General features: G+C 45.5%; 2 protein-coding genes across 9 annotated transcripts in view; one reads left to right on the plus strand and one right to left on the minus strand.

Annotated features, from left to right (window-relative positions):
• Positions 1–23107: 23107 nt before the first annotated feature.
• LOC146809012 (sialic acid-binding Ig-like lectin 13) lies at positions 23108–603803 on the plus strand. 5 transcript variants are annotated; one of them, XM_085615801.1, is made up of 15 exons: positions 23108–23165; positions 23348–23464; positions 89849–89994; positions 332458–332615; positions 388791–389171; positions 392342–392641; positions 446820–446864; positions 476743–476994; positions 488133–488180; positions 490921–491190; positions 542629–542919; positions 558175–558289; positions 558661–558751; positions 590795–591884; positions 601326–603803. In XM_085615801.1, exons 4-14 carry the CDS (start codon positions 332573–332575, stop codon positions 590996–590998), a joined length of 2040 nt encoding a protein of 679 aa, XP_085471927.1. In that variant the 5' UTR covers positions 23108–23165; positions 23348–23464; positions 89849–89994; positions 332458–332572; the 3' UTR covers positions 590999–591884; positions 601326–603803. The 5 variants fall into 5 exon arrangements, with proteins under 5 accessions (XP_085471927.1, XP_085471928.1, XP_085471926.1 ...); XM_085615802.1 differs by lacking the exons at positions 23108–23165; positions 23348–23464; positions 89849–89994 and adding exons at positions 208472–208649; positions 238922–239223; XM_085615800.1 differs by lacking the exons at positions 23108–23165; positions 23348–23464; positions 89849–89994 and adding an exon at positions 208472–208649.
• A 38261-nt stretch (positions 603804–642064) lies between these two features.
• Positions 642065–1153433, minus strand: part of LOC146809013 (sialic acid-binding Ig-like lectin 14) — a 523779-nt gene continuing 12410 nt past the window's right edge. The window contains exons 1-9 of one of the 4 annotated variants that reach the window (XM_085615806.1): positions 1129164–1129278; positions 1109540–1109611; positions 971045–971407; positions 947999–948301; positions 927684–927959; positions 882761–883033; positions 874738–874831; positions 849109–849247; positions 642065–642288 (exon numbers count right to left, since the gene is read on the minus strand). In XM_085615806.1, the coding sequence (XP_085471932.1) occupies positions 642211–642288; positions 849109–849247; positions 874738–874831; positions 882761–883033; positions 927684–927959; positions 947999–948301; positions 971045–971407; positions 1109540–1109611; positions 1129164–1129245 (1680 nt within the window). In that variant the 5' untranslated portion in view covers positions 1129246–1129278 and the 3' untranslated portion in view covers positions 642065–642210. Of the gene's footprint in view, positions 642289–838808; positions 839763–849108; positions 849248–874737; positions 874832–882760; positions 883034–927683; positions 927960–947998; positions 948302–971044; positions 971408–1109539; positions 1109612–1129159; positions 1129294–1153433 lie in introns of those variants that run through there. The other 3 variants (XM_085615805.1, XM_085615808.1, XM_085615807.1) reach the window with 3 other exon arrangements.

The raw sequence follows: 1153433 nt of genomic DNA on the forward strand, positions 1-1153433 counted from the left end.
TTCCGGAACCACAAGAGATCACCTTACTGGTCACTCTTGACGTGGGGGCATTATACACTAACATTTCACAAGAGCCCACTATCAGGGTGATTGAAGAGACCCTCAGGACAACCACCACCACAACACCTTTACGATCAGTTTCATCATGTCCATGGGACATGCATGGGCAGTACATTCGCGCCAAGCTTGGCATGCCAGTATATGGCTCATTTTTTAGGCTCTCTACATCCTGATGGAAACCAACCCTCTTTACAATGAGATAAAATAATGGAATTGTTACATTGACAATATTCTGGTCTTCTGGACAGGCTTGGAGGAACATTGCACTGAATTTCATTCATGGATTAAGCAACAAGATCCCTTCCTAACGTTTACACTTTCGACTTCACCAAAGGAAATTCCCTTTTTGGATTTGCTCATTACTTTGGAGATCGGCAACTTGACCACCAAGACCTACCGCAAACCCACTGACCGCAATAGCCTTTTACCACACAACAGCCATGATCCGAAAGCCCTGAGGGAGTACCACCGTTATGGACAATTCCTCAGGCTGAGGAGAAATAGCAGCACCATCCAGCACTACACAACCGAGGCAGACCAACTAGGTACGAACCTAAAAAAAAGGAACTATCCAAAACAAACCATCAAAACTGCTAGGAAGCGGGCATGCAACAATCACCGTGAAGCCCTACTGGAGACTCACCCCAAACAACAGGAGGACGTCATTACATGCGTTTCAACATTCACGCCCCAGTCTAACAAGATCAAGAACATATTGCTCAAACACTAGCACATTATTAATACAGGAGATTTGAATTTGGAACGCCCTGGATTTGCCTTCAGGCACACACAAAACCTGAAAGATCTACTATTCCACACTAGACCCCACAGGAAACAGATAGAGGACCAAACAACATCATGGGGCCTCTCGGCAGTAAAAGGGCACTAATCTTGCGGCAAGTGTAATGTGTGCAACCTCACCACCCACACCAAGGAACTCCAGTTTGGTGAATTAAAATGGACACAACACAGACGCACTAACTGCAATACCAAGAACTGTGTGTACCTAATCAGATGTCCCTGCAATCTTCATTATGTAGGGATGACCACCAGACCAGTGAGGGTAAGGATAAATGAACACAGGAGCAATGTATGCTGCGGCTGCAGTACCACAAAGATGAGTACACACTTTATAGAGACGGGGGCACATGACTGAACAAGTTAAATGGACTGTTCTAGAGACCGATTTCCAGTGGAACACGATGACACTGTTCCGAAAAGAACAGAGATGGGTCTACCGACTGCAGACGAATATACAGGGTCTCAATGATGAGATCCCCTGGATGGAAGTCCAGTGACACTGCATAACTTCCTATTTGTCCTACTGACAAGGAGTATCTAAACATCTTTTCTTAGGGTCTAACTTATGTGACTATGATTACCATTTGCCCCACAAAACTGTTACCTGGCACTCAGAACTTTCATCATGCCTATGGTGTATAGCGTAAATATGAGGTGATACGGATATACGATCAACAACTGGGCACTACACCAATATACATCATGTGTACACCATTGGCCAACACTTATTACATCATGTGTGCACCCTTGGCCAACGCTTATGACATGGGACTAGGGTTAAGTAAACTCCTGCTAAATACACATACCCTATACCAATAGTTCCTCTCCTCTAGACACCAGGGGGCAGATTTACAATAACTGGCGCATCCCTGCATATTAGCAGGGATGCCCCAATTATTTTGTGTGACTCAAAAAACCTCTTGTGCCACCATGAATATGCCACATTTCCAATGCGCGCACCGTGGCGCAAGGATAGACAGATGCGTGACGCATCTGTCGCCATAAGGGTGATGCAGTTCTGGAGTTGTGTCGCAAGCACAACGCAAATCCAGCACTGCTCAGAGGTGCCCTATACCTTATATGCTGTGTCACTCCTTACGCCTGCTTTAAGCAGGCATAAGGATTTGACGCGGCTGGGACGGAAAAGTGACTCCGTGAAATCTCGTAGATTCCACTGCGTCACTTTTACGGGGCTTCCTTGCGACGGAACGCCCACCCTGCATACATTATAACTGATGCAGGTATAATGTAGCGCAGGGCTTCACAAGATGCGTCACGTTGTAAATATGGCGCATAGTGGCGCATTGTTTATGCCGCCGCTGCATCACCAATGTGATGCAACGGTGGCGTAAAAGTGTCACAAGGGGCTTGTAAATCTGCCCCCAGGTAGTTACTATATGAACAATCCCCTGATACTAATAGCCATAAGACATGGCTGTCATTCAGTAGTTATCCCTTTTAATTTTATTTTATCTATATTTTTTCTTATCACTGACTTGAGTACAAAGTGTGTGCTAGAATAGCTGTGTTTGTAAATCTTAGCTGAAGCAGTTGCAAGAAAACTGGTTCCAACACCACCATCAAGTCTCTTGTCTTCTCTTTCAAGGTGGCCTCTATGCTAACATGAACTACGACCAAGCGCGCCTCCTGCCTGGCAGCCACTTACTATAGTCCATTGAACTTCACCAAAACAGCCGTTTTGGCTGTCATTTTTATTCAGACAGATGCGAGAATACTGATCCCCGCACTGCCGTCTATACACCTGTTTTCCTTTCCAAGATGGCCCCTACGCTGACGTGAGCGACAACCGAGCGCGTCTCCTGCTTGGCAGTTGCTCACGTGGCCCGGAACTGCCACTCCCTCACACCGACTCAAGAGCATTTTAAATACACGGCACTGGCTCATTCCCAGTACCGGTGGAGACGGCGTGAGGTCGGGTAGGTGTAGCGGGGCCTTTACCTATGAGGAACTGTGAGTACAATTCTATTCCCTGTTGCACTGTCTGCCACAACAGCCTTAGTAACGTCAGCAATCTACTTTTCACTATATCCGCCCCCTCTGTGTTATTTCATACTTACAATAGGTCTAGAGGGACCCACGGACCGATTCTTATGGAGAACTTTTCCTGCTTTTCTTGGGTAAGCACACCAAATACTTACCTATCATACACACACAGTGATCTTAGGTTTGCCACAAATGGTGGGACCTAGTATTCTACCTACTTGTTATACGCACTTGTAGCTTGCCTACCGACCTTGGCGGTCCTGATAAGTGATAAGTGTGTTTGTTTGTCCTACCATATTAAGAATTTGACATCCTCGCCATGCCATTATAAGAACTGCAAAAAGAACAATTGATGGACAGAATGCAGAACAGTGTCATACATTCACCCCAGTACAGAGGTCTGGGCCTAAATCTATCGTTTTTTTTGCTCACAATGCCATTCCAGTTTGGACACAGCCATATGCAAATCGGTCTTGACCCTGTGCCCAATGGGAACAGTCCAGCCTGAACTGCCAGGCCAGGTCCTCACTGAACTGGAAACAAGCATCCTAGGACCGGTTTTGGGCTTTCAGCCCTCATCAGCCAGGATAGCGTGACTCCAGTGGCATGGAGAGCACAGGACCCACGTCTGGGCCTACTCGTCCCACTCATGGTGACAAATGCAAAAAGAACAATTGATGGACAGAATGCAGAACAATGTCAAACATTCACCACAGTACAGAGATCTGGGCCTAAACCCATCATTTATTTTTTTCACCATGCCATTCCAGTTTGGACCCAGCCATATGCAAATCGGTCTTGACCCTGTGCCCAATGGGAACAGTCCAGCCCAAACTGCCAGGCCAGGTCCTCCCTGAACTGGAAACAAGCATCCTAGGACTGGTTTTGGGCTTTCAGCCCTCATCAACCAGGAGAAGAGCATCAAGTCGTGTGGGTCTCCTCCATCATCTTGGCTCCCCACCATCAAACAGGACTTCATTTGGCACTTAGGTTAGCCAACTAGTCTGGTAAATCCAATCACATTTTGCCTTATAATTACCCAAGTACATTAAATTCAGAGGTTTCTTGGAGTCCAGGATGCTCGTACTTCAAACTCGTGGTGTCTATTTAATAATGCAGGCAGTGGAATAAAACATAAACTTCATTTGCTGACTTAAAACAGGACTCAGAAAACAAGATGTGTTAACTGAGTGGATGACAACACTGGTTGCCAAGCTGGTGGAGTGAGGGTTGGTCCATCGGCTACTGAGCCACTGCTTAACTGACGGTACGATACCTTAAGGTTCCACCTGCCAGCAATCGATGTAGCTGGTGAGTCACCACAAATGGGTCTGTAGTACTACAAGGTACCTCACTGTTAGGTTGCTTGTGTGTTTGGAAACCAACCACTGTGTAGATAGTTATTTTACCAATGGTCCTGAGGCTAATTAATCATGTTAAAACGTAGGCAAGAAACATGTTGACTTGTATATTGTAGCCACTGCTGAAGATTACATTACATCAGTGGTTTGCCAGTCTAAATTTTAAGTGGGACAAGTGAACTCGCTGATTAAAATTAATTTTGAGTACCACTGTGTCCTATTTCACAATCCCTCTCACTTCTCACTTACACCCTTAACACTCATCTACACCACGAAGCCCTATACTTGCACCGGAAGTTACGGCTTTGGGAATAAAAGATCTCCAACAAAGAGCCCCTCATAGGGTGCCCGTCAAGCATTGCAGCGCCAGCCTCAGGAGCATGCCCTATGTTGAAGCAGGACACCCAGCCGGGTGTGTGAGGGCACTAGTTCCTAAAGTGGGAGATACCCCCTCCTCCTTTTGGACATTAATTTACATTGACTAGTCCTCTACTTTCTTTTCAACATTACCAAGGAACTGCATACCTTTGTTCTAACATTGGTTTAAGTACCGCAGGATTAACACGTTTGTCAGTGTAGTGTAGCTGGACCTATTCCAAGCTATCAAAGTTAGGTGTTAGGCAGCAACGATTGTCTCTGTGCTTTTTCTACATAGTTTTTCTGTGCTTTTTCTACATAGTGTTAGCCCTAACTAAATTAGAGTAGCTTGCTTTCCGGAGGGTATGGAGATGTTCTTTGAATTTAAGTAGGTTTGGGGATCAACTGTATCAAATCTAAGCATTCCATTTCATTTATACAGTGCATGGCTACATCCAACGGTGGTGTCCCGGCGCTAACAGCGGATACAACAGATAGGACGGGGTGGGGAGGAACAGACTACCAAATCACCTATAGAGTGTGGCTTGTACCCTACAACAATGCAGGGTGCCTAATATATATATTAAAAAAGTACATTGTATGCTTGGAAAGTGTGTTGTACAAGCATAGAATGTACCATCACACAATGGAAAGCTATTTCCATTTTGCAGATTTAGCTACATTTTCCATTAGACAGGCTTCAGTGTGATTAAATGTATTTTCATCTGCACTTGGAAAAATGACAGAAATGTAATTCACACTTAATCTGACCTTTTAAAATCAGATTTGTGATAGCTTTAGTCGAAAAGTAACTTGGAAAAAATATACACTTGGCTGTCTGAGCCAGAACTGACTTAAAATCACTTCTGCCACCCACCACACCTGCAGTACACATCCTTGGCTGGATGAGTTAACTATTCTAGCCCAAAAGGCAATAGCCTGTGAGAACAGGAAGAGCAGGGTATTGTTAACTACTGGTCAGGGATTATGTATCTGTGAAATGTGCAGAACAGTAAGCAGAACAAAGAGCCGCCTTAACTCATCTTTTGACTTGTTGACACCCAATTGCACTAAAAGGACATGTTCCCCTTCATCCCAAGGGCTCTTACACACAGACTTACACATGTCACAGTGGGAGAAAGAATCAGTTTTGATCCAGTCTGGTAGGAGGAGACATAATCTAAATCAAGGAGGGGCTAGGATACTGAAAAGAGGCCTGTCTGATGGTAGAAATGTCCTGTCATACTGAAACTGGGCTCTCGGATAACTTTCCAGTAGGCTGAAGAGAAAGATGCCAGTATTTGATAAGGAACATTCCGCAACCGCTCGCTATCACGACTAAGAGGACTGGCATTTCAAAACCATCTGTTAGAACCTACCTGGAATGCAACTTAAGAAAATGCTATGCTAGAAGGAAGAGGATTCCTGCTGATAAAAGGAATTATTCAAAGACTCCTTGCTGTTGCAGTCAGAAGAAGTCTCAAAGACCTTTGACTCCTGCTCACATGCAGGATTGGAACTGTTCTGCCAGGGTCAGGTATGTCTGTCCCAGCATCACAAAACGCAGGAATACCCCTGACTCCAAAAGGGCTCAACTTACTACAAGGGACTAGACTCTGTAGGAGACCTTTGTGGAAAGAGACCTAGGGGCCTATTAGGATGGCGGTCGGAAAATCTCCCTCACCGCCATGATAGCGGGAAAAGACCACCCGCAAGGACTGCGGCATTACCGTTGGTCCAATTAGGATGCTCCGCAGTCGAAATCCGACCGCGGCGGTTGGATTCTGGTGATTAACATTGCGGCGGTTGCTGCTGCCAGCAGCACCGCCGTGGTGTGAAAAGGCGCATGTCATTGCACTGCATTGCAGGCACTGCACAGTGCCTGCCACCTGGTACAGGGACATGTAGGGGGGTCCCAGTGCACCCACACCCCCCCAACCCATTGGGGACCCGCAATGGGCCCCCGGAGACATTCTCCGCATGGCTTTCCATGGCGGTTCTACCGCCGCGGAAAGGCTGGCTACCGACGGCATCATAATCATGCCGGCAGAGCCTGGCCCTGCACCGGCATCATTGTAGCAGTCCAGTTACGCCCACTAGGCATGAGTGCGGACTGGTACCGGCGGGAAAGTGGCGGGCGGAGATTCTCACCGCCATGGTCATCACCGCCATGCTAATAAGACCGGCGGTTTTCAGGGTTGTGATCGTGGGCGGATGTCCGCCGCCAATCCGGTGGTTGCCACCGGCGGCTTCCATCTGTTCACCATCCTAATAGACTCCCTAGTTCCTATAATCTTGCCCTGGGAAGCTTAAGGCACTAGGAAGGACCATCAAGAAACTTCCCAGCAGTTGGAGAAAATTGTGACTTCTTCCAATATAATGCCATTTTCCCAGGGAGGACCTAGCCCATGCAGATAAGACAATTTAGTTTGTCCGCCCAGGGCATTTCATCATTTTGTAAATGGGTTCAGTGGAACCTCCCTGCAAAGGTATCTAGCCTTGTGGAGTGTTGTTTGGCTACAGCTTCCAAGGTTGCTTGGCAGGAGTATTTTAAAAACAAAAGTGTGTCTAAGTCTGAAGGTAAAACCTTGAACGGGAGCGTGATGGCAAATCTTTCCGACCCACAAAGTGATCTTGGTGGCTACAAAATCCAACTTTGAATCACTCTGAGTCTTTGACCTTGAAACCAATGCCTTCATGCCCACGTTGTATCTAAATTGGTTTAAGAATTTTATTGTGTAGTTTTCTTGACACAAGTTTGTTGGTACTGCTTAAACATGGCACACGCTTCTCTGGGATGACTTCCTCCTTGTGCCATAGCCACCGGGGGCTTACTAGATATACTTTGAGGACTGTGTTTTGGGCTAACCAGCTTTTATTAGTTTGGTATGGAAGAATTCACTCCCTTCCTAATTAGTAATTTAATTTCTGACACTGGGAAAGAAGATTGAGAATACTTAGGCTGTAGTTCATTAAAGAAGCCAATGAATCAATTGGTGCAGAGCAGGAATATCGACGGAGAAATATCGAGAGACATAAATATTGGCGCAAAAATATAGTGGGGAAGAAATATTGACAACAAAAATATTGTTGACAAGAAGAAGGTAAGAAATATCGATTATAAAAATATAGCCGTCTTAAATATCGTTTACAAAAATATAGTTGACAAAAATATTGAATTATTAATAATGTTATGTATTTTAGTGTTTTTAATGATAATTGTTTGTCATTTTATTATATGTTTTAAAATTTCAATAGTTATTAATTTATTTTAAGTTTCATTTTGTGTTTTTAGTTCTGTAGCGGGTTGTGGGTTTATAGGGGACTAGGGTGGGAAGTAATTTAATTATATAGATTTAAATTATTATTTTTAGTAGTTAATAAAAAAAATTCTTAATTGAATTTTGCGTTTTTAGTTTTGTAGCAGGTTTTGGGTTTATACGGGAATAGGGTGGAAAGTAATTTAATTATATAAAATGTATTGAATAATTAATATGTGAAATAGTGAATTTATAGAGTTAAATGTGTTAATTGATTAATTATTAATTGTTTGATAATCAGTTGTTAATTAATTTCAATTAATCAAATAATAATTAATTATGTTTATTGTTTAATTAATTTTAGGTGTGTGTTGTGGTGTTTATATGTGTAAATGGTGTGAAGGGTGGTAAGTAATTACATTTATATTGATTAATTATTAAATATTTTTAAATTAATTTCCATTACTTAATTAGTAATTATTAATTGTAATTGTGTAATTAATTCATAATCTGTTCTCTTCAGTTATGAGCAAAGTTATTTCTTATGACCTTCAAGATAACTAAGGACGCATAGATTCCAGGCAGTCAAGTGGGAACAGGAATGGTGTTCAGCCAAGCTGAGCTGCACAAGGTGGACATCACCATTCCCACATACAGGAGTCCACCATTGTGTGCGGCACACAAGTAGGGGTCCGAATGAAGCCAACTAGTCACGTGTGAATCACAAAACACAAACACACATGATGCATCTTACATCGATGTCCCATATAACATATAAGTAAATGACACCAGTTATGGGGAGTGACAGACCTTTTACTGAAGACAGCTAGTGAGCAGTCTGTCCACAGGGCACAGATAACATGGCCTGCACTAGAAACTCACAGCCACCATCATCAGTCACTGTGTAGCCCGGATTAAGAGGTAGCCACTCGGAATGACTGCACACTGGGTTTCATGACAGTCAATCTCACTGGAGGGAAAACACAGAGATGTACTATAAATGTACAAAGGCAAAGCAGCACCCCTTCCCAAGACATGCAACGGTTGCTTGTACCAGTGGATTCAAGCTAGCCTGGCTGACGAGGGGTGAAACCCTGAAACCGGTCCCAGGAAGCTTGCTTCCAGTCCAGGGAGGACCTGGCCTGGCAGTTCGGGCTGGACTATTCCCTTGGGGGGCAGGGTCAAGACTGATTTACATATGCCTGGTTCCAAACTAGGTGCCACAGTGAGCAAAAGATCGACGGATTAAACCCAGATCTGTGTCTGGGGGTGAATGGTTGAAAAGTTTCAGCGCTCCGTCCATCATTTCCTTGTGTTTGCTTTGTTCCAGCTCTCCTTCACCAGAGTAAAACATACAACGGACCACAAACTACATTTTGAGGTTATACAGAACACTGATTATATGCACATTTTTGCTTCTGGTTTTTTATACTGCTTTTTAGGATGCCTGGCACTCCTTTAAATCCATGTCTAGATGCAGTTAATGATAACGTAATACTTATTTCGGTGTATAAAGACTGCTCAGGCATATGTACGCCCGGTTCCTGAGTGATCCACAGAAGAGCATCCTTTCTCTGGACCAGTTTCTTTCTGAGCTTGGAGATGCTCTGGTGTGGTACTTGGAGTCACTCAGCTCCTGGGTGATGCACACCCACAGAGCTCAGCATTTTGTTTTGAAACAAAACCACGGTTCTTCATCTATCAGTCGGTACTTTGAGGCCAGAATAGATTGTTTTTCATTTATTCTGCCAAGATCAGAGACTTTGTACTGCAAAATGCACGGAGGCCCACGCCTTCTTTTCAACTAGTTAATGCAAAGTATCCATACAGCAGGACAGTGCACCGGCAGCTCGCGCTGTACCGCACAGACCGCATATTTGCACCTAAATCGACTCCAGGCACATGGTGGAATTTAGAGTGGGCTGTAAGAGCCTAGGTCCCAACTACCTATAGACAGCAGGACAGTGCACCGGCAGCTCACGCTGTACCGCACAGACCGCATATTTGCGCCTAACTTCCTATTTCCAAACAGGGAATCAGCTCTTCAAGTGAAGCACTCAAGGCCATGGCACGTGATTCTCACTGTGGCATGAAAGTTGCTGCCTCTGTGCATAAGTAGTACAATGCTAATGTATTGAGGAGTTTTTTGTTTTACTGTCTGAGTTTATTTACCGTAACAAAACCCTACACACATAAAAGTGTGTGCATACATGTATACAGTAAATAAATGTGGAAATATACCAATTGTACTTTTTTTTCAACAATCAAAAAACATATTTGATACATTCCAACAAAAGGAGAAAAACAAAATGGCTTATTTACAAGCCCCTGGCCCTTGCCCCGCAGTGCTGGATCACCCAACAGAGACACTGTGTCGGCCAGCCACAGTAACTCATGCTCACCCCTTACTACGCCACAGTCCAAGATGGAGCACACGGACATCTGAGCCGCAGGCCAATGGAATGACTTAGGGGCATATGTATCAACATCTCCATTTGCGATTCTCAAATAGCGATTTTTAAAGAATCGCTATTTGAGAATTGCAAAACGGGATGTATTTAAACAATCGCAAAATGTTTGCGATTCCTTAAAATTCCTTAATTGCGATTAGCAAATTGTGAAATCGCAATTAAGGAATACTTTCCCATTCATTCCTATGGGCCAGGAGACCTATAGGAATGAATGTGAAGTAATTCTCAAATTGCGATTCGCAATTTGCTAATCGCAATTTGAGAATAATTTCAAAGGTGCAAGGGTGTCATGATGATACCCTGATGCACTCCTGAAATGAGCATGTGTGCGCATATGGCGCACATACATGCCCTAAGGGCATGTATGTGCGCCACATGGCACTTTGTAAAATTCAAAAAAGTGCATTTTGAAAGGAAATCGCAAATTACCACCAACTAGAAGTTGGTGGTAATTTGCGATTTCTTAAGGATAATTCGCACAACTTGGGTGCGTGTTACATATCATTTAAGAAATTTCATTTTGCGATTTCTTAAATGCTTACGCAAAATTAAGAAATCGCTAAATTAGCAATTACTTAATTTTGCGATGAGATATTGGCTCATACATCCCGATTAGCGATTTTTTTTATCGCAACCGGTGTTTTTTTGCGAATCGCAGCGTTTGCGATTAAAAAATCGTTTGATACATATGCCCCTTAGTATATAGATTTATTTGGGTCGGGCATGGCAGCCGGCAGGGGAAGGCCCCCCACTTCTAGTGCTTGGAATGGGTATTACAGTCAGTCATTTTTACTAAGCCTGGGCAAAGCACCACGCTACTTCGCACTACGCGAATTGCACGTAGCACAGTGCAAACACGCGTAGCGTAGTGCAGCGGTCATTTTTTGCTTGCTCGCAGTCCTCAAGTGCAAGTTGGCGACCGCGAGCAAGCAAAATGACATCCCGGCGAGACTTTTTCCTCGTTCGCGTTCAGCAACATCAAGTTGCCGATCACGAGCGTGGAAAATAAACCTCCCGGCGAGATTCTCAATGCGGGGAGGTCAGGTTTCTCATTGCGAGTGGTCGCGTATGCTCGCGACCGCTCGCGATGAGAAACTACCAGTCCGCGTTGAGAAAGCTGCCGCTCGAGTAAAAACCTACTCGAGCGGGAGAAAACTACAGCTCGCCCTGTGCAAGATGCCGTTTTCAATGATTGCACAGTGCCGGATGCTTGTCCGCACTGTGCAATCATTGAAAACAGCATCTTGCACAGTGCCAACAGGGTACTACGCACTTCGCGAAGTGCTACGCCTAGCTCGCATAGTGCGAAGTGCACTTTGCGCAGCTTCGCGTAGCGCTACTTCGCGAACTACACCCAAGTTTAATTTTTACAAGGCCTTGCTCAAGAGACTGGTTGCTTCAGGTCAGTTTGGGTGCGCGTAATAAACTACCAGTGAAAGTTTCCCCCAAACAGAGATCCCTGCACCACAGGAGCAGGAAAGCTGGACCTCGTGGGACACCGCAGGACTTTGCAAACTTTCGCCACAATAAACCATGGTGTTGTCAGGCCTGGGCAGTAACCACACTGGCTCCCAAAAGGCACTGCCACCTCCAGCAACGGCACCCAATTTTGTCTATTACAGATCTCACCATTGGAGCCGGATTTCGGCATGTACCTACCCATCCCGCCATGTTGCCCACTTGCACACGCAGTCAGTGGAAATTGAGGACCCAGAACGAGGCTCCACTGCCACGCACCCAAACAAAAAGCAGCGTTGGTTGGATTGGCATGGATCATAGCCCATGCAGACTCCTCAAACATGCACACTCTGACTGCGCTGCTATATTAGAGGATTGCCGATACGTGTGGGTGTAGCTGACTATATTTCAAAAGGCCTTCTTTGGGACGGTGGGCATAGTGTGTAAAGTTACTTCAAGCATCCATAAATTATTGAGTGGTTGTGATTCCGTCCACTCATGACCAATCAAACATGCCCACGCCACCGCCACCCACGGGGTGGCATATTCATGATCATGGCGGCTACACGCGTCAAAGAAAGATGCGTGCACCTACTACACTGGCTCCCAAAAGGCACTGCGACCTCCAGCACCGGCACCCCATTACGTCTTTATTACAGACCTTAGCATTGGAGTCGGTTTTCGGCATGTACCTACCTACCCATCCCGCCATGTTGCTCTGCCCACTTACACACGCAGTCAGTGAGAATTGAGGACCCAGAACTCTTTATTTAACTGATTAGGCCTGCCAGGCCGTGCCTCACCTGGTGGCTGCTGGTGCTGTTACTGGCCAGTAGGCGTAGTAGTACTCACTGCTGGCAGGGGCTACTCGAGTCAGACTCCAGTCCTCAACAACGTCGTCTGTCCGGCCTGGCCAGTCGCGCTTGCTGCTGGCGGCCGTTGAACCACGATGACTCGGTGCCGTGCGGATATGCTGGGGTGTGGCAATGCAGCAAATGCGCGTGCAATCTGAAAAAATCTGCACACGCTGCCTGCTGTCGAGCTCCGCACACAGCCCCCAAAATCCAGCCCTGCCCAACTCAGTGTCCCGCCCATGCCCCACACCCACTGTGCAGCCGGCAACACTGAGCTGTGGCCGCAAGGCCGCACAACATTTATGGAGAAGAACAGTACTTAAGAACAACTTGAAGAATCAGAGTCAGAAACAAACAGGTTCAACATCAAACAGTAACACTCTGTGCCACTGCCAAGTGCCGTAATGAGGTAAATCTTTCAAATCAATTACGTGCACTAAACTAAATCCGTGTAGACCCGGCCCTGCTAATTAAGTGCCGGTGCTAAGCACCGGCAAGCACCGGCACAAATTAAGCCCTGACCTTTGCACACACGTGTGTGCGCGCACACACACACAAATCACCCCCGTCTGCGCGGCACTGCTTGTTCAGCGAGGGTTGCTGTCCCTCCAAACCTGAGACCCTGCTGCATTGCTCAAGCAGGTCGCCAGGGCCGGCTTTAGCACTGGTGGCGCCCAGTGCGACAGTGTTATTTGGCACCCCCCCCCACCTCCCCTTGACCATCTGCGCAACGAATTACTGCCCTATCATCACCCCTTATCAGACTCCATAACCACTTTACGTTGCACACACATTACTCAATCATATGTGTGTAAATCAATGTATAGGAAACTTTGCATAAGACAGAGTGGTAGGATATATATGTCATCCATTCTGGTAAGCAGTAAAGTTTAGGGGGGCTTGGTCTGGAGAAGCACAAACTCAGAATTTAAAGGTTGGGGATCATCTTTAATATTTGGAATTGATTTGTACCCAAATCAACACTTTGTACAACATAAGGATATTGAAAGTCTGGAGAAAAAATCAATATGCTCTAATCTATACTTGAAGTCTGCATTTCAGTTCCTTGATGACAGTTAACAGCTAACTGTTTTTTATTAGTATTTTAACTTATAAACTACAAGTAACAAAACGAAGTCTCTGAAAGCAGTAACCCCCTGACCTATTTACGTTATGTTCACTTCGTGATTTGCATGGTACACATTCTTTGCAGCAGGCATATTAACCCTCTGCACTACCTTATGATGAATCAAAACATCCCCCTGTCAAAAAATCCACTAGACAAAACGTTGTTCTCTCTCCAGGAGGAGCAACAATCACCTTCGTAGGCTTGACATTTTTATGGTTGGCTGAAACTTGCTGGAGGTCAGGAACACTGCTGTGGGTGCTTTTAAAAACAAGGTAAACTAGCAAACAGGTGCCCCCATGCAAAGTCAGCACCCAGTGCGGTGGCACCGGTCGCACCGCCCTAGAGCCGACCCTGGAGGTCTCCGGTCTCTCACTGAGCTGACCTTCAGCCGTTTTTGTGAAGAAGAGTAGGGTGCACTTTGATGCCAGTGGTGTCTGTTGCTTAGATTGTGCTTCCTGTGGTGGAGTGGTTGAAGCACCCCCATGGCATATAATCTCAAAATTCTCAGCTGAACATGGAGGGATCCAGTAGACAGGAAGTGGAGTTTAGCCAGAACTTTGACACAGTCAGTGACAGCCTGGCAGTCGGCAGAAAGTGAATTAAGCTTTAGCTCCATGTCTGCAACCATATCAAGGATCCATTAAGATGTGAAGTGTTGTCTGACAATTACTGCTTCCTTGGAGATTCCAAATACATAGATCTACTTCTTGTAACTGTGAGAAGTTGGCCTGATATGTAGTGCTCACTATTCTAGTGATCACTGTGTATCATTCCAAACGACCCTTATTGATGATTGGTTGTAAGTCAACCTTATAGACCAGCTATCCTAGTAGCGTGGATACGAGCAGTCTTAGGCTAAACTCTAGAGGGCGTGTTAAGCCAGCTGTTTACCATCACATATACCCCTTGAACACCGAGTGAAAGGACACCACACAAGTTGTTATGAAAATAAAGGATATTTATTTATAACAGGACTACCCTGGCTCTTTATGAGTCAGGGAGCTAAGCACAATACAAAACTCTTAGGAAAATACTTCTGGTTGCACAATTTACACAAATGCCCGAGGGCACGAAACCATTACACTGCAAGTGGAAGGGGTGAGGTTAGAAAGTCTAAAGTTACTGATTCCGGAGTGATCCGATCAGTGGGACTAAACGAAAAAGGAACTGGACACTTGTAAAGCGAACCTGCGATGGAGCACCGAAATGCTCGAGTTACCTAGCCCAGAGGCTGCGGCTGTGGAAGGTTCGGCAAGATGTCGGAAGTCCTCGTTGTAGTCTCAGGAGCCTGAAAGAAGAGTTGCTGGCAGGCGACCAGTGTCGATGTTCAGCGAGATCCAAGCCTGGATCGGTGATGAAGGAAACCTGAAAGCAGAGGGGACTCAGTTCTCAACCGCTAGCCAGCGATCGTGTGGGCACCAGGAGGGTACCGGCTGAAGTCACCTCGACCAGGTGAGTGGATGACGTCGGACTCGGCTGTTCCTCGGACCAGGAGGCGCGGCGGCGACCAGGATGGAGGGCGAGCTGTCCCACGAAGGTGTCTGCTGTCGATGATGCTGGGCGCAGGAATGGGGCAGCGGATCTTGGCAGTGGCAACCCAAGCGGGGGAGTCAAGATGGCGTCTGGGGTGGACCAGGAGGGTCCGTGGTACTCCTCTGTTGAAGGGGAGCAAGAGCCAGTCTGGAGCAACCAGACTAGTGATGAAACAATCGTGGTGCGTCGTGAAGCGGGCCACAAGCCGGTCGGCAAGTGGTCGAACAACGCGGTGAACAGCAAGGAGCGGAAGGGCCCCCACGCAGATCTCGTGGATGCTGGGGAGGCAGACTTCGGTGCTGGAGCTGCTCAGGGTTAGGGCTTCTCAAACCCTAGGTGCACTCACTCGAGGGTCCCTCGGTGGGCGTGCTAGATAAGCGTCGTGCAGGTTCTGAAGATGGCCGGTCCCGCAGGTCCCGTCACACCTACGACTCTCAGCTGGGCTGATGAGGTAGGTAAAAGGTCAGAGATGGCAGGGACTCGGGTCTCGTCGAGCTGGGCAGTCTTGATCCGTAGGAGAGACTTACAGCAAACCGCAAGCGCTTAGGTGGTGCCTGCTGGTGCAGGGTGGCTACTCCTTAGCCACAAGGGAGAGTCTTCAGAAATAGTCAAGAGTTCCTTTCGTGGAAAGTAGTTCAAGATTCAGAATTATCCAATTTGGGAAGGGGACTCGCTCCTACCTTTATTCTAAGAAAAGGGGCTGGACCGTGACCAGGTCCTACCTATGGGTGGAGCCAGGAGGGGGGTGGTTACACCCCTATCCTTTGTCCGGCTTCGCCCCAGCTCAGGGGCTGGTGTGCCCCCGAAACTGGTTTGAGCCGGGCTATGCACAGTGAGCACCGGGGTGCCACTTGCAATCACCTTCCTTTCAGCCCTGCCTACCTGGGATACACAAACCCTGTCTGGGATGGTGCTAACACCGCCCTCGACAGGAAACCCTTTGTCCAAGCTCCCCTCGCTGGAAGGTCTCCCAGCAGCAGGAGGTCAGACTTGTGTCTGGTGGCAGCATCCATTTTGTGATGCTGAGGCTTGAGTCAACTTTAACCGGGGTTCAAGGTTACTTCCATGTCGTGCCCCTCTAAAAGGGGGGAATGCTAACCCCGTCGCCAGAACTGGCGAGGGGTTCGTATTCCAATACGTATGACACCTTACTCGACATGTGTAGGTGATGCGATGCCAAAGTTAGCAAATAACCGTAAGGATTATAATGCACTTAAAAGTAGTTGGCCCGCGTCACCATGGAACGGCTATTAGGACTTAGATCCGCATGCCGTCGACGGGCTCAGCTCGCGCCAGAGCACCGTCCCACGTGTTTCCCTGCACTCTGCCTTCAGGATTGATAAGGCCTGCCATAGGAGTGACTGATAGGAATCCATGTGTCCATTTTAGGGTTAGGTGTAGGAATACTACACCTACAGCAACGGGTGATTACACCACTTTGCCCCAGCTGTCGTGCAGCCAGTTGTGTCAGATTTGGGCGGCCATCCAGGGGTGGCATAATACATGCTGCAGCCCCTGGTAGGCCCTGGGTACACCGATGCCCTGGATACCTGTGGTATGCTGAGACAGGGACTGACAAGGCGGCCCAGTTCCAATTAGTGGATGCACCTAATGTACATGTGTGTTAATTTCGAGAGAGAACAGCTAGGCTGTGGGTCTGATTGGCAGGCCCACAGCCAGGGAAAGTCGTAAACCAATGAAGCAAAAAAGCAAAAAATCTGGGTGATCATAGGATTGCAGACCCTACTCTCCTACAGTAACTGTCTGTCTCCTCCTCAAATAAATGTTCCTCAAAATGAGGGTCAAGGTTACAAGGACATTCAACAACATAGTGAGTCACACAATTTTTCTAAGGTCTATGACATTACTTCTTATCTGGTCAGCCTGTATGTGATTGGTTGCTGTTGTAATGAGTTACACTTGTAAGTGGACGGTGAAATCCTTTATTTTCACTCCATCTTCTCTTGAATTACATCATATCAGCCTTGTTTAATTATTGTTTTCAATTTAATTATTTAATGTTAGGGAAAACATTTGTGTTTAATCATTTTAAATTAATATATCTTAAAAATGTCAATAAAATGTATTATGCTTTTTTATTTGACTATTTTATCTGTTATGACTTGCCTCACTTAACTTCAATAACAGTATGTCACAGTACTAGTCACGTGTGCTGCTTGAATATCTCTAAGACTTGGCTTGAGTAAATTTGAGACTGCTTTATTTTTATTTTTTTGCAGTTTTTTATAGCACAAACTCGAACCGACGGTATTGGGTCACTTCACACGAGCACCAGTCATGTTACACAAGGACACATTAATTTTTGGGGTAAACACAGGGAGATTAAGTGACTTGCTCAGAATCACAGGATGTTGAGCCGACACAGAGACTCTAACCTGGTTCTCCTGTTCTAAACATGTCAGCTCTGGCCTTTACGCCACATATACAGTAGTAGAGCTTGTAGTAGAACTAGAAGTCTAATTTTGTGTATTTTTACATTATTATCTTCCACTGTCAATGTGCTTTATTCATTGGTTGATCCATTGTATGGTGACAGCAGAAATTGGTGCCAATAGTCCAACTAAAAAAAAACAAGCATTTGCAATGCAATAGGTCTCGCATTTGTCGGAGTTGGAGCTATTAGAATTGTAGATGGCAGTGTTTTTTATTTAAAAAAAAGAATTTTCGGTGATTATTTGAAGAAAAAGAGCATGCGTTACTGATGAAGGGGAGCCATCGTAAGATAGGCAGGCATCTCATGTGTAACCCTGTTTGTAACCCCACCTCAGGGATATTATCCCCGCCATTGGGTTCAAGATCCGTACCATATTCCAGACAGGTCCTCTTCATGCTCCCAGAATGCAAATGCACTATCTGGCTGAATCAGGAGTTTTAAAGTATGTCCCATAGCAACTGAGCATTGGCCTTGTGTGGCTTTAATGTGCTACACTCCTACAGCACCCAAAATGTCTTGTACCAAGGGGCACACTTCAACAAAGTACTGTTCTGTCTGTAATCCCACACTATTCATTTTTAGCACTGTGGTGCATTATTATTTTTGCTTTTATTTAAAAATGCTTCATAAAGTGTTTAATTTGTGCCGGTGCCTAACGGTGCTCGGCTCCTGCACTTATTTGAAAACATCGGCGGGACATGGTGACACTGTGTGTGCATTTTTTAGCAGAGTCAGTTACTGAGGCATTTGCCTATTTAAATAATATACCTTAAAAAATATAAAACTGGAACTTAAACCACACGTCTACTTCAAAGTGACAAGTGAGTGGTGAATTTTGTCATAGGAGTCTTTCAACTATAAATAAATGTCAGTACTTTTACGGGTGCTTCACTGAGCTTTTGAAAATGTGCAGACTTATGCACAATTTTGCTTTGGCAAAATGCACAAATTCCACTTTTACATGTCTTGTATGTTTAGTACCGCAACCCAAAAATCATATGTACAGGGCTTTAAGTGGGATGAAAATACTGGGAAGGAGGGCTCTCAAAGGGGAGTGGCCCATGTAATTAAGTGTGTGGCTCAGAACATGCAAGCTAAAAATCTGTGCTTAGCATAGTGTGCCACCCCACTGGTAGTTTGCTGCTTCTGTCACTGTATCCAGACATATGATACAAGTAACATTACACCTACAACAAGCCAGGACTATTGGCTTTGTCAATGGTTATTAGTTGCATGAGATAAATAAGCAAGAGCTATGGCTTCCTTGTGTATAATAGTGTAAATGCCACCGTTTTGAAATGTTGAGACTGTGAACGAACTATAACAAGTCTTTTTGGAAGTTACATCATAGGCAGTGAGCAGTGTGTATAGCTTCAGAGTTGAGATTTGTTTTAATTCTAAGTGTGAGGGCAAAAATGGAGAGGCAATAGGGACCTGTCTTAGCACCTACTTTTTAGAACTGCCGGTGCTGAGCACTGAAAGGACCTGGCCCACTTAAAGCTCTGCATATGAAACTGCATACATTCAATCTAAACGGATACAAACAGGGTGTATGCATCTCACTCCCTCAGGAGCTAACAAACAGAAATCTTTTGCTGATACTAAAACACGGAGCTAATTTATTTAATTCCCGGTTTGGTGCATGAGTATCACTGAACGGAGGAAACTGAGGGCCATATTCTCAAGGAGCTATCGCCGAGTTAACGGCACCTTATCGCAGCCAAAGTCACGATAAACTTATCACCCCATTCACAAGCTGGTGCTAACAGCCCATAACACCAGTTTAACTGTAATAGCAGTCACAAAAAACATCGCCACAGATGACCCCGGCAACTATCGCTAATGAGATGCAGAGTAGGCGTTCCCGAGCAAAAAGCCGTGACAACACCACTCCTCAACATTCTCAACCACCAGACAGATCTGCGAAAAGACCACGAAACATGCGATAAGGCGCATCAGCAGCAGGAAATGAACACCTGCTCTGACCTGGTGTAAAGTCGGACGGCAGCCGGCCCCAGAAAAGTGAGCCCAGCCCACAGCCACACCTGAAGAACAACAGATGCCATGGAGCCACTCATCATGCAGCTTGGAGCCCCAACAGGGCCTCAACACCCACCGCCACCACCCCAGGTCTGCCACCAGCCCCCCCCTCACCACAGAGGCAGCGAAGACACACACCGCGGACCTGAACATCATTGCCCACAGGCTGATGGTACCAACACAGCGGATAACCAACATCCCACCTCAGACAAAGCTGCTGGCTGTTCTGCACCTGTTGGCCTCTGGGACCTTCCAACCAACAACCGCCAGAGTCAGAGGGGTCTCACAGCCAGCCCTATCAAAGTTCCTCAAACCTGTCCTGGATGCATCATCAGCCTGGTACCACAGTACCTATACTTCCCACACACCGTGCAGGAACAGCTGGAGACCAAGCAAGGCTTCTACGCCATGGCTGCATTCCCGCACGTTTTGGGGGCAATCGACTGCACACATATCCTACTTTTGCCCCCTGCCAATACTGTACACAATTACCGCAACAGAAGGCACACGCATTCCATCAATGTGCAGGCAATAGTGGACCACCGGGGACTCTTCACCAACGTCGTCGCCAACTACCCAGGCAGTGTGCATGACTCATACATTTTCCGACTGTCCATAATCAACCGGCGCTTCCAGGATGGCACCTACAGGGATTGAGGGCCCTACCGAGAAAATATCTGAGTATGTTGATATTTTCCTTAAACCAATGGTAAATAACCTACCGTCGTTCATACGAGACACCAAACACATTTTGGGGCTCCGAGCCGACATAACATGGGATAACGATATGACACTAGTAACACTCGATGTTACCGCACTCTATACGAGTATCCAGAGAGAGTGTGGACTTCAGGCCATTAGGAAGATCTTAAGTACAAGGTCAGCTAGTACGTGGGAACACACGGAAATGCTGATCACGATGATAGAACTGATTTTAGACAATAATGTCTTCTTATTCAAAGACAAATGGTACCGCCATACACAGGGAGTAGCCATGGGCTCCACATTTTCTCCCTCGTATGCCAACCTTTTCATGGGTTGGCTTGAAGAGAAGTGGGTCTGTGGCCCAGCGGGTGCTACCTGGTCAGACTCCATCCTATTTTGGGGCAGATACATCGATGACTGTCTGATGATTTGGACAGGGGACTTCGACAAATTAGTTGGGTTCATAGATCACCTCAATAGTAACACCTGGAACATCAGATTCACATACGAACACAGTAGAGAAAAAATAACATTTCTAGACACAGAACTATATGTGATGGGTAACCAGATACATAGCAGACTATACCGTAAGAGTGCAGTCTGCAACGCAATTCTGCATGCGTCTAGTGCACACCCCTCTCACCAGATCAATGCTATACCCTACGGGGAATTCATGAGAGCCAGACGTAATTGTAGTATGGAATCAGACTTTGAAACATGTACAGAGGCATTGACTCACCGTTTTAAACAAAGAGGGTATGACAAACAGACCCTAGAAAAAGCCAAAACAAGGATAGATAAAATAAAGAGAGAAACTACCCTTAAAGACACTACCAATGAGAAAAAGAAAAGTGACAATCAAATCAGATGTGTCACGAACTATAACAATTTCTTGAGGGTTTTGACTAAGAGTCTTAACAGACATTGGCATATTCTGAGAGAAGATGTAACCCTGACAGGTACCATTCACAACAGACCAGAAATAACGTACAGGAGAGGAATGTGCCTCAGGAATCTCTTGAGCTCCAACTACCCTAGACTTAAAACCAAAGACAATTGGTTGACGACACGTATGGTGGGTTTCTATGGGTGCGGACACTGCTCAGTATGCAAATGGGAAAAGAGTAAAATGGTGAATTTCACAGACCCGGGCAAAAAATACTACAAAATTACATCCAACATAAATTGCAGCACCAATTTTGTGGTCTACATAATTGAATGCCGCTGCAACAAGAAATATGTGGGGAGTACTATTCGACCACTAAGAGAAAGGATTGGGGAACACATGAGGGCGGTGAAACAGAATGACCTCAGGTACCCCATTGCGTCGCATATTGCAGAATGCCATGCGCAGGGACCACACAAAGATTTTTCCTTTTATGTAATAGAGCATACTTTGAGGGACCCAAGGGGCGGTAACAGAGAACTGATGTTACGTAGAAATGAGGCCTCCTGGATTCTTAAACTGCGGACGACAGATGTTGGGATGAATGTTGATAATGAGATGCACTACTTCCTTGGTAAATAAGAACTACTGGGTGAGTGCTCGTATGTAAATACATTTTCAATGCTGACTTTGACTATGACGTGATCTGATGTAAATATAAGTACCTGTATGGAATTTCCATTAATTCAAGTTAAACGACATTTGCAGGAGATGTCAACATGAATAATTTACATTTCTGACGGGATGCGACGTATACAAATATTATCGACATATTAAACATCGTGATTTAAGATTATTATTTGGCATGAGGGAATTAAGTCACAAATATTGATGTCACTTATACACAATAGTCACTATCCATTACCCCAAATCATTGCACTGGATTCGGATACCAGCTAGACTTAGTCCAGACACGTGGGGGATCTCTTTTTTTAGATAAGCGTATGCGGTTATCCTTCAGTGTTTTACGAAATAATCAACCTTTATAGAATCATGGGATAACATGGATTAGACATCTACAGATTATCCAAGTTTCAGATTTCTCTGTTTTATTACGTTCCCATGGGCTACGTAACAATTTTTATGTATGTAGTCCCAGCTATTAGTTATTGAAGAGGACTTTATTCATGGAATGAATACAAGAAAGCCGCTTTTTACAACATTTTATAAAGTATTAATATATTCCTTTAATGGAGGGATCAACCTTTCCCAATATGTCCGCCGACATCGCAAGGACCACTCTTAACAGGGTGCTAGCGCTACAGCTACAGAATGAATGGATAAGGGTGTTAGTGTCCACTCTGTTTCTATGGACACAAACTACGAGCCACCCGCCTATACACTTTAACGATCGCCACACTAATGATAGCTCTTTGGCAATACATTCGTAAAATTATTTACGTTAGTTAGATTCCACTTATAATCAATGACTTTGGTTTCTGGAACGTTTTTATAATATGGCCGTTATGTCTTAGATTGTGCAATTACCCTCATTCGGGTTTCTATTTTGTTTATCGCTCACGACACTTATACATTTAACTACACTTTCCACCTTCCAAGATGGGGGCCGTCTTATACTTGGATACACGTGACCACGCACAGGTCATGGGTTTACGTGCTTTTCAAACTGATTTAGCAGGAGGCTCCTCTGCTCGCCGGCACTCGCATTTGGAGTACGGCGTGAGGAGGTCATGTACGCGGATCGACGGCTTAGTTTTTCTTCGAATACAGGTATTCACAACCTCGATTCTTCCTGGTTTCTGTCAAGCGTTATTGCCCGGCAGTCCAGGTTTTCTTTTGATAACCCCCCTCTTTTTAGACACCTATTTTGGCTCCTTTTAAGTAACCAAGCCAGTGTTAATACTAAAATGAGGTTTTTTCTCCGTTTTTTGTCTTGTCTGTTCCTTCATTAGATTGAAACTCATCCCGCAAAATAAAGTAAAAGTACGAAATTCGGACATACATTCAATACAGAATTTTCTCCTCACGCCACAGAATTAGTGTGGCCTGGAATTATCGCCCCACTACAAGTAGGTTCTAATTTTCAAATCATTGGGAATTGATCATTATTTTACGCTCTAACGTTACATAGAGTTTTTGCTTGTCGACTTATATACTTTTATATATAGGTATATCCAATGTCTAATATATACCCGCTGGGTCTTTGTGTCTTTTGTTCACATCCCAGATCTACATACACCAATGCTTTTCAGGTCAGTGAGATATTGATAATAGGTGGCTTTTGAATCATCAATTGACTATGAGTCCATAGGTGGTTTGTTTGGTTGTTGTCACTGGGTGACACCCTAGTTTTTGAATTTAGTGTAGTATTACAGTGACCCATTAGAATTTAAAATGCATCATGGAATCATTCACTGTCACGTGCACTTTTCACTTCACAAATACCTTTCTAATTGTGCTTTTACAGCTTGTATACATGTACGAACTCAACCTGAGAAATGGTTGTTTCATTTTTTAATTTAAACTTGATTTTGATGTCACAAATGGCACTCTGTGCACGTTTGAACACTGGACTACGAAGTGCTCATATGTGATTGGCACCACACCACTCGAATTCCCCTGGTAGCACTTTGTTTTGTGTGGCTTATCTAATATCAATGAACAATTGCGATTAACGAGTTATGCAACTAAAATGTAGTATATATTATTCTCTATCTAGCCGTGATCAAGTCGCATGTATTATCTACTGAGGCGACGAAACACGTGTTGGCTTGGGAACTGCATATTGACTGAAACCATGAAGATCCATTAAATCATGGAAAGAAAGAAACAGAAAGAAATCGATTGTTTATTTCTTTAGTACCTTTTCATGTTACTTCTTATGAAAATTGACAGTGATAATCTATGTGTGCTTGGGTTTCTAATGTACACTGCCCCCTGATGTGTGGTTCAGATATTCCTGTTTACACTGTGAAAGAGGCAGTGAGTATGTTTTAAACCCCCATGTCAACCCCCGCACATCCTGTTGTGTCCTGCTGGACACAGTCTCGTGTTTCTGCCAGCCACTCCCTGGAGGGCTGGCCCACACACACACACCCTCACCCATCCAACACAGGCGTCACCAGTCAGGTGACCCTGCGAATAAAAGAGCAGGAGTGCACGTGCTCGTGGCTAGTTCCTAATATCATATTCCAGTGTCTATGTCGTCCTTCATGATTTATGTGGGCCTAGGACCCAGAACTTAACACTGGCCACGAGGGGGTCTGACCCCGCCTGGATACTGGTTGCTGTGCTGCCGTGCCTCATGGGAGCGGGAACTGCACCCACGAGTTGCCTCCACCTGCGGAGTGCCATTTGCGTTCAGGGCAACAGTGGGGCCAGCAAGGACTGAGAGGTGCCAGTGGTCATTTGTGATGCACCCGCAGCATCGCTGACCTGAGAGACGCCCAGTGGTCCATTCTGACGCGCCCGCAGCATCGCTGAAGCTGCCACAGTGCCCCACATGCTGCTATATCACGGCCCTGTCCAGCAACGCCCGTTTCAAGTGCTTCTTCTGCAGCGGCCTACAAAGTATTGCATTCGCGTCGCCCATCGGTCTGCAATGTAAGTGAGGTGGTCTCAGCGTGGCTGAGTAATGCAACGGGGGACGAGAGGCGTTCGCACAAAGACTGTGACCAGTACTTGAGTGTGCCACCCCCTGTACTTGCCTGCCATCAGCGTGGAGAGAGGAGACACTTTTCTGCAGCAGCAACGGCAGGATCGGAGCAGCCAGTCCACGCTATCGGCAGGTCGCTGATGCCGGCCACGCACTCTCCCAAGGTGAGGCGGATATTGCTGGGGAGATTATCTTGGACTGCAGGGTGGGAGACTCGCCACACCGCGCTAGCACCGGGATTCACAATGGTGTGCTGCATGGCTGACACGGCGATTATAGAGCTTGCTAATATCACATTTACTCCATTAGACCGACTTTTCACCCTAAGCAGTACACCTGTATTGCTTTTATAACAAGATGGTGACCATCTGTGTTAGCCACCAGGGCACATTTGCCAAATAGGCACTGTGCTTCCTGATAAGTCAAACTGAGCCACAAAAAACCAAAGCCAGGCTTGTGTGTAAGCATTGAACCTTCACAGATCGGACGCCGATCCTTCAGGTAACAAGGGCTCCATGTATGCATAAGCACTAGTTGCATTACAGACGAACACATTCATTTCTAGGCACATAGGGGCATATGCATCAACCAAACTAATACCGATTCCTTAATAGCGAAAAATAAGGAATCGCCATTAAGGAATCGGTAATTGGCATGCATCAACAGATTCGGTAAAATTTAGCGATTCCTTAAAAATCGCTAAATTTACCGATTCCTTAATAGCGGGGCACGCAAACGGCCCCACTAGCAAATAGCGAGTTCGGTAATACCGATTTGGCTAATAGCGAGTTCGGTAATACCGAATTAGCAATTACCGAATCGGTAATAGCGAAATCGCAAATTGCCGCGTCGCACCGGGAACAGGCTGATGACATCACCAACCAGGAAATACTGCTGCCCCACCCACATAGCCTCGACAGAGGAGCAGACAGGAGCTGGAAAGAAGGACAGGCTGTGCAGAGTGAGGCCACACAGATTCTGCCAGTCACAGCACACATCCATCATGTCGCAGGAAGTGCCATCCAGCGCTGAATCTGCACGCAAGCGCAAGAAGAAGTTTTCAGACAGGGAGCTGGAGTACCTCATCGAGGGAGTGGCCAGCAAACACGACCGCCTCTTTGGCAAGCTGTCCCTCAAGGTGCCTGAGACCGAGAAGCGGCGCATCTGGCAGCGCATCCGTGAGAGGATCAATGCGGTTGGCGTCACTAGCCGCAGCATCGACGATCTCAAAAAACGGTGGTATGACCTCCGGAAGCGCGCAAAAGAGAGGATTGCTGAGAGGCTCCGGGAGGCAAGAAGGACTGGAGGCGGAACAAGCACTGCACCATCCAACACAGCCCTGGAGGACCTTGTGGAAGGGACGATAGAGCGGGAAGCCGTCGTGGGGGTGATCCAGATGGACACGTCCGGCGCAGCCACAAGTGCCCAAGGTAAGATGCATGCCTGTGCCACACCCAGCATAGCGTAAATCCATACCCATGCCCCCAGCCCAATCTCACTGTGTCTGCAGCTCTGGCACAGACAGTTCCACACATGACACTACTGCATCTTGGGAGTTGTAGTCTAGTCAGCCCAGAGTGCAGGCACAGGCGTAAATCCTCACACAACACATATGTTGTACATGGCTGTAGACTGTTCATTTGTTGGACCACAGAGGGACATTGATGGGTACAACACTATGTAGGTGTAATCATCCCACTAATCATGCACTGTTTCACACACAGATGCATCACCTGGGGACTCTGACGACAGCGACCAGCTGATCATCTCTGAGACACCCGTGGAGTCAGACCAGGAGACTGTGCAGGATGCGCACGCACCGCCAACACCTGCCACCCCACCAGCACCACCTCCACCAGCGCTACAATCATCGGCACCAGCACCAGTGCCACAAGCCAAGGCACCTGCGCCACAAGCCAAGGCACCACCACCTGCGCCACAAGCAACGGCACCAGCAAGCCAGCCTGCAGCCAGTGCAGCCACAATACCGCAGAGGCACAGGCACCAAGTTGCGCCCTTGCAGTAGATGGCAACCCCCCCCCCCTCAATTGGCACCCACGCAGCGCACATCCACACCACCTGCTGCACCACATGGAGGCTCAAGACACGCACGGCGTCACAGGGCCCGTCGCAGTTCCGTCTCCTCAGCTGACCAGGATGTCCCAACAACCTCTGCAATTGAGGAGAGGATGCTGCGCACACAGAACCTGCAGGGAAGACATGTGGCTAGCATCAGCTGCAACATCGTGCGCCTAGCGAGGGAGATGCGCGCCATGACTGCAGCAGTCACCGACATGGGCTCCGCGGTCAGGGACATGGGCACGGCGGTCAGGGACCAGACCACTGCGGTTGCTGATGGCAATGCTCAGCTCAGGGAGGAGGTACGTGAGCTCACCCGTGCCATCAGGGAGGGCCATGAGTCCCAGAGGAGGAGTAACCGGCAGCTAATGTTGCGTTCTGCCGCCGCTACCAAGGCCATACAACGGCACAGCAACTGCACCGCTGTGTTGGCACGCCGCACAGTCTCCCTGCAGGTGGACCTTGGGCACTTCTGCGGTGATGTTGCCAAGTCACTGAGACACATCACCACTGCTGTGGAACAACTTCAGAGCAGCACATGCAGTGCTGCAGCATTGGGAGGGGATGACACCAGTGAGGCTGCCTCCAGTGTCAGCAGCGTGTCACTGGCAGAGGCCAGCACCAGGCGCCGAAGTTCGCGTGCCTCCACGGGGACAGGCCGTGGTGAGGGTATGGATGCACCTGAGCGGAGGCTTGGTGTACGTGGCAAGCGGCACTAGAAAATTGGACATGCTGCAGGTCCATGGTGGAGCAACCATGGCCATCCAATTATCCTGTTTGCACAGGCCTGACTTTAAGGAACCTTTTATTTACATTTATGCAATCGGAGCATGATTCACAATGCTAGTTCTGTTGCACAATCCTCAGTGCTACTGTGCATTAAACAGTTGCACCCAACACCAACTTGTAATGTCTCATTTTACCCAGGGTCAAAAATGATTTTGCGTTATGTCTGTCCGCCTCCTATGGCCCTCTGCTGTGTTTGGGATGTGTGCCGGTCGTCGTTGGGCGGGTGGTTGGTCAGCCTGGGGGTCGTCATCCCTGTCCACCTCCATGGGTATCCCCCTTCTGGTGGCAATGTTGTGCAGCATTGCACATACAGCAATTATTCAACAGCATGTGTCTGGTTGGTATAGCATTGCGCCGCCAGTCTTGTGGAGGATACGGAAGCGGCTCTTGAGAATCCCAAAAGTCCGCTCTATCACATTCCTCGTGCTGATGTGTGCAGCGTTGTAGCGATGTTCCTGCGGGGTTGCTGGATTTAGGTATGGGGTTAGTATGTATTCCCGCAGGGCGTAAGCACTGTCACCTAGAAGATAGAAGCATAGACTTAGCATTGGTGATGTACATACATGTGTGGTGTTGGTGTGGGGAAGCGTAGTTCTACTTACCTAACAGGAGTCCCTCTCCAAATTCCCCATTGAGTAGTCGCCTGTGCATTCCACTGTTGCGGAAGATGTATGAGTCGTGTGTGCTCCCTGGGAATTGTGCCACTAGGTCCGTTATGATGTTGTTGGCATCGCACACAACCTGCACGTTGATCGAGTGGTATGACTTGCGGTTCCTGAAAAGGTACTCATTTGCTGACGGAGGGCATATGGGGATATGCGTGCAGTCAATGCATCCAATCACATGTGGAAATTGTGCCACCTGGCAGAATGCCTGTTTTGTGCGGTCCAACTGCTGTGGGGTTGTGGGGAAGCTGATGTGTCTGTGGAGCATTGTCAGCATGGCATCTAGGAATTTTTGGAAGAAGCGTGACAGTGCGCTTTGCGAAACACCTCCGGCAACCGCAATTACCCCCTGGAAACTCCCAGAGGCCAGTAGGTGCAGGCTGCATAGTACCTGAACGTGCGCAGGGATTGCATTTGTCCGGTGGGTCTGGTGCTGCAGTAATGGTTCCAGGTCTGCAATCAGGCGCATGATCATAGCGCGATTGAGGCGATATTTCTGGTACACCTCGTCCTCATTCTGGCCGAGCAGGGTTATGCGCAGTCTGAACACTCTCTCCTGTACCCTTCTCCTGCGCTGTCCTGCTGCATTGATCCGCATCCTCCTTGCAAGCACGTAGAGGGCAGCCATTTTGGGGGAGCCAACAGGGTCTCCTGGGCCAAATTTAAGGGTTTAGTGATTGCCTCAATCATTTGCACATGTAGGAATATTTTTTTTATTTATTTTTTTTTTTTTGTGACTTTACCTTCAGGTTTTGATTCCCCTTATTTAGCTCTGGCAAAATAGCGATTTTTGGGATTTTCGGTATTAGCGAGTTTTCTTGCATTGGGGTGCGATTCGTTATTTGCTATTGGCAATTTCCGGGAGCTAATAGTGATTTCGGTAATTGCGGATTCGGTATTTAGCGATTCGGTAAATTAGCATTTTTGGTATTAGCGATTCGGTATGTTCGAGGTTATTTATTTAGCGATTCGTTATTTGCTCGGGTTTTGGGTTGATGCATTGGGATTGGGTATTTTTAACACAATACCGGGAGCTATTACCGAATCGGTATTTTACCGACTGGATTTTGGCTTGATGCATAAGGGTGGTAGTGATTTCCCCAAAATCACAGCCTAAGCATGAGCCTCCTGGCTAGACTCGAAGCCGGTTCACTCAGTTTTAAAGTCGGACGTGCGTAGAAATCCCACTTAACATATTATAACGCATCAGCAATCATCTGGAACTATGCACGTGTTGCACTGTGGAGACAGACACAAAAGGGACATAAAATAACATACACGTACCCTGCCCTCGGTAAAGCGCATCGAAAGATGCACATTTGCATTACAGCTGCCATTGAGGTCCTGGTAATGGAGAACGCCGCAAGCTCCTGCTTTCCCTCAGTAAAGCTGGATGCGCATTTGCATTCTAGCCGCCATGCTTCCGCTTCCGGGTAACGGAGCTGTGAGAATCACGACTTAAACGAGAGACTGGACAGGTCAGGCAAAAAAAGAGTGCAAATCCACTCAGCCGGAGGAGAAGACAAGCATTTACAAATGCAATAGGACTCGTATTTACGCGAGCCCTATTGCATTGAAAACAAAACTGCAAGAAGGCAGGAACGGGAGTGGGTGGGGGGGTTGTGGTGGGCTGAGAAGTGACGGACTGCGGGAGGGAACGGGGGGAGGCAGGGGAACAGAACTGTTTTGAAAGTAAAGGGGCTGAAAGCCGTGGAGGGACAAAAATGACATCATGGCCGTCAGGAGGCGGGACTAACGTGCCGAACACCAATCAGAATGCGGAATTTACAATTTCGGCCAATTAAAAAGATGGCCGGACAGTGGGCGGAGCTTCCCTCACTATACTGTATGCAGCATCTCTTGACGAGACAGCGCATGCCCTGACTAGGCCGAGACCTAAAAAGGAAGCCCTTTGAACTGACTGAGGCTGCAACCTCAACTTACACAGGAGGAATGGGAGTACTGCCATGTTGAGACAGAGACACTAACGTCTAATTGTAATTGATGTATAATTCATTTTATATATATACAACAAATGTACTACTCACCCACGAGGCTATACATGTACGGAATCACAGAAAATGATATCTGCCAGAGGTGTAGGAGGGAAGGGGCAGATTTTATGCACCTAGCAGGACACTGTATTCGGATAAGAGATTTCTGGGAAGCTGTAGTTCAAAGTGTAGAGGACATGAAAGCAGACATAATACAATGCAGCATGTTTACTTGTTGGGCCTGATTCCTAAATTGAAGGGGAGCATACGTAAATTCACAGCAACAGCGCTGCTACTGCCCAAGAGGCGAGAGGGAATGCACTGGGGGAAGAAGCCAGTCACTAAGCTGGAACTATGGATTAAGGAGATGTTATATTGCAAAGAAAATATGGTCCTCTATGCGGAAGAACTTCCAGAAACATCAAGACTTAAGGACACATGGGGAGTATTTAAGGGAATAAGTCCCCTCAAATGTTGCAGAATCAATGTAGCTTTGATGTATGTTGACGTTGTTATAGGGATAAAAATGTCAAAATATAATAATTTAAAAAATAGTGAATGGGTAAAATACATTCTCAAACATATGTTGCCTAAGTATTAAAAGTACGTTTTGGTCGGAAATGTTAACTGCTTCTTTGATATCATGCCTTTAACTTGTCTGAGTTGTATATCAAGTTCACTACGGGGCAGATTTACAAGAAAGTGACGCATCTGACAGATGCGTCACTTTCCCTGCGCCACCCTTAGAAACCCTTGTGCCATCATAGATGCGCTGTATTTGCAATACGGCGCACTATGGCACAAGGATTGACAGGTGCGTCAGAAATTCTGATGCATCTGTTGGCGGACAAGTCACGCATTGCTGGAGTCGTGTAGCAAGCACGACGCAACTCCAGCAATGCGTGTTGAGGCCTACCCACTACAATGTATCACTACTTACGCCTGCTTGAAGCAGGCGTAAGGTTTTGACGCAGTGGCGTCCTAAAAGTGGCGCAGTGAAATCTTGTAGATTTCACTAAGGCACTTTTACGAGGCCTTCCTGCGTGGGAACGTTCACCCTGCATACATTATACCTGACGCAGGTATAATGTGACGCAGGGCTTTACAACGTGCCGCATCTCCCTAGATGCGTCACCATGTAAATAGGCCGCATTGTTTGCGCCACTGTTGCATCAAAAAAGTGACGCAACTGCAGCGCAAAAGTCACGCAAGGGGCTTGTAAATCTGCCCCCAAATGTATTCAGCAAATCAGCGAATGTAAAGTGTGCATTAAAGGACTCGTGTTATGCACGTTTTAAGGGAAGGCTTTATTTGGAATTCTTGAGTAACTGTGAGTTTTTTTATTGGTTTTAGCGTCTCTCTTCCTCTTGACCCCCTGCTTTCTTTATTCAATGTCTGGGCGCCTGTGGTTCATTTAAATACCACCCGCCCCCCTCACAGACCTTCCATATTCTGTGAAAAGCTAAGGTCGAAATGTGACACGTGGTTTCTGTGCCTTCCGTCCTTGTGAACAACTAAACTTACTCCGCCTTACAGGGAAAGAACCTTTAACATTTTTGTTAAGCTTATCTACAAAGGGGGGTGCTAAAGGCAAAACTAAAGAAAGTTGAATATGTGAGCAATAACCACAGTACTAAGGACAACTTGCAATGGGGCATATTATCAAGCACGGCGATAAAATTATCGCCGCTTTGGCGGCAGGAAACTGCCGCGAAATCGGCGATAATGGGCTTGATAATATGCCGCAGAGAATTCCAATAGAAGCCCATGTTGACACCAGAACATGGGCTTCAATTGGAATTCCATAGAGCATATTATCAAGCCCATTATCACCGCTTTAACTGCAGTTTTCTGCCACTAAAGCGGCGATAATTTTAACGCCGTTTCTTGATAATATGCCCCAGTGTTTTTTGTCAGGTGAAGCGGACATGGGGGCATATCAACAACAATCGGCGATAATTATCGCTGAGCGCACTTAGCGCTCGGATAATTATCGCCGGCTAGCGCCGATTTTTATCGCTGCTATTAGCAACGCTTATCTCATCAGCGATAAAAATCCTAGCACTAACAGCCAAAAGTGAGATTATCGCTGGAAACCCAGCGATAATCTCATGTTAGCTTGTTGATAGGGACTCACAAACTTAGCCATGATATCCACCTTCCATAGGAAATCATGGCTAAGTCAGTCCTGAAGCAGGCGTAAGGAAAGTAGCGATAACAGGGGTTATCGCTACTTTTCCTGACGCTATGCTTCATAGCGTTAGGCTTGTTGATAGGAAAAATGTCGCTTAGCGACATTTCTCCTATCATGCCAGGTCATTAGAGATGCAAAGCTGGGCGTTAGGAATCCTGACGCTAAAGCAACGTTTCACACGTTAGCGTGACCTTGCTGATTAGGCGATAAAATTATCGACGCTTTTCGGCCGAAAACGGCCGCAAAAGCGGCGATAATTTTTTATCGCCTGCTTGTTGATATGCCCCATGGAGAGTAGTAGATCGAAGTGTAATAACAGAGACTTCTGCTCGTGGTTGGATTTCTCAGGTACAGATGCTTCGCAGAGTACATTAAAGGTTATCAGATAAAACCCGGGGGTAAGCGATTTTCACACACGTTTTATTGAAGTTTTCCACTGATGCAAAGGGGAAATGCATTTACCAACAACTGGTGTGCGGGAGAGTGCAGCAGAGGAGGAGACTTATCAGGTAATGCGAGGAATCACAGGAAATGGGATGCGAGTACTTCCGCCGGCCGGTGCATGAGGACCAAGCAGCGAAGGGAAGGGAACTCCTCTTGATGTGAGGGCTGCATGCAGAGCATGTTGTACTTTATTCAATCAAACAATCCGACGATAAAGTGAACAATAAGGCGCAGCATCACAAGACAGCAAACACATGGTTGGACATGGGGCAGAGGAAGACGGAGCAGACAGGAACACAAAGAAAACAGAACAAGCGAAGACAGGCAAACAGTGTCCGACATTTGTCCTCAGTCTTTGAATGCACAGAAAACGGGAGGAGATAAGAACAGGACCAAGTGTGTCAATTACTTTTCAAGAAAGAAGAAAATAATTCCCTGTTTATCAGGTGCATTTTAAACATACTTGCCAAGGTGATACTGCTAATAGTTTAATTTCCACATTTAACTTGATGAACCTAATGGATTTTAGTAAGGAATACCCGACTGAGAGAATACCAAAATTTAAGGGGCTTGGCTACAGTTCTCTAATTGATTATGTCTTTGTCTATTTCTGCTTATCCTCAGTTCTTCTAAAATTCAAAGGGGCATATCAGCAACAGCCGGCGATAATTTTCGCTAAGCGCACTTAGCTCTAGGATAATTATCGCCGGCTAGAGTGGATTTTTATCTCTGAGATAGCGTGCTATTAGCAACGCTTATGTCAAAAGCAATAAAAATCCTAGCGCTAACTGCCTAACGTGAGTTTATCTCTGGAAACCCAGCGATAATCTCACGAAATGTGGCGTTAGCATGTTGATAGGGACTCACAAACTTAGCCATGATATCCACCTTCCATAGGATATCATTGCTAAGTCAGTTCTGAAGCAGGCATAAGGAAAGTAGCGATAACAGGGGTTATCACTACTTTTCTTGCCGCTATGCTTCATAGCGTGGGGCTTGATGATAGGAGAAATGTCGCTTAGCGACATTTCTCCTGTCATGTTAGGTCAGGAACACCCACTTTGCATCTCATTAGAGATGCAAAGCTGGGCGTTAAGATTTTGTGCGCTAAAGCAAGGTTTCACGCGTTAGCGTGACCTTGCTAATTAGACGACAAAATTATCGCCGCTTTTCAGCCGAAAACGGCCGCAAAAGCGGCGATCATTTTCTATCGCCACCTTGTAGATATGCCCCAAAGTATTAAGGCATAACCTGAGTGATCATAACCCCCGACTGCTATTTTTCACTAGGACAAAAAATCCATTGAAGAAGTATTTATATATATAGGGAGCAAATCACTCTGATTGATTAGGGACAAAGGGTGAGGTGGGCCTCTATCCTTCCCTAAGTCTTTGCACAAAACTTGGTGTAGTGTCTACGGGCAATAATAACAGACACTGTATATCAGGGTGATACTAGCTTTATTCACCTGCTTCCTTCACGTTCACTGTCCCTACACTATCTGCCCTCTTCCTGTCGCCGCTCCTCCTCTTCCCTTGCCCTCCTAGCTCCGCCCACACCAACGACTACACCGCTCACCCTCTACATCTTCCCCTTTTTTAACAAAATGAAATGAAATGACTGACTTGTTTACAGTTCTTCAATAAGTCGTCTCGGCCTGCGAATGTCCTGTCTCGGTCGCAGTGACATGGTTCCTGTCACCACCTCTGGTTCTCCTTCAATCCCAGAATGCGGACTCTCGGCAGCGCCAGTAGGTTGTTCTCGGACTTCACTTTCTTGATGCCCCCGCATTCTTTGAAGCGACTCCTTCATGCCAGGAGTGCATTTCTGAAAATGGGACGCATTTCGGGTAACTCTTCAGCTCTCCGATTCAGCCGTCACCATGGTACCCTTTTCCTGAATGATTGTCAATGGTTCAGCTCTGAACTTACAGTCTGTTTTCCGGTGCTGCTCCTGGTTGACGAGAACACAGTCCCCTTCACGGATGGAAGGCGATCTTGCTCTCCTTCTGGCATCCGCATACGATTTCATTCTCTCTTTCCCACGACGATCTGCGGACACAACCTCTTGATGAATGCGAGCAGGTGAGACTGCTCGCAGAGCGCCTTCCCATGTGGGTATCCTGTTCCTGATCGGTCTTCCCAGCATTAGGGTGGCAGGACATTTGCCCGTGGTGGCATGGGGAGTTGTCCTGTAGGCCCGGAGGACCTAATTGAGAGCCATCTGAAGGTCCCTTTTGTCACTGGTCGCTTGTTGAAACGTTTTCTTCAAAGTGGCCATGAATCGTTCAATGGTACCATTGGCCTGTGGCCATAAGGGCGTGACTTTTCGATGCGTGAAGTTTATGTGTCGCGCAAACTCATGTCCATTAAATGGAGGGCCATTGTCCGTTTTGAGCACCTTTGGAATACCCCACGCCGCAAACACTTCATCCGCGACAGTGCTGGCCGCACTAGTGGATGATACAAACTGGGCTATTGGGAACCGCGAATACTCGTCCATAATTGCTAGGACATACTTTCCTGACTGAAGCGGTCTATAGAAGTCCATAGCAAGTTCCTGCCACACACCGCTGGGCAATTCAGTCATTCGCAAAGAAGCTGGGGGACTTCCTTGACTGACAAGTTGACACTGCAGACAGTCTTTGAGAGTAAGTTCTACCATCTGGTCTAATAATGGGAACCACACTCGCTCGCTCAGAGCTCGCTTAGTTGCAACCACGCCACGATGACCCTCGTGAGCTAGATTGACAATACCCTGCTGTAGTTGCGTCGGGATGACGATCCTGTGGTCCCTCAGCAGAAGCCCTTCCGAGGTGGCAGACAACTTCTCACTCACATGTCTGAATGCTTGCAGCTCTTGGCTGCTTGCTGGATCTTCCAGTTCCTCATCACCATCAGGTCTCCACCTATTGGTCTGCAGACGCCGAAGTACCTTCTGAAGAATGACGTCTTGCGCCGTCGCTTCCAGAATGGCCTCCAGGGGAACCGCAGGCGGTTGAGCGTGGCCCACGACGAAGTGGACATATTCCTCTGCTATTGATGCACATGGCGCCGACTCGACTCTAGGGTGGCGTGACATGTAGTTGGCCGGGTTTGCTGATTTTCCCGGCTTGTGCAGTATGGTGTAGGTGTACTCTTGCAATCGCAGGCCCCATCGCTCAATCCGAGGTGGCATCTTCGACCGTGGATTTCCAAATATGGTGACGAGCGCCTGATGATCCGTCACCATTGTAAAGTGCTTGCCATAAATGAACACATGGAAGTGTTCACAGGCCCAGACAACCGCCAGACTCTCTTTCTCTGGTTGAGAATACGCCTTTTCAGTGTCTGACAAGCTGCGACTCGCATAAGCCACAATGTGGCGCTGATGCTCCTCTCGGTCATACTGAGCCAGAATCGCCCCTAGACCCACCGGGCTGGCATCCACGGTTATTTCCGTCTTCCATTTGGGGTCAAAGTACGCCAGATCGTCAGCTGCCTCAACTGCCCGCTTGATGCCCTGGAAGGCCTGCTCACATTGACGGGTCCAGTCGAACGGTTGTCCCTGCTTTGTGAGAGTGCGAAGGGGATGACTAATTGTGGCATAGTCCTTGATGTACCTGGCACAATAACTGGCCATACCCAGAAAGGAACGGACATCACTGACGTCTTGAGGGCTCTTGGTGTCGCTTAAGGCCATCACTTTTTCAGGGTCAGGCTTCATCCCTGCTCCCGAAAACACATGTCCAAAAAAACTTGAGTGTGGATCGATGTAATTTGCACTTCTCTTTGTTCAATGTCAGGTTAGCATCCAAGAGGGCATGGCATACTCGATCGAGGGCCTTGTCATGTTCTTGGACGTTGGACCCATACACAAGGATATCGTCGCTGTAGTTTAGCGTATTAGGTATATGGCATATAGTTTGGCATATCGCCTCCTGAAAGATCTCCGCCGCGGAAGAGATGCCAAAGCTTAACCGTTTCTAACGAAACAAACCCAGGTGTGTCGCAAAAGTCGTTATATATCTTGACCTTTCATGCAGCTCCAGCTGATGATAGCCCTAGTTTAAGTCCAGTTTCGAGAACACCCTGGCCCCATTTAACGCAGCAATCATATCACTTAAGTGAGGCCCAGGATGTCGTTCCCGTTCAATCGCGGTGTTGGGAAGCCGCATGTCTACACACAGTCGCACTTTTCCAGAAGTGCCCTTCTTGGGCACTATGACTACGGGTGACACTCATGGAGTGGGGCCGTCAGTCCGTTCAATGATGTCTGAGGCGAGCAGTTCTTGAAGCTCATCCTCCACAGCCTGCTGAAGGTGGTGCGGTACTCGCCGGGGATGTTGAGCGACAGGTCGGATCTGCTCGTTGATGTGGAGCCGAACCTGACATCTATTCATTCTTCCCAACCCGGTCAATAACTTGGGGAATTTGTGTAATATGTCTTGATCACCACTGACCCGGTATAAGATCTCAACCAACCGAAGTCTCTCTGCCGTTGGTAGGCTGAGAAGGCAGTCAGCTTCCGGGCCATCAATCACGTGTATTACAGCGGACACCGACTTGTTCTGATGTCGAAGAGTGGTTAGAAACTTCCCTAGACAGGGGAGCGGTTTCTTTGACATCCAGGTGAATACCCGGACGTACGCCGGGCACAACGGAGGTGGTGACTTCATCTTTTTGTACTCCGTTACCGGGATGTAATTCAATGATGCCCCACTGTCCAGGACAAACTGAGTGTCATGATTGCCCACACTGATGTTCAGTCTCGGGTATGTCTTTAATTGATCCGGATCGGCGACCATGCTGGCATATTCGACCGTGTACTCAGATTCACACGACCCTGATCGAGAGTCCGGGGATGGTGACCTTCCCGCCCAGCAAGATCTCCTCGACTCCCGGCTGGAATGTGATGAACTGGAAGACGATTTTGGCCGATCTTGCACAGCTTTCACGTGGTGTCGCCTGGTGTCCGAGCGAGTTGGCCTCATCACTTCATTCTTCCTCTCCCTGCGATATTCGCCACAGGTCACCTCAAAGTGGTTAGTTCGTCCACACTTCCGACATTGCTGCCCCATAGCTGGACACGCTTCTCTGTGTGGGAAGTCATACCCACATCTGTAGCATTTCTTTACACCATCTTGTCTCTTGTCTTTTCTCCTTGATCCGTGTCTCCTGCGCTCGGTGTATCTCTGGCGGGAGGATGGCCGGGAGGGGTACCGGCGCTCCTTCGAGTGTCTGCGTCTGTGACTGTCTTGCACCCGACATACTTGCTCACGTCTTTCAGGGCGCCCGGCCTCCATGCTTTTGGCTTGCTCCTCTGCTTGGTCATACACTCGAGTCATCTCCTCTAGGTTGTGACTTTTCCTTAACAGCCTCCTCTTCAGTGTCTCAGACTGACACCCATCAATTATCTGCGACCGGATGGCATCATCCGTTGAAAACGCATCAAACTCGCAATATCTGGACAATCGACGCAGTCGTGTTATGAACGAACTCATTACCTCGTCTTTCCCTTGACGGGCTTGGTGAAACGCATATCTTTCGTAATCCACATTTCTTTTGTGTAAAAACTACTTATTTAGCGCCTCGCACACTTTATCATAAGTTCCTGTGTCCGCGCGAGGCAGTTCTTTGATGATCTTGCTAATTTCTTTGCCTACCAGGTTGCGCAGTGCAATCACTTTGTCTTCATCCTCGGTCACCTTCGACCCCTTTATGTAGTCCTCAAAGTCCTCAAGCCATTCCTGCCATCTGGGGCCCATGCTCTCCCCAACCGTTAACGGTAGTGGCTCTGGTGGGCGCAAGTGTGACACACTCGTCATGATCGGTGTGGCTTCGGCTCTTTGCAGCGAGTTGTGATTTGACGTCATGGCAGCACGCACCTAACTCGTCCAGTCCTCCCACGTGCCCGTTCGTTCCTGGCTTGCTTTGGCTGGTGCCTGTTCACTTTATTTACTTCTTGTTTGCTTTGGCAGATGCTTGACCGCTTCTTCTCGCCCTCCTGACAGAAATATTCTTTCTCTTGGCTTGTCAAATGCTTGTTTAATTTCTGGCCTGACTTAAAAATGGCCTCCCCTTTTCTTCTATGGGGCTGTCCCACTGATGACTGCCTGACTCCAAAATGGCCGCCGCACAGGGTCTCTCACTCCCACGAGGTCTTGTCTGCCCCTCTCAGCCAGCTTGTCACACTGTGGTCCGCGCTCCCGCAGTCACAGCACCTTTCTAGTGCCTCACACGCACTTTAGGATTCATTACCTGGCACAACGAGCTCGGGGTGGGCACCCGACGTTCCTTTTCGCGCGCGTGCTGTTTCTCACGCATCGGGCGTGAGATTATCATTCAGCGCGTATGAGCACTCATTCAGCCACGTGTTTTACCGCTCCGGTGCAACCGTCAGTCAACGCAGGAGCTGTCAGCATTCATCGGGGTGGGCTCCCGCTCCTTCTCTCACTTTCTCGCCTCAGGGTGACACTGGCTATAGCGCGACCCAGCGCTTGGCAATGAGCGCGTTTTCTCACCGGTTGCACCAAGGGACAGGGGGCACGTCTTCTTCAGGTTTAGGGACACTGGGCTGCAGCATCCCACCCTCGTCGCCAGCTGTAGTGTCTATGGGCAATAATAACAGACACTGTATATCAGGGTGATACTAGCTTTATTCACCTGATTCCTTCACGTTCCCTGTCCCTACACTATCTGCCCTCTTCCTGTCGCCGCTCCTCCTCTTCCCTTGCCCTCCTAGCTCCGCCCACACCAACGACTACACCGCTCACCCTCTACACTTGGTTTCCACTTGTCGAGCCGATTTTTATTCCTGTTTGTCTGAGGAAGAGTCGGTTCAGGGTATCGCAAAGTCTTTTTAACTATTAGCAGGTCAATACAGCGCTCTGTAAAGCATGTGAATCCCCTGTGATCCTTGAAGTAAGATGGTTTGATGGACGTTGCTTCAAAGCCCATAAAGATCTTTGGAATCTTTAGCATTTGACACTCGATGCCAGGAGAAGGTAAAAAGAGCCAGGGCTGCATATAGATTGGCCTATAAGGATCATAAAGCACAGCTCAAAGAGGAGGCCTGGGACAAGTTACTAACTGCTATCTTGCAGCGAGACAGTACCTCCTTCTGGAGAGTGGTTAACTGTCCTCTTTTTAGCAATGATTATCTTTCTAACCAGGCTTGTACTATCACTTCATAAGCCTGGATTGATCACTTTAAGGCCATCTATAGCTTTGAAGTTGAGGATGGGGAATTGAAGGATGTAGTGAGGATGAGGACACGCCTACAGACACGCCCACAGACATTGCTAAGTTAGCATAAATTGTCCGCCATTTTGCCGCTTTTTGATCTCGTTACTCCATGGCACGTACCGGGTAAACATTTTGCTTGCTCGCTTTCACATGAGAACTGTCTGTATTTCATGTATTCAGTTGAACATTATGCACGTCGTCTGCACAGCGTGTTCAAGGTAAAAAAACAATGAGCTCTGTTGAAATGCTTTGGTCAGTCTCACGTCCCTAGCCATAACATAGAACACAGCTGCAACTCTGAAAATCTGGTGCTTTTAATATTGCTGTGCATGAATGTTAGGTCACTTGGAAAAAACGCTTTCCAGGATAGAAGAGCTGGGCTTGTCAGGAGATGTAAATTTCTGCATCTGAACTCTGCGGTATGGGGTCCCCTGACAAAGCCTGGAGGTCTTCTATAATTATAATAAACTAGCTTCTAGCACGGGGAGGGTGGCAAGGCGCTATAGTCCTGTTTCCATTATCATTATAATATGATTTCGACTTTTGTTCTATATGGAATTATAACTATGCTGATTTGTTTGATCCTATGCATTTTGTTGCTAGTACTGGCTCGTGTACTGCATTATAGAGTACGTTAGTTAAAATAAACATTTTAAACTACACTTCTACTCTATTTACTCATGTTGTGGACAAGTACGAGAGTTTTAACGAAAGAGTGTTCTTGTTCCCACGTATCCCAAGAGAGCAGGGAGTAACATGTTCTAGGATGTCTAATCCTAGAACATGTAGTAGTACAGAGAACGAACGAGACACTGTTGCTAGTTGGATAGGGGTTCTGGGTACCGAGGTGGGTATTTTGGTACATCACTACACACTGAGGTCCTGGTTTCCTGCGCAAAGTTCTGCATATGTGCAGAATCTCTGCAACATGGCGCACCTAACGTTTGGTCTGGTTCTGAATTACGAGACGCTTTAGTAGTACTTGTGCTTGTCCATGATACCCTCACTTCTGTTTTCCAGTAAACAATTGTGACGGCATAGCCTACCTATATTGATGTGTTTATAGGTTTTTCTTCAAGCTTGATTTATGAAACGGTTTTATTGTTCCTCTTGAGTTACTTACCAATTGCACTGCCTCGCTTTAAGTTGTTCAGCTTTTTCTCGTTAAGGCCGAAGTGCATATTGCGGCACATAGCCTCGGGGCGCTCCATCGTCTTTTGACCGCTTTTGGAGTTCCCAACGCGGGTGTCACACTCATTAGGTCTCGCCTAGACAGCGCTTGCGCTGTCTCTCCGAGACATGCAGTATGCACTTTAGTGTAACAGCTTTGTGGAAGCCCCGCCCACTCTCCGCACATCTTTTTCATTGGCTTAGGTCAGTAAATGCTGCCTTCCCATTGGTTTAAGGCTTGTTAGTCCCGCCTCATGACGATTATGTCGTCATTTGTATCCTCCCAAGGCTACTGGCCCCTTTACTCACCTCACTTTCTTCTGGCCTGAGGCCTAATCACAATAGCGCGAATGCGATGACGTGATCTCTTCCTGGCCGGCTTTACGGAAGGCAGAGGGCGAGCCTAACTGTAGCCGAGTAGAATTTGCAATGCATCAGTCTTGCATTTGTGATCTGCATTAACCCTGCCTGGCAAGTCGTCATGTCTGCCAGCGAGTCACCATGTTCCTGGCTACTTTCCTCCGTCTTCTAAAGTTGTTTTGTGGCCGTTGCCGCAGCCAGGGCTGCCGTGCGCTCGCCTCCCTGAGAAGCAGCTGCTTGAAAATTGCTCTGTGTGGCTAGACTTGCGTTGCGGGCTGCCCTGGGACGTGTGCCCGGGACAGCTTAAAGTAACACCCCTCCGAGCCAGCACAGACTCCCAAGTCCTGCCTGGTGCCCCCCTCCCTCACCTGCACTCCTCATACAGGGGTAGATGCGCAGGCTGCTGCCTCCCATCAGCTCCTGCTCCCGGCTCGGGTGCTCCTTGCCACCGCTGCCCTGCTTCGAGGGGTCACCTGCCGGGCACCTCGTGGGCAGGTTCTGCTCAAAGGGTGAGCAGTACATGTTGAAGTATGCCCCCTACAGGCCGTAGCTGGCAGGGCAGAGCCCCGGGGCACTGTGGGGGTGCAGGTGGTTCCCATTGCTGTAAAGTCCCGAGATGGAAGTGCCCTATGGGGCCCCCCGGACGAGGCCAGTGCATAAGCTCGGGACTGGAGCAAAAGGCGCAAGAAGTTTGCTCGGGGAAGATCCCGGATAGGAAGACGGACTCGGCAGCCTGGTTTTTGGAGAACAGGACATTGGCATAATACAGGCATAATACAGTTAACTCATAATCCGGCCGGGTGATTTGTGGGCCGGGACGTGTTAGTGTTGGTTTTACGAGGTACCGTGATATATTATGGAATTAAGAGTTCAGATTTACACCAAAAAGGACCCCCTTTTTCCTTCCGGACCACGTAACTCTGGGGCACGTGCCCGGCCCGGATCCAATCAGGGCTCAGCTTTCCCACTGCTCCTGTAATGTTTTTTAGTTGCAGGCAAGCGCGTGAGCATAATATTGACACAGTTGTAATGTTTTTTTTTACTTTGAGGCAAACGCGCCCACGCGCAATATTGACACAGTTGACATTTTTTTTAACTTTGAGACAAACTCGCTTATTGACATACTTCTAACGGTTGAGCTTATGCCGAGTGTGTTTCCAGGCACGTAATCTTGTTTTACATATTAGTATTTAAGCCTCGAGCATCCGGGAACACTAGGAGCCATATAGGGGTCCGGCATAGATGAGCTCCTTTGTTCGCTTCCAGAGGCACGTAGACACACTCACCGGCTCTGCCGGATTGTTTTAAGTCTGACCCAAAGGTGGCCGTCGTTAGCAACGTGGCTCCTCCCTGATGCGGGACTGCACAGGCGCAGTGTACTGTATGCTGACTCCTCCTCCGCCACCCCCCACCTCCCCCTCCCAGGCGGCTATCAGCGGGAAACACTTCGCCAATCAGAACTCGGCTTGTTTTGGCGCCGGCCTTGAAGGTGGTCTGTGTAAGAGCAGGCTGACACTGGTGTTCCCTCACAGCCACACTCACAGGCATGCCCCCCTTCCCCCTTTACCCTTAAAGTGATCACAGAGGACAGTGGAGGTGTCTAGGAAGTCTAGGGGATGCAGCTGTTGACCGAAGGTGAGTAGATATCTGGGACGATGGAGACGAGAGTCGTGACATAGATAGTCATACCTGGATGGCCGATCGGCAGTGCTGTGATGAGGTCCCTTAAAGCTTGCATCCGACTGTGAAGGCAAGGGGCCGATGCGGGAGCTGTGGCTCCCGATGCTCGATCCCGGCTGATTATTAGTAGTCAGGGAGGCGCAGCTCCCCACAAGAAGCTGGGGGCCAGAGATGCTGCTCCGGACCGGGGATGTTTCACTGTATTCCACTCTGGCGGTGCAACCGTCACGACAATCAACAAGCGGCACTGCTCGCTTTCGGCCGTGCCTGAGGATACCTATTGCTCCAGCCACAGCCTCGAGGAGCTGCTACTGGACACCAACCAGCTGCGGGAGCTGCTCAATGTGAGGGGGGAGGGCCTGTATACCCAGGGTCAGCCACCTGGGGAGGCGTGCGTGTTGGCACCTGTGTCTCGTCTTTGGCACACTGCATCAGGACACCATGGCGGGAGGGAATCACGGGCAGCACCCGGGAACTCGATGCTGGCATTAGAATGACTGCATACTGCAGCGTGTTCCCACTTTCCTCCTGCACTGTGGCACAAATGCAGTCTTTTGTAGATAGCTGTGACATGTTAAGCCTGCTCCAAGCAGGCTTTTATTCTTCCCGAGGGACAGAAACTGTTCTAGATCTCTTCATGAGTGAATCATGAAGAGCAGCACACTCTGGTCGCGGCTGTGCTCAGCAGTGCAGCAGTTGACCACTGGCGGGGAGTGGTGCAGAGTAAATATTTTGACTTGTTCGATTACGTGGGAAAAGAGCCAAAAGGTATTGACTCGCAGCTTCATGTCATCTTTTAAATATGTTGATATGTGTTGCTGCTTTTCTTCTAAAACATGAGCACAGTTTGGTTTTAAACTCATGACATACATCTTCCTTAGAATTTGTTATTAGCACTAAAAGCGCTTAGTTGCTAATTATAATTTAGGATTAATACGTGTTAACCGGAAATAGATTCCCACGCGCAGAATCATAAACTGCTTATTGGTTGAAGAGAATTTGTTAATGACCAAGTGTGCACCAAAAGTTTAACTTTTAGTTGCATTTTCCTTTGTGGTCAGATTTAATGTAACCAGGTACGTTTTTTAGGATGAAAAAATATTTTTGCAACAAGATCTTTGAGGCTCTGTTATAGTTTATAAGTCCCTTACTTTCTCTTTGTTTTGGAAGAAGTTGAAACCTATTTATTTTTCAAGTAGCACTATTGCCAGTTTTATTCCAACATACAACTGTTTTTGGCAGGTGTCCCTGTTTGATATGTTGGGTTTCGGCTGACACAGTTCTGAGCTACACTTCTTTTGTGGTTTGTGACAGGTTTTGAAAACTGAGTAAAGTACAGGAGGTACTGGAGATTGAAAAACACTCTGAAGTCCCCGGACTGGCTTATGACTGATGCTACGTTCTTCAGAGAAAGTTACAAATCTAGGCCTTCTTAACTAGATTGCTTTTTGGTATTAGATTATCATGGTTTCATATGGTCAGGTGACCTCTGCTGTACGTAATCTATTTACGGCATTATCAAAAAATTTTTTTTTTCAAATGTTGTATTTTCAATGAAATAACCATCGAAGGCCCTGATTTTATATTAAAAACATAGCTTTGGACTATACCATTTCCCGCTGAAAGGCAATACTTTTCTCCATGTGTTCCCATACCTGGCTTGTCACCCAATTTGGTGCTTACTTTTCCTCCATATTAAAAAACAGTAAATGTTTCAGCACCCGAGCTAATGTGCTGCATAGCTAAAGACATATAATGCCCTAAAGGCAAGACCGATGCATTGCAAATGCTTGTTTTTTGTGGTTGGAGCTCATGGAGCTCACCCGTTTGAGGTTTTTTATCCTTGGGGTACACTTCCGGCATTGGATGGTGATGATGGATTATTTCATAAGTACTCTAATGCAGCAGTCCCTATAGCGTATCGCCATATACGCCTTTGGAGGTTCCAATTTCAGCATGGCAACAACGTGTTTGGTTTAATGGCGCCCTACCCCACACCGTGACTGCAGTCTGGTTAGGCCCTTTGTCGATTCCGGTAGCCTCTTGGCCAGTTTTGGCCGGATACACACCACATCCACTTTATCTAGCAGTCCCTGTAGATGAGTTGTGCGTCTTACACACCTCCTTGATTGAGGTGCACAGGGCTCTAAGTACAATAAGTATCACGCAATCTCCAGGTGGGAGCACCTGGGGTTGTAGCGCAACCAGCTGGCCCTGCTGGGTTAACTATTAGCCCAGTCATGGTTAATTCGGTTATGTGCAAGCGTCCACAGAATAAGGAAGACTTACCTTATTGGCTAGCAGAGAAATTTGACCAGCTAGAAGCTGTATTTCTGAATACAACTCCTGTGGAGAAACACAGGATTCTTACTATTAGTTTGCAGAAACACTTAATACCCGAAGTAACTGATTGTGAAAATATGGGTAAAGTGTTCATGGAGGTGTATTCAAAATGTTTTGGGCACTCCTTCTATGACAGTACTTCCCTCCGTGATTAAGCATGTTCAGGATGCACATGGCCCGGAGGCGGCTGTAGATTTGGGAATGAGGTTGGTCGGAGTGTTTGACGTAGTTGCTAACCTAATCCTTGCGAATGTCAAGGGAGATGTAGTTAACTTTCAAGTGTCTAATGCTTTGCGCCTTGTCCGGGAGGAGGAAAAACCCCGCGAATTGCCAAAAATTACTGCTGAAGCTTATAGGACAATTGGGCATAATAGTTTGGGTGTTAAGCCTTTCGCGGGAAAACCTGTGCAACAGCAGACACAGATGGCTCAGTCTGCTAGTGACAGCTGTCCCAATTATCCTAAAAAGAATTGGGAGAATAAGAAACAGGGGAAGCAACAGACACACGGATCGCGTGCCCGAACTTTCTGAGCGCACTTATGATTTGTGCGACCACGCGAGAAATAGGTCTCCTGACAGGTTTCAGGTTCCTGATCAGCGTTCTCCTCGGCCTCACAGGCAACATCAGGCTCACAAGCCGGTGGAGGGGAACGCCAGGATTGAGGCAGAGGTGGAGGTACCCAGCAGGGAAGAGAACAACCTCGCATGGCTTACGGCAAAGGGGAAACAAGGCGATTTTCCTCGTCAGCGCCTGCCTTTTCAGAAAAAGAAGGTTGCTGCTTTGACAGTGAGATATGCCACAGATGGTGAGGACCAGGCTCCAGAACCTAACATGGGCAGTAACATTGCTAGGAAGGGCAGCGGAAGTTACCATAGTGCGGCAAGCACTAAGTCCATTTCTGGAGGTAACAGCAACTGAAACTTTCATCAGAGTTGAAACAGCTGACACCCGAGTGGCCCCCCCCCGAAAGATTATATGACATAGTTCTTCTCATTGAGGGTGACATACAACGTGCAATTCAAGGGCTAATTTGGGAAAATCTGTCTTCTTCTTATGACTTACTTAGGCAGAAAAAGATTGGCCACCACCTTTTGTTCTAGCCGCTCTGTGAGGAGAGGAGGTAATACTCCCCTGTTTTTCATATAACGTGTCCAAGGAGCAGGCTATGGCTTTTGCAGAAGAGTGGGCATTGGTGCTTGCACCAGCTGTATACCGAAATCAGGTGGGCTGGGATAAAGACTCTCCACCGCATGAGATACCGTTACGGTCCATGCCACAACCCCAATATCCCCTACGGAGGTAGGCTATGGCTCCTGTAGCCGATATTCTTGATCAACTAGAATATCAGGGAGTAATTGAGACATGTGTGTCGCCAATGAATAACCCTTTATTTACAGTAGTTAAACCCGATGGGTTGTACCGCTTAGTTTTGGATTACCGACATTTGAACTCACATTGTTGGACTTGAGCGGTGCAGAATACCCATAGTTCATCTTTAGTCGACAGTCTGGTTCGTAAAAAATATAAAACTACACTGGACATATCCAACGGCTTTTATACGCACAATATATCTCCTGAAAGCAGTCAATGGACCACTTAACCTGCGGGTGGAAAACAAAGGAAATTTTTACATTTGGCTATGGGCTACAAGAATAGCCCTGGTGTTTTCACCGCCTGTGTGGTCTCTTTGTTAGACAGCATAGACGAAGACGCTTACTCTTACGTTGATGACATTTATATGACTGACGACGAGTTATGGCAGCATCTTTGTCACGTGGAATGCATCATAGTATTGTTTGCGGACCACGGTTAAAAATGTAACTTGTTAAATCACACATTGCAGAATACACTATATTGTTTTTGGGCTACAAGCTCAAAAATGAAGGAAGAGGCTTAGCGCCTCACTTCTTCGAGAAATACGTAAGTTTGCGCCCTCCAACTACACTGAAAAAATTACAGTCCTTGCCGGGTTTTTTGAATTTCGGTAGGACTTACTCCCCTGATTATGCCCAGCGTATCAAGCCCTTGTATGCCTTGATACAACCCTCTTTTTCGAAGTCCTGCTGGCTTCCGGAACATTCAACTATCCTGCAATCTTTGCATTCTGATCTAATTGCATCAAAATTCTTACTGACTCATGATAACTGTACTAACCTGGTAATAAGAATTGTCCCAGGACATGTGGGTTTCACGTATTTGGCGTTTAATGAAGGAGAAAGAGTGCCTATTGATTACAAGTCACATTTGTACACTCCTGCCGAATTGAGGTTTTCCAACATTGAAAAAGTTTTGACAGCTGTGCAGATGGCGATCCTAAAGGAACGTGCACTGGCACAAGGGAAATGGATTTTGGTTGTAATACCATGTCCCGCACTTGAAGCGGTGACAAAGGCAAGTGTACCAAACTCAAAGGCATTGCATCCACGTTGAATCCAGTGGGCCACATCGCTGACATCTCTGGATGTCACGTTTATCTTTGACTCGTCCTTGAGAATACAGGAGTTTTTACAGTATGAATTTAATCATCCTCCTCCTTTGTCAATGCACCAACTTGAGCAGTACCAATGTATCATATACACTGACGGTTCAGCGCAACCGGCAACCAGGTCTAAACATTCTTACTCTGCGACCTGCGCTATAGTGGCAGGTACCATAGTGAACAGAGTTCAAGTCCAATGTTGTCCACACACAGGCACTAGGTGACTGTACCGCCCAATTAGCAGAATTGGGCACTTTGATACTGGCTCTGGAGTTTGCAGATCCAAAAGTGACTACTCTAATTGTCAGCAATTCTTATTACTGTGTTCAATCTTTCAATGACAACGTATTCTTTTAGTCACAAAATGACTATCGTGATTCGAAAGGCAGTGCAATTAAACATACAATGCTTTGGGTATGAGTTGCAGATCTTAAAGAACGTCTGCCTCTCACACAATTAATTCACACTCTTGTTCACCAGCGCATAGGAGTACACGCTGTTGGCAACAATTTGGTGGATGAAGCTGCCAAATCAGCAGTAGCCACATGTTCAGTTGTAGCAGTTACAAGATCCATGAATAAGATTGATAATGACATTTTGGCAGCTACTACAAAGAAGGGTGATAATTGCTCACAGGGTTTCCCTTCCAAATACTCTTATCATTTAAGTCCTGATAATGTTCCTTACGTGAGAATTAACGACGTTGGTGACAGGTTAATACCCAACGCGGACCGCAGGCCTGCACTGATAACAGCCGCACACGAAGGTATGGCCTCGGCGCATGCGGGAGTGTCTGCGACTGTTTCTATCTTGCAGCAGCGGTTTATATAAACAAACCCGTAATTACAAGCTTTCTTGTGACATTTGTCAGCAGATTAAACCGGCAATGTCCACCACAAACACAGCTATGCATTTCAAATAAACCTTTCAGTTGTGTTTATTTAGATCACTGCTGTCCTTTCTCTTCTGATACTGCCTATAAGTTCATCTTAGTTGCAGTTGATTCGTGCACATGCTTTCTATGGGTTTGGCCACAACGTAGTGCTGAGGCCTGAACTGTCATCAGGGATTGGCGTGTCTTTGTGGGAATTTTTGCATGTGGCACTTTCCATTCGGACCAAGGTCCCGCGTTTGCCTCTATGGCGTACAAGGATACCATGAGGTCTTTGGGAGTCCAGGTTAAAATATTCGTCTCCACACAGGCCTGAGGGCAAGTCGGTTGTGGAACGAATGAACCGTGACTTAAAGCAATCCTTGACAGCTAGGGTCATAGGGACTGGCAGGAACTGGTTTGCCTATTTGTATAGCGTACAACGTGCACTAAATAATCTCCCTAGAAGATCTCTGGGTGGGCGGACCCATACGAAATGCTCTTCGGCATGAAGATGTTTGTGCCTGACCTTGATGGTCCAGACATAGCAGCGTCTGCCGCATCCTTGGACGTAGATAATCATTGTGCTGTATTACAGAATCTACAAGAGGCCCTTGACAGCCTTGCAAAGGAACATTTGCCCTCACCCACTGGTGCTGCACTGCAGATTCCGGTAGTCGGCTGGCTACCAAAAATTGGAGACCTGCTTTGAGAGAAGGTGGAACACAAGAAAGAGTTTGGCCCCTCTTATCAAGCACCGGTACCAGTGCTTGGAGTGCAGGGCACTCGTACAGTCATTTTACCACCACTTCCTGGTCTAAAAGACAACCAACATCTCAATTGACAATGTCAATCTACAACATCTGGCCGATCCTGCATAGCATCACGCCTGCGGTATCTACAACAGCAGTATATAGAGATCCATGTTTGACCGCTTCTGACACCGTGCAGGATGACGCCGCCATTGAGATGGAATCTGTTCACATTCCCTTGTTGTTACTGACTGCTTCAACGCCTAATGTGGAAAATGAAAATGCATATCCCAATTCCATGTCATTGCCTGATGTGCAAGCTGAAGCCACGAATGGATCACGTTTTTCCTTTGACTCACATTCCACTACATCACAGGCCCCTTCAAAATTTAGCATTTTTGTTGCCTGGTTTAAACAAACTTACTTGATTCCACCATGGACTTACATCTGGTTGGTGCTAATCGCAATGTTTTGTTTATGTCCATTGGTTTTGTGACATTCTTTTTCCTTTTGATCAATGGACACTATCTTCCTGAAAGCTCAGCTGTTAATCTGGTTGATGGAACTTTGGCTCTGCACTCTTCTTCACACATCATGAAAATAGACCAGACTTTTGTCAACATCACTGCCTGGCCAGTCATCGATAGCATTGTTTGGGATGCTGTGGATTTCCAAATCCATGGTCCTACAGAGATAATTAATGTCCCTAAAGTACTTCGTGTTTCTATGGGTGATGTAGTGAAACAAAACATAAGATCTGATGATTGGGACGTACAGGCCGTGCAATCTTTGTTCGCTGATTTGAAATATTATGCTGCTTTTGATGCTGAAGATTTGTATTTGAATACTGCAAATTATGCCGATTTATTTTGTTTTCAACATTATGGTCATCATTATCTGCATAAAGCCAATACCTTTAGAAATACTTTTAATTATACACAATGGGAACATTGCCCAGCTCCTTTGAGAGGCAGCTCTAATAAGTTTTTGAAAAAATTCACCTATTTTACTGATTTTGACACGTCCAACCCTGGCTCATTTTATTTTAAATTGAATGTCTCCTCTAATTCTAAGGTGATGCTCACCCACACAAAATTATTATATTCTAAATCCTTTATTAACGATCTACCTGTTGGGGGCTATGAGCTTTGGAAATCATCGATTGATCTTAAATCAGTCTGGGGTTCTAAATCACTGCAGGTGCAAGACACCGAGGCGTTACACCGTGCCTGCCTCATTCCCACACAGATTTTATTTTTAAATGACTCAATTTATCAAACTACATGTTTTCGTTTGGCAACTTCTAAACAAATGAATGCCCCTACTATACCTTCTCTGGCAGCTTATGAGGACTGGAACAGTTTTACTAATTATTCAATGGATGCATTACAATCACTTTTTAAAAATAACACCTTTAATCTGTCTAGTCTAGACCCACTAGGTTGGTTGGTTTGGCAGACTAGTTAAGATGCTTGTCAACTTCGTTCCTCGGCAAGGCTCCTGGTTATACACAGGATAGGCCTGATCCTCGTATTTCTAACACACATTCGGTTACCACATATTCGGTAGGAAAACGTTGTCAAAACTGGTTGCAACACTTGTCACTTGCTTCTGTTAAACAACATTTGTCGTTATTGTCAGGTGACATTGATTTGACAGACTTTATAAGGGGACCCGCAGGTCCAAGACCAAAATGATTTATATATGCAACCTACAATGAAATCTGGAAACTATCCCAAATTGAAGCAGCTTCGCGTTTAAGGGTAATAGGATCAGGCTAATCTTGAAAAAGTGCTTGCTGTTGTTAATAATAGTATTAACACCCTTTCTTCCCACATTTATACATTGGACAATATTATTTAATATGTTATTGACATCGTACGAGAGGATGTTTCTGTTTTGTATCATGGTCAGAATCAATTGCGTTCAGTAATGCTGTTTGCCTGGACTTTACAGGTTCTTACAATGAGTAAAGTTCATTGAGATTTACCTGAATGCATCATCGTTAGTTTTGCCATTTAACTTGACAACGAGACAACCGTTTATGTCCATGAAAGATGTTACATATTCTCTGTTACACATTGAAAGGTTGGGCCCGTTACCGTTCTCTATGGCGGAGTTAGACTATACTGTCTGGCTCGTCCATGGGCTGATAACTCTCCCATTTTCTTTATTTAAATTTACCTCATGTATGAAACACTATCCACTGGGTCGTTATGAGCCATAGGGAAGTGCGTTGTATGGTCTCTGCCTTTCACATACAGATGCCGTAGGGATGACAAGGAAGTGTACCTAACTGGAGAATCATGTGAAAACACAAAAGGTCATTCCCTTGTCTGTAAAAATATTAAATTACATGGCGCTTACAACCTTACGGCCCCGAATCTGGCATGTGTTTTAAGGGGTACGCCCGTGCTGGCTATATCGCCGACTTTCACACTGCTTGCCAATGGTAGTTATTTGCTTTTAAATAATGAGAACTGCTGTGGCATTTTAGCAGGCATCCCTTACATAGTAACTGTTTCACAGTGTGTAGTTTGCTGTAAAAATGTTCTTTTCCCACACCCACTTGGGAGACTCGATAACTCCATTTGGCCTTCCATTCCGACATTGAAGGCAGATTTCAATAAGTTGAGCAGAATAAGAGCATTGTTATCCCAAAAAGAAGTTTCTCTCACATCTGTCCGTGAAACTTTCGTCCTTCACGTGGCTAATACTCGTACAGAGGTCCAAGCGCTTCTTAATACTGACCTCCCACTGCATTTCAGTGCGTTAATTCACACTATCTTCAATGCTTCTAACACTACTGACATTGCCCACTTTTTTAAAGTTGTGGGCTCTGGCCTTTCCAAACTATATTTGGTGTGATCCCAGCTTTTATTCATTCTATTTTTACCAGCGTCTTTGGCGGCTTCCCCTTATTACTTGCCTTAGCCCCTGGGGTCTTGCTGTTGATTTGCCTGCTACGAAATGGATGCACTTCATGTGGCCCTGCACGGAGAACTCTGGCTGCAGATACTCCGTAGCCGCATGCTTGAATGCTATGGTGCTCTATCCTTGGCCACACTAAGCGTGGCTTATGGATTGTCTTTTCGAGCTGCCTATTTCACTTGCGTGCAACCTGTCTTCCATTGCTTGGATTGTCCCTTTGAATGGGCATTGGATCTTTGCCTCTCCAATACAGCACCTGATTTTGAGCTGCTGATGAGTCCCTTAGTGGCCCATGAGCAGGAATGTTCTGGTATTGGGATTATAGCCTGTGCAGCTGCGCTGGGAGTTCTGGCTGAATGGGATATGTTTGCAGCAGCAGACGATTTCCTACAACGCAGTTACTTTGAATATCACGCAAGCTGTCCTTTAATGGTGCTGTAGGTGCCCCTAATTGAGGAACATGTATGTTCATTCCCTCCACCTAATTGGATGGCAACGCTCTTTTCTGCCGAGAACAATGACTTCCACTTGGAGGCTATTACAACATAGTGCTCGTACACCCCGCTGGATTGACTCAAACGCAGTATCCATGATGGATTTTTTTACTTTTATTTTTTTATGTCTGTCTTTTTGAACACGCCATTTTTTTTTCTGGCTCTTATCTCGCATTTTCTTTTTTCACTTTCCGGATATGCCTCGCAAATCAATTGTATCACTGGTACACATGCTCTTGATTCTTGCTCAGACTATTGAAAGCTGAGTTCCCTTCAGACCACTGTCCCACGGACTGACCAAGGGGAGGGTGTAGTGAGGATGAGGACACGCCTACAGACATTGCTAAGTTAGCATAAGTTGCCCGCCATTTTGCCGCTTTTTGCTCATGTTACTACATGGCACGTACTGGGTAAACACTTTGCTTGATCGCTTTCACATGAGAACTGTCTATATTTCATGTACTCAGTTGAACATTATGCACCTCGTCTGCACAGCGTGTTCAAGGTAAAAAAACAATGAGGTCTGTTGAAATGCTTTGGTCAGTCTCACGTCCCTAGCCATAACATAGAACACAGCTGCAACTCTGAAAATCTGGTGCTTTTAATATTGCTGTGCATGAATGTTAGGACACTTGGAGAAAATGCTTTCCAGGATAGAAGAGCTGGGCTTGTCCGGCAATGTAAATTCCTGCATCTGAACTTGGCGGTATGGGGTCCCCTGACAAAGCCTGGAGGTCTTCTATAATTATAATAAACTAGCTTCTAGCATGGGGAGGGTGGCAAGGCGCTATAGTCCTGTTTCCACTATCATTATAATATGATTTCGACTTTTGTTCTATATGGAATTGTAACTATGCTGATTTGTTTGATCCTATGCATTTTGCTGCTAGTACTGGCTTGTGTACTGCATTATAGAGTAAGTTAGTTAAAATAAACATTTTAAACTACACTTCGACTCTATTTACTCATGTTGTGGACAAGTACGATAGTTTGAGCGAAAGAGTGTTCTTGTTCCCACGTATCCTGAGAGAGGAGGGAGTACCATGTTCTAGGATGTCTAATCATTGGTAGCTTTGCTGTAGTACGGAGAACGAATGAGACACTGTAGATAGTCGGATAGGGGTTCTGGGTACCGAGGTGGGTATTTTGGTACACCACTACACACTGAGGTCCTGGTTTCCTTCACATAGTTATGCGTATGTGCAGAATCCCTGCAACAAGGACAAAAGGAGTAATCAGCAAATTGTTTTCAAATTATCGGAGGTTATAGCAGCCATTTCTCGACTACCATCAAACAAAGCACCAGGGCCCTACGGGGTGCCAGGGGATCTTTTCAAAACTTATACGGACTTACGGTCTCCTGTTGTATGGTCCACACAACAATAAACAGAAACATGTGGAGGTGAAGTGGGATTTATTGATAAATAAGTTACAAGGAAGAAACCCACAGAGTGCAGGGGGATCTCCAGTGCAGCTGTTGTCCTGTCGAGTCTTAAGGTAAGAATCCACCGGACAGCAGCAGCACCATGGAGACAGAACACAGCAAATGAACACACAAGTTGAAGTTGTAAAACAAAAGTGAAAAAGAAGTAAAAGATTCAATACAAATAATTAATCATTTGAAAAAGAAGTAAAAGAGTCAATGCAAATAATATTCATTAAACTTAGCAGGGATAACAACATTTCTTTTTCCAACAACAGAAGATTGGAACTAAAGACTTGTCAATACAAACATTAGTACAATCATTAGCACAAATATCAGACACATCTTCATTAGAACAATTTCAATTGACATCAGGGTTGAAAGAAAGGAAATTTTGAAAATTGGAATGTTGCTCTACAATGTGTTTCTGATCAGAAGTAACATTCCCGAAATCCCAAGGTGAACAATCCAAAGCATTCTCTCTGTCAAGAATTTTCTTTACAATAATGTCTTTTTGATAAGGTTAAATTTGTACAACAGCACTTTTGTTCCACCACCCGCGATTGCTCAATAAGACGCAGAACGTGCTACTCTTACAATTTGTTGAGGACCAGAATACCAAGATTCACCTTTGTTGATTTTCTTAGGTGTTTTGCCAATGACCCGATCACCATCAACAAATTCCTTCCGTCCCTTAGAAGAGAATTAATTACGAGATTTGTTTCTTCGTTCAAAATTTCCTTTAACAAACTCATCCTCAGATCTGTGTAAGTTCAATCCAACATCCCTTGAAATTGAGTCCATTTTATTATCAAAAACAGGATTTAAAATAGATTTTGCTCTCTACCTTTCAATTAAAAGAAAGGAGAAAAACCTGTAATAGAATGTGGAGTGTTGAGATAACTCCAAACTTTCTCTCTTAAATACTTACGCACATCTAATCCAGATGCTAACACCGTCTGAGTGCCTTCTTTAAAAAATTTATTAGATCTCTCTACTAAACCATTGGCAGCTGGAAAATACAACGGTGTTTTTTCGTGTTTGATACAATATTTGTAAAGGAAGTCCACCATTTTCTTAGATAGGAAATGTGTACTGTTGTCGGACACAAATTTTTTGGGAAAACATTCAGTGCAAATTTTTGTTCTCCAAAAAATCAATCACAGAGTCAGTAGTAGGAAAAGGAACAAAATTGTAAGTAACCAATTTCGAGTGATAATCGGTGAGTACACTAAGGTATTTCATATCACTACGCAAAACATTATAAGGTCCTGAAAAATCTATGGCTAATTTTTCCCAAGGTTGATTGGGTAAACTATTAACACAAGTAGAAACCTTGTTGGTTTTCCAATGCTTATCAGTTCATAAGCATTCAGGACACTTGTTAATGAATTGCTCAACAAAAAGATCCATACTTGGCCACCAATAAAATTTACAAAGCAATTTGTTTTTTGCCTGACAAACCTGGATGACCAATATGTGTTGCTTTGACCAGAGGTTCAATAAGTTTCTGTGGTGGAACAAATAACCGTCTCTCGCTTAATTCAGAAGAAACTTGTTGAAAAGGAATTTAAAAAAATTCTAAATTTCTAACTGACGGCCAACCATTGATAATGTACATGATAACCTTGTTGAGAACTACATCAGTTTCATAATGTTGAATCTAATCCCTCTCAGAAATAACTCGAAGAGTGCATTCTGAAACATCAATGGCTGAGACAACACATTTGTCATCAACATGCTCAGAGATATCTAAAGTGTCTTTGAGTGGTAAACGAGACAAACAATCTGCTCTAAAATTAGCCCCACCAGATATATGTCTAATCTCAAATTTGTATTCTTGCAATCTCGATATGAGCCTAACCAACCTAGAAGATGCTAAACCTGTACCATTGCCATTTATCAAGTAGATTAACGGTTTGTGATCGGTTAACAGATCAAAAGCATTACCCCATAGATAATTCTTGAACCTTTCAACAGTCCGTGTGCAAGCAAGGGATTCCCTTTCTATAGTGCTGTATTTACACTCAGTTTTACTCAAAGATCATGAAATTAATGCAATGGTACATGCTTTCCCTTTAAGTGACTGAGTAAGAACAGCTCCTAGACCGATAGAACTTGCATCCACAGTGACAGTACATTTTAAACCACATGTAAATGGTTGTAAGGCAAGTGCATTTTTAATCATGTCCTTAATGTTGATAAAAGCAGCTTCGTGACATTGTTTCCAAATAAACCTTTCACTTTTGCGAGTTAAACATCTAAGAGGCTCAACACATAAGCCATACCCCTGTACATTCGATGCTTAATATTCACTGAGTCCCAAAAAAGATCTCAGAGAATCTTTATCCACAGGTGCTGGAGCATTAATAATGGCATCAATTATGTTTTTTCTTTGTCTTAATACCCTCAGAGGTGATGAAATGACCTAAATATTCAAATTCTTTCACAAGAAAAGAACATTTTTCTTTGGAAACTGTCATACCTTTATCATATAAAATGTTTAAAACTTGTTCTAAAGCAGTATTATGATCATCAATACCATTACCAAATATCAAGATATCATCTTGAAATGCTTGAACCCCTTTGACGCTTCCAAACACGAGTCCATTAGTTTCTGAAATACACTAGCTCCAGAAGCTAATCCGAAAGGAAGCTTTATATATTTGAAAGCGCCAAAAGGGGTGACAAATGTACTAAAATCTTGGGATCTTTCAGAAAGTGCAACTTGGTGATATGCTGATTTTAGATCAATAAGCAAAAAACAAGTAGCTTAACCAATTACCATCAACATTTCTTGAATAAGTGACAAGGGATGGCAATCCACAAGAATATTCTTATTCAATGAGCATAAGTCTGTACATACACGCAAATTTCCACTTTGTTTTAGCTAAAACAACAGCCGAAACCCACTCTGAAGAATCAGTAGGTTTGATAATGTTGTCCTTGCATAGTTCATCCAAAAAATCCTTTAGCTCTTTCCTAACACTGAGTGGCACACTCCTAACTATATGCTTAACAGGTATAGCATTTTTTTAACATTTAATGTCATGTACTGCTTCCTTGATACAACCGATTTTGTCCTCGAAAACATCTTTGTACTTATTAAGAATTTCATCCAATTCTTAAGAATTATTATTTGTACAAACATTAACTGAAGTGATGGGTATGTCTCCTAGAATTATGGGAGTATCTCTACCAGGTTTGAGCATGATACCCATTTTTCCCAGATCACGCCATCCAAGAATGTCACGTCCCTTTTTAGCTATATAAACTTCGGTGTCTATAGATCTAACCAAAATATTCACTGTTTCATGGATATAACCTACCATATCTATGTCCTGTCCCCCACACGCTTTAGCATTAACAACTGAAAGAAAGAGTTTATTAGAAAAAACATTTTTGTAATAAGTCACATCAGACAGTATAGTAATAGGTGAACCTGAATCTGACATAACTTCCAGATAAACATTACTAATGCAAGCTTGACCTAAAGGTGCTTTAAAAGATACTTCTGAATCAATGAGGTTAATATTAAACTTTTAATTATATCTTCTTCACGTTCCTCTACTGCATTCACCCTCATGGGAACAGTGCTACTGTTCTTGACATTGGATCTGCAAACGCTCTCATAATGTTTCTTGAACTTGGTACATCAACGATCAATAGCAGGGCAAATAGGATTATTCCCAATGTGTGTTTTTGAACCACATTGATAGCATACAAACTTCTAGCGTACAACAGGATTAGGTTTAAGTCTTGTAGCTTCTGAAACTTTTGATATGCTGGACACTGCACAAACAGATTCAGAATTGCTGTCAGAACCTGTGATCAGTTTACTTGAAACAGAAGAACGTTTGATGCTTAATGCAATGTCCAAACCTTCAGTTAATGTTGGATTTCTGCGAGCTAAAATACGTCCGTGGACCTTTCTAGAATAACAATTAAAAACAACCTGATCACCTAGGTAAATGTCCAACATATCTCTAAATTCACATTTGGCTGCTCAGATGCGTAAAGTAGAAATATAATCGCCTATGCTTTCCTCAGCTAATTGTTTTCTTTTGTTAAATCCATGTCTTTCCAACATTATATTAGGTTGTTCAATAAATCTTTTTTCTAGCCTTTTGTTTGCTTCTGTGAAAACATCCCAGAGTATAAACTTTCCTGGAGGAGGTTCAGTTTCCGGAAGATTATCAAAACTTTCTCTGTCTGCACCTCCCAATAAACCATAAAGAGCAGCCCTCTTGCACTCATTAGAATAGGCTTTTCCATCTATAGCAATAATGTAACTGTTAAAAGACTTATACCACTGTTGCCATTTTACTGAAGATTTCCCAGAATTTTGTAAAAATTGATTGATCTGATAAGGTTGAATTTGATAAGCCATAAAGAGAAATAGATGGTAAAATAAAATAGGCTTGTTGAGCGAATATTGAAGAATAAAAATGGCCTAGTTTCTAGGGATATTTGAAGTCAAAGAAACTAGTCTCGAAAGTGTGCCAATAAACAGTTAATCCTTCTGATTTGTAAAAGGATGGAAAATGTATCAATAATTTGTTAATTGTTTTGATAATAGTTCTGATGAAATTGTGAAAAGAAAGTGCACCTGACTTCCTCACCTTTTCCTTAGCGATATTTCTGCTCCATAATGTTGCCGGTAATTTGCTGAAGTAAAAACGATGGCAATCTGCAGGTGACTTCTTTATTCCGGTAGTTGCCTGGCAACAGAGTGCAAGCAATATGGCCGCCACTGAGGGTCACATTGTGGAACCTCGCTTGATGACGCGTGACAGCCGAATCTGCACACGTAGAAAGTTATTTTGAGCCAGAATCTTCAAGCGCGAGGCAGTTGAACACTCACGCAGCTTAAAAAAATTTGGCCGTTAGGCAGAAAATGTAGATGCCGATGCAAGAAGATGTGATGCAAAATGGTCAACAGGTAAGGAGCTCCAGCCGGGAACTCCCAGCCAGGGATCGCCTTTTTGGCTTTAAATCCCCAATCTACAAACAAGCCCTTCCTGGAACCTTTATTTACTCACCAGGGTCCTGCTCAGATTGCTGGCATGGTCTCTCCATTCTCCTCATCTTGGACTCGAGATCTGCGTATGAATGCAGGAGCATTTTTCCGATTAGCGGAGCCCGAGCAACATGGCCGATATCCAGTGGAGCTGCATCGACAGCTGTAGGGGAGATAGGCTCCGGCGCTCTGCCAGGGTTGTTCACCTACCCAGCCGGACATCTGGCATATTTCTCTGTGTCTCTCTGCTACTGTCGCCTTCCCTCCTTGCTGCTTCCTGATGAATCAGTGATCAAAACGGATCTAATCGCGATGGGGCCAATGCCTGCTGGCGTTTCTCCTAGTCGGAGGGCTGTCGTAGTGCTGGGTCGACGTCAACCCTCTTGATGCTTTCCTGGCTAGACTGCTGCTGTTTTCACCTACAGCCTGCCCTCCAGCTTCGCACCCCCTGTGGGATGACCTAGACTCGTGAGCCTTGTTTTCAGGTATGGGGGTATTGTGAAGGCAAGTTCCCCTGCACCGCGTCACTTCGCCCCCAGGCTTTTCTCTGCTATCTGAACCTGGGAGATGCGCCCTCCCGGACAGCGTTGCTGCCTCCCTCTTCTCTTGGACCACTACCTCATCCCGGACCTTCGGCGTGCAGATTCATGGCACTGCTTCGCCCGCAGCACAGAACCTGTGCACTTGAACAGTCTGTTTGTACCCGAAATCCTCCAGCACACCGACCTCCCTCGGTGCTACGGATGCGTCCCCCACTCCGGCTCTACTCCGTATGACCAGCTACCTGGGGGCTTATTTTGGACTTTAGTCGTTTTGTGTCCCGCAATTCTTGGTGATGGTTTTAATGGTCACCCATGACCTAGCTCCTCCATCTTGTCAACCTGGTCCGTTCCTCTTTCATGTGTTCCATCTTGCCGACCTGGGTCTGTTTTTCCTCTTTCCCGCTGGACTCCATCTTGACTATCTTCCAACGTTACCCCTATCCGCTTGACTGCTCCTCGTTCCTCGCCTGTTCTGACCTTTAACTCCTGCCTACCCTTATGTCCCCTTCACTCCTCTCCCCTATGTCAGGCTCCGAGTCATGGATTCTTTAAATTCCGGTCTAAACATTGGTTTGTTTCTTTGCGACCTTATGTATAGCCCCCCTTTTTTGCCTGCCTTTCCCTCCTTACCCATTTTGTTCAATTGGTCTAATTTTCACTGTTATCAAAATGCTCTTGTAAATGAATGTAATGGTAACCGATGTATCGCTGTAACACTGTTTTCGAACCTCTTGTTACCTCCGGGTCTAGCCAGCGCTATATAAAACTTATCAAATAAAAAAAATCAAATAAATAAAGTAACGCTTTTAGAGAAAACTTCCAACAGGTAAAGCTTAACAAGAGATTCTTTGTTGAAGAGTTCTTCAGTAATATTTGAAGTGCAAATATATTTCTTTTGTAGGAGAAATACCCAGCTGTAAATTAGTCATGAAAAGCTTCAATTCCTTCAGGTGGGTAGGTTTTTCCGGTGGATAAGCATTCCCAAGAATCGCGTGTCGCCAAATAAATGTCGTATGGTCCACACAACAATAGACGAAATGTGTGGAGTTGAAGTTGGATTTATTGATAAATAAGTTTCAAGGAAGAAACCCACGGAGTGCAGGAGGATCTCCAGGTAAGCTGTTGTCTGGTCAAGTCTCAAGGTAAGAATCCACCGGACAACAGCAGCACTATGGAGACAGAACACAGCAAAGGAACAAACAAGTTAAAGGGATACAACAGCTCTCTTGATAACGTTGCATTTAAATTCAGTAGTAAACAGTCTGTTTCCTCTGACCTGGTCTCAATCAATTTTAGTCCCTATCTTTTAAGAGGGCAGACCCCGCTTGTTTCAGGCCCATTTCTCTGATTGACTCAGAGGTGAAAATTATTGGTCGGATCCTACTGGATCGTCTCCCAGCGCAGGCGAGAGGCTTTTTATCTGACCTAGAGTATGGGTTTAGGCCAGGTCGGGGTACTATCGAGCAAAAGCTGAACCTTTACCTACTGATTTGTAAGTACACTAAGGTCAAGAAGGGGGCAATTTATTTGGCCTTCATGGACCTTAGTTCTGCCTTCAACAGAGTCAATCGCTCCAAACTATGGTCCATGATGGCTCAGTCGGGAGTGGCTCTGCATTAATTAATTTGTATGATTTGCTCAAAGAACTCTCTGCTAGAGTTAGGTTTGGTCCTAACGGAGAATGAACTGACCACTTTAAATTGCGACGTTGGGTTCTTCAAGGCTGTATCTTAGCACCGTTTTTATTGATTATTATATTTATCAAATAAAACAAGTTTTGTCAGACCCATGTGTGGATGTCCCTAAAGTAGGAGGCCATTCTATACCGGCCCTGCTCTACGCAGATGACACAGTTTTCATTGCTCGGACAGCCAAGGGTTTACAACAACTTCTTGATCTTTTTATTGATTTTATGAACAGCCTTGACCTTTCTACCAACTTCACAAAATCACATGTAATGAATAGTGGTCCGCCTAACATGAAAACTATGACATTTGTTGCAGATGGACACATCAGTCAGGTAGATAAGTTTAAATATTTAGGGGGTCCAGTTGGATTCTGGTCTAAACTGGCACCCACTCATAACCCAGAATGAGATGTCCTTCAACAGAGCCTCATTTAGCAGTGGCGATTTCTCACGCCTGTTAGGGCGCACAGTCGCACACACATTAAATCTGTCTTGGAAATCTTCAGGGCAAAGTGCGTCCCATTAGCCAGTTATGGCAATGGGAAATGGGGCTATGGCCCAGTCACCCCGATTCAAGTAGCTGAAAATAATTTTTTAATGGGCCTCCTGAGAGTCCCACATAGTGTACCCTATGAAATTGTCCAATAAAGAACTGGCATTAAGCTACATTATTAACCAGATCCGACATTCTCCCTTAAGCCTTTGGTAATCAATTTGGACGAGCCTGGTTATAAAAGATTAATATTGCAGGACTGTTTAAAATCGGACAAGCCCTTTCTGATCCCTAGCTGGCCTATATCTCCCATAATATGATGTCCTTAGGGAGACCCGATATATTTGCATATATGGGCAAGACGGCAGCGGACCGGGAGGACTCTGCAATATTGAAACTTTCAGTCAGACATAACATTTTAGTTAAAACTGTAAGTAATTTAGAACCTTATTTGACTTGGAACAAGACTCGTCATCAGCAATGCTTATTGACTTATTTTAGGTTGAATTTATTTCTGCGTTTAGTTTTTTTTAATCATGGCTGTTTCGAGGATTCGGAATTGCCCCTATGTGACTGTGACAATGTCTCAGTCAATGACACCTTACACATTGTTATGATTTGTTCAAAATATAATACCCTACGATATAATTTTTTGCGACAAATTTTAAAATGAATTAATGTTACTCAGGTCAGGCTGGCCTTACTGTATTTACAGTTTTTAAATTCACCAACAGTTTTTTTCTCTATTGTATGTTATCTCTCTGGAATTTTAAAGCAAGTGTGATTATGTGGGTGTAATTTTCTGTTTAAACTGATCTGTCTTTTATGATTTTATTTTAAAATCGAATAAAGATTATGATGATGATGATGACCCTCAAACACATGTTAAAATGGTAACCAGTTTATTTATATTGTTCTTAGTCCCTGTACTCGGGGATGGCTAACCATAGTAAGAAGCATGACAAATGCAAGTCATTGACAAATGAGGAGAAAGAATAGGAGATTGACAATGAAGCCAGCAAATGGGAGACCGCTTGGTGGGTGCAAACCCCAAAGAGTAGATGCCGCATATCTGGAAGAGTCAAGCCGAGACCTAGAAATGGCATGGAGGTAGGGATAAAAGTCTGGGTCAGACAGAAAACTGGACTCGGAGACACCACTCACAAAGACCTTCAAAATCAAGTCGTACAACTGTGAAACTTGAACTTGTGAAAGTACTTGTGAAAAAAGTAAAAAATACAACCCCTCGGAGTCTCTTCACTGACCCATGTACTTTGCATCAAGCAAAGCCATGCTGGACTCCTCCCTCCACCCCAGCCCGCCTATAAAAATTAGGAGGGTGAACAAACAAATGCAGTTGCGGGGTGGCAATGTGGGAGGCACAGATTACTGACTCTGTAACTAGAAAGCCACAATAGTGCATTGTGCAGAAAGCAGCCTCAGGTCATTCCCCCAGCCTCTCCACATCTCCCAAAAGGGCAAAGATTAAAACTGGTTTAGGATCGAGCAGCAAGCACAGTTTGATCCCAACTGCTCAGTCTCTTTTTTATCCTCTTATTTTCCACTCAGGGTAGTAGGGCAATGCCTTTTTCGCCATTTAACACCAGCCACCCCAGAAAAAGATCTTGGTATTGCTGACTCCAGGAGGTTATATGCCATTGTAGCGAATAATCTCCAAATATCTAGAATTTGGTGCCAGGGTACTGGACTCTGGTATCCACGCACCAAAGGCCAGCCAACTAGTAATAAGGGAAAGAAAGGTGTGTTGTCATGCTCAATCGCACAAAGCAAAATACTGGAAGTCAAGGAACAACAACTAACTTTCGTCAATGCTTGCGGTCCTGATCATCTGAACCAGTGCTTTAAATGGGCTGGCACTCACCAATACTGAGTACTAGCATTTCTCATAGTTCTTCCCTAAAGTAACTGAACTTTTCTTTGTATGCCCTTGGGACTGCCACCTCCCCAGGGCATGCATCAATCAAGTGCAGAGGTCCGTTGCGGGGTCCTTGGTGACCACCTCCTCCCTGGGACAGCACACAGATGGGAGAGGGGCCACGCAGCCGCCCTCTAGGGACCCTCCTTGGCCCTGGGGACCGCCACCCCCAGTCCCGCTCCAGCAATGTCCTGGAGTGCCCACCCCCGGGACATTGCAGTTTGCTATGGCTTGGTGGGAGCACTGCTCCCGCCATGCCATAGCAAACTCTGCTTCTCTTCATAGAAGCAAGTGTGGAAAATCTGTTCTCGTTTCATTAAGCGAAGCAGAATTGCTTTTGGGCAAAGGGAGCTGCATGTTTGCAGCTCCCATTGTCCAAAAGCAATACCAACTCCTGCATGGACCCAGGGGGCATTGGGCTCCCCCCACGGTCCCCAATGTGTGTCCCCCGGGCAAAAAATTGGCTTGGGGGCGGGCAAGTGGACCCTTTTTCTTAGTTTTATGAAATGTATTAAAAATGGCTGGGCCTCGGGGGATGGGGTCTCCGGGGCCGACATCTAGTAATGGGACACTTATTTTTCTCTCGTGTTTGGAGTCGTGACCCCATCGCGTCTCTCAGCGCAGCCCCCGTGTAAGGTCACCGTGGATTCACGGATCCACCTCAAATAAACGATTTAATAGAAATAAAAAAGAGGTATACATCTATGTGTATGTTTCTTATATATATATATATATATAATAACACTAGCAAAAGGTACAGATGCAAGCATGAATACCTTCAATAATATGGTGAGACTTATAAAAGAGACATATGAAGGGTTGGTTGTTTATATTTGCTTAGGACCAAGTCAATGAGTAATCGCAGAGTAGTGAAGCTGTAAGAGAAAAGTGAGGTTTTAGACATTTTGGCACTGGAATGACAGATTAGGGAATTTTGTATGAGTCTGGTAAATGGTGCAGTTGAAGTAAGCTACATAATTGTAGGTGTCTTCTTGAAATGAGAACTGCAGTATGTCAAGTTGTAAGATCTGCATTGTTTTCTGACTGAAGTATGTCTCAACTTGCAAATGTATTCTCATATGTGTTATGCATCCAAAAATGAAACTAGCAAAAGGTACAGACACATGAATGCATGCTTTTAGGAATATGGCTAGGCCCAACACTCTCAGTAGTCACTGAATAGTGATGCGCTGCATAAAATTGAGGTTTAAGATATGTTGGTAGAGGGAATAGTGATTAGGCAATGTTCTATGAGTCTGTGAAAAAGTACGCTTGAAAAACACCGCATAAATGTATGTGTCTATTTCAAATGGGAAATGTAGTCTGACAAGTTCACAGCCCTTTATGGTCTTGTGACTGAGGTATGTCTCTACTTGCACATGTATTATGACATGTGTTATGCCTATGAAGATGGTAGAGGTATAAAAAACAGATATACATCTATTTGTATGTTTCTTTTATCTATGATGCCACTAGGAAAAGGTACAGACACATGCATGTTTTCATGAATATAGAGAGACTTACAACAGACACATTGAAAAAGTTGCTGCTTTGTATTTGGCTAGGCCCAACACTCTCAGTAGTTGCTGAATAGTGAAGCTGCAGCACACAAGTGTGGTTTAAGATGTCTTAGTAGAGGGATTAGTGATTAGGTTTGCTCGTAGTAGTCTATGGAAATGTACACTTCAAGTATGCCACATAAATTTAGGTATCTCCTTGAAATGGAGTGCTTTCTGTCAAGTTTAAGGGACTGTATGGTCTTATGACTGAGGCATGCTTCTACTTGCACATGTATTCTAACACGTGTTATGCCTATAAAGATGGGAGTGGTATAAAACACTGGTGTACACCTATTTATTTGTTTCTTTTATATATAATGCCACTAGGAAAATGTCCAGATACATGCATGCTTGCTTTCTAGAATATAGTGAGAGTTACATCTCTGTACTCAAGCACGAGCCATGTACTGATCTAAGGAGACAGATATTACTCTTGGACTCATGAATTCGCTCAGGCGCTCTCATGCAGTTATGCAATCAAGGAGGCACTACCTATACACATATCTAATCAGGCATTAACCATCCATTCATGCAATCGCCCAGGCACTACTATTCCACTCAAAGATTCACTCAGACACTACCCAGGTACTCATGCAATAACAAAGGCATTACCCTTAGACTTGTACTTTCACTCAGGTACGCCTCATGCACTCATCCAATCGACATTCAATGACACAGACACTAGAGTTGGGCTAATACATTCACTCAGGCACTACCCATGCACTTATCCATTCTCTCAGGCAGTACCCATGCACTCATGCAATAACTCAGGCACTAGAGTTGGACTGATCCATTCACTTAGGCACTACCCATGCACTCATCCATTCTCTCAAGCACTATCCATACACTCATACAATGACCCATGCATTAGCCTTGAACTCATAGTTTCTCTCAGATATTTCCCATGCACTCATACAATCTTCCAGGCACTACCCCTGCACTCATGTAATCACCCAGGCACTATTCTTGCACTGAACTATTCACTCAGGCACTACCCGTGCAGTCATTCATTGTCTCAGGCACTATCCATGCCCTCATCCAATAGCCCAGCCATTACTCTTATAGTCATCCTTTTACCCATGCACTCATACAATTAAGGAGGAACTACCTATACACACATCCAATCAATCAGGCATTACCTACACAATTTTGCAATCACCCAGACACTACCTTTGCACTCAATGATTCACTCAGACAATACCCATGCACACTTCCATTCCCTCAGGTACTACTGATGCACTCATACAAAATGACCCATGGATTACTCTTGCAGTACATCCTTGTACTCAGGCTCTAGCTATGCAATCAATCAATCAATCAATCAATCATGGCATTTGTAAAGCGCACTACATACCCAGAGTGTCTCAAGGCGCTAGGGGGGGAAGCTGCTACTGTTCGAAGAGCCAGGTCTTGAGGAGTCTCTGAAGGTCAGAAGGTCTTCGGTCTGCCGCAAGCGAATCGGGAGGGTGTTCCGTGTTTTGGGAGCGAGGTGGGAGAATGGTCTGCCACCGGCGGTCACTCTTCGGATGCAGGGGATGGTGGTGAGGGTGCGGTCTGCAGAGAGGAGCTGGCGGGTGGGGGTGTAAGGCTGAGTTGGCTGTTGAGTTACATTGGTCCGGTGTTGTGGAGTGCCTTGTGTGCGTGGGTGAGGAGTTTGAAGGTTATCCTCTTGTTGACAGGGAGCCAGTGCAGGTCTCTCAGGTGGGGTGTGATGTAGCTGTGGCGAGGGATGTCGAGGATCAGGCGTGCGGAGGCGTTCTGGATGCGTTGAAGCCGTTTCAGGAGTTTGGCAGGGGCTCCTGCGTAGAGTGCGTTTCTGTAGTCCAGTCTACTGCTGACGAGGGCCTGGGTGACTGTCCTTGTTTTGGTGGGGATCCACTTGAAGATCCAGCGAAGCATGCAGAGGGTGTTGAAGCAGGAGGAGGAGACGGCGTTGACCTGCTCCGTCATGGAGAGGCTAGAGTCGAGGATGACCCCTTGGTTGTGTGCGTGGTCGGTGGGTGTTGGGGGTGTTCCTAGTGCAGTCGGCCACCAGGAGTCATCCCAGGCCGAGGGGGTGGATCCGAGGATGAGGACCTCCGTCTTGTCTGAGTTCAGCTTCAGTCGGCTGTTCCTCATCCAGTCGGCAACGGCCTTCATTCCTTCGTGGAGGTTGGTTTTGGCGGTGTGGGGGTCCTTGGTGAGGGAGAGGATCAGCTGGGTGTTGTCGGCATAGGAGATGATGTTGTGGTCGTGCCGTCGTGCGATGTGGGCGAGTGGTGCCATGTAGACGTTGAACAGCGTTGGGCTGAGGGATGAGCCTTGGGGTATGCCGCAGATGATCTCGGTGGCTTCGGAGTGGATGGGGAGGAGGCGGACGCTCAGTGTTCTGCCGGAGAGGAAGGAGGAGGTCCAGTCCAGGGCCTTCTCTTGGATTCCGGCGTCGTAGAGGCGTTTTCGTAGTGTGCGGTGGCAGACCGTGTCGAAGGCGGCAGGACCAGGAGGATGAGGGCCACGGTTTCTCCGTTGTCTAGCAGGGTCCTGAATTCATCAGGGGCGGCGATGAGGGCAGTTTCGGTGCTGTGGTTGCGGCGGAACCCAGATTGGGATGGGTCCAGGATTCTGTTCTCCTCAAGGAAGTTGATCAGTTGTTTGTTGACGGCCTTTTCGATGATCTTCACCGGGAACGGGAGCAGGGAGATGGGTCGGAAGTTCTTGAGGTCCTTGGGGTCCACCTTGGGTTTCTTGAGTAAGGCGTTGATCTCTGCGTGCTTCCAGCTCTCCCGGAAGGTCGCTGTCTCGAAGGAGATGTTGATGGTTTTCCGGAGATGGGGTGCGATGGTGCTGCTGGCTTTGTTGAAGATGTGGTGTGGGCAGGGGTCTTCTGGGGATCCGGAGAGGACGGTGTTCATGATCTTGATGTTGGTCCAGGTGATCAGGCGGTTGGTGCGGGTGGTGATCGTGGGAGCGGGGGTCTCTGTGGTTGCCGGGGTGGTGACGGCGTTGAAGCTGTCGTGGATGTCTGCGATCTTGCGATGGAAGTAGGTGGCCAGCGAGTCGCACAGGTATTGTGAAGGTGGGATGTCGTTGGTGTTGGAGCTGGGGTTGGAGAGTTCCTTCACGATGTTGAAGAGCTCTTTGCTGTTGTGTGCGTTGTTGTCTAGGCGGTCTTTGAAGGAGGTCCTTTTGGTGGATCTAATGAGGTGGTGGCGTCTGCGGGTGGTGTCTTGAGGGCTGTGTAGCTTTCCGGTGTTTGTTCACGGATCCAGTTTTTTTCGAGTTTTCGGCAGGTTCGCTTGGAGGCCTGGAGGTCATCGGTGAACCAGCTGGTGTTCTTGCAAGTGTTGGTGTTGGAGGGCTTCTTGAGCGGGGAGCGGGTGTTGGCACAGTCATTGATCCACTGTTTGAGGTTGCGAGCGGCGGTGTCGGGGATGGTCAGATCTGCGGGTGGGCTTCAGGCGAGGGTGGTGGAAAGCTGGTCTTCAGTGACTTTGCTCCAGCAGCGGCGCAGCATCTGTTGGGAGCTTGCGGAGAAGATGGGGTCAAGCGTGTGGCCAGCGGAGTGGGTGAGTGTAGTGATGAGTTGTCTGGGTCCGAGATTGGTGAGGTTGTCGATCAGGGTGCAGAAGTTGGTGTCATTGTTGTTCTCAAGGTGGAAGTTCATGTCCCTGAGGAGGATGTAGTCCGTGGAGGCGAGGACGTGTGTGCTGACGAGGTCGGTGATGGAGTTGCTGAACTGTGTTCGTGGTCCGGGGGGTCTGTAGATGAGGGTTCCTCTGAGGGTGGTGTTGGGATCGGCGTGGATCTGGAAGTGCAGGTGTTCGGCGGTGCTGAGGGTGTCGTCGGTGTTGCTTGAGACTTTGAGAGAGTTCCTGTGGACGATGGCGATTCCTACTCCTACTCCATGGGTGCGGTCCCTGCGGGTGATCTTATAACCTTCCGAGATGGCTATGGCTATGTCGGGTGCCGAGGAGGGGTTCAGCCAGGTCTCCGTCAGGAAGGCGACGTCTGGGGTGTTGGAGTCCAGTGGGTTCCAGAGTTCCACGGCATGTTTGTGTGTGGAGCGGGTGTTGAGAAGGATGTATCTGAGGTGGCTGGGTTCTTTGGTAGGTGGGTTGGCGGGCCGGATGCTGGTGAAGCTGCAGTTCCGGTAGGAGAAGGATCCTTGGGTGCGCTTCGGGACGGCAAGCAGCAGGTGTGTGATCGTCCGGCGTTGAGTGCGTGGAGGGTGCTAAAGTGATAGCAGAGCAGGCATTGTAGCGTTCGCGGGGGCCAGGGGCCCTGGCGTGGGCGCGGTCCAGGTGCAGATGGGCTTGCCTTAGGCGCACTTTTGGCGCTCGCCAGCGGCGTGCCCGCTACTCAGCGGCTGTCATATATAGGGAGGTGGGAGGGAGGAGCAGCTGGGAGGCGGGAGGTAGGGGCAGCAAATGGACAGTCAGGGGGCGGGGCTGCAGGGGACGCAGCAGCAGGAACGGGAGCAGTAAACAGCACGGAGAACAAGGGGACAGAATCACGGGGGTCACAGAAGGAAAAACGAGCACAGATCACGGGGGGCACTGGGGGCACAGAAGGGAAAAATGGAAACAGATCACGGGGCACTGTGTGGAAATATGGATTTTTATGATCAGTTATGTCCCCTATCTTGGACCCCAACGGTTTCATGTATAAATCACAAGTACATGTATGTTCCCTCCAGTTCCAGTTATGAAGACGCAAACACATGTGCGTCCACCGCCAACATGTCCTCTTTCAGATCCGCCATGAATGGGCCGGATATTCTATTCCTAAGTATGAAAGGCCACCGGCTTTATATGGTTCACTTATGCCATTTTACAGTCCAGGCAAGTAGGCCCTGATTCTGCCATCAAGCTTTTCCTGCCTTCTGCCTCTGAAAGCTCCAGTCTGAGCTCGCATCTGTATCCATGAACTTTGTCCTACTCCCTGCGCAGCTAACGGTGCCTGACATCAGCCTGTTGCCTGCCAAAAACTGTATTTCACCTTCGAAATTATCTGCTCCGCTCCCTATCCAATGCATTCCTGTCTAGTAGTTTAAGTAAACATTCTTCCAGCTACCGAGCAAAGGCCCGGCTCCTCTGTCTTTATGCAAGTAATTCATAGCCCTGTTACTATGGAAGATTTCTGCCCTCGCATCTAGTGTAGACACTTAGACGCTTGTACACGCACTCACAGTCAGTATAGTCAGTATAGAATAAGATTCTACTCTAAGAGACCTCTCTTTTGGATAACATAGTTCTCTAAACATAGGATGTTAGATATGATTTGGGATTAGGTTGACTTGACCCTCCAGACTTCTGTCGCCACATGTAGAGCTAAATGTCAAGTCCCCTTCACCCCCTAGTTGCACGTCAATCACACGTCATGCTGCTGCGCGCGCATTTCTGCCAAATATTTCTGCTGACATTGCGAAATTCTTTCATGGAACCACCCTATTATGACATCATACCTGATGACGTTCTTTAGTTACACCCACTTTTGCTACGCATGTATGTTTTATCTTTACTATCAATTGTTACGCCTCCTCCATCTGTTTCACTGTAATGCCTATTGTATAAAAATGATTACTTGTCAATAAAGTACGTCTTCACTTCCTGAACCTTCGTGGTGATGGAATATGGAGCTCCTCAATTTAAATTGATTTTGGAATAAAGCCCGTTCCGAACCTCTAATACCACGGATTCTGCCTCTTATTTTACTGAGCTATTGTTATAGATTTTCCGCATCAAATTAAGTTCCGGTAATTAAATTATTTACCACATAAATGGCGCCCGAACAGGGACACTTTCTCATCTCACGCGCTGGCGGTGCGTTGCAGGCCCGGTCTCCTGTCACAGCTGGACGGACAACAACGCGTACCCACAGGATTTCCTGTATCTCCCTCCTGCCGAGCGGGGGTAACTGAGGCTGCGATCAACACCCAGACGAGGCGGTGAGAAGTGCGAAGTATCCCGACCAGAGCCTAGCTGAGAGAGCAAGATCCGAGGTATACAGAGGCCCACCAGTTTCCGAAGTTTCCGAAGTTTCCGAAGTTTCGAGTCGAGTCCAGTCCGGTTCAAGTTCAGTTCAGTTCCGAGGCCTTCCGTTCCGAGCTACCCGGTGAGTACCATTATCGGGGAGGCGTTCTGACGTGCACATAGGTTGTGCCGGTCAAGACGGGTTTTGGGTACACAAATCCGGTCTGCACTGTTTCAGCAGTGTATCTGTACTGTTTAGCAGTATATCAAGTATGTCTAGTATATAATTCAGAATTACCTAGTTAGTATCGAGTATTATGTTTAGTGACTAGTTCCCTAAATGACCATCATTGTTTATTCATTAAATGTTAAATGTTAAAATGTTTTAAATACGTTCTGTATATTGTGGTGTGAATGACTGTTCATTATTGTGTTTTATGGTATTAAACGTGTTCAAAATTAGGTATTAGATCAGTTCTCAATATGCCGCTCTTTTCGAAATTAAGACAGATCAAAACTAGGAAAGGGGTACTCGAAGAAGCTGTTCCCATTCCTCCTAGGGACACTCCAGGGTACTTCATGTATCATAAACATGGCCTAGACGCCATATTATTTCTTGATCTATGGGTAGACTACACCAAGGAATTACCAGAAAGTCAGAGGTGGCCCGCAGCTGGGACCTGGGATGCAGATTGCATTATGAAAGTAGAAGAAGAATTATGGAAAAAGAAAGCTAGACAGTCACAGAAAGATGCCATTGAATTATGGCGTAAAGAATCATATAGACGCACAGAGAAAGCGCTCAGACAGGAAGGGAAAAGTAAGGAGAATTCAAATAAAGTTCGAGAAAGTGTATTAATTGAAGAAGGTATTCGAGTAAAGTCAGAACAAACAGACAGACAAAGAAATGCCCTTGAGAATGGTATGTATCCTCTTCTGGCCGAAGGATTACCTAAGGCTACGCCGGAAATACCAAAAGACTTGCCACCCCCATTGTTTCCGATAAAAGTACATCCCAAAGGGCATCCCAGATCCGCAGAAGATGTTTTTCTTTCCTCTTATTTAGACGACGCAGCTCCCGAGTATGCTAATACTGCGCCACATAGACCGTCTGCCGAGGGGGTTCAACGCCAAGACCCTCCTCCGTCTGTACCTCTGCAACAGCAAACCCCGACACAAGTTCCGGCAAGCACATCTGTTTCTACATCTGCATCCACACCTATGGTTGCTATATCACGTTCAACGAATCCTTTCACATCCAGCACCCCAGGTGGTGCTACCGGAGGTACATCAAGCATTTTTTCTACGCCACCCAGAACAAATAAACTTTCCTTTCAAGAATTAGCCCACCAACGTACGCCCAAACTAGTAACTCCCAGCACGCTCAAGGAACTTCTAATAGATTGTAGATATGACCCTGTGCCCGGAAAAGGGGACGAAATGATGCTGGCATCATTACGTATCCGACGAGCTGCAATATACTTAGGGAAGCTACCAGGAATGACTGCACATTTAGAAAATATATATCATTTTGTTCAGTCAGGGCGAGACCCTGAGAGTATTACCAGAGCCATGGAGTACCAAAAGGTGGAAATACAGGGGGAACTGTTACGTTTCCTCATAAACTGTGTGATCAGAAATCAAGATCAACCAGGGGTAAATCCGGAAGAAATGCAAATTCTTACCACATGGGGTAAGAATATATCAGAGGGGAGACACGATAAACGATCATGTATAGTAGCTATGAGCCGAAAGATCCGCAAAGAAATAGAACGAATACACGAAGAAAGATTAGCAGTAGACGAGCCTGAACAAACCGAGGACGAGGAAGAATTAGAACTGCCCACAGGACAGTTAGAAACCATGGCCTATGTAGGTAGAGGAAGATCTTGCAATAATACTAGATGCTTTACTGATCCGATATGTCCGATACGTCCAGATAATAACAGAAAATTCCAAACTCCTATAATAAATACAAGGTCTCCCGAACATTCATTCCAAGCCGCTGACAAATTACTCCGAGAACGAAGGGGTTATCATATACTCGATTCTATGGACGAACAAGAATTAGCCAGGTCAGCCGTACACTGGGTTGATAGTCCTGGAAAATATGGTGATGATACACTAGCACATACGTTTTTGAACCTCGCCCCAGATGAACAGCGTTTAGCTGGTATCTATATGATTCAACAACTCCTTATATTATATAAAAGCCAACACTCCGATCCTGGCCCCTTACCTAATATATTGACTGAATTACTCACGAATAAATGGAGAGGTTCCGGTACTAAGTTAATTAGAGAAATACTAGAATCTAGAAGGCAGTACATTCTTTTTGTATGTCCTGAACATGTCTCACTGCCCATCAAGGAAAGAACGACGTATTACATGGATAGACAAAATCCCTTACGCGAAGTGCACCCGATAAAGGGTGATGACAATGAGTTTAAACGTGTGTTTGTATACACACCCATATCCAAAATAGAACTATTAGAAATGAAGAAAGTGGTACCCAGTCATGACAAAGACCCAGCGGGTTTCCATCGTGAAATTAAAGATATGTTACTCATGGGAGAATATACCTACCCCGACATTATGACAATACTGAAGGTATTAATGCCTGCGGGCATTTACGAAAAACTCAAGGAAAAGGATTGGGAGGTGGGAGACCAGAAGATAGATTGGACAGCATTAGAAAACGAAGAAAAAGCTCGAGGTCCAGGTTCAGGGCTCGGGGACAAGACCAAAGCACTACCAGGTTTACTAGTACAGGTACTGCCACGTTTATTAACTACGAAAAAGGAAGACTGGGGTGCAATCTCAGCCTGTAAACAAAAATCAGATGAAGACACTAGTGATTTCTATTCCCGATTTGAGAAATGTTTTGGTATAAATAGTGGAATAAAAGCAAGTAGCGAGTCGTATCCACATCTGTTTGTGACAAAATTGGTTGAAAATGCCTTGCCCCAAGTTAAGAATAGAGTATTGAAGTTCGAGAGTACCTGGCAAGGTAACACTCCGTCACAAATGTTACAAATGTTACAGTACCATCACAATAGAATTAGAGAAGAACAAGAACATGAACATAGACGCATGAAAGACACGAAAATGAAAATGCTAGTTTCCCAGACAGTTCCTGCTGATGGTCATAAGAAGGGTATAACACCGTCCAGTGTTTCAGCAGGTCCTGTAAAAGGGACGTGCAACTATTGTAAACAGCCAGGTCATTATGTACACGATTGTCCCGTTTTAAAACATAATATCGCCATAGGTAACACAAAAGAAAGACCACGACCACTTAGACAGGATCAGAATCAACAAGGAACACCGCAGCATGTACAGTCCATGCCAGCTCCGCAACAGTCTATGCCAGCTCCACCACCGCAGCCTATTGCTGCCACACAAACAACGACCCGACAGATGTATCAGACCGCACAGTATGACTATCCTGATTATCAACGATACTCATGAAACAGCCTAGAGAGGGAAGTTGGCTTACCCCTTATTGAGGTTCCTGTAGATCAAGAAGGACCTTATGTACACAGTGAACTGTTAGGTCAAGATAGAAAATTCTTACTTGATACAGGGGCAAGCCGAACAACAATAAAACGTAGTGAAGTTCCAGGGGCACCCCTCTCAGGCACACAGAATATTTCCCTTGGCTTTTCAGGAAAACCTATCATTAACGAAGTAACACAGCCTCTTCCACTTACGATTGGTCCCTTGACACGAACTACAGATTTATTACTTACTAAATCATGTCCAGAAAACTTGTTAGGCATAAAAACTTTGAAAGCCCTAGGAGCTATTATATGTTGTTCTCCGGAAGGAGTAAGATTGTTTTTACGTGATTTCAAAGGGCACTACGTGTCCCGAGACATGGATCACCGACTACAGACTTTACCCACACATTTATGGGCACAAGGCCCTACAGATGTTGGTTGCATGAACATTACACCATATCGAGTCACACTAAAGGCAGGAGTGGTACTTCCACGAATGCGACAATACAAGTTACCCCCAGATGCTGTAGTGGCTTTACTACAAATCATTGACGAGCTGATTACCCAAGGAGTGGTTGTGGAAACTGACTCCAATGTATGTAATTCACCGATAATTCCGATTCTTAAACGAACCGATCCAACAGCCCCGCCAGTATATCGATTGGTTATTGATCTGCGCGAATTAAATAAATGCATAGTACCACAATACCCCGTAGTCCCAGACATTTCTTCATTACTGACAGCCATTGATTCCGAAGCAACATTCTTTACTGTAATTGATCTCAAAAATGCCTTCTTCAGCGTCCCAATAGATCCGGAAAGCCAATACTTGTTCGGATTTAGTTTAAATGGACGTAGCTTTAAATTCACACGCGCACCTCAAGGATTTACCGAAAGCCCCAGCATCTATAGCCAAGCACTGAAACGAGAACTCGACAGTATCCACATGCCAGTCAACACTGCCCTGCTTCAATATGTCGATGATCTGCTGATCACCGCTAGAAGCGAACCTGAATGTGAAAAAGCCTCACTGACGGTTTTACAATTTTTGGCCGAAAAGGGGCACAAGGTGTCCCCTTCTAAGCTGCAATTCTGTGTCCAGCGAGTTGTTAACCTTGGTCACTCGCTGTCCAAGGAGGGAAGGCAGCTTACATCAGATCGCATCCAGTTAATTGCTAATATGCCAATACCCAAGACACAAAAGGAGGTGCGGGCTTTCATAGGCCTCACTTCATATTGTAGGCAGTGGATCCCTCAGTATGCATTTCTAGCAAAACCACTCATTCAATTGACAACGCAGGAGGCAGCCACATCGACTGTTCTCCCTTGGACTCAGGAACATACACAAGCTTTTGAAAGCCTAAAGAAAGCTTAATGTCAAGCACCTGTTTTAGCAACACCATGTTACAATAAACAGTTTACACTCTTCGTTACAGAACGCGAAGGTACTGCCTTGTCAGTACTCACACAGGAACAAGCAGGATCACACAAACCATGTGCTTATTTTTCTAGTACATTAGATCCCGTAGCTCAGGCTTTGCCTGCGTGCCTAAAATCAGTGGCAGCAACAGCTTTAGCAATCAGACAAAGCGATGCCATAGTATTAGGACATCCATTGACAGTACAAGTACCACATGCAGTAGAGGTTCTCTTGAACCGCACACAAACACAACACTTGACTATAGCACGACTTACTGGTTACGAATTAACATTGTTTCAGCCACATATAGAAATCAGACGTTGTAGTACATTGAATCCTGCCACACTGTTACCAATAAACGGAACAGACCCACTTGCACATGATTGTATTGAAGTTACCACTATCACGACGAAACCCAGACAAGATTTAACAGACGTCCCATTGTTAGACCCAGACCTGACGTTGTATGTAGATGGTTCATGTATGAGAACAGGTACAGGAGAGCTAGTGGCCGCTTACGCAGTCACAACAGACACTGAAATCGTTGAAACAAATTGCATAAATACCTTGTCAGCTCAAGCCGCAGAGCTCGTCGCTCTGACACAAGCCTGTATTCAAGCCACAAATAAAAAAGTCAACATATACACTGACTCACGTTATGCATTCGGAGTTGTACATGACTTCGGCGTGCTGTGGCGAGAGAGAGGTTATTTAACTTCTCACGGTGCCCACATTCAGCACGGACCCCTTATTCATGCCTTATTAGATGCAATACATCTACCCACTGCAATATCAATTATGAAATGTAAAGCTCATACGAAAGTTACTGATATCATTTCTCAAGGCAATGATCTAGCTGACAGAACAGCTAAACAGACTGCTCAAACTCAAACATCCGACATGACAAAGACAATAGTCCCGACACCAACATATTGCATGACGGTTAAGGATCCCGCTCTTGACGTAATTGACATACAGACACATGCTACACCAGACGAAATAAAGAAATGGACTGAATTAGGAGGGATCCAAACGGATCAAGGATGGATGACGAAGGAAAAATCTGTGTGGTTCCTTCCTGATTCAATGGTCCAAGTTATAATTAACACTGTACATAGTCCAGCACATCTAGGAGAAAAAGCTATGCTAGACAGCATTCAACACATTTGGTTCAACAAACATTTACGAGCAGCAGCTAAACAAAAAGTTCGTACCTGTATGATCTGTTGTCAGTTTAACCCAGGAAAAAGCATTCCCGTAGAACAGGGTGGATTTCAGCCTCCTGATCACCCTTTTGAAGTCCTCCAGATGGATTATATCCAGATGGAACGATGTCGAGGATTCAAATATGTTCTCGTAGTTGTCTGTGCTCTTTCCCGTTGGACAGAGGCATACCCGGTTTCAGATTACACTGCCCCGACTACTGCCAAACAGTTAGTTCGAGAATTCTTCCCACGGTACGGTTTACCACGTGCTGTCTACTCAGATAACGGCCAGCCGTTCTCATCCGAACTAATGAAACACGTTTCACTTTTGTTAGGCTATCAGTGGAAATTTCACTGTGTCCGACACCCCGAGGCAGCAGGTCTCGTGGAACGACATAACCAGACCCTGAAAATAAGATTGTCCAAAATTTGTAGAGAGAAAGGTGTCGACTGGGTAGTAGCCTTACCCGTTGCACTCTTTTACATGAGAATGGTAGCACACTCTCGAACAGGGCTATCCCCTTATGAAGTGATCTTCGGTAGACCACCAAATATGTGGGGGACGCCTGTACCACGCAAAATAACTGATATTGACTGTAATATGCTGACAGATTACTTGGCTTCCTTGATGTCTGCACTACAATCTTGTCGTTCACAGGTAGCTGCAGCCTTTCCCGACAACACCGAGGTGAAACCCCATGACGTAATTCCAGGAGATTTGGTTTTAGTGAGGAACTTTGACCGGAAGTCTCAGCTGGATCCTAGGTGGAGATCGCCTCAACTCGTATTACTAACGACGAGGACAGCCGTGAAGATCGAAGGTCGAAAAGGCTGGATACATTCAAGTCATATCAAGAAATTTCATGGACTACCGTCCGACGTAAATGACACACCTCGCGTGTCTTCACCGATTGACTCAAAACTTCCTTTGGTTGAACTGAATAACCATGAACTATATAAACTAAAACTTCGGTCCAACAAGTCAGGCAATTTGATTGTTTAAGTCCTCTCCAAGGTGAATCGGTCGAATTTGTCTCTGACATGTATCCCTTAGACCTGTATAGAGAAAGAAACAGAAGGATAAAGTTGAAACGACATGCGTACTGTAAATCACTGCGTAGTCATTGCACAGTGACGTTATTAATTTTGTTTTTCTTAAGTCTTTTAATAATTACTGCAAGTATATTGTTGCACATATATTATCCTATTTCTAGACATGTTTATAATGTTACTGCCGAACATTCTTTTAGTGAATTACCTCCGCATGAGTTGTCCTATAGATTTGCGCTGCGCAATAACACGTTTATTAGTATGTTACATCATTCCCATCAGGTTAGCAATGCTACAAATTGTTGGATATGTGGTCGACTCCCTCCCTATCAGAACTATAAAGGAATTCTACCTCTCTTTCCATACCCGTTCACACACAACGGCTCCTGTGGAGCATGGTTTAGTTTAATTAATTCCCTAGATTCGAATTCTGCAGTTTACCAGAATAACTGGGTATGGGGAAATCTGAACTTAGTTTTACTCAAAGTCTGTCACCCTAACAAGGAGGGACTTCCCAAAAGAACAGGAACTGATCTAGAAAATGAAGTATATGGATTAGGTAATTTTACGCTTAATCTCATGATCCTGAATGTCGAATCCGAAGCTACTCCAATTTTGCCCGCCATGTCAGTATTTCCAGTAAAAGGTGAATTATGTGTAAGAAAGAATGGTTCCATACATATGGGCCATAGTAGATGCACCACTGTAATAGAATTCAGTAATCAAGGCAAGTCTACATTTAGAGCTTCCCGCCATTCCTACTTCATATGTGGTCAGACGGCATACATACGTTTGCCACTAGATTGGGATGGCACCTGCTACATCGGATTCCTTTTGCCACCTGTTTTTCTAGCTCCTCCTGATTATCACAGAAATACTCATTTAGTACACAATAGAGAAAGGAGAGATCTCCCAATAGTCGATTACACTGAGACAGCATGGGAAAAATACACAGATTTCAATAAAGGTCTCTTTCCCTATATAGGTACAGTTACTAATAGTAAGCTGATACGTAGATTAACCAGAACCCTTGAAGCAGTAGTGAACAAAACTATTTCCGCCTTAGGCAATTTAACAGAAGAGCAGTCTGCTATGCGGATTGTTGTGCTTCAAAATCGTCTTGTCCTTGACGTCATCTTGGCCGATAGGGGCGGAGCTTGTAGGGTCATCGGATCAAGCTGTTGCATTTTCATACCAGAAAATTCGCCATCTGTATATAAAGCCATAACTCGCCTTCATAAGATTGTAAGCCAGATACACCAGAATCCAGGCACCTGGACTTGGTCCGGTTGGTTTTGGAGTGTATTATCTACCTTTGGATGGAAGGTCCTATCCTTCCTAGGTATTGGCTTCCTCATATTATTCAGTTGCTGTCTATGCCTACAATGTGGACCAGCGATCTGTGGTCTGTGTGCCACATCGTGTATTCCACCACCAAGATTTCATTCATCACGGAAGAAAAAAGAAGAACAAATGATGCTATATGAACAGATCGATGGATTGATGAAGATTGATATCTCTTAACGGGCAAGTAGGGGACAAGGAGGGAATGTGGAAATATGGATTTTTATGATCAGTTATGTCCCCTATCTTGGACCCCAACGGTTTCATGTATAAATCCCAAGTACATGTATGTTCCCTCCAGTTCCAGTTATGAAGACGCAAACACATGTGCGTCCACCGCCAACATGTCCTCTTTCAGATCCGCCATGAATGGGCCGGATATTCTATTCCTAAGTATGAAAGGCCACCGGCTTTATATGGTTCACTTATGCCATTTTACAGTCCAGGCAAGTAGGCCCTGATTCTGCCATCAAGCTTTTCCTGCCTTCTGCCTCTGAAAGCTCCAGTCTGAGCTCGCATCTGTATCCATGAACTTTGTCCTACTCCCTGCGCAGCTAACGGTGCCTGACATCAGCCTGTTGCCTGCCAAAAACTGTATTTCACCTTCGAAATTATCTGCTCCGCTCCCTATCCAATGCATTCCTGTCTAGTAGTTTAAGTAAACATTCTTCCAGCTACCGAGCAAAGGCCCGGCTCCTCTGTCTTTATGCAAGTAATTCATAGCCCTGTTACTATGGAAGATTTCTGCCCTCGCATCTAGTGTAGACACTTAGACGCTTGTACACGCACTCACAGTCAGTATAGTCAGTATAGAATAAGATTCTACTCTAAGAGACCTCTCTTTTGGATAACATAGTTCTCTAAACATAGGATGTTAGATATGATTTGGGATTAGGTTGACTTGACCCTCCAGACTTCTGTCGCCACATGTAGAGCTAAATGTCAAGTCCCCTTCACCCCCTAGTTGCACGTCAATCACACGTCATGCTGCTGCGCGCGCATTTCTGCCAAATATTTCTGCTGACATTGCGAAATTCTTTCATGGAACCACCCTATTATGACATCATACCTGATGACGTTCTTTAGTTACACCCACTTTTGCTACGCATGTATGTTTTATCTTTACTATCAATTGTTACGCCTCCTCCATCTGTTTCACTGTAATGCCTATTGTATAAAAATGATTACTTGTCAATAAAGTACGTCTTCACTTCCTGAACCTTCGTGGTGATGGAATATGGAGCTCCTCAATTTAAATTGATTTTGGAATAAAGCCCGTTCCGAACCTCTAATACCACGGATTCTGCCTCTTATTTTACTGAGCTATTGTTATAGATTTTCCGCATCAAATTAAGTTCCGGTAATTAAATTATTTACCACAACTGAAGGGAGAAAGGGCACAGATTGTGGGGGTCACAGAAGGAAAAAATGGGCACAAATCTCGGGGGCCACCAGAGGCACAGAAGGAAAAAACGGGCACGGATCACGGGGGGCACAGAAGGGAAAAAGGGCACAGATCATGGGGGTCACAGAAAGAAAAACGGGCACAGATCACCGGGGCACAGAAGGAAAAATGGGCACAGATCACGGGGCATCGGGGGCACAGAAGGGAAAAAACGGGTACAGATCACGGGAGGCACAGAAGGGAAAAATGGGCACAGATCATGGGGGCACAGAAGGAAAAATGGGCACAGATCACGGGGGCAACGGGGGCACAGAAGGGAAAAAGGGCACAGATTATGGGGTTCACAGAAGGAAAAAACAGGCACAGATCACAGGGGGCACCAGGGCACAGAAGGGAGAAACGGGCACAGATCACGGGGGCACAGAAGGGAAAAAGGGCTCATATCACGGGGGTCACAGAAGGAAAAACGGACACAGATCACGGGGGCACAGGTGGAAAAATGGGCACAGATCACGGTGGGCACCGGGAGCACAGAAGGGTTAAAACGGGCACAGATCACAGGGGGCACAGAAGGGAAAAACGGGCACAGATCACGGAGGGAACAGAAGGAAAAATGGGCACAGATCACGGGGGCACAGAAGGAAAAACTGGAACAGATCATGGGGGTGACGATGGGAACAGAAGGATAGAAGGGTACAGGAGAAAATACAGGCACAGGGGGAAGACAGACAACAGCAGTCACAGACAGCAAAAGAGAAAGCGAAATGGGCAGTACAATGAACAGTAGAACAGACATTAGGCAGACCACTGGCCACCAGGGATGAGGCGCAGGTGGTAGCCTGCGGGTGGAGGAGGGCCTCAACTTTCCTCAGCCCCGACAGCTGGGGCAGGGACAGGACGCACAGGCGGTGCTGTGCGGAGGGGGAGCAACCTACCTAACAAGGTCAAGGGTCGCTCACCTCACTGCGCAGCGGCCGCCATATATGGGGAGGTGGGAGGGAGGAGCAGCTGGGAGGCGGGAGATAGGGCCAGCGAATGGACAGTCAGGGGGGCGGGGCAGCAGGGGGCACATCGACAGGAACGGGAACGGTGAATGGCATGGAGGGCAAGAGCACAGAATCACAGGGGTCACAGAAGGAAAAACGGGCACAGATCACGGGGGCACAGGTGGCACAGAAGGGAAAAAGAGCACAGAGTACGGGGGTCACAGTAGGAGAAAACGGGCATAGATCACGGGGGCACCGGGGGCACAGAAGGAAAAAACGGGCATAGATCGCAGGGGGCACAGAAGGGAAAAAGAGCACAGAGAACGGGGGTCACAGAAGGAAAAAATGGGCACAGATCACGGGGGGCACCGGGGGCACAGAAGGAGAAAACGGGCACAGATCATAGGGGGCACCGGGGGCACAGAAGGGAAAAAGGGCACAGATTATGGGGGTCACAGAAGGAAAAAATGGGCACAGATCACAGGTGGCACCGGGGGCACAGAAGGGAAAAACGGGCACAGATCACGGGGGGCACCGAAGGGAAAAAAGGCACAGATCACGGGGGTCAAAGAAGGAAAAACAGGCAAAGATCACGGGGGCACAGAAGGAAAAATGGGGACAGATCGCGGGGGCACTGGGGGCACAGAAGGGGAAAAACGGGCACAGATCACAGGGGCACAGAAGGGAAAAACGGGCACAGATCACGCGGGGCACAGAGGGGAAAAAGGGCACAGATCACGGGGGTCACAGAAGGAAAAACGGGCACAGATCACGGGGGCGCAGAAGGAAAAATGGGCACAGATCATGGGGTGACGATGGAAACAAAAGGAAAGAAGGGTACAGGAGAAAATACAGGCACAGGGGGAAGACAGACAAGAGCAGTCACAGACAGCAAAATAGAAAACGATACGGGCAGTACAATGAACAGTAGAACAGACCTTAGGCCTACCACTGGCCACCAGGGATGAGACGCAGGTGGTAGCCTACGGGTGAAGGAGGGCCTCAACTTTCCTCAGCAGCGGCAGCTGGGGCAGAGACAGGACGCACAGGCGGTGCACTGATCTAAGGAGGCAGATATTATTTATTTATTTGTGTATTTTGTAAAGCGCAACAGCTGCCCCAACGGGGCGTCCCGGCGCTGATAAATCATGGAACTTAGAAGCTAGGCACCAATGGGGCATTATATGGGGAAGAGATGTGTTTTCAGGGACTTTCGGAATGCTAATTCGGTTTGGCAGGCTCGTAATGCAACCGGGAGGTTATTCCAACACCGAGTGGCACAGACCTCGAATGTTTTCCCTCCGGTGCGAGTACGTTTAAATCTGGGGGTTTCCAGCAGAAGTAGGGAATTTGAACGTAATGTCCTGATGTTGACATACGGTTTCAGAGTGCTTCTCAGATGGGCCGAGCCTTTGCCCTTGGAGGCCCGGAAAGCCAAGGTCATGGCCTTAAAAATACATCTCTTGGAAATGGGGAGCCAGTGGAGTTTACGGAGGTGTGGGGAGATGTGATGTCTTGCAGGAATTCTCTCCACCAGCCGAGCAGCAGCATTCTGGACAGTCTGTAGCTTGTGGCATAGGCCTGCTGTGATGCCAAGGTATAGTGCGTTGGCGTAGTCCAGGTGAGATATTATCAGGGCTTGTACCACAGTCTTACGGCAGTCCATCGGTAGGTAGTTGATGAGCCGTCTAATTGTCTTGATCTTAGCAAAACAGGATGCTGCTACTGTTTGAACCTGGGCGTTAAAACTGAGATGATTATCCCAGCGCACTCCCAGGTTTCTCACCGAGTCTTTAGGCGTGGGGGCATGGCTGAGATCATCCGGCCACCATAAATTAGAATCAAGAGGGGATGATGAGTTAAAAAACAGAATCTCTGTCTTTCCAGCGTTGAGTCGGAGGGAATTGGAGTCCATCCAGCTAGAGATGTCTCTTAGACAGTTTTTCAATGGGTCGAAGGCAGAGGCAGTGGGGGTATCAAAAGTGAAGAGTAACTGAATGTCATCAGCGTAGGAGGTGGATTTAATCCCAGTTTGCGCAATCAGTTTAGCCAAGGGGGAGAAGTAAACATTGAACAAGAGCGGTCTCAGGGAGGAGCCCTGTGGAACTCCCCATTTTAGTGGTCTAGCGGTGGAGGTGTAGGGAGGGGTGTATACCTGCTGAGTACGGTCACTCAGGTAGGAAGAGAGCCATCTCAACACTGTATCGCCGAAACCCAGGTCTCTCAGCCTTCTCAGCAGGATCTTATGAGAGACGGTGTCAAATGCTGCTGAGAGATCCAGCAGCACTAACACCGCCCTCGATCCTCGATCCAGCGTCCATCTCACAGAGTCAGCCATTTCGACAAGGGCCGACTCCGTGCTGTGGCCCGACCGAAAGCCGTGCTGAGAGTCATGCAGGAGCCCATGGGATTCGATGTAATTGGCAAGCTGGGCGTGCACCAGTTTTTCCAGAATCTTAGCTGGGGCAGGCAGGAGAGAGATGGGCCTGTAGTTACTAGGGTTATCTGGGTCAAGATCAGGCTTCTTAAGGATGGGGACTAGGGACGCATGCTTCCATTTTGCGGGAAAAATGCCCGTTCTCATGGATTTGTTCCAGATATGGTTAAGGAATGGATTGAGCAGGGGTGCCAGTTTTTTATATTGTTTGGCTGGCAAAGGGTCCTTGGGGGAGCCATATTTACAATTGAGTAATTCTACCAGTGTGTCAGCCTCAGAGATATCTGCAAATTCTAGCAATGAGGGTGACTGTAACGGGTACGTAGTAGATTCCTCAACCGACCCTTCACTACTGGTGATGGGAAAGGAGGAGTAAATAGCCTGGATTTTTTCCTCAAAGAATTGTGAAAGTTTATCACACAGAGACTGGGAGGCTGGTTGAGTTCGAGTCAGAGCGCTGGGGTCCGTGAAGGATCTGACTATGTTGAAAATCTCCCTGGCGCCGTTACTGGCATGTTTAATTCTGGAAGCCAGGAAGTCCCTTTTATGATCCTCAATCATTCTGCGGTATTCTTTGAGAGCTGTTTTATAGGTGATTTTACTGTCGAGGGAATACTTCTGCCTCCAGGAGCGTTCGAGGGCTTTGCATGATGCCTTTTTCTGGCGAAGCATGTCAGAGTACCAGGGTGCGGATGGTGTGGCCCTGTAGGTTTTGATGGGTTTGAGAGGGGCCAAAGCCTCTAGGGCTTGGCCGATCCATATTACTCTTGCACTCATGAATTCAGTCAGGCACTACCAATGCACTTACCCAATTAGCTAGGCAGTAGCCCTGCACTAATGCAATCACCTAGGCACTACCCCTGTACTCATGCAATCACCAACATACCACCCATATACTCATACAACAAGTCAAGCACTACTCTGGCACTAAACCATTCTCTTAGGTAGTACCCATGCACTCATCCAATGGCCCAGACACTACTCTTACAGTCATCCTTTTATTCAATTACTACCCATGTACTGATGTAATCACCCAGACATTACCCTTGGAGTCATAAACTCACTCATGAAGTACTCAGGTATACATCTATTTGTATTTTTCTTTTATATATGATGCCACTAGGAAAATTTACAGACACATGAATGAGTGCTTTCTAGAATATAGTGAGAATTATAACAGACACATTGAAAAAGTTGCTGATTTGCATTTGGCTTGGCCCAACACTCTGAGTAGTTGCTCAATAGTGAATCTGCAGCACAACAGTGAGGTGAAAGACATGTTGGTAGAGGGCTTAGTGATTAGGTTAACTCATATCAGTGTATAGAAATGTACAAATACGCCACATACGTTAAGGTGACTCTTCAAATGGGAAGTGCAGTCTGTCAAGTTTAAGGTAGTTTATAGGCTTATGGATGAGGTATGTCTCTACTTGCACTGGATGGTAGAGATATAAAACACAGGTATACATCTTTTAAATGCCACTAGGAAAAGGTACAGACATATGCATGCATGCTTTCTGGAATATAGTGAGAGTTACAACACACACATGCAAAGGGTTGCTGCTTTATATTTGGCTAGGCCCAACACTCTCAGTAGTCTCTGAATAGTGATGCTGAAGCACAAAAGGTTTTAGATATGTAAGTAGAGGGATTTGTGACCTCGTATGAGTCTGTGAAAATGTACACTTAAAGTACACTACATACATTTAGGTGTGTCTCCGAAATGGAAATAACATTCTGACATGTTTAAAGGACTTCATGGTCTTGTAAGTGAGGTATGTTTCTCCTTGCACATGTCTTCTCAATTATGTTTTGCATATGAAGATGGTACATGTGTGTGACATATATTTGTATATGTATTTGTATGTTTCTATTATGTGTGATGGCCCCAGCAAAAGGTAGGGATGTATGTTTGCATGTTTTCTATAATATGGTGAGACATATAACAGTAACATTGCAAAGATTGCTGTTTTGCATTTCTGTAGTTTTCTTCATTCTTTCTGGACTTCTCTTCACTGTTTCTGCACTTCTTTTGCTTTTTCTTCATTTATTGTGCCTCTTTCTGCACCTGTCATCTCTTTGAGTACTTCTGTTGATTTATTCTACACTTTGAATTGAAATTGAAATTGAAATAGATTTATTGAGCGCGGTTGCTGCCCAAGGGCGTCCAAGCGCTGAGATAATTGGGGAGACATGCTGAGTGACAGATTAGAGCTCGGAGGCTTTGGTGAATAACCAGGTTTTCAATTTTTTTCTAAATGATAGTAGGTGCGGGTTGGAGCGGAGTGGGAGGGGGAGAGTATTCCAGAGTTTAGCTGTGTTCAATGAGAACAACCTGCCCCTGGATCTGGCTCTTTTCACTCTGGGGACCTTTGCCAGGAAAGCCTCAGTGGAACGGAGGTTCCTGTTAGGGTGGTAGGGGATGACAAGGTTGCTGTTAATTGCAGGCCCCGTTTTCCAAAAGGCCTGGTGCGCAATGCACAGTGCCTTAAATGTCACTCTGTATTTGACTGGTAGCCAGTGAAGACTTTTTAGCGCAGGTCTGGCTGACTGGGCTCGTGGGATCTGTAACAGGGTGCGTGCTGCGCAGTTTTGCACCACCTGGAGTTTCCGGAGAGTCATCTCGGGGGCCCCAACATACAGGGCATTATTTGAGTCCAGGCGGGACTGGATGAGGCCTTGTACTGCCACCTTCTTGGCTTCTAGGGGCAGAAGAGGGAGGACTTTCCTCAGAGTCTTGAGGATGCCAAAACAGGTGGCGGACAACTTAGTAGCCTGGGTGGAAAAGGAGAGCTTCCTGTCCAGCCATACTCCCAGGCTCTTGACGTTTTCCTTGGGGGTAGGGGGAGTGCCCAGAGCTTGGGGCCACAAGGAGGCGAAAGGTATTGGCGAGGCTGGGCCTAGAAGCAAGAGCTCAGTTTTATCTCCGTTTAGTTTAAGGGAGGAGTTGGTCATCCATTCCTTAACATCTTCTAGGCAGCTCAGCAGGCCTCCATGGGGTAGGCTACTGGTCTCTTGAGCCAATGATACCACTAGCTGAGTGTCGTCGGCGTACGACACAATTTTAATGCCGTACGGTTTGACAATCCCAGCCAATGGTTTCATGTAGATATTGAATAGCACAGGGCTCAGAGAGGAGCCCTGTGGTACTCCGCAACTGAGAGGCTTGCTGGTTGATGTTATATCGCCGTCAAAGATCTGGAAGGATCTGTCGGACAGGAAGGAGTCGAACCACCTAAGTGCGTCGCCTGAGACTCCAATGACCCGGAGACGGTTCAGCAAGGTGGCATAGCTGACCGTGTCGAAGGCGGCGCTTAGATCAAGGAGGATCACCGCCACTGATCCTCCCTGGTCCAGAACCATTCGGGATTCCTCGGCGACCGCAAGTAGGGCAGTTTCGGTGCCATGTTTCGGCCTAAAACCTGTCTGGGATACATCCAATAGGGAGTGGTTTTCAATGAACTGGACCAGGTGGGCGTTGATGTATTTTTCCAGTACCTTGCCAGCCCAAGGGAGGAATGAAATGGGACGATAGTTGGAATGATCATCGGGATCCAGGTTCGGTTTTTTCAGTAACGCCCGTACCATGGCTTGCTTCCATGCTGTAGGAACGGCACACGAGGCTATGGATGCGTTTAGGAGTTCCAAGATAGCAGGCAAGGTGGCTTCGTGTGCCTGCATCAGGACTTCTGGTGGGGCTGGGTCGCGTGGGGAGCCCGATTTAACTTGGCGTGCCATTTTGCCGAGGGTGTCGAGGTCCATGGGAGGGAAGCGCTCTAGGGTTAGCTGACCTGGGGGGGGGAGGTTTCTAGGAGAGGGTGGGTTGGCTGTCTCACTTCTCTTGTTTGTTTCAGCACCTCTTTTGCTTCTTTGTGCAACCCCTAATGTCTATATGCACCGGTCTTTCATCTTTCTGTACCTTTCTTATCTGTTTGTGCAGCTTTCTTGCCTCATTTTGCACATCCCTTAAGTCTTTCGGCATCTTCTTTTACCTCTTTCAGTATCAATTTCAGCAGCTCTCTTCCTTCTTTTTGTATATGTTTTGTTTGTGCACTTCTGTTACATTTTCCATACCTTTTTGCCTCATGTCTTGCCTTTTTCTGCACCTCAGTTGCTTCTTTTAAAATTCCTCGTGTGTTTTTCACTCTTGTTCTTTCCTCTTTGTGCACCTCTGTTGCTTGTTTGTGCACCTCTCTTGCCTCTTCCTGCATTCCTTTTGCCCCTTTTTTGCACCTGTTTGCTCATTTTTCGCACCCCTCCTATCTGTTTTAACTGTTCATTTCTGTATTTTCAATATTGAGATGTTAATAAGTAAAAATTGTTAATTGATGTAACAAACTATTCAACCTATTCTTTGTTTTTAAGACAATTATTTTGTTTGGATTATAAACTGAAGATGACAAGAAAACATGAAAAGAGAAGAGAACAAAGAAAACAGAATTACTTAAAGAAAACTTAAAAGAGTGCAATAGAAAAATACCAAAATGTTACTGAGGATAAAGTCTGTTCTGGTAAGAGTACTAACCAATTTATTAAAACAGTTGTAGAGAGATTAAAGAAAGACAATAGTAATGAAAGTAAAAAGGAAATGTTTACAACAAAGCACAAGCAAATAAAGAGGTGAAATGGAAAAAAACATTCATTTTTGGGAAAACAACGCATGACACAAAAAGACAAAAACAATTTTGAGTAATTCAAAATGTGTTAAAAGATTGTAAAAAGTTAAAAGTATAAAAGACGATCAGCAGCATATAAGTAGAAGCAACACATTGAAAGTGTAGCAGATACTGCTTTAGAATTGAAACTAAAATTATTAAAATTATTATTAAAGCGATTGAAAACATTGAATAAAAAAATGCTGTTCATGAAGGACAAAGGCAAAAGAAAAAGACTGGTTAATAGAAGTAACTTTTGTAAAATTGTAACTGGTGAATGGAAGCACACTTCTAGTACTGAGACTTTCTTTAATGAAGAAAGCTACAGAACACATTATTTCATGCAGTTAATACTTGTGGTCGATGCTATGAGATGAAAGATGGTTGTCCCATTTCAAAAGAAAACATGGTTCCTAGGAATGTGAAAGAAGTAATAACTGAAGAAGTTCAAGTGAAGAGTACACAAGCTCCGGTATACATGTGTGATTGTAGTAGTGTTTGCAGTATTCAACAGGAATCTATTCACATATTATGATTTTTTTTACGAGAATATGCCAAAAAACGAACAGAAGATTAAGATGTTACAAGGACTAGATTAAAAAAAAGTAAGAAAATATACTAACTTGCAGGGTCATTCTCTGGCCTGTCTTTCAATCAATCAATCAATCAATCAATCAGGATTTGTAAAGTGCACTACTCACCCATAAGGGTCTCAAGGTGCTGAGCGGGGAGGGCAGCAGATCCGTTCAGCTAAGGAGCCAGGTCTTGAAAGTCTTTCTGAAGGTGTTCAGGGAGGGGGAATGCCTGATGTCTGCTGGCAGTTCGTTCCATGTTTTGCCCGCGATGTGGGGGAAAGATCTTCTGCCTGCTATGGCTCTGTGGATGTGTGAGGATTCTGCCAGTGCGAGGTTGGAAGATTGGAGGTTCCTTTTGGCTACGTGGAAGTTGGTTCTGTCATTGAGGTATTCAGGTCCGGTGTTGTGCAGGTATTTGTAGGCATGGGTTAGGATTTTGAAGGTGACTCTTTCCTCCACAGAGAGCCAGTGGAGTCTATGTCGGTGTGGGCTGATGTGTTCGTGCCGGGGGATGTTGAGGATGAGTCTGGTGACGGTGTTCTGTTTCACCTAGAGTTTGCGGAGTAGGGACTTGTTGATGCCGGCGTAGAGTGCGTTTTCAAAGTTCATTCTGCTGGTGATGAGTGCGTGGTTGACTGTTTTCCTTGACTCAGGGGGGATCCACTTGAAAGTCTTGCGGAGGATTCAGAGTGTATTGAAACAGCTGGTGGTGATGGTGTTGACCTGTCGCTTCATGGTGAGGGATGAGTCGAGTACGATGCTGAGGTTTTTTGCGTGGTCTGAGGGGGTCAGTGAGCTTACGAGGGCGGATGGCCACCTGGTGTTGTCCCATCCTGAGGGGGTGGTTGGAAGGATGAGGACTTCTGTTGTCTCGACGTTGAGCTTCAGGCAGCTGTTGGTCATCCAGAGTGCGACATCTTGCATTCCTTTCCGGAAGTTGAGTTTGACAGTGGTGGGGCCTTTGGTGAGGGAGAGGATGAGCTGGGTGTCATCGGTGTAGGATACGATGCTGAGGCCGTGTTGTCAGACGATGGCTATGAGGGGGGCCATCTAGATGTTGAAGAGGGTTGGGCTCAGTGACGACCCCTGTGGGACTCCACATGTGATGATCGTGGGGTCGGAAAGGATGGGTGGCAGTCTGATTCTTTGGCTTATTCCGGTGACTAATTATCAGATCCAGTCTAGGGCTGTTCCTTGTATGCCGGCGTTATGAAGTCTGGCGAGTGTACGGTGGGAGACGGTGTCGAAGGTTGCTGATAGGTCGAGTAGGATGAGGGCAGCAGAGTGTTCTTGGTCCAGGAGGGTGCGGATGTCGTCTGTGGCAGCGAGTAGGTTGGTTTTGGTGCTGTTGTTGCTCCGGAATCCAGATTGGGACGGGTCAAGGACGGCGTTATCTTCGATGAATCGTGTTAGTTCCTTGTTGACTGTTTTTTCTGCTTCTTTGGCTGCGAAGAGGCGGAGCGAGATGAGCTGGTTGTTTTTGAGGCCGGTGGGGTCAGCTGTGGGCTTCTTGAGCATGGGCCTGACTTCTGCATGTTTCCAGTCATCTGGGAAGGTGCCTGTTTCGAATGAGGTGTTGATGATGATGTGTTGTAGTTTAGGTGCGATGGTGGCTCTGTGGTAGATGTGGGGGGCAGGGGTCCGTGGGGGTTCCCGAGTGGATGCCTTTCATGGTTGAGGTGGTGTCTTTGGCTGTGATTGGAGTCCAGGTGGTTATGGATGGCTGGCTGTGGTGTGTGGGAGGCGGGCTGGCTGTGGCGTCTGATGGGTGGTTGGCGAAGTTGTCGTAGAGGTTTTTGATCTTGAGGTGGAAGAGTGTTCCAAGCTTGCCGCAGAGGTCTTGGGACGGGGTGATGTCTGTGACTTTAAAGAAAAGTGTGTCAAAGTACTTTCCATCATTTAAGAATGTTAGCAGTACTCCGACTCAGAAATGCGGAAGTTAGTAAGGACATTGTACTATGTAAAAAGCCCTGCATTATGTTTGAGTGAAATGAACACAGCTCTTTTGCACGGTTCAGTATCCGATGTAAAAAAAGTTTGTGATGATATACAGTTTCGTTTTTTTGGCTCATAAAGGGAGTGCAGAGAAAGTGAGAGCTTGATAAGTGTAGGTGTTGAGGAAGAGGTGGAAGATATTAGTAATGACGAGTTTGCAGAAGAAATTACAAATTTTAAGACAGTTTTATCTGAGAAATCAAACTATGTTTGTATTTGTTGTCGACTTAATCACTATAGAAGTCAAACTAGGAATGTTGATTTATATTTAAAATGGAAAATAATGATGTGGCAGCGATTTACTGCTTATTTGTTGGTAGAAGGTCTGTTTGAGTTGGCTACTGATGAATGTATTTGCAAATATTGTTACAACAAATTAGAAGAGAACAAAATACCAGCTAGAGCAATACATAGCAACTTAGAGTTGGTAGCTATTCCTTTGTAACTGGCAGATTTGAGTTCATATGAGTCCATTCTTATTCAATCTGTGCACTCATTTCAGGCTATAGTTTGTATGGAGCCTAAAACAAGTGAGCTGCCTCCAACGGATTTATAAAAAGGTCTGGAAGGAAGAGTTGTGTACTTACCTTTAGAGTTTAAGACTGTTGGTATAGACAGGGAGGCAAATGAGCCAGTAGTTATTCAAGTTACTGGTGTACCAACAAAGAGTCGAAAAATATGACAAGAGTTTGTAGATGTTAATAAACTTCAAAAGGCTACATTATATCTGGTACAGAATAATATTTATTATACAAATGTAAATGTTGATGAACAGGAAATATGCTTAGAAGATTAAACAGAAATTTCAAGTGGCCAAATAGAAAAAGTGGACAAGTCTAGGACTGAAGATATCTATTAACATTACACTATACATCCTCTACATTCAAAAGAAGTGATAGGAAACAGTAGTGAATTATTTCAAAGGAAGGACGTAAAGGGAACTCCCATGAGTATAGGGAATAAAAGTATAGAAGCTTGTTGTTTTCCACTACTGTTCCCCACTGGAGAAGGTGGACGATTTGATGAGTGAGCTGTACAGATTCCAGCTTCAGAATACCGTTGGACAAGATTGTACTCTTAAGATCCAAGACTTAGACAGTGCATTCCATATATATTTCATCTTTTATTTGAAGGGGATTTGTCTGCATCTTCATATGCAGTGAACCACATATTAAAAACAGGAGTTTATCTTCAACATGTTTCTGCAAAAGAATTCATGGACAAAGTTGAACAAAGAGATGAGAATTTAGAATCACAGTTAATTAATTTAATGGCATGCTAACGTTGTGCCAATGAGCATTGGTATCGTCGTCATGGAGAACTTACATGCATGTTTAGAAACTTAGGTACTCCTACATGGTTTGTAACACTTAGCAGCATGGGAAGATTTACTTGAATTTCAAGGAGAAGCAAATTAAAATATTAAATACATTGAACTGAAGACAGCTGGAGAACTGTGTTCCTTGGATCCTGTAAATATGTGCAGATACATTAATCATAGATTTCAAGCTATGATGTCATTTATCAGCAATAAAAATAATCCACCTCTTGGAGCGGTAACAGATTTTTGTGGGAGAAAGGAGTACCAAGCCAGAGGTGCTCCTCATATACACAAGCTAATATGGATAAAGAATGCCCTAAAATTTGGATCTGATACTGATGAAACTTTTTTGTCTTTCATTGAACAGTATGTTACATGTGCCATTCTAAGAGATGGAGGAGAAAAGAGCTTGAGACAACAAGTTTTACGGTTTCAAAGTCATCGATGTGGGAAATACTGCTGACAAAAATACAAGTGTAAAAGAAAGTTTTATACAAAATTGCATTTTGGATTCCCACATCCCATAATTTCTAAAGGAAGAGTAAATTGTTTTTTGTCAGCAGTAACGCATGCAATAACTCGAAAATCTCCCAAGAATACATACAACTTAAAAAGAACAGAAGCTTCAAAGTACATTAATGACTATAATCCAGTTATTTTGAAAATGTGGAATGCAAACATGGATATCCAGTATGTTGCAGATAATTCAGTTGCAGGTGTTGCTCACTATGTTACATCATATATTACCAAATCTGAAAAGACAGAGGTGAAAGAAATGTGGGGAAAAATTTCAGGAGAGAAAAGTCTTAGCAAGAAATTTTACAGCTTCAGCTTGAAAATGCTTTCCCATCGAGAGATTGGATCCCATGAATGTTTGGATCACTTGATTTCCAGCCAGTTCATTTTCAAAGTCAAGAGGAATCATTTAGATAAGTCTAGGCCTTGCCACAACATGAAATAGAGTATTGAAATCTCTACAAGAAATCAAATACTTAGCAAAGAATGAACCAGAAAGTACAGAAATTGGTAAAACTAATACTATCCCAAACGGAGTCCACATCTCAAAAACCTATCTCTCCATAAAATACTTCAACATTACAGCTTTAAAAGAAAAGTTACAGAAAATATAAAAGAGGAAAATATGCAGTAATTGGATGTGACAGATGTTTGGTAAAACATGCCAAAGGAAATCTTATTATCCACAGAAAACTCAGTTGCAAAACTCTAGATAAGAGGGAATTTGTCTATTTAGCCCTTCTGCAACTGTTCCTGCCTTAGCATAGTGAAAAAGAATTACTTCTAGATTTCGACTGCTATGAAGATTCTTTTTACCTCTTCTATGCCCATGACGAGATAGTCTCGTCATGGAGCGCGGTTGCGCTGTGCCCATGATGAGACTATCTCGTCATGGACCCCGCCCGCTAATATAATGCCCGGCACAGGAGGGGGAAAGGGCGGGGCACTGAAGGGGTTAATGCAAGTTAAGATAGTATTCATTGCACAATTTCCCCTACATATCTACAAATGTTACATGATGAGATTGAACAAGAAAGTACTATTGCAGTGGAAATAGTTAGAGAAAGTTCTCAAGATAGTCAAAGTTCTGGCCCACTCAGTCAAGATCCACTGGGACAACCAGTTATTAAAAATGATGCTGCAATAGCCATGAATGAGGTAGAAACTGCAATGCAATAAGCACAACAGGATATTATTCCATTGGAAAAGTTAGAAGACCAACTAAATATTGAACAGAAAAAATATATCTTTAAGTGAAAGAACAGATACAACATGGTTTGCTACCTGAAAAAAAAGAATGCCAATGTTCATTATTTCAACCTATTCTAATGTACATCAGTGGTCAAGCTGGAACAGGAAAACATTTCTTAATTAATGTTTTGACCAGTTATCTACACAAAACTACAGAATCACATTTATCTTGTATTGTAACAGCTCCAACTGGATTAGCAGCACACAACATTAAAGAGGTTACTTTACATCAATTACATGGTAATAAATTGGAATATCAGAAGCTATCTGGAAAAGCTTGTTATGAAGTCTCAAGAGTACTGAAGAAAATGAATCATTGACGAGGTGAGCATGATATCAAACGTAATGCTTGCCTTTGTACATTTAGGAATGCAACAGATTTTAAAAACAGCTTACAATGTTCTGTTTGGAGGAATACATATAATTGTATTCGGATATCTACTATAACTTACTCCTGTAAAAGGACTGCCCGCTTTTCAAACACTTGTCCATGAAGACACTAGGAAATCTTTAAGAAGTATTGGAAATGGGAACAGTGGTACCGGTTCTGGTTACATTTTGAATATAATGAACTTATTAAGAATGTGCGACAAGCATATTCAGATGAAGATTACGGAAATATTCTTTTAAGAGGGAGAGGAATTGTCCTAATGGCTAGGGCGGTTGACTTTGAATCTGGGGTACCGGGTTCGAGTCTCTACAGTGACGCTGAAAATCCTGTGATTCTGGCCAAATCACTTAACCTCCCAGTGCCTAACAAAAAAAAATGAATGTGTCCTCATGTAGCGCAACTGGTGCTATGTAAAGCACTCTGATACCTGGTACCTTCGGATCAAGTTCGCACTATATAAAACTTCGTAAAAAAAAAAAAGACATAGGAATTGGTGTCTTTGATAAACATGTTAACCAAGCTTTACAATGTCGGCTATTAAGGAAATCGTTTACAACTGGAAACACAGCAGATGAAGTGATGTACAACATGTTTGGAGAAAGAAGTCTATAGTCTGCCTAATGCCTACACTGCAAAAGTGTTCTACATTTAATCAAGAACTTTTGAAACTGGAAAAACAAGAAATAGTGGAAATTGAAGCTATTGATAAAATTGAACAAGAGGGAGTGACTATTCTTCTCACAGACAAACTACAAGCTAAATTGCATTCTTTGTAAAAGTCTGCATCTAAAACTTCAGGCTTAGAAAAGACTTTACATGTATGTATAAACTGTTGGGTAATTTTACGGCGTAATTTGAATGTAGAAGAAGGTTTAGTAAATGGAGCAATGGGAAAAGTTGTTGATTTTGTAAAATTTCAGAACAGAGATGCAAAATAATTTTTTACAATAACATTTGATCAGATTAAAGAGGTAAAACAGGTGGGCTTTGTGGTGTACGTTTTTTGCTTGTAAAAGATTTCTATGCTCAGAGAAAACAGTTTCCTCTGTCTTTAGCATCTGCAGTAACTATTCATAAATCTCAAGCTTTAAGTACAGTGCTTTTGTAAATATCGGAAGTACAGTGTTCAAAGAGGGAATGGCATACGTTGCATTATCTTGAGTAAGAACATTGTCTGGTTTGTATTTGATAGATTTTGATGAGAAAAAGGTTAGTGCTCATGCAAATTGTGTAAGAGAGTATGATCATTTAAGAAGACTTTAAACACCTGATTTAGGTGAACATCCCATATATGAAAAACGTGTAGGGTGTCCAAAACAGAAATATGTCAAACATTCAACTGAGGTTGAAAAAAAGAAAATAGTTGAAGAGAAACATGAAGGTGTAAAGAACAAGAAAATGGAAACTGTTGATGACATTGTAGGATACCAGTTGGAAAATACTTCAGGTATCAACTGTTATGCTAATGTGATTCTGAAAGTTGTGTTTTATCTACAAGATCCTCCTCATGAAATCATGGAAATCATGAAAAAAGATTCTGGGGCATATTTAAAAGGGCTTTATCGCTGCTTTTTTGGCTTAAAAAGCCCAAAACACAGAGATAAAACGATCACCCTATTTACAAGAGGGTGCTAACATGCATAATCGCATGTTAGCACCCTTTTTCCCAACGCATCACTTTGCATCTCTAATGAGATGCAAAGTGGGCGTCACTGGGCGTACCCCGGATGGACAACCTTGCAAATATCGCTGATGTTCACATTGCGATATTTACAAGGCTGCCCCAGAATTTTAGCACACGTTAGTTTTTGGAGAAAACAGCTGTTTTCTCCAAAAACTAACATCTGCTAAAATGCAGACTTACCTATCCCCAACATTGGGGTGGATTATGCTGATACGACCCTGTGGGTCGTATCAGCAATGTTATCACCGTTTTGCAGGGAACATCGCTGGAAAACCAGCGATGTTCCCTGCAAAAGGGCAATAACCTCGCTATCTCTGGAATTTTTATTGCCCTGGAGAAATGCGTTGTTAATAATGCGCTACCAGGGCGATAAATTCCAGATATCTTGCAATAATAAAATTATCGCTAAGCATACCCCTTTGTTCTTTACTACATCATGTATTTTAACAGTTGGTAACTGACAGAATTAAAATCCATACTGCTTATGGCATTCGGCATATTTTGGATATCTGTATTAGTTCATTGACATTTACTCTCAATATACAACAAGATGCACAAGATTTTCTATTGATAATGCTTGGAGTATTAGAACAGGAAGGAATACAGATTGAAAACTTTTTTTTAGAATAAGTTACAAATTAGATCATAAATGTGAAGAGTATTGATTTACTTCCACCACTGAAATACAAACAGAACGATTCATATACTTGACGATACCAGACTGCAAATCAGTATCTTTTAACAAATTGATAAAAACAGCCAATCAGGACATGAAATATTCGCATTGTAGATCAGAGATGTTTTCTACATTACATAGAGAAAGGTTTGTAAAATATCTAATTTTCTTGCTACAATGGAAATGCAAATGGAAGAAAATCGGAACCCAAAATTAATATTTTTAATGCAAGTCAAAAATCTATTTCAGAAAGAACTTTAATAGCAGTGGCCATTATTTTCCATGATGGACCTACTACAACATCTGGACACTCTACTGTGTATTTAAAGTGTAATAAAGGATGGACACATTGCAATGATGCCCACTTGGAATTCAAACCTAGATTGCCTTATGAATTACCAAATTCATATCTGTTATTTTTTAAGCCAAAGTTTTGAGTACATCATTCGGCCAATTGGGAAGATGTGAACAGAAAGTAGACGGGAATGCAAACTACTATTTTTTATAATTAGTGTTTGGATTATTATTTGCGGTAATTGATATTGCATTTGGGGCATGAGGAAATCCTAGGTCTTAATAAAGGTATAGGCCTGACCTGGCTAAAGCACATACACGACTGGTTTTTGAAACTTGGACTTAGGCAATTTTGGGATAAGCTGTCTGGCCTGACTACCACCTCCAAAAAGCTTTTAAAGGAGACCTACTGGTCTTTTATACACGACTTTTCATCCCATTCTTCTACTGTGGGATCATTGACATCACGGTTCCTCCATATTAAAACAGTTTGGAAATTTGAGCCCTTCCTAGCTGAAATACAGCCGCAGCTAGCTAAATCCTTATACCTTAAATATCGTTATGGTATTTTACATATAAAGGGAAATACCGTGAAATGGGTGTCAGGCGAAGCGGAGGAAGGCAGATGTGTACTATGCAATTCAGGTGCAATAGAGAATGAATTACACCTATTGTTTTTCTGTCCAGCCTATTCGCGATGTAGGAAGAAATGGATTAAACCCATTTGTCGTCTGCTTGGTATCAGATCCTGCCACGAAGCAGAAAGATTATTACGATCCGATACCACGCAAATAGTGGTTTTTAGTGTTAGTAGGTATTTGTTTGGTGTAAGCTTGGTAAGAAAAAGGGAAGGCTTGAAACTCTAGGCTGAAATATGTAAAATCATAATTTACTTGGCACGTGCACTTTATGATTACAACATGAATTATATATTGACTTATACACCAGTTTAAATTTAATTTTTTTATTTTTATGTAAGTTTTAATATACTAGTTTAGAGGAATTTATTTCATTGTACAGACCAATTATTTTTAATGTCGTGATATGTTTATTCCTCAAACCTGTTTTTTATTAACTTTTTAATAACTCTGTAAAATTGCATAAATTGAAATACTTGTTCTAACATTTCAAAATTGGTTGTTTATTCCATGTAGAATTCAGTTAAATTAATAGTATTGTATCCTATGCTCAATACGATGTATTGTGGAAATTCTTGTGTTTTTTTGGGGTTTTTTTTTTCAAACCTTTTATGGTTCGTTTTACCGAAATAAAGATTAAATGAATGAAATGATATTGCATTTGGAAAATTCTGTTCAAAAGGGAATAGTTTATATATTTGTTGTCAACATTGTTCCAGCTGGAAATGAGAGTCTATATTTTGACAAATGTATTTGAGATAAATATATGAGTTTATGTAGATGAAGGAAGTAAATAAAATGTAGATAGAAAAGCACATAGCTACACATATTGTCAATGATGCTTTACGCTGATTTTTTTTTTGACGATCAATTTGATTGTTTTTTTTCCCCACTGTTCAATGATGATACCACATTGAAATCACTGTGTTTGGTGAACTTAAGTGGAATCTTAGAACAGCAAAAAGGGAATCTGACAATGTTATGTAATTCTAAATTTATGTTGAGTTGCTAAAAATATAATATTATAATTTCAGTAATATATTATCATTAAATAACAGTTTTTCTTCTTCTTTATAGTAGGTACTGTTGAAGTTTGAGAGTAGTTTTAATGCTGTTTAGGACAAAACTACTCTAAAATACTTCTACTAAGTAACGTATCTAAATTACTTAAAAGGCAAGAATACATAATATAATATGCATGATAATGTTTCAAGTTTAATTATATGTTATTTTTTTCTAATATAAATATTGTTGATCCTTTAGACTACTTGAAAACTATCATTATGCTGCTCATGTAATGAAACAGGCAGTCATTCTTTTATGTAGACAATACCCATGCACTTATCCATTCTTCGAAGCACAAGATTTGCACTAATAGGAAAACACAGTCATTACCCTTGCATTCTTTCTTTTACTCAGGCACTACCCATGTAGTCATCCACTTACCCAGGCAACACCGCTGCACTTATGCAATCATCCAGGCACTACCTGTGCACTCATACTTTCACTCAGGCACTTTTCATACACTCGTCAAATCACCCAGACACTATCCCTGCACTCATACAATTACCCAGGCAATACCCATGCACTCATGCAATCACTTAGGCACTACTCTTGCTCTCAACCATTCACTCAGGCACTACCTTTGCACTTATCCATTCAGTCCGACATTATGCATGCAGTCATCCATTCACTCAGGCAGTACCTACACACTCAAGCAACGACCCTGGTGCTACTCGTGCACTCCTCCAGTCACCCAGGCAGTATACACAAGCACTCATCCAATGACCCAGGCATCACCCTTGCACTTGTCCTTTCACTCAGACACTACTGATGGACTGATCCCACTACCCCAGCACTCATGTAATAACTAAGGCACTAGTCATGCACTAAACTATTCACTCAGGCACCACCCATGCACTCATCCATTCTCCAAGGCACAACCCATGCACTCATCCAATGACCCAGGCATTACCCTGGTACTCATCCTTTTACTCAGGCATTACCCATGCACTGATCCAATAACCCAGGCAGTACCCCTGCACTCATGCAATCACTCAGGCACTACTCTTGCACTCAACTATTCACTCAGGTTCTACTCTTGCACTCATCCAGTCACCCAGACAGTACCCACGCACTCATCCAATCAGTCAGGCACTACCCATTCACTCATTCAATCACCCAGGCACTACCCTTGCATCATCTATTCACTCAGGCACTACGCATGCACTCATGCAATTACTCAGGCAGTACTCCTGCACTCATGCAATCACCAAGGCAGTACCTTTGCACTCATGCAATTATGCAGGCACTATCCATGCACTCATCCAATGACCCAAGCACTAGTGTTGGACTAATGCATTCACTCAGACACTACCTATGGACTCATCCATTCACTCAAACACTACCCATACACTCATGCAAAGGCACTACTCTTGCACTCAACCATTCACTCAGACACCCCCCATACATTCATCCATTTTTCCAGGCACTACCCATGCACTCATCCAATGACCCAGGCATTACCTTTACACTCATCCTTTCACTGAAGCCCTACACATGCACTCATCCAATTACCCAGTCACTACCTGTGCACTCATCCATTCAGTCAGACACTATGATTACGCTCATCCATTCACTCAGGCAGTACCCATGCACTCATGCAATCACCCAGGCATCCAACAACCCAGGTGCTACTCTTGCACTCATCCGGTCACCCAGGTAGTACCCATGAACTTATCCAAACACTCAGGCACTACCCATGCACTCATTCAATAACACAGGCACTACCCATCCACTCATTCATTCACTCTGACACTACCCATGCACTCAAGCAGTCACCAAGGCAGCACCCCTGCACTCATGCAATCACCCAGGCAGCAACTTTGCACTTATGCAATTACCAAGGCACTGCCCATGCACTCATTCAATCACTAAGGTACTACTCTTGCACTCAAGCATTCACTCAGGCACTACCCATGGACTCATACATTCTTTCAGGCACTACCCATGCACTCATCCAATGACCCAGGCCTTAACCTTGCACTCATCCTTTCACTCAGGCACTACCCCTGCACTCATGACTCATGCAATCACCCAGGCACTACCTATGCACTTATGCAATCACTCAAGCACTTCTTGAATTCAACCATTGATTCAGTAACTACCCATGCACTCATCCATTCTCTCAGGCATTACCCATGCTATCATGCAATGACCCAGGCTCTAACCATGCACTCATCCTTTCACTCAAGCACTGCCTATGCACTGATCCAATCACCCAGGCAGTACTGATGCATGCATGCAATCACTCAGGCACTACTCTTCTACTCAACCATTCACTCAGGCACTGCCCATGCACTCATCCATTCTCCAAGGTACTACACGTGCACTCATTCAATGATCCAGGCTTTACCCTGGCACTCATCCTTTTACTCAGGCACTACTCATGCACACATCCAATCACCTAGGCACTACCTATGCACTCATTCAATTAACCAGGCATCACCCTTGCATCCATCCTTCCACTCAGGTAGTACCCATACGCTCATCAAATCACTCAGGCACTACCTATGCACTCATTCAATCACACAGGCACTACCCTTGCACTCATCCATTCACTCAGGCACTGCCCATGCACTCATGCAATCACCCAGGCATCCAATGGCCCAGGCACTCATTCAATCACACAGGCACTACCCATGCACTCCTCCAATCGCCCAGGCAGTACACCTGCACTTATGTGATCACTCAGGCACTGCCCATGCACTCATGTAATCACTCAGGCACTATTCTTGCACCACTCAACCATTCACTCAGGCACTATCCATGCACTCATCCATTCACTCAGGCACTACTTATACATTCATCCAATGACCCAGGCATTACTGTTGCACCCATCCCTCTACTCAGGTACTGATCATACCTTCTTCGAATCACCCAGGCACCACTTCTCTAGTTATGAAATCACCCAGACACTACCCATGCACTTATTCATTCTCTGAAGCACAAGTCTTGCACTAATAGTAAAACACTGTAATTATCCTTGCATTCACCCAGGCACTACCCATGCACTCATGCAATCACTTAGGCACTACCCATGCAGTTATGCAATCTCTCAGCCACTACTCTTGCACTCAACCATTTACTCAGGCAGTACCTATGCACCCATCCATTCCCTCGGAGACTACCCATGCACTCTTCAAATGACCCATGCATTACTCTTGCAGTCATCCTTTTACTAAGTTAGTTCCCATGCACTGATCCAATCACCCAGGCAGTACTGATGCATGCATGCAATCACTCAGGCACTACTCTTCTACTCAACCATTCACTCAGGCACTGCCCATGCACTCATCCATTCTCCAAGGTACTACACGTGCACTCATTCAATGATCCAGGCTTTACCCTGGCACTCATCCTTTTACTCAGGCACTACTTATGCACACATCCAATCACCTAGGCACTACCTATGCACTCATTCAATTAACCAGGCATCACCCTTGCATCCATCCTTCCACTCAGGTAGTACCCATACGCTCATCAAATCACTCAGGCACTACCTATGCACTCATTCAATCACACAGGCACTACCCTTGCACTCATCCATTCACTCAGGCACTGCCCATGCACTCATGCAATCACCCAGGCATCCAATGGCCCAGGCACTCATGCAATCACACAGGCACTACCCATGCACTCCTCCAATCGCCCAGGCAGTACACCTGCACTTATGTGATCACTCAGGCACTGCCCATGCAGTCATGTAATCACTCAGGCACTATTCTTGCACCACTCAACCATTCACTCAGGCACTATCCATGCACTCATCCATTCACTCAGGCACTACTTATACATTCATCCAATGACCCAGGCATTACTGTTGCACCCATCCCTCTACTCAGGTACTGATCATACCTTCTTCGAATCACCCAGGCACCACTTCTCCAGTTATGAAATCACCCAGACACTACCCATGCACTTATTCATTCTCTGAAGCACAAGTCTTGCACTAATAGTAAAACACTGTAATTATCCTTGCATTCACCCAGGCACTACCCATGCCCTCATGCAATCACTTAGGCACTACCCATGCAGTTATGCAATCTCTCAGCCACTACTCTTGCACTCAACCATTTACTCAGACAGTACCTATGCACCCATCCATTCCCTCGGAGACTACCCATGCACTCTTCAAATGACCCATGCATTACTCTTGCAGTCATCCTTTTACTAATTTAGTTCCCATGCACTGATCTAATCACACAGGCAGTACCCCTACACATTTGCAATCACCCATGCACTACCCATGCACACATGCAATCACTCAGGCACTACTCTTGTGTTCAACTATTCACTCAGGTACTTCCCATGCACTCATCCATTACTCAGGCATTATCGTTGCATCCATCATTCTACTCAGGCAGTAACCATACACTCATCCAATCACCCAGGCACTACCCCAGCACTGATGCAATCACCCAGGCACTATCCGTGCACTCATGCAATCACTCAGGCACTACTGTTGAACTCATCCATTCCCTCACACACTACCCATGCACTCATTCATTCACTCAGGTACTACAGATGCACTCATCAAATCACTCAGGAAGTACCCCTGTAATCATGTAATCTCCCAGGCACTATCCATGCACTGATGCAATCACTGAGACACTACTTATACTCAATTCTAACATTAATCATACACACATTCATAAAAGCAATCACTTTCATTACATAAAATGTTTCTATTTTTTACCAGTTTAGGGGGCTCTATTAGAAACTTTTTTGGGATCAATTTTATATTTTTTTGTATTTTCTGAATTCTTTTTTTTGGGTGTCTTTAATTTTTTGAAACTAAAAATAAAAGAAAAAGAGTCCAATTCTGCTTTTTGTGTTCAATGTAGAAACATAAGCAACAAAACAACAACAACCAATATTAACATTTGTGAGCTCTGAGCAGCGTCTTGATGGCGTCAATAGACAGTTCTCCCACACACATTGTTGTTAGGCATTATCGGCAGTGGATGGAGGCATCCGCCAATTCCGCAATTATGAAAGGTTGTGGAGTGGGCAAAACAACCCCTGCAGATGTTGATGGTTATGTTCCATCATCGTTGGCTGCTTCATCCCGTCCTCGGTGATTCACCTCTTTGCAAGACAAACAGGGTGTATGGTGTATGGGGTTGAGATGTTTTCTTATGGAAGAAGTCTCACAAGAGTACTTCTTCTCAGAGCCTCTTGATTAACCCAGGACAGAGTTCGTAGAGTTGCACTACGGGAAGCTACGAGAAGTGCAAGAAAAACTCCGCCGCACTACGCAGAGCTCCGTGAGCGGCGGAATACGGTAGAAAAATACTGTTCACAGTGATTGCACAGTGCCAGATGCTTGTCCGCATTGTGCAATCAATGCAAACAGCACCATGCACAGCGCAAGCTTACCTTTTCTGCCGCTTGAGTAGACTTTTACTGAAGAGGCAGCTTTCTCAACGCGAACGAGCAGTTTCTCAACGCGAGCGGTCGCGAGCATACGCGACCACTCGCAATGAGAAACCTGACCCTACCCGCGTTGAGAAATCTCGTCTGGAGGTTTATTTTCACGCTCACGCTTGCCAATTTGAGTTTTTTGGAACTCCGCATAACACGAGTGCGGGAAACTCCGGAAGCAAGGCGGAGTTCACCGCCCAAGGTTACTCTTGATAAGACTTTGTGACAGATGGAACATGTCACCTTACGAGCATTTACATTTTTTTCTCCTTCAGGCCCAGTTAAGAAGGCCCACATGATGCTTTCCTTCCTCTTCCTCACAGGCTCCTCCACCTCCTCGATATCCTCCTCCTGCTCTTCCGAGAATGCTGATGCCATTTGATTTGTAGGAAGATGAAAAACACCACAAAAAATGAAAATTGACAGAGCCTACAAAACAGGTGGGGCCCGATTCACAGAACAAACTTAAGACTAAATCCTAAACTTACTACCATTCTGGTTTTCACAGAATGCACCTACTACTTCTGGTATTCACAGAGTGAACTTACTACTTTTGATATTCACAGAATGAATTTAGAACTTTTGCTATTCACAGAATCCATTTACGACCACTAAACTTACGTCCGCACTCGGGCTGGAATTTCCGCCCCCGGAGCGGAATTTCCGCCCCCGGAGCGGAAAGTCCGCTTGCGGGCCGGATAGTCCGCCTACGGGCCGGAAAGTCTGCATACGGGCCGGAAACTCCGCTCTCGGGCCGGAAAGTCCGCTTTCGGGCCGGAAATTCCGCTCTCAGGCTGGAAAGTCAGATTTGGGACCAGACTACATTAACTCTGGCCATTGATCATTTGAGCCAAGGTTAAACACCTGTCCAAGTCCCTACCATCCCCCACCATGCATCAGCTGACACACTCCAGCCAATCCCAGCCAACAGCTCCAGTTAGCCGTCATGTTGCTAGTGCCTACCATCCCCCACCATGATCCAGCTGAAGCCAATTAACACTCATTGACCAGCAGCAAAAAACATTTAAAAGCAGCACACAGTGAAGGGACAGGTTTGGCCACACAGAGTTTGTCTTTGCAAGCTGACACCGGCTGAGAAAAATGGACCTCCTGAAAAGAAAGAGGAATTTCACAGCAGAGGAGACCACCTTGCTTGTGGAGTTCATTGTCAGGCACCACAAACGCCTCTATGGACTCCCACCCTACTGCACCAGTGGGACACAGAAGGCAGCCCTGTGGCAGCAATTATCCACTACTGTCACAGCATTGGGGGAGGAGAGGCGCACAGTCCAGGACCTAAAAAAAAATTCTGGATGAGCGGCTGAGGGTAAAGGAGAAATACTCCAGGATTGAATTACAACGGATCCTCCCAGCCGCATACTCTGGACCACGCATCCGCCTCACCCCACTGGAGGAGGATATTCTGACAACGATACACCACCACTTGGTCCATGGGCTGCCTGTCAGTGACATCCGCTACGTGGTACCAGGTAAGTGGGATGAAAGGAAAAAGTGCATGAAAAGATTGTCTGTGTTGCCCTGTCAGTGTGAATAAGGAAGTAGTCCAAAGTGTATAAAAAAATCCGTCAGTCAGAGACTCCTGTGTCACCCTCTGTATGTAGCACTACAAGTCCCACAATCCTTAGCGATGGAAATGGCAAATCCCTCCCCCACTTTAGAAAACATGGGCACTGTCCTGTTGCAGTAATACACCAGCCCGCTAATTGACAAATATCAGCAGAGATGCGCCAGTAACAATGCCACACGCAATCCAACTCTTGTGCAACCGCGGATGCGTCACATTTACAATGCGGTGCACTGTGGCGCTTGGATAGACAGATGGGTGTCGCAACTGATGGCATTAGGGGGGTGCTCTGCTGGAGTAGTGGCGCAAGTGTGACACAACTCCAACAATGTCCATGGACCGCCTACACCTAACGTTCTGGACCACTCATTACATGTGCCTCAAGCTGGTGTAAGTTTGCATGGCACCACCCTATGAAAAATGACTAAGTGAAATGCCGTCGATTACAATGCATTACTTGTACGAGGCATAACCAAATAAATAACCACCCTGCCTACATCATAGCTGATGCATGTTTAATGCTGCGCAGGACCGCACAACGTGAGGCATCCCCATAGATGCATAACATTGTGAATAAGTCTAAATGTGTCACCTGTATTACCACACCGCTGTGTCATAGAAGTGACGCAACTGCGGTGTAAATGTATTACAAGGGGCGTGTAAACATGCCACAAAATATCAAAGAAGTAAATCACCCCGTGCAAGCTTAAAGCACAAAGCAGAAGGTGAGAGAATCATCAGATCTAAAAAGTCATACACCTATTCTGTTGTACATTTCCCACCCTGCCACGCCATTACGTCCCCAATGCACCACTGCTCCTCCCTGCCCAGTCTGCGGCAGTACTGCATAACACTGTTAGCATGCAGAAGAAATGGGGAAATCACAGAAATGTTCCACAAGCACATATTCCATATGTTTAGTTTTCTCTCTTCTCACCCATTGACACATTCAGCCAGAGCACAGACAACTGCCGCAGCAGAGGTCCCTGCATCGACTGGGAGGAATCGCCACCGTACAGTCATAGGCATACCACCCTCACCGACTGGTAAGTCAAAGTGGCCAGGAGATGGTCAAAATGCATAAATTGTCAGGAGTGACCGAGGGACATATAGTGCCCACATATGAAAGTCAACCAGAGATTAACAAATAGCTGCATTACTATTGGAGTTGTCAATGGACATCCACCTTTAGCTAATTATAATTGTGAACAGCTGAAGACAATATATTACATGTCTTGGCGCATCAAACCTTCGTAATTGCGGAACATGAAATGTTTTTCAGCAACAGCCCCAGACCTGGCAATCCAATCCTGTTATCGAGTGCCACAACTACTCAGTTCAGTTCAAAAGCTTTATTCGGTATGTAAAAATACAACCATATAAGCAGAACAAACATTTAAAAATACATATTAGACTAGAATGTCTTATACACAGGACATAACAGAAAACCATATTTAACACATTGTTAAAGTGCATAGTGCTTCCTTGAATAATACACAATTAAACTTGATCTTCCAACAAAGCATCCACATTATATTTAGATTTCAAGTAAATTATCCAATATGTGCAAATATACAAAAGATGCCAAATATGGTAACAATCCCATATTACACAATTCATCATAATTTTACTTCAAGCTACAAAGTTCATATCGAAGTCTGGACGGTATCTATATATACAAAGTACGTGACCAGATAAAATTAATCGGCGTAGACTATAGACTTCCTAATATTCATGCATTTAAGCACATAGGATGCCACAAAAAAACAGGTATCAGGGCTTTCTAGAGTTGTTAGGAACTTCATTGCTGATTTAGTAGAGCGTATCTTATTTTTTAAAAGGATAGGTTTTAAGTAAAATTTCCTAAAATGACAATAAAATTTACAAAACAATAAAAAGTGACAGCAGCTTTGTTTTGACATATTGTCACAAGGACACAGCATATTAGATTTGATCTTAATATCTGGGAAAGAGACTAGATGGTGCACGATCCCAAGCCTTAAACGGGTTAGGACAAATCTGTGTGAGTTATGAGTCACGATCGCAAGGTATGTCTGGAAACTTACCCTTAAATTCAAATCGAGGTAAGAAGCAACTGTTGTTAGATTTTTGGACTGATTTTCTCTAGCCAAATTCTTGAATGCTAGGAACTTAGATTTTATGTCTTTCTTTGGTATCAGTGCAGCTGCTTCGGGGTTCAGACGGATATTACACTCAAACAGAAGATTAAACCAGTGGTAAATATAACTCAACCAAGGTATACGGGATAGATTATCAAGTTTTAAGCAATCCTTGATGATTGTTTGTGTGAATACAGTCTCGGATTTGGACCAGATAGAACGCCAAAGAAGCAATGGGCGTAATGCGGCTAAGTCCGCGATAAAGTCAATACCGGCCTCCATATGAGTTAAGATGTTAGGAGCCGAGGATGGGGCACATAGCAGTTTCTTCAAGAACTTATTTTCGTCATTCTGTAAACCATTAACAGAATGATGGCCCCAAACTCCTGCCCCATACAAAGCAGATGAAATACACCTGGCTTTGTAGATAGCCAGCATGTCTTTCACACTCCTTTGCCCTAGCTTAGCTGCAAATCTGAAAATACTACTGGTGTTTCTGTTCATCTTTAACCTCACGTTCTCGTCCTCGTTCGTCCATTTCCCGTTGCCTGCGAATGTTATCCCCAAATAACAAAAACTATTAACCGGTTGAATCTTCACTTTATCAATGAAGAAGGAGGAATTGGATTTCACCCTCTTTCCACAGGTCATAACAAAAGTCTTACTTTTATTAATGATCAGTTTCCTCTCTTTGGTAAATAGCACAAATCTATCTATGAGGCGTTGCAAACCATTCTGTGTTCGTGATAAAAGAACTGCATCATCTGCGTATAATAAAATAGGGGTAACGCTGCCGTTGATCAGGGGGGCGTCTGAAGATAGTTTACTTAAAATCGAATCAATTTCATTTATAAATAGTGAGAATAAAAACGGGGCCAAAACGCACCCTTGACGAATCCCTCTTGCAACTTTAAAAAAAGGTGTACATTCTCCCATAGGACCATAGCGTACTTTACATGAAAGGCCAGAATATAACCGGGCCAGAAAGAAAACACACTCTTTAGGGGCTCCGAGATCTAACAAGGTGTCCCAAAGGATGTTGTGGTCTACAAGGTCAAAGGCGCTGCTTAGGTCTGCGAAGCAAAGGAAAAGATTCCCATCCTTAGCAACGGTATATTTGTGTATTAGGAGGTCTAAATTAATACACTGTTCCAACGTCCCCAGACCTTTCCTAAATCCATATTGCGCCTTTGAAATTATCGTGTTATCCTCAGCCCATGTCTCAAGTCTCTTTAAAATTATTCTACTCAATATTTTTATCGATGCGTCTAATAGAGAAATGGGACGGTAATTACTTGCCTCAGACCTGGATCCCTTCTTAAAAAGAGGAATAATTATTGACTGGCCCCAGGAAGTTGGCATCTGACCCTCCGCTATTGCATTAAAGAACCTGGTCAGGATGGGTGCCCACAGATCTAACTCGGATTTGTACAAATCCAGCGGGACTCCATCCGGGCCAGGTGCCTTTCAGCCCTTGCTATTGCGTAGGCCTTCGTAAACCTCATCAAGACCAATATCTAAAGGCAATCTAGGCCAAGTATACTCGTTGTCCATATGGGGATCTAAAATTAACCTATCCGGATTAAAAATATTTAAAAAGTGGTGCATCCATGATTGACAGTCGACATGAGAGGTTATTTCAGGCACTGAGTCATTTTTTAAGAAAGGACTATTTATGGTCTGCCAGTATAACTTACTATCATTTGTTTCAGCCGCACAGCTGAGATTGTACCAAGCCTCTTCTTGGAGAGCTTTTTTCCTTTTGGTAAGCGATGTTTTATAGACAGAACGACAAGTTTTAATTGCTGTACAATCGCGTGGTTTAATGCTCATCGCCTGTTTTAGGGCGTGAAGAGCATGTGTACAACTTTTATCAAACCAACCAGTGTTGATTACTCTTTTCCCCTTAAGCGGTTTTGTGAGTAAGTTATCGATTGTTTCATTAATAATACGTAGGTGGTTTAATATAACTTGCGGATGTACCTCGTCGCTAATACAATAGGTTATCTCCATAGTACACTTTCTTAAAACCTCCTCCAACAACTCATGTGGGACAACCTTTGTCCATTTAATCCTAAACCCATTGGGTCTTACAGCCTCGATAAAGTTAATACGATTGTTAACATCCATGTTTTTGGGACCCCAACAATGCAATGATAAGGAGATGCTGTTATGATCACTTATAATTTGCTCATTAACACACAAGTTGGAGTATGCACAATCGTTGGACAGTAAAATGTGGTCAATATATGAATTAGCTCCTCTTCCAGTAAATGTTGGACAGTTAACGTTGTTACTATTCTTTGTGCAACTTAACATATCCAAATCAAACTTTGCTAACATCATGTTAAGGGTAGTGCCATACATACAGTGTGGGAAGTGTAAACAATCATTTCCCTCCATGTTACCACTTTCCCTTGTTAGGCCACATGAATTACTCGAGGCATGAGGACAAAGACTTATATTAAAGTCACCCAACCAAAGAACTATGGATTGGTGACCTGTAACTGCCTGTGTCCTCTCAATTTCTTTTTCAAGCTGAGTCAGGATTTTACCTCTGTCGGCAGTGAATACATTATTATAAAAGTTTATCAGCAACAAATCTTTCCCTTTATCAAACTCTAGACATAAGACCTGAGAATGGACATCCACTGAGACACAACTTTTGACTTTGCAGGATTTTAATTTAGTGGATATTAAAAGCAAGAGACCACCTTTAGCTCTTCCTGCAATTGAACTCACTGCATTCAAGCTGTGTGCTAAATATCCCTCAATAAAAATGGGTTCCTCACACCACGTTTCCTGAAGGCATATTATATCGTACCCTATATTAATAAAATCCTTCCACAAAGGGGAGTCTAACTTCCTCTTCAGACCAGCAATATTCCACGTAACAACGCGGTAACCTGTATCAAGATCGCACTTGGCCCCTATATGATCATTTACTGGATCTACCAAGGAAAAGTCTGGGTTTAAAGAAGGATCTACAGTGGTACAACAATTCTGAGTCTTATTGATTCCTGTGTTCTCCAAAACAGCTTCCACCCTGTTAGGTTCAGATAGAGGTGAAGGGGGAACAGTCACTACTTTATCAGAGCGGCCACCACTAACTGATTTCTCATTCCTGTTCTTAGTGTTATCGGACAGTCAGTCATTTTCCTCCAATGAGGACAGGGCAGAGTAACGGTTGAAAAGGGGGATGGTATAGTCCCTTTGCCTACTGAATTCCTCATTAAACTGTATATTCCCTCTATTAAAATACTGCGGGGCTCTTGGTGGCAAAAAGGGAGGATAACTAACCCCACCCCTAGTTAAACCAGGTTCATACAGCTCAATCTGTTGGGGCCTTGGCATTTGTGGGCCATCTAAATAGCTATAAAAATAGCCTAAAGGCCTAGCAGAGACCAAGTTAACTTGGTTGGGTAGGGAGGCGGCTCTTAAGAGGACAGTTGCCACGTGTTGTGGGTATTTAAAGTTAACAAGTATACAGTCCCCTGTGGTAGTTTTCCTGCCTTCTCCTATCCAGCCGACTCTGCGGGTAGATAAAATATCTTGCGACAATGCCAGCGGAAATCCACAATTTTTGTTAAGCCAGGCAAGTGATTTGTTTTTTAAAGAATCATGAGATTCCTGGCTAGAGTTAGGCATGCTAGAGTCTACCTCCGGGACATTAATCAATACCACTGTATAAGGAGCACACTGTGGTGGGAGGTTAACAATATGGTTTCTCTTGTGTTTGATATGCCCAACATCTCCCCTGGCTACAGGCTTCTGAATATTACTTGAGCATGTATGTGCAGAGATTACTTTTCCTGCTGAAGTGGCTGTTGTGGGTGGCGCAAAAACTGATATCGCAGTGGATGGCGCATCCATAGGTCGACTTAACTGGCCGCTGTCCCCCAATCCCAGAGGAGCTCCCGTGTTATAGGTACCAGACGGATGCAAAGTAGGTTCCATGGCACCCTCTGAGGGCTTATGGACGGTAGGGGCCGAAGCGGCAAAAACGGGGGTTAACGCGGGGGAGGATCGTTTTTCATAAGAAGCCAAAAGGCCCTTTAAATTATCTACTTCTGCTGAGACTACGTCTAATTTTGCCAACAAAGGACTAATTATAGACTCTAATTTGGTCTCAAAAATTGAAACCAAATGTCCTATTGTGGCTGCATGCAGAAAGACCCCCTCAGTATTATCATTAGTCCCTGTTATTTCTTTGGACGACTCCGGTAAAACCCCCCTTCCTTGTTGAGAAGAGCCCTGTTTTTTTGGCTTATAGGTCACCGCTCTCTTTGCTGGTGCTTTCCTACACGCCCGTGTTTTCCTCTGCATCGGGGAGGGGGTTAGGGTGGTTTTAGAACAGGATGCTGTAGTCGGTGTGATAGAAGAGTTCGATTGGGAAGTGAGTTCATCAATACTTCCAACGATATCCGTAACAGAGAGTACATCAGCAATCCCATCAGCATTGTCTGTATTAACCGTACTGCTTTCAACGGTTATTTCAGTGTTAGGTGCTAATGTGTCCATTAGGGAAGTTTCTAGGTTAGATCTTCCCAATGAAAGTCTCCGATCATTATTAATCTTATTTACAACTTTTACCAGGTAGTTGTCCATTGTCCTCTTATCCCCTGCACCAGATTGATTAGACGACTTGGATTTCGACATGAGTGTAGACAAACAGTAACTTTTAAAACAGATATTTTTATAGGACTGTTCACTTACAAATTAAGCGAAGATCACAGTTCCGTGGCCCTGCCCTGCCTCCTCCTGCCCCGGACGGCCACAGACGGCCCGCCCTCTGCCCGGGCACAGCCCGGCGCCGCCCGCGCGCGTCCCGCGACGCGGGAGGAGCCTGGATTCAAGTAGCGCCTCCGGGCGCGCTTTCCGCCGGATGTGGGCGGGTCTGTGGATGGCTGATGGGGGCTGTAGTCCTCCTCTACTGCGACCTCAGAGCAACGGGAGGCGGCGAGGGTGACTACCAGCACCAGTTCTAAAGGTGAGCCAGGAACCAGGTAGGGTCTGCTGCGTAGCGAGGCAAATGCGGGCTGCGATTCAGGCTCTGTCCCCCCGCTCCACCGGAGGAGCCTGGATTCAAGTAGCGCCTCCGGGCGCGCTTTCCGCCGGATGTGGGCGGGTCTGTGGATAGCTGATGGGGGCTGTAGTCCTCCTCTACTGCGACCTCAGAGCAACGGGAGGCGGCGAGGGTGACTACCAGCGCCAGTTCTAAAGGTGAGCCAGGAACCAGGTAGGGTCTGCTGCGTAGCGAGGCAAATGCGGGCTCCGATTCAGGCTCTGTCCCCCCGCTCCACCGGAGGAGCCTGGATTCAAGTAGCGCCTCCGGGCGCGCTTTCCGCCAGATGTGGGCGGGTCTGTGGATGGCTGATGGGGGCTGTAGTCCTCCTCTACTGCGACCTCAGAGCAACGGGAGGCGGCGAGGGTGACTACCAGCGCCAGTTCTAAAGGTGAGCCAGGAACCAGGTAGGGTCTGCTGCGTAGCGAGGCAAATGCGGGCTGCGATTCAGGCTCTGTCCCCCCGCTCCACCGGAGGAGCCTGGATTCAAGTAGCGCCTCCGGGCGCGCTTTCCGCCGGATGTGGGCGGGTCTGTGGATGGCTGATCGGGGCTGTAGTCCTCCTCTACTGCGACCTCAGAGCAACGGGAGGCGGCGAGGGTGACTACCAGCGCCAGTTCTAAAGGTGAGCCAGGAACCAGGCAGGGTCTGCTGCGTAGCGAGGCAAATGCGGGCTGCGATTCAGGCTCTGTCCCCCACAACTACTCAAAAGGGTGTCCCCACTATGTTGTAATGGTGTCTGTAGACGTAATCAATCAATCTAATTGACAGAAATATGGCAATGATGAACAAGTGAGATCCCAGGGTCATTAGTATTGACAATGCATACACTGTCCAACTTTGAATGTCTCCAATATAGATCAAATTCCCAGTCCACACAGCTGGTCATGTACCACTTACATTGTCTGGCTTTTGTGTTGCCCATCAACAAAACACGATAGTGGACCTCACATCAGGATCCGTAGACATGTCATTGTGATATTGGTTGCATCCAGGTAGTGGGCCCATTTGAAGTTATGTGGGAGCAATCATGATATTACGTATAACACACTTCAGCAACGCTGGTGTCCACAACTGCTTGTGCTCATCCTTTGTGCCAGAAATCTAGTGCATCACATGTGGCTGCAGGAATGTAAAGTAGCAAAACACACTTATCATTGTAGGTACAACGAGGTCCTCCCAGAATCAAAGACACACACTGACTTCTGCTACAACGTTGGCTGTGACATCTGTTCAGGGCCCACACACTGTTCCGGTGCTGGGCCAAGGGAGGGGAACCCAAGAATATATCAGGCTGACTGCTCATGAAATGTGCCTTCACGTCCGTCGTATGTTGTATGTGTATTACAACACTGTTGTCCTGCATCACAATATGCTCACATATGGCATTTGAACCCATGCAAGATCAGACCCTGGTGGCTAATGAAAGGATGACACAAAATGTATGCCAAGTGAGTGCAGAATGGAAATTCAATAGTACCATGAGTCATATGAAGTGACCAAAACACAACCGGCTTGCAATTCAATTATCGGAAACACCATGATGAAAATAGCATGGCTGAGGCCAACACTGATGCCAGTAGTGTACCTTTGAGATGAATGTAGGGGCTGCTAAGGTGCATCTTCATGCAGTTACACCAGCAAAATGACTAGGCTGAAGAGCAACACGCTAATCCAGTGCAGGCAGAAGGCATCAAAGCCTCTCAGCCTATCCGCAATGTGTGAGTATAAACCAAATGTTACATTCTGCTTGCCTCCTCTCCTACCATATTCACATGTATAGGTGAGTGTTTGACATATGAGGTTTGGATGTCTGCTGTACAAGACACCAATCGTCGTCAGCTAAGTAGTACCATGATCTTGGAAATAGAGTACGCAAAGAGAGGACACTCAAAGGATGGACATAAGACATCTGTGTTCTCTCATACAAATATGTGTGACTTCATGCGTGGGGAAGCACAAATGAGCAACATCATGTCCCTGACTATTGCAAATCTCACACATGAAACCCTTTCTGACTTGACAACAAACAACATGAGACTCTGGAAATATGTAAGTCTGAATGGCAAAGGTGAAAGCAGTGTAATGGGGAGGATTCCGGGTCATTTATCCCTTCCTATCAGTAATCTTCTCATACATGTGTGTCTCTTGATGTGTCATCTTATTGATGTCAGTGCTGTGTGGAGGAAACGGCTGGCAACTGCTGCATGTGAGCAGGTGCCCAAATGTAAAGTTCAGGAGCTAAACATGCTGCACATTGTTCTGGATTACCCACAAATGGTCATTGAGAATGACATGTTGGCTCAGAGCTACCATCTGTGGTTGCAAAATATAGACCTGTATGTCTCATCACAGCTGCTGACAGGATGACACCACAGCAGCGGACACCGTCCCGGGGACTGCATGACATCCTGGCTGCAGCAGTTCCACCCTCGCGCACCCATCCGTCAGGTAATTCTAGCATGAGGTTTGTCTGTTGATGTGTCATCTTATTGATGTCACTGCTGTGTGGAGGAAACGGCTGGCAATTGCTGCATGTGAGCAGGCGCCCAAATGTAAAGTTCAGGAGCTAAAAATGCTGCACATTGTTCTGGATTACCCACAAAGGGTCACTGAGAATGACATGTTGGCTCTGAGCTACCATCTGTGGTTGCAAAATATAGACCTGTATGTCTCATCACAGCTGCTGACAGGATGACACCACAGCAGCGGACACCGTCCCGGGGACTGCATGACATCCTGGCTGCAGCAGTTCAACCCTCGCGCACCCGTCCTTCAGGTAATTCTAGCATGAGGTGTGTCTGTTGATGTGTCATCTTATTGATGTCACTGCTGTGTGGAGGAAACGGCTGGCAACTGCTGCATGTGAGCAGGTGCCCAAATGTAAAGTTCAGGAGCTAAACATGCTGCACATTGTTCTGGATTACCCACAAATGGTCATTGAGAATGACATGTTGGCTCAGAGCTACCAACTGTGGTTGAAAAATATAGACCTGTGTGTCTTATCACAGCTGCTGACAGGATGAGACCACAGCAGCGTGCACCATCCCGGGGACTGCATGACAGCCTGGCTGCAGCGTTGAAACCATCGCGCACCTGTCCTTCAGGTAATTCTGGCATGAGGTGTGTCACTGGCTTCAACTCCAAAGCCATGACAGAGATCCTGATTCCCCTCTGCATGTAATCAGCAGTTGTTGTGTACAAAGTGAAATACAAATCAGGAGTGTCATGTGCCTGTCTGTCAATTGGTGATGCAGATAATTGAGAATGTTGTCACTTCCCTCTACAGCTGCTGGTTCAGGGACAGCTATGCCTACAAAAGCCATGAGGAGACAGGTCCAGCAGGTGACACTAGGGGGGAACACCAAGGGACAGAGAGTTGTGGCTGGAGCTGGTGAGTTTGCCTGTATCTGTGTAACACCACAGTGCTATGGTGTGAGCTGTCATTTGTGGTGGTACCCTACACAGGTCACATGATCCTCATCTGTTGATGCAAAGTACAGTTAATACAAACCCTTGTGTTGCACCACATGTTATACCAGGTCAATCCCTAATACGGTTGCAACCTCTGTTCCAGGGGATGCTGAGGACGAGGATGACAGGCCTATGACCAGTGCGGGCCGACGGGGAATCAGAGGGGAGGATCCCTGATCCTCCAAGCTGTGATGTCGGCTGCAAGCACTGCTCAAGAGGAGGAGGATGAATTTCCTGAGGACGTCTACTTGGTGGATGATGAGGACTACATGTCTGATAACGATGAAGATGCCAATGCACGCTATCGTGCCAGATTGGCTAAATCGGTCAGGGCATCACATCCTCTGCCAAGCAATGTTCGTCAGCCTCCTCCCAAGCATAGCATGGCCTGTCCCCACACTCGAGCAAACCAGCCACAGCACCCACGTATCACAACACAGACATCACTCCCTCACAGTCCTCACATCCAGGACCAACATGGTGGTTCCCCTACCCGCTCTTCCCTAGACAGTGTATCCCTGCCATCCTCTCCACCATCTGGGGGTAGTACCAGCCCTGTTTTGCTGCCGGAATCCCCTGGGCACCATTCACCTGCCCACAGGCGCCCACCTGCCATCCCCCACCCCCTGCTGTAGGACCTGCTCTTCCCATCCATGGCAGACAGCTGCAGAGAGGGCCTGCACCTGGCTGTGATGGCCAGTGGGAGCAGGACTTCTACCAACAGCAGAGCGATGTGAGGCAGGACATTAGTGCCATAGGGGCTACCCCGTCCGACATGTCGGACTCCCTGCAGGACATGGTCCACTTCCCTCAGGTGGTGGAGAGGCTGAGCCAAGTGTTGGATAGGATGGATAGGACTTGGCAGGACTTGTCCAGAAATATGCGAGACATGCTATCCATCCAAAGGGAAGAGGGTGCAAGACACCATGCCTTGGCCATGAAGATGATGGAGGGCATATTGAAAGTGAGCCAAACTTTCCCTTCACGGTCAACGCAGGGAGGGGAGCCATCATATCTGCCCACAGGACAGCACATCCCCACACCTGTACCAACTGCACAGCAACAGAGCAAAGGGAGACATCCACACCAGCGACCTGAACTGGCACTCTCAACACCAACCCCTGTACAGGCACTCCTGCCACCTGCACAACCACCACCAACCCCTGTACAGGCACTCCCGCCACCTGCACAACCACCACCAACCCCTGTACAGGCAGTCCCACCACCTGCACAACCACCACCAACCCCTGTACAGGCACTCCCGCCACCTGCACAACCACCACCAACCCCTGTACAGGCACTCCCGCCACCTGCACAACCACCATCAACACCTGTACAGGCACTCCCGCCACCTCCACAACCACCATCAACCCCTGTACAGGCACTGCCACCACCTGCACAACCACCACCAACCCCTGTACAGGCACTGCCCCCACCTGCACAACCACCAACAACCCCTGTACAGGCACTCCCACCACCTGCACAACCACCACCACCCCCTGTACAAGCACTCCCACCACCTGCACAACCACCACCACCCCCTGTACAGGCACTCCCACCACTTGCACAACCGGCCCTTGTCCAGGCACAACCATCAAGTGTGCATACACCATCTGCACCAGCACATGTAGATGACCCTGGACAGTCCCTTGGACAGTACCCACCTCCACGTAGGCGGCGAGCCAGAGCTGAACACTCCGAGCGGTCCTCCCCCCCCAAATTGCGACGTCGCAAGCTCGATCGCCGGTGACAGGAACCCAGGACAATGTAACCACGTGATTGTGTGTTCACCAAATAAAGACCTCAAAAAAAAGAAATCTGTTGTGTCTCATGTCCTGTGTAACGATGTAGGTGGCCTCGAGATGTGAGAAGGTATGTGTGTGTGTGACACAGTTACAAGTGTAACCCTTCATTGCAACAAGCCATTATGTGCATAGCAGATATGTATCCTGATTCAGAACCCGACATTCTAAATGAAGTCAAACAAGTAGAAGTAATTAGAATTCCTCAAATATATTTAGGTATGAACAGAACGACCGTCCGTTTAGAAGGGAGGAAGGAAAACAAATGATGGTCTTGATGCAGAGGGAGAAGGGAACCTGGATTGGGGTGGGGCAACAAAAATATAACACGTCAGGGAGCGTCAGGGAAAACAGTCTATTTACAAGGGGAAACCCAAATAATTGTTCACGTCAATGTCTCCGTCAAAAGTCAAGTGTCCTTCTGGTCATCCTCTAGGACCACAATGTCCAGATCCTCTGAGTCCGATGCAGGCACACGTCTGGCAGGTGCAGTAACAGGCACCACATGTGTTCGTGACACACGAGGAGTACTGGGGGAAACAGTGTGGGGCAACGGACAGGGGGAGACATTGACGGTGGTATGGGAAGGGATTGGGGAGACAACAGACGACATGGCTGTGGTCAGTGAATTGATGCTGGTGACGAGGGTGGCCATTGATCGGAGCATGTCCTCTCGCATCATGCGTACCTCCATACACACTTGTAGCATGATGCGAGCGGACATGTCTGGCTGACCCTCACACATCCACATCAAGTCCACTGGCACAGCCACAGGAGGAACAACACCGGGAGGGGCCTGGGGGGGACAGGAGGGATGTGGTGCCTGAGGTCCGGAGCCAATGATGTTGTGGGGCTGGCGGCGACGATGAGGGGGACTTGTTGCAGGGGATTCAGCTGGAGCCCTCAATTGCATGGGGGACTCTAGAGGTAGGGAGGGGCTGATGACAGGCCCAGGTTGTGTGTTGGCCTGCCCCGAGGACACCTCTTCAGGGCCCACAGGTGAAGAGTCATGGGGAGAGTAGCTCTCCAACACATCATGGTCCGAGGTGTCGGGTTCACCCCCCCTCTTCAATGTCTTCAGCCTCCACCCGGGATGTAGCACCAGCATCAGGGTGTCCCTTGTCAGTCTGGGTGGGCGCAATCCCCTTGCCTCTTGATGTTGAGTGTCCATCCTCATCCTCTACTTCCTCGCTGGTGGAAAGAGGGTGTAGCCGCCGCCGCACTGGTGGCCTCGCGCTCCGGACCTGGTCCTGCTGCCCTTCCGTTTTGCCAGCTGTGCCTGCAGAAAAGTAAGCAAAATCCTAATGTTATGGTTGTGTCATGCAGGACCAGACACATACATAGAGGAGCCAAGCTCAGACTTATTTTCCTCTGATCACACTCTATAGTTGTCAGCGTCTATGAGCTGACATTACGTGTATGTTCACTGTCATTTACTGGATTGAGTCTGACATGGCCATCTCACGTGGATGTTTGTGGCTTACACAACTGTATTGGCCAACCCTCAACCTGGCATTCTGGTGATCTGTGTGTCCTGCCACTGCTACATGTGCAGGTTCCAAAAGCAGTCCACCAATGGAGAACATGAAAAGTCCTGATTTCTCGGATTTTGGCCATTCATAGGGAGTCGCAGCTATTTAAGGTCTGGACAAGTGTCATCTGCTTTGTGTAATTGTATGGGACAAGACAAGTGGCGAATGGGGTCACACATCCACTGAGGCTCTGGGCTATTTGTGTAGCTACATTGTGAGTCTAGCCTTGGGCTGTCCCCACACATGATCAGACTATCCAGTGGCACATATTGGCTTTGGTGACTGATATGGTTATGCAGTACACCGCTGAACAGTGGGGGATTGCTGTCACATTTCACATGTGACAGCTACCTGTACATGTGAAATGTCAAACAGCCCACTGAGGGTGAGACGTCTGTCAGTGGACACCCCTTGCAAATTTAGAAGCGCTTAAGAGTGATGCAAGGATGTCAAAGTCTGTCTTGACTCCATGGCACATGATGATTTGTCACAATTGGAACCCAAACTCTACAAATGCAATGCAAGTCATAGCATCCAATGCCCTTTGGCCTGCCATGCTCACACTGGACAGTGTCTGTACCATTGCTCATCCAATGCACACATGATTTCCTAGTGCCAATTGTAGTGGTGCGTGAGGAGCAGATTTCAGTATTAATGCACTATTATGGCTCATTTTGCCAGTTTATAAAGATAAGTGGTATGGAGGAAAGGATATACAAATATATTCGAACAAGGACACTTTTAATTATCCATTCACATGTGATAAAATTCACTTCTCATTTTCTTTGTATTTGTGCTGAGCATATACAAAAACATATATTTACAAAACAAAACCTCAGTACATATAACAGAACTATGCTACTTATAACAAAACTACACTACTGTCCTAAACATTAATTCTCAATTGTGGGTCAACCCTTCAATAGTGTGGACAACCCCAGAGGGCATATACATTGCATGAGAAGTATCAATGTCCCAATAAATTCTAAGGCAATGCAAGGTTGTTGAATCCCAACACAATCAAAATCTTTTGGGTCCCTCTGTAAAACCAAAATGTCGACGCGGTCGCGTTTCAGCCAATCAATTCCTTTTGGCCTCTTCAGGACAAGGAAAACCGCTGCAATTTTAGGCTGGTCCCTCTACTCAGCATACCAAGCGTAAGTACTGTACAATAGCCAGGGGTGGGACGCAGGGGATCCGCGCCCTCTTCCATCTCTTTATTGAAAAGTCAGCTGGGCCCCCTGTTCGTGTTCTAAAGTCAAGATTTCTTCTGTCGTGATTACACGTTTGCTTCTCTAGCCTCTCCTTGATAGCTCTTCCGCATCTATCGGTGTTCAGGAGAGCACTATCTGCAGCATATGCTGCAGATAGTGCTCTCCTGAACAAACTCACGTAGCCTTAGCATTGCATTGCCTTAGAATTTATGGGGACATTGATACTTCTCATGCAATGTATATGCCCTCTGGGGTTGTCCACACTATTGAAGGGTGGACCCACAATTGAAAATTAATGTTTAGGACAGTAGCGTACTTGTGTTATATGTGCAGAGGTTATGTTTTGTAAATATATGTTTTTGTATATGCTCAGCACAAATACAAAGAAAATGAGAAGTGAATTTAATCACATGTGAAAGGATCATGAAATGTGTCCTTGTTCACAAATATAGTTATATCTTTTCCTCCATACCACGTTTCTTCATATATTGTGTTCACTTTACCCAGGTAATGGATGGTGTAATAGTTGGGTATACCCCTAGCTATCAGATTCATTTAGCCAGTTGTCATGACGAAACTACAACTCCCAAAATGCACTCTGCCCTGTACAGTCCATATGCCACAGTGTGCCTTTTTATGCTTGGTGACTGCTGCATGGACACAGAATCAGTGAATGGAAGCATCGGACACACAATGGTACAGCACTGTTTCACTCACATCATACTCCCAGACACATTTAGCATATGATGCACTTACCATGTCCCTGCTGCTCATGCTCCTCCAGCTGAGCATGGAGGGTCGACCAAGCTGCTTGCAGGACCCTCCTGTACAGTGGGGATAGGTGAGGACGATGCACATGGTGCTGGGAGGACTGGCCCACCATCTCCTCAGCCTTGTGCCGGGACCACCGTTTCAGGTCCTCCCAGCGCTTGCGGCATGCCCTCGCACTCATGGTGTGGACTCCCACTGCACTGCAGCGCTCCCCGATGTTGGCCCACAGCCTGGCCCGGGCTGCATTGCTCAGCTGGTGTTCAGGGTCCCCATATAGCTGAGGATATTTGCCCAGCACCCCCTCAGCCAAGATGTCTAACTCACTTTCAGTGAAAGGGGGTGCCTTCTCTTCATAACCCTCAGCCATTATGGGGATAATAAGTATGATGAGAGCAGCAGGCTGTCAGAGGACCTGATCTGTGAGTGAGGATGACTCAGAATGAACACAAAATGGCTGCCAACTATTTCCTGTGATGTATTTCCTGCCTGCAACTTCCTGTAAAACATTTCCTGAATGAAATAATGTGTTCCGGGTCATTTTCGGAGTTTACGGCCCGCGAGCGCAGTTCCCGGTTCCGGAGCAGAGGGTCTGCACACGCGCCGTACGCTCCGTAATCGGGACTTCCGCTTTTGTGCCGTAAACTCCGAAAATGACCCGTAACAGATTATTTAATACAGGATATGTTTGACAGGGAGTGGGAGGCAGGAAATACATCACAGGAAATAGTTGGCAGCCATTTTGTATTCATCCAGATCCATCCACAATCATGAATGTAATCTACTGCCATCCTGCTGTTCTGTTGTGGATAAAAAAGAAAAGACAGTGCATGTGTGAATTATTAAAATGTAACAAGAGGGGGAAGATACCATTTAAAGACTTTTCTGCACTAATGGGCGGGGGGGCTGACACAACATAAAACCCCTGTTTCACTTTCTCATGCTTTGCATTATGGTACATGTAGTCCATATTGGGTGCTCAGTAGCAGAGTTGTGTGATGTGTTACGTAACATTGGGGTGGAGAAGTGTGGATATATCACAGACACATGGGGGCAGATTTATGTTCCCTGGCACATCCCTGCAGATCAGCAGGGATGCGCCATGGGAGATGCGTCACGCAAGTTTGCCCTTGCACCACCGCAGATGTGCCGCATTCACAATGCCGTGCATCTTGGCGCAAGGACAAGCAGATGCCTGACCGCCACACAGCTCCGGCAAGGCTCGGGGTGCCCCTATCCCTGACATGCTGCGTCAATCCTTAAGCCTGCTTCAAGCAGGCGCAGGGCTTTGACGCAGCATGGCCTGAAAAGTGTCTGAGTGAAATCTTGTGGATTTCAATCAGCCACTTTTCGGAGGCATTCCTGTGCCAGAAGGCCCCCCCCTGTGCAGGTACGCCCACATGTGGCTCAAGCTTGACAATGTGACGCATCTCCCTAGATGCGTCATGTTGTAAATAGCACGCAGCATGGCGCTGGGTCCGCGCCGCCGCTGCGTCACTAAAGTGACGCAACGGGTGCGCAAAAGTGGTGCACGGGGCGTATTCATCTGCCCCATGGTGTCTGATTCACCCATGACATCACTCACGTTGTAGGCGCATCTTTTGTAGGTGAGTCACATCTGTTGATGGCACAGGCCCGACAATGCTATGGTTATGGCCTTTTCTGATTCAGTGACCCATCCTCATGAGGTCCGGCTGTGTCTCTCAGTACATATATCATTTTCCATCAGCGTCAATAGATTCTTTCGGGACATCCACTACACTGATCGCTGACATGGGCACATGAGCTGCAGCACGCTCAACCTTTTGACTACTGTCATCAGCTGTGATGAACATGCAGTTAGTGTGGCTTGCAAAGTTGTCTCAGGAAGGAATTTCTTTACACAGTCGTGTATTAAGTTTCATCATTGGCAACAGACAGCAATCCACATTTAGTCCATTCCACTACAGGTTGCTCATGTGAAAAATGTGGCAACGAGCTGCTCACGGACTTGCATGCCCTGACCTCGGTTATGTGCCATGGCCCGGTTTCCCAGATTCAGAGCTAGCCGAGGTTCCAGCGGTATGTGTAAGCCATGCGTTAAGGCAATGTTGTGCAAGACACAACAGGCTAATATGATCTTGCACACGACTTCTGGGGAGTACTGCAGCACTCCCCCTGTACGGTCGAGACATCTGAATCGCGACTTCAACAGACCAAAAGTGCGCTCTATGATGGCTCGAGTCCGTATGTGTGCCCAATTGTACCTACGCTGTGGTACAGTGTTTGCACGCCTGTAAGGGGTGAGGAGATGTGGGCTGAGTGCATACCCAGCGTCACCTGAGGAGAGGGGAAAGGGCAGTTGGTTACATTTCCCTCTTTGACTTGCACAGGACATGATCTGTACTGTATTACATGCAGTATCTGTTGGGCCATATATGTAGCTTTATGATTCTTATTGTACAATGGTTAATGTTGGGGGGCATTCATACATTTGCAAAACACATTTCCCTCATTTCTAACGCTTGGTACTTACCCAGTAGCCACATGTTGTCAAATTCTCCCGCAGCCATCCGCCGGGCAAGAGGTGACATGCGGAATATGAAGCTGTCATGGGTACTGCCCGGGAACACCACATGCACATTAATGAACCTCCCCCTGGCATCACAGACAGCTTGCACGTTGATGGAATGCCATCGGTGTCTGTTGCAGAAGATGTGTGCAATGTGGCGGGGTGGCTGAAGGGCCAAATGTGTACAATCAATTGCACCCAGCACACGTGGGAATTGTGCAATGAGATAGAAATCTCGTGCTGCCCTTTGTCTCAGGGCCAGTGTACGTGGCATTTGTATGTGGTTGTGGGCTCTTGCAGTGATGCATCTCAGTACCTGATGCAGGCACAGCGACTGGCTCGCCTGGGACATGCCCACATGGTCACTGGAGACCCTTTGGAAAGAGCCAGTGGCAAAGAAATGGAGCGCAGAGAGGATCTTGAGATATGCTGGGATTCCATGAGAGCAGCAGGTCACAGAGTCAAGTTCCTGCTCCCACTCACATTCCATATCCAAGATGACTTCTGGAGGGAAACGGTACCTGGCCCTTACATCTTGGCTGGAAATTCCAAATAGGTTGATCCTCTGCCTGAAGATCCTCTCTGCTCTCCTCCTCCTCCTCAAGTGGCTTTGCCGCTTGGCAAGGGGCAGTGCAACAAACACATTCAGTGACATGTTGTAAGGGTTTGTGTGTGTGCCTGCTCTGCAGTTATACGTGCTGCCGACCTAGGATTGGCTGGAGTGTGTCAGCTGATGCACGATGGGGGATGGTAGGAACTTGGACAGGTGTTTACCCTTGGCTCAAATGATCAATGGCCACAGTTAATGTAGTCTTGCCCAAATCGGAACTTCCGGCCCGAGAGCGGAATTTCCGGCCCGCATGCGGACTTTCCGGCCCATATGCGGAATTTCCGGCATGTAAGCGGACTTTCCGGCCCATAAGCGGACTTTCCGCTCCGGTGGTGGAAATTCCGGCCCGAGTGCGGACGTAAGTTTAGTGGTCGTAAATGCATTCTGTGAATAACAAAAGTTCTAAGTTCATTCCGTGAGTAGCAAAAGTAGTAAGTTCATTCTGTGAATACCAGAAGTAGTAGGTGCATTCTGTGAATACCAGAATGGTAGTAAGTTTAGGATTTAGTCTTAAATTTGTCTGTGAATTGGGCCCCTGGTCGTCAAGACAGACACACCCAAAAGAAAATACTCTAAGAGGTCTTGGTTCCACCCACCAAAAGAATGAAAAACTGTTGAGCCAATGAGAAGCTTTCTTTCTAGGTCACATGGAGTCGCGTAGGGGTGTTTCACCCTATGCGTATCCGTCGCGCACCCGTAAAATGTACTTAATGTCATATAAAACTTTAAATTACTATCAGGATATTGTGTTTCAAAGAAAAGTCTTTATGCAAAACAAATATTTAAACTAGAAACATTCATATTTCATTCTTTTGAAATTACGCCAGTGTCCCGTTCTCTACGCGAACCAGGAAATACGTGATGGCAGGATTCACGACCCTTACGTGTCCGGTACGCGATGATACCGAGTACACAAATATGTGCTTCAAACATCTTAAAAATATTGCACAAGAACACTAATAGTAAGTTATAGGATTGATTAATAAACCTCTTTGTTTATAAAATATATTATTTGAATATAAGTATGTATTTTAGGGTTACATTCGTGTAACGGATTTGTGCGCCCACCGTGTATATCCGCGTCCCGAACATGATACCAACGTATCCACAAAAATGTGTTAAAAGAATTTGAAGACAAATTTATAACACCTTTATTACTCTGTTTATGTACTCAGTAATAAACCTCTATGTCAAAAACATATATTCATTCGTTCTAGATGAGTTTTTTAGAGAGATATTCACATAATGGACCTGCGCACCTTTCACGTAGGGTCACGTATGGTGTGCAACCCTTTTTTTTTTCTTTAAATTAAAAAATATATATACATATTTAAAAAAGATAGTTATCATTAAAAAAACAACAAAACAACTTTCATATTATTAAAAGTAATCATAATTTTTAAATGTTCTTTTTTAAATGAAAATTCTGTTATATAATGTCACACTGTACAAAATTACAATCAAGAAAACAATGATAATTCAAATAGAAAACACTATAAATCATTCATCAGCTATGTTGTATATATTTTAAAAAACTGATTATAATTATTTTAAAACATAATAGAAATACTTAAAGATACATAGGTGGAAAGTTACAAACATCTTTTCATAAATAAAATGATCTACAAAACCTTAGAAATTCATTGAAAAAAACCACAGGTTTCAGGGACGTTATAGTTAGGAATTAGCATTTAAAAAACCTTAGAAATTCACTGAAAAAAACACAGGTTTCAGGGACGTTATATTTATGCTGACATTTAACTCGTACAAAAAACAGAGAAATTCAGCCGTTCTAGTTAGCTGAGCTAACTATAACTCATGCCCCAACAATGCACTGCTGAGGATGTCACATATTACATCACTCATGACATGGTCAGTGACATCACTGATGACATCTCAAATGACATCACTGATGACATCATCAACTTATTATCCGATGCACTCCCTCACACCCTAATATAACCTTTCATACACCCACTCTAAAATACAGATTACCATTCTCTAAACCATAGCCATACCAATACCAGTTAGCAAATACCCACTCATAGATTTATACGTCTCCACACATCCACTCACTCACTCACTCACACATAGAGTCACTCATTCACACAGTAACTCATCAATACAGCCACTTTTATATGCACACATCTACCAATACAGACACTCACACACCACCACTCACCCATAGAGTTACTCACACACCTAGTCAGTCACCCATAGAATCAATCACACTGCCATTTACCCACCTATGCAGTTATACACACATCACCTCACTTATTCATACAGATACTAACACATGCTTACTCTCTTATACAATCACTGACACAAGCACATACTCATCCATACAGCCACTCTCACAATCACTTACTCTCACATATAGTCACTTATATACTCCAACACTCACCTATACTGCATTTCACATATGTAGTCACTAACACATATGCCACTGAGACATTCATTCACTCACTAACACAGCCAAACCCACACACACTCACCAATACAGCCCCTCACAGATGCACTCATTAACCCATATACCCAGTGAATCACCCACTCACTCATCCATGCAGGGAATCACACAGTCCCCACCCACCTACTAACTGGTATTGGTGTGTCTATGGTTTTGAGAATGGTAGTCTGTATTTTAGATGGGGTGTATCAAAGGTTTTAGGGTGTGAGGAGGTGCATCAGATGATCACGTGGATGATGTCATCAGTGATGTCACTGACCATGTCATCAGTGATATAATATGTGACGTCAAGAGCAGTGCATTGCAGGGGCGCAGGTTTACGTTAGCTCAACTAACTATATCGGCTGAATTTCTCTGGTTTGGTAGGAGTGAAATGTCCAACTAACTATAACGCTATGTTTTTTTCAGTGAATTTCAAAGGCTAATTTCTAAATATGCCTACATAGGTTAGATATGTGCAGAAAGAGGAAGGCGCAGAAAAAAGAAAGAGAAATGTAGAAAGAACCAACAGAGGTGCAGAAAAAGACACATTTTGACTGTACCTTACAGAAGACTCACACAAAATAGCCTTATCACTAATCCGTCTCCCAAGATGTCTTAGCCCTCACTTTTCTCTTGAATGTTCAATATTCATTAACTGCTCAGAATGTTACACCTACCAAATATAAAACAGCAATCCTAACCATATCACTGTTGTAAGTCTGACCAAATTGGTGATGGTATGCATGCGTGTGTCTCTGCTTTTACCTAGTGACACGTTACATAAAAATAAACATACAAATACTTGAATACCTGTGTTTCAAACAGCATAATCTGTAAATTTGTGTTCAAAAAGGTAGAAGCAAGAGAAGTGCAGACAGAAACAACAGATGTGCAGAAAGAGGCAAGAGGGGTGCAGAAAAAAGGAACTGAGATGCAGAAAATGCAAAAAAAGTGCACAATGAAGCAACGGAGGTGCAGAAAGAGGCAAGAGTGGTGCAGAAAGAGGAAAGAGAAGTGCAGAAAGAAGCAAGAGAGATGCACAAAGAGGGAAGAAGGGTGCAGAAAGAGGCAAGAGGGCTATAGAAAGAAGCAAGGGCAGTGCAGAAAGAACCTACAGAGGAGCGGAAAGAGGCAAGAAAGGTACAGATACAAGCAAAAGGGGTGCAGAAAGAGGCAAGAGAACTGCAGAAAAAGGCAAGAGAGGTGCACAAAGAGGCAGGAGAGTTGCACAAAGAGTAAAAATGAGTACAGAAAGAGGCAAGAGGGGTGCAGAAAGAAGCAAGAGGAGTGCAGAAAGAAGCCACAGAGGTGCCGAAAGAGGCACGAGAGGTGCAGAAACAGGTTAGAAATGTGCAGAAAAGGGAACAGGGGTGTAGAAAGAGGTAAGTGGGATACATAAGTTTGCAAGAGAGGTACAGAAAGAAGCAAGAGCAGCACCAAAAGAAGCAAAAGAAGTACAGAAAGAAGCAAGAGAGGTGTAGAAATAAGGAGGAGGGGTGCAGAAAGATGCATGAGGTATGCAGACATTTGCAAAAAAGGTGCAGAAAGAAGCAAGAGCATTGCAGAAAGAACCAACAGAGGTGCAAAAGGAGGCAAGAGGGATGAAGAAATTGGTAGGAGAGGTACACAAAGAGGCAAGAGGGGTACAGAAAGAGGCAGGAGGGGGTGCAGAGAGAAGGAAGAGAAGTGCAGAATGAAGCAACAGAGGTGATGAAAGTGGCAAGAGAGGTGCAGAAACAGGCAGCAAAGGTGCAGAAAGAGGTAACAGGGGTGCAGAAAGAGGCAATAGAGGTGCAGAAACAGGCAAGAAATGTGCAGAAAGAGGGAACAGGGGTGCCGAAAGAGATAAGTGGGATACAGAAATTTGCAAGAGAGGTACAGAAAGAAGCAAGAGAGGTGTAGAAATAGGGAAGAGGAGTGCAGAAAGATGCAGGAGGTATGCAGAAATTTGCAAAAAAGGTGTAGAAACAAGCAAGAGCATTGCAGAAAGAATCAACAGAGGTGCAAAAAGAGGCAAGAGGGGTGAAGAAATTGGTAGGAGAGGTACACAAAGAGGCAAGAGGAGTACACAAAGAGGCAGGGGGTGTAGAGTGAAGGAAGAGAAGTGCAGAAAGAAGCAACAGAAGTGATGAAAGCAGCAAGAGAGGTGCAGAAACAGTCAGGAAAGGTGCAGAAAGAGGTAACAGGGGTACAGAAAGAGGCAAGAGAGGTACAGAAAGAGGGAAAAGGGGTGCAGAAAGAGACAAGAGGGGTACAGAAAGAAGCAAGTGAGGTGCAGAAAGAGGTAACAGAGGTGTAGATAGATGCAAGAGAGGTGCAGAAACATGCAAGAGAAGTGAAGAAAGAGGCTAGAGAATTGATGAAAGAAGCTACAGAGGAGTAGAAAAAAGCAAGAGAAGTGCATTAACAGGTGGGAAAGGTGCAGAAAGAGGGAAGAGGGGTGCAGAAAGAGGCAAGAGAGGTATAGAAAGAGGGAAGAGGAGTGCAGAAAGAGGCAAGAGGGTTACAGAAAAAAGCAAGTGAGGTGCAGAAAGAGCCAACAGAGGTGCAGAAAGACACAAGAGAGTTGCAGAAACAAGCAAGAGAAGTTCAGAAAGAGTCAAGAGAATTGCTGAAAGAAACAACAGAGGTGTACAAAGAAGCAAGAGAAGGGCAGAAAGAGGCAAGTGAGGTACAGAAAGAAACAAGAGCAGTGCAGAAAGAGGGAAGAGGGGTACGGAAAGAGGCAAGAGGGGTACAGAAAGAAGCAAGCAAGTGTAGGAGAGTAGGATCTGCTTTGCATGTTTACCCCGACTTTTTGCTGATGTTCCACTGTTTTTCAACTTTAGTCTGGCTGGGATCCTGCTATTCAGGGCCCCAGCCTAGCTGCTTCCTCTCTAAAATGATTCCATGTTATTTAGGTACTGTTCAGATTGGATCTTAAGTGCCCTTATCAGTCCCTAGTATATGGTTTACTATGTACCCAGGGCATAGGTACCCCAAAGGCCTACCAGGGGCTGAAGCAAGTATTATGCCACCCCTGGAAAGCCACCCAAAATGACACCACAGGTCTGCTATTGCAGCCTGGGTAAGGTGGTGCATGCACCCCTTCCTGAGATGTAGGTTCACTATATCTCACCATATACTGCACATACAAACCTATCAGTCACCCCTATGGCAGGCCTTATCAATACTGAAGGCAGGGTGCTTGGTTATATGTGAGGGGGTGCCCAGGCATGAGCAGAGCCCCTCTGCAGCATTCGGAGACCCTTCTCTTGAAGCTGTTTGTAGTGCAGCCTGACCATATGCTCTTAAGTACATTATAACCAAACGGTAAATGCTAACTTTGGACTGGCTGCACGGAAACATGTCGTGTTTGGTGTCAAACACCTTGTAATCATACCCCCACACCAGTAACTGGTGTGGGAGTATGATCTCAACATTCTAGAGGCCTCCTGCTGCTGACTGAAACTCTGGCAGGGGAGGATCCTACTCTCCTACACAAAGGGTGCAGAAAGATGCAGGAGAAGGGCAGAAAAAAGCAATAGTGGTACAGAAAGAAGCAAGAGAGGTGCAGAAACAGGCAGGAAAGGTGCAGAGAGAGGGAACAGGGGTGCAGAAAGAGGCAAGAGAGGTGCAGGAAGAGGGGTACAGAAAGAAGCAAGCAAGTGTAGGAGAGTAGGATCTGCTTTGCATGTTTACCCCGACTTTTTGCTGATGTTCCACTGTTTTTCAACTTTAGTCTGGCTGGGACCCTGCTATTCAGGGCCCCAGCCTAGCTGCTTCCTCTCTAAAATGATTCCATGTTATTTAGGTACTGTTCAGATTGGATCTTAAGTGCCCTTATCAGTCCCTAGTATATGGTTTACTATGTACCCAGGGCATAGGTACCCCAAAGGCCTACCAGGGGCTGAAGCAAGAATTATGCCACCCCTGGAAAGCCACCCAAAATGACACCACAGGTCTGCTATTGCAGCCTGGGTAAGGTGGTGCATGCACCCCTTCCTGAGATGTAGGTTCACTATATCTCACCATATACTGCACATACAAACCTATCAGTCACCCCTATGGCAGGCCTTATCAATACTGAAGGCAGGGTGCTTGGTTATATGTGAGGGGGTGCCCAGGCATGAGCAGAGCCCCTCTGCAGCATTTGGAGACCCTTCTCTTGATGCTGTTTGTAGTGCAGCCTGGCCATATGCTCTTAAGTACATTATAACCAAACGGTAAATGCTAACTTTGGACTGGCTGCACGGAAACATGTCGTGTTTGGTGTCAAACACCTTGTAATCATACCCCCACACCAGTAACTGGTGTGGGAGTATGATCTCAACATTCTAGAGGCCTCCTGCTGCTGACTGAAACTCTGGCAGGGGAGGATCCTACTCTCCTACACAAAGGGTGCAGAAAGATGCAGGAGAAGGGCAGAAAAAAGCAATAGTGGTACAGAAAGAAGCAAGAGAGGTGCAGAAACAGGCAGGAAAGGTGCAGAGAGAGGGAACAGGGGTGCAGAAAGAGGCAAGAGAGGTGCAGGAAGAGGGTTGCATAAAGAGGCAAGAGGGGTGCAGAAACAAGCGAGAGAAGTGCAGAAAGAGGCAAGAGAACTGCTGAAAGAAGCAACAGAGATATAGAAAGAAGCAAGAGAATTGCAGAAAGAGGCAAGAGGGGTGGAAAAGAGGCAAATGAGGTGCAGAAAGGTGCAAGAGATTTTCAGAAACAAGCAAGAGAAGTGCAGAAAGAGGCAAGAGAATTGCTGAAAGAAGCAGCAGAGGTGTAGAAAGAAGCAAGAGACGTGCAGCACGAGGCAATTGAGGTGCAGAAAGAAGCAAGAGCAGTGCAGAAAGAACCAGCAGATGTGCAAAAAGAGGCAAAAGAGGCAAGAGGGGTGCACAAAGAGGTAGGAGAGGTACACAAAGAGGCAAGAGGGGTACAGAAAGAAGCAGGTGGGTACAGAAAGAAGGAAGAGAAGTGCAGAAAGAAGCAACAGAGGTGCTGAAATAGGCACGAAGGATACAGAAAGAGCAAGAGAAGTGCAGAAAGAAGCAACAAAGGTATAGAAAGAGGCAAGAGAGGTGCAGAAAGAGGGAAGAGGGGTACAGAAAGAGGCAAGAGGGGTGCAGAAATAAGCAAGTGAGGTGAAGGAAGAGGCAACAGAGGTATGAAAGATGCAAGAGAGGTGCAGAAACAAGCAAGAGAAGTACAGAAAAAGGCACAATAATTGCTGAAAGAAGCAACAGAGGTGTAGAAAGAAGCAATAGAAGTACAGAAAGAGGCAAGTGAGGTGCAGAAAGAAGCAAGAGAGACGCTGAAAATGGCAAGAGAACTACAGAAAGAGGCTAGAGGGATGCAAAAAAGGGAAGAAGGGTACAGAAAGAAGCAAGAGAGGTGCATTAAGAAGCCAGAGAAGTGCTGAAAGAAGGAAGAGTGGTGCAGAAAGAGGGAAGACAAGTACAGGAAGAGACAACAGGGGTGCAGAAAGAGACAACGGGGGTGCAGATAGAAGCAAGGCAGGTGTAGAAAGAAACAACGGAAGTGTAGAAAGAAGCAACAGAGGTGCAGAGAGGCAAGTGAGGTGCAGAAGCAGGCAAGAGAACTGCAGAAAGAGGCAAGAGAGTTGCATAAACAGGCGAAAGGGGTGCAGAAACAGGCAACAGGTGTGTAGACAGAGCCAAGAGAGGTAAATAAAGAGGGAAGAGGGATACAGAAAGAGGCAAGAGGGATGAAGAAATTTGCAACAGAGGTGCAAAAAGAAGCAAGAGCAGTGCAGAAAGAGCCAACAGAGGTGCAGAAAGAGGCAAGAGGGGTACAGAAAAAGGCAAGAAAAGTGCAGAAATAAGCAAAAGAGGTGCAGAAAGAGGCAGGAGAACTGCAGAAAAGGGCAAAAGAGGTGCAGGAAGAGGCTGGATAAGTGCACAAACAGGCAAAAGGGGTCAAGAAGGAGGCAAGAAGGGTGCAGAAAAAAGCAAGAGAAGTTCAGAAAGAAGCAACATAGGTGATGAAAGAGGCACAAAGGAAGCAGAAAGAGGCAGGAGAAGAGCAGAAAAAAGCAATAGAGGTACAGAAAGAGGCAAGAGAGGTGCAGAAACAGGCAGGAAAGGTGCAGAAAGAAGCAACAGGGGTATAGAAGCAAGAGACGTGCAGAAGAGGCAAGTGAGGTACAGAAAGAAGCAAGAGAGGTGCAGAAAATGGCAAGAGAACTGCAGAAAGAGGAACAATGGATGCAGAAAAGGGAAGAAGGGTTCAGAAAGAAGCAACAAAGAGAGGTTCAGAAAGAAGCAAGAGAAGTGCAGAAAGAAGCAAGAGAGAAGCAAAAAGAGGCAAGAGGAATGCCGAAAGAGGTAGGAGAGGTGCACAAAAAGGCAGGAGGGGTACAGAAAGAGGCAGGAGGGGTGCAGAAAGAAGGAAGGGAAGTGCAGAAAGAAGCAACTGAGATGCTAAAAGAGGCGCGAAGTGCAGAAAGAAGCAAAAGATGTGCAGAAAGAGGCAAGAGAGGTGCCGAAACAGAGAATAGCAGTGCAGAAAGAAGCAAGAGATGTGCAGAAAGAAGTGAGAAGTGCAGAAAGAGGCAAGAGATGTGCAGAAAAAGGAAAGAAGGGTGCAGAAAGAAGCAAGAGAAGTGCAAAAAAAGGCAAGTGAGGTACAGAAGGAGGCAAGAGAACTGCAGAAAGAGGCAAGAGAGGTGCAGAAAGAGGGAACAGGGGTGCAGACAGAGGCAAGGGAGGTGGAGAAAGTGGGAAGACGGATGCAGAAAGAGGCAAGAGGGGTGCTGAAAGACAGAACAGAGGTGCACAAAGGTGGCGGCCTCTGCTTTTTTTTATTAGAAGGGGGGCTGTGTGGCCCCTTCTCCCGAGGCCACTTTTCGCACCGGGGACCCCATCCCCTGGGGCCTGGCCTCTTTTATTTTTTTGATGGGAGGGGGTGCTGCGTGGCCTCCTTTGGCCTCAGGGACCCCATCCCTGATGCCTGCCCTGCTTTGTTTTAATTACTTTTGGAGAGGGGCTACCTGGTCCCCCTCCTGTGGCCAATTTTGGCCCCGGGGATCCTATATCCCGGGGCTCGGACTTATTTTGTCTTAAAAATATATATATTTAAAATAGGGAGGGGGGCCACATGGCCCCCCTTCCCTGGGCCACTATTGGTCCCAGGAACCCCATCCCCAGGGCCCGACCTTCTGGCAGGGACCGCGGGGGAGCTCCATTGCCCCCACAGCAAATGCAATATAATAATTGTAAACAAACAATGAAAATTAAAATGTTTCTGAAAATTAAAAACATAATATTATTACAAACAATATTAAAAATTAAATGTTCAAAAGAATTGTGTAAAAGTATGTATTAATAAATTAAATTCATAAAATAAATGTAGTTATAATTTCCTCCCACCATCTACCCTTACAAAACTTACAGCCAAAACCGAACACTAAAAAAACCCACTAATTTTACAATATTAACATTTAAATGTATTAGCAAAAGAATCTATATTTTTTATTTCAAATTATTAAATATGCAAATAAATGTATTTAACTTTCCACAACATACCTCCACAAAATACACCATACTCCTAAAATGTAATGATGATGGTCTTAGAGTAACTTTAGCAGCACATGCTTACTCTTTTGCCCGGGTGCAGAACTCCATGGAATTCTGCAGAGTTTTTCAGCAACTCTGCAGAATTCAGCGGAATGCAACTCCATGAGCTCCGCCTAGGCCTATATAATACCTAGTCGTACATTCTGTTATTGCAGCAGACATCGAGTATTAAAAGGATCTATAAGAAAGGGAAAAGTACAGTGAATGCTTACTGAGAGGGGAATAGGAGGAGGAAGTTAGTCATGCACCTTAGTGAGTTAAACTAAAATAAAGTACAATTAGCTTGGTTACAAAATGCAACCAGTGGTTAAGCAAGGCCGCATACCCCAAAGGCGAGGAGGCTTTTGCTGCCAGGAAACGGCCTGGTTGCCCTGGTGTGTGTGCCCGAGGAGGAAGTTGCTCAGTCGTGGTTCTGCTTTTTGTCTCTTCCCTCCATCCCCTGTAGGATGTACTTGTTGGTTCACAGGACGAGCCCACAGGACGCAGACTCACGAGTGCCTCGACTCCTCGGCTCCTCACAAAGTAAGTACACAAAATCTTCTAAACTGTGTTTGTTGCATTGTGCGCTTAATCAAACGACCAATCAGAGATAGAGAGCAGGTGCTGTGCTGGTACCTAACGCTATGAAGTATATGGTCGGCCAGTACACGCTAGAAAAATAAACACTGAAACTCTGCCAAACGATTAGGAGAGCCCCTTTAGCAGCCTTAGCGATGAGACCCCCGTCTCGAACAAGGTACTTTGTAATCTGTGATGAGACCAGCCTACACGAAATGAAAGGGCCCCTGTACAAATGTGCAACACGTGGGGTGTGGAGGAGGGCTCATTTTGCGTTGTATCCCTGGTCCATGCAGGTTCTACAATGCACAACACGGATAAGCGTTAACATTCGGCTGTATAAAGAATTACAGCCTAATTTAAGAGACTGCAGTTGGGCAACATATGTTTGTTACACTGAAACCATGGTGTTTACTTTTTTTACCCTAGAACTGCACCATATGTGGTGCAGACAAAATGTTGTAGCAAAAGGGCGGACAGCGCTTTTTGACAAATAAAAAAGCAAAACACAGGTTGTTGATTCCTTTGCATTATGTTACATAGGGCATAAAGTACCCTCAACTAGGCATAATAGGGAAATTCTGGGAGCATAGAGAGCCTCAGGGCCTCAGGCCTCTCTCTATAGGTATATTCTGGGTCTTTTGAGGAACTTGTAATATGAGATCCACAGTACTTGCAGATGGAAGTATTTTATTTCGTATTGTACATCAGCGTTCTATTATAGTCAATATACATAAGAATCAAGGGCATGACATACGTAACATGTCTGCGTGAAAGCCTGTTAGATGAGGTACAAAAATCAGCTGATTCTTGCTACCCCAGTTCTAAGACCTGTAGAAGATGAACGAGAGCAAAGAACATCATATATATTACAAGCCAGTAGTGGAACGAGAATTCTCTTGTTGTATTTAGAGTTTAGGAGACTCTGCATTAGAAGTGACATCTTTTTCACACTGAAAAAGAAAGATAGGCATTATATTTGTTTGTCCAACCAAATAAACTAGTTCAGTGAATGCTACTGAGCTAAAAGCACTTGGCTCAGCGGTGCTGATCACTCGTCCATGTAAGACTTACAAACCACTCATGGCCAAGTCGGATCGCATCACATTTAAAACACTAGCGCCTCCTTTTTAACCTTCGCTTTTTCATGGAATTGGAGAATGATTATCAAAGTCTTTCTTTCCTGCCTATTGTAGTTTATGATCTTCAAAACCTCAAATGAAACAACTAAAGTCAAAACATTTATTCAAGCCTCTGGGATGCTATGAGTCTAACCAGCTTCGCTTCTAAGACTTGAAAATGTTGATTTGAGCGGATGCTCTGCTCCTTGAAATGAAATGCTAAATACTAATTTGGTGTTGCCTGCCATGTGGTACTTTTGTGCTCTGTCAACCTGCCTATGCAGAAGACCTCATGGACACTTCCATATGTAAAAACAGAAAGCTTTATCACATGGTCCATATTCTTTCAGCGTTAATTGCTGACGACTTCGAATACTGTAGCCTGCTTATCTTTCAGATGCATATCACTCTGGTACTTCAACACTGGAACATCTATTCATATACGTTTCAATTATGTATCCATTCTTATTATAGCCCAAGTGGGCAAGACTACACATGAATATACATGTGTTTAATCTGTATGGGTCACCTATTTGGAAAAATAGATCCTTGAAGTTCATTTTTGCATATTTCTAAATCAATCGTTTCTTGTTAATGTTTTATGTTGCCAATCACATTCTATGTTATGAAACTCTTATGTCCTCGTGCAAGATACTTTTGGGCATCTTTTCTTGTTCTGTTTTGAATGTTGGAAGCCTGAAAAATGTGTTGAAAATGTACAAGTTTTAAATATGGATATTCAGAGATTCATTCTGAAAGCTATTTAGATGTAACACGTTGTTATAGTGAGTATGTTTGTATAAACTGGCAACCCAACTTTATTCTTTGTTGCATCAGTACATCCAACAATTCAATAGAGCTGTTTTGTACCTTCTATGTGAAAGAATTGTAGCCCCGTACTCCACTTTTGCGCCGCCGTTGCGTCACTTCTGTGATGCAGCGGTGGTATCAAGCCAGCGCCATACTGCGGGGTATTTACAACGTGACGCATCGAGGGAGATTCGTCACGTTGTAAAGCTCTGCGCCACATGAAACCTGGGTCAGGTTTCATGTGGGCGTTTTGGCGCAGGAGGGGCGTTCCGGCGCAGGAACGCTTTGGAAAAGTGGCTGATTGAAATCTAGAAGATTTTACTCAGTCACTTTTCCGACCCCCCTGCGTCAAAACCTTGCGCCTGCTTGAAGCAGGCGTAAGGCTTGACGCACCATGTTAGACATAGGCAGGGTTGGCACAGTGCTGGAGTTGCGTCGCGCCCGCAACACAACTCCAGCACTGCGCCAACCTTATGGCAGCAGATGCGACACGCATCTGCATTCCCTTGCGCCATGATGCACCGCATTGTAAATGCGGCGCATCCGTGGTGGTGCAAGGATTGAGATGCGTGTCGCAAGTTTCCTGGCGCATCCCTGCTGATTTGCAGGGATGCGCCAGGAAACGTAAATCTGCCCCTGTGTGTCACATTAAGTTCCCTGGTAGTCATCTCCAATTCCTCTTTTGTCTCTGCCACAGCAAAAGAAGAATTAGCCCAGCCAATAAATCTTGCATTAAACGGAAGTTCACTGAATTTTCCATTTTTTGATTTCTGTATTCAGCCATCCAGGCACTTTGCCACATATAAATCTATTCATCCATCCTCTCATTGGCCAATTCTTTCTTTCACCCACTGGACCAGCCAAAATCCAACATTCAGCCATCCAGGCACTTTGCCACATATAAATCTATTCATCCATCCTCTCATTGGCCAATTCTTTCTTTCACCTACTGGACCAGCCAAAATCCAACATACATAAACTCGCCAATCCTGGGCACTTACAGTTCCCAACCAGATCTATTGCATTCGTTGCTAGTTTGTGAGGGGTGTTATGTGCTAATCTGACAGGTATGGAAGTGCTGTTGGTACCGGGCAACTGCTCGTATGTGAGGGCTGTACGAATGCTTGTCTAGTGTGAAGGGTACTCTGTGAGGAATGCCAGAGGGCTTCCTATGGTGAAACAATGCTCAGCAATCACTCCTACACGAAGTCCCCCTTCTCCAATTATGAGCCTCGAGGTCACCCAAACACTGGATGGAGCATTAATGACCTGAGGACTCACTTTCTGCGAATCCTTGCCCAATGCCCCCTGGACAGCTGATCCACACAACAACTCCCCCATACACAAATCACTGCCCCCTCCTAAACCTGGGCACAACTGATTGTGTTTGCTGTCATCACCAGCTACCAGGAACACCAGTGAACAGAGTCTCAGCTCACTGCATCCAGATCCTATAGTGTTCACTCCAGGACTCTGCCTCCAGCCTCACATGAAGAACTGAGGATAAACTTGTACCAGCTGAAGCCAGTCAAAGTGCACCAACCACAAAGCCACTGCAGCTCTGGTGTGTCCACACACCTGTGGTGCACACATCAAGCAAACTGCTGCACCAACCCCAAAGCCAATGCAGCTCTGGTGTGTCCACACACCCGTGGTGCACACATCAAGCAAACTAACCTTAACATGCAGGGTACATATGCACCACAGTGGGTGGGATGGGAGCTGCTGGTTCACCATGAGACATGGTCCCAATACTGCAAATACGCCCAGGATCACCCACTCATTCATAAACCAAAGACGACTAATCTCATACACTCCATAAACTAACACACCACAGCAGACGCCACGCGACCTGTCATCGACCAGTGGCATGGAGGGGCAGCAGCTTGGTCGAAAGCCCAGGAGCTGGCGAACTAATACACAACACAATCAATGCTGAGAGGAGGCAGGGAGCACATGACAGCAGCTCAGCCATCTGTGTGTTTCCTGCCACAGTCTACACACCCCAGCTCACCTAAATGCAGCAACATTGTTGTGTGTGGATGTGATTACCATCTTAGCAGTAGGGAGTCCACAGTGTGTCATGTCGCACTGTACCAGCCCTGCTGCTCCTGGCACTCATGCCATGGGGTGGTCCTGCTGTTCTTTGAGTGGTGACCGGCACAGCAGATGTTTGATGTGGATGCCACCATGCAAAGACATTTCCAAGTTGCATTTGTCAAAGGGTGTGCATTATTAGTGTCTCTATTAGCTATGAGACATGGTAATACATTACAGATGAGATAACACAACTGCTGCCCAGTGATGTGCCAGTGGAGGAAAGAAGTCAAAAAGAAAGCAGCAGAGCCCCGTTGTTGGGGCATCCATGCGCTATACAAGACCTCTAACATAACAAAACAAAGCCCTGGGGTTGCCTTACTAATCCAGCCGGCCTGAGCAGCAGGCGCACCCCTTTGGCACTTGACTCTGAGGTCAGTGTAGCAGAGCAGTCAAAGGCTCCCTCAGGGATGTGGTGAGGTTTGACACTAAGAAAGCACCGCACACAATGCACAATAAGACCTGACGTTTTCATTTCCACCAAGTTCATTCATTTTTAAAGCGAAAAACTCCTTTGCCACAAAACTAAACATGAATCATAAAGCTACAAATGTGCACAATGACAACTAGAACTCTCCAGCTGCTGTGAAGCTGGAAACCTACGTAAGAATGTCTTAAAAGTCTGCCTGTCACTTAGTTCTTAATGAAAAACTCCATCCTATCACATTTAACATAGAGATCTCAATTTAAAATCAGTTCTACTGCATTTGTCAGAGAGTTCATGTGAACTTCCTTCCTACTCTTTTTGTCCTGGGCTAAGATCTTTCAATTCCCCTTTCTACTGTATGTGAGGCGGGGTCTGCCTCACAATGTGTTTACCAGCAATGAGCAATAAAGCGTCTTCATAAGTGGTCTAACACAAATTCTACCCAATAAGATGCTTGTAAAGCAAAATATCCCAATGTGAGGACACCTTACTGCTTGCCCAATTCATGTAATGCCCATGCTTATACTTTTAAAAAGAAAAAAGTACTTTAATACACATTCAACTTAACACTAAACATGACATTTCAATTGTACACTATGAAAACTAGACTTCTTGTAAAGTATTGTAATACAAGGTGGATTTGTGAAGCACTGTTTGTTACCTGTGAGGATATCCAGTTGCTATGAGGGTATCCAGGCGCTGAATCCAGACTTGTTTAGTCACTCCTGGCCTAGAGATCAGTGGGAAAAGGTCCTACATAGCTAAGCCATGTAAAGTCCATTCCCAATATATTTGATACAGAGTGACTTTTAAACCCCCCTCCCTCAAGGTCATTTGTCCCAGACTTCACAATGTAAACCCCCTGCTACTGTATTTATGTAAGTACCTTTCCTGTTGTATTTGTCAGAGCGTTAAAAACCTGTAAACCCCATTCCTGGTTCCTGCTGCATTCCTCATGGCTCCCTCCTACTGTACATGACGTGTCACATGTGCACCTATAAGGAAGGCACAATGCATCTGCTTCATAGGCAGGCTAAAGCAACTTCTGTTTAATCAAATGCTCAAAACCAATAACATCAAAGGGGGAAGAGGAAACGTTCCTTCCCTCTTCACTGCCTTTTATATATTTACACTGTGAATCCATGAAGTCAGGCAGCTCAAGGGGCCTCTGACAGGACTCTACTTTTTGGCAAACCTTGTCCTCTGTGCAAGTAAAATGGGACAGAGAGAAGGGAAGGCTTAGACTCATGAACAATTGATTCGAAAGAAGAGACCAAGCATGTGGCAGCTGGGGTGATCTGGCAGGGTGGGGTCAGGGCCGGCTTTAGCACTGTCTTTTTTGGCACCCCCCATTACCTCCTTCTCCATTCATTCCCTCGCAATCACCCTCCGGTGGTGCACCTCATTGCTCCAGCCCCTCTCTGACATACGTTTAATTTTTTAATGACGCCACTCATAGTTCACTCACAGTTTGTTCTGTGATCTTCATGGCACATGTTTATTGCAACAGGCACATTAACAATCAATCAATCAATCAATCAAATAGGCTTTATCGGCTGGCATGCAGCCATAAAAGTATGGAATAAAAACAATGAAGCGATATAAAACAAGAGACCAATCATAAAACTACTCATACATGTGCAATTATGATGATTCAAATAGCCTGCGTATAACATCTATAAGAAGGCCTTCTTAAAATGCTATGTGCTTTGGGACACTAAAACAGTGCATTCATCTGATTTTCTACCTTGTGAGAAGTTGGCCTGGTATATGCTGTCCACTAGTTATAGTGGGCACCTTGTATCAGTCCAAACAACCCCTTATGGTGATGGGATAAAGACAACCTTTATTGAAAGCTATCCTAGTGGTAGCTATGGAGAGCAGCCTTCAGGCTAAGTCTTGAAGGAATGTAAAGCAGCTTGTTTTACCAGACTATAATCTCTTGAATGATCAAATGAAAGGACAAACACACCAGGTATATATTTAAAATATATGTATTTAAGATAAAACACACCCCTCTAGTCTCTTTATGAGGCTAGAGTTCAAAGTACTTCAGTTACAAGTCAGTATTCAACAGTAAAAGCACAAATGCACGTTTGGGCCCTAGGGGCGTACCAAACCATATACCAATAAAGTGGTATAAGAACCACGACTGAACTAGACACAAGGCCTAGAGCCTGTAGAAGTGCTTGGGCCACAAGGAACCACCCAAGGTAGTGACACAGGGAACCCACGGGGGACGCGTGCAGTGTGAGAACACAGCCGCATATCGCCGTTAACTTCTATGGGGAAAGTCGCGGTTGGAAATTTAGAGTTTAAGGACACTTAGAGGATGTCTACGAGTGAACCCTTTTGGACTTAGAGGTTTCTAGGGCCAACACCCACGGGAGCACCAGAGTACTCGAGTTAGCTCACCCAGGAAAGCCAGGTGCATAGGTGTCTTTTGGTGTTGGGTCGCGTCTCTGTTTTCAATGGAAGCTGGCAAAGAAGTGCTGCTGCCGTGAAGAGGAGAAGTGTCCAGAGAGATCAAAGCCTGGATCGAGGATGGAAGGAACCTGAAAGCAGAGGGGACAGAGTCTGGGTCACTTACCAGTGACCAGGGGCACGATAGTCCAATGCCCAGAGATGGCGGGTGCTTCAGGTGAGTTGACGGGTGTCTTGACTCTTCAGCCACGAGGTCCAGGAGGCATCGACGACAACCAGGAGCTGGATTTGAGCTGTCCCACAAAGTCTGCCGAGTGCTGCGGTTTCGGCGACCAGATTGGACCCAACAAGCCTTGGCAACGGCAAGTCACGTGAAAATAGAAAAAGGATGTCGGTGCAGACCAGCAAGGTCTGGAGGACTCACCCAGCGAGGTTAAGTCGGGGCACATCTGGAGCAACCAGGAAAGCCCAATCAGAAGAGGAGTTGCCTTCGTGGGGACCCACTAGCCAACGGGCTAGCGATCGTGAAGGAGCCTTGAGCGGTCGCACTTGAAACTGGCCCACTGGTCACTCGAGGAGTGGAGGCCAGAGATCTTCGGTGCAGATGTTGCTCAAGGCTGGGGTTACTCGGAGCCCAAAGCACAACTTCGAGGAAGGGTGGAATGCTACCCCAGAACTGGCGGAGGGGGGGTAGTATTCCAAAGCATTTGACACCAAACACGACATGTTTCCGTGCAGCCAGTCCTAAGTTAGCATTTACCGCGAGGTTATAATGCACCCAAGAGTATATTGTCAGGCTGCACCACAAACAGCATCAGAGGAGGTACTCCAAACGCTGCAGAGGGGCTCTGCTCATGCAGGGGCACCCTCTCACATAAAAACCAAGCAATTTGCCTTCAGGATTGTCAAGGCCTGCCATAGGAGTGACTTATAGGTTTTATATGTGTGTGCAATGGTACTGATATAGGTAGCCTATACCACAGTAAGGGGTGCAGGCGCCACCTTACCCAGGCTGCAGTAGCAGACCTGTGGCGTAATTTTGGAGTGCTTCCCAGGAGTGGCATAATACATGCTTCAGTCCCTGGTAGGCCTCTGAGGTACCTATGCCCTGGGAACATAGTAAACCATATACTAGGGGCTTATAAGGAACTCCAGAATCCAATTAGAAATGTCCCTAATGTACATGGAAACCATTTTAGAGAGGAAGCAGCTAGGCTTGGGTCCTGGGAAGCAGGGCCGCAGCCAGACTAAGGTCGAAAAACAGTGAAACACCAGCAAAAAGTGGAGATAACCATGTGAAGCAGATCCTACTCTCCTACAACCCTTATGAATTAAAATCCCACCTTATAATTTAAAAAACAGCAGCTTAGTGAAGGTGCATTGAGTGTCTGGAGCGTACAGCAGTCCTTAAATATAGGCTTACACAAAAACATGCTTCATCATCACGCAGTTGTCATGTATCTGGACTTAAGAAAAGGTAGTAAGAACACTTTATCATATTTCTGATAAAATCCACCGAAATAAATAAAATGAAGCATTGACAGTTTACAAATATTGTTACATGGGCAAACACGCAATTCTAAATTGTTCTGAAAACCTGAAGGAAAGCAAATTATATATTTTATTGAATCTGCCCAAAAGTGGATCAAGAAAGAGCATTCCCATCTTCCCCGCCCAGTACAAAAATAATTGCTGAGGGTATTGTCATAGAATGAATGAATTACTTGTGTAATTACTTAAAATCATTACAATTAAAAGGACTTAAAAGGCAGAAAAACAATCAATTTCAAAATCAATTTTAAATACTAAAATACTCAGTAGAATCATGTCGCTTATTTGATGTGTGAGAGATTTGCTCTCATCCCAGTGTCTTGTAGCTGGAAAAAACTTCTTTATGGTGAGCTTGGAATGGTGCTACTATAAAAGTTTGGCTATATTCGATTAGGGGTCTTCAATACGGGGCATATTATCAAGGACAGCGGTATAATTATCGCCGGTTTATAATGGGCTTGATAATATACCCTTGAGAATTCCCATAGAAGCCCATGTTCTGGTCTCAACATGGGCTTCTATTGGAATTCTCTGCAGCATATTATCAAGCCCATTATCGCCGCTTTAGCGGCAGTTTTCTGCCGCTAAACCGGCGATAATTTTAACGCCGTCCTTGATAATATACCCCCAAATTTTGCTGGCAACGTATCTAGGCCGATAAACGTAGAGTATGTGGGGTCGAAAGTGTCCATTATGGGTTCAGATCCTGTGGGTAATAGAAGATCATGTTGATATAGGGTCCCTGGGAGCAGGAAACTTGTCTGACGTTTGATCGCTCCCTACTTTGGCCATTTTGTCTTTCAGAAGGGAGCGAGGGTGCTGTACACATTTTCCAAAATTGGCCAAGCCTTTCCCAGTATCCGAGGTGCACAGCTTGCGGACGGCATCGTTTGCTGTACGAGTGCCCAGGTGGAGGGAGATTGGCCTGAGATGGATTTGAATGGCCTGTTGAATGCCGTGCAGCATACAAGGATATGAGCCAGTGATTCCCTTTTGTATTTGCACCGTCTGCACTCGATGATGCATGCGAGCGACTCCAGGCTGGACACAGTTCGCTTAAGGGAAGAGGAGATAGCCTGGCTGCTAAAATCTTATTTAAGACCCTTCCCCATGGCCTGATTTAGGTGGGGCTATCCTATTAAGATTTTTTGCTGAAGTTTCATGGTTCCATGGAGATCCATTGCCTGGAGAGATTCCAAGTCTAGACTACGAGACCACAGACGCAGTTGTTTTTTTATTATTGTTTAATGGTTGTACAATCAATTATATTTGGGTCCCAGTTCTCAATAGTCAGTTGCACGGATTCCTTTTCTGCCATGAGTTTTGTGTACCAGGGGTTGTTGGGTCTGGTGAGTGTCTTCATAGAATTATCTGGGTCTGCAGTTGCCAGGTAAAAATACTTTGCCAAAGCTGCCAGCCCTTCGAGCTTTGTTGGATAAGGTCAAATTCTAGGCAGATCAAGGTATTCCTTGTACAGTCGGGAAGATGGAATAATTTCTTGTAAGCTGAGCACTGTATGATTTCCAGATCCTCAGCAAGCATGCCGGGGAATGCCTGCTGCGGATAGTTGACCGATGGAAGCAATTTGGCCCGAGTTGCCCTTTGTAGAGCCGTCGTCGTCCTTTCAACCTCTTTTTTTGTAGATGGAGCGAGGGTCGACCTGTTTCGCACAACCAAGCACCCAGGTAGTTGTATCTTTGTAAACAGTTCAGGCACAGTGTTCCCAAACGTCATTTGGTGAGCCATTTTTTGGGTGGCTTCCAAAGATCACTATTTTAGATTTACTTGTGTTGGCAACCAGCTCGTTCTGTAAGTTGTATTTTGTCAGTGAACTGAGAGCTTTTTGAAGGCTTACTTTGGTGTGGTCCAGAAGTATTAGTCATCTGTATATTGCATCAGATGGAGTTTTTTATTTCTGATTCTTGGTGTGACAAGAGAGGCTTCACATAGTACCGGACCCAGGTCTGCGGTGTCTAGGTTAAATAGTATTTCTGCCAGCATGCACCTCTGCTTTAGCCCCCAGTTTGTGGCAATTGTTTCTGTAGCAGACTCCCCGGTACTGTCATAGTTCACTGAGAGATAAGTTGAAATGGAGGTTTTTGATATTTTCGTGCTTAAACTTTTTCTTCTGGACTAGAGTTAACAATAAAAATTGAACTTGCTTCCTGCCCAGAGTAGCACATGTTTCAGTGTTAGTAAATGTTTTGGCAATATCAATGCCAACAAAGGATTTATGTGCCATAGAATATCAAGACCTTTATCACATGCTTAACAATCTTTTATTATGACTCTTGTTAGAGATGCCTCATATTTTTTCCAAATTGAAAGCCATAGCAAGGTGGGAGGCTAGTATAAACTAGATCGCATATATTGCTTAGTCCCAACTCTTTATGGCAAATGAAGTGGGCTGAGGATAGGTGAACATATAAGAGCTTACGACAGGCAGGGTTTTCTTCTATGTGGATAGCTGAGGAGTCCCTGATACCCCACACTCCCGCCTCATAAGTGGCAACTGGTACTCGTTGCATAGAATATATCTGTAACATGGGGGCGAACAGTCGAGCCCCTGGAGGGGAGGGGACTGTAGGCTCAGAAGTGAACAAATCTACCTAGAAAACTAGGTTCCCCGCTCAATTATATTAGGTATCTGTAGTATTCTTACATGATGTTTTATTCCCTATGTTTCTCTACTCTAGCTTCTCAGCCTGTGTGTGTGTCTGCTGCATGGAATGTTGGTGAGTGGACCTTGAGTAGAATGCCTGGGTGACTGGATGAGGAGCGTCAGTTGGTGAGAGGGGCTGAGCAGCTAGCAGGCTGCTTCTGGTGGGGCTGTTATTTTCCACCTACAAGACTTATATACCTGTTAATGATGACCTACCTGTTGATAAGGATCTACCTGTGAATAAACCTACTTGGTTTACATCATACCAGTGTGGCGTGATTACTACAGTAACCACGAGCCATTGGAGCTGAAAACCATCCCAGATAAGAAAATGTATTAACATTACAACTAATTTGGTGGTTTGTTCCAATTAAAGTTCTTGAGAGTGGTTTACTCCTCAGCTGTGACAAAGATTTAGAGAAATTGGTCAATAAATCCAGGGTTCCTATAAATTCCACAAATGATTTGACCAATAATATCAGCGTTCTTGGGGAACGTGCCAATAAGACTGCATAATTTCAGACAGTGTTCTGGTTGACTTTTGGGGACCTCTCTAGATGCCATTAGCAAGTCAATTACAAAGGATCTTTGGTCCCTGAATTCTGATTGGACAATTGCCCCCCCAACATCAACGATCAAATAAATTATTGGAAACAAAGATGTAATCAATAATGGATCATCGGCAAGCCGCCAGCTTCGCCCACTCTCTCCTCGTCAAGTGCATTATGTCAATCAATCAGGCTTTTGATAAGCACGACTACTCACCTGTAAGGGTCTCAAGGCACAGGGGGTGAGGGGGATGCAGGCTCCAGTCCATCAAGGAGGGAGTCTGTCGAAGAGCCAGGTTTTGAGGTTTCTTGCGAAGATGGGAAGCGATGTTGTCTGTCTGAGGTGGAGCGGAAGGGTGTTCCAGGCTCTGGCCGCGAGGAAGGAGAAGGATCGACCTCCCGATCTGGTCTTTCTGGTGCGGGGGACCACGGTGTAGGAGAGCTGGGCTGATTGTAGGCTCCTTTGGGGTGCGTGGAATTTGAGTTGGCTGTTCAGGTATGCTGGTCCGGTGTCGTGGAGGGCCTTGTGTTCGTGGGTAAGCATCTTGAAGGTGACTCTAGCCTCGATGGGGAGCTAGTGGAGTGTGCGCAGGTGCTGGAAGATGTGGCAGTGTCTCGGCAGGTTGAGGACCAGTCTTGCAGCGGGGTTCTGGATGTTCTGTAGCTTGCGGCTGAGGTTTTTGTTTGTTCCAGCTTCAAGTGCATTGCCGTAGTTGAGTCACCTGGTGATGAGGGCCTGCGTGACGGTCTTTCTGTGTTCGAGGGGGATCCATTTGAAGGTCTTACGTAGGAGGCAGAGGGTGTGGAAGCAGGAGGATGAGACTGAGTTGATCTGACGGTCCATTTTGAGCTCGGAGTCCAGGATGATTCCCAGGTTGTGTGCGTGGTCCGCGGGGGTGAGCGGGCTTCCGAGGGCAGGGGCCACCCGGTGTCGTTCCAGGCATCGGGATTTGGGCCCATGATGAGTACTTCTGTTTTGTTGGTGTTTAGTTGTAGGCAGCTGTTTTTCATCCATTTGGCGATGGCTTCCATGCCTTCTTGAAAGTTGTGTCTGGCGGTGTTGGGTTCGTTGGATAGGTAGAGGATGAGTTGGGTATCGTCTGCGTACAACACAATGTTGAGTCCGTAGGTTCTGACGATGGGGGTGAGCGGAGCCATGTAGACATTGAAGAGCTTCGGGCTGAGGGGGGAACCCTGGGGGACTCCGCAGGTGGTAGGTGTATGGTCCGTGAGAAAAGGGAGGAGTCTGACTCGCTGCATTCTGCCGGAGAGGAAGGAGCAGATCCAGTTGTGGGCCGTGTCCCAGATCCCTGCGTCGTGGAGTCTGCGTATTAGGGTGCGGTGAGAGACTGTGTTGAATGCCGCTGAGAGGTCAAGGAGGATGAGGGCTACTGTTTCTCCTTTGTCCAGTAGGGTGTGGATGTCATCTGTAGTGGCAAGGAGGGCGGTTTCCGTACTGTGTTTTTTTCTGAAGCCGGAATAGGAGGAGTCGAGGATGTTGTGCTCTTCGATGAATGTGGAGAGTTGGCTGTTGATGGCTTTCTCGATGACTTTTGCGGGGAATGGGAGCAGGGAGATGGGTCTGTAGATTTTGAGGCCGGTGGGGTCCGCCGAGGGTTTCTTCAGGTGGGGGATTGACCTCGGCGTGTTTCCAGTCATCGGGGAAAGAGGCGGTTGCCATGGAGCGGTTAATGGTGTGGCAGAGCATGGGTGCGATGGTGTTGGTGGATATGTTGAAGATGTGGTGGGGGCAGGGGTCCAATCGGGTCCCAGAGTGGATTGACTTCATCGTCTTCAGTGTGTCTTCGGTGGTGAGGGCTGCCCAGTTGTAGATCGCTGGCTTCAGGGTGTCGGGAGTGGTTGGTGAGGGTTCAATGTGTTGGTTATCTTCGTCGAAGTTGTCGTAGATGCTCTTGATTTTGTGGTGTAAAAAGGTGCTGAGTTTGTCGCAGGGGTCTTGTGAGGGGGAGATGTCAGTAGATTCGCTGATGGGTTGGACGAATTCCTTGATGATGTTGAAGAGTTCTTTGCTGTTGTGTGCGTGTGTGGAGATTCTGTCCAAGGATGCCAGGAAGTCTCCTATTCTTTACCCCTCTGATCGGGATCCACAGAGAACAACATATGATTACCTTGCACAGGGCATTCCACTTTAGCATTATAGCCCCACTAAACACAAGTAAACTGGATTCCCATCTCCCTTTACTGACCCTATAATTGACTCTATAAAACTGAACAGTTCAGGGAACCTGCGGTTAGGACTGTTTGAGAAGTAATTGTTATAAAAATTGACAAAATACAACTTAGGACTACACTTGTAAAGCACAGCTTGAATATTACTTCCTACATCACTGTTGAGTCAAACTGCCACTAGACAAAATTTGATCTCTAACCAGTAGGAACATTAATCGTCAGTTATCTTGACATTTTTATAGCTGCCATAAAACTGCTGACTGCGCAAGGAAGTTCATATGCTTTTAAAAAAATAGTTATTTCCAAACACAGCCCCCCCCCCCCCCCCCCCCACCAAAGTCAGCACCAGGTGTGGTTGCCCTGGGTGGAGCGACGCTTTCACAAACGTCACCAGAGTCTTTTTAGGTCCCTTTAAACTGAGTCAGAGGGAAGTCCCAGTTCCTGGTTGCTCCAGTGCTTGTCAATGCCACTCTACTGGAGAAGCAGTCACTGCCTTTACTGGTTGCTCCATTTACCTTGCTTTCCCTCTTGCTGAGATCTCCCTTATTGGGCAGAGATTGTGTCTCTGTGACGTCATGAGTATTCCGAAGTCTATCCAGTTGTTTCTGTTTCTCGTCTCTTCCCTACCCTTTCTATTTCTCATGGGTAAAGATCCAGGAATGCCAGACATAAGTAGCGGCTGCTACAGAGCAGGGGTGGTGAGGCAGGGGGAGGGGGAAAGAGGAAGGGAGGCAATAATAAAATAAAATAGCACTTACCTTTTTAACGCCGACCGCGGCGTCTTCTTTCTCCGTCCTCCTCTCAGCAGAAAGCACACAGCCTCACAGAATCCCCTGACCAATCACAACGCTGCCTTAGCAGCTTTGTGATTGGCCTGAGTGCCAAGGTTCAGAGCTCAGACAGGGGCTGGCAGGCTGTGCATGATCTCCACCCAAGCTGTAATATAGCCTACATGGAGAACATGCAGAGTGCGCATGACGCTTTGGGCGGCCCAAGACGGCCGACCAAAGAGTCATGCACACTTGAGGTGCTGCCACCACTCCTCCCCCTGTGACGTAGGGGGCCCAGCCCCGCTCGCCTGGCTGCAGCTGCAAGCTGAATACATAAAAACGCAAAATGATAACAACAAATGATATTATCATTTTATTTTTTGTATTCAGCTTGCAGGTGAATCAATGGGGCGACGCTCCTTCTTCTTAGCGGAGGAGCTGCCAGATTCTGTTGGTTTACACTAGAGTGGAGGTTTGTAACCCACATTTGAGTGCATCTGGTACTTGCTCAATTCATGAGAGTTTTTTGCTGTATCTAGAATGTAGTCTTGTAGATTTTGGAAAGTCTTGAGTCCTAACATCAAAATCTTGTCTTGGTTCAAATTTAGCCATGAAGATTTTAGTGTCTTTTGTACATTCGATTTTAACTCTCTGTACACGTTAGTCAATTCCACCTAACAAAGTAAAGGAGGCAGTGGAATGATGAGATCAATTAAAAGAATTGGGAGGAATATATTAATGTTTTGCAATAGTGATTAATCTTATCATCCCATAATAATCCTTTTAAATAGCAGCACCATCTTATTATAACTTGTTGAGTCCACAGCTCTGATGTTAGGATTCGTCAAAAAGGGCCAGTAAACACTGTTTTCATCTGTCACACATTTGAGTAGCACTGACCTACTTACCCTCTGTTAGAGATGGGGGTCTCTAGTTGGCAATGGTTTGCTACTTTGTCCAAATAGGGACCCTTGCTTCTTGTCAGGGAAAGGGGGATACACTCCTAAAATAACCCCTGCTCACCCCCTTGGTAGCTTGGCATGAGCAGGCAGGCTTATCTCAGAGACAGTGTGTAAAGCATTTGTGTACACATACAGTAATACAGTGAAAACACTACAAATGGACACCACACCAGTTTAGAAAAATAAGTCAACTTTATCTGACTTAACACAAGACCAAATGACAAAAATCCACAATACAAGATCAAGAATATGACCTTAAAAGGTAGAAATAACTTAGTTTAATGTAGATGGTAAATGCGACACTTTACTCTGAAAGTACCTTGGATGCGTCACGCAATACAAACAAAAGGGTCGCAGGGAAGGCGATGCGTCAGTTCCTTGCTTTGGGGGAGGCAGCGCACATGTTCCTTACTGCGGCGCAGGGGAGGCAATGCGTCTGTTCCTTACCGGAGAGGAGGCTAAGCGTCTGTTTCTTACTGTGTTCCGGTTACGATGTGACAAAATGGCACCTCGATGCAATGTGACGATCCGGTGTGATGCGACAAAAGGGCGTCTTTGATGCGATGCCACAACGTGGATGCGATACGTGCATGCCTGATGGCCGTGTGGCAAAATTGATGGTTCTTGAGCAGTGGCAGGCCCTGCGACACGCTTCTCCGGTGATGCGATGGAAACCTCTGCGGCGGCGACACGCTCTCCGGTGATGTGACACACTTCTTCGGCGATGCGACGGCAAACAGCTGCGGCGGTTACACGCTTCCTCGGTGATGTGACGGCAACTGATGCGGCTGCGACCTGCTTCCTACTCGATGCACCGCGCTTCCAGCTCCCAGCGACATTCAGTCTCTAAAGGGCCCAAACCAACAGGCACCTCTCTGCAGGTAGAATTCCCAGCAAGGAAATTCAGGGGGAGCTGGTGTTGAAGTCTTTGTGTCCCTGAGACTTCAGAACAGGAGGCAACCTCAGCTTTAAGCCCTCGGAGATCTTCCTCAAGATAGTTAAATTACACACAAAGTTCCTTTTCTCCTTTCCTTGGCAATAAGTAACCACTGCAGGCCATCCCCAAACAGCAAACAGCACAGGGGCAGTCTCCCCCTTTATCTTCCTTGGTTTCTCTCCTTGGCAAAGGCTCGTCTTGATTCCCAGAAGTGATCTAAAGTTCTGGGGTCTGGGCCCCAATATTTATACTGCAAAATCTTTTGTTCTCTGAAGTCAGAGAGTGCCTGTGCCCAGCCAAACCAGTTCTGTCCTCCCCGGTGCAGCTTCCTGGCAGGAGGTGGAGACAGCATTGTTGAAAGCAGACCTGGCCCAGATAGCTGAAAAAGGAAAACTCCTCCCCCTACTATCTATTCAATGCAGGACCTATTCAGCCCAGCCCTGACCCATCAGACTGCTGGAACCAAGGCCCTCTCCAGCCCCCTGTCACTCACAAACCACACATGGAATATACAAACCTAGCAGAGGCATACTGGATGGTTAGGCAAGAAAAGACCTACTTTCTAAAAGTGGCATTTTCAAACACAGAATGTAAAAATCACACACACTAAAATAAATATTCTGGGTTCAGGCATACTAAGCTTGATTTTCCTATCTTGTTCCCTTGGTCAGTTATGATTATAAGATGTTATAATCAAACTGCCCATTCAGGCCTATTGGAGCAGATAGCCTTGCAGCACTTGCACTTTGGCACTGAATAGCAGTGGCAAAGTACCCAAAGCATCTAGACCAGCAAAAACAGAGCAAACACACAGGATGCAACAGAAAAAATTGGAAGGGAGACCCACGCCAATGGTGCCAGGTCTAACACCCTCCCTTCTACTCATTGCAGTTCATCTGCTAATGACCCATCCTAATTGTGATGCTCATTTTGTTTTGGAAGAGATGCAGCCGAAAGCACTGATGAAACTTGACTTCATCAGAGCTGCCACTTTTAAGAAGTAATGTAAAGCTGCCACCCTATGGTGCCACCAGTGGCGGCTGATGATATTTGAAAGTGATAGGGCGTAGAAGCTGTTCATGTCTGTTGTGTCACGAGCAAATCGAGTGAGCACATCGGGGATTTCTCCCGTGTGAAAGTTTGAAAAAAAGAGTTGGGCATTGTTGATGACGCAAGACCATTTGTAATGCAATTGTGATAGTGTAGACTTGAAATATTTCAACACATGAAAAACACTCCATATTTTACAGAATAAAATTGTTTAGTAACTGTAGTGTGCAAATTTTACAGTACAAGCACGGTTTGTAATTATCTTACCTGCACACATGGTTGTCTTGTCTGTCTACATGGCTTGGCAGTTCGGGCTGGACTGTTCCCATGAGGCACAGGGTCAGACTGATTTGCATATGGCCATGTCTGAAATGGGGTGGCAGAGTGGGCTAAAGAACGGTGATGGATTAAACCCAGATCAGTTGATTGGGGGTGAGTGCTTGCAATGTTCAACATTCCGTCCATCATTTCCTTTGGTTGTTGCTTTGTTTGCCATAAATTGGCAGGGTATGCTCAGACGTGAGTCCCTTGCTCACTTAGCCACTGGATTCACGCAAGCCTGGCTAAAGAAGGCTGAAAGGCCAGAAACCGGTCTTAGGAACCTTGTTTCCGGTCCAGGGAAGACATGGCTTGGCAGTTCGGGCTGGACTGTTCCCATGAGGCACAGGGTCAGACTGATTTGCATATGGCCATGTCTGAACTGGGGTGGCAGAGTGGGCTAAAGAACGGTGATGGAATAAACCCAGATCAGTTGACTGGGGGTGAGTGCTTGCAATGTTCAACACTCCGTCCATCATTTCCTTTGGTTTTTATTTTTATATATAACCGTGTGTGGAGTTCTTTTTGTAGTGTGCCTGGGATGTTGTTGCTGTGTGCATGCGCAAATGCTTTACACATTGCCTCCGGGAGAAACCTGACTGCTCGTGCCAAGCTGACAAGGGGGTGAGCAAGAGTTATCTTTGGCGTGTAACTTCCTTGCCCTGACTAGAGTGGTGGTTTCTGCCTAGATTTGGCGCACGCCTTAGCCAACTAGAAATCCCATTTCTAACACTCTCTGAACTCCTCACCCTGGAATGGAGGTCCATTGTCTGTTTTGATTTTGTGAGGAAACCCCAGCATGGCAAATGTCTTCTCCCTCACTGGCCTGACCTGTTCGAACACCGTTGAACGCACCACTTCCACCACCGGGAACTTAGAAAATTGTCAATTAGCACCAACCTAGCACGCCCAACTGGGAACGTTCCAATGTCCATGCTGACTGTCATCCAGGGTCCAGCATTGGCCTCTTCCATAATGATCTGATGTACAAGAGGTTCACTCCCAGTTATGAGACATGAATGGCAGTCCCTCACAATGTATTCAACCATCCGGTCCACCCCAGGGAACCACACATTAGCTGTAATCCAGGCTTTGATTTTGGCGATTCCTTGGTTTCCTTGGTATGCCAACTCCGCTGTTCTTCTCCACAGACTCTTCAGCACAACTATGAGCGGCCCCCGGAGCACCAAGCCTTCCTCACTTTCACTCAGCTCATCTCGGCAGTGCCACAATCCTGTTCTGTTCTCCCTTTCTTCATCTGTCAGCCTGTGGACCCCATCTAGAAATTTTTTCCAATTGTGCCCCCTTAGGGCTTCTTTAACCTCCGTCAGACATCCATCTTCTCGGGTGGCTTCCACCAACTTCTCCATCGACAGTGCCCTTAGGCAGGCCAGTTCCGTGAGAGGCCGTACATAGTGTTCCACCCCTTCATCCACTTCCTTCTGCTCACCAGGACCAGCAGCTACCGGATGTCTCGATAGGTAGTCTGCCAGATTGTTGGCTCCAGGGCGGTACTGCACATCAAAGTCGTACTGTTGAAGGTGCACTGCCCATCTCTCAATGCGCGGTGTCCCATTTCTTGCTGATCCACTAAACAGAGGTACAAGTGGTTAGTGGTCAGTTATCACTTTGAATTGGTGTCCACAAAGGTATATGTAAAAATTTCGCAGGCCCACCGGATGGCCAGCACCTCTCTCTCTACCTGAGCGTAACGCGTTTTGACAGTGGTTAACGCTCTGCTTGCATAGGCAATAGGCACCCACTCACGTCGGTTCGTTTCCTGGAGGAACACAGCTCCCAGCCCCACCGGGCTGGTGTCAACGATCAGTTCAGTGGGACTCCCCGGTTTGAAGTAGGCAACTGTGGCCCCTTGTAGAAGGGCATTCTCCACATCTTGAAACTCCTGGGCAGTTGTGCAGGTCCACTCCCACTTGGTATCTTTCTTTGCCAGTGCCCTGAGGGGTTCGGCAAGGGTTGCCAAACGCGGAATGAACTGACCACAGTAGTTTGCCATTCCTAGGAAACTCCTCATCTCAGTGGGGCTCTGGGGAACTGCAGCCGTAAGCATCGCTTCAACCTTCGCAGGGTCCCTCCTTCGAGAATCGGTAGCCAAAATACTCAACCTCTGTAGCATAGAACTGGTATTTCTCCTTATGCAGAGTGAGGCCTCGTTCTCCTAGCCTCGTGAGTGTTGCCCTCAATCTGTCATGGTGCTCCTCGAATGTCTGTGAGTAAATTAGCACATCATCACTGACATTCATGACGCTGGTGAGCCCCGACAGAGCCTCCCAAATTGCATCCTGGAACACTTTGGCTGCCGAGAATACAACAAAACTCAGTCTCTTGTACCTCCGCAGCCCTATATGGGTGGAGAAGGTGGTGATGTAGCGACTTGCTTTGTCCAATATCAGCTGATGGTAGAAACCGTGCCCCGTTGATGTCCGCAACGATTTCATCGATTTTAGGCGTAATGTGCCTCTCCCTTTTGATGGCTTTGTTGAGTAACCTCATGTCCACGCACAGACGGATCACTCCTTGGGTTTGGGCGCTATCAATAATGGCGACACCCACGGGGTGGGCCCTTCCACCTTCTCAATGACACCGGCTTTTTCCAGCTTGTCTAGTTCCGCTTCCACCAAAGGACGCAGATAGAACGGCACCCTTCTATGTCACAGCGCCACTGGCCGGACCGTCTTGTCAATGTGCAGCTTCACTTCTACTCCCTTTAGGCAACCCAAGCCCTCGAATAGTATTGGGAACTCCTCCATGATGTTCTCGGCATGCGACTGATGAATTTGGCGTGCAAACATCACAAGTCCCAGGTCCTCCGCCAAGTGGCACCCCAGCAGGGTCCCCGCGCTGTCTTTTGTGCGTGGAACTTTGTCAGGGCCGCTATGTCACCATGTTTGACTTCCACTTCTACCACTCCCTGCAGAGGAATTGACGTGTCGTCGCCATATGTGTATATTCGCACTTAAGTGGGCATCAATGGCGGGGCTGGATTGAGCTGTCGGTAATGGGCTGCGTCTAGATGTTCACCGACGCCCCTGTGTCGATAAGTGCCATCATGGGGGTGTCGCTCACCATAATCCGGCACATCGGAGGTGGTCGTTTTTTCTTATTATTCCTCCCCGTGAATGAGACGACCCATACCTTGTCATCATCTTCATCATCCAGCGCTTGGAATCGTTGGCAGATGGCATCCAACTCACCCGTCGGACTACAAACTTTGGCAAAGTGCCCCATCTTTCCACATTTCAGGCACGCTTTTCCGTTTGGCGGACATCCTCTGGGCGAGTGCGTCTCCAACCCACAGTTACTGCATCATCTTCTGTTGTGGTGGCCCCCCAGTGCTCCCTTTCCTCAACCATAGCCTCTTTGTATCGCCTCCACTCGTTCCTCCTTGACCGCTACCTGACTCGCAGAAGCGGCGTTCGCTGGTTTGTGTGCCAGCACTACTTCCATTTCCCTTGCCCTGGCGTCCGCCAGCTCATGCAACCTCCCTAGTATGAGTATCTCATCCAAGGAGACCCCTGGTTGGTGTAGGATAAGCTTTCTCAGCTCCGAGGACCTGCAACCCTGTATCAGCTGCGCCCTGATCTCCAACTGTTTGTCAATACCAGTGCAAAAGCTCACTAGCCTCCGCAACCTGGCGTAGAACATTTCCATCGATTCCTCTTCCTGCTGCCTTGCCTGTCGCATTTAGAAATTTTCAAAGTCCAGATTCAGCTGAGGGTCGAAATGAAGATTGAGCGCACCTACCGCCTCTGCGTAATCATCCGCATTCCCCGTGTTCGGCAGATCCTGGAATAGCTCGTATAGCTCCTGTCCTCCAATGTGGAGCATAATAGAGCACTTAACCTCCCCATCTGTTTCCTTGAGTGCTTGAAAGTAGTTTTCCAGCCTCTGAATCCACTTTCTATACCGTGGCGCTGCGGTGGCAGAATCCACTAGCAGGCTAAATGGCAACAATGTGGCCAAATTTGGGCGTGACCTCTGCGGCGCTCCCCCTCTACCTCCAGCTGTATTGCTTCTGCCTTAGACAGACATCTCGTCACAGTGACCCACTTGTTTCCTTCTCACACAATGCATTTGCTTCTCACACTCTTACTGCCCCTTGTTTGTGCCAGTGCTTGTTTGCTAGTTGCACCTGTCCTTCCCACAATAGGGACTCCTTCACTGTATGCACACACTCAGTGCTTCTTTGCACATGCCAGTGCTTGTTGGGTTGTATTCACTCCCCCACGTGCCACCATGATGCTCACTCGCCTGCCTCTTGCTCACTCTCTCTGCCGTTACGCTGCAGCACGGTGCGGGGGCTTGCAGTCACCCTGGGCCTCCCAGCCGAGCGCAGCTACCTCCTCACCTTTCTCTGCCGGCACATGGATCGGATTTCCACCAGGCGCAGCAGGGCTCCACACAGCATCGGCCGCAGGGGAGAGGGAACATGAACACCGCCCCCACCAGATTCCTTCCTCCATGGTACACCAGGCACAATGCAGGCCCGGACACCCCCTCATCGCCAATGTGGTGAGGGGTAATGCGGGGATCGGGGACAGCCGCAAACTGGGTAAGGGCCTAGCTGGTGAAGCGACCACACAGCACAAGGGACTCACTTGGTGGCATGGTAAGGGCTGAATACCACAAGCGGAAGTCGCCCATTTATTTATTACCTACCGTCCGTGCCCGGCCAGGAGGGTGAAAGTACAACATTGTATAGTCGTGGCCAACTGGCTCACTACACACTCCACGCTAGTTGCATGAGAGGGCTTCCTGCTCTTTAACCCCTTCCCCGCTCATGACGGAACCGCTCCGTCATGAGCCACGGTTGCCGTGTGCTCATGACGGAGCGGTTCCGTCATGCCACGACCGTTGGCGGCCGCTCCGCCCACGCGGCGCTGTTTCCCCGCCTGTGCGGGGGGACAACGCAACTGGGCGGAGTCATGATGGAACCGCTCCGTCATGAGCACAGCTCAACCGTGGCTCATGACGGAGTGGCTCCGTCATGAGCACAGCGCCACCGCGCTGCCCCCCCCAGCGCTGCGGCGGAATTCCCGCTGCAGCGAAAGGGTTAATCGGCTCACTGTCAATTTACAACGTATTTGCCACTTTTAACGAGTTTGCCCAAACAGGTTTTTTCTTTCCCTTAACAGGGAAAGTTTGATTGTTTGGCTTTTCAAACAAATAGCTGTCTGTGTCCGTTCTCTCTGTACAGCTCAGCAAGGAAAAATCTAAACATATGTTTCCATCCAATGCCTGACCTCAATTGCCGGAGAACTATCGGAACCGGAGAAAAGCGCAGCCCTTGTGTTGTACATGTCACAACAGGAACATGCTCTGAAAGGAGGTGGTGGAGCTGGCAGGAAGTAGATACTAGAGAAAAGAGGGGAAATAGGAAACAGAGGAAGCAAGAAATGAGGGGTGAAAGGAGCCCGAAAGAGTGTTGAAGCAAGGGGAAGAGGCATGGAGGGGCAGGAAGAAATGGCGAGAGAGAGGCGTGGACGGAGGAAAGGAAACAAGCGTGACGTAGAGGCATAGAAGGAGTAAAGGCAGGAAGAGAATGTTAGGGGCATGAAGGAGGGGAATAAAGTAGAGGAGAGACAGATGCCTGGAAGAGATGAAGGGAAGGAAGCAAGGGAGAAGCTTTGCACATAACAAAACCCCTTGTACTCTCATGCACACATGCACAGCACTGCATCTGCATAGCACTTACCTGCATTGTAATGCCTACGTTAAAAAACACTCTGCAATCTGCATTGGGCAAGCTAAGGGCAGGCAGCCAAAACCCCAAAAGAAAAATTAAGCCACATCCCTTCAAACACACACGGATCACCGCGCTGAGCACGTAGCAACCACGCTGGCCTCCCCATTGCATACACCCTGCCCTCGGAGCCCTCTGGAGCAGCTAGTTAGCCAAAGGGCCGAAGTCAGGTCCCTGATACCAGCCGTGCAAAGCGGAAGATAATTACAACTCATTAAGGTCCCGGCAAGGTTGGACTTACCAAAACAGAGTTTTACTAATTTTCTGCAACAGAGAACAAAGTCACACTGAAGGATTATCTCACCTGATGAGGGACAACTGGGCTGTCTTTGTCCACTTTGGCACAGTTGTTAGACTGATTGTCTCTGGCCTCTAGCTGTGCTGGAGCTGGGAGAGTGGTAATTTAGAAAAGAAGAGGCTGGAGCGTCCCTTTCAGCTTTCCTTAACGCAGGTAGAAGCCTGAAGATTTCATCAGCTGCGGAGTCGGACTTCTTACTGAAGCACTCATGAGCACAGAGTCTTGGACCGGAGGAGACCCGGGGAAGGGCCTTGAATGGGGAGAAAAGGGCGCATGTAAGAGATGTGAGGTAGGCCATGGAAAGAGAGGGAGGTGCGCCTTGACAACAGTGTGGTCCGAGCCTCCCACTGAAACACCAGAGCTGCAAATGAATGATGGCAGCCGTTCACAAAGTCCTGCAACAGCAGGGCGGGAAGCAGACACCTCGAGTCTGCGCAGTTAGTCTTCAAATGTCCTGATGACAAACTGCACAAACTCGACTTCCTACTTCCTACCTGCAGCCTCTACCATACCCTTTCCCAGCTTGTCAGAGGGCAGGACCCTCCTCCCTGTGACGTGCTGATAAAGGGTGGGGTGCCATCCTCTCCACTCCCTGACTGACGTGAAGTCCCTGGTGACACAGGGCTTGAGCCTGAAGCGCCTGAGGCTAACTTTAGTCACACATCAATAGGGGGTGGAGACTGGTTCCTGAGGCTATGTCTTTGCCAAGCTGATGACCTCACAAGCCTCAGGTTTGTGAGCTCATCAGCCCGGCAAAGTAGGCAGGGCCAAAACAAAATTCGTAGGCTTGGCTGCCGGGGTCACGTGACATGACACTCATGGTCACTAATGTTCGCAGCAACAACAGCCCCAGGGCAGGACTGGCCCCCAGCAAGAAGAGGTGTGTAATTTAGTTTTTTTACTTATTATGAAAAGAATTTGGGCCCGATTCACAGAACTAACTTAAGACAAAATCCTAAACTTACTACCATTTTCGTATTCACAGAAAGCACTTACTCACTTCGGTATTCACAGAAGTTAGGAGTCCTAACTTTAGGACTCCTAAATGCCTTCTGTGAATACCGAAAGTCTTAAAATTAGGATTTTTCTCAGTTTAGGAGTCCTAAAGTTAGGACTCCTAGCTTTACTACTACTAAACTGAGAAAAATCCTAATTTTAAGACTTTCGGTATTCACAGAAGGCATTTAGGAGTCCTAAAGTTAGGACTCCTAACTTCTGTGAATACCTAAATGAGTAAGTGCCTTCTGTGAATACCAAAATGAGTAAGTGCCTCTGTGAATACCAAAATGGTAGTAAGTTTAGGATTTTGTCTTAAGTTAGTTCTGTGAATCGGGCCCCTTGCTTTTACTTTTGTAATAGCCGACCCAGGGGGTGAAAGTAAAGGGGCGAAGCCCCGACGCCCTCACTCATAAACCGCCACTGCGTGCCACCACAGGGATGCAACAAAATGCCACATTGCCATTGGAGATACATTTATGATGCTTTGGCTGGGAGTGGGGAAGTTACATTAAAATGATCTATAACGATGTGTCGCATGTGCAGCTGATAATCCTTGCCCTATTCCTGGTATTAACTACGCAAGTAGTGTAACAAGTTTGCACATCCAGGACCCAGATCACTAAGGGGCATATGTATCAAACTCCCGCTTAGCGAATCCCAATTTGCGATATTTTGCGATTAGCAAATTGAGATTCGCAAAGCGGGATGTAAAAAATAAATCGCAAATATTTTGCGATTTCTTAAAAATCGCAAAATATTCTCAGAAACCTCATTTGCGATTTCTTAATAGCGAAATTCGCAAATTAAGAAATCGCAAAAATGGGAATCTGCAATCCAGGTGCAGCCTGATGACATCACAAACAGGAAACTGGAGTGATTTCCTGCACCTACTCACCTGAGCCACACTCAGAGGCTGCTTGGAGAGTGTGAGGATACATCCCAGGAGAGAGCAACCAGCAATGGCTTCCAACAAACAACAGGAGGGCAAGGATTCAGAGAAGAGGAAGAGGAAGCATAAGTTTTCAGAAAAGGAGCAGGAGGTCCTCATTGAGGAGATGGTGTGCAGCCATGAGCTCCTTTTGGGCAAGAAGGCACTGCGTGTCCCAGAGGCGAGGAAAAGGAAAATTTGGCTGGACATCCAAAGTAAGGTGAATGCAGTGGGAGTGACCAATCGTACCATTGAAGAATTGCGCAAGCGATGGTATGACATGCGCCAGAGGTCGAAGGAGAGGGTGGCAGCCAGACTGAAGGACGCAAATCAGACTGGAGGAGGACCATCCACAGCAGAACAGCCAACACCCCACGAGGAGCTTGTGGAGTCCACTCTCCTGCCTGAGAGCGTCAGTGGTGTGGCTGACATAGACAGCTCTGACCCTGCATCCAGCAGCCAAGGTAAGATGCATGCAAAATCAATCTGCACTCATCCCCATCCCATGCACACTTCCCCAAATGCGCATAGTAACCTCACAAAATGTCATTTCAGTCCAAGTCTTACAGCACACCCAGCAATGCATCATGGGACTTGTAGTACTATGTCTGACAGTGTGTCCATGAGACAAAGGAAATCTAATGCAACATGTGGGTTGGGGATAAGTGAATGATACAGTGTCAGAGGTTAGCCAAAACAAACTGTAGGAACTTTATTGATTGCCAATTGCAGACAAACACACAAACTCATGTAGTCCCCTTTACATCCAGAGCACAATCCAGGGCACGTGAAGACAGCGCAGAGGGAGAGGAGCCTGCACAGCCTGAGGACTCCAGTGACGACACTGAGCAGATTCAAATCCAGCACAGGAAGCGCGCACATGTGCCCCCACTGCCTCCATTTGAGGACGAATTACTGGCCACAGGGGATGACAGTGACAGGAGAGAGGGGAGTCAGGGTGTGTCACACATGCCCATTCAGGACACACCAAGGCCAAGGATCCGAACACAGGACACACGCAGGTCAAGGCCCAGGAGCAGCACTGCAACTGAAGCCGAAGAATCTGTTTTCTCAGGCCTGGAACATAGCAAGCTGCAGGAACAGCGCCTGTAAAGCAAATCACTTAGGTCAATCAATAGGCAGGTATGCCGTATCCACAAGGACCAGAAAAACATGGGGGAGGGCATCATGGCCATGGCAGGTGCCATCCGTGACCTTTGTGACACTTTGAGGCACAACCAGGCCGCCAGTGATAGGGCTGGCCGACGTGCCAATGCACGCCTTCACAACTATACAAAGGCCGTGAACCGCCTCTGCACCACCACCACCACCCTCACACGCAGAAGCGTGACTATGCAGGTTGAAATGGCGCACTGCTGCCAGGATATAGCCCGAGGACTCGCACAGGTCACCACTGCTGTGGAGCAGCTGCAGACGGCCAACGCAGGTGGCAGCGCACTCATGGCCTCTGCCGAGAGTGAAGACACCTCCAGTAGGAGCAGCATCACTCCTACATTGCTAGGGGACAGACGACGCAGTGCCAGACAGGGTGCAGGACAAGGGAACACCATGGGGGGCACTCAGCCTGGACGCCAACACCACCAATGCGTCACTGAAGGAGGTGAACTGTGCAGTGACACTTAATGCAAACAGGGTGAAGTAACCCTACTATGCTGTGTGCACAGTTACTTGTGCCTTACCTGCACTGTGTGCATAACATGTGCTGGGTACAGCTACAATTTTCATTATTGTGAAGTGTGAATAAACACTGCACACATTATCAAGCTTTTTTGTCTCATGTCATCATTGCTCACCTAGAAGTAGTTTTGTGTGATCTCAGTCCGTCTCTGGCATCCAGCAGCTGCCCCGACTCCTGATGCAGGTCTGGCAGGGGGAGCAGGGCGCTCGTCATCCGATGTGTCTGTATCGGTCACATCAATTGTGGTGCCTTTCTTCATTGCCATGTTATGTAGCATTGCACAGCTTGCCACGATTTTACAGCAGGTCTCAGGGCTGTATTGCAGTGCGCCTCCACTTTTATGCAGGCACCGGAAGCGGCACTTCAGGATTCCAAAGGTACGCTCAATGACGCTGCGTGTAGATCTGTGTGCCCTGTTGTAGCTCCTCTCACTTGCTTTTGCAGGATCCAGATATGGGGTCAGGATGAAGTCCCGCACTGCATAGGCACTGTCACCTGCAGGGATAGACACAATAGGTAAGTCAATGTCCCCCCCCTCAAGTGATGTAGTGGATGTATGGATGTGTGCCATGTATTTACCTAGCAGGCATCCCTCCCCAAACTCTCCAGCACTCAGACGTCTGTGCATTCCACTGTGTCTAAAGATGAAAGAGTCATGTGTACTGCCGGGGTATTTGGGGACAATGTCAGTGATGATATACTTTGCATTGCACACATCTGTATATTGAGGGAATGGTAGCATTTCCGGTTTCTGTAGACATATTCAGTTGCTGATGGGGGTGTGATGGCCACATGGGTCCCATCGATGCAGCCAATGACGTGGGGGAAACGTGCAATCTGGTAGAAGTCCAGTTTTGTTTGCTGTAATGCCTGTTGGGTGGTGGGGAAGTATATGTGCTGTGAGAGCCTCTGTAGCATTGCATCTAGAAAGGCATGTAAGAAGCGCGAAAGTGCACTCTGTGACTCCCCACCAACCTCCGCTATTACCCGTTGAAAACTCCCTGACGCCAGGAGGTGCAGGGAGCACAGGACCTACACATGTGTGGGAATTGTTTGTGTCCTACGTGTAGGGTGTTCCAAGTAGGGTTTCAGCTCCTCAATCAGGTCCATTATGGTTTGTGGGTGCAGTCTGTACTTGTCATAGATGTCCTCTTCAGTGTGCTGGAACAGAGTGATGCGCAGCCTGAATATACGTTCCTGTCTCTTTCTCCTCTGTGCAAGAGCCCGAATACGCAGCCTCCTAGCTATCACGAACATTGCTGCCATTGTGGTTGGGTCTGTTGCATTGTGGGGTGGTTTATGTACCTTGCACCAGTTTACCACCTGCATGCAATTGGTGTTAATTGCGATTTCTTAATTTGCGAATTTCGTAAAATCGCAATTAGCGACTTTTTCATACATTTGCTAGCGATTTCTTATATTGCGATATCCTCATTGCGAATTTCGCTAAGTCAAAAAAATCACTATTTAAGAAATCGCAAACATAATCGCAATTTTTCAGTTTCGCAGGCTAAGAAATCGCTAATTTAGCGATTTCTTAATTTTTCCTAGGAATGTGTGTCATACATATGAAATTGCGAAAATTTAGTCGCAAACGCTGTTTTTTGCGATTCGCAGCGTTTGCGACTAAATTTTGGTTTCATGCAGATGCCCCAAAACCTTTTAACCAGACGCCTTTACACCTCCTTAGTGGTAAGCAGGTCTGTGCTTGGGGCAAATGACTTTTACCACTTCATGTTGAAAGACGATTTGTGGAGATGGTGGGAGAAGAATATTTCCAAAAGGGCGATTTCTTTTTAAACATCCATAATGGAGGATTGTTAAAAAATGTGTATGTGCACGTTTGGTGTTTGTTTCACAAAAATAGGTTGTGTTGTACTTTTCATTCATTCCCGAAGTGATAAACTAACTATAGTCAAGCATTTGCTGTATAAACAAACTAGTTACCAGCAGCTGCTGCAATGCAATGCTCTGCACCTGTTAAAAAGCATTAGGGTTAGGTGGAAGAGAGTCACTGCCATAGAGTTAACAACGGGGCACGAGGAGATACAGTCAGTCATACATTCTTGAAAGAGCTCAACAATGAATATGGAAAAGAAAATAACATTAAAACGATATGAAGGAAAAACAATTAAATGCCAGTGTTAGACCTGTCAGCCTTAGGGTGGTCTTCCCCCAAACCTTTTGCATTCACTCTCCAAATATTCTAAATTTGTGTTTTCTGGCCCTAGGACTCTGTGCACTTTACCACTGCTTAGGAGTGCCAAAGTACTTGTGCTTACTGCCTGACCATGGTAAAATCGGTTAACAACTGATTAGCATATTTAATGCACCTATAGGTCCCTGGTAATTGGTATACCATATACCCAGGGCCTGAAAATTAAATGATACAAGTGGACCTACAGCACTTATTGTGCCACCCACTTAAGTAACCTCTTAACATATGTTCCAGGCTGCAGCCTGGCTACAGTTTCAAACTGCCAGTTCGACTTGGTAATGTAACCCCTTTGCCAAGCCTAAACCCGTCTTTTTTTAACATATATCTCACCCCTGGGAACCAATGCTGTGCTACACATCCTCGACTTTGGACCTCACAACACTCCACCACAAGGATTTACAGGTATTTCATTCAGCAGGGCTAACTTGGTCCCTGTATCCACCTGAGCTCCATTGCAGTCGGCCTCAACTTGTGACTTTGTCCCGTTCTGTTCTGACGTGCCTAGATACCCACCGTTAGCTTCTTTGTGCTTTTAAGCACTACTTTAAAACTGCATGTGTCCGGGTATTCTAATTGGAGTTTTGTCATTTTATGTCATTTAATTTAACCAAATGTACTCTAGCTTTCTAAATTGGTGTGGGATTTTTCTTGTGTTGCGTTTTCACTTTATTTCTGTGTGTGTGCTCCATAAATACTTTACACATTGCCTTTAAGTTAAGCCTGGCTGCATTTGTGCCATGCTACCAGAGGGTTAGGAACAAGTTAATTTAGTGACTTTAGTGGTTCACCTTGACGGGGATTGTAGCTGTTGCATGGACAGGGTTCTCATCCCACTCAACCAACAACCCATTTCCCTACAACCACTGCCAACGGCGGTAACATATCACCACTGCAGCTTTTACACATTACATGACACCAATTATTTTAAACCATGGCACGGATTATGCCTTAATTTAGCACTTCCCTTGCTAAATTAATTTGCCAGAGCGCCAGATGAGGAAATCAAGGCCCTTGATAACTTCCCTTGTTCCCTCCTGTTATAAAACCACAAAAATGTAATATTCCGTTTTTTGTCTAGCCAGAGCATGGTGTTCTTCTTTCACATCAGCAACTTTTGCTCCACTCTGTTTATGTGTAGAGCGTGGGATCTTCCTCCGATTTGTGGATTATTAGATTGGCCTGTCTATTTTTTAGGCTTTGGCCTCCAGTTTGAACACACTCCATTGTCCACACTAACTAGGGGAGTGGCTGCGTGTATTGGTACCCAGACTGTCCCCTTGAAGCTGCACTGAATTTATTTGGGGAGATATTTGGCAGATTGTTACATTCACCTTCTGGCATACAGATAAGCAAAAGCACGCCACCAGACATTGTTGTTTTAAAATATAGAAATGGTTGCTTTGTGTACCTATCCCGCTTTCCTTCACAAGAAACATAATGAGTGAATGAATGAGCATTTTGTAGAGCACACGTTGCCCCTGAGGGTGCTCAGCACTAAGAGGATGCATGGTGTGAAACAGAAAGAGGCCTCAGGACCAATATGAGGAGAATAGCCAGGTCTTCAATGGGTATTGAAAGAGAGGTAATTATGGGCATGGTGTTCAAGGCCTCAGCTGCCAAAAATGGAGCCTTCACCTGCACCAGTGCTCCTGATCCTAGACTGTTCTAGATGAGGAGCAAATGCTGAGCAGAGAAGACTTAGATGCCCCATGTTCCTAACTTTAGGTCACATATATACAAGTCCTTTGCACGTGACCACCCAAAGGATTAAACTGAGACTCTTCGAGAGTATCCCATTAGCAACAGGAAACAAGTGCAGCACGTGGAGATGGGAAGGTGTAGGCATTCTTTGTTAGGGATTAAGACGTAGACTTGCTGCCTAACTTTGCCCCAGCTACAGTTTTGATGTTAGCTGTTTTGGGGCCTGTACTAAGATTTTTCAGCAAGTGGTACACAACTGTGGGTAAGTATTCTTTAAAACCCTAAGATAATGATAGCAAAAGGATGAGCGTGGTCTTATTGACTTGAGTCATAAGAGAACGTTTGAGGTTAAGAGTCAGATCAAGATTTGGTGCCATGTGTACCAGTGCCAGATAGAACGAAAGATAGCAGATGACAAAATGTCGAAGGTGGTAGAGATGTAAAGTAAGGTTAGTGCATCTAAAACGGGGACTAACACAGTCTAAGGGACAAATGTACAAGACCCTTTCGCCACCACAACGTCACTTTTTCTGACGTTGCGGTGGCGATAGGGGCTTTGCCTTATATAGAAGGCAGCATTAAGCCACTTAACCTGGATTAACGCTGCCTTGTAAATAAGGCCCTTTTTCACGCTATGGTTAGCATGAAAGAGGTGGGCAGTGGATATTGATTTTGGCGCTGCCCCCTATGTACAAGGGTGACGTACATAGGAGGCAGCGCCAAAATTAAGACCAGGTAAAACCTGGTCTTAACTTGGCAAAACAAGGAGAAATGTTTTTGCTTTTTCCATGTGTGCTGTCTTGTGCAGCACACATTGAGAAAGCAAACTGCCATGGATTGTTTATGTACAGGAAGGCCCCTCTTCCTGAACATAAACAATCTGTAAAAAACAATGGCATGAAGCAGCACACATAAAAGTGACAAAATGGCATTTTAGGATTGTTTTTGTGCAGGAAGGGACACCTTCTTACACCTAAACAATCCTCCCTGCACGCAGACACCCTTGCACTATGGTGAAGGGTGCCTGCGTTGGCGCTACACTGCTAAGTGTAGCACCAGCGCAGGGGGAAATGCAAGGCTGCACCATATCCTTATAAATATGGTGCAGCCTTGCGTTTCTGAAGTGGGGGAGTGAGGTGTTAAGCCATGACAGCTAATGCCTCCATCCACCACTTCCTTGTACATATGCCCTTTAGTGTCTTAGAGCTGAGCTGTGTATTGAGCAGGAACACCTAAATGAAAGATGGGTCAGTGGCTAATTTTGAGCTTTGGATCTGCCAAAGCCTTTTTTGACAGGGGTGCTCATAAATGTTCCTTCCAGTAAGATGAAACATCTGCAAAGAGTCAAGAGAAGGGCAATGAGAAAGCTGCTGCTAAGAAATTGGACAGGAGGTGTGCATGTTTCAAGTGCTTAGTTCACGATGCAAAGGGGCATATTCAATCAATCAGTTACCTTTTACTCTGGAGCATTGACATTGACTGGGGAATCACGGAGGAGTTTCCCTTTCTCTTAAAAGAACTTGGAAATTGTTTTGCATAGCCACTGTCATTTAGAAATCACAAGGTCGCTACTCTTCAGATTGGACACGCTGTTCATAACATTAACTATTCCTTCAAGGAGGTGTCTGTTGCCTATATGGTGGCTTCATAGAATAAGACACTTGATGTCTGGTGTAGTTTTTTTACAGCCCCAAAGGACTAATGTGCAGCTAGTTCTTCTGGAATTGAATAATCTTTGTAGAGATTTTCCCAAACTTTTTGCATCTTTAGTTGAAAGAAGTGAGTCAGTTGAACACCAAGAGTTGGAAGCATTTTGAACTCCCGAAGATGGTCGACAGGATCAAGGGAAGATGAAAATGCTATAATCACAGAACCCGGAAAGTGGTTTTATAATATTTTCTATGGTTGTGGAGATAAGTACAGCTGTAAAATTCGCCTGCCTAACTTTGGCCAAGTGATAAGTTTTTTGCACGTTTAGCAAAATAAGGTCATTTTTAGGAATCTTGAACCCTCTGACAATGTACGGGCTGTGCCAATTTTCCAACCTGAGCTAGTGAATTTGGAGGAACCACAAACCACTCATGTATTACTTGAGGATGGTGGCATCCTGGGCAATGATCAGTCCTGTGAGATTTATTAGCGAGTTCTGGAAATCTTTTCATCATAGATGGACTCTCTGAAGGAATTCACACTATATAATAAGAGAGTTGCTTGTGATCGGCCAATAAAAGCAAAAAATAAGCATAATATGCACACAACATCATACATGATTGTAAATGACCTTAATACACGGAATAAATATCGTGAAACACAACAGTACACATACAAAATACAAATCCTCAAAAAACATATTAACTCAAACATTGTTCAAATGCACACAGGCCTTGGAGCCTTAAGAATATCTGACTCAAGTTCAAAGAGCTGTAAAAACATTGTCCACCATTTAGAAACCGTAGGGTGCATAGGGTGAACCCAAACTCTGTTGATACACAGCCGGGCAACAGTACTCGCTATAGATAACATCGGGATTACTCTGGGACTAATATCGCACTTGTGTGCCGGCATGATATCCTTAACCGCCAACTCAATATGGTGATCCAAGTAAAAGGATAAAAACTGCACCACACCTGAGCAGAATGATTAGAGTGCAGGGCATTCCGCAAACATGTGAGTAATATGAGCTGCATGTAGACCACATTTTGGACAATAGGTTTTGTGGTCGAAACTACTCGCACACAGACCAAAACCACTGAAGTTTTAAGCTAACAGAGCAGAGAATGCGAAAGGCATCTGAGATTTCATAGACCAAAATATCCTGTTCAAGCTTGAAGCTCCATTTGGCGGCAAGACTAGACCTATCATCCTCTTTGTTTGTCAACATAATCCTATATAAAATTCTGATTGATGGCTTGCCTACTGTGGGGAAAAAAATAAGTGAGTTTATCGTCATCCTTGTTCCCAACATTATATGCCTGGTTGTGTAAAAAAGTCTCAAATCTGTAAGCATTTAAAGAAGGACTGTTGCAGAAGGTCATGGAGTGTCTGCAGAGTATAGGAAAATGCACAAAACCCATCAGAACCAAAACTCTGACTCATGGTTTTAATGCCGTGGGTATACCATCCTTTCAGATGAAGCTGTCTATCGCCACCTCGAGATGCTTAAAGATGAGATCCGGTACCATAGACGAATCACTTGAAAAAGATAGAGCGATTTAGGTACGATGTTCATTTTGACAGTATTGCATCAATCGAGGATGCTGATTGGGAGGCGATATGACCGCATCTTAGAGATATCAAACTTTGGGAGGGTTTTGTAATTGTAGTATTAGCACAATTCTTAACCCCTAGGAAGGTAGCAGCAGTGACTGTCACCAGGTCTGGGTGATTTGATTGAAAATTCAGCACAGCTTGTGTTTTGGATGGGTTAAGCTTGTAACCAGAGACAACCCCAATCCTCTCAGCCTCAATTGTAATTTTTTCCGTACGGACAGGGGATCAGTAGAGTAGATTGTGACATCATCAGCATATATGCTTATTTTAAGTTTGAGGCCAGTACAAATGGCAGGAAGGATCAAGCAATTTGCACTAAGATGTTATATTCAGGGTTCAATGTAGAGAGCAAACAATAGAGGGGATAATGGGCAGCCTTGATGTGTACCGCAGTAAATACTGAATGAGGGAGAGGTATGCCCAGCCAACTCCAGCCTAGCTGACGAATTTCAATGGGGAAGCCTAACAAGAGCAATGAAACGGCTACCAATACCATACACAGGCAGAGCAGACCAGAGGAACATCCATGAGACTCTGTCAAAAGCCTTCTTTGTGTAAAAAAAAAAACATACCCAGCCTGCTACTGATGGTCCTTGCCACATCAAAAGCAGCGGAGTTCGTGTAACTTGTGGTATCCTGGCAGTGAACAAAACCATTCTGAAGCTGCAAAACTAGATACTGAATCAGAGAGGCCTGGTGAGCAGCTAAGATTTTGGCGAAGATTTTCATATCAGAATTGAACATCGAAATCAGCTGGTATAACCCTTTTTCCACTGGAGGTTTCTCTTTTTTTTAAGGAACACTATAATATTAGTAAGATTCCATGAGGAGTTTCATAGCCCTTTTAGATACTTGTCACCAGATTCAAGAATAGGGGGAGCAAAACTTTGCTAAATACCTTATAAAAATCCAGCGAAATAGCATCCTCCTCTGCTGCCTTCCCCGATGGTAGTGATTTAATGGCCCCTTCAGTTTCCTGATTTGTAATATCTCTCTCTAATTCTGCAATCATTTGAGTTAAAACAAGGGAGGTGTGCACACTGAATGTATGCATTAATCCTGGATTGTGCGACAGCTGATGAATGACCATCGATCTCCATATAGAAGTCCATAAACTTTTCGAATATGTCACAAGTGACATGGTGAAGAGTGCCATCATTACCCTTAATACTTTTAATTACATTCGTATTTATTCTTTTCACTATTTGATGAGCAAGAACTTGCCCAATATTTTCCCTGTACTCATAGTTTACTTTTCCCAGATCACTTTTTTCTAATCCAGATTAGCCTGGATAAATGACTGCCTTAAGGAATTTATTCTGGTTAATATTGGCTCGACCCCACTTCATATTGACAGGGGTAAATTGAAGGCTTACATGTGAGGTATTGCATTTCAGTTTATCTTGCAGGATGATAGACTGAAGAAAGAGGAGGTCTCTAAATTCCGTGCCCAGCTTCGGGAGGTAGAATATCATAATTCCCGAACTTTTATGGATAGCAGTCAGGAGGTGTCTTCTCTCTATTCAACAGTGGAAAAGGTTTGCTATATATTGGATCGAGGATTATGAGAAAAAGTTGTGATCAAATATCTTATCTATAGGGTGCTTCAATAGGAAAAGTGTAATGTCTTAATCTAGTGCGGATTATATGAACAGATTTAACTACAGAATGACTTTAAAAGTGGCAATGAAAGTGAATATTAAAAAATATTTAGAATAATTGCAATTTTGTGTGTGTATTTCAAGAATTAATTGCATAGAATAAATACATTTGTCTTTAACCAACCAACCCTTACTTCGAGCCCATAGCTAAACTTTCTTACCATAAAAAAGTGCCTATCTTTGTTTCCTGAATCACCTCTAGCCTATTTACCTTAGCTGAATTACAGTCTTTTCTGTGAATTTCTATGCTTTTTTAACTAAATATACAGCAAGATATTATTGCCAAACATAACTATAAAGTCATTTTAACCTTTGGATTCTTCAATGAATTGCTATGTGATTTTTATCATAAAGTAAGATCTTATTACCATACATAACTATAACGTCACTTTAACCTTTGGTTTCTTCAGGGAATTTGTATGGTTTTTTACTGTAAATGAAGATTTTATTACCATATCTAGCACCCCACATTTTCAATTTCTTTCATAGTGCTGCTGTACTCCAGTGGGATCACTGCACAAACGGCACTCCAAGAACCTCAGTACTGTGCAAGCTTCACTTTTTAACACTTGCACAGTCCGAAGGTAACCCATGGATTTCACCCAAGACTACATTGAAAGGCTGCTCTGGGTCCTGAGGTTGCTTGGTACTGCAAGTCAGAATGCTCTATTTTTAAGTCGAGCATCAGCGCGCATGCGCTGTCTGCAAGACTTTGAGTAATTAATAAAATGACTGTATTCCCACCTCCAATTTACCATTTGTGCACCACAGCGTCACTCTTCTTTGCTGCCTTCTGTTTCGTCGTGGTGCCGATACCTCACTTCCTTTCAATGCTGAGGAGCACCGGTAAAGTACAATGGGATTACACTTGATAAACATATGTTCCTTCCTGCGCACTTTGTTTTCTTTCCCTCACTTCATTACCCCCTCATGGGTCCTCCTGGTCCCAGTCCTTACATAGTGAGGCAGACCTGTCTCACTATGTAAGGACTGGGATGAGGAGGACCCTAATTGGGGTAATGAAGACATATATCATCATGGCACCCCTTCTCCCACACCACGCTTTTTGTTTTGGACAGCAGGATGCCAACAATGTTTGTAAACACCATGGGCAGAGAAACCCAGTCTAGCAGTGTGCTCCCCGGGGTTAGGATCACTTTATGCAAATGTATATATGTGTCCTTGGGTGCATCGTTTAAGACAAATGTGTTTTTAAACCTGCATGACATGCACCTCATATGCGGCAGCTCTTCTCTGTTCCCTCTCACTCCACGTAAACAAATGTTGCACAGCTAATCTCGCACGGAAGTTCGAATTTTCTATATTAGCCACCGTGCAGCTGAGGAGACTCGCACACAGACTGAGACAGGACCTCGTATTGCGTTTAACGCAATTGTCATACAATTGTGACGTTAAGCGATGTGGACCAGACTTTAAGCAGGTTTGCTAAAAAGACAGCTGTTTGGATCTGAGAGTTGCGGGAAGGGTCTGAATTTCTGAGAGCTTGTATTTTTTAAAGGGGGGCAGGCAAGCTCACTATGTTTACACCACCAGATACTCCTAAAACATGGCTTGATAATGAATGAAAAAGGGAGGAACTCGTTGATATTCAGCAATTTTGCAGTTAGCCTTGTTCAGTCAAGGTCGCATATTAATCGAAGATATGTCATTGCACAAACACCATAAACAACTGTACTTCTTTATCTAAATGGGAATCGTTGCTCCTAATAGGTGTCTAAAGGCTAAAATAAATTTAGCTTACATGCAGTCAGCTGTTCGGAGCGTTCTGAGGATGTGAACTGTCAATTACACCGATCAGTATTAACATCATACATGTAGCACAATGTTACCGGCATGAGATGGCACCATCAGCCGGTGGCGTATCTTGCCAGTGCGCACATCTGCGTTTTTATTTCTGTGCCCCCTTTGGGCAGAATAATAATGGGGTTTGTCCTGGCCAGTGATGGCCATTGGGTCTCGCCAGCGCGACGTTCCAAAGCTGAGTCAACTGGGACGTGCAGATTTGCTTTGCAGCTCCCAGAGACACTAGATCCATGGTTAGGCTCAGGGCCAGAATGACTGCAGAGCCGCGTGCTGCTGTGTGCACATTATTTTCGAATCAAACAATAAGAGAGAGAGGGTCAAAAACACACTCTTCGTCCCCCTAGGGTAATTATAATAAACAACAAAAGAGTATGAGGGAAAAAACTACAATGAGAAGGGAAAGAAAGCCAATACTACAAAATCAATCAGATTTGTAAAAAGAGCCCTCACTCACCAACCTGGTTGGTGACATGCTTCATCATTGGACTCCCACCAGGGAGGTCTAATACCTCCCCGGTGTGCTACAACGCCTGTTTACAGCGGAGCTGGCGATTGAATGTGATATGTGTTGGTGCAAAGTGGTGTGCAGAGTGAATATAAAAAATGTCTAGGTTTCAACCAAAATCCTTTATTGTGGTAAACCCGGCATTGAATTAAAAAGGGTTGTAATAACTAAGTACCAAATTTGGTTAGTTAACCCTAGTAGTGAAAAGAATAAAATTTGGTCAACATGTTTCTGCCTTATTGGGATGTTCACCAGGCATTCATCAGGACCCTACTGCCCCGGTGGTATACACACGCTAAGGTGCACCCAGCCGTTGGCAGCAATGCTATAAAAGACTCACGGTTCTTGTTACCGGAGAGGCTTCAGGATTTCTGAAGAAAAAAGTGTCTGCAAAAATAAACAGAAACACAAACAGGTCTTTGTTTAGAAAGATAACACTCAATTACATGTATTAATAAATGGCAAATATCTCCCTTTACCTAACGATACAGCGAATTGGTATTTGATAGAAGCTATACAAATTCCCACTTTAGATTTCATCCGAGCCATACAACACCAAAATCTTTGAAGAACTATTTGTCAGATATTTGGCCTCAGGTAATGGCTACTGGTGCTTTTATAATGTCCAAAATTCTTCGGGCATAGGTACTCCCACATTTTTAGACAGCATGCGTATCATTCGTTGCACTTTAACAATGTCGCAACTGTCTCACACCCTTTATTTTAGGTTGTACTCAGTGGCCAAAAAGCCAAAAGTAAAAAAGAAGAACTCCAATTTAAGGTCACGAAACTTCAGAGATCCCCAACGATATCATTAGGGGAAAGGAAGGGTTCTAACAATCTCATTAATGATAGAACATTATTACGGAATGTGTTCAAAGGACTTACTAGTGGCTATGATCTGCCTCACATCATGAACCCAGGGGGGGGAGGCGCACTTGTAGTCACACTCTGAAATTGAAAGTAATTTGTTCGTTACCATCCAGTAACTGAAGAAAATGAGTGGAGCACAGGTTGTAAAGCCGCACAGGACCACTTACTTCGTCAAAGCTCTGCACCCGCCGGAACACCTAACGTTCCCTCCAACTTGGATCCCGTAGGTGCCGCTATTGGTTAGAGAAACAGTATAAATACCTGAAACATCCAATGAATGTCCAAACAGGTCGGATGTTGTTTGTTCTCAGGTGCGGAAGCCCCAAGAGACGTGTTGCGTCACGTAACGTCTTCATAGCCAATCATAGGGAAGACAGTGAAGAACTGGCTTGGAGGTAGAACGCTACACCCACTTTTAATCTAGCCATCGCTACGAGTGTTACAAAAAAGGGGGAAACTAGCGGAATCGTATCACATGATTTTTAGGGGCAAACAGACAAGCTGGATATATAATCCGAAAAGAACTTGATAAGCGCCCTTTTAACAATAAAGTACATTATGTTTTGAGAGATGGAAAAAGGAACACCACCATTTTCCCAACACTTTTTTCCAAAACTTTATTTAGTGGCGCTTGTGGACATACAGGTCAAATAGTAAAGCCTTTATCAAAAAACTTTATTTAGTGACACTTGTGAAGATGCAGGTCGAATAATCAAGCCCTTTTAAATCATGAGGTGACCCAGCCAATGATTCAAATGTCAAACAGATATTTCAGTGCTGCATCACACTATTCCAGGGTATATTATCGTTTAGACCAGATGTATGAGTAGCCAGACGATATACCCATCGTTGTTCTTTCTCAAAGAGTCTCTGGGCTATATTATTACCTTCTTGCAGGTGTTCAATGATTGTCCACAATAAATCCTCAATTGTGTGATTGAAACGGAGAAAATGTTCGGTAAGCTTGGTGGTATTACGCTTACATCTTATATTACTCCGGTGTTCACACACTCGTTGCTTAATTTTTCTAGTGGTCATTCCTATATACCGTAACCCACATGGGCAGGTAATAAGGTAGATCACATTGTTAGTATTGCAATTCGTGTGTTGTCTTTGTGTCTAGACTTTTTCGGTCTCTAAAAACAGGGTCTTGCTTGCTTTCGTTAGGTGGCAGACACTACATGACCCGCATGGGTAATGTCCCGTTATTTTGGGGAGACCCCAAGCATTGCAAAGTGTTTGTTCACCTTGCATAGTCATCTTCTTTGGGCGTGTATGTACTGTAGGGAATTCTAAAGTGGGAATTTGTATAGCTTCTATCAAATACCAATTCGCGGTATCGTTAGGTGAAGGGAGATATTTGCCATTTATTAATACATGTAATTGAGTGTTATCTTTCTAAACAAAGACCTGTTTGTGTTTCTGTTTATTTTTGCAGACACTTTTTTCTTCATAAATCCTGAAGCCTCTCCGGTAACAAGAACCGTGAGTCTTTTATAGCATTGCTGCCAACGGCTGGGTGCACCTTAGCGTGTGTATACCACCGGGGCAGTAGGGTCCTGATTATACATTTTAAATGCTAATAACCCCTATGGACAACATCTGTCCCTGTGGCGCAGATACATCGATGATGTGTTCATCATATGGCAGGGTCCAGAAAGTCGTCTATTAGACTTTTTCAACTGGATCAACACCTGTGACAGACACCTTAAGTTCACATACACTTATCACCACACAGAGAGGATTTTTCTTGATTTGGTTATTACAAAAACCAATGGGTCGTTGACGACACGTACCCATTATAAACCTACAGCAAAGAACAATTTACTGTCCTTTTCGAGTTTTCATCCTCGAACACTACGTGAAAATCTACCATATGGCCAGTATTTACGCTTGAGACGCAACTGTACTGAGGTTGCAGATTTCCATAAACAATCAGAGGATCTGACTGAGAAATTAAAGAATCGAGGTTATCCCAAAAGAATCCTTGCAAAAAGCTGTAAGAGAGCCCGCAATCAACCCAGGGAAGCTCTCCTAGAAGAAACAGTAAAAACTGACACGAGTATTCCCTTGACATGTGTAACTACCTATAGCACGGCCTCTAATGCAGTTACCAACTCTATACGCAAGAATTGGCGTATCTTGGTGAGCAACAATAGGCAATGGGAAAAACCCTTGTTTTCCTTCAAGAAGGCTAGAAGCATAAAAGACGCCCTAGTACATACACGCCCAAAGAAGATGACTATTGCCCAAAATTCCGCTTTCCGCGATTTCGCGAAATTTTTGCTTGTTCGCGTTCTCAAAATGCGTGTTCGCGAGATATTTCTCCCCGAGCACGCAAACAGCGATTGTGAACAGGAAAAAAGCATCGCGAACAAGCAATTCCGCGTGTTCGCGGAATTTCTGCGTGTTCGCGGAGATTTTTACCGTTTCGCGGAGATTTGCGTAACGCGATTACGCGAATTCCGCCCACCCCTAATCAGGACCCTACTGCCCCGGTGGTATACACACGCTAAGGTGCACCCAGCCGTTGGCAGCAATGCTATAAAAGACTCACGGTTCTTGTTACCGGAGAGGCTTCAGGATTTCTGAAGAAAAAAGTGTCTGCAAAAATAAACAGAAACACAAACAGGTCTTTGTTTAGAAAGATAACACTCAATTACATGTATTAATAAATGGCAAATATCTCCCTTGACCTAACGATACTGCGAATTGGTATTTGATAGAAGCTATACAAATTCCCACTTTAGAATTCCCTACAGTACATACACGCCCAAAGAAGATGACTATGCAAGGTGAACAAACACTTTGCAATGCTTGGGGTCTCCCCAAAATAACGGGACATTACCCATGCGGGTCATGTAGTGTCTGCCACCTAACGAAAGCAAGCAAGACCCTGTTTTTAGAGACCGAAAAAGTCTAGACACAAAGACAACACACGAATTGCAATACTAACAATGTGATCTACCTTATTACCTGCCCATGTGGGTTACGGTATATAGGAATGACCACTAGAAAAATTAAGCAACGAGTGTGTGAACACCGGAGTAATATAAGATGTAAGCGTAATACCACCAAGCTTACCGAACATTTTCTCCGTTTCAATCACACAATTGAGGATTTATTGTGGACAATCATTGAACACCTGCAAGAAGGTAATAATATAGCCCAGAGACTCTTTGAGAAAGAACAACGATGGGTATATCGTCTGGCCACTCATACATCTGGTCTAAACGATAATATACCCTGGAATAGTGTGATGCAGCACTGAAATATCTGTTTGACATTTGAATCATTGGCTGGGCCACCTCATGATTTAAAAGGGCTTGATTATTCGACCTGCATCTTCACAAGTGTCACTAAATAAAGTTTTTTGATAAAGGCTTTACTATTTGACCTGTATGTCCACAAGCGCCACTAAATAAAGTTTTGGAAAAAAATGTTGGGAAAAAGGTGGTGTTCCTTTTTCCATCTCTCAAAACATAATGTACTTTATTGTTAAAAGGGCGCTTATCAAGTTCTTTTCGGATTATATATCCAGCTTGTCTGTTTGCCCCTAAAAATCATGTGATACCATTCCGCTAGTTTCCCCCTTTTTTGTAACACTCGTAGCGATGGCTAGATTAAAAGTGGGTGTAGCGTTCTAGCCTCCAAGCCAGTTCTTCACTGTCTTCCCTATGATTGGCTATGAAGACGTTACGTGACGCAACACGTCTCTTGGGGCTTCCGCACCTGAGAACAAACAACATCCGACCTGTTTGGACATTCATTGGATGTTTCAGGTATTTATACTGTTTCTCTAACCAATAGCGGCACCTACGGGATCCAAGTTGGAGGGAACGTTAGGTGTTCCGGCGGGTGCAGCGCTTTGACGAAGTAAGTGGTCCTGTGCGGCTTTACAACCTGTGCTCCACTCATTTTCTTCAGTTACCGGATGGTAACTAACAAATTACTTTCAATTTCAGAGTGTGACTACAAGTGCGCATCCCCCCCCTGGGTTCATGATGTGAGGCAGATCATAGCCACTAGTAAGTCCTTTGAACACTTTCCGTAATAATGTTCTATCATTAATGAGATTGTTAGAACCCTTCCTTTCCCCTAATGATATCGTTGGGGATCTCTGAAGTTTCGTGACCTTAAATTGGAGTTCTTCTTTTTTACTTTTGGCTTTTTGGCCACTGAGTACAACCTAAAATAAAGGGTGTGAGACAGTTGCGACATTGTTAAAATGCAACGAATGATACGCATGCTGTCTAAAGATTTGGGAGTACCTATGCCCGAAGAATTTTGGACATTATAAAAGCACCGGTAGCCATTACCTGAGGCCAAATATCTGACAAATAGTTCTTCAAACATTTTGGTGTTGTATGGCCCGGATGAATTCTAAAGTGGGAATTTGTATAGCTTCTATCAAATACCAATTCGCGGTATCGTTAGGTCAAGGGAGATATTTGCCATTTATTAATACATGTAATTGAGTGTTATCTTTCTAAACAAAGACCTGTTTGTGTGTCTGTTTATTTTTGCAGACACTTTTTTCTTCAGAAATCCTGAAGCCTCTCCGGTAACAAGAACCGTGAGTCTTTTATAGCATTGCTGCCAACGGCTGGGTGCACCTTAGCGTGTGTATACCACCGGGGCAGTAGGGTCCTGATTAGGGGTGGGCGGAATTTGCGTAATCGCGTTACGCAAATCTCCGCGAAACGGTAAAAATCTCCGCGAACACGCCAATAAGGCAGAAACATGTTGACCAAATTTTATTCTTTTCACTACTAGGGTTAACTAACCAAATTTGGTACTTAGTTATTACAACCCTTTTTAATTCAAAGCCGGGTTTACCATAATAAAGGATTTTGGTTGAAACCTAGACATTTTTATATTCACTCTGCACACCACTTTGCACCAACACACATCACATTCAATCGCCAGCTCCGCTGTAAACAGGCGTTGTAGCACACCGGGGAGGTATTAGACCTCCCTGGTGGGAGTCCAATGATGAAGCATGTCACCAACCAGGTTGGTGAGTGAGGGCTCTTTTTACAAATCTGATTGATTTTGTAGTATTGGCTTTCTTTCCCTTCTCATTGTAGTTTTTTCCCCTCATACTCTTTTGTTGTTTATTATATATATGCACATTATATTCCACAAACCTATCTGAGAGATGAATCCAGGGACCCTGGAGATAACCTGCATGTTTTTTTTTTCCTGCTGTCCCTCTGTCTACTGCACCAAAGAGCTACTGCATTGTTTTGAATTTTGGATTTGGTTGCCTTGCACCCCAATCTATACATTTCCATCTAAAAGCCGCATTACATTATGAGTTAATATAGCTCATCAATGGAATTCTTTTTTCACAAATGCAAATTGGATTAAAACTACTTTGAAAGGTGAAAAATAGTTCTTTTAGTTCAAACTTGTGGAAAATAATAAGCACAAATTCTCTGTGCGTGACCTTATTCTACCAGAGGCTCTGGCTCGATAACGAGTTTTCAATGAATATGTAGAGAAAAGGTATTCTGCTCCATGGACAAATGTCTTCGCTATTATGTTCCTAATGAACCAAGTGCATTATATGAAAATATAGTGAAGGCATTAAATTTGCCTGAAACCTGTGTTTTCTAAATGGTGGAGAAATGGACTTCAGCTGTGTTTTGGAAAACAGTGCAGGTGGAAAGGCTTTCAAACTCAATTAGCTGCTGCCTTCTGGCTTTGCTCTCAGCATGACACTTTGTTCAGTGTCTCCCAGTTCACATCGCGCCAGTCCAATGCATGCATTTATATTGTGTAACTTTTGCACGGTGCATCATACGGTTGCATGTAGCGCGCAAATGTCAGACCTATTGGCTTTGTCAATGCTTGCTTTTTTGAAAACTCAGACACACCACTGTTAGACAGCAGCATTTTTAAAACTGTTTACCTTTACTTCATATTACATGTTTTCAAAAAATAAATATCAAAAACTGTAGACTTGCCAAGGACAGACTTATTGGCTTTGCCAGTGCTTTTATTTCTACATGTTGAATACGATAAAGTATTCCAAGGTTTGTGAATTAACCTAAAACAATCTTAGAGAATAGTCAAAAAGAAATAAAGTGTTGCACCCAAACAAATGTGGCATTGCATCAAAGAAATTGTTTCCGTTCTGAAATTACTTCCCACCCAGCTTTTTTAAAGCAGTTTGATTGGAAAAACCTATTCTCCCATCATTTTATCGTTTTTAGGTCACGCATCAGCACGGATGGGCTGTCTGTAAGACCTGCTGTAATCACTTGAACTGAGTGTAATCCGGCACGCTGCTTGCTATTGGCTTATTCCTGCATCACTTTTATATCCTGTTTCCTTATTGGCTGGTGATCCCAATACATCACTTCCGTTTTTAGGGCAGAAACACCGGCCAACTACAGTTTCCTTACACTGTAGGTCTTTATGTATTTTTGGGGGTACTACTTATTTAAACCATTGTGCCCGCTTTACCTACAACCACCCACATATGTTTTATATACACTGCTGCCAATTACTTATTTATTACCATTGTGCATGCTTCATTCACACGCACATAGGTTTTAAGTGCATATCTGCCAACTACTCATTTATTCCCATGGTGCCTGCTTCAGTCGGACTCACAAACAATCATCAATAAATGTTTTCCAGCATCTGTGCACGCAGTTGGCCACCTTTGTATACCGTCTTGTATTGCTGCTTGCCTTTGACATTGTACAATATCTTGTTAATACTTGTTCACATCTCGTCACCTCATTTTTATTTTTGATTAATATGCAGTCTGTCACTGCCGTTTTGTAGCAGTCTAACACCTCCGGGTAATGTCTGCGATATTCAAATCGCTGACTGGCCACCTTTGTATACTGTCTTGTATTGCTGCTTTCATTTGACATTGTGCGATATCTTGTTTAGCTTCGTAATGGTTCACATCTTGTCACCTTATTTTTATTGCTGCTGAAATTGATTAATATGCAGTCTGTTACTGTGTTTTGTAGCACTCTAACACCTTTGGGTAATGTCCGCGCTATTCAAATCACTGACTGTTCAGCACTATGTAGAACTTCAAATGTATACAAAACAAGTAAGAGAGGGAAGGGACAAAAATGGAGGGACTACTCCTAATCCCCTTAAGATACTTTAAACAAACAAAAGAAGGAGTATAACCGGGAGACCGATCAAAGTCTCCAGAATGCTGGGAAAGTGCACAAGGCACGAAGAATTCTCTCTTCTGTAGCAGACCTCTCACTCACCAACCTGGTTGGTGACATGCTTCATCATCGGGGTCCCACCCGGATAGCCGAGTGCCATCCGGGTGTGCTTCGACACCTGAATTACAGTGGAGCGGGTAGTTTTTTGTGTGCAAGTGAGTGAACAGTGAGTTAAAAATGGGCCAGATAAACTCACTAGGAAGTTTTATTCTGGAGCAACTGGCCGATCTTAAAAACGTTGGTAGGATACCTTACTTGGTTAAATTGACCAATGGTATCTGAGAGTGAGGTATAGTGCTGATAAGTGCAGTAAAAAGGTCTACATGTTTCAACCTATGTGATAGTATTGTTAGGTTTTCGTCAGGACCAAATGACGTGACCCGGGGGGTGTACACACGCTAAGGTGTACCCTACCCTTGATCACTAAGACCTAACCATCTACTCACAGTCAGGTGTCCTGTTATCCCAATTGAAGACAGGTGAAATCTGTAAAAAACAAACACAACATTACAAGCAGACACAATGGTACGTATGTAATCCAGTGTATTGATGTTGAAAATGCTCCTTGTGCTCCCAGCAGAGTGCGTAGAGGACACACACAACCAGAAGATTACCCCTAAAATTGCAGCGATCAAGGTGCATGGGTAATCCAGTAGCCATTTCAGTTACTGAGAACTCGGTTATGACCCATTCATAACCATAAGTTACAATGGGTGTAAAATACCCCATTGAATGCCAATGCATTAAGTTTTATCCGCAGGGTATAGATTGTGCCTGTGGAAAACTCATACAGACCCACTCTCATCAATCATTCGTAGTGGGTGTTATCGCTCTCAAACATAGCCGTGAGGGCGTGTGTTACTTAGCATGCATGCTAAATTAACTCCGCGTAAGGATGTGGTACGAAAGAACAAGGAAGGAGAAAAAGGTGCTTACTGAACGGCGCGTAATCGCGTGCCTCATGGGAGTCAAGCTTGTGGTGCTGGCTCAGAAACACGAACTGGGGAAAAGGTAACACAATGACACGAGCAGTAAAATGGCTAAAAAAGGGGGCGCATTTGTTTAAAAAAGGTCGAAACCGAAATACGATGGGGCGCTGTACTTACATAGTGGAGCCAGTCACCGGCTAGTACGCCTACCCTAAGCGACCCGTTTCTACTCCCTGAGGGCTGCTGCAACCGAGCGTTTCAGCGGGATTAAAAGCGAAGCATTTCTTGGAAACGGGGCAGTGGGGGCGTGGTCACGAGTGTCATGTGACGAGCGTGTGTGTGTAGGACTACGCGGTAGGCATGGTGATATGTATACGCGATACAATCGTGCTTTATTAAACAAACAGGTTGCTACATCACGAATAAGGAAACAAACCTAACGGGAAAAAAAGTTAGTAACGCTCGTGAATAGCCGAACATCAAATGCAGTCCAATTAAAACGAACGGTATTTTAAATTCACGGAATGGACAAGGTAAACATTTTTATTACTGGGTGTACTTATTAGTCACATGTAAAGTTTATATTTTGAGTTACAAGTTTCAAAATGTAGTTAATGTTCATGACACTAACCCTGTTCGAAGTTCAAAAGGCAAAATATCAGCATTCCAAGACAGCCGTCTTTATTACAAAACCTAGATGAACGCTCTTGTCCGCTAACTCGCAGTTCCTTCGTTGCTGTCGGCCTCTGACAGAGCACCCCTGAAAAGTCAATCTCATTAGTAACGATTGTGCTTAGGGTTTCGTTCTGCTATTTGTGTTGAGTGATTTCTATTCTTTTGAACAACACACCTGCAGTTCAGGAATTTTATGCATAGCTGATACGTTTGCAGATTATGTGTGTGCTTTGAAAGGGAGTCTGTGATCTTTAGCAGCCAAACGTGTGACACTTCGGGTGATGCTTTTTGTTTGCGGATTTATATAGCGCAAACTCGACCGAAGGTATTGGAGCGCTTTACATGAGCACCAGTTACGTACACAAGTACACATACATTTTTTGCTAGGCAAGGGGAGATTAAGAGATTGGTCTAGAATCACAAGATGCTAAGCCGACGCTGAGGCTCGAACCTGGTTCTCCAGCTCCAAAGTCGGCAGCTCTGGCCGTGAGACCCATGCGTTGTCACAAATAACCAGCATTTACAATGCACTAGTTCTCACCTTTGCAAGACTTTGAGCTTTTGGCATGGTACATGACAATGCCTTTTATTTATGTGTTTTGAAAACCTGCATGCAGTGCCTTAACACTCACTTTGTACTTATACTGGCACATGCATCAACGTAGGCTTTTGCAATTCCTTAATTGCGATTATTAAGGATTCGCAATTAAGGAATTGCAAAAGCCTATGCATGTGGGAATCGCTATAAAAATAGCGATCCCTACACATTCCTTAATTGCGACTCGCAAATTGCGGGTCGCAATTAAGGAATGCCGTCCCATTCATTCCTATGGGCCTGGAGGCCCCTAGGAATGAACTGGAGATTGCATGAGCAATTTGCGAGTACCAGTAGGTACTCGCAAATTGCTCATGCAATTTCTAGGGTGCTAGGGTATCAAAATGACACCCTATTGCACTCTTGAAATTGATATGTGCACATATGTTGCACACACACATGCCCTAAGGGCATGTGTGTGCGCAACATGAAACTTTGAAAAATGCACAAAAGTGCATTTTTCAAAGTTTTTGCAAATTACCATGAAGATCAACTTCATGGTAATTTGCTCCCCCTATTAGCGAAATCGCTAATTTTTTTAACTTTAATGCATTGCATTTAAGGAATCTCAATTTGAGATTCCTTAAATGCAATCGCTATTTAAGTAATCGCAATTTAGAGATTACTTAAATTGCGATTTTTGCATTTGGGATGATGCATCCCAAATGCAAAAATACCGGTCGCAAAGGGGCAGATTCTGAGAATCTGCCCGTTTGCGACCGGTTTTTGCTTTGATGCATGTGCCTGATAGTTGTTAACTTCAATAGGTCTTGCGTTTCCAAAAGTTAACAACTATAAGTACAAAGTGAGTGTTAAGGCATGTGTGCAGGTTTTCAAAATACATACATAAAAGGCATTGTCATTCACAATGCCAAAAGCTCAAACTCTCACAAATGAGAAACCTATTGCATTGCAAATACTTGTTTAAATTGGCTGTACCACAGGAGATTTGAGAGACCACCATGGACCTATCACCCAGATATCTCTATTTTAAGCTTAATTTTTCACCAATGGCTGAACAGATTTACACCAAATCAGAAAAAGTACACATTCTGTAAAACGATCTTGCATTCTGACAGATTTAAAGTAATTCTCGTAAGAAGTTTTTTCTAAAACCATTTTTCAAATTCTGATGGGAAATTGCATTGAGAAAATGTGTTTTGGGACCCCCCTTTTGTTCAGCACTTGCTTGACAGATTACCCTGAAACTTTAAAGAGAGAAGCTGAGGTAGATGAACCTTTTTTTCGAAAAGTTTCATGAACATTCGTTAAACAACCTCAAAGTTAATACCAAAACAACAAACACTGTTGCCATGTAAACTCTGACTTAACTATAACTCCACACAGTCGACCACAAAAATCCAACATACACAAGTAAAGATATCACTTTTTAAAGGTTCAATAAGTCTTAATCTATAGGAATCAATGGATGCATGAAGTACCTGAGATATGTCAAAAACAAAGACGATGCAGGGCACAGGGGATGTGAGGAGCCAGAAAACACAGTGATGCGTCAGTTCCTTACTACACAGTGGAAGTGATATGTCGATTCCGTACTGGCAGAGAGGTGATGTTTCGCTTCCTTACTGCTGGGCAGGGAGGGGGTGCATTGATTCCTTGCTGACAGGCGAGGTGATGTGTAGATTCCTTGCTGGCAGGAGAGGTGCTGCGTCAATCTCCGGACATGCAGCCTCGGTTTCTTACTGTTGGCCAACGTCGATGAAGAGACAGCATTGAACTATGATGCTTTGGAGATTCAGACGCAATGTGTTGATGCGGCGAAGCAGGTGCTGCACCGATTTCACAGCCGCGACCAGGCGATTAGTAGATTCTTCAGCCGCAAAGCAGGGACTGTGTCGGAGCCGGTGCCATGGGCGTTGGTGACACGGTGCTCAGGACTTAGGCTGCATTTGATTTTCAGAGGCACAGAGGCAGGCAGCGATTTTTCAGCCACACTGCGGTGCTGCTTCAAGAAAACAGTTGCTGAGAGTCAATGCATGGATTTTCTCATCAGTTTGCACTTCCATGGCCCAGAAACCGGATTTGGCATCCCTTGTCAAGTCATGGCTCTCAGCAGAAGAGCCCAGCCACTGATAGGTAAAGGTACTTTGATGGCCCTGAAACTGCTTATCCAGAGGCAAGCACACATAAACCCTTAGAAAGCCTTTGATGAAGGATTCAGAAAGAAAAGTTCAATCGTTTCGCTCCCAGGATAGAAGCAGTAAGCAGCAGGCCAGCACAACAAGGAAACGGGCAGAGTGTCAGTCCCTCCTACAGCGTCCAGCTCTTCTTCTTGGCAGAATGTCCTTTAGTCCAGAAGTGTTCTGAACTTATGGTGTCACAGCTCCAGTACATATACCAGTTTCTTTCTTTGAAGAAGGCAACCTTCAAAAGAAAGTCTTTGTAGTGCACAAAGACCCTGCCTTTCCCTGACCTGGCTCCAGACACACTAGAGGGGGGTGGAGACAGCTAGGTGTGAGAACTGACACAGTCCTATTCAGATGTAAGGGACAACTCCTCCTACCACTCTAGCTCAGGAAGGCTCATCAACCCGGTGCTGGCCCATTAGGATATGCAAGGCACACCTTAGCTCCCTCTGTGTGACTGTCTAGAGTGAATGCGCAAGAACCAAACTGTCAGCCAACCCAAAATGGATTCTACAGACAGGCAGAGGCACAGAATGGATAAGCAAGAAAATACCCACTTTCTAAAAGTGGCATTTTCAAACATGCAATTTACAAAACAATTGTACCAAAAGATTCAATTTTAAATTGTCAGTTCAGAGACCCCAAACTCCAAAAATGCATCAGCTCCCAATGGGAAATTACACTTAAAACATATTTCAAGGCAAACCCAATGTTACCCTATGGAAGAGATAGGCCTTGCAATAGTGAAAAATTAAATCATCAGTATTTCACTATTAGGAGATGTAAAACACACCAGTGCATGTCCTAACTTTTAAATACACTGCACCCTGCCCATGGGGCTACCTTGGGGGTGATAAAAATGTAGTAAAAGGGAAGGTTTGGGCTTGGAAGTGGGTGCACTTGCCAGGTCAAAATGGCAGTTCAAAACTGCACTCACAGACACTGTAGTGGCAGGTCTCAGACATGTTTGCAGGGCTACTCATATGGGTGGCACTCAGTGCTGCAGGCCCACCAGTAGACTTTGATTACTAGGAAATCAAATATGTCAATCGTGGAGAAACCAATCACCAATACAATTTACACAGGAACACTTGCACTTCAGCACTGATCAGAAGTGGTAAAGTGCCAAGAATCCTAAAACCAGCAATAGCAAAATCAGAAAAATACAGCAGGAAGGCAAAATGTTTGAGGATAACCCTGCAAAAAGGGCCAGGTCCAACACCCATCAAATTCATCTGTGGTCCACTGTGTGCTCACCGAATATTCACTTCTAGACAGGCCACTAACAGTAAGAAGAGCAACAGTATTTGCCGACAACAGCAGTAAATTTCATTTTTCTTATGGGCTGTGTCCGCTCATAAGATTTTATAGTCCAGAGAATTTAGATTAAAGCCTGAAAACCAATGAACCCAATCTTCTGTTAGCACACTATACATCCATCCAGAGAGTGTTAATGAAGTTGGCTAATTGGTAAAAAGTGTAACAAGCAAAAATGCATTTAAAAACATACTGGTTAGCTCTATGGTAGATTATGGATTATCACAATGAGCAAACTATTGGGTTTGGGTTGAGATACAGCAATTCCTCTCAGAAGTGACAAATACAATTGGAGGATGAGTGTTAGACAATGTAACTGACTCTGGACATGGTCTGGGTGGGCTTCCATTTGGTGCCCCTTTGGTGCCACTAGAGCAGCAACTGAAATAGGCTCCTTAAGTAGGTCCCACCATTTCAAAATAAGGTTGTGGTGGGGAAGTGCTGAGAATCTACCCGATGGTTTAGCAATAGAAAACAAGAGATAGCAGGCTGTCAACAGAAGAGGGAACTGGAACCCAGACAGTACAGCCAAGTCAACCACCTTCTTTACTGAGTTTAAGTCTAAGGAATCTAAAATAAAGTATCAGAATTTGTTAAGAATAGAAAAAAGCAATAATATCAAGTTACACAAATAAGTTCTTTAACACATTTTAGTTGAAATAACAAAATAAAAATCACTATGGGGGCTGTTCCCCAAACAAACTTTGAAAGAAAAACAGTGCACAAGTGGTCAGTGGTCATTTATACCTTACCATTGTACGCTTTCTAAAAGTGGTCTGTAAACACAGACACACAAATCTCTCGAATTGAGTGTTCAAAATGAAATAAAGGATCATGTTTGAGAGTTAATATATTTATAGATGCAGATAAAGGTTCAACACTAGCATAGTGCTGATTAAAATTGCAAAAACTCCATATTGTATTATCTTTCTTTGGAGTAACTGAAAATAGAGTTTAAAGATAAGACATTGCATCAGCTCAAAGAATCACACAGACTCTATAGGTAGCAGTGCTTTATTCATCAGCTTCATAACAATCTGCCTTCAAACTCACTGGTTTACACTCAGAAAGCCAGTAGTGTGATTGCACATTGGGTTTGACCGATCAAGCATAATCCCTGAAGCTGAGTTATGAAATGCATGCAAACATTTTGTTTAATCAATTTAAATTTACCATTAGATGAGCAGTAATTTTACTAAAGAAATATATCATTAAAAAAATCAATAATGTTATATATTATAATAAGAGAAATTCAGTGTATAATAGATTATTTGCTTTCAAATAAAAGACTTCTGGTAGACAATATTCATCAGGGGCGCCAGTAAGCCAGCGCACAAGATGGCCACACTCTTGTGAGGCTCTGGCAGTCCGGGGACAATTTATGCCATCATCCTGCCTCATCAGCGGTAACCGGGGCTCCTGTGGAGTCTGAACTCCATTCGCCTACTTTAGGGTGCAGGGCAACTTCCCAGCGGTGTCACCTGGCAGAAGTTAATGCAGCTGATCACAGGGCCGGCGACTCATTCCAGTGCGTAACCTGAATACCAGGTGCGGAGGCCCGTCGACAACTCAGTGGCAGAGCTGCCTTCGGCGGTCATCCGCGATCATGGTCTCCGATGGTCGGGGAGTGCTACTGGCGGTCGGCCTTACCCCAGCAGAAAGCAGTTGGATCATCTGGGTGGTGTGCGGTCAATAGGGTAGCGTACCTTTACAGTGTATGCCGTACGCAAACCAGGCTTGTTGGGAGAGGCCGTTGTAGTGGCCTGCAAGTGTTCTGATGCACTAGCCACTCCCAGAGGGCTGGCTTACACCCATCTAGCACAGGCATCACAGGACATGTGACACTGATCATAAAAGGGGCCGGGGGCATGTGCTGTGGGCCAGTTCTACCCAGTATCTAATGGTGTTTGTGTGGCAATCATTTATGCATGAGGGCGTCGGACCCTACACCACTACAGCCTTGACCATTCTATGAGTCTGTGTATTTGGGCTGCGTTGACTCCAGGAGATGGACAGGCCTGAATTCATTCTCAGCTTGGCATTCCTAAGCCCACACGGGAGCAAGCTGGGTCCCTGAAGAGTGGGAGCCGACCTTAAAACAGCAGCAATTGTGCTCTGGCGTGGTAAGCCCAATGTGTAATTCTCCCCCAGCGGAAGAGGGTCTGCTTGCGCACCCCCACAACCGAACCACTTGTGGAGGCAAAGCGAGACCCTGCCCTGTCATACCTGGTGTTTCTTTCATCTTGCAGGTTATTATGTACTACCTGTCACTGATGGCGCCCTTCTGGACTGCTCAGATCATGGTGCAATGTGTAAATCTGACAGCTGCCAGTCCAAACTGCACTTTAGCTCCCTCTGAGCCCAGAGGGTGGTGGAGACTAGGTCAGAGATTACTGGCCCATTGTCAGAAATGCATTCGGACTCGACTGATGTGAAGACCTTGCTCTTGGAGATGCAAAAAAGTCTGACTTAAATCAAATCCAAAATTGATTCCATGAGCACCAGGATGGATGACAATACTTGCAAACTAGAGAAGCATGATGGGCGTCTCCAGGAGGCTGAGCAGCAAATTTCTACGGTCGAGAATAATGTGTCCACCCATGGAGACACTCCTATTAATATGGAGAAAGTCCTCAAAATAATAGCTGCTTAGAATGAGGATTTGGAGGCGTGATCCCTCAGCAATAACTTACGCATTTTAGGAGTGCCTTAATCCGCCGATATTGGCAAACTAGAAGACTATGTGGAGAAAATGTTAATAGTCCTGTTTGGAGCAGACTCCTTCTTGCCTCTACTCATCCTGGATCACGCATCGCCCTCTGTCTGCCTAAACCCCACCAGGGGCCCCTCAGCAAGTATTTGACTCTTTGCGTGAACATCCGGCTGCCAAAATTTTGAAATGGCACGCTTAGCTATCTCCTCTAGCACTGCTTCACTATGTGCGTGACTGGGCTAGATTCTGGGTCCACGACCTTAGTCATGCGACAATATCCTTGAGTCCTTGATGTGACAGTCAGCGTGCCAGCTCATTGTTGACGACGCACATGCCGGATATGACCAGTCCCTGCGCTCACGCCGGAAGGCGGAGCGCGTAGATAAATAAAGGTGGGTGGGCTGCGTTAGGCAGTCGGCACTTAATAGTACACTGGTGTGGTCTCTGTTATTTGCTGCGATAGTTTCCCGCGCGCAGTGCATATTCCCGCTAGGCCCAGGTGGCCCTCATATGCAACATTGGTGACGAGGGCGAGATACAATCCACACTCCACAGCGCTCCCGGCAGAGAGGAGCTACGGCATGCCCCACGCCTGCACCGGTCAATTGGAGGCAGGCCCAGCAGCACAGCATGAGTCCTGTACACTACCAAGGAGGCGGTGAAGCCTGGCACAAGGCACTAGCATAGCACAGGGGAGCCGGCCCCACATGTGGATTTCGCCATCCAGTGCCAGCGCAGAGCGCCACAAGGCCAGGCACTCCCAAGACGCTGCGGGTAAGACACGTACAGCGCGCATGAGACACTCACAGGATAATACCCCATCCTGCAAAGCACCAACCATGCAACACGAGGTCCCAGAGCTGTCCAGAAAGGTACAGCACTCTGCTAAGGGAGTCTACTACTTCAACCAGCCTGCCCCATGGGTGATCAAGGGGAAGGCACACAGGCCCCAGCTAGGACCACCGTACAACGACCCCCCACAGGAGTCCTACATCCTTTCAGTAAATCTCCAGATCCTGCCACCACGTCACCAAGGTGGCAAGTCTCGCTTGGTCGCCTAGAAAACTACTTCATTGCCACCCGAGAAACAGATGGTTCCCTCAAGCGCTCATTTCTCCTCCATTATGCAGGGGAGGAGATCTACACCCTCTTCAAACACCTCCCAAACACCGGACTGCCCGAGGACTATGCAGCGGTAGTGACTGCATTGAATGCACACTTTGACCCTCAATTGAACCCAGACTTCGGGCACTTCAAATTGAGGCAAGCTAAGCAAAATGAAGGAGAGTCTGTAGATTACTTTCATGCGAGGCTGAGAGAACTCGCTAGTACTCACCTTGTGGGAGAGAGTGGCAGAAGAAATCAGAGCGCAATTGATTCTGGGAATCCACAGCAAGGTCCTCCAAGGCCTTATCCTAAGGCAGCTGAAAATACCGATGAATGACATACTGGTGTTGGTACGGTACCACGATCTCTCGGTCGCGCGGGCAGAGGAGATGGACCTCGCACTGATGCGCAAGTCGGAGAAGAGCATCACGTGAAGACCGAGCGAGCCAACTCCGTCAGGATGTGAGACAAGGCCTACAATCCAAGAGGTCGTCCACCACCAACCCCCGAAAGGACAATGAGGGTATTGTAGGTACGAAGATCACCCCCAACAGTCATGTCCAGCTCAAGGGAAGACGTGCACCAACTGTGGAACTTCCAATCACTTCGGTTCCGTCTACAGAAAGAAGACGCAGCGAAAGGAAGGACGGCGTCCCAAGCCAGTGCGTAAAATGATCCACCAGCTATCGAGCACCTTGCTGTCTTCCTCGCCAGGGGGGAAGAAGAAGGAACAAACCCTCTACCACGCAGATTAATCCTAGTCTGATGAAGAAGGAGAGACATACCTTGTCTCGTTCACCCAAGCGCTGAAAAGACGGAAGTGTCCCCAGCCTCGATGCACAGTACACATAGCTGGGTCAGAAGTCAACTTAGTGATCAACAATGGGGCGTCAGTCACCGTCATGGGGATCCAACAATATAACAGACTGAAGCCCAAGCCGGAACTACGATCGTCGAAGACAAAGATCTTTGCCTATGGGAGCGACTCACCGTTACCCCTCTGAGGAAAGATGGCTGTGCCAGTGCGGTCGGAAGACACCGAAATCACCATGGACATCCACGTCATCAACCAGGAGGCAGACACTCTGCTGAGCAGTCATGCAGCAGAAGACCTGGGACTAGTGACGTTCGCCCGGAGAGTGCAAGAGGACCAGTCCAAAGAACTACTCAGCCAATTCGAGGACTTATTCAAGGGACTGGGACGGATAAAGAAAGCTCCAATTAAACTGCACATAGACCCAACAATCGCGCCAACATAGGGGATCCCTTTCCACCTCCGACCGCTGGTGAACGAAGAACAAAAGAAGCTAGAGGATCAAGGGGTCATAGAGAAGGTCTCAGGACGCACTCCATGGCTGTCCCCAATGGTGATCTCCGAAAAGCCTCGCCAACCAGGGAAAATAAGACTCTGCATTGATAAGCCTCCCTAACAAGGCCATTCGGCATGAGTGCCACATAACGCCGACCATGGATGATATAGTGGCTGACTTGAACAGGTCCAAGTGGTTTTCGAAGCTGGATCTGAATACCGGCTACCATCAACTGGTGCTTGACAAGGAAAGCCATTATATAACCACCTTCAGCACGCATCTAGGACTCCAAACGTCTAAACTTCGGAATATCATCAGCTGCCGAGATCTTCCAAAACGCCGTCAAAGAAGTCCTAGTTGGGCTACCCGGCCTACTGAACGTGAGTGACGACATACTCATCCACTCACAGACAGCTGAAGAACACTACCGGCATGTGAGGGCAACACTGAAGAGACTCCAGGACCACACAGTTACCCTACACAAGGATAAATGTCTGCTGTTCCAGCAACGTATAGAATTCTTTGGCTACACTTTCACGCAGGAGTGAATCCAGGTCGACCTCCACAAATCAAGAATGCGGAAGCACCTCTCACAGTGGCTGGAGTCCGCTGTTTCCTCGGGATGGCCACCTACTGTGGCTGTTTCATTCCTGATCTGGCCACCATAGAAGAACCTCTCCGAAACCTCACCCGTGCAGATGCCCCATGGCAATGGGGTCAGACTGAAAAAGCCGTGTTCCAAGCAGTCAAGAGTGCTCTCCTCAACCACACCACGCTGGTGTATTTCAACCCCTCCAGGCAGACGGAAATACTTGTGGACACCAGCCCCGTGGGACTTGGGGTTGTCCTGACCCAGGAGTGAGAGCCGGGATGGACGGCTGCCTTACCATATGCCAGCAAACCACTCTCCCTGACTGAAAAAAGATATGCCCAAATTGAGAGGGAAGCCCTGACGATTCGCTGGGCATGCCGGCACTTTCACTTATACATATGTGGGCACCCATTCAGGATCATCACGGACCATCAACCGCTGGTACCGCTGTTCAAGGGCTCAGCACCGCACCCACCGCCACGCATCAACCAGTGGGCCATCGGCCTCTAAGAGTGCAAGATGGACATAGCATACATGCCCGAGGCCAAAAACCCTGCTGATTTCCTCTCGAGAAACCCACTGACTGAAGAAGACATGAGTAAAGAACAAGAGGCTGACTCCACTGAAGCACACCGCAACATGATCTCAGCACTCACGTGTCCGCGGGCATTGACCCTCGAAGAGGTGGCAGCAGCATCAGAAGCAGACCCCGTCATTGCCAAAGTCTGAGCAGCGGTCCAAGGAGGACTTCGGCGTCAGTTCCTACATTCAGCGAATTCCTGGTCATGCCCGGAGAAGGAAAGCCTAATACACACGTTGAGGGTCAGAAAGGAGCTGAGTGCTACTCAGGGCGGAATCCTGCTGAGAGGGTCTCGTATAGTTATCCCAGAATCCCTCCAGTCATGAGCAACCCAGCTCGCCCACGGAGGGCACCAAGGAGTGGAAAAGATGAGAGCCTACATGAGGGAAAAGGTTTGGTTCCCAAGAATGGATGCCCGTATCGATGAAATAGTCTGAAGGTGCCCATCCTGTCAGATAACAAGCAGTGCCTAGAGGCCCGCACCAATCCTCACCGAAAGAATAGGGGAAAAGCTACTGGGAGAAGCTAAGTCTGGACTTCGGTAGTTTCCCAGACGGACGAGTCACCCTAGCGCTGATGGACAGCTATTCCAAGTACCCTATCATAGAAGCTATCAACGCTACCGCTTTCTCGCATGTAGGCCCTGTACTGGAGAAGGTGTTTGCCATGTTCGGGTGTCCGGAAGAACTCAGGAGTGACGAAGGACCCCCCTTTCAAGGACACGAGTTTCGAGAGTTCCTGCAACACCACGCCATGCGACACAGACGCATCACCAAGTGTCCCCAGGCCAATGGCGAGATCGAAAGATTTATGAGGACCATCAACAAAACTCTGTGCATCGTGATAGCTGAACACACCGATCTGAAACAGTCCCTGCAGAAGTTCCTGAGAGAGTACCGGAGCACCCCTCAGAGCTCCACACGTCAAGCGCCCTGGGCACTAATGTTCAATGGCACTCGCCGAGATGGCCTCCCCACCGCACAAGGATGGACACCTCCTCCCTTTGACGAAGATGGCACCCTCAGGACAAGGGAGAAGTGGAACAATGCAGCCAGTCAGGCCAGGGGAGCCATACACCGCCAACTGCACCGCGGGGACACCATCATCATGAAGGATGATTTCCTGTATCGCCGCAAAGCCCACTCACCCGCACTATAAAATATAACGCTCAAACACTCGCCTTTTGCGAGATTCACTCACCCTAGAGACACCGGTGGACGCCATTGCTGTTAGCGTTCTAGTCGCCTGCACTATATAAATGCAGGACACGCAAGCGCGCAGCGCGCGCGCGCAGCGGGCGCGCCGGTGGCGCGCCGGAGGCGCGCCAGAGGCAAGCCCGTCTGCGCCCGTCCGCGCCTCGGGCGCGCCTTGCGCCAGAAACGCTGCTCAAAATTGCACCGACAGACTATGCTACTCTAGAGATACCCTTCTTGAACTGGGGAACAGGTCACGGGAGGGACAGCGACAGGCATTATCTTGTGGCTTAATCAACAGCAGGTCACTTATTAAACACCATCAAGACATCTATAACCTTCTGGAAGATTTAGACCTTGACTTGCTGTTCGTTACTGAGACTTGGATTCATGCTGACTCCTCAGTAGAACTTGGGCTAGCTTGCCCCACTGGATATAAGATCATCCAAAAACCTCGTATATCTGGGAGAGGAGGAGGGGTAGGACTAATCTTTAAGGAACAGTGGGACTGTGCTATGCTACCGATTGAAGCCATAGCAGGCTATGAAATTATGGGCTTTTTTATACAGGAGGCAAAGGGGAGAGTGCTATCGGGTATGGTTTGCTACAGACCTCCGGGTGCGGACGCTAATCATCAGGCACTGTTGGATACCATTGTCGCCTTGACTTCCACACACTCCAGAATGCTGCTCTTGGGAGACTTCAACCTCTGGGAAACAGGGAGCTCTGGAAATCATCTACAAGCCCTGATTTACACCGGTGAGAACTGTGGCCTCCATCAGTTGGTTCAACAACCCACACATGTGGGAGGCCACATACTCGATCTAGTTTTCGCCAAACCCTCTGAAACCGAAGTAATTAGTATTACTCCACTAAACTGGACTGATCACTATTTAATACAGTTCAGGATTAGTATACAAGAGGATAAACGGGTTGTGGACAAACAAGCGCGTTTCAGGTGGGTAAGGGATTGGGCTAAACTCTCCAGGAGAGGAGCATCCTCCTTATTCCCACAGTCCAACCTGTTTGACCCAAAGGCTACACCAGAAGAAAACTATACTAGTTATAGTACTTCCATTAACTCAGTACTAGAAGGACACATACCTAAAAAAAAACTGAGAATGCGTTGTACTCCTTCGGCCCCCTGGTTCAGTGAGGAGCTTAAAGCGTTACGTCTTGTACGCAGACAGACGGAAAGAAGCTGGCGCAAACAGTACCGGGAAGCTGACAGAACAGCCTTAAAAATCATACAACTGCAATACAAGGCAGCCATTAGGGAAGCTAAGGCGAAATTCTATGCCAATTCCATTCTGCAGGCGCCCAATGGAACCAGGGCACTCTTCAACATCGTTAGAGACCTCAGTAACCCGGGCTGTATGGCCAGTACTATCCAGCCATCACAAAACTTGTGCAACAAAATTGCTACTTTTTTTGTTGAGAAGGTCAACAATATCGTGGGTGGTTTCGATCAGAATGCTATAGAGCCTTCCACGATTAGCGTAGACATCAGAAGAGAAATTACTCTGAGCCATTTCATCCCCCCTACGGAGGACTCTTTTCATGAGTTAGCTCGGAAGATTTCATCAGGATCACCCTTGGACCCCCTTCCGCACAAGATCTGGAAGGAGCTCGGACCGGCCCTATTTTCAGATCTGTGGCAAATTTGCTGCCAATCTCTGAGTGAAGGCATTGTGCCAAGCAGGTGGAAACAGGCAATGGTCACCCCATTATTGAAAAAACCTTCTCTTGATCCCTCTGTGCCGGCTAATTTCCGCCCAATTTCCCTGTTGCCATTTCCAATTAAGATCTTGGAAAAATTAGTCAGCAAATCCCTGTCCAACTTTTTTGAAGAACATCTGATCTTGGACAGGGACCAGTTTGGCTTTCGGCCTGGGCATGGGACGGAAACTGCCTTGATTACCGTTTTGGACAAACTTCGAATGCGTGCCGACAGTGGATGTTCCTCTGTGTTGGTACTGTTGGACATGTCGGCAGCATTCGACACGGTTAATCACTCAGTGTTGCTGGCAAGGCTAGAAGATATGGGGGTGACAGGTCTCGCCTTGGAATGGCTACGGTCTTATTTGACGGATCGTCAACAGGCAGTGACATTAACACCTTTTGTTTCCTCCTGGACCCCGGTTCGCCATGGAATACCTCAGGGCTCAGCTATCAGCCCTATACTCTTTAACGCCTATCTGAGACCCCTGATCCCTCTAATAAAATCTTACGGGATCGAGGTGGTTAATTATGCTGACGACATCCAGCTAATGTTCTCCCTGGAGGGAGAACATGCAGTGCCCATGAATTCCTTCCAGGCCTGCATGCAAAAAGTCTCAGAATGGCTGAGAGCCAATTCATTGCAGCTGAATGCCGGGAAAACGGAGTTACTACACTGCTGTGCAGCGAGACTGTCTAAACATCTCTTGGGTGAGTTCTGACTTTTGCCGGAAGACGCCCCGATACTGCCAGTAAAAACAGTCCGTAACCTGGGGGTTATGATGGATGAAGATCTCCAGCTGCAATCCCAGGCGAACAAGACCATAGGCACCTGTATTGCCCTACTTAGAGCTTTGCGCCAAATCCTTCCGCTCCTCCCTATTGAGACTAGATCTCTGGTGGTCCAGAGCGTGATCCTAAGTAGGCTCGATTACTGTAATTCATTGTTCTTGGGTGCCTCTCGGTACACTGTACAGGGTCTGCAAAGAATACAGTCCGCCGCAGCCAAACTGGCCTTGGGAAGACAACGTGACTCCTCAACAACACTGGCATTGAGGGACCTTCACTGGCTCCCGATCAATAAAAGGATCGAGTTTAAATCATTGGTCATGATGTACAGAGCCCTCCATAAAATTGGTCCTCCTCCTCTGTGCGATAGATTCTCATGGTACGAACCAAAGAGACTTCTTCGGTCCACCAGCCAAAGTCTGGCAGTGGTTACCAAAGTTAAACGCACTAAGACGGGAGGCAGGGCCTTCAGTACGGCGGCAGCCCGCCTTTGGAATCAAATCCCCCAAGATCTACGCCAAGCCACATCATTGCTGAGCTTTAGGAAGAATCTTAAAACATGGCTCTTTGGCAGAGATTAGAGTGTAACATTCTTGGCACTACGGCAAACGTTCCTACTGTCTCAGGTTTTCTTCTATAGTCTCTCAGCGCCAGGATGCCCGTAGGGCGACAGACAGCGCTTTAGAAGAACTTTATACAATACAATACAATACAAGGACTAGAGACCCGCAAGGAAGTTCCGGACTCGCTATGAGTCGGGAAATTGAACGGTAGTCAACGTAAAAGGGACCATGGTGACAGTTGGAAAAGAAGGGGAGACTGTGTCCCACAACATCTCATGGTTTAAGCCAGTGACCGGCCCAACCCCCTGCACCAAGGCAGCTGATGATCAGGGAGCAATGGGCGACAGCCACTCAGAGCCTCAAGCGGTAGAGGACTACCATCCAGCGCCTACCCTATATCCCAGGGCTCCAGAAGTGACTGAAGTGCCCCCGAGGTGAGCCCCTCATGCAGCGCACCAGTCCCGTACCCAGCCGAGGACAGCCCAGGTATGCCCTGAGGGGCAACCCCCAGCCTAGCACTCACCTGAGAGTCTTTGCCTGCCAAGTAAGTGAGTGAAGGGTCATTTGGGAGCCAGTCCAGGACTGAGTTGGGATGGGATGCCACAGTCAGCGTGCCAGCTTATTATTGCCGACGCACGGGCCAAATATGTACAACCCCTGTGCTCATGCCGGTGGGCGGAGCGTGCAGATAAATAAAGGTGGGCGGGCTGTGTTAGGCAGTCCGCGCTCAATAGCACACTGGTGTGGTCTCCGTTATTTGCTGTGACAGTTTCCCGCACACAGTGCGTATTCCCGCTAGGCCCAGGGGGCCCTCATATGCAGCACTTGATATATTCTGACACTGCCACTTAGTAATTAATCCCTGCACCCTCAGACTTTCTCTTCAGCTGCCACGTGGCACGGCCACCCTGTTTGATGAGGCTTTATTCATTTTCCCGGACATCCTCGGCACGATGGGGATGAACCCCGCTTCCTCACAGGCTCTACCCTGCGGGCTACCCTTCAATCTTGATGTTTGTGTTTCTCCTTCCTTCTATCGGAACTACTAGCTCTGTTGTTTTGCGTTTCTTTGTTTAGGCCATATGGGATGAGTGGGATTGTCTTCCTGACAGAAACGAGCGTCAGCGTGGGGGGCAGGAGGGGGTTATGTTTTTCTTGAATGGTCATTGTTGTGACATAATATATGTATCCTCTGTCATGCTCTAGTGCTTCAGCCCCCATGCCCTATGATCCAATACATCTCATGAGTACACTAGGCTTCTTCTTCCTCAACCTCACATGACTAGTAGAGAACGTGACGGTTCTACCCTTCCACACTCGTTAATTTACTGTATCATCTGGAATATTCATGGTTTAGGTGATCCACGCAAGTGCAGACATATCCTTGACATACACAGTATTCACACAACTCTGTTGGAGGAAATCCACCTGGCCCTTTCTAACTCTCCATCACTTAGTGCCGAAGGGGCTTCTTACAGGGTGTTTTCCTTCTAATCTTTATACACAAGAGATACTGCAATTCTGGTATGCAGCGGGTGCTGTATATACGACAGGGGTCCCTGAGCGATGACTGGGGTGGATATGCATTCATAAGAAGGAAACTTCTCTTGCTCAGCATTACTATTGTTAATTGCTATGGGGCAAATACCAACGACCCTGTATTTTTTGACTGCTTGTTCAAATCACCTTCATGGGACCTTTCCTGCTACTCTAGGGGGAATTTTAATTGTGTCCTTGCTGAGGGCCTGGACCGCTCACATGTACTGCCTAGTTATCGCAGCATTGCCTCACACCACCTCCACGACATTTTGGGGGACCATGATCTATTGGACAAATGGCAAATTTACAATCCTCTCTCTAGAAAAGGCCCTGTCTACTCAGGGGTGCATGGGAGCTGTTCCCTGTTGGACTACTTGGAGGTTTATAGAGGAGTAGGGCCCTGGGTATTGGAGTTTAAACACCATGCATGCACATTTTCTGATGCCTCTCCTGTATTGCTTACACTGTCCATCCCCTCACAAGTCCCTCTAGGTGCTAATTGGCCCCATATCCCACTTGGGATACTAGACCATTAATTTAAAGATGAGCTTGGGCAGGACATCTCTGAATTCTTTAAACATAACAAAGGCACAGTGCTGCTGCCTGGCACTTCTGGGAGGCCTTCAATAAGAGTGTTGTGCCTCGCCAAGGGTGTGGCAGCTGTGATCCCTTGGGAATCATCTATACCGATTGGAGAAAGTTCTTAAGAATTTAAAAACACAGCAAGTTGCTGTTGTGGAACCTCTGGTGGCCCACCATTTAAAATAGGTACTGTTGGAATATCAATATGTGGCCACTAGAGAAAGCCACTTCCATGGAAAATATGCCACCTCACGGGCCTATGGAGAGGGCTTGGCCTTGGAAAAACACTGGCTACTATGATCAAGCACACCTGGGCTGCCAACGATGTAGAAGGTATTCGAGGTGAATATGACCAGCTGCATATTGACACCCCTAATATTCTACAGGTGTTTTGTGCCTATTATAACTGTCTTTACACCTCCCGTCGAGTGGCACTCATCAAGGTGGGATCATACTTAGAGGATGTAGCACTGGGATGGCTAAGTGACACGCAGTGCACTTTTCTTGAACAGGACTTTACCATTGATGAGGTCTGTGAGGTGAAACAGCAGTTGCAGCCCGGTAAGGCACCTGGGCCAGGTGGCCTACCTGCAGAAATGTATAAGACCTACGCAGATTCTTTGGTGACTGTTTTGCTTACTGTTTCTAATGAGGCAAGGGGGGGGCAACTCCCTTCCTCTATGCAAGAGACATTATTTTTCATGCTGCTCAAACGTGGTAAGCCCCCGATCGTGGCAAATCTTACCGACCACTCTCGCTGATTAAATATGATGTTAAAATCCTCGCCAAGGTACTTGACAACTGACTGACTTTTTTGGTCTGTCCTTCCCAGTCTGCTTTCATTCCAGGGTGCCCTATCTCCTACAACTTACAAACATTGTTTGCAGTGATGAGGATATCGTTGTGGACCTGGCAGCAGCAGTATTTTTAGATTCTACTAAGGCCTTTGAATCCCTCAAATGGGACTATCTGCAAGCTGTTCTTCGCCAGATGGGATTTCCCCATGGGGCATATTATCAACGCCCAGCGATAATAATATTATCGCAGGCTATCTCTGGAATTTATTGCGCTGGTAGCGCTTTATTAACAACTCGTTTCCCCGGGGTGATAAAAATTCCAGAGATAGTGAGGTTATCGCCCTTTTGCAGGGAACATTGCCGGTTTTCCAACGATGTTCCCTGTAATACGGCGATAACCTTGCTGATACGACCCACAGGTGCATATCAGCATAATCCACCCCCTTTGTTAGGGATGGCTAAGTCAGGAATTTAGCAGACGTTAGATTTTGGCGAAAACTGCAGTTTTCGCCAAATTCTAACGTCTGCTAAAGTCATGTGGACTGCCTTGTAAATATTGCGATGTAAACATCAGCGATATTTGCAAGGTAGTCCATCCGGGGTACGCCCAGTAACGCCCAGTTTGCATCTCATTGGAGATGCAAAGGGAGGCGTTGGGAAAAAGGGTGCTAAAATGCAATTATGCATGTTAGCACCCTCTTGTAAATAGGGCGCTGGTTTTATCTTCGCTTTTTTGGCTTTGTAAGCCAAAAAAGTGGAGATAAAGCCCTTGTAACTATGCCCCCATATCTTTTTGTCCTGGATTGCATGTGTGGGGGTAAAGGCACAGGCCTGTGAGCGGTGACAGCCTACCCACGCCTTCCACGAGACGACTGACCCCAGATGTACTCCGCACTGACAGTGCGTCCTGCTACTGCCGTGAATTACCTGTGGGCCCAGGAGAGACCAAGCTGAGAGCCGCACGCAGGTGGCTAATGAACTTGCCTGCGGGGTGGATTGGCCCGGGCCCGAGTGAGAGATCGTGCTGATGCCTGCAGTAGAAAGGCAATGCCAACTCACCTGGGAGTTTTGGCCGCCTGATAGCGTGGTGAGAGTGGCAGGCATAACCCTATGAGCGCCCGAACGGGCGCGTAGCTGTGAGGCAGACACTGTGGCCTGGTTCGCACTGAACGACCTGGAGATCTGGTGAGCTGTGAGCGCAGGGGGGCTTCTGTGAGGTAGGAGCAGCTGCTTCTGTGGAGCGGAGCCTCACAAGGAGGGAGATGCTTCGTGGGGGGGAGGATCAGAGTGCAGAGAGCGATCGTTGTTAGCAAACTCAGTGTCTCAGTGTGTGGGGTCCATTCCTCCTCACCCCCCTTTGCCTCCATTTTACACACGCTCCCTCCGCATTGATCTGCACTCTCCATTGCCGCCCAGACAGCGATGCCACGCCACTGAAGAGCCAGCCATAACCAAACGCACTAGGACAAGAGGCGGAAGGGGCGACAGGCCCGTGCTCCCTGCCTGCTTTGGGAAAGACTTCCTTAGACACATGGGGCCTAATTTATGAAAAGTGATGCATCGCTGTGAGAAAACAACGATGCGTCACTTTTCATTGCGCCCTCCTCGCGACACCCATGATGCGTCATATTTACAGTATGATGCATCATGTCGCAAGAAGTTACAGATACGTCAGTATTTCAGTATATCTGTAGGCGCAAAAATGACGCTTTGCTGGAGTGTGTCACACAAGTGACGCAACTCCAGCAATGGGTCTTAACATGGACAAGTCTCATGTGAAATGTGCCTGCGTCAGTCTTACGCCTGCCATGAGGCAGGCATAAGATATTGACGCATTTGATTCCTAGAAGTGGCGCAGTGAAATCTCATAGATTTCACTGTGTCACTTCTACGACCTTTTTCTTGCGTCGGAACGCCCCCCCCTGCATACATTATACCTGGTGCAGATATAATGTGGCGCAGGGGTTTACAAAGTGACGCATCTACCTAGATGCGTCACTTTGTAAATATGGTGCAACAAGGCTCATTTCCTAAGCCGTTGGTGCGTCACATAAAGTGACGCAACGGCGGCACAAAAGTGACACAAGGGCTAATAAATAAGCCCCCTTGATCGTCTTGAGGACCAACAATAGTCGAGTGATAAGGGGGTCCCACTGACTGCACGTAACCTGCTGCACTGTAGCAGACCTACCCGGGCCCTCCTTTCTTGTTTTGTGGTGGAGTTGTCGCCGGGAACTTCATGCCCAGGCCCCCACCATGGGTCTAATCAGGACCACAATGCTCAGACACCAACAACATCCCGGCTGCTGCCGCTACACAGGACCTGCACAAGGGATATAGTGGTGGGGACTGCAGGATGTCGTCCGGGCATCCGAAGACATAGGCTGAGATGGTGCACTGCCTACAGCCTCTTTGGCAGAGCTGCTTGGGTCCCCCTGAGCACACTGCGATGCACACCTCCTGACATAATGGGCAAATCAGATGCCAAGCTTTCTTTTGAGGGCAGGTGCTGCGCCCGACAGGGGGAGCCGGCACAAGAGGCCGAGGAACAGGCCATGCAGACTGAGGAGACAGAAACACAAGACAATGACATTTGTGCACTCCTTCTGGAGGATAAAACCAGTCTGAAGACTATAGACACAAAGCTGGACCACCTCACTGCCCGTCTTGATCAGGTAAAGCAGCGATTTGACACACTCAATATCCGAATGAACCATCTGGAATCCAGGGTGTCGGAGGCAGGTGACATGCTGGCAGAGGAAAGACAACGCTTGTTGAAAATGAACAAAGTGCTGGAGATCATCAAAGCCAAAAAGGAATACCTGGAATCCAACTCCAGAAGAAAGAACCTTCTCATCATCAGGGTCCCGAAGTCCCCGGCGATATGCATAATGGAAGATTAAGTGGAGTCCCTGCTGCGTGAAATCTTTGGACCCGACCTGTTCCCAGTTTTCATAGTGAAGAGGGCGCATCACTCGCTTGGCCCAAGGCCGCCACCGGGGACACCGGCCTGGCCCATTATAGCTCACCTACTGAATTATCGAGACCGCGATGTGATCCTGAGGAAAGCAAGAAAGCAGGGAGAAATTATAAACCAGGAAAACGTCATCTCCTTTTTTCTGGAATTCAACCTCGCTGTGTAGGCCACGAGACGGGAATACCTGCTGGCAAAATGCATCCTCCAGCAGCTCTAAGTGCCCTATGCCCTCCTCAATGCGGCCAAGTTACGTGTCCCACGAGACGGCAAGATGCATTTCTTCACTGACCCCAAAGCTGCGCTATCTTCTGTTAAACAACTTAGCAAAACCAGAAGATCTCCGTCCAAATCTACCCGACCGGCGGAGGTAGGGCGCATTAGTGATAATGATTAATGGTACTTGTGACCCCATCACTTTCAGTGACCCTGCCTGATGAACCAAGCCCCGAACGGCTGCTGGGTCACCCTTCTCCCTGACACTATCGAATGCCCTGGGATGGCCAGAAACTAGCTGCAAAGGGAGCATATATTCACCCATTCCCCTTTTGTACCACTGCTCGGCCACACTGGTCCAAGTGACAGGGTTGTACGCCTGGTGGGACCACGGCCCCATGGGATAATTCCTGGACGAACTCTTTGTGATTATGGAGTGGGACTGCAGGGGTGGGTGGGTGGTTGTGTTGACTCAACCTGATTGAGGGTTTGAAGTGGTTGCATTTTTGAATTTTTACAGTTTTCCTTGGAAAGGATGGAGCTTTTGGGTTGGAATATCCCACCATTTTTGCCGGACCTTTCTGATTTACATGTTATTGTTATATTCCAGAGTTAGGCCCATCTAGTGAGGCAGCCCATTCCTTACATTGTCCTAGAAAATAACATTTCATCAGTGACCTTTTGCACACATTTGCATGCACGAAAATGTTGGATTAGTTTCTCCGAAACTACTTTGTTTATACATCCAGCTTCGCACAACATTATCATGATGCCTTGAACATCATGTACTAGAACTCTCTACGCACTAGGTACAAAAGTCATCCTATCTTCATCAACGGGGCAACAGCGCCATCTACATCACTAAACTAGATCGCAGATCATGAAGGCTGCTTTTTATTATAAATAATAGGCATCCCGATAGAATAGAGGAGGCACTTCTGCTGACACTGAAGGTCCATGCATGCTGAGAAATCACCGCACACCGGTCTGACATTCCATGAGGGGTGTCCAACACGAGTCCAAGCCAGGGTCCTTCACTCTATCCGATCAGGTAATGGAGTTGGATCGTCTCTTTGGGGATTCTTGGCTTTACTGTGGAAATGTGCCTTTTTAGGGTCACATCGGTGCAGGGTCACCCTCTCTGTCCACAGGTCCGTAAACCAACAAAATAGAGATTGAGACTGAAGTGGAAACAAAACATATGTTTATTAACGTTCATGAGCGGGACCACGTCCACCTGGCACCCTCGAGTGCTGCCGGAGGTAGCTCATTGAATACATAAAGCTTGAGGTTTTTATAGTTTCCTTTGTTGCAGAGTAAGCACATAGTTACAAATAGATGGTACAAGCTTACACAGAAGTAGTTATCGGCAAACAAGGGCAGATGGGTGATCACTTAGTCAACAGATTGAGTGAAAGAATAGAACCGTTTAAACAGCAGTAAATGGCCAACAGTGATAGCTTCAACCAGGTGCATTTTAGCAGTTACTGGCCTATTCTAAAATAGTACATTTGCTTCAGCTCAGGACAGAGGAGTTTGACTAAAGTAGATGACATAAGCAAAAGATGAAGGGTCAACAAGGAAAGAGGACTGAAAAGAACTACAGAACTACTAAAATGGCCGCTATAATTGGAATAGCTTCAGCATATGCTAACAGAAATAATCTCGATTTCCACACTACACCCGTACACACTCAAAGTAGGGTCCGCATCATAAGATTACTATTTTGCATATATGCCTGCAAATATTCATTGCTTCAGCACCATGGTAGAAATGTATCTACTGTTCTCTCTTTTGGTGCTTGTAATCTCCTTCATTTGCTTCTGCCATCTAATCATTGCAGCACTTGTGTTTTATACAAAAATAATGTTCGAATAAAGTTGGTTCAATAAATATATTTAAAACGTCCCACTGTGTATTCTGTATACGTCTCTGAGAGAAAGCAAGCACAGGTGACTGAGAGAAAGATTCTGCACTGTTTCCACAATCCCCGAGTGTATTCACAATCAGGAAAATTGGAAACCTATCAGAGAGAGAGCGTTGTTGCAGCGTTGTGCTACAGTAGGCGGGGCATCGGAGCACGCAGCCTGGTGCGGGGGATCAGCCAAACGGTGGTTGTTTTTGGCTGGCAGTCGGAGCTGAGGTTGAGTCCATAGAGCGCCTTATAATATTGTGGATCCTCCGCGGCAGACAGCTTCAAGAAAACCCGGCAACCGCACTGGATACATGACACAGTCTTGGTGAGCTGCTGAGAATCAACAAAGTGGTGGTTGTGTATGCCCGCAATACGAGGAGGGTAGCAAGGGTATTGCCTCGGTTGCTCCAATTGCACGTAGGCGGTTGACGTTAGGCTGGTGCAGCCGAGAGGGCTGTTCACCCCTCCCTTACACTTCTGAAGTTCGTTTGGCTGGTTTCCATATTTGGGAAGCCTGAAGTAAAGAAACAAGGGAAGCTGATTTGGGAGTTGAGAGGCGCTGAGAGGCGAGAGCCGGGCTGGTCCACAACCGTAGCCACAGCTGCAGTTTCAACCCCCTAGTTCTCAGGTGTCGCCAGAATAAGCCGGTGTCCGGAGTGGGAAAGAGGACCGGCGTTACTGCGGTTGATCTGGAGAGAGCCGCGAGTCGCTGCGAGTCGATGAGCGCTGGCGGTGCTGTGGTTCCTCTACAGAGAAGACAGCGGGCTGAAGGGTGCTCCTGTTCGGGTCCTCTCTCCTTTTCCTAGCTCCCTTGGCCTCATGAATATCTCTGACGAGCGTGGCGGATAGATTGCCATATAGTGGCAGGTTTAGGGAGGGGAGCAAACGGTCCTCATCATTGGTTCCGACTGCTCTATGCTTGCTCTCGCTTTCCTTTCTGGAAGGATTGTGCTAAAAAGCTGAAGAGTTAAGAGTCTGGGAGTTGTGTAGTGCTGTAAAGCATCGCGCTATAGCCACTGATATAGATATATATATATATATATATATATACCCAGGCGGGCAACTAGAGCCATATTCGGGGGGGGGGGGGGGGCTAAGTCTTCCAACCATATGCAGAGAGGCTGTAAGAACGGGCGAAAACGCAACAAAAGCCTCATTAACTTGTAAATGGTCTTTTAAAGACCCATGAACTTCGTGAAGTACTCAGGTGCGGCTGTAATTAGACGGACGCCAGCCCGCGAGGCTGTCTCAGCCGGGCTGACACACATGAGGGGGGGGGGGGGCTGAAGCCCGGCGAGCCCAATGGGTGTTGCGCGCCTGTATATACCGAATAACCCAACTACCCCCCCCCTCCCCAACCTCACGTCTCGGGTGCTGCTCGTTCGGTGGTGAACCGCTAACATTTTCAAACACATGGCATCTCGCAGTTGCGCAGCCAATTATGAGCGCACTCCCGGGCCCTTAATCAAACAACCATGGGGCATATTTATGTGCCCTGGCGCATCCCTGCAAATCAGCATGGATGCGCCAGGGAAGATGCGTCACGCAAGTTTGCCCTTGCGCCACCGCAGATGCGCCGCATTTACAATGCGGTGCATCGTGGCGCAAGGACAAGCAGATACGTGACGCATCTGCCGGCGTAAGGTTGGCGCAGTGCTGACATTGCGTCGCAAGCGCGACGCAACTCCAGCACTGTTCCAACCTACCCTATCCCTTACATGGTGCGTCAAGCCTTACGCCTGCTTCAAGCAGGCGCAGGGTTTTGACGCATCAGCGTTGGGAAAGTGACTCAGTGAAATCTTAGAGATTTCACTGACTCACTTTTCAGGGGCGTTCCTGCGACGGAACGCCCCCCCCTGAGTAGAAACGCCCACATGAAACCTGACGCAGGTTTTTTTTTTTTTTTTTTTTTTTTGAAAAGTTGTATTGAAATTAGACAAATCAAATAAGACAAAGTTTGCGGCTGTGCGAACAACAGAAAGCAAATAAGTAGCCACATTGTGACGCTTCCGGTTCTTAGATAAACAATACCACATCATCAATGCAACCGACAACAAGACCCCATCTACCAATCCATCATCAACATCTGTCTGACCTGAACCAGGGGGATCTCTGACCAGTGATCTGTCTCTAGGGTACCAAAGCCACCCCCCTCCCCTGCTCATATCTCGGTCATGGGAAAACGCCATGTAGCACACAGCACCTGACCCCAGGAGCTAAATATCCCTGCGTCCGCATCCCCACAAGACCACTACATCTGCGTAACATTGGTCTGGTACGACCTACCCCACTCCAGTGGGAGCTATTCCGGGATTCGAGGATGGCGGGGTCGCGCCAGGTAAGCCTGCAATGTATGTTTTATAAGGGCCCCAGATGTCCCTAGGACGCGCTATCGTCGGGAGGAGACTAGAGTAGATCTCGCTATTCGTGCTACAGAAAGCCATGGCCGTAAGCCATGTCCTGGACGTCGGAGCTGTTTTCCTCCCCCAGTGCCTTGCAATCTCCCTCTTGGCTAGCAGAAGCCCCAGAGAGGCCAGCTTACGGACATTCTTAGGGAAATTGACGGTATAACCCAACAATGCGACCTCAGGAGTGGGAACCAGCGTAAGCCCTAGCATCTCTTCTAGGATCTTGTGAACCTGTGTCCAGAACGTCTGCAGTCTCGGACACGTCCAGGACATGTGTGCAAAATCGGCATGTGGTGTGGCGCATGTCCAGCATGTGTGCGGCCGCGCGGGGTCAATGGCATGGAGTCTATCAGGGGTCATATGCCAACGGCGCAGGAATTTATAGTGTAGGAGTTTGTGACGACTGTTCAGTGATACCGTGTCGGTGACCTTGCAACATGCCGTCCATTGTTCGTCCGTGATAGGCCTACCCAGGTCCGTTCCCCACTCCTCCCGCGCACGATCGTCCGTACAGGGGACCCGAGCTGCGCACGCCTTGTACAGCTTGGAAACAATATGTGCCCCCGTATCGTTGTCAATCAGGGTGGTGAGGGGTTCCAAGGAAGCCGGCTCGAGGGGAAATCCCTTAATCTCCGCCCGAGCGGCGCAGTATAGCCGGCGAAGAACGAACCGGTCCATGAATGTAGCATCACTGAATCGCGCGTCTTCCGACGCCAAGAAAATGTGCCCACCCGGGTATAAGTCCCCGATTCTGGTGAGGTCAAATTTCGTTAATGTTCGTTGCACCAGTGCTTCATCTGTGCCCGGCAACAGCCCAGGGTTGGGTATCGGGAGGGAAGAGGAATACAGCAGAGGATGAGCCAAATAGCGCGAGAGCCTGCTCCAAGCCCAGCTGGTGGTAGATACCGTTTGGATGTCCATTGGGTCTCTGGGGACACCTTTGGGCAACACCGCCGACAAGCGACCCGGGAGGACAAAGTCCGCCACTGGGCGAAGGAATGGGATCCGAGCGTCAGGGTGATACCAGGCATAGGCATGTGCACACTGAGCGACTAGGTAGTATAAATATAAATCAGGCACTCCAAGGCCTCCTCGATCCTGTGGGAGTGTGAGGGTCGCCCAGCGGATCCGGGGGTGCTTCCCGCCCCAGACCAGTCTAATCAGGAGGGACCGCAGGGTGGAGAAAAAAGCTCGGGTAAGAGGAACCGGGATGTTATTGAAAAGATACAAAAATTTGGGGAGCACTATCATTTTAAGAATGGCTATCCTAGCGGACATAGAGAGCGGGAGCCGCAGCCACCCATCCACCTGAGTCTCCAGTCGCGTAATCGCGCGGCCATAGTTGAGGCGGATGATTTCGTCCGTGCTCAAATGTATTTGTATGCCCAAGTACCGCACAGAGTCCGAGCACCATTCCAGAGGGAACTCACACTGCCATGGGGAGGTGCCACTAGTCAATGGAAAGATGATGGACTTACGCCAGTTTATGCCCAGACCCGAGTGGCTACTGAAACGAAGGATCTCATGTATCAAGGGGGCAAGGTTGGCCTGCGGCTCCCTGACATACAGGATTGTGTCATCGGCATAGAGAGAGGCCAGCAATGGGCCCGTCCGAAACTGGAGAACCCTGTGGAGGTGCCGCTCCTGGAAATGCCGAATCAGGGGGTCCATAGCCAAAATGAACAAGAGCGGTGAAAGCGGGCAACCCTGCCACGTACCGCGCGTGAGCGAGAATGGGCGAGATAGCGTGCCGTTGATACGCAAACGGGCCGTAGGGCGACTATAGAGGAGTCTAACAGTCGCTAGGAAGTTCGCAGGCATGCCCATGCGCTCCATGACGGAAAGAAAGAAAGGCCATTCAAGGGAATCGAACGCTTTTTCGGTGTCTAGGAGGATCGCTGCAGCCGGTGTGGTCGGGTTAATTCTGTGCAGAACCGTGAAGAGCGTACGCAAATTCAGCGACGTCGAGCGGCGGGGGACAAAGCCAGACTGCACGGGCGATATAATGAATTCCATCAGTTGGGAAAGCCTGTTGGCCACTATTTTGGCCAAGATCTTATAGTCAGTGTTTAAGAGGGAGAGGGGCCTGTACGACCCACATAACGTCGGGTCCTTATTCGGTTTCGGCAGCAGCACAATGACTGCCTCACCCAGAGTAGACGGGAGGGAGCCACGCTCCAAGGCCTCCGCATACACCTCTATTAGCTTGGGTGCCAGCAGATCAGAAAAGGCCTTGTAAAAGTCAGCGGAGAAGCCATCAAGGACCGGGGCTGAAGAGCCCCGAAGCACTTTGTTCGCCCCCCGCACTTCCGCCACCGTTATAGGTTCCGCCATGAACTCCTGCATGCCCCTATCCAGGAACACAAGAGCGATTTCCGATAGATAGGCCGCACGAGCGGCCGCGGAGTCACCCAACTTGGTGGTATATAGATCAGTGTAGTAGGCCAGGAATTCGTCCCGGATCTCAGCGGGCGTTGTGCGGAGCGCACCATCCGTGCCCCGCACCTCGGCGATCAGGGACTTGCTGTATGGTGGTCGCAAGGCCTGCGCTAGCGTGCGCCCCGGCCTGTCCCCCTCTCCGTACCTACGTGCAACCTGGTATTTCCCCAGATAAAGGATCTCCCTGTCCGCGGCCTCCCGGAAGTCGGACAACAGGCGTAAGCGCCTGGTAAATACCTCATCAGAGGGTGTCTGCTGCGCCTCAGTGTCTAGCACGTCTAGCTGTGTCTCCAGTTGTGTGATTGTTGCGCGCAATACCTTCAGGACCCCCGCGTGCTTAGCTATGCAAACCCCTCTGATATATGCCTTGAACCCATCCCAGAGTACTGCCCACCAGTCCACCGAGCCAGTGTTTATGGTGAAGTAGTCCTCTATCGCCTCGGAAACCTCGTGTACAAAAAGGTCATCCAATAGCGCCCTCCCAGGGAAACGCCACTGCCGCTCAAAACCCTCAGGCCGAGGAACGTCTAAGCCAAGTAGGACCGGGGAATGGTCCGAGTACGTTCTCGGGAACGCCCTCAACGCGCGGAACCAAGGGGACAGACCCGGGGAGAGGAGCCAGTAGTCAATTCTGGTCCAAGTGTTGTGCTGTCCTGAAAAGTGTGTGCATTCAGTAGTGTTCGGATTTCGCCTGCGCCATATATCCGTCAGCAAGAACCGACGGCAAAGGGCCTGGAACGCGCGCCTTGCCCTAGGCTTAGAATCTGTGGCCCCAGAGGTGCTATCCAGCCCCACATCCAGCAACATGTTTAGGTCGCCGCCCAGCAAGACGCCAGCTGGCGCTAGGGTTACCAGTTGGGCCGCTAGCGCATGGAAAAAGTCCGGGGAATCAGTGTTGGGAGCATACACACAGACAAGAGTGACCACATGGCCCATCAAAACCCCCTTTACAATACAGTAGCGCCCCTCCCTGTCTCCCAGAAACGTCTGGCACTGAAACGGGACTCTCCTATGGATCAGCACCGCAGTGCCTCTGGCGTAATTACTGTAATTGGCAAAGTATCGGTGAGCGCCCCAGGACGCTGCAAAGCGGGAGGTCATGGGAGCGTGCAGATGAGTCTCTTGAAGAAAAGCAATGTCCACCTGGTGCCGATTTAAGTAGTGCAGTATTTGTTTGCATTTACTCCGGTTGTTTAGGCCCCGGACATTCCAATTCATTAACGATAGATTGAGAGGAGCTTCATTCAGACCTATATGGGCCATTGATGCCAGTCAGCAGGTGATGGGAGCAACAAAACCGGGATGTCACTGTGTATCAATAAAGTTCGTTTACACATAGCCATATTAGAAGAATCAAAATTGCTTACCCCTACCCCCCTCCCCCCACCCAGCCAAACCACGCAAACGTGAGGCAATCCCAATCCTGAAAAAAAAAAAAGAACACAGCTCTAGACAGTAATACCAAGTGTAACCAAACAGGAAAAAGCAGAGCATCGCAACCAAAAACGATCCCAACGGTTTCAACCAAAGGGGGGTGACAACGATCCGCAATCAACCCAGCGCTGCAGTACAAATATACTCCAAATGTTAATACGTCCCCAAATAGCCAAAGTCAAAAAGTACAAAGTTAGGTGACGGGCGCCGTCTCAGCCGACACCGGAGGTCAAGAACAGGTCCTGGCTGCCCGCATACCCACTACCAGGGGGAGACCGTCCACCCTCATCCCCCCCCGGCGGGCCTCTGCGCGGCTTGTTGTTACGGCAAAAATCCTGCACCGCAGCGGGATTGTCAAATAGCCGAGCTCGGCCATCAACCTCGACCCGAAGCCGGGCCGGATAGAGCATGCCATATTTGAGGCCCAGGTTCCGGAGCGCCGCCTTCACCCCCGCATACTTACGCCTGGCCTCCTGGACCATGGCAGTGAAGTCTGGGTAGAGGGAGAGTCTTGAGCCCTGCCAGGTGATCTCGCCCCTCTCTCTGGCAAGCCGCAAGGCAGTGTCGCGGTCTCGGAAGTTCATGATGCGGGCAATCAGCGGGCGAGGCGGAAGCCCCGGGTTAGGTCTCGGCCCCAGGGAGCGGTGAGCACGCTCCACCACGAAGCCAGGAGTGAAGGAGTCTCTCCCAAAGATATCAGCCAACAGTTGTTCCACAAAAACATCAAACCTGCCCGTGGCCGTGGACTCCGGAACCCCAATAATTCGCACATTGTTGCGCCGAATGCGCGATTCCAAATCTTCGTTTTTGCTGGCCACTTCCTTCAATATGCGCTCCAATCTGTCCACCCTTTTGATCTCCTGCACCGATTTATCCTCCACTGCAGAGATCCGGGCCTCAGCTTCTCCCAAACGCTTGTCGTGGGCCTGGATTTTGGCCCCCATAGTTTCCAGAGTCTTATCTAGGGCGTCAAAGCGACCATCCAGGGCCCTGAAGCCGGCTCGCATCTCCTGTAGCGAGTCCGGGGACGGGGCACGGGCCGTCGAGCCGCCGGTCGCTCCACCAGCCGGGTCCGGCATGGCAGGGCGGTTTTCCGCGGGCTGCTCAGACAGTTTCTCGAACTGCAGCGTTTTCTGTTTGGGGTCTTTGCGACCCATGCCCACAACCGCCAGACGGCCACCAGCCAGTCGTGTGTAGAGCAGGGGAGGCGCCGGTACGATGGAGCGTCAGTCCAACGGCGCAGGCCAACCCCCAGCCAAGCTGTTCTGGACCGCGGGCGTTGTTGTGCCCACCGGGCAGATCTCCACCTCACTGTGCAGCAGGCAAGGGCCACAACTCTATGGAGCCAGCAGGGTCCCAATGGAACATCAAGTGCACCAGCGCGATGTATTCAGCAGCCGCGACTCAACGCCGCCGGAAGGGGCAAGGGAGGATCGCACTTACCGGCCGCAGAGCACATGGCCAACCCAAAGAGGGCCCAAGGATCGAGGCAGAGACAACCCGGGTGCAAGGCCCAGCGCCGAGCCCCAACCCCACCGCTAGCAGGCCGTCACGCCACCCCTCCCAGGCTCCCCGACCGAATCAGCCCGGGACCCCAGGGAGGAGATAACGAGCGAGGCCGCGCCCGGAGCGCAGGGCATGAGCCGAGCGCCCGGTCGTCCTCCGGTCCGCAACGGCACAGGGAGAGAAGCGGGCCCCCGCCAGACAGCACCACGGTGCTCAATGCCCCCCCCTCTGAGCCCCCCGGGTACCTGTCTCTCGGCCGGCCGCCTTCCACGCACTCGCGTCCCCAATCCCCGGATCAGTCCGCCATCTTAGGCCTCAGGATGGTGTGGTCGTCGCCGGACGCCCCCGTGGCCCGGGAGGTCCGTTCTGCATCCCAGCGCACTCCAGGGCCGTAGTAGGGTCAGCGGCGGTGTCTGGCGTCCCGCGCCCGCATCAGGAGGGCGAGGAAAGCAGGGTTTGCGCCGGGTCGATGGCGGAGCTTCAACGCCGTGCGGCCATCTTAGCCCGCGGCTTGGCCACGCCCCATCAAACCTGACGCAAGTTTCATGTGGCGCAGGGCTTTACACCGTGACGCATCTCCATAGATGCGTCACGATGTAAATGGGGCGCAACATGGAGCAGAGTTTACGCCACCGCTGCATCACAAAAGTGACGCAACGGCGGCGTAAAAGTGGCGCAAGTCTGATATAAATCTGCCCCAATGTATTTACAAGTAACCAGCACTGACAGACGCGTTTTGGCACGTCGCCTTCATCAATGTCAGTGTGAGTCACAAACATAATTCATTTTAAATCATTACTATCAGCGTGAACGTGAGGTGCATTGCAAAAACATAAAGTCAATGTAAACAAATGTTTCAAAAAGACCGCAGCCGTCTTTGAATGTTTGGTTTTGATATGTCACTGCCATACAGTTCTAACATGTGTCAGTTTCTGTATACAATCAGGATTATCGTTGTTACGATTCCCTTGAAGTGTCAACGAAGGGTAAAAAATACAATGTGGTGAGAGGTAACAGGGGGTGGACCCGAGGTCCACATGTACAAACACAGAAGTAAATACTACATACTGTGTGCAGTTTATGATGATATCCTGTCAGCAGATCATAATTAAATAAGAATAGTCATTAATAGATCATCCGCAGACAGTTATTTGGATTTTATGCCCCCCTCTGTATTACTCAATCACAGTATCTAGCTGCTTGAGCAGCACGCGAGGTGCGGCAGAAGGTGGTAGTTTCGTTCTTTAATACGTTTCACCATCTGCCCCGTTGGGTTGGATTTACGCCTCAAGACGAAGCCGCGGATGCGGGATGACTTAAGTAAAACCGCAGGAGTAGCAGGATGTTCAGTGCCAACGGTTTGTACGGGACAACCCAGGTGGGAGGACTCGACAAAACCTGAGCGCTCCCCCGGTGAGTAACTACTGCTTATGACTGTAGGGATACGTTATTTACTAACAGCATAAGTCTCGAGGGTCGAATGTGTATTTATTGATGGACAAGTTGCCAGCTAGTTAAAGTCATGTTCAGTGACAGTGAACGTGAGGAAGCAGTGGCCAATATTTTTAAGAAAGGCGGCACAAGTGGAAGAAGTGACTCACAGCAGGCAAGTGGAAGCAAGACACCGCCCAGTAATTTGAAGGTTTTATATCAATCCCTTGAATTTTTTTTACGAGAAATAGATATGAAAATGGTGGGAGGCCACCTCACTCCAGAATTACTTAGATGTTGATTAAATACCTAGAGGCTTGCGAATTTACACCATCCCTTCATATGAGAATCCTGACTCCGAATTACTGTAAGAATGGGCGGAATATGCAACCAATTCAGTTAAAGGGGATGGTCAGAATTCTAGTCAAGTAAGCCTGGAGTGATAAAACAAAATTCCAGGAAGAAATCAAAAGACTTGAGGAAATGATATCTAAAGATAAAGATGCAAAAGAAAGTGAAGAATTGAAAGCAGCAATGAAGAAACAACTAGGTGATTATGAAAATACCATTAGGCGCCAAAAGCAAACAAAATTTGCCAGAGATGAAAAAGACTATCAATTCAATTCAAAAAGGTCTTTATTTCTATTGTTCATCTTAAGAGACAGATATAAAAGAATCAAAATGCACGTCCAAATTTACAGAGAGAGGAGTAAAATAACTTTTAAAAACAATACTAAATATGTCAATCAAAAACACTTTACATGTGTACATACGGCTGCTTATCTCATTACAATTCATCCCTAAAAATGACCTTAACTAATAATCATGACCCACCGACTATTTCACGAATAGCCCAAGACCAGCTCAGAAACTTGGCAACCCCTGTTATTATGATGGCATTGCCCCCGCTTTTCAGTAGTCTTTTAGCGGTCATTGCCGAGTTCGTGCCCAGGTTTCTGCATAGGGGTTTAAGCCACACGCTTCTAGGTAAACGGTAAGCAGGGCAAACATATAGTAAGTGATCAATGGTTTCAACGGATTCTGGACAAAATGGACACCTATCACCCTTGCCGGTTGTCCAGTTGCGAGTGAACTTCCTTAACGGGAGGGTTTCTACTCGAAACTGGTGAAACAGCCTGCGGTCTCTGGGTTTGGTGATAAGGTCCCAGTAACCTTCCAGCTGGGGGTTATCGTTAAAATCCAGAAAAGCTCTTGACAATGAAGAGCCTCCTATGCTAGCATACCTCCTGTAATTAATTAAATCCCAGTAGGCTGCTCTGAATAATACTTTTGATGGAAAAACAGCAGACTCAGGGGACACCCATAAGTCCATCATCCCCATCTCTGTAAGTAAGGCTTTAATTCTGGATAGCCATGAGATCTTATTTGAGCGATCCAGACCCCTTATTTCAGCTACGGCTTTGGCAAAAGGGATTAATTCTGGTACTGTCCAGAGCCTTCTCCAGAAAGCCAGCATTCTGAACTGAGCGATGTCCTCGATTGTATTACAGCCTAAATCAAGAAGGAGGGGGATGCGGGTGGTCGAACTGGGGAGGCCCACTATAGATCTTAGGAACTTATTTTGGGCCTTTGTTAGGTCTATTAGATTACTGCAACCCCAGATCTCAGCGCCGTAGAGTATAGCCGGGATGATTTTCAGGGTGTATAATTTAACAACTGGGGCTATTGGCTTGGTCTGAGAGAGCCTGTGTTCCTTTAAAAGACTATCATTCAGGGCGTATCCTAATGTTCACAAAGAGATTTGATGCACCACGAAGAGAACTGAGTCAACAAAAAAGTAGAAGTGGCACAACAATAAAAGACACCTCGGAATCCGAAATCCAAACCTCAGAAGGAGACCAATCAACAACTTCAACAGGAGAAGGCCACAAAAAGGTGAACAAGCCCTCTTATTTTCAGGAGTACCAGATGATCAGAGAAAGCCAGCAACGATCCCTCCAAGGATCCATCCCCCAGATCGAAACAACAAACAAGAAGGGACAAAAAAGGTAAGGGGGCGAATCATTTACACCTCAAGTGACCAGAAGCAAGGGAAGAAGAGGGAAATGGTAATAACCAAGGAAGAGAAGACCATTATTAATTTGTCGGACAGAGTATTAAGCGAGAATGAGAATGACATCCGGGTACCAAAGTTGGGATTTACATTTTGCCCCACTGCTAAATATAATTATAAGCAGACTTGTATTGACTTGCTTAAATTTGTGAAGAAACTAAAACTACGAAAAATTTGACTGTTGCATCCCAGATATAAACCACTATGTCTCACTACAGTGACAGATAGTGTGGATATCTTAACTGGAAATGATCTAGATGCACTGTTAACGTTACATGCTTTGGAAGTATCACAAACCACAGATATTGGTGACAACATTACAGCTTGTTTAACTTGAGCAAGAGTTATTCAACAAAGTGGAATGAGTAATTTGAAAATGGAATAACGATTAATTCCACAAATGCCCGATGATGCCATAGATGTTTTACATGAAGCCATTATTCAAGATCTGAAAACTTTAAACTGCGAAAAAACAACAGAGGAGTTATAATATCCCTTTGAAACAGTGGAAGGTGATAGAAGAACTAAAATAGGATGAGTCCCTTGTCACCAAACCCTCCGACAAGGGAGGGAACATTGTGCTGCTTAGGAAAGTACAATATCATGCGGAAGCTATTAGACACCTGCAGGACATTAACTGCTACTTTCCTATAAAGAGAATTGAGTGTGAGAGATGCATTGGTAGTTTCCATAATCTCCTGCAAGCATGGAGGAACAATGGGATGCTAGATCAAGAGGAATATCTGTTCTTGTTCTGTGAATACCCGGTACGATCTACCTTTTATCATCTCCCTAAAGTCCATAAAGATATGGTGAATCTCAACCCATAGTGGCCTCCCAAAATAGTCTATTGGAAAATATGTCTGTGTACATTGACTCCTTTTTATTTCATTTTGTTAAAGATCTCAGTTCCTATGTGAAGGACACACAGGATTTCCTTAGACTAATAGATGGGAAACAATGGGAGGAGGAGATGTTACTCATTACTCTTGACATCACAAGCCTGAACACTTGTCTCAATCATGAGAAAGGTCTGGAAGCAGTGCAATGGTTCTTAGACAAAAGACCATTAAGATTCAGAGAACATAACCTAATGCTACTGGAAATGACAACATTCTGTCTGGTTAACAATGTCTTCACCTTTGCAGGACAACTGTACCAACAAAGACGTGGGACTGCCGTTGGCACGTGCTTCACCCTGAGCTATGCAAATCTTTTCGTAGCCTGATGGGAGAAGCGCATAGCCTGGGCAGATCAACACAAGGAATGGATGACGAAGGTTGCCTCGTGGGCCCGGTTTATAGATGACTTATTCATTATTTGGAGAGGTACCCGGGCAGATGCTGAATCGACTTTTTAAACCAGAATAATCTAAATGTAGTCTTTTCAGGTGACAATAAAGTTGTCTATTTAGATTTGGAAGTGTACGTCAAGGGCAATAAAGATGAAACTGTATGGAAAGCCCACTGCAGGCAATACAATACTTCATGCAGGAAGCCAGCATCCACGCAGCTTGCTAAAAAATATTCCCTATGGTGAACTTATCCCTATTAAAATGGAATAGTACCACTGATAGGGAGTATCAGACAGCTAAGAAAGATGCACTAGCGAGACTTACTAGGAGAGGTTACACCAGAGGCACCCTACAGGCAGCAGAAATAAAAGCAGACCTGTTGATAAGATCTAACTTCTTAGTTGCCAAAATATGCTCTAGCTCTGAGACTAATAGCAAAGAGGCCTCTACCAGATTGATTACGAGTTTCAACTCAAGCTCCCATAAGATAGTACAAATCCTTTAAGAAAAATTGGAAAACTCTTGCAACTGATAACATCTTAAATTATGTTATTACATGTAATTCACAAATTACGTATAGACAAAGCACCTCTTTAAAGGACCAATTAGTTCACTGCCACTACAGGGCCCCCCCTAGAAGAAAGGATCCCGTAACAGGTTACTTCCTGTGTCTTAGATGCAAGGCATGTATGAATAGCAAGAAAATGTATGAATTTAAGACACAAGGCGATGGCAAGGAAACTATTCTGAAGATCAATCAATTATTGAATTATATTTCAGAATTTACAGTTTATTGTCTGGAATGTCTGTGTCCCAATAATACATTGGGAGCACGATACATCCTGCTAAGAAGACAATACTTGAGCACATGCGGGCTATCATGAATAAGGATCAGAGCTATCTGGTCACCCATCATTTTGAACTAGTACACAAGAGCAATCGGGATTTACTTAAATTCTTCTGCATTGATCAAGTGCAGAAAGAAGAAAGATGGGGCGATAGAACCAGAAGATTGCGGATTTTGGAGTCCAAGTATTTTATTCAGTTGCACACGAAATTCCCTCAGGGTCTGAACAATGAGAAGGAAATGTGGGTTCATATAGGCTAGTAAAAGTCTAATATGTCTTGCTTCTACTAGGTCATATGGAGATATTAATTATCTATGGGTAGCTATCTGAAGTTATTTTTGACAAGTGTTGGCAGCAAGTGTTGCTCCATGAGGTCATGAATTAAGCTCACATGGAGACGGGTTGACCATTCAGGGCATGATTGCTATATACTGTGATTGAGTAATGCAGAGGGGGCATCAAACCGCACTAACTGTCAGCGGATGATCTATTAATGACTATTCTTATTTAATTATGATCAGGTGATATTATCATAGACTACACAAGGTATGAAGTATTTACTTCCGTGTTAGTACATTTGGACCTGTGGTCCACCAACCTTTACCTCTCACCACATCGTATTTTTTGCCCTTCTTGGATACTTCAGGGGAATCGTAACCACGATAATCCTGAATGTATACAGAAATTGATAGATGTTCGAACTGTATAGCAGTGGAAAAGGGGATATAAGAATATGTATTACCTAGCTGCCATATCCAAACCAAACATTCAAAGGTGGCCGCCATATTTTTGAAACATTTGTTTACTTTGACTTTGCCTTCTTTCTATGTTTTTGAAATGCACCTCACTTTCACGCTGATAAGAATTATTTAAAACGAATTATGTTCGTGACTCACACTGACATTGAGGAAGGCGACGTGCCAAAACGCGTCTGTCAGTGATGGCTACTTGTCAATAAATTATTGTTTGATTAAGGACCCAGGAGTGCAAACATAATTGGCCACGCAACTGCGAGATGCCATGTGTTTGAATATGTATATAGAGAATGGGCCAATAACAGCGTGGATTCATCACAGCGCATGTTACCGATCCTAATTAAGTATACCACCAGTGACTGGGAAATTATTTTTGGGAAAATAAACTCCATGCTTGAAGGACTACAGCGTTTTGAAAATAAAGAGGACGTCAGTAAAATGCAAGTGGAAATGATGAATAGACTACCAAAATATGAACAGTCAATTAAGGAAATAAAGGTTACCAAGTTCCAAAGAGACAAAATAGATTAGCAGAAAGGGAGAATATCTAGATTCTAGAAAAACTTTGACAATATCTGATGTCAGCAGTTGTCTGTTGCCAGGTAAACATCCGTGACAGCCAGTGGGCCCAGCAGTTCTGAAATGAGCTCCTGAATAGACACATACTTGAAAGATAACCCAGGTGGTATATCGAGCAGAGAAGCACTTTCAGTAGTCCAGGAGCTGTGTTTTTTACAGCTAGAGCGCACAATGCACCTTTGACCTCGGCCACAATGCAAGAAACCGAGAGGCAGGGGAAGAGGGCAAGGAACAGAAAAAGCAGATGCTGGGGAGGAAAATACAAAGGCAAAACCAACAGCCAAACAAACACTGAGGAAATAATTACAAACCCAGATATGGATAACACAGTCATCAACCTCACTAATATTGAGCTAGACTAACATGAACAAGGGATTTTATCTTTGGGGCTTACGTACTGCACCAAAACAAACTTTGACAATGTTCAGACCCGCATAGACTTTTTTTATTTCATCAGGAAACTTAAGTTGCAGAAATACTTCTACAATGTTGAGATGCACACAAAGGACAATGCAGAGAATATACACAATATGGAAGGGCTATCAGTAGAAGATATGACACTCCTTCAAGACATGAATGAACTGAAATATGGTGAGCAACTGAACAGAACTTCAACAGAGGACTTTGCATCAGCTATGCGCCTAGACATGTAAGATTTAGGTCCAGATCTCGATTTAGGTCCAGATCTCTGTACTGGGGTGAATGTATGACATTGTTCTGCATTCTGTCCATCAACTGTTGTTTTTGCATTAGACATGTATGGCAGCATCCGCACCCCATATAAGCCAAAATCAGTGTTTCTGCCAATCACGCCAATGGATGGCTTAGACATCTTTGCAGAAAATGTGACTAAAGAACTTAAACAATTAGCATCCCAATCCAGCAAAGAATTTGTGTACTGACCACAATCGCAGATTACAATATATGACAGTGATCAATAAAGTAAAAAGAAAGGCAAGATAACGTAGTCAGATGGTCTGACAAAGGAGGTAACGTGTTGCTCTGGCCTCTTGATATGTGCAATAAGGAATCGCAAAGACAACTACAAGATAAAGCTTGCTATTACAGAATAGGCCCTATGAGCATCCAAGGCATCAAGGAAAAATTATACACCGAGTTATACAAATGGAGAGGTTCAGGACTGATCTCTAAACAAGAATTTGACTTTTTGAAACAAACTATCCGATCACACCGCAATTGTACCTCATACTCAAAATACACAAACATGCCATCAATCCACCTGGGAGACAAATAATCTCTGCCATGGGGGTTTGTTTGAGAACACTTCAATATATATCGATTTTTTATTTTTATTTTTTGTTTTTGTTTTTTTTTTTTCTTACATGTTTGTAAACTTCCCTCTTACATCAGGGACACAGGGGATTTCCTTAAAAAGATCTGCAATGCTGCATGGAAAGAACAATATGTACTTATGACTAGGCCTGGGCCAAAATTCCGTTCCGCTCGCGGAAACTGCCATAATTTGGCATTTTCGCGTTCTGCGGAAAGCGCTAAAAAGGAAAAATTTCCGCAATCCGCTTATTACCGGTAATTTTTTTCTTGCTTGCGCTCGTGTGCGCCTTACCTGAATCCCCGCGTTCGCCGACAAGTTTTCCCGATCCGGTCGCGTTCTCCACGAGATGTTGGATTGTTGGTAGGCATATGCGCTGTCTCGCGACAGTTCGCACCCGCATTAACGTCATTTGTCGTGTGATCACGTCTTTCTTCTCGCGATCATGCACCTCGAGAGTATGAGAAGATTGAGATCTCGAACACGTCATTCTCCACTGCAAGCGAGAGCGTGAGGACGCGGGTGCGTCATATCAAACGCGAGCGGGCGGGACAAGTGAAAACAAGATGGCCGCGCCCGTGAGCCACCGCATGGTAAGTTGGCGAGCCGCGATCACGCAAAAAGTACCACTAACAGGCGGGAAAAAAACTTCCGCGTCTTCGCGATATTTCCGGTGTGTTTGCGGAGATTTTCAACATTTTCGCGATAGTTTGCGAAAGTGAATTTCGCAAATTCCGCCCACCCCTACTTATGACCTTAGATGTCAATGCTCTATATACAAGCATTACACATGCTGATGCATAGGAGCCTTAGCATACTACCTAGGCAGCAGACCAATGCATCTGTGTCAGCATACACAAATGCTGCTTAACATGGCAGAATGGTTCTTAAATAACAGCATCTTTATTTATGACCAACTCACATATAAGCAAACACAGGGCACTGCCATGGGTACCTGCTTCCCCCCCCCAGCTATGCGAATTTGAATATGGGGTGGTGGGAGTACCAGGTACTCAAAGCCAAATATTTCCAGGAAAATGACTGAGAATGTCATTCTCTGGGTCCGATATATTGACAACCTTTTTATTCTCTGGCAGGCATCTCCAGAGTCAGCACAGAAATCTGCTTCTGACTTAATGTGAATGATTTGAATCTTTCATTTACTTGTAACATGAACACAGAATCAATACACTTTCTATACTTGGAAATATTTGTAGTTAATAAGGGATTGCACTCTAAAACCTACAGAAACCGAGGCACAAGAAACCTAAAAAACAAATGCGAAAAACGCAAAAAGGGGGCAGGGTAGAAACACCCAGGCCTGCTCAGGGGGTCCCACAAGGAACCCCAGGGCCAAAAAAAGATATATATATATATTTTTTTTTAAATCGGCGAGATTCGCGCACCCAGCGCGGATTTCGGCCGAAAAAAAAAAAATTCAGCGCGGACTATCGTGCTGAAAATGGTCATTTGCCCCCGGGGGGCTAAATCCAGGGGGCAGAGTAAATAAAGTGTGGGGGGGTCCCAATCCCCCCCACACTGCCCCGGGGACCACCACCCCCGGGGCTCGAAGATTGTATATACGGGGGGGCTCATGGCCAGGGGGCGTGTTTGCACACTTGTTATATAAGGACCCGCATCCTCCATGCACCACTGAGCAAATGTGCCCCCTGGCACGTTGTAACTTGGGGGATTAAGACCTATTAAGTCCCCTTGAATCCTGAGGGTCTCTGGGGGCCAACTAGCCCACCAAGTACCTCCAGTATGTGCCACAGAGCTGTGTTGCAGAGAGGTGGTACGAGGCCATGCCCCTTTTTACACCACACTGCAAACGCTGCTTCTGGTGCACTGCTGGTGGGGCGATGAGGTCCTCTTGTTTCCTGAGGATCCCAGGACACAAGTGCACTTCAACCTCCGAGCAGCAGAGCGCCAGAAGCAGCGTTTACAGCATGGTGTAAAAAGGGGCATGGCCAGGAACACCTCTCAGCAACGCAGCTCTGTGGCGCTTACTTGAGGTACCTGGTGGGCTAGTTGGCCCCCAGGGACCCTCAGGAATCAAGGGGACCTAATGGGATGTTATAGTTAGAAATTATCATTTAAAAAACCTTTGAAATTCACTAAAAAAAACATAGATTGTAGGGACGTTATTGTTAGAAATTAGCATTAAAAAAACCTTTGAAATTCACTGAAAAAAACATAGGTTTCATGGACGTTATAGTTCAAAATTAGCATTTAAAAAACCTTAGAAATTCACTGCAAAAAAACACCAGTTTCAGGGACGTTATAGTTAGTTGGACATTTCAATTGTACAAAACAAGTGAAATTCATCTATTATAGTTGGTTCAGCTAACTATAACTCGTGCCCCCGTAATGCACTGCTGATGACGTCACATATTACATCATTCATGACATGGTCAGTGACCTCACTGATGACATCACTGATTACATCATCTGGTGACTGTGTGTTTCCATTCCATTGTCTAATAGAAGCACGGAGAGGGTTCCATCCAACGATTCTGTGCCGCACTGGAATACTCAGTCTAATGGTGGCACGCAAGTTGCTGGCTATAGAGATAGGGCTCCTTTATGGATCCCCTCAAGGAATGCCATAAAGATAACCAATGTGGTATAGAATGTTTCATTTTCTATCCTGGACTTCACTTTGTTATTTGACAATGAATCCTTTCCTGAATACAGAGGATTCATTCTCAGCTATTTCTCTGCGATTGAGGCTTTAAAGTTGATCTCTAGTAGGGATATTCTAAATGTGAAAATTAACTCATTTGATACTAAACCCTACTCTAGAGTTACTTTTTGTTCCCCGATTGTTGCTAACTCCCTTATGCTGAACTGTGAGCATTTCCTTAAGCGAGGGATTGATATTTCTTTAGTTTTAGAATATAAGGAACCTTCCCCATGCGTCCCATAATTCAGTGCCCGAAAGCTCTAAGGGCCATTAAATCAGTGGTATCCGATGCGAGGGCTCCCAACGCGGAGTATTTACCTGGTTATCCCAGAAATATTGTGGTCTCTTTGGGCAAGAGGGGACGATCAATAAATATGGTGACTGGTTTTTCAGTCGTTCCTCAGGTTTAAGACATGGAAGCCAAATTGTCCCAGTGGAGTTGGGTCTCCAGAGCCTTGAACATTATCCACCCTTCAGTGGAAATGATTGATCCGTTGAGGTAGCCTGGGGGATCTACTATTGTAATGGAACATGTCTGGCTTGGGTCACAATGAGATCAAATTTTTGAAAACCCTGAACCCTTTAATGTGTTAACAAGAAACCAGGTGTTGTGAAGAGTTTGACTGTGATGGATTTTTCGTGTTTTTCACTTATGCTAAGCGCTCTGAAAGGGTACACGCTAGTGGGAAGGTAGATATTTTTTTAAACAATTCAATTAATTAGAATCAGATGGTATTTTGTCCCCCCTTAAATCTTTGTATATACTTGAAGTTGGCATGCTTGGAAGATAATGGTAGTTCTTCTTTCTTTCTCTTGGCAAATTTATACTTTTAGCTTGGAAGACATTTTGAGCATCGGCTGAGTGTACTCTTTTTATTTATACATGGTATAGCTATTAGGGAACAATGCCCCCTAATAATAATCGTGGGAAATTTAAATGCCAAAGTCTCTAACTCTGCTTCTGAGATCTACGCCAACCCTGATAAAGAGGAAACCTGGCATATCACTGAGATTTTATTACGCAAATTATAAAAACGGATAAACGAGGGTTCTCTTTACTTGAGACCCTCAGAAGTATAGATTTGAATATTTTAATTGGGAGGATGCCCGCAGATAAAGCAGCTCTTTTTACGTTTCATTCCCCCATTACTCAGAGTCTTTTAGACATCAAATGCTCGGGGCTTGTGAACATTTCTTTGTTCTCCCGTCGGCATTGAGTGACCTTAGTGTGTTGGGTACAACAGTGTCTTTTGATTTACCCGCACTGGATTCAGGAAACTCTGACCTGGGCGCGGCCGTTTTCAACAAAGTAAATGGGCGCTCTTTTTGGAAATTAAAAAATATGGCTGAGGTCGGTTTAATAATTAGGAGGGCTTATGCAGAGTTGTCGGGTGGGTTCCCGATAATACTATTCAGTGTTTTGAGGCTCAAATGGAAGAGATTCATAATTCAAGCTCTAGTCCTGTTGGTCCTTGCTTATCCAAACATGGCACACTCTCTTTAAAAATACTAAATCAATAAATTAATTAATTAGTTTGAAACCAGCATTTATAGTTCTCTATGGGTCGTCAGCAGGAAATTAAATGCCTCAAATGAGTAAGAAGTTGCCGTAAATCCAGGGAAATGAGAAGGGATCATGACTTAAAGTGGATTGGCTTAAGAGAAGCTGCAAGGGCCAAAGATTCTAGAAAGTACTGACGCTTGTTAGCAGAATATTGCGACTTGAGGCAGAAGGCTCTGCCTATTCTGATTCCAGAAAAGGACTGGGTAGGTTACATTTCTCTATTATATAGGAATAGGAATAACAGTCCAGTCGCTCTTGTGACGATTGGAGTGGATGAGTCCTCTTTTTCGCAATTTGGTCTTCCCTCTGGGGTGGAACTAGTGGGTTTTATAAAGAATGCCAGAACATCTGGCACGCAAGGCCTAGATGGAATCCCGATCTCGTTAATTAAAAAAGAGGCTGGTGCCTGGGGGCCCTTCTTGCCCCGTTATTTAATTATTGCTTTCAAACAGGGAATATTTCCTCTTCTTGGAAGGGGTGTTGAAGTCCCTTTGTACAAAAAGGGTCCTAAAACTCTGCCATCCAGTTTCAGGCAGATTACTTTGTTGGATGCATCAGGTAAATTATTTGCTAAAAGCATAAAGTGGATGATCAAACGCTGTGGAGAAAGCTCCTTCAGTTGGGTATCCCACAACATCTTCTGCGTCTCATCATGGAATTGCTCTCAGATACTTGGTGCAAAGTTTTGATGGGAGGATCGTTGGGAATATCCAGTAAGATTAGAACACGCAATGGGCTCAAGCAGGGTTGCCTGCTGGCCCCTCTCTTGTTCTCTTTAAGTGTATCTAATCTTCCTGGTGCCATAAATTTGGCGAGGGAAGAAGCCCCAAAAATTGGTACAATGTCCGTTGGTTCTTTAGTATACGCGGATGACATGGCCATTTTGATTTAACGCCTATTGGCCTGCAATGTCGCCTGAAAGCCTTGACCAAATATTCAGAAGTCTACTCCCTGAAGATTGACATCGCCAAAAGTAAGATTTTGGTTTTCTGTAAGAAAGGACTCCGAATAAAGTGGAGTTACCAGTGGATGTTGGGGGTCTGAAAAACTGGAATTGGTCAATTCCTATTTATACCTCGGAAATGTGTTCTCAAAAACTGGGCGAGATATAGAGCATATTAACGTTTGTGTGAGCAGGGCTGTTTCCCAGGCTAGCACACTGAATAGATCCTACAGAATCTGTGGAATACGCTACTTTGGCCCTGTTGTGTCAGTGTTCAGGCTTAAAATTCCCCCTTCTTTGTCCTATGCTGTTGAGGTGTTGGATATGAACCATTGGCTTTCTTTTTAGAAGGCCGAAGGTCGAATCCTGCGTTAAATCTGTAACCTAAACTCTTTGGCTGCCCCCCACACCTTACGTAATGAATTTGGCCTACCCTTCTCATGTATTTTATCCTTGGCAGCAGTTCTGAGGTGGGGCTATTCCCTCTTTAGGGGGAAGAGGGCACACTCAGGGCCACCTTAAGAGTGGAAATGTTTACTAAGTTGAAATAACAATCAACATTTTTTAGGTCCTTTGAGCAAGCAAATGATTCATTTTGGCTTAGCTGGAATACTGACTCCCTACGCCAAAGTCTGTATTGAAGCTGATTATAAAGAAATCAGTGATCTCTATTAGTTAGGCCAGAGATATTGCTTTAAGCCAGCCCAAGTTGCATAATGAGGTGGTTTGTGAGAGCGCTTTGGGAAACAAACCACAGCCTTATTTAACTTGGAACCTACCGCATGGGATAACAAAGCTGATGCTCATGTTGAGGCTCTAATTGTTGTCTTTAAGAGAAATTACTGGCATTTGGGACAAAACTTGGAAAGCATTTGTGAATTTTGTCGCCTACTAGTTCATGACTTTACTCGTGTTATTTGTGTGTCCGTAGTTGCAAAAGGCTAGGCATATTTTTCTAAGAGCATCATATATCAAATTTAACATTCATTCTGCCCGTGAGGCTCATTTACTTGTTTTGTCCCCACCAAATGTAGTATGTAGTATAAATCTTTATTCGGTTATAATGAGACAGTAATAACCACAAAAGTACATACATAAAACATATCAACAAAAGTATGCATTTTATAAAAGGCTCCTATAAAAATGTTTACCCAAGATTCACTCTATGTTTAAAAATGTGCTTACGCATTTCGTAATCAGCGCGGAATTTAGAAATTGTAGGTACGACATGGCAGGACGACATCTTCTAAAACCATGGGTTCTCAACAGCGGTAATAGCCAGAGATTACGATGGGGAGAATAGTATTTGCAAACCAATACGGTATGCATGGTTGTTTGCTCCGAGATCTCGTCGCAAGGGCATAGCGGTAAACCCTCGTTCCAGTTTGGATTTTTGGGGAAGGCTACAAGCTTGTGAAAGAGATTCAATCTGAATCGTGTCAACAAGAAACGTTCAAATTGTGACTCAACGTACACCAGATACGGTTCCATTTCCAATGTTGTCATGATTATTAGAGAGTGTTGGACAGATGTTTTTCTTATCTCATTGCTCAACCGGGATTCTTCCATATAGCTAAGGGCCTTTATTTTTAGATCTTTCTTTGTTATTTCTGCAATTAATTCGGGGTTGGTAAAATATTTTTTGAGGCCAAGATCTGTGAGAAAATTTTTCACGTAAAGCAGCCACTCAATTTTCCCCATATGTTCTAAGGACGTACAGTCGGCCACTATTTATTTTGTGAATGAATTGTCCGTTGACGTCCAAATACGGCGCCACAACAAGAGAGGTTGAATCTTCGCCAGATCTTCAATATGGGGAATTCCGATTTCTGCATGGCAGGCAAAGGTCGATGCTCGCTTTGGTGCCATCAGAAGAAATCGGATAAATATATTCTCTGCTACCTGCAGAGCATTGGTATGTTTGTGACCCCAAAGGCCCGCCCCGTAAAGAGCAGTAGAATGGCACTTAGCTTTGTAAATGCGGATTAGCTCAGGTGGTGGTCTCTTTCCGAGCTTCTGTGAGAACTTTATAAGAGCGATTATTGCTCGCAAAAGTTGGTGTTTGCGAGCTTCAATGGCTGCTTTCCAGTTGAGTTTGTCATCTATCATGACCCCAAGATATGGATATTGTGTGGTTGAGTCAATTCTCTCTTTAACCAGACAGATGGTGGTCCTTTCCCCTTTCTTTCCCTTTCCAGCCACCATGACATATGTTTTCTTAATGTTTATTTTAAGGTCCAGGCTAGCCATAAAGTTAGAGTATCTGTCTAGAGCTTTCTGGAGCTCACGTGGAGTGCGTGCCACTATTACAGCATCGTCTGCATATTAAAGGGCGGGGACGAGGCGATTTTTTACTCGTGGGAGGTCTCGAGCCCCTCTCAACATCTCAGCTTCAAGACTGTTAGTATAGAGAGAAAATAGAAAGGGGGCCAGGACACAACCCTGCCTCACACCCCGCTCTACCTTAAAAGAATCGGATAGTTCGCCCTGTGTTCCAAAACGAACCGTTGATGAGGCGGTGGAATAAAGTGCACGGAGAAGGTATATTAGGTCAGAGTCTATGCCCATGTCTGCGAGCACTGACCAAAGTTTCGAGTGGGAAACGCAGTCGAATGCCGCAGAAAGATCCACATAGACCATGTATAACCTTACTTGCTTTGCTGATACATATTTTCCCACCAATAGTGATAGGTTCAGTGCCTGTTCAATTGTTCCGAACCCCTCTCTAAATCCAAATTGGATGTCAGATAAGATATTGTGATCATTTACCCATTCCTGGAGGCGCTGGAGAACCACTCTACCCAGGATTTTCCCAAGCGAGTCCAGTAATGAGATTGGCCTGTAGCAAGTCACATCGTCCCTATTTCCCTTCTTAAATATAGGGACCATAATCGAATGAGTCCAGGACTTAATTAACCCGCACTTCATTACTGCATCAAACACTCATTTTAAAATTGGAGCCCATAAATCTAGTTGAAACTTAAAAAAATCAACAGGTACGCCATCAGGGCCGGGGGCTTTTCCGCATTTACTTTTTTTGATAGCGTTTGTAATTTCATTAATATCAAAGTTTAAAAAAATCGGGAATATACTATTTTGTGGGGTCTGTTCACTTTCTTCTATTGATTCAATTTCTGATGTTTTCCCAAAAACTTTAGAAAAATGATTTACCCCTGTTGGGCCGTCGATTGCCACCTCTATTATAGGCTGGTCGCTGGGATCGTTCAGAAAGGGGGTCTTTACGACTTTCCAGAACTGCTCGCTGTTTCTACTCTGCGAGCTCTCGTATAATTGGTCCCAGAGCGCTTTTTTCAATTCTTGTTTTCTAGTTTTACAAGCTAGTCGATAGGACCTCCTTAAAGTACGAATCTCCTCTTGATCCCTTACAGGTTTTGTTAATGCTTTCTTTAAGGCTTTATGCGCTGAAGTGCATTTATGGTCGAACCACCCTTTTTTCCCACCCTTATACCCTTTCTTATTACTTGTTAGAGAGTCCCTTGCTTTCTCCATAATTAGGCCAAAATTGTGGAGAAGATCTTCTTCGCTGGTGTCAGTGTTCAAGCACTTCTCAATTGCGGGATAAACCGCGTGGACTACCTTATTCGTTATGACTGCTGGGTCTATCTTTCCCCAACCCAAGGCATAACCATTTATTTTTGTGAGGTATAAAATATTCTGGGTGAGAGCAGTCATCATTAGTTGGGGTGTAAGTTGCACCTGACCGATAGCCAGTTTGAAAGCCAATGCTACATGGTCGCTGAGGGTGTTAGTTAATAATCTGAAGATCTGAGCCTTATTCTCAAGAATTATTGAGACCAGTATATAGTCGATCGTCGACTCCCATCCCCTACCCAAATATGTGGCCTGTGGTTTCCTAGTGGCGGTATTACTTTCGTTTAAAATCACTAGACCAAGTTCTGACATTATTTCATTTAAAAAGTCTCCTACCTTGGTATGGCAGAAATGAATCATGTTATTTTCTGTTTTTTCTGTCATGCCACAGATGTTGGTGTTTTTTTTATCGCAGGGGTGGTGGTTAAAGTCGCCACACCACACGATGCTAGGAACATCTAGACCTTGCATCTTTTTAGTCTGGGTTGAAAGTTTATTGCGGATAGACCCAAGTAAGTCTACTCTCTCACTTTCTGGTAAATTGCCGTACATATTTACCAGAATTAATGTCCCGTTCTTCGGGAGTGAGAGTTTCAGTGTCTGGTAATTAGGATATAGGCCAAGAGGCGTTATTTTTAATCCCACTATAGTATTTTTTATGAACACCGTGAGACCCCCTTGGCCCTTCCATGAGCACTTGCCACTGCCGGTGAGAAATAAGTTTTATAGCCTAACAAGTGCTGTTCATTAACAGACCATGTCTCCTGTACGCAGATTATATGATAATTCTCGGCGAAGTCAAGCAGACTCCCGTTCATTATTTTTGTACTTAGGCCAGCAATGTTCCATGACATGATGTTTATTTTTAAGTCATTATTTGTACATTTATTTGTACGGGCTGCCTCTACAACTGGTCGATACTCTACGTCTCCCTTCTCCAGGACTTGATAGGCATAGGTATTCCCCTGAGTAATAGTGTCGAGTCCACTAGACGATGTAAAAATGGCTGTTGAATCGAGATTACTATTTTCCATTATTTGTGTTTCAGAATTATTACTTCGAAGAACGGTAACCTCAGATATATTTTGGTTTTCTATGATTGGTTTTTGTAATCGAGCCTGTTCTACAGGAAGTCAATCTACATTTTCTAAGTCAGTCAAGGCTGAGTAGCGATTTTGAGTCGGTAGATTGAACCTAGGATGTAATTCGGAATAGTAATTTTGAGGTTGATGGTGAGGTGGATGATTTGGGCGCTGGAATAACTATTGATCGTTAGTCAAGCACTTCCCCCTCGGGTACAAGTTAAATGAGTAGTTGCGGAAATTTTGATGGGGAATTTGCTGAGCTACTTCTCTCCAACGTGGGAAGGGATTTTCTTCGGGATAGGATTTGGAATGAGAGACCAATTCCCGTGGATAGAAGTAGTTGACATAGTGCGTCGTAATAGCATCCTCCCCTCTGGCTTGATACTAGTCTCCGATGCATCTCTCAGCTCTGTGATCCCTAAAATTTATTATTATTGCGTCCCCCTTCTTTTCTTTAGGTCTGGTTCCCACCCAACTAGTGCGTCTCACCATTAAAATTTCCCCATTTATGTCAGCGGGAAGTGGTCGGTTATGATTTAGCCAATAAATGATTTTATTTTTTAGAGCGTAGAAGTTCTCTCTCGTACCCTCAGCCAGTTCAGGTACCCCTGTCATAACAATGGTGTATGGGGCTGATTCTGGGGGTAAATCCACCCTTCTACTTGGTGTAATATTCTCGAATTGAGTTGGCGTTACATCTTTTCTTTTAGCCATGATGTCTTTTACCTCCCTTCTTATTTCTTTATCTTTAAGTGGGGGAATGGTTTTACTTATATCAGTAGTTTCGTTGGGGGGTTTTTCCGCTGATTTCCCGCCCGAGGCGGTACTCAGTTTCCTATACGTACCACTAGTTGGTGGTGGTTCTGACACACTGGGGTGGGGAATCACTAGAGCAGTGGAGCTGGTTTTATTCTTGTTTTTTAGGAGTTCAGAGAGGGTCAAATTATTCCCTTGAATTTGTTTGCCCAAATCGTCCAAATGGAGACTTATTAATCTTGTCCTCTCTAAGAGAGGAAGTAAGAGAGACTTAATCAGAGTCTCCATTTTAGTGAATAAGTCACCCATTAAATCTCGATCGGCGGGAATTCCTATAGTGTTAGTGCTAGGGAGGGGGTTGTTTAGCACTGTTGGACCATTGAGGACAGAATGCTGCACAGGGGATCTAGTCTTCTTCTTTTTGGCTACATATGTTTTAACGAGAGGGCCTCGTCTCTTTTTTGGAGTATGTCTAATCTCGTGGGTTTCTTTGATCGATGGTGGGGAGATATCCAAGTTCGGTGAAACTGATAACCTGGATGAAGTTAGGGTACTTATATGGTCCAACGGGATAGACACACCTGGGGAATTTGTTGGGAGGATTATTACTTCCTCATTTTCTGAGTTAGCGCCCGTTCTCTCAGTTATCATCCCTGGAGAGAGTACCTTCCCGATTGTTCCCAGTGAGGAGCGTTTACCGGTTAGCAAGTCAAGGGATAGGTGCTTTTCGGTATCCGCAATTTCTTTCTCCAGAACATTAGTCACTCTTTTAAAGAATTGATCAATTGTGCCGGAGACAGGTCCCTTAGAGGTGTTAACGATTAGGGTGCGTGATTTCCCTGCTTCTGTTGACATGGTAACAACCCGACCAGCAGTAATACTGTAAAACAATCCCCAAAAACAAGTTCAGTTTGAAGTATCAATGCAGTACAAAGAATATACAATACAAAGGGCCGTATTTATAGAATGGTATATCATTTACCGCGCAGTAGAGGTTAGTGGTGTGGCCCGTCCCGTCCTCAGGCGCCCTCTGACGGCCTCAGACGGCCCGCTCTTTGCCCGGTCTTCGCCCTGGGCGCGTCCCGCTGGCGCGTGAGAGCGGGAGTCTTATAAAGTAGTGAGAGCAAAGAAAGAGGCGGGGCAGGGAAGAGGAGGCAGGTGTGCGAAATCAACTAGCCGGCAGGCAGGCACCCTGGTCCTCGCAGTCCCGGTCTTGAAAGCCTCTCCAGCGTCCTCCCTGAAAGCAGCAGAGCGTCCACGCCACTCGGGGCGAATCAGGCAGGGATCAGGTCAGTTCCAAAGTGCACAGGTCAGTGGCAACGAGCGGCACCAAATGAAATGGTTTGTCATATGATTTATCGATTTTTATTTATTTATTTATTTATTTATTTATTTTTAATTTATTTATTTATTTATTTTAAATAAACTTTCCTGGATATATATTAGGAAATTCAAATGTCATTTCTGATGTTGTAATATATGGATTTTTATGTATTTGATTGTATATGTGTCTTAATATTCCGCTCTTTATATATTGCACTTTTCACTTTGATGACCGTTTTATGTGGAGAGGTGTGGCTCACTAGTTAGAGGTGGCAGACCCGTAAGCAGAGAATCGGCCAGGGACCAGGGTTCAATTCCTGACGCGGCAGGGTCATAGACCAGGGTCAAAACGGACTCGATAATTTTCGCCTCGGTACCTACTCTAACCAGGAACACACTCGGCAACTCTGGGCATTAAGCTTGCCTCATCTCTACAACGGCCCCCCACAGACGCCGAGGATGCCTGGTTTCACCTTGGAGATACCCAGAAAGGGACCATCTCACAGGGATAGCCAGGATGGCTTCCCCAGCGGTCTACAGCGCCGGGACGCCCCGTTGCTGGGGCAGCTGTGCGCTTTACAAGTCTACAACATTTACATTTACATTTATCCTCTCCCATATTTTGTATTGTTAGTATAGTATGTATAACAGGTTTTTTTATCGAGGTACCCTTGCACAAATGATGGACTATTTTTTATTTAAATAAATGTATTTCTTGTTTTATCAGTAATGTGTAATTTTGTGGACCTCCGTAGGAGTTCCATATCATAATAAACTTAAACCAAAACTAAAAAACAAGATCCTTGAGTGATCAGGGTTGTCCTGTTCAGTGGTTGCCAGAAACTGTTTGCTCCCTGGTAGGTTACGGGGGGCTTACAGTGGCACTGTGAGCTAGCTGGTCTATAGGCCACCATATCCTGCAGGGGTGTCCATTGTCAGTCTTGACACCAAGCACTTAGTTTATGTTGTCCAAACAATGCATAGAACCTATGGATTAGTAGGAACTACACGAGATAGCACCATCAACGTTGGTTAGGCACTTATTTAAAGTCAATTCTGAGTAGTTCAGTCGTGCCTTCTCAGAGACCCCTACTCACATTAAACTGGAGACTTCAGTAGTGGGAAAAGGGAACCTGCCCCAGCTGAGTAGGTACCTCCTATGTATTGGCTATAGGTTTTATCAAGCATGAAGGATTAAAGAATATTCCTATATTATACAAACAAAATCTCAATAAATACATTTTCATAAAATAATTTTCATTTTTACAAAGTTTAAACATGGAGAGGACGTTGAAGTACAAGAAGCTAATATTTCAGAAAACTGAAGACAGGCAGTTACTCTGAAACTATGACAACATGGCCTCCTGGCAACGTGTGGAGATGTTACCTTTATGGTCAAGGCACATGAAGCATTCAGGACTGCGGTATTTTATTCGTAGGTTACATTCCCAGCTTCAGACACACACACGCAATTGATGCACACTTACATTGAAGATGAGGCACCAGATGAATACTTTCCATACGTGGACATAGAAGTCCCATTAACTTACAAAGAGCATATAAATTGGTTTAAAGGTGCCCTCCCCCCACACCGTAGAAAATGTGAGACTCGGCCTGCTCACTAAAGAAGGAGCAACCTGGCCGGTCTTAGCTTCACATACACCACACCCTGACATTCACAGGTTAGCTTCAGCGGAAATGCGCACACTATACGAAGATTTAGTGAAAATTTACAGAAATCTTACATAGTCCATAATGTGAACAACTTGTAGTTCAACCTGTGAGGGCTGCTTAGGCTGCGCAACTTCAATTTGCTACTATGGGTATCAGCCCTCAAAAGCTGAATGCTGTAATGGGAAGATTTCCCACCAGTTGGGAACAAGTACCATTCTGGATAGCACAAAAAATAGCACAGCTAAAAGTGGTTTTTCCACATACGGACTCATAGGAAAAACACAGAATTTTAACAATTTGTTTGCCAATGGGGATGGGTCCCCTGATCGAAGATTTTGCCACTTGGAGTACTGTCTTTGCTGCCCTTTACACCAGAACTCATAATACCCCTTCGATAGCAGTGATACCAGATGTATTGAAACAAAGACAGAATGTGTACGGGGCAAAACCTGCCCTAGACTTAGGGATGTGACTAATAGGCAGTTTTTGCCAGGTTTCTGCAATTATGTTTAGCAACAAAAAAGGGGAGGCAGCCGCACTGGCCACACACCCAACGCCTGAGGGAATTCACCCCTATACAACAGGAGAGGGAGTTACCTAAGATTATCAGAGAAACATATGCTTCGTTGGAAAGAGATAATCTGGGAGCCAAACCTGGGAAACTGGTGGTTAATGGTAATTCTGAAAAGGATAATAATAAGCAAGCACCTGATTCTTCTAAAAAGATATGGGCTAATAAACAGGAAAACTTAATAAACAAAATAAACAACAATCACAGAGTGGGTCTCCTCAACAGGAGCACACTGAAAAGAAATACAATCTTAGAAACTGTGATAATATTAGAAAACCTGACAGATATCAGGATACTGATACACGTTCCTCTCATTCCTTTCAGGATCAATCTGAGAAATGCTCTGAGAGAGGACGACGGTCAGAGCAAAGATCAGAAGAGAGAGTCAATCCAAAAAGGGCAAAACATCGTTCTTCAGAATACATCATCAAACAAGAAGATAAACAGAAATCTAAGAAACCTCAATTTAAAAATAAAAAAGTAGCAGGGATTAAGATCAGACATGCCCAGGTTGCTGAAGACTCTGCTTCTGAATGGGGAATGAGCAGTGATGATGCTGGACAGCGCAGCAGAAGTCAAAATAGCTCGCCAGAACATGATGGATTTGCTGGAAGTAGTAGCGCTGAGTAAGTATATCATGGTGGAAACACCTGATACAAGAGTAAGTGTCCCACATCGTTTACACATTGTAACGCTCAAAAGAATGGGGCATATACAAAGACAGCTGCAGGGTCTCTTTTGGGAGGACCTGACACATGGGTACGACATTCTTTTGGCTGAAAAAGATTGGCCACCTGAATTCTTAATAGATTACCCAATGGGTTTTCTCTGACCTTGTAGCAGAATCAGTTTAAAATGTATACATGCAGGAGTGGGCATCAGCTATAGCGCCTGCTCTACACCGCAATCATGTTGGGTGGCAGAATGAGTCTCCTCATCACAAGATCCCATCAAAAGCGATGCCTCAAATGCAAAGACAATACCCAATCAAACATGAAGCAAAGAAACAAGTCAGGAAGATCATAGATCAATTTTAGTACAAGGGTGTAATATAGAATTTCACCTCATCTATGAATAATCCTTTGTTTCCCGTAATGAAACCCGACAATTCACATTGTTTAGTCTTAGACTACAGATATTTAAATGAATCCACACACACATTTCCAGTACAGAATGCACAAAGTGCAGAACTGATGAATAATGTCATTCAGAAAAAATACAAAACAACACTAGACATCATAAATGTTTTTTTCTGCCAGAATATAGTTCGTGGAAGTAGATATTTGACCACATTTTCAGCACTATGGTCTGAGCAGCAATTTTGTCGTTTACCACACGGGTATAAGAATAGCCTAGGCTGTTCTCAGCCAGAGTAACAGAGTTACTTCAAAGTATTGATGAGGAGGCGGTGTCCTATGTAGATGATAAATACCTGACTAAGGACGAATTATTGGAACATTTGGCTAGAGTAAAGAACATAATAGTGTGGTTTGCTTACCTGAGCTACAAATTTTATCTAAAAAAAAAATAGCCCACCTCAGTGTCCTCTTTCTGGGATACGATTTATCAAGTGAAGCCAAAAGCCTGGCAACACCTGTTTTAGAAAAAAGCGCATTGCTCCAACCTCCAACAGCTCTGAAAAGAATACAATCCATTTTAGGATTTTAAAATTTGGGCAGAACTTACATTTTGGATTACACAGAAAGGGAAACACATTCTATGACTTAGAACCAGACTTTACAGTGCAACACTGCACACAGGAACATACTGATATTTTATGTTTCATACTAGCTGACATGCTAGCTTCCAGGCATTTACACACACATGTCAACACAACTAACTTGTTGATCCACGTAGTCACTGGACCGACTGGGTACACATATATCACTTTCAATTAAGGTGATACTGTACCCATAGGATACAAACCTGTACACAAAAATGGAAATGCGTCTTGCACCCACTGAGAAAATTCTCACAGCTGTAGAGACTGCTGTAATAAGAGAGAGAGCCCTGCCTCAGGGAAAACACATAATTGTCGTTAGCCCAGTACCAACCCTAGAGGCCACTCTCACTGCAACACATTTAGATTACAGGTTTGACGCTACATTACAAACACAAGCATTTCTGCAGTACGAACAAGAATTTCCTCTGCCAAATGAAATTATGCCTGTAGATCGATATGAATGTATCATTTATACCGATGGATCTGTTCATCCTGCCATAAGATCGAAACAGCAATATTCTGCAGTCTGCGCAATAGTAAAAGGACATATGTGAGATGGAAAGTTTCTTCCTGGAATAGCACAGACACAGTCCCTAGAGGACTGCATAGCACAGCTGGCAGAACTAAAAGCCCAGATGCTGGCACTACAAAATACTGATCACAAATTCCCCACACGTATTGTGTGTGATTCATTTTATTGTGTCCAGTTTTACAATGAATGCCTTCACTAGTGGGGCCAAAATGGTTTTCGAGATGCTAAGGGTTGTGCAATCAAGCACAAGTAGTGAATCTGAAAGAAGGCCTGCGACAGGCTCATGTTATTCATACATTGAGTCATCAGCATGTTGAGGGTAACGTTGAAGGGAATTCAATGGCGGATGAAGCCGCCAAGGCAACAGTTTGTACTGCTTCTGTTGCTTCAATCACTCGTTCTAGTACAAGGATAGATGGAACAACTATGACAGCTGTCAATGCCATGCACAACAGCCCAGCACCACTGAAAGGCTTTCCACTCAAGTTCTCCTAAAAGTTAGATGCATAAAATATTCCTTATGCTCAGATTCCAGGAGTGGGGGATAGAGTATTTCCAAAGACTGATCGCACATTGGGATTGATACTAGCTGCACATGAGTGTCTGGGTTCAGCACATACATCTTGGTGGCAGTGGAATCATGCTCTAGATGCCTATGGGTTTGGCCCTAGCGCTCGGCTGACGCCCAAACTCTTATAAAGAATTTGCATGTCTTTATCAAGACATACGCAATTGGCACACTACATTCTGACCAGGGTCTGGCATTTAGCTCCTGGGCTTTCAAAGAAGCCATGGGAAGTTTGGGTATGGCTTTGCGGTACTCCTCCCACTACCATCCCAAGGGAAATTCAGTCAGTGAGAGGAAAAAACTTGACTTAAAGCAATTCTTAACAGCTAGAGTACTAGGCTCAGCTGGCAGTTGAGTCAATCATCTATACGGGGTCCAGAGGGCACTTATTAACATGCCAAGAAATTCCCTGGGAGTTTGTACACCCTATGAGATCCTGTTTGGGGTGAGAATGTAGGTACCAGACCTTGATAGTGTCAGCACAGTGGTGGCTGAAACTCCATTTCACATTAATGATCTATGGATGTTTTACAGGACTTAAAATAATACAGAGCTTTACGGAGCAACGTCCAAGTAAAATGCACCGCAACTGGGAAAGTGAAAACAGTGTCGGCAAGACCTGCCTGGGTTTCGAAGATTGGAAACCTGGTCAGAGAAAGAATAGTGGACAAGAAAAAATTTGGGCCATCTGACAGAGCGCCTGTACCTGTCCTGGCTTTTGAAGGTACCAAAAATATACTACTTCATACTCATGCCAGTCGCCGAGACAAAAGGTTTGACTTCATGAATCTGATAAAACCACACTATGTGTCTGATTCTCAACAGTAGGCCCCGTGGGCTCCTGGGTAAATGCCTCTCTCCTCTCGCTGCTGTGCAGGAAGTTCAGATTGAAGCTTTATTACCAAATGAAGACTCCACTTTCCAAAGAGAAGCTGTAAACAACAATGAAATGGAATTTCTCCGCATTGAAACAACTACAACTGTACAGTCAACAAATACGGAAATTTCTATTTGAAAAATTGACGATGTCTATGTCAACATGCCACAGATCAAGTCCTCTCCCAGTTCTACAAAATCTGCTGAGCTGCCAAAAATAGACGGGACAGAGTCTGGCTACTTCATGCATTATGACGATTTTTCCTCTGATCGAAGTGAACGTGAACTGCCAACACCACCATTCTCTTTCAAGCTACAAGGTTATTCTCTCTATCTTTGGTTGAAAAAAACATACCTTTTTGCTCCCTGGATACATCTCTGGAGAACAGTTAGATTACTTCTCCTGGTACTCTTGATTGGTTTGGTGATTGCCTTTTTTCTACTTCTGACTGGACATTATCTCCCAGAACGCTCTGCAGTCCAACATGTGAATTTGGTACTGAAACCACATGCATCATCGCACCATGAAGTGAGGGATTTGTCCCTGGTGAACATTACAGCAGTTCCAGTTCCTGATGGAATAGTTTGGGACAGGGTATCATATGATGTGTGTGGTCCTACTGAACTTTTGCAAATTGAAAATTTGTTTAAAATTCCTTTAAAAGATATCATCACCTCAAGTACGTTCTCTGATGATTGGAACATTGAAACTGTGCATAATTTGCTTTCAGATCTGGAGCAATCAGCTGCATTTTTTATGATGAATTGTATGATGTTATCAACATTATGGTCACCATTTTTTATACAAAGTTAGCATCTCACGTGCTGTTTACAATTCCACCCAATGGGAACACTGCGCAATACCACCAATAAGTAGCTCAAAAGCATTTGCACAAAGGTTTGCATATTTTTCTGGTTTTGACACATCAGACCCAGCCTCTTATTACTATAGGCTTGCACCTACACCTGCGAAGAAGAATGCACACAAACACCAAGCTGATTTACTCTATTTCCTTTATTTCCCAACTGTCTATACAGAGTTTCATCTTTTGGAGAGACACAATAGACACAGAATCTGTCTGGAGAAGAAAAGATTGGGAGGTTCAGGGAGAAGAGGCGTTATTTAGAGCATGCCTCGCACCACATCAAATGATTGTCCTGAATAAAACAGTGCAACAGACGTCCTGTCTTGGTTAAGCTAAGGCAAAAGATTTGAACATTCCTTGCATTCCCACATTTGCACGCTTTGAACATTGGCAACAATTCACAAAGTACAGTGAGGATACCTTAGATGCCATGCTCTGCAATGGACCATACAATATATCAGACCCTGATCATCAGGGTTGGTTGGTTTGGCCTCTAGGCACAGATAAATGTCAGTCTAGATTCCTGTGTAACATAGAGGGGTTTAAGATCAACAGACCTGACCTGCACTATGTACAAACAGAACACACAGGAGTGGTGACAACATAAAATGTTGGGAAGTTATGCCTAGATTGGCTAAAGACCTCAACACTTTCCCAGGTAAAAAAACATTTGTCTCTTCTTACTGATGACCTGGATCTCTGGGATTTCTTACTGGGTCCCAGAAACCCACGTCAAAAGCGCTTCTTGTATAGAATATACAATGAGCTATGGAAGATTTCTCCATTACAAAAAACGGGGTTACCCAAAAGGGTCAAGGACCTGGGTACAATTTGATACAAAAAACAATGATCCTAGACCTAAAGTTTCAAAACAAATGGTATGTATCCAAGCCACAGTCTAAACTTCCATAAATCATTTTTGAGCACAAGACATAATTCCGCTCACAGTAATCAATACGGTAATTTCAATTCAAAAGAGAGAGAGTGCAACAACCAAATTACTTACGCCAAAAGATTTAATAATATATCATATGGCTAACAGTTAAACATTCACTGTTAAATCAAAGTGAAAGGGGAAGGTTGCTCCTAGAGAACGTGCAGGAAAAGGTGCTTAGGTGTTTGTGGGGTGAGGGTAAGGTTAAAGATAGTGTAGGTAGAGGAAAAATTTAGAACATTCCAGCGGTTAACTGGTTATACTTCCCAGTTTTTGTGGGCCTGGCCACGTACATTCATTAAAAGAAACTTTTTGGTATAATTCGTAAACAGCTAAGTTTGTGTTAGCACAATGGAATATGACTCGTGTTCCTGGCCTTATTGGGGGGCGTTGACGTTTCGACCCGTCTTAGGGGCTCCAAGGGTAATTTAGGCCTCGCCCATGCGGGTCTTCTTCAGGAATGTAGGGCTGGGGGGGTCAACCAAAGGCAGGTACAATGGATAAGTCATATACCAACAGTATATGGGAGAGGCTGGGTTAGGAAGTTGCACCATCTAGGAAAAAAGTGGTATGGGTACATGGGGTTGCTGGCTAACCCACAGAGTAAGGCTGGGGTGTGGATTCCTCCAGGGGGTAATTGCGTTCAATGCGGCACAAAGTGCAAGGGCTGTACGGATGAAAAAGGAAGGTTATTTTAAGAACTTGAAAATTCCCAATATCAACAAGGTAATTGTTGGCTGAGAGCAGTTCATAAATACCTTAATGTGGCAGAAGACAGCAAACGCAGTGGGAAAATGTCACACATGCGATTAGGGAAATGTGCCGGTAAGGTTCTCCTGAGTTGACGGTCACGGTTTTCGGGGCAATTAATACTACGCGCTGCTGGGAAATAAATGGGAAGGGAATTAGGCCCCTATCCCAAATAGACTAATCTGGGGTGTTCAGGGAAAGTCACGAAGGTTAGATCACCTTAGTAAGAGCAAAGCCGGCGTCCGTATTCCGCCCGGGAGGGCAGGAAGCTAGAGCAGCTGCCTCGAGTATGTTTCAATTATAGTCCTGACAGCGTGTGATTCATGCTGTCAGCGCATACAGTATGAAATGGTGGAAAGACTCATGAACAGCCATGAGAGGACGACTGTATCTCATGTATTGTTTGAGTGAATACGAAATGGAATAAAAACCATTGCAATAAATTATACAGATCAACAAAAAGGACATAGTTCAACATGAATTAAAAACAGACAAAGTGAGCATAATTACAGTGAGCAATAAAAATAGACGTCATTGAGAAGGAGACACGTATTTACCAGTAGCGCAATGTTAGACCCTGCACATATACGGGGGCCACAGTCAATGACATTCGTGTATTCCAAAGTAGACGTTATTAAGAGGGAGGCACATGTTACCAATAGCGTAATGATAGATTCTGTACATATACATGGATAACGTTAATTGGCATTCGCATATGACTCACGTATTAGTTGTACGTGAAAGTGATACCAAGGATGTTCACCGGGGGTACAGCCAGGTAGGGACAGTTCCAGTGTCTGGTATGAAAATCACTGGCGTATGGAAACCACATTAGGCGCATCGTCATCCAGATGTAGAGTGAAAGTGTGGTATATGGATGGAACTAGCCATTATTCAGTACTGCCACCTGCCTGTTGATTTCTTCGTATTCGTTGAGTCCCCGTGTTATAGTATCAAGTGTGTCTATCCATCTACACTCCAGTGTACTCAGTATCTTAGCGAAGTTTCTCCCCTAGGGTTGGGGTTGACTCTATCACCCACCATTTGAGGTTCTCCGGGGTGTGTCCAAACGTAGTAAAGTGGTCCACTAACGGTGCACCCTGTACTTGGCATCTAATGCGGCTACAATGCTGTAATATGCGGCATTTCACTCTTTGAACAGTTTGGCCTATATACATAAACTCCTATTGGCAAGTGATGGCATAGATAACCCCAGTACTGTTGCAGTTGCTGTGATTTTGCAGTGTGTGCGTTCGGTCGGTGTGTGTGAAATGAGTTAGCTCTTGTGTCAACTGACACGCCCTACAATGGCCACATTTGTAGTGTCCCTTGATGGGTGGCAGTTCATGGTGGGTGAGAGGGATTTCACTATGTGATCCCTCATGTTTTTGCCTTTCCTAAATGCATGAAGAGGAGGTTGCATGTTGCCTAGTTTGTCTGAGATCAAATGCCAGTGTTTGTTAATAGTCTTTTTAATTTCATTGCTTTTTGTGGAAAAGGTAGTAACACACACTATACGTTCCTCACTTATATTACTCCTCTGTTTGGGTGTAAGGAGGAACTCCCTGTGATTGTACCAAGCGCGTTTGCGTGCTCTTTTTAGGAGTCTGATGGGGTATCATCTCTCTATTAATCTAGACATTAGGCTAGTCGATTCATCGAAGTAGTCCTCTTTTTTGGTACAGTTCCGGCGCAATCTCAGGAATTGACCAAAAGGAAGATTATGCCTGAGGTTGCGCGGATGGTGGCTCGAGTAACGGAGTAGTGTGTTGCGTTCGCTATTCTTGCTAAATAGGCTGGTATACAATATATCACAGTCTATATTCACCTTGATGTCTAGAAAGTTTATAGATCCTCTGTCAAGTTCTAGCTTAAATTGAGTATCTTCCAAACAGGTGTTGAGTCAAGCGTGGAAAGATCTAAGTTGTTCCTCGCTACCCTTCCAGATGATGAGCACATCATCTATATAGCGCCGCCACACAGCTATGCATTCCTCATAGGGGTTGTAGTAACTCAAGACATATTTCTGTTCATATTCATCCATATATATGATTGCTAGATTTGGGGCAAAGCTAGCGCCCATTGCCACACCCTTGGTTTGTAAATAGTGTTGGCCCTGAAAGTAGAAATAGTTCATAGTCATAGCAATTTTCAAGAGATCAACAATAAAGTTTGTGGGGATCTTGTGTGGGGCTGGTAGTTTATTCAGTACTTTTTCTATGCAGCTGAGTGCGACGGCCTGTGGAATGTTCGTATACAGTGCCGTAATATCCATGGTTGCTAGTAGGCTGGTTTCTGGATCATGTGGACGTCCGTCCACCAATTGTATAGTCTGCATGGTGTCCCTAAGATATGTGGCTGTATTTTCTGCAATAGGTTGTAGGAACACATCGATATACTTGCAGAGTGGCTCTAACACCGACCCACATCCAGAGATTATTGGTCTGCCCTGGGGGTCTTGCATGCGCTTGTGTATCTTGCAGAGGGTGTAAATGGTGGGCATTGTGGGGTGTTTATTGTTAAGGTAATCAAATTCCTGTTTATTAAGGTATCCTTCTTCAAGTGCTTTTAATGTAGTGCTGGCTATGATTTCACTAATACCCTCAGTGGGGTCCATCCTAAGTTTCTCATAGTTCCCTTGGATTGTCAGCTGTGAGAGGATATCCTTCTTGTAATCCTAAGAGTTCTGAACGACTATTGCCCCGCCCTTATCGGCGGGTTTTATGACTGTTGGTGTTGTTTTTTAGGGATTCAAGGGCCTCACTCTCCGGTTTGCTTATAGTGTACTTAATGTACTGACGGTTTCCAAGGATTTTGTTCACATCCCGTATCCCCACCTGTTCATAAGCCAGAATTTTGTTCGGTATGGCATTTGTGGGTGGATTAAATTTGGAAGGTGGTCGCAAGCCACTTCCTGGAAAGGTGGGGTTGGGGGGGATCTTTTTAAAGTAGTGTCTTAACCTAATTTTACAGAAAAACTGATGGAGTTCCACTTTCAAGTTGAAATTGTTGGGCATGGAGGTAGGGACAAAGGATAGTCCCTTCTAGAGGATTTGTTGTTCATTGGTTTCAATGTGTAGACAGACAGGTTGACTATGGGGTTTTACGGGGTATAGACTACCATCTGTAGAGTTGACGCCGTGTCTGTATATCCCCGTGTGAATCCTGTTGAAAGTGTGCATGTCTGTTGGCCCCTCCCCTGCCTTGGTTCCACATTGAATGAATGAATGAATGATATCCGATTTATAAAGCGCAACTCAGCCCACAGGGCATCAAGGCGCCTAACCAAAAGCTAAAATAGATGAAATAAGTTTGCTTACTGATAGGTCTTAATAAAACACCATGTTTTTAGCGCTTTTTTAAACTGGACCAATGACGGTTGGACCTTAATTTCTGCTGGAAGAGAGTTCCATAGGCGGGGGGCCAGATTAGAAAAAGCTCTTCCACCCCATCTAACTTTCTTCAACCGAGGAACTACCAGTAGATTCTTCTCAGAGGAACGCAAGCTCCTACTGGGCGTATAGGGAGTTAGTAAAGAACCCAAAGCGTTAGAAGATCCAGAGGAAAGGGCTCCAAACACCAAACATAGGAGTTTAAAAGAAATCCTCTGCTGGATTGGAAGCAAGCCAGTTCAAGCTTTTTCTGGCCAAAGTAGCGGAGGACTGAATGGGTGCAGCAATAACAAATCTTGCTGCAGCATTCTGTATTACCTGGAGGCAAGAGATGAGACCTTTGTTGATGTCAGCATACAAGGCGTCACAGTAGTCCAATCTTGAACCCACCAAAGCAACCACCGTCTGTTTACAAGCCTGAGGAGAGAGATAGTGAACAATTCTCCTCAGGATCTTGATGACCCCCCAGCATGTGGCCACCGTTCTATTAACCTGCAGAGTCATATTCAGTGAGCTGTCAAATATAACGCCGAGATTTCTAGCCGAGCCAACAGGCATAGGGCAGATTCCCAAAGATGGGGGCCACCACTCATTGGACCAGACATCCTGGTTTTTACCAAAAATCAACACCTCTGTTTTTTCGCCGTTCAGCTTCAGGGAGTTCAGAATCATCCAATCTGCAACTGCTTGCATGCAGTTTCTAAAGCTGAGCGCGGAGGTGCAGGCCGAATGAGCTAAGGACACCATAATTTGGGTATCATCGGCGTATGACACCACCTCCATCCCCTGAGATTTCACCAGCCTAGCCAGGTGGGCCACATAGATGTTAAACAGGGTCGGACTCAAGGCCGACCCCTATGGGACCCCACATTGCAAGGATTTAGCAGGGGAGAGAAACTCTCTAAGCTTAACCCTCTGCTCTCTTAGCTCTAAAAAAGAGGACAGAAGTCTTAGAGCCGGGCCCGATACACCTAACTCCCTCAAACGAGATGTTAACGTTGAGGGGGACAGGGTATCGAAGGCTGCCGTAAGGTCCAATAGGACCAAAAGTGTGGTCTGGCCTTGATCCACCTTCAATCGGATGTTATTCACCACCATAGTAAGAGCGGACTCCGTACTATGGAATTTTCTGAAACCATGCTGGGAATTATCCAAATAACCAGAGGAGTCCAGAAAAGTCGATAGATCAAAATTCAGGTGGGATTCAAGCATTTTAGCTGGAGCGGGCAACAAAGATATGGGGCGAAAATGTTTCAATATTTCTGGGTCCAAGGTGGGCTTCTTAAGCAGGGGCCTCACTATCGCCTTTTTCCAGGCTACTGGGAAGATTCCCTGTGCCATAGCATCATTCATAACCTCCAACAAAGGAGGTAGTAGCGTATCCTGACACGATTTCAAAATGTTCAGGGGACAGGGATCCAGAGGAGAGGCAGATTTTGTCTTTTCCAGCAGAAGCCCAAGCTTCTCAAGCGACAGCGGAGGAAAATTAGTGAAAGTCTTAGACGGGTCCCTATTCCACAACTCCATTTTTTCCCAAATCCAGAGAAGGATGCAGTCCCAAAGTACTCCTCTGTGATTCCAGGGTGAGGTAAATGTCCTCGATTTTGTTATGGAAGAACTCCGAGATTTTATTGCACAGCTCTTGCGACCCTGCCACAGGATCCTTAGAAGACGAAAGGGATGAGGTAAGATTGGAGAAAAACTTCTGTTTTTCCTCAATCACCCTGGCCTTATAGTCTCGCAGCAGATGTTTATATGCCTCTCTTTCCCTAGGATCCCAGCGTTTCCGCCATTTTCTTTCCTGTCTTCTAACGCCCTGCCTCAAAAGCCTCAAAGGTTCAGAGAACCACGGAGCAGAAGGTTTACGTCTTGCTGCATATCGAAGAGAAATAGGGGCAATGCATCAACCTCTCTAGAGATGGAATTAGCCAGCTCCTGCGCAGCCTCACCTACATCTTTAGAAGAAATAGCCCCAATAAAAGGAATAAGAGAATCATTAGTAATGTTCTTATAGCACCTTTTAGGTACTCTATTAAAAGGGCTCAATTTAGGCGGCCCTACAAGAGGAACTGCTAGATCCAGAGGCACTGCCAAATGGTCGGACCAAATCAACCGTAAGGGGGGACCAACTGACAGCCTCGGATCGTTTGAGAACACCCCATCTAAGATATGGCCAGCTCGATGGGTTGGACCCCCTACCAATTGGCCAAAGCCACATGCATCCAGCGAATCGACCAATGAGAGAGTATCATTGGAGCTCAAATCATCTAGATGGAAATTTAGATCTCCCAGAATGGTCAGATGGGGCTTACCAAAATACGGTTCCAAAATTCTAAGCAGCTCACAGCTAAAATTAGATCTAGGTCCAGGTGGTCTATAAATAAGAACACCTGTAAAAGATACTGACGGAGAGCAAGAAATTCAGAAGTACATAGCCTCAAACAAGTCCGAAGACTCCGACAGGGCTTTAGTACAACAAACAAAGGACGTGTCATAAAGAACAGCCACCCCACCTCCCCTACATCTTGTTCTATCGAGTCTCTGCAGAGCATAGCCATCAGGAACAGCCAACCTTAGGTCATGACCAGCAGAGTCCGACGCCCAGGTTTCAGTAACAAAAACCCAAGAGGGTTTCCTTGCGGTCACAAACTCATGGAAAGCCACATTATTTTTAATTAGAGACCTAGCATTAACTAGGAAACCCTTTCGAAGTTGAATATCATTCCCTTGAATGATAGGAGCATGTATCACCCCCTCATCAAAACACAAGGGCCAAAGAGTGTCATTACAAGTATGACAGGCTGTAGCGCGTAAAAGGCCCTCAGGTGAAATCCTATGATGGCATGCTAACGGGGAAGGCTTAAGAGCAATCAGCTCCTGCAATAAATATGACCAACGTACCTGGGACGATGGTATTGTGTCCTCAGTAACCAGCCCGTCCTACAGCGAGTCCTCAGCGCGGACGGGCGCAGACGGGCTGAACTCAGGCGTAACTCCGGCGGAAATCCGGCGATCCCGCTGCGCGAATCCGCTGCGCGTTGACATGACCCCCTTAAATAGCGGTCTAGCGTCCTTATGACAACTAGAGCGTCCAACCTCCCAAATGGCGCCGCCAGGCGTCCCGGAGTTCCCCCCAATATGGCCGGCAAACGTTGGAAATCACCCGGGAATGGACCCGCTCAACAGTGGTGACAAACACATTTAACGTGCAAGTAAGAGGGCGCGAATTAAAAACAGGGCAGATATTAAATAAGAGCAACCAAAATATAAAACGGGGTGTTTTAAAAAGATACCAGGAGTAAGCGCTATGGCAGGCAGGCGATTACATGTGCAGCGCGATCTAGACGCTTTTCAAATAGCAGGTTGTCTCGTGCCCCTGGGTCTGCCCCAGGGACGGCCTTGGTGTTCCCACCATGGTTCCTCTACTAAAAAAGTTTGTTGGTCTGTGTAGGTGTGGCTCTGGTCGGGTGTAGTTGTGCTTGGGCCTGGACGTTCGGTATCGCTGTCCGAGCTACTTCCCAGAGATGACCCAGAGAAAGTCATGTATCTTCTGAAGCCACTTCTACCCCTACTTGAGAAGCCTTCTTGTTGTCTCACATAGTACCCCTCCTGTAAATATGGGTAGGTGTTTTTCTTGTCGTATAGTCTTATATCTCTAGCCACTTTGTCTAATTTGGTCGTCTGTGTAGAGGTCGAACTCTCGGATTGTTCTTTCTAATCTTTCAAAGGCCTCTTTGGCATTGGTAAGTGCTTTATCATTTATGTCGGAAATTTCCTTTATCAAGCGTTGTACTTCCGCAACTGCAGTTTCAATACCAAGCACCATCCAATGCCTGGAACAGTTATTGGAGACAAAACTAACATTTTCCTTGAATTTTGGATTATCTAGAAAAATAGCGGGTTCATTTTTTAACTTGTAGTCTAACCGGAATAACATTAGATTGTAGGTATTTAGCTATAGTGTGTCCATGCAATCTAGTTCTGATCAGTTTCTTTTCTAAACGCTCTAACTTAGATATTTTCTCGTTGAGCGTAAGATCAATATTGGTAGTTGCTACTCTGAGTAGGCTCCCGCCACCCTGTGCCTGTGGTAACTTGTCTATGTAGTCTTTACTGTAGGACAGTGTTTCTTTTTCAGACATGCTAATAGTCCATGTGAAATATATCTCTTTGATACTAATACTAAATTACTCACAGAGATCTGGGATTTAACATCTACAGGCATACAAATAAGCTCACATAATAGACATATTATGACCTACATTTAACATTTAAACCCTCGCAGGTAGCACCTGCACAAGGTAGCCATTACAAAAAATGGGGTTACCCAAAAGGGTCAAGGACCTGGGTACAATTTGATACAAAAAACATCATCTAGCAATCATATATATGGATGAATATGAACAGAAATATGTCTTGAGTGACTACAACCCCTATGAGGAAGGCATAGCTCTGTGGCGGCGCTATATAGATGATGTGCTCATCATCTGGAAGGGTAGCGAGGAACAACTTAGATCCTTCCACGCTTGGCTCAACACCTGTTCGGAAGATATTCAGTTTACTCTAGAACTTGACAGAGGATCTATAAACTTTCTAGACATCAAGGTGAATATAGACTGTGATATATTGTATACCAGTTTATTTAGAAAGAATAGCGAACGCAACACACTACTCCGTTACTCGAGCCACCATCACCGCAACCTCCGGGATAATCTTCCTTTTGGTCAATTCCTGAGATTGCGCCGGAACTGTACCAAAAAAGAGGACTACTTCGATGAATCGACTAGCCTAATGTCTAGATTAATAGAGAGAGGATACCCCATCAGACTCCTAAAAAAAAAGCACGCAAACGTGCTTGGTACAATCACAGGGAGTTCCTCCTTACACCCAAACAGAGGAATAATATAAGTGAGGAACGTATAGTGTGTGTTACTATCTTTTCCAGAAAAAGCAATTAAATTAAAAAGACTATTAACAAACACTGGCATTTGATCTCAGACAAACTAGGCAACATGCAACCTCCTCTTCATGCATTTAGGAAAGGCAAAAACGTGAGGGATCACGTAGTAAAATCCCTCTTACCCACCATGAACACCCCGCGTCAAACGACCCTCTGGGGTCTGCCACCCATCAAGGGACACTACAAATGTGGCCATTGTAAAGCGTGTCCGTTGATACAAGAGCTAACTCAGTTCACACACAACGGCCGAACGCACACTCTGCAAAATCACAGCAACTGCAACAGTACTGGGGTTATCTATGCCATCACTTGCCCATGTGAGTTTATGTATATAGGCCAAACTGTTCAAAGAGTGAAATGCCGCATATTGCAGCATTGCAGCCGCATTAGATGCCGAGTACTGGGTGCACCGTTAGTGGACTACTTTACTACGTTTGGACACACCCCAGAGAACCTCAAATGGTGGGTGATAGAGAGAGTCAACCCCAACCCTAAGAGGGGAGACTTCTCTAAGATACTGAGTACACAGGAGTGTAGATGGATAGACACACTTGATACTATAACACGGGGTCTCAACGAATACAAGAAATCAACAGGCAGGTGGCAGTACTGAACAATGGCTAGTTCCATCCATATACCACTCCTTCACTCTACAACTGGATGACGATGTGCTTAATGTGGTTTCCATACGCTAGTGATTTTCATACCAGGCACTGGAACTGTCCCTACCTGGCTGTACCCCCGGTGAACATCCTTGGTATCACTTTCATGTAAAATTAATACGTGAGTCCTATGCGAATGCCAATTACCGTTATCCATGTATAGGTACAGAATCTATCATTACGCTATTGGTAACATGTGCCTCCCTCTTAATAACGTCTACTTTGGAATACACGAATGTCATTGACTGTCGCCCCCGTATATGTGCAGGGTCTAACATTGCGCTACTGGTAAACATGTGTCTCCTTCTCAATGACGTCTATTTTTATTGCTCCTCACTGTTATTATGCTCACTTTGTCTGTTTTTATTTCATGTTGAACTATGTCCTTTTTGTCGATCTGTATAATTTATTGCAATGGTTTTTATTCCATTTCGTATTCACTCAAACAATCCATGCGATACAGTCGCCCTCTCATGGCTGTTCATGAGTCTTTCCACCATTTCCTACTGTACGCGCTGACAGCGTAAATCACACGCTGTCAGGACTATAGTTGAAACGTCCTCGAGGCAGCTGCTCTAGCTTCCTGTCCTCCTGGGCTGAATACGGACACCGGCTTCGCTCTTACTAAGGCAATCCAACCTTCGTGACTTTCCCTGAACACCCCAGATTTGTCTATTTGGGATAGGGGCCTAATTCCCTTCCCATTTATTTCCCTTCAGCGCGTGGTATTAATTGCCCCGAAAACCGTGACCGTCAACTCCGGAGAACCTTACCGGCACGTTTCCCTAATCGCATGTGTGACATTTTCCCACTGCGTTTGCTGCCTTCTGCCACATTAAGGTATTTATGAACTGCTCTCAGCTAACAATTACCTTGTTGAAATTGGGAATTTTCAAGTTCTTAAAATAGCCTTCCTTTTTCATCCCTACAGCCCTTGCACATTGTGCTGCATTGGATGCAATTACCCCCTGGAGGAATCCACACCCCAGCCTTACTCTGTGGTTAAGCCAGCAACCCCATGTGTTAAATGGTAGCGGCAGTTTCAGTCGATAACCTTTCAAGTATTTGCCCGGCGGTAATCGCCTCTCATACCACTCGATAATTTACCAATGAAAGAGGCAGGCGCCGGAGACTGGAAGGCAGGAAACAAAGTTTTATTCCGTCGGAGCAGAACACATCAGATCAGACAGCAAGGTATCGTCACGAGGTGCTCTAACTGCATCTCTGAGACCTGGTCTCTTATACACTGGTTTATTGCTTTATTACACATAGTACATTCTTGAGATTCCCTTGATGTATGGGGGAATATCCCCTGAAGCCCCGGTTCAGATCCGATCCCACACATAGATACAGTAGAAGTTCCCACCCCACCCACAGTAGGAGAGGGCTATTGCGCAGCAGGGTATTCCGTCAATTCCCGGGGGTGTGTGTGACCGGTCGGGTCTCAGGGGGTAGGGGCTTTGATCCACTGTAATCCCTTTGATGTGGGGTGTTTCCCTTATAGTAGGGGCAATAAACTGCATCCGCAGGGCTAGGTGATGGCCTGGGACCAGTTCGGACAATGGGGCACAGAGGAAGGGGGTTATCAAAGGAGAGGCATGACCATGTATGGGTTGTCGGTCGGAAGTGGTTCCGTAGCAGGGTCGCGCAGAAGGAGAGGGTTTATGGCCTGTATGAGAGAGCAGGGGGTGGCCGGCGCGCGGGGGATGCTTGCAGCGTCAGGGGAACGCGCTGGCGATTGACAATGGGAGAGTGGGGTGCCTAAGATGGCGGCCGTGCATTCGCTGTGCGTGGCGCTGGGGAGAGGCAAGATGGCGCAGATAATGTTCAGTTTGCAAGCTAAATTTCCACAGTCCTCCCTTTTAACATATCTCGCCAGCTTGCCTGGCCAATATTCACCTTTGTTAGCTTTTCAGTCATAGTATCGTCAATGTTCGTCATACATTTCTTAAAGATACAGAGTCTTTAGGGCAGGCAGGAGTAATCTGACACATTTGTACATTGTCTCATACAGTTTGATAAAGTAGGCGAGGAGGAAGTACATTAAAAATTACATTAGCTGTGCCGCATGTCAGGCCCAGGTGAGTGTGTTCGAGTATGAATAGGATATTGTCCCCGTGTATAGTCGGAAGTGATTGATGCAGCATCATGAAAACTCAATAGGAAGATAGTTAATAAAAAGGTGGTTGGGAGAGGGTTTTCAACTTAACATAGGTTCTTCTTGCCAGTGTCCTATTATAAAGAGCCATCACTGGTAAGCTCTTGTTGTTGTTCTTCTTTCGTTGGCACTGTTGAGCACCGGCGGTGGAGCTAAGGTCCAGCTCAAATCTGATTTCTCACGTGGCAGGGTGTGACCACTCACTGTTCTCTGATCACAGTCCTGTTCCTTAACACAGTTCACCATAGGTACTTTGAGACAGGGTACCTGTCCTTTGTTCTTCGGTAGTAGGTCAAAGTCATAATCCAAATGAAAGAGGAAGAGAGAAGGGGGTGGCGTGCTTCGGGATGTCGAGGGAAGAGGGGTGGCGTGGGATCGGATCAAAAATGCGGACCAAGGAGAGCAGAATCGTTCAGCACTGGGCCCATCAATCGGGCCCGACGGGTTGAGACTTCAGGCACGCTGGTCAGTGAGCAGGGGCCTCGATGTAGCCCCTCGCGCTTATCATTCTGATAATGGTGTCTCGTCTCACGCCCTTTTTGCTTCGTAGCTTCCCCCTTGGTCGATGTCATAGATGCTTTATGGTCCGCAGCCAGGCTGTGCGTCACGTCCGACCCTTCTCTCCCGATGGTTGCAGGTTATCTTTGAATGGGTTATAAGAAACGAAAGTCTTAGAGATTTTGGCAGGGAAGACATTTACATACTTCATCCTCTTTCCCAACCACCGAGTAGTTTTGGAAATGCTCTTATCTGTTACTGTATGATTGGTGTCTATTAACTTCTGATGTTAATGTGCGTGTTACTAATCTATTAATTATTGCTGTGGTGCAGGTTTCTGTGGGTGTCCCTGTCCATCATCTGGCCTTCTAGGTGTCGATTTCTGCACCCTATAATCGTTGCAGGAAGCCTGACATCTGTCAACTTTCTGGTTTATTAAAAATTCGAACTGGCTTCTCCGGTAGAGACTCATTCATCTCAACACAAGGTTTGGTAATACACATCTTCCTCCGATGACTATTAAGTTTATGAAAAAGTAAGTGCGAGGTGCTACTGTCATGCGTTCACGAGTATCCCTTTCGGGGAGGAACATAAGCTAAGCATTATTTTTGTTGGGGACAATAGGTAACCCTGTATCAGTTTAGGCGATGGATTATTAGAAAATAGGGCCATCAGCCGTTTCGTTCGAAATACTCTGAGACGGCTAGTATAGGGCTGGGGTTATTTTTGGGAGAGCAGGGTGCTTTAGACATTCTATTTCGGGCTAATTGGTCAGGGGTAATTCTGGGTGGTGGGGATGGTGTCCTTTTAAAAAAACAAAAACCACTGACATATAGTCCCCGTGTTGAGGGTCAGATTGGGGGACATCAGTCGTCTTACCTGTCCTTTCTTTCTCAGCCGATTAGGCTCAACATTTGCAAAAAGGAGAGGTAGTAACGTGGTAAAGTATGGTCGTTTTGTTTCTGTCAATTTGTTCGAACACCACCGTGTTCAGGCCAATTATACACTTACCGAAAAGGTATGTGTCGTTAACTTATTCAAGAAGAAAGAGGGCAAGAAAGAGCCTTTTTGTGAGGGAGAGGGAGAGAGGGAGAGAGGGAGAGAGGGAGAGAGGGAGAGAGGGAGAGAGGGAGAGAGGGAGAGAGGGAGAGAGGGAGAGAGGGAGAGAGAGAGAGAGAGGGAGAGAGAGGGAGAGAGAGAGGGAGAGAGAGAGAGAGAGAGGGAGAGGGAGAGGGAGAGGGGGAGGGGGAGGGGGAGGGGGAGGGGGAGGGGGAGGGGGAGGGGGAGGGGGAGGGGGAGGGGGGGAGAGGGGGGGGGAGAGGGGGAGAGGGGGAGAGGGACACACGTGTGCATCAAGTAGGCTATTTGGCATACATACGACACAAAACGAGAGAGACATGGGTAAGATAATAGGCCACTTGGTGCACACACAACATGGAGTAGCATGGGTTTGTTCCATGTAAGAAAACACAAGCGGAGAGAAGACATAAATTCGGTGATCACGTATACACAAGTGCCGGATCGGGTGTGACAGTACATGCATCAAGACGGAGACCTAAGACGGAGACTCAGGGCTGCGTTGAGCATGGGGACCTCTCCTTTCCTGTCCTCTATTCCTATGCATGCTGCGTACCTTTAGTATTTTGTAGTTTATCTTAGGGGGTGTCTGACCCTTTATTCTCCTCCCTTTGATCGGTGGACGAGCACTTCAATCATACAGTGACGCTCTCTTCAAGTGACCCAAACATGAAATGCATACACATTCATGCCGTATAATCGTAGTACACACGCACAATCATATCATACAGTTTTTCATGTTCCCAATGGTGGTCTGTAATTTTACGCACTATCTCACAACGTTTGGCTATGTTTTCCCTGATGTTGACCTCGGTGCCGTCCATGTCCACTCCACTCTTCAGTCGGAACTTCGTCGTGACCTATAGAGGGGAAAAAGAGGGGAGGGGAGGTGCAGTATTCAAAATACCCTAGCGCGTGCAGACACGAAAAGGTTCTACCTACCATGTACCAGGCTAGCCGCAGGAGTGGGAATACCACAGACCTATTATTCTTTTCTTCGAGGCAAAGATGCTCTAGTTCATTCATCTCCTAAATTCGGGTTCCCTGGTCGTACATGCATTTTTCAATCGGTCGTGTATTATGGTGCAAGATACCATACCTTGCGTGCGGCATATACCTTAAGTTATAGTTGATTATTGATTTGACAATTCTTGGAAAAAGGGCAGGCGTGATGGGTACAAATTCCGTTAAACAAAAATATTTTAGGCAAATTGAGTCTGTATTATCTGTATGCTTTCGCTTAGGAGTAACAATCTTTTATTCAAAAGAAAAAACCTTCAACAACCCAGATGATTAGTCATGACACTGATTCAGTAATTCCTTTTAAGAAGCCCTTTATTTAAAACAATGTCAGTATAGAAATACGGGCCTACAGCCGCCATAGACCGGCCACGGCGTGAGAGGCGTCGAGCAACGTGAACCACACTATATCAGCATAAAACTGTTCCCCTCCCCCCTCATCATGTGTGAAAGCATCGTATATATATATATATATTTCTTTTTAACACAAATGTCACGTGACTGGAACGCCACAAGGAGTTGTAGGCCTCTCCTACATCGGCGTCATTTTGGGGCGGGGTCGGGTCAGTGTACAGTCTAGGTCTTTCCATGAATTAGCTGTTGAACCAGAATTCCTTTCGGTAGTTCGAGAACTTTCGTTAGCGTCAACTTTGCGTCAGCATGGCGTCACTGCAACCTTGTAGCACTGCCATGGTTCGTTCTTGGGGCGGGGCGGCAGGCGGGTTCTTCCGCCGACGCTTTACTTTCTCACTGCACCAAGCGGAGGCAAGGTGGCTGCAGCCCGGGGCAAAGAGCAATGGCGGTGGTTTTGTCCTTACCGGAAGTCCGCGGGAGTCGAGTGTCAAATGACTCCAACCGATTCTGCAAGGCTGAGGGGAGCGTTCTGTCAAGGGTGGGGCCCATGCCCAAGCAAACAAGCTTTCGAGTCCAGAATTGTCTCACGGTGGGCCAGGCCTGGAACCGGAGGGGTCAACCGCCGGAGTCCAAGGGCAGCAGTAGCAGCAGCTCTTCGGTACGGCTATCGGAGAGGGGCCAACAGCAGCTACAGCGGCAGTTCAGATGGTATTGCCACCGGAGTGGTTCCAGTAGCAGCGACGACAGCAGTTTGGATGGTATCACCACCGGGGTGGGTCCCCGATTACTTGGCTACGGGGGCCCACTCCTCGCGTCGGGTGCTAGCGGCAGTCCTGGTGAACCCTGTGCTTGGGTGGTTGCCTGGCGGCCGCGTGCAGGGGCGCCGGCTCAGCCGAACGGCAAATGAAGTGGCAGGGCGCAACTCAGCTGGCTGACGTGTGAAAGATGCGGTTGGGGTGCCCTCATCTGCTGGCGAGCCTCCACCTGGGGAGGCGGGGGAGGCCCGTCCGCGTCGCCTCCCCCCGCCAGGGCACCCCCCCGTTATCGAAGGAAGAAGAGAATGGGAAGATCCGCACAGCGTGCCAGGGTGCAATTCAGCAGACCGATGGAAAAGATGGCTGGGGTGCCCTCGTCTGCTGGCAAGCCTCCACCTGGGGAGGTGGGGGAGGCCCGTCCGCGTCGCCTCCCCCCGCCAGGGCGTCAGCCATTATTGAAGAAAGAAAACGGGTAGGCCCGCACAGCGTGGCGGACTCCGCCTTGGTGTTGCCAGAACTTTGGCGCTTCGTAGAGCCTCCGGCCTATTCGCATAGCCGCCCGCCACCGATGTCAAGGGATTTTTGCATGGCTTTTATAGCCCAAAGTCAACTAAAAGGACCGCCCAAAAACAGGCCAATGTTGCAACTTCGAGGAAGGAGAGGCGAGGACGGTGTCACGTGGACGTGAATGCTTTGGGATGCAGGTCGCAGCAGACTGTCATGTAAATAGTTGTTTAAAACATGTTCTAACCTGTTCATTTTGTCGGAATGTTGTTATACTTATAAGTTATTAAAAAAATGTTTGACCATACTATTTTGTTGAAGCGTTGTACGTATCAGTGATCTGGTCAGTGTACTTGAAAAAAATGGCGTTGTTCGATTGCACGTGATCCTAATCAAGTTTGGTGACGTTGATGGTGGGTATCAACAAACTTCCGGTTGTGTCTATTGGGGTCCCTATTTTTGTTCAGTTCCAAAAGGACCGGGCACTGGGATTTCCAGTGTCCAAACCCTCTACAGAACGCACATTGATTCCCATCTAAGTCTCTCCGTCCGTTGTAGGGTGTAGGTGTATGGTCTCTAGGGGGTAGCTTTCTAGGGGCGGTTGGTTGGTAATTCTCTTTCGGGGGTTCCCTTCCTATGGTCACCCCTTGCAACTGTGCTATCATCACCCTCTCCTTTAATTCCTTTTTCTTCTTCTCTGACGCCCTATCGTTCTCGTTCTTCTGGTTTTCGTAGTATTGGGCCATCTGGAGAATTGCTGCGGGTTTGGAGGCTGCCCAACTACTCTCGCTGGTCTGTAGCTTCTGGGAAACTTCTTGTGACAGACCCTTTACATAATTCTGGACAAAGAGGTGGTGTCCGGTTGCGGTGGTCATGTCTTGGCCACTGTAATCGGAAAACACAGTCTCGAATCGGGAGAAGTATTCAGACACATCTTCCTGGGGTTTCTGGCGGCAAGCCGTCACTATCGACCAGTCTACCTTTCTTTCTGGGATTAGAGTCTTCAGCTTTTGTACAATCTTGTCTGGGAGCTCTAAGATGGCTTTCGGGGGTTTCTGTCCTGGTTCTCGCTGTTTATCTATGGTATCGAGTTGTACCCAGGTATATCCGAACGGCTCAGCGTGGTCAACTTTCCGGATTTGTTTCCACACATCAGCCGGCAGGCATAGCCCAAAGAACAAGTCGATATCTGCTAACGTCATTATCGTTGAGCCTAAGGCTGTACCCAATTCTGTGTAGAAGGCAGTCGGGTTCTTTCTCAAGTCGGGTAGAGTCTTTCTAAAGGTCAAAATATCTTGCCGGTCCCACGGCTGGTAGACCCAGTTATATACAACCCTTCCCTTCGCATCTTGGTGGTTGATGTCGTCGTGTGTTCCCTGACCCCGTGGGGGGACCCAGTAGGGGGCAGCTTCTTTAATGGGCATCATGGCATCAGCCCTTCCTCCCTGGGGTTTAGTTGCTATGGGGGTTTCTGTTTTGGTGGTCTGTCCATGTTCTTTAAGGTGTCGGTAGACCTCGAGTGTACGAGTGAAGAGGTTCGTTACATCGCCCTCTCTTTCTTCCCCAATGTCTACCTTCCTATATAAGGCCGCTAAGCCTTCGGGTCCTTTATCGTGGTATCTGTCCTCATATGCATTCAGGGCGTGATAACAGAGCCGTACGACGAAGTGTCGTCTGCGGCTGTCGGCATACGAGTTATACACGTCTGTTATATACTCCTCACTTTCTTTTCGCTCCACCAGCGTCCCTACTATCTTATCAATTCCTGCTCGTTCATCCTTAGTTAATCGATTAATTCTGGTGGAATCTTTCTTTCTCATCTCATGGTCATCTAGCGTTATAGCCGACGTTGGGTTCGGCACAAGAGGCTCAGCCGGCGCGGAGGCCGTGAGGGCCGAGGCCCCTGTACTGCTTTCGCTCGTGTTCGGGGGTTGTGGATGTTGCACTACTGATTGGGAGGGTGCATACGGAGGGGGCATGTAAATGATAGGGGGACCTAACAGTAATTCGTCATTCGTTCGCTGCTTGGAGGACAACTCAGGGTAGAGCAAAGAAGGGGTCCTAACAGCGTACTGGCCTGAGGTTTCGGGCTCCTGTCTTAGTTTAGTTTCCCTTCTCTCCTTTATTTCTTCTTCTAACCTTCTAGCGGCAAGGTGAGCTGCCTTTCGTAATTCCTTTTCTGCTTTTACTTCTTCCCTCTTTTTGAATTGAATTTGAATTTAAAAACATTTCTATAGCGCACTTTTACCAAGCGGTTTCTTGGCGCTGTTGGATTGCGAGAAGCAAGCAGGAGCAGAGGGGAATTTAAGCATTGTAAGCACGGGAAAAGAGAAAAGTTTTAAGACCCTTCCGGAACTCAATGTAGGAAGATGACATACGGAGTTCCGGGGGGAGGGAGTTCCAAAATGCAGGAGCAAGCACTGCGAATTTCGTGCCGCCAGTCTTTTTCTTGCTGAAGCGGGGGATGGTTAACAAAGCCTGATGAGTAGACCTAAGCTCTCGTCCAGGTATGTAGGGGGTGATGGCAGAACAGATAAATTCCGGGGCAGTGCCTGTTTTGGCCTGGAAAGTAGTGCAGCCAAGCTTGAACAGAGCACGCTCTTTCACCGGCAGCCAGTGCAAGGCCTGCAATAGGGGAGTAGCTCTATGGTATTTGGGCAGGCCGTGGATCAGGCGGGCAGCCTGATTCTGCACTAGCTGCAAACGGCGAGTGGCGTAGGCTGGAGCGCCATTGTAGATGATGTTCCCATAATCGAGGCGCGAAAGCACCATGGCCATCACTATAATTTTTAGGGCAGGTAAAGAAAAAAAACGAGAAATCTTCCTAATGATTCGAAGGGAAAAAAAACAGGAGGAAACAACTAAATTGACCTGAGAGTGAACAGAAAGTGAGGGATCCAGGAGGATGCCAAGGGTCTTGACCTTAGGAACTGGGAGCGGGGGAACACCAAGTGAGGTTGGCCAATGGGAGGGGGACCAGGGACTGCAACCACCTCTGGTCAGGACTAATTCCGTCTTGTCCGGGTTGAGTTTGAGGTGGTTGCAGTTCATCCAATCCTGGATGAACAGCATGACGGATTGGACATTTGAAGCAGAGGAAGTGGAGTGGGAAAGGTCAAAAATTAGCTGGAGGTCATCGGCGTAATTGAACACCGTGACCTCGAGCTGCTGTAACATAAAAATGAGGGGGTAAATGTATAAATTAAACAAAAGAGGGGAGAGGGAGGAGCCTTGGGGAACTCCACATGCAACCTTACGAGAGGCAGCGGTGAAGCCAGCAAGGTGGACTGCCTGAGCCCTGTCACTCAGGAAGGACTTAAGCCAGGTGAGGGCCAGGCCCTCTATACCCGCCGCCTTGACACGGGTGAGGAGGATGGAGTGGTCCACCGTGTCAAATGCGGCGGATAGGTCTAAAAGAATGAGGGCCTGGGGGACGTTGGTATCAATGCCCTCACGTAGGCTGTCCATCACTGAGATCACTACCTTCTCCGTCGAGTGGAGGGGGCGAAAGCCCGCCTGCCGGGGGGAGAGGCAGTGGTTGGCTTCCACATGGGTGCTCAGGGTGCTGGTTACATGGGTCTCCAAAACCTTGGCCAGGTAGGGTAACAGGGAAATGGGACGGTAATTGGAAGGGGATGAAGGGTCGGCACCGGGTTTTTTTAGAATGGGAATGACTGCCGCAAATTTATGGGCAGTGGGGACCACTCCGAATTTGAGTGAGTCATTTAAAAGTGTAAGGGAAGGGGTAGGGCAGTGTAGGAAGACTTCTCGCAAGATACGAGCAGGGGCAAAGTCTAGGGGGGAACCTGACTTTACCTTTTGGAGCAGGGGAGGAAGTGTAACTGTGGTCAGAGGGGGGAAGGAAGTGAGTTTGGAAGTAATAGCAGGGGGGGAGGGATTAGTGAAGGTGAGGGAAGGGGGGGAGATATTAGCCTTGATCGTTGCGACCTTATCAACGAAGAAGTCGTTGAGGGAGTCGCAAAGCGGTTGAGAAGGGGGGATCGAGGCCGTGGCTCTATTAGACGAGGCAAGCTCATGTACTGTGGCAAAAATCTCTTTAGATTGAGATTCAGCTGCTAGTATCCTGTTTGAGTAAAACAGGGTCTTGGCGTCAAGTATGCTTTGTTTGTATACTTTGAGCACAGAGAGGTAGATGATTTTTTTGGCGGGACTATATTCTCTTCTCCATGCGCGCTCTGCTCTGCGTGCGGCTAATTTCTTCTCCTTGAGATCGGGGGTAAACCAGCGATTGGCAGCATGGGCACGCTTCACCGTGATCCGTCTCAGGGGAGCAAAATCATCGCCTGCCCGGGTCAGCCAGCCATCGATGATAGTCAGCTGGTCCGGGGCGGCGAGACCCGAGAGGTCAGGGCAGGAATTGGCCAGGGATGAGCAAAACGAAGGCATGTCTGCCTTACCCCATTTTCTAGCCCAGATGTTCTTTGGGAGAAGAGGTATAGGCACTGGGGCTAACGCGAGGGAGAAGGAGATTAAAAAATGGTCCGACCAAGAACAGGGGGAGATGACAGGAGAAGTGGTGGGGATATTTAGGGTCCAAACCTGGTCGAGCGAGTGGCCATGAACATGGGTGGGGCTGTGAACGAGGGGACAAAAGTTAAGACTGGTCATGAGGCTGGTGAATTCTTTGGAAAGGGGGGTTTCAACGGGATCGTTAGGCCAAAAATTGAAGTCACCCAACACCAACACTGAGGAGTTGTTAATAACCAGTGTGGCGAGGATGTCCTGAAGGCAGGAAACAAAATTGGAAGTTGTGTGCGGGGGTCGATAGATAAGAACAGCAGTAAGGGGGGTAGAGTAAGAGCTAGCACGAATTATTAGGCAGTCTACCTCGGGGATAAGAGGAGAGGGGAGTATTTGAAAGGGGGAGTCAGTATGTGTTATCAGGGCTACTCCGCCGCCTCTCCTGCCCTCCGGGCGATCCGCACGAATGATGGAATAAGAGGGGGGGAGTGCGGCTAAGACGTTGGGGAGGGAGTCTGCCTTAAGCCAGGTCTCTGTTAAGAACAAGAGGTCCGGGTTGTGGCTGTCAAGAAAATCGTGTAGCTCATGCTGATGGCTAACGACAGATCTGGTATTGAGGAGTATGGCAGTGGTATTATAGGACGGCGTGTGGGGAACAGGCAAGATGGAATGAATAGGCGCAGCGGCCCGAGGCCGAGGAAGACAACTTTGAATAACGGCGGGGGGTGCAGCGGGGGGGCTCGTAAGGAGATTTAAATGTTGTACTGAGTTAAACACAATAGGACTAATGGTGCCAGGGATCCAGTGAGAAAGAAGCTCGGAGGAAGTGTATGACAGCGGGAGGGCATAAGGGAGAGCCCCCAGCCCCGGCCTGCCGCGGACGGGCGCAGACGGGCAGGACTCTGGCTTGACTCCGGCGAGCCTACGGCGCGCCCGCTGCGCTCGTCCGCTGCGCTGACACATGGGGGACGTTTAAATAGAGGAGCAGCGTGGGGGGAGTGGTGTGGGTGGAGTCGGGCGAGCCAGCCCGATCCAAGATGGCGGCCACTACCGCTAGGCGCCTGAGGTGGAATCAGCTGCCAGCCAGCCTCGCTGGGCCCCAGAAAAAGCAGGGTGGGGGTTAAAAGGTACCTGTTAATTTTCAGTACAGGTTAAACAACAGAAACAAACAATTTAAAAACGAGTGCGTGTCGCCGCTTTCGATCGGCGTGACAACGCGCTAAAAGCACTTAGAAGCTCAATCGCAGCCCTCAGCTCCCACGAGCAAGCCCACTGCCACCGGACTGCTCGCAATCGCTGGGGAAACTGTGAAGCACTCCTAAATAGAGGAGCAGCGTGGGGGGAGTGGCGTGGGTGGAGTCGGGCGAGCCAGCCCGATCCAAGATGGCGGCCACTACCGCTAGGCGCCTGAGGCGGAATCAGCTGCCAGCCAGCCTCGCTGGGCCCCAGAAAAAGCAGGGTGGGGGTTAAAAGGTACCTGTTAATTTTCAGTACAGGTTAAACAACAGAAACAAACAATTTAAAAACGAGTGCGTGTCGCCGCTTTCGATCGGCGTGACAACGCGCTAAAAGCACTTAGAAGCTCAATCGCAGCCCTCAGCTCCCACGAGCAAGCCCACTGCCACCGGACTGCTCGCAATCGCTGGGGAAACTGTGAAGCACTCCTAAATAGAGGAGCAGCGTGGGGGGAGTGGCGTGGGTGGAGTCGGGCGAGCCAGCCCGATCCAAGATGGCGGCCACTACCGCTAGGCGCCTGAGGCGGAATCAGCTGCCAGCCAGCCTCGCTGGGCCCCAGAAAAAGCAGGGTGGGGGTTAAAAGGTACCTGTTGATTTTCAGTACAGGTTAAACAACAGAAACAAGCAATTTAAAAACGAGTGCGTGTCGCCGCTTTCGATCGGCGTGACAACGCGCTAAAAGCACTTAGAAGCTCAATCGCAGCCCTCAGCTCCCACGAGCAAGCCCACTGCCACCGGACTGCTCGCAATCGCTGGGGAAACTGTGAAGCACTCCTAAATAGAGGAGCAGCGTGGGGGGAGTGGCGTGGGTGGAGTCGGGCGAGCCAGCCCGATCCAAGATGGCGGCCACTACCGCTAGGCGCCTGAGGTGGAATCAGCTGCCAGCCAGCCTCGCTGGGCCCCAGAAAAAGCAGGGTGGGGGTTAAAAGGTACCTGTTAATTTTCAGTACAGGTTAAACAACAGAAACAAACAATTTAAAAACGAGTGCGTGTCGCCGCTTTCGATCGGCGTGACAACGCGCTAAAAGCACTTAGAAGCTCAATCGCAGCCCTCAGCTCCCACGAGCAAGCCCACTGCCACCGGACTGCTCGCAATTTCCGTTGCGTTGCTTCTTTGCGCCACATGCCGATACTGTCAAGCATAGTAGGCGTCGTCTTATTGCTACGCAGAGCTATTTCTAGCGCTTCTATCTTATGGTCGTCGAAGGATCCCATCAGTGGCCACTGACTCTCGGGGTCCTTCTTGGTATATTTATGCCACAGCTTGCTATAAGCTACGGCGACTAGTCCATATTTAGTGAACATGTCCTTATTAGGGGTGCCTTCCAGTGGAGCCGGGTGGTTCACCTCTAATAAGCGGTCCGGGCAGAACCAACTACCAACCAGTGGGGAGAAGATAGGCATGACGGGTTTCAACGGGGACAAAAGTCAGCACTACCTATCTTTTACTGCTTGCAAAGACTAGACAGAATATCTCTATTCTTCGTTATTTGTAAGCAGAGAATACCTCCAAAGAACCAATATCGAACAACTAGTGTTCGGACAATCAATCAATCAATCAATCAATGGGGAGATAAAGATAGGCACGACGGGTTTCAACGGGGACAAAAGTCTGCGTTACCTACCCTTCACTATTTGCAAAGACTAGACAGAATATCTCTATTCTACGTTATTTGCAAACAGAGAATATCTCAAAAAGCACTATTCTTCAAAACAATCAATGTTGGGACAATCGATCAATCGGGAGATAATGATAGGCACAACGGGTTTCAACGGGGACAAAAGTCTGCGTTACCTACCCTTCACTATCTGCAAAGGGAGAGAGAGAGAGTATTTCTACTCCTCCCCGTTTATAGACAGCGAATATCTCAAAGAGAACAATCAATGAGCAATACTAGTATTTCCAAAGCTTCAAACAATCAATCAATTATTTCGCAGTTTGTCATGTATCACGACCTTACCCGGACCGCGTGGACAGTTTCTCGTCTTCCGCCTCCAGCGCCCGATCGTCCTCTACTCTCCGTATTTGCCGCGGCACTCCTGATGGTTCCCAGTCAGGACCGTAGATCACTCGAGAGAGGTCTGCTCGGAATCAGTGAAGTTCGGATGATCGGCTGCCAGACGAGGGTCTATTGGGCAGGAGCTCTCCCGATCGTTGCAGTCGTTCACTCTGTCGTCGGGACCTCTCCCACTGGATCCACGTGTCGCTGATGGGCCCCACGTTTGGGACGCCAATTGTTAAATGGTAGCGGCAGTTTCAGTCGATAACCTTTCAAGTATTTGCCCGGCGGTAATCGCCTCTCATACCACTCGATAATTTACCAATGAAAGAGGCAGGCGCCGGAGACTGGAAGGCAGGAAACAAAGTTTTATTCCGTCGGAGCAGAACACATCAGATCAGACAGCAAGGTATCGTCACGAGGTGCTCTAACTGCATCTCTGAGACCTGGTCTCTTATACACTGGTTTATTGCTTTATTACACATAGTACATTCTTGAGATTCCCTTGATGTATGGGGGAATATCCCCTGAAGCCCTGGTTCAGATCCGATCCCACACATAGATACAGTAGAAGTTCCCACCCCACCCACAGTAGGAGATGGCTATTGCGCAGCAGGGTATTCCGTCAATTCCCGGGGGTGTGTGTGACCGGTCGGGTCTCAGGGGGTAGGGGCTTTGATCCACTGTAATCCCTTTGATGTGGGGTGTTTCCCTTATAGTAGGGGCAATAAACTGCATCCGCAGGGCTAGGTGATGGCCTGGGACCAGTTCGGACAATGGGGCGCAGAGGAAGGGGGTTATCAAAGGAGAGGCATGACCATGTATGGGTTGTCGGTCGGAAGTGGTTCCGTAGCAGGGTCGCGCAGAAGGAGAGGGTTTATGGCCTGTATGAGAGAGCGGGGGTGGCCGGCGCGCGGGGGATGCTTGCAGCGTCAGGGGAACGCGCTGGCGATTGACAAAGGGAGAGATGGCGCAGATAATGTTCAGTTTGCAAGCTAAATTTCCACACATGTACCCATACCACTTTTTTCCTGGATGGTGCAACTTCCTAACCCAGCCTCTCCCTTATCTTGTAGGTATACGACTTATCCATTGTACCTGCCTTTGGTTGCCCCCCCCCCGCCCTACAGTCCTGAAGAAGTCCCGCAAGGCCGAGGCCTAAATTACCCTTGGAGCCCCTAAGACGGGTCGAAACGTCGACGCCCCCCAATAAGGCCTGGATCACAAGTCATATTCCATCGTGCTAACACAAACTTAGCTGTTTACGAATTATACCAAAACGTTTCTTTTAATGAATGTACGTGGCCAGGCCCACAAAAACTGGGATGTATAACCAGTTAACCGCTGGAATGTTCTACATTTCTCCTCTACCTACACTATCTTTAACCTTACCCTCACCCCACAAACACCTAAGCACCTTTTCCTGCACGTTCTCTAGGAGCAACCTTCCCCTTTCACTTTGATTTAACAGTGAATGTTTAACTGTTCGCCATATGATATATTATTAAATCTTTTGGCATAAGTAATTTGGTTGTTGCACTCTCTCTCTTTTGAATTGAAATAACCGTATTGATTACTGTGAGCGGACTTATGTCTTGTGCTCAAAAATGATTTATGGAAGTTTGGACTGTGGATTAGATGCATACCATTTGTTTTGAAACTTTAGGTCTAGGATCATGGAAGATTTCTCAGCAGGAAGCTGCAGAGAGATTGGGTGAGATTGACAGGGTTCATGTGGAAAAGACTTTGGCGTGGTTGACAACAGTATGACCACTTTATCATTCAGAATGTATTCACTGGGCATAATTGTGTCTTCTGCAATCGACATAATTCAGCAGGTCATGTATATTCTACAACATGGACAGTCACAATTACCTTTCATCGTAATACTGAGCTGGACATTGCAAGCACTACAATCTGGCCACGTGCCGTCGTGTTACATCAACACTACGAGTCTGTTTTCTGAATATGATCTGACAGAAATATGGATAACTATGGCACGCAGAGATGCGAAAGACACCATGTTGCACATTGAAAAATTAGACCAATTACCTTTTACCATGGCAGACACCAGCCACAGACTGGATTATCCATGGTTATATCACCCTACCGGTCCCAACTTTCCAATTCCAATATTATCTCCAATACCAACAGGTAGGCAGATACGAAGCGCTAAGGGAAGGTTATGTGCATGAGTATTGGGAATTACCTTTTAGGTTTAAATGCAGGAAAGGGGACACAGAAGTTTTTCTGAGTGGTTCTGACTCAGAGAAAGCCTTAAGTGGGTACTTAGTTTACAAAGACATCTCTCTTCATGGGGACTGCAATGCTTCTGTTGCAATCTAGGCCAGTTATCAGAAGGGCTCCCCAGCTGCTGTGAAATGTCCAATGTTCAAACTGCTCTTGAATGGGAACTACTTGATGCTGAATGATCAAAGTTGCTGTGGAATGGAACCGGGCATCCCTTATCTGGTGACGGTTAATTTCTCAGTCACTTGTTATACGCAAGTACTGTTTCCACCTGCCCGCAAAATTAGGGAGGCCGCACTGTGGCCTCTGAAGAATGATTCCAATATACGCTTTGATTACCTTAGCAGACTGAAACCCATGCTTTTTGAATAGGATGTGGCCTTAACTTCAGCCAGTGAGATGTTTCATCTCCAGGTTGCAAGGTCCTCGTCAGAGATACAGACACTACTCCACACTAAATTCCCACTGCATTTAGGGGAGCTAGTGCATCGTATCGTTCACATTTCTGATACTGGAGGAATAGTGTTTTTTTAAAATATATCGGCTCTGGACTGGCTAACATCATACATACACTCCATGTAGAGAAACGTTTTTTGAGGGCTCCCACTTGTCGTGCTACTTTTGGCAGGAATCTTGATTTACATTTTCTGCTTCGCAATGGATGTCTCAGTTCAATTAGTAATGGAGGGATCATTACTTGTGCTATGATGCCGTAAGCGCATGGTTCACATGTTTGGTACATTTCAACTTTGAGAACTGGACGATCACTGTTTTTTGGCCTTCTTGCCTGTATGGCTTACCTGCATACAACCTGTATTCTACTGCCTACTTTGTGGCCACAAAAGGGTATTAGACATAGGCCTAGGCTCACAACTGGTTGCGGTATTGGACATTGATGTACTGCTGGACACACTAACGGCCCATGGGTATTGTTGTCCCCAGCGTCTTCCACTGCTGATGAATGTATTTCTTGAGCCACCCTAGGATGCTTCTGTTCATAGTGACTTGGACAACAACTGTACGATACACATACTGGATGTATTCTCTCCCTCAGCAGCTGCTGTGGGAATTTGATGGAATCGCCTTTGCTCCATAAATCTACTTTGAGGTGCGCCTCTGCGATTATCGTATGCGGTTATGGACAACAACAACGTTGTGTCTGCCACCCGGAACACATAAAATAATTGGCCTTTTTGGATGTGGGAACAATTCAGCTTGTTGTATAAACTAAATTCATCCAAAACAGTTAAGTTTTATTTTTTGCCAGGCACCATGTCTTTTGGAGTGCTTAGGATTTCAAATAGCATAATGACTTCAAGGTTTTTATGAATATTTTAAAGGGAAGCTTGCTTTTAGACGACGTTAAGAGTAGTTTTTCCCTTTTATTGTATGCCGATATACTGTCTTTTTAGAATGCTTTTATATATCGACCCTTAGGATGAGGATTGGGTGTTCTAATCCCGAGTTAGGCCCATGTAGCGTGGCAGCTCATTCCTTACATTGTCCTAGAAAATAACATTTCAGTGATGACCCTTTGCACACCTTTGCATGCACAACAATGTTGGATTAGTTTCTATGAAACTACTTTGTTTCTACATCCAGCTTCGCAAAACATTATCAGGATGCCTTGAACATCATGTACTAGGCCTCTCCCTACGCACTAGGTACAAAAATCATCCTATCTTCATCCACCGGGCGACAGTGCTATCTACATATCCATAACATCACTAATCTAGCACGCACATCAGAAAGGCTGCTTTTTTATTATAAATAATAGGCATCCCGATAGATTGGTAGAGGAGGCAATCCTGCTGACACCAAAAGTCCCTGCATGCTGAGAAATCACCACAACCGGTCTCAAATTCCGTGAGGCGTGTCCAACTCAAGACCAAGATGGGATCCTTCCCTCTATGTGATCTGGTAATGGGGTTGGATAGTCCCTTTGGGGGGGATTCTTGGCACCCACATTCATACACACTCTAGGTACACTCAGAGGAGGGTCTGCATCGTAGGAGTACAATAGATTACCATATTGCATATGTACTTGCATATATTCATTGCTTCAGCACCATGGTAGACATGTATCTACTGTTCACTGTTTTGGTGCTTGTAATTTCCTTTTTTGCTTCTGTCTCCTAATCATTGCAGCACATGTATTTTATACAAGAATAACATTGGAATAACGCTGGTTCAATAAATATATTGAAAACATCCCACTGTGTATTCTGTATACTTCTCTGAGAGAAAGCAAGCATGAGTGACTGAGCGAAATGATTCTGTACTGTTTCCACAATCCTTGAGTGATCAGGGTTGTCATGTTCAGTGATTGCCAAAAACTGTTTGCTCCCTGGTAGGTTAGGGGGGCTTACAGTGGCACTATGAGCCAGCTGGTCTATAGGCCAAAATATCCTGCGGGAGTGTCCGGAATCGGTCTTGACACCAAGCCATTAGTTAATGTTGTCCAAACAATGTGCAGATTCTACGGATTAGTAGGGACTACATGACATTATGACGTTAGAATCGCACAGCTCTGTCTGCTCACGGTTCATACATAACCCGTACACTAGCGCTAGATCACACACCATCACACACTGCATGCACTGTGGTACAACATAACAACCATACTAGCTTCCTGACTCCATTGCCAGCGTCACATACCTAATGTGGAACGTGCGTGGTCTCAATTATCACCACTTAACCCGCTCAGTACATGCCTACCTAGCCCGTCAGGGAATTGATGTGTGTGTTTTCTACATGAGACATACCTGACCACATCTTGTCTTCAAGCTTGATGGAGCGGTGAATCTTTCTCCTCAGTATACTCGAACTATGGCAGAGGTATCTTGATTTTACTTAGAAGGGGGCTACCAAGGCACATTGCCCACTCCCTTATTAACAAGGAAGGACAATATGTCATCCTGGTTGGCACCATGTAAAAAGAGCCCATGGGGTGGAGACGTCAATATGGCACAGGAGGAGGCCTTTTACCACTCTGGCACTAGACAACATCACCTGCAGGCTGCCAGGGCTCTCAGTGGGCTCATTGCAGACAACTCCCTTCTAGATACTTGGGTTCAAACTCACCAAACTGGTCGTGAGGGCACATGCTTCTCTTCTTACCATAACTTCTGGTCCCGTATAGATTTCTGGCTTGTGTCCAGAGACGTTTCACTTGGGTCAAGTCAGTCATGCACCTTCTGTGTACTCTCTCTGACCATGCGCCGGTTTGAATGGTTGCCCAGATCCCACAGACTCTCCCTCATGCATTTTCTTGCCGATTGTCCCCACACACACTATGAGACGCACCATTCAATGAAGAGATCCGACTACCAATTATGGATTATTTTGCTCACAATGAGTGGTCGGTCCGCTCGCCTTCCACTTTGTGGGAAGCTTCAGGAAGCTGGCTCTGTATATACTATACCAAAGGGAGGTATAGTGTGCACAGAATCCAGTGGGTTCCCAAAGATAGGCAGAAGTTAAAGTAGAAAGTACCTTACTCTCTATTTTGTGGAAGTGTGGTCGAGCAGTAAGGACTTATCAGAGGGTAGTGTTAAGTATTTATTGTACACACTCAAGCAAGCGAGGATTTCACACACTCAAGGACTGGATTCTGAGCAATTGGTTTTTTTGAAAAATATTATTTAGTTATATTTATTTAACCAAGCCAGACCTGGTACAGATCAGTGTAAAAATACTTTGAAAGCATATGCAGTTTAAATACAGTTTGAATGCACGGAAAGGTTACAGTGGAAATACTTTGTATTTGTAAATAGTCAGAGTTACTTTGCAATTACTTTTCTCAAGCAGCCAGGTATCTCTAAATACTAGGCTGGTGCATTTCCATAGTGAAAGAAAAATGATTCAATGCGTTTTGTAATCTTAATACAGGTTTACAGTATTATCACAAGCCACCTTTAGCCCTAAGAAGGCAGACTGAGTGTATAGGTCTGCGAGTAAGATTCGGTCAAATGGGCACTCGGGGCGCACCGCCAGTGGCAAATTGGCGGCCAGGTGCAGAGTGCAGGGACCACACGTTAGCCAACAAGCTAAGCATGGTCAGGGACTTGGGGACTGCTTCAAGCAGGCCACCAGATTGGGGCGCAAACACAAGGGCTACACAACCAGCGGCATCAGGGCAGCTGGGTGTATGATGCGGTCTTGGCTGAGGCTGCAGATTCGGTCGCGGTGCCCTCTGAGTCGGTTTCCGCTGTTGAAGCGAATGTGGCTTGGGAATAATCATTCTGTGACCGCAGCATTTGGTGACGGTTGAGGGAACCTTTCAGTTGTTGGCTGCAGTTCTGTTTTTAGGAACTTATGGAGGTTCAGGGGCCCCTGGGATCCAGGCTAGGATCACTGGTGGGACCTCATTAGGGTATTGGATCACTCAGGTTCGGGGCATCCGGAGCGGAGGGTGGTATGGACTCACAGAGTCAGAGTTGGTTGCTTTTGAGTAAGTCTGGTGCTCACGGGAGCACCAGACTTACATGATTTGCAAAGGAAGGGTTGGTCCTCCGGGTTCGTTGGTGCTGCTAGCAGCAGGACACAGCAGGATTTTGCTGTAGTTGGTCGAGGTCAGGACAGACTGGTAGGACTCGGGCCATGTCAGTTGTTGTCCTCCTTTTCTTCCTCAGCACGGCTCTTCGGTCCTTCTTCTTTCTTCTGGTCTTCTTGTCTGAGGAGGCAAAGTTCAGGGTTGCCCCTAAATACTAAATTTAGGGGTGATAAGTAGAGGTTGGTACCAATGGTTCCCTTCCTGGGGAGGGTACACCCCTGTTATACCACCCTCCAGTGGGAGGCTGGGTCCCACCATCTTCAAGATGGACAAGAAGGGACTGAGAGTTGTGCTTCGCCTCTCCTCCCCCACCTGAGGGGTGGGGTTAGCAAAGGTGGACACACCTCTTCTCCTAACTTGGTTTTCCCACCGATTCTCCCGCCCAAAGTGGGGGTCAGAACCAGTGGGGGCAAGTTGCTGGAGCAGCAAATGGCTGGGGTAGCCATTGAAGCTTCCCCTTCGTGGACCCTGCCCATCCTGGTGAAGGAGGCTTGGTACCTCGTCCCAGGATGTACTTTGTTTCAGGACACCGACAGTGGTAGGCTCTCGACCTAGGGGACCAGAAACATATCTGGTGGTGGCAGCTGGCGAGCAGCCATTCAGCCAGGGCACTAGACTTAGGTAATTTTTCAGGGGGCATCTCTAAGAATCCCTCTGTGTGCATTTTGCATTAAATCCCACACTGACATCAGTGTGAGTTTATTGTGCTGAGAAGTTTGATACCAAACTTCCCAGTTTTCAGTAAAGCCATTATGGTGATGTGGAGTTCGTAATGACAAACTACCAGCACCATATACTCTTTATGTAATTACTGCACTTACAATGTGTAAGAATTGACTTAGACACTGTAGGGTTACAGGGCTCATGCACCTGTACCCTCACCATTTTTATAGTGCACCTAGCTAGAGAGGTGGCTTACCTATGCCAGGGCAGTGGATTGTAGGCATGGCACATTGGGATATGTGCCATGTCGACTCTTCACTTTGTTCTGCACCAAAACATGCAGCCTACAATTGCAGTGTGTGTGTGTGTGTGTGTAAAGGTATAGGGTCTCTTAGGGTGGTACAGTACGTGCTGCAGCCCTTAAAGGCCTTCCCTGGTCACAGTGCCCTTGGTACCTAGGGTACCTTTTACAAGGGACCAGAGATTTACCAATTGGGTTTTGCAACAGTACTGTAGGCCCTGGGTATCTGGTTGGCAGGGACCCAGGGCACACTCAGTCAAAGTACATCAACAGTTTGAAAAAAATGGGGGCAACCATGAAAAAAGGGGCACTTTCCTACACAACACTTCCTCTCCCAAATGAAAGAGGATGAGACTATCCTTTCCATAAAGAGTCTTCATTGTCTAAGTGTAAGAACCTGGAAAGTCCATCTGCATTGGCATAGGCAGTCTCAGGTCTATGTTCCACTGTAAGGGACATTCCGTGTTGGGAGATAGACCACCTCAAAAGTTTAGGATTTTCACTTTTTATTTACATTAGCATTTTGAGAGGTCAATGGTCAGTTTGAACTGTGAAGTGAGTGCCAAACAAGAATGGTCTCAACTTCTTCAGGGACCAAACCACAGCAAAGGCCTCCCTCTCAGTGCACTCCTACTCTGCTCCCTGGGTAGTAACCTCCTGCTTATAAAAGCAACAGGCCGGTCTTGGCCTTCATCAATGGTATGGGATAAGACCGCTCCTATCCCTAGCTCAGAGGCATCCGTCTGCACAATTAACTGCTTGGTATAGTCTGGAGCTTTGAGAATTGGTGCTGAGCACATTGCCTCCTTCAGGGTGTCAAAAGCCTTTTGACAGCTAACTGTCCAGTTTAACCTTGTTAGCATCTTCTTGGAAGTGAGTTCTTTGAGGGGTGTCACAATAAGCTCATACCCTTCCACAAACCTCCTGTAGTACCCAGTCAAGCCTAGAAATGCCGTGACTTGACTCTGGCTTGTTGGAGCTTCCCAGTACAGGATGGCCTGGATCTTGGGTTGTAAAGGTTGCACTTAGCATCCACCAACAAAGTGGCCCAAGTATACAACGGTTCCCAGCCCTATCTGGCATTTCGATGCCTTGGTAGTTAGGCCTGCTGTTTGCAGTGCTTTTAAAACCTTCCCCAGGTGGATCAGGTGATCTTGCCAGGTGGAGCTAAAGACAGCAATATTGTCTAGATATGCTACACTAAAGGCCTACAATCCAGCAAGGACTTGATTCACCAGCCTTTGGAAGGTGGCAGTGGCATTCCTTAAACCAAAGGGCATAACAGTAAACTGATAATGGCCATCAGGTGTGGAGAATGCTGTTTTTACTTTGGCTCCTGTTGCCATGCCAATCTGCCAGTACCCTGCAGTTAAGTCAAAGGTACTTAGAAATTTGCCTGCACCCAATGTGTCTATCAACTCATCAGCTCTTGGAATAGGGTGAGAATCTGTTCTTTGTGACAGAGTTGAGCCCCTATAGTCCACACAGAACCTAATTTCTCTCTTTCCACCCTGTGGATGTGTTTTGGGAACTAGAACCACTGGGCTGGCCCAGGGGCTCTCAGAGGGTTCAATAACCCTTTCCTATCACATCTTGCTGACTACAGCTCTGATGCTCTCCTTAACTTGGTCATACTGTCGATAGATTTTGTTCATGACAGGTACACTGTACCCAGTGTCCACATTATCGGTACACCAGTTTGTCTGACCACGGGTTAAGAAAAGGAGCTTTGCATACTGTTGCAAGACTTGCTTGCAGTCAGCCTGCTGTTGGGCAGTGAGGGTGTCTGAATAGACAACTTCAACTACTGACCCAACTTTGGGGCTGTAAGAGAGGAGGTCAGGGAGTGGTTCACTCTCTGTCTCCTGATTCTCATCAGTCACCATCAGCATGGTGATGTCAGCCCTGTCATGGAAAAGCTTAAGGCGGTTCACATGGATCACCCTTTTTTGCCCAGGACTACCAAGTAGGTGACCTCACTTTTCTTTTCTAAGATAGGGTAAGGGCCACTCCATTTGTCCTGGAGGGCACTAGGTGCCACAGGCTCCAAAAATCACACCTTTTGCCCTGGTTGGAATTCCACCAGTGCAGCTTTTTGGTCATACCAATGCTTATGGAGCCTTGCCTCAAGATATTTGGAAGCTTTTTCCATGTACTCTTCCATTCTGGACTTAGGGCTAGCACATAGTCCACAATATACTGTTTGGGCTCCTGGATAGGCTTCTCCCAACCCTCTTGAACAAGACAGAGTGGTCCCCTAGCAGGATGGCCAAACAGAAGTTCAAAGGGGGAAAACCCTACTTCCTTCTGAGGCACCTCTCTGTAGGTCCTTTTTGCAGTGAGAATGAAGCCACTGGTGACTAGATTGCGCCAACACCATGTTGAGCGCGGCATTGGCTTCACTACCCAGGGACTGGCCATGTTTATGTACGTGGACGACATCACCCTCTACATACGCAAGCCGCGGACCAATCTGGAACCAATGACTCGTGAAGTGGTCCGCTTTTGGAGATATTCGGGAATTCAAATTAATCGGGGAAAATCAATACTTCTCCTGCTTATGGAGGCCACGATACCGTACAAGACTGAGTACCCACTGAAGTGGGCAGCGGAACCTACTAGAAATCTGGGCATTTGGTTACTCTGGAAGGTGAATGATGGGTGTGCAATGGAATGGCTAGAGACGCACATTCAGTTATGGGCTAAATTACGATTATCTAGATTGCCACGGAAACTCAGAACTCAACTTTATTCACTCACGCTGACTGCTTCTCTAGTTGACACCTCGAAAGCTTGGGTGGCCTGGTAGAGGAACGTGCACCTGGACATACCCATAGCTCTATGGAACTATTGCTGTGGCCAAACTGAACGACTGTCACCTAAATACAGACTGAGACTGATAAACTTCAACTACTTACATGGAACATATTGCACACCCACACAACTGCACAGAATGGGATGAGGTGCTGCTTTGAGCAGGACTAGATGAATCTTTGGGGCTCCTAAGAGGAGGAAGTTCCCATTGTGAAGTCACAGACTCTACCACTTACTTAAAACCATACACAGGCTTCAAAGCGTTGCAGTCTGAAGTAGCTTTTAATATTTATATAGGAGCCCCTCAACCTGCAAAGTCACTGAGGAGTTCTGTTTCTATGTAGAAGAACAAGTCCCTTTATAAGGTCCTGGTATTTTGAGGTGACTTGCAATATTCTTATAATGTATTGCACAGGATACCTTATATTCCTTGTAATACATTGTCATACGTTCACCCTTCCTACAAACCCCTCAAGTCTGTGGTGTCTTGCTCTTTCATGTTCATTGCAGAGTAGAAGAATAAAAATAGAAGCATGAAAATGAATATGCATGTTGCCATAACTATCCACGTCCTGCTTATCATTTTTTCTTTCTAGAAAATATATCAGAAGAAGGAACAGCCAGTTCCCTTTTTCCTAATTTAAACTGTGGCTGTAATCATGCTCCATGATCCACCTTTCAGCCTGGCCGCTGACTCTGGCAGTCGGCACTGTGCAGTCACAAATCAACTATAATAATTATTATATTGCAGCAGGACAGCCACATTGTTTCTTTATAAGGGTGGCTAAAGGCATCACAACTTACCTTTAATAAGCACATTAGAGAAGGACTTTTAGAATGAGATGGTAGGTTCCAGTGTATTGTGAATTTATATTGTACGCTTTTGCCAGTGTATTTATGTGGGCATGTACGTTTAAGTTTTTTTATTATCAATTTGGCATTCCACTAATAAAGGATTTCCGGTAAGCTCATTGATTTAGATGAGCCAGGTGTGCTCAGGGAAAGAGCAGTTGAGGGAAGCTATCAGAAGATGAGATTTAGATACTGTTCTATCATCTATGATTGAATTTTATCTAAGGCTCAGGTTTTGTATTCAATTGTTTTTAGAGAATATGTTTTTTGTGTGTAGATGTGCATCTATTTTGTAGATAGAATGAGAATCAATTGTGGAAAGCACCATTCATCCTCATACAGGCCTCTAGATGTGATTTCCTGTGATAGGTCTCAAAGTATGAGGAAGTAGAGGTCCCCTTCATCTACCATGCTAACATTTTCTGCTCTTTTTAGAATACACATCTCTGTGCTACTGGCAGCTCTGATTGGAGATCATCCAGTAAGTCACTCTCCTTTAAGAACTGTACAAGCTGGGTTTCAAAGCAGCTTTCAAGAACTTTCTCCATAAAATGCATGTTGTGTTTTTTCTAATCACAGATGGCTCACAGTATGTTGTCCTGGTCATTGGCCTTTAATGACCTGTCTGCTGACAGATTAATTTATCCCAGACGTCAGGTATTTCCACCAGTAACTGACCATTGAGTTATGCTTTTAGAGTAGAAACTAGATAGGTATCATCTGATTGAAATCTAAGAAGGACAAAGAATTCCTTCTTTGCTTGCCCATTAGCAAAAAAACTCTGTACAATTACTCATTCTGGCAAGAGCATATGGTTCCACCAAGAGGAAAATAAAAAAATAATCGACTCATGGTTTCTCATAGTGATTAATCACTTTAAAGTTATTCACAGGCTATTACTGTTAGAAATGGGATTCCTGGGAGGCTGAGGAATGCACCCAGGCCAGGCAGGAATCACCACTCTAGTCATGGTAAGCTAGAGACACACTAAAAGATATCCTATGCTTACCCTCTGGTAGTTTGGTACAGATCCATCAGACTTCTGTAAAGAGGCAATCTGTAAAGTATTTGTGCAACACACATTCACCGTACTGTAATGAATACACCACAAAAACGCTCCACACAGGTTTAGTAAAATTGATTATTATATTTTGAACAAAACAAGAACTAAATGACAAAAATCCAATAAATAGAATTTGAGATATTGTATTTTAAAGGAATATATGCAATAAAGCACTTAAAAGCAAGTAGCTCTAAAAATGCTACGTCCGGTCCCACTGGACTGGGACAAAGTCAGAGGTCAAGCTGACCTTGTGGAAGTGCAGACCAGCTACAGGACCTACTTAGGCCCCGATGAACAAAGTATCTTTCCTGGTCGCAAGCATCTAATTATGTGGATCTTCTCCATGCAGTGAAGGCAATGTGTTTGTTCTGATTCACCTAGTCGGGTTGATGCATCAAAGTCGAGCTTCATGATTGGGACCTCGGATTGGCGGTCCTTCATCATCAAACCTCACAGGCAGGTCCTGTGTCTTTGTTGAGCCATGCAGGGCTGTCTGCTTACTTTTATGGTGTCGAAGAGCACTGTGCTGCTTCTGATTAGGGCAGTGGTGACGATGCGTAAATGTTGTAGCAAAACAGCTACAGCACCCACTTCTGAGGCCCAAAACTGGAGAAGGCATGTCAGGCAAGGGTAGGACTCACAGATGGCAGAGACCAGTATCTCCAACAGAATTGCAAGAAATCTTTTGTGTCCCTGAGACGTCAGAAAACAGGAGGCAAACCTACAAACCCTTGGAGATTACTTGGAGGGAAGGCAGAGTCTAGCTCTCCTTCAGCAGAGTCAGAAAGCATCAGGGCAACAAACAGAAAAGCAGACTTTACCAATCAGCAGTCCAGTTGAGACCTTTAAGCAGCCCAGCAGTTCTTCTGGCAGAGCTTCAGTTACGTTCAGTAGTGTCTGATTTTAGGGAGTAAGAAACTCATACTTATACCCAAAAGTGCCTTTGATGTGGTGGGGTCACTTCAACGCAGCTCTCTGAAGTGCACAAGTATCCCTTTCAACCCAGTCCTGTCTTTCAGGGAATCTGTGAGGGGTAATCAGTCTTTTGTGTGGAGACAGGACACAGCCTTTTCAAGTGCAGTGTTGACCCCTACCTTCCATCCTGCCCAGGAAGACCCATCAGAATGCAGATAAATGCAGATGAGTGCTCAGCATGCAGATGAGCCTTACCTTCCCGTGTTTGTGGCTGTCTAAAGGGAATGCACAAAGTGCAGCTGTCACCCAACTCAGACGTGAATTGGAGACAGGCTGCGAAGCACACAGAATTATGAGCACAGAGAAATATTCACTTTGTAAAAGTCACATTTCTAAAACTGTAATGTTAAGTCTAATTTAACCATGAAGGTGAATTTGTCATTTCCATTCCAAACATATGAAATATGAAAAAGCTACTCTTCTCTTATCAGAAATTATAGCTTATAGGTGTATTAAGAAATTCCCAATGCTGGCCCATTAGAGGAGTAGGCCTCACAGAAGTGAAAAACTAAATAGGCTGTTTGTCACTATCAGGACATGCAAAGCATACAAGTACACATTCTACCTTTCATATAAAAAGCACCCTACCCTTAGGGCTTCCTAGGGCTACACTAGGGGTGACTTAGGTGTAATAAAAGGGGAGTTTATGGCTTGGCAAGTAGTTTTAAATCCCAAGCCGAAGTGGCAGTAAACTGCACAAACAGGCACTGCAGTTGTCAAGATTCAGTACTTGGTTTTCTGATTCTACGGGAGCTGAAAGGCTGAAGTTCTAACTCGAGGAATGTTTCCCAACTCCCCAATGCCCCTAATCCAGAAGGAACTCTGAACTCAGAAACGAGGGGGAAAGGAGAATGGGAAATAAAGAGAGACTGCCACGCCGGAGAATTACAACAGCTCTAAGTGCCTAGTATGAACTCTATATGTGTCTTACATTGTCTTACATTAAACAGCAGATTACCTGAATGTGTGTGGAATCTAGCCTCTCTCTTATACTGGTTGTATTTGAAGTGAAGAGGGAAATTAACAAATGAAAAATTGTTCTAGTACTCTCTTGTACCTTCTTCTTTAAATAATATTACAACCATTAATATGCAGTCTCTTCTTAATTTTCAGAAGATCCTGCCGGAACTGTAGACACTGCAGAACATCGATGGTAAGCACAATTATATATATATATATATATATATATATATATATATATATATATAATTATCTACTGGCGGTCGCCAGTAGATAGTTATAGTTACAACCTAGTTTCCATAGGAAATCTCAAAATTCTATTTTGAATAACTTTGGCGCCGGTTGACGAATCCTCGCTAAATTTTCAAAACTAATACTCCGCTCAGCTCCTACCCTGAAAGTCTCGGGGTGATTCGTCAAGCGGGGGCCGAGAAAAAAGGGGGGTCCCAAAACGCGTTTTCCCCATGTTATTTTCCATAGGACCTTTAGACACAGCTACAGCCCGAACGGCTGAACAGAATTACGTGAAATTTGGCAGAGAGGTAGCCATAAGGTCAAGGAAGTGCCTTTTGCAGGTCTGGTGTAAATCTGTTCAGTATTTCCTGAGAAAATAGCATTTAAAAGCATATCAATATCTATACGCGCGCACCGTGCTTGCACTGTGCGCGCACCCTGCCGTGCGCGAGCGCAATTCTGATTCTGGTTGTTAGATGTCGGTAAACATTCGAATCGGTCAAAACCAGGAAGTGTCGGCCGCCATTTTGTCTCTCGCAGTCTGAGGGGGTGAAAAAAAAAGGTGGAGAACGTGAAAAGGGGGCAGAGTGGACAGTTCCTGACCCCCTAGCCTTTGTCAGGGGCTCACAGAAGGACCCCCAAGGGAGGAACTGCGAACGAACTGCGAACCGTGGTTGCGCGCACCTCGCAATTTTTAAAAAAAAATAATAATTCACGGTGCGCGCACGGTGAAAAACCTGAAAAAAATAAATAATTAATAAATACATAACTTAGCATTTAAAAAACCGTACAAATTCACTGAAAAAACCATAGGTTTCACACGCATTATAGTTACGAATTAGCATTTAAAAAACCTTGCAAATTCACTTAAAAAACCATAGATTTCACACATGTTATAGTTAGCTGGACATTTCACTCGTAAAAAACCAATGAAATTCCCCCGTTCTAGTTACTGCAGGCAACTATAACTCACGCAACCGCAATCCTCTGCTGATGACGTCAGATATTACATCACTGATGACATATGTGTCTTTACGAAAAATAAATATTTGTAATATATGTATAGCTAAAGATTAATGGAAGAAGACATGGGTAAATAAGTGTCTAAATACAGTGATGTAATATCTGACGTCATCAGCAGAGGATTGCGGTCGCGTGAGTTATAGTTGCCTGCACTAACTATAACGGGGGAATTTCATTGTTTTTTTACGAGTGAAATGTCCAGCTAACTATAACATGTGCGAAACCTATGGTTTTTTAAGTGATATATATATATACGAGGGGTGCTCTGGTGATTGTTGCATGGCGGAAAGAAGGACAATTGTTTCCCGATTTATAATCATGTAAAGGACTGTGACAGCGTGCAAGCTCACCCACTGGGGTCTGATTGAAGAAAACTACTAATCCCAAGATGCATGCATAATTGTTTGAATTTCAACTGCCGAAATTGGAAATAAAAGAGGGATTTCACTAGTAGTAACCTTGCCTGCTGTCACCTTTCTTCTGGTCCATGATTAAGGGCTATGAGCCAGAAACGCGTCGGACCGAAATTAACGGAGAGGTTTTGCCTGACTTTGCCGCTGGATTTCAGAAGCGACTAACCTACCTCGGGTGTGCCAGCCTCTTGGGTAACTCCTTTTTGCAAACACATTAGTGGCCCACCCAGGCCACGGCTCGGCACCACTGCTTCTATGATGCGGGTCTGCCTTCGTGTTTATTGACGAGGGCGGAACGAGGGGTGCTCTGGTGATTGTTGCATGGCGGAAAGAAGGACAATTGTTTCCCGATTTATAATCATGTAAAGGACTGTGACAGCGTGCAAGCTCACCCACTGGGGTCTGATTGAAGAAAACTACTAATCCCAAGATGCATGCATAATTGTTTGAATTTCAACTGCCGAAATTGGAAATAAAAGAGGGATTTCACTAGTAGTAACCTTGCCTGCTGTCACCTTTCTTCTGGTCCATGATTAAGGGCTATGAGCCAGAAACGCGTCGGCCTGAAATTAACGGAGAGGTTTTGCCTGACTTTGCCGCTGGATTTCAGAAGCGTCTAACCTACCTCGGGTGTGCCAGCCTCTTGGGTAACTCCTTTTTGCAAACATATATAAATTCCCCTGAAAAACCATGGGTTTCACACACGTTATAGTTAGGAATTAGCATTTAAAAAACCTTGCAAATTCAATGAAAAAACCAAAGGTTTCACACATGTTATAGTTAGCTGGACATTTCACTCGTAAAAAACCAATGAAATTCCCCCGTTATAGTTAGTTCAGCTAACTATAACTCGCGCGCCCGCAATGAACTACTGATGACGTCACATATTACATCACTCATGACCTGGTCACTGACATCACTCATGACATCACTGATGACATCTCAAATGACATCACTGATGACATCACTGATGACATCTTCCTTGTGATAGAGTGGCAGACCTCCTCTTCCTCTAATATATCCTTTGATACACACATTCAAAAATAGAGACTAAAATTTTTAAAACAATGGACATACTAATACCAGTTACAAGAACCTCTTAAGTAATTCTAAGAACCACATACACATCCACTCATTCACCAACAGTCCTATACAGTCACTCATACATGCACTCACTCATCATATGTACTCATACACCTATACATCCTGTTACACAATGCCACTCATCCATAGAGTTACTCACACATACTCACTCATGCTAATAAAAAAACAAACATACATTTATTAGCTTATACAGTTATACACACACCACCACACTTCTACGGAAAATTACACATACTTAGTCTTATAAACAATCACTTATAGAAACACATACTTATTCATACAGGAACTCTTTCAATCTCTCACTCTCACATATACTCACTTATATACACCAATAGTCACATATACTAGTTTAATAGATATGTAGTTACTCATAAAGACACTATTGAGACAGTCATTCACTCACTAACACACCCATACACACACTCATCCACCCATACAGTCCTGCACACATGCTGTCTTCAACACATACAAAGAGTGAGTCACTCATTCATGCACCTATGCACTAGGTAATACCCCCCACCGAACCATACAGACACTCAGACTGATACTCAAAAAAACAACTAATAACCTATATAGACACCCAAGAAGCTACTCACCAACCCATGCAGCCACTTATACACAAAGTGAGAGACTGATACAGATATTTTCATATTTAAACATTACTCAGTAAGCCATGTATTCAGTATGATACACTTAATCAGTCAGATACACAATACATTTTTCAAAAACAAAGCATCCATTTAGACACTTATATACCCTTTTTTTCTTTCATTGACCTTGAGATATACATATATTAAACATATTTAATTTTCAGAAATACACACATTCACTGGCTGATGTCATCAGTGATGTCATTTGAGATGTCATCAGTGATGTCATGAGTGATGTCAGTGACCATGGCATGAGTGATGTAATATGTGATGTCATCAGTAGTGCATTGCGGGCGCGCGAGTTATAGTTAGCTGAACTAACTATAACGGGGGAATTTCATTGGTTTTTTACGAGTGAAATGTCCAGCTAACTATAACATGTGTGAAACCTTTGGTTTTTTCATTGAATTTGCAAGGTTTTTTAAATGCTAATTCCTAACTATAACGTGTGTGAAACCCATGGTTTTTTCAGTGAATTTGCAAGGTTTTTTAAATGCTAATTCCTAACTATAACGTGTGTGAAACCCATGGTTTTTTCAGTGAATTTGCAAGGTTTTTTAAATGCTAATTCTTTTTTTTTTTCTTTTTTTTTCAATTTTTTTAACATATTTTTATTTTAATTTTCTATCCTTTTTTAAAGACTATGGTTAAATTTTAAAAATTCTACAATATTTTTTTTTTACCATTTTTTTAAACTAAACAGGTAAGATTTATTAGTATAACATAGTGGTTTTTTTTCCCCTTTTTTTTTTTTTAATTATTTTTTTAACGTGCGCGTACGGTAAGCGCACGTTGTGCTTTCATTACGTTAGATTTCTACGCTGTTTGCGTTCGTTTACGCAATTTGCGTAGACGTACGTCACGCGCGCGCAGCGCGTAACGCGTACGCTGCACGCGCATGTTACGCGGAAGTGAAGGGGCGTGCCTGTTTTGCGCATGCTCGCGTGCGCGTGTCTTTTTTACGCGCATGCGTACTTTTACCGTAAGCGCACCGTAAGCGTAATGTACGCGCACGGTGGGTCATGTGATCATGAAACACAACTTTTGATTGGTTGAAACTACTTTCAGTTCTAGAACTCTCCTACACCACACCCATTCCCCTCATTTCTGCTTGTGATCCCTTAGGAGAAGGAGCTGAGTTGTCTTTGTGATACGATGGCAGAACAGCAGAACTCTTCTGAGAGTGAGGCTAGCAGCACTACCTTGAGGCAGAGAAGGAGGAAACAAAAGAGCTCTTTTATATGGGAGTATTTTTCTTTTCCAGAGGACAAGAAAAAGGTAAATGCACCCTTAGTGACTTGTAAGCTTTGTGGCCGTGTACTTTCAAGAGGGAATCCCAACAAGAAGTATTCCTTCGGGAATCACACCATGTTGAGACACCTTCAAGATGTACACGGTAGGACACATGCTTGACATACTGTAGGTAACCCTTCAGTAAGTCAACCAAGCACATCCACAGCAGCTCAGCCTGGTCCATCATCTGCAGGGCCGAGTCCATCTTCGGCAGGTCAGCTGAGCCCTTCATCTGTGGGGGGAGCATCTCCTTTTTCTCGTCCTCTGGAAATCAACCATCGGTTTGCGAGGGTTTTAGTTCGGTGCGCCACTTGCCATGATCTAATTGCTCATAGGGAGACCAGTGTTGCCCTAGTGAACAATTTAATAGATCAGCACATTTGTCGTAACGACTAATATTCCCATTCTTTCTTTCCTCAGTCCCTGCATGAACACAACGGCTCTTTTAAGAGCCAACCTTACCTTTCAACTTTTTTTTATATATTTTTTTAAACTTTTTTTTATTTTTTTTTTACCGTACGCGTACGGTACGCCTAATTTTTTTTTTTTTTTTTAAAAAAACACTAAAAATCAATTATCACATTACAAGGTCCTTGAGAGACTACAATGATAAACTGAAAATGTGATTGTGGAGAAGTGGAAAAAAGGGACCATGACATTTTTGACTTACCATACCCACTCAAAAAATTATTTATTAATTAAAATTTAATTTTAATTGCTTTAAAAATGGTTCAAGTTTTTGAAAATGTTCTATCTCAATCTGAGAAAAAAGTATTAATATTTAATAAAACATTTTATAATACAGTACACATATTTACATATTTTCCCAAAAAATGTTTTGCCTTTTTTTTGCTGTTTTCAGAATATATTGCATTTCACTATAAATTGTGAAAGCAATTGCATTCATCATTTAACAGCGGGCAAAAAAAAAATAACAATCTCAAAGATTGTTTTAAAAAAGCCCAGAATCTCTTTTAACTTAAACATAACATTATAGAAATGCATAATATTCTTAAAAAATATCATCTAATATCAATACTTATTTCTTTAAAATACCGTCTGACATTTTTGTTTCAGAAGTATAATCCCAAAAATATTATATCTCAACTAACTCCACAATACATTTGTAAGGGGGTCAAAGAAGGACGGAAAAGTACAAAGAAAACATTTATTGATTTGAAAGCACACTTACTACTCTTTTTTTTGGCAAGTGATAAACACTTTTACAGACTGACACATTTTGAATCCACTTTTCAGATTCTGAAAACAGCACATGTCCAAACTGCTTTTTGAAACCAGCACCATGTGTAACCTGGTGACTGACTACACTCCAGCAAGGGCAACCAGCCTTAGTGATGCTGAATGTATTTGCATTACTAACTGAAACCTCAAACCCCACTCGGTTGTGAATACTATCCATGATTCCACAGGATAACCAGCTGGCTGTGTGCTAAGGGTCTGCTTCTGCATACAAAAATACCTCCCCCTTTCCATCTAATACAAATGTAAAATCACCAGAGCAATACGCAATAAATCTCTGCCTGTAATTCCTATTTGCACACAGAGTCATGTTTTCACAATAGTCACAAAAAGAAATTTCTTTGCCAATTTGAAAGCACACTTACTACTCTTTTTTTTGGCAAGTGATAAGTACTTTTACAGACTGACACATTATGAATCCACTTTTCAGATTCTGATAAAAGCACATGTCCAAACTGCTTTTTAAGACCAGCACCATGTGTTACCTGGGTGACTGACTACACTCCAGCAAGGGCAACCAGCCTTAGTGATGCTGAATGTATTTGCATTACTGACTGAAACCTCAAACCCCATTCGGTTGTGAATACTATGCATGATTCCACAGGATAAGCAGCTGGCTGTGTGCTAAGAGTCTGCTTCTGCATACAAAAAAATGGCTCCCCCTTTACATCTAATGCAAATGTAAAATCACCAGAGCAATACGCAATAAATCTCTGCCTGTAATTCCTATTTGCACACAGAGTCATGTTTTCATATTAGTCACAAAACGAAATTTCTTTGCCAATTTGAAAGCACACTTACTACTCTTTTTTTTGGCAAGTGATAAACACTTTTACAGACTGACACATTTTGAATCCACTTTTCATATTCTGAAAACAGCACATGTCCAAACTGCTTTTTGAAACCAGCACCATGTGTAACCTGGGTGACTGACTACACTCCAGCAAGGGCAACCAGCCTTAGTGATGCTGAATGTATTTGCATTACTAACTGAAACCTCAAACCCCACTCGGTTGTGAATACTTTCCATGATTCCACAGGATAACCAGCTGGCTGTGTGCTAAGAGTCTGCTTCTGCATAAAAACAACCTCCCCCTTTCCATCTAATGCAAATGTAAAATCACCAGAGCAATACCAAACAGCTTTCTGAGACCAGCAACATGTGTAACCTGGGTGACTCACTACACTCCAGCAAGGGCAACCAGCCTCACTGATGCTGAATGTATTTGCATTACTGAGTGCAACCTCAAACCCTTAAAGTATTCCTTATTTTTACCAGTACACCTTAATTTCTCGTGAAAACATAGTCCATATTATTTTACATGTTCCTCACATTTAAATTTCTCCCAAAACAGAAAATAATAAACACAACTTCAACAAAAGGAATTCCAATTCTATTATTCATTTCTTAATTTACCATATACATCCCCTATCAAACTCTAAACTCACCTTTAAAATTAGTTAATTGTAAACGAATGTGGCACTCAAACAGCAGATTATCAGAGCCAGGATCTCTGTTCTGTTCACCTCTCTCCTCTCAGCAGAACCAGATAATGGCAAACTTTCCCTCTCTTTTTCCACACATATACATGTTAATTTCAAATCTCAGTGCTTCCCCCTTTTTTCAAATGTAATCACACATTTCTATTGGTTGAAAACCAACCCTTTTCCAAAAGTACCCTTCCCCCAACTTCACTTCTGCCTAGTACCCTTCCCCCAACTTGACTTCTGCCTGCTACCATAGCAACAGCTCATGGAACACTGCTGTGTGGAGTTAGGTCAGAAGTTCGCCACACAATGTTTCATTTCCAAAGAGCAGGAGTGCTTGACTTTTCAAACCTAACCGCAAATCCATAGTACTGTTCTTTGGTAACACATTTTTCTGTACCAATACAAAACATGCTTCTATAAATTTACACATACAGCCTAGTTTTTATTCTAGAATGGTATGAAACAGCCAATCAGTTCTTTTTTTATAAAAAAAAAATATGTATGCCTCCATTTCCAAACTGTCTTTCATTTCTTTTTACCATTCTACTGAATTACACCTCCTGAGTGCATCCAGTTCTCCTTTGAAGATGTTCACAGTGTGGATTGTAGGGCACAGCTATGTCTTCTGGAGTGAAAAGTATGCAGAGAAAACAGATATGGTGAGAGACCTTGCTTTGCCAAATGTAGACATTAAATGGATTGGTCAGAGAGGGTTAAAGTGGCACCAATTGATGCCATTGGTGAAATCCTTCATGCAAATCCAACACCCTGACCTCATAATAGTGCACTGCGGTGGCAATGACCTAGGCACTTTGACTGGGGTAGGTCTGGAAATGCTTATGAAGGAGACCTTTGCACAACTGTTTTCACTTTTCCCTAAAACTGCCTTTGTGTTTTCTAACATATGCCAAAGGCAAAAATGGAACTGGTCCAATCATTTTTGTCCACAGATTGACAAAGCAAGAAAGCACGTCAACAAATCTGTTTCTGCTTTCCTCCGTGACTATGGTATGGGTTCCATTTACCACAACAACTTGCGTTACGACATGCAAGACATTTATAGAGGAGATGGTGTACACTTCACTGATGAAGGGAACAGAGTCTTCCTCTTGAACCTTAGACTCTGCATCGGTACTTACTTGTAGGTACCAATAAAAAATCACTTCATAAACACAACGGCTCTTTTTAGAGCCCCCTAATATCTAAACACTTAAATCTGCATTTCATTTCATTTTTTTTATTTTTTTTACCGTACGCGTACGGTGAGCTTACCGTACGCGTACCCCGCGATTTTTTTTAAAATCAATAAATGTTTTCTTTGTACTTTTCTGTCCTTCTTTGACCCCCTTACAAATGTTAGGGGGTCTGTAACTCTCTTCCTTGCCCCCTTTTCAAGTTATCACCCTTTTTTTTCTGAGTGAAATACACAAAATGGCGGCCGCCGCTTCCTGGTTTCGACCGATTCGAATGTTTACTAAGATCTAAGAGCCAATCAGAATCGCGCTCGCGCACGTCACCGTACGCGTACGGTAAGCGCACCGTAAGCGCACCGTAAGCTGGCTCAGATATATATATTGATTTAAAGGCTATTTTCTCAGAATCTACTGAACAGATTTACACCAAACCTACAAAAGGCACTTCCTTGACTTGAGGACTACCTCTCTGCCAAATTTCAAGTAATTCTGTTCAGCCGTTCGGGCTGTAGCTGTGTCTAAAGGTCCTATGGAAAAATGCATGGGAAAAACGCGTTTTGGGACCCCCCTTTTATCTCAGCCCCCGCTTGACGAATCCCCCCGAGACTTTCAGGGTAGGAGCGGAGCGTAGCGCCCCACCTATTTTGAAAATTTCGCGAGGATTCGTCGACCGGCGCCAAAGTTATTCCAAATAGAATGTTGCGGATTTCCTATGGAAACAGGGTCCTAACTATAACTACCTACTGGCGACCGCCAGTAGGTAATATATATATATATATATATATATATATATATATATATATATATATATACACATATACATATATATATATATTCGAGGCATATGAGCTGCAGATCACACACTTAGGATAAGATCGCCATCTGGTGTTGGGCTCGGATGATTGCAGGTTGGTTTGAAAAAGGTTTCTACATATTCCTTGTGTATCTGAAACTGAATCAGCAATCTAGCAGCGCTTTATGGATTAAGACCTTTTACCAATTATTGTGCTGCTGTATAAAGACGTTCAACAACCTATGGCGCAATAGTGACTTTCAACTATTTATAGCGCCGCTTGAGTGAGACTTTTCTTAGGTTGTTTAGTCTACAATATTCAACAAGTAAATATAAGGAATGTGCTACTTACCAGTATGCATCTGTTCTTGGCATGTAGAGCTGCAGAGCCACACACTTAGGATAAGATCACCATCTGGTGTTGGGCTCGGATGATTGCAGGTTGTTGTTGTCTTCGGAAGAAGCCTTTTGGTCACGAGATAGGTGACTCCTCCTCTGGACAACAGTGCGCATGGGCATCCACTCCATCCTCAGATTGTTTTTTTCCGCCATTAGGTTCGGATGAACTTTTCCACTCCGGCTGAAAACTTCTGAAAATCCAGCTTTTGAAGCGAAAAACCTTTACAACTCGACGTCGAAATTCAATCGGACCGGTTCCGGACACGGCTCATGGAAAGGACACCTTTTAAAAAATGCCCCCAATGTGGAGCAAAGTTCCCCCACAGTGACCACCACGAGGTCTGCAACCTGTGCCTCTCGCTGGAACATAACAAATCCAGCTGTCCAGCCTGCGCCGCATTCCGATCCAAGAAAACCATCCAGGACCGAAGAGCTTGACGCCATATCATGGCCAGACCTGCTCCAGAACCAGAGGACATCTTCGCTCAGGATGTCCCGGAAGAAGACTCCGAAGAACTCCAAATTATGTCCGAAGCGGATGATTCTGATGACCTCATCACTCCGGGGCAACGAGTGAGTACCAGTGCCCCTACCCCAACCCCCCCAAAAAAGGCATTGGTCAAGACTCCGCCAGCTGGCCCCAGTCGTGACCGAAAACCGTCTTCAGAAGCCCCGCCCTCGGGCTCGGCTCCGAAGAAATATAAGCCTACAGGTGGCTCGGGCTCGAGCACACCACATGTTATAGTACCCACAGTACCTTCGGCACCGAAGACTCAAGACCTCTCGGCACCGAAGCAGGCTCCGAAACCATCGAGACCTATTGATAAACCGGCATCTAAAGCTATCAAGCTCAAAGATTCCCTCTCGGCACCGAAACGTTCTTCGGCACCGAAATCCCCGCCGGCACCGAAAAGTTCTTCGGCACCGAAATCATCATCGGCACCGAAACCATCATCGGTACCGAAACAACTGTCTAAAGTCCAAAAAGACTCTACCGATCATCCAAAACATAGATCGGAACCGAAAAAATCGGCACCAAAGCCACTTTCGGACAATGAAGAACTTTTTCACCCTGATCCCACGCAAAAAAGGATTTATATCAATCCAAAAACTGGACATGTCACCGCTGTGCCATACAAGAAAAGGAAGCTGGACACAACACCTTCTCCAGCTCCCATAAAGAAGGAGTCCGCCACCTCACCCATTCGTCCTTCCTCTCCTATATCACCTCTCACCCCACCCCCCCTGCCCCCACCTCCTTCTCCTCTACCATCTCCTTCACATACACCACCTCCACAGGATGATGATGATGGCTTAGGGGGAGGGGGTGATCCGGATGACCTTAATGATCCTAATGATCCTTTCACACTCCCGGATACGGCTCCCTTAGATGACTGGGCTTACCCTTTACCTGATATTCCTGATCCCACTACATACCCCTCCAAACCCTCCCCTCCAGATGACCACCTAGGGTTTGGGCAGCTGATAAACAGAGCGGAACTTTTCCATGGCATCACCATGCATTCAGATACACCCGAAGAAGACTTTCTTCTAGACACATTCAAACAGTCTCAAAAATCAGTTCAAATCTTGCCCATGATTAAGGGAGTCATAAAACACGCCACAGAGGTTTTTAAAGACCCTGTCAGAGCTAGGATTCTTAACCCCCGAATTGAAAAAAAATATAGACCTGCCCCACAAGATCCCGCTTACATTAAAGCACAGCTCCCTCTAGACTCTTTAGTAGTTTCAAATGCATGAAAGCGGTCTAACTCCCAAACAGGAGACACACTGCCCCCAGACAAAGAGTCCAAGCTATTAGAGGCCTCGGGCAAAAGAGTTGCAGCACAAGCTGCTAACCATTGGCGTATTGCCAACACACAAGCCCTATTAGCCCGATATGATAGGGCTCATTATAATCAGTTAGAAGATCTTTTACAACACCTCCCAGATCAGTACAAATCCCAGGCCAATGACCTCATCCAAGAGGGGAAACTCATATCTAACGCATCAATCAAATGTGCACTAGACGCCGCGGACACTGCTTCTAGGGCGGTCAACACAAGCATACTTCTTAGATGCCATGCATGGCTACGTATTTCAGGCTTTAAGCCGGAAGTACAAACAACAATACTTGGTCAACCATTCAACCAAGAGCAACTTTTTGGGCCCGCAGTAGATACTGCACTTGAGAAGATGAAAAAAGATAATGAGACTGCTAAATCAATGGGAGCATTACAGTCTCCACAACCATGAGGCTCCTTTCGACGCTCCTTCTATAGGGGAGCCTCCAAAAATATTGGGACAGACACCTCTTCCACTTTCAAAACCTCCGCGCAAACATCCCCCAACAGAGGATATTTTAGAGGAGGATATAGGGGAAACAACACCAAGAGCCGAGGTCGGGGCAATACCAACACCCGCACCTCTCCAGCCACTAAACAGTGACTTGCCTCCACTCCCCCCAGACCATTCCACTCTGGTCGGGGGAAGACTCCAACAGTTCCTACCTGTCTGGAATTCCATTACAACAGACAAGTGGGTAAGACAAATTATCCAGTTTGGTTACTGCCTCGAACTCACAAACACCCCCCCTCACATACCACCCAAACACCGTCCAATGTCACCACACCATCTTACACTCCTCAAACAGGAAATTCGGTCCTTGCTTCAAAAACACGCAATAGAACCAGTTCCACTCCAACATCAGGGTACAGGAGTATATTCTCTATACATCCTAATCCCCAAAAAGGACAAGACGTTAAGACCCATTCTCGACCTCAGACTCCTAAATCAGTACATACACTCAGATCACTTCCATATGATCACTCTTCAACAAGTGCTCCCACTACTTCAACAAGACGATTTCCTTGCCACATTAGACCTCAAGGACGCATACTTTCACATCCCCATGCATCCTGCTCACAGGAAGTACCTAAGATTTGTGGTAGACGGACAACACTATCAGTTTACGGTCCTCCCATTTGGAGTAACAACTGCACCCAGGGTATTCACCAAAAGACTAGCAGTAGTGGCAGCGCACCTCAGGAGACAACAAATCCATGTCTTCCCGTATCTCGACGATTGGCTCATAAAAGCCAATACTTTCGACAAATGCGTTCTCCACACTCACCGCACTATTCAAACCTTACACAACTTGGGATTTACCATCAACTATCCCAAATCTCAACTGCAACCCTCCCACATACATAAATATCTGGGAGCCACCTTAAATACTTCCAAGGCCATAGCTTATACCAGCACAGCCAGGATAGCCAACATACAAAACCTCATCTTAAAATTTCAAACTCCACACTCTCTTCCAGCAAGAGTGTTTATGCAACTATTAGGCATGATGGCGTCATGCATCTCCATTGTGCCTCACGCACGATTTCAAATGCGTCCCTTGCAAGAATGTCTAGCACAACAGTGGAACCAGGCTCACGGACAACTTACCGATCTGGTGTTGGTGGACAGTCACTCACTTCGCTCACAGAAATGGTGGAACACCATCAACCTGTCCAAAGGGCGACCGTTCTTAGAGCCTCTTCCACAAATAGTGCTGACAACCGACGCATCTCTCACAGGGTGGGGAGCCCATCTCCTACAACACACCACTCAGGGCAAATGGACCACTCAACAAAAACTGCTCCATATCAATCACCTAGAACTTCTAGCGGTGTTCCTAGCACTGAATCTTTTCAAGTACATCTAAGGAACAAAACTGTCCTCATCCGCACAGACAACATGACGACCAGGTATTACATACAAAAACAGGGGGGGACACATTCTCTCCAACTGTCCCAACTCGCACAGAACATTTGGAGATGGGGCAATTCCCCAAAACATCTACCTGCTAGCGGAACACCTTCCAGGGGTTCACAACCAGATTGCCGATCTCCTAAGTCGACAGACACAACAAATCCACGAATGGGAATTACACCCCAAAGTCCTACTCCCATTCTTCCAAAAATGGGGCCAACCAGCCATAGACCTGTTCGCCACACACGAAAACGCAAAATGCCCAACCTTCGCCGCCAGGTTTCCACACCCACAGTCGAAGGGCAATGCAATATGGATGAACTGGTCAGGCAGATTTGCGTACGCTTTTCCGCCTCTCCCACTCATTCCATTTGTGGTACGCAAGCTCAAACAACAGTCTCTAAAACTGATTCTAGTAGCTACCACTTGGGCACGTCAACCCTGGTTCACGACACTTCTGGAACTCTCACTAGTTCCACATCAAAAACTGCGCCTTTCCCCGGCCTTATTAACCCAGAACCATGGAGAAATCAGACACCCAGATCCACAGCAACTGAACTTGGCGATCTGGCTCCTGAAGTCTTAGAGTTCGGTTACCTCAATCTCCCACCAGACTGTATGAATTTCATAAAATAAGCTAGAAGACCTACTACTAGGGCATGTTATGCTGCAAAATGGAAAAGATTTGCCATTTACTGCACTAACAATAATATATGTCCACTGGATGCTCCCATCCAAAACATTATTTGCTATTTACTACACTTGCAAAGATGCAATTTAGCGTATTCCTCCATACGTCTACAACTAGCAGCCTTAGCAGCCTACTTACAAAATCGGCAACACTTGTCACTATTTAAGGTACCAGCGATCAGAGCCTTCATGGAAGGTCTTAAAAGAATTATTCCTCCCAGATTACCACCTTCTCCAGTGTGGAATCTAAATATTGTTCTAACAAGGCTCATGGGCCCTCCATTTGAACATATGCATAAATGCGAACTGCAATTCCTTACATGGAAAGTGGCTTTCCTTATTGCAATCACATCCCTGCGAAGGGTAAGTGAGATACAGGCTTTAACTATTGAAGAACCATTCCTACAACTACATCGTAACAAAGTGGTTCTTAGGACAAACCCAAAATTTCTACCAAAAGTCATTTCCCCTTTCCATCTTAACCAATCAGTCGAGCTGCCAGTCTTCTTCCCTAATCCAGACTCAATAGCTAAGAGAGCCCTTCATACCTTAGATGTTAAAAGAGCCTTGCTTGATTACATCGACAGAACCAAACCTTTTCGCAAAACCAAACAACTGTTTGTTGCTTTCTCTCCACCACATAAAGGCAACCCCATTTCAAAATCAGGTATAGCCAGGTGGATAGTTAAATGTATCCAAATATGTTACCAAAAAGCTAAACGCACTCTTCCAGTTCCCCCTAGAGCGCACTCCACACGTAAAATAGGGGCTTCCATGGCATTCTTAGGGAACATTCCCTTAGAAGATATTTGCAAAGCAGCCACATGGTCTACCACACACACCTTCACTAAACATTACTGTGTTGATGTGCAATCTAAACAACAAGCTTCCATAGGCCAAGCTGTCCTAAAATCTCTATTCCAAACTGCTGCAACAGATACAGGTGACCACCGCTAGGGGAGACACTGCTATATAGTCTATCCTAAGTGTGTGATCTGCAGCTCATATGCCTCGAACGGAATATGCTACTTACCAGTATGCATCTGTTCTTGGCATGTAGAGCTGCAGAGCCACACACGCCCACCCACCTCCCCGGGACCTGTATCTGTTCCAGCATTGTCTTAATTAGACATTACACATGGACATCCTTTCTCTTTATTCTTATACACTCCATCATTTCCCATCATGGCGAAAAACAATCTGAGGATGGAGTGGATGCCCATGCGCACTGTTGTCCAGAGGAGGAGTCACCTGACCAAAAGGCTTCTTCCGAAGACAACAACAACCTGCAATCATCCGATCCCAACACCAGTTGGCGATCTTATCCTAAGTGTGTGGCTCTGCAGCTCTACATGCCAAGAACAGATGCATACTGGTAAGTAGCATATTCCTTATATTTACTTGTTGAATATTGTAGACTAAACAACCTAAGAAAAGTCTCATACAAGCAGCGCTATAAATAGTTGAAAGTCACTATTGCGCCATAGGTTGTTGAACGTCTTTATACAGCAGCGCAATAATTGATAAAAGGTCTTAATCCATAAAGCGCTGCTAGATTGCTGATTCAGTTTCAGATACGCAAGAAATATGTAGAAACCTTTTTCAAACCAATAGGTATCGCAAAATTGAGTCTATAGGGATTGTCTTTAAGATATTCTTGCTCAGGAATATCGTCAAAAGTCTGTGCTAGAACAAACGCTACAATAGGCAAGCGATATCCAAAGAAAAACGAGACACTTACCTAGAGCGAGTGCTACCTGTTTGGAAGCGCCGACACAGGAGCCAGGAAAATTGAGCAGGGAAATATTTGCTGAAAGTACCTGAAACAGCTTCCCAGAGCCAATTGAACCTCGCAGGAACAAACTAAAAGCGAGCGAACAATTAAGCCCAGAACCGGAGCTAGAAAATACTTGAAAGCGCTGACAGGAATTCTTCTTTGAATCACTGACAGGAGATAACGTCTTCCCTCAGGCTACACGACAGTTGAAGTGCGCAGGAGTCTAATTGCACGCGCACGAAACTGCTGAGTCTTCAAGGAAGGGTCTGAAAACACTAGAACGCTGACCTTCATGGGCGCGTTCTCCCAAACTGACATGTCTAGAAAATAATCTCGCCACCTTTTGACTCCATCTAATTGGAGAGTGCAGGAACGTGTAACCCAGTTTAATTTTGAAAGCGGGACCAGGCAGTTTAGCTTTAGAGATAGGCTGCTCAGTCCTGACAGCAGTGGCAGGCCAGAGACAGGTTTGAAAGGCTACTTCTGTGAGTGGCACAATCAGTGCAGCAGGCCCACTAGTCGCATTTAATTTACAGGCCCTGGGTATATGGTATACCACTTTACAAGGCATCTAAAAGTAAATCAAATTTGCCAAACCGGTGTGAACCAATTATACCATGTTTTAGAGGTGAAGGCACATGCACTTTAGCACTGTTTGTCAATGGTAAAGTGCCACAGTACTAAAGCCAACAAAAAGAAGTTCAGAAAAAGAGGAGGAGGAATGCAAAAAGTTTGGAGTGACCCTGCAAAGAGAGACAGTTTCCAACAAGTACTCCCAGAGGGGCATATTAACAAGGAACCGGGAAAATTAACGCTAAGGGCGCTTAGTGTAAATTTTTTTAACGCCCGCTATCGCTGAATAATATTGCCTGGTTATCGCGTTATTAACAACACTAACCGCCTAGGCGATAAAAAATCCAGCGATAGCGGCATTTTGGGGGGTTATCGCTGGTAATGCAGTGATAAAACTACAAGGATAGGGATATCCTTGTTGATAGCCCATGGTAGACTTAGCCATGTAATCCACCTCCCATTGGATTACATGGCTAAGTCTGAAAATTAGCAGACGTAAAAAAGCCGCGTTTACCGTGGTTAGCGCTGCTTTTTTTTGTCTCTAACAGGGTTAGCGTGAAGCTTGATAATAGGAGAAATGTCGCTCTGGAACGCCCACTTTGCTTCTCATTAGAGATGCAAAGGGAAGCGTAGTGAAAAATATCGCCCTATCAACAACAGGGTGCTAGCATGCAAAATCGCATGATAGCACCCTGTTGTTGATAGGGCGATATTTTTATCTCCGCTTCTTTGGCTATTAAAGCCCAAAAAGCGGAGATAAAGCCCTTGTTAATATGCCCCAGAGTTATTAATCTCAAATTCCTATTTATTATGTTTTTAAAAAATCTACCACTTTTTTATTCATTTCCCCTCTTCCTTCCTGTTACTTATACCATTTTCCTTTTCCTGTTTCTTACTTTTCTTTGAATACTTTCTATTGCATCTATCTTTATATTTGTGAGAGGGGATCGTACACCTATATATCCCTCTGTTCACCTAACACTTTTCATATTATTTTGTATGTAACTATTCTCATTAGGTAATGATTAACGCCCTCCAAACTCCCTGCATAGTAAGGGCTTTGGGAGGCAGACCTGCCTTTTCGCTCACCTAATTTAGATGGGTTGAATGACAGGTCAGCTTTCGCAGCCTGTCACCAACACGAAAACCTGGTGGTAAGGGGCAGGGAAAACAACTAACTGCTCCCCTTGCATTTGGGAGTTCTCTCCCATGGAGAGGAGAGAATTTTATTTTTTATTGTCATAAAGAAGGATGTTCTTTCTTAAAACAAAAAAGTAAATTGTTTGGTACAGGGCTCTGTCCCGTTGATTGAGCTGTGTAACAAACTCCAGATTTGGCAGTCATTTGTAAATATGACGGGCGTCCATCCAGCAGGACAAAGTAGTAATTTATTCTTTCACCCTAGAGGACCAATGGACTGTCCACCATGATCTAAGTTAGGCCATAAATCAGAAAGTAAAATCTTTCACTGGAATTATCCACTTGTAGTAAATTGCCTCTCCTCCACGTCACTCATCCTGAAATCATGCCTGGATCCCAGCCAATGGGCAAGAGTGATTAATGATTGGTGCTTTACTTTTCCCTTGTGCTTTTGCCTGGAAGCAGTCAAAATTCATACATTCGGTCCCTTTCATTGGAATGTAGTCCTCTTGGTGTCATATTTCATATTACATTTTTCTTCATTTTTAGAATATGGGGGCATATTAACAAGGGCAGTATCGCCGCTTTAGCGGCACCTTTTGCCGCTAAAGCGGCGATATTTTCATCGCCCTATTTACAAGTTGGTGCTAACATACATTAGCGCATGTTAGCACCCGTTTTCCCCGACGCCTCGCTTTGCATCTCTAATGAGATGCAAAGTAAGCGTCACTGGGCGTACCCCTGACGGACTACCTTGTAAAATATCGCTAGATGTACATCGTGATATTTACAAGGAGGCCCGCGCATTTTAGCAGACATTAGTTTTTGGCGAAAACCATGGTTTTCGCCAAAAACTAACGTCTGCTAAAATGCTGACTTACCTATGCCTAACAATGGGGGTGGATTATGCTGATACGACCACATCAAGGTTATCGCCGTTCCATGGAAAACACCGCTATCGCTGGAAAATTATCGCCATTGTGCTATGCGTTGTTGATACAACGATAGCATGGCGATAATTGCCAATGATAGCCGGCGATCAATAAGTTCTCGTTAAGAGTGGCCAGCGATAATTATCGCTGCCGCTTGATAATATGCCCCATAGTTGTGAGATTTCTATTGTGTTGTTTTGACTTTTTTGACTGTGTTAGTGTTGCTAAATACTTCACATGCTTTCACAAGTTGCCAGGTATGTGCTTTAGCTACAAACGGTTAAGCCCAGGTTTAAATTACTGAAACTATGTGTTGAACCTGGCAGGCTTTTTGAACTTGTTACTTGGAAAGCTTGGAAAAGCCTTATAACCCATTTGTTTTACACCAATACATAAACAACTACACTGGCTGCCTCTTGAAGCCCTCATTAATTTCAAAATCATTTTCATTACCCAGGACACCAACGCTGGTCTTCCATCTTACCTCAAAGTCCATCTCCACATAAGAGGCATAGAAAGATCTGCAAACGGAAATTCTAACATCCTTCTCTAAATCCCTAAAACAAAAAAAAAGTACAACAGGGAATCAAGTCTTCTCCTGGCTGTCCCCTAAACTTTGGAACTGCATCCCCTGTACCCAAGAATGAACCTCCTCTTACTCAGCAAAGGACCTCAAAATATATTCCTTCAAATGCCTTCTGATTGACTCATTTCCATCAGTTCTAATCCTAGCTTTCCTTTATCTCTCTGAATCCTTTTAGATCTGTTACTTCTTATACATAACTCAAAACAATATTTGAAAAGCACTCAATTGCCTTTGTGCCTCGGTACGAGCTATGTAAAATACTTACATGAATAAAAAATAAATAGATACTGTAAGGAAACTGACCATTAGTTGTGTGGCCTGCAGAGGTCATGGGTCCATATTTTTCCTCCACTGGGAACCAATCACCCCATGTAGCTCTTGACTCTCTCAGGGTAGTGAAGCAGAGCAGTCCAAGGCCTACTCAAGGTACATGGTGTGGGCTAATAATCACCATTTGCGTCCACGCAATAATAACACTCAATAAATGATTGTCCAGTTTGTGCTTTTTCTTTTGAAAAAGGAACACTTGCATTAATTACACACACACACTACTCAATACTATGCAGTAATTTATGAATGTACATAGGCTGATGGAAAAACCTCTTGATGACATAGCGTAATCACTTTTGCCCCTCCAATGAGGGGTATGGTTCAACATATCACATGTCAAAACATTCACTTATACTTAAATGCAGGAAAGCATTTACAAGAAAAATGTATGCGCATGTCTGAATGATTCGTGTACTCGTATAACTTTTGGATTGAAAAACGCAACTAAAACATAACCCTGAAACGGGATCATATTGCTGATCCCAACACTTGCAATAGCAGACTTTTGCACCTAGAGGATGTTACACAGCATGAAAACTCATGTTGAATACTTTCAGGCCACAAAGACTGCAGCTATAGACCGTGTGTCTAGAAAATGCTGCACTCGCAGCTGAAGAGCACATGCTCAAGCCTAGGGAATGTTTAAAAATACCTTGAAAATTCCTGGTAGTTCTTCTTTTGGGGTCCCACTAAACTTAGGGTGGGGACTCTGGTAATCATTTTTGGGGGAGGCTGAGCTGCTCCTGCAGCTCCCCCTGCTCTTTGCAGTGCTTTTGGTGGCAGACACGTCATACTGAGTCCACCACCCAGTGAAAACTACCAGGTTTTCTGAACAGATAGGCCAGCCCGCAGGGCATTATGGGATGCTCCTCAGGGCGTGTGTATTTGTAAGTAGAAGCTCTTCCACCACCCCGCATTGGCAGTCCTCCTGTGTGCTGATGTGGGAGCCGGCAGGTCTCTTCTGCCCTTCCCACTCCTGTGGATGTGACACACCACTCATGACATCCTCCCGTTCCTCCCAGTCATGGGCATGGGAAGCGGGGCAGGCCAGCCATGGGGAGGGGGGTAGTGTGGTAGATGTTCTCCTTTCTTCATTTCTTCTCAGAGCTCAGGAATAGGATCCTGGGCCCCTTCCCGCTTCAATCGGTGGTTAGGGGCCTAAAAGTTGGGGTTCTGGTCCCCAGACAAATGAAACAGCCTGGGAGTTGGGATCTCCAGTCTCTTTGGATGCCTGGGAGTGAGCCCCATGCAAGTCCCCTCCCGGCCCGAAAAATTGGCCTCACTTCTGGCAGCAACCACAGGGCCCTGGTCCACCCTGGGGGCTTAGAAAGGCTCCAGGACTCACTGAGGATCAAAGGTCAATTCATTTGCAGGCTCATATGTCGTGCCCTGTTGGGATGCTTTACTTGGTTCTGGTCATTTTGGTTCTAGTGGTGAGCCCTAGCCACCTGTAACACTTTCTTAAGGACTCCTGGCCTCAAAAGCAACCAACTTTGCAGGGAGCTGGTTTCATTGGCTCCCTGCACCAGTATTCCTTTTTGTGTTTCCTTTGGGCCTCTCTCCTCCTTGGCGCAGAAGCCCAGTCTTTCCCCCAACTAGTCCTTAGTTGGTGTAAAGGGACCACCTTCCCTGGACTTGGCGAGAGCCCCACTGGTCCTGGGGTCAATTAGAGTCAGAGTCCTTAGGGGGTTTTTCCTTCCAATTGTCCATGACAGCTGCATTCAGTTCCAGTGTCCAGCAGAAAAGCACACCTAAGAGATAGCTTTCTCCCTGCACTGGACCTTTTAAGTGGGGGCTACAGGTTCCAGTAAGGATGCATCTCTGGCCTATCCTGGGGTGCCACATCACCTCTCAGCTCCGTCCCAACCTTTCCGCACAGCATGATGGGATATTTCCATATGGCATCACCCAGGAGTCACTTGCCATATCTGCTCTGTGGATCTCAGCTCCACCCCACACTGATATCACTGCCAGGGCCTTCCTCAGGACATCTTGAAGGGAGTCCCCTCCTGGTTTGACTCCAAAGGTCTGCCCTCCCTTATTTGTTTAGTGGTTTTGGGCAGGTCCCCTTCCTGGTGCAGTATGACAGCTGGATGATTGATACAGAGCATTCTGCCCCACCCCTTTCCTCCTCAGGAGCTGAGTTAGCACTGTTAATTGCTCCCTTTGTATGGGGAGGCCTTTGTTCCTGCAGATGGAGTAAAGAATAATTAACCCAGCACAGCAGGTTGAGAAAATGCCTGGGCTCTGATCTTGAGCAGAACCAGACAAATATGACATTCCTGGATGACCCATAAGGAATACAGATATGTCTATGGACTTTGCAAAATTGAACTTTTCACAGAGGTTACACTCTAAATCGGTGCGCCTCTGTTTTTAGACAAAGGGGAAGAAGACCTGCACTTCACCTTAAGTGTCAAATAGTGTCACTGCAGACAAGACCGTTAACCACACTGACTTCTCCAATAAGTGTACACCAACATTATAAGGCCTACCCAGGTCAATACCCAATCCTGCAGATTCTGTTCTGCACCAGGCTACCTGTGCGCAGTTACTAGTCTGAGAATGAGAGAAGTCTCCCACGTGCAGCCCTCACACATGTGCACAAGCATGTGCACACATGTTCAAGTGTAACGAGCCAAGTGCCTCTTAATCTTAATGCGCCGTAGTAACCTTATCTTAAAAGGTGGATACTAGCGGTGAACATGTGCACTCCATTTACCATTAGTTTACTGTGGGTGAGTCACAGGCTATGAGGCTGCCCCACTGTAAAATGTGTATGGGGATCAAAAAGTAAAAAATCTGGACTGATTAGATGGGCAGAACCCACTTTCCTATAGATACATAATGCAGTCAGCACAGGTATAGAATGAGTATCTGGTAGGGGCAAAAAAAAGGATTGGCAAATACATTTATACATGCTATGGCAAAGCTTCTAAACCCTCCTAGATATTTCGGTTCCAAAAAATGAAAAGAGAAAAACCTTTCAGGATCTCGATCTCACATTTGTGCTCGGTCGGGCAAGGTCAAGCCCTACTCTTAGGGTGATGCTGGTATATGGAAAGACCAACAACTTAAAAAAGAAATGCTGTTGAAAGAATAAGAGAGGTAAAAGTTGAAGCCAATGTCCCAAAAATAATTTACTTGAAAAACAGATAAAGATAAACAGGAAAAAAAAGTTTTTTTCCATTGTAAGTCTAGGAAAGCAACCCTTACGTGTAAGTGTTTGGAAACCAGAGTCATACTGTTAGACCTGTCATCCTTATGGTGGTGTTTCCCACAACATTTAGCCTTTTATCTCCTCTTTTGGCTGATTCTTTTTGTTGGCCTTAGGACTTTGAGCAATTTACCACTGCTAACTAGTGCTAAAGTTCATGTGCTTCTCTCCTAAACATGGTAACATTGGTTTATAACTGATTGGCATATTTGAATAACTAGTATGTCCCTTGTAAAGTGGTACAACATATACCCAGGGCCTGTAAGTCAAATGCTACTAGTAGGCCTGCAGCTCTGATTGTGCCAACCACACAAGTAGCCTTTAAAACCTGTATCAGGCCTACCATTGTAGTGCCTGTGTATACAGTTTACTGCCACTTCGATTTGGCATTTAAAACTACTTGCCAAGCCTTAAACTACCCTTTTATTGCATATAAGTCACCCCTAAGGAAGGCCCTAAGAGCAGGGTGCAATGCAAGTAAAAGTTAGGGCATATATGTTTGTCTTTTGCATGTTCTGGTAGTGACAAACAGACTATTTCCTTTTTCACTACTGTGAGGCATACCCATCTCATAGTCCAACATTTGGAACTCATTATTACCTTTTTAAGCTGTAATTCCTGATCAGAGAGGAGTGGCTTTCTCACGTTACATTTCTTTGGCATGGTAATGATAAACCCTCCTTACTGGTGAAATTGGATTTAACATTACTGTTTTAGAAATGCCACTTTTAGAAAGTGGACATTTCTCTGCACTTATTGCTCTATGAGCCTGACAGCCTGTCTCCAATACATATCTGGGGTGGGTGCTAGTTACACTTTGTGCATTCCCTCTAGACAGCCACATACACTGGAAGGTAAGGCCCATCTGCATTCTGAGGACTCATCTGCATTCTGATGGGTCTTCCTGGGCAGGAAGTAATGAGAGAGGCTGACACTTACACTTAGTGTCCTGTCCACACACAAAGCACTGATTTACCCCCCACAGATAGCCCGCCAGACAGGACTGGCTGGCTTGAAAGGGATTCTTGTACACTTCAGAGAGCTGCTATGAAGTCACCCTCTACATCAAGGGCACTTTTGGGTATATTTACTGGGCCGCTGACCCCTTAAAATCAGACACTTCGGGATATCAAATTGAAATTCTTGAAGAAGGGGCTGACACATTTATAAAAGGACTGAAGTCTTTTTTTCAAGGAGAAGACTTGTCTCTCATAACAGGGGCCCAGAGACAACTGCCGTGCATGGAATCCTAGAACATCATAGGATTCCATGACCGCACAGAGCTCTAGACTTACATCACCACATTTCTCCCCTTTTCCAAAGAAGAACAATTACCAACAACAAATGCTGTAGATAATACAATAACAATAGCAATGGCTGAAGAAAGATTTCTTTTACAAGAACTTGACAATATGAGATAAATATAACAAAAGGAGAACAGAGGAAATAATGAATAAAATATAACAGTAAGACTCGTACACCCCTTCCCATCCCTTCTAAATTGAAAGGAATGAAACTCAATACAGCGCGTGGTAAGCTTAATCACAAACCTAATCTTGCCATTTACTAGGTGCAAACTTAGGGAGAACACTCCTTCTCACAACTCTGTGCATGTCTCCCCCACTAGTTTTGTTGTGCAACCGTTCACAATTGCACCTGTCATCATTACAAGCACTGGGATCCAGTGCTCCATCAATTCCCGTCAGCCAATTTGGCTGAGTTCCTTCTTAGTTCACATACTTGTGTCGGTTCTTTAAACTTGAAAGAACCTTTCCCAATCAAACTGAGATTTTTGACACGTACCCAATCACCGATTTTTAATCTGCTCATACTTCTCCTATCAACTTCTACCCTTTTGGAACTGGATTAATTGATCTGCTCTCCACTATACTCCATAACTCACACACATTTGTGTCCCTTGGGAATTACTTAATCATCCAAAAAGGATACATTTCTGTGGTAGTCTTCCTGCCTCGCATTAATTCAAAAGGTGTCTTGATCGTGACACTGTGGGATGTCGTTCTGTAACCTTTGACCTCCACCCATCTGGATGAATGATCTATCATGACAATGAAATACCTCATGCACTTAGGAAGAACATGATAAGATCCTAGAAAATCCTGGTTAGGTCCTAGAGTTCCGTACCCACACGCTGCCATGCTCTACCAGAACAAATTACTGCTGATTCGACTGTACCTTCAGTTCTCAACACTTTATCACTCACCTTTCACTTCTCACATCTTTGAACAGAATTTTGCTCCTCATTATCCAGTTTTGGCCACCAGAAGTCTTCCCTTACTCTAATTTTGGTAGCCATCAAGCCCAAACGACCTGAATGAGCCAATTCAATTATACATTGACGGAAACAAAGGGTATCAGGTTATCTGCATGCACAAGTTTGTCACTTTCAACTGATAGTTCATTCGAAACCTTCCAAAATATCTGTAGCTCGTCAGACAAGTTTTTCTCTTTTGGCCACCCTGATTCAACCATCTGCATGACTACTTTTAGTAGTACGTCATCATCCCACTGCTTTTGTCCACTCACCCTCCTTCTTACATATGCTGACATCACCAATGTGAGCAATAAAACACTCACCAATTTCTGACTCCCATTCATACTCACTGGAATCTTCAATAGGTAGTCTAGAGAGACAGTCTGCTCTGGTATTTTTCCCACCAGGTATGTATTCCACAGAAAATCTAAACACCAATAGCCTAGCAGATAGTCTACCAATTCGAGCAGTTGTATGTTTCAATTTTCTATCAGACAAAATTTCTACCAAAGGACAATGACTGGCCTTCAAAATAAATGGCCTCCCCCACAAGTACGCCTTGAACTTTTCTACACTCCACACACATGCCAAAAGTTCCTTCTCTATGACCGAGTATCTGCATTCAGCATGTCATAGTGTCTTAAAGGCAAAACCCACAGTGGTTTCATGATTGCCATTTAACTGGGATAGTACTGCCCCAAACCATATTCACACGCATCCACAGTGACAATTGTCTTTCTGCCTTCTACAAACGATTGCAGTGTAGGTACAGAGGTTATTTCCTTTTTGACTCTCTGGAACGTGCTCTGACGTAATTTGGACCAGACAAATTATTTCCCTTTTTTTAGTTAAACCTTGAAACATTCATTGATAGTTGCAAAAGTTTGCATGAATTTTGCGTAAAACTCACATAGGCCTAAGAAATACAATAACTGTTCTCTATTTTGTGGAGCAGGGGCATCCACGATGCTTTTCACTAAGCTGGGTCTGGGTTTCACACTGTGTTCAGAAAATACATGGCCCCAAGTATTCAATTTCTCTAGTTTTAAATATGCATTTGTCTTTTCAGAAAGTAGTACCCCTTATTTCCAACACTTCCAATACCTCACTCAATGCATAATCTTGCTCATATTTTGTGGTTGAGAATATCAAAATATCATCTGTCATAAGTCTCTGAAATATTGCTGCAGCAGAAGCTATGCCGAAAGGCATTCTTCAGAACTGGAATACTCCATCAGAAGTTACAAAAGCTGTTAGATGACGGGAGCACTCTGCTAATTTAACTTGATGGTATACTGCTCTTAAGTCCAGTTTGCTGAACCAACTGGATTGAACGACCTTAGTTATTAAGTTTCGACTCTAGGCAATGGATAGTTATCCACCCATATGGCTTCATTAACACTTCTCATGTCTACTCACATTTAAAGTTCACCAGATCTTTTCTTAGCCAAAACAATGGGAGATAACCATAGTGTTTCTTCTGTTTTCTCAATAATGCCCTGTGCACACATGTCTTTCAGCATCATAGAAAGATCTTCCCTTACACTTACCGGAATGTTGTGCAGTTTGTGTTTGACTGGTGAAATGCCATGCTTAACTTTAATGGTATAGACAAAGTCTGATACCTTTCCCAATTTATCTTAAAATACATTGCAAATTTTCCATACCACACATTTTTTATGTCGCTCACAGAACCCAGTCTCTTTTTCTCGATAGTAATGGGTTGGTCTAAGCCAGGTCTTATTGTGATTCCAAATTCAGCCTGGTGAATTAGACCCAGGACATGAATTCCTTTTCTGGCCACACTTTGGGGCTCATTAGGATGTAGGGCGGACCGCAACCGCCCGCATGGCAGTGGCGATCTGCCCTACATCCTTCAACGCCCACCACCCATTTCCCCCCGCCATATTAGTATGGCGGGGGACCCCGGCAGACGGAAAGACTGCCATCCATATTAGGAAGGCAGCGGGAAGCGGCCTTTCCGTGGCGGCAACGCCGCCCCAGAAATTCATGCAGAGAGTGACTCTGGGGGCCCGTTGCAGGACCCCAGGGTATTGGGGGTGTGCACATGGGGGGTACCTATGGTACCCCCTGCATTTGTATGCGCATTGCGGCAGGCACCGCGCAGTGCCTGCCACTTTGTGCATGCAAATGCACAACATGGAGTTTTACCATTGCGGCGGGTGCTGCTGAAAGCACCGCCCACCGCAATGTTAAAAATTTGTGATGCGCCCACCAGTGTGGCTGGCGCATCCTAATCCCCCCACGGGACCACTGCACGTATGGCGGGCGGTCCCGTTTTCTGTCAGGATGGCGGGCGGACAAAGTCCGCCCGCCATCCTAATGATGCCCCTAGTCTTTAATAGATTCCTAAAAAATTTCGATGTTGGCCCAGAAAAACCATTTGATAATAGTAATACATGAACCAGTATCAACCAACAATTGAATTGTATGACCTTCAATGGTGACATTAAGGTCCGGATCTGCAGCAAATTTTCCATCATCAGTGCTTACACTGCCTTCACCTAAAAGTAGTTCTCTACTCTCTCCATAATTATCTTCATCATAATCCCAATTATGTTCATTCAAAACACAGCGACCATTAGTTGTTCTCCCTCCTCTACACACTCTTAGGAAATGTCCCACTTTTCTACACTTCTTACACTGTTGGCCCAGGGCAGGACAGAACTTGCAAGGAGATACATGTGATAGAGAGCCACATCTAAAACAAAACATTCTCTGGGATTGTTGTGGTGCATTATTCGGTCTAAAAAAAACGCTTTTGATCTGGGATTTCCTAAAAAGTTCTTGGAAATGGGTTTACTAACCACTGCACCTGAGATCGCGTACTTCTAACAATGTTGCATCAATGGAAGAGCCCTCAATACTCTTGGCTAAATCTATAGCTTTGTCTAACAACGGGTTCTTGCATGCTAGTAATCGTTCTTGTATTTTCTTGGAAGGACATCTGGCCACTCGTTGATCACGGATCAACTCCCTGGTGAAAGTGTCGAACTCACATTTGGTTGCTAACATTTTCAAAGCTGTAATATAGGTATCTAGGCTCTCATTGGGTTGTTGTGTTTTTGTGAAGAATTTATACCTGTGCACCTATGCACATTAAACTTTTACTCCTTTCTGGTCTAACTTTGTCCATCAATTGCTCCTAAATAGACTTTATAGGATCGTAGCCACAGATTCCATTCCAAAGGTGGCTTTCTAGGATCTTGTAGAAACGGAGCTGGAGGTTGAACACTCTGTATATTGGTGAGACAGGGAAATTTCCTGAAATGTGAAATTCACTAAAATTGCAACAACCCCCCCTTCTTTAAAAAAAGAAAAAATAATAAGATGCTTGAGGAGCATGCAAAAGCGCTCCTATTGTGTATGTGCCGATAAAGACTCGCAAATTTTTTATAACAGTTCGAGCATCAGGAACCTTGAGTTAGTGATTTTGGGATTGCATTTGTCCAAATGGATTCTTGCCCGAAGATAGTCTAATGCTGTCTAACAACAGAGTCTGTACTGGGCAGGCTATTTCACAGCCTGGTGTCTGGTGGCATTCTGCACAGCGATCTCTATTGCAGTCTATGCAGTTATTGATGAAGATGTGAATCAGTATATTCTTTCCAGGCCACCAGTACATCTCTTTTAATGTTAATATGGTTTTAGAAATCCCCTGATGTGACAGACCCTCTCCCAGATGTGCTTCATATATAAAAGCTGCTCTATGTTCCATGTTTGGAATTACCCTATCCCCCACTCCAGGGATTCGAGCAAACGGAACGTTGTTCGCATCAATTATATACGAGTATTTGAGTGGAAATTTTTTAGGTAACGCTGCACCACTGCCTTTGCTTGAAGCATTGACAGCCAACAATATCTCACTGTCTATTTTTGTTTTTGAACAAGTGATCGCAGCTACGGAAGCCGTTTGCACAGCTTGCGGCTTCGTCAGCCAATGAATTCCCTGCAACGTGAACGCCATCATGTCGATGACTCAGCGTGTGTATCACGTGAGTGTTTTGTAGTCCGTTTCGCAACTGAACTACTTGTTCCCAAGGCGTTCTATGCTTGATTGTGCCACCTTTTGCATCTTTGAAACCATTTTGAAGTCAATTCTGTAAATATTCATTATATGATTGAACACAGTAAAAAGAATCGCACACTATAAGTGAGGGGAATTCGCGATCCGTATTTTCAAGTGCCAATTTGAATGCGTGTAGTTCAGCTCGCTGAGCTGTACAATCTCCTAGAGATTGTGTTTTAGTGACCATCGATAGGAATATACCATTGCGCATACGACCGTTAATGATCGCACATGCTGCACTGTAAGCTTGCTTACTCTCCGTAGCGGGTTGTGATGATCCGTCAGTATAAATTATAAATTCATACTGGTCATGAGGAAGAATCTCAATAGGCAGAGGACATTTGTGTTCGTATTGCAGGAATGCTTGTGTTTTTAAATTAGGGTCAAAAACATATTCAACATCTGTTGCAGCAAGAGAATTAACCCATTGTATCCATCTTGGATGTAAAGCTTTTGCATTTGGAATGCTCGCTTTTGTAGCTGCCTCTAAGGCTGGAACCCGAGTCACAACAATAATGCGTTTCCCCTGAACTAGAGCTCTTTCTTTTGCTACAGCGGTTTGAACTGCTGTCAGAATTATTTCAGTCGAAGTGAAGCGCATTTCCGGTTGTGTAAACAAATGTGATTTGTATGCAATTGGTACTTTTTCACCTTCATTAAAAGTTAAGTAGGTGAATCCACATTGACCCGAAATTATTAGGATCACTAAATTGCGTGTATTTACGTGTGTTTTTAAATGATTTGTTGCTAACATGTCAGCTTGAAGTGAACGCAGGATTTCTGTGTGTTTCTGTGTCCAATCTATGTTTTTGGAATCAGGTTTGATTAATTCGCAGAGAGGTTTAACCCTTTCTGCGTAATTTAGAATGTAAGTTCTTCCAAAATTCAGGAAACCTAGAATCGACTGTACTTTTTTTGCGTTTTTGGAGGTTGGAGCAGGGCACACTTTTCTAAAAAGTTAGCTGCCAAGGTTTTGCCTTCACTTGAACTCTCATATCCTAGGAATGGGACATTGAGATGGGCAATTCTTGATTTTTTTAAAATCGGATTTGTAGCCCTCAGAGGCAAAGCCCAGTATAATAGTATTTACCCTGTTCAAGTGCCTATCCAGGTCATCGTCTGTCAGATAGATATCATCGACATATGACAATGCCTCGTCATCATAAATTTGTAGTAACTCTGTTACTCTTGCTGAGAATAACCCTGGGCTGTTCTTGAACCATTGTGAGAGTCGACAAAAGTGACGCTGGGTCCCCATTATTGAGAAAGCTGTCAGGTACCTACTTTCAGGTGCTATGTTTTGACAAAAGAAGCCATTTGAAATATCCAATGTGGTTTTATATTTTTTATATTTACGCACAATGTTACTCATTAGTGCTGCACTGTGTGCATTTTGTACTGCAATAGTTTTAAAACAAGTGTTCAGGTGTCTGTAACCCAAAACTAGATGATATGTGTTGTCTGTTTTGAGAACAGGAAACAAAGGATTGTTCATTGATGAGGTGCATGTTTCAATCACCCTTGGTATTCAAGTTGATCTAAGATCTCCCATACCTGTTTTTTAGCTTCTTGCTTAATTGGGTACTGTCTTTGTGCAGTAGGTTGACATTTTAATTTGATTTTATGGTGAGCTGAGTCCTCATCCCATCCCACATGATTTTTGTATGATGCTGGAGCCTGGGCAACTGCCCATTTCCTGGCATAAGTATATTTTAAATGTATAGGAACGTGGTTGGAGAAGGCTGGCATAACTATGTCTTTGCCATGTGGGCACTCCCTGACAAATTTTGGTGGCCAGTCTTGTTCTGCTAGAAGTATGTCATAACCCCTTGAAAGTTTTTCCCAAAAGGGTGATTTCACTTTTCTTGGTATGTCTCCCTCCATCCGGAGTGTTATTTCATATACCTTTTGTGGAGAACTAACCCTGGTGTCCACAGTCTCAACTGTGATGTACTCATTCAAGTCCACTATCTCCAGAAGTTCCTTCAGGTTCTGATGAGCTATTGTTACTTGTGCTGAACTGTCCAGTGTTGTCTGAGCCCATTCTCCGCTCTTGAGTTGTGTTGTCAGAATTCTCTGCATGTCTGATCTTCAGACCTGCTACCTTTTTCTTAGTGAATTGAGGTGTACCACGTGAGGGTGGCTCCTTAGGTTCTAATGTTGTGAAGTCTTTTAATCAGGGTGTGGTGTGATACATTCTCGAACGCTGCTGAGAAGTCGAGGAGGATCAGGGGTGCTGTTTTTCTTAATCAAGGAGTGATCTGATGTCATCTGTGGCTGTAATCAGGATGGTTTCAGTGCTGTGGTTGGTGCAGAATCTGGATTGGGAAATGTCCAGAAGATTGTTGTTCTCCAGGTGTTCTGTGGGTTGGCGGTTGATGGCCTTCTCAAGGACCTTGGCGGGAAAGGGGAGCAAAGAGCTGGGGTGGTAGTTCTTGAGTTTGTTGGGGTTGGGCGAAGGTTACTTGAGGAGGAGCATGATTTGTGTGTGCTTCTATTCTTCGGGGAATGTTGCCGTGATGATGGATGACCACAATGAAGGAAGAGATGGCTTCACAATTAGGAGCGTATCCATTAGAATGATAAATATTTACAATTAATAAAATTGCTATGTCCGGAACATTAACATCCCCCTCGGCCATAACACAATTCAGGGACCAGGACATTAGAGTGCACAAACCTGCCTTGGCTCACCTTAAAGAAGATGGAATTGCTGGGTGTAAAAAAATGAGCGAAGCCATTCAAAAATGGTATATTCTTTACAGACTAAGTTTCCTTGATGATCCATATACCAGTGTAGACAATTCAGGCCCCTTACCTTCTCCTAGAGCCCTGCTAGAACCTTGCTAAGTTCAATGAAAGGAAACTAAGCTGATTGTTAGAAGCAGGTTCTAAAAGGAAACTATTAAACTTCCCACCCTTTGTTTAGCAAAATTATCATAACACTCAATAGAAGATAGTCAGTCCATCTCCTCAAGAGAATCAAGAACCTCAAATCTATAGAAGAAATATGAGGCAAGGCAAGCTCTCTGTATTAGTAAGTTGGGAATGGGGTAATACCACAGGACCCCAAGTTGCCCTAAGGGACCCCTGAGAATGTTGGAATTATTTTGGGAGTCAGTAATTTCAAACCTAATTTCTGCTGTTATTCTCCATCTTTCAACTCACTCATACCAGGTAATTTCACAAGCTTTTAGCTAGTGAAATTTCTCGGGCCAGGTAGGGTAGATTACTAGGAGCGCAGTACTCCTTTTTAAAAATCCTGTGTGTTACTGTCTAGATTTTCAATTTAGCCAAGACCTCCATTTCTGGACGACTCTTGAACTACACAGCGCCATCATGGGTGTGATAATACTTACAACACAGGTAGAACTTTGTAGGCTTCAATCATATATACAAGCATGATAGCCTGAAGCAGATGGCTAGAACAGAAGTTGAAGTCTCCAAATTTGAGGTATGGGCCTGAGCCGCAGGCTGGAGCCGATAACTAGGCCTGGGCATAGCTTGTGGGATTTTCACTCCATGGAATTCCGCTGAATTACATGAAAACTCCCTGAGATTCCACACAGTTTCAGAAGAAAAATGCATGTCGTGCTACTTTAGTGCTGGTAGTGCATTCTGCACTGAAGAAGAGTATGAGTGGTGCAGGAAGTCCTCCTAGTGACCAGAAATAGCACAAAGGGAAATCAAATCTCACTCACCAAATCCCATTTGGGAGCCTTGTGTAGTTTACTGTTGTCATCACGTTACTTGAACGGGAAAAAAACAAGGGAGAAGGCTTTTATCAACTGATGGAATGAGGTGGAAGGGCTACGATTCTATTAGATAATTTCAGCCACTTAGGGTTAGTTCTAAAATAAACAGGGAGAAACAAAAAGACAAGCAATGGAACATTGGATCAGAAGGTCTATGCTAGCCAATATAGGCCCGAGCCACTTCATTGTCTTCGATTGAGCTCCCAGCACGCTGAAGTTCTAATTAAGCTTTATTGCCAGCACCAGCACATGCACAAATCAAACATGCTTTCTCAATGATGCTAAGCCCACTAGGCCAAGCCACACATGTAGAATAGCGATTTTTATAGGGAAATGTGGGGGAAAGCTGGATTGTAGGAATTTTGCAGATCCCTGTGTTTTCCAGAAGTTCACAACACAAAAAGCAGGGAAAATGCAAAGTTTGAGGATGTTATGGCATTGTAGCTAAGACAATGTAATAGGATCTATTCAAAGCACACCAACCTTGACTTTCCTGTGTGTTTCGGTTTCAGAATTTCTGGGTTTGGTAGGTTACCTTAGGTGGTGGCCAAGCCCAGACCCAATTACTGCAGCTTCCGCCATTCCAAAATCAGGTAATGAATTGACGGTAAAAGTTGATGTCTCCACATTGTGTTTTGCGGCCTTTCCTGACATGGTGTTTAAATTGAAACAAGTGGGGGAAATGCTGGGCAGTAGAAATCTTGTGGATCTCTCTGGATTCCTTTAGATTACTGTAGAGTTGCTGGAACTTTCGAGATAGTATGGAACTTAGAATACTGATGTGGAATGTTTTTCTTGGAAGAAGTGGGAGTTGGAGGTGGGTAACTTGAAGAGTAAGGTGGAAGTATCTGATATGGAATAAAACCTGTTTTTCCTACTTATGCTTACATGGATTCCTGCAATTACATTGCAAATATAAAAGGTTAGGCAAAGTGTAAGGTTTTCAGGGCATTGTGGGTTTATAAATATCATTTGGTCCATTTGGTTTTAAGGGTCTTTTATGCGATTCCAAGCCACTTAAGTGGGGGGATTATTTTCGACTGGAATAAGTAGGGCAATGCTGGGTGGATTCCATACGTTTACACCAGAATTGCATGGAAAATGTGTAGTTTTAGATAACATTTGAAGATTGTACATCATTGTTGGTAAGACAAATGTGTGGGATCCATGTCAGGTACACCTCCCTGGACTCCAGCACAGTGTCTAGTCTTCAGAAATGTCTGGGTTTGGTAGGTTTTCACAGGTGGAAGCCAACTCAAGCCCAAAAAGTTCATGTATTGAGCATGGCTAGTGGGACGATATTGATATTTAGCCCCACACTATTGATAACAATAATACTCATAAGAATCAAATTGTCCTTTCACTTGCTGTAGGAATGGAGATGCTTTTGCCTCAAGGAAGCACGAAGATTGTTGAGGATTTCAGGGTGGGGCCTTATGTCAGGATGGGCCACACCTTAGTCCATTTTTTTAATAAAATATATTCTTGGCATTGAGTGGTTTTTCCTCTATCAAGCAGGAAAAAGCATCCATTTCCCTACTGGGGCACAGGCAAACTCTATTGCCCCTTCTGGGGAGAAGATATGGCTCAATGCCAAGGGCTGGCCGCTCCCATCTTCTTAGGTCTTGCCTACGCAGCGCGCATGCACTGCATAGGGGGAGACCTTTAGGAATTGATTCACCTTTTCTGCCAAAAACATGCATGCTTTGCATTGCTTTCAATGGCAACGCGTGCACGTTTGGCGGTTCCCTTGCGGGAGCGGGGTTTGAAACCATCTGTTTGTAATTAACTTTCAAACGGATGGTTCCCTCTGCTCGCTCCCGCAGGGGAAACAGGCGAAGGCTCCCTCCTCTCTCCCCTCCCCCTGCTTGTCAATGAATTCACAGCCTTGCAACTCATTGACCCGTTTGCGCTTGTTTTGAAATGCAGGCGCCCGGCAACACATGACACTCGTGCAGGGTCAGACTTTTAAAAAAAATGTGAAAGTTCCTGGCTCAGCCCTTGGGCACTTACCGTGAGTTATTGGTGGGGCCCCAAGTCCCACGAGCTATTATCAACTGGCACCCATGCATACATTTTGGCATCATCAGCTCCCAATTAGGCGCTATGGAGTCAGGTCGTCCTGCCCGTGACTGCAGCCGCTCTGACTACAGGCTAAATGAATGAATGAATGAATGGCCGCCTCGTGACAGAGCTGGTGGTTTCCAGTTGTACAGCATCTGCAGCAGAAGAGCAGCTGACCAGAAGTGCAGTAAAACGAGCATGAGTAATGTGTGCCCAGGAGACTAAATGGAGTTCTGGCCAAAATAGTGCTGCTGCTTTAAATCGACTTTTGTTTTAGGCCCGCTGGAAATAAAAATAAGAAATCATTTTCGCCACCTGTAAGCTCCTGCAGCAAACAGAATGAAGACAACGTGCCGGACGCTGCTTGATTTTGGCCCGGGGTCGGAGAATTACACAATGACAGATTCAGCATATTTCACTGAATCGGCGGATCCCAGACCGGAAATATTTGCCAGAATTGTGATCCGGCGAGATCCCCTTCAATCCCTGTGCTAATGTAGCACTAAGTACTTTAGGTTGTTGGTCAACAGTTTGTCTGTGTACAGAACACATTTGTTATATGGTGTTTAGGAGAATGTACACAATGAGAACTAACCCCTGGAAAGATTTTCATTTCTTGAAAATGACCATTTCACTGGCACATGAGGTACCATTAGCAGGCAGCTGACTGCCTGTCTGCCTTTAAGCTGCACCCGAGAATGGTGGTTGCTTGGAGGGTCCACACCCAGAGCGTGGCTCCCACTCCCCCTCCCCCCCCCCTTTGATGGCTGTCTGTAATCATGTAGACAAGTTTCATTATCTGCGCTCAGGGTGTTAAATGTAGTTTGTTGTTAATCCAGTCATAGCTCATTATTTCGCAGTGCTGGTAGTGCCTGATGGAGATACTGGTACATAGCATGTAGTGGGATAATTGAATTAACTCTTTAAAAGTAACATTACACCTTGAAGTCCCCTGACAGAATCCAACAAGTGGGACAGTACCTGCATAGGGGCATATCATCGAGGACCGGTGATAATTATCGCTAAGCGCACTTAGCGCTAGGATAATTATCGCCGGGTAACGTGGAATTTTATCACTGAGATAGCATGCTATTAGCAACGCTTATCTCAAAAGCGATAAGATTCCAAGCGTTAACTGCCAAATGTGAGATTATTGCTGGAAATCCAGCGATAATCTCACAAAGTTTGGCGATAGCTTGATGATAGGGCAAGGCATACTTAACCATGATATCCACCTTACATAGGATATCATGGCTAAGTCAGTCTTGAAGCAGGCGTAAGGAAAGTAGCGATAACAAAGGTTATCGCTACTTTGATTGTCGCTCTGCAGGTTAGCGTGCCCATTGATCATTGGAGAAATGTCGCTTAGCGACATTTCTCCAGTTATGTCAGGGCAGGAACGCCCACTTTGCATCTCATTAGAGATGCAAAGCTGGGCATTCAGAATACAGGCGCTAATGCAAGGTTTCACGCGATAGCGTGACCTTGCTGATTAGGCGATAAAATTATCGCCGCTTTTCGTCTGAAAACGGACGCAAAAGCTGCGATCATTTTTTATCGCCTCGTTGATGATATGCCCCTAAATGCTTAGGGGCATATTAACAAGGGCTTTATCTCCGCTTTTTTTTACTCAAAAAGCCGAAAAAGCGGAGATAAAACTAACACCCTATTTACAAGAGGGTGTTAACATGCATAGTCGCATGTTAGCACCCTTTCCCTGAAGCCTCCCTTTGCATCTCTAAAGAGATGCAAAGTGGGCGTCACTGGGCGTACCCCGGATGGACTACCTTGTAAAATATCGCTGATGTTCACATCGCGATATTTACAAGACAGCCCACAGGATTTTAGCAAACGTTAGATTTTGGCGAAAACGGCGATTTTTGCCAAAAACTAACGTCTGCTAAAATCCTGACTTACCTATGCTTAACATAGGGGGTGGATTATGCTGATACAGCCACAGGGTTGTATCAGCAAGGTTATCGCCGTTTTGTAGGGGCCATCGCTGGAAAACCAGCGATGTTCCCTGCAAAACGGCGATTTCCTTGCTATAGCTGGATTTCTTATCGCTGTTGTGAAAAGCGTTGTTGATACAGCGCTATCACAGCAATGAAATCCAGCGATAGGATAAACATCGCTAAACGCGCTTAGCGATGTTTATCTCCAATCGTTGTTGATATGCCCCTTAGTTTGTAAAAGAATGAGTGCTCATGCCCAAAGCTCTGCTCCGACGGTGCTATTATAAATCGGCGGGCCAGATACCGAGGCTGTGTAGTATTTAATTCACCTCAGGCTTAATCCAGAACCAGACACTGGTGCTTCGTTATCTCCATCTTCTCTGTCTCTGCTATCTCCTTTTATGTTGCTTCCTCTTTCTTTTCGTTTTTTTTTTTTTATCTCTCTTAATCACAGTCCGCATCTGATGAGAACAAATAAGTGCCAGTCCCCCAAAATGAGACAACCACCGGTTCGATTTTGGCACTAATGCTGCTTCAGCTTTTTGGTGACTAGAGCTAATGGGCCATTTTCACCCCTCTAGATGAAGCTACTCCTAACATTGATTTATCAATCATTGTGTTCTTACGCAGAATGCTTTTATTTACTTGAATTATTGAAATGGTTCGCCTCAATTGCTAGTTTGAACAGATGAAACAACACTTACTTTTCAGACATGACCAAGCACAGGAAAACAGGATGTGGGTGCCACTTTATAAACAAGCATTTGCAATGCAATAGTTCTCGCATTGCAAGTTTAAGCTATTGGCATTGTAAATGACAATGCTTTTTATTTATATTTTAAAAAACAAAAATAGGCATTGTTATTTAAAATGCCAAAAGCTTAAACTTGCGTAAATGCGAGACCTATTGCATTGTAAATGCTTGTTTCTTTTGCCACTATTTCTAAATACCTAGGGTCTTGTGATCTCTCAGATCTCCTGGGGACAAATTGGGGAGATGCTCTGTGTGCCCAGAGGGCAGAAAGTCTCTGTTGCCCCCTTTGGGGTGGGGTGTAACCCAATGTTTAGATGGGATGTCCCCAACGTTTTTCTCCACCTCTTAAATCCCTGGTGTCTAGTGGACTTTCTATCCCCCAGGGGTTAAATCGAGGTAAATCCCTCAAACTACCTCTTGGAGAAGGTAAAGAGCCAGTATTGTCCGCATTGTGGTGAGGGAATAACTTTATGCCACGGTGGGCTTTCCCCACCTCTTTAAGAAAAAGAAAACTATTTTTATTGGTGTCTAGTGGGCTTTGTTTCCACCCAGGGTCAGATGTGGGGACATGAAGACTATTGCACTGGGGAAGGGATGAGCACTAACCCATTGCCAGAAGGCTGCTCCTCCCTCAGAAACTAAGCCCTAGTTCTAGTGGATAGATCTCTGCTAGAAAGGGGGAGATTCTCCTCTTTCCAATTATACATTCCCAGCTAAATCAGTGCTTGGGGGCCTGAGAAATGCCCCAGAGCACTGATGCAGTGAACGTAAAATGAGCTGATTGTCTAGTTTTACTTGTGGTAATGATACCAACATGCCATGCATGCTGATCACCATAAAAAAAAAAAAAGAAAAAACAACTTCAGGCTACTGGGGAAACTCTTCCCCAGCAGCCTGACCTAAAAAAAATGGAAACCTTTTCGTGCCAATGCCAGAGGGATTTTATGCCCTTGGAACCTGGATGTGGCCTCTACGTCCATAGCACCCAGCTCTGCGTGCGGCTGTCACATTCTTAGCCCCAAGGAGTTATAAAACTCTGCAAACATTCTGTGTTTTCTATAACCCTAACAGTGAAAGTAGCTTTTGGGGGCTAGTCACAGTAGGAGCATACAAACATTAAGACCCAGATTAATGTTTTTTCATGCAAAGCAACACAGCCAGACACCTTGCTGCGCTGCACTGTGCTGCATGAAACGGATGGAATACGCCATATCTATCAAGATATGGCATGTTCCTGTCCTTTGCATGTGCTGGCGCATTTAATGCATCCTCCCGCCAATGCAGGCACCCATGTACCGTGGTGCAAGAGTACCTGCATTACAGGCAGGATTGCTTTTCTGCAGGAAGGGATGACTTCCTGCAGGAAAACACTCCTTAGACAAATTTTCTAGAGAGAGGACACAAGGAGAAATTCAAGTATTTCTTGTTGTGCCTTTATTAGCAAGGTGTACATTCTGATGCACTCCCAGGTCTATCAGTGTTGGTAAATCTGGCAATGTTTCAAAATGCATTGGCTGATGCTTGGGAACACCCATGCTCCCAGATGAAATGCCTTCACTGTGCAGTGTAACGCAAGGCAATGACTAACACTGCCCTACATTTTAGCAGATTTACCAAGCCACGTAGGGTGCCTCTTCGTGGCATTGTAAATCTCATTTTAGGTTTTGTGTCACTCTACGTTGCCTTGAATGGTGGAAGGGTGACAGAAAACTTTGATTAATCTGAGTCTCAGATGTTACATAGTCCACTTTTAAATACCAGGCAATCTACCCTGCTGACTAGAAGGCCTACTATGTAGTGACTTACTTGCTTTTTAAAAGTAGTGTTTCTCTCCTGTCAAAAAGTGTATTTTGATTTGTCTGCCTATAGGATTATACGTGTAGGCCTGAGGCCATATTTTCCTTGTCATCCAAGTTAGTGGCATAATAAGGTGCAGCAATCCAAGTGACATTTAAGTTTCTATACCATTGGTTTATTTATCTGCACCATATACTATGGCCTTACTGGAAATTAAAAATATTTTAATTGCGGATTATTCAATTTTACTTCACATTAGGAGTCCGAGCACATATGCTGGGGACTGGACAGCAGTACCCCAATATGCAGAGTTATAAAAACCAGCAGCATCAGTCCACAAAAATTGGGACGACTATGAGAAAAATGGTGCATTTTCTCACTATTGGTTTGATATGGTTTTATGTATTAGAGATGAGCTGGGTTGCTGCCTGTACAGTTGCTCTGGCAGATGCAGTGGAGGATGTTGGTAGACCGCACAGGCAGGATTACCTCCATCAATGTGTGAAAGGTCAAGGGATTGAACCTCAATCCTAAAATCCACCGGAAGAACAGTGTGCCTTTTTCATGAGACCTTTATGCCGTCGTTGCGTCACTTTTTGTGATGTTGCGGTAGCGTAGAATATGCACCACACTGCACCATGTTTACAAAGTGAGGAAGATGCGTCACTTTGTAAACCCCTGCGCTACATTATTCCTGCATCAGGTATAATTTAAGCAGGGTGGGCGTTCCCCTGCAAAAAAGGCTCATAGTAGTGGTGCAGTGAAATATTTGAGATTTCACTGTGCCACCACTAGGACGCCATTGGGTCCAATTCTTACACCTGCTCCACAGCAGGCATAAGAAGTGAGGCAGGGCATTTAGCATGGGGCTTGCCCCATGTGAAAGGACAAATTGCTGGAGTTGCATCTGTTTTCAGACACACCTCAGCAATGTGCCACTTTTGCGCCTATAGATATGTCAGGAATACCGACATCTGTAAATCCTTGCGGAATGGAGTGCCATACAGTAAACACGGCTCATCCATGCTGTCACAAGGAGGGCGCACTGAAAAGTGTTTGTTAGACCTGGCACCATTGGCGTGGGTCTCCCTTCCATTTTTTTTGCTGTTGCCTCACATGTTTTTGCTGGTTATAGATGCTTTGGGCACTGTGCCACTGCTTTTCAGTGCCACAGTGCAAGTGCTCCCTATGGTAATTGATGTATGGATTAGTGACTCCATGATTGGCTGGTTTGGTTTACCTGTCAGGCCTTAGTACACTGCACCATGGGCTTGTAAATCAAATGCTGCTGGTGGGCTTGCAGCACTGGTTGTGCCACCCACAGAAGCAGCCTGTAAAGTGTGTCTCAGGCCTGCCATTGCAGAGCCTATGTGCAGTCTGGTACTGCCATGTTGACTGGCCAAGTGCACCCACTTGCCAGCCCTAAACCTTCCCTTTTCTTCATATCAGACACCCCTATGGAATGCCCAAGGGTAGGGTGCATTGTAAGTATAAGGTAGACATGTGTGGCATGTCCTAAGAGCGAATTACAGCCATTTTCGTTTTTCACTATTGCAAGGCTACCTGTTCCCCATTGGCCAGAATGGGCAGTTTGATTATAACATCTTATAATCCTAACTGACTCAGGGAACTAGGTAGGAATTTTAGTTTAGTATGCCTGAGCTCAGAATGATAAAATGCATCTTTTAGTGAAGGTGGTTTTAACATTCTGCGTTTGAAAATACCACTTTTAGAAAGTAGGTATTTTCTTGCCTAACTATCCAAGCCTGCCTCTGCTAGGTTGCGTATTCCATGTCTGGAGTTTGAGTGACAGGGGCTGGGGGATTCCAGGAGACAGGGTGAGTCAGCACAAAGCTGAATTTAGAGATCTACATGGACAGTAGTGGGAGGAGTTGCACCTGGGACCTGAATAGGGCTGTGCCTTCTCTCCACAATGCTGGCTCCACCTCCTGCTGTGCGTCTGATGTCCCTGGCCTACACTGTCAAAGGAAAGAAGGAGTCATGTAAACAAAGTGCTCCAGGACTGAAAAGAACTGGTTTGGCTGGGCAAAGGCCTCTCTGCCTTCAGAGAACAAAGAGAAAATGAGCATAAAAGGGGAGACCCAGACCCCAAAACTTTAGAACACTTTTTGGAAAAAAGAAGAACCTTTGCGGAGGAGAGGAACCTGAGAAACTGAGGAAGAGACTGTCCCTGAGCTGAGTGCTGTTTGGGGGATTGGCCTTCCTGACTGCCAAAGAAAGGAGGAAGGAACTTTGTGCTACTTTCATTAACTTGTGAAGGATCTCCAAGGGCTTGAAGATAGAGCTTGCCTCCTGCTGAAGTCTTAGGGACAACAGACTTAACAAACCAGCTCCCCTGTATTCCCTTGCTGGAAATTTGAAGTGCCTGCTGTTGTTCAGGATCTTCTGAAAGACTGCGTGTTGCTGGGAGCTGGAAGCGCGACTCAAGATGAAGATTCATTTTGCCACCGCAGCAGTTGTCGTCGCATCGCTGAGGAAGCGTTCCGCCGCTGCTGTCGCATCACCGAAGCACCCCGCATCAACGGAGAAGAGTGTAGCCGTCGCAGCAGACCCCATCGCATCACCGGAGAAGCGTGTCGCAGGGCCTGTTGCGGCTCAGAAGATTCGTTGCACGGCCGCCGGGCATGCACGCATCGTTGTCACATCAAGAAGAAGATGCCATTTTGTTTCATTGCACCAGATCTTCATCGTATCACGGCGCTGTTAGTCGCATCGCCACAGAAGCACAGTAAGAAACCGACGCATCACCTCCCCACGCTGAGAAGAACTGACACATCATTGTTCCTTACGCAGCAGTAGGGAACCGACGCATCACTGTTCTTGCGTGTAAGGAACCGATGCATCACCTTCCCTGCAACACTTTTGTTGTATAGCGGTATGCATCCAAAGGTACATTGAACATAAGTGTCGCATTTACCATCTTAAGAGAACTAGGCTATTGCTACCATTTTAAAGTACAGTATTGTGGATTTTTGTTGTTTGTGGTCTTGTGTTAAGTCTTTATAGAGAATACTTTCTTTTGATATAAAATCTGTGTGGTGTCCATCTGTAGTGTTGTCACTGGATTACTGTATGTGTTCACAAATGCTTTACACACTGCCGCTGAGATAAGCCTGTCTGCTCGTGCCACGCTACCAAGGGGGTGAGCAGGGGTTATTTTAGGAGTGTACCCCCTTACCCTGACTAGATGCAAGGGTCCCTATTTGGTCAAAGGTACCTACCTCTGTCAACTATAGACCCCCAAATCTAACATTGGTGGTCAGCGGTAAGGATTCTTGACTTGCATTTGTGACTCATATACAGTGATTGGTGAACACTACTAGTGAGTGCAGACCAAAACTCAACCACATACTTTTGGTAGATTGTTTTTCCTGGGATATACTATTTTTGCCAAGAACTGCCAAGTTTAGCCACCATGAGTAAAGCAGCATCCATCGCATCTGTTGATTTGAGTTCTAAAAGGTGCTGAGGGCCTGGGTGGAAGCAAGGAATACTCCTGAGAATGAGGAGAGGGGTAGAAGATGCAGAAGGGCCGCTGGAAGGGCCATTGGGTCCAGGGGGGAGGAGAGCACATTCCCCAACAGGTAGCAGTGTTTCTGCCAGAGGAGCTTGAGGACAGGGGGAAGAGTATGATGCATGAGATGGAGATGACCAAGCTCAAGTTGAATTGGCTGTTGGAATTAGAAAGTAAGAAATTGGCCCTAGAGGAAAGGAGGATGCAAATGGAGCATGAGAGAAGTTTGAAGGAGTTAGAGTTGAAAGCTAGGAGCCTAGAGATTACTCCTTCTGGTGGCAGCACACCGTCCATGCCCGTTGAAACAAGGGTGTATATACCTAAGGATGTGGTTAAAGAGTTTTATAAGAAAGATGATATTGGGCAGTGGTTCAAGGCCTATGAGGTAGCTATGTCCTCCCACCAGGTCCCGGAGAAGGATTGGGGAGCGGGGTTGTGGGGGTGGTTCCTTAGTGAGGGGCGGGATACACTGTTGGACTTGCCTTTTGAGGTCCACAATTCTTATAGCCACATGAAAGAAGCATTGATGTCCAGGTATGGGTTGACTCTTGAACTGTATAAACAGAGATTTAGGAATTGCAAAAAGATGAAGTCAAGCAAATGGGTAGAGTATGTAACATTCTTTTGCAGAGCATTGGATGGTTGGGTGAAGGGTAGCAAAGTGAATGATTTTGAGGCGCTCTTTGATTTAATTGCATGGGAGTACTTGTCAAGTAATTGTTTTCCAGAGCTACACCAGTATCTGATTGATAGCAGGCTGACTAACCCTAGGAAGCTTGCTGAGGAGGCGGACCGCTGGGTGAGCACCCTGGTCCACAAGGGTCACGTGGGAGACTCTGCCAAGAGTGGGCAGGGTCCCCAGCAGAAGAGTGGGGGGACAAGGGTAAACAGAGGGAGTTGCAGAAAGGGCCCCAAAGTAATTCTCAAGGACCCCTGAAGTGCTTCAAGTGTGTTGAAGTGGGCCATATGTCTATTGATCGCCGGTGCCCACAGTTTGGAAAGACAGCACCCACTGGTGCCCCACCCCGGCAGGTGGCAAGTGTAGCCCTGGGGGAGGAGATGGGTGCCCAAGGTGAGTGGAGTCCTGCAGAGATGTCCCTGGTCTCTTTAGGAGACTGTGAGATGGTCCCCAGGACCCAACTGCCTGATAACACTAAAAAGTAAAGGCAGTGGGTGACCATCGATGGCCATAGAGTGAAGGCTCTTAGACACACAGGAGCCAGTGTGACAGCTGTCAAGTGTCACCTGGGGTCTGAAGAGCAGGTGTTCCCCAACGCATTTTACCCAGTAGTTGTCGCTGACAACACAGAGAACCACTGCGAGGTGGCTCAGGTTCCCTTTGAGTGGGGGGGGGGTCTCTTGTACTCTTCAAGTAGCTGTGAGGCCAGCCATGCGTGTTGACTGTTTGTTGGGGAACTATTTGAAGAGCTCCCCTTGGGCCTAATGTGGATAAAAGTGCTAGTTTGGAGATGTTGGGTCTGCCTGACTGGGCGTGTGTGACCACACGGTCCATGGCAGCCAGTAAGGGTGTTCAAGAGGACCTGGAGCCTGAGAGGGAGGCCCAAGTGCATGCCTTAAAAAGAAGAGGCAGGGGGTGCAGGAAACCGGCCCCCGAAGTTCCCACGGTCCAGGAGGAGGCAGACCTTGAGGGGATGCTATGGAGCCTACAGGGGAACAGGTAGCTGAACTGGGGGACCAGCCTGAGCTGACCCATTGGCAGCAGGAAGGAGGACCCTCCAGGGAAGAGTTCTGCGAGGAGCAGAAGAAGTGCCCTTCTCTTGTGGGTTTGCGGTAGCTGGCTGCAAACCAGGCAGGAGGTAATCAGTCTGGATCACATTGGATCTACTGGGAGAATGGTCTCCTGTATAGTAAGCCTAAGGTTGCTGAGTCTGGGTCAGCCCGTGTGCTGGTGGTACCCCAGCACTTTAGAGCCTTCCTACTGGGTCTGGCTCATGATGTGCGTTTAGCCGGACATTTGGGGCAGGACAAGACCTCTGAGAGGCTTGTCACCCCCTTTTATTGCCCCCAAATATGCAAGAGGCCAGACACTCATTGCAGGACCTGTCAGACTTGCTATGCAAGTGGAAAGAGTTGGAGGAAGCAAAAGGCTCCTCTCCAGCTATTCCCTGTGGTCAGCACCCCCTTTGAACGGGTGGGTATTGACATTGTGGGGCCACTGGACCCCAAGACAGCCATGGGCAACAGGTTCATCCTGGTCTTGGTGGACCATGCCACCCGGTACCCGGAAGCCATACCTCTCAGGACAGTGACAGCCCCGTGGTGGGACGGGCACTGATGGAAATTTTCTCCCATGTGGGGTTCCCTAGAGAGGTGGTGTCTGACCGAGGTAAAAACTTAATTTCCAAGTATATGAAGTCCCTGTGGCAGGAGTGTGGGGCAACTTATAAGTTCACCACTCCTTACCACCCCCAAGAAAATGGGTTGGTTGAGAGATTCAACAGGACCCTAAAAGGCATGATTATGGGTCTTGAGGAACCTATGAGGCGTAAGTGGGACGTCATCTTGCCATGCCTTCTCTTTGTATACCGTGAGGTGCCACAGAAATCTCTAGGGTTCAGCCCCTTTGAGCTTCTCTGTGGTCACCCAGTCAGAGGACCTCAGATTCTAGTCAAGGAAGGCTGGGAGCAATCTCCCAGGAAACCTCCCCAGGATGTATATAGCTACATGTTGGCCTTCAGGAACCAGACTAGGCATTTCAGATAACTCGCTGAGGCGAATCTGGAAGCCAGCCAGGAGGACTTGAAGTGGTGGTACGACCAGAATGCCATTCTGGTGGAGCTTCAGCCTGGTCAGAAAGTGTGGGTCATGGACTCAGTGGAGCCCTGCGTGCTCCAGGATAAGTGGACCAGACGATTTGAGGTGGTGGAGCGCAAAAGTCCTGTTACCTACTTGGTGGACTTGCAGTCTCCCAGGAACCCCTTGTGGGTCCTGCATATCAACCGTCTGAAGCCCCACTTGGAGAGGTCCGAAGTGGGCATGCTCTTAGTGACAGATGCTGGAATGGAGTAGGAGACTGAGCAACTTCCTGATCTCCTGTCAGCTACAGAGCGAGATGGGTCAGTGGATGGTGTGAACCTCTCTTCCGCCCTGACCCATGAGCAACAGAATGACTGTCACCAGTTGGTGGGACAGTTTTCTGATCTTTTCTCCCCGATTCCCAGTGTCACTGATTGGTGCGTCCATGTTGTGGACACTGGAGACAGTCCTCCTGTTAAGCATAAAACTTACAGGGTAACTGACAGGGTGAGAGCTTGCATCAAGGAGGAGAACTCCAAGATGCTTGTGTTAGGGGTGATTGAGTCCTCTAACAGTCCTTGGGCCAGCCCAGTGGTCTTGGTCCCAAAGGCTGCCGCACCGGGTGCCATGCCAGACCTCGGGTTCTGTGTGCACTACAGAGGGCTCAAATCAGTCATGAGGACTGACACGCACCCCATCCCCAGAGCTGATGAGCGCATCGATCGGTTAGGGGCTGCCCGGTACCTCAGCACGTTTGACTTAACATCTGATTACTGGCAGATCACCTTGACTGATGGGACAAGAGAGAGGTCAGCGTTCTCCACACCAGATGGGCACTACCAGTTCTGCCCTTTGGAATGAAGAATGCCCCTGCCACCATTCAGAGGTTGGTCAACTAGCTGTTGGCTGGATTGGAAGAGTTCAGTACCGCCTACCTGGATGACATTGCAGTGTTCAGTGCCAGTTGTGAAGAACATCAGCGCCAGCTCTGGGAAGTGTTGATGGCGCTGCGGAGAACAGGTCTCACGGTCAAGGCGAGTAAGTGCCAGATCGGGCAGGGTTCTGTGGTGTACTTGAGACACCAGGTTGGGAGCTGCCAGGTGACGCCCCTACAGCCCAAGATTGAGACCATCCTGGCTTGGGAACTCCCCAAGACCCAAACAGAGGTGAGAGCCTTTTTAGGACTCACTGGGTATTACAGGAGGTTTGTCAAGGGGTATAGCAGCATTGTTGCCCCCTTGACAGAGCTGACTTCCAGGAAGCAGCCCAAGAAAATGATTTGGACTGACACCTGTAAGAAAGCTTTTGATGCCCTGAAGACTGCCATGTTCCCGGCGCCCGTGCTCATAGCACCCAACTTCTCAAAAGAGTTTATTGTTCAGACAGACACTTCAGAGCATTGTGTGGGGGCTGTTTTGTCACAGATAAATGAGGAGGGCCTAGATCAACCTGTAGGCTTCATCACTAGGAGGTTACTTCCACGGGAACAGAGGTGGAGAACAATTGAGCGCAAGGCATTTGCTGTGGTCTGGGCGCTGAAGAAGCTGACCCCATACTTGTTTGGGACTCACGTTCGGGTTCAAACAGACCACAGGCCCCTCAGATGGTTGATGCAGATGAGGGGTGAGAATCCAAAGCTGTTGAGGTGGTCCATTTCCCTACATGGGATGGATTTCACGGTGGAACACCACCCTGGTACAGAATACGCCAATGCTGATGGACCGTCCAGATTTTTCCGCCTTAGTGATGAGAACTCCCAGGAGGTAGGGTAGTTCTCCCCACATTTCAGCTGGAGGGGACAGGTGTTAGACCTGGCACCATTGGCGTGGGTCTCCCTTCCATTTCTTTGCTGTTGCCTCACATGTTTTTGCTGGTTATAGATGCTTTGGCAGTGTGCCACTGCTATTCAGTGCCACAGTGCAAGTGCTCCCTATGGTAAATTGATGTATGGATTAGTGACTCCATGATTGGCTGGTTTGGTTTACCTGTCAGACCCTAGTACAGTGCACCATGGTTGCCCAGGGCTTGTAAATCAAATGCTGCTGGTGCCACTCACAGAAGCAGCCTGTGAAGTGTGTCTCAGGCCTGCCATTGCAGAGCCTATGTGCAGTCTGGTACTGCCATGTTGACTGGCCAAGTGAACTCACTTGCCAGTCCCTAAACCTTCCCTTTTCTTCATATCACACACCCCTATGGTAGGCCCAAGGGCAGGGTGCATTGTAAGTATAAGGTAGGACATGCCCTGGTGTGAGTGACATGTCCTGATAGTGAATTACAGCCATTTTTGTTTTTCACTATTGCAAGGCTACCTGTTCCCCATAGGCCAGAATGGGAAGTTTGATTATAACATCTTATAATCCTAACTGACTCAGGGAACTAGGTAGAAATTCAAGTTTAGTATGCCTGAACTCAGAATGATAAATTACATCTTTTAGTGGAGTTGGTTTTAACATTCTGTGTTTGAAAATACCACTTTTAGAAAGTAGGTATTTTCTTGCCTAACTATCCAAGCCTGCCTCTGCTAGGTTGTGTATTCCATGTCTGGAGTTTGAGTGACAGGGGCTGGGGGATTCCAGCAGACAGGGTGAGTCAGCACAAGGCTGAAAAGAGAGATCTACATGGAGAGTGGTGGGAGGAGTAGCACCTGGGACCTGAATAGGGCTGTGCCTTCCCTCCACAATGCTGGCTCCACCTCCTGTGGTGCATCTGATGTCCCTGTCCTACACTGTCAAAGGAAATAATGAGTCATGTAAACAAAGTGCTCCAGGACTGACCAGAACTGGTTTGGACTAAGCAAAGGCATCTCTGACTTCAGTGAACAAAGAGAAAATGAGTATAAAAGGGGGGACCCAGACCCCAGAACTTTAGATCACTTTTGGGAAACAAGAAGAACCTTTGCTGAGAAGAGGAACCAGAGAAACAGCTGAGTGCTGTTTGGGGGATTGGCCTGCAGTGGTTGCTCGACTGCCAAAGAAAGGAGAAAGGAACTTTGTGCTACTTTCATCAACTTGTGAAGGATCTCCAAGGACTTGTAGATAGAGCTTGCCTCCTGCTGAAGTCTCAGGGACAACAGACTTCACCAACCAGCTCCCCTGAATTCCCTTGCTGGGAATTTGAAGTGCCTGCTGTTGTGCTGGGCCTTCTGAGAGACGGTGTGTCGCTGGGAGCTGGATGCGCGACTCAAGACGAAGAAGCATGTCGCCACCGCAGCAGCTGTCGTCACATCGCTGAGGAAGCGTGCCGCCGCTGGCGCTGTCGTCGCATCACCGAAGCGCCCCGCATCAACGGAGAAGAGTGTCGCCATCCCAGCAGATGCCGTTGCATCACCGGAGAAGCGCGTTGTAGGGCCTGTCGCATTCAGAAGATTCGTTGAGTTGCCGCACGGCTGCCGGGCGTGCACGCATCGTTGTCGCATCAAGAAGAAGATGCCATTTTGTTTCACTGCACTGGATCTTCATCGCATCACGGCACTGCTGGTTGCATCGCCACGGAAGCGCAGCAAGAAACCAACACATCACCTCCCCATGCCGAGAAGAACCGACCCATCATCGTCCCCTATGCAGCAGTAGGGAACCGACGCATCACCATTCTTGCATGTAAGGAACCGACGCATCACCTTCCCTGCAACACTTTTGTTGCATAGTGTTACGTATCCAAAGGTAATTGAACATAAGTGTCAAGTGTCGCATTTACCATCTTAAGAGAACTAAGCTATTTCTTTCATTTTAAAGTACAGTATTGTGGATTTTTGTCATTTCTGGTCTTGTGTTAAGTCTATATAAAGAATACTTATTTTTTATATAAAACCTGTGTGGTGTCCACCTGTAGTGTTGTCAATGGATTACTGTATGTGTTCACAAATGCTTTACACACTGCCTCTTAGATAAGCCTGTCTACTCGTACCAAGCTAACAAGGGGGTGAGCAGGGGTTATTTTAGGAGTGTATCCCCAAATGTTTTCACGCAGCGATGCAACACTTTTTATAAATGAGGCCCAGAGGGTTTCATTTTCTTTTGGAGGTGTGTATTTGCTTAGCTTATTGATGTGCTCAATCATTTGGAGGTTGGAATTGATGACAAATCCAGGGTATTTTGCTGATTATATTCCCATTTTCCCATTTGAAGGCGTGTGAAAAAAAAAATTGCTAACAGGCAAACTAACAATGTGCTGTGTGTTTGCTTGATGTGGTAATATTTATTTTATTAATTTGAAGTATTTCTCTATTATTGTCTCCGCAGATCATCCCAGTAATTACTGAAATAACCGATGAGCTACAATCTTTCCTTGGCAGTTCTGGGTGCTGTAGGGATGAGCGAAGATTCCTGTCACTAAGGCATGTCTAAGTAGCCCACTATGGAGCTGGGAAGAGTGCTGTTACTGTCCTTACTTTGGAAAGGTTAGTGTGACACCGACCTTAAAAAATGCCTAAATCCATCACATATACAAAAAAGTAAACTAAGCACTACATCCGGAAAACAATTAATTTATGACCTGATATGCCTGATAGCGGGGTCTATCAGTATGAACACCATCAAAGAAAAGTATGCCCAGCACCCCATGAACCTAATGCAGTCACATCCCTCCTTGGCCCCTGACCAACGCTTTCCTTCTGGTGAAGGGTGAGTTTTAGGGAAAGCGACTCGTTGACGAGATTGAACCCACGGTATCTAGGAAACTCTACCTCCAGTTTTGTTAGGGCACCCTTCCCCTGCTCTCCTTCACCTCAGGCTAGGATCGGCCACACTAGCGGGATAGGTGGACATGCCCCACCTGTGGTGCCAGTAAGCACATTTTGGATCATGCACTGTTTTCTGTCCCGTCTATGTGAAAGGGGAATCAAAAATGGATACTCCCAGTATTCCAATTTCTAGGGGTTAAAAACATGTTGAGGATCTTTGTATTTTGAGAATCGACCCGAGACAAAGCATTGCTTTTGCGGACGATGGAGAGGACTAGGCGCATGGTTTCCAAACTAAGGCGTCTAATATAATGGTGGACGGATCCCGTATGGCGGTGGTTATCCGGCCGCCATTATTCTCCGTCCGCCTCCCATTTCCCCCCGCCATATTAGGATGGCGGGGGGGGACCCCGGCGGACGGAAAGACCGTCCGCCGGTTTTCCGCGGGTCTCACTGGAGACCGGGCAGAAAAGGGGTCTAATATGGTGGCGGTGTCTGCAAGACACCGCCATCCATATTAACATGCAGGCGGAGCTGTGACTTTCCATGGCGGTGTTGCCGCCATGGAAAGGCATGCGGTCTTTGCCTATGGGGGCATGTAGCGGGCCCCCAGGTCGTTGGGGGGGTGGGGATGCACATGGGGAGTACCTATGGTACCTCCCTGCATTGGCACCGCATGGTGCCTGTCACCTTGTGCATGATAATGTACAACGTGCATTCCCAGCATTGTGGCGGGCGGTGCTGTGAGCACCGCCCGCCACAATGCTGGGAATAGGAGATGCCACCGCCGTGGTAGCATCCTAATTGCCGGTGCGGGACCGCCACACCACTGGTGGCCAGTCCCAGCACCGCTAGGGTGGCGGTAGACTTTCGTCCGCCCGCAATCCTAATAGGCCCCGTTATGTGGGACCTGATATCACAACAGCATAGGGTGCTCCTTGTGCCTCCGCTCCCCCCTCATGCACTTGCACTGTGAGACGTTGTGATCCACAGCTGTATATGCACATTATTAGACCATAGGGTGCCCTTAGAGACTTGTTTTCCCCTACGCACTCGCACCATGAGAATCTATGGTCCAAGATTGTATTTGTTTACTTTTGTGACCCATGTTACTGAGTTTATGAATTGCTTTGGCTGTATCGATTTTATCAAATATTTTTACGATGAATGATTGATCTAAGCCAGTTTTATCACGCATTTTGGAATATGCTTGTTTGTTCTTAATATTTTATACTATGTTTTATTGCTCTTTTATGAGTTAGAGCCGAAATAAAGATTCGAATCGAAGCGATATGTCTAACCACATCAGTAATTTTGCAGGGCAACAGTGTTTTTTTCCGCTTTGTGGCATTGTTGGTATTACAGACAGAGCTTCTGACTGTGAAACTGGGGCACAAGATTTGAGTCGTGGCATTGGTTTAATATCTTGTGATTCTTGGCACATCGCTTAATCTACTCGAACCTACAAAATAAATGCGACCTTGTCTAATGCAAGTGGTGCTCATGTAAACCACACCAGTACCTTGGGATCGAGTTTTTGCTATATAAACCTGCAGAGCAAGAAAACAAGCATTTGCAATGCAATAGGTCTCCCATTTACGCGAGTTTGAGCTATTGGCATTGTAAATGACAAGGCAGGAGGGCGGTTACTAACTGCTAAAGGGAAAGTCACACTATATACTTAAAGAGCAAATAGTCTGAGTACCCAAATACAGAGGACCCTTCTTTCGTTACGTCCCATCTGTTGGCTGCGGAAGAAGTTGCTTACAAAGCAACAGAGTGAAGGGATCATAGCAGAACTGCCAACAGACATCTGCTGGGGCGTGCTGCTGGGGTCGCCCATGAAATTGGCAAGTTTTAAACTGCACCTTTGCCACTGCAGGTGAATGTTCTTCTCGACTGTCGGCTTAGGTGGTACGTTTTTTAAATACGTTTTCAGAGCTGTAGACACCTACCTTGCAAGTCATCCAGCCCTTCCTGTGACAGTTCTGCTGTTTGTCCTCTTTTGCACCGCTTCATAACTCATTGTTTGTTTCAGCATCCTCTAGCCTTAGACCCTGAGTTCTGCACTAACTGGGGCAGCAGAGAATCTGATTTTGTTCTGTTCTCCTTCAGTCAATAGGTTAACCTCAACTCCACAAACCAGCAGTTCAGGAGCATCCCTTCTGACATCACTTGGTGGCTCTGTATCTGGCTTAGCACCTGCAGGGAGCACAGACGGATTGTCAACATGTACGTGTCTGGCATCCCTCATTTAGGAAACCTCTAGCAACCGACAACAAGCTGCCTATTCAGGCTTTTAATGTTTGAGCGGCTTTAGGATATTGGGGAAGGAACACCTGCAGTCTCGCTGTCATTCACTGCATACCACACAGAAAGAGAGATTAGAGCGCACTTCAGGACAACTTTCATTGATACAGCAACCAATTCACTTAACATCACCACACATAACGTGAGAGGGGCTAAATAACCTGCATAACCGGCTCTCTATTCCCCATGAATTAACCTTACTACATGCAGATATCAGGGTTAAAGTAGACTCATCACGCAGACCGGGGGCTATAAACAAATGTGCAAGGATCGCTTGTGGTCTTTTGCACGGAACTAATAGCAGGGCTCACTTCACATTATGTGTTTTGATTAGGCTGTAGCCCCCCCCCCCCCCAATATATGACCCCTCCACATTGGCGATGAGGTGGACGCGCCTACGGTGTGCGCTGCCCAGAGGCTTCTGCTGCAGAACGTGTTGGGCATAAGGAGAAGCGGAGTGCTTACTGCAACAGACCACGCATCGCCATGTGAAGGAGCCTGGAGGTGCGGCAGTTGCGGCGTCACGAAAGTGACGACATCCCGGTCGAGGACGGACCACTGTGGCATCGGCGTGTGCGAGGCCAGGCCGGCGAGGGGAGCCGGAGAAGTAAAGACCTGGCAGCACAGAGGTGATGTGGATGATCGTGCAGCGGAGGCCAGGCGCTGTCGTGTGGGCGGGACTGCAAGCCAGTGGAGGAGACGGCTGCAGGTCACTGTCCAGGTAGAGGAGAGGAAGAGTACGTGTGCTTGAAGTCAAGAGGCCAGCACATGCCCGTCTGAAGCGCGAGGTCTCCCCTCCCTCTAGTGGTGACAAGGTGGAAGTGCGCAGGAGTACCGGCTGAGAAAGAAGTGTCTCCAAAAGCCCAGTACAATAAATACCAAGGCGGAAGAGACGCGGTGAGACGACGTGCGCGTGTACAATCTGCTGTCTGGGCAGGCACGGCAGCGTGCACATCTGCTGCCCGTACGCATGCACATCTCCTGCCAGAAGCAAAACCCACAACAATAGAGCTCGCCAAGGCGAGCAGCGCATGCGCTGCATCGCTAGGCGAGACCTAAAAAAGAAGTGAGGGTAAACGAGTGTGAGAAATGGTCATGAACGGAAGACAGGCATCTTTATGTATTGCTTGTAAACAGATAAAGCTGCAGTGATATTTGCATTCTCCAGTGCACACACTTTAAAGTTTGCGACGTGCTGCCTGCTTGACATTACATTATACACAAGCAAACATGCTAGTAAAGTCCTGGAGGCCCACATTTAATAATGGACGAGAACAGGGTAGATTATCTGCAGTCGTGCTCATCAAAATCCATATCTGATACGGTGACTTTGATTACCAGACACAAACATCGCTACAATGTCATTGTAAGCATGTTGTTCCTCCCTCTACTCAGCCAGTATTTGTTGGATTTTCCTTTTTAAACATGGCATAATTGGCTAACACCCAAATGGTACATTTAAGTTATGTATAAGGCCCTAGTTTATGGTACTACGTGTTCCCAAGGCTTGTACATTAAATGCTACTAGTGGGCTGCAGCACAAACTGTGCCACACACTAAAAAAGTAGCAAAATAAAACATATGTCAGGCCTGCCACTGCAACCTGTAGTGCAGTTTCAAACTGCCATTTTAACTTGGCAAAATAAACCTATTGCTTCGCCTAAACTGTTCTTTTTTATACCTATAAGTCACGCTGTGGTAGGCCCTAACCACTTCTACAGGCAGGGTGCATGGTATTCGAAAAGTAGGACATGTGCATTTAGGTTTTACTTGTCCTGACTCCTTGAGTTGTTTTTCAATGGTGAAAGGCTGTTTGTCCCATATAATTAACACTTGGTTACCTTATTACACGTAACATGTGATAACTTAATTTTCAAACCAGATAGCGAAATGCTGTTTAAACTCAAATTATAATTTTTAATCCTCTTTAATGGTAATGTCCGATTTAAAATTACTTTTCTGAAAATGCCACTTTTAGTAAGTTTGAACTCCAGCATATTCTTTCCGATACCAGGTGGTCCGAACATCCTATTTTATACAGAAGATACATAGACAATATTCTAATTGTATGGCAAGTCACCCAAATTGATCTCTTGGGTAATCTTTCACGTCTTAACACTCGACATCCGTGTATTCAGTTCAACCACAACATGGATTGTCGTCAACACATTGCCTTCCTGGACATCAACATTGAACTGGATGGAACAGCAATTAATACCTCCATATTTAAGAAACCCACTGATCGCAACAATTTGTTGTTATATACTAGCTTCCACCCACCGTCATTCAAATGCCATTTGCCATACTCTCAGCTTCTCTGGGTCAAACGTATCACCTGTGATACGTCAAAACTCGGACCCTCTATTCTTGAGCCTAGAAACTGATTTCTGGCTCGTGGATACCCAGCGGAAATTATCGACGAGGCTGAAAGACGCACACAGAACCTTAACAGAGAAACAAACTAAACAACCAACTAAAAGAGAAGTGTTTGTATCTACCTACTCTACATTGTCAATGGCTATCAAACATAATCCTAAAACGTTGGGAATTACTCCAGTCCGAAGCAGACTTCCAAGGTATATTTGCAGCAACTCCCATTTTGCATATAGGAGATCTCGTAATCTAGAGAACTTTTGTCCTCACAAGAATCGAATGAAAACACCAAGCTTAAGGGTATGCTCAAATGTTACAATTGCTCTCATTGCAATATTTTCCTAGTTGGAGACAGCATTTCTTATCCCTAGTCTGGAAAAAGCATCAAGCTACATTTCACTGGAGACTGCAACAGCACTTGGGTCATCTATATATTTCGATGTCCTTGTAGAATGTACTACGTGGGTAAGACCGAGACGTCTCTACGAACACGTATTACTGAACAAAGGAGTTGCATTAGAACTAGGACCATCACCTCTCCCTTAGTGGTCCATTGGCAAGAGTACCACCTTTCCATAGCCCAACTTTGCTTCTTTATTCTAGAAGTGGTTAAGGTTCACACAGATAGAGATATGCCTAAACATTTATCTCAAACACAAGGAGATGATGGACGGAGTGCTGAAACCTTTCAAACACTCACCCCCAGTCACAGATCTGAGTTGAATCCATCATCATTTTTTAGCTCACTTTGCCACCCCAGTTCAGACACAGCTATTTGCAAATCAGTCTTGACCCTGTGCCTCATGGAAACAGTCCAGCCCGAACTGCCAAACCATGTCTTCCCTGGACGGGAAACAAGCATCCTGGGACCGGTTTCGGGCAAACAGCCCTCTTCAGCCAGGCTAGCTTAAATCCAGTGGCAAAGTGAGCAAGGGACCCACGTCTGGGCATACCCTTCCCACTCGGGGTGACAAATGCAAAAACAACAGTTGATGGACAGAATGCAGAAAAATGTCGTACATTCACCCCAGTACAGAGATCTGGGCCTAAATCCATTATTGTTTTGCTCACCATGCCATTCCAGTTTGAACCCAGCCATATGCAAATCAGTCTTTACCCTGTGCCTCATGGGAACAGTCCAGCCCAAACTGCAAACCAGGTCCTCCCTGGACCGGAATCAAGCATCCTAGGGCCGGTTTCGGGGTTTCACTCCTCTTCAGCCAGGATAGCTTGACTCCAGTGGCGTAGTGAGCACGGGACCCACGTCTGGGCATACCCTTCCCACATAGGGCGAACAGCAAAACACACAAGATGATGGACGGAATGTTGCACATTGGCAAAACATTCACCCCCAGTCACAGATCTGGGTTTAATCCATCGTTATTTTGCTCACCACACCATGCCATTCCAGTTTGAACCCAGCCATATGCAAATCGATCTTGACCCTGTTCCTCATGGGAACAGTCCAGCCCGAACTGCCAAGCCAGGTCCTCTTCCAGTGGCATGGAGGGCAGGGGACCCACGTCCGGGCATACCCTTTTCACTCTGGGTGACAAATGCAAAAACAACAGTTGATGGACAGAATGCAGAACAATGTCGTACATTCACCCCAGTACAGAGATCTGGGCCTAAATCCATTGTTTTTTTGCTCCCCCTGCCATTCCAGTTTGAACCCACTCGTATGCAAATCAGTCTTGACCCTGTGCCTCATGGGAACAGTCCAGCCCGAACTGCCAAGCCAGGTCCTCCCTGGATTGGAAACAAGCATCCTGGGACCGGTTTTGGGGTTTTACCCCTCTTCAGCCATGATAGTTTCATTCCAGTGGCAAGGAGAGAACGGGACCCACGTCTGGGCATACCCTCCCCACTCGGGGTGACAAATGCGAAAACAACAGTTGATGGACAGTGTTGGACTTGGCCCTTTTTGCAGGGTCATCCCTGAACTTTTTGCCTTCCTCCTATATTGTTTCTGACCTTTTGTTGGCTGTTTTATGACTCTGGGCACTTTACCACTGCTGATCAGTGCTAAAGTGCATATGCTCTCCCTATTGTAAATTGATGTATGGATTAGTGATTCCATGATTGGCTGGTTTGGTTTACTTGTCAGACCCTAATACAGTGCACCGAGTGTGCCCAGGGCTTGTAAGCCAAATGCTGCTAGCGGGCTTGAAGCACTGGTTATCCCACCCACAGAAGCAGCCTGTAAAAGTGTGCCTAAGGTCTGCCATTCCAGAGCCTGCGTGCAGTCTGGTACTGTCATGCTGACTGGGCAAGTGCACCCACTTGCCAGTCCCTAAACCTTCCCCTTTCTTCATATCAGACACCCATATGGTAGGCCCAAGGGCAGGGTGCATTGTACGTATAAGGTAGGACATGCCCTGGTGTGTGTAGCATGTTCTAATAGTGAATTACAGCCATTTTCGTTTTTCACTATTGTAAGGCTACCTGTTCTCCATAGGCCAGAATGGGCAGTTTGGTTATTACATTTTATAATCCTAACTGACTCAGGGAACATGGTAGAAATTCGAATTTAGTATGCCTGGACTCAGAATGATACAATACATCTTTTAGTGAAGTTGGTTTTAACATTCTGTGTTTGAAAATACCACTTTTAGAAAGTAGGTATTTTCTTGTCTAACCATTCAAATCTGCCTCTGCTAGGCTGCGTATTCCTTGTCTGGAGTTTGAGTGACAGGGCTAGGGAATTCCAGGAGACAGGGTGAGGTGGCCCAGTGGTGAATAGAGAGATCTGCATCTAGATGGGTGGGAGGAGTAGCACCTGGCACCTGAATAGGGCTGTGCCTTCCCTCCACAATGCTGGCTCCACCTCCTGTGGTGCGTCTGAAGTCTCTGCCCTGCACTCTGAAAGGAAAGATGGAGTCAGGTAAACAAAGTGCTCCAGGACTGACCAGAACCGGTTTGAACAAGGCAAAAGCCCCTCTGCCCTCAGAGGACAAAGGATTTTGTGGTATAAGTATTGGGTCCCTGATCCCAAGAAATTAGATCACTTTGGGAAAGCAAGAAGAAATCTCTGCTGAGTAGAGGAACCAAGAAGAAACTGAGGAGAGACTATCCCTGAAACTGGGGGATTGGCCTGCAGGGGTTGCCTACTGCCAAAGAGAGGAGAAAGGAACTTTGTGTGTACTTTTGCTCAACTTGTGATGGATCTACAAGGGCTTGGAAAAGAGCTTGCCTCCTGCTGAAGTCTCGGGGACAACAGACTTAAACCCTGAGCTCCCCAGAGTTCTTTGGAAGTGCCTGCTGCTGTTTTAGGCCTTCTGAGGGACTGCGTGTCGCAAAGAGCCGGAAGCGCGACTTAAGAAGGAGGAGCGTGCCGCCGTTGGAGCCGCTGTCATCGCATAGCGTCAAGTGGTGTCGCCGCTGCAGTTGTCGCATCGAGCAAGAAGCGTGTCGCCATCGTAGCCACTGCCGTCGCATCTTGGATGATGCCGCTGTGGCTGTCGCATTGCACCACATCAAGAAAAGCGCCTCGCATCCACGGAGAAGCGTGCCGTCATCGGAGCTGTTGTCGCATCGCGTAAAGTGTGTCGCAACTGCAGTTGTCGCATCGAGCAGAAGCGTCTCGCAATGTCGGAGAAGAGTGTCGCCGCTGTTGTCGCGTCGAGTGGTGTCGCCGCTGCAGCTGACGTATAAAATCGAGTCTTCTCGCAACATCGGAGAAGCGTGCCGCATCTGGAAGATCTTCACCTCTTTATTTCTTTGCACTTTGCACCAACATCGTTGCAACACTTTCGTTGCCCTGCGTGTCGCATCTAAACGAACATTGACATAAAGTGTCGCATTTCAGAACTAAAGAGAACTAAGCTAAATTCTACCATCTTAAAGTAACCGTATTGTGGATTTTTGTCGTTTATGGTCTTGTGTTCAATCTATATAAACAATACTTATTTTTTATATAAAACCTGTGTGGTGTCCCTCTGTAGTGTTGTCACTTGATTACTCTATGTGTTCACAAATGGTTTACACACTGCTTCTGAGATAAGCCTGTCTGCTCGTGCCAAGCTACCAAGGGGGTGAGCAGGGGTTATTTTAGGAGTGTACCCCTTTACCCTGACTAGAGGTGAGGGTCCCTATTTGTCACAAGTGCATACCTGTGCCAAGTAGAGACCCCCAAGTCTAACAGACAGAATGCAGAACAATGTCGTACATTCATCCCAGTACAGAGATCTGGGCCTAAATGCATCTGTTTTTTTTCTCACCATGCCATTCCAGTTTGAACCCAGCCATTTGCCCAAACTGCCAAGCCAGGTCCTCCCTGGACTGGAAACAAGCATCCTAGGACCGGTTTCAGGGTTTTACCCCTCTTCAGACAGGATAGCTTAATTCCAGTGGCATGGAGAGCACGGGACCCACGTCTGGGCATACCCTTCCCACTCGGGGTGACAAATGCAAATACAACAGTTGATGGACAGAATGCAGAACAATGTTGTACATTCACCCCAGTACAGAGATCTGGGCCTAAATCCTTCGTTTTTTTGCTCACCATGCCATTCCAGTTTGAACCCAGCCGTATGCAAATCAGTCTTGACCCTGTGCCTCATGGGAACAGCCCAGCCCGAACTGCCAAGCCAGGTCCTCTTCCAGTGGCATGGAGAGCAGGGGACCCACGTCTGGGCATACCCTTCTCACTCGGGGTGACAAATGCAAAAAACAACAGTTGATGGACAGAATGCAGAAGAATGTTGTACATTCACCCCAGTACAGAGATCTGGGCCTAAATCTATTATTTTTTTGCTCACCCTGCCATTCCAGTTTGAACCCAGCCATATGCAAATCAGTCTTGACCCTGTGCCTCATGGGAACAGTCCAGTCCGACCTGCCAAGCCAGGTCCTCCCTGGACTGGAAACAAGCATCCTTTGACCAGTTTCAGGGTTTCACCCCTCTTCAGCCAGGATAGCCTGATTCCAGTGGCATGGAGTGCACGGGACCCAGGTATGGGCATACCCTTCCCACTCTGGGTGACAAATGCAAAAACAACAGTTGATGGACAGAATGCAGAAAAATGTCGTACATTCACCCCAGTACAGAGATCTGGACCGTAGTATTCAGCCAGGGGTGGCGGCGTTGGGTTTAGGGGACCTTTTGTTCAATCCCGCTTGGCCGGCGGGCAGAGTGTCTGTTTCTTGGTCCCAGGGTCTGGAGTTTGATCCGTGGATGGGGCGTTTGTTGCTCACGGGGCAGCTGCTATGCAGGGAGCACTTGCAGGGAGCCACAGTAGAGTAGCGGGGGCCTTGCGTAGCAGAGATGAGTCTGCATTGCACGTTTGTGCCCTCCACAGCACTGGCTTCTAGTAGCTAGCCTTCAAGTAGGTCTCAGCCAGATGAGTCTCCGCGGGCGCCTTGCTGGGGGGGGGGACCAGACAGCAAACGGCGTGCGCTCTGCGGAATGTGCCTGGAGTCGGCAGGAGTGGGGAGGGGGGCCGGATCAGGGTCAGTCACAGCTGCGGTGGGATCGCCTGATCTCATCTCTCCCTGCAATGCTCACGCTGCTACTTTTCAGGAACAGAATCTCACACACAGGGCTGTGGTGTGAACAACGGTTTTGGCGCAAGCGAAGATGCGCGCCTATTTATCCCATGCAACTAACGACCATTGACATAGCCAACAGTCCTGACTTGTAGGTATGATGTTCCTTGTGATACCATATATCGGGATTCAATGTAAGAAACAGCCATATTCAAGTCGGGTGGCACACTAGGTAAGCACAGCTTACGTGTTTTATGCCACGCCCTCATGTATATTGGCCGCGCCCCCCTTTTGAAACTCCCCCACCATGTTTTCATCCCACTTAAGCCCACTTAAGCTCTGGGCTGCACATAATTTATACATGGGCATCGAGAGAGACCATTTATATCTGGTGTTCCAGGGCAGTGAGGGATCTGTTCCCCCTCAGAGGAATCTCCCATTTCAGGGTCACCGACTATTTTGGTATGGTGTTTTGGTATGGCGTGTCGGTATCGGCACAGGTGAGAGGGGATGCTGGAGTACGGGGTGCTGGAGCACGGGGTACTGGAGCTTGCTTTTCACTCCCTCTAGGTCCCAAGGGCTTGTAGTTTGCATGTGCCCATTTCATTCACCCAACGTACCAGGCTGTTTTGACTGATTGTGTATATTTATGATACTCAGCACCACTTGAGCAATGTCAATTTCTTACCATACCTCGGCACTTTTGTCTCCCAGAGTGTCACATACACACATAAATGCTTACTATAACAGATGGGCACACTCCAGGTGCAATATGTCTGAAGAACAAACAGCTCCTACAATATGGTCCCCCTGGGTTTCTCCCGGCTCAAATTAAGTTAATTACTGACATTGATATGTTTCCTGCTTTCCTGGGTTTGATTTTGCGGGCTAGAAAATGTCAGGCATAGTCTTGATGTCACTCACAGATGCACTGAAATTATGCAAATTTCATACATAGCAATCTCAAACATTGGCAGCTATGGATGGGGCCGAACTAGCGTGCCAGTTCAGAATCTTCAAACTAGGCTTTTTTCCAAGACAGGCAACCGGAGTGCGGAGCATTGAACCTGGCCGGCACACTAGCTTGCTGTTTGCTTGCTGTGACTCAGTCCAAAGTGGGGTTTGTTGGTGAGCATATAATGATAATCAATATTTCTGGTCATTAAGCTATTAGCTGCCCAGTTTTGGGAACAAATAACATGCATGGAATTTTCAAGTGAGGCTGCTGAGTTGCTCTAGCATTCTTTGCCTCATTTCAGGGCAAGTGATTGTTACTTTTCAAGGTTGAGGCTCAATTTCTTAGTTACATTGTGTAGTACTGGGATAGGTTGCCAATATTCAGATAACACTGCGATAAAGCGGCAGTTTTGTGGCGTGTTGGAACTGGGAGATAGCTTACAAGAAACACATTATAGATCTGGGCGTCTTCACTACAAGCAGACAGTGCAGGCACGGTGCTCTGGTTGTGTGCCTTGTTTTACCAGTTTTGGGTTTTGGAGCACCTGGGTTGTTGATTCCTACATCGTGGGGCATGCGGTTCATGAGTACCGAGCTGCATGGTGCCGGTGAGAATTGTCAGGTCAAAGATAGATGCAGCTTCCCCCATGACCTTCCAGTTCACTTGAATAGGGCAGTTCGCTGAAAGCACCATGGTTCAATGAAATAGCTAGCCCAGGGTGGGGTGGATGCCAACACGAGTCAATTTTGTCTCCAGCACGGGGATTGCGCATCACCATTCCATTTTCAAAAAGGCTGCTGCTTTCTGGTTTCGGTACCTGGCATGCGTGCTGGTGACCTGTCTGGCTGTTGCGGAAGTACGGAGGGCGCAGAGGGACTCTGGTGGTCTCTATATTTCCCTGATAAACTGCTTCTAATGGTTTTGTTTGACTACAGCTGGGTTTTACACACGTCTACATATTAATTGGCTGGCGCAGCACTTGGTCATCAGTCTGTACCCTCGTACTGGGGATTATCCATGGAAGGGGGCACATTAGGGCTTAGTCACCCCAGAATGATATGCACAAACTGGCACACGATGCGTTAGGGTCTGTATCAAACAGAACTGGGGGTGTATCATTGGGCCCACTTACTGCCTGTGCATTGTGCTTTGGCCAGTTGTTTCATCTTTCCATAGGGAAGAGATATGTGGGGTAACTAATTGCTCATAACATGGCACATTAAGGTGGGCGCAAACCGGGTTACCCATTAAATGTTTTATAATAAATGCTTTGGGGCACCTGCAGCATTGAGGGATGCTTCCTGAGTGCCTAGGACTTGAGGTTTGGTAGCACTCCCCTCCCCCAGGCCCACAGGGCTTTCAGCAGAATGGCCACAGGCTCGAGCAGGTCAAAGTGGGATTTCTGCGCAGTGCTTGTAGAATGTCACGTACCATTAAGGGCATGTTACTAATAAAGTCGTCCCAAAGTTTTGGGGTCAAACTGGGTTGGAGCAGTAAGACTACAGTCCTTAGGCAGCATTCAGCATTCCCTCAAGCTAAGTAAGGGCAGTTATCTGTACATAATTATCAGCGAGTGGGGTAACATACACCGGCTATTCAGCGCCATCATGCCTCCGGGCAGGCATGCTTCGCGAATATACAACTAGGTTAGGGTCCATCAAACAATATACAGAGAAAACTGTAAGAGTAGAAGTAAGGTGAGTCGGACATCCCTTGTCTTCTACCTGCGCGGTCACATCTCGTCTAGAGTTGCTTGGGCAAAGGTATTGCACTACTGGCCGGAAAAATTAATGACCCATCCACACCTAATCGTTTGCACTCGCAGATACACTTAAGACAAACATTCACTGAAATTGGTCAACATATTATTTGTTCATTATAGTTGATCAGGAAACGTCTTCCCAAATCTGGCACCAGAACTCTAGGTCAGTCAGGGCCAACTTGTCAGTTGGGCTACTTGTGCAGGCGAAGGCTCATTACCCTTCTTGCACAGTCACACCAGTTCAGAATTGAAGCATTGCCTTAGGTATCCCTGGGCATATAGGAAGGGCAGACAAGCAGCCAGGGGGTTACACAGCAGGTGCACTCTGCTCTTAGCATAGTATGTGAAGGCTGCATCACCTCACCTATGAAGCAAGCATTGCTTTGGGTGCAGGGTTGGACCCATACAGGACATCAAGTAATAATTGAGCTATGTCAACTGCCGGTGAAGATAATTTTATTAGGGAGCAATTGTGAGTTTCATGTGGCCATTCCTTGCTTGAGATAGATGATAGTTTTAGGTCTCTAATAGTACTCACATACTGGTCCAGTGGCTACCGGGCCATCGCACCCCAGGTTAGGGGGTCAACTCTGTTAAATCCTAGGGTGGACTAGGAGGGTACGGGACTGGTGCTTAGGAAACGGAGCATGGGAGATGCCGGCAGTAGGTCCCAGCACTCCACCAGTTCTCCCCCACCAGTGGTATTAAAAGTATCCCCAAATTTCACCATGTTAACAACACATTAGAAGGTGTGGGGTACAATTTCACTTGTCCACTGAGCTACAGTGAGCTGTTCTGTTGGGGGAAAAATACAGCAGAGACTGGTAGGGGGGAGGTCCCCCAACACATTCTGGCCATCCACTTTGTTGTTCACAACAACTGCGCATGTGAGAGTCCAAATACCTGTGCATAGTTCATTCTGATACACAGGATCATTTCACTTTAAAAAATCGCTGTAGTTGCAAGTTGCAAGCGTGAGATTCCCCAAGGTCAACTGGTCTCATTATCAGCAATAAAGCTGCCTGGGTAGTCTGGGTGCAGTCACCACAGATCTAACCGAACAGGCAATAGTCCGGCAGGAAAGGAGGGATGTTGTATTGATTGCCCACTTAGCAATAGGACTATTGCACAGGGGGATTGAGAGTATTTAAAGTGACATGGGTGGTGTGGCGACAACGCTAGACGGTCAGTTTATGCTGGGTAGGAGGTTCCGCATCACCAACCAGAAGGGTGCCAAGTGGCAAAAACCAGTAAATAGATTTAATATATGTGTGTCTCTGGCGTTACAGCTGTGTGGAGCCAGTCTCATTTAGAGGTACGCCCAGGTGAAAATTGTGTGCTTCTTAAGGTTCTCATGACCAATGCAGTTTGTGGTATCTCTTAGCAGATCCACTGAAGGCTACCGCAGCTAAACATGAAACTGGGAATCTGGGATTCCGACACTTTTGCAGGTTTAAGCATCCAGGGACAGAGATGGATAGCAGGTACGGTGCATCTGTGATCTGACGGCAGTTAAGCAAGAGGGGTGCACTGCGTAAGTTGTCACTACACAAAAGGGTGAGGTGTCGCCAATAGTGGGCACAATACATACATTGTGTCAAACTGATTTGACACCATTAATGTGTTCACCAAGGTTTGCAAATCAAAGGGGTCTGTACAATTGTCTAGTCAATGGGGCGAAGTAAGTGCACCCCAGAACCGAGGGTAGGTGACATGTTGTTGCAGTTAAGCTCAAATGCCCAGCCAGCTATGTTAGCCACGCTGGGTGAGGACGCTGTCAGCCAACATAGTGTGCTGCTGTCCCAATAAATGGGGAAACAAGGTGTCAAGCACAAAAGGCCACTATGTAAAAAGAACATTTGGCACATCCAGTGTTCAACAAAAATAAAAATTTAACGGAGCAGGTAATTTGCCACGGCTGGGGCTGCCCAGGGTGGGCAGTGTGAACCCCTGCGCCCCCCTATTTGGGAATATTCTAGGATGGGGGTAAAGTAGGACTTAGTCAATCCTGAATGTTAGGCACCATATTGCAGACAGTGGGCACTGGATAAAATAAGACAGATTCTCTAAACTGGTATGCCTAGGTGGTTTCACCACAGAGGGAGCTGAGCGGGCAAAATTCCCATAGGGAATAAGGGATGCATGGCAAGTGAATGAGGGCACCCTTGCTCATTGTCACATATTTCTAGTTATGAACATTCCTGTGCGTCCTGATTTAGCAAGCAAAGGGACTGTGCAAATGTTAAGTATAATCCTTCTCGCCCTAATAACCCAAGTAGGCAGGCAGGTTGTGGGAGCGGTCACCTAATAAGGGGGCTGCTGTCCCATAGATGGGGGACACAGGTGTTCAGGCACACGCGGTGCTAGAAGGACGGCAGCTAGGTGAGATCAGCAAATAGATGGGGCAATGTGAGCCATGGTGTCTGAAATCGTCCCGCCCAGAGCTGGCACGGGGCTGAGTGATGTGAGGCAGTGGAACTTTCCCGCAGGAGGGTGAATAGTTCTTGGCACAAGTTCACAGGCCAAAAGGGCCTTTGGTTCATCAGACACTAGCTGATCCAGGCTTACGTCAAGGGCTATTGTGATATAGATGGAGATCATCTATCACCAGGATCTCTTCCTTCTAGATTTGCAGGAGGCTCTAGAGATGAGAAGTTGCAGGTGAGAATAGAGCTGTTTTGGTGGGGGGCTCTGGCGGCGACAGAGGCCGCCTCCAGAGCTGTGGCTGAGTTACAGAGCGATCTGGAAGCAAATGGGTACGGAAGAGTACCTCTGCAGGGCACAATAGGGGTGCCAGAGCCAAATCCCAGAAGCCTCATGGGAGGTTCCTGGAAAACCGCGTCTGCGTCCCATTAGTCCTTAGGGCGGTTTTGGGCCTGAACAACCGGGGGCTTGCCTTGCTACGCTCCGCCCTGAAAGGGGCTTGAGTGATAAGGGACCAATGTGCCACGTGATCCGGAAAGAGGATCAACCCATAAGGTGTAGCACTGATTGGGTTCTCCCCAGTGCTGCTTGGCTCATCAGGCGGGCAGGCAGCACAGTTTGGTTACAGCTGCCTGCCCTTGGATCGGCCATAAGATAACCAACCATATTGCATACTTTTGTATGGAATAAACCTGCAGCAATATTTACCCAAACAAAAGTTGTGTTGTGTGTTTATTTATTTAGCATGCATGCTACGTGTTTGTGTGGGTGGGGTGTGTTGCCAATGATGGCACTATTAGAACCTTGAGAGATGCCAATGCTTTTGGGTATTTTCCATGTGTCATACTCTTCCATATTTTTAGCTTGTTATTACCTATCTTTATTCACCATCATTTTTTATACTGCTGTACCGGGGGATCCGCACTTTGTAAGGTACCCCGCTTTCATGCGCACTGTTTTCACTTTGTTGTTTGGATGATGACCTATAAGTATTACCTACCAGTATCTTGACTGTATCCATGACACTTTGTTACTGTAAATATTTTCTGTCGTACATTCATTTCATCAAGCATATTTTGTAATGCATCACTGTTGCTCACCTACTCAAAATGTATTATTTCACCCTTTGCACATATGAAATATGAGTACTTCGGTTTTAGTCTTTCTTCTATATCTATTAGCTCCTTTAACACGATTTCCATTCGTATCTGTCTTCCTCTTGTTGCATTTGTCATCTGCTCCTTCACACTGTTCTATTATTTCCATTTTTTATTTGTTTATTTATTGGTGCCGTTTTTTCTCGGGAACCAACAGCACTTTTGGTATTTCACTTTTCGTGTATCGCACTTTTTCTTTAACGAGTGGCATTCGGTCTGACGTTCACATTTAAATTGGTGGTCACGCACGCATACACGCAGTTTCAAGCCCTTGTGATGGTGTTGCTTACTCGGGATGAGCGTTGTGATACGGATTTTCTCTTAATCAGTTGGCCCCGCTTCTGCAGCCCGCTATCGAGTTTACGGCTTGGTGAGTGAAGGCATCTGGTGTGTCTTGTTTGTTTTACTACGCCGCTGGTTTACCCCCATGTTTCGTAATAGCGTGCTTCCCTTTACCTAGACCTCCAGTATTGCTTTTCTCCTTGGTAAGTCTTTCCAGTGGAGTGAGCTGGTCATTATCAGACTTGGCATCCAATTATTAGTTTTTATGTTGGTGAGTTTTTTCTATTTGTCACTATCAGTGAAGCTGTTAATTTTCTGGGTTTCTCGCACATTTTACACCTATACGTTTCATTTTACAGTACCACTTCATCGTGTAGTGGTCTGCCGCCTGACGCCTGTGAGAAGTTGGCCTGGTATATGCTGTCCACTAGTTCTAGTGGGCACCTTGCACCAGTCCAAACAACCCCTTATGGTGAATTGGTTAAAGACAACCTTTATTGAAAGCTATCCTAGTGGTAGCTATGGAGAGCAGCCTTCAGGCTAAGTCTTGAAGGAATATAAAGCAGCTTGTTTTACCAGTCTATAATCTCTTGAGTGGCTAAATGAGAGACAACCACATCAGGTATATATATAAAATATATGTATTTATTTCTAAACACACCCTTCTAGTATCTTTATGAGACTAGAGGTCAAAACACAAAAGTTACACTTCAAATATCACAGTAATAGGCACAAATACACGTCAGGCCCTAGGGGCGAGCCAAACCATATACTAAAATATTGGTATAAGAACCACGACTTAACTAGAAACAAGGCCTAGAGCCTGTAGAATCGCTGGGACCCCAAGAAACCACCCAAGGTAGTGACACAGGGGACCCACGGGGGGCCGTGTGCAGTGTGAGACCACAGCCGCGAGCTCCCGTTAGCTTCTATGGGGAAAGTTGCGGTTAGATTCTTAAAGATTAGGGACACTTAGAAACGAGTCAGGACCAAACCCTTTGGGACATAGGAAGTTCTAGGGCTAGCACCCACAAGAGCACTGGAGTACTCGTGTTACCTCAGCCAGGGAAGCCGGGTGCATAGGTGTCAAATGGTGTTGGGTCACGTAGACTATTTCAATGGGAGCTGGCAAAGAAGTGCTGCTGCCGGCAAGATGCGGAGTGTCCGAAGAGATCCAAGCCTGGATCTTAGTCAAGAAGAACGTAAAAGCAGAGGGGACAGAGTCTGGGTCACTTGCCATTGATCAAGGAAGGCGATAGGCGGATGCCCTCCAATGTCGGGTGATTTCAGGTGAAGCTTGACTCTTCAGCCACGCGGAGCAGGAGGCGTCGAGGATGACCAGGAGCTGGATTCGAGCTGTCCCTCAAAGGATGTTGAGTGCTGCAGCGTCGGTTCCCGGATTGGACACAACAAGCCTTGGCAATAGCAACCCACGCAGAAAGGAGAAAGATGCTTCGGTGCAGACCAGCAAGATCTGAGGGACTCACCACTTGGGAGTCAGGGCACGTCTGGAGCAACCAGGAAAGCCCAAGGAAATTCAAAGTTACCCCCTCAGGGTCCCACCAGTCGACAGATCAGGGATCGCGAAGGGACCTCAAGAAGAAACACAAAATGGCGGCCCACGGGTCACTCGGGGTGACTAGGCTGACAATCTTCAGTGGATTCTCTGATCGAGGTGGGGGCTACAAGTAACCCCAAGCATGACTTCAAAAGACGTCGAGAAGTCGATGCACTTGCAAAAGTGTACGGTGACCAGGAGTTCCAGTTCCACGCTACTCACGAGGGCTGCGGGTCTCAACTTTACTGGGGCCTCAAGTCGGCCTCTGAAATGTCTGGAAATCCACTTCCTGGGCTGCAAATACTTCGGAGTCCGGCGGGACCTTCGGAGATGCAGACCGGCAAATTGCTTTGTTGGTGCCTGCCAAACAGGGGAGTCACTCATTGACCCCAAGTGAGATTTCTTCAGTCTTCTAGTCGTTAGTAGAGCATCGATGTTCCAGGATTCAGCTTCAGAGTTTCGTCCAGGGATATCTAAAGTTCTGGTTACAGAGGTTCCTTACTTATACCTAAGGAAGAGGTTGGACTAACTCTGGGGACCCACCTATGGGAGGGTTTGGAAAGAGGGGTGGCTACACCCATTTCCTTTGTCCAGTTTCGCACCAGAGCAGGGGCTGGAAGCCCCTGAACCGGTTTGAGCAGGACTATGCACAGGGACACCAAATGTGCCCCCAGTGCAGGGCTTCAAAGCACTCTGGGAGTGCTCTCACCCAGCCCCAATACACATAAGCCTGTCTGGGAGGTGGTTACACCGCCCTTTGACAGGAAACCTATTGTCCAGGCCTCCCCTGCAGGAGTTTCGGTGAGCAGCAGGAGGCCAGACCTGTTTCTGTGGCTGCAGCATCCATTTTGTGATGCCAGGGCTCTATTAGATTTCTACCGGGTTGACCAGTACTGCCATGTCTCTCCCTCTAGATGTAGGGGTATTATTCCAAGGTGTTTGACAACAAACACGACATGTTTCCGTGCAGCCAGTCCAAAGTTAGCATTAACCGTTTAAGATATAATGCACTTAAGAGTATACGGTCAGACTGCACCACTGACAACCCCGGAGAAGAGATTCCGAAGGCTGCAGAGGGGCTCAGCTCATGCCTGGGCACCCTCTCACATATAACCAAGCACCCTGCCTTCAGGATTGATAGGGCCTGCCATAGGGGTGACTGATAGGTTACTATGTGTAGTGATAGGTGAGGTATAGTGAACCTATACCTCAGTAAGGGGTGCATGCACCACCTTACCCAGGGTGCAGTAGCAGACCTGTGGTGTCATTTTGAAAGGCTTTCCAGGGGTAGCATAATACATGCTTCAGCCCCTGGTAGGCCTCTGGGGTACCTATGCCCTGGGTACATAGTATACTCACAAGGGTACCCCAGAATCCAATCTGGAGTGTACCTAAAGTACATGGAATCATTTTATAAGAGAGAGCAGATAGGCTGGGGACCTGAATAGCAGGTTCCCAGCCAAACTAAGTCAAAAACCATCAAAACACCAGGAAAAAAGTAGTGGGGGCAACCATGTAGTCAGATTCCACCTTCCTAGAACGCCTCATCGTGGTTCGGTGTGTCTTACAGGTACAAGCTTTTTTAGACCTTATGCAGTATGCTGAGGTGGCACTTATACGCCATTTTTTGCATGTTTTACGTTATCACGCTGCACTTGGGCTTTTCATGCTTCCACAAAGGAATGTTGATTTCACGCATGCACGCCCTCTATTCTCATTATTTCCGTAATTTTTAGGTCTCACCTAGGAAAGCGCATGCGCTGTCTCGGCGAGAGATGCTGTATACAGTATAGCGGGGAAGCTCCGCCCACTTTCCAGCCATAACTTTGATTGGCTACAATCAAACATTCTGCTTTTTGATTGGTTTTTGGCGTCCTAGTCCAGTCTCCTGACTGCCATGGCATCATTTTTGCACTTCCGGGGCTATCGGCCCCTTTACTTGTAAACATTTTTTAGTTTCCCTGTCCCTCCCCGTCCCCACCCGCAGTCTGTAACTTCTTGTACCACAACCACCCCCCCACCCCCTCCCGTTCGTGCCTTCTTTCATGCCGGCACTTCTATTTAAAATGCAATAGGTCTCGGGTAAATCCGAGTCCTATTGCATTTTCAATGCTTGTTTGTCCTGTGGGTTTGGCTGGATGATCGCACTCTTTTTTGGTCTCATGCGCTGCTGACTCCGCCCTCGAAATGACAGCAGTGTTGTTGCTTAGTGTTTTGGGGTGGCTGGTACGTCTACACTGTTTGTGTTGGGTACATCTACACTTTTACCACTGCGCTTTATTCCTCAATAGGTAATTGCTACTTCCTTCACTATTGATTACGGGTGGGGCATTGGCTGGTGCCCTGCCCTTCGAAAAGACGTACTTTTTCTTTTTCTTTTTTTTTACATTGGTTTATTTGTGCATGAATGCAGTTTTCATGACTGTTAATTTCATTTATGGTTCTGTTCCTAGTTTTTGTTTTCATTTTATAATAAATGCCCTTTTGGTTCCGTCCATGCCAGTGTCTTTTTTATATTATACTATGGTGGCCATGGGCGTGATACTTCTCGGACGTAGTTACATGACTATGATGACGTGATGGGCGTCAGGACGCATCATGGCACAACGCCGCCTTCCTCAAACAGTTGTGGATGTGCGCGCGGTATAAACTTTCGAATCCGGCATACTTATATTTGTCAGGACACACAAGACTGGTAAACACGTTTATTTTTCTTGTAATACCAGTACTATATGGGCATATATTGTGAGCTAACATCACCTTTACCTATGCATATCTGGTCAGGGCCGGGGAACCAAAACCGGCCCTGGCAAAGAGCTCGGCCGGCCCCCCGGGCCTTGGGGGTGCCTCCGAGCTCTTTGCCAGGGCCGGTTTTCGGACGATTTGGTTGCCCAGTGCCCGCTACGGCCAGTCCGGCCCTGTATCTGGTGCTGTCAACTCCATTCACTGAATATGACATTTATAGCGTATTTACCATAGAAGCACTATGGGTAACTGTAATATGTGTCATCTTGTATATCGTTGTGTATAGAACCACAAACGTGCGCTATTTTTTAACATTATCACGTTTTTTTTCGTCTGCAAATGTGTAAAGACGAGGCAATGACACCAGGATGCTTTTAGCACAAAGTATTTACTAGAAGGTACAGAGAGCCGTCCCAACCGGCATAGCCACAGCACGAAGTCCCAACTGCTCTCCCCAGAACCCCAGAGCAGAACCCACTCAAACATTCCACATGACATCATGTCATTCCCTGCTAATGTCAACATCACATCACCACACCTCCCCCCTTTTTATTAAAAATAAATTTATAACAATAAAATAATACAATAAAATGTGTGAAGAAGAAAAGAAAGAAAGATAAACATAGCACAACATAATTTATACATAATCTCGTAACCTGCTTGATTTTGTATGGATTCTGGTGCTTCTTCTAATACAATTATTATTTCTCAGAGTAACTTTCTCATTTTCTCCATTCTTGTTAAAATAACACGGATCCTTTGCTACTCGAAGTATTCCACCAATTCCCGTTGGCCAATTTAACAGCATTCTTCCTGATGTCCACAACCTGCTGAGAATCTAGAAACTTTGAAAGACCTTTCCTAACTGACACCGGATTTTTTACTCTAACCCAATCTCCAATGCAAATACTGTGGACATCTCTCTCAGAAACAGGTTCAATTCTTTTACAGACTTCTGATGATTTTTTATTAGCAGAATCCCACATGTACCCCATGTCACTAACTCGATGAAAAGATTTCACCATCCAAAAAGGATAAACTTGCGAATGAGCTTTCCTCCCTCTCATGAGTTCGAATGGACTAAAATTGGTTGCTACATGGGGCGACGTGCGATACGACCAGACAAGATCATTCACTGCTTTGAAAATGCAAGTCTTTGACCTAAAAGCTGCTTGAACACACTCTACAATAACTCTATTGAATCTCTCAGTTTTTCCATTGCTTTGTGGATGATAAAGAGGAGTCCTAGTGTGCTTAATACCACAAGAGCATAAAAAAACAACCATCTCTTTTGAGACAAATTGTACACCATTGTCCGTGAGAATTTCCTCCGGAAAACCTTCCTTAAGAAAAATCTTATTGAGACAAGTGATAACGCTTTCAGAATTGGGAACACTGATGGGTTCAACCTCCACCCATCTGGATAAATGATCAATAAGCACCAAAAAATATTTAGAATTGGCAGGGAGAACATGAAAAGGACCAAGAAAATCCATGCCTATTTTTTGCCATGCTCTCCCGGGAGGAGATACAGGAGAGTCACCAGTGCCCTCCAATACCAAAACTTTGTCACTAGTATTGCACCTTACACATTGTTTAACTAACTCATCAATTTGAGAGTCCATCCTTGGCCACCAAAAATCAGACCTCACCTTCCTTTTAGTAATAGTTGTACCTAGATGACCCGCATGAGCAGCCAAAATGATTTTATCTCTGTAACACGAGGGAGGTACAAGTTTGTCACTCCTTACAACTTTTCCACCTTCTAGAGAAAGTTCACTATTGACTTTCCAGAACATTGGAAGTTCTGGAGCAAGAAGATTCTCCCTTGGCCAACCTCTCTTGATCAATGAAACAACCTCACTGAGTACAACGTCTTTATTGACTTCAGTGACCCAGTCCTCTTCTGCAAATGAGGGAATGTCTTGATTGACACATGCTACAAAACACTCCTCTACATCAGTTTCCCAATCTTGTTCATCTGTATCATGAATAGGAAGCCTAGATAAACAATCCGCTCTGCTATTTCTCCCTCCAGGAATATACTCTACCATAAATGTAAATTCTAGCAATTTGGTCGATAACCTGGCCAACCTAGCAGTGGTGCGTTTAATATTTTTCCCTGACAAGATGTCAACTAGTGGTCGATGGTCAGTTCTAAGGACAAAAGATCTGCCCCACGAATACGACTTGAACTTCTCAACACTCCATGCACAGGCTAACAGTTCTTTTTCGATGACCGAATACTTTCGTTCAACAGGACGAAGAGTCCTGGATGCAAACCCCACTGTGTACTCTTTCCCTTCAGCCAATTGCGACAGTACAGCACCCAGACCATACTCGCAAGCATCAACTGTAATGATGGTTTGCCTACCTTCCACAAAAGCTTGCAAGGCAGGTGCACTGACAATGTGTCTCTTAATGGATCGAAAACCTTTTTCGCATTCTTCTGACCACACAAATGTTGCTTCTTTTTTAAGTAGATTTCTAAAACACTCTGTAGTTTTAGCAAAATCTTTCATGAATTTTGCATAAAACTCACAGAGTCCAAGAAAAGACATAAGATGTTCCTTGTTTTGAGGAGCTGGAGCCTCTACAATGCTTTTGATTAAACCAGGTCTGGGTTTTATACCTCGTTCTGATATTACATGACCTAGGTATTCAATTTCTTTCACTTTAAAGGAACACTTACTTTTCTGTAAGGTCACCCCTCGACTTTCTAATACACTAAAAACTTGATTGAGAACCACATCATGTTCACCTTCACTCTTAGTGAAGACAAGAATATCATCTTGGAATACTACAACATTGGGATTATGTCTAAACATCTCAGACATTAGTCTCTGAAAGACCGCAGCCGCAGAGGCTAGCCCAAAAGGAAGTCGGCAGAACTGGAAAACACCATTAGGAGTAACAAAGGCAGTGAGGTGTCGAGACTGAGGATGAAGTTCGACTTGATGGTACGCAGCTTTGAGGTCCAATTTGGTAAACCATGAAGACTATCCAACTTTCGCAATCAGGTCCTCAATGCGTGGAAGAGGAAAACCGTCAACCCATATGGCCTCATTCAGACTTCTCAAGTCGACACACATCCTCAAGTCCCCAGACCTTTTCTTAGCTAAAACAATAGGAGAAAGCCAAAGAGTGGACTCAACTTTCTCAATTATACCTTGTTCACACAAATTTTGCAGGTGTTTAGAAAGATCCTCTCTGATACTCAATGGAACATTGCGTAATCTATGTTTGACAGGAGTGGTTTTCTCTTTTAGTTTTATAAAGTGTTGAAATTTAGTAATTTTTCCAAGACTATTTGTAAAAACATTGTTGAACTTGTGTTCCCAATCATTAAATGACTGTGTGCTAGAAAGCGAGTAGGTATGTTTATCAGAATGACTCTGATCAAACTGCTTGTCAAGGAAAACAGTATTCTCCAAACCAGGCTTCATGGTTAATCCGAACTCTGCCTGATGGACAAGACCAAGAACATTGATCCCTCTGTTAGAAACATATACCTTCCCCTTGATGGTTTCACTTAAAACCCCGATGGTGGCCCAGAAGTATCCCAACAACTCAATTCTACTACCTTCAAAAGCTACTGTAAGAACGTCCGGTGGCAATAGATTTTTCTGTTGCCAGAACTTTTGATACTTTTCTTGTGCCACAATAGTGATACGAGCCCCTGTGTCAACTAGAAGTTGAATTTTACATGTTTCGATCGTAACCAATACTTCTGGATCAGGAATGTTTAGTTGCCTTTCTTCATTACAATTCTTTACCACTACAATCTATACTCGATTGACAACATCTTCATCATAAACATTCTCTTCTTCGCTAATTACACATCTTACATTTCTTCTTCTGCTACTCATACAGACTTTAGCAAAGTGGCCCATTTTTCCACACTGCCCACACTGTTGATTGATGGCTGGACAATTTTTAAAAGAAGAAACATGTAAGGAAGAACCACATCTGTAACAATATATCCTAGAACTATACTGCCTATCTTGCATAAATGATCTTCCACCTCTAAGAATGCCCAGTCTCCTAATATTGCCATGAAAAACATTACCCCTAAAAGCATTGTCAAGCATGGGAATAGGAGGTTTGACAGAACTGGCACCGGGATGCTTGGTGGAAACAGCACCTGAAATGGAAGAGTTAGATAGAGCAGTTTCAAGCTGTTTTGCGTCATCTATCGAACTTTCAATACTTTTAGCAATATCTACAGCTTTGTCTAGAGTAGGATCTTTACAAGTTAGTAGTCTTTCTTGTATCTTTTTACAATAACAACGTGCGACCAGTTGGTCTCTCACTAGTTGGGAAGTGAAGTTCTCAAATTCACATTTCGAAGCCAAAACTTTTAGAGCTGTAATGAAAGTATCTATGCTCTCATCAGATTTCTGTGTTCTCGTAAAAAACTTATCTATGCACTACAATATTTTTTGTTTTCGTAAAATACTTGTCCAATTGTGCTAACGCTGTTTGAAACTCTTCTGGATCTTCACCTTTAGGTGGATCGTAGGGAGGTAGATGATCAAACACATTCTGTCCTTCAACCCCTAGATGGTAATACATTAGGTTCTTTTTCCTTTCAGGCCTGTATCTTTGACCATCAATCGCACCTAGATACGCCTTAAACGATCTAAACCATAGCTTCCATTCCAAAGGAGGATCTCCAGGTTCTTGTAGGAAAGGCGCTGGTGCAATAACACTCTGCATGTCGTCAATGAAAACAAAAATTAAAAAAAACTGTGGAACGAAATTGATTGATTAATAAGAAGAAATATATCTGAGAAAGAAAAAGAAGAAAGAGAGATAAAAGAAAAAAAAAATAGTACCTGAAAATTCACTGCTTCTGCAAGAAAGCAGAAAATGAGAAAGTCAAACTTTGTTAAACTGAGAAGAAACACAAAGCTGACACCTCTCACAAGTAACAGTGAATACAGATGATGTCAAAAATAGTATACAAAAAATAAATCCACTTTAAACCACTAGATGGTAGTGTTGCGCCGTTGGAGTGATGAACTTTGTGAGAAAAAAAAAATTGCAAATCCAATAACACATTAGCATTAACAATGCATAACTCCATAAATTGTATTGCACTTGCGATAGGTTAAAAAAAAAAAACTGTGCACACCATAAGGCACTTAGCTGAATACTACGTCGTGTTAATGGAGATAGATAATGAAGAAATGACCAATCCAAAATGGCCGCTGTGGACGCGACGTTGCGCGCTGACGACAAATCCAAAGCTTCTCAGTTGAATGTGCTTCCTGCACCACGTAGACAATAGAACTCGCTTTGGCCTCCTTCGCTAACCTCCGCTGAAGATTCAACAACGTCATCAGACAGGAGAGACAGCAGACGGGTGAACACCTCCTGCTCCCTGCAATGACGCTCGAGATAGATAACACGGGACAGCGAAGACCGTTACGGTAATGAGGTATTTTTCTTTGTTTTCGTTTTTTTTTTTTTAAATGAATAAAGTCCCATTCAAAATTGCAGCGCTGTGATTTCAACTCGCGTAAAGTCTCAATACTCAAATCTCCCGCGAACTTTTTAATTTAAAATACTCCAGAGAGATGAATGGGCAAATGAAATATGGGCACGGCTCTCTGCACGAACAACAACTAACGTGAGCTTACAATTAAAAACAAAAATTACTCACAGTAGAATGCCTAAGCGTTGGGCAGTTCAGACGCGCTTTTCACAGCAAAACATAGACAGGTGGTAGCAGCATCAAACGTGGCAGGAGCATCATCCTCTGTCGCCACTGTAAAGACGAGGCAATGACACCAGGATGCTTTTAGCACAAAGTATTTACTATAAGGTACAGAGAGCCGTCCCAACCGGCATAGCCACAGCACGAAGTCCCAACTGCTCTCCCCAGAACCCCAGAGCAGAACCCACTCAAACATTCCACATGACATCATGTCATTCCCTGCTAATGTCAACATCACATCACCACAAAATGTTTATGGCGTAAATGAACATAGTACTACAGCGTGAGAAAGTAGCACCCAGTTGGCCATTATGTTCCGTGCTTGTGCTCCTGTTTTTAACTACTCCGAATCTTGTGCATAGCCACAGGGGGCCGATATGACAATTTCCAGAGTGCTGCAGATTTTTAAAACCTCCGCTTGATCCATGTCTATCCTAGTTTGTGCTATAGTACTGTGGCAGTCTGAAATGAATATGTACAGGGCTTCGAAGAAACGTGTGCTTTATTACGCGACCTTGTATGAAAACCACTATATTCTAGCTTCTGATGTATTGTTCAATCAGTACATTGTTCCGATGTCTCCAAAGCCACCTCCCGCATATTGGTATCTTATGCAAAACGTGCAAGTTTTGGATACATGCTAATAGACCCAATTCAGACTGTTGATCTTCGAACCAGAAAAATGCTTTCTTTTGGATGCCCTCCTCCCCCCCACCCTTCAAATTGCCTCTGCTTCAGTAGAAGTCAGTGGGGGAATGGCATGTTCCCAATTTGTTCTCCCACTTTCCTCTACTGAAATATTCGTATGTTCGGTTTCGTGTGCAGCTTCTGAAATTCGTTTCGCTCTTGATGCGCACCATTGCTTGGATGCTTATATTAACAGTTGGACGCATATAGGGGAATATCAGTTGTTTTAAGCTGTGCTTTATGGAACAGTAACTCCATGATCATAGTGTGAACGAATTTAGAGGTTGAGTTATGCAAACATTGGAAATAAGATTCAACAAATGTGTTGAATTTGGCAAACTATTATGAGCGTTCCCACAGATTTGGCACTCCATACAGTATTGCTGCATTCCTGTGGTAAAGGTGGCATTTGTTACATCGCCCTCCATTTTTTCTGTGGCAACGATGCTGATATGGCACACAATATTGTACTATTTTGTAGTACGTGTATTGATTTGCTTTGGTGTAGTGTGTAGTGCTAATATAACATCCTACAACATAGTGCTAATATGACAGATTGTGGCGGCTTCAGGGAACTCTCCTACACTGTAAGCATGAAAAAATGTCAAAACTTTGGGCTGGGTACTTAACCCCTCCCCTGCTCATGACGGAGCCATTCCGTCATGAGCCACGGTTGCCGTGAGCTCATGACGGAGTGGTTCCGTCATGCCGCGGTCGTTGGCGGCCGCTCCTCCCACGCGGCGCTAATTCCCCGCCTGTGCCACTCCGTCATGAGCACAGCTCAACCGTGGCTCATGACGGAGTGGCTCCGTCATGAGCACAGCGCCACCGCGCTGCCCCCCAACCCCCCCCCAGCGCTGCGGCGGAATTCCCGCCGCAGCGAAGGGGTTAAAGTGATAATCGTGCACGAGGCGAGTCACATTCACTGCAGCGCCTGAATCGATCCATCTTGGTGACACATGCAAAGCCCCGACTGGACCAGAACATCCTGGTTCTATATAAAGGCCAGCTGAATGGGGCTAGGGACACAGATGCGAGTGAGTTTTGTATTGTCGGTCCTCTGAGTGAAAATACTCCGCTTTAGAGGGTGGTAAGTGCACAGGTGCTGCAAGCAGCCCTTGGAGGTGGCTGTAGCTAGCTGGATACCGGGCTTGTAGGCCAGAACCGTGCCCCCAGAGGAGTTGTTTATATAAACCTACCGCCATCCTACTTACACACTATGCTAGTAGGCAGGTCTCGGCCCACTTAAAGCACTGGCTCTAACTCTCCCCAAATCGAGACCGATTGCATTGCAAATGCTTGTTATTATGAGTTTCTGCATTTTTTGCATACTGTGGGAGACACACTTTTGGTTATTCAACTGTCTCGTCTTTTATATCCTTCATCCTTTACTTCCTCGACTTGCCTTTCATTTGTTCTCCTACCTTCGTAGTACTCAATATTATTCTATTTAAGTTAGAAATTCAGAGTGTTGCACTTTTTCATGATGTTTCTTCCTATTGGCTCTGCACCTCACTTACAAGCATATGTTTGTTAATAATTAAGTGTAAACTAAATCATCGAACATGTACTCATTCAGTCACTTTATTTGGGGGTACCCCTGACGAAGGGCAGTATTTATGCCCGAAATGCATTGAGATTTAAACATTACCCTTTTGATCTAATTGTGGGCTGTTTAACACATTTGAAAGAAACCCCTTTGTGATCTTCATCCACTTGTTTTTGAATTAAGGACTCTTTGTAATCTACGTTCGCAGTTTCTGCAGAGAACTTTTTTGCAACATACTTACTGTTTTTATGAGTTCACTTTGTTTATTCAGTTGTTGGCAATATGATAATTATGATGCTATATTGTTAAACACTCCTTTGAGTGTCTTTAGGTAGTGCACTCACATCCTAGTGTACTCTACACTTTTAGTAAGTTAGCATTTTCCTGCCCAAATTAAGGGGCAGATTTACATGAACTGATGCATCTCTGCCTATTAGGTGGGAGGCGTCAGTTAATTTACGTCCCGCAAAAAAAACCTTGCGCCACCATGGATGCGTCGCATTTACAATGCAGCGCACCGTGACGCAAGGATTGACAGATGCGTTACGCATCTGTTGGCATAAAGGCAACGCATTCCTGGAGTCGTGACGCAAGCACGACGCAACTCCAGCAATGCTTCGGAATGCCTATTTCTATTATGCTGGTCCACTCATTACGCCTCCTTCAAGCAGGCTTAAGGTTTTGACGCAGTGGCATCGTAGAAGTGGCGCAGTGAAATCTTGTAGATTTCACTGCGTCACTTTTACGAGACTTTCCTGCGTGGAAACGCCCACTCTGCATACATTATACCTGACGCAAGTATAATGTAGCGCAGGGCTTTACAACGTGACGCATCTCCCTAGATGCGTCACGTTCTAAATGTGTTGCAAGATGGCGCATTGTTTACGATGCCACTGCGTCATAAAAGTGACGCAACTGCAGCGTAAAAGTGTCGCAAGGGGCTTGTAAAACTTCCCCTAAATGTTCCTTTCTGCTAGTGTCTAAGTTGCATGGCTGTTAATGGCTCTCCTGAGGTGTGTTCTGTATTGCTTCCAGACATTCAAACAAAAGGGGTCTGGATGTGGAAGAAGAGGTTCTTCCTGGCAGGATGGCTGGGGAGGAGTTGTGCCTTGCCCTGATTACAGGTCAAAGGACCCTGGCTACAACACACATACAAGAACAGGACAAGTCAAGGTCACTTGGTCAAAGGATATACTGCTCAAATGTTAAGCATTCTCTTTTTCAAGCTAATTAATGGATTTATAGAGGGCAATAAACTATTGCAATCTTCAAGGGATACCAATATAGCTGTCCTAGTATACCATAAGAAAATTCGATTTATAACATTAATTGCATAAAGTAATACCCAAATAGGTGAACTTAATTTTTTAATGCTAAAATGTACAGTATACCCCCCAATGAAACAGTACCAAATTCTAGACATCTTTTCTGATTCTGTAATTTTATGTTGGTTAAAGCCTCCTATTCAATTTATGGATCAATTACATAGTCACAATTCATTTTCATAATGCCCAATTATGTTTCTTCATAAAATATATTTATTACGGTCCTCAAAATGTTACTAAAAATCATGTCACAGGATATAACCTTAAATGATTTACCTAATATGGAGTGTCTTACTAACACTAATTCAACGCGTAAAGTAAAACAACTTGAACTGATTATTGACTAAAATAACGATGGGTTATCTTAGTTTGTTGAGTGGTGGGTGGCCTATGAGACTTGAGATACCTATACAATTCCTTAATTAAGTATGAGTATATGTAATGGTCATCAGCGGGCTGATTCTGCTTAAAATGCAACACCTTAAACTGATGCAGGATTTCTAATACATACTTAAGAGATTATGCCACTGGAGTTGTCATTCTAATTTGTGTTGTTTTTGCTGATTTTAGAGACAGGCTTCTCTCATATAGAGACGCAGCCATCAATTAGCAAGCAAATGAAGATATATTGGCTTTTCCATTTGGCTGCAGTTCCCTTTGTTCCTCAGTCCTGGATTCTAGTCCTGTCTCTTACAAGGGGATAGCTAACATTCCTGTCCTTGGTCCAATCCTATCCCATGTGCTGTAGAAAAGGGCTCCAATAAATTAAATAGTACTTTGGGTCACAGGCAATATTACAGCTAAAGTTATTTGCTAGTGGTGTCAGGCTAAATAGCTACTCAGGGTCTGAGAAGCTCATGAAATTCTTGAACAAACCAATCAAGTCCAAGTGTATCTTTTTTCAGTACTGTCCAATCTCAAGGTAGTTACGGTTCCATAACAATCACTTATGCATGTTCCTTGATTAAGACAGACATCTCGCACCGGTATCTGAAAATGATAATGTCTCTCAGACGGCCATTTAGCCACTTAGTGAAGGATGCTGGCTGTAGTTCTCTTTGGAGAATTGATCACAGGATGTAGGGGATGGCCAGGGAGCATCTCCCTTTTGTTCAGGTGAGAGCAGCGTCCTGATCCTTGATTACAATATTTGTTAATGTACTGTTTCTTTTGGGACCTGGACTGACCTGTCTAAACTCGTTTGACCCACTTGGATGAGCAATAAATAGCCCTTTTCTTCTCAACCAAATGCTTTATTGATGTGAATTAGAAACATAGAAACCTGGTACAATTGCCTATACATGGCGCAATAGATTAATAAAAGCAGGAGCACAAATAGGCTGTTTCTTAAATGTCTGTACCTTCCAGCTTCCTAACCTACCCTTCATGGGAGCACCCATTTCCTTACGTACCCACAGACATCAGTACTCTCCCCCTCATGTACACTACAACTATGAGTGTGCAATGGTGGGTAGCTTTTCGGCTTCAACTGAGCATGTTTTTTTAAACTGTAGGGGCTCATAAAGTGTTTGGCTTCTATAGTTTTTATAAATGGGGGTTCTCGGGGAAACAGAGAGACTTGTGCAACTGAGCACTCATCCACTCCATCCCTTTCTGGAAAATTCGGATCGTCAGATAGAATCAGCAGTCTGGCGCCCCCTGCCCACTATCGGGATATTCTTTTTTTTTCACACAGCAAAGGCATAGGAAATAGGACAACGTTAGTGCAGTACTGCAGAAATGGGGTAGATATGAGTCCACCAGAAGGAATAAGACCATCAAATAGTCAGGGTAAAATACAGCTTCAATTATTTAATTCAGATCTCAACCCCCTGGTAGCTATGGCACAGAACAGACAGGCTTAATTTAAATTTAAATTTAAATTTATTTTAATTTAAGAGAGCACTATCAACCTCCTGAGGCAGAAGCCGGGAGAAACGCTGTGGTTTTTAACTATTTGCTGCTATAATTTTAAACTATTTGCTGCTATAATTGTGTGTTTTTAAAACTTACCTGCCATTCTCCCCGTGCACCCTCGCGCAGCGGACCGTCGCGCTGACGAGGGAAACTGTTTACTTTTGCCGCCATTACCGGGGAACACTGAGGCCACGCCCACCACCCTCAGGCCACGCCCCCCGCATTCAGCTCTTAAGGCGCGCTGACTACGAGCGCGATTAGAGCACTGTCAACCTCCTGAGGCGGAAGCCGGGAGAAACGCTGTGGTTTTTAACTATTTGCTGCTATAATTTTAAACTATTTGCTGCTATAATTGTGTGTTTTTAAAACCTCTTTTTCACGTGTGGAGAGTGAGAGAATGAATCGGACAGTTGCGTTCTCCCAAATAAACTTTTTTCACTAAAGGCAACTGTTGCCTGCGACTGTGTTCCCCCAAGGGGGTTACAGTTTCTTCCTCGAGATGGTCCTACAGTACTTTCGTCAGATGGAATATCAAAGATATTGACGGAAACGCCTCACTCACATAATAGTGACATGCTTCATCATCGGCGTTACCTCCACACCCAGATAAGGTGGTACTATCTGGGCGGACTCAACCATAGATATACCGGGAGTTCTTATAAGTAGGTCACTGGTTAAGAGGCGAACCAGATTTTTTGATACATACACTAAAAATACCTACAAGTGTACCTCCTCTTGATTCTTTATTCTGAGGCACTTGTGATATCATTAAAAGCCTTATGTTGGGTTTTTTTTGAACATTAGTGTGTTCAAATTTACCCTCTACTAGATGCCAACATGTTTCGGCCCTCCCTAAATAGCCCAGTCGGGTCTGGGGCCTTCGTCAGGGCGTGGTGTTTCTAAAGCCTACTTATGAGTCCCTATTGAGGCTTTTCACATGTATTTCATGCACACCAAAGGTGAGGCCTAGTGCACTCACCTGTACGTCTTTTGTTCGAACTCCAGTAGTATTTCTATAAGGAGTAAAAAAGATTCTTTAATATACACTCTAATATCTAGTTGATGTGTTACATATCTTCTGTGCATCTAACGTGCTCATAATTGTTGCAATGATATTGAGTGATTCAGTGCCAACTGACTCAGTGCTCACTATTAACTCGCGTGTGAGACTATTTATTTGTGTTTAATATATACACATGCCATCTCAATTGTGCTGGCCCCCTCAAAAATGACTTCCACCACCTACAGTGATGATAAAATCCATGTCTATAGTGTTTTTTTAGAAAAACCGAGGTGCTTCTTGGTTGTTTTGGAGACATGGCGATTGTACACCCTTTCAATCCAAAAGATCGATGTACAATAGACTCCATTGGATTTCTATTGAAACCCCATGCACCCAACTTCTGAGTGTTTTTGTGCTCTTATCCACAAGGTATAGCATCAATTTGTGTGCTCATTTAACTTTTTTGTGTGTGAATTCAAATTGTTTTTGAGTACACCCTAATTGGTGCATAGCTCACCTACTGGTGGATGCTACTAAGCACCATGCAGGAGACGTGTGTCAAAGGTGGCGTCCTGTAGTCACACACTGCATTAAACAAGAAGGGTTTAATTACTAAAAACATTGTGTCTCTTACCCTCTGTTTGTATGTGTGTCCAAGACCTTGAAACCCAAACTGTTACTGTTAGGTTTTCACATACCCTTCCACAGTAGACACATGTGGGGGGGGAAAAGAGAAGAGATTCATATATGTTTTATAAACTATCTGCTCTTTTCTTTCTCAATTATGTGATGTTTTCACGCCCATTATTACGTAAATATGCATGATGATTATGAACTCTCCCAGTAATTTCCGCCATTGGTTTGATATATATTGTGAAGGTTAGTTAAATCTTAACTATTCTCCCATTCGTCACACCCCTATATGTTGGGAGGGTGATAGGGCCACCCTGCCGTTGTTGTTCCGGTGGAGTTGCCAACTCGTTACGAATCCCATTGATCGTGCACACGATAAAAGCACCCGTTTACATCCCCTTTATTTAATCTATGTAGATCTGGTACTTCTACACTACTCGTACCTAACTTTGATCTACGTCAACCAAACGCCAATACAGCGAGCGGTTAAGACTTACTTCGTCAAGGAACCGCCACCGCCGATCCGCCTAGTACACACCTCGCCTGCCGTCGAATGATGAGGGCCCTTCCTCGAGTTGTTTAATACCAGGCTCCTGATTGGTTATTCAGGCACTCTCTCCCGTCGCGTATTTTCTCTATCGTTTCTCGGAGGACTACATGGCTCACGAGAAGTGTTTGACTTTGCATTTTGGGTGATCATGGGTATTGTAGTTTGTTACATTTTTTTGACTCGTTTTTTAAGTGGAACAACTTTATTGCGAACAGGGGGCAGGTAGCAATTAATCTTTTTCCCTCATATGTGATAGCGCTCATGCTGTTGTTTATATGCTGAAGCGCTTCATTGGAACTAGGCGTACTCTGTTCGTTCTGGTGTTTGTCGACGTGTTTTTCCACGTATACATTGGTTAATAAGATCAACCATAGTTTTTAGAAATGTAGCCAGAGAAAGTTAGAAATAGTGTGTTTTCAAGTTTTTTCAAATTTTTTATGACCCCATTGGTCTGGACCATGTTGTATTTAATATTCTGCTGGTTGTGTTGTTATAAATTATATTCCATTTCATTTGTCTCGCTCACTGCTCCCCATGTTCGTTACTCTCAAGGTATACGGGAGCCGGCCTACAGTATGTCATGCGTTGTTGTATTTGCAAATTAATGTTTGTGAATTACCACTTGACCCCAAGCGTCTGCCATTAGATAATGATCATTTAGAGCTACATCAAGGTTGTCCACGGTATTTCTTCGTTCAATCCTTGTGTTGTGCTAGACAGGCGGTAGATCCATCGCTGTTCCAATTTGAATAGTTGTTTCTCAGTACTGTTGTTCGGTAATTTTTCGATCACTGTCCATGTGAAATCATTTTCATTATGCTTATTGATTTGAAAATGGCGCATCATTTTTGTGATCGTTTTTCCGCACCTGAATGTGCTCCGGTGTTCATTAATTCGGACTTTGACCTTCCTAGTGGTCATTCCTACATACTTCTGATTACAGATGCAGGTCATCAAATACACCACATTCTTGCTGTTGCAGTTGCTAAAGGAGCGTTGCTCCCAAGGGGTTTGTAAACCCACGTTGATCGTCTTACTGGCTTGTGTCAGCCGACACACATTACACGATCCACATGGGAAATGTCCAACCACCTCTGGTAGGTTCCACAGTGTATTTTGTTGTCCTTGCTTTGTTGGTAACTTAGGGCGAGTATGGACAACAGAATCGTTTATCGATTTCCCTCTTTTGAAAGCAAACAACGGTTTTTCCAACTTTAGGCCCCCTGAGTTCAAGGTTTTCCAATGTCGTAAGACAATTCTCTTTATTCTGTTTGATTCTGTTCCAAACGTGGTAACGCACACAATTCTTTTTTTTGCTCTGGTCTTTCTGAAGGTTCCAAAAGTCCTTCTCGATTATTGTTTTTTGCCCTTTTGTAGGCTTGTTTTATTAGTCTCGTAGGGTACGTTTTGGTCTTTAACTTGTCAGACAGTTGTTTTGCATGAGTTTCATACTTGGCTTTGTCTGAACAGTTTCTCCTTAATCGCAAGAACTGCCCTACCGGCAGATTGTCTTTTAGTGCCTTGGGGTGGAAACTGTCATATCTTAGTAAATTGTTTACATCCGTTGGTTTGTAAAATACTTCAGTTTCCAACACTCCTTCGTTTGCCCAGATTTTCAAGTCCAGGAATGTTATCGAGTCTTTTTTCAAGGTCATGGTAAATTTCAGATATTCATCCCTTGTGTTCAGCCATGTTAGGAAATTTTGTGCTTCATTTTCCTCTCCTCTCCAAATTATAAAGATGTAGTCTATGAATCTTTTCCAAACATTAAGATTCATCTGATATGGATTCGTCTCATTGAAAATGTACGTAGTCTCAAAATCATGGACATAAAGGCAGGCAATGCTGGGGGCACAGGTCATGCCCATGGAAGTTCCGTGGGTTTGGAGAAAATATTCACCCTCAAATTCAAAATAGTTTTTAGTTAGGGCTAGTCTTGCACAGACCACCACGAACTGAATCGGTGTTATAGCAGACCAAGTTTCTTGTCTTAGTAATTTTTCAATCACTCTTAGGGAGGCCTCTTGTGGAATGCTGGTATACAGCGCTTCCACGTCTAGTGTGATTAGGAGGTCTGTTGCTGGTTGGAACCTTAAAGACTGAAGTTTACGTAGGATGTCCTGAGTGTCTTTTAAATAGGATGTCATTTTCTGATCCAACGGTCTCAAAAAATAATCTGTGAACTTGGAGAGAGGTTCTAAAATAGAACCAATGCCAGAGACAATTGGTCTTCCTGGTGGAGGATTTTTATTTTTGTGAACCTTTGGGAGGATATAAAAATAAGGAATCTTTGGATCAATTTCTTTCAAGAAATTTTCTTCTGTTTTAGTGATCCAACCCTCCTCTCCTGCTTTTGTTACCATCTCGTGTATTTCTTTTTTCAGGTTTGCAGTAGGGTCTCTTTGTAACCTTAAGTAATTCCGAGGTTCGTTCAAGAGTTTCAAACATTCACCTCTATAAACTTCAATGGGTAGAATCACCGTTGCTCCCCCTTTGTCCGCAGGCTTTATAATCACGTCCTGCATCTTGTCAAATTCTGACAGGGTTTTTAAAACCTACCTGCCATTCTCCCCGTGCACCCTCGCGCAGCGGACCTTCGCGCTGACGAGGGAAACTGTTTACTTTTGCCGCCATTACCGGGGAACACTGAGGCCACGCCCACCACCCTCAGGCCACGCCCCCCGCATTCAGCTCTTAAGGCGCGCTGACTACGAACGCGATTAGAGCACTGTCAACCTCCTGAGGCGGAAGCCGGGAGAAACGCTGTGGTTTTTAACTATTTGCTGCTATAATTTTAAACTATTTGCTGCTATAATTGTGTGTTTTTAAAACTTAGCTGCCATTCTCCCCGTGCACCCTCGCGCAGCGGACCTTCGCGCTGACGAGGGAAACTGTTTACTTTTGCCGCCATTACCGGGGAACACTGAGGCCACGCCCACCACCCTCAGGCCACGCCCCCTCACAATATAAAAATGTGCATTTTCCGGACGCGCAGCGGACGAGCGCAGCGGGCGCGCCGTTTGCACGCCGAAGGCGCGCCTAAGGCAAGCCCGTCTGCGCCCGTCCGCGACCAGACCGCGCCAGCGCCAGCTACGCTGCCGGTGAGCGCTTAGATACTAAGAGGATAGTCTGGTCCAAGTCGGAACTAATGGCGCTGAACACAGCTAAACCCTGTCAGGCGACCAGGTTTGACCTGACCAATTCTGACTTACCGCCATCTTGCTTGCTCTGTTGCAAAACACTCAGTGATGGCTCGTCTCTAAATAATGTTTTCTTAAACACAAAAAGTAGCCGCACGGCGAAATCCTCTGCTACTCTTTTTAGAGCTGGACTACTGAATTGCAGATCCCTCCCTAGGCATGCTTATGATATCTGGCTGCTAATGGCGGCTTCTGAGTGGGACGCCTTATTCCTCACTGAAACATGGCTTAAGGAAGACAATCTGGCCTCCATTACTCTGGCTATCCCGCCGGGCTTCAAAATTAGCTTTTCGAACAGAGAGGAGGATAGAAGGGGCGGCGGAGTGGCTATTATCTTCAAGGATAAATACATATTGGCGTCCTCTACACCTACCACTATCTCTGGCATAGAGGGGTTACACTTCTGCCTTCAAATAAACCCCCAACTGTCTCTAGCCGGCCTGATTATCTACAGACCCCCGGATTGCTCCTCGACAAATACGTGTGAACTTATGGACGTCATAGTCCAAAGTTCTCTTGCCCACCCATACTATATTATAGTAGGTGATTTCAATGTCCATGCGGATAGACCTGACTGCCCCCAGGCCTCTCAACTCATCAATACGTTGCAAGCTGCTAACCTCACTCAAATCATTTCTGGACCTACCCATCGGTCAGGCCATACGCTGGATTTAATTTTTTCCAACATATTGGATACGATAACTAAGACTCCGCAACCACTGCTATGGACGGATCACTTTTTCATTCCCTTCTTAATCTCTTTTCCATCCCACTGCCAGACAAGGGAAAAACGCTCTTATGTGCGTAGAAATTGGGATAATATATCAGCCAACACCCTATGCCCTGCCCTCACTGTTGCCCCCTTAGCCCTGACGAAAGACGTCAACTCTGATGCTGTGGCATTGAATCACTGGATAGGCAATACAGTGGAATCCATCGCTCCTGCAAAAACTGCCACGTCACGCAGAGAATCCCCCTCCGCCCCCTGGTTCTCCAAAGAGCTGATGGCTGAAAAAAGCAACTGTAAAAGGCTGGAGCGCCTTTGGCGAGTAAACTATTGTGATTCAGCAAAAACTGGCTATAAAAGAGCTCTACACGGCCTCCATCAATCCATAAAAAAAGCTAAAAAACTATTCATTGTGAACTCCATTCATCTAGCGGAGCAATCAAGTAAAGAAGTCTTTAAGATTGTTCAATCTTTTTTTAAACCTAGGGCTATTGAGACTGAAGTTATCCCGTCGGCGAGACTCTGCGAAGACATCTCGGACTTCTTTGACAAAAAAATTACGAAAGTGTATAACACCTTCACGAGCCCTGAGCCCACAGTTATGGCAGACATGACAAAGAATGAGCTGCCCTCCCTTTCCTTATCTCAATTTCATCCTATCCCCCTCCCTGAAGCATTGAAGGAAATACAAAAATGCAAATCAGGGGCCCCTGATGACCCCTGCCCACCTAAGCTCTGGAAAATGATGTCGGACGCTATTGTAGTACCACTCCTACATATATGAAATACATCCATTGAAACAGGTACGTTTCCTGAGTGTTGGAAACATGCCACACTTCTCCCCCTGAAAAAGAAGCCCAATGGTGCTCCCGAGGATCTAAGTAATCTCCGCCCAATCTCCTTATTGGCAGCCCCAGGTAAAATGCTCGAAAAGCTGATACAACGACAACTGAACAGCTTTATTGAGGATAAAGGGATTCTTCATGAAACACAGTCAGGTTTCAGGTCCGGTTTCAGCACCAAGACCGCCCTTATTGAGGTAGCCGAATCGATCAGGTGGTCCTTAGATTCAGGAGCATCAGCTATGCTGGTGCTTCTGGATCTATCAGCCGCTTTTGATACGGTGGATCACGGCAGAATGCTGCTACGTCTGAAGGACATAGGTCTGGAAGATAAGGCACTGAGCTGGCTCTACTCCTATCTCACAGATCGTTCTCAGAAAGTGGCATTGGGCACCTTCTCCTCTAAGCCAAAACATCTTTGGTGCGGCGTCCCTCAGGGGTCGGTACTCAGCCCTCTTCTTTTTAATGTTTATCTAGCCCCACTTTTCACTCTGATTGCCAATTGGGGGGTTAAGGCAATTTCGTATGCAGATGATACGCAATTAGTCTTCCCCTATTTGGATGTGTCGGAGGCAGCTTTTAGCAAAATGAGGGGCTGCCTTCAAGATGTGGCCAGCTGGATGAATGCAAACAAATTAAAATTGAATGCAAGCAAAACGGAGGTAATATTCTTTGGTAAAAACACTCATCCTCCTTCGGACCTATGGTGGCCTCCTGAAATGGGCCCACCACCATCCCCTGGAACCAATGCGAAGAATCTGGGAGTAAAATGGGATGAGAATCTCTCTTTTTCCTCTCACATACAACAGGTTACTACTGGATGTCTCTACAAACTCAGAAACCTTCGTAGGTTCCTTTCTTTTCTACCAGAAGAGTGTCGCAAAACGGTAGTTCATGCGACAGTAACTTCCAGATTAGACTACGCAAACGGCCTTTATCTTGGCCTGCCTAAATATCTAGTGCAACGCCTTCAGATCGTACAGAATGCGGCTGCGAGACTGATAAAGCACATTCCTTTCAGACAGCATGTCTCTCCGCATCTGCGCGAGCTGCATTGGCTCCCAGTGGCAAGTAGAATAAATTCAAAGTTCTTACCCTAGCGTTTAGAGCACTTAAAGGGACCTGCCCCAATTACTTAAAACTCAGACTCCCCCGCTACCATCAGGAGAGGCACTTGCGTTCTAACTCCCAGCTTCAGCTACTTGTCCCACGAGCAAAAAAAGCCAGACTTGGGGGCAGGTCTTTCTCTGCCGGCACGGTGAAACTTTGGAACGCCCTGCCTTCTGCCATCCAATCTGCCGCGACAGAATCCAGCTTTAGGAGGCTTTTAAAGACCTGGCTCTTTATGCAGAAAACCTGAGCATTCCTCCCTGCCTCCTGCTTCTTTGATTTTTGCTCACTTAGCGCTGGGACACCTCCTCGTGAGGTAGCTGTTCGCGATCTACAAATATCAGTATTATTATTATTATTATTATTAAAATGTATGAAGTATTTAACAGTTCCAAAACCGTTAAAAATTAAAAGCACAGTGCAATAAAAATTCCACAACAAAATTCGAAAAAAGTAAAAACCTGTAATGAGTAAAATAACAACAAAATGAGAAAAGCCCAATAAGGGGAACCAGATATATACATTAAGAAAGATTTAAGGCAAAGGGAGCAGACTGGAGACTGATGGCTGGCAATGGGGTTGTTTAGCGAAAGTAACAGTTCCCTTCTACACAGCTGCACCAAACTAGTTCTGGGAGCAGGCCCTCCTACCTCCACCCTGTTGACAAGCTGGTGGCAGATGCTTATGGAACAAAAAGCTCTCTTCCTCAGGTCTCACTTTACACTTCACTATGATTGTATGCTGTCAGTGTAAGTACGTGCCAACATTACATTCTTGCATGCACCACTTTCACAAATTGGGTACATTAACTAGTTAATTACAAGACCTATATGGGGTGTCTTATTTGATATTTAAAGGTAGAGCTAATTCCTTTCCAAAAAGGGCTATTTTGACAGGTTTGCCTGCAGGTTTAAAATCTCCAGCAATCAAGCAACACATGTAGGACGGGAAGCCATGTTTTCCTTGTCACTCTAGAGGAATGGCACAATAAGTGCTACAGTGCACAGGTGATATTTTAACTTTCCATGTCATTGGTGTATTTTCCTGCACCATATACAATAGCCTTATTGTAAAGTTAAGTTTGCCAAGAAAGGAATGGCCAATTTTGCCATGTTTTAGGAGTCAGAGCACATACTCTGGGGTCCGGACAGCAGTGCTCCAGTGTGCAAAATTCAAAAACCATTCATACTATTCAACTACATGAATAACACAAATTACGCAGAGTCCTACCAACCATGACAGACTAAGCAGTTTGACAAAGAGGGTCCTGGAAGCAGCCTTCCAAGCTAGAGCCTGAAAAGGCTTGTAGTCAATTACTAAGAATCAGCTGCCACCTACTTTTAGTTATTTCATGGCCTGGACACTGGGACGCTATTCTTCCATGCTAGAAGGTGGTCCACTTGGGTAAGCTCCACCTGAGCAGAGTGATGTACTCTGCTGGGATCATCTTACATCAAACATAGCACAGCACACTTGCAGTGGGGCTTAATGTATAAGTCTCTTGCAGGAAGCAATCAGGACTGCCAAAAATTGTAAAAGTAGAAGTGACAGGCGACTACTGGGCTGCTATAGCAGAGACTTTCAACCGCATTAAGCGAGTGACTTCTGGAACTCAGCGGCATGCACGTCATAGACCGTATGCATCCAGGAACTTGGTCATTTGTCATGCCTGAGATAGAAATCTTAAGGCAGCAGCCAGTGACACATATGGCAACTAACTCCATGATTTCTCCCAGAATGTAAATACAGCGTGTTAGAAATGAGGGTCTCTAGTTGGCAGAGGATTGCACCTTTGTCCAAGTAGGGACCCTTCTTCCTAGTCGGGGTAAGGGGAAACACTTCTAAAATAACCCCTGCTCACCCCCTTGGTAGCTTGGCACGAGCAGACAGGTTTATCTCAGAGGCAGTGTGTAAAGCATTTGTGCACACATACAGTAATACAGTGAACACACTACAAATGGACACCACACCAGTTTAGAAAAATAAGTAATCTTTATCTAAACCAAACAAGACAAAAATGACAAAAATCCACAATACAGTAATCAAAATAAACTTCTTAGAAGGTAAAATCAGATCTGTCCATAGCAAACTATAGATGCAACACTTTTCACACAAAGTACCTTGGATGAGTCAAAATCAAAAACAAGAACAGCCAAAGGGAAGGTGATGCGTCGGTTCCTTACATGCAAGGAAGGTGATGCGTCGGTCCCTTCCTCCAGGGGAGGTGATGAGTCGGTTCCTTACTGCCACGCAGGGGAGGTGATGCATTGGTTCCTTACTAAAGGGGAGGTGATGCATTGGTTTCTTCCTGTGTGTGGGGGGGGGGGGTGAGTCGGTTTCTTACAGCGGCTCCAGTGACCTAGTAGGCTTGGCACCCCGGTGCGATGCGTGCGGATCGGGGATGCGTCGGTTCTCAATGCAGCTGCCGCAATGGTGCTGGGTTTCTTCAGCCACGGTCCCATGATGCGTTGATTCTTGCAGCCGCACAGCAGGGCTTGCGTCAGAATTGATGCGGTTATCTCGGACTCCGTAGATCGGTGCACCTGATGTGGCTTGCGGCGATTTCTCCAGCCACAGGCAGACGATGCGTCACTTTCTTCAGCGGCACGATGATGATGTGTGGAAATTCTTCCCGCACATTGGCGATGCACCGGAAACAAGTGCAGATGCGTCGCGCTTCTCTTAGTTGTGTCACATTTCTAGCTCCAAATAGCAGTAACAACCTCCAGAGGCCGAGGAAAGCAGCAGGCACCTCTTGGCAGGTCAGAACTCCCAGCAAGGAAGTTCAGGGGAGCTGAGGGGTGAAGTATTTGTGTTTCTGAGACTTCAGAACAGGAGGCAAGCACTACTTCAAGCCCTTGGAGATCTTCCTCAAGCAGGGGACACAACACACAGCAAAGTCTTTGTCCTTTCATTGGCAGGCTAACCCCAGACAGCACCCAGCAAAGGGGAAGTACTTCTCCTTCAGTTTCTCCAGCTCTTCTCCTTGGAAAAGGTTCCTTTCGAATTCCAGAAGTAATCCAAAAGTCTGTCTTCTGGGCCCCAGTTTTTTATATCCCAAAAACCTTTGTTCTCTGAAGGCAGAGAGTGTCTTTGCCCAGCAAGAATCAGTTATATCCTCTCTGGTGCAGCTTTCTGGAAGGAGGTGGAGACAGCATTGTCCAAGGCAGACCAGGCCCATTCAGGTGTGAAACAAATCTCCTCCCCCTACTCTAAATGCAGCCAAGGTCTATTCAGCCCAACCCTGACTCACCCTGGAAAGGCAGGACACACCTCACCCCCCAAGTGACTGTCTGAACAGAATGCACATCCCCAGCCCCTGTCACTACAAAGCCAGACAGTCAACACAAACCTAACAGAGGCACACTGGATTGCTAAACAAGAAAAATCCACTTTCTAAAAGTGGGATATTCAAACCCAGGATATACAAATCATCCTTACTAAAAGATGCATCTTTATATTCTGATTTCAGGCATACTAAACTCCATTTCCTATCTTGTTCCTAGGGGTAGTTATACTTATAAGATGTTATAAGTAAGCTCCCTATTCTATCCTATGGGACAGATATTTCACTATCAGGACATGCCACATACATCAGGGCATGTTCTACCTTTCACATACACTGCACCTGCCCACCTTGGGCCTACCATAGGGGTGACTCGCATGTAAGAAAGGGGAAGGTTAGGGCCTGGTAAGTGGGTGCACTTAAAAAACAGTGCTCGTGGGGTCTGAAGAATCTAAACCTTAGGCAGTATTAGGAAGTGGGTGCACTTATCAGGTCGACAGTATGAACTGCACACAGGCCCTGCAATGGCAGGCCTGAGACCCTTGTACGAGGCTGCTTGTGTGGGTGGCACAATCTGTGCTGCAAGCCCACTAGCAGCATTGGGTTTACAGGTCCTGGGCTCACACAGTGCACTGTACTAGGGACTTTTTAATTATTTTTTTATAAAACATTTATTGAGCAGAGCATTAGGGACATTTATAAAACAATCTTTTCAGGTGCCTTGAAAATAAAACCCCTTTAAATAAAACATACAAAATATTAAAATCCAAAAGTCAAGCCATTTTTGATGAGCCAAAAAGTACATGATAACAATTGATAGACATAAGCCTGTCCTTCAATAGAAATTGTACAGCGGGTAAAAGATACAAATACAAGATTAAAACAGATCACTAGCATGGTCTGGCCTGCAGCACTCTCCCCACCTAATTTAAGTTCTTATCTCCCCCCCCCATCTTACAAGTAGAAATAGTTATAAATATAAAATCTCCTGGCTTTCTAAAGTGCTGATATGCTAAAGTGCAATAGTTGACCTGGCATCTATACCGTCCCTCGACTTTAAGAGTAACTAAATATTTCCATGTCGCTGTAAACTTTTTTGTTGCCCCCACCCGCTTTGCGTAAGCTTCTTCAAATATCCGGGTATGATTCATCTTGTTTAACCATCTGTCATATGGAGGTACTTCGGCCGACCTCCAATTTTGGAGTACTAAGGAACGAGCCGCGAGAGAAGAAATCGCTAAAAAGGTCTCCTCTGATTTTGACAGATTTGTCCCCATACTCGTTATACTGAAGAGGGCAGCCTCTGCTGTTGGATCCAACGACTTCTGGAATGCCCGGCTTATGGCCGCAAAGATCCTGCCCCTGAATACCCCTAGCTTTGGACATGTACAAAATGTTTGTAGCCATCCCCCTTCCCCTTCTGCCCGACAGTGAAAACATCTATTCTCCACTTCTGGATATTTCTTATCAAGAGCTTTCGGAGTGAAATATGCCATCCATCAGGACAAAAAAGCCATTCTTTTAAAATTGGCGGCTCTTACAGCCTTACTACCTAACAGGGATATGGCCTGCCACTCCAGGCTAGAAAAAGTACATTGAGTCTCCCGGGCTACTTTCTCCAGAAATTTCTCAACCAATGGAGACTCATTTTGGGTACGCAACAACCGATACCAGTTGCCCACCCCTCTCACGTTGCCTCTAAATAGAGCGGACGCCAGATTAGTTGGAGCACTGCCAGAGAGAAAATTATATCTATTTAGAAAATATACAATTTGTGAATATTAAAAAAAAACAGGTTTATTTCTATCACCGCATCTATCCAGTACCTCTTGCCAGGAAATCACTTTTCCCTGCGTTAAAAAGTGCCCTAGTTCTTCCAGACCACCCTCCTTCCAAATATTAAGATGATTAAAGTGAATTTGAAGGCCCAAACTTTTGCACTCATTTAATTTCAAAAAGTGAAACCACTAGACAATTCCAGGAGAGTTTTGTATCTGGTCCTTTTGGGGAGTTTTGTAGTTTTGAGAAAAGTTGGAATCTGCGAGCCAGCTTCTTGTCCCATTCTATCTAAAAAAAAAATCATATAATGACCCTTTGGAAGACAATAAACACTCTATTAAATCCAAAATCGCAGATTCATAATATGTTCCAATATGCGGTAGTGCTAACCCACCTTAATTAATATCAAGTTGTAGCACTGAGAGTCTAACTCTAGGAGCCTTCTTCTTCCATACTAACGACCTGAACATGGGTTCAAGCTCTTTGAAGTAACTGTTGTTGTTTTTAATTGGTATATTTATGAATAAGAAAATTAATAGGGGAAAGCATGGACATCTTTAAAAAGGGCAACCCGACCTATCAAAGATAACGGTAAACACGAGCAGTTAGTCCAACAAATTCTTAATTTTTCCGCGCGTGGCCTCTTAATTCAATTTATATAGCTGTCCATATTGATTTGTAACAAAGATCCCCAAATACCGTATTGGATCTGACTTAAGGGCCTGTTGTTTCAAATTTGCCGTGATAAAATCCGTATCGGTGTTCAAAATTAAGATCTCAGTTTTATTTTGATTAATTTTACAACCCCCAATTAGTTCAAATTGGCTAAATTTGGTTAAAACCCAATTCATATTCTGGCTTTCGGGGCTAAGATATAAAATAATGTTGTCAGCAAACCACTTTAGTTTAGCCATACCTTAAATCGGGGCATTGATTGCTAAATGTCCCTGAATTTTGAGAGCCAGGGTTTCAATAAAAAAAGTAAATAGTAAGGGAGACAGCGGACACCCTTGTCTGGTCCCGCTGTTTATATTTACAGACCCAACGTGGCTAGCATTCATCACCAGCTGAGCTTGGGCCCCCTGGTAGATGTCCCTAAGCATAGTTATGACCAAAGACGGAATACCGAACCTGCCTAAACAATAAAACAGGGCATCCCCGGTAAACCAGGTCGAACGCCTTTTCCTCATCGACCATCATGGTGCATACCGGAGTCTTATTAACGCTGAAAAAATTAAGCGCCTGAATCAGGAACCCAGTGTTGGAAGACATCGACCTCCCAGCAACGAACCCCGACTGGTCTCTGTGGATCACTTCCTGGGCTAGAGGTGTAAAGCGCTGCGCCCAAGTCTTCATCAAAATCTTATAATCGGCATTAAGAAGATTAATTGGTCTAAATGAGTTGACATCCTTGGGATTCTTACCCTTTTTAACAAAACTGACCACAAGAGGCCTTTTAAACGCAGAGGGAACAGCACCTCCAGCCTTTACATAATTAAAAAGCTTAGTTAGAAAAGGGATCAACTCCTTGGCAAAGACTTTATAAAATTCTATGGGCAGCCCATCGTCCCCGCAGGCCTTTGCTCCCACAATTGACTTTAGGACTGCCAAAATCTCTGCAGAGGATATATCTCTTTGAACCTGGTCTACCAGGGTATTAGATAGCCTCGGGAGTTCTACCCCTTCGCAGTAATTATGTATCACATCCTGGCTAACCACATATGTAGTAGTGTAAATCTGTTGGTAATGTTCCACAAAAACACGGGCAATCCCCTCCCTGTCGGTCACTGCTAGTCTGGTCTTTCGATCCAAAATCTCCGTAATTAGGGCTGCTTCCTGTCGCGTCTTAGTAGACCCAGCTAGTAGCTTACCCACCATCTGACTCTCCTCGTAAACGCTGTTGGTAGGTCCGTGAACTATTGATTTCTTCAACTATAAAGTAGTCCCTTTGCTCTTTTTCCAGGTGGCCCTGTAAAGAGGAATTTCTGTGGCTTAAAGCATTTTCGACGGCTAGCTGTAATTCAGCTATTTCCGTACGTGGAGATTTTAATTGGGCTGCTGAAAAGGTAATCATGTGTCCACGAACAGCCACCTTAAATCCACCCCATACAGAGAATGGTTTGGCCGTCCCCTCATTTCTATTGAAAAAATCGAATATCCACTCTATTAGACCTTCTACCCATTGAGGATCCTGGAGAAGGAGGCGATCCATCTGCCACCTGGGTCTTGTCCTCCTCCCATCCTTTATTTCTATTTCCACCCTGACATAAGAGTGGTCCAAAAATGCATTCGCTCCGATTTCTGCCTCGACAAGGTTCAGGGATCGTGAAGTTAAAAATAAAAATCTATACGTGATGCAGTATGAAACTGGCGAGAGAAGCAGGTGAAATCACCAGTTCCTTGATTAACTTTACGCCACAAATAAATCAGCTGAAGGTCTTGTATTAAAGCCTCAAAGTCTCGTTTAGTCTTTGGCTTCAGTTGTTTCTTATTATTATTTGAGGTGTCTACTCTCAGATCTTGGATATAACTAAAGTCCCCTCCCAGAGTAATCTAGCCTTGGACCCCTCTTAAAAATTCATGAAGCGTTGATAATACTGAGGGTCATCCATTATTGGATAATAATAGTTAATGAAATTTAATATATTCCCGTTTATCCTCACCATCACCCATACCCACCTTCCTTGAGGATCTCTCTAGACTTGGCCAAATTCCCAAGCCATACTTCTACAAAAATAAATGGCTACCCCTCTCATTGCCACCTCAGCTTAGGCAAAAACGGCTTTAGAGAATGCCCCAGGGATAAAAGGCCTTGGTGAGTTTGTTTTTAAATGGGTTTCTTGCAGAAAGAGGACTTGGGGTGTAAAAGTGGCCGACCATCTAATAAGCCCTTTGTATTTTTGTCCATTTAACATACCGTTCATGTTAACCGACATGATATGACAAATTCTAGCCATTTTCATGTTTCAAGTAAATCCAATGACCATTTTGATTCAAGCCCCTATACCATTCATCTAAGTGCCATTTGCATCTGCTCTTTTTACTGCCATTCACCCAGACCCACCGACCCCGTGAGTCCCCACCCCCCCAAGAAATGGGGTAAACCTTGGTAACCATATCTCTCCGGCCCCCCCCCCCCCTACTACACTATGGGGTGTCCTGGACCTGCACCCTGGGTGACCAACCCCCTCACACAGCAATGGAGTTTAACAGATCAAATGTAACCGCAGATTCATTTTAAAGAAGAAATCTCTTTCAATAATTCCTGGGCTTCTTCTATGCTTGAGAACATATGGAATTTTCCTCTCACCAGCACCCTGTGCTTTGATTGCTCAGCAATAGAAGCCTGCGACCCTTGAGCTTTGAAGAGATACAAGAGTTTCACAAACTCTTTACGCCTATGTGCAGCTACCACAGACATTTCTGGAAAAATCTGTCATTTAGACCCCTTATTGATGAAAAACTGTCTCTGCTGTATTGCCTTTGCCAAAATGTTCTCTTTCACACGGTAGTCTGCAAACTTAGTCAAAATAGTACGTGGAAACTTGGGATGAGCTGGAACACGATGAGCCCTCGTTAGTGTTAAGTCTCCAGTAAACTCAGGTAGTACCTTTTTGTTTAATAAATGATTCAACCCACTGGAGAGCATTGGCTCCCTCGCTTTCCTCGAGTACCCTGACAATCCGAAGATTCGAACTACGAGAATGGTTCTCCAATTCCTCAAGTTTATTCTCAAGGACCATTTTGTCTTTCGATGCGGAGTTTACTTTCATAAGCATGGAATTCATCTGATCCTCTAGCAAGGCAATCCTCGATTTGGCCTCTTGCATTCTAGCAGGGAAGTAACCACAGCCTCCTCGATTTTCCCGAGCTGATGATGTAAGGCAGCAATCTCATTCTCCTGAGATTTCTTCATATCTCTAATCTCATTCAAAATGAGATTAAGCATGGTCTTTATTTCAAGCTGTTGCGTACTGGCTCCTCCACTTAATAGTTCGGGTTCTTCTTGATGAGGTTTGCCATCCAATCTGACTGACTGGTTTGGCCATTGCGGACCATCTTATCTAGGCGTTCGGGATGATAACTGAGACTGCACCCTTCCCTCCAGTTGTTCTAGGGTATCTTCTGCATAGGGAGACTGAGCAAGAGCCGAAAGCTAAACTGATGGTGTTGGTGGTGCTAGTGTACTGGCCGGGCTGTGCCTCTGGCAAGGTCAGAGTAGCTGCCAAAGGTACCGGGGCCCGGAGAGGAGGAGATATGAACAGAGTCTGCGAAGAGTTAATTGACACTTCTTCTAGTACAGTTTCAGAAGCCTCATTTGATTTTGGCAGAGCAGCCATAGTTTGAGCAATTGTAGGCTGTGCGCTCTTTTTAGAGACAAAGGAAAGTCTTTAGAACTTTTTAGCTTGACCTTTTTAATCATTGTCGCTGGCTCGCTGGCTCGCTCATTCTCTCCAGTGGCGGGGCCATCCACTTGAATCGAACTGATAGAACTGATAGAAATATCCTTCCCTGACTGGGGCTCAGATGGCTCTTCTTCCGAGCTCTCAAAACTAGAGATCAGGCCTGACCGGTTTACAATATTCCCAGCTCTAGCTTTTGAAAAAGTTGCTTTTGCTTGGGCTGAGCGCATTTTGGCTTTAGGTACTGTTGAGGCGTCCACTTTAGCAAACACATTCTTCTGTTTTAGATGTTTTCCCATCTTTCCTTTAATCATGATACCTGCGTGTCAAATAGTTCAAGCACAAATAAAAATGAGAAAAAAAAAAACCTGCCAGATTATGCCCGCTGCCCCAAGTCCTCTCTGCTGGCAGGGTTGCACTAGAATGCTTAATAGTTGCTTTTCAACCTCTGAGTTGGGTGTTTTCTTTTTTCTTTCCCTCTTCCCTTTACTGTTGAATAGTCCAGCTGCCCAATTTCCTAATATGCGCTAACGCTTCACACCAAACACCTCGCTGCAAACCTCACCTCGCAGCCGTCGTGCGTTTGCCTCATTCAGATGTCCTCCCGGGAGCCCAGATCGACGTCCGCGTCTCCATTAGCTGACACTCTTCCTCTTCCACTTCTTTAAACGGTGCCCTCCCAGCAAATTGCCGATTCTCACCTTAAGCACCACCTTGACTCAGGTGCTCCGTTTACCCAACTCTGAACGCCACCAAGACAGCGCGGGTCCTGCTCCAAACCCCCGCCAAGCAGCCTCTGTCGTCGACACATCCAGAAACAAGCATTTACAATGCAATGGTCTCGGCATTGGTAAAGTTAGAGCTATTGGCATTGCTCATGACATTATTTTTGTTTATGTTTTTTGTTTTTAAAACATTTAAAGAAACGGCATTGTCATGAGCAATGGCAATAGCTCTAACTTTAACAATGCCGAGACCGTTGCATTTTAAATGCTTGTTTTGGGTAGGCACGGGCGATTAAGTGATTTGCCCAGAATCACAGAATGTGGAGCGTCCCTGCTGAGACTCAAACCCGATTCCCCAGCTGCGAGGTGACCGCCCTAGCCGTTAGGCCACATTCTCTCCCCATTAATGGAGCCAAGAAGCTTTACGTGTATGACACGTAAAATTTACAGAATAAGAGTAAGTGAATCATAGACTGAGTAACACCATTACAACACAGGCATGCAATCACATCTAAGTTGGTGTGATACCCTATTGGAAAGCAAAGTAGGTCTTTTACTGTCTGCCCTGGATCTAAATAATAGAGAGCGCTCCCAGGTCCTCCTTGGTTTCGATATGTAGCTACCTGATGTAACCTCCGTATTCATGGACAGATATTTTCCAATCAATGCTTTCCTATACTCCTCCAAAACCCTCTTATCAAGCGATTGTGCTAATAACATTGATGAAACTTTTCTTTTATTAATGGATACATGTGTGGTGGTATCAGAAAAAGCATATGACAGACCATCCTCATCAAAAGAGCTTTTCACGTAAGCCAACCATGGGATTGACATACCTTTGTCACAATTCAAGCAGTCACTAATTATAGCCCTTGTTAGTCAGGCATCCTCATGTTAAAAATATGTAATAGTTCATCCATTAGTTCCCTTCTTAATGATTATTTGGCTTTTATCTTTGAGCAAATTCACAGGACTGGAGAAAATATAAACACGACTGGGACAATTTAATTTAAAAATGTATGAATAAACCCATCTAGTTTTATGTTAAAAGAAGCCTGTACACTACGGGCTAGGGACGTTCTATCTTGTGTACACCACAGTCTGATTCTCCACATTGCCAATTGAAAACGGGATACTGCATAGACAGTTAAGTAACTTACATCGTTCTTAAATATTTGGAATGCAATAATATGAGCTGTGGTGCCCATGACCTGGCAAATAGGGATAAGCCACTTTTTCCTGGATAATGTATAGGTGGGGCAGAGAAAGAATACATGCTCTATAGTTTCCCTCTCTGCTCCACAAGTGGGGCAAAAACGTCCCATTAAAGCCAGTTTTTTTAGGGGCTTGATAGCATCAAAAAAAAATTCAAGGCTGTTGGATACTTTAACTTTGAGAAATTGGTCCCTCATAGTGCCTATATTGGAATCTGACCCAATTTAAACTGATAGTTGGGTTTGATCGTGGATTTGCTGTTGGCTGGGTGGTTCTTGCATGCTTCCCATAGATCACTACACCCAATCTTGCCTAGGGTGTCTCTCACATATTTGAACCACAGGATATTTCATGTTTCCACATTTTTCATGCATGACTTCCGAAAATCCTAATCCTGAATGTATGATGGTGTACACTGCAAGTAGCAAAATTGCAGAAACAACTTTGCCTGGGTTGGGATTCGGATGTAGAATCAGAAAACCTGAGTGCAAAATCAGGGAAGAAATGACTCCGCATACTGAATTTACTTTTTTTTTTTTTTTTTTTTTTACAAGTTAATCACTGCCACGAAGGCTGACTTTCCACTCACATTACCAGAGATGGGCAAAAAAAAAAACGAACAGTCGACTCAGCAACATGTCAGATTAAGAAACTTGTGTTTATATGCTGTGCTTGTATGAACGGGCTCCTACCATTTGTACACAAAATCTACCCATTTTGGACACGGGACCCCCTTCTAACCACAGCCGTTCAGCACAAGCCGTACAAGTTTAAAACAAGCTTTTTCAAAGCAGGAATTTTTAAAATTCCCACCGTGACTGTTGCACCCCAGCAAGTACACACACACACACCAGAACAGCGGGGGATGCGTCAGTCTGGGCCTGCTCACTACAACGGATGTGACGTTTCACCAGTGGCGCGGGTCTTCAAGAAACCGAGCTAAAATCCATTCTGAATACACCAATGTCCCGAACACGCGCCATAAATGTGCTGCGTTTAACTAGAACGGATTTAAGCCATGCCTGAAACGTTCCAACTCATTTCATGAAACAACCTAGTGCATTCTGGGTGTTGCAGTTCTGGCTGGCTTGAAGTAACCCAATATGAAAAATGTAATAGCAATTGTCTGCATTTTAATGCGGGTTTAGAGATCGCCCTCGACCGCTCTCTAGCGTTTGTTTGCCCCGTTTTCACTGTTGATTTGCCCCTATAACTTCGAAATAAAACATTCAGAACTCAGCAGCGGGTGTAAATAGAAATCGATGCCGATTGAAAAAACGTTCAAAAAGGCAATTTTCAATGAAAAAAACAATACGAAATAGATACACAGCATAATTGACATTTTGGGCGAGGAGACATTTAAGTAACTTATAGAATGCCAGGTTCAACAAGCATTGAACACGCCCGACCATCGCTCTGGGAAAAGCGCTCACAGAAACCGAGGCGCAGAGGTGGACCTGTGTCCGAGGAGTCCACGCCCGCCCCCTCCACTCCCCCCTCAAACCAAACACAAGTGACGGGGCTCATTCATGATCAGCATTGAATGAAGGCTTCGAGGGCAGAGGCCGGCCTGGCTCGCGGCAGCGAGGTTTGGAATAAAGGTCCAGCTTGTGGGTCACTCCTAGCCCTACACGCGCACACGTCTTTATGACCCTCCCCCCCCCGTTCATCCCTTCCGATGCCTCCCGCCCTCTGTTTGTGGTTTGCTCCTAAACGCTCACAAGTAAACACAGAACTTGGAGCAGATTAAAAAAAAACAACTGAAAGTTGAAGTATAAAAATCAAAAACCAGGATAACTTTTTCTGATAAACCTAACACAGGTAAATCACAATACAAAACACAAACCCTTTACAACCTCCCTCCCTGCAACCAACCCCACTCGCACAGTCAGAAACACCATCAAAATTTACTTTAAAGTTGCTTGCTGTCGCTTGCGAAGGATAAAAAGCTGTATCGCCGCGCCTTCTGCAGGGCGTCTGATGAAAGCGGCGGCCATGTTGGAATGGGTGTAAAAGAGAGGCGTATCTTATCAAAAGAAGTCCATTAAATGTTTAATTAGGTGATTACATTTAACACTATCGCAGACGCTCTAGCGAAAAACTAAAGTGCTGGTATTACTGGACACCGAAATTCTGTAGGGGTATCTGCAGAGAAAACGCCGCCTCCTTCTACCATGATAACCGCGCAGCCCTCCAAGCGGCCGAGACTTCCTGACCAGACGCAGTGTATCATGATGGCAGCGGCACAGACAGTGAAGGTAAGTCTGCGGTACCACGAAATACAGCCATGAAACTAAAGACATTAACAGCGCCACCGGAGACCTGTTCCAAAGGTTTCCTATTACGAAAGCCACGTGCGCCCTTTCACGAGGACTTGTGTGTTCGAGCTACACTCCCTCCACACGTTCAATAATAGTGCAGCACCGGGACAAAGTGTCCCTGCACCTCCGCACCAGCTCTTCGCAATCACGTCTCATTCACTTCATTGGTCTTGATTCGGGTTTACCGTTACTGAATCAGGAGCTAACAATTCAGGATCTGTGAAGTACAGTGTAAATCCACCGTACGCATACATTCAAAATGCAGATCTAGTGCAGCAACTCGCTTCCTACGTACACTGGTTTTCACGAGTCGCCCGAAACAGATAAGCGCTCCAGACTCATGCGTATGTATTTCATAGCTGCGAAGAAGGGGGCGATGGGAGTAAGCCATTGGCGTGAAAAACAAGGCAGAGCAAAAGGCACACCACCGCCTTTCTCCGAGGCAGAGAAGAACTGCCTCGGAGAAACGCAGCGTCCTTTTCGGATTCGGGGGCGTGTTTTGCTGTCTCCTCTCTGAGACTTTTCGCAAAAAACACGCCCCCGATCCGAAAAGGACGGGGTATGATTGGAGTGACGGGACCTCTTCTCCAATGGCTGGCCAGCATTTACTAGGCCAGCCAATGGAGAACAGGGGAGAAGAGGGGCGGGTTCAAGCCCCTCTTCTCCCAAGTCATTATCTCTCGCGAGCGAGACTGCGCAAGCGCAGCCATCGCTAGCCGAGACCTAAAAACGGCCGTGCAGAAAGAGGAGGCCACCACAAACGCCAGCCAAGATGTAATACCAGCCGACAGGAAAACGGAGAAACCGCCAGCAAAATCTCAACCTCGTGCAGCATGCCCGCTCAGGTATGCCGGGACTCCATTGCCTGGAGGAGGGGCAGCGGTCACCTGTGGCTGCACGGAGGCATGGTTCTCCGTAACCATCGCAGCCAAGCGCTATGCTTTCTTGTACTAGGGACTTATCAGTTACACAAATAAGCCAATTATGGAAACACTAATTCATGACAACAATTTACAGAGAGAGCACTAGCACTTTCCCAAAGCATCTAGACCAGCAAAAACGAAGTCCAACACACAGTAAAAACACAGGAGGAAAAGGAAAAAATACAGGAGAAACCCACGTCAGGGTTGCCAGGTCTAACACAGCGCAATTTCCTAAATACATAAGAGAAAAAACTAATTGTAAAGCAACACGGATATAAAGACGACCACATGTTGGTTACCTCTAATACACTCTTCATCGCCATAATTCTCAACGAAAGTGAAACAAGATAGTAAAACTAATAAAGTGTAAAAAGTCAATAAGGCTCATAGGATGCTGGAAAGGGAAGTGAGGGTTCAGGGGGGGGGGGCTGGTGTGTGTGTAAAGCTCGCAATCATCTGTGACAGCATCCGGGGGCTGTGTAACCTTCCGCCTTTAAAGGGCTTCAATGACATGATGATTCATAAAGTTGACAAAGAGTTAAGGCCTTATAGGAGTTTAAGAGTTTCTAATCCCCGCTTTGAAGACGCAGGGAGATCAGAGGACTTTAATGCGGACGCACAGGCAGGAAGCAGCAAACATTATGAATGATCCCATCCCAGGCGATGCGTTTCGGTAACTACATTATTTGCTTTTACTTGTACTCCATGTTTGTAATCAAATGATCATTGTTTGAAAACGCGACCTCGGTGAACGGAGTACTGTGTGGGTGCTGCTCCCACTCTCGCCTTTGCTCATATGCCTGTTTTCGTGGCACTATCTGTGATGTTCAGTTTCCCTCGGTCTCTCTGCTCGCGCATGCGCGGCTCCATAGCACTTTGTATTATTCAGTTTACGTTTCCTTACGCTCTTGTCTCCGCAGGTGTCTTCTGTTCCCAGGAAGATATACACAAGTATTTTAATGTGACCGTGCCCAATGCCGTCAGAGCTCAGCGTGGCCTGTGTGTCCTCATTCCCTGTCAGTTCACCACCCAGAAGGAGGCAGCTGGGCGTTCCCTTGGATACTGGTTCATTGAAGGTCACGAGAAATACCACCCGGCCGTGGCTTCCAACGATGAGAACAAAAATATCCGCTGGGACAACAGAGGCCGCTTCAGACTGGTGGGAGATGTGACGAGAGGGGACTGTTCCCTCAGGATCGATGACGTCAGGAGTTTGGATGGAGGATCCTACTACTTCCGATATGAAGACTCAAACATTAAATATAGTTATACTAGATTTCTTCTCCGTGTCACAGTAGTGGGTGAGTATGCCCTTACCTCTGCTTTTAATATTCGTAACCCCCTGCGCACTGCATCAGGCACATTTACAAAATCTCAAAGGCGCCCACAAGATCCTCAAATGTAAAACTAACATTAGATGGCTTTTGTAACCAAGTTACAACAAAAAAATGTTACCCTGCGAAATTGCATTATTTTTTAGACAGAGTGCGCGTGATATATATGGGCTCCAATGAAGGGTCCGACGTCTTTCACTGCACTCAATGGCGAAAGCGGCAGAAACTCTTTCCGTTACATGTCTGTTTTTTTACTTACAGTACAATGAACCATCGTCTCGTTTTTCCCCAAAAGCATTTTTGCAAGACAATATCCACACTAACAATGTTTTAGTGGGCTCCTTTTTCAGGATATTGCCTAACATTTTGTTCAAATTTATAACGTGTGTCCAGTTCCTAAAGCTTATATTTCGTTTTGAAGCTTCACAAAATTAGAGAAAAAACATCTGTGCAACTTCACACGCCGCTAGTAAAGGCCACGTGCATGAGTAATGGCCGATTGTGCCAAATACCAATAATGACGAAAGGTGATATGCTTCTAAGAAATGCTTTTCATACGTATACACATTGTTCCCCTTCAGTTAGATGCCTAGGCTGGTAAACAAAACAGAAATATTTACAAAGTAAAAAGTCACAGAAAAGTATTTTCTTTTAGTTTCACAGCGCTGCAACTATTGGTTTCAAATAGTTTAGCTAGAACAGCGTTAAAGCAGGCAAGCAGCATGCCAGGCAGGGGGTGCACAACACATCTTAAGCACAGTATTAACATGACAACTGATGTCTATGGCGGTAGGTATCTAAGGTGTCTATGGTAATAGGCCTCTGTAAGCTGCATGTGGCCTTAGTCTACACCGAGTAGTTACTGCTGATGAAAGAACTAACTTACTATTCATTGCGGAGTTCTAAATGTAAAAGTATTCAGTTGGTGAACTGTGGAAGGGAATTGGACAGCGCATGAGTATTGTTCATGATGGCTGCACAGAAGCAGGGGCTGTTCTGCCAGAGACTGTCACTGCTGACAGATTCAGCCATTCAATTATGAGACCATCTCAGTAGTTTCCTGAACTTTAGATATCTTGGACGCTAGATTGACAGTGTTCCAGTGCCTTGTACCTGTGCTCCAAGGGGTGTCCACTGTCCTTTACTTATTTAAACTTTGGTTGGTGGGAGGTTGGTTTGGGTTAATGAATGTTCATTTTTAAATCTGGTATTAGCCAAGACCTTTTCCCAAAAATGAATGCCATAAATAACATACTTACATAAAGGGACGCAGCCCTCTTCAACCATTGGTCTGGTCTTGTGTCATTCACATTTTGCTTCCACCCACTACAGCCTGCAGCATAGGGCAGTGGATCAGCCTACTTCAACCACTGGCAAGCTTAACCTTGAGTGACTGCATTTATCCCTTTCACAAGAAGCACACCTAGACTCAAGCTAGTTCCATTCAGTGTCAATGTTCTTGTTCCTACTTTATTATTACTTGCGTGTTGCCTTTGTTTGTAGAGCCTGAGGTGAGAGCAGAACACTTTCTATCAGATGAGAGCACAGGGCATATTCCAGGTTTATAATTTCCAGTTCCATCCAATTCTGTTGTAAATTCCATTGGAGGTGGTCTATGTTTATCTGACTGCTGCTTTTCCACAATCTACCAGCAGCTCTTGTGAACGCTGAATATAAGCTCATAAAGGTGCTCTTTGTGCAACTCTGCCTGCCGTTTCTTTCTTCTTTCTTTTCTTCCTTGTTTTTTATCTTTCCTGCTTCATTTAATTTCTTTCTTGTCTTCCCGCTTTCTTGTGTTCCTTCGTTCCTTTATCCTTTCTCTTGTCTCCCTTCTTTGCTTTCTTTCTTGTTTCCTTGTTTCCTTTTTTTCTTGTCTTCCTTCTATCATTGTTTCGTTTTCTTTGTCTTCCTTCTTTCATCCTTGTCTCACTTCTTTCCTCTTTCTTTCTTGCCCTCTTCTTTCCCTTTTCCTCTTTTTTGTTATCCTTCTTTCACCTTTTCCTTTTCTTCTTTCTTGCCTCTTTTTTCTTGTCTTCCTTAATTACTTTTTCCTCATTTCCTTCCTTCCTCATTTCTTCTTTGTCTTCCCTTGTACCTCTTTCCTCTTTTTCTTCTGTCCTTCCTTCCTTCTTTCCTCGCTTTCATTCTCAAAGACTGATTAGCTTTTTTAAGCACTTTTGATTTTACAAAAAAATTGTGTATGATATAGTTAACAATAGGGTAACTTCATCCATTAGTCTGTGGTTCTGTCATTCACATTTTTCTTCCACCCACTCCAGTGTGCTTCAAGGGGCAATGAGTCAGCCAACCTCAGGCTCCCTTCACCAGGGTTTGCTACCCTTTAACAAGAAGCATATCAACACACACTCAGTGGTTCCCTTCAGTCCCAGGTAGTACTATGGCAATTTGTGGGTTTGTTTTTTTTTAAGACTAAAACAACTTTCCCCTCAAGTCAGTGTTTTTTTTTTGATTGAAGAGGGCCCCAGTAGCGGGGCCGGACTGGCCGTACCGGACATAAGGCATTTCCCCATGACGCTGGAAGGGTGGAGGGCGTTTATTTTACTGAGGGTCGGTTTTTTAGCGGTGCTGCAATATCGGCCCCCAGTAACTAAAGCAGCAGTGCTTCACACTTGCGCTCCCCTTCCCCAGAGGCTGGTCTGACTAAATTGCCAGGGCCATTTGAGTTCCCACTCCGACCCTGCCCAGCAGCTTCTTGTGCAATAAAGGTTTGCAAAAACCATGATAAAACAGGAAGGGCCTGATTCACAAAAGTAATCTGAGACAAAATCCTAACTTTACGACTTTCGGTATTCACAAAAGGCATTTAGGAGGAGTAAAGTTAGTATTCCTGCAGAGAAAAGATGTTTCCACTGTCGCTCATTTCAAATTCATTCCAATCCAAATTAGAGGACGTTTGCTGTAAAAAATAAAAATTAAATTTGTCCAGGACTGAGTGGATGTAATGTTAAACAACTTTACACACCAAACCTAATGGCTGTTGTATGCAAAATATACTATGCAAAGCAAGGCATCCTACTGAAGCCGAAAGAGGTACATGGAGACCTTTGCTGCCAGAATAATACACAATAATTAATGATGTATTCGACCATACTAATCTCTTAATTGTTGTATCTTAGGTCTTGAAGATAAGCCCACAATCGATCTGCCACCAGCACTGACCGAGGGTAAAAATGTGAGCGTCAACTGTACGATCCCCGTGAGATGCTTGAGAATGCCCCCAAGCATCACCTGGACTGTGGACTTTGCACATTCTACAATACATCGCTCAGTTAACGCTGCTAATGGTACCCAGACCCACATATCTGAAATCAGCTTCCAGGCTAGCAGAGAGCAGAACCGCAAAGAGATGATTTGTATTGCATATTTTCCAACCGTGGGACTATCAACTAGAAGTAATGCTATGCTCAATGTGGAATGTAAGTACAGTTTTAATGGATTTATTGAAAATATGCTTTGTGTGCATTCTTTTGGCAAATACCATTGATGAATGAATCAGACTTAATAAGCAGTGATTGAATCACTGAATTATTTGTCCTGCATCACTTCCTCTTATCTCAGTACTGGAGGAGTTCACAGATGAATGACTGAAAATGTGACAAGCACTTTGCTGCCTTTTTGCTAGGTTCACGCAATAAAAATGCATGCTATAAAAATACTCCATACATACATGCATACATTCATAACATTCCACTCAGGATTCTGACTCCGTCATCCAAGCTTTAATTTAGCCACACACAACATATCCGTGGGCTAGAAGTAATGGAGTAGCAAGAGTGCCCTGGGCACAAATGCCAGCAGGAAAAATGTCTCCCATGCATTAGCTAATTTATAATAATAAAAGGAACTAAATTTGGGGTGCGATAAGCCCTCACACCTCTGGGATGTAGTGATATTGCTGCTGACCCATTATAGACAGCTGTGCTCTTAGTTACATGCAATGGTAATCAGTCAGTAGGTAGACATGCTGCAGATTAACTGGAGAGAATTCTCAAACTTTCACAAAGACAAAGGGCAAGATTTACAAACCTTTTGTGCTAGATTTGCGTCACAAATCTGACGCAAACCTGCGCAACACATTTTTGTGAAGGATAGATAGCCAAGGAAAGTTGCCTAAAATTAACACCATGCAATGCATAGTGCTGCTTTGTGTTGATCTATGTCAGAGGGACTTTCATGGGTGGTCCATGGGCGTTCCCATGCAACCTCCTGTGGTTTTTGATGCAAAACCCTATCTGCTAACAATAGTAGGCAGGGTTATGCAACAATAAATAATGCTGGTTCAAAGCGGGCATTAAAAAGGCGAAATGCTTTTATTTCTCCTTTCTTTTCCGACTTTGCATGTGTGCTGCACTGTACAGCACACATGCAAAGAAAGAAACGTTTTAAAGGTAATGAAAGCATAGTATTTTGTTCTGGAAGGACAGCCTTCCAGTACAAACCATATGCTGGATTCAGATGTATGCAGACACCCTTTCACTACAGTGCAAAGGTGTATGGATGTTTGCAGGGCTGGCTAATTGCGTGCCATCGCTTGGGAGAGGGGACGAGAGTGCCATATCTCTGTAGATATGACCTTCTTTTGCTCTCTCATTGTCACACAATGTAGCAAAGCACAAGGCTAGCGGAATCCCACTTTTTAATCTTCTAATTTGTACCATAAACTTCTGTTTTTAAACAGGACTGTGATCTCTTATTGGGGATATACTATATCCTACTGGATGGAGAAAGAGTTAACCCCACGTGTTTGTTATTCAACCTACTATTTTGGCCCTGAAGAAGTCCAAAGTTGGACGAAACGCGTCGGCTGCTTTTGCTGTTGTCGGAAGTTTTTAAAAAATTGCATGTTAAACTGCATAATAAAGAAGAAGCTTTTGGAAAACGAACTACCCTAAAGATTTGGACTCACTTAAATTGCATAGGTTGAGTGGTGCATTTGGTGCTGTTTTTTTGTAAATGTAGCAAAGCATCTTTGGGCGCTGCATTGCGCTTCCTGGTATCTTTGTAAATCGGGCCCTTAGTGCTGAAATACCTCACAGCCAGCATCAAGCAGCAGCTACTTGAAAAAACAATAAACAAACATAAATAGCTATTTATAGTCAATAAATAAACATGCCTTACGTTAACCCCTTCCATGCTCATGACGGAACGGTTCCGTCATGAGCCACGGTTGAGCTGTGCTCATGACGGAACCGTTCCGTCATGGGCCCGCCCGCGCACGAACCCTTCAGCACCGCGGCGGAATTCGCCCAGCGCTGAAGGGGTTAATAGAGTGCATAATTAAGTAGTATATTTTCAATGTCACATACAATTCTCCAACTGGGTACCACATGGTCTCCTAGGCATAATACTTATACCATGGAGCCCTCTGAAGTGATTGAAAAAGCAACATGCAGTGCTCTATAAAACTAGCAAATAGCATTGACAAACTATAGGTATTTTGAGAAACAAAAAGCACAGCCAACAGATATTGACAGGTTGTAAGCCAAAGCAGGTCTGGGATGGAAAGAAATATCCAGCATCAAACAAGAAAACTCAGCCTGGCACAGTAAATGGTATACCAGGCACAAATCATCACTGCAGAACAAACACTCAGAGTTTTGGAGCTTTGTGGGTATTTAAATGTCATTAGTAGCTTATAGAAAAAATTGTCTCTAAGCCAGAGGCTTTAGCAGCTTGAAAAGAGATTTCTAGAATTCTCAGCAAAAATGGTGGTATTCTCCACTGATTCTGCTTTATTTTGATTTAATGACTAATGGAGGTTGCCTGTACAAGTGTTGATGTGGCTGTTGTAAAGACACACCCGTTTTTGACATCAACCATTCTTCACTTTCAATCAACTCTGCATCATGTCAAGTCAAACTGAATCCTATTTTCTAAGGATATTAATTTGAGCTTTGCAGAGTGGCTGCACCACCACAGCTAAAGAATTCCCCCACCATATTCAAAGGTGGAGAACCACAGGATGTTCAATGGTGGCTTCTCAGCTGGCTCTGTCATTGGAAACCCCTGCTGTGAAGAACCATCTCCAATTGAACTGACTGGTGATATTTAAAGCTGCACCACCCTTGTAGGGGTGGATGGTGCTTGCCGGATTTCCTTGTTGTGTCCTTCATGTGGGGCATGGCCATCCAGGTAAGGGAGATCGTTCAATACCCTTTAACAAGGAAAAAGATCCTTGCCATCACGGCCATTGATATTTTATTTTTCAAGAACAAGCCCTCACGTTTGGTGCATTTTTACACAGTTGTTCTGAAGGCTTAATGATTCCCACCAAACAGATGGGGATTTTTAATCTGAGCCACGTGCAGTAGAACACCAGCTGCCTTCTAAACAAGTACCTTTTTTTTTGCATATATATATAGCACAAACTCGACCCGCAGGTATTGGAGCGCTTTACATAGCACCGTATTTACATTACATATTCAGGCACGGGGAGATTAAGTGATTTGCCCAGAATCACAGGATGTGGATGCGACCTCGAGTCTCAAACCCTGGTATCCTGCACCAAAGTCGGCAGTTTAAGCCGACAGACCACATCCTCTCCCCTTCAAAGTAAGTTTAGAATGCATTTAAAGTGCATGCTATACCACACCAGTACAGCATGCTAGGCTAACCAGTTCCTTTGAGACAGCAACGAAACACTGCAATTCAGGGGAAGACAGCATGTAACTTTGAGAAAAACGATACAGATAGTGAAGACCAAAGATCTGAGTGGAAGGCAATGGAGGAGGCAAGTGATAAGGGAAAATAAAGTTATTATGGAACAGGTTAGCTCAAACATTATATCATATCCATGAATTGCATAAAAGAGAAGTCTTTGGTATTCTGAATCAAAGAGTAAAATAATTTAATTTTGTTATTTATGTAATGTTTATGACCACATTTGTCACCATTTCTAAGCATTTTAATGTACATGGGTATGTAAATAATAGTAGAAGTCCTTCTGAAAAAAACAATTCTAAATACTTTGCAAGCTTGCCATTCTCAAAGGTTGCAAAGCTTTAAAATGTGTAGAAAACAAATTGCATAAAAGCTACTATACTACTCTTTTTTTCAGAAAAATACACATTTAGTGGTTGAATTTGAACTCAAAAGTAAAGTTTTGGTATAAATGTATTTTAAAAAATCCTTTGCAGGAATTGAGCTCAAAAGTGAAGTATTGGGAAGATGATAAACTTACCTAATGAAATGGCAAAGTTTGACACTTTCACATAACTTTCATAGATTACATTTTAGTAGAACACATACTTCGTAAATACCGCTTGTTACCATTGCTCAGTTTTATGGCAATCCATTTATAAAGCTCTTGAGAATGAAATATTGGAGGCGGGGAGTCTGGCCACCGACTGACATGGTCGCCTCCACGTAGAGCTTCGAGACTCGAGGGGAGAAAGATTACCCGAACAGCTGTCAAAGAGTGTCAATGGAGCCAGAATGAAAGGCAACATGAATGAGATGACAGCGACCCAACTTTGAAGCTCTTTCTGACATGAGAGATGACAGTTAAACAGATTTCTTCGTTGAAGCCCTGAAGCACGTTACAAATCACTTGAACACCGTTCCTCCTTGAGAGTGTCTGTTAAAGAACAAGTAATTGTCAGCGAACACAGCCAGCTGCTCAAGAGGTCAGTGACTTTCCTTGTTTTTAAATCAGGTGGCTACCACAGGGGAATTAAATTACAGTTGAACTCTGGTTGGACTCTTCATACGGCACAGGGGAACCACATGAAAACCCTCAACACTGAGGAATAAGATTTGAAGAGCACTTCTTTTATCACCCACAAGGGTATCCATGCACTGTCCATAGGCACAGGGAGATTAAGTGATTTGCCCAGAATCACAGGATGTTGAGCCGACGCCAAGACTCAAACCTGGATCCCCATCTCCGATGTTGGCAGCTCTGGCTGTTATCCTCTCCCTTCACTTTTCTCACAGTTCTGACTCTGTTACGTGATTTTGCGAGTCCAGGAATGTTCCTGTCAGCAAGGTGTATGGAGTGAATGCAGTTAGGCAAGTCAGAGCTGTACACCATTCCTGCAGCTGACAGAGTTTGTGAAAAAAGTACTCATTCTGTCAGGAAACACAGCCAGCTTCTGAAGGGATAATAAGAAAAATTATATTTCTTGAAATTGAAAGGCTGCTGTGTGGTTTCGAATTGCTGTTTTACTTCTCACCAGGTGCGGGAGAAGCGTATGCCAACTTTCAATCCCGAGGTATTTCTCTTCATTTGACAGCTTAGACTCTACTGCACAATTAAGTTAACGCAGGAATTCCTATCGTTAGACGGTGTAGAGAGAATTTGGATAAGCAGGTGAAAGGTGTGCAACATTTTTGATACACTGTTTATCGGCGACACCGGTTTGAAAACATGCAGCCATAATCTTTAGAATACCAGAATTCTGTCCACATCCAAATATGTATTCACGTTTACGGTGTTACTACCTAACTGCTTTTTGAGGAAATTGGATACCATATTTGATTACTAGGCTGTACTTATTTATTTTCTTCTCTAACTAATAACAGTATGGCTAGTAGCAAATTGAATAGAAATCCTTTGTTTACATATGTAGTAGGGAGCACTTTACCTTTAGGCACTTCTACTACTGTCCCACAAGATACTACTTCTAAGGTACATATTTTAAAAGAGATCTCCACTGTGGGGCAGAGATTGGGACTATGGATGTCAAAATTTCAGATCTTGTGACAGAAATGAAGACAATACGGATGGAGCTAATCTCTTTTCACACCAAAGTGAAAACTCTAGATGGAAAAAAAACACCCTTTTGGAAGAAAAATTAGATAATGCGGAGTATTGGGGTCTGGATATCTGGCATTTAAAACAAAAAGGAACAGATTTGGGAGATAAGGCCAAAAGAAATAACGTTTAATTTTGATGGAATTGTAGAAAAAATGGAAGTGGATAATGATGAGAAGAGGTTGCTATTAACTTTTCTACCGCAGCTACTGGACATATCTTTGAGCATCCCCTTGAGTTGTAGAGAGCTCGCAGGATTTGGTCAGGAACTTCAACCCATGAATCTAGACCTAGACCGATTATTGCATGCCTCCTGCATCATGAACAGGTCAGCCAAATAATAACAACTGCTCGTAAACATGGTCCTTAAGGCTCGGAAGGCCATAAAGTATTTATCGCTGCAGACTTCTCTACTGAAACCAATGCCAAATGAAAAGTTTTCCTGCAACTCAGGCCAAGACTTTGAAAAAGGAATTTCAAATATGGTATTTTCGAACCTGCAACAATGTGGATCACAATGGATAGGAAATCAAGAGATTACACAGGGCCTGATGATCTGGTATGCTTCCTGGACAGTTTAGATGACTAACACATGGACTTAACACCACCACCCCTATACAAAACAACTATGAACAGTCAACTTCAATTATGGAATGAACAACAAAGCCACCTTACTGGTAGATTAAATGTCCATACCATTAAGAAACTGCCTGACAGAGATAAAGTGGTCCACTGTATACAGGTATTCACACAGAAAAATTCCAGAGACAAATTGATATAATCTCTATCTCTAAAGTCATCCATATCTTTTGATAAAGTAACTGATGATAAACTATCCACAATAACTTCTTCAAGGTATCTATATATATATATTACCTACTGGCGGTCGCCAGTAGGTAGTTATAGTTAGGACCCTCTTACCATAGGAAATCCGCAACATTCTATTTTGAATAATTTAAGTCTCGGGGGGATTCGTCAAGCGGGGGCTGAGATAAAAGGGGGGTCCCAAAACGCGTTTTTCCCATGCATTTTTCTATAGGACCTTTAGACAGAGCTACAGCCCGAACGGCTGAACAGAATTTAATGAAATTTGGCAGAGAGGTAGTCCTCAGGTCAAGGAAGTGCCTTTTGTAGGTTTGGTGTAAATCTGTTCAGTAGATTCTGAGAAAATAGCCTTTAAATCAATATATATATCTGAGCCAGCTTACGGTGCGCTTACGGTGCGCTTACCGTACGCGTACGGTGACGTGCGCGAGCGCGATTCTGATTGGCTCTTAGATCTTAGTAAACATTCGAATCGGTCGAAACCAGGAAGCGGTGGCCGCCATTTTGTGTGTTTCACTCAGGAAAAAAAGGGTGATAACTTGAAAAGGGGGCAAGGAATAGAGTTACAGACCCCATAACATTTAAAAGGGGGTCAAAGAAGGACAGAAAAGTACAAAAAAAACATTTATTAATTTTAAAAAAAATCGCGGGGTACGCGTACGGTAAGCTCACCGTACGCGTACGGTAAAAAAAAAAGAAAAAAAGAAATGAAATTCAGATTTAAGTGTTTAGATATTAGGGGGCTCTAAAAAGAGCCGTTGTGTTTATGAAGTGATTTTTTATTGGTACCTACAAGTAAGTACCGATGCAGAGTCTAAGGTTCAAGAGGAAGACTCTGTTCCCTTCATCATTGAAGTGCACACCATCTCCTCTATAAATGTCTTGCATGTCGTAACGCAAGTTGTTGTGGTAAATGGAACCCATACCATAGTCTCGGAGGAAAGCAGAAACAGATTTGTTGACGTGCTTTCTTGCTTTGTCAATCTGTGGACAGAAATGATTGGACCAGTTCCATTTTTGCCTTTGGCATATGTTAGAAAACACAAAAGGCAGTTTTAGGGAAAAGTGAAAACAGTTGTGCAAAGGTCTCCTTCATAAGCATTTCCAGACCTACCCCAGTCAAAGTGCCTAGGTCATTGCCACCACAGTGCACTATTATGAGGTCAGGGTGTTGGATTTGCATGAAGGATTTCACCAATGGCATCAATTGGTGCCACTTTAACCCTCTCTGACCAATCCATTTAATGTCTACATTTGGAAAAGCAAGGTCTCTCACCATACCTGTTTTCTCTGCATACTTTTCACTCCAGAAGACATAGCTGTGCCCTACAATCCACACTGTGAACATCTTCAAAGGAGAACTGGATGCACTCAGGAGGTGTAATTCAGTAGAAAGGTAAAAAGAAATGAAAGACAGTTTGGAAATGGAGGCATACATATTTTTTTTTTTTTTAAACTGATTGGCTGTTTCATACCATTCTAGAATAAAAACTAGGCTGTATGTGTAAATTTATAGAAGCATGTTTTGTATTGGTACAGAAAAATGTGTTACCAAAGAACAGTACTATGGATTTGCTGTTAGGTTTGAAAAGTCAAGCACTCCTGCTCTTTGGAAATGAAACATTGTTTGGTGAACTTCTGACCTAACTCTGCACAGCAGTGTTTCAAGAGCTGTTGCTATGGTAGCAGGCAGAAGTCAAGTTGGGTGAAGGGTACTAGGCAGAAGTCAAGTTGGGGCAAGGGTACTTTTGGAAAAGGGTTGGTTTTCAACCAATAGAAATGTGTGATTACATTTGAAAAAAAGGGGGAAGCACTGAGATTTGAAACTTACATGTATATGTGTGGAAAAAGAGAGGGAAAGTTTGCCATTATCTGGTTCTGCTGAGAGGAGAGAGGTGTACAGAACAGAGATCCTGGCTCTGATAATCTGCTGTTTGAGTGCCACATTTCTTTCACAACTAACTAATTTTAAAGGTGAGTTTAGAGTTTTAGAGGGGATGTATATGGTAAATTAAGAAATTAATAATAGAATTGGAATTCCTTTTGTTGAAGTTGTGTTTATCATTTTCTGTTTTGGGAGAAATTTAAATGTGAGGAACATGTAAAATAATATGGACTATGTTTTCACGATAAATTAAGGTGTACTGGTATAAATAAGGAATACTTTAAGGGTTTGAGGTTGCACTCAGTAATGCAAATACATTCAGCATCAGTAAGGCTGGTTGCCCTTGCTGGAGTGTAGTCAGTCACCCAGGCTACACATGTTGTTGGTCTCAGAAAGCTGTTTGGTATTGCTCTGGTGATTTTACATTTGCATTAGATGGAAAGGGGGAGGTATTTTTTTCTGCAGAAGCAGACTCTTAGCACACAGCCAGCTGTATATCCTGTGGAATCATGCATAGTATTCACAACCGAGTGGGGTTTGAGGTTTCAGTCCGTAATGCAAATACATTCAGCATCACTTAGGCTGGTTGCCCTTGCTGGAGTGTAGTCAGTCACCCAGGTTACACATGTTGCTGGTCTGAAAATGTTGTTTGGACATGTGCTTTTTTAAGAATCTGAAAAGTGGATTCATAATGTGTCAGACTGTAAAAGTACTTATCACTTGCCAAAAAAAAGAGTAGTAAGTGTGCTTTGAAATTGGCAAAGAAATTTCGTTTTTTGACTAATATGAAAACATGACTCTGTGTGCAAATAGCAATTACAGGCAGAGATTTATTGTGTATTGCTCTGGTGATTTTACATTTGCATTAGTAGGAAAGGGGGAGCTATTTTTTTATGCAGAAGCAGACTCTTAGCACACAGCCAGCTGCTTATCCTGTGGAATCATGCACAGTATTCACAACCGAGTGGGGTTTGAGGTTGCAGTCAGTAATGCAAATACATTCAGCATCACTAAGGCTGGTTGCTCTTGCTGGAGTGTACTCAGTCACCCAGGTTACACATGTTGCTGGTCTGAAAATGTTGTTTGGACATGTTCTTTTTTAAGAATCTGAAAAGTGGATTTAAAATGTGTCAGACTGTAAAAGTATTTATCACTTGCCTAAAAAAAGAGTAGTAAGTGTGGTTTCAAATTGGCAAAGAAATTACGTTTTCAGACTAATATGAAAACATGACTCTGTGTGCAAATAGGAATTATAGGCAGAGATTTATTGCGTATTGCTCTGGTGATTTTACATTTGCATTAGATGTAAAGGGGGAGCATTTATTTTATGCAGAAGCAGACTCTTAGCACACACCCAGCTGCTTATCCTGTGGAATCATGCACAGTATTCACAACCGAGTGGGGTTTGAGGTTGCACTTAGTAATGCAAATACATTCAGCATCACTAAGGCTGGTTGCCCTTGCTGGAGTGTAGTCAGTCACCCAGGTTACACATGTTGCTGGTCTGAAAAAGCAGTTTGGACATGTGCTTTTTTAAGAATCTGAAAAGTGGATTTAAAATGTGTCAGACTGTAAAAGTATTTATCACTTGCCTAAAAAAAGAGTAGTAAGTGTGGTTTCAAATTGGCAAAGAAATTACGTTTTCAGACTAATATGAAAACATGACTCTGTGTGCAAATAGGAATTATAGGCAGAGATTTATTGCGTATTGCTCTGGTGATTTTACATTTGCATTAGATGTAAAGGGGGAGCATTTTTTTTTATGCAGAAGCAGACTCTTAGCACACACCCAGCTGCTTATCCTGTGGAATCATGCACAGTATTCACAACCGAGTGGGGTTTGAGGTTGCACTTAGTAATGCAAATACATTCAGCATCACTAAGGCTGGTTGCCCTTGCTGGAGTGTAGTCAGTCACCCAGGTTACACATGTTGCTGGTCTGAAAAAGCAGTTTGGACGTGTGCTTTTTTAAGAATCTGAAAAGTGGATTTAAAATGTGTCAGACTGTAAAAGTATTTATCACTTGCCAAAAAAAAGAGTAGTAAGTGTGGTTTCAAATTGGCAAAGAAATTACGTTTTCAGACTAATATGAAAACATGACTCTGTGTGCAAAGAAGAATTACAGGCAGATATTTATTGCGTTATGCTCTGGTGATTTAACATTTGCATTAGATGTTAAGGGGGAGCTATTTTTTTATGCCGAAGCAGACTTTTAGCACACACCCAGCTGCTTATCCTGTGGAATCATGCACAGTATTCACAACCGAGTGGGGTTTGAGGTTGCACTTAATAATGCAAATAAAAACATGTAAAATATTATGGACTATGTTATCACCATAAATTAAGGTGTAGTGGTATAAATGAGGAATACTTTTAGGGTTTGAGGTTGCAGTCAGTAATGCAAATACATTGAGCATCAGTAAGGCTGGTTGCCCTTGCTGGAGTGTAGTCAGTCACCCAGGTTACACATGTTGCTGGTCTCAGAAATCTGTTTGGTATTGCTCTGGTGATTTTATATTTGCATTAGATGGAAAGGGGGAGCTATTTTTTTATGCAGAAGCAGACTCTTAGCATACACCCAGCTGCTTATCCTGTGGAATCATGCACAGTATTCACAACCGAGTGGGGTTTGAGGTTGCACTTAGTAATGCAAATACATTTAGCATCACTAAGGCTGGTTGCCCTTGCTGGAGTGTAGTCAGTCACCCAGGTTACACATGGTGCTGGTCTCAAAAAGCAGTTTGGACATGTGCTTTTATCAGAATCTGAAAAGTGGATTCAAAATGTGTCAGACTGTAAAAGTACTTATCACTTGCCAAAAAAGTAGTAGAATGTGTGCTTTCCAATTGGCAAAGAAATTTCGTTTTTTGCCTAATTTCAAAGCATGACTCTGTGTGCACACAGGAATTGTTTTTAGATATTTAATTTGTGAATGTGTTATTGTGATTTTCACTTCTAGGAAAGGGGTACTTAGTATGTTAAGATTTGAAAAGATCATAAAAAATGTAGTAATATATTTAAATATAAAAAAGGAATTTTTTTTTAGTTTTTTTCAGGTATTCCTGAAGAGCAGTGAACAAAATTTAAGATGCCTACAAAATCCAGAGTAACGAAAAACCACAAAAAAAACCTATATTTGAAGACAATTTAGGACCTAAGTTAGTTGGAGATGCTCATGTTGGGAAAAAAACAAAGTCTTCTGGTAAGCAGACAAAAGATTTTTTAAAGAACATCTTCAAAAAAAGGAAAAATGTACAAAATGTCTGTACTGGAAAGAATGTTTTCAAAAGAAAAGAACAGGAAAAAATTGAGAATTTAGTTAATGCAAATATACCTTCTGCAATAACAAAGATTAACTTAAACAGAAAAACAGCGTTTAAAGAGATACGTATAAAAATGTTTCAGAGAAGAGTTATGTCCAATTTGATAAAGGATGTGAAGAAATATAAGAAAAAGGCAAAATATTACAAGAGAAAAAAAGAAATTGAAGCCATTGCAGCAAAGGCATTAGAATTAAAAAGGAAACTATTCATTTTAATTTTGAATAGGATGCGTACATTAGATAAAATGGTTAATGTACTGAAATCACAAAGCAAAAGGAAAAGAGTAGTGAAAAGAACAAACTTTTGTAAAGTGTTTTTAGGAAAATGGATGCATAGTTCAAGTAGTGAACCTTTTTTTAATGAAGAGTTATTTTCAAAGTAATAGTTTGCTGCATGCAGTTGACACCAGAGGTCGTGCTTATGAAGTGAAAAATGGTTGCATAATGGAGAAGGAGATAATGGTTCCAAGAGATGAGGTACAAGTGATGGCGGATGAGGCTATGGGGAGACGTCCTAAAGCCCCAGTGTACACTTGGAATTGTAGTAGTATTTGCACTGTGCGTCAGGAATCTATTGATAAATTTCGTGAGTTTCTAAGAGAATATAGTAAAAAAAGTGTAAAACGGAAGATTAAGGTGCTTCAAAGTCTAGATCCATGCAGAGTGAGAGAGAATACTGGTTTGCAGGGTCATTCTCTGGCTTGTCTATCTAGAAAAGTGTGTAATAGTGTTTTCCATCATTTTAGGATGCTGGCTGTTCATCATACTGAAATGAGAAAGTTTGTGAGACGGTTGTATTTTGCTAAAAGTCCAGCAATAAAGTTAGATGAATTGAATAGGGCTCTGTTCCGTGGATCGGTATCAGATGTAGAGAAGGTTGTTGATGAAATTCAGTTTTGTTACTTTGGTCCTGAACAAGACAGTGCAGAAAAGGACACAGTAAATGAGGAAGAAGTGGAAGAGAATGTAGAACCCTCTGTAAGTAAAACATTTAATGATCACATAACAAAATTTGCAATAATCTCTAATGAAAGACCAAATATAACTTGTATTTGTTGCCGCAGAACTCATTATAGAAAACAAACTAGGAATGTTGATCTCTACAGAAAGAGTGAAAATGAAGATAATTATAAGTGGAAGGATTTTGCCACATATATATTTCTTGAAAATTGTTTTGAATTGGGTGAAGATCAGCGTATTTGTAAATACTGTTACAACAAGTTAGAGGAAAATAGAATGCCAACCAGAGCTGCACATAATAATTTAGAATTGGATGCTATTCCTGCCGAACTTTCTGAATTAAATACATATGAGTCTATACTTATTCAATGTGTTCATCCGTTCCAGACCATAGTACGTATGGAGCCCAAAACTGGTAAATTACCTCCTTCAGATTTACTGAGAGGTTTAAAAGTTAGAGTGGTGTATTTGCCCTTGGATTTGAAAAAAAATATGGAAACTATTGATGCAGATACTTTGGAAACTGAACCATTAGTTATTCTGGTTAATGGTGTACCTACAAAGAATAAGAAGATTTGGCAGGAGCTGGTAGATGTACGGAAAGTACAAAGAGCAAATTTGTATTTGAAAAGGAATAACAAATGGTATGAATCAATTTATATAGAAGAAGAAGAAGAAGATTTACAAGAAGACACAGAAACACCAACTGGACAAATTGAAAAAGTGGACAAGTCAAAGGAAGAAGAAATTTATGAACATTTTAGCATACATCCTCTACATTCAAAAGAAGTTTTGGGAGACAATATTGATCTGTTTCAGATGAAGAAAGCAAAAGGAACTCCCGTGAGTGTATGGGAGGAGAGCTTGGAAGCTCGATGTTTTCCCCAGCTGTTTCCTAAAGGAAAAGGAGGCCGATACGATGAACGTCCAGAACAGATTCCAGCTTCTGAGTATCGGACTACAAGACTATATGCAGAAGATCCCAGATTTCGACAAAGTATTCCTTATTTGTTCCATCTTTTATTTGAAAGCGACTTGTCTGCACTATCTTATGCAGTAAATAACATTTTAAAAAGTGGAGTACATTTACAAAATGTGTCTGCTAAGGATTTTATGGAGAAAGTGCAGCACCGAGATGATCATTTGGAAACACAACTGATCAATCTGATGGCTTGTCAGCGTGGGACAAATGAATATTGGTACCGACACCATGGTGAATTAAAATGCATGTTACGGAATTTAGGAACACCAACATGGTTCCTTACCCTAAGCTGTGCTGAGTACGCTTGGGATGATTTACTGGATTTTCTACGAGAGGCAAATTCAAACATTAAAAACATTGAATACAAGACAGCAGGAGAACTGTGCTCATTGGATCCGGTTAATGTTTGCAGATATTTCAATCATAGATTTGAGGCTATGATGTCCTTCATCTGCAATAAAAAAAATCCACCCCTTGGAGAAGTAGTGGATTTCTTTTGGAGAAAAGAGTACCAGGCAAGAGGTGCTCCTCATATTCATATGCTGTTGTGGATCAAGGATGCCCCAAAGTTTGGAACAGATACTGATGAAGCAGTGTTATCTTACATTGAAGCATATGCAACATGTGCTATACCAAAAAGCACAGAAGAGAAAAAGTTAAAGGAGCAAGTTTTACGTTTCCAAAGTCATCGGTGTGGAAAATACTTTCGACGGAAATACAAGAGCAAAGATAAATACTACACTAAATGTCGATTTGGATTTCCTAGACCTGTTCTTTCAAATGGAAGAGTAAACAGTTTTATGTCATCTGTGAGACATACTATCACAAGAAAATCACCTAAGAATACCTACAACCTTAAAAGAAAAGAAGAATCAAAAAATATAAATGACTACAACCCAGTCATTTTATCCATGTGGAATGCTAACATGGATATACAGTATGTAGCTGACAATTCCATTGCTGTTGCTCGATATGTAACGTCTTACATTACTAAATCTGAAAAAACTGAATTGAAAGAAATGTGGGAAGAGATTTCTCACGAGAAGACTGTCAGTAAGAAGCTGTACAGTTTCAGTTTAAAGATGTTATCGCATCGAGAAATTGGATCCTACGAATGTTCAGATAGGTTATCTTCTGCAAGTCTCTACCCGAAATCAAGAAGAATAATTTGGGCAAGTTTAGGCCTTGCAGCAATGAGAAATCGAGTACTGAAATCTGTTGGGGAAATTGAATATTTGGCCGAGAATGACCCAGAAAGTACAGATATTTTGAAATCAAACATGTTGGACACATATTATCCAAAAAGAAGTCATCATCTGGAGAACATGTGTCTCTATGAAGTGCTGCAGAACTACATTTATTCACGGAAAGCCGCAGAAGACATCAACAATGGAAAATATAAAGTGATTGGTGAGGAAGGATGTTTGGTGAAGCAAACAAAAGGAAGTTTGATAAATCACAGGAAGCTGAGTTGCGACACTACTGACAAAAAGGAATTTTACTACTTGGCTCTTTTACAGCTGTTTAAACCATGGCGTACAGAGGATGAACTACTGGGAGAATTTCAAAGCTATGAAGATTCTTTTAATGCTTGCAAAGACAGCATACAATGCAGTACATTCTCAACTTATCTGCAAATGTTAAATGAAGAAATTGAACAGGAAACTACAATTGCAGCTGAAGTAGCTAGAGACAGTTCTCAAGACAGCCAAAGTTCAGGAACACTCAGTCAAGATCCCCTAGGACAACCAATCGTTGAAAATGAAGCATCAATAGCCATGAATGAAGTGGAAACGGCTATGAATCAAGCTCAAGAAGAATTTATAGACTTACAAAATTTGGAAAGACAACTGAATGAAGAGCAGCAACAAATTTATGAAGAGATCAGAAGCAAAATTGATCACGGATTTCTACATGAAAAAAAAGAGTGCTCATGCACATCATTTCATCCAATCAGGATGTATGTAAGCGGACAAGCTGGAACTGGAAAAAGTTTCTTAATAAAAGTCATCAGAAGCTACCTACAGCAAAAAACGGATTCTACTTTGTCTTGTGTGGTTACTGCTCCAACTGGGTTAGCAGCACATAACATAAAAGGAATCACCTTACATCGTTTGCTAATGTTACCAGTGGAGCATGAGAACAAAATACAATACAACAAGCTAACTGGAGAAGCATGCTTGGAAGTTTCAAGAGTATTGAAGAAGATGCAAGTTCTCATTATTGATGAGGTGAGCATGGTATCAAACTTAATGCTTGCCTTTGTGCATTTAAGAATGCAGCAAATTCTAAGGACAGACTATGACGTGTTATTTGGTGGAAAACATGTCATAGTTTTTGGGGATCTTCTACAACTTACTCCAGTTAAAGGACAACCAGTGTTTAATACTGTGACACATGAAGACACAAAGAAGTCATTGGGAAGCATCGGTATTGCAAATATTTGGTCCTTCTTTGAGTACAAGGAACTTACTACTAATATGAGGCAAGCAAACGATGAAGAATATGGAAGTATTCTGAAAGATATCAGAATTGGACTACTCACAGAAGTTGGCAAAAAAGCATTACAGAGTCGGCTGCTACATAATTTATTTCCAAAGGAAGAAATAGTTGCAGAGAAGATATACAAGAACATTGCAGAAAAGAAAAGTGTCATCTGCTTAATGCCAACTCTACGTGAATGCTCAATATTCAATGAGGAGCTTTTAAAATTGGAAAAGGAAGATATCAGGAAATTGGAAGCAGTGGACAAAATTGAGGATGGAAGAATTTCTATCACATTAACAGGCACACTGAAAAATAAATTGGATTCACTAGAGAAGAACATTTCCAAAACAGCTGGATTCGAAAAAAATCTATGTTTGCATGAACTGTAGAGTATTTTTAAGGAGAAATTTGGATGTTGAAAAAGGTTTAGTTAATGGAGCTATGGGAAGAGTTGTGGGTTTTATTAATTATCAGAAAAAAGATGGAATTGAATGTTTAAAAATAAAATTTGATCAGATAGAAGAAGTTAAAGACATTTGTCGTTGTTCAGTTCGTTTCATGCTTGTGAAAGACTTATATGTACGTAGGAAGCAGTTTCCGTTTTCTCTAGCATATGCTGTAACTATTCACAAGTCTCAAGGATTGACTGTAGATTGGGCTTTTGTGAACATTGGTTCAACTGTGTTCAAAGAAGGTATGGCTTATGTAGCTTTGTCACGAGTGAAAACATTATCTGGTTTATTCATGATAGACTTTGATGACTCAAAAGTTAGTGCTGATACAAATTGTGTAAAGGAGTATAATAGATTAAGAAGAACCTATGCTCCTCATTTAGGTCAGTATCCTGTGTTGGAGAAACGTGTAGTTTCTCGTAAAAGGAGAAATGAGAATATCTGTAATGAAGATGTAGAGAGGAGGAAAAAAAAGAGGAGTGATGTAATTGCAAGCAAAAAGAAAAAGGAAAATGAAGAAGAGGTTGTAGGATGTCATTTTGAAAATAGCTCTGGTGTCAACTGCTACGCTAATGTTGTGCTGAATGTTGCATTTTATCTGGAAAGTGTGCAAGAGCAGATAATAGTAAATCAGAGAAAAAGATTCTGTTCTGAGTTGAGTCTCCTTTTTCAAAAGCTGAGTAATGATAAAACTCAAATAGAAAGTGCTACTGAAATTAGAAAACTTTTAGATGTATGTTCAGGACGAACACAGTTTTCTCAAAATGAACAGCAAGACGCACAGGAATTCTTGATGTTTTTTCTTCAGGTACTGGAAGAAGAAGGGGTTCCCATTGAAAATATGTTTGGTGTCTCTTATAAATGGGAACATAGTTGTGGAAACTGTTACAATACATGTGGCTCTAATGTTGATTCTGAAAGGTTTATTTATTTAACATTGCCAGAAAGTAAAACAGTCACTTTTGCTAAATTAGTTAAAGATGCTAATCATAGCATGGAATGCGGTGAGTGTCAATCTGAAATGTTTTCAACGTTAATTTTAAAGGAATACGGACAGTATGTAATTTTAATGATGCAACGATGTAAAGCTGATGGTTCAAAATTGGATACTTTAATAAAGAAGTTTACAGGACAGCAATTATCAATTTCAGGAAAAACTTTTGTAACAGTTGCAATAATTTTCCATGAAGGACCTACTGTTACTTCTGGACATTACACAGTTTATCTTAAATGTGAAAAAGGCTGGACACTGTGTAATGATTCAAAATTGATTTTCAAGCAACGTTTGCCTTTTGATTTAGCAAATACCTATCTAATCTTCCTGAAACCAAAATTTTAGAGAGACTTGGCAAGATCTGTACAAAACAATTTTACCATTTTTTTGGATTAGCATTGGAATTTAAAAAAAAAAAGATTTTTCAAATTATCATTTGGCCTAAGGGAAAGGTAACCAATTGTAATGTGGACTTTTTTAATTTTTAATGAAACTTTCGAAAACCAAAAATTTAGAGAAAATCGGTAACATCTGCACAATTTAAATTTTGGAATGTTATTGGATTACCATTGGAAATTTATTCAAAAAAGATTTTTAAAATTACTATTTGGCCATGAGGAAAGGTAAACAATTGTACTGTGGAATTATTTAATTATTAATTAATCTTTCGTAAACCAAAATGTTACAGAGAATCGGTGAGATCTGTACAATTTAAATTTTGGAATTTTATTGGAATAACATTGGAAATTTAATCAAAAAAGAGTTTTAAAATTACTATTTGGCCTAAAGGAAATGGAACCAGATGTATTGTGGAGTTATTTGAGATATATTTTTGTGATTATACTTCTGAAACAAAAATGTCAGACGGTATTTTAAAGAAATAAGTATTGATATTAGATGATATTTTTTTAGAATATTATGGATTTCTATAATGTGATGTTTAAGTGAGAAGAGATTCTGGGCTTTTTTAAAACAATCTTTGAGATTGTTATTTTTTTTTTGCCCGCTGTTAAATGATGAATGCAATTGCTTTCACAATTTATAGTGAAATTCAATATATTCTGAAAACAGCAAAAAAAAGGCAAAAATTTTTTGGGGAAAATATGTAAATATGTGTACTGTATTATAAAATGTTTTATTAAATATTAATACTTTTTTCTTTTTTTTCAGATTGAGATAGAAAATTTTCGAAAACTTGAACCATTTTTAAAGCAATAAAAATTAAATTTTAATTAATAAATAATTTTTTGAGTGGGTATGCTAAGTCAAAAATTTCATGGTCCCTTTTTTCCACTTCTCCACAATCACATTTTCAGTTTATCATTGTAGTCTCTCAAGGACCTTGTAATGTGATAATTGATTTTTAGTGTTTTTAAAAAAAAAAAAATTACGCGTACGGTAAAAATAAAAAAAAGTTTAAAAAAATATATAAAAAAAAAGTTGAAAGGTAAGGTTGGCTCTTAAAAGAGCCGTTGTGTTCATGCAGGGACAGAGGAAAGAAAGAATGGGAATATTAGTCGGTACGACAAATGTGCTGATCTATTAAATTGTTCACTAGGGCAACACTGGTCTCCCTATGACAAATTAGATCATGACAAGTGGCGCACCGAATTAAAACCCTCGCAAACCGATGGTTGGTTTCCAGAGGACGAGAAAAAGGAGATGCTCCCCCCACAGATGAAGGGCTCAGCTGACCTGCCGAAGATGGACTCGGCCCTGCAGATGATGGACCAGGCTGAGCTGCTGTGGATGTGCTTGGTTGACTTACTGAAGGGTTACCTTCAGTATGTCGAGCATATGTCCTACCGTGTACATCTTGAAGGTGTCTCAACATGGTGTGATTCCCGAAGGAATACTTCTTGTTGGGATTCCCTCTTGAAAGTACACGGCCACAAAGCTTACAAGTCACTAAGGGTGCATTTACCTTTTTCTTGCCCTCTGGAAAAGAAAAATACTCCCATATGAAAGAGCTCTTTTGTTTCCTCCTTCTCTGCCTCAAGGTAGTGCTGCTAGCCTCACTCTCAGAAGAGTTCTGCTGTTCTGCCATCGTATCACAAAGACAACTCGGCTCCTTCTCCTAAGGGATCACAAGCAGAAATGAGGGGAATGGGTGTGGTGTAGGAGAGTTCTAGAACTGAAAGTAGTTTCAACCAATCAAAAGTTGTGTTTCTTGATCACATGACCCACCGTGCGCGTACGTTACGCTTACGTTACGCTTACGGAGCGCTTACGGCAAAAGTACGCATGCGCGTAAAAAAGACACGCGCGCATGCGCAAAACAGGCACGCCCCTTCACTTCCGCGTAACGTGCAGCGTACGCGTTACGCGCTGCACGCGCGTGACGTACGTCTACGCAAATTGCGTAAATGAACGCAAACAGCGTAGAAATCTAACGTTATAAAAGCAAGACGTGCGCTTACCGTACGCGCACGTTAAAAAAATAATAAAAAAAAATAAAAAAAGGGGAAAAAAAAACCACTATGTTATACTAATAAATCTTACCTGTTTAGTTTAAAAAAATGCTAAAAATAAAAAATATATTGTAGAATTTTTAAAATTTAACCATAGTCTTTAAAAAAGGATAGAAAATTAAAATAAAAATATGTAAAAAAAATTGAAAAAAATAAATAAAAAAAATAAGAATTAGCATTTAAAAAACCTTGCAAATTCACTGAAAAAACCATGGGTTTCACACACGTTATAGTTAGGAATTAGCATTTAAAAAACCTTAGAAATTCAATGAAAAAACCAAAGGTTTCACACATGTTATAGTTAGCTGGACATTTCACTCGTAAAAAAACAATGAAATTCCCCCGTTATAGTTAGTTCAGCTAACTATAACTCGCGCGCCCGCAATGCACTACTGATGACGTCACATATTACATCACTCATGACATGGTCACTGACATCACTCATGACATCACTGATGACATCTCAAATGACATCACTGACGAGAAAAAAGGGGGGTCCCAAAACGCGTTTTCCCCATGCAATTTCCCATAGGATCTGTTGTCGCAGCTACAGCCCGAACCGCTGAACGGAATTACACCAAATTTGGCAAAGAGGTAGTCCTCAGTTCGGACTCGTGCCTTTTGTATATTTGGTGTGAATCTGTTCAGTAGTTCCTGAGAAAATTAGGGTAAAAAAGTTCCCCGAACGGAGCGCGCACCCTCCCGAACGCGCGCTGAATGCTAATTGGCTGTCGAGCGTCTCTCTACATTCGAAACCAGGAACTGTTGGCGCCCATTTTCTGCCTCGGTAGAAGCGAGGCTGAAGATGGAAGGGGAATAAGTGTGTAAAAGATATAAAGGGGGCAGAGTGGAAATACTCTGACCCTCTAGATCTGCTTAGGGGGTCCCAGAAGGACCTCCTGTGGCCCCCCTTTTTTAAAAAAAAGCGTCGAAATGTGCGCACGGTGCGCGCATTCTATCGCGTTGGATGCACGGATTCTCTCGCAGTAGGTTCGCGGATCCAAGGGAAAAAAAAATGATATTGTTGGTAGATAAAGATTAAGCTTAAGTGTTTTGTTCTTGAGTGGCTCTAAAAAGAGCCGTTGTGTTCATTGAGAGTTTTTGGTACTTATAATTAAGTACCTATACAGAGTCTAAAGTTGTTGAGGAAGACTCTGTTTCCTTCATCAGTAAAGTGTACTCCATCTCTCCTATAGATCCCTTGCATATGAAAGCGCAGATTGTTATTGTAAATGGACCCCATTCTGTAGTCTCGGAGAAAAGCAGAAACAGATTTATTCACATGTTTCCTAGCTTTCTCAATCTGTGGACAAAAATGATCGGACCAGTTCCATTTCTGCCTTTGGCATATGTTAGAATACACAAAGGCAGTTTAAGGGAAAATTGAAATCAGTTGTGCAAAGGTGTCCTTCATAAGCATTTCCAGACCTACCCCAGTCAAAGTGCCTAGGTCATTGCCACCACTGTGCACTATTATGAGGTCAGGGTGTTGGATTTGCATGAAGGATTTCACCAATGGCATCAATTGGTGCCACTTTAACCCTCTCTGTCCAATCCATTTAATGTCTACATTTGGCAAACCTAGGTCTTTGTGAATGCCTTTGTTTTCTGCATACCTTTGGCTCCAGAAAATGTAGCTGTGTCCCACAATCCACACTGTAAGCATCTTGTAAGGAGGTCTAGATGCACTCAGATGGTCTCTGTAAATGAAATGGCAGTTTGGAAAGTAAGATGTTTCTAAAATGGTGGCTAAGATGCAATTTTGAAAAAAGACAAGAAGTCATTGGTTGTTTAACAACCTTCTACACTGAAAGGTAGGGTGCATGTTTCTGTTTTTTAAACGCATGATTCTTATTGGTTAACAAAAAGTGCATGAAAGGAACATCATATATGATAAGCTGATATGTTGAGAAGTCAAGCACACTTGCTGTTTTGATTAGCAACATTGTGTGTGCCGAACTTGTGACCTGTGTGCTCAGTACAGTGTTCCATGACCTGTTTCTATGGTAACGGGCAGAAGGCAGATTGTGGGAAGGGTTGAAGTTTATGTCATTTGGAAAGGGTTGAAATGTTTAACCAATAGAAATGTGTGTTTGCTTTTGAATTTATGTGGGAAGGAATGGGATTTGATGTTTACATGTATATGTGTTGAAAATGAGAGGGAAACTTTGCCATTCTTTGGTTCTGCTGACAGGTGCACAGTGCAGAGATTCTGTATAAGAAAATCTGGTGTGTGACTGATATCTGGTGTGTGACTGATATACTTCTTAATCTACAAAACATCTTGAAAGGTGAGTTATTTAATTGTGAGGTGATGTATGTAGACTATTTTTATTTTAATCAGACTAATCTATTTTTTCTGCTAAAGTGTAGGGAGTATTTTTTTCTCTACAATCTTATTGACAGTGTGTGTGCATGTGGAAACCATTTTGTGATAAGGATTTGTGTTTTTTCATGTGTTTGTGGACAGATAACTATGCAGTTCTTATATTTTCGTAGATTTAGAAACCACTTATTGTTTATGAATTTGTGAAATGAGTTATGTTTCTGCAGTAAAATATAGTACTCCTTGTAGATGAAGAAATGTGTTTTGGTATAGTGCGAGGGATAGTGTTGTTTGTCTAGAATCACACAGAGAGCCTGTATGCATTTGGCAACCACTGTGGAGAAGCGTTTGGTTACATCGTGCATTTGCTGACAGATAACTGTTTTGAAACCTGTCATGTTGTCAAGTTTTAGTAGCATTAGAAGACCGTTATGGCTTATGCTTTCATGAAATGAGTTAGGTATTGACAGTAAAGTGTAGTCGTGAAATATGTAGATTGTGTGCAGTTCCCTTACCACTTCCAGTGTAGTGAATGTGTTTTGGTAAACTCCTAGGGATAGTGGTGCTTGTCTAGAATCACACTGTGAGTCTGTGTGCATTTGGGAACCACTATGAGAGAAGCGTTTGGTAACATCGTGTATTTGCTGAGAGAAAACTGTTTTGAAACCTGTCATGTTGTCAAGTTTTAATAGCATTAGAAGCCAGTTGCTTATGTGTTGATTAAATGAGTCAGGCATTGACACTAAAGAGCAGTCGTGAAATATGTAGATTGTGTGCAGTTCCCTTACCTCTTCCACTGTTGTGAATGAGTTTTGGTAAACTCCTAGGGATAGTGGTGCTTGTCTAGAATCACACTGTGAGTCTTTGTGCATTTGGGAACCACTGTGAAAGAAGCGTTTGGTAACATCGTGTATTTGCTGACAGAAAACTGTTTTAAAACATGTCATGTTGTCAAGTTTTAGTAGCATTAGAAGGCAGTCTTTGCTTATGTGTTGATTAAATGAGTTAGGCATTGACACTAAAATACAGTACCATGTAGTATTGTCTTTACTGCCCCAGAACTGAAAATTTACAATTTTTACCCAGGCACTGTCCTAGAAGTAGTCTGAGGATTTAGTCAGTTTCTAAGTACTGATGTTGTGAACCATTCATTATCAAATAGACAGCTTGAAATGTCTATGCAGTATGCATGTAGTTCTCTAACCACCTACACAGTTGTTTTTCACACCTTCAATTCTCTAGACAAGATTCCATACACTTCCAGGAAACACCCTGTCACTCTCTTTCTAGTCTTCTAGTGACCAATTCAGCACAATGTAGTAGTTCATTCACTGTGCCAAAACCCAAACATTTATAAATTCACTCTCTTTCCAGTGCTCTAATGATTCAGTTACTGTCTAAGTATTCATGCACTGAGCCAGGACTTAGCACATGGACTGCTTAAAACCCCTATGCACTATGCATGCAGTCTTTTAACCACCTAGAGATTTGTCTTTTATACTTTCAATTCCCTAGTCAATATCCATATAGTCCAGCAAACATCTTGTCACTCCCTTTGCAGTCTTTTAGTACCAAGTAATAATTCATTCCCTGTGCGAAAAGTCTACCAGTTATAAATTCATCCAGGCAGTCTCCTTGCTGTAGTGTAAATCATTCAGTCAGTACCCAAGTACTCATGCAGTGAGCCGGGCCTTAGCACATGGACTGCTTTAAATGCCTATCCACTATGCATTCAGTTCTCTAATCAGCTACACAGTTGTCTTTCTCAGCTTCAATTCCCCAGTTAGTATTCATACACTTCTAGCAAACACCCTGTTACTCACTCAGTGTGTCTCTTTTTAGTACTGTAATCATTCAGTTAGTTAGCATGTAGTCTTTTAGTGAGGTAGGCTTTAGGGCATGAACTGCTTCAAAGTAGTATGCATTATGTATGTAGTGTTTTAATCATCATCCCACTTGTGGTTCAGGGCTATAGTTTTTTAGTATGTTTTTATATAAAATGTGTTTGAACAGTAATGCAATATTGTAAATTTGAAAGTTATTAATATACATTTATTTGTGACTCTTTTTTGCAGATACTGTTTTTCAACGTTAAAATCGAGAAAGTATGCCAGAAAAAGAACAGAGACAGGAGGATTATTTGAAGAAACATGAACCACAAGTATTGAATGAAAAAGATAATGTGGCTAAAAGGAAAAAATCTTCTGGTAAGATCACAAAACTATTTTTTAAAAATGTTTGTAGGAGCAAACGGAATGTAGAGAATGCTGCAACTTCAAATAATTTTTTAAGTAAGGAAAAAAATCAAAATAAGAGGAAAAGTAAATAAACAAATGTTTAGTCAAAGGAGATAAAGTATGGTAAAAGAAGACAAAATCAGTATAAGGAATTACGCAAAAAAATATTTTACAAGAGTGTAGTGCATAATTTGCTGAAAGATGTGAAGAAATATAAAAAGAGAGCTTTATTTTATAAAAAGAAGCATATTGAAAGCATTGTGGAAAAGGCTTTTGAAGTAAAAAGGAAACTGTTTATTTTAGTGTTAAACAGAATTCGATCAATAGATAAACCAATCCATGTAATGAAGGCAAAAGTAGGAGGAAAAGAGTTATTAATAAAAAAAAATGTTGTAATGGTTTTTTGGGAGAATGGAAACACAGTTCTAGTTCAGAGCCTTTTTTAATGAAGAGAGTTATTCACTAAGTGAAAAATTATTGTATGCAGTTGACATCAGTGGTAGTGATGGTTGTCCAATGGAGAAAGAGAAAATGGTTGAAAGAAATGCAGAAGAAGTGATAGCTGATTAAGTTTTAGGGAGACGTGCTAAAAACCCTGTGTACAATTGGGATTGCAGTAGTGTTTGTAGTGTACGACAGGAATCTATTGAAAAATTATGTCGTTTTTTACGAGTCTATACTAAAAAAAAGTATAAAACAAAAGATTAAGCTGTTGCAAGGACTAGACCCTTGCAGAGTGAGAAAACATACTGGTTTGCAAGGTTATTCTCTGGCTTGTCTTTCTAGGAAAGTTTGTGAAAGTGTTTTTCACCATTTCAGAATGCTGGCAGTACATCGTACTCAAATGCGGAAGTTAGTGAGAAGGTTGTACTATGCAAAAAGTCCAGCACTAAAGTTAAGTGAGTTGAACAGTGCTCTTTGGCGTGGGTCAGTTTCAGATGTGAAGCAGGTCTGTGAGGATATTGAGTTTTGTTACTTTGGGCCTCAGCAAGAGAGTGAAGAAACTGACACATTAGTAGAACAAAATGTTGAAGACCATGTAGAACCTGGATTTTAATCGCGCCGCGAGCGCACACGCTGCCCCCCACTTGCACTGTAAAATATCGCATTGGCGAGTCACTCACCGCTTTTAGAGCGGGCCCCGGGTCATTTAGGACGCCATAACTGGTGAGGATTTGTTGAGGAAGCGCCGTTTGTCGGCGCCATCTTTGTTGTAGCGCTCTAGCGCTCAGACGCTTGGAAGGAGAGCCTTCTTAAGCTGAGGACTCAGGTGGGTGCAGCCTGGTACAAGGAGCCCTCTGGGGTATTGCCGCGCTACATTGTAATACTGCGCTATTTTCGATCACTGCAGGACAGAAGCGCGCTGCGCTAGCGAAACACACTTTTTAAAATAATAATCCCTATTTTTACATCTAGGTTGAATATAGTTTATTTTTCCCTGGATTTTAATCGCGCCGCGAGCGCACACGCTGCCCCCCACTTGCACTGTAAAATATCGCATTGGCGAGTCACTCACCGCTTTTAGAGCGGGTCCCGGGTCATTTAGGACGCCATAACTGGTGAGGATTTGTTGAGGAAGCGCCGTTTGTCGGCGCCATCTTTTTTGTAGCGCTCTAGCGCTCAGACGCTTGGAAGGAGAGCCTTCTTAAGCTGAGGACTCAGGTGGGTGCAGCCTGGTACAAGGAGCCCTCTGGGGTATTGCCGCGCTACATTGTAATACTGCGCTATTTTCGATCACTGCAGGACAGAAGCGCACTGCGCTAGCAAAACACACTTTTTAAAATAATAATCCCTATTTTTACATCTAGGTTGAATATAGTTTATTTTTCCCTGGATTTTAATCGCGCCGCGAGCGCACACGCTGCCCCCCACTTGCACTGTAAAATATCGCATTGGCGAGTCACTCACCGCTTTTAGAGCGGGCCCCGGGTCATTTAGGACGCCATAACTGGTGAGGATTTGTTGAGGAAGCGCCGTTTGTCGGCGCCATCTTTGTTTTAGCACTCTAGCGCTCAGACGCTTGGAAGGAGAGCCTTCTTAAGCTGAGGACTCAGGTGGGTGCAGCCTGGTACAAGGAGCCCTCTGGGGTATTGCCGCGCTACATTGTAATACTGCGCTATTTTCGATCACTGCAGGACAGAAGCGCGCTGCGCTAGCGAAACACACTTTTTAAAATAATAATCCCTATTTTTACATCTAGGTTGAATATAGTTTATTTTTCCCTGGATTTTAATCGCGCCGCGAGCGCACACGCTGCCCCCCACTTGCACTGTAAAATATCGCATTGGCGAGTCACTCACCGCTTTTAGAGCGGGCCCCGGGTCATTTAGGACGCCATAACTGGTGAGGATTTGTTGAGGAAGCGCCGTTTGTCGGCGCCATCTTTGTTCTAGCGCTCTAGCGCTCAGACGCTTGGAAGGAGAGCCCTCATAAACAGGCCATGAGGACGCGCAGCGGTCACGCGCAGCGGGAGCGCCTGATGAGCGCCGGAGGAGCGCCAGAGAAAAGCCCGTTTGCGCCTGTTCGCGCACGATCGGGCCTCGGGCCCGGATGCTCTGGGCAGGTAAGAGTATACTCTCGTACCGAGCTGCTAGGGTATAAGGGAACGACCTCTCCCCGATGTCTACACTCGCTAGACTTGATGAAAGGCCACCACGCATGTAATCGTTGTCCTTTTCTCGTGTCGGAACAGGTACCCGACGAATACAAACTGTCGAAAAACCTGAGGATGGCTTTACTTAACTGCCGATCCCTGCCTGGACATAAGGAGGAAATCTCACTCCTAATTACTTTTAGAGATCTTGATTTTTTGTTTCTGGTGGAGACTTGGCTGGGGGAACACTCTGACCCAGATCTGGTCGAGGCACTACCCCCAGGATACAGAGTACAGCATAAAGACCGACCAGGAAGAATAGGAGGAGGGATTGCAATTATCTACAGGGAGAGCATAAGTTGCCGTCTACAGAATACGAATATTCAGGGATGTGAGAGCACTCGTTTTACTCTCCACCCCTCAGATGAGAGCTCAATAACAGGGCTACTGATCTACCGACCACCAAGCCCTCTTGGTTTATTTCAGGAAAGCCTGTTGGAGGCGGTGATAGGTGGGGTCTGTACGGCCACGAATTTCCTGCTATTGGGAGATCTTAATATCCACTTTAACAAGCCAGGAGATAGAACAGCGAAAGATCTAGAAAATGACCTAGAGAGTTATAACCTTAATCTGAAGGTGCGGAGTTCCACGCACAAGTCAGGAAACACTCTTGATCCCATTTTTACTAATGTTGAGACCATAACAGTCACGGAGCCTTATCGTGTCCCTTGGTCGGATCATTCGGTGATTCCTTTTTACTGGAAAATACCCAGAATAAGTACCTCTACTTCCTCAGATAGAGTGTTAATAAGACCTTGGTCTAAACTTTATGTGGACAACTGGATGGGACTATTAGAAAGCAGCAAGCCTCTGGATAATTCCAATGTGGAGGTGGCTGCTAACAACTTTAATCAATGGATCACCCAATCTCTGGACAAACTTATACCTAAAAAACCCTCAACAGTCAGGAAGGGAGAGCAGAAACACCCATGGTTTACTTCAGAATTAAGGCTGCTGAAACAAGAATGTAAAAGGGCAGAACGTCACTGGAGGAAGGACTTTAGTGCTGATAGGAAGATCAGTTATAAAATCTTACTGAAGAACTACAAAAATGCTCTTATCACCACTAAAACGGCTGTTTTTGCGAACAAGATTGAATCCGCCGCTAATGCCCCCAGGGAAATGTTTAAGATCGTGAAGCTCCTTAATAAAATCCCGGATCCTCCCGTAATAGCAGATGAGCTGAATACAAGATGCGAGGATATGGCAAACTATTTTCAGACTAAAATAGATAAAATTCTGGAGTCGATCCCGGTAGTAGATTCTACTGCATGCCACAGGGTGTCTCCTTGGAAGGAAAGAAGGGAATGCCCAACACTCTCCGAGTTTGCCCCCCTTACGGAAGAGCTTCTTCTCTCTCTGATGGGGAGTATTAAAAGTGGATCGCCACGAGATCCAGCCCCTATGAAAATTCTCAATCAGGCACTCCCTGCCATTAGTGAACCGGTAACCAAGATGGTTAACGCCTCTCTGGATTCGGCTACGGTTCCCAAGGCATGGAAAGTGGCCATGGTCAGATCTCTGATTAAAAAACCGAACCTCGACCCTGAAGACTTGGCTAATTATCGCCCGGTATCTTTGTTACCTGGGATGGGGAAGTTAATCGAGAAACTGACAAACATCCAATTAGCTGCATTTCTGGAGAAGCATAATCTCCTCCATCCATCCCAGACAGGATTCAGAAGGGGACAAGGCACTGAAACAGCATTGTTGAAGGTGGTGGAAGAGGCCAGAAGGATTTTGGACGCAGGTGGCAGCGCTGCCATTATCCTTCTGGACCTCAGCGCCGCCTTCGACACAGTTAATCACCATCTGCTGCTGTCTCGACTCCGGAATCTTGGGCTAACCGGAAAAGCCTTGAAGTGGCTTAGATCCTTTTTGGAGGATAGATACTTCCAGGTGTTTGAGGGCAATAGTCATTCTCGCTTGTTAGCATTACAGTGTGGGGTACCACAGGGTTCGTTCCTCAGCCCCACACTGTTCAATGTATACATGGCGCCGTTGGCAGAACTGGTTGCCCCGTTTGGCATCCAGTTAATAAGCTATGCAGACGACACCCAGCTGGTGTTTTCTCTGCAACAAATAGAGTCCCCGCCGAACAACCTGGCTAATTGTTTGGAGACGGTGGTAAATTGGATGAATCTGTCTCAATTGAGACTCAACGGAGGAAAAACGGAACTGATGCTCTTAGGCGGACAGGATATTCCCGATCATCTTGCCTGGCCTACCAGTATGGGTGCCATACCATCGCCTAAGACGGAAATAAAGAGCCTAGGCTTTTGGCTTGATAACGTCTTATCTTTTGAGACTCAAGCCAGAAAGACGTCTGCAGTCTGTCATGGGATACTGAAATCCCTGCGCAAAATCCTGCCCCAACTTCCAGAAACAGCAAGGAAGACCGTAGTTCAGGCGTTGGTTTTGTCACGAATCGATTACGGGAATGCTATATATCTTGGGGCCCCAACTTCCACTTTTAAAACTTTGCAAGTGGCCCAGAACTATGCTGCCAGGATCTTAACAGGCACTAGTAGGTATATGTCGGCGAAGCCAGCCTTAAGATCGCTCCACTGGCTCCCGGTGAAGGAGCGGGTGCGATTTAAATCGCTCTGCATCACACATAAGATCCTACATGAAGAAGGTCCTTCCATATTGGAAAACATGATAAGTTCTTACAGGCCCCAACGCAATCTTCGCACGAGCGAACATAATCTGGCAATTATCCCTAGGATAAAACGAGCCCGTTCAGGCGGCCGACTTTTATCTCTGCAAGCAGCAAGAGAATGGAATTCCCTCCCGGGTTATTTGAGGCTGGAACATACCTTCCTTCAGTTTAGGAAGAAACTTAAAACCTTTTTATTCCCCAGAATTTAATGCAGTAAAATAATGTGATGTGAACTAACCCTGGGCTCACTTTTGTGCCAAAAGCGCTGGGATGCCTACGGGTAGCCATGCGCTATATAAGTGATTTTTACAATTACAATTACAATTACAGAAAAATTTGAGGATGAAATCACAAAGTTTAAGGTCATTTCAGGTGAAAGACCAAATGTTTCTTGTATTTGTTGTCGGCAAAGTCACTATAAAAATCGGACTAGGGGTGTCAATCTGTATTTAAAAAGTGAAATAGAAAATAATGATAAGTGGATGGAATTTGCAATTCATTTGTTGGTAGAGGATTGTTTTGATTTGGGATGTGAGCAGCGTATTTGCAAATATTGTTATAATAAATTAGATGAGAATAAAATGCCTGCTAGAGCTGTTCATAATAATCTAGATTTGGTTGCTATTCCTCCAGAGCTGATAGATTTAAATACGTATGAGTCTATTCTGATACAATGTGTTCACCCATTTCAGGCTATTGTTCGTATGGAGCCCAAAACAAGTAAATTACCTCCATCAGAGTTGCAAAGAGGATTGAAAGGAAGAGTTGTGTATTTACCATTAGATTTAAGGAAAAATGTTGAAACTATTGGTGTAGATCATGAAGAAAATGAGCCACTAGTCATTCTAGTTAATGGTGTTCCTACTAAGAATAAGAAAATCTGGCAAGAGTTAGTGGATGTTAGAAAAGTGCAAAAGGCATCATTGTATCTGATAAAAAATAATGAGTACTATAGGAATTTGTTTGTTGGAGAAGAAGAAATAGATTTAGCAGAAGATAGTGAAACATTAAGTGGACAAATTGAAAAAGTGGACATGTCCAGATGTGAAGAGATCTATGAACATTACAGTGTACATCCACTTCATTCCAAAGAGGTGATGGGGAATACAATTGAGTTGTTTCAAATGGAAAAAGCAACAGGAAGTCCCATGAGTGTATGGGAAGAGAGCTTGGAAGCTCGTTGTTTCCCGCAGTTGTTTCCAACAGGAAAAGGTGGACGATATGATGAACGTCCTGTGCAGATTCCTGCATCTGAATATCGGACAACAAGATTATATGCAGAAGATCCAAGATTTCGACAATGTATCCCTTATATGTTTCATCTTCTGTTTGAAAGTGACTTGTCTGGACTTTCATATGCAGTAAATCACATTTTAAAAACTGAAATTCATCTGCAAAATGTAACGGCAAAGGATTTTATGGATAAAGTGCATCAGAGAGATGATCATTTAGAATCTCAGTTGATTAATCTGATGGCATGTCAGCGTGGGACTAATGAATATTGGTACCGTCGACATGGAGAACTGAAATGTATGCTACGGAACTTGGGAACTCCTACGTGGTTTCTTACCCTAAGCTGTGCTGAGTACGCTTGGGATGATTTACTTGAATTTCTTCGAGAGGCAAATTCCAATATAAATAATATTGAATACAAGACACCTGGAGAATTGTGCTCTTTGGATCCTGTCAATGTATGCAGATATTTCAATCATAGATTTGAAGCTATGATGTCTTTCATCTGCAATAAAAAGAATCCTCCTCTTGGAGAAGTTGTGGATTTCTTTTGGAGAAATGAGTATCAAGCAAGAGGTGCTCCGCACATACATATGTTGTTATGGGTCAAGGATGCCCCCAAATTTGGAACAGATTCAGATGAAAGTGTTTTGTCTTTCATTGAAGATTATGCTACATGTGCTGTACCAAATAGCAGAGAAGACAAAAACTTAAAAGAGCAAGTCTTACGATTTCAAAGCCATAGGTGTGGAAAATACTGTCGACGAAAGTACAAGTCAAAGGATAAGTTCTATACCAAATGTCGTTTTGGATTTCCACGTCCTGTATTAGCGAAAGGAAGAGTGAACAGTTTCATGTCAGCTGTACGACATACCATCACAAGAAAGTCTCCGAAAAACACCTACAACTTAAGAAGAAGCGAAGAATCAAAATACATAAATGACTACAACCCAGTTATTTTATCCATGTGGAATACTAACATGGATATTCAGTATGTTGCAGATAATTCTATTGCTGTTGCTCGATATGTAACGTCTTACATTACTAAATCAGAAAAGACTGAATTGAAAGAAATGTGGGAAGAGATTTCTCACGAGAAGACTCTAAGTAAGAAATTATACAGTTTCAGTTTGAAAATGTTATCGCATTGTGAAATTGGATCATTTGAATGTTCAGATCGTTTATCATCTGCAAATCTATATTCCAAAAGTAGAAGAATCATTTGGGTGAGTCTAGGTCTTGCAGTAATGCGAAATCGGGTACTGAAATCTGTTCAAGAAATTGAATATTTAGCAGAAAATGACCCTGAAAGTACAGATATTTTGAAAACCAATACGTTGGACACATAGGTGCCGATTACGATCTGGTAAAAAATGTCCCCGTACGACTCGTATCCGGTCTTTTTACCGTACGAATCGTACAAGTGCCGTACAAACTGTCAATCACGATTCGCATGGTAAAAAGTCCATACGAACCGCATTCGGAATATTTCCCCACACGTCCTCGGGTCGGAAAATGTGTCCGACACGTCCTCGGACGATTTACCGTACAAATGTGAAAAGTCAAGTCCGACCGAGGAATCACGATCCAACCCGTGCGTCCGATCTCACAACCGTATGGTAAAAACACCGTCCGCACCGAACTCCCATTGCAACCATGGAGACATGTCCCCGCATACGTGCCCATCACTCCCCCCAGCACCCATACGTTCGAGTCACACTCCCCGTTAATGTACACACCCCCCCTGTATGTACACCCGTGTACTTGTCGAACCCCCACCCATGCATGTACACCCCAGTACGTTCGCGTCGTACCCCCACCCCTGTACGTCTCTAATCCCGTGCATGTACACCCCAGTACGTACGCGTCGTACCCCCACCCCTGTACGTGTCCTACCCCCGTGTATGTACACCCCAGTACATCCGAGTCGTACCCCCACTCCTGTACGTGTCGTACCACCGTGTATGTACACCTCTGTACGTTCGCGTCGTACCCACACCCCTGTACGTGTCGTACCACCATGTATGTACACCCCAGTACGTCCGAGTCGTACCCCCACCCCTGTACGTGTCGTACCACCGTGTATGTACACCCCAGTACATCAGAGTCGTACCCCCACCCCTGTACGTGTCGTACCACCGTGCATGTACACCCCAGTACGTTCGCGTCGTACCCCCACCCCTGTACGTGTCATACCACCTTGTATGTACACCCCAGTACGTCCGAGTCATACCCCCACCCCTGTACGTGTCGTACCACCGTGTATGTACACCCCAGTACGTCCGAGTTGTACCCCCACCCCTGTACGTGTCGTACCACCGTGTATGTACACCCCAGTACGTCCGAGTCGTACCCCCACCCCTGTACGTGTCGTACCACCGTGTATGTACACCCCTGTACGTTCGCGTCGTACCCACACCCCTGTACATGTCGAACCCCCACCCGTGCATGTACACCCCAGTATGTTCGCGTCGTACCCCCACCCCTGTACGTGTTGTACCACTGTGTATGTACACCCCAGTACGTCCGAGTCGTACCCCCACCCTTGTACGTGTCGTACCACCGTGTATGTACACCCCTGTACGTTTGCGTCGTACCCACACCCCTGTACGTGTCGAACCCCCACCCGTGCATGTACACCCCGTACGTTCGCGTCGTACCCCCACCCCTGTATGTGTCGTACCACCATGTATGTACACCCCAGTACGTCAGAGTCGTACCCCCACCCCTGTACGTGTCGTACCACCGTGTATGTACACCCCAGTACGTCCGAGTCGTACCCCCACCCCTGTACATGTCGTACCACCGTGTATGTACACCCCTGTACGTTCGCGTCGTACCCACACCCCTGTACGTGTCCTACCCCCGTGCATGTACACCCCAGTACGTTCGCGTCGTACCCCCACCCCTGTACGTGTCGTACCACCGTGCATGTACACCCCAGTACGTCAGAGTCGCACCCACACCACAACCTCCTAAGTACGGAGCACACCCCAGGCCCCAACATCACAACCGCATGTACGAGTTGTACCAAGCCACACACAAGGACAGCACCGTACAACCAAATGGCCCATGTACACACCGTACACACGCTCAAAACGCACGTACACAATCAGGACAAAACAAAACAACACAAGAATACACTATTCGAATGGCACAAAGCCACTAAACATGGCCAACAAACACTAAAAAACACACCTTCACTGACCTGCAACTGCCAAAAACAAACAGAGGCCCAAAACACCACCACTCCTTATAACACACCCACCCAAACTTCAAACACAGCCACACCCACCAATGGACCAATAAAAAGGGCCCACACACACAAACCATGAGCCTTTGCAACAGACTCACTGCTGCCAGACACCACAGCACCATACTACAAGCTTCACCACACCTTACACTTGCACACCTTCACACAACCACCTTCACAAACACCCCCTCATCACATTCACACACACACACCTGCACAACCACACCCACACACCCACAACCATCCACACCCCCCCCAACATCCACACCCCTCACCATGCCCACAACCAAGAATCCAAAGTTCAGTAACCGAGAGTTGGAGGTTCTTGTCGATGAAATCCTCAGAGTCGAGCCACAGCTCTTTGGAACATTGGTCAGACACACCAGCATGGCAGCAAAAACAGCCATGTGGCAGACCATCATCGATGCTGTGAATGCTGTTGGGGACACCAGGAGGACCAGGCAGGAATGCCAAGCCAGGTGGTACGATCTGCGGAGGAGGGTCCGAGCCAAGATGCTGGAGGAACACAACCAGGCCAACGCCACTGGAGGAGGGCCGTCCCGCAGACCCGTACACTACCAGCCCTGGGAGGAGAGGGTGATGGCCATACAGCCGGTGGAGGCAGTCGAAGGATTAGGAGGACTCCGAGACCCGGGTGAGTACACAAACAACGCACCTCACATGGGGGGGAACGTCATCCACAACCAAAATCACTAACAGGCACGCAACCACCCCAACCTATCGCATGACGCAACCACACTCCATGAACACGCACATGCCACTGCCGCCACCATGCCCCATGCACCCAGCTGGACAATGTCAAGTCACAGGCCACAGAAGACACCAACACATGACACAGTAACCCGGATGGCGGGAGGGTGGGCCCCCAAATTCGCATAGTGCAACTCAGAAGCAGACAACAATGCCCTCTGCCCATATGGCCCAGGTCACGGCCAGACAAACAGTGTGTCCCCACACAGGAAAGACTCGCCAGCAAATGGCGGACGCCTTGCATCAACACATGGGGGTGAAGGCACTGTTTTGCACATGACAGCAGCTAATGAACAGCCAACACTGTGAAAGAGTGGCAGCACACACAACCACAGCAGCAGCGCACACACAGACACTACACCCAGTGGGTGCCTGGAGATCAGAAACAAACTCACATCAACAAGCCAAGGGCCATTCAAAGGACTGGAAAAAGTGTGTGTCTAGGAAGCTGGGCTGAGGTGACAGAGGGTGACACACAGAGGGAGGGAGAGGGGGACAGAGAGAGAGGGAGAGGGGGAGAGAGAGGGAGGGATAGGGGGACAGAGAGGGAGGGAGAGGGGGACAGAGGGGGACAGAGAGGGAGGGAGAGGGGGACAGAGAGGGAGGGAGACACAGGAAGACGGCCAGAGGGAGGAGGCTGACACACAGAGGGAGGGAGAGGGGGACAGAGAGGGAGGGAGACACAGGAAGACGGACAGAGGGAGGAGGCTGACACACAGAGGGAGGGAGAGGGGGACAGAGAGGGAGGGAGACACAGGAAGACGGACAGAGGGAGGAGGCTGACACACAGAGGGAGGGAGAGGGGGACAGAGAGGGAGGGAGACACAGGAAGACGAACAGAGGGAGGAGGCTGACACACAGAGGGAGGGAAAGGGGGACAGAGAGGGAGGGAGAGGGGGACAGAGAGGGAGGGAGACACAGGGAGAGCAAATCAGCTGTGTGGTGTGTGGGAATGTCTGCTCGTCAGCAGGTAGACTGCGTGCATGTAGCCAAGGGTGGCCAGAACCCCCCCTCTTCTCCATGGCAAAACACAGGGCCATGTCACAACCTGTTCACGAGCACAACGACAGCTACCTGCATTATATAAGTGTGTGGATCCACTCCATGTGCACATGTACAGTGCTACACGGAAGGCGCCAATGCATGGCTCGCCACACCTGCCCACTCCACTGCTGACTGCAGTCACACTTGACGCAGCAAGTAAGACTGTGCCACACATAGTTGAAGGGGCCAAAGTGGTGCCCAAGGGACACACCCATGCACAAGTGCACTGTGAGTGGAATGCAAGACAGATCCTAATTCCAAGAGGAAAAGTGCAAACTTTGAAACTGATGAAACATGGATGTTGCATGGACCAAAATTAACATTGTCTCTCTCACACACAGGTCAACGTCGTGGTTCACCCCCCAACACTGGGGGGGGGAGACTCACAGGACCCGGATCTGCGGGAGCCCGATCCCACCGGCAGCGACGACTCTCACCACTCTGTGGACGACCCCGACCGACCTGGCCCCTCTGGTGTCCAACCACCTGCAGCGCCTGCGTCAGGTACAACTGTGCCAACCACCACCCCCACTCCTGCCACATCCCAGGAGCCACCCAGGATCCCTGCCCCACCACCACAATGCAGCCAGGCTGGCCAGGAGGGACACGGTGTCCCGGGCACCCAGGAGGAGGCAGACGACAACGCCAATGCCACCCCTCAGGGGTCCCGGAGACCCGATGTACCCACAAGGGCAGGCCAGGTGCAAGTGGGCAGGGGTGGTGGGAGTGGAGGACGGCGGAGGCGCGAGCCTGACCAGTTGGCTGGGGAACCGGTATTTTCCCATGTCCGTAACATCCTGGACACATACCGGCAGGACACCACGGGCCTGGCCCAGGTTGTGTCCGTCCTCGAGGGGATCAAGACCCAGCAGGCCCAGCAACATGCGGAGCTACATGCCTGTCTACTGCAACACCAACGGAGGATGGAGGACGGACAGGCTGAGCTCGTGACGGCGTACACGGGAATTCACAATACACTCCGTCGGATGGCCGACAACATGGCCGACCCTCCCTGTGCCAGAAGGTGGAGAACATCACCACCCACAGGGAGGGATCAGGAGGAGGAGGAGGAAACATCCAATGGAGCATCCCAGATGTCGTCACGGCCTGCTTCTGAGGGTCCCCACAGGAGGGCGGGTCGTCCACGGAAAAGACCGTGAGGGTCGGCGCAACATCACCATCTCCCAGGACACCTGGCCTGGCACCTGGCCCACTGGAGCAACAGCATCACAGCATCAAGAGACATTCTCTGCCACATGGCCTTGCTGGTCACTGTCTGACCAATGTAGACAAAGACTGTGGCATGGACTCTGAGGACTTCCAATGGCAAGGACACCAACTCCCCTACTGAACTTTGGATTCCAAACTCCCGGAAAGCCCCTCACATCATACCCCCCCCCCCAAATAAAAATTCACACCATGAAGAGAAGATGCCTGCTGGTTGCATTATTACCTTACATGTGTCTTGTAAAGTCTAAACATGCCAGAGTTCTCTTTTGACTTCAACCATCCACACCCTGGGGCCTGAGTCTGGCACAGGACACACGGGCCACAGTGTATTAGGCAAGACAGACATGGAGCACCACACACACCCGTGATGGGCCCAACCAGCTGAGGGGGTGGCCGAACAACCGTGCTGACAGACACATTGAGTACAGCAACAGTCATGCGCAGAGGTCAGGGATCCAGTCCAGTGTCCTGGGGGGCACCCAGGTATGTGTAGACAGGTGGCAGAACCATGTCCTGCAAGCTTGAGTCCGGTGGATGCAGAGAATGGGGTCCTGGCCAACGTTGGATGCATGGGGATGGTACATGTCACAATACCCACACAGTCATGGACATCATGCATAATACACAGTCTCAGCCCACACACACAGCTTGCATCTTGCTACTCAACACATAGACACATAGCCTCTATCAGGGGAAACCATGCCAAACATGCTGGATGCAGTGTGGCAACACACCAGCATTGACTGAGAAGAGGCACCTTGGAGGCAAGGGACACCTTTATTAGTCATGTTTTCGGGATTACAGAGGCAACTTGAAGTACACATGAACACTTCATGTGGAGTAACATGTGGGTCCAACACTGGCACCCCCCTTCTGCAGCACAAATGCGTGATAGCCATGGAACTGGCACACAATTGTCAGCCAACAGCTAAACACCCACAGCTGCTCACGGAGATCCTTCCATACACCATAGATCCGCTGATGTAGAAGTCCCACACCATGTCAAGCCAATGCAAACCGTATGTGACCGAGGGCAGTGTTACACACATTGATGCCATCATCACAATCCACTATCCCATCACTGATGACTGTCAACAAGTCTGACCATCTATTCAGGTGTACCCAGCTGCATGTTATGTGTACCATGGTGATGCTACATGTCTGCAGAGGAACCAAACATCGACAGGGGCAGTGTGCATACATCGTGAACAACTGCCACACCCAATACACCCCTGATGCATCCCTTACCCTATGGAGACTTCCAAACGTGTCCGTGCCTGTAACGCTGAGTCAGCCCACGATGACGTGTCCATGAGGAATAGCAGTGCCACAACAATGCAAGCAGCAGACGGCATGCGCAAGTACCTGGGGAAGAGAGACACACAAGAAGTCAGCCACAAAAAGCACAGCCACTTGCATGTGCATTTACTCGACACATGTATGGATGACAACATGCTAGGTCACAATTATGACTGGGGAAATACAACCATCACTGGCACCATCACTCCAGTGACACACCCACACACACCTCTGACTCACATGCCATACATGCAGGTGGAGACACACATCACAACACATGCCACACGGGGACCAATGCGTGAACACTCAGACACTGGTACTCACCACAAAGCAAAGAAGTCGCATGTGAGCCGAGTCGGATGTCCTCTTGCAGCTCCACATCCTCTACATCACTAGCCCCATTGCCAAGCCCTTCGTCCTCCACGGGTGGATGGTCCTCGTCATCTTGATCCAGGATGAGTGGCACAGCTTTCTCAACTGCCATGTTGTGCAGCATGCAGCAGACCATGAAGATTTTGCAGACCTTTGCAGGGGCATATGGGAGCGCGCCGCCGGTCTTGTGGAGGCACCGAAATCGGCTCTTCAGCAGGCCAAACGTCCTCTCTATCACTCGCCTTGTCCGGCCATGGGCGGTGTTGTAGCGGAGCTGGGCCGGCGTGATGGGGTTGCGGAGAGGTGTGAGCAGCCATGGCATGTTGGGATAGCCAGCGTCCCCTACATGGGAAGCACATGGACATCGTTAGAAGTGGTGAAGCGGTCGTGCTGGTAGGCTATGCAAAATACAGGACAGAGAGACTGTACCCACCAACAACACATGCTCGTTCGTTGCGCAGCTGCATCATCATTTCAGGCATCCTGCTACGCCTCATGATGTAGGCATCGTGTGCTGATCCTGGAAAACGAGCACAGACATGTGAAATCGCCATGTTGGACAGACACACCACAAGGGCATTGATGGAGTGGTAGTGCTTCCGACTGCGGTACGCTACCTCCCGTGCGTGTGGTGGTACCAAAGCTACATGTGTCCCATCTATGGACCCAATGACATGGGGCATCCCTCCCAGGGCATAGAATCCACGCTTGACCCCAGTCATCTGTTCAGGGGTTGGGAACTTGATGAAGTCATCCAAGTGAATCAACATGGCCTCTAAGAAATCATGCAGCACACGGCAGAACATGCTCTGGGACATGCCACCAACATGAGCTATGGTATTTTGAAAGGTACCCGTGGCTAGAAAATGTAGGGCTGCCATTACCTTCAGCTTGGGTGTCAGTGCCGTAGGATACCTGTGCAGCGGTTGCAGGTGTGGTGCCAGTCTCGCCGTCAACTCCAGAATCAACCGTCGTGGGAAGCGGTAGCACCGAATCCGATCATTCTCCCGCATGGCAGCCAAGTCCGGCATTGCTCGGGGAAGAGGCGGCGCTCTGCAGTAATTTGAAAGTGACAAGGAAGAGTGAGTGCACCACAACAACAAATCATTTGTACTGAGCACATGTTATTCTGTCTATACACATATGCTACATACAGAGTGAGGTATGTGCCACATGCCCTGGACACGTATGCCTGCCAGGTGACACTCCTACCAAGAGCCAGCTACACACGGAGATTGAGAACCTCCCCATGCCATGCCATGGGATTAGCTGTGTCCCAGTGCAAGTGAACAGCCAGACGCAAGACAGAAGTGACATACACCCACACATCAGCAGAAGTAGGAGGCCGATTGCAGAGACTGGTAGCGGAACACTAGAGCCACAGGTCACATGACATTACACTAGGACAGCGCACACACCTTGCCATGAAGGTGCACATGTCATGACTCACCACACATTCATTGAGAGGATGCAGACATGTCCTTGTCACGCGACTCCGTGTCCCATGCATACATGCGCACCTCACATCCGAAACCACATGTGGCATGGTGTGCGGAACAGTGTGCTATGTCAATCTACACACAGACACATGTTGGTTGCTGCAACAGCTGCAGCTTTTGAGGGTGCTCCAACATCAACCTAATGTGAAGCCCCCACACATACATGACATAGTCACATCGTGCAACGTGGGTAGTGACAAGTCAAGTGTGGTAACCCCTGTAACGGGCATCAGGGGACACTTCCGTGTGTTGGTGTCCGTGCCATGCCAGTGTCGGTCATCCCAAGTGTGCAGTACGACATGCACACATGTCAAAGGAGTCAAGGGCATGCCTGGCACACATTGCACCGTCACACATTACATCTGTACACATCTCATCATACATCTGGTGCCTTCTCGACTCTGGAGTAATGTGCCACATCACAGCCTGTCACACCTGTGCCCCACACATGTAGTAATGCACAGACAATGCCTTGATGTCCATTCATGGACAAGTATGTCCATCCATGGACAAGTATGTCCGCCCTATTCCTTCCTGTGTGCTGCCTGTCACCACTGTGATGGGTGAAAACCATTACTGCTGCTAAGAGGGCCTGTGTACGTTCCCATATCACTATGGGAGTGCTGCCGTATGTGTACCTATCATGATGGCGAGCGTACAGGCATGTGTACGGTCCGTACCACTACGAGTACGCATACGCAAGAACCCCCATAGTGGTACGGGCCGTACACATGCCTGTACTCTCCCTATCACTATGGGTGTCCTCGCGTATGCGTACACGTAGTTGTACGGGCCGTACACACGCCTGTACTCTCCCTATCACTATGGGTGTCCTCGCGTATGCGTACACGTAGTTGTACGGGCCGTACACACGCCTGTACTCTCCCTATCACTATGGGTGTCCTCGCGTATGCGTACACGTAGTGATAGTGGGCCTATCACTCCCAGCAGTGCCCTGAGACAGGAGGGGTGGGTGCAGAGTCCTCCCAGCAGTGCCCTGAGACAGGAGGGGTGTGTGCAGAGTCCTCCCAGCAGTGCCCTGAGACAGGAGGGGTGGGGGCCTATCACTCCCAGCAGTGCCCTGAGACAGGAGGGGTGTGTGCATAGTCCTCCCAGCAGTGCCCTGAGACAGGAGGGGTGTGTGCAGAGTCCTCCCAGCAGTGCCCTGAGACAGGAGGGGTGGGTGCCCATCACTCCCAGCAGTGCCCTGAGACAGGAGGGGTGTGTGCAGAGTCCTCCCAGCAGTGCCCAGAGACAGGAGGGGTAGGTGCCCATCACTCCCAGCAGTGCCCTGAGACAGGAGGGTTGTGTGCAGAGTCCTCCCAGCAGTGCCCTGAGACAGGAGGGGTGTGTGCAGAGTCCTCCCAGCAGTGCCCTGAGACAGGAGGGGTGGGTGCAGAGTCCTCCCAGCAGTGCCCTGAGACAGGAGGGGTGGGTGCCCATCACTCCCAGCAGTGCCCATGGAACGCAAAGGGTGGAGTAGCCACAGATACCATGCCCACAAATGTCAGTCAGGTGCACAAAGACCCTGCAGTACATGTACCACATGTGTGCGAGGCTGGGAGTATACGCATGCATAGCGCAGAAAAGAAAACATGTACACATGAAGTCATGTCAATAGGCCACATACACAAGTACAATGACTACCAAGGATGCCACGAATGATGCAGGTGGAGACATCGCTCAGCATGCATGTGCAAAGGTGAAGGACTACGTCACACACCCAGCTAATGGACACACAGCTCTGCGCTAAAGTCAGGGGACACCCTGCAGGGAAGAAGTCAGGGTACACAGAGGAAGGAATACACCTTGGGACAATTGCAACATGCAGCAACTGCTTACATGAATGGAGAAAGGTAGCTAACACCGTGTGATGGCACACAGATCCCAGGGTCCCCCCTATGAGCAGCACACTACTACATTTCCCACACACCCAACACATGACCAACACCCACAACCATGTAGCAGCCCCACCAACAGCAATGCCAGCAATGCAGGAGTGTTCCAAGGGCAAAAAATAAATAGCTTTATTCAGCATGAGCAAAAAACTAGTATGACGTAAGTCCAATATTAACAAAGGCCATAGGGCAGTCCAGGAGTCCCAGCTGGATGGGGGGACACAGTGGGATGCGTGTCCCCTAGCTTGCCTGCACAGTTACAATCCGTTGTCTTCCACAGGGGTGAGGGCATCATGTGGGGGGGAAGAAACAGGCTCCGCAGGGACAGGAGGGTGAAGGGTAGGCGTCGTGGGTGCAGGGATGGAGGACTCCACCACAGGGGGTGGGGCAGGGCCAAAGGCGGAGGCCAGGATCTCGCTGCACACCTTAGCAAGGTCCTCCAGGGACTCCCCTGCACCCGAAGGAACCACAGGCCCCAAGGAGGGGGGGGGGTCAGAGGGATGGGTCGCAGCGCCACTGGGGGAGGATGTGGACAGGGGGGGGGGACTCAAGCACCCTGACCGGGGACCTTCTTGACCGCTTGCGGGGTGGTGTCAATGTGGGGCTCAGGGAGAGAGCGGCCATGAAGGAGTCTTTGGGGGAGATGTGGCCAGGAGAGCTGAGGGGAGGGGATTTGGAGGGAGTGGATTGGGTGGAATGCGGACTCCCACTCTGGCTGCGTGTCACACGTTTGCCCCCCGACCCACTGGGTGTGCCTACTGCACCCTATGTGTGCGTGTCAGGAGGTGTGCGGCGGACCTTCCCTGCTGGTGTGGTGCCTGTGTCTGTTGTGGTGGGTGCATGCTTACGTCTGGGTGTATGTGGGACAGGCATGGGAGTGGGAAGTGTGGAAGGAGCAGCACACTACTACATTTCCCACACACCCAACACATGACCAACACCCACAACCATGTAGCAGCCCCACCAACAGCAATGCCAGCAATGCAGGAGTGTTCCAAGGGCAAAAAATAAATAGCTTTATTCAGCATGAGCAAAAAACTAGTATGACGTAAGTCCAATATTAACAAAGGCCATAGGGCAGTCCAGGAGTCCCAGCTGGATGGGGGGACACAGTGGGATGCGTGTCCCCTAGCTTGCCTGCACAGTTACAATCCGTTGTCTTCCACAGGGGTGAGGGCATCATGTGGGGGGGAAGAAACAGGCTCCGCAGGGACAGGAGGGTGAAGGGTAGGCGTCGTGGGTGCAGGGATGGAGGACTCCACCACAGGGGGTGGGGCAGGGCCAAAGGCGGAGGCCAGGATCTCGCTGCACACCTTAGCAAGGTCCTCCAGGGACTCCCCTGCACCCGAAGGAACCACAGGCCCCAAGGAGGGGGGGGGGTCAGAGGGATGGGTCGCAGCGCCACTGGGGGAGGATGTGGACAGGGGGGGGGACTCAAGCACCCTGACCGGGGACCTCCTTGACCGCTTGCGGGGTGGTGTCAATGTGGGGCTCAGGGAGAGAGCGGCCATGAAGGAGTCTTTGGGGGAGATGTGGCCAGGAGAGCTGAGGGGAGGGGATTTGGAGGGAGTGGATTGGGTGGAATGCGGACTCCCACTCTGGCTGCGTGTCACACGTTTGCCCCCCGACCCACTGGGTGTGCCTACTGCACCCTATGTGTGCGTGTCAGGAGGTGTGCGGCGGACCTTCCCTGCTGGTGTGGTGCCTGTGTCTGTTGTGGTGGGTGCATGCTTACGTCTGGGTGTATGTGGGACAGGCATGGGAGTGGGAAGTGTGGAAGGAGCAGGGGTAGGGAGTGGGACGTAGCGCTGCAGGAGACCCACTGCTGCAGTCAGTGTGGAGTCTATGGACCTCAGCAAGTTGCGTTGGTCAGCCTGCGATGAATGAATGCCCTCCAAGTATGCCTCCATGTTGTTGAGGACCTGGCTGTGGCCATGGAGGACATTAAGGATCGCAGTCTGACCAATCTGCAACTGCCACTGGATGTCCACAGACTCAGCATTGGCGGCAGCAGTGGAGACAGGGGCAGGGGGTGCGGTGCCTGGCAGGAAGGAGACATGTGGTGACCGGGCACGTTGGGAAGGGACACGAGCACGTGGGAGGCGGCTGATGCCAATGGAGGGGGCGGTGCCAGATGTAGGGCTGCTGTCAGATGGTGGTGCAGCCACCGCCCACTCGGAGAGATCATCCTCGGACCCGTCAGCTTCATACTCTGTTGTGCCAGTCGACAGGTCCCCGGGTTCACTCTCCTCCGCCTCAGTCCCACTCGAAGTGCCAGCCCCGATGTCACCGCTGGCACTGGTGCTCGGTCCCTCCGCGCCGTCTGTGTCCATGTCTCCCTCCGTGTCCCCCGACGATGCTGTGGGCAGGGTGAAGAGACAGAAATTAATCATACACCTGTATACATATGTCACATGAGTGAAATCTACGTAGGTTACAGTACATATCCGTACCCACGCTATGTGATGCTTGTGCGGCCCGTACCCAGGCCTTTGCCACGTGGGTACGAGCCGTCCCGCCATTGTTGGGGTGACGTGGGTGTGGGCGTGGTACGACTCGTCTCAGGGCACTGCTGGGAGTGATGGGCACCCACCCCTCCTGTGTCTTGGCACTGCTGGGAGGACTCTGCACACACCCCTCCTGTTGTATGAATGTGAGGGGAAAAAGATCCTCATCCCTTACTCATCATTTAATAAGCGAGTAGGCTTTGTGTACTGGTTCTTGCCCAGAGACAGGGGGAGATACCCCTTTCCCCCTAAAATGAAACAAGTTTTTTGATGGTGTATCTGGGCTAGATTGTAAATTTTCGTTGTTTGGGTTGAAATCCAAGTGATACGAATAAATCCGATTAGTGTTTGTATTTTTTATTATTGGTCACTGTAAACGAAAGGATGGCACAGCCAACACGTGTTTCGCCCCCTAATTGGCCATCAGGCCTGGGGCTTCCTCAGGGCGGATTTTCAAGTAAAAAGGTTATTTTGTGCGGCGGTTTGTAAACCGAAGATTTCTCTGGTCTCGGCTTATGCCAGGTGCTGTTGGTGTCCTTGTTGTGGTCCACAACAAGGACACCAACAGCACCTGGCATAAGCCGAGACCAGAGAAATCTTCGGTTTACAAACCGCCGCACAAAATAACCTTTTTACTTGAAAATCCGCCCTGAGGAAGCCCCAGGCCTGATGGCCAATTAGGGGGCGAAACACGTGTTGGCTGTGCCATCCTTTCGTTTACAGTGACCAATAATAAAAAATACAAACACTAATCGGATTTATTCGTATCACTTGGATTTCAACCCAAACAACGAAAATTTACAATCTAGCCCAGATACACCATCAAAAAACACACCCCTCCTGTGTCTGGGCACTGCTGGGAGTGATAGGCACCCACCCCTCCTGTGTCTGGGCACTGCAGGGAGGACTCTGCACACACCCCTCCTGTCTCAGGGCACTGCTGGGAGGACTCTGCACACACCCCTCCTGTCTCAGGGCACTGCTGGGAGTGATGGGCACCCACCCCTCCTGTCTCAGGGCACTGCTGGGAGGACTCTGCACACACCCCTCCTGTCTCTGGGCACTGCTGGGAGTGATGGGCACCCACCCCTCCTGTCTCAGGGCACTGCTGGGAGTGATGGGCACCCACCCCTCCTATTTCACAATATGTACGCTCATGACATACTCGGATGTGGGTACGCTCCATGCATTCGAGGTGAGGGTACGGGTCGTACTTACACTGTTGGGGTGGTGGTACGCTCCATACGTACGCGGGTGGGGGTACGGGTCGTACTTACACTGTTGGGGTGGGGGTATGCTCCATACGTACGCGGGTGGGGATACGGGTCGTACTTACACTGTTGGGGTGGGGGTACGCTCCATACGTACGCGGGTGGGGGTACGGGTCATACTTACACTGTTGGGGTGGGGGTACGCTCCATACGTACGCGGGTGGGGGTACGGGTCATACTTACACTGTTGGGGTGGGGGTACGCTCCATACGTACGCGGGTGGGGGTACGTGTCGTACTTACACTGTTGGGGTGGGGGTACGCTCCATGCATACGGGGTGGGGGTACGGTCCGTACATATCCGTACCCACGCTATGTGATGCTTGTGCGGCCCGTACCCAGGCCTTTGCCACATGGGTACGAGCCGTCCCGCCATTGTTGGGGTGACGTGGGTGTGGCGTGGTACGACTCGTACCCACGCTCTTCAGGCGTGGGTATGGGACGTACCTGTCTGGTTGTGTTGCCGGTTCGCGTCGTGACGGACTTCCGTTGTGGCGGTCGCTGGCTTAGCTGGACACGCCCCCACCCCCTCGTAGTGACCAGGGCCTGGGAGTCAGGTATGTCCAGGGCATGTGTGCTGTGTGACTTTGGTGGGGGGTTTGTGGCCTGCCCTGGTCCTGCCACCCCCCCACCCCACTTTCCCCCCTCCCGTTGTTCTGACCTTCTGCGGCGTCTGCGTCGGAACCTGTAGAGGAGGTCGACTGCTATGAGGGCCGGGATGACACGTAGGTTCGGGTCCATGTCTGTCCGTCGCGTACGGGTCCTCCTTGTTCGCGTCGTCCTGTCTGTCCATCGCGTACTGGTCCTCCTTGTTCGCGTCGTCCTGTCTGTCCGTCGCGTACTGGTCCTCCTTGTTCGCGTCGTCCTGTCTGTCCGTCATGTACTGGTCCTCCTTGTTCGCGTCATCCTGTCTGTCCGTCGCGTACTGGTAGTCCTTGCTCGCGTCGTCCTGATTTCCCGGCAGTTTTTGGCTGCCGGGAAATATTCACCGTGCGGGATGACGTCGGTGCGAATCTTAATTCCTGGTTCGTGAATGGCAGGCTGCGAGCGTCCCGACGACAGGTCGGCGCTTTCCCGGATCGCATTTGTATGTTTATTTTGTTCGGTCGGGGTTTTTTACGATTCGTACGGAAATGGTGTTCCCGTGCGAATCGTAATTCCATGTTTGTATATTTTGACGACCGGGTACGCGTCGGACGGAGAATATGCTCCGTCCGACGGTTCGTACCCGGTTTTTACAGGATCGTGATCGGCGCCATACTATCCAAATTGAAGTCATCATCTTGAGAACATGTGTCTCTATGAAGTGTTGCAAAACTACACTTTTAAACAGAATATTACAGAGAACATCAACGATGGAAAATATGGAGTGATTGGTTCTGAAGGATGTCTGGTGAAACAAAGGAAAGGAAATTTAATTAATCACAGAAAACTGAGTTGCGACACTGCTGACAAAAGGGAATTTTACTATTTATCCCTTTTGCAAATGTTCAAACCATGGCGCTCTGAACTGGAATTACTTGGAGATTTTCTCAGCTATGAAGATTCATTTAATGCTTGTAAAGATAGCATACAATGCAGTGCTTTCGCAAATTATGTGAAAATGTTGAATGACGAAATTGATCATTCAATGAGATTGCTAGAGACAGTTCTCAAGACAGTCAAAGTTCTGCTGCACTGAGTCAAGATCCACTAGGACAACCATTTGTTGAAAATGAAGCAGCGATTGCCATGAATGAGGTGGAAACAGCAATGTATCAAGCACAAGAAGATGCAATACAGTTAGGAAACTTGGAAGAGCAACTAAATGTTGAACAGAAACAAATATATCAGCAAGTGAAAGAGCAGATTGACCATGGATTACTTCATGAAAAGAGAGTGTGCTCATGTACATCATTTCAACCTATCCGAATGTATGTGAGTGGTCAAGCTGGAACAGGAAAGAGTTTCTTAATTAAAGTAATTACAAGTTATCTGCAAAAAACAACTGAGTCGCATTTGTCTTGTGTTGTCACTGCTCCAACTGGGTTGGCAGCACATAACATTAAAGGAATTACTTTACATTGTTTACTAATGCTGCCAGTAGAGCATGAGAACAAATTGGAATACCACAAGCTATCTGGAGAAGCTTGTTGTGAAGTTTCAAGAGTGCTGAAGAAAATGAAACTTCTCATTATTGATGAGGTGAGCATGGTTTCAAACTTAATGCTTGCCTTTGTGCATTTAAGAATGCAGCAAATTCTTAAAACAGAGTATGACGTGTTATTTGGAGTAAAATACGTCATAATTTTTGGAGATCTACTGCAACTGACACCGGTAAAAGGACAACCGGTATTTAAAACACTTGCCCATGAAGATACTAGAAAGTCTCTTGGCAGTGTTGGTAATGTGAACATTTGGACTAATTTTCAATACAAAGAACTGACAACAAATATGCGAAAGGCAAATGATGCTGAATATGGAAGTATTCTTCAAGATATAAGAATTGGAATTCTTTCAAAAAAAGGGAAAGAAGCTTTGGAGAGTCGATTACTTTGCAATGTGTTTCCAAATGAAAATGCAGTTGCTGGAAAAGTGTACGTGGAAATTTCTAAAAATAAGTCAGTGATTTGCTTAATGCTGACACTGCGTGAGTGTTCAATATTCAACGAAGAATGATTGAAATTGGAAAATGAAGACATTGTCAAAATGGAAGCCATCGATAAAATACTACATGAAGGAATCACTATTATTTTAACGGGTAAGTTGAGATCAAAACTAGATTGTTTAGAAAAAAAAATATCTAAAACTGCTGGTTTGGAAAAGACACTGTATGTGTGTGTAAACTGTCGGGTAATTTTAAGGCGTAATTTGGATGTAGAGAAAGGTTTAGTTAATGGTGCAATGGGCAAAGTGGTGGATTTTGTGAATTATCAGAAAAAAGAAGGAATTGCATTTTTAAAAATTAAATTTGATCAGATTGATGAAGTTAAAGAAATTGGTCGTTGTTCAGTTCGTTTTTTGCTTGTTAAAGATTTATGTGTCCGTAGGAAACAATTTCCATTTTCTATGGCATATGCAGTGACTATTCATAAATCTCAAGGATTAAGTGTAGACAGTGCATTGGTGAACATTGGATCTACTGTATTTAAAGAGGGTCTGGCATATGCTGCTTTGTCGCGAGTCAGAACATTATCTGGTTTGTTTTTGATTGATTTTGATGAGACAAAGGTTACTGCAGATGCAAACTGTGTAAAAGAGTATAATAGGTTAAGAAAGGTGTATGCTCCAAATTTAGGTCAATATCCTGTATTTGAAAAGCGTGTGGTTGGTCGAAAAAGAAGGTTAGAGAATATCTGTTCTGAAGGTATCAAGAAAAGAAATAGATAATGTTGTGATTGCAGGTAAAAAGAAATTGGACACTGTTGAAGAGATTGTTGGTTATCATTTTGAAAATAGTTCTGGTGTCAACTGCTATGCTAATGTAGTGGTCAATGTTGTTTTTTATCTGGAAGGTTTGCAAGCACAAATTATGCAGAATCGGCAAAAAAGATTTTGTTTTCTGTTGCATTCTGTTTATGAAAAATTGACAACAGATCGAAGTAAAATACAATCTGTTTCAGATGTTCGTAATCTTTTGGATGTGTGTTCTGGTTCTACACAATTTACACAAAATATCCAACAAGATGCTCAGGAATTTTTAATGTATATGCTTACAATTTTTGAAAATGAAGGTGTAGTACTAGAAAATATTTTTGGCCTTTCTTACAAATGGGAACATTATTGTGAAAAATGCATGTATATATGTAGCACCAATGTAGACACTGAGAGATTTCTGTATTTAACATTACCAGACTGTAAATCAGTGGCTTTCAATAAATTAGTGAAAGGTGCAATTCAAAACATGGAGTGTAGCCAATGTAAATCAGAAATGTTATCCACATTATTGTAACAAAATATGGAAAATACATAATTTTAATGATGCAGCACAAATATCAATATCAGGAAGGACTTTTGTAGCAATTGCAATAATTTTCCATGATGGTCCTTCCACCACATCTGGACATTACACTGCCTATCTAAAATGTGACAAAGGCTGGACACTTTGTAATGATGCCCAGTTGGTTTTCAAATAACGTTTGCCTAGGGAATTACAAAATTCCTACCTAATATTTTTGAAGCCAAAGTTTTAGGAAGCTAATTCACTCTCTGAGGAATTTATTATTATAATTTAATAGAACTACCATTGGACAATTTACATAAAGAAGGAGTGAAAAAATACCATTTGGCCTCAAGGAAAGGTATATTTTTTAATTATGGACTTTTCGGTGGTCATTTATTCGGTGATTATTTTAATGTGGCAACATTTACAGTTTTTATAAGTTAAAGTTATAACATTTTGTAATCTGTAAGCATTTCATATATGTAGGATTTGTATTTTCTGGTATTTTACTGAGAATAGTATGTTGTTTTTTTTTTAACAATCTTTCTGATTGTTTTTTTTTTTTGCCCGCTGTTAAGTGATGAGTACCATTGAAATCACTATTTCGAGTGAAATTCAATATATTCTGAGAACAGCAAAAAAGGCAAACAAATTACTTTGTGGAAATTATGTTGTGTTGTAAAAAATTTATTATTATATGTTATAATTTTTATTTTATTTTCTTTCACAGATCCAAATTTTAAAATGAGCAATTTTTAAGAATTTAGATGGGAATGAAAAATAGGCAAAAATGAATAACATTTTTTATTCCTATTACTGTGAAGGTAAGTTTAACTAAGTCTCAATATGCAAAATGTCGAGGCCTGCAAGAATCTACAAAGTTGAAAGATGTTTTTAAAAACACTTTGTTTATGTAGTTTTGAAATCTGACCATAATCAGATATCAAGTGACCTGCAAAAAAAGAGATTGGAGGGGTTCATAATATTTCATCTTTTTAGCTGTTGAAGGACCGCAATCATTTCAATCATTCTTCTTTGAACATCTTTGCAGTCAAAATTCTGTGCTTACCTTCTATCATTCGCAAGGAAATTTAAAAACGGAAATATGTCACTTTTTGTAACATAGTTATTGTGTAAGATACTCTTTCATATTTTCAAAGAGAGGAAAATGCACTTTGTGCACTTTTTCTACTCCATGAAAATATAACCTCATCATACAGACCACTTTCGGTTGAAAGGGTGTTCTATAAGTGTTGTTGTGCATGATTACACTTAATACTCATAGAACAAGTCACATGTCTAGATTTATTAGAAATCGTAAATCTCGATATGTGTGTGAATGGTGCACCATTCTAAAATTGGTGTAGGAAAGCACAACAAAGAGAATTGTTTTAATTATTCCACATTTTTATATCTTCAATGCATGCTGAAATGTTCAGCATACATTGAAGGAGAAAAATGCATTTTCTCATTGTTTTTGTACAGGAAGGTGTGTCTTCCTGTAGAAAAACAAACAGCACATGACACAGATATCCTTGCACTATTGTACTAGGGTGCCTGTGTCACCACATGGCTGCAGTTTAAGCAGCCGTGCAGAGAGAAGCATAGATTTGCAACATATTTATGTACATATGTTGCATCCCTCTGCTTCGGAAGAACTACAGCACACTGTAGTTAAAGAGGTTACTGTGTGATGCTGCAGCACTTCCTTATAGTTCTGCACTTATACATTCACCATACGCTACTAATGCATTCATTCAGTCAATTATGTACTACACATACATTCATCTAAACTTTCACACACTAACAAAGAAATGTAGCTCTTTTTTTTAACCTGGAAAGTTAGTTCTTACAAGAACTTTTTTTTTTCTTCTTTCTTCTTTTATAATTTTTTGGGGGTTTTCTGAACAATTTTGTGATTTTTTTGGTTTTTCTGAAAACAAAAACAAAAAACAAAACAGGAGAAACCAAACAATGAACTTCAGGGAACAGTAAAAAAAAAAACTAGCAAATATGACTTTCCTGCCGGCGGCAGATCAGATCGATCGACTGCTCACCATAGCACAAAGTCTTATTGCACTTAGTGCAGAGCACTTTTAAAAATTGAAATTGAGGACGGATGTTCAAGGTTTGGTCTGATGGATGCACTCTTGACGTGCTCGGCTGCGATGAGGTGGATGGCGCAGGAGTGTCTCTCATCCGTCGGCACTCTTCACGTGCAAGATTGTTTAGATGAAGGCTCCTCATGTGCTTCATCATACTTGCCGTGCCACAAGAGTATTTCTTGTTAGGATCCCCTCTCGATAAGACTCTTTTGCAAATCTTACATGTGACCAAGGTGGCATTGGTCTTATTCTGTCCTTCGGGGAAAGTAAAAAATTTCCACACCACTGAAGCAAAACGTTTTTTATGTGGTTCCTCCGGCAAAAATTCATCCTCAGAGGTTTGAGGTGATACAGGTGATGCCTGCTGCCCTGAAGCCATTTTTGGTTGCAAAAAGTTAGAGCTAAGTGTATACTTAGTCTAAAAAAATCTTCTTCTCTCCAAAGAGATGGTCCTCCAAAGAAGCTCATAGAAGAGTGATTGAAATGGGTGGGGTCTTTCAGTAGTTAGAACAGGAAGTGTAATGAACCAATCAAATCTCTTTTTTTGCAGGTCACATGGGATCCGCGCACCGTGCGCTTACGCAGCACGCACCCAGCGCGCATCCGCGAAATTGAATTTAAAAGGAATATAGGATTAGATGTAAAAACATATTGGTTTTAAGACTAGTTTAGAGTTTGTCTTCAATTAATATTCACATGCAATACATAGATATGTTATTTTAAATGTTAAATACTTCGCGGGATCTGCGCACCTACCGCGTCATAGACGCAGATGACGCATCGCGGACAGCGCGTAAACATCGCGTTACGTATATCGAACGTGTTGCGTATAGGCTGGGAGTCGCGTACCGGTCGCATAGCGATCGCGCACTAAACACGTACCCAATGTATACCATGCGCGGATGCTATCGCGTACGGATCGTGAACGGTGCGCTTAGGGTGCGCGGATCCAAAAACATTGAAAAAAAATATATCTAAAATAAAGTTTTGTACATATAGTTAAAAGAATATTTTGAAAATATAAAAAATATGTTTGAAAAACCCATTTAGTTCAAGTGATATTTTTTTAATTTTTAAAAGAATTAATTGGAAAAATATGTTTAAAAAATGGTGATAAACTATTTAAAAAAAATAATTAATGAAATTGACACACTGAATTTGAAAAATATAGAAATCCAATGAAAATCATTAAACATGATATCTTTAGAGATAAGTTATAGATAGGAATTAGCATTTAAAAAACCTTTGAAATTCACTGAAAAAACCATAGGTTTCATGCACGTTATAGTTAGGAATTGGCATTTAAAAAACCTTTGAAATTCACAGAAAAAAGCAAAGGTTTCAGGGGCGTTATAGTTAGGAATTGGCATTTAAAAAACCTTTGAAATTCACTGAAAAAACCATAGGTTTCATGCATGTTATAGCTAGGAATTGGCATTTAAAAAACCTTAAAAATTCACTGAAAAAACCATAGGTTTCAGGGGCCTTATAGTTAGCTGGACATTTCCCTGATACAAAACCCTAGAAATTCCCATGTTATAGTTAGTTTAGCTAACTATAACTCGTGCCCCCGCAATGCACTGCTGATGACGTCACATATTACATCACTCATGACACTGTGGCATTTAGCTTACCACTGCTAGAGGAAACCCTTGGCATGGCAGCCCCTCTGCCAATAAACATCCATGTCATAGTGAAGTATTATTTAGGGAGTCAATTGGCCTCTCTCACGTTTGGGCAAGGGAGTAGTTAGAAACTGGATCCAAGCTAAAACGTCTATTAGAGTCAAGGTGATTGGTAGAAAATAGGGACAGAGCTTTGAGATTTGTAGTGGGGTTGTGAAGGAAGGTGAATTTAGTAGCATGGTATTGTGTTAGATTCAAGTACTGCAATATGAGAGAAGTGGCCAAACAATTTGGTTGTGAGTATTCGTTCTAGCAATGGAAACAGGAAGTCTTCAGACATCTGAGTGAAATGGTGGAATGATGAGTGAAAGTCTTCCTTTTCACTCTCCTTCTTCAGCCTCTTTTGGGTCTTGGCACAACTGAGAAAGGCAGGAGAATCCAACAAGCACCTAATTTGTCAACACCGGTCATGCCCATGTCAGTTTACAAACTACTTTCACTAATACTTTTTGAAAGCATTGCATTTATTTCTAATATGAATATTATCCTTTATAGATCCACCTACGACACCAACAATCAACGTTTCTATCACAGATAGAGGTAAGATGATGCATGCATATTTATTCTGTGCTAATATTATTAAACCATTTTACTGAATATGCAACCATTATTTATGTTGACAATTTACTTTGTGGTCTGGGCTTATTTTGAGTGCCGTGTGATTTTGTCATATTCAGGTTTCTGCAGCTAGTCTTGTTTTATATTTATTAAACACATTTAGATGCTATATTAGTTGAAAAACATTTCAGTTTTTATATTACAATTGCAATAAGAAGATGAGAGCCTGTTCCATAGCTGCATTACTTCCCTAAACACAGGTCTGAATCTAGTGATCCAGCCAATCCCATCTAATACGTTGGTGCCTTTTTCATGGATTTTAAGTTGTACTATTGTACAAAGAGCAACATGACCACAATGTCAGCCAATATCAGCTACTCGTAGCACATTTTCAGGTAAAGTAATTTCTCACATATAAAAACATCCACTACAACGTGCAGAGTTTTCTTCTTTCTCACACTGATAGGCTCTGCTGTAAATAGACTTCCCATTCTAAATCATAATGCTTTGCTTTAGGTCACACGTTTGGCATACTATTAGAAACAGAGAAACAGATAGCTCCCTTTTAAAGCAATCATCCAGGAAGAAAAAGGCCAACTCAAAATGAAATACATAAAAATATGAAACCTGCAGATTCTTGAATATGTTCTGTGCAGCTGAACAACTAGTTTGTTTTTGGATGGCACTCATTGGGTCATCATAGTACCGCAAATCAGGATTGTGCAATATGTAAGATATCAGCAAAGTATGTTCCTCACTAATGAGTTAGATGCTGCCGGTCTCAGACTGATCAATGAGGGCCCTACACACACTGGGGGCCACACTATTGATCTCATCTTTTCTAATATCAAGAATGTGTTATCTGGAACACCCCTCCCCCTGACATGGTCAGACCATTCACTCGTCCCTTTTGCTCTGAACATTCTGAATGACATCCCGGCATCGAGCAAATGCTACTTCATGAAAAGGCAATGGAAAAAACTGACCCCTGACACCATGGGCCCGGTCCTGGCGCAAACCATCCCTTCCTTGACAAATAATACCAATAAGGATGCTATACTCCTCAATGAATGGATAGGTAAGATGGTTTCCTCCATTGCCCCAGCCTCTCGGGCTCTATCAAAAAGAGACTCCCCCTCAGCTCCCTGGTTCTCGCAGGAACTTAGGAATGAGAAAGCGGCCTGTAAAAAATTGGAGAGACTATGGAGAGTTAACTACGGTTTAGAAGAAAAAAACAGATATAAGGAAGCTTCCAAAAAATTCCGGAAAGCCATTAGAAACAATAAAAAACGTTTCTACGCGGACTCGATTCTCCAAGCAGAACAGTCGAGCAAACAAGTCTTCAAAGTGGTACAGTCATTCTTCAAACCTAAATGCATTGAAAGAGAGGTTGTCCCCACGGCTATGCTATGTGAGCAAATTTCAGAATACTTTGATCACAAAATTAAAAAAGTGTACGACTCTTTTGGTCCAGTAATAAAAACTGTGAAGCAGGACACAGCGATCAATGGTGAGCTAGGAGAGACCCTCACCCAGTTCAGGCATATCTCCCTGAATGAGGTAAGACATGAACTCAGCCGCTGTAAATCCGGCTCCCCTGACGACCCCTGTCCAGCTAAAATATGGAGTGCCATAGCTGACTCGGTAGCTCCCACACTGCAATGTATTTGGAACTCTTCCATCACATCAGGCGTTTTCCCAGACATCTGGAAGCATGCTACTCTCCTTCCCCTAAAGAAAAAACCAAATGGGGACCCAGATGACCTCACGAATCTCCGCCCAATATCCCTCCTAGCCGCCCCGGGAAAAATGCTGGAAAAAGTTATACAACGCCAACTGAGTAATTTTGTGGAAACCAGCAACATTCTACATGAAACCCAATCTGGCTTTCGGCCCGGCTTTAGCACAGAAACAGCGCTCATAGAGGTAGCCGAGTCAGTGAGGTGGTCGATGGACGCAGGAGAATCAGCAATGCTGGTACTCCTGGATCTGTCGGCCGCCTTCGATACGGTGGACCACGCCAGATTACTCAGCCGGCTGGCAGAGATAGGCATTCATGACAGAGCGCTGGGGTGGATAAACTCCTACCTATCTCAGAGAACGCAGAAGGTGGCACTAGGGACGATTTCTTCCACACCCAAAACCCTCAGCTGTGGAGTCCCGCAAGGATCGGCCCTCAGCCCTCTCTTGTTCAACATCTATCTGGCCCCCCTATTCACGCTAATTGCCAACTGGGGTGTCAAGGCAATCTCATATGCCGATGACACCCAGTTGGTATTTCCTTACTCTGAGATGACGCAGGACTCTTTCTCAAACTTTAAAGGCTGTCTCCAGGACATTGCTCACTGGATGAACACTAATAAACTAAAACTTAATGCCAATAAAACCGAAGTCATTTTCTTCGGCAAGGGTCCCACTCCCGCCCCTGATCTCTGGTGGCCTTTGGAGATGGGCCCCCCCCCCTCTCCCAGTCACTCGGCAAAAAACCTCGGAGTGAGATGGGACGATAAAATGTCTTTTACATCCCATATCCAACAAGTGGCCGGATGCTGCCTGAGCAAGCTAAGAAACCTCCGAAAAATTCTTAGACTTCTACCGGAGAGCTGTAGGAAAACGGTCGTCCATGCAACTGTCACCTCACGGCTGGACTATGCCAATGGTTTGTACCTGGGCCTCCCAAAATTCCTGACTCACAAACTACAGGTAGTTCAAAATGCGGCTGCGAGACTGCTACTGCGAATCCCTTTCAAGCAGTCAGTCTCTCCGCATCTTCAAACCCTGCATTGGCTGCCAGTGGCCAACCGAATAAAATTCAAAGCTCTGACGCTTGCGTTCAGATCTTTACATGGCTCCTGCCCACATTACTTAAAAAAACGCCTTCCAAAATACGCCCAAAGCCGCGCATTACGGTCCAATGACCGTGTCCAATTGGTCGTCCCGCGAGCAAAAAAGGCTCGACTTGGCGGTCGAACCTTTTCAGCAAATGTCTCCGCTTTGTGGAACTCCCTGCCACAAGCAATCCAACAGGCCCCATCCGAACCCTGTTTTAAGAAGATGCTAAAAACCTGGCTCTTCACCCATCCACGCTAGTTCTCCTTCCTTTTTTGCCCAGGTTTACTGTGTTCTACTAGCGCCGGGACACCTCCTCGTGAGGTAGCTGTTCGCGCTGTATAAAATCCAGTATTATTATTATGATATTCAATTAGTCTCTGAGTGGATCCGCAAATATAAGCTATTAAATCTGGCTTCCAGTGGTGTCCTCCGAAATCAGCATATGTACTACATGACCAAAGTGCATGCCAATTTCAATTCTAAGATGCCAACAATCACAGCACCTCTCATCTGATTTAACACTCATCACAGCTTTGCTAGTTTTTCAAAAGGCGCTAAAAAATATCAATTCAATGCAAAATTCCATTGTTAGCCATGAATAGGTCTTCTTTCACTAAGGATATTTATAGGTGAGGCTTTTTCTTCTCACAATGTGTGCTGCAGGATGCTGGAGATATAAAGATATTTCTCCTTTTTGCATCTCCCCTGGGAAGGCATAGCCTTTTGATGCATTTCCAGGTTTATCAATACTGGTAAATCTGGGCATGTGCCAAAATCCATGGGTGATGCATGGGAACACACATGCTCCACCCACAGATCGCCTTCCCAAGGCAGAGTAATGCAAGGCAACGACTTGCACTGCCTTGATTTACTCCAGATTTACCAAGCAATGCAGGGCCATGCAAGGTGCCCTTCAATTTCAAATTTCATATTTTCAGAGTAAAATCACAACTATTCAAGTCAGTCTTCATTTATGTTCTCTGATTACTGTAAAAACTTTATTTCGGTCAATATGACCATAAAAGCAATTTAAACATAATCTAACATTTCATTTATATTTAAAACAAGTTAAAAAAAATACAACCATCGTGTTGCATTGTGTGCTAAATACATAATGTAGCCTGCAGTAATCTATATTGCAATCAATCCTGAAATCACAATATGCAATTAATTGTATGTGCAGTGCATAAGCTCAATTTACAATACCAGGTTATTTTTCCGCTCTTGCTCTATCTCTCAGATCAACTATTCAAAAGATAATATGTATGTTTGTATAAAGTGCTTGTATCAGTCAATAAGGGGGTTATAGCATCATAACTGGTTACATTAAAGTGCTTGTGCAATATCTAATAAGGAATTTACAATGCCTTGATTAGTTGATGAAGAGTTCATATTTTACCAAATTACTACAATAAAGGAAAAGGCTAAAAACATTGTTGTAGACCAGTTCTACTTCTTAGTAGTCCTGCTCACCAAAGTAATGTACACCTTAATAATAATACATTATTAAAATAATACTACAATACACATGCAATTCATATAAAATTCCTTCAGTTGAAAAAGGGTGTACACCAATTTAATCACCATCTTTGGTGAACATTTTTAGGAAAACTCTACGGGTACACCACATGGAAAATAAGGAGCCTGCCACTGAGAAAGCTATAGGGAGACTAGCATCATCTTTCAGTAGCCTGAAGGCCTCTGAACATTGCCTAGTACCCAAACTTCTGCATATCTGGACCAGCCATCATTTTCTTGCTTTCTTATAGCCAGTACAGAAAAAGAACATGTGGTATTCAGATTCTACTGCACTATTACAGGCCGGGCAACCCAGTGTTTGTAGGCCCGCCCATTTGTTCGTAAAAGCACGCAGTGGCAATACCCCGTGCCTAAATTGCAAATAAAGTTGCGGCAGCCGGCTTGATGTCATTAAGTGCTGGCTCTAGTATGTACTGCTCTTTAATTTCCATAAAGGCAACAGTGAGTTTTCCCATTGACTGGTTCTCCTGTAGCAGGATCAGTTTATACTCCCAGTAGCAGCCCTTTAACACTTTCCTTGGGACTGTGGGACACGTCATTTCTGGGTTATCCCACAGATTACCCAGACCTATTAGTGTAAGGGTGTTCCTAACATAAGTAAGCCATGGTAGTCTCCTTGCACCAGGTAGATTAATCACCTCTCTTAGTTCTTCTCTGTACTCGAGCAATTCTGGAGTAACCCACAGGTGTCTGCAGAATAAAAGCCCAGATCTAATCGTAGCAGTATGAGTGGGGTCCTACGGGGGAGACCAAACAATTGTATAACAAAAGAGTTTTCTGTTTGTGTTAGACAATCAATGCAGCCGTGGCCCCATATTTCAGCTCCATATAGAGCAGTACCTCTAGCTTGAACCAAATCTATTTCTACTGCTGGGCTCACCGGTTTATGGCTAGAGTTTCGAAACACCTTGGACAACCCCCCTGTTGTTTGCACTAACTTCAGGCTTGATTTTTTTAAATTTGTGCCCCCCTGTCCCTTTTTCAGTGATTGTAATGCGGAGATAATCAAAGATACATACCCTCTCTAGGTGTCTACCCTCTAAACATGGGTTTGTTCGGTTACTTTTGGCTGAGTTAAATACCATAAATTTAGTTTTTTGCAAATTAATCTCAAGACCCCTTTCTTTGCAAAAGGCATCAAATTTGTTTTGGACCCTCTGTATACCCATTGGAGATTTTGATAATAGCAAAGTATCATCAGCAAACATCATGGCCGGGGTATTTCGTGCTGCCAACTTTGGTGCATCTAAATCCTTCTCAGAGTTTAAAAAGTCTACTAGCCCATTGATAAAAAGACTAAAAAGGGTCGGGGCAAGGACGTAACCCTGGCTTACTCCTCTATCTACAGGGATGGGTGTGGTAAGTTCCCCATGCTTGCTAAATCTTATTTGTGCGTAGTTTCCTTCATGCAACCATTTCATGACTTTGCACAAATATAACGGAACTCCCATCTCTAGCAGGACTGACCACAACTTATCTCTTGGGACCAGGGGCGTAACACAGGACCCTGCATCCCCCGCAGTGCGGGGGGCCCGAGCTGCAGGGGGCCCCCTCATTACTGTACATACACCGGAGAGTTCTGGATAAAATCCGTAGCGGGTGTACCTTGCAGGGGGGCCTCTTCAACTTTCGTTACGCCACTGCTTGGGACCAGATCGAATGCAGATTTCAGGTCTACAAAAATTAGATAGAGGCTGCCACCCTCTATACACACGGTCTTCCAGTATAGTAATTTTAGCCTGAAGATTTAGTCCAATGTGGAAGTTTTTTCTCTGAACCCCGCTTGGAACGGGCTAAGAACTTTGTGCTCCTCCATCCAGCTCTGTAGGCGGCGTAACAGCACACGTGCATAGATTTTTTTGCCTGATGTCAATAAGGCTTATGGGCCTTTAATTTGTGGGCAACATCGGAGATCCTTTTTTATGGACTGGTATTATTTCAGCCCCAGCCCAACTAATAGGGATTGCCATACCTTGCATGACAGCATTAAATAAAATCCAGAAATGTGGAGCCCAAATAGTTGGTTCGCTATGGAACAAATCCCCGGGGATCTTGTCTAACCCTGGTGCCTTAACAGGAGCGATTTGGCTTAGAGCACCGGTTATCTCTGTGAAGGTTATCATCGGGGTGTCATCCGCCGTTCTAGGGGTGATCATAGTTACATTAGAGCAATCGTCCTGCAGGGAGTAACATGCTTCATTCGTTGCATTGACCTCTGGCTTTGCCCTCGAGTTAAGGGACTCAAAGTGGTCCTTCCACACATATGCCCCTAGGTTTGGCTCTATAGCCGGCTTCCCTTCGGGGCTACCCGTTTTTACCACATTCCAAAATTTCTTCATGTCACTGATGCCCAGGGAGCTTCTAAGAGTTTCCCACTTGTCACTTTCCCACCCTTTTTAGGTCTCACCTAGCGTTGCAGCACAAATAAGCAGTAAGTATGTTTTAAAAATTACTTAAAATGTTTCTCTTTGCTACAGAGTACTTGCAGTTCTCTTAGTTTATTGACTCGTTCAAGTAAGTGAATTGTGTAGCTGTGGTGCGCCAGACTCCTGGACTGCTCACTTCACTGGTGTTACATTTTGAAATAATACAGCCTGCTGTGACCGCTGTGTGTATCTCCCAGCCTCTCCTGAGGCTTGCCCAGCACCATGCTGTCATGACACTGCTAACTGCGTCAGCCGGAGTCCGCGAGTCAGCTGACTCTAATTAATGTACGCTATAGGCCCGAGGCAGCTGGGCTCTGTGTTAGGGCCTCTCACACCGTGTTAGGTGGTTCTGCAGTATAAACGCAAGTCCTTGCTCCTTTTAGTGTTAATTCTTAGCGGAGCCATGTGACCTGCTTTCTAGCTGTCCGCTTTTTTTTCCTAGTGGTGACATCTGAGGCTAATAGTAGTAGTTACTTCACAAGTCTTACTTTCCTGCTTACACCATTCGCTTATGAATAAGGTGGCCCCTGCAGTGACAGCTTTACCGACTTAGTTCACCCCACTCCAAGTGAAAAACCTTTTCCCATTACATACATTGTTTGCATGGCCTCGTCTTGGACAACAAACACCACCTGGTAAAAGTGATTTGTTTTATTCTCCTTGTTTTACCATGCTCCTTTTCTTTTATTTTTGTCTAATTGGCATTGCTTCTGCCTTTTTATTCTCATTAGTCAATACGTTATGCCAACCAAAATTCACAAGTTTATTATATGATCAGCACTGTACAAGAGAAGCAATAAAATAGCAATAGAATAAAACACATACTTCCTATCACTTTTTTGAAATATTTAAGTAAACAAGACTCGGTGTCAAGAACAGAAGTATGGGCATGGTCTTCAATGCTATGTCATGTGAAGTGATGCGCACCCTCTTTCATATCTGCCAAGGTTTCAGATTGCTATGTATGATATTTTGATAATTTCGTTTGCAATTATGACTCAGCCACCTCATGAATTTGCAGCAGTTTTAAGATCTTAGAGTTTCTCGTTGCTCAAATGTGTCCGATTTCTAATATTTATGTTTCCCTCATCTTTTATTGGTTGATTTTGCTGGCGAGAAAAGTGTCACTTATAGTGGTTTTAATGGCACTCATAGTTACACAGAAATTATGAAAATGTCACACATAGCAATCTAAAACCTTGGCAGCTATGCTCTCGGGTAATTTCCGCGTTTCCTGCCTCGTGCTTCAGCTGCTCGGTTTTTCTCCCACCGGGACACCGGAGCAGTAAACCCTGAGCCCTGCAGCTCTCAAGGAACTTCACTTCCATTACAGTCCATTAAAGGAGCAAGTTGGTCAGAGCACGAGCCCGAAGCACTTCCACATGCGGGGTGCGGGAGCCTGCGAGTGGAATGTGATTAGAAAAGCACTGTGCCAAAGTGGGATGAGTGCTGTGTGCATCGTGCATCGTCGAAGGAAAAGTATTTTTCAGATGCGTCAGTGCTCAATTTGTCAAATAATGAGTACCAGTGCCCAAAGCTCTGTTCGGAAGCCCTATTAAATAAATGTCGGCGGGCCGAATACCAGGGCTCTTTAGAATTGAAACCACCCCAGGCCTCTTTAATCCAGTACCTGACACCCATGGCTCGTTTATTTCTGTTGCTGGTTCCTGCTGTCTCCCTTTGTGACGGTACTTAAGTCTTTCTCATCCTCCTTTTTTCCCCCTTGTGTGTTTAAGTCGAGCATTCGAGACCTCTTGTATATACTTTAGTATATACTTATTATATACATGTATGTGCATGTACTATGTGGGCTCTGGAGATCAGCCCTAGGACTTGTCTGCTTCCGCTTAAGGACTTTTCTTTCTGTTCAACTGCCTCTATTTGTCTTGATAGAAAACGACCAGCAGGGGTCAGTAAAATACCAGAATCACTTTAGCATGCTCTAGATTCCAGTCCATAGAATTTGTCTTCCACAAGCACCCGTAGACAAAAATATTTTTTCAAATCTTGTATTTTCAGTGATATGACCATCGAATACCCTGATTTAATATTAAAAACAGAGCTTCAGACTATACCATTTCACGCTGAAAGGCAATATTTCTCTCCATGTGTTCCCATACCTGGCGTGTCACGCAGTTTGGTGCTTACTCTCCTTCCATTTTAAAGTACAGTAGATGTTCAGCACCCAGGCTAATGTGCTGCATAGCTAAATACATATAGGTTCCCAAAGGTGAGACCGCAAGCATTGCAAATGCTTGTTTTGCATCCACAATACTAGTTCGATAGGCCGCTCTGTAGATTTTAATCAAAGGTCTATCATTAGCCTTAATGGCAGAAACCAGAGCTATTTTAGCCTTTTGACATTTTTCATTAAACCAAGGATGGCGGGGTGTTCTGTTATTACTAACTTTTTTGTTCGGGAAGAAGTTAGCCATAGTAGCCGTGGCCTAGTATGGTTTAGGGCGACCTTCGGTGATTCAATTTGGGAACTGTCAGCCGAGACAGATTGAATAGAGTCCATGAGGATTGGAATAACAGTTTGGTACGGGGCGCCTAACTTTTTTGGAGATTGGCTTAGTTCCGCGCATCTGACTCTCTTCCTACAATTAGTGAGAGTCAATCTGCCATCAGCAGGTGTAGCCAAATCTGTGGAACTCTCGGGGTTTAATGTAAGCAATTCTAAAACTAGTGCATTATGGTCACTATCGTGGCGCGGGACAATCTTAAAGTCAGCGACCCTGTGCCATGATTTTATACTGACCAAATAATAATCAATTAAGGAGCCATGGCCAATTCTATTAAAATTATGCTTACTAGGGATGTCAGAATTAGTTTTACTGTTCCATGCCCTCAATGAGTATTTTAATACAAGAGAATTCATCTGGAGTACCAGAGGAGTCCATACTCTTACTAGCGGACAGGTTGTATCGGGCACAGCCCAATGTAGATCTTCTTCACACGGGTTATCCCTATTCATACCATCTAAGGGGTCATACTGGCAATTGAAATCCCCCCCTACAATCAACAGGTAGTTATCAGGGATGGTAGCAAGGAATGTCGTTAACACGTCAAGTCTTCGACTCTTGACTATGGCTAACTGGTCTTGAGTAGACATTTATTAGAGCGATAGTAACCCTTGAAGGGAAATTAAAGGAGGACACACAGAATGTCTTTGAAGATTTTTCTAGCTGGTGTGATGTGCAACCCAAGTGTGCCCCACCCAGATGCACAACCCCCCTGACGGCCTTCCCTTTACCCCTGATGACGCTGCTATGGTATATGTGGCATAGCCTAGTTTGGGGATATCCCCCCTTGCCCATGTTTCTTGAAACATACAGATTTCATGTTGCTCAATGAAGCTCCCCTAATCAGAATTATCCAGCTTGGAAGCAAGGCCGGCTATGTTCCAAAATATAACTCGCAGCCTTGATAGATCCAGCAGACTATCTTTGGCCGCAAGTTCTGGGAACGGGGGCGGCAAAATACCACCTGTGCACAAGTCTAACTTCTGGGGAGTCTCACTATTGGAAACACGGGATTGGCTGATTGTTTTAGCCCCTTTGGATTCTGCCTTATTACCTCTTATTGTCCCTTCCCTCCTCCCACTGGTCTCACCCTCTTTGAGTATCGTGCATTGATCTACTGTCTCCCCTCCTTGGTGAATATGTTCCTTCAACCCATGCCCCTTGGGTCCAAGTCAATCCACTCCTTCACGGACACCCAATCTATTGGTTTTGGGGATATTGAAGAGTGATTGCCTAGACCGTCAGAATTCCAAATTGTCAATTTGGTAGTTTTGTTTTAGAGGCCTCCCCTCCCATCAATCTCTACACTGTTGTGGTCTCCCTGGGGAATAGAAATAGCCTAGCGGGTGGGCTCTTGTGGTCTCCTCCTGTCTCCAGTCATCCCTGTTTAGGATTGCTTGGCCGACTGATGGATTTCTAACATTTATCACCACACAGTCTCCCTGCAATACCTTAGGTCTCCAGCCCACCCAGCCAACTCCCCTGCATCCTCATAGTTGAATTGCTTGTTGTTAACTAACCAGACATGCATTTATTTTTTAGCTCCTGGTGAGATTCCTTTTGCCCCCTCCCAAGTTCGGGAATGCCTGACAAAATAACAACGTAAGGGGTTGAGGCTCGTGGTAGATTAATACACGGTGGAGGATTATTTTCTTTGAAAGTTTCAGTAATTTTGCTAGGTTCTACCACTTCCCGCTGTGATTTTCTTGACATAGACCACTGCTCTGCGGAAGAACAGGTGGTGGTTTTACCCTACTAGGGCTTGCATTACACTGTCTTACTTGGTCTTTAACAGTAGTGGGTGGGGGGCCACTCTTGGATGGGGTACGGGCAGCCTTGCTGGTACTAGATGCAGCCTGTATTTCTTGGCCACTACCAATCCCTTCTCTTCCATGTGTGACCCCCTACCCTAGCCTCTAGCAGCATGGTCAGCTTATCAACCCTTTCTACCAGCATTTTAAGTTTGTCCTTTACAATAGCCCTTACTTGGAATTGTAAGTCCACCACTAAATTTGTGACCCATACAGGTTGTTCTTTGCCACCTTCCATACTACTAGACGAACATCCTTCCCCGCTATCATCAACGTCCGTGGTTTCTTCTGCTGCCTTCTTCTTTTTCACCCCTGTTCTCACTGGTGCTTTAGGTTTTCCTCTTTTCACTTGACGCGTGGGCACTACCTCCTTATGTAGTTCAACATTAGGCACCTCGTCTCTAATTATCTGGGCCCTAGGGGAGTTGCTGCTCAAGGGACCGGAGGCTTGTGATGTGTCCAAATCTATCGGGGGAAGATTCAGATTAGGAGTGAGTGATAGCCGTCTCTCAGTCCATTCTATTTATGTTGCCACCACTCCTATTGCTGTCTCCAACATCCTGTCAATGGAGGTGGGTTGCACTATGGGTTTTGGTATCGGGAGGGCTCGTTGTTTTTTATCAGCACCGATTCGCCTGCCTATTTTTCTACTTGTTTTCAACTTGCTTTGTTGCTATTGATGCTGTCAGTTCACCGCTTGTGTTTTAAAATACCAGCAGGGCATCTACTCTTGTCTAGGCCGTGTACCAAGTGGTCCCAGATGTAGTTCAATTACAGCCCAGTATCACAGATAAGCCTGCCAATACAGTGAAAATATGGGGGTTTAATGGGGCACTGACCTTGAGCCAAGTAGCGTCCTGGAACCAGATCTGCTTGCCCACAAAGAAGAAAACAATATAATATAACATTATTTAGTTTTTATTATCAACAAATATATATTTACTTTCCTCATAGAGCTAATCTTTATATTTTTATCAAAGACATCAATACAGTTAAACTCTTCATCCAAGTAGGCAGAGTCTCAGACATCGACAAAGCAATACATTTGGTCAAGGTACATAAATCAACAATTCAGACATACACATCAAGGACAAATGTAAGTGATACATAAAAAAGGCAGAAAACAATAAAAACCCACATAACGATAAAATACATCAAGAACAAAATACAAAACACAATTGCGCCGACGCGCGTTTCGGAATCTCATGCACCGTCCTTCCTCAGGGCCCTGATGGTATATTCAAAAGGCGAAAACTCCAAACCTAACTAGTACACTAAGTTAATCTGACCGATAATTTATTTTCAAAAGATTCCTTGAAGCTTCGTCAATATCATCTGCGGGAACAATTATAACAACATTTAGATTCTTTAAATTAATCCCACTATATACATTAGGGGTGGGCGGAATTTGCGTAATCGCGTTACGCAAATCTCCGCGAAACGGTAAAAAATCTCCGCGAACACGCAGAAATTCCGCGAACACGCGGAATTGCTTGATCGCGATGCTTTTTTCCTGTTCACAGTTGCTGTTTGCGTGTTCGGGGAGAAATAGCTCGCGAACACGCATTTTAAGAACGCGAACAAGAAAAAATTTTGCGAAGTCGCGGAAAGCAGAATTTTGGGCAATTTCGCGTTTTCCGCGGAACGCGAAATTACCGAAATTCCGCAAATTCCGCGAGCGGAACGGAATTTACCGCCCAGGCCTAATATACATCACAATGCTTCATGGGAGCTTAGACTGAGAGTTAAAGGATATCGTAATCTATACAGTACATGCATAAAAATAATCCTAATCTAGAGGACCATCAAAGAGAATTATAAAGGAATCATAGAACCTTACCAAGTGATGGAAATCAAGAGGAAAGATACACCAAATGCACCCACAGTTAGACTATAGAAAAATCTAATTATACATACTTGTTATGCCACAATTACTTAGAGTAAGATGTTATCACATAGAGTTAACATAAGTCGCTCAAACTTTCCTCCTAGAATTCAGTAAAGATACGAGTCTTCTCAATAAATTGATGTAAAATCTATGGAGACCCTGGATATAACTCGCCGGAGATAGGAAGTATCAAGCCGCTTCAATGATAAACAGTAAAGAACTGGAAAAGAAAATAAGATAAAATAATGCCAATTTTTTCACTCTAGAAAAGCTATATATGAAAGTTCTATAAGAACCACATTAGAACCCACCAAATTCAGGTGATATCCGTATATATCCGTATAAGGAAGTCTCATAAAGTTAGAATAGTATCCTTTAGATAGAGCATACTATTTTTATGGGAGGCTGAATACAAAAGAAAGAGAAAAATAAGAATCAGAAGCAGCTAATCCAGATTCCTACTTATAATCGTCCAATGCGGAACATATCCAAGGATACATGAAGCCTCTTAAGTGTTTCAAGAATATATGAGACTTACTTAGTATTCATTAACTTGAATCAAAGTGGGTTTCTCCACTTGTGTCAATATCTTTCTAAGGCATGTATTCCCAAGGTTGCTTTCACAGTAGATCCTATAGACCAAATCGATAAAATCTGCAAAGATAGAGTTGAAAAAAGTCTATATATAGGCAAAAGCTTTAGCATTATCTTCATAGGTGTAGTTAGAAACTCAAAACTAACTTTCCTGTTATATAGACATGCAAGGAAAGTCAAAAGTCATAATGATCAGTAGTCCAAAAACGACCACGAATACCCCAAGCTCAAGAGGGAAATAACTTAGCAAGCTTATAAGGGAAAACTTTATTTAAAAAACGGGGAAGAAATCACCACATGCGGCGAATACAGCTACTAAAGGGAGGCGAGTAATATTTGACATAATAAGAGAGCAAAATAGGGGCAGCATACTAGTCCAGGTAAGGACATCTTAAAGAAAAGCGAGTCCGCTAGTTACTGCACTTACTTGGTCAGGGGAAGAGTTCCCTCACGAATTTCCGAATCGCCACATCTCTTCAAGACATGAAGTCTCAGAGGTAGTAAGTCCCTGAACCAAGCCCTCATTATATAGTGCTGGCGTTTCAATTAGAGAAAGGAAACGCACATCACCTGAATCATTTCGGAGTTGTATAGTCCGTAAGGATGCTTCTAACGTCGCGCGACGCAGCCGCCATCTTGGATAGGGGAAGATTTTCAGGAAACCAATGAAGGACAAATCACGCTAATAGATGACCTGGTTCAAAAGACAAAACAAAACGTAGCGCTGCCATCTTGGTATCTCGTAATTAGGTATAGTATAGTCCAATAACTATACAGCAATCTAAATCATAAATGGATATTATAAAATCGGAGTCCGTAGATGCTTAATAAAATCCATTCTTATTAAGATATCTACATCTCGAAAAAATATATAGAAAAATCGGGACTACCTCTAAAATACAACGTAATAACCAGCTCTTACACAGAAATGAAAATATTATATTAGCAACACTCCAAGAGAATAAAAAATGTAAATTCTCGAAGAGTGAAGCCAAACTAAATGGGAAAAACACGGATCAAAATTTAAAGATAGAAGATGCCAAGCATCAAACAGTATACGGGAATTTATTCCCAAATTTAATCGACGAAACTTCATGGTAAATCTAGAAGTGGGAGATACCAATGTAATGGTTAACAGTCAGCCATAACAGTGCAGAACGCAAGACTAAGATTTACATAATCGCATTTTCCCAGGGAAAGGATTCATTCAGACCTGTCTCAAAAGTCTGAAGAGTAAATATCCAAAAGACTTCTCTTTTCCTTTTAAGGGCGTCAGTATTGCCATCTTTAGGTATATGTACACGTTCTAATATCAGCCATTTGAGATCTTTAATAAAGTGTTCGTTATCAAGCCAATGTTTCACTAGAGGAGCTCCTACACGTTTATTGTTTATGGCAGATTTGTGTTCACTAAATCTGACCCGCATCTCTCTACTGGTTTCGCCCACATAACCTTTGCCACAGGGGCAAAGGATAAGATAGCTCAAATTAGACATCTTGCAGTTAGTCATTTCTTTAAAAAGGAAAGTCTTATTGCCCCATTGTAGGCTGGAAGTAGTTTTCACAAAAGCACAGGCATGGCATCCGCCACATCTATGTGTGCCAAGAATAGGGTTAGAACCAGTAATGGAACGCTGGACCATCTCATTCCTATCTGGTAACATGGATTTCACCAGTACATTTCTCAAGTTCCTATTTCTGCGAAAGGCAAAAATAGGTTTCGGTATAGTATTCATCTGGTTGCCAGAATTAAGGATATGCCAAGAGGAGTTAATCGCTTGACGCAGTTTGTTATTAAAATTAGAATGCCTAGTGACACAGACTAAATTCTCCTGAATTTCTTTAGCCTTGGGTTGCAACAGGACATCTCGATTATAATATTTCGCCCTTTTGTAGGACTCTTTGATTATTCTGTATGGATATTCTCTATTGCGCAGTTTGCTTTTAAGATTTTCTGCATGGATTTCAAAAGATTGGATACAAGTACAGTTCCTGCGGAGAAGCAGGAACTGACTGAAAGGGATACTATCCTTTTGGCTGCGTGGGTGGTAACTGTGGTATTCTAACAGGGTGTTGTGTGACGTGGGTTTAGTATACAATGAGACTTCAATATGTTCATCTATAACCTGAATCCATATATCTAAAAATTCAATTCTTTCCTTGCTAATTTTAGGAATGAATTTAAGGTGAGGGTCACAAAGATTGACCCACAGAATGAATTCAGAGAGTTGTTCCTCAGGTCCACTCCAAATGAAAAAGATGTCATCAATAAACCTGAAATAGTGTGTAATATTCTCAGAAAATGGAGCCACCTCATTATAGATAAACTTATTCTAAAAAACACCCATATACAAATTGGCCACATTCGGAGCACACGCTGCTCTCATACTGATGCCCAGAATTTGCCTGCCTATTTTTGTACTTGTTTTCAACTTGCTTTGTTGCTATTGATGCTGTCAGTTCACCGCTTGTGTTTTAAAATACCAGCAGGGCATCTGCTCTTGTCTAGGCCGTGTACCAAGTGGTCCCAGATGTAGTTCAAGTACAGCCCAGTTACACAGATAAGCCTGCCAATACAGTGAAAATATGGGGGTTTAGTGGGGCACTGACCTTGAGCCAAGTAGTGTCCTGGAATCAGATCTGCTTGCTTCTTTGGGGAAAACTAAGGAGGGTGGCCCAGCCTCTTCCAGCCGCTGACGGGCGCAGATGGGCCCATTCTTGGCCCGGGCGTGTCCAGGGCACGCCACCCGCTGCAACTCTAAACGCGCCTCCGGGTGCGGGATGTGGGCGTTGGCAGCGGCGTCAGCGCGGGGAAGCCTGGGTCTGGTAGTCCCGCTATTCAGCCGTTCCCCTCATGGCATTGGAGTCATCAGTTCAAGAGTGCCTGAAGCTGCTCGATGGCTGTTCCCCTCACGTCATTGGAATCATGGGCACGAGACTCTGATTACTGACATCCCACTCAAGGTTGCATGTAGTAGTAAGACATCCACAGGGTGACAACTTTGCCTAATTTTCCTTCTATCTCTTGGGAAGATTCATTAGCAGCCATGAAAAGCCTCAAATCAGGGTGCCTTCTGATCCATGCACGTCAAACTTATTTGAATAAGGGGCACCTATTATTAATATGTTAGCAAATGAAGTGCTCAATGCTTCTGTGACCACAGGAGTGGTTCAGGTACAATGGAAGCAAGCTAAAATCCTATCCTTGCTCCAAAAAACTTCAGCTGACCCAAGTGTTCAGGAAAATACAAACCAATTTCCTTACTTCCTGCTCTTTCAAATGTTTTAGAGAAATGGGTAAATCAACAACTTTCACAATATTTGGAAACTAAGGATCTTCTACACCCGAGCCAGTCTGGGTTTAGACCCAATTTTAATACTGAGACAATGCTGATGGAGGTCTCTGAGCATAGTAAAGACACCTTAGATAATGGGGGGAAGGCCGTCTTGGTCATGTTAGACGTGTCGGTGGACTACAATACAGTCCCCATTTCAAGGTGGATAGCCTGACTCCAATCAATTGGGGTGAATTGCATAGCCTTAAAGTGGCTTTCATCCTTTCTGGAAGAGAGAAGTCAGGAAGTCTGGACACCCCTGTTCTCTTCAGAAGTGTATGAAGTGTCAGTTGGAGTGCCCCAGGGCTTAGCTTTTCGCGCCACTCAATTTAATGTCTACCTTACAAAACTAGCCTGGTTAGCTGAGTAGCTAGGAGCCAAAGTAATTTCTTATGCTGACGACACTCAGCTGTTGTTTACCTCCGGAAAGGGAGTGGAAATGTCTGGGGAGGCCATTAAAGAATGCCTCTCAACTGTGTTTCATTGGATGAGAGCTAATCAATTGAAATGCAATACTGAAAAGACAGAGATATTATTATTTGGCTTTATCTCGCCAGTGTTAAGGCATACTTTCTGGCCAAATGAGGCCCCGCAACCTGGACCTCAACAGGATACAGTTAAGAATTTAGGCATCACATTAAAAGGGCCCTGTCTTATCAACCACAAATTCAATTGGTGGTAGGCACCTGTTTTGGGTTACTCCGCATTCTGCAAAAAGTTCCTTCCTTTGCTCTCCTCCATGCTAAAAATTCAGGCTTTGATAACGTCCAGACTGGACTAAGTAAATGCTTTATACTTGCTTCTGCCAGACTATCTTGCTAATAAACTGCAGGTTGTCCAGAATTCAGCAGCATGATTTCTTTTGCATCAGCCCCCAAGGTCTCATATTTCTTCTCACTTGAAGGCTGTTCATTGGCTCCCAATAAAACAAGCATTGGAAATTTAACTGGTCTCGCATTTGCTTGAGTTTGAGCTATTGGTGTTGTAAATGACAATGTCTTTTACCCTTGTGTTACAGAGTAGATATATGTAGCATAGAGTGGAATTATGTGGGTTGGGTTGGAATTGTTAGTTATGGAATTGTGTGGCATGGAATGGATTCGTGTAGTGGAAGTAAGTGGAAAGGTGTGCAGTGAAAATATTTGGATAGTAATTATGTGGTATTGAGTGTACTGGAATTATGTGGAGTGGGATTGTGTGTTATTGAGTGTAATTATGTGGAATGGTTTTTTGTGTTGTAGAGTGGTATGTATTGGAGTTTAATTATGTGGTGTGCCATGGAATTTTGTGGCACAATGTAGAATTTTGTGTTGTGGATTAGAGGTCTGTGCCTATGGTCGACCTAAAAAAAAGGGGCAGTGGCACAGACAGCAAATAAGAAGGGTGCTGTACAGGACACATTCGACAGGCTGAATCGGTGGGATGATGTTATACAACAGGGTGAATGGTGCAACAGAAGGGAAAGGTGGGCAGCATAATGACTAAGAATACCAAGTGTTTCTGAAATACCATGGCGGCACCAGGGGCGAGTTTTATCCAGAAGGCTAGTTTATCTTCTTGGGGATTGGCAAGCGATAAATATCAAGAGGATTTTGGACATTTCTTCATCATTCACTGCATTCTGAAACAGAAACCAGTTGTTAATTAGCAACAGGGAAGACATCTAAACAATGAGTAGCAGCAGATCTGAATGAGCCCTTGTCAGCAAGGCTTGGAGGGACTGAATGAGGGTCTGGAAAGAGACTTGGCATTTGAAAGTGGAGTTGTGGTCAGAAGCCTGACAGCCTAAGACATTATGGCCAGGAAAGGAGGTGTGGTGAGGAAAGGAGAGGCCGGAGGTAGAGAAGGGACAGCAGCAGAAAGAAAAAGTTAAGGTATGGTTGAAGCAATTAAGTGAAATAAATGATACTCAAATGCTGGGACAGAAACATGCAGGGGGGTGCTGATGTACCGCTCACCTGACTCAGTACCCAGTCAACTGGCATAGTAGAAAAACAGCCAAATAAAAGATAGCAGTAGGAGAAATCAAACAAATATTCAAAATTGTTGCAAAGAGTATTGAACTCCTGGAAATATTCACTGTCAATGCTAAACTACAGTTGTGTACTTGTGCATATCAAAATATCCCAGGGGCGACATATGTCAACAACATCTTTGCAACTGTACACCTCAAAAGGGAGCCAAGGAACCAGATGCAAATTAATGGCTGTGCATTTGCTCTAGGACGCGCTATACAAATGCTGCAATGCAATTGATCTATCCTTCATCCCGCTCAGTAGATGTAAACACGCACAGTATGCAGAAGTCCTTCCGTGAAACATGTTGCCTCTGGGCCTCTGATACGAGTAGTGCTGGCTGAGGCAGCTGCAAGAGAAGTCAAAACAAAACCTACAAACATGACAAAATGGTCTGCAGCAACAACCTCAACAAGAAAAAGAAAGCAAGGCCCCAAAAGCTCCATCTACAATCACAAAGAAATTGGCTGCAGGAAGAACCTAGTCCCAAAAACAATCAGTGGCCAAGGAGTTGAGATTGCCAAGACTTCTTGCTGGCGAAATTAGGACTGGGGACCCAGGTCTGCCAGTATTCCATCTGGGTGAGGGACCATCCCCAAGTAGACAAGAACAGTTGCCCTGTGCCTGGAACACCAGCAGTCCGGCTTCCTGGCAAGACCAGTGTGCCCTTTGAGGAGTAGAGAGCCTGGACTGAGCGACACCCTGCAGGAATCCTGGTGAGTGGATCATGCTGAGCAGAGATTGAAGTGCCCAGTCCTCTCAGAACTGGTGTTGCAAGATGGCCGACCCCTCTCTTGCAGAAGTCGGCAATACCTTGTGTGGCTGAAGTGAAGATGAGGGCTGTTGCTCAGTAGCAAGGAGGGCCACTGGGATTGTCAGGGTCTTCGCCCATGCAACTTAGACTGTAGCCATTTCCCATGCAACTGAGACTATGGGCAGTCACCCATGTCTGTGGTTCACCAACTGCGCAGCCAAGCTTGCACCCCTTCGCAACTCCGACAGACAATGCCCCAGAAAGGCCACCTGGTTCACTGCCAACCTCCAAGAATCCAGACGCACCTGCAGACACCTCAAGAAGAATTGGAGAAACAGCAAATCCTTGGAAGACAACACCACATACAAGAACGGCATGACAGAATACCACCACCTCATCAGATCCACCAAAAGGACCTTCATCCAGAACAAGACCCTCGCCAACTCCAGCAACTAAAAGGAACTCTCCAGCATCCTCCAGAAATTCACCAAACCCCCAGCGAAGCCACGGACATTGCCCCCTCCTAAGACCTATGCAACAAGCTAGGGTCCTACTTCCATCTGAAAATCAAGTCCCTCTACGACAACTTTGACGAACAGACCCCTGACTCCGAAACCACTCCTTCCTCCAGCAACGTCAGCCAGCCCACCATCACCTCCTGGACCCCAGTCACCATGGAAGACACTGAATCGACCATGAAAGGCATCCACTCTGGAGCCCCCACAGACCCCTACCCTATGCACATCTTCCACAGAGCCACCACTGCCATCGCACCAGAACTATGACGCACCATCACCACCACCTTCGAAACTGGCACTTTCCCATGTGAGTGGAAACGTGCAGAAGTCAAGCCCCTACTCAAGAAGCCCTCGGCAGATCCTACTGACCTCAAAAACTACCAACCCATCTAGCTCCTCCCCTTCACGGCAAAAGTCACTGAGAACACGTCAACGTCCAACTAAATTCATCTAAATGGATTCCTCCTAATCCGGATTCCGCAGAAACCACTGCACTGAGACCGCTCTACTTGCCGCTACAGATGACATCCGCACCCCCCTAGACCAGGGCCACACTGCAGCACTGATCTCACTCGACCTCTCCGCAGCCTTCAACACCTTCCTCCGCATGCTCCCTGTAGGAGAGTAGGATCGGCTTCACATGGGTACCCCCAATGTTTGCTGGTGTTTCACTGTTTTTCGACCTTAGTCTGGCTGTGGCCCTGCTAATCAGGACCACAGCTTAGCTGCTTTCTTTCTAAAATGGTTTCCATGTACATTAGGTACATATCTAATTGGATTCTGGAGTGCCTTATAAGCCCCTAGTATATGGTATACTATGTACCTAGGGCATAGGTACCTCAGAGGCCTACCAGGGGCAGAAGCATGTATTATGCCACTCCTGGGAAGCACTCCAAAATGGCACCACAGGTCAGCTACTGCAGCCTGGGTAAGGGTGTGCTTGCACCCCTTACAGTGGTATTGGCTACCTATCTCCACACATATATACAGACACATATAAACCTATAAGTCACTCCTATGGCAGGCCTTGACAATCCTGAAGGCAGAGTGCTTGGTTTTGTGTGAGAGGGTGCCCAAGAATGAGCTGAGCCCCTCTGCAGCTTTCAGGAATACTTTCTTATGGCTGTTCTGTGATACAGCCATACCATATACTCTTAAGTGCATTATAACCTCGTGGTAAATGCTAACTTTGGAGTGGCTGCATCAAAACATGTCGTGTTTGGTGTCAAACGCTTTGGAATACTACCCCCCCCCCCGCCAGTTCTGGCAGCGGGGGTGGCATTCCACCCTTCTAGAGGGAGAGACATGTTCACACTGGTCAAACCCGGTAGGACTTTCCTGAGACCAGGCATCACAAAATGGATGCCTCTGCCACAGACACGGGTCTGGCCTCCTGCTGCTGACCGAAACTCCAGCAGGGGAGGCCTGGATAATAGGTTTCCTGTCGAAGGGGGGGTGTAACCACTTCCCCAGACAGGCAGATGTGTATTGGGGCTGGGCGGGAGCACTCTCTGGTGCTTTGAAGTCCTGCACTGGCGGCACTTTTGGTGTCCCTGTGCATAGTCCAGTTCAAACCGGTTGCAGGGGCTACCTGCCCCTGCTCTGGCGTGAAACTGGACAAAGGAAATGGGTGTAACCACCCCTCTTTCCAAACTCTCCCATAGTTGGGTCCCTAGAGTATGTCCAACCCCCAAACTTAGTATAAGTATGAGAACCCAGTCCTTGTGACTTTAGATTACACTGGACGAAACTCTGCAATGTACATCCTGGACCTTCGACGTTCTATCCTGACTAGAAGACTGAAGAAATCTCCCTTGGGGTCAAGGAGTGACTCCCCTGCTTGGCAGGCACCAAAGAAGCAACTGACTGGTCTGCAATTCTGAAGCTCCCACCGGACGCCGAAGTCTCTGCATCCCCAGAGGTGGATTTCCAGACTTCCCCCAGTCTACCCTGAGTCCACAGCAAAGCTGAGGCCCATGGCTATCGTGGGTGACGTGGAACCGTGACCCCTCGACACCGTGATCTTTTGCAGCAACAGCATCTTCCTGGGCTTTCTCGAAGTTGTGCTTTGGGCTCCGAGTAGCCCCAGCCTTGAGTACCTCCTGCACCGAAGACTGCTGGCCTCCACTCCACGAGTGACCCGTGGGCAAGTTTCAAGTGCGACCGCTCAAGGCTCCTTCGCGATCACTAGCCCGTTGGCTAGCAGGTCCCCACGAAGGCAACTCCTCTTCTACTTGGGCTTTCCTGGTTGCTCCAGACGTGCCCTGACTTAACCTCGCTGGGTGAGTCTCTCAGACCTTGCTGGTCTGCACCGCAGTCCTTTCTCTGAATTACAGTGACTTGCCGTTGTCAAGGCTTGTTGGGTCCATTCTGGTCGCCGACACCGCAGCACTCGACAGACTTCGTGAGACAGCTCGAATCCGGCTCGTGGACTTCGTCGACGCCTTCTGGACCTCTGGGCTGAAGAGTCAAGACACCCATCAACTCACCTGAAGCACCCGACATCTGTGGGCATTGGTCCATCCTGCCCTCGGTCACTGGCTAGTGACCCAGACTCTGTCCCCTCTGCTTTCAGATTCCTTCCATCCTAGATCCAGGCTTGGATCTCTTCGGACACTTCTCCTCTTCCCGGCAGCAGCATTTCTTTGCAGGCTTCCATTGAAATCGACGACGTGACCCGACACCAAAAGACACCTATGCACCCGGCTTCCCTGGGTGAGGTAACTCAAGTACTCCGGTGCTCCCGTGGGTGCTAGCCCTAGAACTTCTTAAGTCCAAAAGGGTTTGGTCCCTAATCTTTAAATTTCCAACCGCGACATTGCCCATAGAAGATAACGGGAACCCGTGGTTGTGTTCACACACTGCATACAGTCCCCGTGGGTCCCCTGTGTCACTACCGTGGGTGGTTCCTTGGGGCCCCAGCGATTCTACAGGGTCTAGGCCTTGTGTCTAGTTCAGTTGTGGTTCTTATACCACTTTTTTAGTATATGGTGTGGTACGCCCCTAGGACCCAAACGTGTATTTGTGCTATTACTGATGCTTGCTCACTTGTAGATTAAGTACTTCGAATTCCAGTCTCATAAAAGAGACTAGAGGGGTGTGTGTTAACCTAAATACATATATTTTAAATATATACCTGGTGTGGTTGTCCTTTCATTTGATCATTCAAGAGATTATATACTGGTAAAACAAGCTGCTTTACATTCATTCAAGACTTAGCCTGAAGGCTGCTCTCCATAGCTACCACTAGGATAGCTTTCAATAAAGGTTGTCTTTAACCTATCACCATAAGGGGTTGTTTGGACTGATACAAGGTGCCCACTAGAACTAGTGGACAGCATATATCAGGCCCCTTCTCACACTCCCCCCAAGAATCCTTGATGCCGGCAAACAGGGAGCCACCCTCTAATGGCTCCTCTCCTTCCTCACTGGTAGAACCCAAAGAATCTAGACTGCTGCCCTTCCTCTCCGAACCCACAGAGATCAACTGCAGAGTACCCCAAGGATCATCACTCAGTCATACACTCTTCAACATCTACATGGCCCACTCCCCTCCATCGTCAGACAGCACGGCCTCAGCATGGTATCCTACACCAACGACACCCAGCTCATCCTCTCCCTCACCAAGGACCCTGCCACCACCAGGCTCAGCTTCCAGGAAGGAATGAAAGACGTTGCATCCTGGATGAGCAGCAGCTGGCTGAAGCTCAACTCAGAGAAGACTGAGGTCCTTGTCCTCAGACCCTCTCCCTCAGCATGGGACAACACCTCATGGCCCACCCCCTCTGCTGCCCCTTGCCCCATAGACCACGCCCAGGACCTCAGCATCGTACTCTACTCCTCCATCTCCATGACCCAGCAGATCAACGCCGTCACCTCCCCCTGTTTCAACACCCTACGCATCATTTGGAAAACCTTCAAACGGATCCCCACTGAATCAAAGACCGTCACCCACGCACTCATAACCAGCAGACTGGCCTAAGGAAACGCTCTCTACACCAGAATCAACAAGTCTCTGCTCCGCCAGCTCCATGCCATACAAAACACCGCGGCCAGGTTGTCCTCAACATCCCTCGACACAAACACATCACCCAACACCTGAGAAACCTCCTCTGGCTCCCCATCGAGAAGAGAGTAACCTTCAAAATTCTCACCCATACCTACAAATTCATCCACAACACTGGACCCCAATATCTCAACAAAAGAATCTCCTTCCACGTACCCAAGAGAAACCTCCGATCTGCCGACCTCGCCCTCACCAAAGCACCGGCGGAAGATCCTTCTCCTACATCGCAGCTAAGACCTGGAACGAGCTCCCGATTAACATCAGACATGCCCCCTCTCTGCACATCTTCAGGAAGAACCTCAAGACCTGGTTCTTCGACTGACCGGAGCTGCACCATCCCAACGCCCTGAGACCCTCAAGGATGAGTAGCGCGCTTCATAATTCCCTGATTGATTGACTGATTGACCCCTGTGTACCAAGAGGGAGCCACTGAGGCTGCAGGGGCTGTTGTCCGAAAGATCTCATTTGATTAGGACTCTCACCATATCGGTGATCCCTGTATGCCAATAGGCGGCTACAAGGACAGTTGGGACCATTGCCATGTCAGAGGAGTACCCGCAATCAGCAAGTCCAGAAGTCGCCTATAGGGATGCCGCTGCTTCACTAACTTACTGGCAGGCAGTGCAAAGAAGAAAGAGGTCCTGCACCTAGACTCCGTCGCCCTCTGCGACCACCTCAGAACGTTGATCCTGCTAACTGTGGAAAGGATGTGGTGTTAGCTACTTAGTTTGGAGCAAGAGGAGAGAGAAACTTCTGGACTATTCTGAAGACTGTGGTTGGAGTAAGATGGAAGCAGCGGTTTACCACCAGAAGAGCTGAGAAACTTTCAAGACCAAAGCTAAGCTTTGATGTGCATTGGTAGTGTGGGCAACACCTGGGTTCACCTGTTGGAACCCTCCAGGGAAGCAGTTTATAGCATGGAGGAAGAAGGGGAAGAGAAAGGCCCCAGGGGACATATGAGACTAGTTTATGAATTATTCAGTGTGTTGTGTTTAGCTTGTGTAATAAATACCGAATTTTGGCACTAACGACCATTATTAAACTGAACAATCATCCTATTGGGATCACGGGGGTATTTTGAGTCCTCATTTTGTGCTGCCAGTGAGAGTAAAGTGCTAATGAAATAGTACTTCGCCAAGTTACCCATGACCCATAGTAGGTCACGCCCTGAGACATTAGGAGGAAAAATGTTGCAACATCCATGGTTGGGTCTAGTAGCTCGTGCTTGTCTATTGACCCTCTGAAAGGGGTTCTGTCAGTAAGCATCATCAGGTATCATATGTGCAGGTATATGCAGTTCTCTACCTTTTAGCCCGTACCATTTATTGATGACAGAGGGGATGGGGGAGAGGCTCCATTGAAACATCCCACATGTAAGTCCTTACTGCATCACCTATCCATGTCTGGTGATTGTTCCAACCCTCATAATTTGAGGAGAACTAGGAGGACTTCACATTTGAGGGTGTATGGGGATTGCAAAGATTGCCCTTCTTTGATGTCTATTGGCAAGACTGGTTTGATTGAGTTTTCTGCAAATACATGTTGTGAGGATACCTACTGCTCAGCCCAGATTACACACTCAGTTGAGCTGCATTACAGACGCCCTCACAGAAAAGGAGTATAATGGATAATTTTTATGGCACATATTTGAGTTCAAAGACTTTTCTAAAAATTGATTTTGTTTAATTCCGTAGTATTTTCCTGCAGTATTGTATTGTGACCAGTGTTCTGCTGTGCTCTATTGGTCCTAAATTTGGAAATGCGCCGGGAAAATACCAAACTATGCCCAGAACTGAAAAAAAGGCAGCTTTCCACACCAAGAAAAATGCAGATTTAAACTTTTTTTGCTCCTAGGTGCCTGGAGTAGGTTAGTAACTGATAGTCTGTCATTAGTACTACACAGGTGCAGATAAATTGTCCCTGCTAGGATCCCAAATAAGTGCTTTCCATCATAGTTGATCCGACCCATCTCATAGACATATGTGTCAGGAGACTCACGGATTATCACTGATACATACCAGATGCGTTAGAGATCCCTTTGCAGGCCCCGGGCCTTGCAAAGACCTGTCCCTCCCCTTAACACGCCATACTCCCATGCTCCAACTCCTGCACCCTGGAGGAACACAATAATTGCAGTGCATTTAGACTTCTGAAAAGAGCTGTAGCACCCCAGATTACCAATTTGTACCCCCATCACACTTGGAGGTAGTGAAAACGAGATATAACTGGGGGACAGAGGTCAGCCCCCAGAGCCATGCCTGCGCCCCGGTGCCACTGCACCTGCTTTGATATTAATGGTACGAAGCGGAGGTCTCTGCAGTACCGTACGTCAGGGTGGTGACTCCGAAAGACTGGTTCAGCTGAGGCAGGATAAGTTGCAATCGCTATGCCAGATGTTTGACCCTCTGCGTGACCCCTAGCAGCCTTATCGAGAGCCCCTTACGTCTCTAGGTATCCCTGCCGGCCAGCCTGCATCAGTAGAACATAACTCTCCCGCACTGGTCATCAAGTCTGCGCAAGGCACTCTCCTCTGCCTTCATCCCCGTATTCCAGGTATGAGGGAGCAACACATACACTGCTGTTAAATAAAGCCACTTCACATAACAAGCCCAGCATCATAATTGTCGTAACATGGACACTCCCACTCTAGTGTTAGTCTGAGAGGCCAAACACAGAATGGTCCAAGAGCCTCACCTCTGTCCTCCAGAGTAGGGGTGGGCGGAATTTGCGAAATTCACGTTCGCAAATTATCACGAAAATGTTAAAAATCTCCGCAAACACGCGGAAATATCGTGAAGATGCGGAAGTTTTTTTCCTGCCCATTCGCGGTATTTTCTGCGTGATCGCGGCTCGCCAATGTACCCATGCGGTTGCTCACGGGCGCGGCCATCTTGTTCTCACTTGTCTCACGGTGCATGATCGCGAGAAGAAAGACATGATCGCGCGACGAATGACGTTACTGCGGGTGCGAACTGTCGCGAGACAGCGTAAATGGCTACCAACAATCCAACATCTCGTGGAGAACGCGATCGGATCGGGAAAACTTGTCGGTGAACGCGGGGATTCAGGTAAGGTGATCGCGCACGTGAGAATGTATTATTTTACAGCGCGAGCAAGCAAAAAATTTCCGGTAAAATGCGGATTGCAGAAATTTTGACATTTTCGCGCTCTCCGCGGAACGCGAAAATGTCAAATTATCGCAATTTCCGCGAGCGGAACAGAATTTTAGCCCAGGCCTACTCCAGAGGTGATATTCCGATCAGTATGTGGAGCAGGTCTCAAGGCTGCAACCTGACCCTTTTCACTGACACACAGCTCAACATACATCGAGGCAATATACATAAAACCAGGGCTATGTATTTAAAAAAATGCACATTCTTTTTCCATGACGACGGGGAGGTGATAGCCGAATGGATTAGTTAATTATCGTCGGACCACGTGGAATTTCGGTGGCATAGTGTGGTGGAAGGGGCTACTGAGGCTATTAAAAATTGAAAGCACAACATCCAAATTAAATGTCCTTCAGAAAAATATACATTACTGCGTCTAACATGCCATAATCATGAGAAACTAATTGACAGGGCATACGGGAACGGAACCACTACAAAGCACACAAACAAAACTAAGCAGATATTACCCCTTATCATGAGCTGTTGGTGTATTTTCATCACCAAGTATGCTCAAAATGCAAAGCCTCCCCAAACTGTGGCTGCAGGTGGCTCCTACGAGGCTACAGCGCCTGTAACATGGTGGGAGGGGTGAGGGATGGGACGGGAGCACCTGGCTCCAGGAGGAGTGGGAGGGGTTGCAATGCCTTCTTACAAACAAGTATTCAAGAAGCCCAATCCCCTAAAAAGGAAGCCCAAACCAAACGAGTATCCTACTTTAAAAAAGCCCAACTTACGATGGGCATCTAAAAGTGCAAAAAAACTAAAAATAATACATGCAATGCAGCAGGAGGCACGGCGTGGGTGGCAGCAGTAACAAAACTGTGGCATTAAGTGGAGGTGGGAGTGAGAAATGCTATATTTAATTGTAAGCAGCTATGGCATTTAAGCTGAACACAGGTAAACAGTAGCAGAGCAGGCAACCATGAAAAAAATAGTCCCTCAAAGAACAGATAATGAACCATAGTGGAATGAGATAGTACTTAGTCCCTTCTCTGTGGGAGGAACAGAAGACAAAAGAAGGGGCAAAGAGACAGGACTGACCACTAGCAAGCAAATATTTTTAAAGGACACTGAAACAAACAATCAAAAGCAGGGGAGTGGCTTTAAGCCCACAAGAGAAGTATACTAAAGTATACAAGAGGTCGTATGCTTACGCTAGACCTTTAAAAGGATTCTTTATAAAACACTTGTCCTTGCTCATAAAGCACTGCAGGCCACTGGTGCAAGCTATCTCAGGGAAAGGATTAAGGAGTATGTTCCTTCTAGAAGTCTCCAATCTTCTGCTGGTCGGTTGGCTAATATTCCAAAGATTCATTGAGCAAGAAGTGGAGGCAGGCCCTTCTCTTATTTCGTGTCAGTTGCCTGGAATAAACTTCCTTTGGAGCTACACACAACAGCTGAGACATCAATTTTTAAGAAAGGATTACAAACTTGGATGTTTCAACCAGCATAGTGTCATTGTTTTGCCTGTGCAGATTGCCTTGAAGCTGGTGCCGGGACACTCATTTGAGTATCAGAGCGCTTTATAAATCTCTTATCACTGCGTTGCCCTTGCGACACCATACATGATGCAAGGGCAACACAATAACATGATAAATGTGTCCCTCCATGAATAAAACCCCAATATTCCACATATGCATTGTGCTCATATGCTTTGCCCATACCTACAGCTTGCTCCCTTTTTAGAGAGCTTAGGGAAGGATCATCAGACTAACATCTTCAAGATATTCCTCTCACCCATCAACTCATCACCTTTTAACTCTACCCCACCTCATCCCACCCCTTTCTGTCTACGTGATTTATGTGCCTTTCCTTTGCAAGCATCGCCACAAATCTCTTCAACCATGCACATGGAGAAAATATTGATGTTGTTGTCTGCAGCACAACATCCCCCTCTCCACCCCTAGGGTTTGTTGCACCATAAAGAAGAAATGCTGCAAATTAAATAATATGAAAAAATTATTAAATTGAAGTAAAAAGAGATATACACGCTAGGTTCCTGCTCTTTGTGACCGTGACATGGATGACCATGGCATCTGTCACCATAGTTGGGACTTTCACAAATAATTGATAATCTGTAATAGATGAGATATAGTGACACTGATCAACAAGTCAAGCACACACATTTCCACACTTTGTGCTTGAAATCAAGGAGAGTCAGCGAGATAATGGTTGATGGATGAAAGTTGTCAGTATTTAGTTGACAACTATATACTGATAGTCATTACCAAAAGCAGCTTGTTCTAACCAACATGGCTGATTATTGAATATCCCTTTTTATGTTTTGTACAAAATTATCTGACAAAGTTGTGAAGTTGCGTAATTCCAGGTAATACTTAGAAAATATTCTCTGAAATTAATCATTGTGTCTGTTACATGTTTCACAGAAGGGAGAATGAGAACAACTGCGGAAGTGCTAGAGGGGTCCAACTGCAGCCTGCTCTGCACAGCAGACAGTAACCCGCTTTCTAATCTCACCTGGATGAAGGGAGAGCTCATCCTCAACGAGTCAGCATTTTTTACTAATCACCTGAAACTGATCCGCATCAATATAACTTCCAAAGATGATGGCATTTACCACTGTGCAGCAACCAATAAACATGGGCGGGAGCAGAGCTCAGTCACTGTCTCTGTACAATGTAAGTATCAGTCTATTGAAATATCAAAATATAGTGACCGATTCCTTAATAAACTCTCCTCTTTTGGACTTTGTGTTTATTATGACACAACGTTGGATTTATTTTCAGACTCAAGCTATTGTTTGAGCTAAATGCTCATTTCACCTTTGTTGGTCAGAAATTGATGGACCTGAATGGCGGAGAGTTCTCTAATTTTAAATGTTACACTACAAGTTCTCATTTTGCTTTATTATGTATGCTTAAGATCAGTTTTGGGTAATTAATCCAATCTGTATCCATGTGTGGCCACTGTCTCTAGATTATTGGTTCAGGTGATGCTATTCTGATGCTTGAGGAATATCATAAATATTATCCTTTGATCAGTTACTCTTGAGACCCTCAGTCGTTGTATTTCTTCATCTCTTGTTGCCACTCTTTGTTCTAGCCACTGTGCATTATCTGACATGCCCGGAGTTAAAAAACTGTTGTAGCAGAGAAATTGTAAAAAAAACCTGTGGATTCTCTGCCCCTCCTCTGGCAGATGAAGGGAATGTTAGTTGACTATTTTCAGTGTTTATTGGTTTGTTGTTTCTGTTATCATTATTAGTACGTTTCTGGCACGTTGAAGGCTAGATTCATAGATGACAATGAGAAGGAAAAAACTAACATGCAGCCTGATAGCCTCTTTGAGTGAGAGAATGATTTGTTTGGGCTGTTCGCATAGGGATCAGTTTTCAACAGCTGTTTTTTTTGGTTGAGCCTACCAGACAGCGCAGCTATACAAAGACCTACTGTGAGCTTACCAGTAGCTTACAGGGGCTTACAGCTGGTCAATTTCTTACCATTTGTTAGGTTAAGTGTCACTGTCATTTGCTTGATTCTTATTTGATGGCTTTCATTGTCTTAGCTTGTCCTTCTCTTGTTTGCCCCTTTCCTGAAGCACTACCTCCTTACCATATATCTAATTAACTGACAGATATCCTCCTACTGCTCATTTTTAGGCAACTCATTTTCTTTCTTTTCACTTGGCACTGCATGAGAGTGCATGTGTTTTTCACCTCTCTCCCTCTCATGCTTCTCTCCGCCAAATATCCCCCCACATGCTGGTATCTCCTTAATGTGCTGCAAGCTCTGTCTGGTATGCTTGTTCCCCTAGCCAACCTCCCCATGTGCTACTCACTGTGTCCTCTGTGTTGCTTCTCCTTCGGTTTATGCTTTTCAAATCCACTTTGTTTATTCCATGTTGATTCTTCCAGTCCTCCCATGGAAGATCAGGCAGCAAATTGCTGTCAAACCCTCCGACATAAAAAGCTCTTTCTCACTACTTCAATTTCATATTTTGTTTTATTTACTGATCTGTCTTGGATCAGAAATAGTAACTGTGTCATTTCATGAGCATGCATGCATGGTGACACAGGCACATGCCTACAAAATGACGTCGCAGGGTGCTTCATCATGGTTTCTTTATTTGTATTTTTTAGCTTTTGTCCATGCTGCATATTATCTTGCCAATGCTGTTCAGCATCACCAAAAGGCTTGAGCAAAGCCAGTATGGCCCAAAGGTGGGACCTATTGGCTTTGCCAATGCTTGTTATAATTGTCAACAGAAGTACTTAAATGTGCCCGATATGTGGCAAAGTACATTTGTTTAAGTACCACTGGAAGAATTGGAGGTACTTACTCTTGTACTGAGACCTCGTGCACTTCATATGTCTGTAAATGAATATTCAGATTGTACCAGCAATAGTTTGAGTCACAGTGAGAGTCACTAGATGTAATTGATGCATAGCAGCATCCAGCCGCTCTCTGATACAGAAGGAGAAGCCCTTGAGCAAAGGTTAAAAAATAATGTCATATTCTGAAAATTACCCTGAGTATGTGGAATTGTGAGCATTCCTTAGCCATCAGGGAGCAATTTTTATTGCATCTAAGGCCCTAATTACCATGTCGGGCAGACTTGAGTCCGCCTGACACCATTTCGCTGTGGGAACCGACCGACCGCAGGTCGTCGGTTCCGAACACCCTATTACAATGCAACTCCCATTTCGCTATGGGAAAGCCCGACATGAAAATGCTATCGGAACCACACATCATAATTCCGTTGGTGCATACACCGCCTGTAAGGGGTTATGTGCGGGCTCCAAATGGTCGATGGGCTCCTTGAGCCCATCAGAAGCCAGTCTGCCCACCGGCCGGTTCAAACTCCGACTGCCTACATTGTAATTAGGTGGTCAGACTTTACACCAAGGATGTTTGATCGAAAAACGACATCCGAATGAGCCCCTAAACTTCTTTTAGAAGGCAGACCCCCAATGAATTCCAATGAAAGGCATTTTTCAAGGAATTCAGCTAAAGAATCCAGTTTTTCTTGATGCTACAGCTGATTACCAATTGAGTACACCTGGAAGCAGCTCCAAGTTTGGAAGATTATTTCCATTACTGCAGAGCATGACATTGATTAGGGTGGTTTACCTGTACAATGAAACGTCCAGCAAATGCCCAACTAACAGAGATTTATTGAGCTATGGCCTTTGTCAATATTTGAAGCACACTTTGCTGGTGAAGATACTGTATGTATCACCCTATTTTAGTGCACTGGTGTCTTTTTGAGAATTTGATTGTGAATATTCTCACCAATCGGGAAGGTCAGGAACACCCTTTGTACCAAGAAGATGACCTTCAGCTCCAGAGTGTGTGTATGGAGTACAGCTTCCATCCTTGCCTATGGGACACTGATCCAAATTTATCAAAATTGATTTCTTATTCCACAACCCAAGGATTCAGTGATTTTAGGAAGAGCTTATCACGTTAAGATACGAGTAAGGGTAGAGAGACGCAAGAAAGCATTAGTTACCAATTGTTTGAACATTCATTATGCAAAGTTTGGTATGAGGTGGATGCACAAAGAGTAAATGTCCCCCAAGGATCATCTCTGAGCCCCACCCTCTTCAACGTCTACATGAGCCCCCTCGCGGCCATCGTACGCAAACACAACCTCAGCATAATCTCCTACGCCGACGACACCCAGCTGATCCTCTCCCTGACCAACGACCCCGCCGCCGCCAGAGCCAATCTGCACGAAGGGATGAAAGAGGTAGCCGAGTGGATGACGACCAGCCGCCTGAAACTGAACTCGGACAAGACGGAGGTCCTCATCCTGGGCTCCTCTCCCTCCGCCTGGGACGACTCCTGGTGGCCTCCCGCCCTGGGCACCGCACCCAAACCGACAGACCATGCACGCAACCTGGGCTTCATCCTGGACTCCTCCCTCTCCATGACCAGGCAAGTCAACAACGTCTCCTCGGCATGCTTCAACATCCTACGCATGCTACGGAAGATCTTCTGGTGGATCCCCACCGAGACCAGGAAGACCGTCACCCAGGCCCTCGTCACCAGCCGACTGGACTACGGCAACGCCCTCTACGCCGGTACCACCGCCAAGCTCCAGAAGAGACTCCAGCGGATCCAGAACGCCTCAGCCAGACTCATCCTCGACATCCCACGAACCAGCCACATCTCCGGACATCTGAGAGACCTTCACTGGCTCCCCGTCAACAAAAGAATCACCTTCCGCCTCCTCACCCACGCACACAAAGCCCTACACGACCAAGGCCCGAGCTACCTCAACAGCCGAGTCAACTTCTACGCTCCCAAACGCCACCTCCGATCAGCCAACCACACCCTCGCCGCCGTCCCCCGCATCCGAAGAGCGACTACAGGAGGAAGGTCCTTCTCCTACCTGGCCGCCAAGACCTGGAACTCCCTCCCGACCGACCTGCGCCTGACCCAAGACCACCTCTCCTTCAGGAAGAAGCTGAAGACCTGGCTGTTCGAGCAGTAGCGGCTCCCCCCCCCCCAGCGCCTTGAGACCCTACGGGTATGTAGCGCGCTTTATATAAGTGTCACTGATTGAATGTGTTTGAGACAACATTTTTAGTGGGATATAAATGATCTCATTATTTCCTTTAGGGGGTAACCCTTGTGCAGGTCAAAATATCAGAAATGTATCATTGCATCTTCCAAAAATGAGATACAAAGACATTGACGAAAACATAGGAAGTTTCAACAAAAACCCCATTTCAAATAATAGACTGTGGAGCACGCTCAGTCTCATTAGATGTGTTTATCAGCCCGGGAGGCTGGACCACAAATCATCATATGGCAGTAGACATGCATCACTTGCCAATGGAAGAAGGCTTCTGTGGCGGTCATGGCTCTCAAAAAGAATAATTCTTGTTCATTTAGGTCAGAGAGGAGAGGCATTTACTGGAAATAATTGTCCTTAATAACTGGCCTGAGAAACATAAGGCAAGGTGCCTGTAAAATATTGTTGTAACGTTCCATGGATGCCAACACACATCGAAATGTGCCAACATGATCATCAGGACCTACTCCAGAAAAATAATCTCTTTGTAAAAGACATTTCTATGATAGGCTGATTGTCTCCTGCTATAGCAAAATGATGAGGGTAAAAACAAACTATACCACTCCTAGGTGGTGAAGAAGCCCTCTTTCTCAAGAAGGTTCAGTAGAGAACCGTTAGGGCATCTGGAAACATCAGGAATGGAGTTGAAGAAGAGTATTTATATTTTAGAGAAAGCATGGGTGTGATGGGATGTGAAGTGAACATCCTGGTTTCTATTGGAAAATGCTGGTATAGCCCATACAATCTGAAGGCATAAGTAAACAAACTCTCCATAGGTACTTGGAGGACATCCAAAAGTATAGTTGTGTTAGCACCAGCATCATAAGGTTAGAAACGTTTCATCCCAATTCGTATAACATTCTATTGAGACCCATGTGGTAGAGAAGGATGTATCCAAGTCTAGTCATGGATGCAACCATAGCTCAGTATGATTAATAAGCCTAAGGTTTCTCACTGTTATCTCCGTGCCCAAATCCAGAAGACTTTTTTCTTGCAGTTTTTAGGTCTCGCCTAGTGTTGCTGTGCACATGCGCAGCTCGCTCGGCGAGGTTTATTGCTAATGAGTTTTAAAAAAGGGCTTGAAGCCCGCCCCTCATTTCCATTGGCTGGCGTCACCGTTTATGCTAAACGGTGGCCTGCCATTGGAAATTAGCTTTCTGGGTTGCCTCCCTTTGGCCGACCCCCCGGACAGGCTCGTCTGCTTTCCTTCTGTCGTGAAGGTATTTCTTATCTTTGTGGGAACCATATGTTTTCACTCAGCCCCATAAACACGGGCTGAGTGAAAACAGATGGCGAGCTCTTGTTTTTTATGCAGATTTCTATAGCGCAAACTCTACCTGAAGGTATTGGAGCGCTTTACATGAGCTCCGGTCACGTTACACAAGGGCACATTCAGGTACGGGGAGATTATGTGATCGGGGAGATTATGTGATCGGCAGGCACGGCTCCTCGGGAGAAGCGCTTAAGGCAGGCTGGCACGGTGTTTTTTTTTTAATGCAGATTTCTATAGCGCAAAATCTACCTGAAGGTATTGCAGCGCTTTACATGAGCTCCGGTTATCTTACACAAGGGCACATTCATGCACAGAGAGATTATGTGATCGGCAGCCAGGGCTGCTCGGGAGGAGCGCTTGAGGCAGGCTGGCACGGTGTTTTATTTTTTTTATGCAGATTTCTATAGCGCAAACTCTACCTGAAGGTATTGGAGCACTTTACATGAGCTCCGGTTACGTTACACAAGGGCACATTCAGGCACGGGAAGATTATGTGATCGGCAGGCAGGGCTGCACAGGAGGAGTGCTTGAGGCAGGCTGGCACGGTGTTTTTTTAATGCAGATTTCTATAGCGCGAACTCTACCTGAAGGCATTGGAGCGCTTTACATGAGCTCCGGTTACGTTACACAAGGGCACATTCAGGCACGGGGAGATTATGTGATCGGCAGGGAGGGCTGCTCGGGAGAAGCGCTTGAGGCAGGCTGGCACAGTGTTATTTTAATGCAGCTTTCTATAGCGCGAACTCTACCTGAAGGTATTGGCCCGCTTTACATGAGCTCCGGTTATGTTACACAAGGGCAAATTCAGGCACGGGGAGATTATTTGATCGGCAGGCAGGGCTGCTCGGGAGGAGCGCTTGAGGCAGGCTGGCACAGTGTTTTTTTTTTTAAATGTATGGCGCCGCCCTTTACTTCTTTGGAGACCTCATCTCCAGACCTTCTTCATGACAGTGGAACCCCCTCTAATTCTCACACGTCAACAGCATAGGACTTGCCTCAATTTGGGACCTTCATGCCACAGCTTTAGATCATCAGCGTGCAACTTAGCCTCCCCAAGTTGATGCGCTTAAACTTTTTTATTCATTGCTCCTCTTTTCGACCTAGTTGTTTGCGTCTCACGTTCCTGACTTATATTTGAAAACTAAGTTGTGTGTCCCGTATATATCGTGTAGAATCTGCATTCAGGACCTGGACACTGTAACCGTGACCAATAGGAACAAGCATTAAAAATGCAATAGGTCTCGCCTTTCATTAAGTTAAAGCCATTTGCTTTGCTATACAATACCATTAACAAAGCAGATGGCTAACTTAATCAAAGGCGAGACTTATTGCATTTTCAATGCTTGCTTAGCAATGAGAGTTGCATACCTGTGCGGTGAATTCTATAGATGATAGGCTTTATAAGCATAATTCCGTAAATCCCTCATATTGCATTGTTGGTAATGGTAAGCATATGAGAAAACAATTTTCTAATGTTCTAATGTCTTATTTATTATTTGCATGTAAATCATTTATAATCACCTGGGGTACCTAATTTTGCAGTGTTCCCCTTTCCAAGCTAAAAAACCATGAATGACTTTGAATGCAAAATGAATTACTTGAGCTTTAGTCTCTGGTTTGACTTGGTAATGTTAAGACGAATTTGTTGATGAAGTTAGCACTTCCTCTTGACCGTCTTATTATGGTGCATGAACTACATAAGGACTGTGCCCTTAGCTTGCTTTCAGGTCTTAAATGTATTGGGATGTATACAGAAAACTTAGCAAGCAATGGGGCTTTGCCAAGTGAGGAGGAGCAGGTTCCAAATTTTCATTTCATGGAGTGGGAATGTCTTTTACTGGAATTAGGCTTTGCTGGAGGCCAAGAGTAGCTAACAACAATTTATTAATCTCGGATGAAGAGCTAGATTGAAAGGATGTATATTCTGATTCTTTCTGAAATGCAGAAGCTGGTTTGTGGTTGTGTTTTGTTTGCTTGTATTAGTGTGTAAAAGATATTTTTTCCCACAGCTTAAATTCCAGTTTAACAATTTCTTGGCTTGTTGATGCCCTGTGAGCTCTACAGGCTTGTACTACAAGTCTTGTGGGAAATGCGTGCATCTTGAAATTAACATAAATCTTTTTCAGAGAAGGATGGTCATATTTCTTCTAGACTGATGTTGATTGATCTCAGTAAAGCTAGGTGTGTGATGGGACCACCCTTTGAGGTTCATGGACACTTCCTCAAGTGACCATGTCATTTAGCATAATGATAAGCCAGTACTGAATGCCACACTGGACATAGAATAACTGATACTCGAAAGGGCATGCTGGAGGATAGCCTCATAACCAAACACACTGAAAACGCACATGTTGTTCTCCAAATTTCGAATGACTTGAACCACAGTGCAGACACGTAATGTACATTATCTGCAGTCTCTTGAAAAATAGATACATTGTATCCAACCCAAAGGAGATTGATAAACCTAGTATCTTGGCTTACCTCATGGTTTCTACATTTCTGGCAATCCCTTTTGGCCTGGAAGTGTGCCTCCTTGATCACTCTATTTGTGAAGAATCATAATGCCACATTTAATGGGAAATCAGCACTTACATCAGAAATATATGCGCATTAGTCAATTCCTTTTTTTCATTCTTCACATGGTTGCCTGCAGAGCGGGGTATGCCTATAAATGGAATCTTGTGTGTGAAGATTCATGGTATTACAGTATAAATTAGCGTGGTAGCCAGTTAATGCTTTCTCATTCTCCATGAGTTCACCTGCTAAGGTCAGAATGCCTACTAGAGTAATCTCTTGAGTGAAGAATCTTGTTGTCAAATTTGAGACCAATTAGACACAAGCAGAAGAATTAGGGTGGTAGTTAGTCCCGGTCTCCTCATGGTTCACATATTAAAGGATATTTTATTTTTTCTCTTTCCCAGACAAGATATTGATCATAAATGCAGTTATCTATTCCTCTGTTGACTTCTGTATTGCCCTACATCGAGAGCTTTATGCCTGCTCACTCTCTATTTTGTCTACAGTTGGGTTAGAATGTTGCAGCCAGAATGTTTTTCAGTCAGTCTAAACAGAACCGTGTGTAGCCTGTTCCCTGCACTGGCTGGCCATTCAGCAGTAAATTTTGTCCATATGCTTAGTTTACATGGCTTTGTATAATTTACAGACCAACTCATTTTAAATGCTGTTACACTTTTGGATTTCTAAGATCAACTTACCAACATCTCTTAAAAGTTCCCATAAGTTAAAATAAATGTTATTTGTGGCACAGCTTCTCGGTTGCCATCGCCATCAAATGGAACCAGTTCTATCTGGTTCATGGAAGCCTTTACAACTTGTGTTGAAGTTGGCCATGCACTCTGTAAATGTCACCGATTGTAATCAAAGGTGAATATGTTTATCAAGACGTAGTAGCGTGCAATAAGGTAACACTTTCTGATCTGAAGCGTGCCTGAAATAAATGGAAAAAGCGTACCCCCATTGTGTGCATCCCTTAAGTGCACTGCTGGATGCCAGAAAGTTATTTGGTTTATCAAATAATTATCAATGATTTATGTAACCAGTTCCTTAGTTGAATCATTTATTATTAGTACTTAATCAAAAAGGAGTGGAGCTTAGAGGCCTCGAGGGATCTGGCCAAAAAATATGTAGAAGACCCTCAACAGCCGTTTTCGGCCTTTGGTATGTTTATTGCCATTGGCGTAATCTTGGTTGATAGCATCATCATCGGGTCTTTTGTTGGCCTCCACCTGGAGGTGATCCTCAGAAACTGGTTGGGATCTGATTTGTGAAAAATAGGTCATTAAAATTGCCTCTTTATCATAAAGTGCAATTCATTCTAAAAAATTATAAGGGTAAGACTTAAAACGGTGGATGTGAAAAATGGGACAGACAATGTATCCATCACTATCAATAGGTTGAATAAGTGGTCAGCATGTTTCAACCTGCATGTGCCCTTGCTGGGTCAGTGGCTTTCGTCAGGACCTAGTGGGGGAGAAAGGATGACCCCCCCCCCCCCTTAACTATTTTACTCACGTCAGCTGTAGTTCTATCCCCTGGACTTGGTAATAACACAGGTTACATTCATTCCGGCATGTGAAGGATGCATTTCTCCTCAGCCGTGGATCAAAAAAGAAAATTAATCTTCACTTTTCACCTGACATCACATCATACGTTTCATACTACCCATTTGTAATCAGGGGATATAGACCTAAAGTAAAATGTAGAGTCAAGTAGTAAGACGGCTGAAGAGGAAAACATTTTATCAGAACTTTATCATGCAAACTGGAGTGGTTATATGGTCGAGAAGGGGCATGCCTCCAGTTGGAAACGAACCTTCAGATACTGGTGCACATGCATAATAATTCTGAAGTGATGCTTTAAATCTAGCCCAGTTGTATCAAGGAGTCACTGTAACTTTATTATAATGGCTGTGCTTGTCCTCTCACAATGCTGTCTCCGCACTCCTGTAGTGTGTCTGGAGCAAAGGCCAGGCAAGGCAAGATCTTGTAACAAAAAAAAAAGATTTTTTTGTATGCCTACTTCAAATTCCAAAAGGGTTTGGACCTGTAACCCCATATTTTTAGGACACTTCTGGATCAAGAAGAGTCTCTGCCAAGAGGAAGAGCTGGAGAGAAGTCAGGAGGAGTGCTGCCCCTTTGCTGTGTTGCTTTGCTAGGTTGGGCTGCAGTTGCTGCTTCTGTCTTGGAGAGGACAAGGACTAGACTTTAGTTTGGTATGCTTGAGAAGATTCTCCTAGGTTTGTGTGTGCTTTCCTCCTGTTAAGAAGTCTCAGGGCCATTCTACTGCCACTCCCCTAACTCATCTGCTGGAGTTCTAATCTGCCAAGTGGTTTCAATTCCATTTCTGGGCCCTTGGAGGTGGCTTGGGTGCTTCAAAGACTCAAAATCCACGCATCGCCTTTCCAGAACTGTTTTTCCCACTGCAAGCTTGACATGTGGTTGAAAACCAACGCATCGCTGCAGTGAAAAATTGACGCAGTGCCTTTTCACTGCAAGAAGAACTGCTACAGCCTGAGTCCAGAGCGCCGTGTCTTTGATGTATGAAACCCCGCTCTGACTTTGACGCAGCTTAAGGAATCGACACATCACCGGTCCTTGGCTGGAAGAATTGATGCATCACCTGTTTTGCCGCCACTGCATCATCTCCACTGCATACGGATTTACACGCATCTCACCTGGGCGGCAAGTTTCCAATGCATCACCCTGCAGTAAGGAACCATCTTTGGATTTCGACACAACGCTTCTTTTCGCTCTTTGTGCTAAAATCACTGCTTCCATAGAGGTCTATAGACACAATTGCTTAAACCTTTGTTTGGTATCTGGAGTTGTGTATGTTGGATTTTTATCATTTTGTTTTTGTTTTTCTTTCGTTTAGATAAAGATTGCTTATTTTTCTAAACTGGTGTTGTGTCCATTTGTAATGTTTTCACTGTGTTACTGTATGTTGTATGTAAAAATGTTTTGCACATTGCCTCTGAGATAGGCATGACTGTTTGTGCCAAGCTACCAAGGGGGTGAGCAGGGGTTATCTTGGGTGTGTAACCCTTTACCCTGACTAGAAGGAAGGGTCCCTACTTGGACAGGGTTTAAGCCACTGCCAACTAGAGACCCCCGTTTCTAACAAGCATGCTACTCCAAATTTAGTGGGTAATCCAGGTGTTATTAATTATTGGTGTGAATGTAGTGTTTAATGACTTAGCCTTGTGCTCTAAGGAAACTGAATCATTTCTAGTGGTGAATTAAGTTAATAGAGATTAGTCGTAATTATTACAGTTTATGCAAATTGATAATAATAATAGCCCCTAAAATTCTGTGTCCGGGTTTACTTGAGATTCAGAGTGCTTACAATATATTTAAATGTAGCTCAATGTGGTCAGCAAGAATCAACTAACAAATAAACAGCTAAACATTTTAAGAAAAGTTTCTGATTTTGTTGCTACAGATCCGCCGAGGAACCTAAAAATAACCACGGGGGACACCATGACACAAGGTATTAACTAGCATATATACAGTTTTTATATGTGTATGTGTGTGTTTGTATGTGTTAGGGAGTGACTGTGTTTGTGGAATCTTTCGTTCATTTCTGGAAAGCAGATTGTTCTACAGTAGACTGGTGGCATAGAGGAATGGAGCATGGCAAGACTTCACCACTGGACAATAACTATGACATATTTCAACATATGTTATACGTTCGTGACTTGTGCATGTCTCAGTCAAACTACAAGTGCCCGCTTTGAAGGTAATCAATGTCTGAAGCTTATATTTATAAACATTTTGCACTGGATTTGCATCAAATAAGTGACTCAAAGTAGCACAAAATATTTTATTTTATTTACTTTCCTGCACAAAGCTTGTTTTGTATTGGAAAGGTACCTCAAAGCAAGCCAAAGTAGCACTTGTACTGCTTTCCACAAGTCTACATCAAAGGAGTATTCTGTGTGTGGTACATTCCCATGCAACTGCACATGGTTCTTGACGCAACACCATATCTACCAATATAGAAGCTAGGGTTTTTCACCAAAACTAATGCCACTTTGATGCAGGCTCTCCTCTCCCCGTCACAACTGAGGCAAAAGCAGAAGATATGAAACCCGGGGTCCGTTTATGAGTTCTTACAGGGATTTGGCAATTTGTGGGTGTAAACCATTTTGGATTAAATAGGCAAGACGGCAATCGGGCTGTTTTGAATTGTACTAAACCAGACTTTAACATCATAAATCTAATTCTCGTTGGTTAATTCTTTCAAATCATAATAGGTCAGATCCAAATAATTAACTGAAAATTGCAATCATATTGATAAATATATTGTACATGTTTGACAACAGCCATTTATTGGTAGATATCGTAAGTCCCATTTAACTTCCTAATAGATGTTTAATCCCCAGTACTGGTTGCATTTACTAAACCTATAAAACTATCCTGTTCGCATCATTAACGCTTGGATATTTGCACTTGCGGGCCTTATTTATGGGTAGTTGGTTTAGGGCGCTCCCCTACGTCAAAGTGAAAGGGCAGGAATGCACTGTATTTATCCAATACGGTGCATTCCTGTCCTTTACCCCAGTATTTGTACCGGTAATTCAGGCACTCTTGTACCATGGTGGATGGGTGCCTGTGTTGTCGGCAGGATTGCAGAAATGGGGACCTTTCTGCACAGAAACAATCCATTGAGGCATGTTCCTTTTTCTATGAGTGCTGCAAAATGCAGCACTCCTAGAAAGAGGAATCCATGAGTAGAAATAAAGTTATTGAGTATTCAGTTTGTGCTGTGTGCCATATGAGCAACCACCATTATGCTGTATGCTGTTGCAATTTGCTTTGCAGATTCACTCAACAGTTGTCACTTGGAAAGTAAGCTTTAAAGAATTTTGAAAATCATGTTTTTGTGAGTTTAAGGAGTTTGGTCTAGTTATTTATTATTTTTTTATGTTGTGCTCCCAGATGTACACGTTGCTTATTACAAACCAGGTAGGTTTTAGCCATAGCCCAGTGGCACTGTGGAGCACAAGCGACTACTGCAGGTAAGTGATGGCTGCCTTTACAACCAGGTCCTGGACGAGGGGTGGGTCATTGGTTTGCTTGTTGTACGACTGTGGTTAATCGTGCTGTGCCACTGCCCAGTCAGTGGTTAAATGCCTAATTATTATCTTTTTTTTTAGTTCTACTTAAACATTAATAGACTAGGTATGAATTTTGCTTGGCCAACTTGTGAGGTACTATCAGCTAAAATCATTGTGTTTGTGGTCACACAATACCCTCATTTTGTAATGAATTAAAGATGTGTATGTTACCAGGAACCTAAATGGAAAATGATCATTCGAAGCAGTCCCAAAAGAACATAGGGGCATATTAGCAAGGGCAGTATCGCTGCTTTAGCGGCACTTTTTGCCGATAAAGCGGCGATATTTTTATCGCCCTATTAGCAAGCTGTTGCTAACAGCTGTTAGCGACAGCTTAATGGCGATAGCGGGCGTTTTTTTACCGCTTTGCATGTCAGTGATATTTATCGCTAATGACAAGCAAAGTAGGCGTTCCTCACTAAAAGTAATAGGAAGAAGTCGCTAACACAACTTCTCCCTATTAGCGATGCCCGCGAAGCGATAAAAAAACTTGCGCTAACCGCGATTATCGCTGGATTTTAACACCTGCTAAAATCCTGACTTATCCATTGTTTTCTATGGGAGGTGGATTCTACGGTTGAATCTTCACCTGCCTATTAGCGATCTTTTCCTTAGTGATGGGAATTCATCGCTGCAATTCCTGCTTTATTGCTGGAGACTCGCCGCTATGCTGGTTTATTATCGTCTTAGAGATAAACGTTGATAATAAGGCGATACAAAATACAGCGCTAAGCGTGCTTAGCGATAATTTTCGCTCAGTCTTGCTAATATGCCCCATAATTCGGTACAGTTTTGGTAACTTGCTGGCATGAATTGGGGAATATAAAAAACGATTGACAATTGTAGGTTTATTTCTGATGAAAATTAAAGAAGAAATACTTTTTGGGGTATAAACATCATTTTGCATTACATGTTCAAACAGCGTAGTGAAAAGTTTAATGAACAAAAAAGAATGGGATATGTAGCCGTTCTTGCTTTTCGCTTTACTGCTTTTGTGAGAAAAACTGGCATCTAATTTGAATGAATTACATGGATTGCAGATATCGGATTGTTCAAATAACTTTATTTATATAAACAATTATGGCAATTGAAAATGTGATTTTTTTGCAGGTCAGCTGAGTGAAAGAGAAAATAATTCAACTGAAAAGATACTGGAAGCCAGATCGATCACCATGACGTGTTCAGTGGAGAGCTCGCCTCTTGCCTCCCTGACATGGATGAAAGTAGAAAACAAAAGTCTCATTGAATCTGATATGTTAAGTCCAAACAGTCTGATGCTGAGTCTCCCACATGTGACACCAGAAAACGATGGACAGTACCTGTGTGTGGCAAAGAATCAACACGGCGTGGTGAACTCTTCTCTGTTCATCACAGTGGAGTGTGAGTATGTGCTAATCTGGGATCATTTTTGCACATAAAGGAGATGTTTGTGGATGGAGGAAACAACACAAATGTTGGTATATCTAAAAGGTTTAGGGGCATATTCTCAAGGACTTATCACAGATTTATCGGCACTTTAGTGCCCTATTCTCAAGCTGGTGCAAACTGCCGATATTGCCAGTTTCCCAGCGATAGCTGCCGCAAACAACATCGCCACGGATTAGAGCAACAACTAACGCTAATGATATACAGAGTAGGCGTTCCTGTGCAAAAACACACAAAAGCACCACTTTGCGATATTCTCAATGACCAGCCAGATCGGTGAAGCGATCCAAAAACAGGCGATAAGGCGCGTTAGCAGCAGGGATTCAACACCTGCCTTTTACTGGTGTTAAGCAGGACGACAACCTGCAGTATGAACGGGAGCCCAGCCCAGAGCCACATCTGAAGACCAACACTTCTCTTGGAGCTACTGATCATGCAGCTCGGAGACCCAAGAGAGCCACACCACCCACTACCCCCAGGGTCTCCCCCCCCCGGACACCCTCCCCCCCCGACTACCACCCAGGCAGTGCAGAACAAGACAGCTGACCTTACGAAAATGGCATGGCCCCTCAGACACACAATTGCAGAATGTGGGGAGAGGTGGGAACCAAGTATGTGTGAAGTAGGCATGTCAACCATTAATAAGAAAGTTCACAATGCCAAGTGTGGTGGTGATGTGCTGGACAGACTTCAGTATGCAGAGCACAGACATGCCCATGTAGACATATACTGCTGGTGTTTGTAGTGTTGTGGACAGTGGACGCAACCATGTTACCTCAGGCAGTGGGGAAGACCTCGGTCATGTAGCTTTGTCGTCCCCCCTGTGAGCGGAGTGGGCTGGTCCGGCGTACCCCAGTCCAGCGTAGGAGTGTGAATAAATAGGCCAGGGCTCTGGGCGTGGTTCACTTCCAGGATGGCCAATGCGTTTGACAGGGCGGCGCCCCGCAATCTGCCACAAGTTCGCAACCGTGACCGCCAGCCTCCTCAGCCGATCGCTGGCCTCCGCAACACTGGCCCCCAGCACACCCAGCGGCACAGCACCGCGGAGTTATGCATGTCCTGACTACTGCCTTAGGCCTACACTGCGGTCAGCAGGTCGCCCAATTCAAATCGAGTCTTGATTTATTTATGGCAAAGCCCAGTAGGCAACAGACATTGCTTCCAGTGCAGCCCGCCCGGAAGACGCATCACCGCTGGCTGCACACCCGCTGAGCGCTTCAGGTGCCACTAACTCTGTGCAGCTCAAGTCAACGCTCAAGTCAACTCTGTGGACCCTTGCTGATCGCTGCCACCAGCCTACACTGCGATCAGCAGGGCTTTGGTCCCCCGTAATAAAATGTGGAGAGTTTTTATGGATGTGGGGATGCCACTGGAGTTATTAGCAATGTTAGTCAAACTATATGACTCCAACTACGCACAGGTTCATTGGGGCACACACAGTGAAGTAAAGGATAGAATTCCATTCTAAAGGGTGTGCGCCAAGGATGTGTCCTTGCTCCCACCCTGTTTTCTTTGTTCATTGACAGGGTCGTACAGTACTATTCCGCATGCCCCACTGATGCTCCAACCTTGGCGGGCTTGAAGATCCCCCTACTCATGTTCGCAGACGATACCCTAATTTTATCTAAGACCCAAGCAGGGCTACAGGTCGCCCGGTCTCGGTTTGAGGAGTTTTGTCGCGACCATGAGTTGGTGGTCAATGTGGACAAGACAACGTTTATGGTTCTCCATAAGTGCAAAGCTATTAAGGTAAAGTGAACATGAATAATGTTCATTTAGAACAGACAGAAGTGTTCACTTACCTGGGGATAACCCTCAATAGAAAACTAAACTGGAAGCCACAGATTGACATGCTGGTCCTAAAACATGCCCAGTTGGCCGGGGCTCTTATAAAAGAGCATAGGCTTTCCTTCACCAAGCCAATCGCCCCCGCCCTCAAGATATACAACTCTAAAGTTGCTAGCGCAATCCTTTAGGGGCTGAACTTTGGGGTCATGAGGATATTACCCCTCTGGCCATTGGCCAAAATAAATTTATAAAAGCACTAACGGGTTTGCTGCAATCTACTCCACTGCTGCCCTTATTTTTGGGCCTGGGTTGCTTTTGCATCAAGGATTTGGCTCGTTTCAGGCCGGTAGCTTTTTGGAGAAGGCTTTGGGTTACCCCTGAGCTCTCCCTGTATGCTAAAGCACTCTTAGACTTCAGGGGGGTAGGGTGCCTAGGTAAGATCAAATGGCTTCAGTATATAAAAAACACTCTGACTGAAATGGGGGTGAGCATTTTGTGGGAGAACCCAGAAGTCAACCCATTTCTGTCAAAAAAAGAATTTAAGGCAGTTTACCTCGACATGGTGAAGATGAAGTATTTCGCCTCTTTTACAAGGTCCACATTGTCCAGGAATTTCCTGATGTTGAAACATGAGCTTAGGTTCGAACCATATTGGGACTCTATCTTAAAACCACTTGACAGAAAGTTATACCATCAGTTTAGCGTGGGTTCCCTCCCGATTAAAGCTTTTACCAGCAGATGGTATCCGCCCACATCAGAATTGTGCCCTTTGTGTTTAGCACAGACTGATTCAATCTCCCACATTTTATTTGTTTGTTCGGCCTATAGATCACCTACGATGAAATGTCTCAAAGCCACTTGTACCAACCTGGGTAAAAGATCTGCTTTGGAGGCCTTAAGGATCCTGCAGACATGTACTCAGGAATCTATTGTTGCTGCTATGGCAAAATTCCTGAGTTGGGCATGGGCCATTCGGGCTAACAAACTGAGGGAACCCTAATTTGCTTCAACCCTACTCTGATACACACTTAAGGAATGTGTGGAAGGTCGACCGGGGCATCTAGCTGTGGCTTGATGTAGGGTCTAGTGATTTCATCACAAACCGGGGTAGTTGGTTGTCATAACTACTGCCATAGGTGTTTTGGCATCATAATATTGCTCCGTTTGTATGTATCGCCCTAACTATTGTTAGGGCGATACATTTTGTGCTATATTTTACTCTACTTTTAATTAAGGATTTTATAGTCTATTAGAGCATGTTATTTGATGTTTTAATATACAAACTCATGCAGATCCTATTGTGGTTCTTCTACACTAATGTCAGTTTCAATCTGATTTGAGGTCCCTTTTTCTTTGTATTTTTAATTTGCTATAACTTTTAATTGATTGTAATGTCTTTTATGATTTTTATAATCTGAATAAATACTAATGAAATAAATTGAAATCCAATCCTGACCTGCAAGTACACACCATCATCGCTGGCTGCACACACGCTAAGCTCATCAGGTGCCACTAACTCTGTGCAGCTCAAGTCAACGCCACGTGGCGGTAGGCCCTTGCTGGCCGCAGTGCATCCGGTGCCACGAACTCAGTGCACCACAAGTCATGGACCATTTATGATTGAATCTTTTGTGTGTGATTCCAGATCTGGTGCCCCTACCTCAGTGCACTGCAAGTCATGGACCCTTTATGATTGAATCTGTGTGTGTGATCCGAAGATCACTGTTCTAGTTGTTGCCAGCACCAATCACTCCCTGAGGGCTGGCTTACACTCACCCCACACCAATCCAGCACAGGCGTCACTGGACATGTGACCCTGGTAATAAAAAGGGGCCGGGCGCACGTACTCGTAGCCAGTTCCACTATCGAGTGTGTCCATGTGGTCATTATGTATGCATGATGTCCCCGGGCCCTACCGCATTACATTGTGCTGTAGACAGCGGACGCAACCATGTCACCTCAGGCAGTGGCTAAGACCTTGGACATGTAGCTTTGTCGTCTCCCCCTGTAAATGCAAGCGGAGTGGGCTTGGACGGCGTACGCCAGTCCAGCGTAAGGGTGTGAAGAATTTGCCCGGGACTCTGGGTGTGGTTCAGTTCTGGCCTGGACAAGGAAGTAACTAATGCGTGTGTCTCTGTTGTAGTGTCTGTGCCACCCGGCCCGAAATCAACAATGCTGCAATGTAACATGCACCCTGAGGGCGGGCTCGCACAAACTGAGAAATGGAGCGCAGCAAGACCACTCGGGGTCTTGGCTCATAAATGCCAAGTGTTGTGTGTATCTGTAATGCCACAGCATGAGCCAAATGTCTAGCCCTACTCGCAGTGCAAGTTCAGCCGGGCATGGACTCTACATCCGTGCCTGCCCTAGCCTTACCATAGGACTACATTCACGTGGCCGCCCACCTTCAATGGCCAACATCACAGTGTCATTGTCAGGCTTGTGGACATGCGCAGACAGGCATGACAATGGTGTGCCGTAGTAGTGCAAATGATGCAACCGCGCAGCGCGCACAAGTAAATAGGCTCGGGGGGAGGAAGGAGCAGCTGTGAGGCAACGTAACACACAGTGATGCCGCACATTTGCCACATGCAAGATATGTCAAACATGAATCCCAAAGTCACACACATCCCACCCCACCCCCAACAAGCCATATCACATTTCCTGAATGCAAGCAGATGACAAACTAACACTAGGGATGAAAGCTCCTTTGTCTGAACTATCAGGCGGAAGCACATCTGCACCTCCGAACTCTGAATTGCATGTGCCCGGCACCCCCTGACAGATACTATAGTAGCTGATGCCGACTCCCACACTACGCACAGCCCGACTAAAGACCAACGTATACAAACCCCACACACACAGAAGTCCTTGCTCGAAGTTATCTTGCATGGAATTGCCTTCACAATTATCCCCACACCATCCCAGGCGTACAACCGTTGCACACTAAATCAACTCATTGATCCGAGCTGTGGCATTTCATCCACAGAACTGGCACAGGTCAGAACAGTGCTGCTTCAACCAGAGCCATTAACGCAATGGCAGAACATCCTGGACACATGTACAACCCCTGTCACGTGGAAATGTACCGTGCACGTATGCTGCATTTACTGGGGACACTGCCATTACCGGCTAAGCTTCCACCTTGCCAACGTCACCTGCGTTCAGCCTGTTTTGCATTGTCAGTCATGCATATTCGAGAGGTCCATGCATGTCTGCCTATTCAACAGGACGGTAGCTGAACTGGATTTTGAGATGTGTGTGCGCCCCCTGTTAGCACACAACCAGGAGTGTCACCGTGATACCCGTTTATGGGATACCTGGATACTTGGCATACATGCTGGCAGCTGGACCTGGGAGATTGCACAAATGCTCGTCTGCAGTGACAACATTGAACCGCTCCCCTATTAGGCTTTAGTGCTAATTGGTGAAAGGGGGTGGACGCAGCACATCTGTCCGGACCTGCTAATGGATCGACTCGCTGTCCTGTTTGATGAAGTTAACAACCAATGATAGCCTACGAAGCTGCAATAGCTTTCATGGACGAGTAACTACGTACCTGCAGCCACAACAGATTGGAACCCATTGCACATCTCCCAACACCTTGTTGCATCTTGGAGATCAGGTCACATATCCCACGACAACAGTGGACATGGCTGCATTCGCCTGGAATCCGAATACATGAGCGGACAACAACACGGGTTAACACACACCTGTGAAATGAGAGGACAAAATACAGAAAATCTGAAATAATCTCTACTATCAGTAGAGTCGAAGGAAACTTCAACCTCCCTATGGCACAACCACTACCAGTTAGTAACAGCCCCATTATGGCTAAGATTCTATCTGTCTTTTACCGCCCTCTGTGTAGATTCCTGTGTCAAGCTCCTTAAGGTCACTAAACCTTCCGCCTCACCCAGCTGTATGTCCTGCAGCAGTCTTAAAGACTCACTGAATGGCACTCGCTCTGATTCTCACAGAAATCTCTGGTGTCTCTTTCACAGGTCCTGAAAAGGATCACCTTGTTCTTGTCCGTGAGTTCACGAATGGCCCTCAAAGAACAAACGAAGTTCACCTACCTGTTGTTGACAAGGCCGTAAGTCCTTTGTGATGGCCACGGGATTATATAGAGTTTATAAACAGTACATTGCTGTTACTGGGAACCAATATAATTTCCTGAGAGCAAAAATCTTTTTTTTTTCTTTCAAAATCAGATGGTTACATTTATCTGCTTGTGGTACTTGGATGTAGCCTGTATACTGTATGTGCTTCAGACTTTTTCAAGTTTGCCGAGAATCTGTTTCTCAGCTTTAAGGTTCTCTGGGAACAAAGGACAGGTGCAGAATTTAGGCTTAAAGGACTTGACCTGAACAGGAGCTAAAATGTCAACTGTATCTCTAATGGCATTCTGCATGCATATCAACATGTGCTAACAATTTGGATTGTCCTTAGCTATTAGCTATAAAGGAATTTTGGGCAAGGATTAAGACAAACATATTCATTAAATTCTCACTAGTGACATTGTTTGGTACCTGAATATTTGATAATATCTTTAGAAGTATTATCTTCAGACTTGATAATGAAATGAATAAGACAATGATCAGACCACTGCAAAGCAAAGGGGAAACCAGAGAAACATCGGTGTTTGTAAAAATAAGGTCCAACATATGGCCAGCTTTGTGGGTGGGAAACTTGACTAATTGCTTGAGTCCTAGCGAGCACAGACTCCTAAGAATTTTAGGGCAACTCATGCACACTGTGACTGGCTATTATGGTCTATAGCACAGAGATCAAAATCGCCTTAGTCCATAATGTCAGAGTATAATGTAGCAGCATAGATAATGTGTTATTCCAGGCAGCACAAGTGTTTAGAAATTTGCAGTGGGCGTTAGCTCACGATAATATCCAAGGGAATGATTGAAGTTGATTTGAGGTCAAGAAACAATTTCTGTAGCTGAAAATTGAGAGCATGTGATACTCTCCCTGGATGTGAAAAGAGCCTTTGAACCTGTTACCTGTTGGTAACTCCTACTTCTCTTCTGATGAGTTTAGTTATTAACACTTGGCCAATGCGAAGGTTAGTGGAATTTTATCATCATGTTTTCCCTTTGGTAGGGATATGAGGCTGAGATACCCTCTCGATCGGCCTTCTTTTTACTTTGGCTCTGGATCTGCATACTTTCTGGGTAAGGCGAGATACATAAAGGGGTTTAAGGTGGAACAAAGACTGGGAAAATAGGATGTCTTTACGCCAAGATGAGCTTCTCTTAATTGTGTGGAGCTGGCTTCATTTACACATATAGTCCCTGCAGGTGATACGCATATTTAACAGTTACTCTGCATTCAGGATTAGTTGGCACATGTGGATATTTTTTCTCCCACTGGAATGATAATGCCCTCAGGTTATAATTAGCCAATTACAGATCTCTCGCAAAGGATTCCCATATCGATCTATCTTACAATAAGCAAGACCAAAATATACCTAATATTGAGAAGAACTCCAGCCAAGATCAAAAAGCGATATCAACACTCAAACCCTAGGAAATGACAGAGAACACTGTCTCTCCTTCAACAAGCACATATAGAAGGAATCTCACATAGTTTTGTGACAGAATATCTCCTTTCTACAAATCCAAACCTTCTGTTCTGCGGTGTATATGCTTGTGCTTCCACACACATACAAAGACAAGTGTTCACTGGCCTTCCCGAATCCATCCTCACAGCCTGCAAACCCTTCAACATGTGCACCTGATCATCAGCTTATTCAAGTATGGTCACATCACTTCAATGCTCAAAGAGCTCCATTGGTTTCTTATACCAGCATACCTCTGGTTCAAATGCTATACATCAACAAAGGTATCCACACCAACAAAGAGGACCACAAACATGAAGAACATTCCCTTTATATCTACACATGCTTCACCTAAATCACAAGCCTAATGAACCTGGAGACCCCAAAGGCAATAAAACAGCAAATAAGATGGTGTGCCTTTTTCTATGAAATGGAACACGCTGATCCTTTATCAAAGGCTGGTCTCCACACTGTCGACCACCAGGTAAGAGCTCAATATTGTAGGGCTACAAATGTTCTATGGCTGGTCTATGTTGGACAGTCTTAATAATAAGACTGCTCATCAGAGAAAATATTACTCACAGAAAGATGAACAAGCATTTCTTTTAGATGTGCACTGTTTGATATTTTCACAATTTCGCTCCTATTCAACGTGATGCATAATTTGAACCAAACTAAAGGCAGTCAACACGTTTTGCATCTTGGAGGACACTTTTTCAGTCTTGTCCATACATTATTAAGGTGAACATTACATTAAACATTAGTTCATGCTTTGTAACCAGTTGCTTTGGGAAGCAGTCATTAATTGTAAAGCTCTCAGATACCTACTGAAGCTAGGACTGGAATATTTAAATACCTCTAATAAAAATACAGGGAATGATGGCTGGGGAAAGGGTTTGAAGACAAGGGAGAATTGCATATCATCGGATGTAGAGTGGATGCATGTAAAAGAAAATATTGGGAAGAGGAAAAAGAACTGTACTTTGGGTGGAAGATATACAAAAACTGTTAAACTAGAGAATACAGGGGAAAACATGTTTCTCCAATAAGGAGAAGGACCCAACAGGCACATATATCCCTTTTTGTCAAATATATCTAAAGAACAACCAGATTGATTCCCTGTCCACTAAGGCTTCCAGAAGACACAATGATACAAGAAAGACATGTCTCACCCCTTTGCTTTCCACATACATTTAGTGTTCACCACAAGTACTATTATCTAGTAATGGGAGTGTGCGTAAACGCAACAATTTTGAGAGAACGAGTACCTGCTTACTTTATTCATTGGTTACATCTCAGGTGAGGGAAAAAGCTGTTCATTTTCACTTTTACAACATAACCACATTTACAATTTTTCACATATCCAGCTTTTATATTGCAGATTTCTCTGGTTCATCTCATCTTCAACCACTGCTATGGTACCTCTTTGGACATAAGTAGGACCCCTCCCTCCCCACGTGGTGCAAGTACGGGCTGAGCTGTGCCTCTGTCTGCATGCAGCCACTGCCCCTCCCCAGCCCTGGTTTTACAGTGTGCATATTCACACATGGTAAACCTGGGCCCGATCCTTTCGGACACGGTTCTTTTGTGTACGAAAACACTGGGCCAGAATCACATAGTATGGGAGTGCAGTATCCCCTCGGACATCACGCCGCCATCCTCGTAATGGGTGCCTTTGCATGAACATAAGTAAAGTTTGTTCATTTCTTCCTATCGAATTCAGTTTTAGATTTGATTTTAATTTCAAACTTATTTTTTTCTTCTACTTGGAAACATGTAATTAAAGTAATGTCACTGCCTGTTCATAAAAATACTATAACATACATTTTTGTGGAAGAAAAGATCCAAGCAGGTTTTTTCAATACCATGGGAACAAGTACTTGATGAAGATCAGAATTATGTATTTCTATGTCTATTCCTAGGATATTTTAATAAGTATTTACTTTTTAAATGAATAATGCATCCCTTTCTAACTGATCTTAGATTTCCATTACCGCACTATATTTACATTCCATTCACATATTCTCTCTCGGTCGCGAGCCAGAAAAGGGCACAAAAAGGCACACAGTTCAAAGCAAATCTACAGATTAATGCTACACATTAGAGTTGGCGACATTAATTCATCAAGAATCCTAGCGAACCAACTATAAAACAGCAAACTAGAAACTTAAAAGCATGATTTCACATTCTATCCCTCACGCCAATCCAGATTTACGGGGCACAGACTTCAATCGTTAAACCAATTTCTAAGCAGAAAACCCATGACAAACAAACACTCATGAAGATCCAGTCATAAGTGGGGAGCAGTTGATGGACAAAATGCAGAACAATGTCTTACATTCACCCCAGTACAGAGATCTGGGCCTAAATCCATCGTTTTTTTGCTCACCACGCCATTCCAGTTTGAACCCAGCCATATGCAAATCAGTCTTGACCCTGTGCCTCATGGGAACAGTCCAGCCCGAACTGCCAAGCCAGGTCCTCCCTGAACTGGAAACAAGCATCCTAGGACCGGTTTCGGGGTTTCACCCCTCTTCAGCCAGGATAGCTTGATTCCAGTGGCATTGAGATCACGGGACCCACGTCTGAGGATACCCGTCCCATTCGGGGTGACAAATGCAAAAACAGTTGATGGACAAAATGCAGAACAATGTCATACATTCACCCCAGTACAGAGATCTGGGCCTAAATCCATCGTTTTTTTTTGCTCACCACGCCATTCCAGTTTGAACCCAGCCATATGCAAATCAGTCTTGACCCTGTGCCTCATGGGAACAGTCCAGCCCAAACTGCCAAGCCTGGTTCTCCCTGAACTGGAAGCAAGCATCCTAGGACCAGTTTCTGGGTTTCACCCCTCTTCAGCTAGGAGAGCTTGATTCCAGTGGCATGGAGTGCACGGGACCCACGTCTGAGCATACCCGTCCATCATCCCCTTTGGTTTTGCTTTGTTCAGCCTAAGTTGGCAGGGTATGCCCAGACGTGGGTCCCTTGCTCACTTTGCCACTGGATTCAAGCTAGCCAGGCTGATGACGGCTGATTAGCCAGAAACCGGTCCCAGGATGCTTGTTTCCGGTCATGGGATGACATGGCTTGGCAGTTCGAGCTGGACTGTTCCCATGAGGCACAGGGTCAGACTGATTTGCATATGGCCATGTCTGAACTGGGATGGCAGAGTGAGCTTAAGAATGATGATGGATTAAACCCAGATCAGTTGACTGGGGGTGAGTGCTTGCAATGTTCAACACTCTGTCCATCACCCCCTTTGGTTTTGCTTTGCTCGCCCTAAGTTGGCAGAGTATGCCCAGATGTGGGTCCCTAGCTCACTTTGCCACTGGATTCAAGCTAGCCTGGCTGATGACGGCTGATTAGCCAGAAACCGGTCCCAGGATGCTTGTTTTCGGTCCAGGGAAGACATGGCTTGGCAGTTTGGGCTGGACTGTTCCCATGAGGCACAGGGTCAGACTGATTTGCATATGGCCATGTCTGAACTGGGATGGCGGAGTGAGCTAAAGAATGATGATGGATTAAACCCAGATCAGTGGACTGGGGGTGAGTGCTTGCAATGTCCAACACTCTGTCCATCATCCCCTTTGGTTTTGCTGTATTTAGGACCTAAGCCAATAAAAAAGATGGGCCGGAGAGTGGGCGGAGCTTCCACGAAGCTTCCACACTATAGTGTATACTGCATGCCTCGCAAAACGATGGCAGCGCATTCACGCTGCAATGCTAGGCGAGACCTAAAAACTATGAGCATTATAATGTGAAAACCGGATGCAGGGATTGACTTAAAAAATCTTAAATATTAATAATAACAATGAAGATTCTCAGAGTAAGAACAGCCCGCAAACACTGGAATCAGGTTCTAAGCCTCATTCCAATAACCTGACTAATATTGAGGGTCAGAACAGTAGACAGTGTAGCTACAGAGTCAACTTTAAGGATGATTGATTAACTATTAACCTTACTTGATCATTAATTATGTAAATTGTGTAAATATATATTTTTAAGTCATATATTCCTGTCTCAAGCAGAAGTGGATGCTACTTCCATGGCTTGTTCAAAAATTCCAATTCTCCTCTTTGCGGATCACACTGTGCCGATCTCCAAGACGCTAGCGAGCTTCAGAAGCTTCTGATTCATTTGAACAAGTTCTGTGCTGCACATGGCTTGAAGATCAACTCTCTTAAAACCAAGGTGATGCATTTTAATCAACATAGAACCCTTAAGGGCAGCCAAAGCACAGGGAGAGTAACCCTTGAGAGGGTCAATTATTTTGCATATTTAAGAGTCACATTTGCCAAGGCTATGTCCTGGCACCTTCTATCGGGTGTGATATTTAAGGAATTTTCCACATCCCACACAAAACCCATTTCGACTGCACTTAAGATCTACGAGGCAAAGACCTTGGGTTCAGCTCTATACGAGGCCCAACTGTGGGGGGTTTCTAAACATATTGACTTTATAAGAACTGAGAACAAAATCCTTAGGAGTCTTACATCTCTTCCACCCAGCACTCAGTTACATCCATTACTTAGTAAGTTGGGTGTTTCAGGGATATCAAGTAAAATTTGCCTAAGGCCCCTACTGTATTGGAGACACTTGTGGACCACCCCCTCACTAGGTGGAAAGCCAAGAGGATCTAATGAAGGCTGACTAATATATTAAAATGCAATGGCTTTCAAACATGAAGTCAGCACTGTATTCCCTAGGGCTCATGATTTGTGGATGATCCAGCTTCAAATGTCTTTCCATATAAAAAAAGAAATACTGGGCACTGATGGTGGATGAGGAATCTTGGCGAGTAGCCAACTCTAAGATGACCAGGGATTTTATTGTCATCAAACCCACACAAAGGTTTGAGCTATTCTGGGATATAGTATCTGTTCCATTCCATAGGACATTATATTTACATTTTCGGATAGGTACCCTACCCCTTAGACTATTCACTTCTGGATGGGCTGGCAAACGAAACGCATGCTGTCCGATCTCAAACTCTTCAAGAGAGTATTTGTCAGGTCTTTTTTGCTTGTCCAGGCTACACATTACCTCAGCAAACATGACTTGCACCTGTTTGTAGGCTATTGGGAGCACACATGCACCAGAAAGTACTTTGAATGCTTAGATCAGATCCACGCCCAGTAATAGCAATTTCAATCTCTGACTTCCTGGGCGCTATGTGGGTGCTCCAGGATAAGGCTCTTGATCATATTGTTTAATGATCCTACCCTAGTGTACTATTGCTATCTACGTCACTATAATTGTTAATAGTCTGACATAGTTGCAGTGTCCCATATTTTAAGTAATTGCGTATACTTTTTAGGTCTCGCCTGATCCAGCGCATGCACTGGTCTGGCCGAGAGATTTTGTGTACGGTTTTTCAAAGTGCTGCCTGTGGCCTAAAGCTTGCGTGCGCGTGTATGCATGCAGCCACCATGTGTCTTTCCTCCTCCGCGCTTGATCGTGACCGCGATCACTTTCTCTTTCACGGGCCGCGCGGACGTGTCATTTTCACGGCCGCGCGACCAATGCTTGTTTCCTTTGAATTGTGGGACTTGCCCTCTAATTTTCTAATGAAATAACCAAGACTACAAGTCCCTGTATTCAAAGAAAAAAATTGGATTGGGGCAGAACAAAATACGTGGACCTAGGAAACTTGAGAGGGATGATAGCTCCAATCCATCAATCAGCCCATTCAATGATAAAAGCGCCGACACTTATGAATTCGCCATTATAAAACGCTTCTATAATTGGCAGCAGTTTTTAGCGTAAACATACTTTAAACTTTCTTTGTGGGAAAGTAAATGATTGAAGACAGCAGTAATCAGGAGCGTGGCGCCCAAAGCTGATGCGTTTTCAATTAACAGTTTGTGCTCTAGTGTGTTATTTAAACGTTATTATTCTTAGTCCTGTGTCTAGCTCTGTCAGGCAGGCTCTCCTCTTCCGTCTAGAGTTTGCGACTAGCTGCCCTTTCTCTATGTCTACTGCTGCCGGTGGTTTGGTTTAGCTGTCTACTGCCTCACTGTCGGTATTTCTTCCTTGCTCCCGGTCAGCATTTCCCCTCCCCCATCCCCTTTTCGGTGGCCATATTCTTCTCGATGCTTTGGGAGCTCCCAGCAGAGCGGCAGATTTTCCTGTCCGTGCTGCTCTTCTCGTGGACCGTCTATCTATGGGAGGCCTATCTCAGCCATCGCCAGGTGAGAGGGCTGAGTGATAACGTTGTGACACTTTGAGTGACTCTGTATTGTAAATGTACTCAATGACCCAAGCAGTGAAATTGTATCCACTGATAGCAGCCCCTCAGCTGGGGACTTGTTTTAACAGAAGAAGGAATTATACTGGAAACAAAAATGGACTTCAGTGCAGGCTAGGGTGACCAGAATTTTAAAGCAACAAGCATTGGCACAGCCACTAGGTCTCGCTTTTGGGACCTTATAAGTATTTAGTTATGCAGTAGAATATCCTTGGTGCAACAACATCAGCTGTTGCATGGCTAAACACTTATAAGGTCCCAAAGGCGAGACCTATTGGCTATGCCAATGCTTGTTATGTTTTTGTAGATAATCCATGTATTTTAATTATGTGTTAATGCTCCACTCTTTATCACTTACAATATTTGTGATAATGTATGTACCTTTTTTAACTTCCGACTTTTATTGTAGAATCTATTTAAGTGTCTTCTTTTGACTATAATGTTTTTGTAGATAATCCATGTATTTTAATTATGTGTTAATGCTCCACTCTTTATCACTTACAATATTTGTGATAATGTATGTACCTTTTTTAACTTCCGACTTTTATTGTAGAATCTATTTAAGTGCCTTCTTTTGACTATATTAACTTTATATTGTTTGTACTTTTATGGCCCTGGTGGTCGAAATAAAGTGATTTGGCAGAATGACTGACAAAGTCATATATTAGGTGTGGGTTGTTGGGTTTGTAGAGGTATTGCGAGATAAGTTAAGTAATAATTGATTAATAATTCATTATTTAATTGATTGTTAATTATGTAAAATATGTAATTATATTTTTTAAGTTATATATTAGGTACTGTTTGCTGAGTTTGTAGGGGTAAAGGGTGGAAAGGTTCTTAAGTAAAAATTCAATATCAATTATTTATTAATGTATTATTAGTTATGAAATTGATTATTAATCATGCAACTTGTGTAATATTTATATTTCTTAATTTATATATTAGGTGTGGGTTGTTCGGTTTGTAGGGTTATAGGGCGGAGAGTTAAATACATAATAAGTAATTAACCGTTATATATTAATTTATTATTTAATTGTTTATTAATTATATCAATTGTGTACACATTGTATTTTTTATTATATATATTGTGTATGTGGGGTCATAGGGTGGGAAGTTATTTTGGTAATAACTAATTGCACATTAAATAATATTTATTTAAATGATTAATAAATATGGTAATTGTGTTATGCTTATTTATTTTAGTTATATTTCAACTAAAATACTGGGCTGCTACGTTCTGTTTTAGTATAGGTTGGGAACCTAATTAGATCATAAATTGATAACATTTGTAATTCATAATTGGTTTTTACATTTTTTAAACATTACGTGAATTGTTAATAGTTTTTATTTTCTTATATGTATAAGAGTTTCATATTTCTGGTATACTATTAGGTTTATTAGACTATGTTATGTGTTTGAAGTGAAGACCTTTCCCCAGTGCTGCACTGACTAAAGTGGGAATAGTAAATATTACCCCTCTGGAATCCAACATTTTCCCTGTTGCAAAAATTGGAGTGGGAACAGTAAATATAACCCCACTGAAGTACAATGCTTTCCCTACTGTTGAACAGACTGGAGTTGGAAAAATGAATTTAACCCCTCAGAAGCCCAACCCATTCCCTATTATTGCACAAACTGGAGTGAGAACAGTACATTTTACCCCTCTGAAGTCCAAACCATTCCCTAATATTGCACAAACTTGAGTGAGAACAGTATACTTTACCTCTCCGAAAGCCAATTCTTTCCCCACTGTTGCATAGACAAGAGTGGGCATAGTAAATTTAAACCCTGCAAAGTCCATCGCTTTACCTACTGTTGCACAGACTGGAGTGGGAATAGTAAATATTACCACTCCGGAACACAACATTTTTTCTTCTGTTGCACAGAGGATTCCAACATTTTCCCTACTGTTGCTAAGACGGGAGTGGGAATGCTAAATGTAACCCCTCCAAAGTCCTACGATTGCCCTACTGTTGCATACACTGGAGTGGGTATAGTAAATTTAACCACTCCGAAGTCCAACCCATTTCCTAATATTGTACAAACATGGAGTTAGAACAGTACATTTTACCCCTACGAATTCCAACGCTTTCCCTACTGTTGCACATACTGGTGTGGAAATAGTAAATATTATCCCACTGGAGTTCAACACTTTTCCTTCTGATGTACAGACTGGAGTGGGAATAGTAAATGTAAACCCTCCAAAGTGCATTGTTACCCTACTGTAGAGCAGACTGGAGTGGGAATAGTAAATTTAGTGCCAGATGTACGACCCACCAATTTGCAACTCGCAAATTGTGTCGCATTTGCGACTCGCAATGTGCGACTTGCAACTTGCAAATTGGGATGCACAACAGTGTCTCAGGCACTGTTTGCGATACCTAATGGGGGTCGCAAATTGCAGGCCTCATTAATATTAATGAGGGAGGTGCAATTTGCAATCCCATTACGAATGATTAGCACTCACAGGTATTGAGGCCTGCTGGGGTCAGCAGACCACCATGTCTGTGAATACTTTCATATTAAAGCGATACCAAAGGGGATGATGGACGGAGCGTTAGAGCAAACACTCACCCCCAGTCAACTGATCTGGGTTTAATCGATTATCATTCTTTAGCTCACAACACCACCCCAGTTCAGACATGGCCATATGCAAATCAGTCTGACCATGTGCCTCATGGGAACAGTCCAGCCCGAACTGCAAAGCCATTTCTTCCCTGGACCGGAAACAAGCATCCTGGGACCGGTTTCGGGTTCATAACCCTCATCAGCCAGGCTATCTTGAATCCAGTGGCAAAGTGAGCAAGGGACCCACGTCTGGGCATACCCTGCCAACTTAGGGCAATACTGTCTATCAACTGTTGATTTTGCATTTGTCACCCCGAATGGGACGGGTATGCTCAGACGTGAGTCCCGTGCTCTCCATGCCACTGGAATCAAGCTATCCTGGCTGAAGAGCGGTGAAACCCCAAAACTGGTCCTAGGATGCTTGTTTCCAGTCCAAGGAGGACCTGGCTTGGCAGTTCGGGCTGGACTGTTCCCTTGAGGCACAGGGTCAAGACTGATTGGCATATGGGTGGGTCCACACTGGAATGGCATGATAAGCAAAAAAACGATGGATTTAGGCCCAGATCTCTGTATTGGGGTGAATGTATGACATTGTTCTGCATTCTGTCCATCAACTGTTGTTTTTGCATTTGTCACCCCGAGTGGGACGGGTATGCTCAGACGTGAGTCCTGTGCTTGTAATGGTTGTCAAACTGTTCCGCAGGAGCGTCAGAGACCTGAAGAGAATTCCGCAGCCTTCCCCAACTGTCTTCCGACTCTATCAGACTCTAGAGACTCGGAAGACTAGCCAGGGAAAACAGGGAAACAAAACAAGGGAAGGAGGGTTCGCACTTCAAAGGGTCACTGGCTTTCTGGTTCCGTAGACAAGACAATCGACTCCTGGCATATACCCTGGAAAAAATATATGGTGTAAACAAAGCTACATACAACCAACTCCCTTTGTATCACTTTACCCTTGACCTCACATACCCCTGTGACTTGCTTCTACTCTTGTACTGAGAAGGCGTCAAGGATTCACTGCACGATCCTATATGAAGGAGAGCACACTGTTAGCATGAAGTAAGAGTCAACCTCCGGTCTACTCTATATCCGCTGTCTTCATACCCTCTATAATGGTGTGTAGGAACTACCGACTCCCTGGACTCTATTTGCCTGGTGAGCAATGGGGAAGGTACTCTAAGGAAAGAGATAACAGTACATGTCAAAACAAACAGAAATACCCACTGGTATCGCAAACAATAATTGATGGACAATGTAGCGCAGTGCGCTTTTACCGTGTTTCTGACGAGGAGCTCCACAATCCAGTGATTCACGCAATTCCCCCAGGAAGAAACGGGATACTTGCTGGAAAAGGAGAGGATTGAACACACCTCACTGGAACGTGCTCGCGAAGGAATACAATCAGGGTACTTGGATTAGGAACCACGTCTTTGGCAGGTAGAAGGAATGGGATCAGCCAATGGAGTGCTTATTATAGGTAGGGTTAACACGAAGGGAAAAAATATGAAGGGGCAGAATAAAGAAATAAATGCTAGCGCAAGCGGTGACGGGCAACCCTGGCTAAAGGGAAAGCACCGGGAACCACCCGGCAGAAAGGGATGACAAAGTCCTTTCAAAGCAGCATAGTCAATGGTCCGTGCAAGAACAACGAGGACACTTCCGTTACCTACATGGACAAGACTACTCACGTGGGCCCAAAGGAAAACAGGGAAAGTCCAACCTGCTCGAGTTGGTCAAGTAGCGAGCAGGGATAAAACGCCACGAGAAGTAGAAGCACCCAGCGTGTACAACAACCCGGCTTCATTCACCCGAGTGAAGCCGGAAACAGGAAATGACGAAACCGGAAGTCAGGCAGCTAAGCGTCTGGACGGAAAGGAATCTCGAGACAAGAACGCTAAGCGCGTTTCCTTGCCTCGAGATGCCTTAAATACCCCCGCGTCAGGAGTTGCGGACCGTGGGGCATGACAGTGCTCTCCATGCCACTGGAATCAAGCTATCGTGGCTGAAGAGGGGTGAAACCCCGAAACCGGTCCTGGATGCTTGTTTCCAGTCCAAGGAGGACCTCGCTTGGCAGTTAGGGCTTGACTGTTCCAATGAGGCACAGGGTCAAGACTGATTTGCATATGGCTGGGTCCAAAGTGGAATGGCATGGTGAGCAAAAAAACGATGGATTTAGGCCCAGATCTCTGTACTGGGGTGAATGTATGACATTGTTCTGCATTCTGTCCATCAACTGTTGTTTTTGCTTTTATATTAAAGCAGTTTGTTTTTTAAATACAACCCGTTTTCCTTTAAGGAAAATGGGATGCATTAAAAAAAGAAAAATGAAACTTTTCAGTTTGATTTTTTTAAGGGCAGGCAGTGGTCCCAGGGACCACTGCCTGCTCTTAAAAAATAATATCACCTATACTCACCAAGGGAAAGTAGTCCCCTAGAGAGCCCTTCCAGTTTGCGAGTGGTTTACCACCTACTTGAAGTAGGTGGTAAACTGTGAGTGTTTTGCGGCTGCAAATGCGGTCTCAAAACAATAGATTATGCCATGGTGACTCGCTATTAGGAAGGGACGCCCCTTCCTAATAGCGAGAGTCGGAAATGCTATTTTGTGAGTCAGTGACTCACAAAATAGCATTTGTACATGCCATTACCCTTTTTTCTGGTCGCAAACGGGAGAATCTCCTATTTGCAGCCTCAAAAATGGGTCGTACATCTGGCCCTTAACCCCTGTCAAGTCTAACCCTTTTACTACTGGATCACAGACTGGAGTGAGAATAGTAAATTTAACCCCTTCGAAGTCCAACACATTCCCTAATATTGCACAGAACTGGAGTGAGAACAGTACATATTAACCCTCTGAATTCCAAAGTTTTCCCTTCTCTTGCTCAGACGAGAGTGAGAAAAATAAATTTTACCCCTTCAAAGTCCAACGCTTTCCCTACTGTTGCACAGATTGGAGTGGAAATAGTAAATTTAAGCCCTCCAAAGTGTAATGTTTCCCTACTGTAGTGCAGACTGGAGTGGGAATAGTAGATTTACCCCCTCTGAAGTCTAATCCTTTTACTACTGTTGCAAATAGTGAATTAGTAGTAGTAAATATTATCCCTCTGGAGTCCAATACTTTCCCTACTGTAGCATAGATTCAAGTGGAAATAGTACATTTTACCCCTTGGAAGTCCATGGCTTTCCTTACTATTGCACAGACTGGAGTGAGAATACTAAGTTTCAGCCCTCCAAAGTGTAATTTTTCCCTACTGTTGCACAAATTTGAGAGAGAATAGTATATTTTAAGTCAAACGCTTTTCCTACTGTTGCACAGACTGAAGTCATAATAGTGTATCGTAATAGTGTATCTGTTATTTTCTGTTTTAAATACTTATTTTTAATATTTTTTAAATATGTATATTATTATTTGTTTGTTTAATTTTGTATTTGTTTATATCGATTTTTTTTACTTTTTTTGTTTAATTTTGTTTTTTTATATTTAAATAATTAGGAAATGTATTTTAATGTTTTGTACTTGTTTTTCAATATTCATCCATCCTGACTCTTATTCATTCTTCAATACACCTTGGCATATATATATAAAACATATTTACATTTTATAGAAACACATAGTCACGGGATGATGTCATCAGTGATGTCATTTGAGATGTCATTAGTGATGTCATCAGTGATGTCACTGACCATGTCATGAATGATGTAATATGTGACCTCATCAGCAGTGAATTGCGGGGGCACGAGTTATAGTTAGCTCAACTAACTATAACAAGGGAATTTCTATGGTTTCCTATGAGTGAAATGTCCAACTAACTATAACGTCCCTTAAACCTATGGTTTTTTCAGTGAATTTCTAAGGTTTTTTAAATGCTAATTCCGAACTATAACGTCTGTAAAACCTATGATTTTTCAGTGAATTTCGAAGGTTTTTTAAATGTTAATTTCATATTTTAATATTTATAAATCCTTCATTTTTTCAAATTTTTTGGAACTCTATAAACCTTTTTTTAACTTTAAAAATTATGTAATGTTTTATATCTTCAAAAAAATAATCTATATACATTTTTTTTTTCTGACAAAACTAGAGTCCCGTACCGGTAGTATACCAAGCTCCATCAGCACGCAAATCCTATCCGCCATATTGAAATGATGCGCATTTTGTATCCGACGAGTTCATGGCACCACGTCCTGCGTAAGAACATATACGTATGAGGTCATGCCAGCTGCTACTTTGCTATGCGACAGGTACACAATACCAAGGCGCGCGTTACGTCATGTACGTATGGGGTCGTGCCCGCTGCGTGTTGCATATGCGACGACTGCATGCTGCCAGGCCCTGTGTTACGTCATAGACATATGGTGCCATGCCGGGAACGCCATTCCTTCATTTTTTCTGTATGTCTCAAAACTATCTCTAGATAACTGTAAAGTGTATATGAGAGCATGGGATAATCTAAAATATTTTAAACATTTGTATATTTCTAACTGTAATAAACTTATATTATGGTAATATTTTCTCTAAATCGCGTTGGGCGTGGCCTCTTTGCACACTCGCTGCGCGATTTCCATGTGATCTTAAAGAAAAGCATTTGATTGGTTCATAACATTTCCCATTGTAACAGTTGGAGGACCCCACCCATTTTCGCCATTCTCTCCACAGCGTTTGACGAGAGACTTGTCTTCTGCTTACAGAGTATTTTTGAAAACATTTTGCTATGTACACATATCTGACAGTACACACAACATGCAACCATCATCTTCATCAATATTCATGCTCTGTAAAGCAGCCTTCCACCTGTGATAGCCATGCATCTAAAAGCTACATAATCATACTTTTCCCCACTGCCAGAGGTAACATGGTTGCATACGCTGTCCACAGCACAATCTAATGTGGTACGGCCCAGGGGCAGTATCATGCATAGATAAAGAACACACGGACACAGATAGGTAGTGGAAGTGGGTACGGGCACGTGCGCTCGACTTTTTATTACCAGGGTCACATATCCAGTGATGTCTGTGCTGGATGCGTGTGCGGTGAGTGTAAACCAGCGCTCAGGGAATGGTTTCTGCTAGCATCAACTACAACAGTAATCATTAGATCACACACAGAGATGCAATAATAAAAGGGTCAATAGTTTGTGCTGCAGTAAGGTAGGGACAGTAGATGTAAAATAATACAGAAAAGATTCTATCGTAAAAGAACCATAACTTGTGGTATACTAAGATACACGCAGTAGATCTGAAATAATGCACAAAAAGATTGTATCAAAAAGGGTCCAGCAGTTCTAGTGCACTAAGATAGCCACATCAAAAGCATTCAGCTTGTGCACAGCCAGCGATGAAGTGTTCTGCGAGCGGGCCGTACTAGCAGCAATGTCTGTTGCCATCAACACTGCATCATCTGCAATAGCGTTGCGATCTCAATTGTGAACACTGCTGTCTGCAGTGTAGGCCAGAGAGAGTGGTCAGCAAAGACCCACAGCTACGTAAGGTGGACTTGAGCTACACAGTTTGTCGTACGCGAAGCAAGAAAAAGCATGTGCGGAGCCTGCGATGACACGTATGCATGGTGCAGACAGAGCGCACTGCAGCAATGTCTTTTCCTACAGGACTGCGTCATCTACAATACCGACTCGATCTGAATTGTGAACACTGCTGTCTGCAGTGTAAATTGAAGGAATTAGTCACACAGACATCCGTTAATACTTTTTCTCACTTCTTCTTCCCAAAATACAACAACATAAAGTACAGAAAACTCTGCAATAAATAAATCAAAACAATTCGAATTGCTGTTTTTACTGTCCACAGTGTAGACTATTCAGTGTTCTTTTGAACTTGCAAGATGAATTTCACCATTGTACTCAGCATATAACTCATCTAAAAAAAATTCTTCAAGCAAATATACTAAAAGAATATTCTGTATATTTCAAGACGTTGTAGTTGCCTACTGAATTCTGTAATTAAACAATCACAACTCGATCTGAATTGTGAGCCCTGCTGACCGCAGTGTAAGCCAGAGGCAGTAGTCATTAACACCTCACAGCCACATGCCGTTGGATTCGGATGCCCAGAGTTGGTTGCACCTGGTCGGAGGGGTACACAGATATCATCACAGACTTTAACTTATGACATCCTCAATCATGTAATCAAGACCCCGTTTCACGTTCGGACCTTCTGTACCGTGGTGTAGTCCTCCGACTACAGTCAACCAAGCCCAATAATTATGTGCAGCAGTTAACTACAGAATCACAGACACTGACTGATGCACTTCAACGGGAACAGTTCTGTGAAAAGCAAGCAGCAGTTAATATCGTACACAGTCCATTGTGGGATCAAGACACCGTTCCACTGTTAGGACCTAGAGTTGATTGCACCTGTTCGAAGGGAGTACCTTCATCTGCACTCTCAGATGCAGTTCTAATATCGTCCATTGTGGGATCAAGACCCCTTTTCACTGTTCGGACCTGCTGTTCCGCCGTGTACTCCAGCCACTACAGTCAGCCAAGCCAAATAATCATGTGCAGCAATTAGCTACGGATGCACCTTAACGGAGTGAGTTCTCTGAAAACCCAGCAGCAGGTAATATCAGACATCGTCCATTCTGGGATGAAGACACCGTTCCACTGTTGGGACCTAGAGTTGGTTACACCTGGTCGAAGGGAGGACCTTCATCTGCACTCTGAGGTGCAGTTCTAACATCGTCCATTGTGGAATCAAGACCCCGTTTCACTGTTCGGATCTGCTATAGCGCGGTGTACTCCAGCCACTGCAGTCAGCCAAGCCCAATAATCATGTGCAGAAATTACCTACGGAAGCAGAGAGTCTGATGCACGTGAACAGAAGGCGTTTTGTGAAAACCTATTAGCAAGTAATATCGGACATCGTCCATTCTGGAATCAATACACCGTTCCACTATAGTGACCTAGAGTTGGTTGAACCTGCTCCAAGAGAGTACCTTCATCTCCACTCTCAGATGCAGTTCTAACATCGTCCATTGTGGGATCAAGACACCGTTCCACTGTTGGTACCTGTTCGACTACTGTGTTGGTAGTATTCAGAGCACTCCACGCTGCTGGGTCTAAAACTGAACGCTGTGTACCTGTGTCGCGGTAGCCAGCATTGATCTGAGGAACCTTCCGACCTCGCAAACCTCGCCCCAGGAGCTTCCGCCGACACGTGGTGGGCCCTCTTTCACATAATGCGGTAGCGAAAGGTGAACTGTGGGGCATATGTGCATCGCAGCGGCCACGGCGGTTTCTGAGTACCAGCAAGCTGAGAGCATCATTCATGCAGCCACCTTCACTCACGAGGTCAACCTCGTGGCGGTGTAAGCTGCGCAGACCTGGCAGACATGTTCGCCATTCCGGAAGAGAACAATACCCAGAGAAACATGCCTTTTATTCATACCCCTACGCTAGCCTTGCGTAAGCTGAGCCAGCCCACTACGCTAAAGATTTTGGGGGGGAAGGGCATGTACGAGCTATGTTTTCAAAATCTTCCCTACTGACTGTACTATTATGTGTCCGTTCACTATCTACTTCACTCAAAGACCATCAGTGTATGTTCACATGTACATGTGTGTGCTCTGCATACTCAAGTCTGTCCGGCACATCCCCTCAACACTTTGCATTGTATACTTTAATAATCGAGAATCACTTGCCACCTTCTCACATACTTTGCTCCCATCTCTCCCCGCATTCTGCATTGTGTAACAGAGGTGTTATGCCATGTTTGCTTTGTGTACATGGCTAGCCACGGTTCCCACAGTACGTAGTGTTGTTGTGTCTGATAGGTGTACATGTTGTTTGTCATGTTGTATGCGATTATATGAGGTAGCGCGTTTATTCATGAGCAGTGGTTTCTCCCATTTACATATCGCTGTTTTAAAGAGCATACAGAAGTTTTTCTCACAGGTGCAAACTGTGACCCCAATGGCAGTCATTCATTACTATGCAAGAATTTCCAACTGCACGACACTTCTAAGCTTACAGCCCCCAATCTTGCCTGCTTTCTTGAAAGCACGCCAACTCCCACAATCACACCAACATTCACACAGCTTTCTAACGGCAGTTATCTGCTTCTCAATAACATGCACTCCGACGGAATGTGAGGTGGCATACCGCATGTCCTTACTGTTACAAACCGAGTAACTTCCTGTAGCAATGTCTATTCCCACCCACACAAACTAACTCCCAAACTTCAACTTGGCCTTGAATCCCTACTTTGCAAACAGATTTCATTAAACTAACCAAACTAAAGCGCTTTTCTTCAGAACAGAAGTGTCCCTCAATTCTGCAAAATAAATGTATCGCCTGCAGATAGCACGAACTTCCAGTAAATTACAGTCCCTTTTAAATTCGAATCTCCCATTTCACTTTGTGAATTGTTACCCAATTTTCAACACTTCTCGCACTCAAGGTCTGGCACACCTTTTTAATACGGTCTCCTCCGGCCTTCTCACAGCCTTTCAAACTGTTTTTGGTATAATACCACACTTCATTTATTTGTTCATCTCTGGCATAACAGGAACAGTGCCCAAAATTCTTGCTCTCTTTGCGGCCATCCTACTACTATTTTTGCTTGGAAAAAATAACTGCGCTCCCTGTGGTAACAAGCATCTCCTACAGAATACGCCTCTATGCAAAGCTACATCAATACCGTGAAAAAATGGAACAACTTTTCGGCTGACTGCCTCCAACTATTACTGGAGCCAGCTACAACATGACATTTATTTACACATATACACTCTGCGTGCAACCATCTTTCTATTGCAGAACTTGCTCATTCGACTGGTGAATGAATGTATGCCTTGCCAACATCCCAACAATCGCTCCCGATGTCCAGCAGGAAATGGAGTATCTTGAAATCCATTAACTCGATTGTTCAGGCAGTAGAGCAATGGCGGATGCAACGCAAAAACGTATCGTGGCGGAATGGGATTTCTGTGCAGCCGCGAAAGATCTACTGCAACGTACGACCTTTGACAACATCGCAGATTGCCTGCCAATTCAAATTGCCGCTCCAACGTTTGAGGAACATTACTGTCCCTTCGAAGATATGAATTGGATCACTTCCCTTTCCTCACACAATGGCAACAATGACCTCTTGGAACATTACACATCTCAAACCGCTGAAGAACTTCCGGACTGCAGTCTCCAAGACTTGTAAGAAATTCCCGTTCTTCTTGGATTGATTTTTACCAACTTTTTTGAGTTTTTCCTTTAAATTTTTTTAATACCCTTCAATTGAACTATTTTCATATAATAACTTTCTAAGTATGCTCAGGTATTTGAACTCTGTTTTCATTATTGCCCCTTACGTCTCCAGTCTAACCAGGGATGGGTGATGTATGGCCTATCCAAATATGCTATTTACTTCCTAAATTAGCCTAAACCCGACATCCATTTTGAAACCATCTCTATTCTTTGTGCACACGTCTCTCTGCCTGCCTGTTATCCACGAAGCCCTTTCACACAAATTTACTCATCCTCAGCTTCTACTCACGAGCTGGCGATCAACATAAAAAAACACGACATTGTTTAGGAACTGGTTGGCACAGTGTGCTAATCGATCCTACCTTTATTTTCATTATAGAATTGAGTCATTCATGTCTAATAGCTATTGTTTATGTCACATGGAACTGTTACATGTAATGTGGAATTCACTAATGCAGCAGCTTCAGATTTGAATATAACAGAATCGGTTGGAGTTTGCCTGAGCTTGGTGCCTCAGCTCTTTGCACAAGAATTGTTTTTTGAAAGAGCTGAAGACAATAATGTATGGTTTGACGAGAAGGGTACCTAATGTGCTTCTCAGAAGCACAATTTTGTGTTCCTCCACAAAGTTCCGGTGTGACTAGAACTATTACCAATTCTGACACGCACCAGATTGAATCTACCGTACAAGAGATTGCTGACTATTCTACTGTTGATAATTTTGTGTTACAACAAAGGAGTACCAGGGTACCGAAGAAGTTTGATGATTACACTTTGTAATTTTTTTTTGTTTATTTTCTTAAAGGATACATGTGCTAATTGTATCCTACCTTTATTTTCATTATAGAATTTCGAGTCATTCAAGTGTAATAGGTATTGTTTATGTCACATGGAACTGTAACATGTAATGTGGAATTCTCTGATGCAGGAGCTTACGTTTGAATACAGCAGAAGCGGCTGAAATTTGCCTCAACTGAATGCCTTACCTCTTGCACCAGTGGATCCATTTATGGCACTTAAATAAAGACACTCTTTATATAACTTTCAGACTCCATCGCTTTATTACACACCGCCACTTTCTTAGACACACCTGATTTCACCATTTCTCTTCTGTGGCATTGCAACATTCTGCATTATATTCTTCACAATTATGTATTTATTCCACCTTCCTATTACACACACCCACTTTCTTAGACACACCTGATTTCACCATTGCTCTTCTGTGGCATTGCAACATTCTGCATTATATTCGTCACAATTATTTATTTATTCCTGCTTCCTAAAACACTGTATTCGAGTCTTCAAAAGTAGAGGTGAGTAGTTCGCTTCCCACTCCCTGTATCGTATAAACGCATACTAACACTACTTACACAGATATGCTAAAGCGGCCAGTATCCTACAATACCCACACACATTACTTTACAGCAATCAGCTCACGGCTTATGCTCACGGTTTCATCCCCGAGTCTTCAGACCAGTGCCAGGGAGTAGTTTGCTTCCCACTCCCGCTATACTCTAAACACATACCAACACCACCTGCACAGCTATCCTACAGCGGCCAGTATGCTACAGCGCCCAGACCACATCAGTTAACACCACTCAGCTCACGGTTTAGGCGCACGCTTTCATCCCCGAGTGTATCGGCACTTCACCTCAGCACCATCTCACTCTGCGCAAAACAGCACTTTCACACCGGTAGGGATAAATACTTCAGCACATCAGTTTACAGCACTCAGCTCACGGTTTAGGCGCACACTTTCATCCCCGAGTGTGCCGGCACCTCACCTCAGCACCCTCTCACTCTCGGCAAAACAGCACTTTCACACCGGTAGGACTAAATACTTCGCTTCACACTCCCTGTATAGCACACCCTAAACATCCCACAGACGTTACAGTGCTCCTACCCTCCCCTTTCCTACTTTTTTCACCTTTTTTCCCCCCTCACTCATTTCAACAGAATCACAAAATGGCGGCCAACACTTCCTAGTTGCAACCGCTTGCACCGCTCACAGCCAATAAGCAGCAAGCTGGTGCTCGTAACGCCTCAGCCAATCAGATGGCAGCATTCCCAAATATCGATATCTGTAAATTTCGATATTTCTACGAAACTACTGAACGGATTTACACCATATAAACAAAAGCATGCTTTTTAGACCAAGACCCTTCTCCCTGCCAAATCTGGGGCAATTCCGTTCACCCGTTCGACCTTTAGCCTTGTCTAAAGTTTCCTATGGAAATTGACATGGAGAAAAGCCGTTTTGGGACCCCCCTTTTTTCTCGGGCCCCCCCTTGACGAATCACCCCCAAACTCCCCACATAGGGGCTGATATGAACAAAGAATTAGTTCGGAAAATTTCATAAAGATTCATCAAACAACGCAAAAGTTATAAGCAAAACAAAAAATGCTCTGCCTATGGAAACTTGGTCCTACCTATATCTCTCCACTGGCGACCGCCAGTAGGTAATGTGTGTGTGTATATATATATATGTGTGTGTGTGTTTATATGAGTATGTTTATATGAGTTACATTTTTTAAATATTTACAATTATTTTATTTACTTTCTATTAATGTTATATGTTAACATATTTTACTATTGTGCACAATATATATAACTAATATCGATATTTTTAGTATTATCTTTAAAAATGCTATTGTAAATGCTATTTTGTTCCGATATTTTTGTGCTTACCATTATAATCATATGTAGGCAATATTTTTGTAGTAAATATTTTGGACTCTATTTTTGTGTATGTCGATATTTGTTGTTCCAATATTCTGTCAGTTATTCTGTCAGACATCCACTTCATACCCCTAATTCCCACACAGCCTTCACAGGCCACACCCATGACTCTTTTCTTAAGCTAACTGGTATCACTAGTGTTTTATTTTTCAGAAACACCTCACCCTGCCAACATAATTTCTTTTTCATATTCTTTCAATTCTCCTCCTCCTAATTAAGATCTCTTTTTTGGCTCCCATACCTGACAATAAACACAAATATTCTTAAATGTCTAACCAAATTGTATTGTCCTTACCCACTCTTCATTTGAGATGCATCTGCTCAGCACTTCTGAAACTTTGGTTACCACACGCTCCTCTCCACCTACTCCAGCTCATCAGGATGAAGTGCTAGCCCTGTCAATCTGCTATTACAGTTAGGATTTTGAGTGCATACTCTATGTGGAAAACACACTCTAAGAATCTAAAAAAACACCTAGCAATTTGAGGTTTACTTTGTTAGCATTTTTATTAGTAATCAGGCCCATCAACAGCTTATTGTCTGTTCATACTCTGAACTCACTTATCCACACATTTATTTATTTATTTGCCTTTTCTAGAGTGCCTGATAACATCCAAAGATGTGTCCCACGCCTAAAGTCTGAACACCTAGCAGGGCGAAAGGAGGAGAAGGAAAAACAGAGTTTCTAAGCTAAAAGAGCAGGAGCGCTATATGGCTGGCAAGCTAAAAAATCCCAATTTAAGGGTAAAACAGCCAGGTTTTTAGACCCTTGCGGAAGGTCCTTTCCATGGGTTCAAATCTCAAATTCCACTTTTTTGCTGCAGTGTAACAAAAACATCAAGCTCCCATCCTGGCTCTTTGGATTCTTGGTACCTTGACCAAGTAGGCCCCTACAGATCTTAAATTGCATGTAGGAATGTAAGGAGTTATCATAGATCAAAGGCAGTTCGGGCTCTCCTTCCACAAAATTCTGTGACAGTAACACATGGCCTTATAGGTGATCCTCTTCTCCACTGGCAGCCAGGGAAGGGTGGACAGGGCTTTGGAGGCGGAATCTCTTCTCAGGAGATTGAGAAGCAAACGCGCCGCATGGTTTTGAATACGCTGGAGTTTAAATAAACTTCCTTTTGAGGCTCCCGGGTATAGGATATTGCCATAGTCTTTCTGAGATGTGACCTTGGCAGGAACAATGGTTTTTCTAGCCACAATAGGTGGAAGGTCTATCAATTTTCTTAGGACTTTTAGAGTTCCGAAGCACTTACCAGCTTTGGCAAAGTAATTTGTACAGCCCTCATACCACATAAACCTATCATCCTTCTTGAGCAACCTCCATATCATTCCTGTTTTCTTATGCAAAAATCAGCATTAATTATAGTATAATATTCTGTCTGCCTTGCCCCACAAAAAAGATGTTCCTTTATAACCTACACCTAATTTTCTTTTGGTTTAATGCCAGTATGATTGATTGGATGACCTAAATATAAAACACTCGATTAGCATCCAGTTTACACTTTTCATGCTTGATAATCACCCACTCTCCTTCAATACATCCATTACACTCTCCAAACTATGATCATGCTAATCCCAATCATTACTATCCAATAGGATGTCATCCAATACAACAGCTTGTGGATCATCCTATGTAACACTGCAGATGCTAATGCAAGTACAATGGCATGCAGCAGAATCTACATACTCCATCAGGTGTGATACATTAAATACATGGTTTATAACAATTCTCCAATGAAATTTGTTGAAGAGATGTCGAAGGCTGAAAAATGTTTTCACCCTTTAAGTGTTGCCAGCATTTTGCTTATATGGGTGGTGATCTACCCAGATGTTAGATACTATGTTTGAGATCTCTTAAGTGAACGAAGAGCGTCAGACTGCACCCTGCTTTTCTGCCCAAAACTATAGGTGCCAGCCACTATGAAGCTTTGATAAGCTCAATAATTCTAAATAATGTTGTTGGAGATCTTATAGGTCTCATATTGTGTACCTTGGCTATCGCACCCCGGGCAAAATATGATCCTATGTTTGGAACATTTCCATAAACCCAGCACTTCCTTGAATACCTCAGGATATCTTTCCTTCTACCTCCTAAGTTTTTCATTTCAATCATACATCCCATGCTTAACAACTAGTCAGGGTGGCTGGGGTCAAGTGTTATTTCCATCTTTCACTGTGATGGGAACCAGAGTAAACATCCTTCATTCTTGGTCACTGTAGATCAGGTACTGCAACTCATGAAATTTATGGTCATCTAGAAATCAACCAGCACTTTCTTGTCATCAATTTAATATCTGACAGTACAGATTAATCTTCCCAATACATGTGTCATATCCACATAAATTAATGTGTAGCTTGTACCTGAATAGCTATAATTATAATTTTACCATTGATTGATAAATAAATAAAGAACAATATGGTTCCCTTCTACTCAAAAAACCTGCAAGATTGATTCCGTATCTACATTTCTTCTCATCAGCCATCTCCACTAGTTTCTTCTGCGTTTACATTCCCCAGTCCTCCGTACCCTTGTGTTTCCTTACCCTCCCATGTGCAGGTATTGTCTCCTACGTGCATCTTCTGCATTTCTGCTAAATGACCACTAAAATGTCACTTGAAAACACAAACTATCTCTTACTAATGTATCCTTTTTCCTATTGCTGTTGTTTCTATACACTACATTCTCCAATAGCCACCTTCTCTCTTTTTCCTCTGCAGCATTAATGCCCTCTGCATTAGAGTCAAGCTGTTTCATATCTTGAGACTTACACTCACATGATTTAGCAACTTGTATTGCCTTACTAACATGAGATTTGTGGCTAAAACAATTATTCTTGGATGTTTTGTTTGCTAGCTTCTCCGTAACTGATCCCTCAGCATCTCACTGCGGCAGTATCTGGAGATATATATGGTAGCCAAATTCAACTATACAACCATTAAATCTTCAAAGGGTTCCTCCAATATTTGCCCCATGCCCAAAAATGATGCCTTCACAACCCTTCATTGTTTTTTATACTGAGGGGTAGATTTACGAAGACTGGAGCTTACCTGCATACTAGCAGGGATGCGCCAGTAAAGATGAGACACGCAGGAATTCCCTTGCGCCACCATCAATGCGTCGCATTTACAATGCGATGCACCGTGGCGCAAGGATATTCAGATGCGTGTCGCATCTTCTGGCGCAAGGGCAGAGCATTGCTGGAGTTATGTTGCAAATGCGCCACAACTCCAGCAACGCTCAGGGGCACCCTATGCCTAACATGCTGTGTCACTCCTTCTGCATGCTTCAAGCAGGTGTAAGGTTTAGACGCAGCATGGACGTAAAAGTGACTCAGTGAAATCTTGTAGATTTCACTGCATCACTTTTACAGGCCTTCCATGCGATGGAACGCCCACCCTGCATTGATTATACCTGACGCAGGTATAATGTAGCACAGGGCTTTACAACAGGACGCATCTCACTAGATGCGTCACGTTGTAAATCTGTCGCATGGTTGCAAATTTTTTAAGACACCGCTGCATCACAGAAGTGTTCCACGGTGTCGTAAACATGTTGCAAGGTGCTTGTAAATCTGCCCCTTGGTATTTAACCTCTTTACAGTTGTTTGATATTAATGTGGTCATCTTCTACCTCCTCTTTATCCTCCAGAATAGGTGGAAAATGTTTACTATTCCCCTTTCCTCTTTACCTGAACAGTGTTTCAGAAGTGTAATTATCAGTTTGTTGACTTCAAACCCTTTGTTCCACTTTTTCCACTCAAGCATAGGTTGTCCCACCAACTGTTGTAATCCTGGTAGGGCTGCTATGCAGTCCAAGGATTAGGTGATAAGTAGGCATTACTATTTCAGTCTTACAGTATAAATGTATGCCGTGTACAGTCAACTTTGTTGCGTGTCAAACATTCCATTCAAAGTATTATTAGTGATACTGTGCGCATCCCTGTATGAAATTCTCACACTGTGTTTTGTGTTAATCAGGGGTTGATCTTAGGGTTAACTTGTTATTTATCGAAATTGTCAGCCCATCACCACCTCTGCAATTCACACTTTGTTCCTCTTCTTTACTTATACTGTTTCTTCTTGTTTACTACAATAATTCTCAGTTATTTCTTGTATCCATTGTAACACAAGTGTATTCCTAATGCCACTGAGGGTATTTTTGTAAATATTACTCCTGGTGTGTATGTCACCACTCTGATGTGCAGATCTTCAAGAAGACTTCTTCATCTCTTATAGACTTTCCTCAAACTGCTAGTGTCAAGTGATATTGCATGCAATGCATGCATATGTCACACTCCCTTACTTCCTTCCTGACATTTCGGTGTCTTGTGACGATTCCAGATTCACGTTTTGTTCCATCTACCCAGAGTTGTCATACAGCTACACTGATCACTGACGGCACTGTCTCTGTATGATTTTGCATGCTCCGATACGTGCACCTGAGGTGGCGGTTCACATTTCTGTGGCTGCTGCTTAAATGTGATGAAAATACAACTTGTATTCTATGAGGTTAGATGTGTACTGTACCTTCCCTGGAATTGTTTACTCACATTATTTTCTGTTTTTGGAGTCACTGTCTCTTCCCATGTAATTTCCGTCCAATACTGTGACCTGAAAGTCCTGCCAAGCCTGGTCCTCTTCTCATGGGTGGCGGGGTCCAATCACTCGTTATCATAATAAAATCCAGATGTAGGGGTTGATTTAAAAAGACGTTTTTAATAAAAATTGCAATGAAAGATTGTTATGGGAAGAGGACCAGCCTACAATTGCAGACTTGACCAATATTCCAAGCTGCGTTCCAGAACACTGACAAATGCATATGGTCTGAACAGTGGGCTGCTTACGCTTACCATCAGTGTTAAATGGTGCAAATATCTTCCCTTGTAACTATGATTGTTTTTTAAGGAACTGTAGCTCCGTTTTTCTTGCCAATGAGTTTTATTCTTCACAACTTAGGGTCTCATTATGATGTTGGGCGGAAATGTTCGGCCCAACACCGTCTCGGATTTGAGATCTGACTGACTCCCAATCGCGGTTCCTCCCGACCAATTACGATGCTTTCGAACAACGTTCAGAAGGACTCCCATTACAGCTATGGGAACCTGTGTTCCAACCGAAAACACAGGCACCTATGGGGAACAGGGGTGTCTGCGGAAAACCTTGCAACCTGTGGCGGGCAACCCATGGTGCCTGCCACACAGTGCATGGTCTTACAGGGGAGTACCTTGGGGACCCTAGCGGCCCCCAACCGGATGCCTCAGGATGAAGGTGCGTCTGCAAGGGGACCCCAAAGTCAGTTTCCAACAGCCTTTTTGTGTCGGACAGACCGAGTCGGAAAGGCTGTAGGAATCCGACATCGTAATAGGTCAGTCGGAAACCCTGTCCATAGAGCTGTACGAATCACCCCTGACCGACTCCGATTCTCCGATTGCCAGTCGGGACCAATTTGGAATGATCGAACTGTTCCCCTTCTGACTGCGAGCATCGTAATCGGTTGGGTGGATTGGATTCTGACCGACATCGTAATGAGGCCCTTAGTTTAAAAGGTACTATACCACCTCGTGAGACCACTATATCAGTGCTACTTACCTCTCTTTGAGAGCTCTATGGAATAACTAATTTTTTAGGGCATTTTGAAAAGAGAAATGTATAATGGTAGTATATTTTTAAAATAGAAGCGGGTCTTCGTGTTTGTACAGCAGCTCTAAGCAGGTGACTAAGCTTCCTATTCCTCTCAGACTGATGTGTTTTCAACTACTGTATATCCTATTTTGATGTTTATTTACAATACACAACAGACACTCAAGACTTTAAAAGCAGTGACACACTAAATGTTGTTTGGAAGGGACACACTAAACACACCCCATCCACATATTAAATCGCTAAATACAAATTTTGATTCAGTAACATGTTACTGAATCACAATTTGTGCTCTGTACATATGTAAAAACATTTTGGCAGCTGGAGATGGCTGATTCTGTGTATCAGGCCGTTTCTGCCCACAAAAATGCTTTTGTACATATAGCCCTGCATGATTAATGGTGCATGCACATGTGGAGTTCTTTTATTGTCACTTGAATCATGCCAATAAATATGCATAAACTTGAAATGTTTACCTTCTTAAAGTAAACTCAGCCAGTTCAAACATGGCTAAATGAGGAAAGTAGCCCTGATATTGTTGAACCTTGCCGTCAGGATATGTAATTGCCAGGTGTGACCCGGCTCACAAGAAAGGTGGAGGAATCACAATAATTGTAAAAAAGGACTTGGACTGTAAGTTTACCACAAAGTCAATTCCAGGTAGTACAGTTTTGGCCTTTTCTTTCAGGTTTTTCCATACTTTTCCATTCTCGGGGTTACTGATATACCCGCCTCCGGGTCCAGTTGCAGAGTTTATGGATGTGGTGCAAGATATATAAGCTGCCTCTTGCCTTCAGACAGCTAATTTCACAGTGGTAGTTGACCTAACTATCCATATAAAAAATGTAAATTGTGTACAAGTTGCCAACTTTCTATATGACTTGTCAGTAATTCACTTATTCTAGCTGGTTAACTTTTCAACACACAACAAGGGTCCCACTTTAGACCCAATTTTTACTAATATACCTAATATGATAGTAGGCTCGCCTTTGCCAACAGTAAGGACAGATCCTTATATCATTCCATTCTCAATTCCAAAAGTTGGGAAGCACGCACCTAGAGCCACATATTTTATGACCTCACGGCAATGGTCTACATTGAATATGGCCCGATGGGAGCAAGCCTTATGTAAATTGGCCCCCAGTTTAATTGTACGCACCGAGGTGTCGACGTCATATACACAACTAAAAATTGCATCACAAAGAACCTGGACGAAATCATTCCATTAAAAACTGATAAAAACATGCCTTCTCTGGAGAAAACCCCTTGGTTCTCGTAACTGATAAGGCAACTAAATAAAGAATATTTAAAATATGAAAGGAAATGGAGAATTGAATATGACGATATAAGTAAACAGACCTAAAAAGCATCTCTGAAAAAATATCATCAAGCCATCCGGAGAGCCCTTGCGAACGATCTCTCAGAAAGGATCCAGCCTGCCGCTGTCCATGCAGACGACGATGAGGGAAAATTAAATATATAATTAATTTTCCTTTGTCGTCGTCTGTTGAAATCCCCCCCCCCCCCCATTGGCCCCACTGCCCCAACGCTCTTACCTGCCCGTGCTGCGGCTGGAACCAGCAATCGGCCAACTCCTCAAGAGAGATTTACAAAATAGTGAATTACTTTCTAAATTATGGTATGCCAGAAACAGAGCCTACCACATGAACAGAACATTGTGAATCTCTTGCGAATCACTTACTAGGGAAAGTGAAGGACCTTTATGACGCCCAATCAGGCTCACCAGACTATATGGATAGTACAGCAACAGATTAAGAGCCATCAACAACAAATCAGTACTCTCTGCTTTCCCCTAACTGGCCATAGAGGATGTTATGGCTGTGGCAATCTCAATTAATTCAGGCTTACCGCTTGGCCCTCACTCCAAATGACATTATGTCGAGGGGGCAATGTAATGCTCACCACCCTGACTGATCTGTATAATCTTTCCCTGAAGAACTGCAGTGTTCCAGAGGATTGGATGCACAATATTATCCTTCCACTACTAAAGAAACCCAACTTAGATCCTTTGATCATAAGTACATATAGACCTGATTTTCTGCCCTATTCTTCGTCACCGATTGATAGAAGCTGGTATTACAGGGAAGACCCTCAGGTGGCTTGTCTAATTTTTGTAAAAAAGCAGTTTTCAGGTTAGCGAGGGGCCCTGTTCTGTAGAGTTCCGCAGGGCTCTTCTCTGAGCCCAGCGCTTTTTAACATTTATGTAGAGCGTTTTTTTTAGTTAATACTCCTTATTTTTAAGTGCTGAAATGGTCACAAAAGAAGACTCAAGTCCTTTTAAAAAAATATATATATATATTTTATTTATTTTTTATAAATATTCTTTAAATAATCCAGCACAGCGGTTACATCCTGATTAGTATAAGATATTGTTTTGAGATCACATTGATAGGAACTGACAGCCGACACGTGTGTGTCGCCCACAAGGTCAACCAGACCAGGGCTTTTTCAAGGCTGAAAGAGATGTTAATGAGGCAATGTTTAGGCAATATTGTATCAAGGTCTCAGTGTAACCAGGCACCCCAAGTGAAAAGTGCAAGAAGATCAGTGATACATAAAATCCGACGCAGTGATAATGCTCTATGAATGCGAGAAACTATTGGAAAAAAGTAGGAGAAAAAAAGAGGAGAAAAATACAAAGGACCAGAAGAAATACGACAACAGACTTTATCTGCACTTGGTATACGGCAGATAGTGGTATTAAGAGTTGAGAAGGGAAGACATTAATTTCTATTGTGGGCTATTGTGCTTAGTTCAGGTGAATTTTAATTTTAAATTGCATTTTTAAGTGCACTAGTGCAGGCTGGCAAGGAGGGCAAAGTGTCACGTCAAGATACGGAAAGAAAGCTTATCATGCAGTTCATTAGGTATTACGTTCGTGTACCAGTGATTCACATGCATAATTATTTTTTATAGATAAAACCTGACTTTTCATCTTCTAAAAAACACATTCACTATCAAATTTAGCATCAACAGTTATGCATCTCTTAATACCACTATTTGCTGTATACCAAGTGCAGATCTCAAAACAATATCCTAAACAAATAAGGATGTAAGTGCTGTGGTGGATTATTTAAAGAATATTTATCAAAAATAAACAAAATAAGTATTTTTCAAAAAAGTACTCGAGTCTTCTTTTGTGACCATTTCAACACTTAAAAATAAGGAGGAGTATTAACTAAAAAAAAACGCTCCACAGGAACTACTTTTGAGGTCATAGAGGTCCAGTGCCTCGAGTGAATCTCCTCCAAAACTACCTACTCCCATATTGGGTAATACTATCTGGAATTGGGATCCCTGGACCTTGTAAATCTAGCACCTGCTTTTTAACATTTATGTCTGCTCGTTATCAGATATCATATGTTCTTTTGGTATCTTACGTGGACAATACTCAGCTGATTGCCACCCTGGCTCCAGACCTGTACTCTATTTCTGTGAGACTCTGGCTAGAAAATGTGTCTGAGTGATGGCAGCCAGTTGCTTGATGATGAATTGCGAGAAAACCAAGGTTTTGGTATTAGGGGACAAACCAATGCTCCGGAATCGGATCATCTGGCAGTTTCCTCTAGGAGAACATACAGTCTCCAAGTCAGAAGTAAACAGCCTAGGGATGATCCTTGACAATCAGCTAACCATGGCCTGGTGGCTGGTACCTGTTTTGGCCTCTTGAGAGCCCTGAGAAAGGTCCTGAAATGGCTCCTGAGAGAGTCACGTAGAATCATGATTCAAGGCTTGATACTGTCTGCCTTGATTATGGCCATTTAGCTTTATTTAGGCCATTTAGCTTTATTTAGGCAGTCAAAAGTCACTGACTAAAAAAAGTCAGATTATTCAGAATGCTGCTGCCTGGATGCTATTAGGTATTCCGGAAATACATTCAGTAGGTGTTGCACTCAAAACCCTTCACTGGCTACCCATAATCTGCAGAGTACAATTCAAGGCACCATGCATTATACTTCTGGCAAAGCACTACACAGGTTCTTTAATTCTACAGCAATTGGCCACTGCCTACCATGCCAACAGGGACCTCAGGTCAAACAACCTTGAGCTGCTTCTTGTCCTAAGAAAAAAGAGAGCCAGGAGTGGAGGTCGGTCTTTAACTTACCTTGCACCCAAACGCTCTGCCTACTAGCCTCAGAGTGGAGGACAATTTCATGACTTTCAGAAAAATCTAAAGACGTACCTCTTCCCTTAATCTTTTTGGTTTCTTTATGCAGTCACTCCAATAGCGCTGGAAAGACCGATGTTTGGGTAGTCATGAGCTTTACAAAATCAGTTAGTAGAACAGAATAGAATTAGCAAAACACAGACCATGATCACAAAATGACTCCTCATGAGAGAACAAGCAAACAAACAGATTGTAATTATCTGTAAATGATTAAGGCTTTACAGAGTATTCACTGGTGATTAATATTTCTCCCCTGGGCAGGCAGTAATACTGCCCCTCTGATATGCATGATCTGATTGTGAGAGCAGCTGCTACCCATTCCAGTTGCTTGGGTGGCATATTTTGAGCAAAGATTGAGCATAGACTCATATTATTATTTCTTCTATAAACATGTGCTAAGGAACCGTTTCGTAAATATGTTGCTTTGGTCTGTCTAGTTCTTTCTTTAGCATAGCAGAGTACAGCGAACTAGTGCACCAGGGGACATGCTGTGAGGGTCAAGTTGTAAGATTCTACACAGCTGAAGGCAATGTCAACATTAGTTATCCTTTCTTGAGTCTAGAGACATCAATGTTCATAGTGCTTAGCCTTTCTTTATTGTAGAGCTATTATTGTAGACATTAGTTATCTTTACTTGTGCCTTTAATCATCAAGGTATATGTCATTATCTTTGGCTCTAACTGAGCACCACTACTGTGCATAAAAGATTCTTGGGGGATGATTTACTAAGCCAATTTGCAGGGTTATGCAAAGGCTTAAGTGAGATTTAATCAGCCATGCACAGCCTCATTGCATCCGATCTGGTCTTTCTGATGTGGGGGACTACAGCGTAGGAGAGCTGGGCTGATCGTAGGGTCTTTTGGGGTGCGTTGAATTTGAGTCGGCTGTTCAGGTAAGCTGGTCCAGTGTCGTGGAGGGCCTTGTGTGCATGGGTGAGCATCTTAAAGGTGACTCTAGCCTCGATGGGGAGCCAGTGGAGTGTGCGCAGGTGCTGGGAGATAATTTTATACAGTAAATAATGGTATAAAGGAAAAGCTACACAATACATTCTGAGTAGAGTACATTTAATTATCCTCTCTTCAAATAATTTCTTCTTGATGAATTAAATCAATACACGTTTTATATATAATCTACATTAACGATGGCTCCTAATCCAAGAAAGGCAAAAACATAAAAATGACACATCAAAACATTTATATACCAAATCATAAAGACATAAATGTATAATACAATAACCCTACAAAAATTATTCACAATGGTGTCCTCCTTACAGTTCTGGACAGCCAACTCAGAGGTAGTCCGGATGACACACAAACAACCAATCAAATAGTATTTCTTATTTTAGTGTGACATCCTGAAATTCAAAACCGATACTATAGTTCCATCGACTCCTCCATGTGGCAGTGCCTTGGCAGGTTGAGGACCAGTCTTGCGGGGCGTTCTGGATGTTCCATAGCTTGCGGGTGAGGTTTTTGTTTATTCCAGCGTAGAGTGCATTGCCGTAATCGAGTCTGCTGGTGACCAGGTCGTGCATGACCGTCTTTTTGTGTTCGAGGGGGATCCATTTGATGGTCTTATGTAGGAGGCGGAGGGTGTGGAAGCAGGAGGACGAGCCGGAGTTGATCTGGCAGTCCAGTTTGAGCTTGGAGTCCAGGATGATTCCCAGGTTGCATGCGTGGTCTGTGGTGCGTGGTCTGTGGGGGTGGGCGGGTGGTCTTCCGAGGGCTGGGGGCCACCAGGTGTTGTTCCAGTCATCGGGGTTTGAGCCCATGATGAGTGCTTCTGTTTTGTTGGTGTTTAGTTGTAGGAAGCTGTTTTTCATATATTTAGCGACTGCTTCCATGCCTTCTCGAAAGTTGTGTCTGGTGGTGTTGGGTTCGTTGGATAGGGAGAGGATGAGTTGGGTGTCATCTGCGTATGACACAATGTTGAGTCCGTACATTCTGACGATGGAGGCAAGTGGAGCCATGTAGACGTTGAAGAGCATCGGGCTGAGGGAGGAACCCTGGGTGACTCCGCAGGTGGTAGGTGTAGGGTTCGAGAGGAAAGGGGGCAGTCTGACCCGCTGCGTTCTGCCGGAGAGGAAGGAGCAGATCCAGTCGAGGGCCTTGTCCGGGATCCCTGCGTCAACTGTGACTGTAGCACAGAGACATACACTCTATTGCACAAGGTTGCCTACTTTGGTGCTAGGCATTACTCTTAGTAGATATGGTGCATTGCTGCTCTCACCCGGTCATGCAGTACAGCAAGTTGTCTTGCTGCGTTGCGTGACTTCTTCATAAATCTGTCCGTGCATCTGGTTATTCACAACTATAACGTGGCAACAGTGAGTAACAAAAGTAGTCTCCCACTGCTGCTATGTCATAATATCCGGGCTGTGCTGACATGGCTGTCAGAAAGCCAGTCTATGCACTGCTTCCTCTCTGTTCTGATTGAGAGCATAGTACACATCTTGCACAGGGGAGGGGGAGGGAAGGCACATAGGGGAGGAGACCATATAAATATTGTTATTTATGTGGGTGTTGGAGGGGTAGATTGAAGAGAGGATAAGTGGAAGAGTGACAGCTTATAGTTTTTAAATTAACATGAAGTGGATGTGGCACTTACAGAGGTTGGTCAGATGGGTGGAGAGAGGTTGGATATTTTTTTTTATATTTTGATATCTGGGCAGGGAGGAGAGAAATACGAGAGTGGTGTGGCACTGGGAAACCAATTTTTAGTTTGGGTAGGATATGGTAAATGCAGTGGATTGTTGGGGCGGCTGGTTAACTCTCTTTATCTTTTTTAAATATTTGCAAGGGGAGGGTAATGCTCAGGATGGTGCAAGACCTTGTCAGGAGGAACGTTTATCTTTTTAAAATTTGGATGGTGTTAGGGAGGGATCGCAAGGTGGGGCACAATTGATGCTATGTTATGTATAACTACTCCTTTTTACTCCTGCACATCTGATTCCACTGCTCGATTTCACATTGGCTTTTGATACCTTGGAGTGGGGCTACATGTATGCCACATGTAAGCCACATGTATGCCTTTCTGGAAAGACTGGGGTTCAGCCGTCAATACTGATAATGAATAGAGCTCCTGTACCAGCAGCAGATGGCCAGGGTGCGGGTAAATTGTATCAAGCCGAGTCGATTTGAGTTTTCCAGTTGTCGTCCATGATTTTCACGTTGGCATTAGAACACTCACCGCCTCGGTTAGACATCAACCACTGATTAGGGGTTTAAAAGGGACAGCACATGGGAGGTATGGATGTCGATAAATACAAATGATGTGCTGCTGTATATGGCAGAGCCCAAGGTAACTGTATTTAGAATATTGTAAATGTTTGAATACTCTGGGTATAAAATTACCTGTGGGATATCTAGTATCTAACCTATCACGGGGGGGCTCCTGTGGCTGTCAAGGGACTCTCAAATATCTATTGTTATTGATGGCTTGACACACCCGGGTATTTATGTAGTACGAAATGAGCAACTATTTTTGGACCGGAACCTATGCGCATTACTTAATACATTTAAAAGTGATGCCGAGCACTGGTGGACCTTGCCACTTTCACTGTTGAGTAGGGCAGCCATATTTGAGATGGTATCCCATCTAAGTTTCTATATGCACTGTAGAACACCCTAGACAGAGTTCTTCAAAAAGTTGGCTGCTGCTATGAAATGGAGGCCCTCTGCCCTGTATATCCTTAAACAAATTGTTGAGGGGAGTCTATGCCGGTGGGGTGGCTTTGCCAGATGGCAGGAAATATTACTGGCCCACTCAGCTGGCAACAATAAACAATTGGGTATTTGCAGCTCTGAAAACACTAGTGGTGAGGATAGGCAGGCACAGAATGGGTGACAGGGGCTACCCCACAGCGCTATGCAGACGCAAAGTTCAAGCGACTTGCCTACTCCTACATGAACAGTGATATCAGTCTGGAAATATGAGACAGCCTATTTGGGATTTAAAGGAATATTAATGGAAAAAATCAATTATGGTTAGTGACACATTGGCTGAAGTGGGTGCCCGAACAGTGTTTATGAAGAGGGCTCTAATTGGCATTGCCAAAGTTGGATACCTTTATTTTGGTGCAGGAATGATCCCCCTAGATACTCTCCAGAAAATGTATCACTTAGCAGCATCTGAAATGTAGAGGTACTTCCAGGTACAACATGCGATTGTGTCCTATTTAAACAAGCATTGGCATAGCCAATAGGTCTCGCTTTTGAGACCTTATAAGTATTTAGTTATGCAGCACAATATCCTTGGTGCAACAACAACTTTTGCATGGCAAAACACTTATAAGGTCCTAAAGGCAAGACCCATGCCAATGCTTGTTAATTATTGTGCTATATAACTTGAAGGTTGTAAGTTGTAACAAATACTGTATTTTTTTCAAAAGCATTGGTTATAATAAGTCCTGGTGCTGCTGCACCTGCTGAACCATTGAAATCATGACCCTAGTAACAGCACTTTGCCTGTTTTAAGAATGTGCAGTTGGTGCTGATCATGTTATAACAACAAAAATAAGGGAGGCTGGTTAAATTACTTTAGAGAACTCAAACTCTTTTTTTGCAATTATTAAGTCAAATACCACCCGTCACACATTAATAAAAAGTTAAATACCACGTGTTAAAAGTATGCAAATAAATGTGAATGCATTTTATATCCACAGAAAGATGAATGGCAAAATTCTCACTATCAGGAAATAACTCCTGCTTCAGTTTACAGAGTATCGCTCAGTTACCACGCTGCTTACACATATGGACAACGTAACATACAGCAAACGATATAACATGTTTTTGTACTTGAACAATACAATCTGCACAGTAAAGGCCTGGCCGAAAGAAGCCAGTCTTACCATCGACCTGCTTACTAAGGTAAACGCTGGGTGTTAGAAATTTGGAGAACTCATCACACCAAAGAAGATTTATTTTTATTTATTATTTTGGCCCCGGTGCCACTTCACCTGCTGCATCAATGAAATCATGACCCACTGCCTACATGGTATCTGCACTATGACTGTCTGTTTTGTAGTCAAATATGGCAATATTATGTGTTTAGAAGAGCTCTGACAATATTTGGACCCGGTGCCACTGCACCTGCTGCCCCATTTAAGCCATGACCCTACAGCCTGCAAGATACCTGCATTTGCGATTGCCTGTTTGGTTGTAAAATATGGCAATAATCGATGTTTAGTAGGGACCCTAGACCTTTTGGCCAAAGTGCCACACCGCCTGCTGCACCATGATATCCTGACCCTGTTGTCTGCAAGACCCCTGAATTTGTGACTGCCAGTTTAAGTGTAAAATATAGCAATAGTCGGTGTTTAATGGGATGCATAGAGCTTTCGGCTCCGGGGCCACAGCATCGCTGGCATCATTGAAATCAGGACCCTAGAGCCTGCAAGGTAACTGCACTTGTGAATGGCTGTTTAGTAGTAAAATTATGAAAGTGTTATTTTACTGAAGAAATGTCACTATTAAATACTTCTTGTTGTTTATGGATGAAAGTATGCAGCTTGCCACTCGGCTTGAAGTGCGTGCTGAAAGAAAGCGATGCACTAAAGAGAGTGTAGGGTGAACCAATACATGTATCCAAGCGTGGCAACAATTCGAATTATTAAAATGTGCTTTATAAGTAACATAGAGATTAGTTAAAAGGGGGTTTGGAGCCCCAAAACAGTCAGAAATTATATTCCTTAGAAGCATCGCACAGATGAGTGCGGACAGGAGAAGCTTCCCGGTAAGAATGCATTTTATAAACAACAAAGATTATTGAAAGTACGCGAAGAAACGCTGCAGCCAGGAAAAGTTCATGAAAGTCCCACTGAAATATAAGAGTCTGAAAACGAAGGAAATATGGCTGCTCGTGCTGGACAAGCTTACATGCAAGAATTATTTGGATAAACAACCAATTTCAGTGCAAGTATGCAAACAAACGCGCGTACGTTTAATAAAAATATTGAGAGCGTGCAGCGATGACTGGCCTTTGTGGGGCAAGTACAACAAGCGGCGATCGCGATCAAACATCAAAGCGGCCGCGAAAATGAAAGTAATTGCGGTCAAGCGCGGCGTGCACACCCACACACATGCACTGTAGCTCTAGGCTGGCCTGGTAGCACTTTTTGGAGCCCTCTCAAAAAGACTCGCCAGACCAGCGCATGCGCTGGGTCAGTCGAGACCTAAAAAGGGAATGGAACTGGTATTCTCCATTCCACTGTAAGAGAGGGGGCTGAAGGACCCACTGACGAAGGGAGCTGTATCATTAATTTAAAGAAGAATAGTGACTCTCCTGGCATCCTACCGAAGCTGAAAGCGATTTGGAAGCTGATGTGGGGACTTTGCAGGAGAAGAATAGGAGTCATTAAGGGCTTCATAAGAAATAGCAATACGCTTTGTTTTTTCTCTCATAGAACGCTGCATCCTACACGGATCTTAGAATTTAAGAGTCATCCTGCAAAAAATGCAGTTAGTAGCTTAGATTATTGTGTAACAGGATGCATCAAGTGGGGTTCTTATCCCACATCCTGTGGACATAACTCAAGATCTAGAACATAATGTATATCCCACATCCTGTGGACATAACTCAAGATCTAGAACATAATGTATATATGATGTATAATGTATATAAGATGTAGAACATAATGTATCTATTGTATCATACGCGGATGATACACAACTAATTGTCCTACTGTCACAAAAAGATAACTCCGCATCTTCCCGTTTTTCCAATTGCCTATCAGAAGTAGCGACCTGGATGTCCAACCACTGCCTCAAGTTAAATGGTAATAAAACTGAGGTCATGATTGTGGGCAGGTCACCTACCATATGGTCCTCTGCCTGGTGGCCAGATTCCTTAGGACAATTGCCTAACCCAAAAACAGAAGTTAAGAACTTAGGAATCTATTTTGACTCCGAACTAAACTTTACTAACCAGATCTACAGGGTAGCTGGTAAATGCTATGGAACAATTAAAATCCTACGCAAGATCCTAGACCTTTTACCTTCTGATGCCAGAAAAACTATTGTCCACGCTACTATAACCTCTCAAATAGACTATGGCAATATCCTCTACCTAGGTACCACCAAAGAGGGACTAGTCAAGCTGCAGCGGATACAGAATGCTGCTGCTCGACTTGTACTTGGTTTACCTAGAAGAGCGAATTCAAGGAATGCCCTAAAAAAACTTCATTGGTTGCCAGTGGAGGAGAGCATCATTTTTAAGACTTTATGTTACGCCCACCGTATCCTCAGGAAGACCAGCCCAAAATACCTTCAATCTCTACTAACAGAACACACTCCGGACCGGAACCTGCGGTCTTTAGGCAAGGCCTTGGTTACAGTTCCTAGGATATTCAAGGCCAGACTAGGAGCTCGCTCTTTCAGATATAGGGCGGCTAAAACTTGGAACACTCTGCCGATACACTTAAGAGCAGAGACATCTGAGACAGTTTTCCGCAAACACCTGAAAACCTGGCTTTACAGAAAGTCAGAAGTCCCTTAGTCTTATGACCCTAGTTCTCGCCCCTAGAACAACTCACTCTCAGATGTCTTAGCGCGGGGACACACCGGCTCGGTGTAACCATGCGCTCTATAAATGGATAAAACTAAACTAAACTAAACTAGAGCTATTGGAGAGGGATTGGTGAATGTATGGCTCAAGTAACAGGGGATAGAGTTGGGGTTTCTGCTTAGCTGTATATATTTAATATATGGGGCACGGAGGAGGCCTGAAATATTCTAAATTGTGGATGGCCTTGGACCTAATTGTGGTGAAGCAAAATGTTGCCAAACTGGGGAGAAAAGGAATTGCCAGAACTTGAGAAAGATATAGACTGGTGCATGTTGGCCAAAACAAGTAATCTAGAAAGGAAGGGGATGTCCAACGAAAAAGGGAAACAATCGGAATTCATGGAAATCCTGTAGGAGACTGTGAGAATTGTCATCTAGCAATAGGAAGGTTGGGGAATGACCTGAGAGGAGATAATAAATATATAGGCTGCAGACTGAAAACAATTGTGACGCATCCCATAATATATTTGAGGTTCTTTCGACTTCTGCTAACTAATGGAATTATATTGATGTTAGTAATGAAGTGTTCTGTTTGCTCACAAAGTTCAAAACTAAAATTTGAAAGAACTTTTGGTATGGAGTACCACAATCTAGAAAGGTGTCATTGTGGGACATTCACAGTAGACATGGGATAGGTCCCTCATCTACCCAAATGCCCTCCAGCACAATGGGCTAACCAAAGGATGGAACAGTTTAACAATACATAAGTACCGGTGGTATACTAAATTATAACCTGCTACCAACCTGAGTAGTCTCTCAGATGTCTTGTTCAGCTCTCTCCGTTATCTCCCTTTACATTATTCTCCAATTATTAATACCAGCAGAAGAAATGCATATAGTGTTGAGATTACCCATTTAAACCCGTCGAGCTCTGCAAAGTTGTCTCTAGTGGGGTAAATTTCATTAGAGATTCTTCCTTAACTGTACTGTGGAAGACCCAGTGCAGGAGTGGTGCATAATATAATTGCCCTTTTTGTTAGTTCCAGTCATTAAATGCTTTGATCTTCCCTCTGTTTAGGTATCTGACACCGTGAGGCAGTCCCCTCCTTGACAGGCATCAGACAGGCCTGGGTGCAGCAATAGCAGGAAGGAGGGACTGAGTGGAGGGGGGTGTGTGGGGATGAATAAGTTACTAATTGGGATCTCCTAGCCACGGTGGTACCCACTGGTGTGCTTAAGTATACTTTTAAACGCCTGTCTGGCTTTGATTTCTATATTAAATCCCACAACATATAACTGGCTGTGGCCCTATCCATGTGAACCCAAGGCTTATTTGAAATCTTTGGACTCGATTCTTTAGCACTTTCAGTTGCATTGCTCTATGGTATGTGCTCGTATCTGGAAGGACTACCCATCCCTTTTTACTGGGCTAGCATAGTATCCTATGTACATCTCTTTGTCTGTTTCCCCCTCAGACATATTTCACCATCATGCTCTTCTGACCGGCAAAGACATTTTTTAGTATTTTAATAGGTAGGGCCTGGAATATGTATAGTATTTTTGGGAAAATTCTGATTTTACTGGCATTTGTTCACCCTTATCTACTACACTGGCAATTTTACCTACTTTCGGTATCCTCTTTCACCTTTGATAATAAGAGGATCAAATAGGTTTTACATGAGCCGGCTACATTCGCCATTATTAAGACTCTAAAGCAGGTGATGCCTCTTTTGGCCCACATAAAACCTGTGGAGCCGCTGGCCTCAGTTTGCGATAAATTCTGATTGCGATAAATTCTGTTTGCGATAAGATCAAGTTTAGAATTTTTGTTTTAGAGTAATTTACTTTAAAGTCCAAGACTCTCTGAATTCAGTTAAATGAACATATGGCTAGGGTAGCTGGGAGAGAGACAGTGCTAGCTCTGTTAACTAAAGTATTTTGTCTGCAAATAGCTTTATCTTGTGGCTATCCATCCTGAATTGTAGGCCTTTTAATCACCCCATACTTTGCTCACCATCAGCACAATACTTAGGGCAAACAGTAGAGGTGAGAGTGAACAAGAATGTCACGTCCCTCTACCTACCTAAATTGCCATGAAGTTCCTCAATTTAGTAGTTTCCTCAATGTGGATGCCTTATAACCCACTTGCACCACTACCATAAAATTTGATGAAGCCCACGTTCCAAATCAACTTTCCTAAGAAACGGCAGTCCACATGGTCAAATGTTCATTCTGCATCCAGAACAACCAGTATTGCTGGTCCTGCTTTCTTTTTCACATTGTCAACCAAGCAGACTACTAGTCTTATGTTGTGGGTCTGACTGTGTGAGTCAGTTTGTCAAACTTCAGTTTATTGTGACCAAAATGGCTTTCCCTAATAAACCCTAACTGATAAAGGGGGTGGGGGGTTAATTGCAGTAGGATCCTCTCCAATATTAATGTCAAAATCTTTTATATGTTGGACCTGGCCCACTTGGATGGGTCATCATAAGATCTTTACCTTCTGTTACTGACCTCGTTTTTATTGACATTAGAACTCTATGCACTTTACCGCTCCCAACCAGTGCTGAAGTGCTTGTGCTCTCTGCTTAAAACATGGTAAAATGGCCTACATCTCATTGGCACAAGTAAATGGTACTACCTACATTAAATGCTACTAGTGAATTTGGAGCACTGGTGCCACCCACTAAAGTAGCCCTTTAAAACATGTCTCGGTCCAGCCTCTGCAGCATGGAGTGCAGTTTCAGATTGTCATTTTTGCCATCCTGCAGTGTTCTTGTAAATTCTGATAAGCACCCCTGATGGAGGCCCTTAAGGCATGTAGGGTGGGTACATGATATTTAAAAAGGAATAGGTTTAGATTTTACACGTGCTGATAGTGATTTTGTTTTTACTATTGTAATGCCTACATCTCACATAGACTAATATTGGGTTACCCTACTACATTTAATATGTGATAACTGAAGATTGAGAGGAGGTAGGGAAATGATGTTACACTCTCTCTGCTAGTGTCTTGGGTCCCAGGACTGTAAATAGCTCCCCTGCTGTGGGATGTGTATTCCTCCCAGACATGGGGACCAATGGATCTTGGCAGGAAGAATGGGGAAGAGTTGTGCCCAGCCCTAAAATACACTTCAAAAGACCTTGCCAACACACACACATAGGACCTGACAATAGCCTTCTGTTGCCCCCACACATTTGGGAGGCAAACCCAGAGAGGGCAAGGGTGTGGAACAGGTGTCCCCCCCCCCCCCCCAAAAGCTAGCACTGGACATACAAGGCACAACTCTTAGACCTCACACCAGATCACGGCTGGGCCAGTGAAAGACTCAGAAAAGGAGCTGCACTGCTATTGGAAGGACTGCCCTGCTGCCTGGACCTTTTGAGCCCAGGAACATCAGTATGCTCCAAGGGCTAACTGGCTGGCCTCCTGTGTCAGCTATAGGGACACAGTAAGCTCTTGAGACCCTTCAACCTGCCGGCCTGCCACTGGTGGTCCCTGCTTGAATGAGTCCTAGCTTCCACGTGGTTGCCCCTCCAGGTCCTAGACCCTTAGTGTTGTGCTGACGTCACCCCCTCCTACCAAAATCTGAAACATATCAAATGTTTCACAAAATCTTCTCTGAGAAGCAACGAGAGACAGTAGCCTGCCTGCAAGCTGATCTGATGAAGGTGCATTGCTCATGGGTCTGACTTTGTCACACTTCCTGTTATGTCATTCTCTACAGCTGCAAATCCTCTTCAGTGGGACCTCTCGATGACTGTATACAGCCTTGTGGAACACTCTTCAGCTATAACCTGCAGCCTCATCCCACTGTAGGCATACAAGCTCTAGAGAAACTTCCAAAGGTAGAAATCATCACCTACCACCTACAATGATGACGACCAGCATCCCATCAATGATGGCAGCCTCCTCAGTGGGGATTCCTGGGTTCTCCCGCTCTGAGCTTTTCCTGCCCTCATCAATGGCTTCACCGAGACCTCATCCTGAAGCACCCTCTCCTCAACGACTTCTCTTTGAGCCACAATGAGACTTTACCTTCTGAAGAACGTTTTTTAAAATATCTTTTAAGTCCAAAGTTAAGCTGACTCCGTTGCAGTCGACAATGCGCCATATTTGTAACTGAAAACTACTGTCTTTTTTTTTTATATGGGAGAAATATAAAGTGAAGAAACTTATTTTTAAGAAACATTAAGTCAGTGCTTTTTCCCAATTTCAATTAAGCCAATTACGTCTCAATGTTTTATGAAGCAAGTTTTTTCACTTTAAATTCCGAACATATAAACACATATTTTGCCATGTCTATGGGCCACTGGAAGCAAGATGTCTGCTGTTTGTAGACCTGACATTTTGAAATGGGAGAAAAGTTTAATAATTAGTTTTATCGAATACATATAAACTTTAAATTAACTCTTCAGTTTAATTTTCTCCAATTTCAAGGTATTGTCTTTAGACACAGCAGGAATCTTGCTCCCAGTGGCTGACAACACTGTGCCATATTCATCACTCAAAAATGCAGCCATTATTTTAAGTTGGAGAAATTCAAAGTGCAGAAAAATGTTCCATGTTATGAACATTTTTGCAGAACATATTTCTGCAATTTAAATTTCTCCCATTTAAAATAAATGGCTGTATGTTACTGTTAGTCATGTAATGGTGCTACATATGGCGAAAGTTATGTCCTGTGCCAGAAATACATACAACACAGGCTCTCAGTCATCCATACACATATATACCATTCATATGCACACTTGTTCATACATCCCCAAAGACCACACTCTCACTGACACACATGGCAGCACTGTTGTAGTGCCCCTAGTCAAAGTATTTTGTTCAAACCATAGTATCTGGCCTGATAGACATTAGACTTAAAGTCGATGAAGCTCGGATTGGGGATGTCCGGTAACAATGCACAAGTTGCTTGGCCTTCATTAGCTCACAATCATTTTCACTGATCAAACGTAGCTCTCACTACAGAAAAGCTTAGCAACCCCTGCAATACAACCTAAAGTCAATTTGCAAAAGGTGTCTATGAGAGAAGAGACATGTACATTGTATTGTATTATATTTAGCCTCCATACATTTTGCAGATTGGAATTTTGAAATGAATTTTCAATCTAAGCATATGTGCCTATGATAGTATACAGGTCTAAAATAAATATCCGCTAGCAATGCGAATAGGTCTCGGCTCTTTCCGTTACATGCACCACCATTCAGAAAGATGAATGGCCAGTAATATTGCAATAGGTTTTCTACTAAAGAATGCCCATTCCACAATGGCTGGGAGGTCTACCCATTCATCATAGTGCAATTGCAGGAGGATAGCTGAAGAGCCCTGATGCACAGCTGGGCGCTAGGTGCATCAGGGCAAAGATGGCACAGATAGGCATGCATTAGTTGTGCCAATGTTGCCTAGGGGTGCAATTGCTGCATGCATTTGCTACACGTCTATGCAGCAGCCCTGAATAAATAGGGCGTGCAGAACTTTCAAAGGACAGAAAAACAGACTAGACAGCAAGTTGGTTACCCACCAAAATGGCAGTCTGAACTCATGAAAGTACTTTTAAAGGATAATTGAAAGAAACACTGCTGCACCTTTGTGGTGTCCTGATGTTTTCCCTGAAGTTCTTCTCGCCAGGGGAGCACTTGGGAATCTAGAATGTGGGTCTCTCAATGAAGAATGTTTATGCTCATAGTGAGGCAGTTGGTGGTGTTCACTGTGTGGGTGAGGGCTCCTGATTACCCTGTACAATAAACCTTCTTCAATCAACTTCAAAAACTCTGGTATTTCTTGTTCGAGCTTAAGGGATCACTACAACCTACCTTGATGATTTGACATAGACTGGATTGGCAGATAACCATGTCTTTTAGAAGCTATCTTTGAAGACCTGTTTAGTAAATGTATTTGTTTTTTTTTTCTTTCAGACAAGCCCAGACTTGCAACCTGGTACAACTCCTCCTGCCATAATGAAACCAATACGATAATGTGCATGTGTGTAGTTGAAGCCAATCCTCCACCAACTATCAAGTGGAAGATTAATGAGAGCACACTTCCAGAATCCTTCCAGAATGGATCCATGCTACTGGCATTCTCCCTGCTACATGCCATGAAGAACGCTACCTTAGTCATGAATATCAGTGACAGCGCCAGCCTCAGCATCACCTGCATCTTCTTGAACAAGCATGGCACAGAGGCTCAAATTTTACTCTCTCCAGGTAACATCAACATTTCTTACTCTATGGCATGATCCTATCCTGCCATATCAATCGTAGGAAGTTTAACTCCTTCCTCCTCCCTCCAGAATGTAAACTTGTAGTTGTGGGTGACCTATTACACTTCATAAACCAGCTAGGAATACATCTTTCGGGGGTCAGAGTTCATCAAGTCTGACACACAATATGGAATGAGTGGCCCCCTACCCGGACCATAAGCAACAATTCCCTGCCCAACTTAAATTAGGCAGTGTTGGTGCCCAACTCCAACAGTGAAGCAAATACCAAGAGGTAAAAGTATCTTGGCATTAGCAGCAGAATTGTGCAGTACATTCACTGTGCCTGGTCTCCTGTGTACTAGTCAATAACTTGATTATTTTCAGCAAACCTTGTCTGATTCCATACAGGTTCTTAAAAGTCTTATGTACTAATTTAGATCCTAGCAGAGGGGCATACGGGGATATTCCGTCCGCCGTATTAAAAGTCCATTATATCCTACATAAATCGTAATTCAGTGGACTGGATATCCGTCACGTTTGTGGCAGAGCATTTCATCCGCCAAGATCTAAACAAGGCCCTTAATGGATACTGTACCACCATGGACTCTTTAGTACATATTTTTCCCATTACAAGACAAGACATGTATCAATTTGCATAGTTCCCATCCCTAATGTGCATTCCTATCTGTAAAGTTCATCTCTTCAGCCTAATAACTTCATAGCTTGCCTTATAGAAAATTTACATCTTATAGCCTAACAAATAAATAAAACAAAATAAATCAGATTGCCTGGAGGTTGGTGCATTATGTATGACACAGAAGTCAGAATTTATCAGGTGCGATAAATAGACCCTCTTACAAGTTTTGCCTCAGGAATGTGACTTAACATGCGCATTTTGGAGCTTACTAAACCAAACACATATGTCCTGGTAATTATTTGGCATTTTTCCGATGTTAAATTCCAGAGGTTGAACTTTATTGCATGAAGTCTGCGAAACCTATAATTGCTAACCTTGCAAAAACAGGTTTTGAAGGTGCTGTAATAATATGTGCAAATTCTAAAAGAGGGTCAGTCTAGTAAATTATGTTTCACTCCCTTACCTATTATTCAGCAGCCTTATTTCGACAATCAATCAATACAATTTGAGAATATGAAGGCAGATCTGATATGTTGTCACTTAAAATGAATACTCGATAGCCAGGGAGATGTGGGGTACTTAGAAGGGCAACCTTCTTGAAGTATTTTTACATAGAGTTGCAAATTAGTGGCTCAGGGCCACTGAATTTATTGGATGGACCCAGAATTTTAGTGTTTTACCTCAGTGAAAATGAATAGATATTAACCTGGCAGATTTATGACTTGTAGATACAACATTTGAAGTTAAATAGACGTGAATTAGCTTGAAATCCGGTGCCTTACAGTTTCGCAATATCATTCTGCGCAAGCTGTCGGGGTGATGGTCCAACACCAATTCTTGTAAAAAAAATGTTTTACTTGATGAAATCTTGCGTAATTCCTGTTTGCCGGGTTTGGTCTATTATCTGATTTTGTTATTTTCTCCCTTGTTCTGTTTTTTCACATAATAATTGTATGTGAGAAACTAAATCGAACAGGGAATGTATCATAGTAACTATGAAAATGATATGTCCAACAGCTGAGAGAAGATTTCTGCTCAAATCAGTCTCCAACTGTATCTCGCATGACTTTTGAATGGTAGGTGTTCCCTGGCATACACGTTTCACATAGATTGCCGGCAATATATGTTTCTCATAATGTGGATTTGTTTTGATAACATTTGGTGTATTAATGAGTAAAAACTTGGGGCCTGAGTCACAAAAGTAATCTGAGACAAAATCCTAACTTTACGACTTTAGGTATTCACAAAAGGCATTTAGGAGTAGTAAAGTTAGGATTTTGTCTTATGTTTGTCTTAAGTTTTGGTCTTAAGACAAAATCCTAACTGAAGTTTAACTTAAGTTAGGATTTTGCATTAATACCAAAACTTAAGACAAACGTAATACAAAATACTAACTTAAGTTTACCTTAAGTTAGGATTTTGTCAAAGACCAAAACTTAAGACAATCTTAAGATAAAATCCTAACTTTACTGCTCGTAAATGCCTTTTGTGAATATCGAAAGTTGTAAAGTTAGGATTTTGTCTCAGATTACTTTTGTGAAAGCTGGCTCTTCGTGATTTAACTCACCCCAATATAATCGCCTAATGAAAATCCTTGGGTCTCGTGTATGAGAAGTGAAAACAGTGATGCTTCACTTCTCAGTGCGTCCTCCTTACAACATGATGGATACGTCATAATTACTGTACGACGCATCATGTCGCAAGGAGTTACAGTTACGTCAGTATTTCTGATGCATCTCTAGGCGCAAAAGTGACGCATTGCTGGGGTGTGTCTAAAAACAGATACAACTCCAGCAATGTTTCCTTTAACATGGGGCAAGCTCCATGTGAAAGGGCCTGCGTCAGTCTTACGCCTGCGGTGGGACAGGCTTAAGATATTGACACAATGACGACCTCGAAGTGGCGTACTGAAATCTCATAGATTTCAAAGTGCCACTTCTACAAGGCTTTATGCAGGGGAACGCCCACCCTGCATACATTATACCTGGCACAGGTATAAGGTGGCGCAGGGGTTTACAAAGTGACGCATCTGCCTCGTTATGTCACTTTGTAAATAGGATGCTACATGGTCTATTTTTTACGCGGCCGGTGTGTAACAAAAATTGAAGCTCCGTCGGCGTTAAAGTGACGCAAGACCTCATAAATAAGGCCCTTGTTTTTTAGATAGCTGAGAATACCCTGACATATTCATGTTCCAAAGTTACACCTCATGCCTAAGCAAAGGTCACATCCTGAAGCTGCATCCTTGATCATGGCTAGACCAATGGCAGAAAAATGCTCAGTTGGCATAGCCTGCAGTGACTGTATACAGTCAGGGGTGGCAGCCAGGGCTGTAACCCTAGGGCTGTGTTTGGCGTGTGATGCCTCTCTAAATAAATACATTATTAGCTTGGTAGTCTGTGTTCCTTGTTCTGATCCAAGAATGAAAGACATACATTGAACTTTTATGTAAACAAGAGCGAAAGAGCTACTCATCTGGTGGAGCAATTTCAAAATGTGAAACCTGAAGGCCTTCAATCAATACTGGCTTGCATGCTATTCCACATTGTGTGATCCCAGGCAAATATTGTATTTGACAGAGTCTAATTTTTCTTTTTATAATATGTGAGCTCACTTTTAAATACTTGAGTACAGGATTTGCCTTGAACAAACACCTCTTACATTTGATTTAGTACACTGTAATGTTTACTCCATCTATGATAGGAATCTAGGCCATGTTAACGTTTTGCATGTCTACTGGCTTGCCTCTGAGTTCACTAATGGCAGTCATTAGGGGATAGACATGAATGTTTCTAAAATCACTTTTTTCAAGAGTCCGCCTATGCAGCTATGCAGTTCTCAACAGTTAGCTCTCATTAAAACACAGTGGCGGCTGGTGACATTTGAATGTGGTGAGGCATAAAATAATTGTTGTACTGTAATGTGGTGAGCGAGTGTAGCGAGCTAGCCTGAACACTCTACAGAGGGTTAGGGGGGTGCTGGGGGTGCTCCTCCCGAGAACATTTTGAGAAAAAATAGTGGACAAATGGTGCATTTTCAAGCAAATTTGAGAAATTCAAATAATAATAATACATTTAAATGACCTAACACATGAAGTCAAGTTGGAATTAAGTAATTAGAAGCAGCAATGAGAAATAGACCTTTAACCACGTAAAATAAATTACAGCATGTGTTTTAGGTGCAAGACAGTGAAAAGGTGTTGGGAGGCGCTTCTCCTAAACTTATTGCTGATCTAGCCAGACTTAGCCGTGAAATGGAAAATGTAAGAAGCGCATTTAGCGAGCTTGCCTGAACAGTGCACGTATATGTCCATCACAAACTTAACCTCAAGCCCAGTAGTTCTCTGTGTGGGTTTTCTGCATTACTCAGCCGTTTTATTGTCAGGCAAGAAAGATGTGTTTGAGGCATATGAGCTGCAGATCACACACTGAGGATAAGATCGCCATCTGGTGTTGGGCTCGGATGATTGCAGGTTGTTGTCGTCTTCGGAAGAAGCCTTTGGTGACGCCTCCCCTGGACAACAGTGCGCATGGGCATCCACTCCATCATCAGATTGTTTTTTTCCGCCATTGGGTTCGGATGAACTTTTTTCCGCTCCAGCAGAAAACTTTCAGCATTCGATTTCTTCAATCTTCTTTCAATCGACATCGAAATCATCTCGGACCGGTTCCGGAAGCGGCTGATGGACAGGACACCCTTCAAGAAATGCCCCCGGTGTGGAGCGAAGTTCCCCCACAGTGATCACCACGAGGTTTGTAACCTCTGCCTGTCGCCGGAACACAACGAATCGACCTGTCCAGCTTGTTCCGCTTTCCGTTCCAAGAAGACCCTCCGGGACCGAAGAGCTCGACGCCATATTATGGCCAAACCAGCTCCAGAACCGGAGGACATCTTTGCTCAGGATGTTCCTGAAGATGACACCGAAGATCTCGAGATCGTGTCCGAGGCCGACGATTCCGATGACCTCATCACTCCAGGGCAGCGTGTGAGTACCAACCCCCCTGCCCCTGCCCCGTCCAAAAAGACATTGGTCAAGACTCCGCCAGCTGGGCCCAGTCGAGACCGGAAATCCTCTTCAGAAGCCCCGCCCTCGGGCCCGGCTCCGAAGACATCTAAGCCTGTAGGTGGCTCGGGCTCGAGCAAACCTCATGTGATTGTGCCTATAACACCTTCGGCACCGAAAACTCCACTGTCGGCACCGAAACAGGCTCCAAGACCGAAATCTCCTTCGGCACCGAAACGTTCCTCGGCACCGAAGTCTCCACCGGCGCCGAAACGTTCTTCGACATCGATGCCTAAAAGTCCCTCGGCACCGAAATTTCCTTCGGCGCCGAAAAAACCATCGGCACCGAAGACTCCATCGACGCCGAAAAATCCATCGACGCCGAAACCTCTTTCGGCACCGAAAAATCCATCGGTACCGAAAACTCCGTCCACACCGAAAAAAGTTCATAAAGACCCGAAACGGTCATCACCACCACCGCCTTCGGAGCCAGATGAACTTTTTCACCCAGATCCTAATCAAAAGCGGATCTACATCAATCAATCACCTCCAGCTCCCATACGGAAGAAGGACTGTGCTACTTCACCACTTCATCCTTCCTCTCCTTTATTACCTCCTAACCCGTCCCCCCCTCCTCCTCCTCCTCCTTCTCCTTTACCTTTACCTTTACCATCTCCCTATCATTCACCTCCTCCACAGGATGATAATGATGACTTGGGGGGAGGGGCGGACCCTGATTTATTTAATCATCCTGTTGATCCAAACGACCCTTTTACGTTCCCAGACACAGCACCCGTAGATGACTGGTCTTATCCAATACCTGACATGCCTGACCCCACTACCTACCCCTCCAAGCCCTCCCCTCCTGATGACCACTTAGGGTTTGGCCAACTTATAAATAGGCCAGCAACATTCCACGGCGTCACAATGCACACAGACGCCCTTGAAGAGGACTTTCTCCTCGATACCTTTGAGCAGTCACAAAAGACTGTCCACATACTGCCCATGATCAAAGGGGTTATAAAGCATGCTACTGAAGTCTTTAAAGACCCTGTTCGAGCTAGGGTTCTCAACCCACGCATCGAAAAAAAGTACCGACCAGCCCCGCAAGACCCTGCATACATTAAGGCCCAGCTCCCTTTAGACTCCTTAGTCGTATCAAATGCCAGGAAGCGCGTTAACTCACAGACAACTGGAGAAACGCCTCCCCCAGACAAAGAGTCTAAGCTTTTAGAGGCCTCAGGCAAACGGGTCGCCGCGCAGGCGGCTAACCATTGGCGTATTGCGAATACCCAGGCCCTGTTAGCCAGGTATGATAGGGCGCATTATGACCAACTTGAGGACCTTATGCAACATCTGCCTGAACCCTTTAAGTCCCAGGCCTCTGACCTCATCCAAGAAGGCAAATTAATATCTAATGCCTCCATTAAATGCGCCTTAGATGCGGCAGATACTGCTTCTAGAGCGGTCAATACTAGCGTCTTACTCAGACGACATGCCTGGCTCCGTATTTCCGGTTTTAAACCGGAGGTTCAAACCGCAATTCTGGCTCAACCTTTCAACCAAGAGCAGTTATTTGGCCCTGCAGTGGATACTGCATTGGAGAAAATGAAAAAGGATAATGAAACTGCCAAGTCTATGGGAGCACTGCAGTCTCCTCAAAACCGGGGTTCCTTTAGTCGCTCCTTTTATAGAGGAGGCTCCAAAAACACGGGAACTGAGACCACATCCACCTTTAAAAATTCGGGACAAACATCCCCTAACAGAGGATATTTCCGTGGAGGTTATCGGGGAAACAATAACAAAGGTCGAGGGCGGGGAAACAACAATAACAGCCGCACCTCCCCAGCCACTAAACAGTGACTTGCCACCACTCCCCCCAGACCATTCCACTCCAGTCGGGGGCGGCTCCAACAATTCCTACCTGTCTGGACTTCCATCACCACAGACAGGTGGGTAAGACAAATTATCCAGTCTGGCTACTGCCTCGAACTCATACAATCCCCCCCAAACATACCGCCCAAACAACGTCCAATGTCCTCACATCATCTCTCTCTCCTCAAACAAGAAGTTCAATCCCTGTTACAAAAACATGCGATAGAACCAGTCCCCCTTCAACATCAGGGAACAGGGGTATATTCTCTATACTTCCTCATTCCCAAAAAGGACAAAACACTAAGGCCCATACTGAATCTCAGACTACTAAACCAGTATATACATTCGGATCATTTTCATATGACCACCCTCCAACAAGTCCTCCCACTTTTACAACAGGGAGACTTCCTTGCCACATTAGACCTCAAGGACGCATACTTTCACATCCCTATGCATCCCGCTCACAGAAAATATCTACGATTTGTGGTAGATGGGCAACACTATCAATTTACAGTTCTCCCATTCGGAGTAACAACAGCACCCAGAGTGTTCACCAAGTGCCTAGCAGTCGTGGCAGCGCACCTCAGAAGACAACAGATCCATGTCTTCCCCTATCTGGACGATTGGCTCATAAAAGCCAATACACACCAAAAATGCGTTCTCCACACTCATCGCACGATTCAAACTCTCCACGATTTGGGATTCACTATCAACTACCCCAAATCCCACCTACAACCTTCCCACTTACATCAGTATCTAGGAGCAACCATAGATACATCCAAAGCCGTTGCTTATCCCAGCACTGCCAGGATAGCCAGTATACAAAATATCATCTCTCAATTTCAAACTCATCCATCTCTTCCAGCAAGAGTGTTCATGCAGCTCCTAGGCATGATGGCGTCATGCATCTCCATAGTCCCACACGCACGACTTCAAATGCGTCCCTTACAGGAATGTTTAGCACAACAGTGGAACCAAGCTCACGGACAACTTACCGATCTGGTGTTGGTGGACAGTCGCTCACTTCGCTCACTGAAATGGTGGAACACCATCAACCTGTCCAAAGGGCGACCGTTCTTAGAGCCTCTTCCACAAGTTGTGCTAACTACCGACGCATCTCTCACGGGGTGGGGAGCCCACCTCCTTCACCATACCACTCAGGGCAGATGGACCAGTCAACAAAAACTGCTCCACATCAACCACCTGGAACTCTTAGCAGTGTTCCTAGCACTAAAATCCTTTCAGGTACACCTAAAGAACAAAACTGTCCTCATACGCACAGACAACATGACGACAATGTATTATATACAGAAACAGGGAGGGACACATTCTCTCCAACTGTCCCAACTGGCACAGCAAATCTGGAGATGGGCAATTCCCCAAAACATCTACCTGTTAGCAGAACATCTCCCAGGGATCCACAACCAGGTGGCCGACCTCCTGAGTCGCCACACACAGCAGATCCACGAATGGGAATTACACCCCAAGGTTCTACTCCCCTTCTTCCAAAAATGGGGACAACCAGACATAGACATGTTCGCCACTCCCGAAAACACAAAATGCCCAACCTTCGCCGCCAGGTTTCCACACCCACAGTCGAAGTGCAATGCCCTATGGATGAACTGGTCAGGCAGATTTGCGTACGCTTTTCCGCCTCTCCCACTAGTTCCATTTGTGGTACGCAAACTGAAACAACAGTCGCTAACACTAATACTAGTAGCTCCCACTTGGGCACGTCAACCGTGGTTCACCACACTTCTGGAACTATCTTTAGTTCCACATCAAAGGCTACGCCTCTCCCCGGATCTATTAACCCAGAACCATGGAGAAATCAGACACCCAGATCCTCAAACACTGAACCTAGCGATCTGGCTCCTGAGGTCTTAGAGTTCGGATACCTCAATCTCCCTCCGGACTGTATGAATATCATAAAGGAAGCCAGATGACCTACTACTAGAGCGTGTTATGCCGCGAAATGGAAACGATTTGCCATCTACTGCGCTAATAATGACATACACCCATTAGATGCTTCCATCCAAAACATCATTTGCTATCTACTACACTTGCAAAGATGCAATCTAGCGTATTCCTCTATACGTTTACACCTAGCAGCCTTAGCAGCCTACTTGCAAAATAGGCAACACCTGTCCCTTTTTAAGGTACCAGACATCAAAGCGTTTATGGAAGGTCTCAAAAGAATTCTTCCCCCAAGATTACCACCTTCCCCAGTGTGGAATCTCAATGTGGTTCTAACAAGACTTATGGGTCCCCCATTTGAACCTATGCACAAATGTGAATTACAATTCCTAACATGGAAGGTAGCTTTCCTTGTCGCAATCACTTCCCTACGAAGAGTAAGTGAAATACAAGCCCTTACACTAGAGGAACCTTTCTTACAACTACACCGTAACAAAGTGGTTCTTAGGACAAACCCTAAATTTCTCCCAAAAGTGATTTCCCCTTTCCACCTTAACCAATCAGTAGAGCTACCAGTCTTTTTCCCAAACCCAGACTCCGTAGCTGAAAGGGCCCTACACACCTTAGATGTCAAAAGAGCCTTGCTTTATTACATCGACAGGACGAAACCTTTTCGAAAGACAAAACAACTCTTTGTTGCTTTCGCACCACCACATAAAGGCAATCCCATCTCCAAATCCGGTTTAGCCCGGTGGATAGTTAAATGCATCCAAATATGCTACCAAAAGGCTAAACGTACACTTCCAGTTCCCCCTAGGGCGCACTCCATGCGTAAAATAGGGGCTTCTATGGCCTTCTTAGGTAACATTCCCCTAGAAGACATTTGCAAGGCAGCCACGTGGTCTACCACGCATACCTTCACTAAACACTACTGTGTTGATGTGCAAGCCAAACAACAGGCCTCAGTGGGCCAGGCTGTCCTAAAAACTTTATTTTAAACTGCTGCAACGGATACAGGCGACCACCGCTAAGGGGAAGCACTGCTATACAATCTATCCTCAGTGTGTGATCTGCAGCTCATATGGCTCGAACGGAATATGCTACTTACCAGTATGCATCTGTTCTTGGCATGTAGAGCTGCAGAGTCACACACGCCCGCCCGCCTCCCCGGGACCTGTATCTGTTCCAGCATCTGTCTTACTTAGACATTACACATGGACATCCTTCTTTCATTCCTATACACTCCATCTTTTCCCTTCATGGCGAAAAAACAATCTGACGATGGAGTGGATGCCCATGCGCACTGTTGTCCAGGGGAGGAGTCACCAACCTCGTGACCAAAGGCTTCTTCCGAAGACGACAACAACCTGCAATCATCCGAGCCCAACACCAGATGGCGATCTTATCCTCAGTGTGTGACTCTGCAGCTCTACATGCCAAGAACAGATGCATACTGGTAAGTAGCATATTCCTTTTGTCGATACTGAAACCTTCAGAAACATTTATTTTCGTGCAACCAGTCCTCCTTTCTCAAAGCATGCCTCTCTAGCCCCTTATTAGCTTGGGTGTCTCTCTGAAACATCTCTCTGCATCAACTTTCAAAATACCCATTTCCAGTTAAAAGTGACAATGCAAGAACACCTATGCAAAGTCGCTTCTGGCAAATGCAGTAGTGCCCTTTGGACTTTTTCTGTACCCCTTAGCAAACAACAGTGCAGCTGTGTTAATTGTTTCTGTACACTGTGCAAGGTGTAGCACATCTGTCATACTTTCTATATACATTGTACAGGAAAGACTCCTCTGCAGGTAGCACAACTTTTTCAAACCCTGTATGTATAAGTAGGGCTTCTCTGACCTTGATTATGCACATGTGGATTAGTCAATGCTGCTGTTGCACTGCTGTTTCTGCATGGCACGTCAGACATACCGAGATCATGTTTTTTATGTAAGCAATGTGCTGTTGCCATAATGTATATCAACACCTTAGGCAGCTAGAACTCACAGCGAGCACTCTTTATCTACCCCTTGCTTACACTTTATGTACTCAAAGCATAAACCATCAAACTGCTTCTATACACCTGGCGCAGTTCTTAATGCTCCTGATACCAGTATTTCATCAGCCAGAGCCTTGTGGAGGCAATCCCGCTGCTGACTGTACGCCTGGGGAGAGCACACATTTGTAAACACCTTGTTCATATGGTCCACTGCTGCTGTCAATGGTTTATGCGACTCTCTTGTAGGCATTTTTACAGCACATGCGGGTAACAATGCTGGTAGATGGTACTACTGGACCGCTTGTGTAAAACTCACAAAGGCAGTAAGTACAGTCACTGCCACAAGCTTAGGTGCGTTTTATACAGTTACTACTTTTACTATCACTGTTTCTGTTCAACTGCTACCATTATACACTTCGCAGGTAGCGATGCTACTATACTATTTATGTACACATTATGGTAGTAGTACACCTACCACCACAATGTTTCTTTACACCTGCGGTGCTCTGCCACATTCTCTTCGTACAAAGCATGCTGGTACTACTGTAAAATATACTTAAAAGATACTAATGCTTTACTATTAATGTACAACCTAAAGGCAGTGCTGCCGCTACCATACATACTAGGGTTGTTACAAAACTGTTTTGCACACCTTCGATTGGTAGAACTGCTGCCATCACATGATTTTTACATGTCTATGAACAATCACCTAACGCTATGGCAGCTGCAAGCAGAACTGCTGTTGCCACATTTATTTACTCTTGATAGCCTCTTGACATCACAAAGCTGGTTTGGGTTGAACTAAACATATTTCACAAATCTGGAAGTTATTCCTTTTAGTTTTAGGTGAGGCCGAGGGACGGTCAAGAAGTCAGAGCCCTCCCTCCGCTAAGGCTGTAGTACACTGACCTGATGCCATCTTGCTGTACACAGTGGGTGAGGGCACCTGGCGTTGATAGTTGCTGTGAACTGTTACTGCTTCCATGGCTCCTCCGGGCTGTAGCGCCAGTGATACAAAGACCTTGCAGGAACCAGCCCACGCTTGTCAGCTGTCTGCATCGCTGCAGCATTACAGACCTTGCCTCAAAACCAACCCCACTAATAATCCCTCCTCGCGAATGCTGCAAACTCATAAAGCTGCAACTACTCCGCCTCTGTGAACTAAGAACTTGACACCCTTGCTGACAGTTACGGCCGGCAAGATGGGCGGGCAGGTGGGGGGACGGTAATTAAAATAAAATAAAGAACCTACCTTGGCTTCCTCTGGATCACGCGTCCCCGCCTCAGCTCCTGCTGCTCCAGGCCAAGTTTAACCTAGGCAGCCTCCCTCCTCTAAGCCAATCACAACACTGCAATGGCAGCATTGTGATTGAAGCAGTGCAGCGGACAGCGCCCCAGCCGGGCGCTTGTAGAGAGGCCATTTTCTCTCTCTAGGCTGCATGTAGCCTACAGAGATAAAATGTAGAGTGCGCATGACTGCTTTGTTCAGCCCTGGGGCCGACCAAACAGCCAGGGCCCATAACAATGGGCAAGCCACTCTATCCCCCCCCCCCTGCCATCGAGCAGGACTGCTTGCCCCCAATCAGGCACTTCTGCTTTCTCGCAGTGTGAGAAGCAGAAACATAAAATGGTAGTTTTACCATTTTATGTTTCTGCTTCTCGCACTGCGAGAAAGCAGTAGGGCAACGTCCCTACACCCCAATGGAGGAGCCGCCATCAGATTCTCAGCCACATTCACCTGCTTTAGGTTATAATAATTTCTCCACAAGGTGTTAGATTTTCTCCCTCTTAGAGCTTGTAAAACCATGATTATAAATTCTAGGCTTGATTACTCACCAAGGCTGTCCCATAAATCTCATAAACAAATTCAATTGGTGCAGAATTTAGCAGCCAGAATACTACTTCATCTTTGCAGACATTGTTTCATCATAGGTAAGTTGATGGACCTTCACTGGCTACTAATAACAAAGAGGATTCAGTTCAGACTCAGATTCACAGAGCTGTCTACCTTTTTGGTCCACATATTCTTCAAGAACCTTTTAAGTTCCACTCACCTGCCAGATCTTGGAGATATGCTGTTACCTTTCCTATTCTCACTAGAAAACTTTGTGACTTGGATCCCTTACTCGCTGTGCAATAGGACGTAAGTTATTCCTTAAAGATGAGACCTGGGGTTGGTTGTGGTCCCTCCTGGAAGGGGCCTTGACTTGAAGTTTAGGACAGACTGTTCCCATGTCGAACATGTGCAATACGTATTTGGATAAGGTGGGCCTTTGCCTTGGGTGGCATGCTGGGAAAAGAACAATGGATTTGAATGCCGCCTGGGCGATTGCCAATGGCTGAGATTAATTCAAGCATTCCATTTGTCACCTTGTTGTAGTTGCATTAATTCTAATGAAGCAATTTTATTTTTTGGCATACCTTATCTTCCCTTCAGGCAGTTTGCTTGATTAATATATAGTGTTACTCTCTTTAGAGTTCCCATTTCAAATATGAAATTTTAAGATCTATATTTATTAACTGTAATGTTGTTTTAGTTAGCCTCAGCGCATGTACCAAATGCATTTCTCAGAGAAAATCCTTCCTGATTGACTCAACCTACCAAGAGTGAGCCATTTTATAGCATATGAAAAATATTGCTATCTAGAATATAGCTTTTCTCCTCCTAACTTAAACCTTTCGTGTATATCATTACTCCATAAACTGTGAGTACTGTTATGGAGATAGGTTTCAAATTCATGAAAGTCTCTAACATTCATGAAACGTTACATAGTATATTCAAGCTCATGTTACTGTGAAGGACAATTTAATAGCTAGTGTTGCCACAATTTATTGATTAAATTATGGGGAACATTGCTGTTTGGTGGGGTCATAGGGTGATTTGAGAGACAAGTAATGATGCTTTTAAGTAATTGTGATAGCATTTATAAGGGACATGACATAATAAGATAATTTTACAATAATATTTTTTGCAGACTATCCGCAATCCAGTGCCTTTTCCAAACGTATAAAGAATGTATGAAGATTAATGATACTCATGGCAAAGATTTTACAAGTCAGTTAGAACACAGAATGTGCAACTCATTTTGGGGAAAAATGTCAATTATCATAATCCTAATACAGCTTCAAATTTGATTCAGCCTCTAAGCCTGTCGTTAGAAAAATGCTCCCTAAGAATAGTTATGTGAAATTTTTTAATTTATTTATTTTCATTTTTAATATAAAATATGTTTGATACATTGTTGAAAATGGAAATTTGATATAAATGATAAAATCATTTTTTATATCTAAAACAAAATATATTGTCAAAGTTTGCGGTATTTAAATATATGATATTAAATATATGATTGAGCCCAAATCTGTAAAACAATTTTCAAATTTGAAAGCTCAGAAATTGTACTTAATTGAAAGAGGTAGTAGGATGAAAGCAGGACCATTAAAAAAAAGTACATTTAATAGACAAAGTCAAGTGTTTTCAATCGATCTATCATAACACGTAGGGCCATATTCACAGAAGTATTCTGAGACAAAATCCTAACTTTACGACTTTCGGTATTCACAAAAGGCATTTAGTAGTAGTAAAGTCAGGATTCCTAACATTACTACTACTAAATGCCTTTTGTGAATACCAAAAGTCGTAAAGCTAGGAGTTTTCTCAGTTTAAATGTGTAAATGTAAATGTAGTTGATCTTATATAGCGCACAGCTACCCGCTGTGGGTTTCCCGGTGCTTGCTTAGGGAACCCGTCCTGGTATTCCCCTGTGAGATAGCAGGGTATCCACAAGGTGAAAGTCTGGCATCCCGCCGCGAGGGGCCGTTGTGGAGATTAAGCAAGCTATTGCCCAGAGTCTCAGAGTGTGAACCCGTGAGTCGAGGAGGCACCGGGGCGAGAATTATCGAGTCCGTGGAATTTTTAGCCCAAGACCCGCCGAGGCGGGGAATTGAACCCTGGTCCAGGACCGAACTCAGCTTCCGGGTCTGCTGCCTCTAACCCCTGAGCCCCTGAGTTTAGTAGTAGTAAAGTTAGGAATCCTAACTTTACTACTACTAAATGCCTTTTGTGAATTGCGAAAGTCGTAAAGTTAGGACCTTGTATCAGATTACTTTTGTGAATCGGGCCCTAAAATTTGAGGGGTGGCAAGATACATGCTCAGTTCAAAAACATTATTTTCCAGGAATTTACAGTAAGCCAATGGAAACAAAAGAAAATGAATAGTAGACACATGCTTTAAATGGCTGGTGTAGGCTCATTGCACAATAGCAGTAGGAAATTAGGAAGGTCAGTGTTGATAAGAACATTATGCTAGGCAATGAGTGGACTGCATGAACCCAGTGGCCTTATCTGTCACCACATTTCCTACTTGCTTGTTCATTAATAGCCAACTGGTCAGTCTTGTTGATAGGCTTAGAAATTAGGATGCTGGTCTGGTAAACCACACGGTTAGACTTCCAGTAGTAGTACTGTGAACTCCCCATAATCTTGAAAGCAAAGTCTTTCCAAAACCAGTCCAGACAGGAGGTGCCCCATTTGAGGAGGCATAAACCATTCACATTGACGTCTGGGCTTTGGATAAAGCCATCATGAAACCTGAATATAGCATCTATTTATATGCTTAGAGCATGTCTAGGATTGCCTGAGAGACACGGAGACAATAAAATATTTCTTTTTATTTCCATTCAGTAAGATTTTTTTTTCCTACATTATTCCAACGCATGATGTGTGTGCATGGGTGTGTGTATAGGAGCTGGATGTGTGGGTACTTACACAGGTTCTAGAGACAGGATGATATTGGAGTAATACAATACAGATAACTTGTTCTTCATATTTTTCAGCTAAGGATCCTCCAGCACCTTCTATCATGGCAATGATTGGAGGAGGACTGGCCGGCATCTTCATTGTGGCTGGGGTTTCCTTGTTGGGGTGGCTCTTTGTTCGAAGGGTCAGAAGGTGAGTTCCATTTCAAACCTCAAGCAAACGACTGTCCTGACTGCTTTAGTGAAATCCTTAACTGTGTGTGTCCTTACATTTATCAACCAAAGCTTTTAAATCTCTATTCTAGAAAGCCTGTTTTTGCAATGAGTGGTAATGGAGCCTCTTCCAATTTTTGGTAAAATGACTAGATCAGAAGGCAATATAACCGTGGAATTTCTTTCACCTCGGAGTTAGAATGGAGAAGAAAGATCTGGTTTTGGATTCTCCTCAAGATTTAGCACTTCCTCCACAAATCTAAGGATATTCTTTTGCCAGCTAACTGTAAATCAAGCTTGGAGTCTGCTATACATGAGGCAAGCTAATGTATTGACAATATTTTTACACAGGACAGAAAATGGCAATAAAGAGACAGGCGATAAAGAGGAAATGGTGGATGATGACACCCTGATTTATAGTGAGATTCACAAGCCTCCAAAGGTATGTGTTTTTTTCAAATGCACTCTTTCTAAAATTGACAACACTTCATTAATAAAAGCTTGAAAAATAATGCTGTAGAATTTATGGTCAGAAGAGCAAATGTAAGGATGAAAGAGACAGCACTCCAAAGTAACAGGATAGGGCCTAAATGTATCAAGCAAAGGTAGTGCATTGACTTGCATCAAATGGAGAGAGAAAAAATGCAGCATATCTACTAACATATGCAGCACATTTCTTTCTCCCTCCTGGTGCACTTTTGACTGCCATGCATCAATGCACACAATAATAGGCATGGCAGTAACTTGAATTGCACCAGAGTAATCAGAGTAATTTTGGGTTACACTTTGACGCAGAATTACCGGTGATGACATGATTTAGCCTGCTCGCATAGTTAAGAATATTTTGGGGAAAAAGTCCTACCACAATAGCACAGTTAGCGAGCAAGAGGGGTTGTTTGCACTGCTATTTATGTTCTGTTGCTTTCCTCACCTTTTTCTTAACACAAAATGCATCACAGGATCTATTTTGGATGCTAGGGTGAATTTTGTGCTAAGAAACAAGCACTATATGCCTGGAGTAAGTAAGGGGAAAACCATACCCCAAGTGCATATTTCGCGAGCATGAGCAACTGCTTGTGCGGCTATTCATGTTCTCTTGCATTTGGTGATCTTTCTTAGAGCAAATTCTTTATTTGACTGTTTTTTGCTGGCTGTAGAACTGCACACTCTACTACAGCTCACCGCATGTAAACTGCCCGTGCTCCCTCTTTCAACATGAGGAAATTAGTATACCTCTTACTGGCATATGTTATTTACCTAGAAGTCCCTAGGATATGGTGCACAAAGCATACCCAGTGCCTACAAATTAAACATCACCTGTGGAATGTGGCACCAGTTGTGCCTGCCAAAAGCACCCTATCATAAGCATCTTACCTGCCCACATCTGAGATCATGCTGCGATCACTAGGTCATTAAAAGGGTATGGTGGTGGGCCCAGGCCAAGAAGGATGCTAAAAAGGGCTATTCTCTCCGACCCAGAGGTTGGGGAGACAATAAAGCTTGCAAGTACAGCCTATTTTCTTGACAATGTGGGGTCCACTTCCCTCAATGTAATTTGGGATGCCTTCATGGCATCTATCGGAGGGTTCCAACAGAATTTGGCATATACTAAAATGAAGATTGGGAGATCAAGCATGAAGAGACTGGAGGACAAAGTGGGCTCCTTAGAGGCCGAGCTGTTGCGGCTGGGCTCTCAGACAAATGTTGGAGAGGAGCAGTTACTGAGGCAACCGGAAGAGGCGAGGTTGAATTATAGGGTCAAACTGGATCAGAAATGCAGGGAGCAATGGCAAGCTGGCTGTATGAAGAACTTTGAATATGGGGAGAAAGCAGGGGCACCACTAGCATGGAAAGCTAGAACTGATAGATCAGGGGATCTTATCAGGCAGTTGGCAGTTAACCCCAGAGGTGATCGCACAGATAAGATGGAAGAGATGCAAGCCTGCCTTATTTCTCTATTTTCCGAACTATTTACGGAGGAGGTTGGCCCAGACCAAGATTAACTTATAACTTGGCTGGGGAAAGTCCAAATGCCAAAGTTGACAACTGAGGGTAGGGAGGGACCTGATGCCCCAATTACCAAGGAAGAGATCCACATATGCCTGTCTCAGAATAAGAACGGTAAGGCGGCCAGCCCTGATGCCCTGCCAGCTGAAGTGCATAAACTCCTAGTAGATGAACTGCTACCAGTTTTGGAGAGTTGTTTAATTCTGTATATCAGCAGGGTGGGTGTATCCCCAGAATAGGAAAAAAGGCCACCATAGTGCTGATCTTAAAACCATCTAAAGATCCCAGCAGGGCTGATTCCTATTGTCCAATCTCCCTGCTGAATGCCGACTATAAAATCTTTATAAGCATTCTGGCTGGGAGATTGGCAAAGCTTGCTCCGCAGCTGATACATTTAGATCAGAAGGGATTTATCCCTAAGAGACAGATTCAGGAGTTGCCACAACTGCTTATTGGCACAATGGATCTTGCCACAACCCCCTCGGTTACCTTGGCCGTTATCACAATAGATGCGGCAAATGCCAGGTGTGTTGGACGTCTCTTTGGGAGGTCCTGAGAGTAATGGGATTTGGCCCGGGTTTCGTGCATGCCCTTCAAATGCTATATCAAGTTGCACCAGCCAGGATTCTTCTCAATGGCATACTGACTCTTAGTTTTAGTATTTCAAGAGGTACGCGGCAGGGTTGTCACCTGTTACCTCTCTTGTTTGATATTTACATCGAGCTATTGGAGCAGCTGTAAAGAACAGATGAACAGGTCGCCCCTTTTAGCTCTCTGCCTTATAGTAGTAAGGTCGCCCTGTATGCAGATAGTCTGTTGATCTATACGGCAGACCCTGCTATAACTGTCCTGAGAGTAGAACATCTGGTCATAGAATTTGGGGCCCTCTCGGGGTTTTTAATAAATTCTGCTAAAACTTAAGTGATGTGCTGAAATATCAAAGATTGGGGTGGGAGGACAAGCTCTGTCATTAGATATCTAGTCATCTCAATTGTTAATAAGGTAGATGAAATTCCCCAGCACAATCTGCAACGGGTAGCCACAGAGATAGATCGCCTTCTTGTCAGGTGGAAGAACTTGCTCTTAACAATCTATGGCTGTGTTAACTTGATAAAGATGGCGGTCCTCCCCAAACTGACGTATCTTTTTAACTGTGTCCCTCTGGTGTTTCCCAAAGTCCATCATCGATAAAATTCAGGGGAAGGTAGTCTGTTTTATTTGGGCAAATAAGGGGGCTAGGCTGGCCTGGAAAAAACTAAGTTGTAGGCTTGATAACGGAGGCCTGACTCTCTTTGGATTTAAATTTGTATCGTGCCAAATTCTAGTGTAAAAATGGGCAAACGTTGTCAGGGAAACCGGACAATTTGACTTGGGGGAGTCTTTTCGGTGAAATGGTGAGAGAACTGAGTAAGGTGGGTTTCCTGTACAAGTTTGGGGTCCCCAGATTTTTTAAGAAGCTTCGTCTAAAAGTTTTGAGGTCTGCACTGAATTTATAGTACAAGATCAGGAGAATGTCCGGATTAGGGTACTACTCAGACTTCACCCCTATATGGGACTCTCCTGGAACCCCGGTATGTCTTGAAGACCCCCCAAGCCTTCCATTAAGGAGGGCTGGCATTACTATCTGGGCCGATTTGATGAGGTCTGAGTGGTGATTTAAAAGCGAAAGTTGGGGATAGCCTCTCTAGGTTTAAATTCGTATAACTATCTTCCTGGTTTGTGGCCTCAAACAAGGAGATTAGGGGTGATTGGGATTTGGAGTCACCTCTTCAAGACGTAAGATCTAAGAGTAAGGAGGTCGCAGTTTGGTACTGGGAACTCTTGGCCATGAATGAGAAAAATTTAGCGCCTCCTCACTCAGTCTGGGAAGGAGCCTTTCAGGGAGGAGCCTTTCATGAGTTGGATCTTTTGATGGCTTGGAGCAACTCCTTGAGGCTGGTAAACCAGCTGTTAAACCTGCCAATCTAAAAAGGAGCCACTTCTTTACAATTAATCGACTATATTGAACACTAGCTAAGATTGCTAAGTTTGCCCCCCTCCCTCCCCCTAAGTCTAAGTGATGTGGTTGTTTGGTGACTAATGATGTTCATGTTTTTCTCCAGTGTCCCAGGCTAAAGCATTAATGGGGGGGATTGAACTTAATTTGCGAAACATTTTTGGTGTGTTGGTTGATATGAATCCCATGTTATCCCTTTTGGGAGTCGATGAGTTATCATATAAATCTCTGCGGCATAAGCAGAGAGGGATACTATTCTACCCGATACTAATCTCATGGAGGGAAATCTGTATGATGTGGACTGAACAGTTATCCCCAAGGGTGGATGACTGGGTTAGGGCAGCCATTTGGGTGTGGCGCTCAGATCTGGGGTAAAAAATGGGCCGTGCCTCAGACCTATGGGCTGACTTTTTGGAGTGGTGTAGGAATCAAGGGATAGGTCAAACATTCACTCTTTGGACCTTGGGTGTATACAGTAGACCACAGGGCAGTTAGATCGAGTGGTTCGAGATTTGCAGTCGTCCCTAGTGGAGGAAAAAAAAGCACTCCATCTGTAAAGGTTTTTAAATACAAATTTAACACGTCAAAGTAACCTCCTGTGACAGGTCTAAAATGTCCTTTTATATATTAATATAACAATAGCGCTATCCTTCGTGAAGGGGCGTCTCCAATTCGCACTCGAAATAACGTAATCGCAGTGTACACAAGTTTTTTGCAAGTTTTTGTTTAATATTTGTCTGGTTTTTAGTTGATTATTAAGTTTGTCTTTTTTTCTTTTCAAAGATCCAGTCCATGTTCATATACACAAAACGTAGCCAGATAATCCAAAATAATCCAAATATATAATTGTACAAAAATCAAGTTTGATTCAAGGTAGCCTAATGCATTTTGGACCGTAGCCCTTCCTCAGATGCCGTGTATCTGTAAAGTTTGCAAAAGTATGTCTGTCGATTTTCGATTCGATTCATAAACTTTATCCAATTCAAAAAGAAATAATCATAAAAGTATACAAAACACCACTAGAAAATCATTCTACAATTTGTACATTAAAAGAATAAAAAGAAAAATGTATACAATTTTACATCATTTGTCAGAAAGCAATGGGAACCATGAAAGGTTTTTAGACCAAACTAGCTATACCGTTTCCTGATCTGGAGAGACAATCTTATAAAACTTAACATAGCACAACATACTCCAGGAGATGATAATGATAACAAGTAGTCATAGCCTTCTTTATAATTACATGGTTGCTGTTCTTTTAGAATAGGCTTAATAAACCTACTCCTTGGTTCCTTATATAAAGGACAAAAAAGAACAATATGGATAGTACTTTGACTAACTTTGTTAATGCAAGGACAAGGGGGCAGCCTCTCACACCAACCCCCTTGTTTTGGAAAGGCAAAAAGAAAATGAAGTGTGTTTAGTCTAAACCTTGTCAGGTAAAAACGCCATTGCACATGAGTGGTAAATGTTAGATAAAATTGGTGCTGTAGTTTGCCCACGCAGTTTATTGACTGGTCTAGACATGACATGCCTAAACTTTTATGATAACTTGTTTTAATTAGAGTTTTTATGCCTCCCTGTATTTTTTCAGGGTTATCATAAAAGTGGCCCAGACCTATTCTGTGCAAAGTATCGCTGACGTATGAAAGCCATGGGATCTTCATTGCATGGTCAAGATTTTTGCAGTCTTGGAGGATATCTTTAGAGAGCTGGAGTTCTTCTGATAGCCATATTTTACCCCATAATAATAAGGGCGAAATGCGAATGATGTCAGTCACATATTCCATTCCCTTCTCAGTGTGACAGAAACTGTTAGATGAACCTGATGGGATTGACAACAAATGCTTCATAAATTTGTTTTCCATGACCTGGATCATGGCTGGGCTTTCTGTACCCCAGACCCCTGCCCCATAAGTGGCCACAGATAAGCATTTTGCTCTATACAAGCTTTTTAATTGTGCGACTGGTTTTTGCCCTAGTTTACTACAAAAGCGAAAAAGACCCTCTATGGATCGACTAGTACTTTGTACTCGCGCCTTCATCAAGGGGACCCAACTCAATTTACTGTTAAAAAGATTTCCCAAGTAGTTAAAATTATCCACTTTTTCAATGGTGTTGTTGGTTACCATAAACTTACGGGTTTTTGTCCCTTTTGGACCACAGACCATTGCGAAAGATTTTGCAAAATTTACCTTTAGGTCCAGGTCCAACATGAAGTTATTAAATGCATCCAGACAAGTCTGCATGCTATTTGCTGTAAGGGTCATTAATACCGTATCATCGGCATAAGATAACATAGGGATCTTCTTGCCGTTTACCTTTGGGAAATCAGAGCAATGATCCAACAAGTACTTTTCCAAGCCATTTGTATAAACTAGGAACAAAAAAGGCGCTAAAATGCAACCTTGTCGCACACCCTCAGTTGAGGGGATAGATTTTGTTTTTTCCCCCCCTGGCCCAAACCTTATTGCCACAGTTGTAGCTACATGTAGTCTGCGGAGCAGGGTAACCAAGGGTTCCTCAAAACCCATATCCTCCATCATTCGCCATAATTTATTTCTGCAAACAGTGTCAAAGGCACTGGATAAGTCCATGAAGGCCAGATGAACAGAAGAATTCCTGGCCTTCATGTACTTACTCATAATCAGTGCCAAATTTAGACACTGTTCGATTGTTCCCTTTCCTCTTCTGAATCCATATTGGGAATCTACAATTAGGCCCACAGAGTCTGCCCACGTCTCCAATCTAATAAGGATTATCCTTCCCAATAATTTACATGATGCGTCAATTAATGATATTGGGCGATAACAACGAGGGTCGCTCTTATCACCCTTCTTGAAAATCGGCACCACCACTGCCTCCTTCCAGGATAGGGGAATACGGCCAACAATAACCGCTTTAAATACATTTAGCAGCAATGGGGCCCATACAACAATGTTATGTTTAAAAAAGTCCAATGGCACTACATCTGGGCCAGGGGCTTTTAGTGGGACACCTTTCCTCAAGGCCTCTTCATCTTCCTGCAATGTAAGCGAAGAACTAAGCAAAGAAGCTGTCAGCGAGAACTCCATATCCTTTGTTTCATCCTGCGGTCCTAGGAGCGCTAGTGAATTGGGATTAAAAATTGCCCCAAAATGGGCCTCCCATGTCTCACCTGTTATCTGCATCACCATATTATCTTTATCATTGCTAGAAAATAGGGGGCGATTTACCACTTCCCAAAAAAGCTTGCTGTCTTTTAATTCCGAGGCCTTCTCTAAATCATCCCAAGCGAGGTTTTTTAAATCCAGCTTCCGTTTTCTAATTGCATCTTTGTAGGCTCCTCTAGCCGTTTTTACCAGCTCCTTATTCCTTGGTTTTTGTTGCAAAGCCATTTTTAATGATTTTAGAGAGGCAGAACATACAGCGTCAAACCATTTAAAACCCTTGATCTTGTCATTACCAATTGGTTTTTTAAGATACTCTGCCACATTTCCACATAGGATTTCAAAGTTCGTAATAACAATTTCAGGGTCAGTTGTTGGTAATAAACAGGACTCAATTTCGGAGCTATTGGCACTTAAAACCTTCGCCTCTAACCCAATTGCGTCTACTTTCCCCCACTTCAAGATAACACCTTGGTTCCTATTATATTTTATAGGTTGGTCCCAGATTGGGTGCCTTGTGCTAACAGGGGGGCATAATGTTAGAATCAAAGGGTTGTGATCGCTTGCCAAATTTGCAAGCGTCTCAAGATTATCAATGTATTGAGAATAACCACTGGACACAATGACAAAGTCAATAACACTCATCGAGCCTCTAGTTCCCTGAAAAGTTGGTATTGGGAGGGAATTTGGGGCAACCCATGGTTCCATTATGCATAAATCGTTAATTACAATAATATTATTTAACGCATCACCATGGGGTGTGTGCTTAAAATGTTGCACAGGTTGTTCATTTAGATCTTCCAAGCCACATACATTTGACCCACCAAATTTACACAATGAACAGTTGAAATCACCAACCCAAATGATGAAAAGTAGGGGTAAATCGCTATGCACCTGGGATATAGCTTCCTGCAAGCTCACAATTACAGATATTTCATTTTTATCAAAGACATTGTGATACCAATTAATCAACAATAAGGGCACAGGAAACAGAGATTGTAGCAAAAGTAATTGGTACCAGGGAGTGTCCACTATTTTAGATATCGTTAAATTATTCAATTTTAGGGAAAGTGCAGTCAGTATCCCACCCTTTGCCCTGCCTGCCTGTGATGGCACAGCTAGTACACTAAAGGACTGAAAACCGTCAATATCCTGATCAGTTCTACTCCATGTCTCCTGGAGACACAAGATATCATGGCTACCCGCATAATCCAGCCATGCTTCATCCTGTAGTCTCCCAGAAAGGCCTGCAATGTTCCACGAAATCAGGCGGAACCTTGTTTCTCCTGACGGATTACCTGGATGTTCGATACGGGTGGCCCCATCCAACCCAGGGGCAGGCAAGGTCAGCTCATAGTCTACAATATCACAAACCTCTGATTCCAAGAGATTATCCCGTTGTACATTACAAGTTAATACCACCTCATTAGTATTATCCCTCGATCCATCATAACTATGTTCCACTAAGGAACTAGCCTTTTCGCTGAATAATTCAATGTGCTTTTGACTGGTTGGTAGTCAGTCTATCCCCTCCATCCCCATAAGTGGGTCAAAACGATTACTTAGGGGAATAATATTTGGCATCCACCCAAGGTATTCCTCACCCTGAAATCTCATTCCGTGATGATTTCGCGGTGGTTGTAAAGGAATGTTACTTGGTGTCCACCCGAAATATTTCTCACCCTGGGGTCTCATCCTAGGATAATTTTGGGATTGTTGAAAAGCAACATGCTTTAGATTGGGGTAAAAGTATTCTAAACCTATACATTGTATATCCCCCAATCTACCAAACCTTGGTTTACAACAAATAAAATCTTTAACCCAATTGTCCCTAAAGTTTATGAGAATACAATCCCCCTCCAAATCTTTCTCACTTGGCCCCACCCAAGGAACCCTTCGGACACTTAATATTTCTGTTCTACAGGCAGGGGGAAGCGCCCTATTTTTATTGAGCCAAAAGGTTACTTTATTTCTAAGATCCCTATTTGACTCCAATTGATTTGGCCTGACTCCTGGGACTCCTGTCAAAATTGCGATAAAAGGAGCGCAGTCAGGGGGTAGATCTACACAAACCGGCTTCTTTAGTGGAGCTTTTTCTCTATGATTTATAAGTCCCTGTTGTGGTATTACCCTAGGCCCAGAAGTGACTGCCTGCTTGGGTGCGGATAACTTTGATGTGGATGCAGCGGCCACTGCAGGCTTTTGCTGACAACCCATAGCAACCACCAAAGTAGAATTATTTGAGGCAGTTTGCAAGGGTACTTTACCAAGAGTAGCAGTTGCGGCCATTTGCGACACTGCAACTTGATTTTTTTGTCCCACTTTCTTTATAGCATTGGGGTTACCCCCCATGGTTTCAATAGGTTTACTGTTCTTAGCCAATTTCTCAAGACAACGAGTATTGACCGATAAAAGATGTTCTAATTGGTCCAGTTTCAAATTTACTATTTGCGTTCTCTCTACAAGAGGCGTCAGAAGCCCTTTAACCAGCTTTCAATATTAAGTAATAACTCATCATTATTTGGGCAGGAATGATTTGTATGTACATAATCCCCGGATGAAATTCCCCTTTGTTTTGCTGATTTCGATGTTACTCTTAAGGTATTTATTTTTACTGTTTTGGCTCTACTGCCCTTATTGTTGCCCCCTCCTCTTTTCCGTTTACTAGTTTTTATAATTTAAATTCCTACTGGCTCGGGTTCTAAGACCTGGGGTTGTGTTAATGTGGGCACTATAAAGCTCAAATTACAGTTTTGGATGCTATCCCCACTAGCAGTGCTTGATGATATACAGTCTTCGTTTGGGCAGTCCACCAGGTCAATCGAAGAAATTAAATAAGAATTAGAATTCATTACAGGAATTGGGCTATCTACTAGATCATTTACTAAACTTTTTTCAGGGGTAATTATAGAACCAATACGTCCTAGTGAAGAGCGTTTCCCTGTTACCAGATCTATTGAGAGGCGCTTTTCTGTAAGAGCAATTTCTTTTTCCAATATCCCTGTTGCCCGAATTATAAAATCATCCAAAGTTCCAGTTGCTTTAACACTACTCGTTTTCAATGTAACCTGCTTACCCTTTCCGGAACGTAAGGCCATCATGGGGAAATTCTTTTGAGAGGAGTAATACAGGACAAGATCCCAACTGAAGAAAACAACCTATAAATCAGACCATTAAAAGATAATAATAACACTTAAAAAAATATAAAACAAATAATTTGAGTCTGTGATGAAAGAGGATAAGCCCGGCCCATCCTTAATCATCCTTGGACGGCCTTAGACGGCCCGCCCTTTGCCCGGGCTTAGCCCCGGGCGCTCCCGCGCGGCGGGGGCGCGTCCTTCTAAAATAGCAAAAGGCAGGGGTGATGGGTGAGGGGGCGGGGCCAGCAGGGAGAGCAGCCCAGGTGAAGCAGATTGGGCTCCAGGGACTCCTGGGCGATGGAGTCCCTGCTAACGTGCTCGCAGCCCTGCCAGCAACAACACGCCCCAAGTCCTAGCACAAGAGACCGCCCCTCTCCCGACAGCAGCTCCCGCTGATGTCACATGCGCTGCGGGACCCGCGAAGCGGGTCCGGCGAGTTGCTGTAGCTTTTCCAAAGGGCAGAGGGTGAAGAAAGAAACAGCAGCAGTCCGGTGGCAGGTCCAATCAAAGGGCAGGCAGCGTCCCACGAACAAAGTCCTGGAGCCTGTTTTTACTCCATGGCCGGGGGGCGGGGCCAGCAGGGAGAGCAGCCCAGGTGAAGCAGATTGGGCTCGCAGGGACTCCTGGGCGATGGAGTCCCTGCTAACGTGCTCGCAGCCCTGCCAGCAACAACACGCCCCAAGTCCTAGCACAAGAGACCGCCCCTCTCCCGACAGCAGCTCCCGCTGATGTCACATGTGCTGCGGGACCCGCGAAGCGCGTCCGGCGAGTTGCTGTAGCTTTTCCAAAGGGCAGAGGGTGAAGAAAGAAACAGTAGCAGTCCGGTGGCAGGTCCAATCAAAGGGCAGGTAAGCGTCCCACGAACAAAGTCCTGGAGCCTGTTTTTACTCCATGGGCGGGGGGCGGGGCCAGCAGGGAGAGCAGCCCAGGTGAAGCAGATTGGGCTCGCAGGGACTCCTGGGCGATGGAGTCCCTGCTAACGTGCTCGCAGCCCTGCCAGCAACAACACGCCCCAAGTCCTAGCACAAGAGACCGCCCCTCTCCCGACAGCAGCTCCCGCTGATGCCACACGCGCTGCGGGACCCGCGAAGCGGGTCCGGCGAGTTGCTGTAGCTTTACCAAAGGGCAGCGGGTGAAGAAATAAACAGCAGCAGTCCGGTGGCAGGTCCAATCAAAGGGCAGGTAAGCGTTGTCAGTTTGCCAGATGTATCCAGTCCTGGTTTTGACTTTTTATTCTGCAAGCAAAAACTTACAACACTTCCTATCCTGGAATGTCAGTTAGGGCACAATCAATAATGGGTGATTATAATCAAAATAATGGGTCATGCGGTGTAAGATTTCAAATAACAGTAGTGGTACTCATAGCAAGATGGTTATCCAAATTGTGGTGGGAGGGAAAGCGTGTGGTTGAAATCGTGTTAACAAATGGAAGCCAGCCCAGAAAACTGTGAAAAGCGATTAAGACCGTGATAAGCTGCAGAATATGAAACACACCCGATGTGTAAAAAAGACGATACCATAAGAATTCTTACTTGTGTCAGTGAGCTGACGAATTTTGCATGTTCAAAATTCTGTGGAGTAGTAAAGCAATGTCAAAAAACAAAATCTCTGGCTCTTATGGATGTTAAAGATTATCGTATCAAGTTGTGTCTTACCTAAGCTATACGGAGAAGTTCTCTTCGACAAACGGACATAGTCTACTTCCGGGTAGTGCGTAAATCGATCGGCAATGACACGCTTAAAATGATGTAAAAAAATCCCCTGACTGGTGAGACTTAAAGGCACTGGTGTAGAAAAACCAAAATGAAAAATGGATTAAAACAAATGTGATATAATTTAAAATAAAAATCACATCAAAATGCGCTGGTAAACAACACATATGTATATCACGGATTGCGTAATTAGAAGAAATTAAAAAGTTCATAGACAACGGTCAACGACCTTCATTTTTCACTGGTCACGTGGTAGAAAGAAATGGAAGAATTTGTAGTTCGTGAACGTAACCTACAACAATGAGTATAATGAAATGAAAAAATTGGAAAAATGTGTAGTTCGAGAAAGATATCTACAACAATGGTTATGGTATCAAGCAGCTGAAGTAAAATACATAAGTAATTAAAAATAGTCAATGAACAAAAAGCGGAATTAGCCGAGCGTAACGCGATGTGAAAGAAAAATCGAGATAAATGAGGAAAACAACTCTATCTATAATACCTTGTTAACTGGCCCAGATGCAATTGTTTAGCTATAACATGTCATTAATAGTTCGCTTTTAAGGGATTTTACTAAACCGGAGGTAGTTTAGATCTGCTTGTTAAATTTATCTAGTTAACTTACAGTGTTAAAATCAAACTGCAAGCCCCAGAATGCATCTTTATGCTTGCTAAAAAAAAAAGCAGGATGGCCTGAAGTAACGCTCATGCCATCAGTCTAATTAGCAGCTATGAATTTTGTTGTGGGAATTGTTGATAAATGGTTTCTTCAAAGCAATATTCAATGAGCCAATAGTTAGCACCATACTGCCATGATATTATTCTTCTATGGCAGAATATGTTGGAAAATAATATCAGAGGACACAAATATCACCATAAAATATCACTTACCTTAATACAGTGACCCTAGCTTCAAAAAATAAAAGCATTAACTACAAATGAAAAAATATAATTCTAAAAAATATCTGAAACATCTAAATATAAAAAAAACACTAACTAGCACAACTATATTAAAACACATGAAAATACAACAAACATATTGTTACTATTACAATAAAAAAATATTAACCAATAAACTAGACTAATATACAAAAGAAACACAGGAAAAACTATACTATTGATTTTGAACAAGCAAAATAAAGCATACAAATATTAAAATATGGTTAGTTAAATATATTAAAAATATTATTAACTAACATTGAAACATTTATAATAAAGAAATATTTATTTTCAGCAACAGCGAGAGAAAACTAATTTGTTATGTAAACATAAAAAGTAATTGGAATCAGTATATTTCAACATAACATATCAAATATATATATATAACACATATACACACTAACCCGCTTTGGCCAAATAAGGTCAAGACGAACAAATTCAAACGATAAGGAACTCAACCAATTAAATTAAAATAAAGTAGAGTTAACCAACAAAAATTCTTTACTAGTGAAAAAAGAATCTGGCACACAAGTGAAGAAAAGGCCACTTTGAAAGAAAATGTATTATTCTTAAAAAACAACATATAACTATTTTCAAAATATATGTCTAAATAGTATCAAAGCAATGTTTACAAATCAATCTGAAATATTTACTAAACTTTACATATAGGGCCTGATTAGGAGTTAGACGGTCTGTGAACCGCCATACCGCGGTCGCGGTCCTACCGCTGCAAGCTCCGCGGTCTGACCGCCACATTACAAGATTTCAAACACTGCGTTCGAACGCCCTCTATACTCGGACTGCCACGGCTGCGGTCAGGGAAAGGTAGCTGCCATAGGGCGCTACTGAGGAGTTTGAAGTAGATCCCTTTCTACAGGTCCCCCTTCACAGCTCATCTTCACCCCTAAGACTACGACCCTGTTTCCAGCAATCTACTGGTAAGTCCTTTTCATACCATATACACATTGCCTGGACTGCCCACATATGGACCAGCATACTCTCGTCGAAAGCAAATCTGGTTAACATCACAAAGTTTAAACGTGCAAGGGCGGGGGGAAGAGCCTTCAGCTCAGTGGCCTCACGAATGTGGAATGAACTTCCATATGACATTAGGCAAAGTGAGAACCTGATGCAATTCAGGAAGAAGCTTAAGACTTGGCAATTCCAGAGGGAGGAATAAGTCATAAACTCAGTGTCACAAACCTGTTCAGATATCGTACTGTGTTTCCTTTCCGCCCGTAGGTCATCTTTTTGGGTGACTGATTAACCACACTGTATAACATGTACTTTCTCAGCACCAGGATACCCGTTGGGTGACAGTGCGCTATATAAGTTCAGTTTACATTACATTACATTACATATGGGCTGGACTCCGGCAATGGGCAGGTGGTAGTTTTCCACATTTATCATGCAAATGTGTCCATTTGATACATATGCAGTTGAAATACTCTCACAGGCCTCAATATGTATGGAAAACAATTCCCAACCGCCACTAGACCTCCCCAGCCACACCACGGTCAATTTGTAACATGACGGTCTTCCAGAGGCTGCAACAACGGTGTTCGAAGTGTAAGACTCATAGAAGGCAGGGCCATTAGCACCAGCAGATTTGCAGGAAGTCTTCCGTTTTCTGAGACTTCAGAAAACTGGAGGCAAGCTAGTAAGCCCTTGGAGATCACTTTGGAGGGATGGGAGAGTTCATATCTCCTTCAGCAGAGTCAGAGAGCAGTAGAGTAACACGCAGAAAAGCAGTCGGTCCAGAAAGGCAGTCCAGTTGAGCCCTTTAAGAAGCACAGCTGTTCTTCTGGCAGAGGTACAGTTCCCAACCGTCACTAGACCTCCCCAGCCACACCACGGTCAATTTGTAACATGACGGTCTTCCAGAGGCTGCAACAACGGTGTTCGAGCGGTCAGACTGCCATACTCGTAATCAGGCCCTAAATCTACTCATACTGAAAAATAAATATTTATTAACTAAATGCTAATAAATAAATAAAAAAATAAACACTAACCAACACAAATTACTTTGTTTCAAAATCACAATACAAATCATGCTAATTCAAAACAAATAACTTCATCAAATAATAAATTCATAAAAACAACTTTATACCATAGTAAAATTTCACAGAGATTAAAAAATAAAATAAAGAGCATCTTACAGTTCCATAATTGAAGTCACTGAACTCAACATAAAATCTAAAAATAAAAATCCACAAAAAATAGAAACACAAACGGCAAACAAATTAAAAAATGTTAACTATCTAAACAATAAGATAACATCCAAGTACATTGAAATAATGCATTGGCACCATCAAAAACCCAAGAAATGAAAATATTTAAAAAATCCCTTGTACCCAACAAAATCAAGGAAATAAAAAAGAATGTTGGTTCAAGTATAACCAAATTTAATTAGTCCAAAAAGTATAAAACAAAAATCAGGATACAAACGAAACACCTGCCAGATAAAAACAAAATTTCCCCCCACGCAATAAATAAACGATTCATAAAGCAAATATATTCAGTATATTGTAAACAGAAATGAAACATGCAAAACATAATGAGGCCTACAGAACTCTACTAACAAAACCAAAACAATCTCCTAATACTGTCAGAAGTGGAATTCCTGGTTGGGTGAGGTATGCATCCAGACCATGCAGGCACTACCACTTTAGTCAGGGTAAGCTAGATACCCACTAAAAGATAACCTGTGCTCACTCTCTGGTAGCTTGGCACAGAGCAGTCAGGCTTATTCAAAGATGCAAAGTGTAAAGTATTTGTGCAACACACTCTCACAGTAACACAATGAATACACCACAAAAAGACTCCACATAGGTTTAAAAAAATAGATTATTATATTATAAACAAAACAAGACCAGATCAACAAATATCTAATAAGTATAAGTTGAGATATAGAATTTTAAAGGAATAAATGCAGTGACGCTCTTAGAAGCAAGTAGCTCTAAAAAGGTTACTTTAGGTCATGCTGGACCGGAGCACAGTCAAAGTTCAGGCTGACCGCGATTGAAGCCAGCTACAGGAGCCGCGCAGGCCCCGGTTAACAAAATACCTTTCCTGGTCGAGAGCAACGAGATGTGTTAATGTCGAGCTCTGCATGCAGGATGCTTCAATCTTCTCTACTCTCTGAAGGCGAGGCGCCAATTCCGAAGACGGTTACTGGAGTCAAGAGGTGTTGAGTGATACGTCGGATTCTGCCATGCAGTCATGGGGATGCATTGATCTTATCAAGCTGCAGCAGCGCAACATACTGTTTGATACATTGATCTCTGAGGTGAAAAGAGCAGGAACTGATGCAATGTGCTGATTTTATTCCCGCAACCGGGTCAATGCACTGATTCTACAACATGCAGACAGGAGATGCGCTAATTTTGTAGCAACATAGTTGCAGCACCCACTTCTGAGGTTCAGAACTGGAGAGGCACCTCAGGCAAGTGTAAGACTCATAGAAGGCAGGGCCATTAGCACCAGCAGATTTGCAGGAAGTCTTCCGTTTTCTGAGACTTCAGAAAACTGGAGGCAAGCTAGTAAGCCCTTGGAGATCACTTTGGAGGGATGGGAGAGTTCATATCTCCTTCAGCAGAGTCAGAGAGCAGTAGAGTAGCACGCAGAAAAGCGGTCGGTCCAGAAAGGCAGTCCAGTTGAGCCCTTTAAGAAGCACAGCTGTTCTTCTGGCAGAGGTACAGTTCAAGACCCAGAAGTATCTTATTTGATGGGGTTAGAGACCCAGTCCTTATACCCAAATGTGCCTCTGATGTAGGGGATAACTTCAAAGGAAACCTCGGAAGTGCACAAGGCTCCCTTTCAAAACAGCCCTGTCTGCCAAGCTATCTGTAGGGGATAATGTGAGGACAAAACACAGCCTATTCTGATGTGTGAGCAACCCCTTCCCCTTCCTGCCAGGGACGCTATCAGAATGCAGATGAATGCAGAGGATTCCTCTGTCCCATACAGCCCTTCCTGTGTTTGTGGCTGTCTAGAGGGAATGCACAAAGTGTAGCTGTCACCCAGCTCAGACGTGTATTGGAGACAGGCTGCAAAGCACACAGATTAATAAGCACAACGAAATGTCCACTTTCTAAAAGGGACATTTCTAAAATAGTAATAGAAAGCCAACTTCACCAGTACGGAGTATTTATCATTCTAGTTCTAAACATACCAAACATGAAAAATCTACTCCTTTCTGATTTGGCATTGCCACTTAAATGTGTATCTGGTAATTCCCTATGCTAACATATGAGAGGCGTATGCCTCACAGTAGTGACATTTGGAATAGTATGTTTGTCATTACTAGGACATGCAGAACATAAAAGTGCATGCCCCACATTTTACTAACACAGCACCCTGCCCATAGGGCTACCTAGGGTCCACTTGAGGCTGACCTATGTGTAAAATAAGGGGAGTTTCAGGTTTGGCAAATGGGGTTTAAATGCCAAGTCAAAGTGGCAGTACACTACACACACACACATAGGCCTTGCAGTGGAAGGCCTGAGACCTGGTTAGAGGGCTACTTAGGTGGGTGGCACAAGCAGTGCTGGAGACCCAATAGTAGCAATTACAGGTCCTGGGCACATGTAGTCCCCTTTACTAGGGACTTACAAGTAAATCAAATATGACAATTGGGTATGTGCCAATGCTACAATGTTTAGAGGGCCGAGCACATGCACTATAGCACTGGTCAGCAGTCGTAAAGTGCTCAGAGACCAAAAGCCAACAAACATGAGGTCAGAAAAATAGGAGGAGGATGGAATAAAATTTGGGTAACACAGCAAGAAATCCAATTTCCATCATGACCCCCCCCCAGCCTAAAGCCAGGGTGGCTAATCAATTCCTTGATGGACTTTCATGCATAAGGCGATAGAACCTGGACAGTGGCCTTCTACTGCAGGGGTACTTGCCAGTTCTATGTCTTTCTGAACCCAGTTGAAGCCCTTTACATATGCTCTTAGGGGCCCTTGAGCTAACCCATTGGGACTACTTCCCCTCAGCTATAGACCCCATCTGTGAAGCAACTAACCTTAATTTGCTTGCAGATGCATTCCAGTAGGCAGACAATATCAGCATGCCAACAAAGTGATGTGGCCCATTCTGTCCGAAACCCAAGGAAAACTCTGTCCACAAGGACAGCAACCACCATAGGCCACAGATCACTGTCAGTGTCAAGAGCCAGGTCCAAGGCCATAAAGGGGTCTCTGTCCTCTGTACGTTCTCAGAGTGGGGGGCAGTAGCCTCAAGTGATTAGCATACTTTTTCCACTCACCCTCCCACCAGTTATGGGGTGGTATCCATCAACTGGTCCTCCAGATCAGAGTCTGCTCCCCTTGTCTGGACAGCAGTCAGGGGTGAGTCCATCCTCCCCCTGCCCCTTTATCAGGGCTTCTGCACCCTTCTCTGAGGTGTGTTACTGCCAGGAAAGAAAACTGTTGGGCACATTTGGCAGCCAGCCTTACCACCAGTTAAGGGGGGATTGCCAAAACCTGGCCCTCCAACCCATGGTATGTACCCTTGGACTGGACAGGAGTCAGGGGTGAACCCTTTCTCACCATACCACTCCAACTGGGGTTCACTAGCCTTCTTTAGGGAGTGATACCCTAAGAAACTGGATTGTCAGGGCACTTGTGGCAGCTGCCTTGCTCAGTTCTCCCACCAGTTCGGAGGTGTTATCCTGCATCTGGTCTTCCAGGACCCAGGGTCTGTACCATTAGGTTAAACAGAAGTTAGGGGTTTGTCCTTCCTCCCCTTTATCTGTGCTTCTGCACCATCCTCTATGGAGTGGTAGTGGTACTGCCAGTAACCAGAACTGGTTAAATGCCTGTGGCAGCCATTCCCGCAAGTTCCCCTGTCACTTTGGGACAGTGGATGGTCTCCCAGTACAGACTGGACTCTGCTACTCCCAATTGGGACTATCCAAGCCCTGGGGCTGGGAATTGGGTACCAAGGGCCTCTGCCCACCCCATCTCTTTTTCTTCTTTGAGAAGGGACATGGGAATCTTCAATCCCCCCCTATACTGGCATGTGTCCGGCTTACTGTGAGCCTCCCCACCCTTGGTTTGGGGGAACCTGAGCCACTCCCCTTAGGATCTCGCCCAAGTGCCTTTTCAGACACTCTGCTACTTACCCAGAGGTCCGCCTCCTTTGCAAGTTCCCCAGGGTCAGAGAACTCACACTCAGTCAGATGTTGGCATGGCCTTGAAAAAGAATAACTGAACATGTGCTCTATGGCAATCAAATTGTACAGTCGTTCAAAAGTGTTTATCATGCTACCCTTCATCCAACCATCCTGTGCCTTGCAAAAGTTATCCTCAAAATCCTCCCAAGACTGGTGAGACAGTTTATGCCTGCCCCTGAATCTCAACTTACACTCTTCTGGTGTTAAACCATACTTCCTTACCAGGGCCGTCTTCGTGGGGGTATACCTCAACCTGTCTTCCTCTTTTAGGGCCAGTAGGGCATCCCTCCCACCACCAGGAAGATGACTCCATATGCCAGCTCCCTAGTCCTCCTCAGGGATCCTGTGCACCTCTAGAGTTACCTCATATGCCTGAAACCACTAGTGTATGTCAATCCCCGCCTAGTGGTTAAGGGACTGTATCCTCAGTAGTTTAGCTGCCATCACAAGGCTCTACTTGCATTGCTCGTAAGTCGAGGTCCTTCAAACTTAGCGCATGTGCTACTTTTTTCTCCTCTAGAGCAAGTTTTTCCCTTGATAAGTTCCTTTCACCTTGAGCAATTCTCTCCTCAGCCAGGGCTTTGTCAGATTCAGCTCTTCTCTCCTCTGCAGCCAGTTGGAACAGCTGCAGCCTAAGGTCCCTTCCAGCCTGTCTGTCCATGAAGTACTCAGGGGAAAGGCTTTGGTAGGAGACACTGCTCCCAGCATAGGACCCAGTAGGGCACTCCCCCTCTGTAGACTCCTCTCTCTCTTCTGAAGAAGAATTTGCTAAGTCTTTTTTTTGTACCTCTCTCTCAGGGCCACTGCCCTCTTGGTACAAACAAGGCTCTGCCTTCTCTATGCCTAGAGCTGCAAAGGGGTCCTTCTAAGAGTCCTACCCAGAGTTCTCCGTTGCTGCTGCTCCCCTGCATTTGAGCTCAAATGCATGTAGGGCGAACCTTAGGTCCAAGTGTTCTGAATCTCTCTTCACAGGCAGCCCCCTCTCCTTGCAGAGCCTCCTTAGCTTCTTCATACCACAGGATGACAGGCAGCCGAGACCCACTTCCATTCTGCCAAGTGGAGTGCAACAATCAAACCGAGTCCCAAGTTGTTGAAGGTAAACAGGAGTCAAATTTTGAAAAATGACCAATTTGAGAGAACAGGAGAAAACTCATAATCGTCTTTGTATAAAGTTGTAGTGAACACTGAGTTACTATGGTATTGCACAAACACAAGCCCTATCCTCACCATTGATGTTAGAAATGGGATTCCTGGTTGACTGAGGTATGCATCCTGTCCAAGCAGGAAGGACACCTCTAGTCAGGGTAAGATAAATACCCACTAAAAGATTACCTGTGCTCACCCTCTGATAGCTTGGCACAGAGCAGTCAGGCTTATCTAAAGCGGGTATGTGTAAAGTATTTATGCAACCCACTCACACAGTAACACTATGAATACACCACAAAATGACTCCATACAGGATTATATAAATAGATTATTATATCATAAACAAAACAAGATGGTCTGTACTGACTAAGCTAATTGTAAACATAGTATTCCAAATACTAATACCCCACTACATGAATTGAAATTAATCTTACTTGACCTCAAGAGTAGGAATGGGGAACATTGACCTCACAGAAGCTCAAACAGCCCATAATGGCAAAGATATACAAAAAAAAGCATTAAAGAAAATGAAACCAAATGAACAGAAAAAAACTAGCACTCCATAGAAAAAAATGAAAAACACAAATGTATTATTTGTATTTCCTTTAGTATAATTTTTACAAAGATGAAAACATGGCCCCAAATGATATTACCCAATTCTACTCCTTGAGTCTGTCACCAAACTAATTGGGAGAATCATACTGGGCCGTTTGCTTCTTTGGTCTACAGATAAGAACATTCACTCCCCGGTCCAGTAGGGTTTCAGAAAGTGCCTTGCCAATATAGAACAATGTTTAAATCTTCACCTCCTTGAGTCCAAATATAAATGTGCCAAAAGTAGTTTGCTCCAGTTGGCATTTATGGACTTAACCAGTGCCTTAGACTCTGTAAATAAAGCCACGTTCTGGAATATTTTGAATAGTCTGGGACCTGAGACAGATTTGGTGGCCTTTTTGAGACATGGTTTTTGGGATGTATGTGCATCAGTCAGGTACAGGGATGGTAGAAAGTGTTCATATTCCTTTCCTGTTAATCGGGTAGTTTGACAGGGGCGTGTGTTCACACCTATTTGGTTTTTCCTGTATATAAATGACCTTGAAACCGAATTAGTGAATGCGAGGGCGGATGTTCCCCTGGTTAACAAATAACCTATACCAGCACTCCTAAATGCAGATGATGCTGTGTTACTTGCCAGGATGGTCAATGCTCTAAAGATATTAATCTCTACTTTTGTTGCATTTATTTAAAACTAGACCTGAAACCAATTTCTCAAACATTTTTGTTATGGTTTGTGACCCTACAAATAGTAACAAAAGACACACAATTGATGGACCGGATGCAGAACAAATCAAAACATTCACGCCCAGTCAAGAGATCTGGGTTAAACCCATCATTCTTTTGCTCACCATGCCACCCCAGTTTAGACCTGTCCATATGCAAATCAGTCTTGACCATGTGCCTCATGGGAGCAGTCCAGCCCAAACTGCCAAGCCAGGTCCGCTCTGGACCGGAAACAAGCACCCGAGGACCAGTTTTGGTGTTTCACTACTTATCAGTCAGGTACGACGATTTAACCTAGATTGCTTGACTAGAGGTGAATGTTTTAAATTTGTTCTGCATTCTGTCCATAAATTGTGTGTCTTTTGCTTTCTCGCCCTAAGTGCGCCTGGCATGCCCAAACGTGGGTCCCGGGCTCACTGTGCCACTGGATTCAATCTTTCCCGGGCTGATGGCTGAAACCCTGAAACCGGTCCTAGGATGCTTGTTCCCGGGTGAAACGGGGAGTGACAACAGAAACTCTCATGTGACATTCTCACCAAGATCAGGGGAGGTGTGTCAAACGGATCCACGTTGTGCCCACTCAGAGTGAAGATGTAACTTCCTCACCTGTTTGGACTTAGACACCCTGAGTAGGCAACTCTTATGTGCCTTTGAGGGCATCTAGCCAACCATGGTGAGTATCTAGCCGTTCACGAGCTGTCCCACATCAGATGTTGAGAGTTGAGGGGTCTGTGTCTGGTGGGAGCACCAACAACCCTTAGCAACTGCAAACAGCGTGGAAGTACAAGAAGGTGCAATGTTGACACCACAAGCAGGGGAGTCAGAGCAGGGTCCAAGCAATCAGGGGGCCCTACAAGAATTAAAAAGTGACCCTCACCAAGACCCACAGGCCGGAGGCACTGGGGTTGCAGAAGAACTTGAGCAGCTCACCAAAGACGCAGGCCCATGGTACAAGTGATGCAGTGAGGGTGAAGAACTTGGTCGCTAGAGATGCTTGAGGTGGGTGCTACTTGGAGCCCGAAGATCTTGGTGGAAGGAAGTCAACAAGCCTTTGCAACTGCAAGTCGACATGCTGCACAGGGGTTCGGTTCCTACGGCTCTGATGAAGGATACTGGCCTCAAACTTAGTCAGAAGACAGGGCAGGCCTCAAGCGTAATGAAGAACCACCACCTGTGTTGCTGAGCCTTCCAGAGTCCATAGGATCTCAGGATCTGTAGAACGGGCAGCTGAGTTGGTGCCTGCGGGTGCAAGGATGTGAATTTTTCACTTCAAGGGTGATTCCTCAGGAGTCATGGATGCCCACAGGCCCTGGACAGGATCCTATATAGAACACAAGCATGGACGTTGCAGAAGACAAGCAGGGCAAAGAGATCAGGAGCAGCAGGAGTCTTCCCAGTTGCAGCCTTGATGCCCAGAGCGAAGTCCAGTGAAATCCAGAGTGCCCAGACGGTCGAAGTTCAGGTGGTGTCTGAATTGTATCATGTCCCACGACGAACATAGGGACCCACCCACAGGTAAGCCCTTAAGCACCCTAAGGAAAGGGTTGGGACGATACAGGGGTCCCTACCTAAGTAGGGCCTGGACAAGCGGGAGGATACTCCCCTGTCCTTTGTCCAGTTTCGCACCGGAGCAGGTGCCAACGGCTCCTTGTACTGGTTGGAGCTGGACTATGCATGAAGGCACCAAATGTGCCCTGCACGCAGAGTATGTGACACTGGCAAGCCCTCCCACCCTGTCCCACTACACTAAATCTTGTCTAGGAGATGGTCACATTTCCCTGTGACAGAATACCTATTGTTGTGCCTTCCCCTGCTCAAGCTTGTCTCAGCAGCAGGAGAGCAGAATCGTGTCCCTGGTCAGCAGCAGCCATGTTGTGCTGTCCGGCTCTAGAAGACTGGTCCTGGGTGCACTAAGGACCTAACAGAGGCCCTTTACAGTGCTTCAAATCGTATCTCCCACACCTTTTTGATTGTGGGGGTATGATTCCTACATGTTTGATATCAAACACAACAGGGTTCATTACAGCCAGTTTCGAGATGGTCATCGCATAATGACGCGGTGCCCCTCTATATGTTTAATGGCTTTCCCACTTACAACCTGGAAGAATGGACTCCGGTGGCTGTAGGGGTGTCCGGCTCATGCAGGGGCACCCTCACACTTAAAACCGAGCACCCTGCCCTCAGGATTGAAAAGACCTGCTGTAGGGATGACTTATAGTTTTTAAGTGCAGTGACCTTGGATATAGGGAAACCTATATCTTTGGTAAGTGGTGCTAGCACTAGCTTATACAGGCTGCAACAACATGCCTGTAGTGATAATTTGATTGGTCTCCCACATGTGGCATAATACATGCTTCTGCCTATGGGGGAACCTCTGGGGTACCTATTCCCTGGGTACCTTAGTACCATATACTGGGGACTTATAAGGGTACTCCAGTATCTAATCTGGGATGTTCCTAAGTGCTTACCATTACAATTTAGGGGAGAAAGCAGAGAGACAGGGGTCCTCATCAGCAGGATGCCATTCAGTCTAGTCAGAAACAGTATTACAGCAAGCAAAAAGTGGAGGTAATCATAGAAGCAGATCCTACTATCCTACACACCCATACAGCTACTCACACACATCTACTGTCACTCAGACACCCATTCACACACACATACACACAGTTCCTCGGGGACTGATATAAACTATGTTAAAATCTAGGAATCACTCATTAGTAGTAAACAAAGTATACTAATTTAACTTTTGTTTTGTGGTACTTTAGTATATACATTTAACACACAAAAACATTTAGAAAAACACTCACAATCACTAGATGATGTCATCAGTGATGTTATTTGAGATGTCATCAGTGATGTCACTGGCCATGTCATGAGTGATGTAGTATGTGAGGTCATAAGCAGTGCATTACAGGGCATACTTTATAGTAAGCACAGGTAACTATAACTGCAGAATTTCACTTGTTTTGTACAAGGGAAATCTGAGCCTACTCTAACGTCCCTGTAACCTTTGGGCTTTTTCAGTGATATCAGTCATCACTTTGCAAACACACCTCTCAGGGCACTGCTGGTGGCTTCCTGAACGCCTTGCTTCCTGAACGCCTCAGGACTAAAGTGTACTTCTTCCCACAAGCAGCAGTGCGCCAGGAGGTGTGTTTGCAGAGTGGTGGAGAAAGGGTGCATGGCCTCTGAACATCTCTCAGCAATCTAGCTTTGTGGGCCTTACGCGAGGTAACAGAAGGGCTAGTTGACCCCAAGGACCCTCAAGAGTCAAGGGGACTTCATCCCCTAAATAGTAGTTTGCAAGGATGCATGTTTATAGAGTGGTGGAGAAAGGGGCTGTGGCCTGCTATCAGACCTCAACAATCCTGCTGTATGGGACTTACTGGAGATGAAAGGAGGGTTAGTTGCCCCCCAAGGACGTCCTTGGGGGCCAACTACACCTCCTGTTACCTCCAGTAAGTTCCACACAGCAGGATTGCTGAGAAGTTGTCAGATACATGACCCTTTTCTCCACTACTCTGCAAACATGCCTCCTAACTCACTCCTAATTGGGGGATAAAGTCCCCTTGGCTCCAGAGGGACCTTGGGGGCCAAGAAGCCCTCTTGGAACCTCCTGTAAGTCCTACACAGCAAAATTCCTGTGAGCTGGTCAGAGGCCCAGCCCCCTTTCTCCACTACTCTGCAAACATGACTACTATTTTAAAAAACATAGAAATTCACTGAAAAAACAAAGTTTACAGGGATGTTATAGTTAGAAATTAGCATTAAAAAACCTTAGCAAGTCACTGAAAAAAAGAAAGATTACAGGGATGTTATCGTTAGGAATTAGCATTTAAAAACCCTGGAAATTCAACGATTACAGGGACGTTATAGGGCCATATTATCAAGACGGGGCGATAAAATTATCGTCGCTTTATCGGCAGAAAACTGCCGCTAAAGTGGCCATAAGGGGCTTGATAATATGCTCTATAGAATTCCAATAGAAACCCAGGTTAGATGTCTAACCTGGGCTTCTATGGGAATTCTCTAGAGCATTTTAACAAGCCCATTATCGCCGCTTTAGATGCAGTTTTCTGGCGATAATTTTATCGCCGTGCTTGATATGCCCCAAAGTTAGGGTCAGATTTTACTCATACAAAACCAGAGAAATTCAGCCATTATAGTTAGCTGAGTTAATTATAACTTGCACCCGGGCAATGCACTGCTTATGACCTCACATATTACATCACACATGACATTGTCAGTGACATCACTAATGATATCTCAAATGATATTACTTATGACATCAGTGATGACATCATCCACAGCATCTCTGAAGCACCCACTCACACTCCTATAGAATCTTTTATACACCCACTGCCACTCCCACGCAACCATTCACAAACCCATGAACAGAGCCATGGGACTACTTACACACCCATTCACTGATTCATAGATCTATATACACATTCACTCACTCACTCATCCATACTGCCACTCATACACCCACTATGTAAGATCTATTTTTGTATTGTGGTGTAAATCCATTCAGTAGTTTTGGAGTTATTAAAGACAAAATATTTATTTATATCTAGGGATGCGAGATTTGATCGATCTCATGTCATGGTAAGATCTGATAGGCTGCCACCACTTCAGCCAGGAAGTGTTGGCAGCCGACTCGGGACTCACCCGATTCCAAAGAAAGATTTTTAAAAAACACAAAGGATCAGGGTAGGAATACCCTGAGCCTTTGTGGTGCAGTCCCACAGGGACCCTACTGCTAGCAAAAAAACATTTTTTTTTCAGTTTGCTACAAATTTGCAAAGGATCTGTGGCAAAACTAAAAAAAAAAGAAAGCTTAGTCTCCTGTGCTTGTGTTTTTTTTGCCCCCTGGGTGGGCCAGGTCCCGGGGGTGGGGGGGGCAGCGTGCCACAGACCAGGCATTTTTGGGAACCCCCAGCTGTGGATGGCCAAAGTCCATGCGTGGCAGCAGTTGGATTAAGATACGGTAATTAAATAATACTTAACACTAAAAAAAATGGAAATTCACTGAAAAAAACAAAGTTTATGGGGAAGTTATAGTATTAAAAAAATCAAAATTCACTGAAACAGCCGGAGGTTACAGGGATGTTATAGATAGGAAATAAGATGGAAAAACAAATTAGAAATTCACTGCTAAAACAATCTTTACAGGGAAATTATAACTAGGTTCAGATTTTACACACAAACTTGGAAATTCAATAGTTATAGTCACAGGTTTTTTTTTTACTGTGCCGCAAACTAGACATTGGATATCAGAGTACTTTACGTGAGCACCTGTTTCGTTACATATGGACACATTAATTTTCGTTATGCGCAGGGACATTAAGTGATTTGCCAGGATGTTGAACGTCGTTGCTAAGACTCGAACCTGCTTCCCCAGCTTCAAGGTCGACAGATCTAGACGTAAGGCTACATTCTCTCAGTTATTTCAAATAACTATTACTGGTGCCCTAAGGTAACTATAACTCGCTCCCTCGCCATGCACTGCTAATTACATTACATTTTACATCACTCATAATATTTTCTATGACATCATTGATAATATCACTGGAACATTTGCATATATGTAGGAACCAGGAAGCATTGGCAGCCATCTTGTAAAGCGTTAGAGAAAGAAATGGAAGCAGAGTAGAAATACCCTGTCCCCCAAGGCCTCTGGGATGGTGGGGTCGCACAGGGACCCTGCGGTTTTAAAAAGACATTTTATATTTGCATAATTTTCTGCGGGAGCTGCGTTTGATCCGTGACTCCTGCCAAAAACTTTAAAAAATGAAGTAAGGGCCTACACGGTTCTTTATTAATAGCCTCCTCGGGGGCATTTAGAAAATAAAGGAGGAGGGTGCCTCAGGGACCATGGCTTCCCTAGGTCTTATTTATTGTAAAATGGAGGGCGTCTTGGACCCCACCGGGTCCCGGGGACGACCACCTTCCTGGGGCCACAATCCCAAAATAAATCAGGGGGGCCGTGTGGACCCCCCTATGTCCCAGGAACCACTATGTCTCTGGGGCTTATGCATTTTTATTAGGGGGCCTCTCAGACCCCCTGTGGGCCCCGGGGACCACTACCTTCCCAGAACCATAAACTATTTGTAACGGGAGGGAATCATAGAACCCGGCCCTGGGACTATCCCCTCTCTGAGGCCAACTTCTGGTTTTTTTAGGTCTCGCCTAGCAGCACGCATGCGCTGCAATGGCAAAAAGACCTTTAGCTATCGATTCCCTTTTTGAGGCAAAAACGTGCACGCGTTCCATTGCCCTCAATGGCAACGCGTGCACGTGTGGCGATTGCCTTGCGGGAGCGAGTGGCAGCGCCATATGGTAGCAATTATCGTGCCTTGCCGCTCGCTCTCGCAAGGGAATTGCACAGGCCCCCTACCCCTGCTGCCGCGCGAGCGCTATTGTGCTTTGATGCCTGGGGCTTTTTTTCTGACCCCGAAGAGTGCTCATGAAAAGGTTTAATGAATTCCTGATTACGACTATGTGAAGGCAGTGCTGCATGCTTAACTATGCAAAGGGCATACTTGTGCAGGTGAAAATGCTTCTAAATGAGCATAATTGCGCTTCTGCTGGTGTCTGGCTCTGCTCGATTTGGTGTCTGAATGAGTTTGTGCCACATTTTGTTTTGTCCACATAGAGAATGATAGCACGCTTGTCGAGGGAGTTGTGACCAGACACGACCCCTTGAATATGCACGCTAGCCAACTAATAGAGACGTGTGAAAGCTCCAGTTCGCTCTCTTCCCCCCTTCCTCCCCACCGCTCATGTCTGCTTCCCTGCCAAGCCCACCATGGTGCTCTGTGGCACAGCGCTGGGCATCCACTTTTTGCATGGGCAGCCCTGGCACCCACACGCCGCTGCACCGGAATGAGAGCGTATCGCGGGTAGAGCCCGAGCGGCTGCTGTGGCGCGCCCGTCCCTACGACAGCTCCCTATGCAGCCGCTTCTCACATGCTCCTTAGCGCCCCATCCCCAGCGGCCGTGACGGACAGCGGCCTAGTAAACATGCCGGACATGCGCGGATCCCAGCTCCCTCTGCATGACAGAGGTAAACAGTCCCGGCTCCCAGCACTGCATGCCAGCAGGGGGCGGCTTTCAATGGTTCAGCAGGTGCAGTGGCACCGGGGCACAGAGACTGAAGGGGCCCTCAGCCCAACTGCTCTACTCTGCTACCCAAAGAACAGTCAGGGAGTCGTTGCTTACAATTTGGCCAATTTAACCCTTGCCGCGCCATTACGCTTCGGCTCGCTCGAGGATGGCGTGTGCAAGGAATGGACCTAATTTCTGCAAAATTCTTCCAGGATTTCCAGCATGTCACGGTTCCTTCTTACATCCTCTAATGAATCAATTGTGATATTAATTGTATTATTGCATTTTTTCAGAGGTCATCCCCTTTTTAAGGTCAAACCCGTCCTGATGAATGTGTCTGCTTCCCTAAAGATAAATAGAATATTTTTCACGGGGGACTCGGCGCTACCAAACAACACCGTTTGTTTTGTGGGAGTTGTAGTTTCTTTATTTGCACTGTGTGTGTATCTGGGGTATCCAAAGCGGAAATTACTGTTTTCTAAAAAAGCAAACACTGGCTTATGAAGTAGAATGTGGCATGGGTATCTTTGCAGCTATGTGCTCACTAGTGGTAGTGACATTCCGTGAGCATGCACGCGCCCGGGCAGCCTCTAGGCGCTAGAGTGTGATTTACATAAGCATTCGAGGTTGAAGAGCGTCACTGCTGATAGTGTTTCATCCCGTGTGCCATGGGTGGCACCTGACTTTAGACAGAGGACGTGACCAAACGTGGTTCAAGGAGACACCCAAAAAACATTTTTCTTGACACTTAAGAAAGCACGGGATGTTCAATAGTTATGAGTTTTAAGACCTCTGGGCTTTGTTTCAAGGAAGATGAGGTAATGACAGACCGCCAAGGACAAACCGCTAGGAAGACAATGTGTTTTCGTTCTATCCACACAAAATACGGACCTGTGCCATACTACGTTGTCAAGTTCAATCCCAGCTGCCAGGTAGCCCCCTTTCACGAGCGAGATCTTTGACAAGTGGTGTTTATCAGCCAAAAGCATCAAGCTTTCTGAGACTCGTAGGACCTTGCCTGGACCGAAAACAGGAAAGATCTAAGTCCCAGCATGCTTAGCGCAGTTGGCTGGAGGAGGGCTAGCTGGAAGTCGCCCTCATGCCAGGGAGCAGCTGGCAGCTTTTAGGCTCCAAGTATGAATTTAATTTAAATCATATTGGCATTTATCAGACATACTTAGGGTTTTCAGAGCATACAGATGCAAGAACTGACCCAAGCTAACCTCTTTCTTTTGCCAAGTGAAGGATCTAGTTTCGCCGCCATGGGTGTATGCAAGAGATATGATTAAGCTAACAAGGCATTTCATTTTCCACTATAAATCAACGTTTTCTTATTGGACTGTGCAAGAGTCTTTGCACATTTTATGACTGTCTTTCATTTTTTTCCCCAACATAAACAATAGAGACCAGCACACATTACATGGTGGAAGCAAGGAATTTGGGGGGTCCAAAGTAGGCCAAGAACGTGGGAACATGACTGATATGTATGGTAATCGCCAACTAAAATATTTCCATTTAGATTCAGCGTATGTAAATTTCTTGTGAGTGGATATCCTGAAAGTTTGTCATGGATCTGGCACCAGTGCTTAATTTGAGCCGGTGGTTGCTGGTGCTCGGCACTTAATTGTCAACACTAGCACTTATTACAGTATGCCACCTGGTGGCACTTTTCATCTAATTTAGAGATGAGCAAAACACCACTTATTTATTAATTCAATATATTTAAAAAAAATACTGATGCCTGCCTCCCAATCCTTTCTCATAGCTTTTGGGGACTGGAATAGTCTGAATTGCCACACTTTTAGGAGTGTGGTGGTTACAAATTGTGTTGGACCTGTCATTGGCAGCACTGGCAGGGTCAAAGGGTGGTACAAGGTGAAGTTGCTTTCCAACGAGTGCCCTGGCACTTATTTGTTTACAAATTGAGCACTGCCTGACACTCCTGGACCTACGCTGGACACCCCAGTGACAGAGCTCATTGAATGCAGCCTTCCAGAAGAGGTCACGGGTGCTCCACAGACAGATCTGCCGGGTGGCTCCCTGTATTCCAAACGCAGGGCACCAGCCCCGGGCTTCTCTTTAAAGAGTCCTTGTTAAAACCATATGTTTATCATTTGTTTTGAAGTCTTAGCTCATGATGGTAGAGGGTGGCTGGATGACAGACGCCACATTAGCTTGTTTTGTCTCAAGGGCCCTAGACACCCTCGGGCCGAGCCAGAACCAGGCCTCTGGCTCGAGCCCTCAGTTGCTTCCCCCACTTCTAAACGGGCGATAGTCACAAAGTTCTTAATGCGCAATTCAGGTTGGATCTAGACGTGGGTGAAATTGCTAACTTTTTACAGCAAAATTAAGATTTTGTAACAAATAGTAATATGCCAGTACTTTGCAATTTGTTTTTACTAACTAATCACCTACCCCGCATTGAAACTGAAAAGTCTTGTGAGACACTAACAAGATTGGTTTCAGTAACAAATGTCTCTCGGTATGTTGCATGACATTGCACAGCGCTCGGATAAAAAAACAAGCATTTTCAATGCAACAGGTCTCGCATTTACGCGAGTTTGAGCTATCTGCACTGTAAATGACAATGCCTCTTATTTATGTTTTGTTTTTTGAAGCATAAATAAAACGCATTGTCATTTACAATGCCAATAGCTCAAACTCGCGTAAATGCGAGACCTATTGCATTGCAAATGCTTGTTTAAAGTGGGAGAGTGTCTCGTATCATGAGTGATGTAATATGTGAAGTCATAAGCAGTGCATTACGGGGATGTAACTTATAGTTAGATCAGGTAAATATAGTTGCTGTATTTTACTGGTTTTGTACAAGTGAAATCTGAGCCTAAATATAACATCCCTGAAACATTTTTTATGAATGTATATATATAATGCAAAATGATGGTGGTCACCAGCAGAATGGGTTCAATGGCTGCCCCCTGAACGGTTGCCCCACTCCCACACTGTAGGGACATGCTCGGTAAGTCGAGTGGCTCTCCTGAGTATTTAACTATTTTTTATTCCCTGCCATTACATGCCTTGCATGCACTCTGCAAGGCATGATATGGCATGGCTTAAAGGGTGAGGGGGCCTCCTCCCAAACAGAAAATCCTGGGGCCGTTCGCATGGCAGAGGCTGCGTGGGCATCTGTTACGCCCTCTCCCACTCAGCCAAATGTTTGATCTTAGGCAAATCATGCTCTCCCCTTGTCTTTTCTTCTACAATGAGAGAGATTTGGTTGGCAAGCTAGAGAGGAATGCTTGGGAAAGTTACCTTCTTAAAAAGCTTTTTTTTTCCAGAGAGTTCTGTTTGAGGAAGGGAGGCTTGAAGTTGTAAGTTAATACTGAGAAATTCTACGGGATCATTGCAGATGAGAAAAAATTACAAGACATATGCTTTGAAGAGATTTAAAAAGGTTTGCTTTATTACACATCATCCCTATGGTACTTCAAGAAAAAGAACCAAGGGCTCTGGTTCAGCCCACAAGTCAATGCATTTGGGGGTGGCAATCAGTGAGTGGGCCAAAGAGCCTCTGGCGTAAGGGGTATAGCGGAATACTGAGCAGTCACATTAATATTAAACTGAAATTTAGGCTAACTAGCCACCAAACTCTCCCTTTCTCCTGATTTAGTAAAAAATTGTTCAGTTCTGAGATCAGAAGTGCTGAAAGTTACGCAAATTATATTTAAAATAAGTATGCATAAACGAATTGGTCCCTTTATAGTGCATATGGAAAGCATAACACAATAATGAGAACTTCCTTGTTTTTTTACCCTCATGCTATTTATGTGGCTCACATTTTCCCTTCTTTGCATTTTGTGTAGAGTCCCATCACTGCCACAGATCACGGGACTGAAAACAAGTTAGGTTCTGACGCCACAAGTACTGAGCCCAAAGAAGACCTGTACCAGAACTCTGGGGAGGACAACCTCCAGTACGCGTCCATCGACTTCTCCAAACGGAAGCCCGGTAGCAAGGCCACCACTGCCCCTGAAGAGACTTTGTATTCTGAGGTCAAACTGCACTAGCAGAGAGCATCGTTGAAAGCCTGGTGGACATTATGAGATGCGGACTGTATTTCATGAGATGTTTGACGTCATGACGCTGTGGTGATGTCGTTGGCTCCACAAGTTTCGTATGGTTCTAGTAAACCAAGTGAGCAAAACCTGTTTCTCTATACTTCTTGGAGCATAGGATTCCTTTCCCACAAGCAGAGGAGTCAGAGCAGGGTCCAAGCAATCAGGGGGCCCTACAAGAATTAAAAAGTGACCCTCACCAAGACCCACAGGCCGGAGGCACTGGGGTTGCAGAAGAACTTGAGCAGCTCACCAAAGACGCAGGCCCATGGTACAAGTGATGCAGTGAGGGTGAAGAACTTGGTCGCTAGAGATGCTTGAGGTGGGTGCTACTTGGAGCCCGAAGATCTTGGTGGAAGGAAGTCAACAAGCCTTTGCAACTTCAAGTCGACATGCTGCACAGGGGTTCGGTTCCTACGGCTCTGATGAAGGATACTGGCCTCAAACTTAGTCAGAAGACAGGGCAGGCCTCAAGCGTAATGAAGAACCACCACCTGTGTTGCTGAGCCTTCCAGAGTCCATAGGATCTCAGGATCTGTAGAACGGGCAGCTGAGTTGGTGCCTGCGGGTGCAAGGATGTGAATTTTTCACTTCAAGGGTGATTCCTCAGGAGTCATGGATGCCCACAGGCCCTGGACAGGATCCTATATAGAACACAAGCATGGACGTTGCAGAAGACAAGCAGGGCAAAGAGATCAGGAGCAGCAGGAGTCTTCCCAGTTGCAGCCTTGATGCCCAGAGCGAAGTCCAGTGAAATCCAGAGTGCCCAGACGGTCGAAGTTCAGGTGGTGTCTGAATTGTATCATGTCCCACGACGAACATAGGGACCCACCCACAGGTAAGCCCTTAAGCACCCTAAGGAAAGGGTTGGGACGATACAGGGGTCCCTACCTAAGTAGGGCCTGGACAAGCGGGAGGATACTCCCCTGTCCTTTGTCCAGTTTCGCACCGGAGCAGGTGCCAACGGCTCCTTGTACTGGTTGGAGCTGGACTATGCATGAAGGCACCAAATGTGCCCTGCACGCAGAGTATGTGACACTGGCAAGCCCTCCCACCCTGTCCCACTACACTAAATCTTGTCTAGGAGATGGTCACATTTCCCTGTGACAGAATACCTATTGTTGTGCCTTCCCCTGCTCAAGCTTGTCTCAGCAGCAGGAGAGCAGAATCGTGTCCCTGGTCAGCAGCAGCCATGTTGTGCTGTCCGGCTCTAGAAGACTGGTCCTGGGTGCACTAAGGACCTAACAGAGGCCCTTTACAGTGCTTCAAATCGTATCTCCCACACCTTTTTGATTGTGGGGGTATGATTCCTACATGTTTGATATCAAACACAACAGGGTTCATTACAGCCAGTTTCGAGATGGTCATCGCATAATGACGCGGTGCCCCTCTATATGTTTAATGGCTTTCCCACTTACAACCTGGAAGAATGGACTCCGGTGGCTGTAGGGGTGTCCGGCTCATGCAGGGGCACCCTCACACTTAAAACCGAGCACCCTGCCCTCAGGATTGAAAAGACCTGCTGTAGGGATGACTTATAGTTTTTAAGTGCAGTGACCTTGGATATAGGGAAACCTATATCTTTGGTAAGTGGTGCTAGCACTAGCTTATACAGGCTGCAACAACATGCCTGTAGTGATAATTTGATTGGTCTCCCACATGTGGCATAATACATGCTTCTGCCTATGGGGGAACCTCTGGGGTACCTATTCCCTGGGTACCTTAGTACCATATACTGGGGACTTATAAGGGTACTCCAGTATCTAATCTGGGATGTTCCTAAGTGCTTACCATTACAATTTAGGGGAGAAAGCAGAGAGACAGGGGTCCTCATCAGCAGGATGCCATTCAGTCTAGTCAGAAACAGTATTACAGCAAGCAAAAAGTGGAGGTAATCATAGAAGCAGATCCTTCTATCCTACACACCCATACAGCTACTCACACACATCTACTGTCACTCAGACACCCATTCACACACACATACACACAGTTCCTCGGGGACTGATATAAACTATGTTAAAATCTAGGAATCACTCATTAGTAGTAAACAAAGTATACTAATTTAACTTTTGTTTTGTGGTACTTTAGTATATACATTTAACACACAAAAACATTTAGAAAAACACTCACAATCACTAGATGATGTCATCAGTGATGTTATTTGAGATGTCATCAGTGATGTCACTGGCCATGTCATGAGTGATGTAGTATGTGAGGTCATAAGCAGTGCATTACAGGGCATACTTTATAGTAAGCACAGGTAACTATAACTGCAGAATTTCACTTGTTTTGTACAAGGGAAATCTGAGCCTACTCTAACGTCCCTGTAACCTTTGGGCTTTTTCAGTGATATCAGTCACCACTTTGCAAACACACCTCTCAGGGCACTGCTGGTGGCTTCCTGAACGCCTTGCTTCCTGAATGCCTTGCTTCCTGAACGCCTCAGGACTAAAGTGTACTTCTTCCCACAAGCAGCAGTGCGCCAGGAGGTGTGTTTGCAGAGTGGTGGAGAAAGGGTGCATGGCCTCTGAACATCTCTCAGCAATCTAGCTTTGTGGGCCTTACGCGAGGTAACAGAAGGGCTAGTTGACCCCAAGGACCCTCAAGAGTCAAGGGGACTTGATCCCCTAAATAGTAGTTTGCAAGGATGCATGTTTATAGAGTGGTGGAGAAAGGGGCTGTGGCCTGCTATCAGACCTCAACAATCCTGCTGTATGGGACTTACTGGAGATGAAAGGAGGGTTAGTTGCCCCCCAAGGACGTCCTTGGGGGCCAACTACACCTCCTGTTACCTCCAGTAAGTTCCACACAGCAGGATTGCTGAGAAGTTGTCAGATACATGACCCTTTTCTCCACTACTCTGCAAACATGCCTCCTAACTCACTCCTAATTGGGGGATAAAGTCCCCTTGGCTCCAGAGGGACCTTGGGGGCCAAGAAGCCCTCTTGGAACCTCCTGTAAGTCCTACACAGCAAAATTCCTGTGAGCTGGTCAGAGGCCCAGCCCCCTTTCTCCACTACTCTGCAAACATGACTACTATTTTAAAAAACATAGAAATTCACTGAAAAAACAAAGTTTACAGGGATGTTATAGTTAGAAATTAGCATTAAAAAACCTTAGCAAGTCACTGAAAAAAAGAAAGATTACAGGGATGTTATCGTTAGGAATTAGCATTTAAAAACCCTGGAAATTCAACGATTACAGGGACGTTATAGGGCCATATTATCAAGACGGGGCGATAAAATTATCGTCGCTTTATCGGCAGAAAACTGCCGCTAAAGTGGCCATAAGGGGCTTGATAATATGCTCTATAGAATTCCAATAGAAACCCAGGTTAGATGTCTAACCTGGGCTTCTATGGGAATTCTCTAGAGCATTTTAACAAGCCCATTATCGCCGCTTTAGATGCAGTTTTCTGGCGATAATTTTATCGCCGTGCTTGATATGCCCCAAAGTTAGGGTCAGATTTTACTCATACAAAACCAGAGAAATTCAGCCATTATAGTTAGCTGAGTTAATTATAACTTGCACCCGGGCAATGCACTGCTTATGACCTCACATATTACATCACACATGACATTGTCAGTGACATCACTAATGATATCTCAAATGATATTACTTATGACATCAGTGATGACATCATCCACAGCATCTCTGAAGCACCCACTCACACTCCTATAGAATCTTTTATACACCCACTGCCACTCCCACGCAACCATTCACAAACCCATGAACAGAGCCATGGGACTACTTACACACCCATTCACTGATTCATAGATCTATATACACATTCACTCACTCACTCATCCATACTGCCACTCATACACCCACTATGTAAGATCTATTTTTGTATTGTGGTGTAAATCCATTCAGTAGTTTTGGAGTTATTAAAGACAAAATATTTATTTATATCTAGGGATGCGAGATTTGATCGATCTCATGTCATGGTAAGATCTGATAGGCTGCCACCACTTCAGCCAGGAAGTGTTGGCAGCCGACTCGGGACTCACCCGATTCCAAAGAAAGATTTTTAAAAAACACAAAGGATCAGGGTAGGAATACCCTGAGCCTTTGTGGTGCAGTCCCACAGGGACCCTACTGCTAGCAAAAAAACATTTTTTTTTCAGTTTGCTACAAATTTGCAAAGGATCTGTGGCAAAACTAAAAAAAAAAGAAAGCTTAGTCTCCTGTGCTTGTGTTTTTTTTGCCCCCTGGGTGGGCCAGGTCCCGGGGGTGGGGGGGGCAGCGTGCCACAGACCAGGCATTTTTGGGAACCCCCAGCTGTGGATGGCCAAAGTCCATGCGTGGCAGCAGTTGGATTAAGATACGGTAATTAAATAATACTTAACACTAAAAAAAATGGAAATTCACTGAAAAAAACAAAGTTTATGGGGAAGTTATAGTATTAAAAAAATCAAAATTCACTGAAACAGCCGGAGGTTACAGGGATGTTATAGATAGGAAATAAGATGGAAAAACAAATTAGAAATTCACTGCTAAAACAATCTTTACAGGGAAATTATAACTAGGTTCAGATTTTACACACAAACTTGGAAATTCAATAGTTATAGTCACAGGTTTTTTTTTTACTGTGCCGCAAACTAGACATTGGATATCAGAGTACTTTACGTGAGCACCTGTTTCGTTACATATGGACACATTAATTTTCGTTATGCGCAGGGACATTAAGTGATTTGCCCAGAATCACAGGATGTTGAACGTCGTTGCTAAGACTCGAACCTGCTTCCCCAGCTTCAAGGTCGACAGATCTAGACGTAAGGCTACATTCTCTCAGTTATTTCAAATAACTATTACTGGTGCCCTAAGGTAACTATAACTCGCTCCCTCGCCATGCACTGCTAATTACATTACATTTTACATCACTCATAATATTTTCTATGACATCATTGATAATATCACTGGAACATTTGCATATATGTAGGAACCAGGAAGCATTGGCAGCCATCTTGTAAAGCGTTAGAGAAAGAAATGGAAGCAGAGTAGAAATACCCTGTCCCCCAAGGCCTCTGGGATGGTGGGGTCGCACAGGGACCCTGCGGGTTTAAAAAGACATTTTATATTTGCATAATTTTCTGCGGGAGCTGCGTTTGATCCGTGACTCCTGCCAAAAACTTTAAAAAATGAAGTAAGGGCCTACACGGTTCTTTATTAATAGCCTCCTCGGGGGCATTTAGAAAATAAAGGAGGAGGGTGCCTCAGGGACCATGGCTTCCCTAGGTCTTATTTATTGTAAAATGGAGGGCGTCTTGGACCCCACCGGGTCCCGGGGACGACCACCTTCCTGGGGCCACAATCCCAAAATAAATCAGGGGGGCCGTGTGGACCCCCCTATGTCCCAGGAACCACTATGTCTCTGGGGCTTATGCATTTTTATTAGGGGGCCTCTCAGACCCCCTGTGGGCCCCGGGGACCACTACCTTCCCAGAACCATAAACTATTTGTAACGGGAGGGAATCATAGAACCCGGCCCTGGGACTATCCCCTCTCTGAGGCCAACTTCTGGTTTTTTTAGGTCTCGCCTAGCAGCACGCATGCGCTGCAATGGCAAAAAGACCTTTAGCTATCGATTCCCTTTTTGAGGCAAAAACGTGCACGCGTTCCATTGCCCTCAATGGCAACGCGTGCACGTGTGGCGATTGCCTTGCGGGAGCGAGTGGCAGCGCCATATGGTAGCAATTATCGTGCCTTGCCGCTCGCTCTCGCAAGGGAATTGCACAGGCCCCCTACCCCTGCTGCCGCGCGAGCGCTATTGTGCTTTGATGCCTGGGGCTTTTTTTCTGACCCCGAAGAGTGCTCATGAAAAGGTTTAATGAATTCCTGATTACGACTATGTGAAGGCAGTGCTGCATGCTTAACTATGCAAAGGGCATACTTGTGCAGGTGAAAATGCTTCTAAATGAGCATAATTGCGCTTCTGCTGGTGTCTGGCTCTGCTCGATTTGGTGTCTGAATGAGTTTGTGCCACATTTTGTTTTGTCCACATAGAGAATGATAGCACGCTTGTCGAGGGAGTTGTGACCAGACACGACCCCTTGAATATGCACGCTAGCCAACTAATAGAGACGTGTGAAAGCTCCAGTTCGCTCTCTTCCCCCCTTCCTCCCCACCGCTCATGTCTGCTTCCCTGCCAAGCCCACCATGGTGCTCTGTGGCACAGCGCTGGGCATCCACTTTTTGCATGGGCAGCCCTGGCACCCACACGCCGCTGCACCGGAATGAGAGCGTATCGCGGGTAGAGCCCGAGCGGCTGCTGTGGCGCGCCCGTCCCTACGACAGCTCCCTATGCAGCCGCTTCTCACATGCTCCTTAGCGCCCCATCCCCAGCGGCCGTGACGGACAGCGGCCTAGTAAACATGCCGGACATGCGCGGATCCCAGCTCCCTCTGCATGACAGAGGTAAACAGTCCCGGCTCCCAGCACTGCATGCCAGCAGGGGGCGGCTTTCAATGGTTCAGCAGGTGCAGTGGCACCAGGGCACAGAGACTGAAGGGGCCCTCAGCCCAACTGCTCTACTCTGCTACCCAAAGAACAGTCAGGGAGTCGTTGCTTACAATTTGGCCAATTTAACCCTTGCCGCGCCATTACGCTTCGGCTCGCTCGAGGATGGCGTGTGCAAGGAATGGACCTAATTTCTGCAAAATTCTTCCAGGATTTCCAGCATGTCACGGTTCCTTCTTACATCCTCTAATGAATCAATTGTGATATTAATTGTATTATTGCATTTTTTCAGAGGTCATCCCCTTTTTAAGGTCAAACCCGTCCTGATGAATGTGTCTGCTTCCCTAAAGATAAATAGAATATTTTTCACGGGGGACTCGGCGCTACCAAACAACACCGTTTGTTTTGTGGGAGTTGTAGTTTCTTTATTTGCACTGTGTGTGTATCTGGGGTATCCAAAGCGGAAATTACTGTTTTCTAAAAAAGCAAACACTGGCTTATGAAGTAGAATGTGGCATGGGTATCTTTGCAGCTATGTGCTCACTAGTGGTAGTGACATTCCGTGAGCATGCACGCGCCCGGGCAGCCTCTAGGCGCTAGAGTGTGATTTACATAAGCATTCGAGGTTGAAGAGCGTCACTGCTGATAGTGTTTCATCCCGTGTGCCATGGGTGGCACCTGACTTTAGACAGAGGACGTGACCAAACGTGGTTCAAGGAGACACCCAAAAAACATTTTTCTTGACACTTAAGAAAGCACGGGATGTTCAATAGTTATGAGTTTTAAGACCTCTGGGCTTTGTTTCAAGGAAGATGAGGTAATGACAGACCGCCAAGGACAAACCGCTAGGAAGACAATGTGTTTTCGTTCTATCCACACAAAATACGGACCTGTGCCATACTACGTTGTCAAGTTCAATCCCAGCTGCCAGGTAGCCCCCTTTCACGAGCGAGATCTTTGACAAGTGGTGTTTATCAGCCAAAAGCATCAAGCTTTCTGAGACTCGTAGGACCTTGCCTGGACCGAAAACAGGAAAGATCTAAGTCCCAGCATGCTTAGCGCAGTTGGCTGGAGGAGGGCTAGCTGGAAGTCGCCCTCATGCCAGGGAGCAGCTGGCAGCTTTTAGGCTCCAAGTATGAATTTAATTTAAATCATATTGGCATTTATCAGACATACTTAGGGTTTTCAGAGCATACAGATGCAAGAACTGACCCAAGCTAACCTCTTTCTTTTGCCAAGTGAAGGATCTAGTTTCGCCGCCATGGGTGTATGCAAGAGATATGATTAAGCTAACAAGGCATTTCATTTTCCACTATAAATCAACGTTTTCTTATTGGACTGTGCAAGAGTCTTTGCACATTTTATGACTGTCTTTCATTTTTTTCCCCAACATAAACAATAGAGACCAGCACACATTACATGGTGGAAGCAAGGAATTTGGGGGGTCCAAAGTAGGCCAAGAACGTGGGAACATGACTGATATGTATGGTAATCGCCAACTAAAATATTTCCATTTAGATTCAGCGTATGTAAATTTCTTGTGAGTGGATATCCTGAAAGTTTGTCATGGATCTGGCACCAGTGCTTAATTTGAGCCGGTGGTTGCTGGTGCTCGGCACTTAATTGTCAACACTAGCACTTATTACAGTATGCCACCTGGTGGCACTTTTCATCTAATTTAGAGATGAGCAAAACACCACTTATTTATTAATTCAATATATTTAAAAAAAATACTGATGCCTGCCTCCCAATCCTTTCTCATAGCTTTTGGGGACTGGAATAGTCTGAATTGCCACACTTTTAGGAGTGTGGTGGTTACAAATTGTGTTGGACCTGTCATTGGCAGCACTGGCAGGGTCAAAGGGTGGTACAAGGTGAAGTTGCTTTCCAACGAGTGCCCTGGCACTTATTTGTTTACAAATTGAGCACTGCCTGACACTCCTGGACCTACGCTGGACACCCCAGTGACAGAGCTCATTGAATGCAGCCTTCCAGAAGAGGTCACGGGTGCTCCACAGACAGATCTGCCGGGTGGCTCCCTGTATTCCAAACGCAGGGCACCAGCCCCGGGCTTCTCTTTAAAGAGTCCTTGTTAAAACCATATGTTTATCATTTGTTTTGAAGTCTTAGCTCATGATGGTAGAGGGTGGCTGGATGACAGACGCCACATTAGCTTGTTTTGTCTCAAGGGCCCTAGACACCCTCGGGCCGAGCCAGAACCAGGCCTCTGGCTCGAGCCCTCAGTTGCTTCCCCCACTTCTAAACGGGCGATAGTCACAAAGTTCTTAATGCGCAATTCAGGTTGGATCTAGACGTGGGTGAAATTGCTAACTTTTTACAGCAAAATTAAGATTTTGTAACAAATAGTAATATGCCAGTACTTTGCAATTTGTTTTTACTAACTAATCACCTACCCCGCATTGAAACTGAAAAGTCTTGTGAGACACTAACAAGATTGGTTTCAGTAACAAATGTCTCTCGGTATGTTGCATGACATTGCACAGCGCTCGGATAAAAAAACAAGCATTTTCAATGCAACAGGTCTCGCATTTACGCGAGTTTGAGCTATCTGCACTGTAAATGACAATGCCTCTTATTTATGTTTTGTTTTTTGAAGCATAAATAAAACGCATTGTCATTTACAATGCCAATAGCTCAAACTCGCGTAAATGCGAGACCTATTGCATTGCAAATGCTTGTTTAAAGTGGGAGAGTGTCTCGTATCATGAGTGATGTAATATGTGAAGTCATAAGCAGTGCATTACGGGGATGTAACTTATAGTTAGATCAGGTAAATATAGTTGCTGTATTTTACTGGTTTTGTACAAGTGAAATCTGAGCCTAAATATAACATCCCTGAAACATTTTTTATGAATGTATATATATAATGCAAAATGATGGTGGTCACCAGCAGAATGGGTTCAATGGCTGCCCCCTGAACGGTTGCCCCACTCCCACACTGTAGGGACATGCTCGGTAAGCCGAGTGGCTCTCCTGAGTATTTAACTATTTTTTATTCCCTGCCATTACATGCCTTGCATGCACTCTGCAAGGCATGATATGGCATGGCTTAAAGGGTGAGGGGGCCTCCTCCCAAACAGAAAATCCTGGGGCCGTTCGCATGGCAGAGGCTGCGTGGGCATCTGTTACGCCCTCTCCCACTCAGCCAAATGTTTGATCTTAGGCAAATCATGCTCTCCCCTTGTCTTTTCTTCTACAATGAGAGAGATTTGGTTGGCAAGCTAGAGAGGAATGCTTGGGAAAGTTACCTTCTTAAAAAGCTTTTTTTTTCCAGAGAGTTCTGTTTGAGGAAGGGAGGCTTGAAGTTGTAAGTTAATACTGAGAAATTCTACGGGATCATTGCAGATGAGAAAAAATTACAAGACATATGCTTTGAAGAGATTTAAAAAGGTTTGCTTTATTACACATCATCCCTATGGTACTTCAAGAAAAAGAACCAAGGGCTCTGGTTCAGCCCACAAGTCAATGCATTTGGGGGTGGCAATCAGTGAGTGGGCCAAAGAGCCTCTGGCGTAAGGGGTATAGCGGAATACTGAGCAGTCACATTAATATTAAACTGAAATTTAGGCTAACTAGCCACCAAACTCTCCCTTTCTCCTGATTTAGTAAAAAATTGTTCAGTTCTGAGATCAGAAGTGCTGAAAGTTACGCAAATTATATTTAAAATAAGTATGCATAAACGAATTGGTCCCTTTATAGTGCATATGGAAAGCATAACACAATAATGAGAACTTCCTTGTTTTTTTACCCTCATGCTATTTATGTGGCTCACATTTTCCCTTCTTTGCATTTTGTGTAGAGTCCCATCACTGCCACAGATCACGGGACTGAAAACAAGTTAGGTTCTGACGCCACAAGTACTGAGCCCAAAGAAGACCTGTACCAGAACTCTGGGGAGGACAACCTCCAGTACGCGTCCATCGACTTCTCCAAACGGAAGCCCGGTAGCAAGGCCACCACTGCCCCTGAAGAGACTTTGTATTCTGAGGTCAAACTGCACTAGCAGAGAGCATCGTTGAAAGCCTGGTGGACATTATGAGATGCGGACTGTATTTCATGAGATGTTTGACGTCATGACGCTGTGGTGATGTCGTTGGCTCTACAAGTTTCGTATGGTTCTAGTAAACCAAGTGAGCAAAACCTGTTTCTCTATACTTCTTGGAGCATAGGATTCCTTTCCCATGGTGCCAATAAGGACAGTCTGTACCAGTGATACATTGATGAGCCCCTTTTTTTCAATTACAGTCTATTACGCACTCTTGTGCCCCGTGATGCACTGCCTGAACATGTGACGCTCACACTCCAATATCATTACATGCAACAACATTGGCTTCTCACGTCCATATGTCGCCAGAGATTATCAAATTCATCACCTTCATAGTTCATGAATGCTCTAATGGTTCCCAGTCACATCAGTTAACTGGAGGTCATATTGACTGAAGCTGTCCGTGGTGTGGGTGCGATTGGGTCCCAACAGAGCGCTGTCACTCTAAACAGCACTGTGATTGTATAAGCACCATCATTTCTTGTGAGTGTGTTATATCGATGATCTAGTACCATCAAAGAACTGGAACTTCTGAGAAACTTTTATACCAAGATTTTAGCTTAGCCGCCTAGTGATCGTTTAACTGTGTCAAATCTAGCCCTTCTTCTGCTGTGTTGTCCAATGAGTAATTCTTATGTTAAAGGCGTCTTATTAATTAAGTCAGGTGCGTCCGATATGGGTCCTGTCGAGGTGAGACAATTGATGAAGAATGTTCACAGCATCATCATCTGGTATCATGTTACCATCAAAAGAAAAAAAGGAGCTCATTTTGATGGTGGCTTGTTAATCTGAGATCGTATCATTGATCTTCACCTTTTAAACTTAGATTTGAAATCCGGGACGCATAATACTGGATAACTACATAGCCTCAGGTAAATGTCTGTTGTTGTTTTTTAATCTCTACAAGATAAAATGTGAAAGATAATTGTCTGTTGTGTCCAATTGTGATGGAAGTGATCACTCTGTATGCTAATAAATTAAACTTTAGGATTTATGCAATCAACGGATAGGTCTACTTAGAGTAGAGCCTTCAAAATCTGAATACCTTGAGGCATACTGCATGCTTGCTGTTTAAGTCTCATGTGTGTCCATTGATTCATGGACCATTAATACATCCTGTTTAAGCCTTCTGGACTAAGAGAAAATTCTTTCTCTTGACCATTACATGTGCAATTTGAAACATGTTTAAGAACAGTATATCATCACGACTTGCCTCATTTTCATTTTAACAAATGTGTCTAGTAATTTCAATGATCTGAGGTGGTATTCCCAAATCAAACAGACTTTGCAATTCCCTGGAATGGTGAAGACCTACCACAAAGTTCTCCAGATGATAATGACCATAACTATAAAGATATTCTGACCCATAACCTTCAGAACAAGTAGCAAGAAACTCGTTAAAATTATCCCCGTTTTAGCGGCTGGAAACTGCCGCTAAAACGGCGATAATGGGCTTGCTGATAGGCTTTATAGAATTCCAATAGAAGCCCAGGTTAGATGTCCTTCACATCTAACCTGGGCTTCTATTGGAATGCCATAGAGCATATTGTCAAGCCCATTATCGCCGTTTTAGCGGCAGTTTCCTGCCGCTATAACGGGGATAATTTTAACGAGGTTCTTACTAATATGCCCCAAGATCCTTTCCGCTGGGACTGGTGGCTCCGTGAAGTAATGCATCAACTACATGGCTTTGCGTTTGCATTCATTGTCACAGATTTGAATCCCACCATGGCCGCTTAGCATTTCAATCTTCTGGTGTTAATAAAATGAACACAATTGAGGTGGGTAACAACAAACATATGTTATTTCAGCACAAAGATTCTCTTCTGAGTGAACATGCATGTTACAAATGTTATGTCATTGTAACTGGACAGCCCTAAATGGACCATGCTTGGTCCCCGCGAAATACAGATATGTTTTACAAAGCCATACTTCAATTTCTCCATTGGCTGTTAATGTTTTATAAATTGTGTAAACTGTGCTGTGCTTTATAATTGATAAACAGAGCATAGTCAAGGCTGAGGAGGTTGTATGGATGTGAGTGAGTATCTGCTTTAAGGTTTGTTGTCAGGGGGTGTGTAAGAGGTAGCTTGCAATATTTCTGTTTGATCAGGGATGTATAGGTCCTAACTGAACAATGTCCAGCTCCCTGAATATTACTTGTACATTCTAACACTATCTGTTAAATGCAAAGCTAAGTACTCTCTCTAATAAATTCCTTGGGAAAGCATATATCAATGGCAGATTCATTTTATTTAGCAATAGAGAATGAATTGAACTACTGTTCAATTGTTGAATTGTCAATTAGGTCTATTGCGGTTTTAAGTTGAGTACCAATTTTGAGATCCTAGTACCATATACATTTTAGAAAACAGTAGAGGGATAAAAAAAAAAGGTACATTGCCTTTCTTGAGCCTGATGAATTGTCCAGTCCCATACCAACCTTAAAGAATCCCTCTTATATTGATGGTGGACGCTGAGCTTTTCATATTTCCTTTATGGGCAGGGTTTGTGGTATTTGGTTTTGTGACTAATATGCAGTTAACAGTTAAAATCCTCACAAACAAATAATGGTGTGGCCAAACTTTCTAATTGTTATGCGATTTCTTGAGAAAGCTTTGCTTCTTCACTGCAAAGTTCATATGTGCAGCATACATGAACTAAATTAAACTCTGGTTTTAATTTGGGCCCTTGCATATCTTCTTGCTGAATCTGCCTTATATTGAACTATTCACCAGTTCTTTTTAAGTACATTGTCCCATGGAGGCTCCGCTACAAGAGCAAAGAGTATGTTTAAGAGTATGTTTTCGACTCTCACAGTATAAAATCTTAACTGCTGCATGCTTGGGAAGACAGATCTCTTGTACATAGAGGATGTCTAGGGGGAATGCTTTAGGTTGTTCCATTGCACAGTCCTGTTTGGCTTTAACATTAACATTTAGGCCATTCGCATTCCAAGTTAAAACTTTCATAGTCCTATGTGTCATGTATATATAGTAATTGAAAATTACCATTGAAAAATACAAATTTGAAAGCACTACTACCCCCTTATGCCTCCCATGGAACACCTACACCCGCTTCCCCCCCCTCTACCATCTCTGTCTTCCCTCCCCGGGTCTATTTCCCTGTCCACGGAGCTCCTCTATATTGAGATTCCCAGAACTAACAAGTGCTCGAGCCCATCTTCTGCCTCCGCATTGTCTCACTGATCTGCCCTCCATGCTCCAGTCCAGGACAAATCATCCACTCTATGGTCCTAGGTTCCCTGCACCTGACTCTCTGGTGGAGCTCTCTTCATACAGGCTCTCCCCGGACATGATGAGGGTGGAGTTGGCTCTCTTTGTCAATCCATGGACCTTGCACCTCAACCACACCCTACGAGAAACAAGCCGAAGATGGATCTGTGCTATACCCATAAGATATTCCTAAAGCGTTTAGTATGGTACTTTCCAGTAAAGTAAATGTTGGTTTAACGTGTTAACACCTGGTCGAAGTTCTGTGGAGATGAGCATCAGAGCTTCAAGGCGTGTGGGTATCCTCCACCATCTTGGCTCCCCACATCAAACAGAACTTCACTTGGTACTTAGGTTAGACGACTCTTCTGGTAATTCCCATTACATTTTGGCTTATAATTACCCAACTACATGAAAATCATAGTTTTCTTGGAGTCCAGAATTGTTCGTACTTCAAACTCAGGGTGTCTCTTTAATAATACTGGCAGTGGAATGCAAAGTAAACATATCCCTTCATTTGCTGACTTAAAACAGCACTCGGAAAACTTGACTGAGTGAATGACAACTATGGTTTCACCACCTCAGGATTGACAAGTTTGTCAGTATAGTGAGGCTGTAACCTATTCCACACTTTCAAACATACAGGTTTCATGACTGCCAACATGGATCCTGTGATGCATGTTAGGTGCTAGGAAGTAACGATTGCCTGTGTACTTGTTCTACATAGTGTTAGCCTTAGCTAAACTAGTTTTGGTTGCTTTGTGAAGGGTATGGATAGGTTCTTGGAATTCAAGTAGTTTTGAGGAACAGTTGTGTCACATCTAAGCATCTATTACTAAGTCACCCCTACAGTGTGCCTTGTACCCTTGCACAATGCAGGATGCCTAAAATATATCCCATTGATATAGTATATGCTTGAAAAATGTGCTGTACAAGCATAGAATGTGCCATCTTTAAATAGAAAGTTATTTCCGTTGTGCAGAGTTAGCTACAATCTCCATTACACAGGCTTAGGTGTGATTATATGTATTTCCCATCTTCATTTGAGAAAATAACAAAAAAGTAATTCAATGTTAGTTTACACTTAATCTAATTTAATTTTACAATCACATTTTGATCATTTTATTCGAAAGTTAACTTGGAAAAATATACACTGGGCTGTTTGAGCCAGAACTGACTTAGAATAACTTCTGCCACCCACCACACCTGCAATATTCATCCTTGGCTGGAAGAGTTATATATTGCCCAGAAGACAATAGCCTGTGAGAACAGGAAGAACAGGGTGTTGTTAACTATTGATCAGGTATTATGTGTCTGTGAAGGGTGCAGAACAGTAGACAGAAACAAGTATTTGCAATGCAATCGGTCTCGCCTTTGGGACCTTATATGTATTTAGCTATGCAGCACATTAGCCTGGGTGCTGAAACATCTACTGTTCTTTAACATGGAGGGAAAGTAAGCACCAAACTGCACGACATGCCAGGTATGGGAACACATGGAGAGACATGTTTCCTTTCTGCGGTAAATGGTATAGTCCACAGTTCTGTTTTTAATATAAAATCAGGGCCTTCGGTGGTCATATCACTGAAAATACAAGATTTGAAAAAAATATTATTGTCTACGGGTGCTCGTGGAAGACAATTTGTATGGACTGGGATCTAGAGCATGCTAAAGTGAATCTGGTATTTTACTGACCTCTGCTGGTCATTTTCTATCAAGACAGTTAAATATAGGCAGCTGCCAGAAAAATAAAACAAAGTCACTCAGCAGAAAGCAATTCTGGTATTTTACTGACCTCTACTGGTAGTTGTCTATCAAGACAGTTAAATAGAGGAAGTTGAACAGAAAAAAGTCCCTAATCAGAAGGAGACAAGTCCAATGCCCACAAAGTACATACACATATAAGTGTATACTAAAGTATATACAAGAGGTCTTGAATGCTCGACCTAAAAAGAGCCGCCTTAGCTGTTCTTTTGCCTTGCTAATACCTGATTGGACTAAAAGGACACAATCACATTCATCCCAAGGGCTCTTACACACAGCCTGACACATGTCACAGTGTGGAATCAATTTTGATACAGTCAGGTAGGAGGAGACCTCATCTAAATCGGGGCGGGGCTGGGAAAATGAAATGTTCGGCCATTTACAAACAGGGCTCTCGAATAACTTTACAGTATTCTGAAGTGAAAGATGCCAGGATTTTCTAAAAGTACAGATCAAAAAAGTGGAGGTTATCTATCATAAAAGGGGAGAGTGAACCGCATAAGTCTCAGTAGCAGAATCTCAGAACTCGCTGTCTCAGAGACCCTCAACCACACATTCACAGACTGCAGTGTATGTAATCTCCACCTAGTGTGGTTTGGTGGATAGCGTCATTCATTGGGTCTTGTCAAATTAGTGTCCCGTTCTACATGTGACATCCATACCTCCACCAGGAGGGAGGCTGTCTGGATGTTGACAGTGGTGAGTGGATTAAAATTGTCTCTTTTCCTTTAGGTGAATCTTTATTGGTGGAAAAGAGTAGGATCGAGATGAGTCTAAAGACAAAGCGGTGTTAAGTGGATGAGTCACTGGTCCACAACATGTAGTGGTCGGGTCGAATGTACATTCAGTTGGGTAGAGATGCATGCAGAAGCACTGCGCAGGACGGTTTAAAGCCAAGCTTAAACCGCTGTCCTACATTTCTCCACACCATGATGCAAATGAAATGTTTAAGTTCTAAGCCTAAAGACTGTACCTATAACCACGTTCCATCTAGAGCAAAGTGTGCTCACTGACGAAGACGGATGAGTGCTTCCACTCACTTATAACACACTATTTGGGATGCCCTGAAGTATAAGGCATCCATATATATTTGTTTGGTCCTGACGAAGGCCATAGACCCGTACGGCCTGTTCCAGGCCGAAACATGGCCCGTCCACTAGGTATTGTGGGCCAGTGAATCATCCACTAAACACTGCTTTGTTTTTAGACTTGCTTGGGGCCTGCTGGGCTGCCACATGGCCCCCAACATCGTACCCTGGGTGGGCACTTGGGCACCCACCTATTTGTAAGGCAGGCCTCGAGGAATGTTGTCCCCGGGGCCTATTGAGGCTCGGGCAGGGGTGCCGCATAACCACCCTCCCTGTCTAAATTCTGTACGGCCTTGGGGAAATGGGGTCCTGGGGCCTAATAAAGCTCATGGAGGGAGGCCGCTTGCCCCCTCCACTTTTTTTATTGGCTTTGGCCATAGGGGAAGAGGTCCCCGGGGCCTGATAAGGATTTTGGAGGGGGGCTGCATGGCTCACCTCCTCTGTTTTCTGCAATCCAGCCTCATGGGATGGGGTGCCAAGGCCCTGGTAAGACTCGGGGAGGGGGCCCACATGCCCCCTCCCCTTAAAATTCAACCCTGGGGACCACAGGGCATATGAAGGTTCAGGGAGGGGTGATGAAACTTCACCTTAATATATATATTTTGGACCCAGGGAATGAAATAATTGGGGCACAAAGGCCAACCCTATGCCACAGCACCAAAGGCTGTGCATGGCGTGGGGTTAGTAGCCTGCAGGGGTTGGCTGCCTCTGTGGCCAACCCCACCGTGTACGGCCAAAGGCCATGCACACCGTGGTTTGGCTGGCTGTGGGGGGGGGGGGGTGGTTGGCTACAGCAGCCAGGGCCTGTGGCCAACCTCACAGCATGGGGTTAGTTGCCTGCCCAGCATGGGGTTGAGGGCCTGGCCGTAGACAATAATAAATACTCTCTATTATTCTGTCAATGCCACTTTTAGAAAGTTGAGAGTTTCCAGCCTAAACCTAAGATGCCTTTTTGCTAGTGTCCAGGGTCACATATCTTTTAATGACTCTCCTGTGGGTGATGTGTAGTCCTGTCAGACGTGATAACAGTGGCCTGGGTGTACAGGGGGTGGGTCTTCCTGGTAAGATGGCTGGGGAGAATTGTGCACTCCCCCAATTGCTCATCAAAGGAACCTGCCTACAGCACACACAAATAAACCTGAAACCAGGCCTTCCATTGTCTTTCTCCCTCCTTGACCGATTGGAGCTAAACCCAGGGAAAGGGGAAGAACTGGTCAGATCTAGTTTGGGAGTAGACCGGAATCGAGCTCCCCCCACAGGCTGGTATTGCATATAAAAATGGTACCCTCAGAACCAAGAATGAGAACACTACTGGAGCTGTGGAAGATTCAGATGAAGGACTGCCCAACTCTCTAGAGAAACACACCTGGCCATATGGAAGATGCAGGAGAAGAGGTGCCCTTCTCTCTGAAAAAGAAGACTAGACTTGCTTGCCTTAACCAAGGATCCTGCAAGTGACACCAAGGGTCAGTGGGGAACATCCTTTTTGAGATACAGGACACAGCAAGCTTCTAGTGGTCTACAGTGAACTGCCCAGCTGGCAAGCACCAACTGGACTTTCCTGGACTCTATTTGAGTAAGTTGTGACCCCCAAGAGGTGCCACCCCAGGTCCTGGACCCGTGGGGACTCGTGGCTGGTGCAAGAGTGTACTCCTCCTTCTTTAAAACTGCAAGCATTGGACTCAAAGTGAAAATCTAGATGGGCTGGGCTCTTCACATCAGAAACGACCAGCAGCCTCTCCTATTGATGTGATGCTCTGACGGTGCCTTGCTCTTAGTGTCAGCAACAACCGCCTGCGTCTCCAGCTACCACAAGGCCCTGACGGTGACCTACTCTTCGTGCCGACAATGATCTCCTCACCGCCCCTATCAAGGCAAAGCTCTGACTGAGGCTTCTCACATAGAACTGGCCCGAGTAGTAGGTGAACTCTCCAACAGGACAGACCTCGTTCCTGTAACTGACTCGTGCTCCATCGAGCTTTACCGGAAGTTGTGATTTTGACCCCATCCAACGTGACCAGATAACTGTGATTGTCACATTGTGCTTTTTAGTGCTATTTTTCCCTGAAAATTTAAAAATTCATAACTCCAATTCAACTTGTTGGATTTTTGTCATTTTAAAGTCATTTTATTGAGTACAATTTGCTATTTTTTTCTAAATTGGTTTGGGATTTTCTTTGTGCTGTTTTTTACTGTATTCCTGTTTGAGTGTTGCATAAACACATAGTTAAGCTTGACTGCTTTTGTTGCAAGCGATCAGAGGGTTAAGCACAGGTTTATTTAGAGACTCTTGTGATTCATTCTGATCATGATTGCAACAGTAACAGGCTTCTGTGTCCGAGTGTGCGGTGCACATGCTCAGAACTCAACAATCAAAAAACAGAAACAATAAGTAATGCATGGCCAGCCCAGTGGACTTTCTATGGAAACAGAAAATACTGTAATCACACAGCAGAACCATGGAGCATATTATCAAGACAGGCGATAAAATTATCTCAGCTTTAGCGGCAGAAAACTGCCGCTAAAACAGCGATAATGGGCTTGATAATATGCTCTATAGAATCCCAATTGAAGCCCATGTTAGATGTGAAGGACATCTAACCTGAGCTTCAATTGGAATTCCATGGAGCATATTATCAAGCCCATTATCGCCGTTTTAGTGGCAGTTTTCTTCCGCTAAAGCGGCGATAGTTTTATCACCTGTCTTGATAATATGCCCCTAAGTACTTAACAATCTGATGGGTACACCATGCAGTCTTCGGATAGGTTGCACTCAGCAGTAAGGCGCTGAACTTCTTTGTTCTCAGTAAACATTCTTCTTCACACTGTGGTTGAGATCCCACTTCTACCATCCCCAACACACTAGGGTTGTAGGCAAGCATTATGCTCAGTTACCAAGGGTTCCAATGTTCTCACACAGTAATTCGGCTAAATGTGTGTTTCATCCCTTTGGTCAAAAGTCTCAAATAGACCCAGTAGACTAGCCAGTGCACGTTGGGCTCTCGTCCTGGCTGTATCAACGCGGTCATGCTTTAATGTTCAGGACATTGACTACTCTTCTTTGACAGTGGCCACAATGCGAGTCTCACTTAGGACTCAGTGAGGCAGGTCTGTTCAACAATATCCATCTTCGGAAGTAGCTGCACTCCTTGATGACTGCAGACCACTGCTCAGATTTAGTAGATGAAGCCTCCAGGCTGAGTGCCTTGCAATGGTGTCTTTGTGGCAGCTGCAGCCTCCTGGCCAATCAAGGCTTTCTGCTTCAAAGATGACAAGGCTTTCTCTCTCCATGTGTCGCAGCAGCACCAGTCCCTCAAGCCCATGGCAGGCTGCTGGGGCAACACCAGAATACCTGCTCTTGCACAGTCTGTTTGTGCTCACTTGGGATCTACGCAGAGAGTCCATGGAGACCCCTCCACAGCAAGGTTTACTGCTGGCTTGCTCTCTGGAACTATCACCTTTCCCTGGTTGCCTCTCTTGCCGGGAACACACCTGATCTCTCTTCCTCTGCCGCCTTTCTTCCTGCAAGGACAGGCACACTCACTCCCTCTCTCAAACACAGGCACACTTCTAGGCTCTTTAGGCAGATAATCAGCTCCTCCAGCAGGAAGTGCAGATTTCAGGAGCCTTGAGTGCACAGCTCTTTAAGTACACTGTGGAGCATGCATTTTCTCTTTGGCCTACAAATTCATGTAACTTCAGGAAATTATGCAAAATTACATGTTATTATGTGAAATGTTGCACCAGGATTGTGTGCTAATTATTTCAATTATTAAATGATTTTAATTTGAGCGCAAAATACATTCGCAATTTGATTTTAAACATGAGGACGCGTTTTGCGCTGAAGAAAATAGCACACAATTGGGTATGATGTGAACAAAAGTAGTTCATTTTTGGTTTATTTGTATCGTTCCTGTGCTCTCCTGTGCTTATCTGAACAAATTATCAATTGCACAATGTGAAGTAATGGTGTAATCTGGTGACATTCTGAATAGCAAGAAAAATGTGAAATGCCAGAAATTATGCAAGATTACACTAGAGTAAATACAATTTACCACAATTTTGCTTCCTTAATCAAGAAAAAAGTGGGGCTTGAACAAAGTGTGGTGGTTTTTATCGCACTTCTGTACACATTCTCCAAATAGGAGACGTGTCTCTTCTATTTAGATGTTTTAGATGGAGTTGCTTTGGTTCTCTTTCAAATGTCTTTTTCTGGCTGTTCTCCAGGCAGTAGGGGGCAGGCTTCAAGCAGGAGTATTCAAAACATGGATGCATTGAAGTGTTAGTTCTCTGCACCTGGATGTTATCAGCCTTCTTAAAGCAGTAATCAGGGGTAGACAAAATGTTAGGCCGTGCTAAACACATTCTACCTTCAATAGCACAAGTTCCATCCCTCACCAGCACCATCTATCAAATGATAGCGCTCAGGAAAAACTAATCAACAGCCCCTTGATAGCAAAGCCAAAAAAGCGGAGATAAAACCAGCGCCCTATTTACAAGAGGGTGCTAACATGCATAATCGCATGTTAGCACCCTTTTTCCCTACACCTCCCTTTGCATCTTCAATGAGATGCAAAGTGGGCGTTACTAGGCGTACCCCAGATGGACTACCGTGCAAATATCGCTGATGTTTACATCACAATATGTACAAGGCAGCCCACATGATTTTAGCACTCATTAGATTTTGGCGAAAACGTCAGTTTTCGCCAAAATCTAACGTCTGCTAAAATCCTTACTTACCAGTCCCTAACATAGGGGGTGGATTATGCTGATACGACCCTGTGGGCCGTATCAGCAAGGTTATCGCCCTTTTGCAGGGAACATTGATGGAAAACCAGCGATGTTCCCTGCAAAAGGGCGATAACCTCGCTATCTCTGGACTTTTTATCGCCCTGGAGAAACACGTTGTTAATTACGCGCTACCAGGGCGATAAATGCCAGAGATAGCCTGCGATAATATAATTATCGTTAAGCACGGCCAGCGATGATTATCGCTGGCCGTTCTTAATCTGCCCCATAGTTCTCTTCAAGTCTCGAATGGCGCCTTGTCATGATCCTCTGCACTTTAGAGTCTGTGTCCCTCCAACCACAACACTGCAGGTAATAAAATACCACCTTGTGGGAGAACCTTTCCTCATTCTCCCGTTTGTGCCATGCTTAGCCATGGGCACCCAACATGGATATCTATGACCCCACTACTCAGACTAGCACAACACATGGAGCCCATGTGATACACACTGACTGCACATACATGCACTCAGCCTACACAGAGAATGTCAGCTTAAGTTTTTGGGTTTTGCATAACAGCTGAACTATACAGAAGAGGGGTCAGTAAACCGCACTATGACTGACCCTGAGGAAGCCATCTTGTCACAAAATACATTTTAAAAAAACACCACACCCTCCCTCCACTGCATAATGTGATACACCCAGAGCATGGACAGTGGTCCATTGCCCACCATGGGGACAGGATTGGGCCACCTCTCCTTGTCACACTATGAAACTAGGTTCTGGACATCGCATTACCAGGGGCAGGCCTAAACCTGTGCAGCCACCAGATTCGGGTGACACCAAGGTCACCATAAGGCCCCAGAATACCAGTTTTATGTACAGTCAGCCACATGGGGCAGATAAACTAACCTGTTTACCATGCCGGGGGCATTCCAATCCCACCAGTGACATACATCAATTAATGAGCCTACATGTTTAAATATGAGTGTATGCTTGAGTGGACATATCTATTTATGGAGATAGCTACATGCTCTCGCACACTCTTGTGCACAGGGTTTCCTTATGGCTTGTTGTCGCTGGCCCCACTAGTTTACTTTGATTCCATTGGCTGTCCCACCTAAAATCACTTCTAGAGGCGCCACTGTGGATTGATTCAGCTGTATGTGTTGACTGTAGCAAATCGTCACTTAGCAAAAAGCAAGAACCCACCACTACAAGTTATTAAATATGGGCCTGTGTACTTGGAAAACAAATTGTAAACCAAACAAGAGCGTGCCCAGGGAATCTCTAAAAACCACGTCGTTCTTTGTGGATATTGCTTCCAGCTAAAGGGTATGACTTGGGATGCATTTTTAGATTGGTATATTGGGCTTTTGATTTTTACATTAGTCTCCACGTGACTCCTTTGCCTTGTTTTTGCATCAATGTTACTTTTTGTAAAAGTTGATTTTACTGTAATACTGCTGTGATTTGATTTACAAAAATATTGTTTTAGGTGGGGTGTATCAACTGGTAAGTTAAGTAATTCACAAAACGGCAACTGATCACTACTTCTACTACTCACAGGGCTGGTTAGAGATATTATTAGGTAATGCATATTAAGTATAGATAATGCAGTTGTGGCACAGGTGTTCTTGGTGTATTTTTCTCTGTTATCTTTATGAAAATAATATAAATGAATGTATATTTTTAATATAATTGGAAATGTAATGTTGCTCTTTTGTACTGCTTTCATACATGTGAAATTTGCTAATAGATTGTGGGGCCTCCTTCCTTTCATCTATATAACACACATACACCTTTCTGGTATTTTTATTGCATGCTCTAACATTTTAAGAAGTGAGTGCTGGGTGTGTGCAATTAAGAGCTTGATATCATTTTATTCTACTAGACAGAAGCATAACAGTAATTTATGATATTCTGTATTTATTGTAAATGAGGGAGGACTATAAGTGTGTCTCCTAACAACATTCAAAGCTGAAAGAACTATATGTGAAATTGGCAATACACTTTTCTGACTCTTGCAAAGAGATACGAGCACTGTGCTGTTACTGCTATTGTTTCCAAATTCCAAAAACTAGTGGGTTTACAACAGTTATTTTATATGACCACATCCTGCTCAAGCCACTTCCTCATTTCAATTGTGACTGTACATTTATCCACACATCTTGCAAATTTCTCTTCTTAAGGCCTGAGTTATGCTTTGTCAGACAGCACTCTATCCGTCAGGGTGTTGACGACCATTACCAGCAAATTTAGAGATGACCTCTAGCCCAGACGCAATGTCTGCACATTGAGAGGAACCACTATTATAGTTGCACAGTTCAATGTACAAGAATTTTGATGGAAGGTTTAGAAGTAGGGTTTCTGGTGGACTGGAATGTTAGCCCTGGTCAAGCAGTATCCACACTCCTAGTCAGGGTAAGGCACAAGTAAACTCTAATTTAACCTGTGGTCGCCCTCTGGTAGCTTGACACAGAGCAGTCAGGCTTAGCCTGAAGGTGTAAATTGTGTAAATTACTTGTGCAACACTTCAAACAGCTAAACAGTGAAAGCCCCACACAAAAAGACCCCACACCAAATTTAGAAAAATAGAAATTAGTTTACTGAATTAAACAAGATCAAAATGACCCAAATCCAATCGGTAAAACCAGAGATATTTAATTTAAGTTGAAATAGTGCCCCTGTTACATATTTCGTGTAGAACTCCACCAGGAGGCCGTCAGAACCCGGCATCTTACCGTTGGCCAACGACGTGATGGCCCCTCGGACCTCCTGTATAGTGACAGGGCCACCCAGCTCTTCCACAGTCTGTTCATCTAAAACGTGGAGGGACAGCAGGGCCAGGAATGCACTAAGGTCTGCTTGAGGGGCCTCTTGGGAGGCGGCATATAGTGTTTCGTAGTAGCCCTGGAATAGTTTGTTAATCTTATCTGGGCCAAATCCAGTTGTTCCTGTGTCTGTCTGTATGTGAGTGATTGGGGCACCCTGGGCCTCTGGTCTAACCAACCACGCCAGCAGGTGACCAGTTTTCTCCTCTCCCTGTACTCTAGCCATATATGCCCTGTGGTCGTGTGAACGAAGTCTCTCTAGGGCTTCTTCATGTTGTTTACGTGTGGTGAGTAGGCATGTAAGTGCTTGTACCCATGTTCCTTGTGTGTTGTCCAGTGTGTGCAGCTTTCCCTCAATAGTCAAGAGCTCCCAGTGTAATTCCCTTTGTATGCCGATTGTTTTTCCCATACAATGTCCCCTCACCGCCACCTTGAATGCCTCCCACACCACCAGTGCTGACGAGGCCATATGCACAATTTTCTGCAAAGAACATATCTACTAGTGCCTGCAGGGACAGCTGCTTGAAGCCCAACTCAGAGAAAACCGAGGTCCTCATCCTCGGACCCTGCACCACCACCTGGGACAACACCTGGTGGCCCTCCCTCGGGAATCCACCCGCCCCTACAGACCACGCAGGAAACCTCGGCATCATCCTCGACTCCTCCCTCTCCATGAACCGCCAGATCAACGCCTGCGCATCCTTTGCAAGACCTTCAAATGGATCCCCCCGACTGCAGAAAAACCGTCAACCATGCGCTCATAACCAGCAGACTGGACTACGGCAATGCCCTATCCGCCCCTACAGACCACGCAGGAAACCTCGGCATCATCCTCGACTCCTCCCTCTCCATGAACCGCCAGATCAACGCCTGCGCATCCTTTGCAAGACCTTCAAATGGATCCCCCCGACTGCAGAAGAACCGTCAACCATGCGCTCATAACCAGCAGACTGGACTACGGCAATGCCCTATATGCCGGAATCAACAGAACTCTTCTACACAAACTCCAAGCCATCCAGAACGCCGCAGCCAGACTCGTACTCTGGACACCGCATCACAAACACATGACCCAACACCTACAAGACCTCCACTCGCTCCCCGTCGAAAAGAGGATCACCTTCAAACGCCTCACCCACGCCTACAAATACCTCAACAACATTGGCCCCAAATACCTCAACGAGAGAGTCTCTTTCCACGTACCCAAGAGAAACCTCCGCTCCGCCAACCTTGTGCTGGCAAAGGTCTCCCCGCATCCGCAGAAACAGCAGGCGGGAGTGCTTTCTCCTACATCGCAGCCAAGACTTGAAATGAGCTCCCTGTGAACATAAGATGCTCCCCGACCTTGCACGCATTCAGGAAGGACCTCAAGACCTGGCTCTTTGACTGATCCGGATTTGCTCCTGAGCGCCTTGAGACCCTCACGGGTGAGTAGCGCACTTTATAAACCCCTGATTGATTGATTGATTCATTCATTAAACAGAACACCTTCCAATTTCAAGAGGCTAAGCCTCCACGTGGGGATTGGTGGTCTTTGCATATAGGGTTGGTATGACAGTAGCAAGGGGCTGTGGTCTGAGAATGTCCGACCTAGGTATTCTGTATACTTAATGGAGCCGCCAATCCCAGGAAAGCACCAGAAGGCGTCCAGTCTTGTATGGAGTTGGTGCATAGGGGAGTAAAAGGAGTATTCTCTATTCCCTATGTGTTGGAGTGCAGATCCCAATTGACCACCCATTCCCGCAGCCCTGCTACTGTTCAATGGCCCTGAGCTCCCGATGGGGGTGGGGTGGGAGCAGTCAAACATTGCATGGGCTACGCAGTTTAAGTCTCCACCCAGGATCACTTGCCCCACCTTAATGTCAGCCAAATGGACAGATAGATTGGCCATGTAGGTCAGCTGATCATGGTTTGGTGCGTAAAGGCAGTCCAGTGTAATTTCTCCTGCCGCTAGCAGGACATACCTGCCCTCTTTGTCTATTATGGTGCGTGTTGCTTCGAAGGTCTAACCCAAATCTGCGCCTGTGGGCAGATGCTGATTGCTGAGTACGTGGTGGCAAATATCTGCCCTCTCCATCATCTGTACAGTCTATCTACTTCCCCTTGGATGAGGTGTGTCTCTTGCAAGAGGGCTATCTGCACGGCCTGTCTTATCAAGTAGTTATGAATATTGTGACACTTGGACATTGAGCCCAACCACCTAATGTTCCAGGTAAGGAGTTTCAGCCCATGGTGTGGTGTAGTCATTTTTAAGTGATTCCAGTCCCCCCTTCTGTGGCCCACACCCTGTACCGGTCCCCGGGATAGTGAAAGATCATGCCCCAACCTGCCTTATAAACTGAACAAATTAAACTAAAAAAAACCAAACAGTCAACAACTCCCCAGAGCATACTGACAACAGCGATCTGCCCAAATCATGGATACATCTTTCGAGTTCAATGAAGGCCCAAGTCAACCACGGCAAGAGCCTACATGGGATCGTGGCTGCACAAATGAATGCACTGGGATGCGCAAGGTAGTGTTATGTGGTGTGGCGTTTGCGGTGCGGTGCCTCCTGCACCAGCCCTAATGGTCCTCCAGCCCTGTTTATGCACCATAATTCAAGGCGGTGTTGGTCCCTGCAGAGTGTCCAGAGATAGGGCCCAGTTAGATTATCTCATCTGCTGTTTTCGGTGTCACCACGGGTAAATCAAGGCTGGCCCTGTCAAGTCTGAACCTCCAACACCCCCGAGAGATGGTGACCCTGCCTCCGATCGGGAGCCACCTTCACAGACAATCTCGGCGACTGCTTGCAACGCCGCTGCTCACTCAGGTTCAGTCTGTGAATGGCTTGGTTTCGTGGAGAGGGTGCGCTCAGATCGCCGTTTAGATCCCTTTCTGGGTTTGCAGTCTTCAGTTGTAGGGGGTCGTCCCTGTGCATTCTGGGGAGTTTCAGTTCGGTATGTCTCAATCCAGTCCCAGGCTTCCTTGGGGTCCTCACAGAAGTGGGTCTTGCAATCTAGGACTATACAAAGACGTGAAGGAAACATGAGGTAGTACTGGAGACCCTCCTCTCTTAGAGCTTTCTTAACCTCAAGAAACAAAGCACGTCTCAGTTGGACATTGAGGGTATAGTCTGGAAACATTGAAACTTTGCTATTGTTCACTATAAAGGGACCATTTGTGCGAGCTTTCTGTAGCAAGATGTCTCTGTCCCTATAGTGCAGAAGCCTAGCACCAACCGGTCACGGGGGCAGGTAGGCATGCCGGCACCTGATGTGCCCTATCAAGAGTGTAAAACGGCATCAGAGCTCTGGGCTCCACCACTGCACCCAGCCACGGCTCCAGGTATGCCACCATATTTTAATTTTTTGACCCCCTCCAGGAGCCCTAGGTTCCGGATATTGTTCCGCAAGCTGAGGCCCTCCCCATCATCCGCTCTGCACTCCAAAATCCGAACCTTGTCCGTAAGTTCTGCCACCTGTTGAGTCAAAGCCTTCCGCGTTGGGGCCAAATCTTCCAGATCCAATTCAACTACCTTCACCCTTTCATTAAACTTCTGGTGTTCCATGCGGAGGAGCCCCAGGCCCTGTCCTGGTGCAGCGTTGCCTTGGTGTCTGAAATGGCCTCTAGGATCCTGGATAGTTGCTGTTTGATGGGGTCTGCCATCGATTGTGCCTCTAGGCTGCTCCATGCTTGCTCTCATGGGTCTTCATCCTGTTCTGGGGCTGCCCCATTTGTTTCACTCTATTGTTGCCTATCTCCATGGAGCAAGCAAGGCCCACCTTTTGGAAATCCGCGAGGGCATCGAGGCAGCGCCGCCGAGGTGTATTCAGACATCTGTCGCGCTGTGGCCCAGTGGGGGGACTATTTATGTTGGTTCAGACACTGCTCACAGTGTCCTGGGGCTGCCACCGGGCCCTAACTCACGCCCTGGAGACTTGTGATAGGAGCTGCCCCACTCCTTGATGGGGAAGGGTCCTACGCTGGTTAGAGTCCGGTCAGGGCCGGTGCCCCCAGCCCCGCCGACCCGCAAGCCTCATGTGGGTTCCGTCACAGCGACTCTTCCAGGGACTGTCCCCTCTAGCTAGTCCTGGCACTCCCCCACCTCTGTCCGGGTCAACTGCCTTGATGGCACCGCTGGGTTGATGAGATTTTGCCCCCTTGGAACCGCACTCTAAAGGCCTGGCCACTCAGGCTGCCCTCCCAGGGCCTGGCTGCCGCACAAGGTCCTCAAAGTATTATCTCTTATGCTGAAGCACACGTAAAATTAAATAGTTTCAATATCCAGACAATAACTAAAAAAAGGAGAACAATTAGTGTGGGCTTCTCTTCTTCTTTATTTCCGGTAGGATCTTCAAATTGTTGTTAAGCATGATTATTTCCTTTTGCACGTGGAGTATTTGTGGGCTTATTCTAATTGAATAAGTTGTGTTGAACTCCAAATATATTATTTTGTTACTTCCAGCCCTGAGGAAGTCATATGGGTTAATCCCTTATCGGCGAAACGCGTTGGGGAGTGGAACATTGTTTGAAAATTATGAAATTTGAAGATCCTACCGGAAATAAAGAAGAAGAGAAGCCCACACTAATTGTTCTCCTTTTTTTAGTTATTGTCTGGATATTGAAACTATTTAATTTTACGTGTGCTTCAGCATAAGAAAAGACTGGATTCAATATTTGATTGTTATTTTGGGGTATTGGGTGTTTAACCTCAAGTTGAAAGCACCGTAGTCAAGCTGTTGGTTCATTGTTATCAATTGTGTACTCTTGCTGGTAGCGCATGAATTTCCCTTGACACCCACTTTTGTATATGTCCTCAAAGTGTTAGCCTAGGAACAATCAGGCTCCGCCAGCCTTGTGAGGGTCTCCTATGTATCTCTCAGTCTCCAGGCCATAAGATCCACCAGGGGTTGGGGCCAATCACATCCACCTGCCCTGCCACAGGACCTCTGGACCCCGGTCTGGACCCCGAGAGTGTGCCGCCTGAGACGGCATCACTGGTCCGGCAGGGTTCTGCCTCTGTTGGTGCTCCCCCACACCTGTCTGGGCTCACTACTGGGGTGCCGTGTATGATCAGGCTCCCTCAGTTACATAGTCAGCTCTGCTGGGCTTCTGAGGCTTTAGGCTGCAGGATTCATCATGGGCAGGGGGCCACGTACATCCTCCCGCCTCTTCACAGGATCGCCAAGTCCCAGTTGAGGTCCCGATAGTGTGCCGCACCAGTGAGGTGCACCCGAGATGCTGGGGTTCCGCAACTGCTGCTCCACGTCCTGAGGGGTCTGCTGTCCAGGGTCACCCCCCAGGTGCTCCTGCGTTATGCCTCCTCAATGACGTCCTGGGGTCAATCAGGCTCCCTCAGCTGTTGGGGTGGCTCCACTGTGCTCTCTGGCCTTCTGCCACAGCATCAGGGGCAAGGGGGTCTGTCGCGTCTTCCTGCCCCACCACACTCTTGCCAGGCCCCGGTCTAGGCCCCGAGAACTGGTTGCATCACTCACTAGTTTGCTGGAAGGATCAGGTCCGCAGCTACTGCCAGGGCCAGTCAAATCTCCTCTCCGTGCTCTGATCTGAGCCTCAAAAGTGCACCGCTCACCTGCACCTTTGTGCAGTCGTCTGGAGGTGCCTCCCTCCACGGCGGTTGCTCGGGGCACCACACCCCAGCCACATTACAGGCCCCTCTCTGGCCTTTTTGCATCCAGGTCGGGGCACGACAGCACCAGGCTGCCACCGGTCTCCCAGGTGCTTGATCCTGCTCGGAAGCTTAGGATTTGCACCATGCTGCTGAGCATCCGTCAAGTGGGGCAGCACTCTGGTGCTTATCTCAGCAGGGTGGCTCCCGCACCGGGCCCACAGAGTGCAGGTCTTGAGCTGATCGGTTCTGCCAGCCGTGCTCTCAGTGGTATGGCGCCTGCAGCTCTGCGAGTTGCGGGATTCGCATCTATGGTGTCGCTCTGGTGCCGGCGCAACCACCTCTGGGCGGCTGGGCTGGAGATTACCCTGGAATTGGGTGGATTGTTCGACCGGAGCGGAGCTCTTCGCTCACGTGCCCGCCATCTTCAGTCGGCTAGCCACGCCCCCGTTCAGCTCCTATGTTGGTCATTGGACCCTGCAGTGCTGACCTTAACTCCAGAAGCTTGGGTCCCACGCCCAAGTGGCCGGCTCGCCAGCAGTCTCTAACCAAAGGCCCCCCTAGCCACCCTAACCCCATTGGCTAAAATTGGGCACCTGCACTCGGCACCCGGCCGCCCCAGTGCCGCTGGAGGTGCAACTTGAGTGCCCTCTTAGACCTTGGGGAATCTTTGTCCTACCCTCCAAAGCTCCCACACATAAGTTGTGTACTTACCTGGAAAACCGCTAACACTTTTCTCCCATAGGAGCCCATGTTAAGAGATTTTGGGCCAAAATATTGTTTAGTGTTGAACTGTTGTTTGTATGGAGAAAAGAGAACGCAATTGCAAAGTATAAAAAGTAGTACTTACCTTGTATTGTAAGTTGCTAAGGTGGGTGTTTAGACATACCACGAGAATCAACAATGCAACCCCCTAGAGAGAATTATTCAACAAGTCAGGGAACAGAGGGAAAATAATCATAACAACAAGAAAAAGGGAAACCCTCTAGACCTATATTTCTTTTATATCTGGCTAAAAAAAGCTCAGAGTTAGGGCATCAAAAAAGCATTACTGTCCACACAAGAAATGCTAAATCATTATTACGGATTTTTATTTCATATTTTTCCTTTTTTTTTTATAAATTTGTTTGTCAGACAACTGAAAATTTACAAGAATATCACTTTTTTCCATTAGTCAAATATGGTGCATAAAATACAGGTTGTTGCAACATGAATAAAATTGCAAAAAGTAAAACAATGTCATTCGTCACAACCCCACATCCAAACACACCTCTCACTGATCCACAACTACAACCCTTACATACCATACACACACACTGTCAACATCCCAGAACAACAACACATGCACAGATGGAAAGAAACACGGGTGATGAATTCAACCCTTGATGTCTGTGCTGTTAGCTGGGGTGTCACACTCTAGCTGGCTGACGTACGTTTCGATGGAATGTTTAAGTTAATAATCCATCTTCTTCAGGACCTGTTATGTTCAGAGTTAAAACGGGTGGATGAAGGGGGAACTGGTCTGTGATTTATTCAAAGAGAAATTTCTAAACATGGGTGTATGTTTGTATCATACGATCGTTTATGGCTTTGTCTCCGCAAAACCTGATATGGTCAATTGCAATCTTCCAATTATCTGCTCTATGTGATATTTATATATATGCTTTCAAGATCCTCCAGTTTATCGATGCCACCATGTAGTGTTGAAAGGTCTGGTGGGATGATGTCTCCTGAACAATCTTTAGCTGTTTCGATCCTTCTATGGGGATATTGTCGTGGCTTTTCTCCGAGGTGGAGTCAGGCTAAATTAATTCTCAGTATGTAAGCTAGAATGCCACAAGTTGTCTAGCATTTAAGGCCTGTCATGTTCGCCGTCGCTTCTGGGGGTTCTTTTCACAAAGGGCACCAAGGCATACCACCCCAGTGCCACAACACTAATTGGAGCTGTAGGGGCAGAGAACAGGTCATCCCCCACTCAAACGTTTCTATACAACAAGTGACCTGTTCCCAAGGTGAAAAACCGTTCAAACCTCTATACCCTTGGTCATATACTTAAGACAATTTTTACAGCATGTGGTCACACCATCTATGCTAACGCCGGACGCGCAAGCAATTAAGGCTCACAGTAGGAGCCAATCTGAAGAGCCCAGAACGAGTGCAGTCTAACGCATACAAGAGCTCCAGGGTAAAGGTATACCCACGCTGGGTAAAATCCCGCAGTTTTTATCAAAAGACAGGCGGAAATGCAGGGTTGAGAAAAAACCCCACGCCCTGAAGAAATTGCCGTGAGTGTACCCAAAGGCAATGAAACATGTCGGCATTTTAAATAGAAGTAGACACACAGCATGGAATAAAATTGTAAGCCAGTGTGTTCTAGTTCACTTTTATATATAAGTAGTGGGGTTTCTTAGGTGCACATAACTTGGCACTTTATTTCTCTTTACACACATCTTAGCACTCTTTAGGTTGTTATCCATTTCTCCTCCCTTACACACAATTTGTTTTCGGAACGAGGGTAGCTGATGATGAGACCTTGAGGTAGCAGGCGAGTACCTTCCTGCTTAAACCTCCCTGGTGGTGCTACCGTGAGGCTCCCTCGCTCCTTTTCTACACTTTTTCACCACTACTGGGTGTTTAGAGACATACACTTGGGATTATTGAGACTATTGTACCTCGTATGAATTTCTTCTTCTTTTCCTTTTTTAAATAGGTGAAACCATACCCATAAGTAGCATAGATGGTGTGACCACATGCTGTAAAAATTGTCTTAAGTATATGACCAAGGGTATAGAGGTTTGAACGGTTTTTCACCTTGGGAACAGGTCACTTGTTGTATAGATACCACCCCAGTGCCCAAAGTAATCTGAAAGTAATTACTGTAATTTAAAGCTTATACCAACCTATAACAATTGAAAATGTAATCACAACTGCATTTCCTTGAACAGTTTTGAATTTGGGGGTATATTTCACTTATCCGTGCCAAGTTCTGCTCGGTTCTAAAATAAAACATAAGTATACCTTTTTTATACTTACCTAATTGGTCTGGATTCTGTCTGACCGTTTGTAATCAGTCCTTGAATGAGTGTATACAATAAATGCTTAACACACCCTCTGGATAAGCCTAACTGCTTGCCTACACTACCACAAAGACAGCTGTTAGTACATACCTAACTTAGCCTCTGCTATAGCTCTGGGGACTCCCTGGACTCTGTGCATACTATGCCTTACTTTGGTATAGTATATACAGAGCCAGCTTCCTACACCCACCTTCATGTGTCCCAAGCTGTCAGTAACTCATCAGTCCGATGATGAACCCACCGTAACAATGCTAGTAAATATCACACCCTATAGCTTCCCAATTGATTCAGGGGCAACAAAATCCTGCCTGAAAGCAGGGATCATCCCTTTATCCAAAGACTCTATGGACGCACAGGGGTTCTTGGGTACGGTTATGAAGGTCCCCTTCACAAAACCTCTAGTGTTGGACATGGGAGGCAGCCATGTAAATGGTCAATTGCTTTTTCATCCCTCCTCCCTGACTAATCTTCTAGGAAGGGACTTATTGTCAAAAGTAAACATGACCATTTATTTCTCAGAAGATAGGACAATGACCTCTTCGACCCCTGGAGTTTACCTATTACGACTCATGTCCTTAAACCTTCTCAGCATACAGGTGGACCAATGAGGGCATCGCCTACCGATCTAATGGCCTTCACTAAAGCTGTCTTCCCAATTATCGCCAACACACCAGAATTGCTGGGGCAGATATTACAACTACCCCACAAAGTCATGTTCTGACAGGAAGGACATCATGACTTACAACCCCGAGAGAAAGAACTGTTTTGCTTGGAGGCCTTTGAAAAACAACCAGGTTATGAGGTCCATTCCAAGAGCAATTGAGCTTCTTGACAAGCTGGGTGCAGCCAAACTCTTGAGTACTTTTGATTAAACATCAGGGTACTGGCAGATTGGACTCACCTAAGGAGCAAAAGATAGGGCAGCATGTTAGACCCCAGAAGGCCACTTACAATTTAAGGTGATTCTTTTTGGTCTGGAAAATGCACCTGACACTTTCCAATGGTGGGTGAATAAAATTCGCTCAGGCCTGGACAGCTTTCATGCAGCATATCCAGATGATGTAGCTTTCTTTAGTTCCACCTGGGTGGATCACCTGTCCACCAAAGGGAAAGTTTTACAGGCCCTGCAGCAGGCAGGCCTAACTATCAAGGCCAGTAAGATAGGGCAGAGTTCTGCTGTGTACTTGGGGCAACCGAGTGAGTGGAGGCCAAGTATGACCCCTCCAACACAAGATCCAGACCATTCTGGAGTAGGAGGCTCACAAAACCCGACCCACACCTAAGTAAGGGCATTCTTTGGCTTGACTGGGTACTACAGGAGGTCTGTGAAGGGGTATGAGACCATTGTGGCCCCACTCACTGAACTTACCTCCAAAAAGCAGCCTAAGAAGGTCATTTGGACCACAGGATGCCAAAAGGCCTTTGACATCCTGAAAGAGACTATGTGCTCAGTACCTGTCCTAAAGGCGTCAGACTATGGAAATGAGTTCATTGTCCAAACAGATGCTTCTGAACATGGGATTGGGGCAGTGTTGGCACAAACAAATTATGAAAGCCAGGATCAACCAGTTGCCTATATCAGTAGGCGACTGCTCCCTAGAGAGCAGCATTGGACTGCGATTGAGATTTACTGTGGTTTTGTTCCTGAATAAGCTGAGGCCATACTTGTTTGGGATTCACTTCAGAGTTCAAACTGACCACAGACCTCTCAGATGGTTGTAGATGGGAAAGAAGAACCACAAACTGTTGAGATAGTCATTTTCCCTATAGGGTATGTACTTTACAGTGGAATACAGGCCAAGAATTCACCATTCCAATGCATATTGCCTTTCTAGGTTTTTCGACTTAGATGATGGGAACTACCAGGGGATGGGTTAGTTGCTCATCACCTTTCATCTGGGGGCCGGGAGGGGTCATGTAGGAATGTGCATTTTATATATTTTCACCCACCACCTTTTGCTCCAATGCTGATGGTTATGACTCTGAAAGTTCACTGGAGCCTGCTGCCCATGCCAAGGTGCCAGGGCTCTCAACCTAAAACTGATATGTGTGAATCGGTAACCCCAACTGGCAAATACTCTAACCCCTTATAAGTTCCTAGTATATGATGCTAGTGGTAATATATGCCAGTCACCCCTATAGAAGGCCTCCTAAGCCCAGGAAGCAGGGTGCATTATATTAAAGGTGTGGACATCTGAGTGAAAGACAGTCCATAGGATAACATGGGCAGGCACCCGTGCAAACCCGAGGTTGGCAGCTCCATTATGGTGCTGCCTAAATATGTAATGTTTGGTATTAAACAACTAGCCTCCTCACAAATGTTGTGCCAAGGACGATGTGGCAGGCACGCAGGTGGCTACCTTAGAGGCTGCCCGTCTGGTTGCCCCAGCCTTTCCTGTGCTCTGGCTTCTAGCCTGTACTTGCTGCCGCAAATTGTGAACTCTTCCAGTAGTCAGAAGCAAAGGCCTGGACGGTAAGGAGGTCACACCTCCCTCCTTGACAGACTGGCTAGTAAAGTGGCACATCAAGGCAGTGAGCTTCAAAGCCTGCACGTCCTGTTATATGCAACCAGACTGCCTCCCAAAGCCCTCCCCCGGCATCCAGGCACATTTGCACCCGGGCAGGCAGGAAAATTAGGTAACCAGTAGGTGCACAACCCCAATAGGATAGCCACCCCTCTAGGGTAGGCTACCCGGGCTGTACAGCTGAGGAAGGCTTCGGTCATTTTTAAAAGTGGGAGAATAGGGGGTTCTGGGTAAAAGAGGTAACCTACACCCCAGATGTGGTCACTTCAGGAGTGGATTAGCCTGTTGGGGCTTGTAGCCCATTAGCCACTTGCACCCACACCCCTAATGCCCCTACATATAGGATTTAAGGGCTACCGCTAACAGCATAATTTCAGTTCTTATCTGACTTTCAGCAAGGACAAAAGTAAAGACCCATGTCTGAGACAACAGGAGCAGCACAAACCAAAGGTGTGATACTCTGCACCTCTAGCAATCTTTCTGGAACTGCAAGAACACAGATCTTCCTGGGCATCACCAGACTCCCCTGGACTAGTGGCACTAGTCCCTTTCAAACTCAGGTAAAAACAACTTGGATGGCAATCGGACCCTCCGAGGGATCGCCCAGAAGTAGGTGGACCAGTGCATTGTGAGAAACGTAGTCCTGACCTCCATAACATTTCAGGTGGCTACTGTGTTCCCCCAGACCTCTGGGTGGCAAATTAACTTTCTGCTGTGCTTACCGCTGCCAAGGCTTATTGGCTGCCAGTATGGCAACCAATGCCTTTACTTGAGGCTGCTCCTCAAGGGAACTCTGTAAAATCTTAATCCAACATCAGTAGTGGCTTCACTGTCAATATTTTGCACCCTGTTCCTCATCAGCACAGTGTAAGCGTAAAACCGACTCCCCCACAGCTCCCGCTTCAGCACCTCATACAACCACAACAACTCTTCACATGGGCTTCTCGAGCCAGATAAAATTGAACTGACTGTCGTGGCTTGATCCCAGGACCCGCATCACATTTACCCTCCTTTTTTTTTTTACCGAGAATTTTATATAGCATGATCTTGACCCGACGGTATCGGGTATCAGAGCACTTTACATGAGCACCACTTTTGTTACAGACGGACACATTCATTTTCGTTAGTCACGGGAAGATTACGTGATTTGCCCAGAATCATAGGATGTTGAGTGTTGTTGTCGTGACTCAAACTCTGTTCCCCAGATTTGAGGTCGACTGCCCTAGCCGGTAGGCCAAATCTCCTCCTTGGGTTCCATCCAACTCAACCTGCAAGTGACTGATTGTCACTAGTGATTTTTACCATTGACCACAATGAAAGGTTTGCCTTACTATTTTGCACTGATTTAATTTGGCTTGTAAAATCTATAACTCTGGTTATGCTTAACTGATTAACTTCATTTTGGTGTCTAAATTTACTTTATTTCTATAAATTTGTATCGGATTTCTTTCTAATCATGTCAATAACTTATTGTCCATGTTGCTACACTGAAATGCTTAGCACTTGTTCCTCTAGTAAAGCTTGACTTCTCTTTGCCACACTACTAGGACAGAGCTAAGGATTTATTAATGTTAATCCAAGTACCATCTTTGTGAGAGTATTGCATGGTGAAGCCTAACCAGCATCACCACATAATACTCCATCTTCCTACAAAATCAAACGTTATTTCTTCAACTTTTAACTTTGATCTGTATGAGTTGTTCAGGAGACATTTTTGGCACATCATAGTGTTCCCAAAGTCATAAAGAATTCACAGCTAGTCTTCAATTCTTACAATGCGCCATTATTGAACATCCAAGTTACAAAAGGGTATGGTAGGGCAGACATTGTGTTTTGTCTCTCTCAGGAACTTCATCAGGGCTTGTCAAATCTTGAACCAATGGGAGCAGGCTTTGGGTTTGCAGTGATGTATTCCTGGTGTAGTAGGTAATAGTAGATGTTTTAGTTGTATAAGATTTTACTTGTCCAACCACATTTCACAAAAGTAGTTTTCCTAAAGGAGTACAACCATCACCTTCCTACATTTCGCAGTGAAGTACACCCAAAAAATAAGTCCTCCTTCAGGTGTGCTGCTGTTTCATAACCAAGGTTAAACCACTGCAGTCCAACAGCACGTTCCCTCCAATAACCGGCAAATGGTTCAAGATTTTGTACCTTTACTGTACTGCAGTGTCACTAAGTCAGTGGTGGTATATAGCCCTGTGTGGAGGCTGCGGAGTTGCACTATGCCAAACTCCACAAAGATGTACAAAAACTCTACTGCAGAGTAAGCTGGTGGGTAGAGTTTGCCAGCATGAGCTTTCACATTGCAATGGGAGCGTTGAGTGCGTTCTCGCATTTCAAATCGAGCTCGAACAACACCATGAGGTTCTCATGTGCGTTCTTGCATTCCAGATCACACTCAAATGGTACCACATGTGTAATCTCTCTTTTATCTGTGTAATCCTCCCCCTTTAAAACAAATCTACCCCTCAGTTTTATTTTTTATATTAGTGTGTGACTTTGTATTTATGTATTTTACATTTTTGGGATTTTTTGTGTGTTTTTTGTGACTTTATGTTTATTTTCGCACTCACTCAGCGCCATGGCAGAGGCAGGGCGGCTACGTTGTGGGTGGCACCCCCATTGAGGTGTGAAGCCTTGGGCGATCTTTGGTGAGGAGGAGGTGGCAGTTCTGTTTTTGTTTGTGCAGCACCACCTCCCCTCCATGCTGGCGGCAGGCCCAGTAGCAGATAACCCCCCCATGGGGAGCATCAATAGCGCTAGGGGGTGGTGCACCAGTGAGTGCGGCGCACCAACAAAGTTCATCACACCATCCAGCAGCTGACGCACCGCTGGCCGGACATCGTGGACTGAAAACAGGACCTGCTTGCCTTTCTAGGCGTCGAGATTCTGGGGCTTGGCGAGAATTAATAATTTATTTGTTGTGTTTGTGTTTTACAATGCTAACATTTTGTTTCCAAATAGCATGCTGCTTACACTCAAAGGTAAGTTACGTTTAGTTTACGCTGGAATATTATTGTGTGATCCAGTTTCTAGTTTCTGCTAGGCAGGTGCTCAGTGCTACTCATCATACTCATCATTGGCGCTCGCTTTGGCTGATTAATTAAGAAGCCATTGCAGACTGTTCTCCTGTCACTATAGTGCATCAGTGATATCAGTGACTTCTCTCTGTGATTTTATGTAGCTTGTACAGTTCCAAGTTATTTCACAGCGATGTGTAGTATGCATCTATGCATTGCAAAAAAGTGAGACTGAGTTGGTCCATTAAGGGGGTTGGGCAATTGGAATAGAATCAAAGAGTATTCATTGCAATGCATTAGTTCCAAATATAGTCTTTGTTAAGGAAATTTGGACTAGGGATTTTAGGATTTGTAAGGATAACTCAATGATAGACGATAGGCTCGAAACTAGTACTATAGCGATCTGTTTTAGAGAAGTGCAATGTGACTGCATTTGCCTGTCATAAACATTTTGTGGAGATTAACTGAATCACTAATCTATTTTTTTATATTCTTCATTTCATATATCAGCACCAAAGGTCAAGAAATGGGACGTTCAGGAGACAGGTCCGGGAGTAGCTGGTCAGTTAGCGCTGACCACCAGCGCCACTGCCGAGGGCTCTGCCGATCCAGTAAGTCTTAATATTTATTTGTGTTATTATTTCCCTCATATTGGGTTTTATGATTTTTGTGGGCTCATGGCAGAATCTTGCGGTATTGGAATGTTGGTGCTGGGTTTCTACGAAGTCCCATCACCCTGCCCGGGGTTGCCCCACCCCGTCCTGATGAAGACCCGCATAGCCAAGGTCTAAACTACCCTCATGGCCCCAAGTCGGGTCGAAACGTCGACGCCTTTTCAATAAAAGGCCTGGACCCCAATCTCCATATCCAACGTGCCACATGAGAATATATCTCTATGTATAAAATTGTAAATTAGAAATTGCTTAACCAGAATATGGCCAGGCCATTAAGGACGGTGATTAACAACCATTCCGCCCTCTTTCAATTGTACCATTGTTTTATTCCTTATGTCACTACTCTGAATTCTTTTCCTTCTCATCACCCCTCACTTGAGCACCTCTCTCTCTTGCACGTTCCATTTGGAGCAACCCTTGCACGTAAATATCAACGTAGAGTGTATTGCAATTCGCTTGTTTCGCCATAAAAATAAAATACATGGTGATTTAGAAATTGGTTTGTTGCACTGCCTTCTTTGAATAAATAACTTATTAAGTATTATGAGCAGACTTCGTGTCTTTTCGTTTGCTCGAGAAATGATTTACTGATACACTGATGGTTATTGATTAATCTCCTTTTCAAAAGAGGTTTAGGACCATTAAGAGGTAATTTATTTTTCACTCAAAGTGTCTGTTTATGGTTAGTTGAAAAGCCATTAGAAGAAAAAAAAGAATCAAATCACAGTTTTTTTATTCTAATGTTATCCTGCCTTTTAATACTTTTCTTACTCACAGTCTGTGCTTTTTATGCAAGGCATATGTGGGTGAACCATAAAATTGACCTTGTGACTCTCATGGTCATAATCACATCAAATTCCAATGGCCCTCTGGGACCAGCTATGTATTGCTACTGTGCCACCCAGTAATTAAAAAAAATGTTTGTACAGAGCATTATTTATAATTAGTCTTTTTTGTTTTTATCAATATAGCTGCGCCTGATGGTCCAGCCAGACCACCCACCAGGCAGGAGTTAGCGGGCCATTTGTGGTGGGCATAGGCTGGAGAGTATCCAGCTATATTACTGGTGGCTGGTGGTCCTGGAAGAGGAGGAGGAAACAAACACCTTTCAGCTGGGCCCCAGTGCAGCCAGTCCCCCTAGCCTCCGGCCTCCTGGCCATCCCATCGCCGGCACTTCCTCAAGCTTCCATCAACTGCTGCCACCACGCCTCACACTAACAACACCACCAGGCAATTGCTGCACCGCATCCTGCAGCAGATGGACTCCATCGAGAGTGGCTCACCACAATGGAGCCGAGATTGGACTAACTCCCGACCGACTTCTACAAAGTCCTCTTCTAGCTCTTTTGAATAAAAATTGTGTTGGTGGGAGAGACTTGCTTGTTGGGGCTGGGTGGAGAGGGTGGAAAGAGAGTTGGATGGGGCTTGACTTTCTTTGGACATTTTTAATTTGAGGACATTGGGGATTAGGTCAGTTTTGTTAGGGGAGAGGGATGGGCATGTTGTGTGAATGTAGAGGGTGGGTTTCTGTGTAAAAAAATTAAGGGGGGAACTATTTTATTTTATCTAAATTTATGCCTGAAATAGTTTATAAAGTTATACTTCTCTAACTAACTTGACCATTAGGAGAAATGCTGCATATGACCTATTATGTCTACAGCAACCTAGATAAACAAAAGTTGCAGTTAGTTGCTTACTTACTAACTTAACTAGTTCACTTCACTCGATACTAGTTGTCTTACCTGAATACAGATGAAGCAATAACAGAGAAGGCATTATAACTTCACAAGCGAGGTTCCAGTTCCAGTTCCACCCAGGTGAGCTCCAACTGTAGGATTAATCTGAATGATTGATTATCCATTGTAGGCAACTAAATGGAAATAAAAACACTGACTTAGTGAGTTATATTTTATCAAAACTTTTCAAAGAATTGTAACACATGAGTACTACATGATGACACAACAAGAATTCCTGATGGTGCTAAAATATAGAAATTAGCAATACTAGTAAGTTTTGGCTAATGGGAGAATGTAGTATTTTTTACGAAGTCCTCGAGTTATAAACAATTGACTAAAAGTCTGGAGTGGACAAGCTTAAGTTAGGCATTTACGGTTGCGCAACACAAGGCCTGAATGATGCTGCTGATGACTGATGTTCTTCATTCTATATCTAAAATATGGATAACTTTTCATGCCCCTGTGGGTAAATGAGGCCAGTGTGGGCTAATGTTTCGAAGATCCTGCAGTAAGTTGGCACTCCTTTCACCACATCTGCCCCACCAAGTGTGTAATCCATTGATGGTGTAAATTAAGCCACAGCTCAATAAATCACACAGCCCGGGGGAGGAGAGTTAGGGGTTAGATTACTGGATGGGAAGGAGGGATTTGAGGAATTGTTGAGGAAAGACAGACACTACACACGGGCAACATTCATCTGGGCAATGAGCAGCACATCATTCATCATCAATCTTTCTTGGAAGGAAACAAAGGAATGAGTATGACAGAGTACTGATAAATGCACTGAAAACAGTCCTTCTGCCCGAGACCAAGGTATCAGATACCCAAATGTTCTGTCTTCAAGGTTGGACAGTGAACCTACCCACCCAGTTCCCCACAGGTGACTGTTAAAAAAAAAAAATGATAGTGTATTGCAAAATTAGGTGGTGCATCTGCATTCTTCTTGGGAATGTCCACTCTTGGGTGCAGATTTAGACTGGTCCGGTAGGTAAGCAGGAGTGATGTTGAGCTCAGCTTTTGCCTTTTGTTTGTAGAAGATACTAGAAGCAGGCCTGTGGATTGTAACAGAGAAACTGCATTTTAGAGTTAAGGAGAAGGACAGAAGGAAGGTTAGCTTCATGAGGAGTATATCAAGAAGACTGAGAGCCAGAGCAGAAAAAAAACCGGAACTCAGAGTTTTACTTTTGACACAAGTCCAACACACATACACTGCAGCATTTTACAAACGCACCTCTCTCCATTCCACATAGCTGACTACTATGCCTCAGACGATTGGTTTACCTTTGAAATGAAGTCAATAACATCTTGCTTATAGCAAATGATGAAGTAGTCCTGCAGCTCCTGCCCTGACTACTTCCAACCTTGTCCTGAATCCTGACTCTAAGTAACTCCGTCCCAGACCAGTCATCATCATGACCCAAGCAAGATAGATGTGTAGTGCACTGCTGTAGAGGAACAAGTATAGAAACAGAATTGCAGTATTTTCCATAGGTTTTTGTTTGTTAACTAAAGTGACTGAAGAATCAGAAAAAAGGAGCGGACCCTGCAATTAAATCTGGCTAAGTGTGAAAGGGCCAATCGCCTCCAGGGAAATAAAAGATCCCCCATCACTCAAGCCACAAACATTACAAAACAATAATAATTTCGAGAAATTTCCCATATTACAGATCAACACACATTCCCTCACTGTCAGCCACCAAATCAATCTTCGATCACAGTCCCTCATATTGATCACTTATTGTTGCAATGGTTACCTGTTCCAATCTAAGCACGGTGGTAGTTACACTATCTCCCCTTTGAAGCAAGCAACAGATTGGAATTTTCCAGTCTTGTAAATCAAACGATTGCCTGGGGAAGCCATGCTAGATGATGAAAGAAACTGAAGGATCATAGGAGTGGACCATACAGGTTAATTAATTTTTGCTCAGTAAGTTTGTATAGGCCAATCACCTCTAGGGAAAAAATGATCGGCCATTACTCAAACCCCAAACATTGCAAATCAATCATCTCACTCAAGATCCCACATTACACTTCAACATCCTCCCTCACCGTCTGCCACCACTTGAATCATCAATCATCATCATCACTCACACAATCACTCACTCACTGTTGCAATAGTTGTCGTTACGTCTTTCAATCCAAGCATGGGTAGTTTAGTTATCAGGTATTCATTTTTGATGCAGGCAACAAATTGGAATTTGGTTTAGGCATGCACTCTTGTAAATCACCGATCTTCTGTGGCAGAGCTTTAGTGCTACGAGATGCAAAAAGGGATAGGCAATAGGCATGCGAGGGGGGCTGGTATTGTCTCCAATGTCATAAAGAAACTGTGGAGGTTTCTTCATTGCACACTGTTCCAACTGCAATAAGGCAATATCTATGACTAAAGAAATGGTGGGGCAGCATACATCTGACACAAAAATAATAATGTTCCACTAGCTACTTTTTTTTAGAAGATAGAAGTTCTATAGGGGCACTGGCATACTTAGTTCAGGAAGTAGAGTTTGTCCTCAAACTCATGTGGTTTACCCAGAAGTCAATTAGCTAACACATTAGATTCTATTTCAGACCAATGACCCTCCTTCTCCCCCTGTGCAGCTTCAGGAATGGTGTAATTGTGTGGTATAAAATGTTGGTTTATTTTAATCATTGTCAATCTCTCCACATTTTGAGACGAGAGGCTGGTCCTTCTCACTGCAACAACTGCAACAATTGCAACAGCTGCAATGAGCACATGCCCAGCAGACACACTGGTGACAGGACAAGCCAGAAACTTTATTGCCAGTATGATGATCTCTGGCCATTGGTGCATCTTCCCATATCAATACATCAATGGGTTTTTATCCACGTAGACCTCTTTTTGATCATCCAGATACTCCTGGAACATCCTGTGGATGGTCATTGGTGCTGCCAATTGATCAACCTGTTTTGCCATGGCCTCTAAACTGGACTTGAGCCCTGCCAATTGAAACTGATAAAATGCAGGGATTGGGTCCGGTCCTTCTGTTGATGCTGTTGCCGGTGTTCTGGCTGATTGTGTTGTTGGCTGCTGAGAGACAAGATTGCCCTCTCTGGAAGTTGAAGGTGGCACCAAAGAACTGTGGGGTGGACCTTGAAGTTACAGCTGTTCATCTTCCAAGTCTTCGGCTTGCTCTAGAATCCACCTCCTCTATTTTAAAACATCCCCTTCAGAAAAAGGAATGAAGGGGGCAGGGTTTTTTTGTACTGTGTATCAAGTAAATTGGCACAGATGTACTTTTTGGATGCAATGATGTCATGTTGCAGACTTCTATTACAAGCCAAGAGAAGGATTAAGGTCTCAACCAAGGCATGCGCTTCTGTATTTTCTTTCACAACTCGCGGGTCGAACCTTTTAGACACCATCTTTACCTGTTCCTGTAGGAGATGAAACAGCCCATCGTACTGTTCTCTTTGCCATCTTTACGTGTGAAAACCTCAAAAGAGAGTAGCATCTGTTTCAGTCATTTGACTAGGCCTCATTTGTCTGCATCCATGGTCATAGTCTTCCTAATTGCATCCACTCCTCTTTGAATGATATATTCATTGATCTGTTTGTACTGCTCAAATAGACGTTGCAACCTGTAATTTTTTGAGTTCCAAAGTGTTGGCACCTCTTGTATCAGGGTTTTAACTGGTGCTCTATTATTACACTGAATAATTCGCAACTGCTTCCGGTCTTTAAAAGAATGGCTGAAATTAGTGCAGATTCTTCTACAGCTGGTCTGTATGTTACTGACTATGTCTTCTTTTTTGAGGAAGTCTTGCACCACCAGGTGGATGCAATGGGCCAAACACAGGACCATGAAATGGCCTCCGTCTGACATGGCAGTGACTATGTTACTGCCATTGTCCCTGGCAACAAATCAAATTCTGAGACCTCTGTGTAGCAGCTATTCATACTTCTTGCTGCTGAATTCCTCCAAGATGTTTACATCTGTATGTGATTTCTCAATAGCGAACATGGCCACTGTTGCATGCCACAGAACGCTCTTAAAACGTTCCTCAGGTCCAAGACCTGCAGATATCTTTTGCTTTACCCTCGCAAAAGAGATACAGTGTGCAGTGATGCACATGTAATCAGTAGCCTAACAACTGGTTCACATGCCTGTCAGGTGGATGGTGTGAACAATACTTTGCCACAAAGCTTGTCCAACCAACTGCAGCACATTGTGATGCAGCGCTGGAACAGCAACTCCCGCAAATAGGTTCGACTTGGTACCCTCCATTTTGGGCAGATGTCTGCCATAAATTCCAAGAATCCCACTCCTTCCACAAAAGGAAAAGGGAGGAGGTTCAGCGTAACATTTTTGCTAACTTCCCATTCCAAAATCGTGGGGTTGAGGGGGTCTGCATGACGGGCCCCTCCTGCCTAAACATGCCTTTAATATTAGCCTTGATTTTCTTCTTTTCTAGGGCCACTAAAACAGGTCGAGAATGGTGGTGGTAGACTCAATGTGCGCTGTGATGGGGCAGTCACTGTATGCTGTGGTGTGTCCATATCACTCTAAATCTTGTGCCAATGTGAAGTAGCAGAGGTGGGCAAATCTGCTGGTGCACTGCTGGGAACAGGACTGCTTTGCATGAAGATGTAACTATCCTTTTCCTCATCATCACCTCCCACCATGATTGGACTTGTAGCTGATGCTCCCTGGCACTCTTCACCCCCACGACCACGTTCAGCAATTTTTTGAAGGTGCTCCTCCCACTTGAGTTTGTGGTGTTTTATCATGTCGGTTATTTGGCCTCCTTTACCAAAATGTATACCAGGCTTACCTCAATGAACATTCGTGTGGCTAATGGTGCATACTGCAATGTGCTACCCAAGAAAAAGGCCAAAACTGGAGAGGATTACTTTTTTACTGTGCCAATGCTGGAAGAAGAACTGGAGTTAGATAGGCGTGACGTCGATTGCCTCTCTGCTTCTTCTGAGGTAGAGGTTGGTGCAGGTCTCTGATGAGGCTTTGCAAATATTGGAGCAGGTGCTGGTGCTACCTAGGCCACATCCCTAGGAGCAGGTAGAATAGCAATGTAAGACTCCTCTGTGTCACCTTCCACCATGACTTCCTCGTCGTTGTCATTCTCCTCATCATTCTCTTCCTTAAGTCTAAGACTTTCAGGAATATTTCTTTTCCTTGCCTCTCTAGTTGTCTCCTGGACTCCATGTCCCTATCATCATCATCAGAAGTGGTGCTTGGAGAAAGTGGTGGAGTAGTATCCTTCCTTTTCCTTGCCAGAGAACTTGGATCCAATGATTCTAAAAGACGAGGTTCTTCCTAGGAAGGAAGCTCAACCTAATGTTTTTGCTACAACATCAGGAAAATTTACTGTTGTTAGCTGTGGCTGCGGCTGCTGTCCACTTTGCTCTGTTTCCTGAAATGATTGCTATTTGCAAAAGGGACAGATCCAATTCAACATCACCACTCATTGGCGTCGATATGATTGCAGTAGCTGCGTCACTGACAGACATGATCCTGGGTTTAGGTTGGCGCTGTTGATGCAGGAGTGCTGGTCTCAGCTTCCTTGCCAAAGGCCAGTGACTGCTTCATCTCCTCCCCACTGTCTACTTTCTCAATAGCACATTTCTTTGGATCCATCTTGAAACTATTAGTGGCACTCAGCTTCACAACCTGAATAGATGTCCGTATTGCGTAGGCAGTCACACGTCACGTCATGCATAGGCCTTCTATCTGGCAGTGCTGTGGGTGATGTCTCTTCTCTTGTGCACCTAAAAGCAAACCAGCAAGAAGAATAAAAGTGAAACGTGGCATTATTGCAGTTCAATTAGTAGTACAAACAAACAATATCATTTAGTTTGGCTACTTAAGTTATTATAAATATTTAACAATACAGTGTATCCATTCGTAAAATCACACCAACATAAACTTTCAAGGTGTACACTCAGGAAGGATAAGAAAGAGCAACAACATACAGATGTAACTGTTTGCTTTATGTGCCTCAAATTGAGATGTGGCACTCCAGGAGGTTCAGGTGACAGTGGAATAATCCTTAGACAATGAATCCTGGTGTGTGCCTATTGCAGAAATGGGGATGATGACAGATGTTAGGAAAATAGGGGGAAAAACTTGCAAAAAAATACAGTTAAAAAACGTAACATTTAAACATAATTACAATTAAAATGAAATTAAATTAAAAAATAAAATTAAAAAAATTAAATATATATATATTTTGATAAATAAGTGAAATTATCCCGAAGCACATAATTTATTAAACTGCTATCACAACCACCCATGCAAGCCTATGGCAAAAGGGGCACACTGGCTGGACACACAAATGGCTGCCAGCCAGTGCCACATGGTCACAACAACAAGCAAGAAGGCATGGGAAACAAAGAACACATGCAGGCCTATACAAAAAGGCCACAAGCCAGATGATCACAACAACAAGCAAGCAAGAAGGTATGGGGAACAACGAAGACATGGAGGCCTATGGCAAAAGCATACTGGCTGATTACACAAAATGGTCACCTACCACATGGTCACAACAATAAGCAAGCAAGAAGTTATGAAGAACACAGAAGACTTGCAAGCCTATGGCAAAAGCACACTGGCTGGCTAAACAAAATGGCCACTGACCACATGGTCAAACAGCAAGCATGGAGGCATAGGCAGAAACAAACAACACGTGCAGACCTATGGGCACTGACTATACAAATGGCGCCTGGCCACATGGCATGGGGAACAAAGACAAGTGGTGCCCTATGGCAATGCCGAAAACAAAAATTAAATGGGCACACATCCTCCAAAGACATCAAATACACTTACCCCACCTATACACTGTTTGCAGAAAAACAGGGAAATACCCCAAAATAAACACATTTTGTAATGTAACCTGATGCCAACCATGGCCTAAATGATGCTTCCATTCAACAGACACCACAAAAACAATTGTTTTGTTCAACCATTACTAATGCTGGGCCTTCTGGCAGGAAGCCCCTTTGGCAGACTAGCCACATAGTGAATTAAATGAATATTGCAAACTTATTAAAAAAACATGGAGAAAATGAACTGAACTGTGCAACATTTTTCCTTTACAAAAGAAGGCAAATTACATGCAAAAAAAATTAACAGACCACTCAAACACATTGCAGGCCACCCACTACAATAAATTTAAAAAAATCGAATACAGTTACAAATAAATCCTGGTGCATGCCCCCAATCAAACAAACACCACCCTAATACATCAGTTTTCCAACTTACTTGTGAAATCTCCAAGTCCTTAAATCCAATGGTATTTAAACAGCAGACCAGGAGAGTGATCCTCCCAGCTCCAAATCCCAATGAAAAGTGACGAAGAGAGGGACAAAGCATGGGGAGAAGCCTGCTGGACTGGAACAGGAAGTTGAAGTCTCTGGGGCACTTCCTTCCCTTTGGAAAAAAAAGCTATAAAAAGGGTTCTCGCACAAAATAAAACAACTCCAGCAGCCAGTTGGAGAAGAAAATCCAGTCCAAAAGCCTCTCAGGGGCATCTTGACCACAAAAGCTGCACAAGAACTCTGTTTGCAATCTCTATTGCGACTAAATTGGTGCAGTCGCAACCGGAAACCGCATGAGCGAGCACAAAGCCTCGCGGGAGCTCGCTATTGGTGCTAGAAGTCATGCGTGCACTTGCAAGTGGCTCGAGAATATCTTGGCATTCGAGAGTGAGTACCAAAACAAAACTTAAGGGCACAAATGGAAAAAAGAAAACTCTACTTCGCGCCCAAAAGGCGGAATTCAGGACCTCTGCATTCTTCCGTGGACGGTGGAGTGCCCGAAATTTCGCAAACTCTGGGAGCAGAGTGGAGTTTTATGCCGGGTTTAGTGGTGTACATGCTCTAGTCCCTCAATGAACCACTGTCCTTGTGTTGGCCCCTGACTAAGGGGCATATATGTATCACACGATTTTGTATTCGCAAACGCTATATGTATCACACGATTTTGTATTCGCAAAAAAACAGCGTTTTTGAATACAAAATCGCAAAACGCGATGTATGAGCCATTTTCGCATCGCATTGTTAAGGAATCGCTAATTTTGCGATTCCTTAATTTTGCGTAAGCATTTAAGGAATCGCAAGTTGCGATTCCTTAAATGCTATGTAACAAGCACCCAAGTTGTGCGATTTCTCCTTAAAGAAATCGCAAATTACCACCAACTTCAAGTTGGTGGTAATTTGCGATTTCTTTGAAAAAAGCACTTTTTGGCATTTTTCAAAGTGCCATGTGGCGCACATACATGCCCTTAGGGCATGTATGTGCGCCATATGCGCACACATGCTCATTTCAGGGGTGCATCAGGGTGTCCTTATGACACCCTTGCACCCTTGAAATTATTCTTAATTTGCGATTCTCTAATTGCGAATCGCAAATTGAGAATGACTTCCCATTCCTGGCCCATAGGAATGAATAGGAAGGTATTCCATAATTGCGATTTCGTAATTTGCTAATTGCAATTAAGGAATAACAAGAAATCGCAAAATATTTGCGAATTTTTAAATACATCCCGTTTTGCGATTCGCAAATAGCGATTCTCAAACAATCGCTATTTGAGAATCGCAATAACGGATTTTGATACATATGCCCCTAAGTGCCTATACCTATCCCTCCATTGGAGTGTCAATGATTCAGTGACTGTTTACAGTTCCCTCAGAATACTCTTGAGTGTGGGAATTGAGTAAGTGGTGGGCTACAAAAACCTGTCCTTATGTTGCACTCTAACTGCATCTCTGTACATCTTCTACCACTGATGTGTTTTTTTGTCAGTGACAATGTACATTATTAGCTCCATCAGTGTACACCTGAGTTTATGTCTGAGTCAGTATCGGTGTGTCAACACATTTCCCTGTGTTGGACTGCATCCCTATACATTTGCCTTCATTTGAGTGTCACAATTTTTTATGATTCGAGCGGCGTGTCATTTTTTTATTGTTTCTTTGTGAGGGTCTTGAGCTATCCATGGCACTGGGAACCCATTGGCACTTTCCCAGAGTCAGGCACATCTAAGGTTACCCCATCCCACCCCCCTATGGCTGTACAAATTACTTTCCCAGCACCAAACTATAAAATTACCGCTGACTCACAAATTTTAAAATGGCCTAATCCAGACAATCACATTTATTTATCCACACCTTTTTAAAATCCTTACAACTCAGAAGGTGCTGAACAGAATTACTGAGTAATTATTTCATGCAAAGTTTGGTGTCAGTCAATTAAGCAATTTTTGCTGTAGACATTAGCAACTGTCCTATGGAAAATATGGGAAAACACTATTTTTTCCACCCCTAACTATTGTTTCTCTTTGAAGAAATGTCATTGAACTTGGCATGCTGGGCCTTAGGTAATTAAGCTAGCAGATTGCAAAATAGTATGCAATTCTATCCTCGGGATGAAATGTTATGGGTAAATTAAAAAAATCCTTTCATATGAAAAGTGCAATACAACCCTAACAACAGAATAGGGACTACCACAATGCAATCCAGAGAGTGAAAGTGACACACATTCACACACACACACACAAACACACGCATACGTATATTTATTTTTCAAAATATGCATTCTTTTAAATGACAAAACAAAGATATTTTAACTGACTAACAATTTTTTTATAAGGAAACGCATAACCTGAAAGCATACATTTACCAAGGAGCAGTGAGCAGGTTTTGGCAAAAATGAAACTAAAACTTAGATATGATTGTTAAGTAAATCATCTTGTATACAAAGTCATGATATTGAAACATGTTTACAGGGCTATGTTTAAACCATACAAATTAGTAGAAGTGGGTACAGAACATCTTTAACTATGCCTTTATTCTTCAGTGTGGCTTTTCCTTACCTTCTGATGGCCTTTCATGCTCCATAATGTTTTGAGAAATTGGATACACCTGTCTTGGTGCATATGAAAACACCAGAAGTTGAAGACATAGACTGCATGCCCTCCAAGATATGGTGAGATGACTGAAAGTTGCAGTTATATTGCTGGCAAGGGTTTGAAGTGAGTCAACTACAGTTACAATGTTTTTCTACGGACATTCATATACTTATAGAGGAATCAATTTTCTTCTCTAGTCCATAATGACAATTCTTGATAGATTTTTGTCACAGAGTGTTTCCATTCCCTTCCATTCTTCATTTAATTGCCAATGGTCTACTGTCTCATATGGGTACGCATTTCAAAATCTAATGTATCTTCACCATCCACATGTTTGTCGACTTACCTCTAAAATAAATGGTGGGTGGTTTGTTTTAGAGACTCTCAAATTTCCAAATTGTCTTCCCTTGTCTGTATTGACAAAGTGATGTCCAAAAGATCCATCAGGTGAAATAAAGTGCTTTAATTTAATAAGGGCAGATATTGCACCAAGGATTCAGCAGTAGAGGTTTGAGACACAAGTTGGGTAACATCATTGGGTATACCTAAACAAATAGAAATAATCAATGAATATGTGAACATTGTAAGAATGTGGATTATTATTTGGTTGGGGGGGTCACGCATCTCAATGAATAATAACACCATCCCATCAGGGTGAACCCACAATGCCATTACTTTAGCTTCATCTCAACACCCTTGTAGCTATCGCAGAGATCAGGGAGGCTTAACTTAGGGTGATGTGTAAAGTATTTATGCAGGACAAAAATAGCCGGGACCCGGTGGACAGGGCAGGTCTACATTCGAGCACTACGCGCCTCAACCTCCTACAACTTTTAGGAATCAAGCGCTATGCATATCCCACCGGGTACTGTTGATGCCTGGGGATCATACTGATTAGGGTAGATCCAGGTACTAGAACCATTAGACACTTTTATCGTGAGTAAAAAAAAAAAACACACAGCTTAGGTGTAGATATTTATTATTATTTAGGTCCTGAAGAATCGCGAGGATATTGATCCAAGAGTGAGAAACATGTTGACCCACACTGAGTAAAATAAGGAATTACACTACACGAGACATCATACTCTAGGTAGTGCCTTGTTTTTTGTTTTTTACTTAGGGTAGGAGACCCCCAGAATAAATACTTACTTACTTCGGCACTCCCAACCCTATTTTAATTCTACTACATCTACACAACACTGCCCCCATACCCGCACTTCACCATACGGCTTTCGGATAAAAAGATCTCCGGCAAAGAGCCCCTAATATAGGGAGCCCGTCGGGTATTGCACTGCCGACCTGACGAGGAGCAGCCCAGATGATGAAGCATGACACCTGCAAGGGTGTGTGAGGACATTACTATCCGACTTATGGATTCCCCACACTGACCCCAGTCCTTGGGGCAGCTGGGATCCCCTCTTCCCTGACTCTGTACTACTACATTTTTATTCGAGAGGAACGGCATAACCTGCTTTTTGTAAAACATTCATTTGGGCCCTCTGTTTATGCTGGACCTCCCACTCTTGCACAAGTGGATAAAGGCCCCCCACATCCCCCCCTTTTTTGGTTACAGCACTTACATCATTCTCATATTTAGCAGGATTAGAGTGCACAGTTTTCTCAGTCCAGTAAAAACAGGATCCAGAAAAGGCGAAAAAGCTGGAGTGACCATGCTGAAAAGGTGGATGTCCTTCAAACTTATAAAAATAAAGAACTGCCATGTAATTTATTATTTCATGAATATATTTATTTTGACAATTATATCATATTCTTTCATAAAATATATTTTCAAAATATGGGCCGTTCCTGCAATGACTGAATAACTACCTGAGATTAGGTTTGAAATATTGCCATTTTTTAAGTTCTCACAGTAAGGTATCCTCGAGGCACAGTCAAATGATTGCATGTAGAAGAATGTAAGGTTCTTGAAAAAGGAATATGACCTTCATTATGCACAATGATTAACCATAGTTAAATTCTCATCCTTGTGGTACTGTCATGGAAAAGGATGACCAGTATGTGTGGATATGGTTATTAAACTTAGTTTAAATGATTCATAAATAGATTTTAACTTATTGACATTGAAATGTAGTTTTCCTTTTAAAATGTTAGAAATGAACAATGCCAAAGTGCAAAATATGTTTACAAAAAAAAATCACTAACATCACACTTTTACCTTTAATGGAACAATGATAACATGTAACTAAGTTAGCAAATCATTTTCAAACAATCTCGCCCAAGGATAAAAATTTATGAACATTTATATTGAATTTTAAAGTATAAAAGAGTGCTAAATATTGGGAAAATGTGTGAAATTAACCTTTTTAACCAGCATTATACAAAACCAATATAAACATACGTGTCAAATAATTCTTCCTTCAACCACTGTACAAATGTTGCCATTGTTGTTGTGGTCCCACAACTTATGCATTGATTTCCTGACATAAGAACTGAGCACTTTACCATTGCTAAACAGTAGTAAAGTGCCTGTGATTACCCTCTAAAATATGTGCTATACATTGGAACTCCTTATTTGGCCTATTTAACGTTCCTATAAGCCCATTGCCTTAAGTGCACCTATGGCATGCAAAGTTAAATGTCATATGTTTGCTGCAGTGTGTATTTACACCACCCACATATTTCAAAAATGTATATCTACTAGGAGCACCACTGTGCTCTGGCTAAGCGGCCGTGTAAATGTCCCACGTTTGGGACAGAAAGGTCCTCTGCATGGTAAAAAAGCATACACCTGCCCTGAGTACCCAACTCTACTGTTGTCTAGATCCTTAATATTGATGTTTTATCATAGGCAAATACGGATCATGCATGTGCGCCATGATATTGGTCTGTCTCACGGATGGAGGTCTTGTTGGACGGGAGGGGCACCAAAGCCCTATCCTCATAGTGGTGGAAAACTACCGCCTTCACCAGGAGTTAAGCAGCACAACTGCGGTGGGGGCAGCATACTCTGTAGTGATCAGTAGTAATGAACATGACCTTTTTAACCTGTGGAATTGAAATTATGCCTACATGCTCACTCACCTTTTTAAAAGTTCCTTGCTTAACTCACCCTTGGGCCACATCAGGTAGATGTGGAAAGATGCATAGTGCAGGAGTAGTGAATCTGTGTTAGTTGTATGTGAGCCTGGGAAGGGTACAGTACAAAGTTGGGGCAGTACTGTGTGGCATATGCGTGGTTAGTACATGTTCTGGGTGTATGAATGCCTGAGAGGAATGCATTACATGAAAGATGTAGTGCTGCGCAGTGAGTGTGCAGGAACCGCATGTGCTGGGTGTATCTTTGCTTGTGTAGAGTACAATACATGAAGGGTGTAGTGTTGTGCAGCACCCACAATCAAAGGAAGCGTGTTCCTTGTTCTATGTGTGCTGCAGAATGCAGCACACTTGGAAAGAGGAAAAAACCATGGGTGTTGTCTCGGAACACCCAGAGCAACACCCATTGAATGCCCCTTCCACACAGAGGGACAGATTTACAAGCCCATTATGCCGCCGCTGCATTACATTGCGTGACGCACCGGTGGCGCAACCTGCTAAGTGATATTTACATGAACAGGTAAAGTCATCCTGCGTGACGTGACCTGTGCTTGTAAATATCACCCCTGTTCACGCAACACTTTGCATGTTAGTAGCGTGACATGGGTGTTGCTGTGGGTGTTCCTACGCAACACCCATGTCCACTGATGCATTTCCAGATTTACGAGAAATCGGAAATCTGGAAATGTGTCAGAATGCTCTGCCACCCTAGGGGTGGCGTAGCGAGGTGCAACATGGAGAAATGTTTACATTTCTCCTTGGTATTTTTCCTCTTTCAATGCGTGCTGCATTCTACAGCACACATTGGAAGAGGAAATCACCTCAATTGATTGTTTTTGTGCATGAAGGTGCTCCTTCCTGAACAAAAACAATCTCCCAGCAACGCAGGCATCTTTGCAGGGGGCCCGTGCCGGCGCATGGCAGCAGTTTGTGCACCAGCACAGGGGGAAGCCCTGTCGCATCCCTGTGCTTCGAAACTAACGCAGAGCGGCGCAGCCAAATGACTTGCGGCAGCGCGCTGCATTAGTTTTTTGTAGATATGCCTCAGAGTATTTCATTGCCTTACTCCTTATTTGCAAGGCCATGAAATCCTACGCAGGGTGGGTTTGCAAGGCCTTGTAAATTTGGGCCGCCACACTGTACCTCCGGAGCATCACAAAAGTGACACTCAGGTGGTGTAAAAGTGCTGCTGGGGCAGTGTAAATATCCCCCTAAGTCTGAAGGTAAAAACTTTGACTGGGCTAACCCACTTGGTGTATCCTACCTCTGCATTATTGTGCTCGACCTGATATCACACCTTGGTCTAGGTCAACTTTGACTTTAGATTTGCGATTTACTATTTCTTAGCAATTTTTGCACAAAAAATCAAAAAAATCATAAACCCTGTTCCCCTTAACCTATTTTGATGATCTTGATGGTTTTTTGCTGTCTAATGTTTATCTATTTTAAAAATTGTTTGGAAATATAACTATGTTGTGTTCTCAATTTTGAAATAGGGTGGATACTCGTCAGATAGGAAATACTATTATGGAGATATAATGGTGTACAACTATGACGCAATGTAGTGTAATACTTAACTTTTTGGTTCATATAAAAAGAATAAAAAAATAATTGCTGCTACATCTTGAACTTAGCATGCACTTCTCTGAGGATTGTCTGATGCTTGTGCATAACTACCAGAGGTTCAGCAAAGATTCTGTCAGAACTGTGTTTGGGTCAAGTTGGAAGAAATACCCCCAAATTAACAACTGCATTTCTGATACCCACATTTTATCTGAATATATAATGTAAAGACATGAGTACATTACAATGAAGAAATTAGCTTACCCTGAGACATGAAGGCATAATCAAAGTTGCTGGTGCCAACAATTCTGCCAACCATATTGGGGCCAATAACTGCTCCAACCAGCTCCCTCATGGACGTTAACTCCTGCGTGACCCCCCAAGTTCCCAATGCAGCTCTCAGGTTCCAAGCACCAGGTTCTGAACCAGTTTCTTCTTAGTCCAACGCTTGTAATCCTACAACATTTTCTTATGATGCTTAACAGTCCTGCGTGTTTGTGCTACTGCATTGACCTTGGCAAGGACTCGTCTCCACAAAGCAGCATTCTTTGCCAGTGGGAGCTTTGAGGTGACAAACAGATCTTTTTTATTGCTTTGTTAACTCACTATTCAAAATCTCAACCTCCTCCAGGGTAAGCTTATGTTTCCTCTTCCTAGTTTTCTTCTGATTACCCCCTCTTTCTGACCTCATGGATTCGCCTCTCATCCTGGCATGCCATCTTGGAACAATCCAAGTATTTAACATTATTATTGGTGCCACTTTTTTAAATTGTAGTGTGATGCAGTGGCACTATGAAAAATGGAATGTCATTTTACATCACGCAATCATGCTTTGCAACCTGCAGCATTGAGCTACGTTGCAAACATGGTGCTCACATGACTATGAATCGTAAATACAGCGCTGGACATGAAAAAGAAAGTTCTGCAACCCAGCACTATTATTTTGTAATGCAATGCAGAGCAGCGTCACTGTTGGAAAGTCTAGCCTGAAGTGTCGACAATGACCACAAAGTACCAAAACTGGGTACATATAGGGGGATATTCTCAAGAACGAGCGATAATCATTGCCAAAATAGGTCAACGCAACTTTTCATATCGCCGTTTATCACGGGAAAATAACTCCGTGTTAACGTCGTATTCTCAACGCGGCGGTAACATGCAATAGTTTCCCGATAACGCGGCAAATGTCTGCGATAAAATTACTGGGACAGTGATAAAAATCGAAACCCGAACATGAAAAAGTTGCAATAGGCCCAACTGCGATAAAAAAAATTAGCGATAAGCAGCGCAAGGCCTGCAAGTCCCACAAGTCAGGCGGGAAAAATCACTATAAAAGCGGCAACAAATAAACACAAACAAATCACAAACGACTGCGAAGCACCATGGAGGTAGCCAGAGCAAGTGCAGAGGACAACCAGAACCCCACAATCCCCACGGAGGACCAGCCTGGGACCTCAGGGTCAGGGAAAGGCAAGGAGAAGAGGATACCGTGTTTCAATCCACTGGAAAGCCAGATCCTCATTATGGAGGTGATAGAACACCACCACCAACTGTTCATCTCCTCCACGGTGTCATTGGCAACTAAAAATACAATATAGCAGTCCGTCTTGGCCAAGGTGAATGCAGTCGGAGTGAAGAGAAGGGAAGTGGATGACTACAAGAAGTGCTGGACTGATGTGAAGCGCAAAACCAAGCTGAAACTCGCAGCCAACCTGAAAGCAGCAATGCAGACTGGAGGTGGGAGTCCAGCGACACACCAGGAGCTGGATGAGATGGAGGAAATGGTGTCCCGAGTCATCATTGGGGAGACGGTGCAGGAGTTGGGGGACCGGACACTGCACAACATGACCTGAGCCAACAGAAACAGGGTGAGTAATGACTAGGGACTGGGGGAACAGGGGGAGATGGGCACAATGACACACATGTACAATTAAGTATAGCACATCTGCGAACAAACCATGCCCAAGAGTCACAACACCGACCAAGATCCCAATTTACCCAAGTCTGCAACATTTCAGCACTGTATAAGCACAGAAGAGTAAGGCACACCGCCTGAAAGGGATAAGAGCCAGCCAAATCAGAGCTGAAGGGGCAACTCACCCACAAAGCAGCACACACACAAATAAGAATCAGAGCACCTCAACATTGACAACAATATGGTACAAACTGCAGCACTTTCACAAGAGAACAGAGGACACAACTGCTGCCGCTTGTGTGTAGAAAATGGCCATTCGTGTTTGGCACAGCAGGAAACTGTGAGATGACAATGCACAAGTACAACCTCACATCCTTGATGGTGTAGAAATGTCAACTGTCCCGCATCAAATAGGCATCTCCTCACAAACAGTCACAATATACATTGTCATGCAGTTTGTTAGTAAACTTGTGCAATGCGTGAACATACATGTGAATACAATGTCAATCTGCATCTCCCCTTTATTTTGCAGAGGGACAATCAACACCTCCTGAGAGCAGACCCAACAACTCAGCACTGTTGATGAAGAGGACCTCCCCAACATCGACACCAATGCCCTCCAGCAGCCCATGGACAGCTTCAGCACCCCACCTCCAGGAGCAGAGCAGTTCAGCTGCATCAAGGAGACCCCACCCCCTGCACAGGAAGCACCCACTACCACAGCTGTATCCCAGGACCCCCACGACCAACACATGGCATTCCAATGCCATGTGTTAGGGTGCCAGGAGAAGATGGCTGATCAGCTGCGGGCGGGGTTCCACCTCATGGCAGCCAAACTAGATGCCATACGTTGGTGTCTAAGTCCCATCATGGACCACTTACAGACCCTAACAGACACTCACTGTCCGCTCCATGCTCTCCAACAATCCATGCCTGACATCACTGGAGTCATGACTCTGAGCCACAAACAACTGTCTAGTCAGAGTGGCTCCAGCAATGTCAGCCGGGAGTTGGGACACATAAGGAGTATGATGGAGCGCTTGGAGCAGATGCAGGTGGAAAGAATGTTTGCCACGGCTGCACACCAGCGAGATATAGCTTTGATCTTCCATACCCTGCAGATCCTCGTCATGGCATTGCCCCCTCAATGCCTGGCGCAGATGAATGCTGCTGCTACTACTCCATCCACATCTTCAAGTCCTGAAGTGTCAGTGCCACACAATGCGGCAGACATTCCACCTCTGGCCCCTAATGTATCACTGCCACACAGTGATGCAGACCAAACACCACCACTCACATGTGAGGCACCTGACACATCAGAGGATGAAGAGGATGATGAATCTGGCTTTGTGGTAAGAATGAAGTTGTAGCATTCATCTCCGCCATATGGCCTGTTTCAGCTTGGTTCTGCCCTCTGCATCATGACCTGGAATAACACCTTCCACTGTCCCTCGATACACTCAGCGACACTCACCTTGAACCTCGACATGGACTGCCATATTTCGTTTGGTTACCACTCTGGCTGGCCCTCCATGGGGCAACAATGTAAAGTGGGGTTTGCACGGCCCTGTACTGGTCCAGCTTCAACACTCCACTGAATGTGAATAAAACATTCTAATTCACACAGATGTGTCATGGCTATGTTCAATCAAGTAGGAAAGTATGGATGAATGTAGGGACAGTGATTCCACAAAAAGGAACTCCCTGGGTAATGCTATCAATGCGCATGTATGACCGCGACCCAGATAGGCAGTGAGCTACACATTGTCATTCAAATCAACACTCATCACAGTTGAATACAAGGGAAGGTGTGTAGGCTTCATTAGCATATGTGTGTCATTACGGGCAAGATAAGTGCCACAACATGTAGACCAATGCAGCACTATGTCAGAATGAGGAATGTTGCCAAGCGCCGCTGTCCACTCCAGGGGAGTGCCTCACCTTTCACAGGTGTGTGTTAAACCGCTTTGTTGTACGTTCATGTATTCGGAGTCCAGGCGAATGCAGCCATGTCCACTGTTGTCATAGGATAGGTGACCAGATCTCCTAGATGCAACAAGGTGTTGGGACATGCTCAATGGGTTCCAATCTGTTGTGGCAGCAGGTACATAGTTACTCATCTATGAAAGCAATTGCAGCTTCGTAGGATATAATTTCCAACATGAGGTCGACTTCATCAAACAGGACGGCGAGGCGATCCATTAGCAGGTCCAGACAGATGTGCTGCATCCACCCCCTTTCACCAATTAGCATTACAGCCCAATAGGGGAACAGTTCAATGTGGTCACTGCACATGAGGAGTTGTGCAATCTCCCAGGACCAGCTGCCAGCATATATGCCAAGTATCAAGGCATCCCATAAATGGGTATCACGGTGACATTCCTGGTCGTGTGCCAACAGGGGGCGCACGCACATGTCAAAATCCAGTTCAGCTACCGTCCTGTTGGATAGGCAGACATCCATGGATCACTCGAATATACACGATCGACAATGCAACACAAACTGAATACATGTGATGTTGGCAAGGCGGAAGCTTAGTCGGTAACTGATCAATGGCAGTGCCCCCAGTAAATGCAGCATACGTGCACTGTACAGTTCCACGTGAAGGGGTTGTGCATGTGTTCGGGATGTTCTGCCATTGTGTTAGTGGTTATGGTTGAAGCGGCACTGTTCTGACCTGCGCCAGTTCTGAGGAAGAAATGCCACAGCTCTGATCAATGAGTTGTTTCAGTGTGCAACGGTTGTACACCTGGGATGGTGTGGGAGTAAGTGAGAAGGCCATTCCATGCAAGATAACTTCGAGCAAGGACTCCTTTGTGTGGGGTGTGTATACATTGGTCTTTCGTCGGGCTGTGCATAGGGTGGGAGTCTTCATCATCTGCTATAGTATCTGTCCGGGGTTGCCGGGCACATGCAATTCCGAGGTCGGAGGTGCAGATGTGCTTCCACCTGATAGTTCAAACAAAGGAGCTTTCATCCCTAATGTTGGTTGTCATCTGCTTGCATTCAGGAAATGTGATGTGGCTTGTTGGGGGTGGGGTGGGGTGGGATGTGTGCGACTTTGGGATTCATGTTTGACATGTCTTGCATGTGGCAAATGAGCAGCATTACTGTGTGTTACGTTGCCTCACAGCTGCTCCTCCCTCCCCCCGAGCCTATTTACTTGTGTGCACTGCACGGCTGCATCACTTGCACTCCTATGGCACACCATTGTCATGCCTGTCTGCGCATGTCCACAAGCCTGACAATGACACTGTGATGTTGGCCATTGAAAGTGGGCGGCCATGTGAGTGTAGGCCTATGGTATGGATAGGACAGACACAGATGTAGAGTTCATGCCTGGCTGAACTCGCGCTGCGAATAAGGCTTGGCATTTTGCTCATGCTGCGGCAATACTGATACACACAACACTTGGCATGTATGAGCCAAAACCCCGCACGGTCTTGCGCTCCTTCATTTCTCCGTTTGTGTGAGCCCGCCCTCCGGGTGCATGCTACATTTCAACATTGTCGATTGCTTGGCCGAGTGGCACAGACACTACAACAGAGAGAAGCGCATTTGTTACTTCCTTGTCCAGGCTAGAACTGAACCACGCCCAGATCCCCAGGCAAATTCTTCACACCCCTACGCTGGACTTGCATACGCCGGGCCAGCCCACTCCGCTTACGCTTACGCTTACAGGGGACGACGACAAAGCTACATGTCCAAGGTCTTACCCACTGCCTGAGGTGACATGGTAGGGGCACCAGAGCTGAGCGTGCTCATGTGAAGAAATTGTTAATGATTGCTTCCCTTTGGAATTATCCTGCTGCAGCTGCAGTGGGGTGTGGTACACCTGCCTCATCTTCATCATCCCAGTTCTTCCCCACTGCCTGAGTTGACATTGTTGCATCAGCTGTCCGCAGCACAATACTCAATCATAAAGGGACCATGAGTTGTGGTGCACTGAGTTAGTGGCACCTGAAGAGCCAAGCAGGGTATCAAGCTGATTATGGCATCCAAGACAGGTGTGAGCAACTTGATAGGCTGGCTGTAAGACTCCTCCGACTCTGGCAGTTGTTCGTTGGAGGTGGTCCTGGCCGTGGTGGCGTGTGCGCAGCCAGAGATGATGGCGTGTCCTTTCAGGTCATGATTGTATTTGATATGTGTGAGCCCCGCTGACTACAGTGTAGGCCGGCGGCAGCGGTCAGCAAGGGCCCACAGCCACTTGTCATTGACTTGAGCTGCACAGATTTGGTGGCACCTGATGAGCTCAGCGTGTGTGCAGCCAGTGTTGATGACGTGTCCTTGCAGGTCATGATTGGATTTGATATGTGTGAATCCTGCAGACCACAGTGTAGGTCGGAGGCAGCGGTCAGCAAGGGCCCACAGCCACGTGGCGATGACTTGAGCTGCACAGAGTTAGTGCTACCTGAAGCGCTCAGCGGGTGCGCAGCCTGCAGTGATGTGTCATCCGGGCGGGCCACACTGGAAGCAATGTCTGTTGCCTACTGGACTTTGCCATAAATAAATCAAGACTCAATTTGAATTGGGGACCTGCTGACCGCAGTGTAGGCCAAAGGCAGTAGTCAGCACACACATAACTCTGCGGTGCTGTGCTGCTGGGTGCGCCGGGGGCCTGTGTCGCGGGAGCCAGCAATTGACTGAAGAGGTTGGCGGACTCGAAGGCGGACTCTTGGCAGGGTGAGGGGCGCCACCCTGGCAGATGCGTTGGCCATCCCGTAAGCGAACCGCGCCCAGAGACCCAGACTATTTATTCACACTCCTACGCTGGACTTTCGTACGCCGCACCAGCCCACTCCGCTTGCGCTTACAGGGGGGGGACAAGGCTAAATGACCGAGGTCTTCCCCACTGCCTGAGGTAACATGATTGCGTCCACTGTCCACAACACTACAAACACCAGCAGTATATGTCCACATGGATATGTCTGTGCTCTGCAAACATATGAGTCCACGGGTCCAAAAAGGAGAAAGAACAAAGGGAAAAGGCTATGGAAAACTGTGTGGAAAAACACTAAGAATACTGTCTAAATGAAAGAGTCCTCATATAGAGGACCTAATCCCATCAGCCACCGAAGTGGCATGCTTCATCATATGGGATCTCCTCTCAACCGCAACCTAGTGCGATTGAGGAGCTACAACTCCCAGCTTTCGTCAAATGGAGGAGCTCACGGATGTTTTAACTATACTACGAGGACTAGATCTCCTAAAGATCGATGAAGCCAACCAATGGTGTGGTGAAAAAGTAAGTGTTGCAGTGTAAGATGTAAGTGATATTAAAATTGACTATGAGGAGAAAAATGTGTTTAGTAAGAAACTCCAAGTGCCAATGTTAAAACGACAATAAAGGCGCGGTCCTTAACAAATTAACGAACGCGCGTCTAATGAATTATGAAAAGGTCTACATGTTTCAGCCAACAACGACCTAAAACTGCGATCATGGCTTTCTTCAGGACCAGTACAGATAACTACTGCAGCTATTTAATGTGACAAAATCACAAAGATATAAGAGTAACCAACATCCAGGAAATAAAAGTAACAGTGGAACGATACAACCGACTGTCTACCTTAATGTCGTCTTGATGACATATGAAACACTACCGAAGTAGTGACCAAATTCCCGTATCAAATCGGGGATAAAGCCTACCACTCCTGGTCACAACTCAGGGCGTGAGGCAACGCTCTGTCCGTCGTTACCCCGGGCTTCCATCCTGGTTGCTCCGAGCGGTCTTCCCCACTGCCTGAGGTAACATGGTTGCGTCCACTGTCCATAACACTACAAACACCAGCAGTATATGTCTACATGGACATGTCTGTGCTCTGCATACTGAAGTCTGTCTAGCACATCACCGCCACACTTAGCATTGTGTACATTCTTATTCATGGGTGACTTGCCTCCTTCACACATACTTGGTTCCCACCTCTCCCCACATTGTGCAATTGTGTGGCTGAGGGGCCAGGCTATTTTTGTAAGGTCAGCTGTCTTGTTCTGTGCTGCCTCAGTGGAAATCTGGGGGTGGGGATTCCGGGGGGAAGGGGGGCATGGGGATGGTGGCGGTGGGTGTTGTGGCCGTCTTGGGTCTCAGAGCTGCATGATCAGTAGCTCCATGACATGTGTTGGTCTTCAGATTTGGCTCTGGGCAGGGCTCCCTTTCATACTGCAGGTTGTCGTTCTGCGTAACACCAGTGAAAGGCAGGTGTTAAATCTCTGCTGCTAACGCGCCTTACGCCTGTTATAGGATTGCATCGCAGATCTGGCTGGTCGTTAAGAATATCGCATAGTGGTGTTTTTGTGTGTTTTGGCACGGGAACGCCTACTCTGCATAACATTAGCATTAGTTGTCGCTCTCATCGGTGGCGATGTTTTTTGCGGCAGCTATTGCTGGAAAACTGGCGATATTGGCAGTTTGCACCAGCTTTAGATTGTGGTGATAAATCTATCGCCACTTTCGCGGCGCTAAAATGCCGATAAATCGGAGATAAGTCCTTGAGAATATGCCCGATAGTCTATTAAAGATGTACTGTTCATGATCATTAAAATGGTTGCAATTGTAAAACAGTGATCACAGTGCTAAAACTGCAATCCTATCCCATAGGAAATAAAGGGCTAATGCTATTCAATGGGAGGCAATCTGTAAACACTGTCTGCCCTTTAACAGCCTACGTTACTTACTGTATCATTTCCAATCGCTAGCTCACCAAATTCTATGAAAACACTGCATAACTTCGTCCTAGCTCATGAGCACTACATTCCTTAGAGCCTCCATCAGCCCCGGTCTTAAGCACACATGGGTTCAGATTTACAAGCCCCTTGCGCCTCATATGCGTCGCCGTTGCGTCACTTCTGTGACACAGTGGTGGCGTAAACCTTGCGCCCTATTTACAACTTGACACATCTAGGGAGATGCGTCACGTTGTAAAGCCCAGTGCCACATGAAACCTGCGTCAGGTTTCATGTGGGCGTTACGACGCAGGGTGGGCGTTCCCTCACTGGTACGCCTCGTGAACGTGACGCAGTGAAATCTACAAGATTTCACTGAGTCACTTTTACGGCCATGCTGCGTCAAAACCCTGCGCCTGCTTGAAGCAGGCACAAGGAGTGACGCAGCATGTTAGGCATAGGGCACCCCCGAGCCTTGCTGGAGCCGTGTCACGCTTGCGACGCGACTCCAGCAATGCGCCGTCTTTATGATGGGGGATGCAACACACATCTATCCATCCGTGCGCATCAGTGTTGGCGCACGGGTGGTTTTGCCTGTCGCAAGTGTTCTGGCGCATCCCTGCTGATTTGCAGAGATGCGCCAGACCTTGTAAATATGCCCCCGGGTTGGTCCGCTAAGGCAAGCATCCATCCGGCTGGGTGCTTTGATGGTGTTTTTAGCCCCTGCGGTATTAATCAAGGACAAGTTGCCAGTAACTGCTGTAACTTTGTGTAATGCAGTTCCCAGGCCAGCTCTCCCCATACTGCTGCATCACTCTTTATCCTGTCTTCTCCTTGCTTTTCCCCTATTTTTGAGTGCCTTCTCCTTGCTTTACCCTCATTTTCTCTGCTTTCTCCATGCTTTTCCACCCATTTTGGTGTGCTTTCTCCTTGCTCTTCCCTTGTTTTCATTGCTTTCTCCTTGTGTTTTCCTTCTATTCTTCAACTGATCCCAGCAAGAACCCAGCGCCTGGTTACCCTCAGGGGTGATTAGCCGCACTCCTCAAATCTGAGTTGATTGATTGGTAGCACGGCTGCACAATTAAACAAGCTTCTTGCTTATGGTAAAGCTGCTTTTAACAGACATGTCTGCACATTTTCAGTAGAAGAAACTAGGAGACAATGGAACTGCGTAAGATAGCGAGACCATGAGGAGACCGTGGGAGAAGGGTAATAGAGAGAACATGGGAGTGGAGGAGAACCTGAGAGGAGAAATCGTCTGCAGCTGCAGATTGGCGCACATCTGTCCTATCCTGTGATTTCCAGGGCAAGCTCCCAGAGTCAACCACTTGTGGTTCAAGCCCTACACACCCTGTAGGCTGCAGTGAGCTTTTCTTGCTGGTACAAGAGTGTGAAAACCTTTGACGATTACTTACTTTACATTCTAACCACTGGCATGGAGGGTCATGGGGAATAGAAACATGCATGGCGTGGGAGCTTGCTTTACATCTAGGGCAATATTTTACCTATTGCCTATGTAAAGCATTAAAAACACAAGAGATCTGTTTCTATATAACTGGTATGTAAAACAGAGTTGGCACAATAATTCCCACACTGCCCATACGAGGAGCAATTTCCACGTCTAATGTCATATTTCACATACTTGCTTAACAGTTTTGTGCCAATGCTTTGTACCTGCCCAGTAGGTAAAATACACGCTGGCATTATGTATTTTGCTTAGTTTGGAAGTTTCTTAGCATACAACGACATTGTATAAGTGTATAATTCCATCAGTTTTGATTAGTATCGTATTTCCTGGAAAAGATACAACGCTCGCTATTTCCAAGCCCAGGAACCGGGATGGACAACTTCTTCTGCGTGGTATTTAAAACTGGTGCCAGTTCTTGTATTTTTTCAGGTAAAGGTAAGCACTGCTTGTCCTGTGACACTATATATAGTCACAAACTGTGCAGAAAATGTTTTGTCAATGCACTTTTTTCCCAGACACTGGATTTATTTCCTCCTACTGAGGACAGTGCTGCTGGAATCTGTGGCAGACCCAAAGGACAAGAATATTTACACGTTTCTCTTCGAGACTGGCTGAAATGCCTACTGACTTTTGCCCAGATCTTTTAAAAAATGTCCTGTAAAACGTGTCATCCACCCTGAGTTTTGCCATCATTTGGCAGATAATTCACCCAACCAGAGCCTGAAACGCTGCTGGAACATGTTTGCCATGTCTGATTCGGGTGCCCAATCCTGCCCAATGAGCTGCGGAGGGCCAATATGTACCCAGGAAATGGGCACTCTTGCCATGGTGCCACCACATGAGAGGTGAAGGACTGCCATTACCTTGTTTGCCGCCAGCGATACCAGAGGGGACTCAGGCTCCCAGGAAGCAGCGGGGCACAGCACTGACCAGCGGCCACTCCCCCCTCCAGCGGGGGTCTTTATCAACAGCTTGCGCCTCCCGCTTCGCGGGAGACGCTTCGCAAGGACTGCCATTACCTTGTTTGCCGCCAGCGATACCAGAGGGGACTCAGGCTTCCAGGAAGCAGCGGGGCACAGCACTGGCCAGCGGCCAATCCCCCCTCCAGCGGGGGTCTTTATCAACAGCTTGCGCCTCCCGCTTCGCGGGAGACGCTTCGCAAGGACTGCCATTACCTTGTTTGCCGCCAGCGATACCAGAGGGGACTCAGGCTCCCAGGAAGCAGCGGGGCACAGCACTGGCCAGCGGCCAATCCCCCCTCCAGCGGGGGTCTTTATCAACAGCTTGCGCCTCCCGCTTCGCGGGAGACGCTTCGCAAGGACTGCCATTACCTTGTTTGCCGCCAGCGATACCAGAGGGGACTCAGGCTCCCAGGAAGCAGCGGGGCACAGCACTGACCAGCGGCCACTCCCCCTTACCAGCGGTGCGTACTTATTGAGGAGAAGAATCCCACAATGCGGGCCGCGCGCGGGCTGCGCCGGGCGAAGCCCGGGCAAAGGGCGGGCCGTTGGGGGCCGGAAGAGGCCGGGCTGGGCCACCCCCCTGAGAACTGGTTCAAATATCACTTGTCAGTAGTGAAATTCTTAAGGTACTGTGATATGCTTCACCTGCATCAAAATTGTTCGCTGGTTTTATTGACTGCACTGACACTTACCTCTGGCCATTTGTGCTGTTCCTGGAATTATCTTCATGGGCAAGAGGAAATGCACTGAGGGAGGGTTGGTGGTTTGTAGTAAAAGGGATAAAAAGGCGAAAAAAACACCCATGCCGCCATGAATTGCGTCCTGTCTCGAATATAAGAAATTGTCAATGAATGCGAGGAGTCGCTTGGGAGTGGGAGTATTGATGTAACAACTAATGGGGGGTGTAAAACTTCCAAGCCTGCTCCAAAGAATGTTAAGAAAATGATTCCCTCTATGTTCGCTAATCATCATAACAAAAATACTACGCCTGGTTTAGCCTCAGTTGCATTGAATCCCACTGACGACCCCCTAGTTATTGCAGAAAAGACCATGGCAATAGAGCATGTATCTGTACCAGATACTCATATTCACGAGTCACCCCGTAACCCTACTCTATGTTCTAATAGGTTCGCTTTACTAGACCCTAATCCTGACAAGCCCAGTTCACTCCCCGAAAGGGCGCTTTCAACTTCTCCTAGCCCTGATGCGTTGTTAGCTGGTTCTTTAGAAGCACTTCAGGACAGGATCAAAAGGCTACTTAGGCAGTACTTAGCAGAAGGGTGGAGACTCTTGCTTCAGGTCAAGGTATGCCTCAGGCTCTTCCTGTTCCGCCACCCTCTTCGGGCTTTATATCTACCTTTAAGATGAATGACCGGGCTCCTCCTTCCTCCTCCCAGACCCAAGGTCCTTTGGGTTTGTCTCAAGGTAGGGCACCAGGGGAGGGTAATATTAAACCTGCCCCTGCTTCTAGGTCCTTTGCAGAGGTGACACGAAACTTGGTTTATAATAGGCTGTTGAACACATGCTCCCAAACTAGGCCTAGTACCCATGCTACCACTCCCTTGAAAAGGGGTGAGAACGGCCCTCTTCCCCGTTTTAAGGTTAGTGGACCTAGGTCCTATTATTCCCCCGCCAAGCCCCTTGTCTTTATGACGCATGTTACGAAATGGACTAGTCGAGGGAGGTTTGAAGAAAGCGAGACTCTGCACAACAAAGTTATTCATTGGTTGAGGCACACCAGAGGCTGCAGATCTATCATTAGAGACGACATAATGGGAGTGCGCCAGTTGTCTAGGGTGGATTCGTCACTGGATTGTGTGGAGATTGAGCTTACAGATCTAGCCCTGGCGGAAAATCTAATAGAGCTAGAATATAGGACATCACCTCCCGCACATTCCCTTATTCAAATCCGTAACGCCCCGGTTTGGTCAAACTCGAGTGAATATGATGATTCTGGCCTTAGACAGGTGGACTGACTAATCAACCCCTGTGCAACCCCTACTCTGTCAATCCCCATCTGTCCCTCCCCGGAGGGAATAGGTTTGACTCCCACCCCTCCCCTGGATCTCACAGGAGCTGGACCGGCTGACCTTGTGATACATGGTGTGGCTCTCGGGGGGGGGGGGGCCTAGACGAAGGTTCTTCTGGACCCATAGTTTCATCACCTTTATTGCACTCCCCGAGAGCTATCCAGTTCTTATCATGGAACATTGCCGGTCTAAAAAGAAACCTTGTTGATCCTGTGTGGAACGAGTTTATTAACAATTTTGATATTATCCTTTTCCAGGAAACCTGGAGCTTGGATTCTGTCCATAGATCTGGGTTTACTACATACTTTGTACCAGCGCCCAGTTCACCCAGAGGACGCCCATCAGGGGGTCTTCTAATATGGGTAAGCATTGACTTGAACTGGTCAGTCAAGCAAATTGCAAGTGTGTCCCAAGATATTCTCCATCTATCTATTGCTGGGACCGAGCACTACCCCTCTCTGGAAATCTTTAATATTTATGCCCGAGGGTCGTCAGGTGCACAAGCATGCCCTACGCTATTAACTCTCGAATTTGAACTTTCAGCCATCCATACTGCCTCGGGTGTTGTGGTTGCTGGTGACTTCAACTGCACCTTTGAGCCCCTCAGTGACGACAACATCTTGGGCACGGATGAGGTTGACTCCAGGCGAGGTATTCCTCTGCTTAGCCTCCCACCACTCAAAAAGTGGTCAAAAAGGGCCGTGCAGATCAATGCCTTGACCCTGGAGTTCAACCTAAGGGCTACAAATGGTAGAACTCGTTCAGATGTTAGGGGAGCACCCACATTTATTAGAACTAGGGCTCCATCGCGCATTGATTACATCTTGCTGGATGTCGAGCTGTGGCCGGATCTCATTGACATGGAAGTCATTCCTAGAAATGAGAGCGACCACAACCCGTTGACCATGCAATTTAGGCGTGAGCTGTTCACCACACCTATCGCGCCTATCAGTGCCCAGACACTATGGTCCAGAGAGGTTGTCCCGTCTAACTGTAACAGACGGTTAAAATGGTCCACAGTCGTCAAGCGAGAGCTGGACCTGGGTACTATCAAAAAAATTGTGAAAGATAGTACAAATTTAATGGAGCTAGGCCTGGGTAGTGCCCCCAATGTTTTGTCAATGAAGAGTTTTAACGAGATCTATTCAGAGACTATTACCAAGGTGGGGAAGTTTTTTGAATCGAACACCAGAGGGGACTGCAAGCCACCCCGATCGCACAGAGAAAACCTGTGGTTTTCGAGCAATTGCAGAGAAAGGAGACAGGACCTAGCTAGGGCTTTAAAACAAAGGGACCACCCATCTATCGCTCATACTCGAAAATCCTATTACAGCACTATTAAAAAAGCAAAGCGTATATGGGATGAAGACCACTGGCAGGACCTGAAGTGCATAGCACGATTGAAAGATTCTACTCGGTTCTGGGGCCTTATTAACATTAGCACTAGGGGTGGGGCAGACCCAATTCCAAACCACATAACTGAGCATCAGTGGTTTGACCATTTTTCTGGCCTATACTCCCCCGGCGAAGAGTGCCCTTCGGAGGACATGGGTCTTGCACCCGTGCCTTTAGTTTCCCTAGGGGAGGGGGGTCAGTTCAGCCTAAGTGAAATCCACTCAGCCATGAAGATGATAGCACCTGGCAAGGCGGCCGGACCGGACGGCCTGCCTGGAGATCTCCTTCTTCATGACAGAGTACTCTGGGCTGAATTTATCCATCAAACTCTGAATAATATAGCAATGGGGCACCCAGTACCAGATTCTTGGAAAGGGGCCGAGGTGGTGGCCATTTTTAAAAAAGGTGATAGAGAGGACCCTGCCAACTACAGACCAATCAGTTTAATTGACGTGATCCAAAAAGTGGTGGACAGGGTCCTCCTAACCAGGATCAAGGCCTGGATTGACGAAGATGACATCCTGTCACATTTCCAGGCGAGTTTTAGGCAGGGGGTTGGAACCATCGACCAGGTTTTCAGATTTTGCACTATCTACTGGAAATCTGTCATTATTGAAGGGGGTAGCCTATATCTGGCATTTATCGATCTCAAAACAGCCTTTGACTTGGTACCCAGGGCCAAGCTGTGGCTAGTCTTGGCCGATCTGGGCATTCCCCCCCTAATTTTGGACCTCCTTAAATGGCTTCAGGAAGGCAACTTCGTGAGAGTCAGGTGGGGGCACCAGGGCCAGATGACAGGGAGAATAGCAGTAAGGAGAGGTGTCCGCCAGGGTTGTGTTTTGGCACCGATCCTGTTCTCTCTCTTTATAAATGGGGTGGCAGACTATTTGAGAGATGACGGGGTCGATGCCCCAACCCTGAGCGGGGAAAGATCGCCCTCTCTGCTTTTTGCAGATGATACGCTGCTGATCTCCAAGAGCCCCATGGGTATCCAAAAACTCCTGTCTCGCTTTACTGAGTTTTGTAATACCAGGGGCCTCAAGATTAATACATCAAAGACCAAGCTTATGGCCATGTCCCCCTCTAAAAGATTTAGGAATAACATCAGGGTTCACAATTGCCATTTGGAGCTTGTGACTGCCTTCGATTATCTTGGGGTGAGGGTTAATAACAAATTGAAATGGGCACCTCACCTTTCTAAAATGCTCATGAATCATAAACGAGCTGCAGGAGCTATTGCCAGGCACCAGAGGCTATCATCCAGTCGGCCAATAGCTGCAGCAATCACGGTCTACCAGGGCAAGGCTCTTTCAGCTTCTCTCTATGGGGCGGAACTATGGGGTTTTGACAATGTAGCAGAGTTGGTAGAATCTGAAAATAAATTTTTTAGAGACATTCTTTCACTCCCCCAATCTACACCACTAGTCCCTATTCGCAGCGACCTTGGTAGACACCCCATAAATGATGTGGCAAGGTTGCATCCCCTACTGTATTGGGTTAGGTTTAGAAGGTCCCCGGACCTAACCCAGTATGCCGCGGCTTTGAACGACATACTACATCTTGGAGGATGCCATAAGATTCCGTGGTTATCAAAACTAAAAAAATTGGTGTTGGAGCTAGGCCTGGGTGAGTTTTGGGAGAACCAGCGCCCACCTCCTAAACCCATTGTGAAAAAAATCTATTGGGATTGGGTTATTGCTGCTACTCTGAGGTTACAGAGAGGCCCCCTTACCGAAAAATTCCTAGATGTAAAACCTGCTCCTAGTTTGGAGATGTTCCTGGACCTTATTGAATCCCCCACTGATAGCTCACTTTATCTTAAATTAAGATATGGCACCCTTCCACTATATGAGTTCCAAGCAGGGTGGAGAGATGGGTTGGAGGTTGTCATAGGCTGCCCAGGCTGTGCATCCTCTACAGAATCTATTGGCCACTTCCTGTTCGCCTGCCGGGCCTACAAACATCCGAGGTCTAGATGGCTGAAACCTGTATGTGCCAACCTGGGTTGTAAGTCGCATTTGGCGGCCTTGCGTATCCTAACGTACGAGACAACAGTGCCCAGTGTCGTCTGTGGGACTGCTAAGTTCCTGGGTAGGGCTTGGAGGATTAGGCAGAGGCTTCTCGAGAAGTACCAATTATTGAGCAAAACTCCATCCCGAGGAGGAGCCTAGCGCGCAACCAAGATGGCCGCGTAGGCTTACGGCTCTCGAGGGCCTCCGCAACCTCCCACGTCCATCCTGACTAAATCCTGGTTAATTTGACGGGCTTTTGCTGATGAACTTGCGCTGAGGTGCCACCCGTTTTCCAAATTCAGATCGGACGCGGGAACCCGAATGGTTGCGCCCCGAAGTTTGCGGCCTGCTATTGCCTTGGTCCCGATCTCGAGTTGGTGAGGTGCCCGGGTACGAAGTGAACAACAGCGGCATGCTGGGCTTGCTCTGCCACGTACCCCGCACTTTCACTTTCGTTTTCAAGTTTGTCTTCTGATACCGGCTGAGGGACTTTGGTGTTTCAGAGGTGCGTGGATGGCGGAGTGTCTGGCCTGATTTTTGGACTATACACGGGCTTCCTGTCTGCGACTGCTGTGTTCCATTGAATTAACTACCTGGTACTTGTCCCTGGTGCTGGTGGGTGCCGGCCTTGGTGGCCTCCGGACGATAGCGGCGAGACTAGACGGAGACAAGTCGAAACCTAAGTCTACCCGGAGGGGCGCCTATACTCAGGTCAACAATATGGATCGTTATGCGCAGTCAAAGGGATCCCCTAGTGGCTCGAATAAATCGCCTGAGAGGTCCAAAGAGGTCTCGGGCCCATCGTCAGAATTGACCTTGCAGGACGTCATGGGCGCCATTGAGGAGATGAAGGCTGCTGTGGGTCAGCGGTTCGATACCCTGGCTCATAAATTGGATGCGGTCCTGATCGATGTGAATTTGGTCAGGGCAGACCTGTCCAAAACTAACGAACGGGTCGACTCCTTGACTCAAGCGGAGTCGAGCCTAACTGTGGATGTGGCCGCCCTGCAGACGGAGGTCCGTAGGTTGCGGCCTGCCAGTGACCTGACGGATCGTCGACTTGAGGACTCCGAAAGCAGGGCTAGACGGAACAATGTTCGTATTATTGGGGTGCCGGAAAGATCGGAGGAATCTGCTGCTGAACTTTTTGTTGAGGATCTGGTGCTCAATCGTCTCGCACCCAAGGGACTGAGCAAGTTCTTTGCGGTGGAACGGGCCCACAGGATTCCGGGTGGTGCGCCCAAAGTGGGTGTTCCCCCGCGGCCTATAATCGCCCGACTCTTTAACTTTCGGGATAGGGATGCTATCCTTCAGGCGTCGAGAGTGGCCGGGCCGCTGAAGTTTGAGAACTCTAATGTTAGCTTTTACCCGGACTTCACGCAAGCGGTTCAAAAACAACGGCTGGGATTTTTGGGCGTCAAAAGGCGCTTGAGGGACATGGAGCTGAAATACGCAATGTTATTCCCGGCTAAGCTGCGGGTTGAGTACCGGGGTCGCTCCCACTTCTTCGATCGGCCGGAGGCGGTTGGAGACTGGTTGGATGCCGTGCCTCAGGGACAGGATCGAGACACTCGGATGGCGGAGAGCGGAGAGGAATTGGTGGAGCAGAACTAGAGCTTGATTCCTGGTGATGGACTAGACTGGTGACGTTTTGTACCTTGGCTCAACTGGACACTAGTTAGACACAACATGCCTTTCAAATGCCTGGAGGTTGCGGGGAGCTTATTGGGGCCCTTTCCTCCTTCTGGGGTTCTTTTCGTGGTATATGTTAGGGCGACAGGCACACTGCGAGTTGGGGGGGCTGTTTGGGCTCATGCAGGGGTGCAGGGAGGGGGGAGTTGTGGTTTTGGGATTGTGGGGGAGGGGGGTTGTTGGGGACTGTTCGTTTGTTTCGCAAGGCAATGTGAAGTTCTCTGCTGACTTGTCCGGGTTGTGCTTTCCGGGATGTGGGTATCATGCACGGGAGTGGGGTGGGGGATAGGGGATTGAGAATCCTTTCGTGGAATGTGAATGGATTGGGGGACAGGATCAAGCGCGGGGTGATGTTGCAGTTTTTGAAACGGATTTCACCCGACATTGTTTTCCTGTAGGAGACACATTTGATTGGGAACTCCTTCCATGCCCTAAATAGGAGGGGCTATCGCCTTGCTGCTCACTCTGGTTTCACTTCTGGCTCTAGGGGAGTGGGCATTTTGGTTAGGGCCTCTCTTCCACTGGAGGTGGACGAGGTGCTTCACGATGATAGGGGGCGTTATGTGGCACTGGTGGGGAGATGGGAGGGTAGGACTGTTTCGCTTGTTGCTGTTTATGTGCCTCCGGGGTTACAGACGGCTACATTTGCTGATTTGGGGAGTCTGGTCCTGGGACTCCCTGGGGGGGTTCTGGTGTTGGGGGGTGACTTTAACGCTGTTGTGTCCGGTTTGGAGGACCGTTGCCCCCCCAGGGATCTCCCTAGGGCTCAGGCCTGGTTGGGTGGCTTTCTGGACACTTTGGGGCTGGTGGATTGCTGGAGATTGATGCACCCGGGACAGGCGCAGTACACCTTTCACTCGGGGGCCCGTGGGAGTCTCTCGAGACTCGATCACATGCTCATGCCGGCGAGCCAAGTTGCGATGATTGGGGAGGTGCGTCATTTGGCCCGAGGTATCTCGGACCATTCCCCTGTCTGGTTGCAACTGAAGGTTGTCCCTGAGACAGAGGGGAGAGTAGTGCCCATTAACCCCTGGTATTTATGTAACCCTAAGATCCGCGCGGAGATGGTCAAGTCCACCGATCACTACTTCCACGATAATGTGGGGTTGGTGTCGTCGGCTGTCTCCCTGTTGGAGGGTTATAAAGCGGTGGTCAGGGGGCAGGCTTTGTCACTTATCTCCTATGTTAAGAGGTGCGGGAGAGCAGAGGTGGTTCGCCTGGAAACTGAAATAGCCGAAATTGAGGAGGACTTGGCGCGGGGGGTCACTGACGAGAAATTGCACGTTCTCAGCCTCAAACAATCAGATTATAGGGCGTTAGTCACGGAAGCCGCTAAAGGGATGAGTAGAGAGCAGCAAGGACGACTGTATGATGTGGGGGATAAGGCCGGAAAGCTGATCGCTTGGTTGGATAAGAAGGAGAGAGCGAGCAGGGTGGTGCCCGTTGTGGAGAGAATGGATGGAGTCCGTGTGACTGACCCCGTGGAGATTGTTGACTGCTTCGCGGATTACTTCCGCGGGGTATACTCTCCGGTTTCTGTGCGTTCGGAGGAGGATTCTCATCTGTTGCTTAGAGACATCGCACTGCCAACCCTATCGGAGGCTGATGCAACACTGATGGAGGCGAAGTTGTCGTCAGATGAGATCGCTTTGGCCACTCGCTCGATCGCGTCTGGTAAGGCTATGGGTCCCAATGGTCTTCCCATTGAACTATATAAGCTGCGTCCCGATAAGCTAGCGCCGTATCTTCGGGACATGATTTGCGCGGCACGTGCGGCGGGTTTCCTCCCCCTTGACCAACGTCTCGCCACTATAGTTGTGATACACAAAGAGGGGAAGCCGCGAGATCGATGCGCCTCGTATAGGCCCATTTCGCTGTTGAACGCATAACCAAAAATCCTGGCTAAGGTATTGGCTAATCGGCTGGTTCGGGTCGTGGGCGACCTGATTCATCAGGATCAGTCCGGTTTTATACCCCATCGGAATACCGCCCTGAATTTGAGGCGGTTGCACGGCGTGCTCGCTAGAGCGGAGTTTATACGTGAGCCGGCCATCTTGGCATCTTTAGACGCTACTATGGCGTTCGACACTTTGGAGTGGCTGTACATTTGGGCCGTGTTGGCGAAATTTGGGTTCGGCCCTGAGTTTATCGGTTGGGTAAAATTACTGTATACTGACCCATTGGCTCAGGTTGCGGTGAATGGTAGGGTGTCGGCTCCCTTCGCACTGGGGAGAGGCACGCGGCAGGGTTGTCCGTTATCACCCCTTCTTTTTGCACTTTCTTTGGAGCCTCTCGCCGCTTGGTTGCGTTGGGAGCCGTCGCTGCGGGGTATTAGATGGACGCCGGAGTTTGAGGACCGTGTCTCCCTTTACGCGGATGATATCCTTCTGTATCTTACCTCTCCCCGTCAGTCGCTAATTGTATTGGTGGATGTATTGAATTCCTTTGGTCGCAACTCTGGCCTGGTTATCAACTGGGCCAAGTCATGTGTTTACGTCCTCTCGGGCGAGGCCCCACTCCTGCCGCGGGATTGCCCTATCCAGATTGCTACACTGGGGTTTAAATATTTGGGAATCTTTATCTCTCTGGATCCCGCGGTCCGCTATGAATGAAACCTTCTCCCTCCCCTCCAGCGATTGAAGGCCGACGTCGCGAGGTGGCGACGACTGCCGCTCTCGCCGCTCGGACGGGCGGCATTGTTTAAAATGATGTCGCTACCTCGCTTCTTGTACGCTTTGCAAAACACTCTAGATGTCGTGCCAGCCCGTTATTTTCGTGAGGTGGAGGGTCTTCAGCGTCAACTGTTTTGGGACGGGCGGCCGCGGATCGCTCTCGCCAAGTTGACGCTCCCTTGGTACGATGGGGGGGTCGCCCTCCCCGACATTAAAAGATACTATTGGGCGTCTCAATTGGCGGCGGTGAACCACGGGATATACGGTCCTGCCTTAAATCTGGCCTTTGAGATGGATAAATTACTGCTCCCGGGTGGGGATTATAATAGGGCGCGGTATTCGGTGACCCCGGATGCGCGGCTGACAGGACCCACGCAGGTCGCGGTACGTGTGTGGCATGCGGCAAATGCTGCGATGGGGTGGAGAAATCGCCTGACTCGGGCGACGCCGTTGTACGCCTCCGGGCGGCTGGGTTGTTTGTGGAAAACGAAAGGCTTTGAGAAATGGGATATGATTGGTATATGTAAGGTGGGTGATCTTTGGGCGAAGGGGTCGTTCAAAACGTTTGAAATGCTTAAAACTGAATACGATTTAAATGATAGAGAGTACTTTCGGTACGCACAAGTCTACCATGCGCTGTGTTCGGTCTTTCCGGACGCTGCTGCTATCCCCGAATATTCCCCGCTGGAGGATAGAGTGCTGGATGGTTATGTGCCCGACAGCACTATTTCTCTGATCTACAAAAAACGTATTAATGATCGCGCGGACTTGCTGATCCGTCTGCGGGAGGCATGGACGGGCGACGGATTGGAACTGGACGATGAGGACTGGGTGTCGGAGGTGGCCTCCCCGAAAGAGGTGGCGATCCCGGCCCGCTTACGATTTGTACAGCTGAAGATCCTCCATAGAGTGTATGTCACGGGGCCCGGTTTGCTACGTATGGGTTACTCGAGGGATGAAATGTGCAAGCGTGGATGTGGCCTGTCGGGTACCTTTCTTCATATCCTATGGGAATGTTCGGAGGTTGTGCGATTTTGGAACGGGATCCACGCCGTAATGGAGGAGGTCACGCACGTTGCCCTGTTGCCAGAGGCTAGGAGGTGTTTGTTGAATGTCTGGGAACCGAATGACTATAATGTGGCTCAGACGCAGTGGGTGACTCTGGGGTACATGGTGGCTAAGCGTAATATAGCACAGCTGTGGGGCTCCCCAAGGCCGCCCACGATTGCGGTATGGAAGGAGAATATGGACTGGTGTATGTTTAGGGAAAAGACGGTGTATGTGGAGAGAGGCAAGCCTGGGAAGTGGACGAAGGTATGGGGTCCATGGAATTCATATCGTGGACATATCTGCACCCCGCCTCTGCCGTTAGAGGTCGATATTGCTTTGTCCCCCTAGCCGCGCATTCTGCGGGATTGTGTGAAGTGTGTTCCATATTTTGTTTTCCCGTTGCCCCCCGCTGCCACTTCCTGTCAAGAACTGCTTGTGACCTAGTTTTGGGACACCCCCGCGCCGCACGGCCACCAGCTGCTGCGTGTGCCCCCCCTTCCTTTGTGCCTCGCTGCCCGACTGCCGGCTCGTGACCACGCCCCCTCCTTCGAGCGGCGTGGTCCGTGATCAGCGCTCCTCTCCCTGTGCCCCTGGTTCTCTGTGCAGACTTGTATTTGTGCTTATTTGTGCTCATTGTTGTTTTTCCGCCGTATTGCCTGTAGAACTGTATTTGTGCTCATTGTTGTTTTTTCCGCCGTATTGACTGTCTTTTTCCCGCCTGTTGCCGCCCTCCGTCTTCCCTCCCCGCTCCCCGCTTCCCGCCACCACCGCTGACCCCGCCCCTTTTTTCCTTCTGTTCCCTCCCCGCTCCCGCCTCCCAGCTGCTCCGCCCACCCGCGCACTTGGCCATATATGGCGACCGTGCGACGCAGGTGAGTGTGACCTAGTTTTGGGACACCCCCGCGCCGCACGGCCACCAGCTGCTGCGTGTGCCCCCCCTTCCTTTGTGCCTCGCTGCCCGACTGCCGGCTCGTGACCACGCCCCCTCCTTCGAGCGGCGTGATCCGTGATCAGCGCTCCTCTCCCTGTGCCCCTGGTTCTCTGTGCAGACTTGTATTTGTGCTTATTTGTGCTCATTGTTGTTTTTCCGCCGTATTGCCTGTAGAACTGTATTTGTGCTCATTGTTGTTTTTTCCGCCGTATTGACTGTCTTTTTCCCGCCTGTTGCCGCCCTCCGTCTTCCCTCCCCGCTCCCCGCTTCCCGCCACCACCGCTGACCCCGCCCCTTTTTTCCTTCTGTTCCCTCCCCGCTCCCGCCTCCCAGCTGCTCCGCCCACCCGCGCACTTCGCCATATATGGCGACCGTGCAAACGCGCAGCGGTCACGCGCAGCGGGCGTGCCGATTGTGCGCCGAAGGCGCGCCAAAGGCAAGCCCGTCTACGCCCGTCCGCGCCTGGACCGCGCCCAGTGCCAGGACCCCTGGCCTACGAGGACCCCGGCCAACCCGCCTGACGTACACCGCCGCCACCCTCAGCGCACTCAACACCGGCCGACTCCCAGGATGCTACCAAGCCACCCCACGACGCACCCACGGACCCTTCAGCTGCCACGCCTGCAAATTCACCTGCATCCAGACCTGCCTCGCCAAGCCGAAGCCGAACACCAGCAGCAACCACCTCAAGTGCATCCTGCTCAACACCCGCTCCGTCCACAGACACGCCATCGAACTCTGGAACCTCCTAGACGCCACAGCCCCTGACGTCGCCTTCATCACGGAGACCTGGATGAACGCCTCCTCAGCGCCCGACATCGCCATCGCCATCCCAGAAGGCTACAAGATCACCCGGAGGGACCGCAACGCCAACCAGGTGGGAGGATGCATCGCCATCATCCACAAGAACACCATCCGCATCACGACCAGCACCGACAACACCCCCCCCTCCGCCGAACACCTGCATTTCCAGATTCACACCGACCCGAAGACCACCCTCAGAGGCACCCTGATCTACCGACCTCCGGGACCACGCACTCAATTCAGCGAGGACATCGCCGACTTCGTCAGCCCGCACACCCTCCCCTCCGCTGACTACATCCTCCTGGGGGACTTCAACTTCCACCTGGAGAACAACAACGACTGCAACACCAGCACCCTGCTCGACAACCTCGCCAACCTTGGACTCAAGCAGCTGGTGTCCACCCCCACCCACCTCGCCGGACACACACTCGACGCCATCTTCTCATCCAGCAAAGACATCGCCTTCAGCCACGCCACAGAACTCCACTGGACGGACCACAGATGCATCCACTTCACCTTCAGAAGAACGACGATCCACCACCACCAGCAACAGGTTGCCCGAAGAAGCCGACCAGCTCGCCGCTTCCCTGAGCAAGCACCCTCCGGCCAGCTCAGCGAACCCCAGCCAGGCCGCCGACAACCTCTCGAAGTGGATCAGCAAATGCGCAGACGAACTCGCCCCTCTGAGGACCCCGCCCAGCAGACCCGGCAATAAGAGAGCCCCATGGTTCACCGACGAACTCAAGAGCTCCAAGAAGAACTGCCGAGCCCTCGAGAAAGCCTGGAGAAAGGAACCCACGCCGGACAACAGGACCACCCTCAAGCTCGCCACCCGGAAACACCACCAATTGATCCGCACCGCCAAGAAAACTGCATTCAAGAACCGACTGGACAACAACGCACACAACTGCAAGGAACTCTTCAACATCGTGAAAGAGCTCTCCAACCCCAACGCCGGAAACAACGACATCACCCCATCGCAAGACCTCTGCAACTCCCTCGCCTCCTACTTCCACAACAAGATCGCGGACATACACAACAGCTTCAGCACTCAACCGACGCACGCCACGACCGCAGCAACGCCACCCACCACCACCCTCCGCGCCTGGACCCCGGTCAACACCGAAGACACCGTCCACATGATGAACTCCGTCCACTCCGGATCTCCGACCGACCCCTGCCCTCACCACGTCTTCAACAAAGCCGACGCTGTCATCGCACCCCACCTGCGGGACATCATCAACACCTCATTCGACACCGCCACCTTCCCAGAGAGCTGGAAGCACGCCGAACTCAGCGCTCTACTCAAGAAACCTACAGCAGACCCCACCGAACTCAAGAATTACCGCCCCATCTCTCTACTCCCGTTTCCAGCCAAAGTCATCGAAAAGACCGTCAACAAACAGCTGGCCGCCTTCCTCGAGACGAACGGATCCCTCGACCCATCGCAGTCCGGATTCCGTGCCAACCACAGCACCGAGACCGCCCTCATCGCCGCCACTGACGACATCCGAGCCCTGATGGACAACGGAGAAACAGCGGCCCTCATCCTCCTAGACCTCTCCGCGGCTTTCGACACGGTCTGCCACCGCACCCTAGTGCAGCGCCTCAGCAATGTCGGAATCCGGGAGAAGGCACTGGAATGGATCGTCTCCTTCCTCGACGGAAGAACACAAAGAGTCCGCCTACCACCGTACAAGTCAGAGGCCACCGAAGTCATCTGCGGCGTCCCTCAAGGATCCTCGCTGAGCCCTACTCTCTTCAACGTCTATATGAGCCCCCTCGCAGCCATCGCACGCCAACACAACCTCAACATAATCTCCTACGCCGAGGACACCCAGCTGATCCTCTCCCTGACCAACGACCCCGCCGCCGCCAGAGCCAACCTGCACGAAGGGATGAGAGAGGTAGCCGAGTGGATGACGACGAGCCACCTGAAACTGAACTCAGATAAGACGGAGGTCCTCATCCTGGGCTCCTCGCCCTCCGCCTGGGACGACTCCTGGTGGCCCCCCGCCCTGGGCACCGCACCCAAACCGACGGACCACGCACGCAACCTGGGTTTCATCCTGGACTCCTCCCTCTCCATGACCAGGCAAGTCAACGCCGTCTCCTCGTCGTGCTTCAACATCCTGCGCATGCTTCGGAAGATCTTCTGGTGGATCCCCACAGAGACCAGGAAGACCGTCACCCAGGCCCTCGTCACCAGCCGACTGGACTACGGCAACGCACTCTACGCCGGAACCACCGCCAAGATCCAGAAGAGACTCCAGCGTATCCAGAACGCCTCAGCCAGACTCATCCTCGACATCCCACGACACAGCCACATCTCCGGACACCTAAGAGACCTGCACTGGCTCCCGGTCAACAAGAGAATCACCTTCCGCCTCCTTACCCACGCACACAAAGCTCTCCACGATCAAGGCCCGAGCTACCTCAACAACCGCATCAACTTCTACGCTCCCAAACGCCACCTCCGATCTGCCAGCCACGCACTCACTGCCGTCCCACGCATCCGCAGAGCCACTACAGGAGGAAGGTCCTTCTCCTACCTGGCCGCCAAGACCTGGAACTCCCTCCCGGCCGACCTGCGCCTGACCCAAGACCACCTCTCCTTCAGGAAGAAGCTCAAGACCTGGCTGTTCGAGCAGTAGCGGCACCCCCCCCCCCCCAGCGCCTTGAGACCCTACGGGTAGGTAGTGCGCTCTATAAATGTCTTGATTGATTGATTGATTGATTGATACTCTACGTTGTCCCCCGTCCTGGGAAGCGCACAGTGTTTTTTCGGACTCTCATTGCCTTGAGTGTGTTTTGCATTTAACAGAAAATGAAACTGTTTTTCCCGATTGCTCTGGACCTATGGCCACGGCCTGTTGCATGCGCTCACGAACTGCCGGGAGCTTTGCTTCTGGTTTATTTGACTGTGTGGCATTTCATTGTGGGCCCTCGGGCTCTGTAGCGGCCGGCCTCGGTGGTTGTAGGCCCTTGTATGTATTTTATTGTGTAATAAAGGTTTCTTTAAAAAAAAAAAAAAACTCCATCCCTTATACCTCTGCCCTAGCTCCCAGCCCCCAAGCAAATACATCTATTGTCTCATCTTTTTTCCTTTATGGCATTTTTATAATAAAACGTTTCTTTATTCTCTTTTGCAGACAATGAATTGCGCTGTTTTAAACATGTTGATTTTCGTTGTGTACATTTGGGGAACCTGTTGTTGTAGTGGGTTCTTTTTATCCACCATTGTTTTATAATGTTTTATACTTTTATGATATTTTTATATATCGAATAAAGTTCTACAACGACAGAAAAGCCCATTCCTCCTCGCCATGGCACAGCCATTAGCAGGGCTGATGATGCACAAGGTCACACTCGCACTTCCTCCTTAGAGTTTTTACGCCTACTTTATTACCAAAGCTCCAAAGCTTCTGTGCCCGATTCACGATTGTCTCCCTCGCATGTGCCCTCCCTGCTTTTCTCTTCTTATGTCCACCTGCTGAGTCTATTTAATCCTGCTCCTTCTGCAGGCTCTCCTGTACCATAATGCTTGAATTCTTGTTTTCATTCCTTTGCTCATCCCAAAGATTTGAAGACTTCAGTGCAGAAGTAGCTGTTTGTATTCTCACAAACCCTCTCCCAAATCATTCCAAACTCGTTCTTGGTACACAAGAGCTCTTTTAGAAGCAACTCTGCATCTGATGTCTGCACAGGCGAGCCTTCTGATGTTTATACCTTATGTTCTTATATGAAGTTGAAGCAATATATTCTGAGGTGATTAGCCTCCCCATCTAATCAATATCATTAAGGATAGTGTTTGTAATCAGTTCTTAATTTGAGCCGGTGGTTGCAAGCGGGTCCCACCAACACTTAGGGGGCATATTTACAAAGAAGTGACGGAGCGTGGCGTTAGCCTTCTTGACTTAACGATGCACTCCGCCACTTCCGAAGCGCAGGGCTTCACCTTATGTACAACAATACAGTGCAGCCCTGTGCATCCCCCTGCGCTGACGCTAATTTCAAGGGTGCCTGCGTTGTGGGAATAATTGTTTATGTGCAGGAAGGAGTCCATATTCCAGTGTTAAGTACCCCCCACCATGCCCCTCCCCAGCCCCGCCTTTCCGCCCCACGGAACTCCCTCCACAGGCCGCGGCTGCCAGGCACCACACTCGCTACATGGATTATTTGAAAACTGCTCTTTTGCATTACAGCTCGTGCTGAGGCCCTTTTCTAGGGAGGGGGCACAAGCTGCAATGCAAACAAGCAGCTTTCTGAATGCCTGCAGGGCAGTTGCATTGCAATTGAGCAGGTGTAACCACTAACAGGTAGTCGAACGGACACCTGCCTGATACGATGGCGGTCCGACACTCGTCCGACCACCATCGTAATGAGGCCCTTATTTAGGGCTTGATTACGATCTTGGCAGAGAGGATACTCCGTCACACATGTTACGAATATCCCATTCGCCATAATGCAAGTTCTGTAGGATATAAAGGATTGTAATTTGGCAGACAAGATACTTGTCCCGTTTGTGATGGAGTATCCCTATCCACCAAGATCGTAATCGGGCCCTTTGTTCTTCTCATCAGATATTGACCCAGTGAAAGACAGAGAAAAACAGAGAAGGAGAAAAAGAAAAAGACAAAAATAGTGACAAAGAGCGAAAGAAAGGATGAAAAAACCAGCCAGAGTGAGATTAAGAGGGAGGGAGTGTCTGGTGGTGGATTAAAGAGGTGGAATCAAAACAACGCAGCTTTGGTTTTATTCACACAGACATTCACGGCCTCTGAGCAAAACCGTGGGCCCCAGCACGGATCCTTTCACAAATGAAGCGCTGCCTGTGATGTTATAAGTGAGGGCCAGGAGTGTGCAGAGCAGCAGGGCTACAGCGCAGCAAGTCTACAGCGCAGCAAGGCTACAGCGCATGTGGTTTAGCGGCTAGAGCGTCTGACTTTGTAACAGGACCGAAAACCAGATTCAAACCCTGACCTCGACTCAACATCCTGTGGTTCTCTGCAAATCAGGTCACCACCCTGGGCCATACAAAGAAAAATATGTAAAGTAGTTTAGTTCTGTTATAAAATGCACAAATGCCCCGAGGCCAGGTTATTTATGTATTTGTTTTCAGACCTTTTTTCCGCTGGTTTGTGAAGGGACTTAGTGAAGAGTTTTTTTTTCGGGGAATACTGTCACCCTTTCTTTTTCCTTTCATCACGCTGTTTCTTGCTCGCTTTTTCTCCACTTTGGGTTTTCGGAGAATGTGTTACTGCTGTTTCCAAATCGCTTAATGCCACTGTTGGGAATGCCGCTGCCCGCGTCCCACGCAGTGGGACATCAGCAGGGCAGCTCTCTAGTGGCCGCCCGTCGCAGCCTTCCCCCTCGTCTGCCTCGCGCGCGAGGCTACGCCCAGGGAGGAGTCCTCCCCAATAGTGTGTAGGTGGAGGCGGGCCGTTGGGGGTGGGGGGCGAGGCTAGCCCCCCTACTTAGGCGGCCCTCTCGCCCACTTCCTCCTCTGCTTTCTGCGCGCCGCTCCAGCTCGGACACGCGTATTTCCGGCCGTCCCGCGGTACCTGATCAAGGCCCCCTCCAGCGACGTCGTGCTTTCCGTGAATTCCCCTAGGTCCGGTGAGTCTTGCTGACCTCTCCCACCCCGGCCCTGTCCCTGGGCATGACCAGGTGTACAGGGCCCTGTGGCCCGGGAGGCCATGGGTGTGGGGGGCGCAAGCAGTGGCCCGCGCCCCTGCGGGGCAATGTGGGTGTTGTTGGAGGAGGGGGTCATAGGTCGTGGGGCGATTGCGGGGGGGTAGGCCGAGGACTAACGGCCCGGCGCGCTCCCGTCCGATTGTACGCGTGCAGCACGCGCGGCCATTGTTCCCGTGGGTCCATCGCGGCACAAGTTAGAAGGCCTTAGAGTGTGGGCGGGTCGCGGCGCGAGTCAGGCAGTATCCTGTTTCCCACTGTTATTGCTCTGACATACGCAGCATAAGCGAGAGCACCCGAGCCCCCCCCCCCCCTTTTCTGGTCCCGCGTCGGGTAGCAGGGTAGCAGGAAGTAGGGGGGGGTTTCATGCGGCGCACGAACGTCAATGCCCGCACCCCCCCTCTTTTTTAGTCCGAGTGCGCCGTGCGGCACACATGCTCACTGCCTACTGCCCGCCCCCCCCCCCCATTACGGACCTCGGACTAGCCGGGTGCCGCTGCCCTCCACCACTCCGAGAGGGACGTAGGGTCGAGCCGCTAGGTCGCATCCTTGCCGGTGGGGGGTTAGCCTGAAGAGCTGGGGGATTGGCCGCTAGCGTGGCCTCACGGCTCAGTTCTTTCCAACTCACAGAACCTCCGCCCTTGATCTGCCATGTGATAATAGCACGAGTTCGCTCATTTCTGGGAGCATCGTCGACAGATCAATCAGTACTTGTAAAGCGCGGCGGATCACACCTGAGGGCATCCAAGGCGCTGGGTCCGAGCGCACCGAGGCCATGTGCCTCGTTATCAGGGCAGAGCGGCAGCAACGGCCTCACTTTGTGTCCTAACATGATTGGACCCACTGCCTCCATCATTCTGGCGACCCGGCCCCAGCACAAGCTCTCACAAGAGACTTTACGGTTTATCACTCACAGAAGCCATCAACTTCCCCCTCTTCCGGGGTCGTTCAGGCCACTGGCGCCCCAGCTCACAAGATGGACCTGGTAACTCACTGTGACACACCAGGTATAACCAGTAAGGAGATTTCGTAAACTAACCTATTCGGCAAATTAAGTAACGTGGCCAACGACAATAAACTGACTTCTCACTGACGTGCAGAGACGTGAAGAGCTTTAATTAATACAGTTCTTACAGAGGCCTAATGCACTGGTTCTAACGCGGCAGACAGCGCTGCGCAGCCGGCGCCTGCACACTCAGCTACAGCGCGCCCTTAACAGGGCAGAGGAGCTATTCAAGCGCTGTAAAGTCTGGGTGCAAAGACGCGTCACAGTTTTACACCGCAGACCACGTACGCACGACGGTGTATGTATCCGCATCCAGTGTCCTCAGAACTGTGGGGAAATGCGCTTTCCAGTGTCTCGCCGCTCTGCTACACATCACGACCCACAAAGAGCCTGATATGTTCTCTGGCTGTCAGATGCGATGTGGCAGTGGTGATGATTTTAAATACCGATGGTGAAGCATCGTTACCCGTATATGATTTTAATTTGGAGACGCAGTTTTGTTTTCTTATGATCCGTTGCACATTGTCGAAAGTGATTTTGGTGGCAGGGCTGTGACAGCCAACGAGAAAACCCCCGACTGAAGTCTGTATTTATAGCATAAACCCGCCATTTTGGCAGCACAGCATAAGCCTCTGTGTTTAGTCCGGTCGCCTGTCACTCGCAATTGTAACTCGGAGCCCTAAAATGAACAAGTGCGCATTGTTATGGATCCGGGACCTGCGACACACTGCAAAGTATTCTTATTAGAGCATTGAGTAGCACATGAGGCCTCAGGTTAGACCACCCGATTTCGCCGTTCCTACATCATGTGCACAGCAGGCATGACGTGCATCGGAGAAACTATCCTCTGTTGCACTTCAGGCCCGCGGGCTTTCGCGGTGTTTTGTGTCAAATGCAGGTGGGAGCTTTGCATACACTACCGTGTTCTCCGGAAATCGGACGTTCAGGGCCCGTTTTGGAAGCTAAGCAGGGTCGGGGCTGGTTAGCACTTGGATGGGAGGCCAGAATGGGATCTGCAGGACGCTCTCAAAAGCCATTATGCAACAGGTTGTGTGTTGCGGTGGTCAAATGTTTCCGGAAAATGTCATCGCAGTCCGTTAATTATAGTTTTAGTCACCTGCCGCATCATTTGGACGATCCGAAAGAATTGGGCCGTTTATGAACTTTCTGCCCCCTTTGTATGGAGTGGTGTAGTCGGGAAATAGTATCAATGTATTATGTGCACCTCGTGAATAATCAAGTTGCCATAAGGAATGCTAAGGTATTGAGTCCAGCTTATAGATATGTTATCTTGGTAGCAGGAGTACAAATGTCAAAGGTTCAGCCGAAACCCAGTCTCCACCTTAAGGCAATGGTCAGCTTGTAGGAAGGTGTAACACGGAAATTGATCTACCAATGTTATTATTGTACGTTCAACGCTTGAGCCAAGAGATGGTGTGATATTTTCTGCAACTCAGTTGAAGTGGCAGCTTAGTCTATACAGGAAAGGTAGCAGCATGAGCTGTGTTGAGACAGGCGGAAGGCCTGGGTTTGTCTATCATACTAAGCATCTTTGAGGTTCTTCTCCCTGTTCCACTGGGAGGCCAGGGAAAGCACAGTGACATGGTTTACTGAGACTTAGCCTGGCTTGCCGCTTCTGCGACCTTGTGAGGTTTGTTATGCATTGTATGAAGGTGACAGAGGCTGTCACTGTTGTTTGCTAGGCACCAGGGCCAGATGACCTTTAAGTGCATTGTGGCTGGAAACCAAGGAGCGGGTCCATTTAGTAAGCACAAGGCGCACGGGGGGGCGTTTCTGGCTCTAAACCGAAAGTTGAGACACCCAGTTAAGTTTCAGTTCAAGGCTACATTTGGTGGGGCAATTCCAGGCGTAAAGCATTAAGCCAGACAGCCCTGGGAATTAGGCAGGCGTACGATTAGCTAAGATTTCGTTCAAACGGAGGGAGAGCATATCGACCACAATTAATTGTGGAACCAGGAAAAGGCTTTACCAAGCAATGCTGTAGAGTTCCGGTAGAATGTTGTATGGATAGGCTTCAGGGATAAGGCCATGACCTTTCTGGAAGGGGCATTCTTCTTTGACCTGTGTCGAACTGGGAAAGGAAATAAGGCGGGCTGGATAACGCTTTATTCTACCCGCGTTGGCACATCTTGCCAGGAGTGATTGTCAAAGTTTTTGCCTTCAGCCAGCCTAGGTTAACACCCATTCACTCCAAGCTAATTGTTCATGGTGATATTGGGCCGCATTTACACAGCCCAGTATTTGGCCCCTGGGGTTGTCAGTGTCGTGAATTTCGATTTCACTGAACTGGAGGTGTAGCCGGGTTTGACACTAGCAGAAGTTTGGGAGTGCAAGCCTCCACCTAGGGGGTGGCTGGCTGAATTTGATGAACTACTTCAAACGTTTCACAGCACTGCACGTGGGAGAGGGGCAATGCCCTGTGCATACTTCAACCAGACAACCCCAGAATGAGTGTCAATTACCTGTGCATACTTCAACCAGACACCCGGGAATGGCATGCCCTCATCTACATGGTAATAATTGAGAGAGCAGAGAGCGACCATACCTCTTGAATTTTGCACTTAAACTTTCTAGTAATGAAAAGGGCTTATCACCTTCTGAAATAAGCATGACCAGAGATGTGCTGCTCTCCACTGACATTTGACAGGTTAATGGGCAAGGCTAGCGGAAAAGCCAGATGTATTGTCATGATTTAAGGCGGACGTGACCGAGGTAGTGGCAAGATAGAGACACTGCCAACTGAAGATATGAACGAAATCATCACTGTGGCTCACAACAAATTATTTGATAGAAATAAGAAGTTTCCTTTGCAAGCCACGATGTCGGTGCCACGACTTACCTATAGCACAGCAACACCGGTATAACAAGGACTGTAGGCAAACATATTAACTCCTTCCTGCAGCAATAGAGTCCAAAGCTAGCTGCTATTCAACAAGCAAGGAATTGGATACGCTGTCCCAGTGGAGAGTAAGAAAAGATTGGGTTAACAGCGGGACTAGTATAAGACTATCGTCCAATTTAAGGTAACTTAACTTTCAAGTAGAGAGGCTAAAACGAGGAGATGTTGCTAAGATATGCGCCAGTTTGTAATAAACAATAGAGTAATACGATGTGAAAGGAAGCAAATTTAGGTAACCGGGATGTCAGCTTGTGTTTATATACGTAGGTGAAGTGGTTAACTCACACGTTACCTTCACCCTGCTTATTGTGCTGTAGCTGTTGGGAACACAATTCCAAGCCAGGTGGCACCTAATTTGGCCAATGGAAAAATCTTAATAGGATTGCAGGTCCATAAGCGCCTATTTCACCAATGCCTTGTTACCGATGCCATATGTTCCAGCCTGAGAACCAAAATTTAGGTGTTGCTCTTCTCGCCCAGCCTTTCCTTGGAGCCAGGGAGGTGGGAAACGTTCACAAATTTTGGGTCCTCGAGCTGAGCGATGTATCTTCGGCAGCTCAGTCAGTCATATTGGCCTTATCCGGAGTCATGAACAAAGAATACGGCCATTTAGCAAGTACGTTAAAATGTTTTGTCCTGCTAACGAAATCATGCAATCCCCGCAGCAGCAGCAATTCAGAAACCATGACGCTATCTATACATCACCTTTGTAGACAAAGTGGAAATTAACACCTTAGTGCTAGGATATGAAGGGAATCGATGGATTGACGAATTCAGCTATGGTTCAGCTGGCTCCATATGTAGGTGCTAGATCTTCCCATAATTACGCTAGGAAGATCTGCAGTGGCAGCGCTAAGAAAGCTAGGAACTCCAGTCACGTCTAAGCTGAGCGGCATGGGGGCCAAAAGACATCCTTGGTTAGTCTGCCCTGGGCTTCTGAGTAATGTTGCAAATTAATGCCGTATATTTACGGTTACTGAACAGGACCCATTATTTAGCCCACTAAAAGCTGGCTCGCAGGGGCAGGGCACCTACAAACAGCGAAGGGAGGAAGGGGGGCTCTGGCAGCGACGGTAGCCTCCCCAGAGCTGTGGCGGAGTTACAGGGCGATCTGGATGCAGACGGGTACAGTAAGGGTACCTCTGCGACAGGCGGTACAGTAAGGGTACCCCTGTCCGGCACAGTAAGGGTGCCCGAGCCAAGGTCCAGGAGCCGAAGGGGGTTCTGGGAAGACCGCGACGGCGCCCCGTTAGTCCTTCGGGCGGTTGGGGGGCCTGACCAACCGGGGGTGTGCCACAACACGCTCCGCCCCTGTCAGAAGGGGCGGGAGTTGGAGACAGATCACGTGACCCAGTGGATGATCTGAAAATAATTATGTGCCACACTGCCGGGCATCGACCCACCGTGTGTGCTGGCTCACCAGGCGGGCGGAGCAGCTAGGGGCTGCTTGCCCTGGATCGCCCGTAAGATAACCCAATTTTATTGTCATACTATGTTGTATGAAATAAACCTGCAGCAGTTCTTCACCCACAAAGAAAGTGTCAGTGTAATCATTGGGTGACGTCTGTGCATGCGTGTTGATTGAAGCGGATGACGGTGTGGTCACTATGCCGCTGCCCGCGTCCCACGCAGTGGGACATCAGCAGGGCAGCTCTCTAGTGGCCGCCCGTCGCAGCCTTCCCCCTCGTCTGCCTCGCGCGCGAGGCTACGCCCAGGGAGGAGTCCTCCCCAATAGTGTGTAGGTGGAGGCGGGCCGTTGGGGGTGGGGGGCGAGGCTAGCCCCCCTACTTAGGCGGCCCTCTCGCCCACTTCCTCCTCTGCTTTCTGCGCGCCGCTCCAGCTCGGACACGCGTATTCCCACCCTTTCCGCTTACCCTGCGTGGCGGAGACAGCGCGTTATTGGAATGTTTTAATGTTTTCTTTTGCGTTGCAGGCGGAGTTACAGGGCGATCTGGATGCAGACGGGTACAGTAAGGGTACCTCTGCGACAGGCGGTACAGTAAGGGTACCCCTGTCCGGCACAGTAAGGGTGCCCGAGCCAAGGTCCAGGAGCCGAAGGGGGTTCTGGGAAGACCGCGACGGCGCCCCGTTAGTCCTTCGGGCGGTTGGGGGGCCTGACCAACCGGGGGTGTGCCACAACACGCTCCGCCCCTGTCAGAAGGGGCGGGAGTAGGAGACAGATCACGTGACCCAGTGGATGATCTGAAAATAATTATGTGCCACACTGCCGGGCATCGACCCACCGTGTGTGCTGGCTCACCAGGCGGGCGGAGCAGCTAGGGGCTGCTTGCCCTGGATCGCCCGTAAGATAACCCAATTTTATTGTCATACTATGTTGTATGAAATAAACCTGCAGCAGTTCTTCACCCACAAAGAAAGTGTCAGTGTAATCATTGGGTGACGTCTGTGCATGCGTGTTGATTGAAGCGGATGACGGTGTGGTCACTAAAGGGAACTTCCCCTTGGAAGCAGGCGGGTGGTTCCCCTGAGAACAAGAGCTGCCCGTTCGGTGCCCGGAGCGGTTTTGCATAACGCTGCTCCGAGGAAAGACAGGATTTGCATGGCTTGCAAGCATGGTGCTGCACCCAGGGCAACTGCAAAGAAGACGTCCGGTGTTTCTGTTTCTCAACATTGAGACATTGTATATGTATCATTATCCATAAACAGAGCTTAATTGGGAAATTAACGAGTTCAGGTGCTCAAAGGTCTGCTCACGAGCCCGGCTGGCGCTGTTAAATGTCTGCGAGCCGAATACCAAAGCTAAATAATCCTAAATCCCCCTCATGCCTCCTTATTCCAGTACCAGACACTCCCTGGCCCTTTATTAGGCCTCGGCTAGCGTTGCAGCGCATGCGTTGCTCGCTTTGCGAGGCATGCAGTATACACTATAGTGGGGAAGCTTCATGGAAGCTCCGCCCACTCTCCGCCCATATTTCTTATTGGCTTATTTCCTTAATGCAGGCTTCCGATAGATTTTATGTTTGTTAGTCCCACCTCATGACGAGCATGTCGTTATTTGTATCCTGCCACGGCTACTGGCCCCTTTACTGGAAGCACTATTTTGTTCCCCTACCCCCCTCCCGCAGTCGTCCTTCTCGGACCCTCCCACACGCACTCCTGTTCGTGCACTTTTTTCACGTGCGCATAGCCCCCCCTGCCAAGCAATGTCTGTTGATCCAGGCGGTACTTTAAACTCCTTCAAACTGTTTGCATCAGAGCAGCGTGATTATTTCTTTCTGCCCAATCCAATTTTTTTCCCCTACTCCCCTCCCGCAGTTGTCCTTCTCGGACCCACCCACCCGCACTCCTGTTCGTGCACTTTCTTTATGTGCGCGTAGCTCCCCCTGCCAAGCGCTGTCTGTTTATCCGGACGGTACTTTAAACTCCTTCAAACTGTTTGCATCAGAGCAGCGTGAGCATTTCTTTCTGCCCATTCCAATTTTGTTCCCCTACTCCCCCCTCCCACAGTCGTCCTTCTCGGACCCTCTCATCCGCACTCCTGTTCGTGCACTTTCTTTACGTGCGCATAGCTCCCCCTGCCAAGCGCTGTCTGTTTATCCGGGCGGTACTTTAAACTCCTTCAAACTGTTTGCATCAGAGCAGCGTGAGCATTTCTTTCTGCCCAATCCAATGTAAAGAGGTGTGGGCGATACCATGTTTTGACATTGGCAGGGAATATTGTTCAGCGCGGTGTCCGCTCGTGCCCCAGGCAGCTTCGCTCTGACTCACATTTAGAAGTTGAACTTAGCCCATCACATTGTCTTAGATGTGCACCATGCCTTGTCTGTGCCCCGGGGCAGTGCGCACATTTTATAGAACGAGCTCGCTGTATAGCGCGAGCAGGAGTCTCCGTGGGAGGGGACAGATCCCTTGCGTCGCCTGCAGCAGCTGAGGTGGTCAGAGGTCCTGGGTCCTAGTAGCTGACCAAGCAGGCTTGTGGTTTTCCGGGATCCCGTCTCAAAAGCCAAATTTAACACTGTGTGTCAGCATATGTCCATATTTATTGGGCAAACCGGTAGAAGATTCGCGGAGAAGGAAGCTTTAAATGTACTCTTTAAAAATGCATCTTTCATGTACAATCCCTTCAGGAGGGATGGTGGTGGGTAAGTTTGCTTAATAAGGGCGACGGCGGATCCTAACAATTTAGCTACTGACTATAAGAAGGCCGAAACATACTCAGTTAGGATTCGGTGGGTGGAGCCGGGTTCACTTGCTGTATTAAAAGGAATGAAAGGGGAGGGGGAGGGACTTTTCTGGACCGCACACAGATTCCACTCTCACCAGTGGCAGCATGGGTTGGCAGCTCTTTGTCTCACAGGTAAGAACCTTCTAGTTTTACCAAAACCAGATAGGCATCCTTCCTTGTCTCAGAAACAGAAAGCGAGGACTAAGGACTCTGGCTTCACTGGCACGTCAGTCACCTCCAAGGTATCATGCACAATAACAATGTAAAGTTCAAAACACATAAGCAAGATACCTCGGCGGCCATAGTGAAAGTGAATGAACAGAGGCCGAGTATTTTTATGCACATTTTTACAGCTCCACTACTTGTGACTTATATCATACCTCTTAATTGTACAATTTTACCTGACACTCGTGTTGGCAGGCTTAGGCCCCTGGGTGACTCTGATATTATGATATCATTTCTGTCATCAGGACCATTGCTAGCTGGTTTCACAGCAACTGAGTATTTTCTGGGGCCAGAAGACAGACATGTCACTCCCCAGGTGAAGGTTTAGCAGTCAACGTTAGTGCACATCTCAGGACAGCGCTCACAATGCTGAGCAAGCGCAGCACGGAGGCCAGCGCCGTGCTGTTCCCAAGCTGGAGCCACAGCCACCCACACAGGTCTCTTGTCCGGAAGCAACTCCTCATAAAGCCACCACAGAAAGAAACAGTAGCCCCACAAAGCCACAGCAATCCACCACAGACTTGCCACAGCTCTCGATATAACCATCAAGACTGAACAATAGCTTTTCAATTAGCCACCATAATTCCTCACAAAACTGCTAAAGCCATCAAAGGGTCAACGCATCCCGCTTAACCACTACCTGCCTCCCATCACATATTCATTATAGTGCCTGACATAAAACCACAGCAGTTCACATATCACTTAGAGCTTCTCGCATAGACGCTTCACAGCTTCTCTCACAGGGACACTTCCACTCACATACTCCATGTGGCCCTGTACCCCTTCACACGGTTAGCCCTTCACACAGTCCATGTGTATCTTTGAACACCCAACACAGCTCCCCCATAGTCCTGCCTGCAGACCCCACAGCCACCGCATTGTCTGCACAATCCCTCGCACAGGACTACAGCTCCACGCTTATATCCATTAGCTTCTCACATGGACCACAGCCCCTCACGCAGCCTCTTATTTACAGCTGACTTCAACTCATGAAGAACCTTGGACTTTCATATTGCTACAAAGTCCCTCGCATAGCCCCAGAGCCCTTTATATAGTAAACAGCTCCAAATATGGAATTTCACATAGCTCAATAACCACAGCTGATCATGCAGCCCCAGGCCCCTAACACAGCTCTAAGCTTCTCACACATACGCTAAAGCCATTCATGAGGCACCAATAACAACATCCCATCCTATCACTCGCACAACCCTTCACACAGCCTCCCCTGCCCATCACATTACCATCACTGCCCCTCACATAACCACCGGAAGCTACATATTGCCTACAAAAGGTGGCAAGTTCTGGGTCCACAAGCTCTAGGGTTAATATTTCCGGGAATTATGTCCCACTCACTCTCCTGCACCCCTGGATAGAGGAAGGGGACCACCCTCAGGCTTGCTTGTGAATCCTCACCAGACCAAGAAGCATTCTCAGCGGCAAATGCCCCGCATTAGTGCCACCCCGGTGCTTTGGAGTTGTCACGCATTTGCCACTGACCGTCACCGCACTCTGCTGACAGCGCGCCGTTAGAGTCCCGGCTGGGCTGCACAGCATCGACAGACGACAACCCTCACCTGACAGAGTGACTCTCTCACTCAGTCTCAGTCAGGCAGCATGGCCGCGCGGCATGATCATCATGAGAGGCATGGGCGCTGCGGGGAGACTGCACGTGGCAGTGCTGTGCGCCCGCGACCCTGTGCCTTCTGCAGCCAGACTGAAGTTCACAACAAGTAAGTACTTTCTGGTCAGTGGCAGCCGGCCACTGACTTTACAGTAGTCATGTTGTTACAATACCTTTATGTCACAGTACAGCAGCACACACGCAGTCCGCAGATCTGATCAGTATTTCAGTCAAATCTGCAGGGCTGCTTTGTCTCGTCATCCTTCAAAAGTTTGAGATCATCTGCAAGATCTGATCCTTTCATGAATGCAGGCAGGGCTGATCATGTTGCACAGAGGGTTATGATGATGATCTTCACAGTGACTTATCAGTCATTTAAAGGGTGCAATCTGACTACTTCATATTTAAAGTTTCTTTTTCTTCTAGATTTGTTTTGTTTTTCTAGAACATTCGCCATCCATAACCAATTTTTTTTTTTTTTTTTTTTTTAATTTTCCAAAACCTTTATTCAGCATGAACAAGAAATACACAGCCCCATGCCTACAACCAACATGTGGCCGGCAGCGTGGTACAAGAAGGAGAGAGAAGGGTAAACACAGCGGTCTGCCTACAACCCTCCAGGGGCCGGCCGCGGCATAAGAAGCAAGATAAATAACGTGCCAGTGCGAGGAATCATCTCCCCCAAAAACTGTGACATGGAAATCGTCGACCCATATTAACGTGTTGTGGTGGTATAGAGGCGCCTGCCCACTGCGGCCCGTGATCGTCTCAACTCTGATCCTCGGTTGCCGCGTGGCTAAGGGGCAGGAGCCGAGCCACCCTCGCCGGAGCGGTGTCTAGGAAGGTTAAGGGGAGAGCTGGAAGAAGGTCCACTATGTCTGTGGGTGTGATAACAGATATGCCTGCAGGGGACCCCAGATGTCAGCCGGCCGCGAAGCGGAAGGCAGGAGTTCAGCATAACGGAGTAAAGTATCCTGGCAGTGTACCATATCAGCGATCCAGTCCTTAAACCTGGGAGTTCTGCCCCGCCCCCACCTACAGGCTATCAGGCGTTTCGCCATAAGAAAGGCGATAGTGGCGAATCTACGGACAGGTTTTCGTATAGTACTGGTGTAGCCCAGGAGTGCCTGTATTGGAGAGGGTGTTAGTGAGACATCGATCATTTCGGAAAGGCCAGAAAAAACTTGTTGCCAATATTCGACAATCTCCCGGCAGCCCCACGCCAGGTGCAGGAAGTCTGCCCCCGGAGCGCGACAGCGCCAGCAGAGATCATCTTCTCGAAGGCCTATCCTATGCATGTGTGATGGAGTACAGTAGAGCCTATGTAAGAACCGGTAATGAATCACCCTAAACCTGCTACTGGAGGAGATCTGTTCGGTTTGTAAACAACAGTAGCTCCAGATGTCGTCATCTATGGGCAGTCCCAGGTCTTCCTCCCATTTTGTACGTGCCGTGCAGGGCGAGAAGTTTAGAGTGGTGCGTAGCGAATGGTATAGAGTAGAGACTGCATGAGCCGGAGTGGTTGCCTTGAGTAAGCGTTGTAGGGGTTCTAGCATGGGTGGCTCACTAGGAAAGTCCCCCGTCAGTGCACGAATACCACTACGAAGCCTGGTGTATAGGAAAGTGTCCATGAAAGTGGGTGTAGAGTGAGTGAACATATGAGATTGGGAGCGGAATTGTCCATCATGATAGAGGTCCCCCCATGTTGTAATGTGGAATTTGGCCATACATTTTTTAAACAGTTGTTCCTGTAAAATGGGCAATCGGGGATGGTATGCCAGAGGAAGCAGTGGAGAATAGATGAGCGGTGCGCCTGCCACCTTCGCAAGGTATCGCCACGCTAGAATGGAGCTCGAGATCGTGGTGCGGTACGCTGTACGTGTCTCTGGTGTACTGAGTATCGCCCCCTCAAGTGGAATAGGCGCAGCCAGCCAGTGTTCTACAGCCGTCTGCGGCAGGAAGGGCGTGGGGCGAATCCAGTGATGAATGTAGTGGGCCTGCGCGCTGTGATAATACAGCTCGAAGTCCGGTAGGTCTAGCCCTCCGTGCACAAATGGGCGAGTCAACACCTCCCAGCGAAGACGCGGCTTCCTCCCCCCCCAGACCAAGCGAATGAGTTCAGACCTCAAAAGACGGAAGAAGGACTTGCCAGGGTAATATGGGATGTTCATGAACAGATACAGGAGTTTTGGAAGAATAACCATTTTGATTAAGGAGGCGCGGCCCGCAAAGGAGAGGGGCAGTGTGATCCATCTAGACACATATGCCTGGATACACTCAAACGTGCGGCCATAGTTCATCCGCATTAGCTCTTCTCGGTCATGGGAGAGGAGTATGCCCAGGTAACGGACTTCCTCCATTTCCCACCGTAGAGGGTAGTCCAGAGGGAAGGGCTGGGCGGACGCAGTCAGTGGAAATATAGTGGACTTCCCCCAATTGATATGGACACCAGATAGCCCCGCAAAGCGAATAAACTCTCGGAGGACAGGGTTGAGGTTGGCAGCGGGGTCACGTATGTAGAGTGTGATGTCATCCGCGTAGAGGGAGATGAGGACCTCTCGCTGAAGACAGCGCAGAGCCTTGTCCCGGTGATGTTGGCGGAGCCGAGCCGCCAGAGGTTCCATCGCTATCGCGAACAGCAGCGGAGACAGTGGGCAACCCTGTCGGGTACCGCGCGACACCGCAAAGGCGTCCGAAATGCGCCCATTCAGCCCCACCCTAGCGACCGGTCGGTCATACAGAAGCTCGATCCAGCGCGTGAACCCCAACGGCATGCCCATATTGCGCAGGATACAGTGGAGATAGTCCCACTCCAGGGAATCGAAGGCTTTGGTGGCGTCTAGAAAGACAGCCACCAAGGGCAAATCCGGAGCTACGTTATGCATGATGGAGAAGAGCGTCCGGAGATTATTGGAGGTGGCCCTGCCCGGGACGAAGCCCGCCTGGTCAGATAACACCAGGCCTCCCAGTAACAACTGCAGACGGTTGGCCAGTATTTTTGTCAGGATTTTTGCGTCACAGTTAATGAGCGAGAGCGGGCGATACGAGTCGCAGTATTGAGGCGGCTTCCCAGGTTTCAACAAGGAGGTAATCAGTGCCTCCTGCATTGACGGAGGAAGTGCGCCAGACTCATGAGCCTCCATGAACACCTCGCGAAGCACTGGAGCAAGGATGTCCATATACGCCTTATAGAAGTCCATAGGTAGCCCGTCCAGGCCGGGGGCCTTTCCCGGAGCCATCTGTTTGATCGCATCTGTAACCTCCTCCAGGCCCACTGGCTCCGCCAGGAACTCCCGGTGACGGTCAGAGAGCCATCCCAGTGTGAGCTCCCGAAGGTAGTCGTCAATGTCCAGCGCACCGACTCTGGTTGTGGAGTATAATGTTGAGTAATGAGTGGTAAAGGCCGCCAGAATCGAGCGCGTGTCCCGCAAAGGAGTCCCCTCCTCCCCCTCCAGCTCCAGCACAAAGTTAGAGCCCCGTGGTGGTCGGATCGCTCCCGCTAAAGATTTACCGGGTCGTTCCCCTTCCCCGTATGTGCGAGCATTGAAGTATTGGCCTCGGAATTTCACCTCCCGTTCGGCAGTGGACATGTACTCCGATAGTGTTTCGCGGTACTTTGCCTGCGCATCCGCATTGGTGGTATAGTCCGGGCTATGTTCTAGAGTGTGGAGTGTAGTTTCTAATTTGCGTAGTGTACCTCTCAAGGTCCGGAGTACCCCGGAGCTCTTTGAAATGCAGAAGCCCCGTATCGTTACCTTTAGCGCCTCCCAGAGAGTGGCCATCCGATCCACCGTCCCCTTGTTACGGGATAGGAAGTCTTCTAATTCTTGACCAAGTTCTATTCTAAACAGTTCATCTAGTAAGATGGTGGGTTGTAGTCTCCAAGTCTGAGGTCTGCCCATGATGTCGGGTAGCCGGAACTCGGCCAAAACTGGAGAGTGATCGGGGTATGTGCGACTCAAATGTCGCACCCCCACCAAGGAGGGGGCTAGGGTCTTATCAACCATAATGTAATCTAGCCTGGCCCAAGTTGCATGTGCATGATTCCAGTGTGTGCCTTCCATAGAAGTCGGGTGTAAGTGTCGCCAGGTATCCACGATCCCATGGGTGTCGCATATGTCCCTCAGGTATCTGTATGTGGTAGTGTAGTGGTGCATGGAGGGGTTGGACCTATCCATCGCGGGGTTTAAGACAGCATTAAAATCTCCCCCCCATATAAGGTGGGTAGATCCCACCTCCCGGACCTTGTTCCAGAGGGCAATGAAACTGCTCAGATTATCGCAGTTGGGGCCGTAAGAGCATGCAAGGGTGATTGTCTCGACCCCTATCCTACCCCATGTTATGCAGTAACGACCCTCGCGATCAGTGGCGGTGCCCATGGGAACGTAGGGAACTCCCCTCTTAACTAGGATAGTAACGCCTCGTGCGTAAGACGAGTAAGGGGCATGAAGGGAATGTGCAGCCCATCTGGCAGCAAAGGTGGCATTGCGAAGAGGGTCCATGTGAGTCTCCTGAAGGAATACCACCTGAGCATGCAATCTGTCTAAGGCACCCAGGATCTGCCTGCGTTTCCTGGGATCCCCCAGGCCCCGAACATTCCAGGTGACAGCAGTGAGCAGGGCCTCCCCTCCTAACTCAGTGCCCGTGTTGCGGGTCATGCGTGTCGAGAGAGGACTCATAGGTGAAAAAGTGCAACTGGCAGCAGGGCCACAAGTGTAATGGCCGAAGAAGGGTGGCACAGTGTGCTAATTCCACAAATGTATGCAGAGCGTTCATGCTGAAAACGAACAACAATCTTAAAACAGTCCCCAGAACCCCCCCCCCCTTACCAACTTCAACATCCCAATTATGTCGATCATCCCCAAGCCCCATCCCACCCCCTCCCACCACTGCAGCCCAATCCTGCCGGAATGCAGACCCCCTCCCAATTTCTACAACAAGCATAACTGCAGGAAATGGGGTATGCCCTATAGGGGACTCGCCAGTGCGCCGGACCTGACCGTCCCAACCCTTTATTTCACCCACCATACCATCACCCCATAGGGGGAGGAGTTCGGGTGGGACAGGGAGGGAGTGCCAGGGCGAAATCCAGTAGCCAACGTCCAGACCAGTACCCTGTAAACAATAGGCGATAGCATATACAGGGCCCCAAACCGGAATGATTGTTCATCCCGTACATTTTATCGAGAGGGCGAAGGGCTAATGTAGTCCCCCAATGGGCGATGGACACGATCCCTCCCAAGAAGCATAATCCTCCCAAGGTCCAGAGTCAGAGTACAGGTTACTTAAAGAGTGGAGTCAAGAGCGATGTGGGAGCAGCCAACTCCAAGGAAGAAGGAGAGAGACATGAAGGGGTAAAGAGAGTAAACATGAATCATAACAGCGGTACTCATCAGTCAGGAGCAGTCGTCGGAGAGCTGGAGCCCGATCCCGTTCCAGGACCGCGTCGCCGAGGGGCCGCCGAAGACTGTTCCTTCAAAAAGTCCTCCACCTGTTGCGGATTACCAAAGAAGAAGGGCTTGCCACGATGTGTGACCTTGAGCTTGGCTGGATATTGCATGGAATAAGGAATGTCTCTTTGCTGTAGTTTCTTCTTTACCCCTGTAAATTTCCGACGGGCATCTTGCACTGCTTGCGTAAAATCCGGGTAGAATGAGATGGTGACGTTTTCATGTAGGATCGGTTGTTTCTCCCTGGCTAGGCGCAGTACGGTGTCACGGTCTCTGTAATTCAGAAATTTGATGATAACCGGACGTGGCGGGGCCCCAGGAACTGGGCGAGGCCCCAAGGAGCGGTGGGCACGCTCCACCACCAGCTGTGGTGAGAAGGATTCCCGTCCAAATTTATCGATCAGCAGCCGCTCAATGAAATCTTCCATGCGACCCCCACCGCTGGATTCCGCAAGGCCAATCAGGCGAACGTTGTTTCGGCGGGAGCGGGCCTCCAAATCCTCATTTTTTTCGGCAATGACCTTGAGTAGCCTGTCCATCTGCGTCAGCCTGGCAGCACCAGCCACCGCGCCATCCTCCAGCTCCGATATTCGCCCCTCCGCCTCTTTCAGGCGCTCCCCATGTTGATCCAGCCGATGTACCACGGCTTCCAGACGTGCGTTCATATTGTCAATTTTGGTGTCAATGGTCGTTAGGCTCGTCTGCAGGCCGAGAAGGATAGCCTTCCAATCCACCTCCTCATCCTCGCTGGGCCCCAACTCGCCACTCTCCGCAGGCAGGGCACGCGTTTTCTTTTTGGGGGGGTTAAATTGTAGAGTCGCCTGTTTTGCGTCCGCTTTGCCCATGGCCGCGGCGAACGAGGACTAGGATAGACAGGCCGCCAGGTAGGTCTTATATAGTAGGCGCTCCCAGGAGCTCCGAGTCGAGGCGCCCACCACACTCCGCAGCGTCAGCACCAGCTCGCCAGAGGAGCGGACCCCTCCAGATGTCGGGGGCCCGCAGGGCAGACTGGACTCAAGGCGCTTCGTGCAGCCACAGCACCCCCGCAATCACGCGCAGGTATAAGGACGTGTGCCTCCGCCCCGCGGGCAGACGATGAGAGACGTCCGAGGGACACGGGCTGCTGCTGCTCCTCAACTCCAGTAGAGGTGCGCCGACGGCGACCTCCTACTCAATGCCTCCAGCCACGACACCTCCACAGCACACAGGGCAAGGATCGCGCTCCTCCGCCGCAGCGCGGCACGGTAGTATGAGCAAAGTACCTACATACGTGAGATCAATAGCCTCGATGCAGCAGGAACACGTCCGGTACCGCAGGTGAGCATCGGCAATCGTGAGGAAGCGAAGTGGACGCCCGGCACCCTGCGGTAGTCTGGTAGCGTGTCGTTTGTGCCAGCCTGAGTGCAGAATTTCCTCGCGGCCCGCAGGGCCCGATTAATCCCCGGTCTCGCGTTGTGAGACGCCTCTGCTCCGAGGGACCGCCCCACTCGCCGTCTCGTCAATGCTGGGCAGTATCTTCGCCGTCAGTGCACCCACCGGCTCGAAACTTGCGCCGAGTGGACCGGGAACCTTCAGCTGTCCATCGGCGTCGATGAAGTGCGGGTAACTGGCCCGTAGGATGTCTTTGCAGGGTTTATGGACGCCCGGCTGGCGAGAGCCTCACTAAAGCGCGGCCATGACGGTCCAGCGCCACCTAGCGCCCCCATCCATAACCAATTTCTGCGGGCTAATGTGCCTGTTAGATTGATTTGTTACTTTGTGGTCACAGAAACAGATCCGGGTGGGCCTACTCGGCCTTTCATCCAGAGCGATAAATGGATTGCCTTTGTGTTGGGCAGTTGGGCCACCCATTAAAGCCGAAACAGCTGAATGACAATTATATGCTGCCTTGTAGCTTTTATATACCAATGGTGCATGATTATTTACAACAGTATAAATTGAATCAATAAGACATTGCTGCTCTCTGGCTGGGGTCTTTGTAGAAGCCAGTTATTTTATGCTACTTTTTACCATTGTTTTTGCTCTGTACCAAAAAAGGTAGCAATTCTGGTTGGCCTTGGGCTGCATTCCGCTATTACAGTGATTGAGCTCTAGCGTAAAAAATTTTTTTTTTCATCATTTTTGTTTGTCAATGAAGCCACATTGTCTACTCTGAGCTGCATGTAACAGTTTAATCGGTCTGTGGCAAGACTATCTGCGAGAAATGTCCTGGTAAACATCTTCAAACAATAAAGATCCAATAATAAATAATAATAATTCACATTTGTAAAGCGCGAACAATCACCCGTAAGGGTCTCTAGGCGCTGGGGGCCGTCACAACAAGTTGTGGTATGTCCATTGATTTACGTTTGTGTGTCATTTTTTCAGGGCTTCCGCAGTCTTGGTGAATGTCGTTTTAGTGCTGTTTTCAAACCAGAAAGTTAATTAAGCTAGTATTTTACTGATGCTTGGCTCTTTTTCTGATCAAATCTAATTGCAGAGTTTGTTTCTAATGCCAGTGTGAGAACTTCTATTACAAACCTAAAAATGGTCTGTACAGGCATTGCTGCTGCCTCAACTTCTTTTGTGTAATCGAATTTTGATGTCATCTCTGTTAAGTCGAAAAACATTTAAACATATATGACCAAGAAAAAAGGAGACCCAATGATGGACGCAACATCTTATTAGACACAAAACGAAGAGGGAAGTCCAGCCCGAAAAACTCTAACAGATTTAGTATTGCAAATAAGACAAATATGCTACATTTCGACCAAATTTCATCATCTATTCCAAGTGGACGAGACATTTTCTCATACCAACAATCACTTCAAAGAAGTAGTGTTAGTCAGTACATCTCCAGCATATTCATATGCTGGTTTTATGGAACAAAACGTCATGTACAAAGCTCTTAGAGGTGAATATTGCTTCTAGTCTGTGAGCTAGGACTCACTAGCAGTTTAACAATCCCACTCTGTCCATCCACATTGGTTGGTAATGTAAATAAACTCTCCCAAATAGTATTGCTCCATTAAATACATACCACCAATACAAGAGTGCTAAAAATTAATTATTATTTATATGAACACACTTTAAAAATTACAATATATTAAATACGTTTTCCCTAATTTGTAATGTCACTTCAAAGACCGGGAGGTTTTGGGGATAATAATGAAGTGGACTTACTAAAGAATTGATTGGGGACCGGATCACATTTCCATTTATTTATCCATCCTATTTATCACCGTGCATGCTAAAAGTTACATTACACAATAAATGTTGGCATGTATACAGAGCTTTAAGTGGGCCAGGTTTTGCCGGTGATAAAGTTTTAACGAGCATTTGCATTCGCATTTAAGTGAGTTTAAGCTATTGGCATTGTAATTGACCATGGGGCATATGCATCAACATTAGCATTTGCGATTCCTTATTAGCGAAAAATAAGGATTCGCTAATAAGGAATAGCAAAAGGCTATGCATGTAGGAATCGCTATTCAAATAGCGATTCCTTAACTTTCCTTAATTGCTACTAGCAAATAGCGAGTAGCAATTAAGGAATGCCGTCCCAATCATTCCTATGGGCCTCCAGGCCCATAGGAATGAATCGGAGATTGCATGAGCAAATAGCGAGTACCAGTAGGTTCTCGCAAATTGCTCATGCAATTTCAAGGGTGCAAGGGTGTCAAAATGACACCCTATAGCACCCCTGAAAATGATATGTGCACATATGTTGCACACACACATGCTCTAAGGGCATGTGTGTGCGCAACATGAAACTTTGAAAATGCACAAAAGTTTATTTTTCAAAGTTTTTGCAAATTACCATGCAGTTCATCTTCATGGTAATTTGCTCCCCCTATTAGCGAAATCGCTAATTTTTTAACTTTGATGCATTGCATGTAAGGAATCTCACTTTGGGATTCCTTAAATGCAATCACTATTTAAGGAATCGGTATTTAAGGAATCCCTATTTAAGGAATCGGTATTTAAGGAATCCCTATTTAAAGAATCGCTATTTAAGGATTCCTTAAATAGCGATTTTTGCTTTTGGGTTGATGCATTGGGATTGGGTATTTTTAACTTAATACCGGGAGCTATTAGCGATTCGGTATTTTACCGACTGGATTTTGGGTTGATGCATGAGGCTGAATGCCTTTTATTTATGTTTTAAAAAACAAAAATAATACCTGGTGTGTCACGCAGTTTGGTGCTCACTTTCCCTCCATGTTAAACAACAGTAGATGTTTCAGCACCCAGGCTAATGTGCTGCATAGCTAAATAGATATAAGGTCCCAAAGACGAGGCCGATTGCATTGCAAATGCTTGTTTCCTATGTTCTCCCTTTGTGACTTTGCCGTCTTTCTCTTCCTCCCTCTTTCCCCTTTGTTTTTCCCTCTTGCTCTTGGAAAAATGTTTGAAGAGATCAAATAAGTGTGGGTACCCAAAAATGAGTGCCAGTAGCCCTCAGCAGGAACCCCGGCTCAAATTAAGTACTGGCGCTATGGTTCCTCTGAATAACTTTTCAGATTTCGCTTTGAGGTCTTTGGTTAAGGGGGAAGGAATTTTTATGTCATGTATAAGTGCTTAACTTGTAAAAGAAAAAGTTTAGGGAACCCAAAGTTTTCCTCAGAAGCCAATGGCTGGCACTATAAATTGTCAAACTGCTGTGGGACTAATAAGCGCTGGTCCCTTAACCAAAAATATGTTCCGGTGGCAGTGCTTAATTTGTAAAAGAAGAAGTGCTGGGGTCCAAATATTTGCTCAGAAGCCCAGGGCTGGTGCTATTGAAGATTGGAGTGCCACATATCAAGGCTGTGTAGTCTTGACTCCACCTGATGCCTTTAATCCTTCACCAGAAACCCCCTGTTTCTTTTTCTCACTCTTGCAGGTTGTTTTCATCTCTGCTTTCACTCTTTGTCACTATTAATCTGATTCTCTCCCTCCTTTTTAGGTCTCGGCTAGGCAGCGCATGCGCTGTCTCATCGAGAGATGCTGTATACAGTATGGTGAGGGAAGCTCCACCCACTCCTCCTAGCGTTACATATCTTTTTAATTGGCCGAAATATTAAATTCTGCATTGTGACTGGTTTTCGGGAAGTTAGTCTCGCCTCCTGACAATCATTTTTCTCCTTCCATGGCTATCAGCCCCTTTACTTTAAAAACTCTTTTGTTCTCCTGCCTCCCCCTGTTCCCTCTCACAGTCCATCACTTCTCAGCCCACCACAAGCCCCGCCCCCTCCACTCCCGTTCGTGCCTTTTTGGACGCCTGCACTTTGTTTACAATATTTGTAAATGCTTGTTTGAACCTGGGATTGGCTGAGTGCATTTGCACTCTATTTTGCTTGACTTGTCCTCAACACATCCGCAATAGAGATGTTACCTGGAAGCGGAAGCACGGCTAAAAGAAGGCAGAAGGGTGAATGTCAGCAGCATTATGGCGGCTGTAAAACAAATGCGCGTCCTGCGGTGCGCTTTACAGAGGGCAGGTAGGAGCCTCAGCTTGTTTGATTGCCCGTCAGCCCCTGTGGCTCTACAGTGGTTTAAGATTGGCTGAAGGAACTCTTGACATTTCTCCATTAGCTGTTGGCAGTTGAAGAATGGACAGAGACAAAGTATTTAGCTGCTGCACTTCACCGCCTTCCGGCAGTGGGCAGGCTCTAGTGATGTCAGCAGCAGAGGGATACTGCCGCCTCTGCCTGGTTGTGTAAGTGAGCTGGTGCTGGGGCCCGAGACAGCCGGAAGAGTCCAGTGACCCATGTGAACGGGATCGGTGCTGGTGAGTAGACCCTCCCCACAAAACGGATTTGTTCTGAATGGGTTCTACCTCGCCGCAATATTCGGTCGCCGAAAGCATGTCAATTCCTATCCGCTATCCCCCTAGTGACCACACCGCCATCCGCTTCAGTCAACACGCATACACAGACGTCACCCAAAGATTACACTGACACTTTATTTGTGGGTGAAGAACTGCTGCAGGTTTATTTCATACAACACAGTATGATAATAAAATTGGGTTATCTTACGGGCGATCCAGGGCAGGCAGCCCCTTGCTGCTCCGCCCGCCTGGTGAGCCAGCACACACGGTGGGTCGATGCCCGGCAGTGTGGCACATAATTATTTACAGATCATCCACTGGGTCACGTGATCTGTCTCCTACTCCCGCCCCTTCCGGCAGGGGCGGAGCGTGTTGTGGCACACCCCCGGTTGGTCAGGCCCCCCAACCGCCCGAAGGACTAACGGGGCGCCGTCGCGGTCCTCCCAGAACCCCCTTCGGCTCCTGGACCTTGGCTCGGGCACCCTTACTGTGCCGGACAGGGGTACCCTTACTGTACCGCCTGTCGCAGAGGTACCCTTACTGTACCCGTCTGCATCCAGATCGCCCTGTAACTCCGCCACAGCTCTGGGGAGGCTACCGTCGCTGCCAGAGCCCCCCTCTCCTAATAAGTGTTACTGATGTCCCTTGCTAGCCAGTGCCTCCTGTACGTCAAGCAGGAACATGTCCATCCCTACCCTGGGCAGGTGCACCCCGTCCAGGGTACTGACTGACTGAGCTGCCGAAGCATACATCTCTCAGCTCGAGGACTAAATTTGTGAACGTATCCCACCTCCCTGGCTCCAAGGAGAGGCTGAGCGAGAAGAGCAACACCTAAATCTGTTTCTCAGGCTGGAAAATATGGCATGGGTAACAAGGCGTTGGTGAAATAGGCGCTTGTGGACCTGCAATCCTAATAAGATTTTTCAATTGGCCAAATTAGGTGCCTTCCTGGCTCGGAATGGTGTTCCCAACAGCTACAGTACAATAAGCAGGGTGAAGGTAACGTGTGAGTTAACCACTTTACCTACGTATATAAACACAAGCTGACATCACCGGTGTCTCAATTTCTTCCTTACAGAACTTATTATCCTATTGTTTATTACAAACTGACCCATATCTCTAGCAACATCTCCTTGTTTTAGCCTTTCTACTTGCAAATTACGTTACATTAAATTCGACGATAGCGCCTTATACTAGTCCCGCTGCGTATCCCAATCTTTTCTTACTCTCCACTGGGACAGCGTAACCACTTTCCTTGCCTGTTGAATAGAAGCTAGCTTCGGGACTTTACCGCTGCTGAAAGGAGTTAATAGGTTTGCCTACAGTCCATGTTATACCGTTGTTGCTGTACTATAGGTAATTCGTTGCACCGACATCGTGGCTTGAAAATGAAACGTCTTATTTAATCAAATAATAAGTTGTGAGCCCCAGTGATGATTCCGTTCATATCTTCATAGCAAGCAGTGCCTCTATCACGCCAATACCTGGGTCACGTCCGCCTTAAATGACGACAATACATCTGGCTTTTCCGCCAGCCTTGCCCATTGACCTGTCAAATGTCTGTGGAGAGCAGCACATCTCTGGTCATGCTCATTTCAGAAGGTGTTAAGCCCTTTCCATTACTAGAAAGTTAAGTGCACAATTCAAGAAGTATGGTCGCTCTCTGCTCTCTCAATCATCACCATGTAGCTGAGGGCATGCCGTTCACGGGGGTCTGGTTGAAGTACGCACAGGTCATTGCCACTCTCCCACGTGCAGTGCCGTGAACCATTTGAAGTAGTTCATCAGATTCAGCCAGCCACCCCCTAGGTGGAGGCTTGCACTCCTAAACTTCTGCTAGTGTAAAACCCGGCCACACCTCCAGTTCAGTGAGATTTGGTAATTCACGACACTGACAACCCCAGGGGCGATATACTGGGCTGTGTAAATGCGGCCCAATACCACCAAGAACAATTAGCTTGGAGTAGATGGGTGTTAACCTAGGCTGGCTGAAGGTAGCCACATCTCTTGACTTAAGCGTGGAACTCACAAAATACCTTCAATACGTTATGTATGACACACAAAACCCAGGCCTACAACTTGCCTCAACACAGCACCGGCTGCTGACTTTTCTATAATACTAAGCTGCTACTATGACTAATTTGCGTGAAACCTTACCCCCAGCTGTTTTTAAATAACAAGGCAAAGATGAGGGACAGCAGCATCTCTTGACTCAAGCGTTGAACCTACAATAATAACATTGGGCGCTCAATTTCTGTGTTACACCTTTACACAAGCTGACCATTGCATCATGGTTGAGACTGGGTTTTAGGCTGAACCTTGACATATTTGTACACCTGCTGCCAGGGAACATAAATCTACATGTATCCCTTCCCTTATCCTGTTTCACCACTTGGGACACAGCTTCGTCACTTTGTACCCACCGGCATGGAACTAATGCCCACGAGATTCCCCCCTAGTACCGGATAATCCTACTAAATGCTGCATTTTGGGCCAAAGATACCAGGGAATAAATGCAAAGGGGGGGGCTCTCGAGTGCGTGTGAACCCATGTCATTGCGATTAGTAACAGTTGCTCTGCTCGAGCTAGACCATGCGACTTTATTCCTTTAATCAATTAATCGGCAAAGCATGCCATTCCCTAACTTGGACATACACCCAACCGCCTCTAGTGTCCTGCAATACCAGCTATTCCGAATCTGGCTGACAAAAACTACCATTGGCCCAAAGCTAAACTAGTAAAAACTATCACCCTGGCCCCCCCAAACCTTTCCCAGGGAACTGGAGAGAAATGAACTCAATTGCGCAGGGCAAGAAATACCAGAAGTTACTGCTGACCACGTTTCCCTGACCACACTCTCAGATGCATTGAATTAGTTATATAGGGCCACTCCTACCAGTGTAGGGTGTCCCCGAACTTTGCATCTTACACAGAATCCGCCGAGCCAATCAATCATATGCATAATTTGAACCAATATTTGTAGCAATCAAACCGTTTTAATACGCGAATTGGCTCGGCACCTCCTTCCCCAATTCAAAACCTAATGCTAACCACAACAATCGGGAACATATGTGCAAAGTCTTTTAAGAGGCACTGACAATTTTACCGTTTGTGTACTGATCGTTATATAATGTTGTTATTTGATGTTATCGACTGCTACAACTTGCACTGCAATTTAGAATTGCTTTTGTTAAACGATGTAACCTTATCTCACCTTTAACCATAACTATCCGTCCAACATATCGTTAAACTTGTTGACTTCCATTCAATTAATTTCAAAATAAAGTAAATTCTTTTTTCGTTATTTGTTTATTCCCACAGTACGGCTTGCTGTCACCTTGTGAAACATCCTGTGTGGTTACACAGCTGTTTTCGAATCTCTCAGTTTGTGCAACAAACACATTATGTTCTGCTCCTAAAAGATTATGAAAACCAATCCAACATTTGTTATGTTTTACCAAATTTGATGGGCCCCGTACCAAATTGGTTCCCTGGCGCTACTCTGAAACCGGTTAGGGTGGGATGTACTCATGTACCTGTCTAACTAGCCATGTTTTAAAGACTTTGCGGGAAGTCATTAGGTCTGTGCGGGACCTAATCTCTGGAGGTGGGGAGTTCCAATATAAGTGACCTGGTGCGCTAAACCTAGTTCCACCAAAGGGTGTCCCTGTAGAGGATCCCTGGGGAAGCCACATGTAGTTTTATTCTTGTGGGTCGTGACGTGACCAAGGTGAACATTTCACGTCAACACATTAACATCGCTGAATGTATAAGTTAGAGCAGTATTGGTGGGTTACTTACAAATTGACTTTCTAGATTTTGCACCATGACCCCTAGCTGTGCCATTGGCTTGCCTATTCGGCAATGTCCTTTTCGCAGGAGTAAAACTCTCAGATATCATTCACCCCAACACAGTGCATCTCATGAGTGACACCAAATATTTACCACTCCCCGTGCTTACAAAATTGGACCCTATCCTAGTTCCCAGGACACAATGCACTGGAATGTCATCTGGCCCTGGTGCCTATCCAACAACCGTGTATTTCAAATCCAACCTTTACCAATCTGTGACCACATGTGAATAACTTAATCACAATCAGCCTGGGCCTACTTCCCTAGTCAAATGGCGAGTGGGCCGCAAGGAGTACATTAGAAATATAAAGCCATGCATTTTCAACATGAAGCCAGGAACCAAAGGAAAGCTTGGGGACAATAGTGTGAATAGTGATGGTGGCCTCTGGGAAAAAACTAATCTGCAGGGCTACCCAGCTTGCTCAGGCACTGACTATGGCATTCAGTCCCGTGGACACCTGGTCGCTCCGCCCTCACTAGCATTAATCTAACGCACATTGTGAGTTACCTATCTATTCTACAAATGTAACGTGTATGTAGATGTCAAGGCATTGAAACGCTACGCATGAGCCCAGGTACCTTACATATTCATCGCAGCCATTGCCAACGCCACCCTCGCCCACTAAACAAGCTACTGTTTCAGTTGCCTGCTGCAACGGACGGGCCCCAAACAGACTACAGAGTGTGCCTGATGTAAATAGGTCAGAGGTCACTGTCCCTACAAGTGGCATCCCTTTGTTACTTCCCATTTGGAACTTAAAGTCGTAATATTCAACAGTGAGCTATAACTCTGAGCTTGTGCATTACCACACCAAGCCACCCTAAACTACACTGCCCACCAGTAGGGACGACACGAGACTTCCACACTTAAGAGTCCTCCGGCCCAGGCAACACCTACTATACACCGATTCACACTCGCACTCTACCCAATAATTCGCCAGGGCTCAAGGAAACCAACAATAGCGCCACGCGATAGACACAGCAAGTAGGCATACCACAAGTCTCCCCCGCTGCCCCACCAAGCGGTCGCGCATTCGGGGCAGTCAACAGCGCCTTTGAGAGAGGACACGCCGGCATCCCAGCGATGGGAACGCATTCAATTATTTCACGGAAACGCGCCATGCGACAAGCAATACGGCATTATGTCCGCGTTTAACCTCGGTAAGCGCATGCGTTGGATTATGACGGCGAAATGCGGGATGAAAGAGGATGGTATGGGACCGTATGGGAACACTGAAATGCTGAGACAGGTTTCCGTATTGGAACCTGCATTATAGCCATGCAACTGTGCTATGTGCGAGGTGGATCCGCATTTTCAGGCACGGGAATGAACGTGTGCAGGCATTTTTGCTGACGCAACAGTGTGGAGGCTAGAACGCGCACTGCTGTGACTAGGGAAGCAGTGTGCCACGCGTGTAGGGAGCATGAGCGGTTTTCAACGCGTGTCAGGAACAAGGGGATTAAAACTTTCTAGTTCTGTGGGCTTCGTTTTAACTGCAAGCGTGAGTATAATTAAAACCTGAACATGCGCCTCAGCTCTCGGCGGTGGGTCAACACATTGGGAGGTACAAACTGAAGCAGAGAAGAGAAGAAAAGGTAACAATGACCGAGCTGGCCCGCAGGGCAATGCGAGGCTGGCCGCGGCCTCTTGCAACCCCCTTTGCCCCTCAGCGGCCAGAAAAAACCATCCAGCACTCCGGCGCCACAGCCTTCAACATCCGCACACACAGACCCAATGCGCGATGTGGACACGTGTCCCGCGGAACAAAGGAGACCGCAACAACGCCGACGGGGCCGGCCACCAATTACAGGGACATCCTCCAGAAGTGCCGTGCAGTGCATTACATTACATATTCAGGCGCGGGAAGAGAAGCAATCCGAAAGCGGCCAATCGCTGGTAAGCGAGGACCCACCAGGACGCGTCGATAGAAAAGAATCACTCGAGGAGACGGTTTGGTGTGTACTGTGCACTTTAGCAAGTACTTCAGTGATCTCTATACAAGGCCCTCAGAACCTTTACCCCAAATGCAGGAGGCATCATGGGAGATAAATTGGAAGACACAAAGAACTCATAAGCACAACTCGTGACCTGCAAAGTAAACCATTACCACCAGCTAACTACAATTACACCTTTGCGCGCCTGACTCTAGCACTTCTTTCCTCCGTCACACAGGTAGGCGCTACACACCAAGATCACAGCACCTCACTCGTCACTAGCGGGCTACTTCAAAGCGCACCCACAAAGGTTCATAACAAAGGATTCAGCAAACACCCTTCCAGCTATGTAAACCCTGTCTGTGTGTTGTACTACTTGTGTGATCATGCGCTTCGACGCCTCGCAATGGAACATGAAGCGCTACATAAATGCTACAATACAGCAACAGAGAGGCGTGAAGCCGGTTGTTTGAGGTCCAGAACAGGGAAAGGAGTGGAAACGCGGCCAGGAGAGGAAGGGACAGCCTGCTGTGCGCGGCGGGACCATGGCAGGCAGTGGCGAGAGAGGCCGGGTGAGTCCTCCTGCTGCTAATCCCGCCTCAGAGACCTGCGGATCCAGACCTGAGTTCAGCTCGAGCCATTCACGGAGGAGGGAGAGGGAGAGCCGCCAAGCCAACTCGCGGGGATCGTTTCGTCGCGGGGCAAAGCTCCGCGATAACAAATCGGAGTAAGAGATCGAGCTCCGGGGGTCAGAGCTCAGCGAATCAGAGCTCTGGTGATCAGAACTTTGGGAATCCGAGCTCCAGGGGATACGAACACTAAGAATGGGGTAAATCTGCCGCCGGCCCCGCGGACGAACCGAGATCCCCAGATGCTGGAGTCAGCCGCCAGAGCCGCGGCGCCGCACCTCTTCCCGTCATCAGGTAGAAATACGATGAAAAGACGATGGACGTTAACGTAAATGAAGGGTTTCATTCTGTAAGGTGAATTAACATACAGTCTACTTTGGACGCGGTCCCGCTGCAGCTTCGAACCCGTCCCTCTGCTTCCCGTCCCTAGTAGGGCTGAGCAGAGCCCTGCTGTCCGCCATGATTACCCGACCCGAGCGACCGTACGCGGTCGGGCGGTGCCCAACCCTCATTCTTGGCCGCCCTGCGGCGCCGAAATCGCACCAGGAAGGCCTATAACCCTGCCGCATTGTCCTTCGGAGGCGCGGGACCCCACTTGCGCCCCCCCCCACCTGTGACCATCCGAGCCACTGGGCCCCGTCCACCTGGTCATGCCCAGGGACAGGGCCGGGGTGGGAGGAGGTTTACAAGGCTCACCGTTGTTTAGTTGGTGTACAAAAGCACGACGACGACGCAGGAGGGCCCCGATCGGAATCACGTGGTCGGACAGCAACTGATTACGCGTGTCCAGGCAGGAGCGGCGTGCAGGAAACAGAGGAGGAACTGGGCGAGAGGGCCCCCTAAGTAGGGGGGCAAGCCGCGCCCCCCCCGCCCCCAACGGCCCGCCTCCAGCTCGACACTATAGGGGGTCATAACCCTAGTGGGCGTAGGCCTCGCGCGCGAGGCAGCAAGGGGGGAAGCTCCGACGGGCGGCCACTAAAATGCTGCCCTGCTGATGTCCCACTGCTTGGGACGCGGGCAGCGGCATTCTACCTTTTCGTGACTCTGCTCTGTAGCAGCCTGCCTGGGCCCCACCCTGTGCCGCTACTGCTGACTGGCCACTGTGCATTCACGGCACTATCCGTTTCTCACATCCGGAGCGTTCCGGTCTTGTATCACCCATCTGGAGCCTGCTTTCTGCCGAAAGTCGCGGAGAGGGTGACGGTAGTTAGACTGACAGACCAATGCTTGCTTGGAGTGACTGCCCATCCCCTCGGAAGGTGTCCGCACAATATCCCTAGAGACTGGACTGCCACCCCAACTCTGTACTCACCACTGATGGAGATGTGACCCTTTAAAAAAACAAGCATTTGCAATGCAACAGGTCTCGCATTTGCGAGAGTTTGAGCTATTGGGATTGTAAATGACAATGCCTTTTATTGATGTGTTGTTTTTCAAAACAGATAAATAAAATCATTGACATTTACATACTTTTAACCGATTTACGTCAAGTGTGTACCATGCCAGTGTCTTAATTTTAATTTATCGTATGCAACTGCATTACCATATGTATACAACACAAATATTATAACCATCATGTACCACATTTCCAGCATTACGGTAGGAATACCAGTGCCACAGAATTACCGCACTGTGAGCCGCTGTGTGCCTCATCCAGAGGATTACCAACAGAATGCCACAGAAATACAACGTCTTGGAAAGTAGTGGCAACATCTGAATAATTTCCATATCACGGGCACAGTAACATCAGGCCACAGTGACACAGTTCAGATCACTACCATCGTAAATACTGTACCAGATTTGGGTCATTATGCACCAGAGCACTAGCATAGGGCGCCACAGAAATACTAGATATATGGCGCAGCATGTAAAATTAAAAGTACGACCGTAGAAATACTTTGCCATGCTATCAAACAAAGTAAGACAGATGCAGAGCATTACCTTTAAATTCACCTCATATTAGGAGCCCGTGGACTACCGCAGACCAGAGAGGGTACATCACTTCTCCACTCCAGAATTACCGCTATCAGAGGTCCCGATAATTGCATTTATATTTCTGAATTTTCACGTTTTGGGGAAATATTGTGTGGAAATTGGACTTACTGTGTCGATTTCTGCATATTTTCCCCCAGTATTAAACCTGTATACCTTGACTAATTGCAGCAGGTGAAATCTCGGATGAAAGATCATGGAGTTGCGTTGTTTCCGCAAAATGCGCAGTCCTGATGGGCCCATTACCCCTCCCCCATTGGAATCAATGGGCCACTCATGATGGAGGCCCACGTGCTAAATGCAAGGCTAGGTCTGCGAGACCTAAAGAGGTGACAGTCGAAATGTAATACGAAGTATGTACTGATTATAACATGTTATCATAAAAGAGAGAGTTATTTAGGCTAGGCTTTCATGAGTCTAATGTAATGTACTCGGCGCTGTGCAGTCAATTTCAAGTTTCGTACAATAAAACACATTCTGGTAGGCGCGGGGGAGTAGGTGATTTGCCCAGAATCGCAGGGTGTTGAGCCGACACCAAGACTCGTACTTGGCTCCTCAGTTCCAAAGTCTGCAGTTCTGACCGTTGCGTCACGTGTCTGGTTTGAAGGGGTTGTACAAACATTTCCAACCATAAACCTCACATAAACATTGTGCTTCCTGCGTGCTCGGCGCTGTGGCACCATCTCCGAAATTGAGCACCTGTGACAACAGAGAGCCTTCCCATAGGAAACGAGACCGTTGTTTGGACATTGTACTAGTATGTGAAGTTTTACCGCAGTCCATATATGTAACAATGCAACTCTCCGGGTGCTGCACAGTTAGTGCAACGTAGCCTTTATCACGACCACAAAACCACTTTTTGAACTCGGTGCTAACTGCTTACTAATGCCACGAGTTGGCCATGAAGCGCTGGGAAACGGAGCACAAAAGAAGTGCTCAGCGCCACGCAGTGAGCACCACAGTGAATGCCGGCTAAACACAAGCATACAATTCACAAGCAGTGCTAGCTGTTGTTAAGAGGAGCATGTGTTTTTAAATACGCCGTTCATATGGAGCACTGGTTTCTAACACAATTCGTAGTATCAAAGTTCATCAAGTCATGCAGCTACTGTGTATATTTCCTGCTTTGAAGAACACATACCGCATTCCTGCGAAGCGCACCTTTAAGTCATAGTGCTGGGTGATACACTGCTCTGCGCATAGAAGACATGGCTGCTATCGAATCCTGGAAACAGCAACACATTGTTTATTATTGAAACGTTACAGAAAAATAAACATTTTCTCTAATACAAACTTTTTATACAGCACTTTAAAAGTGCGGGCACTATACCAAAAATTCCATGTAGCATATGCTTAGGGCGTAACGCAGGGCCTGGCAGCCCACGGGGGCTCAGGGGCGGGTCCTGCTCATTAGGGGGCCCTAACCCGTCAAGGAGTCCCCATTCAGACATAGACCATTTTATTCCTCCATGACTTTTGTAATGTTCTTTTTTTAGTATCTCACTGTCAGTCTTGGTTAGTGGTTGCACATCCAATCCTGACCCATTTCCCTTTTGGGCGTATTTATATATTTTTTGTGTAGGCAGCTGGTATTTTCTTTTGATATTGTAGTTTAATCTTCCCCTGCACCTCCTGCCTACCCATCCGTTCCTCAAGGGTTCCCCCTTTATGAAAAGAGACACAGCGATACACACACCCGTTCACTGGAGGTGCGCACAAACACATTCTCACAAAATACATACACACTGGTCCTCCCAAAGGCACACAGACACCACAGACCAAAGCAGACAGCACCGCTTCCTATCTGAGCAAAAAATCTGTGGCAAACATCTCGTGCACACAGCAGGCGCACTGCTGTATGCGGTAGAGGGAGGGAGTGGTGCTGAACGGAGAGGGCGCATTTTACCATTGCCTGTACTGCATATTGCCAGACAACGCCACAGAAAAAAAAGAACAGTGTCTTCCTTCTTCAGCGAACTTAAATAACATAAACAGAAAACCTCCAGCTTCCAGCAGGATAGTTATATACAGTGCAGACGTGCACACAGGGGGTGCCACCCCGCACCCACTGTATGTGGAAACAGGTTCTTCTGTGAATGAGAGCAGTGGTGAATCAAAGCACGAGGTTAATAGAATAATTAACCGATATTGCACTGTTATATCTTGGACCTTAAACATTGAATTTACAGTCTTATTGTTACGCACAAACACATATTTGCGCAGCTATATAGCCATTTATTTGTGCAAAGCAAGCATGCCCTGGGTATTGATACACGTGTGAACCCTCCCCATCCCTGGGGGAACGCGCGCGGACGCCCTCCCCGCTGAAGCCATCTGGGTGGGGTCGCTGCACTGTGCTGCCTTCAGTGCGCACAGCCCTGCAGGTGCCTGACAGATATGGCACTGCAACAGTCCGTGGACCGAAGGATTCTCACACGAAACAGCAGAAAGAACACTATCACCCCTCGAACTGACTGAAGCGCATAAGATGGCAAAAGACCAATCACGGTTACTTATCCAAGAGAGATAAATTAGTGTACCCCAAAGTGGGAGCCCGGGCATGTTCAACTTCTGATACGGTAGAACCAGGGCACATTTTACTGCAGTGTCTCAACCCAGGTACCTTCACGAGGGAAGCAGACTGAGGAGGGAGTCAGGCGTGATCAATCTAAAGCAGACGGTGGTGGAAAAGCCGAACGGCTGCACACTGTTATATGTGTGCACCACGGAGCTATATAGCGCCAGCGTAGCAGAAGCCGCCGTCTGGAGCTCCATTAGGGGCCATGGCTGCGGCTCCGCGGATGTTAATGTTGAGCCTGCACTGGGCCCCCGATGCCCTGGGTTGTGGAGTGTCATCCATAATAAATAGTCAACCTTGTCATCTGCAGGATGACACAGCGGCAGGAAGGTGGCTCTGTTGTGACTGGCTCATGGAATCAGACGCCATTCATTCTAATGAAGAGGTGACAGTGGCTCTATGAGCAGAGCGTGAGACAGCGCGGGATTAGGTACATTCATCGGACTTTCGTATTAACATTACATAGATGGCTACAATGCCTTTATTCGGGAAATGTGTTTGCAGCTATTTGAGATGGGGCAGTCTACTGCATCTCTGTGACAGCTAAGGACAACAAGAAAGTGAACGAGTGGTGTGCTCCCTGGGGAAAACAAGGCAGCAGCGAAGCCGTGAAAGTGAAAGCATTTGTAAACTGACCCAAAACAGATGTCAGGCTGCGGGCGCTGCTGAAGCTGCTAACTTTGGAGCTGGAGAGCAGGGTTCGAGCCTAGGCGTGGGCTGCATTCTTTCATTATTAAAAAATAAATAGCGATCTCAGAGTGCAGTTGGGGACAGACAAATTAAAAAAATAATACACATGGAGGGGGAGACAGATATAATTTAAAAAAAAAACACAGTTGAGAGTTGAGACTGACAAATGTAGCATCTGAAACCAAGCAAAACAAATAGTGCGAGGACGTGGCTCAACAAATAACGCTGCTGACTTTGGAGCAGGAAAACAGGGTTCGAGCCTGGGCTGGGCTGCCTCATTTAAGGATGATTTCATTATGAATAAATAAACGTAAATAAATAAACAGGGTCGGGTAAGTGCAGGAAGCTGCCAGATGTGGAAATGCCAGCAGCAAAGAAAAAAAGTAGTCCCTAAATAAAAAGAAAACAGCCAGCAGCGTAAGTTAACTGTAGTTGGTCCATGCTGCTTCCTCCAAAAATGGAAGAAAAAGGAAGTGATGTATCAGACCACAAGCCAACAAAGAGCAAGATAAGAACAGCAATCCCAGATTCCACCAATGACAAGTGACAAAACAAAGGCAGATGCAATGGGTGGAGTTTCAGTTGTAATACTCATTACTTGATGCCTCGTAGAGGCAGCGCATGCGCTGCTCTATGCGAGACCTAAAAATCATTCTATTTAGTGTTTCAGCAGAATTATTGTGGTGTGCACTGCCAGACCCTTTTGAATGCATTGCAGAACGATGGGTTGGTTACTTACGGCCTTATTTCGAGAACTACATGCTTACGTTTGTAGTAGTGCCCTTTCGTGCGTTGTGTTCATCTTTAGCACTAAGTTGAAACTACAATGCCCACGCTGTATTCGTCTTTAAAATGACTCCGATGATTCCTCACTTGATGCCAGGCTGGATGCTTGTGATATATTGGTTGTGGTAGTGTTGTGTACGTTTTGCCACTTTGTTGTCCTGCGATTAGAGCCAAGACTATTTGTTATGTGTGAAATGTGATGTTGATTATTCACGCCGCATTGTGCATGTTTCTTATGCAGAGTATGCTTTTGACGTCCTGGGGTTACTTTATTACATTGACTACTTTTAATTGTGTTGATAGGTAAAAATTACAGGGGACGGGCGTGTGTACAGTGTTCACATTAACAATTGTTTGTGCCTCCAACCTAACCTGAGGAATGGCACATTATTCCACGAGCGTTTGTTCTGCGAACCTTCCCGCTGTCAGCTCTTCCAGGTGAGGCTCCCCTGACGTTGCAATTCTTTTACTATTTAACTATAATTGATGTCTGAGTGGACTAGTAGATTCACAACCAGGCTTAAACGTGGAGTCCTCTCACACGTGCTCCCTGCTGCCTGCTGGGATGTTAAGACATGGGCTTGCCCGGGCAGCTTCTCTCGAGCGACGTTAGTTTTCACCCTGCAGTATTCATTGTTTCCTTGTCCCATTATTGACGTCCAGTGAAAGCTATTTGTGATGAAGAAGGGGCGATGGACCACTCTGAGAACCGGACCGACCTAGAGTCTTGTACAGCATTTAGTGAGGATGGCTAAACGGAAATAAATAAATACAGACAACATCATGGATTCAGGTTTTTTTTCCAGTTTTATATAGCGCGAACTAGTGCCCCTAGGAATTGGAATGTCTATATGGTCACCAGTTACTTTAAACACGTGGATGTTAATTATGTTTCTTAGGTATGGCGAGATTGAGTGATTTGCCCAGAATCACAGGATGTTCAGGTGGGCTGTACATATTTTTAATACATCTCAGTGTATCTCAGTTTACCCCAGAGGTCAAGTGATTCCTTTTCCAATCCCTCCTAAGTACCTTATGCGCACCAGGATGAGTGTCATTGCACTTTATTTTTACATGCTTGTTAGCCACGGGTTGAGGCATATGGCGAGTCAACTTTTGCTCCAGGAAAGAACCCTTTGCCACCCTTCCTTTGCTCTCTCTCTGTGTAGCTGCCCTCTTGCACATCATCCAGGCGCACAACACATTGGGCTCAAAGGGCTACAGCCCCCCCCCCCCCCCCATGTGTGTCAGCCCTGGCTGAGACAGCTTCCCGGGCACACACACAGCCGCACCCGAGCACTTCACAGGTCTTTAAAAGGCCATTTGCTTGTTAATGAGGCTTTGTTGTTTTTCACCCCTTCTTAGGGCTGCTGCACCTCCACCCTGCCTTTTGCTGGAAGAATCAGCCCCCCCCAAATTTTTAGTAGCTCCCCCTAAAATTTGGCTTTAGTCATGCCTCTGTGCCCCACTGCACAGCATCCATGCCCCCCTCCTTTGGTGTGTGCCAGCTGTGGTGCTCAGATAATGGGAACCGTGAAAGTTGCAGGAGAAGCTGGCGCTCCTCGTGGTACTCGGTTTGTGTCAGTCCAGTAGAGGATGCTCTTTGTGAGTGGTGTGTGTGGCTTGCTGCTTGATGCCTGGCTACAGGATGATGCCTGCTAAGGGTGCTGAGTCTTCATTTCCGGCATTGGGCGGCACATCTGTGTTACATGTGCACCTGTTTTGCAGCGCTACAACCCCGTTTAGGATTGCTTTCTGGTGTAAACCCTTGTTCTCTCCAGCTGTAGGTGTGCTTAGGTCACCAAACTGATTTATGTTCCTTTTCCGAATGTGGACAAGCAATATTTCTCTTTCATTTTTAAGCATCACTGAAGTTAGAAAGCTTAGGCTACATTGATTTACATAGACAGGCAGAGTGAGGAAGGTTGTGTAGTTCAGAGGGACATGAGCAGGATCTCCTGACTGCCAACTTAAATACATTGGTGAAGAACTCTGGAAAGAAAGTTGTCGGCTTGCAGCATTTTTCAGAGGTGGCAGAACATGAACAAAATATCTCCTCAGCCCTTTCAAGATGAATGTTGCATCTGTTTGCAAGTCAAAATCAAGACTTGATCAAATAATTAGAGGGGTCACAAAAAACAACCCCTGCAGTCTGTTTTCATCCTTTTTTCTCCAGACATTAGGTCCTGGGAGTGATTACAGTTTGAGCGAGAATAGAGCCCTAACAGCACCAATCTATTGTGACTGTACCAATAGTGCCTAACATGGAATAGAGAACTTGCGTCCTACCTGAATGACTACTAACTCTTGTATGAAGACCCTGCCCTCAAACTACAACAGTTTGCATATTCAATGTATTTTTTAATAAATGTCCTCTGTTAAGAGCAGCGTTTGATCACCACAAGGTTCTGAACATGCCAGTGACTAAGTCATGCCAGAGTTTAGTATATACCACTGCATTGTGCCATAGCTCTGTTTCTTACATGAATTTCCAAAGAATCAGTTTGTGTAATGCATTGGCATATATACTTTTAAGCATTTGCTCAATGTCACAAAATGTTTTCAAATAAAGCCGGATTTTATTTGTGCTCCAGTGCCCAGGTTGCCAACTGAAGATCAACGAGACCACTCAGCCTGAGCTTCGCCACTTAAGCACATTGTATAAGTCTTGGGTTGATCACATGCTCTCTGTGCGCCTCAGTCCCCTTCTTTGCACAATTGTGAACATCTCTCCAGTTCTACATGGTTCAATAACTGGTTTTCTATTTACATTTAAATGAACTATGTTAGGTCTTGCGAGAGTCAAAATGTTATGGGCCCGATGATCAACGTTATTTATGTAACTAAGCTTAGCTTACTCATGCAAAAGGTAGTTTCATGTTCACAAAATGTTTAACTCACATGAAGATTTTTGTGTGAATAAATCAAATAAGACCTGGAAGCAGGTGAGAAGTAGTAGTTTCAGGGCTGGAATGCACAGTGAGTTTGTGCACACCCAAAAACCTGCATGTTTAAGGGTATTATATTTCCAACTTCCCTCTAACTCATTCCCACCATGCAAAAAGTTGCAAATCTACTCCTGACAAGGGCAGTAGTAAAACATTTTCTAGAGTATGAAGGGACCAACCCTTGCAAAATTTCAAAAAGAAGGGGTGATGTAGGTGAAGGAGTTTCTCCATTAAGGAAAATATTTCCTATTGTAGAATAAAGAAAACAAAGTTTTAACAAATTAATTTGCACTGGTTTCGCAAAAGCAGATGTGCAGGTGTATATTTGCCCATGTCAAATGGAATTCAGAGAAGTTTGCTAAGTGTGTGATTTCCAGGCTAACTTCTGTAAGCTCCTATGAATTCCCCCAAATTATAAATCTGCAGGCCTGAAAGGTTATAGAGCTGCAGTTGCACATTTGTGACTTGCTTTATGAATGATTCCTCTAATTTCTTTTTTTTCTTTCTTTCTTTCTTCATGGTAGATCTGAAACACCAGTAGAGCTTGGGAAGAGACAGTTGCAGGTCATGCTTGACCAGCTTACTGTTAGGGCTTCTGCAGTGGCAGTCAACTGTCATGCTCTTCTTGATATCGTGGTAGTACCAGGAATGACTGAGTCAAAAGTCAAGTCCCTGCCTCTAATCGGACTGTATGACTGCTGTAGGGTTGACTGCAACAGTGTTCTTCACAAGTCAAGCCTTTGCTTCTGAAACAATGTAGGATCTATTAGACCACGCCTTGCTTGAGGCCTCGCCTATTAAGTTGCTGACCCTAGAGGTAAAGGACTCCTATTCGTCTCTTTCCAAAAACTGGTTTGATTGGCCTTGGGGGTTCATAAAAAACCAGGCATGACCCCTAGATGTTTCAGCACCCAGGCTAATGTTCTGCATAGTTAAATACATATAGGGTCCCAAAGCCGAGACCGATTGCATTGCAAATGCTTGTTGTGTTTTTCTCTCACTTCCTCCAGATCAGTCGTTCTTAACCTGTGGTTCAAGGACCCCTTGGGGTCCGCCATACCTACTCAGGGGGTAGTGCTATTTAAACAAGGGTAATAAAGTGCGAAAACGCATGATCCCATAAAACAACTAACACTATATATTTAATTGCAACAACAATATAAAACCTGCAAGCAACAGCCACCACATGTCAAATTCCTCGACAATATATCACTTTAAATCCAAGAGCTGAAGAATTTCACCTCAATCTAACAACTACAGGGTCAAGGGAGCGCTTCAAAGGGCCAGTTGATCACGACAAAAAAGCCCCTTTAGGGGAAGAAACATCATCAAAACTTTTACAAATAACAGAGCTTTTTCCTACAGACAGCATTCCACTAAATCGAGGCAGAATAGTCAACCTTCTTCAACGCATATCTCCGTTACAAACCTTAACAAGAAACGAGATCGACTTAGTAATATTCCCAGACAAAGAAAACACCAAAATAGCGGTGGTAGCATTTCGGTCACCGGTGTTACTAGGGATCATCCTAAGAGAACAAGAGACCTTACAAAAATGTGGCTATGATCTGGTCCCTACACAGGAAACCACAGTCAACCACCCGAAAAAATTGTCCAAAGGACCCTTATGGGAAAACCCCCAAATTCAATACAAAACTACCTACAGCCTTGAAGACTCAGAAACAAACCCAAATTCAGACCAAAATCTAAGGATCTCAGTAAAGAACGGAGAAAGAGAAGTTTGGAGCCATGATGCAGAAGCAAAGGAAGCAGCAAAATCGTTCCAGTCATGGTCATGGATTTCACTTCCTCCAGATCAGTCTTCTTAACCTGTGGTTCAAGGACCCCTTGGGGTCCGCCATACCTACTCAGGGGGTCCGCAAAATGAAATATTATTAAAATGAATCAATTAAAATGTATAAAGTATATACAAATAAGGAAGCAACATTGAAAATTGAAATATTCTAAATTTATTTCATAGTTCGAAACATTTGTTTCATCAACAAACATAAAACCATTACAATTCCAATACAAGTAGACAATAAATAGTGCTATTTAAACAAGGGTAATAAAGTGCGAAAACGCATGATCCCATAAAATAACTAACACTATATATTTAATTGCAACAACAATATAAAACCTGCAAGCAACAGCCACCACATGTCAAATTCCTCGACAATATATCACTTTAAATCCAAGAGCTGAAGAATTTCACCTCAATCTAACAACTACAGGGTCAAGGGAGCGCTTCAAAGGGCCAGTTGATCACGACAAAAAAGCCCCTTTAGGGGAAGAAACATCATCAAAACTTTTACAAATAACAGAGCTTTTTCCTACAGACAGCATTCCACTAAATCGAGGCAGAATAGTCAACCTTCTTCAATGCATATCTCCGTTACAAACCTTAACAAGAAACGAGATCGACTTAGTAATATTCCCAGACAAAGAAAACACCAAAATAGCGGTGGTAGCATTTCGGTCACCGGTGTTACCAGGGATCATCCTAAGAGAACAAGAGACCTTACAAAAATGTGGCTATGATCTGGTCCCTACACAGGAAACCACAGTCAACCACCCGAAAAAATTGTCCAAAGGACCCTTATGGGAAAACCCCCAAATTCAATACAAAACTACCTACAGCCTTGAAGATTCAGAAACAAACCCAAATTCAGACCAAAATCTAAGGATCTCAGTAAAGAACGGAGAAAGAGAAGTTTGGAGCCATGATGCAGAAGCAAAGGAAGCAGCAAAATCGTTCCAGTCATGGTCATGGATTTCAGAGTCACTTAACGGTAGGAAAAATGCGAAGTACCCGACTCAACCCGTTTAGCAAACGGCCTTTCGATAATATCCTGGAATATGGCAGGGAAACCACAGAAAAAATGAAGGAAGTCACAAAAAATCGACCGGACATACTGGCATTACAGGAAACTTGGTCCATAAAAACTTTTCACCAGGACGGATATTCCGTTTATGACACCCCTGCGCAGGAAGCTAAACGGGGACACGCTAAGGGAGGGATAGCTATCCTACTAAGGGAAGAGTATCTCTGGGCTCAAGAGATCATTGACACCAATTCTAAGCAATTCCAGTGTATAAAAATCAGGTTGGAGATTCACTCCTCAGACCCCCAAAAAGGTTTATTACTCTTCAACGTATATGTCCCCCCCGGACCAAAGAACGATGTCCAATTTGAGGAAACCTTTGAAACCATTCAACAAATAATCGAAGCTCAATCTTACCCGCCATTCCTGATAATGGGTGATCTCAACGGAAAAATATCAAACCACGAAATCTCCAACTGGGCAAACTGGTACAAAGATGAAGCTCTAGAAATACCGGCGCCGACATTCCCGACTAGAAGCAGGGTTGATAAAAGGGGGAAAATGCTATTAGCGTCACTTCCAATACTAAATGGAATTATTTTGAACGGGAACGTGGAACGTGACATTCCAGCATCGCATACCAGATGGGGAAATAGTACCCTCTCAATCCTAGATTATATGTTCAGCAGTATGGAGACATTTGAGTCCGCCTCACACCTCCGCATCTACTTCACTGAGGAGAGTGACCACGCAATTCTACTATTACATACGCAATGGAAGATAAGCACCTGCTCTCCTAGTCAAATTATGTATAAACATAGCACTGTGGAGGCAAAAACAAACCAAAGGAGGCTCTACTGGAATTCATCTATGTTAGATAAAATAACTACCCTAATCGATACAAAACATCTTCTAACTACAGAATTCTCCGCTGATGTAATAATAAACTTTGAATCCATTATCGAGAACTTAAAGCAATTTTTTCGAAACAAATTGCAACAAGTCGTACCAGTAACTAATAAAAACTAAAATAAAACCTCAAATTCTGTAACTGCAAAATGACTAAACAAACTTATCAGAGCGCAATATGTGGACCGCTCAATCACAAGACAGTCAGAAATTAACAAACTGAAAAACCAACTCAAGCGAGAAAAGTGTCGCTTAAAAAGAATAACACAGGACAAAAACTGGGTCGATCTACAAATTGCGGCAAAACAGCGCAACCAACGATCATACTGGTCATTAATCGCAAAGGAAACCGGAACAAAAAAGGCCCTGCACCCCATTCCAGTTCCACCTCAAGAATGGGAAATCTACCTGACAGCTTTGTACAGAGCTAACACGAGTAATGAAGAGGCTGTAAATACCGGGAGTAACAGCGAAGGTAACAACGTTCTGATCGGAACCGCCTCCCCGTTCTCAATAGAAATGCACATCCGAAAGGCGAGATCCACAGGAGCCTCCGGCCCAGACCAAATCCCTATCAAGGTCCTGCAGGCAGATCCTAAGGGTTGGAGTAAGATGCTCTCTCCCCTTTTTAATTTCATCTTTAAAACAGGATCAGTGCCAAAATCCTGGAAGGGGAGTATCATAATACCGATCTTCAAAAAAGGGTCAAGACATCAGGCTGGCAACTATCGCCAAATAGCATTACTAGATGCCACGGGGAAAATCTTCGCCGCCGAAGTGTTGGACCAACTTAAAAATTGGGCATTTTCTCAGGATCTAATCCCCTTATATCAGGCCGGCTTCAGGCCTAACCATTCGGTTATCGATAACATCGCGATACTACAAACAATCCTCGACAAATACGTTGTAGGAAAATCCCAACCGGTATACGCAGCATTCATTGATTTTTCTACCGCATTTGATCGAGTAGACAGACCATCACTCTGGAAAAAACTGAGGAAGTTAAGAATCCCTGAACAATTATTACAAATTATAATCACACTGCATTCGCATACATGGTGTCAAGTGCAAATGGGGAGTGAAAAGGGCCTGACCAATATAATTCCAACAGCAAATGGTCTTAAGCAGGGGTGTCTCCTAGCCCCCTTGTTATTCTCACTATATCTGAGTGATTTGCCTCAGCACTTGCAACAAACGCCAAATCTGCCTCCAAAGATCGCAGCCCATAATATTCATGCCCTCTTATATGCAGACGATATCGTAATGTTAGATCTTACGCCCTTTGGCCTGCAAAGACTTCTAGACACTCTGAACAAATATAGTCAGGAAAACTTCTTAATCCCGAATCTCACCAAGACAAAAATAGTCTCCTTCTCAGGAAGAAAAAGAAGCACCAAATTCTGTTGGAGACTCGGCGCTGGAACAATAGAAGAGACAGGGGAATACACATACCTGGGAAGGATTTTCACTAAGACATTAAAAAACAATTTACAGGTTAATAACCTGACTAGGAAATCCGAGGTGCATGCCGGAGCCCTTCAAAGACTATACGTGGCTTCAGGCAACAGACATTTTTCATCCCTTCTCAAAGTATACAGTACAAAGATACCTCCAGTTTTATCATTTGCTTTGGAATATATTCCAATAAAACAGTGGTCATTCCTGGACCAAAAAGAAGGGAAGAGACTGAGGAAAATGCTGAAGGTATCACATTCCACCCCGGTGCAAGCTCTTCACCTCGAATTCTCTATCACCAGCTCCTACTCAAGAGCTATCGCAAACGTCATCAGGTGGGCATATAATCTGCTGCACGCAAAGGCTGGAACTCTCCGTTCACTGCTTAAAATCGAGACCTTTGACTGTGACGCTCCGAAACAAGTATTCTTCAGCAACATGTCCACTGTATTTAAACTAGCTGAGATTAATGTTAACCTGTTGCTCACGTGGACTCCGTCACAATTGAAACTCTTTTTAAAATGTTTCACCCCCAGACTCAGTTATGACCTTGATTTTTCACACTGTGCGAAATTGACCCTGTATAAAAGCTTCACGGAAACAATCGCACCTAAGCAAGTGCAACAATACATATACTTCAATCTCTCGCACGGAGCAAGGAGATCAATTATCCTGTTAAGGCTCGGCATTTTACCAGTGCTAACCACAACATCAAGATGGCACCCAAACGGATCTTCATTATGTAACTTCTGCCACGGAGGGGAGCAGGATGTAGAACATCTTTTATTCATATGCCCTAACCCAAAAGTAGTGGCAGCTAGGACAAAACATCTGTATCCTATATACATTAACTGCCGTATCACCACCGTAAAGGATTTGATCACAGTATGCAAATTTCCTCCTAATGAACTAGTTTGTTATAACTTTTATACATTTTTAAAACCTTTTTTAGCTTTGTATTAATATGAAATTCTAAAAGTATATGTAACTGTATGTTATCGTATAAAATTTGTGGTCCTCAGTAGAGTACCAAAACAAATAAAATAAACTGAAACTGAAAAACTGAAACATGTCCTGTATTGTTTTGCGGTCCAAATCATAGAAATTGCATAGGCTGGAGTTCCCAGCTTCCAATAATGACTCAGTGGGGGTCACCAGATTCCAGTATATCAGTGGGAGTGCACAGAAGGCAAAAGGTTGAGAACTGCTGCTCAAGATCACTGCCTGTTGAGGAAATATAAGTGCGGTCCCCAAAAATGTGTGCCAGTGGACCTCACCTGCAAACAATAGTTCAAGTGAAGCACTGGTCAGATTAATTCTCTTCCACAAAATCCTTCTTGAACCTCATCAAAAGTACGGGCATGCAAAATTCTCGAAATTTGCTTTCATGTATTTATGCAACATTACCACAAAATTATACAAAATTACATTTTATTACACCTAATCTAATGCAAATCTGCCATTTGCACTATATTTTAGAGTTAAATGGCCCTCGTCAATTTTTGCCACAAGGACACATTTAAACAAAAGCACTGCTAACAACAAACGCTAGTGTTCTGTTGCTTAGGTGCATTACCACAAATAGTGTGTTTCCTGTACATTTTTAACAGGAATGGTGCATAATTACACTAAGTGGTGCAATGACATAATTTGGGGAATTTTACATAACAAGGGTAACACAAAATTCACAAAACTAAGAAAACTAGTAATTTACATTTCGCCCAGGCCTAATTAATGCATAGTCACTTTCTAAATTGAGATTTAGTGAGTCATCTTTTTTGCACTTCAAAAGCAGCCTTCAGTTCCTCAGTTCATTTGTACCACTGTATTAAAACCAGGGACGCATTAGAGGATGTGAGATGGTTTCTGCATGCTGTGATGGGCGGAAGGAAAATGTGAATATCACAGTGCCAGAGCAGGATGTGAAGTGGACTGACCCATGGGCCCCATGCTGTATGCTGTGATGAATGGATCAAAACATTTGAATGGCAAAATAACAGACCAGTGGGTGAAGCTGGATGACCCATGGGTTCATCACTAAATGCTGTTGTGGTGAAGCGAAAGCAAAATGTCAATAACACAATAACAGACCAATGCATGACGTGATCTTTATCCATGAGCCCCCACGTTGTATAGTGTGGTGGACAGAAGCAAATGTGAATGACGCAATTACAGACAGATGGGTGAAGTGGGCTGAACCTTGGGGGGGGGTGACCCCCCCACCCCAAAAAGTTGATGGAGACCTAGTTGAATTCCTACTCAGGGACCACGGTCCCAATTGCAATCTGTTAGAACCGGCAGTCTCTAGTTGACAGAGGTATACACTTCTGACAAATAGGGACCCACCAACTCTAGTCAGGGCAAGGGGATTACACACTCAGATAACCCCTGCTACCCCCTTGGTAGCTTGGCAGAGCAGACAGGCTTATCTCAGAGGCAGTGTGTTAAGCATTTATGACCACATACAGTAATAAAGTGAATACACTACAAATGGACACAACACAGGAGGTATTATAAAAATAGTATTTTTATATGAGGCTTAGCACAAGACCAAATAACGACAAAAATATACCACAATCTTAATAAATACTCTTTGGAAGGAAAAATAATAGTTCAGGTAAAGTTTCTTCTTAGGAAATAGTTCTTTAGCAACAAAAGTAAGTATTCTTCTGAAACACAGTTCTTGGCAACAATGTAACCCCCACAGGAGTCACACGACGTCGAATTTACGATATTCCCAAGGTTCGGCGTCGACCGCGAGGAGCGCTACGTCGAGCCTGGAGTTGCAACAGAACCCACAAACACAATACCTTTTGAAATGAAGAAAACGATGATCCACGGCGTCGAGATGTGCCTCGGATTCGGGTCGATCCGCAGCGGCGTCGAGAGGTGTCGGGCCGGAGCAGCGCTCACGGCGACGAGAAGGGCGTCGAGTCGATGCGGTCAGCAGCGGCGTCGAGACGGGGTCGCTTAGAGCTGGAGCCGATACTCACTACTCAGTGGCGTTGATACCGGCGTCAAGACGGGGTCACTTGGAGCTGGAGCCGATACTCACTACTCCTGGCGTCGCTACTGGCGTCGATCGGGCCCGGCGGCCGGCGTCGAAGACTCGGAACACTGGAGCCATTACTCACGATGTCGAGCTGGATTCGGCGGCGTCAGCGGCGTCGAGACTGCTGATTTCCCCTGTGCACTGGAAATAACACTTTCCAGCAACCAGCAATTCAGTAGAGGATGAAGTCCTTTGGCCCTGTGACTTCAACAGGAGGCTGGCACTCTTCCAGCCCTTGGAGATTTTCTTGCAAGCTTGAGAGTACACACCAAGTTCCTCTCTCCTTGTCCCTTGGCAAAAAAAAAGAAGCAGCTTCAGGTTCCCCCCAGCAAACAGCACACTGGCAGAAGGGGGAGGCAAGTCCTTGGACCAGCAGGCTTCTTGTCCTTGGTAGAGGTTTCCTTGTCAGAAGTGATCTGAGTTCTTGGTTCAGGGGTCCTTCTCTTATACCCCTTTTCTGCTTTGTTCCCTTTGTCCAAGCAGGGAAATTCCCCCCATCCCAGGTTTGTTGTGGGTGTTGCCAGGCAGAGGCACCTGGTCTATTCACTGACCAGGGCAGGGTCCTCAGCCGCCCAGCAGGAGGCGGAGCCAGTATTGTCACTGGCAGGAGCAGGGCTATCAGTCGCCCGGCAGGAGGTGGAGCCGGCATTGTGCCAGGCAGGGCAGGCTATCAGGGACTACTCTTCCCCCACTCTAAGTGTAGATGCCTCATTCACCCCACACTGACTCATTCAGACCTCTGGAGCCACCCAGCCCCTGACACACACACCAAACCAGCAGAGACCGGTGGATAGTTGGACAAGAAAATAGCCACTTTCTAAAAGGGCTATTTTCAAACACAGAATTTAAAAACCATCCATCCTAAAGGGTGTGTTATTAAATTCTGAGTTCAGGGATACTAAACTCGATCTGCTACCATGCTCCCTGAGTCAGATAGATTATAATGGAGTTAATAATCAGTCTGCCCAGTCTGGCCTATTGGAGGCAGGTAGCCCTTCAATAGTGAAAAACAAAAATGGCTGTAATTCACTATTAGGTCATGCCACACACATCAGGGCATGGCCTACCTTTTACCCACAATGCACCCGGCCCTAGGGCCTACCATAGAGGTGTCTGAAATGTGGCAAAGTGAAGGTTTTAGAGACTGGCAAGTAGGTTTCCTTGCCAAGTCGACATGGCAGTCAGGGACTGCACACAGGCTCTGCGATGGCAGGCCTGAGACACATTTGACACGCTGCTTCTGGGGGTGGCACAACCCGTGCTGCAAGCCCACCAGCAGCAGTTAACTTTACATGCCCTTGGCACACGCAGTGCACTAGACTAGGGTCTGAACAGTAAGTCAACCAAGCCAATCATGGTAACACCAATCAATGTAACAATTTAACATAGGGAGCACTTGCACTGTGGCACTGATCAGCAGTGGCACAGTGCCCAAAGCAATATTCCAGCAAAAACATCGTAAACAGAGGAGGCAAACGGAAAAAAATGGAGGAGAGACTCATGCCAATGATGCCAGGTCTAACACGTGTCCCCTCCAGCTGAAATGTGGGGAGAACTACCCTTCACCCAGGGAGTCCTCATCACTAAGGCGGAAAAATCTGGACAGACCATCAGCATTGGCGTGATTTGTACCAGGGCGGTGTTCCACCGTAAAGTCCATCCCCTGTAGGGAAATGGACCACCTCAACAGCTTTGGGTTTTCACCCCTCATCTGCATTAACCATCTGAGGGGCCTGTGGTCTGTCTGAACCCGGAAGTGAGTCCCAAACAGGTAGGGTCTTAGCTTCTTCAGCGCCCAGACCACAGCAAATGCCTCACGCTCTATCGCACTCCACCTCTGTTCCCTGGGAAGTAACCTCCGGCTGATGAAGGCGACAGGTAAGTCTCGGCCCTCTTCATTTATCTGTGCTAGAACAGCCCCCACACCATGCTCTGAAGCGTCCGTCTGGACAATGAACTCTTTGGAAAAGTCAGGTGCCTGGAGGACTGGTGCTGTACACATTGCAGTTTTCAGGGTGTCAAAGGCTTTCTGACAGGCATCAGTCCAGATCACAAGTCTCAGCTGCTTCCTGGAAGTCAGCGAGGTCAAGGGGTGCACAATGTTGCCATACCCCTTGACAAACCTCCTGTAGTAACCCGTGAGACCCAAGAAGGCATTCACCTGAGTCTGGGTTTTGGGTTTTGGGTGGTTCCCAAGCCGGGATGGTATCTATCTTGGGTTGCAGGGGGGCCACCTTGCCGCTCCCTACTTGGTGCCCCAAGTACACCACTGAACCCTGCCCAATCTGGCACTTACTGGCCTTGATTATGAGGCCTGCTCTGCGCAGGGCCAACAACACTTCCTGGAGGTGGCGCAAGTGTTCCTCCCAGCTGGCGCTGAACACTGCTATGTCGTCCAGGTAGGCGGCGCTGAAATCCTCCAGTCCAGCCAATACCTGGTTGACCAACCTCTGGAATGTGGCAGGGGCATTCTTCATCCCAAAGGGCATAACCCGGAACTGGTAGTGCTCATCTGGTGTGGAGAATGCAGACCTCTCTTTTGCCCCATCGGTCAAGGCGATCTGCCGGTACCCAGACGTTAGATTAAATGTACTAAGGTACCGGGCAGCCCCCAACCGATCTATGAGCTCATCAGCTCTGGGGATGGGGTGTGCGTCAGTCTGGGTGACCAAATTAAGTCCTCGGTAATCCACACAGAACCGAAGTTCCGGCGAAGCACCAGGCGCTGCAGCCTTTGGGACCAAGACCACTGGGCTGGCCCAAGGACTGCTAGAGGACTCAACCACCCCTAAGGCAAACATCTTGGAGACCTCCTCCTTGATATATGCTCTGACCTTGTCAGTCACCCTGTAGGCCTTGTGCCTCACAGGAGTGCTGTCCCCGGTGTCCACATTGTGGACACACCACTGAGTGACGCCAGGGATTAAGGAGAACAGATCAGGGAATTGTCCCAGCAGATGGCGACAATCTTGCTGCTGCTCAAGGGTCAGTGTGTCAGAGAGGACAACACCATCCACTGACCCATCTTGCTCTTTTGCACACAGGAGGTCAGGAAGAGGCTCACTCTCCTCCTCCATTCCAGCATCTGTGGCTAGGAGCATGCCCACTTCGGACCTTTCTAAGTGGGGCTTTAACCGGTTGACATGCAGGACCCGCAAGGGGTTCCTGGGAGACTTCAAGTCCACCAAGTAGGTGACATCGCTCTTTTTCTCCACAACCTCAAATGGTCCAGTCCACCTGTCCTTGAGCGCACAAGGTTCCACAGGGGCCATGACCCAAACTTTCTGACCAGGTTGAAGCTCAACCAGAGTGGCATTCTGGTCGTACCACCGCTTCATCTCTTCCTGGCTGGCCTCCAGATTTGCCAGAGCAAGATCTCTGAAGCGCCGAGTCTGGTTCCTAAAGGCCAGCATGTAACTGTATACATCCTGGGGAGGTTTCCTGGGAGATTGCTCCCAGCCTTCTTTGACCAGACTCAAAGGTCCTCTTACCGGTTGTCCATACAAAAGCTCAAAGGGACTGAACCCAAGAGACTTTTGTGGCACCTCACGGTAAGCAAACAGCAGGCATGGTAAGAGGATGTCCCTTTTACGCCTCATTGGTTCTTTAAGAGCCATAATCATGCCTTTTAGGGTCCGGTTGAATCTCTCAACCAGCCCATTACCTTGAGGGTGGTAAGAAGTGGTAAACTTGTAGGTTACCCCACACTCCTTCCACAGAGACTTCATATAATTAGAAATGAAGTTGGTGCCCCGGTCTGACACCACCTCTCTGGGGAACCCCATGCAGGAGAAAACACCCATCAGTGCCCGTCCCACCATGGGGGACGTCACTGTGCGGAGAGGGATGGCTTCCGGGTACCGGGTGGCATGGTCCACCAAGACCAGGATAAACCTGTTGCCCATGGCTGTCTTGGGGTCCAGTGGCCCCACAATGTCAATCCCCACTCGCTCAAATTGGGTACTGACTACCGGAAAAGGTTGGAGGGGAGCCTTCTGCTTCCGCCCACTTTTCCCACTTGCCTGGCAAGTTTGGCAGGTCCTACAATGGATGTCTGAATCCCTTCTCATCTGGGGCCAATAAAAATGGGTGACAAGCCTGTCATAGGTCTTGTCCTGCCCCAGATGTCCAGCTAACGGAACGTCATGAGCCAACCCCAGTAGGAAGGCTCTGAAGCGCTGTGGTACCACCAGCACACGGGCTGACCCAGGCTCAGCAGCCTTAGGCTCGCTATACAGGAGGTCGTTCTCCCAGTAAATCCAATGTGATCCTGACTGATCACCTGTCGTTTGGGCTGAGGCCTGCTGCCTCATACCCACAAGAGAAGGGCACACTTTCTGTTCAGCACAAAATTCCTCCCTGGAAGGACCACCATCCTGCTGCCAATGGGTCAGCTCGGGCAGGTCTCCCAGTTCAGCCACTTGTTCCCCTGTAGGTTCCAGGGCATCCCCCTCAGGGTCTGCTCCCTCCTGGACCGTGGGAACGATGGGGGACGGTTTCCCGCGCCCCCTGCCTCTTCTCTTCATGGTTGGGCCCTGGGCCATACTTTCAGGCTCCGGGACCCCATCAACACCCTTACTAGCTGACATGGACCGGGTGGTCGCACACACCCACTCCGGCAGACCCAACATTTCCAGATGCGCTTTTCGCTCCACCTTAGCCCAAGGGGAGTCCTCCAAATCATTGCCCAGGAGACAATCAACAGGCATGGCGGGCCTCACAGCAACCTGAAGAGTCCCTGAGACCCCCCCCCCGCACTCAAAAGGAACTTGAGCTACCTCACACTTACTCTGTGAGTTGTCAGCAGCTACAACGGGGTAGAATGCATGAGGGACCACCTGCTCTCTGGACACCAAGTGACACTTGACAGCTGTCACACTTGCTCCGGTGTCTCTGAGAGCTTCCACCCTATGGCCATTAATGGTCACCCACTGCCTATATTTCTTAGTGTTACTAGGCAGAGGGGTTGGAGGGACCATTTCCACGTCTCCTAAAGAGACCAGGGACATTTCTGCGGGACCCCACCCACCGGGGGCACCCATCTCACTCCCTCCCAGGGCTACATTCGTTACCTGACGGGGTGTGCACGCGGCGGTGCATTCGAATCCTTCATGGGACAATGGGGATCATAATAACAGTGTCCCACCTGCTTACAAACGTAGCAGGTCATTGGGCCCCTGGGAACAGGTTTACCTGTCGAGACCTCTGGCTTCTTTACAGGGGGAGGCTGGGAACCCTTCCCTTGGTTCCCTTGGGGATTACTTTGGGGCCCTTTCTGAAACTCCCTCTGTTTACCCCTGTCCCCCCCACTCTTCTGCTGGGGACCCTGCCCACCTTTGGCTGAGTCTCCCACTGGACCCTTGTGGACCCTGGTACTGACCCAGCGGTCCGCCTCCTCAGCAAGTTTTCTAGGGTTAGATATCTTGCTATCAATAAGGTGCTGGCGTAGCTCTGGAAAACAGTTATTAGACAAGTGCTCCCATGCAAACAAATCATAAAGAGCATCATAACTATCCACCTTGCTACCCTTTACCCAACCATCCATGGCTCTGCAAAAGAAGGACACATAATCAACCCATGTAGTACCAGGCAACTTCTTACATTCTCTAAAGGCTTGTCGGTACTTTTCTGGAGTTAAGCCATACCTCAACATTAAAGCATCTTTCATATGAGTATAAGACATCCTATCCTCAGCAGGCATGCCCAACAAGGTATCTCTCCCTTCATTGACAAAGCGACCCCACTGCAGATTTCCCCTGTGCACTGGAAATAACACTTTCCAGCAACCAGCAATTCAGTAGAGGGTGAAGTCCTTTGGCCCTGTGACTTCAACAGGAGGCTGGCACTCTTCCAGCCCTTGGAGATTTTCTTGCAAGCTTGAGAGTACACACCAAGTTCCTCTCTCCTTGTCCCTTGGCAAAAAAAAAGAAGCAGCTTCAGGTTCCCCCCAGAAAACAGCACACTGGCAGAAGGGGGAGGCAAGTCCTTGGATCAGCAGGCTTCTTGTCCTTGGTAGAGGTTTCCTTGTCAGAAGTGATCTGAGTTCTTGGTTCAGGGGTCCTTCTCTTATACCCCTTTTCTGCTTTGTTCCCTTTGTCCAAGCAGGGAAATTCCCCCCATCCCAGGTTTGTTGTGGGTGTTGCCAGGCAGAGGCACCTGGTCTATTCACTGAGCAGGGCAGGGTCCTCAGCCGCCCAGCAGGAGGCAGAGCCAGTATTGTCACTGGCAGGAGCAGGGCTATCAGTCGCCCGGCAGGAGGTGGAGCCAGCATTGTGTCAGGCAGGCCAGGCTATCAGGGACTACTATTCCCCCACTCTAAGTGTAGATGCCTCATTCACCCCACACTGACTCATTCAGACCTCTGGAGCCACCCAGCCCCTGACACACACACCAAACCAGCAGAGACCGGTGGATAGTTGGACAAGAAAATAGCCACTTTCTAAAAGGGCTATTTTCAAACACAGAATTTAAAAACCATCCATCCTAAAGGGTGTGTTATTAAATTCTGAGTTCAGGGATACTAAACTCGATCTGCTACCATGCTCCCTGAGTCAGATAGATTATAATGGAGTTAATAATCAGTCTGCCCAGTCTGGCCTATTGGAGGCAGGTAGCCCTTCAATAGTGAAAAACGAAAATGGCTGTAATTCACTATTAGGTCATGCCACACACATCAGGGCATGACCTACCTTTTACCCACAATGCACCCGGCCCTAGGGCCTACCATAGAGGTGTCTGAAATGTGGCAAAGTGAAGGTTTTAGAGACTGGCAAGTAGGTTTCCTTGCCAAGTCGACATGGCAGTCAGGGACTGCACACAGGCTCTGCGATGGCAGGCCTGAGACACATTTTACACGCTGCTTCTGGGGGTGGCACAACCCGTGCTGCAAGCCCACCAGCAGCAGTTAACTTTACATGCCCTTGGCACACGCAGTGCACTAGACTAGGGTCTGAACAGTAAGTCAACCAAGCCAATCATGGTAACACCAATCAATGTAACAATTTAACATAGGGAGCACTTGCACTGTGGCACTGATCAGCAGTGGCACAGTGCCCAAAGCAATATTCCAGCAAAAACATTGTAAACAGAGGAGGCAAACGGAATAAAATGGAGGAGAGACTCATGCCAATGATGCCAGGTCTAACACAATCACTGATCACAAATCCATTGTGGAGGAGCACCACCTGAAAGTAGAGGTTCCCATGGTGTTCCTTATGTCACTGTTCTTGTTCAGGGGGTTTCGGGGATAGTGTTGCCTAAAGCCCCTGGGCAGGAGCGACTAAAAAGAACCTGACCCAACAAGCAGTCCCTGCATTGGAGACCTCTTCTGGTCTGAGACGGGTTCAGGTGCAGCACAAGTATCCTGGTTAAACAGAGCCCCTGAACTGGGACGTATGGCCTTAGCTGAGGTAGACGGGGGACAGGCGGCACAGCTCCACTCACTGAGCCCCACCCACCAGAGAGGTACTCGTTCCTCTGCAGCTTCCTACTTGGGCCTCGGGATGGCCCGCAAAGCAGAACAGGTGCAGTCTCTGCCAGGACAGCAGTGGAACCGTATCGGAGCCCTCATGCTCCATGGGAGGGGTGGGCAAGAAGTCAGGGACTGGGACTGCGGGAGGGAGGGGAAAAGACGGGAAGTAAATAGTCTGTGCAGTAAAGGGGCTGATAGCCATGGTAGGACACAAATGACGACATGGCCATCATGGGGAGAGACTAGGAAGCCGAAAACAAATCAGAATGCAGCATTAGGATGCAAGCCAATCCAAAAGCTGGGCGGAGAGTGGCAGAGCTTAAACGAAGCTTCCCTGCTATAGTATATACTGCATGTCTCAACGAGACATCGCAAGCACTGCCTAGGCAAGACCTAAAAATGGCTGCTGTATTTTCCATTCCTTGGGGTGGCTGATCGTTTCCTCCTAGGGTACCCAATCAAACCCCCCCAGGGAAGGGACAATACTAAACTAAATCCATGATGTCTTGACAGGTTGGACCAATCCAAGGAGGCTGACTCCACCAAAATATAGACATCTCTGTTGTCCAGTGGAGATTCCTTCTTATGGATGGCAGAACGTGTGTGATTGTGGAGCAGGAATCTATTTGAGGAAGACGTACATATGCCTGCTCATCACCATCTGTTGCAAGAATGTGTCAACATGAATCAAGAGACTGGAAACAGGTTCCCCATAATATAAATCCACCGCAGTAGAGCGGCACAGAGCACTTCTTACCCTCAACACGCGCAACCATCCCCTGCCCCCCTGATCCATTCCATCCCTGTTCCATTCTTGCACACACTTATCTTATGCATGCCACAACCAGATTCCATGCACTTCCCCTGAGTCTCATGCAACTCCCACCACAATAGCAAAGCTCTTCACATAAGCGGAGAGAAAACAAATGAAGAGCACAGACAGTAAAATTGAAAGGACAAAGAAAGGTAAAATACACATGTGCAGATACATCCATGAGAATGATGAGCAGTTAAGTAAGCATAACTAGATTAAATGGGGCAGCATAAGAACAATTACAGTAGACCTGAAAGGTACTCCAAAATTGGCAATAGAACTGAAATAGGAGGCAATCCAGAATCTTTTTTAAATGCTCTGCAGGTGGAAATGGCTTGTATAGCTGTAGTATGGAGTTTTGCACCCTGGTAAGGTTTCCTAAAGAGTTCCTTTTTATTTGAAGGTTGAATAAGGTTATTAGTAGGCCAGGGCATAATTCAGATTGGGCCTGCTTTGCTGGTGACGTGGTTCACTGAGTTGGCCCACTCATACTAATCCATTGGCCAGATCGGGCTTGAGAATGAAACAATACTGTTGAGGTTTCTGCTAACACGAAGCAGACAAGCAAACTGGTGGACATATTGAAACCTTGCAAATTGAAACCTTGCCAACCCTTGCGGGTGGGGCACCATCCTCCCCCGGGCATGCTAGGAGGCTCTGCCTTCCGGCTGGCACCATTGGCCTGTGTGGGCCGGGCCTTCTAGGCAAAAGCCATGGTTTCACTCGCCTCTCACAGCCTGTTTGAGCCCCAGATTCCTCCTCGGTCCAACACCACCCTGCCCCAGTTAGGGAATATGGACCAGCCTGGTGACTGGAGCTGGCCTGAGAGGGCCGGGCATCCTAGGGGAAGCCATGGCTTCGCTCACCTCTCCGAAGGCATTACGGGAGATGTTCATCATGCAGAAGCCCCACACTCGTGCTCCGTCTGACACCACCCAGCCCCAGGTGGAGAAGGTGATGCTGCCCAGTGCCCGCAGCCTTCCCCTGTGGGGACTGGAACTCCCAGGAGAGAACCATTGCTTTTCGACCCTTTGGTATACACGGAGCACGGACCCGGTGGTTTTGACCATATCGCACGATCAAGGCCATCGTACCTTTCTTCCTACACTTCCACATCATATTAATACTGGGTCTTTGCCAATACTGAGATTTTAGACATCTGACTACATAATTACTGAAAAAGAGAAAATGGAAAACTTTAACATGTGTGGATTTTATTAAAATTACTGTTCGCGAGCCTTGAAGAAGTCCCGTTGGGACGAAACGCGTCGGCTATGAACTGGCTATGAATTGTATGCTGTAATTTTAAATGAAAAATCTGAACTACCAAATAAAGAAAAACCCATCTTCAAGACTTCGAAGTTTATCGTGAATCTTTGGGGATACACTACACATCTGTCTGTTTATTGATTGTGACGAATAATTTTGTCCGTTATATCTGTATTTAAGTTGCGTGCTGAGCCACTTCTGTCTTGAGAACCATTGCTTTGCCTGCCTCTCGCTAGGGATTACTGGAACTTTTCATTCTGTATGATTCTCACACTCTGATCTGTTTGATGACACCCTGCCCCAGGATCTTCCTGGTGGCTGGGCCTTTATGGAGGTCTCACCCCTAGTTGACTCCTCGGAGGGACAGTGGAATTCTACCCAGTCTGCAGCCACCATGCCCTGGGTATGGACTGTCACCCTAATCCATCTTCCTGGGGAGCCTGGGGAGCTAAAGAAGATTAAGTCCTCAACCAAACACCCTCTCTCCTTTATTCTTCTCGAAAGCTGTTCTTCCTCAACTATTAAGCCCATACAAAGTGGGGGCTTAAGGACCTGGGGGGAGACACAAGTCAGAGGTAACTGTGCCGGCCGACCCTCCACTCATCTGGTTGGTCAGCCACCATATGGTCATGTGGTTGGACTGCCACTGACTGACCATCTGGTTGGCCAACACGGTAACCAGCAGGCTCGGGCCGAATTGGTGGCTAGAATGGCAGATGACAATATGGCCAGCACACTGGAGGGTCTTTCTTAAAGCCACCCACTGGCTTCTTGCCTCAATGCAATTTTGCTGTTGCCCACTCTGTAAATCTGGTCATCCTGCTGACCTGAGAGGGACTGTGCTTCCATCCTTGCACCCTGTGGCACAGGGCAGGAGTGGAGGCCCCCATGCCATTCAGCATGTGGTGGAGTGGGCTTCCCATGCACCCGCACACAATCACTGCCGTTGACCCCATTGGGGTACAGGCACGTACAAAGGGAGACAAAAACTTGCAAGTCAAGCAGCTGTTCTACTGCTTATAAAAAGCATGACCTAGAATCAGGTACTCTATGAATGATTTAGAACGCTGTTCCTAACAAATCTGCAGCGCACCAAGGGCGATGGAGGCATCCTCCTTCCTGCTGCCCTCTGGTCCCTAATCGAGTGCCTCTATGCACCAGCCCAGAGTCTGGCTATCCCAAACCAACTGAAGCTCAACCGTACTGTAGTATTGTTATGCTTATGCTAGCCTACGTGTATTTAGAAGAGGCAGCTAATCACCTGCAAGGGAAACCAGGTACTGAAAAGGGCGAGATCTTCTTCCCTGTGGTATCCAACCGGGGTTATAAATGCATATCCCGATATATGAAGTTCCTGTGGCAGGAGTGTGGGGTTACCTACAAGTTCACCACTCCTTACCACCCTCAAGGTAATGGGCTGGTTGAGAGATTCAACCGGACCCTGAAGGGCATGATTATGTGTCTTGGCGAATTCATGAAGCATAAGTGGGATGTCCTTTGCCATGTCTGTTGTTTGCTTACAGGGAGGTACTGCAGAAGTCTTTAGGGTTTAGTCCCCTTGAGCTCCTGTATGGGCATCCTGTTAAAGGACCTCTGACTCTGGTCAACGAAAGCTGGGAGAAAGCTCCCAGTAAACCTCCCCAGGATGTATATAGCTTCATGCTGGCCTTCAGGAACCAGACTAAGTGCTTCAGACAACTCACTCAGGTGAATCTGGAAGCCAGCCAGGAAGAGATGCAAGGGTGTTATGATCAGAATGCCACTCTGATCGAGTTTCAGCCTGGCCAGAAAGTCTGGGTCATGGCCCCAATCAAGCCTTGTGTGCTCCAGGACAAGTGGACTGGGCCTTTTGAGGTGGTGGAGTGCAAGAGTAAAGTTACCTATCTAGTAGACTTTCAGTCTCCCAGGAACCCTTTCTGGGTCCTACATGTGAACCGCCTTAAGCCCCACTTGGAGGGGTCCGAAGTGGAAATGCTTCTAGTGACAGATGATGGAATGGAAGAGAAGACTGAGCCTCTCCCTCTCCTGTCTGCTAAGGAGCAGGATGGGTCAGTGGACGGTGTAAACCACTCTTCCACCCTAACTCCTGAACAGTAGAGTGACTGACACCAACTGTTGGGACAGTTTGCTGCTCTGTTCTCCCTGACCCCTGGTGTCACTCAGTGGTGTATCCATGATGTGGACACCGGGGACAGTCCTCCTGGGAAGCACAACATTTACAGGGTGACTGACAGGGTCAAAGCTAGTATCAAGGAGGAACTCTCCAAGATGTTGGCTCTTGGGGTGATTAAGCCCTCCCACTACCCTTGGCTCAACCCAGTGATCTTGGTCCCAAAGGTTGCCGCACCCAAGCTCTGGTTCAGTGTGAACTGCCTATGGGCTCAATTAAGTCATGAGGACTGATGTGCACCCCATCCCCAGAGGTGATGAGCTCATATTTAGGTTGGGAACTGCCAGGTGCCTCAGTACATTTGACTTGATTTCTGAGTACCGGCACATTGCCTTAACAGTTTGGGCAAAAGAGAGGTCTGCATCTTCAACACCAGAGGTGCACTACCAGTTCAGGGTGATACCCTTTGGGTAAAGAAGACCCCTGCCACCCTTCAGAGGTTGGTAAATCATGTGTTGGCCGGGCTGGAGGATTTCAGTGCTGCCTACCTGGATGACATTGCAGTGTTCAGTGCCACTGTGGAGGAAAACCTGCGTCACCTCTGGGAAGGCTCTGCAGAGGGCAGCCTTCACAATAAAGGCCAGCAAGGGCCAGGAATCAGTGGTGTACTTGGGACACCAGGTTGGGAGCGGCCAGGTGGTGCCCCTACAACCAAAGATTGATATCATTCTGGCTTGGTAACCCCCGAAGAACCAGACAGAGGTGAGAGCCTTCTTAGGCCTCACCAGGCATTACAGGAGGTTTGTCAAGGGATTTGGCACCATTGTTGCCCTCTTGACTGAGCTGACTTCCAAGAAGTAGCCCAGGAAGGTGAACTGGACTGCCGTCTGCCAGAAAGCTTTTGATGCCATGAAATCTGCCATATGAACAGAGCCCGTGCTCAAGGCACCCGACTTTTCGCAGAAATTCGTGGTGCAGACGGATGTGGGAGCTGTGCTCTCACAACTAAAAGAGGACGGCCTAGACCAACCTGCAACCTTCATGAGTAGGAGGCTACATCCCCAGGAACAGAGGTAGAGTACAATTGAGCGTGAGGCTTTTGCTGTGGTCTGAGCGCTGAAGAAGCTGGGACCCTACTTGTTTGGGACTCACTTCCGGGTTCAGCTGGACCACAGACACATCAGATGGTTAATGCAGATGAAGGGTGAGAACTCAAAGCTGTTGAGGGGGTCTATTTCCCTACAGGGGATAGACTTTACAGTAGAACACGGCCCTGGTACAGAACACATCAATCCTGATGGTCTGTCCAGATTTTTCCGCCTTCGTGAAGAGAAGTCCCAGGAGGGTGGCTGGTCCTCCATACATTTCAGCTGGAGGGTTCATTACCAACCTGTGATCAGAGTGGTATATGGTGAGGATCATTTCCGCCATTTGACTAGCAATGTACAAGGAAAAGTGAAAATTGTATTTGTCTTGTGCGGGTTATTATGTTCTTTGTGTTTATACATGTCGTTTGGTTTGTGTACATGTTTTTTGATTTGGTTTTTATGTTAATTGGTTTTTAGCCCTGACAAAGGTCCCACCGTTGGGAATGAAACACGTTGGCTGAGCTGTTTTGTTGTAATAATGAATTAAATTGAAAAAAAGAAAATGAATGAAGGTTTTTGAAAAATATTACGCCTGCCTTGACTTCATCACCCGACGCAGCTCCCATTGCTTTATCTGGAAATCAGGGACACTGTACAACAGCCGGTGCCGGAGCAATTGTGTGCAGGACAATTTACCAAAAACGAAACAAGCGTGAGTTGCAGATTGGAAAGTCCGCTGTTGGGCTCTGTTCTATTGAATACTACTCTATATATCCAGGGGGTGCAGTTCCTTAAGATCGGTGGAGGTGGACAGGTCTGTGGAATAACCTCCCTTTGGAGGAAGTGCCCTCAAACATCCCAAGAGGTGTCATGCTTCATCATTTGGGCGTGCTCCGCGTCGGGCCGGCACTGCAATGTCCAACCGGCACCCACAAAGGGGCTCTTTGGCAGAGTTCTTTTAGATAAAGCTGTTAGGTGCGTGGAGGTGTGTGGATTTGAGTGAGTAGTGTAGTAGAATGCAAGAAGTGAGTAAAAATAGGTTTAGAACAGCCCTAATTACTTAATTTTATTCATGGGGCTCACTAACCTAAGTAAAAACAATGTAGCACTAATTGGAGATAATTTTCCTATAGGATGCGCATGCTGTGTATTCTGGTCAACATGTTTCTTGCCATTATCAGGGGTCATACCCGGGCACTTAGGGCGAGAAAGCACAGATACACATATGATGGGCTGAATGCAGAGCAAATCAAACATTCACCCCCACTCAAGAGATCTGGGTTAAATCCATTGTTCTTTTGCTCACCATTCCATCCCAGTTTAGATCCAGCCATATGAAAAACAGTCTTGACCCTGTGAGCAAGGGACCCAGCCCAGGACCCATGGGGTACAGGGTCAAGACTGATTTGCATATGATTTGGGTGGCATGGTGAGCAAAAGAACAATGGATTTATTCCAGAACTCTACTGGGGGTGAATTTTTGATTTGCTCTGCATTACGTCCATCATCTGTGTGTCTTTTGCTTCCTCGCCATATGTGTACTGGGTATGCCCAGGCCTGGGTCCTGGGCTTACTGTGCCACTGGAATCAAGCTAGCCTAGCTCATGAGGGGTGATGCCCCCAACCAGTCCCAGGATGCTTGTTTCCAGCGAGGACCTGGCTCGGGCTGGACTGTTCCCATGAGGCACGGGGTCAAGACTGTTTTGCATATGGATGGATCGAAACTGCGTTGGCATGGTGAGCAAAAGAACGATGGATTTAACCCAGATCTCTTGAGTGAGGGTGAATGTTTGATTTTCTCTGCATTCCGTCCATCATCTGTGTGTCTTTTGCTTTCTGGGCCTAAGTGTGCCGGGTATGCCCAGACGTGGGTCCCGGGCTCACTGTGCCACTGGATACAAGCTAGCCTGGCTGATGAGGGTTGATGCCCCGAAATCGATCCCAGTATGCTTGTTTCCGGTCCAGTGTGGACCTGGCTTGGCAGTTCGGGCTGGACTGTTCCCATGAGCCATAAGGTTAAGACTGATTTGCATATGGCTGGTTCTAAACAGGGGTAGCATCGTGAGCCACCCCTGGATGGATGGATTTAACCAAGATCTTGTGACTGGGGGTGAATGTTTGATTTGCTCTGCATTCTGTGCATCATCTGTGTGTCTTTGGCTTTCTAACCCTCAGTGCACCAGGTATGGCCAGACATGGGTCCTGGGCTCACTGTGTCACTGGATTCAAGCTAGCGTGGCTGTTGAGGGTGATGCCCCGAAACTGGTCCCAGGATGTTTCTTTCCGGTCCAGGGGGGACCTGACTTGGCAGTTTGGCTGGACTGTTCCCATGAGGCACAGGTTCAAGACTGATTTGCATATGGCTGGGTCTAAACTTGGGTGGCATGGTGAGCAAAATTACAATGGATTTAACCCAGATCTCTTGACTGGGAGTGAATGTTTGAATTGCTCTGCATTCCATCCATCATCTGTGTGTCTTTGGTTTTCTCACACTAAGTGCGCCAGGTATGGCCAGACGTGGGTCCCGGGCTCACTGTGTCACTGGATTAAAGCTAGCCTGGCTGATGTGGGGTGATGCCCTGAAACCGGTCCCAGGATGTTTGTTTCCGGTCAGGGGAGGACCTGGCTTGGCAGTTCGGGCTGGACTGTTCCAATGAGGCACAGGGTCAAGACTGATTTACATACGGCTGGGTTAAACTGGCGGGGCATGGTGAGCAAAGGAATGATGGATTTAACCCAGATCTATTGACTGGGGGTGAATGTTTGATTTGCTCTGCATTCCGTTCATCATCTGAGTGTCTCTTGAATACTAATAATCAAGCAAGCATTTGCCCTTCTCCTCCACAGCATTTGCCCTTCTCCTCCACTGCAGTTTTCTGTCCGTCCTGAGCTTACCTTAGGACAAATGTGTTATCGTTTGACATGTGTACCCTAAAAGTCAAACTTTTAGCGGTATTTCTCCAGAGACCTGTGCGATTCCTAATTATTTTACACCTCTCATGTCTGTTCACAGTGTACACTGAAGTCAAACTCAACACAACCCTCTTTCCCTGCTAATTCTGCCGAACCCATTCCCTTGGCTGTGGTTTCACTAGATAGTAGGTATGGACAGTGGAAATCCATTTCATTCATTCATGCAAACCTACCTTTAAAGAATCCACTAAACCCCCTGGAATACTACTGGCTAAGAATTTGAACTTGAAAGCATTGGTCAGTGCAACCACACACAGTGTATCATTGCAACTCATCCAACTGAAGAAAGTGAAACCATTCCTGCCACCACCAGATTTCAAACTAATAGTACAATCACTGGTGGTCTCTAGACTAGAATATTGCTGTGCAACCCTTACACGTCTCCCCAAGTCAAGAGCGGCTCCACTCAAAGTGACCCTCAATGCATCAGTAAGACTGGAAACAGGCATGCAATGTTTTGAACACATTACCCCCTCACCTAGCACCCTTTTGAAGCCAGAGCTTAGCTGTACATTGCTTACCTCACTCACAGAGCCTTGCACTACAATTAACTCAGGTACCTTGCAGAAACATTTTAAATCTCAGGGGTAAGCCTCTCAGAAGTGCTGTTCGACCCAGGATCCCTGGTTGGCTGAGGTAGGTACCTTAGGCCAAGTAGGGATCCGCGTTCCAACGTCAGGGAAAGGAAGTTCACCTTTTTAGATAGCCCCGCTCACCCCCTCGGTAGCTTGGCACGAGCAGCCAGGCTTATCTTCAAGGCAAATGTGTAAAGTATTCGCAACCGCGCTCACAATAACCCAATGATGACACCACAAATAGGCTCCACACAAGTTTTGTAGAAACAAGTATAAACTTTATGTAAAAAGGTAAATGATAAGACCACACAATATAAAACCAACATATGAGGTGCTGTAATATTTCTCCTGGCCAGTTGTTAGGCCAGCCAGCACTTGCTGATTTAAAATCTGCCAAAAAAGTGTACTACCTTCAGGCCATAACTATGGCAGCTCAAAAGCAAAAGGAGATCTTCAAAATAGTCAATGACTTTATGAATCCTTCCGTCCTTGTGCAGGAGATTCCGCCATCTCAGAGCCTCTGCAATGAAATTTCAGACTATTTTGATAATCAGATTCTTGCTATTGTGAGAACTTTTCCCCCAGTAACTTCCTCTTCAGAAGATGATGAGAGAGTGAATAAGTTGAAACCTTCAATATGTCTGGATTCATTCGCCCCGGTCTCCCTTGAAGACTCCTTTAACGCTATTTTTGCCTGCAAATCTGGCTCCCCCTTTGATCCCTGTCCTCCTTGGGTCTTACAATCTTTAGCAGAAGTCATAAATCCCATTATAAATGGTATCATTAACTCTTCTTTAGCAACGGCAGATGTCCCTAATGATTGGAAACTTGCTGCTGTTAAACCACTCCAGAAAAAGACACTCGCCGATCCAACCACCCTCTCCAATTTACGACCGATTTCCCTGCTCCCGGTGATGTCTAAACTGACAGAAAAATTTGTGAATAAACAACTCACAAGTTTCCTGGAAGCTAATGACATCCTTCATCCGAATCAGTCAGGCTTCCGCTCAGGACATTCCACCGAATCTGCCTTACTATTTACAACTGAAACTCTTCGTTTGGCTATTGATCAGGGAAAGAAGGCTGTCCTTATTCTACTCGACCTGTCGGCAGCTTTCGATACGGTCTCACATAACATCTTAGTTGACCGCCTAGCTGCCGCAGGGGTGGATGGGATGGTCTTGGCCTGGCTGAGAAACATTCTCAGGAACAGACGGCAAATCACAGTATTGGGCCAGTATCAATCTGAAGCAAAGAACCTTAGCTTTGGTGTTCCTCAGGGTTCGAGTTTGAGCCCTATTCTTTTTAATCTATATATGGTTCCCTTGATAAACTTGATTGCTTCCTTTGAGATTAGTACAATCTCGTATGCTGATGATACCCAGCTTATTTGAGTACTAGATAAGGATCGGGCTGGCGCCGAAGAAAAATTTAAAGAGTGTTTGACAGCAACATTCAAATGGATGACTGACAATCACCTTAGATGTAATGCTGGCAAAACGGAGATTCTGCCGTTTGGAAAGGAAAATGTGTTTTCCCCAATAAGTTGCTGGCCTGATGAAGAAGTAGCTCCCCCTAATACTATTACATCGGCCCGGAACTTAGGCATCAAGTTTGATGATCAGTTATCCTTTAAACAGCAAGCCGTGGCTGTTGCTGGAACATGTTTTCATATAATTAAAGCCTTGAGAAAGTTTTTTGACTTCCTGCCACTATCAGGTAGGAAAACTGTGGCAGTAGCTTTAATTACTTCCAGGTTGGACTATTGTAACAGCCTATATGCTGGAGCCAATAAATCGGTATCCCGTAAATTACAAATGGTCCAACATGCAGCAGCTCGTCTGGTACTTGGCTGGCCCCGTAGATCATCAGCCTCAGCAGCATTGAATATGCTCCACTGGCTCCCAGTAGTGAAGCGGATCCTTTTTAAAGTCCTTTTAATTACGTTCAGGGCTTTTCACCATCAAGGCCCAAATATCTACAGAAGGGTTTCAGACGATACAATCCTGCACGCTGTCTAAGGTCTGTGGGTCAAAATCTTCTGGTCATCCCTAAATTCAAGTTAACAACCAAAGGTGGTAAATCCCTCTTTGTATTAGGTGCCAAAGCTTGGAATAAGCTACCTTCTTCTCTTCGCTCCCTGTCGGTTGAGACTCATTTTAGGAAAGCATTAAAAACTTGGGTTTTCACTATGACTGAGGCAGCATGCACAGCAATGGTCTAAATATGTAGTGTTAGCGTGAAGTTTATCTACTCCCCCCAACTCGTACATCTGAGTTGGGAGAGCGCCAAGATACTCCCTGGAGTGATAGTAGCGCTATAGAAATAGATTTTTACATTACATTACATTACATTACATTGTAAGTTCTGGCGATATCAATGAGCACGTCTAAACATTCTCCTGTACTCCTAAAATCATATCATGCAGTCGTAATACTCGAATCAGATACTTTTGCAATGTAATAATACTGTCATGCGTAACAACCCTTTGCAAGATCAAATAATGCAATGCGTGATACCACCACCAGATATGTCGTCCTGCAAAAATATGGCAATGCATATACACTACTCAGTTAATTCGTTATGCAGGAGAAATGCAATGCATAATACGCTGAGCAGTTAGATCGGTATTCAGAAACAATGCAATGCATCATATGACAATCAGGTAGTTTGTTATGCAGATAAAAATGCCATGCCTCATACACTAATCAGGTAGTTCGGTATGCAGGAATAATGTAATGCGTAATACCCTAATACTCTAATCAGGACAGAAATGATGCAATGTGTAATACGAGTCAGGTACTCCGTTCTTCAGAAATTGAATAATGCGTAATACACTCAGGCCCCGATCACCGGGCCTTAGGCAGTCTCTATGCCTCTCACAGTTGCCCCTCACACAGTACGATGTAATCCCAAAGTGCAGCTTTGCACTCCGGCCCCTGCACCACCACTCCTTTGGCGATACGGGCCGCGACACGAGCTGAAGCAGAGGCTTGTGCTGCCAACACGATTGAGAGACCGAGAGCATCTCCCTCCGACCCCGCTCCCCGCACCAGGAGTCGACACACATTACCTGGGGGGCGCAAACTCACTCTCCTCTCCTCGTTCAGCGGCTGGGCCTCCAATGCAGCTTTCCGAAATGGCAACAGCAGCTCAGGCCGGCAACTCAGCTCCTCTGGGACTGCCGGTCCGGGCCGCTTCACTTACGAATATCTCAGGCTGCCACAAAGCACATGCACACAGCGTCGCTGAATCTTCTTCCACTCCGGGTGCACGATCAATGGCCACTCCACACACTGGTCTCTGGCTGCACGAAGATCACACGCACAGCGTTGCTGAGACTCACTTTACTCTGGTGCACAAGATAACACGGCAAATCCTCACATAGGCCCCACGGTGCCCAACGCACCCGCACACAACGGCTTTGAGACTCACTTGGATTCCGGTGCACACGAGAACAAGGCCAATCCTCACGAAAGTCTTGCGGTGCACAATGGCATTGAGACTCACTTGGCTTCCAGTGCACAGGATAACACGGCAAATCCTCACAAAGGTCTCACGGTGCCCAACGCACCCGCACACAACGGCGTTGAGATTCTCTTAGATTCCGGTTCACACTATCACTGGACAATCCTCACAAAGGGGTTCAGGCTGCACAAAACATAAGCATACTGTGTGACTGATCCTTACTTGGACTCCAGGTACCCCTGATCACAGACCGATCCTCCTGAAGATCTCAGGCTGCAAAAGGCACGCACACACAGTGCCACTGAGACTCATTTGGACTCCAGGCACCTACGATCACAGGTAGTCCTTACTAGGGTCTCAGACTGCAACAAGTGTGCTCACGCAGAGCCACTGAGACCCTCGTGGAAACTTTTATGTTCCTGTGTTTCTGAACAAGGGCGCCAGCTCACCTCAGGTCCATGGGGATAGCTACTTCAGGCCACAGCACACTGCAAAGTCCTTCAAGCAGGGGGACACAACACACAGCAAAGTCCCTTTAGCCTTTCCTTGCAGGCCAGCTCCAGATCACACAGCAAGAGCAGTCCTGTCCATCAGTCTCTTCAGTTGTTTCTTCCTTGGCAAAGGTCCTATTGACCACGAAGTAGCTCCAGTCTTGTTCACACTTCATCAAGCCATTCTTCAAAGTTCAGGGGCTTCAGTTCTCTTAATTAAAACCCCTCAATGGCTTTGAAGTCTTTGTGCTTCAGGGGGTACTGACCCCTGCTCAAATCAGTTCTGGGTGCCTCCCTGCCAGTGACACCTCTCTTCCTTTGATTAGTGGGGGTCTGTATTCTCAATCACTCATCAGGAGATGGGACAATTGTTTTATAGCAGCAGCCCAGGCCTCTTCACTTCTAGGGGGTTCTCCACCCCCTACACTCCAGATGTGGGTCATTCTGTTGCTATCTCACCTCCTCCCCTGGGTCAAGACATTCCCCAGATCATATCGCTTTCAAATCCAGACAGTCAATCCACAGCCAGGCAGAGACACACAGAAATGTCAGAGCACAAAAACTCAGCCACTTTTGAAAGAGTGGCTTCTGAACAAACAATGCAAAAAACACATACATACAAAGATGTGTTATTACACTGTGAGTGCAGGCCTACTAAACTTCACCTTTCCATCTTAAGCCTTTGAGAGGACAAGCTAAAAAACATATTACCCAGCCTTCCCATTCTGTCCTATGGGCAAGATGGCCTTTCCACAGTGAAAAACGAAATGGAGATTATTTCAGGACATGACGCACACCTTAGTACATGTCCTACCTTTCACATGCACTACACCCTGTCCAGGGGGACCACAGACCTACCATAGGGGTGTCTTAGGTGCACAGAGAGGGAAGGGTAAGGTCTGGCAAGTGAGTGCACTTGACAAAACAACATGGCAGTTTCACAAACTGTGCGCATGCCCTGCAATGGCAGGCCTGAGTTCCCTTTTTAAGGCTACTTGTGTGGGTGGCACAAATAGTGTTGCAGGCCCACTAGTAGCATTTGCATTACCAGTCCTGGCACACATAGTGCACTTTACTAGGGACTTTACTAGTACGGCAAACATACCAATCATGGACAACCAATTACCATTACTTTATACAGGGAACGCTTACACTTTGACACTGGTTAGCAGTGGCAAAGTGTCCAAAGCATCTAAGTTGGCATTACTATGTCAGAAAAGGTCTGGGGGAAAGCAAAAAGTTTAGGGAGTTTAGCCAAAAAGGGCCAAGTCCTACAAGTGTGAATTAGCCTCAAGCTAGAACCCCCTGATTCAGAAACAAAAAGCCTACACATGCTCGTTTTCAGGATTGGCTCAGAGGATATTGAACTCACTACCACTCAAGATTAGGTCCAACCGATCGACCCACATTTTCAAAAAAGAGGTGAAAAGGACCCTAATGAACAAATCCCTCACAGAAAGTTTCATTTAGCCTGTCTCCAAGGACCTCCTGATGACACTTCTAGTACATCCATCCCAGTAGAACTGCACACAAATACTGTCCAACCAGATACTTGGAACCGAATGATCTCAGGCCCCCAGAAAAGCATCTTTGAGAAATGTCCTAGTGCTTTATAACTGAGTTGCGGATATTTATTAATAATTCTGATGCAGCGCTTTGATACTCTTGGTGCCTTATAAAATACTCTAAATAAAAGAATTCTGGGATGTTATTGCTACCTATCAGGGTCAAAATGGCTTTACTGCCAACACCACAAAGATTGTGATAGGGTGCAACTACACTTCACGTTACCTTCACAGAAACAAGAATCAGATTTTGAATTTAGACAGTACACTCTCCAGTACTTCTCTAGTACATAGCATTTCCTATGTCTTGCAGCACTTCTGGATCTTCTGATTATGAATGTGCTATGCACAGTAAGGTTTGGGTAACATGTGATTAAGATACAATATTGTGTATATTAAAACTCATTCTACGAAGTTAAATATTGTCTATTGTAACCTAAATTCACACATAACGATAGAACTATATTAATAAATCCAAACATCACCTATAGCAATAAGCTTCAACTAATACAAATATTATTTTTCCATATCACACAATATATATATTTATGAAACCCTAATACTTTATTAAATTATCTAAATCCACACAAACTTTTAAGATTAAACATTTGTTTTAACATGTGTTGCGTTAGCATTTCAGATTAAACAAAACACCCCATTCACTAAACAGTTATTATGCTTGGTAATCTATTAGTTGTCCATGAATGCTTAGCATATTTTTTAAGTGGCCATTACAGTAGTAAGGCATACAGTTTTCTTGAAGGTGAATTACATTTGTAGTTCTAGATCAGTTAGAGCAGCATTGTTACATTGAGGCCCATTGCCCAACAAACTATGATGAAGCCATAACATTTCACAATGGAACAGTTTGAGCGTTTTGAATTCTTGACATAGTTAACTGTAACAATTGACTTTACTTTCACATGGCTGTTCAAGGGAATTCTATATATTTTTGTAAGGGATTGATACTTCATTCACCACAACGGTGAGGCTTCCAGCACAAGGCCAGCTGCAGTTCTGACCCAGTGCCCAGTCCGCAAAGCAGGGGTGCTCTCCCAGGATCTGCAGTACCCTGATGCAGTCTGATGGCAACACAGCGGCCTAGAATGGAGCACAATATGCGGGCTTCCAGCACTGAGCGAGCATCAACTCTGACCCAGGTCATGGTCAGATGTTCTCAACCCGTAGAGGTTGGGGAGAAGTTTCTGAGCCTGCAAGACCTCCTTCCAGGCACTGTGTAACATGGCAGGTTGGGGAAGGGATCCCAGAGACAGAGGTCACTAGCCCTGGGCCAGCTGGAGCTCTGATCAAGAGCCCGGTGAGAACTTCTTCACCCAGCCAAGCATGTGACCCCACCGGGGTCTGTGGGAGCCCTCCCCGGATCTGCAGGATCCGATCCTGGGCACTTTGCGACAGAGCAGACTGATCTTAGGTCCCACAGGTCTCACCCTTTGCCAGCCTGAGCACTACCTATTCTTGTAATCCTTGCCCACCAAGTGACAGACGGAGAATGTATCCAACTGACTGGATCCCTAATTGACCTTAAGGCTTTAAAAGAGCCCTTGTTGGGACTGGGGGACAGCTCTGAATTGTGAACACTGAGTCACACAAAGGAAATTATGTGTTTTCTTAATTTATTGCAAGTACAAAACATCATCAGTGACATTGGCATAGCACATTTTTCACCACCTATGTAGTCCTGGTAAATGATCCCAAATCATAATTTCACACAGCCCTAGTTATTTAGAGCTCTGCAGGGAGTGCGACCCAACAATGATGATGATTTAGTGCATTCAATATTGTGGGGTCCTGAGCAGTAAAACTTTACGAACTATGTAATGAAGTCATAAGTATTTTGCAAGGGAAAAAAACTTCATCAAAGTGCTCCATAGAAGGGGCACTTGCATGTATATTTGTAAATTATACAAATGGTCTGGAGAGAGAAAGGAAACACAGCAAATCCAGCCCCATATAATTGAATTAGCGGTAATATCTACCTTAATAAAAAGGGCAGCTTTGCTACACACTGTATTCATGTTTGCTCCATGAGCATAAGTCCCTCAAGATGCGCAGGGCATGGGGAGTAATGGGGAATACCTTTAGGCGCAATATAGTTGGCATGTTGCTTTCCACATTGCTCTGTATGCAGAACACGTATTGCTATAGCAATGTTCGGGCCATGGAAGTGATGTCCTCAAAGAAAAACAAACTTATGTAGAGATGAGTGTCATTAGTTCAGAAATGGTAGGAGATGCTGGAGCATCTCAGGAATGCATCTAGTATTTTTATGAAGAGGTAACAGAGTGGGAGATAAAATATAGCTTAGAGTTTAAAGAATGGGCAGGACAGGGTGCTTGGCATTTTTAGGTCTTCAGCTACATACATTAGCTGTCCATTTTTTTTAACAATTGGGGGCCGATTCCAATTCCGGTCGGAAGGGCTCCGAACGACGTTCGGAGCCCTTCCCCCCGCATCGGAATGTGCCGGCCGGATTCCTTTCCATTCTGATGGGCTCGGTCGGAAAGGAATCCGACTCGGATTTCCGGATGGCTGACGACAGGCTCAGAGAGCCAGTCCGCCGTCCGGAAATCCTTCAGTACTCCCCCAGCCGCCTCTTTACAACCGAGGGAGTGCGATGGCAGTTTTTCACTGCCTTTTCGTGCCGGTCTTTCCGGCACAAAAAGGCAGTTGGAAACTGTCTTTGGGGGCCCCCAGTAGGGCCCCCATGGGTGGGAGGCCGCCGAATGGTGGCCTGGGGGCACCTATGGTGAAAAAAAAAAGAAAAAAACAACGTAAGAGTGTATATAGAAAGAGGTACAACCAGCCGGTTGATCTCTTAGATAATGTACTGAGTGCCAGTGAGACAAAATCAATCTGATATTAAAATATGGTGCCCCTCTGTGGATCCCTGCACCCGGTGGCAGGCACCTTGGGGTGCCTGCCACAGGGTGCAAGGATGAACTGCACCCCTGCTTTTCACAATGCGCGCATGCATTCCACTCGGAATGCATGTTCTCATTGTGAAGTATACGAGTGCGACCGAACAGGGTTCGGTCGCATCGTACTTGAAGGGCCATAACTGACGACAGCAGGTCGGTCGGTTACGGCTCCTGCCCAATGTCGTACGGACCTGAGTCCGTCTGACATCGGAATCGGCCACATAATATGTACTAAAAGTGGATTTGGGGCAGCACCTTGCTCATGATTGGATGGCATTGTTATCTATCTTGTGTGCCTCCTCGTCAGTGTATGGATTCTCTTTCTATTCTTTGGTTTTTCTGTGCAGGAGCATTCAGTCTCACAACGTTTTGATTGGTTGAGTTGTAACCTGCCTCTGCTGACATCAAGGAACTTTTTTCTCTTCCCTGGAGTAATTATCCATGTGAGCAGAGCTTATTTGAGATCCTGAGTGAATTAACATATTATTTGCGATTAATCTTAATTATATTCAGTGATAGTCCCCTCTCATTCCAATCCTTACTGCTTGAGGATAGGCCTGCCGATCAGACAGCTTTATTCCCACACTCCAAAAGAAATTGCATAGTCTTTACTTGCTTTAGGTTGTAATATTGCTATAGAAGTAGCCTCCTCCCTCCCATTGCCCCCTGCTAGTAACAAGCTAACATGATTAATTGGAGATACCAGACCAAAAGGGAGGAAGAGAAAGTGTTGGACTGGGACCAAGAGTATATGACTCATGGCATTTGTGCCCCTCATCCCAGTTCTTATTGTTTGAGGATTTAACAAAGCTTACAAATAATCACACTGAAAATTAAAATTATTGTCATATTAGATTCATTATTATTATAGCAATGACATCAATGCTATTTTAAGAATACCAACACCAAAGGCAGTACAGACAGTATTACCCTGATGTAATCTGTAATGATTTACAAAAGTACCCGGAGTCGACCTAGTGGCTGCCCTACAAAGTTCCTGTAATGAAAGTCCACAGGCCTCTGGCCAGGAGGTAGAATGTGCTTTTTATGAGGAACCCTGTATAGTTTCTGAAACAGGGTCCCCATTTGATCTATACACTCGAGGTATGCCCTTACAGACCAAGCTACCCAAAGTGGAAGTAGATACTTTCTTTACTTTTTGGCAGAACCATAGGACACAAACAATGAATACCATAAACTAAAATATTTAGTTTTTTCAGATTCATCAGATGTTATTTCGAATACAAGCAAAACAATTTCTTGGGATAAATCAAACTTTGTTTCTGCATGACTTTCGAAACTGGAAGAAGCTCTAAAGTTTCTATCTCACTTAACCTTCTAGCAGTCATGATTACACATGAGAAAGCCAATTTAGCAGAAAGTAAGTCAATATCAAGGGGCCCGATTCACAGAACTAAAATAAGACAAAATCCTAAACTTACTACCATTTTGGAATTCACAGAAGGCACTTACTCATTTTGCTATTCACAGAAGGCCCTTACTCATTTCGGTATTCACAGAAGTTAGGAGTCCTAACTTTAGGACTCCTAAATGCCTTCTGTGAATACCGAAAGTCTTACAATTTGGATTTTTCTCAGTTTAGTAGTAGTAAAGTTAGGACTCCTAACTTTAGGACTCCCAAATACCTTCTGTGAATACCGAAAGTCTTAAAATTAGTATTTTTCTCAGTTTAGGAGTAGTAAAGTTAGGACTCCCGCGGTCCTGGCGGGCGGTGTTTTCCCGCTACCATGGCGGTCGGAGTGATTTTCCGACTGCCATGCTAATGGACCCCTATGTCTCTCAATGGACGTGTTTAGAAGTATATACTACAGACTTCGTCTCTTACTAGATACAAGATTCCATGTCAAAAGCAAGTTGAATGAAGCAGGGTAGTAACATTGGGTTAAACCACTGGTTACTCCTTTTATTGTCACAATATGTTGGAAATTGGTCTACTGCTCTAAAAGTCACACAATGCTGGAAACTGTCCCTCATTGTACATGGGGCCACTAGAAGGATCAACTCTTAGGGCCTGATTCCAATGCGGTTAGGAAAGCATTCCCATCTGTGGGCCTGATTACGATGCGGTTAGGAAGGCCTCCTAACAGGATTTGCTCCTTTCGAATTGGATCCGGAACGTGTCTTCCTGACTAAGGGCCACATCACGATGTGGTTAGGAACATAGGCTCCCATAGAAGTCAATGGGTTATTAGATGTTTTTCACTTCTTCGTATTTGGGGGTTTTCGTACACTATTTTAGTAATGTTTCAATATGTTATTTTTAATTGTATTATGTTATTTTTATTTTGATGGTTAAGTGTGATGTATATGTATTTGATAAGTATTTTGGGGAAAATAGGGGCAAATTTACATGAAACTGACGCATCTGTACAGATGTGTCAGTTTCCCTGTGCCTCCATACAAAACCCTTGTGCCGCCATGGATGCACCGTATTTACAATACAGCGCACCATGGTGCAAGGATTGACAGATGCTTCAGAAATTCTGACGCATCTGTTGACCCAAAGTGACACATGCTGGAGTTGCTCATGAAAGTGACGCAACTCCGGCAATGCACCACAACAGATAGGTTTCATTTAAAAAGGCTTGCGTCATTCCTTATGTCTGGTCTGAGCAGGTGTAGGGATTTTGACGCAGTGAAGGCATAGAGTGACCCAGTAAAATGTTGTAAATTTCACTGCGTCTGTTCTACATGGCTTTTTGCATGGGAACGCCCACTCTGCATACATTATACCTGAGACAGGTGATGCAGGGCTTTACAACGTGATGCATCTCCTTAGATGCATCACGTTGTTAATGGTCCGCAATTTGGCACATTGTTTACACTGCTGCTGCGTCACAAAAAGTGACGCAACTGCGGTGCAAATGTGTCGCAAGGGGCTTGTAGATCTGCCCTGTAGTATGTTTCCGGGGTTTATTTTGGAACATTACTTTACAAGTTTTTGTCTACGAATGTGTCCTACAGGTATTGGGGGTTTCCTTTATTCAGGTTTCCTGGAGCGTTTATTTTTTTTAACACTTTTTTTTTTTTTTATTAGGCCTGGGTGAAAAACTCCGTTCCACTTGCTGAGTTTACAGAATTTGGGCGCTCCTCACTCCACCGCAGAGGACGGAGTTCCTGGATTCTGCCTTCCGGCACGAAGCTTAGTTTCTGTTTCTATCTGCACTCTCTTGATTTGTTTTGGCACTCACGAGTGCCACGATGTTCTCAGGCTGCTAGTGCATGTGTGTGGACTTCGCAAGTGCAGACTTAATGCCGCTTGCATGGTTTCCGGCTGCAATGGTGCTAAATAAAGTGTTGCTCGTGAACACACGACTCAAGTAGTTTTTGTGTTCATGAGGCAGCTAAATCTACAAAGACAGGTTTTCAAGTGGATATTCTTCGCCAACGGATGGTTCGAGTTGTTTTTTAAGTGCCAGAAGTCTTTCTCATTTTACTTTTCTTTTCCAGCAGAAAGGAAGTCCCCAGAGACTCCAACTTCCTGTTCCTGTTAAACAGGCTCCTCCCAGCGTTTTGTACATTACATGGTCACTTTTCATTTGGATTTGGTACTGGAAGGCTCACTCTCTTTGTCTGCTGCATATATACACCTGGATTTAAGGACTTTGCATTTGTGATTTCACAAGTAAGTAAAAAAAAACTGTTGTATAAGGGTATTGTTTGTTTGATAGAGGGCACACACAGTATTTATTTGCCCCTTTATTTGATTTTTCAAATTTATTGAGGTGGGTTGGCCTGCAGTTTCATTAGGGGCTTAGTTGTGTTTTTCCATGTAATTTTTCTTTTTTTGTAAAAGAACAATGTTGCATAGTTCACTTCATTTTCTCCATGTTTATTAAATTTGAAATATTTATTTACTTGACTCCATACCTCCTTGCTCGCTGTTGTTTTTTGACCATCTGGCTGGCAGCCATTTTGTGCATCCAGCCAGTGTGCCTTTGCCGTAGGCTTGCATGCGTTCTTTGTTCCCCATGCCTCCTTGCTTCTTGTTTTTGTTTGACCATGTGGCTCGTAGCCATTTTGTGCATCGCGCCAGTATGCCTTTGCCAAAAGCTTGCAGGTGTTCTTTGTTCCCCATGCATCCTTGCTCGCTATTGTGGTTTGACCATGTGGCTGGCAGCTATTTCATGCATCCAGCAGGGATGCCTTTTCAATGGGCGTGCATGTGTTATTTATCCCCATGCCTCACTGCTTGTTATTTGACCGTATAACTGGCAGCCAGTTTGTGCATTCAGCCAGTGTGCCTTTTGCCATAGGCATTCATGCATGGATGTGATATCAGTTAAATAATATGCTTGAGGATTATTGTAGTATATGTACATTAAAAATATAATTTTGGTGAACAGTACTTATATATTACATACATTTTTTGCATTTTTTTACTTTGCACCTCCTTGCCTCACATTAGGGTTCTTCTCATCCTCCCATACAATCATCCGCAAGTATTGATTGCTTTTTTATTTATTAAAATTTTTTACTTTCCTTTTTATTTACTTTTTTTTATTTCATTTATTTTTCATTTATTTATTTATTTCAAACTTCACAGTTGGGAGCACAGTGTGATATGCCTACTGTCATGGCTCAGTTTCCTTATTACAGGGTACGAAACATGATGCATGACTGGGGGAGGGTTTACTAGAGCCCACAGAATTGCCAGCGCTGATGCACCTGTTACAAATAGCTATGCCTCATCGCATTGTGGTGAAACTGTATATGTTTGCACAGGAGACGCAGTGGTCGGGAATCATGAAGGTTAGGCTGGATTGGCAGAGGTGATCCAGCGGCTTACCAGCAACAGATACTCCAATACCATATACTCACCTGTGCCCATAAACACACATACACACAGTCTAGTATCACCGCTGGAGTCAAAGTTTATGATTTTCTAACATTTCAAGATTAATCACCCTTTGCTCTCAACTAATCTTTCACTGATCAAAAAGTTCTTTCCTCTGGTCGATGGACCATTAGTTGAACTAGTTGATGGTGAAATGACATGAATTATTTCTCTTATTTCAATGAAATAACCACAGACTCGGGGAAAATATTAAATCTTTATCCAAATTATTTTCATGTGAACCACTTCAAAGTACAGTACAGTCTCCATCACTCATAGGAAGGAAGATTCAATTAATCAATCATCAATCACATACTTCGTACTTTTGCAATGACTTATACTCAGAAAGGAGAGGACAGAGAGAGAAGAACATCTTCACCTTTACAAAATAATATTGACCTAGGATGGTGTGAAAAACAGCCCCCTGGCCAAAGGGCTGGTAAGGGTCCCCCGAGAAAGATCAGGCGACAAAGGCTTCAAGACAGGAATCAGGACAGGATAGTTCACCTCTCTAACACCGACGCTTGCGTAGCACCCCTTTCTGCATTCTGCATTCGATTCTTCATCAGTCACTCCAACAGCATCCCGAGCTCTGCAGCATTCAGCAAATCTCCGTCTGACCAACTAACTAAGACTACCTCAATTATACCTTTCAATATTCATGTACCACCCATTAATGTTTCAATATCGTAAAAATACTAATTCTGATTGGACAGGCAAAGGGGGGAAGATCATCACACATGCTTATTTCTCATCTTAGTCTATCATTCTATTGTTCACAGATCCAACCTCTTAATTTTTATTCCAAAATCTCTATTCCCACCTGTATTCACATCTTATTAGAAACACATGTTTATTATTTTGTCATGAACATTCATTCATCCAGAGGTCTTCAGTGCTTGTGCCCAAGGTATGTAACTTTTGTGTCCTTGGATCGCATTCAAGAGTATTGTCACTATCCCGGCTCATTCTCATCCGGCATGCGAGGAGGTCATGTGACTAACAGACTCTGGACTCTACTCTGGTTTATTTTCAGCAAAGCAGATGCCATGCATGTGTGCTTTTAATCTGCCATATTAGTATTTTCTGCTCATGCGCAAGGATTTCCCTCCAAGGGACAGCTCGTCATACTGCGTAGATGCAATTGACTCATGCGCACTAAAGATTTCCCGTTAGCAGCCATTTAAAAACTTCGCTCGAGTTACTTACGTTAGTAAAAACATAGGCAAGCTTCTCTAGCCCTTATTTTGATGTAGTGCGTATTAGTTTTACACAATACATAATTAGCACAGTGTCAAGGAGTTAAATGAGAGGATTGTTTCCAAGCAAGTCCTTGTTCCATCAGAGGGACCAAGGCATAACCATCAGCGGCAAGCAGTGGACCCATTGCTGCTCAGTTTTTAAGTCCATTTCTCTGACTAGCTGGCACAGGTCACTACATTTTAAATACTTCAACAGGGTGTATTATACCCTAGCTCAACTGTTCCGGTATGGCCGATGTGATGGCTCTTGCTGCTCCTGATGTGGCGCAGGGGTGGCAGGGATTGCCCATTTGGAGTGGTTAGTGGTTTTGCCCAGGAATGCAGAGGTTTGGGGAGGCAGTGCTGGGAAAGCTGAGGGAGATAACAGATGAGCACACTGAGATATACCCCTTATTGGCGTTGCTGGGATACAACAGGGATGTCCCAAAGTCTTCTAGGTGACTGGTGGCCATTGAATTGTTTCTGAATAGCTCGGGGACCGCTTCCAGCACTGAAGGAATGCCATGTGGACATGGCATATTGTAACATGAAGTCAGATATTGATCACAAACTGGTGCTGTCCTGCAGCCATCCGAAGGATATATGGGGCCTTGTCGGACTCTTCTGGGTCAGTCCTGGGAGGTGGATTGAGAGGGGGAAGGCGACTTGGTGACATTTTGGCGGGTTTGCAGCTGATGGCGAAGACATCTGAGCTGCTTTGTGCGCGCATTGCTCAGTGAGCTGTGTAGAGCATGTGGCTGTGCCCGCTGCGCCAGTATGCTAGAGGTGGGACAGGGAATGAAATCTCCTAGAGGTTGGTGAGGAACCTTGCGGGTCAAGAACTGGAGAAGGTTTATTGCATGTGCTGTGATTTGCTCCGTGTCCGCATAAATGTAACCCTGCCTATATGTTTTGCTATTGAATCATTTGTACTGTCTATGCCTGTTCGGTCTGTGCCATGACAGAGCCTGCCACTGTCCTTTGTATGGTTGGTTAAAAATCAAAATAAAGTTACAAAGAAACCTTCCTTTATGTACCTTACTATGCTCAGATTATGATGTACCTACTAACCAGGGCAAACCAGTAAATGACACCTTAAAAGAAAACATCAATCTCGCCACCCATTATGTTTTTTGAAAAGGAAAGCAGGTTTCTTCCAAGAGCATGGCAGTTCAGACTAAGGGACATGAAGCTTCAAACGGGCATCAGTTGTCTAGTATGATCATTTAATTACTGTTAAAACCATAATCAACTAATTACTAATGAGGTGCAGCGAGCGAGTCACCTCCTACCACAAACACCACAGGGGCATCCTTCCCAAGAAATGTCTTTTGCACTGAATTCAGTCATTTTGCACCAGTTTATCCTAAATGTTAACTTAAAACAACCAACATTTTAGAGAGCCTTCCCAGGTAAATGAACAGGTGTCGGCCTGGTGCCACAATGCTTTGCTAGCGAAAAATGTTCCACAAAAGTGGTAATTACTATTAAAAAGAATTCTTGTATAGCTTCAAACAGTAGGCAGGCTTGTCACTCGTTGAAACCGGGGTTGAGAGTGATACAGGATGCGGGGAACCATGTTGTGGTTATTTACACGGCTCATGTGTAAGGTGTCTTTCTTTGCAGACAGAGGATTGCTTAATGCTAGAGTAATTTTTACGTATTGCCACATAGGCTTCTCCTACACACGCATACTTACTGGCAAGTACATCTCAAGGAGGAAGGCGGTGGTGCTGATACCACAGCATGAGTGCAGTGTCTTCTGTACTGAGTTGTACCGTTCTTATAGCTAATGCTAAACTGATCCCTTCTTCAGATTCATGACATCCGCTGTGTTTGTTGAGATAGGGAGTCACAGCAAACATGGGACTAATTATGAACTAATCACGCAGTGCAGGGCAGCAAGTCACCTTGCTACGCGGTGCTGCACTCATGCGACAGGGAAAGGGCGGGAAGAATTTAATGCAATATGGCCACATGGTGCAAAGGTGCCTGTTTTGCGTGCAGGATTGTTTGGTGCACAAAGGGGCATCTTGCTACATTAAAAAAATCCTGAGTTGCAAATTTCTGTTTCTATGTGTGCTGCAGAATGCAGGAAACATGGGGGTAAATTTATCAATACCAATAGAAGCCCATGTTGACACCAGAACATGGGCTTCCATGGGAATTCTCAAGGGCATATTATCAAGCCCATTATCGCCACTTTAGCGGCAGTTTTCTGCCAATAAAGCTGCGATAATCTTAACGCCGGACCTTGTTAATATGCCCCCATGGGAGTTGCATGGGAGAAAAACGCCCATGGAACACATTTCTTACGCAGTGTAAGGCAAGGCAGTGATTTGCGCTGCGTTACTTTACACCAGATTTATGGAGCGTCTCAAACACTTGCAAAGTTGCTTGTGTGGCTTCATAAATTCATTCTGCAGCACACATAAAAAGAGCAAAATGCCATGAATGATTGTTTTTGTGCAGGAAGGGACACCTTCCTGCACATAAACAATCATTCCCTGCAACCTGGGCACCGGTGCCCTTAATTGGCGCTAGGCAGCTAAATTTAGCGGTTGGGAAAACACGGGGGTGCACTGTATTCTTATGAATTCGGCGCATCCCTATGTTTTGAAAATGCTGGAGCGCTGCGTTGCGAGATTTGGTGCAGCTCTGCGCTCCAACACTTTCTCGTAAATATGCCCCATTGTTGTAAAGGATATTTCCCTGGAAGTTGTGCCTGAGTGAGTGCAGAGTGAGGCATTGCATGTTGTGTCATAGTAGGCATGCACTTTACAAAGGCCAAACCTATTGGCTTTACTAATGCTTTTATGGGTTATGGCTTTCAATTGCAGAAATACAGAGCTGGAAGTGGCAATACAGTGGTGTGTATTTGAGAATGGTGGTGAGTTTTGAAATGGCAGGTGCTGACCCTGTTGAAAGAGGTTGAGGAATGTTGGGGGCGATGACTGACTGAAATGTCACCCTGGTGAGGGGGCCGGTACTTTGCTGGCTCTAGGGCCCATTGCAACCTCGCTATGCCGCTGACTTTCAAATGCATGTGCGGGGGAGGGGGGGTTACCTCTTCACTGCATAAAGGTGTTTCGGTGCCGAACAAATTCGAAAGATACTCAAAAGTTATTTGAAGTTCTCTTTGTGCAGAATGAGCTTCACTAAAACCTTAAGATGAACTGGGCTCTGGTCCATTGGCCAGTTTGTTGTTATTTCTGTTTATTGTGTTTTATTATTTTTTAAATATATTATTATTATTAGAAGTTTACCTGTAGTAGAGCCTTGGTAGGGCATAATATTCCTTTGTGCTGCAATACACCATAATCCTGTAGGATGCAGCTGAAGTGCACACGCCTCCATCTGTGCACGGTAACAGCTTCGCCTCGGGCCCGTTTATGATTTCATACAACACTGACATCAGGACAGGACCGAAAGGGATGCCAATATACAGAGCACACAAATATTTCTCAAAATAGAACTGCTCTCAAACATCCATGGAACTCATTTTATGTCTTTTCCCGCCATCTGGTGGTCATATTGATAAAAGACAGCAAATGTAGAAAACCTGGTAAATCGGTACTTTTAGTCCATTTATATAACAAAGGGGCATAAAATCAAGTGGCGATAATTATATCGCATTATTTGCAAAGACACGCTAGCGCGTGTTTCGCTGTTTCAGCTCCCGTTTTGTTCACGCCTTGCTTTGCATCTCTAATGAGATGCAAAGGAGGCGTGCCTGACAAAACACCATAGGAAAATAGCGCTACCCCAGCTTCGTGATATCATCAACGAGGGGTAGCGATATTTTAAATCCTGTTAACTATGCCTTAACGCCGGAATTGAACGTCTGTTAAATTCCTGACTAAGGCATAGCTAACATGGGAGGTGGATTATGGTGATACGACCAAAGGGTCGTATCACCAAGACTATCTCTGTTTTGGGTGCAACATCGCTAGTTTTCCAGCGATGTTGGCCCATTTCCCTGGAATATTATTGCCCTGGAGTAATGCGTTGAACGCGTTACCAGGGCGATAAATTCCTGCGATAGACGGCAATAAATAAACAAGCGCTAAGCGCGTTTTGTGTTTATCGCCGTTCTAGTAAATATGCCCCAAAATTCTTCGGAGTGTTGAAATCCTGCTCAGTGACGCATGTTGATAAAATGTGGCAAATCTGTGTTTCCTTGTTCCTCTTAGATTTAAGGCCAGATTTACAAACCTTTCACGCAACAGAACGCTGCACGACAACTAGCTGTGCTGCACTGCGTGGAAGGGAAAGGGCAGAAACACACCACGTTGACGAATAAATGGTGCATTCCTGCTCTATATTTTCTGGTGCGCTCTGTGCTGCTTTGCTCAAATGTAGGTACCCTTACAGTAGGGTGCAAGGGTACCGTAGTTACAGGCAGGATTGTTTCCTGCACAAAACCGATCCTTAGAGGATTTTTGGGGCATATTATCAAGAAACGGCGTTAAAATTATCGCCACTTTAGCGGCAGAAAACTGCTGCTAAAGCTGTCATGAATACACGTACCAACGCTCACTTTGTATCGTGTTTAGTATGTCTTTTTTCACAAGGAAAAGCCTTTAATCATGTACACCTTGTGTGATTTGCTTATGTATTAGTTATGAAAGTCCTAGGTATCTTGATGACATTCTTGTATGTTAAAGTTACTCATTACTAAAGTACTAGGTCTCTTTTATAATAATCCTGTATGTTATGTACAATACTAAAACACATTTGCTTGTCTCCTTGGCATGTGCTTACTGTCCTCACGTTGCTTGTACATTATGAAGGGAGCACGTTTCTTTTCTAATTTCACGTGCTTCCTTAATATGCACGTTGCCGTTTCAAGATGGATAAACGTGACCGTTAACGTCAGGAGGCCTAGGTTATAAAAAGCCGTTCAACCTGACACTCCCGCTTGACTTTCATTATGCATCGCCGGTAGATGAAAGCAGAGCAGGGTTTTAGCAGCTCCGCTTCATCTTCAAACACAGAACAGAGAAATTATCGGAGCGGCGCGGGACTGGGAAATCAAGCTCCAGTAAAAGAAACGAAAGCAACACTTCAAAGAACTTTCAGCTCTCCGGACCGACTAAGATCGTCAGAGCCTCGAAGAGCTAAGTCTCAAGTATTTCAGGAATAGTTTGAAAAGCACGCACTGTTAAAGCTATGTTTGCTTGAGATTAAGTCTTTGGGCACGAAAGGAATTGGAAGTCAGGAAAGGAACGCTTACGCCATCTAGTGTCTTTATGTATATTAGGAACATTTCTTCCGTGTTTTAAGTTCCTGTTGTTTAGGATTTAGTATTTAATATGCAACTCACCTGTGTTTATAAAAGAACATGCAAGGTTTTAATCTTACAGTGTTTCACTATGTTTGTCACGCAATAAGTGTAATAATTGTGCTACCACTTTAAAGTCACGCAATAAGTGTAAAGTTAACAATTGTGCTACCACTTTAAAGAGCAAAATTCATGTATGGACTTGAAACAAGTTTATAGAAAACAAGAAGCACATAGGGATTTACGGAAGGAGACAAAGGTAATTTGTATCATTAGACTTTTAATACACTGATGTGGTAATATACATTGTGATTTTCTAAGAAATCTTATTGAATCTTTTTCACAGAAGACAAGTAGATAAGAAATGGGATTCTAAGACAAGAAAGGCCAACACAACTTAGGAAAAGGAAAAGTTTATTCAACAGGTGATTATTTTACAATGGTTGTAGTTTGTGGGGGAAGAGATCATAAGAAGTAGTCGAGTTTTAAGCTTAATGTTCCCTTGTTCTCTGCAGTAAGAAGCAGACGATTCAGCGAGTGACATCCTGGCAGGTCCAGACAGCGGAATCAGAGCAGATCTTCTCTCTTGTCTCTTTCTCATCCCAAAACCCCTTCCCTCCTTGTATATTTGCTAATCTCACTATAAATAAGTAGTGACCTGGGAAATATACAGCGAGAGTTGAGGTACAAGCCGCTCCTGTTGACTTCCTGGTTTTCAGGTGAGTGGTAAGACAAGACCAACAGGAAGTCAAGCCACAAAAATTAGAGTCAACCCGGGCGATGGATACTTTCACAGACCAAGATACCTCAGGGCAGGACTCCTTAAACATGCAGGACGTTTCTAGGTTACTCCTAGGGTTACAACAAGAAGTAGCATCCTTGAAACATGAGAATTCACTTCTAAAAAACGACCTTTTACGATATAAACCACGTGAGAATCCATGGGAGGGAGCATTGGTTAGACCAAAACTCCCTGTACAGCCTCCACGATTCAATTTCGGTTCTACGTCCTCAGAGCCCCCAGCTCCTCAGCCAATAAACGTGTCTGTGACTACACCCACTCCAGTGCCACTGGCGCCCCCAGAGCGTTTCTTCGGAGACAGTAGTAAATATGATATATTTATGAATCAATGTCAGCTACATTTTTTATGTCGCCCTGCAGCTTTTCCTTCTGACGCCACGAAGGCGGCTTTCACTTTGTCCTACCTGGGCGGGGTAGCTGCTACGTGGTCAATTCCATTCGTTGACAGAGACGACCCTTTGTTACATAACTTTTCACTTTTTAAAAATGAGATGCGAAAGCTTTTTGCTAAACACCATTTCATTCAATCTAGTGATAACGAATTACTCAATTTACGTCAAGGAAATAAGGATTTGTTGTCTTATATTACATCTTTTAATCGCCTAATTGTTGGGACAGAATGGCCCAACGAAAAAAGAACTTCATTATTCTATAGGGGCTTACGAGACGACTTAAAAGATGTTCTTGCACAAATTGTAGATCTGTCTACTGATTGCTCGGAATTCATAGAGTTAGTCCTCCGCTTAGATAATCGCTTAGGCGAACGAAAAGGAGAAAAGACGCGTGGTGAAAACACGAAACTAATGTTTTTAAAACAAGAGAAAAAAGAAACAGTTCGATCCAATATAGACACTGCTGAACGTATGCAAATAGGTAGTCTTCTTGGACCACTCACCAAGGAGGAAAAGGACCATAGACAGTGATTAAAACTGTGCCTCTACTGTGGTAAAGCCGGGCATTTTGCTCGTGACTGTTCTGTAAGACCCAATGCTCCACAAAAGGTAATCGGTAATACCGACACTGCTAGCTCACACACTGATCAGTCAGAAAACTAAGTAGCCCGATAAGGATCGAGACCACCTTATCGAGCAATTCAGAAGCTAGGGTCTCTCTTTATCACCTGGCTAATCTTCCCCTCGACAGTTGACTCTCATAGTAACTTTGATTCTAAAGGCCCAAACTAGGAAGGTAATTACTATTCTTCTTGATTCAGGAGCTACAGGTAATTTTTGGGATATTGGATTAGCTAAAACCCTTGATATTGCTACCATTCAAAAAGAAACCCCAGAACCAGTTCGAGCTGTTGATGGCTCTGAGTTGACCTCTGGTTTGCTACAATACCAAACCAGCCCTTTAACCATGATTTGTGCAGATGGTCATTCGGAGCAAATCCAGTTTGATTTGATTGATACTCCTGTATTTAGAGCAATTCTGGGAATACCCTGGTTGCAACTCCTCAAGAGGCCTAGGCTATAAAACGCCGTTCACCCTGACACTCCCGCTTGACTTTCATTATGCATCGCCGGTAGATGAAAGCAGAGCAGGGATTCAGCAGCTCCGCTTCATCTTCAAACACAGAACAGAGAAATTATCGGCGCGGGACTGGGAAATCAAGCTCCAGTAAAAGAAACGAAAGCAACACTTCAAAGAACTTTCAGCTCTCCGGACCGACTAAGATCGTCAGAGCCTCGAAGAGCTAAGTCTCAAGTATTTCAGGAATAGTTTGAAAAGCACGCACTGTTAAAGCTATGTTTGCTTGAGATTAAGTCTTTGGGCACGAAAGGAATTGGAAGTCAGGAAAGGAACGCTTACGCCATCTAGTGTCTTTATGTATATTAGGAAAATTTCTTCCGTGTTTTAAGTTCCTGTTGTTTAGGATTTAGTATTTAATATGCAACTCACCTGTGTTTATAAAAGAACATGCAAGGTTTTAATCTTACAGTGTTTCACTATGTTTGTCACGCAATAAGTGTAATAATTGTGCTACCTCTTTAAAGTCACGCAATAAGTGTAAAGTTAACAATTGTGCTACCACTTTAAGAGCAAAATTCATGTATGGACTTGAAACAAGTTTATAGAAAACAAGAAGCACATAGGGATTTACGGAAGGAGACAAAGGTAATGTGTATCATTAGACTTTTAATACACTGATGTGGTAATATACATTGTGATTTTCTAAGAAATCTTATTGAATCTTTTTCACAGAAGACAAGTAGATAAGAAATAGGATTCTAAGACAAGAAAGGCCAACACAACTTACGAAAAGGAAAAGTTTATTCAACAGGTGATTATTTTACAATGCTTATAGTTTGTGGGGGAAGAGATCATAAGAAGTAGTCGAGTTTTAAGCTTAATATTCCCTTGTTCTCTGCAGTAAGAAGCAGACGATTCAGCGAGTGACATCCTGGCAGGTCCAGACAGCGGAATCAGAGCAGATCTTCTCTCTTGTCTCTTTCCCAAAGCCCCTTTCCTCCTTGTATATTTGCTAAGCTCACTGTAAATAAGTAGTGACCTGGGAAATATACAGCGAGAGTTGAGGTACAAGCATCACTCCTGTTGACTTCCTGGTTTTCAGGTGAGTGGTAAGACAAGACCAACAAAAGCGGCGATAATGGGCTTGAGAATATGCCTTTGAGAATTCCAATCGAAGCCCATGTTCTGGTGTTAACATGGGTTCTATTGAAATTCTCACGGGCATATTATCAAGCCCTTTATCGCCGCCTTGGTGGCAGTTTTCTGCCGCTAAAGCGGCGATAATTTTAACGCCGTTTCTTGATAATATGCCCCTTTATTCTTTAATGTGTGCTGCAGGTTGAGAAAAAAACAAGAATAAATAAAGATATTTCTCTTCTTTGTGCCTCTGTTGTGAAGGCAGACAATTTTGACCATGTAACACCTTCTGGATGGAGAGTAACACAAGGAAGCAACTTGCTCTACCTTGCGTTACTCAAGATTTATTGAGCCACACAGGGCCACGCATTGTGGCCTTTAGTGGCTTAGTAAATCTCACTGAAGCCCTTGTTTTACCTTGTGCCACCTTGCATGATAATAAGGCAGCACAAGGGCTTCATAAATCTGGGCCTCAGTTTAGACATGGCTGATCTCCAAAAAACTATTGTACATAGGAAAGCTCTAGTTACAGCATTGTCGTATAAGCGTTTGGGGTAGATTTATGAAAGATTTCATGCAGCACAGCAAGCCAACCTGCTAAGCTGTCCTGCATGAAAGGGAGAGGGCAGGAATGCTCCTTATTTATCAAATTTCCCAGCTAAAATATCTGAAAAAAAATATTGAGGAGCAGATATATTGAGTTTGAAATACTGTTATCGTGGACAAGAATATTGATTTCAAGGTAAGTAATATCAATGATAAAAATAGCTATCGGCCTGATTACGATGAGGGTGGTTCTCACCGCCATCGTAATTGGGTTTTTCGCCCGCCACATTAGAATGTCAGGTGGATGGGTGGCGGTCGGAGAGACCGACCGCCATGGATCCGTCAGTCCGTAGGAAGAGCAGCAATACCTAAAATGGTGGCGGTGCCTGCCTGCGTACAGTGGGCCTTTCCACCGACCCATTCATGGCAGTGAACCTACCATCAAAAGGCAGGTGGAAAGGGACATTGGGGGCCCGTATCGGGCCCCCCTTACCCCCTGGGCCTCATCTTTGGGTTTTGGGGGGCACTTATGGTGCCCCCTACGTACTCCTGCCACGTACTGCAGGGATATGTGTTATGTCCATATTTTCTACTGCGGCAGCCCGCAGCACCCGCCACAATGCAAATTAGGACATTTCAACCGTTGTGGTGGCGGTTGCATCTTAATGTGCAGAACTTTGACTTGTACTCGGGCGGTCCCATTTACGAAAGGATGGACCGACATCCTAATCGGCTCCTATGTTCTTAATATCGATGTTAAAAATATCAAAGTTGTTAATATCGTTTACAAAAATAGCATTGTTATCAATAGCGTTTTAAAATTATTTTTATGTATTTTAGTATATATTTCAATATTATATGTTATAAATCACTTTTATCATTATTGCTAATGTTTTTAAAGGTAGTTTGTAAATTTGCAGTCGTTTTTAAATGTAATTTAATGGTTTAATAGTTTATTTGTATTTTTAGTATTATAGCGGGTTGTGAGGTTTATAGGAGTATAGGGTGGGAAATAAATTAGGTATATGTAATAATAATTAATATTCAATATTTAATTGATCATTAATTATGGAAATTCTATAAAAAAATATTACGTTAGGTTTTAGGTGCAGGTTGTGGGGTTTTAAAGGGGTATAGGGGCCGATTCCGATCCTGTAAAACCCGTGTACGAATGGTCGTACGGAGCGTATTCTCCATACGACTCGTACCCGGGAAATCCACCTTACAAACCAGCAAGTACGATTCGTACAGAAATACCATTTCCGTACGAATCGTACAAAACTACGTGCGGTGAAAAAATACCCCCAATTCTGATCCGGGACATCGCGTACGTGACGTCCGGACGGAGTCAGGCAGCATTTTACAGACCAGCAAGTACGATTCGTGCCTACGTGACTCCGCACGGCTAATATTTTATGGCAGCCAAAAACTCCCGGGAAATTGAGGACGACGCGTAGAAGGAGCACCGGTACGCGACGGGCAGCAATGGACCCCATCCTACGTGTCATCCCGGCCCTCCTAGCCTACGACCTGGTGCACCGAAACTGCCACGCACGCCGCAGAAGGTCAGAACAAAACCCAGGGGCAAAGGGGGGGGGGGCGAAGGGCAGGAAACATAACCCCTACCCAATTTAAAAAAACTATATTCTGTACATACATTACCTCCAGGCTCTGGTCATTTCGGGGGGCGTGTCCACCAATCCCTGCGTACAGCCACAACGGAAGTGGACGTCTACGCGTACCCGTCACCACTACAATGGTGGGACGGATCGTACCCTCGCTCTGAGGGCGTGGCTACGGTCTGTACCACCATTGTAGTGGTGATGTAGGGGTACGCATGGTACGGACCGTACCCATGCCCTCAGAGCGTGTGTATGGTCCGTACCACCATTGCAGTGGTGATGTGGGGGTACGCGTGGTATGGACCGTACCCACGGCCTCATAGCGTGGGTACGGTCCGTACCACGCATACCCCTACATCACCACTACAATGGTGGTACGGACCGTACCCATGGCCTCAGAGCGTGGGTACGGTCCGTACCACGTGTACCCCTACATCACCACTACAATGGTGGGACGAACCGTACCCACGCTCTGAGGGCGTGGGTACGGTCCATACCACCATTGTAGTGGTGATGTAGGGGTATGCGTGGTACGGACCGTACCCATGCCCTCAGAGCGTGTGTACAGTCCGTACCACCATTGCAGTGGTGATGTGGGGGTACGCGTGGTATGGACCGTACCCACGGCCTCATAGCGTGGGTATGGTCCGTACCATACATACCCCTACATCACCACTACAATGGTGGTACGGACCGTGCTCATGGCCTCAGAGCGTGGGTACGGTCCGTACCACGCCTACCCCTACATCACCACTACAATGGTGGGACGGACCGTACCCACGCCCTCAGAGCGTGGGTACGGGTCCGTACCATGCGTACCCCTACATCACCACTACAATGGTGGTACGGACTGTACCCACGGCCTCATAGCGTGGGTACGGTCCATACCACGCGTACCCCTAAATCACCACTACAATGGTGGGACGGACCGTACCCACGCCTTCAGAGCATGGGTACGGTCCGTACCACGCGTACCCCTACATCACCACTACAATGGTGGGATGGACCGTACCCACACCCTCAGAGCGTGGGTACGGTCCATACCACGCATACCCCTACATCACCACTACAATGGTGGTACGGACCGTACCCACACCCTCAGAGCGTGGGTACGGTCCGTACCACCATTGTAGTGGTGATGTAGGGGTACGTGTGGTAAGGACCGTACACATGCTCTGAGGCCATGGGTACGGTCCGTACCACCATTGCAGTGGTGATGTAGGGGTACGTGTGGTACGGACCGTACCCACGCCCTCGGAGCGTGTGTACGGTCCGTACCACCATTGCAGTGGTGATGTAGGGGTATGCGTGGTACGGACCGTACCCATGCCCTCAGAGCGTGTGTACAGTCCGTACCACCATTGCAGTGGTGATGTGGGGGTACGCGTGGTATGGACCGTACCCACGGCCTCATAGCGTGGGTATGGTCCGTACCATACATACCCCTACATCACCACTACAATGGTGGTACGGACCGTGCTCATGGCCTCAGAGCGTGGGTACGGTCCGTACCACGCCTACCCCTACATCACCACTACAATGGTGGGACGGACCGTACCCACGCCCTCAGAGCGTGGGTACGGGTCCGTACCATGCGTACCCCTACATCACCACTACAATGGTGGTACGGACTGTACCCACGGCCTCATAGCGTGGGTACGGTCCATACCACGCGTACCCCTAAATCACCACTACAATGGTGGGACGGACCGTACCCACGCCTTCAGAGCATGGGTACGGTCCGTACCACGCGTACCCCTACATCACCACTACAATGGTGGGATGGACCGTACCCACACCCTCAGAGCGTGGGTACGGTCCATACCACGCATACCCCTACATCACCACTACAATGGTGGTACGGACCGTACCCACACCCTCAGAGCGTGGGTACGGTCCGTACCACCATTGTAGTGGTGATGTAGGGGTACGTGTGGTAAGGACCGTACACATGCTCTGAGGCCATGGGTACGGTCCGTGCCACCATTGCAGTGGTGATGTAGGGGTACGTGTGGTACGGACCGTACCCACGCCCTCGGAGCGTGTGTACGGTCCGTACCACCATTGCAGTGGTGATGTAGGGGTACGCATGGTACAGACCGTACCCAACCGATGAATGCGGGGGTACGGACTGCATCACCCGTACCCCTAGGGCACCAGTACATTTGTGAGACAAGGCGTACACATGCCACAAATGTTGGTTTAGGGCCTGGTGCAGCATATAACCAGAACATTGGGGGGGGTGTATGGCCAGGACAGCAGTGTACTGCACCAAGGGTGCGGGTGGGTGGGTGGGTGGGTGGCTGCCTAGGATTCCCAGCAGTAGACAAAGACATGTGAGGTGTGGGTGCAGAGGAATACCAGCAGTGGACAGAGACATGTGAGGGGTGGGTGCAGAGGACTCCCAGCAGTGGACAGACATGTGAGGGGTGGATGCCGAGGACTCCCAGCAGAGGACAGAGATATGTGAGGTGTGGGGGCAGAGGAATACCAGCAGTGGACAGAGACATGTGAGGGGTGGGTGCAGGGGACTCCCAGCAGTGGACAGAGACATGGAGGTGGGTGCAGAGGACTCCCAGAAGTGGACAGAGACATGGGGGTGGGTGCAGAGGACTCCCAGCAGTGGACAGAGACATGGGGGTGGATGCAGAGGACTCCCAGCAGTGGACAGAGACATGTGAGGTGTGGGTGCAGAGGAATACCAGCAGTGGCCAGAGACATGTGAGGGGTGGGTGCAGAGGAATACCAGCAGTGGACAGAGACATGGGGGTGGGTGCAGAGGACTCCCAGAAGTGGACAGAGGCATGGGGGTGGGTGCAGAGGACTCCCAGCAGTGGACAGAGACATGGGGGTGGATGCAGAGGACTCCCAGCAGTGGACAGAGACATGTGCGGTGTGGGTGTAGAGGACTCCCAGCAGTGGACAGAGACATGGGGGTGGGTGCAGAGGACTCCCAGAAGTGGACAGAGACATGGGGGTGGATGCTGAGGACTCCCAACACTGAACAGAGACATGTGAGGTGTGGGTGCAGAGGAATACCAGCAGTGGCCGGAGACATGTGAGGGGTGGGTGCAGAGGAATACCAGCAGTGGAGAGAGACATGTGAGGGGTGGGTGACTATCACTCCCAGCAGTGGACAGAGACATGGGGTGTGTACATCATTATCAGATGACCACAACTCCATGGGTGAATGTACGCATCCCTAATTTGCGACTATGTCGAAAGTGCCATAACAACACATCACTGACAGCAGTGTCCCACTCCCATGAGGATGGATGTCTTTCCCCCACTGCATGACACACCACATGTGGGTGTGAGGACAAATGACACATGCATACCCACCCCTGGCGGATGCAGCACAATACACACACAGAGATCATGCCACAAGACAGTATATTCATGTCAATGCCTACTAAACTAAGAGAGCCAAAGGGAACACACACTGTCACACACATCCCAGGACTGATAAGAATGTACAGGTGCTGGGACAGCCACCAAGATGTTGTCTCTCATGGAAGGAATAGGGTGGAGTTCCCACAGATACAATGGCCACAATTGTCAGTCAGGTGCCCAAATACCCTGCAGAACAAGTACCATATGTGTGCTAGGCTGGGATTACACACATGCATAGTGCGGAAAAGGGAGAATTACTCCCTGAAAGCATGGCAACATACTCTATGCAGCCGGAGACATTGCTGAGCAGGCATGGCCATAGTTGAAGGGATCTGTCACCAACAAAGGGAATGTATACACAGGTCAGCACAACAGTTGTGCAACTCCCTGCAGGGAAGATGTCAGGTGCCACGGAGGAAGGGACACACCTTGGTACAATGTCTCAAAACACAAATAACACACACAACCAAAGATCCTTTGTAGAGACCTTGTGATGGCACGCAGATCCCATGGCCCACCTCCTGACCATCAGACTCGAATCTTTTCCTGAAACATAACACATTACCACAACCCCAACTCCTGGAGCATCAGCACCAACATCAATACCTGAAATGCAATAGTGAGCAAAGTCAAAAGAAAATGCTTTAATCAGCATAAGATAGAAATTGTATCAACAACACTATATACAAAGGCCAATGGCCAGTCCAGAATAGAAGTCCTTGGGGGGACACATGGGCACGTGTCTCCCCTAGCTTGCCTGCACATTAGAACCCTCAGGTTCGTCGACTTGGTGGGGCGTCATGTGGGGAAGGACCAGGCACCGCAGGGACAGGAGGTGGAAGGGTAGGTGTGGTGGGTGCAGGGCTGGACACCTCCACCACAGGGGGTGGGGCAGTGCCAAAGGTGGAGGTGAGCTCGGCGCTTCACACTTCTGCCAGGTCGTCCAGAGTATCCCCTGCACCGGAAGAAACCACAGGCGCAAAGGAGGGGGTGGGGTTGGAGGGATGGGGTGCAGCGCTACTGGGGGAGGGGGTGGACAGGGGGGATCAACTCCCCTAACCGGGGAGCGCCTTGCCCGTTTGCGGGCTGGTGAGCCGGTGGGGCTGAGGCCCAGCACAGCCAAGTAGCTCTCCTTGTCTGGCTGTGTGGCAGAGGAGCCAAGGGGAGTGTCTTTGGAGGGACTGGGTAGTGAGGCATGCAGACTCAGACTGTGGCTGTGTGTATGCCTGTGTGCCCCAGACCCAGTGGGTGTGCCTTTATCCCCCTGAGTGTGCGTGCCAGGAGGTGTGTGCTTGCCCTTACGTGTTTGTGTGCTGCCTGTGTCTGGTGGGGTGCATGCTTGGGAATGTCTGGGTGTGCATTGGACAGGCATGGGAGTGGGAGGTGTGGATGGTGCAGTTGTAGGGGGGGACAAAGCACTGCAGATGACTCACTGCTGCCGTCAGTGAAGAGTCCATGGACCTCAGCAACATCCGTTGGTCAGACATCGCTGCTGACATGCCCTCCATGAATGACACCATCTGTGTCAGCAGTGTGGTGTGGCCATGGAGGACATTCAGCATCGATATATGGCCAACCTGCAACTGCCGCTGAATGTCCACAGACTCTGCAGTGAGGGCAGCAGGGCGGACAGGGGCAGGGGGTGCGGTGCCTGGCACGAAGGAGACACGGTGGTGCCCTGCACGGACAGAAGGGACCGGAGCAACTAGGAGGGCGGTGATGGGAATGGAGGAGGCGGTGACAGATGTTGTGCTGCTGCCAGGTGTTGTAGCAGCCTCCGCCCCCTCGTGGAGTTCAGCCTCAGACCCGTTAGGGTCGTAGTTGGTGTCACCACCAGCCAGGTCCTCCGCCTGACTCCCCTCGCCCTCCGTGCCACTTGCTCCCGCAGACTCCACAGCAGTGGTGGTACCAGTGCTGGATCCCTCCTCAAGGTCCATGCAGGTGTCTCCCTCGGTGTCCTCCGATGATGCTGTGGGCAAGGTGAAGATACAGAAAATAATCAGTCACCTGTATACATCTGACACATGATTCCAAACAAAATAGGTCACAGTGCATATCAGGAAAAGCATCATGAGTAACATCTACATTACTCCGCACATATGTAAGCCCTGCACTCCCCAGTTGGTCGACCCACCATGCCACTTGGAAACAAGGAGAATTAGAACACAACAGCAAATGACTTGATATCGATTTATACTGAGAAGCTAGTGTCTGGGAACAGTTGAGCACAGCAATACTATGAAGGCATGCCACCTCTTGTTTACTCTGAACGAAACAGTATTGGTGCACCCAAGGCTAAATAACAGACCACAATGCTGAAGGTGTCCCCACAATCAGAGACCTGTGAGTACTTTGGAAACCCAAATGAAATACATTGTGATCCCTTGAGTATCACAACGCTTCACACAATCTACATGTTTAGAATGTGTGAATGTGCCCCTTTGTGAACAGAACACACATATGCCTGTATAAAAGAAGTCACACAAGGAGGCGCACACAAAACTACATTTACACAGTCATTGTATGAGCTGCCAGCCTTATTCAAACAAGCCACTGTTAGAAAGAAATGGGGTTTCAGTAAGTACATATACATGGCTCCACGGCGGTCTGGATGACTTGACACTCGTAAGTTTGTATCAGCAACAACCAAGGACTTACCCAAATGCCACCACACTGTGGGAACATGGATATGTATTACCTTAAAAAAAGTGTGCCTTTCTTTAATATGTGCCAGCGTTTCCCCTGAAAGTGTAAAGGTGGTTTCTTGTGCACTTCCGTGGAAGACATCTGTCATGCAGGCACATTATTGTCCTACACAACAAAACATCAAAGTCAAGCATTGAAAACATGAAGACATGTTGACAAGTGTAGTGAGTGCCAGGGTACAAGACTTCTTGACTAACAACTTGAATCATGCCACCTGTCACATGGCCATCCGTACCATGATGACACAGTTACCAACACATCTGACCCACTGTCTGTCATGTGGAGTGGCACACATGTCCAAACATAGGACAATGCATAAGATAATGGGCCTGCAATTGTGTCGGAATAAGGAGCACCTGCAGTGAGGAGACACACTCATGGCAAGCAAGAATGTCCACACAGATGTAACCAAACAAAGAACAAACTACGTAGCATCTGGACCACACACTGGTGCCAAAAATGGATGAGCATGAATCATGTATTTTAACTTTTGACACATGCAGCAAAGCACTAAAATTAAACCCTGCACAGCATGACTGGGTCACTGCATGTTGAGTGTCTGTCCAGACAATTATCACACACAGGTCAGACCTGGCAAGGAGCCATAAGGTTTGGACATGTAGGCCTTGCCCGCACAAACCCCCATACCTGACACAATGTGATTGAGACAGATCAAGAAGTTACACCTCTTAATCTGGGTTTACTAAAATGTGCATCAAGAAATCCCAAATGTACTCCACATCACCTCGTGAGGCTGCCAACACATATTTGTGACAAACAACCATCAACAGATAGTTGTACATAGACACACAGGCACTGCCCAGTGTGAGGATGCACAAGCCGACTGTAGTGGGCACACTGCTCCATGGTCCTGGAATGATCTGACTGTAACATGAGCAAATGTCCCGGCACTATGCATATCTCCCACTCATGCACATCATGTCTGAGGCCACAACATCGGTCCTGCATGCTGCAAGTCTGTTAATTTGAATCCTCACACTCCTATGTTGAGACTCAGCATCAGTGCCAACAAATATGGACCCCCAAATGACTGAACAGGACAGGGCACAGGTAAGGTACCAACACTTGTCACAGACCACCCCCACACATGATGCAGAAAGCACGTGGATTAACTGGCAGTCTAGATGACCATGTGCAATAGTGTTTACACACAGACCAGGGGGGGGGGGAAGAGAGGAAGAACAGCACCGGTTGACTTGGGGGAAAAGGACATATAAACCCTGGCAGTGTATCCAGGCGACTGAGCACTTCCAAAAGCTGGTGACACACAACAACCACACATGTACCTACCCCCTTGCTGCTGCTACTGTTTCTCCTGTGACCGCCCATCCATCTCAGGGAAGACCACCGCCAGGACACGCTTCATCTGGTGGATCAGGCATCAGCAGCCGCCGTGGCGGCGTGGAGGTGAGTCCTCCAGCAGGACCCGGGCGATCCTCCGGGTCCAGCACCGGATGTCCTGCCACCGTTTTCACACCTGTGCTAGGCGCCGACTGCGACCCTCCACCGATCTCATGGCCCTGACGGCCTGCTTCCAGATCTCCCCCTTGGCGTAGGCAGTTACTTGTGAGGATGACAAAGTGAGACAACATCACTACACCAGCTCCATGTCAGAGAGACACACATTTGAACATCTTTGAAATGTTGAACAGGGCATAGGATGCTGCCAAAGAATTGCATCTTAGTCACATGGAAATTGGCCTCTGTGGAAGCCCCAATGCACTACATGGCATGTAAAGTACACAGGTGGCATGAGGGGTGCGACACACTCCATGAACATGGCACACACTGTGCTTCACAAGAGACACCAGGCTGATGGACAGCACCTCCAAGCATTTACATGCCCCAGGCCACTGACGCAACCTCAGCAGAGAACACAGACACACACAGGCACAGATCAATCACATGCCATTGGCAACAGCGGATACAAACCTCACTCTGCACATGTGCCACTTGCCTGTGGGGTGTCACAGGTGTGGGGCTAGCTCAGCAAGTCAGACACACAGCACGGCTTACTTCTCACATCAGATGGGTAGAGCTGTTGCCTCCTACATGCAGCTGTGGTGCAACACTTCACATAGACACTCACCAACATGACAAGGAACATTCACACACATCAATGTCCAGGGGGCGTACACATCACTTGGACACTCTCACCACAGCTCCACTCAACTCACACACATCTGTGGGAAAAGTCACCTGTCACACCAGGGGGACCACTGAATCACCTCAGGACAATAGACAAAAAATGCCACAAAGGATTAGCCAGGCTGAATGTGTCATGCACTATGCAGTGAATGTCACAGTAAGCACAATGCAAGTGAGGAGTGCACACATGAACTACATCATGCTCTGCATGGGAGACATAAGCCATTCCCCCCCCCTGGGACCCACTCTAAACAACATTGCATGTCTGTCACACCTGGACACAATGCCAGAAGTGACAGCCACAAAAAAGGTGCACTGTCAAAGCTAGTGGAGTCAGCACTCACCTGCTCCCCTGGTCTCCCATACAGTCTGGGGTACTGTGGGAGGACGACATCCAGCAATGCCTCATTCTCCTCCTAGGTGAATGGCTGGGCCCTCTCCACAGACCTTGACATGGTGCCAGAGGAAGCACGGACAGCAGTAGTGTTGTCGACAGGAAACTTGTGCAGTCAAGTGCCCTCTCATGGGTTCTGGCTGACTTATATCTGTCTTGCTGAGGGGCATTCATTTGGAGGAGTACATAGTGATTGGTCAGATTCATTCGCATCTTACGTTTACTCCAATCCCTTTCCACATACACCAGTGACAGCATTTGCATCATTCAAAATTTCTGAATCATGTCAAGTCAACAACCACTTTGAAACATTGTATTTTGTGGCCAGCTGACTTTTCCAGGCCACCTGATGGAAAATTTGAACAGAAAACTCTGTATCCATGACAACCAGCATGCATTTAGTGCCTAATACTTGTCCCTTATGTGTCCCCTATGTAATTTTCGAATCCACACACAGGTACGTTGCGTTTCACATGTACCCCTACGGCACCAGTTGCACAGTGCCTTTGACACGTACGTGTAGGCACTGGTAGTACACGTACGTGTAGGCACTGGTAGAACACGTACCCGTACGTGTACTCACAGTGCCTACACGTACATGTCCGCAATGGTAGTACACGTACCCGTACGTATACTACCAGTGCCTACACGTACGTGTCCGCAATGGTAGTACACATACCCGTACGTGTACTCACAGTGCCTACACGTACGTGTCCGCAATGGTAGTACACGTACCAATACGTGTACTACCAGTGCCTACCCGTACGTGTACTCACAGTGCCTACACGTACGTATCCGCAATGGTAGTACACGTACCTGTACGTGTACTCACAGTGCCTACACGTACGTGTCCGCAATGGTAGTAAACGTACCCGTACGTGTACTACCAGTGACTACCCATAGTGTACTCACAGTGCCTAAACGTATGTGTCCGCAATGGTAGTACACGTACCCGTACGTGTACTCACAGTGCCTACATGTACGTGTCCGCAATGGTAGTACACGTACCCGTATGTGTACTCACAATGCCTACACGTACGTGTCCGCAATGGTAGTACACATACCCGTATGTGTACTACCAGTGCCTACCCGTACGTGTACTCACAGTGCCTACACATACGTGTCCGCAATGGTAGTACACGTACATGTACGTGTACGACCAGCGTGCACTGATGTGACTATGTCATGTGTGTGTCATGTGTTCCCATGAGCTTGCTGTTGGTGTCCCATCCACTGCATCTGCTGTTCCTGCATCCAACATGTGTCTGTGTCTAGATGGGCATGGCACACATCTACGCACACCATGCCATATGTAGATTTCCACATAACGTGTGTCTGTATGCATCTAACTTGATATTTTGACATGAGGACATATCTGCGTCGTCTCAATGTCTATGTTTTCTGTTTTCACGTGTAACCCTTCATCGCAATGTGTGTGATCTGTACATTTGACCTTCCATGTGATCTGTGCGTCTAGCTTGCCGTCAGCTGTCTGAATGAGATGACATCCTTAAAATGCTGAAATGTGGATGTATGTCACTCTGGCTATTCACTGACACTGGTCCACAGCTCGTTTCAGGGCATGTCATGTACACTTGCCAATCAACGGGTGTAACTGGCTTTTCGTAGGAGTATCACCTGGCTGGCATACATGTCCTGGATGTATTGCACAGACCAGACTCTGTATTTAGCAGATGTGTATTAGCAGTTGAGCATGTGCTCAGTTCATTGACATTGATGTTGTTATGTTCTCACTCATCGTTATTTATTCCCTATTTCTGCAGGGCACCGCCTGTCCCCAGACCAATGCCAGACTTGGGTGCCATGAGGGAACGTGACTGCATACGCCATTACAGATTCACCCAACAGTTGATTGAGGACCTGACAAACAGGCTGGCACCACACCTCCAACCGCGACACAGTTATCCTACTGCGCTGACCCCCAAGATGAAGGTGATGGCAGCCCTACATTTTTTTGCCACAGGTATGTTTCAATTCACCATAGCTGATGTTGGTGGCATGTCCCAGACGATGTTCAGTCGTGTCCTGCATGATGTTTTGGAAGCCATGTTGGAGCACCTGGATGAATTCATCCATTTTCCGACTCCTGAGGAGTTGACAGGTGTCAAGGGAGATTTCTATGCCCTGGGAGGGATGCCCCATGTCATTGGGTCCATTGATGGGACACATGTGGCTTTTGTACCACCACAGGCACAGGAGGTCGCCTATCGCAACTGTAAACATTACCACTCTATAAATGCCCTTGTGGAGTGTCTTGCCAACATGCTGATTTCCCATGTCTGTGCACGTTTTCCAGGGTCAGCACACGATGCCTACATCATGAGGCGTAGCAGGGTGCCAGAAATGATGCTGCGGCTGCACAACGAACGAGCATGTCTTGTTGGTGGGTATACTCTGTCCTGTGTTTTGCGGTATCTTTGTATCTTACGGCATCTCCTGACCCACTTTTTTACATGATGTTTCCATGTAGGTGACTCCGGCTATCCCAACATGCCATGGCTGATGACGCCTCTCCGCAACCCCAGATCAGCTGCAGATCACCGTTACAATGATGCACACGGGCAGACCAGGGCGTTTGGAATCCTGAAGAGCCGATTCCGGTGCCTTCACAAGACAGGCGGGTCCCTCCCATATGCACCGGTGAAGGTCTGCAAAATCTTCCTCGTGTGCTGCATGCTGCACAACATGGCAGTGGAGAAGGCAGTGTCACTCATCCTGGAGCAGCATGAGCAGGAACATCCACCCGTGGAGGATGAAGGTCTTGGTCACGAGGCAAGTGAGGAGGAGGAGGAGGAGGAGGAGGAGGAGGAGGATATCCGGAGTCAGCTCATACGCAACTTCTTCTCATAATGGTGAGTCACTGGGTCTGAGTGTGTACACTTGGAGCCTTGTGTGGCATGTGTTGCAATATGTGTGTCCAGCTGACTGTATGCTAAGTGTATGCTAAGTGATTTAGATGTGTGTTCTGATGTGTCACTTGAGTGATGATGTCATTCCAATCATTTTAGCTGTGACCCTAATTTTTATATTCGCATGGTGACAACATTATTCCTGTAGAGTAAATGACCATGTATGCGGATAACAATCTTTTAGCTGACTGCTTGTGTGTCTGTCATCCACAGGTTCTTGCGCATGTTGTCTGGTCGTGTCATCATTGGCCTCCTGCTATCCCTCATGAGTATTGCAACGTGTGCTGAATCAGCGTTCCATGCACGGACATGTGGAAAAGTCATTTTGGGTGAGGATTGCAGCAAGGCATTTTGGGGTTGTTAGGTGTTTGGAATGTGTGGGGACTGCTCCTGTGCATGTTGGGTTACCATGCAGACATGTCGACGCACCATGGGGCACATGACATGTAGCATAACTCCCATGAATTGATAGTCTACCTTCGTGACAGTCATCTCTAATGGTTAGTGGATTCTGATGAATGCATCAATGTGTGTATAACTTCCCTCAGAAACATACGGGATGCTACGGGTGGACATGGTGTGGGACATCCCCATAACAGCCTCAATGGGGAATTGCAGCCTCTCCGTGTGCAGAAGGGGGTGTTTGGCTCATCCCCTTAGCTTGTGTGCCAGGCCATTAGGATTTACTACATCTGTGTTGTGAAGGGGGTGTCCAGTGAAGGTCCCACATGTTCAGCCAAATGACCTGTTTGTCTGTTCATATTGATGCTTTTCCCTTAGTGTGAGCCTGAGTAATAAAGGGGTTCCTCACCCTCCAAGGTGCCTCATCTCTGTCAATGCAGGTCTCTTGCCACTTTGCATGCGGCATCTCTGGCATAGTTGTCAAAGATTGTGCATATGAGTCTATGTGTAGTTTGGCTACATGCATGCAGGTCTTCATGGGTCAGAATCTCTATTGTGCATGAAGTCCATGTTTGTGTGTGTATTTGGGCATGTTGGTCCCCACGGCGGGCTGTCAACGCCTGCTAAGGGTGTGTCTCCTGTGCGCGGCTCGGCCTTCTGTTTCCTGATCCTGTGTCAGTCATCTTTGGTGATTGTGCATCCATTTTCTCTGGGTGTTCCATGGGTAACCGAACACTCCTTCCTTTACTTACGCCTGTTGCATTTGTCCTTTCTGACATCCTTATCTTTGTGTGCTACTTTTGGCATAGTTTCAAGGACATACCACCTGCTGCTGCGGCCCCTGCAGCAAGGGCCCACAAAGTGGCGGGATTCCGCAACACACATGCCTCAAAGATGCTCTTCCCTGCCTACCTCCAGCCATTCATTTGGCTGTCATCACCTTGCCTGTGCCACTGTTGGGTACACGCGGTGCAAAAGGCAGGACCGTCAGCACATGCAACGTGCACATTGCATGACCCTCATGTCCTTGCATGACCCACATGACACTACAGTCTGAGGTTGTAGCCACCCTCCAAGCAATGTCTATCCGAAACTCAACCGCCTGCTCTCAGCCATACCCTAAGCGCACACATGACACCTTTGCATGCTGAGTGTGCAACTCCAACTGCCTACACAGCGCTGCCTCTCCTTCCAGGCCCTGTCACACCAACCAGATCATGTCCCTCCTGCTCCACACCGGCTCCGTACACCAGCAAGGCCATGGGAGTGGGACTCAGGCCTTCAGCATGTGGTATAGTGGCATCATCTGGCACATGGCCCAGGGCTCATCTCTCAGCGTGTCAATCTTCAATGTGTTCAGGACCCCCCTCTCCACCATCACATGCGCACACAACCTCATCATCATGTCATAGGCCATTGACACCCAGGTGCTCCTCACCCTCACCAAAGACCCAGCCATTGCCAGTTACAACGTTCAAGAAGGCATGAGGTCCGTGGATGAATGGCTGAACATCAGCCACCTGAGGCTGAACTTGTACAGGACTGAGGTAAGCATCGGAGGATTGTCCCCTTAAAGCTGGCTCAACTCCTTGTGACCCACCTGCAGGGGCCCTACACAAGCACCCAGTGGCCACGCACACAAGATGGTGTGCATCATGGATTTGTCACTCACATTTGCAATGCAAATCACCATCATCTGCACCTCATGCTGCAGCACCCTATGCATGATGCACATGATCCTCTGATCGATCCACTCCAAGGAAAGACAGACCATCCCCAAGGTCCACGACACCAGCCCTGTCAACTACTGCCCCGCCCTCTACGGAGCAAGTACATCCTAACTCATGGAAAAATTGTCCACATCCAGGGTGCATCTGCACAACTCAGCTTCAACATCCCGCGGCCCATCAACATCACCGTCCACCTGAGATAGCTGCAAGGGATCTCTGTGTGCTGCAGGATGACCTTCACACTCCTCACACACACTCAGGAGGCAGTCAACAACCCCAGAGCCCAATACCAACCTTGTACATCTGTCATCCAAGACCCCGTTGGCCCAACTCAATGCATTCCGAACTTGGCCTGGCCACCATGCTTCACATCCACAACACTCCAGCATGAAGGAGATGGTTTTCCCACCTGGCCAAACATACCTGGGACTCACTCCCCGGGAACCTCCACATGAGCCATGACCTGTAGGCCTCCATCATCGTCTTCCTGATTGGTGTGTGCACACAGTACTTCAAGTCCCCCCTCAGCAGCTTGAGGCCATCCCGGGTGAGTATTGGGCTCCCAGGTTGTTTTGGATGATACATTGTGACCCATGTGTGTCCTGTACCGGACTCAGATCCCAGGGTACGGATGGCTGGAGTTGGTTCCACACTGAGGCATAGTTTGACCTTAACACACACGTATGTTGTGGACTAATGCAAAATGACGGCAACAACTCATGACAAAAAAATAGTTTTATTCTCGGCGGGGTGCTTGTTTTGGTAGATGACATAAGGTGCTCTAACGGGTGCATAGAATCCAAAGTTCACAGGGGGAGATGCTATCCTTGGCATTTGAAGGCATCAGAGTCAAGACCACAGGGTTGGTCATCATTGGTCAGACTGTGACCAGCAAGTCCATGTGGCAGAGAATGTCAGTGAATTATGTGCTGCTGTTGCGCATGAAGGCCAGGTGCCAGTCCAGGTGACCTGGGAGATGTGGATGGTCCGCTGCCTCTCACGGTCGTTTCCGTGGATGACCCACCTTCCTCTGGGGACCCTCAGATGCAGGCCTTGACAATGTTTGGGGCTATTCACTGACACTGGTCCACAGCTCGTTTCAGGGCATGTCATGTACACTTGCCAATCAACGGGTGTAATTGGCTTTTCGTAGGAGTATCACCTGGCTGGCATACATGTCCTGGATGTATTGCACAGACCAGACTCTGTATTTAGCAGATGTGTATTAGCAGTTGAGCATGTGCTCAGTTCATTGACATTGATGTTGTTATGTTCTCACTCATCGTTATTTATTCCCTATTTCTGCAGGGCACCGCCTGTCCCCAGACCAATGCCAGACTTGGGTGCCATGAGGGAACGTGACTGCATACGCCATTACAGATTTACCCAACAGTTGATTGAGGACCTGACAAACAGGCTGGCACCACACCTCCAACCGCGACACAGTTATCCTACTGCGCTGACCCCCAAGATGAAGGTGATGGCAGCCCTACATTTTTTTGCCACAGGTACGTTTCAACTCACCATAGCTGATGTTGGTGGCATGTCCCAGACGATGTTCAGTCGTGTCCTGCATGATGTTTTGGAAGCCATGTTGGAGCACCTGGATGAATTCATCCATTTTCCGACTCCTGAGGAGTTGACAGGTGTCAAGGGAGATTTCTATGCCCTGGGAGGGATGCCCCATGTCATTGGGTCCATTGATGGGACACATGTGGCTTTTGTACCACCACAGGCACAGGAGGTCGCCTATCGCAACTGTAAACATTACCACTCTATAAATGCCCTTGTGGAGTGTCTTGCCAACATGCTGATTTCCCATGTCTGTGCACGTTTTCCAGGGTCAGCACACGATGCCTACATCATGAGGCGTAGCAGGGTGCCAGAAATGATGCTGCGGCTGCACAACGAACGAGCATGTCTTGTTGGTGGGTATACTCTGTCCTGTGTTTTGAGGTATCTTTGTATCTTACGGCATCTCCTGACCCACTTTTTTACATGATGTTTCCATGTAGGTGACTCCGGCTATCCCAACATGCCATGGCTGATGACGCCTCTCCGCAACCCCAGATCAGCTGCAGATCACCGTTACAATGATGCACACGGGCAGACCAGGGCGTTTGGAATCCTGAAGAGCCGATTCCGGTGCCTTCACAAGACAGGCTGGTCCCTCCCATATGCACCGGTGAAGGTCTGCAAAATCTTCCTCGTGTGCTGCATGCTGCACAACATGGCAGTGGAGAAGGCAGTGTCACTCATCCTGGAGCAGCATGAGCAGGAACATCCACCCGTGGAGGATGAAGGTCTTGGTCACGAGGCAAGTGAGGAGGAGGAGGAGGAGGAGGAGGAGGAGGAGGAGGAGGATATCCGGAGTCAGCTCATACGCAACTTCTTCTCATAATGGTGAGTCACTGGGTCTGAGTGTGCACACTTGGAGCCTTGTGTGGCATGTGTTGCAATATGTGTGTCCAGCTGACTGTATGCTAAGTGTATGCTAAGTGACTTAGATGTGTGTTCTGATGTGTCACTCGAGTGATGATGTCATTCCAATCATTTTAGCTGTGACCCTAATTTTTATATTCGCATGGTGACAACATTATTCCTGTAGAGTAAATGACCATGTATGCGGATAACAATCTTTTAGCTGACTGCTTGTGTGTCTGTCATCCACAGGTTCTTGCGCATGTTGTCTGGTCGTGTCATCATTGGCCTCCTGCTATCCCTCATGAGTATTGCAACGTGTGCTGAATCAGCGTTCCATGCACGGACATGTGGAAAAGTCATTTTGGGTGAGGATTGCAGCAAGGCATTTTGGGGTTGTTAGGTGTTTGGAATGTGTGGGGACTGCTCCTGTGCATGTTGGGTTACCATGCAGACATGTCGACGCACCATGGGGCACATGACATGTAGCATAACTCCCATGAATTGATAGTCTACCTTCGTGACAGTCATCTCTAATGGTTAGTGGATTCTGATGAATGCATCAATGTGTGTATAACTTCCCTCAGAAACATACGGGATGCTACGGGTGGACATGGTGTGGGACATCCCCATAACAGCCTCAATGGGGAATTGCAGCCTCTCCGTGTGCAGAAGGGGGTGTTTGGCTCATCCCCTTAGCTTGTGTGCCAGGCCATTAGGATTTACTACATCTGTGTTGTGAAGGGGGTGTCCAGTGTAGGTCCCACATGTTCAGCCAAATGACCTGTTTGTCTGTTCATATTGATGCTTTTCCCTTAGTGTGAGCCTGAGTAATAAAGGGGTTCCTCACCCTCCAAGGTGCCTCATCTCTGTCAATGCAGGTCTCTTGCCACTTTGCATGCGGCATCTCTGGCATAGTTGTCAAAGATTGTGCATATGAGTCTATGTGTAGTTTGGCTACATGCATGCAGGTCTTCATGGGTCAGAATCTCTATTGTGCATGAAGTCCATGTTTGTGTGTGTATTTGGGCATGTTGGTCCCCACGGCGGGCTGTCAACGCCTGCTAAGGGTGTGTCTCCTGTGCGCGGCTCGGCCTTCTGTTTCCTGATCCTGTGTCAGTCATCTTTGGTGATTGTGCATCCATTTTCTCTGGGTGTTCCATGGGTAACCGAACACTCCTTCCTTTACTTACGCCTGTTGCATTTGTCCTTTCTGACATCCTTATCTTTGTGTGCTACTTTTGGCATAGTTTCAAGGACATACCACCTGCTGCTGCGGCCCCTGCAGCAAGGGCCCACAAAGTGGCGGGATTCCGCAACACACATGCCTCAAAGATGCTCTTCCCTGCCTACCTCCAGCCATTCATTTGGCTGTCATCACCTTGCCTGTGCCACTGTTGGGTACACGCGGTGCAAAAGGCAGGACCGTCAGCACATGCAACGTGCACATTGCATGACCCTCATGTCCTTGCATGACCCACATGACACTACAGTCTGAGGTTGTAGCCACCCTCCAAGCAATGTCTATCCGAAACTCAACCGCCTGCTCTCAGCCATACCCTAAGCGCACACATGACACCTTTGCATGCTGAGTGTGCAACTCCAACTGCCTACACAGCGCTGCCTCTCCTTCCAGGCCCTGTCACACCAACCAGATCATGTCCCTCCTGCTCCACACCGGCTCCGTACACCAGCAAGGCCATGGGAGTGGGACTCAGGCCTTCAGCATGTGGTATAGTGGCGTCATCTGGCACATGGCCCAGGGCTCATCTCTCAGCGTGTCAATCTTCAATGTGTTCAGGACCCCCCTCTCCACCATCACATGCGCACACAACCTCATCATCATGTCATAGGCCATTGACACCCAGGTGCTCCTCACCCTCACCAAAGACCCAGCCATTGCCAGTTACAACGTTCAAGAAGGCATGAGGTCCGTGGATGAATGGCTGAACATCAGCCACCTGAGGCTGAACTTGTACAGGACTGAGGTAAGCATCGGAGGATTGTCCCCTTAAAGCTGGCTCAACTCCTTGTGACCCACCTGCAGGGGCCCTACACAAGCACCCAGTGGCCACGCACACAAGATGGTGTGCATCATGGATTTGTCACTCACATTTGCAATGCAAATCACCATCATCTGCACCTCATGCTGCAGCACCCTATGCATGATGCACATGATCCTCTGATCGATCCACTCCAAGGAAAGACAGACCATCCCCAAGGTCCACGACACCAGCCCTGTCAACTACTGCCCCGCCCTCTACGGAGCAAGTACATCCTAACTCATGGAAAAATTGTCCACATCCAGGGTGCATCTGCACAACTCAGCTTCAACATCCCGCGGCCCATCAACATCACTGTCCACCTGAGATAGCTGCAAGGGATCTCTGTGTGCTGCAGGATGACCTTCACACTCCTCACACACACTCAGGAGGCAGTCAACAACCCCAGAGCCCAATACCAACCTTGTACATCTGTCATCCAAGACCCCGTTGGCCCAACTCAATGCATTCCGAACTTGGCCTGGCCACCATGCTTCACATCCACAACACTCCAGCATGAAGGAGATGGTTTTCCCACCTGGCCAAACATACCTGGGACTCACTCCCCGGGAACTTCCACATGAGCCATGACCTGTAGGCCTTCATCATCGTCTTCCTGATTGGTGTGTGCACACAGTACTTCAAGTCCCCCCTCAGCAGCTTGAGGCCATCCCGGGTGAGTATTGGGCTCCCAGGTTGTTTTGGATGATACATTGTGACCCATGTGTGTCCTGTACCGGACTCAGATCCCAGGGTACGGATGGCTGGAGTTGGTTCCACACTGAGGCATAGTTTGACCTTAACACACACGTATGTTGTGGACTAATGCAAAATGACGGCAACAACTCATGACAAAAAAATAGTTTTATTCTCGGCGGGGTGCTTGTTTTGGTAGATGACATAAGGTGCTCTAACGGGTGCATAGAATCCAAAGTTCACAGGGGGAGATGCTATCCTTGGCATTTGAAGGCATCAGAGTCAAGACCACAGGGTTGGTCATCATTGGTCAGACTGTGACCAGCAAGTCCATGTGGCAGAGAATGTCAGTGAATTATGTGCTGCTGTTGCGCATGAAGGCCAGGTGCCAGTCCAGGTGACCTGGGAGATGTGGATGGTCCGCTGCCTCTCACGGTCGTTTCCGTGGATGACCCACCTTCCTCTGGGGACCCTCAGATGCAGGCCTTGACAATGTTTGGGGCTATTCACTGACACTGGTCCACAGCTCGTTTCAGGGCATGTCATGTACACTTGCCAATCAACGGGTGTAACTGGCTTTTCGTAGGAGTATCACCTGGCTGGCATACATGTCCTGGATGTATTGCACAGACCAGACTCTGTATTTAGCAGATGTGTATTAGCAGTTGAGCATGTGCTCAGTTCATTGACATTGATGTTGTTATGTTCTCACTCATCGTTATTTATTCCCTATTTCTGCAGGGCACCGCCTGTCCCCAGACCAATGCCAGACTTGGGTGCCATGAGGGAACGTGACTGCATACGCCATTACAGATTCACCCAACAGTTGATTGAGGACCTGACAAACAGGCTGGCACCACACCTCCAACCGCGACACAGTTATCCTACTGCGCTGACCCCCAAGATGAAGGTGATGGCAGCCCTACATTTTTTTGCCACAGGTACGTTTCAACTCACCATAGCTTATGTTGGTGGCATGTCCCAGACGATGTTCAGTCGTGTCCTGCATGATGTTTTGGAAGCCATGTTGGAGCACCTGGATGAATTCATCCATTTTCCGACTCCTGAGGAGTTGACAGGTGTCAAGGGAGATTTCTATGCCCTGGGAGGGATGCCCCATGTCATTGGGTCCATTGATGGGACACATGTGGCTTTTGTACCACCACAGGCACAGGAGGTTGCCTATCGCAACTGTAAACATTACCACTCTATAAATGCCCTTGTGGAGTGTCTTGCCAACATGCTGATTTCCCATGTCTGTGCACGTTTTCCAGGGTCAGCACACGATGCCTACATCATGAGGCGTAGCAGGGTGCCAGAAATGATGCTGCGGCTGCACAACGAACGAGCATGTCTTGTTGGTGGGTATACTCTGTCCTGTGTTTTGCGGTATCTTTGTATCTTACGGCATCTCCTGACCCACTTTTTTACATGATGTTTCCATGTAGGTGACTCCGGCTATCCCAACATGCCATGGCTGATGACGCCTCTCCGCAACCCCAGATCAGCTGCAGATCACCGTTACAATGATGCACACGGGCAGACCAGGGCGTTTGGAATCCTGAAGAGCCGATTCCGGTGCCTTCACAAGACAGGCGGGTCCCTCCCATATGCACCGGTGAAGGTCTGCAAAATCTTCCTCGTGTGCTGCATGCTGCACAACATGGCAGTGGAGAAGGCAGTGTCACTCATCCTGGAGCAGCATGAGCAGGAACATCCACCCGTGGAGGATGAAGGTATTGGTCACGAGGCAAGTGAGGAGGAGGAGGAGGAGGAGGAGGAGGAGGAGGAGGAGGAGGATATCCGGAGTCAGCTCATATGCAACTTCTTCTCATAATGGTGAGTCACTGGGTCTGAGTGTGCACACTTGGAGCCTTGTGTGGCATGTGTTGCAATATGTGTGTCCAGCTGACTGTATGCTAAGTGTATGCTAAGTGACTTAGATGTGTGTTCTGATGTGTCACTCGAGTGATGATGTCATTCCAATCATTTTAGCTGTGACCCTAATTTTTATATTCGCATGGTGACAACATTATTCCTGTAGAGTAAATGACCATGTATGCGGATAACAATCTTTTAGCTGACTGCTTGTGTGTCTGTCATCCACAGGTTCTTGCGCATGTTGTCTGGTCGTGTCATCATTGGCCTCCTGCTATCCCTCATGAGTATTGCAACGTGTGCTGAATCAGCGTTCCATGCACGGACATGTGGAAAAGTCATTTTGGGTGAGGATTGCAGCAAGGCATTTTGGGGTTGTTAGGTGTTTGGAATGTGTGGGGACTGCTCCTGTGCATGTTGGGTTACCATGCAGACATGTCGACGCACCATGGGGCGCATGACATGTAGCATAACTCCCATGAATTGATAGTCTACCTTCGTGACAGTCATCTCTAATGGTTAGTGGATTCTGATGAATGCATCAATGTGTGTATAACTTCCCTCAGAAACATACGGGATGCTACGAGTGGACATGGTGTGGGACATCCCCATAACAGCCTCAATGGGGAATTGCAGCCTCTCCGTGTGCAGAAGGGGATGTTTGGCTCATCCCCTTAGCTTGTGTGCCAGGCCATTAGGATTTACTACATCTGTGTTGTGAAGGGGGTGTCCAGTGTAGGTCCCACATGTTCAGCCAAATGACCTGTTTGTCTGTTCATATTGATGCTTTTCCCTTAGTGTGAGCCTGAGTAATAAAGGGGTTCCTCACCCTCCAAGGTGCCTCATCTCTGTCAATGCAGGTCTCTTGCCACTTTGCATGCGGCATCTGTGGCATAGTTGTCAAAGATTGTGCATATGAGTCTATGTGTAGTTTGGCTACCTGCATGCATGTCTTCATGGGTCAGAATCTCTATTGTGCATGAAGTCCATGTTCGTGTGTGTATTTGGGCATGTTGGTCCCCACGGCGGGCTGTCAACGCCTGCTAAGGGTGTGTCTCCTGTGCGCGGCTCGGCCTTCTGTTTCCTGATCCTGTGTCAGTCATCTTTGGTGATTGTGCATCCATTTTCTCTGGGTGTTCCATGGGTAACCGAACACTCCTTCCTTTACTTACGCCTGTTGCATTTGTCCTTTCTGACATCCTTATCTTTGTGTGCTACTTTTGGCATAGTTTCAAGGACATACCACCTGCTGCTGCGGCCCCTGCAGCAAGGGCCCACAAAGTGGCGGGATTCCGCAACACACATGCCTCAAAGATGCTCTTCCCTGCCTACCTCCAGCCATTCATTTGGCTGTCATCACCTTGCCTGTGCCACTGTTGGGTACACGCGGTGCAAATGGCAGGACCGTCAGCACATGCAACGTGCACAGTGCATGACCCTCATGTCCTTGCATGACCCACATGACACTACAGTCTGAGGTTGTAGCCACCGTCCAAGCAATGTCTATCCGAAACTCAACCGCCTGCTCTCAGCCATACCCTAAGCGCACACATGACACCTTTGCATGCTGAGTGTGCAACCCCAACTGCCTACACAGCGCTGCCTCTCCTTCCAGGCCCTGTCACACCAACCAGATCATGTCCCTCCTGCTCCACACCGGCTCCGTACACCAGCAAGGCCATGGGAGTGGAACTCAGGCCTTCAACATGTGGTATAGTGGCGTCATCTGGCACATGGCCCAGGGCTCATCTCTCAGCGTGTCAATCTTCAATGTGTTCAGGACCCCCCTCTCCACCATCACATGCGCACACAACCTCATCATCATGTCGTAGGCCATTGACACCCAGGTGTTCCTCACCCTCACCAAAGACCCAGCCATTGCCAGTTACAACGTTCAAGAAGGCATGAGGTCCGTGGATGAATGGCTGAACATCAGCCACCTGAGGCTGAACTTGTACAGGACTGAGGTAAGCATCGGAGGATTGTCCCCTTACAGCTGGCTCAACTGCTTGTGACCCACCTGCAGGGGCCCTACACAAGCACCCAGTGGCCACGCACACAAGATGGTGTGCATCATGGATTTGTCACTCACATTTGCCATGCAAATCACCATCATCTGCACCTCATGCTGCAGCACCCTATGCATGATGCACATGATCCTCTGATCGATCCACTCCAAGGAAAGACAGACCATCCCCAAGGTCCACGACACCAGCCCTGTCAACTACTGCCCCGCCCTCTACGGAGCAAGTACATCCTAACTCATGGAAAAATTGTCCACATCCAGGGTGCATCTGCACAACTCAGCTTCAACATCCCGCGGCCCATCAACATCACCGTCCACCTGAGATAGCTGCAAGGGATCTCTGTGTGCTGCAGGATGACCTTCACACTCCTCACACACACTCAGGAGGCAGTCAACAACCCCAGAGCCCAATACCAACCTTGTACATCTGTCATCCAAGACCCCGTTGGCCCAACTCAATGCATTCCGAACTTGGCCTGGCCACCATGCTTCACATCCACAACACTCCAGCATGAAGGAGATGGTTTTCCCACCTGGCCAAACATACCTGGGACTCACTCCCCAGGAACCTCCACATGAGCCATGACCTGTAGGCCTTCATCATCGTCTTCCTGATTGGTGTGTGCACACAGTACTTCAAGTCCCCCCTCAGCAGCTTGAGGCCATACCGGGTGAGTATTGGGCTCCCAGGTTGTTTTGGATGATACATTGTGACCCATGTGTGTCCTGTACCGGACTCAGATCCCAGGGTACGGATGGCTGGAGTTGGTTCCACACTGAGGCATAGTTTGACCTTAACACACACGTATGTTGTGGACTAATGCAAAATGACGGCAACAACTCATGACAAAAAAATAGTTTTATTCTCGGCGGGGTGCTTGTTTTGGTAGATGACATAAGGTGCTCTAACGGGTGCATAGAATCCAAAGTTCACAGGGGGAGATGCTATCCTTGGCATTTGAAGGCATCAGAGTCAAGACCACAGGGTTGGTCATCATTAGTCAGACTGTGACCAGCAAGTCCATGTGGCAGAGAATGTCAGTGAATTATGTGCTGCTGTTGCGCATGAAGGCCAGGTGCCAGTCCAGGTGACCTGGGAGATGTGGATGGTCCGCTGCCTCTCACGGTCGTTTCCGTGGATGACCCACCTTCCTCTGGGGACCCTCAGATGCAGGCCTTGACAATGTTTGGGACGCTCCGTCGGACAAATCCTCCTCCTACTCCTCCCTCCCTGTGGCTGGTGCTGGTCTGCACCTGGTGTCACAGGGAGGGTTGCCCATGTTGTCGGTGATCCGACGGAGTGAATGGCTTATGTCCCTTTTCACCGCCACAAGCTCAGCCAGTCTTGCCTCCATCTGTCCTTGGTGTTGTTGTTGACTGGCGTGTTGCTCGGCCTGCTGATTCTTAATGTCTGTGAGGGTCGCCACTAGGGGTGGGCGGAATTTGCGGAATTAACCTTCGCAAATTATCGCGAGAATGTTTAAAATTATCGCAAACAAGCAGAAATATCACAAAGATGCGGAAGTTTTTTTCCGGCATGTTCGCGAGATTTTCTGCATGGTTGCGGGTCGCCAACTTACCCATGTGGTTGCTTGCGGGCGCGGCCATCTTGTTTTGAGTTGTTCTCGCGGTGCATGATCGCGAGAAGAAAGACGTGATCGCGCGACGCATGACGTCACTGCGGGCGCGAACTGTCGCGAGACAGCGCAAATGGCTAAAAACAATACAACATCTCATGGAGAACGCGACCGGATCAAGAAAACTTGTCGGCGAACGCAGGGATTCAGGTAAGGCGATCGCGCGCGCGCGAGAATGTATCATTTTACAGCGCGAGCAAGAAACAAATTATCGCCAAGCTGCGGAAACCGGAATTTTTGACATTTTCGCGCTCTCCGCGGAACGCAAAAATGTCAAATTATCGCAATTTCCGCGAACGGAACGAAATTTTTGCCCAGGCCTAGTCGCCACTACCTGACTGATGGCCCTGGTGTCACGCCGGTATGCCTCCATGATGTTGCGGATGTGTGACATACCGGTCCCTTCAGCTGGCTAGTCAGGTTCTCGCCTCCGCCTGCCTCCACTCCCACCACCCCTGCCCACACGGGCCTGGCCTGCCGTTGTGGGCACATCGGGTCTACGGGACCCCTGAGGGATGGCAGTGTCGGTGTTGGCTGCCTCCTCCTGGGTGCCCGGCGCACCTTATCCCTCCAGGTCAGACTAGCTCAGTTTTTCAGTGTGGGCAGGGCTCCTGGGTGTCTCCTGGGATGTGGCAGGAATGGTTGTGGTGGTGGTTGGCACAGATGTCCCTGAAGCAGGTGCTGCAGGGGCTTGGATACCAGAGGGGCCAGGTGGGTTGGGGTCATCCGCGGAGTGTTGTGAGGTGTCGCTGCCGGTGGGATCAGGTTCCTCCCGAGCCTGGGACTGTGGTTCTTCTCCCCCATTGTTGGGGGGAGATCCATGACGTTGCCCTGTGTGTGAGAGAGAGACAATGTTAATGCTGTTTAATGCGACATCCATGTTTCACAACTATTCTATTTGCCACAGTTCCTCAAGGTAGTTGTATGTGCCTAGTATTCACATCAATGTTCACTTGTGGATGGGTATGTTGCAGGGGACTGATTGAAATGTTCTCCACGGTGTTTGACATGTCGAATTTGGGCTTGGATGCTTCTTTGGCTGTGGCTTGATCTTGTTGTGTCACATGTCCATTGTGAGAGTGGGTAACTCCATTGGCTGCCCCGGGGGTGTGTGCTTGTGTAAGGGGTGAGTGATCATCCGTCAGCCCAACGCTGTTCAACATCCACATGGTCCCCCTCACACAAGTGGCCCACCCCCACCACCTCAAAACCATCTCCTACGCCGACGACACCCAGCTCTTCCTCTCCCTCACCAAGGACGCTCACACCGCCAAAAAATACATCCACAAGGGCTGAGGTCCATCGCCGACTGGATGCGGAGTGGCCATCTGAAACTGAACTCGGACAAGACGGAGGTCCTCATCCTGGGACCCACACCCTCAGCCTGGGACGATTCCTGGTGGCCGATCGCTCTGGGGACAGCACCGACACCCACCCACCACGCATGCAACCTAGGATTGATCCTCGCATCCTCCCTCTCCATGTCCAAGCATGTCAACGCCGTCTCCTCCTCCTGCTACGATACCCTATGCACGCTCCGCTGGATCGGCTGGTGGATCCCGCCCGAAACAAGTAGAACAGTGACACAGGCCCTCGTCAGCAGCTGACTGGACTACGGCAATGCACTCTACGCAGGACTCCCATCCAAACACCAACGGCGGATACAACGCTTCCAAAAAGCCTCCGCAAGACTGATCGACAACGCCCCCCGCCACATCCACATCACACCCCTCCTGAGTGACCTGCACTGGCTCCACATCGACAAGAGGATCACCGTCAACCTCCTCACCCACTCACACAAGGCACTCCACAATGCCGGACAAGCCTACCTGAACATCAGACTCACCTTCTACAACCCCACCCGCCAGCTCCGCTCCGGCAGCCGCGCCCTCGCAGCTATGCCCCGCATCCAACGCACGACCGCCTGCGGAAGATCCTTCTCCTACCTCGCCGCCAAGACCTGGAACACCCTCCCAACCCATCTACGACTGACCCAAGACCTACTTGCCTTCAGATGACTCCTCAAGACCTGGCTCTTCGAGCAGTAGTGGAACCCCCCCTCAGCACCTTGAGACCCTCACAGGTAAGTAGCGCACCTTACAAGTACCCTGATTGATTGTTGATTGATTGACGGTGCCTGCTGGTGGGTGTAGTGTGATTTGGCAGTGGGTCTCCCAGGTGATGTATCTGTCCCCCCATGAAGCATGCTGCCATGTCAGTGAGTGTGAGTTACTGTCCTAGGTATCTGAGCTGGTTGTGTTAGTGTTAGATTTTGCAATTGTCACAGGAGGGCCTTGTGCTGGCTACAGCAGGGCCAAGTGTCAGCTACCTTGTCAGTACTTTGGCAGTCCCTGTGCATAATGTCTGTGAGGGTCACCACTACCTGACTGATGGCCCTGGTGTCACGCTGGTATGCCTCCATGATGTTGCGGATGTGTGACATACCGGTCTCTTCAGCTGGCTAGTCAGGTTCTCGCCTCCACCTGCCTCCACTCCCACCACCCCTGCCCACACGGGCCTGGCCTGCCGTTGTGGGCACATCGGGTCTACGGGACCCCTGAGAAATGGCAGTGTCGGTGTTGGCTGCCTCCTCCTGGGTGCCCGGTGAACCTTGTCCCTCCAGGTCAGACTGGCTCAGTTGTTCAGTGTGGGCAGGGCTCCTGGGTGTCTCCTGGGATGTGGCAGGAATGGTGGTGGTAGTTGGCACAGATGTACCTGAAGCAGGTGCTGCAGGGGCTTGGATACCCTCCCAACCCATCTACGACTGACCCAAGACCTACTTGCCTTCAGATGACTCAAGACCTGGCTCTTCGAGCAGTAGTGGAACCCCCCCCTCAGCACCTTGAGACCCTCACAGGTAAGTAGCGCACCTTACAAGTACCCTGATTGATTGTTGATTGATTGACGGTGCCTGCTGGTGGGTGTAGTGTGATTTGGCAGTGGGTCTCCCAGGTGATGTATCTGTCCCCCCATGAAGCATGCTGCCATGTCAGTGAGTGTGATTTACTGTCCTAGGTATCTGAGCTGGTTGTGTTAGTGTTAGATTTTGCAGTTGTCACCGGAGGGCCTTGTGCTGGCTACAGCAGGGCCAAGTGTCAGCTACCTTGTCAGTACTTTGCCAGTCCCTGTGCATTGCGCATGGTGCATGGGTATGTACCTGGGCCATATGGGTTGAGGGCAATGGTGTCTGTTTCTGAGTTGTACAATATGTTTGGTGATCCCCACCCTCCCAGCATCCCGGACATCCAGTCTTGGGTGTGTGGTTTCTGTAGGCTGGGACATGGCATGGCCTTGCTTTGTGAATGGGGCATACACATGTTAGTGGCATGAGCGTTGTTTTTGAGTGTGGTTGTGTCCGGTGAGGGCTTGGGGGTAGGTGTGTGCATTTGTTGTAGTTGGGGTGTGGATGCCATTAACCCCATATTACATAAGTTGTTTGTGTACTCACCAGGCTCGGCAACTCCTTCGACTCCGTGTACTCCCACCGGCGGAAGCAGGGCCATCACCTTCTCCTCCCAGGGATGGTAATGTACCGGTCTGTGGGGCAGCCCACCTCCTGTGATGTTACTCTGGGCGTAGTCCTCGTTCATTTTGCGCTTGACTGCCCTGCGCAGATCGTACCACCTGGCTTGGCATTCATTCCTGGTCCTTCTGATGGGCGCAACAGCATTCACCCTATCGACGATCCTCTGCCACAGGCGTGATTTTTCAGCTATGCTGGTCTGTCTGACCAATGTTCCAAAGAGCTGTGGCTCGACTCTGATGACTTTGTTGACAAGGATGTCCAGCTCCTCTCTTGTGAACTTTGGATTCTTGTCTGTGGGCATGGCGTGGGGTGTGGGTGTGGATGGTTGTGGGTGTGTGGGTGCGAATGTGTAGGTGTGTGTGTGAATGTGTAGAGGGGGTGTGGTAAATAATTTAATTACCGGGACTTAATTTGATACAGAAACATATTAAAATAGCTCAGTAATTAAGAGGCAGAATCCGTGGTATTAGAGGTTCGGAATGGGCTTTATTCCAATGGTCGATTATAATTGGTTGCTCCAGGTTCCATCACCACGAAGGTTCAGGAAGTGAAGTACATACATTATTGATAATTATTCACTTTTATACAATAGGCATTACAGTGAAGCCAATGCAAGAGGCGTAACAATTGATAGCAAAGATAACATTTCACATGCGTAGCTGAAGGAGGCGTAATTGGGTGTAACAAGGAAAACGTCATTGGTTATGATGTCACATATGGGTGGACCTATGAAATAATTTCGCAATGTCAGCAGAAATACTTGGCAGAAATGCGCGCGCAGCAGTATGACGTGTGATTGACGTGCGACTAGGGGGTGAAGGGGACTTGACATTTAGCTCTACATGTGGCGACAGAAGTCTGGAGGGTCAAGTCAACCTAATCCACAAATCATATCTAACATCCTATGTTTAAAGAACCATGTTATCCAAAAGAGAGGTCTCTTAGAGTAGAATCTTATTCTATACTGACTATACTGACTGTTAGTGCGTGTACAAGCGTCTAAGTGTCTACACTAGATGCGAGGGCAGGAATCTTCCATAGTAACAGGGCTATGAATTACTTGCATGAAGACAGAGAAACCGGGCCTTTGCTCGGTAGCTGGAAGAATGTTTACTTAAACTACTAGACAGGAATGCATCGGGCAGGGAACGGAGCAGATAATTTCGAAGGTAAAATACAGTTTCTTGGCAGGCAACAGGCTGATGTCAGGCTTCGTGAGCCGCGCAGGGAATGAGACAAAGTTCATGGTCACAGATGCAGGCTCAGACTGGAGCTTCAGAGGCAGAAAGCAAGAAAAGCTTGATGACAGAATCCGGGCCTACTTGCCTGGACTGAAAAATGGCATAAGTGAACCATATAAAGCCGGTGGCCTTTCATACTTAGGAATGGAATATCCGGCCTATTCATGGCGGATCTGAAAGAGGACATGTTGACGGTGGACGCACATGGGTTTGCGTCTTCATAACTGGAACTGGAGGGAGCATACATGTACTTGTGATTCATACATGAAACCGTTGGGGTCCAAGATAGGGGACATAACTGATCAGAAAAATCCATATTTCCACATTCCCTCCTTGTCCCCTACTTGCCCGTCAAGAGATATCAATCTTCATCAATCCATTGATCTGTTCATATAGCATCATTTGTTCTTCTTTTTTCTTCTGGGACGAATGAAATCTTGGTGATGGGACACACGATGTGGCACACAGACCACAAATCGCTGGTCCACATTGTAGGCATAGACAGCAACTGAATAGTATGAGAAAGCCAATACCTAGGAAGGATAGGACCTTCCATCCAAAGGTAGATAATACATTCCAAAACCAACCGGACCAAGTCCAGGTGCCTGGATTCTGGTGTATCTGGCTTACAATCTTATGAAGGCGAGTTATGGCTTTATATACAGATGGCGAATTTTCTGGTATGAAAATGCAACAACTTGATCCGATGACCCTACAAGCTCCGCCCCTATCGGCCAGGATGACGTCAAGGACAAGACGATTTTGAAGCACAACAATCCGCATAGCAGACTGCTCTTCTGTTAAATTGCCTAAGGCGGAAATAGTTTCGTTCACTACTGCTTCAAGGGTTCTGGTTAATCTACGTATCAGCTTACTATTAGTAACTGTACCTATATAGGGAAAGAGACCTTTATTGAAATCTGTGTATTTTTCCCATGCTGTTTCAGTGTAATCGACTATCGGGAGATCTCTCCTTACTCTAGTATATACTAAATGAGTATTTCTGTGATAATCAGGAGGAGCTAGAAAAACAGGCGGCAAAAGAAATCCAATGTAGCAGGTACCATCCCAATCTAGAGGCAAACGTACATATGCCGTCTGACCACATATGAAATAGGAATGGCGGGAAGCTCTAAATGTAGATTTGCCTTGATCACTAAATTCTACTACAGTGGTGCATCTACTATGGCCCATATGTATGGAACCATTCTTTCTTACACATAATTCACCTTTTACTGGAAATATTGACATAGCGGGCAAAATTGGAGTAGCTTCGGATTCGACATTTAGGATCATAAGATTAAGCGTAAAATTACCTAATCCATACACTTCATTTTCGAGATCAGTTCCTGTTCTCTGGGGAAATCCCTCCTTGTTAGGATAGCAGACCTTAAGTAAAACTAAATTCAAATTTCCCCATACCCAGTTATCTTGATAAACTGCAGAATTCGAATCTAGGGAATTGATTAAGCTAAACCATGCTCCACAGGAGCCGTTGTGTGTGAACGGGTATGGAAAGAGAGGTAGAATTCCTTTATAATTCTGATAGGGAGGGAGTCGGCCACATATCCAACAATTTGTAGCATTGCTAACCTGATGGGAATGATGTAACATATTAATAAACGTGTTATTGCGCAGCGCAAATCTATAAGACAACTCAAGCGGAGGTAATTCACTAAAAGAATGTTCAGCAGTAACATTATAAACGTGTCTAAAAATAGGATAATATATATGCAACAATATACTTGCAGTAATTATTAAAAGACTTAAGGAAAACAAAATTAATAACGTCACTGTACAATGACTACGCAGTGATTTACAGTACGCCTGTCGTTTCAACATTTTTCGGGTGCATTCTCTATTCAGGTCTAGGCCTGGGCAAAAATTTCGTTCCGTTCGCGGAAATTGCGATAATTTGACATTTTTGCGTTCCGCGGAGAGCGCGAAAATGTCAAAAATTCCGGTTTCCGCAGCTTGGCGATAATTTGTTTCTTGCTCGCGCTGTAAAATGATACATTCTCGCGCGCGCGCGATCGCCTTACCTGAATCCCTGCGTTCGCCGACAAGTTTTCTTGATCCGGTCGCGTTCTCCATGAGATGTTGTATTGTTTTTAGCCATTTGCGCTGTCTCGCGACAGTTCGCGCCCGCAGTGACGTCATGCGTCGCGCGATCACGTCTTTCTTCTCGCGATCATGCACCGCGAGAACAACTCAAAACAAGATGGCCGCGCCCGCAAGCAACCACATGGGTAAGTTGGCGACCCGCAACCATGCAGAAAATCTCGCGAACATGCCGGAAAAAAACTTCCGCATCTTTGCGATATTTCTGCTTGTTTGCGATAATTTTAAACATTCTCGCGATAATTTGCGAAGGTTAATTCCGCAAATTCCGCCCACCCCTATTCAGGTCCAAGGGATACATGTCAGAGACAATTCAACCGCTTCACCTCGGAGAGGACTTAAACAATCAAATTGCTTGACTGATTGGACCTGAGTTTTAGTTTATAAAGTTCGGAATTACTCTTTTCAATAAAAGGAAGTTTTGAGTCAATGGGTGAAGACACACAAGGTGTGGTATTCACATCCGCTGGTAGTCCATGAAATTTCTTGATATGACTTGAATGTATCCAGCCTTTTCTGCCCTCGATCTTCACGGCTGTCCTTGTGGTGAGCAAGACCAATTTCGGTGACTTCCACCTAGGATCCAGCTGAGTCTTTCGATCAAAGTTCCTTACTAAAACGAGATCCCCTGGAATTACGTCATGGGGTTTCACTTCAGTGTTGTCAGGAAAAGCTGCAGCTACCTGTGAACGACAAGATTGTAGTGCAGACATCAAGGAAGCCAAATAATCTGTCAGCATATTACAGTCAATATCAGTTATTTTGCGTGGTATAGGTGTCCCCCACATATTTGGTGGTCTGCCGAAGATCACTTCATACGGGGATAGCCCTGTTCGAGAGTGTGCTACCATTCTTGTGTAAAAGAGTGCAACTGGTAACGCTACTACCCAGTCGACACCTTTCTCTCTGCATATTTTGGACAATCTAATTTTCAGGGTCTGATTATGTCTTTCTACGAGACCTGCTGCTTCGGGGTGTCGGACACAGTGGAATTTCCACTGATAGCCTAACAAAAGTGAAACGTGTTTCATTAATTCGGATGAGAACGGCTGGCCGTTATCTGAGTGAACAACACGTGGTAAACCGTATCGTGGGAAGAATTCTCGAACTAACTGTTTGGCAGTAGTCGGGGCCGTGTAATCTGAAACCGGGTATGCCTCCGTCCAACGGGAAAGAGCACAAACAACTACGAGAACATATTTGAATCCTCGACATCGTTCCATCTGGATATAATCCATCTGGAGGACTTCAAAAGGGTGATCAGGAGGCTGAAATCCACCCTGTTCTACGGGAACGCTTTTTCCTGGGTTGAACTGACAACAGATCATACAGGTACGAACTTTTTGTTTGGCTGCAGCTCGTAAATGTTTATTGAACCAAATGTGTTGAATGCTGTCTAGCATAGCTTTTTCTCCTAGATGTGCTGGACTATGTACAGTGTTAATTATAACCTGGACCATTGAATCAGGAAGGAACCACACAGACTTTTCCTTCATCAACCATCCTTGATCCGTTTGGATCCCTCCTAATTCAGTCCATTTCTTTATTTCTTCTGGTGTAGCATGTGTCTGTATATCAATTACGTCAAGAGTAGGATCTTTAACCGTCATACAATGTGTTGGCGTCGGGACTATTGTCTTTGTCATGTCGGATGTTTGAGTTTGAGCAGTCTGTTTAGCTGTTCTGTCAGCTAAATCATTGCCTTGAGAAATGATATCAGTAACTTTCGTATGAGCTTTACATTTCATAATTGATATTGCAGTGGGTAGATGTATTGCATCTAATAAAACATGAATGAGGGGTCCGTGCTGAATGTGGGCACCGTGAGAAGTTAAATAACCTCTCTCTCGCCACAGCACGCCGAAGTCATGTACAACTCCGAATGCATAACGTGAATCAGTGTATATGTTGACTTTTTTATTTGTGGCTTGAATACAGGCTTGTGTCAGAGCGACGAGCTCTGCTGCTTGAGCGGACAAGGTATTTATGCAATTTGTTTCAATGATTTCAGTGTCTGTTGTGACTGCGTAAGCGGCCACTAGTCCTCCTGTACCTTTTCTCATACATGAACCATCTACATACAACGTCAGGTCTGGGTCTGACAATGGGACATCTGTCAAGTCTTGTCTGGGTTTCGTCGTGATTGTAATAACATCAATACAGTCATGAGCTAGTGGGTCTGTTCCATTTACAGGTAAAAGTGTGGCAGGATTCAATGTGTTACAACGTCTGATTTCTATATGTGGCTGAAACAGTGTTAGTTCGTACCCTGTAAGTCTTGCTATAGTCAAATGTTGTGTTTGCGTTCGATTCACAAGAACCTCCACTGCATGTGGTACTTGTACTGTCAATGGATGTCCTAACACTATGGCATCGCTTTGTCTGATTGCTAAAGCTGTCGCTGCCACTGATTTCAGGCACGCAGGCAGAGCCTGAGCTACGGGATCTAATGTACTAGAAAAATAAGCACACGGTTTGTGTGATCCTGCTTGTTCCTGTGTGAGTACTGACAAAGCAGTACCTTCTCGTTCTGTAACAAAGAGTGTAAAATGTTTTCTGTAACATGGTGTTGCTAAAACAGGTGCTTGGCATAAAGCTTTCTTTAAGCTTTCAAAAGCTTGTGTATGTTCCTGAGTCCAAGGGAGAACAGTCGATGTGGCTGCCTCCTGTGTTGTCAACTGAATGAGTGGTTTTGCTAGAAATGCATACTGAGGGATCCACTGCCTACAATATGAAGTGAGGCCTATAAAAGCCCGCACCTCCTTTTGTGTCTTGGGTATTGGCATGTTAGCTATTAACTGAATGCGGTCGGGTGTAAGCTGCCTTCCCTCCTTGGACAGCGAGTGTCCAAGATAAACAACTCGCTGGACACAGAATTGCAGCTTAGAAGGGGACACCTTGTGCCCCTTTTCGGCTAGAAATCGTAAAACTGTCAGTGATGCTTTCTCACATTCGGGTTCGCTTCTAGCGGTGATCAGCAGATCATCGACATATTGAAGCAAGGCAGTGTTAACTGGCATGTGGATACTGTCGAGTTCTCGTTTCAGTGCTTGGCTATAGATGCTGGGGCTTTCTGTAAATCCTTGAGGTGCGCGTGAGAATTTGAAGCTACGTCCATTTAAACTAAATCCGAACAAATATTGGCTTTCCGGATCTATTGGGACGCTGAAAAAGGCATTTTTGAGATCAATTACAGTAAAGAATGTTGCTTCGGAATCAATAGCTGTCAGTAATGACGAGATATCTGGGACCACAGGGAATTGTGGCACAATGCATTTGTTCAATTCGCGCAAATCAATAACCAATCGATATACTGGCGAGGCCTTCGGATCTGTTCGTTTAAGAATCGGAATTATCGGTGAATTACATACATTGGAGTCTGTTTCTACAACCACTCCTTGGGCAATGAGCTCATCAATGATTTGTAGTAAAGCCACTACAGCATCTGGTGGTAACTTGTATTGTCGCATTCGTGGTAGTACCACTCCTGCCTTTAGTGTAACTCGATATGGTGTAATATTCATGCAACCAACATCAGTAGGGCCTTGTGCCCATAGATGTGTAGGTAAAGTCTGCAGTCGGGGATCCATGTCTCTAGACACATAGTGACCTTTGAAATCACGTAAAAACAATCTTACTCCTTCCGGAGAACAACATATTATAGCTCCTAGAGCTTTCAGTGTTTTTATACCTAACAAGTTTTCTGGACAGGATTTAGTGAGCAATAAATCTGTAGTTCGGGTCAAAGGTCCTATCGTAAGTGGAAGAGGCTGTGATACTTCATTAACAATAGGTTTTCCTGAAAAACCAAGGGAAATATTCTGTGAGCCTGAGAGGGGTGCCCCTGGAACTTCACTACGTTTTATGGTTGTTCGACTTGCCCCTGTATCAAGTAAAAATGTTCTATCTTGACCTAATAATTCACTATGTACATAAGGTCCTTCTTGGTCTACAGGGACCTCGATAAGGGGTAAGTCAACTTCCTTCTCTAGGCTGTTTCATGCATATCGTTGATAATCAGGATAGTCATACTGTGCGGTCTGGTACAGCTGTCGTGTCGTGGTTTGCGTGGCAGCAACAGGCAGCGCAGGTGCAGCTGGCACAAACTGTATAGACTGTTGTGGAGCTGGCATGGACTGTGCATGCTGCAAGGCTCCTTGTTCATTCTGATCCTGTCTAAGTGGCCGTGGTCTTTCTTTTGTAATACCTGTGGCGATATTACGCTTCAGGACTGGACAATCGTGTACATAATGACCTGGTTGTTTACAATAGTTGCATGTCCCTTTTACAGGTCCTGCTGAATCACCGGAATGTGTCGTACCCTTTTTATGTCCTTCAGCTGGAACTGTCTGGGAGACTAGCATTTTCATTTTCGTGTCTTTCATGCGTCTTTGTTCATGATCTTGTTCCTCTCTAATTCTATTGTGATGATACTGTAACATTTGTAACATTTGTGATGGGGTGTTACCTTGCCAGGTACTCTCGAATTTTAATACTCTATTCTTCACTTGGGGCAAGGAATTTTCAACTAATTTTGTCACAAACAGATGTGGGTATGATTCGCTACTTGCTTTTATGCCACTATTTATACCAAAACATTTTTCAAATCGTGCATAGAAATCACTAGTGTCTTCATCTTGCTTTTGTTTACAGGCTGAAATTGCACCCCAATCTTCCTTTTTCGTGGTTAATAAACGTGGCAGTACCTGTACTAGTAAACCTGGTAGTGCTTTAGTTTTGTCCCCAAGCCCCGAACCTGGACCTCGGGCCTTTTCTTCATTTTCTAATGCTGTCCAGTCTATCTTTTGGTCTCCCACCTCCCACTCTTTTTCCTTGAGTTTTTCATAAATGCCAGCAGGCATCAATACCTTTAATATGGTCATAATGTCGGGATAGGTATACTCTCCCATGAGTAACATGTCTTTAATTTCTCGGTGGAAACCCGCTGGGTCTTTGTCATGACTGGGTACCACTTTCTTCATTTCTAACAATTCTATTTTCGATATGGGCGTATATACAAATACACGTTTAAACTCATTGTCCTCGCCTTTTATTGGGTGTACTTCTCGTAAGGGATTCTGTCTGTCCATGTAATACGTGGTTCTTTCCTTAATGGGCAGTGAGACATGTTCTGGGCATATAAAAAGAATGTACTGCTTTCTTGATTCTAGTATTTCTTTAATTAGCTTAGTACCTGAACCTCTCCATCTATTCGTGAGTAATTCAGTCAATATATCAGGTAAGGGACCAGGATCTGAATGTTGGCTTTTATATAGTATAAGAAGTTGTTGAATCATATAAATCCCAGCTAAACGCTGTTCATCTGGGGTGAGATTCAAAAATGTGTGTGCTACTGTATCATCATCATACTTTCCGGGACTGTCAACCCAACGAACGGCTGACCTGGCTAATTCTTGTTCATCCATAGAATCGAGAAAATGATAACCCCTTCGTTCTCGCAGTAATTTGTCAGCGGCTTGGAACGAATGCTCGGGGGACCTTATATTTATTATAGGTGTTTGAAAATTCCTGTTATTTTCTAGACTTATCGGACGTATCGGGTCAGTAAGACATCTAGTACTATTACAAGATCTTCCTCTACCTACATAGGCTATAATTTCTGACTGTCCTGTGGGCAGTCCTGATCCTTCCTCCTCCTCATTTTGTTCAAACTGGTCTACCGCTAATCTTTCTTCGTGTAGGCGTTCTATTTCTTTACGGATCTTTCGGCACATGGCTATTATACAGTTTTGCTTATCATGTCTCCCTTCTGATATATTCTGGCTCCATCTGGTAAGAATTTGCATTGCTTCCGGGTCTACCCCCGGTCGGTCTTGATTTCTGATCACACAATTTATGAGGAAACGTAACAGTTCCCCCTGTATTTCCACTTTCTGGTATTCCATAGCTCTGTTAATACATTCAGAATCTTGCCCTGTTTGGACAAAATGGTATATATTATCTAGATGCATAGTCATTCCTGGTAACTTCCCTAAATACACCGCGGCTCGTCTGATACGTAATGATGCTAGGGTCATTTCGTCCTCTTTTCCGGGCACAGGGTCATATCTACAATCTATAAGAAGTTCCTTAAGCGTACGGGCATTTATGAGTTTGGGGGTACGTGAATGTGCAGATTCTTGAAAAGTAAGTTTATTTATTCTGGGTGGCGTAGAAAAAATGTTGGTAGCACCTCCCGTAGCCCCATCTGGGGTATCGGGCGTGAAAGGATTCGTTGAACGCGATACAGCAACTATAGGTGTGGACACAGCTATGGAAGTAGCTGTAGGAACAGATGTGGAAACAGATGTGCTTGCCGGAACTTGTGTCAGGATTTGGTGCTGTAGAGATACAGATACAGGATCTTGGCGTTGAACCTCCCCGGCCAACGGTCTATGTGGGGCGGGGTTAGCATACTCGGGAGCTGCGTCATCTAAATATGAGGAAAGAAAAACATCTTCTGCGGTTCTAGGATGCCCCTTGGGATGTATCTTTATTGGAAATAATGGGGGTGGCAAGTCTTTTGGTATCCCCGGAGTAGCCTTAGGTAATCCTTCGGTCAGAAGGGGATACATACCCTTCATAAGGGCATGTCTTTGTCTGTCTACTTGTTCTGATTTCACTCGTGCACCTTCTTCAATTAATAGATTTTCTCGGACTTCATTTGAATTCTCTTTACTCTTCTCTTCCTGTCTACGTGCTTTTTCTGTACGTCTATACGATTCTTTACGCCATAATTCAATGGCGTCTTTCTGTGATTGTCTAGCTTTCTTTTTCCATAATTCTTCCTCTACTTTCACGATGCACTCTGCATCCCAGGTCCCAGCCGCGGGCCACCTCTGACTTTCTGGTAATTCCTTAGTGTAGTCTACCCATAAATCAAGAAATAATATAGCGTCTAAGCCGTGTTTATGATACATGAAGTACCCTGGAGTGTCCCTAGGAGGAATAGGAACAGCTTCTTCGAGTACCCCTTTTCTAGTTGTGATCTGTCTTAATTTCGAAAAGAGCGGCATATTGAGAACTGATCTGATACTTGATCTTGAACAAACTTAATACAGTAATCACAATAATGAACAGTCATTCATACCACAATATGCAGAACGTACTAAAAACATTTAACATTTAACATTTAAGTGAGCAACAATGATGGTGACGATCTAAGGAAAACTTAATCACTAAACATAATACTCGACTTGAACTGAATTATTCTGAATTTATATCCTTGATATACTAGATATACTGCTAAACAGTACAGATACACTGCTGAAACAGTGCAGACCGGATTTGTGTACCCAAACCCGTCTGGACCGGCACAACTTATGTGCACGCCAGAACGCTCCCCAGTAATGGTACTCACCGGGTAGCTCGGAACGGAAGGCCTCGGAAACTGAACTGAACTTGAACCGGACTGGACTCGACTCAAACACTTCGGAAACTGGACTCGACTCGGGACTTCGGAAACTGGTGGACCTCTGTATACCTCGGATCTTGCTCTCTCAGCTAGGCTCTGGTCGGGATACTTCGCACTTCTCACCACCTCGTCTGGGTGTTGATCGCAGCCTCAGTCGCCCCCGCTTGACCGGAGGGAGATACAGGAAATCCTGCTGGTACGCGTTGTTGTCCGTCCAGCTGTGGCAGGAGACCGGGCCTGCAACGCACCACCGGCGCGTGAGATGAGAAAGAGTCCCTGTTCGGGCGCCATTCATGTGGTAAATAATTTAATTACCGGGACTTAATTTGATACAGAAACATAATAAAATAGCTCAGTAAATAAGAGGCAGAATCCGTGGTATTAGAGGTTCGGAATGGGCTTTATTCCAATGGTCGATTATAATTGGTTGCTCCAGGTTCCATCACCACGAAGGTTCAGGAAGTGAAGTACATACATTATTGATAATTATTCACTTTTATACAATAGGCATTACAGTGAAGCCAATGCAAGAGGCGTAACAATTGATAGCAAAGATAACATTTCACATGCGTAGCTGAAGGAGGCGTAATTGGGTGTAACAAGGAAAACGTCATTGGTTATGATGTCACATATGGGTGGACCTATGAAATAATTTCGCAATGTCAGCAGAAATACTTGGCAGAAATGCGCGCGCAGCAGTATGACGTGTGATTGACGTGCGACTAGGGTGTGAAGGGGACTTGACATTTAGCTCTACATGTGGCGACAGAAGTCTGGAGGGTCAAGTCAACCTAATCCACAAATCATATCTAACATCCTATGTTTAAAGAACCATGTTATCCCAAAGAGAGGTCTCTTAGAGTAGAATCTTATTCTATACTGACTATACTGACTGTTAGTGCGTGTACAAGCGTCTAAGTGTCTACACTAGATGCGAGGGCAGGAATCTTCCATAGTAACAGGGCTATGAATTACTTGCATGAAGACAGAGAAACCGGGCCTTTGCTCGGTAGCTGGAAGAATGTTTACTTAAACTACTAGACAGGAATGCATCGGGCAGGGAACGGAGCAGATAATTTGGAAGGTAAAATACAGTTTCTTGGCAGGCAACAGGCTGATGTCAGGCTTCGTGAGCCGCGCAGGGAATGAGACAAAGTTCATGGTCACAGATGCAGGCTCAGACTGGAGCTTCAGAGGCAGAAAGCAAGAAAAGCTTGATGACAGAATCCGGGCCTACTTGCCTGGACTGAAAAATGGCATAAGTGAACCATATAAAGCCGGTGGCCGTTCATACTTAGGAATGGAATATCCGGCCTATTCATGGCGGATCTGAAAGAGGACATGTTGACGGTGGACGCACATGGGTTTGCGTCTTCATAACTGGAACTGGAGGGAGCATACATGTACTTGTGATTCATACATGAAACCGTTGGGGTCCAAGATAGGGGACATAACTGATCAGAAAAATCCATATTTCCACAGGGGTATGGGAAGGAGGTTGTGTGATGGTGTGTAAGTTAAGGTGTATGGGTGCAGTTTGTGTGTGGTGTCTGTCAGCAGTGAGTCTGTTGCAAAGGCTCATGGTTTGTGAGTGTGGGCCCTTTTTATTGGTCCATTTGTGGGTGTGGCTGGGTTTGAATTTTTGGTGGGTGTGTTATAAGAGGTGGTTGTGAGTTTGGGCCTCTGTTTGCCTGTTTGGATGTGCCAGGTCAGTCTTTTAGATGTTTTTAGTACTGTAGATGTGTTTTGTGGTGTTATGCGATTCGAATTGACCCTCCTTGTGCTGTTTTGCAGTGTCCTCGTTCTGTACGAGTCATTTTAGCGTATGTAACATGCGTACATACGCGATGTTGTTGTACAGTGCTCACATATGCAATGTTGTTGTACGGTTCGTACATACGGGATGCTGGGGTACGGTGGTGGGGTACGGTGCGTACAAGTATGTAGCTGGGGTAGGGTGGTGGGGTACGGTGGTGGGGTACGGTGCATCCAAGTACACGGCTGGGATACGGTGCGTACAAGTATGGGGCTGGGGGGACAGTGTTGGGGTACGGTGCGTACAAGTAAGGGGCTGCGGTAGGGTGGTGGGGTACGGTGCGTACATGTACGGGGCTGGGGTACAGTGGTGGGGTACGGTGCCTCCAAGTATGCGGCTGGGGTACGGTGGCGGGGTACGGTGCGTACAAGTAAGGGGCTGGGGGACGGTGGTGGGGTACGGTGTGTACAAGTTAGGGGCTGGGGTAGGGTGGTGGGGTACGGTGCATATATGTACGGGGCTGGGGTACGGTGGTGGGGTACGGTGCATCCAAGTACACGGCTGGGGTACGGTGGTGGGGTACGTTGCATACATGTACGGGGCTGGGGTATGGGGCTGGGGTACGGTGGTGGGGTACGGTAGTGGGGTACGGTGCATCCAAGTACGCGGCTGGGGTACAGTGGTGGGGTACAATGTGGATATGGGGGGGTACGGCCAGACATGTGGGGGGGTGTGGGGGGAGCTGTACGACTCATATCCCAGGGACAAGTTTACCCGGATACGAATGGTATGGCGTTCGATCCGTACGGAACCTTTCCCATGCGCTTGTGTTTTCAGACGGCTGGTACGGATCGTACTTGCGCGCTAGGACTTCACTTTTTCAATTTGTATGTAAAAATGTCCGGGGAAGTCTCGTAGACTTTTCCCGAAGTCATTCGAATGGATTTTTCACGTACGAATCGTACTTTGCCGTTTGTACGGGACTTGTACGATTCGTACGTAAAAAAATACGGATGCGAGTCGGACGGTAATTTTTTTTAACGGATCGGAATCGCCACCATAGTGTGGGAAGTTATTTAATTATAATTATTTTGTTATTATTACATAATCATTTAATTGCTCCATAATTATGTAAATTATGTAATTAATTACATTTTTTATTAATATTTTTGTGTGGGTTATGGTTTATATAGGGGTAAAGGATGTGAAGGAAATTATAATAATTAATTTTAATAATCAATAATTATTTAATTTATAATTCAGTCCAATGCTTTCTCTATTGTTGCAGAGATTGGAGTGGAAATAGAATATGTCTTATTCCTATAATTTGATTACAGTTTTGTTTATAGTGTTTACATTTATATTATTTGGATGTTTCTGTGTATTTAACTTTATAATATTTTTTATTTATTAATGTTTGTAATATGTAATATATACTTTTAGTATAATGTAATTATGTTAGTATGTTTACTTTTTTGTGTAATACATTTTGAATGTTTTCAGAATTGTTTCCAATTTGTTTGTTACTGTTTGTAATTTATTGTGTAGAGGTATAAAATATATATGCGTGATTACTTGTCCTTTGGATGTATACCTCTCGGTCTGGAGCAACGCGCAAGCCAGCACCTTTTGGACAGTGTATTATAGTACAGCGCGTCGCCCCCCTATGCGGTTACATCAGCACTGTGTTCCGCATTGGGAGAGAGGATGCAGCATTGGCTGCAGGGGACACAAATTTAGGTTTCAATTTAACATCTTTATTGGTTCCGGGACGCTGAGGGTAAACGTGACCTGAAAGCTAACAAAGTTGGGACACCATCTGGTGTTTGGAAGTCCCTCACTTTACGGACTCCCGCATTAGACTACGTTGACCAGCATGCACTTGGACTCAGTGAAGCACGAGATGCAATAGCCTTTTAAACAGGGGTGGGGTTGTAATATCCAGCCAATGAGAGTGGCTATATGAGCGTCACAGGACATCAAATGACCCCCAGGTGAGAGGCTTTGTTTGGAAACCGGCACTGAAGAAAGCTTACCGGCTGAAACGCGTCTGCCTAGTGTTTCCTGAACATTTGCAGTTTTTGTGCTTGTCAACTACTTGGAATAAATCCTCTTTGCGTACCCCAGCATATGTCAGCCTCAATCTTCGTGTGGAGTGAGGATTGGACTCTTTATGTTTAACCAGTAAGCAGGCACTGGTTACCGGCATGCCCTCTCGGTCTGGAGCAACGCGTAAGCCAGCACCTTTTGGACAGTGTATTATAGTACAGCGCGTCGCCCCCCTATGCGGTTACATCAGCACTGTGTTCCGCATTGGGAGAGAGGATGCAGCAATGGCTGCAGGGGACACAAATTTAGGTTTCAATTTAACATCTTTATTGGTTCCGGGACGCTGAGGGTAAACGTGACCTGAAAGCTAACAAAGTTGGGACACGACCTGGTGCTTGGAAGTCCCTCACTTTACGGACTCCCGCATTAGACTACGTTGACCAGCATGCACCTGGACTCAGTGAAGCACGAGATGCAATAGCCTTTTAAACAGAGGTGGGGTTGTAATATCCAGCCAATGAGAGTGGCTATATGAGCGTCACAGGACATCAAATGACCCCCAGGTGAGAGGCTTTGTTTGAAAACCGGCACTGAAGAAAGCTTACCGGCTGAAACGTGTCTGCCTAGTGTTTCCTGAACATTTGCAGACATCAGTGATGTCTTTTGAGATGTCATCAGTGATTTCATCAGTGATGTCACTGACCATGTCATGAGTGATCTGATATGTGACGTCAACAGCAGTGCATTGCGGGGGCGCGAGTTATAGTTAGCTGAACTAACTATAACAGGGGAATTTCTAGGGTTTTGTACGAGGGAAATGTCCAGCTAACTATAACACCCCTGAAACCTATGGTTTTTTCAGTTAATATCTAAGGTTTTTTAAATGCCAATTCCTAACTATAACAGGCCTGAAACTTTTTATTCAGTGAATATATATATATATATATATATATATATATATATATATATATATATATATATATATATGAGCTCCGATTCCACTTTAAAACAAAGCACTTCCAGGCGGGTGCGGATTTGCGGCTGTGGAGGCCGCACTGTATACCCACTCTATTCTCCTCAGTTACGAAATAATTTTCGCACTCGCGGGGACGTAGAAGGAAAACTTTATTCTCCAATGGTCAGCAACAGACACGTTTCGGCGAACTGCCTTTCTTCGGTGTTGATGACACACCGGAGAAAGCCATGTAATGAAACAAAGAAGGGACCAGCGTCTTCGTTATTCTAGACGCGCCATTTTTAAAAGGTTCTATATGAACCAACATTTCATATTGACCTCATTGTTAACATGAAATCATGCTTTTTATACCATAATTATATACATCCATAAACCTCAATTGTGAATAAACGTAATTACATATCATCACCATATAGTTCATAATTATAAAACTAATTCACAATTGTTGTTTTGTAAACATCTTCCAAACACATATCATCATCCGTGTATCGGTTTTGCCATGTGCTAAGTAACTAGGTATATATTATGAATAAAACGCTTGAAAGACCGATCTCTAAGCAGCATTTTCCAGATGCATTTGCGGTCTAATTTCCTTACGCAAATCCTCAAAACAAGCAAATTGATTTAACGAGTGGCATCAGGAACTGCCCATTGGGAAGCGGGGGAAGTCCAAACCAACCATAACAGCTCCAGGAAGAGTGGTCAATTTAGCACCACGCGTCTTCCTGTAAAACCGTAAAACGTGTAAAACAAAAGGACACGAGTTTTAACTACTTCTCAGACAGTGGCTAAATATGGAAGATGAAAGTGAGCGTCGCAGGGTAGCGCAAGCCCTTTTTGCAAGAGCACCAGGCAAAGGAGGACCACCAGGTCCATTACGTATTAAAGATACAGACAATTCACCAAATATGAAACTTAAACAATATGAAAAACTTACAAAACAAGAGACATCTAAATGGTGGGAGGCCATCTCCCTCCAGGATTATGTGGACAAACTCATGGTACCACGTGGACTAAGAATTTATATCACCCCGTCTCATGAATCTCCCAATCCTATGATGCTCGAAGAATGGGAAACAAACTCAGCAACGAGCTCAAGAAATATGTTATGTATACTTATCAAGTATGCATGGGAAGATAGGGAGAAAATAATTAAAGAATTTGAGGAAATTGAAAATGAGTTGAAAAAAAGTGATGAGCAAGAAAACATTTCCAGAGTTAAAGAAGAACTTAAAGAAAGATTGAGGAAGCATGAGGAAGACATTAAAATCCGAAAACAGAGGAAACTGCATAGAGACTGCATTGATTACGAGAATGGTCGTATTTTAACTTACAGTCGCAAGTATGACCACCTGTATGATCAACACTCCCTACAAGACGACAGATCAAATGCCTCAATCATAACAGAAGGTCTATTTAGTATGACACCAGCGAGTGATTCTGACACAGATATTTCGGTACATAAAGCCAGTACTTCCTCAGAAATTGAAGTGATAACTGAACCAGCAACTTTTTTAGATGAATTTCGAGTTCTAAAAACAAGAAGACAAACGGAGAGAACAACACCGACTAAACCGCAAAGAGCAGGAGGACGTGGTCGAGGGTGAGGAAGAGGAAGAGGCAAGGGCGCTCAAAACAAAGGCGACTCAAACATAAACAAAGGAGAAGAAAGAAACAAAGAGCCAATGGGAACCAGAAGAGGTGGCTACAAGAAGACACAGTAACCATGGATAGTACAACGGTAAATAGAACCATTGTAAATCTCTCTTCACGTTCTCTATCTCAACTTGAGAAAACCACTCTATGCTTAGGTTTAACATTTTGTCCCACTGAACTATTTAACTATGCTAATACTTGTGTGGATATCTTTACATTTATACAAAAACTTAAACTCAAGAAATGGCATACTCTTAACAACAATAAACTGGCTGAAAACAATGTTTTAACACCAGAAGAAGCTTGCCAACCTAACTTGACAGTGAGAGATGCCAGTGTGTTACAAACACTGTATAAGCCAAGAAATACCACAGGAGATAACTGTAGTGAATTGGAAAGTCAGGACGATATTACTACGGACAGAGCAGCATGCACTAATTTTAAACCTAAATCAATCTTTCTCCCCATACTGCCACATGACTCCATTGATACGTTCCATCAAGTAATCACTAAAGAACTTACCAAACAAAAACACAAACAAGGAACGAAGAATAACATGAACTTTAACCTTTCATTCCAACAAAGGGAATTGATCTTATCTTTAGCTCAAGATAATAGCCTCGTAATACGACCGTCTGATAAAGGTGGTAATATCGTATTGTGGGGAAGACAAATGTACATTGATGAAGCCCAAAAACAATTGAATGATGCCAATTTCTATTGTAAATATAAAACTACTGCTTACAATATGAGTATCACTACCACCTGGGAAAAACTAGCTGAGTGGCATGATTCAGGATTAATCACATGGCATGAATATCTCTTTTTAAAGAAAGACTACCCTAAACTACCAATACTGTACTTACTTCCTAAAATTCACAAAGATCCTTTGGTGGCTCCTGGTAGGACCATAGTATCTTCAGTGGGCAATGTAAATGAAAACATATCAAAATATGTAGACCACTTTCTTAAGGAATATGTCACTCACTTCCCATCTCATATAGAGGACACCAAAGATTTTCTAAATAAAATAGAAGGTATAACTTGGGAGGAAGAGTATGTTCTCATTACCCTAGACGTGAATTCTCTGTATAAATCATTGATCACGAACAGGGTATTGATGCATGCATGCATTTCCTAGGAAAAAGAGACATATGCTACCTAGAGCACACAAAGATGCTAGCAGACGTGATGAGGATATGTCTCGCGAATAATATCTTTATGTTCAATGGTGACCTCTATAGGCAGACACGCAGTACTGCAATGGGTACTTGCTTTGCGCCGAGCTTTGCAAACCTCTTCTTAGGTAAATGGGAGGAGGAACTTCGTGAGGACAGTAACTTTCAGTCAGATTTTGAACAAATAGTAGTTTGGTTGAGATACATCGACGACCTCTTTTTGATATGGAGAGGCAGCGAAAAGGAGGTCGCTGATTTTGTTTTGAAACTCAACAAAAATCCATACAACATTACACTGACACATAACATCAGTAAAGAGAGTGTAGAATTCCTTGATACACAGATAACGGTCAAAGATGGTTTGCTTGTTTCTAGCTTACATCGCAAAGCAACTGCAGGAAACAGTCTCCTTCACGCGCTATGTGCCCATCCTGATGCCCTTAAATGGAGCATTCCCTATGGAGAGCTACTTAGGGCACACGGAAACTGTAGCATGGAAGAAGTATACAACAAAGAACAAGAAACCATGTTGAAAAGATTCAGGGAGCGTGGCAATCCTGAGTGGCTACTCCAAAAAGCTTTAAGTAAAATCAATAGCACAGATAGGGCGAAATCCTTTGAATACACCAACAAAGAAAACAATGTTGCAGCACCTACAAGGGTGATTACGACATTCAATCATCAATCTAAACAAGTCCATAAAATTCTAGCAGACAACTGGAAGATTCTTGAAACTGATACCATCATAGGCCCAAATTTAAGTGAAAGACCACTGGTAACTTACAGGAGAGGCATACTTGTCAGAGGTGACATTACAAATCCCCAAAAGGCTAACACTCACAATCCTCAAGGATTTTATCCTTGCGGGATTGTAAAGCTTGCAAATCCAGTAGGATGGTAAAAGAAATTCAAATACCAGGATCTAGAAAGAACAGGACAATAACACAATTTCTCACATGCAGTACCAGTTACGTTATTTACGTTCTGGAATGCCCCTGTAAACTCAGATACGTGGGCAGTACAACTTGTATGGGTAAAAAACGTATCCAAGAACATCTCAGGGCAATTACTAACATCGACACGCACTACCCTATTGCACGACACTTTCAGGAGAAACATCCGTCTAAAAACTAATTTCTTCAATTCTTTGCGATCGAACAGGTAAACCTGGGAAGCAGAGGAGGCAATAGAGAGTTAGCACTAAGAAAAAAAGAGTCCAAATGGATCTTAGAATTAGAAACCAGATTCCCCGGGGGCCATAACCTCGATGAGGAATTAGCAACACATTTGCATGAAGAATGAGTATATGTGACCTCCATATTATCTTCTGTAATATACCTATTATAGATAACTTGATCTGAACAGCAATGTAGAATTGTTTACCTGTTTAAGTGGTATATTGAATTGATTTTAATATTCTCTTATTTTGTTTATTTTGCAAGAGGAAAGGAATGGAACCATCACCCTTTAAATCACTTCACAGGCTCCCTACCCTTTTCCTCGTCAGGATCGTTATCAGCATCAATCACAAGATAAGAGATTTTTTTAAATTGCATTTTTTTTCATTATGGGATTGAATAATGTAGTTATTCCGATTCTTTTGTTTTTTGTTTTTTCACTTTTCTTTATCGGAAGCACAGGACAAGTAGCGACTCATTAGACTTACTACCACTTGGTTTTGATATCTTGCATACAGCAGTTTTTACAAACCTTATCCCCGTTCGTTACATATTCTGCTGGCTCAATTTACCAACACGGGCACTTGTCCGCTTTAACTCACGGTTGGTCTCAATTCAGGTATTCCGCCTTATAACAAATCTGCTTTCCTTTATACTTAAATGATAGCAGATGTGGTAAGTCAGGCTTTATCTTAGAATACACGAGCACTGGTTAGTTGCCGTCTACAATTTAAATAGAGAAATTCCCGCAATGAGAATCTATTGTCAGCAAATGTTTTGTAGTATACGGCAGCAGGCATGTAACGAATCTTGGCACAAGTCCATGAAATGTATTGCACATGTAGAATAAACCGGGGGATTATGGTATGTTAATACGACCTAATTTCGTAAACAAAACTAATGAAGTAAAACTGATACAACAAATCATCAATGTGACATGTAGAGAGAATGTACGCATAAGAAACGTTTAAAATTATATGTATACTTTCATGTTACAAAATGGCCACCATGTTAACTGCGATCGTTGAAGGATGTAATAGAGAAATTCCTGCAATGAGAATCTATTGTTAGCAATTGTTTCGTAGTACACGGCAGCAGGCATGTAACGAATCTTGGCACTAGTCCACGAAATGCATTGCACATTTAGAATAAATCGGGGGATTGTGGTATGTCAACACGACCTAATTTTTGTAAAAATAAATTAATGATGCAAAACCGAAACAACAAATCATTAATATGACATGTATAGAGAATGTACGCATAAGAAACGTTTAAATTATATGTATACTTTCATGTTACAAAATGGCCACCATGTTAACTGCGATAGTTAAAGGATGTATATTGTGAGTCCTACTTTTGTGTCTATTATACTGTGTACTAATGCACGTTGGTTTGTAGCAGCTTTATCGTGTGATCAAGACACCAGGAGTGTCGAAACGTGTAGCGGTTGAAATAAACGTATGGTTTGGATATTTGGACCCCTGAGAGTAAGTGATTACTTGTCCTTTGGATGTATAAATATATATATATATTGTCATGTGATCAAGGGCGGGATCGCCCGAAACGCGTAATGGCGGAATTGGCTAAATAAAATATAGCACAAGTATTGCTGTATATATATATATATATATATATATATTTATATATATTTTCCACAACGGTTCAGAGATTCCGGACATCCTGGCGCTCAAAGCAAAAGGTGCGTTTTCCTCGTGGTTGAACCACACCGCTAATATATGCCACAATTCTCCGCAACGAAGAAAGTAGGATCGCACTCCAGCGACTATTGATCAGTATTTAATTTATTTTATAGTCATTTTCCATCCGCATAACACAGATACAACCAACGCGTTTCGTCAACCTCCGTTAACTTGATCACGGTTGTTTGTTTTACGAAAACCCTTACATTTTAAACATACATTTCAAAGGAAATGCTGTGATATCATTTCCTGTGAGTGACGGGGTATTCACCTACAGACTCCTGGGAGATGTAGTCCCCTTACAGTTTTACTCATTTTCTACGAGTATGCTTAAGCACAGGTAATTGGATAATGCCTTTCCATTATTCCATTCATTGTTTTACACACAATAATTCATTATTATATACAAAAAACCACTAACAAATTAACTTCACGTTATATTATATATCTTTGCTTTTTTTTAAACAAGATCAAATTTATTGTCCCATCAAAGAGTATCTCATTTGGCTTGATGTGAATCCTCCGCCCTCCAGTGGGCAATATCCTGCGGTTTACAGTTACTAGTAACCATTTTATTTCAATTTACATTAATGGTTTTTTCAGTGAATTTCTAAGGTTTTTTAAATGCCAATTCCTTACTATAACGCCCCTGAAACCGTTTTTTTTTTTCAATGAAATTCAAAGGTTTTTTAAATGCCAATTCCTAACTATAACGTGCATGAGACCTATGGTTTTTTCAGTGAATTTCAAAGGTTTTTTAAATGCTAATTCCTATCTAGAACTTCTCTCTAAAGATATCATGTTTAATGATTTTCATTGGATTTCTATATTTGTCAATTTCAGTGTGTCAATTTCATTAATTATGTTTTTTTGAAATTTTTTTTTAACAATTTTTTTAACCTATTTTTTCATTTAAATCTTTTCAAAATTTAAAAATATGATTTGTTTTTATTGGGTTTTTCAAACATATTTTTTATATTTTCAAAAATATTTTTTAACTATATGTTCAAAACTTTATTTTATATCTTTTTTTCCATGTTTTTTGGATCCGCGCACCCTATGCGCACCGTTCTCGATCCCTACGCGATAGCATCCACGCATGGTATGCATTGGGTACATGTTTAGTGTGCGACACGTTCGATGTACGTAACGCGACGTTTATGTGCTTCCGCGATGCGTCATGTGCGTCTATGACGTGGTAGGTGCGCGGATCCCGTGAAATATTTAACATTTAAAAAAACATATTTATGTATTTCATGTGAATATTAATTAAAGACAAACTCTAAACTAGTCTTAAAAGTAATATATTTTTACATCTAATCCTATATTTCTTTTTAATTTAATTTCGCGGATGCGCGCTGGCTGCGTGCTCCGTAAGCGCAGGGTGCGCGGATCCCATGTGACCTGCAAAAAAAGAGATTTGATTGGTTCATTACACTTCCTATTCTAACTATTGTCCTTGGATCTGCGCACCCAATGCGATAGGAACCTCTCTCCCAACGCGGGAGAATCCGTGGACCAAACGCGATAGGATGCGCGCACCCTGCATGCATTTCGCCGCTTTTTTATTTTTAAAAAGGGGGCCCCAGGGGGTCCATCTGGGACCCCCTAAGCAGATCGAGAGGGTCATAGTATTTCCACTCTGCCCCCTTTATATGTTTTTCTCACTTATTCCCCTTGCTTCTTCAGTCTCGCTTCTACAGAGGCAAGAAATGGCCGCCAACAGTTCCTGGTTTCGAATGTAGACAGCCAATTAGCATTCAGCGCGTGATCGTCATGGTGCGCGCTCGGTTCGGAGAGGGTGCGCTTACGGTGCGGGTAGGGTGCGCGGATCCTCCCCGGCCATAGATATCACTAACTTTTTTACCCTAATTTTCTCAGGAACTACTGAACAGATTCACACTATTTATGCAAAAGGCACGAGTCTGAACTGAGGACTACCTCTTTGCCAAATTTGGTGTAATTCCGTTCAGCAGTTCGGGCTGTAGATGCGACAACAGATCCTATGGGAAATTGCATGGGGAAAACGCATTTTGGGACCCCCCTTTTTTCTCGGTCCCCGCTTGACGAATCACCATGAAACTTTCAGGGGCGGAGCGGTGCTGGCCAAAAGTTAGGAAAATTTTGCGAAGATTCATCAATCGGCGCCAGACTTATTGGGAATAGAATGTTGCGGATTTCCTATGGAAAATGGGTCCTAACTATAACTATCTACTGGCGACCGCCAGTAGATAATATATATATATATATATATTGTATATACATATATATATATATATATATATATATATTTTTTTTTTTTTTTCACCCAATCTCCAAAATTCCCACTCTGGTGAAACTTATTGAAAAATGTGTCCAGATCCAACTCTGCAACCACATAGATCATCCTTGACCAATACCAATCAGGCTTTCGCTAAGGTCACAGCACCGAAACAGCACTCACACACATAGGGGCAGATTTACAAGCCCCTCGAGACACTTTTGCACTGCCGTTGCGTCACTTTTGTGACACAACGGCGGCGTAAAAAATGCAGCAAATTAGCAACGTGATGCATCTAGGGAGATGCGTAATGTTGTAAAGCCCTGTGTTATATTATACCTGCGTCAGGTATAATGTATGCAGGGTAGGCGTTCCCATGTAGGAATGCCTAGTAAAAGTGACATCTACAAGATTTCACTGTTCACTGCAGGATTTTAGGATGCCACAGATTCAAAATTGTATGCCTGCTTGAAGCAGGCGTAATAAGTGACGCAGTGTATTGGGAATCGGCCGCAACATGCATTGCTGGAGTTGCGTCATGCTTGCGACACAACTCCAGCAATGCGTGACTTTTCAGCCAACAGATGTGTCTGACGCATCTGTCAATCCTTGTGCCATAGTGCGCCATATAATAAATACGCTGCATCTCTGGTGGCGCAAGGGCTTTTCACGCAGGGGCAGGGAAACTGACGCATCCATAGAGATGCGTCAATTTCTTGAAAATCTGCCCCATAGTATTGGACATTGCACCATTGGCATGGGTTTCCCCTGTATTTTTGCCTTCTCCTACTGTGTGTTTGTGGTGTGTTGGACTTCTTTATGCTGGTCTAGATGCTTTGGGCACTTTGCCAATGCTGGTCAGTGCAAAAGTGCAAGTGCTCCCGTTGTAAATTGTTGGTATGGGTTGGTGATTCTTTATTTAGCATATTTGAATTACATGTCAGCCCCCTGGTATAGTGCACTGTGTGTGTCCAGGGCCTGTAAACCAAATGCTGCTAGTAGACTTGCAGCACTGATTGTGCCACCTACACAAGAAGCCTTACAACAAGATCTCAGGCGTGCCGTTGCAGAGCCTGTGTGCAGTCTGGTACTGCCATGTCAACCTGGCAAGTGCCCCCACTTGCCAGACCATAACCTTCCCTTTTATTAGATGTTAGTCACCCCTAAGGTAGGCCTAAGGTACCCCTGTGGGAAGGGTGCAGTGTATGTAAAAGGTAGGACACACCAGAACCTGGGCTTCTATGGAAATTCACAAGGTTTCCTGCCACTAAAGCGGCGATAATGTTATCGCCGTTCCTTGATAATATGGCCCCAGGTCTTTTGATAATGACTAAATCACCGACAGAAACCTTAGTAGATTTAACAGCATGTCTCACATCATAAGTTTCTTTGCTTTTCAATCATTTATGATATTTCTTCTCCTTCCAAGAAGTTAAATCCAGAATTCCACCCCTGGCAGAAAGAAATTTGTTAACCCAAGGGGGTTCCAGGAAAGTATCAGGTTGTTTCCCACGAAACAAAAGAAAAGGAGACTTGCCAGTCGTAGTATGGGGCACAAAACGATACACTCAACTCTCTTTGAAACCTCGTCCTTCCAATCAAGACAATTCTGCTTCGCTAGTGAGATAGTTTCTTTTAAAACTCTATTAAACCTCTCGACAGTACCATTAGATTCAGGGTGATATAAAGCACATTTCTTGTGAACTATACCACAATTAATAAGAAAGTCCTCCATATCCTTTGAGGCAAGTTGAACACCATTGTCTGTCAGTATAGTTTCAGGTATGCCTTCCCTAGAGATCAGTCTTTTCAGAAAATCAATCACAGTATTTGTATTTACATTTCTTACAAAATATATTTCTGGCCACCTGAAGTACAAATCCATCACTGCAATAACAAATGTGTCACACCCATCACCATGTACAGGTCCCAAAATATCAAGAGCTATATCCTTCCAGGGACCACTGGGGCGAGACCTCTTTTCAATAGGCTGAGTCCTGATCTTTAAACTTTTCTCACTAAGAGAACATTGAACACACTCCCTAACCAGATGCTCAATCTGAATGTCCATGCCAGGCCACCAGTACGTGGAACACACTCTTTCCTTAGTCTTAGAAATTCCTAAGTTTGCCTCATGAGCTAAATCCAACAAATCCTTTCTTAAAGACAAAGGTGGAACTAGCCTGTGACCTCTCCATGCCATTCCTTCACAACAGGACAACTGATCTCTCACAGACCAAAAATCCTTTAAAGATAGTCCTCCCTGTTTCTTATGATGCCAACCATCATGAATAAGATTCAACACATTTTGAATAACCTTATCTTCCTGGCAAGCATTTAACCAATGTTCTTGGGAAATTACTTTATAATCAATTTCACAAACAAAATCATGAGAATGACCAAATGCTGAATCAATATGGTCATCCTATTGAGTAACAGGAACGAGTCTTGAAAGTGTGTCAGCAACAAAGTTTTCAGAACAAGAAACATGCTTGACTGAAAAATGAAAACCCTGTAACCCAACAATCCATTTAGAGATTCTTGGAGAGATTGAATCAATACCTTTACTTGTTAACACCTCACACAAAGGCTTGTGATCTGTTCTTACTAGAAAGGAAGTACCCCAAATAATGTTTTAAAACTTTTTAATGGCCCAATAGACAGCAAGGGCTTCTCACTCAATTACTGAGTACCTAGATTCAGCACCTTTCAAGCTCCTTGAAACAAACATAATGGTGTTGTCCGGATTAGTGCCACCTTGATACTAGGCCTGGGCTAAAATTTCGTTCCGTTCACGGAAATTGCGATAATTTGACATTTTCGTGTTCCGCGGAATGCGCGAAAATGTCAAAATTTCCGCATTCCGCAGCTTGGCGATAATTTGTTTCTTGCTCGCGCTGTAAAATAATACATTCTCGCGCGCGCGCGCGATCGCCTTACCTGAATCCTTGCGTTTGCCGACAAGTTTTCTTGATCCGGTCGCGTTCTCCATGAGATGTTGTATTGTTTTTAGCCATTTGCACTGTCTTGCGACAGTTCGGGCCAGCAGTGACGTCATGCGTCGAGCGATCCCCTCTTTCTTCTCGCGATCATGCACCGCGAGACAACTGAAAACAAGATGGCTGCGCCCGCGAGCAACCACATGGGTAAGTTGGCGAGCCGCAACCATGCAGAAAATCTCGCGAACATGCGGGAAAAAAACTTCCGCATCTTCGCGATATTTCCGCGTGTTTGCGATAATTTTTAACATTTTCGCGATAATTTGCGAAAGTGGATTTCGCAAATTCCGCCCACCCCTACTTGATACAAGACAGCACCAAGACCCTTAAGGCTAGCATCAGTAGAGATGATCGAATATTTTGTGGGATCAAAATTTTGAAGATTTGGAGCATTTTGTAATGTGTATTTTATTTCAATAAACTCCTTTTCACAAAACTTGTCCCACACAAATTTCACCCCTTTTTTAAGTAAATTTCTCATGTTGAAGGTAGCTTCTGCAAAATTCTTAAAAATATTCTTCCTTAGATGAGGGGGCAGTTAGATCTCTGATGGTGTTCACCAATTCAGCCTTGGGAACAACACCATCAGCTGTTATTGAGTGACCCAAATAATCAATTTTATCAAGACCAAACTTGCACTTCTTACGTTTAAAGGTAAGATTGTGAGCAGAAAGTCTATCTAACACTTGTCAGACTCTCTTCCCATGCTCCAATTCATCACATCCATGGCCCAAAATATCATCCTGGTAAACACAAACACAAGGTATGTTGACTAACACCTTCTCCATGACTCGTTGGAAGACAGAAGCGGTGGAGACCAGGCCAAAGGGAAGTCTGATAAATCTAAAAGTCCCAAAAGGCGTAACAAAAGCAGTTAAATCCCTGGAGGACTGATCAAGCTAAATCTAATGGTACGCAAACGTTAAATAAATTGTACTAAACATTTTAGCACCACGCACCATGCTCAAAAGTTCTGAGATGTTTGGGAGTGGATATTTATCTACAAGCACACATTTGTTGAGCTGCCTGAGATCTACACATAATCTCAAAGACCCATCAGCCTTCCTTGCAGCCACTACCAGAGCCTACCAGGATGTTCCTTCTACCTCTTCAATAATGCCCTGTGATTTAAGCTTCTCCAACTCATTCAACATCTCATGTTTGACAGTGAAAGGGACATTACACACTTTACTAGATACTGGAACAGACCCTGGAGACAATTTTATTTTATGACAATACCCCTTCAAACACCCAAGTTTGTCACCAAACACTTGTGGATATTCCCCCATCAGTTGAGCTTGTAGGGGAGAGTGATGATTTATAGACTTAACAACTCCTCTCTCTTTCAGAATTATGGGAGGAGTACTATTAGGATCCAACATAACACCCAGATCTTTCTGATGCCACCAGCTGATAATACTGTCACCCTTCTTGGAGACATAAACTTTCCCAGAAGTAAATCGACCCTTGTATTCTATTAAACCCATGAAATAGCCACTCAATTCAATAGGGTCTCCACCATAAGCAGTGGGACGGATGTCAGCTTTAAGAAGACTAACTTTGGAACTTAAATTATCATTGAAAAACTTGCTCTAAACAATGGTAATTTTTGCACCAGAGTCAAATAATACTTTCGTTTTCTGACCTTCCACAAGAATGTGATCCAACGGTCCATCACCACCAACCTGTACAATAATCTGACCACACTCAAAATCATGTTGATCTGTCGAATTGTCATGACCAATTTCATTCACCCTTTGTCTAGAAGATTCGATCCTACAGGCAATTACAAAATGTCCCTTTTTTACAAGAAGTGCATACAGCATTCAAGGCAGCACAGGATGTATCATTAGCCCAGTGACCAACATTGTTACATCTATAACATTTATTTTCTTTACTGAATTGAAAACAAGACTTATTTTCTTTTTTTTTCTTTTACTTGAGTTTTCATTTGTACATCCTTTAAAATTAAAGTTGTATTTGTGTTGACCAATGACACATCTTTATTGAGATCTTTTTTGATCTCTTTGACACACTCGAGAGAATGCTCAATTCTTTTAGCTACCACTAAAACTTCATAAAGGGAAGGCTCATCCTTGAGCCATAATTCATCACGCACCTTCTTGGAAACACAACCCAACATAAATTGGTCTCTTATTCTTTCATCTATAAGTGTATTAAATTTACAAGTTGAAGCCAAACGTCACAGGTCAGTAACATAATTCTCAATACTTTCTCCTTCCTTTTGCATCCGTCTTCCAAAATGGTAACGTTCCAAAATGGTACTGACCTTAGGCAAATAATGAGCATCTAGTTTATAAATGCACATTTCAAATTCATTCAGATTTGCTGCAGCACTGTCTGGAACATCTGGAAGATGATCAAAAACATCTTGATCCACTGATCCAAGACAGTGCATAAGCAAAGCTGTTTTCCTCTCTATACTGAGAGACGTACCACAAACACGAACATATCATTCGAAAACCTTTTTCCACTTAGACCATTTTATGGGAGCATCTCCTGGTGACTGTAAAAAAAACGGATCTGCAGTGACGTTTTGCATGACTGAAATTACACACAAAAAAAAGTAGGTTGCTGTGAGTAACAATAGATAACCGTAAAATACACAACTCTTGATGAATATGTTGTGCGTGTCAGCGAGTGTTAAAATGTTGACACGCAATAGCCTGCAGAAGCTGTGTATGTCAGTGTCATGACAATTTAACACAGAATTGATGTGCAGACTGCAGGAAAAAAAAATACACACATCTTGTGGAATGTTGTGTGTATCAGCGAGGACTGTCAGATTGATACACGTCTTGATGAATGAACTGTGCGTGTCAGCAAGGGTTAAAACATAAACATGCAATTGACAACAAGAGCTGTGTGTTAAGATAATGTAGCACTGAGTAGGTGTAAGTTGCGCTGTGCATATAGCACGAAGATTGAAATATAGACACGCTGTGTTGAACAGAAGCTGTGCGTGTCAGAGCTGTAAAAATCACACAACACACATCGGAGTGTCAAAACGCATGAGCGAGAGGAAAATGTGCTGCTGTGTGTGTCAGCGTAGCTAAGACAACAGGAGCTGTGCGTGCCAGTGTTGTAATAATGTAGCACTGACATGCAATTGACAACAGGAGCTGTGCGTGTCAGCGGTAAGATAATGTAGCACGGAGCAGGTGTAAATTGCACTGTGCGTATAGCACAAAGATTGAAAGATAGACACGCTGAGTTGAACAGAATCTGTGCGTGTCTGTGCTGTAAAAACAAAAATCACAATAAAGACTTCGGAGCGGCAACACGCATGAGCGAGAGGAAACTGTGCTGCTGTGCGCGTCAGCGTAGCTAAGCAACCACCAACAAAAGGTTACGCACATTGAGTACTTGAAACGTACAAAGTTGCGTTCCAGTGATGAGTCTCATTGACGAGGAGATTGAGAAGAGACATCACAGAAGCTACCGAGAAGTGTGGGAGCGCGCGTGAAGGCAGCAGGTAAATTTCAAATAAAAATAACGTAAAAACCACCCGGTCCGCTGTGAAATTACGTTTCAAGCTTAATAAACTATTGGCATCTTAACTTAAATGTCCCAAATCATGAAACCAACACATTAAGGTAGCACCCTATCCAGGTGTTGTATAGCATGCTATAAATAGAAATAAATGTCTTACTTGAGAGTCATGTTGTGAATGATTCCGGAAGCAAACCAAGTCGATTTCGCCGTATTTATTGGTCACCTGAGCATTCAGTTCATTGAAGTAGTTCTTCGTTTGTTGTAATGACTTGTGGAAATAAATGTTAACTTCAAAGCAATCTCGAAGTATTAAAGCATTAGAAGTAATGATGATTTAAACAATTGGAGTTGAGCTGTTGCTTTCCCAGTCGTCGCCAGTGTGAAATCCTTAATGAATGAAGAGATGAGAGTGGAGAAATCTTCTTAAGTTGTTTATTCTCAAGTAGATAGGTTATACAGCTCAGCCACCCAACTGCCTCTGGCTCATATATGTAATCTCCCAACAAGATTCTAACCTTGAGCCAAAGCAGCACTCCCATTCTAGAATACACAGATGTCACTAGGATACATGGAAGTCAGCTGGATGTCAGATAAGGGATACATAAATAAACAAGTACATAAATAAATAAGTAACTTTTCTGCTCTGATCCATGCTGACCAGTTGAGCTTTAGCCCCAGCCCGTGCATGGCACTTAACATCTGGCACTAGTGATTGTGAAAGACTACCCAGCCCTGCCGTAGTGGACTGGCATCATGTTCATGGATATTGAAAAGGCTTTTGATAGTCTGGACTGGGGTTTCATCCACAGCCTTATGTTACATATGGGACTGGGGCACCACTTTGTAGAATGAATGTTTTAGCTGTATGCAAGACCTGGGGCGTGGATCTGAATGGGATGAATAATCTCCAGATAATGTAAAGTGGAGAGAGGCACATGGCAGTGGTGCCCGTTATCACGCCTCTTTTCGCCCTTGCAGTGGAGCCTCTGGTGTGCTGGCCCATAGAGGTATATTTTATGCTGGAATTCAGATCCACTGAGTTTTCCATTACATCGTGCTCTATGCTGGTGACATGGTACTTTAATTGGGAGATCTATGCACAGAACCTGAAAATGAGGTGTGTCTCCTCGCGAGTTTTGGGGAGGCCTCTGGTTACACATGAACTGGCTTAAAACCAGTCTGTTTCTGATTCGTGGAGACAGGGCGAGCTCCCGGGTCTAGGAGAATGTGATGAGAGCCAACCGCAGTGCAGTGCCTAGGGGTCCTAATATATCCTGCACTCCCTCAACTCATGGAAGTTATTGTGGGTGCAGCTCTGACAGCAGTCCAGGTGAGTGTGGGATTCTGGAAGACTTTGCCCCTGTCAGTGGGAGACAGCATCACCATAACTAAAAAGGTGGCAATGCCTCGTCTTTTGTACTTATTTTGCAGTCTTCCCAATCATTGTGCTGCTGAGCATGTTCTGGGAGCTAGGCATGATTCTGACTGACTTGATATGGGGGGCGATGTATTGCATTGGTCAAACTGCAAAGGGCGTCCATAGACAGAGGGATGAACGCCACTGACTTTGAATCCTACTATCTTTTGTTGCAATTGCAATTTTGTATGGAATGGTTTTGGGGGACTGAGTTTACCGGGACCACCTGACCAGACCCAGCCATGGACCCTCATTCCTAATCCTAGATGGGCTTTCCATAAGGACCTGCATGATCTGTTGGTGCGTTTGGCCGCCTGGCCATGAGTACTTTGCTAGATTTGACTGCGGGCCCTGTACTCTTCAGAGCTCCCACTTTGGGTACTCCTTGCACAGGTTCAGAGAGTGGAGGGAGGTCACCTGCAGGATTGTGAGGAGTTGGGTTTAGATAATGTGAATGCATTTCATGAGGATGGCATGTTGCGGCCTTTTGGTGATCAATGTGCCGAACTTGTCCTCCCAGCAGAGCAGTTTCTGTTGTATGTTACACTGATGCCAGCGGTGCATAGGATCTGGGGGAATCTAGAAGCAGAGCCAAAGCTCCTTCATAGTTACCAATTTCTCTGTGAAGAAACTAATATGCAACCGGTGGAGTCAGGTCTCTACTGGGTGCTTCGTCTGGATGTAAACTCCCTCCATACATTACCATGTGAACGCTGGGAAACAGACCTGGGTTCACCAATGACTGTTTGGGACTGGTCTAAAATGTGGGAGGTTGTGCCCAATATATCACACAACAGCTGTTTCAAACTTATATATTTTTATGTGTTACATTGAGCATACCTCACAACCCTGAAACTTAGCATCTATTTTCTCCTAACCACACCTGACTCCCCGCTCAGTCATGCTAATACTGGAGATCTCCTCCATATGCTATGGAGTTGTGCTCACTTGATCTCTTATTGGTCTGAGGTGGTGTGACTTTTGGCAGAAGTTATGAACGGATCCCTGACACCCATAACCAGGGTATGACAGCTGGGCCACTATCTCTGAACTGCTAAGCATAAAATCACCATCCGGTTTATTGACTAGCCCTAATATTCACCAAACGTAGAATTACGAAGCACTCGAAACATGCCATAGGACTCAGGGTTGACCACTGGCAAGTGGATTTTCTGTGGCTGGGTGGACCAGGAGGAGGATGTGTTGCTCTGAGTGGTGCATCAGGGCAGGAGACCCATAGAGTCTGCAATACTGGCTGACCTGTGTTGGGGGGACCTAGGGTGATGATTCTATCTCTGATTCTGCAGACAATTGGAGTGCTAATTTAGCAGCCCTGGCACGGGTTCCTCCCGGGTGCTTCTGAGTTAAATGGCTTTAGACTTGTCTATTCCCCCTGACTCATTAGAACCTGCCGATGGGTGCGAGGGAGAGGACATCTTAGAGAATACACTGGAGTTTGTTTCTATTTGGATTGGTACACTGACCTGGCGAGGAAGAAGCATGCAGACACCTTAGTGGGTGAGGTGTTACAAATTGAGGATGCTTACTGGTTCGATCAACTATGGCCTGAATTGTAGGGTAACCCGACTCACATTTGAACAGACTATGATGGCTGATATGTATGTACCACAGAGGATGTTTGCTGATATCTTGCCTGCAAAAATTAATAAAATTTTGTTTAAAAAGAAAATGTACTATCAATGACAAATATAAAATTACAGTACCAAGTCCTAATGAAGCTGTTCCCGTTCCTGATACAACTATGGGTTAAGCTATCAGTCCTATGAATTTACTGAATGACACCTGCACTTGCAGTGGTGAACTACTTTTTAGGTCGAGCCTAGTGGCAGAACACTGCGCTGCTTGCTCTGCGTAACAGCTGTAGTAGAGTATGGGAGAGAAGCTGCGCCCACTCTCCACCCATATTTTTCATTGGCTTTTGTCGTTGTCTTTTGTTAATGCTGCCTTCAGATTCGTTTATAGGCTTGTTAGTTCCACCTTAGTACGGCCTTGTCTTCATTTGTAACCTTCCATGGCTACTTGCCCCTTTACTTCGGTTGATACACAGGACCTGTTATTTAGTCTGTAAGCATTATTTACTTTATTGAGTTTCTGTTACTGCAGGCCGGACATGCACTGCTTCAGCTGAAACTGCTTGTGTTTTTTTAAGCAGCAAGACCACCCCCGCGCCCACTTTCAATCACTTTAACCTTGGCATTATCTGGTGTCTGTTTCAGCGCCCCAAATAAAATAGATTTAGAAATTATTAGAGAATGAAGTCATGTGAATTCCAGGTCGCACATAATCGTGTTCTAATGGGCTGAAGCTGAAAACAGCACATCTGTGTTACATGTCATCTGCACTAATTTCACCTGACAGGTTGTTTTCATGGGCTTGTTCTATTAACAACAACAACACCAGCACCACCAACACAACCACTACCACCACCAATACCACCACCACCACCCATACCACCACCACCAATACCACCACCTCCACCACCACCCATACCACCACCACCAATACCACCACCTCCACCACCACCAATACCACCACCACCAAAACCACCAACATCACCAATACCATCACCACCAATATCATCACAACCATAAATACAACCACCACCAATACCAGCACCAATACCACCCTAATACACCAGCACCAATACCACCACCAAAACCACCAACACCACCAATACCACCACCACCAATATCATCACAACCATCAATACAACAACCACCACCACCAATACCAGCACCACCACCAATACCACCACTACCAATACCACCACCACTACCAATACTACTACCACCACCAATACGACAAACACAAATACCACCAATACCACCACCATCAATACCAATACCACCACCACCACCAATACCACACATACCACCACCACCACCAATACCACCACCACAAATACCAGCACCACCACTAATACCACCACCAATACCACCACCACGACTAATGCCACCAATGCCACCAATACTACCACCGTAAACACCACCATCAATACCACCACCACCAATACCACCACCACCAACCCAATACCATCACGACCACCAATACCAATACCACCACCAATACCAATACCACCACCACCAATACCACCACTACCAATACCATCAATACCGCCACCAGCAATAGCACCACCTATACCACTACCACCAATACCACCATTACCAATACCTATACCACCACCACCAATACCACCACTAATACCACCACCACAAATACCAACATCAACACCAATTTCACCACCACCAATATCACATCCACCAATACCACCACCACCACCACTAATACCACCACCACCACCAATACCACCACCACCAGTACTACCACTACCAATACTGCCACCACCAATACCGCCACCACCACCAATACTACCACCACTAATACCACCACCACCAATACCACCACCACCAATACCACCACTACCACCAGTACCACCAACTCCAATACCACCACAAATACCACCAATACCACCACCACCAATACCACTACCAATATCAATACCACCACCATCACCACCAATACCATCACCACCAATACCATCACCACCAATACCATCACCACCAATACCATCACCACCAAGAACACCACAACTTATACCACCACCACCAGCAATACAACCACCACCAATACCACCACCATCAATACCACCACCAGCATCAATACCACCAATACCACCACCACCACCAATACCACCACCACCAATACCACCACCACAAATATGACCACCAATACCACCACCAATACTACCACCACCAATACTACCACCACCAATTCTACCACCAACAATACCACCGCCACCAATACCAACAATACCACCATCTCCAATAGCACCAATACCACCACCACCAATATCACCACTACCAATACCACCACCAAAACCACCAACACCAACACCACCACCACCACCAATATTACCACCACCACCAACACCACCATCACCAAAACCACTACCACCAATACCTATTCAACCACCACCAATACCACCACCAATACTATCACCAGCCACCAATATCACCAATACCACCACCACAACCAAGACCACCAATATCACCACCACCAATATCATCACCACCAATACCACCACCATTACCACCACCAATACCACCACCAATTCCGCCACCAATACCACCACCACCAATACCACCACCACCACCAATACCACCAATACAACCACCACCACCAATACCATCACCACCAATACCATTACCACACCAATACCACCATCACCAATACCACCAATATCAATACCACCATCAATTGCAATACCAATGCCACCACCAATACCAATCCCCTACCACCATCAATACCACTACCACCACCAATACCATTATCACCACTGACAATACCACCACCACCAATACCACCAACATCAATACCACCACTACCAATACCAACAATACCACCACCACCAATACCACCACCACCACCAATATCACCACTACCAATACAACCACCAAAACCACCAATACCACCACCACCAATAACACCATCAACACTACCATCAATACCACTACCACCAATATCACCACCACCAGTACCACCACCACCAATACCAATACCACCACTGCCACCACCAATACCACCACTAAGACCAATACCACCACCAATACCACTACCAATTCTACCACCATCCACCAATACCCCCAACACGACCAATACCATTGCCACCAATATCACCACCACAAACAAGACCGCCACCAATACCACCACTGCCAGTCATCTGCACTAATGTCACATGATGGGTTGTTTTCATGGGCTTGTTCTATTAACAACAACAACACCAGAACCACCAACACAACCACTACCACCACCAATACCACCACCACCACCTCCACCACCACCAATACCACCATGACCAAAACCACCAACACCACCAATACCATCACCACCAATATCATCACAACCATCAATACAACCACCACCAATACCAGCACCAATACCACCCCAATACACCACCACCAAAACAACCAACACCACCAATAACACCACCACCAATATCATCATGACCATCAATACAACCACCACCACCACCAATACCAGCACCACCACCAATACCACCACTACCAATACCACCACCACTACCAATACTACTACCACCACCAATAGGACAAACACAAATACCACCACTACCAATACCACCACCACCACCAATACCACCAATATCATACATACCACCACCACAAATACCAGCACCACCACTAATACCACCACTACCACCAATACCACCACGACCACCAATACCACCAATGCCACCAATACCACCACCATAAATACCACCATCAATACCACCACCACCAATACCACCACCACCAACCCAATACCACCACCACCACCAAAACCAATACCACCACCAATACCAATACCACCACCAACAATACCACCACTACCAATACCGTCAATACCGCCACCAGCAATAGCACCACCTATACCACCACCACCAATACCACCAATACCTATACCATCACCACCAATACCACCACTAATACCACCACCACAAATACGAACATCACCACCAATTTCACCACCACCAACATCACCACCACCAATACCACCACCACCACTAATACCACCACCACCACCAATACCACCACCACCAGTACTGCCACCACCAATTCCGCCACCACTAATACCGCCACCACCACCAATACCACCACCACAAATACCACCACCACCAATACCACCACCACAAATACCACCACTGCCACCAGTACCACCACCACCAATACCACCAAAAATACCACCAATACCACCACCACCAATACCAATAACACCACCACCAATACCACCACCAATACCACTACCAATATCAATACCACCACCACCACCAATACCATCACCACCAATAACACCACGACTTATACCACCACCACCAGCAATACCACCACCACCATCAATACCACCACCACCATCAATACTACCAATACCACCAACATCACCAATACCATCACCACCAATATCATCACAACCATCAATACAACCACCACCAATACCAGCACCAGTACCACCCTAATACACCACCACCAATACCACCACCAAAACCACCAACACCACCAATACCACCACCATCAATATCATCACAACCATCAATACAACCACCACCACCACAAATACCAGCACCACCACCAATACCACCACCACCAATACCACCACCACTACCAATACCACTACCACCAATACCAATACCACCACCACCACCAATACCACACATACCACCACCACCACCAATACCACCACCACCAATACCACCACCACCAACCCAATACCACCACCACCACCAATACCAATACCACCACCAATACCAATACCACCACCACCAATACCACCACTACCAATACCATCAATACCGCCACCAGCAATAGCACCACCTATACCACCACCACCAATACCACCATTACCAATACCTATACCACCACCACCAATACCACCACTAATACCACCACCACAAATACCAACATCACCACCAATACCACCACCACCACTAATACCACCACCACCAATACCACCACCACCAATACCACCAGTACTACCACTACCAATACCGCCACCACCAATACCGCCACCACCACCAATACCACCACCACTAATACCACCACCACCAATACCACCAGTACCACCACCTCCAATACCACCACAAATACCACCAATACCACCACCAATACCATTACCAATATCAATACCACCACCATCACCACCAATACCATCACCACCAATACCATCACCACCAATAACACCACCACTTATACCACCACCACCAGCAATACCACCACCACCAATACCACCACCATCAATACCACCATCAATATCACCATTACCACCACCACCACCAATACCATCACCACCAATACCACCACCACAAATATGACCACCAATACCACCAACAATACTACCACCACCAATACCACCACCAATTCTACCACCACCAATACCACCACCACCAATACCAACAATACCACCATCTCCAATAGCACCAATACCACCACTACCAATATCACCACTACCAATACCACCACCAAACCCACCAACACCACCACCAATATTACCACCACCACCAATACCACCACCACCAATACCACTACCACCAATACCAATTCAACCACCACCAATACCAATACCACCACCAATACCACTACCAATACTATCACCAGCCACCAATATCACCAATACCACCACCACCAATACCATCACCACCAATACCACCACCATAACCAAGACCACCAATACCACCACCACCAATACCACCACCGATACCACCACCAATACCACCACCAATTCCACCACCAATAACACCACCACCAATACCACTACCACCAATACCACCACCATTACACCACCACCAATACCACCACCACCAATACCAATAAACATCTTCAAAGCTGATTTTAAACGTAAAGTAAACTTCAAAACAAGCAGTGGCTGAGAGGGGCTGACCAAACAAGTATGGGAACTGGGGTGCTGATGAGGGTTGATATAAGAAGTCTTTGACCTAGCAGACCTAATAAGAGCCTCAGATACCAGGGTAAGTCAAACAATACAAGTGAATATGTTCTTTGTTGGACACAGTCCCAGGTACTCTTTGAGGGTTGTTCGTCAAAACCAAATGGTGAAAGCGTGACAAGTCTCCTAGCAGCTAGAACTATCATTTGTGTGCCTCATTTGAACTCACCTAACATTGGAGGTCAAATAAATATGGGTCTAAAATTAGGAAAACATCATGCCATGCGCAAGTTGCACTTTTTCCAGTTAACCTGGCTTACATGGTGTAGGAAATGGAGTTATTAGTTGTGAAGGATGTGAGTCCTTCTCAATTTATAAGTCTGCAAAATTCTCTTTACTGGGGACCAAGTATCCTATTGTATTTCTTGACCCTCTTAGGTTAACGAAGTGGAGCAGTCCAAGGCCTACCAAAGGGAGGTGGTATGAGCTAGTAATCCACCTCTCTGGTACACAACAAATACACTTTCTAAATGGTAGTCCAATCTGTGCTTTTTCTGATAAAACAAAATGTGCTTTCATTATGCACTAAACACTAAATACTATGCATTAATTACAAATATATACAATCAGGTAGATGGAAGTACCTTTGCTGACACCCCATGACACCTTATAAACCTAGTGGACCGTGAATCCTATTCCCAAAATACCACCACCTATACAATATGCAGTATCACAATAATAAAGGTGTGTCATTAGCAATAAGGCTGATCTATTAGCTTTCTCGGGGCCACAACAATTTTATGAGCAGAAAACATGTTATAACCCCATTGAAACACTACTAAAATCAGTGGGGGAGTACCAATATACAGAACATGTAATAACCCACCATTGAAGTGTCCGGTCCCCACAATTCTTACCTTACCGTTGTGGAGAGATCCCACAGGGATGACAAGGACAACCCCTTCCTGGACCCTTTTCCTCCTGGAAGGACCGAGTACACTAACCAGACCAAAGAGGAAACTGGGGGAGGCTGCCAGGAAGCAGGTGAGGGTGATGTGTCGTGCTGGGGCACCTCCCGTGGTTTTTTGGGGTCTTGGGTCTGGCGCGGATCTCACCTAATGACGACAGAGAGGATAGGGGTAATCGCTGTGCCAATGAAGAGGAAGAGACACATGCACTGGTACACAGTCACTAGCAACACTCACTATCACTCTCTGCAATTGTTACCTGAAAGGTGGCGCTCCTGCGCAGGGAGGATGAGGCAAGGCGTCAAGCACTCCAGCGTTTGAAGCTAGAGAAGGCTTCAGCGTGACAGAAACATACGCTCCAGCGCTGTTTCACAAGGTCAATCTGGGTGCGGTGAGTCGCTGAATGGTCAGTGGTGGAAGCGCTCCTGCGCTGTGAAGGAAGGGCAAGGTGAGTACGACTCCGTGCCGTCGCACGAGTCGTAAGTGACCAAGGGTGGAAGCGCTCCTGCGCTGTGAAGGAGGGCAAGGCGAGTACGACTCCGTGCCGCCGCACGAGTCGTCAGTGACCAAGGGTGGAAGCGCTCCTGCGCTTAGGAAGAGGGGCAAGGTGAGCGCGACTACGTGCCGTCGCACGAGTCGCGGGATGGCCAAGGGTGAAAGCGCTCCTGTGCTGAGGGGCAAGGTGAGTACGACTCCGTGCCGTCGCACGAGTCGCGGAAGAACCAGGGATGACAGCGCTCCTGCGCTGTGAGTGTAGGACACAAGGAGAGAGAGACTCTACATGAGTCCCGTTAGCAGCAGCTGTAGGCGCCCTTGCGCGGTCCAGACGGAGGGTCTGGTTGCGGTTAGAGCCTTCGCTACGCTCCTGCGTGTCCAGCGAAGCTCCGTGGAAGGAATCCGAAGCGCTGGTGTGGGCGTCTTTGGGATTCAAATACGCAATCCGCGGGAAGTGCTGGCCGGCCAATGACATCAGCTGAGTCGATCTCAGCCACTAGACCGCTACCCTGTTTGGAGCCTGTAGGGGGGAGGAGTCTCGTACTGGTGGGAAAGCCTCGCTTCCGTTCGTCGGGAGCGAGGAAGCGGGCGAGATCATGACATGAAGTCAATTGAGATAGAGACAATATTCAATGCCATCCTTTATAGTGTCAAACATACCATTGTTAACAATCAACATTGTGACTAAAGCATTGGACTCAATAAAATGTATCCCAGTGTGGTATTTCTACTTTTACTGTGCAGCTACTGGAGATTTAGAACAAACTAATAGGGATCCCCGGATCCCAGGTAAAAAACACCAGCTTCAGAAGGCTTTAACACCATAGAAAACTAGTTCGGGGGGCATCAAAGTAGCGCCGAGAGAGAATTAGGGCCACTTTTGAGGAGCATTTATCCAGGCTTCCTGTCCTCTAAAGGTCACTTTATTTAGGGGTTTGATCTTCGTTACCACCTTTACCAGACCTGTCCTCTGCCTGGGGTCTTGATATTCTCTCCTGTTTAGAGGCATCTTCCATAGCCTCTCCAACACAGGTGAGCTGAACACCTTCCATACTGCACTTCCCTGTTCTCAGCTAGTTGTAGGATTTATCTGTGTCAGTAGATTCAAGAGTAAGACCCTCCAGGGCCCCTCAGTAGAATCATTCTGCTAATATTTAGATCAGGAGTCCAAGTCCTGAGGGCCATCTAGAGTTAGAGTACTTCAGCCCATCCTTGCAGTTGCATTAGATGTCTTTTCCTACCAGCTGGGCACTCTTTCGCTGTTGACGCTTCCAGGTCTAGTCTCTTCTCTAAAGACTCTCAATTGTGCAGGGATATTTCAGTGGAGGAGAACAAATTCTAATGCACAGTCATCCCTTGCCAATCCTAGCAGGGCACATCATCACTCCATCCCTGCTCAGTCCTCCTGAACTGCATTCTAGGATATCTATCAAACGAACTTCCATAGGAGCCTCAGCTCTATTCCCATCAGACACAACTGCCTAATCACTTCCAACAAAAAGATCATATGAGAGCCTCTCCTGTGTTTTGCCTCCAGAGGTCTGGACTTCCTCCTTTTTTTCTGTGGGTTGTTGTTGGACCAGCGCAAGTGAAGTGTGAGGAGCGAATTAGGAGATGCAAATTTCTTCCCTACCTCTTCCATACCAGGAACTAAGTCAAGCACTGTTAATGCTTTCTTGTGTGGGGAAGCCTTTGATCCTCCTGCTGGTTGGTGAACTAATTTACTTGGTCCAGTATGATATGTTATGTTATGACTTGTAGAGCGCACTATCATCCAGGAGGTGGTCTGTATTATTTGGTGGTAGCATCTCAGGATGGATTTGAATGTGCCTTATTTTGCACTGGCCAGACTGATTCGCCATTTGCGCTTCGGTTGTTTGTAGTTGTGCTTCATAAGTCAGAAATCCTCCCTGTACCAACTGGCCTAGGGTCTTAATCTTGTTGCCTTGCTGTGTTTGAAGGGGGGGCAATGAGTCGGCACAAGATGTGATTCAATAGTTGAAATTCGTGATGGATTAGGGGAGGCTTTGCTATGCTTGTGATGGTAGGTGTTGAAAGCGACGTTTCAATCCTTGTCAGTGATGCTGCTCCAGTTTTGGCAGGCTGGTCTGGTGGTAGTGCATGTGTGTTGAATTGGTATAGGGATGTTGAACTTGATGTGGGCATGTTCTGTCCAGGAGACTGGTGTGGGCTCAGATGTTGCCAAAGGTTGTGTAAAAAGGGTCCAAGAGGTGTCTGCTGATGTGGTTAGGCCCCTTTATTTGTTTGGTGAGGACCAGGATTCCATGGTCTTCAATGAGTGCTTTTAGGTTTAGGTCAGCATGGTCTTCATGATGGAGGTTCAGAATGTAATTGCTAGTGCCAAGGGCAAGTGGTGCAATGAAGTCTGTGTTGGTGCCAGTGCTGTTGGTGCAGGTGAAGTGAGTGTCAGGTGAAGGTTAGTGCATAAAAATGTACAGGAAACATAGGGTAATGCTCTCTTGGTGTTGTATAGTAGGGACCAAGGCCTGGAATCTGATTATGACGAGCAAAGAAAATACAGAAATTCTTAAAGTGACATAAGGAGTGTAGACAAGATAAAAAGGAACTGTTGATCTACAATCAAGATGGATGTTTAGCCTAAGATCGGAAGCTGCATGTGCAGTTAAGTGCAGTGGGGTGGCGTGGGGGTGGGTACTCGACAGACGACGAGGGAAAATAAATAAAAAATGGGGCAGACTTACCAGAAAATGGCTCAGTGCGTGCTGCAAGCCATTTGGCTGCGTCACACTGAGTCACTTTCAAGGCATAGGGATGCAACATATTTACAACAATATGTTGCATCTCTGTTTCCCAATGCGCTGGCGTACAAACTGCTGCCATGTGCTGGCGCAGATACCCTTGCACCATGGTGTATGTTTGTGAAACTACATTGTGAATGAAAAAAAAGCAGACATGGAAGTGTCATACACTGCACACATCAATGCCCTTTTGCTGTTTCTATGTATGCTGCACAATGCAGCAAACAATGAAACATTTCTCCTCGTTGCACCTGTTTAAAGCCAGGTTTTCCTTGGTCTTAATTTTGGTGCTGCCCCATATTTACGCTGCCCTTGTAAATCAAAATTAATGGGTGTTGTGGTGGAACGCCCACCATAACACCCATTGCCCGCCCCTTTCACGCTAAGTATAGCGTGAAAAGAGGCCTTATTTAAAACATAGTGTTTGGCTTAACCCTGTCTTGTAAATAAGGCAAAGCCCATAATGCCACAGGAGCATCACCAAAAGTGACTTTCGTGTGGCGATAGGGGCTTGTAAATATGCCCCTAGATATGCTCAACAGACTGGGTTGAGCACATCACTGAATTGTATTCTGTAGGCACGTCAAAACCAACTGAGGGGGAGTCTTTTGAAATTGAATCTGGGGGGCCCTCAACTCTGATTTTTGATTCAGCCATATTACTATCTCTCTGTATGCTATTACCTGGGATGGAGCCACATGACCTGATGGCATCCCAGCAGATGGATTCAACCATGATAGGTGCAATTGGACCAAGTATATAAGTGCTTTGGCAAATTCCATTACGAACTGTGCTCTCATCTTGGATTCAGGGAAGGGAGCAGAAGTTATACCCATTTTAGAAAAGAAGACAGAGGAGTATCAGCTAATTATCAACCAAGCAGTTTGATTGATTGTGTTCAAACAAATTTTAGCTGCCTCTCAAGATTGGATTATTGATAATAACATACTGTCACCCTTTCAGGCTGGTTTTTGTATGAAAACCAGCCTGATTGATCAGGTGTTCCGATTTTTGCTCATTTATTGGAAGATGGTAGTTATCAGCAGGGAGAGCTTATATGTTGCCTTTGTCGATCTCAAATCAGCGTTTGAGCTAATCTAACATTGCAAGCTTTGGCGGGTTCTCCGTGACATGGGTATGCCTCTTGAAATTCTCGCCCTAGTTGTTTGTTTTCATGAGTGCAATTACGCATGAATTCGATGGGGGAGCCAGGGCCAGCTTACTGATAGGATTCCTTTAAACAAAGTGGTTCGGTATGGTTGTGTCATGGCTCCCACGTTGTTTTCTTTATATGTCAATGATATTGTCCACCCCCTCCTCCAATATTCTACTGACGCCCCCACATTGGCTAAAACAAAAAACAACAACATACTGCTGTCTGCGGATGACACCTTATTATTTTTCAAAACCCCTAGCGGACTCAACATCTGCTAATCTGCTTTGAGGAGTTTTGCTCTGCTTGAGAACTGGAAATTAAAGTGGGAAAGTCCAAGGTTATGTCATTCAATAAGCATAAAAGGGAATTTAGCTTCAAAGGGCAGAACATCAGAGAGGGTGAATTGTTTCAACTACTTGGGCATTAATCTATTTGCAACTATGTCCTGAAAAAAACACGTGGACAACAGGATCCTAAAACATAGGCAGATCACTGGCGTAATTTGCAAAGAGCATCGGGTGTCTTTCAATAAACTGATAGCCCCAGCTCTTAAGATATCTGAGGCGAAAGCTGTTGGATCTGCCCTTTATGGCTCTGAACTTTTGGGGTTTACCAACTGCTCTGGGCTAACACTCCCAGTGAATAAGTTCATGAGAAATCTGGCCCACCTTCCACCCAGCACTCCTTCATAACCTTTGCTGCTTGACATAATGAGGAGGGCTCTAGCTAAAAAGGCAAGACTGCATCCTCTATTACTCTGGAGAGGGATAGGGTCCACTCCAGAACTTAGTCACTATGCCATTATTTATGCAAGTAGACACGTTTAATAAAATCAGTTGGCTGACATACATTAGGAAGCTGTTGTCTTTGCTGGGTTTGAGGGAATTTTGACTGTCTACATCTTGTCATACCATGCCATCAAAACAGCAGCAGAAAAAGCAATACTGGGCTTGGGTGTCGCAGATCAAAGCCCACACGAAATCGTGATCTAGGTTTGACAGGGAGTTGCTTGAATTCAAATGCACTGGTGTAGGTGAATCCCATTGGGATATTATATCTGTCATAATGGACAGGAAATTGTATTTCCAATTTATAGTGGGTACGCTGCCCTTGAGATCATTTACCTGCCAATGGGCACCTAATGAGTCTACTCTGTGCCCAGCCTGTAACAACGCTGATGAAACACATGGACATGCCCTTTTTGGTTGCCCAGTATATGCAGAACTTCGCCAGGCATAGATCAAGCCACAGTGAAAACAACTGGACACACACACATAGCATGTTGCTCTTATATTTCTAAGATCTGATGCTCTCCCATTGTATGCATGTACTGTCGCCAAATTTCTGAGACTAAATTTGGAATATCAGATGAAAAGCTATATTAAACCAGGGTTAATGTTGAATGTGTTGTATATGCGACAAATCATAATTGAGCTTTTTGAATCGATTTTCATTTTACTCTAATGAGGGTCAAGAATGGAGCGCAGTATTACATTGTAAAGTCTTAATGATTTTAATGATTTTCTCACAATTATTAATGTATAATTTTGATGTATATACTCTTATGAATGATTGTATACTTTTATGGAAGTGTTACCGAAATAAAGTTTATTACAACAAGAAATCAGGATAATTACAAAATATCAGTATGGTATGTAATCAATGACAAACATGATTGACCATGTCTCATGATTCGTTTTTGAAAATCGTGCACTTCATCAAACACAATGAGCGGGATAAATTATTGATCTCTGAGTTATGCTTCTGGAGTTAAAGGCCAAAGAGGAGTTGATTAACTGAGCTGGATATGATGTTGGGGGAAAATGTGCTTCTTGTTTGATAGAAGGCGTAGCTGACAACAACTCCAAGAGAAAATCAAGCCACTTAACTTAAAATGAATATGGGCTATCTTCTCTAAAGTTAAATGTATGAATATTTATGTAGGCATGATGTACAAAGCCATTTTGCAGTCACAAACCCTGCAGTTTACAAACTTGCAAGACTTTTAACAAAAGGTCTTTTGGAATGTAATGAAAATTAGATATAGCAGTACACACAAAATAATTGAAAAAAACCAAAGCAATTTGCATGATGTCACAAGGCTATCCCTTAACAGTTTAAAATAGGTAAGTGACGAGACAGATGTTAAGAGAAATGGGAGAACATTTCTTGAGGTGTAAGCTAATTGGGCAAATAAATGAAAATGGAAAGATGCACAACAGTGATGTTGAGCAATAAGAAGAAACTGAAGTAGAAAACAGTGTACAACAAGAAGTATGTAAGGAGACTAGAGAACAGAGACAGTGCTTAATTTGAGCTGGTGCTTTCCGGTGCTCAGCACCGCACCTAATCCTCGGCACCAGTGCTTGTAGCACTAGCTAAGGACACACTTATTTTAAAGGCACATGATTTTCCCCAGACTCAAAGGATGTTGAGCCACGCCGCGAATCGAACCGGGGTCTCCAGCACCGAAATCGGCAGCTCCACCAATTAGGCCAAGTCCTCTCCAGGTTAATAAGTGCCAGGGCTCTAGTCAGGAGGCAGTTTGCACCAACACATTTCTCCTGTTGGTGCTGCCTTCTGAGGAGAGCCCTGGCACTTTTTATTTTACAAATTAACCACTGAACAGAGATGAGGTGGAGCCATGTAAAAATAACTCAAAAAGTGAAATTTACATTGTGCATAAAAAGGCAACCAACTAAGTTGAGCATAAGGAGGAGATTTGTGAGTTTGTGGGAAGAGAAAAGAGAAGAAGGATAGAGGTGTTTTGAATATCCTCAAGTGGGTCGATTTAATATCTTTTTAAAATCCAACATGCAGTGATGGATAATAATTATTGTGTGATATATCTAGGTTTTGTTAGCGAAGCAAGAGAAAGCCATTAAGATTTCATTTTACAAATAGTACAGAGCTAAACTTCACAAGAGTAACAAACAGTAATGATTTGAGGAGTAAAGTCTATTGATAAGTCAAATAAAAAGGAAAGATTATGAGTAGAAAAAGAGAGAGTCAAGTTAAAGGACAAAGGATTAAAGAGAAAACATGCATAGAAGAATTGATTGGAAAAAAAGGAATCTCTGCTTGTTTAAGCAATTCATCCTTAATTTCATTACGGAGAGAGAGGCAGACAGAGGCTGATGTACTGAAGTAGAGTAAGAAGAGAAGGCGGAAAAGATTTCAGAGTCAACATCACATACATGAGAAATAAAACCAAATGATAAGATATGAAGAGAGCAATGTACATGAAGAAAACACTTAGGGATGGAGAAAAGAGTCTTGAGAAAACCCACACTGCACAAGCAAAGAAGCAAAGAGTATGCCTTTCAAAGAAGTAGAAACAAAGCGGCCAGAGAAATACACAGAGAACCAAGGGTCTTATTTACAAGCCCCTTGCGCCACCGGTACGTCACCTTTTCTCATATTAAATGTAATGCACTGATGGCGCCAGGTGTCTGTAAATAAGGCCCCAAGTGTGCTGTATATACCCAGGTAGAAATAGAAGAAATAAGAATAGACTAATCCAGAGTGTCAAGCACAACAAAAAGATCTAAGAAAATTAAAACGGAAGACAGACTATGATGACAGGCACAGAGAAGAGCATTAGAGACATAAAGTACATCGGTTTCAGTGGAAAAACAACCAAAGCCCGATTAAACAAAAGAAAAAAAATATTAAGAGTGCCTGCTGTGGAGAGACCTCACGTCAGGTAAGTCAATTGCCACATTCGTATACTGGAGCGCACAATGAGGAAAGACGCCTTGCATCACAGTAATATTGTCAACGCGTTTCGTGTAAACCACTTATTCTTGGGCAATGGAGTTCAAAAGGAAAGCACAACAGTATTACGGCACCTTTATTTGATTCATCCACTCCGCCTCAGTGGGCGTGGCCCCCCCGTGGCCTGATGGTAGTGGTAGTGACGATTCCTACTACAGTGAGTTGCCGTGTCCTCGCAATATTGTTCAGAATTTAAAACCCCAATGGGTAGTGGTGCACAGGTTCAAGTCCCCACTGGCTTTCATAATCTCCAATAAACAGGCTGATGACCCTTCACAAAATGGCATCGGTTGGCGCCGCTCAAGGAGCGCCGGAAACCAGTGCCGGGGCTCTCTTTACGGCTCAGGCAAGCCGTCTCAAATCAACCACCAAAGAGTGCCTGCTGTGGAGAGACCTCACGTCAGGTAAGTCTATTGCCACATTCGTATACTGGAGCGCACAATGAGGAAAGAGGCCTTGCATCACATGAATATTGTCTATACTGCCGACGCGTTTCGTGTAAACCACTTCTTCTTGGGCAATAGAGTTCAAATTGAAAGCACGACAGTATTACAGCAACTTTATTTGATTCATCAACTCCGCCTCAGTGGGCGTGCCACCCCTATGGCCTGATGGTAGTGGTAGTGCTGATTCCTACGACAGTGAGTTGCCGATAGATAGCTAGATAGATATAGATATACTTGCTGTTAGTCGATTTTGTGTCAATATAGTGGAAGACCGCCTTTGATTCCACCCTGGAACCTCTCATGATAATACTTCAGCAACCAGAAGGTGTAAATTGCTTTCCATGATAGTGTCAAGGGCAAAATATTTCCCCTGTAGAGAAAATAAAATTCTAAGACAAAAATACAGTTTTGAATATTTCTGTCATATATTGCAGAAGAGTGCACATAAACGACTTGGAATTCTCCTGTATATCTATCCTATGCAGACTTAAGATCATAGTCCAATAGGGTTTCCAGAATTACCGAAAATTCTTAAATCTGTACAAAGTGTAGGTTCCAGTCTATATTGCAGAGATTTTTATTTTTTTTAAATGGCCCTCGATTCTTAATTCAACTGTGGCCCTTCCTTAATTTTGACGGTGGTACGTCTGTTTAATGGATACTAGATATCCCTGGAGCTCTTTCTTTGCATTGGCTAATATACAAAACACAATAAACAACTAGCACATGCCACCTGGCATGGAACTGTGGATCTGGAGATTTTCACCTATATACCAGAGGATAAACTCTCTTGCACCTTATACAAAAGTTGTTTCACTAGATTGTCTAGAAGTAAAAGTGGCATGGGCAGCTGTGCAGAAGGCCAAAGAAGCTAAGGGATATCTCCTCAACCCTTGTGTTCCCTCATCCCACCACTTTGTTTTGCAGCCCAAAATTGCAAATTTTCCAGGAACTTAGCAATTCTGGTAGATGCTTTCATCACAATTCTGAGAGTCCATCTTGTACAGTCCATCTGGATGCCTTACTTCGTGGATCCTAGAGCTTATCGTCAACTAAGAAAAAATAGACAGAAGAGAAATGGACAAACATGCGCTGTCAGCAATGACACCTTGAAGGTTTAACATTCATGAGGATAGCAGGTCATATTACTCAGAAAGACATTATTATGATGAGCCAAACAAACCAAGAAATCCATTTAACTTGCATATTGATTTTTAATATCACTCATAATGGTTCATATAGCACTACATTGGTTTGAATATGAAACATTTTTATGTGTTTTTTGTGTCCTGTAATTGTTCATACACATGCTATCCACTAGTCTGCATTATACTGATTGGAATAAAATAATAATGGTTTAAGGAATCAATATGTTGGTGAATGCAGAGGTAAACTATTCAAACGCTAAAAAAACATTTCTTTACAGGAGAAAGTATATGGTTTAAGATGTGTGTTTTATATATATATATATATATATATATTATCTACTGGCGGTCGCCAGTAGATAGTTATAGTTAGGACCGTGTTTCCATAGGAAATCCGCAACATTCTATTTGGAATAACTTTGGCGCCGGTTGACGAATCCTTGCGAAATTTTCAAAATAGGTGGGGCGCTCCGCTCCGCTCCTACCCTGAAAGTCTCGGGGGGATTCGTCAAGCGGGGACTGAGAAAAAAGGGGGGTCCCATGCAATTTTCCATAGGGACCTTTAGTCCAAGGTACAGCCCGAACGGCTGAACAGAATTACTTGAAATTTGGCAGAGAGGTAGTCCTCAGGTCAGGGAAGTGCCTTTTGCAGGTCTGGTATTCAATCTGTTCAGTAGTTCCTGAGAAAACCAAAAGTAAAATCATATATATATGTGGGCGGAGCCTAACCACACATCTCATCCTGAGATCTGATTGGCTGTCAGCACTTCATCCAAGAAGTGTTGGCAGCCATCTTGGGACCAATATACATGATAGCACCTCATTAAAAAGCATTGCAATTAATAGAAGGTTTTAAGACGTTAGTTACATTATAAATCATTTGTTGATGGTACCATACTCATTTTAGGAATTGTGGTATGTTCTAAGGTGATTTCACCATGTGAAAAAGCCTTCTGCTGGGATATCATGATTGAGAGAAAAATATTATCTCATGCTTTTCCCACAGAGGTTTGGAAGGTGATCTATAAGCTAAACTGAGAGCTTATTTTCTGTAAATTCACATTATCTTTCTCAGTCATGTGAGAATGAAGTCTGATGTACATCCAACAAGGGCAGAGACTGTCAGTTGATTCCTTTGTGTTCTACTGCAGCTTCCCAGAGTGTTCCAAAGAACAACTAGAGTGCTAACAGTCCTTCTTATGATAAACGTATGGCACACATGAAGCCATCTTACTTGGATTAAAGTGGTAACTCTTAAAACATTTAATTTAAAAAGGAACAAAATGAGGGAGTTCATTTTTCCATAAAAAGTATGATTAGTGCTGCAGAAAGAAAACTTAGGGCACATTTTGAGTGACTTCTCAAATCCTCTTCTATTTCATTAAAAAATTCTGACATGCAGACTGAAACATACACTTTCAATACCAGCAGCAGTTTTCCCTGGTGAGCAGTAGCTTTACTACAGTGATTTAATGAGCAAAAAGAGTGCTAACATTCTGAATTTATGGCAAATGTGTGACACATCTGAATGCCTTCTTGATGGAATCAAAGTAAAAAAATGAAAGTATTTCCTACTGAGGAGACTGCAGTACATGAAGAAATTAGGAAACTTCATAACAAATAAATCTCCCAAGATGGCCACCGGAGACAAAAGAGCCCAAATGTGGCCCAAAATCACCCAGATGTAGCTCAAATATAGCCCAATGACAGAAGTGTGCAAAACACTTATTATTTTGTGTTTTTGCAGTGTTATATAGTGCAGACTTGTCAGGTATTGGAGTGCTTTACATGAGCATTGGTTACATCACACAAGAACAAATTCATTTTGGTTGTAGACATGGGGAGACTAAGTGATTTGACCAGAATCACAGAATGTCGAGCTGAAGCAGAAACTCCAACCTGGTTCCCCAGTTGCAAAGTCTGCAGTTCTGGAAATAACACCACATCCTCTCCCCTAAGTGCAACATTTAATCAAGTGGTCAACTGGATAAAAAAACATAAAGATAACAAATAATTTAAAAGTGCTTTGTCGCTATTTGAAAACTCAGAAAATATGTCCTTATTTTAGTCTTTTAGAGCACTAACCATAATTTTGATGCCAATAAGACCCTCTCATATATGTAATTTCTAAAGGAAATGCTCTAGGTATTACAGTTTTGATTACATCAAGATGACGTCAGGCGTTCCACACTTTTGTAATAAATATAGAATGTTAGCAATCTAGTTGTTCATTAGGATACTGTTGAGAGGCAGAGGCCAGGGGCACGGACTCTGAAAATTGAAGGCAGGTAGGAGGGTGCAAAGGCAACAATTTAACCACACTGAGCAGGCAGGAAGGGCCGTGGCAGCACAACAGACTATGGAGGGCAGTGGAAAGGGGGGCAGGGGCAACAAACCAACAATACAGGACTTGCAAGAGAGGCTGTGGCAATGTAATAGACCATTGTGGGCAGAAGGAAGAGGCAATGGTAGTACAACCATACATGCCAACAGACCAGATTCAGCCACTAAACGTCCAATGTTTTTAAGCTCAAATGGGCTTTATTTGATCTGTCTCCTGTCTACAATCTCCTCTTTTTCAATGTAACTCAAAGGGGAAAATCAATACCCCAGTTTTTTTTCAAAATCTCCCTCTTACCAAGTTCAAAATGTTCGCAAGTATGGTACATTGGATCATGGAAGGAAATGGGGTAGGGACATGGACTTGGATAACAGAGGACAGGAGGGACATGGAGAGGTGCACCAAACTGACCCTGCAGGGCAGGCATCAGGGTTTGCAGCAGCACAATACATCACATAGGGCATGCGGGACAGGAGTGCAGCACAACAATCCATAGAAAGCAAGAGGGAGGGGACAGGACCATTCACATGGACAACAGAGAACAGAGGGGCAAAAGGCAATGGTAGCTAGCTGACCATAATGGACAGACAGGAGAGAAAGCTGCAGCATAACAGACCATAAAGGGCAGGAGGGATGGATCAGGGGCATTACAATGGAACAGAAGAGCCAGGAGGGAGGGAGTAGAGGTCTGCACATGTAAACAGAGGGCTGGGGGCAAGGGGGCAGGGCAGGAGCAGCAAGATAGCCATGGAGGTCAGGCAGGATGGGCGCTAGAAGCAAGACACACCGTGAAGAGCAACAGTGAGACTGTGATGGCATACACACAGACCATGGAGGGAAGGTGAGAGGGGGTCAGGGGCAGCTAACTGACCACACAGGGAAGGTGGGAGGGGCCATGGCAGCACAGAAGACCATGCATGGCAAGTGGGAGGGTTAGTGGCAGCACAATGGCTATGATGGGCAAGAAGGTGGGTGCAGGGGCATGCACAAAGGACGATGGAGGATAGAAGGGAGGGTCAGGACCTGTGCACAGACAAGAAAGTTCAGGGGAAGGGGCCTCACAACAGACCGCACGGGGCAGGCAGGAGGAGCAGTTGCAGCACAACAGACCAGGGAGGGCAGAAGGGTGTGGCAGTACAATGGACCATGTAGGACAGGAGGAAGAGGATAGGGGCATGACATGTGGACAGGCAGGGTGGAGGTGGCAGGGACAGGTTACAGTCATCTGACAATGCTAGGCAGGTGGGAGGGGAGTGGCAGCTCAACAGAACACTCAGAGTAGATAGGAGTGGCAGGTCCATGGAACATGGTGGGCAAAAAGGATGGAGCAGGGGCATGCACAAAGACATCGGAGGGCAGGGGGAAGGAGAATAGGGGCAGCAAGCTAAGCACAGAGTTTAAGCAGGAGGTCAATGATGGGGCATAGAATTAGGCAATGGAGGGCAGGAGGAGTGGACTGGTACATCATACTAAATTGAGGGCAGTGGCAGCACATCAGACCATGCATGGCAGGAGGGAGGAGGCTAGTCCATGGATTCACACAACAGAGGATAGGGAGGAGGGGGATGGGGCAGCAAGCTAACTGTTCAGAGAAGGCGGGTATTAGGAACTTTATTGTTTTTAAAACATGTGTCTGTGCGAACTACTTAAAATATGAACAAGTATGCAGCATAATCTCACTTTTATTTAGGAAGAAGAGGACGTTTGTGACTGTGACTCCGGGCTCACTTAGCAGAAACACCCCCTGACCCTCCACCCCCATCACAAAATGTAATGCCCGTGAAAAGGGTAGGTGAACACAGTGTTATATAGAACATAGTCCTGAGAGCACGATTGAAAATGAAAACTAGATATAGTGTATGGTATAAACTATGCACCAAAAAGTGTGATATAAGATGAACCGGGCGTGAAATATAATATGCAATACATTGTGCGCAATGACAGATTCATTGGAGAGCGCGAGATAGCACAGGCACTAGCGCGTGCTATGCGATATGCGCCTTGGAGTGTAATATGCACAGGGCAGTGTTGTGTAACCTAACTAGTCTCTAAAGTTGTAATATAAAATATGTGCTGGGGAGTGTAACGTTGCATATGCACTGTGACAAAGATATGGATCCCAGATTGTAATATGTATGGCATAGCACTGTGGGGCAATATAACCCATGCGAAGACAAGTGTGGCATGACATATTCACGGGGTGGTGTTACAGAGCACATGGGCTAGAGAGTGTCATAGCATATGCACTAGCTGGTGGAATACAACACAGAGGTGTGTGGCACTCGGCAGGCAATGGTGGGTGTAACACAGCATTGGGCTCTGCCAGGAGCGCGCTGTGACTCTCAAGTGATGTTTGTCCCCTTTCCAGAGAGTACAATAAAAAGTATTACACATCCGGCAGTGGCTGTGTGTTTTATTAACCGTGAGGGGGGTTTCTTGCATAGTTATGGTCGAATTTTTGTCGAATCCCCTTTGAATGGCTTGGTGTGCATGTGTATTAAATGTGCCCGTCAATAGCTACCCATGTTTGTATAAATAAACGACAAGGGTGTCTACCGGGATTAGGCACGGTAGGGCATCAGACATGTCAGAGCTTCACTAGTGGTATATACATTCCACGTGGATTCATTGTATGCATAGTCACCTTTTAATGAATATCACGCAAATCGTCATGGTGATAGGTACGTACGGTTTGTCCAGCATGTCCTAGGTGTGTATATAAATATATATTTTTTTAAAATAATAAAAAACAGTGGCCGGCCCTGGGGATTGGGGTAAAAAAAAACTTGAGATGTCTTGAGTGATGTCATGAGTGATGTCACTGACCATGTCATGAGTGATGTAATATGTGACGTCATCAGCAGTGCATTGCGGGCGAGCGAGTTATAGTTAGCTGAACTAACTATAACGGGGGAATTTCAATGTTTTGTACAAGTGAAAAGTCCAGCTAACTATAACACCCCTGAAACCTATGTTTTTTTCAGTGAATTTCTGAGGTTTTTTAAATGCTAATTCCTAACTATAACGTGCCTGAAACCTATGTTTTTTTCTGTGAATATATATATATATATATAACCACAGCGTTTACTTTCTCTACTTCCAGCTGGCGATGACAAAGATAGTAAGTGTATATATATATATATAAATATATATGACTGTATTTATAATTATGTGTGTTTTTGTATGTAATGTATGTGTAAATGTATAAATACATAAACACACATGCACGATATATATGCACACATAAAATGTGTATATAAAACCGTTTGGACTCTCTAAACCTCCTGACGGCGAGAAGAGAGAAATGAACCACTGGGAGGTATGGCAACAATTCTTTTAATCCTCAGAGATGACACGTTTTGGACACCACTTGTCCTTGATCACATACAGGGAAACGCGGTTCACCAGTTTTTAAATGTGCTTGACTTTACACCCACGTGATTGTATAGACATAAAAAAAATACTATCCGCGCATAGCTTGCATTTACTATGAAGTCTGCTTTCTAGTAGTTCACTGGCTCGTCTTTCTCATTTCAATTAAAAGCACAAATTCTATACAAGGTAAAACAAAGCTGTATATGTTGCAATGCACAATTACAGAAGCCTAAAAACCAATATTCAGTATTTGCTAAATTCATTAGTAAAATGAGGCACCTCTGATAAATGTTTTAAAATAGGCCAAACCATGAATTTACATTTGTTAAAATCATAGCACTGATATAACGCCCTTAAAATAATCTGCTTGATGTTGAATTCATAAGTGGAGAATGTGCAAAATTGCATTAAACCAAGTAAGTAAGTGCAATTCTCAAAATAAATCACAGTGGTTACTCTATCTACATGAATGCAATTAAACATACCCCTACTTGCTGGCTTAATGATGAATTCATAAACAGAAAGTGTGCAAAATCGTAATTAACCTTGAAAATAAATAGAAAGTGCAATTCCCAAGAGAAATCACAGTGAGAATTCTATCTGGATGAATGCAGTTAATTCTGTTTCTATTTGATGGCTTACAATTGTCACTGATTGTATCGACAGAGGAAATACAACTACGTCAGCCAAAAAAAAGTGTGCAAAAGATCGCAGACTAGTTAAAGTGCTATGTGCCTATTTAAAGTGCTACCTTGGGTCATCCTGACCTAATAAAGTGCAAGTGCTAATAATGAAATACATACAAAATACATGCATGGTGTGAAAAAAAGGGATAGTGCGAGCCCTGATGGGATAAGGGCACAGTATGGGAAATCAATAAAAAAATGCTGTACACTGTCTTCAGTTAGTGGGAGATCCTCGCATCTAAAATCATGGGTCATATTTCTAACCTCCCTGTCAAGAGATGTACAAATTTACAGGAAATAGTGTACGTCTTCTGTGTTGTTCAGCCCATTGGGATACTTGCTGTCCAACTCAAGGAGCATTTTAGATTCTAGTTGTCGCAACATTTTCTCTCTGTCTCCACCCCTCCGAAGTTTGGGGATGGCAGTCACAACAAAGTAGTTTAAACATTTAAGATCATTGTTGTGCTCATTTTGAAAATGTTGCGCAACAGGATATATCGGATCGCTATATACAATGGCACGCAGGTGTTGCAGTATTCTGACATGCACCTGTAGCTTGGTGCTTCCTACATATCTCATGCCACAGGTGCATGTCAGAACATACACCGCAAACTCTGTTCTGCAGTTAAAGCTGCCTTTGATGGTAATCATAATGGGGTTGAATGGCGTGGAGTATTGTGTGGTATTCACCCCAAATCTGCAAGCTCTGAGGACGTTCATCTAAAGAAACCTTGTCTAGGTGATAACCACCTTTTGGTAGTTGATAATTCAGGGCTGTTTTTAACAATTTGAGATTGCATAGAAGGACCTTTTTTGTAAGTAATGGTTGGTTGATGAGGGAGTCTCGGAGCTAAAACCCCATCAGTTAGCACTATAGGCCAATTACGTTTAATAATTGACCTAATTTTCCTTTCCTGTCTGGTGTATGCTGTAATAAATCTGGGGGCATCCTCCACTGGTGTAGATACCTCATTCACCTCATATTTGTGCAGTAAGGAATTTCTAGATCTATTCTTTACTTTCTTAACTGCTTCCTGCAAGCTTTTTTTCATTGTAACCTCTCTTTCTGCATCTGTTAAGTGCCTCTTTGGTGCACTGGACTAAGTCCTCTTGAGTACTGCAGATTCTTTTTAGTCGTAAGAGTTCTCTGAATATTTATATTTAGATGTTTTGGGTGAGCACTGCTGGCATGGAGTGTGGAATTGACAGCAGTGACTTTCCTGTGTAGTGTGGTAGCTATTTTGTATTCTTTGACATACACCCTAACATCTAAGAACTCAATACTCTCCTTGCTAACCTGAGAAGTAAATTTAAGATTAGTCATATTTACATTAATCTTTTGAATAAAATCAGTAGCACTCTTTTCATCCCCCTGCCACACAATAAAAATGTCATCGATGTATCTGTTGTACATGACTTTCAAATTCCGCTGGGTACGTGTGCTTGAGGACCTGCTCCTCCCATCAGTCTACATGTAAGCATGCATAGCTGGGAGAGAAGCATGCCCCCATCGCCACACCCCTCTTTTGTATGTACACATAGTTCCCAAAGATCCCTGCTTTTTATAACAAAGAACTCTACCTTGGAGCACCTAGGGCAGATTTTAGGGGTAACTTAAATGTAATAAAAAGGTAGTTTTGACTTTTAGAAGTGCGTTTAATTCCAAAGTCAAATTTGGACATTGTTTATGTGAAAACCAGCCTGCAAGCCAGGCCTGGCTTTAAAATGACACCAGACACCACAGCACTGCACACTTAAGTGCATTAAGTCGACTGGGGTTTCCAACCCTCCATGCCCTACCAAATACTAGGGAATTACAGCTAGGTTGTTTTGCCAATTAAAATTATACCAATTTCCACAGCACTGGCCCGGGGCCTGGCTAGCAGAGCCCAGGGCACTTTCATGGTCAGTAACAACCAGCAATAGTCAAAAAATGGAGGTGATCAGGGAAAAAATGACAACTTTACTACAGTTACAAAGTAGGTGTGAAAAGTCAAACAACCACTTGCCCTTCCACTCTTTAACGAAATTTGAGAGATGACAGTGGTCCCTTGGGCCATTGCCTACTCCCCAATAAAAGTTTTTTTTTAACATGCAAAAAAGTGAAAGCCGTCCCAAAAGGAACCAGTCAGTTCTGCAATTGGATTTCCACTTCAACTTGGGGGTCAGTGACGTTTCAATGATTTACAACTACTATTTCAGTCCTAAATCATTGGTACATGCATAGGAATCACTATTTGTAAAGGACATCTACAACACACCCGTTCCACAGAGTGATTACTTTCACTTTTCTAAACCAATTTTAGGAATCAGAAAAAGAGTTACTGATTCCTAAACTGGGTTTAGTACATTTCAAAAGGCATTTTTGCAGACACAAAATCTGAAATGGGCAATTTGCTTCAGCAAAAATGCTTTTTTTCATCTGGCCCTAGATTTGGTCCCTGCAGAATCCTTGAGGAAAACCTGGGTTTTTCTCTTGCTGCCAACCAATTAATTTTGTATTCTGCATCTACACTTCAATGTTTGGAGAGTGCACTCCTATTTAAAGAGGAATCTGCATTCTCCCTGCAACCTATGCTGTGGCAAAGTGCCCAACCTCTTAATTATATACTCACCAAACTCCTTGAACATTCCTGGTCACTAGACATTTTATGTCCTAATGGCTCCATATCACACTACATCAAAGTTCTGCCTTGATAGATTACATTTGTTTTTATAGTTTAATATACGGCATACACGCTTGGACAAGGTGTGAGATGAAAAGTTGCATCAGTGTGTTGGGCCCACATGAGAGCAGAATTTCTTGAGCACCTTTCCCACAAAGCCATACACTTTTTACCACTCAACCTACCTTGGGCTGCTCTCCAAAGAACTCATTTTCATAGTCACATGAAGATGATTCAAGCTCAACCTCATGCTTCTTCATCTCAAACGTCTTGGCTTCAGTTGTTGAATTCTTGGTAGATTCCCTCTGCTGAGCTGATCTAGACCTTGAAAACAAGAAATGGAAGACTGGCAGTGAAACCTGCAAAGCCTCAGAACTTAAAAATGGCGAAAGTGCAGGAAAAGACAGGAAATCTCTATCATAGTAGATACAGCAGGACATCATCCAAGTTTCATGACTTCTATTCTCTGCATGCCTGTGGACCATACAATTCAAGTTGGTGTGGCCTGTAGCTTTGATGTGTTCACCACCTGTTTATACGAGCTCCGAGCTGCACTAAAAGGACCTGTGCTCCATCTGAGCATTGCCAAATGTATAGCCTGATTCAGCACAGCAATCCAGCAATCCGGGGGTTATTGTAAAGTGTGGCTTGCCACCCCAGAGAGTCTCCTGGCACTAGGTCCTAATATCCTTAATTAAAGAGCCATATCATGAGCCTTTTCCTGAATTCATTAAGTGATGGGCAGGTGTGTAGGTGGAGGTCGTTCCAGGACTTGGCAGTGAGGTAGGAGAAAGAACGACTGTCGCATCGGCTCTGGCGTATGCTTGGGGTGTGGGCCAGGGTGAAGGTAGTTGGCTCTGGTCATGTCATCTGTGAGGTATAGGATGAGCTGTGTGTTGTCGACGTATGAGATGATGTTGAGTCCGTGGTTGTGGGCAATGTCAGAAAGAGGTGTCATGTAGGTGTTGAAGAAGGTGTGGCTGACGGAGGAGCTAAGGGGGACGCCACAGATGATGCTCTTGGGTTTAGAGGAGAATGGGGGATAGCTGGATCCTCTGCATTAGGCCAGAGAGGAAGGAGGCAACCCGGTTGAGAGTGTTGAGTTGGATGCCTAGCTGATGGAGTCTGGTGATAAGGGTGTGATGGGAGACGGAGGTCAAGGAGGATGATGGCTGCTGTTTCTTCCTGGTCGAGGAGGCATCTGATGCAATCAGGACGGTCTAACTGCTGTGATTAGCTCTAAAGCCCAATTGTGAGGTGCTGAGAAAGCTGTTCGAGGCATTCGATGAACCGGAAGTTGATGGCTTTCTCCAAGACCTTGGCTGGGAAGGGGAGTAGCAAGTTGGGTCAGTAGTTCTTGAGTTTGCTGGGGTCGGCGGAGGGTTTTTCAGGGAGGCTTGACCTACGTGTGCTTCCATGCGGTGGGGACGGTGACTGTTGTGATGGACATGTTGAAGAACTCCATCAGGATTTTGCCGATCTCTCATCTCCCTATGTTGTAGATGTGGGGAGGGCAGGAGTCCTTGGGTACACAGGAATGTATTGAGTTCATGATGGTGACAGTGTCTTGGATTGAGAGATGTTTCCAGTCGGAGAGTCGGTGGGTTTCGGTGCACTGGTGTGGGCAAGGAGGTGATGAAGTAAGTGGGTTGGGGGTCAAAGTAGCTGTAGATGTCTGTTATTTTGTGATTGATGTAGTCCGCTAGGGTGTCGCTGTGAGCTTGGGAGGGATTAATTGTGCTCTCAGTGGCAGTTGGGTAGGAGAACTCTCTCACGATGGTAAAGAGCTCCTTGGCATGGTTGGCGCTTAACTCAATGCAGCTGGTGAGGGCGTCATCTTGGCTTTCCTGAGGTAGTGGTGGTAATTGTTGAGGTGGTATCTGAATGAGCTGAGTTTGGTGGGGTTTTTGCTGGGAGCGCCAACGTCTCTCCAGTTTCTTGCTGTTGTGTTTGATGGTCTGTAGCTTGGGGTACAACAGCTTGTGTGCTTTGCAGATGTGTTGCAGGGGGTGTCTTCAATGGGGGCTATGGTGTATGTGGCAGAGGAGATCCACTTTGAGAAGTCCTGGATTTTGAGTTTGAGGTTGTCAGAGGGAGGGATCCTGGCTGCTTGAGGGTGGAAGTTCAGAGTGGTTCTGCGTTTCTGTTCCACTTTCTGCGGGGATGGGTGGGAGCTGGTAAGGGTGAAGTGGACAATAAAGTGGTCCATCTAGGTAAGTTTGGTAGTGTGGGAGAACTTGATTCTGTCACTGGAAGAGAAGATATGGTTCAGTGTGTGTCCTGCTATGTGCGTGGGGTGGAGACCAGCTGGAAGAGACTGAGGTTGCTCATGTTCTTGAGGAGGATGGCAGAGTTGGCATCATCGGGGTCCTCAAAGTGGAAGTCCAGGTCTCTCAGAAAGATGTAGTGATTGAAGTCGATAGCCATGGGGGGTGGTGGGTGAAGTTGGGAATGCCGTTGAATACAATTTGCGTGGGGTTCTGGGGTCTGTAAGTGAGGGTTCCTCTGATGGTAGTTTTAGCGTAGAGTCTGATCTGAAAGTTGAGGTGTTCCATGAATGGCGTACTGTCATCGTCCAAGGTGGTGCATTGGACGGTGTCTTAATGGATGATGGTGATGTGTCTGCCCTGTCTGCCGGCGTGGTTGGAGTATAGCAGCTTGTAGCTGGAGGGCATCGCTGTAGCATGGTTGGGTGCTGATGAGGGAGTGACCCAGGTTCCATAATGAATATCGCATCGGGTGAGGGTGGTTATGGTGTCCCAGACTTCTGCGGCGTGCTTGCAGAGGGATCAGATGTTGATTAGCATGTAGTGGAGCTTCAGTGCGGGTGTCGTCTGGGTCAGAGTTGCTGGAGAGTTGGAGTTGGCGTTGCAGGTGAAGCAGCAGCTCTTGCAGGAGAAGGGGCCTTCTATGGTTCTAGGCGTGGTGATGCAGCAGTTGGTATCTTTTCTGGGGTTGAGGGACTGGAGTTCATCTGAAGTGTACCGGGGTGAGGAGAGTAGACCAGGGGTCCTGGCCCTGGGCGCGGTCCAGGAGCGAAAGGGCCCAGACATGCTTGGATTTGGCGCGACTGTGGTGCGCCATCAGTGCTGTGGTCTCCGTTAAGTGGGTCCTGGGGTGGGAGGGGCACAGGGAGGTGGTGAACATCAGCAAATGGCGGGAAACTGGAAACGGCGGGATATGGGAGGCATGGGTGGCCTCACAGTGGCAAAACGAAGGCTGACTGGCAGGGGAAGTGGGGGCAACTAACTATACAAAACAGAGCGCTGCATAGCAGGAGAGAGGGGGGCAACTTACTATACAAATGAAAAGCAGATTAGCGGAGGAAATGGAGGCACGCTAACTAAACATAAACAAGGGCTGATTGCGGCAGGACCTGCAGGCGCAGCAATAGGGGGAGCTGTCACAGTGTAATGATAGAACTTAGTCCCTCTTTTAGCTCAATCACACTTACATGACAGGATACGTTGTGGTTTACTTTTGTTATGGCCTTAGCGTTCTGCAGTCCTTCTCCATGGTTGCGAATGTTGACTCTGGCAGTTGAGCTTAGGAACCACTGGAGAGAGACCTGCAGTGCGTGGGCTCCTTATTTGGAAGTAAAGAAGACTTCTTTCATAATCCCTGGAGTTTCCTCTTTCTTTTATTTAGAAAATACCACTTCACACAAGACCTGCTCATCAGGCATGTTGCAACTGTTTAAGAGCCCTTGTAGACCACTGCATTAGCACAAACAGTGGTGGCTCCTCCGCTAAGGCAGATAAGCTTTGCCCCACTGTGTTTTAGCAGTGTAAATAAAGGAAACATAAAATGATAACAACTGGTTGTTATTATCATTTTATGTTTCCTCTGCTGCAGCAGTTCTGTGGGTGGGGTGGGGCTGCTCTGCTCTCAGAGCAGGGAAGGGGAGAGGTGATCTGCCCACTCCAAGTGCGCATGAATGCTTGGCAGGCCGTCTTGGGCCAGCCAAACATTCCTGCGCACTTTGCATGTTCTCCAAGCAGACTGCATTACAGCCTGCATCGAGAAAATGCACAGACCCCAGTCCCTGGCCTACCGGCAAACCACAGCGCTCAGACCAATCACAATGCTGCATTGCAGCGTTGTCATTAGCTATGGGGCACCTGGGAGGTAGGACTTTTTTCTTTATTTTTAATCCCTCACCCATACACCCGGTGTGTGCCGACTGTCCCTGAGCATAAACACAGATATAACTGCCTCATTCCACTATGATAAATTGACACCCACTATATCACTCATACAGCATTGAAAATTGAAATGTCACACATAAATACACTGCGAACATGGAAAATGTCACACATGAGAAAACTAAAAATCTGGCAATTATGCTCCTGCAGAGTGCCCACATGCTCTATCCTGTTGCCATCATATTCAAACTCTACATGGTACCCCCAGAACTTAAATTACTCAGCAGCATAAAGACTTCAATGCAAAACCTGCTTTAAACTTATTGAAAGAGCAGGGTCTAGCAGAAATTCACTCCAATCAAGAACAAAATTCTGTTGCTAGCTAATAGTAACATACAATGACACATTCAAGCATGGCTCTTCGAAATGAATGTGAAGAGTTGTGAAGAGGTTCATCCCTCAGCTGACACAGTATGCAGAATTACTTGGTTGCATCTGTGATACTGACCTACCCTTCGAAGAATGCTGCCAAGACAAACAAGGCAGCATGATACGACTTCTTCCTCCTGAAGAAAGTTAAACTCTACCTTCCAGAAACCGATTCAAAATTATAGTCAAAGCCTAAATCTTATAACACCTGAATGAAGGCGTACCCTCAGCTCACCTGAAAGGCACCCTACAAGCAGCAGCATATCCCACAAAAGTTATAAAGTACTTTGAGTAAGTCACTTTAGTCCTGATGAAACTACATGGGCTCCACCACCAAGCCTTTATGTTATTCAATATAAGCTGTATCACATACAAGGCCATTTAAATCTCCACCCCTCCCTTCCTGGCAGAGAAATTAAACACACTGTATAGCATATTTACTAGAATATTATGGACAGAATATTGTGACAAAAAATAACATGGCTTAAATATTGAATACAAAACATTTTGAAGGAAGGTACATATAGAGGAGTATAGGTTTAGTACACTAAACTCCCCATATATTTACTTTGATGATAGGTATCTATAAATATTTAAATTATTTGTATGCGGAGTTAAGAAAAAGACATTTATACATATATTATCTACTGGCCGTCGCCAGTAGATAGTTATAGTTAGGACCGAGTTCCCATAGGAAATCTGAAAATTCTATTTTGAATAACTTTGGCGCCGGTTGACTTATCTTTGTGAAATTTTCAAAACTAATGGGGCGCTCCGCTCAGCTCCTACCCTGAAAGTCTCGGGGTGATTTGTCAAGCGGGGGCTGAGAAAAAAGGGGGGTCCCAAAACGCGTTTTCCCCATGCATTTTCCCATAGGACCTTTAGTCGAAGGTACAGTCCGAATGGCTGATGAGAATTACTTGAAATTTGGCAAAGAGGTAGTCCTCAGGTCAGGCATGTGCCTTTTGCATATATGGTGTCAATCTGTTCAGTAGTTCCTGAGAAAATTGCAGTTAAAAGTACATAAATATCTATATGCGCGCACCGTGCACGCACGGTGCTCGCACGGGGCGCGCACCAAATGTCCGCAAGCGTAATTCTGATTGGTGGTTAGATGTCAGTCAACATTCCAATCGGTCGAAATCAGGAAGTGTCGGACGCCATTTTGTGTGTGACAGTGAAAAAGAAAGGTGGAGAACGTGAAAAGGGGGCAGGGTAGAGAGTTCCTGACCCCCTAGCCTTTGTCAGGGGGTCCCTGAAGGACCTCGAAGGGTGAAAAAAACATTTTATTTTTTTTCAAAAAATCGCAGTGTGCGCGCACGGTGCACGCACCTCCCAGCCGCCATTTTGAGTTTTAGAGGCAGAACAGAGCTAAAACCACAAGTGGAGAACGTGAAAAGGGGGCAGGGTAGAGAGTCCCTGACCCCCTAGGCCTTCTCAGGGGGACCATGAAAGACCCCTAAGATCCCAAAAAAAGAAAAAAAAAAGTATAAATATTGCGCGGTGCGCGCACGGTGCCCGCACGCATCAGAAATGAATTACTTTTAACCCGATTTCTAAAACATGAAAAGTAGAGGCAGGGAAGACACTCCCTGACCCCCTAGACCTTCTCAGGGGGTCCCTAAAGGACCTCGTAAATAAAAAAAAACATTTTGTTTGAAAAAAAAACCCTTAAAAAAAAAAATTTAAACTGTTTATAAGTTTATAGAAGATATTAACTATGCTGTTCAACTTTATCCAAATTAAAAAAAAAAGAGCTGAGCCATTCCATATTACAGGATACAGTCAATCTATAACTATATACATAGGTAGTTTATTGTAAAATAAATATATAAAAAATATAATAATACATACATAAATTAGCATTTAAAAAACCTTACAAATTCACTAAAAAAACCATAGGTTTCACACACGTTATAGTTATAAATTAGCATTTAAAAAACCTTGCAAATTCACTAAAAAAAACATAGGTTTCACACACGTTATAGTTAGGAATTAGCATTTAAAAAACCTTGCAAATTCACTGAAAAAACCATAGGTTTCACACACGTTATAGTTAGGAATTAGCATTTAAAAAACCTTGCACATTCACTGAAAAAACTATAGGTTTCACACACGTTATAGTTAGGAATTAGGATTTAAAAAACCTTGCAAATTCACTGAAAAAACCATAGGTTTCACACATGTTATAGTTAGCTGGACATTTCACTCGTACAAAACCATTGAAATTCCCCCGTTATAGTTAGTTCAGCTAACTATAACTCGCGCGACCGCAATCCACTGCTGATGACGTCACATATTACATCACTCATGAGATGGTCAGTGAGTGAATAAACAAATATTTTCAACCGACGAAGAGGAGTTCGTTCATTCATTTTTGCCGCGCGCTGTGCGCATGGAGGTCTCTGGATGCTTTAAACCTATATATATATATATATATATATATATATATATATATATATATATATATATATATATATATATATAAGAGTTCCTGACTCGATTTTCAATCCACAGAAAAAGCAGGTACGGACCACAACGTGCATTTCCAGTGCAAGTTTATTGCATCCTTGTTCAGCTACATTTCAAACAGCAAGTGCCCAGCATGACGCGTTTCGACAGCTACACGCTGTCTTGATCACATGACGCATCACGGGCCAATCATCTATAAATACATTTTTTTTAAAAGAGTTAAAAAAACTGGTAAGACACATTCTTTTGACTGCAATCAGAATAAAAATAGAAAAAATACTTCCGTTGTATATAATACAATCGCAGTCAAACAAATAAACTCAAACAATGCACATAATGCAAATGTTAAGTGTCTAAAGTTAACTCATTAAATCATGGTTTCTTATAACACATAAATAACCAGTTTCGTTATATAACATAATAGCTGAAAATTCAATTTCTTAAGAACGTTAGAAAACGCCGTAAAGATGCTTTCATAGACTTTTATGTGTGTATGAATACCTTGCTACTATCATATGTCAAGCATAAAGTGCAAAAAGTGCTTAAAAGTGCATATCCTGATAAATCTACATATTTATAGAGAACCTCTTAAATCTCAGAGTTTAAATACTGATTGTAGATAAAATTCAAGTGCAATTCCAAAAAGATGAACAGATATCACGCTTATAGTGTAAATATCCTGCTAAAGTGCATATCATTATCAATCATCATAAATATGGGTCATCTTTACTGTGTAAGAGCAGTGTGATGATTGTACAAAATGTCAAGATAAAGTGCAAGTGCATCAATATGACATTAAAATAATGAAAATGCATAACAACACGGCATGAACACTACAATCCAAAAAAGTGGAAATAAGAGTGGTTATAATATATATATATATATACACATATATTTCCCTTTGCTTAATCAAATGGTGTTCTGTATTGATCAGACCATTGATAGTGGTCTGAGACCTAGAAGCAAGTTTACACCACAATTACCGACTGTTAACTTGGTTGACGTGTTTCATGAAATGCTCACTGATGATATTAACAAGTTAAGAACAGCAGAACAACTAAAAAATCGGAAAAAATGTCAGCGCAGGATAGGAGGGAATTGACAAGCCCTCAGAAAAGGGAGACAATGTTGTTATTTTAAGCACCAACCAATATACCAAGGAAATGAAGACAGGCAAAAGGTAAAAAAACACTATCAAGAATTGAGAAATAACCCCAACAATTCAAGGATGGGCCCAACAGGGGCTGCCTTTACATGAGAAATAATTATATTTAAAGACTGATCACCCAGGATGCTGGTAATTCAAAGGTGCATAAAGATCTTTAAGACCCCCCAGGGAGACCGATTGTTAACATGAATGGGTCACTGCTAGAAAACACCTCCAGACTTTTAGACCTGTTCCTATGTCATTATATCACCAGCCTTTCATCATATATACATGACACAAAAGATTTTTAAAGTAAGGTGAACAACATTCCCTGGTGCAGTGGTTACATCATGGTAATGTATGTCTGCTCCCTGTATACCGCGATTTCTCATAAATACGGATAGAGGAATGCCGCTACTTTTTAAGATTGAGGTCTTTGGCATTGGCACAACACACCACAATGCTCCTCACAATGCTCTCCTTCTGTCTCACCCACAACGTCTTTCTCGTCGATAAAAAAACATATCTTCAGAAGCAGGGGACAGTGATGGGGGCAGCTTTTGCCCCATGTATGCTAACATCTATATGGGTTGCTGGGAGAAAGAAATTGCTTTGGCCGAATGTAATGCACACCACACTAGCAGGATTGGTATGTGGTTGCATTTAATTGACGACTTTTTCATCTTGGTGGAGGGGGAAGAGTTGTTGTTGAGTGAGTACATTACCATTTTGAATGCCAATCCTTATAATATCCAATTAACTGTGAATTGGAGCATGTTGGAGATTGATTTTCTGGATGTTAAACTGCAAGTAGTGGGTAACTCTATTCAAACTAAGGTTTTCTGGAAAAAGACTGAATGTAGTTCTATCTTACATGTCAACAGTGGTAATTCCTGTTCTTTAAAATGGAATATATCATACAGTCAGTTACTCAGGGCACACAGGATTTGTTCTGCCGATGGGCTATTTGAAATGGGAGCCAGGATGATAGTTACTGGGTTATTTGAAAGGGGCTATCCATCACTAGTTCTCAGAGAAGCTATGCAGAGGGTCCTCACTAAAAACAGTGAGCAGTTGCTGAGTACTCAGGTCAAATCCCCTACCATAACAGGGGCTGATGGAAACCGAGATCAAGTGGTACACTTTTTCATGGGCTATAATAGGGAATATAGTTCCATCAGTTCCCTGATCAACAGGAATTGGCATATTTTAAAGCATGATGAGCATCTGAAAGATATAATAGGTCAGCATTCCAAGATCACTTATCATAATGCACCATCATTGGGGGATATGTTAACCAGATCAATGTACCACCAAGAACCGGGTTTGCTGACCAGTAGAAGCTTGGGTTTTAGAAAATGTGCCACCTCTAAGGGCTGCGAATTTGGAATTAACTCCACAGAATATAAGACCTTTGAGGGTAGATGATCAAGATCAGGGAATTGATTACCTGTGGAACAGAGTTTGTGGTCTATGTTTTGGAAAGTGGTTGTGGTATGCATATGTGGGCAGCACAATCAATAGGCCAATATTATGGCATATATAACATATTAAAGTCCATCTACAAAGGAGGTTATAGGGAATTGGAATTATGCCAGCGTGAATGATCATTCTTCTAGGAACTGAAAGACGGTGGGGTCATAACCTTGATGCTTAGCTGCATGTCCACTTATGAGTTACAGTCTTAGCCGTAATCCTATCTTCCAATTTCCTGTTTCATTCCTCAATTTCCAGTCTGGTTAAGATTTTAGAAGAGATTTTTTGATACTTGACCCTCTATGATCTGAGAACTGTTTTACATGAATTGACTCATATGTATTCATCTTGGATGTCCAGTACTACACTTTACATATCATTGGGTTATGTTGATAGGGATCATAAGCAGTTTCGTTACAACGTCTGAGCTGTATTTCTCTTTGGGGGAAAGTACAGCTACCTTTTTTTGGGAGTCAGATGCAATAGCTGGGGGTGGATACATTTCCACTTTATATATATGTATATATGAGATTTAAACATTTATTGCATGCATTTTTGCTGAATTCATGATTTTAGTTGAGCCTTCAGAGATTTCCAATTTTTTTATGGTGTATATTAACAATGTGGGTTGTTTACAGAAGCACTTGCACTTTACAGTGGATGAGGCTGCTGGAGTTAATCAAATAGTGGAATTAATTCTGCACTTCAATTAGTGTTAGTTTGTATGTGCACTTTATGGGGTTGGTGCAATATGAGTATAATATGAGTCACTTGCACTTTATGTATATGTAGAAAATATTCATAATAATAATATTGTGCATTATTATACTGTGTTTCAATAATCATGATCAAATAATAATAACTGATTAATATATACCACTGATGAGTGAGTCATGTTGATATTATGCTGGACAATAGCACGGGTGCCCCAGACATCGAGTTTGACAACCCTAAGTTTGGAAACTGGTTTTACATACATCTTTTGTACATGAGGTAATGAAGGTATTTTCTAGTAAATGATTAGTATATCCGCCTCTGATGTACTGTGAACTTAAAATGAAGAATGGTGTTTGTATCGACCTGTATCATTAAATTCGGAAATTCAATGTGTCTGAAACCCCAGGACAGTACAGCTGAGTGGGCGCTCTAGATGATAACAGGAAGTGTGTCATAAAGGATATAATAGCCCTTTGTTGCTTTCTAAACACTGAATGTGTGGGTGATGGGATAGCCCGGTTGAAGGCGTGAGCCAAAACACATATGCTTTCCATGTAGGGTGTTGCTTTGACATAAGGAAGATCATAAAATTATAAATAAATATTTATTAGCACCTGGACTTTGTGCTACGGCATTTTTTTCTGGAGTAGCGGAGGATAGCGTGGCTGGTTTGTCGGATATGAGATGGTTGTTGTGGGAATATATATATATATATCCAAACCAACCCTACTCCTCACAGAAAAGGGCACGCACACGAAGAGTGCTAGGTTTCAATAGGCATTTATTGCATTAGGCCTCCTCCGACCCAGCAGCGTTCGTCAGTCTGTTAAGCGCCATTTTGTAAAATTATTTATAGTCCACCAAAATGTATAGACTCAAAAGACATACTGCTTTCATTGTAGAAATTTAAATTTAAAGTTAATAGACCCACTCTTGGAAAGCACAAGCCTTCTTGTGTAAATACTAAGAATGTGGAACATATGTAATGGATATAACGGATGGTCTCGAAAAATAACATTGACATATAGTCCTGGTAGTTCGAATGCCCAGTGTCTGATGCAAAATTGCACCTTTAGCCTGCATAGTGCATATGTGGACCCACCCTGATGCTTTCATTGTGCATTAGGTCATAATTCTCAAGCAACTGTTAAAAGAATAACCTATATTTAAACAATGAGCGCGTGCATTAAAGTGAAACCATTCCTGAATAGCAATCTGACATATTGCGCGATTGTAGTGCAACAAAAGAATAGACATAATTATACATGACTATCCAATCAATCGGTATGGGAAGCCACTCGAAGCGCTACCGGTGGCTGTGACTTATGGACATGAAATGACACATGCGCGCGCTGATATAATCGGTCATGCAGAGGTATCACATTGGCAATATACATCAACACCATAGTTACGGTGAAAAGCGCCACTGCAGTCCTTTGTTTGCTTTGCAAACACTTAACAGGACTTCCTGTCCCACAATGCCTCATTACAGTTATGTATAGCCTGTAAGCAATGCCAGCCAGTCTCAAGCATCGGAAACCAACAATACGTACACATGGACCCTTGAAATCTCGCCTCCGCGTCAAGCAGGCAATCGGCATGGTTCAGTGCTTGATTGGCATAAGCAAAAAATGCCTCAGCTATGCCACCGTGCTCACAATTATGGCTCCTAATCGAATTTCTTAAAGTCAAAAGGCGTAGAGACATCGCTACTCCTAGTAATGTCAAACACATTTCATTAAGTGCACTGACGCGCAGTCAGTAGAATTCAACTTGATGCGGGGTCGGGGGAGAGCAATGTTTAAAATCCAAATTGCCAAGCAGACCTCACCATACCAGTGTCGGCTGACACGGTGCCCAGTCACCAGGGATCCCATAGATAAAGTGTGAGGCATTTCTAGCCAGGGGAAAGTTAGAGACACAACGCTGAATGCCTTGAAGACCTCCTCGCGTCAGGATCACCACCACAAAAATATCATGCCATAAATCTAGACCACAAAAATACTTTGAAGATAAATATTTATATATATAACCACTAGGATAGCTTTCAATAAAGGTTGTCTTTAACCTATCATCAATAAGTGGTTGTTTGGACTGGTACAGACACCCACACACAATTGTCAATTTTTGACTCCTAGCCCATTATTACCCAACAATATTACAAAAATGCTAAAGTAATTGTGAAAACTGGGAATCAGACTGACTTAGATATGTTGAATTCTTTAGGGGGCATACAATACACAGTTTTGCCCCTAAGTAAGCAATTTAATGGTATATATAAACAGGAAGACAATAAAGATGGTTGTATCCGAGGAGGCGCACAGCGGCGGCGAAAAGATGGCCGCGACCTGAGAGGCTCCGCAACACCGAGCTTCATGTTCCGCTGAAGGGACCCCCTACTGCAACTCCGATGTTCAAGGAGGGGAGCTAGCACGTCAGAAACTGCCAGGAGTACTTGGGCAAGTTTCCGATCGATTTTATCACCATTTAAACTCCTTTTTTCCATCCGCATTTCAACTCCGTCAACAATGGCGGCCGCCATTTCGCGTACTCCCGTTTTAGTGCGTAATTAACTTGCAGACTGTTCCCTCCTGCGCCTGGACTCTAAATTTCCTGTCACCTCTTCTGCACAATTATTTTTTGTTTCCACGTCAGAATATACTCTTTTTCAGCAGGATAAAGAGCATGTTTTCTTCTTAGCAATTTGTAATTAATTCTCCTCAGCACAATGGTAACATCGCTTCTTTCCCTCCTTCATTTCTTGTCAGTTGGCGCATTTTTGCCTCATGATGGTCTCATTGCCTAATGCAATCATTAGCTGGCTGGATTCCATACTGCAATTTTGTGCGTTTACAGTCTAGTCCCACAACTTATTTGGCGTCACTATTCATTCTTCACTGCAGTATCATTTTAAATGATTTATACGTCTGCTGTTGCTTCGTTTCTTGCTACCTGGCACCCTGTGGCATTTTTTTTCTTGTGACAGAAAGTCTTTTTGCAATATTTGTTTGGACTGTTGACTCTGCACTCTCTTGCCTTCACATTTTGTTAATTATACCCAGGGTGACTCAGCTGTCTCTTTCTGGCGTTTCATAATCTGAGTTTCGAACTCGTCTTTTTTGCCTGTATATCATGGATCTTCCGCAGTCTTCCAAGTCTCATGGTGATGCAGGGGTTTCTTCTGGAGGTCGTAAGGATTCAACAGCTATTTTCGGCAAGCGACTTAAGAAGGACCTCTGTTGTCCACCTAAATCACCTCCTCCCCTCATGCTAGAGGATATTATGGACGAACTACACCTTATTCGCCCCTTCATGTCTGATACCACTGCTACTCTTCAAAGAATTGAGGAGAAATGGTCTGATCTTGACTTGAGACTTTCTGATGTCGAGCAGAAGATAAGTGATGCACAAGATATCATAGCTAAAGTTGATAACCTCACCAAAGAAGTTACCCAACTTAAGAAGACTACAGATGATTTAGAAAATCGTAACCGGCGTAACAATCTACGCATTTATGGAATTACGGAAGGTTCCGAAGTTTCTGACATGATCTCTTTCCTTAAATCTCAAGACTTGCAGATTGATGGCCTTCCTAATTCAATGAATTTTAACCCCTTCCATGCTTATGAGCTGTGCTCATGATGAGCTGGGTTCGTCATAACGGCTGCGCTCTGCCCACGCGCGATTGACTCCCCGCCTGTGTGGGAGAATCAATCAGTGGGCGGAGTCTTGACGAGCCCAGCTCATTATGAGCACAGCTCCACTGTGCCTCATGACGAGCTTGGCTCGACACGAGCACCGCGGCGCCGCCCTCCCCGTGCCGTGGGGGAATTACCCCCACAGCAAAGGAGTTAATATTCAAAGGGCACATAGACTGGGGCCTAAGACTTCTTCCTCTTCTACTAAACCAAGAGGCATCTTCGTCTATTTCCTGCTGTATTCTGATCTTATGGCGATTCTTATTGCTGCCAAACAACATAAACAGTTGCTATGGTCCGGTCATAAAATCTTCTTTAGTCAAGATGTCCCCAAACCAACAGCCAGCAGACGCAAGGAATTTCTTGATCTCAGACCAGCCCTGAAATCCATGAACGCTCGTTATGGCCTCATACATCCCTGCTTCTTCAAGGTGACATACAAAGACAGAACATTCTCCTTTGAGGATCCAGCTGACCTTCGGAAGTTCATCCATACTCATCGAGGAGAACTCATGGAACTTAGCAATCATTGAATGTTCTGTTACTTGTCATCTTTGTTCGCTTTTTCCCTTAGGTTTAATGTACGTCGTATGTCATGTTATCCACCTTGACTGTGTTTTAATTTTAATCTTTTAGGTTCCCCTGTGCTGTCCTGTTGTTGGAAATTTATCCCTGCATCACCCTCATGTCTATCACCTCTGATTCATCCAGTTGCTTTGTTCTTTATTGTCTGGTAAGTTCCCTTCCTCCTTGGTTCATTCGTCTATTATTTTCAATTTGGAGTCTTCTCTCCCTCCTTTCTTTATTGTCTTCTATATCAACATTATTTCCTCTCTGTGTTTCTTCTCAGTGGAGTGGCCGTCTTGGTTATTGTTGTCCTCCCCTCCACATTATTGTTCTTTGTTTTTTGGATTGTTATGGCTAAAGCCACTTCGCTTTCTGTTATCTCTTCTTCTTTATCTCCTCCTACACAACTTCTTTCCCCTCCTCTATCATTTTTTTGGCAACATTCTCCTTTTCTACTTTATTTTAAACCTTCTTCTCTTCCATCTCATCTTATGGTTCTTTATTGTTCTCCTATCCTGCTCCTGTGGTGGCCATTTGATACAATTACTTTTCCCTTGGCTGTCCTCTGCTATTTTCTTTTTTTCACCCTTTTTCCGCTATTTTATTCTCTTCTCTTTCCCTTCTCTTACTTCTCTTTAATTTCATACTTACCTTTTCTCAAAATTTACTCATGCATGGTCTTTGCGTTATCTCTTGGAATGTGAAAGGTATTCGCAACCCTGTTAAAAAACAGCGAGTCTTATCTCATTTAGCGAGATTGAAATTTCAAGATGCATTGCTGCAAGAAACACACCTCAAACTGCAAGATTTGTCTTCACTGCGTAAGCAATGGGTAGGAGAAGTCTTTTGTTCTCCGGCAGTAAAAAACAACAAGCATTTGCAATGCAATCGGTCTCGGCTTTTGGATCTTATATGTATTTACCTATGCAGCACATTATTGTGGGTACAGAAACACTTACTGTTCTAATGTGCGCAAATCAGGGAAAGGGTGCAGTACCAATCAGAATGTGCACTATTCTCTGATTGCCCCAGTACTGACCCAAAGTTAGGGCTATAACAAATGCTCAAATAACCAGAGGACAAGATGAGTAACCCAATTACATTTCTACTCGATAATCTTCCTTCGTGGACAAGGAAGGATATGCGTGTCATTTCAGGATTGATCACTGTGCATAATGCTGGATGGGGAATTTAAGCATGAGTAATTAGAAGGGTAATTTTACACATTGAGGCCTGGACTCCGGCATCATCCTTTTTTAGTCTAATGTTCTAAATTAGAACGAGGGGACACACTCTTAAGAGATCAATAGTGTAGATTGTTCCTACACAGCACACAAAACAAATAAAATTTTATTGGATGCTTCGGAAATGGCCTTTGGAACACGTTTGGTTTTCACTAGGTTGGTGTGAAAAAAGTGCCATCAAATTAGTGGCAAGCCACAGTTTTCCAGGCTGTATTTACTGAAGTAATGCAATTTCTTGTATTTGTGCCTTTCCACTGCATGAATCGTGATGCCCACTTTTGCTGCATGGTTCCATTGACCGCGTTTCGCTGCTGAAACACAGTTTGAGACCCTATTCCTTACTGATTTAAATCAGAATTCCCCAAGGCTCCTGTTTCGTATGAACGGGTCTGCTTCAACCCTACATTATTATGCAATAAATGCATTTCTTTTTCTCAAGCCTACCAGTGGCCCTGGAAGTCGAAATGTCTTGCATGCACGGGCACCAGAATGTAAATATTGAACCTAGCTAGCCGAGACCTAAAAAGGGGGGGCTTTTTAAAATCTTTCTCTAGTGTGGACAAGTACTGGCATGTGTGCGGATCTTTTTTTGCAATGATTTATCCTTCAGCTGAAAAGTCTACAATAGCAGGAGGATAGAGACACCTTGAGCAAATCGGTGTGAAATTCAAATATGGAGGTCACAGATTAGAACCTCGGTAGATTGACTCAGCCAATCATCAATCACCCAGGTTTATAACATGAGAACAGTTGAATTATATAAACGCATCACATGCTGTCATGCGCAACGAAGTCGCAAGACTGAGCAACCACACAAATAAGCGTAAGGCAGCGAGAACCAGGCGCGCCGGGTCATCCTTACATGAAAGCTAACCTCAGCATCAACTGTCAGGAAGAAGACTCAAGGCACTTGGCAACTACCCATTGCGCTAATGTTTATTAGAATCAGATGATTTATCGGCGCTGCTTCCAATTTTAATCAGCAATTTTAAAACAAAGGTGGAGTTTCAAACCCTATTGAAAAATACACAGTTGTGTATGAGAGCGGTTTCCGGTCCAGTAAGTTGATTCGTCTGTGTTCATGTAACTCTATTGAGTGCCGAAAAAAGCGCTTTTCAGCAGTTTGCAGTTATGGATTGCAACTTTACTAGTCTGGTGCGCCAGCTTAGCTCTTACATTTTGAAATGTTCTTCATGAAGGAATCCTGCTTTCTTTTTTATTTTGTAGAGTATTGTTTGTGCTTCGAAAAGGGCTTCTATGTTCTATAAAGCCGCCAGCGCACTGCACACTTTGAAACAATAGAATAGCGTCAACTTAAAGACTTGCTTCACATAAGCTCAGTGAAGCTCATTGAAGATATGAATGAGGTGCAACATCTGTCCGAAATGTTTCCTGAAACTGTCCTATTTGCTAATGAAGAGCAGCTAAGCCCATATTGATCACTTGAGCTGTCTGCGATCCTGAAGCAGCTCTCCAGGAATGTTTACTGGAGCAGTTATCTGTGCTGATGAAGAGCAGCTCTGTTCGAAATGAGCACAGGAAGCTGTTGCGAGTAAAGACGCGGGTCAGCTTAGCCCGGAATGTGCAATGCTAGCTGTTCTCTGTGCTAAAGTATATCAGATTTACCCATCAGAGCATTTCACTAGATCCTGTCCTCAGTGCCGAAGTGCGCAGCTCTGTTCACAGTGTGCTGCCAGCCGTCCTCGGTGCTGGAGTATATATCAGAGTGACCGGCAGTTCCAAGGCAGCACCTTGTCCAGCTGTCCTAGAGCGTGAACCTGGAACTGTCTGGTAGAACCAGGGCTTTGAAGTAGAAGGGGTGCTCGGTACTGCACAGTTTCGGTCCTTCACGGCGGAGCGTTCTGAGCTCTTTCTAAAACTGTCAGAGACTCACACGGGGAGTCTCAGCTGTACTTAAAGATAAAGCATGGCGGTCGCTCTGATTATACGTGGGGTACTTTTGGCGCATGCGTATAATATAAGGTAGTGCGCGCATGTTAATGCGCACTATTTTAAAATAACAATTACGCTGTGTAACGAGACTGTAGTTAGGCAGTGCTGCTTCCGGAATTAACGGAAGTTACGTATCGGATCAAGAGCCAATAATAGGCACTCTTACAAACAAAATGCAAAAGTTAACCAATGGCAAGCTGCGAGCAATTACCCGGTAATAGGCGGAGTTTCTCCAAGCATATAAATTACTAGATGTCTCGGAGAGACAGCGCATGCGCGCTGCCTAGCCGAGACCTAAAAATGGAGTTGTTATTTTGTTTCATAAATCGTTAAATGTTTAGTTACAAAATGAGTTTCATGATAGCAATGGTAGATGGTTGTTTTTAAATACTACTGTTAATAATACACAACTTTCCTTTTGACATGTTTATGGCCCTAATGGCATTGATTTAGCTTTTTGGAACAAATTTTCTACTCTTCTTTCATTGCATAAGGCTGATGACTTAATTGTGGGTGGTGATTGTAACGAACTCATGGACCCCTTTCTGGACCGGAAATCACAAACCAGATATGTTCCCAATAATATGCAAAAATCCTTCTATAAAGCCATTTCTTCTAGAGGTCTAATAGACACATGGAGACTTTCTCATCCTGACACAATAGAATTTTCCTTCTTCTCCCCTGTTCATAGATCCCATTCCCGAATTGATTATATTTTTCTTACCCAACACACCTTGCAATTCATGACTAATTCAGAAATAGGCTCTATCTTTATTTCAGACCACGCCCGTCATTTTAGACTTGGATTACCCTTCACCTTCTCCCACATCTCGTCAATGGCACTTTAATAAATCTCTCCTCTTAGATTCCCAATTTGTTGAGCAATTTACGTCCTTTATGGAAGAATTTTTTCATAACAATCTTCACTCCACCTCCCAATTTCATTTTATTTGGGATGCCTTCAAGGCTGCTGTTAGAGGCTTTATTATTAATTTTGTATCTCAGAAGAAGAAAGAAGCTCTTTCGCAGTCTTCCCTTATCCTCAAACAAATTAAAGACCTTGAACATCAATATTTCACCACAAACTCTACCGAACCATTATCTTCTCTTATTAAAGCAAAAATACAATACAGCAAGAACTCATGGGATTCTGCAAGTAATAATCTTCTCAAATTCAATTAAAAAATGTATAATGGATGAAACAAGGCTGGCAAATCTCTTGCAAACTATCTTAAAATCAAGAAACAAAAATCCAAAATTATTGCTACTAAGGATAATCAGGGAGTTCGTCAATCCACAGATGACAACATTCTTGATTGTTTTGTTCAATATTACACTTCCCTCTACACTCCAAAGTTCAGTCCTTCTTCCGCGCAAATTGATTTCTTTTTCAAACTATTCCCATATCTCCCGAAGATTCTAAAGATCTTACATCCCTGTATACTCCTATCTCAGATAAAGACATAATCAATGCCATTACCTTATTACCCAAAGATAAAACCCCTGGTCCAGATGGCTTCACTGTTCGATTTTATCTTCACTTTAAAATAAAATTAATACCCCATTAACTCTCATTGATCAACTATTTTCTTACTACAGGAAAGTCTACTGGAACTTTTACTCAGGAAATGCTATGCTTGATTACTAAAAAGGAACAAAAACAATGGTTCTGTTGGGAATCACATAAGCTTAGTTAAACATGTACTTAATACATATAGTCAATGAGTAAAAAACACAAAAGCACACACATAAACCAAAGCAAGAGATTCTGAAATTAAATTTGTTTTTACTCTGTTGTATGTATCAAAATATTTAGCAAAAATATTTACAGGACTAACCAACCATAAGACACATAGACCGTGAGACAATTAGTGACTGGGCGTGCTTAGTGACATAGTGTTGACCACAGATTCACATATAACATATATATACAATGATGGACGCAGTTTTACAAAGAAAGTCCAAAATCAAGAGCATAAACCACAACAGGATATAATTTTCCTAATTCTAATTGTGGGATTGCGTGGACAAGTTGGACGAGCAACGTCGACGTTTCGACCCTGTGAAGTAGTGCACGATTGTAAGCATCTAGAGCGGGTCTTCATCAGGACAAAAGTAGGAATGGCAGCCTGGTATCAAAGAATTATAGGATTTGAATTCCTGGTATCGCATTTAAGGAGATGTCAGCCGACACCTTACTAGATCATCTATTCTTGAAAGTTATTTGTTCCACTGGAAAGAGGGTGGTGCCGTCATAACTATCGCCACAAATTAGTGTTATCCGGAGAGACGTCTGCGTCCGTCTGTGACCCACAGGCTGCCCCCTCTCCCCTCTTCTTTTTATTCTTGATTTAGAACCTTTCTGGAAAAAATTAGGCGTTCACTGTCTTATACTGGCTTCAAATTTCAGAACATTGATATTAAATATACTGCTTACGCTGACGATATTCTACTTTAAATATCTAACCCATCCACCTCTTTACCTTCTCTTTTCTTCTTATTACAAGACTATTCCTCAGTCTCCGGTTACAAGTTAAATATTGATAAATCTGAAGTTCTCCCTTTAAACAAATGTTGTCTCTCCCATATGTTTTATAGTTCTGGCTTTGAATGGAATCCTAGGAACATCAAATATTTAGGTGTCCTCTATGCAAATTCTATTAGAGAAACTATTAAAATAAATCATGCAGACATAATGAAAAAGCTATCCACACTCATTGAATGGTGGTCCCCTCTTTTCCTATCCTGGTGGGGAAGACTTGCAAATATTAAAATGATGCTCCTTCCCATCATCAACTTTTATCTTTCGATGCTCCCCAGCTCTCTCCCGCTCCTTTTCTTCAGAACTATTAATCGCGTCCTAATAAATATTTTATGGAACAACTATAAAGCTAGGATTTCTCTGTCCCGTCTCCAACAACCCAAAGATCTAGGAGGAGTTAACTTTCCTAACCTTAACCGATATCACTCCGCTTTCACGCTAAAACAAATTTGGGGGCATATCATCAACGAGACGGTAAAAAATTATCGCCGCTTTTGAGTTTTCGGACGAAACGCAGCGATAATTTTATCACCTAATCAGCAAGGTCACGCTATCGCGTGAAAACTTGCATTACCGCCTGTATTCTGAATGTCCAGCTTTGCATCTTTAATAAGATGCAAAGTGGGCGTTCCTGCCCTGACATAACTGGAGAAATGTTGCTAAGCGACATTTTTCCATTTCTCCAATTATCAATGGGCACGCTAACCTGCAGAGCGACAAGCAAAGTAGCGATAACCTCTGTTATCGCTATTTTCCTTACGCCTGCTTCGAGACAGACTTAGCCATGATATCCTATGTAAGGTGGATATCATGGCTAAGTATGCCTTGCCCTATCATCAAGCCATCGCCAAACTTCGTGAGATTATCGCTGGATTTCCAGTGATAATCTCACATTTGGCAGTTAGCGCTTGGAATTTTATCGCTTTTGAGATAAGCGTTGCTAACAACACGCTATCTCAGCGATAAAATTCCACGTTACCCGGCGATAATTATCCTAGCGCTAAGTGCGCTTAGCGATAATTATCGCCGGTCCTTGATGATATGCCTCCATGTCTTTTCTTTCAGACTTTTTTTGTCCTCCTTCAACAGCTTGGAGTTCAATTGAGCTTCCACAAATTTCACCCTTCTAATTTCTTACAGCTCCTCGCTTATCCCAGCCTCCAAAGCATTTTATCACCCCCATATTTAAATATTCTAAAACACTTGCTCTTTCGTTGTCTCTCTTCTTTATCTTACATATTGATTCTCACTCCCAAACTCCGATTTGGTATAATAAATTCTTAAAAATTAATAATAGGGCGTTATTTTGGAAGGAGTGGATTGATAAAGGTATCATCACTTATGACCATTTACTTAAGGACAATTCCCCGAGGGATTCCTCAAACATTCCTGGCTCATTTCATGTCTCAAATACATATTCTTCCCATTACCCCTTGCTGAAAAATGCGATGGCCTCAATTCTTTCTCAAAACAATCCTTTACCCACCACTGCTCCGACCCTCTCCCCTTCACCAGATTTCTCACTTCCTCTCAAGGCCGCCGCCATCTACAAATTACTCTCCCATTCATATGTCTATAGGTCCAAATCTAAACTGGAACTCTTATGGGAAGAGGACTTAGCTCAGGAATTTTCCTTTCAGGTTTGGGATTCTATATGGTCAAAAATACACACTGCTTCCCGTTCTGCCAGCACCGCACAGACTTTATACTTTTTTTATAACAGACTCTTTTTCACCCCTTCCGATCTCCATAAATTCAGATTACTTGAATCCAGGAAATGTTGGTCCTGCCCACATGTTGATAGTGACTTCCTTCATATATTCTTTCACTGCCCATTGATCAAATCACTTTGGTCTCACATCTGGTCAAAGCTAAATGACATCTTAGCCACAGACTTCCTTTTGAGATTGTACATATTTTTTTGGGTGAATCCTCACCTCTTTGGAAGGTTTCATGTAATGTGCGCAAGTTTATGGATTTGTATACAGCTATTTCCTTTCAGATCATCACACCAATTAAAAGGATGCTTCAAGAATTTCATATGATGCTTGGTGGAATTTGCTATGTCATCATCATAGACTTGACTGTGCCTTTGCCACCTCTGTACCTCTATTAATCAAAAAGGACTTGTGTCAGTTTGTAGAGGCCTGAATCACAATATACCTGCATCAGGTATAATGTATGCTGGGTAGGTGTTCCCATGTTAAAAGCAACCTAGAACTGACGGAGTGAAATTTACAACATTTCACTGCATCACTCTACGACTTGACTGCGTCTTAATACCTAAATCTTCTCAAATCAAGCGTAATAATTAATGCAGGGTGTTGGAAATGGCCCTTTTTGCAGGGTTATCCCCAAACTTGTTGCTTCTTCCTCCTTTATTTTTTTCTGACCCGTGGTTGTTGGCAATAGGACTCTGGGCACTTTACCACTGCTGATCAGTGCTAAAGTGCATATGCTCTCTGTATAAATTGTTATATTGATTGGTTATCCATGATTGGTATATTTGTTTCACCTGTTAGCCCCTAGTAAAGTGCACTGAGTGTGCCAGGGCAGTGATTCAAATACTGCTAGTGGGCCTGCAGCACTGATTGTGCCACCCACAGGAGTAGCCCTAAAATGGTGTCACAGGCCTGCCACCACAGTGCCTGGGTGCAGTTGCTAACTGCCAAGCTGACCTGACCAGAGTCCACACTGGCCAGGCCTAACCCTTCCCATTCTGTACACATTGGACACCCCTATGGAAGGCCCTAGGTACCCCCTGGGCAGGGTGCAGTGTAGAGCATGTACTGGTGTAGGGGACATGCTCTGGTTTTTCACTATTGAAAGGCTATCTTGCCCATAGGCTATAAAGGGGAATGCTGAGTATAATGTTTACCTGCATATCTTCCCATAGAAGCAATATGGAAAATTAAAGTTCAGTATGCCTGAACCCAGAATGATAAAATATATCTGTTAGTGAAGTTGGTTTTAACATTCTGTGTTTGAAAATACTACTTTTAGAAAGTAGGTATTTTCTTGTCTAACCATTCAAACCTGCCTCTGCTAGGTTGTGTATTTCTTGTCTGGAGTTTGAGTGACAGGGGCTGGGGAATTCCAGGGGGCTGGGGAATTCCCGGAGACAGGGTGAGTCAGCACAGGGCTGAATAGAAAGATCTCTATGTAGATGGGTGGGAGGAGTTGCACCTGGGACCTGAATAGGACAGTGCATGCCCCCCACAGTGCTGGCTCCACCCCCTGTGGTGCGTCTGATGTCTCTGCCCTGCACTGTGAAAGGAGAGAAGGAATCATGTCAACAAAGTGCTTCAGGGCTGTGCTTTCCCTCCACAATGCTGGCACCACCTCCTGTGGGGTGTCTGATGTTTCTGCCCTGCACTGTGAAAGGAAAGAAGGAGTCATGTAAACAGAGTGCTGCAGAACTGGTTTGGACTGGGCAAAGGCCCCTCTGCCCTCAGAGGACAAAGGATTTGGGGGTATAAATATTGGGACCCTGATCCCAAGAAATTAGATCATCCAGGAATCAAGAAGGAACCTCTGCCAAGGAGAAAACTGGAAGACTGAAGAGGAAGAACTGTCCAGCTGTGTGTTTGTGGGCTGACCTGTCGTTGCTTTGCTGCCAAGGAGATAGGAAGGACTTTGCTGTGTCCCCTTGCTTGAAGAGATCTCCAAGGGCCTGAGAAGAGCTGTCCTCCTGTTAAGAAGTCCCAGGAACAAAAGGACTTCACCCCCAGCTTCCCCCTGAACTCTGCTGAGTGAGTTCTGCCCTTCCTAGAGTGCTTGATCCAATTGTGGGGCCTCTGGAAGTTGTGCCTGCTGTTGGGAAGCTGACCAAGAAGAAAGAAGCAAAGGATCTACACTTTTTCACGCACTTTCTCTCTTAGCTAGAAAATTTCCGTCGCTCTGCTTGTTAGTGGGCAGAATTTTATCGCTGCGAACATCGTCGCAGAGCCTGCTGCCGCTGAGCCGGTTCATCGCTGGTGAAATTGTCGCCCCGCTCGTTAGCGGGCCGAATTTTGTCGCTGCAAACTTCGTCGTAGAGCCAGCCCAGATCCCCGCTCCGCTCGTTAGTGGGCAGAATTTTACCGCTGCGAACTTCGTCGCAGAGCCTGCCGCCGCTGGGTGAGATCGTCGCAGAGCCAGCCAAGATCATCGCACCGCTTGTTAGCGTGCAGAATTTTATCGCTGTGAACATCGTCGCAGAGCCAGCCAAAATCATCGCACCGCTCATTAGCGGGCAGAATTTTATCGCTGCGAATATCGTCGCAGAGCCAACCCAGATCATCGCTGGTGAAATTGTCGCCCTGCTCGTTAGCAGGCCGAATTTGGTCGCATCGTGCCTTAGCGAGTAAATTTCTACCGGAAAAGCTACGCCTTGGAATCCATACAAGTATCGCCTCACTCCCCATACAGACTGGATTCATCGCCCACGCCCGCTGCGTGCAGCGGGGTTGCCTCCTCGCCTCCCCAGGGTCTCAGGACTGACGCTGTTGCTTGTTTTTCGATGCCTGAGCGCCGCTAAGAACTTTTATCGCATCACCAGGTACTGTTGGCTAAAATTGACGCTAAGGTGAATGATTTTGTCGCTAAGCTAAGAATTCTTTTTGAAACCATATTCTTGAACAGTGTATGTTGGATTTTTGTCATTTTGGTCTTGTGTAGTTTATATAAAAGTACTTTATTTATCTACACTGGTGTGGAGTCCATTTGTGGTGTTTTCACTGTGTTACTGTGAGTGTTGGTACAAATACTTTACACATTGCCTTTGATAAGCCTGTCTGCTCGTGCCAAGCTACCAAGGGGGTGAGCAGGGATTATCTAAAGAGTGTATCCCCCTTACCCTGACTAGAAGTAAGGGTCCCTATTTGGACAGTGGTACCTACCTCTGCCAACTAGAGACCCCCAGATCTAACATAGGGCATTTAACATGGGACTCACCTCTGTGTTCTGATGAATTGCTGGAGTTGTGTCAGTCTTACGACCAACTCCGGCAATGTTTCACTTTAGTGCCAAAAGCTGTGTCAGAATTTCTGATGCATCAGAGAATCCTTGCATCATGGAGCACACTATTGTAAATACAGCGCATCCATGGCATTGTTAGGGCATTTGCGAGAGGCGCAAGAAATCTGACGCATCGATGCCTATGCATCAGTTCTTGTAAATATGCCGCTGAGTCTCTGAGTCTGTCAAATAAGGTATGGATGAGTCAGACCTGCTGTGAATAATATCCTGTTCTGGATCAAAAGTCACCTGGAGATCATTCAATGCATTCTGTTATTTATTATACTGTGGGTTGTTTGGTTCTAAACCTAAAATAAGGACAAAGAAATGCAATGCGTTTTGAAGAAAGGTTGTCAGGAATTGTTTCTCTGCCACCTACAAACAAAATGAGACACACAGGAAATCCGCATGCATATGTCAATGTACCTTCTGTAATGATAAACTGCACAACTCAACGCCAAAGCTATGAGGATGAGGACTGCAGGCACCACCACAACCAGGGTCAGCATTGTCCGTTCCACTGGAAAGAACAGAAAGACATTTTTGGGTAAGATAATGAAAGATTTAAGGTAAGCGTAAGGGGGTGACTACCCACTTTAAATATACTTAAGCTCAACCCCTTGATAACTATGGGCTAGAGAAGACAGTTTTAACTTAGAGGCAATGTGTATAGCATGGATGCATTACCAAAACTCTATTAAAGTCAAAAAACACAAAGGAAAAATCCAAAATCAATTAAGTAAAATATTGTTCATTTTAATCAATAAAATGCCAGCAAAACAGCAAAAACCTAATAGGAGATATGAATCGAAATTAAAAACAGCACTAAAAAGTTTAAAGCTCCATCTGCTGTCAAATGTTCACTGTAGACTGGGACATAGGTGTGATTTAAGGTCGACTGTGATGGAAGTGTGGGTTAGATACAGAAACCAGGGCCTAGGTTTACTAAGCTTTTGTGTAGTCTTTGAATCTCCCAAGGTGATACAGGAGAATGCAAATACATACTTTCAATTTACAAAACCCCCCAAAGCCTGATTTGCGTGGCCTTGCGTGGTTTTGTAAAGAAATGTAACTCAACGGAGCTGCTTGTGCCGTATTACATTACATTTCAAGTTGGGAGGCGATCCTTGGGCATAGTGTGGGTATTCCAATATATTTACCTATGGATTTTTGTGAATCCCAAGGTTTACTAAAGCTAGTAAACTTGGAAATGCATCAAAACGCTATGCTTCCCAGTAAGCAGTAACAAGGAGAAATGTTGTGATATGTCCCGTTGTGTCCTCTTTCCACGTGTGCTGCAGAATGCAGCACACATAGAAAGAGGAAAATGCCTCTAATGCTTGTTTTTGTGCATGAGGGTGTCCCTTTCTGCACAAAAATAATCCTGCCTGTCACGCATGCCCCATTGAACTATGGTGCAAGGGAGCCTCAGTTGGTGCTAGCCAGCATAAAATGCACCAGCGCAAGAAGAGAGCATTAATGCTCCATACCTTTGTAAATAAGGAGCATTTCTGCTCTCTCTCTTTCATGCAATGCAGCGCAGTACCTTTGCCTCCTGCCCTGCATTTTGTGAAAGATTGTTAAATATTCCCTCAGGTTCGACTTGGTCACAGCTTTTAGCTTGGGTCTTAAAAATGGAAGTCACAAATGTTCAGGGTGGCAAGTTAGCAGGCTGTCACTGAGGAGGGCTCCACAAAGTAACATAGCTTGCAGACGAGGTACTTAGTGACTTTTTTGGAACTCAGATTTCTTCCGTGGAGCCGGGCTGCAGGTTGTAGCCAAAGAGGACTTCATAAAGTGAATTCTGTCTTCGGGAGGTCCCGATCAATCTTATATACTGCTGTGGAAATGCTCCAAGCGGGAGGAACTCAGCCCAGCTGCAACACAGCGTTATCAAATCAGCTTGGCAGGTTTGTTCCGATCCTTTGGAGGTGTGTATGGCCAAACGGTTTCAAAGTCCCAGTTTTTCAGAGATGATAGGAGGAGTACACTTTGACACAGCAAGGGTTCCAGGACCTTAGGAGGCAGCACTTGGGGGTCAAGACGCAATCCAGCAGAAGCCAACAGCAGGGTCCAGGGCAGGTCCAGTTGGTACTGGTTAGCTGGGCACTTTCATGAACAGGCCTCTTGAAGCTTGTTGTGTCCATGTAGCTTATAACAGGAGGTCATTCATCTGACAACTGGGGCAAGGGAAAGCAGGTCCAGACATTCCTGTACTTTTGGGTCATTTTCTGGTCACAGCCAGCAAGTACCATCCTCTTCCATTCTTCCTCAGGTCCAGAAAGTGTTCTGTGAAGGCTACTATGGATGCCATACTCATGCCTGGCACTAACTTGTTGGTGGGTGTAGCTCCTGGTTCCTCCCTAACCCATAGGGCAAACGTTCTGAGAAGTAACCATATCCACTTTTGCACCATTTCTTGTGGGCCCTACTGTCAACAATCCTACAATGCTCTCTCTGCGAAAGATGGGAAACCCTTCTACCCTTGTGCAGAGCCAGTGTGCCCACAGCAGAGGTGTAGCCAGGGAAATGAACACCCACCTCCCTGGGATCACTCTAACCAGTTATGGAGGCCCCTCCCTTCTCACTGGGAACAAAGAAGGACCTGCCAAGGTGTCAGCTAACATTTGCCTGTGACAAGGCAGGCCCCTTTGAAGTTAATCAAGTTACTGGGCCCAGCTCACTGGTCATCCTGCCATCAAACAACATCTCTCAACACCTAGGGCATTTGTATCTGCTCTGGGAGCAGTAGTCACACCTCATCAGGACTTGAGCACTCAGAAGACTGCAACAAAGGCTTTGGACAGGAAAAAAAATATGTTATAGAAAGTACTTATTCCTTATTAATTATTTAAGAATTTAATGTACTATTTGATTTGATTTTGAATAATTATTAAATGAGGTCTTGAATTTTTTTTCTGTCTCTTTCCTAGCAGAAGATAGCATTACATTGTCACCAATCCCACACACATAGCAGGGCACACACTCAACCTATGTTTATGGCCAGTGACTGAGTCAAGTACAGCCATGTTACCATGCTCACCTGGACAATCCACGCTATCGTCCACTTCCGCATCACGGGATCCCCCTTCTCCCCTACCAAGCCATCTAGCACTCACTGCCACAGCTGGACCGAAGTGTTTGAGACCCAGTGGACCCAAGCCCTCGCCACTGCCTATCCTGATACCGCTGCTGACCTAGAACAAGCCGTCAGGAACCTCATCACCTGGATCACTCACTGTGCTGACAGAGTTACCCCCATCAAGTCCTTCAAACTCAAGAAACCCTCCACCCAAGCTAGCTGGTACACCACAGAACTAAGAACCACCAAACGCACTTGCAAGTACCTTGAAAGAAGATTGAGCACTACCAAGGAGCCTATGGACTGACCCATGTCCAATTCATCCCTCAAGCATTTCCACCAACTCCTGAAAAAGATGAAAAGAAATGCGATCACCGACCGCATCAAAGCCAACTCCAACCAAGGCAAGGAACTCTTCAACATTGTCAGAGAGTACTCCAACCTCTCAGCTACCGAAAACATCATCACCCCCTCCCAGGAACTCTGCAACACCCTTGTGAACTTCTTCCAAGACATGATTGCCACCATCTACAAAAACTTCGAACCCCAATCATCCACCATCGATATCCTCAATTGCCTCGCTACCAGAAGTCCTAACCCTACCCACTGGCTCACCACCTGGGACCAGCTCACTGCTCAAGACACCACCGAAATCATGAACTCCATCCACTCTGGAACACCCTCAAATCCCTGCCCTACCACATCTTCAACTTCGGGAGCAAGATAAGCTGCTCATTCATCTCCAAGGCCATCATCTCCGAAGAATAGAAACATGCAGAAGTACAGCTTCTTCGCAAGAAACCATCCACTGACCATAGCGACCTCAAGAGCTACCATCTTATCTCACTGCTTCCCTTTCCAGTCAAGGTACTCGAAAAGGCCATCAACCACCAACTCACGGAACACCTGGAAAACAGCAGTCTTTTGGACACCTCCCAATCTGAATTCCACACCAACCACAGCACAGAGACTGCCCTGATCGCTACAATGGATGACATCATAACCCTCCTGGACTGGGGAGAAACAGCGGCCCTGATCCTCCTCAACCTCTCACCCACATTTGACACAGTATCCCACCACACTCTCATCAAGAGACTCTACCACAAGGAAATGCCCTTGAGCGGATCACCTCTTTCCTCAATGGAAGAAAACAGAGAGTCTGTCTACCACTGTTCACCTCAGAACCCGAGAACATTATCTGCAGCATCTCTCATGGCTCGTCCCTCATTATTCAACGTCTACATGACCCCACTGGTCAACATAATAAAAACCCATGCACAAAACATCATATCCTAGGCTGATGACACCTAGGCTATCAGACAACCCTCCACCACCATAGCCATCTTCGAGAGATACATCACAAGCATCATCGACTGGACGAAAGACGACTGCTTAACTCTCAATACAGGCAAAACAGAAGTGCTGATCTTCGGGAACAATTCCTCGTTGTAGAATGACTCATGGTGGCCTTCCAAACTTGGACCCTCGCCTACTCCAACAGAGCATGCACGCAGCCTAAGCATCATCCTGGACAGCAAGCTCGCCATAAAAAACCAGATCAACAAGCCTCAGCCGCCAGCTCCCTCATCCTTCACATGCTTTGCCAAATCTTCAAATGGCTGACCGTGACAACAAGAAGAACCATCGCTCAAGCCCTAGTCACCAGTTGTCTGGACTACAGCAACACACTCTATACAGGGATCACAGCGCACCTCCTGAAATACTGCAGACAATACAGAATACAGCTGCTAAACTCATCCTAAACTCCCCAGATGAACCCACATCACTCCCCATCTCAGGAAGCTACACTGGCTGCCCATTCGTAAGAGATGTCAATTCAAGTGGCTGATCCACTCTTACAAAGCTGGGCACAACCAGGGATTAGCATACATCAATCACAGCTTGAACTTTCACCATCTCACTAGACACCTGTGTTCTGCCTCCCTCTTCCTTGCTAACACCCCTCGCATCTGCCAAAGCAACAGTGGAGGTCGCTCCTTCTCCTACCTTGCTACCAAGTCCTGGAATGACTTCCCACTTCACCTCCGAACCTCATCATCACTGCTGGATTTCAGGAAAAGACTCAAGACCTGGTTGTTCAACTGAACCTCTCTCCTCTGCAGGGTTCACAGTGCCTGGAGAACCTCACGGGTGATTAACTGTGTATAGCAAATCCTGTTTGATTGATTGATTATCAAACTATATAATGTATCCCAGTGTTTTCCTATAAAATAGTCAGTCCATAGTAAAAATAGCTTCTGGTGGCTAGTCACTGTAAAGACATCTGTAACATCACATTTCTACATTTCCTACTTTTAAATAACATGCATCCTGCCGTATATAAGGCCTCTGTAGGGGTGATTTAATAATATTTAAAAGGAGGGTTTCGACCAGTCAAAAGGGGTGATTTTGACATTTTAAAGGGCAGACCATAACCTGCTACAGTTAGGCCACCACCGTAGGCCTGATGCTCATTGTGGTAGATGTCATAATATGTATTCTAGTCCACTAGTGACTTTTAACTTACAGGTCCTAGGTACAGTTTGTGTCATATACTAGGGACTTATAGGTAAGTTAATTATCATTTCATTATTGATATATAATGCTCAATATTTAAATTTTCAATATAATTTTCATCATGTTATACGGAGGAGCACAGGGTTCTGCAGCCAGCAAAAACAAATAGGGCAACAATCCAAGGGTACACCCTGCAAAAGTTGGTCACTTCATAGTGTAAGCATCTTGGAGTTGGAAAATTCAATTTCACAGGTATACTATGAAATAAGTGGCATCATGGAGTACAAATATAATTCTGCAAACAAAAGTAGACACGTAGAAGGAGAAATAAAGTTATTTCTCCTTGGTGCGCCTACCATAGGAAGGCGTACCTTTGTGATGCATTCCGGGTTTACTATAAGTAGTAAATCTGGGAATGCGCCAAAATCTATGGGTCGATGAACAAGAACACCCACACTCCACCCATGGAAAGCCATCCCAGGGCAGAGTAACGTAAGGCAGAGAATCGTGCTGTATTGTGTTACTCCAGAATAACTCTGCCACTGAGGGCCACACAAGGTTATGGCTTGTGTTGCCCTGGCATCATCTTGCTTGACCCAAGGGCAACGCAATCTGTTTGTAAATCTGGCCCTGGGAATCTAGCATCAATGAGTGGACATACTGAGATTGTTAGGGACCATTGAATATCCACTTTTAGAAAGATAGATGTCATGTAGTTCCTATAAAACTTATACAGGATCTGCGTGTTTAGACAACATACACTGTAGTATTGGTGTCAGACTGATTCTAGACACCCCCATCGGGTATGTTGGCCTGTGTACCAGCTAGCTCACAGTGCCACTAGAAACTCCTCTTACCAAGGAGAGGATAGATCTTGGCAACTTATGAACATGACAACCCTGGACCCTCAGGACCGTGGAACAGTGTACTACTTTTTGCTCAGTCATTCGTGCTCACTTAGTCTCAGAGAGATACACAGAATCAAAGGTAGGGACACTTTCAATAAGTGTTTCTTGAGCAGTCGTTATTCTAGTGTAAAATAAGTGTGCTAAAACAACCACTAGACAGTAACAGATATAAATGATTAGAAGCACTAAGAGAGTAAATGGATGGTAGATTTCTACCATTTTGCTATAACCATGAATACAGGCAAGTATATAAAATACATGACAATAAAATGCGTACTCCTATGATGCTGTCCTAACTAGATGTATCTAAGTGTACCTAGCATGTATGTAGGTGCTAAGCCAAGAATCCCTCTATGATAAAGTCAACCCCCATTACCTGAAGTGAGAACCTGTGTGACCCCGTCCTGGTCACGGGTTGGACACCCCGCAAGGGATGTCAGAAAACTGCGACCTGGAGTATCAGCATGCAGGGGCTTCAGCGTCTCACGTCAGTGTGTCGGCATGGAAGCCCTGATCTCCTCTGCCTATCTCAGCAAGATGTGATGTTTATATACCCAAAGGTATCCTCAGGAGTTCTACCTTGCTGTGCCACTGTCGGACTTAGGATGACGGCGGGAATGAACCTTGTACATAGTTATCATGCAGGAGATGGTAGTCCTGCTGAGTTTCCAAGAATCCAAGATCCTCATGCATAATCAATGAGGCTATTGTTTCGGGGAAAAACCCACATTCTTTAAGCGGTACTGTAACTAGGTAAAGGGTCAGTCCTAACAGCCCGTTATATATGTGATGTAAGGATGAATATAGGTGGAAGGTTGGGATGTTACCCGAGCCTATATTGGGGTACCTGTATGGATTATAACATAGTCAAGGGTTGAATGGTGGGCTTTAACCATGTTAATACTGCTAGAAAGTACAGTGGAGATATAAGACTGAAGGAGGCTGCAGCTTTGACATTTCTATAACCATCATCTTTGCCCATTAACAGATGTGCTTTCAATGCCAGAACTGGCTCTTCTGCTAAGTATTCTGACTTACTCGGCACTTACAGTAGGGCAATGGGACACTGGGAATGGCTGGGATCTGGCTATTTTTGGTTGGAAATTCCATTACCAACTTCATAAAAATCATCCCCTTGGTCTGCTTAATTCGAAACCTCAGCCCTAATTTACTGATGTTCAAGTATTCAGAACCATGCTATCGGAAAACAGTAAGATTTTAATTGCCCAACAGTAAGGGCCCGATTCACAAAAGTACGACAAAATCCTAACTTTACGACTTTCGGTATTCACAGAAGGCATTTTGGAGTACTAAAGTTAGGATTTTGTCTCAGTCAATCTTAAATTTTGGTCTTAAGTTAAACTTATGACAAACTTAAGTTTATGTGAGAAAAAATCCTAGTCGTAAAGTTAGGATTTTCTCAGTTAAACCTAAGTTTATCTTAGGTTTAACTTAAGACCAAAGTTTAAGATTGACTGAGACAAAATCCTAACTTTAGTACTCCTAAATGCCTTGTGTGAAATACCGAAAGTCGTAAAATTAGGATTCTGTCTCAGATTACTTTTGTGAATTGGGCCCTAAAAGTTTAGTTGCCCAACTAACAATATGCATCTTGCTCTAAACTCATATACATACTTAGCCTATTCATTTGTGGTATATTCAGCTTTGAAGGTTAAAGTGTTAATCACCTGCTCAGTTGGTTGTTCAACCTGTAGAGCCTGCCAAGGTTTTCATGATGAATTCTACCAGCACTGTCATCCTGTCCTCTTCTTTCCCTATGAGTTGTTACATCTTATATACTGTGATACCTGATTGTAATTAGATCAACGTCTAGCAAGCACCACCATGATCATTGAGATACACAGCGCCTATGTTTTTCAATGGCAGCAGTAATTTTGTGTTATTCTTTGATGCCATTGTTTGGTCCTAGATGTCTTCTTACACTGATTAGACAGAAGAAGATGAGTTGTGCCCTCCTTATTGCTGGCGGAGCAGGTGATGCTGGTTCCGGGTGACCCTGTGCCTTTATGCCGACTCTTTGTCACATAGCCATTCACAAAGGGATCAGAGCTGACATCTTTCTCTGCAGAGCTCACATTCCTATCTGGAAACTGCCAAGTGATGGCTGCAGGTGGGTTGGCCTTCACCACACACCAGCACTCAAATTGGGTGAAGGTAAACTGGCATATTGAGTCTGAAGAGATCTCAGGAGAATCTGTAAAGAAGTAAATGATAGCATTATGATCTCAATCCCAGCAATTCCTTTTGGCATATAATTGCAGTAAACCGTGTCACGCTAGTGGTGGCTGTATTAACAATTGAACAACAGTGTTAAATATATATGAGGATTATATGTTTTACATTTACTTCCAAAAATATGATTCCTAATATTTTGTAATTATGTCAAAACAGTCTTAAAGCCCACCCAAAACCTGTAATGTTGCATACTTTCTTGTTTCATTTGTTATTTGTCTGAGTGACTTGACACTTTCATAGGTTCTTGGAACGATAAGCACAGATGACATCTACATCAAAGGCAGACATGTCAATATTTCAGAAAATTTTTAGAAAATGGAGTCTCTGATTGCTCAAGATGGAGTCAGGCCTTACGGATTTACCTCACCTCAAAATATATATTGAGTTGGTGCTTTCCATACTTCAAAAGCAGTGTAAGGTCTTCATATGCTTTCCCATAGATTCATACTTACACTCATCACATACTTGACCATCACTCTGCACTCTCTGCACGGAGGCCAAGGATTGGATAAGCATGTAGCAAGTAATAGCAAATTTATGGCACAGTGACTGACACTGTCAGAAACAGGTACTGGCTTTAGCCTCAGCTCCCAAACTCTCAGTCATGCCGTTGTGTACACCCATCTACCACCTGAACTTACCCTGACACCTTATGCAATATTTGGTCAGTTTGATCATCTGTTGCTTTGTTTACTATCAGCAGTCACTTGGGAGAAGATGCTAATGTGTGTTCTTTTAGAATAAATACATTTGAAAATGGTTTCTGGCATGCAGAGAAATGGTATGCATAGTGTGCTGCAGAAGTATTGAGCAAATATAGCCAGAGAGTTTAAGAACAGCTACCACAGGCCAAAATGAAGTCATTTTTGGCAGCATTGAAGTGATTTTGGGATGATGATAGGTAATACAGAAGGCTGTCCACTGACATACAGTACACTGGTAAATGGTAAACAATGGCTTAGAGCAAACCTCAAACATGCTGCTTTGCTTACTCAAAATAAAAGTACCTGGACAATGGGACCCCTCAATTAGATTAGACCTGGATACACCCTTCTTCTAGAGGAGAATGAAACGTACTGTACCACTCTCCCGTTAGCTCACGGTGGCAGCGGTAACGCCCTCCCATAGTTATATGCACATGTGCGGGCAACAGGCACTCTGCAGATTGTGGAAGTGGGAGGTTTATAGCTCACTATGCAGGGAAGCAGGGAGGGGGGAGTTCATGGGATTGTTTGATTTAGTTGAGTTTTTGAATCTATTTGCTCATCAATGTAATCGGCTAACAGCTGCGAGGATGGGTGCGATGCGGAAATCAGGGGCATATTATCAACGGCCAGTGATAATTATCGCTGGCAGTGCTTAGCGATAATTTTATTATCGCAGGCTATCTCTGGAATTTATCGCCCTGGTAGCTCGTTATTAACAATGCGTTTCTCCAGGGCGATAAAAATTCCAGAGATAGCGAGGTTATCGCCGTTTGCAGGGAATATTGCTGGTTTTCCAGCGATGTTCCCTGCAAAACGGCGACAACCTTGCTGATACGACCCACAGGGTCGTTTCAGCATAATCCACCCCAATGTTAGGCATAGGTAAGTCTGCATTTTAGCGATGTTAGTTTTTGGAGAAAACAGCGGTTTTCTCCAATAACTAACGTGTGCTAAAATGCTGGGGCAGCCTTGTAAATATTGCGACGTGAACATCAGCGATATTTACAAGGTTGTCCTGCCCAGTGATGCCCACTTTGCATCTCATTAGAGATGCAAAGGGAGGCGCTGGGTAAAAGGGTGCTAACATGCGCTAATGCAGGTTAGCACCCTCTTGTTAATAGGGCGATAGTTTTATCTCCGCTTTTTTGGCTTTAAAAGCCAGAAAAGCAGAGATAAAGCCATTGTAAATATGCCCCTCAATGTGTTGGGGAAAGTCGTAAACACTTACACGCACCTATGGTGGAGACCCAACACAAACACATACACATATCGATGTGGAAGTGAATGGACTCGGCAAAAAGATTAAACGCACCCTGATACTGCAATACATCAGATGCCACTCTCCCTGTGCTGATGCAGGAAACACACCTCCTGGGCAACCATTATAAGGCTCTAGAGCGTTTTGGGTATAGACTCCTTGCCCTTTCCAGCTACTCCACTGACTCCTGGGGTGTGGGTATCCTGGTAAGGGTTTTCAGCCCTTTGCGCTGATTCGAGTATGCTCGGATAACCAGGTCTGTTATGTAGCTCTTACGGGTACTTGGGATGGCTGCACCTTGAATCTCTGCACTCTTTATATTCTGCCTAGACTCCATGCCACAGTCCTCCCTAAAATCAGTCCCCTTCTTCTGGAACCAGCCACTGGAGTTCTCCTATTGTGGGGAGACATGAACGCGGTGATGGACCCCGAACTGAACAGGATGAGCGCCACACGTTCACGCTTCAACAGGGAGGCTCTTTCAGCCATTGTGATAGGTCTGGAAGACTTCTGGAGAGCCCACAATCCCCACCTTAAGCAGTATACCTATTACTCAGCTCCACGCAGTTCCTTCTCATGCCTTGACACTTATTCGCACACCATGCCCAGGTGGGGGACATTGTAGAGGCTGTGCATTGCGCGCAAGTGGTGTCTGATCACTCCCAAGTGGGTATCAGCATTTTGGCACTTCCACATTCCCTAGACTAGATCCTTGTTGTCTGTGAGACGGTGAGATTAGGCAGAAACTACGCTCGTCGACTGACTTGTATTTTCAAGAGAATCGGGGAACGGTGGCATCCCCTCGCAGCCTGTGGGAAGCCTTTAAGGCGGCCATCCAGGGACAGGCCCAGGCATTGATTGGAGGGAAGAAATGGGAAGCGGTAGTGGAGTGTAGGGCCAATGAGTAGGAAATCCTCACCCTTGAGACTAGATTCGCGAAGGAAGGGGGGCAGACTTATGCCATAAGCTAATGCTGCGCCAACATGATCTACGAGCCTTGGTGGAGAATGCAGCTAGGACATTAGCATTGGCCACACAGCGTTGCCTGTATGATGTTGGGGACAAAGTTTCAAGGCTACTGGCCTGGATCAAGAAGTGAGACAGGGACCACTCTTGGGTGGTGGGAGTCAAGGACAGAGGAGGAATACTACAAACGAGGAAATAGCAGATATATTTGCGTCCTACTAAGAAGACTTCTACACTCCCACAAGCATCAGAACCGGGGCCAACTGTCAGGAGTTCTTGCAGGACTTTCCCCTTCAGATGCTCACGAGTAAGGCGGCAGAGGCCCTTGGCGCTGCTCTGATGGGGGACCATCTAGCAGCACCCCCCAGGGCCCTCAAGTCCGGGAAGGTGGTAGGGCCTAAAGGGTTGCCCATAGAATAATTTAAGAGCATGACCGACAAGATTGCTGCACCAATGCTGGACATGTTCTGGGTGGCTAGAGAGGCCAGCTGTTTACCAGAGGACCAGCGTACAGCCGTGATTGCTGTGATACACAAATCATATATTAATGCTTGACAAGGGGAAACCCGTAAGGTAGGAAGGACCCAGGGTATTTACTATTTTGAAAAACAAGAGGTCCTTCAAAAACAATGCAGCATGCGATAAATATAGACCAGAATCGGCTCTATATCACTTGTACAATGCCCAGCCGGACATTGAAGTTTTAATGATCAATAGACGTAATTTCTGACATACAATAGAATGTAGAGTGGGACAAAGTCCTGTGTCCTTACCAACTGAACAAAAAGTACAGACAGTCAAACACAAGAAACATACATCAGGCTGAAGAATGAAGCTTATAGCCAGTACGAGATACAAGGGCAAGCTTTCTTAAAGGTACAGTGTCATGCACAATTTTTAACAAATGCGTTTAAAATGCATGTTTGTACATGGGGTCGACGACGTTTCGATCTATTCAACCAATACATAGATCATCATCAGGACTAGAGAGAATATAAGCCTGAATTTACAATTCCTGTAAGAAGGAAGTGGGAGAAAATAAGGGAGAAAGGAGAGGTACATTAAAACCTAACAATACTGAGAAGAAACAATGGTGCCAGTTATCATGCACGGCATGCCATATGTGAGGAACACACCAGATGGCTGGTTGTTGAAGCGAAGGAATTGAATTTGTGAGAATAATCGGTGAATTGACCCGAATGATCAAGGCAAAAACAAGCGCACAGGCTGTGAGTTGACAGAGTACGCGTGAACATGTGCAAGGGGCTAACAATGGTACGTAGTGGAGCGTGTGGTGAACCGCAAAAGAGTATCGTAGTTCGGTGAACTAGTGCATAATCGAGCTAGCGAACAGTCAAGAAGACGTGAGGACTGAAGGTGAACCGGTAACGTCGTGACTATGAACGCAAGGAAGGCGGGAAACTAACCCATTTCGGAGACGAATGACTCCTTGAATAATTGCACACAGTCCCAGGTTGGGGAAGGGTTGCGCGGATCAACCGGCCAGGACAATACCATGGAGGTTCAGCTGAAAACTAAGGACGGGAAAATTAAAATTAAAAGGGAAATACCCAATGAGGGAAGGGCGAAATGAGGGAAGGGGGACTCACCAATTGTGCGCTGCAGCTTGTTGAGGGAATTTAAGGAACGACCAACTACCCAGCGTGACGGCTTGAGAATCCAAGGTCCGCCTGTAGAAAAACGTAGCGCGGGAGTTAGGGTTGAAGGGAGCAGGGTTGTGGAGAGAGAACACGCGCCGTTAGAGCACTTACCAGCATCAAGGGGAACTGCACGATCGCTAGTTGGTAGTGACTGGCTCGGCTAGTTGGTATAAGAAAGCCCCAGGAGACACATGACGCCCGGACCCTAGTCATGTGACAGGAAGTGCCGGTTGTGCTGGGACGTGATTACGCGAGTGAATGGACAGCGGACATGTTGGGTCAGTGTTAAGTGATTAAAGTAATTGGAAGAAACAGAACAAGGTAGAGTTAGAACAATGCCGAAAATTCTACAATTGTTACAGGCAAAGAACAATGATCAAGTACAGAATTTTCAGAAAAATTACAGATGGGTCTAAATGAGAGAAAGCCAATCCTCATTCCTGTTTAGACCATTGCGAATGGTGTCAAGCTGAATAATAAGTTTCAACTCTTCTTTATTCAAGATTTGTGCCAGATCGCCACCTCTTGGTGGCAACTTGATGATTCGTAGAACAGTCCATTTAATCTCATTGTCCTGGTGATTAGCCTGTTTGAAATGTTCAACCAGTGGTGCGTTAGGGACATTACAGCGAATCCTGCTGCGGCGTTGACCGATCCTTGTTTTAATCTTCTGGGTAGTCTGCCCAATATAGTTCTTCTTGCATGGGCACTGGATCAAATAAATCACATTACATGTGTTGCAGTTTGAAAAACCATTAGAATTAATGACAGTGTCACCAAACGAGAAAGTTTTGCCCTCTAACGTCAGATCACATAAATTACAATTGCCACATTTCGCGTGCCCCACCAGTGGCGTGAGGCCCCAATATGAATTGAGAGTTGTGGGAGATGTTTTTTTGGGGATTGCAGCACGCACAAGGTGGTCTTTTAAATTGCGGTTTTTGCGGAAGGCAAATAATGGTCTTTCCAGATTGAGGCTGCCCGCATTCAGTACGGGCCAGTGTTTCAGAACAGATTTACGCACCTGGTTGGAGATGACAGAGAAGGTGGTGACACATACAATTCTTTTGGTTTCTTTTTTGGGGTTGGGTGTGAGCAGTGTTTCCCTAGGGCAATACCAGGCCCGTTTCTGGGCGTTGCGAACAAGTCGCTTGGGGTAACCTCGAGCTTTAAGCTTTTCAGATAGGACTGAGGCTTCGGTAAAGTAGTTTTCTTTTGAAAAACAGTTGCGCCGAATGCGCAAAAATTGAGAGTATGGTAAAGAGTCCCTCAAGGCCCTAGGGTGATTACTCTCATATCTAAGCAATGTGTTCCGTTCGGTGGGCTTCCTATAGAGTTTGGTGAGGAGCTCACCGTCAGAGTGGTATATGGTCAAATCAAGGAAGGGAATGGATGAGGAGTCGGTGGAGAGTGTGAACTGGAGACCTAAGCAGTTGTTGTTGAGCCAGTGTTGGAAATTGGTCAGTGAGTCAGTACTATTGTGCCAGATTAGAAAAACATCGTCAATATATCGACGCCATATTTTGACGCCAGATATGAAGGGGTTAGTGGGTGACAAAATGGTGGTAGTTTCAAGAAAATCCATGCACAGAATGGCCAGGTTCGGGGCAAAAATAGCGCCCATCGACGTGCCTTTCACCTGCTGGAAAAATACGTCATCAAAGCAGAAGAAATTCCTAGTGAGGCAAATTTCAAGCAATTTCAAAATAAATAACGTGGGGACTACATGTGGTCTCGGTCTAGAGTCAAGAGTTTGCTGGATCACTCTGAGGGCAAAAGGCTGTGGAATATTGGTATAAAGTGATTCCACATCAAGGGTACAGAGGAGGTGCTCAGAAGGATCAAATGGAAGGTGTTCGATCAAATTGATCATGTCCATGCTATCTCGAATGTAACATTGAGTCTGGGGTACGAAGTCTTTTATGAAATAGTTGACATACTGGCCTAGCGGTTCTAAAATAGAACCACAGCCCGAGACTATAGGGCGGCCAGGAGGAGAGGTAAGGTGTTTGTGTATTTTTGGAAGAGTGTAAATTACCGGTGTTCTGGGTGATTTGGCATTGAGAAATTGGAATTCTTTGGGGCTAAGAAAACCTTCATCTCTTCCTTCAGTGGTAATTTGAAGTATGAGAGCCTGTAATTCAATTGTGGGGTCTCTAGGCAGTCTACAGTAGTGTTCAGTGTTGTGTAGTTGACGGAATACCTCTGCTTTGTAATCAGCCAGTTCTTGTAAAACAATGCCACCACCCTTATCTGCGGATTTAATGATAAGGGAGTTGTTACTTTTTAAGGATTCAATAGCCTTCTTTTCCTGAAGGGTTATGTTGAATGGAATAAACTTCTTTTTGTCTTTCAGAACGTTGAGGTCTTTGAGTACCATTTTTTCAAAGGTGACAATTTCCACCGGTACCATGTTTGACGTTGGAAAAAAGGTTGAAGGGGGGCGGAATGGTGTAAATGCAGTGGGTTGAGGTGTGGCATTATTCAAAAAATAGGCATACAGACGAAGGCGTCTGAAAAATCTAAGTAGTTCAGCATGAAGGTCAAGATAGTTGGGATACGTGGTGGGGACAAAAGAGAGCCCTTTACTAAGCAGAGATAATTCAGTGTCCAGTAGGATGTGTGATGACAGATTAAAAATAGGAATAGTCGCCAATTGTGGGGTGGCGGTCGTAGCGGAGTTTACCATTGGTAAAACTTCTGTCTGGTCTGACGTTCGCCGGGTTGGTTGTACCATCTCTGTGCCCGTTTGACTCGCCCCCGTTTCGGTGGTTCTGTCTGGCCTCTGCCTAAAAAATTCTGGTTCCGGGAGGAAGTACTGGGGCCCTCACCTGAGTCAGAGTTATCGGAGGATTCTACTGAGGTGTCTGAGTAGCCAACAAGGGTATTCCGTTTATTAAAACGTCCCCAAGGTCTGTTGTTCTGCGGATTTGAGTAAGACCTGTTGGTGTAAAAGTCTTTTTGAAGGTAGGGGTATGTGCGTTCAACTGAGTATGCTTTGATATCCTTCTTGACTTTGAGAGACTTCTTATTTTGTTCAATTCTCTGGAATTCATCAACGGATTTTTGTACAGATTCAATCAATTTCTTGGCCTCAGTAACTGAACTAGAATCTTTTATCTGTTTCTCAATCTCAGTCAGTTCATCATTGAGTGTCGCTAGTGTTTCAGTTGCAATATCGATACCCAAGACTAACCAATGTCTAGAACACGTTGTGCCAATATAACTGAAGTTATTAATGTATTTGGGATTATCCGTGAATATACCGGGAATATTTCTCACTTGGAGCCCCACAGGAATGATATCGGCTTTAAGGTATTCGGTTAACATACGAACCATAAGTTGGAGACGGATCTGCTTTTTCTTACATTTTTCTAGTTGTTCTGACAGGGAAATATTTGGGCTAGCAGTGTTGTCAGTGGCATCAGTAAATAGGGAGGGACCTTCGCAGATCTTCTTTATATATTCATCTGAGTATAGAGGTGCATGGTCTGACATATTAAGTGTAAAGTCAAGGTTAAGATAGAAAAGAGTTAAGGGAGAACAGGGACAGGCCACTCAATTTGAGGGAAATAGGGAGAGTGTCCCTTACAATCCAGCGATTGTGCTAACTATATTATGCTTGACAAGGGGAAACCCGTAAGGTAGGGTATTTACTATTTTGAAAAACAAGAGGTCCTTCAAAAACAATGCAGCATGCGATAAATATAGACCAGAATCGGCTCTATATCACTTGTACAATGCCCAGCCGGACATTGAAGTTTTAATGATCAATAGACGTAATTTCTGACATACAATAGAATGTAGAGTGGGACAAAGTCCTGTGTCCTTACCAACTGAACAAAAAGTACAGACAGTCAAACACAAGAAACATACATCAGGCTGAAGAATGAAGCTTATAGCCAGTACGAGATACAATGGCAAGCTTTCTTAAAGGTACAGTGTCATGCACAATTTTTAACAAATGCGTTTAAAATGCATGTTTGTACATGGGGTCGACGACGTTTCGATCTATTCAACCAATACATAGATCATCATCAGGACTAGAGAGAATATAAGCCTGAATTTACAATTCCTGAAAGAAGGAAGTGGGAGAAAATAAGGGAGAAAGGAGAGGTACATTAAAACCTAACAATACTGAGAAGAAACAATGGTGCCAGTTATCATGCACGGCATGCCATATGTGAGGAACACACCAGATGGCTGGTTGTTGAAGCGAAGGAATTGAATTTGTGAGAATAATCGGTGAATTGACCCGAATGATCAAGGCAAAAACAAACGCACAGGCTGTGAGTTGACAGAGTACGCGTGAACATGTGCAAGGGGCTAACAATGGTACGTAGTGGAGCGTGTGGTGAACCGCAAAAGAGTATCGTAGTTCGGTGAACTAGTGCACAATCGAGCTAGCGAACAGTCAAGAAGACGTGAGGACTGAAGGTGAACCGGTAACGTCGTGACCATGAACGCAAGGAAGGCGGGAAACTAACCCATTTCGGAGACGAATGACTCCTTGAATAATTGCACACAGTCCCAGGTTGGGGAAGGGTTGCGCGGATCAACCGGCCAGGACAATACCATGGAGGTTCAGCTGAAAACTAAGGACGGGAAAATTAAAATTAAAAGGGAAATACCCAACGAGGGAAGGGCGAAATGAGGGAAGGGGGACTCACCAATTGTGCGCTGCAGCTTGTTGAGGGAATTTAAGGAACGACCAACTACCCAGCGTGACGGCTTGAGAATCCAAGGTCCGCCTGTAGAAAAACGTAGCGCGGGAGTTAGGGTTGAAGGGAGCAGGGTTGTGGAGAGAGAACACGCGCCGTTAGAGCACTTACCAGCATCAAGGGGAACTGCACGATCGCTAGTTGGTAGTGACTGGCTCGGCTAGTTGGTATAAGAAAGCCCCAGGAGACACGTGACGCCCGGACCCTAGTCATGTGACAGGAAGTGCCGGTTGTGCTGGGACGTGATTGCGCGAGTGAATGGACAGCGGACATGTTGGGTCAGTGTTAAGTGATTAAAGTAATTGGAAGAAACAGAACAAGGTAGAGTTAGAACAATGCCGAAAATTCTACAATTGTTACAGGCAAAGAACAATGATCAAGTACAGAATTTTCAGAAAAATTACAGATGGGTCTAAATGAGAGAAAGCCAATCCTCATTCCTGTTTAGACCATTGCGAATGGTGTCAAGCTGAATAATAAGTTTCAACTCTTCTTTATTCAAGATTTGTGCCAGATCGCCACCTCTTGGTGGCAACTTGATGATTCGTAGAACAGTCCATTTAATCTCATTGTCCTGGTGATTAGCCTGTTTGAAATGTTCAACCAGTGGTGCGTTAGGGACATTACAGCGAATCCTGCTGCGGTGTTGACCGATCCTTGTTTTAATCTTCTGGGTAGTCTGCCCAATATAGTTCTTCTTGCATGGGCACTGGATCAAATAAATCACATTACATGTGTTGCAGTTTGAAAAACCATTAGAATTAATGACAGTGTCACCAAACGAGAAAGTTTTGCCCTCTAACGTCAGATCACATAAATTACAATTGCCACATTTCGCGTGCCCCACCAGTGGCGTGAGGCCCCAATATGAATTGAGAGTTGTGGGAGATGTTTTTTTGCGGATTGCAGCGCGCACAAGGTGGTCTTTTAAATTGCGGTTTTTGCGGAAGGCAAATAATGGTCTTTCCAGATTGAGGCTGCCCGCATTCAGTACGGGCCAGTGTTTCAGAACAGATTTACGCACCTGGTTGGAGATGACAGAGAAGGTGGTGACACATACAATTCTTTTGGTTTCTTTTTTGGGGTTGGGTGTGAGCAGTGTTTCCCTAGGGCAGAGGTCTTCAAACTTTTGGAAGCCGAGACCCCCCTGTCAACATTTTGAGGCGTAAGGACCCCCTCCTGACAAAAATGTCTAAACCTGTTGACTAAATTGCGTGGGATGAAAATGTAAATAAGGTTATGTGATGCCGCGTATTTTGGGATAGCATTGCTTCATTATTTTGATATTTGTTACACACAGTAACGCTGAGGAAAGATTTCACCCAATCAGTACCCATTTATAACCAAAATACAGCAATTATCATCAGAAAGATTTCAAGTCAACCTTTGTGAAGGGCCTTCCACTCTGCAGCAATACGTGCTGCCACATTAGAAGCTCACCTGGCCCTGACCGGAAGAAGCAGGGGTCCCTTAAAACCCTGGCGGTTTTGTGTAGAGTTAAGCCTTTTACCCATGCAGCTTTCCTCTCACCCCCTCCCTTCCATCCCTCTCTCCTCTCCTAACCCCGGATCCCTCTCTCACTTTGCAGGTCATTTTCTTTCACCCCTTTTTACAACTTCTGAACTCTCCCCATTCAACCTCTCACTTCACCTTTAATCACCTCTTGCCATTCTGTCCTTTCACTGCCCTCATCTCTAACAGTCTCTCACATTTATCTCATGGCCTCTCTGGCCCTGTCACCTCCCGTGCCCCTCAGCACTTCTCATTCACCTCGTCTCTTCATTCAAATTTTTGTCTATTTGTATCTTACACCTCTCCAGTCCCCCCATTCCTCTTTCACATCTCCCCTTTGTTCTAACAGAAGCCCTCACCTTTGGATCACACTCACTTCTTGCGTGTCCACACTTCTCTTCGGCAATTCACATTTCTCCTCATCCCTGACCTCTTCAATCAAATTCTCTCACTCCCTTGCTGTCCTCTCTCATTTTGGGTGCGGATGCAAGTTCAGAATGGGATGAATGAATGTATGATTACTGATGGGCTTGTTTGAGTGAGTTGCATATTGAGTAGTGAGGGGGACAGGTGAGTGAAGTGTCACATGAGTGCAGGATGAGTAGTGTACTCGTGTGACTGCAGGTTGAGGTATAGTGTGAGCAGGACAAGTGCATTTTGAGAGCAGAGTGATCACTGTGAGTGCAGGGTGAGCGGGTGAATGGTGCAAGTGCATGGTGATCAGTGTGAGTGCAGGGTGAGCGTGACAATGAAGGGCGAGAATGAGGAATGAGTTGTCTGAATGCAGGGTGCATTCCCAGACCCATGAAGTAACTCAGCATGTTATTGACGGGGCGTAGACTTTAAGATCTAAGTTAAACTATTGCGGCATTAATCGGGGATCGAGGGTGAAGGAAATAAATAATGTGCTGATCCTGCAACAAACTTCCAGTCCTATGGTTAGGGTTGCCAGCAGATTATTTTGGTGGCCCAGTCGGTACAAAAAAAAACAGTCACCTAAAGCGGTATTTTCAGCGCTTATCTGTGCATACTTCCCAGGGCCGGCTTTAGTGCTGGTGGTGCCCTGTGCGACCATGTTTGTTGGTGCCCCCCACAATGACCACCCCCACCACGGATTCTCTCACTAGCATCCTTTAACAGTGACCAAGTCTCCATAACCCCACACTCTCAGATGCATTGAATTAGTTATATAGTGCCACTCATACCAGTGTAGGGTGTCCGAGCACTTTGCATCACACACACATTACACAGAGACAATCAATCATAAGTGTGTAAATCAGTGTATAGGAAATGTTACATAAGCCAAAGGACTAAAAGTATAGGAGTCACATGTCATCCATACTGGTAGGCAGTATAGTTCAAGAGTGCTTGGTGTGGAGAAGCACAAACTCAGAGTCGAAAAAGAAACAGCATAGTTGGGAGTTTCCTTTAATAATAAGAATTGATTTCTAGCCAAATTAACCCTTTTTGCAACATTAATCAATGGTCTAATAATGTATTCTTTGTAGTGTGCATGCTGTTCTAGGATGAAAGTTAATAGCTCACTATTCTCTATTAGGACTTTAAGTTATAAATTGCAAGTAACAAAAGGATGTCTCTTTTGAAAGCAGTAACCTGCTGATCTTTTCACATCATACGCACTCTGTAATCTACTTGGTACACGTTCTTTGCAGCAGGCATTTTAACCCTCTGCACTAACATCACCCAAGTCAAAACCTCAACTATACAACATTCTGATCTCTCTCCAGGAAGATAATTAATCACACCAGTTATCTTGACATTTATGTGAGGCCTGGTCATTGCCGGGGAAAGAAACGCTGCAGCAGGTGCTTCAAAAGCACAATAAACTTTCACTCACGGTGCCCCCAGGAAGCCAACTTTGTATTCCTTTCCATGAAATGCATTCTCACACTACGGCAGTGAATGTAAAATCCAAATGTAAGGAAACGGCACAGTGGGGACCCAGGGGGTACTGGAACCAGCAAAAAAACCTAAGCCTCTGTAAGCAGTTTACAAAGGCATGTTAAATGGTCTTTAAAGACCTGTGAAAAAACACGGGGGTGCCGGAGATAGGAATCCAGACACTGCCCAGATGAGCCCCCAGCAGCTCAAGTTTCACTGCAGCAGCCCGGGCTGATACACAGGACGGGGGAAGGGGGGGGGGGGGGCTGAAGCCCTTGGGCCTGGGCAGAAGTGTGACTGGGAAGGCGCGACCCCCTTTGCATCACTCCACGGCCCCCCTGGGGGTCGCACCCCACAGTTTGAAGACCCCTGCCCTAGGGCAATACCAGGCCCGTTTCTGGGCGTTGCGAACAAGTCGCTTGGGGTAACCTCGAGCTTTAAGCTTTTCAGATAGGACTGAGGCTTCGGTAAAGTAGTTTTCTTTTGAAAAACAGTTGCGCCGAATGCGCAAAAATTGAGAGTATGGTAAAGAGTCCCTCAAGGCCCTAGGGTGATTACTCTCATATCTAAGCAATGTGTTCCGTTCGGTGGGCTTCCTATAGAGTTTGGTGAGGAGCTCACCGTCAGAGTGGTATATGGTCAAATCAAGGAAGGGAATGGATGAGGAGTCGGTGGAGAGTGTGAACTGGAGACCTAAGCAGTTGTTGTTGAGCCAGTGTTGGAAATTGGTCAGTGAGTCAGTACTATTGTGCCAGATTAGAAAAACATCGTCAATATATCGACGCCATATTTTGACGCCAGATATGAAGGGGTTAGTGGGTGACAAAATGGTGGTAGTTTCAAGAAAATCCATGCACAGAATGGCCAGGTTCGGGGCAAAAATAGCGCCCATCGACGTGCCTTTCACCTGCTGGAAAAATACGTCATCAAAGCAGAAGAAATTCCTAGTGAGGCAAATTTCAAGCAATTTCAAAATAAATAGCGTGGGGACTACATGTGGTCTCGGTCTAGAGTCAAGAGTTTGCTGGATCACTCTGAGGGCAAAAGGCTGTGGAATATTGGTATAAAGTGATTCCACGTCAAGGGTACAGAGGAGGTGCTCAGAAGGATCAAATGGAAGGTGTTCGATCAAATTGATCATGTCCATGCTATCTCGAATGTAACATTGAGTCTGGGGTACGAAGTCTTTTATGAAATAGTTGACATACTGGCCTAGCGGTTCTAAAATAGAACCGCAGCCCGAGACTATAGGGCGGCCAGGAGGAGAGGTAAGGTGTTTGTGTATTTTTGGAAGAGTGTAAATTACCGGTGTTCTGGGTGATTTGGCATTGAGAAATTGGAATTCTTTGGGGCTAAGAAAACCTTCATCTCTTCCTTCAGTGGTAATTTGAAGTATGAGAGCCTGTAATTCAATTGTGGGGTCTCTAGGCAGTCTACAGTAGTGTTCAGTGTTGTGTAGTTGACGGAATACCTCTGCTTTGTAATCAGCCAGTTCTTGTAAAACAATGCCACCACCCTTATCTGCGGATTTAATGATAAGGGAGTTGTTACTTTTTAAGGATTCAATAGCCTTCTTTTCCTGAAGGGTTATGTTGAATGGAATAAACTTCTTTTTGTCTTTCAGAACGTTGAGGTCTTTGAGTACCATTTTTTCAAAGGTGACAATTTCCACCGGTACCATGTTTGACGTTGGAAAAAAGGTTGAAGGGGGGCGGAATGGTGTAAATGCAGTGGGTTGAGGTGTGGCATTATTCAAAAAATAGGCATACAGACGAAGGCGTCTGAAAAATCTAAGTAGTTCAGCATGAAGGTCAAGATAGTTGGGATACGTGGTGGGGACAAAAGAGAGCCCTTTACTAAGCAGAGATAATTCAGTGTCCAGTAGGATGTGTGATGACAGATTAAAAATAGGAATAGTCGCCAATTGTGGGGTGGCGGTCGTAGCGGAGTTTACCATTGGTAAAACTTCTGTCTGGTCTGACGTTCGCCGGGTTGGTTGTACCATCTCTGTGCCCGTTTGACTCTCCCCCGTTTCGGTGGTTCTGTCTGGCCTCTGCCTAAAAAATTCTGGTTCCGGGAGGAAGTACTGGGGCCCTCACCTGAGTCAGAGTTATCGGAGGATTCTACTGAGGTGTCTGAGAAGCCAACAAGGGTATTCCGTTTATTAAAACGTCCCCAAGGTCTGTTGTTCTGCGGATTTGAGTAAGACCTGTTGGTGTAAAAGTCTTTTTGAAGGTAGGGGTATGTGCGTTCAACTGAGTATGCTTTGATATCCTTCTTGACTTTGAGAGACTTCTTATTTTGTTCAATTCTCTGGAATTCATCAACGGATTTTTGTACAGATTCAATCAATTTCTTGGCCTCAGTAACTGAACTAGAATCTTTTATCTGTTTCTCAATCTCAGTCAGTTCATCATTGAGTGTCGCTAGTGTTTCAGTTGCAATATCGATACCCAAGACTAACCAATGTCTAGAACACGTTGTGCCAATATAACTGAAGTTATTAATGTATTTGGGATTATCCGTGAATATACCGGGAATATTTCTCACTTGGAGCCCCACAGGAATGATATCGGCTTTAAGGTATTCGGTTAACATACGAACCATAAGTTGGAGACGGATCTGCTTTTTCTTACATTTTTCTAGTTGTTCTGACAGGGAAATATTTGGGCTAGCAGTGTTGTCAGTGGCATCAGTAAATAGGGAGGGACCTTCGCAGATCTTCTTTATATATTCATCTGAGTATAGAGGTGCATGGTCTGACATATTAAGTGTAAAGTCAAGGTTAAGATAGAAAAGAGTTAAGTGAGAACAGGGACAGGCCACTCAATTTGAGGGAAATAGGGAGAGTGTCCCTTACAATCCAGCGATTGTGCTAACTATATTAATGCTTGACAAGGGGAAACCCGTAAGGTAGGAAGGACCCAGGGTATTTACTATTTTGAAAAACAAGAGGTCCTTCAAAAACAATGCAGCATGCGATAAATATAGACCAGAATCGGCTCTATATCACTTGTACAATGCCCAGCCGGACATTGAAGTTTTAATGATCAATAGATGTAATTTCTGACATACAATAGAATGTAGAGTGGGAAAAAGTCCTGTGTCCTTACCAACTGAACAAAAAGTACAGACAGTCAAACACAAGAAACATACATCAGGCTGAAGAATGAAGCTTATAGCCAGTACGAGATACAAGGGCAAGCTTTCTTAAAGGTACAGTGTCATGCACAATTTTTAACAAATGCGTTTAAAATGCATGTTTGTACATGGGGTCGACGACGTTTCGATCTATTCAACCAATACATAGATCATCATCAGGACTAGAGAGAATATAAACCTGAATTTACAATTCCTGTAGGAAGGAAGTGGGAGAAAATAAGGGAGAAAGGAGAGGTACATTAAAACCTAACAATACTGAGAAGAAACAATGGTGCCAGTTATCATGCACGGCATGCCATATGTGAGGAACACACCAGATGGCTGGTTGTTGAAGCGAAGGAATTGAATTTGTGAGAATAATCGGTGAATTGACCCGAATGATCAAGGCAAAAACAAACGCACAGGCTGTGAGTTGACAGAGTACGCGTGAACATGTGCAAGGGGCTAACAATAGTACGTAGTGGAGCGTGTGGTGAACCGCAAAAGAGTATCGTAGTTCGGTGAACTAGTGCATAATCGAGCTAGCGAACAGTCAAGAAGACGTGAGGACTGAAGGTGAACCGGTAACGTCGTGACTATGAACGCAAGGAAGGCGGGAAACTAACCCATTTCGGAGACGAATGACTCCTTGAATAATTGCACACAGTCCCAGGTTGGGGAAGGGTTGCGCGGATCAACCGGCCAGGACAATACCATGGAGGTTCAGCTGAAAACTAAGGACGGGAAAATTAAAATTAAAAGGGAAATACCCAATGAGGGAAGGGCGAAATGAGGGAAGGGGGACTCACCAATTGTGCGCTGCAGCTTGTTGAGGGAATTTAAGGAACGACCAACTACCCAGCGTGACGGCTTGAGAATCCAAGGTCCGCCTGTAGAAAAACGTAGCGCGGGAGTTAGGGTTGAAGGGAGCAGGGTTGTGGAGAGAGAACACGCCTTCGTCTGTATGCCTATTTTTTGAATAATGCCACACCTCAACCCACTGCATTTACACCATTCCGCCCCCCTTCAACCTTTTTTCCAACGCCAAACATGGTACCGGTGGAAATTGTCACCTTTGAAAAAATGGTACTCAAAGACCTCAACGTTCTGAAAGACAAAAAGAAGTTTATTCCATTCAACATAACCCTTCAGGAAAAGAAGGCTATTGAATCCTTAAAAAGTAACAACTCCCTTATCATTAAATCCGCAGATAAGGGTGGTGGCATTGTTTTACAAGAACTGGCTGATTACAAAGCAGAGGTATTCCGTCAACTACACAACACTGAACACTACTGTAGACTGCCTAGAGACCCCACAATTGAATTACAGGCTCTCATACTTCAAATTACCACTGAAGGAAGAGATGAAGGTTTTCTTAGCCCCAAAGAATTCCAATTTCTCAATGCCAAATCACCCAGAACACCGGTAATTTACACTCTTCCAAAAATACACAAACACCTTACCTCTCCTCCTGGCCGCCCTATAGTCTCGGGCTGCGGTTCTATTTTAGAACCGCTAGGCCAGTATGTCAACTATTTCATAAAAGACTTCGTACCCCAGACTCAATGTTACATTCGAGATAGCATGGACATGATCAATTTGATCGAACACCTTCCATTTGATCCTTCTGAGCACCTCCTCTGTACCCTTGACGTGGAATCACTTTATACCAATATTCCACAGCCTTTTGCCCTCAGAGTGATCCAGCAAACTCTTGACTCTAGACCGAGACCACATGTAGTCCCCACGTTATTTATTTTGAAATTGCTTGAAATTTGCCTCACTAGGAATTTCTTCTGCTTTGATGACGTATTTTTCCAGCAGGTGAAAGGCACGTCGATGGGCGCTATTTTTGCCCCGAACCTGGCCATTCTGTGCATGGATTTTCTTGAAACTACCACCATTTTGTCACCCACTAACCCCTTCATATCTGGCGTCAAAATATGGCGTCGATATATTGACGATGTTTTTCTAATCTGGCACAATAGTACTGACTCACTGACCAATTTCCAACACTGGCTCAACAACAACTGCTTAGGTCTCCAGTTCACACTCTCCACCGACTCCTCATCCATTCCCTTCCTTGATTTGACCATACACCACTCTGACGGTGAGCTCCTCACCAAACTCTATAGGAAGCCCACCGAACGGAACACATTGCTTAGATATGAGAGTAATCACCCTAGGGCCTTGAGGGACTCTTTACCATACTCTCAATTTTTGCGCATTCGGCGCAACTGTTTTTCAAAAGAAAACTACTTTACCGAAGCCTCAGTCCTATCTGAAAAGCTTAAAGCTCGAGGTTACCCCAAGCGACTTGTTCGCAACGCCCAGAAACGGGCCTGGTATTGCCCTAGGGAAACACTGCTCACACCCAACCCCAAAAAAGAAACCAAAAGAATTGTATGTGTCACCACCTTCTCTGTCATCTCCAACCAGGTGCGTAAATCTGTTCTGAAACACTGGCCCGTACTGAATGCGGGCAGCCTCAATCTGGAAAGACCATTATTTGCCTTCCGCAAAAACCGCAATTTAAAAGACCACCTTGTGCGCGCTGCAATCCCCAAAAAAACATCTCCCACAACTCTCAATTCATATTGGGGCCTCACGCCACTGGTGGGGCACGCGAAATGTGGCAATTGTAATTTATGTGATCTGACGTTAGAGGGCAAAACTTTCTCGTTTGGTGACACTGTCATTAATTCTAATGGTTTTTCAAACTGCAACACATGTAATGTGATTTATTTGATCCAGTGCCCATGCAAGAAGAACTATATTGGGCAGACTACCCAGAAGATTAAAACAAGGATCGGTCAACACCGCAGCAGGATTCGCTGTAATGTCCCTAACGCACCACTGGTTGAACATTTCAAACAGGCTAATCACCAGGACAATGAGATTAAATGGACTGTTCTACGAATCATCAAGTTGCCACCAAGAGGTGGCGATCTGGCACAAATCTTGAATAAAGAAGAGTTGAAACTTATTATTCAGCTTGACACCATTCGCAATGGTCTAAACAGGAATGAGGATTGGCTTTCTCTCATTTAGACCCATCAGTAATTTTTCTGAAAATTCTGTACTTGATCATCGTTCTTTGCCTGTAACAATTGTAGAATTTTCGGCATTGTTCTAACTCTACCTTGTTCTGTTTCTTCCAATTACTTTAATCACTTAACACTGACCCAACATGTCCGCTGTCCATTCACTCGCGCAATCACGTCCCAGCACAACCGGCACTTCCTGTCACATGACTAGGGTCCGGGCGTCACGTGTCTCCTGGGGCTTTCTTATACCAACTAGCCGAGCCAGTCACTACCAACTAGCGATCGTGCAGTTCCCCTTGATGCTGGAAGTGCTCTAACGGCGCGTGTTCTCTCTCCACAACCCTGCTCCCTTCAACCCTAACTCCCGCGCTACGTTTTTCTACAGGCGGACCTTGGATTCTCAAGCCGTCACGCTGGGTAGTTGGTCGTTCCTTAAATTCCCTCAACAAGCTGCAGCGCACAATTGGTGAGTCCCCCTTCCCTCATTTCGCCCTTCCCTCATTGGGTATTTCCCTTTTAATTTTAATTTTCCCGTCCTTAGTTTTCAGCTGAACCTCCATGGTATTGTCCTGGCCGGTTGATCCGCGCAACCCTTCCCCAACCTGGGACTGTGTGCAATTATTCAAGGAGTCATTCGTCTCCGAAATGGGTTAGTTTCCCGCCTTCCTTGCGTTCATAGTCACGACGTTACCGGTTCACCTTCAGTCCTCACGTCTTCTTGACTGTTCGCTAGCTCGATTATGCACTAGTTCACCGAACTACGATACTCTTTTGCGGTTCACCACACGCTCCACTACGTACCATTGTTAGCCCCTTGCACATGTTCACGCGTACTCTGTCAACTCACAGCCTGTGCGTTTGTTTTTGCCTTGATCATTCGGGTCAATTCACCGATTATTCTCACAAATTCAATTCCTTCGCTTCAACAACCAGCCATCTGGTGTGTTCCTCACATATGGCATGCCGTGCATGATAACTGGCACCATTGTTTCTTCTCAGTATTGTTAGGTTTTAATGTACCTCTCCTTTCTCCCTTATTTTCTCCCACTTCCTTCTTACAGGAATTGTAAATTCAGGCTTATATTCTCTCTAGTCCTGATGATGATCTATGTATTGGTTGAATAGATCGAAACGTCGTCGACCCCATGTACAAACATGCATTTTAAACGCATTTGTTAAAAATTGTGCATGACACTGTACCTTTAAGAAAGCTTGCCCTTGTATCTCGTACTGGCTATAAGCTTCATTCTTCAGCCTGATGTATGTTTCTTGTGTTTGACTGTCTGTACTTTTTGTTCAGTTGGTAAGGACACAGGACTTTGTCCCACTCTACATTCTATTGTATGTCAGAAATTACGTCTATTGATCATTAAAACTTCAATGTCCGGCTGGGCATTGTACAAGTGATATAGAGCCGATTCTGGTCTATATTTATCGCATGCTGCATTGTTTTTGAAGGACCTCTTGTTTTTCAAAATAGTAAATACCCTGGGTCCTTCCTACCTTACGGGTTTCCCCTTGTCAAGCATTAATATAGTTAGCACAATCGCTGGATTGTAAGGGACACTCTCCCTATTTCCCTCAAATTGAGTGGCCTGTCCCTGTTCTCCCTTAACTCTTTTCTATCTTAACCTTGACTTTACACTTAATATGTCAGACCATGCACCTCTATACTCAGATGAATATATAAAGAAGATCTGCGAAGGTCCCTCCCTATTTACTGATGCCACTGACAACACTGCTAGCCCAAATATTTCCCTGTCAGAACAACTAGAAAAATGTAAGAAAAAGCAGATCCGTCTCCAACTTATGGTTCGTATGTTAACCGAATACCTTAAAGCCGATATCATTCCTGTGGGGCTCCAAGTGAGAAATATTCCCGGTATATTCACGGATAATCCCAAATACATTAATAACTTCAGTTATATTGGCACAAAGTGTTCTAGACATTGGTTAGTCTTGGGTATCGATATTGCAACTGAAACATTAGCGACACTCAATGATGAACTGACTGAGATTGAGAAACAGATAAAAGATTCTAGTTCAGTTACTGAGGCCAAGAAATTGATTGAATCTGTACAAAAATCCGTTGATGAATTCCAGAGAATTGAACAAAATAGGAAGTCTCTCAAAGTCAAGAAGGATATCAAAGCATACTAAGTTGAACGCACATACCCCTACCTTCAAAAAGACTTTTACACCAACAGGTCTTACTCAAATCCGCAGAACAACAGACCTTGGGGACGTTTTAATAAACGGAATACCCTTGTTGGCTTCTCAGACACCTCAGTAGAATCCTCCGATAACTCTGACTCAGGTGAGGGCCCCAGTACTTCCTCCCGGAACCAGAATTTTTTAGGCAGAGGCCAGACAGAACCACCGAAACGGGGGCGAGTCAAACGGGCACAGAGACGGTACAACCAACCCGGCGAACGTCAGACCAGACAGAAGTTTTACCAATGGTAAACTCCGCTACGACCGCCACCCCACAATTGGCGACTATTCCTATTTTTAATCTGTCATCACACATCCTACTGGACACTGAATTATCTCTGCTTAGTAAAGGGCTCTCTTTTGTCCCCACCACGTATCCCAACTATCTTGACCTTCATGCTGAACTACTTAGATTTTTCAGACGCCTTCGTCTGTATGCCTATTTTTTGAATAATGCCACACCTCAACCCACTGCATTTACACCATTCCGCCCCCCTTCAACCTTTTTTCCAACGTCAAACATGGTACCGGTGGAAATTGTCACCTTTGAAAAAATGGTACTCAAAGACCTCAACGTTCTGAAAGACAAAAAGAAGTTTATTCCATTCAACATAACCCTTCAGGAAAAGAAGGCTATTGAATCCTTAAAAAGTAACAACTCCCTTATCATTAAATCCGCAGATAAGGGTGGTGGCATTGTTTTACAAGAACTGGCTGATTACAAAGCAGAGGTATTCCGTCAACTACACAACACTGAACACTACTGTAGACTGCCTAGAGACCCCACAATTGAATTACAGGCTCTCATACTTCAAATTACCACTGAAGGAAGAGATGAAGGTTTTCTTAGCCCCAAAGAATTCCAATTTCTCAATGCCAAATCACCCAGAACACCGGTAATTTACACTCTTCCAAAAATACACAAACACCTTACCTCTCCTCCTGGCCGCCCTATAGTCTCGGGCTGCGGTTCTATTTTAGAACCGCTAGGCCAGTATGTCAACTATTTCATAAAAGACTTCGTACCCCAGACTCAATGTTACATTCGAGATAGCATGGACATGATCAATTTGATCGAACACCTTCCATTTGATCCTTCTGAGCACCTCCTCTGTACCCTTGACGTGGAATCACTTTATACCAATATTCCACAGCCTTTTGCCCTCAGAGTGATCCAGCAAACTCTTGACTCTAGACCGAGACCACATGTAGTCCCCACGTTATTTATTTTGAAATTGCTTGAAATTTGCCTCACTAGGAATTTCTTCTGCTTTGATGACGTATTTTTCCAGCAGGTGAAAGGCACGTCGATGGGCGCTATTTTTGCCCCGAACCTGGCCATTCTGTGCATGGATTGTCTTGAAACTACCACCATTTTGTCACCCACTAACCCCTTCATATCTGGCGTCAAAATATGGCGTCGATATATTGACGATGTTTTTCTAATCTGGCACAATAGTACTGACTCACTGACCAATTTCCAACACTGGCTCAACAACAACTGCTTAGATCTCCAGTTCACACTCTCCACCGACTCCTCATCCATTCCCTTCCTTGATTTGACCATATACCACTCTGACGGTGAGCTCCTCACCAAACTCTATAGGAAGCCCACCGAACGGAACACATTGCTTAGATATGAGAGTAATCACCCTAGGGCCTTGAGGGACTCTTTACCATACTCTCAATTTTTGCGCATTCGGCGCAACTGTTTTTCAAAAGAAAACTACTTTACCGAAGCCTCAGTCCTATCTGAAAAGCTTAAAGCTCGAGGTTACCCCAAGCGACTTGTTCGCAACGCCCAGAAACGGGCCTGGTATTGCCCTAGGGAAACACTGCTCACACCCAACCCCAAAAAAGAAACCAAAAGAATTGTATGTGTCACCACCTTCTCTGTCATCTCCAACCAGGTGCGTAAATCTGTTCTGAAACACTGGCCCGTACTGAATGCGGGCAGCCTCAATCTGGAAAGACCATTATTTGCCTTCCGCAAAAACCGCAATTTAAAAGACCACCTTGTGCGCGCTGCAATCCCCAAAAAAACATCTCCCACAACTCTCAATTCATATTGGGGCCTCACGCCACTGGTGGGGCACGCGAAATGTGGCAATTGTAATTTATGTGATCTGACGTTAGAGGGCAAAACTTTCTCGTTTGGTGACACTGTCATTAATTCTAATGGTTTTTCAAACTGCAACACATGTAATGTGATTTATTTGATCCAGTGCCCATGCAAGAAGAACTATATTGGGCAGACTACCCAGAAGATTAAAACAAGGATCGGTCAACACCGCAGCAGGATTCGCTGTAATGTCCCTAACGCACCACTGGTTGAACATTTCAAACAGGCTAATCACCAGGACAATGAGATTAAATGGACTGTTCTACGAATCATCAAGTTGCCACCAAGAGGTGGCGATCTGGCACAAATCTTGAATAAAGAAGAGTTGAAACTTATTATTCAGCTTGACACCATTCGCAATGGTCTAAACAGGAATGAGGATTGGCTTTCTCTCATTTAGACCCATCTGTAATTTTTCTGAAAATTCTGTACTTGATCATTGTTCTTTGCCTGTAACAATTGTAGAATTTTCGGCATTGTTCTAACTCTACCTTGTTCTGTTTCTTCCAATTACTTTAATCACTTAACACTGACCCAACATGTCCGCTGTCCATTCACTCGCGCAATCACGTCCCAGCACAACCGGCACTTCCTGTCACATGACTAGGGTCCGGGCGTCACGTGTCTCCTGGGGCTTTCTTATACCAACTAGCCGAGCCAGTCACTACCAACTAGCGATCGTGCAGTTCCCCTTGATGCTGGTAAGTGCTCTAACGGCGCGTGTTCTCTCTCCACAACCCTGCTCCCTTCAACCCTAACTCCCGCGCTACGTTTTTCTACAGGCGGACCTTGGATTCTCAAGCCGTCACGCTGGGTAGTTGGTCGTTCCTTAAATTCCCTCAACAAGCTGCAGCGCACAATTGGTGAGTCCCCCTTCCCTCATTTCGCCCTTCCCTCATTGGGTATTTCCCTTTTAATTTTAATTTTCCCGTCCTTAGTTTTCAGCTGAACCTCCATGGTATTGTCCTGGCCGGTTGATCCGCGCAACCCTTCCCCAACCTGGGACTGTGTGCAATTATTCAAGGAGTCATTCGTCTCCGAAATGGGTTAGTTTCCCGCCTTCCTTGCGTTCATAGTCACGACGTTACCGGTTCACCTTCAGTCCTCACGTCTTCTTGACTGTTCGCTAGCTCGATTATGCACTAGTTCACCGAACTACGATACTCTTTTGCGGTTCACCACACGCTCCACTACGTACCATTGTTTGCCCCTTGCACATGTTCACGCGTACTCTGTCAACTCACAGCCTGTGCGTTTGTTTTTGCCTTGATCATTCGGGTCAATTCACCGATTATTCTCACAAATTCAATTCCTTCGCTTCAACAACCAGCCATCTGGTGTGTTCCTCACATATGGCATGCCGTGCATGATAACTGGCACCATTGTTTCTTCTCAGTATTGTTAGGTTTTAATGTACCTCTCCTTTCTCCCTTATTTTCTCCCACTTCCTTCTTACAGGAATTGTAAATTCAGGCTTATATTCTCTCTAGTCCTGATGATGATCTATGTATTGGTTGAATAGATCGAAACGTCGTCGACCCCATGTACAAACATGCATTTTAAACGCATTTGTTAAAAATTGTGCATGACACTGTACCTTTAAGAAAGCTTGCCCTTGTATCTCGTACTGGCTATAAGCTTCATTCTTCAGCCTGATGTATGTTTCTTGTGTTTGACTGTCTGTACTTTTTGTTCAGTTGGTAAGGACACAGGACTTTGTCCCACTCTACATTCTATTGTATGTCAGAAATTACGTCTATTGATCATTAAAACTTCAATGTCCGGCTGGGCATTGTACAAGTGATATAGAGCCGATTCTGGTCTATATTTATGTTATGTTATGTTATGTTACAGCGTTCTTTTATAGCGCACGGCTACTCGAAAAGAGTGTCCCGGCGCTTTCCACCTGCATCTCAGAATAAAAATAACACAACACAGCAAAAAAATGAGAAAAAGAACTGAAACTGAAGCAATAAGAACAGCCTAAAGATTAAAAAGCCAGGTCTTCAGGCTCTTCCTGAACTGGAACAAATTGACAGTGCTGCGCAGCGAAAGAGGAAGCGAGTTCCACAGCTGTGGGGCTTTGCAGCTGAAAGAGCGCCCTCCCATGCGGGCCTTCCTCACCCGAGGGACCACCGCTTTGTAAAGGGATTCCGAGCGCAAGGAGCGGACTGGTCGATAGAAGGCTAGTCTCCGCCGCAGGTATCCAGCCCCTGATCCAAACAGGGCTTTGTGCATCAGAGTCAGGGATTTAAACTGGATCCGCTTCCGGACAGGCAGCCAATGTAGCGCCTGAAGCAGCCCGGAAGCTCGGGCTCGTCTACGCAGGCCAAAGATAGCCCGGGCGGCAGAGTTCTGTACCACCTGTAGGCGCTGAACTAGGTAATCAGGGAGGCCAAGGAAGAGGGCATTAGCATAATCAAGCCTCGAACCGACGAGAGCCTGCACAGTAATACGCCTGTGCTCCTCAGACAACAGGGGCAGGAATTTACGGAGCATTTTCAAAATTCCATAACAGGTGCCAGCCAGACCCAGAATGTGTGTTCGCAGCGATAGCTGGTTGTCCAGCTTGACACCCAGGTTTTTAGCCACCAAGGAAGACTGTGCAGGAGGGCACATGTCGGACGGCCACCAATGCTGCCACTCCGGATCGACACCGCAACCAAAAAACAGAACCTCGGACTTGCTCGAGTTGGCCCTTAGACTGTTCCGTTGGAACCAGTCAAAGACCAATGTAAGACAGTCCCGAATTCTCCCTCCATCAAACTCCTGGTCTTTCCCGCATGTGAAGAGGAGTTGCGTGTCGTCGGCGTAAGAGATGATCTGGGCCCCATATGCTTCCACCAAGGCCGCCAAAGGGGACATAAAGATGTTAAACAACGTGGGGCTCAACACAGATCCCTGTGGAACCCCAACTCCCAATGGCGGCATCTCGGCAGAGCTCTGGGAAACCCAGACCGTCTGGCGGCGGCCTTCAAGGAAGGATGTAAACCACCTGAGCGCCGTCCCCCTAAGGCCGATGTCATAAAGCCTCGCTAAGAGCGCCCTGTGGGGGGCGGTGTCGAAGGCCGCCGATAGATCTAACATGACCAGCATCGCCCTCCCGCCGACATCAAGAGTCTCCCTGATGATCTCAGTGACCTCTAGCAATGCCGTTTCCGTACTAAAATTAGGACGGAAACCGGATTGAGATGGATGGAGCAGATTGTTAGCTTCCAGAAAGCGCGACAGGACACCGTGGACGTGTTTATCGCATGCTGCATTGTTTTTGAAGGACCTCTTGTTTTTCAAAATAGTAAATACCCTGGGTCCTTCCTACCTTACGGGTTTCCCCTTGTCAAGCATTAATATAGTTAGCACAATCGCTGGATTGTAAGGGACACTCTCCCTATTTCCCTCAAATTGAGTGGCCTGTCCCTGTTCTCCCTTAACTCTTTTCTATCTTAACCTTGACTTTACACTTAATATGTCAGACCATGCACCTCTATACTCAGATGAATATATAAAGAAGATCTGAGAAGGTCCCTCCCTATTTACTGATGCCACTGACAACACTGCTAGCCCAAATATTTCCCTGTCAGAACAACTAGAAAAATGTAAGAAAAAGCAGATCCGTCTCCAACTTATGGTTCGTATGTTAACCGAATACCTTAAAGCCGATATCATTCCTGTGGGGCTCCAAGTGAGAAATATTCCCGGTATATTCACGGATAATCCCAAATACATTAATAACTTCAGTTATATTGGCACAACGTGTTCTACACATTGGTTAGTCTTGGGTATCGATATTGCAACTGAAACACTAGCGACACTCAATGATGAACTGACTGAGATTGAGAAACAGATAAAAGATTCTAGTTCAGTTACTGAGGCCAAGAAATTGATTGAATCTGTACAAAAATCCGTTGATGAATTCCAGAGAATTGAACAAAATAAGAAGTCTCTCAAAGTCAAGAAGGATATCAAAGCATACTCAGTTGAACGCACATACCCCTACCTTCAAAAAGACTTTTACACCAACAGGTCTTACTCAAATCCGCAGAACAACAGACCTTGGGGACGTTTTAATAAACGGAATACCCTTGTTGGCTTCTCAGACACCTCAGTAGAATCCTCCGATAACTCTGACTCAGGTGAGGGCCCCAGTACTTCCTCCCGGAACCAGAATTTTTTAGGCAGAGGCCAGACAGAACCACCGAAACGGGGGCGAGTCAAACGGGCACAGAGATGGTACAACCAACCCGGCGAACGTCAGACCAGACAGAAGTTTTACCAATGGTAAACTCCGCTACGACCGCCACCCCACAATTGGCGACTATTCCTATTTTTAATCTGTCATCACACATCCTACTGGACACTGAATTATCTCTGCTTAGTAAAGGGCTCTCTTTTGTCCCCACCACGTATCCCAACTATCTTGACCTTCATGCTGAACTACTTAGATTTTTCAGACGCCTTCGTCTGTATGCCTATTTTTTTAATAATGCCACACCTCAACCCACTGCATTTACACCATTCCGCCCCCCTTCAACCTTTTTTCCAACGTCAAACATGGTACCGGTGGAAATTGTCACCTTTGAAAAAATGGTACTCAAAGACCTCAACGTTCTGAAAGACAAAAAGAAGTTTATTCCATTCAACATAACCCTTCAGGAAAAGAAGGCTATTGAATCCTTAAAAAGTAACAACTCCCTTATCATTAAATCCGCAGATAAGGGTGGTGGCATTGTTTTACAAGAACTGGCTGATTACAAAGCAGAGGTATTCCGTCAACTACACAACACTGAACACTACTGTAGACTGCCTAGAGACCCCACAATTGAATTACAGGCTCTCATACTTCAAATTACCACTGAAGGAAGAGATGAAGGTTTTCTTAGCCCCAAAGAATTCCAATTTCTCAATGCCAAATCACCCAGAACACCGGTAATTTACACTCTTCCAAAAATACACAAACACCTTACCTCTCCTCCTGGCCGCCCTATAGTCTCGGGCTGCGGTTCTATTTTAGAACCGCTAGGCCAGTATGTCAACTATTTCATAAAAGACTTCGTACCCCAGACTCAATGTTACATTCGAGATAGCATGGACATGATCAATTTGATCGAACACCTTCCATTTGATCCTTCTGAGCACCTCCTCTGTACCCTTGACGTGGAATCACTTTATACCAATATTCCACAGCCTTTTGCCCTCAGAGTGATCCAGCAAACTCTTGACTCTAGACCGAGACCACATGTAGTCCCCACGTTATTTATTTTGAAATTGCTTGAAATTTGCCTCACTAGGAATTTCTTCTGCTTTGATGACGTATTTTTCCAGCAGGTGAAAGGCACGTCGATGGGCGCTATTTTTGCCCCGAACCTGGCCATTCTGTGCATGGATTTTCTTGAAACTACCACCATTTTGTCACCCACTAACCCCTTCATATCTGGCGTCAAAATATGGCGTCGATATATTGACGATGTTTTTCTAATCTGGCACAATAGTACTGACTCACTGACCAATTTCCAACACTGGCTCAACAACAACTGCTTAGGTCTCCAGTTCACACTCTCCACCGACTCCTCATCCATTCCCTTCCTTGATTTGACCATACACCACTCTGACGGTGAGCTCCTCACCAAACTCTATAGGAAGCCCACCGAACGGAACACATTGCTTAGATATGAGAGTAATCACCCTAGGGCCTTGAGGGACTCTTTACCATACTCTCAATTTTTGCGCATTCGGCGCAACTGTTTTTCAAAAGAAAACTACTTTACCGAAGCCTCAGTCCTATCTGAAAAGCTTAAAGCTCGAGGTTACCCCAAGCGACTTGTTCGCAACGCCCAGAAACGGGCCTGGTATTGCCCTAGGGAAACACTGCTCACACCCAACCCCAAAAAAGAAACCAAGAGAATTGTATGTGTCACCACCTTCTCTGTCATCTCCAACCAGGTGCGTAAATCTGTTCTGAAACACTGGCCCGTACTGAATGCGGGCAGCCTCAATCTGGAAAGACCATTATTTGCCTTCCGCAAAAACCGCAATTTAAAAGACCACCTTGTGCGCGCTGCAATCCCCAAAAAAACATCTCCCACAACTCTCAATTCATATTGGGGCCTCACGCCACTGGTGGGGCACGCGAAATGTGGCAATTGTAATTTATGTGATCTGACGTTAGAGGGCAAAACTTTCTCGTTTGGTGACACTGTCATTAATTCTAATGGTTTTTCAAACTGCAACACATGTAATGTGATTTATTTGATCCAGTGCCCATGCAAGAAGAACTATATTGGGCAGACTACCCAGAAGATTAAAACAAGGATCGGTCAACACCGCAGCAGGATTCGCTGTAATGTCCCTAACGCACCACTGGTTGAACATTTCAAACAGGCTAATCACCAGGACAATGAGATTAAATGGACTGTTCTACGAATCATCAAGTTGCCACCAAGAGGTGGCGATCTGGCACAAATCTTGAATAAAGAAGAGTTGAAACTTATTATTCAGCTTGACACCATTCGCAATGGTCTAAACAGGAATGAGGATTGGCTTTCTCTCATTTAGACCCATCAGTAATTTTTCTGAAAATTCTGTACTTGATCATCGTTCTTTGCCTGTAACAATTGTAGAATTTTCGGCATTGTTCTAACTCTACCTTGTTCTGTTTCTTCCAATTACTTTAATCACTTAACACTGACCCAACATGTCCGCTGTCCATTCACTCGCGCAATCACGTCCCAGCACAACCGGCACTTCCTGTCACATGACTAGGGTCCGGGCGTCACGTGTCTCCTGGGGCTTTCTTATACCAACTAGCCGAGCCAGTCACTACCAACTAGCGATCGTGCAGTTCCCCTTGATGCTGGAAGTGCTCTAACGGCGCGTGTTCTCTCTCCACAACCCTGCTCCCTTCAACCCTAACTCCCGCGCTACGTTTTTCTACAGGCGGACCTTGGATTCTCAAGCCGTCACGCTGGGTAGTTGGTCGTTCCTTAAATTCCCTCAACAAGCTGCAGCGCACAATTGGTGAGTCCCCCTTCCCTCATTTCGCCCTTCCCTCATTGGGTATTTCCCTTTTAATTTTAATTTTCCCGTCCTTAGTTTTCAGCTGAACCTCCATGGTATTGTCCTGGCCGGTTGATCCGCGCAACCCTTCCCCAACCTGGGACTGTGTGCAATTATTCAAGGAGTCATTCGTCTCCGAAATGGGTTAGTTTCCCGCCTTCCTTGCGTTCATAGTCACGACGTTACCGGTTCACCTTCAGTCCTCACGTCTTCTTGACTGTTCGCTAGCTCGATTATGCACTAGTTCACCGAACTACGATACTCTTTTGCGGTTCACCACACGCTCCACTACGTACCATTGTTAGCCCCTTGCACATGTTCACGCGTACTCTGTCAACTCACAGCCTGTGCGTTTGTTTTTGCCTTGATCATTCGGGTCAATTCACCGATTATTCTCACAAATTCAATTCCTTCGCTTCAACAACCAGCCATCTGGTGTGTTCCTCACATATGGCATGCCGTGCATGATAACTGGCACCATTGTTTCTTCTCAGTATTGTTAGGTTTTAATGTACCTCTCCTTTCTCCCTTATTTTCTCCCACTTCCTTCTTACAGGAATTGTAAATTCAGGCTTATATTCTCTCTAGTCCTGATGATGATCTATGTATTGGTTGAATAGATCGAAACGTCGTCGACCCCATGTACAAACATGCATTTTAAACGCATTTGTTAAAAATTGTGCATGACACTGTACCTTTAAGAAAGCTTGCCCTTGTATCTCGTACTGGCTATAAGCTTCATTCTTCAGCCTGATGTATGTTTCTTGTGTTTGACTGTCTGTACTTTTTGTTCAGTTGGTAAGGTCACAGGACTTTGTCCCACTCTACATTCTATTGTATGTCAGAAATTACGTCTATTGATCATTAAAACTTCAATGTCCGGCTGGGCATTGTACAAGTGATATAGAGCCGATTCTGGTCTATATTTATCGCATGCTGCATTGTTTTTGAAGGACCTCTTGTTTTTCAAAATAGTAAATACCCTGGGTCCTTCCTACCTTACGGGTTTCCCCTTGTCAAGCATTAATATAGTTAGCACAATCGCTGGATTGTAAGGGACACTCTCCCTATTTCCCTCAAATTGAGTGGCCTGTCCCTGTTCTCCCTTAACTCTTTTCTATCTTAACCTTGACTTTACACTTAATATGTCAGACCATGCACCTCTATACTCAGATGAATATATAAAGAAGATCTGCGAAGGTCCCTCCCTATTTACTGATGCCACTGACAACACTGCTAGCCCAAATATTTCCCTGTCAGAACAACTAGAAAAATGTAAGAAAAAGCAGATCCGTCTCCAACTTATGGTTCGTATGTTAACCGAATACCTTAAAGCCGATATCATTCCTGTGGGGCTCCAAGTGAGAAATATTCCCGGTATATTCACGGATAATCCCAAATACATTAATAACTTCAGTTATATTGGCACAAAGTGTTCTAGACATTGGTTAGTCTTGGGTATCGATATTGCAACTGAAACATTAGCGACACTCAATGATGAACTGACTGAGATTGAGAAACAGATAAAAGATTCTAGTTCAGTTACTGAGGCCAAGAAATTGATTGAATCTGTACAAAAATCCGTTGATGAATTCCAGAGAATTGAACAAAATAGGAAGTCTCTCAAAGTCAAGAAGGATATCAAAGCATACTAAGTTGAACGCACATACCCCTACCTTCAAAAAGACTTTTACACCAACAGGTCTTACTCAAATCCGCAGAACAACAGACCTTGGGGACGTTTTAATAAACGGAATACCCTTGTTGGCTTCTCAGACACCTCAGTAGAATCCTCCGATAACTCTGACTCAGGTGAGGGCCCCAGTACTTCCTCCCGGAACCAGAATTTTTTAGGCAGAGGCCAGACAGAACCACCGAAACGGGGGCGAGTCAAACGGGCACAGAGACGGTACAACCAACCCGGCGAACGTCAGACCAGACAGAAGTTTTACCAATGGTAAACTCCGCTACGACCGCCACCCCACAATTGGCGACTATTCCTATTTTTAATCTGTCATCACACATCCTACTGGACACTGAATTATCTCTGCTTAGTAAAGGGCTCTCTTTTGTCCCCACCACGTATCCCAACTATCTTGACCTTCATGCTGAACTACTTAGATTTTTCAGACGCCTTCGTCTGTATGCCTATTTTTTGAATAATGCCACACCTCAACCCACTGCATTTACACCATTCCGCCCCCCTTCAACCTTTTTTCCAACGTCAAACATGGTACCGGTGGAAATTGTCACCTTTGAAAAAATGGTACTCAAAGACCTCAACGTTCTGAAAGACAAAAAGAAGTTTATTCCATTCAACATAACCCTTCAGGAAAAGAAGGCTATTGAATCCTTAAAAAGTAACAACTCCCTTATCATTAAATCCGCAGATAAGGGTGGTGGCATTGTTTTACAAGAACTGGCTGATTACAAAGCAGAGGTATTCCGTCAACTACACAACACTGAACACTACTGTAGACTGCCTAGAGACCCCACAATTGAATTACAGGCTCTCATACTTCAAATTACCACTGAAGGAAGAGATGAAGGTTTTCTTAGCCCCAAAGAATTCCAATTTCTCAATGCCAAATCACCCAGAACACCGGTAATTTACACTCTTCCAAAAATACACAAACACCTTACCTCTCCTCCTGGCCGCCCTATAGTCTCGGGCTGCGGTTCTATTTTAGAACCGCTAGGCCAGTATGTCAACTATTTCATAAAAGACTTCGTACCCCAGACTCAATGTTACATTCGAGATAGCATGGACATGATCAATTTGATCGAACACCTTCCATTTGATCCTTCTGAGCACCTCCTCTGTACCCTTGACGTGGAATCACTTTATACCAATATTCCACAGCCTTTTGCCCTCAGAGTGATCCAGCAAACTCTTGACTCTAGACCGAGACCACATGTAGTCCCCACGTTATTTATTTTGAAATTGCTTGAAATTTGCCTCACTAGGAATTTCTTCTGCTTTGATGACGTATTTTTCCAGCAGGTGAAAGGCACGTCGATGGGCGCTATTTTTGCCCCGAACCTGGCCATTCTGTGCATGGATTGTCTTGAAACTACCACCATTTTGTCACCCACTAACCCCTTCATATCTGGCGTCAAAATATGGCGTCGATATATTGACGATGTTTTTCTAATCTGGCACAATAGTACTGACTCACTGACCAATTTCCAACACTGGCTCAACAACAACTGCTTAGATCTCCAGTTCACACTCTCCACCGACTCCTCATCCATTCCCTTCCTTGATTTGACCATATACCACTCTGACGGTGAGCTCCTCACCAAACTCTATAGGAAGCCCACCGAACGGAACACATTGCTTAGATATGAGAGTAATCACCCTAGGGCCTTGAGGGACTCTTTACCATACTCTCAATTTTTGCGCATTCGGCGCAACTGTTTTTCAAAAGAAAACTACTTTACCGAAGCCTCAGTCCTATCTGAAAAGCTTAAAGCTCGAGGTTACCCCAAGCGACTTGTTCGCAACGCCCAGAAACGGGCCTGGTATTGCCCTAGGGAAACACTGCTCACACCCAACCCCAAAAAAGAAACCAAAAGAATTGTATGTGTCACCACCTTCTCTGTCATCTCCAACCAGGTGCGTAAATCTGTTCTGAAACACTGGCCCGTACTGAATGCGGGCAGCCTCAATCTGGAAAGACCATTATTTGCCTTCCGCAAAAACCGCAATTTAAAAGACCACCTTGTGCGCGCTGCAATCCCCAAAAAAACATCTCCCACAACTCTCAATTCATATTGGGGCCTCACGCCACTGGTGGGGCACGCGAAATGTGGCAATTGTAATTTATGTGATCTGACGTTAGAGGGCAAAACTTTCTCGTTTGGTGACACTGTCATTAATTCTAATGGTTTTTCAAACTGCAACACATGTAATGTGATTTATTTGATCCAGTGCCCATGCAAGAAGAACTATATTGGGCAGACTACCCAGAAGATTAAAACAAGGATCGGTCAACACCGCAGCAGGATTCGCTGTAATGTCCCTAACGCACCACTGGTTGAACATTTCAAACAGGCTAATCACCAGGACAATGAGATTAAATGGACTGTTCTACGAATCATCAAGTTGCCACCAAGAGGTGGCGATCTGGCACAAATCTTGAATAAAGAAGAGTTGAAACTTATTATTCAGCTTGACACCATTCGCAATGGTCTAAACAGGAATGAGGATTGGCTTTCTCTCATTTAGACCCATCTGTAATTTTTCTGAAAATTCTGTACTTGATCATTGTTCTTTGCCTGTAACAATTGTAGAATTTTCGGCATTGTTCTAACTCTACCTTGTTCTGTTTCTTCCAATTACTTTAATCACTTAACACTGACCCAACATGTCCGCTGTCCATTCACTCGCGCAATCACGTCCCAGCACAACCGGCACTTCCTGTCACATGACTAGGGTCCGGGCGTCACGTGTCTCCTGGGGCTTTCTTATACCAACTAGCCGAGCCAGTCACTACCAACTAGCGATCGTGCAGTTCCCCTTGATGCTGGTAAGTGCTCTAACGGCGCGTGTTCTCTCTCCACAACCCTGCTCCCTTCAACCCTAACTCCCGCGCTACGTTTTTCTACAGGCGGACCTTGGATTCTCAAGCCGTCACGCTGGGTAGTTGGTCGTTCCTTAAATTCCCTCAACAAGCTGCAGCGCACAATTGGTGAGTCCCCCTTCCCTCATTTCGCCCTTCCCTCATTGGGTATTTCCCTTTTAATTTTAATTTTCCCGTCCTTAGTTTTCAGCTGAACCTCCATGGTATTGTCCTGGCCGGTTGATCCGCGCAACCCTTCCCCAACCTGGGACTGTGTGCAATTATTCAAGGAGTCATTCGTCTCCGAAATGGGTTAGTTTCCCGCCTTCCTTGCGTTCATAGTCACGACGTTACCGGTTCACCTTCAGTCCTCACGTCTTCTTGACTGTTCGCTAGCTCGATTATGCACTAGTTCACCGAACTACGATACTCTTTTGCGGTTCACCACACGCTCCACTACGTACCATTGTTTGCCCCTTGCACATGTTCACGCGTACTCTGTCAACTCACAGCCTGTGCGTTTGTTTTTGCCTTGATCATTCGGGTCAATTCACCGATTATTCTCACAAATTCAATTCCTTCGCTTCAACAACCAGCCATCTGGTGTGTTCCTCACATATGGCATGCCGTGCATGATAACTGGCACCATTGTTTCTTCTCAGTATTGTTAGGTTTTAATGTACCTCTCCTTTCTCCCTTATTTTCTCCCACTTCCTTCTTACAGGAATTGTAAATTCAGGCTTATATTCTCTCTAGTCCTGATGATGATCTATGTATTGGTTGAATAGATCGAAACGTCGTCGACCCCATGTACAAACATGCATTTTAAACGCATTTGTTAAAAATTGTGCATGACACTGTACCTTTAAGAAAGCTTGCCCTTGTATCTCGTACTGGCTATAAGCTTCATTCTTCAGCCTGATGTATGTTTCTTGTGTTTGACTGTCTGTACTTTTTGTTCAGTTGGTAAGGACACAGGACTTTGTCCCACTCTACATTCTATTGTATGTCAGAAATTACGTCTATTGATCATTAAAACTTCAATGTCCGGCTGGGCATTGTACAAGTGATATAGAGCCGATTCTGGTCTATATTTATGTTATGTTATGTTATGTTACAGCGTTCTTTTATAGCGCACGGCTACTCGAAAAGAGTGTCCCGGCGCTTTCCACCTGCATCTCAGAATAAAAATAACACAACACAGCAAAAAAATGAGAAAAAGAACTGAAACTGAAGCAATAAGAACAGCCTAAAGATTAAAAAGCCAGGTCTTCAGGCTCTTCCTGAACTGGAACAAATTGACAGTGCTGCGCAGCGAAAGAGGAAGCGAGTTCCACAGCTGTGGGGCTTTGCAGCTGAAAGAGCGCCCTCCCATGCGGGCCTTCCTCACCCGAGGGACCACCGCTTTGTAAAGGGATTCCGAGCGCAAGGAGCGGACTGGTCGATAGAAGGCTAGTCTCCGCCGCAGGTATCCAGCCCCTGATCCAAACAGGGCTTTGTGCATCAGAGTCAGGGATTTAAACTGGATCCGCTTCCGGACAGGCAGCCAATGTAGCGCCTGAAGCAGCCCGGAAGCTCGGGCTCGTCTACGCAGGCCAAAGATAGCCCGGGCGGCAGAGTTCTGTACCACCTGTAGGCGCTGAACTAGGTAATCAGGGAGGCCAAGGAAGAGGGCATTAGCATAATCAAGCCTCGAACCGACGAGAGCCTGCACAGTAATACGCCTGTGCTCCTCAGACAACAGGGGCAGGAATTTACGGAGCATTTTCAAAATTCCATAACAGGTGCCAGCCAGACCCAGAATGTGTGTTCGCAGCGATAGCTGGTTGTCCAGCTTGACACCCAGGTTTTTAGCCACCAAGGAAGACTGTGCAGGAGGGCACATGTCGGACGGCCACCAATGCTGCCACTCCGGATCGACACCGCAACCAAAAAACAGAACCTCGGACTTGCTCGAGTTGGCCCTTAGACTGTTCCGTTGGAACCAGTCAAAGACCAATGTAAGACAGTCCCGAATTCTCCCTCCATCAAACTCCTGGTCTTTCCCGCATGTGAAGAGGAGTTGCGTGTCGTCGGCGTAAGAGATGATCTGGGCCCCATATGCTTCCACCAAGGCCGCCAAAGGGGACATAAAGATGTTAAACAACGTGGGGCTCAACACAGATCCCTGTGGAACCCCAACTCCCAATGGCGGCATCTCGGCAGAGCTCTGGGAAACCCAGACCGTCTGGCGGCGGCCTTCAAGGAAGGATGTAAACCACCTGAGCGCCGTCCCCCTAAGGCCGATGTCATAAAGCCTCGCTAAGAGCGCCCTGTGGGGGGCGGTGTCGAAGGCCGCCGATAGATCTAACATGACCAGCATCGCCCTCCCGCCGACATCAAGAGTCTCCCTGATGATCTCAGTGACCTCTAGCAATGCCGTTTCCGTACTAAAATTAGGACGGAAACCGGATTGAGATGGATGGAGCAGATTGTTAGCTTCCAGAAAGCGCGACAGGACACCGTGGACGTGTTTATCGCATGCTGCATTGTTTTTGAAGGACCTCTTGTTTTTCAAAATAGTAAATACCCTGGGTCCTTCCTACCTTACGGGTTTCCCCTTGTCAAGCATTAATATAGTTAGCACAATCGCTGGATTGTAAGGGACACTCTCCCTATTTCCCTCAAATTGAGTGGCCTGTCCCTGTTCTCCCTTAACTCTTTTCTATCTTAACCTTGACTTTACACTTAATATGTCAGACCATGCACCTCTATACTCAGATGAATATATAAAGAAGATCTGAGAAGGTCCCTCCCTATTTACTGATGCCACTGACAACACTGCTAGCCCAAATATTTCCCTGTCAGAACAACTAGAAAAATGTAAGAAAAAGCAGATCCGTCTCCAACTTATGGTTCGTATGTTAACCGAATACCTTAAAGCCGATATCATTCCTGTGGGGCTCCAAGTGAGAAATATTCCCGGTATATTCACGGATAATCCCAAATACATTAATAACTTCAGTTATATTGGCACAACGTGTTCTACACATTGGTTAGTCTTGGGTATCGATATTGCAACTGAAACACTAGCGACACTCAATGATGAACTGACTGAGATTGAGAAACAGATAAAAGATTCTAGTTCAGTTACTGAGGCCAAGAAATTGATTGAATCTGTACAAAAATCCGTTGATGAATTCCAGAGAATTGAACAAAATAAGAAGTCTCTCAAAGTCAAGAAGGATATCAAAGCATACTCAGTTGAACGCACATACCCCTACCTTCAAAAAGACTTTTACACCAACAGGTCTTACTCAAATCCGCAGAACAACAGACCTTGGGGACGTTTTAATAAACGGAATACCCTTGTTGGCTTCTCAGACACCTCAGTAGAATCCTCCGATAACTCTGACTCAGGTGAGGGCCCCAGTACTTCCTCCCGGAACCAGAATTTTTTAGGCAGAGGCCAGACAGAACCACCGAAACGGGGGCGAGTCAAACGGGCACAGAGATGGTACAACCAACCCGGCGAACGTCAGACCAGACAGAAGTTTTACCAATGGTAAACTCCGCTACGACCGCCACCCCACAATTGGCGACTATTCCTATTTTTAATCTGTCATCACACATCCTACTGGACACTGAATTATCTCTGCTTAGTAAAGGGCTCTCTTTTGTCCCCACCACGTATCCCAACTATCTTGACCTTCATGCTGAACTACTTAGATTTTTCAGACGCCTTCGTCTGTATGCCTATTTTTTTAATAATGCCACACCTCAACCCACTGCATTTACACCATTCCGCCCCCCTTCAACCTTTTTTCCAACGTCAAACATGGTACCGGTGGAAATTGTCACCTTTGAAAAAATGGTACTCAAAGACCTCAACGTTCTGAAAGACAAAAAGAAGTTTATTCCATTCAACATAACCCTTCAGGAAAAGAAGGCTATTGAATCCTTAAAAAGTAACAACTCCCTTATCATTAAATCCGCAGATAAGGGTGGTGGCATTGTTTTACAAGAACTGGCTGATTACAAAGCAGAGGTATTCCGTCAACTACACAACACTGAACACTACTGTAGACTGCCTAGAGACCCCACAATTGAATTACAGGCTCTCATACTTCAAATTACCACTGAAGGAAGAGATGAAGGTTTTCTTAGCCCCAAAGAATTCCAATTTCTCAATGCCAAATCACCCAGAACACCGGTAATTTACACTCTTCCAAAAATACACAAACACCTTACCTCTCCTCCTGGCCGCCATATAGTCTCGGGCTGCGGTTCTATTTTAGAACCGCTAGGCCAGTATGTCAACTATTTCATCAAAGACTTCGTACCCCAGACTCAATGTTACATTCGAGATAGCATGGACATGATCAATTTGATCGAACACCTTCCATTTGATCCTTCTGAGCACCTCCTCTGTACCCTTGACGTGGAATCACTTTATACCAATATTCCACAGCCTTTTGCCCTCAGAGTGATCCAGCAAACTCTTGACTCTAGACCGAGACCACATGTAGTCCCCACGTTATTTATTTTGAAATTGCTTGAAATTTGCCTCACTAGGAATTTCTTCTGCTTTGATGACGTATTTTTACAGCAGGTGAAAGGCACGTCGATGGGCGCTATTTTTGCCCCGAACCTGGCCATTCTGTGCATGGATTGTCTTGAAACTACCACCATTTTGTCACCCACTAACCCCTTCATATCTGGCGTCAAAATATGGCGTCGATATATTGACGATGTTTTTCTAATCTGGCACAATAGTACTGACTCACTGACCAATTTCCAACACTGGCTCAACAACAACTGCTTAGGTCTCCAGTTCACACTCTCCACCGACTCCTCATCCATTCCCTTCCTTGATTTGACCATATACCACTCTGACGGTGAGCTCCTCACCAAACTCTATAGGAAGCCCACCGAACGGAACACATTGCTTAGATATGAGAGTAATCACCCTAGGGCCTTGAGGGACTCTTTACCATACTCTCAATTTTTGCGCATTCGGCGCAACTGTTTTTCAAAAGAAAACTACTTTACCGAAGCCTCAGTCCTATCTGAAAAGCTTAAAGCTCGAGGTTACCCCAAGCGACTTGTTCGCAACGCCCAGAAACGGGCCTGATATTGCCCTAGGGAAACACTGCTCACACCCAACCCCAAAAAAGAAACCAAAAGAATTGTATGTGTCACCACCTTCTCTGTCATCTCCAACCAGGTGCGTAAATCTGTTCTGAAACACTGGCCCGTACTGAATGCGGGCAGCCTCAATCTGGAAAGACCATTATTTGCCTTCCGCAAAAACCGCAATTTAAAAGACCACCTTGTGCGCGCTGCAATCCCCAAAAAAACATCTCCCACAACTCTCAATTCATATTGGGGCCTCACGCCACTGGTGGGGCACGCGAAATGTGGCAATTGTAATTTATGTGATCTGACGTTAGAGGGCAAAACTTTCTCGTTTGGTGACACTGTCATTAATTCTAATGGTTTTTCAAACTGCAACACATGTAATGTGATTTATTTGATCCAGTGCCCATGCAAGAAGAACTATATTGGGCAGACTACCCAGAAGATTAAAACAAGGATCGGTCAACACCGCAGCAGGATTCGCTGTAATGTCCCTAACGCACCACTGGTTGAACATTTCAAACAGGCTAATCACCAGGACAATGAGATTAAATGGACTGTTCTACGAATCATCAAGTTGCCACCAAGAGGTGGCGATCTGGCACAAATCTTGAATAAAGAAGAGTTGAAACTTATTATTCAGCTTGACACCATTCGCAATGGTCTAAACAGGAATGAGGATTGGCTTTCTCTCATTTAGACCCATCTGTAATTTTTCTGAAAATTCTGTACTTGATCATTGTTCTTTGCCTGTAACAATTGTAGAATTTTCGGCATTGTTCTAACTCTACCTTGTTCTGTTTCTTCCAATTACTTTAATCACTTAACACTGACCCAACATGTCCGCTGTCCATTCACTCGCGCAATCACGTCCCAGCACAACCGGCACTTCCTGTCACATGACTAGGGTCCGGGCGTCACGTGTCTCCTGGGGCTTTCTTATACCAACTAGCCGAGCCAGTCACTACCAACTAGCGATCGTGCAGTTCCCCTTGATGCTGGTAAGTGCTCTAACGGCGCGTGTTCTCTCTCCACAACCCTGCTCCCTTCAACCCTAACTCCCGCGCTACGTTTTTCTACAGGCGGACCTTGGATTCTCAAGCCGTCACGCTGGGTAGTTGGTCGTTCCTTAAATTCCCTCAACAAGCTGCAGCGCACAATTGGTGAGTCCCCCTTCCCTCATTTCGCCCTTCCCTCATTGGGTATTTCCCTTTTAATTTTAATTTTCCCGTCCTTAGTTTTCAGCTGAACCTCCATGGTATTGTCCTGGCCGGTTGATCCGCGCAACCCTTCCCCAACCTGGGACTGTGTGCAATTATTCAAGGAGTCATTCGTCTCCGAAATGGGTTAGTTTCCCGCCTTCCTTGCGTTCATAGTCACGACGTTACCGGTTCACCTTCAGTCCTCACGTCTTCTTGACTGTTCGCTAGCTCGATTATGCACTAGTTCACCGAACTACGATACTCTTTTGCGGTTCACCACAGGCTCCACTACGTACCATTGTTAGCCCCTTGCACATGTTCACGCGTACTCTGTCAACTCACAGCCTGTGCGTTTGTTTTTGCCTTGATCATTCGGGTCAATTCACCGATTATTCTCACAAATTCAATTCCTTCGCTTCAACAACCAGCCATCTGGTGTGTTCCTCACATATGGCATGCCGTGCATGATAACTGGCACCATTGTTTCTTCTCAGTATTGTTAGGTTTTAATGTACCTCTCCTTTCTCCCTTATTTTCTCCCACTTCCTTCTTACAGGAATTGTAAATTCAGGCTTATATTCTCTCTAGTCCTGATGATGATCTATGTATTGGTTGAATAGATCGAAACGTCGTCGACCCCATGTACAAACATGCATTTTAAACGCATTTGTTAAAAATTGTGCATGACACTGTACCTTTAAGAAAGCTTGCCCTTGTATCTCGTACTGGCTATAAGCTTCATTCTTCAGCCTGATGTATGTTTCTTGTGTTTGACTGTCTGTACTTTTTGTTCAGTTGGTAAGGACACAGGACTTTGTCCCACTCTACATTCTATTGTATGTCAGAAATTACGTCTATTGATCATTAAAACTTCAATGTCCGGCTGGGCATTGTACAAGTGATATAGAGCCGATTCTGGTCTATATTTATCGCATGCTGCATTGTTTTTGAAGGACCTCTTGTTTTTCAAAATTGTGATACACAAATCAGGCAAACCCTGAGAATAGTGCAGCTCTAATGGGCCAATCTCACTCCTGAACGTAGAGGCGAATGACTTGGCTAAGGCCCTAGCGACCAGGCTCACTACGTTCCTCACCTCAAAGGTCCCTGTGGACCAGTCTGGCTTTATGCCATGCGGGAATATTCATCTCAACTTGCAGAGACAGTACGGAGTCCAGCACATGATGGCTTTGCCGCATGCAGAACAGTCAGCACTGATGGCACTGAACGCCCCTATGGCATTTGATAGCATAGAATGGCTGTAGTTTTTCGCCACATCGACCAGACTGGGCTTCGGTCTAAAGGTTTGTAAATGGACCAGGTTGCTATACCAAGCCCCCCTGGCTAGAGTGTGAGTCAGTGGAATGTCATCTAGACTCTTTTCGCTGCAAAGGGGTGCCCGATCTCACCCTTAATATTTGCCCTGCCGCTGGAGCCATTGGCGTCCAAGATATGTCGTAACCCACTGATATGAGGCATTCCATCACAAAACGGTGTCTCCCTATACGCCGATGATAGCCTACTGTACATCTCCAGGGCGTATTTTTCTGTAGCAAGGATACTCAACATTTTTTTACTTGTTAGTAGATACACAGGCTGTAGAATAAACCGAGCCAAATCGGTGGTGTTTCCACTGTCGGGGCCTCCCACGAGACTCCTAACAAGATGTGCAGCCCCGGTCGAAATGGAAGGTTTTAAGTATCTCAGGATTTTTGCGACACGTGATCAGAGCACAACGTAGCCCCCAGTTAGACCGACTACGCATTGATGCAGCAGACTGGCGCACACATTACTGTCTCTGATGGGCAGGGCAGCATTGTACAAAATGATGACCTAACCGCATCTCTTATACACCCTCCAAAATACACCCTACCTAAACCCACTGATCTTTTTTAGGCAGATCGATCGTGAGCTCCAGACATTTCTATGGAACGGGGGCACAGCGTATTGCACTGGGGAAATTATAGAGGGGAGTCTATGACGGAGGTTTGGCAATCCTAGACATCAAAAAATATTACTGAGCCTCGCAGCTCCTGGTGATTAATGATTGGGTATTTTCAGACTGGGAGGAGGTGGTCTGCAGGGTCGAAACAGAGGTTATGTCTAATAGTAATAACACAATTATCCGTTATACCTGCTGGAGGAGGGAGAGCTTGCCATCACATACGTCAATGGTTGTGAAATATTGGAACGAGGCAGAGTGTTGCCTGGGATGGCGGGCCAGGTTAACGACCATGAGACCCCTGTAGCACAGTGACCGACTAAGTACGGTGTCCAACCTTAAGTGCTTCTCGCGATGAGCAATGATAGGGATCGAGCACCTGGCTGATGTTTGGAGCAATAACTCATTGATTACCTTTGAAGTACTGAGTCAGGAGTATGAGTTGTCAAATGCTGAAAATCTCCAATTCCTCCAACTCGAACTTGCCCTCCGTGTCCATATTCGGGAGGGGATAAACCTCTCAGCTTCCCCCCATGCTTACAGATCCCATCCCAGACAAGGGGGTTGCCAGTGATCTCCCCTCCTGACCCCTTGGCACTCTTAAGACATGCCTGGACAGATGACCTGGGAGACATTGAGGACGATGACTTGACGGAGGCTCTAGAAGGCCCCAGGGCAATGGCTATCCGAGCAAGGTTCCGATTGATACAGCTCAAAGTTTTACACAGAACCTACAATTCATGCACTCTTTTGCATAAACTAGGTGCAGTGGATACGCCACTGTGCACAAGAGGGTGCATGCTGGAAAGCACCTTCTTTCATATTCTGTGTGACTGCACCATGATTCAAGAATACTGGCGGGGGGTGACAGGCATGATGTACAGTCTTTTCTGTACAGGTGCCCATGGAAGCCAATTTTGATGGTGCAGGGTCAGAAGAACTGGCCCAGGTACAACAGGCTCTGGCAGTGGGAGTGGTGAAGCACAACATCGCTAGATATTGAGGGGTCCCTCTCTCCCCGTCGGTGGCCGAGTGGGAGACTGACTAAGACTGGTGTCAGAGGGTGGAGGAAGTGGTCTATCGTAGCAAAGGTTTACCTAAAAGTGGGAGAGGGGCGACCCTGGGGACATAGTACAGCCACACTCTTAGTGTCAGTGGCCTTTGAGTGAGGGAGTGGCGGAGAGTTGCGCTCATACCCGCTATTATATAATGTGCTGGTACGCTACTCATTATACTCTCAAATGGTGTGGTTTGGCCACCCTAAGTTTTGTATCTTAGGCCGTACTGTGCTCTTGTACTCGCAATGCCTCTTCAGATTCTGTATTGTACGATGAGCTTTGTTTAATAAAGAGTTTAAAAAATAAAAAAAGAACCTACATTTATCTCAGCAATATATGGTATGCTTCAAGAACAAAAGCCTGAGATATCAAAATCATTCCAAATCAAATGATTTAATGTGCATAAAGTAAATAACTTACACAGAACGTTGAGACGCATCAGGGTGGAGTTCTGTGCACCTAGACTGTTTCTTGCTGTGCAGTAGTATGACTGTTCATGTCTGATAGCGCTCCATAGTTTGAAAGTACTTCCGGTTTCACTCAGGGTGCTGTGATTTGCACTTCCGGTTAATCTGTGCCAGGTATAGCTGGATATTGGTGGTCTACTGTCACTGGAACATATGAAGGTAACTTGTCCCCCTTCCGCCACTTCAGCAGAGCCGCCGCTGATGCTAATGTTTGTGTTCTTGGGTGAGTCTACAACAAAGATGTGCAGAAAATTGTGAATATTATAGTTTAATTCAAAACAGTCAGTTAAGTGAAAAGTGCAAAAATATCAAACATTGAACATCCCAAGGTAAATTTAGAAAGACAGTTTCACCCCACAGAAATCATTTTTCAGATTTTTTTAAATTTCAGTTTTGCATTTCACAATTGTGTAAATTACCACCCGCTGACAGGGGTCGGTAACTTGGCAAAGATTGTGGCTGCAAACCTTTGATAAGTACTCTTGGAAACCTCCGTTGGGAGTTGATGCCCCTTTCATTTTCCCTCCTAAATGGCATTAGTAATAATTTGGTAATTTCATTTTGCGAGTCAGAAAGACCCATCTTTTTCTGAGTCGTAAACCCTGTGATGTTGCGAACCGCAGAGTTTGTGAAAGCATTGTAGTTTTTACATCTGTCGCTCAAGGTCAGATGTATGACTGGATTCCTCAAATGTGAATTGAGTTGAACATATATTGAACCCAATGGTTTTGGGATTATTAGAGACAGCCGAGCTCTAGCCTCTTTTGAAAACAAGCATTGGCAAAGCCAATAGGCCTCGCCTAAGTGAAATTTATTGGCTTTGTCAATGTTTCAAGATATGTTGCCCTGCAGTGCGAGCTGCTGTGCACCATGGCTTACAGTTTTAAAAAGACAAAGGGGCATATTATCAAGCACTGCTTTAAAAGTAGCTCAAGATAATCGTTCCGGGTGTTAGCACCAAGAATTATCGCCGCTTTAGCGGCAGAAAATTGCCACTAAAGCGCTGATAATGGGCTTGATAATATGCCACAGAGAATTCCGATAGAAGCCCATGTTCTGGCGTCAACATGGGCTTCTATGGGAATTCTCGAGACAATATTATCAAGCCCTTTATCTCCGTTCTAGCGGCAGTTTTCTACCGCTAAAGCGGCGATAATTTTAACGCCGTGCTTGATAATATGCCCCCAAGATTGCTAAATCTCACAAACTGCCCTCAACACAAATGTTATCGCTGCAAGAAAGGATTATTGAGGAGAAGCAGAAATGACATGCAAGAAGAAATCTAGGACAACAGACATGAAACTGAACTGAGACAATCGTAAATCCAGTGGCGGCTCCTCAGCTAAGGCAGAGCAGTGCACAAGAAAAAAAATGATAATAACTGAAGTTAATATCATTGTATTTTTAGTAACATCAGGTTAGGGTGGGGCGGGGCTTGGCTCCCCTCACATGGGGGGGTAGTGATTGCTGCACTCTAAAGTGCGCATGATGGTTTGGCCGGCCGTCTTCCCTCAGTCAAATCGTCATGTGCACTTGGCATGTTCTCCACGCAGGCTGCAATACAGCCTCTGTGGAGAACATGTCCAGGATCCCTGTTCCCTTCTGAGCTCTGAACCACAACGATCAGACCAATCACAACGCTGCATTGCAGCGTTGTGATTGGCTCAGGGGAGCCTAAGTGCTCCCTGGAAGACGCGGGGAGGAGACAAAACGTGGGAGAGATGGAGGAGAGGCAAGAGAATTTTTATTTTATTTTTCCGAGCCCCCCAAGGCCTCACTACCCCCGTATTGTACCGGCCCTGGATGGCAAATGAACTGCAACTACACACATGGCAAAGAACACAAGCCAGGGACAGCCAAGTGTCCTTGGTGCCTCCACTGTAATGGGCCAAGAACAAAATATTAGAGGCGGCCTAAATGTAAGCGTATACGATTATAACACATTGGATCGTTTTGTTTAGCAAGTTTAAAAACATGCCAATGACAAATAAAGCAACGAGCCCCTGGTCCAAGCTTCTGTGTCTGCTTCATGAGTAGAATTCTGTAGTAGGAGGGTTAATGGTTTAAATGCACCTTCCGTCGTCCAGAAAAAATAGAGGAACAAAGTATTCTTACCAAATAGCTGCTAGGTAAAAAAGACAAATGGCTGCTAAGTTTCAAAGCCTACGAAACACCGTCTGCATCAAAACAAAATAAAAAAATTAAAAAATCCCAACCCTTCTTTCATTAGTGGTAATCATGTTGGAATCAGGAGTAATTAACATATCAGCATGTGTTAACACGCTGAAGATAGTTACGTAAAAGAAATCCAAGTAAGGAATGCTTTGAGGGCGAAAAAGAAAATAATGAACAATTGTTTTCTTTAAGTATCATTATTTCAATCAATTAATCAATCATTGGATTTGCCATCTAAATTAGCAGCGATAGCATGTTATGCTTGAGGATAATAACTTGCACAACAGCGCAACATGGCTTAAAGTAAAAAAAAAGTGCTATGATGCAGCCAGAGTTCACAGTGTCATAGCACTATTTTAGGTCGAGCATTCGAGACCGATTGTAATTTCTTATGTTGTCTATGTCAGTGTCCTTCAAAAATTCTTGCTTACCAGTGGTCAGTCCTGCCTCTTTGTCCGTCCTTTCTCACTTCCGTTCCTCCCATGCAGCAGGGACCAAGTACTGACTCATTCCATTATGGTTCTTTCACTGTTCTCTGGGGGGACTCTTTTCTTTCTTGGGTTCCTGCTCTGTTAGTGTTTGTCTGTGTTCAACTGCAACTCCCTACCTGCTTACGTTTCAAAGTAGCTTTCCTACTCCCATCCCCTCTTTATGCCACAGATACTTTACTGATGCCTCTCCTGCAGTGCTTCCAGCTCTGTTGCTTGTATTATTTTTAGGTTTATTTAGGCTTTTTGAGGTTTGCGTTAGTTGGGCTTTTTTGTGGAAGGATAGTTTGGGCTTCATTTTAAGGTGGGATTGGGCTTTTTTATCCTGCCAGCCTCTGCTCACTTAATTATTCCTGCAGTCACCACCCCCAACCCATCCCACAATAGTGCTTGTGTGTGTCCCCACCACCCCTCCAATACTGATCAATGCTTTTTTAGGTCTCGACTGCGCCAGTGCTCTGCGAGACATTTAGTAAGTGGGGTTTTCAAAGTGCTACCCCATGCTTTTGGTGGCCTAGCGCTTGCGGTTTGGCACGCGTGATCGCGCGCAGCCATCATCTGGCATTCCTCTCACTCTCCCATGCCTCAATGCATGCCCCTCCCCCACCCCACCACAGAGCGCGTTTCGCGCGCGCTTTTCACCCCTCTCACTCTCGTCCTCTTTTCTTACCCCCACCACAGAGCGTGTCTCGCACGCGTTTGTTTTTCACCCCTCTCTCTCTCGTCCTCTTTTTTTATTAAAACTGCCTCCATTTCTCTAAATCCTTCTTACTACCTCTCTGCCCCTTAACGTTCTACTCTTTAGCAGGAACATTTTGCATGCTGGAACCTGTGGGCCAATAGGAGCAACAATTTAAGTACAAGCGACCAAATGCACCGTGCTGCCATGCAAGGACTCTTCCCCGACCCACAGCTGACTGACAATCAATGTGGCCTCACCCCGAGCCTCGAGAGAGAAGTCCCTCAGACACCGCCGCACAGATTCTATTACAGGACCGGAGGCTTCGTATTATGCTTCTCTTTCTATTTATTGCTACTCACAGCAGCCAATGAAAACTTTTCTTATGCAAAACAAACTACATTTCCCATGATGCATACACCACATCACTTCCTGCAGAGCCCCATAAGAGCCAGTAACACCGGAACCAGTCCTCTTTCTTTGCTGCTCACGCAGACAGTTAAGTTGAGAGCTACGTTTTTTTGGCTAATTATTGATTAATGTGATGGTATTTTCACTTTGATGCTTTGATTGTGCAAGCGACGCGTGTGTATGATATGCGCTGTAAGCTTAAGGATGCGCTCGCATGCATATGCACCGCATGGTGCGGCCCGTTATAGAGACGCGCTGTGGCGCTATGAAGGTCCCGCTGGTAGCGGCGACGACTTTGAGGCATAATTGGACGCGAGCGAGACACCGCTGCATAGCGCGGTAGGTTGCAGGCAAACGCGGCGCTCGGCCGCTTTATCGGTAGTGCCTTCAGCGTTTTGACGCTTGCTTTGATACATACAGCACACGGTACCGCCCCGCCTTCGGCGGGTGCATATTCCATGTATTATTGGCGCGAAGGCTCCCCTGATCTGCCTGTGACGCCGGGAGCCTGTTACTTTCGGTTTTTAGATCGTGTTTCCACGTGCATAGCCCAATTGGGCTATTTTGGTAGGATTTGGGCTACGCACGTCGTTACTGCCCGATCTTTGGTGTTTTTCCTTTCGTTTTTGCCATTCAGGCTGCGTGTTACTAAGGAGAGCACTTCTGACGCCTGGCTGGCTGTAAAAACGACCTGGGCCTGGAGGGAGCACACCTCCTTGAACTTTATCTTGCTCTTTTGGCTCCGTTACGCCTTGTGGGCTGCAATAATTTTTGACACAGCTATTGCTGAGGAGCTAGGTACCGGTGCTGTTGTGCTGTGGGTTGGCTCCCCCCTTTGTTACTCCTCCTGTACTGTTGCCTTATGAGCAAGTACGTATATAAGTTTGGTTCCACCATGGACAATTGGGTGCACTACGAGGAGGATGATACCTTGTATGAGGAGGAGGTGGAGACACCTGCCTTGGAAGATAATGTTGTTGAGGCCCTGGACGCTTCCGTGCAGGAGTCAGTCAACAAGGCCCTGGAGAAGGCAGTTCCGGGAACTGTGCAGCAGGCATTGGCGACTGCATTGAAGCCTATTACTAGGCAACTGGAGAAATTTGCGAAGCGTCATGGCTTCACTACCCCAGCTGAGGAGATGACAGGGGAACCACGGACTAGGTCCTGGCCACACTCTGATTCCTATGCGTCACTCCTGCGCCCGGCGAAGGAGAGGGCGAGGGTGCAAGATACTGACTCGGAGACCAGTTCCACCTCGTCGCACACACCGGATGATTCCCCTCCCAAGAAGAGGTCTCGGAAGGTAAGGCATGTGGAGACTCCTCAGCCGGCCTCCACACCTTTCACGTTCAACCCCTCTGAGATCGTTCACCCCAGATCTTCGGATTGGCTGCCCGCCCCGGAGGTGGCAGCGTATTTACATGAGAACTTGCGCAAGAGCTTCGACAAAGAGATGCGCAACAGACTGCGGTCTGAATGTCCCCGACCGGATCTCACGGATAAGGTGGCGGAAACGCCCGATATCGATCCCAGTTTGCTAACCTTCCTTAAGAAGTTTGCCAAGGACCCTAAGAAGGGTATAGACCGCGCATGGCGAGGGTGCCAGGATAAACTTCTTGACGTGGTTGGCCCCCTCGCGAAAATATTGGAGATGGCTCTAGAGGCGCAGGAATCAGGTACCACTCTTGACTCTCACGTTTTGGCAGGCTGGACCCAGCGGGCCATCTGTCTATTAGGGAATGCCAACTGCGCAATCTCTACAGAGCGCAGGAAGTCTATTCTGATGCGCATGGACTCCAATCTTACGGAGTTGGCGGCGGCAGAGCCTGGGCCCTTGGCGGACGGAAACCTCTTCGGAGACCGATTCGTAAAGGATGTGGCGAAATATGTGGGCACCTTCACAACCCTAGACAAGGCGCAGGCTGGAATCAAAAGGGTATTCCAAGCAGGGGTTTTCAACAGGGCCGGACGAGGCCGGGGACGCTCGTTTGGCCGTCAATACTCTCAAGGTCCTCAACGAGGAGATTTCAGACGCGGCAGAGGAGACTGGGACTCCACCCACGGTGGCACCTTCTACCCCACCAGGCAGCTCTTCAACAAACGGCGCTTTAACAAAGGATTCTATCGAGGAGGATTCCAAGCCACCGAGTCTTCAGGTGAGCGCTCCAGATTTATTTCTGCTTCCATTGGGGGGACGTATTCAGCAGTTTTATCACAATTGGGTTCAAATTTCACAGGACGCCTGGGTTTTACAGACAGTTAAGGGGTTCCACCTAGAGTTCTTTCAAACACCCTATCAGGTTCTTCGACCCAGACAGCTTGTTTTTTCCCGACTAGAGTGCGATTTCATAGATTCAGAAATAGAAGGATTGCTGCAGAAACGCGCGATAGCTCCTTGCAGCGAGGGCCCTCGCGGTTTCTGCAGCAATATTTTTCTGGTGCAGAAGAAAGGCGGTGGTTACAGGTTGGTACTCAATTTGAAGGATTTCAATCACTTTCTGACTTACAAACACTTCAAGATGGAGGGCATCCATCTGCTTGCAGACTTACTGAAACAAGGGGACTGGTTGGTCCGTCTGGACCTGAAGGACGCTTACCTGTCCGTCCCCATATATCGCCCCCATCGCAGGTTCCTTCAATTTCAATGGCGGAACCGGTGGTACGAATATTTGGTCCTTCCTTTTGGACTTTCCTCAGCACCGTGGTGCTTCACCAAGGTTCTGAAGCCGGTCGTAGCCTACCTCAGAGAGCAAGGGGTTCGCATGATTGTCTATCTGGACGACATGCTCATCATGGCACAATCTCAGTAGTTGGCGGTTCAACACTTGCACATGACCATCCGTATTTTGCAGAACCTAGGGTTCGTGATCAACGAGCCAAAATCGGTTCTGTGCCCCACACAGACGATAGATTTTCTGGGGTTCGTCATAAATTCTCAGACGGCCCAACTCAGCCTTCCAAATGCCAAGCTTCGAGATATCAAGAAGGAACTTTGCTTGTTCCTGACCAAACAGATGGTCTCGCTCAGGGGGATTGCCCGGATAGTGGGACTTATTGCGTCGTCTATTCAGGCGATATTTCCGGGACCCCTACACTACAGGGCACTTCAACGACTCAAAATCCAACACTTGCAGAAGGGTCTTTCTTACACGGATGTAGTCCCTCTTTCCCAGGAGGTGAGGGACGAGATTCAATGGTGGTTGGCCCATGTCGAGGCGTGGAACGGCAGAGCAATTTTCGGGTCTCTGCCGGAGGTAGTCATAGAATCCGATGCCAGCCGTTGGAGCTGGGGTGCGCGCTGCGGAATATTTCCACAGGGGGACGTTGGTCCCTAGAAGAGTTAAATCTTCGCATAAATTTTCTAGAGCTCCTCGCGGGATCGTTTGCGATTCGGACACTAGATCCCAGACAAATCTCATGTTGCATCCTTCTTCGGATGGACAACATATCGGCGGTACGATATATCAACAAGCTGGGGGGCACGAGGTCCTCCATGCTGGTGGAGATAGCGAAGGCCTTTTGGCAATACTGTCTGAGTCATCAGATCTCAGTCATAGCAGAATACATTCCTGGTCAGTCCAATGTGGTGGCGGATTGGAACTCACGCCACCTCAGGGACTACAGCGACTGGCAACTTCTCCCACGGGTGGTCCGGTGGTTGCAGGAGATTTGGGGGTTTTGCAAGATCGACCTGTTTGCCTCCAGGCTGAACCGTCAAATGACGAAGTTTTTCAGCTGGAGACCGGACCCTCTGGCGCTGGCGACGGATGCCTTTACGCAGGAGTGGACTCAGAAGTTGAATTACGCGTTTCCGCCATTCATTCTCATTCCTCGCGTGTTCACTCAGGTGATGCGCCAGAAAGCAGAAGTGATATTAGTGACTCCCTTGTGGAAGTTGCAACCATGGTTCCCGTTGTTACTGGAGGCGAGTTGCGACTTTCCCAGGATGATCCCATGGTCCTCGACGATGCTCCAGGGCCCTCAGGGGGAGACACAACCAATGGTTCTATCGGGGCATCTGTCCCTGATGGCCTGGAGACTTTCAGGCAGCGTTGGCAAATGCCACGGTTTTCGGAACAAGCTTCGAGCTTTATCAATCAAGCGATATTCTTCAGCCTGGGGATGCTGGGTTCGTTGGTGCATGGGACAGTATGTGGATCCCGTGGGGGCAGGATTACCCTATATTGTGAATTTTCTGTCGGAAAAGGCGTCGGTAGGTTTGGCGTATGGATCTGTTAATAACTTCCGTTCCGCCATATCCGCAGGCCACTCTCAGGTCGAGGGAAAGCCGGTCGGAATGCATCCTTTAGTATGCAAGCTCCTAAAAGGTATCAGAGTAGCTAATCCACCTAAACCAAAGTACTCTTCTTTGTGGGATGTCTCGCTGGTCCTGTCACTCTTTAATAGATGGCCCGACAACAATAGGTTGTCCAGGAAACAGTAGTCGCCAAGTTGGCCATGTTGCTTTGCCTAGCGGCTTGTAGACGTTCTTCGGATGTTAAAGCTCTGGATATCACAGGTAGAGTATTTACTCCGGAGGGAGTTTCGTTTTCTATTACGTCTAGAACTAAAACAATGTCACGCAGTGTGGATTATCATGCTTTTCCTGATAATGCTAAACTTTGTGTGGTTCAATGCCTCAAGGCTTATGAGGAATGTACCAGGTCTACCAGGCCTGATGGGGTGGCTCAATTGTTGATTGCTCTGCAGAAACCGTACAAACCTGTGTCTGCGGCTACCATAGCCAGATGGCTTAAAGATGTTATGCATGAAGCAGGTGTAGATACTCGGGTCTTTGGTGCGCATTCTGTTCGAGGCGCTATGGCCTCTAAGACTTTCATGTTGGGTTCTACTGTGCAAGATATTATGCATTCTGCAGACTGGTCGTCTGAATCAACGTTTAAGCAGTTTTATTATAAACCGGTGGGTGATATATCCTCTGTTGTTTTTAATCAGCGTTAAACTAGCATAATACGAAGCCTCCGGTCCTGTAATAGAATAAAAAATTAGCTAGCATTCGCGCCAAGAATTTCCAATTCTATAAAGGACACGGAGGCGAGGATTATCCCACCCGGTTAAATTACAGTTTTGTAATTTCTGCCCACCCGTTTGTATATATACTCTGATTATACGGAAGTTACGGGTTGTTTTATCTCTGTTTTTTCAGGATCCGAAAAGAAGATGGACTAATCCTGTTTGCAGATTGACGTTCTTCCCAGCTGGTCTGGTTTTCTTCCACGTTGGAAGCTGTTGTTGACCTTTATTATACTTATTGGACTTTTTGTTCGGAGCAAAGAAAGAGGACTGGTTCCGGTGTTACTGGCTCTTATGGGGCTCTGCAGGAAGTGATGTGGTGTATGCATCATGGGAAATGTAGTTTGTTTTGCATAAGAAAAGTTTTCATTGGCTGCTGTGAGTAGCAATAAATAGAAAGAGAAGCATAATCCTCGTCTCCGTGTCCTTAATAGAATTGAAAATTCTTGGCGCGAATGCTAGCTAATTTTTTATTCCACCTCTGCCATCCCACGCCAAATACAGCATGCCAGAATTCGGTACGCGATTACTGCTGTCTAGCTCAGATTAGCTGACTGCTCAAACAAACAAGTAGACCGCGGATGTAGACAACAGAGCGGCATTCAGGTGGCCGCACCTCCTTTGCATAACAACGTTAACTTTACTTTGTCCAAACGAAGACTAGAAGTTAACATTTAAAAGTTACAAATTCAAAGAAACATATCTTCAAAATCGCAAAGGGAATAATTTGAGTTTTAGTAACCTTTGAGCTCGTAATACCAAACGATAATTTTACTCTCGATAGTGCTACCCAACAATAATTTTGTGAAAACCGAAAGAGCCATCGGCGAAAATTCCTAAAACTTAACCAAAAGCTCCTGTTTGTGAAACCAATTTCAGAACGTAGATCTCAGGTAATAGTGAGGACTTTAATTTTCCAACGTATGTCATCGCGTGTGTGTGTGTGAGATTATGCCACTTAGGTGCCACTTTTTTGTAACGTTTTTTATTTTTGCAGATTTATATAGCGCAAACTGGACCCGAAGGTATTGGAGCACTTTACTTGAGCACAGGCTATGTTACACAATTGCCACTCTGCCCTTCCGCTTGCGTGCCCGCTGTCATGGAGCGCAGCCAGGGCTGGTGGTACCGCCAGGTATTGATTGTGGCACCTTAATACACGGATTCTTTGTGCTGCTGCTGAAGAAACACTGACACAGAATCCCCTCTTTGAGATGCGTATTCCTCTGCCGCTGGTTCCAACCGTCCTTTCCAACCCCCACGCCCGTGTCACATCATGACATCACACAATGGACAGAATACTACAATGTGCAGCGCACTTGTGCTGTGTTGCTGGGGGCATTGTATGGCTTTTTGCTGCCACTGACTGCCTTATACCTGTAATTGCTGTCGAAGCAAGCACTATGGAGACTGCTCTGATAGCCCAGCAATACCTCTGTTTCGCCATACCACTCATATGAGTGACCAGGACCAGCAGACCGCTGCCAGGTAGGAAGGGGCATTCAGCGAGCCTATGTTAAGTTCTGGTATTATGTACATTTGTTGATGAGGATAAAACGGGAGAAAGAGTTTCAAATGTGTGTTCATTCTTTTAACTGAAGCAGTGTGGGGCCTGTTGTTTTCCCTCCTTCACCTCAGTAAGTCTGCATTTCACCTGCTTATAGAGTCTTTTGGCTGTGTGGGTGAGCAGTTTTCCACCAGAGATCCCAGGAGAAGAGACTGGTGGTTCGCACGCCCCAATGGGTGGTTGCTCTCTGCTCGATCAATTTCTGGCCACTTTTTCTGTGTACTTTTGGGACACCTGCTTTTCTTGTTAGCTGCCTGGTGTTTTGCTGCTGCAACCAGTAGACCTGAGAGGACTTATGTGGTTATCTGGTAATATAATCTTTAATTTGATTCTGAGGCCCTCACTATACGCAACTGCTCTGACACTTGGCTTGCTACTGGCCATGTTATACTTCTCAACAGAGGAAGGAAGGTATGTGCACACTGCAATCTGCCACCGTATGTGATTCCACTAATTTTGAAATGTATGCTCCTAACATTTTTGAAAATTAAGTCCTATAACTACGGTGGAGACTCTCCGCCTTGTTACTCCAGACACTTTCTAGTCCTGTGCTTCTTACACTTAAATAACGGATATCACGTGTTAGTTTAATTAGGTCCACTGACACTAAGACTACAATACCCAGAATGCATTACGCTGTCCAGCATCTCGCTCTCTTTATTAAAGCAGCAACGCATTTGGCGTCAATTTTGTTGGTTATTTATTTTTAGTGTATTGTTTTAGGTTTTTCAAGGGGGCACCTTCTAATCGCTGGAAACGCGAACAGTGTAAAACTCTGCAGTGTCGCCGTTCAGATAGTGATGCATAGACAGGTGCCATGTAACGAGAATAGGAGCCCCGCCCCCGGAGCTGTGCACTATTCATATTTGGTGCAGAGGGTTGTGTAGAGTGGCAGCTTTCTGACAAAACCACAGGTGTCCAGTGCATCTCCTTTAAGTCTTTGGTGTGTTCTCAGTTTCGTTTACATTTGTTGAATGTCTGTTTTGGTAGACGTCCTGCTTTAAGAGAGGAAACTGATGTGGTAATACTTTGGTGCAGCTTTGGATCCATTTCCCTGTCTTGCTAACCCTTCTTTACCTCTCTATTTTCTGTCTGCCTCCCATTAACTTACTCTTAGCTCCTGTTTGTTTTGCCTCTCTACCTCCCGCCTCTACTCACATTTGCCTCATTCATTTCTCCCTCTTCCTCTCTTGTTGTAAGTTAACTCTCTTTACCTGACCAGAGACTAAATCCCTGCCCTTCTCTCTAACTTACTTCTCTACATACCACACTCTGTGACTATCTGTCACTTCTCTATACCACCCAATACATTTCTTTCTCTGTCGCACCTTTCTGTCCCATGTCTCATTCCTTTACCTAAACACTCCCTTTTTAGGTCTCGCATAGGGCAGCGCATGCGCTGCCTCTCCGAGGCATTAAGTAATTTGTAAATGTGTTGAATCTCCGCCTACTGCAGCTCTTTGTCAGTAATTGGTTCCTGAGCTTGTCTGTTTTAGTGTGTTGGTTTCTGACAGGCTAATGCCCTTTGTCGATCAGCCTTTACTTTTTTAAGAACGCCCACACAGCACCGCCTAACTACAGTAAACATGCTTTATGTGGCATGAAGTGTTCCAGTTGGAACTCTTTTGTTTCTTTTCGTGGCTATTGCTGAAAGAGTTTAGCTGTGTTTAGTTTGAGGCATTGGAATGAAGTGAATTGGGTCAGTAGCGTGTTTTATTATTATAGCTGTGTTTACTTTGAATTGGGTCCATAGCGTGTTTTATTAGCTGTGTTTTCTTTCAGGCATTGGAATGGAGTGAATTGGCTCCGTACTTTTAGTGTACGATGGTCCGTTTCTGCTATTTATTTTGTTTTCATTTTTTTTTTCAGAACAGTTGCACTGTTATTTAGCGCGTTTTACTTATGTAACTAGAAGGGTTTAGCTGTGTTATTTTGCTGCATTGGAATGGAGTGATTTGGCTCGTACTTTTAGTGTACGATGTTCCTTTTTCTGCTTTTTTGCTTATTTTTATTTATTTTCCCGGGAGAGTTGCATTGCTATTTAGAGCGTTTTGATTTATTTTCCCGGGAGTTTGGCTGTTTTTTTACTTTGTGGCATTGGAATGGAAAAGACCTTTCGCATCACTCTGTGTCTTCATTTGCATCTCTTTGAGGCTGGGAACGAAGAGATTACAATCTATACTGCCCATCTTAATGTACTTCATTATCTTGGCCTGGTTTCGGTTCTCAGCTGTCACAAACAAGTTGACGCTTGACACCATACCAGACTTTCTGTCTTCCGATTTTTTTACCCTTTTCACACATTATTCCCAATTGAAGGGCACTGCGAAGTGGCTGTGTGCGCGTAGCGTGGATGCGGGTAGGAAACCCTTGAATAATAGTGTACATGGGCGCAATGCTTCAGGCTCTTTTATAGTTGTGCCTTGTGCCTTTATGAATATATAACAAATGGCACACCATGTACTGACTTCGTAAGGATAGCAGGATGATTTGATGTGTGAATGAAGTCCCGTAAATATACGATCATACTTGATATCAGCAGCGAGCCTGAAGCGTGTTGATGTGTAAAATGGTATACATTTGCCCAAAACAAACGTTTCTTATTTACAACTGTTCTCGTGTTATAAGGAACATCAGTTTAGCCTTTGGTGCTGTTTTGTTGTTGTAACCACATGGGCTCACTGTTTTCGGGTGTTTTATACTTGCAAGCTCTAACTTTATTAATCCCTCTCGAATCTCATCCCATGTTCTAAGTATGTAAAGACGGCAGGATGATTTCATGTTACAATTTCGTGCTGTAACTATACTATCGCAGCTGATGTTAGCAGTGAGCGTGAAAATTTATCATTTTGTAGACAAGCACGCCGTCGTGCATAAAACTAAACATTTGTATTTGAAACTATGCTTGTCTTATAGTGTATATGGGCTCAGTGCTGCAGGCATTTTTTTTAGTTGTAACTTCTGCCCTTATTAATTCTCAATAAATGTCACATTATATTCAAAGTGTGTAAGGATAGCAGGATGAGCTGAGATAACAATTACGTGCTGACATTATACTATCACACCTGATGTAATCTGCGAGTTTTGCGAGCATTGGAATGGAGTGATTTGGGTCGTAATTACTATTGCAGCTGATGTTAGCAGCGAGCGTGAAAATTCGTGATTTTGTAGACAAGCACGCCGTCGTGCTTAAAACTCAGCATTTGTATTTGAAAATATGTTTGTCTTATAGTGTATATGGGCTCAGTGCTGCAGGCAGTTTTTTTAATTGTAACTTCTGCCCTTATTAATTCTCAATAAATGTCACATTATATTCCAAGTGTGTAAGGATAGCAGGATGAGCTGAGATAACAATTACGTGCTGACATTATACTATCACACCTGATGTAATCTGCGAGTTTTGCGAGCATTGGAATAGAGTTATTTGGGTCGTAATTACTATTGCAGCTGATGTTAGCAGCGAGCGTGAAAATTCCTGATTTTGTAGACAAGCACGGCGTCGTGCCTAAAACTCAGCATTTGTATTTGGGAATATGCTCGTCTTATAGTGTATATGGGCTCAGTGCTGCAGGCAGTTTTTTTTAGTTGTAACTTGTGCCCTTATTAATTCTCAATAAATGTCACATTATATTCCAAGTGTGTAAGGATAGCAGGATGAGCTGAGATAACAATTACGAGCTGACATTATACTATCACACCTGATGTAATCTGCGAGATTTGCGAGCATTGGAATGGAGTGATTTGGGTCGTAATTACTATCGCAGCTGATGTTAGCAGCGAGCGTGAAAATTCCTGATTTTGTAGACAAGCACGCCGTCGTGCTTAAAACGCAGCATTTGTATTTGAAAATATGCTCGTCTTATAGTGTATATGGGCTCAATGCTGCAGGCAGTTTTTTTAGTTGTAACTTGTGCTCTTATTAATTTGAAATAAATGTCACATTATATTCCAAGTGTGTAAGGATAGCAGGATGAGCTGAGATCACAATTACGTGCTGACATTACACTATCACACCTGCTGTAATCTGCGAGTCTTGCGAGCATTGGAATGGAGTGATTTGGGTCCGTAGTTTTAGTGTGCGATGGTCCGTTTCTGCTATTTATTTTGTTTTAATTTATTTTTCCGGAAGAGTTGTACTGCTATTCAGGTCGTTGTATTTATTTTACTGGAAGGGTTTAGCTGTCTTTATTTTGCGGCATTGGAATGGAGTGATTTGGGTCGTAATTTTAGTGTACGATGGTCCGTTTCTGCTTTTGGGTTTATTTTTATTTATTTTCCCGGGAGTTTGGCTGTCTTCACTTTGCGGCATTGGAATGGAAAATACCTTTCGCATCACTCTGTGTCTTCATTTGCATGTCTTTGAAGCTGGGAACGAAGAGATTACAATCTATACTGCCCATCTTAATGTACTTCATTATCTTGGCCTGGTTTCGGTTCTCAGCTGTCACAAACAAGTTGACGCTTGACACCATACCAGACTTTCTGTCTTCCGATTTTTTTACCCTTTTCACACTTTATTCCCAATTGAAGGGCACTGCGAAGTGGCTGTGTGCGCCTAGCGTGGATGCGGGTAGGAAACCCTTGAATAATAGTGTACATGGGCGCAATGCTTCAGGCTCTTTTATAGTTGTGCCTTGTGCCTTTATGAATATATAACAAATGGCACACCATGTACTGACTTCGTAAGGATAACAGGATGATTTGATGTGTGAATGAAGTCCCGTAAATATACGACCATACTTGATATCAGCAGCGAGCATGAAGCGTGTTGATGTGTAAAATGGTATACATTTGCCCAAAACAAACGTTTCTTATTTACAACTGTGCTCGTGTTATAAGGAACATCACTTTAGCCTTTGGTGCTGTTTTGTTGTTGTAACCACATGGGCTCACTGTTTTCGGGTGTTTTATACTTGCAAGCTCTAACTTTATTAATCCCTCTCGAATCTCATCCCATGTTCTAAGTATGTAAAGACGGCAGGATGATTTCATGTTACAATTTCGTGCTGTAACTATACTATCGCAGCTGATGTTAGCAGTGAGCGTGAAAATTCATCATTTTGTAGACAAGCACGCCGTCGTGCATAAAACTAAACATTTGTATTTGAAACTATGCTTGTCTTATAGTGTATATGGGCTCAGTGCTGCAGGCATTTTTTTTAGTTGTAACTTCTGCCCTTATTAATTCTCAATAAATGTCACATTATATTCCAAGTGTGTAAGGATAGCAGGATGAGCTGAGATAACAATTACGTGCTGACATTATACTATCACACCTGATGTAATCTGCGAGTTTTGCGAGCATTGGAATGGAGTGATTTGGCTCGTAATTACTATTGCAGCTGATGTTAGCAGCGAGCGTGAAAATTTCTGATTTTGTAGACAAGCACGCCGTCGTGCTTAAAACTCAGCATTTGTATTTGAAAATATGCTCGTCTTATAGTGTATATGGGCTCAGTGCTGCAGGCAGTTTTTTTAGTTGTAACTTCTGCCCTTATTAATTCTCAATAAATGTCACATTATATTCCAAGTGTGTAAGGATAGCAGGATGAGCTGAGATAACAATTACGTGCTGACATTATACTATCACACCTGATGTAATCTGCGAGTTTTGCGAGCATTGGAATAGAGTTATTTGGGTCGTAATTACTATTGCAGCTGATGTTAGCAGCGAGCGTGAAAATTCCTGATTTTGTAGACAAGCACGGCGTCGTGCTTAAAACTCAGCATTTGTATTTGGGAATATGCTCGTCTTATAGTGTATATGGGCTCAGTGCTGCAGGCAGTTTTTTTTAGTTGTAACTTGTGCCCTTATTAATTCTCAATAAATGTCACATTGTATTCCAAGTGTGTAAGGATAGCAGGATGAGCTGAGATAACAATTACGAGCTGACATTATACTATCACACCTGATGTAATCTGCGAGATTTGCGAGCATTGGAATGGAGTGATTTGGGTCGTAATTACTATCGCAGCTGATGTTAGCAGCGAGCGTGAAAATTCCTGATTTTGTAGACAAGCACGCCGTCGTGCTTAAAACGCAGCATTTGTATTTGAAAATATGCTCGTCTTATAGTGTATATGGGCTCAATGCTGCAGGCAGTTTTTTTAGTTGTAACTTGTGCTCTTATTAATTTGAAATAAATGTCACATTATATTCCAAGTGTGTAAGGATAGCAGGATGAGCTGAGATCACAATTACGTGCTGACATTACACTATCACACCTGCTGTAATCTGCGAGTCTTGCGAGCATTGGAATGGAGTGATTTGGGTCCGTAGTTTTAGTGTGCGATGGTCCGTTTCTGCTATTTATTTTGTTTTAATTTATTTTTCCGGAAGAGTTGTACTGCTATTCAGGTCGTTGTATTTATTTTACTGGAAGGGTTTAGCTGTCTTTATTTTGCGGCATTGGAATGGAGTGATTTGGGTCGTAATTTTAGTGTACGATGGTCCGTTTCTGCTTTTGGGTTTATTTTTATTTATTTTCCCGGGAGTTTGGCTGTCTTCACTTTGCGGCATTGGAATGGAAAATACCTTTCGCATCACTCTGTGTCTTCATTTGCATGTCTTTGAAGCTGGGAACGAAGAGATTACAATCTATACTGCCCATCTTAATGTACTTCATTATCTTGGCCTGGTTTCGGTTCTCAGCTGTCACAAACAAGTTGACGCTTGACACCATACCAGACTTTCTGTCTTCCGATTTTTTACCCTTTTCACACTTTATTCCCAATTGAAGGGCACTGCGAAGTGGCTGTGTGCGCCTAGCGTGGATGCGGGTAGGAAACCCTTGAATAATAGTGTACATGGGCGCAATGCTTCAGGCTCTTTTATAGTTGTGCCTTGTGCCTTTATGAATATATAACAAATGGCACACCATGTACTGACTTCGTAAGGATAACAGGATGATTTGATGTGTGAATGAAGTCCCGTAAATATACGACCATACTTGATATCAGCAGCGAGCATGAAGCGTGTTGATGTGTAAAATGGTATACATTTGCCCAAAACAAACGTTTCTTATTTACAACTGTGCTCGTGTTATAAGGAACATCACTTTAGCCTTTGGTGCTGTTTTGTTGTTGTAACCACATGGGCTCACTGTTTTCGGGTGTTTTATACTTGCAAGCTCTAACTTTATTAATCCCTCTCGAATCTCATCCCATGTTCTAAGTATGTAAAGACGGCAGGATGATTTCATGTTACAATTTCGTGCTGTAACTATACTATCGCAGCTGATGTTAGCAGTGAGCGTGAAAATTCATCATTTTGTAGACAAGCACGCCGTCGTGCATAAAACTAAACATTTGTATTTGAAACTATGCTTGTCTTATAGTGTATATGGGCTCAGTGCTGCAGGCATTTTTTTTAGTTGTAACTTCTGCCCTTATTAATTCTCAATAAATGTCACATTATATTCCAAGTGTGTAAGGATAGCAGGATGAGCTGAGATAACAATTACGTGCTGACATTATACTATCACACCTGATGTAATCTGCGAGTTTTGCGAGCATTGGAATGGAGTGATTTGGGTCGTAATTACTATCGCACCTGATGTTAGCAGCGAGCGGGAAAATTCATGATTTTGTAGGCAAGCACGCCGTCGTGCTTAAAACTCAGTATTTGTATTTGAAAATATGCTCGTCTTATAGTGTATATGGGCTCAGTGCTGCAGGCAGTTTTTTTAGTTGTAACTTCTGCCCTTATTAATTCTCAATAAATGTCACATTATATTCCAAGTGTGTAAGGATAGCAGGATGAGCTGAGATAACAATTACGTGCTGACATTATACTATCACACCTGATGTAATCTGCGAGTTTTGCGAGCATTGGAATAGAGTTATTTGGGTCGTAATTACTATTGCAGCTGATGTTAGCAGCGAGCGTGAAAATTCCTGATTTTGTAGACAAGCACGGCGTCGTGCTTAAAACTCAGCATTTGTATTTGCAAATATGCTCGTCTTATAGTGTATATGGGCTCAGTGCTGCAGGCAGTTTTTTTAGTTGTAACTTCTGCCCTTATTAATTCTCAATAAATGTCACATTATATTCCAAGTGTGTAAGGATAGCAGGATGAGCTGAGATAACAATTACGTGCTGACATTATACTATCACACCTGATGTAATCTGCGAGATTTGCGAGCATTGGAATGGAGTGATTTGGGTCGTAATTACTATCGCAGCTGATGTTAGCAGCGAGCATGAAAATTCCTGATTTTGTAGACAAGCACGGCGTCGTGCTTAAATCTCAGCATTTGTATTTGAAAATATGCTCGTCTTATAGTGTATATGGGCTCAGTGCTGCAGGCAGTTTTTTTTGTTGTAACTTCTGCCCGTAATAATTCTGAATAAATGTCACATTATATTCCAAGTGTGTAAGTATAGCAGGATGAGCTGAGATAACAAATACGTGCTGACATTACACTATCACACCTGGTGTAATCTTGGAGTTTTGCGAGCATTGCAATGGAGTGATTTCGGTCCGTAGTTTTAGTGTACGATGGTCCATTTCTGCTATTTATTTTGTTTTAATTTATTTTTCGGGAAGAGTTGTACTGCTATTTAGGTCGTTGTATTTATTTTACTAGAAGGGTTTAGCTGTCTTTATTTTGCGGCATTGGAATGGAGTGATTTGGCTCGTAATTACTATCGCAGCTGATGTTAGCAGCGAGCGTGAAAATTCCTGATTTTGTAGACAAGCACGCCGTCGTGCTTAAAACTCAGCATTTGTATTTGAAAATATGCTCGTCTTATAGTGTATATGGGCTCAGTGCTGCAGGCAGTTTTTTTAGTTGTAACTTCTGCCCTTATTAATTCTGAATAAATGTCACATTATATTCCAAGTGTGTAAGGATAGCAGGATGAGCTAAGATAACAAATACGTGCTGACATTACATTATCACACCTGATGTAATCTTGGAGTCTTGCGAGCATTGGAATGGAGTGATTTGGGTCCGTAGTTTTAGTGTACGATAGCTCTAAAATTTACAAATGCGAGACCTGTTGCATTGTAAATGCTTGTTACTACCAGGGCGGACTCGACCTCAGATTGGGGCTTAACCTGAGAGAGTTCTTAGATATTTCTTTTCTTTTCAGGACAGTGTTTAGGTTCAGTTTGTAAGTTAAAAAACCACAGGATAAACCACTAAAGTGTCCTTTATTCAGGTATCCTAGGTTTATTAAAAAATTTCCAACGGGTAAATGCAGAAGGCATTACTTGGTATAATGACCTGTATGCATCACTGTATGTGAGTACATTTCATGCCAACAGGTTTGTGCCTCTTACTTCACATGGGTCTAAGGCATTCATCAGGGCTCTGTCTCTGTATCGCTTCATTGCATGTAGTAAGTGCTGAGGATGCATAGATATAACAAATGAAGAGAGTACCTACCCATCCACTGGTGCCATTAGGTGAAACAATCCTATGGATAAAAGAAAGTAGAAACATGGTGTTGTGTATACATTAGTAAACAAGGGGTGAGGGTCGTCTCAACTTTTCACTCTGGAAAGCCAGGGTACGGCCAACCCAGGATATTCATTAAAAGCATATATAGCTATCCAAGACAATAATCAAAAAGAGGGATGAGGTGATTATTTTTTTTTTTTTAACCATTCAATCAGCACAACATGCAAAAGTGACACAAAAACACACGTGTGGAAGGAATATTATTTACCTAGTACTGCTTGGCTAATTGGTACCAACCCAGATCCTATATAACGACGTGCTTAATAGCCAAGTAGGCAGATAGCAGAGCCCAGAGGGTATCATGCCATGTATATGTAACATGTATATCTAAATAAGGACAGGCGTGAGCCCGATAACACCCTACAACTCTCCCTTGCTGTGATAAAGTATTAGTTTCAGTGCCTTCAACCCAACACAGTAGCTTAGGTGGTCATCATGATACTTACATAGCACATTGAAGCGGGGAGTTTTTTTCGTCTTCGATCCCATTCCCTGTACATATTGCACACTGCAGGTCACATGTCTCCCATGGAGATGGTGAGAGGCAGTAAATGTGTGTCTTGACGTCACTTCCCATGTCCCTTCTTTAAGGTCCTTGTGCTCCACGGTGATTCTTCCATGCTCAGGGCTCCAGGTGATTGTTGGTGGATGTACGTTGCAGCTGTGAGTGGTTTTGCACTCTAGGGTCACAGTCTCTCCTTCTGTGATTTCATCTCTGTAGCCATACAATTCTGGGTTGGGCGGATCGACTGAATACAAACAATTGTAGAGTTAGTGTTGCAAAATAGTGAATACTATCTACAACAATAATTGTATGCTGAATAAATGAATAATATATCCTAAATAATAAGCAAGCATACTTTCCTTTTGTGATGGTAACACAGGTCCTCTGCAGCAACAGGCTTGAACCCAAAGGACACTGTCATGCTGTTCAAAATACCATATAATAAAGGGATCCTTAAACATCAGTGAGAGGCACTTCAAAGTTGGGGACTAGAATCAAACACTGCTGCGTCTTAACCAGGCTCGAAGTCACACATAAGGCTGTTGCTTCAGGTCAGACCCTAATCACAACTTGGATGCAAACTGTGTCCAGGAACCGGGGAAACTGAATCGATGAATGCAATATTCCCCATTTAGAATGGTTCTGTAATGATGTGCCTTCTATGCACTTCCCCAGGCAAAGTAGCAAATTGTGGAAGTGTATTTACCTGAACGTGCCCCTGTAGTGTAATGAGGGTATGTAGACAGAAGCTCCCTTTTAGGTTATCGACAAAAATAAATCTGTCCCAGAATGTGATGGTGAGTCTGATTCTAAGAATGAACTGCTTTGGTAAGTCAGTATTGTTGTTTACTGTACCCTGTGACTACTTCGAATCTCTTAGTTAAGCACGGTTAGAGACCAAAACGCAAGAGCATCTATGAGTGCCGGAAGTGGTCCAACAGGAGTACTCTTGTACGCGCTCTTGCATGCAAAGAGGGCACAGTCCATTCTATTTGATGTATTTTCCCATTTTAGGATTTTGGGGCCAGTTTACAAAGGCATGGAAGAATATCTAAAACAATACCAGAGGACTATGTAAACCATGTAAACCAAGATGCCTTTGTGAATAGAACACCCCTTCCCTGAAAGAAAGTAATCAGTGAGTTAAGGATATAGTGGCTGTAAAACAAATATGGTAGAAATAAAGGGCAAAGCAGGGGGGGGAGAAAAGAGATGACAGAGGCAGTAAATGTGGGATAGAACAAGAAGCAATAGTGAGTTAAAAACCCGAGGAAAGGACAGGCAATATATGCAATTATCAGAAGCTATTCGGGGGCACCGGGGGCAATCATGGGCTATTGGTCCTTAATCATAAGGGCACGGAGTAGTCTGCATCTGATGCCCCTAGGTCTGTTCTACTATGGCTCTGCAAAGTGGATCAAGTACAGCCCCTTAAGCATTTCACACTGTTAGTGATGGCGAGCAGCCACTGGCCACTCAGTTAGGTTTTCGGGGGGTGCGCCATCTCAGAGCCCAAAGTAACTTGTGCTATGACTACTGCATGGAATGATCTCACCCATCCTTTTCTTTTCCGCGCATGTCCCTCTTCTGGTGAGGCTAGGCTGGTTCCCCCCAGGGTCAGTGTGTCAATGCAGCACACATCAATGCTCAAGTGCAGGTTTTCCCTGCTCACCATAAGCAGTGCTCAATTCAGTACAGACTCCTCTAGCCTCTCGCCATAAGCATGTCGGTGTTGCAATTGCAGCCAGCATGGAACCAGCATCAGGTGTCTTCAGTTGCTTCGGCTTCTGGAAGGTGATGTGCATTTCCCAGGAGTCCAGCCAAGGCTGGCTGCATGAGAGAGGGCAGCTGTGGTGCCAACCGAGGTCTTCTGGCACAAACATGGGTACTTGGAGTAATTTGGGCCCTACGGGACGGGCAGGTCCCTTTGAGCTTCAGACATGTTTCTAAGTCACATAGTGAAATGTTGCGGGTGAGACACACCACCTAAAAAGGGGTGGGCCAAAGTGGAATGATGGACAGCCACAAGCACATTCTTAACGGTGGTGAGGATTATTACGGGTGCACTTCCTGCTCACAGACGCAAGGATTGCTGTGGGTGCACTTCTCGGTCAAAGTGGCACAATTGGCCACAAGCACACTTCATGGTACCCATCTCCAGTTCCAGTCAGGCGCCCACCATTCCTGGGGCTCCTGGATTACTCTCTTCCATCTTTCTTCTCCTGGCAGACCCCAATGGCGCAGGGAGCTTGCTGCATCTTACTTTCTAGGACAGCTGCACCTCATGCAGAGTTGGCAGTTCCCTTCCTTCTTCTAAAAGTAAGGCTTACTTCATGTCATGTGAACAGTATCTTCCAGCATGACAAAACTGAATGTGAGGCCTCCTCCCCTCAGGAAAGCTGGCTGTCAGGCAGACACCACCTCTGGCTGCACAGCAGTTCTCTGACCACTCTGCCGAGCACTCCATACCTTGTCACTGGAATACCAGGTGAGTCTAAGACTTTTTTACAGTCAAAGCATTCATCAGACATACCCTTTGTGTACAGTGATTCTCCTCAAAGCAGTGTAGTCTCCAGCCTGAAGTACCACCAACAGAGGCACAAAGAATAGGCTTTCTGCATCTGCTATCATCCTCCACAATGTGTAGCGATCAGGAAAATAACAAAAGCCTGGCCTCACCTAAACAACCTTACAACATACACGGCAAGACTGCAGTCACACCTTTCACCCCCACCACTGCCAAACAGCAGTGCTTCAGGAAGACTGATCAACAACTCCTCTCACCAAAAGGCCTAATCGAATTTCTAAAGGAACCTTGATTCTTCTCCCCTCTTCAGTGTCTAGGTCTCCTCTTCCAGCTTCAGGAACATCAGCAATAAACTGACATGTTTAGGAAAACAACCTCACCTCCATCTTTTACTGCGGAACAGGCAATGGGTCTCTGGTTCACTCATGCATAGCATCCATGTGCCACACAGGCTACATAAACTAAAAGGCACACCTTACACTTGGGATATGAGAGCTAGGATCTGGGTTACTGCATGGAAGTGGAACTTTACAGGTGACTAGTAGGCTTCCACCATTACTCTACATGATAAACAAATGACAAGGACAGCAGCCTATTGACAGCTAACTGAAGATATTATTTGTGGAAAAGGGTTTTAGTGGCCAGAATTTCTCAACTGATCACACTCTAGGAAATCTCTAGCGGAAGGTGGGGAATAGTTACTCTTGGGCTCTTTGAAGTTGAGAAAGTGTTATTTACGTCATGTGCTGAGTCACAGGGTCACTGACACAGACAGAGGTACAGAACATGTGGCATCTTCTCTACAGTGCTGACTTTAACCTGATGAATAAGCTATGGTTCCCTCAAACATTGAATATGGAAATATTCTTCCCACTCGAATACCCAACACATGTCTGACCTCCTGTTTTCCCCCCAGAGTGCCCTGTCAATCTATTACTCAATGTGTCCATCATACTTAATTATTTAGACACATTACCCCAATTTGTGTCTTTTTCGAATCAATACTTCTAGACTGAAAATATATGTACAAAACTGACAGCATCACCAGCAGAACCGTCCATATGAAGAATTCAAACTTCATGATGCATAAAACAAAAGATTGATTTCTGGTGGTGCCAGGGGACTGAAAAACACATTTCTTCTACCAATTTAAACCTTTAGTTTCGCAAAGAAACTACCCCTCAGCCAATCATTAACTGGCAACACCCCTGGAATTTCTATCACTCTCTTGATCCAAATTAACCTCCAGCTAAAATCAGAAAGCACCAACTGAAGTTATCTAGTCAAGCTGGCCTGGAACAAAGTCACAAGTTCAGGCCGAGCATGATGAAGAGAGGGCCAGATACAGGGAGCAGGGTAGGCCAGTGGAAGAGAGTACTTTAAATCCTGATTGTGGAGCACTGCGAGGTCTCGCGTTAAGGATAAGTCACGCAGCAGCAGGTGCAAGCTCCTGTGTCAAGATGCCTCATGCAGCAGCGGTTCTGAGGAGTTGTGAAGCTGCAATGCGAGGTTCTGCATCAAGGCTGCGTCACACAGCAGATGGTCCGAGGACCTGCAGACTGCGATGTGAGGTCTCGCATTATGGATTCTTTGCACAGCAGCAGTTCCAAGAAGCTCCGGGGTCCTGCATGGTGGATGCATCTTGCTGTGACAATTCTGATGCAAGGAACTTTATCCATTCTGCCCAAGAGATGACAGCTGAGCTGGCTGAGCACCTTCAGGCCCACTTCCAAGGATCCAGGAGTGGGTTGACACCAATTGAGGGGTAAGATTCACAGTAGAAAGAGTCCAGGTGCTGATTTCAAGGTGGTTGAGCCTTTTCTGTCCCCGGGGCTCTGATGAGGAGGCCAGCCAACAAGCCTCTGTCACTCTGGTGGTTCTGGGCTCCAGATGCAGGTCCAGTCCTTTTCAGTTTTAGAGGCAGGGTAGCAGGCTTCAGTGCAACAGAATAGCAATTCTTTATTAAGAGGAGCACAGCAGTCATTCTGAGTCTCCCACAGTTCCAGAAGTGTACTGAAAAGCTGGGACCATGTGTCCAATATTTATAGCTGGTCCTAGATTTGAAGTAGGAACACGTTCTGAAGGTTTCCACTCCAGAGGTGTTTGGAATTTCCTGCCTCCCTGCCATGGCCTCAGCTTGTCTGGGGGCACAAGAGTTTAGTGTCAAACCTTTTGTGTGTTCTCAGGTAAAGGCTTTGTGATGTCTAAGTATGGTAGGTGACAGCTCCTCCCGTTCATCAAGTCAGAGATGCCCAATTCTCCCAGCACCTATTCCCCCTGTGTCTCACTGTGTGGGTTCAATACACAAAGACCAACTGCCAGCTACACCTATTCATGTAACCCAGGATACAGGCTGCAGGTGCCAAATGCGTATGACAAGAAAAAGCCAACATTCTAAAAGTAATGTTTTCAGAATTGTGACTTCAAATCTGACTTTACCATTAAAGAAGGTTATAAATTACAATTCTTTAGACACCAAACTCAACATTCCTACTTGCTCTCAATTGAAAGTTATCTGTTATAAAAGATGATAAAGTAGCCCCATGTTATCCTAGGGGGGGAAGTAGGCCCTGCGGTAGTGAAAAATGAATTTAAGAGTTTTTCACTACTACGACATGTAAACCTTTACATATACTGCACCATGCCCTATAGGCTGTTTAGGGCCTAACTTAGGGCTGAAATGTGTATTAAAAAAGGAAGGATTAGGTCTGGCAAAGGTTTATCCATCAAAATGGCAGTGGAAAATGGCACACAAAGGCCGTAATGGACGGCCTGAGACAGGATTGACAGGCTACTTAAGTGGGTTACACAATGCGTGCTGCAGGCCCACCAGTAGCATTTATTGTACCTGCTCTGGGTATGTGCAGTACCACATTACTAGGGGCTTATAAATAAAGTAAGTGTGCCAATTAGGTGTAAGCCATTAATACCATGAGTTAGGGAGTGTGTGTTTAGCAGTTGTAAAGTGCTTAGAGTCCTTAGGCCAACAAAAATAAGAGCAGCAAAAATGGAGGAGTAAGGCAAATGATTTGGGGGAAGACCACCCTAAGGCTGACAGGTCTAACACCCCACTAAGTTAATACTATCTAATTGTTATTGGCAAAACAGGAGTTTGTAAGAGATCCAAGAAACTCTTTGGTAGCTTTGCCCAAGCAGCACAGCATGTTTGGGAGAATATTGCATGTGGCACTCATGAAATAAAACTGGAAAAATATTAGAAGCAAGAAATAAATAGCTCAAAAAAGTCCAAAGTAGATCATTGACAAGGTATGGTCTCTCACAAAGTTGGGAAACCAGTGCTTTATTAGGTAAAACTCAGTTTCAAAGAGAAAACCTAGGGTTAACCCCTTGTTGCAAAGGCACAAAGCAAAAGACTTTCCTCCATATAATGTTGGTTAACTGTTTAAGCACAAACAGAGCAATTGAAAACCAATTTTTTTTAACATTTTTTTATTGGGATTTCTAAAGCGCGTAATCACCTACTGGTCTCCAAGCGCTATGAGAGAGAGCCCAAACTCGGCACATCTGCAGGAGTGTGCGTCCAACTTGGCCTAATATGTGCCCCAAGCTTCAGTAAAAAGGAGTGTTTTTAGTTTCTTCCTGTATGGGAGGAGGACTGGTTCTTTACAAAGATCTGGCGGTAGCTTATTCCAAAGTTGAGGAATGGTTGTAGAGAAGGCTCTGCCCCCTTTGGAGGTGAAGTTGAAGCGGGGGCAGGCCAGCAAACCCGTATTCGAAGACCGGAGGGAGTGCCCTGGCACGTAATTTACCAGGCGTTCCTTGATAAATGCTGGGGCGAGACCGTGGATGGCTTTGTGGCCAATACATAGACCCTTAAATCTGGTTCTCTGCTTGATCGGGAGCTAGTGAAGCTGCTGCAGTAGGGGGGTAGCATGAGCCCGCCTTGGGAGCCTGAAAATCAGTCTTGCAGCATTGTTCATGATTACCTGGAGCTTTGTTAGCAGGTTCTCCGGGAGGCCAATATACAGAGAATTCCTATAATCTAGGCGTGAAATGATCGTTGCTGACACTACCATACGGAGTGCCGTAGATGAGAGATGGGGGGCAAGTCTCCGTAGCTGTCTCAGCAAGCCCACGCATGTTCCCATCACGGTAGAAACCTGGTGGGACATGGAGAACTTGGCGTAAATTTTTATGCCTAGACTCTTTACAACTGGGGCTGGCTTGGGGGTAAGACCAAGCTCTTGTGGCCAAAAAAGGTCACTCCAAGGGTTGATATCGGTGGTAATGTCCAACAACTCGGTTTTGTCGGGGTTGATTTTGAGAGAATTGGCTGTCATCCAGTTGACTGTGTTCTTCAGAATATTCTGCATCCATACATGGGCCGTGGGAGAGTTGTCGATCTGGATGATGATTTGAGTGTCGTCCGCATAGTTAAAGACTTGACACTCCATATTGGTTAAGGCGGCCACCAAGGGCTGGAGATAGACATTGAAAAGAAGGCGGGACAGCGCCGAACCTTGAGGGATGCCGCACGTTATTTCACCCAAATCTGACACCTGGTCGGCCAGTTGGATCCTTTGAGATCGGCCTGATAGGAAGGACGCAAGCCATTGGAATGCTAGCTCCTGGATGCCTAGCTCCCTCATCCGCAACAGGAGTTGGTTATGGCTGACTGTGTCGAATGCAGCGGACAGGTCTAGCAGGACCAGGGTGCATGGCTTCTTGTTATCCACCATCAGTCTGAGTTTGTCCAACACTGCCATTGCTGGAGCAGAGTTTTCTGTTTGAAAATTCGCTGGTTTTTGAAGCTCTGGCATGTCTATTTGTCATATTAATTTTCTAATTACTAGTGATTAATTATTTGTCTTGTGCAAGTGTGTTTATATTAATCAATCCGTTTGTCCTAACAAGAGAGAGTTACACGTGGGTGCGCATAAATGTGCTGTTTAACAATAACGTGCGTGTTTTCATGTTTAAACGTTGCTATGTGCTGTTTATTTTTTAGCACAAAACGCTTTCCGAATAATGCTTTTCTATGTTGCAAGTGCTAGATAGATGCATACACATAAGGGTATTAGTGGGGTTAACACTGTTTAATCACTATGCTGTGGTAACGTTGTTTTTGTTTCTTTCAATTAAGATGGTCTATTGTGGCCTATGGTGGCCTAGTTAAAGATGGCCGATTTCGTAAGCCTGGCCTCGAGTTGAGAATAGAAAACTGTGATGGAAGAGAGCCCTGCTGAATATGGTCCTGAAGTCAGCTGACCACAGTCCTTGCTTGCCTTATGAAATTTTCCGTGAGGACATCAGCAGCCGGGGTAATCTTCGAGTGAAATGGAACGTCCTTGGCAGCCTTGGGAAAACAAAGGAGCCTTAGAGAAAGACTCTGAGCATTGGTCTCATTGCCGAGGAGAAGTAGAACTAACAGATACATTTGAGATTCTTGGTTCCTGTTCCGTAGTCTTTATTTTGTGATTTTTCCTGAGCGGAGATTTCCGAATGTAGCAATGTTACATCCTTTCCTTCTCGCTCTGCTCAGCGGTCCAGCGGACATTACAACTTTTCTTTGTATCTTTCTTTTGTTCGATTCAGTATAAGAATTGTTAGCCTAGAGAGGGTCTTGCCACTTGCCATTTGCCTTTGCCGCGTACCGAATCTGCGTTGCTGAGGATTGATGCTGAAGGGACTTCGTCTTGAGAGACTTTACCGAGAGACTTGTCCTGACCCGTTCTGACATTAGCTAGAATAGGTAACTATGAGAAAAATGATTTATGCTGCTTGATTTCCTTTGACTAATTTTAGATAAAGCAATATAACTTGAACATGGTGTTGGATATTATTTCTTGTCAATTATTGTGTATTATATTTTGATTATTCGTATAGGTTGTATAGATTATGTTTATGGACAGTCTCAATAACCAGGTCTTATCGACCTCGATATAGATGCAGGGTGATTAGGAGTTTTCTTTCCACAGGTTTATTGCTGCTGGTAGAGTATTTGAGCGTATGTTAGTGAAATGGGCCCTAGCGTATGATGAATGTATGTGCGTGTAACTATGAGATTACTCTATCTGTGGTAGTGGGAATATTATACACACCCTGATCTCTATCACCAGCATTACCAGTTCAGTGCTGTGGTGATCCCTGAATCCTGCCTGTTTCATTTGGATAAGCTGGTTTCTCTCTATGTTGTGGGATAGGGTTTTCAGCACATGTTGTTCCAGCACCTTTGCCAGAAAAGGGAGCTGGAAAATTAGCCTCAAGTTTTTAAGATTCGCTGTATCTGCCCCAGTTTTTTTCAACAGGGGTATGACTCTAGATTCTTTAAAGTTGGACGGGACATAGCCAATTTCCAGAGATTGATTTAGCAGGTTAAGGATCTCACTCTCCACCCCATGGAATGCCATAGGGGGCAGGGATCCGCTGGTGACCCTGATTTGATGCGGCCCATTAGGAGGCTCAGGGATTCCTGGTTTAGCTTAGGGAAGGTGGTGAGGGGTTTGTCGTAGGCAGGCGGTGTGGGGTCGGTCACTGGAGGAAAGTGGACGGCTAGGGTGTGGTGGATGACCGACAAGATGTCATTGACTTTGTGCAGAATGTAGGATTGGAACTTGTTGTAGTCATCGGTGCAGCCCGGGGGTTTCTGTGCTTGTGACTGTCTCAACTCCATTAGGATCCGGAAAGTTTCCTTTTGTTTGTTGTCGGCGGCCAGGATAATAGATTAATAATATTCTGCCTTCCTGGTTATAATGACTTTTTTGTAGGTTGCAAACATGGCTTTGTATTCAAAGAGAGCACCTGGACCGTATGCTTTACGCCATGCTCTCTGGAATTGGCGTAGTGTTTGTTTCTTTCCTCTTAAATCCTCATTGAACCAGGGGGCCCCTTTGCCTTTGTTCCTCATTCTTTCCCTACGAGCGGGGGCAACCTTATCGATGGCTTTTTTCAGCCTGAGTGAGAGGGAATCGCTTTCCTGGTCAAGGTTTCCCTGTACTGGCCATATTGGGGCTGAGTTACGCAGGCTCCCTACCAGGTCGCAATCTTTTATTTTCTTTCACCCGCGCAGCACTTTCCACTCTGGGGGAGAAGGGGCTGCTTGGCCTGTGATCGGAAACAGGCACCTGATCAGAAAGTGATCAGACCAGGCGCACGGACTGATATCTGTCACACTTGCTGAGAGGTGGGTGATCCAGACCAGGTCAATGGTGTGACCCTTGTCATGGGTGGGCATGTTCACAAGTTGAATAAGATCCAAGGTAGTCAGTGCCTCTTCCAGTTGTTCGGCATAACTGTCTCTAGGTACTTGATCCAAGTGAAAGTTAAAGTCCTCTATCACCAGGATGCACTGATACCAGGAGCGGAGGTCACTGACTAACTCAGTGAAGCGCTCAATGAATTTGGGAGGTGTCCGAGGGGGGCGATAAACCACCAATAGGGTTAGGCAAGATGCTTTGGAAAGAATCTTTACTCCCAGAATGTCTACACCCTCGATGTTTTCGGCCACTAGCGTTTCTATCATCAGTTGTCAATTGTAGAGGATTGCTACCCCCCCACCTCTAGTATTTCCCGCTCTGTTGTGCCATAGAGCCGCGCAGTCCAGGGGCAAAGATGCTACTATGTCCGGGGTTGAGGAGTCTTCAAGCCATGTTTCCGTAACCCCCAGGATGTCCAAGGAGTCATCCTGGAGGAGCAAGAAGACCTCTAGGTTGTGATTCTGCAGGAAGCGGGTATTCAGAACCGCCACCCGTAGTTCATGTGAGCTAGCAGGCCTGGCATGTCTAGGGAGGTGAGTTGTGATACCTGCGCTTCCTACTATAGTTGTTGTCCTCAGTAAGCCTTCCGCTCTGAGGATATCCGCTACATTGTTGTTTAGGGGGACAGATCCACAAGCTAAGGCCAGGAGTTCTTCCGCGGGTTACGGGGTGTGAGGACCAGGGTTTCTGACCCCTGGCCCTGGTCGGATGCGGATGGGCACAGAGGGGCTTGCATTAGGCACGCCAGCTGCACGCCCGCTGTGTGCGTGCGCCGCGCGCTTGCTTCAGCGTGGCAGATAACAGGTCAGCTCCTTTTATCTTAAATTCCCATAACAATTTAGCCAAACGAGGAAAATGTAAATGATTAAAGAGGGCCAAAAAGACAAAAATTAGACAAAGGGGTCAGGAAATATGTGTTTTTGAACAACATGTTATAAAGACCCTTAGGAAAAATGGTGGTGTAAATGTCATTATTTGTCTGGGTAAATCATTAAGAGTAACCACAAGAAATGCATAAAGTTAACACTTTCCCCCTACTGAGTCCTAGGCTGGTACTCTAAAATGCTTTCAAAGTTCTTAGGCCTCTGGCGTGAGGGTTCAGCTACAGGCCCATGGCAGACAGGCCATGGTACCCCAGCTTTCTGCACTTGCTAAGACTCCCAATTTCTTCAAATGAGGCATACTTTTCTACTTGTCACTCCTTAAGCTACTAGACATCTACAGAACAATACTAGGGCACCAGGCTACAATTAGCATAGGTCACAGACCTATCTTTGTCTATTGGTTCTTCTTACAAGATGCCATTCCTTTGCCTTTTATGTCTCTAAAGCTCATTGATGCCAGCTGGTCTGACACTGGAGACCCACACCCCAAGTACTCATCTACAGGCGGAAGCAGGACATAAGATGTCAGTACTTACCCAGGTAGAAAAAGAAAGATGCTGTCTTCTGTTCTTCTGCAATCCAGTAGTATTCTGAGGTCATGGCAAATATACACTAGCCAGTGAGACTTGATAACGCCTAATGCGGTCCTAAAATAAGCAGCTGAACCAGTCTACTATCGCAGGACTTCCAGTTGCTAAACAACGCCAGGAAATTTACAGTATCAATTTGTAGAGATCTTAATTTCTACCCAGTGGCTGTCCTATTGAAAGGAAGACACTTTCTTGAAATCCAACCTTGGATGGCTGTAAGCCAAGTTCCCCTCCTGTTGCAAGCAGAAATAGGCTAGTTGGGAACAGATACTCATCAAATCACTTCCTGAAAATATTGCCAATGTGCTAAATTTAGTCTGGTTATTGGGAAACCATCTGTGTTTCCTGTTTGTTCCCCTTTCCAAAATTACAGGGTATTTAACAGTAGATCGTGTCTCTTCAACTACTCTCTACCACTTTCCCAGCAAGGTGCGGCTAGTGCACTATCGCAGGAAAGGTGTTTCAGGCCTCATCAATTAATTACTGCCAACAGAGTAAGACAAATCAGGATCAATGAATCTGCAGTCATTCTGAGATAAACAATATTTTTTTTTACTAAAATCATCTTTGCCCCACATTTTTTTTAAACAATTTTATTGTCATTTTCCTCATCATCCATTTAAACAATGACAAAACAAATGTAATAGTAGGACATCGTCCTTGGCAAACCTTGTAAACCATATTTACAAGGCAAAATAAATCCAGCGAGTATCTGCAAACAAGATAGCATGCTGTTTAGTAAACATACTAAGGGAGCACCCTCACTCTTGTACAGCAGGAGCTAGGGTCACCAAGCAGGGTCTTGCATTAGGACATCAAACAATCGCTCACTCAATCAAAACACAAACTGCAAACTCCACCGTCCTCACACTTACCCGTACCCTCTTCTGCGGTTTGTGTCCCCCCCTTCCATAGTAAGTCAGTGGATCGAACGTTGGGCAGATCTCAAAGTTCAAGGGTTCCCTGGCATCGCGGGCAGTCTGGCGATGGCGGTGGTAAATAGATGCTACGCTTCTCAGGGGTGTTAGGTATGCCCGATTTTTAAAAATTGTATTTTATTTTATTTAATGCGATTTTATATAGCGCATACATTACCTGAAGGTGTCAGAGCCCGATGCAAAACATAAATGTGTATGAGTCTAAGTTTGGCATTTCCAGAGATCTTGGGGGCAGTCTCCCACATCTATGCCCAGTCTCAGTCAGACAGGGGGCAGCCCAGATTGGTTTCCCAGTGGTCACTTGGTGTTGAGAGTGGAGATTACAGGTCTCCACACAGAGCACCATAGAGTCCTGAATCCAGTCGGCATGCATCAGTGCAAAAAAATTGACAGACACATAGTAACTGCATCTCTGTCACCACTCCCCCCATATTCTATGCATCATCGCTGTCTGGGTTCCATATAGGAGAATCTGCCCGGCCGTAAGGACAAAGGTGGCACATAGATCTTCAAATGGTTGCAATACACCGTGCACATAAAGTGCGCCAATCGTGTTGAATCCCGCAGCCTCCCCGTCCTAGAGGTGCCTCTCCTCAACTCCTATCTGCATGACAGGGGCCTACAGTGGGAGGTCAAGAAAATACAGAGATCATAACAAAGACCATCAAAGCACCCTCTGCCAAAAAGTGTTGATTACCAAAAGATGATATCTCCTCACACAGCAGGCTCTCCATACTTGGAGTAAAAGGGACCACAATTGTGACACGTCAAGGGCGTCTGGCAGTCGTAACATCCCGGGAGTCACGCTACCTGTAAACCAGATCATGCACCATTGCAGCTGCACTGCTAGGTAATAGGAATTGAAATCCAGTGCCTTCAGCACACCATCAGAGGATGCTTGCTGCAGCTTGGCCATTGCCACCCACCTCCTACCCTTGGTCCAGATTTGATCAAGTAGGATGGAGTCCAGCTCCTTAAATGTGGTGCATTGTATCACTAGCGGAAGGACCACAAAATTGTAGAGGAGGCAATGCACATCCATCATTTTGGCCATTGTGTCCTGTCACAAAGAGGGGTAGGGTCTTCCAGAACCTGATGCTCGACCGAAAGGCCGTCACAACCAGCCCTCTATTACCATCCAAGAGTTCTGGTAACATGCGTTAAACTCTGATTCCCAGGTATCTCACCACCAACAGTTTCCATTACATTCCCCCCAGCCTGGGAGGTTCAACTCTGTCCTCGTGGATTGGAAATAGGCTGGTCTTGAGCCAGTTCATGAGCAGGCCCGATACATCGCCAAATTCTGCAAGGACTAGAACTACTTTCAGAGGATCCGTGCGCAGATTGTGCAAACAGAGCACTATGTCATCTGCGTAATGTGAGATGTGGTCAAAAATCCCACAATGTTGGATATCAGTATATGGAACGCTGGTGTGAGGCCTACAAGCAAATGGTTCTACTGCAAGGTGAAGAATAGGAAGAGTAACGTCACACTTGTCTAGTACCCCACCCCACACTGCACTGCGTCAAGATCATATTGTCCCAGCGGATCTGTGCTACTGGACTCACATAAAGTAGAAAGTTCCAATCCACAAAGCGCCAATCTAGTCCAAGTTGGAGCATAATAGTGTGTAAGAAGCCCCAATATAAATGATTTAATGCCTTTTCGATATCCAAAAATTTGAATCCCGCGGAGGCTCTATGGGGTGCTCCATATGACTGGAGACCCCCGCGGCGCAGCAGACGGCATTGATGGCGCTGGACGCATCAATGGCATTTGATAGTATAGAATGGTCCTATCTGTTATGGTGCTTCATAAGATGGGGTTTGGTCCTAATTTTTGTAATTGGGTCAGGTTCCTGTATATGACACCTCTGGCCCGAGTGCAGGTCAATGGGGCATTATGCCGACCCTTTCAACTGCGGAGAGGAACTAGACAGGGTTACTCCCAGTCCCCGTTGCTATACACCCTCACACGATGATTTGGGGTATAGAGGCGCCGTGAGGATGGGAAGAGCGATTTCACTCCACGCAGACGACATCGTTTTGTATCTTGGGAGACCGTATCATTCAATGGTAAGAGTACTCCACATCTTTGAGCTGTTTGGAAGCTACTCAGGCTATACCATCAACTGGTCCAAGTCGGTGATCTTCCCACTATCGGGCCTTCAGCTTAGGGTTCCAACGAGGTGGGCGGCCCCCGTGGTGAAGGAGGGTTTCAAGTACCTAGGCATCTATGTCACGCGGAACCAAAAGGGAAAACCTTGAACCCCAGATAGACCGACTCAGCGCCGACGTACGTCACTGGAGAACCCTACCACTGTCTCATAGGCAGGGCGGTACTCTACAAAATGATGGCTCTGCTGCACCTTTTGTATGTTCTCCAGAACACCCCATACCTGGTCCCTCCAGCAGTTTTCAAGCAGGTGGCCCAAGAAGTCAGATCAATGCTGTGGCAGGGTGGCTCTCCCAGAATAGCGGTACATAAACTACAAAAGGGAGTGTATGATGGAGGTCTGGCAGTTCCGGATATCAAGTTATACTAATGGGCCTCGCAGTTTCTGGTCTTAAATGACTGGTTATACACAGATACCAACGAGCCGGCCTACAGAGCAGATAGAGCCACCATGCCGGGAAGAAGCTGTGAACCGCTCTTGTACTCCCGGAAGAAGCGTCCAGAGTGGCCTGCGCACACTGGGGTTGTGATAGAATGCTGAAGGGAGGCCAACATACTTCTATTCTGGGAGGGAAAATTAACTAGTCGAACCCCACTATGTGTGGGAGATGCGCTGAAAGAAGTGGCTTCCCTAACAGGCTTTAGAGGGTGGAAACTGATAGGCATCGAGTACCTGGGGATGTGTGGAGGGGTGCAGCCCCCTCGCCTTTGAAGTCTTACAACAGGAATACAATCTAAATCAGATGCAGAGGTACCACTACCTCAGACTAATGCATGCAATACGGAGATACATCCAACACGGTACCCCTGTCCCAGATCATTCCCCATTAGAGGACAGGTTAGTACTTGATCCCATCCCTGACAAAGCGACATCTAGGATATACTGCAAAATGATAAACAAAGTGCCAGATCCCCTGACGACCCTGCGAGGGGCATGGGCTGACGACTTGGGAAATTAAGACGATGAGGATTGGCAGGAGGCAATACAGAGCCCAAGAGAGATTGCGATCCGCTCGAGATTTAGACTAATACAACTCAAGATACTACATCATACCTACTATGCCGTATAGACTGATATAAATGGGGTAGGGCACCAACAGCGATGTGCGTTAGGAGTTGCGAGCAGGAGGGAACATTCCTACATATCCTATGGGATTGTAAAGAAATTGTCCGGTTCTGGAAGAGTTTAACAGACGGTATGTCCAAGATGACAGAGGTGATGGTCCCAATGGATGCTAGAGGGATTCTTCTAATGATTAGATGGGACTCTGTGTGGGAATATGGTTGGCCCTTGCAGCTGGGATCACTAAAAGAAACATTGCCACAGGGTGGGGAGTGCCCCTGCCACCGCCATGGAGAGAGTGGGAGAGGGACCTTGATTGGTGCCAGCCAGCTGAAGAGACGGTGTATAGGAGTAGGGGCCGTGGTAAAAAATGGGAGAAAATATGGGCACCACAGCAATGACACAGAGCACCCCTGGGGGAAGAGTGATGAGTGTCAGCTCAGCTGGGGTGGAGTGATAGATGGAAGGAATGCACCAGGCTTTGACATGTTTTGGGAGAATGTGTCCTGTTGTAAAAGTGTGCCCTGTTATACGGATCCTTACCTCTGTTGCATATTATTGCTATAATACTGAAACCTCAACATGTATGAACACCAGTGATTCATGTAAACAATGGTCCTTTGAGCAAAGTTAAAAAAAAGAGTTTACAAAAAAGTATATCTGTACACTCTGCTCACAGCCACACAAAAACCACAGCAGGAGGAGAGACCCCAGTTCCCAGAGCCAAGCGGGAGTGAGGCACAGACAAACAACCCCAGATTCCCATGCATACAAAACAATAAACTGAAAAAAGACACAACACCCCCTACCGAGGACAGCAAGGCAACATCCCTCCATCCATACTACACTACGTACCTATGCAAAACCGTAGGCGAGAAACACACCTACAACACCTTCCAGGGGGTTAGTGGAGGCAAGACATGGACTCCCAAAAAGAAAAGAGGGGAATAGAGTCCCAGTGAGGCACTTCCACACCCAGTCAAGGCAGAAGTAGAAATCAGCCACCCACATTCATCTATCTAGCAGCAGGAGCTTTCCCCCATTCACTCAGCACCAGAGGAGAAACCATAGAGAAGGTCCTCTGTTCCCAAAAGGAGAACATTCTGCTGGTCATAACATCGATGGACAATGTCAGCTGTTTGTGGAGTAATCATGGGAGATCGCCACTCCGATCAGTGTTCAAGCAATCAGACTGAGAGCCTGTGTCCTGCTCACTTTAGGTTGCCTCATCTTCTCAGGTGGGACACTCTGGGGTAAGGTTCGTGAGCTTGGCAGCCATCTCCACTGCACTCTGGTAATCCAGTCGCACCTGTTCTTAGGATGGCGCACCTCTATTCCCTTGTTTGTTCTGAAAGCACGTGCAGGGCTGGCCTGGGCCCACCCGCTCCTCTGATGCCATATGCAGCCAGTCCCACACTTCAACAAGTTACAAAAATAATGTAGTCCCTCAGTTAGTGTTAAAACGCAGGTATGTAGGGATAAACATGGCATATTTGATATTCATGTCAAGTAGTTTCCGTTTAGCTGCCAGAAAGGAGGCTCTGTGTCTCTGGACTGCCATGGTGAAGTCGGGGAAAAGCATTACTTTGCTATTGCCAGCCTTCAGTTCTCCCAACTCCCTGGTGCAGCGGAAAATGTGGTCTTGATCCCTAAAGTGGAGCAGTCGCGCCTCCACTGGCATGGGGGTGCCACCCAGGGGTGGTGGGTGGGCAGGCACCCTATGTGCCCCCTCCACTGCAAAGGAGGAGGACAAACCTTCTGCGTCCGATACCAGTTCTCTAGTTAGGTAACCATGTCCGTACCATTCACTTTCTCCAGAAGGCCCACCACTCAAATTTTGTTCCTGCAGGCTCTATCTTCAGAGTCCTCCACTCTGGCCTCCAGAGTCTGCATCCACCGCAAGACATCGGTCATCTTTAGATCGTTGGTGGTAGAGATCACCTTCGGTAAGTTGTTCGCTTAGTTTGCACTGATCAGCCTGCAAAATACCCTAGTCCACGACCACTGTGTAAATTTTATGCTCTAGTGGTTCTTTCAAGTCCTTAATGGCCAACATGTTAGAGTCCAATCGATCAGCGGGTATGAGTCCCTGCTCCTTAGTCATATCCATCTCACCTTTAGGGGGAGGGCTCCGCGACCCCTGCTCTCTGGTCTCCATCCCTCGTGCATGTCGTGGAATGGTGACAAGTGGGCCAAGTGGAACAGAGACCGGCAAGGGCCAGACATGACAGTCACCAAAATCCGGTGGAGAGGTACTCTGGCAATCCATCACCCACTGGTGTTGAAGTCGGCAAAGTTAGTTGATGGCACATGGCACCTTAGCACCACTCACAACCTATGTTCCCTCTAACCTGCGCGGCTGAGCGCCCGCGCACCTTTAAGGCACCGAGCGCGCAGTGTCCCATGTGAAGCGCGCACACATTCTCGCCGTCACCCGCGTTTAAAACGTGAGCGGCGAAAAACGGAAATTTACTGGTTGCCTGAGGCCTATGTGAAAGGATTCCTGTTAATCCCAGCGCCCGTCATGCGTTGCAATTAACAGGAATACTTTCACAAATGCCCACAATCACCTTCACAAATGCCCACAATCAGCACCCAGCCACGGTCTATTGAGAAAAGACATGCATCAAGTCCAACAGCACAACGTGTGCTTTACACATCGTGCTTTCGGACTTTGCTTCATTTCTTTTCTAAATACAGCGCAGCTGGGTGCTGATTGTGGACCATTGTGAAAATATTCCTGTTAATTGCAGCGCATGACAGGCGCTGGGATTAACAGGAATCCTTTCACAAAGGCCCAGTGGCGTAGCTAGGGGGGGGGGCAGTAGGGGCGGTCTGCCCCAGTGGCACTATTTTGGGGGCGGACAAGGAATAGGACTCGGGCAATGTCCTCTTCTTTTTTTTTTTTTTTACAAATCAAGCACTGACCAACACTACTTCTCCCAGAATGCATTAGGCTGTTGGATGAAGCCCTGGGAGCAAGGCCATGGTGTCCTGGTAACATTCTGCCGACATTCCCCTGGAAACCCTACAAAGAAACGTCTTCCAGAGATAGAACAACAAGCTCTGTGCCACAAAGGTCACCTTCGGTCAGTCCTGGTACTTTACAATATGAGAGTTCAAGTTTTGTTTTTGTGAACACGTGTTCTGTCCATGCTCAACCTTCCTTCTTACTTGGTCACTAGTCCAATCTACCCTCTTTGAGGGGTAAATCCAAGGAGGAGCACGACGAAAGGTTTATATTCAGCTTCACCTAGGCTAGTGCGTTTATCTGTACGCCTCTTTGACTACAATTATAACATTGAATACGTACCGGGAGTGAAGAACGTTGTTGCGGACTACTTAAGCAGATTACCAATAAAAGAAGAAAACCAAATAAACGAAACAGATGTGGGAGAGTACTGTATAGCCAGCCTAGATGACAATCTACAGGGAATCTCAAAGGATGAATGGCTCACAGAGCAAGAAAAGGACAAAGACATCTGTCTTGTGATCAGCATGCCATGGGAAAGAGTGGGGATAGATATCATGGGCCCCATAGAGGGAAAGGAAGAGCAATGGTATATAATTGTACTTATAGACCATTTTACCAAATGGCCTGAACTCAAATTCACAGTCAAACCTGATTCCAAGACAGTGGTAGAGTTTCTAGATTCAGTGTTCACGCGAGTAGGGCTCCCAAAACAGATAACTAGTGACAATGGGCCGCAGTTCTTGTCAGACCTATTCAAGGCCTACACATCTAGAAACCAAATTACGCACAAAACAACATCGGTGTACCACCCAGCCGGTAACAGCGCTGTGGAACGCTTCAATAGAGTACTAAAAGGCATTATCCAGTTGTCCAATGACAACAGACTGTGCTGGAAAAATGAGATCCTAAAAACAGTATGGGCCTACAGAATCACGCCATGTGACTCCACTGGCCACAGCCCATTCGTACTCATGCGGGGCAGAACGCCCCTCTCAAAGGATAATGTGGGTTGGGCTTTAGCCTCAAAGAGGGTAGATTGGACTAGTGACCAAGTAAGAAGGAAGGTTGAGCATGGACAGAACAAAACCAAAAATAGGTACGACCACAAACATGGTTGCAAAGATGTTGAACTCTCAATAGGGGAAACCGTTAAGGTGAAGAGAAGTGGTCACGTAGCGAAGGGTCAGAACAGGTTCTCGCCACCCCTTATTGTTAAAAAGGTGTATTGTAACTCCGCTCTTTTAAGTGATGGCAAGGTGCATCACTTCTCGGCCCTATCGGTGTGCAAGCCCACCACAGAGGTCCCCAACAAAGTGCACAGTAAGTTGGATGATAACAAGCACCACATTTCCCTGTCTGACTCCTCCGACAGTGAAGCCACACAGGACCCACTCACTACACATAATGAAGCACCCAACCCAGTGACACACACCCCCAGCGCGGATTCAGGTAGGGTCGTCAGGGTTTTGCCACCCACCCCTAGGTACGACGAGTCACTACCATCTAGTACCAGCAGGTGTGGTAGAAGGATAGTACCTCCTGCGAAACTTAGCGATTACATTTGTGATTAGGTATTTTGTTAAGCCTTGTTTAGTCATTTCTCCCTCTGTTCATAAGGGGGGAAGATGTGTTGTGTACATGTATTGACATCTTGTGGACACCGTAGTGTCATATGCTATTGCGTGTCCCTGCGAGGACACCGTATCGTTGTCTCCCACCAGCTGTGACCTCACCAGCTGTCAGTTAGTGACAGTTGACAGCTGGTGATCCTGGGCAGCGGCTGCAATCTTGCGCTCCACGTTCGGAGCTGTGTTGGCTAAGAATAAAGAACGTACTACTCAACCATACAGCCTCACTTTGTTCTTTACAACATGTACCTCAAGTCTCGCTGTACAGACGCTGCTCGCTGATAAACCCGGGCTGGGCATGTGTGCGGTGGGAACCAGGCTGGGTGTTTGTTTCCCTGGGCACTGTCAGCCTTCGTGTCTGAAAGGCCCACAATCAGCCGGCAGCCAGGATCCATTACAAATGCAGCAAGTCCAAAAGCACGAGTGTAAAGCACACGTCATGGTTCTGGACTTGATGCATATCTTTTCTCAATAGAGAGCAGCTGCGGGCTGATTTTCGGCGGAATTTGTGAAAGTATTCCTGTTAATTGCAGCGCATGACGGGCGCTGTGATTAACAGGAATACTTTCACAAATGCCCACATAATTCACATGCAACGTCCATGTACATAGCTGCCAAGGTGTCAGATTGCTGTGTGAGACATTTTCCTAATTTTAGTATATTTGAGTGACATTTCAACGACAATGAGTAACACTTTTTGCGAGCAAAATCACGCAGTGATGACCAGGGAAACCTATAAATATCAGAAATAACACTCTGTCCTCCCTAGAAGAGGTCCTTTCATCCCTCCTATCTATTAATCTCTCCACCCTTTAAGCCTTTCATCCAGCGTCCATTTCACCTGTCTATTTATGCTCCCATCCGTCTGTCTTTTCATCTAATCCATCCATCCTTCCTTTACCATTCCATCCATCCATCCATCATTTCACCCACCTTTTATCAATTACCCATCCTTTCACCCTTCCATCCAGGTTTCAATCCATCTATCCAAACATTCATCCTTCAATCCATTCTTACGTGCACCCACCCATGCAAATATAACTTTATTCTTCCATCTCTCAAACCTTTCACCTTTGTATCCATCTTTATATTGACCTCTCCTTCTTGTCGCAGTTTCTTCCTTCTTTTCATATTTCCTATATTTCATTCTTCCTTTCTGCCCTCTCTTTCTCTTTCCCTCTATTTCCCTCATTCTTTCTCCATCTGTTATGGTTTTTACCCCGCACTTGGAAAAAAAATGCAGCAAGTTTTTATATAGTGCGAACGCAACCCAAACGTATTGAAGCGCTTTACATGATTTATTATTATATATTTTTTTGTATGCATGGGGAGATTAATTCATTTGCCCAGAATCACAGGATGTTAGGCTGACCCGAAACTAAAAACCCATCTCCTAAACTGACAGCTCAAGCATTAAGCCACAACCCCAACCACAAGAGCGGAAGCATTTTCAATATTATATACAACTTGATGCAAAAAACAACCATTGACAAAGACAATAGTCTTGGCTTCTTGTAGGTGTCATGTTACTTGTATTATATATCTGGATGCAATGACAGAAGCAACAAAATATCAGTAGGGTGGCACACTATGCGATGCACATATTTTTAGCATAATTGCTTTAAAGCCACACCCTTAATTGCATTGGTTACGCCCCTTTGAAAGATCCCCGAGTATTTTCATCCCACTCAAAGCCTTGGTCTTCACGCGTGGTCAGGTTGTTGGCGCCCATAGCCTTGGCTGCAGCGCACAGAGACCTTACTCTGTCGCACACAGAGGAAAATAATTAGTGGGAACATTGCTCACAACCCCGTGGTCTCCGCCAGGTAATAGTCACAGGGTGAAGGGGCTACTAGTTCCAGTAGTGTGCTTACAGTGGACCTCCATAGCAGTTTAAAAGTGAGCGCAGTAGGCGGGAGTGGACCTTCCCTCAATTTTATAGTTGCAGACAGCCCCCCCAGGCCACCACAGCAACAGTACTGCGGGTGCTGAAAGCGTGCAAGAGAGCCCTTCCTGGGCCATTCAGTGGTCTTGGTCAGGGCCCAATGATAATAGGACCCCTAGGATCTCAGCAGAGAAGCAGAGTCAGGGGAAGCGCCAGATCATACCCTCAGCGTAGACCGTCGTGCAACTCTCAGCAAGGAGGGGTAAGCGTGGGCATACCTACTCCTTCAAAGTTTGGGACTCCTTGGAAAGCACCGTTTGGGGGTGGGGGGCAAAGTAGAGTGGGAGGAATGGGATCACAGGGGGGCACCACCTCTAGGCCTCTATACATCCACCAGGGTCCACCCAGGTTGCCTGTCAGTAGCGGAGGAGAACCTCCCTGTGGCTATTTCCCCTGTGTCAAGGGGCGAGGGAAGGAGACCTCTAGGCTCCCAGGCAGTGTCTGAGCGGCAGAGAGCAGCGTCTGGATTGGGTGGAGAGCCTGTGGGAGAGAAGCACTGAGGCAGCCTTCGGCGTTGGAGGCAGTGAAAGGCACATATTTAAAAAATATTATTTCCCCTAAATTCCCCCCTCCTGCTGCACCCGTTCCCCTGCCGCCCACCTCCCCCTTTCATGTTGTGGCGGCCACCGCTGGTAGTATCATTATTAGAGTAGAAGTGAAATGTGTAATATCCTTATTGAAGTAGAAGTGAAATGTGCAATATTGTTATGAGAGTGGAAATTAAATGTGTAAAATCATTATTAGAGTAGAAGTGAAATGTGTAATATCCTGATTAAAGTAGAAGTGAATTGTGCAATATCATTATAAAGAGTAGAAGTGAAATTAGTAATTTCATTATACAGCAGAAGTAAAATGTGTAATTTCATTATTGGGTATATTGTGATGAAAGATGTGGTTTAATCTTCAGTATGGAATATTCGGAATTGTGCTAAAGCATATTAAACTAAATTGATCAGCAGTGTCATGTCCAAAAAAGAAAAAACCTATATTGGGAACCAAAACAGATTTTATCCCATGCACAGTAGGAGCACCAAAGAATACTTACTTTCCAAGTTAATGGTCACTTTATGATTGAAGAATGAATATTTGTTTGAATGATCAAATTCGGCTGGAAACAGCCATTGCTTAGCTCTGCCAGCGTCCGCCTCAGTCACATTTCTAATCAAGAGGGAGCAATTCTTGCTTCGGTGGCTTCCAACCAGAGAAGTCCCTGATGCTTTATTTGGGTTCCTGCTGCCAAGAGCAACATCTTCCCCCCTGTACCAGATAAGATTTTCCTGCGCCTCATCTACATTCTCAGGATAATCAAAGGTGCAGGGTATGACGAGGCAGGAGTGTTTGAAGGCGGTGATTTGCTGTGGTACAATGATGGCCCATTCGTCAGCTCCTGAGACTGAGAAGAAGGAGGCTGCAAAAAAAAGTAGAAAAAAGTGAATTACAGCCACACTCTGCAAATTGTAGCAGGTGAGACATTCCAGGTGGTTCCAAGTTATGGGCGGCACCTTCGCCAGTTCTACCTTTTCAATTAACAGATCTATGTATCCCATTAAAAGCAAAACCATGATCCATTTTTTGTGGCAAAGATCACATTTGACAACTATGCAACCAGCCACTCCACAAACATGTGGAGCAACATAGCTCCATCCATCAGAACCTCCCCAAAGGATGCCCCAGCTCAGTGAAGAGTTGAAGATGCCCCTCTCTAAAGAACACTACATCATGATGCATTGACCATCAGCAACCAAGCTCCTGCTTCTATTACACACTGATTCTATGCTTGCCTTTGACCCTGTCCAGTGCTCCTCTGCTGTTTGGCTAGGTTTACGCTATAGAAATACTACACACATACACATATACATACAAAAATACATACATACATGTCACCTACTCTCCCATCTCTTGATAAATCAAGAACTTCAATAAAACAAATTGCACTAAAGCTTCTAGGTTCAAGGTTTCCCTATTATGATGGAGTCATCTGGTAACTTTACCAGGGCATCAACAATGAAGTAGGTCTAATACACACGGGTCTGCTTTATCCAATCCCAGTAGACAGGTAAGATGATATAGACATTATCACATGAGATGACAGGCTTTTTCTCGGACCACCGACTCCCCGAACACACAGAACACTCACCACCTTCACAGCATTATAGCTCACCTTACCATCGCTCATTTAAGAAGTATATCTGTTCAACAATACAGTGAAAATGCATTTCTAAACATACCCACTTACAATGAGAGGGTCATTGATGGAAGGAAGGCTCAAGAAAAGAACAGTTGTGTCATAACTGACTCCTCCCCCTGGAGGAGTGATAAACCAAAGAGAAGCTCAATATATGTCAGCACTGCTGCAACAGTCAAGGGTACCAGACGTTGCAGCTTCACGCAGCACATTACTCAGAAAACTAAAACTCGCCCCTCCTTGGGCACAGCTGCCAAGCACAAGTATTTTGGTATGTACTTACATTTGTTAATATTCTCAGTCAAACAATGCTAAATCAAACCCACAGCCTTGAGTCAGGTCTCATGGCTTCAGTGGATTAATGAATTCACTGCAGGATTCTGTATTTGACCTCACGATCCAAAGTTTAAATCCTGCTGTTTCCACTCAGCCTTTCATCCTTCTGAGGTAAATGACATGAGTGCCATTGAGTAGATAAACAATAAATTCCTCGCCAATAGGTGAACTACCACTTTACAAATACACATCTTGTTTGGTACCAGGCAGTCATTGTGAACTTATTATGAAATGTCCAACACTTACACAGTTAATTTCTGCTCACAAATAAAACAACAGAATAACATACATCTTCCTAGCCACCAACCATGCTTTCGGCAATCAATAATCAATCAATCAAAGAAGAGCATTCATTTCATTTCTGGGTAAGAGTGATAAAACTCAATACCTGGCTGGATCAGGGGCACACTGAAAGGGATTATACAGCCCCACTGGGGCAATTCACAAAGGTATTTGGAGGAATGTGCAGTAGTCCTCTAGTACCACTTTGCATACTCATAAACTGCACAATTGTCATTGCAGTTTTATAGCGATTACTACCCCTGATGAGGCAATGAAGGCTATGCAGCACAATCCTCTGCGAACACAAATTTGTGGTTAGTCCAGTGATGATTGGATATTGGTGTTAATGTTGTGCTTATAAGGAAACCGTTCCATGAATCTACTTGAGTTTCTTTGTGGCTAAATGATTAGGGGTTAGGTTATCATTGGTTATCATTTGTAGAAAGCAATGTTCCCCCTGATATTTTTTTCCCTGTGTACAGCAATGAAGGGTCTCTGTGCACTACAGCCAAGGCCTCGCGCATTGAAAACGTGAAAAATCACTATGCGAGCTACCAGAATCAATAGCATATTCTACTTCAAATACAAAACAATGCATTTGACTCCTATTTAGCAGCATGTGATGTGTTCCTGATACTGATGGCTGTAGACAGGACAGCATGTGCAGCAGATGGGCAAACAACACACCAACATGACCACAGTCAGTGGCAGGCTTTTGGCATGGTGGGAAATGAATTGGAAGCATTCCAAGAAGAGGAACAATCGAGGGATAGAGAATTGTGAGATGTAATCAGTTCCTCTTTGACCTGAGACTCAACGATCCAGTTCACATCCTTCAAAAAAACAGAATCACAAAATGTAAAATCCGGAATCCGACCATTAAAGGATACATTTGTGTGGGACTTGGCCCTTTTTGGCTAAAGTTCCCTAAACTTTTTGCTTTTCCCCTAGACCTTTTTTCTGACATGCGTTGCCAACTTAGATACTCTGGACACTTTGCCACTGCTAAACAGTGTTCAAGTGCAAGTGCTCCCTGTGTAAAGTGTAACGGTCATTGGTTGCCCATTACTGGTATGTTTGCTTTACTAGTAAAGTCCGTAGTGAGGTGCACTATGTGTGCCAGGGTTAGTAATGCAAATGCTACTGGTGGGCCTGCAGCACTTATCGTGCCACCCACTCAAGTAGCCTGGGAAGGGGAACACAGACATGCCATTGCAGGGCCTGCGCGCAGTTTCCTAAACTACCATGTTGTTTTGGTAAGTGCACGCACTTACCAGACTCTTCCCTTCCCTTTCCATGCACATCAGTCACCTCTCTGATACGTCTAAGGTACCCCCTGGACAGGGTGCAGTGCATGTGAAAGGTGGGACATGTACCAAGGTGGGTACCATGTCCTGGCAGTGAAATAATCTCCATTTCGTTTTCACTGCTGAAAGGCCATTATGCCCATTAGAATAGAATGGAAAGGCTGTGTAATATGATTTCCAGCCTGTCTTCCCATAGGGCTTAGGATGGAGAGGTGAAGTTTAGTATGCCTGAACTCACCCTGCAATAACAGTTTTTATAAAGATGGTATTTGCATTATGCGTTTGTAAGTCAATCTTTTAGAAGTGGTTGAGTTTTTGTGCTTTTAACATTTCTGTGTGTATCTGCCTGTTTGTGGATTGACTGGCTGGATTTGAAAGCGATAGGATCTGGGGAATGTCGTGATCCAGGGAGGGAGGTGAGACAGCACGGGCTGAGCTGCAGCTGGAGTGTCAGAGTAGGAGTAGGCCTAGAGGTGAAGAGGCCTGGGCTGGTGCTATAAAACAATTGTCCCATCTCCTGCTGAGTGATTGAGAATCCAGACCCCCACTAATCAAAGGTAGAAGGTGTCACTGAGAGAGAGGCACCCAGAACTGGTTTGAGCAGGGGTCAGTGCCGCCTGTAACACAAAGACTTTAAAGCCATTGAGGGGTATAACTATGCAAGTTGAAGCCCCTGAACTTTGGAGAATGGCTTGATCAAGTGTGAACAAGACTGGAGCTACTTCGTGGATCAAGCGGAACCTTTGCCAAGGAAGAACTAACTGAAGAGACTGTTGGATAGGACTGCTCTTGCTGTGTGACCTGGGACAAGCCTACAGTTTGCTGTTTCAACTAAGGAAAGGCTGTAGGGACTTTGCTGAGTGCTGTGTCCCCCTGCTTGAAGGACTTTGCTGTGTGCTGTGTCCTGGAGTAACTATCCCCAAGGGCCCGAGGTGAGCTGGATCCCAGTTTGGAAACACAGGAACACAAAAGTTTCCAGAGAAGACTCTCAGATAATAATGCTTCGCTGTTAACATCTAATTTACAGGAGTCACTATTAATTCCATCATTTATTGGGCTCCCTGAATCTCGCACCTTGCAAAGATCGGGGGACATTTTAAAATCCCCTCCGTTGGTACAACCTGAGCCCATTTTCACGGAATCTAGACTATCTTTGTCCCCTGCTATGTTTCCTAGCGAACAACTTTCTGACAATCTTTTGGAGAACTCTATGGCTGCTGCGGGAGAAGTACCATCTACCAGTCCTATTATAATTTCTGGCTGTGAACAGACTATTAATAACGTGGCAACTCGTATGACAACTAGGGGGCAAAAAGCGAAACGGAAGCAAAATCATTGTATTATGGAGGGGAAAATCTTAACTAATACAAAGGGGAAGGGCCCTGCAAAACCATGTAATGTTACCACCAAACCTATAGGAAAAGCGCAGAAGGTCACTAATAACACATTCGTTACTCCCCATACTACTAATATTAGTGACTCTTCAATGGGGGAAGGCTTTTGGACAAAAATGGAGAATTTGATAATGTCCATCGTAGAACCCATTATGGTGAAACTGTCAAACATTGAGGGTAGGATTATCCATATTGAGGGATTAAATAAAGTAGAACCACTCTCGAAGAGGCCAAACGATTCTGTTTCTCTCAACCAGCAACCCGTGGTGAGAGGCGACCCTCTTATTATTTCACAGGTGGATGAAATTCGTGCACAGCAGGATCCTGTTAGATTGGAAGTCTCCAATACGCTAGGACAACAGGTATTGGGACCCCATCTACCTGCGCAAAATAATCTTCCATCTGTTTTAGGGGCAGTTGTTGATGTTAGGGAGACCGCTCTTATTTCAACTCCTAGGCTCCCCACCATAAACTTGCCCCCAGAAGCCTTACCTTACACTGTGGTACTAGCTAATGTCCCTCCCCTTCCTCCTAATGTTCAAGAGCATTGTTCAAATTTGAGAAATAAAGCTCTATACTTTTTATCAGTCAAATTTGGGTCAAATGCTGCACTATTCTCCAACTTTAAGATGGCCAGAAGAGTAGGCTGGATTGGTTCATCTACCAAAACTTTCAGAGGGGATTGTGTGATACTTTCATTTCGATCACCCCCTCTGGTAAACGATATTTTGGGGAAATGCTACTCTGGCCAACTTCTTAATGATCACGTTAACATTGTCCCACTCGCCTATTTTTATTCTTCGCCATGGCAGGAAAGGACGCGAGGTTTTCGTCCTCTATTCCCCAACCAGGGCTATTTTGAGGAAGGGAGATTTGCTGTTCCAACTTTTAATCGATATGATACTCTCAGTGGTTTGGACAACAATGACTGACAGCAAATCAGAGCTCCACCAAATATTGGGATATCCCTATCAACCACTATTCCATTTCTTGACCACCTGGCTCCCATTAATGGTGAAATTGGTATGGCCAGTTTGCCCTCTAGAACCGATGGTAAACTGAATAACGAGGAAATGCTGGCTGATGATATTGAGGATATGAGAGGGAATGGTCCATCCTCTTTGAGGACAGATCTAATTTTAGATCGTACCTTAGATCCCCTTATTTGCCCCGCGAGTAACACCTTGGTTTGTAATATATGTTCTTGGAATATTGCTGGTATTAAATCTAAAATTGATAACCCTTTGTGGCAAAATTTTATATACCAGCATGAACTTATCTGTTTCCAAGAAACCTGGTCAGAGGACCCAGTTCATATTAATGGGTTTATAACATTCCACACTCCAGCAGTGAACTCTCCCCACGGTAGAGCTAAAGGAGGCTTGACGACCTATGTATCCAACAATTTGCTTTTATTAAAGATACTGGAGCCAGTTAAAGACCCCTACTTCCAAATTCTGATCTTGGTCTTCACCATAGCTACCCCGATTGTCCTTATCAATTTTTATAATAGTTTTGTTTTGGAGGATGCCGTTAAAATACTAAATAAATTGATGACAATGGTGGCTCAACAAGAAAAAGCTTATGGACAAAATGTAATAATCCTCCTGTTGGGCGATTTTAATTGCACCCTGTGTCCTATGGCGATCGATAAGCGTTGTTCCGTGGGGCGTGAAGACGGAGTGAATTTTCTACATTTCAATCACTCCCACTTAGGAGATCTATATAATGAATTCTTGGGCCACTTTGATTTGGGTTTCTTAAATGAAACTTCTAATAACCCCTTCCCTCTCCTACCAACTTTTAATGGCCGTGGTTGCTCCTCGACCATTGATTTTGCACTCTCCTCTAATAGGCATGTCGAAAGGTTTACTGATTTTAGTATTTCAGATATGGCACTAAGCGATCACTTTCCCCTGTGCCTATCTATGTCTATACCCAAGACGACGATTGCTAAAGATAATGACAGGGACATACTGTGGGAGAATTTGACTATTGGTAGTATCAACGGATATTCCCTCAAATGGGAGCACGCTGATCAACCGAAAGTATTAACTTCCGTTATAAACAAGTGTGCCCCAGAGTTGTCAATTTGTCTATCGGAGGATGCTGCCCCTGATAAAATTCTTGCTTCTTTCTCCTTAATTTGTGACCAAATAAAATCTGCTCTGACGAGAAAATGTAAAAACAATAGAGCACCGAGGGAAGGTTGGTTTAACTCTAGTTGCACTAGAGCATATTCCTATTTAAAGAAAACACTTGCTAGCCGCCCTAGGTGTATAGAGGATATACGCAGAGCAAGGCTAACATATAAACTAGCTTTAAAAGAGAGGAAAAACGAGCTAAAGAAAGAATCTTGGGAAGCGTTGCATCAGGCTTCGTTTGATAATGACTGTGCAAAGTTTTGGAAAATTATCAGAAATCCCTTCCTTAGCGAAGAAGCTTCCCTTTCTGTTGAGATAGCCATACCAGAGGACAAATGGATCGATTATTTCTCCAAAGTCTATGAGGGAGAGACAATGTTCTATTCTCCATGTAAACCCACAGACCATCCTCCATTGAGTAACATGCAGTTCTCTCTAAAGGAGGTTGAAAAAGCTATATCTATGAGTAAGGGAGGTAAGGCTCCTGGTCCCGACGGTGTACCTATAGATGTGTTTAAATTTTTACCGTCCTTATGGGCTCCTCTCCTGGTCCAGGTGTTAAATGCTAGTTGCAGGACGGACTTACTACCCTCGTGGGTGGAGTCGATAATAGTTCCAATTTTTAAAAAGGGGGATAGGCATGACCCGGGCTGTTATAGACCTATCTCCCTTTTAGACTCCTATACCAAAATAGTAGGACGTGTAATTTTGGACCGCCTACTCTTATGGGTCGAAAATAACTCTGTCCTATCAGATCTACAATACGGTTTTCGGTCTGGTCTAGGAACAGTGGAACAGGGTCTAAATTTTTTGATGCTGACTGGGAAGTACACCAGGGCTAAGAGGGAGAATCTGTTTGTGGCTTTTGTCGTTCTCTCAGCCGCCTTTGATTGTGTGGTTCATTCTAAATTATGGACACTTCTGGAACAAATTGGGGTTGAAGATAACATTATTTATTTTCTTAAATGTTTTTATAACGAGGCATCCGCTCGCGTTCGCTATGGGCGCAAGGGACAACGCACGGGTAAAATCCTAATTAGGAGTGGCGTCAGGCAGGGATGTGTACTGGCACCACTCCTTTTTAATTTATATATCAATGGATTAGAGAAGGCCCTGTGCAGTTTAAGATCTGACCCACCGCACGTAGCGGGTCGTCCAATACCGCTACTAATGTATGCGGATGACGCTGTGTTAATGTCTCGTACACAAGTGGGTTTACAGCGCTTGGTGGAAAGTTTTGCCCTCTTCATGAAGGATTTGGGCCTTCGAACTAACATTTCCAAAACCTTCATCATGCGCTGTGGCAGACGCCCTAAAATTAAAAAGCCTGTATATATTGAGGGTCAGCAATTATCGTGCACGAAACAATTTTCTTACCTGGGCATTTTATTTACTGAGAAGGATGTCTGGGGTGAGGCCATTTCGGCTAAAAAATTGGTAATGAACCGTTCAATTGCCGTCCTTAGATCTTTCACTAGGAAACTAGGAACCAGACCCCCAGCAGAATTAATTAAGATATACAAAGCAAAATGCGTCTCTGGCGCAATGCACGGCAGTGGGATCTGGGGCTTTGCCGATACTTCACAGCTTCAGGTACTTGAAAATTGTTTCCTTAAATTTATACTTGCAGTTCCGAGGATTTCCTCTAACTATAATTGTCACTCGGAATTAGGACTCCATTTTATTTCCGATCTTATCAAGTTGGAACCGATATTGCTCTGGCATAGGGTATGGACAAATGAGGAACCCAAACTCAACAGAGACATACTGGCTGACGCTCTTAAACTTGACGGATACTTAAGGATACCTTGGCTGAATTATGTACGTAAATTCTTAACTGATATTGGCAAATTGGATTATTTTTTGAAACCACAAACCATGCTTGCTATCTCTCGGAAAGAGCTTAAAAAAGAGGATATACTCTTCCTAGAATCTTTAAGAATTACTACAGAGATTGTAAAACCCACTGTTTTAAATCATCAAATAATTTTAACATCTTTTAACATTCAACCCTATTTGATCCATGTCCCGGGTAATTATAATAGATTTTTATTAACCCGCCTAAGGTTGGGACTGTTCCACAGACTGGTTAGCTTCCCATCAGTTAATAATTGGTCTTACATATGTGTTGCAATAATTACAGTGTACTTAAAGAGAGTGATCTCTATTAGGAAAAGAATAACTGTATAAAAGGTAGTCCCCTCTATTAACTATGACTATGTGCTTCTTAATGACTGTGATGTTATGATGTATTTTAATGAATTGTATTGTTCTGTTATTTATACACTTTTATGATTGTTTTTACCTTACAATCGAATAAAGTTCTTTGACTTGACTCTCAGATATGCAGTGGGTGTGTGTGCTCTGTCTAGCCTGAGACCTTCGCAAGTTGTGCCCTGTGATCTTGGGCAACGGGAGTTCCAACCGAGACTCTGATACATGGTGTGCGTGTGCTCTGTCTAGCCTGAGTCCTTCAAGAGGATCGTCCTGTGAACGGGTGTACCGAGGAGCCTAGTAAGTCTCAGCGACGCAGTGTGCGTGTGCTTGGGGGCAGCCTGAGACTTTTGTGTGGATTGGCTGTGATCGTGCACACCAGAAGAGCAAGTGTGTCTCAGCGACGCGGCATGTGTGTGCTGTTTGCAGCCTGAGACCCTCGCTGGAGGTGCCCTGTGTTCGGGGGCACCAGAAGATAAAGTGTGTCTCAACGGTGCGGAGTGCGTGTCCTTTCTACTGCCTGAGACCTGAGCAAGGGGTGCCCTGTGATCAGGGACACCGGAGGAGAAAGTGTGTCTCAGCGACACGGAGTGCGTGTCCTTTCTACGGCTTGAGATCTGCGCAAGAGGTGCCATGTGATCGTGGGCACCAAAAGATCAAGTGTGTCTCAGCGACGCTGTATGTGTGTGCTGTGCGCAGCCTGAGACCATCTTGAGGAGTTGTGTTGTTATCGTGCACCCGGAGGTACCGTGAGTCTGATTGACTGTGTGCGGGTGTAGTGTGCAGCCTGGGATCTTCCATTGCCCGGCAAATGCATCGGAGGCCCAAGTCGCGGGATGAGGAGAAGAGAGTGGGTTCGCGCCCCCCAGGAAACTTGTGTCGATTCCTGGGGGGGGGTGACGCGGGCTCGGAGGGAGACGCTCTCGGCACCTCTCTCTCTGTCCTGCAGTGCGAGCCTCTGCTTCGGCTCTGATCGAGGCCTGTGTGCCAAGGCAGTGGCGCACAGGGGCCTGAGTTCGAAGCTGCACTTACTGTGTTCTATCTTACACATGGAGGAGTAGCAACTGTAGCCGGAGACTAACCGCAAACCAGCATGAGTGGCAGAAAGACCTCCGGAGGCACCGTGAATGGTGCCAGAGTAACTTACATATTGCATTCCTCCTGCATAGCAGAGTATCTGATGATTGTATGACACATTGCTTTATTTATGAACAACGGACTGCCTGTTTTGTCGTATTGCCCATTGCATTAGTTTGCCTAACAAACTGCCTGATAGGTGTGTTATGCATTGCACTAGGTTTGAATAACGAACTGGCTGATAAATATGTTACGCTGTGTCTTAAGTCCTGCACCACGATCTGCTGGATTGTCGTATTTCACATAGTATTAGTGTTGTATACCGAACTGCAGAATATATGTGTTTCGCATTGCATTAGTTTCGCATAACGAGCTGCTTGATAACTGTATTACTCGTTGCATTGCTTTTTCCCAACAGAGTACCTGAAATGGGACCGTACGCATTGCCTTACAGGGGTATAAAGGTTTACCACGTTGTTGCGCTACGCATTACATTACAGTGACAGAACATATCGCCAGATAACCGTGTTACGATCGGCATTATTCTTATGTTGTGAAGTACCTGACTGTTGCATAACGAACTGCATATTACGACATTAAGATTATGTAGGATAGTTTAGTTTCGCCCAATAATAATAGGCCTGGGGGAACATCACCCCGACGCATATGTTGGTTTAGTATTGTGTGGTCGCATCGTATATCTTTTTATAAACATATACTTATTTATATGAAACGTGTGTGGAGTATATTTGTGGTGTCATCATTGGGTTGCTGTGAGTGCAATTGCAAATACTTTACACATTGGCCTTGAAGGGTGTGGAGCGGGGGCTCTCTCTAGAGGCGACCTGTCTTTTCCCTAACGTTAGGGCTCACGGTTCCCTGTTTGGCCAATGGTAACTACCTCAGCCAACCAGGGATCCTGGGAATTCTAACAATTTGCTTCAATGAAATGTAGGTGAAACACATTTAGCCTGTAGCCTTTAATCAATATCCCTTTGTATTCTGTGGTTTGAAGTCCTAAGATGTAGACTGAAAAATAGCTGCGTGCAAATCTCCACTAACAATGGGTATTTGAACGCAGAAATATGGAGTATCAAGAATGCTATGTGTGCAGTGTTCCTATTTGTCATATTTTTCATTTTTTTTTTTAGAGCAAAGGGAATCTTTCCTATTTCCAAAAGAAAAAAAACACAAAGTTCACATGGAACTATCTCTTCTCAAATGGGAAGAATGATGGATTTAAAAACTGAGCTGTATCAGAAGACCTGTGTGGAGGCTGAGTTCTGAAAGCACCAAAAGTGCATCAGAAGTACATATGTGTGAAGGTTGCAGTATCTAGACAGCTGGATTGAGGCCTTTGGAGAGGTAATGACACTTGGGATTGCAGAAAAAGAAAAAAAATTGCTGGACGTGTTAAGGGAAAAGGGATACAATGGAGTAAGGAGGAGAAAGAGGAACAGTATAGACACATGGAGAGGAAGTGTTGAGAAGAGTGTGAGAAAGCAAGGCCTGTTTGCAGTGTACCTCCACTTTCTGTCCCCATTTTGACTACTAGGTGCTGTTTTTCTGACTCTGACTGTGCCCTGGGCTCTGCTAACCAGACCCAGTGCCTGTGCTCTGAGTAAAATTACATGGTAATTGGGTATAATTACATCTGGTACTGACAGACACCTGTAACTTCCTAGTATATAATACGGCAAGGGGAACTCAAACTACCTATAAGTCCCTAGTATATAATAGGACAGGGAGGGTTAGAGGCCCAGTAGATTCCTGAACTAGGGTGTGCACTGAGGTGTTGCCTGTTGTCATTTTAAAGTCAGCGCTGCTTTGCAGACTGACTTTAAATGTAAATTATGTGTAAATTCGACTTTGGAATTAAAAATACTTTCAAACTAGTAATCTACCTTATTTTTATATATAAGTCATCCCTAAGGTTTTCCCCTGGGTGCCCACGGGGTAAGCTGCTTTGCAACTATAAGCAGGGACATTATATTGCCAATTGTGTTTTTCCCCATTTTAGATAATTAGCTACATAGGCTAACACTGGAATATGTTATTTAAGTATAAATATTGATAGGAACGAGCTGAAAATTTCAATCAAAGACTTAAAATTATATTTATAATAAAACCAACAACGTTCCACTGTTAGATTTCTAATAACTAATGCAGAAAATAATTATAAAACCTTCTTTACTGTAAGCCAAAACCCAGACTTCCAGCTGCTCTCTCCTGATTGGATAGCCTCTGCCAGGGTGACCTAAGCTATCTTAATGAGGTGGGAAGTAGCCTGCTAGAGGGACAATGGAATTTCTTTGGGAGGAGAACTCAAACTGCAGAAGCAGAAGAAAGGATAGAGGTGGAGTGACCAAACTGGTCTTCAAAGGCAGAATGACACTTTGGCTTATCCCCACATCCTGCACCCCAGCCACACAAGAGTCCTGTACTTAGATTAGGGAGAGGGATGGAAGGGGAGGGTTGGGGAATCTTAGTCATGCCAGAGAGTTGGTTTAGTCTGATCTAACCTCCAGTGAGAGACTTTCTTCATGTTGGATTTTGGAAGAATGGTGCTCTCTGGGCCAAGAATTTGCCAGGATTTGGAGGAAGTGATCATACGCCTGGGTGGAACCCTGCACCCCATTGGTCAGGGATACCCTCGCTTGACACCCAGGAACGATGCATAAATATGGAAGTGTTTCCAAGCAACCAAACTCTGCTCCCTGAAACTACAAGGAGAAGAAATACTACACTGCTGGAACCCTGCCCAGCACCCCAAAGGATTGCACTCTGAAGGACTGCACCTGCTGCACACTTTGAACTACATCCCTAATGAATTTGCCTTGCTTCAAGCAGGATTATGAAGTGGGCACCCTGCATGCTACAGATTAACTGAACTCACTTGCATCATCTCCACCAAGACGTATCCATCCTGAAGTGCGTCCAGTGAACTTTTAAGGATTTGGCCAAGTGCATTGTGGGAATTGTAGTCCCAAGATCCCAAGGAACATCTCACAGAACCCTGGATTGGGGTTATGGATACTTTGAACCCCCAAGGACGAACTTCAGGAAGAAGTTTCAGACGTTTCGAGACGTTTGGAGCAACTTTTGTAAAAATCTCCATAAGTTGACCAGGTGAGTTCTGGGAGCTGTAGTCCCCGACCTCAGGAGTCACACCAGAGCCTCTGAACTCTTGGCTGCTTCCATGGACCACTTTCGTGCCTCAAGAAACACTTCTGGAAGTAAGTGTAAAAAAACTCTTGACTTTGTTCTGGTGTGGCACAACCTTTTTTAACCCTGGAGCGCTATTTGCTTCTAAGCGCTAGTTATATCTCTGGTTCCCTACATTGGATTTTTGTTGATTTGGTGTCTATTTGTACATAAAAATATAACCTATTTTTATAAAGTGGAGTTGGATTTTTATTGTGTGTTGTGTCTTACTTATGACATGTATTGGTGTTTTTAAATGCTTTACACACCAGTCTCCTAAGTTACGCCTGCCTGTTCGTTGCCAGCTACCAAGAATTGAGCAAGAGAATAATTTATTGAGACCTTGACTGACACTTTTATTGTGTATGTGGCCTTATTGCTAGTAGTAAGTCAATACTTATCACTACTAATAACCCACTTTCCAACAAAGAAGAAGAAACAATAACATATGTCGGTGTATGTAGCACAGGTGCTAATCCTACAGGTATTCGTTGCACAGGAAATGTGATTCTCCTACCCTGAAAAATTTGCTCCTTCTTAAAGCACCCACATCCTGCATGTGTCATAGGCAGTCGAGCAGAGCATATTCATTGGCTAAATATGCCCCCATATATTCCGTATGAAGCACAATATTAAAGCTTTGAGGATTAACACAAGCATGTTCTGCCAACTAAGAACAATAATATTGCAATAACTGGATACAAAGATTTGGCTCAGCGTTTTATGACATGTCACTCATAGGATCACATATGAGACCTGGAAATGTTATTCATAGAAGAGTATAGAAATATCACACACAAGCAAACTGGCCACTTTTGGGTGAGCTTTTCATTTCTTTGGGTGGTGAAGTTGTGATTGAGCAGGAGGAAGACGATCAGGGGCTGTGCATATCTTGGCATTAGTGGGGTTCATTATCTTCTTCCAGCGCAACGTCATTAGGAAACCTCATTGCCATTGGCTGCAGCAGCTTTTTGTTAGTACACAACATGATCTGTGAGAGAACTGCATGCACTACAGCAAAGCAAGGCAGCCCTGCCAAGCACCATATATCAGGCATTAGACTAACGCATTTTAGTGTGGTGGTCAGCATCACTGCACTAAATTGCATAAGTTAGGCATTTATAGCATCACCTGACACCATTGGCCCTGTGTGGTATAAGCTGTGATGGATGTTGGAGCCATGCTCCACTGTAAAGCAGTGCGAGCCTGGTGAGTGCAGTGCTGACACTGTGTGTTGCCTGACCACAGCCTACTGCATACAGATTAGGAAGCAGTATGAACAACTACTAAATTAGAGTCTGCACTGCAGCGTGGCCCAGGGGCTGGCATTATGCAATCGGCTGAGGCACACTCTCAGCATGGGCCACGACGCAGCCTTCACATGAGGTGGCTGTCACAAAGGACAACAACAGCAGTCTATATCCTGCAGTGATTAACACTAGCACTGGGCCTGCACTGAATGTTTCGGGGCGGCGCCTTTCTCTTGTTGGTTTTCCCGCATCTGACTCTGTAGTGTCGTGCTGGAAACATTCTAGTGTCTCGGCAGGCACTCGTTTGCCAGCCACTCCCTGATGGGCTGGACACACATGCACCCCCACACCCATCCACCACAGGCGTAATGAGTGACGCGACCCTTCCAATAAAAAGGATCAGGCGCAGGTGCTCATGGCCAGTTATAAGTACCATACTTGTGTGCCCATGCCCTTAAGAAAAGACTCTGTAGCAGGACTCCGCAAATGCACCTGATACACCATGTTAAGTTGTCTGACTCCAACAGCATCACCGCCAGAGCACACTGGCCTATCCAACTGTACAGTGCGTAAGTGGACATTGATCTGAGGGAGAGGCTGCCAAGGAATCCGGACTCCATTGACGCATCGTTCGTGCCCAGTAGAAGCTGGTTAAATTATGGACATATGCCGAGCGGCCCAGGTGCTCGCAGCTGCACATCTCCACTATTGTCCTGCGGAGTATCTCTCACGACCAAGAGATTTGTGGTCTCATAGGTGTATAGTTTATTTCCACAGGTTAGACCTTGTTTTGTTTTAATAAAGTTGGGTGTAATGTAGTGTTGTGCTTCACACATTATAGTGTCTCAGCAGGCTCTTATGGGCATGTATACAAGGAGGTGGCGGAGTGAGGCGTTAGCCGTCATGGCTTAATGTCTCACTCCTCCACTTCAGAAATGCAAAGCTGCACCATATTTACGATATGGTGCATCCTTGCGTTTCCCCCTGCACTGGCGCTGCACTTAGCAGTTTAGCGCCAGTGCAGGCACCCTTGCACCATAGTGCAAAGGTGTCTGCTTGCAGGGAAACGATTGTTTATGTACAGGAAGGTCCCCCTTCCTGAACATAAACAATATTTAAATGCCATTTTTAGGTCGAGCCTAGAACAGCGCATGTGCTGTTGCTCGATATTTAGTATACGGGTTTCCAAAGTGCTACCTACCAGACCTCGCTGGCCTAGCGCTTGCATTCACGCAAGCATGCACCCGAGCAGCCGCCAATCACTGCAGCGCGCGCACCGCTCGCGTGCTTGACACACAGCGCGTCACGTCCTCGCGATCACTTTCGCCGTGATCGCGATCACGATCGCGATTACTTTTGCTTTCACGGCCGCGCAGTCGTTACTTTTACGGCCGCGCGGCCAATGCTTGTTATCCTTTATGGGGTCGGAAGAGCTTCCCCACCCTTAGTTGGCAGTTGTTCTGGTTAAAAGACGGTATACATGCCTAGTGAGCAGCCGCTTGTTCGTTCATGGCTACGGCAACGGTCCACAGAAACAAGTTGAGCACAGAAATCAAACTGATGTGCAGTACATCGGCAACCATTTATAAAGGTGCTCCATCCAACACATGAAGATTTATAAACTGGAGTTCTTGGCTATCACACAATTTAAAAGGATTTCTCTGAGATTGTTCCACTTCACGCTTCTGGTCTTCAGCTTACTTTTTGGTACCAAATGTGCAGGACATAAGCCACAGCAGCACAAGCTTCCGAAAGGCGCAGGAAAAAAGGCAGATTAGTTCTCTTATCTTAAAGTCACACTGGCGGAGCAGTGTGGGAGTCTCGAAATGCCACGCTCTATGTTATCGGAAAACAATCTTGTGAATGGAGGCGAGGTTTGCGCGCCAGAGACGCTTCTACAGGGGAGGGGCGGACGCCTGGGAATACAGAGACAAGTGGCTATCTGCTGTTCCTGCATCTTGCTGTCAGACAAGCAGACAATAAGACAAAGCTGCTCTGCTGTCTCCTGCTGATTTATCAATACTTTCTTTGTCCCATGACCGCGCTAAGGCTTCTGACTTGTTAAAAGAAAATAAAGCACTTTAAATAAAATAAATAAATACAATTTCTTTCATCAAGGTCTCCTTTTCCAACACGGAATGGCAGGGTCAGGCCACCGCAGGGCATCTACACCCCTCCGGCCTGAGAGAACATCAGAAGTCGGGAATAAGCAATGGAACAAACAGGAAATGTTACGTGCCCCAGGCAATAACATTCGAAGCCAATGTATCAACCAATAATGGGCCGAGGGACCGGCTGCTAACATGCTTCTGACTTGCATCAAAATATGGCTTCCCACAAAAGTTCCTCAAGGCAACAGGCTGACGCTGGCTGAGATAACAAGCGAAGTATGCGGCTCGGGAATCCCTGCTGCCCTGGCACGCTGCAGTGCGCCATTCTGCCTCACCAATGCGCGTTTCATTTTAATTAAGGAAGCACGCTAAACTAAGTATGTGCGTTTCCTTAGTACCGAAGCCAACCAAGTGATTACTGCATGTTTTCAGGGGTGTCCAACGTTGGTGCCCGAGGTCATCTCTGGTTTTCATCAATTACATTTATTGTATTTGGAGCTATTCCCGCATCTGACGCCAATGACTCCTTGTACATGGTGTGGTGTTGTAGTAATGGTGAGTTCTAAAGGCTAGCAGGTTGGATGGTTTGCAAAACCCTCACACGACTCTATATACGATTTCCCAATGCATGCACACGGTACACAACTTTATGTGTGATGGTAATAAGTTAACAAGCATTTGCAATGCAATAGTTCTCGCATTCACGCGAGTTTGAGCTATTGACATTGCAAATAACAATGCCTTTTATTTTTGTTTTTAAAACATAAATAAAAGGCAGTGTTATTTAAAAGGCCAATAGCTTAAACTTGCGTAAATGCAAGACCTATTGCATTGCAAATGCTTGTTTCACTTCTATGTGTGCTGCTTAATGCAGCACACATGGAAGTCACAAAATGTCATTTTATTCAAGGATTGTTTGTGTGCAGGAAGGTGGACCTTCCTGCACATAAACAATCCAAGGTATTTTGCTTTTTTCATGTCTGCTGCACAAGGCAGCACATATGGAAAAAGCAAAAACGGGTAGAAATAAAGCATTGCTCCTCGTTTCGCCAACTTAAAAACAGGTTTTCCCTGGTCTTAATTATGGCACTGACTCCTATTCACACTGCCCTTGTAAATAGGGGTCAGCGTCAAAATCAATGGGTGTTGTGATGGAACACCCACCGCAACACCCGCTGCCCACCCCTTTCACGCTAAGCATTTAGTGAAAAGGAAGCCCTCTTTACAAGGCTGCATGAAGCCACGTTAATTGACTTAACGGTGCCTCGTAAATAAGGCGAGGCTCTCATCGCCACCACATCCCTGAAAGTGATGTTGTGATGGCGACAGGGGTTTGTGCATTTACCCCTTAGTTTGCCAGTCATTCCCTCGAGGGCTGGGCACACTGGCACTCCCACACCCACCCACCACAGCCATCACAAGTGTGGTGACCCTGCTAATAAAAGGGCCCGGATGCACATGCTTGTGGCCAGTTGTAAGTATCATACACGTGTGTCCCTTATTCACTTAGCATGTGGGCCTAGAACCCACAACATAACAGACGCCACCCCTGCTGCTCTGCTGTCATGTTGTGTTGGGATAGGATTATGCCCAATCAATATGCGGCGGGCAAATTAAACCTTCTTTTTGTTCTGGTGCCTGCCGCAGGCAGTGAAGAGATGGTGAGGCTGGCATCCTCTAGTCCACTGGCACCGAATTAGCAGTGTGTGCTAAACAAGCCGACAGGGTTGCGTCAGCGTGCATGACTGGCGCCAATGGCGTAGCTAGGGGGGGGCGGTCCGCCCCAGGCGGCACTATTTTGGGGGCGCCAGCGGCAGCTGCGTGGCACTGGTACTGTCACTGAGCAGCCAGTACACCACACGTGTTACTGTAAGTGCAAGCGCACCTGCTTGCACCCAAATGCCGCACCACCACACAAAATGCTGCTCCACCTAACATAGTGGTGGTGCGGCGCCGGGCCCGGCGTACTGTTTATGTGGGTCCCAGGGCCGTCAATCTTGTAGCGAGCGTAAAGTGCTACCAATGACGGCCCTGGGAACAATTTGTGGCCAGCCCCGCGGTGTCTACTGCAAGCAAAGCTACATGGCTATCTTTCCCTTCTCCATAAAACCCCTCGTTTTAGACGCTTCCTGCACCCAGCCTGACCAGTCCTCCCCAGTCCCTGCGGTGTGTTCGAAGGCAGAGTGAAGGTGAGGGTGAGTGTGTCTTCTCTGTTTATTTAAACTTTTCATTTAGTGTCGCGCGCACGAATTCAATGCACATTTCACCAGAGTTTATTTTCCGTCACATTGAGAAGAGCTGTGAACTGGGAGACAGAAAGCATCGGTGGGGGTGGATAGAAGGTAATAAGGAAAGGGTTACAAGAGAAGCAGACACAAGGGGAGGCGGTGCAGGCAGAGGGGGAGATGCTGCACGCAAAGGGGGAGATGTGCAGGGGGTGAGATGGTGCAGGCAGAGGGCGAGACAGGACAGGCAGAGGGGGAAATGGTGCAGGCAGAGGCTAGATGTGCAGAGGGTGAGATGGTGCAGGCAGAGGGAGAGATGGTACAGACAGAGGGGAAGATGTGCAGAGGGTGAGATGGTGCAGGCACAGGGGGGGTTGGTGCAGACAGAGGGTGACACGGTGCCCTCAGAGGGCGAGATGGTGCAGGGAAGGGGGACGTGGTGCAGGAAGTGGGTGAGATGGTGCCAGCAGAGGGAGAGATGGTACAGGCCAAGAGTGAGATGATGCAGACAGAGGGTAATGTAGCGCAGGCAAGCGGGAGATGCTGCCAGCAGAGGGGGAGATAGTGCAAGCAAAGGGGAGATGGTGCAGGCAGAGGGTGATGTGGCGCAGACAGAGGGTGATGTGGCGCAGACAGAGGGAGAGATGGTGCAGGCAGAGGGTGAAATGGTGCAGGCAGAGAGTGAGATGGTGTAGGCAGAGGGAGAGATGGTGCAGGCAGAGGGAGAGATGGTGCAGGCAGAGGGAGAGATGGTGCAGGCAGAGAGTGAGATGGTGCAGGCAGAGGGGGAGGTGGTGAAGGCAGAGAGGGAGATGGTGCAGGCAGAGGGTGCGATGAGATGATGCAGGCAGAGGGTCAGATGGTGCTGTCAGAGAGTTATATGGTGCAGGCAGAGGGGGAGATTTCTGCAGGCAAAGAGATGGTGCGGACATGGGGTAAGATGGCGCAGGCAGAGGGTCAGATGGTGCAGGCAGAGGGCGAGATGGTGCATGCAAATGGTGAGATGGTGCGGGCAGAGATGGAGATGGTGCAGACAGAGGGGAAGATGGTGCAGAAACAGCCCGTAGCCGGAGGTAGGTGTTTTGGGGGGGCACGATCCCCAATAACAACGCTTGGTCTCGGTGATGGGCATGGGTTTCGATACCTCACAATATCTTTTAATGAAAGACATAATATGGTGAGATTTAAAAGAATGTTGCACATTTTGCAGTATTTTTTAAGTGTTATTGTTCTATATTTACAACTGTTTGTAAGAATATATTGGAAATGGCACATTTTAAAGCACAGTGAGCTAGGGACACTGCTACTTTCAGTAAGTATGTGTTAAATGCTCTCCAATAAAACTGCTGAAAAGTAAACACACATGAATGTAATTAGACTTGGTATTGTGTGCTCCCCCTCAGCACTCCTTTGGGGAAAGCTGTGACAAAGGCAGCGTTTCTAGGTACATTTTGTAAACAACCATTGATAATAATTTAGGGCCTAGTTTATGAAAAGTGTGGCATCGCTGGTTAAAAACAGCGATGCAACACTTTTCATTGCGCCCTCCTTGCAACACCGTGGATGCGTCGTATTTACTGTATGGAGCTCCATGTCCCAGGGAGTCAACAGATACATCAGGAATCCTGATGTATCTGTTGGCACAGTAATGACGCATTGCTGGAGTGTGCCAGAAACTTGAGGCAGCTCTAGCAATGTGCCATTGCCCATGGGCGAGTCCCATGTGAAAGGCACTGTGTCAGTCCTTACGCCTGCTTGAAGCAGGCGGAAGGATTGTGATGCAGTTAAGTTGTAGAAGTGGCGCAGTGAAATCAGTGGCGTAGCACTATTTTCGTGATGGCCAGCGGCAGCTGCGTGGCACTGGTGCTGTCGCTGAGCAGCCAGTACACCACACGTGTAACTGTAAGTACAAGCGCACCTGCTTTCACCCAAATGCCACACCACACAAAATTCTGCACCACCTCCACCTAACTTAGTGGTGGTGCGGCGCCGGCGTACTGTTTATGTGGGTCCCAGGGCCATCAATCTTGTAGCGAGCGTCAAGCGCTACCAATGACGGCCCTGGACATAATTTTTGGCCAGCCCCGCGCTGCAGCGGTGATGCACACTATCGCTCACGCCGCACACCACCACGTGCGCTCTCTTCTGAGTGAAGGAGTCTCGTCCCGGGAAATGCAGATCTGCTGCAGACACTGTCTGCATTTCACACGGGTCGGATGTCAGGTCTGTTTCCTTTCCCTTAACCACAGTGTTACTGGGTAAGAAGTGCTTTCATTGGATGTCTGTTGAGCGCGCAGCTCTTCCACTGTATGTGAACAGCAGAGCGGGTGACTGCCTCGTCGCCAATGGCGTTCAAGCGTTTGAGCAACCAGGCGTTATAGCAGTCCATAGCACGCACAGGTTTTTGCATGTGGGGCATACTGAATTTTCTCTGATTTGCCTTGTTTGCGTAACAAGAAATGTAACCAATATATTTTCTCTCCTTCTTTCCTATAATTTTATAATCAGTTTTTGTTTTGTTATTTTGTGTTCTGTTTTTATTTCTGAAAAACCTTCGCGTAAAATGGTTTATGAACATAGGTTGCATCTTGGAATTTTTTCGTTATCCCTTTTTACCCTGGTTCATCAGTTGATATAATATTGACACGAGCAACCCCCTTGAGCCATTCCCTTAAAAGCAAACAGCAAAACTTGTCCAAAAGAGCATTTGATCTGATCAATGTTTGCACAAATGCAGGCCCTCCGCACATTATCTGAGTAAAATGCATCATTGCAGCGCGCTACAATTCTCTGCTCGTCTGTATTATCAGCAGCTGATTAGTATTAATCACGTCGGGGTCCGCACTATATTTACTTCTGGGTCGATAAATCGAGTTCCTTATTGATTAGTGCACTAATAACACTTGTTATGTACGGCGTTATAAATTTTAAATTATAAGAGTACAAATGTATATGTACCAACTAGTGCCTGTCATGTGCGACACCGCCAACCAGTTTTGGCTATTAAGATAATATTTTTGGCACATACTTTCAATGTTTTAAACGCAACTAGAATGCGGCCAAAAAGGCAAGACAAGCTGGAAGTGTGGCCACATAGGATTTGACCATATCACTTGAACTTGTGCTTGGAATCATGGCAGTCGTAGTCATAATTTGAACATAGCCTGTAGGTGTTGCTCAAGTCACAGATTTAGCCAATGGCGATAACGGTGCGTACTTTTTGTGAGAAATCAAACCATTCTGCACTGAACGGCTGGAGTGGAACGTAGAATGGCGGGAATACGCAAGGGCCTCTCCTTGTGGCGCGCGATACACTTTTATCCTGGGCTAGAGGGGATTGTTTGCAAAAGTGTGTGGATGAAATTATTTTTCGGCTCCATGTTTAGTCACCTTTTGGGTGACCGCAAATGTTCTGTCGTCATATTGCGCACTAACGGAAAATTGTCCCACAGCGCTTGAATGATAGTTACTTCTGCCGAGATTCAAATGATTTGCCCACCTTACCGGTATTTGAACCCATGACATGCGTGTTGCCGCACAGTGCTTCTTCCCAACAGGCCCTGTTACAGGAATTTTTATTCGGGTGGGCCAAGGATACATTCGGGTGGGCCACTGCACGCCCGATTGTTACTTATATGCCAGGCCTGCTTCAGGGCCCTCCTTTATCTCTCCTTTGTCTTACAAGGGCTCATTAATGCACATTATTTTCTTTCCAAATCCCTTTCTAAATGTTATCGCTCTCAAAATAGAGTATATTTCTTTGTAATGTCTCTTTAAAGGGAATTGGAGGTTTCTGAGGTGGGAGTATCATGCAAGTGACACTTCTTGGGCTCTCCCTCATGACCTCCTCAGGATACCCTCAGCTGAGAACAACCCATAGCTCTTTCAAAACGCTTATTGCAATTGTGAACTGAGCACTCAGTGAGCTGTGAACTGTTCACAGTTCGTTTTGTGCTCAGTCCAAAACTGCGAGCTGAGAATTGGGAGAGGAAATAGCAGCTGACAGCTCTCCGAGAGCTCAGTTCACATTTGATGTTATGCTGCTATGGTTTATTAATACAAGCATGTATACCTTGGATTCCTGGCACTATAGAACAACTTAATAGGAAAAAATAGTGTAATAAAAACAAGGAAAATCATAGAGAATTATAGATCAAAATGATAAAATACAGATTACATACAAGTCTTAAGTTTTTTTTTATGCACAATAGGGGAAGGTCATTCTCTAGCCAATGCAAATTAGAAGGCCCTGTCCCAAAAGGAAGCTATTTTATTCCTGAGGACATTCAGCAAATTTTTATTTGTGGCGTGCAAAGTTAATATTGGGCTGTATTATTAAAGTGTATCCCTGATACAAAGAGGGGAGAAAGAGTAGATAGAACGGTGTACAATCACTAGGGTCTTTTATGCCTCACAAGAAGCCAGCGGAGGATCTCATAATTAGTGTAACTTGTCCAGGAGTCTGAAAATGATACCGGGACAAGTTCAGCATATTTCTGTGTGGCCCAACTTCTTGGCAGGGTGAATGGTGTTCACCTTGAGAAAATAGTGGGTGGACGCACGCAGCAAACTCAGCTCCAACCTTTGCTTTCACCTGCAGTTGAATAGAGAGTGGTGTCGTAACTTAAACCCTGCCAATCCACCCCCGCTGCTCGCCGTCCTTTTTCCCCAGCCCCGCCCGCCCCTTGCTACAAGCCATGGGTGGCAATCTGAGGGATAGCCCCGGGCGCCAGAAGCTCTAGCTACGCCACTGACTGGCACCAGGCAAGACGAATTTGATTTTAATCCTGCCTGCTTCGCCGCCCCTAGGAAGACATGGTGGCTGCTGTTCAAGGCAGCCTGCTGCCCGCCGGACACCAACATCCGGGTCCTCTAACCATTGAAAATGCCTTTACCCTGAGCGAGCCAATCCTCAGGAGAGCTGCCTGTGACTCGCTGTCTGCTCTGAGACAGCTTTAAACTAAGGGTGGGCGTAGTTCGCGAAGTAGCACTTCGCGAAGCTACGCAAAGTGAAGTTCGCACTACGCGAGCTACGCGTAGCACTTCGCGAACTGCGAAGTAACATGTTCGCACTGTGCAAGATGTTGTTTTCAATGATTGCACAGTGCGGACAAGCAACCGGCACTGTGCAATCATTGAAAATGGCATCTTGCACAGTGCGAGCTGTAGTTTTCTGCTGCTCGAGTAGATTTTTCCTCGAGCTGCAGCTTTCTCAACGCGAACTGGTAGTTTCTCATCGCGAGCGGTCGCGAGCATACGCGACCCCTCGCAATGAGAAACCTGACCTTCTCGCGTTGTGAATCTCGCCGGGAGGTTTATTTTCCATGCTCGCGATCGCGAACAAGGAAAAAGTCTCGCCAGGATGTCATTTTGCTTGCTCGCGGTCGCCAACTTGACGTTGAGGACCGCGAGCAAGCAAAAAATGACCGCAGCACTACGCAACACTACGCTACGCGTGTTCGCACTGTGCTACGTGCAGTTCGCGTAGTGCGAAGTAGCGCGAACTTCGCAAACTACGCGAGCGTAGCGTAGTGCTTCGCCCAGGCCTACTTTAAACTACACCCCTCCCCTAGCTGATGCCCAGAGACACGTCGGAGCTCTGTGTAAATAAAGCTAGCTGGCGAAGGAATGACAGGTGAGTCAAGCACTCTGCCTGGTCTTGACATCTTTCCAAGAGAACCTACTTTACTTGTTCTTTCAAGAGTCTGCAACTGACTGGACGTGATACAGAATTAAACTGAAAACAAAATAGTTTTTTTTTCACTTATAACGTCATTTCTGTTTACTTTAAGTTTTATTCGTGGATCAGCTCTAGAGCACGTTTAAAAGTGCTTTCCATTTATATTTGTCTTTGAAGTATGCACAGATAAAGGGAAAAGTATTTACCAGCTTTAGGTGTTTTTGCTTATTTCTTACGCACTGGGACAATATCTGTCCAATGTTCATTTGATCTCTGTAGCAGGTGCTCACCTGTGAGCGTGCCTTAAAGTGCAATGGCACAGGGGTGTGAGACGTTTTATGATGATTTATTTACTTTTATATTTTCTGGGAACAAAATCGTATTGTATCAGTTTCTCAAACTTCAATTTCAATGGTTTTGAAGCAGTTTTAAGATATTTTAGGGCTTCTCTTTGATCAAAAGGGTGTAATTTCTAGTGTTCGTCTCTTTTCATACACTGTATTGTTTGGTTTAATTTGCGGAAAAAAAATCACAGTAAGTGTCACACATTCAGCAGTTGAGTGTTACTCATAGGTGTACTAAAACCACATAAATGCCACACAATGTGAAAACTTGGCAGCTTTTTGTATGATGTTTTTTCCCACCTCTCTGCTTCCCTCAAACCCATGAATCTGCTTCCTGGCTGCAGCAACACAGCCTCCAGGCAGCACCCCCATGGGTGTGGCCTTTTCACACCTCCCCCTTCCTTCAAGACCCCTGAACCTGGGGCCCGGCTGCGGCGACTCACAGCCTCCAGGCAGCACCCCTATATAAGGGTACTCCTTGAGCGCCCTTTCCTTTCTGGTGCTTTGCAGCAGTTTTAAGATCTTATTTGGAGTCTCTCTTTGCTCAAATGGGTGTACGTTTTTAATTTATATATGTTTCCATCGTCTTCATTGCTTGATTTTGCTTGCCAGAAAGTGTCCCTTATAGTCGTTGAATGTCACTCATAATTACACTGAAATTATGAAAATGTCACACATAAAAACATCTGAAACCCTGGCTGCTATGGCAAGACTGAAGGGAAATCACAAGTTTGAACTCCTCAATAGTAGTATTTCCAACTAGAATATTAACTCTTTCCACCCGTCATACTGGCAGAAAGCAAAGGAAAAAACACCTTCATTTTGTAGCATGATGTAGCACCATGTCTCAAAGACTGTAGCAGGTACATAGCAGTAACTCAGTATGGTAGGCCGGGGCTAACACATTGTAATATCTCTGTGTTAAACATCATATGCAGCATGCACTAAGTCAACCCTGTTCATCGCATTGCACTAGTTTGGAGGGGCTAGAGAGATCTAGGTATTGAATCAGTGTATGCATCTGTCCTTTGTGCGTAGCATTTAGCTGGGTAGAGAAACTAAATACTTTTTTAATTGGTTTATTAATTGTGATGCACTGGAGAATCCTAATTTTCTAGCCCACACAAGCTATCTCAGTAAACTTTAGACTACTAAATGTGTGTATATTTTTGACAGGCACTTCATATGCGACCCTATGTATAACATAAGTCCAGCTTTGGCTGTCTAAGTTTAGGATGAAAACGTGAGATGGGTTCCCTGGTCAGTAGGTGATCATCAATTAATGTTGTAGATGTTAGAACAGCATAGAGGAGTAGAGCAGCTCTTGCACAAACTGGACAATACATTTAACAGTCAAAATGCAATCACACCGGTGATAGACAGCTGAAATATATTTCATGAAATGCAACAATAAAATAAAAACATATAAAATATCAAATTTGCTGTAGATCTGCTACAATGCCAGAAAATATGACACTAACTGATTTGTGATGTTTCATAGCGTTTACACTGAAAAAGAAAATATGTAAGGAAGAGAAACGCACTGTCAACTGGTTTAGCCTGTGTGCATAGAAAACTGTCACTTGGTTCCATTTGAGCCTTCTAAAATTACTTTTTGCCATGACAGTTGAGAATTAAGAGGTGACAGGTTTTATTTGCACTTTTAATGAGGATGTTAGTTAAAATATTTGAAAACTGCACAATGGAAGAAGCACTGAGGTTTTACACTTGTGTTTGAAGAAACATTTAACAAATGTTTCTTGCTTTCTGCTCTGTTGTGTCCCAACCAAAGAAGGTGGCGTTATGTTCATGTTTAAAAGGTTCCCCTCTACTTTCAATCGTGCTTAAACTCCTTTATCTCTATTTTTCATCAGGTTGTTACACGTTTTTCCACGTTTGACTACAATAAAAGGTAGCCAATTGTTCTGGTCTTCCTCATATCTCCCCCCCCCAAACACACCTTCCAGCCACACTGGAGGTGGCAAGCCACTGACCAGAGTGCTGGCTCTGGCCCAGCTTGAGGTGATCTTGAGCTGAGCTTTCAGAGGAGACAGAGTGACCTAGTGGCTACAGCTGCCAGGTACATGTGGATCCGTAGGGAACCAGGTTGGAATCCTGGCTTGGCTCAGCACCCTCTGAATCCCAGTAAATCGCCCTATACTGAAAAGAAAGGTGTCACATAGCCAGTGTCTGCTGTGAAGCGCTATGTACAAATAGCTAAAAATAACGTGTGGACACTGCCTGTCTGGAAGCGGCATTAACAACACGGGCTAAACCGCGCATGCCGTAATAACGCACTTGGAGCAACGCTTGCCTGAACCTCACATATGCCTTTACCACTCATATGCCTTAATCACGCATAAGCGCGGTAAAGGCAGTTAGCAGTCTAGAATTGCAGCGAGTGGGAGGGGGTGATGGAGACTTCCTTCAGATGACATTCTGTGGAACGGTGGCTCAGTGAGTAGTTTCTTTATTTTTATTTAGGTTTCAGGGTGGGGGAAGGGCAGGTTTTAGGGCTAGGGGGGTTTTACTGCTCACGGTGGTGGGTCTGATGTCAGGGTAGATATTAGGGCTGGGTTTTAGGGCTCAGGGCAGAGAGAAGAGGTTATTATTAGGACTGTGGTCAGTTTTAGCGCTAGAGCGGGGGCTGGGTTTGGGGTAGTTATTAGGGCTAGGGGCCGTGTTTTAGGGCTCAGGGTGGGGGGGTCTGGTAGTTTTTAGGGCTGGGGGCAGTCAGGTTTGCAGGACTCGGGCCAGGTTTTAGAGCTCAGGGCGAGGGGGCTGGGATCTGATCTTTACAACACATATACCTTTACCAATCAGGCCTTTACAATGAAATTAATTGTAAAGGCCTGCTTGGTAAAGACACAGTCATGGTTGAGACCGCATTGTTTAGACATGCGTTGTTGAGGCATGCGTTATTCTTTCATACAATCCTGCCTGCCACTCCTATTCCATGAATTAAGTACAAAATAGTAACCTCTAGTGTGAGAATGAAATAATCAAAAAATCAAAGGAGGGAGTGAAGAGGAAAAAAGTACAATCGTCCTCCTCTTGTTAGTGTTATCCAACATAGGGATTCTACCATGTATTATGGGAATATTTATGCACCCATGTGTGTGCTGCTATTTTTATTTTTATTTGAAGTGTTAAGTTATACGTGAAAAATGGTGCAAAAGGATCAGAGCTCCTTCTCTCAATTTGTGGGAAGGGCAATGTTTCAAAAAATTGTAAAATACCCCTTACACACTGAAACCTGATTCAGTGTCATGCTTCATCATTTTTTTTTTTTTTTTTTTGAAACCGTTTATTGCAGTTCGTAAAAGTTACAGGTACGGGCCTACAACCATCCGGCCGGCCGCTAGAATGACAAAAACATATCGCATACATACAGTAAAAGTCTCTAGGCAGTGCAGAGCAGTGAAACAGGAGTAATCAATGGTGCAGGCCACACAGCTCCAAGCCCACAGTACGGTTCCCTTTTCTTGAAACAAAACAACACCAAAAAACCACACCCGCAAGGCAACCCGCGATCCAAAATAACAGCACGTGCTCCATAAGTGGGGGATCCAAACCAGCAGCAGAACTCTGGAGAGGGGAATGGGAATAGATCAGGGACTGGGGGACCGCGCGCCCGCGGCTGAGGGAGGGGGGCCGTCTAGGGAGACGGAGCAGGCGAGGCAGCCGGTAGCAGTGGTGGCTCACAAATACCCCCGCGGTAGGCGTTCCAGGGGCCCCAGAGTTTCACCCACGCCCCAGGCTTACCTCTCGCCACATACACCACCTTTTCACGAAACATACACCAATCCATATGCTCTTTCCAGGCCGACACCGCAGGGGGCCTCTGGGATCCCCACAATTGAGCAATGTCGCGCTTGGCTATCATGTATCCCAGAGTCGCCCACCGCGTCTGCGGGACCGAATAGTCATTCGGTTCCCATACATTCAGCAAGCATCTCCTCGCTTCAGGCAGCAGCGCGACACGCGTAACCACACGCAGGACCTCATGCACACCACGCCAGAATCGCTCCACCTTCGGGCACTCCCACAGTATGTGCATGAAAGTCGCCAACGCACCACAGCCACGCTTACACATTCCGTCACCAGCAAAACCCATACGCAGAAGCCTTGGCCCCGTCACGTAAACCCGGTGAAGGATCTTGAGCTGGACGAAACGAAGGCGAGCCGGGATGGCCACCTCTTTCGGAGAGGCCACCGCGGAACTCCAATCCTCATCGTCCAGCTCCAGCCCGTCGGCAACCCAAGCCTCGCGGAGACTAGTCAGCAGGCACGATCTATCGTTGATCAGTTTTTTGTATATGAGGGAGATCGTGCTGTCCGGGACATGGCCATCTAGGACTCTGTCCTCCAGGGGGGAAGACTCCGGAATGGATGCGACATCCGGGAAGACGGAGCCCAGCGCATGGCGGACCTGTAGGTACCGAAAGTACTCACTGCCCTGCAGCTGGAACTCCGCCTGCAGCGTCTCAAAAGTTTTGAATCCCCTCCTCGTCCAGAGATCTCCCACCGTGCTGATTCCGATCGTGTCCCACTTCTCGAAGCCCTTCGACGTCCACAGGGAGCCCAACCTCTCAGACGCATACAGCGGTGACGCCCGGGTCAAACGGTCCTTCCACCCCAAAGCTGCATTAGCCGCGTGCCAGACACGCACCATGACACGCGTCGGTCCCGTCAGACGGGAGTCGGGCGCGCCAGCGTAGAGCGCTCGATTGTAATCGCCACCGGGCAGGAGCATCTTATCCATCTCAAATGCCGGGTTCAAGGCGGGCCCGTAAAGGCCATGATTAATTGCAGCTAGTTGGGAGGCCCAGTAATACCGTTTAATGTCAGGGAGGGCGACCCCCCCATCGTACCACGGGAGCGTCAATTTAGCCAGAGCAATGCGCGGCCTCCCGTCCCAGAACAGGCGCCGCTGGAGGCCCTCCACCTCACGGAAATAGCGTGCCGGGACCAAGTCCATAGTATTCTGGAGGGCGTAGAGGAAGCGTGGCAGGGACATCATTTTAAACAAGGCCGCTCGGCCGAGCGGCGAGAGCGGCAAACGCCGCCAGCGCACCACGTCCTCCCTCAAACGCCGGAGGGGGGGTAGCAAATTCCGCTCATAGCGGGCCTCCGGGTCAAGAGTGATATAGATACCCAGGTACCGAAAACCTTGGGAGGCAATCTGGATCGGACAGTCCCGTGGTAGGGCCGGAGCCTCCCCGGAAAGCACATATACACAGGATTTCGCCCAGTTGATGACCAGGCCTGAGTTGCGACCGAATGAGCGCAAAACATCAACCAGAACGATCAGTGATTTACGCGGGGAGGCGAGGTACAGAAGGATATCGTCAGCATAGAGGGACACACGGTCCTCATGCTCGGGGGTCCAGCGGAGACCACGGATAGAAGGGTGCCACCGCAGCCACTCCGCCAGGGGCTCCAGGGCCAGGGCAAACAGGAGAGGCGACAGGGGGCAACCCTGTCGCATACCCCTCCCCAGCGCGAATGGGGCCGAGACTCGCCCATTCACTACCACCTGCGCCAATGGGCCCGAATATAGCAATTTGACCCAGCTAATGAAACCCGGGCCAAACCCGAATTTTGCCAGCATCGCCCAGATGTATGGCCATTCAAGCGTATCAAACGCCATGGTGGCGTCCAAGGACGCCAAGATGGCCGGCTCCCGCACAAATGGGACACGCGCGAGCACCCCGTGCAAGCGCCGCAGATTGAGCGCCGTGTTGCGGTGCGGTATAAAGCCAGATTGGTCTTGGTGGACCAAATCGCCCACCACGCCAACCAACCTGTTGGCCAACACCTTGGCGAGAATTTTGGGCTCCGCGTTCAAAAGCGAAATCGGCCTATAGGATGTGACCCGTTCACGGGGCTTCCCCTCCTTGTGGATCACCACAATTGTGGCCAGACGCTGGTCCGGCGGGAGGGAACCCCGCGAGTGGGCCGCCAGGAACATCGCGCGCAGGTGGGGCGCCAACACATCCGGGCGTAGCTTGTAGAGCTCGATGGGAATACCATTGGGGCCCATGGCCTTGCCGGATGCAACCGAGCGAATAGCCAAGGCAATTTCGTCCGAGGTGGGAGGGGCGTCCAGCGAATCCCTGTCCTCCACCGTTAGGGAGGGCAGTGCGATGTCCCGAAGCAGGGCATGGGAATCTGCCTCCGAGCAGGGGGAAACCGGGGAGTAGACTTCGCGGAAATAATCCGCGAAGCAGGAGACAATGGCTTCCGGCTCAGTGACACACGCACCATCAACACTCTCAATCAAAGGCACCACACGGCTCGCTCTCTCCCTCTTATCCAACCACGCAATCAATTTGCCAGCCTTATCACCCACATCATACAATCGCCCCTGCTGCTCTCTACTGAGGCCCCTGGCCGCCTCCGTGACGAGGGCCCGATAGGCCGCCTGCTTTAGGTGTAGAACATGCAACTTGTCGTCTGTTACCCCGCTTCCCAGGTCACCCTCCAGTTCTGCAATCTCGGCCTCTACCCGGGTCACCTCCTCCCGCTCGCGCCGCCGGGCATGGGAGATAAAGGAGAGGGCCTCCCCTCTAAGGACTACCTTGAAAGCCTCCCACAGGGAGATGGCCGAAGGTCATGCTTCATCATTGGGGGTCTTCAAGCCCCTCTAAGGGACGGGGCGTGCTACGACTTACGTAGACGCAGGAGCACTTTATTCAGTGATTGGTGAGTATGTGTAGTGCGTGGGATTGTGAAAAGAAAATGTGAGATGGTTAAAAATTCTCTGGCTAGTGGAACGAAAATAATTTATTGTCTTCCCTGGCTGAGAATAGTAAAAGTGGGGAGGTGTAGATGGCGTACTATAATGAGACACCTCCTACAAGGTCGACATGTTTCAGAAGCCATCCCCTTGGATTTCTTCCTCAGGACCAAAAAAACAATCCCTGTTACACCTCAATGGGTGATAGAATAAATGTACATATGCCTGATAGTCACAAATACTGTCCTTTGTTCCCTGTTATGGGAGTAGAAAAATATACCACTTGTATATCTTAAGAACCTGAAAAGAAAAATATTTTGGATAAATCTTGGCTTTCATCATTTATCTTTCTCTATTCACATCACCATCACGTGGAAAGTTTTAAGCTTTTTTGTGATATATTTCTCTTGTGCAACTCTGTTGTAGGTAATGGTACCATTTGGTAAATATCCTCTGCTCATAAATCATCTGAAAGAACACTCCTTGTGATTTCTAGTGCCCGTATCACATATATTCAACATTCTTTCACACATATGTATCTCCTAGCAAGATACATCTTATGTTACAACGGATTTATACATAAAGGAAGTATTTGTACACTCCTATTGTGCCCCAAATGGTTACAGATTAATGTTCACAGCAAACGAGCACTCGCATTCATACTCCCGTGACGAGCCTTGGAGAAAATGGGAGATGTTTGGCAAAAGTCTGTGCACTCGTCCTTTTTAAACTGTGCTCTTACGGTGTGTCTTTTTTTTTTTTAAATGGAATTCATGCTGTCAAAACGACGTGCCATAATAATACATTCTTTAGAATTTAAGCGTTATCGCTCATGAGCTCACACGAGCAGTGTAGGGGCCTTCAAATAGACACTGTGGGTATTTTAAAAGAACAGAAGGCAAAACAAGGTTTTAATGCCAGGGTCGTTTTTAAACAAACAAGCGTGTTCTCTTTGGATTTTTTAAGTACATGCCATTGTCCAACTTACATGCTGGGAGGAGCGCGATCACCAAAGGAAGTACCTTCTCGAGGCTCGAATGAACACAGCTAGTTGAAGGGCAAGCACTTTTTAGTGGAAGCAAACAACTTCTACCCAACTGAAAAATGTACTCCTGGCTCCCAACATATGGGCATAGCCAAAGCCCCTTTTCTAGTGATGCTCACATAATTGTGTGGTGACAGTTATGCTGTCAAGCCAGACCACAAAAGAATGGCGGTGCAGATAGATGGGTTTAAAAAACATCCAGAGCATTCCCTTCAATTATTTACAAATGCATGTTCGGGACGGTATTGGCAGAGGTTCACCAGGTAATTAACCTTGCCTATCACACTTTTTAAATGGGGAGCGTAGGACAAGGAACAAGTTTGATGAAGAGAAGAGGAGACGGTTGGTCTAGCGACCTGTGATGCTGAGATCGAGTATCAGCATCATCTCAACGTCCTATGATTCCATGCACACGATTTACCTCCTGTGGCAAAAATATAAAAAATAACAAAAGTGTAATGTAATCTGGTGCTTCTGTAAAGTGGTCCCCAGAGCTGCAAAAAAAAGTATTCTCTCTTTTTTTTAAATATGTTTTTACTACTGGTGCTTAGCAGAGGAATAACCCAACCTATCAAAACCTGCCTCTAAATTCCCCTCTTGCTATTGCCCTGGGACCTACTTATTTATATAAAAAGTTTTATATGGTGCGACCACGGTCCCGAGGGATATCAGAGCACTTTACAATTGGAGGGAAGACAGCGAACTAGGAGGGGAGCAAATGATAAGTTAAAGAAGAGTAGCATCCAGCGCAGGTCTTAAAGTTGTAAGTCCAATACCTAAGGGCAGACGATCCAAACCCATGTAAGGTAAGAACTTGTTCATAAGGAATCTTTTAGCTTCCAATTTGAAAGCAACCGCGGAGGAGATTCTGTGTACTTCGAATGGGAGAGAGTTCCAGATCTTCGGGGCAGAGCCAGAGAAAGCTCGGTGACATGTTCTCTTTTTGGGATAGATCTATGGTTTCAGTAGGAAAGAGTTCGCACTTCTTGAAGGTCTACCACCTCCGGATAATTCTAACTTTTGCACTAGATAACTGGGGTTTTTGAAATGGAGGGCTTTGTGAGACAGGTAGGCAATCTTTAGCTGTATTTGTGCTTCGTAGAGCAACCACTTAAGGGATTTTTGGACTGGGGATATGTGCGCATTTCTTTTGGTACCCTTAACAAATCGGGGGGCAGCGTTCAATGATGCCTTTAGTTGGGGCCAAGGTATATTTCGGGAGGCCACAGAGCACAGCACTGCCATAGTCTAGCCTCTGCAAAACAAGTGCTTGGATCACCTGCTTGAAGTCAGCTTGTGAAAGGAATGGTTTGAGATTCCTGAGTATACTCATCAGGTGATAATATGATTCTCCAGGTTCAGATGCTTGTCCAGGGTGAGTCTGAGAGATTTGGCTGAGTCAATAATGAAGGGGGAGCAGTTGAATGCAGTGAGGTGGTTCATTCAAAGGTCTAATTTGGGCATGTGATTCGGAGGAAAAATGAGAGGAATTCAATTTTGGAGGTGCTGAGCAGGGGGTGATTCTCGGTTAACCAATTTTGAGTAGTCGTTAGAGTAGATTTGAGTGATATGAGGTTATCCGGGGAGGAGATTTTCAGATAAAGTTGTGTATCATCCGCATACATATGGAAGAGAATGTTTGTGGAATTTAGTGCAGTAGCTAATGGCTCCAAGAACAAGTTGAAGAGTATGGGAGATAGGGCAGACTCTTGGGGGACCCCCATGGATACTGGAGAGGGCTGGGAGAGAGAGTGGTTTGCCTTGACTCTTTGGGATCTGTGGTGGAGGAAGGATGAGAACCATTGCAACACCCGACCCGAGAGGCCCATCCTGTGCTTCAAAATGAATGGGAGGTTGTCGTGATTGACAGTGTCAAATACAGAGGAAAGGTCAAGGAGGTGTAGTTATTTTGGTCAAGCATTTTTAAAATGTCATCCGTAACGTGAGTGAGAGCTAATTCAGTGCTGTGCCCACTCCAAAAGCCAGATTGATGTTGGTCCAGAAGATGGAAATTCTCAGTGTGAGCACAGAGTTGTGATTGGATGCATTTTTCTAGGAGTTTGACTAGAGTGGGGATGTTAGAGATAGGGCGGAAGCTGTTAAGGTCAGCACTATCTGCGTTAGTTTTTTTTTAGTATAGGTGATAGTTGAGCTGCTTTTTGGCAATCTGAGATCGTGCCTTGTGACAGTGATGCGTTGACAATCTTTGTCCAGATGGGGATGACGACATTCTTGATTTCTTTGAAGATGGAAGGTGGCAACGGGTAGCTGAAGTGATTAGATGGGTTGATACTCTGAAGAATTTTGTCAATGTCTCTTTGACTGAGTGGAGTAAAGGTGCCCCATGAGGCATTGTTCTTGGTGCTTGGGACGATTGGTTTGAGTTTCTCTAAGAGGGCTGTAGGGGGCATGAACCCATAAGATGGCAATAGAGCCTTCTTAGAAACAAGTTCAATATTGATGAGTCTTGATTTCTCAGTAAAGAAAGCAGCCAGTTCGCTGCATGAGGATGAGTCAGAGTGGTTTGGGGCTTCCACCGATGGCTGTTTAACCAGTTCAAAAAGTTTCTTGGGGCGATTAGCGGCTTGATTAAGTTGGGATCTGAAGTAGTCGGCCTTAACGCTCTTGATTTGTTTGTTATAGGAACTCCTAACCGCTCTAAGGATTTTTAGCTGATTAGAAGATGGTTTGTATCTCCAAGATCGTTCAATTGCCCTAAGGTTGCGGCGTACCGAGTTTAAGTTGTCGTTGAACCACGGTTTGGATATTGTTGTTAAAGCATTTTTTTGTTGTAGTGGTGGAATGGAATCCATGATGCTAGAGATAGTAGAGTTGTAGAAGTCCGTGAGTACATGAACAACAGACATGTCAGCTTGGGAAGAGAGGGCATATTTACAGTGGTGATAGAGCACCATGTTATCCTTAATTTGTAGGGGTGCATTATAATCACTGGTAGTCTGCACCCATATATTTAGTGGGATTTTATTAACGTGTGGCTTGTAGTACTACAAGCAGCATATATTAGTGCAAATAGAAATGTAACCAAGTCATATATGAAGTCTAATCCAATGTTTAGTCGAAAATGTATGTTAGAGGATGCATAATGAATTAGTTCACGTATAATGTGATGTGTTAGGACTTAAACGTGCACCATATTAAAGTCTGCACGTGTAGATTTACTTATTCATGTATGCAATTTAATGAATATCAATGCTTATAGTATGATTCTAGAAATGTGCGTTTAAAATGTGTAAAGGCCTGTTCGCATACACGTTTAAGAGAAAGGCCTATTCGTTTCTGATGTTGGCTGAATATTATAGGCCGAAAATTGTTTCCCTTGAAAAGGCTCTGAGGGTTGTGAGACTCAGCAGATCTCAGAGAGTGGAAAGTTTCTCGTTCCCATGTTTCTATTGCAGGTGCAAGGACACCTAGCTTATTAGGAAGACTAACCCTTTGTTTTAGGAGTTAGGATGGTATGAGAAGCCAACATGGGAGTTTACTGGAATGTAGGGATGATACTTTCAGCGGAGAAGGTGCCTGGGACCCAAGGTCAAGCTAACCGTCTTTGGATGAAGTACAAGTTTCGGTGGAAAAGTACCGGAGGAAGACCTGGCTGAAGAGGTGTGATGAAGGGCGTGTTCTACAATTTTTGGATTTTGAATTAGGGTCAGTGCCCCATGGGTTGAGCAGTTGAGGATTAGATGGGAAGCAGAAGGAGCATCTTAGAACGAGCTCTATTCTGAGCAAAGTGAGTGCACTTCTTAGGAAGTCTTCACTTCTGACACCTTTTTTAATCTCTTGCCTGAGGAAAATGCTAAGTAGGGATGTCACCTTAGAGATAGAGTAGGGATAGACTAACTAATTTTTCCTTTTAGGTTGATGACTTCTAATATAGAGATTGGAGCAGTTATTGGTTGCCTAATGCTTCTGGAGCGGACTATTCTTCTTATTTTGAGTCGAATGAGACTCCTGCGTAGAATATTCTTTGTACTAGTGCCCATTTATTTTCTCAACCTCGTGATGAGGTGCTTGTATGTGTAATTATTTTTGGCTTTGTAATAAATCCCTAAAATTAGAGATTCGGAGTCAGTGATCCTTTAGAGTTCAACATTTGATGCGTTTGATTATGTGCTAAAGTTGGATTTTCTCCCCTTTACACTATTTAGCAGATAGAAAGATCCTGGCGACCCGAGAGGATTCTTGGTGATGGTAAGACAGATAAGAATCCGGCTTTATCAGTGGGTTGCTAGTTCATCTGTATTGATAGATCTGAGGTCTCTTTTCCAGATCTTCGATTTCGTTGCTTGAGCCTTCCTCAGAGACACCTCTCTGTTAACATAAAAGAAGATGCTGTGATGGTCGGACCAATCACAAGGGGTAATGGAATCCAGTGTGATGGTGTGTCCTTTGGTGATGATGAGGTCCAGAATTTCTCCTTTATTATGGGTTGGCCAGTCACAATGTTGAATCAACTCGTGATTACTTAAGACGTGTTAGGAAATGGGTGGGGTGCAGTGCTGTACAGTGTACACCCTCACTGACTGACAAACAGCCTTAGAAAACCCAGGGCTTGAAAGCAGCCAGGCTGCTATCAATCGGCAAGGCTGTACTGTGTCATAGAGGACTGTGGCCTTACATTGGTGCACGGGCACATTGGACCAGGGCTGATATCAGGTAAGCCCTATAAAACCTGCAATGGCAGGCATATGCACACCAGCGTGTGTGCCTTTCAAAAGTGCCTGATTTTGCCTGACCCTCCCACAGAGCAAGGGTCAAGGAATAGAGGGGCATATTTATAAAAGGGGTTGCATGGTGATTACACCACACAATGTGGTGCAAGTAAGCCCAGAATGTGATTTATGAAGCCACGCGATACCAATTTAAGTGACCCTGAGTGGCATCATAAATCTGCAGTAATGCAATACAGTGCTAATTGCTGTGTTGCATTACTCTGCCCTGGAAAGGTGTTCCATCAGCATTGTGTGGGTGTTCCCACTCAGCTCACATGGTTTTTGATGCATTTCCAAATTTACTAAAAGTGGTAGGCCTGGTTATGCGCCAAAAAGATATGACTTCTCAAAGGAAATATCTTTATCTCTCCTCATTACTTGCCTCAGGGGATTGTTTTTGTGCAGGATGGTCCTACAACAATCCTGCATGCAACACCAAGGGCCTGCATTGGCACTAGGCAGCAAAAAAAGGCACCAGTGCAGGGGCATGCAGTACAGCAGGGTGACATCCTGCGCTGTGCTGCATGACTTTTTTGTAAATATGCCCCAGAGTGACTATATAGTTTGGAAAAAAATATAATGTCATATTTGAGGTGAGGCGTAGTCCCAAACCCTAATTAAGGAATCGCCCTTGCTGTTTCAATAACTTGGCAAGGTATTTGAGTGTGTTTTGTCAATATTTTATCTGCTCTTTCTCTGTAAGTTACAGCTTTTCCATATTTTTCATTGTAGTCTAGCCTCTGAAGATTTTAATTGCTGTATAAGGTACCATGGTTTAGGGCTTGATTAGCGTTAGCTGAGTTGTATGTGGGGTGTACATGATAATATCACACAAATATTGTCTGACATAAATATTGTTGGCTAGATAGGATTTACAAAAATAGCGCTCAATTGGATATAGGTTTTACATTATTAATTCCAATGGCACAATAATTTGGTACGAATATTTAGAACACAATGTTTTTGTTAAACAATATTGAGGCCCCAATATTCTGGTATAATAGTGTTTGGTCATAATGAAGATTAGTCTAAATTCTGGAGGAAATGCAAAGTCTTAGCAGAACCCACCAGTAAAATTCCCTTTATTGAAAAGATAGTATTGGGGAGGAAATCAAGCCACTTGATTAAAATCCAGATTGCAGTATTTACCCCAGAAACATGGGGAATTTCCATTTAAACCAACCCTTAAATTAGACCCTCACTGTACAGTGATTTTCTTTTGTGAATTTCTCGGGAAAGGTGTAAATAAAACTATTCCTTATGAGTTTGAAATTGTGTGTCCATTAAAAAGTATTCAAAAAGAGGCTCTCTTCTTCCCAGTTTTCTCACCAGATCATCAATTATCAGCAGCCTCCCTGTTCTACTCATGGTGGGTACCACGTACTCTGCAGCTTCAGTAATGCTGGAGTGCCCACCATTCACAGAAAGTAAGGAGCATGACCCAAGTTTTTTTAATATTTACTTCTAGAGTGTCCTTCCCAAGGGCTCAGTGCTGAATACAGTGGGCAAAATAATTGAAGAAAGTATGCTAATGCAAATGTCTGTCTGGGTAGGTTGTGTTCCTTAAATTTATTTCTGGGACAGAGAGAGTGGCCAGCCTAATGCCATCACAAAGTCATCCGGTGAGAGAGCCAATGGACCAACCTAAGTCCAGCCTATTCCTCTAGAGCTTAAAAGGGTGAGAAGCAGCAGCAAAGGCCTCAATCCCTCTTGATATTAATTGTTTAGACCAGTCGCTGGTCAGTCGTGTCTCTATTCCGTGCCCACTGATTCCCAGAGGGATATTGCATTTATTGAAGAAAAGTATCACAACCAGACAGTGTGCTCCTGCACCTGCTGGCCCTGTACTTCCACAGAAATCTTCAGGGAGGTGGTCATTTTGTTCCTCAATTACACTTCAAGACTGGTGTGCACTGTTTGTAGTGATGGTGGCTCGCTGATTCATGCAGAGAAGAAACTTCGACTAGCTTGTAATAAGACTGAATTTCTAGACACTGTTTTGATCTCAAAAAGGAATATGTTCTTTGGACTTGTTCTGCTCCAATATTTCTGCTTGGGATGTCTCTTATGGCTTCCACAATTAGAATTTTTACTTTTTACGGTAAACCGCATTACCAGCACTAAACGCACCTGGTATTAAGGTCGGTCCGTGCCCCATTACTTTTCAATTGCAAATTAATGTATTTCATTCATTATGTAAATATACAACAAATGATTTGTATGTTAATTTGGTGAACCAATCATGGTCTGCACTACAACTCTAATACAATACACGGTAAGTATTTGGGAAGTGATTACAGTCCCTCAAAGTAGGGAGATCAATGACTCAGAGGCAACTGCTGTGTTTTTACTTTTTTTCAATGTCCATAGTTCTCTCATACGACTATACGGTAGCCATGGGTCCTATCTGACACAAGATCAGTTTATGTGCAACTAGAAACTGTGTGCTACTAAATAATATATTCGAGTTCTGAAAAATGTGTCTTGAGTGATAATTATTTGTTTGATCCTTATGAACATCAAATGATGCTGCTTCATAACTTCACAGCGCCCCACAAATGTTATATAGCTATTTGTAAATTGTCAGTCAGCAGGGTTACTGACCTAGTAGGTGGTAGTTAGTTCAGGGCCATTTCTCATCTTTGTAACCCCAAAAATGTGCAAGTATTTGTAACATATTGAATGCTATTGACTGTTAGTACTACTCCCATTCACCTCAATAGTGGGTTTTAACGTTTAATGCCTACTGGTACTATTACCATTGACTTCAATGGAGGAATATATTATGTTGCTGCTTTTACTACTGTGTTGACAATTGACAAAGCCAATAGGCTTGACTTATTTGTTATGACACAGACAAAGCAAATAGGCCTGCCTTATTGGTAAGTGCACTCCTTATATTATGATATTGGGTCTAGTGTAGGTTGGATGGCATTATGACTATAAGGATCTTGGTTCGCTAGGGGTTAAAGTGTTATGAGGGTGTCCGCAAAGGTATTTTGATGTCCCTGATTACTTCATTATGCATGTTTATAATTTGTTATTTAATATTGCCTGTGCAAGTAAAAGAAATAGCACTGACTGGGCAATAATGTATTTATTAAGTGCTGTTGCTATGTTCCAGCCGACTGGGTTACTGGCACATCTGATTCTATGTCAGGACCCGGAGGCGAGGATTAGGCAATTCTTTCTTCCATTTTATTTAACAGCAGCCATTTTAACACTTAACATTCTTCAGAAAAAACTTAATTTCCCATAAACTACAATGAACATGTAGTAATAAGCCATAGCAACAGTCCACCAATCAGGGTTCAGCCTCACTGATAACCACTATTGTCCCTCGTCGGAATCCCTCTTTCTTCGCTGCTGCAGCCTCCAGTTAAGTGTGGAGTTCGCTCCTCCTTTTTTATTTCCTTTATTATTTCCTTTATTACCAATAGTACTTACTGCTTTATTACAATATAGTGTGATTTGACACAATAGTATTTCGCAATGTGTTGCTGCTAATCTAAAGCATTGGCTTCCTGTTAACGGCAGCTGGAATGCTTAACCCCTTGGCTGCGGCAGGAATTCCGCCGCAGCGCTGGGGGGGGTTTGGGGGCAGCGCGGTGGCGCTGTGCTCATGACGGAGCCACTCCGTCATGAGTCATGGTTGAGCTGTGCTCATGACGGAGTGGTTTCGTCATGACTCCGCCCACTGCGCTAATCGCCCGCACAGGCGAGGAATTAGCGCCGCGTGGGCGGAGCGGCGGCCAACGGCCGCAGCATGACGTAACCACTCCGTCATGAGCACACGGCACCCGTGGCTCATGATGGAGTGGTTCCGTCATGAGCGGGGAAGGGGTTAATCGTCCCTTCGCGGCCGTGTTTATGGTGTGGTGATGGGACCGGGAGGCGCGGAGGTCCGCCGGCCGCTAGAGGGCGTGCCACCCCCCTCTGTCAGATTTTAATCAGAGACATAGGCGGAGAGTGCGTCAGTTACGGCCTGCAGCTGAGCACCTCCACCCGCGTTCTCTTCGCTCAAGTCCCGGCCGGCCTGGAGCCTGACACCCCGCGGGGTAGGATTGCAGCGCGGAAGCTGCTTTTGTGTGCAGACTCACCCAGGCTGGTTTTAAATAACCAGTTTTGAATGAAAGGGTGCTTTTGGTGCCTGGTTTGGCCCGGGGTCCTCCCCCCCCGTTATAAAGGTATTTTTCTCTCTGTGCTAGTTTAGCCCAGTTTTTTCCCTCACCCTTCAGGGTGCCCATATTGGCTGGGTTTAACCTAATATTGTCTGACTCCCTCTCACCTGGAGGTTTCCCCACTTTGACTTACCCTCCTCAGTTTTACCTAAACTTGCCCATGGAGGAGGAGGACTACTATGAGGTGGAGGATGTCCAGTACTTCCCCATCACAGATGACTTCTGTGATGCGGTGGATGTCTCTATAGTGAGGGCAGTTTCGGAGGCTGTAGCCCCCCTTGAGAAGCGGCTTATTGAGCTGGCACAAAGATGCCTTCCACCCCTCCCTCAGAGGGACGATCTCCCTGGGCCTCCCGCTCCAAAACCTCAGGAGCGGGCCACTGATGCTCCCCCAGAGAAACCCCACAAGCGACCCCATTCCGATGGGGTTGATTTGGACGCATTCACCAGGTTTAAACCAGCCTATATGGACACTGAAACCCTCCCCCTCCCTCAGTTGGACAGACAGGCAGAAACTCCTGTTGTGGATAATGTGGACAGGGAAAACTTCCCCCAACCATCCGATGTATAGGTTGAGGGCCGAGTGTCCTCGCCCCTCTTTGGAGGGCAAGGTGGCAGTGACACCTGAAATCGATGCCCGGATGGCGACCTTTTTAACCAAATATACCAAGGACCCCAAAAAAGACATTGATTGGTCTTGGCAGGCTTGCCAAGACAAGCTCCTGGACGTTACGGGCCTGTTAGTCAAGATATTTGACATGGAGGAAGACACCAAGGCCTCTGGTGCCCTGATTCAACCTGACATCCTATCCAGTTGGGTCCAGAGAGCGATTTTTCTAGGTAACGCTAATTGCGCGATTTCTACCTAAAGGCCCAGGTCCTTGTTGATTAAATTGGATCCCAAATTCGGTGAGTTAGCCACTTCTGAGGCAGGCCAGGTAGCTCAAGGGAGACTTTTGGAGATCCCTTTGTTAAGGAGCTCAGTAAATTTGTGTCCAAATTCAATTCATTAGATAAGGCCCAATTGACAGACAAGCGCATTTTTAATTAACGTGCGTTTTTCCTCTGGGGACCACCGCGGTAGGGGGCGCTCAGCTGCCCATTTCTTTCAAGGCGCCTAAGGCAGAGGACAACAATCCCAGAGAGGGCAATGGCAAGAAACTGCCCAATTATATACCTTTGGGAATTCAACGAGTGGTTGGTTTATGGCCACTTCAAGATGGAGGGTAGCCATCTATTGCGAGACTTCCTTCACCCCAACAATTGGATGGTCAGGTTGGATCTCAAGGATGCGTACCTAATGATTCCAATCTTTCCTCCTCATCGTTGCTTCCTGCAGTTCCAATGGAGGGACGAGACTTTCAAGTTTATTTCTCTGCCTTTTGGTCTCTCCTCGGCTCCTTGGTGCTTTACCAAGGTTCTGCATCCAGTGATAGAAAATGTCAGAGAACAGGGAATTTGGATGATCATCTATCTGGATGATATGCTGTTCATGAATCAATACCCTTAGGCCCTCTGTCCGCAGGTGTTCTCCGCTGTGTCTCTCCTCCAATCACTGGGTTTTGTGATCAACCAGACCAAGTCCAGTCTATCTCCGTCCTCCACAATCACATTCCTGGGTTTTGTCATAGACTCGGTAAGGGCAACATTGAGTCTCCCGTTCAGGAAGGTTGTGAAAATTTGGCACGAGGTTTGACAGCTACTAAAGAAACCTAAGACCTCCCTGCACAGTATTGCCAGAGTGGTCAGACTCCTGTCTTCCTCGATCCAGGCTATATTCCCTGGCTCCCTTCACTTTCGAGCACTCCAGAGGCTCAAGGCATCCCACCTGCGGAGATGTCTCTCGTATGCCCAGCAAGTACCGTTATTGGAGGGAGCCAAGGAGGAACTAAATTGGTGGCTAGCCCACATGGAGGCATGGAATGGCCTTGCCATCTTCGGCTCCCAACCGGATCTCGTGATAGATTCCAATGCCAGTGGCTCCGGTTGGAGAGCCCGCTGTGGAGAAACAATCCCTGCACATAAACTGCCAGAAATTAATGGCAGGCTCTTTCGCGGTTCGTTGTTGGACCAGAGACCGGGCGCAGGCCTGTGTCCTTCACAAGATGGACAATGTAGCATCGGTGCTCTACATCCAGCACCTGGGGGGCATGGGCTCCAAGGCATAGGCAGATCTGGCCAAGAACTTCTGGGAGTACTGCCTCGATCACCAGATATCGGTGACGGCGGAACATCTCCTGGGTCTGGACAATCAGGTGGCAGATTGACACTAGTGTCACTTGCGGGACACCAGTCTGTGGAAACAGTTTCCCCTGATTTTTCAAGCTCTATCAGAGCTATGCGGACCTTTCTCAATCGACCGCTGCGTCTCGACTGGACCACCAACTCCCCAGATACTTCAGTTGGAGACCGGATCCGGGGGCGACGGCCACAGATGACTATCTCCAGAATTGGGTGATGGAACTGGTGTATGCCTCTCCCCCCCATCACCATGGTCATGAGATTGACGACTCAGGTTCGCAGGCAGAAGGAGGATCTAGTGGTGGTCACCTCAGTGTAGAAGTCGCAAGTATGGTTTCCAGTTCTTATGGAACTTTCCTGGGGTCCTCCAATCTGACTACCCTAGCTGCCTCATCTCCTGAGCGATCCAGCTGGCAATCCTCACCCGCTGGTGATGTCTGGTTCACTGCCTCTCATGGCGTGGAGGATTACAGGACTCAATGGCAAGTCCCTGGCCTTTCGATAAATGCTGCAGACCACCTCTCTCGAGCTTGGTCAGACGGAACGATCGAGAGATATCGTTCAGCCTGGGCCCGCTGGATGGGTTGGTGTCTGAAACAAAACCTGGGTCCCGTGGGGGCAGACGCTGTCCATATCCTGAATTTTCTGGCGCATCTGGCCTCGGAGAGTTTGGCTTATTGGTCTATCAATACCTTTTGTTCTGCTATCTCTGTGGCGAGCCTCCCGGTGGGTGTGCCCCCGCTAGTCAGGAAAGTCCTTCGGGGGATTCGGTTGTCGCTCCCTCCAGAGCCACGATATTCAGTCCTATGGGACGTGAACAAGGTCCTCAATTTTCTGAGGGCTTGGCTGAGCAACAAATATCTTTCTCGCAAGCAATTGTCTGCAAAGCTGGTGATGCTTCAATGCCTAATATCATGTAGACAAGTTTCCGATGTTCGGGCTCTAGATGTCACGGGTCGTTCTTTTACACCTGATGGAGTCACCTTCCACGTTTCAGGCAGGACAAAATGTCAATCTTTGGTGATTTCCTACCCAGCCTTCCCAGAGGTGTAGTAAGATGTATTAAAGCTTACGAATGCATGACGGAAGAGTTACGTCCTCATGGGGAATGCCAGTTATTGATCGCTCTGCGGAAGCCCTTCAAAGCGGTGTCATCCCCGGCTATCGCCAGGTGGGATGGCTGATGTTGGAGGCTGATATTGATACCAAGGACTTTGGAGCGCACTTGACAAGGGGTGGAATGGCTTCAAAAGCTTTTGTCTTGGGAGCTAGCTTGGAGGACATACTCAATGCAACAGACTGGTTTCAGGGATATTTTTTCTCACTTTCCTGGCAATCACAAGTCTCTCCTTTTCAGGATCTGAGTATGCGAATCCAGCGTAAGGATCTTCGGCTGTCGGCATGGTCGCAGGAAGAAAGAGGGATTTGGATGAGAGAAAATAGTGGTTATCAGTGAGGCTGAACCCTGATTGGTGGGCTGTTGCTATGGCTTATTACTACATGTTCCCTGTGGTTTATTGGAAATTAGGCTTTTTCTGAAGAATGTTAAGTGTTAAAATGGCTACTGTTAAATAAAATGGAAGAAAGCATTGCCTAATCCTCGCCTCCGAGTTCTTAATAGAACTTTCTGTTACAATAGCTAGGACATTTTTCATTACGCCATAAACTAGTCTGCTTCGCTACACTGAGGGACATATGTACAAGGACTTAACATCGCCATAGCGTCAATTTTTTGACATTATGACTGCTATTCTTTTATCGCCTTGTACACAAGCTTCCTCTAACTGGAGTTAGCAGCACTTTTCCTTTGAAAACTATTTTTAAAGATCGTCACTTCTGTTAGCGAGAGTTAACGAAAATTAGATGTAAGGTGGGCGATCCCGTGCAAAAACTTCCACTAACACCATTACCCGATATTACAAGGAATTCCTTGTATGGTGCAAAACCCAAAAAACTGCCTCTAAGTACAGTTAAAGGCAATTTTTATAAACCAGAAAACAGCTGGTCTTAAAATTGGTGCAAACACTTGGGGCCTCATTTCAGAGGTTTTGGTGAGCGACAGCGCAGCAAAGAATATTGCTGCGCTGCACTGCGCCAAAACAAAAGCTCAGGAATGCGCCCCACAATAAGATAGGGCTCAGTCCTGGGCCTCATACATGACAAGTGTTGCATCGCTGTGACAAAACAGCGTTGCCATACTTTTCACTACGCCCTCCTTGCAACACCGTGGATGCTCTGCATTTACTGTACGGTGATGTCACAAGGATTTACAGATTTGTCAGTATTCCTGACGTATCTGTTGGCGCTAAAGTCACACATTGCTGCAATTGTGTCGCAAGCATTACACAACTCCAGCAATGCATAGGGCAGGCCTATCCCTACAGCACTGCATCATCCTTATGCCCGCTACGAGGCAGGCGTAAGGTTTTGACGCCATAGTGTCCTAGAATTGTTGCAGTGAAATCTCATAGATTTCACTACGCCACTCCTATGAGGCTTTGTTGCATGGGAACGCCCACCCTGCATATATCCTACCTGATGCAGGTATAATGTGGCATAGGGGTTCACAAGGTCACGCATATGCCTAGATGCGTCCCTTTGTACAGAGTCTAGTTTGACATCCAGGGTGTCTGCTGTCACCTTCACCGGCGGCCTAGGACCCCAGATGCTCGATCCACTGACAGGGAGGAGCTGCCAGGGTGTTGGCGCAGTTGTAGCTCCAACGATGGCGTTTACGCGCTGCGGTGTTGGCATCCATAACCGTTGGCAGAGTGGTGGTGCTGAGGGAGTTGCCGAAAAGTTCTTTGATGTCCTTGATCCAGCTGCAGCTGGAGGGGCGATGATTGCGGTGGTGTATGGTGGGCATGGTGAAGGCGTGATGTGTACTATCATGGTCGGTGCAGGAGAGTTCTGGTGTGTGACTGTAGGTGAAATTCCCGCTGGAGGACAAGACGGGGTCGAGGGTGTGTCTGGTTACGTGGGTTGGTGCGGTGACTAGCTGCCTGATTCTAATGTTGGTGAAGTTAGCCAGGAGGGTTGTGGTGTTCTGGTCACTGAGCTGGTCCAGGTAGAGCAAGAGGTGTACGAGTAGGATGTAGTCAGTGGATGGGAAAGCAAGGGGTGCAATGAAGTCTACAATGGGGGTTCATGGGGTGGGGGCCCTGTAGACAAGGGTGCTGCAGAGGGTGGGGTTGGGGTTGGTCCGGATGTGGAAGTGGAGGTGTTCCATGGCAGCAATTGGGTCATTGGATTGCATGGTCTGTCAGAGAGTGCTTTTTTAGACAATGGCAATGCCTCCTCATGGGCGCTTGTGGTGACCCGTACGGGTGAATTTGTAGCCATCGTGGATGGTAATGGCGATGTCTGTTCCGGAGCAGAGGTTGGTCCAGGTTTCTGTGAACAAGGCTATGTCTAAAGAGGTGGTGTCGAGGAGGTCCCAGATTTCTGTTGCGTCTTTGTAAAGGGACTGCACATTGAGGAGGATGCAGTTGAGCCAGTCTGCTGCACTGTTGGTCGGCTGGGTGGCATGAGGTGCTGGTGTTTTGTTGTGGTAGAAGGTGCATTTGCAGTTTCAGCAGGCACAGGGTGCGAGGGAATTCTACAGTGATGATAGATGACAGGCAGTGTGGCGTCCAGGGCTGATGTCGAGGAGGGTGCTTGCGTCGTAGCAGTGGAGAGTCCGAGAGGAAGTGTCGTTGGTGCTGGGTACGGTTCAGGGGTGGACAGACGCAGACCGGCTTTCCTTTGGTGCACCAGTTGTACACCTGCTGCACATAGTCGCACAGCGGCCACCATTAAGTGGTGCATAGGGGGTACTGGACTGCTGGGAGGTGTGAAACACAGATAAGGACACTGGAGGGGGCGGGGACGTGATGGCGGAGCGGGAGTTGGTAATATATTTTTCAAACAATCTTACCTCGAGGCCGGGTCCCGCGTCTTCTGTGCTTTTGCTCTCCTGAGTCTGCTTCCAGGAACAGGAAGCAGGCAGCCAGGCTCCCTCCCCTAAGCCAATCATAACGCTGCAATGTGGTGTTGTGCGTGATCTTGAGCGCAGCAACAAAGCATTCAGCCAGGGGCTGGAGGTGTGGCCATGTTCTCCATGCAGGCTGTAATGCAGCCTGCATTGCAAACAGGGAAGTGCGCATGGCTGCTTTGGGTGGCCTGAGAGGGCTGACCATACAGTCACTGCGTACTTGAGTGGGCATACCAGTTTGCCTCTGGCCTGCTCCATGAGTTGAGCAGCCCCACCCACCCTCTCGGATGCAAAGGAAACATAGCATGAGAACACCAGAAAGTCATCATCATGTTATATTTGTTGAAAGCAGTGGGGCAAAGCTGTTCCGCCAAAGCGGAGGAGCCGCCACTAGGGTGCATCACCCACAGGTGCTAGGCCTGAGCTATCCTTCACAGATTCTCCTCACCTGGACATTGACTCTGTGGTGCAATCCACTGCACTCTGTCTAAATCTGTGACTCAGCCAGCAGCAGCCTCAGCCAGGTGAGATTTTACAAGCCTGGGTACATCAGTTGCCGCCAAGTCTGCTGGAGAATATCCAGATGCAGATGATGCAACAAGGCCCCCTTATGCGTGAAGTTGCAGCGCTCCCACCACACAAATTTGCCACAGCTCAGGGGCCTCACCCTCCACAGCGTACGGCCAGCGCAACATCCTCCGGCCTGTGATGCCGAGAGGCACAGCCCACCATTGGTAAATCACCTCCGTGCACCCCGGTGTAGTGGTGGCGCGTGGTATGCGATGCACACCTCCCTACGTTGGTGCGCAGGAGTGCCTATCATTCACAGCTCCAAGGCGCACCAGGTGGTCTTCTCACACAGGTCAGCAACATGTTTCCATGTGACCTGACAGACTTAACCACCAGGTAAGGGCGATTGCCGATGCCTCAATGTCTACCACCATGGCCCAGCAACTTCACAGCACCTCCACATCCCACTCTGGTCCTAGGCACAGCGAGGCCTCCGGACCCTGGGGACTTTCCACACTTTCAAGGTTTTAGCTGACAATGTGTTGCAAGGAGGGCGCTATGAAAAGTGATGCATCACAGGTTTTTCCCAGCGATGTGCCTCTTTTCATATACATAGTCCTGATTATGCATTTCCTCTTCCCCTGGCACTCTGGTAGGTCATCCTGGCTGTTGGGGGGTTTGGAGAGGTTGTTAGTCTGTGCTGCACTTGTCTCTGCCTACTCCATTCTGCATTCCATTGTTTTTATTTTATTTTTTTAATTGAAGGTGGACTTATTGGCTAGTTCTGCTGACTAAAGTGAGTTTTTTGCCCGCAAATTGGCCTTTCATCAGTTTTTGCCCACTAACGTCAGAATTTGACTCATGGGAACAGTCCAGCCCGAACTGCTAAGCCAGGTCCTCCCTGGACCAGAAACAAGCATCCTAGGACCGGTTTCGGGGTATCACTATACATTTGCCTTGACAAAAAGAAGCTCGAGATTAGTAATTTGGGAAACCATGAAACTTTATTAAAATATGAAGGTGCAATACAGAGAGTTAAAATAGTCTCAAATTGCATAATCCATGTCTGGGATATTAGTAATCATTTGTCAAGAATGAAAACTTTGCAGCACCATAGAGAAAAGCCCAAAAGGTATTTTGGCTCACCCCCAATCCGCATCCTTTTATAACAAAAATTGCAAGAGAAAGCAATGGATATTGCACAATCAATATAGGGAGAACAAATGTATCACCACATCATCAAATTATAGTATATCATTATGAAACATCAAATAATACCACCAACCTAGAACTACCCCCTAACTGAATAGTGATGAATCTCCATCGACCAAATGTAGTAGGACTTGTTTTCACAAATCTGGTTCGTCAACAATACCAGCCTTACGACTGAATAAGCCAACAGTATACAGAACATTGTACTGTGTGAAGTATTAATGAGAACTAACAACATGGACACTTCTGAATCCAAAATGGACTCGAGGACTAGACTCACCTCCGCCAAAAATAACACATTATCATTTCAATTGCAAAATGTTCATGTAACGAAGCAAATGGTATTTGAACAAAAAATAAAAACAACTGTACACGTAGAGGTTCCTGCATCAGCAGGGTGGGGTTGTTACTGAGAAATTTCTCCACAGTAGTGACACAAGAAAGATTTGTGCTTTCTGTTGGTTCTCTGTTGAGGAAGGGAACTGTCCGAGGTTGGCCCATAGTGGTGGGACGCCCCGTAGGGGCATGGTTCCTGAGGTAGTAGATGTAGTGGCAGCCTTTAAAGAGATAGAGGATATATAGTGCCCTAGTTTCCCCAGGGCAGCTAGTGACCTGAGGAAATCTGAGAGTAAATTGCCTGAAGGGGTTATGGGTGGGATCTGAGATTCAGGGTACGGTAGGTGGCTGTCCAAATACAGTGGAGGATGATATCTTTGAAACTGTTTACTAGATACTAAGGTGGCATAAGTAACTATGCCCATCCTTGTGTTCACTATAGGTTGGTCCTGTGGTATCATGCCCTAAGGACAAGGGGCACAGGCCCTGTAGAAGGAGGAGAAGTAGGAGTGAGTGAGCACTCAGTGACTTAATCAAGGAGGCCATGTATAGTCTACTTGATCAGTTGGGACTCTGGACATCATTCTGAGGTAGTTCTGGATACTTCTGCGAGGTATTGTTGCTCTGAACTGTTAGAAGGGCAGGCTACAGAGGATTCTGCCATACCAGACTCCTGCCTGATGCACTTTGGCTGTACCGGCTTTAGGGTGTAAAGTTAAACCAGATTTCTGTCTCTGAGGTTGTTGTGGTTACAGGGTCTGCAACAAACTACATTTTTTGTGTTAGATGTGAGAGGATAATGGAATCACCATTGTACACTCCGCATACTGCCAGCCCTCACAACCTGGGGCCCGATTCACAGAACTAACTTAAGACAAAATCCTAAACTTACTACAATTTTCGTATTCACAGAAGGCACTTACTCATTTTGGTATTCACAGAAGACACTTACTCACTTCGGTATTCACAGAAGTTAGGAGTCCTAACTTTAGGACTCCTAAATGCCTTCTGTGAATACCGAAAGTCTTAAAATTAGGATTTTTCTCAGTTTAGGAGTCCTAAAGTTAGGAGTCCCAACTTTACTACTACTAAATTGAGAAAAATCCTTATTTTAAGACTTTCGGTATTCACAGAAGGCATTTAGGAGTCCTAAAGTTAGGACTCCTAACTTCTGTGAATACCGAATGAGTAAGTGCCTTCTGTGAATACCAAAATGAGTAAGTGCCTTCTGTGAATACCAAAATGGTAGTAAGTTTAGGATTTTGTCTTAAATTAGTTCTGTGAATCAGGCCCCCTTATTTTAAGGCTTTCGGTATTCACAGAAGGCATTTAGGAGTCCTAAAGTTAGGAGTCCTAACTACACTAATACTAAACTGAGAAAAATCCTAATTGTAAGGCTTTCGGTATTCACAGAAGGCATTTAGGAGTCCTAAAGTTAGGACTCCTAACTTCTGTGAATACCGAAATGAGTAAGTGCCTTCTGTGAATACCAAAATGCGTAAGTGCCTTCTGTGAATACCAAAATGGTAGTAAGTTTAGGATTTTGTCTTAAGTTAGTTCTGTGAATCAGGCCCCTGGTGTTTATTGTGGATGAAGACTTTGGTCATCTTAAAAATGGCCAAAGTCGGAAGGGTTAGCTCTGGTAACCTTTACCCGACTGGCTATGGCATCCACCAGGGTAATTCCAACCCTCCAGATTGTGCCAGGCATAAATGTAGCACCTCCAGGACCCAATCTCGAGCAAGCCTGGACCTAAGGAAGATTAGAAAAGGAATGAACCTGCTCTCTGCAACCTGAGAAGAGCCACTGAGGACTGTACCTGCTCTTTCTCTTCTACCCAGGAAAAAGAAGTAATTTCCAATTGCCATGAAGCTGATATCCTGTGACAGCTACAGGGACACAACAACCTTTAAGGGTGTTTTCTTGCAACTTTCCAGCTGACCAGTGGCCGCTGTACTTGGAGTAGACCATTCTGTTGGCCTCTGACTGTCACTCTGTGAGTCTCAAATTGTCTCCTATGAGTTCTTTGGGGCTTTAGGATTGTACCCATGCCATAAGGTGGATTAGTACCTAAAGTACAGAAGTCAGAAGGTAAATTCTTTAACGACGACGAGCTTGGTTAGTGTATCCAACCTGCACGTCAACTGGGTCAGCGTCACATTGCTCTTAGGTCATGTTCTACCGTGACCATTGACAATCATTTCCGTGCTATTGTTACTTAAAACTTTTTAAAACTTTATATCTCCTGTTCTCCTGTGAGATTTTTGTCATTTTTGGTGTCATATTATCTATTAAATTGTACGATTAGTTTTTTTGCATTTTGACCTTATTACCTTTTTATTATTGGATAAATACTTTAGATATTTCCGCTGAGTGAAGCCTGTCTGCTCTGTCCTATAGCTACAAGGGCTGAGCGTAGGCTTATTTAGTGACTTTAGTAGCTCACAATGACAAGGACAGAACAAGGAATATTACAAGAGGTAGGTACTTACAAGCTTCAAATAATAACACAGTTTCTTACAGGGTGTTATGAACACAGTCGATCACAGCAGATTCTCCCATTAACCTATGCCTGCTCAGGACCATTAGCTTTAAACATTTTATATCAGAATGGAAATCCAGCGGAGTAACTAGCTGAGTGGACTATAATCATAAAAATTACCATAAAGGGATCTGCAGAACTGTTCAAAGCTGGCATCGTACCGAAAACTATAACATGCCCGCCCCTCTCTCCCATAACATCATAACTACACCTTGGTGGTCATGTCGCACAACATGGAAACACTTTTCACACTTGATCAATACAAAGACAACACACTTCTAAACATGCACTATACATGCTGAGCAGGCTACCCATGGAGGCAACCACGTCAGCGCTTTACATAGGGGTTGTAAGTGCTATACAAATATTGCTATACAATACAATACCCGATTTCTGTAGATGGTTCTCCCAGCATGGAAGACTCAGTCAACATTCATGGGTGGTGGTAGCTGTAGATCCCAACTGTCTCTGAGGGTCTGAGGCCTTTGTGTGCATTTTTAGAGGCTAGTAACCCAGATGAGCAAGGGTACTGTGGTTGTGTATTCTCTAGACAGGGAATATCCAGTGACACGCAGGACAGATGATACCTGCCAGGCTTGAAGGCTTCAATGCTGAGGCACTAAACCCAGGAAGAATGTGGTGGGTGCAGGGTTGCTTCAAGGTGGGCTTAAACCTGCTCAGGCCATGTAGGCACTGACTGCCTTATATGCCCTGAGGAACAATTGGGGAAATGGACCTGCAACGGGCCCCTATAGTGTTTCTCTGAGACTTCTGTGGACTTGTCCTGCTGCTGGGTGACACTCATTACTAGGGTTGCCCCTTACTCTGCTGACACATAAGTGCCCTGCAAGATGGCCAAAGCCAGGGGACCTGGGGAGTGAGGCAGGGAGGGTGTTCTACTTCTTGACTGCAGAAGGGCTGTGTAAGATACCCCCACACGCAGGAGAGCAAAAGGAGCCAATCAGAGAACAGGTCTGGTGCAGGGAGCCCTCTAACCATACCCCCCACAAAAATATCTCCTTTGGAGGCCACGTGAACTGAAAAAATGCTCCTAGTGACTAGGACTGGAAAGCAAGAGCAAAACAAGCCCAGCATGTGTAGATTGGGCCTGTGGGGCCCAAGATACAATGAGGTGCCCCTGGGGACCGCACTGAAAAAGAAATGCATGGCACTTCACCAGATTTTTATAATCCACTCCCTGGAAAGACCAAGCCCACGGGGGTAGGTGCAACCTCTCTTACAATGTCACTGTTGGGGAGGGGGCATGCATGAGGCTACATACCGAGATAGTCCAGGGAGCAAGGAACCTCACCCCCAGGGCCTAACACAACCCAAGATGTCCAGGGGGATCCCATGTCCCCGGGACAAAAGAGGACAGAAAGGAGGAGGGTCTGTGGGTTGTCTGGGGAGGTGGGCACAGCCATGGCTAAACCGCATGCCTTTTCAAGGGTGGACTATAAACTGCATTCTGTTAACGGTATAGGTGGAAAGCACAGAAGATGCCAGGTCCTGCACAGCACGGGGTACCAGCAGGGAGGAACATGGGTGGGCTCCCAATGTTGCTGCACTCCAGGCAGCACTCAATTGGTGATTTGGCATCGTAACCATATCTAAAAAAATGATTGCGGGGGCTATATGTGTAGAAAGAAACATATATTAAAAGCATTTTATAACCAACGGCAGAGCTATGAAGAGCCTCATAAACTCCTGGGAGGACTTTATATTTGCATAAGCTCTTTCTTGCAGGGCCCTACAAATGGCAGTGGCACCACCAGCAGTATTTTGAGAACTTGACTGTTCCAGAGAAGAGGTTTCCTAAAAAATCATCCTGAATTTCCTGGGCTTCATTACCATGACCCAAAGAGAGGCTCTTCATTAATAAAAGTGCTTCTAAAGCTTGAGCTTTGTGCTCATAAATTGTCAAAAATTAAGATTCTGTACTGGTTGTTTGATAAAAAGTACTTTTAGAAAGGTTTAGTCAGATGGAAAATGGAGCACTCCAGCACTGGTGGAAATCCCAGTGCTGGAATGATTTACAGTATTTCCATCCATTTCTGAAACAGCTACCCTCTGTATTTAAATATATCCGTGAATATGAAATAAAAGCCGTTCTTGATTCCGTTGCAGCAGGTTTATTTGCTGATAGGGGAATAGCTCAAAGATTAAAATAGCCCGTACTAAAGAAGGAAAAAGGATATACTGTTAGCGTCATTGATGGCGCAATACTAACCTCAGGACCTATTACTGTATTGTTAAATCAAGTGAAAGATGCAAACTAGTTCACAAAGCTAGATCTGAGAGGATTATTCAGGTTAATGAGTGGAATACAGCATCCAAGACTAACTCTGGAATATTTGATTATCAATCAATTCTTTTTGGGTTAGGCGATGCCCCAGCAGCATTTCAATTTTGCATCAATGAGGCATCATGTGAGATTCTGGGTAGCTTTGCTATTGTTTATCTTGATGATATTTTGATTTACTCCAAGTTTTTATCTGAGCATATTTCACAGGTATGAAATTTACCTATATTGTGAAAACATGAAATGTTAAGGCAGAAAAGTCTCCCTTTCTTTGGGATTCTATTGCATTTTTGTGGTTTTTGATTTCTGGGCAAGGTATTCAGATGGATCAAGGAAACCTGGACATGTATATAACCCTGGCCATCCCCTAAATCAGTCAAGGAGGCCCAAAGTTTCATTAGGGTTGCACATTTTTATAGGTGGTTTTAATAGGAATGTTAAAGAATTGTATATTTCATTTCACAAACTACTAGAAAACATTTGCCATTTGTATGGACAACAGAAACACAGGAGGATTTTCGAATATTAAAAAAAAGAAATTTGCCTCAGCACCCCTACTAAGACATCTCAATGTTTATCACGCCTTTTTTTGTGGAAGCAAAATCTTCTGTTAGGCAGAAAGAGCTATTTCATCACAAAGGTCTCCTGATACTAGACAGGTACATCCCATTGCCTAATTTGTGACAAAAGTCACTTCAGCTAACTTGTATTTTATAATTAATAATAAGGAATTACTTGCTATAAAAACGGCATTTGAAGAAAGGAGACCTTATGTCCTCCGTGTTAAGGATTTATCTTTTTAAAATCAGCCAAGGGGATGTCACCTATGCAGATGCCCAGGTCACTTTTCTATACGGAATATGATTGTGTTTTCAGATACATACCTGGAAGGAAAAATAGAAAATCTGATATTTTAACAAGATTATGTGAAGAAGAAAGTATAATACCAGAGGTGCCACTCATTACTTCAAACAGGATTTTTGCTACCCGTAATAATGATGACCTTTGTACGCAGATACAAAAGGAAATGTCACTACAGGGAATACAAAACTGGATTGGAAAAGGAAGTGCCAGACAAATTAGAGATGGGTTGCCTTTGTTAGAAATGCTTTAAATGTCCTTTCAATTCAATTAAGACTAACGCTGTCAGAAGAAGCTCATTATTCTCATCTTGCTGAGCATTATTGTTATATTAATTTAGCATTTCTATTGGTGGGAAAATGTCAGCTGATGTGTCCAATTAAATTAATACCTGTGCAATCAATGCTCATGCCAAGAGAGATTAGTTAATAACTAAAAGGGTTTTAGAAATCACTAAAACACCTACTCAGTCTTGGATGGTGGTTTCTATTGATTTTATAACTGATATGACTTTAGATAAATGCTCCAATGTAAGAAAGTGGGTTTCTGTTGCAGTAAACCCATCCCTTTTTTTGTTGCCAGACTACTGATGCTCTTTGACTTGATTTGCTCTGGGGCCCTGCCAATCAGGACCCCTGGGCCTGTGTTCTTTCCCCAAAACAAAACCCAATTGGCAACTCTGGCCACAGGTAGGTCCCTGGTAAATGGTACCCCATGTACCGAGGGCGCTGTGATCAGAGAAGGCTCCTAAGGGCTGCAGCACCAATTGTGCCACCCTTAGGGGCACTGTACCTTATCACAAACACACTGCCTTGCAGGCTGCGTGTCTTGGTGCAGATCAAAGGTGAATAGTCGACTTGGCACACATCCCTGTGTGCCATGCCTACCAACCACTGCCCTGGCCTAGGTCAGTCACCCCTCTAGCTGGGTGCACATTGCCAATGGTGAGGGCACAGAGGCATGAGCCCTGTGCCCCTACAGTGTCTGAGTCCATTCTCAGACAGTGTAAGTGCAGTGTACCACTAAAGAGTATATGGTGCGGGGAGTTTGTCATTACGAACTCCAAAGCACCATGATGGATACACTGAAGTCTGTGAAGTTTGGTATCAAACTTCTCAGCACATTGTACCCACACTGATCCCAGTGTGGGTTTCAATGTATAACATACGACAGAGGGCATTTTAGAAATGCCCCCTGAACTCGACCCACAACCAGTGTCCCGACTGAGTGGCTGCTTAGGCTGCCACCCACCAGACATGCTGCTGGACCCCTGGGTCGAGAGCCATCTGCTCTCGAGGGCCTGCAACAATGCATATCCTGGGACGAGGTGCTTAGTCCCCTCCCCCAAGATGGGCAGGGGAAGCTTCAAAGGCCTGTCACCTTTGTGAGCTTCTCCAGACCACTTGCTGTCCCCACTGTCTCTACCCCCCACTTTGGATGGGAGAACCGGCGAGAAAAACAAGTGAGGAAGAGAGGTGTGCCCACCTCTGCCAATTCCACCCCTAAGGTGGGGAAGGCGAGGTGAAGTACAACCTCAAGTCCCCGCCATCTTGAGGATGGGGGGACCCAGCCAACCAGGGACAGGCCCCTGCCCCCCTCCCACTGTAGAGTGGAAGAATATGGGGTGTACCCACCCCAGGGAAGGGACCCATTGGTCCCTGCCCTTTAACTATCTGTAACGCCCCTAAATTTAGTATTTATGGGTACCCTGAACCTTCTTTCCTCAGATCCAGTAACCACAAGAAAAAGAAGGGAAGAAGAAGGACGAGAAGCCGCGCAGAGCTAACAAGAGGACGATGCCCACTGACTTGGCCCCAGCCCTACAGGTCTGTCTCCCCTCAAACCTGCTCCTGCAAAACCCCGGCGTGTCCAGCGGACAGCAACCTCAAAAACCCCGGAGGATCTGCCTGCCTTCACTTTCCAAGCTGTTTCTCCCGTGAACACCGGACGTGTTTGAATCCAGCCCACTCTGCACCCGCCGAACCAGGCACAAGCTTGAGTGGAAAAATACCACGAGGAGGTCCCCTCGGCGATCTTAACCTGAAATCCGGTGACCCCTGACCTGCCTCAAGCCTCCAGACGATGCCTGCAGCCTCAATCCAGAGGACCCCCCCTACCACAACCAGAGCGGGTAAGAAAATCCTACGTCCCAAGGCACCCCTGTACCTAATGCCCCACAGCCTTGTGTGCCCAACCCAGCAGTGCCTAACCAACCCTCAACATCCCAACTTACCCCTCGAAGTGGTGGTCACTCCTGGAAGATCCTCGTCCCCGAGCCTGCAGTGTTTCTTTGTCCCGGAGAATGTCCATTGAAATCAACAGGGCACCCAACCTCAAAACAGCACCCTGCATCCGGCCGCCCTAGTGCCGCTGAGGGAGCCCCTTTTGTGCTAACTTGGTCCCCAACTTGCCCTGATCTTAACCCTAGGAAGTTTGCTCCCACATCCTAGTGGCCTGCTTCCCAGCAGACACCAACCGGAGTCCCCCTATCCTCCATAGGATAACATTGGGCCTCAACACTCTGCACCCGGCCGCCCTAGTGCCACTGGGGGTGCAACAACAGTGCATCACTGACCCTGGGAGACCCCAGAGTCTAACCCCAGGACCCTAACTCCAAAGACCGATTACCTACCTGGAAACAGATAACCTCTTTTTCCTCGTTGAATAACATTGACACTTTTTCTCCCAAAAGGTTTCTGTCGACTTTTGAAAACCGAGAATATTCCTTAAAAACCACCCGATTAACCAAAACGCATTTTCTCAAATGTTTTCAGGTGATGTCCCAGTGCAAAATCTAGGTATCCAGCACTGAGTAAGAAAAGTATCGTTAAAGTAACTTACCTGCTAAGTGAATTTCCTCCCATAGGATAACATTGGTGATTCTATGTGAAAAAGTTTCAACTGTTGAAATACAATAATATTCTTTCAAAATCGTACCTCTAACTAAAACTCAACTACTCAACTGTCTTCAGGAAATGTCCCAGTGCTGAATCTAGGATACAGCACTGTGTTAGCAAAAGTAATCTAAAAAGTAATTAATTGTATTTTTCTTAAAAAGCCCATTCATTTGAATGGACTATACCTGCTTAGTGTTGCAAACTGCTTACTTAAACTGCAACCAAAATCAGTGCAAGTTATACTGCAATTTTGAACAGTGTTCATACAAGTAATTTACTACTGCAAAGTATTTATATGCTTACCTGTACCAGGCTTGCTTGGTTCTAGAAATAAGACAGTATATCTTTGTATACAAAAATAATTAACCTAGAGTTCAATTCCAATTGAATATGTTATTTAACAATACTAAAAACTCTTCAGAAAAAGAACAGGAGTGGAAAATACTTGACTCTCACATACTGCTAAGAAATTGAATAAAGAACAGCCAGATAGGAAACTTCAGACTACTACATATGTTCACCAAATTAATGGTTTGGCTTTCTACTAAGCATCTCCATCTTCATGGAAAGGGAATACTTTTACCCAGATTTAGTGGTCCATATAAGGTACAAAGATGTGCATATCCAGTGGCTGTGAGATTTACTCTCCTTTAGTGTCTGAAAATACATCCCATGTTTCAGGTTTCTTTTTTAAAACCACCTATTGCAGGAACTCAGTTGAATATTGCTCCTCACCTAGTCTTTGCGGATCTACGTATGAGCTCCAAAACATTTTAGATTCTCCTAAAGTACAAAGATCCTGGCAGTATGTTATTGACTGGAAAGGTTATGGTCCAGAGAAGCGATCTTGGGAACCTGCAGCTCAGATTCATATCCATGGTTTGTTGAAATGTTTTATGTATCTTCAGGCCATGATGAGGGACTACTGTCAGAAATTAAGACTTTGTACTAGTTATTAAAAAAAAATGGTACTGGTTGTTTAAAAATGATGTTTTGGGAAAGATTTTAAGACTCATCTGCTGTTAGTTACTTTAATTTCCTTAACAAAAATTTCCAGCAAGAGATTTATTCTCAAACAACAGCTTCCATCAGCGAATTTAGGCACATTAGAACCAAAAGGAATTGTGGCACTGAAGTAGTGCAGGTGCAGGCCCCATATTGCAGTTCTTATAGAAACTGCTGTCTAGTATTTGATGGCGCCATTACATGTTGTATTAAAGACTCTTGGGAACGTGAACACTTGCTTCCCAGTAAGTTTGGTGCAGATCTGCATGTCTTGCTGAAATGATAGTTGAAGACATTACGGATGACTTATTCCTACTGCGTGACTTGAAGACTTCACAGAGGTCAAGTATGAAGACTTCAAATAGAGTTAATTTCTTTCTTTTGTATTTACCAGCTGGTAATGTGAACCAAACACCACAACTCAGGAACATATCCTTTGTTTTAGAAACTATTTACCTTGGGCAAGGATAATACCCTGTAAGTTTGTTGCTGAATGCCCAGCAAGACACAGAAGTTATGTTTGTTGGGCTTTGAAATTAAACTTTGAAGAAAGAGGTTAAGGTGGCAGGAGAGGAAATAGATAATGTACAACCGCAACAATTTGTTCTTTTTTTCTGAACAAATATCTTTACTTTCAAACCACAGTATGTACTGGAAAGAAAATATATTAAAACAGAGTGCAGACAGCTAAGAATGTTCAAATAGCACAAAGGTTAGTGGAAGAGTGGTTGTGTGTGTGAATTTCAAATCTACAGTGATATCTGAATTAATCAGTGCATTTCTGTTTCTTGAGGTAATCAACCATTGTCTAGTGCTACACTGTATCTCTTCCAAATCCTCTTTTCCCCGGGAGCATCCCTTTTCCAAATTTAGTATTAGCTGGGAGGCTAAGAGGGATAAGAAGAAAAATATTCTATGGCAGTCCATGCTTCCCCTGTCGTGAGCTCAAGAATTTCTTTGGATTTGTGACATAAATGTTGGAGTGTTGGTAGTCTTTTGGTGGGCTTTAAATCTACAGTAGTAGTATAGTAAAAGTAGAAGAAAGACTTTCAGACACATGTTCACTTATTTCAGTGCTTTACTGACATTGCTGCTGCTCATACACCAAGGTTTTACAATATAATAAAGGTTTTCATCTGTTGGTATTGCCCTCATTCTCTTCAATGGTTGGTTATAGCAATAAGACTCTACAGAGGTTTATGAAAATAGCTATTTGTATTGTCAATGAAACCAAAGCAAAACAATATGAATGCAATAAATACTTTTCAGGATATGTGCATTCAAAATATGCAGGTTTAAAATGAAAATACCGTGCAATAATAGGTTCCGCTCCTTTTAGCTACATTATGGAAACACTAGCAAGGAAGGCACAGGAGTGTTCTCTGTGTTAGGTGCACCAGCGTTGTACTCCCTCCCAACTCACAGAGAAGCTTCTGTATGGTTCCTCGAGACCGGAATGCAGATAATTCACGCTCAGCCACCCGCGATGTTGCTAATGCCAGCTGAAAATACCTCACAGATCTCAGGAGAACACAGTGCCTTTGCCATCAAGAAAAGCGGCACTGTAGCTCCCTTCGTGGCTCAGGTGGGACATTATGTCATTAGGCATGCTCGGATCAAGGAAGTAGGCACGTCCTGAGGTTGTCAGGTCAACGCGGGTTGCAAGGTGCACTGGAGCATCTGCTCGGAGTGCTGCAACATCTATTCTCGGAGCAGAGTGGTCATGTGAGCACAAAATGAAGTGCTCAGTCTCTGTCCTTGATGCAAGCGGGGCTTCACATGGCACGTTCCTTCCCGGAGTCGGAGTTCTAAAAATGGAAAACACAAAGCGCTCTATCTCTTTCATTCAGCGGTCAGGTGCAGCGCTCGCTCGGTGTAGGCCATGGGCAGGGAGACACAAAGTGCTTGTTTAGGTTGTCATCAAGAGCCTTCGGCTGGATGCACAGATTCTGAATAGCCACGACAGGGGCTGGAACGCAACGTCTTTGATGGCCCTGTGACTTTGGAACCCGGGGCAAGCCAACAAGCCCTTGGAGAACACTCTTAGTCACAAATGCAGAGGTAGCAGGCAGCAGACCAGCACAGCAAGGCAGGCAGCAATGTGGCAGGCCCTCCTGCAACTCAACAAGCAGCAGGCTAACACAACAGGGCAGTTAGCAAAGCAGCAGTCCCTCCTGATAGCAAAGCAGTCCTTCTGGCAATGTGCAGATGTAGAACCAGCGATGTCTGGCTACATTTCCAAAAGTGTCTGATTTGGTGGGGCCAGAGCCCCAGTACTTATACCAAAAAGTGCATTTGATGTAGAAGGTGACTTCAAAGGAGTTCTCTGAAATACACAATGGTCCCTTTCAACCCAGCCCTGTCTGCCAGGCTATCAGTGGGGGTTTATCAATACCTTGAGTGTGAGCAGAACTCTACCAATTCAAGTGCAGAGTGAGCCCCTCCCACTCCTCTCAGCCCAGGAAGACCCATCATAATGCAGATGATTGGAGATGCAGTTGAGTGACCTGTGCTGTGGCTGTCTAGAGGAAATGCATGAATGTAGCTGTCACCCAGCCCAATCCAAATGTGTACTGGAGACAGGGTGTCAGGCACACTGAGCATTAAGTGCAGAGAAATGTCCACTTTCTAAAAGTGGCATTTCTAAATTAATAAAGTAAAATCCAGCCTCACCAGTAAGTAGGATTTATCAATACCCTTCTAAACATATGAAACATCAAAAAGCTACTCCTTTATGATCAGAAATTAGCACTTAAAAAGGTGTAAGGGAATTCTTAATGCTAACCTATGTGAGAGATATGGCCTCATAGTAGTGAAAAATGAAATAGGTTGTTTGACACTACCAGGACATGCAAAACACAACAGAACGTGTCCTTCCTTTTACTTACATAGCACCCTGCCCTTGGGACTACCTAGGGACTACGTTAGGTATGACCTATACGTAATAAAAGGGGAGTTTAAGGCTTGGCAAGTAGTTTTAAAAGCCATGTTGAGGGGGCTGTAAACTGCACACTCAGGCATTGCAGTGGCTGCCTGAGACAGGTTTGAAAGGCTACTTCTGTGGCTGGCACATTCAGTGTTGCAGCCCACTCGTAGCATTTAAGTTACAGGTTTATGGTATACCGCTTTACAGGAGATTAACAAGTAAATTAAATATGTCAATCAGGTATACACCAATTATTCATGTGTTTAGGGAGGAAGCACATGCACTTTAGCACCGATTAGCAGTGGTAAAGTGCTCAGAGTCCTAAAGTCAACAAAACAAGCTCAGAAAAAGAGGAGAAGGAAGGCAAAAGGTTTGGGCTAACCCTGAAAAAAATGGCCAACTCCAGCAAGGGCACATTGAGTCTTCATACAGACTTATCGGCCAGCCTAGGGACACCATAGCTGCTGAGTCTGGAGACAAATACAACTACTGTCTTCATTAGAACCAGTACCTCAGTAATTCCACTAAGGTACGCAGGCCAGAGAAGGTTATCTAAAAACAAGCAAAGTCTCCCTTCTGGTGCTAAAATTAGTTTTGTTACAGAAATTAAGGGAAGGGTTGGAGAACTGATGTACGGAAATTCTGAGTTACCATTGAAATGTCGCAATATTTCCTGTAGTTTTGCTTGTTGACTACAATTGCTGCCTTTATTTTGCTCATTTTCATAGTAACCACTATACATGTTATATACACGTGGATAGGATTTTGATTTTAATAAAATCTTAAAATTATATTCTTAGTGTGAATTTATGAGGGTGTCTATTCATTGTGAAAATACAGAAACGATTTGGATCCCTTTAACATGAAATACTCCTCCTCACTGGGTTGATTGTTGCCTACTACAAATCTTCCATATGTAATGCTCAGTGGGTTGCATGAGTTAAAGCCCATATCTAGGGCCTTGTGCTGCACATAATCCAGACAAAGTATCACGGAAACTGGTAGTACATTAATTAGAAGGTGGGTGTCTGCACTATCTATTTCAGAAAAGAGTTCCTTGAGAGGAAAACCTTGGGAATACTTTACACACTGGGCATTTGAACTGTGTGATATGTCTTTCGAGCATATGGAAAACAGCTATAGTTCGTATCAGACATTTGAAACTTACAACATTTGGAAACTGTGTAAATTAGTAATTACAGTTTTGTAACATGAATGAAGAATACTCTTGTCAACTCTGTAAAATTAAAAGCATTTATTTATTGAGCAATTATACTGGACCAATATATTACACTATTTTACACTTCTTGCAGTGCCTTGAAAATCAGGATATATTTTGACTCATGTCCACAGCCTCTTTGGGCTTTTAAAAATGAATAATTTACACAGATTGTCACTGGAAATGATTTTACTCAGTAAAGTTATCTTTAAATCCTATCATGTTTTTGTTACTGGCCCAATATACCTTACTAAAAATGTTACCGATAAATTCACTGCTTAGCCAGTGAAACTGGGCTGCTTGTTTCATTTCACAGTAAGAGGAAGTGAAAGATTCATTCTTAAGAGATGCTTATCGCAGTTCAGTGGAACTGTTTTAATTTAATAATAGACTTGAAGAGTTTCCGAACAATCATATATTTGTTTTTTTTATGGAAGGCTGTCAGGTTGAAACTTTGTCTCAGTTGAGAGGCAATGAAATCCAGAGCATACAAAATATCCCACTCCCCCAGTCTAACAAGGGCAGAGGGACAAGTTATCACAAGACAGAGCTTTTGATGAGGAATGTATGAAAAAAGTTGTTTGAACTTTACTAAAGTTATATGTAGAATGTGATTACTTATAGGGGCATTCAACCAGCTCCCTTCATCCACAGTTTTTTTTACTATATCCGCCATATTTTTCTTCCGCCTGCAATAGCATACAGCATGGGGGAAGAGGTCATCCTTCTTCAGCCACTGGCTAACTTTACTGAGTGATGCATTCTGCCCTTTAAGAAAGACCACGCCCACACACAGAGTACTTCTGTTCAGGGCCAGAGACAGCTACTACGGTGATGTGTGCTTATTGAGAGCTAAAACATATTTTTGCCTTGAGTGTTTTTTTCTACATTGACGAGTCCTGGCAGCTTCCCCAACAATAAAGTTAGAAAAACAAAAAACAAGCATTGATAAAGCCAAAATGCGAGGAGCCATTTCCAGACAGACTGGCTTTGTGAGTGTGTGTTCAAAAAAGGAAGGGACACGACCAAATACTGACTTATGAAAAGGGCACAACACTATGAAGACATCTCTGGTCTTGACTAGTAGCCTGATGTCCGTACAAGTATTTTTTGAACTACGTTGTTGAACAAAGTGAAGGAAGTCCGAAATGTGCACCTAATTAGTTTCCCACTGCACAAGGTACCCCTAGGCGACTAGTGTTGAATTACATTTGTTTGTGATTTGTTGAAGCTACCTTTTCATCTGCGGACCTCCTCCTCTCTTTCAGAGTTATGAAAGTCCCTCAAGACTGGGCTATTCGGCTAATCAACTGGACCCCGCCAGTGCCTGGATGCCCTCACAGGTGACAAGAAGCGCTCTACAAAATCTACTGATTGAGAATCGGGGTTCTGAGTTAGAAAGCTGGACTCTAGAAAGAGATGGAGGACTAGTAATATGCAAGAAAGAGAGGACACTGAGACACCAGGCTTCTTGGAGGGTTTGCCCCACAACTCAGGTGTCAATGCCACAAGACAGGGGCAAGACTGCAGTGAGAGTAGGAAGCGGGCGGGATAAGTAAAAAATCAGCTTCACACTTCCTCTTCTCACTGGCAATGGCAAGTTCTCCACTTGTCGGGTAGGATAAGAAAAGTAGAGCAATTGTAAATATCAGGAAGTGGATAGCATTGTGACAAGGGTTCAGGTAGGAGAAGTAATGATGAGAAAAGAGTGGCCAGGAAAGTGCTGACAGTGACTATGGAGACTTGAGAACATAACTTGCAGTCATGAAAGCATGCTTTGGGGAGGAGAATAGGCAGTTGTGTGAGGTGGCACTGCAGAATTGAAATGCAAGGCTAAGGAGACCCCTGAAGGGGGGAACTGGAGAGGAAGCGATTAGAGACATTCCAAAGAAACAATCTGAGGTACAAAATTTGGAGGTTAATGGGGCAGAAGGCGAAATTAACAGGGGTATGAAAGTAGAGTTAAAGTAGCAAAGGAAGCGAGGTGAGATTGAGCAAGAGGCAGAAGAGTCAGTAGAGTAGATAGAGAAGTGGTCAAGAAGGGAGTAGTGGGAGGGGCACATTCAACAGGATAAGATGGGATGAGGCATTAAGTAAAAGTAGAAGAAGAATCTAGAAAATCTCAGTGCGGTTTGGGGAGTAGCGCATGGCTTAGATGCAAGGGTAGGAGGAAGATGAGCAGCGGTAACGGGACCAGCAAGAAAGGGCAGGTGGGCAAGTAAATAGAGATGGTGGCGGTGGCAAAAGCACCATGGTTAGGAGGAGCAGTACAGATGCTAGATCTTAGGATGACAATGAATCCTTATGCAGAATGAAGAAAAAGATGAATATATGTAAGTAATGGGACGACAGATGGGTCAGAGAAAAGTGAAAGCAGTAAGAGTGGGTGGAGCTCATGGAGTTTCACTCCGTGGAATTCTGCAGAGTTATTAAAAAACATGGTACCCCCTACATTTCCATGCACAGCGCAGTGCCTGCCTTGTTGTGCAGGGAAATACACAACATGGCCATTTAACATTGCGGCAATAAGGGGCGCGGGACCGCCGCATTACAGGCAGGTGTTCCCAATCCCGCTATGATGGCGGGCAGACTCAAGTCTGTCTGCCATCGTAATCAGCCGTTAAGACATGAGAGAAGGATAAGACAATAGATAAGAAGTGAGGTATAACGGAACTGGGCATTTAGGTGAGTGGGTAATGTTGTATTTTATTTTGTCACACAATCGACTGAGGAGGCTGCCATGGCTGCAACATAATGATAGAGAAGGGATAAGATGGGATGAGGCATTAAGTAAAAGTAGAAGAAGAATCTAGAAAATTCTCAGTGCGGTTTGGGCAGGGCATATCTCACACATGCTTAGGACGTAGCTCCAATACTTTTAAATTTCTTTAATGTTGTACTTTCTTCCAGGAGAAGAGAGGTGATGTTGCAGTTCAGGGATCTATGGTTGAACCCAGACAAGGACGACCTAGGTGGAAGGTGAGGACCCCCTATTTGAACTGGAGATCAGGTCCATTCCATTAAAACTCTCATTTATTAGAAGAAAGACATTTCTTGGTCACTTGGCTGCAGAGAAAAAGGCAGATCATGAAGCTATATCAACATAGTAGGGACAGTAGTATATTTATGACAAAAAAGTCAGAACACATAGTAAGAACCTGGTCTTCCATTGTTGTGAGAGCCAGGAGACCCAGTATGACCTTTAGGCATAGTCCCTGGGCTGAAAGAACAACAAAAAGATACAGGTTCAAATGTAGAATGGACTGTACTGGAAGTTTAATGTAGGCAATTATATAAAAGGCAACAGATTGTAGGTTTCCTGGTCAATGCAGGAAATGTTGACGATTGCTTTCTTGAAGGTTGAGATGAAAGACGCATTGCCATTTAAATTGGGATAGTCAATTTCATTGATGAGTGAAGTCTTTGTAACACTTCCCTCAGCGTTGGCCAACTTCCTCCGGAATGAAAACACCCCTTTATGACTCCAGCTCTAAAAAACATGTATGCAAACCCTTACAATCCACCCAATTTAATTGCTTTCCTATCTCTACAAAGTTACAGAATCAACAGTAAATGAACAATCCTCTGCCTTCTTTAGAAATAATGGACTCCTAGATTAGGCAAAGACCAGCTCCAGACCGAATCATGGCACTGAACCTGCTCAGCGTTCTGCTTTTGATGACTTTGCAGTATCCTTGACAGAGGTGCGTCTGGAGTTATAGTCCTCCTCAACCTCTTTGCAGCATTCAACGTTGTATCCCACCTCCTCCTCCTTAACCGGCTGTAGGAGGAAATGAGAGAAATGAACTGACTCTGATCTTTTCTACCGGGCAAACTCAAGCAATGGCCCTTTTATCTTCTGATCTTCTCTTCCGTCTGTCCCTCATGGAGTTATACAGGGATCTTCCCTGAGCCCTACCAAGACTGATTTTCAACTAACACCCCTTGCATGTCTCATTCACAGTCAGGGGTTAGTCTTCTAACACCCACCCCCACTTTTTCCATCTTAACATTGTCGTTTAGGTGTCAACTTATGGATGGGAAACAATCAATTAAAACTTAATGCTACAAAAAATTAAGGTTTTCTTTTTGAGAAACTCATCTCAAAAATTAAGTGTGTCTCTGGTCACCCGGACTAATAATATGTTTTTTGTTTTTTTTAACCATCATCCTTAGCTGGCCTGTCATAAACCAATAGTCCTAGCACTTGCCTCCACAATACTAGACTACTGAAAGACTGTCTATCTTGGCCTTTCACAATATCTTATCAATCAATTACAATGTATTCAAAACATGTCCAGTCATTTTACGTTAGGTCTCTCTTATTCTGAAACATTTCTCTGAATCTGAGGTCCCTCCACTGGCTTCCTTTACCCAAACACATTGGGGCATATTTACAAGACGTTAACACCACCGGAACGTAATTTTTTCTGATGTTCTAGTGGCGCTAAGGGGCATATCAGCAAGGGCCGGCGATAATTATCGCTAAGCGTGCTTAGCGCGAGGATAATTATCGCCTGCTATCGCTGGATTTTATCGCTGAGATAGCGCGCTATCAGCGACGCTTATCTCCAAAGCGATAAAATTCCAAGTGCAAGTTGTCCTAGGTGACTTTAACTGGCGGGAAGACGCAAGCACAAAGAACCAGTTGCGGGATCTGACGGCTACCTGTTTTGGCCTTGGCCTCCACCAGTTAGTCACATCTCCCACCCACCAAAAAGGTCACATTCTGGATCTGTTGTTCGCCAATAAGGCGGAGGTCGAGCTTTTAGGCGTTCACCCGCTTATTTGGACAGATCATTTTTGCATTCAGTTTAAAATACTGCTACCAGCTACCTCTTCCCAATCCAAAACCACGGCAACGTACAGAGAGGGCAGAAACTGGATCAAATTGGCCAAAACCGGATCACTGTTAACTCTCCCCACAGCCAACCTTTTCGTAACCTCCAGATCGGTGGAGGCTAATTATAGTGCCTACCATAAGTTTATAACTAACGAGCTGGACCTTCTAATCCCGAAGAAGAGGATTAGAGTCAGGAGCAGGCCATCAGCGCCTTGGTACGATGATGACCTGCGACAGTTGAAACAGCTCTGTAGGCAGACCGAAAGGAAATGGAGGAAGGGGCTCCTTGCCTGGGATAGAGCGGCGCTGAAATCTGCACAGAGTAGATATAAGCAACTTATCCTGGAACGCAAAGCGAGCTTCTACGCTGACTCTATAGCGTCTGCCTCAAATGGAGCAAGGGAACTATTTAGAATAGTGAACTCTCTGTCGGCCCCTAGTTGCCTTGAAAATAAAGTAGTACCCTCTAAGAGGTTATGCAATGATATTGCCACCTATTTCAAGGACAAGGTGAAGAAGGTTACGGATCTCTTTGGGGGCTTTGACAGAGCAGCTGTCATCCCTGGGAAAGGAACGCCCCACGAGAAGCCAAGCAAAGATTGTTCTCTGACCCTTTTTCCATCTTTCTCAGATGAGTCATTTATCAAGACGGCACACAGCATCTCATCGGGCTCCCCCCTTGACCCTCTGCCCCACAAGGTTTGGAAGCTATGGGGTTATTCGACCTTCCCCTGGCTGTGCCAGATCTGTAATCAGTCGCTGGCAGAGGGCATGGTCCCGGATAGTTGGAAACAGGCCGTGGTTTCCCCTCTGATTAAAAAATCAACCCTGGACCCAACTGTCCCTGCCAGCTTCCGGCCAATATCTCTCCTCCCGTTCCCTATCAAAATCTTGGAGAAGGCGGTGAGCAGATCCCTCTCGAGTTATCTAGAGGCCAACCGTTTGCTGGACAGGGACCAGTTCGGCTTCCGCCCTTGCCACGGAACTGAATCCGCATTAGTCACCATGTTGGACACGTTGCGGATGCAGGCTGACACAGGGAGCACCGCTGTCTTGGTGCTCCTATATCTGTCAGCCCCATTCGATACCGTGAGTCATGAAACGCTGCTGGGACGGTTGACGGAGGTGGGGGTAGGGGGCCAAGCACTACAGTGGTTGCGTTCTTATCTAACGGGAAGGCACCAAAGGGTGACTATGGGTTCTTTCGTTTCAGAGACTACACCTGTGGACTTTGGAGTTCCACAGGGCTCTAGTATCAGCCCCATCCTATTTAATATATATTTACAACCGCTATTTTCCATCATTAAAGCGTTTGGGGTGGAGCTGATCAACTATGCTGACGATACCCAAATGGCCTTTTCCCTGGAAGGCAAACAGGCAGTCTCCCTGGAGCAGTTCCAAAACTGCATGAGGCAGACTACGGACTGGCTACGGAGAAACTGCCTGCAGTTCAACGGAGACAAAACAGAACTGTTGCTCTATGCACCAACAAAACTGATCCAACATCTTCCGGTGGACTTCAGGATCGCCCCGGATTCAGCTCCACTGACGCAACTGATGTAGCGTTTAAAAGGTTGAAAATCGTAGGGGTGCGTTATATTCACTATTAGTCGGCACCCGCATATAATCAAATGTGTACTCAGGTATTTTGTGTGCAATGTATTAAAGAATTGTATGACTTATATCGATTTCAATAGAAGTAGTAGCTATGTACAAGCATATTGTGTATATATATTAGAGAAATGAATAGAGTTTAGTCCTTTGAACAATGTGATGTTAAAACGTGTAGATTAGAATTCGTGTCTGTAGACTGTTTAGTTTGACCACACATGAAAGAAAGACGTAAATGTCAATACTGTGATTTAGACATGCTTGTGTAACCGGAGTAGTGGCCGGACTTCGCATATATCGTTGAGGCGAAAGGCCTGGTATTTTCTTATGTTAGCCAAGGGCAATAGGCTAAAAAGGATTTATTCCAGTAGAGGTTTTAGGCTGTAGTAAATTGCAAGTTAAAAGATGTGAAGTATGTCTGCCTTGCATGATCTCACCCCAGGTGCAAGGACAGTTGCTTGTTAGTAGAGAAGCTCTTTGTTCGTGAATTGACTTATGTAGTAAAAGCCAGACATGGGAGTGCATTGGAATGTGCCAATCGTAACTCCTAGTGCGGATGGCGTCTGGGACTCAAGGCCAAGCGATGGACGATGGGACTGGACAGCGCTCTGTGGAAAATTACTGAAAGTCGACCCCGCAGAAGAGGAGGCGCAAATGGCGTGTTCTGAGACTTGGGGTTCTGTATTAGGGAAAGCGCCCCGAGGGTGGACAGCAGATCAGAGCAGCCCAGAGCAGAGAAGGGTAGGCGAAGAGCTAGAGGGGGCAACTTAGATCAAGCTCTCTAAGTGAAGACTTCTTAGGAGGTTTCACTCTGACACCTTTTACTCGACTGAGGGTCTCAAGGGATTGCTAAGTAGGGATGTCATCTAGTACAGAGTAGGGACAGAGATGGTATGGTCCAGTGTCCCTAATATCGACATTGGCTTGGTAGTTTTCTACCTCATGCTTTTAGAGATTGTGCTTTTAGTTATTTTTAGCCGTATGCGGATTCTTCGTAGAGTAGCATTTGTGTTAGTGCCTATGTACTTGTTGTGCCTCGTATTGAGGACTTTGTATCTGCAAATCTTTATGCTGATAATAAAAGCCAGAGAGCCAAGAGATTAAGTCTCGAGTCCTTAATTATGACAGATTGTGGACAGCATTTTTTGATAATTGTGTTTATTCCCTCCACGCTATTGGGCAAGTAAAAAGTTCCATCCGACCAGAGTGGGTTCTAGTAGATAATTGCGAGATACTAAAATGGGCCGGAGCAGTTGGTAGCAGAGGATGGTTACTTCCGATAGCTAGGGACAATTAGATTAGATAAGGATAAGTGATCCTTGAGGCCCAAAAGACGATAAGTGATGGTGAATCATCAGATGGCGAGCAGCAGACGGCAGCAGATGAGCATCGACGGCGAGTAGCAGTGCGGCAGGAAGCAGCAGTTCCAGGAGTGAGTATGAAAATGAGATGTTGTAGATTGCGGTGTTGATTTGTTGTGTGATGTCTTGCGGAGTTGATGTGTATGTCGTGTGATTGTGAGATCAGGCTGTGAGCGCGCGCAGCCCGGGAATCGTGGTGTAGAAGACACCTGAGGTAGATTTTGTTGACCACCCAAAGGAGATCGTGAGGTACCATCGATCACCTGGACCGAGATAGGGGGAGCGAACGTGTGTGTGTATGGCAACTTAACGCTGGTCGTGGGTTGTTGTGTGCGGATCGGAGTGTTAGTAACCTATCAGGGGCGATCTGTCTGGCCGGACGGGGGCAGACGGGCGCCAATCGAGGTCAACAAGGTCAAGAGACTGTGGACGAACAGTCAGAGGCTGTGGACGGACAGCCAGAGAAGTAACTTAATCAGTTATTTCAGTGTATGAAAGGGCGTGAACGTGTGTGGAGAAGGGAACTGCTGCGAACGGAGGAAGGTGACGTCAGAGAGTGCCGCGCTGTGATAGGCCGGTTGGTGTGAGTCGCGCTGTTATTGGAGGATTTAAGAACAAGAAGTAAATAGAGCGCGAGATCGAATTCGCACGTCATGAAGTGTCTTAGGGTTTTGCGAGAATTGTGTAGAGGCGATAAGCATGTGGTTGTGCGAGAGGGAGAAGAAGCCCCTCCCGAGGACACCCCGGCACATTACATGGCAAAGAATGTGGGGTTACATACTATAGTCTGGATTGAGAATTGGCACAAGATTACACGAGGTGAAGGGGAACTAGCTTTCCCGAGGTATGGCTCATTTAGACTAGCGGTGCTGTACAAACTGAAGACGGTGATGGGGTCCTTAAGACCCTTGCCAAGACCGGCACAGTTCGAAGCATTACATGCGTGGATTAGAGCGGCGCATGATAAGGAAAAGGGGAGAAGTCAGGAGAGGATGAGAAAGTCGATTAGGGCATTTCAGGATGCCAAGTGGGACGCAGCGGAGAAAAGATGGAGAGTGCAGACAATTGAGGAAGAGAAACTGTATCCCTTGCTGATAGACTCGACGGGGATAAGGCATGTGAAAGCACAGGATGAAGAGAGTGACTCCGACGATGGAGTATTGCAGAGATTGTTAGACGAAAGACCACCTCCTTATAATCCAGATGAAGCAGATGATAGGTGGGGTGAGAGAGGGGAAACTAGAAGAGTGACAATGCAACCCGAGACTCGAGTGGAAGGTTTGGTCTCGTTTGGAACAGAGAGTTTGCGGAGTCAGTCTGAGGCTAGTGTGAGGATTGAGAGAGAGATGAGGTTACCGGATGCATTAAGGGTACCGGTCACCATTGGGCCAATTGTGTCGATATACAGTCCGGAATCAGAGGAAAGTGAGAGGTCTGAACAAGTGGCAGAAAGAACGAGGAGAGAAAGTGAGGAAAGTGGGTTGGAAGGGGCAACGGCCCGACCTCCAAGCCCTGTACAATGGAGTACACCATTGGCAGCGGTATCGGACACATCTAGGGGCGAAGAGGAACGGAGACCGGTGAGACCGAGAAATCTGATGGAATCGAGATCAGATTTAAGGTCATGGGTACCGTCAGAAAGGCACCTGAACCCTAATGTGGTCCAATCGGAGAGAGCTCAAGATAACTTTAAGAGTTATTCTGCTCCTATAGAAACACCAGAAGAGAGGAGAGAGAAGGCACCAGAATGCGAATATGATGAGGGACGTGGAGCAAGTTGTCAGGTGTTGAAAGGAGCCTTGAAGGCAGGGATGATAGACATAGTAAGGCTCAAGGCAGAGGTAGACGAAATTATATATGGAAGTCTACCTCTTGAGAGAATAGTATCTTACAATCCGGATGAGCTGTTTTTCGTGGCGAAAGATGTGACTCGGAAAGCACGAATGGCACACGAGAAATTGAGGGGATTGGCGAAGGAATATGAGGTGGATTTAACCAAGACTAGGGTGTTGCAAGGAAGCCATAGGATGCACTATACTGAGCGAGAGTTGGAGGAGAAGAGGGTTGTTGGATTGAGGTCACATGTCAGAGAACTGGTTCTAGCCATGCGGCCATGGCTGACGCTGGATAAATGGGAAGAGAAGTGGTCTAAGAAAAAGACCTCAAGGGGAGCGGAAGGAGGGACCCCGGGTGAAGGGTTGTTACTAGCAAAGACCTTTCCCCTGAGGGAAGTGGCGAATGGGGGATATGTGCATGTACCATGGAGCAGGGGGGATTTGGCATCATTTACGAATGATTTTCCCAGGCTCAGGGAGAAGCCTGTACAAGCAGGTTGAGCGTTTTGTTAAGATTTCGAAGGTATTGTGGATAGACCTAAATACCTTATTCGATATTGTGGTTCCGGGAGATCTGTGGAACGCATGTAAAATTGCTGTTGATTGGCCGGACTATGAGCCGGAGAGGAATATGATTACAAATGGTCCGTCGCCAGCGGTGATGAGGCTGTATGAGAAAGTAATTACCTGGTTGAAATCGAAGGTTTCACCCCAAGACATTGATTGGGTGAAAATAGACAGGACGGTGCAGGAGCCTAAGGAGACAGTACATGAGTTTTATGAGAGACTTTTGAAAGCTTTTAAGCAGTACAGTGGCCTAGACGAGCTGGAGACGAAAGATATGGGACAGTTTGTTTCTAAGTTCGTGCTGGGTTTGAAGCCCGAGGTTAGTCTCATGATACAGCAGCATTTGATCTGTTGGCAGAATAAGCCCGTAGATGAGATCTTGCCGTACGCCAGGTACTGCACGGATGAGATTGAGTCGAAACATAAGAAGATGAAAGATAACCTATTGCTCATTCAGATGCAAGCTGCTCAGGGACCGCCGAATGGGGGTCCAGTGGTAAGGAGACAGGGAAACTACCAGACAGGGAATCAGAACGTGCAGGGTCAGGGAAGGCCGAGGCCCGTAGACCCTAGGACAGGCATAGATGTAGCAATACTGAAAAAGACGACAGCTTGTCACCAGTGTCATCAGGTGGGACACTGGAGGCGCGAGTGTCCCTTGAACCCCTATAATCAGCCACAGATAGAGGGAGGAATGAGTCAGGTCCCTGGGGCGGAACAGGTACAGACGGTGACTGTACCGAGAATGATGCAAGGGGGGACCGGCATCTCGCAAGTGCAGGTTCCCCAGCCACCCAGAATACAGAACATACAGCAGGGAGCTCGAACTTATTTAAAGATGCCCATGTTTGAAGTAAGCGAGGAGAAGGATGTGGATTTGCTGGCCCGGTTGAGTTTAGGCCAGGACGATGATTGCATACTTAGGGCCATTTTAGAAGTAGATCAGAGAGGACCCTTTGTGGAAGCAGAACTCGATGGACACCCTACTACCTTTTTGGTTAATACGGGGGCTACCAGGTCAACTATAAGATCAGCAGTAGTTCTGGGTGTAGCCCTTTCTGGAGAAAGCATACAAGTGGTTGGAGTGGCAAACAAGAGGCTAGTAAGCCCCTTGACAGAACCGATTCCAGTCAGGATAGGAAACTTTAGGGATCGACATCAGTTCGTGGTGTGCGATTCTAGTCCTGTTTGCTTGCTGGGAAGAGATTTATTGTGCAAGCTCAATTGCACAATCTACTGTACCCCGAAAGGATTAGAGGTGCAGACAAGGGATGATGACGCGACCTTTAAGGTTGCAAACCAGCGGGTGTGTGTGGAAATGTACCCAGCTTTGACAGTGGAGGAGCTTCCACAGGATTTGAGGGAGTCAGTATCGGCTGACGTGTGGGACCTAAGTGGAGAGGAGATTGGCTTAGTCAGGGGAGTGGAACCGGTGAAGATACAGGTTAAGCCAAACGTGGAATTCCCGAGAACACCTCAGTATAAATTATCCCCTGAAACGATTGCTGGGATCAAACCTGTGATCGAGTCTATGATTAGGCAGGGAATACTGGTGGAGATCATGGGTAGTCCATGTAACTCGCCCATTATGGGACTGCAGAAACCAAGTGGGAAGTTCAGGATAGTGCAAGACCTGCGGAAAATAAACAACATAGTTGTTCCATGGTGTCCAGTGGTACCGAATCCATCTGTGATACTGTTTCAGATCCCATGTGAAGCCGAATGGTTCACAGTGATTGACTTGTGTCAGGCATTCTTTTCGATTCCCCTACATGAAGAGAGCAGATTTCTTTTCGCATTTAGACTAGAAAATCGTGTATTAACGTGGTGTCGTATCCCACAGGGGTATACGGAGAGCCCATCGATTTTTAATCAGCTCCTAAAGAAGAATCTTGAAAGTCTTGTGTTGCCACAAAACTCTGTTTTAGTGCAATACATTGATGACCTGCTCGTTGCGTCGGAGACAGAAGACGCTTGCAGAACCGATACCATTGCGCTGCTGAACTTTCTGGGAGAGAATGGTCACAAGGTGTCTCCAAACAAGCTGCAATACTGTTTACCTGAGGTACAGTATTTGGGGCACAGAATCGAGAAGGGTAAAAGGAAGGTGTCTCCAGATCGCATTGATGCGATTTTGAGAATGTCAGTTCCCTTGACGCAGAGGGAAGTTAGAATGTTTTTGGGAATGGTGGGCTATTGCCGCCAGTGGATCCCAAACTTTTCCTTTGAAGCGAAGCCTTTACAGCGGCTGACGCGAAAGGATGTAAGTGATCCGGTACCATGGGACGACGACTGTTTGAAATCATTTCTGAGGCTGAGAGAAGCCTTATGTAGCGCTCCTGCGTTGGGAATGCCGGATTACAACAAGGCATTTGCATTGTTCTGCTGCGAAAGAGAGGGTTGCGCATTAGCAGTGTTAACTCAGAATCATGGAGGTGTCCGTAGACCAGTTGCCTATTTCTCAGCTACTTTAGATCCAGTAGCTTCTGCGTTGCCCGGATGTCTCAGATCCGTTGCGGCAACAGGTGTCAGCATCGAGAGATGTGAGAGCATTGTGATGGGTCATCCTCTTACTGTACATGTGCCACATTCTGTTGAATTGTTGATGACTAGGACTAAAACACAGCACCTCACGAATAATAGGCTGACTCGTTATGAGCAAGTTATCCTTGCAGCCGATAATGTGACATTGAAGAGGTGTGCTGTTTTAAATCCTGCTACATTGTTACCTGTTCCGAATATAGATGATAATGAAGATTGTGAGGACCATGATTGTCTCGACGTTACTGAACTATGCACCAAACCGAGACCTGACATTGTCGATGAACCGCTCCCAGTGTCAGATGAGATTTTCTTTGTGGACGGTTCATGTTTAAGAGACAGTGTCGGTCGATTGAGAGCAGCTTTTGCTGTATGCACCATCACGGGGGTGGTTGAAGCCGCTTGTTTAGAAGGAGTACACTCCGCGCAGGTGGCTGAGCTCATTGCCTTGACTCATGCCTGTTTGGCAGCCGAGAAGATCCGTGTAACTATTTACACGGACAGCCAGTATGGGTTTGGTGTGGTTCATGACTTTGGACAGCTATGGTCCCAGAGAGGGTTTATGACGTCTTCAGGTTCTCCTATAAGAAATGGTGACCATGTACGAAAGTTGCTTGAAGCATTGCAAGGTCCTGATGAAATTGCCGTTGTTAAATGTGCTGCACATACAAAGGGAAATGATTTTGTTTCGTTGGGTAATAATTATGCTGATGAAGTAGCTCGGTTTTGTGCAGAGCAGGGATGCAATTTTACAGAGACTCACATTGAAGAAACGGAGGAGGAATTGGTGTATGATCAAATGTTAGCAATGGCCGACTCATGGGAGGAACTGAAGCAGCTTCAGGAAGGGGTTTCTGATCAGGAGCGAGACAGTTGGATACGAGCTGGATGTGAGAAAGGAGAGGTGGATATATGGGTTTCGAATGATGGACGAGCAGTGTTGCCGGAAAGTTTGTTGAACCCCATGGCGAGGCTGATACATGGTGCTGTACATTTAGGTAGGGACGCAATGATGAGAGTGTTTCGTCAGACTTGGTACAACCCGAAGTTTCGGTCAGTGGCTGAAACTGTGTGCCAGAGGTGTGTCACTTGTCAACAGATGAATGTAGGAAAGAGGACAGCTGTGACATTGAGTCACATAGGGAGGTCAGGGGGACCTTTCAATAGGATGCAGCTGGATTTTGTTGAAATGCCGAAGTGTAATGGGTTGAGGTACATATTAGTGATAGTATGTGTCTTTTCCAGGTGGGTGGAGGCATACCCTACACGCAGATGTGACACACTCACGGTAGCAAAACTACTATTGAGAGAACTCATTCCAAGGTACGGGTTCCCGACGTCCTTTGAATCGGACAGAGGAACTCACTTCCACAGCGAAGTTATGAAGTTGCTTTGTGCGGCCTTGAATATAGATCAGAGGTTACATTGTAGCTATAGACCAGAAGCTTCAGGGATAGTGGAGCAGGTAAATGGAACTCTGAAGGCTCGGATGGCGAAAGTGTGTTCGTCTACGTCACTGAAATGGCCTGATGCATTACCCTTGGTCCTTATGAGCCTCCGAAGCGTGCCTGATAAGAGGACTGTGTTGTCACCCCATGAAATCCTCATGGGAAGAGCGATGCGTTTGCCTGCAGTACCCGCTACAGCACTGATAAATATCACTGATGATATGATCCTGGACTATTGTAAAGGTCTTGCTGACGTGGTCCGTTCTGTGTCTCAGCAGGTGCAGACAGCAACGGTTCCAGCTGCGAGTGACCTGTGCCACGACTTATGCCCAGGCGATTGGGTTTTAGTCCGCAAGCACGTGAGGAAGAGTTGCTTGGATGCAAGGTGGCGCGGCCCGTTTCAAGTGATCCTCGTCACGAACACAGCCGTTAAGTGTGGAGGTTTACCGAACTGGGTGCATGCTTCCCATACCCTCAGAGTCCCAGCACCCTTAGAAGATACAGCCCCTCTCAAGAACGAAGTCCCAGCTGAGCCGACAGAGCTACCTGAGAGGGCCAGTCAAGCTGTAAGGGTTGCTGAAGCGGCTGATGGTGCACTGAATCGAGCTGAGGAAGGACGTGAAAGAAGTACTGACCCAGAAACAGGCGAAGGAGCAAGAGGTGCAGTGGGTAGTACAGAATCGAGTTCTGCCGAAGAGGAGGAGGTCAGTGCACAGGGTATCGAAGGGAAGACCGGAGGTGCCACAGAAGCAGACAGGGTTTGGCCCACCAGACAGAAGCGGGTGAACCTGAAGTTGGTACCGGACACAGATCTTGCACCAGTTTCGGAAGAACCAAAAGACGAATCAGGTGACGAGGAGTATCCTCAAAGTGGTGTGAGAAGATCCAAGAGCACTAGAGTGCCAAGTCAGAAGTACGCTTCACCAGAGTGGGCATATCCAGTGACTGATGCCAGGGTTACCGAGCACGGGAAGATTGAGGTCGATGACATTGGTCAACAGTGTCCCGCTCCAGAGAGTGGAAGTGTTACTGAAAGTTCCGGGACTGGAGATCGAAGGAATTCTAACGATCCACATTCCGAGTCCACCTTTCCTGAGCGTCATTCGAGGTATGATCTTGGACAATCTAGAGTTCCCGACGTTCACTACTGTGCCAGATCCACAAGAACTGATCATTCTCAAGCTCGAAATATTGCAGGGAGTCCTGGAACTGTTGGGACCGGCGGTTATGTTGGACTGATTTGAGAGGGTTGCAAGCAGGGAAGAAGATAACCTAGACCCGAGCGGAAGAAGAACAAATTTAGGGATTTTTCCGTTATAGAACGAAGAACAGTTAGGGAGGGTTTGCCTAAGTTCACGAAAGAGACATTAATGAGAAAGAGACTTACCATTTCAGAAACTGTATTGGACATTGAAAATATTCCGAAGATGGCAGATCCTGCAAACCCGCATTGTAGAGCTAAATTGATAATAGGCACATTGATAGGAGTTGTGGTAGTTACTATATTTGCAGTAGTGATAAGTTCATACATGGTGGCTCACAGGCAGGAGGGGAAGGTTCAGGGAGCACCTACACCTATTACCCCAGGGCAGAGAGGTGTCAGTATCAGGGAACAGGGAACGTCAAAGTTAAGTGACGATCGCAGACTTCACATGGATTTGTCGAAGGGTGATTTTAAGCTTAATGCGTATGCAAAGTTATTGTATGAATATGTTGATGCGATGGATGTGAAGGACGGTTATGTGTGTATGCAGTTGCCTGCTCCAGTGGATGAAGGTATCAAGTATCATCATCTCCCATTGACATATGGGATTTCTTGTAGTTTATTGCTCAGTCTATTTTATGATAGGAGACAGTTCGAGTATTTCTTTTCAAATTTTGACACGGTACTTCCTGAAGTTCCAGCAATCAAGCATTTGAATAAATACGATTATTATAAGAAAGAGGACAGACTCCTGAAGTATTTTAGACCGACTGTGAAGTTTGATACGGCGCATGCTCACAGGAATAACCTGACATGTGCGTTATCTGAGACGGAGAAGAAATTCATTGATCAAGTAGAGGACAGGTATAGAAAGTTGACCCAGACATGACACACCGGAGATAGTCCAGTAGATTGGACAGCGGAGGAGAAGGCTCACAAGTGGATGAAGTGCAGAGAGGGAATTTGTGTATTGGACGGCCTCAATCGGCCACGGAGAAGGTTGCAGTAGGACATAGCACCTGTTCACAGACTTTCACTCTGGACGCGTCTGTTAAGGGTTTTATGCAAGGTCCAGTAGAAGTGATTCCGACAGTGTATTATGTATGTGGGAAGAACGCTTATGTCAGGCTACCCGCAAATTGGTATGGCATATGCTATTTGTCTATCATATTCCCGAAGATTTATCATTCAGAGGACTTGGAGTTGTTGGAAACAAGACAACATTCTAGAAGACGTAGGGCTGCAAACGCAGGTGCAGTGATTGGGGACATATACGGAGCAATGATACCTAGTATGGGTGTGGTGTTGAATGATGTGAAGATCAGGAGGTTGGCGACTGTAGTTGATGAGTTGTCTATGAACACGGCGAGGTCTTTGTTGTTAGTGGCTGGAGAGATGTTGTCGATACGAAATATGGTTATGCAGAATCGCCTTGCGTTAGACGTGTTATTAGCCAAGGAAGGCGGAGTCTGCAAATTATTGAAGGTTCAAGAATGCTGCACATATATTCCAGACAACACGAAGGCGATAGGGAAGTACATAGATAACATCACAACTATTCACAAGGAGATTATGGACTTGACAGAGGAGAATGTATGGGAAAAGATTGGACAAGGATTTGGAAGAGTGGGAACGTGGTTTGCGAATTTGGGAAGAGGATTTCTTGGATCAGTGTTGAAGCCAATTATCATTGCGGTTGTTTGTGTGATCTGTTTGTGGGGATGCGTGAAAGCGTGGAAGTGTTATCAAGGAGGCAAGGTTGAAAGAGCTCTTAGAGCAAACGAGAAAAGAATGGCGAAGTTTCAGGAGCAGCAATATGAGAGTCTTAAGAGAATGGAGGGAGTTCGGCATGGCGGAGTCATGACCAGCACTGGTTAAATCAGTTCCAAAGGAGAAGATTGTAATGGTGTGATGACAGATGTCATCAAAGGGGGGAACTGATGTAGCGTTTAAAAGGTTGAAAATCGTAGGGGTGCGTTATATTCACTATTAGTCGGCACCCGCATATAATCAAATGTGTACTCAGGTATTTTGTGTGCAATGTATTAAAGAATTGTATGACTTATATCGATTTCAATAGAAGTAGTAGCTATGTACAAGCATATTGTGTATATATATTAGAGAAATGAATAGAGTTTAGTCCTTTGAACAATGTGATGTTAAAACGTGTAGATTAGAATTCGTGTCTGTAGACTGTTTAGTTTGACCACACATGAAAGAAAGACGTAAATGTCAATACTGTGATATAGACATGCTTGTGTAACCGGAGTAGTGGCCGGACTTCGCATATATCGTTGAGGCGAAAGGCCTGGTATTTTCTTATGTTAGCCAAGGGCAATAGGCCAAAAAGGATTTATTCCAGTAGAGGTTTTAGGCTGTAGTAAATTGCAAGTTAAAAGATGTGAAGTATGTCTGCCTTGCATGATCTCACCCCAGGTGCAAGGACAGTTGCTCGTTAGTAGAGAAGCTCTTTGTTCGTGAATTGACTTATGTAGTAAAAGCCAGACATGGGAGTGCATTGGAATGTGCCAATCGTAACTCCTAGTGCGGATGGCGTCTGGGACTCAAGGCCAAGCGATGGACGATGGCACTGGACAGCGCTCTGTGGAAAATTACTGAAAGTCGACCCCGCAGAAGAGGAGGCGCAAAGGGCGTGTTCTGAGACTTGGGGTTCTGTATTAGGGAAAGCGCCCCGAGGGTGGACAGCAGATCAGAGCAGCCCAGAGCAGAGAAGGGTAGGCGAAGAGCTAGAGGGGGCAACTTAGATCAAGCTCTCTAAGTGAAGACTTCTTAGGAGGTTTCACTCTGACACCTTTTACTCGACTGAGGGTCTCAAGGGATTGCTAAGTAGGGATGTCATCTAGTACAGAGTAGGGACAGAGATGGTATGGTCCAGTGTCCCTAATATCGACATTGGCTTGGTAGTTTTCTACCTCATGCTTTTAGAGATTGTGCTTTTAGTTATTTTTAGCCGTATGCGGATTCTTCGTAGAGTAGCATTTGTGTTAGTGCCTATGTACTTGTTGTGCCTCGTATTGAGGACTTTGTATCTGCAAATCTTTATGCTGATAATAAAAGCCAGAAAGCCAAGAGATTAAGTCTCGAGTCCTTAATTATGACAGATTGTGGACAGCATTTTTTGATAATTGTGTTTATTCCCTCCACGCTATTGGGCAAGTAAAAAGTTCCATCCGACCAGAGTGGGTTCTAGTAGATAATTGCGAGATACTAAAATGGGCCGGAGCACCAGTTAGCACTGTACGGAACCTGGGGGTCTTGTTCGATAATAACCTTCAGCTGGCTTCACAGGCTAGCAAAACTTCCAGTACCTGCTTTGGTCTACTGCGACTTCTACGCCGTATTCTCCCATTGCTGCCTGCAGACTCCCACAACACGGTCGTTAGAAGCATTATCCTCAGCAGGCTGGATTACTGTAACTCTCTGTACCTCGGAGCCCCCCAATACATTTTGCAGGGGCTACAGAGAGTTCAGTCAGCTGCTGCCAAGCTGGCACTTGGTCGCAAGTTTGACTCATCTTCCACCGAGGCGCTCAGAGATCTACACTGGTTACCCGTTAGAGAGAGGGTCCTTTTCAAATCTCTGTGCCTGGTGCACAAGGCAATCCATGGATTAGGCCCGATCCCACTCCAGGAAAGATTTGCCTGGTATTCCCCGGTAAGGCAGCTGCGGTCATCCAAGGCCAACCTGCTGGTACTGCCCAGTTTTAAACGGGCTAGGCTAGGAGGAAGGGCATTCAGGGTGGTCGGAGCTCAAAGCTGGAATGTGCTCCCACCCGCTCTCAGACAAACGCAGTCATTGATAGAATTTAGAAGGAGCATCAAAACCTGGTTGTTCCCAGTAGCGTAAAGTCTCCGACTTGTCCTCTCGTGCGATAAAACATCTCGTCTGGTCAGAGCGCCTGGATACCCGCAGGGTTACAGTTTTCTTTCCGCGCTATATAAATCCTTATAATAATAATAATAATAATAAGCTGCCAAATGTGCGATTATCGATGGTAATCCTGCGATAATCACACAACATTTGGTGATAGCTTGATGATAGGGCAGGGCAGACTTAGCCATTATATCCACCTTCTATTGGATATAATAGCTAAGTCAGACTGAAAGCAGGTGTAAGGAAAGTAGCGATAACCGCGGTTAGCGCTACTTTTCTTATCGCTACGCAGGTTAGCGATCAGCTTGCTGATTGGAGAATTGTCTGTTAGCGACATTTCTCACGTTATTTTGGGGAGGAATGCCCACTTTGCATCTCATTAGAGATACAAAGCTGGGCATTAAGGCAAAGGGCGCTAAGGCATGGATTCATGCGATAGCTTGACCTTGCTGATAGTGGGATAAAATTATTTCCGCTTTTCACCCGAAAACGGACGCTAAAGCAGCAATCATTTTATCGCCGGCCCTTGCTGATATGCCCCAAAGTCCTTTCCCTTATTTACAAGGCAGTGTTAAGCCACTTAAGGTGGCTTAACGTCTACTTGTAAATAATCCCCTATTCACGCAGCACTTAGCGTGAAAGAGGTGTGCAATGGTGTTGCAGTGGGCGTTCTGCTGCAACACCTATTGCTTTTTGACGCTGCCCCATATTTACAAGGTATGGCTCAGCGCCAAATATATCACCAGGGAATACCTGATCTTAAGCAGGAGATATGTTAAGCAATGTTTCATTTCTCCTCGAATTTTGCTCTTTCCATGTGTGCTGCATTCTGCAGCACACATAGAAACAGCAAATCACCTGTAAAGATAGTTTATGTGCAGGACGGTGCTCCTTCCTGAACATAAACAATCACCGGTGCAGCACAGGCACCGTTGCAACATTGCAAAAGGGTGCCTGCACTGGTCCTAGGCACCTTTTTTAGTGCCAGTGCTAGGGGAAATGCAGGGGTGTGCCGCGTTCTTGTAAATACAGCGCATCCTTGCATTTTGAAACTGACTGAGCGCGGCGTCACCAATTTTGGTGTAACACCAGGCTCTGAAAGTTTCTAGTAAATATGCCCCTTATCTTCAAAACTTTGGCCCAGATTTACTAACACTTTGCCCAGGTGTGCATTACTTTTGTAAGGAAAAGCTGACGAAAATTGTTGTGGTGGTTGGTATTCACTTTCCAACACAAATCAATGTTTGCATTTCAAATTTTTTTACAGTAATGTAAAGAAGCACTATGAACTACTTTGCGACAAGGGGGTACTCCACAGGGGGTATATGGACCTTCCCATGCAACCATCCATTTGGTTGGTTGATTTTGTCATACATCGCTACCTACTAACATTGGAAGACAGGGATTTGAGCCAAAACCTTATGCCTCCTCGAGGCAGGTGTAAAGGATGAGAAATAATTGAATTTCTCCATACTTTTCAAAACTGTGCATGTGTGCTGCAATGTACAGCACGCATACAAATAGAAAATAATCTTTAAGTATAGTTTTTTGTACTGTACTTCTTCAAGTACAAAACCTGTGCTTGACAGAATGCTCACTTTCTTGTACAATAATGAAAGGGTGTGTGCATTGGCGCATGGCAGCTAACGTGTGCCACCGGATGGAGAGAAGAGAACAGCGCTATATCTTAGTAAAAATGGTGCTGTTCTGCTCCCTTTCACAAAGCACAGAAGAGCAACGTTGCAAGCTGTAATGCATTGTGTGGAAAGTTCTTAATTCTGGGTAAATGTGCTGCCTTCCTTGTTGCCACAAGGAATGTCATCATACTGGACCTTTGTTCCTCATTGAACACCTGAAATACTGTAGGATACACCATCCGGCACCCATTGTTAATTTTAAAATATGGCTATTTATTACATCCACCTATTGGTAACTCATAGTAGCTGTTGTAATTAGATAAGCACCGGGATAGCTCTAGGAGATCAGTGCTGAACTACATAAAATCATGTCATCTATTGTTACATAAATGGGGTAACCCCCTTCCCAATTAGTAATTCACTTTCTCAACACAAATGTACATTTTGAAGCCGATTTAGCAGATGGAAAGAAAGTAGAAAGAAGGTGTGAGAACATATCCAAACTTCTCATTCTGCATGTCACAAAAATGAGTTAGCACACACAAAGTCTCCACTGGATCTGTGGAGGAGGGAACTAGAGGCACAGGGGTTCTAGGAGCTGGCAGCCTCCACTACAACTGTTTACCACAAGAAGCCGCTCCTAGTGTGATAACCCAAAACGAGTTACAGGAACGTCGTAAGTGTGGGCATCTCACAAAAAGTTACGGACTGGTATCACACACCACCTGGTGTCATGCTTCATCATTGACCAGTCCTCGCCCTCTAAAACCTTCGTTTGATAGAGGGCGGGCATACACTTGACGACAAGGATGCACTTGCTAAATGGTTAAGTGGGGGCCCGTGAGATTGTGAGTGAGGTTAAAAATCATTATAGAGGTCAAAAGTGATTTTAATGTGAATGACAACTATATGATATTAAAATTATGTGTGACGGTGTATAGGGTTTTAATGTCCCCTAACCGTCCTATGTGTGGTCAACATGTTTCTGCCAAAATGGCCCTGTCGGGTCCGCGGCATTCATCAGGACCAAAGTATAGGTGAGGGCTCCGTTCTTACCATGTGTTGGTAAGATACTACCACTGCGTGAGTGTGGCATAGGCCACACTTCACTTCCTATGGTGCTTCCAAAGGTGAAGCCCTAATCGGTCGGACAACTTGTCCCAAGGGGGGAAGGAGGGACTTGTGGAGATCCACTGTTAATTTACTTTGTAACAAGTAGCAGAATATGCCTGTGTCCTACGCGTCCGCTCCAGCCTCCCGATAACGAAGAGGCTGGAGCGGACGCGTAGGACACAGGCATATTCTGCTACTTGTTACAAAGTAAATTAACAGTGGATCTCCACAAGTCCCTCCTTCCCCCCTTGGGACAAGTTGTCCGACCGATTAGGGCTTCACCTTTGGAAGCACCATAGGAAGTGAAGTGTGGCCTATGCCACACTCACGAAGTGGTAGAATCTTACCAACACATGGTAAGAACGGAGCCCTCACCTATACTTTGGTCCTGATGAATGCCGCGGACCCGACAGGGCCATTTTGGCAGAAACATGTTGACCACACATAGGACGGTTAGGGGACATTAAAACCCTATACACCGTCACACATATTTTTAATATCATATAGTTGTCATTCACATTAAAATCACTTTTGACCTCTATAATGATTTTGAACCTCACTCACAATCTCACGGGCCCCCACTTAACCATTTAGCAAGTGCATCCTTGTCGTCAAGTGTATGCCCGCCCTCTATCAAACGAAGGTTTTAGAGGGCGAGGACTGGTCAATGATGAAGCATGACACCAGGTGGTGTGTGAGACCAGTCCGTAACTTTTTGTGAGATGCCCACACTTACGACGTTCCTGTAACTCGTTTTGGGTTATCACACTAGGAGCGGCTTCTTGTGGTAAACACAAAAATGAGTTAGGCTGTACAGAAATGGGCTCAGATTAAGGGGTCGATTCCGATCCTGGATTTTTTTTCCCCGTACGACTCGTATCCGTATTTTTTTACGTACGAATCATACAAGGCCCGTACAAACGGCGAAGTACGATTCGTACGTGAAAAATACATACGTATCGCCTCGGGAAAAGTCTACGAGACGTCCCCAGACAGTTTTACTTACAACTCGTAAAACTGAAGTCCGAGCGCGCAAGTACGATCCGTACCGCCCGTCCGAAAACAAAAGCGCATGGAAAAGGCTCCGTACGGAGCGAACTTTGTACGACCCCTACCCCGAGTACACTTGTGCCCGGGGTACGAGTCGTACGGCCCCCCCAGCCTCCCACCCCTCCCACGTACGTCCGCATGGATACGCCTGGGGTACGGTGCGGACTTATGCGGGTGGCGGGTACGCCTGGGGCACGGTGCGGACATACGCGGGGGGATTAGCCTGGGGTACGGTGCGGACATACGCGGGTGGGGGTACGGTCCGTACATATGGGGGGTGGGGGGTACGGTCCGTACATACAGGGGGTGGGGGTACGGTCCGTATATATGCAATGTTGGGGTATGCACCGTACATGATGACATGTACGATGTGGGTGATGGCATGTACGTCGCGTAGCGGGCCCCCTTTTCCTCATGCATCGCAGCGTACTTAGCTTTTCTGGCACTTTTTGGCTCCCGTAAAAATATAGCCGTGCGGAGTGCTGTAGGTACGAATCGTACTTGCTGGTCCGTAAAACGCTGCCTGACTCCGTGCGGACATCGCGTAGGCGCTGTCCAGGATCAGAATGGTATGTATTTTTTAGCCGTACGGTGTTTTTTACGAATCGTACGGAAATGGTATTTCTGTAGGAATCGTACTTGCTGGTTTGTACGGTGGAATTCCCGGGTACGAGTCGTACTTAGAAAACGCTCCATACGACCATTCGTACCCGGGTTTTACAGGATCGGAATCGGCACCTAAATGTTCTAAATTAATTAGACAGCTCAGAGGGATGGTATTATGCAGATGGTAAGCAAGAAAGAAACCAGAGGGGGTTTGGCACAACATTCCCCAAAAACTTTTTTAGACCCATGCCACCAGGCAAATATGTGATGGAAGAATACTCCAGGGGCCAGATTTAAGATGCTTGCATTTTGTGACTCGTCGCTTTGCAACTAGTAATTTGCGACTTGCAAAATGCAATGTACAACAGTGTCTCAGACACTGTTTGCGATTCCCAGTCGGGGTTGCAAATTGCATGCCTCATCAATATTCATGAGGCAACCTCAATTTGCGACCCCATTGGGAATGGCTAGCACTCACAGGGATGGTGGCCTGATGGGTTCAGCAAACCACCATGTCTGTGACTGCTTTTTCAATTAAGCAGTTTTTTTTAAATGAGACCATTTACCTTAAAGGGAAATGGAATACATTTAAAAAAGACAAAAATAAACTTTTCAGTTTCATTTTTAAGCGCAGGCCCTGGGGCCACTGCCTGGTCCTAAAAAATATTTCCACACCCATTCACAAAGTGGAAAGGATCCCCTGGGGACCCCGTCCTGTTTGCAAATGGTTTACCACCTACATGATGTAGGTGGTAAACTTCAAGTTTACACTCAGAGATAGAGGAAGTAGCGAGTAGAAATAAAGATATTTCTTTTCGTTGAGCCTAACCAGTGGAGGAGTATCTTTTTGGCACATTCCCAGAGTTACCAGTTCTGGAAAAACTGGTAATGGATTAAAAACGATGGGAGTTGCAAGGGAACATCCACACAATGCCAATGGGATGCCTCTCTGGTGCAGAGTAAGGCTACTTTAAGAACTTAGATCTAGAAACCTGGAACATTAAAATCCACTGTAACTAGATCCTGAAATTCCTGTCTAGACACCTTGCTGTGACATTTCTACAAGCCTGGAATAAGTGTCGACATTGAGTGCATTCTTCTCCTACTTGCCAATTAACTCCAGGATAGTAAAGGCACCATTAGTGTCACTGCCAGCAATAAGGGCAAGTTGTGAGAGGGTATGGGCTGACATAGTTGGTCCATTGTAAATCCGTGCAATTTATGGGAACAGACATATCTTAGTATTAGTATACTGTTAGAGTGTGTTTAATAATTAGAAAATCATGTTTAATTCTTAAGTTCTTTAGATTACATGACAAGGCCTCATCCAGCTTACATTGACAGCTATTATTTTATTTACAGAAAAATAGTGCCCTTTATTTTAAGTGAACAAGCCATTTCACGTGCGGGTGTATCTCTGAGTGACTTTCCTTTTCAGAAAATCAACAAAATAGAAGCCTCATCTAAGGTCTCTGCATTAATAAAAAGTAATAATTTGTGTTCTCGAGGAATTCATGTTCGGGATGTTCCTGTCTTTGTAACTTTCCAAGTTTGCTTGACGTGTCGTGTGTACGGGATATTGATTAGTTAAACTGGCTATTGTGTTGCTGTGTTACATAAAGTGTCACATCAATCCCTTCATTAGCTATGCATGACCGGACTATTAGAATGTATGGGGAAGGGTTGGTTGTATCTTGTTTGTTAGACTTATGATTGCCCCCTATAGAATGTAACATTTAAAGCACAATCCCAGAATGTGATATTTCTGCATGTAATGTGTGTGGTTTCTTTGCTTAAAACCCTTTACAAATGCAGTTTTTGGGAAATGTGCCAGAGCTTTTTGCAGGACACTACTTGGTTCTTGCGGCTTACTTGCTTTGAAGGTTATTCTTATGAAGATCCTCTCACAATATGTGATTTTTACCTTTTTTTGTGATATTGAAAGATTGCTGATTTCTTAACAATGTAACTAACTAATTTTGTTTCTGTAATGCTCTTATTTTTGACCAAACCCTTAAGGTTTTCACTCAATTCCTTGTCTAGTGAAGGTTGCACTGAGGGTCTGCTTTAGAGTTTTGCAGATGGGTTAATCTGTCACAACTTGACAGATATGTCATCCACTTTATTACAAGTGCCATAGTATAATATGCAATTGTAATAAGGCAGACAGGATATCTGTAACATTTGCAATGGAGTAACCAAGCTGCCAAACTCTAATCAGACTCTAAGGGGTCTATTAGAATGTCAGGCGGATCGCCACCGCCCGCATGGCGGTGGCGATCTGCCCGTCATTCTCCTCCGTCTGCATGCCATTTCCCCCCGCCATATTAGTATGGCAGGGGGACCCCGGCGGACGGTCTTTCCGGTTTTACGCCAGTCACACAGATGACCGGGCGGAAAAGGGGCCTGATATGGTGGCGGTGTCTGCTAGACACCGCCATCCATATTATGATGGCAGCGGGAAGCAGCCTTTCCATGGCGGCCATGCCGCCACGGAAAGGCATGCTGTTTCCTCAGTGGGGGACCCGTTGCGGGCCCCCAGGATGTTGGGGGATAGAGGGGCACATGGGATGTACCTATGGTACCCCCCTGCATTTGCATGGACAACATGGCAGGCACTGCCTTTTTTGTATTGCGGCGGGTGCTGCTGACAGCACCGCCCGCCTCAATGCAAAAAATGCGGGATGCGCCCGCCAGTGTGGCGGGCGCATCCTATTTCCCCATGCGGGACCACCACACCCTTAGCGGGCAGTCCCATTTCCCGGGGCGATAGTGGGCATCACAATAGACTCCCTAAGTCCTATGAAGACTTAGTCCCAACTCTACACATGAATCTCTTAATTAGTTAATTAGAGTGCCAACAGTAGCATGTGCAAGACAACAGGACAAAGTTGGGATGAGCTTCATGCCAATTTATATGAGGCCCATATAGGACAGTAGTGATTCCACTTCTTACCAACAGCATAGCAACATATTTGTAGAGACATTTATCAAAAGTCTAAAAAGTCTGATAGATTACTCCTTGGCAGAAAATAAAGATTTCTACTTTGCCATGCTAACTTTTCCCATCAAACACTTTCACAGACGTGTGTGGGCATTTGCACATTGTAACGTTTGTATAGGCACCATAGTCCTAGTCAAAGGAAACTTCACCTGGTATGACTCGGGCAAGAATTGGCAGATTCATAATTTTTTCTCAATTCTGTGTGTAGTGGTGCATGGACATTCATTTTGGAGAGACTACTCTGCTAACTATTTAAGTAACTTCCAGTGTAGAAGGCCAAGTGGCATTCATACAATACCTGGGTTTGAGAATTATTATTTAGAAGTTTTCTCAAAGATAGTGCAAAAAGGTATTAAAGTGGCCAATAATTGGGGCACTTTTATACGTAAACCAGACTATAAATAATAGAACTTTCTAAATCACAGCAAAGTCTAAAGATGTAAATCATTTTTAAGTGTAACCACTTTGGTGAGGGAGGACGGCTCAGGGCTATCTTCCGCACCAGTGCTTGCATGCTGAGGATGGTTCCAGTCTGTCCTAGTACACGAGGCAGGAATTACCTCTGGTGCGAGCACCAGAGGGATTTCCTTTCAATAATTTTATCCCTGGAAGCTGGGAAAGAGCTTCAACAGCTCTCGAGGCTATTTTATTTTTTTCTCTGAAATGATGTCATTTTAGAGAAAGTGAGAGTGAAATGAGTCGATCAGCTCATTTCACTTTCACTGCTTTGGTGCTCTGGGGCATATCTCAGCCTCAAGAGGGCGATCCCCAAGCAGGGATCCATTCCACTAGAAACCAGGGACTTTTTTTTTTAGGGTGGAGCTGCCCCCTTGCAATGAGCTAGCACTCCCCCCTCCCCGGGTCCAAATTCTTTCTGCCCCCCCTGGGGCAGATTGGAGGTTCTTACCTCCAATATGCCCCCCAGAAAGTCTACTAGACATCAATGATTACTTTTTAGAGGTACAATGGGTAGGGACAGCCCTCCCAGGCATCATGTTTAGTCTCTGTCCACCCATATAACCCCTAGCAAACTTTCTCCCGGATTTTGTTCCTCCAATCTTCCGGTGGCAGGAGGCAGATAGCCCATTAGATTACCAAGGATTATATTTGGAGGGGGAGCCACTCCCCGCCCCCCCGGCAATGGGCTAGTGTTCATCACCAGGCCCCAAAATCGTTCTGCCTCCCTTAGGGATTATTTATGGCCAAATGGTTAAGGCGGTCCTCCCAGTCATAGGGCCTAGCACCCATCCACCCAAAGAATGCCCAGCAGTATTTCTGCGCTCTATCAGGGGCAGATAGGAGGTGTTTCTCTCCTACGCTCCCCTGGAGGGGGGACATAAAGCCCAAGAGTCAACCAGGGATTATATTTGGAGCCTACTCTCAAGGAGATGTTTCACATCTACACCAATTATGCTGAACACTTGGCTGACAAGGGTGTTTTCAGACTCTAGATTTTTTATTATGTCCACTACAGCAGTTACGTTTTCCTGTAAAAATCTAAGATTGTAGTAGAGCGTACTTTTTTCAGTGCGCAGTCAAAATATCGATTTTTTTTTATCGACTAACACTAATATCGAGTTTTTAATATCGTAGGGACAGAATATCGATGTCAAGAATATCGGTGACCAGAATATCGACCTTAAGGTAAGTAATATCGTTTTTTTAATATCGAAGTAAGTAATATCGAAGTAAGTAATAATGTTAGCAAAAATATCGATATTTATATTAGTGTTATGTATTTTATATGTATTTTATATGTATGTTTAACATTTTTTGTAATGTATTTTTATTATTTTTAAATATATGTAATAAATGTTTAGAGTAATTTTTTACAAAAGAAAAAGACATTTTGCGTTTTAGTATCAGAGCGGGTTTTGGGTTTATATAGGGGAATAGGGTGGGAAGTAATTTAATTATAATTAATTAATTTAATATTGTTTTATTGATAGTTGGGTGCCGATTCCGATCCTGTAAAACCCGGGTACAAATGGTCGTACGGAGCGTTTTCTCCGTACGACTCGTACCCGGGAATTCCACCCTACAAACCAGCAAGTACGCTTCGTACAGAAATACCATTTCCGTACGAATCGTAAAAAACACCGTGCGGCTAAAAAATACATACAATTCCGATCCTGGACAGCACGTACGCGACGTCCGCACGGAGTCAGGCAGCATTTTACGGACCAGCAAGTACGATTCGTACCCACAGCACTCCTCATGGCTATATTGTTACGGGAGCCAAAAAGTGCCGGAAAAGCTAAGTACGCCGCAATGCATGAGGAAAAGGGGGCCCGGTATGCACCGTACCCCCAGCCCCCCGTATGTACGCACCGTACTCCCAGCCTCCCCGTATGTACGCACCGTACCCCCAGCCCCCTGTATGTATGGTGCGTACATACGGGGGGCTGGGGGTATGGTGCGTACATACGGGGGGCTGAGGAGATGGTGTGTACATACGGGGCTGGGGGTATGTGCTGGGGGTACGGCGCGTACATACAGGGCCTGGGGGTATGTTGCGTACATACGGGGGGCTGGGAGTACGGTGCGTACATATGGGGGGCTGGGGGTACGGTGAGTACATACGGGGCTGGGGGTACGGTGCATACATACGGGGGCTGGGGGTACAGTGCGTACATACGGGGCTGGGGGTACGGTGTGTACATACGGGGGGCTGGGGGTACGGTGCTGACATACGCGGCAGGGATGGGAGGCTGGGGGGGCATACAAGGCCACTCGCGGAATTTGCGGAATTTGGGTAACTTCGCGTTCCGTGGAGAACGCGAAATTGCCCAAAATTCTGCTTTCCGCGACTTCGCGAAATTTTTTGCTTGTTCGCGTTCTCAAAATGCGTGTTCGCGAGATGTTTCTCCCCAAGCACGCAAACAGCGATTGTGAACAGGAAAAAAGCATCGCGGACAAGCAATTCCGCGTGTTCGCGGAATTTCTGCGTGTTCGCTGAGATTTTTTACCGTTTTGCGGAGATTTGCGAAACGCGATTACGCAAACTCTGCCCACCCCTAGGCCGTACGACTCGTACCCCGGGCCCAAGTGTACCCGGGGTAGGGGTCGTGCACAGTTCGCTCCGTACGGGACGTTTTCCATACGCTTGTGTATTCAGGACGCCGGTACGGATCGGACTTGTGCGCTCAGACTTCAGTTTTACGACTCGTACGTGTTGTAGACTTTTCCCGAGGTCATTCATATGTATTTTTACGTACGAATCGTGCTTCGCCGTTTGTACGGGACTTGTACGATTCGTACGTAAAAAAATACGGATACCAGTCGGTCGGTAAATTTTTTTAACGGATTGGAATCGGCACCTTATTGTTAATTAATTATTCATTGGTAATACATTTTTATTAATTGATTAATTGATATTTAAAATAATTATGTTATTTTTTATGTGTAGCGGGTTGTGGGTTTATAGGGGAATAGGGTGGGAAGTAATTGAATAAATATTCATTAATTAATCTGTTTTTATTTATTGTAATTGATTATTAAATTATTGTTAATTATTTATTAATTGTCAATTAATTTTCATTAATTGATTAATTTATAATTATATTAATTATAATCAATGTATTGCTATTTTTTATTTATTGTTATGGTTATTTTTATTTATTTATTATTAATTGGTAATTAATGTGTATTAATTCATTAATTGATAATTACATTGTGTTATTTTTTATGTGTAATGGGTTGTGTGTTAATGGAGGAATAGGGTGGGAAGTAATTTAATGTTATTTAAGTACATATTTTTTTAATTTTATTGGTATTTATTATTAAATTTTTTACTAATTAATTATTAATATGTTATTTATTTTACACAATTTATTTAATCAATAAGTATGTTAATTTAACCACTATGCTATCCAACGCTTTCCCTACTGTTGCATTCCCTGGAGTGGGAATAGTAATTTTTACCCCTACGCTATCCAACGCTTTCCCTACTGTTGCACTCACTGGAGTGGGAATAGTAATGTTAACCCCTAGGCTATCCAATGCTTTCCCTACTGTTGCACTCACTAACATTATATGTATTTGTTATTATTATTAAACATGTTATAATATTTTTAACTATGTTTCTTTTATTGATATGTATTATTTACTTAATTTTACATTATTATAAAGACATTTTAAAACACAATATTTTTAAAATCGATATTTTTAACAACAATATTTATTTTCTCTGTATTTTTGCACTAGGACTTCGATAGTTTTGACATCGATTTTTTGTGTCGATATTTTTGTAGGTCGATATTCTGTCTGACATTTCTTTTTTTCACATCACTATCAATATGCGACCAAAGATCCTCCCAATTCTTGCCTTTGGCATCATCACTCAGCAAACATTCTGTTTACGGTTGCCACATGGATAATATTTCATTCACAGCCCCTTGGACTGAGAACCAGCAGCTAAGTGACACAGTTGGAATGACACTTTCTTTGATACCACAAAAAGCACAAAATGAGAAATATTTGCGTTTTAGTTCCCACGCATAACAAAACAGTGCACCAGAATGGAGTAAATAGTCGATAGCATTCTTCATTAACTCTGAAGATTACAAAGATACTTTCAGCATACTATCCAACAATTGGTAAGGATCTCTTGCAGGGAAGCACTTCAGATCAGGTATAATTTTTTTACAGGTCATCACAAAGCTTTTTCATATGCGTAGTTGAATTACTGCAAATACAAACAACATTACCCCAATCTTCATTGAACTTGGAAAGAACCAAGTGACACTGCATTCCATGTTTTCCAAAAGTCTGGTGTTAGCACTCTTTTCACATATACTTGTCCCTATACCTTGCTTTGAATGTTTAAAGCCTGACGTGTTGGCAATTCACCTACTTTCAATACTGACTCACTAGAAATTGGGGGCTGATGCATCAAGGGTTTTTACCCATTCTCTGTGGGTAAATGTGATGGTACATATTAGGAAAGATTCTTATGAAACCAGCCATCTAACCCACCAATGAAAGAATCAAACGCAGCTAAAATATCAAATATGATTTTGATATTTCCTGATCCTCTACAGTTTATAACATAATTAAACAAGTCCTAAAACATTCTTCTAACCCCTGCATCTTTAGACCAAAGACCACAAAACTTAAAAAAAGCAAAATGAAGAAGAAACAATATTTTAGTGGCATCCCTAAACAACAAAACTCAAGCAGAATAATGTTAACCCAGTATTTCTTGCTGCTAGCTTATATAACAAAGTTACATTGCATTGGCACCTTCAGGAAGAAAAGAAATGACTCTTTCACTCTCCTTTTCCTTTCTTTGAATGGTATTTAGTTTTTGGTTTTTCAGGTGTTTTTCAGCGTTTATATGTTTACACTGGTGAAGGCTATTTCCCTTTCCGTGAGGTTTTATCAGTTATTATAGGTTTAAACCTAAAACCGGACAGCCTAATTATACAGAATATACAATGTATTATATTCCAAAGAGGCTGAACCTGTGTTCCAATAAATACTCAAACCAACAGATGTCACACTGTGATTGGTCAGGGGTTTAATGATCTTTGGCAGTGCACTACATTAGAGGGTTGTGGCCAAATAATATTTAAAAATATCAGACATTTCTGATACATTTGTCATATTTAGTACTTCAATTGCATTCCTAGGTGACATCCAAAATTGATTGTTGATGAATTCCTCAAGAAATATGTTGTTTTTGTGTTTTCTGTTGCCTGCTTATTATTATAGCACAATAATTGTGATCAGCAGATTGACATTCCTCCCATTGCTTGTTGGTTTGACTGAAATTAGTTATTCTGTCTAAATATGTCTATCATAAATGCAAGGGACACTTGGAAAAAAAAAATTGAGTCTGAGAACTCCTAAAGGAAGGAATTTGGAATAGCAGTAATACAAAGGAACAACATTTTGAATATTCCAGATTAGATGAGTAATTGGTGTAAAGTTATAAGTGGAGAAGAATATGTTTTATTAATATGTATTGCCATATGCATCTGCAAACATTATGAACTCTTTATGTGATACTTTCTTCCAAACTTATTTTTCTATTAATCTGTAAGTTGTTGGATTCTTGATACCTTGCTATTAAAAAAAGGGAAGGGTGTGGAACCCATGGTCTTTCACTGTTAACATGTTTGAGTGAATGCTAGCCCTTATGCACAGATGCACAGGATAGTGCCCCTAATGCAAAATACAGGAGAACTCTTGAGGTTGGTCAAGAATGCCTGAAGGGACAAAATAAATGTTTACTGTGTACCTGGATGGACAAGAGGTTGTGATTATGAAGATTATTTGTTCTGTTTAGATCATTCACTGTTCTGAAAGAGCCTGCAAACAATTCACAACACCAGCTGTGGTAACAAAGAACTTCAGCGGTCAGTCCTTTATATTTCTGAGGTGAGTCCCCAAACTAATACCCATTAGTAACAGATAAAGCTGCTATGACTGCAGAGATACAGACAGAACAAAGTAGGGAGCAAACGCTTTCAATATGTGCTACACGGAATTCAAGTTAAAAAGGCCCATATTCAATTTTAAAAATGTCTCTTTATTCTATGTTGAAATAAAAACAGCCAACGTATTTCATTCCTTTGACATAATGGATATTCTTCACGTTTAGTTTCTGTTAGGAGAGAATGTCTCTCCACTTTGGTAGTCCCTGGTGCACAATTGTAAGAATATATTTTTCTGAAGCTTTCCATGATCAATTCATACTATAAAAAAAGCACACAGCAAGTATTGTATTGAAATATGAAGGCAACTATCTTCATTTGAGAATCTATCTTCCTAATTTTCATTTCCCTGATGAAAATTTCCATTTTCCAATCAGTGTAATTGTGTTCAGATATTTCCCTGCTGGTTCCTCCAGCTCTGATGGGTTTGTGCTCATAAGTTTCTGCTGCTTTGGCTGTTTCGTAACACTACTTACTGTATGCTTCATTAAAATATGAATTGATCATGAAGGGTTAAAAGAAATTCAACAGAGACTACTGCAGTGGAGAGATTTTCACCTGCAATGCAAACTAGTCCTGAAGAAGTTCCATTATAAAGAAGGAATGAAATGCGATGGCTGTTTTTATTTTAAAATGGAATGAAGAATAAAGGAAGGTTTTCTCAAATTTAGAATGGGAGTTTTTTACTTGAATTTTGTATGGCATATATTTAAAGAGTGTATTCCATACTTTTGTTCTGAGTGCTCAGGAAGAAATCAATGAGGTCAGCTATTTGGTTGACTTAGATACTTACTGTGAGCCCAGCAGGGTATATATCATGTGAATAGGTTCCGGCCAGGCAACCATCTTGTTGAAACTGATTCTGGTAGCTGAAGAAAGGATCAGTAGGATAGTTAAGGACACAGTCTTGTCCTGGAGAGTGTAATGTGTCCCTAGAGCCGGGTGGGCCAAAGATAAACAGATCACGCTCAAAGACAGAAGAATCCAGATGTAGATCAGTGAGTATCCATTTATTTCCTTTGACCCTCGATATTATATTAAATATCTACTCATGTGTTGTTAACTTTCACTCATCGTCTCTCTCCAAAACTAACCACCCATTTCCTGTCCCTTTGGTGTTTGCTCTGGAAGTTCCATTTGTTGGGCAGCTAGACTGCTATCTTGTCAACCAGTCATGTCCTTCTTCTGAGTACCTAACATCCCCCCCCACCCCACTTAAAGGTTTTATTTCATTTCCTAAATGACTCTCTTGGGATTCCTGGTAATTCTCTTTGACTTGTGTGAGTTAATGGTGGCCCCTACCTCCCGGTGTGGTATCTGAGTAATTCATATTTCCTTTCCCACTCTGAGACCAGTGTCGGGTTTGGATTCTCCTTCCTATTGCTGTTAATGTTGTATTATGGTTTGAACTGAGATATGTTCCAGGTTATTTGCTTGTCTCAGTTTTGACGCTGACCATAGCCCCTTTCCTTTCAACCACTCACAAATAGCAGGGTTCAAATCTATTGTCTGTCTTTTTAGCCTGCTGCTACCTCACCGACACCCAATCACCTGTCTGGATTTTAGAGCCCTTTACCCGTCTCTGAAGTTCGGTATGTTCTTTCATCTTGTCCTTTGCTTTTGTGTCTTTAACTCGTACGTCAGTAGGTGACTTGTGCATGCCCTCTTCGTTCAAATGCTGGTTCCAGTGGTATTCTGGTCCATAGTTCTCGACCATATATGAGTGTGGTGAGGGCATTGCCCCGTGAAGCTATGTATAGTGTTGCTATAAGCTCTTAGGACTGTGTTGAGAGTCTGTTGTAGTGGTCCGTGGTCCTGTTTTCCTTCTTTAAAGTTCTCATGAAACATGCCAGCATGCAATTGGCTTTTGGCCAGAGGGGTGGGATATTTGGTGTCTGAAACCAAGGTGTGCAGTGAACTCAGCAAAGTCTTGTCCATTGAACGGGGGTCCATTATCTGCCTTAATCATCTCTGAAATGCCGCATTCCAAAAATATATCATTCAAATTGGGGATGCTTGATTTTGCATTAGTGGGTGAGAACTGTTTTACAATAAGGAATATAGGGGCAGATGTACAACTTTTTTTTGCGGTCACAGACTCGCAAAATAGCGTTTGTGACTCGCTACTAGGAAGGGCTGTGCCAAGGGCGTCCCTTCTGAATAGCAATGGTGTGTACCATTGTTTTGTGACCGCATTGTGCAGGGGTGCCTGCTTGCCTAGCCTTTCAAAATGGGGGCAGCGCATGGACAAAGGCAGGAATGCACTGTATTCTTTTAAGTACAGCACATTCCTGCCCTTTCTCTATCACAAAGCACAGCACAGAAAGGTGACTTGCTGCACTGCGTGACATTTTCGTAAATATGCCCCCCAGTTACCACTGGTTGCCTTAGTTGAGCACTGGTTCTGAAGTGGATGGAAGGGTGCTGGGTCTCTCTACCAGCAGGTCTACCCCCAACATGGAGTCTGAAATGCTTCTGTTCGCTCCTCTATCAGTAGCAGCATCACCAGGAGGTCAGCCACACCTGAGCCCTGCTAACCTTGAACCCACCTGCAACATGGCTGATGGAAGCCACAGCTCCTAACTGGACACTCATTTCTTTGAATTGGACTTTCCTTGACTTCATCACCCAAAGCATCACAGATAAGATAACTCAGTGGGTTCTGCATCTATTCAAATGATTTGTGTGCAATCTGCAAATGTTGTAAGTGGCGTAGGTATGATGATGGCTGTGGATGTGATTTCAGCACCCCTAGATAACGCTGCATCCAAGTGTGTCAAATCCGCAACAGAGGCCTTTTAATTTGGCTCATATCCCACCTGTACATATTCCTTTATTCCCACTTTTCACACTTACGTAAAGAGTGCTGTAGTTGCATGCAATTATCTCCTTATTCAAGAACTGACTTGTAGTCCTGTACAAAAAAAGTCCCTTATATTCCAGTAAATTATGTGCCTTATCGTCACGTACGTGAAAATGGTTTACAATATAGTAGACAGGGTACCTCTTTTTGTTAAGGAGAGACATGTATTAAGAAATAATATAAGTCCTAAGGGTTGCATTTGTTAGGTCTCGCCTAGGCAGAACATTCGCTGCATGCGCTGTCTCGAAGAGACATGTTGTATCTATATATGGGCTTAAAATAACACCCATCTTTTTCATTAGTTCCTCTTACTGTCCTTCAAAAATGCTGGCTTTTCATTGATGAATACACTTAGTAGTACCTCCTTTTGTTCTGCCCTGGAGACTGGCCCAGCTACATGAATCCTTTCACTATAGGTCATATTATTTCCTTCAGTGCACTACTTTCATTCTTTCCTCCCTGCTGCTCCCAGGTCACTTAATCTCACCTTGCCCTTCCCAGAACAACACCTCCTTCAGCTTGTTGGTATTCTGAACAGCTGTTCCTTGCTCCCTCGTGGGCTGCAGCTGCCTCCTCCTCCCTACTCCCCCCTGTTAATAACATGAGGAGGAAGCTGTAAATCTGTTTTAATAAAATACTTCCTTACTTGAAGTCAACCTGGCACTTAGTGCCCGACGAGCTGCTGCTCTCGTTTTTGGGCTGAGTTAGAATCTTTAAGAGGAGGAGGTGCTAAATAAAGGTCTGTGCGTTCTGTAGTGGAATTTATTATAACGTAGTGCTTACAACCCTTGACCAGGCGTCAGGCCCTTATGTGCAATGCTGACTGAAAGACACAAGCGTCCGCTTGCTCAAAAAGAGGGAATTCTGTAAGATGCTAGCAATGGTAAACATGCAAGATGCGACTGCCATGGTGGCGGTCGCATCATAATTTCACATGCTGGACCGCCGCCATACCTCAATGGCGGGTGGACTCATGTCTGTCCACATTCGTAATGACCCCCAAAGTGTCCTTGTGTAATGTACCTGGTGCTCATCTAAAGTGCTCCAAGACCTTTGGGTCGAGTTTGTGCTATATTAGTCTGCAAAACAACTTGCCAATACTTATGTTTGAGCATAAGAGAAGGTCGTAATCTCTTTGCCTATAGCTGTGACTGCTACACAGCAGCCTGGATTATGTGGTGAGAGAATTCTGTTCAAGATATCTGTGCCCAGATTCCATGAAAATGTGCATTAGTGTAACAGTGTGCGAGTTTGAAAATCTTGTCCACATTCTCCAAGTCTTAGCTGCAGTAGTATTAAAATAAATAAATATTTTTTACTGAGTGTGGCGTTGACAGTTATCAAACAGGCGGTCTTTGGGATAGGAGAATTTCTGATAGCGCTTCCCACTCTGTCACTGTACGAAGCACTTGCAAAGGAGGTCGTTGGAGTGTACTGTGCCATAATTGCACGCTGCTCCTGACGCACAAGTACACACTGTCTCACACAGTAAAAAGATTTCAGTTTCACTTGGCAGGGATCACTGTGCAATGTTATCTAGTGCAGACTGTATTTTCCAGAGGAGGGAATTTGTATGATGATGTGCAGACTTGCGGTCAGAAATGCTGCTTCATATTTGTACTGCCCACCGTTAGCATGAGTGAGCTCTGCACCCTGTCAGATGGCATCACCATTGAATCCTCACACCTGCAAAAACTCTTACATTAAAAAAAAACTTAAGAGATAGGCTCGCAGTGCGATCCAAGATGGCCACCTAGTACGGAGCTCCGCATTGCAACGAGGCATGCAAATCTAATTTTGGCAGTTTTCCACTGCTTTAACCATCAAAAATAGAATGATTCTGCTCAAGAATACCTGCTGACCTAGGGACTGTCCATTTTATTCTCCTAAGGGCCTGTTGCTCTGTGAAACGTCGTGGGACCTCTGCAGCTGCATTTTGGCTGCCATCTTGAATCCTTCTTGACTGGACTTCTTTTTTCTACAATTCTAGATATCTCCTGAGGTACTTTGGGGCATATCAGCAAGCAGGCGATAAAAAATTATCGCCGCTTTTGTGTCAGTTTTCGGACAAAAAGCAGCAATAATTTTATCGCCTTATCAGCAAGGTCGCGCTATCGCGTGGAACCTTGCCTTATCGCCATTTCCCTTAACGCCCATCTTTGCATCTCGAATGAGATGCAAAGTGGGCGTTCCTCCCCAGGGTAACGGGAGAAATGTCGCCAAGCGACATTTCTCCTATTATCAAGCCTCACGCAAAGGAGCATAGCGACAAGAAAAGTAGTGATAACCTCTGTTATTGCTACTTTCCTTACGCCTGCTTTGAAACTGACTTAGCCATGATATCCTATGGAAGGTGGATATCATGGCTAAGTATGTGAGACCCTATCAGCAAGCTATTGCCAAAAGTTTTGTGATTATCGCTGGATTTCCAGCGATAATCGCACATTTGGCAGCTTGCGCTCTGAATTTTATTGCTTTGGAGATAAGCATTGCTAATAGCACGCTATCTCCGCGATAAAATTCAGAGTTGGCCGGCGATAATTATCCTCACGCTAAGAGCGCTGAGCGATAATTATCGCCGGCCCTTGCTAATATGCCCCTTTATTCCTTAACTTCTTCATTGGACTTTGATGAACTAGCTCCTTGGAATTACCTATTTTTATTGGGAGTGGTGTTCCTGTAGGAGTAATTTTTGGTGTTTTTGTGTTTTATACTTGATCTGACCTGGGTGCTTTTCTCAGTAAACAGTTACTGCATTCAAATCAAATAGGAAGCTTACGGCTAGTTTGCCTGTGTTGGGCTCTTCCTCTTTTGAGTCCCCTATGAACGGCCTGAATTTTCCCATCAATATGGCTCAATCTAACCTTTCCAAATCAATATCTTCGCCAACTGCTCTGTCCAAAATACAGTCACCCACTTCGGCAAAGAAAAGGCTCAAGCAGGACTACCGATCTCCACCGAGGGTGGCCCTACCTGTATCTTTAGATACTGTTTTGGAGGAAATAGGGGCTTTGAGACCATCTGTTGAGAAAACCAACACTTGTCTGCAGGTACTGGATACTAAATGGCCTTCACTTAATTCCAGGGTATCTGTAGTCGAGTAACATGTCAATGATATACAAGATGTATCTGCAAGGGTTTCTTTGTTGGAGAGGGATATTTTGCTTTTAAGAAAATCTGCTGAAGACCTCGAAAAGTGAAACAGGCACAATAATCTTTGTCTGTATGGTCTTCCGGAGGCTATTGAAGGAGATGACCCAGAGGCTTTCTTCACATCCTTCCTTCTGAAGCGTCTGGATCTTCCTACATCGGTGTCTTTGAATACCCAAAGTGCTCATAGTCTGGGTCCTCACCTTTCATCTCCATCTGCACCTTCGAAACCCTGTGGTGTGATTCTCCATTTCTAAAATTTACTGACCTCCTACAAGTTTTAAATGCAGCCAAGCTTAAGAAACAAATTACTTGGTCTGGAGCTAGATTATTTTTGTCCCAGTTTCCATGGTACCTGCCAAGCGCAGAAAATAATTCCTTGAGCATTGACCTGCTCTGCATACCTTGGGTGCGCATTATGGTCTATTCCATCGTTGCTTGTTCAAGGTGACTTTTCAGAATCACACGTCTATTTTTTTGTTTTATTCGTCAAATGACACATATAAAGCAGGGCTCTGTAACCCAGAGACATCTGCACAATAAGCATAAAACGTCATGACTTTGACTTTTCCGTAATGGGATCAAGGAGAGGTAGTGAGCAATACAGATGAAAGAAACCATATGAAAACCCCCTCCCAGCAACCCCCATACCCCCGTCGCACTAACAGTTTCCCAGAAACAGCCTAGCAGTGAATTCTGCACCACAAGCACTCACTACAGTATACGAACACGCAAGAAACTACAGCTTGCAGGTCTTGGTAGTCCGCCCATCGCCTCCAAACTATAAAATGTTTCCGCGGGCACCATCTTGCAGCGAAAATGGGGAGTTCCAGACCCATGCAGAAGTCCAGTCCCTTCTTCTATGCCGACACTGAGGGTGGCGCCGATGCCTTCCATGCTCTAGCAATGTCTCTCTTCGCCAGAGTAAACCCTAGCAACATAAGATGGGGCTTATAGATATTGCCCCCAATCCTATCCTTGACATGTAAGAGCACTAATTTTGGCAATTGGGGCAAGTCCCAGCCCAACACCTCATAGAGACAGGTCACAACCCCTCTCCAGAACCTTGACAAGGAGAGACAGTGCCAAATTGTATGTATCAGGGTCCCTTCCTCTCGCTCGCATCTAAGACACACAGGGGAAGCCACTAGTCCAGCTCTCCACAAACGAACCCGTGTGAAGTAGACCCGATGAAGATATTTAACTGCCCAAGGTGCAGACGCACGGCTTTGGCCACCCCCCTGTCCAGTCTTCCTCATCAAGTGGTCCAACATCTCCCTGCCAGGCCCCTCTAAGCTTCTGCAGTGTGGGGGGGCAGTGAGTGACCAGGGATTGGTAGATCTTAGTTACCTTATGATCCTGAAGGTCTCCCATAAATACCTTCGCCTCTATCGGGCTGAACTCCGCCAGCAACTCCAAGCCCTCCAGACTAGGGGAGAAGGCTTGTCGAACGTGGAGATATTTGTAGAATTGGGTTTTCGGCATTTGAAAATCTTTTTGTAGGTCCTTAAAGCACTTCAGGATCGTCCCCCGCATGACGTCCCCCAGGTTGAGATACCAATACTGTCCCATCTATGAAACCCCGGCAAAGTAGCTAATTGCGGAAAACGGCCATTGTTCCATAAAGGGGTTTCCCGTGTGAGCGTGTTCCACCATCCCATCCTCCGCTAGGCCTGTCGCCAAATTTGGCAAACTACCTGAGTCGCTGATGGCAGGGAATTATGTATCGGTGCAGAGTACAGCATCGTGTGTAGGGAGAGGTCCCCCATAAGACGCCGTTCAACAGCATAGGCAGGGTCGTCTCTACCCCCATACAACCATTCATTCAAGACAAGCAACCCTGAGGCCATGTAGTATGATAATAAGTCAGTGGTCGCCAGCCCTCCACAATACGTGGAGAGGAAGCATGTTCGTAAGGCGACTCTTATCGCTCCCCTGCCCATAGAAAATTGACCCAAGGCAGCATTAACCTGCCTGAACCATCTAGGGGAAATTGGGTGGGGGTGATTTTGCAATTGATACAATAAACGGGAGAGTGAGACCATTTTAAAGATGGCCGATCTACCATATGTAGACAATGGCATATGAGACCTCCAGTACATGTTCCCAGACCGGAACCAGATTATTTTCCCATGACACAGTAGGTGAGTCTGATAGAAATACACCGAGATACTTCATTCCTCCGCTAACCACCTGAACAGACGAAGCCCAGGAGCCAAGCCCTGATGTGTCCCCAAGAAGCCTTAAGGTGGACTTGCTGGGGTTCAAGTAAAGACCCGACAATTCCCCAAAAATGTGCATAATATGGAGCAGCCGCAGCCCTGTCTGATCCATGTCAGTAAGAAAAAATAAAACGTCGTCGGCATACAAAGCAATGAGATCCGACAATCCATGCACCCATTCAAAGCCAGTCGCCAGCAAGAGCGCCGCTCGTTCATTTAGCCACCGAATGGTCGCAACAGCTACCTGTGCCCGTCAAATATTATGTCGGGTCACCCTCTGGGGCATAAACCCGGCCTGATCTGGGTGCACCAAGGTAGTAATGTTGGACCGCAAGCGGTTGGCCAGTGCCTTGGCCAATATTTTAGCTTCTATGTTCAGGAGAGAACTAGGACAATATGAGGCGTGCTCGTTTGGGGGTCTTCCAGGTTTATGAAACATCACCACCTCCTTGTGTCTCCAGTCGCGAGGAAGACAGCCCCAATCAGAGGACTCCTCCACCACACTAAGGTAATGGGGTCCAAGCTGCAGAAATTATTTCTAAAAAAATTCACAGGGAAACCCATTTGGCCCGGGAGCCTTACCCGAATTAAGGTCCCCAGAGCTGCACCCAATTCCTCCTCCTTGAGCGGGAGATCCAGCTCTGCAGTCGCCTCATCAGACAGTACGAGAGGTGGGAGGTCGTCCAAAAATCGGCCTATCACGTCTTTTTGGAGACATTCTCTGTGGGCGTACAGCTCCGCAAAATGTTAATGTTAACTTAACTAGGTATTTGTAAAGCGCACGGCTACTCTCAGGAGTGTCCCGGCGCTAAAATACGCAGAGAAGCTTTCAGCAATGTCAGAGATGTCCGTTAGGGGAACTCCATTTGGGCCTACTATACCGGTGAGGGTCTGTGAATGAAACATCCCCTGACACAACCGATGGAGCATCTTGCTAGATTTAGCGCCCCATTGGTACACCCTACTGCACGTTGCCAGCCAAGTAAGGCGGGCCTCATCCATAGGAAGAGCTGCATAGTTCTGTTGCTGGACGTGGTTACCCCTGGCACCCCTACTGCGATGATCTACATCTGCAATATTAGCCTTTGCTTGTAGCAGAGCCTCCCTCCGAGTCCTGCGGGCTGCTGCACAAAAAGAGACATCGACACCCAGTAAAGTGGGCTCCAATGCCTCCCACAGAGGTACAGCCCCAGAAACCGAACCCACATTGAGCGTCAAGTATTGATCGAGAGTGCTCTCCATACACTCCCTGTAGTCTGCCTTCTGGAGGTTCCACGTCGAGAGGCGCCAGCGGAAGAGCTGTTTCGCCCAGCCCATCTGCAGCGTAAGGGTAGTCGGCGAATGATCAGAGAGACCCCGCGGAAGGATATCTGCCTCCACCACCCTACCAGCTGACGCCCAGGGAACAAATAAATAATCGAGGCGAGAGTAGGAATCGTGGACCGTGGAAAGATATGTGTATCTCAGAACATTTCCGTGTAACTGCTGCCAAGGGTCCACCCAATCGAGCCCCAACACCAACGAGGAAAGTTTTGTGAATTGGCGAGTAGCTACACACCACCTGGGCCTCCAACGATCCCAGGACACATCCATCATGTCATTCCAGTCACCCCCAACCACGGACAGTCCATCAGGCATATCCTCCCATAATTACATAAGCCGTTCCACTAGGCCCCATGAAAGTGGAGGAGGGGCATAGGCACAGCCCAGCACCACTGGTTCCTTCCTGACCATGCCCTGCAGGAACAAGTTTTGCCCCTGAGTGTCTTGTGTATGGAACTCGGCGGTTAATCAAGATTGCCACCCCTGTGACCCCCGCACAAACCCCGAATGGAACCCCTGAGTGTAACCATAACGCTGGAGGCAAAGCACCTTCAAACCCATAAGATGTGTTTATTTTAGCATGAGCATGTTGGCATAGGCCCTTTTAGCCTGCTGAAGAAGGGCCCCTCATTTGATTTTATCTAGTACCCCCCTGACATTCCAGCTTACTATTCTGAGAGTCCTGGGAGATACCCGGGCGCTATTAGGTGGGGCAGCCATGAAAGACCCTGGTAGTATATGCTGGTGTGAAAGAAAGTATGTGGTGCGTGCATAGAGGCCTAACAATACTGTAGCAAGGTGCGTCTTGATGACAAAAACAAGTACAACCCAACAACCCCCCCCCCAACCTATACTCCAATAACGATGAAGCATTTGTTGCGGTGGGTGCAACCCGCATACCCCAACGAGGAGTCCTGGCATACCTCGACCAATGGACCCCCAACTTACAGCCCAATGTCAGCAGGCACCCTCTCCATCAGAGAAGATCCAACAGAGAAGCCGACCCTCACATAAGCTCCTCTGATCAAAGCAACAGTGTCAAAGTTGCACAGGACTGCGATCTCCCCTTCCAATTAGGAGGCCGATGTATTCTGCCAGGAGGCCGATCCGGCCTGGGAGGATACACTGCAGGAGTGGGATCGATGGCTGGACCTGGAGCATCTGCGATCCTTAAGCTTCGATTGAGGCTGTTTACGAGCTGCCTTGCTGGATGAAGAGTCTGATTCCCGCGCTGTGTGGGGATGCAACCTCACCGTCTCATCTGTCCACTGAAACACTTCCTCCGGCAAGTCACAAAAATGAGTGCGGGATCAGTACACCACCCGCAACCAGGCCGGACACAGCAGAGCATATGGGAGTTTAAGATCACGAAGACAAGCCTTGGCTGCCAAAAATGACTGTCTCCATTGCTGGACCAGCTTTGTGTAATCAGGAAAGATTAGTATGCGCACATTGTCAAGGAGCAGAGGTTCATTGGCCCTGGCCTGATTAAGAATGACATCACGGTCATGATAGTTCAGCAGCTTTGCGATGACTAGCCTCGGACAGGCTCCAGGCGGAGGCTTCTGCATAAGAGCCCTATGGGCACGCTCAACCAGGAAGCAGGCTGACAAGGACTCCGGGGGAAGCCAGCTCTCCAGCCACTGAGTAAGAAACTGCTCCATATCCCCCCTCACACCCCTCCGGGAAGTCCACAAAGCTTGTTACGCCTGGCTCTTCCCTTTGCATCTTCCACTCATGTCACGAGGCCCCGCTGGGTTGTCTCAAGGGTGGCCACCCGCTTCTGTAGAGTGGCAACATCATCCTCCACTCCACAGATCCGTGTTTCAGCCTCCGTGATGCAAGCCACAGCATTCTGCAGATCCTGTCAGAGGAGCATGACATCGGAGCCGACCGCCCCGATTTTAGTATCAAGGACATCCCTGGACTGCGTGATAGCGGCCATTAGCGCAGCATTATCTGGCATGTCTGGCACAGCCCCCTGCACCACTCCAGGTGCCGCAGTAGCGGCCCCAGGGACTGTGTATTTTCCGAATGTGCTCTGTTTCGCCAAGCCCACACCCACCTTGTCGCTCGTCATGGCGTCCACTGAGCCCTCCTGTTCCCAGGCTACACGGCACTGGTTCTCCAAGCCGCTGCATCAGAGGACTGCTGGCCCGTCTGGGTAAGGGAATGGGTAATGGGTCGACACAACCCCCCAGGTGAGAGGATAAGCAAGGAGGAGAGAGGCCACAGGGATGTAGACCCGGAGCTCATGCGACCCGATCTGGCCGCCGATCGCGGGACCACCAGCAGACTGAGGGTAAGGAGCAACGAAAGAAGGGTGCCACCGGGACGACCAATGCCAGGCAAACTGAAGTCAGGGGCAACCGCCCGCTGCAGACTTGCCACACTGCCGCCTACACCGTCTCAAGGATAATTATGGCCACAGCCAACAGAGTTCATAGTCTGGGAGCCAAGGGGTCACGAACACTCTCCCCAGGGCCCCCTTATGCGTCCACCTCCTACCTCCAGGATATGTGGTACTGGCCAATGACCACTGAGAACTCCAGCAGTCCCACAGGCCACCCACACCGCCGCCGACTCGCGCGACCTGATATGGCCGCCGGAGCGAGTGCTCAGCGCTGTCAATGTAGATCAAGGCAGAGGGCGGCTCTCTGGGTGTTCGATAGATCAGGGGGCACGGACCCAACATCGGCCCTAGGGCAGTATAGCGGCCGCTGGACACAGTCCGTGGTACCACTCCCTCTTAGCTACCCCACGGCCCGATGGGACCGCCTGCTGAGGGGGGCGGCCTCACGCAAAACTCCTGCAGCTGAATCCAAGTAGCTGCTGCTGCCCAAAGCCCTCACCTCTCAAGCACTCTCTACGAGCTCCCGTCACCGGCTCAGCATGTCATCTGGGATCCCAGGTACGTCGCACTCTGTTGGCCAGCAACCGTTCTAGGCTATTGCGCAGTACCATTTCTCCCGGGCCGCGCCCTGGGCCGCCGCCACCGTGGCTCGCCAAACTAAAATGCTGGGCCAAAATGGGGCACAGATTGCAGCCCCCACACACGCCCCACCTGGCACACGATCCGGATGCCGGAAAAGGAGTACAGGATAAATGCAGGATAAGTGTTTAGGTTGGACGGAGCTCACCTAGCACACGTCCTGCATCATGGCTTGCCAGGCCTCTCCCCCGCCCACACATCTACTTTTGAAGAACTGGCAGACCTTCGAAAATGTATCCATTCACACTCTACATCTTCCATAGAGACTGCTGGTTCTTCTTTTACTACTTGACTTTTCATATGACAAGTTGATGATTATTTTCTTCTAACCCTCATTTTTCTTTCTTTGCAGGTTGTAATCTGATGGTTGTTTCTTGCTACATTTTTTATTTTTCTTCTTTTTCTATTATTATTACAGACCATCCGAATTATTTCACACTCCAGTCTTCTGTTTGTTTTTGGCTCCTTGATGTGGTGCGTACCCCTCCATTGGCTGTGCAGTCTTTAGTGTCTGGTGCCAGTCCCAGTTGTCAGTTCCTTTCTGTCATGTACTTTCCTCTCTTATTTTCTCTTTTATTCCATTTCTTACTATCCCATGTTCCTTTGCTAACTTGTCTCTTAATGCTCTTACTATAACTTTTCTTCTCTGCTTTCCTTTGTTGACTATTCTTCTCACATTCCTTTACTACTGTTGATCAAGTTGGTTTATACTTAATGTTATTCTCTTACATTCAGAGTTGTTTCCTGGAATGTAAAATGTTTTATTAAAGCTATAAAGAGGCAAATAATTATTTCCCATCTAGCCTCCTATAATCCTGATTTAGTTTTCTTGCAAGAAACTCATTTGACAGAGACAGAAGCTCTCAAGCTCAAACGGAAGTGGGTTGGTTCATTTCTAGTTTCCTCTACCAGTACTAAGAATAGTGGCGTTTTTATTTTGTGTCATAAAAAGTTCAAATGTTCTGTTATTTCTCAAGGCTTAGATTCGGAGGGTAGATGGTTATTGGTTAAGTTACTTATTAATACTGTGCCTTTAACTGTCTTTAATGTCTATGGACCGACTCAACCAGACTCTGCTTTCTGGCCTACGATTACAAAAACATTTACCCAACATAAGGACGACGTTTTTATCTTAGGAGGTGATTGTAACCAGGTTATGGACCCCTTTATTGATAGCAAAATCCAAGTGCGCTTTATTCCTCACAAGACTCATAAACAATTTCGTACTACAATCATACAGACAAATCTTTTTGATGCTTGGAGACTATGTAACCCAGACCTAACAAAATGTTCCTTTTTCTCCCCCCCCTCACGGTTCCCTGTCCCGGTTAGACTACATTTTTCTTTCTAAGTCTGTGTCTCAAAATATCATTTCCTCCTAAATTGAACCCATTGTGATTTCCGATCATGCCCTGGTAGTTGCTGATTTGGATTTGCTCCAATCACAACCCAAATCTTCTAGATGGAAGTTTAACAATTTCCTTCTACAGGATCCAGTTTTTTTCCTCCTCTTTCATTTCCTTTGCTGAGGAATTCTTTTCTTTAAATGAAGATCCCTCTGCTTCCCTTACTTTGGTGTGAGATGCCTTTAAGGCCACCTCTCGCGGTTTTATTATCGATCATGTACCAAGAAAAAAGAAACAGTCACTTAATCAACATACAAACCTGTTAGCCAACATTAAAACCTGAGAACATCAATTTTATACTTCTTCATCGGATTCCACTTTGCAGAAGCTTATTTGCGCAAAGCTAGACTTTAACAAAATTTCTACTTATTATGGCTCCTCTATACTCCTATGAAGTAATGCCTGCCATTATGGTGGACGAAACAATGTTGGTACACTTCTGGCTCATTATCTCAAATCTAGGAAGGATTTCATGTTGATAGACTCCATCCACTCAGCAGATGGAAAGCATCTTTCAAAGATCAGGACATTTTAGATGAATTTAGATAAAAATGTATATACTCTAGAATCCCCTGCATCATTCTCTCTTACAGACACCTATCTCAGGCGCATTCCCTCCTCTTCATCTGTGAGTCTTGACTTTGCCTCTCTGGATTCTGATTTATCAATTCATTAAATTTCGAGATCTTTAGGTCTCCTACAAAAAAATTAAGCCCCAGGTCCTGATGGATTTACGATAGAATTGTATTTACATTTTTCAAATCTATTACTCCCAAAAAATGTCCAACTTTTGTACTACTGGTAAGGCGAGTGGTACCTTTCTAAAATCCACTATATGTCTCATCCATAAGGTGGGCAAGGATCCAAAGCTTTACAAGAGCTATCGCCCTATATCCCTTGTAAATGTAGATTATGATTATTTTGCTAAACTACTTACATTACTTCTTGAACCTCTTTTGCCAAACATGATTGGGCGAGAACAATGTGATTTTGTTAAAGGCAGATTAACTTCAGATAACTCTTGGTTACTGTTTAATGTTTTAAATAAAGCCTCTACTCTCTCTTATTCTCTAGCTGTGGTGTCCATTGATGTGGAGAAAGCTTTTGATAGGGTAGATTTGTCTTTTTTATTTAAAGCTCCTCATTGGCATGGCTTTGGTCTTAAATTCATTTAGCTCATTTATTTGCTTTGCACGACACCTAGAGCTTCTATTGTGGTTAATGGACTTATTTCCCAACATTTTTCGCTACAGCGTGGTGTCCGGCAAGGTTGTCCCCTTTCCCCTTTTTTATATTTCTTGGCTCTTGAACCTTTTCTAGCTCATAACCACCATAATACTTCAATCTATGGTTTTCTTTATGGTGATCAGCATTTGAAACTATCTGCCTGTGTAGATAATATTTTACTTTTTTTTTTTAATCAAACCTAGAATTTTCTATTCCCCCTTTATTGCAAGAAATTTCGTATTTTTCAGCAGTTTCAGGTTATAAAAGCAACTCCAAGACCGAAATTCTTCCCATAACCAAATTTTGCCCTAAGCAACATTTTGATTCAACTGGTTTTATAAGCAATAGCTCTAGAATACAATACTTAGTCATATGGGTACTAACTCCATATTGGATTCAGTCAAAATAAATATGAATGAAGGTCTTCATCGTATCTCCAAACTTCTTTCCTGCTGGAACCCTCTTTTTCTTTCCTGGTGAGGACGCTTTGATTCTATCAAGACGATGATCACTCCCATCATGCTATATATTTTTTCAATGATCCCATTAACCCTTACTTCCAATTTTTTTTTTTTAAATGATTCCCTTTTTATGGAATAACAAAAAATCTAGAATTTCCTTATCATATCTTAGAAAGCCAAAATCTAATGGAGAAGTGAATTATCCAGATGTTTGCATTTAATATAAAGCCTTTTGTCTTAAACAGGCTTCTCATTGTCTTCTTACGGATATTTCTCCTGTCACTCCTTTATGGGTTACTATTGCTCATTGTTAAGACCTCAATGTCAGCCACAGATAATTTCTAGAAATTCTTTTTTGCAATCTCCTCTCTGATACAATCGCATCATCACTCTTAACAATAGATCTTTGTATTGGAGTTCATGGAGACTTACGGGTATTGTTTGGGTGCAAGTTCTGTGTGATGGCATGAATCCCTATTCTTTTCCCCAATTCCAAGGTTGCTTTTAAATGTCCTTGCTCATTTTGGTACACATTTTTTATACCTATGGAAATAATTCTAGACTTTTTTATTCCTTTCCTCCAGACAAATCCTTGTCCAAACAGGATCTACTTCTCAGAATTTTGAGGGTATTTCCAAAGGCCCCTCTGATTTATAAATTATTTCTTTCCAAAGGTCCTGAGCATGCTAAGTCTGAGCTAGAACTTACTTGGGAGGCTGATTTGGGTTGTGATTGGAGCATTGATATCTGGAACAACATTTGGGCTAGATCGTTTAAAATTTCTAGATCTGCATCGATCACTCAATCTGTGTTTTCTCTATAGCACAGACTGTTTTTACTTCTGTCTCCATAGCTAACTTTACACACACTAATAATAAGACTTGTTGGTCTTGTGACTGTTCTCTGGCTGATTTAATGCATCTCCTGTTTTCCCTTCCCCAGTGGCTTCCCTTTGGGTACATATCTGGTCTCGTATTGCACGGGACGTTTACTAGAGTCACTGGAGTCTCTTGCATTCATTAAAAAGGATTGTCTGGCCTGATGCTGGCTTTAGCTTTTCAGCAAATTATACAAAATTGGAAATGTTCAATTAAACACTCAGTCAAGTCTTGGTGGAATACTGTCTGCCATTACCATAGATTAGATGCAGTTTTTGCCTCCTCTTGCAAACCATTTGTAAATACAGACCTATTTTGTTTACCACTAACTACTTATTTGAGTAAGGTCTCATTCTCTCTCGCATTTTTTTCCTTAAGCCATGTTGTACAGTAGCCAGCACTGCTGTGCAACATGTCTTAAAAAAATTGACAAAACCAATAGATGTTACATAGACGGAAACTATTGGTTTTTTCAATGTTCGTTCCTTGTTTCGTCCTAGTGCCAATGAACACTGATTGTCAAATAAAAGTCTCTTCCTTCTTTAGGCCCTAGCAGCCTCGAATCTGACCCCACACAATACCACAATCATCTACACCTGTTGTCATCACCAGAGATGTTTTAAGACATGGGCAAAGTGGGCAAATGCCCAAGGGCCTTCCCCTTCCATGGTGCCCCCAGGAAAGTGAATGTTCACCCTATCTGAGCTCGGTCTATCCTATTTTTCATCTAGACCTCTCTCACTCTTTGCCTACACCTCTACCTTTGACTCTGTCTCTTTACCCTGTGTTATATAAAGGATTGTTGGAGTCCCAAGCAAGATGTTGTTATCTAGGAATAATTCCTCAGGAAGAGTAAGTATGGATAAAGTAAGCACTTTATTGGGAGCGCAGAGGTAACGTTGTTATTCCCACTGCAGCCAGCATACAACTGACAGTAGGTGAATATAACAATGTCATGGAACATAGCAACGCTGGAACACTACGAAGAATTCTGTATTTAAAGCACCAAAACCCATATACTGCAATGTAATAACTTAAGAATACAACACAAGACATAGCTCAGCTGTTTTTGTGTGACCCTGTTAAATTTTCCCACATACATTAGCATTGTTTGACATTATGTGGGCTTAAATTAGCAGGAAATGGGTATTAAAAGGAAAATGTGACCTGTATGGGGGTCCCTAAATATGTCCAGCCAGGTGCCCAAAAATCATTAAGATGACACTGGGCATCACTTAAATATCACGTCTCAACCCAGATTAGAAATAACAGATATTTACCACACAAAACAAACTTTAGAGTTGGCTCCATAATACAGTTCTTAGTAACCTTGATACATCACACTCCAACCCCTCTCATGAAATTATTCTCTACTCTCCAAGCAGCTGTCTTTTGACTTTACAACTCTGCTCTGATCCCTCATCCAAATGTCCTTGTATTGCTCCAACATGTATCTCATAATATGGCTGCGAAAGAAATCTGTAATCCTACTCCGTTGACCATGCTCTGTGCCGCTTTGATATTTTATGAAAATTAATAAAATATTTTGTACAAAAATGTCTCTTCCTTCTGACGCAAAATCTGCATCTTAAATGTTTCTACATGCACAGCTGTGCAACTGATTTTAATAGCAGTTGGCTATATTAGTTCTGTAATTTAGCTTGCCTGTTAATTGTGATGTCCATTTTGTTTTGTTTCGGCTCACCGAACTTCATTCAATGTTTCCACCCCTTTCAGAGGAGTGTATGTGTGGTGAAAAATGTTGTTACATAGCAGCGAGGATAAGGATACTTTGCACTATGGCAATCATTTTAAAAGCGTTAATGTGATTTTTGAAAAATTATTAGTTTAACACTCATTTATTTTATTAATTAAAGTTAATATTTATTTATTATTTAGTTTGTAGCTATACTGCACAGCAACCATGTTGCTATAGAGCATAGCTGTACAGCATAAACAACAGGCAACAGCAGAGCCAATCGTCTAAATGGCGCAACCTATTGGCTTTGCCAATGCTTCTTACATATCGGCACAGAACCTCTGCGATTCGGAGGAAATCAGCTGATCTCCCCATGTGTGAAAAGGAAAAACAAATTCACATAAAAAGCAATTGCACCTATGCCCATATATTTGTGAAAAATACATATGGGAGCAGGTAACGTGTTGTCACAATAAAAACAGTTAGGTGCCGATCACGATCCGGCAAAAACCGGGTACGAACCGTCGGACGGAGCATATTCTCCGTCCGACGCGTACCCGGTCGTCAAAATATACAAACATGGAATTACGATTCGCACGGGTACACCATTACCGTACGAATCGTAAAAAAGACCGACCGAACAAAAAACACCTACCAATGCGATCCGGGAAAGCGCCGACCTGACGTCGGGACGCACGCAGCCAGCCATTCACGACCCAGGAATCACGATTCGCACCGACGTCACCCCGCACGGTGAATATTTTGCGGCAGCCAAAAACTGCCGGGAAATCAGGACGACGCGAACAAGGACCACCAGTACGCGACGGACAGACGGCGACGCGAACAAGGAGGACCAGTACGTGACGGACACACAGGACGACGCCACCAAGGAGGACCCGTACGCGACAGGACGACGCGATCAAGGAGGACCCGTACGCGACAGGACGACGCGAGCAAGGAGTACCAGTACGCGACGGACAGACATGGACCCGAACCTACGAGTCATCCCTGCCCTCATAGCAGTACACCTCCTCTACAGGTTACGACGCAGACGCCGCAGAAGGTCAGAATAACTAAGGGAGGGGGGAAAGTGGGGTGGGGTGGGGGTGGCACGACCAGGGCAGGCCACAAAACAACCACATGAGTGACACACTACACATGGCCTGGACATACCTGACTCCCATGCCCTGGTCACCACGAGGGGGTGGGGGCGTGTCCTGATAATCCAGCGACCGCCACAACGGAAGTCCGTCACCACGCGAACCGGCAACACAACCAGACAGGTACATCCCGTACCCACGCCTGAAGAGCGTGGGTACGAGTCGGACCACGCCCACACACGTCACCCCAACAATGGCGGGACGGATCGCACCCACGTGGCAAAGGCCTGGGTACGGGCCGCACAAACATCACATAGCGTGGGGACGGATATGTACGGACCCTACCCCCACCCCGTATGCAAGGAGCGTACCCCCCAGCCCAACAGTGCAAGTACGACCCATACCCCCACCCGCGGACGTACGGAGCGTACCCCCAGCCCAACAGTGTAAGTACGACCCGTACCCCCACCCGCGGACGTACGGAGCGTACCCCCAGCCCAACAGTGTAAGTACGACCCGTACCCCCACCCGCGGACGTACGGAGCGTACCCCCAGCCCAACAGTGTAAGTACGACCCGTACCCCCACCCGCGGACGTACGGAGCGTACCCCCCAGCCCAACAGTGCAAGTACGACCCGTACCCCCACCCGCGGACGTACGGAGCGTACCCCCAGCCCAACAGTGTAAGTACGACCCGTACCCCCACCCGCGGACGTACGGAGCGTACCCCCCAGCCCAACAGTGTAAGTACGACCCGTACCCCCACCCGCGGACGTACGGAGCGTACCCCCAGCCCAACAGTGTAAGTACGACCCGTACCCCCACCCGCGGACGTACGGAGCGTACCCCCAGCCCAACAGTGTAAGTACGACCCGTACCCCCACCCGCGGACGTACGGAGCGTACCCCCAGCCCAACAGTGTAAGTACGACCCGTACCCCCACCCGCGGACGCACGGAGCGTACCCCCAGCCCAACAGTGTAAGTACGACCCGTACCCCCACCCGCGGACGCACGGAGCGTACCCCCAGCCCAACAGTGTAAGTACGACCCGTACCCCCACCCGCGGACGTACGGAGCGTACCCCCAGCCCAACAGTGTAAGTACGACCCGTACCCCCACCCGCGTATGCAAGGAGCGTACCCCCCTGCCCAACAGTGTAAGTACGACCCGTACCCCCACCCGCGTATGCATGGAGCGTACCCCCCATGCCAACAGTGTAAGTACGACTCGAACCCCCACCCACGAATGCAAGGAGCGTACCCCCCTGCCCAACAGTGTAAGTACGACCCGTACCCACACCCGCGGACGTACGGAGCGTACCCCCAGCCCAACAGTGTAAGTACGACCCGTACCCCCACCCGCGGACGCACGGAGCGTACCCCCAGCCCAACAGTGTAAGTACGACCCGTACCCCCACCCGCGGACGTACGGAGCGTACCCCCAGCCCAACAGTGTAAGTACGACCCGTACCCCCACCCGCGAATGCAAGGAGCGTACCCCCCTGCCCAACAGTGTAAGTACGACCCGTACCCCCACCCGCGTATGCATGGAGCGTACCCCCCATGCCAACAGTGTAAGTACGACTCGAACCCCCACCCACGAATGCAAGGAGCGTACCCCCCTGCCCAACAGTGTAAGTACGACCCGTACCCACACCCGCGGACGTACGGAGCGTACCCCCAGCCCAACAGTGTAAGTACGACCCGTACCCCCACCCGCGGACGTACGGAGCGTACCCCCAGCCCAACAGTGTAAGTACGACCCGTACCCCCACCCGCGGACGTACGGAGCGTACCCCCAGCCCAACAGTGTAAGTACGACCCGTACCCCCACCCGCGGACGCACGGAGCGTACCCCCAGCCCAACAGTGTAAGTACGACCCGTACCCCCACCCGCGGACGTACGGAGCGTACCCCCAGCCCAACAGTGTAAGTACGACCCGTACCCCCACCCGCGAATGCAAGGAGCGTACCCCCCTGCCCAACAGTGTAAGTACGACCCGTACCCCCACCCGCGTATGCATGGAGCGTACCCCCCATGCCAACAGTGTAAGTACGACTCGAACCCCCACCCACGAATGCAAGGAGCGTACCCCCCTGCCCAACAGTGTAAGTACGACCCGTACCCACACCCGCGGACGTACGGAGCGTACCCCCACCACACCAGTGTCAGTAGACACGTACCCTCACCTCTAATGCAGTGTGCGTAACCCCACCGTGTATGTGCCAAGCGCACATATCCAGAAATCGGAGGTGTGTGTGCAGAGTCCACCCAGCAGTGCCCTGAGACAGGAGTGGTGGGTGTGGAGTCCTCCCAGCAGTGCCCTGAGACAGGAGGGGTGGGTGCCCATCACTCCCAGCAGTGCCCAGAGACAGGAGGGGTGTGTGCAGAGTCCTCCCAGCAGTGCCCTGAGACAGGAGGGGTGGGTGCAGAGTCCTCCCAGCAGTGCCCTGAGACAGGAGGGGTGGGTGCCCATCACTCCCAGCAGTGCCCAGAGACAGGAGGGGTGTGTGCAGAGTCCTCCCAGCAGTGCCCAGACACAGGAGGGGTGGGTGTGGAGTCCTCCCAGCAGTGCCCTGAGACAGGAGGGGTGGGTGCAGAGACCTCCCAGCAGTGCCCTGAGACAGGAGGGGTGGGTGTGGAGTCCTCCCAGCAGTGCCCTGACACAGGAGGGGTGGGTGCAGAGTCCTCCCAGCAGTGCCCTGACACAGGAGGGGTGGGTGCAGAGTCCTCCCAGCAGTGCCCTGAGACAGGAGGGGTGGGTGCAGAGACCTCCCAGCAGTGCCCTGAGACAGGAGGGGTGGGTGGTGAGTCCTCCCAGCAGTGCCCAGAGACAGGAGGGGTGGGTGCAGAGTCCTCCCAGCAGTGTCCAGACCCAGGAGGGGTGGGTGCAGAGTCCTCCCAGCAGTGCCCAGAGACAGGAGGGGTGTGTGCAGAGTCCTCCCAGCAGTGTCCAGACCCAGGAGGGGTGGGTGCAGAGACCTCCCAGCAGTGCCCTGAGACAGGAGGGGTGGGTGGTGAGTCCTCCCAGCAGTGCCCAGAGACAGGAGGGGTGGGTGCAGAGTCCTCCCAGCAGTGTCCAGACCCAGGAGGGGTGGGTGGTGAGTCCTCCCAGCAGTGCCCAGAGACAGGAGGGGTGTGTGCAGAGTCCTCCCAGCAGTGTCCAGACCCAGGAGGGGTGGGTGCAGAGTCCTCCCAGCAGTGCCCAGAGACAGGAGGGGTGTGTGCAGAGTCCTCCCAGCAGTGTCCACACCCAGGAGGGGTGGGTGCAGAGACCTCCCAGCAGTGCCCTGAGACAGGAGGGGTGGGTGGTGAGTCCTCCCAGCAGTGCCCAGAGACAGGAGGGGTGGGTGCAGAGTCCTCCCAGCAGTGTCCAGACCCAGGAGGGGTGGGTGGTGAGTCCTCCCAGCAGTGCCCAGAGACAGGAGGGGTGTGTGCAGAGTCCTCCCAGCAGTGTCCAGACCCAGGAGGGGTGGGTGCAGAGTCCTCCCAGCAGTGCCCAGAGACAGGAGGGGTGTGTGCAGAGTCCTCCCAGCAGTGTCCAGACCCAGGAGGGGTGTGTGCAGAGTCCTCCCAGCAGTGTCCAGACCCAGGAGGGGTGGGTGCAGAGTCCTCCCAGCAGTGTCCACACCCAGGAGGGGTGTAACACATGTGTGTGATGCCACAATTACCCACATCCATACTGCCTACAAGGGAACATGTCCCCATGAACTCATGTCAACTGACTCCACACACAAGTACAGTGATCACCAAGGATGCCACGATTGTTGCAGGTGGAGACATGGCCATGCATGCATGGCCAAAGTAGAAGGGCTCCGTCACACACACAGCTCATGTACACACAGCTCTGCGCTAAACATTGGGAACACCCTGCAGGGAAGAAACTGGGTACACAGAGGAAGGAATACACCCTGGGACAATTGAACCATGCAGTAACTGCTGACATGACCTAAGGAAGTTAGCCAACACCTTGTGATGGCACACAGATCCTAGGGTGGCCCCAAAGAGCAGAACACTACTACAAATCCCACACACCCAAAGCCTTAAACACCACCCAAAACAATGTAGCAGCCCCACCAACACCAATACCACCATAGCAGGAGTGTGATAATGAAAAAAAAAATAAGCTTTAATCAGCATGAGCACAATGTCCGTGGATCAACGGCAGTTCAAAGTCAACAAAGGCCATAGGGCAGTCAATTATTCCCAGCTGCATGGGGGACACAGTGGGATGTGTGTCCCCTACCTTGCCTGCACAGTCAAATGCCATCGTCTTCCATACTGGTGAGGGCATCAGGGGGGGGGGAAGCAACAGGCACCGCAGGGACATCAGGGCAAAGGGGCGGCGTTGTGGGTGCAGGGATGGAGGACTCAACCACAGGGGGTGTGTCATGGCCAAAGGCGGAGGCCAGGATGGCACTACACACCTTAGCAAGGTCCTCCAGGGAGTCCCCTGCACCCGAAGTGACCTCAGGCCCCAAGGAGGGGGGGGTTCAGAGGGATGGGTTGCAGCGCCACCGGGGGAGGGTGGAGACAGGGGGGGAGACTCAACCACCCTGACCGAGGACTTCCTTGACCGCTTGCGTGGTGGCGTAACTGTGGGGCTCAGGGACAGAGCGGCCATGAAGGAGTCCTTGGGGGAGATGTGGCCAGGAGAGCTGAGGAGAGGGGATTTGGAGGGAGTGGATTGTGTGGAATGCGGACTCCCACTCTGGCTGCGTGTCACACGTTTGCCCCCCGACCCAGTGGGTGTGCCTATCTCACCCTGTGTGTGCGTGTCAGGAGGAGTGCGGTGGACCTTCCCTGCTGGTGTGGTGCCTGTGTCTGTTGTGGTGGGTGCATGCCGACGTCTGGGTGTACGTGGGACAGGCATGGAAGTGGGAAGTGTGGATGGGGCAGGGGTAGGTGGGGGGAGGTCGCGCTGCAGGAGACCCACTGCTGCAGTCAGTGTGGAGTCTAGGGACCTCAGCAAGTTGCGTTGGTCAGCCTGCAAAGAATGAATGCCCTCCAAGAATGCCTCGATGTTGGTGAGGGTTTTCCCGTGGGAATGGAGGACATTCAGGATCGCAGCCTGACCAACCTGCATTTGCCGCTGGATGTCCATAGATTCAGCATTGGCGGCAGCAGTGGAGACAGGGGCAGGGGGTGCGGTGCCTGGCAGGAAGGAGACATGCGGTGACCGGGCACACTGGGAAGGGACACGAGCAAGTGGGAGGCGGTTGGTGGGAACTGAGGGGGCGGTGGCAGGTGTTGTTCCACTGTCAGCTGCTGGTGCAGCCTCCGCCAACCCTGAGACATCCTCCTCGGACCTGTCAGCTTCGTAGTCTGATGTGCCAGTCGACAGGTCCTCGGCCACACTATCCTCCGCCTCTGTCCCACTCGATGTGCCAGCCCCGATGTCACGGCTGCCACTGGTGCTCGGTCCCTCCGCCTGGTCCGTGTCCATGTCTCCCTCTGTGTCCCCCGACGATGCTGTGGGCAGGGTGGAGAGACAGAAATTAATCAGACACCTGTACACATCTGTCACATGAGTCCAATCTACATAGTCAACATTGCATAGCCTGAAGAGGCAGATCCCTAACATCTGCAAAACAAGGTACCGATGTAGGGCATGAAACACAGTTGGTTGAGCCACCATGCCACTGAAATACCATGGAGAGCATGAGACAATAGCTGATGACAGGAAACGGAGTCTGACATAGCACCCAGGCCCTGGGGACAATCCTGCACTGCCTCTGCACCACACAGCGTTTGTGAAAATACCTATGACCAGGGACAATATCCATGAACTTGAGACACATGCTGCATAGGTAATGCTGCAAACATGCCCAACATAACTCGGTCACTGCACCTTGCGTGTGTGTCCAGTAACATCACACACTGTCCAGACCCAGCAATTAGGAATCAGGATTTGACACATAGGCATTGCCCGCCCCAAGCAACCCCCACACGATGCTAATTGCTGAGACACAGGTGGCACCAACATCTCATAGTCTGGGTGATAAACACAGTGGCAGGCAAAAGGCAAGATTGGACGCAAAACAGCAAAGGTGCGCCTGTACAAATAATGAGGTACCAGTGCCCATCCTCAGATGAGTATAACAAGACACACAGGCACTGGCAACTGTGAGTATGAAGAGGGACAATCAGGTCAGGCTGCACAGTGGACACCTGTACATAATAGCACGTCTATATACATGGTGACAGGGGACAATGGCACAGAGCACAACCTACGCTGTAGACAGTGAGAGTGTCCACGTTGATGATGACACAAACAACACTGAGGATAAGGTGCCCCAGGGGACAGTATTGGGCACGCAACTACATGCTACTGAATGGGAATGACTGCTACACACGTCACCATCCCTGCACTATGCGTAGCGCACACTCATGCACATCATGTCACAGGCCACTACATAGGACATGCGCGCTGTAAGGCATGACACATGAGAGACCAACTCCCATGTCTGGAGCCAGCATCAGTGCCAACTGACATGGAACCCACATGCAGTGAACTTGACAGTTCACAGGCAAGGTCCCACAACCTGTTACCCACCACCACCACCCATGATGCTACAGTCATTGTTCTCGTGGACAAAGCGCCAGCCTACATTACCTTGTGAAGGAGTGACTACACACAGACCAGGGAACACATTGCAAGGAGGGGAAGGGTGGCAGGGGCGCAGCGCTACACTTGGGCAAACTGGATGGGCACAGCACCTTTAAACCCTGCCAGTGAATTAATGCCACTGTGCCCTTACAAATGCCGGTGACACACAACAAACGCACATGTACCTACCCCCTTCCGCCTGCTGCATCGCCTGTAAGCGCCTCTCCAGGTCTGGAAAGACCACCGGCAGCACACGCCTGTGGAGGTGGGTCAGACGGCGGCGGCCGCGGTTCTTGTGGCTCTCAGGTGAGTCCCCCAGCAGGAGCCGTGCAATCCTCCGCGTCCAGCACCGGATATCCTGCCAGCGTTTCCTCACCTGGGACAGGCTCCGCCTCCGACCATCCACACGCCTCACGGCACTGACGGCGGTCAGCCAGATCTGCTCCTTGGCAGAGGCGCCTACCTGTGAGGAAGTACAAGTGACACCACATCAATACACCAGCCACATGTCACAGAGAGACATATGTGAACATAATAGCTGGTTACTACATGGCATGTAATGCAGCCAACGCATTGCACCTCTGTCATAGGGACATCATCCTCTGGTGAGGGAAAAGGCAGTACGTGCCATAGTGGGTACACAGGTGGAATGATGGCAATGTCACAATCAATGATCAAGGCTCACACTGTGCATCACACCCACACCTCCTGTCTCAGGGCACTGCTGGGAGGACTCTGCACACACACCTCCTGTCTCAGGGCACTGCTGGGAGGACTCTGCACACACCCCTCCTGTGTCAGGGCACTGCTGGGAGACATCAGGCACCCCCCCCTGGTACCCCCCCGACAGTACATGGCATGTGTGTCACACCGGGTCACAATGCCTGAAGACACAGTCACAACATAGGGACAGTCTGTGGCAGTGGCCTATGCACTCACCTGATACCCTGGTCGCCCATACAGCATGGGGTACTGTGGGAGGATCACATCCAGCAGAGCCATGTTCTCCTCCAGGGTGAATGGCTGTGTCCTCTCCACAGCCCTTGACATGGTTCCAGGGAATCAGTAGCAGCAGCTTGGTCGACAAATGCAAAGATGTGCAGGCAAGTAATCCCTCATGGGACCTGGCTGCCTTATATGTGGCCTTCTGCCCAGTCTCATGCACAGGAGTACAGAGTGATTGGTCACTCACATTTGCATCCTATGTTTCCACCAATCCCTTCAAACCTAGCAGTCTGTGGGTTCTCTATCGGTTTCATTCTCCTGCATGATGTCAGCCCCACAAACACATTGCAACAAAGTAGAAGAATTCCAACTGACTTCTGCTGTGCACCTTCCAGAACAAAATCGAAATTTGAACCTGGTCGCCATGACAACCAGCATGCATGTAGGCCTTAATACTTGTCCCCTATGTAATTAGGAGAATCACACACAGGTACGGTGCGTTTCCGGGCCCTAGGGCACCCCAAATGCATGGCAACGGCCCGTACATGCATGCCTACGTTCAAAATCACTATGGGTCTGCACGCGTATGCGTACACGTAGTGGTACGGACCGTACACACGCATGTACGCTCACTATCACTATGGGTCTGCACGCGTATGCGTACACGTAGTGGTACGGACCGTACAAATGCCTGTACGCTCACTATCACTATGGTTCTGCACGCGTATGCGTACTCGTTGTGGTACGGACCGTACAAATGCCTGTACGCTCACTATCACTATGGGTCTGTGTACCCGTAGTGATAGTGAGCGTACATGCGAGTGTACGGTCCGTACCACTACGTGTACGCATACGCGTGCAGAACCATAGTGATAGTGAGCGTAGATGCGAGTGTACGGTCCGTACCACTACGTGTACGCATACGCGTGCAGAACCATAGTGATAGTGAGCGTACAGGCATTTGTACGGTCCGTACCACAACGAGTACGCATACGCGTGCAGACCCATAGTGAGAGGGCCGTACACTCGCATGTACGCTCACTATCACTATGGGTCTGCACGCGTATGCGTACTCGTTGTGGTACGGACCGTACAAATGCCTGTACGCTCACTATCACTATGGTTCTGCACGCGTATGCGTACTCGTTGTGGTACGGACCGTACAAATGCCTGTACGCTCACTATCACTATGGGTCTGTGTACCCGTAGTGATAGTGAGCGTACATGCGAGTGTACGGTCCGTACCACTACGTGTACGCATACGCGTGCAGAACCATAGTGATAGTGAGCGTAGATGCGAGTGTACGGTCCGTACCACTACGTGTACGCATACGCGTGCAGAACCATAGTGATAGTGAGCGTACAGGCATTTGTACGGTCCGTACCACAACGAGTACGCATACGCGTGCAGACCCATAGTGAGAGGGCCGTACACTCGCATGTACGCTCACTATCACTATGGGTCTGCACGCGTATGCGTACTCGTTGTGGTACGGACCGTACAAATGCCTGTACGCTCGCCATCACGATGGGTACACATACGGCAGCACTCCCACAGTGATTGGGGAACATACACAGGCCCTCTTAGCAGCAGTACGCCGGTTTGTACACATCACTGTGGTGATAGTCGACACACAGGTAGGAATAGGGCGGACATACTTGTCCATGGATGGACATACTTGTCCAGGAATGGACATCAAGGCATCGTCTGTGCATTACTACATGTGTGGGGCACAGGTGTGACAGGCTGTGATGTGGAACATGCCTCCTGAGTGGAGGAGGCACCAGATGTATGATGAGATGTGTACAGGTGTACTGTGTGAGGGTGCAATGTGTGCCAGGCATGCCCTTGACTCCTTTGACATGTGTGCATGTCGTACTGCGCACTTGGGGTGAGCGTCACTGGCATGGCACGGACACCAACACACGGAAGTGTCCCATGATGCCCGGTACAGGGGTCATGACACCTGACTTGTCACTACCCACAGTGCACAATGTGACTATGTCATTTATGTGTCCGGGATTTACATCAGGTTGATGTTGTAGCACCCTCAAAAGCTGCAGCCGTTGCAGCAACCAACATGTGTCTGTGTGTAGATTGTCATTGCACACTGTTCCGCACACCATGCCACATGTGGTATCTGATGTGAGGTGCACATGTATGCATGGGACACGGAGTAGCGTGACAAGGCCATGTCAGCATCCTCACAAGGAATGTGTGGTGAGTCATGACATGTGCACCTTCATGGCAAGGTGTGTGGGCAGGCCTAGTGTAATGTCATGTGACCTGTGGCTCCGGTGTTCCGCTACCAGTCTCTACAATCGGCATCCTACTTCTGCTGATGTGTGGGTGTATGTCACTTCTGTCTTGCGTCGGGCTGTTCACTTGCACTGGGACACAGCTATTCCCATGGCGTGGCATGGGGAGGTTCTCAATCACCGTGTGTAGCTGGGTCTTGGAAGGAGTGTCACCTTGCATCCATACGTGTCCTGGGCATGTAGCACATGCCTGACTCCCTATGTGGCATGTGTGTATTGGCAGATTTACATGTGCTCAGTAGACATGAGTTGTTCTCGTAGTGCACTCACTCTTCCTTGTCACTTCCAAATTACTGCAGAGCGCCTCCTGTTGCCCGAAGAATTCCAGACTTGGCCACCATGCAGGAGAATGACAGGATCCGGCTCTACCGCTTCACCCAACCGTTGATTCTGGAGCTGACGGCGAGACTGGCACCACACCTGCAACCGCAGCACAGGTATCCTACGGCACTGACACCCCAGCTGAAGGTAATGGCTGCCCTACATTTCCTTGCCACGGGTACCTTCCAATATACCATAGCTCATGTTGGTGGCATGTCCCAGAGCATGTTCAGCGGTGTGCTGCATGATTTCTTGGAGGCCATGTTGATTCACCTGGATGACTTCATCAAGTTCCCAACCCCTGAACAGATGACTGAGGTCAAACGTGGTTTCTATGCCCTGGGAGGGATGCCCCATGTCATTGGGTCCATAGATGGGACACATGTAGGTTTGGTACCACCACACGCACGGGAGGTGGCGTACCGCAATCGGAAGCACTACCACTCCATCAATGCCCTTGTGGTGTGTCTGTCCAACATGGTGATTTCACATGTCTGTGCTCGTTTTCCAGGATCAGCACACGATGCCTACATCATGAGGCGTAGCGGGATGCCTGATATGATGATGCAGCTGCGCAACGAACGTGCATGTGTTGTTGGTGGGTACAGTCTGTCTGTCCTGTATTCTGTTTGGCCGAGCAGCACTACCGCTTCGCCTGTTCTAACGATATCCATGTGCTTTCCATTTAGGGGACGCTGGCTATCCCAACATGCCTTGGCTGCTGACACCTCTCCGCAACCCCATCACGCCGGCCCAGCTCCGCTACAACACCGCCCATGGCCGGACAAGGCGAGTGATAGAGAGGACGTTTGGCATGCTGAAGAGCCGATTCCGGTGCCTCCACAAGACCGGCGGCGCACTCCCATATGCCCCGGCGAAGGTCTGCAAGATCTTCATGGTCTGCTGCATGCTGCACAACATGGCAGTTGAAAGAGCTGTGCCCCTCATCCTGGATCAAGATGACGAGGACCATCCACCCGTGGAGGACGAAGGGCTTGGCAATGGGGCTAGTGATGTGGAGGATGTGGAGCCGCAAGAGGACATCCGGACTCGGCTCATACGCGACTTCTTTGCTTAGTGGTGAGTACCAGGGTCTGAGTGTGCACGCATTGGTCCCCGTGTGGCATGCGTTGTGATGTGTGTCTCCACCTGCATGTATGGCACGTGGGTCAGAGGTGTGTGTGGGTGTGTCACTGGAGTGATGGTGGCAGTGATGGTAGTATTTCCCCAGACATAATTGTGACCTAGCATGTTGTCATACATACATGTGTCGAGTACATGCACATGCAAGTGGCTGTGCTTCTTGTGGCTGACTTCTTGTGTGTCTCTCTTCCCCAGGTACCTGCGCATGCCGTTTGCTGGTTGCATTGTTGTGGCACTGCTATTCCTCATGGACATGGCATCGTGGGCTGACTCAGCGTTACAGGCACGGACACGTTTGGAAGTCTCCATGGGGTAAGGGATGCATCTGGGGTGTATTGGGTGTGGCAGTTGTTCACGATGTGTGCACACTGCCCCGGTCGGGGTTTGGGTCCTCTGCAGACATGTGGCATCCCCATGGGACACGACATGCAGCTGGGTACACCTGAATAGATGGGCTGCCTGGTTGTCAGTCATCAGTGATGGGATGGTGGATTGTGATGAAGGCATCAATGTGTGTGACACTGCCCTCGGACACATACGGTTAACATTGTCTTGACATGGCGTGGGACTTCCACATCAGCGGATGTATGGTGTATGGCAGGCTCTCCGTGAGCAGCTGTGGGTATTTAGCTATTATCCGACACTTGTGTGCCAGTTCCATGGCTATCACGCATTTGTGCTGCAGAAGGGGGGTGCCAGTGTTGGAGCCACATGTTACTCCACATGATGTGTTCATGTGTACTTCAAGTTGCCTCTGCAATCCCAAACACATGACTATTAAAGGTGTCCCTATGCCTCCAAGGTGCCTCTTCTCAGTCAATGCTGGTGTGTTGGCACGGTGCATCCTGCATGTCTGGCATGGTATTCCCTGATTGTGGCTATGTGTCAATGTGTCGAGTGGCAAGATGCAAGCTGTGTGTGTGTGCTGAGACTGTGTAATGGGCATGATGTCCATGACTGTGTGGGTATTGTGACATGTGCCATCCCCATGCATCCAACGTTGTCCATGACCCCATTCTCTGCATCCACCGGACTCAAGCTTGCAGGACATGGTTCTGCCACCTGTCTACACGTACCTGGGTGCCCCCCAGGACACGGGCCAGGATCCCTGACCTCTGCGCATGACTGTTGCTGTACTCAATGTGTCTGTCAGCACGGTTGTTCGGCCACCCCCTCAGCTGGTTCTGACCATCACGGGTGTGTATGGTGCTCCATGTCTGTCTTGCCTAGAAAACTGTGACCCATGTGTCCTGTGCCAGACTCAGGCCCCAGGGTGTGGATGGTTGAAGTGAACAGATGACTCAGGCATGTTTAGACTGTACAAGACACATGTTAGGTAATAATGCTACCAGCAGGCATCTACTCTTAATAGTGTGATTTATTATTGGGGGGGGGGGGCCAAGTGAGGGCCTTTCCGGGATTAGGGAATCCAAAGTTCAGTAGGGGAGTTGGTGTCCTTGCCATTGGAAATCCTCAGAGTCCATGCCACAGTCTTTGTCAACATTGGTCAGCCGGTGACCAGCAGGGCCATGTGGCAGAGAATGTCTCTTGATGCTGTGATGCTGTTGCTCCAGTGGGCCAGGTGCCAGGCCAGGTGTCCTGGGAGATGGTGATGTAGCAGCCACCCTCACGGTCCTTTCCGTGGACGACCCGGCTTCCTGCGGGGAACCTCAGCAGCAGGCCGTGACGACGTCTGGGATGCTCCGTCGGATGTTTCCTCCTCCTCCTCATGATCCCTCCCTGTGGGTGGTGATGTTCTCCGCCTTCTGGCACAGGGAGGGTCGGCCATGGTGTCGGCCATCCGACGGAGTTCAGCGTGAATCCCCTGGGACGCCGTCACTTGCTCAGCCTGTCTGTCCTCCATCCTCCGTTGGTGTAGCTGTAGACAGGCTATTAGCTCCGCATGTTGCTGGGCCTGCTGGACCTTGATCCCCTCGAGGACGGACACAACCTGGGCCATGCCCGTGGTGTCCTGCCGGTATGAGTCCAGGATGTTACGGACATGGGAAAATACCGGATCCCCAGCCAACTGGTCAGGCTCGCGCCTCCGCCGCTCTCCACTCCCACCACCCCTGCCCACTTGCGTCTGGCCTGCACTTGTGGGCACATGGGGTCTCCGGGACCCCTGAGGGGTGGCATTGGCGTTGTCGCCTGCCTCCTCCTGGGTGCCCGGGACACCGTGTCCCTCCTGGCGAGCCTGGCTGCATTGTGGTGTTGGGGCAGGGATCCTGGGTGTCTCCTGGGATGTGGCAGGAGTGGGGGTGGTGGTTGGCACGGTTGTACCTGACGCAGGTGCTGCAGGTGGTTGGACACCAGAGGGGCCAGGTCGGTCGGGGTCGTCCGCAGAGTGGTGAGAGTGGTCGCTGCCGGTGGGATCGGTCTCCTGCAGATCCGGGTCCTGTGAGTGTTCCCCCCCAGTGTTGGGGGGTGCAGCACGACGTTGACCTGTGTGTGAGAGAGACAATGTTACTTTTGATCCATGCAACATCCATGTTGCATCCGTTACAAAGTTGGCACATTTCCTCTTGGAATTAGGATCTGTCTTGCATTCCACTCACAGTGCACTTGTGCATGTGTGTGTCCCTTGGGCACCAATTTGGCCCCTTTAACTATGTGTGGCACAGTCTTACTTGCTGCGTCAAGTGTGACTGCAGTCAGCAGTGGAGTGTGCATGTGTGCCGAGCTATGCGTTTGCGCCTTCCTTGTAGCACTGTACATGTGCACATGGAGTGGATCCACACACTCATATGATGCAGGTGGCTGTCCTTGTGCTCGTGTACAGGTTGTAACATGGCCCTGCGTTTTGCCATGATGAAGAGGGGGGGTTCTGGCACTGGGCACCCTTGTCTACATGCACGCAGTCCACCTGCTGACGAGCAGACATTCCCACACACCAAAGGACTGATTTGCTCTCCCTGTGTCTCCCTCCTTCTCTGTCCCCCTCTCCCTCCCTCTCTGTCCCCCTCTCCCTCCCTCTGTGTCCCCCTCTCCCTCCCTCTGTGTCCCCCTCTCCCTCCCTCTGTGTCCCCCTCTCCCTCCCTCTGTGTGTCAGCCTCCTCCCTCTGTCCATCTTCCTGTGTCTCCCTCCCTCTGTGTCCCCCTCTCCCTCCCTCTGTGTGTCAGCCTCCTCCCTCTGTCCATCTTCCTGTGTCTCCCTCCCTCTGTGTCCCCCTCTCCCTCCCTCTGTGTGTCAGCCTCCTCCCTCTGTCCATCTTCCTGTGTCTCCCTCCCTCTCTGTCCCCCTCTCCCTCCCTCTCTGTCCCCCTCTCCCTCCCTCTGTGTCCCCCTCTCCCTCCCTCCGTGTGTCACCCTCTGTCACCTTGGCCCAGCTTCCTGGGCACACACTGTTAGCAGATCTTTGAGTGGCCCTTGGCCTGTTGATGTGAGTTTGTTTCTGATCTCCAGGCACCCATTTTGTCTGCTGTGTGTCTGTGCGCTGCTGCTGTGGTGGTGTGTGCTGCCACTCTTTCACACTGTTGGCTGTTCATTAGCTGCTGGCATGTGCAAAACAGTGCCTTCACCCCCATGTGTTGATGCAAGGCATCCGCCATTTGCTGGCAAGTCATTCCTGTGTTGGGACACAGTGTTTGTCTGGCTGTGACCTAGGCCATATGGGCAGAGGGCATTGTTTTCTGCTTTGGAGTCGCACTATGTGATTCTTGGTGCCCACACTCCCGCCATCCGGGTTACCGTGTCATGTGTTGTTGTCTTCTGTGGCCTGTGACTTGACATTGTCCAGCTGGGTGCATGGGGCATGGTGGCAGCAGTGGCATGTGCCTGCTCATGGAGTGTGGTTGAGTAATGCGATGGCTTGTGGTGTTTGCGTGCCTGTTATTAATTTTGGTTGTGGTTGCAGTTCCCCCCATGTGAGGTGCGTTGTTTGTGTACTCACCCGGGTCTCGGAGTCCTTCTACTCCTTCAACTGCCTCCACCGGCAGTATGGCCATCACCCTCTCCTCCCAGGGATGGTACTGTACGGGTCTGCGGGAGGGCCCTCCTCCGGTGGCGTTGGCCTGGTCGTGTTCCTCCTGTCTCTTGGCTCTGACCCTCCTCCGCAGATCGTACCACCTGTTCTGGCAATCCTGCTTGGTCCTCCTGGTGTCCGCAACAGCATTCACAGCATCGACGATGGTCTGCCACATGGCTGTTTTGGCTGCCTGGCTGGTGCTTCTGACCAATGTTCCAAAGATCTGTGGCTCGACTCTGAGGATTTGATCAACAAGGACCTCCAACTCTCGGTGACTGAACTTTGGATTCTTGGTAGTGGGCATGGTGAGGGGTGTGGGTGGGGATGGTGTGGGTGTGGGGGGTGTGTGGATGTTGGGGGGGGGTGTGGATGGTTGTGTGTGTGTGTGAATGTGATGAGAGGGTGTTTGTGAGGGTGGTCGTGTGAAGGTGTGCAAGTGTAAGATGTGGTGTCGCTTGTAGTCTGGTTCTGTGGTGTCTGGCAGCAGTGGGTCTGTTGCAAAGGCTCATGGTTTGTGTGTGTGGGCCCTTTTTATTGGTCCATGGGTGGGTGTGGCAGTGTTTGAATTTTGGGTGGGTGTGTTATAAGGAGTGGTGGTGTATTGGGCCTCTGTTTGTTTTTGACAGTTGCAGGTCAGTGATTGTGTTATTTTAGTGGTTGTTGGCCATGTTTAGTGGCTGTGTGCCTTTCGAATGGTGTATTGTTGAGTTGTTTTGTTTTGTCCTTGTTGTGTACGTGCGTTTTGAGCGTGTGTACGGTGTGTACATGGGCCATTTGGTTGTACGATTTGGTCCTTGTGTGTGGCTTTGTACGACTCGTACATGCGGTTGTGATGTTGGGGCATGGGGTGCGCTCCGTACTTAGGAGGTTGTGTTGGGGGTGCGCCAGTAACGTACTGGGGTGGGGGTACGACTGGAACGTACTGGGGTGTACATAGACGGTGGTACGACACGTACAGGGGTGGGGGGGTGTACATAGACGGTGGTACGACACGTACAGGGGTGGGGGGTGTACATTGACGGTGGTACGACACGTACAGGGGTGGGGGGGTGTACATTGACGGTGGTACGACACGTACAGGGGTGGGGGGGTGTACATTGACGGTGGTACGACACGTACTGGGGTGGGGGTACGACTGGAACGTACTGGGGTGTAGGTAGACGGGGCTGTGACACGTACTGGGGTGGGGGTGTGGCTCGAACGTACTGGGGTGTAGGTACACGGGGGGTACGACACGTACTGGGGTGGGGGTGCGACTGGAACGTACTGGGGTGTACATGGACGGTGGTACGACACGTACAGGGGTGTGGGGGTGTACATAGACGGTGGTACGACACGTACAGGGGTGGGGGGTGTACATTGACGGTGGTACGACACGTACAGGGGTGGGGGGTGTACATTGACGGTGATACGACACGTACAGGGGTGGGGGGGTGTACATTGACGGTGGTACGACACGTACTGGGGTGGGGGTACGACTGGAACGTACTGGGGTGTACATGGACGGTGGTACGACACGTACAGGGGTGGGGGGGTGTACATAGATGGTGGTACGACACGTACAGGGGTGGGGGGTGTACATTGACGGTGGTACGACACGTACAGGGGTGGGGGGTGTACATTGACGGTGATACGACACGTACAGGGGTGGGGGGGTGTACATTGACGGTGGTACGACACGTACTGGGGTGGGGGTACGACTGGAACGTACTGGGGTGTACATGGACGGTGGTACGACACGTACAGGGGTGGGGGGGTGTACATAGACGGTGGTACGACACGTACAGGGGTGGGGGGTGTACATTGACGGTGGTACGACACGTACAGGGGTGGGGGGGTGTACATTGACGGTGGTACGACACGTACTGGGGTGGGGGTACGACTGGAACGTACTGGGGTGTACATAGACGGTGGTACGACACGTACAGGGGTGGGGGGGTGTACATTGACGGTGGTACGACACGTACAGGGGTGGGGGGGTGTACATTGACGGTGGTACGACACGTACAGGGGTGGGGGGGTGTACATTGACGGTGGTACGACACGTACTGGGGTGGGGGTACGACTGGAACGTACTGGGGTGTACATGGACGGTGGTACGACACGTACAGGGGTGGGGGGGTGTACATAGACGGTGGTACGACACGTACAGGGGTGGGGGGTGTACATTGACGGTGGTACGACACGTACAGGGGTGGGGGGGTGTACATTGACGGTGGTACGACACGTACTGGGGTGGGGGTACGACTGGAACGTACTGGGGTGTACATAGACGGTGGTACGACACGTACAGGGGTGGGGGGGTGTACATTGACGGTGGTACGACACGTACAGGGGTGGGGGGGTGTACATTGACGGTGGTACGACACGTACTGGGGTGGGGGTACGACTGGAACGTACTGGGGTGTAGGTAGACGGGGCTGTGACACGTACTGGGGTGGGGGTGTGGCTCGAACGTACTGGGGTGTAGGTACACGGGGGGTACGACACGTACTGGGGTGGGGGTGCGACTGGAACGTACTGGGGTGTACATAGACGGTGGTACGACACGTACAGGGGTGGGGGGGTTTACATTGACGGTGGTACGACACGTACTGGGGTGGGGGTACGACTGGAACGTACTGGGGTGTACATAGACGGGTGGGGGTATACATATACGGGGGGTACGTGTCGGACGTACGGGGGCTGGGGGGAGTGTTGGGCGCGTATGCGGGCACATGTCTCCATGGTTGCTATTGGTGTTCGGTGCGGACGGTGTTTTTTCCATACTGTTATAGGCTCGGACGCACGGGATGGATCGTGATTCCTCGGTCGGACTTGGATTTTTACGTTTGTAAGGTAAATCGTCCGAGGACGTGTCGGACACATTTTCCGACCCGAGGACGTGTGGGGAATGATTCCCGGTGCGGGTCGTATGGACTTTTTACCATGCGAATCGTGATTGCCAGTTCGTACGGCACTTGTACGATTCGTACGGTAAAAAGACCCGATACGAGTCGCACGGGGGAATTTTTTACCGGATCGTGATCGGCACCATAATATCTGTTGTCACAATAAACATCCATTTCAAAGGAGAAAATGGCTTATTTGAAGTGTGTGTGGCATAGTAAAACATAGCTAAAAATGGCAAGTGGTTAATCAAGGATGAGAGGGAAGAAGAAAAAATAAAAGCAATATGCCAATCACAAGGGAAGGACAACAATCTAGCTGAGGCAATAAGTACTTGTTCTATGCTCCAGCCAAAAGCAGAGGAAGTGAAGCCATCATGTGCTGGCCAATTAGAAGGAAGCAAATAAGAGTGATGGTGAAGCCAATGAATGCTAAGCAGTGCACATAGGGGGATAATTACAAGGACATGGTGCACATGGCACTGCACACAATTTAGCAGTGCTGCACTGCGTCATTTAAAAAACTCAGGGATGCACCATATTTAAAAGAATACGGTGCACCCCTGTGTTTTTCATTTCCCTGGCACTAAAAAGAGCTGCTTAGCGCCAGCACAGACACTCTTGCGCCATAGTGCACTATGGAATGATTGTTTATGTGCAGAGAGGTAGCCTTCCTGCACATAAACAATCTATAAAGGCTATTTTCTCATTCTATGTGAAGAAAAAGCAAAAACAAGGAGAATAAAAATATCCCCCCACCCCCTCCCTTCCCCCCCCGTTGCAGCAATCTAACGCCTGCTTTTCGTGGTGTTAGTTTTTGGTGCTGCCTCAGAATTACACATCCTTGTAAACCTGGTGCAGGGTCAAAAAGCAATGGGTGTTTTGTTGGAAGGCCCACAGCAACACCCATTGCATGCCCTTTTCACGCAGACACATGCCTGAAAGGGGACAATATTTATACAGCTGCGGTAAGCCACGCAAAGTGGCTTAACATCGCTTTGTCAATATGGAGCAGGACATTGGACCACTGGAATGTCAAAAAAAGTGACGTTCAGGTGGTACAATCCCCTTGTAAATATGCCACACAGAGTAGGGGGCATTTGTACAGTTTGTAATGTATGTCAGCTGCCTTGGGTATATAAAGTGCCCTTTATACTCACAGTGCTGAGGGTATGTACACGGTAATATGCCAGTAAAGCAATGAGTACAATCAAACAGCCTAGCATGTACAAAAATATGATTTTGAGCTGAAGGTTAGAGTACACAGTGCAAACATTGATAAGGAAATGCTGGGTTTACATGCTAGCTTAGTCAGAGATGTAGTCACCTCCCTAGACAGTGGAAGTGTATTGCCTGCATTCCTATATCTTGTGGGTCAAAAGCAGGCAGACCCAAGTGGCTCCCATTTGAAATTCTACAAGGTCATGTTTAGGAAGGGGCTGGTGATTACTTGTCTTCCCTGAGCACTGGAGGCTTGGAAATTGATAAGTGTGCGGGCTGGTACTGCAGTTTCTATTGTCCATCTGAGGAAGTCTATAGCATGGCCTATCCCATAGTGCATCTAAATACTCCTGCAAGAAGGCAGAATGACAGCCGCATGAAACAGCTCACACCTCATTGTGCCTGTGTTGTAGGTGCTCCAGACTGGAGACAGCCCCAGTGCTACCTGCCCTGAGAAGTATTACTTGTGCAAATTCACGACAACCAACTCTGTTTTCCTTAATCCGACCCAGATCACTGGAAAGAGAGGAGATGGGCATCTCTAGCACAAGGTGACACTCCGGCACAGAACATTCCTTTCATCGCATTTTGAGGGAAAATGAAACCATATTTGTTTTAAATTTATTTAACCATGGGTGATGGTGGTGTGCGTGCACACTGGTGTTATCCCTGGTGTGATATTGCAAACGAAGCAAATAAAGTTGTTTCTTTCTAGGGTTTTGCATGCAGTCTCAAAAAGACTCACAAATATTCCTAAAAACCCTGCATGAAAGCTGACCTTGACTTAGAAACTTCTGATCGTCGACTCTCCATTTTCTTTTGAATGGCTCTTTAATTCCTTTCTATCCTCTGCATGCTTCTTCTCTATTCTAGTCTAACTCACATGCATGTTTTTAAAATCCCTTGTGTTGTAATCCCTGCAAATGACCACATCTCATTTCATAGATCACAACCTTTCCTTCAAGGGTCCATAACTAACAATAACCAAAAAACACATACTAACCTTGGGATCCGGAGTAGCGTGCTGCCTGGCGTAAGGTGCTACATCACCTCATCAGGGGTTATAAGTGCTATATGAATGCAATTTCAATACACAACATTACAATATAGAATCCAACATAACACTCAGTGGTCGGGCAGCCGACTGTAGTTCATGCAGGCTACATAATAAATTCCTTCTTGTTGCTTGACACCCACAGAATACAAAATTGCTTATACTTGTCCATCACGAAGTACTGTACCGGTCCATAGTAAACAAAAAAACACCTGTCACTGATGAAAATTGGATTAGTGGTTGGGGGGTGAAAACCTACTCAAGCAGCAACCACAATTCTTGGCAGGGTGAAACCAAAAAATATATATATTAATAATGAATCTGTGCTTTACTTGGCAGCAATGTGTAAAATATGTATGCATCACATCAAACAGTAATAAAGTGAAAACATAACACAAGAAACATCCCACACCAATTTAGGAACAAAGAGTAAAATTCAATCAATCATTTGAGACCAAAATGTCAAAAATCCAATCTGTAGATTCGGAGATATGCATTTTTAAAGATTTACATAAAAACACAAAGTGCCAACTGTGATTATCTGGTCATGCAGTACCAGGAAAAATTCACCACACTGGTGAATGTGTCAAATACAGGGGCCAAGTTAGGCCCACTGAGCAAAGTACCTTAAATCCTGGTTGTGGAAGGTTTCGAGATCCTGCTTTGAGGATACATCAGGCAGCAGCAGTACTAGGGACTTGTGGGGCTGCAAATCTGAGTCCTGTGTCATCAAGGATTCTGTTGACAAGGGGCTTTCAACGCGAAGCCCTGCACTGAGGATGAGTCATCTAGCGGCAGTTCAGAAAAAGCTGCGGGACTGTGATGCAAGGTCCTGCATCATTGTTGAGGATACAGTCGATGAAGGGCTTGCGATATGAAGGCCTGAGTCTAGAATGTGTTGTGCGGTAGCGGTTACGAGGACACTGCGGGCTGGGATGCAAGGTGTGGTGTCAGGGATTTGTTGTGCTTGGACAGTTCTCATGCAGCTGCAAAGACATGCATCACACTGTGTTGGCTGTGCTTACAGGACCACGGCTGGGTAGACAGAGCACCTTCAGTCCCACTTCCAAGGGTACAGGAGTGGGGTGGCATCACTTGGGCAGAAAGACTCATAGCAGACAGAGTTGAGTTGCTGGGTTCAAAGTGGTTGAAGTCTTTTTTGTCCCTGTAAAACTAGTCCTTGGAGTCACTCTGGTGGGCCTGAGTTCAAGCTGCAGGTCCCGCCCTTTTACTCATGCAGCAGGCCAGCAGAGTAGCACAGCCACGGCCCGAGCAGGTACGAGCGTTGGGGCAGGGTGGGGGGAGGGATTTCGACAGACAACAATGAGGGAAAATTAATTCTTTATTTAACTTTCCCTCATGGTTGTCTGTCGGCTCCCCCCCCAAACCCGGTCCCACCGCTCTTACCTGCATGTGCCGCGGCTGAAGTACCTGTCATTCTTGCAGAGCAGCACAGAAGTCAGAAAAAAGGAGATGGAAGGAAAATGTTTTGGAATGACCCTGTAGAAAGGGCCAAGTCTGACAATCACCAACTGGACAGGCGTAGAATAACTGCCACATGCCACTCATCAATGGAAGATTTTAATTTGGTCCGCCACTGCAAGTCCCACCAATCACTATAACTTGGTATCTAATAATGACAATTAGCCAAGTACATTCAGACCTGTACATGGTGAACTCCTACATTAGCAGCAGATTAAACAACATCTCTTCCTTGTCACATACCCGCTCATATTTTGGTAGATGCTTTGCTTCAATACCCACTAGTGGTAAGGGCTCCGTAAAGGAACTGTATTATGAGTGGCACTCGTCCTCTGATTGTCACACGCGAGTTCAAACAAAACATTTGTGCCTGCATCTTTGCAGAGCACATTGGTAAATGCAAGCTTCAATCCATGTGCATAAATACATAAGTACACAAATAAATGGAAACAGTAAAATAAAGTATTTAATTTATCAGGGTGAAGTAAAATAAACTTTGCTTATCTCTCTTTCCCTTGCTTTTGCCTTCACATACTTCATGATGCTAAAGATAAGTGGGTTGGCAAAAGTGATGCCAATGCAAGAAGACTTACCCCAGCAGCTTCCTGACTATGAGGTGTTCTTATGAAGGCGACTTACCAAGTAGAATGAACTGAAGGGAACAATGCTTCTGAGAATTCTTCTCTGGGCCCATGACAGCAGCACCCATACCTTGAAAGAAAGCAGACTCCATGTAAACATGAGATTCTTCTTGTGGCTGAAGCAAGTCTGCACTGAGCATCAACTGATCTTCTTCATCCAAAAGAACCACTGAATACTACACTTTCTGAATATGAGCAAACAAAGGCCACCAAGGCAAACCCATGACATCATTATTTGAGGTGAGTCAGTTCAGGAGCACTTCAGGCATCAGATTGAAACTGGTTGTTAGAGAGGCATCTGAAATAAGTAATGTTTTGTATCCCTGCTCTTGGTATCATCTCTCTCTCTCCCACCCCTTCTTATTTCTGACTAAAGCCAAGAACTTGTGCACTTTGTTGGCATAAACCTGAGCATGCGCTGCCAGAGTCTTTGTGACTGGTGCTCAGTGCTGATCATTATTATTGTTTATTGATAAGATACACATAGCCCAATGGCATCCAGGCGTGTGAGAAAACCTATGAGAAAAGTCATGTATGTCACAGTCCAATGTGCATTTGTCAAACTCTACCTGAATTTTTCCACCGCCTGTTATGGCTATTTTCTTCAGCAAAACAGTACTCAGTCTCCTAACTATGCTACAAACAGCTACTCAATCAAAGACTCCCACACTAGAGCAGGGGTGTTGGAAACAGCCCCACTCCCACTCCGCAGGGTGGTGGAGGGCCTTCCCGACACAATGGGGTAGCTTGGCTCGAGTGGTCAGGAAACAGGCGCAGTGCTAAGCATACAATATACCCATACAAGAACCATGCGTGCATCCGTTCCAAAAACGACTCTACACCGTAAAAGTTATGAAAATATTCTTTCTTTATCTTTTTCTCTTAGTTGCTGATTGGAAAAATAAATAGGTCAATCACAATATACAAGTTTCAATTAGTGCAGGTCAAATAAATATTGGCTGTTTGATGAAATAAATAGGGGTGATCATAAATAACAGGGCATAAATACAAGTGCAATATATACAGACAATTAAATACTTTGAGGCAATAAATACTGTACCAATAAATATTGTACACCAACAAGTCCTGTGGACCTATAAATATAGTGAAGCAATAAATAGGTAAAAACTCAATAAATACAGTATCCCCAATAAATAATTAAAAGTATACAGCAACACTCATGTAATCAGATGACACTTCAATTCTTAAGGGCTGATAGGGCCCAGGCACAGCTTGTAGGGTTGTGGAAGGCTTGAGGGGGGCTACTCCCTGGCTGGGACAAGGCTGAGGCCTAAACTGAGGTAGATCAAAGGGGGGAATACCAGTGCCCTGGCTTTCTCTCTCCACACAACCTCTCTAGGTTAGTCCCAGTTCACCCCAGGCACAGTCAGGTTGGTTTCAGCACCTCCCTAGCCCCTTAGAGTAGTCTCTCAGGTCTCCACAGGGCCTTAGGCGCCCTCTACTCCACTTACTGCCCTTTTTCTGATGTTCCGACGCCGCTGGAGTCGTGTCGACGCCGTGAGGCGGTTCCGGTTCGGTCTCGGCGGCCTCGGCACAATGTCAGTTCTTTGACGACGCCGGTAGGCGGTTCCGGTCCGATGTCGGTGGCCTCGGTTCGATCTCGACCTCCGATTCGACGGCGTCGGGCAGTCTCTTCACGATGTCGACTTCGGGCGGCTCCGGTCCGATGGCGCTCTCGTCTCCGATGACGTCGGCCGGCCTGGCCTCGATGTCGACTTCCGGCGACTCCGGGGTGCGATCCTCACCCCCGACCTCCGGTGCTCCTCCACACAGGTTCCGGGCGACTCCGGAGTGCGATCCTCACTCCCGACCTCCGGTGCTCCTCTACCTCGGTCTCCGACGACTCCGGAGGGCGGACTTCACCCCTCCGATGACGCCGCTCGCTCGACCTCGGTTCACTTCCTCCTCGACCTCTGGTATTCCTCACGACCTCCGTCGGCGCCCTCTCACGACCTCTGGCGGCTCCGGGTACGACGTCTGCTACTTCAGTCAGCGCCGCTTCTCCACCTCGGGCTCCAGGTCTTCAGGCTACTCGACGCCGGACTCCAGGGAAACCAGTTTCCAGGTCAGGATCTTGCTGCTTTCTTGGTTCTAAGGCCTGTTCCTGCTGTCCAGGTCCTTAGGATAAGTTTCTTCTGTCTTCTTCCCACACAGGGCTATAGGCTGGGATCCATCAGTAGGGACAAGTATCAAGGGTGGGTTTATGGACCCCACTCCAGGCACAAGTTTCCACCCCTGCTGCTTCACTCCTTCCTCCTTCACTGTTGTGCTCCTCTCTCTTCACCAGTCAGGTGCCAACTGCCAGCTCCAACTGCCAACTCTCTCTCTTAACCTCCCAACATTCTAAACGGTCTCCAACTGTCACAGAGTTCTGGAATCTCCCGGAATGTTCTGGAAGGTGCTGGTAGGTTCCAGTGGATGCTGGTGATGTCACAGGTGGCCACCATTTTGTGCTCCAGGCCCTCAGACAGAAGTTTCAGGGGTAGCTAAAATGGCTCCCTGAATCTGCAGCAACACTAAAAAGTCTGGTGGTTCCCAAAAAGGAAAAATTCAAACAGGGTTTGAGGCAAAAGTGGGACAAAATAAATAATGATGAGGAGGGACCACCCAAAGGGCTGACAGGTCTAACACGACACTAAAAATGAAAACAACTGAGGGAAAAAGGGCCAAGTCCTACATAACCCCCTTCCAGCCAAAAGCCAGGGTAGACCGATCAATGCCTTGATGGTCTTCCCTGCTTGGGGCGAGAAAAGGTGGACGCAGGCCCGCAACGGCAGGAGCACCCGCAAGTTCTCCTCCGCTCTGGAACCCAATGGCTCCCTAACAAACCTCCCTGGACCAACAAAACCACCCCACGGGGGCTCCCTAGCTAGTTGTGGCCAGGACCGGCCCCTGGGCCATCCAGATGTCTCTGGCCCGGGTGATCTCGCGGAGTGGGGGGCAGTAGCCCCAGGCCTGTAGTGCCCGTTGACCACTCCGGTCCTCCTCCTTGCAGTCCTAAACTGCCTCTGGTCCTTCTTCCTGGGGTTCACACCCTTAGGCTGACCAGCCTTCCGGGGCGAGGCTCTCCTCCCCCTAACTCTCCTTCTGGGGTTCCTCATCCTACCCTGCGAGGCACCCTCAGACCAACACTTCCTCCTCAGTCTAGGGCCTTGACCCCTCAACTGATCCTTCAACCTAGGGTCTAAACCCTTAGGCTGAGTCGGTGCCCGAGGCGAGACCTTCCTCCCTCTGCACCCCCTTCCAGATTTCAGCACCCTCCTAACGGGAAAAGTACCCCTGGAAGTCAATTTCGGGGGGACCCGGTTAACCGAGGCCCCACCCGCCAGGTCAGGCAACCCCTGAGCCTGGCATCCCAGCCCAGGACCTAAACCCTGAAACTGAGCCAACCCCAGAACCTCAGGCGCGCTGGTTACAGTCGCCCTGGGTCCTCCTGACACTAGGGGCTCCCCTGCACTGGATGGCACTTCGGGACAGCCTAGGCTCCCAACCTGGGGCTCCCTTGCGGAACTCTCCAGGCCCTGAGACTTCGGTTGGGGCACCTCGGGACACCTCCCCGTCTCACGCCTTCCTACAGATAGGTCGTGAGGCCCTACAACCCTCTCTCCCTGGGACCTAGCTGGGCTATCTGCCACTTCTCTCACCTCGCTGGGTTGGAAGATCCCTGCACTACCCCCTTCAGGTTCACACCCCAATGCCTCCTCAGACACCCTGGTGATGTCTTCCTGGGGTAAATATACTTCTAGCTCCTGTGAAGCTTCTGGTATGCTGCCACCAGTGTCCTCGCTGGACACACTCATCTGGAGGGCACGCAGCTTCATCTCCTTCATCCAAAGCTCGTGCGCCATCCTTTTCTCCTCCATCTCTTTCTCCAGCCTTGCTAAGTCCCATGTGAGCTGTCTTTCCTCCCTCCGGTCTGTTAACTTCCTGACTTGGGCCACAGTGTACGTTTTTTGATTTTCTAGTACAAACTCCATCTTGCCCACTCAGGTTAGAGGACAGGTTTTGTGCAGTAGCAATGTAGGGGGGTACCTTTAGTAATACCTCCTCCCACCACCAGAGTAAATTTGGAAAAAACAAAAACCCACAATTAGGAAGGCCGCTCTTGAGAAAACTCCCGGTGTAGGCCTATGGACTACCCACAGTTATTGTTGAGTATATGTAGGCACAGCTCTATCCCACCGCTGCCACCAATTTATGTTGGAACCAGCCCCACTCCCACTCCGCAGGGTGGTGGTGGACCTTCCCAACACAATGTGGTAGCTTGGCTCGAGTGGTCAGGAAACAGGCGCAGTGCTAAGCATACAATATACCCATACAATAACCATGCGTGCATCCGTTCCAAAAACGACTCTACACCGTAAAAGTTATGAAAATATTCTTTCTTTATCTTTTTCTCTTAGTTGCTGATTGGAAAAATAAATAGGTCAATCACAATATACAAGTTTCAATTAGTGCAGGTCAAATAAATATTGGCTGTTTGATGAAATAAATAGGGGTGATCATAAATAACAGGGCATAAATACAAGTGCAATATATACAGACAATTAAATACTTTGAGGCAATAAATACTGTACCAATAAATATTGTACACCAACAAGTCCTGTGGACCTATAAATATAGTGAAGCAATAAATAGGTAAAAACTCAATAAATACAGTATCCCCAATAAATAATTAAAAGTATACAGCAACACTCATGTAATCAGATGACACTTCAATTCTTAAGGGCTGATAGGGCCCAGGCACAGCTTGTAGGGTTGTGGAAGGCTTGAGGGGGGCTACTCCCTGGCTGGGACAAGGCTGAGGCCTAAACTGAGGTAGATCAAAGGGGGGAATACCAGTGCCCTGGCTTTCTCTCTCCACACAACCTCTCTAGGTTAGTCCCAGTTCACCCCAGGCACAGTCAGGTTGGTTTCAGCACCTCCCTAGCCCCTTAGAGTAGTCTCTCAGGTCTCCACAGGGCCTTAGGCGCCCTCTACTCCACTTACTGCCCTTTTTCTGATGTTCCGACGCCGCTGGAGTCGTGTCGACGCCGTGAGGCGGTTCCGGTTCGGTCTCGGCGGCCTCGGCACAATGTCAGTTCTTTGACGACGCCGGTAGGCGGTTCCGGTCCGATGTCGGTGGCCTCGGTTCGATCTCGACCTCCGATTCGACGGCGTCGGGCAGTCTCTTCACGATGTCGACTTCGGGCGGCTCCGGTCCGATGGCGCTCTCGTCTCCGATGACGTCGGCCGGCCTGGCCTCGATGTCGACTTCCGGCGACTCCGGGGTGCGATCCTCACCCCCGACCTCCGGTGCTCCTCCACACAGGTTCCGGGCGACTCCGGAGTGCGATCCTCACTCCCGACCTCCGGTGCTCCTCTACCTCGGTCTCCGACGCCTCCGGAGGGCGGACTTCACCCCTCCGATGACGCCGCTCGCTCGACCTCGGTTCACTTCCTCCTCGACCTCTGGTATTCCTCACGACCTCCGTCGGCGCCCTCTCACGACCTCTGGCGGCTCCGGGTACGACGTCTGCTACTTCAGTCAGCGCCGCTTCTCCACCTCGGGCTCCAGGTCTTCAGGCTACTCGACGCCGGACTCCAGGGAAACCAGTTTCCAGGTCAGGATCTTGCTGCTTTCTTGGTTCTAAGGCCTGTTCCTGCTGTCCAGGTCCTTAGGATAAGTTTCTTCTGTCTTCTTCCCACACAGGGCTATAGGCTGGGATCCATCAGTAGGGACAAGTATCAAGGGTGGGTTTATGGACCCCACTCCAGGCACAAGTTTCCACCCCTGCTGCTTCACTCCTTCCTCCTTCACTGTTGTGCTCCTCTCTCTTCACCAGTCAGGTGCCAACTGCCAGCTCCAACTGCCAACTCTCTCTCTTAACCTCCCAACATTCTAAACGGTCTCCAACTGTCACAGAGTTCTGGAATCTCCCGGAATGTTCTGGAAGGTGCTGGTAGGTTCCAGTGGATGCTGGTGATGTCACAGGTGGCCACCATTTTGTGCTCCAGGCCCTCAGACAGAAGTTTCAGGGGTAGCTAAAATGGCTCCCTGAATCTGCAGCAACACTAAAAAGTCTGGTGGTTCCCAAAAAGGAAAAATTCAAACAGGGTTTGAGGCAAAAGTGGGACAAAATAAATAATGATGAGGAGGGACCACCCAAAGGGCTGACAGGTCTAACAAGGGGTCTCAAGTATTTTCTGTAATAAGACCCACTTAAGCTCAATGAAAATCATTCCGAGCTACTAATATTATTAGGGGGTTAGTTACAAGAGGCCTGCACCACCGGAGCATCACTTTTTTTGATGCTCCGGTGGTGCAGGCCAAACAATCATATTGAAGAGGCGGCGCAAAGCCACCCTGCATGCCTTTGCATGGCCTCATAGATATAGAGTAAGGCAAGGCAGCGCAAAGATCTACGTTGCCTCACTCTGCGTCAAAGAGGTGTTCCATGGGTGTTGCGGTGGGTGTTCCCAGGTAGCACCCATGGATTTTGACACTGCCCCAGATTTACAAAGTCATGTGAACCTCTCCAGCTGTCACTTCCTGCACAAAACAATTCTGCCAACAACACAGGTACCCTTACTAGTGCCGGACTGGGAACCGAAACCGGCCCTGTCAAACTGCTCGGCCGGCGCCCTGGGGGGCTGAGGGGGTGCGGCCGAGCTGTGGGCATGGGCCGGTTTTGCCTGATTTTGTTACCGGGGGCCGATATTGCAGGCCCCCGATAACGAAAATGGCCCCCACAGGGGCCCAAACCCGGCCCCCACCCTAGCGGCCCACCAGAGAAACCCAAGGTGCCTGCTACGGCCAATCTGGCCCTGACCCTTATACCATGGTGCAAGGTTGCCTGTGTTGGTGCTAGGCTGCACATTGTGCACTGGTGCTGAGGGAAATTACAGGAATGCATTGTATCTTCTGCCCTTTCTAATTAGGGTACAGCTGTGCAGCAAGAAGACTTGTGGCGCTGCCCTATGCCAATTAATTGATAATGAGGTCCTCAGTGTTGTAGTAATGACCACATCGGACTACATCAGATCTCATTAGTGGCCATCCCACACAACAGTCCCAGCAGTGAATACCTCAATGCATAGGCAGGGTGGTCAGGAGTAATGTAAAAAATACTTTGTCAATGTGGAATGCCTCTATGTGGGTAATAACAGCCCTAGCTGCAACTTCCCTGACACCTAGATAATCCTATTTAGTAGTAAGTCGCCACAATGCTGCATGAATAATTACCCAATTCTCAGCTTTATATGTTTTGTGAACAAAACCATTTTTCTAAAAAAACAGCAGCTTATGAAAGTACACACAGCTTTGTCTCAAATACACACTTTTAAATGGTAAACATCTACTAAATCAAAAAAGTAAATGCTTCTAATTTAGTAGGCTATGCTGCACACAGGAGAGTTACTTACAGATGGCTGAAGAGCTACTCTTTAGAGAGCCTGCACTCCATAGGCAGGGAATATGGCACTTGAAGGGACTCTGCCACATAGCAGAGAGTCTACAATAGGCCCGTTCTCTGTGACTTGTAAAGCTCCAGACAATTAGCCTATCCTTGCTGTTGTCTTTGAAAACACTGGAACTAGGCAGTTTCTCAAGCTTCCTCCTCTCATGGCTTAACATTCAGGGGATAGCGAGGTCAAGCAGTCAAGGCTTGCTTATGGAGGATGATGTGCGGTAGGATGCTTAGTTTAGCTAGCGCATATCTCTCGCAAAAGTATATTATTCAATGTCTTCTTATATAGAAGGTGTTAGAAATGGGGGTCTCTAGTTGGCAATGGTTTGCACCTTTGTCCAAGTAGGGACCCTCTTCCTAGTCAGGGTAAGGGGTATACACTTCTAAAATAACCCCCGCTCACCCCCTTGGTAGGTTGGCAAGAGCAGACTGGCTTATCTCAGAGGCAGTGTGTAAAGAATTTGTGTTCACTTACTGTAATGCAGTGAAAACACTACAAATGGACACAACACAAGTCTAGAAAAATATGTAATCTTTATCTAAACCAAACAAGACCAAAACGACAACAATCCACAATACAGGCAGGAATATTACTATTTACTAGGTGACATGGCTAATACGACCTACCTCCAGAAGGCATACGAAGAGAGTGAATAAACGGGGAGACTACTTGCGTGACAGGCAAAGGAGAAACAGGTACAAAATAGAATCAAATCGCTGCTAGATGAGGATTCTAATGCACAAATAACTAGCCCCTTGGAGATTGGGAAGGCCTTTTTTAGACATTACCAGAAAGTGTATCAGACAGACCAACAAATAATGCCTGACTGTATTGTAAGTTTCCTAGACAAGCTACCAATTCCATCTATGAGTAAGGAACATAGCAAAACAAGACCAGCAGAATTCTGTATTGAAGAAATAGGTACAGTTGTGAGTTCAATGGCTAATTGCAAAGCAGCTGGGGAGGATGGACTAAGGGCAGAATTATATAAAAGGTTTGCCCCAACCCTAAGTGTACAACTGCTTAATCTTGCTAATTATATACTAAGAGGGGGCAAACCTCTGGCCTCCTTTCATACAGCAGTAGTAGTTAGTATTCTGAAGAAGGATAAAAACAGGGAAAACATTAATTCCTACAGGCCAATAAGCCTTCTCAACGCAGACTATAAAATATTTACAAAGCTTCTCACCAATAGGCTCAATAAAATTGTGGGATTAATAATCCACGGGATCAATGCGGTTTCATGACAGGTAGACAACTCTCCTTGAATACAAAATTCCTGATAGAAGCTTTGGATTATTTCTCTAAGAATAAAATAGAGGAGCAGGTGTGGTTTTTAGATGCTGAGAAAGCTTTTGATCTGGCGTCCTGGGAGTGTCTTTTTTTAGATTCTCACTAGATTTGTCTTTCCAGAAAGTTTTATACATATAGTGAAAAGCCTGTATAAGGACTCGATGGCACAAATAATAATTAATTCTACAAATGCAGATAGCTGTAAAATAAGCAGGGGAACAAGGCAGGGGTGTCCCCTATCTCCAATTCTTTTTGCCTTATTTATAGAGCTCCTGGCAAAAGACAAAAATCGTTTTGCCTTATTTACAGTGCTCCTGGCATCAGACAAAAAGCGTTACAAACTGCACCTTTACAAGGCATGACTAATATAAAACCTTATGCTGATGATATTGTTCTATTTCTCAAACCTGGGGTGAATATCCAGAATGAAATATTGGGGATTGTGACAGAATTGCAAGCACTGGGGGATATAAAATAAATAATGTTAAGACAGAAATTCTATTATGCAATTGCACAGGTAAGACAATATTATCAAGTTTCCAGTTATTATATAATTCCAGACCCAAGAGATATTTAGGGATCTATGTGTCGGAAAGAGTGAATGAACTATACACACTAAATTATGTCCCTCTACTGCAAACAGCTAAGAGTTTATTTGCGAAATGGAATCAACTTCGAATTTCAATAATAGGCCGGGTGGCACTTTTACGAATGTCATTCTTACCACTATTTAATTTTTTATTTTCTGCAATTCCATGTGCACTACAAATGTCCTTTTTTGAAGAATTAGATGGTCTATTCTCATCTTTTCTATGGGCCAGCAAGGTACCAAGACTAGCACAAGCCACTATAAGATAGCCGAATGAGGGAGGGTTAGCTCTCCCAATCCAGAGGGAGTGCTACTATGCAAATTTTGCACATGATAAGTACAGATTCCATAACCATCTTAATTCATCAGATATAGATAATGTTTTTATGACAAAAATATTGATCAAATTTAAAATCACAGATCCTATGAGGATAGTGAAGAACCCTAAGAAAGTACGATGCAAGGTTCTCCAGTTGTTTCTAAAACAAAAAGCCAAACTGTTAAAGTACTACGGAATTCCTTGGATCTACAGGCTTAGCTGATCTATATGTAGGGGAAGACAGGTTGTTGCAACCTGCCGTATTAAAGAAGTGTGACGAGAATGAGTACAGACATGTGAGAGACTTTCATAACTCAGATTTCTGGAAAAAATGGCCAGAGATAGAGAATGGTCTACTTCACTCTACGGATATGCTTAAGTGGTTGTTTATCCAAACTAAGCACTTTTTTCGAAAATATTGATTCAACAGCATTAAGAGCAAGATTAGAACTAAGTGAGGTGCTACTAGAAACAATGAACAAGTGGTCAACAAGCAGCTGGGTGAAAAAATGTTATGGGAATAAGATCTCTACTGTATATGAAAAAGCCCAAGACAAATGGCAGGAGAAAGAAGACCTCCCTCTAGATTAGTCTGGAATAGAATCAATAAATAGAATGTCACAATAATAAGAGGCGCCAATTTCAGAAGAATGCAATTCTATACAAAATGGTTAATATACTGGAAACGATCCTTTTTCCACAATATATATACTCAGATTGAGGATAGATGTTTCTGATGTTTTGAAGAGGGAGGAGGCTCCTGGACTCATATTGTTTGGGATTGCTCAAAGATCAAGCAATTATGGGTAGCAATTGAGAAACAACTCAGACAATTTTAGAACATGCACGGAACATCGACAAGCATATTGCAGTTCTGGGTTGCTCACCAAACATAACGACAAATAAATCACAAGAGGCAGGTTTATTTATATCGGCTCTTGTGGGAAGATCATTAATTTTCCAGTATTGGCGAAGTGATACTGTGCCCACCTTCCATGCTTGGCAGGCTAAACTGCACGAAGTTAAAGAGCTGGAGAGACGCTACACCTTAAGATCAGGCACACTCATAACATTTGAGAAATGCCGGAAGCCCATAGGAAGACAATCAGCGAATTAGATCAAATGGAATGTTAAAGTTAAATTGTGCAATATGTGGCTTCTCCTTCTTTAATGTGCTTTCATGTATTTTATGTACTTTGTAATGATATTATTTGTATTGATAATGAGATGTTTATGAGTGAGGACCATATTTGTATGAATGTGCCAACCGAAATGGAAATTGAACACTGTAAGCACTTTATTTTGTATATGAATAACTGTGAATTGAACTCTGAATAAAAATAAAAAATAAAAAAATACAGTAATCAAAATATGACTTTGCATCGGTTCCTTACAGCCAGGGAAGGTGATGTGTCAGTTCCTTACTCCAGGGGAGGTGATGTGTCGGTTCCTTACTGCTTCGCAGGGGAGGTGATTCGTCGGTTCCTAACTGAAGGGAAAGTGATGCACCGGTCTGTTACTGTGCGGGGAGATGATGCGTTGGTTTCTTAATGCGTCCCCAGTGTCCTAGTAGACTTGGTGCCCCGGTGTGATGTGTGGGGATCAGGGATGCATCTGTTCTTGATGCAGCGGGGGCAACAGCGCTGCGTTGGTTTCTCCAGCCGCGGTCCCACGATGCGTTGCTTCTTGCAGCCACACAGCAGGGCCTACGTCGGAATCAGTGTGGTGATCTCGGACTTCGGAAATCGATTCAGTGTGCGGCGATTTCTCCAGCCGTGGGCAGGTGACGTGTCGGTTTTTTGACGATGCGTCAAAAACAGGTGTGGATTTGTCGAGCTTCTCTTTGTTGCGTCTCTTTTCCAGCTCCCAACAACAGGAACAACCTCTGGAGGCAAAACTCAGCAACAGGCACCTCTTGGCAGGTCAGAACTCCCAGCAAGGGAGTTCAGGGGAGCTGGTGGTGAAGTCTTTGTATCCCTGAGACTTCAAAATGGGAGGCAAGCTCTACTTTAAGCACTTGGAGATCTTCCTCAAGCAGAAGACACAGCACATAGCAAAGTCCTTAACCTCTCCTTGGCAGAAACAGCCACTGCAGGCCAATCCCAGACAGCACACAACACAGGGGCAGTACTTCTCCTTCAGTCTTCCCAACTCTTCTCCTTGGCAGAGGTACCTCTTGAATTCCAGAAGTAATCTCAGAAGTCTTTTCTAACCCCAAGACTTCCAACAGGAGACAAGCTCTACTTCAAGCCCTTAAAGAAAACTCTAACAGCAGGATTATGAAAGTACAGTCCTGGCCTTTCCCTGCCCAAGACAGAAGCAACCACTGCAGGCCAACACCAACAGCACACAGCACAGGGTCAGTACTTCACCTTCAGCTTTTCCGGCTCTTCTTCTTGGCATGTTCCTTAGTTCAGCAGTAATCTAAAGTTCAAGGGCCTGGGCCCCAACATTTATAGTCCATTTCTCTTCATTCTCTGGTATCAGAGAGGCTCTGTGCTCAGTCAAAACCAGTTCTGTCCTCCCTGGTGCAGCTTCACAGCAGGAGGTGAAGACAGCATTGTGTAAGGCAGACCAGGCCCATTCAGGTGAAAGGAAATCTCCTCCCCCTACTCTAAATGCAGCCCGGGTCTATTCAGCCAAGCTCTGACTCATCCAGGAAAGTCAGGACACCTCAACCCCCCAGTAGATGTCTACAGTAAATGCACATCCCCAGTCCTTGTCACTCCAAAACCAAACAACCAATTCACAAACAAGCAGAGATACACAGGATTGCTAAGCAAGAAAATACCCACTTTATAAAAGTGGTATTTTCAAACACAGAATGTAAAAATCATCCTTACTAAATGATGCATCTTTATATTCTGGTTTCAGTCATACTAAACTTTACCTTTCCATCTTGTCCCAAAGGAAAGTTATATTCATAAGATGTTATAAATAAACTCCCATTCTATCCTATGGGACAGATAGCCTTTCAATAGTGAAAAAGAAAATTCACTGTAGTTCACTATCAGGGCATGCTACACACATCAGGACATGTCCTGCCTTTCATACATTGCACCCCGCCCACAGGCGTACCATGGGCCTACCTTAGGGGTTACTCACATGTAAGAAAAGGGAAGTTTAGGGCCTAGCAAGTGGGTTGCAGTTGCCAGGTCGGAATGGCAGTACCAAACTGCGCACAGACACTGCAGTGGCAGGTCTGAGAACCTTTTGATAGGCTGCTTATGTGGGTGTGTGGGTGGCACAATCAGTGTTGCAGATCCACATTAAGCATTTGACTTGCAGGCCCTGGGTACACACAGTGCACTGTACTAGGAACTTAGTAGTAAGTCAAATAAGCCAATCGTGAAAACATAAATCCATAATAACTATTTACACAGAGAGCATATGCACTTTAGCACTGATCTGCAGTGGTAAAGTGCCCAGAGTCCTAAAACCAACACAAAAAGAGTAAAAAACAAGAGGCCAAAAAGCAAAACATCTGGGGATGAACCCGCTGAAAAAGCAAGGTCTAACACAAGGTAAGAGATTTTATTTATAATTAAGGAAATATGCTTAGTGTCTTCATAAATATGATGGTACATTTGTTAATCTAGTAACCATTACAGTAGATCTGTTGCTCGACTCCTAAACCCACTTCAAGCAGCAATATTGTAGTAAAGAGGTGGGTGATACTACAACCAAAGCGCAGGGTCAGGTGAAAGGTCCACAGACTCAGACAGCTACTCAGCTCGCTTTGGAAGGCCCTAATGATTCCTCATAAAAGTCTTAAACTATGTGGTTACAGCAATCAGCCACCTGAGTTTGAAGGACAATGAACAGGTACAGGGCAGTTCCAAGGCACATGGGAGTTCAAGTCAGATCATAGGAGGAAGACATTGTGGCATTGGGCAGGATTGGGGTCGAGAATCCCGCTGTTAACTGCAGGAAGATCAAAACAATAACAGTGCACAGAGGCACATGGACAGTGTCATTTACTTTTCAATTTGTCTGGCTGTAAAATTAGAGCAGTTTGTAAAGTGAACAATCTTGCTGGAGTATAGGGAGTGTGAAACGAAAGTCTGTAAGGTGTCAGTTTTTTTTCTAGCGTACAATAAAAATTGGGGGCTCATTTACAATAAAATGTTGTGGCGCTGCAAGCCATTTAGCTGCGCTGACTTGCGTCATTTCAAAAGCACAGAGATGTGTCACATTTACAACAATATTCTATTGGATTGGATTGTAATTGCATTTATGTAGAGCTTACTACCAATGATAAGGCGTCAAAGCGCTTTTTCGGTGAGTAGCACGCTACTCCGGAACCCATAAAGGATTAGTGTTGAATTAGTATTGTGAAATATGAAAGTAATTTGAGTGGTGGATAGGTTGGTCAGTTATTTGGATTGAGAAGGATAGCAGAAGGATAGAAGAGGGAAAAAGGTTTGCATTTATAGAGCGCTTGTTAACCCTGATGGGGTGTTGAAGTGTTTTTTTGGCGAGTAGCACGCTACTCCGGAACCCATAAAGGATTAGTGTTGAATTACAACCTAACAGCCTCTCCCTGGCTACCGTCCCACGCATCCGTAGAACCACAGCCGGAGGCAGATCCTTCTCCCACCGCGCCGCCAAGACCTGGAACACCCTCCCCCTCATCCTACGACAAACCGAAGACCTTCTAACCTTCAGGAGACAACTCAAGACATGGCTGTTCGACCAGTAGCAACAGCTCCGCCCTCTCCCCACCCTCAGCGCCTTGGAACCCTTGCGGGTATGTAGTGCATGATTGATTGATTGATTGATCCCTTTGTGGGCGATACAAAGCAGCTTCAATGTGGATCTTCTGGCAACCGGTAACCAATGCAGGGCTTTCAAGGCAGTTGAGATGTGGTCTTGTGGTTTGGTATGCAAGAGTAGTCTGGCAGCCGAGTTCTAAATCCGTTGTAGTCTTTTTATGGTCGTTAAAGGTGATCCGTGGTAGAGGCTATTGGCGTAATCGAGTTTGGACAGAACAAGGGAAATGGTAGCTTGGACCTTGTGTGGAAATCCCAAATGGGGGAAGATTTGTCAGAGAGTTTTTATAGTGACAAAGCTTGATCTTGCTAGATTGTCCACTTGGGCATTCATCGATAGCTTGGAGTCCATGGTCATTATGAGGTTTCTTACTTCCTTCGATACTTTATGTGGTGATCCCTGTTCATCAGGCCAGGCGGCAAGTGGGTCATAATGTTTCCAATTGCCACACGCGAGTATTTCTGTTTTGGAAGCATTTAATTTGAGATGGCTCCAAGTCATCCATTGATCCATTGCTCTGAGACAACTGAAAACTGGTGAGTTTCCAATGTCTTTGGGTCATTCCAGTTGAAGGAGTATTTGTGTGTCATCTGCATAGTTACAGCAGGTGAGATTGATTGTTCAGTAGTGGTAATGACTTCATGTAGATGTTGAAAAGCAGGGGCAAGATGATAGAGACTTGAGGGACCCCAGCTTTCGTGGAGTACGGTTTGGACAAAAAAGGTGGGGTATGGCTGACATTAGTTCTGTTTCGAAGGTAGGACACAATCCAGTCTATAGCAGTCCCCTCTGTGCCGGCTTTGTATAGTCTTTGTATCAGAGTGTCATGGTCAACTGTGTCAAAGGCAGCCAAGAGGTCCAACAGGACCTCTTGGCTGCCTTTGACACAGTCAACTGTATTCTTCAGGTTATCCCAAATGGCAAGGAGGGCAATTATGTGCCTCTTCCTGGATGGAATAATGTTTGAAAGTCTGAAAGTATGGCATTCTCTTCAATGAATTGTGACATCTGGGCAAATGCTTTCTATCAGTTTTCTCAGGAAAGGTCCATTTGTAATGGGTCTGTAGCTGTCAGGGGTCAGCGGCTCCAAAAGTGCTTTCTTCAGTAAGGGGCATATGTATGACTTTTTGAGTCCTTCTGGGAATATTTTGGTAGTTAAGGAATCATTGATGATTCTTCTAACTGGAGTGGCAGCAGAGGTTGTTAGAAGAATTGTCTTGAAAGTTTGGGGTGGACACGGGTTAGAAGGGCTGCCGGCAGACCAGCTTGCTTTCACCAGGTCCATAAATTCATTGTGTGAAGTTTGTTGGAAGGAACGGGGAACTGGGTTAGAGTATTCTTGGATTGTTGTTTTGTAAAAGGGTTAGTGCTGGTGCTTTGTCTCTGTTTTAAGTAATAGACCAACATGTCTGCTTTCTCCGTGAAATGATTTGCCAGATTGTCTGTGAAATTTTGAGTAATGGGATGAGTTCCTTCTAGGCAATTTGGTTTACAAAATTCATTGAGTATTTTATAGTATTCTTTTTTTGCACATTTAGCATTTTGAATTCTGTCTGAATTACACCTTTTCGTTGCTTTTTTGATAGCTGACTTGTATAATCTGTTAATTTTCTGTAGGCGAAGTTTGTCTTGGTTGGCATTTGTTTTGGGCCAGGCATGTTGCAGCTTTCTAAGTTGCTGTTTTATTTCTTTTAGCTCTGAATTTCTCCAAGGTGCTTGTTTTCTTTTGTTCTGTTATGTGGTTTTGAGTGGTATCAGGATGTCAAAAGCTTCCTGTGGCCACTCCTATAGATTTTGAATGGAATGTATTGTTTCCAGATCTGTACTGGATGTTAGTTGTGTTTCTAAGTGTTCCAAATTGAGTTTGTTCCACTGACGATATGTGGATGCACGTAAAGTAGTTTTAGGTGAGTTGCTTAGTGTTGTTTTATGTTGGAAAGCAAGCAAATGGTGGTCTGACCATGTGACTGGAGTTATAGTTGGAAAGGAAACTAGTTCGGTATTAGCAACAAATTACATCTAGGATGTGTCCAGTGATGTGTGAGGGTTTGTGGATGATCTGATGGAGGTTCAGTGTGCCTAGGCGATTGATTATTGTTTTCGGATGGGGCATATTGGGTTTATCAAAGCAAATATTGAGGTCACCCAGAATGCATAGGTTGGAGTGGAATATATGACGTCACAATGCAAACAATTACAACGCATGCCTTTCCAAAGCGCTTTTTACATTGCAGCTACATTACATCGCAAGATTTTACAACACATGCCATTGCAATGCATTTTTTTAAACTACCATTACAACGCATTCCATTACAACACATATTACTTTTAGGGCAACAGTGAGGTAAGTGTTGGATAGTGTAGGGGTAAAAATTACTATTCCCGCTCCAGTGAGTGCAACAGTAGGTTAAGTGTTGGATAGTGTAGGGGTAAAAATTACTATTCCCACTCCAGTGAGTGCAACAGTAGGGAAAGTGTTGGATAGAGTAGGGGTAAAAATTCCTATTCTCATGTACCCCAAAACGCTTACCCACCCTAAAACTAATAAATCTCCATTACTTACTTAATAAAGCATTGTAATGGCATACGTCGTAATGGTATGTGTTGTAATGGTGTACGTTGTAGTGACATGCGTTTTAATGGCATGCGCTGTTATGGCATGCGATGTAAAGGCAGTTGCGTTGTAACAGCTGCGTTGTAAAGGTAGTGTGTTGTAATGACTGCGTTGTAATGGTCGTTTCCCGTTGGAGTGTATTGTTATCTGGTTTGAAACTGTGTCTAGATGTGTGTCTGGGAATGTCGCCTTGCTGGGTGGAGGTCTGTAAAGGAGCAGGAAGATACAGGAGGAAGAAAGTGTAGGATTGCATCTGGTTAGAAGAGCCTCACAATTCTTTATGGAGATGTCGTCAACTTTAGTGATATGTAATGTTTGCCTGAACACAAAAGCTAAGTCACATCCTTTTTTGCCTACACGATTTTGTGTGATCGTTTGATAGCCTAGAGGAACGGCTTCATGCAGTACTGAAGCCATATCATCTCCCAACCATGATTCAATTATGAATAGTATGTCTGGTTTTGCATCAGTGAGAAGGTCATATATGTGATGTTTGTCTTTAGAGAGCAATCCAGCATTTATTATTAGAGAATGTGCTTTGGTGACAGTGAGACTTTTTTTGTAGAAGAGTTATCAGTATTGTGTGGGTTTGTAGCAGGTGTGTTTTTAGTGCTGGTATTAGCAGTATTAGGATAGCTATCGTGTAGCTGATCTGTAACGTGGTCCTCGTCCAGCGGGATAAGAAGGCATTTTGATGGGTCTGCCTGTGTAGGTCATGAAGACGGTGTTTGAGAGAGAGTTTGTGCACTGTGTTGTTTTTGTGGTGTAACTTTGTTGTGCAGTAGACATGGAGAAGCGAAGTTATGAGGTGTGGCATGTTGCTTATATTGTTTGCGTTTGTTTCGGGCGAAGGTGTATGAGTCTGGGATGGTGGTGCAGCATGTGGGGCATGTAGTAAGGCTCTAAATTGTCCAATGGATGAGAGGCGGTTGGAAAAGAGTTGCTGTGTTGTTGTATGTGTGTTTGGTGTGGTGGAAGAGAGAAAGCTTGGCATTGGAGTTTGTTCCTTTTGTGTAGTTTAAAAGGCGGGTGTATGTTTGTATTTTGTGAGTAAGTATTAGGAGGTGTTGCGCTTGATTTTGTTGTGCTGGTGTGCGTGATATGTTTTGAGTTTGAGGAGCAGTGAAAAGAGGTGCTGGTGTATTTGTTTCATGAGATGGATTTGTTTGTATAGTATTGTTTGCGAGTGGAAGTTGTAAGGTAAAGGGGGTGTGACGCATCCCTGTGTTTTCCCCTGCGCTGGTGCAAAATTGGCCGCCATGCATCAACGCGGGCATCGTTAGACTATGGTGTAAGGGTGTCTGTGTTGAGGGGATGATTTTTTTGTGCAGCCTGCCTACACAAAAACAATCATTGATGGTGTTTTCCTCTTTCTATGTGTACTGTATTCTGCAGCACGCATAGACAGAGGAAAAAACGAGACAAAATAAAAGTATTTTTCCTCGTTGCACCTCCTTACGCCTCCCCTGGGGAGGCGTAGGATTCTGAAGCATTCCCAGGTTTACGAAATGTTGTAAATCTGGAAATGCGGCAGAATCCAAGGGTGTTGCGTGGGAACCGCGTGAAAAGAAGCTGTATTTACAAGCCTTCACAAAAAGTGATGCATCTGTGGCGTAAGCGACTTCTAAATAAGCCCCTAAATACTTTCCCATTCTGAAGTGGGATGGAAACAAATATTTTAATAGGATCAAAACAAATAAAGACACTTTACTTACTGAGCAAATTATAAATATTTGCTGAAACCCGATTTCCACACATTATCATTTGTGCGAGATTATAGTTTCAGCATTAAAACTGCAGCTCAACACAAATTTTGTTGCCATTTCAATGGAAAACGAGCGGCGCTCCCACACCTTCCTTTAGTAATATATTTGCAAGAGAACGCTCCAAAGTGCACCACCGAATACATAAAACAAACGCTCTCAGCACTCTCCTGATGTTTGCTACATGTCTTCATGGAGGGCTTGGACATTTCCAGCGGCGTAACAATAATTGAGGGGGCCCCCCTGCAAGGTACTTTGAGGGGCCCCCTCCAGACTCTATCAGGAGCTCCCCGGCGGAAGCACAGTGCTGAGGGGGCCCCCTGGAGCTTGCCCCCCCCCCCCTCCCCCGCACTGCGGGGAATGCGGGGGCCTGTGTCACGCCCCTGGACATTTCACAATCCCTATGACTTCAGACTTCAGTGATGTGGCACTGATGACGCCCCCCACCCTCCACCCTGAAAGAGGTATGAAAGTACACTCGGTACTAGGACACGGTTCTGCTAAGAGTAACGTTGCAGTTTGTGGTCTGTACTGAGTGAGTTGAGAGCTTCTTGTCTCAGAGCACGTGCAGCTGGGTACCATGTGGCTTGTCCTTTACAACCGCGACGATTCTCTCAGCCGTTTCACAAAATGATGGCCGCATTTCTTTTAGAACGAGGGGATTTTACAAACTCTTATGGCTGCTTACTTCCTAACGTGCTGAATTAAACCTCTCAATTTTACTTTCGTTTTCTAAAAATAAGAGCGCACATTTAGCATTTTGGTACAGAAAAGAGATTAAAAAGAAAGTGGCTTACCTACATTGAGGTGTTGGACCACAGGACCAGGAACGGGACAGAGCAGGTTTCTCGCGCTGAGTCAACTCCTGCGAAACGACAAGCATTGATTAATGCATGCTGCGACTCAATGCAGTTTTAGAAGCTCTCTGTTTGGTAACCCCCGCCCCTGCATTGAGGAAGCAGCAGTTCACACACTGTATAGCAGGAATCAATTGGAAGCCTTCCAAACAGTGGCCAACGAGAATTCCTTCCTCTCTGAAAAGACGAAGTTGTGTAGTCTCCGGTTGGGGAGAAAGAACATCACACTCACAAGGATAGGGAGTGTGGAGCCGTAAAACTCCACAACTCGTTTGTGAATACCTAAAAGAAGTAAACTTACTCAAAAGTGTAAGTTCACCTTTGTGACTCAGGCCCACAGACGGAAGGAACGGTTGCAGAGGATCCTCTGAGCCCATCTAAGGTTTCCCTTAATTTCAGAAAGGGTTAGTGACTGGTCAGTGGGGCTTGGGCTCATTACCAGCAAGATGGAGGGTCTGATACGGTTGGCACTGTACGACCAGAGACTCATGATACAGAGGGAGCCCTAGGCCTTTGGAACTTTGTGAGGCTTATTTCAGTGGAGGCTGACAGCCCGGTGTTATCTCCTGTTATTCACTTGACCTGTGTGGGGGTCAATCAAATTGGAGCCCCTCCTGTATTGGCAGACTCTCCCTTTGGCAAAGGATAGGACGGTGAAGAGGGTAATTCAACAAGTTACACTAGCATCAGGAATATCAACGGACCCGACCCTAAATCGCATCCATGCATGGATTTGGACTATCAAGGTGGGAGCCTGAGTCCCACATGTTGGTCAATTCTCATATTCAACTGGAAAGAAGATTGCCAAGACTTATAGCTGCTGCAACCAGGATGAGGGACAAAGGCCTGCTAGTCTCGCAGCTGGGTGAGGGGCCATTGTCCAGGAAGCCAAGAACACTATCCCTGTGTGTGGAATACAGCGTTCTGCCTGCCTGCCTGCCAAAACCACTGTGACCTATGAGGAGAAGGAGACATCCTGGAGGGAGCGAGACCAGAGGGGATCCTGGCTAGTTGGTCCCTGTAGGAGAAGTATGAGGAACCCAGTCTAGTCCGCACTGTTGTTGAAAGAGAGATCTCTCAGATTGGGTAAGACTGCAGCAGGGCTGGCAGGCCTTTTGAAACTTGAATGAACTTGGCACATTACTGCCATAGTGAGCCTAACTTTCAGGGCCAAGTAAGACTTTGTAGCGCATTGCCAGTGCAGGCAGCCTGTGGGTTCTCCTCCAGTAAACCACCAGGAACTTGTTTTCTAGTGTGGAGAAGGCAAGGACATTACCTAAGAAAGCGTTAGACTTTGGTGTGTATTATTTAATGTAATGTATTATACTTTGTATGACTATAAAAAATAAAACATGGCCTGCTCATGTGGACTATCGAATCCAACAAACACACGCTGCCTAACATTCAGATCCAGATTCAGGTGGATCGCACATGTAGCCCGGAACAAAAATATGGCAGAATATGAAGGCGTTGAGTGCGACATGCACCGGATGTTAATATCGGAGAACAGCCGGTGAGTTTTGCTCACGGTTATAATAAATTTTTAAAGTGTTGAACTAGATATAGATGATCTGTGTGGTTATAATTTCAAAGGTTCCCCAAGGACAGTGTATGGAAGCACTTGGTTCCAAACGCACATACAATTTTCTTGAAGGCACAAGTAAACATCTCTAAAACACACAAGATAAATTAGACAAGGCATCTATATGAGCCCGGTAAGCAATTTTACATGTTACTTCACAATGATCTCTATATGATGAGTAGGCTTCACCGGGTTTGACAGAGTTCCTCGGAACTAGTTTGACTTCACCAAGAGTGGGATCACTGATCTGATGATTCTTCACCTTAGATCCTCTAACGTGAAAACTTGGAGATCTAATTGTTCAGAAATCGCATATAAAAGCGCGTGCAATGAAAATTTACCATGCCTAGTAATTACAAACTCATGGGAGCGTATTGAATGGGACATATTAAATTCTTTATGCTTACAACAGTCAGATAAGAGGTTGGAACTGTTTTGAATGTGAACATGCTTATTTCTCGCAATATGAAATCGAACATAGATATTTGTGCAGAGGTGAACACTGAGGATTTCACCAATTGTTCATAATGATTGCATGCAATAGCTCTGACAGGAACATGAGGTTTCCTACTCATGGAGAATGGGCACAGGCAGATCCTAAATAGACGCTTTTATTCAATTTTGAATGTATTAATTTGATATCTCAATATAGCACTCTCCTGATGATGTGTTAAAAGTGTATGTGCATTATGGTGAAAATGTAAACAATGGTTTTGACAGATTGATAGCAGCCAGAGTTAATATGGCCCAAAAATATTACTTCAATACTTGAGTATAATATTGTATTATTTTCTTTTGTTCTACAGCATTCAATGATCTCCTGATGAAGTACAAGTGGTCCAAAATGCATTGAGGATTATTATCTTATACACAATGCACAAATGAATATTTTTTGGGATAGAGCCACAACAATTTAATAGCTTTCTAAAGCAATGAAGAAAATGCAAATAAAGCTTCAATCAACACTTTATTTTTTGTGAATTTTGATTTTTATGATTTTTTTTAATTAGTGCATAGAATGCGAACAAAAAATTATTAATTACGAAAGGAACTCATATTGGGACCACAAGGAGTGTGAAGGGAGACACTACACCGGAACTGGAATAGTGCATTTAGGAAACTTTCTAAAAATGGCATTTTCAGAACTGTGACATAGATTCAACTTTACCATTAAAGAGGGTCTTAATTTACAATTCAGTACCTAGGCCCCAGCTCATGTTTTGAGGTCCTGCCTCGTTGTTGCACTCCTTTTATCTTTCACTCTCAATCCTTGCTCTCTCACTCCTCTGGCTACTTCTCTGCTGCTCTCACTCTTGCTCTTTTTCCACTTCTCTTGTGCCTGCCTTCTGTGACTCTCGCTGTCACACTTTTGACTGTTTTCTCTCTGCTCTCGTTCTTGTGCCCTTTTTCAGTGCCCATCTCTGTTTCACTCACTCTCACTCTTTTGATTGTTCTCTTTGTGCTCTCGCTTTTGTGTCTGCTGTGTTCATGTGCTTGCTCTTTCTCTTGTGCCTGTTTTGCACATTCCTCCTTGTTCTCTGCATTGCTCCTTGATCTCAGCCTCTCTCTGGGGACTCTTCCGCGTTACACTTTTGGCACGTTTCCACCTCCTTCATACCCCCTCTCCTTACCGGTTCTCTCACGTTTTTGTCTTGTGCCTTCTTCCACCTTCTGATTCCTGTCCCTCCCTAGAAGAATCTCACAGGATGTCCTCCTAGTGACTGGAAATCATGCTAAAGGATGCTAAATTTCGCTCACACTGGCCAATTTACCGTACTAGAACTTCACGCGTAAAATAATTCTGCCATGTGGCGATTGATGGAATTTGGCTAGAAATCCACATTGCAACAGTAACTAGAGGTGCCCAATTCTGCCATTTCAGCAGGTGAAACTGAATATTCCATCCACCCCTACCCTTGACACTATCTTCACAGCTAGCAACTGAGTAACCTGTAGCCACCTAATCCTGACTACCTGGACGGACCAAATGGACGGACAACACTTCTCAATGCCAAGGCCAGCGAGCAACTTGAGACACTGTTGGAACAAGATAAAGGAAGCAAACTTGACTCACACCCTCAGATCCAACCAATCTGACCTTACCTGTGACCTGCAGAACAATATAAGGATCCTCAACAATTGGATTGCAGGCTGGGATGACACACTAGTCCTCCTAAATAAAAGTCAGACAAACAAGGACCAACACATAAGTCTGCTGGTATACGGAAGACATGAGAGACAGCAAACGTTATTGCAAACAGTGGAAGAGAAGATGGAGAACCAGGTGAGACGCCAACGCAAGGAGCACCTACAAAGCCGCACTTAGAAGATAGCACACCCGTATCAAGAAGGCCCGGAAAGCAGCCCTTGCACAGAGATTGGAATCCATCTCCAACAACTGCAAAGAACACTTCAACATTGTCAGATAATTCTCCATCCCCTAAGGGGCCACCACCACCATCACCCCATCCATCACAGGACCTCCGCAACAACTTCAAAATATACGGTAACTTCAAACCCCAACACACTTCAGAAGACCCCATCAGACTAGTGCCTACGACTATCAAGACCGACCATCAACTAAGGGGCTGGGGTTCCCACTCAGTAGAAGTCACCACAGAAATTATGAAAACCATCAACTCTGGAGCCCCCACTGACCCCTGCCCATACCATATCTACAACTTGGGAGGAACCTTGAGTAGCAACTACCTCACCACCATCATCAACACCTCCATTCATAGCACAACCTTTCCAAACAACTGAAAACATGCTGCAGTCAAAGCCTTCCCTAAAAATCCCAAGGCAGACCCAGAATAACTCAGTAACTACAGACCCATCTCACTCCTACCCTTCCCTTCCAAAGTTATGAAGAAAGAGATCAACAGGCAACTCTACAACCATCTAGAACAGCACCACCTCCTGGACATCACTCAGCCAAGATTCTGCAGCAATCGCAGCATGGAAACCGCATTGCAGCCACTGATCCTAAAAGGACCATCATGTACAGAGGACAACTACTGCTCTCATCCTCCTCGGCCTATCCATAGCTTTCAACACTCCACAACTCTGGAATACAAGGAGCCACCCTGAGATGGATTGCCACCATCCTCTCTGATGGAACCCAGTGAGTCAGACTCCTAGTAGTACACATCCAAAACCAAGAACCTTATCTGCGGAGTCCCTTAAGGATCTTGCCTCAGCCTGACCCAGTTCAACATATATATGACACCCTTCGCCCGTATCATAAGAGTTCACAGACTCAGCATTGTGGCATACGCTGATGACACTCAGCACATCCTCTCCATCACAGACAATAACAACACCACTAGGACCAACTTCACAATTTGCATGACCAATGTGGAAAACTGGATGAAAGATAACTGCCTAAACTCAACAGGGACAAATCAGTGGGATTACTCTTAGTGGCCAGCCGAATTGGGATCCATACTCACCCCCACAAACCACGCTAAAAACCTTGGAATCATCCTGGACGACAAAGTCACAATGACCAAACAGGTGAATGCCGTAATATCTTTCTGCTTCCTCATACTAAGAATGCTCTGTAAGATCTTCAGGTGGCTCACAACTAACACGAGGCACACAGTCACCCAGGATCTCATAACCAGCAGACTAGACTACGCTGGCCTCTCCTACCAACTCACCCAAGGACTCCAGACCACCCATAACACCACTGCCAGACTCATTAAAGACATCCCCCGCAGCACACACATCACTCCCCACCTCAGAGAACTACACTGGATAACCATCCAGAAACGCTGCCGGTTCAAGCTACTCATCCATTCCTAGAAAACCCTCCACAACGCTGGACCTGACCGACTCTGCCACCACCTTTACTTCTACCATCCAACCAGACAATACACTCAGCCTCTCTCTCCCTCACACATATCCCTTTCATTCACAGAAGCAAAACTGGAGGCCGATTCTTCTCCTACATCGCCACCAAGACCTGGAATGACGTTCCTCAACACATCGGGACCTCCCCAACCATACCCAATTTTTGCAAGAAACAGAAGAACCTAGCTTTTAACTAGAAGCTCCGCTCAGCCTACACTCTTGTTCCAGCGCCTGGATACCCTCATAGGTGATAAGTAGGGTGGACGGTAAACTCAGCTCCGCTGGAGGAGCTTGCAGAGTTTTGCCACTCCGTACTCAACTTGCAGCATGGACTTCAGCAAAATCTCTGCCTGCTGCTGACAGAGCGGAGTTTGCCGGTGCGAGTTTACCCTTTGTCCATCTCTTACCCGGTAGCACTGGCACACAGCTGCCACCATCTTGGTAAAGGCAGAAGTGACCTTCGGCATGCAGTCATACTCGTCATTAGCTAGGAAATGCTACTGGGTCATGGTAAGATTCGCCATCAACCAATGGCAGGCGGCACACTACAATGCATCCAATTAGTACAGGTGACGGTGACTCAAAAAGTAAGGCAGCTCCAGCAACTTCCTATCCACCAAGGACAACCAGTGGCAGATTGGACACTACAATGCATTCAATCAGTGTCAGTGACTCGAAAAGTGAGGTGGCTCCCGCAACTTCCTACGACCAATTTAAGGCTTTCAATGGAAGGCTTCCATACCTGAACTTCAGAGACTTGTGCGAGAATGCAGCTGGAAATTCGAGTGGAGTGGGAGCCTGGAGGAGTAGAAGAACAGAGAGGGACAGTATGAAGAGCTGCAGGGAAAAGCTTGGTGAAGGAGGCCCACTCACAGCCAGCACTGTGTGGACACCGCTCAAGAAGACCGCATGCAGCGGAGTCCATAGCAACTTGTCATCACTTCAGGCCTGTGACTTTTTCCATATTATTGTCACGCCCAGCCACCATTTGTCTTATGTTTAGCCCACATCTGTTTGCGTTCCCTAGATGTGTCCCTGGGTCTCGGTGTGCTCACAGCCTTGGCCCTCAGGGACCATGAGGTTATATGCTGGGGGTCGAAGACATACAGTGCTCATTATGGGATCTCCGCCACTTTCCCATTTCTCTTAATTACCATGTGCGCCCTTTATTAGCTCTGTATCTTTTCACCCTTTTCAAAGGAGCAGCCTGTTCAGGAATCAGGATGGGTGTCGGCATGGAGTACCGGACAGCACTCAGTTGGACGCAAAATTCAGCGGACCTTTATGGAGTTTTTAGATAACTTAGCGCAATTCCGCGGAGTAGAATTCCATGAGTTCTGCCCACCACCAGTGATAAGTTGTGCTCTATAAATTGACATAACATAACATGACAGGACATGACATGACATCACTTGACATTCCTACCTGCTTCCAATCAAACGTTAGCACTTATTAAATGTAACAGTGTAACCTAATGTCTGCAAAGCCTCTATCAATCTGATTGTCTCCTAACCTATTGAGGTGGTAGCATTGCTAACATTTTCCACTTGTTTTGCCTCTTCTATTTATTTTTTGCAAGAGCATGAGGTCCTCTCTATTACTTACATATCTTCCAATGTCAAATTGATGTCATGTGGTCACTTCTTGAATGATCACTGAGAGGGGTTCTCCACTCCTCTCACCACCTGAGGTCCAATGTGGGCTACTCCCATAAATCCTTGGACTGAACTCCAGATAATAGTTGCAGATTATACATTTTTGGGGTGCTTGTATGCACCCAGTGTCACTGCCTCCTGACTTTCATCTGTAAATTGAAGCCTACAGGATTGGGTTAAAGGAACTGTCTTCAGAGCATTACATGTTTGCGAAAATTACATGAGTTCATCAGTGGTATAACCCTTTATTGTAACTATTTTCATTCATAAACAGTGCACCTGCGGTTACTCATAATTCAACCTCAACAAAAAGCATATTAACAAAGGTGTTGGCGAACTGTGGATGAAAAGTTATCTTGAGTCTCATTCATTAAATTCAAGTTGGTATTGTACCCCGCGGCACACCAAGGGACACCTTGAGGCTCCTCACCACTATGGTGGGTGAAGGATGATATGGAGGTAACTGTAATGTTTTCTCTGGATGTAGAAAAAGCATTGAATATGTCCAGTGGGAATACCTTTTTAGAGTACTGGAGCAAGTAGGCCTTGGAAATGACTTTGCTAGTAACATGAAGTGTTACTACTTACAGGTGGCTGGAGAGCTACTAGTAGCTCACAAGCTACTCTTTGAAGAAGCTGGCTTAGCTAATGCAAGTGGATTTCGGTTAAAATTGTCATGCAACTGTGGCAATTCCTGGTGCTGCCGCTCCCCGACCCTCCATCCTACAGAGAGTATGGCTTAGGCATACCAGACGCCTTCCTTTCCCCACACAACAGGTCATCGCACTCCCATTTACGATTCACCTGGTACGGGCTGACCTTCTGGTGGTCCTCCTTTGCGGTGTTGTGTTTCCCGCAGGCCCATTGTAGTTTCCCTATGTTAGCCTAATTATGCACATTGTACGCTACTTTCCTTTTGCACACATCACTATATAAATACGTGTGCTTTTGTGTCACACTGTATTTTCACACATAATCTGCATATGTTTTTTGTTCTGTTCTTTCCTGGGATTTAGTCTGAACACCATAGACAAGGTAAAACAATAATGCCCCTTGTTATTTTCTCTGGTCAGATACTAGCACCTCGCTATAACATGAGAATGCAGCTGCTGTTTATGAAAACACATGTCTTGTCACGTAGCAGACTGCAGGAGTTTAAACAGGTACAGACTGAGAACAAAGGTCCTGAGGCAAGATTGCTGCATCAGTGGAGAAGTAGAACGTCCATCTATGTATGCTAAGGTACGGGTTCCGCCACTAATCCCAGAGATCCTTTAGCTTCATTAGGAAGGGGCGTATGTTTAGGCTAATTTGTCTTATAACATTACAGTGCTTTTTATTGTATATGGTTTGTTAACCATGTTAGCAATTCTTTTGATATGCACCCGTTTTCCATTTGGTGCAAATACTGTATTTCAGAGAAGGATAGTTTATATAAATATTCTAAACTTCTTTTGTGTCTCTTGTTTATCTTATTTTGGACAAGTATGAGTGCGAGAGCGAAAGGGTGTGCCCTGTCACCACGATCCCTGTGAGGGTTGAGAGTGATGTGTTCTGGGGTGCCAAGTCACTTGTCTCTCTGGTAAGGTTAGGAGGGCAAGTGAGGCCCTATAGCTAGTCAGACTCCGGCTTATGGATACTGAGGTGGTATGTATGGTCCCTACATGGCGATGTTCTATGGTCCCAATCATAGTTCTGTTCCCGAGGAGAATCCCTGCAACATGGCACCACCAAAGTTTTGGTACGGTATTTACTTGCGCGCAATAATACCTTCCACAATCACCTCACACCTTTTATCGGAGATCTCCGTGGAATTAGGAACTCATCCTCAACAGTATTTAGCTACCACCTAGTTCCGTTGGTTTTCCAAGCTTGAATATTAAAAGGTTTCTACCCACTTTGTGCTACACTTTGAATCCATTATAAATTACTTATAGCAAAACCTGTGGCTATTGCAGGGAAATGCCTACCGGCAGTATATGCGCATTTAACAGAACATGGAGTCCCTAATGCGGGAGCTCCTGTCATCTTTCCAGTGAAAACGGATGAAGCATTCCGCTTTGAAGAATTTTACTCTTGGGTCACGTTCCCGGCTGTGGACGCTAATTCTAACACTTTTCATGAGTGCACGGTGCCCAAGTGCCGGCTGCATATAGACCTAATGCATTTCTTTCAATTCCTCTTACAGTCTCGGAACACCAAACCTGGTTTAATGGCACCCTTCCCCATGTCCCTGCATGAGTTCAAATGGCTTCTCTCAGCAATAAGGTGGCTACGTGGCCAGTATTAGCTGTTTACACTCCCTACCCTGATCTGGGTGCACTAAATCGCGTGCAAACCCATGGTATGTACAATATGCTTGTCGTCTTGTACAGACGTCTGACACAATTAATTTCATGTACATTATTAGCTGGTCCAGCTAGACTTGCCCTGCAAGCGCAAGCCCAGTTGCCTGCTGCACCTTTCATCAGTCCTATAATTGTTCATCCAGTTATAGGCAAAAACCCTACCAATCATGAGAAAACACCATTTTGGAATGGCCAAAAAATGTATCAACTCAAAGCTGTGCTTCCCATTAGGGGTCCACAGGACAAGCACAGGATTTTGACGATGTGCTTATCCATTAGCTTGGTTCCCACTGTAGTTGACTGCAGCACTTTGGGGACACTCGTTGCCATGGCACTCCCTCAATGGCAGTTCTACTGAACATCCTCAAACAAATGCAGAATGAGCATGAGACAGGTCCTGCCCCCTACTTGGGGATGAAACTTATGTGTAATTTTCCCTTAGTCTCCGAAATTATTCTTTCTAATGTTAAAGGAGAAGCAGCATTTTTGACTTGCCGCCATGCAGGTAGCCAACCGCGAATGTGGGCTGCCAGTTATTAATGCTAATGTACATACGTCCTTAGGACTTAATAGTTTGGGAACCAGACCTTCAGTACCACCACTTTGCAAGCCTGGCTTGGATAAGGATGCCAGAGCAGCCAGTGATTTTTCTAAGAAAACTTACAATAAATCTAAACAGCAACAGAAAGGTAGTCAACGTGGATGTATTCCACCCACAGAGTCCTCTGAAAGACGATACAATTTTCGTGATCGTACTAAAATAAGGACTCCAGACAAATATCAGGTTCCTCATACATGTTCACCTCATTCCTTTCAGGAATCATCTGACCAGCAGTACGACAGAGGAGGGTGATCAGACTACAGACAAGAAGAGCAAATGAAATGCAACCGTACTCAGAGTTTTTCTTCCCCCTTTTACCTCTGCAACAATACCCTTGGATTGCAGAGTTCCTACCCTTACCCTTTTTAAAGTATTTATGTCACCTATGGAAAATATTGTTGAGTCCTTGGGAGAGAGAATTATTTTTTAGCAAATGATACTCATTTCTCTTGACCGAGAAATTGTCCTTCCTTATTGAGTTCTTTCAAGCCCTGCCTTAGATCTGTCCTGGACTGGATGAATACCATTTTTTTTTTTATTGAACTCAGAAAAAACTGAGATCCTTTTTTTTGGTACTAAATCCACCTCTGTTCTTAATCTCTGGTGGCCATCAGAGATGGGTTCTCCTCGGGACCTCCTACCTGCCCCTCCCTGCTGGGAAGGAACCCTGGGGTCAAATTAGATTCTGAGCTCACGTTGAGCCCATATTAAAGTTTTGTCCAGTTTTTATTTCCTGACCCTGACATTCTTGAGAAGTATGCCACACCTTATTTGCATGGACCACCAAAAAACAATTGTGCATGCCTTGATCACTTCCAAACTGGATTACTTTAACAGTTTGACCTCAGGCTCAAAATCTTATCCAGCGTCTCTAAATTATTCAAAATGCTGCTGCCCGCTCCATCCTTAAAATTCTTTAATCTAAAGGCAACCTCAAATTATTTCAAACTTCCTGCATTTATAAGTCTAGAAGAGGAGGCCATTCTTTTGCCTTTGATTCTGCTTTAATCACTTCCTAACTCTGTTTCTTGTATGTTGACACTGTGGAGACTCTTTCCGCTAGCGCTGGGACACCTTGTGAGGTAGATGTGTGCTTTCAAAATGCATTATATAGTATTGTATTTACACTCTTTTCTTAGTGAGTGGTAGTGTGGCTACTCAAAGCCCCCCCTTATCTATGAAGTCTAAGCCATTCTGGCGGCTAAGTAGCGTAAGAAACTAAACACGGCAACTCAGTGTTAGCAGGTAAAATTTCAGATGTTTCAGTGTAATTACGTTTACAATGCTTAGAGCCTATTTAGAGCTTAGCTCGTCTGCCATATTACATGTACTTAACAGCGTATGGCACTTGTAATACGGCAGACAGGATATCCATCACATGTTAATAAAGTATCCCATCTGCCAAACTCTAAACAAGGCGCTTAATATGCTGTTGCACTAAATATGTATGTTAAGAATAGATCACTCTTCCGTATTTTGTGATTAGGATAATACTAATAGTTGTTTTAGGAAATGTACATTTGCATTATTTTTATCTTCTCTAATTTAAAATATTTATTGATTAATATAGTTAAATATTTTAAAACAGTTAATAATAATATATGTAAATACACTCTTAAAATATGTGGAGTAATAATATTTTAAAGTATAATGCACATAAATTGCATTTGAAAAAATGTATTTCTACATACTTTTTATTAACTATAGTTACATCTTTACATTTTATAGAAACATTAAGCAATTTTAATAGCTATATTAAAATAAGTAAAACTATTTAGAACATAATTATCACATGTAATATTTGTAGGAAAAATCTGTGTATATTTGAATGCATCAACTACTGTTTTTGTAGATAGCTCTTAACATAAAAAACTGGATTTTTAACAGAATTCTGCTATGACACAGAACCACCTAAAGGGGTTTCTTAGACCAAGAGTTTTCTAGCTGGCTGGAATGCATCGAAGCCAGGCAAAATCCACTGTCCTTGATAGGATGAGTACGATACACTTGTCCGATATCCTATGCTCAACCTTGGGTAGCTTGGTGCAGAGCAGTCAGGCTTATCCTCAGTGTCAAAGTTTAAAGTATTAGCACAACACCGCCCTTGCAAAACACTGAGTACACTACAAAAAGACTCCACACCATATGTACACCATATGTGCTCACGATCCAAGCGATCCCTCCAACATCAACAATGAAAGAAACATATATGCAAGCTGTTTAGACGTATTCCACTTTCTCGCTATCACATTAGCATAAAACACAACAGTCCCTATATTGCATACCCCATTAAGTTGTAATGGTCAAGAAATCACAGGACCCACATGACCCAACCCCTCCGACCACACCAGCCAACAATACATGTTGTATCTGCTGGTGACACTTTGATTAGATTGTTGGGACCAACTTAAGTGGAAGGAAAGAGTTACTTGGTTTTGTCCATCCAGATTTAGGCCCTCAGTCTCCCAGTGGCACCTTCCCGAGTGTGGGATCACTATCCCCTCGTAGGCAAAAGACTGTGACACCAGAATCTGGTGCGCTTCAAATTTGGAGAAATGGTTCCCCTCAGGTGGAAGTGCAAGCTGCAGTTGCTCCAGGCATCCATCTGAGGGTTCACACAAGCCACAACGAGGCTCCTTGGGTCCATTCACGATATTCTAAACAACAGAGCACCTTGTGGCGGGGGTCGGAAAAATGGAGCTAGCAACCTCGAACGGAGGCCGCAATGTCAGGCACTGTCGTCCTCCTGTTCTGGAGGTCGGAGACTGTCTAGGCTTCCAGCTCAGGTCCCACAAGTTGAGCATACTTCCCCCAACATCTCTGGGACACCACATGCTACGAAGTGTGAGCTATCACTGGTTTCCGGTTGTAAGCTCGGGTCCCTCCGACTAAGCAAACTTCCCCAGCACTCCTCAAACTCCTCCCGCTATGGCACCCCTAGGTGGGCCGCTGATCGTTACGAGCACACTCTTCTGCACAGTGTAGCTACTGCATACATCAGGACACTACTTGAACCAACTATGGAGGTTGCATGATAGAGGTACGGCTAGATAAACCACACGTGCCTCTACCATGCATGTCTGTACCACGTAACTTTGTATTAAAGGCATGAATGGTATAGGGGTATGCGTGGCTAAGGTTGTGACCCTTCCTCCCCCACCCAAAGCTACAAACTCCCCCTTCCCGCCATTAGGTCCAAATACCCCTATTCCCTCCCAACCCCCACACTGTCCCTTACCCTTAAACACTACCTCAACCTCCTCCTACCTCCTTGCGCTGTCCCTACAGCCACCCCAACCCCTTCCACTGACCTTAGTCAAACCCCTATTTTAAAAAACTACCCAGACCCCATCCCTAAAAACGACCCTGCCCTCCCCTAAGCCCTTAAAACTACCCCGACTACCCATTCTCCCCCCCCTGCCCCGAGGCCTAATACCCTAACCCCTAATATAAAAAATCTACCCCGATCTTCCCCAGCCCTAAAAACGAATCTGACCCCCAGCCCAGAAAACTACCCCAAGCCTCAAAGCCCTGAAAACTAGCCTAGAACCCCCAGCCCTGTAAACTACCCCAACCCACCCCAGCCCACAAAACTACCCCTGACCCATCCCCAGCCCAGAAAAGTACCCGACCCCCCACAGCCCAGTAAACTACCCCCAACCAACCCCCAGCCCACAAAACTACCCTAACCTATCCCCAGCCCACAAAACTACACAAAGCCCATAAAACAACCCCTGATCCCCCACCCCACAAAGCTATACCGACCCACCCCAGCCCAAAAACACCCCCGACCCCCCATAGCCCTCAAAATTACCTTGACCAGCCCACAAAACTGCCCCCGACCTACCCCAGCCCAAAAAATTCCCCAAAACTACTCCCAGCCGACAAAACTACCCCGACCCACCCTCAGCCCACAAAACCACCCCTGACCCCCCACAGCCCAGAAAACTACCCTGACGCACCCCCAACACAAAAAAACTACCCCAGCCCACAAAACGTCCCTGACCCCCCACACAGCCCAGAAAACCACCCCGACACCCCCACAGCCCAGAAAACTACTCCCGACCCTCCCCCCAGCCCAGCCCAGCCCAGCCCAGCCCAGCCCAGCCCAGCCCAGAAAACTACCCCAACCCACCCCAGCCCTGAAAAAAAGCCCAGCTCCACTTACCTTGTTGCTTCCTGCAAGGTCTTCCTGCTTCCGTCCAATGCAGCCAGCAGCCTTATCCCGCAAATGCGTGGTTAAGGCAAGAGTGGTTTAGCTTGAGTCGCAACTCTCAAGGTTTAGACCGCGGTGTTCTGACTGTTTCCCAACTGCCGATCACTTCCACAAATTTCTGCTGCACCCTGCGTGTTCCTTAGGATCTCGTGGAAATAGGGAGATCCTTTCAGTCCCTGGAATCTTCTGAAAAGGAGGCCAGCCAGCCAGCCTCTGGAGAGTGCTTAAGGACCCGGATGCGACACATGGCAATTAGCTGCAGGCCAGCAAAATCCACCAAGTGATAGTCCCCTTCCTGGATCACTACAAGTCCCAGGCCACCATGAGTCTACGGATAATCCAGTTGCATTCCCTCCTGCCCCAATGGTTATTCTGTGCACATGAGTAGGTAGGGCCCACATTAAATTAAAGTGATGTCCATTGGAGATGAAAAGGAAATGTACCATCACATTTTGGATATAGTGTAAAAGGTGTACTGTGCACTATATATATGAAAATAGTCTTTAACAGTATCTACAAATCGGCATATGGTAAGGGAGCCAGAGTTGCTACCTTGCATATTAATTGCTTGGCCTTGCATCCAAATACACCTATATATATGGATTCCTTCACATGTTTAATAATTCTTCATATTTTATCTGAGTCAAACTTAATGAGATTCATGCTTTGAGCCACCCTAATAGGACAGTTAATTATTCTGCTGCCCCATCTGTCAGAACAAAGTCATTGAGCATAATAGGCTTCATCTAGGGAGATTAGGCTTGTACTGCTATAAGAAGAGTGTGGAGATGGACTCTCCATAGCTGTTACTAGCACCTCATTGCAAATTAGATAGAAGGATGGTCTGCAGTAATTTGCCATTTTAAAATCCTGGCAGGAACAGGACAAGCAGTAGGTTGGATACAGTGGCTGATGTAAAGAGTAGAGGAATATTGTGTTAGCACAAGTTTTAGAGGGTGTCTCACTAATTGAAAAATAATGTACCTCCCTTTTTAGGTCCCAGCACTCTCTTCAGAGAGGTGAAAAGAAAGAAAAATACTACAACAAATGGAGAATGGACCAACCTGAGGAACCCCTGCTGGGATTCTGGAGACCTCTGACTTGTGCTCTAGACTTTAGTGGACTTTATTCAGACCTGGTTGCATAAGCTCCTTGACTCCCTCTCAGGTCCAGAAGATTATGCAACTACTGGCTACTCTGTGGTAAGGGGTCCACTGGTCCTATACACCTATTGTTGGTGCCTGAGGAGTAGGCACTACTAATTCTGGCTGGAAATACAGTCACCCTGCAACTAGAAAGGTATGGATGGCTGGAGTAGTTTCGCAAGGCGAGTGGTCTGTCATGGATGACCTTAGGGGGAGGGCTGCTACCAAGAAGACAGATGGCCATGAGACCACCAGAGATCATTGATGGAAAGCTGTTGCTAAGGCGGAGAAAGCAACACCACAAGAGACCAGAGATAAGCTAAAGGAAATCATTAGAGGAAATCTTGGGATCAGCAAGCTAGCAACCTCGGACGGAGGCCGCAATGTCAGGCACTGTCGTCCTCCTGATCTGGAGGTCGGAGACTGTCTAGGCTTCCAGCTCGGGTCCCACAAGTTGAGCATACTTCCCCCAACATCCCTGGGACACCACATGCTACGAAGTGTGAGCTATCACTGGTTTCCGGTTGTAAGCTCGGGTCCCTCCAACTAAGCAAACTTCCCCAGCACTCCTCAAACTCCTCCCGCTATGGCACCCCTAGGTGGGCCGCTGATCGTTACGAGCACACTCTTCTGCGCAGTGTGGCTACTGCATACATCAGGACACTACTTGAACCAACTACGGAGGTTGCATGATAGAGGTACGGCTAGATAAACCACACGTGCCTCTACCATGCATGTCTGTACCACGTAACTTTGTATTAAAGGCATGAATGGTATAGGGGTATGCGTGGCTAAGGTTGTGACCCGTCGTCCCCCAGCCAAAGCTACAAACTCCCCCTTCCCCCATTCCCGCCATGAGGTCCAAATACCCCTATTCCCTCCCAACCCCCACACTGTCCCTTACCCTTAAACACTACCTCAACATCCTCCTACCTCCTTGCGGAGTAGGCACTACTAATTCTGGCTGGAAATACAGTCACCCTGCAACTAGAAAGGTATGGATGGCTGGAGTAGTTTCGCAAGGGAAGTGGTCTGTCATGGATGACCTTAGGGGGAGGGCTGCTACCAAGAAGACAGATGGCCATGAGACCACCAGAGATTCATTGATGGAAAGCTGTTGCTAAGGAGGAGAAAGCAACACCACAAGAGACCAGAGATAAGCTAAAGGAAATCATTAGAGGAAATCTTGGGATCAGCAGGACCCATTAAATTACCTATGAGGGGTAGTAAGATGAAAGTTCAGGTGAATTACACAACAGGTGAAATTCTTTGTTTTGTTCCCAGAAATGCTGCAGGTTGCACCACATATGGTAAAAAACTGTCCAGAGTCCCACATAGTTGCTCTTAGGAGCATTGTGAAGGAGACAGTAATTTAATTACCTTAATGGTCAATACATTACCGGGACCCTTAACAGTGTTCTTGAAAGTAACTGCCCCAGCAAACAAAACTATGTGCAGCATAGCAGGCAGGAGCCACCCAAAGGCTCATGAAGGGAAGGTCTTGCTTTTAAGTGCACTTTCAAGGCTCAACAGAGTAATTAACTCAACACAATTACTATTGATGTAATTACATTGCCTGGCCCTCGATAATCCTGGATCTGTGCATTCTTTACAGTGTAAAATTAGGAATTATTTTTTAATCTGGGATAGGCAGATGCAAAACCAGAGAAAGGGGTCAGAATCGTACAAAGATTCACATACACTTACCTTCGATTATAGAAAGGGATTCACTCAACACTAGCAGATGGACCATGTCACAGGGAGCACAACACCATAAACTCCCATAAAGTACATACAGATGCCTTAAGAAGTGTCGGGAGGTTGTGCACATTGTTTTACATTGTTTTGACAGGTTTCCAGGAGCTCAAAGAAACCTCAGAGAAGCCACAAGCACAAATAGAGGGTTCAGCCCACTGAGTCTATAAATGGGTGGGTCGATCTAGTGCATTTAAACATTGTGGGCCTCATTTACAAGAAAGTGCCGCAGTGCGGCCCCGCCAGCCCTTTAGCTGCGCCATGCTGCAGCATTTTCAAAGCACAGTGATGCGTCATATTTACAAGGATATGACGGATCCCTTTGCTCTCCCCAGAGCTGGAGGACAATTAGCTGCCATGCGCTGATGCAGGGACCCTTGTACCATGGTTCAAGGATACCTGCATCACAGGGTGATTGTTTATGTGCAGGAAGGTGTCCCTTACTGCACATAAACAATCTGAAATGGCATTTTTCAATTTCTATGTGTGCTGCATTAGCACACATAGAACTTGTGAAAAATCATTTTTAGGTCAAGCCTAGCGGCAGCGCGAATAGGCTGCTCACTCTGCGAGACTGCTGTAGTTGAGTATGGGAAAGAAGCTGCGCCCACTCTCTTCCTATATTTTTCATAAATGCTCCCTCAAGATTTGTTAATAGGCTTGTTAGTCCCTCCTTAATACAGCCTTGTCTTCATTTGTAACCTCCCATGGCTACTGGCCCATTTATTCGGTTGTTACACAGGACCAGTTATTTAGTAAGTCTGTAAGCACTATTTACTTTATTGAGTTTCTCTTACTGCAGGCCAAACATGCGTTGCTTCAGCTGAAACCGCTTGTGTTTTTTTAAGCAGCATGGCCGCCCCCATAACATGGGCGCCTGCTTTCAATCACTTTAACCCGGCATTATCTTGTGTCTGTTTCAACCCCCCCCCCACTCCAAGGAAAATGGATTTAGAAATGATTAGTGAATTAAGTCATGTGAATTCCAGTTAGCACATAATCGTGTGCTAATGGGCTGAAGCTGACAACAGCACATCTGTGTTACATGTCATCTGCACTAAAAGCACCTGATGGGCTGTTTTCAACAGCCAGATTTATTTACAACAAAATCACAACCACCAACACCACCAATACCACTAACACCACCACCAATACCACCACCAACACCAATCCCACCACTATCACCACCACCACCAATACCACCACCACCACCAATACCATCACCACCAATACTACAACCCCCAATACCAACACCACCACCATACACACCAATACCACCGCCAATACCACCAACACCAATACCACTAAAACCACTACCAATACTACTACCACCACCATTAATACCACCACCACTACCAATACCACCAAAAACAATACCACCACCAAACCAATACCACCAATACCCCCACCACCAATACCACCACCACCACCAATACCAGCACCAATACCAGCACCAATATCACCACCACCAATACCACCACTACCAATGTCACCACCAATACCACCCCACCACCAATGCCATCACCACTACCAATATCACCACCACCAATACCACCACCACCACCAATCCTACCACCACCACCAATGCCACCACCACCAATGCGAATACCACCACCAATACCACCACCACCACTAATACCACCACCACTAATACCACTACCACCAATACCACAACCACCACCAATACAACCACCACCACCACCAATACCATCACCACCACCACCAATACCACCACTAATATCACCACCAAAAATACCACCATCACCAATACCACCACCACCAATACCACCAGCACCAATACCCCCACCACCAACAATACCACCACAAACAACACCACTGCCAATTCCATCACCAATACCACCACTAATACCACCAACACCACCAATACCACCACCAATAGCACCACAAATACCACCACCACAAATGCCAACACCACTAATACCACCACCAATACCTCCACCACCACCAATACCCCCACCAATACCACCACCACCAATACCACCACAAATACCATCACCACCACCAATGCCACAATGACCAATACCACCACAACCACCAATATCACCACCAAAACCATCACCACCAATACCATCACCACCACTACCACCACCAATACGACCACCAATATCACCACTTCCAATACCACCACCACCAATACCATCAACACCAATACCTCCACCACCACCACTACCACCAACACAAATACCACCACCAATACCACCCCACCACCAATACCATTACCACCACCACCACCAATATTACCACCACCAATCCAATACCTCCAATAATAATTCCACCACCACCATCACAAATGCCACCACCAATACCATCACCACACCAATATCACCACCAATACCACCACTACCATCACTACCAATACTACCACCACCACCAATATCACCACCATCAATACCACTGCCACCAATGCCAATACCACCACCAGTACCACCACCACTAATACCACCACCACCACTAATACTACTACTACCACCAATACCACCACCAATACAACCACCACCACCAAAACCATCACCATCACCACCAACACCACCACCAATACCACCAGCACCAATACCACCTGCACCAATACCCCCACCAAAAATACAACCACCAATAACACCACAGCCAATACCATCACCAATACCACCAACACCACCACCACCACCAATACCACCACTATTACCACCACCACAACAAATACCACCACCAATACTGCCACCAATACCATCACCAATACCACCACCACCAATACCACCACCACCGTCAATACCACCACCACCAATACCACCACCACCATAAATACCACCACCACTATCACCAATACCACCACCACCAATTCCACCACCACCAATTCCACAACCACCAATACCAACACCACCAATACCACCACCACTAATTCCACCAATACCACCACAAAATACCAATACAGCCATCAATACCACCACCAAAAATACCACCACCTCCTATACCACTACTAATACACCCACCACCAATACCACTAATACTACCACCAATACCAATGCCAACAACACCACCAATACCACCACCACCTATACCAGTACCCCCACCACCAATACCAACATCAATACCATCACCACCAATACCACCACCACTATTACCAGCACCACCAATACCACCACTACCACCACCGATGCCACAAAAATACCACCACCAATACCACCACCACCACCCCAATACCACCACCCCAATGCCACCACCACCAATACCACCACCACCAATACCACCACCACCAATACCAACACCATCACCAATACCCCAGCCCACCACCAATACTGCCAACACCAATACCAAAAATGCCACCAACACCATATCAACACCACCACCACCAATAACACCACCTCCAATACCAATATCACCACCAATACCAATACCACCACCACCACCAATACCACCACCAATACCACCAATACCAATACCACCACCAATACCACCCACACCAATACCAACACCACCACCAATGCCTCCACTAATACCAGCACTACCACCAATACCAGCTCCACCAGTACAACCAATACCACTACCACCAATACCACCACCACCAATACCTTTTCTTTTCTTTTTGAAAAACTTTATTCGACAATTAAGTCATGAAAGTATCGTACATCAAGCAATTACATTAACATGGTTTAAGGAGAAACAGCAATAAAATAAACTCAACACAAGATATTTACACTTAAACACCCTAGATTACGAAATATTCCATGATTACTAATCGATGCTAATTCCTAGACATCCAGTTCGATTAAAGCAATTCATTTTTAAACAACAATATTAACTCATCCATAACAAAAATTAATCGAAACCACAAAAAAAACAAGACTAAGGTTTTTACATGTGAGGATGGATGAGTAAATTTATATAAAATGATAAAAACATGACTACATTAGGGTGCCTTATCGTTGGTCGCTTTCACATTAGAGTGTCTATGCCGTATAGTCCAAGCCCACTTAATATATTTAGCCATTGCTATTGCAATTGTCGGGCTTGGATCAGAGCGCAAGATTCTTAGTGCCTCTTCATACCTTCGAATGCCTATAAGGCGACAGACAGGTAATACCCATTTGTTTCGAGGGTGCTCATAGAGGGGACAAAAGAAAATGAAATGACTAAGAGACTCAATCGTGTCTCTACATTTAGGACATTTGTCCTGCGACCCATTAGTCCATTTGCACGTAAATGTACAAATGGGAAGGGTACCTATCCTAAACTGGAAATATAATTTACGATCGATTGGTTCTTCAATCATGCCCCAGAATTGTTCCTGCCCAGGAAGGGCCTTAATCTCTAGGTATCTAGCTATTAGCTGGGATGTACTCCCCCTGGAAATAGATTCCATGACTACGAATTCCCAGTACTTAGCTTTGACAATATCTTTTGAAGGGAAAACCGCGTTTTGGGGATCATCCCATAGATTACTCCATCCCAGTCAGAAAAGTAGTGTTTTGATGGACTTCAGCCATTCTATTTTATGAAAGAGGTCCTTCTCCATTATTTCTTTTAATCCCAAAGCATAGTGCCTGAGTTCCTCAGTTGACCAAACCCTACGCCAATACAACAATGGTCGCAAATTAGCAGTGTCTTGTAAGGTTTTTAGACCGAGGTCCCAAAAGAGGGGTAACAGGGGAGTGCTTTGTGGTACACCAACGATTTTACGTATAAACTCGCTCTCCATTGTATTCAAACGTTTGGGATTGTTACCATAGCCCCATAGCTCTGCACCATATAATGATGAGCTACGAATCTTCATTGAATAGATTTCTAGAAGTGGGCTTATTGGCTGCGAGTGCGAAGCTTTAAATCTTTTTATGAGAAAGCCTGTCTGCTGTTGGAACTTCAGAATTGACATATCTAGTTGGCTTTTCCAGCACATATTCTTCTGTATCGTGACTCCCAGATATGTAAATGCGTCGACTTGTTCCAGAGGCGAGCCACCCATTACGATTTTACCACCAAACGGTTTATAGAATCTACACGGGTTAGGGCCGTTAAGAACCATAAACTTGGTCTTGGAAACATTTATTTCCAAACCACGGAGCAAGCAGAACTCTTCAAAGCGTCGGAGGGTGAGCTGCAGGCCACTCGGAGTTTTGGAAATCAGCAATGTATCGTCCGCGAACATGAGAACTGGGATACGAGTACCATTCATAGCCGGTGCATCCGAGGGGACCCGGGAGAGGAACTCAGCCACCCCGTTCACGAAGAGCGAGAACAAGGTCGGTGCCAGAACACAGCCCTGCCGAACTCCACGCTCCAAGGGGAAAGACTCCGTTACCTCCCCCTGCCGCCCCCATCGGACCCGAGCAAAATTGTTCTCATGTAAGCGGACCACCAATGCCAACAACTCCGGCGCCATCCCCAACTCCTTCAATACCTTCCATAGCTTGCCTCGTGGGACCAGGTCGAAGGCCGCCCTTAGGTCAACAAACACAGCATATAGAACCCCTTTATCTAGAACGACTGTCCGCCAATAGAGGACGACAAACCTGAAGACCTGATCTATTGTGCTTGTTTTTGGACGAAACCCAGCCTGTAAAGGACTTAATATACTGTTATCTTCCATCCAGGTCTGAATTTTGCCCAAAACCAGTCGGCCCAGGATTTTTTGCATAGCGTCTATTAGGCTTATGGGCCTATAATTGCAAGCCAGCGATTTGTCCCCTTTTTTATATATCGGGACGATTTCGGCACCCTTCCAAGAATGAGGGATACTCATTCCCTGGGCTATGGCGTTAGCTAAATGAGTAATGTATAAACACCATCTTTTTCTATTGTGGAGAAATACATCGGCCGGGATACAATCCATGCCAGGTGCACGTCCCTGGGTAACCATGTCAAGCGATGTGTCAACCTCCTCTGTGGTAAACACAGGGCTATTATAGAACGGCCTCTCCCTTTGGTGCATACTAGCATCCTCGATACCTTTACAATATTGTGACTTAAAGAAGTCTATCCAAGAACTCTGGGGTACATGGTTATGAGGACTGTCAATAATTTCGCCCCTCTTCCATTTAAAAATATCCCAGAATTTTTTCTGGTTTTTGTCTGCGCATGCTGCTTTTAATTCTTGCCACTCGCACTCATCCCAATCTTTTTTTGCTTTCCATAAGGTCTTTTTGTGTGCATTGCGAGCTATTTTAATCTTGCTCATATCCTTAGTTTTGAGGGCGAGACCCAAATTGCTGCGCGTATATTTGCAGGAGGCGTTATACCAATCCTCCTGTTTGCGTTTAGGGGCTTGTTTTGCTTTAGAAGGTCTGCAAAAGCATGATTTCAAACTGGCTACTAGTTTTTCATATATAATCTCTTGTTCAACTAGAGGTTGACAATTGTTACCTATTGCCATGATTGATAACAACGCCTCTTCCACATAGGACTCGATGCTGCCTAAAAGATCAGGGTGCTCAACAACGTTACGCCATTTAAGGTGGCGTTCATCATTTGATAAAACGGCAGCTGGACCAATCATTTTTTCAAAACCATAAGTCTCCCTATCGCCCAATCCTAATTTAAAAGTTGCAACTAGCGGGTTATGATCACTTTCTATCCGTGTCTCAACCACCATATCCACAAGGGTATGCCACATCCTTAGGTGAACCAGGAGATAATCTATGTTGCTTGCCCTGATGCCATTATCATACGTTTTATTGCATGTCCTATCTGATATGGTTCTTCCGTTAGCCGCCCTCAATTGGTTGCTCAGGCAAAACCCATTCAGATACAGGGCCGCCTCAGTCCACTTGGTCACTGCCTTTGTCTCAAGCAGTGGAACACCCCACTTCAGATCTTCATCCTCTACTAGAAGCATATCTTGAGACCCTAGAGGCTCAAAATTTGTATTAAAATCACCCGCTATAAGTGGGAGCACATCGATGGGGTTAGATTCGACGAGAGTACTTAGTGCAGGCATCACCTCAGAAATTTTCCCACCAGGTAAGCCCCTTACGTATACATTGTATACGTCAATTTTGAGGTTTGGTGTACAAGTCAATCTAACTCCCAATATATCATTATTCTGGGTTAGAATAGATTGAATTTT

The sequence above is a fragment of the Triturus cristatus genome, chromosome 7 (genome assembly GCF_964204655.1).
Source record: "Triturus cristatus chromosome 7, aTriCri1.1, whole genome shotgun sequence".
Taxonomy (NCBI): Eukaryota; Metazoa; Chordata; class Amphibia; order Caudata; family Salamandridae; genus Triturus; species Triturus cristatus.

Bases quoted from the DNA above. Each gene is read 5' to 3' on its own strand.
- LOC146809012 (XM_085615801.1), top strand. From the start codon at position 332,573: ATGGAGCTGGGAAGAGTGCTGTTACTGTCCTTACTTTGGAAAG. The intron at 389,172-392,341 runs GTGAGTATGCCC...GTTGTATCTTAG, and splicing joins TCTCCGTGTCACAGTAGTGG to GTCTTGAAGATAAGCCCACA. The intron at 542,920-558,174 runs GTAACATCAACA...CATATTTTTCAG, and splicing joins TCAAATTTTACTCTCTCCAG to CTAAGGATCCTCCAGCACCT.